At 41.4% G+C, this 1,153,433-nt stretch overlaps 2 protein-coding genes, 1 long non-coding RNA gene and 1 pseudogene across 24 annotated transcripts; 2 read left to right on the top strand and 2 right to left on the bottom strand.

The window, feature by feature from the left end:
* Window positions 1–336,821: 336,821 nt before the first annotated feature.
* LOC140910242 (uncharacterized) lies at window positions 336,822–361,218 on the bottom strand. Its single transcript, XR_012158489.2, has 2 exons — window positions 359,849–361,218; window positions 336,822–337,306 (listed from the first exon to the last, which is right to left on the bottom strand). It is a non-coding gene; the product is annotated as an uncharacterized LOC140910242 (long non-coding RNA).
* Window positions 361,219–362,346: 1,128 nt separating this feature from the next.
* On the top strand, window positions 362,347–760,607 carry UNC5C (unc-5 netrin receptor C). Of its 20 annotated transcripts, XR_012158468.2 has the most exons (24): window positions 362,347–363,138; window positions 582,282–582,503; window positions 607,193–607,336; window positions 623,602–623,705; window positions 640,028–640,208; window positions 643,142–643,309; window positions 645,293–645,457; window positions 662,522–662,578; window positions 664,328–664,519; window positions 665,827–666,171; window positions 668,774–668,861; window positions 682,500–682,668; window positions 686,197–686,430; window positions 693,824–693,973; window positions 695,217–695,381; window positions 706,685–706,863; window positions 707,390–707,927; window positions 722,252–722,390; window positions 723,846–723,909; window positions 726,192–726,323; window positions 726,522–727,007; window positions 732,403–732,489; window positions 757,770–757,995; window positions 760,249–760,607. XR_012158468.2 is itself a non-coding variant. In XM_073340726.2 (17 exons), the coding sequence occupies exons 1-17, from the start codon at window positions 363,015–363,017 to the stop codon at window positions 707,553–707,555; spliced, it is 2,853 nt and encodes a 950-aa protein (XP_073196827.1). In that variant the 5' UTR covers window positions 362,347–363,014; the 3' UTR covers window positions 707,556–714,051. The 20 variants fall into 20 exon arrangements, 4 of the variants coding, with proteins under 4 accessions (XP_073196827.1, XP_078708564.1, XP_078708566.1 ...); XR_013635667.1 differs by lacking the exon at window positions 723,846–723,909; XR_013635670.1 differs by lacking the exon at window positions 726,192–726,323.
* On the bottom strand, window positions 743,239–1,099,468 carry BMPR1B (bone morphogenetic protein receptor type 1B). Of its 3 annotated transcripts, none has more exons than XM_073340728.1 (14): window positions 1,099,355–1,099,468; window positions 1,027,898–1,027,968; window positions 963,963–964,043; window positions 841,935–842,125; window positions 777,478–777,637; window positions 762,227–762,329; window positions 760,301–760,403; window positions 752,843–752,939; window positions 751,934–752,072; window positions 746,019–746,211; window positions 745,227–745,524; window positions 744,733–744,908; window positions 744,347–744,477; window positions 743,239–744,124 (listed from the first exon to the last, which is right to left on the bottom strand). In XM_073340728.1, exons 4-14 carry the CDS (start codon window positions 842,005–842,007, stop codon window positions 743,999–744,001), a joined length of 1,599 nt encoding a protein of 532 aa, XP_073196829.1. In that variant the 5' UTR covers window positions 842,008–842,125; window positions 963,963–964,043; window positions 1,027,898–1,027,968; window positions 1,099,355–1,099,468; the 3' UTR covers window positions 743,239–743,998. The 3 variants fall into 3 exon arrangements, with proteins under 3 accessions (XP_073196829.1, XP_073196830.1, XP_073196831.1); XM_073340729.1 differs by lacking the exon at window positions 1,099,355–1,099,468 and adding an exon at window positions 1,032,781–1,032,839; XM_073340730.2 differs by lacking the exons at window positions 963,963–964,043; window positions 1,027,898–1,027,968; window positions 1,099,355–1,099,468 and having other exon boundaries at window positions 841,935–842,202.
* LOC140910964 (peflin pseudogene) lies at window positions 1,082,762–1,083,345 on the top strand (annotated as a pseudogene).
* Window positions 1,099,469–1,153,433: the final 53,965 nt, after the last annotated feature.

The raw sequence follows: 1,153,433 nt of genomic DNA, 5'->3' as shown, positions 1-1,153,433 counted from the left end.
CATCAAATTAACTATCCATCCAAAATTTTTGCTTCGCTGTAATCATCGTTGCTAAAATCACAGAGCCCACAAGTTGGATAAACTGCATGGTAGCTATGGAGAAGGCAGGCAACCTGTGCATTTGTTTCAACCCAAGCAACTTAAAGCACTAAAAAGTAGAGCTGAGCAAATAATGTAATTTTTTTTGGTTCACTAGCAATTTTGAAAATTAGAAAAAAAAATGGCTTTGGTCAAACCAAATGAATATTCTTTAAAACTTTGGCAAATTGAAAAAAAAAACAAAACCCATTTTGTGTCAAACTAAACATTCTATCCAACAAGACCTGCAAGAACTACAACTAGGAGACCCTGTCAGGATCAAATTATTTCCTCAGGACAAATCATGCACTTTGAAGTAAGCTACATGTGTGAAACAGACACATCCTCTTTAATGTAGTAGCTGATAGGCATATATATCACCAGAACCATAAGTACATTTGACTGCTAGGACCACAAGATACATACATCAAAATGGAGCACAGTGAAATACTTAGTCCTTGAGACTTGATCCGCAGGACACGGAAGGAACACAGGCTGATCAGAGACCAATAGACTTGGAACAGAGTCTCAAAATATCGAACCAACACAAGAACTAAGTGCAAGGCAGACTCCTTTCTTCACAAGAAACACTTGTTCAGCATCAAACTACGTCTAAGACAATCACAGTTGGTTATACAATACTAAGGCGTGAAAGATTAACACTTGAAATCCAGAGGAAAATACCTTAGCTACTAAGCAAGTTAAGAGTTACTTAACCAAAAAAATAGTTGGTGTTAAGTTAGAGATATGATGATCCATTGGTTAGGAGGGTACAATAAAACACGGAGTGTGTACACAGGTTATGGTATTCATGTTTAATTTCGAAATCTCAAATAAATGTGACAACAGATGTTAAAATAAATAGCTTTCCAATTCTATAACAAGAATTACATCAAATCCATACGCTATAGTTGATGAAATTCCTATATTATCGTCTATGAAAAGATGTGTCCATTGTACGCAATGGTTGCTTGAGGGATGAGTGAGGAAAGTTGTGAATAACTGTTACTATACAGCATGTGGCTTGTTCCCAGTGGCAGCGGCAGGTTCTTTATTTCAAATGCAGTGCGCCTCTTGGCAAGACTGATTCTTGACTAGATTACACACTCAAGAGAATGACTCATAATTCATGCCAGCAATTTGTTTTTGTCTCATAGGAAGCTAAAAAAAAATAAAAACCCACAGCTGCTTACTACATTCACAATGGGGACCCTGAACCTGATCCCCAGTGAAGTCAATTGCTGTCAATGGGAGCAGGATCAGACCTGAAAACAAGCAAAGTGTTGCATCCTAAAGAAGAAAAGCAAAGAATTATACAATCACATCAGAAACTAAAATATTTAAGATGCAACCTCACTTCTCTTGGACATCTAGTCACTGGGGAAAAAAATCAGGTGTCCAAAAACAATTAGGAAAAAACAACAAGAACCATCCCACTTAGTATTTTTATTACTCTTCTGATTAGAATATATGTCTTAATAATCCTTTTTCCACAACAACATGTTTCATCTTATTATAGGTTATAAACACTCCATCGTAGATTAAAATGATCATCACTATTAAGCCCTTCAAAAGGGCTGTTATGCAACTAGTCTTTTAAGTATAATACTATTTCATAGAACCAGGAGCAATGAAAGATGAGATTAGTTTAATTGTAAGGAAAGAATAAAACTTTTGGTAGACATCATAGACAGACTAGTACAGTGGACTTTCTATTCAGTGCAGAGACTTTTTTCTTTTTCTTTTTTAAATCAAGGCCAAGAGAGCTGTAGTAAACAAGCATACTATCAAGCAATTCTCTTCCAGATAGAATGAGGCGGAAACTTGCTTCTGAAGCATGACTGTTCCTAATTAATTATCTAAATAACAAATGCAGCATTATCCTGTAAACCATACAAACAATTTTATTGTTCATCCTCAGTATTTGACTTTTAATGGAGTCATAATCCAAACACTTTCAGATTGTCCATCTGGAGCATATAAACAGTTATATACAACTATTTACTGGTTTTTAAACTCTGGTAAATGCAATTTACCTATTTTGCAATGCCATTATGTTGTTATCTGAACATTAGCTCTAACTTAATACCCATGTTTTGAAAGGGCCTGATTCTGAATAGCTTTGAGCAAGGTGCATGTGTTCAACTCTCACTGAATACCATTCAGTATCTTCTTGGATTTATTAAGCACCTTGCAAGATAGGGCCCTAAACTGTCTTTTGCCTGATGAAGAGAAAACAAACAGTCATACTTATTACTTCTTCAGCCACTTTATACAGATTTGCCTGTGCCGTTGAAAGGTCTCAAAGGAGTTAATGAGAAACTCCATTACTGGACTACTATTTCTAGGGCTTCGCAAAAAATGTGACCTCCTTCTTGGTGAAAAATGTAGATCTCTGGCCTACAGACACATTTTGCAAATTCACGTTGATATCAAATTTTTCAGATACAGCTTTAAAACATTGAGATAAAAATGTTATTAAAACATTTCAAAAATTTTAAAATGCTCAACATTTTTTTTTGTTTTTGTTGGTTTTTTTTTTTTACTTTTTAATTCACCAAAAATGTTTCAAATGTTCATTTTGGTTTGACTCACTATATATATATATATATATATATATATATATACTTTTCAAAATTGCCACTGAAGTGAAAAATCCATTATTCACTCAGCTCCATTTTCGTCTTTTGCAGCATTCACAGAGACAATCAGCTTTAGGGCCTGATCCACAATCTCCTAAAGTAGATGGAAAGACTGCCATTGACTTCAGTAAGCTTTGAATCAGAACCTATTTTGGTATACAATTTTTTGGAGTCTTACAAGTATAAGCATTTATTGCTTAAAAATTTTAGATCAGGATTTTTGTTTTGAGGTTCATCGTATGTGAACCAACTACCGTAATAAAATGTATTGATTAGCAAACTTGTTTTAAAACTAAAATAAGTGAGACAGTTCAATAAAACAATTTCATGCTGTGATAGCACTGCACATAAAAAAAAATGAAGATCTAATTATGTGTGTGTCTGTGAGAGAAAGCTTTTTCACCACCACAAAGCACAGGCATGTACTTTACATCAAAACTACTTTTTTTCCCCTTTCACTCCTGGGGCCAAATTTAGACGCAAGGTGACTGTCCCATTAGTAACTACCAGAGCTGGTCATTAGTACATATCATGAACAAACAAGGTACTTACAGCATAGGTAGAAGTAAACAAGGGATGTTGCGGCTGCTGAACATATGCGTTTCAGTCCCACACAGTTTCTAGGGGGCAGTCCTAACACAGGCAACATCAGCAGAGCTCCATCTCACAATCCAGAACTTCTGGTTGTGGTTGACCTCAGTGAACTGCTGCATAAAAATATCAGTAAAATTTGCCTGGGGGTGAAAAAACATGAAATCAAGGACTGGGAAACCATTTTGAAAATGGAGGATGTAGCAAATGCTCTTGTCTAATCACAAGAGAAGGATCTAGCAGTGTGGAGAGACTCTCAGAAATACCACTTGCTTCAAGGAAAAACCTGTGATATGGTACCACCATCCAGCAGGTTCCCTTCTAGGTTGACTGATTCAAGTGGATTCATTTGCTCCATTTTTTTCAAAAATTACATTTTCTCCTGACTCCATGTAATAAAGGACAGATGCACAGGAGCTCATAAGAGACTGGTCCTTATTTCCTAGCACAAGTAACCTAACATACACACACATTTCAGTAAGTGTTCAGTTAATGCACCCAGCCTCATTCAGTGTGTCTATATATCTATCTCTGTAGGTATTTACTTGGCTCTGGAGAGGATAGACATCAGTATGGATGCAAAAATAGGTATTAATAAAATTATAATAATTTATTCTTATGGTAGATTATTACAAACTTGGCTGTCCATCAACTGAGTTTTAAGAGACCTCTAAAATTACTTTTATACCCACAGCGCTTGAAGACTATAACAACACATGCTTATATTTTTGGAAGCTTATTTTATTAAATGAAATGTTCAGGCTTATTAAAGAAATCCCAAGAGGCCACTGGTGCTGGAACAATTTTTATAGCTGGGTTGCTGAAAGCGGAAACCATGTATTTGAGTTGTTATTACTACTTCAAACCAGGGGCTGCAGCAACACCCCTAGTACCCGTACCTATGCAAGAGGCCTTTCCTTGTCAGCCAAAGACAAGCCTCAAGTGGCAAAGCAGATAACACCCAAGTGTGTTTATACAGACTCTAAAAAGCAACTTTTATGACTTCTATCATGCTTTAATTTTCTATATTATTTTATTTTTTCTCTATAATTTTCTCTATAACAGAGGCTCAACTTAAATGTATACCCCAAATTAAAAAAAAATTGTAAGAGAACAAAAAATGAGCCACCGGGGCTAAACAACAAAGTAAAAGAAGCAGTGAGAGGCAAAAAGGCATCCTTTAAGAAGTGGAAGTTAAATCCTAGTGAGGAAAATAGAAAGGAGCATAAACACTGGCAAATAAATGTAAAAATACAATTAGGAAGGCCAAAAAAGAATTTGAGGAACAATTACCCAAAGACTCAAAAAGTAATAGCAATTTTTTTTTTTGAGAACATCAGAAGCAGGAAGCCGGCTAAACAACCAGTGGGGCCACTGGACGATCGAGGTGCTAAAGGATCACTGGAGAATGATAAGGCCATTGCGAAGAAACTAAATGAATTCTTAGCATCGGTCTTCACGGCTGAGGATGTGAGGGAGATTCCCAAAACTGAAACACTTTGACAAAGCAGCACAAATGTGGACAGGGCCAGTAAACTTTTCTAAACATTGGTCCTGGATCAATAATCAGAAAAGAAAAATGTCTTCCATTGAGACTTAGCAACATCTCCCAACAGAAGTCATCCAACAGCACTACCAGTCATGTCACAAGCATCCAGTAGTCACAAGTCCTAGCACAACCCAACAGAATTCTGGAACAGTTCTAAGGATGGATTTCTGCCTATTCTGGAAGGAAAGAGTATACAAAAAAGTAAGAGGGTGATTGTCTTCTTCCATGGAAGTGTGGGAAGGAGAAGGTTTGATTCCTGAAAGCAAATGTGAGGGGACTGCTTGCATTATAGCATCCTGTGATGCAGCAAAATTGCTGTATATATTTTACTTACACACACACACACAAGAACAGACACACTGAATCAGACCAATTTTCTATCTAACCCAGTATCAACACTGAATTTCATTTGCCATTTTGTTGCCCAGTCACCCAGTTTAGTGGCATCCCTTTGTAACTCTTGAGAAGCTGCTTTGGAATTAACTATCTTAAGTAATTTTGTATCATCTGCAAATTTTGCCACCTCGCTGTTTACCCCATATTCCAGATCATTTATATATGCTTATATAGAATGGGCAAATTCTGTTCTCCTTTACACAGACGTAAATCTGACATAATTCCATTGACCTCAAGAAAGTTGCGGTAGATTTACACAGAAATTTGCACCCTTGTATGTTTCACTTGAATATTACAATTTGAATTTGTGCTGGGATGTAGAGACCCTACAAGGGAATGGTCACGAGAGAGTGTGACAAGGGAGCACTCACGTCCCCAGCTGCAACCTATGGGCAGGCTAACAACAGTAGGGATATAAGGCTGAAGCCCAGCCAGAGCAAGGTAGCTGCTGGAGAGACAGAGAGCCACAATGAAGGGGGCTCCCACAAGGTCAGACCAGAGGAAGCTGCTCAGAGAAGTTTACCTTGCAAGTACCTGCAAGGCCAAGACAGGAAGCAGCCCAGAGAAGCATTAGGAGAGTTAAACAAACAAGTCACTGATTGGATCATCCAGGGTCCCTGGGCTGTGACCCAGAGGAGATGGCGGAGCTAGGTCCCCCTACCAACCCTGAACAGCTGGGGGCAGAGAGTGTCAAGAAAGTTGACCAGGGTGGCAACATTAACAGAAATATTAGATTTCACCTTTGTGTTCACTTTTTAACTTTCTTTACTTTCTACCCAGTTGAAGAAAGGGAAGAAAACAAAAAACCTGTAAAGGGGGCAGCACTAGAAAGGGGGTTAGGAGAGGCCCTGAGACAAAGGCTCAAACTCCTGGGACTGTTGAGCAAAGGTCCACTATAGTGGCCAGTAGAACTTTGGATCACAAAAGAGGAGAGACAGCTAACCCAGCTGGAGGACAGGAATTATAGATGATGCTAGATGGAGATAGTTGGTTCATGGATGGGAACCTAAAGCAAATTGAGGCAGGGATGACCAGAATTCCATGGCATATCACCAGCCCTGCTACAGGGCTGAGGTCCCTCTGTTACACATATGCTTTTAATAATCGAGAAAATATGGTTTCTCTAACATGAAAGATAACCATCACTTGTGATTGCAAAATATATGCTTTTTACCATGTAGCTAAATAATTTACATTATCTGGAATCTGCAATTTGGTAACAACCTCTCACACACTTGTAAAATGAAATCTTAATCTGGTATTGGACTGTGGTTTAGTTAATGTGCTTTCTCTTCATATTACATTCACACTAGGGATCTAATTTCTAAAACTGTCCACTATGGGCAATTCCACTTTCTTTTCCCACAGACAACTGAGAATATTCAATGAAGGTGTGTTTAACAAAAACTTACCACAAACGAATACAGTGGGATGCATACTGCTTGCTTACCACAGACTGAAGGTTGTATCTAATTATACCTTAATGTGGCTTATGGGAAACAAATATGCCTCAGGTTAGTAAAAAGAGGACAATTCTTAAATCATGCATAAAACCTAAACATTTGATTTTCCAGGCCCTAATCCAACAAAGTACCTAAGCACATGCCTATCTTTAAATACATGAGTAGTTCCACTAAACCAGCAGGGCTATTCACACGCTAAGATGGAGGCATGTGTTTAAGAGCTTTACTAGAATGGGTTTGATGGGCCTAACCCAAATTTCACCGAAGCCAAGGTGAGTCTCTTCACTTACTTTGGTGGGTTTTGGATTAGGCTTTACATGCCTGTACTGTGAGGAGGGCAGTGCAGAATGAACTCTAACCTTATACACATGGGGTCAGGCCACAGCAGCAATCTAATGTATTGTTCCTTGTGCACCTATACAAGAAGTTATACCCACTGAATCATCATAGGTGCAGAACCAGTGACTTTTTATCCAGCCTATCCCAATGCTCCCATTCACAATGACATATATAAATCGAGCATGATGTCCATTACCCTAGGTCACAGGGAGCGAGGAAGCTTACTGAAGAGCTGCTCAATCCACAGTTCCCTCACACAAGCAGACAACTGGATTCCTCACTGTAAAAGGGGGTCCACCCCCATTTGGTGAATTTCACCTGATAAAGACTACATTCCCGCCACTCTCATCCACTGTTGGGGGGAAAAAGAAAGAGAAGACCAGTTCATACAGAACTGAATATGGGAAAACTAGCAGCCTTGTTTTTCAACGATGAATGGTGAGCTTAATAAAAAATGAGGCGTGGTAGAGGGGCAGGCATTCTTGTGAGTGAGCAAAAGCATGCGTGGTTCAAAATATATTGCAAATGTTATTGAAGTGAGATGCTGAGGGAAAAGTATTTGACTTAATAAAAAGTTCATTTTTATTATAACATCACATAGGCATATGTGAGAGGAAACAAAATCCTTTAAAAAACCAAAAGGAGTGCAATAATGGAACACATACTGTCGTGCTGGATTCAGACCCAGATCTTCCCTGATGCATATAGCTTCCCTTATGCATTCCATTACATCATCTCTGATGCATCCATATAACTTTATTTGGATGGCATTTGGCTAGTAAAGGAAAAGAAACTTATTATATGAGCTGCTGTCCACCGAATATTAGAGCTATATTCATTAATAAAATGAGAGCTCAGATAACAAGGGTTAAAAAAGGAGCTGGGAGAATAGAATAGAAGCATCATCCCAATGGGATTCACAAACAATAAAAGTTCTGCACTTGGCTTTAGTGTGGTTAAGCACAGAGAAGTTCAGTTGCTTAATCAAAGCTGTTGGAAACGTCTTGGGACAGCAAATTTGAACTGGAAATCTCATGAGAATAGGTTTGTTTGGGGTGGTTTCTTTAAATACAGTTACCAGTATTTCCTTCTTCAGATCAGACCAGTAATACCACCAGAGCAACCCCTTTCACACCGTTTTGCAGAGATGTCTGCTTGTAGCAGCATTTTACCTCTCTGGCAGCAGGTGCAGCCATGATCTTAGTTTCCTTCATACTGTCAGTAAATTCCTTCCAACTGGTTAGTTAGTTAGTTTAGCCCTGAGGCCAAACCAAAGTAAACTTCTGCCCACCAAGGTGCCCAGCAAAAGTGCAAAACCCTCATCCCTCAGGATATGGGCTCACAAGTGGACTTTTCCAGTTGGATTCCTCCCAAAGCACTTATGGCAGAGAACTACAAGCAGATCCCACTGTCCTCAGTAAAGGGGATTAAAATCCCTGGAATTTTCTTTTTATGATAAGGACACATTTTTATTTGAAAATTTTCGCAGAATATGGTGCCCCTGTTTTTCACCAGCTGAAATCCCCAAGTGTCAGGCTCTGAATTTGAGATGGTCAAGCCTGGTGATTAGAGACATAGTGAAGAACAGATACCAGGGTCAAAGCCAGCAATAGAGTCGGACCGGGCCAAGAGAAGCGCTGAAACCAAGACTGGGCACAGGCAGTAGGTCAGAACGCAGATCAGAGTCCATAGAGAAGCTAAATCAGAATCGTAGTCCAAGTCCAGATGCAGCCCAAAGATCAAATCTGTCTGGGAGTCAGTCCAAGGGCCTGGGAAAGGAGGAGGTCAGGTGGCAGGTGCAGGATGGGAGCAAGTCAGTAACCGGTCTGGAGCATGGTTGGAGTAGGGCAAGGTAGGGGCAGGAACAGGAAGCCTAGGGAGCCTGTCACACTGCAAGGCAGCAGGAGGGTTCCTGGCTGAGTACTACTATTGTACAGACTAACTTGCAGTTCTGGCAGGGTCAGTAAAATAACTGTGCCTGGGGATCATCTGACCCAGGCCTTGCAAGGGGTAGGCTGCTGCGGCATGCGTGAGTGCTGAGTCTCACGGAAGGCTCTGCTGACAGGGTGAGCCAGTGCACATGAGTTGCTGAGCGATGAGTCCCTGCAGGCTCTGTTGGAGGGGTGAATCATGACCCCCTCCTTATGCCATCACTGTAAATGTGAACAGCACAGTTGTCCATGATGTGTTGTATAATTCGTATCTCACCACAGTCCTTACGATCTCTGCCGCTGTTGCAGGACCACAACCCACAGTACCTTGGTGTTACCCTGGATCGATTGCTGAACTATTGCCAACAACCTGACAACACCCAAAAGAAGATAAAAAGATGGGTAAACATTAGCCAGAAGCTCTTTGGCACGTGATAGGATACACGAACACTTCAAACATCAGTCCAAGTCCTGGTCTTGCCAACAGCAGAGTATCGCATGCCAGTTTGGTGCAACAGTTTCCACAGCAACCTCTTTAACACTGAAATCAATGCCAATACTGTGGGTCTCAATTTTGGTGGGCATCATGCCAGCCAACATCAGGCGAGACACTGTGAGTACAATGAGATCTTGGCCACTCCAGACCGGCCGATACACCAAGCCTCAATTCACTGCTACTCTCCAGAATCAAATCCAGGAAGTCTTTCTAGATTCACATGTCAATGCTACAGGCCAATGGAAAGGATAACAGCACTTGCTGGCTCAAAGCATGGGCTGCTTGTGATTTCACAAACAAAGACCTCATTGAAGATCCAATGAAAGAAGTCCAGGGATTCTGCCTTCCCCATAGGCAGTGGACTTCACTTAATTGTGTTCGGACAACTCACAGATGGTGTGGTATCTCCTCCACAAACGGAAAATTACTTCAAGTAACACTTGGGGAAACAGCAAGTATTTGGTGCATAAATTGCTTAATGAATCCAGCCAAAAGTTGCTTTTAGAAAACAAAAACCTGACAGGAAATGAAAACCAAATATACACACAAAATTAAGATGCAGATGGTAATTACTGCAGAGTAGCTTTCGTCACTACTATAAATAAATTACTGGGGTGCATGGGGTGGGGGGTTACAACAAAACCACCTAAAATATGCTTCTAATTCTGCCATTAAAATTGGTAGTGGTCCAAGGATGATAAATGTGCTCCCTGTCAATATTGTCTTGATCGGTATTATACTACTTGTACTACATATAGATTTATAAAATACCTTACTTTCCACTGAAGATGTTCTCAGGCACACCTACTTACGCTCTATCTACTGTAGGCTATAAGCCAAAGGTTAGACATAGAAGAGTTCTATTATATTGACTTAAGGGGGATGGATTGTTTTCTTTTCTGCTTAGAGCTAAGACGTATTATCTTTAAATAGGCTGTGAAAATGCTTATTTTTGTTTGCTGATGTTTATGTTCATTACAGTATTTTTAATTTTTTACAGCTTCATTCAGTTGATTAGTTGCTTTAATTTTGCTTGTTTACACAAGTTATAGTCTTGATCCAAATTCTACTTTCTATTGATTTCAGTGGAGGTATGACTGAGGCTCAAAGTCAATTGGCTATTTTGGGGGCTTAGTATCGAGCAACTAAGGGTCTGATTCCACTCCCATTGAAGTTAATGGCAAAAGTACCCTTGACTTCCATGTACAGTAAAAGACCCGAAGGCCTAAACCCAGCTGCCAGAACTTGGCTGACTTTGGAGGATGTATGGAGTGAGGGCAGGGGTGAGAAATCCTCCCAGCCCAGACCATGAAGTGACTACAGAACCACTACACAGGGCCTGTTTTAGCCAAATGACTGAATTAGCCTATGTGGGATATTCTCCTGTGGAGCGGAATGGGAGGATCCATGTAGATAGACCCACCCCTGCTTCATCCATTTTTGCCCCCTGCAACCTATCATCTAGAGGTTCACATGGAGCAGAACTCCAGTAGGCAGTGCACACCTTTGGACTGGCTGGCCACAAGATGCCTTCCCTTGAGTTGTGCAACTGCACCAGTTCGACTGTCCCAGGTCCTTCTATAGCTGCAGAGGAGGAGACTGGATTTGCCACTTGGTGAATTATATTAATACTGTTTCATCTTTGCCAAGTGCCTTGCATCCATGCATCACAAAGCACTTTTACATAACTCACACAACAACACTTGGAGAGATGGGTAAACTGAGGCACATAGAGGTTAAACTGACTGTCCCTTGTCACCAAGTTAGTGTGTTAATCTGGGGTGAGTATCTGTACTTGAGACCAGATTTTTTTTATTCCCTATCTCAGGAACAATTTGCTGAAGTCCCTTTCTGTAATACAGAGAATTTAAGCAAGAATCTATGTTGCTATGGGACAGAGGACATTGATTTTATTTGTACTGCAATGTGAGACTGCATGAGGCGCAAAGAAAACCAGTATGAGAACACAAAGTAAATGAGAAATACAATTTGGTGTGGCTGAATACTGAATAAAGTAAATATTTGGACTGTCATCTGACCTCACTAGAACCAATATAAATCACACTACACAGAGTATAGCTCCCTAAAAACTCCCTAAAAATGCTTTGCTTTCCACCGATATTTTACATTGCAAAGCTCTTGTTTACAAAGGAAATCTGATTTGACCTGGTCCTTCAAATGATTCAGTTAAAATGACTCACATTTTCTGTGGGAACGAAGAGTTGTGTTATCTTTTCATCCAGCTAGTTTTCCAGTCCCCAGCCCCATAACACTTGAGCACTTCACAGATATTGATGTCTTTACTCACAATATGCCTTTGATGCACAGTGATGCTATTTGTCAAATTTTCCAACATGCACTTTTGTGCTTTCCCCCAGGTCTCATGTTATATATGGAAAAAGCTCCCTATGACACCTGCAAAGTAAACACCTAGTCCTACTTCAAAACCCTCCTTAAAACTAATGTCTGCCATGATGTCTACATAAAAAAAAAATCAACAACGGATAAGCATCTAGTGTGCAGTGACCACTACTTATCACACTGATGTGAAACGCCTGACTATTATCTTCTGCTCATCCCTTCTATCTGTTGTATCCACCTGTTTTTCTTTCTCTTATAAATACTGGTAGATTGTTAACTGTTCAGAGAAGGGACTCTCTTTTGGTATATATTTATCCAATACCTAGCATCATGGACCTGGGGTCTGTGGATGCTGCTGCAAGGCAATTAAATAATAATATGGCTGTGCAACAAGGAAATATTCCCATTTTTAGGTGGGCAATTGAGGAACAGAGGGATGTCCAAGGTGATTTGCAGAGCTGTTTATTGGGATATACAGTTAGAAATCAGAGCATTCAGCTCTTAAAACTGGTAAAATGTTCAAAGTGATAGGTGGATTATCAAGCTGTTCTGGTCTGACTACTTCAAGAGTTTGGGTTCTTTGAAAAAAGCAGTCATATCCTCCTGGATTTTCAAAAGACAGTACTGTCACATTAGGCTATGGTATCCATCTATTGTGCACTTGGAATATAGCACATGGCAGAAGGCTAAGCAAAGTTTATGTGGTAATCACTGGGTAACAAGGAGGAGGCAATATACTGGAAATGCATCTACTGGTTGGACGAGTATGTCACATCCACCACAGAAGATGCATTATGCCTGCTCAGAAGAGATGATGGAGAAATCTTGCAGAGAAGGAATGCAAACCAAATAAGGCACTGTTAATCACGTTTTTACCCCAAATGGCTACATTTCAAATAAAAGTGCAAGACCATAACAGGAACATCTGTTGACAACAATATAGAATTAGAAATGTAGAGTTGGAAGGGACCTCAAGAAGTCATCTAGTCCATACTTTGTCCCCCCTATGGTGAGGCAAAACTAAGTATTATCTAGACCATCTCCGATAATCACTATAACCCCCAACTCCTTTTCTGTGGTACAACTGCTTAGCCACTTATTCCCCATTTGGCATTTGACTTTTCCTTGCCTCTGAGACTATTGATAATTTGGAGTGCACAGCAGGTCACTTCTACCCAAACAAGCATTTGAAAATTCACACATAAATAAGCTATTCCCAAGTTACACAGGGAGTCTGTGGGAGTTGAGAATTGGACCTAGATCTCCTGACTCTCAGTTCAGTGACTTAACCACTAGACAATTAATTTCTTTTGGTCCTTTGCATGCCACACAGTTTGCAGAATGAAAGAAGGCCAGTGGTTATATCATGAGTTAAACAAATAGGGTCAAATTCTGCTTTCATTTTAAATTCAGGAATATTGTAGTTCACTTGAATTCAGTGGGGTTACTCCAGTTTTAGATAGGGGAAACTAAAAGTATCTTTTAGCCCAATGTGTGAAATGCCCTCTAGTGCAAAGAGCTCACACACGGTTTTCCAGACAACGTAAACTCTAAGTAAGATGCAGGTTTAAGGTGAGGCTTCAGTAGTGCAGATGGCTTGCACAGATACTGTTCATTTCAGTAAATTTTACTCACACAATACTATACTGAAATATTCTAGTACAAAATATATTGTCTCATTTTTCTATCCATTGGCCAACATTTAGGTCAGGAGTATTTGACGTATAATCGTCATATAAATATAGCTACAATACATCAGCCTTCACGCCAAATCCCTGCTACTATACCTGTGACCTGGCCAGACTTCTGATTGGTGAGTGTACGATCCAGAAGCTGCTTGTTTTTAGGCCTCCCGCATGGCATTCCTTTGAACTGCTGCCGTGTTACCAGGTTGCTTCCATGCAGAAAACCATGCTTCCTTGTGATTTAAAAGCTTAAATGGCTCTTATGGTTAAAGCACACAGCAGCATTATCTTTATAAAGCTGTTGGATGCTTCATCCAATTGTCTGAGTCACTGGCAAAATAGCTGGAGGCTAGACAGGTATATTACTCTTTAAAAACAGATGGTGGTACACACAAGAGATTTGCAAAACACACAAATCCTCAACCCAGTAACAGATTTCTCAAAAATGAGCTGTCCAATTTATTATCATTTATACAAAATCTCCACTATTACCCTGCCATTAAATATACAGTATTTGGGAATAGACGTCAACACAAAGGAGCTTTATTTTCTGGGACTCAATGTCAACACAAAGCGCTCTATATCCTTTCTTGTACACTACGTAGTTGGGAATAGACAACACATTTAGACAATTAATGTTGAAGATTCACTTTGGATAAGGAGGTATTTGTCACAAGTTCCTGAAACTCTATAGTATTCTGAAGTTGTGGTAGCTTGATATTATTTTAGGCATTTATAATTTAGAGAAAAAAATTAAAATGCTGCTATACTGGTTTTGGGTTTGTTTGTACTGTATCTTGTTGTTTAATAATTTCAATTATCCATCTATACTTTCCTAATGAAAACAACAGAGAAGGTGGCCTGCTAACAATCCATCAGTATTTCTCTGCCGTTTATCTTATTCAAAAATACACAAAGGATGATAACATTGATGTCACAGCCATTACAAAGCTAGTACCCCTAAGTTTGAATATCAGTCGTATGATGGTAACTCGGCATTGTCCTAGAGTAACTGAATTTAGTCTACACAATGACTACAGATTTCAAGTGTGTAATGTAGACAATAAACAGCACCTATATCTCCATTGTTTGCATTTGGATTTACACAGTAGTCCTTTATATCTGGTGTGAATGTTGGAGTAAAGACTGGAAAATGAATATTGATTTCTTGTGGAAGAGGTTCAAGGTAGAGAAGTGTAGGAACATGATGAAATCTGACTCCTGATTCTGGTGAGAAAACAAGCATTTAGATTTTAAAACTGGAAAACCCAATAGCATAATCACCACTATCCAAATCCAGCAATGTTCCCATGGCATCCAGTAGTCAACAGTTACCCCAACAATAGTAGCTGAAGTACTGCAGTATTTTTCTAAACATAACTGGAAATATTAGTGGTGTCTCAGGTACAGTGACATGGTGAATGCTGACATTTTAATACAGCCTATGGTATTTCTCTGCCTTAAACATTCATTTAATTCACGAGTCTGAGATCAGCTTGGACAGTGAATTGCTTTCATGAATATATACTGCAGTATTCTTTCTATTGTAAAGCACTGCAGCTTACAACATTGATACTACTAGAGCTGATCAGGAAGAAAAAATAGCAAAAAATTGCAAAGCCAAGCTTTTGTTTTGATTTTTCATGGGAAGGTTTTGGGGTTTTTTGGTCCAAAATTTTCTAACATCTCTAGTTGTACAGTGTTTGGGGCTATTTCTGTAAAATACAGTCATAATTTTATAAGATTTTCTACCATTGTGAATGTAATGTGTCTCCTTTAGACTCATGTCCATTAACTTTCTTCCGGCAAAGGAAAGTCATAGTGAATATGTGACAACATACAACTCATACTTCTCACTGTTGACCAAACATTCGGACAGCTGAAACAAATGGGGAGTGGTCATTAACATGGGTGCTTAGATGGAAGAGAAGACAATATCAAATTTTCCAACACAGCCATATTGGCCATATTGGAGTTTTTAGTGCCAAAGTAGCCTCTCAGCCACATTGGATTTGGAATTCTGAGAGAATGAAACCTTCCACTGCTGCTATAATCTTCCTGAAGCTCAGTCAGGATTATTTTTTTCTGGCCTTCACAGACTAGGCAGAGTACTCACATGTTATACTGGAAACTGATCAGAAGGCATTTTAAGCACTACTATTAAGTATTTATTTAATCATCTTTTTCCTTCTCAGAGTAAGGGTGACATCATCCCCTCAGCTCCACAGCATGGCACAAATCCAAGCCAAATGTGTCCAGCAAGCACCGATGGGGAGAGGAGCTTGTGTGTCATCATAATCATCTTCTCTTTGAGATGGTGGGACCTCTTTTACATGAACAAAGCATAGTTTGGGGCTTAACACAATTTCAGGAAATGTGTCTGTCATTCTAGGTGGCGTTGTTCCATGGCAAACTGGTAGATAATCCTCCAGAAAATCAATTGGAAGCTAATTGGAGTAGCATTACCTCTAGCTTCTTGGCTTCGCTCACCTTAGTGTATGTTCATTGTGTGTATCCACAGTGACGAAAAGTGTATGCAGAGGGAGCTGGCCCCACTAATGCCAACGTGGCTCATGGCTGAACTCTAGAGCAGGGGAAAGGGGCCAAAGAGTAGCACTAAGTGTCCAGAATTTTGTGCTGAAGACCTGAAATTCAGGAAGGTTGCAACCAGGATTCACCACAGAACATTGGGCTGTTTAGTTAGGTGGCCATGTAGCCCCTAACCTTTTCTTTGTTGTGTGTAGCTTTCTCCCCATCCTGCATTTTTGTGTTGAAGGGGATATTATTCTAAGTTACTATCATTGAAGTATGGCAGAGATGTGGGTACAAGTCATACTCTAAACTGTAGCTAGGATTTTATATTGTTAGTGATGCTGCCCTTGGAGGACATAGTTAGGGATCGTGGACCAAACCTTGCTATGGCTTACAAGTGTGACCCCAATAAAGTCACAGTGGTTACTCAGGGGCTATGTCGGGGCAAGATTTAGCCCACTGTCTTACTGTTCATCATACTGAAATGGTCAGGTAGTCCACTGTTTGACTGATGGACCATTAGATAACACATTGCATTTAGTGGAAACAGGTGCATGAGCAGCTATGCTTTATAAGAATTTTCATGCATGTGTTTCTGGACCAGTTAGTACAGGTCTGATAAGAAGCCCATTGAAATTAACGAGAATCCTTTCATTCACTCCAGTGGGCTGTGGATCAGGACTTTAAATTTTAAGCAATGGACAATTCAATGGCAGAATTTGTTTTTTTAAGACTTCCCTTTCATACCCTTTTACTTGTTATGCACCAGCCACACATGCCCATTTCATAGCTAATGAATATGATTTTATAGTTCCGGAATATGGCTAACCCAGGGATAGAGATGAGGGTACAATAGAGAGGAAAAAAGTCAGTAACATTTTAAATTACAGCCGACAAATATCATGCAAGTACTCTCTACTTAAACTGTTGATCATTTAATTTCACCATAATTACCATTTAGCTGAAGGATAATTGTACATATACCAGCTTATCATTATATGATAAATGCATGATTAGTCCCTCTCTTCTAATCCACAGAGCAGATTACATGCTAATTACCTTTATGTCAACTCAGTAATTTCAGAATAGTCTGAAGGAACATGCATATAATTACTACTCAGTGCAAGCCTACAGCCAGCTAAGGCAAAATGTAATGCTATCAAGTGGCAGGAAAAAAAGAACTAGGCCTTCTCCAGAGAATGTTGATGAGCCAGGTAGAATTTCCATCAAGGACTGGAGGATTGTAAAACATTTTAAAAATAAAAGATTTTTGACAAAAAACAGAATGCCCACCTAGGATTTCTCTGGAATTCATGAAAGACTATCTTACTAGTGAGAGAAGTTGGTATTCTAGCAGAATCTGAAATAAAAGCACCAATCTCACTGAAACCACTGCCTGCCTCCTTCCCCAATCCCAAAACTCTTGTGGGTCTTCAGTCCAATGCATCTGCAATCTTATAGAGCTGCATACTGCCACCTTTATTCATGCTGAGTAGTATGCAGGAGACTCTACCCCAAAAATACCTTACTCCATAAGTAATCCCATTAAAATCAATGGGATTAGATACGTAGTGAGGTACTCAACATGAGAAAGGGCAGCCTAATCTAAATTCTTAAAATTCTTTAAAAAACAGAATAAATAACCAAACAAAACTACATCAAGATATTCCCTGTTAAGAATAGGTTTCCCTGTTCATCTCTTATTGACAACTAAGAACAGCATCTTCTCTTTCCATGGTCCAAAAGAACCACGCAACCTGATGTCTTCATTAAAGCTGATCAAATAAGTAAAAATTTAGGAATGATTTATTTGCCAGTTGATAGAAAAAAAATTATAAACAAAACTATTCCTGGCCACCTGCTATATGGAAATAAAAAAATACTGTATGTGTATGTTTGTAGTTTTTTGGCAGCTCATTTTCTACAAAACAATAGTTTTTAAAATTATTTGCAGCCAGTTTTTGAGGCAGAGTTTACAGGGTATATTTCAGAGCAGATATACACAGAGAGCACTGTGTATACTTGACTATTTTCTTGTACTTCCTTTTCCCTTTAGTCTAAAATAAAAGGAATCCATATTTAAAAGCATATGGATGCTTTTTGGATAGGGAAAATTATTACAATAATTAGATTCTGCCTCCTAAAATCCCCCCTTCCGTTTCAAAAGGAAAAATTATTTTTCATTGCCTGTACTAAATTGTAGCTGCTCTGCATATTTCACCCCCAAGTTGGCTGTATTTATTTGTGGATGAAATAATTCCAGTATACAGTTTGTAAAGTGCTTAGGATCCTCTGGGAAGAATAATGCTTAACAAATCATTATCAGATTAGCATTTTTGCAGTGACGTCAGCACCTTTCTTCCGCCTCTCAAATGAAACTTGTCCAGGAGAGGACACAAAAGGCCTTGGTATATTGTACAGTATCTGGTATTTGACAAATCAGTGTAGAAAGATTGAGACGACTCATTTCATTGACACTGCACTTTCTGACAATAGACAAAGGTGGGAGAGGTAATATTTATTGGACCAGCTTCTGTTGGTGAGAGAGATAAGCTTTCAAGCTACACAGAGCTCTTCAAAAGAGGAAGCGATTAAAAGCTGGTTTCTCTCTCTCACCAACATAAGTTGGACCAATAAAAGACATTACCTCTCCTGCCTTGTCTCTCTAATATCCTAGGACCAACATGGCTACATCTCTACTGCAAACTGACAGTGGCAGTTAGACTGTGAATCTGCTTGACATAAAAAAAATAATGAAAATCGGACTGTTCTGCATGGGAGGGGGTGTTAATTAGAAGGTGGGGAGAGAATGAATTGGATGGTAGCTTGTTCTGTGTTGTTTTCCTTTTGGTGCCTTGCCATTGCTTCCTGACCTAGACTCCTCTTCAGCACAGGTGTTTTCAGAATCAGATTTCTCAGTCATTGCTTCCTCCGTCTGTTGCTTTCCAATAAATCCAATGACTCACTCCTTCCGCTCACTTTCACTTGTTGACGCTGAGCCACGAATTGATTTTTCAACACTTGGCAACTGAAAGGACACTATCAAAGTACTTATGCCATAAAATATACCTTCCTTTAGAAAAAGTAAATTTCATATTTGGAGGAGGAAATACATGACTTAAAAAACAGTTACCAACAAAGCTGGACTTGTGCTACTGCCCTCTTTGGTGGTAATCTACATCTGACACCAGCACACATCGGAAAAGGATGCTTTCAAATCACTGGGTTCCCCTGAATCACCAGCAATAGAACCAGGCCATTTCTGATAATGGTTACCACTCAAGGGTTTGTTTCGTCTGGAGAAGAGAAGACTGAGAGGGGACATGATAACAGTTTTCAAGTACATAAAAGGTTGTAACAAAGAGGAGGGAGAAAAATTGTTTTTCTTAACCTCCGAGGACATGACAAGAAGCAATGGGCTTAGATTGCAGCAGAGGCAGTTTAGGTTGGACATTAGGAAAAACTTCCTAACTGTCAGGGTGGTTAAGCACTGGAATAAGTTGCCTAGGAAGGTTGTGGAATCTCCATCATTGCGGATTTTTAAGAGCAGGCTGGACAAACACCTGTCAGGGATGGTCTAGATAATACTTTGTCCTGCCTTGAGTTCAGGGGACTGGACTAGATGACCTCTCGAGGTCCCTTCTAGTTCTATGATTCTGTGTGCCATAACACTCAGTACTGTCAAGTGGAAGATTATTTAACTCTTGGTACAATAAGTAAGGTTGGTTGGAAAATTGGGGATTGGGAGTGGTTCCCACAGAAAATATTCAAATTTTTGAAAAATGTGAATACCAGAATTTTCTGGCTGAAAACCAAAATATTTTATTTTGGAAGTACTGCCATGGTGCTTCACAGGAATAGTAGTTCAGGTATCTTGTGCTCCCATTCTCTTCTAAAGAGCAGGCTCCTTGTTTAAACTGCTTCTCACATGTTGTACCATGATCTCCCTTCTTGGACAAGGGAAGCAGTCAACTTGGCCCCGGTGCATCATGGGAGATGTAGTCCGTCACCATAGCCTAGCCCATAGAGGAGAATGGGAACATGAGGCAATTTAACTACAACTCCCAGAAGGAACCATGGCAGGACAGCAAACTAAAAATACTTCAGTTTTCAGGTGTTTGGTTTTTCAATGAAAAAATTAAATTTTCAACAGAAAGCACACTCTTCATGACAAAAAAAAATTGTTCAGCAAAAAACCGCAAATGTTCCTTTAATAAAAAGAGTTTTGATGGAAAATTTTCAACTGGCACTAACTATTAGCAGTCTTTGTAATTTTTCACCTTATTCTGTGGTGGATGAAAGGAAACAAAGGAAAAAAGCTTGTTGTTCAATAGCAAAGCTATTTTCTCAAGGTATCAGCAGGCAGTAATTCTAGCTATTTCTGCAAGAGATGTTATTTTAATGGAGAGTATGCCATCACCTTTTGACAGAGCCACAAGAGTAACAGAGGAATGGTAGGGTAACCTTGTAACTGTGGTGTGACTGATGAACCAGAATACCATGCAGATTGTTCCTGTACATTCCACTCTCAGAAACAACTTCCTCTTTGGTGTTTTGCCTTTTTTCATTATGTTTGACATTTCTGGGACTTACGTAGCTTTGTTACTAAGCTATAGCCGATAGCAGTGAGTTGTGGAAGATTACACTTCACTGGATTACATTATATAGACAAACAGAAAAAAGAAAATATATGAAAAGCTGGACAGACCAGGCACTGGCTTGGAGACTGAGGTAATGTCCTGTGATACAGTCAAATAAAATATGTTCTCTCTTTACCAATCACAGAAGTTTCAAGCATTAAAATAAAAATCTTATTTCTTCTTTACTCTGAGTTAAAGAGATCTATGACTTTGCCATTGGTTCAGATTATCGTGTTGTAGTGAAAATCAGGCTGCAATCTGGTCTAGATATTCCCAACGTTAAGAGTAAAAGCAAAACCAAGAGTGTTAATTCTAGTTAGGGACCTCTGATTACTTCAAGTCAGAGATACACAGCATACAGTGGAACAGTTTCATTGATTGCAAAACAGTGCACAGAACATAAATCGAGGCAAAATGTGGCCTTATATTGGCAAGATCCTGAAAATCATATGTAAAAGTTGTGTAGGTTAAGAAGATGCATGTAAACTAGGCATTCCCCATTTCACTCCCCCACATAAAAAAGTACACAACCCGTCCCCACAAGGACATTTAGGCTCCTTTATGACAAGATAGGATGCATATGCATCTCAGATTATTTATTTCACCCATTAATAGAATTTTGGCGCCTAAGGTGCACCAGCCCTGCTAGCTAAGTTCATCTTCACTAGATTTGGCATTTGGGCCTATGTCTGCTTTGGGTCAGCTTCACCCTTAGTGTAACTATAGGATCTTCAGGACACATGTCTTGGGATACATCAGTATTGTCACCTTGCAGCTTGTTTTGTATTCTTGGAGAACTATAGTTTTGAGGAGTTCAGAGGTTTCAAGAAACTTGTTAAAGACTTCACTGAACCTGCCCCTTTTCTGGTTGCACAGAAGCTTTTCCCTGAAGTGTGAAACCTGCCTTCTCCACAAGGAATGCCTCTTACTGGCAAATCCTTTAACTTCTGTTTTTCCTCCTCCTTTTTTTTCAGATCCCAGTAGTAAACCCCTTCTTTGGTTAAATTCACACGTTACTTATAGATTTTTCTGTAGGCTAGGGAAAGGAGTCTTATCACATCTCTTCTTTTTTAAAGCCACCTGGAGTCTGAAATGGTGAAATCCAGTCTGATTGCCTGTCTCATCTCAAGTTGTCCTTCTCTGATTTGAGCTTTCCACAGTTGACTATTGATTTTTTCTTTGCAAAAGCATAAATCCTCTACTTTACAGGTATTACATAATACTAAAGAACTTTGTATTGGCCTTACGATTGAGCTTGACATTTCTCATATACACTGCCTCTTTACTGTTGATCGTTTTTTCAGCAACTGTAGTGCCCAAATTTGTCTGAAACTCAGTTTTGCGCTATTTATGTCTGTCATTATCATTAAAAGATGGACTAAAGCATTCAGATAAAATAAAAACTAGCCTAACACCTTTGAACTAAATTCAAAATGTTTCTTTCTTTCTATCCTTTCTAAATTGTCATTCACTTTAGCTTCCATATTTGTACTTTTAAAATGTGTTTATCCTTGACCTTGGATGTATGAAGAAAATTTCAATTCCCAAAATTCAAAAAGACGTCAACAGAAGTGTGTGAATCCCATTAGCTTGCCCTTAAAGCTCTCTTTCCATCCCCACATGATTTAACCTGCTAAAAAAGTCAGAAAGAATAAATGTATTCTTTGCAATATGATCAGAAGATCAGTAGATTGAGGCTGTGGGGAACCTACTCAGGAAGTGAATTTCACAGGTAGGGACACTTCATTGAGGCATGTCCCGCCCCAATTCTCTCATGATTTAACTCTAGGTTGTTAGCATGAGAGTCCTGGATTATCTTAATTCTTGCAGTATCACACTGGAAGAAACACATTTTCAGCAGTAACCAGGACTGTACCTATTCAAGACTTTATGGGTTAGAACGATCACCTTACAATAGATTTTTGCACTCTCTGGTTTTGACTGGGACCAGAAGACCTGACCAAAATGAGGAAGTACTAGAAATTCTCATGAAAAAGCCTCTTATTGTAAGATTACTAATTCTGTACCTAAAACACAGTTTGGGGTAAAAAACACATCCAATCTTTTGGGAGCGTTTCTCAACAAAAGCGTTAAACTTTTTGAGGTTCACCACTACTATACTATTACATCATACAGAAAGATGTATAGTATAGTGGCCTGACCACAGGATTGGGAAAAGCAAACTCCATCTTGAGTTTTAATCCTGGTTTTGCTAAAGACTTCCTCTTTGACCGTAAGCAAATCATGTAACCTCTCTTCCTCAGGGTCCCCATTGGAGGAGGATGATATCAATAGTGGCTTACACCATGCCCAGAAATTCCACAAATTCTTGCCTCTGAATTCTTCCTTCATAGAAATGGGGGTTGATTTTCCTTTCTACACAGAAATAAAAGGGTCTGGCCCACAAAGACCTTCTGGATCTCCCAGGCAAACAGGGCCATCTGCATAGGAGCTCTGTTCCTCCATGTTAGAGGGCTTTCCTTTCACCCTGTCCCCTGGTTCTTGTCACGCAGACAGAAAGCAGAAGACCAGAAGTCTGAAGTGCAGGCAATGAGATGTTTATTGGGGTTAGTTTCCAAGCAAGCATGTCCATAGCTCTATACAATGGAAGAGTCTGTTTCCCAGTATTCTGTTCCCAGCTCTGACACCACAGAGCGTTTACCCTGTGTCTCCCTTCTCAGCTCTGATGCCACAGAGCCTTGCCTGTGTCTCCATTCCCATTTCCCCCTGTTCCCCCTTCCCCCTTCCCACCTCCTCCTCCTTAGCAGGCCCAAATATACCTGGAATGCATACCCACAGTCCCATCCCTTTCATACACCATGGGAGGGGTGAGGCGTGAGGGTGTGCTATGGTCAGGGACAGGCATTCCTTTGGTCTTCTACTGTTTTATACCTTCCCCCCCAATCCTCCTCCCTTTGCCCCTCCTGTCTGGTTGCTTGACCTTGCCTTGAAATAGGGGTAAGGCAATCTTACCAAGTAACACTTTAACTGCTCTTATCTGTTCCCATCATACTAACAAATCCATCTGACTAGGCAGAAGCAACATACACAGTCTTTGTCCTTTGTTTACATATATTAGTATAAGGTACAAGAGTATCAAAAAGTCAAACCCAAAATTCTATCCCAGGCTAACAAACAGACCTATATACTAACACTCCACATTAGATTTGGACCCCCTGCAGCTCTGCTTTGGTTTCCTATTAGTAGGGGCTTCACTGGATTCACACTGATGAGGGCTCTCCAGCCTATACCTGCCCTTGGGGACAACTATTTAAGGGAATTTTAACAGGATCTTTGCTCAGCCTCTAGCTTTATCAACTTCCTTTTGTTTTTTCTGCTAGGTACATGGGGAAAAGGAGAGGGATATACACATCCTCCACAGCTCCAGCTCACCCCTCCTAACCACTCTCATCATCCTTCTCTCACAAATCCCTGGACTTGCAAAAAGCCCTCCACAGGGCTTAGGAAAACAGAAGGACAGTGTCACAAAGGTGGTTGATGCCATCCCCTTCCATTTGGGGTCAAAGAAATCTACACACAGATCCCGGGGGCACAGAGTGTGTTCTGGTGTTGTGAGTATTAATTAGTTAATGTGAACAAATCACTGTCTAAGTGGCAAGTATGACTACTGTAAGTGTAAACTCCCTTTCAGAGCTATTGAACAGCCTTTCAAACCTAAATTTAGTTTCACACAGAACTTGCATTTCCTTTTGTTTTACATATGCTGGACTAAATCCTTAGTGGCCACTGAGCTGAGGATGGTACAGCTGAAGAGGAGTAGGCAAGGATCGTTTTTGTATCGCAGCCTTACAGCCCTATGCCCTAGTGGACCCATAAGAAATTATTTCAGTAGATGGGAATTGTTGAGGGACAGCAGTGCTCCAACCACAGCCCTCTTCCCCAGCTCTGTTCCTGAAATGTCCTCTTCACCCAGGCTCAGAGGTGGGTAGCTGTGAGCTGGTTACAATATCTAAGGATTCTCCTGACTGCTTATGCTAGCTTGCCAGCAGCTCTGACTCACAAAGTAGTCAGAACTGGCACCTGGATCTGTCCTTGTATATAACTAATGCTGCCTACTCTGTTAAGTCCAATTTCCTAGGATGGTTTCTTCCACTATTTCTTTCTTCCTTTTCAGTTATGTTTTAAGAGTGTCAAAGTTATGGTCTCAATATATTATAAGCCCATCAGATAATGTCTTCAGGATTATGAAGAGTAGTTGAATGCATACCCATCTTAAGTATATCTTGTGTGCTCCTAAATCAACATTCCTGGGATTTTTTTTCCTCTGCTGTGAAAGAGGATTCAATCATTTAATCTTTGTGGTATCTCTTGAAATCCTCCCCTTCCATTTGATCCAAGCTCAACATGTACCAAGAGGTGAGTACATCTACAGCACCAGCCATTGCGGAGAGACAGGTTTTAAATCTACAAAAAGAAAAGGAGTACTTGTGGCACCTTAGAGACTAACCAATTTATTTGAGCATAAGCTTTCGTGAGCTACAGCTCACTTTATTCGATGAAGTGAGCTGTAGCTCACGAAAGCTTATGCTCAAATAAATTGGTTAGTCTCTAAGGTGCCACAAGTACTCCTTTTCTTTTTGCGAATACAGACTAACACGGCTGCTACTCTGAAACCTTTAAATCTACAGTGTTTCTTTGCTCCCCTCCTGCCTTCCTCTTGTTCATGACTCCATTGTTTGCTGCACTTTGTGAAGGCATCATCCTGAGAACAAGGACCTGACTCTCCTCTCACTTATCCCGATATAAATCGGCAGTAGCTTCATTGACTTCCGTGAAGCTACTCCCCATTCATCTCAGTGTACAAGAGAGGAGAAGATTGCACTACATTTTGCTTTATTGTCCCTGCAAACAACGGTACATACTGGAGTGGTGCAGGAAAAAAGAGAAACATAATACAATATTTTAGTGGTGAAGGGGAGAGAAAATATCAGAGAACTACTCTGTTGCTGTTGATGATCTGGCTCTGTGTGAATTCACTAGAAAAGAGAACATATAGAAAGGAGACTCGCAATTGGTAAATGAGAATAGAAGAGGAGAAGAGATTGTTGGAGATGAAAGAAGCGATCAAAGTAACATGAGGAAAAACTCACTCAGTGAATAAGAGAGAGAAAGAGAATGAGGAATGACAAACACTGAAAGAGGGTGGAAGTGATGCAGAGTATTGTAGCCTGGGAATGACCTAGGGCATCAAGTGCTCCTATCACAAATAAGTTTATTTTGTAGATGGCTACTTAGACTTAATTAAGAAAATGAAGTTGGGGAAGCACACACAGACAAAAACCTTTATGAGCTTTAGTTAATACAGTAAAATATAATTGAAATCATAGGAAGAGTCAATAAACAGAATAAGGTACGTACAGTAAAGAGGTGTCCTGTGTTGTTCATATTTAGTCTTACGTTGTGCATACTCACATTATTATGGAGATCATTAAATAAAGATGAGAGGAAAAGTAAGTGGAGATCCTCCAAGAGGAAAGAGTGGGCCAGGCTTCCTATCTGGTTATTGCATGCCATTGTCCCAGTGTCCCAACAACAGGTTGAATAACCACATTTTCTATGCACTTTTTCCCATTCCACTCACACATGTTCAGGACCATGTGAGATAAGTTATCGATCCCTGCCCAGGGTATGTCAGCTAACCATAATTAAATTTCTGTCTGGTAACACCACACTTGTGTCATTTAATGTCCCAATAGTTTTGATATGTCAATGCAGTTAGCTCCATGGTTACTATATTGCAAAAATACCCTAAGATACTACCATATGTTGGTTTGTGGTTTACTTATTTATCGCACAATGCATTGCTAAAATGTCACAAGATATATATTGCTCAATTTTATAACCTTAGGCCAAGCACATAATACTTATGCTAGCTTATGCCAACTGCCAACTTCGGCTGGGCCACACTCTTGGCTATATGTCTTGAGCATTGTTAAGGTCTTAGTCTGTATTTAATACATATATTTTGGTTCTTCCACTTGCTGTTATTAGTGCAATAACTTCCATTATTATATGTACAAGCATGCTTAGCAGATAGATTACATTTTACCCAGAAATATACACCTTCCTAGATCAGGTCAGGATCAACAGTGTCAGGATCAACAGCACACAATTGTAGTCTATTGATATAAGGGATAGGTATAAGACAGTAATGCAAGAAACCTACAGGCCCAAAACCTGAAAGATATTAGCTTAGCACTTAGCATAAGGGTATGAGGTCTATAGCTTTAGCATAAGGCAGTTAACCTGAAGTCACAAGACAGTAGAAGATGCGTTACCATAATAAACAAGTATGCTTAACCACTGACAAGTAACTGCAAGATGCCAGTTGCGGGTATTTTAGGATAGGAACATCAGCAGATGTTCAACTTCAAGATTGCTATAGTAATCTATTGACTAACATGTTAATAGGTTTGAGATAATTAATACCCTAACCTGTAGGATAAGGACATCCCAACATTATTAAGATGAGGAAGTTTAGTTATGGACAAAGGAAGCTGGACATTCTTATGAATATTCATGGCAGTCACCAGACCCTATAACAGGGCTAACCATAGTCTAGACTTTTGAGATTTCGACAGTTGGGATCTCTTGGCATGGCAGAGATGGGATAGGACCTTCATGGATCATCACCTCTCTCGTCTCTCCTAGATCTCCACAAGGATGGTATGAGCATGCGTTTGTTATGACACTGGGTATTAAAACAATTCTGGATTTTTGTTACCAACTTGTTTGGGTTGAAGTGTGTGTGTGTGTGTGTGTGTTTATTAATTGGGTTAATAAAACTCTTGCAAATTCAAAAGGTTTTTCCTAAGGGCACGTTTACACTACAGAAGGGATCAACGCTCTGAGTTCGATCCACTGGCGGTTGATTTAGTGCGTCTGGTAAAGACCTGCAAAATCGACTGCAGATAACTCTCCAGTCGACCCCTGAACTCTACCCCAGACAGGAAGAGTAAGGTAAGTTGACAGGAGATTTTCTCCCGTCGACCTCCCGTGGTGTAGACCCCGTGGGAAGTCAACCTAAGGTTATTCACGTAGCTGGAGTTGCGTAGCATAGATCGACTTACCACGGTAGTGTAGACAAGTTTTGCCACAGTGCACAGCAGGGTTCCCAAATTAATAATAATTCTAATAACCCTGGGCCTGATCTTGGGATTACAACCTACCAAACCTCAGTTTCAAAGTGAATTACGCTAAACCAAATTAAGGTCACTTTAATTCTGAATGAAAGTGTCCACAGTGGTGTACCACGGTTTAACTAATCCACTTAAATAGTTAATTCAGATTAATTTTACCTGAGTGTTCCCATGTAGGCAAGCCATAAATCTCACTCTAAACAAAACTAGTCTGACATTAGTAAAGTCCATTCTAAATAGTTTCGACCAGTTCCAGAGTGAGATGCTGCCAGATTGCATGCTAATTGTCTCTGTAGAATTATAACAAAGAATGGATCTCATTCAAGGATGTAAATCATACATTTCCCTGGCCAAATACAACACACAGTGCTCCTATCCTCTGCTGACATGGGGAGTGAGGGAGTTGTACACCTTTGTAATACTGTCCTCGGTTTCATGTCCACTGAAATAAGAGAGACTCAGACTTCAAGACTTTTTATGGCTCTCCATCACTTATGTGACTCTTCATAGCCTTTGACAATCTCATAACACCCAATACATAGATTGCTGATTTTCCCCTCAGTATTACAATTAAATAGGCCTACCAGTTTATTAATTCAAAATGAGCACTTTTTTCCCCACATGGTTCATTTCAGATATATCCCCTCCTGTTTCAGCAATGTAAGCAAGTTAACATCACAGAAACTTGAAAACCATGAAAATGCATCTTCTGAGCATCTGTTAAGTGGATTTTTATTATGCCATCTAAATGAGGATCAGACCTAGGTCAGGTCAAGTAGTGTGATACTAAACATATCAAATTGCTGCATTCACTCATCTGTGTGGTATATAGTTTTAAGACACAGAGAATAATAGCTCCTTCTTCTCAACATGCAAAATTATTAATAGAGTTAGCTTTTACAATGGCAAAAATAAGAAGCCTTCAGCTCTGTTTGATGTTTAATTTTCTTTAGTCTCAGCTGAAATCTATGGAGATTTTGATGGCAAAGAACAGAGGTTCCAAAATTTGGAAAATACTGTTGGAATATTCTGAGCAGATCCCATTAAGGGACACAAGCCTGAAAATCTTTCAAAACCCAGAAGGTTCTGCTTAAATACACTATATTTTTACTTTCTAACATCAGCAGGGGTGTTAGACTCTATAGTGATAAGATTCGATTGATTGATAGTTTAGATGATAGTATCTATGTATGGTAAATATATCTTAGCCCCTTATGTTAGTTGGTAGTGTCTAATTGCGAGGAACCCACTTTAACGAATAGTGGTGAACTGCTTCACATACATTATTACAGAGGCTATGCACTTAACACCACTGGAGAAAAAAAAAAGACTGGGTGAGTTTGTGTTACCATTCCCAGAGCAAATCCAGATAATTTAGTCAATAGCTTGTGTTACTGCTATGTAGATATTGCTTCAGAAGCAAATGGCAGAGGATGCATATGGAGAGTAACTTTCTTTGTAAAGAAAATTTGCAAGGATTTTACTGAAGGTTGGAAGTCACTTTTAATATTCTTATGCATTAGTCTCATACATAAAATGGAAGCACTGATGTCCCTCAATAAGAGCAATTCAATACAAAAGCTATTACATTTGGACTAAACTGTGTAAAATGGTTTTATGGCATAGACAACTGTCCACTGGGACTCAGACTAAGACAACGAAATTCATTTCACCCTCTTGCTAGCATCAGATTTAACTTGAAATCCAAAGATGAGAGGTTATTTTGCATTATGCACTTAACTCCATCTCTGAGTCTTCCATTTTGAAGTGAAATGGCAGCACCATATTCTGTAGCTGTAGTATGCAGAAAATTGCATGAAGAAAACCTAAGACATCCACACTGTGAAATAGCTTTTCCATATGCCTCAGCTCACTATCACTTTGCTTATATGTCATTAGGGCTCTAATGCAGAACAACTTTATTTTTGTGGAGGTTTGCTCCATTGACAGGTATAAAATTGGAAATTATGCTAGCATAAACAAGCATGAATTTAAAATACAAAAAGAACCCCACAGTTACCCATGTGCCAGGAAAGGAAATTATTATTGTATTTATTATTAATTTATTGACGCAATTTTGCATTGGGTTCATATTTCTCTCCAAAGTGTTTATAAAAATTGCAAAAGTGCAGAGGCAAAATGTAGAGTTTCACATATGCATATAGACTCTCAGGTGAACAAGGGAGTTTGAGAGGGGAAGAAGGAGATCCCCCTGCTGGATGAACAAGGTGCGAATACTAATCTTGGAGTGAGGGAGTTTGTTTGGCTATTTGTTTTTTGGCTGTTTGTGTTTTTCCTCTCTCCTTCAGGTTATTTAAAGTTACAGGGTCAGTTGGGATTGTGTGTTCAGGGACTGTTTGAGCCTTTGTTCCCTGAATCATCTTTGATCAGCCTCAAATCAGCCTTGTGATCACCCTCCCCCATGTGATTAACGAGGGGTAGGGCTGACATGGGAGAGCAGGCCTTAGGATATGTCTATACTACAGACCTTACAGTGGCATAGCTGTACCTCCTCAGCTGAACCACTGTAAGGTCCCTCGTGTAACTGCTCTAGCTGATGGGAGAGAGCTCTCCCATCAGCATAATTAAACTATCCCCAACGAGTGGCGGTAGCTACGTTAGTGAGAGAGCGTCTCCTGCTGACATAGCGCTGTCCACACCGGCGCTTTTATTGGTGAAACTTATGTCACTGGGGTGTGTTTTTTTCACAACCTGTCTGACAAAAGTTTTACCGACCAAAATGCTAATGTAGATGAAGCCTTAAATGCCAGAGGCTAAGTGACCAAGAGGAGATAACAAACAGGGAACCACAGACAGGAGAGTTTGAAAGGAAATTGTAATATAATCAATATGGTTAGGAATGGCTGCATCACCATGGCCAACACTGCTCCTGTATCCTCCACCTGCATCTGTACCCAGACAGAGAACCCAACATGGATGCCTCTATCTAGATCCTGATGTGGATTTGCAGACTGTTGCCTCCATTTCCCACTTTCAGAAAGCCAGGGTAGGGGGACCATCCATCGTGAAAGGTGCCTGCTGGTGGACTCTCTCAGGAAGCAGGTGGGAGATCTACAGAAGGAGGTGGCTAGGCTGAGGAGCATCCGGGTCCAAGTGGAATTCATTGAGAGTATTCATACGGAGACGTCCTAGGCTGAGGAAGCTATCCAGCTAGAGAGGATTGCTGCCACAGGGGGAGGAGGATATGCTCAGTCACAGGGAGAACACTGTCTGCTGGTTACTTCTGGCAGCAGGCAGTGCTCCACCCCTACTCCCAACCCACCCACCACACTGATGAAGAACGATTATGCTGCCTAACAACTCGTGATGAGGAATCACCCCCAAAGGTGGAAGACAAGCCATGTACCCCTAAGACTGGGAGGATCACAGCCACCACTCCCAGGAAGAAACATAGAGTAGTGGTGGTTGGTGACGCTCTTCTGAGGGGGATGGAGATACCCATCTGTTGGCCAGATATGGCATCCCAGAAGGTATGCTGCATGCTAGGGGTCCATATCCAAGACATTATGGAGGGATTGTTGAGGATCATCTGGCTCTCTGACAACTACCCCATGCTAGTTGTCCATGTGGGCACTAATGATACTGCAAGATATGACCCTGAGCAGATCAGAAGTGATAACAGGGCTCTGGGAGTAAGGGTGAAGGAGTTGGGGGCACAGGTGGTGCTCTCTTCAATCCTTCCTGTCAAGGGTAGGAGCCAAGACAGAGACAGATGCATCCTGGAGATGAATGCCTGACTGCAAGGATGGTGTCACCAGGAGGGCTTCAACTTCCTAGATCACGCCATGCTGTTACAGGAACAAGGACTGTTAAGCAGAGATGGGGTCCGCCTATCAAGGAAGGAAAGAGCATATTTAGATACAGTCTGGCTAACCTAGAGAGAAGGGCTTTAAAATAGGTTTGAAAGGGGCAGGTGACAAAAGCCCACAGGTGAGTCCAAAATATGGAGACCTGAGAGAAGGGTCGGAATTGGGGAGTGGGGAGAGCATGGGCAGTTATGGCAGTGATAAGGGAGAGATGAGAGAACACAGGGAGAAATAAAATCAGTGTCTTGGATGTCTGTATACTAATGCGAGAAGTATGGGGAATAAGCAGGAAGAAATTGAAATGCTAGTTAATAATCACAACTATGACAGTTGGCATCAGAGACTCGGGGTGATAAAATTCATATCTAGAATACTCATATAGAAGGGTACAGCTTGGTCAGGAGGGACAGGCAGAGAAAAAAGGGAGGCCTTATTTATTAAAAATGTATACACTTGGATGGAGGTTGAGATCAAAATAGTAAAACAGACTTGTTGAAAGTCTCTGGGTCAGGACAAAAGGGGTAAAAACAATGGTGATGTCATGGTAGAGGTCTACTACAGACCACCTAACCAGGAAGGCGGCTTTTTTTAAACAACTAACAAAATCATCCAACGCACAGGACTGGATGGTGATGGAGGACTTAAACTACCCAGATGTCTGTTGGGAAAATAATGCAGCAAGCCACGGATTATCCAACAAGTTCTTGGAACGTATTGGAGAAATTTTTTTAGTTCAGAAGGTGGAGAAATCTAATGGGGAGAGACTGTTCTCGATTTCCATTTTGATAAATAGGAAGGAACTGGTTAAGAATTTGAAAGTAGAAGGCAGCTTGGGTGAAAGTGATCATGAAATGGTAGAGGTCATGATTCTAAGGAACGGTAGGAGGGAAAACAGCACAACAAAGATAAAGGATTTCAGGGTGGTGGACTTTAGCAAACTCAGGGAGTTGGTAGGTAAGATCCCATAGGAAGCAAGTCGAAGGGGGAAAACGTTTCAAGAGAGTTGGCAGTTTTTCAAAGAGACATTATTAAGGGCACGAGAGCAAACTATCCCACTGCATGGGAAAGATAGGAAATATGCCAAAAGACCGCCGTGGGTTAATCAGGAGATTTTCAATTATCTGAAACAAAAAAAAGAATCCTACAAAAAGTGAAAACAAGGTCAAATTTGACAAAGGATGAATATAAACAAACAACACAAGTATGTAGGGACAAAATTAGAAAAGCTAAGGTACAAAACGAGATTAAACTTGCTACAGATATAAAGGGTAACATGAAAACATTCTACAAATACATTAGAATCAAGAGGAAGACCAAGGACAGGATAGGCCTGTTACTCAATGCGGGAGGGACAATAACAGAAAATGTGGAAATGGCATAAGTGCTAAAGGCCTTTCTCTCTCCCCCCAACCCAGTTTTCACCAAAAAAGGTTAGTAGTGAATGCCAGTGAAAATGAGATAGGATCAGAGGATAAAATCGGTAAAGAACAATTAAAAAATCACTTAGACAAGCTAGATGTCTTCAAATCATCAGGACCTGATGATATACATCCTAGAATACTCAAGGAGTTGACTGAGGAGATAGCTAAATGGCTCAGATATTGTCTTCGAAAAGTCATGGAAAACAGGAGAGATTCCCAGAGAACAGGAAAAGGGAAATATAGTGCCAATCTATAAAAAGAGAAATAGGGACAACCTGGGGAATTACAAACCAGTCCACTTAACTTCAGTACACAGCAAGATAATGGGGCAAATAAATAAGCAAGCAATTTGCAAACACCTAGAAGATAAGAAGGTGATAAGTAACAGTCAGCATGGATTTGTCAAGAACAAATCATACCAAACCAACCTAACAGCTTTCTTTGGCAGGGCAACAAGCCTTTCGGATAGGAGGGAAGCTGTAGATGTGGTATATGTTGACTTTAGTAAGGCTTTTGATACCGTTTTGCATGACCCTCTCATAAATAAACTAGGGAAATACAATCTAGATAGAGCTATGAAGAGGTAGGTGCATAACCGGTTGGAAAACATTACCAGAGAGTAGTTATCAGTGGTTCACAATCAAGCTGAAATGGCATATGGAGTGTAGTTCCACAGGGATCAGTTCTGGGTATGGTTCTGCTCAATATCTTTATCAGTGATTTAGATAAAGGCATAGAGTACTCTCAAAGTTTGCGGACCATACCAATCTGGGAAGGTTGCAAGTGCTTTGGATGACAGAATTAAAATTCAAAATTATCTGGACAAAGTGAAGAAACTATCTGAAGTAAATAGGATGAAATTCAATAAAAGATAAACACAAAGTACTCCACTTAGGAAGAAGCTATTGATTACACGCATACAAAATGGAATATGACTGCTTAGGAAGGAATTCTACAGAAAGGGATCTGGGGGTCATAGTGGATCACAGGCTAAATATGAGATAATAGTGTAACACTGTTACACACACAAAAAATACTTAGATATATTAGCAGGAATGTTGTAAGCTTGACATGAGAAGTAATTATACCGCTGTACTCCATGCTGATTAGGACTCAGCTGGAGTATTGTGTCCAGTTCTGGGTGCCACATTTCAGGAAAGATGTGGACAAATTAGAGAAAGTCCAGACAAGAGCAACAAAAATGATTAAAGGTCTAGAAAACATGACCTATGAGGGTTTAGTCTGTAGAAGAGAAGACTGAAGGGACACGATAACAGTTTTCAAGGACATAAAAGGTTGTTATAAGGCTGAGGGAGAAAAATTGTTCTTGTTAAACTCTGAGGCTAGGACAAGAAATAATGGGCTTAAATTGCAGCAAAGGCAGTTTAGACTGGATATTAGGAAAAACTTCCTAACTGTCAGCATGGTTAAGCACGGGAGTAAATTACCTATGCAGGTTGTGGAATCTCTGTCAGTGGAGGTTTTTAAGAGCAGGTTAGACAAACACCTGTCAGAGATAGTGTATTAATACTTAGTCCTGCCATGAGTGCAGGGAACTGGACTAGATGACCTCTCGAGGTCCCTTCCAGTCCTACTATTCTATGATTCTATGATAATATATGGTGAAGTAGGGAAAATGTGGCAGATCTACAATTAATTGGAGAAGAAGGCAAGAATGAGGGCATCTAGAAAATATATCCAGTGTGATTGGTGCTTTAATTCTCAAATTCTTAGTGACGTCAGTGAGTTTTGGACAAGGCCTTACTACTACAATTGCAATTTGCAGCTGGTAAAATCATGACACCTAAAACACAATTGTTCATTAAGAACAGCCTCATTGCTGAGAGAAGGTCGTATGTTGTCATTTGTTATTTTAAAGGAAACAGTTATAAATGTAAAAGGGCAATAATTTTAACAATGCATTTCAATTCCATTTTACTCAAATTATAAAACTGCAAGGGCCACTGTTTCAGCACAGAGCTGAAGTAAGTTCCTACCAAATCACTCAATCAGCATTTTACAAGGCATTATCCTCAATTAACTAAATTGTTGTCTGACAGGAGTTTTGCTCAAGGAAATATACAGTGTGTGAAGGCCTTGCCAGGAGTTTAAGTCCACTCAAACTAAGAGAGCCTTTAAGAAACAGAAATACTAAACCTATTGAAAGGGATTCATCGGTGTTAATGGTCTCCACTATCAGCAAAAGAAACTGCTCTAAAAGCGCTATGACTAATATGTCACCAAATCAGCACTTCTTTTATAGCAGCCGTTGAGAGAGACTCAAATAAATCAGATTTGTCTAAATACTATTAGAAATGTCAGCTGGGATTCTGAACTCAGTGTACTACAGCAGTGTGTTTGTAAGCCTTGATTGAACTTTGCAAGGAGGTGGTTGTTTTCAGCAAGCAAGAAACCATTTTCTGATGAGAAATCTTTCAGTGTTCCTACCATCTTTCTTCTGTCCTTTTCATAGCAGGTAAAGATGTTCGTTTTCTTCTTCTTCCTTAATGTGCACTTTCTTAACAAATGGACTGTCACACATGTAAAAATTGCTCTAGGAGAAGCTCTTTTAAACAAAGCTGGCTTTCCCCTGTTCATTTTCATAATAGGTAGCACAGAGCAGTCATGTTGCCCATACTCATAGAAAGCCTATTTACCTATAGTGTTTTAAAACATTTCTATTCCTTATAAAGTGATTCTCTTCTTCAAAAGCTCAGCAACTTAACATTCAAGAAGGGAGGGGGAAAACACACATGCTTCTAGGTAACTTTTGGGGTTCTCTGAGACAAACTAAATGCTTCACATAAAATAGGCCATTGGCTCATTAAAGAGCATTCAGTAGAAATAAGTCAAAGTAAGAGTGTAAAAACCTCTTGGGCGTGATTCTGATGTGACACCTCTTTTATGGTGCTGTAACTACACAGGGACTTGTTTGCCCATGTCAATAACTACACTGGGCTAAGTTGCCCAGGTCCTTGGCTCCAGCAAAGCTGTGGTTTGTCCCCAGACATAAATTAGAGGGCTACTTTAAGTTACACTGAGGGCCAGTGGTTTCTAATAGGACACTTGACATTATGATAGTTGACAACACTAAGGCACAAGGAAACACTGAGTGCCCCCCCTTTTTTTCCCAGTCATGCCTCCTATGAAGGCTACATGGAGGATGGGTAGTAAATAAGCAGCTACACTGGCTTAATGCAACTAGAAGATCCTCTTATAAATGAGTTGACCTTTCTGTAGCGGCTATACCAGCTTTAGGGTTGCTTTGCACCAGTACTATGGCACAAAGTGGCCTGATCGCAAAGCGGAATCCGGACATTGGGCTAGATCCTTGACCCCAGTCCGGCCTTTTTGTGTTACTCTGGTGGTGCAGAGGGGCCACAAAACTATTTGAAAGAGCAGTGTGAGAATCCGTAAGTGGCATCCAGTTATCACAGCTATGTTTTAATTGCAAACATCACAGGTATTTTTAAAACCCATTTCCAGTGCATATATCAAAGACTATTCCCAGAAATATTTCTATTGGTTTGGGAAAAGTTTCTATTTATAAAACCTAACTTTGAGGCTTAATCTGATTTATAAAATAGACTGGCCTATCAAATGAAAAGTAAATTCCAGTCTGAGCTGACCCTCCCTCCATCCACAAAGAAACACAGACCAGCATTACTGAGATTAAATCAGCTCTCTCTCTCCCCTCTCCTTTGAAGATCAGAAAATATTTCTTCCCTGAAACATTTAACTACAGCTAATAGATAAGAAGCAAAGTCTAATCGGTACCCACAGGTGTAATCATTTCTGGGTAATATCTACTTGTATAGTAATGTAAATCCAAGAGTTCATTTTAAAACAAAAGGCTTTGTCCTTTATACAGAAACACAGTGAGAAAACAAAGCATCCCTCCTTTGGTCAATCTTGTAATTTTTATAACAATCAGAAAGTCACTCAACGTGAAGAGGTCTTGGTCTCCCCTCAGTAACCAACCATTCTGAGGACAGACTTGGCTCCTTATTAATTATTACTCATTTATATTACAACAGTGTCTAAGACACACAGTCATGGACTGGGACCCCATTTTGCTTGACCCAATACAAACACAGAACAAAAAAAAAGGTACTCATGCCAAACAGCTTAGAATCTAAGTAATTGCTTACAGAGAAAGATGTTAGCACCTTTGGCTGGATCCACAGACAGATGTAGGCATTGGGACACTGAACATAGTGCCTAACTTCTATGTAATGAGAAAAATCACAGAATACTGTGATCCACAAAGCCTGAGTTAGGCACCTACCATCCCTATACAATGAATGGGGAGAGATGGGGCCTTAAAATGCAATCCACCAAAAGCCAGCATGCTAGGCAGTGAGTTGTCTAAGATAGCCAAGAAGAAGGGTGTGTCCTAAGCCCTGCACCTCTGATCGAGTTAGATGCCTAAGTGTTGGCTGCAGGGAGGTGCCTATCTCTGCTAATGTTCCACAACTGGAAACCCCTCTCTTGGAGTCAAGTGGCTTAGGCATCTAAGTCTTGATTTGTGAGAATGAATTAGGCACCTGCCTCACTCCACAGAACACGATTTGGGGTGTTGAGGAGATATTCTTTCCTCAGTCTCTCTTGCTCAAGCTGTTCCACCATGTATAAATAATTTGTTTAAAAAAAAAGTCATTTGGCCAGAGATTGATAGCAAGTGAGTGAAAATTATTCTGTAACCTGGTTGTTAGGTTACGCCCAGGGGAGGTGACTCAGGGCCCAGGCCCCCTGTTCCAAAGACTATTCATGCACATTGGGAAAAGTTCAAATGGAAAGGCTGAAGGAGCCTCACATCAGATTCTCCCACAGCTCAGTGATTTGAGCACCCTCCCGAGAAGTGTGGGAGATGCCTCTTCAAACCTTGTCACCCTCACGCAAATGAGGAAATTGAACCTGGGTCTCCCATACCCCAGGTGAGCACTCTACTCACCAGAATGAAAGTCACAAGGTGGGCACCATGACCATCTTTTCCTCCGGCAGCCAGATTTTGAATGGTAATGGATTCGGTCGGCAGCCTCTGAGCATACCGACTCGATTGGGCCTCAAATGTGAGATACAAGGGAAAATAAGCATTTGCCTGCCTATGTGATTCGCTCTGGGGCTTTGGCGGGATATAGACATCTAGAATCATAGAAGATTAGGATTGGAAGGGACCTCAGGAGGTCATCTAGTCCAACCCCCTGCTCAAAGCAGGACCAATCCCCAACTAAATCATCCCAGCCAGGGCTTTGTCAAGCCAGGCCTTAAAAACCTCTAAGGATGGAGATTCCACCACCTCCCTAGGTAACCCATTCCAGTGCTTCACCACCCTCCTAGTGAAATAGTGTTTCCTAATATCTAACCAAGACCTCCCCCACTGCAACCTTGAGACCATTACTCCTTGTTCTGTCCTCTGCCACCACTGAGAACAGCCTAGCTCCATCCTCTTTGGAACCCTCCTTCAGGTAGTTGAAGGCTGCTGTCAAATCCCCCCTCACTCTTTTCTTCTGCAGATTAAACAAGCCCAGGTCCCTCAGCCTCTCCTTGTAAGTCATGTGCCTCAGCCCCCTGATCAATTTTGTTGCCCTCTGCTGGACTCTCTCCAATTTGTCCACATCCTTTCTGTAGTGGGGGGCCCAAAACTGGATACAATACTCCACATGTAGCCTCACCAGTGCTGAATAGGGGGGAATAATCACTTCCCTCGATCTGCTGGCAATGCTCATACTAATGCAGCCCAATTTGCCGTTAGACTTCCTGGCAACAAGGGCACACTGCTGACTCATATCCAGCTTCTCATCCACTGTAATCCCCAGATCCTTTTCTGCAGAACTGCTGCTTAGCCAGTTGATCCCCAGCCTGTAGCGGTGCATGGGATTCTTCCATCCTAAGTGCAGGACTGTGCACTTGTCTTTGTTGAACTTCATCAGATTTCTTTTGGCTCAATCCTCCAATTTGTCGAGGTCACTCTGGATCCTATCCCTACCCTCCAGCGTATCTACCTCTCCCCCCAATGTTGTGTCATCCACAAATTTGCTGAGGGTGCAATCCATCCCATCATCCAGATCATTAATGAAGATGTTGAACAAAACCGACCCCAGGACTGCCCCCTGGGGCACTTTGGATGTCTAGAGTAAAGCACCAGCGCACATGCCCACAGGCAGAAGCTTAGACACCTAGGAAACTTTAACCCTGAAAAAAATAGGCACCAAGTGAGTTTAGTTGTCTTACAGGGTTTGGCGGGAGTTTTGTGGATTGCAGTGAAGCCTAAAACAGGGATTTAAAGCACCTGAATCTGGGGGTCAGGTGCCTAAGTATCGTGATTAGACACCTAAGTTCCTTCGTGAATTCCACCCTTGCTACCTCTCCATCCCCAGGTCACTTAGAGCAAGATAATCTTAATATTTGTTTTTACATTACTGTAACATCACTGGCTTCAGTGGAGTTACTCCCTATTTACATCTGAGTAAGGGCCTGATCTGGAGCCCTGAAAAGTCTATTGAGTTTTTCCATTGTCTGTAATGGACTTTGGATCAGCCTCTAAATGATACTGGGTACAGAACCTTTGTCTATAAACAACAGATTAAAAAAATCAATTTAGAATAATGGAGTAAAGTCAGCAGAAAAAAAATCCAGCTCTGTCTGTAAAACGAATACATGTGCATCTACTATTTCACAGTTTAATGTTTTCCTCCTGTATTTCTGTTGAGGACTTGAATTCTTAGGTCTTCATGAAGGATATTTTCAGAGAGGTTGTTTTTCACCATGGGATGGGATGTCATATTACTCTTCATTTTCATTAAGCTTCATTCTCCCTAATCTATACAAATGACATTTCCATTTCTCAAAAAGGAGTAAGATAGAAATGCTTTCCACTCAAACTCACATCAATTTCTGCAAATGTCCTAACAATAATATTTTGAATTCACATTGGCGGATGTATTGTATTTTCTAAAAAAAAAAAAAAAAAAAAAACAGAAACCAAAAAAACTCCAAAAGTCAACATTTTTCAGAAAGCATTTAAGTGTCATAACCTTTACTAGATCCACACAGGCAGCGTTAAATAGCAACAGGAAAAATTGCTCTCAGTTCTATCTATTCAAAAACAGACAACAGATTTTTTGAATATAACTAGAAACATACACTACACACTCCTTAAAAGCTTGCATACTGCACTTTGCCGTTTACTATATTATTCTGTCAAATAATTGTAAAGCAAAGAGCAACAATTCATTTCTCTGCATATGTATATTTCTGTAAATGTATGTCAGTACATCTGTTATGATCTACTATAGGCTTTTAACTTTGCAAACTGTAACCATAGACACGTGTCTACGTCAGGCTGAATAATAAAATATTATATTTATATTTTTTTTAAAGTTGAAGTAAAAAAATCAGTCATCCATTTCTGAGAATGAAAGTAGGGGAAAATACATTGTTTTGTCCAAATTAAAAAAATTCCGGTGACTTTTTTGTTGAGAAGTTCTACTGCCTCTATGCTTTAGAAGAGCGGACTTGCAATTTGGCAGAGGGATTACTGTGAGGTCAGGGATGTGCCTTTGGCTATCCACCCTGAAAACCACCCCGATTTGTCCAAGTTAAGAACCTTTGAAAAAAATATTAGCTTTTTCAATAGAGATGTGTTAGAATTTGCCAGCTAAATTCTCCAAAGCTTCCATCTGCACTGAGCATGCTCCATTCCCTCACAGCCGCTAGTGGCAACCAGACTGTGCACGTGCTATCTTTAAAGAGCAATTAGGCATGTTCCAGCCCAGAATCTCAGGGGCTGAGCTGGACTTTCCCTGCAACTGCTCTTCCTGTCTTCTGCAGGCTGCTGTAGTGATGAGCACAGCAACCGAAAGCAGGAGGATTGTGTTTAATGTGATTGCAACTCCCCCTGCTGGCACTCAGCCACATGGAGGAGGAAGCCACCTGACTCAAATGCAAAGGAGTGAGGATTGGCAGTGGCTTGCAAGAGCCAGAGGGTAGGGGGAAGCATACAACAAGGAGGCTGGCGGGGTTATAAGCCAGGAGAAGGAGGGTGGCAGCAGCCAGGAGCTGTAGAGTAGTGAAAAGGAGCAGAGGGACAGGAGCAAGTTATGGGCAGAGGAGTTAAAGTGAAGTGGAGGGGGTGGAGTGCAGGAGCCATGGGTGGGATGTAGATGGGAAAAGAGAGGAATGGGGAAAGGCTGTGGGCACAAGAGCAGAAGGGTCTACAACACTAGAGCACACTCCATGCAAAACTTGGAATTGAACCAAGGAGTCCTGAGTCTCTGCTGTCCGTGCATGGCTGTAAAACCTACTGGTAAAGTGTGTTGGCATCCCTTTCCTGTGACTGGTCCAAGTGGTGAAACGTGTCCTGCCCCAACGCCAAGCAGCAGGACTTGCTGCCATGTGTGGAGCCCCAGTGGACCAGCTTGTATATCTCCTTGGCCCCATGGCCTGCCATGAATATTAGTGGCTTCTTCATGGAGCCATAAGCACCTGTGTGTATCTCGCATGGTCCATGGACACCTGACACCCATCCCTTCTGCAGCAAGACGGAAACCCTGGAGCATGTCTCTGTAGAATGTGTCAGGCTGCAGCCCCTCTTCCAGCTCCTCCAAAACCTCTTACTGAGGTTCTTGCTGCACGTTCCCCTGCACCTCCTTGTTTATGCACACCCCACCCATGGTCCCACAAAGTCCCAAGACCTTCTTCTGGCTCTGCCCACAATGGCTATCGACCATGCCAAGAGGAGGAAGCTGGACAGGGAGTTGCTCTGCCTATTTTTGGTCCCTCGTTAAATCACACCTCTGAACAGAGTTCCTCTAGGTGGTGTCCCCTGTCTTCTTAGACACCTTCCAGGAGCACTGAGTGATGTTGCAGCTTCTCTGCCCCGTGCCCTCTTGTGGTTGCATTAATTTTAACCTTTAACCCTCACTCCCATTCCTGTGTTATTTTTTCATTCGTTGTTCCAAGAATTCATTTGTGGCCTGGGGTCAGTGGTTCCTCCCCCTCATTTGAGGGGGCAGACCTTCTGGGTTGGCCAAGGGCCCCCGTCCCAGTACTCGCAATAGGGGCAAATGAATGGGTAGGGATGGGAACTGGGTGGAGTCTTAATCCTGCCCCTACCCCATACACCAACTAGTGCAGCTGACCCAAGTAAAACTGTGCCGGGACTGGAACAGATGAAAGGAAGAGGCTGCAGCAGGAATAGTGGCTAACAGGTGGGTACAAGATGTTGTAAAATAAAGCTCCGGGGAGCCTGGTCAAAGCAGAGTTGAGAATAGGAAATGATTTGGAGGCAGAAGTGAAAGCAGCTGGGCAGTGGCCAGCAGTTTCCCAAATAAGGATGCAGTGCTAGTGAGAGCGCCATAAGCAGTGCTGGGCAGGGATATGGGACTTGGATCCATATATATATAAAACATAAAACAAGAAAACAGAGTTATGAGCCTATAATTCTGTCACCTAGTGGCAATATAAAGCACTCAGTCCTCACTCTTGGGGTTTATCACCAGAGTCCCACAGTGGAATTACAGATTTATAATTTACACTTGCCTGTTCTTTCCCCAATACGTACTTTGATCAAAAATCTTATAACAAGTTAGTATTGTGACTGGTCTGAGTATCAGGGTATGGAGTCAAAAATTAACTGGTGATTAGTACATCAAGACGAGGCTCAAGATATTAATGGCATCTTTATATGAAAAAAAAATGGTGCAGGAATCTTGAGTTTTATACAAATTCAATGGTTTCCGCCTACCCCACCCCAAATTTGCTGGTGTTATTCCCGAGTAAACTCTATTTTGAACAATATATTTGAAATCATTTATTAATCCTGTCAAACTTAGTTCATGTACAGGATTTCTTATGATGGATAATAGAAGGTGCATTTTATATTTAAACTACCAGTGAAATAGCTTTAACTGAAAAAATTAAGTCATTTTTATGGCATTTCAATATCTATCCCCACTGTCGGGGTAAAATACTGAATTGCAGATTCCCTCCTAACAATGTTTAGTTCATTTTCTGATCCAATTCTGTCATACGATATAAAGCTTCCAGCCATCCATTGTTACATTTGATTTGTATAGAGGAAGGTTAAATCTATGCGAGCATGGATGCACGCACTCACACACACATACACACACAAGTCCTTACCTTCACCCACCATTACATTTCTCTAACTCTTTATTGTAACAGACATTATTTAAAAGGGCTGAATCTTTTGCTTCATCTGTCCTGAGCTTCCTTTAGTAAAATATATATAACAGGAGATCATTTCTCTCTCCCCATATTCAATTAAGAGGTTAGAACTACAGTCAAGTGCTGAAAGTGTGGAATGTATTTTTCTTTAACTGGGACAGCAGTTGACTATTCACACTAGAGAATTCACTAGACTATTCACTAGTCTATTCACACTAGACTATTCACACTAAAACTATTCTCACTATTCATAGAGATGCAGAGTGACACCAGTGACACCAGCATACCTAATTTTCTTCCACTCTCAAACTCAGAGCGGACATTAAAGAGCAAAGGGAGCTAGATGATGCCCTTGGACAGCTAGCCTAGTTCCAGTGGTGTCTGGATGCATATTTAGTATCTTAAGGAGTAATCCAAATACACCTGACAAAAGAAAATAGGATTTTTTTAAGCCCATAATTTAAACACTCTCTTATCCTCTCAACCATCAGCTTCTAAGAAAAGTACATTACATGGGCAGACAGTCACTCCATACTTTATAATGCTCTGAATTAAGAGTTTTAAGATTTAATAGAATGAGCCAGTGTGTATTAAATAAATACCAACTAATTCTTATGTTTAAAATCATATTAGAGGAAGTTTCCAGACCATATAGTACACAAAAAGTTGTGCAAAATTAAAAAACATTCAAAACATGCCTATTTTTCAGCAGTGTAGTTTTTCACACAAGCGAAAGTCTCACTGAAGTTCAGCAGAATATTTTGTCCAGTACCAGGAGATCTGCGAACTTTCTTAGTTGCCGGTATTATTGTTGTGACTGTATTGGTCCCAGGATATTAGAGAGACAAGATGGGTGAGGTAATATCTTTTATTGAACCAACTTCTGTTGGTGAGAGATCCAAGCTTTCAAGCTGTATATAGGAAACCCACTGATCACCACGCTACCTTCAGAGATCCAGTAATCACCCCAAACACATGAAGAAATCTGTATCCACAGCCAAGCACTCAGATACCACAGAACATGCTCCAAGGAGAAAGTTCAGATATACATTTTAACACACTTAAAACTGCCTTCACTGAACAAGGACACTCCACCAGAGAAATAAATCATATCATGGAACAAGACACCCAAATACTCAGAGACAATTTGCTTCAATATGGAAATAAAACCTTCTCTGACCACACACTCCTAAATTTCATCTACCTTCCAACACTGAAACTCATACAGGGTATTACTAAACAACTACAACCCATAGTTAATGGAGACCACATCCTGAAAGAAAAATTTTCCTGAACCCCTCTTCTGGCCTTCAAGCAACCTCCCAACCTCTCTAAGCTTATCATCAGAAGCAAAGTCCCCAAATAACAGCACATACCAACTCAGAGTGGCACCAGACCCTGCAAGAAGGGATGCAAAACCTGTAGGCATATCTCCACTTCTACAATGATCGATCCCCAGCTCCACAAACAGATCTTTCAAGCCCCATTGGTCCTACTCGTGCCTATCCACAACCTGTGGTATACCTTATTCAATGCACTAAATGCCCCAATAGCAACTATGTGGGTGAAATGAAATAATCACCATTCCTTCAAAAGAACTCACACAGAAAAATAAAAGACAAAAACACCATATGACCTGCAAGTCAACATTTTTCACAAAGCGATCACTGTATAGTTGACCTCTCAGTCCCCACCCTGAAAAAAAATTTACACACCACCTTCAAAAGATGTAAGCATAAATTCATAAATTTGCTAGACTCTAAAAATCATTGACTGAATAGAGACACTAGATTTATGATTTATTACAATCTATAACCCACGAAGAGCACCCAATCTTTTTCCTCCCCCTCCCTTCCCACCTATAACTGGGGAGATAACTGGCCACTTCACCTTGAATAGTCCCTTGAAATATGTTAACTACTTATGCTGAACAATCTGTTCCACTTTTTATGTAGCTGTAACACTCAGAGTACTTCCCAGGTCTGAAGAAGAGCTATGTATGGCTCAAAAGCTTGCTTCTCTCTTCTAACAGAAATTGGTCCAATAAACGATATTACCTCAACTGCCTTGTGTCTCTAGCCTTCTTAGTTGTCTTTTTTTCAATTTTGGGTTTTGAGCTGTGACTGATTACATGCTTGAAGCCACATGGCTTTTTTTCTGGTTCCCTCACGAAATGAACTTACCGCATGTACTCTAGAAGCCATTTTGACACATGTTCTGAGCAGAGACAGCCCTATTGTGTGTGCCCTCTGAACCAAGCACAAACATTAGTTTCTCTTAATATTGAAGAATTCTTGGTGTTTCCCTAATGAATATTCACCAGGTCTGAGGGGCATGAATTTTCTATGATTCATCATCAGAGTGGAACATCCCGGTACTGAGGGATGATTCTTATTTCTCCATCCAAAAGCATCTTGAGTTGAGGGAGTAGCAGTGTCCCTGCCTGGCAGCTACATCCCATCTCTGAAAACAGAGACTGAGTAGCAGGCCTGCCAACCAATACCACAATGAATAAAGTGGAGGTAACAGGCTGTTGGTCCTTCACACCAAGGCAACCATTCCAAGTAGTGGTGTGAGAGGTTTTTAAAGGGAAAATCTGTTGAGAAGAAGTTTTCAAGATGAAGAAAGGGTTTTGGAGACTGGGGCCTGGCTCAGACAGTTGGGATACTTATTCACACTGAACTCCATACATTGAGGTTCCCACAACATTAGGTTTTTTATTTTGTTTAACTCAGCCTTGTATATGATTTTTTCCTGTATGCTTTCACATATACAGTAGTTTTGCTATGATTACTTTAATCTGCCCATGTGAAAAGAGGAAGATGTGTGTGCACAAGGTCCAATCTGTATGCAGATTCCATGGGCTTCTTATAGGTCTCATTAAATGCATATTGGGGAACATAATGAAAAGAATTGCCTAATATTGTATGGCAGGTGTAAACTACATATTTTAGAAGGAAATCCTTTGAAATTGATCTTCTCTTCAGTTCTCTGTTCAGATCCACTGCAAGAGGATTCGTCCCCAAATCATGACTATTTATATTACATCTTTATCTATGCAGACTGGGTTTTTTGAAGCCCTTATTCAGGAAAACCTCCTATTGACTTCACTTAATTTGTGTGAAGAAGAAACGTATAAGAATTCCAAGATTTGGACCAAAAGCATTAAGGTTATCATCCAAATAGATGCAAGATCTGCTGGGCCTCAGGGAATAAGAAAAGTAAGATCAAACACACTTAAATATTTATATTTTTATAAAAATATTTCTTATTTTTTAAAATAAGTGAATTATTTCATTTCTTTATCATGTGTATACATAATTTATCTACTCCATTACTAAATATATACACTAATAAACTATTCACCGAGTCTTTTCATGATTCTATCCAACCAATAATCTAGTGTATTTTTGTCTCTCCTTTTATGTATATTATGGATTCTCTTTTTGCTTTCAGAATCAAATCCAAGTTCAGTCATATTTGTTCCAATAGATGGATTGTAACAGTCCTCTCTTGAGGAGCGTGGCCTAGGGGTCACATTTGCAACCTCTTGACTGCCAAGGGCTTGTGGGGAGGGGAACCTGGGCCCTCCCACTCCACCAGTCTCCGATCCAGGGCCCTTTGGGCTACCAGTAGTCTGGCAACCAAGGCTGCTTAAGACTGTCCTCCCTGGGCCTCTTCCTCTCGTCCACCCCCCTGGAGTCAACCTAATCCAAGGCTTTCCCCTGGTGGGGAAACCCAAACCACAGTAAGTAAAGGGGGTTACCAAACTCCAAGGTTCACAGGATACTTCCCTTTCTGTTGTCTCTAGGGTGGGTCCTCCGTTTCCCCCTCCCCCCCCCCCCATGAGAGGGCCCCTTTGAGCAGCTGAGTCAGAGTCTTAGGCTTCCCTCTGCTTTGGAGCGGTGGGCTGCAGGTCTGCTCACCGTCAGCTCTGCCACTCAAATGTGCTAATTCCCAGCAGCTGAAGCATTTTCTGCAGGGGTGGCAGGGCAGAGCTGGCTGAGCCCAAAATAATCCCCTAACTCCTTGTTGCCCAGTATGGAGTTTGTACACCCCATCACAGGGATACATTTGAAATTCTTTCTGAAAGTCATATTGTAATTATTGTTTTGTCAGTTTGAAAATAGTTTGGGATCTTTGACCATATTGGCTGATATTCTCTTATGTATATTCTTCTCACGTAGATGATACCTTTTCAATAGGGCCCCGATTTGTCAGAACAGTTAAATATGTGCTTAACTAAGTGAGCAGGAAGTCTCATTGAAGTTATTTAGTTTATTCAAGTTATGCATAGATGCTTTGTTGAATTGGGGGTGTAGATGCTCCAACAAATGCTAAAACCAGGTAATCACAGTTTCTTCTCATCTGATTCATGAAAATTCTTTGTTTAGCAATTAACAAAGATACGACCACAAAAGATCTTACTTCTGTACATTTTCACATCCATTATATTCAACATACAGAAGAATTCCAGTGTGTCTGATATTTCAATTCCTGCTATTTCTGGGCCTAGATGTGGCCTGCTTACTGCAGGGATATTGGTCTAAGGAGGTGCAAGGTTTCCCTTTACATCCCATGACTGTTACCACATCATGGATAGCAGCACAGGAGAGGAAACAGGGTTCACAGAGCTGTTGCATCCACCTCTCATACAGTTGGGCAGGAAGGGGCAGAACAGGACAGGGATCCTCAACACACTGTGTGTCATAGCTATGCTAGTGCTTTGGGCAGCGTACACCGCCCTGGGTCTAGACCTGGCACAGTTTACCCATCTCCAGAGCAGCAATGAAAGCAGAGGGGAAATAGTGACTCTCAGAGGTCGCCCTGTCTGCTCCTTGCACAGCACAGCTATTCACTACCCCTTACTCCGGGCACAGTGGCCTTCATGTGCTTCTTGAGCAAGCCAAAGAGAAAACTCCACTTTCAGAATATGGAAACAACCATTTAAAAAAGAAATATTTATTAGAGCGCGTTGAGTAATTCCTTGTTGGTAATATTTGGGCCATTTGTATCATCACACATTTATTCCCTTATAAACGTTGCTACGATTCGACAAGCTGCAATATTTATGATGTCGCTACCACCACCAAAGAAACATTTTATTACAGTTAAGTAGATACCAGCATATTCTGCCACTTGCAGTTGCATATCTTTCCCAAAGAAATATAGCGAAATAATAAATACTTCCAGAGGCAGTATTGTGAACATTTGCCCATAGGTAACTCAATTAACAGCTGAACTGCAGTAATAACACCTGTCATGTTTAGAAAGGAGTGCTGCTAATCCTTCCTTTTCAGTGAGTAAAATTCACGTCAGCCAAAATTCATTGCATATACTTAAAGATGAGCTCCTCCCATCAGCCCTCCCTCACCACGCACTTAACTCCATGTCCAAATGAATGCAAAGTATTATTTATCATCATTATTGCCCCAATAAGATTAAACTGGTTATCATTGTGATTCTAACCAAACACCATAAATATTTCCTCTCCTTTCCCCTTTGTTTTCCCTGTCACTAGTCCAAGGCTGCATTGCCAGACTGGGACTGCACAGCTGGCTGCTCTCTACTCCAAATGCCCAGGGGCAGCGGACATGCTTAGTTGCTAAAGCAGACTGGCAGCCTGAGCTACCAGTGGTGCTGCTACTCAACAGTTAGGTCCAGAATTACCCTCAGCCTCACCTGTTCAACCCACTGCTGCCAAATCCAGATAGTTTTCCTTGCCTTTCAAAACAAAAGATTCCATTTTGTTGACTAGTCTTTACATAATGAAATGTTCATAGAACCTGATCCTCTGGTCCAACGAAACAGTGCTCAGAACTAGAGCTGGGCAAACCACAGATGTTTTGGTTCCTTGGCAATTTTGAAGAGTGGGGAAAAGTCATTTTGGGTCAGGCGATTAAACATTTTTTTAAAGAAATTTTCAGCGCATCGAAGAGTCAAGAACATTTTCATTTCCAGAAAAAAAAATTGTGTTTCAACAAAATGAAAATGTTTTGTTTTGATTTTGATCATTTTAAAATTAAAAAATGAAGGAGATTTTGAAACGAAACGTCATTTTAAACTAGAAAAAAAAATCAAAGTGTTTCGTTTTGAAAGTGTCACAGTGAACTATTATGGGTTTTTCTTCCCAAATTTCTTTTTCAAAACCATTCGGTGAAACCAACATGAATACAGAAAATGTGCCCAAATTTGCATTTTTCACCAAAAAGAGTTTTGGCCAAAAAGTTTTGCCCAGCTGTACTCGGAGCAGAACCTGAGGAGGTGGGAGACCTTCTTGTGCTCTCCTTATCCTTATGTTATTTGTACCCAGATACAATGGCCCCAAATGAATCATTCTGGTGGGAAGGGACTGCAGGAGTACAGCAGATTACACCTCCTAACCTCAGTCACACCCCTTTTGTCTGGGACATCTCTGTTCTACCTAAGTATTCCCCTGAAGTCTTGGAGTCCACAGTAGCTGTTTAATCCAGCATTACAGCCCCTGCTGTGCCTCCGGAGAAATTCAAAGGTGATGGAGCAGGGCCAAGGATTGGCCCTTAACGTTTTACATTTATACAGCACCGTTTCCTCACAAAGTACTTCTCAAGTATAGACATACAGTAGCATTGAAATGCAACCAACTCTGATTGGGGAAGACAGCTGCCAATGAAAGCACAACACGGGGAAGGGGAGGAGCAGCAATTCTGGCCAGCACCAGGAAAAATCCTTCCCCTTTTACATAAGATACTGGTGCTTTTTTTTTTTAATTATTATTATTAAATTAAAACAGCATGACTTTTACATTTAAATGACAATGTCTAATAAAAGCTCACCACTCATGCTCATCAAGCATTCCAGAATATTCTTAAGACAGCTAAACATGGAAAGAGTTGTTGGAAGTAGGAGATTGGCACTAGCCACGGTGTCTGTGATTGCTGACATACATGACCCTAGTTCAAAAATAAATGAAACCTGTGTGTAGTTCACATGAAAAGCAGAAAAAATGCCTAGCAAATAAAAATGTCAATGAAAAAAGTGAAATCTAAACAATTCCTGATGAGTTAATGAACTCAAATGATTTCTCAGGATCTTTTTTTGCTGGCTAGGATAGCAAAGGCTTTTACAAGCAGTTGTCACCTAATCATTTCATTTATCATACAGGCCTCAAAGTTAAATCATGTCCTGCTCTGATGATTGACAGGATGATGTATTGTAAATAAGTAGGATATGAAACAGTAGTCTGCTTGCACAATACATACTGCAAAGCCATATACTTCTCACTTCACTGACCTCTGTATTTACCCTGACTAAGTTTATGGATGTGCAACTTGTCAGAAAAGTAACCAGGCTCACAGGTCAATCAATCCATCCAGACAGCAGTTTGTTCTGAAGTTCAGGGCAGATGATTTTTGTAGCGGAGCTATAGATCCTTGAAATAATTAGAGGTGTAAATAAATTCAGTATGATATCTCTGCATGTTGCTATGAATAACATTTAAGATACATCAAGGTTGTTTGGTCTAGAAATTATTAGGCACAAAATTTAAACACAAACAAAGCCTACACATAACTTACTATGCAACCCCATATACACCTCTGCCAGCTATTGTTTGGTGATGGTTGTTTTTTCTTTTAATATGTGCCCTTGAAAAAATTGGCTTTATAAATGAATATATCACTAAAATCAGGAAACAAATATATATTTGTTTTATGTATATAAAATGGGAAAAAATTGCAGGTCATTTTGTGCTTTGGTTTATTAATTTTAAGTGATAGATTATCTCATCTCTTAACAAGTGGAAACCCATGCCACTGTATGGATACAGACCTCACATAGAAGGTATATTGGATATAAACTGATGCTATCCTGAAAGTAAAATACCTACCAAGTATCCCCTTTAAAAACATTTCATATTTGCACCGAATAAAAAAAAAAGTTAAAATTCATCTGAAGCGTGTCACACGTCAGGTCCCAAAGGCTTAAGGATGCATCTTGAATTTGGAACACAGAAGGCTGTTAAAAAAAAGAAAAGAAAAGAAATAAAGCAAGCTTTCACAAAGTGCATACATTTTGTGTAAAAATGAAAGATGTGGCAACTGGATTTCTATTTACATATCCAATATTAAGTAACACCTTTAAAGATATCACAAGAGTAACATTAAGTAGCAGAAAATAGGAACATCATTTCAACTGATGGCCAGATGAAATGTACCGCCAGGAGACAGCTACAGTAATGGTATCTCTATATTTATTTTGACAAATCTATGACAGGACCATTTTGTTTCCTGATAGACAGACATAACCCATGAAATATGCTGAGATCCCTTCTGCTGTTTTTTCCCCGCAATGATGTCTTTTCATCACAAACAGAATCCAACCAAATGGAAAACAAATTGTTTTCCTTTTAACATGCATTTAATTTTTTTTTCCAAGTGGGGACTTTCCATCTTGAGTTTGATATTGTGTTAATTAGCTTCAATATCAGTACGTGAACATTTCTTTTTTAAACTAATCTCACAAACATTGTTTCTTTTCTCTCGTATGAGACACCAATTATTATAGAGCAATTAAGAAAATCCATACAGGCTATATTTAATGCATGCACATATTTTACACACAGTGGGTTTCTCTGTGCCTAGATGCTGTTTAAATGTCTACAAGTGTTCAATTTTGCAGAAATTTTTCATGTGAAGGCAAGGATTCAGAGTGTACACAAAATGAAATATGTACATTATCAATCTCCATTTATATAAAGCTTGTAGATAATAAAAGTTTAACTTAAAAAAAAATTCAAGGTTTTAGAAGTTCAGAGAAATGACTCGGATAGCCTTGCAGTGCTGTTTCACGATTGAAAATCATTGCACTTCTTCTGCTATCAAGGTTAATAGCCAAGCAAGTTTTGTCCCTCCCTACCTAAAATAAAAATCAGCATAAGTAACCCAATATGCAGTGACAGATACCTACTGGTTCTAAAAATGTTTTGCTTCAGTTAATATGCCCAAATGTTGCTGTCAGGCACACCTTCAGAGAGGGACCAGGTAAAGACACTCCTTTATCATAGGAGAGGATTCTGTTGCTAGAATCCAAATGAATGGCAGCTGTACTGAAGAGACCATGAACACCACATAGGAAGGGGGAAGGCAGACAGAGAGAAAAAAAAACAGTGAGGTTGTGGGTGGGGAAGATGGTGTGAAATCCCATTTCCAGCATGACTTATGATAAATTATACAGCACAGATTACTCCCAAAGCAGTTACTTTGCCTGGAAAGTTAAGGTGAAGCTAGCCTGGAGGATATTACATTCAGTAGATAAGAGGAAATATTAAACAAATTAAGTATCAAAAGCACAATGTAGTCAGGACAGAAGCAGATACAGGTTGTGAATAAAGTTTTTGGAAATAAGTTTAGGAAGAGATCAAACAAGTTCAAAATTCTAATCTTCCCCAAGTGTGAAATTCACTTCTGATGCACAGAACCAGCATGGGGCCCTGCACAGGAGGTGTATGAAGGGAGCACGGGGAGAGTGGCTGTGTAGGTGTGCCAACCTATCCCCAAGGCATCGCACACATGTTCTCTGCAGTGGCACTGTAGAGAGTGGTGCCATGAGCACAAGCCAAGGGAAGGACCATAGGTGCTTCATTTACATGATTCCAGCAACCCCAGTACCTTGTACAACTGGTGCAGATGGCCACAATTGCTATTCAGCAGCTGTGGGTGGGCTGCAAGGCAGCTCAGCTCATTGACTCTGCGTCAAGGGTTTGGATTTAATCTCTTCTGCCCTCCACCTGCATGGAACCCTATTACTCAGACTGTATGCAGATGGAGTAGAATTGACCTAAAGTGACAATTGAAGCTACTTTGCTTCTTCTGCTAGATATTAAAATCATTCTAGAATGACTCAATGATGCAAGAAAGGATAGCAATACAAGATGACAAGGACTTGTATGGTACAGAATCTGTTGTATACTGGTGATGGATCTTTGTTTTGGTTTGGATAAGAAGGCTTAAGTTTGATTCTCTATTAAGATGATTCTCTATTCAACTACTTGGTTGCTCTCTAGAATTACAATTTTGGAAAAGGCCAGACTTTATGTTTAGAAAAAGAGCACGTTTTAAAAACATAAATGCACTGCAGATGACAAGGTGAAAGGGACATAAACAGTTTTTAGAAACTTGCCTAGACTAACCTCAGCCTTATGTATTATCAATAAAACTAAAAGCACATCATTGAGAGGAGGAAGTCCTTACAAGTCAACTCATTTCTGGGGTGGAACTTGCTCTCTCTCTTTAACTTAGCTATAAATGACAGAGTTATTTCTTAGCCCTAACACCTCACGGTAGCAACTAGGATCACACATACCAGTGTGCAAGTGACTTCCCTGCTCTTTCACCAAGAGCTAACAACCTTCACTATCCAGCCAATCCACTCTCTGTTTTGGAATTTGTAACAGCATGATTCTCATTCTCCTAAAAATATCAGGTTTGGGAGACCATAAAGTCCACTCTCTTGTGCTATTGAGCTCACCACCTGACCTCCTTGCCAGGTCAACCTCATCATAAGATGCCACCAGCAAATTATTTTGCTGGCCACCTTCACCCCCATCATGTGACGAGTAATTCAGTCCAAGAGTTCAAGTGCAAAATGAAAAAGTCTCTGCATTCTGCTGCCGTGACTTCACTCCTCCACACCAATGGCACACTGGTGGTGGGTGCAGATAAATTAGAGACCCCCCCAATATGCTATGTACAGGGTGAACGCAAGACCATTTATATTTCCTGTTTCTTTCCTCCTTGCTGTATGCCCCTTCCTGGCCATCCTGTTCAGTGGCTGAAATGTTCACAACTAAATATCATAGTGGGATACAAACAGGAATTCCCCTTTACCCTTCATTCTCCATGCACTGACTCAGAGAAACAGAATTTGGTGGGGGGCTGGGCTGAATGCCCAACACCAGAAGGGGACCAATCATTTAAATTGATTTAAAATCTTGTTTAGATATTTTAAAACATTGCTCAAACATCTGACTGGATGCACAAGGGCATGGGGGTGCAGGGGATGGGAGTTCTTCCTTATTTCTAATTAACAGTAACTACATCTATGAATTCTTTTGTGCTTTTGATTACCCAAAACTAGAGACCATGTGTCATAAATATAAAGGGAAGGGTAAACACCTTTAAAATCCCTCCTGACCAGAAGAAAAATCCTTTCACCTGTTGTCAAGGTTCCTCCCCCACTCTGAACTCTAGGGTACAGATGTGGGGACCTGCATGAAAAACCTCCTAAGCTTATCTTTACCAGCTTAGGTCAAAACTTCCCCAAGGTACAAAATATTACACCCGTTATCCTTGGACTGGCCGCTACCACCACCAAACTAATACTGGTTACTGGGGAAGAGCTGTTTGGACGCGTCCTTCCCCCCAAAATACTTCCCAAAACCTTGCACCCCACTTCCTGGACAAGGTTTGGTAAAAAGCCTCACCAATTTGCCTAGGTGACTACAGACCCAGACCCTTGGATCTTAAGAACAATGAACAATCCTCCCAACACTTGCACCCCCCCTTTCCTGGGAAATGTTGGATAAAAAGCCTCACCAATTTGCATAGGTGACCACAGACCCAAACCCTTGGATCTGAGAACAATGAAAAAGCATTCAGTGTTTTACAAGAAGACTTTTAATAAAAAATAGAAGTAAATAGAAATAAAGAAATCCCCCCTGTAAAATCAGGATGGTAGATATCTTACAGGGTAATTAGATTCAAAAACATAGAGAACCCCTCTAGGCAAAACCTTAAGTTACAAAAAAGATACACAGACAGAAATAGTTATTCTATTCAGCACAATTCTTTTCTCAGCCATTTAAAGAAATCAATCTAACACATACCTAGCTAGATTACTTACTAAAAGTTCTAAGGCTCCATTCCTGGTCTATCCCTGGCAGAAACCAGCATACAGACAGACACAGACCCTTTGTTTCTCTCCCTCCTCCCAGCTTTTGAAAGTATCTTGTCTCCTCATTGGTCATTTTGGTCAGGTGCCAGCGAGGTTACCTTTAGCTTCTTAACCCTTTACAGGTGAGAGGAGCTTTCCCCTGGCCAGGAGGGATTTCAAAGGGGTTTACCCTTCCCTTTATATTTATGACACCTGTAAAGGGTTAAGAAGCTAGGATAACCTCGCTGGCACCTGACCAAAATGACCAATGAGGAGACAAGATACTTTCAAAAGCTGGGAGGAGGGAGAAAAACAAAGGGTCTGTGTCTATGTGATGCTTTTGCAGGGGACAGAACAGAAATGGAGTCTTAGAATTTAGCAAATAATCTAGCTAGATATGCGTTAGATTATGATTTCTTTAAATGGCTGAGAAATTAAGCTGTGCTGAATAGAATGGATATTCCTGTCTGTGTGTCTTTTTGTAACTTAAGGTTTTGCCTAGAGGAATTCTCTATGTTTTGAATCTAATTACCCTGTAAGGTATTTACCATCCTGATTTTACAGAGGTGATTCTTTTTTACTTTTTACTTCTATTAAAATCCTTCTTTTCAGAAACTGAATGCTTTTTCATTGTTCTTAAGATCCAAGGGTTTGGGTCTGTGGTCACCTATGCAAATTGGTGAGGATTTTTATCAAACCTTCCCCAGGAAGTGGGGTGCAAGGGTTGGGAGGATTTTGGGGGGAAAGACGTTTCCAAACAACGCTTTCCTAATAAAAATAAACCCAGATAAATGTTTGGTGGTGGCAGTGGAAGTCCAAGGGCAAAGGGTAAAATAGTTTGTACCTTGGGGAAGTTTTAACCTCAGCTGGTAAAAGTAAGCTTAGGAGGTTTTCATGCAGGTCCCCACATCTGTACCCTAGAGTTCAGAGTTGGGAAGGAACCTTGACACCATGACAGGTGCATTATCATTCATTTGAAAAGTAAATAAAATGAAGAAGCACAAACACACAGACACTTCCTATATCACTGGACAATACATTTATTTTAAAATAGACAGGGATAGGCAATGTAAAATTTACAGACTCCCAAAAGAAAAATCAGTGGCTCAATATTTTACACATCAGAAGAGGAGAATGCTGCATGAGCTACAGATAGAATAACTTGCATGACAATAAATGCCTGTGCAACCAAATCAGTTCCATGTAATTTTACTCACATGAGTAATCTGACAGTAGGATCAGGGCCTGTTTGGGTTTGCCCATCACAGGTATGGAAGCAATTATTTTCTTTCTATATCACAATAGTCATTGTTTTATACCCAAAGTCCACTGAAAGTTTTGCACTGAAGGTGAAAAACTTTTATATAGAAAATGAATAACATTTAGTTTGCCAGGACTTTTCCTGGATTATCATCAGATTTTAGAGAAAGTCTTAAACCTTTCCAAGGGAGATGATTTTTCTGACAGCCCGTTTATTTAGCACTGCTTTGTGTTGTTTAGCCTGCTTTTCTGACCATTTCTGAATCACTGTGAAAATGACCTTTCAGAATCAGGCAGGAAGGTTTTCAGGTGTATCAAACTAAAAGAAAGATTACAAAAATGATAGGAGGAGGAGCTGCTATCTGACGTTGTAGGGCGTACAGTCAGACTCAATTCATTTAGCAATTCCCAGCCTATCATCTTTCATTAGTTACTTCAGTGCAGAGTCTGAACACCTCATGGGCTACTTGTCACAGGGACCAAGGAAGAGATAAGAAATGATGTTAAACTATTTCCCTTGACAGCAGAGACACAGATGGACACTTCATTCTGACCATATTGTCTGCTTTAGTGCCTCCCTGAAGCCATTAACTATCATAATGATGGGGCTCAAGTTATTTATTTCTTCACAATTTCCTGGTGTTTTTGCCGTATTATGTAAGTGCATTGAGTTCTGCTGCAAGCCGTGTGTTTGTCCTTGAAGACATACGGCACATGCAAAAATCTCTATCCAAGGACCTTATATATCAGGTCAAGTACAAATGTGAAATAACATACAGAAGTTGATACACTAAAAGTTATAGACAGAAAGGAAATATGTCACATATAGTCAGTGAATTGTCATGCTTTCCTGGGCCAGAATTTGCAGATTTATATTTGTTTTGCTTTTCAAAATGTTAATGAACAGATTGTTCGAAAATTTATTTTATTATCTGGTCCATTGTAATTGTTTTTGTGAAAAATGCCATATTTCTTAGCTTGCAGGAAAATGGAACTCTTTCACACAGTACTCCCAATAACCATATACAGCATGTTGCAGATTTTTATAAACATGAACATTTAGTAAAGTAGACCAGTAATAATGAGGAAATCCATGTATGCAAAAAAAAATAGAAAAACAAAGCACTTTATATTTTCAATTATTCTACGGTGCCAAGTATTGGAGGATGGATAGTGAGAATTTTTTAATGTAAAAAGGAAAGATCACAGTCAGAGTAAGTTCTAATAAAGAACTATGCAAAGTTTGAGGCATTAAGTGGTAGGAACGTGGCATTTGGTAGCATCCTCACAAATGTACCATTCTGGTGGTTGTCAGAGTGGACTTTATTACAGTACACGAGAAGATGGGAAACAGAGGAAGGATTTTTTTCAAAATCCTTAGTTACTTTGGGGGGGAAAATCACACGAATTAATAAATAAAAGCTGATAGTGATGAGATTTAAATGAGAAATAACTGGGATCAGAGCAATTTTCTCCTTTTGAGGGGGGAGGGAGAGAAGTATCATTTTATCACCCTCAGGAGAAGTCTTTTTACTTAAAAGCTCCAGATCCTATACATATTCTTAATTCAAGAACTTGATGACATGAAGTTTAAAATCTAAGACTAAAACAGGTGAAGAAGTATGGTGCTGTATGATATCACTGTGGGCCTGATTCTATCACATGGAGTAGTATCTTACTCTGCAAGAAATCCCATTGAATTAATGGAGTAAAGTGCTACACAGATGAGGAAAGAATGAAAGAATTAAGCCCTATGTTTGGCAGCGGATATTCTTGCTGACATCAGATTTTCCCCAATCTGCATGTTATCATCTAGATATTTTTTTTCAAAAAGGAAATTGCAAAAAGGGCTGGCATGCACTACTTCATCACAGGAGCAAAGGGGAAAACAGGGACCACACTGTGACTCTCAGTCATGCCCTGCTGATGGGGCAACACAGTTGCCTTTTACTGCAGTAAACAGTGGTAAAAACCCCCCGATTAACTGGGGATGCAAAAATAAGTAAACAAAACAGTTAATTTAAAATGAACAAAGACATATGCCTATTTCTGAACCTGGGATCTTCCCATCATAGCAGATGAACTGCTAATAGGAAAGCAGGGAAACTGAGATTGAATTGCTAGTTTGATGTGGTTTTTTATTCACGACACTTTCATCCCAGGGTGCAGCTGAGAGTCGTTTTTTACATCAGGCCAAATTTTATCCTCGGATGCTCGCACTTGTAACTGCCATTAGTTCCAATGGGACTTCATGCATACATGCATCCAAAGACAAAAATTGTCCCTTGCAGTTTGAGATATGTTAGCAGGTTCTTCTAAAGACTTCTAAAAGACTGTAAAAGGGGAAAAATTTAAAGGGCTGTGAGATCCACCCTACTGTTCTTTTGCTTTCATTTATATTGGTAACTACTCTAAATTATTGGTTCTGTGCATTAATTGACTAACTTGTGATCCTCAAAAGATCCCTTTCTACATTGTTCAACATCTCTCATGAGGATAGGTATTCACACCTGTGCTGTTCATAAAACTGCCTTGTCAATATTGTGCAGCAATCCAATTTTGTTTAATTGGAACAGTGGCTTTGATGCTCAGAGCTACTGTTCTGCAGAAATGAACAGGGAAATGTGTGGCCTCTCTAATCATAGCAACACATATAATTTGCTGTAAAGTAGTTCAGATAATAGGATCTTAACTAGAACAAACTCCATGGTGAATGACTAGCATGCACATGAGCATGTGCAGTAGAAACAGTCGCCTGCAGGTGATCAAACAGGTTGCCAGTTTTAGTACCATGCAATTTTGTAGGATAATTTGCCAGTTTTTAGAGGCTAGTTGCCAACAGACATGCAACGTTTAAATTAATCACAAGCCACCAGACCAGGAGGATCAGTTCAACAAGGTACCTAAACATTTGCCTAACTTGAAGCACATCAATAGTCCCAATGGGTACTTTGTAGTACCTTGCTCAATTAGAGATCAGGACAGCCAACTCTCTGCCTTCACAAAATGTTTATACACATACATTCTCCCCCCCTCCAACTGTAAATTATCCACTTTGGATTTGAAAAATAACCCTTTGGAACAATTGTGTCATACACTAGATCAATAAGCTTGGAGGACTATTTACTCTTTACAAACGTTTTACTTTTTTCTTTTAGGAAAATTAACAGTTTATAATTCTTGTTGCTAAGAGTGAAAGGGGAGAAAAATGGGGAATGGAGGCCACACCCCAGTGCTCTGGGAGGAACTAGGATTATCATGGTCAGTGAAAACATAGTTAATCTTTGGTTAGGCTTGGATATATATCCAGCATATAGTATGGGGCAACGTGGTCTAAAAAAAGGAACTGGTCAAAAAAAGGGGTCTATTTCTATAGCAAACTCTTTTTGCCAAAAAAAAAAAAAGAAGAAGAAGAAAATGAAACCACACATTTTTGGTCAAAAACGGAAACATTTTCAGCCAAAACCCCAACATTTTTGCTCTTTGTTATTTTGATGAAAATTCAATAACTTTCAGGAAACAAGCACTTTCTGAGAAAATGTTCATTAGTCAAAACTCCAATTTTTAACCAACCCCAAAATATAAAGATGTCACTTTAATAATGAGTCACGAAGCCATGAGTGAGTTATGCAGATCATGCCAAATGAGCACTGATGAATGCTTTATAAACACAGGATACGATTAGATACCCTGTTTATGCCTCATGTTAGAGAAACTATTTTAGGAATGTTTTGGCGAGTTTTTAAAACATTATTGGAACTCTTATCCCTGCATCCTTATGTTTTCGTTGCCATAAAACTCACTGTACATGACTCAAAGGGAAAGAAAAACATTCAAAAATAAAGCTACATCATCTCCAAAATTACCTTAAAAAATCACTTTTTCCTACTTACATATATGATTCACCTATCTTGGGACCATCCAGTGATAAAAGTGAGTGCGATGTCTCACTGGGAACTGGACATCTCACTTTTAAAATCTCCTGGTTTTGCCACCGCAGCAACACCAGAAATTTGACTTTAAAACTGTGACATGATGTTTGAAGAAATTGCAAATGGCATGGGCCTGAGCCTGAATTTCACTCATCGTGGGCCTCAGGCAAATGTAATTTTGATGGAGAAATTCCACATTTGGGAGTGGAAGCAGGAAACCTTTGCCTGATAGATTTAAAAAAAAAAGGCAACTGATAATTTTGTGATATTACATCACAAAATTATGTGATATGATGTAATATCACAGCCACGTGATACATTTTAGAGCTTTGAGATCATTGAATTTAACATGCAGCTTTGATTGTCTCACCTGCATGCTGTCCAGCAGCCTACAACTCCTGGACCTTAGTCTAATATCCCCAACTCTTAATCAGCTTCAATATTTGCATAAAAAAGTCCTAGAAAAATTCATTTTCCCTCAAAATGAGGAACTTTCCCCCAAAATTATATCTCCCCAAGGGCCAGGATGAATGGTTTAGTTCTTTACCAGTGATCAGTTTTATACACACACAAAATTGTCATTGTTTTAAAAGTCTGATATCTAGGGTCCCTGTGGGGCAAGAAGCAGGAGACAGGTTCCCAACTTCCCCAGGGTAGTTACAGCACTTGCCCTAGGAGAACCTAAGACAACGGACATTAAATTCAGGACAATTTCATGTATAAAAAGTTAAAGTGCGTCTTTTTTAATACAAAGGACACAATAGCTGCTAGGAAACACTATTGATTATCAACTCAGGGATATAATTCCTTTAATGGATCCTAGTGTTTAAAACTCTAGTGATTTATGTGGGAAAAGTCTATTTTGTATACTCTTTGGGACATCTGTCTACTAGCATCTGACCCCACTGTGGCCTTCCTGTGTGCTTCTGTCTGGCTCTGAGAGAGTACAGGCTTGGACAGCTATTAACGAAGAAGGGAGTCATCTCCTCTGCAAGTGACGTATCTAAACAAACATTATTCCTGTTGTTACCTAACCCTGGATCTGGTGTGCATCTGTCTGTTTCCCTGCTGACACAACTATGCTGGCAATGAGATGGCCCAGTCACACAATGCAGAAATACCTGGTCTTCTGTTTTCTCTCTGACTGAAGCAGACTGTGCAATGAATACAATGGCTAGAGAGAATTAATGACTTTTGATTCCCTGTATGTAGAAGGCAACAGTTCAGAATTCAGACTTCAGAAGAATATAGAAGCATGTGGAAGGCGTGTAGCATTTGGATTCTTTTCTTCTTCATCCTTAAAACATGAAACTAAAGGAACAGTCTGTGATAAGAACCACCATGATCTTGTAATAAAGTTTCTGGAAAGTTGGTGTATGTTTGGTCTCTAGCGTCATCCTTCAGCAGCAAAGTGAAACATTTTTTATAAACATTAAAATGTAAGTGGGTATACACCTGTAGGGCCAGGTTCATTATTGACACCTTATAGTTCTGCTCCAGTGGTGTGTAAAGATACTTCGCATTCAAAGCACCAGTCCAATTTAGCTGACACAACTGCTATATGCCTTTTCAAAAGTATAGGTTTAAAAGAGAAACCCCAGCTAAATGCAAAGCCTCTATCAACTCCACTTCTGTTCAGCTGAATGTCTGCTTTCACTGCAAGTTTTGTTTAGAAGTTCCTGTCATCCTTACCCAGAATTCCCACGCATTTTTTCTACTCTCTGTGCCCATTGCACTATATGCAGGATTAAATCACTACTAAAAATAGAAAACTTGTCAATATAGGGCCAAATTTCCAAATTTAGGCAGCAGTATAAAAATCTAAGATAAATAGGTGCTCATCATCAAAGTATCTGAGCCTATTCCACAGAAATTAATAGAAATAGCAGATTCCCTAGTGGACTTCACTGGGTCTCTAGCACTTCTCCCTTTATAGGATCTGAACTCTGCTTGGACTTGGTTTGATTTTTTTGTGGAGAGGGGGTTGGGATGGTGTTGGGGGAAAATGGATGTTTGAATTATGTCACCTGCACATATGCAATTATGTTCATCTTATGTCCACAGCTTTTTTGCATCCTGTGTCTATGCAAAAAAAGCCAATTAAACTTTTAGCTGGTCATGCATATGCTCTCAGTGGTATTTGTACAATAAATCAGGTATGTTCCAAATACATGCAGGCATTTGGATTTCTCTAAATTTGGGAATCTGGTATTATGTGCTGCAGTCATTACCCAGCTTTCAGAGTAGCAGCTGTGTTAGTCTGTATTCGCAAAAAGAAAAGGAGTACTTGTGGCACCTTAGAGACTAACCAATTTATTTGAGCATAAGCTTTCATGAGCTACAGCTCACTTCATTGGATGCATTCAGTGGAAAATACAGTGGGGAGATTTATATACATAGAGAACATGACATTTATACCACAGGAATCCGTTCTAACAACGTGGTTAACAGAATTAGAGATAAAGCCTATAAGTGGATCAGAGCACATATATTTTCAGAAACTTTCTGACAGAGATGATTAGTCCAAAAATATACTTTATCAACTCTAAGTGTTACTGTGAAGAAAACATGCAGTACCTAGGTGCTACTTTAACTATAGAAACATATTGTTCTTCTCTTCAGTGATGTAACTAGAAATTACATTAACAACTGAAAAGGAGGACTTGTGGTGCCTTAGAGACTAACCAATTTATTTGAGCAGTCTCTAAGGTGCCACGAGTACTCCTTTTCTTTTTGCGAATACAGACTAACACGGCTGCTGCTCTGAAACCTGTCATTAACAACTGAGAACTTGAAAATGCTTTTTAGTTTTTTACTTATCAGAACTTCTCTGTTCCTTATTTCCTTACCCCCAAGCAGGCAAACTGCAGCTAAATTTAGCAATTACTCTACTGAAACTGCAAAAATGTCACTTCAATTTTCCATCAACATCTTGTTTTGACATTAGCCATTTTGGGGTGATAATGAAGCAAACATTTTGGGGTACCAGACGGCTGAGAGGGTGACTAATGAGCAGCAGTGCTTTCCTCCCCTCCTCCCCCCAGGTCACTGATTCAAATCCTGATATCAGCCCGGCAGAGACAAAGTCATTATGATTTCATGGCTATACAAAAAACAATGAGCTTGGTTGTTTCATAACTGTTCCTTGTGGGTCAGTATCCAAATGATAAAAAATAAAATTATAATGGTACAGCCAATAGCAGTCTGAGCAGAGACGGAAAGAGATTAGACATGGAGACTTAACTGCAGTTTCCATTCAGTCCTAACAGTGGTGACTTTCTACAACAGAGCTGAAGCATATTGGCAGGGCATCATGGGGAAGCTTAGACCTTTTGCTGCACTTGTTCTGGGGATAGATTCAGCAGCTTTGTTTCCACTGCAGTCAATCTGACCCCTTTATATAAACACTAAAATACCTCAGTGCATATACATATGCACCAATATATTATATTATATATACACACATAGACATACATACACACACAATAATGTCAGATGAACAGGGACAATTTAACATTCCCAACTGGTTTCTCAGCTCCACAGAAAAGGAATGCTTGGTGCTGGAATGCTCTAAAATAATTCAGTTAGTAATCCTGGAACCAATACAATGAAAGCCTAGAAAAGCTTCCAAGTTATGCCCCTTTCCAGAATCTTGGGAGAATATGCCCTTAATTTTCCAAATAGAAATCTGAATTGTGTTTTTCCACTTTCTTCCCAACATTGTCGTCACCATCTCATTGATGTGAACAGTGGCACTGAATAAACAGCATCCCCTATAATATAAGGGAATTGCATAAATGTCAGTGATGGAAAATAGTGCAATTCTGTGGCGGTTCAATGATGAGACAGAACACAGCTTTATGCAAGCAAGCAGGCTGGTCAGCTGAAATGGGCTGCTGCCCCCAGCTTTCCACCTTCCCCTTTTATTATATTTCTCCCCCCTATGCATTACATACTTCTATCGCAAAAAGACACACAAAGGAATGTATGACGTTGATTAATATACTTATTTACCAACTTTTATCTACTACAATCCTGGTTCTCAGGCCTTGAGCCCAGGCTAAGAAAGCTTACCACGGTCACTGTCTTTTAATCAACTTCTCATGGTTCATATCTAGTCCTTGTCCTTGGATAGAGCAATGTGTGCATTGCTTCTACAAAACAGTCAGGGTGTGCCCTGACTGTTTCCAGGTGGAATAACTAAACATGAACCCTTCATCCCCCCGTTTTTGTTTAATTATACTCGGCCATCTCATGGTAGCCGTCAATTTGCTTTGGCATGCTATTTAACTCCCAGACAGACAAGGACATAACTCGGGGAGCTTGCCAGGGCGAATCTCCACAAAGTCTTAGCAAGGAGGGAATACATTGTACACAGCAGCAGCAAAAAATAAGCCCAATGATCACAAACACAGCATAACCGAAAAGTTGTCGCAGCCATTCTAGAGAGGGCAGCCAACCTGTAAGCCAATTCCAAAAGCCCTCAAACCCCAGATCCTGGCGTATGTGTGCCGTAAGATTGGCCAATTCGGCCAGTCTACTTTCTATGGAATAACTATTGGTTAAATTAAAACAACACATATGCCGAAATGTGGAACAGCCTATGTGATGTTCTAAGAGCAGAAAATCAATGGCTGCCCTGTTATCCAAGATTGCATCCCTTAATTCATGTTGCTCTGTGTTAAGTAGGGCAATTGCCTGGGATGTTGTATTAATTGCCTTTGCTGCAAAGCATGCCAGGGTATTTAAGGTTCTGGCTGTATAAGTGGCAAGCGCGGGGACCCCAACAATAGAGGCCGCTAAAGCAGTATACTCAGCACGACTAAAAAGCTCAACATCTGCAACGCAATTATCTGAAAGGGGTACACTTCTTTTACTACGCTTTTGACTGGCAAAAGGCAATATAAGCGTCATTCTACTAAGACAGCAAAGGGTGCCATCACTTAAATTTGCGGGAATATAACTAAAGGTGCGTGAACCGCAAGTAAAAAACCACCCTGATGGTAGGATGATATGGCCATAATTGTATGAAACATTGACAGCATGGGAACAATTTAAAAGGGGTTGAGAAATTTTTCGACAGCCCAAGGGCACCTTTGTACTAGTGCAGTTAACCACACGCACACAGGTGACATTGTCGGCCCCGGCCGGGTACGGTGTGTGGAGGAATATAGCCGTGTGAGGCAGAGTATAGTTGGCCAGGCCCCAATTAGCCATGCCAGAGTACTGGGAAGAGAGATTCGCATAAGCAGAGAGCATTGTCTTATTCCCTATCTCCTCAGGGTGATGACATACTGGAATAAGGCATGTACCTAACAAATCTCCGGCTGCTACAGAATCAGATAAACAAAAGTGGGTAACATTTGCTATTGAAGCCAATCTTTCCCATATATTATATGTCATTCGGGCTCGTAACGGGGGAAGCGCTCCCGAGCCAACCCCTACAGGAAATAGCAGGCACAAAAGGCATACAATCATCACAGAATTAGCAGTGATTTGGGCGAGAATCTCCACAAACAAAGTCTCAGGAGTCTCTGGCCGTTGATCTGCTGCCAGTCTTCATTGAGCCGCGGCGACCAATGCTTTTACTGCTCCCCATGTCACGGGCCGGCTTGGGACGCTACGCCTCCTCCGTTTCCATCCCGCCATTGTCGACTCGGAAGGCACCGCGGTCTCCTCCAAGGTCAGCTGAAACTCTGGTATGGGGTTCAACAGTCCCTGGTGCCACGCCATGCTGTTTCAGTGCCGGTCGCACACACTGGGCCAGAACCCACAACGGTCCTGCAGGGAGAGACACAGCAGCATATCCCCGACCCCAAGTGATTAGAGGTACTGGGCCCCGCCACTGCGGATCGGGCAGCTGACGGTAAAAGACACGTGGTCTTTCCAGTACCTCAGATTTGTGAAAATGCCGATCCGCAGGGGTCTGCTGATCTGCATTCAGCGTTAAATTATTTAAAGTAAACAAAAGGATATGCATTTGTTGTTGAATGTCTCCTAAGGTTCGGAGACGGAGCTCCCCTTGTTTTAATTGTTTATCAAGCAAGGTTTTGAGCGTGCGATTGGCACGTTCAACAATGGCTTGGCCCGTGGAATTATAAGGGATCCCGTGTTTAAGACGGACGTCCCATCGGGCACAAAAGGTGGAGAGGGCTGTGGAGCAGTAGGCTGGGGCATTATCCGTTTGAAGCTGGCTTGGGCGACCCATAACAGAAAAGCAGGCCAGCAAATGGTGAATAAGTTTGGCAGTGGCTTCCCCACAGTGTGGGGTTGCCCAAAGGAACCCCGAATAAGTATCAATGGAAACATGTAAAAACGAATAGGGGCGGAATTGTGGCACGTGAGTGACATCCATTTGCCATAGCTGATTTGCTGCGGTACCTCGGGGGTTAACGGCATAAGAGAAAGTAGGAGCAGCAGCAGCACAGTGGGGGCAGGAACGAACAATGGAACGTGCATGATCAGCAGGAATGTGAAACTGCCGGGCCAAAACAGAGGCAGACTGATGAAAAAAGGCTTGGCTTTCAATGGGGTCAGAAAAAAGGGAATTTACCTGACCACGCAACGTGCGATCGGCGCGCGCATTGCCCTCAGTGAGTGGCCCAGGCAGAGGGGTATGACTGCGAATATGAGCTACAAAATAAGGGAAATTACGAGTGGCGATGAGATACTGCAAAGACAAAAACAGGCGAAGGAGGTCCGCATCAACCTGAGGGGTAATGAGGGCAAGGGGTAAATGATCAATTACCTGATAAACATAATGGGTATCCACAATTAAATTAAAGGGACAATCAGCAAAAAGTTGAAAGGCCAAAATAACAGCAGCCAATTCTGAACGCTGTGCGGAACGCTAAGGCAGTGTAAAACGAGAATGCCAACGAGGGGGTTTACCCAATTGATAAGTGACAACACCTCGGTGTGGAGAGCCATCAGTAAAAAGAGTGACAGCAATGGGTTGAGAGCGGAAACAATGGATTGAGAGCAGCTAAGACGATGGACAATTAGAGGCACCTTTTGGGTAATTACCAACCGAGGATCTTTTGGGGGATTATAAGAAATCTCTCCCACATAATTACAAAGAGCAACCTGCCAGGCCAAGGAGGTGTGGCACAAAGAATCAAATTCACTACGGGACAAGGGGAACACAATGGCAACTAAATCAGTGCCAGTGAGTTGCACTGCACGGTGGCAGGCTTTACGAACAAGATCAGACAGGGCATCTAAATATGGATAAATATTCCGAGGAGGAGTGGATGAGAGGTATAGCCACTCTATAATAGAGACGTCTGTGTCCGTACGGGGTACAAACAGAGCCGCAGTGGGTGTATGAGGGGTGGCAAGAAGAACCAACCGTAGGGGACGGACCTCTGGGAGTCTGTCCACAAACTGCTGACTCAATGCTGCATTGATCTGTCGAATGCAGGCAATGTGCTCCGCAGTGATGGCAATAACTGCACTCGGTGCCCGGGCTCCACGTAGGAGCTCGAACAACGGCTGCAGCATTGAGGTGGGGAGACGAAAGTAGGGCCGAATCCAATTTAAATGACCCAAAATCTGTTGTAATTTAACAAGGGTTAGGGGTTGAGGTAGAATTAATTCCGGACGAACCGGAGCAGCATAGGTTTGCAAAACCTTATGTCCGAGGTAGTGGTAGGGATAAGAGCGTTGGATTTTTTCTGGTGCCACTAACAGGCCATTTTGGCCAAGAATCTGAGACAAAGATTCAAGCTGTTGTGCCATGACCTGGGGACCACTAAGCAAAATGTCATCCATATAATGGTAGACCTTTAGCGTAGGGTACCGGGCACGGAAAGGGGCGAGGGCCTGATCCACAAAAAGCTGACACAAGGTTGGACTATTTTGCATTCCCTGGGGCAAGACCTTCCACTGATACCTTTGAGAGGGTTGCTGATTATTATATTGTGGCACCGTAAACGCAAATTTTTCGCGATCTTGTGGGCAAAGGGGGATGGTGAAAAAACAATCTTTTAAATCTAACACACAAAGCTGATCGGTTTGAGGAATTAAATTTGGATTTGGTAAGCCAAACTGCAAGGGGCCCATGGGTTGTATGCATTTATTTATTTCCCTTAAATCATGTAACAGCCGCCAAGCACCAGATTTTTTCTTGATAACGAACACCGGGGTGTTCCAGGGACTAGTGGAGCTCTCCAAGCGCTGTGCCTGCAAATGCTGCTGCACAAGCAACTGAAGCGCTTTCAGCTTCTCTAGAGGGAGGGGCCACTGGTCAATCCATACGGGCTCTAAGGATTGCCATACCAAGGGTAAGGCGGATGGCAAGGTGGGTGAGGGAGGGTTTTGGGCCATCAGATATTAATATCGAGGGTGGTGTCCAGCTTTGTAAGTAAATCACGGCCCCAAATATTGAGGTGGACAGGGAGCACAAAAGGGCGGATAGTAGCAAGGGCACGGCCTCCTGGTTTAGAGACTGTGACCCAAGACAAACTCTGACGCCCGGGCTTACTACCCCCAATCCCCCACAACTCTTTAGAAGGAACCGTAGGCCAACTGACCGGCCACTCCGGATCACGAATCACCGTAACGTCAGCTCCAGTGTCCACCAGCCCTGTAAAAGGAACATCATTTAAGAGAAGTGTTAACTGAGGTTTCAAGGGGTGGACTGACATTGTCAGAGCAACAAGTGGAGAGGACGTGCTGTGAGACGGCGAGTGAGACAACGTTGATCCAAAGCCGCCTCCGCCCCGAGTGCGATTCTCGGCAGCTGGCACCTGATAGGGGACTAAAATCAATTGTGCAATTGACCATCCACGCGGGAGCGACTGTGGAAGATGAGTCCACACCTGAACCTTAATAATGCCAGTGTAATCAGCATCAATGACCCCTGGAATGACAAAAAAAGCCCTGTTTCCCAGCATGTGAGCGGGGGAGAACGAGACCCACAAAGCCGGCAGGGAGAGGTCCCGTCACCTGCGTAGGTATGGCGCAGACCTCCCCTGGCAGCCGAAAGTCAGTGTCCTCCTGCATGATCAAATCAAGCCCTGCACTTCCAGCAGTCGCCGCCCTCATAGAGTCTACGGATTTTAAGGCAGAGGAACGGATGTCTGAGTGGGAAACTCCCCCGTTTGGCCCTGGGTTCAGGAAGGACCCGTCGTGCGGTTTCCCGACCCGCTACGACACTGATTAGCCCAGTGATAACCCTTCTGACACTTGGGGCACTTCTTTGAGGGTCGGGCGGGTGCCTTTGATGAGCGGCACTCCCGCTGAAAGTGACCTTCCTTACCACAGCGGTAACAACACTTCCCCTCCTTGTCCGGTTTTTCTCAGGGCGGCAGCCAGAACTCCAGCCTTATGGGCTTGTGTGCCGATGTTCTGGCACGCCCGCAGCATGTCTGACAGCTCTAAAATGCCAGAGGCTTGCGCCGTCTGGAGAGTACGGCAGCAATCCTCGTTTGCATTTTCAACCGCCAGTTTTAACAGGATCTCCTGAGCTGCCTCAGTGTTATCCACCTGTCGGAGGATAGCCTCCTGCAATCTGTTGGTAAAATCCAGAAAGGACTCTGATGCACCCTGACGGATACTGACAAACCTTTTGGTAGGCTTGCCTGAATCCGGGACCTTCCGGAAAGCATGCTGGGCGCAGGTGGAAATAATGGGGAAGACGGCCTGAGGGAGTTGAGACTGCATCTCAACAGTAGCAAACTGGCCCTCCCCTGCCAAATGCTCATAAATGATACCTTGCTCTATATATACCTGGGCTTGGCGTTCCGCCATCTGCCGATACTCACTAATCCAAATAACATACTGCCTGGGTGTTAACATCATGCGCAACAGCGCCTTCCAATCTTCAGGGATTAGGGAGTACCCAGTACCTATCCCTTCAATGAGACCATGCACAAAGGTGCTAGTCAGGCCGAACTCGCGAATTGCTTTCTTTACCTCTCTAACCACCGAGTATGGCAAAGTGGCCCAGGTTCCAACGGGGTTGCCCTGGTCATCATTCTGCCAGGTCACTGGACAAACTGAGACCAGATCAGCCAGCTCCTCCGCTGTAATATCTGAGCGAGTCTTCGCTGCATGAACCATTTGTTGCACCAGCGAAAGCCGCTGAGCAGACGTGGACGACCCTCCGGGGGGCCCCAAAACATGGGGCCCCACGGGGGGAGGGTGATCACACAGCGGCTCCGGTGGGGAAGGCCAGGGAGGCGGTGGTAATAGAGGCACTGGGGGCGAAGCAGGGGGAGGGATGGCTGCAGGAGCGGACGGGGGTGGCGGGATCGGCAGCCCCTCTGTTGGCGCGGGAGAGGGCCTTTCCGAGGCGACACGCTGTGTTGCATCGGTAGAAGGGGGGATGGCTGCAGGAGCGGACAGGCGTGGCGAGATCACCAGCCTCGCGAGAGAGGGCCTGTCCGAGGCGACACGCAGTATCGCGTCGCGGCAGAGGTGCCAGGCATGTAAAGCCTGCACGGGCGCCCGAGGCTCTTCGTGCAATGTCTGGCCCAATCGCTCCCAGTCCGCTAGCTTAAGGGTTCTGGCTTCAGGGTACCACGGGCACTGGGCACTCACCTCCTGTAGCAGGAGAGTGAGTTCTCGAGTGGGGCAGTCATGCTGAGCCTTACGCAGCAAATACTGTAGCTCACTGCGGTGTTGCACTTGCAAAGCAGAGAGGGAGCTTCCCATACTTACCACAATGAAAAATACTCACCGGGATCCACGAAGCGGATGAGTGACGCATCTGAAACCCTTGCCGGGCGAGGTGAGTGCTGAGGGTCCCATGTTTGGGCGCCAGTTGTGGCGGTTCAATGATGAGACAGAACACAGCTTTATGCAAGCAAGCAGGCTGGTCAGCTGAAATGGGCTGCTGCCCCCAGCTTTCCACCTTCCCCTTTTATTATATTTCTCCCCCCTATGCATTACATACTTCTATCGCAAAAAGACACACAAAGGAATGTATGACGTTGATTAATATACTTATTTACCAACTTTTATCTACTACAATCCTGGTTCTCAGGCCTTGAGCCCAGGCTAAGAAAGCTTACCACGGTCACTGTCTTTTAATCAACTTCTCATGGTTCATATCTAGTCCTTGTCCTTGGATAGAGCAATGTGTGCATTGCTTCTACAAAACAGTCAGGGTGTGCCCTGACTGTTTCCAGGTGGAATAACTAAACATGAACCCTTCACAATTCACTGGCATTTACACATTTCTCAGAAGAAACATTTCTGTCTTAAAAAAAAATTCCCAATTGAGTTTGAAGGCATGCCTAATAAGCTGATTTTGGAGCTAACAACTTTGAAAAAGCAATTGTCTTTTAAATGTTCTAAAATAGCTTTTGCTCTCAAACACTACCAGTATCTGGGGACTCTTTCTCATCTGTTTCTGCCTCCAGATGTAACACAACCCAGTTGCTAAAAATGAGTATTGCTAAATGTGAATAAATCAGTGATTCCGCCTTTATGAACTGCAGGTTGGAAATTATCAGCTTGACCGAATAAAAAAAATTTGTTTATTTAATTTGTTCTTATGCCTGAGGGGGATTATGATCTTTTATACGTAAAAACCTAAATGTTAGATGCCACTTTTCACACAGCATATGTGATTAGCGAACACTCCACTTTTCATTACAGGAAAAATCTCTTGAAACATTTCAAACTATCTTCTCTTTCTCCCCTACACCCTTGCCCGCCCATGGTTGTGCAGGCTCACACAAACACATACAGTGGCAGAGTGGACAATCATGTTTGCACTGAAGACAGCTTTCCATTAAGTTAGCATATGGTGATAGCATGCTGAGTGACAACTGGAAGATTGGTTTCTGGGATGAACTCAAGCTTTCAGCCTTGAGAATATCAAAGAGGTTTTTATGGAGGTGATGCCCTCTGTCTCTGGGAAGACAGCTGCCCAATGCTCAAGTCTCTCCCAGTAGACTGGTATTGGCAAAAGTTGGTGTTCTATTCCTGACTGAAGGAACAGCTGACTGTAGGGGAGGAGATTAGAGGGGAACAACTAGTCAAAACAATTACAGTCTTCTTGGGAAACTAGGCCTATGCAGCACTCATCAACATCCTAATCAGACAATGAGCAACAATGTTGACAAAGCACAGGATGCCACTTTTTCAGTTGAAAGTGGGGCATTTTTTCATAAGTTATGTTGACCTAATTAAGCACTTAGAAAACTTTATTAAAAACTTACTGGGCCAAATTCCTCTCTCAGCTAACAAGGTTAATCTGGAGTGATGCTGTTAAAAATCAGTGGAATGATTCTGGACTTAACCCACAATGCCAGAATAGAGTTTGGTCCTCTACCCAGTGTATTGTTTCCTTTTTTTAACCTATTATTTTACTTTCCCTCACTATACTTTCTCATTTTTTCCTAAAAGCTTTTAGAACACTATTTGTTATACATGGCTGCTTTCAGTTTCCTACTGGATTTCCCCCTGTGACACTATCAGAGTCAGCCCTAATTTTTTTGGTGCCCTGCATAGAATAATGCGAGTGGGGTTTTATACAATTCCCACCTCATCCATGAGTAGGTCTTTCCACCACGGCTCCTGTCGTGATCTCCCCCGCTTGCCAGCGAAACCCTCCTTCTGCAAGTTGCGGCAACATTGTCTGTCTAGGTGTTTATACCACATTCATCACCATGGTACCCAAGCACCGCTTCTTCCCTTGTCTGCGAGACTCTGAACACCACTCGCCCACCTGTCTGAGAGGCTCTGCAGCTCCTGTTAACTCTCCTACCTGTGCAGGGAAGCAGAACTGAAGCACCGTTTTCAAAGCAGCAAGAGGGGAGAGCAGTCACTCTGACTCTACAGGACTTGTATGTTGCATTCAAAATAGCATCCTAACCTGTTGGCATCATCTCACAGCAGTAGGCCATTTAGGTGGTTTTATGGGGATAGTATAAGAGAACGGGAAGAAAGAGAATATGAGAAATTAGGTTTCCTGGGGGAAAAGGTGGGAGAAAGGAGAATATATTGGCAGATAAGACAGAGAGGCAGCAGAATAAAGAGAAAAGAGGGGATACAGAACAAAAGGAAGAGAAAAGACAAAGGCAGAAAGGGAAAATTGTTTCTCACCTTTGCATTTTCCACTTGCCAGGTGCACAGGCAGCCCTGACATTTTCTATCGAGCTCTATTTCCTGTCACACTTAAACTACTTTAGGCCAGAACTCTACTGTGCCATGTCTTTTTTCCACACAAACATGGACTTGGGCTATTTGCAGGGTTCTGACATGCTTGTCCAATGCTCATCTATTTGAAGTGCTGTACAGACTGTGAGGGTGAAATTGGCTTTGGCATCTGTTCTTTTTTAGTCTGCAGTACTACAGAGAATGGGAAATGATCAAGCTAGTTGAGATTTTCTTTCACACCCTACTGCTTGTCTAGCCTGCTTGTCCCTTGACCCTATGTCATTGCTTCTTGTTTTCCCATCCCTCCCTTCTGTTTTTCTTGTCCCTTTGCCTCTGTCTTGTTCCCTCTTTCTCCTCTCCATCATCTCTCTATCTTGTCTCCTCTTTGCCTGTTATTTTCTTCCCTCAAGGCTCTATTTTCTTATCTTCTTTCTTTCCATCCACTTTTCCCTGCAACCCACCTAAACAAGCTTCTACTGCAAGTCAATGCCATTATGTTAACAGGCCATTTTGGAAGGAGCCAAAAAAAAAAAAAATACTGTATTCTCATTCAGCTCTGATGTACTTAATTCAATTCCTTTTGACTCTTTTAATGTGTGTGTCTCACATCAAACATAGCAACACAGCATGACCTCAATCTAAAGACTATGTTTAAAAAAAAAAAAAAAACGAGTTGAAAAAAATTTCAGTGGAAGTTTTCCCTTGAAAAATGCTCTTTTGTCAAAATCAAAATGTTTCCCGTGACCATGTTGACCTTGGTGACATTCTTGATGGAAAGTTTTTGCAACCATTTGAATCCAATTGTAATATTTTGTTTGGATGTTCTTGTTTCATTTCAACTCTCTCATCATTTTTCTCTGCTCGGACAGTCTCATTTCATTTAGTTTAGGCCTTTATATTACATTATGATGTTTATATATGTTTTACTTCATGGTATAACATAATGGCTCAACATTATAAAAATGAAACATTTTGAGAATGTCAGAATGAAGCATTTCAATAAGGTTGTTTGATATTTCCACACCAAAATGTGGGGAATTTACATTCCACATAAATCTTGAAATGGTAATTTTTTTTTTTGGTCCCAATTCAGAAGAAAATCAAAATTTTGAAATGTCAGAATTTCTTATCTGACCAAAACCCATTTTCTGACCATCTCTACTTATGGGCCAGTGCTCAGAAAATATTGGCTACACTGAAAAGTCCATTTTGGTCACTTCCGCTTGCCCCCACACAGCCACAACTCAAATGGACCTGATGTTATTAGCAGCACAGTAGGGTCAGCTCTAAAAAGTAGTTCCATGACTATCTTGCTAGTTTCTCAATGGTAGGGTACTATTATAAGTGGGGCTTGACAAAGCTCAATAACATTTGGTTCAACTAAGCTATGAATCTAAATGTTTAGATTCTCATCTGCTGCTAATCCATAATGAGGAAGGATGGTCTAGTGGTTACAGCCCTAGCCTGGGGCCATGGGAGACCTTTGATTACAATGGGAGGTGCATAACTTGCTTACATGCTTTGGAAAACCCTACTCAGCACCTATCTGAATACCACTGAAAATCTGGCCTTCTGTGTATGGGTGCCTCGTCTCTAAAATGGAGAGAATAGTACTTCCCTACCTCATGATGGTGTTATCAGGTGCTCAAATACTGTGGTGGTAGGGGTCATAAGTATTTAGGATAGATAATATCCCAAATTCTCTGGTTTGGATACATGGCTGGAATTTTCCAGGTAGGCTAGACAGACTGTAAAGGTGCCCTTTCAGTATCTCTGCCTTGAGTCAACAACTACATTATGATTTTTTTTTTACAGTTCCTTTTCTCTTCCTTCAGACAAATTTTGATTCAAGTTTTTGGCAAAAGTTCAGGTTGATTCTTATTTCATGCAGAACGATTTCCACACCATTATTTTCAAATCTACAGGATTTTGCCTCTCAATGTTGTTAATTGTGCATTTACCTTAAGTAAAGAGAGCTGGTTGAAATTTTTCAAATGTCAATGAAAAATGTCACTGAAATTTAGAATTTTGACCAAAAACCCCACATAAAATTGTTTCACAATATTTTCATAAATTTCCTTCCAATTTTCAACCAACTGTACAGCTAGTTAATTTTTTTTCCAATTTTGGAGACATTTCAATAAAAAACCAGGACATATGTTTGTGTGATTTCTCTCTCCATTCCTCCTCTCTCCCATCTTATGACCAGCTGTATGATACAATGTTTCCCCAACAAATTTTTCTCAGGTAACACACAATCTTCCATCACTGTTGGACCATCAGTTTTCCTGTTTACAAAGCCCTGGATCAACACTGTAACTGATGGTGACACTCCATCACCATCAGCCACCAAGTTTTCAGGTGAGCATTTCAGTAACCATGTAAAACGCACCACAGCAGTTTGCCCTCAGTTCAGGGATCACCAAGGGATCTGCCCCGAGAGAAGCATGGCTAAATCCAGTTGAAGGGACTTACATAATATTCTAGGGAAAAAGGGATATGTGTTTCCCAGGAAAACTGAACTCTGAGGGGAAAATGAGTGGGTGAGCTTAGCTAGAAGAAAATAAAATCCATGGCCTTTTGATTGGCCAGAGCTGTACTCTCTGTTATAGGGAGGCATGATTTTTCCTGATTTATCTTAGTATAACTTGACTGCACAAAATTTCTCTTGAACTTAATTTAGAACCTACTCAGAGAAGCCTCTTCCTCACTATCTTCAACTGAATAGTAGAAAGCCTCATATCAGTCATTTTCTTCTTCATAACCACTGGGGTTGATTTCTTTCTTCCCCCCTCATCCACCCATGGCTCCCCTGATGTCATGCTGACCTTCCATCTATCTCCTGAACCTTGTGGATTCAGTTTAATGCATTATTGTTTTATAAATGCAGCTACACACATAAATGGTAAACATCTGAGCCAAGGACAGGAGATACTGTTGAAAATACAGTGTGTCTTTCATAATTTCTGGGGATAATCACTGTTTATGTTAGAGCAGAGGCTACAATTCCCAGTGCTACTGACTTGTTTTCACTGCAGTCCTACAGCAGAGTTATAGGTCATTGTGCCAAATGAATAAATTCATAAAGAATTGGTCAATAACGCAGATAGTCTTGTTGTTTTACTTTGTGCCTGAATTTAAAAGAAAGCGCTATACTTATCATTCATTGGTATAAATCATGGGCTAGTATCAGAGCAAATGGTTTAATCTTTAGGACAGATGCTTCTGAGCTTGCAGCCATGGATTTAAAACCCAGTTGGGGATTTACTATTAGCCCTATCATTAGCATAAATTGATTGCTCTGATTGGCTAATCACTTAATTAGCAAACAGACGATATTGAACCATTTTGGAATAGTTCCTATAACTATGGGAGGATTATTTCTCATTCAGATTTTGTATTAACTTTAGACTGGATTTGTTCCATGCTGTCTATGTAGTTGTTTAAGCATTTACTTTATATTACACACAGTATATTCAAGAGTGCTGGACCTCTTACTTTTTGGAACTTACAAATAATAAGGACGGACAAAATTGACTGGAAAAAAGAAAGTTTGCCCATTACTCTACACTGATTTCTTCCAAATTCTCCAAGATTTTCCTCTCACAAATTCAGAGCATGCATACAAAGTAAAATTAAGGACAGACTGCTAGGTGTCAATGACACTAAAGTCACACAGCCTATGAATCATATGGAAAAATGCAGTAGTAGGGCAAAGAGAAAGAGCAAAACTATGGAGCAACACAAGGCCTATCACCAGCATTCCTTACAGGGGGATTCCCAGAACATTGATACAAGAGGAGGAGCTGAGCATTGTAGTTAAAGATAATGGATGGTACAATATGTTATGCTGGAAAGGTATGAATAAGATAGAAGGGAATTGTTTCAAAGGCCCACCCAATAATTCCATGAACGAATCCCAAGTGCTCTGCCACTTCCACTCTCTGATGAGCCAGATTAGCATCCCTGCTCAGTGACATCACAAAGTAACTAGTTTAAAACAGCACTTCAAGAGCTTTTTAAAAGCAAGAATTAAGTGAGTCTGTCTCGTTTAATTTCATTTAATGTAAGCAAGCTTCAGAATTGCATTCCTTTGCTCTAACACTGAGCTTGAAGCCATGCTGGCTGATTAATGCCGAGCTGTTTGAAGTACACTCTTTTCTTATCTAGTGCTGTGCAGGCCTCACTACAGCCTGGGGAGACCTGCTGGTAAGTCAGAGCTTGGGGAGATTTTTGTCTGCTCTACACACAGAGGAGAATGGAGACCAGATAAGCTTCATGCCATAAAACAGAAAACAAAATGAAAACCTGTTGCCAATTCTGAAAAACTTATTTGTAAGGGAGAAAAAAAAAACCCACGGACACACTACAAAACTAAGTTCCCAGTCTATGGATTTGCATACAACTTTCACTGAACTGACACATTAATGCCATCTCAACTGAAAATAATGAGATAGCATCACTGCCTAGAAACTTACATTTCCCTAAAGATGTGCTTGTTAGTTCAATTTGTGTCTGACACAATATAAATGGGCATGATAATCATTAAAAGAAGTCATTAAAGGGGACGTTAGCAAAACCTGATTTCCCAGATTATGGGTCAATTAACTCCATGAGGAATTTCACCATGTGTCTAATCTATTGGAATCCATGGATAGTCTGGATTCCAACCAACTTCTGCTGAAAAAACTAAATAAATGCGACAACCGGATCACCCTGAGAATGTACACATTCTACAATGTTTGGAAATCAATGAGTGGTATTTCTTTCCATCATCATAGAATCATAGATTCAAGATACAGAGGGAAAACTGTTCTTGTTAAAGGCACATCCTGGAGGTACTTTGTAGTTTCTCTGATACTAGAAAGTTATATAAATATCTGACTTCGAACATGTTAAATGCCACTTTATTCTAATAAGATGTTCAAATCTGATTGGTGTTGGAGCCAAGTAGGTAAAAAGGAAGAATATAGAAGCAGGGTTTTTTAACTCAGTATGACAGTTTTCCCCAGTCACATCATCAAACGGAACAGAAAAGCCCTTCACAGACAGCATCCACAGAGATGAAGCAAGGAAAAATAGTAAACTGGAAGGTGTTTCCTTTCAGTTTGCAGATTAACTTGAAGGAAATAGTAAGAATGGGTTAAGGAGTTCAAAAGCAGTGCTCACTATAATGAGAGCTGGCTGCAAGTGTGTTTGTCTCTCAGCACTGTTATGTTATGCCCATTAACACTCTGTGATATATTCAAATAAGGAGGGGGAAAAGCTCTGAGCTGGAAGATTAAAAACATCTTTGTTTGAACCACACACACCGTCAGGAAAGTTTGCACCTTCCAGATATTCACAAAAGGGAACAAAAACAAACCTCATAGTGGTCCTTGTTAGCATATCAACCATTTCTGTAAAGCAAAGCATTGTATCATAGATTTTTAAGGCCAAAGGGACCATTAGATCATCTTGTCTGACCTGTTCTCTAACACAGACAAAACCTAAACCTAATTTTCCCAATACTAATTTCCCTTGACTGTTACTCACACCTTCTTGTCAACTGTCTGAAATGGGTCACTCATTACCACTTCAAAAAAGTTATTTTTTCCTCCCTTGGTATCCTGCTGTCAATTGAATTGTCTCATTAGACTCACCTCAAACTTGGTAAGGCAACTCACATCTTTTCATGTATTTATACCTGCTCCTGTATTTTCCACTCCATGCGTCCGATGAAGTGGGTTCTAGCCCACGAAAACTTATGCCCAAATAAATTTGTTAGTCTCTAAGGTGCCACAAAGCCTCCTCGTTGTTTTTAGAGACCAAAGAGTTTTGCTCAGTTATGTTACCCAGTTATAACTAAGGCTCCAATCCAAAGCCCACTTAAGTCACTGATTTGAAGTTAATTTGGGTCATTTGGACTTTGGATCAGGCAGGCTGTAAATGAACGATGTACAATGAGTGTTTAGATACCAATGTGATAGGCACCTTAAAATTACCACAGGTTTATAAAGAAAACACTCACCACAGCGTGACAGTGCTACATTGGAAGGACCTTGTTGCAGCTCTTTTCCACTATCCAATTGAAGAGAAAGTTGAGATGAATTCCTTGCCTCTGACAAAGGCTCACCCTGTTCTCCAGATGTTGCTAAATTATCCAAACCAGAGATCATACTTATTTCCCAGGGGCTCAAACATATTTCTGAAGATTTGTAAATCTTGCCCAGTGCAGTAGTCTGGGAGCTGACCTTGTTTGTGAAGACAGAGGCAAAAAAACCATTGAGTACATTTGCTTTTTCCACATCCTCTGTCACTAGGTTGCCTCCCCCATTCAGTAAGGGGCCCACACTTTCCCTGACCTTCTTGTTGCCAACATATCTGTAGAAACCCTTCTTGTTATTCTTAACATCCCTTGCTAGCTGCAACTCTAATTGTGATTTAGCCTTCCTGATTTCACTCCTGCATAATTGAGCAATGTTTTTATACTCCTCCCTGGTCATTTGTCCAATCTTCCACTTCTTGTAAGCTTATTTTTTGTGTTTAAGATCAGCAAGGATTTCACTGTTAAGCCAAGCTGGTTGCTTGCCATATTTACTATTCTTTCTACATATCGAGATGGTTTGTCCCTGTAACCTCAATAAGGATTCTTTAAAATACAGCCAGCTCTCCTGGACTCCTTTCCCCCTCATGTTATTCTCCCAGGGGATCCTGCCCATCAGTTCCCTGAGGGAGTCAAAGTCTGCTTTTCTGAAGCCCAGGGTCCATATTCTGCTGCTCTCCTTTCTTCCTTGTGTCAGGATCCTGAACTTGACCATCTCATGGTCACTGCCTCCCAGGTTCCCATCCACTTTTGCTTCCCCTACTAATTCTTCCCGGTTTGTGAGCAGCAGGTCAAGAAGAGCTCCGCCCGTAGTTAGTTCCTCCAGCACTTGCACCAGGAAATTGTCCCCTACACTTTCCAAAAACTTCTTGGATTGTGTGTGCACTGCTGTATTGCTCTCCCAGCAGATATTGGGTGATTGAAGTCCCCGATGAGAACCACAGCCTCTGATCTAGTAACTTCTGTTAGTTGCCTGAAGAAGGCGACGTTCGCCTTATCCCCCTGGTCTGGTGGTCTATAGCTGACTCCCAGCACGATATCACCTGTGTTTCTCACACTTCTAAACTTAATCCAGAGACCTCTCAGGTTTTTCTGCAGTTTCATACTGGAGCTCTGAGCAGTTATACTGCTCTCTTACATACAGTGCAACTCCCTCACCTTTTCTGCCCTGCTTGTCCTTCCTAAACAGTGTCTCTGGCTTGAAACTATTCTTAATATACTATTGATGTAAACAAATAGATAATAGATTTAGGTACATTTGGGGGAAAAAACAGCTTTCAGGGCTGTTCAGAGGTCTTCCAGTTGTAATTCCAGTAGGATAGGTCACTATAGCAATCTGCACATGAAATATGAACCAAATGCTCATTGTCCTTGATTGACCTTCATTTGAGACAATTTAAGTATCACTTTTGTTTTGGCTTCTTACAATAAAATGGCTTCCTACTGTTTTTGAATTAATTTGTCTCATTAATTCAGAATTAATCCTCTATATATTAAAAGCACTGCCATGTATTATACCTGCATTATTAATTATGCAGCAAGACATAAGAAGCCATACCATGTGTTTGAAAGGCTATGTTTCATCATGAGACCCTTATGCTGGTATTTCAATACACACTAAAGCTTCTTTTTTATTATTACTATTGGAAAGCAATAGTTTGGGGTTTTTTAGTGACATCTTCCATCTAGACTGTTTTTAAAAAAAATCACCAAGAAGAGGTATTTTTGTTTTGTCTTCACATGAAATTCTGTATAACATGCTCATATTAATTCAGAAATCTCATCCTTTCAAAGCACAGTTCTGTATAATGATTTGACTACTTGTTTGTGTGGTTCAGTACTCAGAGTAAGGAATAGAAAGTACACATTCCTATTTCTGTTCCCAATTTGCTACTGACTTGGTGTCTGACTGAACAAGTGATGGAAACTCCTCTGACAAGGAAGAGAAGGAAACCTTTCACCTCTCTCCAAAATGAAGGTTTAAACTAAAAGACATTTATAAAATATAACACCCATGTTCACTACAGAAACAGATATTTTTGCAATATGGAGTGTTGAAGATTAAAAAACTGCTCAATTTTAGTCATCAGAAACGGAATTATTTCTTATGTAAGCACATACACAAACCATAGAATTTGGCTGTAGGTGAACCTCACATTGAGAGCAAAACAACAGAAATACTGTTCAAAGAACTGCTTTATCTCCCTGCGAGGGAAGAGCTCAGTGGAATATATTTTTTTTTGCAAACAGTCTAGCAATAAAGGCAACTGCACACCTGATTCCTCATACTATGCACTAAACAGCTGCCTCTGAAATCTTTAGCTAAACCAAGAAATGGTTTCAGGAGCTTGATGTTTTCTTCTCACTTATTGTCACAGTTTTAAGGTATAGCTATGCCTATCACTATTCCAGAGATTCTTCTGCGAAAGAAAAAAAAATACAGTTAGGGTTTGATTTTACACAACACGGGTAACGGATCTTGGATTAGTAATGAGAGCACTGCTATATGTTACTTCTGCCCAGCAGCAAGAGAAAGGCCTGAGAGAAGGGGTAGTTAGAAGCCTATCAACATGAGGATTGCATATTAAACCTGGTCTTCAAGTACACCCTATCCCATACTTTTACCCAGCATGTTTGCAAACAAGGGCACAGCTAACTTAACTTAATTTGATCAGCGTGAAGGACTATGCCTAATGCTCAACATTACACTGGGCCTGATTTAAGTCTGCTCACACTGCAACGAATGGGAAGGCTCCCACTGACTGCAATGGAAACTGAAACAGACCCTTTCAAACTTATCTGCATACTGTGCAAGGGCTTGCAGGATCACCAACTCAGGAAAAAGCATTTGCAGTGTAAAGCAGCGTTAACTCTTCTCTGGAGAAAGTTACTTTTGTGGTTTAAAAATACAAAAGTGAGCACTAAAAAATACCTTGGTTCTATTCCCAATTCTACCACAGACTTCTGGTGTTATTTAGGGCAACTTACTGTATTTGCTGGTGTTTGGGTACCTATCAAAATGGGATAATCTCTACTTTACAGAAATGTTGTGGGGCTGAATTTATTAATGTGTACAGAGTATTTTGTGATCCTCGGGTGGAAGGTGTTGTCTCAGTGCAGATGTGACTATCCACCTACATATGTGTGATGTGGTTTACGTATGTGGGAAACCTTTTCTTGATCTTTGGCAAATTGTCTTTTCCAGATGTATTTGAGAAAATATGGTTGAAACTGTGCCAGATTAAGACTAAGGTACAAATCTTCTGCTGATATAAGCGTGTGCTACGCTCTCCATTTGTCTGTTAAGCGTGCTTGTGACTTCTACTCAAATTAAAACAAAGGAAAGAAAGCTGTTGTGATTGGACTGCCTCCATAAATAATCTCCAATGCCACTCACTGTGCACCAGTTTTCAGACAAGAGAAAAACAAGGGAGAGATTGCCGGCTCCTTTTTCAGTCACTTATAACACAGCTGATGATGAGTGAGGGTGAAAAAGTGTCTTGATGTTATTCTAGATCGTAACCTAGTTCATAATATTAAGATTTAGATGTAGAATATTCTGATTTAGAATCTCGACTACTGTTGATTGTTAGTCTTTTGAATATTTCAACAAGCCAAGGTCTGAGCCAATTCATCCACCATGATTGTTCATTCCACTACCATATGCCAGTCATCAGTTCCATTTCCCTTCTGGTCAGGATGGGGCAATGCAAGTTAATATATGTCATCATATGAAGAGTTTCAGAATGACAGCTCTCTGCAATGACAAGCTGATCAAAACCCCAGTCACAAGGGAGGGGGGGGGCGAGAGGGGAACACCTGTCCTAAAGCCAGTCGATTTCTCACAACTTTGGCTAGGTTCCAACTGATGGCAAAGCAGACTTCAACAAGCACAAGAAACAGCTGACAGCTACAGCAAAACCAGACTTGAGCTCTGCAGGAATCAGTCACTGAAAGCTATGGTGGCTTAAAAGAGCCTCTGGTGGGAATTTTTAGACAAAAGAGCAAAACAGCTTGCAATGTTCTCATTATCTGCAAAACAAAGTGCATTAATAAGTGTGCCAAAATGCTCGCTGTTTCTGAAGTCTGTGTGCTGCAGACCTAGCTTCTTTTCATCATGGAAACTTGGAAATTATCTTTAAAAAGGAGAGAGTTGGGCTTTTTTAATACCCGAAATACATCAGCCAAACTTCTTAATTCTATAATCATTCCTTTCAGCAATTCTTTCCCCTCTAAAAACAATTTTGGTCTTATAGCTCTATATAGTACACTAAAGGGTAATACAAATAATTGTAAGTTACATCCAATAATAGGTACAACTTTTATTTTAAATCTGATCATTTAAGTATAAGCATTGGATAATAACTTACAGAAACTGATTTAATGCTTTACATAGATTTCTAATTATTTCATGATTTAAAAATTATACAAAAACAGACATGCCCTGTTTGTGCATTGCCTCAAAGATCTCAGTGTGAGAGGTGGCTAATTATGAAAGTGTTTATGAATAATTAAGATATAACTACTTGCAGTAGTTATAGACCTGATTCAAAACTTGTTGAAGTCAAGGATAGTTTTCCATGGTCTTCAAGTGCCTTTAGATAAGGCCTTATTGGAATATGCCATCCATTCAAAACTGAGGTTTCAGTCTGGTTTAATTCAAAGGATAGTGTGCAGATATTTTTAATTTTTCAAATACAATGAGTAAAGGGTATTCATTTCTCTGTTTTGTCAAGGTGGGAGCTGTGATCTTTTCTTCCCGAACAGATAAATTAGCAAATCTCTGTTTGGGGTAAATATTTTTCATGTTTAGGAATACAGTACTAAACACGGAACAGAGTGCAATATGTAGAGATGAAGATCAGTTAAATACCTAGGTCATAAATATATTTTTTCCTAGGAGTTTCTACATTCTAAAACTAGAAAAACTGGAGAGTAATATGATGAGAGAGATAAACCAAATTTAAAAAAAAAAATAAAAAAATCAGATGCTCACTTTTCCCCTCCCAGGGTATGTAAGAATGACTGACATGACACAACCCGCTCCTCCACGGCAAAGGGTTAAAGCTATGCCATCTGTCAATAGAAAGGTAATTTCTCTCCCATTTGCAATCATGTCTCAAGATCTGACATTTGATTGTGTCACAATGAGTTGGGCATTTTTAAGGTAGCCATTCCTCCTACAGACTGCTTTTCCTTTCCAAAAGAAAGTGGAATCCCCTCCTAGCTCATTGATGGTACCTTCTCCAGCCAGTCTAGTCTCACTCAGTGCTGCAATATCAATATTGTAGCAAGTGAGTTTTCTGGAGACAAGAGCTGTTCTTCGTGCACCACCTCCATCCATAAGGGTGCAGACATTCCATGCTCCTAGAATGAGTCTTTTGTTCTTTATTGTTTTTTGACCGCTGTAGGATGATCTGCCAGCTGTGTTAGGGTTTGTCTACACTACCGCGCGAGGTTAATCTAAGATACACAACTTCAGCTGTATGAATAGTGTAGCTATTCAAAAGTCAACGTACTTAGATCTACTTACCGCGGTGTCTTCACTGTGGTAAGTCGACAGCTGATGCTCTCCCGTCGACTCCGCTTGCACTCCTCGTTCTGGTGGAGTACCCAAGTCAACAGGAGAGTGGTCAGCAGTTGATAGACGCGGTAAATCGACCCCCGCTGGACTGATTGATCCCGGCCGATCTGGCGGGTAGTGTAAACAAGTCCTTAGTCTGGCGAGGTGTTATGGGGCAGGCAATGTTTAGGGCATCTTTTCTAGCCCCTTCCCTTAAAAAAGGTGAGCAGTGCTACCCTAAAAAGGACTGCTCAGTCACCTAGGATGCTGTCAAACTTCTCTGCTGCCCCTGGGATGGAGCTGAATGGCCATTACTCCCAAAGCTGCCTACCTGCAGGATTGGGGCTATGACTGCCAGTGGTCATCTCCATCTATCACTTCATCATGCTCCCAACACCACAGGACCAATTAATGATACATGTGAATGATGGTGAGATTTGATAAGACGTTATTCATGAAATGAGAGTTGTGAGAAAACCTGTGCGGGAAATTTTTGAGTGAGAAAGTCGTTGCAGAGTGGCAGTCCCACTATCGGCTCTGGAAGAATCATTACGGCTGGGGACTTCGTTAGCTGCAGTGGGTGACCAGGATATCTTCAATGCCTTGTCATGGTCCCCATTCCCCACAGCACGTTGCTGAACTGCCTTCATGGCCATTGAATCACAAATTGATTTCCTCTGCCCAGGCCACTGGAACAGTTTTTGTATGTTAGAGAAAGAAAATTTCCCTATCTCGCCAAGGGCAAAAGACCCATCGGCTACCCTCAGACTAGTGTGGAGAACAACAGCACAGATCTAGATGGGAAAAACAAACGCGACTAGAGAGCAGCTTACAAGGAGAAATCTCCAAGAGGTTTCCCCAACTTTCACAGAGGTTCATAGCCCCAGTAGGGGGAGACATGGTGTCAGTGTTTCCCAACTTGAAAGTTGTCCCCCTATCCTCCTCTCCAAGGGGGACTTAAACCTATGTCAAGGTGTGAGGGACATGGGACAGAGGAGGATGACAATGAGAGTGGGATCCACCTTGATTTCCACTTAAAATGTACTCCTGAACTAAAGCAACAGGTGGTGCTTTGAAAGGCATCTGTCAGCCATCTCCTGCTTCTTCAGTGACTGCTGATGTAGTTGGCAACAAAAGCAGCTTGTAAATCAAAGGTTGCAGGTTCTGGTAGTACCTCATCAGCTCACATTCCTCTGGTCCCAAAGCACTCAGTGCATGCAGCCTGGCTCTGTAGAATTACTACTGGATACCATTCTAGTCCTAAGATCATGTAATATTTTGGTGAGAGGGGAACATGGAAAGAGAATCCTAAACTTGAGAGGAAAAAAAAATGATAGTCAAAAAGAAAGATAGATATGGCAAAAGAAAAGTAGAGGGAAAATAGGGAGAGAATAGAGAAAGTGATATAAATATCTATAGATAGATAGATATCACTTTCTCTATTCTCTCCCTATTTTTCCTCTACTTTTCTTTTTCTTATATATATTTTGTGACAAAGCTCTGACCTTGCCTCCATGGGTCCTGCATTTCCTGGCAGATTTCGCTAGCATCAGAGGCTCACTGTGACCCTCCACGTAACCCTTCTCTCTCTAGAGACAAGGGTCACAGTCTACTGAGCCATTTTCATCATAAGTCAGCGAGGGAGGTGAGGAGAAGTTATCCTTCCTTGCCCAGTCTCTGTTGTCTCCCAGTCTCAGTGATTAATCAGGGGGCAAAGGTGTGGGGGGGGAAGCCCAGGCTCACCCTTTACTCCGGGCTCCAGCCCAGGGGCCCTAATAGTATCAGCTATGGTAGCTGACCTTTTAGAAACATGACATGTACAATTCCCTGGGCTACTTCCCCCACAGTAGCCCTCACTTCCTCAAGCTCTGCTTCACCCTCACCTCAGGGCCTCCTTCCTTGTGCCTGATATGGTGTGTACTACTCAGCCTCTCCAACAACACAACTTCCTCCCACAGCTCCTGACATGCACATCCACCTGACTAACTGGGAGACTTTTAACTAGTTTCAGCCAGCCCCAATTGGCTTCAGGTGTCCCAGTCAACCTAGCATTCTCCCTGCCTTCTGGGAAGTTCTTAATTGGCCCCAGGTGTCTTAATTGACCTGGAGCAGCTGCCATTTCACTTACCTGGTACCAGGGATTTGTTTAGCCTGGAGCTAATATATCTATCTCCCACTACTTTTCTATAGCCATCTGGCATTGCCCCATCACAATCAATCAATCAATCAATAAATATATATAAAAAAGATGGATCTGGCTTGTGCCATGGCCTGATATGCAGAGACACAGAAATGGAATATCAATTTGAGTTCCGCAGAAGAAAGGGATTCCACAGAAAAAGGTTAGAAGCAACTTCAGCATGCAATTCAATCATTACAAACAAACAAGGTAGCAATTCACTCCTTTACGTGGTCACCACAGAGATAGTCCTAGCTTCCCTACCTGAACATGATCAGTCCCAGATAGCTTCCTCATGGAAGCTGTGTGTGCTGCTTACTGACCATATGCATATCTCAAAATCTCTCTGGATAATGAAGTATAGGGAAGAATGCAAGTGGTAATTATTGTGGTGTTGTCTGTATTCTGTCAGTAACCACTGACACACATGCTGACTTCTTAACGGTGCCTATTGTATGCAAGTTATACTCCTATGTATTTAATATCCAAAAGTGGAGAAATAAAAAAAAGCAACATCATTTATTTATTTAAAAAAAACATCTCATGAGTAATTTTTTGATTTAATCTGACGCCATTTGGTCAACCACAGAAAACTTGAAAACAACCTAAACCATAACTGTTTATCCTTCAGGAGAATTCACAAATTTCATTTTATGGCCAATTCTTTCCAGAACATTCGCTCATCCACCCACCTACTTGTCTGTTCTGAGCCAACCAGGAAAGACACTATTTCAGTTGCTATCTGGGCAAATAAAACTGTGATTATGCCAGTTTGTAAACAGAGCTGTTTTGTGGGAGTTATCTAAAGAGTGCTGTGACACTTTCTTTGCAAAAACAAGATTTTAAGAAGTCTCCAAAAAAAAAAGTGTGTTTTATTTGCAAAGGCTCCTAGTTTCTTTGATGAGTTGGAAGTTCTCTTAAGCAGCCCTGGCCCAGTATCACCCCCACATCCATGCTTAGCCCCACTGTGTATAGGATTCCCCCCTTAGCAGCTTAAACCAGGAGTTCTTCATTGAAAATAGTGAGTTGAACCCTATTGTACAACAGTGTAAGGGGAGAAGTATCAGCCCCAGTAACCTTTATATAGAACCGATTCCTTTAGTATGTCTGTGGACATGATTCTCCAGCAAGGGTGGGATTTTCAAAACTGCCTATGTGACATAGGAGCACAAGTCCCATTGCCTTTCCATGGGACTTTTACTCCTAAAGTGGAGTTGTCATAAATATAAAAGGAAGGGTAAACCCCTTTGAAATCCCTCCTGGCCAGGGGAAAGCTCCTCTCACCTGTAAAGGGTTAAGAAGCTAAAGGTAACCTCGCTGGCACCTGACCAAAATGGCCAATGAGGAGACAAGATACTTTCAAAAGCTGGGAGGAGGGAGAGAAACAAAGGGTCTGTGTGTCTGTCTATATTCTGTCTTGGCCGGGGATAGACCAGGAATGGAGTCTTAGAACTTTTAGTAAGTAATCTAGCTAGGTACGTGTTAGATTATGATTTCTTTAAATGACTGAGAAAAGAACTGTGCTGAATAGAATAACTATTTCTGTCTGTGTATCTTTTTTGTAACTTAAGGTTTTGCCTAGAGGGGTTCTCTATGTTTTGAATCTAATTACCCTGTAAGGTATCTACCATCCTGATTTTACAGAGGTGATTTCTTTACTTCTATTTCTATTGAAAGTCTTCTTGTAAGAAAACTGAATGCTTTTTCATTGTTCTGAGATCCAAGGGTTTGGGTCTGTGGTCACCTATGCAAATTGGTGAGGCTTTTTATCCAACATTTCCCAGGAAAGGGGGGTTGCAAGTGTTGGGAGGATTGTTCATTGTTCTTAAGATCCAAGGGTCTGGGTCTGTAGTCACCTAGGCAAATTGGTGAGGCTTTTTACCAAACCTTGTCCAGGAAGTGGGGTGCAAGGTTTTGGGAAGTATTCTGGGGGGAAAGACGCGTCCAAACAGCTCTTCCCCAGTAACCAGTATTAGTTTGGTGGTGGTAGCGGCAAATCCAAGGACAAAGGGTGGAATATTTTGTACCTTGGGGAAGTTTTGACCTAAGCTGGTAAAGATAAGCTTAGGAGGTTTTTCATGCAGGTCCCCACATCTGTACCCTAGAGTTCAGAGTGGGGGAGGAACCTTGACAGGAGTATGCCATGCATATTCAAGAAGACAGACTTTAGCAAACTCAGGGAGTTGGTAGGCTAGATCCCATGGGAAGCAATTCTAAGGAAAAAAACAACTGACGACAGTTGGCAGTTTTTCAAAGAGACGTTTTTAAGGGCACAAGAGCAAAATCTATCCCACTGCATAGGAAAGATAGGCAGTATGGCACGAGACCACCCTGGCTTAACCAGGAGCTCTTCGATCATCTGAAACTCAAAAAAGAATCCTACTAAAAAGTGGAAACTAGGTCAAATTACAAAGGATTAATATAAACATAACAAGTATGTAGGGACAAAATTTAAAAGACCACAGCACAAAATGAGATTGAACTACCTAGAGGCATAAAGAGTAACGAGAAAACATTCTGCAAATAATTTAGAAGCAAGAGGAAGACCAAGGGTAGTAACAGGGTAGGCCTGTTACTAAGTGGTGGGGGGAAATAACAGGACATGTGGAAATGGCAGAAGTGTTAAATGACTTTGCTTCTGCTTTCACCAAAAAGGTGATTAAATAATTGGACGCCAGACACAGTGAATGGCCGTGAAGTGAGATAGGATCAGAGGCTAGAACAGGGAAAGAACAAGTTAAAAATTACTTAGACAAGTTAGATGTCTTCAAGGTCGCCACGGCCTGATGAAATACATCCTTGAACATTCAAGGAACTGACTGAGGAGGTATCTGAGCTATTAGCGATTATCTTTGAAAAGACGTAGAAGACGGAAGAGATTCCAGAAGACTGGAAAAGGGCAAATATGGTGCCCATCTATAAAAAAGGGAAATAAGGACAACCTGGGGAATTACAGACCAGTCAGCTTAACTTCAGTACCCGGAAAGATAATGGACCAAATAATCAAGCAATCAATTTGCAAACACCTCAAAAATATTAAGGTGATAAGTAACAGCATGGATTTGTCACAAACAAATCGCGTCAAACCAACCCAATAGCGGTCTTTGACAGGGTAACAAGCTTTGTGGATGGGGGAAGCTGTAGATGTGATAGATCTTGATTTTAGTAAGGCTTTTGATACTGTCTTGCATGACCTTCTCATAAACAAACTAGGGAAATACAACTTAGATGGAGCTACTATAAAGTGGGTGCATAACTGGTTGGATACTCTCTGAGAATGGTTATCAGTGGTTCGGAGTCAATATGCACGTTTAGCTTGAGTGGGATCCTGCAGGGATCTGTTCTGTGTCCAGTTCTGTTCAATACCTTCACCAATTATTTAGCTAGTGGCACAGAGAATACACTTAAAAAGTTTGTGAATGATTCAAAGCTGGGAAGGGTTGCAAGTTCTTTGGGAAGATAGGATTAAAATTTAAAATGGTCTGGACAAACTGGAGAAGTGGTCTGAAGTAAATAAAATAGCATGAAATTCAATAAGGACAAATGCAAAGTACTCCACTTAGGAAGGTACAATTAGTTGCACACATGCAAAATGGGAAATGACTACGTAGGAAGAAGAAAAGGAGGACTTGTGGCACCTTAGAGACTAACCAATTTATTTGAGCATGAGCTTTCGTGAGCTACAGCTCACTTCATCGGATGCATACCGTGGAAACTGCAGCAGACTTTATATATACACAGAGAATATGAAACAATACCTCCTCCCACCACACTGTCCTGCTGGTAATAGCTTATCTAAAGTGATCATCAGGTGGGCCATTTCCAGCACAAATCCAGGTTTTCTCACCCTCCACCCCCCCACACAAATTCACTCTCCTGCTGGTGATAGCCCATCCAAAGTGACAACTCTTTACACAATGTGCATGATAATCAAGTTGGGCTATTTCCTGCACAAATCCAGGTTTTCTCACATCCCCCCCCCATCCCCATACACACACAAACTCACTCTCCTGCTGGTAATAGCTCATCCAAACTGACCACTCTCCAAGTTTAAATCCAAGTTAAACGAGAACATCGGGGGGGGGGGGGTAGGAAAAAACAAGAGGAAACTGCAGAAGTAAAGAAACAGATTGATAGAGCCAGAAGAGTTCCCAGAAGTTACCTACTACAGGACAGGCCTAACAAAGAAAATAACAGAACGCCACTAGCCGTCACCTTCAGCCACCAACTAAAACCCCTCCAACGCATTATTAAGGATCTACAACCTATCCTAAAGGATGACCCAGCACTCTCACAAATCTTGGGAGACAGGCCAGTCCTTGCCTACAGACAGCCCCGCAACCTGAAGCAAATACTCACCAACAACCACATACCACACAACAGAACCACTAACCCAGGAACTTATCCTTGCAACAAAGCCCATTGCCAACTGTGTCCACATATCTATTCAGGGGACACCATCACAGGGCCTAATAACATCAGCCACACTATCAGAGGCTCGTTCACCTGCACATCCACCAATGTGATATATGCTATCATGTGCCAGCAATGCCCCTCTGCCATGTACATTGGTCAAACTGGACAGTCTCTACGTAAAAGAATAAATGGACACAAATCAGATGTCAAGAATTATAACATTCATAAACCAGTCGGAGAACACTTCAATCTCTCTGGTCACGCAATCACAGACATGAAGGTCGCTATCTTAAAACAAAAAAAACTTCAAATCCAGACTCCAGCGAGAAACTGCTGAATTGGAATTCATTTGCAAATTGGATACTATTAATTTAGGCTTAAATAGAGACTGGGAGTGGCTAAGTCATTATGCAAGGTAGCCTGTTTCCTCTTGTTTTTTCCTACCCCCCCCCCCAGATGGTCTGGTTTAACTTGGATTTAAACTTGGAGAGTGGTTAGTTTGGATGAGCTATTACCAGCAGGAGAGTGAGTTTGTGTGTGTATGGGGGTGGGGGGGATGTGAGAAAACCTGGATTTGTGCAGGAAATAGCCCAACTTGATTATCATGCACATTGTGTAAAGAGTTGTCATTTTGGATGGGCTATCACCAGCAGGAGAGTGAATTTGTGGGGGCGGGTGGAGGGTGAGAAAACCTGGATTTGTGCTGGAAATGGCCCACCTGATGATCACTTTAGATAAGCTATTACCAGCAGGACAGTGGGGTGGGAGGAGGTATTGTTTCATATTCTCTGTGTATATATAAAGTCTGCTGCAGTTTCCACGGTATGCATCCGATGAAGTGAGCTGTAGCTCACGAAAGCTCATGCTCAAATAAATTGGTTAGTCTCTAAGGTGCCACAAGTACTCCTTTTCTTTTTGTGAATACAGACTAACACGGCTGTTACTCTGAAACCTGTCATTACATAGGAAGGAGTACTGCAAAAAGGGATCTGATTTGCCACTCCTGCAGCCCCCCTGATATGCTGCTTTCCCAACAGCTACTCTAGTCTGCTTTGAGGCCTTCTCTCCTGCTCCTGTCTGGGACAGGGTGCAGCAGCTTGTCTAGCTTAAATGGCTGTGTAACGTTTATTGTAGCCCAAGCCAGTGGCAAGCAATGCTCATTGACATTTCCTAGCATGATTAGTCTCATTCTTTTCCCATTTCCCTGTCTCCTTATTCTCCCATAATACCATAAGGAAACAAGACTCACATAACAGCAGATGGTGGTAAAAAAGTCTTCCTGCTCTTTATGCATAGGGATGTAAAGTGACACCAGATGTTATTCACAACAACTTAATGGTCCACATTAAGCGCTCCATGGACTTCAGTGGAGTAACACCAAGGATCCATTCAGCATAAATTGTTAAAGATCATAAGAATACACCCACCATCAAAACTGAAGGCTATTTTAATTTTAAAAAGACATGATTTTCAGAAGTGACTAATGGTCCTTGGTACACAACTTGACCTAACTTTGTCAGGCCCAGGTAGTCCATCTCAACAGTTAGAGCCAGGCTGAGGGGGCCAAAAAGCAGAGCAAAGGGATGGAACCAGAGTCACGGGTCAGGATCAAGGCAGGAGCAGAAGAGGGCAAAAGCAGGACTGGAGCAAGAGAAACCACAGTTGCAAGCCAAACATTGAGCAGCCAGCCACCTGCTGCTGCTGGTGAGCTTAAAAGCAGACTGCTGGCTCCCCTCAGCAGGCCAGCCAACCAGGTGGTCATACCACAACACAGCTGAGCTTGCTAATTTGCCTGGAGGCTGGGCTGCTAGTCCTCAGGCTCAGCAGATAGTGTTTGATTCTGAAAAACCTGAAGGACTGGATATTAATTTTTTTTTAAGCTTTCATCACTTTCTAAAAAAAAAATTAGGTGCCTTTAAGGCATCTTACATTGGACCCCTAAAACAAAAGCACCCAAATATCATTACTGGTTTTTGAAACACTTAGCCAGAAATAATTTTATGGTGGTCATTTTAAAAATGCACAAAAACCAACATTTTCATTTTGCAGAACTTGGCATGAAATGTCAGTTTTATTTTGCATAATTCAATTCTCTCTTACACTAGAGTTCACCTTAAACATTTTTGCTATTTTCACATTAAAAACTATTATTTGTATTATGGCAGCGCCTAAATGGCTTGATCAGGAAATGGAGCATTGTGGTAGGATTGTACAAACACTTACAGAATTCTCACTATTTAAACTGTCAGCTCCATCTGGAAAGGACCATCTTTTTTGTTCTCTGTCTGTACAGCACTCCTACAAGGGCCACTTTAATAGGGTATCATTTTGGAGGAAGGAGCGGATACTTGAGGCTGATTTGAAGATCCATGTAGATGCTTCACAAGGAACCATTTTGGGGATATTTTAATCAAGGCAGGGTCTGTGCCCAATCAAGGCAGGGGCTGTGTGGATACAAAAAGGGGTGTGTGTGTGTGTAACATTCCTGGATTTTTCCCCCATTTTTGTGGCAGTGATTATTTAGGAAACAGAGTTTGTTAACGAGGGTTTGTTTCTGGAGTAACAACATGGTGGTAAATGTTATCAATCACTAGTCCTCCAGATCACCCAGGGTAAGAGGGTTGGTTAGGGTATGTGTACTACACATGTACCTGGCATTGATAATGACATAGCTGATGCATTCCCCCATTTTCAGATTGAGGGATTTTGGGAGCTGGCCCTAAGCCAGCAAAGAACTGAATTGATGCTGATAGCACTTGATGTATGATGGCTTTCAGAATTGCCCAGAGATCAGCAGCTCTGTGAATGTTCAGGAACTACAAGAGGAGTTATGATTTTGTGCAATTTCAGGAAAGGGAGGGCCTGTCCATGTTGTAAGCTATTCTGGAGAACCAGGTGCTTCAATACACTGTGTCACTGGCAACCCGAGGTGGACATCATGTGTACCAGTCCCCTAATCTTTTTTGTTGCCCTCCGCTGGACGTTTTCCAATTTTTCCACCTCCTTGTAGCGTGGGGCCCAAAACTGGACACAGTACTCCAGATGAGGCCACACCAATGTTGAATAGTGGGGAACGATCACATCCCTCGATCTGCTGGCAATGCCCCTACTTATGCAGCCCAAAATGCCATTGGCCTTCTTGGCAACAAGGGCACACTGTTGACTCATATCCAGCTTCTCGTTCACTGTAACCCCTAGGTCCTTTTCTGCAGAACTGCTGTCTAGCTATTCGGTCTCTAGTCTGTAGCAGTGCATGGGATTCTTCCATCCTAAGTGCAGGACTCTGCACTTGTCCTTGTTGAACCTCATCAGATTACTTTTGGCCCAATCCTCTAATTTGTCTAGGGCCCTCTGTATCCTATCCCTACCCTCCTGCGTATCTACCTCTCATCCCAGTTTAGTGTCATCTGCAAACTTGCTGAGGGTGCAATCCACACCATCCTCCAGATCATTAAAAGTAACGGAGGAAGAGAAGGACCTTGGAGTTGATCATAGGATGACTATGAGCTGCCAATGTGATATGGCTGTGAAAAAAGCTAATGCGGTCTTGGGATGCATCAGGAGAGGTATTTCCAGTAGGGGTAAGGAGGTTTTAGTACTGTTATACGAGGCACTGGTGAGACCTCACCTGGAATACTGTGTGCAGTTCTGGTCTCCCATGTTTAAGAAGGATTAATTCAGACTGGAACAGGTAAAGAGAAGGGCTACTAGGATGATCCGAGGAATGGAAAACTTGTCTTATGAAAGGAGACTCAAGGAGCTTGGCTTGTTTAGCCTAATTAAAAGAGGGTTGAGGGGAGATATGATTGCTCTCTCTAAATATATCAGAGGGATAAATACCGGAGAGGGAGAGGAATTATTTAAGCTCAGTACCAATGTAGACACAAGAATAAATGGATATAAATTGGCCACCAGGAAGTTTAGACATGAAATTAGATGAAGGTTTCTAAGCATCAGAGGAGTGAAGTTTTGGAATAGCCTTCCAAGGAAAGCAGTGGAGGCAAAAGATCTATCTGGCTTTAAGATTAAACTTGATAAGTTTATGGAGGAGATAGTATGATGGCATAACATGGTTTTGGTAATTAAATATTCATGGTAAATAGGCCCAATGGCCTGTGATGGGATTTTAGATGGGGTGGGATCTGAGTTACCCAGGAAAGAATTTTCTGGAGTATCTGGCTGGTGAATCTTGCCCATATGCTCAGGGTTTAGCTGATTGCCATATTTGGGGTTGGGAAGGAATTTTCCTCCAGGGCAGATTGGAAGAGGCCCTGGAGGTTTTTCGCCTTCCTCTGTAGCATGGGGCACAGGTCACTTGCTGGAGGATTCTCTGCTCCTTTAAACCACGATTTGAAGACTTCAATAGCTCACACATAGGTGAGAGGTTTTTCGCAGGAGCGGGTGGGTGAAATTCTGTGGCCTGCGTTGTGCAGGAGGTCGGACTAGATTATCATAATGGTCCCTTCTGACCTTAGTATCTATGAATCTATGAATCATTAATGAAGATATTGAACAAAACCAGCCCCAGGACCGACCCTTGGGGCACTCCACTGGATACTGGCTGCCAACTAGACATGGAGCCATTGATCACTACCCGTTGAGCCTGACAATCTAGTCAGCTTTCTATCCACCTTATAGTCCATTCATCCAGCCCATACTTCTTTAACTTGCTGGCAAGAATACTGTGGGAGACAGTGTCAAAAGCTTTGCTAAAGTCAAGGAACAACACATCTACTGCTTTCCCCTCATCCACAGAGCCAGTTATCTCATCATAGAAGGCAATTAGGTTAGTCAGGCATGACTTGCCCTTGGTGAATCCATGCTGACTGTTCCTGATCACTTTCGTCTGCTCTAAGTGCTTCAGAATTGATTCCTTGAGGACCTGCTCCATAATTTTTCAGGGACTGAGGTGAGGCTCACTGGCCTGTAGTTCCCAGGATCATCCTCCTTCCCTTTTTAAAAGATGGGCACTACATTCACCTTTTTCCAGTCGTCCAGGATCATGCCTGATAGCCACGAGTTTTCAAAGATAATGGCCAATGGCTCTGCAATCACATCTGCCAACTCCTTTAGCACTCTCGGATGCGGCGCATCCTGCCCCATGGACTTGTGCTCGTCCAGCTTTTCTAAATAGTCCCGAACCACTTTTCTCCATAGAGGGCTGGTCACCTCCTCCCCATGCTGTGCTGCCCAGTGCAGTAGTCTGGGAGCTGACCTTGTTCGTGAAGACGGAGGCAAAAAAAGCATTGAGTGTATTAGCTTTTTCCAATCCTCTGTCACTAGGTTGCCTCCCTCAGTCAGTAAGGGGCCCACACTTTCCTTGACTTTCTTCTTGTTGCTAACATACCTGAAGAAACCCTTCTTGTTACTCTTAACATCTCTTGCTAGCTGCAACTCCAGGTGTGATTTAGCCTTTCTGATTTCACTCCAGCATGCCTGTTTGTTCTCATTCTGTCTATTATACATAGTAACGTGAAAAGAATCTGTTCTGATTTTTTTAAAACAAACAAGATTTGTGCCAAGAGATTCCTGGAAAACATTAGACCCCAACAAACATTTTACTGTTTTCTTCTCAGCAAAATGCAGATATTGAATCCATAAAATACCCCCCCCCCTCTTTTTTTTAAAGGCAGTACCATGTTACTAAACCAGAATCAAGGAGCATCCATTAGAATGGCTGACTTTAACCGTTATTGAATGTGCAGCAATGAAACTGAATGAGCCTGTTCCTATCTGGAAAGTACATTGTGTGACTAATCACCATGTGTTAGTACGTGTTTAGAAGTGTTTGAAGAAATTATTATATTTATTCATTTTTTCTAAGTTTATTTAGAAAGCATCACAGCTCCTCATTGCTCCGCAACAGCAACCAATCAAAAGTTGCTAGTCCCTTTATTCAGCTATCACCAATGGCTTGGAAAGGACAGGCTTGTGGCAGCTCCTAACCCCCTGTTGGAAATTACTAGCTACTCTGGAGATTTCTCCAGATGATGGAAAGATAATCTTCTGTCTCCACACATCTGCATATCCATCTGCACAGCCTCTCAAGATCAGACGTTACTGACAAATGCCATAATAATTCTTTTTTGCCTTAACCTCTATCGTGCTTTCACGCCTGATGAATTGCTGTGACTGGTAGGGAGATTATTTCTATATAAGCAACTAAATATGGTGCAGTCAGCACCTAGGCAGAGCTGACTTACTTCATGGTCATTTGTAATTTTTCATCAGAGCCACAAACGGCCATAAATCTTTGCAGTATAGAAAATAGGCATTTTGAATATGTCATTAATACATATAGATTATCACTGGAACCAGTGACCTAACAACTTTTGGTCATTAATATAAAAGAAATTTACTGCTCCCTAAAACACTGATTTATTTCTTGTATTATCTATAATGACTAGACAAGTGATAATGTACTCTATGCCAAATCTGGCACTACTGTGTTAGGATATAGATATTCAGGCCTGTCTGTAAAGGCCTATACTCTAAGAATTTAGGTGTATTCTTATCACTTGGCTCGTTATAAAAGTATAAAAGAATCTAAATCACTGTCTGCCGGTGTAAGAGCCTTCTCTTACTGTGACAGTCTGAGGCCCTGTTCTTAGGCTAAGGCCTCTGGCTAAGCAACAGAGGCAGCCATAAGCTGGGAAGCGACCAGTCACCTCCTCACATTCCAAACTAGTCACATTGAAAGAAGGTCCTATTGGGCTGTTAGGCACTATCAGGACAGGATTGTATTCCTAACACCTCCAGAGAAAGGGAAGTGCCTCAAAAATGTAAAAGGAAACTTAGTTTGATAGCATCCTGTCTGGCAAGAACTCACTTATGAATAGCTGGGATGTGAAATCCTCACTTCTGTATTGTTTTGTCATTATAGTTCCCACTTTGCTATTGTTTGTCTGTATAATCTCTGTCTGGTTCTGTGATTGTTCCTGTCTGCTGTACAATTAATTTTGCTGGGTGTAAACTAATTAAGGTGGTGGGATATAATTGGTTACATAATCATGTTACAATATGTTAGCATTGGTTAGTTAAATTTCAGGAAAATGATTGGTTAAGGTATAGCAAAGCAGAATTCAAGTTTTACTGTATAGTCTGCAGTCAATCAGGAAGTGGGTGGGTGTGGGGGGGGAAATGGGGATGGGGAAATTGGAATCGTGTTTGGCTAAGGGCAGGAATGGGAACAGAGACACAGGTGTAAGGCTTTGTGGTGTCAGAGCTGGGAAGGGGGACACTAAGGAAGGAAACTGGAATCATGGTTGCTGGAAGTTCACCCCAATAAACATCGAATTGTTTGCACCTTTGGACTTCGGGTATTGTTGCTCTCTGTTCATGCGAGAAGGGCCAGGGAAGTAAGTGGGTGAAGGAATAAGCCTCCTAACATACTGTAGACAGGAAAATGGTTATTAAACATACTATTTAGATTATTCTGCATATCCTTTTAAACCTTTTTATGAGGAAATTTACATTCAGTGATTCAAAGCCAATTTTCTATAGATCCAACCGCCTGGGCCAACATTAAACCAGATTGGTTAAAATTAGGCACCTAAATCTATATTTAGCCTCCTAAATAAATAACCTGATTTCCTGAGCTCCTGAACTTTCAGAGCTGTCATTTGTGTCATTCACCACCTCTGGGGGGAAAAAAAATAATAATCAAGCCTCCAATTTATGTATCTAAATATGGATTTAAAGCTGGGATTTTCAAAGTAGCTTTAGGGCATTGAATGGGAGTTGTGTACTCAACTCCTGTTGGCACCTTTGAAAATCCCTTGCTGCATGCCTAACTTTAGTCACCCATTTGAAAACTGACTCTGTTCTCGAACAAAACAGATTTACTGCATCTCTGGAGATGTGATGACTCCACTTTGGTAGAAGTCTGTGTACACCAGATACTAGCTGCTCTGTCCCATTAACTGTAATTGCATCCTGTATTATATAGAAACAGCCTATGGTAACATGAGGCCTTGCACGGAGCACAGAGCCAGTTTCCAGCAGTGAACTGAGATTCCAAAGCACAGGAGACAACTCAGCATATTAGATTGGTCCAAAAACATTTCAAGCTTCATCTTGCTGAAGAATTGCTGCTAATCAAACAAACGGCTAATGCTGAATCTATACTAGAACAGCTAAATGTTAATATCTGCTGTTTCCCTTGATTCTGGGACTAGTGAGCAAGAGAGAACAGAATATGGAGACAGATTTGCCAAGGTGAAAAATCCTGACAGTGAAGAACTGCCAATCCTTCTAGGAAGCACCTGCAGCTTCTTCCATGGCCCATTGCACATCACCTATACATCCCATCCCATTAAATGGCTCGAGTCATATGAATGAAGAACATCTTCAGTATCGGAGTGCTAGAGAGGGAAGAATTATTCCTAGGAAGATAAAATGCCTCCTAGGTGCCGGGCACAGGGAAGCATACTTCAAAATATATATTCCTACTGCTCTCTGAATGCAACTCTTCCAGGCTTGTGAACAAAGGTCATGAAGAACTAGCTGTGGTATGCAGACATTTCAGTTATTTTCCAATCTCAACTTTCATCTAAAGAGAAGGGGGGGAAAAAAAAGGACAAAAAAGCAAGTCTCTAACTGAAGAATAGCTTCACAATGTGAAGCAAGTTTAGCTAATGCAGAGATGTCCGCCTGCATTTGTAGACAGCCTGAAACAATAGCTCTGAGGAGTGAATAGCCCCATACATTTCAATAAGTGCTATTACTCAGATGCCAACAATGGTTATTTTAAAATATCAATATTGTTAACTATTTTACTGCTCAAAGATGCAAGAAAGGATGGGAAATCTATTAGGAAGACTTCTCAAAGTGAGAGCAATGTGTAGAGGGAGAGAAGGACTAGATAGCCAGCCAATGTGGAAGGTGTATAAGTGAAGATATTTAGCTAAGGTACTTATTTGGCCCTCATCAGCGTAGATACTAATATTTAAACTGTATTGTTAAATTTAGTCACCTAAATTTGGGTTATTGCTGATTATGTAATATATGTATCTTATGACTTGTAAAACAAACTTTGTATTTATGGATAATGGAAGCACTATACCCAGATGTACAGACACACTTTTCTCAACCTATGTCTTTATAGAATTGTTTAACATTAGCTTTAATAAAAATTTTAAATCTGAGCACTTCAATCTTCAGTGTATTCATTCTTTTAATACTGCACTGAGTTAGGAAAGTATTTGCCCAACAGCACATGGAAAGCCTGTCATAGAGCAGGGAATTTAACCCAAGTCTGCTACATCCCAGGCAAGAACAGTCACCATTGGACCATTCCTCTTCTGTAGCCCTTCATCATCACATGGCAGGGTAGCAATGGGGAAGGACACAACCAGGTTTTATTTTCCTGAAGCAGGGGTTCAGCTTCAAAATGTGGGTACCACTGTAATAGGTCTGTCCACTCACGTTCCCAGCATTTGTATTAATTGACTTTCACCTTCCCAGAGCCCCTATAAATATGAACACCATATCAAAAATTAAAATGTTTAATTGGATCAAATAAGTTAGAGATGGAACTATGTGCAGAGCAATTCTGACTCAGAGAATTCTCATCTTTGTCTGCTAATGTTCTCAGGCTACTATTACTGCTCACACTGGAGAAAACTGTATTCTCTTGTAAGAGACTTCACAGCAATGAAGTCTTACTGCTACTGAACTGTATGTCGGACAACAGCATACGGGGTACTACCAGAAGTGCTCTTATAGAGCAACTGTAGAGTAAGGCAAAATACATTACATCACAACTTTACGTGTGACAAAGTCACCACTGTATAAATAATGAAGGCTGCAATCCAGAAGACCGAGACTAACACCTGACTTTAGTGGGAGCTGTTGGGGGTCTCAGCATCTTTGGAAATCAAGCCACGTATTTTTGGTGGTTTAATATAGATTTAGGAACCTAACTATGGGCACCTGCTGTGTTTTGTTATTTTTAATTGCGTCCATAGAATCGGAACTTCATTTTCCTATCCAGTCATCTTTGTTACCTGATGTTTTGGGGCTGCTTCGTACAAATGCATTCTATGATTTTGCTTTTCGCACTTTTGGAATGATTTGTAACGTGACATGTTTGAACCACAAACAAAAAATATAGAAGTAATGGGGACATGGACAACTCTCCAAAGGTTGATAAGCCACCCTTAATGCCTGCCAGCGGAGAACTGGTCCCTCCAAGATGAGGCTTTTTATTGCTTTGTCCAGCCTGGTTTTAAATAAGTCCCATTTGATGAAACTTGCACCACATTTCTAATGGGACGACTTGGTACTCTAATTTCACAGACAGATTTCCTGAGACTCAACCTATTTTTCCCTATTATAATGTGTTGAGTTTTTCTTCGATATGTTGGACTCACACACAGGCCTAGGAAACATTAGTGGTGATCAGTGTTTATTAAACTAACATGGAAAGTGAAGGTTGGTCACTTTTTCCAGCGTTTGCTGTATCCTTCAACTTTTATCCAAATTCTCGCTAAACAGTTTTGAACAGTGGTGGGCAACCTGTGGCCCGTCAGGGTAATCTGCTGGCGGGCTGCCAGACAGTTTGTTTACATTTGCACTGCCTCCCGCAGTTCCCAGTAGCTGTGGTTCGCTGTTCCCAGCCAATGGGAGCTGCAGGAAGTGGCAGCCAGCATGTCCCTGCAGCCCGCGCGGCTTCCTGCAGCTCCCATTGGCTGGGAACGGTGAACAGCAGCCACTGGGAGCTGCAGGTGGAGATGCAAATGTAAACAAACTGTCTGGCAGCCCACAAGCAGATTACCCTGAAGGGCCGTGGGCTGCAGGTTGCCCACCACTGGTTTAGAGTTATCCTGTTGTAAGAGAGAACTTTCAAATACTTCATAGAAGCACCCTTTCCAAGTATACTATATTGTAACCTATGTCTACATACAGCCAAATTCTCCTGTCACGTACACCAGACAACTTCAATAACTGAGTTCCTCCTCATTTCACATGAATGTAAGTAAAAGGATTACTGGGACACAGACTTGTGATACACTAACATTTTAAAGTGACAAATGCAGGAAAACAGCCCTACAGTAGCTGTAAAACCTATTTTTAAGCAGGATTTTTTTTAAAACACACAGTTTTTCAAACACCAACTAACATTTCTGCTGGTTACAGGTTTTGTGGTTGTTGTTTTTAAACAAACAAAAACAAACTTCTTGTTTGATTTTTTTTTCTTTTTTTTTAAAAGGTGACCAACTTCACTCCTGATCTTTGGAAAACCTGAGCACCCAAAAGTCCTGTTGAAATCAATGGCAGATCCAGATCTTCAGCACTTCTGGAAAAAAATCAGGCCCTAATTAATATATTAGTAGCAAGGTACATGCAATGTTTCATGGTATCATAATATTTGCCCTTTTCGCAATACATACTGTCTCTGCACATTATATTGCATGGAAACATATTTCTGAATAATTTGATGTATGCTATGCTAATCAAAATATTTCTATCAGAATTTGTATTGGGCAGTTGTTAGTATTAAAAGTAGGTATTAGATCATTGCTAATACAGTACAAAAGGTTTGTGAATATATCAGATGAATTGCAATTTGAGTTGTGCAAAAAGATGGTGTTATACCATAGCTCAATATTTCCAAAGCCCTTCAAAAAAGAAAAAAAAAATTTTAACACACAGACTTAAAGACCAGAGAGAGAGAGTTAGTTAGTTACTTGAAATCCTAATTAAATACAATACAGTATGAATTTTAGCTCTGGCATTTAACAAAATTTCATAGCCCTAGGGACTTTATCTCAACCAGGAGTCTGAAATAGGAATGAATTTGTAATTCCAAACATCCCAACTAAGCTCAAGGTCAAAAATATAATTGAGGGTGGACAACTATACAGCTACTGAAATAGGAAATAAAATAAGGGAGAGAGGGACAATGTGTACATTAGTTCAAGTACTGTGTCGTGCTTAGTGTGTTAGCAAATTCTTTGTAGAACCACATGTTAACAGATGAGAGTCAGAGAAGTAGCAAGATAATATTAGCATTAAAGGTCAGCCCAAGACATGTTCAGTTATCAGATTCAAAGTCTAGGGCTCAAGTGTATTGGGATGACAGTGATGTCCCATACTTTTGTGAAGGAGGTAAAAAACTAAGAAGATAGATTAGGATACTCCAAGTACCAGTAGTCAGTCATATGGCTCTAAATAGAAAATGAAAGTTAAAGGGAATTGGGCATCCAAACCCTTAGGCAACTTTCAAAATTTCAGCCTAGAGAAAGAGATAAATATGGAGAAAAGACAAAAGTATCTCCCTGTGTTCTGAAATCAGCCAAAACAATACATTTATCTGACTTTTATAGATTGATAGATTCCCAGGCCAAAAGGGACCATTGTGACCATCTAGTCTGACTTCCTGTATAAACACAAGCCATAGAACTTCCCTAAAATAATTCCTTCAGCATATCTTTAGAAAAACATCCAATCTTGATTTAAAAATAGTCGATGATGCAGAATCCATTACTTTGTTAACATACAACTTATTTCCAGCCTGAGTTTGTCTAGCTTCAACTTCCAACTATTGCATCGTGTTATACTTTGCTCTGCTAGATTGAAGAGCCCATTACTAAATATTTGTTCCTCTTGTAGATACTTACATACTGCAATCAAGTCACCCATTAACTCTCTGTTTGTTAAGATAAATAGATTGAGCTCTTTGAGCTCTCATGTTTATCAACATCATTCTTGAATGGTGGGCACGAGAACTGGATGCAGTATTCAAGCAGCAGCCACACCGGTGCCAAATCAAATATAAAAATATGTAAAATAAACCTCTCTACTCCTATTCGAGATTCTACTGTTTAAGCATCCCAGGATCAAATGAGCCCTTTTGGCCACAGCATCACACTAGGAGCTTGTATTCAGCTGATTTTCCACCACAGTCCCCAAATCTTTTTCAGAGAGTCATGAGCTATTACCAGCAGGAGAGTGAGTTTGTGTGTGTATGGGGGTGGGGGGGATGTGAGAAAACCTGGATTTGTGCAGGAAATAGCCCAACTTGATTGTCATGCACATTGTGTAAAGAGTTGTCACTTTGGATGGGCTATCACCAGCAGGAGAGTGAATTGGGGGGGGGGGGGGTGGAGGGTGAGAAAACCTGGATTTGTGCTGGAAATGGCCCACCTGATGATCACTTTAGATAAGCTATTACCAGCAGGACAGTGGGGTGGGAGTAGGTATTGTTTCATATTCTCTGTGTATATATAAAGCCTGCTGCAGTTTCCACGATATGCATCTGAGGAAGTGAGCTGTAGCTCACGAAAGCTTATGCTCTAATAAATTGGTTAGTCTCTAAGGTGCCACAAGTACTCCTTTTCTTTTTGCGAATACAGACTAACACGGCTGTTACTCTGAAAACTGCTTCCCAGGAGAGTGTCCCCATCCTGTACATATGGCCTACATTCTTTGTCCCTATAAGTATGTGTTTACTTTTATCTATATTAAAATGCATATTGTTTGCATGTGGCCAGTTTACCAAGCAATCCAGATCGCCCTGTATCAGTGACCGGTCCTCTTTCTTATCTACTACTCCCCAAGTTTGAATGTCATCTGCAAACTATCAGTGATTATTTTATGTTTTCCCACTAGGTCATTGATTAAAATGTTAATTAGGATAGGCCAAGAACCAATCCCTACATGACCCCACTGGAAACAAACTGCACAGTGATTCAGACTTGATGGTCATAAGGAACCATCATGATCATCTAGTCTGATCTCCTGCATATTTCAGGCCACAGAACCTTATCCATCCACTCTTTCAATAGATCCATAATTTCTGGCTGAGTTACAGAAGTCCTCAAATCATGATGTAAAGATTTCAAGTTACAGAGAATCCACCATTTATACTAGTTTAAGCTTGCAAGTGACCTGGGCGCCATGATGCAGAGGAAGGCAATTCCCAATTCATCATTTCATTTTGAGACCTATCAGTGAGCCAGGTTTTAATCCATTTAATGTGTGCCATGTTAATTTTATACCATTCTAGTTTAATAAAAATGTTATGCAGTACCAAGTCATGAAGACTTTTCCTGAAACTCTGACTCACATATGCAGCAGCCCTGCTTAGATGTATATTGGCTAAGAATATAAATGTCATCACTCATTGGATTATGACCTGGAATGCATCTTTGACTAGAATTAAGGCATCTAAAGGCTCTACTACCTCACCGAAGACTTATCCTGAGCAACATGCTCTTCAATCTCCTTTACCCATTTTCATTTTTTAATTATAAACTAGGGCTGTTAAGAGTTCTAGCATTTTATTTATATACCTCCAGGAAATCAAAGTGCCTCGCGGAACCCTTTCTTGGGCTGAAATAATGAGATATTACCTTCGGATACTAGTTCAGTTCATAGATAGTGTAAAACATTGAGAAGATCTCATTATTTTGGCTTTTCCTGCCTTTACAACCTTTGTCAGAGCTATTTCTGCTCTTCTCCCTCTAAGCTTTGGCAGCATAGCCAGTTTTGAGGCCGACTTCTATGCTTTGAAATGAGAAATACAAATCCTACACACTCTGAACAGGAACTTCCCTTACTCTTTATTCTTTCCCCTTGCTTTTCTCTTCTTTCTGAAGAGGAGATCCATTCACTTCTGACATGTCATGTTGTGGTACAGGCAGAAGCCAGGATCACAGAGAAATCCATGTTGTTACAAAGGTAAGTTCTTTATTAGAAGTTGCCAAGAAGTAACAGTGAACATCAGCACTTCCTTCTGGGTGTAGCGAGATCTATAGTCTTAACTTTTAAATACATTCCAGCATACCACAAAGAGAGGTGTGCTTTTTAAAGGCCAATGTTGTTGTAATCAAAGATGTTCTTCTACCGGAGCTCAGAACGAGCAGACTACTGAAGCTCTGCTCATAAAAGAGCCCTAAATCTATACCCTGAGTGTGTGTATCGACATCTGGATATTCTTCCACAAAAGACACCGTATGGTACAAACAAAGGAATTAGTTCCTTTACAGGGCTTTAAGGTAAGGCATATCACATCATGCCTCTTAAGATTTCCAACAACATTAGTGCATCCTTGAATGATCCTAAAGAAAAGTTAACTTTGTGTCCCAGTACCATAGTCCAAGTCTCCCACCTCAGAATATATGCAGCTCCCATTGGCTTACTCCAAAAAGTTTTGAGGACCAGTCTCTTATGAGCATTCAACATCTACAACTGGGGCCAGATTTTCTAGAGCTTACTGGGTGCTGAACTCTTAAAAACCTAGCCCTTGAGCTTTTTTGATTTCTTGAGGAACTTTAAAATTATTTGAAATTTCCCCTGAAAATGGCACTTTGGGGAGAGTGATACTTAAGAGAGAACTAGTAAGAATCCAGTTAAATCCCCGGAACACAGAAAATCAGCAATCACACAGCAGAAAGTGTCCTGCACAGTCATGAAGTGTAGTTAGTTAGTTCACCCCTCAAAACAAAGTTTCAACAAGGCTCAACCTGTCCTCTAAGTTTGTGCCCAAAGAAACACATTCTTAATAAGAGTCTAAGGAAAAAAAGGGAAGAAAGTGACCTACTGTACCTGGAGGTGGGCTTAACAACTTCTTATGGACATAGAAAGTTGATTTTTAACTCTTTCCAAAGGCTGGCATATTGACAGTGACTAGAAAATATAATAAGAGGTTACAGTGTATGGGGAGCTCCCATATGATTTGGATCCCTTTTCTGAAAATCATTTGTATTGATCTTGGAAGGAATACAGCAGAAAATCTATGTTGTACATTTGTGCTAGAGATCAATACAATTACAGCCCACTTGAATAATAAGATACTTAAGGGAAAAACTCTGATTTCTAATCATTGTTAGCATAATGCCTTCATACACACTTCCTTCATCAAGCTATTTGTGTGCAGATACCAAAGCAAGCAGAATACGTGCATTTTAATCCCAGGAAAATTTGAATTTAAATACAAATTTGAATTTAATTTTTTTTAAAAAAAAAAGTTAGACCAAATATCAAAAGGACTAGGGAATTAATTAATAAAACAAACTTGTCCTATGTCATAATACCTACTATCATATGAAACAAACATACAAGACGACATTCTCCACTTCACTCTACTGACATGGGGCTTTCACAAGTTCTTTACTCTTTAAAAAAAAATTGAGCTGAAGTTATTCCAACTTCAGTTTAAGTTGCCTGTCTCTCCATTTCTCTTTTTCTCCATAGAGCTTGGAGATGTTCTTCCATTTAACCTGAAGGGAGTCCACACAATTTTGAAGTTCTTCCATTTGTTTTCACAAGAAAAAGTCCAACTAGTTGCCATGTGCTACATAACCAGAAATCCCAGTTTCATTTCATTTCAAGGGGGCTAAACTTCTTTAAAGCCTCGTTTTAGTTTGCTTAATTCTGTGGTATGAGTTTGTGACTTTAGTTAGTGGTTTAATATCGTGGTTTAATATTTAATATATGTGTGTCTGTCCGTGGCCAAATCTTCAAAACAGTCTTCAAATTTGCACCTACTATTTTGAACATGCAGCTCTTTGTACCCCCTTGGATTGGAATTGGTGCTACAGATGGAATTTTGGCCCATAGATCAGGTGATTAGTTATCCATGTTCAGTTATATGTGGACTCAAATAATTGCATGTTCAAAATTTCATGCACAAGTCCAGAAGAGGAGCTGAAACACCATTGAAAATTTGGCTCTGGGTGTGAATGATCCATTGCATTCCTATCTTTACAGACAAAGTTACAGATTTATGGTATTTTCATTCTTTATAAAGGAATACAAATAGAATTCAACTTATTTAAGATGATCTGCTATAAGTCTCTCTCTGAAAGTGTGCCCAAATGACAGCAAATATCGTTTTCTAACACTGCTTCTATGCAATGGTTTATTTACAATACATTAAAACCACCACCACATTGGTTGTAGCACCAAACAAGTACATACCATAAAATGTCCAGAATCTGCAAAACACAAACTCTCCTTGGGACAGAAAAGTTTAACTTTTTTGTTATTTTTGCCCACTACAATACAATGTCATGTTTCTATGACAAGGATTCTCTCAAGGTAGCTTTAAAACACACACACACACACACACCCTAGGGAGGTGGTAGAATCCCCTTCCTTAGACGTTTTTAAGGTCAGGCATGACAAAGCCCTGGCTGGGATGATTTAGTTGGATTGGTCCTGCTTTGGGCAGGGGATTGGACTAGATGACCTCCAGAGGTCCCTTCCAACTCTGATATTCTATGATTCTATGACCCCACCACCACCAAAAAATAGATACAGAGGAAGTTTAAGGAGTTTTACAGAACCTGTTTCCACACTGTTTAAGTTTTTGATTTGTATGGAAATCTTAGTTCTTCAAAATCTCAATTTGTCACCCTATAGCATTTAATCTGTGTTAGACTTTGATCTGGCAATATACCTCTTAGTAAGAATTCTAATCCCTTCATTGTGAACAGCAAAATGTATGACAGCCCAGAGTATCTTAAATCCCACTTGACTTGGTTTGCAAAGGAACTAGTTAGGTAGAATGTAAATTTAAGAATTGAGGGGGGAAATATGGGGTATGAGTGGAAAAATAGAGTGTGTGTCAGCTTTTGAAGATTAATTTAATAGTGGGTCTTTCAAGACTTGCCAGAACTACAGAAGTGATCAGCTCAGTGTTTGTGAGTTTGATGGGGGAAAAAACAAACATACAAACAAAAAAGACAGAGACAGAATATCTAATGGATAACTGGGTGTGTAAGTGCTGAGATGTCCTGCACCCAGAAATCATTACTCACTTTAAGATTTTCAACTTTAAAGTTCTGTAGTATATGCAGAGAGCAGGGCAATCTAATTCAAGAAAAATCCTAGGATGTATTGTATAGCAACAAGACTTAAAAGACTGTGATAGCTTCTGGAACTGCAACAGTAGTAAGGGAACACGAACTCATTTAGGGGAGTGCCAAACAGTTCAGCCATTTTGTTCGCCATTTTGTTCAGATGCCTCCATCTCTACAATTAAATTGGTGTTGACTCAACATGGAATTTGAATCAGCCTCATCTGTCGATACCTCTTGACTTATTTTGTTTTGTAAGTATGAGCTGCATTACGGTTTCTTTCAAAGCTAAAAAGTTATTTCTAATAACCTGAAAACACCTCACCTGCCCCTGATATAAATTATTTCTGATTTGATTTGTTAGAAATAGCTAAATATGAAAACCACATACACAAGGCTAAACAAATATCACTATGACAACATTTTGTTTCTATTTAGTTAATTCTATGCTGACAAGGAATGTAGAGAATCCTCACTATGCAGTTCTGAGATTATTTTCAGTTTTATTTGGGTATTCAGAGACATACTTAACATGAGATACCAAGATATACACCTGCATAAACCAGTGGTAGCTGCGTCACTTATTACATAGTTCACAGTGACTAGTGTCTTGTCTAATCCTAGGTTTCAGAGTAACAGCCGTGTTAGTCTGTATTCGCAAAAAGAAAAGGAGTACTTGTGGCACCTTAGAGACTAACCAATTTATTTGAGCATAAGCTTTTGTGAGCTACAGCTCACTTCATCGGATGCATCCTGTGGAAAATACAGAAGATGTTTTTATACACACAGACCCTGAAAAAATGGGTAAAATGCTGGTAATGGAGAGTGGGGTGGGGGGAGAGAAAACCTTTTGTAGTGATAAACACCCATTTTTTCATGGTCTGTGTGTATAAAAACATCTTCTGTATTTTCCACAGTATGCATCCCATGAAGTGAGCTGTAGCTCACGAAAGCTTATGCTCAAATAAATTGGTTAATCTCGAAGGTGCCACAAGTCCTCCTTTTCTTTTTGTCTAATCCTGTGTGTTATTTTGGAGACATTTCAGCTTGTCATCGGTTTTGTTTGTTTTGCTCTAATTATTTTGGAATTAGTTTGAGTTCTACAATTATTACATCAACTAATGGGATATTTGAATATATTCATTCAATATCTCAGCTTGTTTGCTATGTTAATCTTTTCTGAACAAAGTTAATGAATACTAAATGATTAAAAAAGAACCTTGTTTTTAAAAACTCTGAAGTCACCATCTTCAGACTTGGAGTGTTTGTTATTCAGAATTAAGAAAAGGAGTACTTGTGGCACCTTAGAGACTAACACAATGTGGATAAGACTTAAATAAAGCCATCTCTATTTGTCCTCTCCTTATTTTCACCTGTATTTGGGGAAAAAATTTTGTTCATGCTTTGGAAGTTCTAGATGCTCATGCAATTCAAAATTAATTCCCCTACCTCAGAACTAATTATGATTAAATTCTCTATTTAATTGAGCTAACATCTTGAATGAATCATTCAAACCAAAATACAAGAAAAAATATGTATGATTCAGCTCTTAATTTTGAAGGTCAAAACTGAGTCAAGTCAAACCTGAAATGGATTAGTATTTGAATTTTGACTTGACAAATCATGCTGTGAATCACAGGGAACATTTAATTATTTAAGATTTGCCAAACAGGTGTGTAGGTAGCCTCCTGGATGTTAGTAGGGGCTGAGCATAGCAAGTTCTTGTGCTTTCCTGCATGCAAGGCTGCATTGTGCCAGTCTCTCTAAAGATGGGGAGCAAGGACAAGGCACAGCCCTGTCTCCCATCCCGACACTGGGAAGCAGAGCTGGCCAGGCACAGGAGGAGCAAATGCTGCTCACTTGCAAAGGGTGGCACAACGATATCTTTCCAGAGAGCTCTCAGAAGCATTAGGCCTCCATGCTGATGCCCAGATGTGCCTTATGTTCCCTGCCTCTGTCTCTCAGTATCCACCTGTTCTCTTATCTTAGATCATAAGCTTTCTGGAGCAGAAACTGTCTTTTTATGTTGTGTTTGTACCATGCCTAGGACGCTCAGGTATTGGTCCATGACTGGGACTCCTAGGTGCTCTACAAATAAAGGAGTAATAATCTTGCGGGCATAACAGAGGACCTACAAGTCATTCTGAACCCAGAAAAACATGCTTGAGGGGGGCATCTTCTCGCAGCAATTCAGCTGTAAAAAAATGAGACAACATAGACTGTCATTTCCTTTCAGAAAAAAAAAAAGAGAACACTTAGCTTTTATGGTATTGTGACGGTATATGTCAATGCAATCAAACAAACTCGGGCACATTGAACTTTCAGCAGAAATCCACAACCATACCGCCCACTTCTGGCCATTTATTTATTTTTATGATAGGTGCAAAAAGTATTGTTGAAGCTTCTAAAGCTGCCTTCACGGGGCTGGCACTTCTTGCCTTCCTTCCTCTGACTTAGAAGATAGTCCACTGATTTCTGATGTCTGTTAATAATAGATCTCATTCTGTTTTGCAACTGCTGATATCCTGTCCTGACTTATTAAAATACTAAAAGCAACATTTCTAACTAGCCTGTGAAGAAAATATTCCATTGTGTGAGCCAAATGATGCAGAAACTCATTTTTCTTCCTTTGCAGGCTACCAGGTTTTATAGAGCTTAGATAAAGTTCAGATTTTTGAACACAAAATAAATCTTAGGCTTTATTATGTCCTCCTAGCTGTAACAAAACTGACAAACATTGTCTATTGAAAATACAACTGGCTAATTCTAAATTACATAAAATTACTGGTCTCTCTCTCCCTCTCTCTAGAGCTTTTGGCTGTCTTTATAGACAGCAGTAGGAAAAGAAGACTTGCAAGGATAAAAAAGTACTGCTAGAAACTATTATTACGAAGCCACAAGGAACGTTAAGCTGATTGTGCCATCTGAATGGAATCTCTCTCGTTTACACACAGGCTATGTTGTTACAAGAAGCATAACAAATCAAAACCAAGTCAGACATCTTAGTTCTTTGTAGGGTGGAAGATTTTTGTCTCAAATAAAAAAAAAGAGCAGAACACATGTAAGAGATTTACAAAATACTTTATTAAAGCTTCTATCCTGGAAAAAGAAAACTAAAACAAAATAAAACCGAGTTAAATGACTTTGGGGCACTCAGTTAATACTTCGCTGTACAATACTCTCCATAAAACTATCAACTGATTAGTTTAAGACAGTATGAAGAAGACCGAGAAAACAAGGACTAACCTAACTGGCTCTATAGCGAAATGCATTCCTGTCCCAACTAGGAATTCCATGTCTTAGTGAAACAATGACACCTACAGAACATGACAAGAGCACAGCTGAATTATCCAATGAAAATGCATATCACCACTGATGTCTTATTAGCCACAGGGAAAATGGACCTTCTGAGACAACAGTGTTATCTCTGCTGGCTTTGCTACTTCTACACTCCCTTATTAACCTCTCCTTTTCCACCCTCTCTCCAGTCTCTCCTGACACCCTGATAAAGGAGAAAACGATGGTGAAGAGTGGCTTTAATTCCCTTGAAGGCTGAAGACTGAAGTCTTCAATAGGGGAGACCATAGTGGAGAAACCTAGGAGAAAGAAAATGTTCATTGAAAGACTTGTGCGGGGAGCGGGAGAAGAGTAGGTGGTTTGGTATAAACAGAATGAGAACAGCAAGCAGTTTTTGGAGTTTAGTGTGCCAGAGATACTGCCAGCCCTGGTCAATCTGAAGTTATTCTTTCCAGCAGTGTCTCAGTTTCCAGATACAGGTATGTTACATGCTCCATTCTACATCTTTTATTTTCTTATGAGAAGGCAGGGTATTAAAATACTGGATAGAAGAATCCTGCTGTCTGAGTACTATAGATAGCAAAGCTCTTCAATGCCAGGTTTTCAATACCCTGCCTTCAAACAAGAACAAAGCAGACTGGCAGCATGGAGGAATTGTGTAACATGAGTGCGGAGATCTGATCCCATACACATTTGCAAAGTAACGCAGTGGCTCTGTGCTCATTTGGCAGGTCATCCAGCAGAGAAGGTAGCACGGATATATTTTTTTCTGGATTGAATGCAAAGAGCAAAACTCCATTTTCGAGGAGCTATATGAATTGAAAATTTGAGTCTGTTAGCTTTGCCAGTGCCCTTTTAAATACTGTATTCCTTTATACGGTATGTCCTGACTTTTCAAAATACAAGATGTGGAGAAAATGCTCCTCCTTCTTGTGAGGTTTCAAGGACTCAGTGAAACCGTCCATGGTTTAGTCAATGTCCAAGCAGAATGTGAAGTGTCACAATAGAGTTGGCTCTGTCCTGAGCCAGCTCTTTCCAATACCACCTCACTATCCAGCAGGGAATACTACAATGGACAGAATACAATTGCAGCTAGTGCATTGACTTAGTCCCAAGCCTCTCCTGAGGACAACATGTAAGCAGACCCCTGACTGTCTAGCATGGACTCTGATTGTTAAGCACCAGCAACACAGGTACACCCACCCACCTCGTTTAATTCACAATGCCAGGCTGCATTTCACCTGAGGATGTTCAAAACAAGGATGACAGGAATTGCCTCATTTTGAATGGCATTTGTTGATTGTCAACAAAACAGGAAGCCACTCTTAACAAAAGATCTTGAAAAGGCAAAACCTGAGGGGGTTTGAGGAGCTAACAGCCACATTTAAAAAGAAGGTTGTATTAAATAGGAGCAGTTTACTTGAACGGAACTGGTGGGTTAGACATATGATCTCACTGAGGGCTAAGTGACAACTTAAACAAAGAAGCCTGCTATGCTTAATTTAAACGGATTTCATAAATGTGTGTTGGTATTATCAAATTGTTTATAATAATAATGTTAATGCATCTGCTCCATCTTTGTGCAGTTACCTAGACTACTTTGCTTGATCCACTGTTCTGTAATAACCTCCATCTGCTCTGCTCTGTCTATCATTTCTTTTGCTGTAACATATTGTGACAGAGGCTTCATTTACCTAAACTTATCTTGGCAACTTGTACTTCATTAAAGAGAATCCTGCAAGCATCAGTTAAAGTTTTCTTATCTGGCCATGCATAGCCAAGCTTCATAAATCATTCTTTCACTTTCCATTTTGCAGCTTCTGGAAAGGTAACATTATTGAATTCAGATCACTGGAATAGAGTAGTACTAAAATGTTTATTGACCAGCTTTTAGGCACTGAGCTCTGCTTTGAATGCAGACAGTAATATTAGCTAAAGCTTTTGAATTTAAAAGGGATGTCACTACTATGTTTTATACATTGCTATAAATATCAATTGATGGCAGGCCACTTTAGCAAGCTGCTACCAACCTAGCAACAACAAAATATTATTAGCATACAATTCCCTCCTTGTCCTCTTTACTTAACACCTGCAGATTAAGGCTTATACATACTTTGGACCACATCTTCAGGTACAGCTGAGGAGCAAACTGTGCAATGCATGCTAGGAGGGAAGAGGGAAGATAAAGTGCCTTAAACCAACCTTTACACTCCCCTGATACTATGCTAACTTTGCACCACGCCAGGCAGCTGATGCAAGTTAGAGCAGCCTGAGAGACCATTGGTCTTCAGTGGAGTTGCTCCTGATTTGCACCAGAGTGAGAAGAATCAGGCCCTTGCTGCCTCAGCGTTGACTCTTATATTCATCCCATATTACAGACAATGTGATTTTTCTGACAAAAGTGATCTGTTATGAGAAGAAAAAATATTATGGGCTATATTCTCAGACAGAGCAACACACATTTACATCAGCCGAGGGACTGTCCCTATATTTTCTGTCTTGGGTGATGAGACAAATCTTGCAAACAAATGGCAAGACAGCTGAAAATACAGCATGATCAATCCCCCTAAACCGGCATGTGAAGAGGACATAAATGGCCAGAGCACCATAGCCCCCCGTTCCCAACCCCTACAGAAAGGGTCTCAGCACCTAGTGGGAACACCTATGCTCAGTTCTCTTTTCTGTAGCCCTCCCCTCACTGGGAAACCCAGTTTAATGAGGTCAGCTGCTAGTAGAAGAAAGCCTGCAGTATGGCCTTTATGTGCCACGCTGACAGGGGGCGGGCCAGAACTGCAGGGGTGCCAGTTGGGAAGCACCTGACTTCCATGCAGATGGTCATGTGCTCCCTGTGGATCCTGAGATCAGCTGGGCTTGGTGGCTGTGATTCCTGATTCTTCCATGGGAACCTAATGAAGACTTCCCCATTATAGGCCCCCTTCCATGCGTTTACTAAGGGAACATATGTTCTAGGCCAGTTATTACTGTTGCACTCTTTAAAAACAGGAATGATTGCTTTCCAGCCTTAAAAATCTGCTGCCTGTGTTGTTGGAATTTTTTAAACTGACAAGAAGTTTGTGTCACTTCATTTAAAAAAAATAAAGATCTTGGAATTTGACCAACATTTAAATAATGCAGACTTATTTTCAACTAAGCAATGTTATCAATTCAAACAGCAATTTTCTCTGCTATAAAGCTACAACTTTTAATGGAATACAATACCAAATCATTTCATTTGATCTGCAGTATTTGTTTGCTTTAAAAGGTTTACTGTGCATCAAATACAATTCAGCCCAATTTACAAGACCAGTAAAAAGAAGCTATTCTTTTTTAGCTAAGGAAGCCATTATCTGCTCGGGGGGTTTTGTTTTGTTTTTTTTAAAAACTGACTGTATAATTTTGATTCTGTCAGAGACAAGGGGTATCAGCACCGATGTTGCATAAAAGAAGGGAGACTGAGTAAATCCTCTTTTTACGATAAAAATATACCTTTAAGCATTTTCCAAGGTAGCTAAGACAATTTCAGCCAATCAGAATGTACAGCTCAAATTCAGAACTGGTATAACTCCCCTGCATGTCTCTGGGCCAAATTGACTTGTGATGTAAATAGTGGGATACAGTGGTGAGAAAATGGCTATAAATGGTAAAATCGTGTAACTTGCATGGATTTGACAGACAGTGGCCACGCAAGTGAGTTTAACTTACATGCCAAGTGGCTGGAGAGAGTAGTATGGCAGGAAAAGCAACCCCAGCGTATCCACGTACCTATCTGTAGTCTATGACATGGGTATAATATTTATCTAACCTGCAAGTTAGATGGAATTAGAACTGTGACAAATATTCACACGGGCCCACATACCAGCTTGAGCTGAGCATTTTATCCGAGATCAGAAGCATGCATGAACCTCACGCTTCCTTTGCAAAGATTCTGTGAACAAGGGGTAAGGTTCTTCTAATAGCTAGGAAGCTGGTGAACCTCCCTCTCCCACTAATGGCCTCTCTCTCTGCTACTCCCCAACAAATATCCACCCATCCCCACATTAAATGTCCTGAAGCTCCCACTGAAGACATAAGGTGAGAAAAGGAGGGATCCAAGGTCTTGTTCCGATGGAGGGAGTGGCAAGCTGGTGAGTAGGAAAGGGCTAGCATTGATGGTTCCTCATTGTGCATGAAACTGTAAGAATTCAAATATCCAAGTGAACCTCATGGAACTGGTTCACTTCCAGCCCCTGAAAATCCAGTGGAAAGCTTCAGTTCATGAACCTCTCTGTGCAATGGAGGCTTATGTAATATTTGTAAGCAAGACTTTGAACCTCAGGTAAAAGGAGCGTGTGTGTGTGCGCGTGCATGCAAAATATCTCCCATTAGAAATGAACGATCAAGTTCAGGGCTATAAAAATTCATCTTCAGCTTCATTTTTTCTTGTAATTTTAGCTGCCTGAAGAAGTCTTGTAGAAAGTACTTTTCCCTAATGGACATATAAAGATATGCTGAAGTTAATACAGACCCTTGTTTTCAAACAATTCACTGAGCAACACTATCATGTTTCCTTGCAAACTGTACAGAATTCTCAAAAGTAACTTGAAGATACACATATCCATATAGATTAGATAATAGCTATCCATTTCAAGAGTTTTAAAAGTCCTCGCTCCCATTGTATGCCCAAAAGTGTGTGTGTATATATACATACACACAAAGGGCTATCAGCCCTGCTTAAAGTTGTCCCACACCTCCCATTAGAAGACATGGTTTTCAGTTGCTTATAACTTTGTAGCCTGAATGGTTCACATTTGGCAATCTTACTTGCCAAACACTGGAGTTTCGGCAGAAGAATTTTAGCCAAAAAGGTTCAGACAGTTCTAAGAATGAGGCTAGGGAAATATACCTTCTGTCACTGTTAAAAACTCTGGTTACTGTGTCTTTGAGAAGCTCTGGTACTCCTATGCTTTGAGGCAGGGACTAGAAATTTAGCAGGGGTGGCCTCCATATTGGGGATGTGATGTTTGCTGCCCCCATGAAAATCTGCCCAAATCTAGCAAGTGTTAAGCCTTTGAAAAGTAGCAGTTTGTACATGCTCAGTGAAGACTTGCTAGAGTTTTGCAGTTAAAAACCTAAAGATACCATCTACACTTGGTATGTTGCAACATAGGGATGGGCAGAACTTCCCCTTCAACTGCAGCTCAGGTATAGGCGTAGGCCATGCTAGGGGTGGGCACCCAAACTGAGAGTAGAAAACCTGTGTCTCCTGTGCTCTTAATGCCCCCAAGTTCTTTTTAAGACTGATTTATTATAAAACCACTTATTGCCTTGTTTTGTTTGATGACTTGACATTTGCATTTAGAAACCAAGCTTAATGAGCATTCATTACATGTGTGGTACTCAACAAAATATATATGAAAGCAAATAATTTGGCTTAGCTTCATAAATGATTTGTTAAGACAATAGGTAAGAAGACCTTTACTTCACAATCCAAAAGTAAAACACTTCAACTTTTGAACAGTGAACACCTGTCTTAAGCAACCTTTCAAGGCAGACAAAAATCTGTTGCTAAACAAAGGTAGGCTTCTAATAAAGGCTTCCATTGAGCCCAGGCAGTGTGGAGAAGGATGCCACTTGATGTGAGTGCAGAGGGGGCATGAGCCATTCCTGAAGGAAGAAGGGAAGGGAAACTGGGACTGGATAGGCAAAGAGACTGGGATTGGGAACCAGTGGACGGTACAGGGGAGAGGGATAAGTTCAGTGAGTGGAAAGAAATATCAGATGAGGAGCCAGGATGCAGGGGGAGAACAGGCACAGGTTGGGCAAAGAGACTGGGAGATAGGGCTTTGGAGGGCAGGCCAGGAGAAACAGATTGAACAGATTGGATGAAGAGTCTGGGATGTAGACTGAGAGCAAGTGGGATAGGAAAGGTGGGCCATAAGGAGTGAAGGAGAGAGAACAGAGAGCCTATAATGGGAGAATAGGACTGGCTAGGCAAGAAACTGGAGCAGGAAGTTGGTACGACTGGGCAAAGAAAATGGGACTGGGAACGAAGGGAGACTGAAACTGGAAGTCAAGAAAGTGAGACAAGGGTCCCTCCCTTTGAAACAAATGCAATGCGTGATCCAATTTCTTCTATTTTACTCTGCAAAGGAGTAAAACCCCAGTATAACGTCAATAAAATGTATTTGGATCACTGACCTCAGACTTCATGTTTAGTAGCTGTAATAAGATGTCCAAACCTTACATTTAGATGTTAGCAGCTATGAGGAACTAGAGCTGGTTGGGAATTTTCTGACAAAATGGATTTTCATTGGAAGACGTCAATTGACATCAAAACTTTTCTAAGAAATATACCTGTTCCAATGAAACATTCACCAGGAAAGGTTCCACAGGTCCAAAATGGAATTTCTGGTCAAAACCAGAGAGCTCCACCCCAGAATAGCCAGTGGTTAGGGCACTCACGTTGAACCTGAGACTTCCACGTTTATTTCCTACCTTGCCCAATTCAAATGTGGAGCTTGAACCTCACTCTCCGCCATACCACGTGAGGGCCCTAACCAGTGGGCTATTGGGGGTGGGTTTCAACACAAAATATTTCACAAGGTCTCAGTTTCACCCTGATGGGGAACAGGACAGTGTTCAAAATCATGAAAGTTTTCACAGGACAGAAAAACCATTTCCCATCTGCCTCTATTAGGAACATGCTAGGAATGCATGTTCCAATATTCTGCCTGGGTTTCATATAGGACTTAAGGGGAGGGAAAGGCTTCTCTTCTGCCCCCCATAGGCTTGCAGAGTATTAGGCACAGTTTAGTCCTTTGGAAATAGAGAGATTCCAATGCTCTATGTATATTGGAGTATGGACGTCCCTTTCAACTCCTTACTGGCCTGCACTCCCACATATCCACAATACAAACAACCCCTAGGAACCTAAAGATTGTCCCCCTCATGATATTGAGCAACCCACCCCTGGTTATGCATCCTCTGGTGACCCACTCATTCCTGCCCCCTTACACCAGCACTGTGAAAGCAAAAAGTGCAAGTTCCTCTTGGCAATAACTTCTCCTCTGACTCTGCCTCATACTTCTCTTATTGCTAGACAGCTTCCATGCTTATGTTCTAGCAGATTGTCAATCATACTTAGCGCGAAAGTTGCTGAAGCATTCAAGCTATCCAGTGTACCATACCACAACCAAGCAGAGAGGAAGGAATGGAATTCTCCAATACAGGCTAGTGGCAGATGGATCAGAAAGGATGGAAAGGATGATGCGCTGCTGGAGAGCATTCAACTGGTGGCTGGAATAGTGCTTTAGTGGGTGCATGGGGCTCTGAGCGCACACATGGCTCTGTGACTAAATAGATGCAAGGCAGGCAGTGGAAGTGATTTCCAGATCAATTAATACTCCATCGTCTATGTTCTTTGCCCTTCTCCTCATTTATATAATCAAACTCACATTTTAGAAGGACAGTGTTCTTGTCCCCATTTTGAACTTTAACAAATACAGGTCTGTACATACAGCACCAAATTAGCCTTACATGATGTTTTAAATGAGCACCAGCAAGACGGAAATGCATCATTTTAGTCATGGAGCCAGCCAGCCCTCATCTTCCTGTATGAAAGTAATGCTCCCAATTTGCCAAGACTACAAATTACAGTTTGCTGTAGTTTAGCATAATCCTTAAAACCTTTGAGAATCAGGGCATATTGAAAAATCCATTTTGCTAGCTACATAAAAAAAAAACTCTTAAAAGCATCAAGCTCCTTTGTGCCAAGTGGAGAAAATGCAGTGAAAGGTGGAAAGACATTAGTACGGAGCAGAGGATTTGCCTTGAACAGGGTTTCCTCCAGTGTTATTAAATGTGTATTTTTCTGACAACAGTGATTTCATTTTGCATAAAATCCCTGTATGTCATCATCTAATCTTTTCCCCAGAAAAGATATTGCGTTTTGAGAAAAACTGATTCTCCACAATGCAGGGTTTTTTCCCCCTCATTTGATGGCCACTAGCAGTTACAATCATATTGCTGTTACCACAAAGAATTTAATCAAGATCAGCAGCCTGATGATTGTGCAGAATATGAGTGCTCTATAAGAAGGGAAGAAACATTAAAAAAAAAAAAAGAACACACACACACCACTTTTCTCCTGAAGCTAATAAGGAAGGATGCCAGCTGCTAAAATTTTATCCAAACTAAGCTGACTCTTATAACGTTGCCAGGGTAAGCGGTGGAAAGGGAGCAGTGGGTAGGGCAAAAAGCAAAGAATCTTAAACGTTTAATTGGTGATCCCCTAGGTATCATAAAATTTAAACTTTTTGGGCCAGATCCTCAGATGGTATAAATTAGCACAGATCCACTGAATTCAATGGACTTGTGCCAGCTTACACTTGCTGAGGGTCTGGTTTGCTAAGTGCATGCCATGCAAAGCAGCTTCCTGTTGCCTTGTATCCTGCTTGCATTTATATTACTCAATGACCACACACACCACTATACAGCATAAGAACATAAGAATGGCCATACTGGGTCCATCCAGCCCAGTATCCATCTAGTCCACTATCCTGTCTTCCAACAGTGTCAATGCCAGATGCCCCAGAGGGAACGAACAGAACAGGTAATCATCAAATGATCTAGTCTCTGTTGCTCATTCCCAGCTTCTGGGAAATGGAGGCTATAGGGACACTATCCTCCATGAATTTATCTAGTTCTTTTTTTAACCCTATTACAGTCTTGGCCTTCACAACATCCTCTAGCAAAGAGTTCCACAGGTTGACTGTGCATTGTGTCAAGAAATACTTCCCTTTGTTTGTTTTAAACCTGCTGCCTATTAATTTCATTTAGTGACCCTTAGTTCTTGTGGTATGAGAAGGAGTAAATAACACTTCCTTGTTTACTTTCTCCACACCGGTCATGATTTTATAGACTTCAATCATATCCCCCATTAGTCGTCTCTTTCTCAAGTTGAAAAGTCCCAGTCTGATCAATCTCTCCTCATACGGAAGCCGTTCCATTCCCCTCATCATTTTTGTCTGCTCATGAATTCCAAAAAAACCCTGCATTCAGCAAATACTAGTGATAAATCTGTAACTAAATAGACTATAGCTTCCCACCCCCGGCATCCCAGATAATACATTCCAAAGATGGTGAACAAATGTGTCTTGCACAGTGTCCTAAAGGTAACAAAAGTACAAAATTCAGGTTTCGCAGACTTAATGAGGGGCTATATTTGAAAGCCCCTCCCCCGACAGTACCGCTCTATCCATTCCCACGAGTTCAAGACTGGAGACAGAAAGGACCCTTCTGGTTAATTTTGTCCCATTAGTGCTTTATCACATTAGTATCCTTATTGCATTAGTGCTCTACTTGTGCACTATTTAATTTCATCAGCTTACTTTTTAGATTACCATTCCTACCTAATACATGTATGTCCCTTAAAGTCAGGTTATGTGTAAAATTAAGACATCTGTACCCTAGGGTGAGGAAAAAGTCAGGGAATGACTTTTTAAAAAGATGATCTCCGGTTGCTGAGGCAGTTAGATCTCTTAATTTCCCCCTAACCCCTCAAGCCAGGACACTTATGCCTACTTACAATCACAACTGGTCAAAAACTTTTCAATTAAATATTTTCCTGTTGCAACCAAAATGTTTTGTGGAAACAGACAGAAATTTCATCAAAACAATGTGGAATATCCAGGATGGACTATCCTGCCCCTGGCCCAGGACAGCGGACACAGAGGTTCAGGCCTATGCTCTCAGCTTCATTTCACATTGGAACAAACCAAATCCAAAACCTCATCTCTCTTTGTGAAACAGAATACAGTTTTCTGGGCAGCTCTACTTACGATGTGGACCTGCTTGGGTATACGGGCGGACTATGTGATTTGACTGCTTATTTATAAAGGAAAAAAGGAGGTTTATATCATGCCCTCCAACTCTACCTATTTTCATGATACATTACCTGGTTTTCTAGGGCTGTTACCAGGTACTGCATATGAATAAATTAGTAGATAGGAATCCAGCTCTCTCTTACTCCACTAAAGAGAATTATTTACCACCACCTCCCGCTCTCCCCTTGCCAAACATCCCGGTGCCTGCTAGCTCTTTCATATTGTTTGCTCTTAAGAGCTACCCTGACTACTGCTTGGAACATACTATCTTCTCCTTCAGCAGGTTTCACTAACATCGCCGACAGATTTTTTTTTCATCTCACATGGTTTGCAAAAAAATACCAGTAGGGATTTAAAAAAGGAACCTTTTCCTTCCTGCTCTGTTATGTACAATGCATTGCTAAATCAATGCAGTACTGTAGGACAAATAGCAATTATATGAAATGAATATGTTTGTTGAAATTGCTCCTATTAAACGCATTTAGTGAGCTGGACTAATAATGGTCAAGATGCTGAGTCAATCAAGTGATGGTTTGAGAAAGTCGATAATTCCAATAATTCATTTTTCACCTGCAAATAAATATGGACACATTTTTGCACTAACCATCTTACTTCCACAAAAATAGAGGCCTAACTGTGAGTGACATATGGGCCTTAATTTGTTTTGGGGAGGAGTTAAGGTCTAGTAGCTTCAGTGTTTGAGTTAGAAGCAGTATCTGGGGAGAAGCAGCAAACAGAGAAATACTATGGCTAGAAGTTGAATACAGCCATTTTGCTGGACTGCTGAAACAGATGCTACCTCTGAGACTTATAAACAGCCATTTGCTTTTACCACTGAATACCCCCTAAAAGCTTGTGTAATCTTGTCAACAAATTAGACTAGAAAGACAATAGCTTGTATCTTTGTCCATATATTTTTCCACATTAAAGGAATAGCCTGCACCTGGAGCCCAAAGCTTTCCTAGCTATTTGGAGGCTGAAATAATACCCGATGACGGTAAATTAACAAACATTAAAATATGATGAAACATCATCATCTTTGAGGCCCCAGTCCAGAAAAACACTTACACGTGTGTTTAGCTTTAAATGAGTAGTCACACTGAAGTCAAAGGGACAATTCATATGCCTCAAGTTTAAGCACATGCTTGAGTGCTTTGCTGGTTTGGAGTCTTTAAACTGTTACATGAGTACAAGTTTAGGAACTAGGCAAATCCTAGTTCTTATGCTAGAGCTGAAATTGACTTCCTTTGTGGCACTGGTCAAGTCATTTATTCCACCCATCCTCCATTTTTGATGAACATTATCCCATTTTAAGATTAACAAATGAATATGCTCCCTATGAGCTAGTTTATGTTTTAAAAAAGCTTTGAAGATGGAAGACATACATGCATATCGCTATTATTAGATATACTGTAATTCTTATGTTAGTACCATCTAGTGCAATATGCCACATTATTTATCATCATTCACTATGATTAAGTTTATAATGAAGATTACAGCCATTCATGACACAAGACAGAATTACTTAATAAGACTTCCAGATACTATGATGATGAGGGGGTGGGCTAACTAAGACCTAAGCAGAACAGAAAAGAATAGTATTATTTTAAAGTGTTGCTACTTCATTCATAGAGTTAATCTCTTCTGGTGATGGTTTTATATAAAAAAAAACACCAATAGAAATGTGTCTTACACACAAGCAAATGTTAATGTATGAACTCAGACAGAAATACATGCCTTTTGGGAACATGTGTACAGAATATTCTTTTCCCATAGAAATCTAACATTTACATTGATTTTGCTTACCACCGTCCCCCAGAAGTCAACAGCTCTGGGACCTATCTTCCTGTGCATTCTCAACTTTGCCCTATTGAACTAATGAAAATACTGAAACCCTAAGCACCAGCAAATATCAGCAACAATATACTTGGCATCAGACAGCGTTATAATATGTGAAGGATTATATCAGATCCACAGCATCAGCAGAATAGACTGTCTTCTCTCAATTTCTAATTGCAGGATAGATAGAAGGACAGGTGGGTATTTCGAGCTCTGTTAAGCACTAAAGTTTTAGTGTCTCTCTGGACATGGATTTGGATTGATGACTGATGTGTCATCAGCTACTCGGTAATACTGAAACATTCCATAAATAATGTGGACAGATTCCCATAAACCTTCTCCCCTGTACCTCCATCAGCAGTAAGTGAACATAAAGACTTTTTCTAATTACACTACAGTGCAGGGGAGAATGCGTAAATGGATTTGACCATGGAGTTAAACTGTTGGGTAAATAGATAATCAGCAGTAGGGAGGCAGGAGACAGTAAAGTGAGGATGAGCAATGTCAGGGTGAGCACCATAACTGAGAAGTAGCAACGATTACTCACAAAAAGAGAGAAAACCCCTAGTTTTGCAAGGAAGTCTTCAGGAAATTAGAATCCGACACTGGTTTAGTAAAAGGACCACACTGCCATGGACACAGGCTGATTCAAACAAAGCAGATGGCTTCTTTTAGCTTGGACTTGCTAAACCCATACTGTTAGTTCAGGAACAGTTTAGAGCAAAAAAGACTAGCTGAAAGGACTAGCTAAGCCAGAGTAATGTGCTGTCATCACTACACTGACCCTGAAATCCAGGGCACAGGCCTGTTCTTGAAGTACTCTGGGGAAAAAAGTCATAGCAAAATAGAAGATTTATTCCAGCAAATTCCAGACCAAAATACCAGGAGGGAACTTCATAGTTTTACAAAATGCATCTCACCTTTCAAGTCAGGCAGAGAGATTACCAAAATACTGACTATGAGATTACAGTGCATGTGTTTATAAGGATATATGTACAACGAATGGCTTAGTCTTTTTGCTCATGAAATTTAAAAAACTCAAGTCAACATACAAGCTAGGTTTTTCCAGAGTGAGAAAAATTAACGGTGCTCGTCTGATGCTATTTAATATTACTGTTTAAAAAGAGCAATTACCTTGCGGAAAGGCAATTTAAAGCTATTAATAAGCACATTTTATTTGGGCAAGGTCTAAAGATTCAGCGCAAGGTGGGGACTAGCACCCAAGAGTACACTCGAGTGCACCCATCTCTGGCTTCCATGCACTAGGGTTGCACATGTCACGGTTTCTGACTGCATATACACAATTTTGCACATGCGCTTCTAAATATATTGGCTGAAAAAATATTTTTTAAAAAGAAGTCCAATAGGAACACCCCACCCCCCGACCCAATCTAACAAAATACTTACCGTGTTTGACTTTAAGTCCAAGATTAGAGTTAAATTATTTCAGTGGACACGACACAAATGCTTTAAGTTACATCTACGCCCAAGTGCTCTGTTGGATCAGTCAACTAGATTAAAAATTACCTATTGATACTTGTATATTTTTAAACAAAAAAAAGTTTCCTTTTTCATTTTTAAATCATTGACTTCTTTTAATACCACAAGGAAATCCTGTGAGTTCAACAATCATTTCTCTTCAAGCAAAGAAGTGGAAAGTCCACCCACATGTGGGTGGAAGTAATAGAAAGGGAGAGCACTGATTCTGCTGTATGAATTTCCATCTTCAGGAACTTTCTGCAAGGGGTGGAGGTGGATCCAAGGAGCAGCCATAATTCACCAGGTTATGCACCCATCAGAACTGAACAGATTACAAAGGAGTTAATGCTGTTCTTATAATCAGCCTCACTCTCCACATCTTCTTACCCTCAGTAGAAGAGTCAATAGCAACCCACCTTTCTTAAAAGGCATAATTGCATGGAGACTGGTCCACAACACCCCAAGGAAGTACTGATTCTCCTCACAGATATTCCATGATCTAGGAGGTCCCTGTGGGCCATGGTTGTACACACTCTGGCTCTTTTGGGAGACTTCCATTTATAAGGGAGCATTCTTGAGAAATACTGAGCTCAACCTTATGAAGTTTTCCAAACCCTTTCATCTGGCCCAGCATTCAGAGGGGGCTAGAGAAGTGAATATGGAGACGGAAGTCAGAAAGTCCTGACTTCTAATCCTAGTTCTGCTGCTGATTTACTGTACGGGACTGGGAAAGCCACTCCAACCTTTTGAATCAACTTCCCCATGTTTATAATATTTACACAGTCACAGGGGTCAGGGTGAAAGCGAGACTCGTGGGGGGTTTAGTTACCACCTGCTCTGTAACCCTGGGTGCCTGAAATACCCTGCTCCTGTAGCTCCCAGCCTGAGATGCTCACAACCAGCCTATGAACATATCTCACACCCTGAGTGTCTGTGTGCTAGACAGCCCTAGTTCAGCATCTCTGAGCCCAATGTCTGTCTACAGCACCAAAGTCCCATTCTAGCTTCCACCACCCAGGTGGCCCCACCACACTCCCAGACCGAAATTTCCCCCAAAGAGTGCATCCTAAAGTATCTAGTCCATTCCTGGATCACTCAGAGAAATACGATTCATTGCTCATTTGAAGACAGCAAAGCACATTACAGCTTGCTAACTTAACTAGGGTAAACACATCCTTCCCCTCAAACAGCACTGAGCTGGTTTATAGTAAAAACTAGACACATTAACCATAGGACAACAGGTTAAGTGATCCCAAATAACAGGAATGTAGTTAAAAAGGGTTACAAGCAAATAAAAGCAAAAACATGCATCTAAAACAATCTAGCAAGATATTGGCTTTGTTTGAGATGGTTTCCCTCTCCAGTCATTCTTCCCAGGTCCCTAAGTCAGGACCTTCCACAAAAAGGACAAGATGCTGGCTTCCCTTGTCTTTCCAGCTGGAAGATCTTTGTCTAAGCAGGTCTCTCTCCAATGTTCAGTTTCCAGAGACTTCAACTCCGCCCCTCTTGGTTGAAGGGCCCATCTTTTTCAGCTTGCAAGAGTTCTGAAACCTTGTGTCTATCTAGTGATGGATGCCAAAGATGGCTTCAGTCTTAGATTACATTTTCCAAAGTTCAGTGACCTTGCTTCAAGAGACAGGATGACCTCATGCTCTTCTTCCCTTTTTGTGGGCTTCCCATCCCCTTGTATAAGGCTTCCATTGTTTAGATTCCAGCAAGCTTAGTTTACATAGGAGACACATGACAGCTGTGGTGTATCCTCCTGTCTGGGACCTGCATATTTCTCATAGATTCATAGATTCATAGATATTTAGGTCAGAAGGGACCATTATGATCATCTAGTCTGACCTCCTGCACAATGCAGGCCACAGAATTTCACCCACCACTCCTAAAAAAGACCTCACACCTATATCTGTGCTATTGAAGTCCTCAAATTGTAGTTTGAAGACCTCAAGGAGCAGAGAATCCTCCAGCAAGTGACCCGTGCCCCATGCTACAGAGGAAGGCGAAAAACCTCCAGGGCCTTCCAATCTGCCCTGGAGGAAAATTCCTTCCCGACCCCAAATATGGCGATCAGCTAAACCCTGAGCATATGGGCAAGATTCATCAGCCAGATACTACAGAAAATTCTTTCCCGGGTAACTTGGATCTTACCCCATCTAAAAACCCATCACAGGCCATTGGGCCTATTTACCATGAATATTTAATTACCAAAACCATGTTATCCCATCATACCATCTCCTCCATAAACTTATTGAGTTTAATCTTAAAGCAAGATAGATCTTTTGCCCCCACTACTTCCCTCGGAAGGCTATTCCAAAACTTCACTCCTCTGATGGTTAGAAACCTTCGTCTAATTTCTAATCTAAATTTCCTAGTGGTCAGTTTATATCCATTTGTTCTTGTGTCCACATTGGTACTGAGTTTAAATAATTCCTCTCCCTCTCTGGTATTTATCCCTCTGATATATTTATAGAGAGCAATCATATCTCCCCTCAACCTTCTTTTAGTTAGGCTAAACAAGCCAAGCTCCCTGAGTCTCCTTTCATAAGACAAGTTTTCCATTCCTCGGATCATCCTAGTAGCCCTTCTCTGTACCTGTTCCAGTTTGAATTCATCCTTCTTAAACATGGGAGACCAGAACTGCACACAGTATTCCAGGTGAGGTCTCACCAGTGCCTTATATAACGGTACTAAAACCTCCTTATCCCTACTGGAAATACCTCTCCTGATGCATCCCAAGACGACATTAGCTTTTTTCACAGCCATATCACATTGGCAGCTCATAGTCATCCTATGATCAACCAATACTCCAAGGTCCTTTTCCTCCTCCGTTACTTCTAGTTGATGCGTCCCTAGCTTATAACTAAAATTCTTGTTATTAATCCCTAAATGCATGACCTTACACTTCTCACTATTAAATTTCATCCTATTCCTATTACTCCAGTTTACAAGGTCATCCAGATCCTCCTGTAGGGTATCCCTGTCCTTCTCTAAATTAGCAATACCTCCCAGCTTTGTATCATCTGCAAACTTTATTAGCACACTCCCACTTTTTGTGCCCAGGTCAGTAATAAAAAGATTAAATAAGATTGGTCCCAAAACTGATCCTTGAGGAACTCCACTGGTAACCTCCCTCCAACTTGACAGTTCACCTTTCAGTAGGACCCGTTGTAGTCTCCCCTTTAACCAATTCCCTATCCACCTTTCAATTTTCCTATTGATGCCCATCTTATCCAATTTAACTAATAATTCCCCATGTGGCACAGTATCAAACACCTTACTAAAATCTAAGTAAATTAGATCCACTGCGTTTCCTTTATCTAAAAAATCTGTTACTCTCTCAAAGAAGGAGATCAGGTTGGTTTGGCACGATCTACCTTTTGTAAAACCATGTTGTATTTTGTCCCATTTACCATTGACTTCAATGTCCTTAACTACCTTCTCCTTCAAAATTTTTTCCAAGACCTTGCATACTACAGATGTCAAACTAACAGGCCTATAATTACTTGGATCACTTTTTTTCCCTTTCTTAAAAATAGGAACTATGTTAGCAATTCTCCAATCATACGGTACAACCCCTGAGTTTACAGATTCATTAAAAATTCTTGCTAATGGGCTTGCAATTTCTTGTGCCAATTCTTTTAATATTCTTGGATGAAGATTATCTGGGCCCCCCGATTTAGTCCCATTAAGCTGTTTGAGTTTCGCTTCTACTTCAGTTATGGTGATGTCTACCTCCATATCCTCATTCCCATTTATCATGCTACCATTATCCCTAAGATCCTCTTTAGTCTTATTAAAGACTGAGGCAAAGTATTTGTTTAGATATTGGGCCATGCCTAGATTATCCTTGACCTCCACTCCATTCTCAGTTTTTAGCGGTCCCACTTCTTCTTTCTTTGTTTTCTTCCTATTTATATGACTATAGAACCTTTTACTATTGGTTTTAATTCCCTTTGCAAGGTCCAACTCTACTTGACTTTTAGCCTGTCTCACTTTATCCCTACATATTCTGACCTCAATAAGGTAGCTTTCCTTACTGATCCCTCCCTTCTTCCACTCCCTATATGCTTTCTGCTTTTTCTTAATTACCTCTCTAAGATGCTTGCTCATCCAGCTTGGTCTACAACTCCTGCCTATGAATTTTTTCCCCTTTCTTGGGATGCAGGCTTCCGATAGCTTCTGCAGCTTTAATTTAAAATAATCCCAGGCCTTCTCTACCTTTAAACCCATAAATTCTTCAGTCCAATCCACTTCCCTAACTAATTTCCTTAATTTTTGAAAGTCAGCCCTTTTGAAATCAAAAACCCTAGTTGCAGATTTATTTTTGTTAATCCTTCCATTCAGTTTGAACTGAATTAGCTCATGATCACTTGAGCCAAGATTATCCCCTACAACCATTTCCTCTATGAGGTCCTCATTACTCACCAAGACCAAATCTAAAATGGCATCCCCTCTAGTCGGTTCAGCAACTACTTGCTGAAGGAATCCACCAGCTATCGCATCTAGGAAAATCTGAGCCCTATTATTATTACTAGCACTCGTCCTCCAGTCTATATCTGGGAAGTTAAAGTCTCCCATGATCACACAGTTTCCATTAGTATTTACTTTATTAAAAACATTAAAAAGGGCTCTATCCATATCCAAATTAGATCCCGGCGGTCTATAGCACACCCCAAGCACTATCCCAGGGGAGGCTCTAATAGTTTTCTTCCCCAATTTAATTGTTGCCCAGACAGACTTAGTCATATCCATTTCATCGCTTCTTATTTCTTTACATTCTATCTCATCATTGATATACAATGCTACTCCACCACCTTTACCTTTATTTCGGTCTTTCCTAAACAGCACATACCCTTCAATACCTGTAGCCCAGTCATGACTACTATTCCACCAGGTCTCTGTTATACCTATAATATCTGGTTTCACTTCCTGCACCAGTAACTCTAGTTCCTCCATTTTGTTACCTAGGCTCCTTGCATTAGTGTACAAACATCTTAATTTTTGCTGTTTGGCCTCACTCACATTCTGTACCCTATTAGGCACGGTTATTTTACTACCAGTATAACCTATTAGACTTGTATCTACACTGCCCTTCCTCCTACCTACAGCTGTATCCACTCTTACTTCATTTTCTTTCCACTCTATGCTAAATTCTGGCGTGGAGATTACCTGGACATCTCCCAACCATCTCCCCCAAATTCCTAGTTTAAAGCTCTCTTAATCAGTTGTGCCAGCCTCCATCCTAGAAGTCTATTTCCTTCCCTACTCAGATGAAGTCCATCCCGAGAGAACTGTCCTCTATCCATGAATGCCTCCCAATGGCCATACATCCCAAAGCCCTCCTTATAGCACCACTGCCTAAGCCATCTATTGATAGTCATAATCTTGTCACACCTTTGTTGCCCTTCTCTAGGAACAGGCAGAATCCCACTAAAGATCACCTGAGCCTCAATTTCCTTAAGCGTCCTCCCCAGCCTAGCATAGTCTCCCTTAATACTTTCCAGCGAGAATCTAGCCGTATCATTTGTTCCCACATGAAGGATAATTAGGGGATTCTTTCCCGCTCCCTTTAGAATCCTTTTCAACCTCAGGTCTACATCCCGTATCTTAGCACCTGGAAGACAGCACACCCTCCTATTTTCTGGATCAGCTCTGGTTACAGGCCTATCTATTCTTCTCAGTAAAGAGTCCCCAATCACATAGACCTGCCTTTTCCTAGTGACGGTGCTATTCTCCAGTCTATCCCCTGTTCCCTCTGGCTGCAAGTTCTTTCCATTCCCATTCTCCCTTGTAATCCTTTTTAACCCATCCTGTATCCTCCTGGGGCTCATATTTGGTGTAATCTCCATTAACTCTTCCCCTTTTCCTATAGGACTAACCGCTCTTCTCTTCTTCCTTGCCCTATCACCTTCAGTGACTACCTGCTGAGCCCCTTCTTCATTTTCCAACTCTGCAAACCTATTCTGAAGCTCTATTTCTCCTTCACTAGCCCGTCTTTTCCTCTGCCTAGTTCTTTTAGTCACATGCTTCCACTGACCACTTTCCTCACCCAGTCTCCCGTCAGAATTCCCTAGTCCTGCTTCCATCTGCAAGTCTGAGCTTTTCCCTTCAGATACCTCATGTCTTTGCTCCATAATCTGCTCAAACCCCTTCCTAAACTCTACCAGACTTTCCACCTGCATCTCCAAACCTCTGATCTTTTCCTCCATCAGCTCTATCAGACGGCATTTCATGCAGAGAAAACTCTTACCAGGTGCCCCCTCCAGGATCATGTACATACCACAGCTTCCACATCCAGTCATCTTCATTGTGTCATCTGCTACATGGGTCACTCCCACTGCCACCTCTGAATCTGTCATAGCCTTCCCACCTAAATCCTGTTAATCTGGGAAACACAAACCACACCAAAACACCACCACCCACAGCAAAACCAAACCCCACACAAGCACCACAAGACAAACTCCCCTTTCAAACTCCCACTCAAACTCCCCTGTTTACAGCTCTGTTTGCTAGCTCCTGTGCCGCTGCCTGACTGGCTGCTACCTTTATAGGACCCCCAGTCAGTGAAGCCCCGCCCCCTAATCAGGGCTCAGCTTCTCTCCCAGCACAAAGCCCCTCCAGGTTCTCCTTTTGTTTGGGCACAGAGTGTAAAGCCTAATATCAATGAGTATCCGTAATTCCTTATATAATGTGAATACGTACAAACTCTTTACAATTATATTAATCACTAGCATGTCATATGCTTTCATAAAACCTTTATATAAACACAGTAATACCATATATAATCAGTTGATTCAATTGCTTCTGACTTGAGTTCAAGTCCCTTGTCTTTCTGTGCTGATAAAGTTTCTCTTCCCTGCTGGATGCAGCCTCCTCCCATGCTCACTAACTTTGTTTACCTAATATGTAAATGGACCTTCATTGTCTCTGCCTGACAATCCCGGTGGTCATTCCTTTGTCTAGGGCAGACCTGTTTACCAACTCACCCTGATATGCCTGGGTTTAAACACATTAGTCACTCCTGCATATATCCATAACTCTCCATACACACTGCATACATACATCATGCAAGAGTAACAATGATCAGTGAATTAGTTTTCCAGTGATATATTACATGACACCTTTTACATATAGATTAAAATGTCACTGATTTGGGATTCAGCTGGCCTGACCAATTCAGTGTAACTCATTTCCTATTACCAGTAAGCCTTGTGCCCTCTCGTACTGGGAGGCTCTTCGGGTTACACCAACCTTCTTCATAAGGTGGCTGTGAGGTATAATTAGTTGATGTCTGTACAGTGCTTTAAGTGTGATAAAAGTGGTAAGCAATATTATTTCCTATGAAAATATAATTTAGGTCCAATTTCAAAAACATTCTCACCTACTCCATCTACCTAAAAATAAAATACTTTCCCCCCCATTCTTTAACTGGGAATTTCATATTTTGCACTGTGAGAATATGGTTTTGCTTCAGCAATAAGAAAGGAAAAAACTGGGACTGCTCGAGGGGGTGGGGTTGGGAATCACAGCAATTAGGGGCACTTATCATATGAAGAACACAGAGAGAGAGAGAGAGAGAGAGAGTACGTGAGTGAGCGAGCAGCTTGTGAAATGGCCACTTTAAGGCTACAGTTGCTCCTCTCTGCCAAATTTGAAGGGCCAGCCCCAGAAAAGTTCATACGGGGCGGGGGCAGAAATCCTATGAACAGGCAAGCTTGCCCTGGGTGAGATGGGGGGGTGAGGTAATTATAAACTGGTGTTTTGGGGCTGACTTTTCTGTATTGTGTGCTGTTAAGTCACAAAACTTGGAAGTATTTACACCTAATAGGGTAATGTTAAGCAAGGAAATTCAGAACTGATTCATGACCTAGATATTAGCGACAGAAAGACTTAGGAAAGACAGAAAGAGTAGGAAAGTGTGAGAGAAAGATTTCCAAATTGATGCAAAAGTGAAAGTTTTTAAGTCTTTACAAATTTGCACTTTTACTAAATATTAATATGTAGCTAAAAAAACACGTTTAGCTAATTAGCATTAATATTGTGTAACAATCAAAAAAATTCCAGAAGATTTCCCCTTCCAGCTCCCAAGTAAGAGCAAAAAAGCAGAAACCATGTAAACACTTAGGAGGAAACCTGGTTGTGAAAGGAATGCAGGGTTATGTTATCAGATCAATAAATCGAGGGGTCAAGTGAGCCCACACCATCTCCCTGCCAAACACAGGTTTTTTTCTGAAAAGAAAGTAAGTTTAAACAAACACAAAAAGAATTAGAGAAACTGTTTTTTGTTGTGAACACACTGAAGTCTTCATGCTTTTAACATTTATGGCAGGAAATATTTTACAGACAATACTGGTTACTTCTCAACTCATGTTTCCACTTAAATGTGAAAACCTTTGTTGTTTCTCAAATGCTTAATATGGATATTTGCAAATACTTTGTCTCTAAATGAAAACCTGATATTGTTATGTACAAATATAGCAAGGTAGACTAGACTAATGCTAGACTAATTATCAATGTAAGAAGCCATTTAGGTAGAGCATATTTATATTAATGGGCAATTAATTAATTTACTGGCAGCATGCAAGCAAACTCACCTAATAATGCAGGAAAACAAGAAAATCATTGTTTCAAAAATCATCATGTACAGTCAACAACTTAAGCTAAAGAAAGACTGTCTAAGAGTTTGAAAGGGGACTACATTAACTTGCAGTAGAAGCTTTCAGTGTGTGCCAGAAGGATCCACAACTCAATGCACAACTCCTGGTGGACATCAGAATTTATACCCCAGCTACGTGGAATAAAGCACTATGTTGACATGCCCTTAGGGTTTCACCAAAATCTAAAAGCAGTGGCCCATTGACATCTGAGCCCCCTAACTCATTACTTCCCTTAGCTATTGGACCAAAGTAGTAGCACTTTGAAAGCACACATCTCGTCACTTAATGCTATGCCTTCAAAAATCTCATGCTCTGCCAGGTCTCCCTGTCGCTATTTTTCTCTCTTCCATGGTTCTACTACTCTCCCTGAAAAACATTAACTTTTATTGTTGCTCCTGCTGTTCTGATCCTGGGCTAGCAAGAGTGTTCTACTTCTGATTCTCTTCCACTTCTTGGGAAGAACCTGCAAAATTTGTTTCTATCCCCCTATAATTTTGCATCTTTTCCATAATCTGGATCAATCCATATTCCTTCAGGTTGGGCCAGCTGGCTCTGAAGACTTGCAATGTACTAAACTAGATTGTGAGTGACTGCGTTCAACACTTCTTAAAAAGCAACATTATAAACGGGCTTCCTATTGCATCTGTATTCGTACAACCCAGCTGTTAAGTGCGCTGGAAATAGCTAGCAATTAGTCCAAGTCACCAGAGAGCTCACTCATTATAACGCCATCAAATGACAATGAAGGTAAATGCAGATTAGTAGTTCAGCACAATTCCTAAAATATAACTGTTTCTTTCAGTGTGAGTGATGAGATACCGCTAAGCTTTGTAGATTGACCTTAGGAGAAGGGATTTTGAAAATAAGGTCATTTATTTAGGTGACTAAACATGGACCAAGGAGTATAGCTTTAAAAATCATGGTGAGATATCTGAGGTATTGATATATTCCCTATTACCATAGTATTTTAGCTCCTCACAGTCTTTAATGTTTTTATCATTACAGCATTCCTTGAGGTAGGGATGTACTATTATCCCTGTTTTGTAGATGAGAAGCTGAGGCACAGAAAGACTAAGGCCCAGATTCTCGACGGTGTATGACTTCAATGGGAGTTAGTTACTTAAATACCTTTGAGGATATAGGCATAAGTGACTAGCACATGGATAGTAATGGCAGAGCAGGAATTGGACCTATGTCTCCGATCAACCACACTTGGCCTCTAACCATTTAATCATCCTTCCTCTAGATATCACACACAGAATTGAAAACCAACATTTAAAACACTGGTGCACATGAAGGCAACTGGACACAAGCCATGTCTACATGGACCCTGTATTATCTGCACACTATGTGTGTTTATATTGTCAACATATGTTAGCGATATGACTTTTTTCGGCGGGGGGGGAGAGGGAGGACCATTTAAATAACTTCTCGTAATTACCAAGTTGGCATGCACACAATATTAGACATGAGATATATTTACAGTCAATCGTGCAAATTAATGTAAAGAATGCATCGTGTTGATTAAAGAGTGGTGTTTTCCAAAGTATGAAGAGAATGGCTCAGCTAGGAACATCTCCATATTTATGTAAAGTGAAAAAGACTGACTTCAAGAAAGAGATTCATACCACACAGATTGTTCCCCAGTTGCAATCTGTACAGTATGTCATAGGTTAACAGGCAGCATGCAGCACACATTTTGAAGATCTGTTGTTCTCACTTTAAACAAGGAACTTGCTTTAATTTTTAAAAAGCTTAAATGGTTGAACGCGTACAACAGCATATTGCAAGGATTTCACTTGCGCTTGGCTCAAGCTTTTGTACTGTGAGGTATCTTTAAATAAAACTGTAGAAAGGAACAATATAGCAACAAAGGAAATGTCGTTACTGACAGCTGAATATCATCCCTAGAGACACGACACTTGCTAAATAAATCTGGAAACATAGTTAGCTGGAAATACAGTAATTATAGGTGCCAGCTGGAAGCAAACAGTCATTGATGCAGGCCACCAACTCAGAGGATGTCAGTGGTTTCAAGGTACAAAATAAATTCACACTTTACTACAACCTGAATTAAAGAATCTAAGATTTTAGTACCCAGCCTTTTCTCAGAGCGCAATGTGCTGCAAAAAATAACAGCCTCCCCCTTGATAAACACTCTCTTGGGCAGGGAATTTAATTATTCTTTTATCTGGTCAGACTTGGTCAACCAGATATGACTTTCGGTAACATAGCATGGATCTGTCTATATTTCATTGCAAATGTAAAGGCATTTCCATAAATCTGCAGTAAAGGTGTGCCGTTAAACTGGAGGTTGTAAAATATACCTAATGTGTACTATATATATATATATATAGCAAAGTGGGCTTTTGTAGCAGTTCTCTCTTTATTTCAGTAAAGAGAACAATTATGTATTCCTCATCTAGCTAAATTTACTAGATGGGCATATTCCAGGCATGGGCCTCTGCCAAATGCCCAAATCCAAACACCCTGGAACTATCAAGTGTTGGAAATCCAAATCTGAATCCAGATCCAAAATTTACAGCAAGCTCCTATCTTTATAGTGGGCTAAAACAAAACCCTAGATCCAAAACATACACTCTTCCCAATCCCTTGCTGAGGCAACTGAAATCTGGATATGTATCCACATTGTGTGGCTGGAGTCCACCACTAGTAAATTCTTTACCAATGAGGTGTACACATAATTCTCATAATCAGTAATAGGAGTTGAAAGCTGGAATCTAGGGGAGGGTGTGTTGCCCCACTAAACGGGTATTATTCAATATTTTGTATATTATTATTAAAGTTCTGTGTGGTTATTCATATGTTTTTTCCAATTCCATATAGTCATGCCTGCATCAGTAAACCATTAGAGCCAAATCAACATTCCTAACGTACACAACTAGTAACTGTGTGTGCACTAGGGTTTCCCATTGGGGAAAACAATCCTTCTGCTAAGTTGTTGAGTGATAGTGGAGCAGGTCTACTGAAGCCACAGGGCAACTGCCACCTCTGCTGTTGCTTCACCCAGTTCATGGGGAAAATGGCCAGTAAATCCTCAGATAGGGCTCAAATCATTATGTCCCCGCCCTATCTCCAAAGTCTCCCTCCATGCTGGGACACAGGTCGTTTCAGTGAAGCTGTGCTCCATGAAATGCTGGCACTTCCTGAATGCTTCATCCTCCCTTCCACCTATGTGTAGTGGACTCACACCAGTTCCCCTCCCTCAGGATCAGTCGTGTCCAGGGACAGGTGGATAGAACGTACCATATGATTCACAGTAGTGAAGCAAGAAGGACAAATGGCAGTGAAAGCCAGCCTTATTAAGCAATCTCTTCTCAAAGAGAGAGCCTGCCCTAAAGTGACCCCAATTGTACTGAATATAGTTCTGTTCCAGCTCTACGTGAAGACCACCTCTGTTCATTAAATGGATTTTTCTCAGTCCCTTGGTTACTCTGATCGGACATGTAACATTGGGCTTTTAGGGTGGGCTTTTCAAAAGCACTCAGTGTTGGCTTCATTCTAAATTATTTTGAAGTTAATGGAAGTTTCACCATTGACTTCAATGGGAGCAGAGTTAAGCCAATGTTGAAAGTTGTTGAAAATTCCAATGCTGAACGCATCACAGAAGCCTAAATGAGAAAACACAATTTGCTTTTTTACTGGAAAGTTAAAATGGCTGTGTCTAACAATGCTATTTTAATCTGTATCGCCTGATGTTCACACAGCAGCAGAATGATAAAACACAATGATGGCTGCATGTGCCTTCACTCCACAATAGGGTTTCCACTTACGCAATGACCTAAAAATATAGTTGACTTTTTAACTGAGCCTGTGGAAGGAGAAAGTTGTTTGGCAGTGAACATGGACACCAACATCCCGTAAGTAACTGATTTTTCTCACACACAGAGACATACAACCACAGAGAGAAACAGTGTCTTTGAAGAAGTTGGGGTTTGTTTAATCACAGGGTTTTTTCCTCTGAAGAAGCTTTGTGTGTGATTAGTGAAGTGTCTAGAAACAAAGCGCCTATTACCACTGGTGCAACCCCCAAAGGGAAGGCAGCTGTACTTGTGAAATTATGTCACAAGGCATATTAAAAAAGTGACATTCTAGAAAACACTTTGCTGCCATTGCCATTTCATTGCTTGATTGGTCAGAACTGACATGCGATTTATCATCTTCACTTCAGCTGTTAGGGTTAAACCTTTCTAAAATACTGCAGGGCTCAGCAGGATGCTACCCCCCACCACCCTTACCCTTTCTTTCCTTCAGTTCAGTCATTGCTAATCCAATTATCTTTGTTAGAAGATTCCCCAAGGCTCCAGATACAACTGAATACAACTATATTGCACCAAACATTTTGAATCTGTTCATTCTTTCTACATGGCACAAATAAATGGAGATAGACTTTTTATTACCAAATTATTAATACTGACATCTTGAAGAAGAAACAGATGGAGAAATGATATTCATGTACATGCACATAAGTAAAATGATCCAAAATAAATTATTCTAAAATAAGTGATACAATTATAGGCATTGGATTGATGGTCCTTCTCCTATTGAAGTCAATAGTAAATCTCCCATTGAGTTCAGTGGTTGGTGCTTTCAAGCTTATTGCTTCTGAATATGCTACATCCTGCAGACATGTCTCTTGTGCTGCTTAGTGCAACTGGCTCAATTTGCTGTTCTGTTAACTTTTCTGTGGCCAGCTGATTTGGGGCTCAATCCTGCAAGATGGTGAGCGACTCATGCACCTATTGACTTCAGTGAGCATCATGGACATTCAGCACTGTAAAAGTTACTAACATTTAGCAAGAATGAGTCCTTAAAGTGGCAGCAAGGTAGTAGGCTATGCAGAAATGAGGTTAATACTACATCTGAGATTGTGTGTCCATTTGCTCTCCTTTCCAAAGGACTGTATGGACATAAACCAACTCCTACTGAAGTCAATGGAAAGACTCCCACTGATTTGAGTGGGATCTGGATTGGGCCTGACAAGATACCTATATGGCACATATTTACAATGGGGATCATATAAGAATGGAGATCAAACTTCTATATTTCCTAGAGTTCCACGTTAGCCATTTTTAATTTTTTTTTTTTGAGAGAGAGAGAGAGAGAGAAACGTGGGTTTTTGGTTGAGAATTCCTTTGTATTCCCCTTGGCAAATTAAGATGGAAATCATTATGTGGTGAAATTAGTTTCAAGTTACCTGCATTGGGGGGGGGAGGGAGGAAAAATGGGGAAGGTAAGACACACAAATTAATTTCAGATCAATAAAACTCTGCTGCACAAAGCCTCCTACCAACATTATTGGTCTCTTTAAAATATTTTACCCTGACCTGCTTTAATACAAAGCTAGTCATTTGTTGCAAAGAAAAGGAAAATAAAATCAATCTAAAATGTCTATCAAAACACTAGCTCTGCTGCTGCGCTTCATTACCCCACATGGAATGTCATCAGGTGGATCCAGATCTCCACACCTTAGTAGGTTGTTGACAATAGCCGGCTGAGCAATACTAAAAACACTTAAGGTTCAACAGTGGTAGTTGTACAATGGGAATATGACCCTGGCTGGAGCTCTTCATCCCACAGGTAACGTGCCTGCTGTGTCATCCCTTAGGAAACTGGAGCATACACACCACTCCATGGCAAGCTAGCTCCATTGGCTTCTGTGAAAGTAGAGCCATAGTTTTTCTTCCTCCCTGCCACTTTTTGGGTGGCTTACACCCCACGGGTGCTAAGAGGACCAGTACCTGCAATAAGGGGAGTACTGAGGCTGGATACTCTGCCCAGCCTTTCCACGGGTGAAGCAGAGAGATGGAATTCAAGAATTCTCACGCTTCTTGTGCGCCCACACAACATACAACGAGCACGATGCCGTGTCTGGCTATCTCCATTAGTGTTGTAATGAAAATACCTTCTCAACCACAAACACTGCAAGAGTTATGCTATAATAATATTTTCTGTTTTCTCTTCCTTGGTTTTTATTTTTACCAGCAACATTAGCATGAAAAACAAAATCTCAGTAGCTTAGGACTTCATCTATTCATGAAGTTTATTCCTCGCTTGAAGTAATCACTCTCCCTTTCCCTTTTTAACTTCGTCTTTATTCAGCTCTTTAAAATAAGACACAATATTCCAAATTATATATAACTTTGTGTATGGCCATGGACACCGAGATAGACAGATTCTATTAAAAAACTATACCAAAAATAACGTTGCATGGCTGATCAAAAGTCACACAATCCGAACATTTAGACTGCACACAGTGGAGCCCTGCCTCCCTCAATGCATATCTTAAGACACACATGATCATAACACCAGTTAGCTTGTGTGAAGTGCAATTATAGATACACCGTACATATGATGAATTCCTTGTGATAAATTAACTTATCATGCACTTTTGACCATCCGACCGATCCTTTGTCCACTAATCCATCTCCCAAGCATATATCAATCACACACCACATAAACACATAGACTCATTGATCTAGGATGTGGAGTTATTTATACTATGGGATATCATGTAGTTCTTCTATGTTCTCGCATTTTCCAAGCTGAGTGCTTGATCTTGCAACCTTTGTAATGATATTTCATCATGCTTTTTTGGTATAGAGATAGATCTGTGTGTGTGTGTGTGTGTGTGTGTGTGTCTGTATTACACACACCAATTGTTAATTTGGAGTTCTTCAGTTAGGACAAAATCATTCAGTGCTTTGGGGGGTAGGGGGAGATGTAACTAAAGGAAAAGTCAAGGCACTAAAAAAAAATCTACTGGAGCTATTGCTTTTTCTGCAAGGTACTGAAAGAATGAGCAAACCATTTCAGCTCAAATATCTGTCTTACTTGTATGTTTGGGACTGAATTTCTTAAATGTATACCACAGTTAATGTAACAATACACAGTGGTATATATTGTATAACAGTCATGATATTCTTGCTTCATTTAGTAATAAGTACACTAAAGGGAAAAGGAAATGCCAAATCACATCTTGCAGTGGTAAGTCATCAGGATCCACCTTAAAGTGGTTGTAAAGAATTGAGTCCTATCTTAGGGTATGTCTACACTACGGAATAAGGTCGAATTTATAGAAGTCGGTTTTTTAGAAATCGGTTTTATATATTCAAGTGTGTGTGTCCCCACAGAAAATGCTCTAAGTGCATTAAGTGCATTAACTCGGCGTGCTTCCACAGTACCGAGGCTAGAGTCGACTTCCGGAGCGTTGCACTGTGGGTAGCTATCCCACAGTTCCCGCAGTCTCCGCTGCCCATTGGAATTCTGGGTTGAGATCCCAATGCCTGATGGGGCTAAAACATTGTTGCGGGTGGTTCTGGGTACATATTATCAGGCCCCCCTTCCCTCCCTCCCTCCGTGAAAGCAAGGGCAGACAATCGTTTTGCGCCTTTTTTCTGTGCGGACGCCAAACCAAGGCAAGCATGGAGGCCGCTCAGCTCACTTTGGCAATTAGTAGCACATTAAACACCACACACATTATCCAGCAGTATATGCAGCACCAGAACCTGGCAAAGCGATACCGGGTGAGGAGGCGACATCAGCGCGGTCACGTGAGTGATCAGGACATGGACACAGATTTCTCTGAAAGCATGGGCCCTGCCAATGCATGCATCATGGTGCTAATGGGGCAGATTCATGCTGTGGAACGCCGATTCTGGGCTCGGGAAACAAGCACAGACTGGTGGGACCGCAGTGTTGCAGGTCTGGGACGATTCCCAGTGGCTGCGAAACTTTCGCATGCGTAAGGACACTTTCATGGAACTTTGTGACTTGCTTTCCCCTGCCCTGAGGTGCATGAATACCAAGATGAGAGCAGCCCTCACAGTTGAGAAGCGAGTGGTGATAGCCCTGTGGAAGCTTGCAACGCCAGACAGCTACCGGTCAGTTGGGAATCAATTTGGAGTGGGCAAATCTACTGTTGGGGCTGCTGTGATGCAAGTAGCCAGTGCAATCAAAGATCTGCTGATATCAAGGGTAGTGACCCTGGGAAATGTGCAGGTCATAGTGGATGGCTTTGCTGCAATGGGATTCCCTAACTATGGTGGGGCCATAGACGGAACCCATATCCCTATCTTGGCACCGGAGCACCAAGCCACTGAGTACATAAACCACAAGGGGTACTTTTCAATAGTGCTGCAAGCTCTGGTGGATCACAAGGGACGTTTCACCAACATCAACGTGGGATGGCCGGGAAAGGTACATGACGCTCGCATCTTCAGGAACTCTGGTCTGTTTCAAAAGCTGCAGGAAGGGACTTTATTCCCAGACCAGAAAATAACTGTTGGGGATGTTGAAATGCCTATATGTATCCTTGGGGACCCAGCCTACCCCTTAATGCCATGGCTCATGAAGCCGTACACAGGCAGCCTGGACAGTGGTCAGGAGCTGTTCAACTACAGGCTGAGCAAGTGCAGAATGGTGGTAGAATGTGCATTTGGACATTTAAAGGCACGCTGGCGCAGTTTACTGACTCGCTTAGACCTCAGCGAAACCAATATTCCCACTGTTATTACTGCTTGCTGTGTGCTCCACAATATCTGTGAGAGTAAGGGGGAGACGTTTATGGAGGGGTGGGACGTTGAGGCAAATCGCCTGGCTGCTGGTTACGCGCAGCCAGACACCAGGGCGGTTAGAAAAGCACAGGAGGGCGTGGTAGGCATCAGAGAAGCTTTGAAAACCAGTTTCATGACTGGCCAGGCTACGGTGTGAAAGTTCTGTTTGTTTCTCCTTGATGAAACCCGCCGCCCCTTGGTTCACTCTACTTCCCTGTAAGCTAACCACCCTCCCCTCCTCCCTTCGATCACCGCTTGCAGAGGCAATAAAGTCATTGTTGCTTCACATTCATGCATTCTTTATTCATTCATCACACAAATAGGGGGATGACTACCAAGGTAGCCCAGGAGGGGTGGTGGAGGAGGGAAGGAAAATGCCACACAGCACTTTAAAAGTTTACAACTTTAAAATGTATTGAATGCCAGCCTTCTTTTTTTTGGGCAATCCTCTGTGGCGGAGTGGCTGGTTGGCCGGTGGCCCCCCCACCGCGTTCTTGGGCGTCTGGGTGAGGAGGCTATGGAACTTGGGGATGAGGGTGGTTGGTTACACAGGGGCTGTAGTGGCAGTCTGTGCTCCAGCTGCCTTTGCTGCAGCTCAACCATACACTGGAGCATACTGGTTTGGTCCTCCAGCAGTCTCAGCATTGAATCTTGCCTCCTCTCATCACGCTGCCGCCACATTTGAGCTTCAGTCCTGTCTTCAGCCCGCCACCTACTTTCTTCAGCCCGCCACTTACTCTCTTCAGCCCGCCACCTCTCCTCCCGGTCATTTTGTGCTTTCCTGCACTCTGACATTATTTGCCTCCACGCATTCGTCTGTGCTCTGTCAGTGTGGGAGAACAGCATGAGCTCGGAGAACATTTCATCTCGAGTGCATTTTTTTTTCCCTTCTAATCTTCACTAGCCTCTGGGAAGGAGAAGATCCTGTGATCATTGAAACACATGCAGCTGGTGGAGAAAAAAAAGGGACAGCGGTATTTAAAAAGACACATTTTATAAAACAATGGCTACACTCTTTCAGGGTAAACCTTGCTGTTAACATTACACACATAGCACATGTGCTTTCATTACAAGGTTGCATTTTGCCTCCCCCCACCGCGTGGCTACCCTCTCAACCCTCCCCCCTCCCTGTGGCTAACAGCAGGGAACATTTCTGTTCAGCCACAGGCAAACAGCCCAGCAGGAATGGGCTCCTCTGAGTGTCCCCTGAAGAAAAGCACTCTATTTCAACCAGGTGACCATGAATTATATCTCACTCTCCTGAGGATAACACAGAGAGATAAAGAACGGATGTTGTTTGAACGCCAGCAAACATACACTGCAATGCTTTGTTGTACAATGATTCCCGAGTACACGTAACTGGCCTGGAGTGGTAAAGTGTCCTACCATGAAGGACGCAATAAGGCTGCCCTCCCCAGAAACCTTTTGCAAAGGCTTTGGGAGTACATCCAGGAGAGCTGCGAATGCCAGGGCAAAGTAATCCTTTCACATGCTTGCTTTTAAACCATGTATAGTATTTTAAAAGGTATACTCACTGGAGGTCCCTTCTCCGCCTGCTGGGTGCAGCCTTGGGTGGGTTCGGGGGTACTGGCTCCAGGTCCACGGTGAGAAACAGTTCCTGGCTGTCGGGAAAACTGCTTTCTCCGCTTGCTTGCTGTGAGCTATCTACAACCTCATCATCATCTTCTTCGTCCCCAAAACCTGCTTCCGTATTGCCTCCATCTCCATTGAAAGAGTCAAGTAACACGGCTGGGGTAGTGGTGGCTGAACCCCCTAAAATAGCATGCAGCTCATCATAGAAGCAGCATGTTTGGGGCTCTGACCCGGAGCGGCCGTTCGCCTCTCTGGTTTTCTGGTAGGCTTGCCTCAGCTCCTTCAGTTTCACGCGGCACTGCTTCGGGTCCCTGTTATGGCCTCTGTCCTTCATGCCCTGGGAGATTTTGACAAAGGTTTTGGCATTTCGAAAACTGGAACGGAGTTCTGATAGCACAGATTCCTCTCCCCATACAGCGATCAGATCCCGTACCTCCCGTTCGGTCCATGCTGGAGCTCTTTTGCGATTCTGGGACTCCATCATGGTCACCTCTGCTGATGAGCTCTGCATGGTCACCTGCAGCTTGCCACGCTGGCCAAACAGGAAATGAGATTCAAAAGTTCGCGGTTCTTTTCCTGTCTACCTGGCCAGTGCATCTGAGTTGAGAGTGCTGTCCAGAGCGATCACAATGGAGCACTCTGGGATAGCTCCCGGAGGCCAATACCGTCGAATTGGCGTCCACAGTACCCCAAATTCGAGCCGGCAAGGCCGATTTAAGCGCTAATCCACTTGTCAGGGGTGGAGTAAGGAAATTGATTTTAAGAGCCCTTTAAGTTGAAATAAAGGGCTTCATCGTGTGGACGGGTGCAGGTTTACATCGATTTAATGCTGCTAAATTCGACCTAAAGTCCTAGTGTAGACCAGGGCTTACAGTGCCTTCCTCCTACTGGGACAGGCTTTGCTCTTGCTGAGCCAGCTCACTTCCTGGGGTAATTCTGTCTGAGCACTCTTCAAAGAGCCTAGAGAAGCAGCTTCCAGCTGGCTTAGTTGTTTATTTTAACTCCTCTTAACAGAAGAAATCAAAGCTCACACTTTCTTCCCTCAAAGTCTATGCAGGCTAAGCAGTCCCTTCCCAAAGTCTGTCCCTCACAATAATACCTTCAGCAACCCAAAATTCCTGGCACTTACTCAGTAACCAAAGATTTCCCACAGTCTCTCTTCTGTCCATTTGGTTTCCTTTCTACAGTGGTTCCAGTAGCAGGCCTTTGAAAGTACAACCCCTCAACAATCTGAGGTGGGTTACAGTCTCCCACCTGGTGTCTTCTTTCGTAAGGATCAGTTAATTAAGTTCAGCTCTCCTTGGGCAGGCCTCTGACCCCAAAGGAATGGTATCCTTTGTACCTTCATAGTGCTATAAAAATTATAAACTCTTCAGGAAAGGGACTGCCTCTTACTATGTGTCTGTACAGTGCCAAATACAATGGGGCTAAAATTTTGGTTAGGGTCTCCAACCCTAATAATAATTTTTACTATAATAATAGTGGACTTGTGCAAGTCAATATGAAAGTGAATAAATCAAACACTTCAATTCCCAACAGTTTAAACATTTTTCCTGCAAGTTACATGCACACCTGCTAAGCAAAAACTACCCTGTAATTTTTCCCCTGTATGTATGCTGCAGTTTTTGCTGAATTGACTCTCTCATTTATAATAAAAAAATTGCTTAAAGGGAGCCATTTCCACTCTGTGCCAGCAGCTTCCGGAAACAAAGCAGTATTTTTCACACTTTTGGTTCTGTATAAATAAATGATAACAACATTTTGTGACTGCAGTAATTCAGATAGCCTTACTTTGTTGCCAGATTTAACACAGTTACAATTAATTCACATCTGCCCTGATTACCTGTATGCTCCTCCATGGAATGTCTGGTGATAACAATTCTCAACAGATAGAGAGTCCTATTCATTCCCATCACTGAATAAGCTAGGAATAAGTCAGTGGTTAGTTCTTCAAGTCTGCACCTGGCTCTCACCAGGACATCCAGCACTCTCACATTTTTCATCCCTGTCTGGATTTCAACAATCTCAATTTCCTTGTGCCAAAAATTCCTTTTGTTCCTTTCCCCTTTCCAGATGGATAATTATTTCATGCTCATTTTTCTGTTTATTCATTTAACCCTCAGATCTCAGATATCATTTTCATTGATAATGTTTCAAGTAGAGTGTGTTCCAAGTCTGAATCAAGATCTCGTCACCCCCAAATTTCAGGGGTGTCTACAATCCAGATCTGGATCCAAACATCACTTGTGACCCTGACCTATAGAATGGGCTAAACCAAAACTCCGGTTCAAAGCACTAATGAACTTGAAAGTGTTCCAAATACAGATCTAGATCAGAATGTTGGGCCTTGCATCCATCTCTAGTTCCAAGGAAATGAAGAATATTTTTGTGTCATTCTGTTTAGGCCATAGATCCATGAGAAGTTTTAATACAGTGCAACTATACAATAATACCATACAGTAGATTGTACACTATATTGTAGTAGTGGGGCTGCCATTGTAGGTCAGGCCAGGAGTGTCAGATTTGATTCCGTGAAGTATTGCAAGTGGCATCTAGGGTCTGGTTATGTCTGTTTTTTCCTTTTCCTTTTTTGTCCTCCCAATTCTTGGCCAAGATTTTTTAAAGTGACTAGTGATTTTGGGTGTCTCTGTTTCTGGGTGCCCAACCTGTGGCATGTTAAAGAGACATGATTTTCAGAGAGCAGGTGCTCAATTGACCTGGTTTGGAATTTTCTAATAAACCATTTTCTCTCCAAAAAGTGCCAGTTGTCAACACTGTTCATGAAACAGGGTCAATTTTGACAAATCTCCCAACTAGAAAAAATGTGAGTAAAAACATTTTGAAATTGTTAAAACCCCATATTTGTACAGTTTCAAACTTTTAAGTTTCAGACCTCCTTAGTAGAAATGATTTTTTTGTTTTGTTTTGAACTAAAGCCACTGAATTTGCATCCGATAGCATCAATTTTAAAATCACTCCTAACCTGGGCTGGATTCAATCTAGTGACCTAATCGCACCAAGCTCTAGTGCTCAACATTTTCTGAAAATCAGGCCTCTTCCAGGGGTCATAAGTTGGTTGCCTAAAAACTGATGCACTTAATATCATTAGTCACCTTAGAAATGTCTCATTTCATGATTCAGCTCTTCCCAGCTTCAACTGGGACTAGAAGAACCCAGAATATCACCAGAGAGACTGTTGCAATATTTCCAACCCAGTCAAAACCAAGAATTACTTAAAATCTTGTAGCAGATCCTATTTTTCACAGATTTATTTCTAGACTGAACAGGTTCTGTTAAATATAGATGAGCTACATGTAAGAACCCAAACCTTTGATTTCCTCCTCAAATAGAGCAGCACCCAGGAACATTTTGCTCTTTGCTTGTTGCTGCTTGCTGCTAGGAATCTGATTCCTCATGGCCCTGCTGCTTTCTATCCCTCTCAAGATATTAGTGTGTTCCAGACTGTACTGAATAAATTTCCATTACCGTACGCTTGTGGTACAAACTAAGCCCTCTTACACCCCCAAAAGATAACTAGTGTTTACACTTATTTACAGAGTATTATATTGTGTCACTAGGCTACTGCCTGGGGCAGTGTGTTGCTGCACAGAAGCGTCTCATGGAAGGAATTATGACTAAAGGGAGACAATTCCATGCCTGCTCCCCTGTTGCTGCTGAGGGATGGCAATTAGCTGGTGGCCTGTCTGCCCCTGTGTGTTAATCTAGCTGGGCTGGATAGTTCATTTCCAGAGATGGAGTCAAGTGTCCGCCCAGTCTGTACTCTTCCCTGCCCACCTCATCTGGTGTGCATTGCCCATGTAGCCCAGCACAGCCAGACCCAAAACCTGAGAAGTCTACCTGCAAGCCAATGAGGAATTTTGATTCGGTCTAATACTCTTGTGTAGGTGTGCTGTCCAAGCCATAGTCTAGCCCTGAGTTATTGCAAAATACTGTCAAAATTCCAGGCGAGACAGTGGTAATGGCAAACAAGCTTATGGCAGCTCTATTGTATTACCTTGAGACAAAGTCATACACACACACACACACACACACAAAGAAATACTGCTCTCACTTACAGCAGTACAAATGAACTGAAGTCAATGTATGAGCAGAATTTGGACCAGTGTCTTGTGTCACCACAGTATTAGGTTATCTGCGTTATGTATCACCCAACTAAATCAGTTTTAGTTACATACCGTACTGAATGAATTCCAGTGAAACAATATGGTCCATTTAAGCTGAGCAGTGCAAAACCGTTATAAAATCCTATCTACAAATTTGGAGGCAAAATATTTCTTTCGGTACTGCTGTAACTTGTACTTGAAACGTATGTTACAAGGTTAATTTTTTTGAACAGCTATCAGCCTAGCAGCAGTAAGTCATCTATCTGACTGGGGCCAAGCACGCAATGTGAGCCTTTTGCGAATGCATGTAGAGAAGTGATGCCTTACGATTTAAAAGATGGAGTCAATTCACTGTCATTGCACAGACTGTGCATTAGCTCAGACAGCAAATTAGATATTGATAGAACTATTCTGAACAGTCAATAAGCTTTCTGATGATTGATATCTTTAAGCTGGCTGGTAATATCAATGTCAGCATTTGGAAACTAGAGAAAGAAAATGTAATGTAATATTCTCTTTGTGGAATCCTTAAGTGTAATCCAAGCTCACAAACCTAGCCAGTAATTTAGGCACTGGGGTTTGCACTGAGGTCTTTTTCTCAGTAACAGGAGGGAGAGAAAATTAAAACTTCATCCTTTTCCTTTGTGTGCCAGTGCTTCCCATCCTAAAGCAGCCTTGGGGAGGATGGGTGAATGGAGAGAAGAGTGGTGAAAGAAAATGTCCAGAAAAACAATTAATCTAAAGAATAAGAAATCAGAGAAAATAGGACACTCAGATGAACATGGTGCATTCAGAAATGACAGACTGACATTGAAACCAATTGTGCCTCCCCAGATTGTGATAAGTGATGCCTTACCCTGCAAGTTGTCCCACTGATTTCAGCGGAAATGTTTGCAGAGTAAGATCCGGTGGGTTGTGAGGAATGACAGATCATTTGGGGCCAAAATGTTTTCTGTGGTTTAATCAAGGAAAGTAACAGATTCAAGAAAAAAGACCTTGCAGTTTTTATAAAATATGGCCAAGATTTTCAAAACTGACTTGTGATTTTGGGGAGTCAACTTAAGAGACCTTAAGAGGCCTGATTTTCAAAGGGTGGGTGCTCTGCACTATCTATCTCAAGGTGGGAACCAACAATGACTAGTCACTATTTCAAAATATGCCTCATCCTGATAAAGCTTCTTTTTTAGCATTAATTTCTCCCCATCTCCATTCATTTGTCTCTTTTTAATTCAGTAGTTTCCCCTCCCTAGCCTTTAACTAATGGACATTGTGTTTGTCCACAGCATCTTCATCTTGATTGCCGGGATCCACAAAGACCTATGCACTGAAACTCCTAAATTGTAGATGACTAGCCAGCCAGTGGAAACCACAAACCCTGGGTTAGGCACCTATGCTCCCTATACAAAGAATGTGGAGAGATAAGTGCCTAAGAATGGCATTGACAAAGGCAAGCATGCTAGGCAGGGAGCCATCTAAGCTAGCCAATAGCAGATGCTGACAAAAGGGGTGCTCCTACGCCATGCGTCTCTCACTAAGTTGGGCACCTAAGTCCAGTCTAGAGGGAGGTACCTAATGTTGCTTGGGATCCACATCCAGGAACCTTCACCTGGAGTCAGGCTCCTTAATCTGTCTCTTGTAAAAGCAACAGCGGTGCATGCCTAAGGCCCAGAGCAGATTCCATTTTGTGCAGCCCTGGGCCAGGACAAGTGGGGGCCCTCCCCACCCCTTCTGCCTATAGTCCCTCCCCACCTCCTCCCCATGCACCTGCTGGGGAAATGGGGTCAGGGTGCGGGGGCTTGCCTGATGAAGAAAGGAGATTTGAACAAGAGTTCCCACATCCCAGGTGAGTACCCCCCGACCACTCTCTCTCACAGACAAAGTCATTGTCACACTACTGTGGGCCCAATGCCTGTCCCATAGTCTAGTGGTTAGGGCACTCCTGTAAGATATGAAAAAGCCCTGTTCAAACCCCTTCTTCTCCTCGGCTAGAGGGGGAAATTAAACCACATCCCAGGTGACTACACTATGCTAAAGGTTATAAGGGCCACCTCCTTTTGTGTCAAGTTAGGCTTGCTCTGAGCATACCTATCAGCTCAGGCCCTGCAAGCAAGATAGGTATTGCCCTGTGTATCTTCACCTGCTTTAAAGATCACATTGGGGCATGGGCATGAGATAGGCATCCAGGCTCCTGTCAAAGACAGCAGCATGAATATCCAGAAAAAGAAATTTAGGAGCCTACAGGGTTAGGTGGCAGTACAGCAGGAGTTTTGTGGATTGTAGTAGCATCTAATCCTGGGCCTTAGGCACCCCAGTGGCTCAGGGCCAACATAAAGATCCAAGATGGTGATGCTTTAAAAAAACATGCAGATTCTGTTTAAATTACCTCAGTGATATCTGGGCTGACAATGTAATTTCCAATTAGTCATCAAGTAAATTTCACTTCACTTCCTCTAAAGTCTAGACCCTAGAGGATAAATTTTAGGGCCAGTCTGGAAGCCCTTTCCTTCAACTGATGAGCAGTTACTTGCACTTTTAGTCTCACTGAAGTCAGTGAGATTACTCCTGGCTAACTGCTCTATGCTGTGAGTAATGTGTTCACAATCTGGCTCTTAGAAAAACAAAAATGGAAAAGACAACATGCCTGACAGATTATATATTCTGTGAATGCGGTCCATAAGGATTACTAGGTTATTCATCAACAGTTCACATATAAATCTGTGACCTTTATCATGTACAGTTGCGTACAGTGTATGGAATGAGGGGAGGGAATTTTAACTCCAGTAGCCAATAAAATTGTGGCTGCTTGGGCCCAGAGGCAGACTGACACCCCCGCCCCCACAAGTAATCAGTCAGGGTGCATGGATTCTTTGAAGACTGTCTTTGGCTGCTGGAGTTAATGGACTTCATTTTCATCTCACTTAGCTGGTTTTACACCAGAGTCACTGTGTTGCCTTCAGTGGAACTACTCTTGATTTACAGCGGTGTAAGTGAGATTGGAATCTATCCCTGGATCAGGTACTGTATCCAATTCACTACCTTTTTAGCATCTTGATGAAACAATTTGTGCAGGTGATCTGGCAATTCTCCCTCGCCACCATCACGCCACCCCCAGACAAAGATTTTATTATTTTATTTCATTTTTTTTCAGTTCTTCATTTGTACGTGTCATTTTCACAGCAGTCTATTGGACCAGGCCAGTGGCATCCTTCCTTCTGCATTCTTATGAGAAATGTACCTGAGTCCCAACATTTGGATCTGGATCTAAACTGTCCCCAAGTTTTGACATATGTAAAACTCCAAAGGTTGAGGCTTGAGTGCATATTTAATTTGTATTGGTCATACATATGCGGTGCATTAGCTGATGTTTTAGTTCATTACAATGCGGCAGTTGCATTGTGTGCACACTGCAAAAAAGTGGTGCCGCAAAATATATTACATGGCAGTGGGATAATACAAACCTTTTATAAAGGCATTTTTAAAGTAATGGGACAAACTATGTTTAATGTTCTGAAACAGCATGTTGTATGTACTGCACACTATCTGTTCATTACTATTACACTGACTACCTCCTGTTCTAATGCAAACTTAATGAACAAACAGGCACTGTGATATATTAAGGAAAGCGTAAGTACATGTGTGGGAAAGTGAATAAAAAGAAATCATCTGCTGAGAGAAGAAATGAGAATAATAGACATTTTGAGAGTCCTTTTCCCACACACCCACACACCACAATAGAAACCATGGTGGACTAAGAGGGATATTGAAATTAAAGAAAATAATAAATGAACAAAATCTTTTACAATTCACTGGGGATTGTGAAGAACCAGAACTAGAAATGGGCTCAGAGGAGAATAATTAATGGAAAATGCATCCTTTTTTCAGTGTTCGTATTCTTAAAAGTTTTTGGACAGATTTTCAGCTGGTGTAACTAAATCGGGGTAGCCCCCCTAATGGAGCTATGCCAATATCCATCAGCTCCAGATCTGGCAATTTATGTTCATAGTAATATCAAAGCAAAAAAAACAAACATAGTAGAAAGGTAGAAAGTAGTATCTGTACTTGCTTCTCCAAGCCCTGCTCCTCCACAGCTCCAGCCCCGATCCTGTCCTGCATCCAGACTTGTCCCCTTCCTATTCCTGTCTTGCTCCAGCCTCAGACCCAACCCTGTTCCTGCCTTCCCTGACTCCTGATGATTCTACCTCAACCATTGGCTCTGGCATTTGGACTCTGACTTCAGTCCCAACCCTCAACTCTGATTCCTGACTTCAACCCTGTCTCGCACCTTGGCTTTGGCATTTGGACTCTGACCACTAGGCCTGACTGCCTTAGACCTGACCCACTGCCACAGTGTAGGTTATGCATATTTAAATCTGACATTTTAGAACATCTGCCACCTCTAGTGGAACAGGAACTAGACAAGAGACACTATAATGGGGTCCTCCACACCATCAAAGCTTGGCATAGGGACTGCTTGAGGGGAAGGAGTGTCTGCCTCAAGAGCAATGTTAAAAGTTGCTTGTGCACCAATATTCACTATGAGGAGGGTCTTTTGCACCAATCTTGTGTAAATTTATGTCAAAGGTCACTTTGGGGCGATCCACAGATTAGCTGAAGGAGGGGCTATGCATCCATGGTTACATGTTTACATGGACTCAGTGGAGCCAATACGCCAGCCAATTGGTGCAGAGGAGCTGTGCCCACTATTTGAATCCAGTGGATTGGGGGTGGTATGCTGCCCTTCCAACCTATGGAACAAATTGGTGGCAAGTCCTTTCTGAGTGAGGTCCTATACTCTGGCTCTTAGCCTCCCCTCCCCACCTTGGTACAGCAGGGCCCAGATTTGTTAACCTTCAGGGCACATGGCAATGTGCATCTTTTCTCTTGAGATTTTCAGGCCCTGATGGGTTGTGGGCTATAGTTCTGCCTGAGGGGTTATTATGCGTCATTACGATTATGAGTAGAATTGAGGGGCAAACTTCTGGTGACTTGGGTGGTTTTTGCATTATTGAAAGAGCAACTAGTACTGGGGATAGACATTCTAAAAAAAAATCAAAATACTACTTAGACTAAGTGGCAGAGGGAGGAATAAAATTCATATCTACCTGGCTCCTAAGCCAATGATTCTTTCACTAGACAACATTGCCTTTGGGAGAAATTGTTGCTACCTCTCTTTCTCTTTGCTGCTTTTTCAAAATCCATGAGTGTGAGTTATTGGCTGGAAGCAGATTTTTTCTGTTTTTCAGAGACATTCCAATTCAAAAAGATTTTGCACCCCGTTTTGTTGAGTACTTAAGAAAGATCACAAAGTCACTCCAAATCTGAATATTTTGCCATCTAAAAGGGGAATAGTTTGTTCAATCCCGCTCCCAAAAAACAACCAAACAACTTTTGGTTACAAATATGTCTCGCGGCTCTATTATACGGCATGAGGGGAGTCAGAGAAATAAAGTTAATTTAATTTGTAGAAATGTAATCTCTGGGAAAGAGTGATCTCTTGTACATCTGAAACCCTCCTGAATAGGTGGAGCTGTTTTATTTCATTTTCTCTGTGGTGTGAGTGCATTACATTTTACAGTTCTTCAAAACCGCTACAAACCTAATGGGTCCTTTTCTGCTTTTTGTCTCTTGTTTCTCTGTTGGAATGTAACTAAAAGATTTTGTGTTGCCTTTAATTAAAGTCAAGGATATTTACTCTGATTTGTCTGTCTCCTATTCATCTCTCAAGAGGAAACCAAAATGACTACTACCTGTAATGTTTTGCAAAGGGGGTCAGGGAAAAAGGGAAGGCCTTGTGGTATTAAAAAATCTCTTCTTTCTCCAGAAGATAATAGACAACGCAGTCAATGGATCCAAGACAGAGCCTTTCCCAGTCTTCCTTGGCTTCCAGGGCAAAGTACATTGGACAAATCCTCAAGGCTCTGAAAAGGAAGTGGAAGACAACCTGCCAACTCACACTGGAAAAGAAATCAAGGTTGCCATGAGACAAAGAGCTACTTTTATGAGGAAACTGTTCAGATGTGAGTGCTCAGTGGTTGGCACCTAAGTAAGTGGCCTGATTTTCAAAGCACCCATTGGCTCTTTCAGTACTATGGAAAATCTGGTAACTTATTTAGATGACTGAATATGGATTTAGGTGCCAAACTTTAGACACTAAAATTGTGTCTTATGGCTTTTTAGAAACAAAGGAGCTGGGGGTATAAGAAGAGTAACAAGGATTGTAGAAGGAAGCATATCTGGTTAATTTTACACATTATGCCTTGCTCCCGTCAGAGTATTGGGTCATGGCCATGGCAAAATTTCCCTAGGGAGATATGTTTTGGAGGCAGCATGGACTTGTCTTCCCCCAGCACACTTGGAGACTAAGCTGCCAAATTATGACTGCCTTTTACAAAGAAACAATGGAAGAGAAAGGAGGTCTCCTTTTGTTCACTCATGCAAGAGCAGCCATAATTCTCTCTAAGGGCCAGATCTTCAGCTGGTATAAATTATCATAGATCCACTGGATCTCAATGGTGTTTCACCAGTTTACACCATCTGAGGAGCTGGCCCATGTGTTTTCAAGTCCAGTCTGCATGTGAATTCTTGCCACTCCACCTTCAGATTAGTCCACTAAAAGGGGAAGGAAACAACAACAACAAAACACCCTCAACTGAAAAATTCAGTGAAATCTCACTCAAGAATATTGTCAGTGACAATGATGTCAGCAAAATCACTAACCCTCTCATCAAGAAGCACACAAAGGAAATTGATGTGATCGATTGGACAAGACATTAGTGCCAAGCTCCAAGAAAAATATCTGCACTACTTATAAAGATAAATGTTCAAAAGTGATCAGCTAAATAAGCAGACTGGGGGAAATGTTGGATAAGGCTGATTTTAAGTCCCCATTTGATATTATCTGAGGTTGCAAACACACCAAGGAACTTAATGGGGTGTATAGAGCTGTGTAATTGTTAGGGTCTTGTATTCTGTGTTCTGCCCTGTCACAGAGTTTGCTGGCTCCTTAACAGGGTTGTGCCTAAGCCTCTCCTGTGCCAGGTGTAGCTCACCTCCACAGGTCAAGGGAATAAATCCCACGTGATGGGAACATGAAACTCAGAATTTGGCCTGCTGGGAAATAGAAGGGCTGCCTGATTTCACTCAGAGAGGCCCACTTTCATTAGCTTTTGGAGTGTTGGTGAGTGTAAGTCTCTAGGGAGCCTTCGTGGTCTAGGACCAAGAGCCCTACACTAAGGGTTGTGAGACAGCTAGGGAGGCTGTATGGACGCTTGTGTTTCCTTTTCAACTTTGTTAAACTGCACCCCAAGTTGGGGTGTTATTTGACCCACGAAAGCCGAGGTGAAGTTAGAAAGGACGTCAGAGGGAGAAACTGAGGCAGCAGACGTGGTCAGAAGCCAAGTTGTGTAAGTCCCTGCTTTGTGCCATCTCAGGAAGGGGAATTATGCAGACAATTACAGAGGAGAAAGACAATGTGTGCTCTTCCATAAAGACTGCACATTTGCGCTTGGTTTTGTTCTTTTAATGAAAAATAAAGGCCATTTTAACTTAACAAGTACATGGCGAGGCAGTTCTGCATGAATTCTCAGAATGAATGTCTGGTCACCTGTGCCAGACAGAATTTGATGAGCAGGGCATACAAAAGGGTCTTTGTGATCTTGATCTTATTTGTAATACGAGAAGTTGCTCGAAGCCAGTAACACATTAGGAGAGTACCATGTTATCCCTCTAACTTTGCCAAAATTGAACCAACTGACGTGCAATGTGATATGCAGGATCTTATACCAGAAAACATTTTATTCTGTAAGGTTTGAGCATGGGATTAATTTTAGGGGAGGGAAGGATGGATATTTCCCCTTCCACCCCACCATTTTATAACTTAGTGGAAGGGGAGAAAACATTGTCTCTTCACACCCCAAGGGTTAACTATCTAGAAAGGGGGAAGTGGTAGAGTCGAGGGACTGTAGCTGCTTTGCACAGACCACTTCCCCCTCCTGCTACTGCCTGCCAATCAGTTAATTAGCTGCAAGGTTTCAATAGGCAGAAGGCATCTATTGATGCTCCGGGGGATGGGTGGGCACAAGCCCACCCACATCTAAAGGCCCTAAGGGGAGGAGCTACTGGACCCAGACATCAAAAAATTCTGGGGGACAACAAATGAAAAAACAGGGACAGGAGTGAGTGACAGGGTCAAAAGCAAGAATCCAGAGGGGGCCACCTTGGCCAATGCCTAGCGGAGGTTGATGACAAAGTGTCGCAACTTCGTGGGGCCACAGATAGGGTGTGTATATATATGAAAAGGTATGGGGGAAAGTGCAGCCAGAACCTGAGGAGAAGGTTGTGGAGGAGCAGTAAAAGGGGCTGAAACCTGCTGCACTCGAGGTAGGGGTGCACCAGGGTCTCCGTCTCGTCACAGAAGGGGCAGGTGATGTGGTGAACCACGCCAGGTACACGCCCATGCTCACAGCTCCATGAAGGAGCTGCCAACTCATATCCTCGGTGGGCCGTGGGACCAGGGTGGGATACAGACTGGCCCACCAGGGCTCCTCCCCTTCCACAGGTGGCAGATGGTCCCACCACTTGGTGGGATACAAGGGTGAAGGAAGCACAGGGCCTGGCACAAAAGTGTGTACAGATGCTTCCTAGGCTCAGTTCACAGGTGTTCTGGCTGGTTGACCAGCAGCCAGCCCAGGTGGTACAAAAGGGGTGGCTGGGGGGGGGCTTGTGGGGCAGTAGGCAGAAGGCAGCTGCAATTGCAGCAGTCTGCAAGCAAGAGTTATATCCAATCTGCTGTGCAGGTAGGGATCTAGAGCAGAGGTTCCTCTTTGCAACCAGCTCAGCTCTTGCCCTGCTGGCTGTCTCTCTCTAAAACAGGATGTGTGGGATAGGACAGCAGTTTCTTCTTCCTCTCCCAAAGGGAGACAGTTGCAAGAGATACAGATATGTGGGGGTGGGGGTGTGTACAAAGAGGGGAGAGATATGGGAGCAGTGGTCACAAGGGTTGAGTGATGGGCAGTAGGGAGATCTTGGGGAAAGGGAAAAGAAGCTGGAAGGATTTTGGAGAGGGGCAGTGAAGCAGGAGAGAATGAAATGGGGTGGTGAGAAGAGAAGAGAAAATGGGAAGAGAAGTGGTAGTTCTTTGAGATGAGAGTGAGGGAGGAGCTGCAGAAGGAGTTTGTGGGAAATAGAGGAGTCTGGGAGGACCGTGTAACCCACTGGAGTTTATGTGTGCCGCTCCACAGAGAATATGAGTTGTTACAGCTGGAAGCTACAGAGCCTTGGCTGTTTTGCTCAAACTATAGCAGCTTATACTATTAGCTCTGGAGGCCCCTGGGATGCCAGCCAAGATGGCAGCTGGCACAACTGCCCAAGGAGAGAAATCTGAAGAAGAAAGGAGAGAGACTAGCAGGTTTAGGAGAAACCCAGCACGCTATCTCCAGACTGCTGCAGCATGGGACAGGAGCCAAACAAGGTCTGTACCACAGGAAGAGGGCAAAGTAAGTGCCAGAGCCTTTTTGTTGTTTTTTAATGGAGGTGGGGAGATAAATCAGGAATTATCCAATTTTCCATAAGGGACACTAGGACTAATACATTCTTTGGCATTGTTAAAGGTGTAAGATATTCTGTTGACTTGGAGAACAGCATGGGCGGAGTTAAGGTTCTTTGGGGGTACCTATCTTCATTTGCATTTCCATACTTTCCAGTGCTTGTGGAGGGTTGTGAGTATAACCTTAACTTTGATTTCCCAGGCCTTCCAATTTTTTAATGTAGTTTTGTTGTATTATTTTCCCCCATTAAGTTATTGATTCGTATTTAAAACTTTTGTTCCAGTTTAATAATTTACTTGTTGTTTTTGGTCTGGTTATCTGTAACAGATTGCTCACCCATCTGCTTTCTCTACGGATTAGTTCTTTCATAAGGAAGGAAAATAATACTTGTTTAGTGGATCACAATTTCTCCAGAGTGGCTATTTTGGATCTGCAATTCTTTATGAGAACAAATAAAACAGTGCATGAGGGACGTTTGGTTTAAGTCTGGGTGGTCCAGATGCCAAAATTTTAGCTTGGTTGAGAGAGAAATAATGGTCTATAAAGTGCTCAGCAATCAATAAGACAGGAATAATAAATGTTTTCAAACCATTTTGAAGGCCTATCAGTCCTTCTGGGTTTGTTTGTTTGGTTTTTTGGTTTTGCTGAATAAGTTGTTTTCAAATCCAGTAGTTAAGATGAGCATGTTAAATTGATACAGGTTTCTATAATTCACAATTACATTTTCAAATTGCTTTCTTAATCACTTAAAAGAAAAAGGGTTTATCTTGATTTCTCATTCTTGTTTACAATGAACTATAGTAGTGTCAAATGAGTGTTACATAAACAGGGATACATAACAAAGATCAAACTTAGAGATAAAAACAAATAGAGGAATGTAAACAGAAACTAAACATTTGGAACATTGGAATAAACTACACTAGATATATTAAATATCATACACAATAGCTAAAATTGCCAGCAAGTTGTGGTTTCTCTGGGTTCTGTTCATCTCTTCAATAAGAGAGGAACCTAAAACTGGCTGCTGATTGTCTGCTGTTTTGATAACATCTAGATGAGATCATCAGTGTACCATGAGACTGGCTAATGCCATGGGGTAGATCCCTGCGCAGAACTATTGTTTTGATCTTGCTCCCATCAAACCCTCAAAATACAGTCCGACCTGCTCCTGCATTGTTCCTTGCATCTTTATCCCGCTCCTAGCTGCAAAAAACCTTACAAGCCGCAAATCCTGCAAGAAAAACTTGCTTTACATTGCTGAAATTCTATTTATGACAAACTGACAAAAATTCGAGTGTTTTCCTACAAATTACCACAGTCTGATTATTTTCGCCCACTTTATCTCACCTGCAACAAAGTACATTTTAAGTGTTCCTTCTATTATGGCAGTGGGTCCTGCCAGGGGTGGCAAGTTATATAGTCCCATTGGGGGCCTGGCTCCACCAATGTTTGGGGCAGGTCTCTCCCCCGGCCCCACCTGCCGCCCCCACGTGCCTCCCCGAGTGTCCCCAAGCCCCCACTTACCAGCAGGAGAGTGAGTTTGTGTGTGTATGGGGGTGGGGGGGATGTGAGAAAACCTGGATTTGTGCAGGAAATAGCCCAACTTGATTGTCATGCACATTGTGTAAAGAGTTGTCACTTTGGATGGGCTATCACCAGCAGGAGAGTGAATTTGTGTGGGGGGGTGGAGGGTGAGAAAACCTGGATTTGTGCTGGAAATGGCCCACCTGATGATCACTTTAGATAAGCTATTACCAGCAGGACAGTGGGGTGGGAATAGGTATTGTTTCATATTCTCTGTGTATATATAAAGCCTGCTGCAGTTTCCACGATATGCATCTGAGGAAGTGAGCTGTAGCTCACGAAAGCTTATGCTCTAATAAATTGGTTAGTCTCTAAGGTGCCACAAGTACTCCTTTTCTTATTGATATTTTAGACACTTTCAGAAGGCTCATGGCTTCCTGAAAAGAAAACAGTATATGCAAAAAAAAAAAAAATTTACTGCCCAGTTCAGCTCTCACATAGGATAATCTCACCTGTAGGAATTCTATTTTTTACCTGACAGAGACCTCAGAGCCAGAACAAATAGTACATTCCTCTGGGTGTCTTCATGTAATGAAGGTGTAATGCTGCAAGGGGCCTCTAAGTCACTGATGAATCATCAGCACACTTTATATTCTGACAAAGACAGAAGATGTGTAATCTGTGAAAATTTCACATTCAGCCAACCTACTGCCATAACTGATTTGCTGAAATAAAAACTGAAAAGTTTCAATTGACTTGTTCTCGATTATAGGGCCAGTTCCTGGAGCCATTCAGTTTTCACTCATTCTTGACTGAGGCCAGGTTCCTATTGATATTTTTCAGAGTCAAGACTAAATAAAAATGGAATAAGGGTTTGGCCCATTGCCCTGTATAAATGTGAAGCAGTGGATACTGGCAGACAAAGGGTTCAGTGGAGCAAGAAAGCAATTAGTGCACCCAGTTGGGCCTGGGGGCTGGGTCAGGCCAGGCCCAATTTAGGATTAGGCACAGCTGAGAGGCTGAACTAAGGAGGCGTCCTATCTGAGGGGAGCTAGGTGACTAAGATTTCAGGGAAGTAGAAGGGAGTATGAGATTAGTAAACCTTGAGGTTTTTCCTGAGACAGGAGCTCTACAGAGGAGCAGGACAGACATTCTGCAGCCACAGAAACAGACTGAGCTCCTGTTGTGAAACCTTGGCAAAATCCCAAGCCTGGGGTCTGGGTTTCTGGAGGAAAGAGACCCACGCACAGAGGAAGAATTCCCTGGGAGGCATTGCTTGGTCCAAGAACTGAAAAGGACTCTGCAGAGTCTGACTGAAGAGTCTCTGGAGTAGTAAGCCCAGGAAGGGGCTGGGGAAAAGGTCCTAGAGACAGGCTGTGACAGGAAGGGATAATAGGTAGGCAGTGAGGAGTGTGAGGAAGCAGACCATAGCTGCTTGTTACAGGACCCTGGGATTAGAGCCCAGGGTAGAGCAAAGTCCTGGGTTCCCCATCAGCCACGGAGGAAGTGGGCATGCAAGGCCCCTGATATAAAGGATGTAAGGATCTTTGAGCCCAGAGTTGAGCTGAACACCCGGCATAAGGTCACTACTGTTTTGTGGGACTCTGTTACCCCCAGAAGGGATGGGACTGAATGTGATCTGGATGGAGGGTCAAGTCTTGAGATGAAGCAGACCACTGTAGCGCTGGAGTGGCTGTCAGCAGGGAGTGCTGGAGGAAGAGAGCCTGGTATGTCATACCCAGCCACAAAGGGGCACACTGGTTGGTGAGTGACTCTTCAATACAAACATGCATAAGGTATGCAAGATCCCCAAAACTATTGCAGAACTTTGAACAAACAGACACTTCAGTGCCTGATACTTTCTTCTCTTCGGGAGCCTCAATTTTAAACGGTAATGGCTTCCACTTACTGCACATCTTATTCTCCCTACCTAGAACAGCTCTGGAGGAATATATGGGTTGGAATTGCAATACCCCAAATAAAAAAGTCTTGATGAAAAGGAAGAGGGTTTGTTTCAAATACTTTGAAATTCAGTATAAATATGGGGGTGGGGGGCAAATCCTCTGGTGCAAATCTCATTAGTTCCATTGAAGTCAGTGGAGTTATACTGATTTACACCAGTGGGGGATCTGGCATGACATGGGAGAAAGGGAAACTCTATACATCTTTTGTTTGGCTTGTATGCTACATATACATTTTTTTTAAAGGTTTTCTTTTCTTTCCAATACCTAGCCAGGACAGTATTTATGAAACATCTGACCTCCATTTTGCTCTAGAACAGTTTTCCTCCCACTACTCTGTTTTTACTAGTTTTACTGGACCTGTATCTTTAGATACCAGCACAAGGATATCTCTGAATAATGGTACAGATTTGCCCTGGTGGAACATCATTGATTAATTTGAGCCATTGCATTTTAGCTTTCCTAGTCTCCACATGCAGGGCTCTGTAATATGAGATCAAGGAGATTGCTTGACAAATTAATGGCAGGCAAAATTAGAACAGAGAAAAGGAAATACTTCTTCACACAGCACATAACTGGCCTGTTGCACTCATTGCTACAGGAGGCTTTAGACTCAGTGAGCCAAGTTTCTCTAATGTTATACCATTGAAATCAAGAGAGTTCTGCCAGTGATTAATTTGGCTCAACTAATGTAGTTACTTTCTTAAAAGGGCTAAATAATCTTACGAACAACTAGATTTATAGTGCAAAGAGGAAGATAAACAAATCTCATACTTCTGGGACTTAACCAATCACTGTTGTGGTCCAGGAGGGAATTGCCAACAATATACAGTGGTGAACAACTGACTAGACTATAAGGATTGTCACCTACCTCTGAAATAGTCTTGAGGTTCTGTTGAAAGAAAGAAATCAATGTTCTGGTATTATATGGAAAACCATATGATGTGGATTTGTGAGTACGTATGTGGGGAAGAGGGAGGGTGTCCCTTTGCCATCCCAGTTAAACCATAGGTGTGATGAAATACAACTAAAATTATACTTATTTTGGGCATAGCTGTGGACAGAGTTGTCAGTGGATGGGTTAAAAATAAGAAATTATGTCTCGTTACCACTTTCTTTCATTCTTTGGGATCTTCTAATCTAATTTTGAGAATGTTGGTTTCCTCTGGGTATGGATTTCCTTTATGTCCAGTTTCCTTACTGGGTGCTGGTTACTATGTTTCAGCCTAAATGAGATGGGGTCTGTTATCACTGAGACATTCATTTATTATTCTGGCCCTGGCTGGCAAATTAGTTTTCCATATCCTGTGGTATCTTAGTTTGCTGGTGATCGGGACTCTTCGCTCCTGCGCCAGTATGATGCTAAATTTGCCATGTTTGGTGTTGATATAGAGAAGCCATTACAGTACTGAAGAGACAAACCATCTATTCCTAGAATGGAATCCGCTGAGATAGTTTCTAAACAGTCAAGATCCCATGGGTAGGGCAATGGGAATTAAGCCAAACGAGGCTATATTTGGCAATACCAAGTTGCTGAATACCTGAAAGGGAAAGAGATTTGTCTTCTAACTCACTCTGTGGGAGATTTCTTGCAAATAAAATTGTAAGGATACTTATGTTGCTATGCAGAAGGGTCCCAGATAAACCACTAGATGACATGTAAGTCACCAAACTCAGAAGCAAAACTCTACGAGACCCAGGAAAAGGAGCCTCTTGCCCTCAAGCATAAGGGACTAAAAGAAGAAAGCCAGGTACTAAATCTGAGATGTCAGAAAGGGCTTATATATCTTAGGTAGTAAATTAGAGCTGGTCACAGGATGACAATTCCATTTCCTGATCGCTTTCAAGGTTTTGAACATTTTCCTTCCACAGTGGAACAAAATCCAAACCTTTTGCAAAATGGCACAGTCAAAATATCCATGTTCGGCTCAAACGGTCAGATTTTCTATTTCAGTTTTTCTCTGGAAGAGCCTAGAGTCCACCCTAGACCTCAGAAACCTTCCCGTCAAAACTGACACGTCTCTGAAACATTTTGGCTTCAACAAAACAACATATTTCAATGAAAAAATGTTCCAAGCAGCCCTCGGTTTAATCTGTTTTTTTCCTTAAAGAGCTGTAATCATGTTGAAGTAGGGCTTCTACCCCCCACGCCTCCTTTTCTGCCAGCCACAGTAAAATATTCCTTGTCTATCAGATGCCTCAATTGGACTTGTTGGGAACCCAGAAACTGTTAGTGCCTATGGTCTGGTGTCTAACATGTCTTCAAACTTGTGGTACACCTGGCACCTTTTGTAACCTCAAAGAAAGGAGGGTGGGGAGTCACAATGCTGTCAGCTACTGGATTTGAAAACATCCTCAGCTAAATGTTGTTTACATTTCTGCCACCCCACTGACATCAGGGAAATGGCACAAATATGATTGAAGGAACAATCTGGCTACATATCAATGAAAAGAAACATACAGATTTGCTAAAATGTCTACATAATTTTTTTAAAAAGCACAGATGTTGTTCATTTCCCCCTGATTTCCATAATGTTTATGGAGCATCACTTTCTCTTGACCAAGTTTGGCTTTTTCAAACCTACTAGATAGTTTACTGAGTTGATAAGATATGTGCTCTAAACTGTAAACTCTGCCTAAAGTCAAACTCAGAATCTACTTCTTTATAAGACATTGAAGTCTGCATATACTGTAGCATCAACATGAGTCATGCATGAATCCACACTTGGCATCCTCTCCCAGCACAGAAACAAGCAAGCCTGATATTAAAAAGACAGAAAACCTTCACTCAGTTGTTACTAAAAGAGCTGCTGACACCAGCAATGGGGAGGGTGCATGTCATGGTACCTGGAATGGGTCACAGCTGAGAGGGCCAATCTCAGGTCAGACTGTTAGAGAACAGGGCAGACATAACCAAACTGGTGGTATAATCTATAATTAGATTTAACCAAACCAGCAACAAAAGCATGCTTATGGATCACTATATTAGCTTACCATGGAGCCACAGCCAGTCCCCTTAGATCAGTGGTGGGCAACCTGTGGCCAGCGATGATAATCCAATGGTGGTCCACGAGACACTTTGTTTACATTGACCATCTCCCGGCATGGCTGCCTGCAGTTCCCGGCCAATGGGAGCTGCAGGAAGTGGTGCCTAACTCAGGGCTGAAAATTGTCTTAGGCAGCAGGCTGATTAAGGTGTTGCTGTGTTCAGCAGAGCAATGCCCAAATCCCTTTAAAAATCTGGCCCTAAATCCTTTTCAGGGTCATTGTTTTCTAGAATGCAGTTGTCCTTACCCACCCCACCCCGCATATTCTTTGTTGCTAAGTTTATGACCTTGCGTCTGGCTACATTAAACAGGTTGTTTCACTCTAACAAGTTAGCAAGTGATACAAATAAATTTCACCTGAAAAGAACAAGGATTTTCCTACATATTTGTTTTAAATTCTTTATAAATAGAGAACTTAGTCAAATAATTATAATGTGTTGTGGTAAAGTGATTAAGTCTGTGGAAAAGTAGAAAAAGGAATATAGTTGCAATGCTTTGTATTGTCAGGACTGTATCTTATGTAAACCCCAAGGAGATTACCTAGATTCCTGGGGCTCTGTCTGCTGGCAGCTCAGGGAGAGGCAAGGCAACCTCAGAGTTTGCCTGGCAACCAATAGGGAGTGAGAGATCCCTCCCAGGGAGTTTAGGAAAGGGGAGAAGCCATTTTTGAGTCAGTCTGGAGCCAGCCAGGGCAAGGGCAGAACTGGCTGTGTGGGGAGCTGGTGAGTCCCAGGCCTGCATGCAGGGTTCCCCCTGAGAACTGGCCTCTAGGGACCTGAAAACAAGATCCCTCAGCTGGGCTTTTCCTTCTTCACTAGTGATTCCCAGTTTGTAGAGTTTTGCTGGGAAACTTAGCCAGCCAGGCTGAGTTCGCCCCCCAGCTCCCTAGATGTGACCAGTCACCACATGGTCAGCTCTGTTCTGTCTGCTAGTCCAGGTCTGGTGTGTTTGTCTGTCTGCGTGTGTGTGTGTCTGTCTGGATGCTGGGTTCGAAGACTACAGTTTGGATTTTAGTACAGTTCTGTAATCTGCACCTTGAGCCCTGCACCCCTTTGTGGTGAGGGGAAATCCTGGGACCGAAGCAGTCTGATTCCTGCCTGAAGAGGATCCCTGCCAGCAGAGATTAGCCCCTCTGCAGTGACTGAGGAGTCCAGAGTTCTCGCTGAACCTGAGGATCATTCATGGAGTTTGTGGGTATACCATCTTTTAGTTAGTCAGTCAGGGAATTGGTTTTGGGGACCCCCACTCCCTGAACTGGGAGTAAGGGTTTGGGGATTTTATAACATGCTGCATATTAAACCTGTAGAGGGATTTACCACCTTCTTCCACTTGTGAGTCCTTTGGGTTGTACTGAACCCAGTCAGCCACGCTGCTAAACCACTGCAGAGAAGAATTTTGTGGTCTTAGGTCATCAAAGGCCCCAACAAAGGACGCGTACCAACGGGACACTAATCTTACATTTGCTACATCAAGTCACATGACTGGGGAAAGTCACAGATATTAGCAGCGTGGGCACCGGTGAACCTAAAAATTGTTTTACCCTGTTATGTTATATTTGTCTCCTGTTCAATATAATTATTGTTTGAATATATTGTATGTGTTCGTTATTTCTTGGAAGTCTCCAACTGTCTGGCAGGTAAGTGGGGATTACCCTGTGGTTAGAATTTTGCTCCCAAGCTGCCCTGGTGACTAGGAAGGAGCAAGGGGGATGGAGGCACCGCCAAATAAATACATACACCCTGCTGAGTGGGTGGCGGAATCCAGAAGAACCCAGACCCGTCCATCAAAACCTGTAAGCAGATGAGCATTAAAGAAGGTAACCGGGTGGAGAGGGGACGCTACACTTAAAATTTCCTGTAAAGTTCAACAAGTGTAGAGTTATTGATTGTTTGAATGATAATAACTTATGGCTAACTCTTTCAAGGGGTCTGTTGACACTATTGGGCCTACAAAATGTACCCCAATATCAATTAAACAGATTTTAGCCCCATGGAGTATTTTGCTTTGACAGCTTTGTGCCCAAAATCAAATGGAGGTGCAATTAACTACATTCAGAATTATGGTACAATTAATTGCACCGTAAATAAGAATATCTGGATGCTTTCTAGATCTGTAAATTTATCGGATTGATTCCCACAAGGTGTGGAGCACTTCTGTGAGTGCTCAGAACCTCAGCTTCTGTCAAAGTCTATGAGCATTGAAAGAGCTCACCACATCACCTGAATGCTCAGTACCTTGCAGGTATAAGCCTTTAGGCCATTAGATTTCTAACTGTTATAATTTAAACCTGCAGTGGATGGCTGGCACAAACAAGCAGATTCAAAAGTAGATGCCCCTTGTGTCTTTTCATGGTGATTCGTGTCTCCTTTAAAGTACCTTCTTGTTCAAGTGTCAGTATTACAGTACCACTCTTATTATGTTAGTTCTAGCAGAGATGGGAAGTTTATATTTACATACGTGATTGATCTAGTTTGAGAGAATGTATAAACCAATGGTACGTGTCACACACACTGTTTTCCAGGTTCTTTTCATTTTTTTAAAGCTCTTTCTGAGGTTATTATTTAAGAATAGGTGTTTGGCTTCTGTTATTGATATTGTTTTTCTAAATGTAATGCTTGTTTCATTCTAGTATGCATGTGTTTCTTTAAAGTGAATCAATAATGTAGTTTGGACGGTGCATCTTACCTCTCTGTGCATGCTATTAGTTCTAGACTCCCAAGGGTGGTTTGTGCAGTGAACCACAATAATGAGGTTGATAGTTCATAAAGGGGCTGATGTGACAAATTGCTGACCTGCTTCAGAAACACAGTAATCTTACCCTTGCCAAGGTCTTGACATTCAGACTTTCCCTCTGCATAATTCTTGGTATTAAATGATGGTTATTAAAGTGCTCTACTCACCAAACTAGTCAGGAAAACCTAGCAGAACATAACTGCTCACTTGGGTAGTGACGCATCTCACAGGAAATGCTGCACTCACTGCTCCTGCACGGCTTGAAGTTGATGCATATTAAGGCGTTGCTATTATAACTGATGAAGCCCTAAATAGTATGCACGCTGGTTAGATCAGGGATTGTTTCTTTGTCCCTGTTTATACTGCCACAGTTGAGATCACCTGAAGTTCCACAACTATGCTGTTAAGAACTTGCACCTTATTTCCAGTTTGAATTTGTGTACGTTCCAGTCATTGGATCATGCTATGCCTTAGTTAGATTAGTCTTCTGCTGTCAGATTTCAGAGGGGTAGCCATGTTAGTCTGTATCAGAAAAAACAACAAGGAATCCTGGTGGCACCTTAGAGACTAACAAATTTATTTGGGCATAAGCTTTCGTGGGCTATAATCAGATGCATGAGTGGAAAATACGGTAGGCAGGTATAAAAATATAGCCCATGAAAAGATGGGAGTTGCCTTACCAAGTGTGTGTGTGTGGGGGGGGTGTCAGTGCTAACGAGGCCAATTCAATCAGGGTGGATGTGGCCCATTCCCAACAATAGACAAGAAGGTGTGAGTATCAACAGAGGGAAAATTTAGTTTTTGTAGTGATCCAGTCTTTATTCAGGCCTAATTTGATGGTGTCAAGTTTGCAAATTAATTCCAGTTCTGCAGTTTCTCGTAGAAGTCTGTTTTTGAAGGGTGGTTTTGGGTTTTTTTTGGCTTGTTTTGAAGAGTGGCCACTTTTAAGTCTGTTATTGAGTGTCCAAAAAGATTGAAGTGCTCTCCTACTGGTTTTTGAATGTTACAAGTCTTGATGTCTGATTTGTGTCCATTTATTCTTTTGCGTAGAGACTGTCCCGTTTGGCCAATGTCAGAAACTCTCATGTGGGTACTTACAGGCTGTGATTGAGTCAATTCTCTGATCAGCTAAATCAATTGAGTTTCTTAAGTCTCTCACTGTCAGGCAAGTTTTTCAGATCTTGAATCATTCTTGTGGCTCTCTTCTTGGACACCACAATATTTCAGTAATGGTCCCACCAGTGCCTTATGCTGAGCTAACCCCTCCCTGCTACTACAGTATATTTTCCTGTTTGCACATCAATGCAATCCTTGAGCTCTCATAACCAGAATCACATTGGATGCTCATGTTCAGTTGGTTATTTGACAACTAAGGGCCATATTTTTTAAAGATGTGGGTATCACTTACATTTTCAAAGCTGCAGCTCAGGCACCATGTAACCCCCAAGGCATTTAAGTATCCTAGATGCCTAACTTTCAGCCAATCACCATTTTCAAAGCTGCCTAAGTGCTGCCTCCCTCGCTCCAACCTGGAGGCCCCAAAGTAGAATTTTTTAAATTAGGCAAGCGAATGTCTGTTTTTCCAGCAAGACTTGATCTGGTTGGGGTGCGCTGAGCACAGGGACAGGTACGCAGGAAACAAATGGTGTTAGGGCATGAGCTACATAAGCAGCTAACTCCAGAAGAGCATTTGCAGCGAAGTATTCCTAGCAGAGGGAGGCACCAATCTCTGAATTATCTGTGAAGTGCACCAGGTCATCCATTTAGGGTAGGTGTACATTGTAGCTAGCAGCAAGCCTTGCAGCATGGGTAGTAGGATTTGTGCTAGCGAGGCTCAAAATACTGCTATTTTTAGTGCACTATAGATGCAGCTCAGGTACCATCTTGGGCTCTCAAGCCCACCAGCCTTTTGGGTCTGAGCTCAGGTGGCTAGTCCAAATCTCTGCAACATTCACACTATTTTTAGCATGCTAGCTCGAGCCCCACTACTGCAAGTTTGTCTACCAGGTCTGGGAGGCTCATTCCCAGCTGCTCTGTAAACATATCTTCTGATATTTCACTCCTAGCTCTCTTAGGATGCTCCTGCTCATCCAGTGATCTTCTGAAAATCCCTTTCATAGGTTCTTACCTAGCTTCATACACCTAGATGACCCTGAGTCACTTTAACGCTGGGCTAAAAATTCTACTAGGCAGCTCAGCGGAGCAACTCAGACTGCACACTGCAGTCATTCCCCCCCTCACCTGCCCCATTTGTTAGTACATTTCTGACCTTGCATTTGGCTGCATTACACGTTTGATTTTTGCCTGTGCAACAGGCCAAGACTCACCACTGCAGCGCCTCCTGCTGGTCATCCTGGGAATTACCTCTGGTTCACCAGTGCGCCTTCATCTAGTAGCATCTCACCACCGTTGCTTCTGCCATCAGGACTGTGTTGCTCTCAGGACCACAGTGTCCTCTTCTGGACACAGTCCTCTAGTTGTGCCCCACTTGATTCTCCCCTGCCCCCTTCCAGGGGGGCCAGAAGTCCTCTGTCCAGCCACTTGCCTTAGTGGTAGGCTGCAGTCCAGGGTCTAGCCACCTGCATCAGTGGCAACTAGGGCCAAAGGTGGGGACGACCAGCAGTCACATGCTGCATCACCTCCAACCCCCGCCATCTGTTTCTCTGGGCCATTTCGCCACAGCCCTAGCACCTTTTCCACCCTCGTGTCAGAGCCTCAGTCTGGCAGCGATCAGCCAGGAACTCACTCAGGAAGTCTTTAGCAGATCCACTAAATGAAACAACTTCCTTTGAGTCTCCAATCACTGCCTTAACTATAAGGCCATCCTAACAGGATAAGACAAAGCTTTTCATCTGGTCTGCTGCATATTTTTAGATTTTTTTTTTTTAATTTCCCCTTGTGGTACTACAGGCTGAAAGAAATACTTTGAGGGGAATGTGTGTGTGTGTATGTATGTATTTACATAAAAGGAATAGGATGGGCAATGGTCTTCAAAACACAACTGTTAATTATTTCTAGAGGTTCCATAAAACTCCCAACGTCACCTGATTCTCAAATCTCTATTTGTCTCATTGCTGTATTTTAAAAAAATTCCATATTAAAAGGATAAATTACAGAGGGCATTCGGTTGTACTGACTCAAGAACCAAAAAATCTGACCTTTAATTAAAATGGCAGCAAAAGGCCATTTAGTGGAGTGTGACCTGGTAAGCTTTAGAGCCATCTCCATGAAAGTGCTGCTGCTCCAGCTCATCCTCAGCCACAATCACTCATACTGAGGCACAGAAATAAACAAAGGCTTCTCTTTATAATTCTTGTTAATCACTATAAACCAGATAAATGGTTATGCAGATGTACACTAACTATTTCTCACTGTATCTATAATGGGCCTTTCACCTTAGTATCTGGAAACCAAGCAGTAGCAAAGTAAGACTTTTTTTTTTCCATTGAAGTAATAAATTAAAATGTTTCAAAAGAGTTTAAACTAACCCAGTGTCTTCAATAATTACTCACATTCTTTGCATTATTAGTTTTTTGTTCCATATTAAGTGCCAAGCTAGTTGTTATACAAAGCGCATAGGAAAACATGGTCTTTGCCCAGTAGACTACAAACAAAATGCCCCTCGTGGTGACTATTTCAATGGAACTTTTACTGTTGATATCAACAGGAGGAAGACCATTTCCTAAGAGTCTATTCATCTTTGTGTGGAGGCTCAGCACAAGACCTATGCACCACTTAAACAGCATTTATACCCTCAACATAAGGCTTAAGCGGTGCATGGGCCCTAAAGCAGGCCCTTAACATGGCAATGACTTTCACTCTACATGTATGATTGAACCAAATAACTAATTTCCAGTTAACTATGGATTAAATTCACCCCCTGTGCATGGGGCTTGCACCACCTAGGTCCTACATGAGACTTACTTTGAGAGCTTAACTGATAGCGCTTGTGTAGGCCCTCTACACAGGAGTGAATTTTACCCAGAGTGTATCCCACTGTAACACTTTTTTCAACTAGAAGGATTCCCGAATACTTTATACGCAAATCGTCTGGTCCCTAAAATGCATCAACTTACAGTGACCATGTTAAGAATGACTTGCTGAGTGTACTCCTAGACATGACATTGCTCAACCAGAGTGGGTATGGTAGTAGTTGAAAAGTAAAAGCTGCTTGCTGCACCAAACTGGACCAAACACCTGGACTCCATAGTGTAGATATCTCCTATATTAGCACAGCTCTGTTGGCATAACTATGGTGGTAGAGCGCTGTCACATAGACATTGCCTACACCAACAGAAGAGGTTTTTCCTATCAATGTAGGAACACCAACAAATTTAACAATGTTGACAGAAGCATTCTTCCACCAAGGGAGCTTCAGGTGCACTAGGGGTTATGTCCACATAGCGATGCTGGGCAGGGTGTTTGTTTTTGTTTTGTAGCTCAAGCCTTAGAGGATCAAACACTTTACATTGTTGCATGTCCCTCTCCCACCGGGGGTGGGGGGAATCGCTCACTTCTGTTCCTTTAATTTTGAACCAGACTCTGGCAGCTGGTACTGCTTTTGCTTATCAGACTTGCAGTTTCCTATGCCTACATGGAAACATGACTTATTAGCAAACCACAAAGAGATTTTTTTTCTTGCCTCTTCTTACAAACTTCACACATTTGGCTGACTTTGTCATCCAACTCAATGTTAACATGTTTACCATACCATAGGTGAAATGTTACCATTTTCACAGAGAAAAGTCCAAATATGTGCCAGCAATGGTTGCCTTAACTGTTATGGGAAAACAGCAAGAATGGCCAGTGTAATGGCATTGCACCCACCTCTCGTGAGCACCCCTCACCGGGTATGCATCTCCACCACTCAGTCTGTGGTGATCCCAGTCTGTGTGTTCTCAGGTAGTTTCAGTGTTTCAGCCCTCCAGCTGAGTCTCTCACAGTCTGTAGGCAACACAAACAAAACAAACCCCTTCCAGCATAGACAGTCCAACAGAGATCTGTCAGTCTTTAAGCAGTCTCACAGTCTTTACACAGTCCTGGCCCTGGTGTCGAGCCCTAGCCCCTGGGCTTCCTCCCTGGAGACAATAGTTTCACCCTTTCTGGGCCTTTCCGGCCCTAGCTCGGCCACTAAGCAGTTCAGTTCCCCATCTAGGGGTGTATCAAAGTCTAATACAGTCCAATCCCAGACCTGCTTCAGGGTCTTCAATCTCCTTTCTGAGGAGAGTTTGTCTCCCCTCTCTGGGATTAAGGCAGTCTGTGACCAGAGAGGGACCTGGGGCCACCCACTACTCCAGGCCCTATCCCAGGGACCCTATGAATAGCAGTCCCATGCCACTGTGTCCCCTTTAACTTTTCACAATGCTGCTACAGTTCCGCAGCACCTACATGAATGCTTCACCCCTAGGTGAAGGGCTAAACTCTTGTATTTGGTTCCAGCAGCCAGTCAGGAGCTCCCTCTTGCTCCCCCAGTCATTGCCAGCAACTGCTCTTTCTACAGATCTGCAGCTCCCTCAGCCACTCAAGAACACCATTCACACTCCTCCAGCTCTAGGCATCAACTGACTGTCTCTACCGCTACATCACTTTTTATATGGCCCTTCTACATATTAGCTGCTCCCTGAAGCCTCTCTGATTGGCCACTTCCCCACAAACACTCTAGGCATCCTCAAGGACTTCTCTACTGCTCCTTTCTGGTTCAGAATGTGGTAGGACCCTGAGGCATCCAGCAGGAAAAACCTTAAGATAGTCTAGTGTTCCCCAAACTAGCAAATGTTTGAATTTTAGGATGTTAGAATTGTTGCAGAGTGATCAAAAAACTGTCCCAAATTCTGAGGAATTTAGGATTTGATGAGAATTTCAATGCTTAGGATTATGTATAACTATAAATCATACATAGGATATAACCAAATCACATTTAATAAACAAAACTAAGGTAACTAATATAGCCCTGCTATTCATATGACTTCTTGAAGAGTCATTGGCATGATGTCTGGTGCAATAAGTGACTGTAGTGGACTGAAATATACTCAGATTGACTTTCCGTAAGACAGTAGTCTGAATAATTTGTCTTCCACCAGAGCTTTTGCTCCTACTCAGTATGACTAAATCATTGACAAAACTCTGATAAGCATCTGTCTGATTTGGCATGCAGCTTGCAATAAAAGCCTCAATTTTAGAGAGGCTGTGTGTGTGTCTGTCTGTGATATTTTAAATGGCTACTCTGAGCTAGCCTACAAGCCTTTCCTACCAAGGTGAAATGCATTAGACTACCTTCTATTTCTTCTGCCTGCTTTGTGTTGGTTGAAGAGCTATAATCAATTTGCCAAACAAAAAAAGAAATACATCCCTGTACTACATGAAACCTAGAACTCACCAGCAGTGCAAACAGTTTGTGAATACAGATACGGCAAGATTTATAATGCTAAAACGCCCAACTCCTGAATAAAGAAAATAGGAAGAAAGATAATATTGGATATTAAACTTTTCTGAAATGAAATTGCATAACTAAACCTGAATGGACTTTGAAAGTGAGTGACACTGTTTTAATTCATAAGGGCTATGAGCATCTTTCTCACTACAGCTCAGTAAAGTTTAAAATTACGAAGATGAAGGTAATTCATAACAGACTCCATGGGATTATTTCACATTTAAAATGTGCTGTGTGCGTGTGTGGTTTGTGGGGCGGGGTTCCTCCTCTGAAAGAGCTGGAGGTGCCAATCCATGCTGCTTGACCATAGTCTCTAAAATATATAGATATTTAAGTCGCTGTTGGAGGCATCAGCTCATTAGACTTTTTTTTATAACATCATGGACGGCCAACTGAAGATGCTGGGAGATAATAGGACCCCAGACCTGCTATAAAGATCATATCTTGTACTCTTTTTTTTGAACTATATTCTAAATGGCACCAGATCTCTGCTTTAAGCCACATTTGTGCCCCTTGACCCCCACTCCTCCAACACACCCACACAAGCGTATCTCCCATTCCCCAGGGCTGCCAGTGGCTTGGCAACAATTAGAATAGCCTTACACCTATCTCTAAGTTATACCCAGATGCAACAATCACCAACGGGCTGTTCTGCAGCCAGGGATAGCCGGAGGCCAGTGGCGCTCCAGCTACCTCCTATTGCCCTGTGGCCAGGAAAGTATGTGGTATAAAGTAAGTCCTATGCCACCTGCAGATTTCTCCACATTGGGAGAATCCCAAACTGGCTAAATCTACGGCTGTTCCAAGTGCTTTGGATTGCCAGAGAAACAGCTGGTGAAGGGGGTGAGGATCTGGCTTAGATTGTTTGTCAACTGTTCTATCTAGCCCTTCTTGAAGTTTAGAGTACTGGAAATCTTATTCTTTTTCCCTGCGGAGGCCACGGGAATGAAGTGCTGGACACTTTTTTCACACAAAACTGATGAAATATCTTGATTTTTCTTAGTGAATTCCACTTTGAGCCAAACCCAGGGTGCAAATTTATCATGTGAACCTAAACTGCCACAAAGGAGCCAGAACTTCTTTGTGAATCAAAATCGCCTAGACGGCATCTTTACTTCTGCTAAATAAAACTCTTTGCATGCATCCAAAACCTGCACGCTTGCTAAGGATTGTCGGTTGCTAAATATAACCTATTTTTCTCCAGTCACCAATATATTCCTTCTGATCAATGCTTAATCCTCAAGGCATGTCATTTTGTTCCCTTTCAGCTATACTAGTGTAAGCAGTGTCAGGATGAGCTCCACCCTGACATCTGGTGGTGAGGTGTGGCAAGTTGTGGAAAAGAACTTCAGGGGCAGATCTCATTTGCATAGGCACACCCACCCCGCCTAGAATGAGACCATAGCTGCCCAAATGGTCACTTTGGCTGCTGTGGGATCCCCAGTGTCTCTGTTATTGGGGCAGGAAGAATAAATTGTTATTACCCTGATTATGGGAACTGTGCTTGGAACTGTACTTGGCCTTTTGTTATGATGGAGGGACTCACCATCAACTAAGTGACACTTGCTAGGCAAGGGTCATGGGTTCCAAAACTCTGTGAATTGAGAGAGGCTGGGGACAAGTATTAATACTTGGTGGCATGGGCCCCTTGGTGAGGGCCTTATATGCTAATTGCACTTCCTCCTCTCTCCACTGTGGAATATCAGAGCTAATTTTGATTCCATTAGGAGTCTAGTTACAGGCTGCTGAGCTCACTTTGGGCTAACAGTGCACCAGCACTGAGGCTCCCCTACTACAAGCTGAATTCACCTAAGAGCTGAAATCACTGAGCGTTGTGTTAAGTAGTGGGGGAGCCTGAAGATATATTGTTGAGCAGTTTGCGGGAGGGCTGGAGTGCCTTGTGGACAGGCTGGTGGAGCAGTTCATAGGACGGCGGGAGCTGCTTATGGGGAGCGGAGCTGAGCGAAGGAGTTCGTGGGGCGGCTGGCGGAGCGGAGTGGAGCGAAGGTCTATGGAGCTGTGGGGCGGTCAGCTTCAGATCATGTAAGGTGCCTCTTACCCCCGTCCCATCTCCACCTAGGTTGGGAGGTAAAAAGCTCCGCAGATAAACTTTCGAACTCTGGGGCTGCCCTGACCAGGGACAGAGACTTTTGGGTCATTGGACTTTTGGGACTTTGGGTGATTTGGGGTTGCTGGACTCAAGAACCAAAGGGAAAAGGGCATGCCCCAATTTGCCTGGGGTGGGGTTGTTTTTTGCTCATGGGTTGTGTTATGAATCCTGTTGGTGGTGTTTCCCCAACATAATGCCACATTGTTTCTCTCTGTTATTAAAAGGCGTTTTGCTACACTCAGACTATGTGCTTGCGAGAGGGGAAGTATTGCCTCTTGGAGGCGCCCAGCGGGGGTGGTATATATTTGTCCCAGGTCACTGGGTGGGGGCTCGAGCCGGTTTGCATTGTGTTATTGGAATGGAGCCCCTAGATATTGAACCCGGCCCTTGTTGCTGCCAACTCTGATGGGCAGAAGGGTTACACTAGTTTAAACCAATTTACGCAGTACCAGTCTAATCAGGAATCAATTTCCATGTGTGATAGAGGGAAGTATGACACACTCTCTCCTATATTGTTAGATTCAACGTTGGTTTTCCATCATCACAAGCTAACCTAAAAATTAAACAATTGGAGCTGAGCTTCTTCATCAAATAAAGGCTTTTGTTTGGCTTACAAAATTTCCTGGCCTGTTTACCCACCATCTTCTTCCCTTAACCACGCATCCAACTATGAATTGTCCAGATATGATTTAACATCACCTTTCTGTATTCCCTATTTAACTCTGAGACTGACAGTGATATATATCCAGTGAAATGACAATTTGCAAACCCTAGCTTTTGTGAGTAATAAAGTTTTAAAATAAGTTTAAACTGACTGGGTCTCCTCTGATCTGTTCTTTCTGAGCAATTACATAACTGAATAATTCACTCAAGTGCCTTGTGCTCATTAACATACTGATGGCCAGGAAGAATTTTACCTAGAGATTCAGTAAGTTTTCAGATCATTACTTATTTCAAAATGTTTTCAGTCTTTTTTCTTTTACTCTTTGAAAATCAGACATGGAAATGGAGACATTTGATGGAATGAATAAGAACAGATAGACTAAGGGGTTCTGGTGACCTTTCAGAGACTTTAAAATGGGCTCTTTCTAATCACTGCTGCAATTTCGTCATAAGCCTGGGAACTAATTTGCTCAGTAGGGGGGCTTATTTCTCACAAAACTGACAAAATTTATACATAATTGATCATTACATGCTGCCCCTACTACTTTGTGGCTTCATACATTCATAAATATGGTCAGCACATGCAAAAAAACTAAGCTGGCTTTCAGAGTTCAAGATGAGAACAGCAAAATCCTTTCAAGCTGGAATAAATCAGCAAACTGAGAGCCTGCTCCAGCTTCCATTGACGTCAATGGAAACGTTGCCATTGACATCAAAGTGAGCAAGTTTAGGCCCTGGATAAGCAGGTAAGGAAGAGAGCACATTAAATTTTCAGTGTATAAACTGTGGGTCAGAATGTGTGTCATGTGACACTGATAAAGACTCACAGGAAGAGTTGCTTTCTTCTAAAGCTGAACAAGGAACCTTATTACAATTGGGAAAATACTATTATCCCTGCCTAGAAGCTTCCTCAATTTCCCCCACCGAGCCCCTCCTCTGTGGTTTACTGCTGATAGATTTAAAGAAACAACACACTCATCTTCACAGTTTGTGTCAAGCCTGAGCAGATTTCACTGCTGTGTAAGTGTCATGCATGCTGGTGTTTTGGGAGTGTAACAAATAGGAGCTGACAGGGTGTAACACTTTCCAAAATACTACTGCTACCAAGTGCTAATGAAGTGTTTACCCCAGAACATAATTAACATTGAAATGACACTCCTTAACTGGTGCCTGTGATCACGGTGCTTAGAATAAAAAGAAAAGGAGGACTTGTGGCACCTTAGAGACTAACCAATTTATTTGAGCATAAGCTTTCGTGAGCTACAGCTCACTTCATCGGATGCATACTGTGGAAAGTGTAGAAGATCTTTTTATACACACAAAGCATGAAAAAATACCTCCCCCCACCCCACTCTCCTGCTGGTAATAGCTTATCTAAAGTGACCACTGTCCTTACAATGTGTATGATAAGCAAGGTGGGCCATTTCCAGCACAAATCCAGGGTTTAACAAGAATGCCGGGGGCGGGGGGCTTAGAATATTCACCAGGGGTCCTTCTTTAAGCAGGACTTCAAGGACTGACTTAACTCCAAAATTGCTGTTTTTTTATTTATTTATTTTCTGTTTTTGAGGTTTCTTACTGGTGATCCTTGACAATGGGCTACATGTGTGTTGGCAGACCTCAAAAAGTGTCTAAGATTTAGTGTAGTCTTTATCTGTTAAACACTTAAAAAGAAAATAATTTCTTTCTATTTTTTTTTTATTTTTTGGCACAAGTATCATCTTAGAATATTCTCCTTCAGTCCCTTTCTCCGCATTTCAGTTTGTGGGTTTTTTTCCCACATTACTTGAGCTGGTCACATACTATGAGACAGTCTTCACTAATTATTTATTTGTATTACAGTCGTTCTTAGAGGTGTTAGGATTCATTTATTGATAAATCATCAGATAACTATGCTCAATCAAGTGTATTAAGTAAACATATAACAGCACATACGGACAGGCAAAGGCCATGTCTACATGTACAATGCTACAGTGGCTAGCTATACTAATACAGCTGCACTGCTGGAGCCCATGTGGTGAAGATGCTCTATGCCGACAGGAGAGAGGTCTCCTGTTGGCATAAAAAAATCCACGCTTGCGAGCAGCATAAGCTACGTCACCAGAAGAAGCAGGTAGTATAGAAATAGTCAAAGGTTACACTCTGGCTGCATCCCCAGATTGGGTAAAATTAATCTGCTCCAAAAAATATTAACTTACTACCAACCATATATTTAGTCTGTTACCATGGTCAGGAAACTCCCCAAATTCCTTTATTTCATAGAGTACCCTAATTTTCCTTTCCAAGGCAGTTTGCACCTGCTGTCCAATGTTCTTGGATATCTGTACCTAGTTAGTTTAACAATCTTGCAACAATTACAATAGTTGCTTATTACTTAAACAAAGCTAAGGGTAAGGCAGACTCTTCAATAATATATTAATTCTGTCTAACGGAGGCCACAACTGAGATCAAGGCCCAGTTTTTCTGGGTACTGTAAAACACTGTACTTAATCCGCTAAGCAGAAAACTACTATTCCCATTAGCTGTACTGCCAACCTGAAAGGTCCATAGATCGAGTGTCACCCCCCCACATACACCAAAAAAAAAAAAAATCCAAGGATTGACCCAAAATTATGAGATTAGTTTTCAAGGATTATATTGTTGTTTGGACTATCTCTTAATTTTTCTTTTTATGTATTTAACTTCCCTTGCCTACCCTCAGTGTGTGTGACTGGCTGGGGGTGTCAATGCTTCCAAAATCAAGGTAATTTTTGGCCCCCACTACAGGTACTCTTACCCCATATCTGCCCATACCCTTGCCTAGCAATTCGGCCCTCACATCAGTTATGTCCTCCTTCCTCCCCACCTTCCACATCAACTTTGTTTCTCCTACAGCTCTAGGGCTCTTCACCCTCCTCTCCCAGGCCTGAGAAAGGGTTGCAATGGTGTCCTCCATCCCTTTCCCAGATCTAGTGTTCAGGGGAGGAAAAGAGGAGCCATCCCAGAGTAGGGCAAAGGCACACTGAGCTGCTGGGCTCTTTCTGCTCCCTCTTTCCTCCCTCCCTTCCTGTGAGAATGGTGTGGCTTCTGAGGGAAGGGAGCTTTGCCAGCTTCTTGCAGCAGCCCTGATTAGCTCCCCTTCCCTGGGATGCAGGGTAGCAAAGGCAAGGAATCAGAAGATGTTGTCCTCAGACAGAACTGAAATTCTGAAAGGGAAGGAATTTGTCACATCATCATGAGACTGGCTCCAGCCCCTACCAAACTGAGAGAGTTGACCACACTGTATCAGCCTCACCTCACTGATCTCCATGACCAGCCAGGAAAAGTAGAGACGGTGAATGCAGGCTGCAGCAGGAGCTGGGAAAACACATGTGAAACAGTGTATAACCATTGGCCACGCAGCAGGGCTCTAGTTTGTAGTGAACTTGTGAGGAAGCAGTAGAGACTGAGCAGAGATCCAGTGCAGAGGGGCCCTGACAAGATACATCCCTCACTAATCCTGGACTGAAAATCTGCAAACTCCCCTTTGCCTCTAGTGTAGACTGGAGTACAGAGGAAACCCAGCCAATAGGTCTGAGGAGCCCTAACCTTATAGTGGATGACTCCTCAGCGGCCCAGATAGGAACCAGTAATGTTGTACATTAAATTTCAACAGCTTAAGTCACTGAATTTAAGCCACTGAATTTGCAGCCTTCCCCATTAAAATACACTTAGACAAATGTCTGAGTCATTGCTAGGACCCACAAGGTATAGGAGAAAGGAAGTAGTATGATTTTACAGATGGGAAGCTGAAGCATAGAGAGATTTGATTTTTTTTCTGAAGTCCCCCAAGAAGTCTGTGGCAGTGCTGGGAACTGAAGGGAGCTTCTGTGAGTCTCAGCCAAGTGCTTTCACCATAAGATCAACTTAACTGTTCAATCGACCGTATTCATGCCCCTTTTTATTTGTACTCATGAGTGCGATCCCATGGGATTTACTTGAGTTCTGTGGCTTCTGGTCCCTGATCTATTGATTTAGTTTCCTCGGTTAGCACTCTGAAATTTGGTAGGTTCTTGTCCCAAGATCAGGCCCACTATTACTGGAATTTCTGTTCAGCTGGGAACCCCAAGGTGAGCAGCTGCAGCACTCATACTTAGGAAATCACACTATATTTATAATAGTTTTATTAATAAGTCTAGAAAAGTCATAAACACTCCAACCCAGTAAGATAGGTAGAGATAATACAGAATGAGCTGAGCATCCATATACTTACACCGCCCCTTACATCATAACCTGAAATGTTGGTTATTATCTTCCTCCTCACTGTCATCAGTCATCATATCCTGGCATCTTCCCAGGCACACAGGCTGGGATACAGCTTTTCTAATGTGTTATACTGATGACACTATGCCTGTGTGCCGGGGAAGATGCCAGGATATGATGACAAACAAGGCAGACAAATCCTAAAATAGTAGGAGATTAACATGGCCTTGTTCAACAGATATGTGGAGGTAACACTGTGGGATACTGCTATCAGGCATATGGGCCTGGTAACAATTGAAAGATCAGACTGAAAAATTATCATATTTGTTGCTGACTAGGAGAAGTTCTTGGATCTGATAGGCAATAGATAGATGATAGTTGCATCTGATAAATGATAGTTCTTTCATCTGGATGATATGAGGGGGAGGAGAGGTTTTGGCCCCTTTTTCTTTATTTGCAGTTCTTCATCCCACTAATATTGGGGTGCCGTTCTCACATAGGTTAGTAATCCATTTACCTCAAGCTTATTAGCATATGTCAATTAGTTACCATGGCATCCTTGTGGTCAGACATCTGCTGTATCCCTAATTTAAAATATCTCAAGCTGGTATAAACTAGCAACTGGTGGTTACTTTCTGCAGGTTAGTCATTATAGCATTCCGTTTTGTGATATCTTATGATCTGGGGTAACTCTTGGTTAGTTGCTTGTACTTAAGGCTTTTGGGGCCTTATGCCTTAATTAATTTAGCTAAGATGTTGTCTTGCAGGCCTTGAGGCTTGTTGGTGCTTTGCACTATTGCTTTAACATGCCTAGCAAATACTTATACCTGTAGGCTATGTTCCTATACAGAGACACAATGGGGTTTGGAAAAATACAGTTGTACTTGCACTAGGGACTCCAGGATGTAAACTACCCCAAAAACCTTCTGATGGGAGCACTCCAATTGCCATCCAAATGAGATCTCACAAACTCAGAAAATGTCCATTGGAGGCTAAGAAATGTCACAAGATGCACTTTAAATCCATCAAAATCCAGTGATATTTCTCCAAAGTGAGAAGGAATAAAGCAGTAAAATTTGGCAGTGTCAGACCAGGGAGTTCCAGAACAAAAGATGTCATAGTTCTTGGAACATCCTCTGCAAACTCTAGTCAGAGAGAAATGCCCTTCACACCCTCTCACTCTAGGAACCAGAGAGCATATGACATCTTTGGGGAAACCGGGCAATACATCAGACAACGAAGCAAAGGAAGACCTGTATTACCATAGAACAACTTGCTTGATTTTTACCCTCCACAGAACGGTCTTGGTCCCTGTCCCCAGCCTGGAGAAAGGAAAACCACTAATTCATCTGGGTAAGCTCAGGTAATGGTTAGGTAAAGTGTGTTGGTGTATTAGACAGCAAGGCTTTATGATTATGGTAGATATAGGTATACATATAAAAATAACACTAGCCTGGGTTCTATGTATTACAAATGCAAAGAATATTGGAAAGGGTAGATAACTCTCTTCCCTGTTCCCTTTTTTTTTTTAATCTTTGTCCTCCCCCTCATATCATCCAGATGGTAGTTGCCTATCAGATCCAAGAACTTCTCCTAGCCAGCAACATATATGATGAATTTTCAGTCTGATTTTTCAGTTGTTAACAGGCCCATATGCCTCATAGCAGTATCCCACAGTGTTACCTCCACATATCTGTTAAACAAGACCATGTCAATCTCCTAGTATTTTAGGATTTGTCTGCCTTGTTTGATATCAGTGACCATCAGTTTCTGCAGCAGAGATTAATGATCTTTTCTGGATTATCTAGCATGGCTTGAATTCTGTTTCTTTCAGTGGAGCCAGCTTGTTGCAGTTAAGCCCCTTTATCTTCAACGTAACATTCATTATTTCTGGGGCTCTACAGGATTCCATTCTGGGACCCATACTGTCTTATAATTATGTGCTTCCCTTAGGCAGTATCAAATTGGGCTCGTTGTTTCCAGTATCACATGTAGATGATCCTTGGATTTGCGTTTTCTATTCCATTCCAAACTGAATGCTAACAAGACAGAATAGTTGCTAATTGGTCCATCTTGAGGTCTCTGCACTACTCACTCAGTGCTTCTATAAATAGATGTTCCATTTTCCCTGTTACCAAGGCTTGTAGCCCTGGTGATAAAGAAAAAGGGGAAAAATAGGCCCCTTGAACAACAGTGAAGATATCCTCTTGGTGGAGGACATAGCAATTGTAAAGAAGCTGAATGTCTACTTTGCTGGGGTGTTTTCAACTGATAATACAATGGAACAAATGACTAATTATAAAAAAATATATACAGTATGGATGATAGCAAATGTGGTACAAGGCATTTTGGAAAAGACAGGCATAAACAAATCACCAAGACCAGATGAGATACTGTCCTAAAATTACTAGGTAAGGAACTGGCATGGCTATTGGTGCATCTCTGTAAAATGTCAGTAAGTACCAAGATAGTACTGCTGGGATGCACTGTCACTTCAGGCCATGATGCCAAACCTGGAGCCTCCCTGAGGCTCTGAATAAAGGGGATTTCACCTCATCAGCGACAAAGAGAAATCTTGGTGTGATGTTTCTTAGTGATCCAGTCTACATGGCATGGAATGAGAGCTGCTTCGTTGAGACAAAGAGGTTCCCTAGGGCACAACGCTAGTTTTCCCATCCTTCTGTTTGGAAGGAAACCTCCATTTTCCCCTAACTCTCAGAAGACACAAATTCTAGTCATATTTGCTATTGCCTCTCCCTACTTTCTACCCCGTTGGTAGGGAAGAATGGTTTGGGGAGAATGGGGAACGGAAAGGTCACATACTGAAACCTGGCTTTGAACTGGGAGGCCCAGTCAAACAGACATGCTAGGGGAACAGCTTTGCTTACAGTGGGCCTGCTAAGATGGCACAAGGAGGCTGATGTTTTGCAAGTCATCAGTAAAAGAAATAGCTGTGAAGCAGAGAGCAACAGCCTTATAGATCTAACTGCTGTGGAGGGAAAGATTTCAGAATTATTCATGAAGTTCATGAACTGGTTAGCTTGTTAGATTAAAAAGTCAGTTAAGCTGTAGCTAACAGTCATGGGTTTACAAGAAGTAGGCCTTTTCAGGGGCATCTGAATAGAGGAGCAAGTGGGACAAAGAAATTAGAGGCTGGTGAGGCTATAGATCTTAATTGACCTAGATCTGACCTGAGGCTTTGATTAAAGTTTCACATAAGTTGATACTGGAGTCAATGAAAGAGTGATAATATGGAGGGGAAACTGGATGGAAGGGAGACTACAGAATAAACTGGCATGAGTTCACTTGGTGAAAGGTAACAAGTGAGGATACCGGGGGCACAGTGCTTCAAACACTGAAGTCAGCCTATTGCCAGAAACATCTCCGGGCTTTAATCAAACACTGTTGTGATCCATCATTGTAGCATTCTTTCCTTCATACTTGAAAACACATGTGGGGCCTGATTCTTCTCTTGGTTACACCAAGTTGACATCAGTGTAACTCCACTGACTTCAGTATTATCAATGAGTTGCCTTATAGGACTTCCCCTTTAACGCATCCTAGAAGTGCCCAGATCTTAACTGACTACATTTTCCTTTCCATCTCCACTTGTCTTCTCCCTTTTTAACACTGAGTGGAATTAGAGTGAGTGTACCTAAAATATTCCAGTCTGAATCCCTCTCTTTAAGGTGGGGGATTCCATTTGAACCAGAAGAATCTAGAAAACATTATCCAGTCCCCTATCCACTAGACAATACTCATTTTGTTCCAATTAATTCCAAATTGGCACAATTTAATTACATTGGTATTAATGTCCCCTATTGTTCCAATTTCTGTCCTCACGTCAGTGTGAATATATGACTTTTAACTGGAGTAAATGAGAGCAGAGTTCAGTTATTTTGTGACAAATTATACCTGTTCTATGTATTGGTGTTACCCGGGGTTCTTTCAACCCAAAGCTCTTGGTAACTTTTACTCTGTGCAAGGTGGTGTCAGAAAATCAATCAGGGGAGACACGGCCGTCCGACCGATAGATGGCTGGCACAAACAGGACAACATAAGAGTGCTTTCACTTAAAGCTAAACTTTACTTAGTCTCAAGCACTTATACACATGTCCACAACAGGTTAGTAAAACACCCCCAACCCTTGATAATTACCAATGCTGAGTGTGGCCCTTGAGTGGCACAGCGGCAGCCCGTCTGTTAGTGGGGAACACAAGATGCATCCAGAGGGAGAGTCCAGTCCTGAAGAGTCCCACCACCTCAAACTTTTCCCCCTTATTTATATATTAGTAATAGAATGACATGTCCCTTAAAGAAAACTTTTTAAGCAAGCAGTTCCAATGGGCAAGCAAGAGGCTCCTTCTGATTATTGATTAACCAGGTGTGGGTTTTTCCAGAGTTTGCAGCCTTGATGCCCCAACAGACATTCCTGGGGCACATCCTGCTGTTCTAAGATGCATGTATCAGCAACTTCAACACAATTCTTATCAGGAAGGATGTGGGGTCAAGCTGCCCTTTCTGTGGCACCCAAAAACCCCCCTCCCCTCCTGCCTTGGTTAAGCTAAGCCTGCTGACTTGGCTGCTTTGAGCAATAAGCCATAGTGGTTTCAGGCACCTTACTGGTTTGCCAAAGTGTCCCCATACATTGGTACCTATATAAATTTATCCCACCAAATGGAAAACAAAGACCAATATACATACCCAAATAAGGTGTATAGACACAGTCCCTTTGCCCAGCCTTGCAGGGCCCTTACGGTGTACGGGACAACCTCAAATGGTTAATCATTAACTCTTCATAGTTACCAAGAAGCATTGTCCTGCCTGCTGGCTATTGTAAAAGTTCATGCCTTTGGCCAGCAGAGCTGAACACTGTGGAAGAAGCCATAGCAGAAGCTGGTGTTCCCCACATGACCTCACCTCCTGTTCTGCAGGTTGAAAAAACATGTGGTCCTAAAACACTGGCAGTGAAATTTATATTTAGATCCTGTCAACACTAGTGCTTTTTGTTTAAAATTTGCCATTATTGGTACCCCCAGTGCAATTCCACTACCAGTAGCAGAAGTGGAAGCACTAGAGTAGAGGGAACATAGGCAGCTCTCAGAGTTTTAACCATCACATCACCTAGGCTTGCACTGAGTAGGGTTAGATAACAAAATGGTTAAAACCTTTGTAATTGGCCTACACTAGTGTTTCCCTCATTGCTACTACCAGTGGGACTGCATGGGTGGTTGGGGGAGAGAGGGGGGATTAAAGAAAAAAATCAAGCATTGGAATGCAAAGAGGATTCAGTACAATACCTCTCATTTCTTGCATTTAATTTTTTACTAATGCCTGTATCTTCATCTTTTAGTTCAAATTCAGAGTTGTTTTGAACCCTAAGAGTAAAATTCCTCACAGTACAGATGGCCCAAGAAAGGTCCCACACACTACCTGAATAAGAGTTTAAGCAGCTTCAAAAGTTTTATGGACATATTTTTTTCCATATCTTGTTTGCCTGGAGTTTTTCTTTTGTGAGGTCTTTCCCTCTGCCAAAAGTTCCTCACAGCTGGTTCAGCCAACAAGAATGTTCTGATAATTGAATGACTCTAGCTTGTGTTTTGTCTTGTAATAGTGTCTTGAGGGTAAATTTTTTTGAAAGATTAGAGGAGTCTCATTCTGTTCATAGAGTTGAGTGAAGCTCTTAGTACAAGTTCTAGATCACTTCTGCAAGCTTAACAGTAATATTGCAAATGCTGCAGACTTATCTTGCTCATATTTTGGACCCAGTGGCCTGGTTGGATCACATGGTGTCCATTAAGTCCTTCCTTGAGGAGGTCTGCTTGCAACACACTTGTGATGCTCTAAAATACCAGAAACCACTGGTGTTCCCTATAGCCTCAGAGAGCTTTATTTAGACAAGTATTTTAAAAACAAATGAAAGTGAAATAATGTAGTCTGAGTCTCTTGCTAGAGCTGCTGGAATTCATTGAAATAGATGTATTTTGTTAGTCAGCTAGTGGGTTAAATCGGTGGTTCTCAACCAGGGGTACATGCAGAGGTCATCCAGGGGATACATAAACTCATCTAGATATTTGCCTAGTTTTACAACAGGCTACATAAAAAGCACTAGCCAAGTCAGTGCAAACTACAATTTCATACAGGAAATGACTTGTTTCTACTTGCGTATACACAGTGTTTTAGATGTGTTTTATGTCATTTACTGATGTGTGCAAGCATGTTAATGAGGTTGAATTTGTCATTGTGTGTCTGCGGTTGCAATGTAAAAATGGATAGATTTTTAACATGAGGGGCTAGAAGTGGCTGGAATGGCAACAGTAAAAATTGTCAGAAATTGAAAATGACTGACTGAAAAAACCCATCAGTTCTGCAAGGAATCCGTTGCTTTTGGGTTCTCACCTACAAATAGTGATCTTCCTCAAGCTTTGTGGTTCTTTTGCAGAGAAACTCTATCAAATAACAGCATAAAGCTTGTGCATTTGCAAAGACGTTTGTAGACTAAACACCCTGTGCATGCGGGTAAGCCAGTAGAATTTTTTCAAAGAAAGCTTTCTGAGTCCCAGACTTGCCAGTTTAAAATGAAAAAAGCTTTTGTAAGCACTATCCCATCTGCAAGCAGTGCAAGTAGTTTTTAAGTGAGATGAAACTTGGGGTATACAAGACAAATCAGATTCCTGAAAGGGGTACAGAAGTCTGGAAAGGCTGAGAACCACTGGGTTAAATTATAACTGGCTAAACTGGTTGTGCGGTCTCATTTTCTGTGCTGTGCTACCAGGCCTGGATTATAGGGCACTATAAGTAGTTAACAATAGGGAATTGGCTCACTAGAGTAACTAGTTGCTAATATGATTGATTATTCTACTCATAAATCCTGATCATGTGGAGGAGGTGATCATCACGTCAGCTCTTTCTTTGTTCAAACACTAAACCAATCAATGACATTCCAAAAAACAAACCTGCAGCTATTTCTCTCCTGCAGGGAAGGTAGAAAAGCCTATAAAGCTCCTATTGACTTTCAGTTCAGCGCTTGGGAGCGTCTCATCGAATCCTGAGCAGTTTATTGGCTGAGTTCAACAGCAAGGGGCTGACAAGAGATCAGTTCTGGTAGGTGTCATTGCAAGTCATTAGAAGTTACCACAAAGGGGTTCAGAGGACAAGGAGATAATTTGACCAGACCGAAAAAGTCATTAGGCAGCTAGTTCTGTGAACCGTGACTGACTGCAAAAGGAATGGCAAGATTATGACTAGTCTGCTTCCTATATGCTGGTGCTGAAATATTTTCCTCCTTGTTCCTACCAATACCTGACCTGTTAGTCATATAAAAAAAAGCAAGAATGATTTGTTCTGAGCCCATATTCAGCGGCTAGAGAAGGGAGGCATTTATTTGAAGATCACCAGTAAGCCCATGTCTCCTCAAATATGCCAATTCTGACCTCACACCCCACCTACTTTTACCATGTGCTCTTAAAGGCGTGGGAGCAAGTGTGCAAGATGCTTGAGATATACTTGTGGCCAATATAGGGGACTATGCCTCGGGCTTAACCTATTTTTTCATATGTACAACCTCTGCTCACATTTGCAATGGGGTGAAAAAAAAACCTTTGTGCTCCTTGCTGCACTCTGCAGGAGCAAGGCCATGAAATATTATAGCCTAATTGCCCTATTCCCTTGTTTCTAAGAATTTAGTTGCATACATCTTTACTTTCAATTCCCTTCCGTTGTGTCCAAGAAATGTCAAGTATCTCTCCAGACTGAGTATTTTGCATGTTTTTTCTGTATGTGTAATTCTAGCCTCAAGGGGTTCAATATTTTCCGTTCATTGCTTTTTCTTTCCTGATTATTTCCCAGAATGCTACTCATAGTTTCCCACAGAATTACCTGGAAAATCTTTCCACGGTGATTAATTTGAAATAAAAGATTACTTCAAAACATCCACCTTAACAAAAGATGCCTCACAAGAAAAAAAATGAATCAGAAGTAATTTCAGTTTCTAGCACTTTGTTTCACAAAGCATCATCCCAAGTTGCATCACAACTTGTTTCTTCCTATTCCCTAATCAATCACTTTATATCCTATGGAGCCTTTCATACCAAATCATAGAATATCAGGGTTGGAAGGGACCTCAGGAGGTCATCTAGTCCAATCCCCTGCTCAAAGCAGGACCAGTCCCCAACTAAATCACTCCAGCCAGGGCTTTGTCAAGCCTGACCTCCTATTGCAGTAAGGCAATAGAAGTTCTCTCTTATGCTGAGCCTTCTATTGTAGCTCATACCTCAAGGCCTTTGAACAGTGTTGCCCAGGATTCATCATTACTGTAAAGTTAAAACCTAGTCAGCTGATAGTGTATATGAACTTGTATGTCCCCTTATGTTGGAAGTGCTTTGGGGGGGCTGGTTTTGCATTTGATAAGCTATTGCACTTTCAGTAGCAGACTATCCTTCCAGCTTGTCATATGCTGCTGACAGATTGATGAAGGCAGTATCCTTCTCTAGGAGTACTTCCAAAAGTGGCAGCTGAGACCAAATCTAAGCACCTTTCCACCTTAAAAATAGAATTGCACAAAACTCTGAGATTTCTGGTTAAACTGTGTGTTATGACACAACGCCAACATATCTCGGTGTCATTCTTGACCACACTCTGGACTTTCATGATCACCTCAAGAAAGTAGCCTCTAAAGCGAAGACTCATGTCAACATTATTCAAAAGTTAGGGTGAACAAGCTAGGGATCACCAGCTCCGATGATACGAACATCAGCCTTTTCCCTGGTGTCTTCCGTTGCAGAGTACTACGCACTGGTGTGGACAAGAAGATGCCACACCCAACCTGTGGATAGGCAGCTGAATCAGACCATGCAAATAATCACAGGAATTTTAAAATCAACACCTCTGTTGTGGGTTTCGGTATTAGCAAACACTGAACCTCCAGTTATCCATCAAGATATAGCCAGTAGAAGTAGTCAATGCTACCTCGTATGCAGATGAGCCAACACTTGGAACTATTTATACAATGCTTCAGACTTTAGAGGTTCAGATAAATTGGGATTTAGATGCAAACTTTTGGAAGCTGTTCCAAACACCAAAAGATTTTGCAGAACCCACCTTGTTTTGTCTATATCCATAATAAATGGTAGCATAATCAATGCCAATAGAGGCCTCAGATGAATAAAACAAAACCAAGAGTAACCACAGAAAACTAACAGCTTTGGTGGCCATCAGAGACCCTCTGGACAGAAGTATATTCTCATTTAATTAGTGTTGGTAATAATAATAAAGCAGTGATCTTAGAGCACTTTTCCAATGAATTATTTTAGCCTCAACTTCCCTACACATTATTTGTTTCTATTTTATAGATGAGGAAACTGAGGCACAGAGTGATTCATCCAAAGTCAGGCAGACATTTATGATAGCCAACAATAATGCTATCGAAGAGAGAAAGTGACAGATATCAGAGTCAAAACTTTTTCCAGAAGGTTTCATGTTAGCCTATAATTCTGAAACAAAACCATATAAATACTGATGATTGGAAAAATACTTGTAGCTTAACATTTTCCTTCTTCAATTCACCCCAGATTGTCTAGAACCTTCAGTTGTTAATACTGAAAAATTGTATGACAAAGTAGTATATAGATGAAAGTATATGTTTCTAAAATGTTCAAATGCTATGCATAACGTGGGTTCGTCTAACTTTATTGGAAAGAGTTTTATGATCATGGCTGACATGGCCTGAAAGTGTAGTGTGATTCTGTATTTTTCTGCTTTCTCCCAAGGACATTCTTAAAAGGAGATGTAATGTCTCAAGTGCTTTATCACAGTAGGTAAAATGTTACTAAATAGATAAATCTGAATACCTGCTCAGGAGAATTTTTGAAGGGGGACTGGATGGCTCTGGGGATTTGGAAATTGTATACATAATCTTCAGCTGCAGGTCACCAGTAAAATATCTAGCTCATGTCAGCTGTGACACTATGTTGTTGTTATCTGATGGCACCCTGTCTGAAACAATTTAGTGACCTCACTGGAGTTCTGAGGGCTTATCTACATGAACTTCTAGTTCACAGTCAGCTGTGGTATGAATCTACCCCATTCTAGCCTGCTGCATGCTAACTGTTCATGTGGACCCTGTTGATACACATTAACAATCCGTTAGTGTACGTCAATGGGGTCTACTTGGACAGTTAGTATGCTGCAGATTAGTGCAGGGTAGAATCACACCCTATCTTGCCACAGACTAATTATTTGTGTAGACAAGCTATTGGACAACGGCCCGCACCTTATGGGAAAGTTTATAGAATTTAATAGAAAATTAAGTTATAATTTTGAGCCTTTACAGTGCATTTAAGAGGGAATTATATTTCCTGAATATAGGATAATTTTTAAATATATTTACCGTGACCTTTCCAAATTTTCTTTTGTTTTTAAGAACTCTAGGGTCAGAGCCAAACTCCACTGAAGACAGTGAAGAGGATGCCACTGGATTCAGTGAGCTTTGGATCCGGTCCCTTGTATTGAAATATGGGAGGGGGGTTGTTATATCGAAAGGATACCATTCTCTATTAAACATGGAAGGTTTGTGGAGTGATTTTTATAGAATCGTAACACATTTCTATGTAATCATATTGGTTCAACTCTATTCACTTCTACAGAATTTTCATAAGGGATGTCACAGAAATGACCCTCACATTGGGCATTAGCTTGCTTCTTTCTTGACTGTCTCAATATGAAAGGCAAGGATTGAATTGACATGGGTAGTGGACTACCCTTTTGCCTAGTAGGTGGGTGCTCAGGAAAAGCATTGAGACACATTGGGGCGATGGTATATGAAAGTTTGCGCTGCCCCGCATGAGTGGTACATGCTCAGAGCATAAATCAGTGTCTTCAATCTCCACTTCTGTCAATTTACCTCCTTCCACAAATACAAAAAATTTACCAAAAATATTAAAGACTTTGGCCCTGATCCTACAAATATTTAGGGATGTTCTTACCTTTACTCACTGTGAATAGACCCATTGGCTCCAATGTAACAAATCACATTAGATATATTTGAGGTTATCCAGGAGTGTTTGCAAGACCAAGGCCTTTGGCAATCTGTCTGCAAAAAAGAAGTTCTAGCTAGTTTTGTTCTTGTGCTTCCTATGTTATTTCCACATGTTCTATAATTTTAGATGTTAGAGTCACTGTATATCTGGAAAAATAATCTTAGCCTATAATAAATGAGCTTTAATAATTAATTACTGTGTATTTAATGGGCACCTGTGACTAAAGGCCTCTTTGCATCGTGTCATATACAACTAGAGCATGAATGTCCTTGTCCAAATTGTCTTAAAAAGAAAAAACCTCTCTAATTTATTTCCCAATATTAAATAATTATAACTAACTCCAAACTAAAAAGGAAACAAACACATGGAGCTTTGCCAAAAGGATGCCAAAGGTATATGAACTGGCATATGTTGGGGTAAGAGCGTTTGTCAATACTTCACAAGAGAGAGCCCTGTCTCTAGTCCACTCAAGGTTATACTGTGCAGTTAAGATATGACAAAAAGTGACTGCCTTACAGACCCCGATTTCTCACGTTTGGCATTTTTTGGTGTCCTTCGCTTGTCGTCTGCATTAACTCAGTCTTTAGTAATGACAAAGCTTACATAGTGAACTGAAGTCTTTTGATTGCATTACTTGCTTCAGAGCTTGGTATGAAATACTACATGATCATTTGCCTTTTTTGCATTTAATTCCAGAAACTTGCACAGGGAAAGTTAACTGAGCAGTTGTGACAAATACCATTTGGATTTGCACGCATTAATACCACAGTGCTGTTCTGCAATTCCACCTTCCCTGCATTTGGGGACGTCTCCAACTTGTCAAATTGTTTTACCATTTCTCAGAGACGATGTAGCTGGAAATACATCTATATTATTCTACATATTATATAATCACATCTATATTATTCTACATATCGTTCTAGAAAGGTGTTGTTTTTTATGACCTTCTATGGCCATCAGCAATAATTATGAGATCAAAGATTAGTCAAGTTTGACAATGAAAGACTGCTGCAGCCTCCCCCCCCCCCCCCCCGTATTTAAAAGGTAATTATTTTATTAGGAGACAAACACTTCATCTGTATCATCTCTCAAAGGGCAACTATGCATGATGATATGTTAAAATAGATTATAATGCTTTGTTGCTATGTGGACTGAATCAGTTTTTACAATCAATGTTTGTAGGGAGTGTTTTTCCTAGGCATATAATATAACTAACGTCTTGCTGGGAAAATAAACCTGTTAGATTGTACATTGTCTAAAGAGTGTACTGTGCATTACATTGAAATTCTGCCATTATCTACCCCTCTGCAACCCCAATGATTTCCAATGATCTGTTTGTATATGATTTTGATTTGCTGCATCATTGGACCCTGCAATTTGCCACATATTGCAGAAATGCTGTGGAGTCAATTTAGATACCTGTGGCAGTTATTAGTCAAAGTTAGCAGAGCTGAATAATTAGATTTGAATTCCCCTATCTGACTGGTGGGGAGGGGGCTTCCTTCAGATAATTTGACTGAGAGCAGGACAGCAGGGGCCTGGTTTACAGAGTTGCTGAGCACCCATAACTCTGATTTACTTCACTGGGAATTGAAGGTGCTCAGCACTCCTTAAAATCAAGCTTGAGAGAAGTTGGGCTTGTCACACTGTCTGGAGTAGTTCATAACCATGAGTGCCAACCTCAGGACTGACTGTCAAGGAACAGAGCAGACACCCCAAGCTGGTTGTGTGTTCTATAATTAGAATTCACCAATAGTAAGTAGTAATCCAGTCACAAGTGTGAACTACTAAAGCACTGTAACAGCCTTACCACAGAGTATCACAGACCGTCCCCTGGGGCATCGTTCCAGTCTATCTGCCACCCAGGCAAGCTGGATTTAGTGGTAGTTGGTTACAATACACCAAAGATCCAAAATCTTCAAGTTGCTCCCAATCCCAAGAGACCAGTCACTTTGTACCTCAGAACTCACACCAAAGACAATGCCTGTAGCCAATCCTATAGTAAAGTAACTAAGCATTTATTAAATAGGAAAAAGAAATGACAGAGTTTTTACAAAATTTAAGCAAGTAAACGTATCTATACAAATGAGTTACAGTCTATGGTTTTCAAAGGTGACAGTTGTAGTAATCTGTCAGCTCTGAATGGTTTCAGAGTAGCAGCAGTGTTAGTCTGTATTCGCAAAAAGAAAAGGAGGACTTGTGGCACCTTAGAGACTAACCAATTTATTTGAGCTTAAGCTTTCGTGAGCTACAGTGAGCTGTAGCTCACGTACACAAGTGAGCTGTAGCTCACGTACACAAGTGAGCTGTAGCTCATGAAAGCTTATGCTCAAATAAATTGGTTAGTCTCTAAGGTGCCACAAGTCCTCCTTTTCTTTCAGCTCTGAATGTTTTTCGCAGTAATCCAGGTTGACCCTGGGGATCTCTACTTCTGTTTTATAGCTCCAGCCCTGTCAGAATCCAAACAGCAAAGAAAAGATTTAAAAAATTGTTGTTCACTATCTTTATTTCCTTCTTCCAGAATTCAAGCTGATGGGACAAGACCTTTGGGGAAATTAACAAAGTCTTTTGTATTGTAATGGCCTGCAATGGCCCATTTAGTTTTGATAGCCTTCTTGATGAGCAGGAGTTTATCCCTCCTGACAGGTTCACCCTTTCAGAGCAAACAGATTCTATATTTATAAAGCAAACACTTAAATATTACTTATAGCATGTGATAAAGATATGTGAGATTAATGCATGCAGTAATTTACAAGCCTTTCATAAAGTCTAAACACTAAATGCATCATTATAAATCCAATACCTATCTTAACTGTACTAACACCCAGGTGAAACAGACTGACTTCCAGCAAAGAATTTGTTAGTGCTTGGCTGAGGCCTAAAGCTTTGTCAAGAACTGGCACCTGGTTTGCCAGCATCACAGGGCCGTGATCCAGCAAAGCACAAAAGACTACACCTGGGCTTAATGTTCAGCACATGCTTGAATGCTGTGCTAGATTGGGGATGAGAGGACGACAGTCAGAAGAACTGAAGTCTTGTTGTTTGTCACAGAATGTTTACAGGTCTAACTTCAACACTAATTAGCCAGGAATTGCTGGCCTTGAACAGATGATCCAGTCATGGATGTGGAGCACACTGTGGGGCCATGCACAGATTGTTACTTGTGCAGGAACAAGTTCAAATTACTTCCACAAAAGAGTCTTGTGTATCCAACCTTGTGAGCAAATTCCTTCTGCTTGTAATGGCCTGACAACCTTTGCAATGCTTCTGATATTGTTTTCCAAGACAATGGGAAGGAAGTGTATACAAAAAAAAATGTTTCATGATAATAAAAATATAATTGACAAGTAAGAGTGGATCCAAGTTTCAAAATATATAGTTGTTTTTGCTAGTGTAATTTTTTCCTCCCTCTTCTGTCTTTTTATATTACGTTCTCATTTTTAAAAATAGCATATGCATAGCAAATTCTTGTGACTTACATCAAACATTCTTGTGGTTTTGATATAATTTGGTTTTACTACTTCCTGAGAGTATACTGTTGAAAACTATTGAAAAAAATATTACAAAGAAACAAGAAATTGCATCTGCCAGTATAGAGGCCCATGTGAGGTTTCAATATCTATCATATTGCTGTAGTTTTTTCAGAAAAACATTCACCAGGAAGGAGCAGAGTAGAGCATTGTTTGGACACTGGATGGGTGTGTCATGTCTGACATTAGACTCTGATGCAGCTCAGTGACCTTTCCAAATTTTCTTTTGTTTTTAAGAACTCTACGGTCAGAGCCAAACTCCAATGAAGACAGTGAAGAGGATGCCACTGGATTCAGTGAGCTTTGAATCCGGTCCCTTATATTGAAATATGGGATGGGGGTTGTTACATTACTATTCACAGAACTACAATGAAAAGAAATGTCAGGTAGCTGCTAGAGCATCACGGGTGTGTTCGCATTCCGTAAAGCCTGTTCCCACCCCCTAAAGACAGCAGAAGGCCCAACCTTCAGTGACCTGACTGTTTATGCAGAGGAAAGGGAGAGTTGGGCAGTGTTCTGGGAGTGGGAAATGACTATTAGGAGTGAAATATTGAGAGTAAGTTGTGGGAGGGACACAGAGTTATACTGCAAAAGAAAAGGGAGAGATAAAACTGGAAGGATGGTAGTTGGGTGGATGGCTGGCAAAATAGCAGTGTACATTCCCACAAATGTAAAGGAATATTGGAAAGGATTTAAAAAAAAGAGAGGAGGTGAGGGTGAGGCAACAAGGGCTATAAATAAAAACAAAAACAGACTGAAAATGCATGTAGGAAAGGGCTGAGAGAACTGCACCAAAATAGAAAATCAGCTGTGTTTATAGCCATTCAAATATGGGGCTAGATTGTTCAGTTTTGAAAACTGCATGAAGTCTTTAGAGTCTGGCTCCCAAGTCCCACAAAGAAGAATTTAGGAGCCTAATTGTAGGCACCTATTTTTTAAGAAAATATTCCCCATAATGTACAGTCCTGCCCTGGGAGCAACGTTGAGCTGTCCCACACTGGGGGAGAATACCAGTTACACTTGGGGGAAGAATAACTTAGTATCCTCCTGGCAGAGTGACCACATACTCCTCCTTCTGTCATCAACACTATTCTGGCTAGCTAGCAGGACGGGTGGAGGGAGGACTAAGCTACAGCTCCACCAACTCCTCCCATCCCATCCACTTTTCTGCTAGACGGGTGTGCCTCAAAAGAAGCCCCTACTCTCGCTTGAGACCAAGGGGATTGGTTGTGGATGGCTCTTAATCAGGCCTCACAAAAGGGGAGTTTTTTATCCGATTCCCTATAACTATGCACCCACATAAGAGCGGGGCACGGTATATCTCATAATCAATACAAACTAATAGATAAAGGATAACCAATAACAAAAGAAAACAAGCAAGGGTTTAAAAATCATAAAAAATAAACTAAAACCAAAACACTCAACATGTTTTTAGTTCTTTCCTCCACTTCTTTGTCGCTGTGTTGTCTAGTTAGGTCCCTGACCCTGCAAAAAATACTGACCTGCCAGTATTCCCATTGAACCATGACCACCAGACTCTCCACTCCACCGACTGGCTCTATTTCACCATTATAAGGCTCTATTTCTGTATAGCTCTACTTGGGCCTGTACCAGCCCCTTGTCCTACAGGCCATGTCAGCAAGGGAGGGGATGTGTGCAGGACATGGAGAAGATCTTACATCACCTTTGTACCTACATCTTCTGTATTACAGTTGTATTAACAGTTAGCAAAATCAAAAGATCTGGGTGCAAAGGTGGCTTAAGGCTGCTTTTGCTCCTGCTCACCTATTTCTGCACCAAGTAGAGCTCAGCTGGAACAAAGAGTCCAACTCAATGGGCATACTTAAATGGCAAAAGTTAAGTGTGTGTGTATAAGACTTTGCAGGTTTTGTTCTCTCTGAGGCAGGCACCTGGCTCTGTAGAGTGCCTTGCAAATTCTTGCATGCAGTAACAATGAATTAGTTGATATAATAAATATTTTACACAGTAATTCTTTAAAAATTGTTCCAACTGTTCTCAAGATGCAAGTATATTTCATTTTGGGGGCATACTGGGTTTTGGATTCCTTTTCTGCTCCTTTCACGTAACAATCAACTACAGTAAACAAAATACTAACTTTTTTTCAGTTAATTCATTTGTTCATAATGAGGCTAAAAATATTGCTGGCTATTTGGCAGACAAAAATAGATGACATCCTTTTCTTTATAAAATGAGTTATTGTGTGTGAGTTTTCAGTGTATATGCTGAAAGGGTTTTTAACACACTGATTTACTGCATATTGACCTGAGAGAAGGAACCAATAGTCAATCAACTCAATGATCTGTGAGCTAAATCATGTCTAAGTGGATCATGTCATAGTAGATCATAACCACTCCCAGAAGAGGTAGAAAAATTCTTAATTAGGCACTTACCCCAAATCTCATTAATACTGAACACTTAAAAACTTATCTAATGACAACGCTAGTGGGGTAGACAAACCCCATGCTGGTGAGGAAGTGGTTAAGGAGCTGGTCTGGGCTCAGGCAGCCCATACCACCATGCCTGCACAGACTGGAGGAGGAGCTCAAAAAGGGAAGTAGAGTAGCATGGAAGTGAGCTGACCTGCACTGGGAGCTCCTGGGAAGGAGCTCCATAGGATCTCTTGCTGCCTGATGCCTGGCTATAATGACCTGACCAACTTTGCAAAGAAGGACCGGTGATTCTTTGAAGGTCAGAGAGCTTATCTTCAATCCTTTACTTTTACCCTGTGAGAAGAGAGAGGACTGGTAAGAAGTGATCCATGGAGGCAGCTGTATAACACCCGAGGGTGAAGGGCTTAGCTGCCTGGGCCCTGGACTGGAGCTGAGTGGAGAGGCTGGGCCAGGGCTCACTTACCAGCCTCTAAAAAGGGACAACCACAGAAATCTATGCTTCAGCAGGAAACCTAGTTGGAGGGGCGGGGGGGAGACTCTGAAGATAGAAGGGTCCATGAGACCATGACCCAAGGAGGAAGCCGTAAATAAGATCTCCCCATTATTGGACTCTTTATGCATACCCAAAAGGGGTGCACTTGAAAACGTGACCTGGACGAAGGGCTGAGCAGTAGTAGAAAAGGGGAATGCCCAAAAGAAAGGCAACCTGTCACACACTCTCACCCAACCACTAGACAGCACTGGCAGTGAGTGTTCCCCTTCACAATGAGCCATATCCCAACCCTTCCATGTAAAAAGATTTAGAAGCAAAGTTCTCTGTCCATCAAAGATGCATGGCTTTGGGGTGAGCTGGAAGCTCTCTGGCCTTATGTCCCCTGTAGTGGGACCATTCCAAATGCAGCCCCTTAGACTCTCTATAGCTCTTGTGGAATTTAGGTTATCCATGCTATTTCTGTCTTCCCCCATTGCTGTTGATGCTCCCAAGTTAAATACAGTTAGCCCCCTTCCCTGCATGCTCTGAGGTATGTAAAAGCTAATTGAAGAAAATGGTGGCTTTCCTGAGCAAAGTTTAAAGGCTGGAAGATTGCTCCTATGGTAGAAAGGAGAAGGTATTGACTGCAGATGAGACCTAGGCCTGGTCTACCCTGGGGATGTGGGGGGGGAAATCGATCTCAGATACACAACTTCATCTACGAGAATAGTGTAGCTGAAGTCAACGTATCTTAGGTCGATTTACCTCACATCGTCACGGCACGGGGTCGACTTCCGCCACTTTCCCATAGACTCCGCTTCCGCCTCTCGCCACGGCAGAGTACAGGAGTTGACGGCAGAGTGATCGGGGATCGATTTATCACATCTACACTAGATACGATAAATTGATCCCCAATAGATTGATCACTACCTGCCGATCTTTAATAATTAGGAGGTTATTAATTGCTACAAACGAGGGACCAGGTTCTAGTTTCTGTAATACTATTCAATTCAGTGAATTTACTCAGGATTCACTCCAGTGGAACTGAGACCAGAATTTGGCTCTGAATCTGGTTAAGCTGGTAGTTTCTTGAAAAGAATGGGAATCACTAGTATTAGGCTTCCAATCTACTGCTGACAGGATCTTGATCAGTTTGAGAATACCTTCAGAGAGACCGTTTTAGTTTCTGACCAGATTTTAGAAGTTCCATCACGAAACCAATACAAGTAATTTTAGTATAAACTTGAATAATCTTATCTGTTCCTGAACATGCAGATATATTTTAAAAACAATGATGTTGCCTCGTGAGGCCAACTGTAAAAATGAAACTTGGAGAAGAATAATTTTTCCTCCAGAGTAATGGCATTCTGAGCTTTTCACTGCATCATCTCAAGACATGGAGGGCCTCCTAAAATCCTGCAGCAAAAGCTCGTCTGTGCACATGATTCTTTCAGCTGACGGGGCATACATTGTAATTCACTGTGCCTCAGCCCACAGGATTGATCCTCTTGTCTATTTCTCTCCCAGTTAACTTCTAGTTACACTTTATTCTGTGCCACATGGTAAGAATTTAATTAAGTTGATATATTAACTGTTTGGTAATTGCCGTTGAAGTATCTATAGCAAATGTCATACAGCTGCACCCTCACCCCAGGTCAGAACTGAAAATGCGATGTTGCACCTCAGTGCGTTTATCCAGGGAAATGAAAACTTAAGGTAACTTCTGATTTATCATTATCAGTGGTGATATTTATTATTATTATTTATTACATTGTAGGCTGGATGCTGCACAGTATGGGTGCAGAAAAAAAAGTCCTGTATATAAATGCAAGGTAAGAAATGCCGAACAGGACAGGGAGCATAGGAGAATCCAATTTGGCATGAATGTCAGCACTGCTGTGTGATTATAAAGGTATTTTTCCATGCCATATTAGCTGGAATAAGGCCAAAACGGGGGGAATTGTAGAACTCACTGAGTAGACAATTTTTGTCTTAATCTCCTTGTGCCTCAGTTCCCCAGCTCTAAAATGTGGATAGTGCCACCCCTTCACGTCATGGATTGTTATGAAGATAAATTCACTGTTTGTGAAGCACTCAGCTACTACAAGAAGAACATAGAAAACCACTGGAGGAAATTAATAATTTGTTATTCAGTACAGGTTTAGTATGGTGTGCAGCATATAAGACATGGGTTTATTTGTTAAATGATCAGAATTAAAAGAAATATTGTACAAGTATAGATTCAATAAGCACTGCACAATGAATGAAGGGGAAGTCCTGTGGGGGGTTGAGAGAGGGAATGTGGTAATGTAATTAAAGACCATGTCATAATGTACAGGCAACCTTAATTTTGGCATTTTCTAACTTTTGAATGTTTGACCTGGCAACCTTAACATTCTTATAATGTTGTTTGTCTGCAATATATATTTAACTGAATGTCGACTCTATGTAGGAAATCTGCCCCCATAAGATTTCAGCCATGATTATAGAGACTACATTTATTGGTGTGACACTGACCAATTATAATTTACGGGGGGGGGGGGGTGGAAATTATCATTACTATTTATTTGTATTACAGTAGTGCAGAGAGATTCTGAAATTGCGGTCCCATTGTGATAAGTACTGCTCAAACACATAGTCCTGAAGAGTTTAAAATCTTAAGAGATGAAGGTGGGAAAATGACATAGCAGAAGTATCCCTATTTTATAGCCTTGGGAACTAAGACACAGAAATTATGTGACTTGTCCAAGACAGTCACATAGGAAGTCTGGCAAAGCCAAGAACTGAACCTAATCTCCTGAGTCCCAGGCCAGGTGCTTAACTTTAAGACTCTCTTTCCTCTCTAATGTTTCTGTATTTGTTCTTTTGTGCAATCTATGAGCTACTGAGTATTTGTGTTTCAGAAGTGGTGCAGTATCGCTTCCCTCTCTTTTTTTTTTTATTGCTACATTTTTTATTTTGGGAGAGATCCTGCTGAGGTTGTTAACAATTTTTGTATGTTTCAAATAATAAATATAAAAGAGGACATTTAAAAAAATACTATTATTCCACCAAAATAATTCACTATATAAATTTATAAACAGGAAGGGTGTTTTTACAGATCCAGGTAGTTTCTCAACACTTCTCTACTGCCAATACCAATATTTTAAGTTTCAGTGCACTCCAGATAGTGCAGTCCGTTCCACGTAGTCAAACTTACATTTACTAAGTGAGGCAGCAACATTCACAAAATGTCAGTGTTTGGGCCAGAAATTGACACTTTTGGAAACCTGCCTCACTTAATAAATGTAAGTTTAAGTATCTCAAATGAACTGGCTTGCCTGGAGTGTACTACAGCTTGATATGTTTCCAAATGTAGTAAGTAAAACAACTGTAGCACATAAACTGTCACGTGAGTTGGAACATGCTAAATTATCTTTTTGTATACAACTGTGTATCCTCATGTATTCAATAGAGTACAGAGAGATCTAAAATATTTGGGGGGAAATGGAGTTTCATTTAATCCCCAAAGAGTAGTAAGGTAGTTAAATCAAAGAAGTAAGAATGCTTGTGGTAAAATCCTGCCTTCAAAGACATCAATGGAGAAACTCCCATTCACTACAATGAGGCCAGGATTTCACCCCTTCATTCTAATTCTGGTTCTCCCACCAACTTGCTGTGTGCACTTGGCCAAGTCCTTTAAGCTGTTTGTATCTGAGTTCCTTTATCTATAAAATTAAGTTATTAATAATAATTATCTACTTCACAGGGTGTTGATGCTTGCTTGATGCTTACTTATCAAGTTTTTATGGCATCCTTGGATGGCAGATGCTATGGGAAAAAATCTTGTTGCTGTTAATAAAAATCAAGTATTTTTATTTTAGCAAGGGAACCTTGTGAGGCTGTCCATAAATTACATAATGCATTCGGGGGTGGTTGGGTCCTTAATTTTGTGTGTTTGTTTTTCAGTTTTAGAAGGCGTGTTACAAGGGTGGTTGGGTCTTGATAATCACCAAAAATGTATTAGGTAACTTAAGGATAGCCTCTGTGTGTTGGGCAGAGAGGAGAGATAAAACCTTAATTAACTGTGATATTAGGTTAACAGAAGGACAGCGAGTTACATGTGGTTGAACTATATTTAGCTAATACTGCCACACAAGACTGTGTTAAGATGAATTAGAAGTTGCAGGCACATAGCACTCTTCTGAGTGCATGTTACCTCTCAACAATGTTACAGTTAAAAAAACAGAGACCATTAGAAAACTAGAAAAGAACATAAGAACGGCCATACTGGATCAGACCAAAGGTCCATCTAGCCCAGTACCCGGTCTTCTGACAGTGGCTAATGCCAGGTGCCCCAGAGGGAATGAATAGAACAGGGTAGTCATCAAGCGCTCCATCCCCTGTCGCCCATTCCCAGTTTCTGGCAAATAGAGGCTAGGGACACCATTCGTACCTGCTATTAGCCGTTGATGGACCTATCCTCCATGAATTTATCTAGTTCTTTTTGAACCTTGTTATAGTCTTGGCCTTCACAACATCCTCTGGTGAAGAGTTCTACAGACCAACTGTGAGTTGTATGAAGAAATACTTCCTTTTGTTTGTTTTAAACCTGCTGCTTATTAATTTCATTTGGTGACCCCCTAGTTCTTGTGTTACGAGAAGGTGTAAATAACACTTCCTGTTTACTTTCCCCACACCAGTCATGATTTTATGGACCTCAATCATATCCCCTCTTAGTTGTCTCTTTTCCAAGCTGAAAAGTCCCAGTCTTATTAATCTCTCCTCATATGGAAGCCATTCCAGACCCCTAATAATTTTTGTTGCCCTTTTCTGAACCTTTTCCAATTCCAATATAACAATTCAGTATTAAGGTGGCACTTCCACAACGAGCTTTAAAGTTCTGCTCAAACAGCAATCGCAGTCTTAACTCTGGCCCTGTAGAGTTTGACAATGCAGTAGTCTCTAATTTAGACAGTATGGCATATTACCCTGGTCCAATTCACTTCAAATTTTGTAGAATCATTCCACTTTGTCCCCGGATCTAATGTACCAATTTTAAGATGATGATATTTTCTCATGAGTTTTAAACAGGGAGACAAAAACAGGGCTGTACTGGATTCTTGATTGCAACCTTAACTATACAGTGGCTAATGCCACTCCATAATATCTAAAGCAAGAAACAATTTAGTGTGGGGTTATGCTAAGTTAGTAACTGTCAATAGTGCTAGAAACCATTTTTCTGATATTTCTGAATTTTCTCCGTGTGAAATTTGGCAAGGGAGAGTCATTAAAGTGCATTGGGCATGCTCCAGGCAGCACTGATTGCTTTTGAGAATAGCAGGCAGAGTAGCTGAATCCTGGAACCAGGCCACATGCTATAGATTTAGCATTAACTAGTAACTATTAGAAATGATTTAATCCTAAGTAGTTTTTTTCCCTACAGGGATGATAACTGCCGGCCATTCCTTAGTTTTGTTTTTTTCCCCTCCATCACTTAACTGGAACAGAATTGTCACCTATGTGTAGAGAGAGAGCGGGAGAGAGTATGTAAAAAGAAAAGGAGTACTTGTGGCACCTTAGAGACTAACCAATTTATTTGAGCATAAGCTTTAGTAAGCTACACTGAAGTGAGCTGTAGCTCACAAAAGCTTATGCTCAAATAAATTGGTTAGTCTCTAAGGTGCCACAAGTACTCCTTTTCTTTTTGCGAATACAGACGAACACGGCTGCTACTCTGAAACCAGTGTGTAAAAAGAAACACACAGTCAACAAACTCAGACCTTTTTGGACCACCCGGGAGCAATTATCAAGGTAAAGAGATATCTTCTATTGGATTCCCCAAAGTGAAGAGAGAGAACAGAAGTTCCCTAACGTGACCCATCAACCACTCGATTTGTTGGCGCTTACTTGATGCTGGTTCTGTGTCACTGTATCTGGAGAAAGCAGTCTGCAACAGCTAGTTCTTTAATAGGTTCTATGGGAATATAGATCTAGAGTTGCCTCTGGGTCTGCATTATGTAACTGATAAACTGTCTGGTATGCTAAATGCATTTGATCAGCTGTGTATAGTATACTCAGATCCGTTAAGGTATATCTGTTCTTCACATCCACCTGTAGATTTTTACAAAGTGCCGTAATTTTTAGTGGAAAGAAATGTCTTTTCTATCATCGTTTGACTTTCTGAGCAAATCTACTGTGTGTTCTTTCCATACAGTGCCATGCTGCATTTCATGGTCTTTCTTTCAGTCAATTTTCTTTTTGGTGGTGGGTTGTTTATTTGTGCCAAGGGGGGGGGGCAGAGGGGGAAGGGCAGCGCTGTTGGTTCTTGGGGGGGGGGTGGTTTATACATTGTTTCTCCCGTCCACACTAAGTGCGCTAATAGATGTGCCGCTACAACTAACATTATTTCTACATGGTTGTATGAAAGAAAGCTTAAATCTTTAGATTTTGAAGATGTTAAACAGTAAAACACTGCAAATGATGTTCTTCCCCTTTTCTTCTCTTTTCGTGCTGCAGTACAGGTCTGAGGCACCATTCATTTGAGACACTTATTTGGAGGTTCTGTAGTGCATGCTGGCCTTATAGAGGTAAAGGAGTTGTTTCACCATGGCCTCTCTAGTTAAGTGCTTTTGAGAGCAGACTTTTGTGAAAGTGATAATTATAAAAGAAGATTATGAACAAATACCATATAACCTAAAGCTGAAGGAGATTCCTTAAGACAGACTCAAGATTCAAGAGGCCAGTGTTGTACCACAAATTAATGAGGAGGCTCATTGACTTTACTGAGACTACGAGGGGTGCTGGAACCAGGGGGACCCAGGAGGCCATGGCCCCACCACTTTTTACCGTCTGTAAGGGTGGGCAAGGGGGCAGAGAGGAGCAAGCAGAGTGGGGGGGTCTTGAGAGGACAGGGCGGTGTGGGGCAGAGGAAGAGACGGCATGGGAGTGGGGGCTTAAGGGGAAAGGAGGTGGGGCCATGGTTCGGGTTCCAGTGGGCCCCCCAGCTTTTTGGAAGCTTCCACCGCTTCCATTACTAGCATGGGTAAATACTCATGCTGGGTTGTAAGGGTTGCAGAATCTGGCCCCAAAAATAAAAAAGGCAAGCCTGTTTCTTCATCAGGCTATGGAAAAGTGCAGCTATATGGAATAGAATTCATGATATAGTAGAAGGGTATTGGTTCAGACATCAGACTTCATTTCAGAGTTATAAAAAGAGATCATAGAAACTGTTCCAAAGAGTGAGGATGGCAGAATCTAACCTATTTTTACTAGAGACAGTTAAAATAACATCTCCCTGAATCTTCACACAAAAACTAAACCAATCCCCTTCACTTTTGTCTGCCTCTCCACTTTCAGGTTCCAAATGCAAGTGGAACTATTGAAATGCCATAAGAGATCTTTTTCCTCTCAGTATGTCTATCTGGACCAAAAGCAGGAAATCTCAGAAAACTTCTGAGAATGCCTGTTATGAAATCTCTTACCCGATTTTGCAGATACAATAGGTTGTGATTGTCTGCAACTTAGTCATCTAGAAGTTTGATGAATAAAATTATCTGAAGTGAATATCTGGTATCCTTGTGTTAATGAAGGTAGTACTAATCAGCAATTCTACAGGATTAAAATTTAAAGAAGTGATGTTCAAGGACATGCAAAAGGAAAAATTCTCTCCTCACCCTTAGTGGTTCACCAACCACTACGTTAGTTAACTCAAAATAGGTTCGTGCCTAAGGCACGAAGATCAAACCCATGCAAAGCAGAATTCTGGAAAGAAAATGTTTATCTGAAAAGCTAACGAATCAGATTTTATTGCTGGTTGTTGTGGCCAATTTTTTTTATTTTCAAATCGGTCTATACTATATATTTATGCCATGACCATCCAAAAGTTGCTTTGGATGGCATGTAGTTTCTGCTGTTGAATCATATGAATGTCTCTTCTTCATTCCATTCATTTAGCATAATGAAGTTTGCGTAGGCTGACTGGAATACACTGTGCAATTTAAGCTGTGCCATTCTTTCCCTTCTTTTATAAAATGGCCTTCATTTTTTTTTGTGGTGTTGTCCTATTCACTAAACATAATCCTGGAAGAGCTTTCGTTTATTCATACTTGCAAACAGATTCCTACAGTCCTGATCTTTAAAAAGAAAGAAACCAAATATAGTATGAAGCTGGAAGGATTAAGCTGAATAATTTACAATGCTAATTAGTCAGGAATAAATTAACAATTTTAACAATATTGGGAACATAATTTTCCACTGTCTCTCTAGTATAGTCCTTATGACTGCAGAAAATCTAAACAAAATTTTCTTTTTTGCAACCTCTGTGCACCGAACAATACTCCCATTAATGAGTATTTTTTCTTATTTATTGTGAGTAAAATGTTGAAGTACTAAATGGCACTAAAACAGCTGTTAGAATTTCTTTTAGCTATCCTATAGTAAAATACAATTATTCTCAACACACATACCCATATGCAGCTTTAAATTGTGAAGATGTAGGCAGAAACAACCTGGGGAGTATTTTGAACTGAGGACTGTTATAATATTTATTTAATGCTGAGTGCCGGTTTTTACTTACCAATTTTTTTTGTACCAACGTAGCTCTAATTACAGCTGTGAAAAGGGAAAGATTTGCAAAGAACACAAAGGCTGTGATTCTGTGGGACACAGTCGACCAGCAGGTTGACATCTGTGAATTACGCAAATGAGGAAGTACAAAACTATGACCTAATAAGCAGGTCATATTCAGACTGGAGGAGGGAGTGGGAGAAACACTTTTGTCTGGTAATTATGAAAGTTGGGAGGGAACTTATTCCCATGGTGCGTCTCAGAGAGGAATAGTTTGTTTTGCCTTGCCTCTTCAAGTGGAAATGTAAGTGTGAATTAAAAAATGGCATGCTGAGTTTTCGGAGTGGCTTTTTCTATCTCTGCCAGAGAAAAGGGCTAGGTACAGGGCAACTTGTCACTGATTTTTGAAGCTTGAATGCGTTTTTTATACCCTTATGGTGAATAGTAAATAGTCTAATGCTGCTTGCTTTAGAAATATTATGAATAATGCTAATAAACAGAGTATTTGTGCTGCTGATCCCCCTACCCTGACATCATATTACCACCTGCTCCTTACACTTTGATTTGGTGCAGGCTAAATTATTGCCTTATTTAGAATACTGGATGCTAATTTATTCTCAAAGGGAACATATTTCCACAAGTATGACTTTGTTTTGGTCGTGATCCTTTCTAATGCTGTTAGATAATTTATGCTGGCTAGAGGAAAAGTAAGGGCTCGATTTAGGAGAGAGCAATCTTTAAGCTTGAGAATATTAATGTCAGTAATATCCTTCTATAAACCTATAGTCAACAGTAGTAATCCTAGAAATGCCATCAATGATACCAGTGTAGATTTGGATGGAAAGTGGTACAGGAGAAAACAATAGATACACTGTGGTTATATCAACATTATGTTCTTGGGGAGGTTGGGAGCAAAATTTGACTGTAGCCATCATATCATCATTTACAGCCTAGGGTAAATGTGGGGCCTGATCCTTCAGATCTTAGCCACTGAGTAGTCCCATTGACTTCAGTAAGACTACTTCCATATATCTGGCCCACAGAAACTATGGCTATTAAGTTATAAATATATATATGGAACTAGGTTTGGAATTCTGGTTTTGTTTGGAAAAGCATTCAAAAGTGCAGATACGTACCCAAAGGTCTTGACTGAGCAAAATTGGATTGGAAATCTTGAGAAAGAAATTTTCTAACAAGATCTTTGATGTTTCTGTTCCTGACTGGAGATTCTGAGAGAATAGCCTTAATCATAGTATTTGGCTCATCTCAGTCGCAATCAGGCTGAAAACCAGAAGAGTAAAAATTATATGAACATTTCAGAACTTCAGATAAGGTTCATTTTCTGTCTCGGTCTAAAAACAGTAGAGCTGGTCACAATGTTTCCCATGGAAAGCTCTTTTGACAGGATGCTTATTTTCATGAGAATTTCCATTTTTAGCAAATTTGGGGTTTCACGTCAATTCTGCAAAGAAGAAAATTCTTCAATTTTTTTAAATGGAAATAATATATCCTTGTCCGGCTTCTAAAAATATGCAGAGGATCAGAGTGACAACACCTGCTCCTGTGGTCTGCTCTTCACACTAGCTGTCAGCTCAGCTGTGAGGGAAATGGAAGGGGCTAGACTGACATTTTGGGGTTCACCCAGACCAACAAGGGTCTATAATCAGTGTCTGCCTTGTAATCCTGGATGTCTTGTGGCTGTGCAGTTTTGGTCCAGAGCTCTGACCTCAACAGCCTGCTAGCAGTCCACACGCCTTACTCTGCTTTTGTTTAACTTGGTAGTCCTTGCAGGCTGATCTTAGTATCCTTCCAGCCCCAAATTTATCCTATTGCAGGGACCAGTTCCTTTCACTGGACCCTCACAGAAAAAGTATTAGGTTTGCTGCCTCTACAGAGACAGTATAACACTCCAACCTGTCAGCTTACTAAAAGCACGCACTTTACTGAACTTACCCAGTGCTGATGACTTATAACAAAAGCAAAACAAGTTTATTAACAAATGAACAGGGATTCAGTGATACCAAATTAAAGAGATAAAGGCAAAGATGGCTACAAGCAAATAAAATTTAAAACAGACTTTTAAAAGTCTAAAACTTAATCTAGCAAGGTACAGTCTTTGTTCAAGATGGTTTCTCTCAACCCCAGTCATCTTTCCATCTTTTTTCTGGCCAGGGCACATTGCAGAACAAATTGTTTGGTTTCCTTGTTTCCTTAAAGTGAAGGATAACTTAGGGTTTGTTCCTCCTCTTTTTAAAGTTCAGTGAACCTTTGGAAGGTATCTGAACAGTACCCACAGATAAAGTTGACTAGTTCATGCTGAATAAAGGAGCCATGAGGTCTGGAAGATAAGGATTCATGCTGGTTCCTCCCCAGCTGGTAGTTGCTACTCCACCAATTATCTCTTTCTGCTGCAACCTCTGATACAAATGAATAGCCCATTGAATGTGAGTCACAATTGTTTAGAGGTGTCAGCCTCGTTCCTTTGTCTGGAGAACCTCTAGATCCTCTCCCACAGACATGCCTGATTTGAACACCTTGTAGTCACAGACTTTAAAGCATAATATTGGTGGGTATCCGTAATTCCACACACAGCATTTACACATTTTACAGTGATATAATTCACTAGTGTGTGTATTCAAGCGATACCTCACAAGGCATATTTTGTACACAAATCATTGCAGTTTGCAGGGTGTGAATACAGGGATGCCTAGGGTCACATAGACACCATCTATAAAGCCTTAAAAGGCCTAGGTCCCAGTCTCTCTCTCTTCCTATAACTTGCCACAGAGTCCACTGTAGCTGAAAGGTTTCTGTTGACTGTTCTATGGGTGACACCTGTAGGAGTTGAGAATCAAGTGTTCTCACTATCAGGGCTCCCTGTCTGGAACTAGCTCCAGATGATTATACATCTGAACCAAGACCGACTTCTAGAGCACAATGTAGAATTAATTTTTGTCTAAAGATGCTAGTGCTTAGCACCTTACTGCATTACTACCCTATTGATGAAATGTTCCCTACTTTGTCCATTAAAGTGGGTGAGTGCCCTAACTATTGGGCTAATAGTTATAAAGGGACCGGCATCACTACTTCCTCCTTGTTTGTTGGTTGTTTCTTGCAAAAGGACTGACTTGGCTTCGGAATCTAACCCCAGGGGAGAGTTCGTAGCTGGGAATCTTAAATGGAGATAGGCATCTCCTCTAGTCTGGATTTAGGAGCTTTCTTCATCTTCTTCTGTTAGGAGCCTAAGCTCCACCCCTCTCCTTGGCATTTGCTATTGGGTAGCTTAGGCAGCTCCCCCCCGCAGCGCACTGGCTTTTGAGAATTACCTTTCATGCCTAACTCTCCCTGTGCATCGTACAGGGAGCCTATGCACCTAACACAGAGTTGTGAATTTTTTGGCGGTAGGGAGCCTAAAAGTTGCTGCAGTGCTTAAGTCTCCCAATTAAGCCCACCCACTATGCTTCACAAAGGCTCCAAATGTTGGAAATGTGTGCTGGGCAGAGCCAAACTGAGCCGTTGTTCTTTGCTACCACAAGTACAGTTGTAGCTCCAGTATAAGATCTGCGGGCTCTGTTGGCACTGGCAGTCTACAAAGTCTCTAATGGAAGCAAATTAGAGACTTTCTAAAGTGACAGGATCACTTCAGTAATGGACAGATAAGTGTTCGAGGGAAATCTAATAGCTCTCCTTCTCCAGAAGGAGAATTAAAATAATTACTCCTCTTTTTACAAAGTGATATTTCATGTAGCAGCAATTTCTAAAAGGAAGGTAACCTAAACAGGAGATGAAAACTGCCAGGACAATGCTTTACTTCTTTCATTCCAAAGCACGGCAGTCAGAACAACGCAGCAGCCCAAGACCCTGTGTTCCAAACAGAACACGTCTGTGGGTAATTGATCTCATTCTCATGGTCCAAAAGGTCATGGGGTTGAGCTGAGCTTGCCTATGGGTTTTTTTAAAAAATTATTCAGTATGTGCATCTATTTACCCATCATTAGGGCAGCAAAACAGGATCTTTGTCCTCTCACATTTTGCTAATTTTATTTTCATTTGCTCACTATCAAATCTGTGTTTATGTATGTACGTTTCTATAAAGTATAAAATAGAAGAAAGTGGAAAAACATGAAAACAATGTGAAAGATGCAAAACTAAAAACCTCACAATTAAGGAAATGTGAAAGTTTTATATTTGCCTGCATCTGAAGTGTTTTTTTTAACCCACAAAAGCTTATGACTAAATAAATCTGTTAGTCTTTAAGGTGCCACTGGACTCCTTGTTGTTTTTGTGGATACAGACTAACACGGCTACCCCTTGATATTTTCAACAATAATGTCAGTTTGAACCCCTTTCCTGTATGTGTTGTGGGTTATGTCATGACAAACAGTAATATTTTAACCTTCACATTTAAACCAACAAACAGGAATAACAAATGCCACATATTTGTGGCACAGCTGAGCTGGAACCTTCAATGTGCAAATCTGCTCCGAAAAGTGATTGAAAGAATGGTATTGTGGATTTCTCTCATTGATTTCCAAATTAAATTTGCTTAGTTTTCCTATTAAAACCAATTGGTTTTTCTGTTACCTCTGCAAATACAACCTGCAGTCTCAAGCTGCGTTCTGACTCGCAAAAAGAAAAGGAGTACTTGTGGCACCTTAGAGACTAACCAATTTATTTGAGCATGAGCTTTCGTGAGCTACAGCTCACTTCATCGGATGCATACCGTGGAAACTGCAGCAGACTTTATATACACACCGAGAATATGAAACAATACCTCCTCCCACCCCACTGTCCTGCTGGTAATATTCTGTGTGTATATAAAGTCTGCTGCAGTTTCCACGGTATGCATCCGATGAAGTGAGCTGTAGCTCACGAAAGCTCATGCTCAAATAAATTGGTTAGTCTCTAAGGTGCCACAAGTACTCCTTTTCTTTTTGCGAATACAGACTAACACGGCTGTTACTCTGAAACCTTTCAGACTCGCTGCCTCAAAATATAGTAGGCTAGATGTTTGTCACTCCCTTGGGCTGCTTTGCACCACAAAGCTGGTGTAACTGCCTACCAAAAATGTCTCCAATGGAACTGGGTCTCTCTTCCACACCCCTCCCAACACCCAGGATACAATGGGGGTGAGACAGAGGGAAAGAAAGTATTGCCTGAATCCAGCTGTCCTGACAGTCCCTGTGTGCTATAAGAGCCTGTAACACACCATTGCAGCTGGGGCTGCTCTAATTTGAGCTGGGGTCTGAACCAGCTGCTAGCCAACTCCAGGATCAGGGAACCATAAATGTGGCACAAAGCCTCCTTTGTCCATCCCCCCAACACGTATCTGTCCTCACCCTCATGTGCGCTTGGTGCAGCATCAGCAGAGCTATTCAAAGACAGTATACTTTTTAGAATTTCTTAAGGCCCTAATGCCAAGCTACACACAGTGCAGCTCGAGAAGCGTGCAGAAATTGCTTTACATTCCTGTACGCAGTGCTGTTGAAGCAGTGTTGATCCCAGAGAGACAAGGCAGGTGAGGTAATATCTTTTACTGAAGCAACTTCTGAGAATTCTCATTTCGGGCTGAAATTTCCCAGGGTTGGTTTCTGGCAAACAGTTAATTGTAATCTTTGGGCAAAATAAATTCAGGTGTTTTTAAATTTGGGGAAAGTTTAAAATAAAAAAGCTCTCTTTTGCCCACAGATAATTCAAAAACAGCTGAACTTTACAGCTTGAAACTTGGCATGTGTAGCAAATTGCCAGCACTACTTTGATGGGTCTCACACTTTCTCTTCTTGGCGAGGGTTCAGGGCACTATTTCTCACCCCTGAACTAGGGTATTAACAGCCCCACTAGCATCCTAGAGGAGGGGAGTGGAGAGGGAGGGACCCAGGCCTACTCTCTACTGCAGGTCCCAGCCCAGGGGCCCTAGAGATAGTGGTAAACCACTTGAACTAGCAGTTCCTTCCCCTGGACTACTTCCCTCTCCTGGCCTTCAGCTTGTGGGGCTTCCTGCCCTCCCTCTGCACAAACCAGGCATCCCTTTACCTAGGGTTGTGGTCTTCTTAGCCCACCACAGCACTTCTCCACACTCTCCTCCAAACTGCTCTCTACTCCAACATCAATCCACTCTGCTTCAGCTCCTCCAAACTGCTGTCTGCTCCAACACCAATCCACTCTGCTTCAACTCCTTCCCCTGTCTGATTGAAGCAGGGGGGTTTTATCAGGTGACTGGCTTCAGGTGCTCTAATTGGCTTCAGGTGCTTTAATTAATCTATAGCAAACTTTCTTTCCTCAACAGGGAATAAGGCCCCTTCTAACATGCTCCTGCTGCCCTCTGGCCATGCTGTATCACACATGTTAATGTCCTAATCAACAAAAAGGAACCTTTTTAAGTAAAACTGGGTTGCCAATACATTTATGAATGTTTGAAAGTATATTTTCTGCATGTGAAATATACGCTTTTGTTAAGTTTCAGTGTTCTTCCACTTAGGGGTCCAAATTCAGCAAGACAGGGTGTGTGAGGTAACATATTTTACTGGACCAGTTTCTGTTGGTGAGAGAGAGAAGCTTTCAAGCTTACACGGAGCTTCCTCCCAGAACTGGCTATGTTGCCATTAGGGCCACCTTGTTCATTTGATGCTGCACAGAGCAGCCACACTACAGCCCAAGATCTGGACTTTACATTTAGGCTTGGCAGAATTTGATTTTTATTTTTGTATAATTTCAACCAATAAAAATAAGCATAATTATTAAGTATGTCTTTCTATTTTTTATTTAAATTTTCAGTTGTTGACATTATAGGGGGTGGTCAGACAATAATGAGTTAATGAAAGTAGATGTTGAGATTCAAGAAGCTTTATAACCATTAAAACACAAATTGTGTATTTTGTCATGTGATATTAACAAAGTAAACAGCTTAGAGTTCGATTTAAGGATATTGAGTAGCATTTTTCTTACTTTGCCTATCTGTAAATTTCTGTTAACAATGGAAATATTTTGTCAGTTTGTGTGTGTACAGTGAAATCAACATTTACCAATTTAAAAAATCGAATCCTTCCAAGCCTATTTATATTTAATAGCACATAAGTGCTTAAACCACTAGAAATGCTGACAGTAGTGTATGGTTTTAAGGCATAACAGGCCAAATTCATCCCTGCTATCATTCCACTGGCTACAGCGGCGTTATATCAAGGACAAGCTTGTTCAGGTAAGTCCTAAACCAGCACACCATAAGTTCTTAAATCACTAGTAACCTCCACTAAGCATTGTGCACTTATGAAAGAAATTTAACCCCTTCTATTTACATCAGTCTAGGAAAGGGAAAAAGTGCCAGATGAGTGGACCAATGGGGTTATAGTGAAGATACCAAAGAAAGGAACTTTCAGAGATTGTAATAACTGGCATGGTATCACACTTTTATCTGTGCCAAGCAAAGTATTGTGTAAGATCATAGTCCAGCATATATAAGAGGCAGTTGATAGTGTTCTCAGAAAAGAGCAAACTGGTTTTTGGAAAGGGCGTGGATGCACAGACCAGATATTCACTCTACGAAACATAATAGAACAGTGCTTAGAATGGCAATGGTAACTCTACATACATTTCATAGACTTTGAGAAGGCTTTTGATAGCATTCACAGGACCAGCCTATGGCGCATTCTGCAGGCATATGGAATTCCTTTCCGTATAATCAATGTAATCAAAAGCGTCTATTTCAACTTTACATGCAGTGTTGATCACAGTGAGCTCAGTTTTGACATCAAAACAGAAGTATGTCAGGGGTGTGTCATGTCTGCAATTCTCTTCTGCATTGCCATGGACTGGGTAATGCGGCGTACAACAGAAGACATGCCAAGAGGCATTAAATGGACACTTCTCATCCCTTGAAGACCTGGACTTCGCAGATGATGTTGCTCTCCGATCACATACCCAACATCATATACAAGAAAAAACAACTCGACTCAAGGCATTCAGCCAGCAAATTGGACTGAAAATCAACTGCAATAAGACAGATATCATGACCCTTAATATTGCCTCACCATCACCAGTACGGATAGAGGATTATGTTCTCACCAATGTAGAAACATTCACAAACTTGGCCAGTACCATCAGCTATGACTGTGGAACAAGCCAGGACATCTGGAACAAAATCAGTAATGCCAGAAACACCTTCAGGAGCTTAAATACAGTCTGGAAATCATCAAAATACATCATCAAAACCAAACTCAAGATTTATAAGAGCTGCGTACTTTCGACACTACTTTATAGTGCAGAATGCTGTGGGATGAGAAAATATGACATGTCCAAACTGTCTTCATTCTATTCAACCTGCCTCAAAAAAATCCTCTGTATCTTTTGGCCCAGAAAAATCTCAAACCAAGATCTATTGACACAGTGCAGCCAAGAGGGTCTGAGCACCATCATTGTTAAGAGGCGTTGAAGATGGATCGGTCATGTGCTTCAGATGGAAACTGATTCCATCCCCAGAACAGCAATAAGATGGACACCTGAAGGCAAGCAAAAACGAGGCCACCCGAAAACAACATGGCGAAGAGCTGTGGAAGCTGAGCTGAAAAAGCTGGAGCATAGCTGGGGAACCATTGGAAGACTTCCCAGAAACAGACAGGAGTGGAAGCTTCGTCACTGCCCTAAACACCAGAGGAATAATAGGAATATGATGATGATGATGATGAAAACTTTAAAGTGTGGTTCAAATCTGAGAAGTGAGAATATATAATGTGGCACCTTCTTACTCAGCTGATTTGCTCCCTATATGTATCTGGAATCATATCCATTGACTTTGGTTGCTAAAATAAGGTTTTGGTAAAGGTAATAGGGTTGCTGTAATATACTTCAACTTCTTTATAAGCCTTTGACTTGGTACCCCATGGCATTTTGAAAATAAACATGGCAGACATTAAATGGATTAAAAGCTGGCTAACTAATCGGTCTGAAAATGAGACTGTAAACAGGGAATCGCTGTCACCAGCCTTGATACCCTGTTTGTCTGCTTCTCCCACTGCTATTTTTTTGCTTTCTTCTATGCTATCTGTATAGAACGTCATTTGTTGAACTGGTCTATAAGGTCATTACCCTCTCTTTATTCATATCCCCCCTGAAGACCCCATGTGATAAACCAGCCAGGTAATATCTTTTTATCTTTAGGGGTTTTATAACTTTTTTTTTCAATGTGCTATGCATGATACCTCACTGAGGCTCTGATGTACAAACACAGAACAAAAAGACGATCCCTTCCTCAAGAGTCAATATAAGAAAGCATGCGCTTAACTGTAAGTATGTCCCCTTGAAGTCAATAAGGCTACTCCCATGCTTAAAGTTAAGCACATGTTTAAGTACTCTGCAGAACTGGGACCTAAGCTACCACAGTATTCTAGTGATGTCCTTCTTCCTCAGTGTCCTTGTCCTCCTCCCTTAGACCATTCCCTACTATCTTGTTACCCATCCCTCCTCAGTATACCTTGTTTGTTATTAGCTTGTAAACTCTTCCAGGCAGAGATTCTTTTATATTTGTTAATGGGAGGTGCTTGTCAAACTTTTGGGTGCTACCAGAAATAATAATCAGACACTAAACATATGGGCCCAAGAGCTATGCTGATTTATTCTAGCTGAGAACTTGGCTCATCGGCTGTAGGGGTGGGTGATAAACATGTGGAATTTGAGTGTCCTCCACAAGAACCCAAAAGAGTAATTTTTCCCCTGCCCATTTATATAATCTCCCCCCACCCCTTTTTTTTTGGAAGGCGGGGGGAGAGAGAGAAGTTTGAATTTAATGAAAATAAAATCTTCTTGTTCTGTCATTCTCCCACAAAATCAACAGAATTAAAACTCTTGCTTTCTCCTTATCACTGTAATCATGTCTGAATTTATCTTTTCCTTTAAGGTTCAGATGGTTTTTATTTGTCTTTCTTCTGCACTCTTCAAACTCCACACACCCCATACATACAAATAGGTAATGCACAATGTAATTTCCCACTGACTACCCCAAGGTCTAAATCATAGACACTGTGACTCCCTAGTGTGTTTAAACAACTGAGGAGATGAGACTGAGCACGGCAGGCAGAGTGGCAACCTGCATTATCTCCCCTTCTGACGATGCATGGCCTGTGATTTTGCACAATGTTCCATATAAGCCCACGGTAACCAGAAGCAAGGCCCTATTGATGCTAAACACCACATCTTAACGTGTCCAAACCATTTTGTTTCCAGTCCTCATCAGGATGCTAGATTAAAACCTGCAAAAAGGAATGGCTTGTGTTATGCATGATCTTTCTGATTATTCTCTCAGTTGCTCCCCTCTTCACTGTACACACAGCAGCAGGTGTTTGCTTTATTTAACACCTCATTGGATGAGCCCACAGTACAGATAGAGCAAACTGTGTTACCACATTACACCAACAGTGCTGGCAGTTGCTGCTTTTTTCTTTTCTATTTTCCGCCACCCCACTGCTGAAGCAGAGAAGGGAATAGCTTGTTAAAGACAATATCCCTTTTAAAACTGGATTGCCCAGGCATCACAGTGGGTTTTGATTTTTCTCTCGGTTAGAATCCTGGTGTTAGAATCGACAAGTCTCTCTGCATGTTGTTTGCACCCTGTTTGATAGCACTGCTGTCCTTCTTTCATTCCTGCAAGTATTCAGTGTCTCTGGGGAGAACTATCTCTGTGAGAATGAGAAATATGACACTGCAGGATGGAACTGTAGTGTTAATGGGTCACTGACTGACAGCTGAGCCTTCTCTCGGAGGTATCAGGCTGGCTATCACTGCCAGGGGCACAAGGTCTGTACAGTGAAGGGTGCCAATTTAATTTTGTGGCCTGGGCTGTACAGAAATAGCAGCTTTTTAAAAAACAAAACCAAAACTCTTTGACGAGGATAAAACTGACTCGAGCATCGTGCAACCCTTAAATATGCTAATCAGACAATAATTGTGCTGGATCCTACAGGTTTCACCATAGTAATTTATCTTAGGTACCTATAGAATGGCAAGGGGGCAATTTAATGTACTTTGATCTGTAACAAAATTCATTACTATTGCTGTTCGCTAGTAAATAACAAATCACAAATAGCTTTTAAATAGCTAAAATCCGCTTTATTTGCTAATTAAAATGGGTTTTGCAGCTGCTGTCAAACTATTGCTCTCATTAATTAGCTTTTTGCCCTTTTTTTTTGCCATTTTACTGCATACCATTTGACTACAAGGCAATCTCTTGTGCTCTGCATAGGCAACAAGGTGTCCTTCCTTTGCTGAGAACAACAGTTTGTCACTAAAATGTTTATTCCATACAAGGGCTAAGTCATCATCTACATACACACTATCACAAATCAGGTTGCAATATAAACTAATCGTAAATCCAAGTTTTTAATTAATGTCAAATCTCATTTTGAATCTATGCAGAATTAAAGGAAAACAGATGAACACTTTTATATGGCTTGCAGCAAACTTTATATTTAATTAATTGAAAAAAAGCCTAATAAGAGAAGATAGCTATTATGATGATTGTCAGGCATGCCACTATGATATTTTTCATTTTGTGGTTGATGGATTATTCTTGTAATAATCCCTAAAACTGCCTTTAAAGACATCATATGCATTGCCAGAAAGAGTAAATAAAATGCACAAGATCATGCACGAAGAAATAAAATGTAGCAGAATGAGTACGGGAAAGGACAATCAGTATAGACTTGTTTGGTGGGTTTTGATTTTTAAGTGTGATTCCAGACCAGTTAAGATTGGGTTATGGATAGGGGCAATTGAATTATTGGTTCTGAAAATATTTTCTCTAAACAAATTATTGACAAACTGATCCTGATTTCTATGAATATATGCATTCTTCATGTGGTTTCACTTAATTGAATATGCTAGATGTTGACTGCAAATTGTTCACTTTAACTACGTGGTATCCAGAAATCACGAGTTAGGTATCTCACCACATGTTTCTAGTTCTTAATCTTATGATTAAAATATTTTAAATAAAAGATTCAAATAGGGCCTGATCCAGTGATCATTGAAGTAATTAATTTCAAAAGGGATTGGATCAGGTCCATAATGAAAAGTGAATAATGCACTCAGTATGAATTACTGGACAAATCACTTTTGCTGATATTCATATCTCTAAGATTTTAATACTTGCAAACAAATTAGATGACCCCATAAACAACAGTGGAGTGAACTTCTCATCTTTATTTACAAAAATATTTTGTGAATCACTTTTTACATTTGCTGTAGTAGCAGAGAAGAAGGTTTTGTATTTTTGACTTGAATTTCTCAAAGACTTAATCCCTGAAATAACTAGAACCTATCTGTTTTCCTCTGGCATGAAAATATTTAAATTGCTATGATTTCAACCTAGCCTATTTTAAAGCATTTTGGAGATAACTGATTAATGTCCTGTCTTTCATTTTACATTTGTTTCTGTTATTGGCTCTATGGAAGAAAAATCCAAAACCTGTCTGTTCCATGTGAGCTAGGCATGGGCCAGTTCAGTGGGCTTTGGATCTGTTGGTACTATTTTAATAATGATAATAATAAAATTCAGTGGGCCAGATAAGCATCTGCACTACGCCAAACTTCAAAACCATTTGAAGTTTGCCTCTCATTATCAGTGTGTTTGATATGATCATTTTAAAAAATACCAACTCTTAAGAGTCTTTGGTCACCTCCACTGCCTCAGTCTGAGCGATCAATATTGAGGTAGAACCCTGGAAACTGTGTCAGAGGGCCACAGTAGCTAACAATCCATCCTTTGGAACGGGGTTGGATGTACTGTGGGATCAGTATTGCAGGAAGAGTGAGGAGTGGGACCTAATCAGGGAGATTACGAACGACTCATAGGATTTGTCTACATTGAAATTAGGCCCATACCAGCTGACTCGGGCTTGTCAGGCTCAGGCTAAGGGGCTGTTTAACTGTGTTGCAGACACTCAGGCTGCAGCCTGGGCTCTGGGACCCTCCTACCTCACATGCCCCTTTAGCCCAAGCCATGTGAGCCCAACTCAGCTGGTATGCGGTAGTCATGGGTTTTTAATTGCAGCGTAGACATACCCAAAGAGCCATAATCCAGTGATACAGAAGGCCAGGATCTATAGGGTTATCTCTTGTGGATCCAAGCCCCCTTCTAACTCTTACAAGTTGCTTTCCCAGGCTTATGCTGCCATATGCTCTGCCTCCTGGAAAAGACGTGGTAGTGAGTCAGAAGCTGCATGGTCTATCCTCTTCTTCCATACCTTTTGAATAAGCAGGGTGGGAGGATTTGGCCCTTCAACCTTTCCTTCTGGGATCGGTATCTCCTGATTGACAACAGATAGAGCAAAAGATGCCTTATTTGCAGCTAAATTAATCCTGTTATGAAAAGCAATTAGATTCTTCATTAAATGAGCTCAGCATTAATGCTGCAGAAGCTCATTCAATCAGAGAGAATTCTTCCTTTGACATGACTGAGAGCTGACTCTTGATCAGAACATAACAATCATTGAATATATCTGATTGGCCGGGGAGGCCTTTATGATGTTCACACAGAAATACACCAGCTCCTACAGATGTACAACTGAAACCATTATCACTTAAACACATTTAAACATCATACACCAATGCAGCAGTCATTGGAACTATGCCACTTTACACCAGCTGAAACTGTGGTCCATTTTATTGAATGTGTTCAGGGCAAAAGTTTCAGGGGCAACAAAGACATCGCCCTCTGCGGGTGTGGAAGGAAGAGGAGGAGAGATGGAGAAGAGGGTGGTGTGAAGGAGAAAAGGTGACTTGTTTAACTTGCTCTTTTCTCTAAGTGCCAACTTGCCCTTTCAGCATCAGTCTATGGCCCTTTCAGTTACTTTTACTCCATCTTCTGGCAAAAAAGCTAAATTGAGAGCTAAATTCAGTAGGCTACATTATTTTTATTTAAAAATAAGTTTGTCAGGCCACAAACTGCTGCACCAGAGTGACTTTTGTGGGTCAAGGTGGAAATAGGAACATGGTCCAGTCTCCTCCTCACCATTTTCCAGATCGCTTCTTTCCCAAAGATAGCAAGGACCAAATATTTCCTGTGCCTATGAATTGTAAACTGACCTTGTACAGCTCCCTCCCTAATCCTGTGCACCCCTACAAGGTCCTGTTGCAATGTGGTCCCAAACTCTTTTTTCCTTACTTTTTTTAATTTTAATGATAAATAGAATTAATGAGCCACAGTATTATAGGAATGGACCATGCAGGATTTGAGCACTTCTCAGATGGCTGAGGCACTTAGCTTCCAAACTCATGCTTCACCACACACTCAAGGCATGCACAAATAGTCTCCTAATACATATCCAGTGATGGCTTATTACCATAGTAGTTTATTTCCATGCATCCAGAATACATACTTGTATAGTCATGTCTTCACAGTCCCATACAGTCACTTATGCAACCTCATTACTTACACACACACACGCATGCACACCTATGATAACTTAGTAGTTGGGCACTCATAAAGTATCGCAACAGAAAGACCTATTCATCAAGGAAGTTTACATTTTACAATATCAAAATAAAATCTTCTCTGTGTAAATACAAGCTCTCACTCTAATTTGTTCCCCTTGTCTTCACTTTGTCATCATCCCTAAGCGCTTGCCATCCACTCTTGCTTATCATGATCTTATATCTAATTCTCTCTTTAATGATCACACATCCCAGTCTAATGCACTGAAGTTGGCAGCAGTGCTTTCTGGCCCAAAAAGGGGCCAGTTCTGGTTCCTTTTGCTGGTTCTGAGGTGTCTTCTAACTTTGCTTCTGCCTGTTGTGGTGGAGATATTTATGCTGTCTCTCCTTTAATCTCTTGCCACCATCTCTTAGGAAAGTAAGGGTAGAAGAATCAGACCCAAAAGCATGGCAGTCCTGAATGACAGTCCCTACATGTCTCTGTTCCATATGTGCACATTCCATACCTTTGTTAACGTGTACAATTATCCTTTCCATCACTTATTACAATAGTTAGTTTCTTCCATTACTCTTCCACCTCTTTTCTCACAGACATTCCAGCTATTTGTGACCTAACCCATAAACCACCTCTTTTTCATAAGTTGTGCCATATCTGCCATTTAAGATCTAGCCATGAATTATTACTATACTACTATTATTATGAATGTGTATAGCACACAACCTTCACGCAGTCCTTTACAAACATAATTACACATCTAGAAAGGTACAATATAATGACTACTTCCATATAGATTTCCAGAGCATAAATATGTTCCACTTCCCAAAGATCTTACCTTTCAGACAGATAAAGCCAAGACAAAACAATGGTATGACAGTTTTGGAAATGGATGAGTTGGGATTATTAAGGAGAAGAGGTCAGGAGTGACTTCTGGAAGAAGTGAGTCTTAAGGACTTTGCCAGGGGACGAGTGGGAGAAAACGATGTTTGATGGATAAGAAGAAGGAGACTGCATTATTAAAGATAAAAAGCTGAGAGACAGACAGCAATAAAACCAGAGAACTGGGCTGAGCTTCAGGAGTGAAAGGAGGGGCAGGAAGAAAGATGCAGGTACAGGCAACATTAGATATGGATGCAGTTGGTATATGGACTAGGAGTTTGAATGCAGTATGGTAAGAGATTCAATTATAGTCTGATGATGTGGTCAGAGCAATGAGAGAGGATAAATTGAGGAGTGTCAAGGCTGAAAAGGGAGAAGAAAACTAACCAAAGTGAGAGAGAACTAAGGGAGAGGTCAAGGGCTCTAATTGTATGGAATTGAGGAAAGAGACAATGTTAGTGATTATTAAAAAGGAAGAAGAGACAGATCTTAACAAGAGACTAGATATGGGAGAGCTGACACCATTTTTTCAAACCTCCTAGAGGTCAATGGCAATAGGGAAGTGAGGATGGTCCAGAAGGAAAGATAAGGAATTTTGTTTTGCAGCCTGAGTTTTAGATAATGCCTACGTGTCCAAGGGGAGACGTCTGAGACAGAAGTGAGGGAATGGACAGAGTGAGGGAGCATGGGTAGAGAGTCAGCTTCGGGAATCAATTTCATAGTGCAGAGACTGTAGTTTAAACCAAGGGAGCAGATACTAGTAAGTGAGTCAGTGGAGAGGAAAGAGAGAAGGGCACTGAGAACAGAAACCATTAGAAGAGAAGAGGCTCAAGACCCACTAAAGCAGATGCTGAGGGTTAGCAAGATAGCTGAATAAGCAAAAGCGAACAAAGTTATGGAAGTCAAGGGAAGAGACGGAGGCGTGATCTACAGTGTCAAAAGCACCAGACAAAAGCAGCCCAGGAATTGCCCCTTTGATTTAGCTATTGGGTTTTTTTCCTTCTTTTTGACTTGAATTTCTCAAAGACTTAATCCCTGAAATAACATCCATCTATCCAGCTAACTACTGTACTGCTGCCTAACATTAACTCCTCTATAAACATAGGATTATCATGCCATCTAGGCAAAAGGGAGCAGAATCCCCCCGCCCTCCATTTTGAGGGTGTCTTTATAACAGCATGTAATCTTTTATTTAAAAAAATAAAAGCCTAATGCAGAAGAGAAAAAATTGCAGGGTGGAAGTTGTGGCTTTGCAACTTGCTCCTTCTCCCCCCTATAATCACAGAAAATCATGTCAATCCCCAGACAATGGGGAATAAATTCTGAAGGTCCAGAGAGGTGGTTCCTAGGGTGACCAGGTTATTAATCTTGCACCACCCATCCCCAGGACTGAGATATCACACTCCAGTCTAGCGCCTATACTCTATCCAGTAGGTGATTCAAAAACTCTTTAAATTGTGTTCTTTTGTCTCTTTACTATGCACATATCTGGTACCGTTCTCTGGGGTAGTTGTAGGGATGAGAGAAGTGGATCACAGCACCACTTGCCAGAGTGTAAAGATGCAGCAATTAAGTAAAGATGGTCTTGTGGCTAAAGAAGGTCTGGGACTCAGGAGACCTGGGTTCTATTCCCTGCTCTGCCCCTGACTCAGTCTGACTTTGGATGGGCCACCTACCTGCTCTATACCTCAGTTTGCCCACCTGCAAAAGTGGATAATCCTGGCTGACCTCAGAGGGACAGGCAGGGCATGGGGAATGAGAGCTGGTGGTTGGCTACAGTAACAGGCGACGGGACTTGATGACTCAGTCGTGTGTTCTTACATGAACTAATTCTGGTATATAAAGCAAAATCAAATGGTAATGATCAAACACAGGAGGGAAGGAATTTTTTCTTAAAACTGGGACAAAAACACCCAGGTCTTGCAAACTCAGGCAGAGTGCCTAGGCAGGCTACTGCTATCAGGGTACTCCTGTAAAATCTGGACAGATGCCAGGGCAGAAGCCAAGAGCTCTTTTTCTTCTCGGTATGATTTCCATCTAATGGCATGGATACATAAATCTGTGTGGGGCAGAGTTAATGTGCTTATTTGGAAAGGAAGGACTCGGTGGCATACCAGAACCCCAGAGGTGCCTGGTGTAAGAATAGGTTAGGGGGCTGATTCTGAGTCATCCCGGACCCCAACTTACCCTACAGCCCCTCCACACTCCCAACTCACCCCATAGCCCAACCACAACTCAACGCGAGGATCTTTCTGGCCACTCACTGGCACCTCTCCACTAAGTGCTCTGCTGCCTTCCCAGGGGAGGGCAGTTCTTCCCAATCCCAGCTGCTCTGCTCACTTCCATTGTCTTGCCTGCACTCACATGTTGTGGGTCAAATTTGAGTGATGAGTGGCACTGTGACCTGGCATACAGGATGGCAGCTCCACTCAGGTTTGGCCCAGCTGTCCCTCTATCATGTCAGAGGGCGGCCGGGCCAAACCTGAGTGGTGCTGCAATTCTGTTTGTCCCATCACAATGTCACGGAAATTTAGCGGTGGGGCTAAATCTGAGTGAGTAGCAATCACTGTGTGCCAGGTCAAGTGCCAGAGCACCGCTCCATCTGGTTGGGCCCCCACAACTTCTTGGCCCTGGCATGACTGCACCACTTGCACCATTGTAGCTACACTACTGGAAGGATTTCCTAAGGCATGAACAGGAAGCCCAATGGGACACACATTCATGTTCCCTGGCATCCACTGCTCATGTAATTCTTCAGAGCGGTCATTGAGTCTTCAGTAATGCAAGATGCTCTGGGCCTGATTCACCTCTGCCTACCACTTTGTGAATGCCTCGACATCTTCGCAGAGTGGAGGTAAAATGCTACTACCTCCGAATTATCCACTCCCCTAGACAGTCATTTTACATGCACTTGATACTTGCTTTGCAGAAATGAAAATGATCCCATAATGTGCAAAGTGCTGGGGAGTCAGGCCCCGTGTGGGCCTCTGCAGCATTCTCTGTGGCAGGTCTGATGCAAGACAGCAAGAAGGGTACTGAACACAAATCCCTTAACTCAATGGCCAGTGCAGTTTCTCTATTTGAATACAGTCACTTTTACCTAAGTAGTTTAAACAAGTTTCGCTGAGCCCATATCTGAAGGCCTTGAAATCTTTCTCCCCTCTTGATTCATGACTGACAATTGAGTCTGCCTAGCTTTCCAGATGAAAATTAAAGCACAAATAATGCAGATGTACACATGGCCCATGGGAACAAGAATATACATACATAGGTGACATTTTTGCTAAACAGTACTTCTAATATTGTTCCATAGTATTGAGAGGGAATACATTAATTATGAATAATGAACAACGTAATGATGATGGAAATATGTTTCCAATTTTCCTACTGCAGCTGCAGAACTATTTTGCATTACTAATTTAAACGAGACTTTGTACCTATGTAAAAGAAAACCTTATGCTGCCGACTTCCAATGTGATAGGATTGCAATTCTAAATTGTTCATGATCACTGCTAATAAAGACAAAGTATGGGTCTAAGAGTTGCCTTGAATTCAATAGCATAGCTTTATTGCCTCTTTAGCAGCTGTTTGTGCCCCTTCCCCTGTGACTTGGCAATATGATATGCCTTTTCCTCAAGACAAGTCCATCATACTTGCCAAAGCTCCCAGTACTATACTTCAGCACACTATGTGGGATCCAATCAGGTTGTAAACTGCATGTATATCTTTAGTGTCATATAAATAACTAATGAAGGAATGAATGCTACTTAACAGAATACAGTGATAATAATAATAAATAATAATACAATTGTCTATGGGTCTATAGCCCTCGTCTCTCATGAAGGAAAGAGGATTCAGGGTAAGGTTTCAGAGTAACAGCCGTGTTAGTCTGTATTCGCAAAAAGAAAAGGAGGACTTGTGGCACCTTAGAGACTAACCAATTTATTAGAGCATAAGCTTTCGTGAGCTACAGCTCACTTCCTCAGATGCATATCGTGGAAACTGCAGCAGGCTTTATATATACACAGAGAATATGAAACAATACCTATTCCCACCCCACTGTCCTGCTGGTAATAGCTTATCTAAAGTGATTTCCAGCACAAATCCAGGTTTTCTCACCCTCCACCCCCCCACACAAATTCACTCTCCTGCTGGTGATAGCCCATCCAAAGTGACAACTCTTTACACAATGTGCATGACAATCAAGCTGGGCTATTTCCTGCACAAATCCAGGTTCTCACATCCCCCCCACCCCCATACACACACAAACTCACTCTCCTGCTGGTAATAGCTCATCCAAACTGACCACTCTTCAAGTTAAAATCCAAGTTAAACCAGAACATCTGGGGGGGGGGGTAGGAAAAAACAAGAGGAAACAGGTTACCTTGCATAATGACTTAGCCACTCCAAGTCTCTATTTAAGCCTAAATTAATAGTATCCAATTTGCAAATGAATTCCAATTCAGCAGTTTCTCGCTGGAGTCTGGATTTGAAGTTTTTTTGTTTTAAGATAGCGACCTTCATGTCTGTGATCGCGTGACCAGAGAGATTGAAGTGTTCTCCGACTGGTTTATGAATGTTATAATTCTTGACATCTGATTTGTGTCCATTTATTCTTTTACGTAGAGACTGTCCAGTTTGACCAATGTACATGGCAGAGGGGCATTGCTGGCACATGATGGCATATATCACATTGGTGGATGTGCAGGTGAACGAGCCTCTGATAGTGTGGCTGATGTTATTAGGCCCTGTGATGGTGTCCCCTGAATAGATATGTGGGCACAGTTGGCAACGGGCTTTGTTGCAAGGATAAGTTCCTGGGTTAGTGGTTCTGTTGTGTGGTATGTGGTTGTTGGTGAGTATTTGCTTCAGGTTGCAGGGCTGTCTGTAGGCAAGGACTGGCCTGTCTCCCAAGATTTGTGAGAGTGTTGGGTCATCCTTTAGGATAGGTTGTAGATCCTTAATAATGCGTTGGAGGGGTTTTAGTTGGGGGCTGAAGGTGACGGCTAGTGGCATTCTGTTATTTTCTTTGTTAGGCCTGTCCTGTAGTAGGTAACTTCAGGGTAAGGAGAGATTTTAGAACTCTTTGGAAGCTGGATCAAAATATTTAAGAAATAGCAAATTATGGGTCAGGCATTTCCTGGCACACTTCTTTAGCCAGTAACTGCCAAAAAATGACTGGCCTGGTCACTAATGCTAAACTGTGAAAATACTTAAAGAAATATATTCGGTAATTACCCTCTTTAATGCTGAAAACTTAAGCTAAAGTGAATGTTGCCAGGAGTCTGGTGTTCTGTTCACAGTACCGATTTTTGCCTAGCAGTTAAAGTAACCAGTTGCAAACAGGTTTCAGAGTAGCAGCCGTGTTAGTCTGTATTTGCAAAAAGAAAAGGAGTACTAGTGGCACCTTAGAGACTAACCAATTTATCTGAGCATAAGCTTTCGTGAGCTATAGCTCACTTCAGTTGGAATCAGTGACTTCAGATTTATAAATTTGCGTTATTTCCTCGCAATCTTAACACCTGGGATGTTTGAAGAAACAAATGCTGTAAAGTCCTTAAATGTAACTAATTCATATACAAACTGAAGAGGGGCAAAAAAAAGTTTTTTGGCAAAATATTTGTCAGCTTCTGTCGGCATGCTGAGAAACTTTGAGCAGCTCTAATATAAACCTTGCTCCTGTAGAATGACATTGTCTTACGTAAAAATGTCCTTCTGCTAGCAAAGACTATGAGCCTTCCAAAATAAGAAGTGCATCTTTATTGTAATCTCAGATCCTTTGTTGGGAGATGCGCTGACTCAGAAATTCATGGCATCTGGCACGTCGTGAGCATGCATAAAGTGGTCCTGTTCTCTACGATTTCTGTGCCTGCTCCATCCCTGAGGTGATGCATGATTGAAATTGGCACATTCCTGTTCCATGTGGATTTCAGCTCATAGGATTCTCATAAATTTCAAATCATAGTAGGCTCCCAAAAGAGAGGAAAGACAAAGGGACAGCACAGCATTATCGCACGTACAAAACAATGGGTGACATTTTTTGGTGCAGAGGCCTTGCGTTAGCCCTCTTCATGTAAGTGAGTTGTACTTTATGGAGGTTTCTTGTTTCTCACCCACCGGAGGATTTGGCATTTTAAGTGTCTGCTGCCATCCTTGCTTTGGTGAATTCAGTTTTGTTTATCTTCAGGATAGCTTTTTTAAAAAATAAAACTTATTTTTAAAGGGAATGTGATCCTATTTTCATGTCATATTTCTTTTAAGCAGCTTTAAGTGTTCTTGCCAATAAAAAAAGCTCTTAATTTTATTTTCATATTTTTATTTCCCAATGAAATTACCAATCTAGGCCTGAATTTAAAAGCTACACATAAATTAAAGCTATGTAGGCATTGCTGCATTTGGCAAAGCAAAGCCTAACCAATTTAGAAGCTTAAATCTAATTTTCAAAAGGGATTTAGGTACTTAGGGAGTCTAAATGTCATATTTAGACTCCTAAGTGCCCACACCATTTTAGAAAATGACATTCAGGTACCTAAATCAGTTAGGCATTCCAATGCTGAGTACAGAAATGCCTAAATAGCTTTACAGATTTGGGCTTCACTGCTTGCACTCATGTGAACAGCACAGATAATATGCCCCGGAGTGTGTCCCGTACAAACAAGTTTCTGCTTCTTTCTCCAAAAAGAAAGGAAGATGTTATAAATATTCTATAACAACTAAATGTTTTACTCTTCTAATTATTTAGCTGTTCATAAGATTCCTGCAAACATTTCATCTCACAGGGAAGGTTAAATCTAATTGTTTCTACCACACCTACTGTATATAATTATACACACTCTGTTGCTTTTGCACTGTTTAGTCTTCAGAGCTTTGCAACAGTGATGCCAGTGGATATGCTGATGAAGGTGTTGAGCTAATTAATGTATAATAGAGTAATGGCTAAGTTTATCTCTGCACGTCCACACACCCATCCTGATGATAAGGTCTTTTTATAAATAAGCATCCACGCCAAAAAAAATTACTGTGAACATAGGGTGTTTAGGGAGAAAATGTTAATTTGACAAGATTACAAAATTAATCTGTCATATGCTTTCATTTGAACTTTGTTCGTGAAAGATATTATTATTATTATTTATATTTTAGATTCTCTTTTTCAAAGAAGTGATGAAAATTCACCAACAGGCAGCCTCTAGAACCCTCAGATAGAGAAGTGGGTTTGGTTTTGGTTTTCTGCCTCAGCAAACAACTTCACTATATGTCCAAGGAACCCTGTATCCAATCAGAACTAACCACCACAGCCTGAATTTTAAATCCTTGGCTCCCGTGGTTACTGTGGAGTTCAGTGATCACTCAATGCTTAAGCTGCTTGCAAGAAATCTGCTTTATTCTGTGTCTAGTCTCACCAGGCTGTGCATAACAAGAACTTCAGAGCATCCCACCCAGATCTTCCGTCTGGAAAGCTTAGCCCTTAAAGACACAGCCACCAATACCACATCTTCCGCTTCCAAAAAAACCACCTTACAAATACTTATAACCAACCAAATAACTACACTAAATAATAATGTTCAGTTACTCTTTGAGGTGCCCTGCACTGTGGCTTGGAACTGTAGGGCACCCCGAAAACATCAGCACTACTGATGTCATTGAGCCAAGGAGTGTGGATCATGTTACAGCCTGGTGGTTAGGGCACTCACCTGGTGAAGGTGAACACCTAAGTGGCTGCTCCAATGGAAATTTAATTATGTATACAAAATGGAACAGCTGCAACAGGACACACCTGAGAGAGACCTACTCTAGAATAGTCAACTGCCTGGTTCTCAAGGCGTTCACTTGGGATATGAGACACCTGGATTCAAGTGCCTGCTCTAGAAGGGGGATTTGAACCCGGGTCTCCCACATCCCTGGTGAGTGCCACAACTATTGGGCTAGTGAAAAAAGGGAGTGGCCATCACCACTGTTTTATGAATAGCATTTAAGTCCGCTTGTGAATCTCATCTGAAAAACAAGTGTTTCATTCTGGAAAAGTCAAAATGGTTCATTTAGACATTTTGGGGAATGGGGGAGGATCTGAATAAAACAGCCAAAATCAACAAATGAATTCAGACATCATCAACCTAAATCTGCTGTGTTAACTTCTCTCCTAGGTAGGCTAGTTCCATTACACAGAACTTACATTTCTGTTTGTTTAGCTTTAGCTCTGGTTCTTTCCACAGCGACTTGACGCCTCTGGTCATGCTCTTCTGCTGTTTTCCCCCAGGTCAAAATATGATCTATGTACATCTTAGTACCCTCTACATCATCAAAATTTTGTTGGATGTTCCAGTGAAACACTTTGGATGCCCAATACAACCCAAACAGCACTGTGGGGAAACAGAATTTCCAAAAGGGGTGTTGAATGTACACAAATGTACTGTTTTTCTAAGGGTACTTGCCTGAACCCTGCTGACTCATCAGCAGTAGAAAAATATTTGGCATCAGCCATCTCCCCAAAGTGTCTCCCCTTGTAGAAAGGGGGAAATGTTCCTTTTTACAAATGTATTCAGTTCTTTGAGGTTCTGTATTTTTGGCTGTTGTGTGCATAAAAAAAAAAGTATACCCACTCTGTTGATTCTTCTACTCACGTTACGATTCCCAGAGTGGTAAGCCTATCGAGCTCATCATTTAGCTTCTGCTGTAGGTCGAGAGGAACTTTCCAAAGGACATGAATGGTGGAGCAGTAGGGCTCTTTCAGCTCTATTCTATAGTCTGTTGAGAGCTTCCCTACTCCAGGGAAGATGTCCTCAAACTCTTTGTCAATTGTTTTGGTCCCTGTTCCTCCAAAGAGTGCACCCTTTTCGTGAGACCAAGATCTTGACATGCTTTTTACCAGATAATGTGTGCTCTTTTTTCTGCTGCAATCTGTAATCGTATCTTTTCCCATTTATTTGCCCATACACTTAGCTCATGTTTGCCTTTCATGGGGATACACTCACCACCGTAAGCCCTGAGTTACCCGTTTACCCTCCTGCCTGTCCTTTTTTTTTTTTTTTTTTTAGTGCTAATGAGACTTATCATGTGCATCTGTGTCCACTTCGCATAAATGTCCCATTTGCTTTAGGCTGATGGTCCAATCATCTTCTGCTGCAATGTCGTCTCTTGCTCCTGTGAAAAATTCATCTGAGCTAGCGGTGCTATTGTAATCCCCTTTGTCCATGCCATGCACACTCTGCTGGTGTTTGCAAGCTCTTGCAAAGTGATGTAAACCGTGGCATTTCTTGCTTTTTTTCCCCATCTGCTGGGCATTGTCTTGGCTTGAGTTGGTTGCCACAGCATCAGTAGCAACATGTGCTGTTTTCTCTGACCTGTGACTTAGACCTGCACATGCCTTTCTGCCTTTTCTTGTTGTATTTTGGATTATCTGTTCACCACAGTGTCAGTGACGTGTCCACCATCTGTACGCTTCGTTCTGGACTGGGTGACGTCCTTTGCTTGGAAAATTCTAATTGCTTTGTCACGGGTTAATTATTGATCTTCGGGTAGTCTCTCTCTGACTTTTGTCCCAGATCCCAATCATAATCTGTTTTTTGATCAGGGTCACAGTTAGCCCCCCAAAATTGCAAGTTTGGCAGCTTTAGAACAGTCACAAACTCTTCTAAGGTTTCACCTTCTTTTTGTATTCTTTGTTTAAAAACACCTCTCTCGTGTATTTCACTTTTTCATGGAGTACTATTGGATGCATGCAGTGGAAAATACGTGCATCTGATTAAGTGAGCTGTAGCTCATGAAAGCTTATGCTCAAATAAATTTGTTAGTCTCTAAGGCCACGTCTACACTACCCACCGGATCGGCGGGTAGTGATCGATCTATCGGGGATCGATTTATTGCATCTAGTGTAGACATGATAAATCAATCCCCGATCACTCTGCCGTCAACTCCGGAACTCCACCACAGCGAGAGGAGGAAGCGGAGTCAACAGGGGAGCGGCGGCCATCAATCCCGTGCCGCGAGGACGTGACCAGCTTGGCTTAACAGTGAAATCCTTGCTGATTTAAACACAAAAAAGAAGCTTACAAGAAGTGGAAGATTGGACAAATGACCAGGGAAGAGTATAAAAATATTGCTCGGGCATGCAGGAGTAAAATCAGAAAGGCCAAATCACACCTGGAGTTGCAGCTAGTGAGAGATGTTAAGAGTAACAAGAAGGGTTTCTTCAGGTATGTTAGCAACAAGAAGAAAGTCAAGGAAAGTGTGGGCCCCTTACTGAATGAGAGAGGCAACTTAGTCACAGAGGATGTGGAAAAAGCTAATGTACTCAATGCTTTTTTTGCCTCTGTCTTCACAAACAAGGTCAGCTCCCAGACTACTGCACTGGGCAGCACAGCATGGGGAGGAGGTGACCAGCCCTCTGTGGAGAAAGAAGTGGTTCGGGACTATTTAGAAAAGTTGGAGGAGCACAAGTCCATGGGACGGATGCGCTGCATCCGAGAGTGCTAAAGGAGTTGGCGGATGTGATTGCAGAGCCATTGGTTATTATCTTTGAAAACTCATGGCGATCGGGGTAAGTACCGGACGACTGGAAAAAGGCTAATGTAGTGCTCATCTTTTAAAAAGGGAAGGAGGAGGATCCTGGGAACTACAGGCCAGTCAGCCTCACCTCAGTCCCGGAAAAATCATGGAGCAGGTCCTCCAGGAATCAATTCTGAAGCACTTAGAGGAGAGGAAAGTGATCAGGAACAATCAGCATGGATTCACCAAGGGCAAGTCATGCCTGACTAATCTAATTGCCTTCTATGATGAGGTAACTGGCTCTGTGGATGACGGGAAAGCAGTGGATGTGTTGTTCCTTGACTTTAGCAAAGCTTTTGACACGGTCTCCCACAGTATTCTTCCCAGCAAGTTAAAGAAGTATGGGCTGGATGAATGGACTATAAGATGGACAGAAACCTGGCTAGATTGTCAGGCTCAACGGATAGTGATCAATGGCTCCATGTCTAGTTGGCAGCCAGTATCAAGCAGAGTGTCCCAAGAGTTGGTCCTGGGGCAGGTTTTGTTCAATATCTTCATAAATGATCTGGAGGATGGTGTGGATTGCACCCTCAGCAAGTTTGCAAATGACACTAAACTGGGAGGAGAGGTAGATACGCTGGAGGGTAGGGATAGGATACAGAGGGAGCTAGACAAATTAGAGGATTGGGCCAAAAGAAATCTGATGAGGTTCAACAAGGACAAGTGCAGAGTCCTGCACTTAGGATAGAAGAATCCCATGCACCGCTACAGACTAGGGACCGAATGGCTAGACAGCAGTTCTGCAGAAAAGGACCTAGGGGTTACAGTGCATGAGAAGCTGGATATGAGTCAACAGTGTGTCCTTGTTGCCAAGGAGGCCAATGGCATTTTGGGATGTATAAGTAGGGGCATTGCCAGCAGATCGAGGGATGTGATTGTTCCCCTCTATTCGACATTGGTGAGGCCTCATCTGGAGTACTGTGTCCAGTTTTGGGCCCCGCACTACAAGAAGGATGTGGAAAAATTGGAAAGAGTCCAGCGGAGAGCAACAAAAATGATTAGGGGACTAGAACACATGACTTATGAGGAGAGGCTGAGGGAACTGGGATTGTTTAGTCTGCGGAAGAGAAGAACAAGGGGGTATTTGATAGCTGCTTTCAACTACCTGAAAGGGGGCTCCAAAGAGGATGGATCTAGACTGTTCTCAGTGGTAGCAGATGACAGAACGAGGAGTAATGGTCTCAAGTTGCAGTGGGGGAGGTTTTGGTTGGATATTAGGAAAAACTTTTTCACTAGGAGGGTGGTGAAACACTGGAATGCGTTATCTAGGGAGGTGGTGGAATCTCCTTCCTTAGAAGTTTTTAAGGTCAGGCTTGACAAAGCCGTGGCTGGGATTATTTAGTTGGGGATTGGTCCTGCTTTGAGCAGGGGGTTGGACTAGATGACCTCCTGAGGTCCCTTCCAACCCTGATATTCTACGATTCTATGAAGTAAGTGATTCTAAGTCGATCTAAGATACATCGACTTCAGCTACGCTATTCTCGTAGCTGAAGTTGCATATCTTAGATCGATCCCTCCCACACACACACACAGTGTAGACCAGGCCTTAGGTGCCACAAGTACTCCTTTTCTTTTTGCAGATACAGACTAACATGGCTGCTACTCTGAAACCTGTCAAATGTATTTGTTTTTCAGGATTTAATCACTAAATAAGCTCTGCAGATAAATTTGGTCTGTAGAAAGTTCATGAACAGTGCATTGCAAATATCCAGAGAGTGTCTATTTTGAACATTTACATTTCTAGATTTAAACTGCGTTGTTTAGTTGTGATTGGACACAGAGGCCTCCTAGTATTGTTTCTGTTCTCTGAGTAGATGACTGACTATTTTTAGAATCAGTTTTCCCGTGCAAATACTTCAGTTTCAAAGTTCATACTTCCTGCAAATATTTGTCAATATTCACATAAATTGTAATTTCTGTGAATATTCTTTCCAGGATGCTAGCTCATTAGTCATAGAAAATTAAAAACACAAAGTTTGTGAAGTAAATTCAGTTATATTATTCAAGAAAATATTTATGGAAATCTTTTTTGAAGTTTTGGCCCAGATTTTATTGGAATTTTGACTTATACCTTACAATGCATTAAAATACTTCCAGATTTTACTATAAATGGAGTTTCACTGTATCCACTTTCAATAAATTTGATTTTCACCATATCTACTGAACAAATTACAATTTTGTTTTCATTACTATAAATACAATGCCAACTGTCAACATATTCTAATCAACCAGGCAGTTATTAATTGACTGATATAAAAAAGCATATTTTAATATACGTGTCATGGAAGAGGTGGGTCTAAGAAAAGATATTTTTAAACAAGCAGAGAAGCATGTCTTTTGTGAAAAATCAATATTTTACAAAAATATTTCAAGTTAAGCTAAAGTTTTTTAGTTTCCTTAAAAAAACAAGGAGGACTTGTGGCACCTTAGAAACTAACAAATTTATTTGGGCATAAGCTTTCTTGGGCTAAAACCCACTTCATTGGATGCATGCAGTGGAAAATACAGTAGGAAGACATATATACACAGAGAACATGAAAAAATGGGTGCTGCCATACCAACTCTAATGAGACTAATCAATTAAGGTGGGCTATTAGCAGCAGGAGAAAAAAAACGTTTGTAGTGATAATCAGGAAGGCCCATTTCAAACAGTTGACAAGAAGGTGTGAGTAACAGTAGGGGAAAAATTAGCATGGGGAAATAGTTTTTACTTTGTGTAATGACTTGTCCACTCCAAGTCTTTATTCAAGCCTAATTTAATGGTGTCCAGTTTGCAAATTAATTCCAGTTCTGCAGTTTCTCATTGGAGTCTGTTTCTGAAGTTTTTTTGGTTGAAGAATTGCCACTTTTAGGTCTGTAATTGAGTGACCAGAGAGGTTGAAGTGGTATTTTAATGTTATAATTCTTGACATCTGATTTGTGTCCATTTATTCTTCTGCAGAGAGACTGTCCAGTTTGGCCAATGCACATAGCAAAGGGGCATTGTTGGCACATTTCACATTGGTAGATGTGCAGGTGAATGAGCCCCTGATGGTGCGGCTGATATGGTTAGGTCCTATGATGGTGTCCCCTGACTGGATGTGGACACAGTTGGCAATGGGCTTTGTTGCAAGGATAGGTTCCTGGGTTAGTGTTTTTGTTGTGTGGTTGCTCGTGAGTATTTGCTTCACGTTGGGGGCCTGTCTGTAAGCGAGGACTGGCCTGTCTCCCAAAGTCTGTGAGAGTGAGGACAGGTTGTAGATCCTTGATGATGCGATGGAGAGGTTTTAGTTGGGGGCTGAAGGTGAAGGCTAGTGCCGTTCTGTTACTTTCTTTGTTGGGCCTGTCCTGGAGTAGGTGACTTCTGGGTATTCTTCTGGCTGTGTCAATCTGTTTCTTCACTTCACCAGGTGGGTACTGGTGTTTTAAGAACGCTTGATAGAGATCTTGTAGGTGTTTGTCTCTGTCTGAGGGGTTGGAGCAAATGCGGTTGTATCTTAGAGCTTGGCTATAGACAATGGATTGTGTGGTGTAGTCTGGATGAAAGCCAGAGGCATGTAGGTAAGTATAGCAGTCAGTAGGTTTCCGGTATAGGGTGGTGTTTATGTGACCATCACTTATTAGCACCGTAGTGTCCACGAAGTGGATCTCTTGTGTGGACTGGTCCAGGCTCAGGTTGATGGTGGGATGGCAATTGTTGAAATCCTGGTGGAATTCCTCAAGGGTTTCTTTTCCATGGGTCCAGATGATGAAGATGTCATCAACGTAGCACAAGCAGAGTAGGGGCATTAGGGGACGAGAACTGAGGAAGCGTTGTTCTAAGTCAGCCACAAAAATGTTGGCATACAGTGGGGCCATTCGGGTTCCCATAGCAGTGCCGCTGACTTGAACGTGTACATTGTCCCCAAATGTGAAATAGTTGTGGGTGAGGGCAAAGTCACAAAGTTCAGCCACCAGGCTTGCTGTGACATTATCGGGGATATTGTTCCTGAGGGGTTGTAGTCCATCTTTGTGTGGAATGTTGGTGTAGAGGGCTTCTAAATCCATAGTGGCCAGGATGGTGTTTTCTGGAAGATCACCAATGGATTGTAGTTTCCTCAGGATGTCAATGATGTCTCAAAGACAGCTAGAAGTACTGAGGAGAGAGTCTACATAGCCAGACAATCCTGCTGTCAGGGTGCCAATGCCTGAGATGATGTGGCATCCAAGATTTCCAGGTTTATGGATCTTGGGTAGCAGATAGAATACCCCAGTCAGGGCTCTACGAGTGTGTCTATGCAGATTTGTTCCTGTGCTTTTTCAGGGAGTTTCTTGAGCAAATGGTATAGTTTCTTTTGGTAATCCTCAGTGGGATCAGAGGGTAATGGCCTGTAGAATGTGGTGTTAGAGAGTTGCCTAGCAGCCTCTTGTTCATATTCCGACCTATTCATGAGGATGACAGCACCTCCTTTGTCAGCCTTAATTTCCTTAATGTTTAATAATATATTATTTTCTCAACAATAGCCTCTTCCGCCCAAGGTATTTTTATTTTATTTCATAGAAATGCCTTGAATCATGATAATAGAATACATTGGGGTAACGTTCAAAAATCATTTAAAAAAACCTCTTTATTGATTTTCACATTTTTACACACTAAGAAAATGTACGTTAAAGCTTTGGAAAGCAAACAGATGCCTACATGGAGCACAAAGATCAAACAGAAAACACAAGAATTAAAGTACATCCCTGAGTCAGGGGACTACTTTACTAGAATAACACAATAAATTCCAGCAGTTCTCTTTAATGAGTTTCTAAATAAGCATTAACATACTCTTTAATGCAAAATAGGTTGATCTGATAACCAGATTCATGGCATCATTTGGATTAGCTACTCTCATAAGAAAAGAAAAGTTAGGAAATGGGTTATTAATAGACTGTGTGAAACAGTGAAAATATTTCCATGGACATGTGTACATTTTTGCATTAGATGATGTCACACGACATTTTGCTTTGTCAATTGTTGAGAGCATTTTCTAAACTGAGTGCTTTACATGCCAATGAGCCCCATCCTAGTTCAGTACAGGGAGCAGAAAGGTACTATATTTGAAAACTATTGTTGACCCAAGCAATTAGTCAAAGTTCGGAGCCATGGGGATGTCCCAGTTGGAAATAGTCTGCATCAAAGAAAATACCAAGCAATTTCTATCTTGTTTATTTACAAAGAATGTTCAGAGTCCTGCTTTTCAAACACAAGAGGAACCAAATCCTGCTTCTCGAATACAAAAGGAACAGATTCTTAGTTTACAACCATAATCCTATTTAGCTAACAGAACCAAAAGCTTTCTCTCTATATCTTTTTCCAGGCACCGTTCTCCCTGGCTACTGTTTGGTTTTCTTGTTTTTTTGCCTCCCTGTCTCTGTTCTGTGTCTTCTCTGTTTCTGTGTATTCTGCACACACAAACATACACACAACCCCCTATTCAAAACAATTCTTAGCAAAAGCTCCTGGGTAGGTTCACATGCAAATGGATAAAAACCAGGCAATTCAGTGTAAAAGCTTACACACTTTCCTTGGCTTGTCCTGCTGATAATAACTATTCCTGCATGTGCAGGTAGGGCACATTATGCACTGGTGTGAAAACTATGTAATGCCTATGCCTATAGGCCATGCTACGAACAGGTTATCTGTCTTAACCTGGAGGTTCTTTGCTTCTGTCACAAATTTGTAATACACCCTTAGAATTACAAATAGCTTTTGTATATGCAGCTTTTTCCTGTAGAAACTCTCCTTTGTTTTCCAGGTACTGCACCTTTAAATGTAGAGGAGTCTCCATCCCTGCTGCAGAGGCAGCTGGCATTTTATGTTTCAGTTCAAATAAAGAATTTAGGCAGATGAGTTCCTCTGTCTTCCCTCTTTCATAGAGACTTACTATTTGTTCTTTAACTCTGCCTTGTTTACCTTAATCTGAAATGAGTCATCTAAATTACAAATACATGATTCACTCTTTTTGTATATGAGGAACAGGAACACCCTGGGCTAGTTATCATCTATCTATCTATCTAATCAGGTTTAAAGATAAGTTTAAAGATAAAGATCTACTAAGTTATAATTATTGAAAATGAGGAATCTCCACTTTATAAATTGTAATAAATCCTCTCCGGTATTGTTAGAGTGAAAGTAACAGTTTTTTAAATGCATATTAATATATTTAATGATACCCTTACTCACATCAGCCTCCAAACTGAAGTTCTTCTTCTTAGCATATGTGCAATGTGCCTCAGGTGGTACATGATCAGGATTCATCACCGAATTTGGTCCACTGGTTGGATCATTAACTTCCCCGGCTTGGGCCGGGTACTGATAGGGAGTGCGACATGAACACTGATCCATGCCTCCCCACACTGAGGTGAAGGAGCATGAATCAGTGGGGCTATCTGTATGAGTAAAGGTTTACAGGATTGGATCTACAAAGAGATAAAATGGCCTGTGAGTTATTTGAAATCTATCCTGGATCCAGTTTAGTTTCTGTTAGAGTACATCTGGGGACACTGGGCCTGACTTTAATCTCAGTTATGCTGGAGAAAATCCATTGTAATTCCATTGACTTTAGTGTAGTTACACTGGATGTATACCAGCATAATGAAGGTCAGAACCCAGCTCACTCATTGTGCACATACTGATTGACTAAATACACCTTTCTGATGTCACAGCCATTCATAAATTCCCCAAAGTGCGCAGCTGTGACCTCATCACTTATAGATTTAACAAAGAAAGTATTTAGGAAGAATGTCAACCCAATCCTGTAAACTCCCTTCCCTTCTCCTGTTTGCTTTCCTCTCTTCCCATCTCCCAAACTACCTTTGTTGCAGGCAGCTGAGAATTTTAAATGGCTAACATTACTGAAGAGGTTTGGGAACCCTTAACAAGATTCCAGTTCAGGGTAGTTACTTGACAAGCAGCTCAGCTCTGACACGCAACAGAACCTGAGAAGCAGCTAGGCTGCTTCTAACAGAACTAAGCTGACCTAAGTGCAGTCTTTACTTCCTTGCTGGCCAGCTCCCCTGAGTATAGAAACCACTAGCTGGCTTTCCTAAGGATGGTTGGTGCAGACACCAAGTCTTGACTCTAGTTTCTTCAAGACTGGATTACACTGAAGAGTCTAGCATGCCTAAGGCCAGTCAATTCAGCACAAGAAGCTAGCAATTGTGTCTTCATGCTTTGGGGTTGGATCCGGACTACCATGAAGAAAGGAGGCAGTGGTGAGGGAGGCACTGTATGCCCTTGAGAAGATACAGACAAATCTGGGTTGACTGGGAGACTTGGACAATCAGAGTTTGTGCTGTAACAACTTGTCTGGACCTCTAACTTTAGAATATTAGCTTAGGAAGAAAAAAAAAGTTCTGGCATTTTCTGTAGGGAGATGGTATTCTAGCCTCGCTCTTTGAACAATTGTAAGTGAATGGATGTAGCAATACATACAGCACATTGACTTTATGTTTCAATTAATATCAAGATTTATTGTCCCAACGGTTAAATATTGACTTAAGCCAACAGAAGTCAATATCTGCTATTTTACATGTTCTGTATTACACTTCAGGAAGAACAACTGGAGGGGAAGGCTGAAGGCCATGTAGGGCCATGACTTAAGCCTTCATGTAACTGGTCATTAACTGTTTGCAAATACTCTCCCCCACCCCACCCCCTGCACATTCATTATTACTTTTACAGAAGTTATTAAATGAAGAAAATAGGTTGTATCTCCTATATTAGATGTCCATTGAGTGCTCTATTTTTTTGGTCTTGTTTGCGCGTCTTTCCCTAGCAGTTAATGACTTGGGAAGCCAGCCTTCATTTTCAGTGTTCTACTGGGGGCATAACAAGCATTGCATTATTCCACATGCAGATATACTGGCCTAATTTTCAAATGTGAATAGTGATTTTGGATGCCCCCTAGTGATTTTTGGTGTTCAACCTAAGACACCTTAGAGGAGCCCCATTTTTTTTTCCAGAAAAAAAATGGCAAACCAGTTCAATTTAAAGTGTCTCAGTTTGGCATCCAAAAATTGAGGCATCCAAAAATCACTAGGTCACATTTGAAAATGTAGCTCAGCATATTTTTTTTACTGTAAGTTGAATCCATGTGTGCCCCACTCCAGTGTAAGGTTTCTGTCACCCCCAGGGAAACCCCAAAAGGTCCAATTCTCAAGTTTTCTAATCCTATAATTTAAAAAGTAGGAGAACATTTTTTTAAAAAAATCCAAATATAGTTTGGTCTTTGGGCTGATGTCTCCTGTACGTAAAGCTTCATTTTCATGCAGAATCTTCCCATGTCCTGGCTAACTTCTAAATACCGTATATACTCAAGCATAAGCCGGTTTGTTTATAAGATGACACCCACCCCCCAGATGGATAAGTAAAAATGGAAAAATTTTATGACCCATTCATAAACCGACCCTGTAATTCAGGGGTCAGCAAACTTTGGCTCCCGGGCCATCAGGATAAGCCGCTGGCGGACCGAGATGGTTTGTTTACCTCGAGCGTCTGCAGGTGCAGAGGTAAACGTAAGTAAACAAAGTGTCCCAGTGCGCCAGCTGCTTACCCTGATGGGCCGGGACACCAACTGGTGGGGAAATTTTTGGCGGGGGAGAAGCTGGGGGTCAGGGGAGTGACCCCGGTGATCACCCCCCACATGACCCCACCCCAGCCCGGGACCCCCACACTCCCCCATCCCATCCCATCCCTTCCCACCTGGTTTGGGGAGGGCCAGGGGAGGGTGTCTCTGGCCTGGCCGGAGCTGCTCCGGTGGGCCAGACCGGGCGGCTCGGCCGCAGCCTGTTCCAGCGGGCTGGGCTGGACGGCATGGCTGCAGCCTGCCAGCCCCGGAGTTGCAGCTGCTTCGGAGGCTGAGGGGGGAGAGCAGCGTGGCCAGAAGCAGAGAGACTCTGGCCCCGCCTCTTCCCTTCTGGCTCTGCTGGCTCTCCTTGCCCCCTCTGTTGGGAGGAGGGGCTGTGTCCCACCTCTCCCTCTCTGTACCCGTTCATAAGCCGACCCCCTTCTCTGATGCTTCCCTTTTTTACTAAAAAAATTCGGCTTATGAACGAGTATATACGGTAACAGTTATTAGTGAAAGCAATAGCAGAACTTTTCTGCTATACTGTACGAGTAGCTATAGTGCTATACTGTACTAGTAGCATTACTATCCTCAGAAATTAAACCCAAACGATCCACATGAATCAATACATTTCTAAAGTTCCTGTTAATACCAATGCAAATCAGGACTCTCAAAGATAAGGCTCTATCCTAGGAATCCTGAAATTAAAGGGAAAACCCGTTACAGAGAAACAATTACACCACCCCGAAGTAGTATTTCACTTTCTCTTGTGTCATCTGCCTTCCGTGGGGTTGCCTGTGTGTAACTAGGGAGAAAATCAGGACCTATTCTTTATATTCTATGACTAAAACTGGCCACACTATCTTCCTCTCCCCTCCTTAAAAAGAAAAATCCTGTCATGAAAAAACACCCAAAACAGTCTCAGAAATAAATTTGAGCTGAGACTGACTAATCTATCATGCCACAAGCGCATTTCTACAACCACGCTCTAAACGTTTCAAAATAAGGTAATGGTGAGTACTAATATTTCTTCATATGACATTTTCCCCACCTTTGCACACACATTTGTTATTTACTTACTTATTGGTATTAGTGCAGCACCTAAGAAGCACACACGTGGATCAGGCCCCATTGTGCTAGGCACCTTACAAATACTAAACAAAAAGAGATGGTCCCCGCCCCAAAGAGCTTTCTAAGTGTAAGACAAAATAGAACCCACTTAATACAAAACAATAGTAATTAAAACAAAATATATAATGCAAAATAAAGAATACCCAGTAAAATACTGGGAGGCTAAAAAAAAATAAAAATTCATAGTTAAAAATCATCACAAGTGCTTAAAGTGGGGGAAATAACTTTAGTTATGGCCAGTTATGTTATTGGGCACCAACGGGTAACCAAAAAACCCAACCCCCCCCAGATTGTGAACATGATCCTGTAGCGACTAGTGTTCTGTGTGTGAAACTCCCATTGAAATGAATTACTTTTATACAGACACAGAGGCAGCTACAGGATCATGTCTTAAGGTGGTAGTGTGAAATAGTGTAAATGACATACTCGGGACAGACCTAGGGTGAAATCGTCTCTCCATTGAAGTTAATGGGAAAAACTTATTTCAATGGGGCCAGGATTTCACCCCTAGTGTCTAATTATTAACTTGTCTTTTGAATCACAAGCCCTTTATAAGTCCCATCCTCCATTTCAATGTGGAAATTTGCATATTACTTTTACATTATTACATCAAAGGCATCGTTTGGGCTAATGCTATTCCTAAAAAAGCTTGACTGGTGATGTCTGTTAAGACCAAATTTGTGACATTGACTTTGAAAGAAAAGTGATGTGAATGAAAGCAAGTCTTTTCTCAGTATGACCTGCGCTATTATCCTGTTTTGGTGCTCTGACTCTAAGAATTTAAAAGGTTGAACAAATGGACAGTAAGAAACCAAAGAACAATCCAAAAATGGTCATTCATGCAACTTTAATTTTGTTTTATGCATACCATATGGGCCAAATAAATCAACTTGCATGTATTTAAACACTTTATAGACTTTGTCACAGTTTCCCCTTTTTTTAAACGCTTAGAGCTACAAGAAAAGTCACTTCTCTAATCTTTGACGTCTGTTAGAGACCAAGAAAGTGAGCTAGTCAAAACTGTCTGCATGATTAAAATTCCCTCAGCAGTAGGTACAAGGAAAGTATCCTCTGTTCTTAACTTTTTAGCATCAGTTGTCTGTCTGCCTGACTACTTCCCAACAATTAAGGAAACTTTGCATTGTTAGGTGAATTGCTGATCAAGGAAAACCACCCTTTTCAAGCTGTTAATATAGTCCAGTATTGAACATCACTGTGTAAAATTCCTATTTCCTTTTAATAACAACAAAAAAGTAAACAGATTTCAAGGTGGCAAAAGAACAGCAAAGCCCTAAGTAAACACCAGGTGAAAGACAAAAGGATGGAAGAATTGATTATGCCACTTGGCTGCTCTCCTGAGGAAGATAAAAGAGTCCAGGATATGCTCTGCTACTCCCTGCATGTAGAAGTCAGGCTTGGAAACAATACTTTGACATCTCTGCCATGCAGATAACTCCAACAAGCAAGTCTGCTGATTTAACTATTCACATTTTGTATTTTTTGTGCCCACTGATTGACAACTACAGAACATATTCTACTGGCCTGATCTTTGTATGTTGGTTTTAATAACAAAGGGAAAGAAAGAATTAGGAGAGGAAAGGGATGAAATTGAAAAGAAAAATGATTAAATGAACGATAAGGTGTATAGGGCCTACACTAATAGGGCCTAAGAAATCTGAGACTCTGCAAATGTATGCTTTACAAAGAATGTTGGGAAGAACCATGCCGCCTCGACTGGCAGCTTTCCAAAGGTGGGTCATAGGCATGGTGTTAACTAACGTTCCATAATACTTCTAAAACAGCAAACCAAGGGACTAATCCTGTGCTGTGCACTCTCAATGGTTATTAAATACAATGGCAGTTGGGATCTCACCGCACTGCTCAGGAAGTGCTTAGCACCTTGCTGGGTCAGACTCTAAACTCTATGTAACATTTTGCTGATAGTAAGATTTAAACTGAGGACATTGAGTCAGCTGACAATCACCTTAAGAGGAGATATGAACTCTTGTGTAAGGCCAGTCAAATCAACTCAATGATGAAAGATACAAAGACAGCATGATCCAAGCCATTTTCTGCATTGTCTTGGAGCAAAACTGCTAATGATTTGGGGGGCTTTGGGTTTGTGTGTGTTTGTTTGTTTTGGTTTTTTATATATATAAACTTGGGCTTTGCTTCACCACTTACAGTTCCTAGAAACGATAATTTCTGGGAGCTGTGTGAAACAACAAGCTGCATGGAGGAGCAGGATATTGGACTACAGACTGGTTTGGGAAGCCAAAATAGAGTGAAGCTGCAGAAGAACCTTAAGGGCAAACAAATTATGCCCTTAGGTATGCACGGCTTTCTCTAGAAGTTGCACATGAATGTCTCAGGGCAAAATTTGGCTCCAAAGATTAAGGGCCTGATCATGACATCCCAAAAAGCCAAAGAGAACAGACAGACATACAAACCATGAGAGAACCGGAAATGCTTAAGCAGCTGGGAGTCGACATTCCCTAGGTTTCGGTAGTCTCATGCTTTCAGAGGTCAGTGGCTGGCCATCTGTGGAGTGGCTGTCAGTGTGTCCTTTCAATCTGGGGGATAACCTAAGTTCTGTGAGAATATTCCAGGGATCTCAGAGCATCTGTCAGGAGGCTGATACCTCTATGGCACTCATCCTGTCCCACTCCCGGTGAAGAATGGCAGCAGAACTCTTATGACTCTGTTACTATGGCCTCCCTTCCTCCATGTGGGCTCTGTCAGCCCCTCTCTCTGAAGCAGGACTTCATGTACCATTCATATATATGAGGAAATGCCAATGGCTTTACAGGGGATGATGCCATGGACAGGAATTTTCTCTAAACTCCTCCCAGTCTCTACTCTGCCTTCTACTTCCAGAAAGAGGGAGGAAGCTAATACTGTGTTCGCCCAACACCCTTCCTTTTGACAAATTTCAGGGAGAAGGAAGGGGCTATACATGCCATTCATTCTCTCTGCTGAAGAAAATTTCAGGGAGGATATGGCCCCAAGTTCTATAAAGATAGCATCCACATTACACTCACAAAATATACAGTCACATGCACAAACATGTAACTGATCAATCAAGCATCCATGTGTGTGCACACTGACCAGTTTGTGCATGGTGAAGATTGCAGCTTCAAATGGATTCAAATAAGTAGAGTGCACTAGGAAGAAACAGAAAAGCTCATAAAAGAAAAATTGTATTTCCCTGAGGATAGGAAGACAAAATAGCAGGAAGATGAAAACAAAACCAAGCAAAAAACTGCACTGTAAGAGAAAATTGCATTATCTAAAGTACCAATTAAAGGCATTACGAGGCCTAGGTTGCCAGAAAAATGAAAGGGCCATTAGAATAACTACAACAAAGAGCTGACGAATGGGAAAGAATTGGGAAATTAAGAAGAAACTCTAAAAAAAAAAAAAATCGAAAAAAGAAAGAAAACGGATCGCTGGCACTGTGGGCAATGGGAGGGAGTGCAATAGTAGTAGTAATATCTTACCTTCAAAGGCAATTTTAAAACCTGTGCGCTTTATGCTCCCATGCTGAATCAGGCACAACCAGTATTAACACCAACAGGAATCACTTCACGACCGGTTTGCAGACACCTTTGTGTGTGCAAAGATTGGCAGTCAGACAGGCAAAAGACACAGCAAACGGCCCAACAGTGAGCTGGGAAGGGAATTTTGGCCAGAGACAACCCGGCAAACTCGCACTGCTACAAAAAGTGCCGTGGGATCTTTGATGTCTGTTCAAACTAGACAGGACTTCAGTTGTTAATGACTTGTCCCTAAGACCCACATGGAATTCATTAGAGGTAAGGAGATGGGTAGGAAGTGTCATGCTGTCTGGTGTGGTTCATGACCCGTGAGTGCCAACCTCAGGGCAGACTCAAAAAGCAGGGCAGAAACCCCAAACTGGTGGGATTTTCTATCATTAGATTTTACCAACCCAGGAACAACTGTCAAATACTGGATCACTGTAACAATCTGACCATGGAGTCACAGACAGTCCTCTCGGGCACTCCAATTTATCTTGCTACACAGGCAATCTAGACTCAGTAATAAATGGTCATGTACCTGAATATGTTGTGAATTTTGGTGTTGTTCCCAGTCCCAAGAGACCAGCCACTTACCCCAGATCAATTTGTATCTTAGATCTCCCACCAAAGATAATGCTGGTAGCCAATCCCAGAGTAAACAAACTAAGGATTTATTAACTAGGAAAAATAAATTAGATAGTTCTTTACAGGTGTGAGAAAGTGGGGATTTTCCCTTGTTATATTGTATGTGAGCCGATGTGAGCCTTACTCTTTTGCATGAATGCTGTGTGTGCCTCAGTTTCCCTATGTATTGCACCAACGTCTAGGTGGTGGGAATAAGCGTGTGTGACTTTTGCGGAGGCTACTCCAGCTGCCTGCACTGATGCTATGGCTGACCCTTCATAACCTGAGACCCAGGATGGGGTTGCGACCAGGTGACTCTTGGCCCTGGGAAGCCAGACAAAGGCCGGAGGAGGAGCAACGGGCAGGGCAGGGGCCAGGCAGCTGGAAGCGAGTCAGTCTCGGCTGGCTTGGAGCTCAGGGGGAGGACAAGAGCCCTGGCTCTGGGCTCCCTTCCCCCAAGATGGTCTTGGCTGAAAGTCAATGATTTCTGTGCTAACAGGTTCTGTCCTACACTGTGTTCCTGTTGACTAATAAACCTTCTGTTTTACTGGCTGGCTGAGAGTCACGTCTGACTGTAGAGTTGGGGTGCAGGGCCCTCTGGCTTCCTCAGGAGCCCCACCCGGGCGGATTCACTGCAGGAAGTGCATGGCATAGAAAGGGATGCTGAATGCTCCGAGGTCAGACCCAGGAAGGTCGAAGCTGTGTAAGCTTCTTGTCCTGCAGACCGTATGCTCAGAGAGAGGAAACATGCTCCCACAGAGTCCTGACTGGCTTCATATGGAGTAGTTCCAGAACATTGACCCAGTGATGCTGTGACAACAGGTTAAAGCAGGCAACATATAGGTACAGATGAGTTACAGTCCATGGTTCCTTAGGATGACAGTTATAGTAATCTGTCCACTGAATGTCTCTTAGGGCTAATCTAGTTGACCTTGGAGATCTCTGCCTATGTTTCTTAGATCCAGCCCTATGAGAGTTCAAACAGCAAAGAGAACTATTTATTCTTGTTAGCATCTTTATATGACTTTTCCCCAGAGTTCAAACCGATGGGAAGAGGGCTCCTGTATGGAGCTTCTTCATGGGTGGATGGGGAAATCAACAAAGTTTTTGTCCGACAGTGAATCATTTAGTCTTGATAGTTCTTCTTAATGGGCAGGGGAACCATCTTCTTGCCTAGCTTCACAAGTTCAGAGCAGGCATTTTTACAATTATAAAGCAAAACTTACATATTACCTCATGGCATGGGATACAGACATCACAAGTAAGATCAATGCATGCAGCAATTTACAAGCATTTTGTGGAGACTAAACACATTCTTACAAGTCTAACACCTGTCTTGAACAATACTAACATACAGGTGAGCTGGTCTGGTTTCCAGGTATGAATTTGACAGTGCTCAGCTAACACCTACAGACTTGACAAGAGCTGGCACCTGGTTTTTCAACATCACTGGTGAAGAGAGATCCTGCACTCACTTAAGTCATCAATGAGAATAGAAATATTACCTTACTGGCAGAATTATCCTCTTACTCACCACTATCTGAGTACCTCACAACCATCAATAGATTTTCCCCCAGAGTATCCCTATAGAGGTAGGGAAGAATTATCCCTATTTCACAGATGGGGAGCTGAGGGACAGAGATTATGGGCCCAATCTTTCAAGGTGATGAAATTCTCCTATACAGTGCTGTGCACCCTCAGTTCCCATTGGAGTTACAGGTTTCTGAGCACCTCGCAGAAGCCTTGCAGCACATTCAAGAATGTGGTCTTAGTGACTGGCCTAATTAAGCCACACAGGTGACTTGATTCTCAATTGCTCTAAGGCCACATTATACTACTCCAGCTGTGGGTGTAAAATATTATTAAAATGGGTGTAAATATAATTTTATGTCTTCTCACCAAAATTAGTGACTAGCTCCCACCATGATAACGCGGCTCCCCTCCCATAAATGAATGGATATATTTGTAGAGACGAGTGTGTTTTTACATTCATATGGACTGAAGTTCTGTGAAGTGCCTCTAAATACATGCTGGAAAACATCCCAGTATATTTAGTGTACTCAGAAACCGGTAGGAGAACATTTCAACCTCTCTGGCTACTCAGTAACGGATTTAAAGGTGGCAATTTTGCAACAGAAAAGCTTCAAAAACAGACTCCAACGAGAAACTGCTGAACTTGAATTAATATGCAAACTAGATACCATTAACTTGGGTTTGAATAGAGACTGGGAGTGGCTGGGTCATTACACATATTGAATCTACTTCCCCATGTTAAGTATCCTCACGCCTTCTTGTCAACTGTCTAAATGGGCCAACTTGATTATCACTACAAAAGTTTTTTTCTCATGGCGATAATAGCTCATCTTAATTAGCCTCTTACTCCACTTTTTCATGTTCTCTGCATATATGTGTATATATATATATATATATCTTTTTACCATATGTTCCATTCTATGCATCCGATGAAGTAGGCAGTAGCCCACGAAAGCTTATGCTCAAAAAATTTGTTAGTCTCTAAGGTGCCACAAGTATTCCTGTTCTTTTTCCAGTGTACTTAGTGTGTCTATTCTGAAATGTGCTGAGAGAAAGTATCACTACGAACTGATTAGATGATATGCATATAATAAGGTGAACTTTTCCCAGACAAAAACAACAAGAAGTCCTTGTGGCGCCTTAGAGACGAACGCATTTATTTGGGCATAAAGCTTTCATGGGCTAAAACCCACTTCATCAGACGCATGCATTACCCTGCATCTGATGAAGTGGGTTTTAGCCCACGAAAGCTTATGCCCAAATAAATGTGTTAGTCTCTCAGGTGCCACAAGGAGTCCTCGATGTTTTTGCTGATACAGACTAACATGGCTACCACCCTGAAACCTTTTCCCAGACAGAAGGATATATACTGTAGCTCCATTTAGAAGATTTCATATCACTAGTGACTTATTTCCTCTTCCCATATTTCACATGTAGTCACTGTTCAAAGACTTCTGTGATGCAGGGTGTCCTGCCTTCAAAGATAAAGCTTTTATGGAGACCCCTACACAAAGTTTTGTTGTTTTTTTTTTGAAGATTTCATCTTCCAATAACATTCTGCTTCATATTTTTCTGCTGGAGGATCTCTCCCTTAGACATCTGTCTCTGTGGAAATCCATCAAGAGCCTTGGGCTCAACTTTCTCTGTCTTTGGGGAAAGACCGAGCTTTCTACACTTGTTTGGGTTGACCAGGAGAGAGAGAACCCCCAGCAGCAGCAATGAAAAGAAGGTTGTCTGGTAGGCATGGATTGCACAGTGAATTGAATAGCAGCTGAACTCTCCTCCAATCTAATGCCACACTCCCTCACTGCCCCTTGTACTTTACAGAGGTCATTGACTACTTATTTTCAATTTTGGGAGGCACAGTCTGACCAAATAGTAGCTTTCCCAGACCAAAATAGATGACCGTTTCACATTTCACTTTTTGAAGGCCTGGTCACTTTGCAGATAGAATGTTGCAATTGCCCCTCCGAGTGATTTGGTTTCGGGAATAACTACATTTTTTTATTATTATTGCTGAGCAGGAAAAATAGGAAAACATCTTCTAAATAACTCCACCTAATGTGTACTACAAAAACATGTAACAGTGGCTTTGACTTTACAGAATCCGAAAGAAAAGGGAAAATGATGGAAATTTCTCTGACCCTTGGTACCAGCATAATAGAAGTGGATTATTTCAGTGTTTAGTGTAAAGGGAGCTTTGATGTTTTACGATTAAACTAAAGTATATTTTTCACATATGCTGTGTGATTTGTAAAATCTGATAAGTCTATCTGAGGTTTTAAAAAAAAATTGCATACTCACATGAATGCGCATCACTCAGATATCAAAGTGAGCATCTATTATACATGCGGTGGAGCAAACTCTCTCTACGTGACTGCGGTGGAGTTGCCAGGGAGTAACTGAATTTGGCCCTTTATAGCTGTTTTCTCATGTCCTTTATATTTTATTCTCTATGTCCATTGTGTGTTATGTATTTTAGATTATTTATCATTTGACCCTATCAGAAAATTGTACAGCTTCGGCAAAAACAGGAAACGAGTGTGTGAGTGATTCCTGATTAGCATTCGTCTGGGAATATTTCTTGACTGAATATTGTAACAGCATTAAGAGTTCCTGATAGTAACAAACTTGCATGATTACTCTCCCAAAAGCATTTCTGATGGGAAATGGGCCCAGAATAGTCTCCAGCTACCGTGTGAGCCAGACAGAGAGGTACTAGCACGAAGGACACTTGTGAAGGAGGGGATAGGTGGCCCAGCCATAGAAATTAGCTGTGGCTAACAGGCAGGGCAAGCACGCTTTATGCATCCGATGAAGTGAGCTGTAGCTCACGAAAGCTTATGCTCAAATAAATTGGTTAGTCTCTAAGGTGCCACAAGTCCTCCTTTTCTTTTTACTATATAAACAAAAGCTGATGAGCCCATGAATCGTTAAATATAGAAAGCCAAGCAGCACAACAGGCAGAACACTGTTTATTTTTCTTGAAAAAATAAATTACTTTTAAAATATCCTGAGTGGGCCAAATTCAGAGAGAATGCATAAGGCAGTGTAAATTAGACCCTACCTGCACCCACACAACCAACGTGTAAGTGAGTCTTATCTATGTATCATAGGGTCTTGTAGTGCACTGATCCTCCATGCCTCCCATGCATGTTAACTCCCCACCCTACTCATGTCTTCTTCCTGATCTCTGACTTGCCAGTTACACCAACTTCAGCTTCACTGCAGGTCAGCCTAAGGGAGCTTCAATAAATGCAAAGGAGCTGTAGCACACACCACACGTCATCGCTGGGTTTGGCTGTGGGGGTGGGCAGTAGGTCACATTTTAGGTTTTGTAAGGCACCGGATTTTAATACATTTCATATTCTCTTTTCACACCTTTTAAAAAAAGGTATTCTGTATTAATTTTGCTAAGAAAGAACTTACAGAGATATTGAATGAATATACTCAAAACACTAGGTGATATACCACAATTTATTCTAATTCTAAATTACAGTGAAATAAACAAATTACATCCCCAACTTCCCTACAGAAATAAACCTAAATCTCATTGAAAAAATACACAAGATGCATAAAAGTGCATGCCACATATAAATGAAAAGGTATTGTAAATCATACATCATTAAGGGAGACCAGTTTGTCCATTAAACAGAGGAGGTATTATACAAGTGGATGTTAAATGAAGCAAAACCAGACATCTTTTTATTTTTCTCTTCTCCCCGTATCTACAGATACATGGGGAGTACACCAGCATCTGCCATTTATGCCAAACAGAATGAATACTTGAAAAATCCCATAACAAGGAAGTTAGTGTTTCTTTGCCATTCTTAAACTTCCAGCCTAAGCTGTGACTTAAGTTATAAGAGCTCTTCTTTTAAGTCGTAAAAGAGTTTAATATTTCTTGAGAATGATCCTAAATTGAACTGCTCATGTTGTTAGAGCCATAGAACCTCTCTATATTGTTTGCAATGATGGTGTTCCAATTAGTTTGTGATATTTTGATTGTCACAGCAAACTCCCAACCCTACATTTGATTTAACTTTGCCAAATAAATAGAAGTATATAAGTTGGCATGAATCGGAACATCATCCTTCCCACTTTCTGCATGACATTCTTAAAACATGTATTTATTTATTTGGTCTTCAAATATATCATAATGAGTGAAGTTTTGAAGTCTTGGAAGAATCCCTGTCAAATAAGTCTTTTAGAGCTGAGACCCACTTATCTTCCCTATAGTGATGCACAAATTATGTCTAGATTTTTAAGTATTAAACCAAACTGGAGCTAGTGCAGATCAAGATGTAAGAACCAAGCTGTTTTTATGAACGACATACATTCTGAAGGCAGTATTTTGAATAAAAAACAAATTCTGTACATATTCATGTTGCTGACATCTTTGTTGATGCAAGAAGGCTTTTAAGGGAGTTGAGTAGGAAAGACTGTTTAGTGTATTGGATGAAACTGACCATTAGGCTTCTGTGCTACAACATGGAGTATGCCCAAAGAAGTTCTTTGTTGTTGAAGGCATCAGTGATTTGCAATATGGCCTCTTGCAATTATAATTTGTTTATGAAGATAAACGAGACCTAATTTTCAGAAATGTTGAGAGCCTGCAGCTTCCATTTACTTTATTTGGAGCTGTAGGGTCTTGACACTTCTGAAAATCAAAACTCACATGGAATTACAGCAAGCCACTGCCCACAGAAACTATGGATGAGAGTAGATGGTATAATACTGATCCTTCATGAACATGAAGCTTGCCTCCCTGTCCTTCTGTAGCAGTTGGGGAAGCGACCCAATAGAAGTTTGTATTTTTGAAGCACTGTTAATGCCTGCTCTGATATCCTCTGAGATATCTTTATTATAACAGTAGCTATTGAAATATGTGGATAATGACCTATGCCATGTAACAGGAGTATTAACCTTTTGTAGCTTCTTACTCATGTTGGGTGACAAGGGCCAAGAAATAAAGTTTGGCCTCACTGGCTCAGCTTTATTGCATAGTGCAGAGTGGGTTGAAGTTGCTCAAATATGCTAATATGTCCAGGTCTGTCTCTTTCCATTTGTATAATTGCCTCCACTTTTCCTGGATCTGATCAAACTTCTTTGTCACTAGGTATGTGTCCTACATAATTAATTTCTTTAGCCCACTCTGCCACTTATTCCTGTTCAATTTAAGGCTCTTTTCCTTGGTGTTCTGGAGAACTTTATTCAGTCTCTCATCATAGTGCTGAGCATTGTCATCTAAATTTTCATCACTTTACTTCCACACCATCTCCTTCATATCTTCAAAGATTGGGGGCATAATTCCTTGCTTTTGCTTGAGATACGCAGGTAATGCTGAAGGGAACTTACATGTACCAAAATGGGAGTTGAAGGTGCAGAGCCAGATTCTTCATTTCCTATTCAATTGGGAATAACCTCTTTGAAGTTAATGAAGTAATACCCTAGTGCAGAGGTGGGCAAACTATGGCCTGTGGGCCACATCCAGCCCGTGGAACCCTCCTGCCCGGCCCCTGAGATCCTGGCCCAGGAGGCTAGCCCGCAGCCCCTCCCCTGCTGTTCCCCCTCCCCCAGAGCCTCAGCTCACCGTGCCCCCAGTGCAGTGCTCTGGGCGGCCGGGGCTGCGAGCTCTTGCCGGGCAGTGCAGCTGCAGAGCCGTGGCCTGACCCGGTGCTCTGTGCTGCACGGTGGTGTGGCTGGCTCCAGCCGGCAGCAAGGCTGCCTGTTCTGGTGCTCTGGGCCAGCCACTGGTGCTCTAGGCAGCACGGTAAGGGGGCAGGGAGCAGGGAGGGCTGGATAGAGGGCAGGGGAGTTTGGGGTGGTGTAGCGGGTGGGGGTGTGGATGGGGTCAGGGTGGTCAGAGGGTGGGGAACACGGGGGCTGACTGGAGGGGGCAGGGGTCCCGGAGGGGAAGTCAGGAAGGAGAGGGGGGTTGGATGGGGCAGTGGGGGGCAGTCAGGGAGAAGGGGTGGTTGGATGGGGCTCGGGTCCTGGGGAGGTCATCAGGGAATGAGAAGCGGGGGGGGAGGGTTGGATAGGAGGTGGGGACCAGGCCATGCCTGGCTGTTTGGGGAGGCATAGCCTCCCCTAACCTGCCGGCCATACAATTTCAGAAACCCGACGTGGCCCTCAGGCCAAAACGTTTGCCTGCCCCTGCTCTAGTGTTATTGGGCCATTAAACTGGAATCATGCAAAGTATATTTTTATTAGTGAAGATGATTAAGCATTGGAACAAACTACATAGAAAAATCACTTTTCTATCTCTTGTAGTCTTCAGATCAAGAGTAGATGGCTTTCTGGAAGATACCTTAGAGTCAAACACATTATTGGGCTCAATACAGGAATAAACTGATTCAATTCTATGGCCTGTATTATACAGGAGGTCAGATTAGTTGATCTAACAATACCTTCTGGCCTTCAAATATATGAATCCTGTAGAATATAGCTCTCTGCTTATTTCTCAATTATTTATTATTTCAGATTTTTTCAAGTTTTTTTATTGGGTTTTTTCCATACAATTTAAAGAGACGTTTTTCAAGCTAGATGAGAGGAAAGGATACTTCAGTTATACAATACCAAAGGTCTTTGTCCTTATTTCAATTAAGCTGCATTTCTGGCTACTTCATATTGAAAGCTGGAAAATTCAGGTGAATCTGGCCCTGTATGTACTGAATGTTTAATGTACTAGGAGAATAGTTTTTCCCATTGTCAGGTTGGTGACAATATATCACAACAGATGTCTAAATTTTGTTGTGGAAAACATTACTTACAATGATGCTGGAGTATAACTGTTGCAGCAGGCAGGGTGTACGTGATAGTTCCCCCCCCCCTTCTTCTATCTGTAATTATTAATGCTAGTAACCTTGCATGTTAAGCTGTTTAGCTTTGAAACAGGTAAGTTCATGCCATCTTTCAACATCTGATATCCCAAGGTCAGTGTTATACAGCTCTAACTTCAGTGAATAAAAAGTCAAACTATTGATCGTTCCTGCTGGTCAATTATTGTAAACTAATACTACTGACTTCAGAGCAAATATTAACTATGCAAGTGCTCAGTATAGAATAGAGTGAGTGACAAGACTGTGTACTATTGTAAATTTCTGGTAACCAAGCACGGCTTACCAGAAATTAATCATTTATCGGTGTCATTTTTGGTTCTACTTACTATATTCCTTTGATGGATGTTCTCCCAAAGAATCATAAAACATAACAATATGCTAATATACTTTGCAGATGTGTACTTTTAATATTAGACACTGATGCCACCCTCTATAGTTAAGGTTTAAATATGCTTACCATTATAAACTTTCCTTTTCCTTTTGCTCACAACTCTCTGAACGTTCTTTCGGGCTGAAATTCTACATGCTTTGTCCTAGTCCAAAATGCTGAGCAAATTTGACTTTGGCGAGCTATTGAAATGTAAAAAACCCAACAAATAACCCTCCCCCCCCCAGACACAAAAACCCATGATTTTTTTGTAATCCAGTCAGATATCTTTCACTCTGATAACTTAAAGTTTGTTTCCATTGAGCCTTTAAAATCAAATCTGGTGTGAAAAATATTTGTTTCAGTAGTTTTAAAGCTCAGAGATTTAAATATGGCAAAATTGTGCATTGTTTCTAGTTATCTTTTTCTAAGATGTTTTAAGAATGCACTTGTTAAGGATGCCCTAGTTAAGGATACACTACTCTGATTAATATTTGATTGAGGCACTTATAGAATGTTTATGAGCAGAATATCGGTGCCTTCCAGATTTAGGAAGATACACAAAGAATAAGGTCTGTCAAATGCAGTTTGTGTCCGTTTTCATCTCCCTCCTCTGAGAAAATTATATTTATAGTGTATGTGGGGGGTTGTGAGTAAATTAATATGCTGTATGACATTCTTAGGGAAGTTCAAAGAAGTACACCTTGCATTTGAACCAGAACATAATAAGGTTTGTGGCAATTCTTGTAGGAGAGAGAGAGCTACAGTCTGAAATTAGCTCCCCCAAAAGTTCTACCTCCCGCACAAATGAATTTTACCTTAGAGGAAGACAGTTCCATTATTACTGAAGAGCAGAAAAGACAATGGCAGTTGTAGTTCCAGGTGGTAAAACTATTTTAGGTATCCTGAGCCAAAGCTGCTTAGAACTTCAAAAATAAGACTCAGACCTTCATAGTTAATTGGAGAAAACAGAAGATCTTGAGAGCTTCTCAAGAGCAATATATCCAGGTAAAGGAATATACACCTACAACTGGAAATTCCTTTTAAGCTTGTAACTGTCACAGGCTAAATAACCCTTTATCAAGGAACATTCAGGCCACTGAGGACAGCTAAATTAAGGACATTTCAATGTCTCAGTCAAAGATAACTTAGTACACTCAAGCACTGAAGTTAAGAATGGTTCTTTTAATGTCCCTGCACTCTGAACCTGCTGAGCTGATAGGCTCCACAGGGGAATGAGCCAGTAGAAAAATGAACTGTTAGAAAAACGCTCAGCTTCAAGGAACTTGCAAACCTCACGGCTGAAGATGACTGACCTTGTAAGTGCTACTAGCTGAATAGGCAGATCAAGGACTTAAAATATCTGTTGGGAAAGTCTGTAGAGTTGATAAACACCCCTTGTAAAATTGCTCCAGATGGCTTCCCCTTCCCTCCTCTCCCCCACCCAAAGTAGAGTAATTAAATATAAGACCCTTCCCCCCAATACTCCCTGAAAACTCAACGAACTAGCATAAGTTATGCAGCATTAGGAGTAAAATAACAGTCACTCAACAAAAGTCAGGTGCTTCTTAAGGTAAAAGTATTGCATCTGCACTGTTACTTAAGCTAAATTGCATATTGGCACTATTTTATACTCTTGTTCTCCTTGTTAAATGCTTTATGGTTTATGTTTTAAATACGCTGGTATATCAAAAATGGTTGTAAGGATCCATCTTCTTTGTCTCCCCTCAGCCCCACCTTTTACATTATATCTTAATATAGTTCATCCTGGTAAAATGTTTACTTAATGAAAAGTATAAATCATTCAAAATTTTGCCTAGGATTCCAGGACTTTACTGCTGTGTAACATTCCTTGCAATTTTTTCTAAGACTTCTGTGGAGATTGATACCTAGATATTTTGTTTTGTATATTAAGTCACTCCTAGAAAAGAGGTTATATTATTACCCTGGGAGAATATAGGGTGTATTTTAATCCCATTTTGAAACAATATGGGCTAGATTTTTACTTAGAACACAGGGCTGCACAAAAGAGTAAGGTTTTGTCCATATGGGAAAGTTGCACATACCGGTTTCAAAACTAGTTTAATTAACCTGATGAAAATTCCTATGTGGACACTCTTATTTTGGTTTATGTACAGATTATTCAGGTTTAGCTGAAACATGCTCCCAGTTGACTTGAACTGAATTGAAATAAGAGTGGCCACACACAATGCATTGGTTTAACCCTCAGACACATTTATGGGGTAATGTTATACCTTATGAGCATATATGTTGTGATAACTCATGATCTAATACCCTCCACCAATGCTGTTTTAGGACATTGTACATGTGCCTAGGTGACATGAAAAAATATTTTTGCAAGATATACATTTTTTCTGTATCAAAAAAATACATGGTGTACAAACACACCCCAAACATGTTGCACTGTTCTCCTGAATTTTTAGTAGTTTTCAATAAACATGTTCTCTTCTAGTGAGTGTATCTTGTATTGTAATAGCCTATTCTAATTGATAATTCATTGCAGTGACTGTGGTTGCCGCATACAGTCATGCTAAGGAAAGTTGGTCCCAGCCAGGCCTGTTACATATCCCCAACACAGAATAGACTGATGCTGGCTTTCTTTACTTAACACTCTTGAGGGGATTTTCTGTCTGGTGTTTTGCTAAAACACTGCTGACTCTTGAGGGGATTTTCTGTGTTCTGCAATTCAAGATGGCAAACAAATAGGTATGCTATTCCACTTCCAAACTCATAAAAAGGATTTGAAACTCTGAAAGCAAGTCACTGTATGATGACAACATAGTAGATGATACTGACTTTGTGCCAGATCTTGTGGAAAGTTGTTCTGAGAAGGAAGACCATGTTTCCAGTGATTGTTCAACAAGTTCATCTTCGGACAATGAGGAGCTCATGTTCAGCCATAGTACAAGACTGGAAGAAACATAGTTGGGGATAACTTCTTCACCAACATTCAGTTTGCTGAAGATCCACCGAATGAAAATTTGATGTGTGTTGGAACAATCTGACCAAACAAGACAGCTATACCCAGTGAGATGCATCCCCATCTTAGAGAAAGGTTGTCAATGAGTGTGCAGGTTTCTTGGGCCACTCACCTTGGTTTCCTATGTTCCAAAGAAGGGCAATTTGATAATATTGCTATTGGAGATGCATCATTACAAGGCTGTAGAAGGAGACAAAGGAAACTAGAAGTGGTGTCAATAACATGGAAAATCCTTCAAGAATGTTCTCCTGTATGTGCAAGATAAATAAGTGGCCAATGGTTCTTTTCTTCAACATGCTTGATATTGCTGGCATTACAATTTTCATCACTTGGGTCAGCAACAATCCTGCTTGGCAACAGGCTTGACCAAGACAAAAAAGATGCTTATTTTTTATAGATCAAGGAGAATGACTCAGATGCACATATAAAGAGAATGATTAATGATCTGGAGGATGGTGTGGATTGCACCCTCAGCAAGTTTGCAGAGGACACTAAACTGGGAGGAGAGGTAGATACGCTGGAGGGTAGGGATAGGATACAGAGGGACCTAGACAAATTAGAGGAGGACCTAGACAAATTAGAGGATTGGGCCAAAAGAAATCTGATGAGGTTCAACAAGGACAAGTGCAGAGTCCTGCACTTAGGATGGAAGAATCCCATGCACTGCTACAGACTAGGGACCGAATGGCTAGGCAGCAGTTCTGCAGAAAAGGACCTAGGGGTTACAGTGGACGACAAGCTGGATGTGAGTCAACAGTGTGCCCTTGTTGCCAAGAAGGCCAATGGCATTTTGGGATGTATAAGTAGGGGCATTGCCAGCAGATCGAGGGATGTGATTGTTCCCCTCTATTCGACATTGGTGAGGCCTCATCTGGAGTACTGTGTCCAGTTTTGGGCCCCACACTACAAGAAGGATGTGGAAAAATTGGAAAGAGTCCAGCGGAGGGCAACAAAAATGATTAGGGGACTGGAACACATGACTTATGAGGAGAGGCTGAAGGAACTGGGATTGTTTAGTCTGCGGAAGAGAAGAATGAGGGGGGATTTGATGGCTGCTTTCAACTACCTGAAAGAGGGTTCCAAAGAGGATGAATCTAGACTGTTCTCAGTGACAGCAGATGACAGAACGAGGAGTAATGGTCTCAAGTTGCAGTGGGGGAGGTTTAGGTTGGATATTAGGAAAAACTTTTTCACTGAGAGAGTGGTGAAACACTGGAATGCGTTACCTAGGGAGGTGGTGGAATCTCCTTCCTTAGAAGTTTTTAAGGTCAGGCTTGACAAAGCCCTGGCTGGGATGATTTAGTTGGGGATCAGTCCTGCTTTGAGCAGGGGGTTGGACTAGATGACCTCCTGAGGTCCCTTCCAACCCTGATATTCTATGATTCTATGAAGAATCCTCGATTCCTATCATCTCACCATGCCCAGCAACAGCAGAACTCTCATCTCTTGGCTATCATCGAAAACCAGCCACCATGAGAGCACCTAGTAAACTCAGCAGTAGACGCTACCACATTTGCCCACAGTCAGCTGACCAGAAGAGTCACAAGCAACGTAGAGAATGCAATGCATTTATATGCACGGAGCACTCCACGTTGATGCTGGTGTGTGAACATTGCATATAGGCTCACAGTATGACTCTTGCTAGTTCTTTCAATTTGCTAGTTAACGTTTTTGGGCTAAAACATTAAAGAATTGTTTAGTTTCTGAATGCATTTGTGGTACAAACTTCCTTCATGACCTAGTTAATGTAACTTTTTCTTCTTGACACTGGAAGAAGGTAAACTAAGGATACGGCTACACTTAAATGTCCAGCTTGTGGAGACATACTTGCATTAGCTCTGATCAAGCCAGCACATTAAAAAATAGAGTATAACCGAGTGGCAGGAGGGTTCAGCCATGCCTAGCATATTGGATGGGTGCATACTCAAGGCAGTTAGCCCCTTGAACTGTCACAACTACACTCTATTTTTAGCACACTAGCTCAATCTGAACTGATACACCTAAGTCTCCTCAAGTGGGGAATCACCCTCAGCTCAAAGTGTGAGCATTTCCTAAATCAGTTCAAATTCACACTAGAGATTAAGCCAGTGAAACTCTCTCATGAACACAAGCCCATACAAGGGTTAACAAACACGCTTACTCTTATGTAGGCCACCTGGACTTGGGTCTAAGTACATAGTAGTCAGAGCATTTATTCACCTACATACTCCCTCTCTGGGGCAAGTGAATGAGGAATGGGCAAACTCTTGGGATCCCTTCTTCCCCTTTCCTCACCCCATTCCACTCTTTGGCCGTATAAACATGCACTCTGTTCTATTTTATGCTAATATCTCTCAAAGATTTCAAATGTACTGGGTAATAGATAAGCAATAGGGCTAGACTTACTGAGCTGAGCAAGCCAGAGTGGACAGGCAGGGGAGTAGTTTATTGAGGGTATAGGCCAACAGAAAATTACTAACCTCTCCTTAACTGTAAGGAGGATCCCCAGGTAAAATTGTGCCTCAGACATGCCTCTGACTAACAGTGTCTCCTGACGTGGGGCAGCTTATGCACCACCCCTAGCTCAGGGCTAACCCAAAAATCAACATCTAGCCCTACATGATTATCCATTACCCAGGATATTAGTCTTCTTAGCAGACAATAGAACCATGTATGTTCAGACGCACTGAAACCTGGAGGAGGGGTGCTGAGTATCTGATATAATGGAGGAGACACTAATCTCAGAAGTTCCACCTCTAACTACCTGATTACAGGACCACATTAGGTGACTAGAGGTTTAATTACACAACTTTGTGCCCACAACTCATTTTGCAAATGCAACTGCAAAAAACAAAAAACAAAAAAAAAAGCATGAATTTGACAGATGCAGTGCAAATAGTAAGGCCACATTTCAACCTGGCTAAAATAAAATTGTTAAGTGATGTTGAAGCCTAATAAATAAAGAAGGCAGCAGTGGGCCCTTTGTTCTGTATTTGTATCAGAATGAAGTAGGATGCGCTGCAGAATAAATAGTTTTCATAGAAAATATCTTGGCTGATACAAAGACGTAACCTTGTCACCTTCTGTATCTTTTGCTGAAGTTAACATTGTCTTTGCGCTTCTGGTATCTTGCAGCCTTAGCGCAAAACACTGAGTCAAAATAGTGCTTCTTTTGTCTCTATTTTTTGTCCTTTTTCTCAGAGCCTTGAACTCTAGATAGAATGTGGGCCTTCACTCAAAGGGGAAAAAAAGCTAATCTTGCAAAAATACACATTCCTAAGAAGTGCTAGTTACAGAGTGCTTATGCAAACACATCCACATATTAAGTGGTCCCAAAACGTCCCCATATTAAGGATGGTACAAAAACATTCCCCAAGGATAACAGCAACACACTGACCCCTCCTAAAAGAAAAGGTCACGATAACAGTATATAATAAAGGTGTTTTGATCGAACCAACATGTACAAAATAATGGGTGATAACTAGTGACGTCAGGGGGTGGTAACTATGTCAGAGGGGCAGTACTAACTTGTTTGTATCAGGGTATAACCATCAACATTAACCACAGAAGGTAATGTAAATTAGATTACTTGGGTCCAGTTCTGCCATCACTTACTTACACCAGGTTGAGTGGGGGCATAACTGTTTTCCCCTATAGTCACTAAAAACCTGATTCTGCCACCCTTTTTAATGGTGAGTCTTATCTTACACCCCAAGAAGTCCTATTCAATCACTCACACTCACTGAGAGTTCCCTAGACCTTTACCCATGTGCAAAGAAGTCCAAGCTGTTTTGCTTTACATGCTGGTGAGCTGAAGAAAGGTATAGATTTAAGTAGCTTCCATCCTCCTCTAAAGTATACCTGCTTCTGACTCTATGACATGTAAGTGACACCCACTTTGATTCTGTTACGAATGTTAGAAAGGCAATGTCACTTACACAACCTTATGCATCGCTTCCAGGTCGGTTTTCTTAAAAAAAACAAAAAACAACAACAACAACACACATACATACACACCACTCAATAAAGATGTTCTGTTTACTTTTAAGACATCGAATTTCCAGCTTAGAAACAAACCCTCTTCCTCTAGCAGAACCATCTGTATTGTTGTTTGGAGAATGCAGGCCAAAGTGCTGTTTACACCAGAATACACACAACTCTCTAAAGTTACATTCATTTGTTGTGTCAGCATGTAAGCAGCTGTCAGCTGAAGTGCACCTAGCACTAGTCCTCATTGATTGGAATTAGCTGTTTATACAATATGTGACTCACCAAGCCAAGACACTGCAAGCCTGGAAAAACATATATATTTATATCACAACAAAAAATTAGTCAGTTACAAACTCTGTATGTTACCAACTGTGATCCACTTATTTATATAGTAACTCAATTATTTTGTTGCTTATAGTCCAGCCAGTCACCTTTCACACCCTTCCAAAATAAATTTTAAAATGTCATTGATGAGACTATGAAATAACTCCATTGGAGTCAGTGGAGTTACTCTAGATTTATACCACATTTGCACCAGAGGAGAATCAAGCTACAGTATCCCCATAGTGTAAGCTTTTACTCATGCAAATAGTTGAGTAATAACTACATTGGCTTGATTCTTCTCTGGTGAAAATCTGGAGGATTGAATTCAGAGTGTAAGGGTTTCCAGGACTGGGACCTAAACACCCAGTTCTATCATCCTTCTTTGGGAAAAGCTTCTAGAGATCAGGAATTGTACTGCATTTTTAGAAAAGTATCTATAGACATGCAAACAGGCAGAGAAAGACTAAAAATACAAATACCAAATAATATGTTTAAAATAAGGAAAAGGGGGGGAGGGGGAAACAAAAACTTACACCACATTCTTGTGAAGCTATTGTTTTGTCTTCTAATGTGTTCTTCAGGTATCTCATAACTGAGCTCTTAAACAGGTTTGAAAACATTAAAATATAGTTGAATGCTAATCTGTACATATAGTTTGTCTTATTAGTACTAATAGTACCTGGCTCTTTTATATAGCACTTATTAGTAGATCTCAAAGAGCTTTACAAAGGAGGTATCTTAGCCCTGGTTTTTAGACATGGGGAAACTGAGGCACAGAGCAGCAATGTGGCTTACCCAAAATCACACAGCAGCTAGTGGCAGAGCTGAGTTCTCCTGAGTTCCAGCCAAGTGCCCTATCCGCTCAGATGCAGTTCCTCTCAGTAGCTCCAAGAAGTATAAATCCAAAAATGACCCTACACCCTTCTGGAAGAATTGCTGCTTTAGAGGTTAGCTTTCTGATGAGAAACACCTGGCCCTTTTGGAAAACTAGTGCTTCCATTGATATCATTCTAAGTGTCTTTTTATTTCAAATACAAAGTTAACGTCTGCCTTTTAGTTATAGCGGTTTAAAAGAGAAGTTGCTTTTATGTGCATATAAAAGATTTTTAAAATATCAGTACCTTTACATCTGCCTCTGCGGGGGGGCTGTCTCATTACAAAGATACTTGTCTGCAGGTGCTTAATTTGATGATGTGAAAGGACCCCTGTGTCTGCATGAAGTCCCATTGACCTCAGTGGGGCTCCATGTGGGTACAAGGGTCTGTGTGAATGGAACCACTTGTGGAAATGTGGGCTAGGACTACGACAAGGAGATGTCAATGTGAATTCTCTAATTTTTATACAATATCCATTTGGACACTTCTGATACTAAATTTCACAACTTAAAAAAAAAGTTGAAACACTGATTTCCACTGCTGTTTAATGGGAAAGCTGAATCTCCCCATTCTACCTGGTATCATCAAGTTATTGAATTGCTTGTTCATTTTTAAAATATATTTTGGATTGTATCTATGTATGTGTTTTGCTGTTCTTTGTAATTGGATGTAGTGGTTAGAATGTGGATTGTGTTACAATGGAGCTCTCCATTAAGGAAACACAGACAAGGCCTAAATGTTAAATTCCTTAGATGTTACCATTTTGAAAGGAGGGTGAAGTGTATTTCACCCCTTTATGGATAGAAATGGTCAATATCTTAAACTATCTTAAGCTACTGTGTAAAGCTGAGAGGGGCAAACATACCCTGCCAGTTCTCCCTGAACAAAATAAAGAACAGGCAGGATTACTTGAGTGGATTTGCCATGTCTCAGAGGCCTGCTTGACCTTGTTTAGTGGCTCCTTAATGAGGCTACTGATAAAAATTTCAGCATGAGCCTTTCAGCTTTGACAAGAGTGGCTTCTAACAGCCTCTTCAGCTCTGTAAAGCACATCTCTGATTCTCTGGTTTGCCTTCTGGATGCTATTCTTTGTGGTTTGTGTCCCCTCACACCACCATGCTTAACTAACCTTGGGAAAAGTAATTATGTACTCACTATTGATGAGTGAGGATCCATATTTAATTATGTGTAACATGTTCCACTCTCGGAGTTTTAGTTCTTTGTTCATTGACGCATGTCAGGTCAGATTGCTATGTGCTTTTAGCCATGCAGTAGTGATCTTCACACTATAGTGAATTGCCTCTCTTCCTTAGGTTGCACAAGGAAGAGGATTATTTCCCGCGTTCTTCAAGAAGCTAGTGGACCAGTCTTTTGGTCCACATGTCTTACCAGTCATTCCTCCTTGTTGGGCTTTTACCTATTTATTTACCAAAGAGGATCTTTTTATATGTTGACATGGTTGGAGCAGAGCTGTAGGATATATGTGCAGTATCTGTGGGGAGCACGTGAAGAGAGTTCAAACACTACACTCAGAGAGGTTCTTTTCAGGTCACAGAGACCGTTAGATCACATTTGTACAGAACAGAACTTCCTTCTGGACTCCTAGATTTGCTGCAACATAAACTTTGCCAGCACAAAAAGGACATTAATTAAAGTTCTTCAGCTCCAGTACTTGCATACATAAACACCCTCTTTAGAAGCCACTTGTGGTAATTTACCTTCATTCAATAGTCAAAGTTGTTTAAAATAATGCATCAAGTTAACCTTTTTAGAGTATTGTGATTATAGGTATAAGTCAAGATGGTCCCAAGCAGGAACCCAAATCTAGCCTTATCCACCCCACCCCCCAAATCTCAAAAAGAATTCAGGCTAAAATCTTTGCATCTGAAACCATCCCATGGGTTTTTGTTCAAGGTCAGATTCAAAGCCAGAAGGAACTCTCTCTCTTGGTCTGGTTCAGATGTAGGCTGAGTGGCAGAAATTTCATGAAACTAGCTTACAAAATGTCAGCACCATTGAATGCAAACTTTAACCCTGATTCTGTCTCAGTCTCCGAATCCTAGCCTAAACGGAATCCAGATCCAAATGCTATCTCCTTGGACAATCTGTTCAAGATAAAAACATGTTCTATTTCTATATGAAATTCTTTAGAGAGCCCAGTGCAGGCCAGAGCAGTCTGATTGGGTGCTGGGTGGATTCCCTGGAGATGGGAGGACTCTTTCCCCCTCCCCCCTCTGGTCATATCCTCTGCTCCATAGAGGATAGTTCAGCCCAATGTCTGAAATAGCTTCTGCGGGCTCTTCTGTAGCCCCAAACTTGAAGGGAAAGTTGTAAGGATTTGCATGGGAGGAGATCCTCCTTGCCCTTGAACCACCTTGGCCCCTGTGCACATTTACATGGGAAGTTCACATGGAGCAGAGTTCTGCATTGCACAGGAGATATGCAGCCCCAATATGCCACTCTTCACAACCAGCCCTTCCTCCTCCCACACTTGATACAGGTTCTGCTGTCTTGGGAGCTTCCATGGCCACAGAAGAAGGGCTGTGGGGGGGGGTTAATTTACCACTTGTAGGCCAGCAATAAATTACCCCCCTCTGGAACAAGCCGGTGAAGGAACTGTGACTCAGAGACCCACCTTGGAGTCACAAAGCATCCTTGCACTGCTCATGGGATGTTGCAGTTTACACATCACCTCTTGCTCAGGGCTGTCCCTAAAGTCACAATCTAACATTTGTATAAGATAGTTGTGCGTTACTGAATATCTGCAGTATTTTGCCCCAAATATGGCTATACTGCAAAGGTGGACACTGATGCCTGTGTATGTAGTTTGTACAGCCATCAGGATAGCGCTTTGGGAGTCATTTGGATGCAAGGCGTTAGAAGTGGAGGATCATTATCATTGAAGAGTGCTTTTGTTAGCAAATGGTCTGTATGAAACAAACAAAACACGAGAGACTGTTACATACATATTCCCTGGACAGGCATACATATTCCCTGGAAACACATTAAATTAACTCATAGGCTATACTATAAATCGATATACAGTAGTGTCCCCGGGGGTACTTCTATTTATGTCAAGATCAGCTCTGGTTAAGCTGTAAGGACTACAAAGTGAAGCTGAGTAACATTGCCATGACTGAACTGAGAACAAGACACCCAGTGGTGAATAAAGGCAGGATAATCACAAAAAAAAGTTACTGTTTTCCTTATTATGTTCTTGGTTAAGGCAAGGAAAAAGTATTATCCCTAAACCTCCTTCCATCTCATTCTCTGAACAAGAAAAGGAGTACTTGTGGCACCTTAGAGACTAACCAATTTATTTGAGCATAAGCTTTTGTGAGCTACAGCTCACTTCATCTGTAGCTCACGAAAGCTTATGCTCAAATAAATTGGTTAGTCTCTAAGGTGCCACGAGTACTCCTTTTCTTTTTGTGAATACAGACTAACACGGCTGCTACTCTGATCTCTGAACAAGAACTTCCTGAGTCTCCTGGGCTATCCAGGCCAAGGAAAAAAAGAATTCTGAAAATATTTTTAAGAATCATTTCCTAGTACAGTAGCTATTAAGTGTTGAGCAGGTCCCTCTCAGAAAAAGGAAGAGAAGTATAATATATTTATGTAGCAGGATGTAAAATATAGTAATTTATATGAAAAACTTATTTCTGACAAGAATCAGAAACCAGGCAGTTATTGTTTTATAATCTGGATGGCTGTTACTGACAGTACAGAAAATCTAAATTCTCCTGTTCATATAAACCAGTCTGATTCAAATCTTCCATCTTCTAGTATTATACGTGCTGCTGCTCTTCTTATTTTACATCTTAAATTTCAGTGATGAATTTTGTTATCCAGTTCTTTAAAAAAACAAAACAAAACACCAAACAAAGCTTAAACAAACATGCTTATTTGTGAAAATGAAAAAGCCTTGATGGAAAGACTGAGAATAGGATTAGTCTATTGTTCTTCTGAAAAGTTCAGTGTTAAAATTTATAAAGGTAAACACTTTGTGCCGACTGAACCAGAAAATAGGCAGAGATTTCTCTGAAGATTCTGCTGAAAATAATTTTCAACTTTTTTTAAACAAAAACTTAGTAGTGTTTTGTTTTAGGATTTTTTTAAAGCCAAAAAGGGGGGGCAGCGAATTGAAAGATTTTAAACCATTTGAAACAGTCAATTATGACAGCCACCTGACTTACCCACAAATAGCTAAGTGCCCAGGAGTTATAATGACTAATTTATTTAAAAGCGCTACTCCATTACTTTCAAGTTTGTAGCCTTTTTATTTATTTCAATTGAATTTAGTAATTTTGTATTAAACCACCTTGGGTTCAGCTCCCGTTGCTACAGTTTTAAGCTCACAGTGAAAATTACTTCTGGTGCTTTTCTCAAATTTGAAGACTCTAGGAAAATGAAATCCAAGGATAATGACCACACACATCACCATGAGTACTGTACAAAGTCTTATCTGAACTACAAGTTTTATTAAGCAATACATGACTGTATATAAATCCTACAAAAACACATGCAATGACTAAGACTATAGTCATATTCACATCCTCAAAGACATTCAAGGGTCCGATGGACCTCTCAATAGACTATTACCAATAGAGGGAGGGTTCCTGCTGGGGTTTTCCCTGGGGTCTTCCACTGGGGGTTTTTCCTTGGGTCTTCCCACTTTTACCCAACTAGGGCAACTCTTTTATATTGTTGTTCTGACCACATCTAATACCTATTCATATGCACAGAGGTTTCAAACCTCTTTTGCTTATCTGTACTTCCACGCCCCACAAATTTGGGGTGTCCCATTTTTCATAGGTTGTTTTAGTTCCCCTTATTCTCATTAGCATCTACACACAACATATGTCCTGCGGTCAGGACAGAACTTTCCATGATGTTACAATCAGGTGTCTTGTGATCTTGGACAATACCTGGCAGTTTATTGCAAGCTAGTTTTTTGTAACACTACCTATTGGCAGATGTTCTGCAGTAATCTTGTGACATTGCTGTCAGGGTTATTCCTAGGTCACCCACTCATGTTGAGCATTCCTAAGCCTATGACCTAGTAACTTAAATCTATTTAGCATATGTCTATTATATATGGACTAGCATATGAATTGACCACAACATCACATAATAGAATGATAAATGGATGATAAACTGAACTAATTGGCTATAAGGTGGTACTTCCAGGACATTATTAGTTAAAAATTAATCCAGACACTGCACTCTGAAGGAATATGCATGGTATTTATATTGGACATTGTGACCTCACAATGCAAATGGCATGACATCAACCCCAACCATTTGTAGCCTCTATTTCAATCGGCTTCTTCTGAGCAGAATAAAGAAGAAGCAGTTGTTCAGAACGTAGGTCAGGTAATCGAATAACCAGTCCCATATGGGTAGGCAGATGCTCTGTCTCCCCATATAGAAGTACTATATTAGGGCCCAAGACCTACACATGTACTTATCTGTAAGTCGTTGAAAAGTCAGTATAATTCTAATAGCACAATATATTACATAATTGTCCCATGAAGTCAGTGGGACTATTTGCCTCCTTAAAGTTGAGCATGTATGTAAATCCTTGTGGGATTGGGGCCGAATAAGCCAAACTGGATAGGTCTGCAATAGTTCTAATCCAAATACAATATTTAACATTAGTATAGTCTGTTGTATATAAAAAGGTGCCATATGCTTAGATTTCTTTACTATATAATATTTACAAGACAAATTACAGCATTTCCAGCCTTTTGGAAAATTTTTAATCAAAGATTTTTTTTCAGGCATATTTTAATATCCTAAGGATCAAATTGGAAAGAAATGGGCATCTAAATTGCACCCACAAAATCTATGAATGCAGATTCAAACAAATGCTTGATTATATTCTCACAATTACCAATTGTGTGCACAATTGTATCTTTAATTACTTGTTTGCATATTCATATGAATATTTTGTAGGTGATTCTTAGGTGACTGTTCTTATTTATGCTTAGGCCTGAAAAGTATTGTCTATCGAGTATATATTTTGACTGTTAATTTGTTGTGTAAATATTTTGTTTTAGTATCATTTATATATTTTTAAATTTTCCAAAACATTTTAACCCCTCCCGAAATGGTAATTTCAACCTATGAGATGGTGCTGAGGAAACCAGACCAGCACTCTGTGCTTTTATTATGTAATATAGATTGTGTCTTAAGTACACCTGTATTCCTGAAAGTCTCACTGCATGAGATACAGATATGTCAAGGATAGCAGCAAGAGCCTGGAATGTGTGAGCATTCATTTCCTTAGGTCAGGTTTCCTTGCATCCGATAATGCTCCATATCTAATAAATGCCAAACGACAAGAGACAGAGAGAGTAAGAGAAAGAGAAAGGGATGCATTATTTGGGTTTCAGAGTCATCAGTCATATCTTGGCTGACAACCACAAATGTAAGAACATGCCAGCAACGCTGTATGAAATCTTGTGGCCTTCTTGACCAATCTATCAAAGCTATCAAACTCTTAACTCTGTTATAATGGGAGAAATAACTTCTGGCAACACTAACAGACAAAGAAGAAAGTTTCATATTTCATGAAAAGAAAAGGAGTACTTGTGGCACCTTAGAGACTAACCAATTTATTTGAGCATGAGCTTTCGTGAGCTACAGCTCACTTCATCAGATGTTTACCGTGACTTTCAAAGGTTGATCTGATTCTGGAAGGACTGTAAGTACTAGAGACAAGAACATATATAGGCAAAGCAAATGTTAAACTGACTCACTGCATTGATTGGAACCTGATACCCTCTTTGACTGCCCTAATCAAGCTACCAGTTAAGGTGAATCCACGTGAAATCAAGTCTAGCCCCACAGACCCGTCACTTCATGTTAACATGCAAGGCTGAGGGAGGGGGGTAGTGTGTGATGATTGTTCAAAGAGTCATTGTAAACTTGCTTGATAAATATATTTACTGGAAAGGGGCACAGCAGTCAAACCTCATTACTCTCTAGCCAGTGCTCTCAATTCACCCAAGTACAGTGATGTCCCCCAGCAACAACGCATGGCATGCATTATCCTGCTATTTATGTGGAATATTGCTGTTATGAAGGCCTCTTATGGTCCGTCCTTTGGTGGTGGAGTCCACTCTCCTTTACTCACACTGTAATGATGGACACCCTCTGGCAAGTGCCAGAAATCAGACTTCTAGAAATGGTTAAACTGGTTTAAACAACAAGTGATTGCCTCATGGGACCTTCATCTAGTCCAAGCCCCTGTTGATCCAGGAATGAGGGAGCACTTTCAGTCCCGGTGATACAAGGGAAGACAGAACCTTTTGTTTTTCTTTGGTGATGCCCCCACCCTCAACCAGCTGGGGAGAAAACACTGAAGGGTTTCTGGGGAGTTCTTCTCAGCAGAAGGAGGTTTGCTTTAGAGTTGCCTTTGGAGGAAGGAACAGAGCAGAAAGAACTAGAGGAGGATAAACTGGAAATATCTGAGACAGGTCCAGCGAAATCCTTGGAGGTAAAAAGTAACAGAACTATAATTGCTTTAACAATAGAATGAGAAAGGCATAAAACTCTGCTATTAGCTCCTGATCAATCTCCTAATTCAGTAAAATGAGAGGTTCTCATTCACTTTGGTGGAAATTAGATCATGCCCAAAGTCACTTGTGACACCATTGGCTGCAATTTGGTAAAAGCCTACACAGCATTACTTGAAACTTTACTGGGCTCAGAAACCTGCTGTTAGTTTCTGTAACCCGGCACAGACTCACCACTGCTGAGCCTCCTCTTGGTTTGCTTTGGGAATTAGCTCATTCAGCTGTGGAGTGCCCTCTGAGGTGGTTGGTGTCTTGCCCATCATCTCCACCAACAGGACACGTGTCGCTCTCTGGACCGTGGTGTCCTCTTCAGGGCACTGCCCTCTGGCAGTGCTCATTACTCCATTCTCCCCCCTTCCAGGGGTAGATCAGCAGTCCTAGTCCACACCTGCCTTCACGGCTACCTGGCACCCCAAAGTCTAGTCCCTTTCCTCAGGGACAAGGTGCAGTCCATGGGCCACGCTCCCTCATGGCAAGGTGTGATGCAAGGGGAGGGGACACCCAAGCCTGCCCATTATTCTGGACCCAAGCCCAGGGACCCTTGAGTGGCAGACGCTTGCTGCCTTCCTCCACTCCGTATCACTGCCTGCCTTCCCTGGGCCACTTCCCTGTAGCCCTAGCACCCACTCAGCCCTTGTTTCAAGGCCTGCAGTCTGGCAGGGTCAGCCATAGCTCCTACTGCCCTGCCACCCTGCCCAGCACTGCTCTATCCAGGGTGACGCTGCTTCTACCAGGAGCCAGTCCACCTTTATATAGGGCTCAGCCTGGCCATGATTGGCTGCCCACAGGTCCTTTCTGATTGGCTGCCCATCTGCGCAGCCTCTCTGGCCGACTTTAAACCATTTTCTCCTGGAGTATGGCAGCTGCCTCACTACACCCTCGTGTTCCTGAATACTAAATTTACCTACAAATTATGGGTCTGCAAGGTGCTGAGAAACTGGTGCTGAGAAATGCAGAGTGCCCACAGCTCTGAATGAGACCTATTCCTAATATACTCTGTCAGCCCTGGTCTACATTAGGACTTTAGGTCGAATTTAACAACGTTAAATCAATGTAAACCTGCACCCGTCCACACGATGAAGCCCTTTTTTTCAACTTAAAGGGCTCTTAAAATCGATTTCCTTACTCCACCCCTGACAAGTGGATTAGCGCTTAAATCGGCCTTGCTGGCTCAAATTTGGGGTACTGTGGACACAATTTGACGGTATTTGCCTCCGGGAGCTATCCCAGAGTGCTCCATTGTGACCGCTCTGGACAGCACTCTCAACTCAGATGCACTGGACAGGTAGACAGGAAAAGAACCGCAAACTTTTGAATCTCATTTCCGGAGACTGCGGGAACTGTGGGATAGCTACCCACAGTGCAACACTCCGGAAGTCGACTCTAGCTTCGGTACTGTGGAAGCACTCCGCCGAGTTAATGCACTTAATGCACTTAGAGCATTTTCTGTGGGGACACACACACTCAAATATATAAAAACGATTTCTAAAAAACGACTTCTATAAATTTGACCTAATTTCGTAGTGTAGACATACCCTCAAAGTGATTCTCCCCAAGGAGTCCTTCAGTGATGCTTCTTCAGCTGGGCAGAAGGGGTCACCAGAGAGCAAAAAAGTGTTCTTACGTCTCCTCACTGCATGAAGGGCTGGATGGCAAATTAAAATTCTGATTTGTGAAAAATTTAGCAATTTTAAAAATTGGTTTCATTCCAAGAAACCTTTTCTTTGTGGGGGGTGGGGAGTGGTGGGGAGAGAGAAGAGAGAAACCCATTCTAGACCTGAGAAACCTTCCTGACAAATCAACATTTTTTGCTGAAAAATTCCCAACCAGCTCTACCTACATGTGCTCCCTCCTAGCTGGAGTTGGAAGCACTGGGTCACATACAACCCTGTGCAGAGAGTCAGCAAAGGACTATGCACCACTTAAATAATCTATGTTTTGAGAACTTTAGTAGGACCTAAGTGGTACATAGATTGCAGAGATCTTGTGCTGGCCCTGTGCATTAGGGGCATATTTCACCAGCTCAGCACCTTGCAGGATCTGGACCAGAAATCCTCAAATATAAATGAAGACCTAAAGATACAAAATGCACTCTGGAAACATTACAGAAATGTGAAGATCGACATGATATTTAATTTTTAAAAGTGTCCTGGTGAGCTGCTAAATTACAGAAGCATTTCCTCCCCATCTGATGATGCGGTGGGCAAAATCAAATAGAAAAGCATTGGTGACAGTTGTGTCAAGTATAGTATCTTGTATGCTTTCATATTATTCAGGTTGATGTCAAACGCAGAGCAAACTATATAAATGCTGAGCTTTGAGAAACTGAGTGAATAAATATGTGCCTACCATACCTCAAATATAAAATATTAAAATATTTCAATGCTAATTGTTCCCTACTTGCTTTCTGAAATGATATTTTGACAGCAAAGGTGCTGGCTGCAAAGGAGAGTTCATATTATTGGGGCAGACATGTGCTGAAAAGAATAACTAGCCACTTTTTATTTAATGCTCAATGAATGGCCATTTTCCCATTCCACAGCAATAATTACAAGTGCCAAACTCAGCATGGTACAAGCTGCATTTCTCCCACATCGTTACTTAGTAGCACAGTGCTGGTTGTGAAGCAGATCCAAACCCTGAGTTCACTGATGTGCTCACAAGTTGTCAAGGATTAGTGTTTATTAAAAAGGAGGTCAACTATGACCTCAGTTTTAATTGCAGACAGGTGGCCTGAGATAATTTAGAGTGAAATACTGGGATTTTCTGCCAGCTTTGGAAAGGAAGAAATGTCACTTCTCTGAACATCCTTATTACTGGTGGTGGGAAAATTCCAATGACAACTAGAACTGTCCATCCAGTATTTTGGATCCATTGCAATCAGGTGTCTGACCCAGACAAGGAGGCAACACGATACCAAGGTCAAATGTTCATGCTAGTTGTGTTGACTCTTTGGATGGCTTTTGACACTGTGGATCATAAAGTACAGCTCAGCCGTCTATGGAACATGACTAGTGTGGGTAGAAGGAGCTATGTCAAATTAGCTTAGTGTGTGCATTGGTAAGGTTGACATCATCTTCCCAGTAAATGGGTACACTGTGCTGTGGGTCTGATACTCAGGTGCACCATACTTGCCTGTGGGACAGGGATGGAGAAAGGAAATGTTGGCGTTTAAGCTACTTTTGTGCACCACATATTCTGGGGACTTTCAGGGGCCTACTCATCCCCTGGTGTAGGTTGAGCAGACTCAGGGCTACTTCAGTTTCTGCTTTGTTTTCAATGCCCTCCCCAACCTGCAGTGGACTTTGGGAAGCAGAGAATAGCTGTAATGCAATGGGACCAATGTTCCCTCTAATTTTTGACAGGCCATGTGCGCAAAAAAATTCTACTGTGCAAATTGTTGTGCTTCTGTGCAAATTTTTGTGCATGCGGTGTTTCACCGTGTGCATGGGGTTTAGGATCTGTGTGCACACACACAGCTTAGAGGGAACAGTGAATGGGACCTAGTCATGCCTGTAACTCCCTTATGAGGCGGCCTGGGAAATGGGCTGGTGTAAAGCCACTTCCTCACTAGCCAGGGAGGTCCCCAGCACAAGGGGGATGTTTACAACCACTCTAAGGCCTCTTTACATGGCCAGAGCAATATAAAAGGGCCTCAGTGTAACTGAGAATCAGGCCCTGCAATTCCCACAGTGCCTGAACATAGTAGGAATGTGGATAAAGAGCAACTGGCTAGCATTCTGTCCTACCAGGAGGAAGTTGGAGAGAAGGGAAAATGTTTTGAAGAAACAGATATAAAAGAGACTTCACCTCCCCTGGAGGCATGTCCATCCTGTAATATGTCAAAAATGGTATATGGTCTTGGGATCCTCCTTGATTCATTGCTCCTTTTAGATGCCCAGGAATTCTGCTTCCTTCACCTGACCAAAATGCTATGCTTATTCCTCTTCAGCATGGCCTTCGTGACAGTGATCCACCCATTCCCTCACACTCTTATTAAAGAACAGGGAGGAGAACTGTAACCTCTGGGGATAAATGATGGTCTTTAATCTTGTAGGGTGTTAGGATAATAAAGCGATAGTACTATAAAAAGCCTATACATAAACAGAGACTCCAAAGGGGTCTTTTATCAGGGGAAATACTATATGCATTGTGGAGGTCACAGCATTGTTGTTGCCTCAGTAATTTCGCCCAGATTTGCGCTTGCTTGATTTTACCCCTGCTGAAACCCTCTTCCATGCTATCACCTCACCTTGTTTGTGTCAGCTTCCTTTTCTATGGCTTCCCCAGGCTCCAGCTTTCGGGCTTCCTTCCCCCACTACCCACCTTGTCAAAAGAAAGTCAGAAACACCACCCCATGTTCAAGTAACTTTGGTAGCTCTCCATTAATTTCAGAGGCCAGTTCCAAACTGACCTTATTTTAAAACTCCCCATGAACTCACTTCAGCCTATTTTATTGGCACTCTCTCTCTCCAATCCCCTCCCTTGTATTCTCTGCTCATCTACAGCTGACCTCCATGCTGTCCCTCCACACAGCTTGAACCTATGGTTCAAGAAAATTTTTTGCTGCAGTTCCTGCCATCTGGAACAGCTTTCCTGTGCCTCTCTGCCTCATCAACTCTCCCTCTAGTTTCAAATCTCAGCTGAAAACATATCTTTTCTCTCCCGCCTGTACCTCTTACTTTCTCTTTCTCTGCAACTATTTATTATTTAACATGTCAACTCTATTATTTAACTCCAGAAAGCATTTAGAGAGGAGATATGTATGAAAGATGCTATACAAAATATGGGTGGGTTGTGTTATAGGAATTTTGAAACTTCTCACAAGAAGTATTGTCCTGATTCTTCTCACTTACCCTGGTTTTTCCCCAGTGTAACTCCCTTAGCTTTAACAATGTCATCACTGATTTATGTCAGTAAGGAGAATGGGACACAATTTGTGTTCTAAGAAGACTTTCCCGCGGTCCTGTCCAGTACATAATGGGCCAAATACTGCTCTCACTTGCCCTATAGTGGGACCTGGCCTCAAGATCAGGGAAATGAACAGATGACATAAAGCCACCTTTAGTACAGTAAGCAAAGGAGTTGCTACAAATAAATCTTATCTACTTAAGTACAACAGCGCTGGCAAGTAAATACTGTCTTCTTTTTAAGTATAGTCTTTTTTTTAATTCACTACTTTTTTCTTTAACTTTTTAAAAATCTTTAAAATACATTATACTAAGAGTCTGAATATATTCAGAGTGATCTATGTGTGCGCATTTGGAGTGACTGATCACTCTAAATCCACTCATCCATCTTTGTCATGCACGCACACTGAGATTTGGCAACACTAAGGTTTTTAAATTGCTAGAAGTTGCTTTATTTCAAATTAGGAGTCTTACACACTCCGGATCTAGAGCTAGAATGAATCAGGCATCAATGAGACATGGTACATGCTGCCCCTGGAGGTTCCACCACTGGCAAAGAAGTCAAGCATTGCTGATTATTAAAGTGGCTTACTGTATACCTTGGCTTAGCTGACTAAAAATCTGATCCAAAAAGCCCATTAAAATCAGTGCAAGTCTTTCCATTTACTTCAGTGGGCTTTGGATCGGGCCTTTATTGTATTGTTTCAGACCATATTTAAATATACCTTGAGTTTTGGCTCGCCTCATAACCTAGATCAATTATTCCCAGATGCACTTTTCAGAAAATTATTATTTTCATTTTCCATGTGACCTTTCAACATGAGCAGCAAGTAATATGAGAATTTTGTGGGTGGCTGGCTTGACTTCTGTCCTAGAAACTCCAGACTGCCCGTGCATAACCTTTCTTGAGTAGAAAAAAAAATCAAATTGATTTGGATGCGAGTACAGCCAAAAGGATTGAAAGCTGGCTGAGGAGACACTAACTTGGGAGGTATTTTCAACCAGTGAGGACAGAGAAATGATAAGAAGAGAGACTAGAAGTACGAGCAGGAAATTACAAAGTGAAATTAAAATTGCAAAAGGCAAGTTAGTAGATCTGGGCCAAATTCTGCATTCACTTACATTGTATGTAGTCCCTTTGTGCTTGATCTTCCTCTCACATGGGTTTTAAATTGGTATAAAAATTCCATTGCCTGCAGTGAAGTTACTCCTGACTTGTCCCCGTGTAAATGAGAGAAAAATCAGACCATTAGACTTCAATCAGATTACATGGGATACAAGTCAGCAGCAGAGGAAAAACAAAACAAAAACCACTAACTCAACAGGAAGAAGATACTTGATCCGTTTACAGGATCATTCAGTGCACAGGATGGACCTTGAATCTGGCATTTCCTAACTTTGGATTCCTTGATTTTGCAATCTAAAACAGTTTCCTTGTACCTTTTTACGTAATAGTTATATAGCTTGGCTAATTATGAATAAATGGTCAATGTAATTATTATAAATCTCTAGAAACACTGCAAGTTAAGATCTCAAACACTAAGGAGAGTGAGAAATTTGGAATGATGTCATGGAGTTGGGTAGAGAAGAGTTTCAATATAACATCAGGAAACAGTTCTTCACAGCAAGTTTTATTGGAAGGGAATAGTCTTGATAAAAGTCCCATTTCTTGGATATGTGAAACTAAACTGGACAGAAGCACTGGAGAATAAATACATTATAGGAAGCAATTGGCAGAGAGAGAATTAGATAATCATATGGTTATATATATCTACAGTGGATCCTGCTATGATTTTAAAGAACTACCTTATAACTAGGGTCCTGCCAAATTCATCATCCATTTTGGTCAATTTCACCATCATAGGAGTTAAAAAATTGTAAATTTCATGATTTCAGCGATTTAAATCAGCAATTTCACAGTATTGTAATTGAAGGGAGCTGGTGGGTGGGGTTGCAAGGTTATTGTAGGCGTGGTTGCGGTACTGCTAGCCTTACTTCTGTGCTGCTGCTTGTGGCGGAGATGCCTTCAAAGCTGGGCAGCTGGAGAGTGGTGGCTGCTAGCCAGGAGCCCAGCTCTGAAGGCAGAGCCGCCGCCAGCAGCAGCGCAGAAGGAAGGATGGCACGGGATGGTATTGCCACCCTTACTTCTGCACTGCTGCCTGCAGAGCTGGGCCCTCAGTCAGCAGCCGCCACTCTCCAGCCCCCCAGCTCTGAAGACAGCGCAGAAGGAAGGGTGGCAAGACTGCAACCCCCCCTAAAATAACCTGCTACTCCCTTTTGGGTCAGGACCCCCAATCTGAGAAATGCTGGTCTCTCCCCCATGAAATCTGCATAGTATAGAGTAAAAGCACACAAAAGACCAGATTTCACGGTCCATGATGTATTTTTCATGGCTGGGAATTTGGCAGGGCCCTACTTCTAATAGGGATAACAAGAGCCACAAAAGTGGCTCCCGCAAAATGTTAGTAGGAGAGTTAATTACTTAACTTCCCACTTTCTTAAGGATCACTACTCATTTGAAAATTCTCACACACTGATATATTTAGAACCCAACAGCAGCCTAGTTCAGGCTGGCTGTCACACATGTAGGATGGCTGCTATGTACAAGTGACAGCAATAAATACACTTTTAAAAATAGCTCTGTAAAGTCTAGGTCCCAGTGTGCTGTAATGGTCTAGGCAAAAACTGAGGAGCCAGAAAGGTCATGCAGTCCGAGTCTGAGTTTACTGATCTCAATCTGTAAAACACACTAAAATAAACTTAAGTTTTCTAGCATACCTACCACAGCCATACCAAGATGCTGGATCTAAGTTATGCAGATAAACAAGATATGTTTTGCAGTGTATCTACTTTTATATCTAATTCACTAGAAGTATATAAAAGAATCTATACATAGAATTATTACATTTAACTAAGCAATTAGGATTAGCATACATAAAATGTACATGCGTGCAAAACTTGCAAATGCATAGTATTTAGATAATTCATGTAGTCAGTACACAGTTAAGCATACTGTGCAAATACTGGGTCTGATTCTCCTCTCATGCTGATGTAAATTAGGTATAAATTGCATTAGTCAGTTAACTTTGACTGATACAGGATTTCATTATCTAGTTTTACATTGGTAGGGCTCCACTGAATTCAGCATAAAGCTATTCACATGCAGCAGCAGCTTAATGACTGCAAACCAAAACCATTTCCACCAATGTAAATCTCCTTTCCCACCAGTGCAAATTAGAAGTAACTCCATTGAAGTCATTCTTCCTACTTCTTTTATCTATGATGTACTATGATCCATTTGCAGGACCAATCTGTTGTAGAGTTGAACAGGTATAACTGAGGACAAAATCTGTCCTACAGAGCTTTTATAGCTGGTGATATGTGAGAAGGAAAGCTCTCAGAATGCATTTTTAAAGATGGCACTAAAACAAAATCAGTAACTTTGCTTGTCAGCGGCACATATTTGCTCTGGAAATCACCCAGGCACAATAAACAGAACCATAATCAGAGTGGGGCAGAGAATAGAAGTTCCATTCTGTTCATGATTTAGAGATTTCAAAATTTGGCTATGTTCTGAATCAGACTGAAAATTTCAATTCTCCACTAAGGACAATTAAAAACAAACAAAAAAACAAAAAACCCCACATTTCAGGTCATTCCAAATGTTTTGTTTCGACAAAGTCAAAATATTTCACTTCAGTTTTGATTTTTAAGATTTTGTATTACATTATAAAATACAACACAAAATAAAACTGAGAAGTCATTTCAAAATGAAAAATCAAAACATTTTATTTTCACAATGTTACTTGTTTTTTTTCCTTTTCTAAAAATGAAATTCGGTCTAAATCAACCCAAAGTATTTCAATTTCAATGGAACCTCATATTCCATCAGAACATGCTTCCATCAAAGTTTCTCTGAGCAGCTCTACCCACAATATCACCTTTTCATTTACGAGAGCACAGTACAACCCCACTGTGGCGGGCTTTGCACCGCACCACCCCTTTGTGGCAGAGGTGGGATGGGGTGTCAGAACCTCGCCACTCCCGAGTTCACATGCCTGTCTCTCTGTGGGAGGCCGGTTGTGGCCTAATGGCCTCCTTCCACACAATCACCCCTTGGCTGCGGTAGTGTGGCCTAGCGGCCGAGTCCAGGTGATTCACCCCAGGTGTGAGGGCAGTGTGGCCCAATGACCAGAGTCCATATAAATCACTCCCCACGTTGAAGCAGTGCAACCTAATGGAGTCCATAGGATTCCCACGGTGGGGGGGAGAATGGTAGGGGGACCTGGGCCCACCCTCTCCACTGGGTCCCAACCCAGGGCCCTGGTAGTGGCAAGCTCCCCTTGCCACCAGCTCGGCGGGGATCCACCCACAACATGCCGAGTGTCTGTGCTGCTCTAACACCATTTGCCTCTAAAGTTCCCATGGGTCATTTCCTACCATAAACGCCAGGTTCTCCACTTCTGGGGGGTCCTCCAGTCTGTTCCCCTCCTGTGACATCCTCCATCTGGGCACCAGTGTGTGCCCCGGCTTCGCTAGCCTCCAGATCCGGGCGCAGGCTGTCCCTCCTCAAGAGCTGGCAGAGTGTCTCCTTCCCCTCTGGCAATCAGCCCAGACTGAGCAGCTCTGCAGGCTTTTATACCTGTTCTCCAGTTGGAGCATGCCCAGGAGAGCTCCTGGGGTGGGGCTTCCTCTGCTAGGAAGGAAGGGTTAACCCCTGCAGTACCAGTGAGGGGCCACTCTGCACCGTCACACCCACTTTAAGACTACACCCAAAAAGTTTACAATCCTTTTGTGAAGGGTATCTGCTAGAAGAAGTACTTTACATTAGTGCTCTGTGATCTACACTGGCTTCCAGTTCACTTCTGTTTGCAATGGGAGGTTTGTTTAAACCTTCAAAGCCTTCAATGAGCTGGATCTTGGAAACGTCTGAGACCCCTTCTCTCTCTCTGTGACACTAAAGCAGTTGAGAGAGCCTCAAGTGAAGAGCATGCAGCCATGGAGGTCCCACAGCTATGGAACTTAATTCCAAGCTGGGTTCATCAGAGTGTGAATCTGTTGACCTTTGTGTCATGTTGCAGGGCACGTCTCGTCTCCTTGCGCTTTTCTTGATGGGATGAATGGTTGGGAGAGTTTGGTGGAGGATAATTGGGATTATTGATTATTTTTCTTTTTACACATTGGCCTGCTTTTTTGTTATGCTGCGAAACATTTGTACATGTGCCAAGAGCATAGGATAGACATATTTTTTAAAAAAGAATGCCAATAAAATATGTGGTAAGAAGGGACTGTTGACTTGAAGAAGAATATGCGTAACTAAAGAAATATAAAATAATGGGAGGAGGGGCAAACGCTTCATGCAATGCCCTATTCCCTCATCAGAGTTGCACTAGCTTAAAAACAATGTAAGCAATCTTACCTCTGGACAGAAGTAACTGCCTGAGTTTTCCAAAAACAACACCTCTGGGACCAATTTCTTTCCTCTATTTGTTTCCTGAGTTTGTGTTTGCAGGATAAAAACCTAGAATGGGGAAGCATGGACCCTGAGCCTACCATTCTCAGTCATAGAGGGCCAGTTACAACCTTGAAAGTCTACACTCGGGCATTTCTTTTGGATATTCTTGAGGATGGGGAGATCATAAGACTAACAAATACCCGAGCCATTTAATCTGACTGGAAGTCAAACTTGACTGAACTGAGGATGGAAGAGGTAGCACAAGCAGAAGTAGACTAAACCCTTGGTAGAGATCTATAACAATAAGATTGCAAGAGACCAAATGGATACCAAGTGCCTAGAAAAAAGAGGGCCTCAATAAAAGAAAATGGGAAATGTGGGACTTATGCAGATATAAACAGGAAAAGTTTGAAGTTTTGTTACCACGACAGCTGATGATGATTATACATATATTACTATCTGTTTTTTATTGTTATCGTTTTACCTGAGAAAACCAGACATATATCATTTCTGCTCCTTGATATTTACTGCATTTGCAACCCTCTGGATGACTAAACAAATGGAAAAAAGTCTTCCATAACAGTTGATTGGGGGGGAGGGAGTGTTGCATAAAAGCAGCCTAAGTTTAAGAAGAGTATAGGTTAAACTGGAAGAGGTATTTATAGGACTGAGTCAACAAATCAGCTTCAACCACCACCACACGTTTGCTTTGGGACCATCTGTAACTCTATTTCTGGATTGTTTAATCACATTTATAGGGGCTGATTCTCCTGTCATTTATACAGTGTAAATCAGGACTATCTCCATTTTTGTCACTGTTGCTGATATGAATGCTGTAACTGAGAGGTAAATAAGGCCTAGAGAAAATTAAATAAATACAATTTTTTAAACACTGCTTTAATTGAATATGATAAAATAGTTTACAAGCCAAATAAAAAATGTGGGTGAGACAGTCCATGCGTTTTGGATCAGATCCACAACTGATGTCAAGTAGCATAGCTTTTTTGAAGTCAATGAGGAAACACTGATTTATGCCAAGTGAGGATCTGGCCCCACAGTCCGACGGTTATAATTACTCCCACAGTCGGTGAGCTGGATGAATAATATACAACAATTTCTGTGAGTCACCACTTGACTTTGTAAAATGAATTCATGTTGGCCTTGTGTGCCGTGCCATGCCACGCCGCTTTTGTGTTTACACTCTGTGAGCATTGAGATAGGAAACTTTCCCTGATTTCAAAGTCTCAAGCATGAGTATTCACAGAAACCACATGATAAATTTGCACGTGCACAACTGTTTGCTTGCATGCATACCCCGTCGTGAAATAGAAATGACATCATGTGACTTGTCTGACATGTTATAACTCACCACTATAGCTTGAGCAGCTAAGATAGAATACTCAAAAAGAACTGTTCACATTCAGGACCTCAAGAGCTCTGTGTAAGCATGAACGCTTGTATTTTTCACCAACAGAAGTTGGTCCAATAAGAGAGATTACTTCACCCACCTTGTCTCTTTAATATCCTGGGATGAGCATGTCTACAACAACATTGCAAACAACATATTCAGTCCACACTGTTCAACAAATTCACCAAAAATTAATTTTGGATAATGAATACATTGGAGGAAATCATGATGTGTGGAGATGGTTCACAAACAGGAAAAGAGACTACATTAATTTGACAAATTACTCACTGCAAATTACTCAGATCTGCTTAAGCAGCAGGCACATTGTGAAAGCTAAGGAGTTATGTGGGGGAAAGGAATTATAAGGACTGTTTCCCAGCAGAAATGTATTTCCCAGCAGAAAAGTCTATTTCCTGCCATGTACAAGAACCCATCTAATGATCATTCCCAAAGAGCTTCCACCACCATCCAGTTTCCAAGAGCTTATTATTTTAGTATGAGAAAAGACTTCCCTGGTGGCCTGGATGACTTCAGAGTAAGAACAGCGGGCCAGGCTGATGCAGAGAACAAGGCCACAATTGTTTCCTTGCAAATATTATCAGTCCCATGAGATGCTGATACCCCCAATTCACACTAATTTCAGTGTGGGCTAGGTGCTCAGCACCACAGGAATGAACCCTACGTGCCAAACGCAGAGGGGAGTCTAAATTGGTATAACTTATACCTTCTTTTAGCCCCCTTAGCAGGTATATTACACAAACTTAGACTCCTTGTAGACTTATTGAAACTGAGCCTGGTCTACACAACAGATCTGTATCGGTACAAGTACGTTGCTCAGGAGTGTGAAAAATGCACACCCATGACTGACATAGTTATTCCAACCTAACCCCCCATGTAGACAGCGCCATGTCAGGGACAGTTTCTCCCATCAACATAGCAACTGCCTCTTGGGAAGGTGGATTAACTATGTCACCAGGAGAGCTCTCTCCCATCAGTGTAGAGCATCTTCATTAAAGTGCAGCTATGTCTATATGTACAGAGCTGCAGCATCTGGTGAAGACGCTCTGTGCCGATGGGAGAGAGCTCTCACGTTAGCAAAATAAAAACACCTCTGTGAGCGGTGGGAGCTATGTCGGCAGGAGAGCTTCGGTGCACACGAGCGCTTATGGCGGTGTAATTTAGGTTTCTCATAAATTATGCCAGCATAGGCTGTAATGTAGACATAGCTTTCTACAGCAGCTCAGCTGCACTGATGCAGCATTTTAAGTGTACACTTGCCCCATTCAGATCTCACACACACCAGTACAAAATCCCCTCACTTCAATACAGCTATTGAGTACACTGCTACAAGTGAAGTCAGAATCAGACCAGTTAGTCTCCCTTAAACTTACTTACATACATAGGATGCAATTAAGAAATAACGTGCAAAGTGATGTTAGACCTCATAGACCTATTTACACCACTTTACTAATATGTAAGGAAGTCCAAGTTGGTATACCTTGCCCACCAAAAAGAATGAAGGATGAATAAGAAGGTGTGCAACAACAGAGCGGAGACTGCTTTAACCTGCATGCTTTGACACCCTCTTCCAGCTTCTCATTTGATAAGTTGCACCAGCTTAAACCCTTTTCCATGTGGTAGAATGAGTGTAAGAGTCAGAGGGAGTCTGAGTGCAAGAGACTCTGACACCTCTCTGTACACAGCATCTCTGAATATGGCCCTAATGGCTGACAGATATTACCAAACCTGTTGCTACTACCATATGTAATAAATGCATTTTTCCATCTGACTCTGGGCCTGAGCCACCTTTCTCTCATATAAAGGCTGCAAGAACAGGCTCTTTGCCATTATTCCTCCATATTCAAAGGCAAGAATGTTCCGCACAGCAATTAATAAAAATAATGCTAATAAATCATGGAAGAATATACAGTGTTCGTTGGAAAAACTTAATTTAGGGGATCAGCATATTGGGATTGTATAACTACTTTTTACTCAGCAAAAGCAGGAATTCTGTGCGATGCTCTTAAAAAACACTCATTCCACAGTGCAGGTAGAATAACAACTTTTACCCCAGAGAGCACTCAAGTGACAGACCAAGTAACGCGAAGAGAAACTTTGAGCTGAAGTGTGATTTCCTCAGCCATTATCAGCTGCACTCCCACAACTAAAATGCATTCCTCAGGAGAGAAAGCAAAGCCAGCAGATCTTCTAACTAATTTACAAGAAATCTTTTTCTCCTTGGGAAAAGGACAAGAAAGAGCAGTAGGTGGAAAAATTAACTTTTATTGAGATCAAACTCTCAGAACTCAAACTGACATGAAGTAGTCAATTATAGCAGAAACATAATGCATCAGTCACAGAACAGGAGACAAGGCTGTTGTTTTCAGTGGAGCTATGGCAGTTTACATCCGCTGAGGATTGTCCCCCACCCAGTACCATTTATGTGGTAAGCTAATAAAAAGTTGTTGTTTTATCCAAATTGTGACTCATTCCATCAAGTTTTTATTTCTGACGTAGTGCGGCCACAACAAATATTACTCAATTCACTACCATTAATAGATAGTCATAGTAGAATGCATTTCTATAGCACCTTCTGTGGGAGGATAACAAAATTCATTATAGATAGTCCCAAACCAAGTTTTTATCAGCTGATGATCTGACCTATTAATTGCAGTAATTAAGTTTTTAACACACACCACCACCCGTCAGATAAATAGGAATTATTATGCTCATTTTATAGATGGGGAAACTTTGAGAATCTTATAGTGAGTCAGTGGCAGTCAGGAAGAGAATCCAGATCTTATGATTTCCTGGATCCATTCTGTGTTCACTAGGCCATGTGTAAGCAGGGGAATAGTCCCGCTATTGTGGGGAACTTTCCTGGCTTCTGCACTACCCCAGTGAAGTGGGCTAGCGAAAGGATCTGAGTCCTCGCTCACACTTCCTTTACCCAGTAGCCTCTCTGCCCTGGAAGACTCCCCTTGTCTGGCAGAGTCCTCGTAACCACAACAAGGCTGGGCCCAGGATTCCTGGGGGGCTCAACCCCCGACCCTGCTGTGGTCATCTAGGACGGGGCTAGGGTGTCTCCACTCCAGGGTACTCTCTCTGCACTGGCACTTCTCTGACCCACTGAGCATTACATACAAGTTAAAGCAAATGCAAGTTATTTAATCAACAATTAATTTTAAAAAGAATAAGGAAAAATGGGAAAGGTTAAAGGAAACACATCAACCCGCTCTGTGGCAGGGAACATCACAAACAGTGTCTCTGGAACATCAGGGCAGTTCAAAGTCTGTTCCTTGTAAGACCCAGGCCTTCTTCTCAGGCCCTGGCTGTGCTGTAGGGATGCTGTGTTTGGACACTTGCTCTGGTGGTGGCCACATGCTCTCAGGCTCTAAGTGGTAGGACCCTTCTTCCCAGCGTTGTCCTCACCCTGTCAGGGTTACGATCCAAGCCTGGCCTGCAGAGCCTCTTGGCTGAGGCGTCTCCCTCTGCTGGGCCCACTGCCCAGGGTCCCCCTCGCTCTCCCCAGCTGCTCACCGCACCCAGCTCCAGACTGCTCCAGCCCCAGCTCCACCACTCAGTCTCTGCACTGCTGCTGCTGCTGCTCTGCCTCCAGCTCCCTGGGCTGCTTCTCTGGCCCCTCTGCCTCTGGTTGCTACAGCTCTGCTCCCAGGACAGGTCTGCTCTGCAGGCTGCTTCTGTGACTCTGCTCCCAGCACTGACCTGCTTCCTGGGCTGCTTTTCTGGCCCCTCTGGCTCTGGTTGCTGCAGCTCTGCTCCCAGGGCAAGTCTGCTCTCTCTGGGCTGTGCCTCTGGCTTTGGGGCTGCAGCTCTGCTCCCAACACAGGGTGTCAAGGTTCCTCCCCCACTCTGAACTCTAGGGTACAGATGTGGGGACCTGCATGAAAAACCTCCTAAGCTTATCTTTACCAGCTTAGGTCAAAACTTCCCCAAGGTACAAAATATTCCACCCGTTGTCCTTGGATTGGCCGCTACCACCACCAAACAAATACTGGTTACTGGGGAAGAGCTGTTTGGACGCGTCTTTCCCCCCAAAATACTTCCCAAAACCTTGCACCCCACTTCCTGGACAAGGTTTGGTAAAAAGCCTCACCAATTTGCCTAGGTGACTACAGACCCAGACCCTTGGATCTTAAGAACAATGAACAATCCTCCCAACACTTGCACCCCCCTTTCCTGGGAAATGTTGGATAAAAAGCCTCACCAATTTGCACAGGTGACCACAGACCCAAACCCTTGGATCTGAGAACAATGAAAAAGCATTCAGTTTTCTTACAAGAAGACTTTTAATAAAAATAGAAGTAAATAGAAATAAAGAAATCCCCCCTGTAAAATCAGGATGGTAGATATCTTACAGGGTAATTAGATTCAAAAACATAGAGAACCCCTCTAGGCAAAACCTTAAGTTACAAAAAAGATACACAGACAGAAATAGTTATTCTATTCAGCACAATTCTTTTCTCAGCCATTTAAAGAAATCATAATCTAACACATACCTAGCTAGATTACTTACTAAAAGTTCTAAGACTCCATTCCTGGTCTATCCCCAGCAGAAAACCAGCATATAGACAGACACACAGACCCTTTGTTTCTCTCCCTCCTCCCAGCTTTTGAAAGTATCTTGTCTCCTCATTGGTCATTTTGGTCAGGTGCCAGCGAGGTTACCTTTAGCTTCTTAACCCTTTACAGGTGAGAGGAGCTTTCCCCTGGCCAGGAGGGATTTCAAAGGGGTTTACCCTTCCCTTTATATTTATGACACAGGGTCTGCTCTCTCTGGATCTGACACAGCTCTGCTCCCGAGCTCAGCTTGGTCCCCTGTTTTTTCCTTAGCTCGCCCCAACTCTGTCTGACCCAGGCAATTCCAGCTCACACGGACATCGGGACCTCCCTGGCCTCCTGACTCCGATTAGCCTGTCCGCCCTGTCGTTCAGGCTGACCTGGAACATTGGCCTCTCCCCATTGTTCTGGGGGGCTGTCAGTCTCAGGGTCCTGATTTCCCATCGACCCTTCCCCCTTTTTAGTACTGGGAGCTAGCAACTAAAACACCCCCACTGAATGTTAGTAATGAGGCAACAGTCCCCTTACACATGCTTCCAGATACACATAATGTTGTCATTCTACATTGTCACTGCACTTATGTTCCTTGGGCCGTTTGGTACAAGATGCATGTGAGGCAGATGACCAAAAGAAAGTCTGTGGTTGAACACCTCTTTCAGATTTGAACTAAATTTCTTATTCTATTGTAATCTTTGTAGCTTCATGCATCTCTACCAAGGGCTGTGTAGGTTTTGAAGACTTATATTCTAGTTATATCTCACAGTTTCTGTTTCCATCTCAGTACAGCACTGTAAAATATCATGGCATTCTGTCAGTACATATCTTTTGGAATGACACACAGAGAGATAATCTGAGATATATGATAAGCAAGTGTTAAAAATTACTCAATGGGGCAAATCTGTACCTTAAAAGTCTTTTTGGTAAATTCAGGATGGTATCATAATACTCAAAGAGACACACCATCAAGTTGTTAAAAATCACACTCCTATCTGGATTAGGTGTTTTGGCTCATTTTTGTCATAAGCAAAACTGATGATTATGATAACAGAAAGAGAGGGGAGAAAAAAATACACCATTTTTCAGTTTGTTTACAATTGTGCATTAGACAGCATGTTGTGCATGTGTCACTGTTTCCACTGTACAGTCTGTTTTAGTCACTTTCCCTCTTGGGTGTGGTGGAGGAAAGTTCCCAAAGTAACAGGAGAGATGATATATTTTAAACTTCAGAAATTGGAAGGGGAGTCAGGAGCATGTTTTCAAATGCAGCTACAGATTCCAGGTGCCTCTGTGCTTTTGGTGCCTAGCTTCGACATGTTCGTGTCTCAAATTGAACACACAACAAAAGCAAAACAAAACGAGTAGCTACCTTTGAAAATGTAGGCGTTGGTGTTTTAAACACTAGAACTGTCTGTGCGGGGGTGTTTGTCTTTAAATACAGCCAGTCCTATTTAGGAGGAAGTAAAGAACCCAAAGGATTCTGGAAGGAAGAGCGAGAGAAAGAGAGAGGTGGGAAGCACTAAAATTTGTGTCCTGAGGGGAGCCGTTGTTTATAATGAAAGAAAGTGTTAATGTTAGAAATGCCTGTACAGTAGATAAACTGCACACTAAGAGCTGAACATATTATCTAGGACTGAGGTAAAAAGATCCCTGTTTTTAAAATACAAGAGAACGAGCTCTGCTGTGAACTACAAGAAGCCGAAGAAACCTGCTTTGAACTACAAAAAGAGGGACCAGTAAGAAGAACCCTGCCTTAGCAGAACAGTAGAAGAATTCTGCTTTGAAATACAAGTAGGGGAAGAAATCCTATTGTACTGTGAGATAAAATGAAGTAAGAAATATGCTTCCAAAACCAAAGGCAAAGCTGGATTTAGGAACTTGAAAAGGAACAAGAGAAAGACATTGCTGTAAATACAGCAAGAGGTTTAAGGCAGAGAGAAGTGTCGTCTCCTGGATGTTGCATAGGATTGGAAGCCAGGAACTTCTCAATCCTGGCTCTCCATTGAGTCACTCTGTATCTTTACCAAGTTACTTAATCGACCTGCTTCGTTTCTCCATCTGTAAAACACAGGTGTTTATACTTGCTTCACAAGGATGTTGTGAGGCACAATGTTTATACAGTGCTTTGAAGATGTAAAGGTTTAAGTACATGCTAAGTATTATTATTATATTTATAACTGATGATTACAATACAAAACAGGAAGTAAAAGACTGCTTTAAAACAGAAAAGATAAATGTGTTTTCTATATGGAAACAAAAACAAACCAACTTCCAAAGAGTAAAGAATCTTGAATTAAAGAAGAAAGAAAGGGGATATTCTTTTCAGAGTTCCTCCTCCCTCCATGTGAACCACATGGAACTAAGCCCTGGTCTACACTGTGGAGGGGAGGGGGGAATCAATCTAAGTTACGCAACTGCAGCTACGTGAATAACGTAGCTGAAGTCGACATACTTGGATCGACTTACCATGGTGCCTTCACCGCGGTGAGTCGACGGCTGCCGCTCCCGCATCGACTCCACCTGCGCCTCTTGCGGCGCTGGAATACGAGTCGACAGGAGAGCGCTCGGGGGTTGATTTATCGCGTCTAGACTAGATGCAATAAATCAATCCCCGCTGTATTGATCGCTGCCTGCCGCTCTGGCGGGTAGTGAAGATGTACTCTTAGTTATAACAAAGTCAACTATTTCTTGCCTCAGTCTCAGGGAGCAACAGTTGGCCTTTTGCTGCTGTACTGCCATCTGGTGGTGGAAAATGCAATGCAATGGGCAATAGTAACCCTCCACAACAATAATCAAGACAGAATTGATGCAGTAGCCAAAATTATGACACCAGAGGAGGAATTAGTTTAGAGCAGAATTGGAAGGTTTGGCTGAATCACTTGGGGAATTCCAAGGTATCTATAAACATTACAGGCGATGAAAGACAGGAAGCTTCATTGCGCTGATTTAAAAGTGCACACAACATATAATAGTACATATTGTGATAAACAGACAAAAGAAACTCAGTCATGCCAAAGAATACTTCAACACAAAGTAAAATATACTCTCTGAAAGCCAGACATTCCATATGGGGTAAGCAAATGCCCCAAGATTTCAGTGGATATCCTGACCACGCAACTGCCTGTCCTAGCTAGCTCGTGCCTTTGGTATTTTCCATAGACATGGAGAAAAATGACCCACAGATGATATACATGTGCATCATTATAAGTCTTAAATAAACAGCTTAGAGAAGATTTTCCATTGAATGGTTACATCCAGCAGATTGGAGAGTTATGAGGAACATTTAAAAATAATGTGACACAGTGCAAAAAGTGTCAAAATCCAAAGTAACCACATGCAAATCCAAAGTAGGTACACATACGAGAAGAGTATACATGAGACTAAAAGGATCAGAAGCGTTCGTACTCTACAGAAGGTTTTACCCAAATTAAAATGAATGTCTAGCTATTGGACACATGTATTGCATCTGCAGCCAGGGCAACTATTTTCAAGCAGCATACTAATCTTTATAGATGAAAACATATTCCCAACAAGATAAATCAATCTATATAGGAGTCCAGCTACAGTGCACTGCATAGAACATGACTCCACATTAATAGCCATCTGACTATTACTGTGTCTTCAGGAATGAGAGAGACAATACAGTCATCTCAACTCAGAGGCCAGATTCTGAGTTTATTAGCCCCAAAGTAAATTCAGATCAGCCCCATTGTCTTCAGTGATCTGGGTTTACACAAATGAGAATTTTGTGGTATCATTCAAATGCATCAAAACAAAAGCCTTTTCAAATATTGATTCTGCCTCTGTGTATTTGGTACACTGTTACGCCTGAGTTTTGTGGACTGCATTTGTTTCAGGTGTCCCTGTGATGGATGAATATGCTTAAAAATGTCTCCTCAAATTTTTTCTGTAGTTATTTTAAACTACGTATTTTTTAGCAAGCTATATGGAATTCCTGTTTTCACAACATGTGTAGCTCACTACTTAATTATTTTCTCTGCTTGAGAGTACTAAGGTTTCAGTACTGCTATAGGACTCCTTACTGTCTCCAAACCAATAGTTTGTAGAAAGCTTCAAGAGACCCTAGCTGTGCCCGTTTAAACAGTATAGCTGGTCCACAAGCTATTACATCAAATTTTGTACCAATTCCTTCAGAGCTCACAAAAGAATGGGGTCCTTTGTTGCAAAATGACAAATGCCTAGGGCCAGCCTTTCTTTTCTTTTGCAGTTCATGATGACACTTCGATTTAACACATGATGCTGCTCAAAAAAATAAAATCAAGGCCTATATGAGCGATCAACAAAAGGCTCGGTGTTCTTTTGTCCAAGAGCAAGACGGTGTATCATATGACAACGAAGGCATGATCTCTCTCTAATCCATCTGATCTTCAGATTCTGAGGAAGGAAGGGAATATGATGAAGGATGCAAAGCAAGGATGTGTTTTCACCCATTACAAATTCAATTTTGAGGTGATACCTGTAACATGATCATTGCAAAATTTCTAGAAACTGAACCTGCTAACAGTAGGGTTAAATTTGGACCAGTGATTATACTATCTGTGCAGTTTCACCATCACTGGAAACCTTTACCATTTGCACAAGTAAATCTTTACATCTTTTTGTAACAAAGGTCTCCAGAACTGTCCATTTACCTGCTCAGCTTATTTAACAAGTTTAATCACACTGTATCTGTTATTTATTTTTGTCCTTTGACCTATTAGGAGGATCTGACATTATTTGGGACAGTTTTCCTGCATTCTCTTTACCGACATTATAAAACAGGAGAGCTGTCATGTTTCGAAATGAAAATGTGTATATCTTTAAATATAGCTGTCATAAATGTAAAGGGAAGGGTAAACACCTTTAAAATTCCTCCTGGCCAGAGGAAAAATCCTTTCACCTGAAAAGGGTTAAGAAGCTAGGATAACCTCGCTGGCACCTGACCAAAATGTCCAATGAGGAGACAAGGTACTTTCAAAAGCTGGGAGGAGGGAGAAAAACAAAGGGTCTGTGTCTGTCTGTGTGATGCTTTTGCAGGGAACAGAACAGGAATGGAGTCTTAGAACTTAGTAAGTAATCTAGCTAGATATGCGTTAGATTATGATTTCTTTAAATGGCTGAGAAATTAAGTTGTGCTGAATAGAATGGATATTCCTGTCTGTGTGCCTTTTTGTAACTTAAGGTTTTGCCTAGAGGGATTCTCTATGTTTTGAATCTAATTATCCCTGTAAGGTATTTACCACCCTGATTTTACAGAGGTGATTCTTTTTACTTATATTAAAATCCTTCTTTTCAGAAACTGAATGCTTTTTCATTGTTCTTAAGGTCGAAGGGTTTGGGTCTGTGGTCACCTAGGCAAATTGGTGAGGATTTTTACCAAACCTTCCCCAGGAAGTGGGGTGCAAGGGTTGGGAGGATTTTCGGGGGAAAGACATTTCCAAACAACGCTTCCTAATAAATAAACCCAGATAAACATTTGGTGGTGGCAGTGGAAGTCCAAGGGCAAAGGGTAAAATAGTTTGTACCTTGGGGAAGTTTTAGCCTAAGCTGGTAAAAGTAAGCTTAGGAAGTTTTCATGCAGGTCCCCACATCTGTACCCTAGAGTTTAGAGTGGGGAAGGAACCTTGACAATAGCCCATTCTCGTTAAGAGAAAATCAAGAACCCAGGCAAATACATGAAGAAGCGGGGCGGGGGGGAGGGAGGAGAGAGAGAGAGAGAACAAACTAGGAAACAGTAGGATGTGTGTGCTGACTGGGGCCATTCTTTACATTTAACAGTTAAGAGAGGGAGCAGTTGGACCCAGACTTGCCTCTATCAAGATATCTGCTATGCTTTCAGCCATCTTTTCCTGAGTGTTGCTGTTTAGCAGTGCAGAGAACAAGCCCCAACTCCAGCCAGAGGGCTCTCCAGAATAATATCTTTTGTGATTAATCGATGACATCAACCTGTTCCTGGCAACACAAAGCTACTCTGGTAGGACAGCAGGAGAATGACAGCATCCCCAGGTCACATGAAGCCAGCTTAGCAGGCTTTACACAGCAGCGCCTGGCTCTCCCACCAATCTGGTACAGGAAATAAGCCAAGGATGGGCAGGGGTATAGCAAGAACACATGTCATTCGGGTCATATCCAGCTGGTGGAATGGTCCCTAGAGGGCCATTCCTGATGGCATAATTTAGAGCAGCCCTTTGTCTTAGTCACCTTTCCCCTCCTCACTCAGGGCCTGTGTTCATAAAGTGCGAGGATGTGTTAATCACTGATTTTTACCTTTGATATGGTAAAGAGTCCAGGTTTTTCCTTTACACATTTAGTTTTGTATATGTATTGTACTGTGCTGGCTTTCTGGATACAGCTTTTAGTAGGAGGTAATTTTTCAGTTTATTTTTTTGCTCTGAAAATAAACACTTTGGTAATATAAAATAAATAAATTAAAATTAACTACAAATATTAAATTAAGATGTGATATTACTGTCAAAATGAAGTGGTTTCCAGACCAGTATTTATACTTCAGAGTCTGTGAGACTCTTCAGGCTATAAGCACTCAAACTGTGCAGTCCTGGAACTGTGCAATTTCACCTGTTCTGTAGGGAATTTCTTTCCTTGCAGAGTGACTTCTATTGCATAACACTGAGTTCCTATAAAATCTGTCTTTTCCGTCAGACATGCCATGTGGAATTTTAAAGCTCTTTTTAGTCCTTTGATTTCACTTTTTAAACTACAGGCAGATATATTGTGAGACAAAATATAAACTAGTAATAATAATTTAAAATTCAATTGTCATGAACCAGAGGAATTATAAGAATACAGGGCCTAATTCTTTCCTGCTTATGTCTTGTGTAGTCATTTGCACCTATGTAGGGCAAGTGCAAAGTGGGCATAAAACCCTACCAAATCATAATATTGTTTTACACCCAGTTTGTGTTCACTTTGCACAAGTTCAAGGTATAAGCCTGTGAAGAAACAACCCCATAAAATGTACTGTGAAACAATTGCCCAGGACTATTGTGAGACAGCTCCTTAGCTGATATAAATCAGTGTTGCTCCACTGGTTCCATTAGTGACACCATTTACTCCACTGGAGCTGTAACTGGATCCTCTGCCCCTGGGGCCACCCAGCCCTGTTAGATGATCAGGCCCAGGTTATCTTCTTGCAACTCCTGGAGATCCCACAGAAGCAGCAAGAGGCACAGTTTGCCTCTCAGCAGTGGTGGTGGCAGGAGATCCAACACCAGCAACAGAAGTAGTTTCTGAAATACCTGGAGAAGTGGGCTCCAGGGAAGCTTACTGGACCTAAAGAGGATAACTCAGGCAGGCCTGACTCTAGGTTACCAAAGCTGAGGACAGACGATGGCCTTAAGGCTTTCTTCTGCGCCTTGGAGGGAGTGCTGCTGGCTGGGAGGAGTCAACTTGGGCAGCCAGGGTTGCACCATTTTCGATGGGGAAGGCCCAGGCAGCATACCAAGCCATGAGTGATGAGCAGTCTGGTTCATATGAGGTAAAAGCTGCCATTTATGTAGACTGGAACTTAGTCCAGAGGAGAATCATCACCAGCTGTCAAGCCATTTCTTTGAGGAGCAAACTTTTATATAGGGACCTAGCAGTTGCAGGACCTTGCTACCCATTTGTTGGGTCGAGGGACTAACTGTGGAGAGAATCATGGATCTGGTGGCCCTGTAACAATTCTTACAGATCCTATCTGGGTAAGAGTCTTTCACCCATTGTCTGTGAAGTTAGGTGATGGAAAGAGCAGAGGCCTATGTGTGGACGCTGAGGGAGCTAAGTAACTTGCCAAACCGGGAAGAGGAAGTGCCCTGATCTGAGAAGGCTGGAGAAAACTCTCAAGACATCAAAGTCCTGGTAGCCCAAAATGTAAGGTTTCAGAAGGGCCACCAGCCCCTCAATCATCCCACAACCTAAGAGAAGTTCCCTTGCGGGTGGCCAGGAACTTCTGGTAGTATGTTACCAGTGTGGCAAATGTGGGCACATCAAGAAAGATTGCCTATTAATGCAGAGTAAATAGTAGGGTGCTATTCCAGTCCCCAGGATGTCTGGGACCCCCTCCTAGGAGGTTGTCCTGTACGCGGTATATAAGGCCTCAGACCACCATGGAGAAAGGAAAACTGTGAGGTGTGCTTTGTATATGAGATGGTGGGACATATACTAAAGGGCATGCCCTTTTGATAACTGAGACCTCAGAGAAGTGGGTGGTGGCCCTGAAAAATGAGGGGCCCTGTAAATGGAGAGAGAGAGAGTCCATGGGACCAAAGCAGGGAGAAGTGTGTAGTCTATTAATGGAGTTATGTGAGCCCCAGGTACCTGAAGTGAAACAGGAGGTGACAGGGATTCTGTCCAAGCCCACGGATATAGATTGGACCCAAAAAACAACACACCTGAGGAGGCAGAGTGTAGGACTTATATGAGGGCGGAAATCTTGGCCCAACCTACCAGCCTACAGACTCAGATAACAAAAGGCTTTCAGGCGCAGGGGTTGGCTACACCCCAGACAGAGATAAGTATCAGGGAACAAAAGTTCCAACTTGAGACTCAGCAGTGCACATTGGGAACCCAGGTGTTTTCTCATGGGGAAACAGAGAATGTGCTGGTGACTATGCCCCTTCTCTTCACCCCCACATCTGTGTACCTGGGAGCAATTGGCAGAGGAGCACCAGAAAACTCTGAAGGAGAGGTGCCACCTACTCTTGATGGTCAGTGAGCTTAAAGTGGAGCTGGAACATCTACACACACAGACCCCACACACTCAAGTTAGAAAATACAAGTGACCAGATATGAAGAGTCTGGAGTGGGTACTTCATTAGACTGTTGAACCTGCCTTGATGTCAGGCAAGGTTCTAAGTGGGGTAGGTGTGTAATAGTGTGGTCTGCCCCTTTAGGTGCCATTGGGTCTGTGACCTGCCAGCCCAGCTCACACCCTTTAGCAAATGCAGCTTCTAACTTGCAAAATTCCTTGTATTCCATTTATATCACACTGGACAGAGCTGTTTATATGGCTACTTAATTAAACCCAATTATCACAAAGTGATTCTGTTTTCTGCATTGCAGTCCCCTTCCTTTACTTAGGAGTGCTCTGAATTTACATCAGCTTGACAATTAAAGTTCCAAACTAGTTACGAAAGCCTTTTATATTCTGGTTTTCATTAGTTCATATTAAACGATTCATTGGCTTGATTTTCACTTCAGTGAGCCTTCTCATAAAATCAACTTAGGCATGATCACATAAGAAGTGAAATGAATTAATACATCAGCAAAAACACTTCCTAGGAGACTGTTTTCCTCTCACATTTTATTATTGTGCAGATATACTTGTCAGTCATGTGCAAGATATACTGAAGCCAAGAGGACAGAAAAGACTAAGCAGCTCTAAGTCAAAAAGAACTCTTTGAAGCTACATTCAGACTTCATTTGCTGAAGCAGGTGTATAGTCAGCAAGTCTCTAATGGGAAGAATTACCCTTTTGATAGTGTCTTAGTATTATAATGGTGCCCACTAATGCTGCAATAATTCAGGGTCTCTCAGCATTGCCATTATGCATTCATAGTTTCAGATAGGTTCATAATTCAGATATAAACATTTTTGCTTCTTTCTAAAATTTGTCAGTCAAAGTCTCAACCTGGGTGTGGATTTTAACATTTGTTTTACCAATGTGAGGGTTGAAACTATTTAATCAATTTTAAGTTCTAAAAGTTTGGAGGAGCAAATACAATGCTTAGCATGTATCAACCATTTGCCATCTTTCAAATGCGGTACAAACATTACATCTATGTCGCAACACACACACCTCTGAAGCAGGTACAGCCCTGGAGCCTTAGAAACTCACGTAATCCACTGGAAATCCTCTGCAGGCAAAATGAAATTTTAAGACTCTGAGGTTTTATGTATTATTTAAAAGATGGGGGAAACCGAGAAACAAAAATTACAGCTTGCCCAATGTCACAGGGCTAGTTAGTAGCGGAGATGAGAATAGTAATTCTGGATCGTAGTTCTGTGCTGAGTCCAACAGACCACTTTGCCCAAGAAGGATGGCTCAGGGGCGCTACCTATTTCTTACCACTCTACTCTCTCCCATCTCCATGCCAACAAGTCTCATCATAGTAAGATCAGAATAGTAAGCCCTTGATTATACCTGTGTGTACATGGCATATGGTAAATGGTATTAAGAACTGTCAGTTGTTAGGTTGCCATAATAGATCATTGTGCATGAGTCCACGCCTCATCCAGTTCCTGTTTTCTACCTCAATGTTAAACGGGGAATGGTAGCTAAATGCTGCTAGATGTGCATGCAAAAATATTTTCTGCAGCACGTTTTCAGACAATGTTGCAGCACATGATATCCCATGACCTAAATATGGAGAAACACATTAAACATCCTGTAATAGTATTTCTAAACAGAGATCTAAGTACTGTATATACTTATTCAACAAAATAAGTATACACAACAAAATATTCAATAAATTTTATATACAATAAAATATTCAACAAAAGGAGTTGTTCTGCTCTCTGCCACATAATATACATGTTTTGTTTTATTATTTGAAATTTAACTAAACATTTATATTTAAATGTATCCAATATTTACCCAAGAAACTGAAACAGTTCTGTCCGGAACATGTTGTAATATTGCCTATAAATAAAAAAGAGGTATAATTATATAGCTGACCAAGAGATGGTCCCTGGATTAAATTATATTGGTTTAAAAAAGCCTGAATATTATAATTATATATTTGCCTGAGAGACCACAAAAGCACCATACAAGATATTAAAAATACAAACCCAGATAATATTAACAATTAACTCTATATATCACACAAACTGGACATAGACTTTCAGAACTTGTTCAGTTCGAAGATAAGTGGCCTGCTTTATCTCTCCTCTACACCAGTATAACTCCATTGCCTTGAATGGAGTTACCTCTGATTTACACTAGTGTAACTGAGTGGAGAATCAGATCAAAGGCTAATGTTTTGCTCTCCATAAATCATGCTGTCCTACCTGGTTTTATCATCCTTGACTTCAAATGTTCGAGCTAAAGTGTCAGCTTGTCACATCCTTGACACTGAACTATATTAAACCGTAGACTTTTGTATAGTGCTTGCTGCATATCTAAAATCTACGTAACTGAAACTCAAATTAGCTGAAAGAGTAAGTTCATATGAATCTGTGCCTGTGGGTACTAACCTTTTGTATTTTCAGTTGGCAAAAAAATCCACGGTGTAATCAATTTGTGAATGTAGCTATACAAAAAAGATAGAAATTCACATATCCAAAATGTGACAAATCCCATCACTTTGGTATGTGGAGATGCAGTCTTATGTTTAAATCTACATGTTTTACTAATTCCAAGCAGCCGACCTTATCCCAGTTAGTTCCATTTAACTTTAATATAATTTTTTGTATGTCCCCTTTCATTTGTCTTCAATAATTCTATCTTTCAATTTTTCAAAAGAGAGAAATTTGCATGAAAGTTAAATGTCTTTTCCCTGCCTGTCCATGCAGTGGAAAGAGTCATACATGTTTGACATCTCTACCTGCTGCTTTAGAAAAGGCTACAAGTCTTTCCCACATGCGCTTAAAGGAGGTCTTTTTGTTACTGGGACAAAACAAGGATTCTCTCCTCCCTCTCCCCCCAATTAATGAATGGCTTGTAGAGACTGTACTTATACTTCTAACTAATGTTTTTATAAGTATAATTCATAGCATCAATGTTACTGTAATTTTGTACATCTCTGACATGGCTGTTTTCCTCCATGATATTTTTGTGTGAATCTAGTGCTAATGAAAGTCCTAAAGATCATTTCCAAATTAATATCCCTTGGCCCTGATCCTGCAAACACTTTTGCACAACCTTAGTTTTACTACTGTGAATAGTCCTTTGTAAATTAATGGAGCAGCTCAGAGTAAGCATTTAAGCATGCACATTAGTGTTTGCTGGATAAGGACCCTAAAGACCACTAGAGCTGGCTGAAATTTTTTTTAACATAATTTCTTTTTGTCAAAAAATGGCCCTTTTTCAAAATTAATATTAATGAAAAAATGTGACCTTTTCAAAAATTTTCATTTTTCACATTTATCGACTTTTTAATTTTTATCAATTTCATTGCTAAAATAGTTATAGATATTTTTCATTTAGCCAAATCTTAGCTACAAATCAAAATCAATTTTGAATCTCAGTGAAATTTGTCATATTGAAGAAAACTCAGAAATTTTTGAAAAATACAAATATTTTCCTGAAATTCTTTATATAGTTTGAAAAGCCTTTTCTTTTTTTCTTTTTTCTTTTTTTTTAGGTCCAAAACCACTTGTAACCCAAAAGCCTTCAATCCAGAGTAAAGGAAAGGCATAAGAGGTGCAGCACAACCACCTGCACCAAGAAGAAAAGGACTACTGAGCACAGGGTTGGCCCATGAAGGACCTGTTTGTTTTCATTCAGACTTTTCTTGTTTGGCCCGCAAGGGAAGCACTTTTTGTTTTGGTTGCAGGGGGGAACTGAGACCCCGAGTTAGGGAACCTGAGTCAGGGATGAGACAGGTAAGAACCCACTACAGCTGTCAAATGCAGTGTGACCTGAGACCACCACCACTTCCTCCTTTTATGCACTCCATCAGACAGAGGTTATATGGTAACTATTTAGACACACCTGACTTGGACTGGATTAGTCCTTTAGAAATGGGTCTGTTTTTGATGTCACTTATACCAGTTCCACATTGGCATAGAATTACTGACTTCAGTGTAGTGTTACCTATCAGCTCTGTGTTCTTGGGGAACCAGGGCACAGTATCCAGCTTGTCTGACTCAGGAAAGACCTTCCCCACCCTCCGCCCCTTGCCCCCAGCCTCTGCTTGAACCAAAGCCCATCAGAAGACAGACTTACAGAAAGCATTGAAAAGATAGTGGAAGAGACACCTAATCTCTTCCGGACGAGGGTGACAGGATTAAGAAAACTCCCCATGCCCCATTTGCATCAAAGATGGGACAGGGAGGCAACTCCATTAGCATACAGAATGGAGAACAGAGATTCCAAGGCAAGAACCGCACTGAACTCTGGGACCAGAAAAGCAGAAAAGCACTGCATGATGGGGAATCTCTGCTCCGGATGTTAATGAACCCACGTCTGCACACCCTGCGCTCAGTAGTTATCAAACCAATTCTAGTAATAAATCCTTCACTGGTATCCAAAATACTGAAGCTGCCTAATTGCATTGTGAGCTCCCTCAAAGGAACACCGCCCTTAGCCAGGAATGATCAGTTCCGATTGTCTAGCCTGAACAAAACAACTTTTGTATACTCTCTTGAGCCATCAGTTTACCCACAAACAAATCTAGTTTTCTCCCTTGAACCATTGTTCTTTCCCTACAAAAACCCCTAGATATTCAGGCCTGTCTGTAAAGGCCTATACTCTAAGAATTTAGGTGTATTCTTATCACTTGGCTAGTGATAGAGGTATAAAAGAAAGAATCAAAATCACTGTCTGCTGGTGTAAGGGCCTTCTCTTACTGTGACAGTCTGAGGCCCTGTTCTTAGGCTAAGGCCTTTGGCTAAGCAGCAGAGGCAGCCATAAGCTGGGAAGCGAACAGTCACATCCTCACATTCCAAACTAGTCACACTGAAATAAGGTGCTATTCGGCTGTTAGGAATACAATCCTGTCCTGATAGTTCCTATCACCTCCAGAGAAAGGGAAGTGCCTAGAAAATGTAAAAGGAAACTTAGTTTGATAGCATCCTGTCTGGCAAGAACTCACTTATCAATAGCTGGGATGTGAAATCCTCACTTCTGTATTGTCTTGTCATTATAGTTCCCACTTTGCTGTTGTTTGTCTGTATAATCTCTGTCTGGTTTTGTGATTGTTCCTGTCTGCTGTATAATTAATTTTGCTGGGTGTAAACTAATTAAGGTGGTGGGATATAATTGGTTACATAATCATGTTACAATATGTTAGGATTGGTTAGTTAAATTTCAGGAAAATGATTGGTTAAGGTATAGCTAAGCAGAACTCAAGTTTTACTATATAATCTGTAGTCAATGAGGAAGTGACTGGGTGTGGGTGGGGGTGGGCATGTGGGTGTGTGAGATGGGAACAGGGAATGGGGGTAAGAAAATTGGAATCATGTTTTGCTAAAGGGGGAAATGGGAACAGGGAATGGGAGTAAGGAAGTTGGAATCATGTTTGGCTAAGGGTAGGAATGGGAACAGGGACACAGGTCTAAGGCTCTGTGGTGTCAGAGCTGGGAAGGAGGACACTAAGGAAGGAAACTGGAATCATGCTTGCTGGAAGTTCACCCCAATAAACATTGAATTGTTTGCACCTTTGGACTTCGGGTATTGTTGCTCTCTGTTCATGCGAGAAGGACCAGGGAAGTAAGTGGGTGAAGGAATAAGCCCCCTAACACCCACACTCAAGTAAGTGCTCTGATGCCTGGATCCAAAATCTGCACCAGTTCTACTGGGACTTCATCTTCTACTGACTGATTGAGCTGGGGGCTCTGCCTGTCTCCAGCACTCCGGACCCTCAACTGCCATCACCACCTGGGAACCCCGATTGATTCAAGCTTCACAGAGTGGTGAGAACCCAGCTCACTCTCTCTCTAGATATAGCCTTCTGACCCTGACTTGTGTGATCAGTTATAGTTTTCTAAACCTGACTTTTGTAATCAAATTTAAGTTAGATTTAATATTTTAACTGTTTTCTTTGTTTGGCTGCACTTGAATGGTTATAACTTTCATGATTAAGCTGGTTGCTTCTCTTTCTCTCTCTCTCTCTCTCCCCCTCATGAGTGTTTTTTTACTTCCCCGTTCGACCTGCAGCAATGCTCCTTGTACCTAAGCTAAAGATCCCTGCAGCACTCAAAAATCCTGTGGGGTTTGCTTATCAGGTGGGTTACTAATAGAACAATTGTAACATGAAAGTGGGGATAGGGACGTGCTGAACCTGGGACATATAAGGGTGACAGCTTGGAAATGCTGCTCGACCCAGCCTGCTGAGTCCAGAGACATATAAGGGGTCAGCCTGGGAGTGTTGATTAACTCGGTCCTCTCAGATGTGCTCTGTTAATGCGTGTGTGTGTGTTCATCTGATTCAGGGGCTGGAAGAACCCAGCCCTTGGGAACCTAAGTCCTGCAGGATAGCCCCACTGGGAGGGAACTTGCAGAAGGGAGAAGTAGAGCTCCATATGAGAACACAAGTGACACAAGCAGAACATTGATAGAATTACCGAACCCTTCACCCTCAGAAGAGTAACCCTAATAAATGAGCATACCCCAAAGTAACGAGAAAATCTGGTAACAGTTGTTATTCCTTAATTACTCTAGTGTAAGGAACATGAGACTCAAGCGCCATATCCTATTACCTATTATGTCCCCCTAGTACAGAATTATAAATTAACTACAGTAAGCTCTCTGTAGTTTGTAAATGCCATCCCCCCAATTGTCCTAAAAGCATTGTGATAGTGATCAAGGGATAGTCATTGAGAACTTGCCACTGGCGTACAACAGAGTGGGTGGTAAGGGGTTGGCAGGGCATCTTGAGAAAGATGCAAATATAAAACGTTTTTAAAAAACAGTGCTAATAGTTTTAATCTTCAGGTGTGTAATCATATTTAGCACTTCTAATCATCAAAGAGTTTCACCCTCCAAATGTCTCTGTGAGGTAGAAAAGCATTATCACTCCCGATCTTACAAGGTGAGGAAACAGACAGGGATCTTAGATGATTTGCCCAAGGCCACAAAGAAAGTCATTTTTGGAGCCAAGATTAGAACTCAGATAGTCCTGGCTCCCACTATATTTCTCTTAAAGTGGGAGTGAAGAAGCAGAGAGAGATCAAATACCCAGCCATATTTTGAATAGATTTTAGAATGGATGGTTCAAACAAGAAGGGCAGCCAGTAGAACAATAGAGCAGTTGTGAAATGACTGCTAAGTGAGCCTAAATTTATAAAACAATGGCAAGAAATTGTTGGCCAAACTGATTTGAATAAAATGAGAGCCAACTACTAACTAATGCTTAAAACTCAAACCAAACTTAGTTTGTTATTGGTTGGCTGGCTGTCTGGTTATGGGGTGCGGGGGGGTGACAGGGTGAGTTTGTTTTTTGCCTTCCTCTGTGCTTTTTTGATTTACACACAACAGCTGAAATACCAAAATACTACAAGGTATGTTTCCATATCTCATAGTATTTCTAGCTTCTCCAGCACCGCAAACTACTGGAAAACTCTCAAGGAAACCTTTCCTTCCCAGATATCCAGCTTGATTTCCTTGCCAAAGAGATTCAAATAAATTCAGATGAGGGTGTGATAATCATTGGGTAGGTTATCAACATCAAAACCGCAAAGCTTCTGAAGTTGCTAACTACCAAAGAAAAACATTTTGGTTGGATCAAGGGTGAAAGTGGGCCAGTACGGGCCGCTACAGCATACCGGTAAGAAGCCGCTACTGGCCCATACGCAGCCAACGTTAAAGCGCTGCTGCGGCAAAGGACCCTCCTTAAAGCTTAAACGTTGCTGCCCCTTTTGCCCCCCCCCCTTTGGCGGCCCTGCCAGTAGGGACCTTATCAGCTGGGCCCCTCCCGGGACAGAGGGGGGGCAAAGGGAGCAGCTGCCCCAGGGCCAGCAATTTAAAAGGGCCCAGGGCTTCCAGCCTCCACCGCCACTACCACGTCAGTGGCTGGAGCACTGGGCCCTTTTAAACCACTGATGGAGCCCTAGGTGGCGTGGGCCAGCCAGCATGGATGGGTTGGCTGAGGAAGACTGACCCCCCGAACCCTGCCCCTTCCTCCCGAGGCCCCGCCCCTTCCAGGGGCCTGGAGCCGGGCCCCCATACCAGTAAGTGTTGAATATTCCTTTCACCCCTGGGGAGGATGATGAATAGATGGTGTAAGGAACTGTGGAAGACTCTGTGCTGGCCTAGTTAGGGAAGAACGCTTTCTCGCGCCGATGGTCATTGTAGGACACAGAGAACCAGCTATAACCAGCCCTTGGCCGGTTTCAGCCACCGCACATGGCCCGTTGCCAGTTAGAGGAAAACCCCTTAGACAAGCACCTAATTATCTATTCATGATATGTTAATGTGTAGTGCTTTTTATTGCTTGTTGTCCGCCCCTTTCATCGGACTCCATCCCAGGCATAGCTCCGGTGTGCTGGGTTCCCCGCCTCCGTGACAGCAACGCTTGGAGTCCCCATTGCGGGTGTGTCACTTACCTTCATTAAAGCCAATAACTCGCTCCTTTGCTGTGTGTAAGCCTCGTTCTTCTGGAGCATCCCTGCTAGGCCTTTAGTGTCCAGAACAGATGGGCATCAGAGCATGCCACAAACCTTTGACTGCTCCAGAACAGACAGAAGAAGTTCACACTTGCCACATAATTTTTGACTGCATGATGAAGAACTGATGGCTTTGTCCATTCTTCCTCCAGCCTGCATAATATAGTGCAGTGGTTTTCAAACTGCGGGTCGCGACCCAGTAATGGGTTGCGGAATGTAAGGCACTCGGTTGCAGCGGCTCTGGTCAGCACTGCTGACCAGGCCATTAAACGTCCTATCGGCAGTGCTGCCCAGCTAAGGCAGGCTAATCCCTACCTGTTCTGACACCGCGCTGCGTCCCAGAAGCAGCCAGAAGCAGGTCCGGCTCCTAGGCGGGAGGGCCGCGGGGCTCCGCACGCTGCCCCCGCCCTGAGCACCAACTCCAGCTGGGGAAGGGTGGGCTGTGCCTGCAGGTGAGAGCTGCGCAGAGCCGCTTGCGTAGCTCCACCTAGGAGCCAAACCCGCTGCTGGCCGCTTCTGGGCCGCAGCGTGGTCCATGGTGCCAGGACAGATGGGAAGCCTGCCTCTGCACCCTGGCTGCACTCCCGACCGGCAGCCACGGGAGGTAAGCCTGCGGCCCAACCCCACACCCTAATCCCCTGCCCCAGCCCTGAGGCCTCCCCCTCAAACCTGGAGCCCCTTCCAGCACCCCAAATCCCTCATCCCTGGCCCCACCTCAGAGCCTGCATCCCCAGCCCAGAGCCTTGAACCCCTCCAACACCCCTGCCCCAGCCCTGAGCACCGTCCAAACCCAGAGCCCCCTCCTACACCTCAAACCCCTCAGCCCCACCTCAGAGCCTGCACCCCCAGCCCAGAGCCCTGACTCCCTCCCACACCCCAACCCCCTTCCCCAACTCAGTTGGGACGTGGGCATCAACAAGTTTCTTCAACTTGGTCTCCAGAAAAAAAGTTTGAAAACCATTCATATAGTGGAACTAGCCTCACAATAATGCCTGACTAGGTGAACCCTTGTTATGCTCCTATCAAGAAAATTCCATCACTTATACAGATTCAGTAGCAAGGGCCATTTCAGCATTAGCAAGAACCTCATCCAGAACCAAGTGCAACTGGTTACATAGCGGAAGACCCCATCAATCCAATGAGTGACTGTCTCCAAAATAGTGCTGAGCATTCTTCATGGCAGAGGCAAATCAGAGCTTTGCCGACACCCTACAGAGAAGCCCAAAGGGAATGGGGTTTGCTTCGCTAGGAGGGAAAAACAATCTCCTCATTATACTTATACTATCCATTGTCCAAACAGCTAATAGTTTAGTAATATGCCTGCATACTTTTTGACTGCACTGAATGCTATTTCATGTTATTCTATGTTATCAATTAAAAGATTGTTTCCTTCATGAGACAGACTTGTCTAGGAGACATGATTGGGTTTCTATTGGTCTTCTCCTATTCAGAGTGAGCAGTCAGATATAGTGTTAATGTATGCCTCCTGAGTGGTGAAAAAGCATGTGTTTTGAAAGCATACATTGTGGGGGAGCTGGAGGAAGCCTTAAAATCTCCTTTCATTATCCCAGATCTTTCTCCAGTCTAAAAGTTTAACCTTTGTTTTACCCACTGAGAAATCTGTTCAGCATTTTACAACACCTCAAAATACATTGCCCCAGGGGTTTGTCAAAACTCCTCCTCCTAACCGGCTTTCTTACTGCAGGCTACACTGTATAAACAGTGGGGAAGGGGAATCTGTCCATCTGTATGTACAATACATTAGACTAGATTCAGAATTACTAATAATAGTAGTTGAGATTTAAATCTTTCTGTGCACATTCTGGATAAGTGAGCATTCCCCATACCAAATATTGGTAAGAAGTAAACAAATTATTCCCCTGGCAGAAACAGATATTACTGAGGGACTTCATTGTTGTAAACAGGGAACAACAAGTCTGACCTCAGGGGAAGGCTGACATACATGCAGTTTTGCAAGTCACTCTGATTTAGAGCACAGGCCAAACTAGCAACTTTAAGTCAGTCTTTGGGATATAGCCCCAAGAGAGCTAAACGATCTAGGCAGCTTAAGCCATTATCAGCTAGATGTGGTTTAATTTTGATCTTTCTGTTTATAGAAACAGAATAACATGATGGTGTGCAATTTCTGATGACAGGTAAAATATATATTTAGCAGCATGAGAGGGGCTAAATCCAAAGATGCTGAAGACTAAATGCCATTAATATGGTGTTTGAGGCAGGTGTCTGTGGATGTAAAATTGATTCCTTTCATCTGACCAATATTGCATCATCTATTTATTATTTTTGGATGAAAAAATATTGCCTCTGAAGAGATTAAGAGAGATTGCACATATGGGCAATAAAGAAATGCACAGATAATTACAGTAATTAAATGAGGGCTAAAAACTAAGGCCCATATTTTCAGAAAAGAACATTGATTTGAAAGAACAATTTTTGGGTGTTCAACTTGAAACAAGTAGAGCCTACTATTCAGAGGTGCTGAGACTTCAACTGGTGTCCCACTGGTGAAAATCAGAGCTTAGTTAACTCATGTTGGGCATCAAAAAATTGAGGAACACAATTACAGTATTGGCAACTTCTGGAAAATTCTGTTTCCACCTGCACACATTACATTTAGACCTCCATACAGCTAGCCAAATGTGCTAACACAAGGAAGAATTTGTGATCTGGGAGCATGATCTGAAAATTATTTCTCTTCATAGGCAACAGAGTTTTCAAAATCACAGTTAGCCTTTATATTTAGGACTGAATTCAAACTAGGATTTTCAATGTCTTTAAAAAGAAAGGTATAATGATTGCTAGTTTTCTTCCTGTATGTACCATTTGTATTCACTTACTAATAAAATATTCCTGACCTCTAGCAGGTTAGCACCAGCCTGTACACTGTCTCTTATTCATAGCATGTGCCTAATCACTTTAAAAAAAGAAGAATAAAAAGATGATTTTGATTAACTTCAAAAGTGCTTGGAACTGACAATTACAGGCAAAAAATAAAAATAAAAATCTGTTTGTCAAGTGTCAGTCAGATGAAATATCTTATTTCTTATACTGGTCTGAAATGATTAAAGAATTTTCTACTTTTATCAGTGATTTTTTTATTGTTATTTTGACTATTAAAAAAAAAAGAAAGAGAATTCTGCTTGATGAGCTGTAAACTTTCAAAACCATGATCAGTTTGAGAGAGAAAAGTGTCAGAACCAAAAGAAGGAGAAAAAAATGCTTCTGTTTGGTGGAGCTAGTTATTGCATCTACTCTGGTAAAACTGTAAGTATGCACAGAGCTTTGTGATCATAGTGTAGGACACCAGGGAAAAGAATATACCACTGCGGATGCCTATTTGGGCTTTGTAACTTTTGAGCAACATTTCCTATTACCCTTTAAAATGTAGAAGCCTTTCAACCATGAGTTGGATCAAAACTATGGCCTTGACTGTGCTCTCCACTTAAACTGGTGGACAGGAGCTAAAGTTGGTGGAACTGGACAAAGGATGCCGAAGGAGGAAGCAGAACCTCTGCAGCATGTTCCTTTGTCAGCCTCTAGAGCCTATATGGAGATAGGAGGTAATCCAGGGGAGGAGCTGCCGTATACTAACTAACTATGCTGCTACCACGACTTGGCCATTATACAGATGTGGAATGAAACACAGAGAGATTAAGGCACTGATTCTCCTCCCACTTACACATGCTTTACACTGGTATCATTCTTTTGACTGAAGTAGAGTCAGTCCTGATTTTGAGAGAGAAGAGTCAGGCCCTAAGTAACTTGCCTAAGGTCATATAAAGTCAATGGCAGACCCAGGAATTGTATCCACATTGTACACATCCCTGTCTAGTGCCTTAACCACAAGAATAACCTTACACCTTCTCCCTTCCTACCCAAAAAGTGTTTTACACCAAAAACAAACATAAGCTAATACTGTCTCCCAATTTTGTAAAAAAACTGATTATCTAGTACTTTCCTCAAATACAGCTTGAACATTGCTGCATTATACTAGCCAATATCTACAAGCTTTTCAAATGTTTTTGAATGTGTATGTTTAACTCACAGTGAAGTCAATGGTATCAGAGTGGTAGCCATGTTAGTCTGTATCAGCAAAAACAACGAGGAGTACTTGTGACACCTTAGAGACTAACAAATGTATTTGGGCATAAACTTTCGTGGGCTAAAACCCACTTCATCAGATTCATGGAGTGGAAAATACAGTAGGCAGGTATATATACACAGTATATGAAAAGATGGAAGTTGCCTTACCAAGTGCAGGGTCAGTGCTAACGAGACAATTCAATTAAATTGGAAGTGGGCTATTCTCAACAGTAGAACACCACGGGAGGAAAAATCACTTTTGTAGTGGAAATGAGGCCAATGTAATCAGGGTGGCCCATTTCAAACAGTTGACAAGAAGGTGTGAGTAACCATATGGGGGAATTAGTTTTTGTAGTTACCCATCCACTCCCACTCTTTATTCAGGCCTAATTTGATGGTGTCCAGTTTGCAAATTTGTTCCAGTTATGCAGTTTCTTGTTGGACTCTGTTTTTGAAGTTTTTTTGTTGAAGAATTGCCACTTTTAAGTCTGTAATCGAGTGACCAGAGAGGGTGAAGTGTTCTCTGACTGGTTTTTGAATGTTATAATTCTTGGCCTCTGATTTGTGTCCATTTATTCTTTTACATAGACACTGTCCGGTATGGCCAATGTACATGGCAGAGGGGCATTGCTGGCACATGATGGCATATATCACATTGGTAGATGTACAGGTGAACGAGCCCCTGATGGTGTGGCTGATGTGATTAGATCCTCTAATGGTGTCCCTTAAATAGATATGCAGACAGAGTTGGCAATGGGGTTTGTTGCACAGATAGGTTCCTCGGTTAGGGGGTTTTGTTGTGTGGTGTGTAGTTGCTGGTGAGTATTTGCTTCAGGTTCAGAGGCTGTCTGTAAGGGAGGACTGGCCTGTCTCCCAAGGACTGTGAGAGTGAGGGATTGTCCTTCAGGATAAGTTGTAGATCCTTGATGATGCACTGGAGAGGTTTTAGTTGGAGGCTGAAGGTGACAGCTAATGGCATTCTGCTACTTTCTTTTTTGGGCCTGTCCTGTAGTAGGTGACTTCTGGGTACCCTTCAGGCTCTGTCAATCTGTTTCTTCACTTCACTAGGTGGGTACTGTAGTATTAAGAATGCTTGATAGAGATCCTGAAGGTGTTTGTCTCTGTCTGAGAGATTGGAGCAAATGCAGTTGTATCTTAGAGTTTGGCTGTAAACAATGGATTGTGTGATGTGGTCTAGATGGAAGCTGGAGGCATGTAGGTAAGCATAGCAGTCAGTAGGTTTCCGGTATAGGGTGGTGTTTATGTGACCATCACTTATTAACACCGTAGTGTCCAGGAAGTGGATCTCTTGTGTGGACTGGTCCAGGCTGAGGTTGATGGTGGGTTGGAAATTGTTGAAATCCTGGTGGAATTCCTTAAGGGCCTCTTTCCCATGGGTCCAGATGATGAAGATGTCATCAGAGTAGCGCAAGTAGAGTACGGGTGTTAGGGAACGAGAGTGGAGGAAGCATTGTTCTAAGTCAGGCATAAAAATGTTGGCATACTGTGGGGCCATGTGGGTACCCATAGCAGTGCCCTGACTTGAATATATAAATTGTCCCCAAATCTGAAATAGTTGTGGGTGAGGACAAAGTCACAAAGTTCAGCCACCAGGTTTGCCGTGACATTATCAGGGATACTGTTCCTGATGGCTTGTAGTCCATCTTTGTGTGGAATGTTGGTGTAGAGGGCTTCTACATCCATAGGGGCCAGGATGGTGTTTTCTGGAAGATCACCAATGGATTGTAGTTTCCTCAGGAAGTCAGTGGTTCTCAAAGAAAGCTGGGAGTGCTGGTAGCGTAGTCTACACAGCCAGACAATCCTGCTGTCAGGGTGCCAATGCCTGAGATGATGGGGTGTCCAGGATTCCCAGGTTTATGGATCTTGGGTAGCAGATAGAATACCCCTGGTCGGGGCTCTAGGGGTGTATCTATGTAGATTTGTTCCTGTGCTACTTCAGGGAGTTTCTTGAGCAGATGGTGTCATTTCTTTTGGTAACCCTCAGTGGGATCAGAGGGTAATGGCTTGTAGAATGTGGTATCAGAGAGTTGTCTAGCAGCCTCTTGTTCATATGCCAACTTATTCATGATGATGACAGCACCTCCTTTGTCAGCCTTTTTGATTCTGATATCAGAGTTGTTTCTGAGGCTGAGGATGGCGTTGTGTTCTGCACGGTTGAGATTATGGGGCAAGTGATGCTGCTTTTCCACAATTTCAGCCTGTGCACGTCAGCGGAAGCGCTCTATGTAGAAGTCCAGTCTGTTGTTTCGACCTTCACGGGGAGTCCATGCAGAATCCTTCTTTTTGTAGCATTGGTAGGAAGGTTTCTGTGGGTTAATATGCTGTTCAGTGGTGTGTTGGAAATATTCCTTGAGTCAGAGACATCGAAAGTAGTATTCTAGGTCACCACAGAACTGTATCATGTTTGTGGGGGTGGTAGGGCAGAAGGAGAGGCCCTAAGATAGGACAGACTCTTCTGCCGGGCTAAAAATATCGCTGGATAGATTAACAATATTGTTGGGTGAGTTAAAGGAACCACTGTTGTGGCCCCTTGTGGCATGTAGGAGTTTAGATAGTTTAGTTTCCTCTGTAGAGAAGCAAAGTGTATGTTGTAAATGGCTTGAGAATCATATGTGAGCACCCTTGAGTAGAATTTTGCCTACAGTCTGCAATACTCTATAAATATTTCAGTATCACTTTAAAAGAAATTAGGTGTCCTAACATACACTTAACAATTCATTCAATTAACTTCTGGTAGGCTGATTGTTGTGCGTTAAATACAAATTGATCCCTACAGGAAGGGAGATGCCAGCTTCCCTCAAAGGAGCAATTGTTGGGCCCATGCTTTAGAACAGATGTTTTCAAACTATGGGGCATGCCCCCCTACGGTGGAGTATGGAGGAACATTCAGGGGGGCGAGTGGTAACGCCTGGCAGCTTGGGCCAGCCCCACACCACCACCACCCCCTGACTCACCTCAGTGGCCACCCAGCCTATGGGTCAGTGTCAACATCTGCCGTGGCTGCACTGATTTCCACTCCTGACAGCCTCTGGGCCTAGTGCTGGCTCCACCCCTGGAGGCTTCCCCCACCCAGAAAACCCGAGAGGGGAGGAGCAGGTATTGTGTCTATTTTTGTCTGGGTTGGGGGGGAGGGGAACACAACCAAAAATTATAATTCAAAGAGGGGGGGCTCAGCTCAAAAAGCTTGAAAACCACTGTTTTAGAAACCATCAGAGTTCCTTGCTCTCTTTAAATCCTGCTTTTAGCTTGGATATTTCACAGAGAGGACATGTTTTATTGCTTAATACTCTCCTGCAGTGACGGCAAATTTCAGGCATCCGTGTTCATTCTCTTTGATCTGTCTGGCATAAGAAGGTTTTGTTGATCCATATGAAGTATATAGTCTCTCATGTGGGTTACCTTGTCCTTTCCTATTTGAAAGATCTCAGAATGTCATTTGGGGAAATTGCTTCTCTGTTCTGAAGGAATCAGTCATGCTAAGTTCTACCACTTTCTTCTGTTGCCCAATCTATTTAATGCAATCTGTTTAATGGGCAACTGTACATCTTGTGTGTGTACGTACGTGTGTGTGTGTTTATGTGGACCTCTTCATTTCTCCCTCCCACCTCATCAAAAAGAGATGGTGCTTTGTATATGCTTTGTCAGTGCCTAGAAGAGATAAAGATTGGATGAGACTGAAGTGCGATACAAACAAGACCAAAGCTCTGGCTCTGAAGCTCACTCCCTTCCTTGGGCTTCAGTTCCCAAGATTCTACTGAATTATTAATTTGAATTCTAAAACAGAGAATATCAATTGAAGCTGTAGTAAGACAAGGTAGAGTCGGAAAAATATAAAAGGTAAAGTGTAACTTTTCTTGCACCCTTTAACCCCCCATGATGAAGCATACTGAAAATTCTCTGTCTGTTTTTAAACCATTCTTCCAGTGATCATGAAATTGCTGCCTAAGAACCTGATCCAAAGCTCTTTGAAGTCATTGGCAGTCTTTCCACCCCCTTCAGTGGGTATTTAACCAGATGCTAAAAGCCTAATCTTGCATTCCTTTTGCACCCAAAACTACCAATTCAAAATCAATTGGGAGTTTAGTGTGTGAAAGAATGCATGATTGGCTCTTAAAGATATTTACAACCTATTGTTAATCCATTTTGAACAGGAACTAAGATAAAATTGCTCTGCATGTGACCATAAAATTTACTTCTACTGTGCTTTGATATTTAAGGCCAAATTATGACATTTTGCCACTGCTAACTGATATGTGTGATCCATGGGGAGTTGTGCTGCCCTGTGGGACAGTACTGAGCTAGAGAAAGCCACAATCTCTCCCCAAGCAGCCCAGAGCGTAGGGTGACTGCTCTCTCCCTGACCTCAGTTATCTAGCCCACACTAGGGCTAGTGTGGATGGGGGAGGCTATTGCTCCTCCCTTCCCACATACTTTAGGGCACCAAGCTTGCAGCTCCTGCACTTCTCTGAGTTCACAGTCTGCAGCTGTGATGGGCCCTTGACCTAAAGAGCAAAGTTATACTTCGCTGAGAGGCAAGTATTCAGATAACGAATACTTGCCAAGACAAGGGGCAAGGAGGTAGTGTTGAATACAGCAAGGACCCAATCTGCTGCCAACTGAAGTCCACAAGAGTCAGTCCATTGACCTGAATGTGCACTGAATCAGAGCATTAGGGTACGTCTACACAGCATTTTGGAGCCCATGGGAGCAAGCCTCCCAGCTCAGATTAATAGATTTGGGCTTGTGGGGATCGTACTGATGCTGTAAAAATAGCTGCATGAGACAGTGCTTTGAAGCTGTATCTTGAGCTGGAGCTCTGGCTCTGAAGCTCACTCCCTTTCTTAGGCTTCAGATCGCAAGCTCCAGCCCAAGCCTCAACTTCAAAATGCTGTGTACCAGCTATTTTTAGAGCACCACTGTGAGTCCTGCTAACCCAAGTCTGTTGACGAAGGTTGTGAGGCTCGATCTTGTGGGCTCCAAACAATTATATAGACATAACTTACATGACTTTGAAAACATACAGGGCCAACTAAATCCAGTTAGGAACTTTGAAGGGAGCCAAGATAGAGAACTCAGAAGGGGTGTGACATGATCACTTTTTGCTTCCCTGAGAGAATATGTCGTGTTATGCTTCAAGCAGCAGACGAACTGGCCTTCAGTCTTGGAGTTAAGGGAATAAAAATAAATGTAAAAGAGGCTCTCTTGCAATACAACATGAGGAAGCTCCAGGAATTTGCATGAAAGTGGAAAATGGAATTTTCTTTGCATTGTCCACAATAAATATTCACTCTTTTTAAACTGCTCTGGTATAAACTGCTCTAATTTACACTGATGTAAAGCAGAAGAATTTTCATTGACGTCAATGCAGTTATGACAATGTAAACGCAGTGTAAGAGGAAAATGTAGGGAAATTATATTTGTAGTGAATACAAATGAAGATAGCTTGTTCTTGTAAAAATATTGCCTGCGCATTATTGCTAAGGTTAGCAACTGACTGACTTATTGTTTGTGTAAGTGCTGGTTTATTCAGTGAAATTAGTCCCTGGAAATCTTTAATATATTTTAAATGGTTTATTTAGAGAGAGAGAGAGAGAGAGAGAGATGTCAGCTCCTAAACATCTTTAACTTCTGATATTTACAGATTTTAGATGGTTTTCCATTTCCAGACTATCATGACATGTATTCCAGACCCTCTTCTTTTATCAGACATTCGGTTTGCCTTCTTTGGACCCACGCAGAGATCCCATCTAGCTTCTACCTGCCATGTTTTCTACTACTACTATTTGTGTGCTGATAAAGGTAATGGTTATTTCATACAAAAAAGACTCACTATTTTTCATTAGGATTCAGTTATGTTAAAAATGTCAAAAGGTATGTTAAACTAACTGCATCCTTTTGCTCCTGCTCTTCTATTAATTCCCACATTTGCCTTATTCGTTTCTCTTGCAAACTTCCATCTAAGTAACCTGCTGAACTTTTTTTCTTGTCTTACCTTCTTTTAGTTTGACATAGGACTGTGATCACATCAGATATACACTCTCATGTCATCTACTCTGCCTTCAGATTTGACCTTAATTTTCCCAGAATAGAAAAGGAGTGATGAAGGAAAAGAGGAGAGAATATGCACTTACCACAAATTTCCAATTAACTTCCTTTGCTATATAGAGAAGAGTATTATCAATGGGAAATATACCTTGCTTTCATGAGTTGCATTGCTCCTTTAGCAAGGACTAATGTATATTTTGGTGGTAAGCAATGGCATATGAAACAAGATGAGACCCATCATATGTTATGCTTCACAAACTATCTCCATGGAAATGCAGGGTTGACTTTCTTCTTAGCTCAAAAACAGTTTTGGGTAGAGATCATTCCTGATTTGAAATTTAAATCCAAATTTCCTCATGAATGAGAGGACTTTGTTAGTCACGCATGGCACAATTTCTTTCCAGTATGACCTCTGTTTTCAAAACAATGGCTAATTCCCATTCTCAGGTTGAGGGAATCAACAATGAAGGAGGAAGGCTACAGTGGCTTTGAAAGAGGTAACTATTTGTCCTGAGTGCTTATTTCAACATTTTCTGATGCGAAAGCAGAAAGCGTCAGAATCAATTTCCCTGGCTTCTGTTAGTCTGCCTCACTTCTTTTGGAAGGTGCTAGCTGTGGGGATTTATTGGAAAGAATTGTTGGTCCTCATACTGTCCTAAGCATAGCTGTTACTTTCATTTTAATGTGCTCACAGTGTGAAAGCATTGCATGGAGTGGAGCATCATTTAACATATACTGTATAATATAGTAGTCCCTGATACCAATGGTGCCTGGCTGGATACTAAAATCAACAGAGAACTCAGCCACCATATACTGTTATCACATTTTTTTCATATTACTTCTCCATAGTGTGAAATTGATTAATGTCTTTGGTTAGCCCAATTTCAGCATAAAGCAAGGAATGGGTTATTCTAATTTCTTGTCTAGACATGATTTAAAATGCAAAGAGCAATCTCCAAGTAGATATTTGTTCTATTTAAGTATTACAGTTCCTTTAGTTCCATATCAGTTTTAAAGTTTTGTGTGGTATAAAGCATATACATTCATATTGTAAAGCTCACTCTTTTTGCCAAGGAAATGATTAGGAACCTAAGTGCCAGAGATATGTATATGTGTAAGTAAGTGTATTTATTTCCATTCACTGAAAATTATTAATCTAGAGTCAAGATTTAACATTCCATCTAATGACATTTTAATTCACTTTCATTATTTATGTACTTAAACAAGTCTCAGTTCAGTGTTTCTATTAAACACAGATTTTAAAAGCTCAAATAATTCATATGCTAAGTTTAAATTAAAATGGCAATAAACATGCTCTAATAGTAAAATAAAAGTTGAAAAACTTCCTATGAAAGATACTGGACTGTGAAAAAGCTGTAAAGAAAAATTCATAAGCCCTTAAAGAAGTTTTTGTCATTTATACTAATGAATAGCCTCAGTGGAATTTTCAAAGATCCCGATAATGAAAAAATCTAAATATAATGATCTAAGGGAGATTATCCTTTCTCTTCTTTCTGTTCATTTTTCACCCAGTGCATGTAAGAGGAAGTGTATGTTTACATTTTCAGTGTGAAATTTCAATGGGCTTAAAATTAGAAAAAACAGGCATGAATGGATTTCCACAGAGTTCAGTCATTAGTCTTGGGATGTAAAACTGTTTTGGAACTGTTAGAGGTAACAATACTGTTGTTATGATTCTAATATATTTCTGAAGAAAAATCAATAGTTAAGGAAAATTAAATTTTCCAACTGAGTACAAAACTGTGCTTCTCTTGCAGCAAAATGAGCACAGGTGCAATTGCTAATAATGCAGGAAGCATAAGTGCACCACTTAAGAGTGATGAGTAATTCATGTCCATCTTGTTCTTTTTGCTATCCTGTTAAGTCCCACTCAGTAAGGCTGCAGTATGCATTCATTCTCATTCCTAGTTCCTTCCCTCTCCCACAAACTATTTTCTTATCGGTTACACCACTGGAAAGGGAGGCTTTGAATTCAGTTTGACATAACTACACAACATTCCAGATGTGTACACAATTGCTTAGCATGTAGTGGACATGTGGAAATGGAAACAAAAAACAAAAAACGAAAGCTGCTAATCTGCTCCTGTGCCTTCTACTCTTTCGACTCTCTCTACTTTACTTCCATCTGGAGATGGCACTGAACTTTGTCAGGCATAGGTAGATCCATGATTTGGGATTGGGCTCATGTCTAAGTCAACCCAAAATGCTGGATCTGAACAATACAAATTTTAAGGATGTTCAAAATCCAAGTTCAGATCAAAATTTTGCAAATAGACCAAAACATAACTTCATGCCCAAACACCCCTGTACTTCAAAGTGTTCAAGATCCAGACCCAAGGCTTGAGTCCATCTCTACTTCCCATTCCAGTAAAGACAGATGAAGTCATTCAGAAAAAACTAAGAATGTGTCCCTCTCCCTTTGAATACAACCCAAATAAAACCTTTCCTGAGGTTCCAAATAGTTTTTTCCTTAAAGATTGTCTTGTTTTCCACTATTTTTCATTTTGTGCCCCTGTGCTCCTGAAGCTTCCATCTTGATCTTCTGCGGTTCAGATACGTTTGAAAGAATGTCCAACCTGTAAATGTTTAGGCCCCAGTTCTGGAAAATATTCCTGTTCAGAACAGCACTTAAGTCCCACTGACATCAAATTAATTACTGATTATATAGTGGTTTGACAGCCTCAGATGGGAGGCCTCATAAGATGGACAACTTTTTGTTATTTTATTTAAGAATACAGGACTGAAAAGGACCTGCTGGGTCATCAAGTCCAGTCCCCTGCTGTTACAAGCAACCCCTTCACATAATCCTATTCATAAACTTATCAAGCTCCAACTTGTTTTATTAATCAAACAAAAATCCAGAAACATTTGAAGGTTGCCTATTAGCAATGTCATCAGATCCTGAAATCTCCAAACCAAAAGTGTTTCTCCATGAAAAAAAACCGACTGAAAGTCATTTTCTGAGACCTCGTAACTCATTTCATTTCTGGTAATTCTTTTCAAAACCGATGACATACAATGGCTGAAGTGTTAGTTTCTCTACATTCCAAATTTCCTCCCTGTTTATCAGCCTACACATTGGGGAGGAAAATCAGAAGATTATGTATAGTATCAGTCAAAATGAGTCAAGAACTATTTTCAAGCTTAGTCTTGACTCTGTCAATTAAAATAGACTTGCAAAGCCAAAGAAACAAGATTATCTTAATTTCTTCAGTTGATTTTGCCATTAAATTAGAACACTTATGTCCACAGTTAAATAGGGATTATTTACAATATAAAGAACCATAAAGTAACCTTTGAACTTTGCTCTTAGGCAATGAGAATCACAAGCCAATAATAAAGTAAATGACCAGCTATGCCACTTAAAATAAATGCAACTTCTGTGTTTAAACGAAGATTGTTGTGTTTGGTCAACTGTTGTATTCATTCACAGTGCATCTGTAAATCTTTCAGTGATTGATAATTCAAACAAACTTAATAATATTAAGCTTTCTTATAAATATCCTGCATATACTTTGTAATAAGCGGAAGAAATAGAAATGTTTGTATTAGCATAATCACAAGCACAGCAAAAAGATCATTATAAGATAAGAGGGGGAAAAAGTAGAAAATCTGAAAACTAGGTCATTCAGCATATGTTAATTTACCCTTTTCTTGGGTAGGATAATAGAGATTTTTGCATAACAGCTTATCTTCTCCAGAAAAATAAAGCTATGTTGGAAACAAAAATCATCCCAATGTTATCTTTAACTCCACAAACTACATATTTGCAAACAGACATTAATTGTTTTTAAGGCGTGAATACTTTACAATGTCTGGCGTGCAAAAAAGATATGTGTAATCCATATAGCATCTACCCAGCTCTGACAAGAACAAGCAGTCAAGTGATGATGTTTATCAGATGACCAATATTTTAAATCAATTGATTTTTTATGTATGTTCCTGATTTAAAGAATCTTTGTTTTCTCAAATGTGCAAATGCATGACAAAATTATGCAATCAGGACCTGATCCACAGCGCACTGAAGTCAATGAGAATCTGTCTGCAGACTTCAATGGGGTTTGGATCAGGCCCTTAATTAACAAGTTGAACAAAAAGGGGCCTTGTCAGAAAACACTAGCCAAATAAATTCACTAATGTCTTTTTCTCTATATTTCTCTCTGATGGGTTCACACATGCCTTGCCACCAAACAGCTCTCGTTACAGAAATGGCTTTCCTTTACTATCAATCTGACTAAACTTCAACAGGTGACCTAGAGGTGAAAGGTTCTATATATTCTCTTAATTCCCCGATCCTATTTTGAAAGGTGTGTTTGTCAAGAATATCTAATTTACAGCACATCAGAAAACAGATATACCTTTTGCTTTGGATGTAATCCAGGAATTTAATATTCAGGGTGTTAAAACTAGTAAGAACAGTGGGTACTTTATACTAACGTTTGCTTTGAAAACTTCCCCGTAACACAAAGTGAACAGCAAAACTTAAAATTTAAAAAAAACATTAAATGAAAACTCTTGGGTCAATATTTATATTCCTAACAGTATTAAATAAGCTTAGATACATTTTGTGACTAAATCTTATTGGAATATACTTGTCCTATTTTTTTCCTTTTCTATGGAAGTCTCATTCTCCACAAAACTGCAAGACATACTTTTGTTTCCGTTTAGTTCTAACCAGATGTTCAATATCAGTATTCTAAAATATTTCCCTATTGAAAATAAATGGGATTTAGGCGCTGAAGTACCAAAATCGCTTATGAAAATGAGACTTAGGCTCCTAAATCACTTAGGCCTTGCAACACTCAATGGAGTAATGCCGAAATACATTTAAAAATCTGGGCCGTAGTCTCTCTTTGCCTCAATTGCCCCTTTAAAATGGGAATAATAGTACTTCCCTATGTACTGTGGTAATAGGAGCTATATACGTTCCATAGATAGATTTTGATACGTTTATTCATGATGGGCAGTATCTTACTCCACAAGTATTCCCATTTACTTCTGTGGCGTATTGACTCCGGAAGTATCGCTTTGACTATTCATGGAGTAAGGAACTATTCAACATGAGAAAGTGTCTCAGGATCTTACCCTAAATGACTCAGCAATCAGTTGTCCTGGTGGTATTTAGTTTATGCTGAGATTCTGTAAAGTGGATAGCTGCTGGGGAGAATCGTAGATTCAGCAAGAGAGAGAGAGAGAGACAGAACCAGAGCACAGAAGACAAATGAAAAGAGAGAAATTGTGTCAGAAAACTTCAGGATTTGTGCCTTGCCGTAGGCATTCCAACTTTAGACTAAACAGACAAAGGAAGTCACACAAACAGGAAGAGGCTATATGAAGAGGAGGCTTTTTTTTATCGAGAACTCGTTTCCCTTCTACAGACATTTTACTGTAACTTTATTAGCTGTTATTTATGACCAGCCTTTGCCAACGATTACCATCGAATCTCTGTCCTCTTGTTTAGTTAATTTCTCATAAAGGCCAATAAGGGATATATCTGTCTTCACTTGTATTTGCTTCATTGCTTTCCCCCCTCACGCAAATCATTCACTTCTGTTTTAAACAGGAATATTTGAGATTTGTTCTTTGTGAACATGGCAGAAACCTTTAGAGATTAAATGCTCTTCGACAGTTTGGGATCTAGAATCTCTGGGAAGGAAAAAGTAAATATTTTGGTGACTGGTGAGCAATACCTCAGTCCTAACATGAATTCTTCTTCTGGCAATTACAGCAAATAAACAATATGTTCTTTCTCCTTTTAAACAAACTGTTCTTAATTGTTTGCAGGAGAGTTTGATGATGTGCCTGAAGTAGCCAGAGATTCTTCACATTTAACTTAAAATGCTTTTTTGCATTGGTGTCTCAACTTTTTTTTTTTTTTCCTTTTCCCAAAGCATTTGCTGGATATTTTCATCCTGTAGGCTAGCTCATTTGTCTCTGTAGCTCTTCCATTCAACAGCATGCTACTGCTGCCTGGCACATAGCCCTTCAGCTAAGCAGAGCCAATTAACTTCTTTTTCGGCTAAAAAAAGATTTCCCTCCCCAACCCCCATTCTTACAAGAAGGTTAGCCAAAGTACATATTAGTTTCTATAAATATATCTCTTGAAAAAGTATAAATGTGCCATGGATTGGACTTATTTTTGTCTTGGAAAATCTCACTTAATAAAGCTATAATGTTTCAGCTTTTTCTTTGCTTGTCGTCATACACATTATTAGCATATGCCAACATCTATACTTCTACTAACATTCAAAGAGGTAGTGATGTGTTCATGAATACAGAAACTAGCCAGATGAAGTGATGAGGTCACAGGGGCAGAACTCATCTCAGTCATTGCATTGCCTATTGAAAATCCAAGATCCTGCAGCAGTTTCGGATTCAGATCAGTGGGATCTTGCGGAACAAACAGCACCATCTCTGCCAAAAACAATCAATCCCCTATAAAGCACTATCAATTCGGGAGAGGCAGTCATTTTCTCTGTGCAGGAGAAAGAGACACTGGATAAGCCATGAGGTTTCTTCCAGTTGCAATATTTATAAGAGAGTTATGTGAACAATTTGTAAGTGAACATCGTACTTGGCAAATATAACCCCTTATGAAATTCACCTCAGTGCAGAGAGTCAGCGTGTGGCCCATTTAAGCCCTAGATAAGTCAGAACATTTCTTCTAACCATAATATCGAGGGTAGAGCTGGTGAACAATTTTCAGCAAACAATGTCTTTGGCAAATATATTCCTCGATGTAGTCAACAATGAAAAATTTTTGAAAAATAAATGGGAACATTTTCAGTAAATGTTCATGACTTTTAGCCCAATGTTTTGACCAGTTATAAAGCTGATCATGGGTTTTTTTCAGAACAATTTGAATTTTATTTACAAACTGGGAATATTTTTGGAAATCTTTTGCTATTTTTATTTAATCAAAACTACAGTGTTGTTTGTTTTAGTGGTGAATTATCTGCAAATAGGTTGTGAATTCCCTGGGCTACAATCTGTTACGAATATTTACTAAGGCTTCCAACAACTTCAGTGGACACTGGATCATGCCCTACTTGCAATTCATTGTTCAAGTTATGTGACTGGGCACATATGTCATGTGGTATTGACTGGAGATTACCTAAACTTACAAAGGGAATGCCTGAAAAAATAATTGGGGATTTAATTCTACCAGGGAAAGGCTGGACTGGAGAATATAACACTAGATAAAGAACAACGAATAGTATTTTATTACTCTTGGCTAGGTACATGGACTCTAGATTTTAAAATAGAAAGGTATAAACCAGATTTAGGAGCTGTATAACAGAATTTACTTTCCCTATTTTTGTCCCATTTACCCCAGTGTAACTGCCTATGTATGCCATGCATGTTCCCAGCTGCAAAACTTATAACTTTTGATCCTAGTCCTGCTCATTTAATTTCCTGCATGCTAAGAGGCCAGCTATGGGAGTTTGGAGAGCATCTGTGTATTTTCTCCATTCCAGCTCTCTACCAAGTGCATGTATATAAATCCACTGGTATCTATTTTATTTCACTTAATCACGAACCATTCACTACTCTCGTTAGTTTCATGTACATGCACATTATTATTTGCAGAGGGTATGTTCTGATGGGCTTGTCTTTCTAAGGGTCCCAGCTCTCTGTAGAATACTGCCTTATTAGAGCAGTGGAGGAAAGGAGCCTTTCTTGGCACCATGGAGTATGGCAGTGCAAGTGCAGCCATGGATGGGTCAGAGCAGCAAGGCCACCAGCACATCCACAATTGTCTGTTGGAGGCCCAGCATGGTCGTGACCCACAAGAATTCTCCTCAGAGTGTTGGGAAGGGCCAAAACACATCCATGCACACCCCAATGACCCATTACTAAATACTGTTTATGCAAAGATGCTGGCACTTGGCAGGCCATCCTTTGTTTAGGTGAAAAGGCTCTAAAGGGAGCTAATCACTTCTACAGATTCACAGAGGCAGGTACAGTGCTCTTTCCAGTACCTTGCTGAGCAGCAAAGAGTTGCAAGAGTGGGAGGTTAGGAAGTATGACTACATTGTGTTTGCTGCAAATGAAGACATGGCTTGTTTTCATTGGGGGAGTCTGACACATTTGGTTAATCAGTGCCCTAAGAGGCAGGCTGCCCTGCAAAGGGTGTCCCTGTGCCTGGGAATGTGGTGGTTTCTGAGAGTAAAGCAAAAGGTGGGGTGACTGTGGCAGAGACTGAGTCCTAACAGGCTCCAGATGTCTTTGGGGATGTTGGTTTGGGGGGATTAGTGCCCCCTTAACAACCTGGTGTGGCTGGTTCAGTGGCTCCTGACACAGAGGCCTCGGCCTGCACCTGACTGAAACGAGGCTGACCCTGTCAAAGCCCCAAAGTGAAAAATAGCTGACGAAGGTGGAGGGGGCTGCATGTCTGAGGGTGTTGGGAAGCAGGCTAGTTTGGTGAGTGCATTTAGGAAGGACACTGTTGGGGTTGCTGGGGGTGGTTCTTTGGTTGGGGGCATGGAGAACTCTCAGGTAGTAGCTTTGCCCCCTCAGTCCCAGCAGCCCCTTCCCTCTGGTCTCTCTGTGGTTCTCCCCCCTCCAGGTCAGTAGTGATTCTGACTCTGAGAGTGGGGGATGATGAACTCACAAATTCTTTGGGCCCTGAACTCCCTGAGGGGAGATATCCAGAGACCTACAAATAGTATCTGGGGTGTGAGACTAAGGGGAAATGTGGAGTAGGCGTGGCAGATAGATTAAGGTCAGGAAACCAGTTTTTGTTGTCTGATCAGTCTACTATGAGACATGTCTCTCTGTCTGAGCTTGACAAACATAAATGGTACAGACTGAAAAAACCTGATCACCAAAGTGCCTATCTCTTTGACCAATGGAAATGTTGGGGATTTATGGATATAGGAGAACGTGGTGGTTTTATTTGATGTTTATGGGGGAAGGGGTTCTGTGTCCGTCTTTTTCTTATTTTTTCTAATGAGTACTGGTCTGTTGGATAATTTTGTATGAGGCTCTCTGAATGTGCGTGGGTACAGGGACATTAAAAAACATATGGATCTTTTTAACCACCCATCGCAGAAGAAGGGGGATATTTCATTTTTGAAAGAGATGCACACAGATGCAGGCAACCAAACCAATTGGGTTTCTAAGTTATGGGTCCTGCAAGCACAGGGTTTTGCCATTCTTTCTGTGGACAGGGTGAAGCCTGATTCAGTGGTTGTGCAGAAAGTTGTTCCAGAACGTCTATTGACAGTTCAAGCTACTTTTGTGTAATATCATCTTTTTTTTATTAATGTCTGTGCTCCTATTATAGTGAAAGACAGGGTGGGTTTTTCTTTTTTTCAGAGCCTGGGGTGTCTTGAAAAATTGCTTGACAAGTGATATCTTATTTTTGAGGGGTGATTTTAACTGTACTCTCAATGAGAGATGGATAGGATTCATTTGGAACTGCATCCACTGTCTGCTCAGTGACTTGCAACACTTTCACAGGCTTCCGGCCTGACTGATGTGTGGTGATGTTTTTACCATTACGCACAGCAGTACACCTGGTTCAGTACTAGGGCCAGCTCTTTCTCTGTTGCCCATTTGGACCATTTTTATGTTTTTACTCATCATTTGTCTCATTTGCTTTCTAGTTGTATTGTCCCTCCTGGGATTTCAGATCATGGTTTGTTCTTATTTGTGTTGTCTCTTCCTTCTATTCAAGACCACCATCCATACTGACATTTTAACAAGATGTTGACTTTTAGGACTCTTTCAATTATTTTTGCGGCGCCTGGGTTGCCTCAAGGGATATTTTCTCTTCCTTGAGGCAATGGTGGGAGGTGGGTAAAGCTATATTAAATGGTTTTTGTCAGCAATACACTCAGCGGACAGCCCTAGGCCTTCACTGGATTATGGAGGAGTTAGAGCTGTGGATTGAAAAAGCTTTTTATGGCAGTAATGATGCTGGGTTGCATGAGAGTTTGAAATATTTTAAAAAATAGCTCTTGCAGGACTTGTTGGATACTGAAGTTCAGGATACACTGATTAGGGCCTGATTCCAGGGCCTTTCTCAAATGGATGCACCTACTCCATTTTTCTTCGGCCTGGAAAAAAATATGTAGAGTGGAAGATGATTGGCCATTTCAAGACGTCGATGGGCCAAGAGCTTTCAGATTATTTGGAGTTTAGGAACACTGCTGTGAATTTTTTCTCACCCCTGTATGCCATAGAGCCTGTGTCCCCATCTGAGATGCAGCAGTTCCTTGAGGATCTTCATAAGATCTCAACTTTTGGATGTGGACAGACTTGAACAGGACCTGACACTCTCAGAATTGGCTTCTGCCCTAAATGGCTTTGCTCCCAGGAAGGCACTCAGTACTGATGATTTGCCTATTGAGTTTTAGAAGGTATTTATAAGGTCTGACTTGGTCTATGTTTTTCAGAAGCACACGAGAGACAAGATATTGTTGCCGTCTTGTTCTTGAGCTGTTCTTACCCTGTTGTCTAAGAAGGGGGACCTTGGGGAGATGAAGACTTTGTCACTGCTTTGTTCCATCTATAAGTGTTTTTCAAAGGCCTTGGCAAATAGACTGAAAACTGTGATTGGTCCAGTCATGCACCCTCATCAAACCTATTGCTTCTCCAGCAGGTCCATTTTTGCTAACCTTTTCCTATTGTGGGATGTAATTTCAGCCTCAAAAATGTTTGATTTCAATGTTGGGTTGATTTCCCTTGATCAAGAGAAGGCTTTTGATCATTTAGATCATGGACATGTGTTTTGCACACTTTGTGCTTTTGGGTTTGGGCCAAGGTTTGTCTCCTGCATTCAGTTACTGTCTCGTGATATATATTGTCTACTTAAGGTGAGCGGTGTTTTGAGGACCCCCTTTCCAGGCTATAGTACAATCAGGCAGCATTGTTCCCTGTCTCGGTTATTGTATGCTCTTTCTATCGAGCCCCTGTTATGTGTGTTGTGAAAGTGCTTCTCTGGGCTTTTTCTCCCTATTCCAGCTTGTACTCTGGTAAAAGTCTCTGCATATGCTGACAATTGTGACTGTGTCTATTACTCATGATTGTGATATCCAGGTTTTGACTGAACATCAGCATTCTTCTAAGCAGGCATCCTCAGCTCACATAAATTGGGGGAAGACACTCCCGGTGGGGGCTTGGGTGATCTTCCGCCCTCCCCCATGACTTTGCAGGTGGGGTTATTGTGGAGCCAAACTGTCTAAAAGGCACTGGGAATTATGCTGGGACCAGATGATACTTTGGGTCAGAACTGGGAGGCAGTCATGGAAAAGTTTGAGAGCAGGTTGCAAAGGTAGAGGTGCTGTTTGCTTCAACTCTCCTTGCCAGGGTTGGTGTTAGTCATTAGTAATTTAATTGCCTTAATGTTGTGGCATAAGTGTATTGTTTTGGATCCTCCTCCATTCTTCTTAGACCTGGTCTACATTGGGGGAAGATCTATCTAATTTACGTAACTTCAGCTACGTGAATAATGTAGCTGAAGTCGACGTACTTAGATCTACTTACCACAGTGTCTTCACTGCGGTAAGTCGATGGCTGACACTCCTCCGTCTACTCTGCCTGTACCTATGGCTCCGGTGGAGTACCGGAGTCAATGGGAGAGTGCTCAGCGGTCGATTTATTGCATCTAGACTAGACGCGATAAATCGATCCCCGCTGGATCAATCGCTGCCCATCGATCCAGTGGGTAATGTAGACAAGCCCTTAGAAAAAGTTCAAAAGGCTGTTGGAGTTCCCAGGGCTGCTTGCTGAACCCCCTGTTTGTAACCCTGCCCTGAGGATTCCTAGTCTTGTTTCTGGGAGTCTTGGCTCTTCTCTTATTGTGGCAAGAATAGCAAAACTGGTTCATTTAATTGATTTTACTAATTTTAAATAGGTCTCAGTGGATAGCTTGGCCATCAAGCTTGGTTTTCATTCCATTCACTGTGTTTCTCAGTTTTTAGCAGAAGGTGGAATCAGCCCTTTCTAGGGGCGGTATTGCCAGGCTAGATAGTTGCTTCCTTCAGTGAGCCATACCTGATTATACTCATGGTTCTATCTTCTTGCCTATGGCTCCTGCTGCAAATTGGGATGGTGACAAGTTTGGCAGCTTGCTTACCTTCAGTGGATCTTCTGAATTTCCTTTAATAGCTTAGGCCATAAATCATTGTATATTCTTGTGGTAAAGAGTTGTCATTTTTGAATACTTGTTGATTATTCCAATACGATATGGAGTAGACAGCTTCTGGTGTTGGATGCCAGCCTGGCAAACTATGTTCAAGCCTCTGATTGCCAAGAACATGGGTCATCTCCAATGGAGAATACTTCATGGGGCTGTTGCCACAAATGTGTTTGTGTATCATTCGACTCCAGAGGTGTCCACGTTGTGTCCTTTTCGTGACATGGAGGAGGCTGTTTTTCACGTTTCTTACTTGTTCCAGGTTATAAGCCATTATTTGTTTTACTTCTGGGTATTTTTCAGTTATTGTCCCTTGATTTTTCTCCTACTGTATTTATTTTTACTGTTAAGCATGGGGTCACAAATAGATCTGTGATATGCCCTGCAAACTTTATTTTGGGTCTAGCAAAGATGGCCATTTTAAAAAGTAGACAATGTAAATTATTTGGTATTGCCAATGATCTTTGGGGTTTTTTTACATTTGTGGTGTTTTATGCCTTCATTTGGTGTTTAGATATACCCTTATAAGTGATTTGGATCAATTTATTCAGCAATGGGCTATTGGAAATACACTTTGTACTGTTTGGGATGGGTAATTATTTTTGAATTTGTAATTTATTTTCTTGTTTCTGTGCTGATTTTATTTAAAGTGTTTTAGAAGTCTCTCCCTTTCTCTGCACCTCCCTTACCAGCCCAGGGCAGAGAGAGGAAGGGGATACTCCTGAGAAGATGCTGAGCTACATAAAAGCCACAGAAGACACAAGTGGTGGAGAAAGGAGTAAGCAAAAAGAACCCAGCAGCACCTTGGTGCTGTCTCTGCTTACTCCTCCTCTCTGCCCCAACCTTTCTGCAAATGTGTCAGTCCAGCAGAGCTGCTTGGTTCTCATCTGTGCCTTTCCTGAAATCTCCTGTTGCCCTGGAGATTAGCTCAGTTCAGTGGCTTCCTACAGGAGAAGCATTGAGGAGCAGGGGGCCCAGAGCAGCAACACTTGAGGAGCCCCTGCAGCAATCGGCAATGCCCAGTCTACATCAATTGTGCCCTGCATTAATTGAGGGCAGGCAAGCAACCTGCATTTAACTGTGGGGGATAGGGAGCTGTTATGAATGGGGAAGGAGGGTGTCTTCATTAATTGAATGGAGAGATGCATTAGTTGAATTTGGGAACAGTCTGGGTAGGACCCACCTTTTTCCACTCATGTCCCCATCCCACTGGTACCCTAAGCCCAGGCAGGGATACCTCCCAACCCCCCTCCCGCCCCCGACACACACACATGGGCCCCAAAATATTGAAATGTGACACCTGTGTTTTGTTGCACATTTGCACCATAATTGTCAGATTATAATGTTTTTAAACTATAACACCTGTTTGAAGGATGTTTCCTCACTATGTGAATCAAACAAACCTGTAACAGGTTAATTGTGTGGGGGGAGGGGTCCTGCTACCAATTGCTGAAATGTTTTATTAGATTCACACAGTGTGTGGGGGGGACCCTTAAGCAGATTTTAGACTTAAAAACATGATCTGTTGGTAATGGTATGGTATGCAATAAAGTGGAGGTATCACATGTCAGTCAGTTGTCACACATTTCCAGGTTTGAGAGGCATAGAAACAGGGACCACTAATTAGTTATCTATAGTGTGTACAGATGCAACACAAGCATAAGCATGCCATGCTGTGTATGTGTGAAATTGAGACATTGCATACCTATAGCAGTATATTGAATGAATTGTATGCTGTTGTTGAAGTGCGGTTGACAACATCTTCTCTCTGCATTTGGTTCTTGACCTCAGATAAAGGGTAAAATGATGCAGACATATGAATGCTTTTTCTCATGTGTATTCTGTGTTGTGCTTTGCCTCTACGTATAGCTTAAGAGGTACCTCATCTATGATCCAAAAGCTCTGTGAAAGATTTGGCTGATTAAATCATGAACTTCCCTGTCATCAAATAAAGCAGGAGGTGGTGATTAGAGATGGTTTTCCCCTGCTCCCTGCCCCGCCCCCAAAAGTGCAAGGAGTAATGTAACGACATTTGTTTCTGAATTATTTTCGGTTTTCCTCAAAATTTGGAATTTTGAAATTTGAAACTTTCACCCTGCTTTAGAATTGGTCAAGTAATGGGGGGGAGGGAAAAATCACAAAAATATTGTTGAAATTCTCCCATCTTTCTTCACTAACTTTTATTTTAAAAGTCGTTGAAATTTTGAAATTAAAAGGTATCTACCAACTTTGGAATGTGGAATTCCACATTTCACATATTAGATTAGTTTGGTGAGCTGCTTGCTCCCATTCAGGCTTTCTATCTGCATGGCTCCACCAAGAAATATAGCAGGCTTTGTACTGGCAGACTAACCACTAGTAATGACTGGCCCCACTGAAAACTCCCATTGACAGTAATGGGGCCAGGATTTCACTCTCTGTGCAACATTGGGAATGGTAATGAAGATCTCCAGTTGGGATGATGCTGCCCTGAGCTAGGTCATTCCACTGGTCTGCCTATTCGGAGAAAAATTCCTGTATGACCACTACAACAAGGAAATGACAATGCAAGTCTACAAGTGGTGTGAGAAATGCTGGGCTCACTGACAGGAGACCACCTTCTCAGAGAAATAGTCAACAACAGCATTATGCTGTTGCTCCATATGGCCACTTAAAATGACCATGATTTATTCTACCTGACTGAGCGAGAGACAGACATAAGCCACTGGAAGGCAAGACTAATAGACATGAAGGCTATATTCATTTAGCAGAGCCTGAATGCAAATTTCAGGCAGTGTTATGCTGCTCAGAGCAATACAGGTACATCATTGGCATCACAACAGTCTTTGTGTTCGCAAATACTTTTTTGCTGTATTTGTCTAACTCAAATCTATTATACTGATTCTCTTCCCTCTCATACAGCAAGTGCTTTCTAGCACAGTAGCAAATCTAAGAACATGGAAGCAAAAATGGATTAAAGGGAAAAGTTACAGTCTCTGTATCTCTGAGTTATTTAGTCTCTAATTTTTACATATTGTGCCCCATTACTCTTTACTGAATCAGAAATCTTCCTAGAACAAAAACAAAAACAAAAAACAGCTTATAGGCTTGTGTGACAGAGTTGGGGGAAACCCCATCCTATGCGGGGTGAGTGTGCCTACCTCTCTTAGGGAATAAGAGCAGGGGGGTCCAGGCCCTCCTTCTCCACCGGACCCAAGCCCAGGGCCCTGTTAGTGGCCATAGCATGGACCACTGAGTCAGCGGGGAAAGGCTCCAAACAAAACACTCTGACTCAAGGCTTTGGCTCACTCACTCATCTGCCATCTGATTCCCCGAGGCTACTTCCTGCCGTCATCCCTGCTGCTGTGGTCTGGGCATCCCTATTACCACTAGGTTCTCTGGTCTGCTCTTTCTCCAGTGCCTCCGAACCCTGCGAGACCTCTGGGGTTGCCTTGGCATCTGCCTGGGCTGCAGCGTCCCCAGCTTCTACAGTCCCGGGCTTCTGCTGAGCCTTGGCTGGAGCAGACAGCACACGTCCTTTCTCCACGGCAGTCAGCCCCAGCTGAGCCAAGCTGCTCCCTTTTATACCAGTGCACCTGGAGCATGCCCAGTAGAGTAAAGTGGGAGTGGCTTCCTCAACCCACAATGTAGGGTTAACCTTTCCCCATCCAGTGTTGGGCGAGTGCTTCGCATCATAGCTTGCTTTTGATATTCCAGTTGCAAAATGTTTTGTTAATTGATTAGAGGGGGAGGGAAAGAAGGAAACCCTCTCTTGGAGCATTCAGTGGAGTATGCCAAAAAAAAGCGGGGGTGGAGGATATTCCAGGTTTCTGTTTTGTGCCGATGTAAAGGACAGTTTCCGTTCTGTCTAACTCTAGCATTAGCTTTAATCATGCAACACATATCGCATCCTTTTTCCCTTCTGAACACATTAACTTCCGCTGCATGCCATAAAAGCAAAAATACATTACAATGCAATTTTACAACTATTTGGTGCTTTTCCTTTTATATATCTCAGTTCCTTGTGCTGGAAATGCTCCTCCTATTGGTTCTTTAGTACATCACAGGGCCATGTATAGAAAATACTGCACTGTCAGCCAAGCATCTTGTGTAGTCATTTATATCTGCACAAAATACTACTATTCTTTCTGGTAGCTTGTTACACCCACTTTGTTTAGATGTAAGTGATTAGGATTACACAATGTTGAATGCAGTGGAGAAACAGGCTTCATTTGTGTTATTGTTGTTGCCTGTCTATATTTTTTATTTCTAACCAAAACTGCAGACAGCAGCTAAAAAGATCTGAACCATGAAACAGAAGCTTTTCTAGACTCACTTACAAATTCCAGGTTGGAGCTTTCATTTATTTCCAGAGGCAGATAATGACCTGTCTAAGTAGAATTTGCATCTACCCCTAGTAAAGCGTAGAGACAGAATTTCTTCTCCATCTCTTACCTCACTGCTTCTGCTTGCTGAGCCTGCCATGCTTGTTCAACATCAGAGTTGAAAAGACTGAAAACCCATGAAGCAAAATAAAACCTGCTAATGCTGTGGCCCTTTTGTAGTGGCCTCGGAGGAGTATGGAACAGGGAAAATCTCATGCTTCACTCAAGGGCATTAGAGTAGGAAGAAAATCTGTGTGAAGATGATGGATCATTGGGGATGGTGCTGCAGGAAGGTACAGTTTAAAGTGCACTGGTTAGTAGCTCTGGGAACAGGTGAAAAGTGAGGGGGTGAAATTTGAAAGGAAAGGAAAGGATGGGGGTGTGAATGGGTCCCCTTTCAAGGTATGTTTTCAAAAGCACAAAATGAAAAAAATAGACCAAGACTTCAGACTAGGTAGGCAACAAAGAGGGAAGAAGTATTGAGCTACCTTTTGATATACTCATATACTGTGATGAGACTTGCTTAGCAATATGATTCAGGCACCAATTTTTGAACAAGCAGTACCACGAGGAAGTTAGATGCTTTTTGTGTGTTAATTCCCAAAACATCATCCCAACTCTGCTTAACATAAGTTTTCAATGTCTGGCAGTCTCCTTTCATCACAACAGTTTACAGAAGACAGACTGACACCTTCCTCCAATCATACCTAGCAGCCTTGTTGACAATCTCAGAAGAGGCCAGTGACCCAGTAGGCAGGCAAGTGGAACAATATCTGACCTTCTACATCAGGATTGAGGCACACGAATAGAGCAGTGTAGTGAACTTGTGTTGCCATGGCCTGGCTTTACCTATATGTGGATTAACAAAACTTCACTCTCCAGGGCTTATTATTACTTATTGTTTGCGTTATGGTAATGCTCACATGCCAACCAAGAATGGGCCCCCATTGTGCTATGCATTGTACAAACACCGAGCAATAGACAGTAGTTTATTAATTATCTGGATGATGGGATTAATTGCACCCTCAACAAGTTCACAGATGACACTAAACTGGGGGGAGAGGTAGATATGATGGAGGGTAGGAATAGGGTCCAGAGTGACCTAGACAAATTGGAGGATTGGACCAAAAGAAATCTGATGAGGTTCAACAAGGACAAGTGCAGAGTCCTACACTTAGGACGGAAGAATCCCATGCACCGCTACAGACTGGGGACCAAGTGGCTAGGCAGCAGTTCTGCAGAAAAGGACCTCGGGATTACAGTGGATGAGAAGCTGGATATGAGTCAGCAGTGTGCCCTTGTTGCCAAGAAGGCCAGTGGGCTGTATTAGTAGGAGCATTGCCAGCAGATCGAGGGAAATGATTATTCCCCTCTATTCGGCACTGGTGAGGCCACACCTGGAGTATTGTGTCCAGTTTTGGTCCCCTCACTACAGAAGGGATGTGGACAAATTGGAGAGAGTCCAGCAGAGGGCAACAAAAATTATTAGGGGGCTGGGGCACATGATTTATGAGGAGAGGCTGAGGGAACTGGGGTTATTTAATCTGCAGAAGAGAAGAGTGAGGGGGGATTTGATAGCAGCCTTCAACTACCCGAAGGGGCATTCCAAAGAGGATGGAGCTAAGCTGTTCTCAGTGGTGGCAGATGACAGAACCAGGAGCAATGATCTCAAGTTGAAGTGGGGGCGGTTTAGGAAACACTATTTCACTAGGAGGGTGGGGAAGCACTGGAATGGGTTACCTAGGGAGGTGGTGAAATCTCCATCCTTAGAGGTTTTTAAGGCCCGGCTTGACAAAGTCTTGTCTGGGATGATTTAGTTGGGGTTGTTCCTGCTTTGAGCATGGGATTGGACTAGATGACTTCCTGAGGTCTCTTCCAACCCTAATATTCTGGGCTGTCGATTTCATGGCACATTTCATGGACACTCAAATCACATAGCATATTTTAAAAAGTTACATAAAGGGCAAGAAGGGGAACTTTTAATGCTGGAGATGTAGAATGCCTTTGGAAGCCAGAGAATCTTTGTCTGATGTGCTGGAGTCCCAGAAACTCTCCCACCTCCAGTTTGAGAGAAAAAGCTAAATTCACTTGTAGCCAAATGAATTAAAGAAGTTACTTGCACTTAAGTGGGGGGAAATATAGCCTGATTCTCTGTTACTTCCAATCTGACTCTTTCCCATGCAGAAGCTCTGAAAGCTCTCCTGAGTTCACTAACAAATATTTCTCTGCAAGGCAGAGAACAAAATATTGTGTCTTAATTGAAATGGTAAAAATGGAGCAATGCAAAGAAGATGCCAATTAGTGAGTCAGGTTAATTGTTGAATTTTGGCAGCTCTGGACTATGAAGTCAACATTCTGCCTCAGCATTGTCTTATAGACATTGCCCAGGGTGAGGGCAGTGGAGGGCTCCACAGCCGCGGAGAGAATTCTGGAGCTGCCTGGATTGCAGGGAGAAATTGCCCACTCCCAATTGCTGTACCCTTTGAGAGTGACCAGCCTACTACTAAGTAAGAGGAGCAGGCTCATGGCTCAGTATTTGGAATAGATGACTCAGAGGAACCCAAGTGTTGCAGACAGTGGTGATGGTAACTCAGCAGATTGCATATTTTCCCTAAATCAGTACTGAGATTGTGAACCAGCAAGATGATAGGGGACACTTTCCTGTTGGAGGTGTTATCTAGAGACATAAAACCAAGGCCCTAACTATTTGTGGATGTTAAAGTTGCAAATGCACTTTTCCACAAAGCATAGGTTAGCACCAGTACTCTATCCCATTTCCAATTTAGGCAATTACATTCTGTCCACCTACAATTCTGTTTGGGTTTGTCTTGCTATGATTGTTTTTCACTCCATCTACCAAGCTGCTGTGTAATGTTGCTGTCAGCTGTTAAGAGGGGCTTCATTGCACCAAGAGGTAGCTGCGCCTCTGGGACTGGGTGTCTCTGCAACCCAGCATATCAGCAAAAGATTCTCTGGCTTCCAAAGGCATTTTACATCTCCAGCATTACAAGTTTTCCCCCTCTGGCCCTTTACGACTATGCTATGCAAGAAACATTTTGGAATCTTTTGGAAGATAGAGTCTATGTGATGTACGTAAAACCTGTTTTAAGCCTGTGATGTTGTTTAATTCAGGTGAAGTACTGTGTAATTACACAAGACACACACACACAATAAAAGCAGCAAAATTACAGGATGGATTTTTTTTTAAGTATCGTTTGAAAACTTGTGCTGTGAACAAAATACATGTTTACGCTGATGAGATTTTAATTAGACACAGTTCCCATTAGCTAAGATTAGGAGCTGGATTACATCTCCTGCATTTTTGAAACGTTATATGATGATGAAAAGGATAAGTGAAAAGAAAAAATTAACAGGAAAAGTTTTACTGTATCTAGGGATTTTCTAAACAATATATGAACAAGATAACTGACTTTCATCCACCCCTCCTGATGTGTTTGGGTTTATCAGCATGAATAAGAGACAGAGTCTGTGTTTACGTACTGGGAGATCTTTGTTTTAAATATTTATAGGGTGCAAGCTCCTTCGGCATGTAGAGGAGGCTTTGTGAATTCATCATTGTGTTTGTACTTAGACCTACTTTATTGAAACATTTTGGCATTAACGGAAAAAGAGCCCTGGATCCATCTCAACTTTAACATCATCAGGTTATTTGAAAAGAAGGGGGTTCCGTGACACATGCACTGCTGGAGAGTATATCTGACAGCCTGAGAACGGTAAATTCAAAGCAATATGCCACTGTTAATACCGTGCAGTGCTGTGGTAGCCATGTTGGTCCCAGGATATTAGAGAGACAAGGTGGCTGAGGGAGTATCTTTTTTTTTATTGGACCAATTTCCGTCAGTGAGAGAGACAAGATTTCAAGCTTGTGCAGAGCTCTTCTTCAGGTCTGGGAAATAATATGGCACACATCCCTGACACCTATGCTATAGGTTTATTCACCCCTGCCTTCCAATCCCTCCCCACACCACAAACACACACACCAGTCCATGCAAGTAAGATCCATAGTGCCATGGAGAAAGTGGGCAACTAACTACCTATTTATGTTAAGATGACCAATGGACAGAAACCTTTTTCCAACCTTTTCCCTGACTCCTTCTGTGGTTAGCAGTGAAGAGGAAGAAACTTCCTTATCCTGCTTCTCTCCATCCATTGCCTTCAGCATCCTTCCCCTGCTTTTCTCCATCCCATGATCCCCTTTCACTTCCTATATTACTTCACTTCATCTGGTGCCCCTCCACAACCTACAGTCTGAATGAGATGCCTGGGGCTAAAGATGTTTAAGGATAAGCCTAGGTCCCAAACTCTGGAATGTGGGATCCAAAATATTCACACATGCCAATGTGGGTTTATGTTAGCCAAGCAGCCTCCTTTTGAGCTGAGGGAGTCTTTGGTCCTCTCAGGGTAGGTCCTTCCTTGCCTTCTCCTCAGTAATTGCGAGGGTGGGAGAGGAATGATGATGTATTATTCTTTCTCCCTTCCCTCTCTAAAGAAGGAAAGTAGGAAAGGTTGGCTAGCACATTCTTCTGTCCCCACAGCTACAAGGGAGGAGGATGTAAATGGCCCTTCTCTGTCCTGCTCTAATCCTCTGCCAGTCCTTTTTTCTTCGAAACTCAGAGGAAGAAAGGGCCCTGGACCTTTTTGCAGAGCAAAGAATGCACTCGTGAGAAAGAAACCACCACTGGGATTGTGCCTCTTGGCCTCCTTGGAACACGTCCATGGAGAACACTCCTGGGAAGTAATTTTGTGAGGGTCAATTACACTCTCATGAGCACTATTCCATAGCATAAATATCTGCCTCAGTATTAGTGATATTTGGGATTTATTGCCCTAGAAAATACGTAGGGATTAACAGTGGCCCAACACCTTACCACAGACGCATGAACTGAAGATGCACAGCCTGGCTGGAAAGGCTGCCCTTCACGCCCACACTGGATTAATATAAATGCTGCCAACACTCAGGCCTATCTGTTAGAATGGAAGTTTACCCAGATAGATGTTTTTCACACCCTTGCCCTAGGTCAGGGGTCCCGGCAACAAAAGGTTTAGATGCACAGGTTTGATTCAAAAGTTGCTCTTTATGTATTGAAAGCACAAAGACTTTTACAAGCTGACTGGGGTGTTTTTTGACTGAAGCAAAATATAATTATACCAGAAATTACAGGTTTATTTGTGTGGGTGTGTGCGCACATACTTGTGTGTGTGTGAACTACTTTTAATTCTTGTTATTAACAGAAAAGAACACACACTGATGAGATTTTAATTAGCCACATTTCTGTGCCAGGACCGAAGCATCGGCACGGCATGCCTTCATACACTCTATCACACCTGTTGACATTTAAGTTCCAAAAAAACTTGTAAACAAGACAATAGCCAAGCAGCAGAAGACAGGAAGACACAAGGTTCATAAGACTTTGAGGTGCCAAAAAGACAGATTGCATGCAGCAGGCACTTTACAAAAACCAGGAAAACCACTTGGTCTCTCGAAGTGTATGTCACAATAAAGAACTGCTCCCAGGCTGCTCAAATACATCCACTGACACCTGCAGATAAACAATAAAAGAAATTAACCGGATGAGACATACACTGTAGGCCGCTAGTCAAAAGGGAACAGTCCCAACTGGTCAGCCACAGGGTGTGCAATGCCCTTGAACATGGAGCAAGGGCTCACCAAACTCTTAGTACGGTTGGTGATTGTTGTTCTTATTAATTATTATTATTATATCACCTCAGATCCACAAGGGAGATCAGGTGCCCATTTTAGAAAGTCTGTACAAACACATAATAAGACAGCAGGCCCTGCCTTGAAGAGCTTAGTGTCTAAATAGACTATATGGATAAAAGGTGGGAGAGAGAAAAAGAGGTAAAGTGACTTGCCCATGATCACACAGCATGTGAGTGGCAGAGCTGGGGATAGAACCTACATCTCCTGAATCCCAGTTCAGTGCTCTCCAGTGGCCCATGCTGCATCTCAGAGGAAAATCACCCCTGGTTGTGCTGTGTACGCTCATTAATAAAAGCAGACGAGTTAGTGCTTTGAGATTTTTCAGAATGGCAGGTGCTGTAAAACTGTAAGATATATTTACAAGCCATCTGTCATAAAAACAGGCGATAGGTTTAGAATGTAAGTTGCACGCATTGGACAAAAGACAGAGCCATTGATTTGCAGCTCTGATCTGAATGTATTTATTTGCTGAGATTTTTTAGGCCTGTTCTGCTTGCTAATTAGCTGTCAAATTGGAAATCAGGATTGACCACAATTCAATTTTTAACTCTAGGAATGTGACCTCAGGCCTTCCCCTACTAATTCATTGACTTCGGTGGGAGCTGATTAGTACTCAGCACTCTTGTGCCTAACTTTGAGCATCCATTTCTGAAAATCTTGGTCTTTGGCTCCAATGCTGCAATCATTATGGCACAAAACCCCAGTTTTCCAATAGGAATTTTGAATGGTAAGGACTACATGATCTCATGAAGACTTGTATTAGAATTAGAATTATGGAGCCCTGGAATTCCAAATTTGTCCAAGAGCAGAACCCTTTTGATTCTAAATAAAATAAAACTTTGCATAAAAACTAATAATGTTACAGGCTGTGTTTGGACAAAGCAATACTCACAAATATGTGATCTTGTATCTTAGAAAATATATATCCCAACTTGATTTTAGTCTAGCAATTTTGGTCTGGGCAAATTCAATCTAGGTGTATTTCCCAACCAAATATGTCAGTCATCCATAACGGTTTCCAGATCATTGAGAGAGTGCTACTTACATGCCATTGGAATACAAACTAATCTAGAGGATATTTACATAGAAGTTATGGCATTTTCTACAAGAGAAACACTGCAAGATCCTGATCCTACAGTTGGATTCATACAGGAGCCCTGTGAATCCTAACAGTGTTCTGTGTGAGCTCGGGAGTCTGCCCGCATGGATCTAGTTGCAGGTTCCAAGCCCCTAGATGTGTCTGTAAGTTATTTGGCAAGCTAACATAATATCTTTGCAAACCCTGGAAGGATGTCAGGTATGTATAAATGCTGAGTCAATGAGGCTCCAAAATAATTCCTTTCTCTTCATAGTACAATAGTTTACATCAAGTTCCAAATCACAGTGTAATGTAGTAACTCAGAGAGACACAGATGGCAGCATACATTTTTCACATAGAGAAGTCTAAATCTACTTCTTCTTGAACTTCTCAGGTCATTGTATTTCAAATAGAAACTCCTTTACTCTCCTCTCCTCCTCCTCCTCGAAGGAATCTCACTTCATTGAATGTTGATGTAGTGTCAAATGCTCTTCTGAAGATGCTCCCATGTTTTGAGACATTCTTTACATTACATTTTTAAGGTAGATTTTTGTGTGTTTTCTTTCTGTAATAGACAGTCATATACAAATGAGAGATGAAGTCCTCCAATTTAAAGTACTGTATCAGCTCACTTAACATTTAATTTTGTATATCTCCCTGCTTTTAACTTCAGTTCGGGGCTAAGAGCGCAGAAGATCGTTGCTGTCAAAGTGTTACTATCTGAGGTGTGGCTGTGTAATAGCAAACTGCAATAAATGCCTTTTTATCTATATCAGGGGTGGGCAAACTTTTTGGCCCAGGGGCCACATCTGGGTGGGTAAATTGCTTGCAGGGCCGGGGCAGGGGGTTGGGGTGTGGGGGCAGAGTGCGGGGTGTGGGAGGGGTGAGGTGTGCAGGAAGGGGCTCAGGGCAAGGGGTTGGGGCAGAGGAAAGGTGCGGGGTGTCTGAGGGGGTTCAGGGAAGGGGGTTAGGGTGCAGGAGGGGCGTGGTGTGCAGGAGGGGGCTCAGGTCAGGGGGTTGAGGTGCAGGAGGGGTGCAGGGTGTGGGAGGGGGCTCAGGGCAGGGGGCTGGGATGCAGGATGGGTGCGGGATGCGGCAGGGGGCTCAGGACAGGGAGTTGGGGTGCGGGGTGCAGGAGGTGTTCAGGCTCCGGCCAGGCACTGCTTATCTAGAGCGGCTCCGGGGTGGCAGTGCAACGTGCTGGGGCCAGGGCAGGCTCCCTGCCTGCTGGCCCCAGCCCCGGTCCCAAGCCGCGCCACTCCGGGAAGCCCTGCGTGACCCCTGGGAGTGGGGTGGGGGGCGCAGAGGGCTCCGCGTGTTTCCCTGCGGAAACCTGTTCCTGGCCAATGGGAGCTTTGAGGGAGGTACCCACAGGCAAGAGCAGCGTGCGGAGCTCTCTGCTCCCCCACACCCAGGAACTGCAGGGCTGTGGTGTGGCCGCTTCCCAGAGTGGCACGGCGCCACGGGGGTGGCAATTCCGTGGGCTGGATCCAAAGCCCCGAGGGACCGGATCCAGCCCGTGGGCCGTAGTTTGCCCACCCCTGATCTATATTGATTTTTAGAGATGAGACAACCTACGAAAACATAATGCCCACATGTACCTTTCAGGTACCCACCTGTCTGTGAGCTATTGAAGTCATGTTTAAATATTGTTCCAGAGGTCCAAAAAATAATATAGAAATATGAGTTAATCAATATCATCCAATGCTGCAATACGAGTTCTAGGAGACACACTTCCAAAAGCAGTACTTCCAGGAATGAATACAAGCGTGATGCTGCCAGCAAGTTGAGAGGTAGCCCGAGTACCAGTTCCCAGGTACCATACCTGTAGTTCAGCATCCACCACCATGTCTGAGAGTACTCGAACTTTATTGAACTGCTTGGGTGTAACCACAGTTGAATTTGGTTTTGGTTTACTCAGAAATAGGGGTTATTGAGTTTTGCAGCTGAATCACATCTTTTTGACATTCAGTCACAAATTTATGCAAATTGTCTTGTCACCTGCTTCACTTATTTAGATTTCTGCTTCCCTGCATGGAGGTCCTATTACTGTAAGTTCTAGATCAGTTGGCTGTTGATATCCTTGAAGCTGGGACACAGGATATTCTTTCGAGTGACGGTGTTAGTGTGGATATCAGACTTTAACAAATTGCAAACCCAAGATCAGTTTGTGTGCTGCCAATGCTGTTGCTGAAGTTGGAAAGTGCGAGCAAGACGTTACCCAAAAAGTATTTTAGGAAGGCTAACATCCTTATTTTTTTAAAATGAACAAAAAGAAAAGGAAGCAACATTGAATTTTTTTTAAAAGTTTGCAAATAAAACCAAATATAACAAAAATTAACAATGAAGGCCATGCATGAACGCTTATGCATGAAGAACTATTTATATGGCAAATGACAACTTTTAAACCTCAGTCATTTCAGCTACAGAGTTGTTCAAAAAAAGTCACGAAAATACTTTTCTAAGGGAAAAAGTGGTGGATTCCGCCCCCCTTTTTTTTTCTCATTCAAAATTGGCTGAACCATTTTGACTCAAATATTCAAGAACCTTTGGGCAGAACATAATGAAACTTTTACCATTTGGGTTGAAATGTTCTATAACCATTTGGAAACAATTATTGCAGTAGAACCCCATTTGCAAATTTAGCCCCCAACCTCTACTCTTGAAAACAAGTGTGAATAACTTTAGCACCAGAGTTATGAGCAGCATTGATTCCAATGGGACTACTCACATGCATAAAGTTACACAAATGCATAACTGTTTCAAGGACTGGGGCTTTAATTATTAGAACTAGTAAAAAATGATGAAAACTTTGAGAAAAAGTGGCTTTTTTTTTACAAAAGAATAATTTTACAAAATGATTTTGATGAGACTTTCTCCATTTTTGATGAAAACTTTTATTAATCAATTTTACTGTTTTTCAGTTTAATGTTCAGATTTCTTTTTTTTGTAGATTTCTTTCTTTCTCTGTTGTCACTCTAGTCACACAAACCCACATCCTATGCAAACATATGCACATATTTATTTTAAGTATGTGAGTAATTATACTCATGTGCTTAAGTTTTTTCAGTCAAGGGGATTAATGCATTAAATATTTAATTTGTCACACATTAATAAAAATACCTACTTAAAACATTTGTCAGAGGGTTATATTTCCTCATTTTTAGGGTGATTTTACTGTTGCTATTTCTATATAACTGCTTCCAGGCAAGTCCCCTTTTACATTTTTTTCACCTTCCATTTTATTTCTTTATTTTTTTTCTTTCCTTCTTTACTTCTGGACTATATGACTCAAGACTTTTTTTACAGTTCAAGCAAAGCGCAGTGGTTTTGGCATTCTATTTTGAGTATCATTAAAATGTATATAAATGCAGAACTGCACAAAATGTGACATAATGGCAGACCAGACTCAACCAGTCACAAGTGCCACTGCTTTACATTGAAATTCTGCCACTGTGCAATTAGGAAACATACTGGATAATGCTGGGTGACATAACAGAAACCGATTTACCCATGTGTTTCTTTTATAATTCCAATACAACAAATGTTGTACAGTTGAAATTAAGGAATGCTACAGTAAACAGTATAATCCGTATACAAAGTTCATAAGAAGAGCATTATATTTAAAATTGAATTACATTAAATTTAGAATGCTTAGATCTCAATCCCTGCAGATACTTACATTTGTGTGAAATTTTACACACTTGAGTAATACTGGGATACTTGCATAAAATTAATCACATGTGTACATATGTGCAAGACCATGGCCTAAAAACATTATAAAGAATGAAAATGTCCAGTTTAGGTAGTGGGTGTAAATATTCTATCCCACGGAAGTGCATACATTCAGTGAATGATGTTGCAATGTGAAAATTCACCTTACAGATTTTGGTGTTCGCCAATACAACTTTCACTGTGAGCCACAAGACTTGCAAAGTCTTTAATTTTTAATTTTCTTTATCTTGAAAACAACTTGTGAATCTCCTGAAATTTTCAGGAAAAGAAATCTATTTGCTATCAAGACTTAACCCTAGCATTTTGAATTTGTAAACATCTTTGTAACTTACAAGACTCTGGGTGTCTCAAAATTGACTTGTAATGGGTCTCTGTTTATGGAGACACTTTCTGCCTCTCCATAATTTTGTTTGTGTGTGAACTGATTATGAAAGATACAAGACTGACAGCTTTGGAGACTCTTCTTCTTTAGAACAGTTCGAGCATCAACAGGGCTACAGATGCTTTCCACGTCTGAGCATCAATATGGCTTAAAGTTTAGGGTTGAAATTAGATGAAGGTGTCTAACCATCAGAGAAGTGAAGTTCTGGAACAGCCCTTCAAGGGAGAAGTAGGGGCAAAAAACCTAACTGGCTTCAAGACAGAGACTGATAAATTTATGGAGGGCATGTTATGATGAGACTGCCTACAATAGCCCATCTGCAACTGCTAGCAGCAAAAATCCCCAATGGCTGGAGATGGAGCTCTAGATGGAGTGGCTCTGAGTTACTATAGAGATTTCTTTCCCAGGTGTCTGGCTCATGGGTCTTGCCCACATGCTCAGAATCTAACTGATCGCCATATTTGGGGTTAGGGCGCAATTCTTCCCCCTGATCAGACTGGCAGAGACCTTGGGGTGCGGTTGCCTTCCTCTGAGCATGGGACATGGGCACTTGCTGATTTAAGCTAGTGTAAATGGTGAATTCTCTGTAACTTGAAGTCTTTAAACCATGATGTGAGGACTTCAGTAACTCAACCAGATGTTAGGGGTCTATTACAGGCATATGAGGTTGAGGTTCTGTGACCTGCAATGTGCAGGAGGACAGACTAGATGATCATGATAGTTCCTTCTGACCTTAAAATCTATGATTCTATGAGCCTATAAACGGGAGAGACCACTTCTTTTCAGTCTGTATGCCCACTTGCATGCCATTGTGTTAGGCACTGCACAAATACACACAAATACCTGGGCTTTGCCCCAAAGAACTTACAGTTTTACACATATATTTGGAACAAACATGACTTGTAAACTTCAACTTGTAAACTTCAAAAGCAAGTGAATTCCTGATCTGAGACCATGTAAATCTCCCTCCTCTTCCAAATTTCTTACCTATCATCATATCTCCATGTTTCATGCCAGGTTGTATGTTACCTAGACTATGCATTCTTTGGGGCAGGTACTGTGGAGTGTTGTGGGTACACATGATGCTGTATGATTGATAAATCATAAGGCATACATTTTTAACAGTGAAGATAATTAATCAATTGAACAATTTACCAAGGGTCATGGTGGATTCACCATCTCTTGGAATTTTTAAATCAAGATTGGATGTTTTTTTAAAAGATATGTGCTGGTTCAAAAGGACTTATTTTGGGGGCATTCTATGACCAGTGTTATACAGGAGATCATGATAATGATAATAGCTTTTTCTTTATGGTCTCCTCCCTTCTGGAAACTGGACTCGCCACTAAATATATTTCACACTGGCCACCAGACCTTATCCTGCAATTTATTTTGAGATGAAGTATTCATAGATAAATTAATAGGATTACTCATGTGAGTAAGTGATACTCAACCTGATTAAAGGTTGCAGAATCAGGCTCAATAACTTAGTTACCACCAGTCTGGGCTGGATTTGAAGTCATACCCTGCAGGTGAGAGGCTTGATAGGCCATTAGAAGTCCTCTAAGAAGCCATCCACACATATCCAAACTTTTAAACTTACTTTCTAAACTAAATTTCCTTACTCTTGTCTTGGATCACATATTTCCACATATTTTTTACTCTGCGTATAAAATCCATTAACCAAACCAGTACCTGATTCCAGCAGTGACCTTAGAGTCTTCAACTAATAGGATTACCCTCAGTGAAACATTTGGAATGTCTTAAACTTGTGAACACTTAATCTCTCACCAGTAGTTAAGAGTACTGGTAGGAGATTTTAGAGTTATAAAGCCTATTTGTATCAGTAGCAGATGTAATTAAAGGGACAGGTCTCTGGTTAATGTTCACCTTTGGCACAAATTCTACTGATGCTTAAATGTAGAAGGATATGACTGTGGTATGTGAGGAGAATAGCATCTCTGTTTACAAACCAGTTGGATTAAAAACCACAAACAGTGGGTCCACATGAAAACTATTTCCGGCAGAAGTGAAGACCATATTACATACCGTGGGCCTGATTTTCAAAAACACACAAGCCCGCAGTGAATTGCAATAATAAATGTGCAATTGCATTCCCAGTCCTGTGTGTGTAGTTTCTGCTAATGCACACACAAACTGGGCATTTGGATACCATAAATAGCCATTTAGATATCTGATGAGGTATTTTGTGCTGAAGAGCTCAACTGAGTGGTGAAGGTGACAGCATGGAAGGTATGCTCTCATTTTTCACACATTGTATATGTTTCCCGACCACTTTTTTCCTTTTCTCATCCAGTTGCTCTGAGTTTATGCCTCACAACACCAATCATCACCTGGTATTAATAGGAGAGAGAAAAAAACAGGATAGCTCAGCTTCTAATTCCACTGCCAGCTATGTCTATTTATCAGTGCCTCCAAATGAATCAAGTAGTTGCAATGGTGCTAAAAATGTCTTTTTGTCAGAAATCCACAAATTTGCACCGAATACTGAATCATGCCACTGAACAGCAGAGAATCAACATCAGTCTAATGTCCAGGCAAACTCTATTAGCTTTGGTATCTGTGCTTTTCTATATATCTCCTGTAAAACCTTACAAATCATCTCAGTTCAGAGGGTTTTGTATGACTTAGAGGCAAGGAGCCAATTACACTATCTAGAATTCACAAACTGGTTTCAGGGAGACGACAGATTTGGAATGGATGTCTTGAAGACTATTATCTTTTCTAAAATTAGCAGTCAAAACCAAAGTCTTTGCCTAAACAATCTTATAAGTAATGTCTATCATTGGTTTGATAGAAAACTGATAAACTTTCCAAGTTATGGAACAGAGATCTGATATTGGTAAAGCCAATCTAGATCTGAGACTAATACTAACCCAACCACATTAAACTCTTCTTAGACCTTTTTTTCCAGACACTAACTTTTAGCATTGGTTTGGATAAGGATAAATAATTAACACTGGCGTTGTGGTATTGAATAAACAGATCTTACTCATAAGACCATATATATACTAAGTCTGCGGAAAACCGCAAGGAGAATAAACATATTGAATGTAGACGTGCCTTTTGCTCCTAAGATCTTTATCACAGGAGATTTTACTTCTATTATAAACATGAAGGGCACGCAGTATTCCTAGTGCAGAGGGGAACAGAGTGGCCTTAAAAATGCAATGAAGGGACAGAGGCCCATGAAAAAATGGATTGAGGCTACATGGGAAATGTCTTCTCATGATATGGCTCTGTGTCTGCAACTCATGAGCAGAGCTCCATGAGAACAAAGTGGCTGACAGGGGCAAGAAGTCAAGGAGAAATCCTCTATCAAGCAAGTCCCTCATTCAAACCAACCAAACACATAATAGAACCTGCATTGTAAACTGCTACTGACCTGGCAGCTGTAACTCGCAGTCCACAGATTTTGCTTACTCCAAAAGGGAGCATGGACAGGCTGTTGGCAAGGACACTCTGCCAAAGGCGACATCATGAATCAGATTGTTGTGCTACCTGGTCTGTGGGAGACCTGGGGTGGAACCAAGATCTGCAGGAACTGGCTTTGTTCATCCCATTGGTCCTTTGCAGGAAATAGCTACTATGTCCCCTGCTGTTCTGTTCTGCTGGCAGCCTTCCCACCAGACGGGATAATACAGAGGAGCAGGAGCTCAAAATAAGTCACAAGGCTGAAAAGGTTAAATGCCACATAGTGTCACTCAAAGAGAAGGGGAGCAAGGCCCTAAGAGTGAGCAAGAAATATTTACTGTAAAAGCAAACCTAGGGCTCCCAGGTACTACAATAATACAAATAATAAATCATAAAAATAATAATTCTAAGTGCAAGACAAGTTAATTCTGCAAAAAAGTAAATTGACTAAAGAACATAGAGAAGCTGATTTGTTCTGTATGTATGTATGGTGGGAGCTAAACTATCCAGAAAATAAAACTTTTCAACTACAGAGGAGAAAATTGCTGAAACCTCTCCTTGGTGCATAGCTGTGTATAATTATTATCATGCTAGTATATATTATTGTTCTCACTGTTCCAAATAACAAAATTTTGTTGTTTATAAATATACTGTATTGCTGTTTCTCAGCTTTTTGCATCCCCTACACTCTTCCCAGTTGTTCACCTTTGTAACATTAAATACAGTTCTTTGTTTTTCTTTTAAAATAGCAAAATCTTCCATTTTTTAAGAAAAGAGGCACATGAAAAGCAGAGATGACTTGTGCCTACCAATAGTGAGGGGGGCACAGTGAGGGGGGCACAGAGTCAGCAGTGTTACTGAGCATGCTCAGTCCGTGTGAGCATGCTCAATACAAGCCAAGCAGCAAATCTAGGGAGACACGTGACCTCCCCGACACCACCTGATGAAAAGTCAGCTGCTGCCTCCACACAGTCAGGCTCACTGAGTTCCTCCTCACATTAAGCTCTAGTGGGAGGGATCTGGGGGAGTATAAACATAGTAGAGGGTTGCAGGAATGAAGCTTCAAAACTCCACAAGGACTGACAATCCATTGTCAAACCTTGTGGAATTTGGGATCTTCTTGTAATAAACCAGTGCTGCCTACCTCCTTCCACCTCACTTCTGCAGGAGACATGCCTCTGTTGTTCTCTCTGTCCATTCCTCCATAATGCATACCTCTCTATAGGGCCTGCAGGCAAGGAAAGGAAGTTGGTGCTTCTAAGGGTAGCACTAGCTCCGTAGTGAATTTCTGGTAGGAAATCTAGTGGCTCCCCCAGGGAGCATGTTACAGAATACGTCTGCTCCCACAACACATCCCCTCCTTTACTTCCTGACCATAGAATTGAGATGGAAGAGTCGGTACAGGCTCAAAGACAGGAGAGGTTGCTGTGCACCCTGTCCCAGTTTGACCCATTTTTTGTCGCTCTCTGCCAGAAGGAGAGACACACTTGGCACAAAGAACTCTGGTTTGTCCTACCTGTTTTCTTACAGTATGTTACAGTATCGCCTCTTGGAAAAAGTGAGTAAGCCTTGTCTTGGGCCATTATAAAACCAAGATTTTAATCTGCCTTACATCTCATCAGCTTCTTAAAGACTCTGTGGATAGTTTTATTTCATTAAAAAAAACCAGTGAATATTTTTACGGAGGATAATGTAGAATATTAAGTTTTTATTAATAGATTACCATCATCTAATTTATGAATGCATGTGGTATGAAATGAACTAAGAAATTCAGTGCAAGCTACTTAATAATCCTTGTACATAGATCGACAAAGATTTCTAATAATGGAATGCATTGTGTGCTATCACAGCCAAAGGGCCATCCATTATACAGTCATTTATTTGATATTAGTTTCCAAGGTGTTACTCAAAATTGAAACAATATATATATAAAGTATAAGCCTTGAATTAAAGATATAATAGACTGGACAGCTGCTGATAACCTCTAGTGCTCCAGAGCAGAAATAACAGACTCTGGGGTGTTGTATTTATGGTAAATGCAGTCTTGCAAATAAAGTGCCTAATCCTGCAAAGTTTTCTGCACAAGTAACTTATATGAATACTGCCAAATGGCCTGATCTTGCTCCCATTGAAGTCAATGGGGCTTGGGGGAGAAGCAGACCTAAAATAATTAAAATTTACTCAGGATAAAAGTTTCAGTTATAATGTATGCTGTTACATTAGGGAATTGTAGATGACAGGTTTATTTACCTGTGGGTGTGTTAGTTCTTGGACTGTAAGCTCTTTGAGGCAACAACTGTTTCTTCCTGTGTATTTATACAAGACCTACCACAATAGGGTCCTGAACTGGATATAGTTAATAGTGTTGATGTAATATACTCAGACTTCTGTAAGGCATTTGACTTGGTACCTCATGACATGTTGATTAAAAAACTAAAAAGATATAAAATTAATATGGTGCACATTAAATGGATTAAAGGCTGGCCAACTGATACATCTCAAAAAGTAATTGTAGATGAGGAATCATCATCGAATGGGTGAGTTTCTAGTAGGAGTAGAGAGGTTATTTTATCTCTGTATTTGGCACTGGTGTAATCTCTGCTGGAATAGTGTGTCCAGTTCTTTTGTCTACAGTTCATGAGCAATGTTGATAAATCAGAGAGGGTTCAGAGAAGGGCCACTAAAATGATTGGAAGATTAGAAAACCTGTTTTACAGTGATAGACTCAAGGAGCTCAATCGAGTTTAACAAAGAGAAGGTTAAGGGGTGACTTGATTACAGTCTGTAAGTATCTACATGGGGAACAAATATTAATATTGGGCTCTTCAGACCAATAGAGAAACATATCACATGATCTAATGGCTGGATGTTGAAGCTAGACAAATTCAAACTGGAAATAAAGCATAATTTTTTAAGAGAGAGCGTAATTAACGATTGGAACAATTTACCAAATGTTGTGGTAGATTCTTCATCACTGACAGTTTTTAAATCAAAATTGGGTATTTTTCTAAAAGATCTGCTCTGGGTATTATTTCAGGGGAGTTCTATTGGCTGTGTTATAAAGGAGGCAAGACTAGATCATCAAAGTGGCCTTAAAATCTATTAATCTGTTTGGATTTACCAATTTGTATTACATATATTATTTTTCAACTCCAGTAGAGATAGCTTGTTTTAGCAGAAATGCAGGATGTCATCTAATTACTGCTAAATGATTGAATTTACTGTTAATTATATGACCTAAACTAAGAATAATGATTCACAAAACATAAGGTCTATTGTAAAATGATAATGAAATTAATATTATAACTGCCATTATGAAAATAATTGTAGGATGCATTTTAAAGAAATTCCATTTTCCTTTTGTTTTTACACATGCTTGTTTTACTCCTTTGTCTCTGAATTCATAAGCAGTAGATATACTCATAACTTGCAGTATAGTACAAAAGCATCCCCTTATTCTAATCAATAAGTTAAAAAGGAATTTGTACATAAACTGTATAATGTTTGCTTTAAGTACAGGGATTTATTTTTGGCTGTGTATTTGAAACACTATTGGTGCTGTCGCCAAGAGATCAAGATAAAAAGCCTCCACCTGTGGCTTAGGGATAGATCAGTTAGGCTTGGTCTACACTAGGCACTTATGCTAGTATGGGTCAACGGTGTGATTATAACTCAGGGCTTGCCTTCACTACAGAGGTAAGTCGACCTAAACTACATCGATTCCAGCTAAGTTATTCACGTAGCTGGAGTAGCGTAACTTAGGTCGACTTACCCCAGCGTCTTCATTGCACTGCATCGATGGGAGATGCTCTCCAGTCAACTTCCCTTACTGTTCTCAGGGAGCTGAGTACCGGGGTCGACTGGAGAGCACGCTGCATTTACATCGATTGCAACAGCGTCAATCTCCCTGTAGTGAAGACCAGCCCTCAGTGACATAGTTATACTAGCCTAACCCCTGGTGTAGACAGCACTATGTCAATGGGAGGGCTTCTCCCATCAACATAGCTACCACCTCTCAGCGAGGTGGAGTTCTCCTGATGGTGTAGGTAGCGTCTTCACTGAAGCACTACAGCGGCACTGCTAAATTGGTGCAGCTGCTCCACTACAAGGTTGTATGTGTAGACAAGCCCTAAGACTCAAGCTTAAAGGCATCCATAGGAAATCCACCTGGACTTAATGACAGCACCACCCATTTTGCATAGGAATTTGACTATTTCTCTAATCACTCCTTTTTTTGTCTGAGCAGTCAGTCTGGCTTTATGGCACTATGACACCTCATCCATCTCTAGAGTAAATCAGAGCCTACTAATAAGGTGTAAGGGAGCCATCTACTTAAGCTGGTCAGATTTTTTCACATTTTGAACTTTCCATAAAATAAACCATCAATTTTGAATTCTGATTTACAAAGTGGAGATTTTTTCAATATTTTTTCCTGGTTTTTTATCTTAGATGGATAGTTTGGGGCTGAAATTGTTAATAACTTTGCTAAATTATTATCTATTTTCTTCAAATAGCTGGTGCACAAATTTGCAAAGAAATTTAATGAAAAGGTAGAAAGAAGATGTTTTTAAGCAACAGGGAGACAAATAAATGTTAAACGTGTGTGTGTGTGTGTGTATTTGACCTGTCTGATCTGCACAGCACCATAATATCATTCCAATAAGTTAACTTTCTTTGCAATTTCATTTTCTAATAGCATAAACATCTTAGAATCATAGAATCGTAGGACTGGAAGGGACCTCAAGGAGTCATCTAGCCCAGTCCCTGGCACTCAAGGCGGGACTAAGTATTATCTAGACCATTCCTGGCAGGTGTTTGTTCAGTTAGCCAGCCTTTAATCCATTTAATGTGTGCCATGTAAATTCTATATCTTTTTAGTTTTTTAATCAACATGTCATGAGGTACCAAGTCAAATGCCTTACAGAAGTATGAGTATATTACATCCACACTATTAACTATATCCAATCCGGGACCCTATTGCGGTAGGTCTTATACAAATACACAGGAAGAAAACAGTTGCCTGACAGGAAGTTTTTCCTAATGTCCAAGCTAAACCTCCCTTGTTGCAATTTAAACCTATTGCTTCTTGTCCTCTATACTCAGAGATTAACAAGAACATTTTTCCCTCCTCCTTGAAACCACGTTTTACATACTTGAAAACTGTTATCATTTCTTTCCCCCCTCCTCCCACAGTCTTCTCTTCTCCAGACTAAACAAACCCATTTTTTTTCAATCATTACTCATAGGTCTTGTTTTCTAGACATGTAATCATTTTTGTTGCTTTCCTCTGGACTTTCTCCAATTTGTCCACATCTTTCCTGAAATGTGGTGCCCAGAACTGGACATGATACTCCAACTGAGGCTTTATTAGCATGGAGTAGAGCTGAAGACATACTTCTTATGTCTTGCTTGCAACACCCCTTAATGTATCCCAGAATGATGTTGCCTTTTTTTGCAACAGTGTTACACTGTTGTGTCATATTTAGCTTGTGATCCACTATAACCCCCAGATTCTTTTCTGCAGTACTCCTTCCTAAGCAGTCATTTTCCATTTTCTATTTGTGCAGTTGATAGTTCCTTCCTAATTGGAGTACTTTGCATTTGTCCTTCCTGAATTTCACGCTATTTACTTCAGACCATTTCTCCAGTTTGTCCAGATCATTTTGAATTTTAATCCTATCCTCCAAAGCACTTGCAACCCCCCCCCCCCAGATTAGTATTGCCCACAAACTTTATAAGTGTACTCTCTATGCCATTATCTAAATCACTGATGAAGATATTGAACAGAACCAGACCAAGGACCAATCCCTGTGGGACCCCACTCGTTATGCCCTTCCAGCATGACTGTGAACCACTGATAACTACCCTCTCAGAACGGTTTTCCAGCCAGTTATGCACTCACCTTTACAGTAGCTCCATCTAGGTTGTATTCCCTAGTTTGTTTATGAGAAGGTCATTTGAGACAGTATCAAAAGCCCTACTAAAGTCAAAATATACCACATCTATCTCTTTCCCCCATCCACTAGGCTTGTTACCTCGTCAAAGAAAGCTATTACATTGGTTTGACACAATTTGTTTTTGACAAATCCATGCTGACTGATTTTGACAAATCCATGCTAATAATATCACCTTATTATCTTCTATGTGTTTGCAAATTAATTGCTTCATTATTTGATCCATTATCTTTCTGGGTACTGAAGTTAAGATGACTGGTCTGTAATTTCCTTGGTTGTCCTTATTCCCCTTTTTATAGATTGGCATTTTATTTGCCTTTATCCAGAGAGTCCTCTGGGCTTTCTCCCATCTTCCATGAGTTTTCCAAGATAATCACTAATGGCTCAGATATCTCCTCAGTCAGTTCCTTGAGTATTCTAGAATGTATTTCATCAGGCCCTGGTAACTTGAAGTCATCTAACTTGTCTAAGTAATCTTCTTAGACATCTTTAGCTGCATAGTTTTGGGGCTTTTTACCTTTATTTTTATTTCATTTTTCTTATGCTATATGTCTTCTGCCTCAAAAGGTGGATTTATAAATGCTATCATTATAATTCTGTGTGACATCACATTTTAAATGTGTTACAGAAAAGAGAATTCACGTGGTATTATTGGTCATTCTGACCACAGTAGCTGAACACACAGGACAACATTTGAGAGAAAGCCCCTCCCAAAGCATAATTAAACCATTACCTCATAGTGAGACAAGTTAGGGAGAAGATGTGAGCAATGTGGGCAATGAGGTAGGATTGAAGAGTCAGAGAGAGGACTCTATGACAGCAATAATACCAGGAAGTCCATCCTGGATTGGAAAGCCAGAAATCCATATGGAGTAAACCAAAACCATGTCAATGGCACCAACACACGTGAATAGTTATGACTTAAACATTGACTGTGTTTGCCAGCCATGTGGACATCCAGCTCCCAGATAGATCCATATACACATATCTACCAAAAGAGAGAGAAAAATATGACATAACCAGAAAGCTGAGTCACTTTAACACTGCACGGAGAAAAAACTACATTTTCAAGTTATTCAAGTTTTTGAGCAAAAGTCAGGCTTGCGCCCAAGTAAGCCTCCTGTAGGATAAGATAGTTAGCAGGGTCAGACCTTAGCCCTAACAGAAGCTTGTTCCAGGACAAAATGCTTAGATGATGAGAATCCATGGTATTCTGATATCCACCTGAAACCTTAATCACTTCTGCATTTAAGATGTTTGAATTTGTAATGAACTCTCTCTCTCTCTCTCTCTCTCTCTCTCTCTCTCTCTCTCTGTGTGACTTTCTCTCTTCTGCATTTAAGATGTTTCAATTTGTAATGAACTGGCACACATGCGTGGGATAGAGTGTGTGTGATACTGCCCTCACCTGGATGGAATCAGAATTACTCAACTGTATATCATAAGAGATGGATGAAAACTTCAAAAACACTTCTGTGAATATTAATCTGAATGTTTAAACAAATTTGTTTTGACAATATTCTTACCCCCTTTTGTATTTGCTTTCTGTGACTACTCTAGCAAATGAGTTTACAAGCAAGAATGATCACCAAAACAGGGATTTTAAAGTGAATATTTGTAGAAAGCAAATTTTGATTTCATAATTACAAGTATGTGCACAAGGAACCTGACTCTAATATACCACTTGTCCTCCACAGTAAATAAAAACAGCTTGAATTTTATACTTCAGATACTCACAATGAATTGTTCATGAATGAGCTACGTGAATTCACAGAAATTATTCATCAAACAAATTTGAATAGTGAATAAATACAAGAAAAAATTGCCCTGTTCAAAGAAAATTTACAAATGGAAAAAGAGACAAAACTCTTCAGATAAATTATTTGTTATGAATTATTTGCTCAGCTCCCGCAGCAAGGTAATACTTTAAAAAAGTGTCATAGTGATTGAGGAGTGTCTAAGTCCCATAGACTTTCAATTAGATGTATGCTCTTAAGTACCTAAGTCTCTTTGACAATGGGATTTAAGTACCTTTGAAGTTTTACTTGTAATCACTAAGGGTCTGATTCTGAGCCTCTTACTCTTACTGAGCTGGTTCTCATTGACATCTGTCATAAATATAAAGGGAAGGGTAAACCCCTTTGAAATCCCTCCTGGCCAGGGGAAAGCTCCTCTCACCTGTAAAGGGTTAAGAAGCTAAAGGTAACCTCGCTGGCACCTGACCAAAATGACCAATGAGGAGACAAGATACTTTCAAAAGCTGGGAGGAGGGAGAGAAACAAAGGGTCTGTGTGTCTGTCTATATGCTGGTTTTCTGCCGGGGATAGACCAGGAATGGAGTCTTAGAACTTTTAGTAAGTAATCTAGCTAGGTATGTGTTAGATTATGATTTCTTTAAATGGCTGAGAAAAGAATTGTGCTGAACAGAATAACTATTTCTGTCTGTGTATCTTTTTTGTAACTTAAGGTTTTGCCTAGAGGGGTTCTCTATGTTTTTGAATCTAATTACCCTGTAAGATATCTACCATCCTGATTTTACAGGGGGGATTTCTTTATTTCTATTTACTTCTATTTTTATTAAAAGTCTTCTTGTAAGAAAACTGAATGCTTTTTCATTGTTCTCAGATCCAAGGGTTTGGGTCTGTGGTCACCTATGCAAATTGGTGAGGCTTTTTATCCAACATTTCCCAGGAAAGGGCGGGTGCAAGTCTTGGGAGGATTGTTCATTGTTCTTAAGATCCAAGGGTCTAGGTCTGTAGTCACCTAGGCAAATTGGTGAGGCTTTTTACCAAACCTTATCCAGGAAGTGGGGTGCAAGGTTTTGGGAAGTATTTTGGGGGGAAAGACGCGTCCAATCAGCTCTTCCCCAGTAACCAGTATTAGTTTGGTGGTGGTAGCGGCCAATCCAAGGACAACGGGTGTAATATTTTGTACCTTGGGGAAGTTTTGACCTAAGCTGGTAAAGATAAGCTTAGGAGGTTTTTCATGCAGGTCCCCACATCTGTACCCTAGAGTTCAGAGTGGGGGAGGAACCTTGACAACATCCACAGGACAATTTGCAGAGCATTCAACATGAGTGAAGGTTTTAGAATCTATTCCTCACATTGCTTTAGCTAGTGGAAGTGTTCCTTTAGTTCAAGATGCTTGGATATGTGCCTTTGAAGAAGGACCTTGAGTTCTGTCCCTGCTGTCACTGTGAAGTCCTGGAATGTCAAGGTGTTCTGCAGTATAGTGAGTACTGTGAAGTCTTAGATTGCTATGTATCTGCTACAAAAACCAACCGAAAGCATGTTTTAGCCAAAAAGCACCATTTTTAGCACAGTACACTGCTTATTCCTATCTTACCATCTGAAAACTCCTTAATGTGGTCTGCTTCAAGAGTGTAGTATATATTATTTGGTGAAATACTTCATTCTTTGAACCCTCCTCTGGCTGGCAACATATGTTTTGATACATAGAGCTGCTAATATAAAGTTCCCAGTGCCAATTTAGCACACCAGAACATTATGTGGGTATGGACATTCTCAGAAGGCATAAGGCATTTTGTTCCATAAATAAGCAAACAAAATAGTGATTTTGGGAGCTTGGGAGATATTATCTCACTTCCATATGTTTCACTGAGTATAAAAGAAATTTTCTTCAAACCAAGACTCCAAAATTTCACAATGTAAGTGGTCTCTCTCAGCATGAATTAAAGCTTGGAGATACTTATTGAAAATGATTTTGCATTAACTTTTGAAATGTCGGGCTTCTGGAATGAGCAAAATGGGTACAGTTTCTTTTAGCTCATTTACAGTACTGTATGGTATGAGAGAGAATAAAACAGAATGGAGTTGCTTATCCAAACTGTGAGAGCAGCATTTGGTAGCATGTGGCATGCATGTCAGTAAAGTGAAGGGCATGACATACACCTGCTTTTTTTTCACTGTGCCATACCCCCTAGGTTCTACAATAGACTAAGAATGGCATGGCAGAGCCTACAGGCATGGCACAGTCAAAAAGCAGGTGCATGATATACCTTTCACTGACCTGCATGCCATATGCTAACAAATCTTGCAAACTCCTGTTAGAAAAAATCTTGCAACCCCCCAAACCTTACTCAGATACTGTATATTGTTTTATATGTCCCTCAGTATTTGAAACCATCCTGACAATCAAATATAATTAGCTGATACAGAACCTGATTCTGCATCCCTTATTCATATTGTTTAGAGAATGATTCCGCAGGCAAGTAGCCCCATAATGGAAACGTGTGCCTGAGGAAGCGATACACAGTGTGAGTAAGGGCTGCAGCATCAGGCCCATAATTATCAACACACTAACAAGGCACCACTCTGTGGTTCAAGCTAAGACTGCCCAAGCCTCTCATAACACAGTGAGTCACATTTTCTATTTACAAAGCTAAATATGTTTACCCCAATGTCATTAACCAGATGTCAAGATTGCAAGCTTTTTGGGGCAATGACCATCTCTGTTATCTACAGTGACTAGCCACCATGGAGTCCTGGTGTGTGTTGCCACAACATAAATAAATAAGAAGCAGCATTCCCAATCTCCTAAATTCTTTAATTAAATTAAGGCTTGTTTAAATTGTTTTAAAAAATCTTGTTGTAAACAACAAAGTATCTTTATCGATATTACCAACACCATAAATTATTAAAAATTAAAGAACGTTTAAAATCCAATTTAGGTGACAGTATTTTTTTTCATTTCCTGTAGGTTGAGTAATTGAAATCATCAGATCAATTTCACTATGGGCCATATTTCCAAAAACAGGTACCAGGCTTTCAGAATAGCCCAGCACACACAATTAAGATGGGTAAAATTTTCAAAGTTTCTTAAGTGATTTAGGAATTCAGGTTTCATTGCAAGTCACTTTTAAAAATGGGATTTAGGCTCATAAGTCATTTAATTTTACCTAGATTTTCCATTCACTCAATTAGGTGCCTGAATGGGAGATGTTGGGTGCTGAGCTCTTCTGAAAATCTGACCTGGCCTGAAATTAAGCTTCTGTATCTATCTTTCAGCACCTGCCTGATTTTCAAAAGTGTATGAAGCCCATAAAAGCTATTTGGTGCTCAACATTTCTGGGAATTAGGCAGGTGTCTAAATAGGGAATTGGGAACCTTACTTTAGGCTCATATTTTTGAAAATCTTGGCCTTCCAGGTTATGTCCACTGCAGTGATTTCACTGTATTTATTTTTAATTGTGTAATCACTTCTATTAGTCAAATTTGTTAAATGTTTTAGTCAACCCAAATCTACATTTTTTTATTTAAAAAGTTTCGGATGAAATTTTTTGTTCAACTCCCAAGTTTTAAACCTGCCTCTGAAACTAAATCCTTCAGTGGTCTTGGCCAAGCCACTTCACTTCCCAGTCTGAGTTTCCACATCTATTAAACTGGAGTAATATTTTACTTTCTCACAGGGAAAAATGTAAGAATAAGTGAGGCATAAATTGTTGCTGGCTCTTGAATAGATGTGCAAGATGGAGGAAGGATGGAAGCACCCTTCTTGTTCAGGACCAGGTACAAGTCCTTGTTATAAGGAGAGTGCAAGGATTTCTCCCCACTAGTGCCTCCTGGGATGGATGCCATCCCAAAAGAGGAGAGGACATACTACTTCTCCCCTTGCCTCAACCCACAGGTCAGCAGAGTTGCCTGGGTGCACAGGAGAGGCAACAATGCATCTCAAGGGCACAATGTACCTCCTTAAGGGCATCCAGAACTCACCCTATGAGGCACAATATGATCCAAAATTATTTTAAAGTGTTTTTAAGATGAAAAGCTCTATATAAGTGCTGTCAATGAGAATTGTCATTTAAATCATTTTCTCCAATAAACAGCTCTAGTTATAGCAGCTTGAGTTCTTCGCTGTGTTTCACACAGTAGCAGAATGTGTTGTCAAGGGGCTGCCGTGTAATGGAACAGGCTGGGCTACTCCCCAGGGAAAAGCCATTTGCTCAGCATTTCCTGTCAGTAAGTCAGTATCCCGTAGAACTGTGACTACTCTGCATCCCACGCTGCATTACTCAGGTCTTGCTCATCTCCTGCTTAGCATCTACCTGACACACGTTAGGTAGGAGGGATACAGAAGAGTCCAGCAGCTACTTTACATCCAGCCTCGGAATAACTGTCCTTGTGCAATTACTCCTGTTGTGGCTCCGAAGCAGCTAAGTTCCCATACTTTTCCACCCCTCCTTGAGACAGGCTGCTGGGTTTGTAGCCAGAGGGAATCCCAAGACCGAGTTGGGGGGATACCTGCTTTGAAAGTGGGATGGAGCTATTTCATGAGGTCAGGTTACCAACCACGGACTTCATGCTGAGCCTCAAAAAATAGAGACTGGGAGTGGCTAAGTCATTATGCAAGGTAACCTATTTCCCCTTGTTTTTTCCTAACCCCCCACCCCCTCAGACGTTCTTGTTAAACCCTGGATTTGTGCTGGAAATGGCCCACCTTGATTAACATACACATTGTAAGGAGAGTGGTCACTTTAGATAAGCGATTACCAGCAGGCGAGTGGGTTTGTGTGGGGGGGGGGGAGAGGGGGGGTGAGAAAACCTGGATTTGGGCTGGAAATGGCCCAACTTGATTATCATTCACATTGTAAGGAGAGTGATCACACTAGATAAGCTATTGCTAGCAGGAAAGTGGGATTGGGGGAGGTATTTTTTCATGCTTTGTGTGTATAAAAGATCTTCTACACTTTCCACAGCATGCATCTGATGAAGTGAGCTGTAGCTCACGAAAGCTTATGCTCAAATAAATTGGTTAGTCTCTAAGGTGCCACAAGTACTCCTTTTCTTTTTGCTAATACAGACTAACACAGCTGTTACTCTGAAAAAAATAAGTATTAACCATGGGAATCCCTGGATCATCAAAAATAAATGAACTCCATTTACTGGAGAACTGTGCCCCTTTTTCTTCCAATGACTTAGGGTCCCCGTGATAGTGGATGTGCCAATCATTTTGCCCTGCAGCAGATATTTTCTACGGACTACATCATTTTATTTTCTATCTTTGCAAAGTTTCCCCTGGAATATTAAACAAATGAGAGAAAACTTCCCAACTTTAACAGATTACACAAAAATGCCTAACAAATGTCATATGTAGGAAAATTCTTTGTGTATGTGCCACCCACTCAGGCCCCAGCTTCAGTCACAAGACTCGGGAGCACCAAATCTGGGGCTGGTGTCTAGAGCGGGAAAAAAGCACCATAAATAGGCATAGGGCTATTTGCTGTGATTCACTCATCAGCACAGTAAATTGTTACAAAGCAGTACCTTTGCAAAGCAATGTAGCAGGGTAATCTCTGATACCTGTACTGCTGGGCTGGGCCTGTTGATCGGGGGACCTACTAGAAGTGATAAAAGATTGTTGGAAGGGAAGGTGAGAACTGATAGGGACCAGCGAGGAGTTAGGTCGCTTTTTTCATCCCCCACATTAGAGGGTAAGCTCCCCAGCCATGACTTGCCAGTATCTACCCAGGAGCAGGGCTGAATAGTTGGGAGGGCCTCCTCTCCCTCTTGTCTGGGGGATTCCACAGAGAGGATTTCTCCCCTCCATGCCAGAGTCCCGTTCATTTCCCCTTTTCCACGCTCCCACCTCCAGGAGCGGGACTCCTCCAGCCGGGTTTCCATGGGGTCTGCTTTCTTCACCTCTCCCAAAATGGGGTTCTCTCCCTCCGCCTGCATTCTCCCCCCACCCCCGGAGAAAGGAAGCAACCAGCTCCTGGCTGCCTCTGTCAGCGCTCTGGAGAGCAGCGGCCAGACTCACCTAGTTCTCTCGGCCGAGTCCTTTCTGCCCCTCCCCGAAACCCCCGCTCAGGAAAGCAGGGGATGCTCTGCTCTGCCGGACGTAGCAAGGCGATTCCTGCCCAGAAATCCAGCGCAGGTTTTGCTGGTATCTCCGGAAAGGCAGAGTCCCATTGGCTAGAAGAGCGTGCCTGAGCCAGGGGCTTCTTCCCTCGCCGTCCCTGCATGTCAGATCCTCGCAGAGGGCAGAGGAGAGAGGGGCAAACAGCCCCACGCAATCTCTCTCTGTCCACGTCTCTCTCCACACACACCGCTCCGTGTGTGCGCTAGAGTTGTATATATTAATGTCCGTATGACACAACAGTCACACTCTCCTGGGCAAAGTTTAGGCTGCTGCTCTTTTTCTTCCTCTGAAAGACTGGGCTCCAAGGGATTTCATTTCACCCAGACAATCCGTGCTGGAGGATTGAGCTGTGAACCCAGTGAGAACTCTATTGCAATGGGACAAGAGGGCCTTGGCAGAGAAAAGAGGTGCAGATCTGTGGCCCCCTGCCCCCCACTACTCCACGCAGGACGGCCAACACTTTGAATGAGGCAGACTTCAGAACAAATCACGCGAAATTGTGACTCTTTCATTGCAACACCTATTTCGTTGCAGCAACCCTTCATCGCTTTGCTGTTGTTGCTGTTCTGTTGATGCATTAACCGGATAATTTACAAAAGACTGAAAAGCCAATATAATCAACATAAGTATTCAAGCGGGAAACCACGAGACATGTTTATAGAACAAAAGCAGGTCTCATCTGCAATACTGTTGCAACGCTTGTTCTTTCCATAACTTCTCCCCACACTTTTGTCTGACATCCATAGCTGTGCTATGTAGGCTTTAGAGTTGGGGCAGATATTTGTTGTGTGTAAAGCAACGTGCACACCTGTGAAAATAATAAATAATATTTTCCATTGGGTGTGGAGGGCAATGGTGTGTAGGGCTTGTTCATATATGGAAATATTGCAAGTATAGCTCAGCATAAAATAATTCTCATGCCCTCTCCCCTCACCTCACCCAAGGTAAGTAGCCTGCTGAGCCCTGGAAAAGGAAATGCCTTTGGGAATACCATCCTTGCTTGTCCCACAATGTGGTGGCACCAGTCAGGAGTGTTTCCTCTAGGGATTTTGCAGATGTTACCATCAGTAGCCAATTGTAATAGATCAGTATCTCCTAGCTGGCCTGAGCATTCTGCTGTACTTCTGCATACTCAAAAAAGGTTTTAAAGCACTATTTCCTGGCAAATGAATTCAAAATGTGGGAAACTTCCCCCTAATGAGTGAGATTTAAGAGGTCTAACACAGAGAGGAGTGTGTATGAGAAACAGAGCTCCCCAACTAAGTGAATTTCTGCCTAACCCCTTATGGTATAAAAAAAAAAAAAAAAAAAAGGCAGGATGGCTGAGGCCAATATTGGGATTTGGATGATATTCCTATTCAGGCCTCCTAACATTTGAATGAAATGTTGCTCCCCACAAAACAGTTTAAATCTGAATGTCACCTTCCCTCTCCTCCCCCGCCCCCCGCCCATATTCCTGGAGCTCATCTTCATGCTCGGGTGGGGGGGAAGGAGAGAGGCAAATCTCCCAACCCACATCCTGGGGTGGAAAAGAAGACAGATTCGCTGGTGGAGAGAGGGGAGAGGCTGCCCCTTCCCCTGTGGAGAAGGGAAAGAGCCCTGCCTGGGGATGTCATCCCCTTGTCAAGTGGGAGGGATGGGTGGGAGCCAGATCTGTTTGCGGGATGACCCAAAATTCCCAAGGAGGTGACAAATCTGACCCCTTCCCTAGAGCTCAGCTGCCCTCAACAGCCTTCCCGGTCCACGTCTCGGGTCCCCCATAACTTTTCTCTTGCCACCTGGTGGGGGGGGGGGGCGGCCCAGTCACCTGTATGGGGCCGCCTCCTCCCTACGTTTTGTGAGTCTGCCCCTGAGACGGGGGCTGGTGTCTCTGCCCTGTACCGTGGAGCTCCTGGGCGGGCGCTTCAGTGTGCAGAGCCCCGTAGCTCCTCACTGACCGGCATCGGACCGCGGGAGCTCGGGTCGTTCCTCGGCCGCAGCGTAACGCGTACGCAGCGCCGGTGACTCGCCGAAGCACTTTGTGGGGCCCGGGTACAATTCGTGTAATAAAACGGAAGGTCACTGACTGATTGTGGGAATCTCAGGCTGCGGGATGGGGGTGCCCTGGCTGGAGGCAGAACAATGTTTCTGGTACCCGGCTAGCAGGGTGAGGGGTGCATGACAGAGCAATCGGTCTCCTTGCTGCAGTCCCCAGATGGGCGGGTGGGGTCTGCAGGGGTGGGGTGGGGGAGCCTCTCCCCCTCAGTGGTTGCTCCTGGCTCTTCTTCTGCAGTTTTCATCCGGCAGGCTGGCAAAGGAGCCCTTTCTCCCGCCTCCTGGGCGGGCAGGCTGGGCAACGGCGGTCCAGTCCGGGACTCCAGCGCAGGTTTTGCCGGTGTCTCTGGGAAGGCTGAGCTCCATTGGATGGAGCAATGTGCCTTAGCCAGGGCTGCGCTCTCCGGTGTAACAGTCACAGGCGGGAGAGAGGGGCAAGCGCGCTCTGTCCCTGGCTCCCCCGGGCACGGGGCTAGGTGCGCGTGCAGCTCTCTCGGCGCCAGTTTGCGCGCGCTCTCTGTCGCATATGCAAATCCGCGCACCCCCCCCCAGCCGGAGTTAGGATGCTGCTGCCGCTGCTGCCGCTTCTTCCTCCTCTGCAAGACCCAGCTCCCGCAGACTTGTTCTCAGGACTGTGAAATGACCAGTCCTCTTCACCGAGCAGCAGCAGCAGTCTGGGCACCTGACCGCCGCCGCGCAACCTTGAGCAGACCGGGGGGGAGAAAAGGGCTCCTCTCCTCACCTCTCCTCCTGTGCCTGGGTGCGGTGGCAAAGCCGGGGGGGCTGTGAAAGCAGCGCAGACTCGGGGCACGTTGGTGGCAGCCTTTAGGCTCCCCAGACCGGACGAGTGGCAGGAGAAGCAGCCACTTGAAGAAGGGAGAGGCTCTTGAAAAGCTGCTCCCCTCTCCTTCCCTTCCTCCCCCACTCCCCCCTTGCCCAAAGAAAGTGGAGTGCGGGGCTTGCTTTTTCCCGAGGACTGCTGCTGCTGGTGGTGGTTGTTTTCCTCCTTGGCTTGCTCCTCTGACCAGCCATGGGGAAAGGTCTGGAAAGCACGGCTGCCCGATGCGGACTGGGACTGGGATACTTACTGCAAACGTTCGTGTTACCTGCCCTGGCTATCCTGAGCGCCAGCAGCACGGGCTCCGCAGCGCAAGGTAAGCCACTCGCGGGGGGGGGGGGGGGGTTCAGCTAGCCACCCAGCCTCGCCTCCCTCAACTCCTCCTGAGCTAGTGACTGTGCACCTGGATTCCCACTTCCCCAGCTACTATCCGGGATATCTATCTATCTATCTATCGAGATTCGCAGATCTATACAAAAAGGGACAGAGAAGACCGAAATTATTTATTTTTCCCGCAATGCATCCAACTAACTGAAATGACCAGGGGAAGCTTTCTCTGGGGGGCGGGGGGGGGGGAGATAAGGAGCTGACACTGCTCTAATATGCGTGTTCTCTGCATCTGTGTGTATTTAGGCACATCGTGCATATTTGTGATGATTCCTCTCTGTGTGTGTGTAAAACATTCCTCTGCACACATGCATCCTCCCTGTCCGTGCTGCAGAGTAACTTGAACGGCAAGGGGGTCAGGGGAATTGGCTGTCTGGACGCTCGGATTCTCCCACTCCCGGAGCAGAGAGACGGGGAGGCTGGGATCCACATGTAGTGGAAGCCTGCAGCTTACGTGTGAGTGAAAAGTCCGAAGTCCTGCTGGAGCTGGGGAGGTTCTGATCGCACCCCTCTCTCCCCCTTCCCTTGCTGAAATGGCTTTGCCGGATCTTGGGAAGATGGAGAAGGAGACAGACCCAAGATGGGTCTCCAATAAGGAGACATCTGGGCTCCGCAATCCTGGGTGGTAGGCTGTCACCAGTGGCAAAAGGGAGCGGTGGGCCGGTAGCGGAGGACACCAGGCTGAGGAGGGCAGCCCGGAGCTGGTCTGCACTTCCCATACCAACCTGGGCACTCGCACCTCCTTGCCACCGTCCCTTACTCTTGTGCCTTCCCTTTGAGCGACCGCTGTGTGATGTGTGTATTGCCGCAGCTAGTGTCCCTGATGGGTAGCTCGGGTAAACAGGTATCGTGATTTGTTTAATCATAGTCATTTCCTGGGTCATCGACCTGACAAGTTCGTTTAAACAAATAAAATAATCCTCCACCTCTGTAAGGAAGGCTCTGCTGCCGCACGCCTTTGCCCACACTTCCATTTCACGCTGAAACTCAGCATACCCTTTGAGCTGTTGTTTGCATCCGTTCCTTTGGACTGCAGAACCGAAAGCTTAAGGAGAGAAATGAACTTCAGTGGGAACTTGAGGTTAAAACCAGGCACAGTCAGGAGAAAAGTGTATGTTTGTATGTTGTTGGTGGTGTTTTATTCGTAAGCGTCTGCTTGCTGCTCTAACATCTGTGTGATTGGGGGTGCTGGAAAGAGACCCTCTGAACCTGACTAGGACGAATGAGTTAATGAAGGCACCAGTTAAAGGCACATCATGTTAAAAGGGTCGTGATCGGGAAATTTGAGAGCAGAACTAGGCCTAGGTCTTATCACGTCAAAATAAAGAAAAGAGATCAATCAATGAACAAAGCAAGTTCAATAGAGACAGTCAAAGAGGGAGATAAGCTGATTAATACTGGAAAGGTGGGGAGGATGGGCTGGGCATCATGAATAGCAAATTGGAAGTGTTGATAGTGTTTCTTTGTATATTCCTTTAGCCATTTCTGTAAAACTCTGATAGTCTGAGGAGACAGGATCAACTCCCCTGTCTCCTCTTTGTGCTGAAAAGAAGCAGATCCTCCTTTTATCCTTTTCTTCCCTGCCCAAAGTATAATATGCCCAAAGGGAGTTAAAATGTGTAGAGTGTAATATAATTCTTTTCTATTTTACTTGTTCAGTTTTCTGTGAATAATTCTGCAACTGTGTTTTTAGTATAGTCTGTAGGGAACTGTAAAATGCCCCTTTCAAAAGGATCATTACTTGCAACTCTTCACAGTGACTGTTTAGCTACTTCTTGAGTACACCACAAAGAGCACTGAATCTATATGTCACTCGTCCTGGCTATTACACTACAGATAATGTCTGTACAATACTATTTTTCTCTCCCACTCTGACTGCACATAAAACTTTGTTTGTCCCTTCCTCCCTCCAACTCCGTCTCATTCCAGAAGTTATATCAGTAATGGAAGGAATGGAAACGGGTCGCTTGTGTGACAACATGGTCAATAAATGGTGAGAATTAGTTGCTTCTGTGTGCTGTACATAATGAAGATTAGGTTCATTAAAGCATTTGAAAGAGCTGTTTGCATGCTTACCAAGAAGAAAAAGAGATATTAGAAGTTGATATATTTTTTGTCACAGCCAAGCAATAATATATTTTGGGGACATAGACTTTATGCGGGAGAGTTGGCATACTGTGCATGAAGGAATTCTTTTAAAAATGATCTCAATGGAGAGGTACTTGAGAGGACTCTGCAGATCTCCCCCTGTATAATCACCCTGTGATTAAAAGCACACTCATTTATGGCCTTTTTGACAGTACTATACCAAAGTGCTGCTGATGGCTCTGGGCTCCAGAGGACTCTGGTGCCTCTGGCTGACTGTCACAGATCTGAGAGCTTGCTTGTTTAGGACTGAGTGAAGATATATGTGTTGTATATTATGTTTCTCTGTGTGGTTATTCTGATCAATTTTCTGTCAATACAAGGGATCTCTTATTCTATTCTCAGATTTATCTCATTTTACTGAGACCTGGGCTTAGCCAGCATAAGTAAGGTACATCAGAAATTTGATCATGAAAAGGAGGTTACAGAAAATGTGAATGAAGTAAAAATTTTGGAGCATCATGTTGCATTTCTTCTGTGTTTTTTTGTCCAATCATTTTGTATCGCTGGTTCAAGTCTGAGCCAGGGCAGGTTACATGTTATATACATAAAGGTGTTAATTGTACTCTGTGCATGTAAACCTATATATTGGAGAGTATGTAACAATGAATATAGTTGTAAATAGGGGTCATGAGGAGAAAGGATCCTCTTTGATGAAATTGGACAATGGGTAGAAGGTATTCAACTACTAAGCAGTTAGGAGAACTGTAATTCACATGACAGATGGGATGAGGGGGTGGAGGAGAAATCCAAGAGTTCAGATCGCTCTAACCTCACTTCTCATAGACATAGAGAGCTCCTTGCAATTTCAGTTTGTCACTACCATGTTACTAAACCTCATTCCATTTTTGCTACGTCTTACATTTACTCTTCATAACAAAATGATGCGTAACAAACAGAAAACACACTGGGCCTGATTCCTCGCACACACCAGAATAGGTAAGGGGAGGATCAGTCCACTAGACCTGAGAAAGGTATCAATGTAAACTACAACGAGAGTAGTAAATAGGGTACCTGACACATAATATAGCTGTGATCATGCAGTGAGAGAAAGAGAGGGAGAGATTACTGGCAACTCTTTCCGTTGTTTGTGATAGAAAGTTTATTACTTGCCAGAGTGGAAGAATCCAGAGAATGTGACTAGGATTCATTGGTTTGGGTTTTTTTCAGATTTCTCTTTCCATTTCTTGTTTGCTAGAACCAGACATACATTTTGGATGCAGATCTAGATTTGCAATCTTTCCCAGAGTTTGGGGATCTTCTGATCTGGTATATTGCTTTGATGATGTTTATATATGTCAAATTCCATTTTTAATGGTAATGTGTGACAAAGGGTGCTACAATTTAACTGCAGCCTTGTTATGAAATTTTCATTCATTTCATTTTCATATAGGGTCAGGTAAGATTTTCCTCCACTTTATTTAATTCTTCACAAAAAAATATTATAGGTTGATTTTTACTCAACCTGCAATCCAAAGTCCTTCTCTATTTTTGTCCATTCCCCTCCACCCATGAATGCTCACACTTGGCATCCATATGGCTTTGAACTGTTTGTGTGACCAGTAATAGAAAATGGCCAAATTGGAATCCCTTTCTCTGAAGCACACATAGTCTTCTGGTCTTTGGAGGACTTGGCTCCAAATCATTGCTGGTTTTGGTTTTGCAAAATCCAAACGCGATTGATGCTATTTTCTAAAAGAATTCTGCCCCCATTTTCCCCCTTTAGTATGTAGCACTGTTTGTCTTTTGACTGAAGGAAAGAGTCAGGGCATTGTTTTAATTTTACTTGGTTCTAATACTATTTCTTCATAACTATCAAGTGCTTTTGTCCTCCCCCCTTCACTCCCTTCGTCTTTTGAAGTAGGGTAAGGATGCCTTGGGCTCTCTCTCTCCTTCTCTTTCCAGTGCCTCCTGGAAAATAAATCCACTAATTGAGTAATTGGTGGATTTTTTCCCCTCTCTCTAGAGATGCATATCTCTGTCTCAGAATGTCAGTATATACACCATTCAATGGAGCTACTAACCAGCAACAGAAGGACATACACTTTCTACTTTACTAACTTTTTTATTTTAACGGGAGCCATAGAAATATTTTTCTTCAGTTGTCATGAAATCATATGAAAAGCCCACAGTGTTTTAGTTAAAGGGTAATGTACACCAGAGCCCCCAAATCCACATACCCCTGAACAATGGAGGATCAAGAGGTTTAGCAAACCAGACACAAACCATGATCTGATATTCAAGATTGGGGCCCATCTCTATAGTGGGCCAAACCAGAGTAAGATTTTGGACAATGCCCAGGACAAGAATTTGACCAACCCCAAATTTTGAGATAAGGGATTTCCAAATCTCAACCCAGATCTGAATTAACCAACTCAGGCTCATCTCCAGTAAGAGTGTTTGTTATTTCTATATGCCTGTTCTGTGTGAATAAACTGATGGGAATTTGCCAATTTCTGCCATTGAATCCACATTACAGTTTTTCAGAAGTTATAATGCAGTTGCTATCATTTCTTGTAAGGCACTCAGATACCTCAGTGATGAGGACGTTACAGACAGATTTTTGTGCTAGTAATGATGGTGTGAGAGCTGGGCAAAATGAAAGTCAAAGGTGGCGCATGTTAGATAGGTTTTATTTTGGTTGTTCCTTAACAAAACAAAAAAACCCAAAAAACAAACAAAAATGTACAAAGAGAGAGAGAGAGAGAGAAAATGTTGTTAATCTTAACCCCCAAAACCTAATTAAATTAAAGTGATAATTTAAAAAGAAAACTATAAAACAGCCATATGTGCAGATATTTGTCCTAACTCAGAGTACCCTTTATTAGCAACAGCAGCAGTCTGAAAATGCTTGGTGTGGAAAAAGTGAAATATAACATGTGAATATACTAACCTTTTGGGGATGCACTTTTTAATTAAATACCTAAATGCATCTTGTTGCAAAAGGAGTATGTGTGTGTGGGGGGGAACTTAATTATCTTGATGCATCAGTGGACCATTTTTATTTGGTAGTGTGGATGTAACAGTATTTGTATGAGTAAAGAAAGTGCCGAGTAGTATTTCACTGTGAAAATTAATTTATTTTAAAGTCATGTGCCCTTGCAGGTTTCAATGACATTAATCATTTTGGGCCAGATTTTCCTATCCCTTATTTAGATTTTAGTACTGCAAGTATCCTCATTGAAATCGAAATAGCCCATTAACGTTACTTGCTGATTGAATGGCAACTTAGTCAAATCACAGTAAAATCAATGCATCCAGCTGTGGAGTAAGGTACTTCTCATTTGGGAATAAGGGATGCAGAATCTGGCCTTTTGTTTATAAGTATTCAGTCACTAGCATCAGATTGCAAAATTAATGAAAAGTATAAACATTGAGTACAGCACCATTTCTGATGTCTTTCCACCATACTGGTATCCCTCCTTGTAATTTGGTTGCCTACATAACTAAAATACATGGGTTCATTTAATCATCCTGATGATCAGCATTTATACTTCTCTTGTGTTTAGTCATAGGTGAATCATTGATCATGTGGACTTTTTAAAATCACAGTTTCAAAACTTTGTCTCTTCACTGAATTCTGGGAAAAACTTAGTATGTGACATGAAAACTCCAAAAGAAAACAGCATTAAACATATTAAAATGATTTACTTAATTTAATTTTCAAAGACAGTATTCTTGAAAGCAGAAGTAAAGCTCTGTTTCAAAATATAGGGAAACCAGTTCCATAGCTGGCCTGTAGACCAAAAAAGAAGGAAATGTGTATTATATTTATATTTAAAAGGCATTTTCACATGACTATGCCAACATTTGTACATCAGTAAAAGACTGATGCTGTGAGCAGCAGGCTCTTTCGGCTCAATCGTACGAGGTGCAGAGAACCCCCAATTCCCTCTGAAGTCAGGAGGAGTTCAGAGAGCTTAGAACATTAGAGGAGGCTTTCTTACCATGCATGATAAGGCCATTTGTGCATGCGTGAACTTCTGGGCAAATCTTTGGTTTGAAAAATGAACCTAAATGCGGAAATTTCATTCAGCATAGCAACACAGTCATCTTGTTATGAGTAGCCCATTTTATAATGTACTACATGTTTGTTTCCTGAAGTTTAATTCATTCTGTTATCTTTTCGGAATTCAAATGAACCAAATGAAATTTTTGAAGAATTCCAATTATCCTTTTGGAAAATGGTACAAACAGTGCTTCTGTGGCTTTCCAGAAAAAGATTTTTTAATTACTGTAAAAAGTGAGTTGTTTCTTTACAATGGGCCAAATCCTGCTTGCTTTACTCAGAAAGTCCATGGGGAGCCTGGTGTAAGTCAGGCCAGGAGGATTTAACTGAATGTAAGGAATCAATTGTTCAAAATCGTAGATAGCCTTTTTAATTAAAAAAAAATGTTTTCTATTCATAACATTTGAGCACACTCCTCTATAAAATAAAGGTTAATTTAAGCCTGAGTGCTCTTCCATTAGGGTGTAATATATTTCAGTGTAAATGTCAGTAAAGAACAAGGGGTATATTTTATTTTTTTATTTTTTGTTTTGTTTTTGGAATTGGGAGAGCAATGTTTTAGTTTGTCAAGTGTACACATTATTAGCCACCCAGTGGAGGTGTCCAAGTTTAGCAGGCAGCAATCTTGGAGTCAGTACTGATAAAACAGTAATTACCTTGCCTGTCATTTTCATTCGCCATTTTTGCCTTCAGAGTCTACTTGCAGTGATGAAACAGCATAAGCTTTTAAAGTGTAAGTCAGGGATCAAATGCAAGGAATAAAAGAGACAGGCAGGGTTTTTCCAGTCTACTACAACCACCACCAACACAGCCACAGAATAGTGTTATACGAAGGCATAGTTCACTGCCAACAGCTTTCAAGGACTGGAGAAGAACAGTGATATTGTGATTTAGTGCATGTGCTCCGCAGAGTCCAGTCTCAAGATCAGATGTCTTTTGAGAATTCCATCATAATATTGTCTATCCAACAGGAAATATTAAGGAAATGACATTAAGCTCTTGGGATGCACATTTCATCCAAACAATGACTTTATTTGCATAATTTGAAATCAGTGTTTTGAACGTTTTAAAAATAAAAGTATATTGAAAATGAACAGAAATATATGCTGGAATGTGTCAAACCAATAATAACACTATTCCTTCAGTGATCTACTTGTATTGTAAATACCACATTTCGCTATGCCAAATCTAACTGGGGTTCCATTTTCATTATCGATAAGCAGTGGATGAAATCCTGAAGGTTTAATAGGACTTCAACCTTTCTTAATTAAACATAGTCATTTTGCACAATGCCACTTGCATTTTTTTAAATCTTGTCATCAGACAAGAATACACAGGCAATGAGTTTTAAGTAATGTAACATGTGGCTGATTGTAAGCTGACAGGCAGATACACTATTCAAGGGAAATAAAATAAAGCCTCAAACTCTAGCTCAGTTCAAGTCCCTTTCCTCAGGGCTGGCTCTGTTAATACAAAAAAGATTGAGAAACGAGAGCAAAGCAACTCAGAACACTTGGTAACAACCACCTTTCCAGCTTTCAGCAAGCTAGGAGGGGAGAGCACGCAACCTTCCCCCCAGGTAGTCATTGCTTCTGAAGCTTGTATAGCTCCACCCCAAATAACCCATTTTATAAGCAGAAACGTGGGCAATTCTTGTAACTCATTACACACTGGCATTGAAGGAGCTCCTTTTATACGTTGTCACACCATTATCTAAAAATCAGAGCTGACTGAAATTTTTAATTCAAGTGGTTTTCTACCAGTTGGGGGTATTTCCCTGGTAAATGTCCTTTTTGTCTTTTTTTTTAGTTCTTGTTCTGATTGAAAAATCAAAAACTCTAACCAAAACCTGAAAAATTTCAGCCAGTCTGATGAAAATTTTCAGTAAAACCAAAAATGTTTGCCAAATTCGCCAAGGCTTTTTGGTTTAAAGTTGCCCAAAACTGAGAATATTTCAGCATTTCAACGAAAACAAGAAAAAAAATTCTGTGGAAACATTTTGACAATAACAATTTTTCATTTCTATTAAAATTTTTCATGGGAAAAAACAAAACATTTCCCCACCAGCTCTACTAAAAATAAAACACAGAGTTAGATTTGATTTACAAAACTGGTTAATGACAATAATACTTTGTATATCTATAGCACTTTCTGGGCCTGATTCTCCTCTTCATTACACTGTTTTCACACTTGTGTAACTAGAATCAGGCATTGTGGTCTATTTACAGTCACTGGTGCCAGACCTCCACTCGGTGCATACAAAGAAGGGGAGGTAAAGTTAGCTGTTTAGGCACTGCAGCTCGGAGCTGCAGCTTGGGCTCTGAAGACCACCCGCCTCCCTGGGCATCAGAACCTGAGCCCAAACACCTACACAGCTATCTTTAGCACTGTAGCACAAGCCCTGCAAGCATGAATCCTTTGACCCAGGCTCAGAGAGTCGCTGCCAAGGGGTGGCAACTCTTTCTGTAGAGGTACCCATAGTGGGCAGTTTGGCCCCTGGTGCAAGTTAGAGCAGTCTCATGGCTACCCTAACTTGCAACAGTTTGTAATAGCCACCTATGGACCATTACACCAGCAGGGAACACTGGAACACAACAGTGTTCTGGCCATGTTTGCTCCTGTCTGGCATGTCCCTTACACAGCCATGACAGAAATGCGCAGATGGCTGTCTGCTTTACATCAGTTGCACATATCCCACAATGGAGGAACCATTAATTCCTTTTTAGGGAAGTTTTATCACACCTTCGCATGGCTGTAACGTGGAATGGGATCTTACCTAGTGTACATTAACTATTTAATCCTCAGAATCTCCTGCTGTGGCTATAATTGTTCCCATTCTTGGAGATGGAAACACAGAGGGAGAGATGTAAGAGGATTTGCCCCAAAGCCACACAACGATTTTGTAGCAGTGCCAAGATTAGAACTCAGGATTCTCGGATGCTGAAGATTGTACACATGGCTCCACACAATGCTGTTTCTTGTCTGACAATTTGTAAAACAGATTGCACAAAAGGAATGCTACCTTGATGGATATTAGATTACTTCATGAAATTTGAAATGATCTTTGTTCATTTATGGCTTATTTGTATTCACTGGGTGGTGTCTAGAAAAAATGTAGGCATTAAAGCCTAAGGACAAAACTGTATTTCATAACTCAGAAATGGGTACTTGCTAATTAATATGATTGCCTAAAAACTGTAGTAGGAACCATAGGACTGATTCTTATTTCATGTACATCAGTGTAACTCCACTGAAGTCAATGGAGTTACTAAGAATTTGCACAGATCGGAATCTGGTCCAATAGAGTTACTTTGGTGGAAACACCAGTGTAAGTGAAATTAGAATCACACCCTTCATCTTTACTTTTGGTGCACAAACATTTTATCTGACTGTTTTCTGTATTTTAATCAGTCAGTTTACACTCATAAGGACCTGTACAAGTCATAAACACTGTGAGGTTGCCTAGGCAATTAAATCAGCATCTTTTTCTCTTGCTGAGGTAACAATCAAGTATAGTGCTGAGGAGCTTGGTAAGGTTCAACTGACCTGGCAACAGCTGAGCATTTGCTCATTATCTGGTATCTACCAATCTCCTTTCACCCATTTTCATGAAGCAAAGTAGCTTTATGGCTTAGTCTTATACTGACTGAAAGGTTGAAATGTTAAGCTATGTGGATTAACAGTGTATCCTTTGAGAAAAGGAAAACTTGGGTTTTTGTTGATCCCCTGGGTGCTGGATGTAATTGTTAGAGAAATCTTGAATTCCATCAGTTATAATACCAGGGAACATGCAACTAACCGTTCTGAGATCCTTCAGAGGAAATTGACTCTATCTCAAGCTAGTTTGGAAACTCGTTAAAACGAATAGAACCAAAGATGTTTCTTTGCTTGCATCTGGTACATTTCATGTACGGAAATGAATAGTGGACACTCTGGGAACGTACTTAGTAAAAAGATTCTTAGAGAACAATAATTCTACCATAAATTTGCTGAAATGATTGTGGGTAGATGATTAATTGCACTCTTATGAAGTGTTGCATTTATTTATTAGTTTTAAAATGCATGGTTTATCTTTGCCCAGGCCCAACATATATGTTTCTGTTGGAAAGTTTACATTTTGAAAGAAAATAATGTGGTACCACTGAATGAGGTTAACTGCAGTACAGTCATACAAAATCCAAGGAACAAATAATTAGGACACAGAAATGTCAGTATAGCAAATGGGCCTCATTCTGTTCTCAGTTAAACTATTCTTATATTGGTGTAATTACACTTACTAATTGATGGAATTACTCCTAGTTTACCCCAGTGTAAATGAGAATTTAATCATGCCCACAGTTTCAGTTTGAGTTAGCCTACTTTTTCTTTGTAAATTTAACTTACATTTTTGCCGGTTGTGCTCTAAATTGGGACAGACACATTCTTCTCTCCCCTCTTAACAACGTTAATAGTGATTTTCTTTGTCAGCCTTATTACTGCAATTTTATAAATAATGAGCTACCAAAAATAGCAATAAGTAGCCACAACTTAAGAAAATCACAATGCCACAAAGAAAAGGAGTACTTGTGGCACCTAAGAGACTAACAAATTTATTAGAGCATAAGCTTTCCTGAGCTGCAGCTCACTAAGTGAATTCTGAGGGTCACATGTAGTTAGATGAGTGCTATAATGAAGCCCACAGCTCCTCTTTCTTGTACTCCAGGGTGAGGGCAAAATCGATTACCTACAGGTTTTTATTGCCAGTTAACTCAAACAAGCTATTTCTATTAATCTGTTAAAGAAGATTCAGGTCCATGTAAATATCGTGGGCGTGTAGAGTAATTAAAATATATGTAAATGGACATGGAATGAGGGCTGATCCTCAGGCAAGTTGCCAGTACCAATCTTGGTGTCTCATGATTTGGGAACCATGGCAATAAAACTCTCCCAGTCCCCTTGGATACTAGTATCTCATTATAGTTGGAAGAAGGAACCCTTCTTCTGTTATTGAAGCAACTGCATCTTCATGTTGCTCTATAAACCTCCATCACTTCAGTTCAGACCTAGCTCTCTGCTCACATATGTGATGGGGATGCGTTAAATCTTCCATGTGATCGTCCATTCATGCAATGCACTCTATACCTTATTCTGTTGGCTCAGAACCTGCCTGGGTAGCTAGTGACCCACACATTGAGCTTTTAGGACCACCATGTGCACTAGTTTGTTCAAAGCCATCATTCTTCTGACAACCTTATTTCATGTAGTCATCCTAAACATGGCTCCAGACTGCTGCTTTCCGCTTCCTCACCAGCTTCTGAAGGCTAGAATAACTTCTTCAGCCTCTAGTTCAACTAAAACTGAGTTCCATAGCTGTCCTTGTGTTCCTCACTGCTGAACTGAAATGGAATTAGGGTACTAATTGCTCTGTTTTCTTAATTAAATTAACTGTGATCAGAGTGCTAAAAGGTAAGCCAGGAGCTGAAGGTCAGTTGGTTGGGATGCCAGTTGAGTTGCTTTCCCTACCCTGTGATAGCCCGTGTTCAGCAAAGAAGGCTTTGATACTTTTCCCTTGGGGATCTTCATCTGGTGTAGCTCCATTGACTTAAATGCCAATTTACGTCAGCTGATGATCTGGCATTATCTATGCAATAATTATACTGTATATTGGAATCTGGGTCATGATATTTAGTTTGTACAGGGAGGCAAAAAGACTGTATTATGCAATGAGTTGCTCATATCTTTGATTGCTACTCAAGCAAAAGAGCCATTGAAGTAAATGGTGCCGTGCGTCATTGTAGTAGGACTGCAGGATTTTGTCCATGTTGTGGCTCTGTTGTCTTAACATGCATTGATAAATACATTAGATGAATGTGGAAGCTTACTTGTTACAAGAGCTTGCAACAGTGCCTCTTAACTCTGTGGCTCTTGAGCCACCTGGGGCTTTGCAGCTCTGTATTTTGTTCTCTTTTCCTGGGTTTGAACAAAGTTTCATAGAGCATCCTGCCGTCAGTAGAGTGGGACCCCCCAGGGAAAAAAATGGAGACTCAGACAGACACTTGCTCTCACAGCGTGAGTCTGTGACATATAGAACAAGACATTTCAAAGCTGGTGAAAGCCTTTGAAAGGCAGACCTTTCATTGAGTCCTAAACACCCCTGCTCTCATTGTAACCTTTATGGATATAATCATATTTACTGTAAGATACTTGTTGCATATATTTTGGTTTTCTTAATTAGTACAATTCACCCCCATGGAGAGGATCAACGCAAAGCATATGCAGCACTTAAATCTTCAAAATAGGGCAAAAGGGAGGCTGAAGTGGTATATAGGACTTGGGCTGGCCCTCTGTCCTGGGTAGTATTTCACCCAATAAGTTGAATGATTTTGTGTGTCTCTCTCTCTGCCTCTGGTTCATAGTGAAGTGGCTCTTCAGCTGCTAAAAGATTAATTTAATTGTTTTACATTAAAAACTATTGGCTAAATTATGCAGCCAATGAGTCAACCTCTCCTTTCATGTCTATGGAATAACTCCCGATTGGCACCCTAATATTAGACAGTAGAAACTGGCCAACTATATGTTCATATCCACATAAATATATATTACATATAATTGGTGTCATGACTTCCTGCCTGAGCAATCAGCAGGCTTTGAACCTTAGACCTTCAGTATTAAAAGCATGGGCCTCTACAATTTGAGCTAAAAGAATGCCCCCAATAGCTGGTATCAATAGTGGGCTGTTATCATCTATAAGACCATTCACTATCATTCAGTATGACAAACACTTTACATGTGCACTGTAAAAGACAATAACCATTTTGCTTTGCTAGTTTCTGTCCATTCCCTGCCCTGCAATATTTCCCTTTAGATCTTATTTTTCAGATTTTATTTTGTGTATTGAATATATCTATTGGATGAAACCTTTTAACTGCAAAAAGCAGTGCTAATTTATTGACTTTCTTCATAAATATTTCTGTGGCTGGTAGTCTCCAAGGGAAAGTCTTACATTTGCATTTATAAGAAATCACAGGATGAAAACTGAATTAAAATGACTGCGTGACACTGCATGGACTATTCATTTGCTACATCTTGCTGATGAGCTTTGTCTATGAATATTTGCTTTTCATTAAAAAGAGTCCTCACTTAGAAAAGCATTTGATACAATATTTGGACCAAAGCCTGTTCTCTTTACTCATCCACCTCGCCTCACAGACTTCCATGGAACTTAGTTGCTTAAGTAAGGCAAGCAGGATTTGGTTTTCAAAGACAAAAGTTTCACCACCAGCAGTACAAATGTAGAAAATGTATTTTGCTGGCTGAGCCTGGGCTAAGGTTAATAAATTGGTTTTAAAGATAACAGAAGATTCCAGCGTCCCTGGGTTTGTTTTGCATTCAGTGACAGTCACTAAATCAGAGGAAGGAATGTTCAGACAACACACTTGAGGAAAAAGTGATTTTTTTAGAAAGGGTCCATTCCTGCTAATAGCCAGCAACTGCACATAACCCCACTGACATTAAAAGTCCATTAGCTAAGCCCAGTTTAAACAGCAGCTGATGCTATATCAGCTAAATGTACATTAGAATTTTTCATGTAATGCAGCAGTAGCACTTCTGTAATTTTTCAAAAACTATGTTCATTAAGTAAAGAAAATGTCATTTGATAGTAATAAGATGCAGAACTCATATTAAAGTGGGGAAGGAGTTGTAATCAAATTAAAGTGGCTACATTAATTAGAAGCATACAATGGTAAAAAGAAAAGCCAGGACTGACAGGTTTGAGAATTAAAGTTAAATCTATATTGTTTGGAAAAGTTTAGGAAATTATGCTTCTGAAATCAGCACAAGTGCCACAAAGGTGCATATTAGTTTGTTTTTTGCTCATTAAACATACTGTGCCTAGTTCAAGAAAATCCTCCCTTGAAGTCAGTGGGAGATTTTTCTTGTACAAGTAATACTGAATTGGATTCCAAGCAAAAAAGGTAGACTCCTGGTGTAGATGAAAGATGTCTGTTTGCAATAGTTTGAAAGCATTTGAACTTTTCAAGATGCAGTGTTTGTGTTAGAATGGGCTTAAATTGTAGTTTATTATTAAAGCAATTAAGGAATAGCCTTGCTTAAGCTGCTTCCAAAAGTACACTGAGAAATATTTTGTAGAAATGCTTGATGCATGTTTGCTAAGAGGAAAATAAAAATTATAAATGACAATGCAATGAAAATTAATGTGTTCTTTACAAAGCTTATTACTCATCTTTAAAACCAACCACAAGCTGTTAACATAGAGCGATAACAGAGCCCACTAAAGTACAAAGAGCTTAGTGCCCAAATTATATTGGTACCGACCCCGATTTTGTTTGGTCATTTTAAAGTTTCCTGTGAAAATAGTAATTGCGCTACAACTATAATGCCATTGTGGATTCAGACTGAGGGTTGTTTAGTAAGCTAATGTGAGAGCTGGGAACAAAGCAGTAATTAATCACTTACAGTCACATTCACAACTACTGTGAAGTATTACTATAACCTCCTCCTCCCCCTTTTCTATTATCAATCCATTAGTGAAACCCTGTACAAGTACCAACAAGTGTAGAGTTGTCCTTCAATGTATGACATACCCTCTGCAAAAGCCCTCCATATATATTCACAGCAGTCACTGAAATTCTTAATGCTCTGTGTTAGAATGCAAACTTCTTAACTCTTCCTTTCATAAGCCTAGCTTTCATTTTTGTTTTCCAAATTTGAAGGCATTTTCATCAATATTGGGCCCAGAACAGAGCATGTGTTAGTGAACCACAGAATTTAAGGAGGGTAATTTAATTGCATTTTTTTCCCTTCTGGAAATGAACATGTAAACATATTACTGCACTAAAGCCTGTTTTTAATTATAAGCAGTGACTTTTTCTTGTTGACAGATTTTCACATGGAAACCTTTATTGAATCTGAGGAGACCTTTTTGCCATCATTAGTTCTTGCTGCTTAGTGCTTTTATCAAGTACAGTAAAATAACATTTGTAATTAATTCTGAGCTTACATGGACATATTTAATATAATTACCCAACAAAATCCTGTTTACTAACATATTGCTTGGGAAACCTGTCTGAATAATCTGGTCTGTGGCACACATAAACCAGACACTAATAACAGCTGCAAATATTTCACAATATAGTTAGGGAGCTTTGATTTCAATTCCAAACCCCAATTTAGGGTTTTCGGGATAAAGCATAGGGCAGAAATGACTTTTCCCATGTTTTGCCTTGCCTCTTGGACAGTTTCTGACATAAGAGATATATAAAAATCATTACTATATTTCATTACAAAAATAAATATGTACACATTTATGAGCTGGGAGAATTATGGAATTGAATTATGTTAGTGCTAACAAGATGATGATGTTCAGATTGGATCTGGACAATTGCTGCATTATAGTCATGAATTTTTTCATAGCAATATGCATTGCAATACCAATACACTTTGTCTTTCTGAAGGTTTTACTATTTGTGTCTCGTTGTCTGGGTATTTGTATATTGTGTGTGGAGGAAGATTTGCCTGAAATGTATACATAAAATTGTTAAGAAAAAGTGACTGTGCAGATAATTCAAGACCCCTGCAAGCTACGCAAACTTTTGATGACCACAAGCCAGATCCTGAGCAGAGTTTACAATGCAATAATGCACACACAAGACCTATCAGATTGTGCAAACGGCCATACTCTGGACCAATCTGTATGGGGAAGTTTAGGCCTGGTGCTAACTGTGAGGAGGACGAAAGGGCCCATAGCCACTCCACGGTTAAAGTTATGGAGTTGCCTGAGGCCAGCAAACTCACCTTTATGAACTTTCCCCTGCATTACTCATGATGCATTTGCCTCACATTTCCCCTCCATCCCTCAAAACAAATACACTGAACTAACATCTTGTGGGGAATTGGAGGGAGGTCAATGAGGAGGTCTTTGCTTCTCTTGCTCCTCCTCTTCCCCTCTCCCCAAGATTGCTAGGGGATGGGTGTAGATTCTTTGGCCTGTTCAGATCCTGGGATTACAGATCTACGTTGGAAATATTACTCTGGGAGTGAAGTCTTTGGGTAATATGGCCAGTTTTGTTTCTCCATGGCCATCAGTCAGCTGTGGAGAAGCCTGCCCCATGTCAGGATGCTGGGAGGTTCTGAACATGTATAATGCATCCTCTGATGTCATCTCTCTGTGACCAATTGACATGTAGGGTGGCTGAACGTGGAGAAGTCTGTTATTAGGGTGTGCACTAGTTTCTGCAGTTACAGAACCCAAGTTGGCCATGTAACTCTAAAGACTGTCACTCTGTAGAAGCCAATGGCCCTAAATTTATCCTATTAATAATTAATAATAATAATATTAAAATAATTAATAATTATTTATACATTTCTTTTTTATTATTCAGCTGATGCAAAATGTGGATTTGTACCAGCTGAAGATTTGGCCCCATAACTCACTAAGGTTTCAGTGTGATTGTGTTCATAGTGGAAAATTTTTTATCTCATTTTTTTGCCCAGAAAAATCTCCTGCCTATAAGAATTCTCTCTCTCTCTCTCTCTTTTCTTTTTTTTTTTTTTTGAAGCAGAAGTACCATAGCACATTTGATAGGAATCCAGGCAATAATAAACAGATTCTTTGACACCAAACAATCATGAAAAAACTTCTCTATCTTTGTATGATCTTGTCCAACTTAAAAAGACCAAAAGAAAAGACGTGCATCCAGAACAGCAATTATTGGGTAAAATAACTTTTTATGGTTAGTAATTGCTTTTTCATATGTTAAAAAATAGTTCAGTTTGCAGAGATTTTCTTTTAAAGTCTTTTTTTAAGCCAACCATCCCCCCAACCACAGAAAATCCTAATAATTATAAGGAAAGACTCAACATCAGCATTGCCCCTCACTGCCTAGTACTGTTTGTTCTTAAGAAAACATCCTATCTATGATCAAAAAGTGAGATGAACTTTTCCAGGCAGGTCTCCTGTCTCATCAGGGCTGTGTTTTTAGCTATGGAAATGATGAGTAACTTTTGATCATCTTATAGAAATGATTTATTTAAAAAATAAAGTTATATTCCCTCCCCTCCCCACCCTTTCCCTGAACTAGACTATGGAAAAAGCAAACAAACAGGCAATACTTTGTCAAGTTAGTAGTTTATTTAGAAATAGTGAAAAAAGTTTTATTTCTCTCAGGAAACAGAGATTTCTAAGGTATTACAGTACTTCTTTTATTTTTGTTAACCTCTGAAACAAATTAGACACTGTGTTGGGCATAAAGACAAGAAAGAGATCTTTCTGAATACAAAATATATAGTAAATACAAAATTCTTTCTCATCTAATTAGCTATTTCTTGGAAATTTTGCATAGGAATGAGCCTATTTATTGGAGTTCGTTTGTGGAGATTTTGATCCTCAGACTAAATAAAATGTCACCTTGGGAATAGTATAGTATATATTTGATAGATGATCCTAACTCATGAGTCAGACAAAAAAAGCACACAGGCAGCCTTTCTAAGGTCACCAAAACATGTTATGGATTATGCTATTTCCAGCAACAAAAGGAAGATTATAAAGTAACTGCTCCTCTTTGTCAAGACTCCAGTAAATACAAAGCTAACTTGTCCTGTGTAATTACCACAGGGAATTTTGCAATGGTCTATTACTGGTAGTTGTTTGTAATCAAGTAGACTGAAATCTTGCTGTGAGGGGCCCACCCTCACTCTAGTAGAGAGAAGACATACAAGCTCTTCTGGGCTCAGCCAGCACTAACCAGGTGTGCCTGTAAAACTTGCTCTGTCTGGAGGGGGGAAGCTTAAAAGGGGAAAGCCTGCCCCAGGAAGTGGCAGTGAACAGGAAGACAACTACTCTACCTCAGAGATTGCTGGCCACAGGGACCAATCAGCAAAGAGGAAGACAGTCACTAACCTTGCCACCCCTGAGATGGCACAGACCAGTGTGAAGCAGAGTGACCCAAAAGAAGGGGCTGGAGGCACATCCTAACCCTGATTAAAGACACTATACCCACTGATAAGCCAAACCCCAAAGGGTGACCAAAAAGACTGCCTAAGAAACAGATCATCTTTTTTATTTCTCTGATAACATCTCTTCATACTCCCCCCCTTGGGAAGGAGAGAGAAAGGGAACTTTTTGTTTGTTTTGTTTGGTGAACCCCTTGTGTGCTACAGATGGGGGAATGACATTGTCAACAACTCAAACTGTGGTCTAATGGGGACTCAGGGGAACTCCCAACCTGCCACAAGTGGTGGAGAACTACACCTGGTAGACGGGTTTAAAAAAAAAAAAAGCCACAGAGGGGGATAGAGTTCAGGAGGTTTGAGCAAGATGGCACTGGAATGGTGGTATAAGTGGCTAGCGGAGATGCAGCAGCAGCAAGCTGCTCAGCAACAGCAGTCCCAGCAGCAATTGCTGCAGCAGTGGACCACGCAACAGCAAGTTGAGTTTCATGCAGGAACAGAGAAATGACCCTACGCCGAGCCGTATGTATGAACAACTGGCCTCCGTAAACAGAAAATAAAGGAGCCTCAGTGTGGTGAGCAGTAGCTGCACTCTGCGCTCAAGAAAGAGAAACTGTATTGAATCAAAAGGGATCAACAAACCAAGATAGTGAGGGCCCAGCTTCTGGTGCCACGCGGGTACCACCCGACAGTGTTGCAGCTCGCACAAAACATCCCATGTGCTGGACACCTGGGAAAAGAGAAGATATTGTCACAGGTATTAGCCCAATTCTACTGTCCAGGCGTGCATCAGGAGGTGAGAGAATACTTTTCGTCCTGCCTGGAGTGCCAGCTAGCTAGCAACAAAGTGATTCCTAAGGGGCCCTTGGTCCCTCTGCCCTTGATTGAGACACTCATCAAAAGAATCAGAATGGACATGGCCGGGCCCCTAAAAAAGACTGCATCGGGGCATCAGTACACATTAGAGATTGTTGACGACGCAACTAGGTACCCCGAGGCTGTAGACCTTCTCTCTGTGAAAGCTATAGTGATAGCACTGAGCTCTAGAAGCTCTTCTCACACATGGGATTTTCCCATGAAATTCTAATGGATTAAGGGATTAACTTCACCTTCCAGCCGATGCAAGAATTATTCTTCCTTTTGAAGGTAAAGTCCCTGGAAACATTGATATACCACCCTCAGACTAACAGCCTAGTAGAGTGATTTAATAGGACCCTGAAAGGACTGTTGAAATGCTTTGTTAGGGACAACCCCTAGCATTTGGGCCAGCTACTCTTGCCACTCCTGTTTGCCATAAGGGGGGTACTGGAGGCCTCTGTGGGGTTCTCTCCCTTAGAGCTACTTGATGGTCACTGGCTGTGGCGAATCTTGGACTTGCTATGAGAGGGTTGGGAGGAACAGGACATAGGTGCCTTAAGCATGGCCCTGTACATTTTACAATTAAGTGAATACCTCAGGGACATAGGGTTATTTGCCAGAGAGAATTTAAGAAACACCCAACATGCACAGTAACAAAGTTATAAAAGACTACGGACTTTCTACCTGGGTGACCAGTTCCTTTTGCTGCTTCCCTCAGCCAAATCAAAATTAATGGGCTGGTGGCAGGGTTCATTTGAAGCTGTTAGGCAGTGGACGATGAGATAAAACTATCAAGTAGAAGGAAGTAAACTAAAACCTATTATGTGAATCTTTCTAAGCCTTGGAAGATGCAAGAGGCCCTGCTGATAACTCTCTCCCCTACAGAGCCTGAATTTTGCCCCCAAGTACCGAGTGGCCAAGAACTAGCAATAGGGCATGGAGGTGAGGGACCCACTACTCTGCACAGAGGATACAGTTCCTCCAGTCGATCGAGGACTTTGCAACTGTATTCTCCCCCCACCCGGGGAGACTGCAGTTAGTCCAACACCACCTTAGGTCAGCTAGGCAGGGAGAACCCTAGACTATTGCCGCAGAGGATGTTGTATGCACTTTTAGAAGAAGTACAGTGATGCTGGAGAGGGGCATAATTGTGGAGTCCAAATATGAATGGAAGAGGCCCGTAGTGCTGGTTTCCAAAACAGATGGTTTGGTTCAGTTTTGCATCTATTTCAGGCAGTTTAATTCCATCTCAAAATTTGATGCCTACCCAGTGCCAAAGATAGATGAGTTACTACAGCAGCTGAGACCAGCAAAGTACCTGAGCACTATCGATCTGACAAAAGGGTTATTAGCAGATCCTTTTATCCCCATCTTTGCAAGGAAAAAAAAAAGTTTTTCTTCACTTCCTTTGGGCATTTTCAGTACAAGTCTCTGCCTTTCAGCCTCCATTGAGCAGCTGAGTTTCCAGCAGTTTATGAATAGGATCCTCAGCCCACACCTTGAATATGCTGTGGCCAACATAGATAGCATTATCTTCTGTAGTCTTACCTGGGGAGACCACCTGCAGCACTTAAAGGTAGAGTCAAAGGGGCCTCCAAGACACAGGTCTTACAGTCAACCCCACAAAATGTAAATTAGCCGTGAATGAAGTAGGTCATTTTGGGTAGCGTGTAGGGTGTGGCCTCATGAAACCAGTGGTCAACAAGGTCCTAATGGCATGCCCAATTCCCCAGATGAAGAGGCAAGTGAGACATTTTCTCGGCCTGGCAGGGGGTTTCCAGAGGTTTATCCCTGGTTTCACCTCAGTCGCAGCCCTCCTCATGGAATTCATAAAAGGCAACAATTCAAAAATATCTGATGGGATGGGAAATGCAAAGATTTTAGAGAACTGGAAGTGTGACTATGCTGGGTGTAGGGTGACCAGACAGTAAGTGTGAAAAATCGGGACAGGAGGTTGGCGGGGGGGTAATAGGAGCCTATATAAGAAAAAGACCCAAAAATTGGGACTGTCCCTATAAAATTGGGGACGTCTGGTCACCCTAGCTGGGTGCCTGTGCTCTTCAGCCCCATTTTTTTTCTTGATTTCATACTGTGCACCGACACCCTGGATATCAGACTTGGCGCTGTCCTCTCACAAGACTTCAGAGGAGAAGAAGGTTGAATCCTATACCTAAGTAGGAAGCTATTCCCTAGAGAAGAGGCCTACTCAGTTATTGAAAAGGAGGCACTGGAGATCAAATGGGCCAAGGATTCCTTTAGGTATTACCTGGCTTCACACCATGAAAGACATGAATCCGCATGCAGTGTGATGGTATCTCATTATAGCTGGAAGAAGGAACCCTTCTTCTGTTATTGAAGCAACTGCATCTTCATGTTGCTCTATAAACCTCCATCACTTCAGTTCAGACCTAGCTCTCTGCTCACATATGTGATGGGGATGCATTAAATCTTCCATGTGATCGTCCATTCATGCAATGCACTCTATACCTTATTCTGTTGGCTCAGAACCTGCCTGGGTAGCTAGTGACCCACACATTGAGCTTTTTGGACCAACGTGTGCACTAGTTTGTTCAAAGCCATCATTCTTCTGACAACCTTATTTCATGTAGTCATCCCAAACATGGCTCCAGACTGGACCAACGTGTGCAGTGTGATAGTACCTTGAGCTACAGCCCTATATATAATTTCAGAGCGCAGCCCCGGGAGGGAAAAGACCATGCTCAGGCTGATTTCTTTTCACAGGAAATTGGAGATGGAGATGACTTGCCCCAAGACTGCCTTTCCAACTTGACGGACAGGGGTCTGAGAGAGAGCGAACACCCTCATTCCAGTGGAGAGGTGGCTTATGAGCTCTTCTGGGCTCAGCCAGCACGAACCAGGTGCACCTGTAAGTCTGCTTTGCATGGAAGGGGATGCTTAAAAAGGGAAAGCCTGCCCCCGGAAGGGGTGGTGAACAGGAAGAAGACTGCTCTATCTCAGAGACTGCTGGCACAGGGACAGATCAGCAAAGAGGAAGACAGTCACTGACCTTGCCACCCCTGGGACTGCATGGCCCAGGTATAAAGTGGGCTGACCCAAAAGTGGGGGCTGGAGGGAGATCCTAATCCTGATTAAAAACCTGCTGATAAACCAAACCCCAAACGGGTGACCAAAGAGACTGCCTAAGGGACGCACCCTTTTTCTTTCTTTTTTTTTTTTACTGATTCCCCCCTCTCTCTGGGGAAGGAGAGCAAAAAGGATCCTTTTGTTTGTTTTGTTTGGAGAACCTCTTGTGTGCTGCAGATGGGGGAAGGACACTGTAAACAACTCAAATCATGGTCTGGTGTGGAGCCCCCAACTTACCTTGCTTGCCTTGACATAAAACAAAGGAAGTGGTTTGGAGATAGGCATGTAATTATCATCAGCAGGTGCCCATAATGGAATGCCAGAGAGATGTTTGAAGAGACAAATATTGCTTTAGGAAAGACTTCAGGAATGTCAGGCCAGACCACAAGACAGCTAAATAAGAATTGGATGGATAGAGAAAGAGGGAGGAGAGATTTCTTTGAAAACCAAAAGAAAAGGCAAATTAGTTTTAGTAGACTTTTGGAAAGTGCTTCATTTTATAGTTTACCTACAGCACTGGAGTTTTTTGCAAGTATTTGAAAACTGATTATGTTATTTTTGAAATTACTACAAATTGATGAGACATAAAATAAAGGTACTTTTTTTAAAAACAGGAAGAGAAAAGGTTAACGTTGACCACAGATTATTTGTTGATTTACTTTATATGAGCCTGATCCTGCAATATTTTTTCATGTTAGGATTCCTTGTTTACATGAAAAATCTTGTTGAAGTCAAAGGGGTTCCTGGAGCAAAAAAAGTATTATTCTCAGAAGTAAGGTTGTGCAGGATTGGAACTGCCTAGATTTCAGGATTTCTTTATTAACTTTGAACACAAGAGGAAGCTGTAGAACTAAAATAAAATATATGCAAGCCTTCTGAGCAAAGAACTCACAACTATGGGCTGGGATGGGACTTTGTGTGTGTGAGATAGAGAGAGAGAGAGATAGAAAGAGATCAGTCAGGGCCTTTGTTCAATATTCAGTATTGCAGCAGGGGCAGGACCATTTCTTATCAATAATGTTCCTGCTTTGATGCTAAAATATGCACAATTTTCGTACAGCCAGTGGGTACAAAGAGCTGTATGTTGTATAAATAATAGCGATAAAATAGACATATGAGCTCGTTGGCATCACACATTGTAAAACTCTCAGAAGAAATCCAAAAGGTTGAAAACAAACACAAAAAGGAGCCAGGGGCTGATCCTGTAAAATCCTTACTTCTGTGAAGCCCTAGTAAAACTTTGAACATTCAAAGTCATACGCACGCACTCAAGTTTAAGCATGGGAGTAATCCCATTGAACCTCAGCACGACTGCCCTTGTGCTTACTGCTAAGTACCTGTATAAATCTTTGCAAGATCAGGGCCCAAGATGAGTGGTTCCATTGAAGTCAATAATAGGTTAAAGACTATTCCCAGGAGTGAGGGATGTCAGGACTGGGATGCAACTTTTCTCAAGACTATTAAGCTCCCATCATGGAAGCTTTTTATCGTCTATTGATTTATATTTTTTCTGTACCTTAAAGAGGAATCAAAGGTCATTTTTATATAGGTGTGGAAGAAATTGTATTGATTCCTTTTTATGAGGCATTAATGAAATCTACAGAAGCCTAACAAGATGGTATAGTTAAGTTTGGCAGACTTGCCAGTGATTTTCACATGTGCAAGAAATAAAACACAAAGTTTCATTTTGGTTGTTTAAATTGTCTGGGGGTAAGTGAATTTCATGGAATCAAACACCTCTTAGTAGAGAAAGAGGGCACAATATATCTATATGACCCCATTAATTCCAAAATGTGCTTAGCAGAGATTTTTTCTTTTTTGAATACTTTGTTTTCCTGCCTAGTGGCCCCATATATTTATCATTATGAAAACAAGCAAAGAAGTCAATCACTCATTACGCTTGCCAGAAATGCCCTTCTGCATTCACAATGGTAGTATGTGAAGATCTTGTCCTACTTAAAAAGAACATGCAGGATTTATTCTGGAAATGTACCAGTATGGGCCAGTCCTTCGCAAATATATGAAGCTGAGATCAGCCTCACAAAGTTAAAATAATCTGTAGTCACACTTGACCCAGTACATTATGCTAGCAGAGGAAGAAATTGAAAGAACTGGTGAGTCTAAGGAGCTGTGTGGGATGAACACTGAACATGGCAAATTTGTTTAAAAAGAAATACTGACCTAAGAAATAAATGCATAATAGAACTTGGACAGAATTTACAACACTTTATTTCCTCCTGAAATACTTTATTGTATGTCTTTTCCTAACTATGTCTTAAATTAATGAGACCCACGTGAAATCTTTACAGGGAAATTCAAAACTATGTGAAACTTATTTGATTCCTGTTTTCGGGTTCCATGGCAAACTCAGACCACATTCATCCAGAAGGTTACTAAGCTTCTCCAATCTTTTGAGTGAATATGATCGGATCTATGGTGCATTTTTATCTGCAGAAGTAAAGCTATTCACAAAGTTGGGCAAGTATCATCACCCCCATTTTATAGATGGAAAAACAGGGCAGTGGGCAGGCAGGGCCAGGGAGTGATCAGAGTCTTGGCTTAGTCACTTAAATGTGCTGGCTAGTATAGCACAAAAGTAAGTTGTGCTAGGGAAAGGGTTGGTGTATCTTACTTCCAATCTAAAGCGAGGAGGAATTCAGGGCCAGATTGTGTCTCTGGGTCACAATCTCGGCTCTTGGATGCTTTTCGAACAGCACAACTGTGTTGCCCTTTACTAAGGTCTCATGGTAACTCCACAGTCCAGCCTATTCTGACTTGCCTAAGGTCATGCAGTGAGTAAGTCCGTGGCATAGTCAGAATTAGAGCTCAAGTCTCCTGACACCCAATCTCTTGCCTTGTCCATTGGAATGAGAGAGAACACTGGGTGGCACTACAAACTAGAGGGGAAGCATTCAGTTTGTACAGCTCTGCCAATCTATCTTAGTACTGATCTGCTACTTTTTTTTTTGCCAGAAGCCAGCATAGACTTCTGTATTAGTTTGTGTGGACATTTTAGTAATGAAAAAGCTCGTCACTCATTTCTCTTGTGTTGTCAGGAAAATTTTACCCATTATCTAAGTAAGAATCTGCTCTCCCTCCCACCACCACAGGATTGGAAGCCCCTTTCAGAGTCCTAAAAATCCCACTTGTTTTTTCTATCTTGAGGCCTTGTCTACACTGGTATTTTTAGCATCAGAATAGCTACACCAACGTAAAGGCACCAGTGCAATCCTGTAGACTTGCTGCACTGGTATCAACCATGACTTACACTGTTGCAAAATATTCTGGTTTAAAATCAGGGCAAATTGCACCAGTGCAAGTCATGGTTCGTCCTGGAGCAGTGCCTCCACACTAGGGGTTTGAACCTGGTTTCAAAGTGGGATAAACTGGACTGGTGCAAGTCATGGTTTACACCAGTGCAGCACTCTGCCCTAAAGGTTTGCACTGCCTTACGCAAGAGATTAAAAACCACAATATAAACTCTTCCTAACTTCACTCATGTGTCAGCTATCTTTCCAGCTAAACTTGAGAAAGGCTGAATGGGTTCCCTCTGCAGCTTGTTAATGTTGCTTTTGACTTACCTCGAGGGGTCACTACAATGCAATGCAATGCAAGGCAATGCAAGGCTTTCTATTTGCCCTTTCCTTCCTGCCCAGAGACTGAAAGGTGCTGTTCCTTAGTGCCCCCATGCCCTCCTGGCCCAGGAATGAAGGACAAAACCACGCCAGTGTTCCAGTCTCCTGTATCACTAGATCACTTGGCTATGCAGAGATGTGTTCTAACAATACAGAAGTACTCACCCACCTAGATCTTACTGTTTTTATTAGCTACTATGAAGTTAAGGCTAGACATTACTGCATCTCTCAATTACCAACTTCATATTTATCAAATGGGCACAAATAAGTTCTCTCTCTCTCTCTGTTTTTTAAAGTAGTTTTACATGCTTTAATATTTGTTTGGATTTTTAGTAATGGTCACCTTGGTGCACTGGTGTTTATAAAATGATGTCAGGGCTGGAAGGTAGCGGCCTGCAGTGTATTAGACACTTCCTCCCCCTCTTCCCCCCCGCCCCACTTTGAAAGATACATCTAGAAAACCCATTGCCTGGATCTCCCTGTGTGGGAAAAGCCGTGGAATCAAGCTGAAGCAATCTTCTGGGCTACTGTAAGTAAACTGTAGGGACCAGCTGAATAATAAATCTAAACCCCTTTACAAGTTCTAAATGAATCAAATAAAAGGACAGGCAGATACATTTCAGTGTTCTCACAACCCTTGATTTTCTGAAGTATGAATAACATAATAGAAGCTGCTGCTGCTGCTGCTGCTTTTTTTTTTTTTAACTGAACATTTTGGTTAGATTTCTTCACAGCGTTGAGATGTAGATGCATTTGTAGGTTTATTTTAACAGAAAAGGAAAGGGATTTTGATGTCCTCTAATACCTAGCAGAAAGGATTAACCCTTGGCTTTCACTTCAGCTGAGGTACTGAAAACACTTCTTTATGGACCAAACCAGCATTATTATTTGATTTGATTTTATTCTGTTTTGAAGATTAAAGGATGCCAAGAAGAGTTTGTGAAGCTTAACAGTCCTGGCATTTTACTGCTTCAGAAATGTAAACAGTAAGGCCAGTATGTGAAAAATATCTTAAAGTAAATTCTCAGTGTAATAGCATTCCCAGGAAATCAGACATAAAACAATTTTGTAAGAAAAAGAATGATAGAGAGACCAAGGGACAGGAAGCTAGAGAGATGGATGGATGGATGGATGGATGGACGAATGGATCCACAGAGTTGGAGTTAAATCAACCCCCTTTGAACACAATGTCATGCCTCTCCAGAAATTCTGATTCCTGCCCACCTCAGAAGATGTAGTAGCAGGGCTCCATTGTCCTTCTGGAGGTGTGCCAGAGATATGTGTGTACAGTAAGCGGACAGGTTGATGGTGGGGTGATCAGGGCAGAAGGGGTAGGGTGCTGAGTTGTCTCAAAACTGTCCTGCAAATCCATCTGTTTGGAGAAATCAATGAAAAGAGAGCTGTTTTTAGGCATCAATGACTCAGCTCCAAACAAGAATAGCAGAATATAGCGATCAGAGATGTTTGGCTGCCGGGCATTGACAGCCACATTTACAGTTCTGACGACTCAGCTTTCTTTACCCCTGAACTGTGCATACCATGGTTTATGTGTTTGCAGGTGAGTGCACCTGCCGCACATTTGTACTGAATGCTGATGATGTATGTAGCCATCAGTGAAACAAAAATTGCAACATGGCTTCTTCCACAGATATTGCTGTGCAGTTGGGGTCTGCAGACTGGCATGCCATGTACGAGCCAGGTCTCCATGGCAACCTTAAAATCAGAAAGAGGACCAAGATCTTCAAAGACGTCTAGTGATTTTGGATGCTCAGTTTGAGACACCTCCATGCGTCTTAATTTTCAGAAAGTGCTGAGCACCCGCCCTATGAAAATCAGGCCCCTTTGAGGTGTCTCAAGTTGAACACCCCAAAATGGAGGCACTCAAAATCATTCGGTGACAGGGGATGGATCACTTGATGATTACCTGTTCTGTTCATTCCCTCTGCGGCACCTGGCATTGGCCACTGTCAGAAGACAGGACACTGGGCTAGCTGGACCTTTGGTCTGACCCAGTATGGCCGTTCTTATGTTTTTAAATTAGTCACTTTTGATTGTCTTGACCCTATTCTCAGCCCTCTATGTATTGATTGTGTGTATTTCTTGCACCCATTGGTTCCTTCTCAACCTCCCATTTCCCCCCTTGAAATCCATTAAGCTGTACCACTACCACACACAACTTGAGAGATCCTTTCACTCGCTTTAGTATGGCATTTATTCTTGTGTCTGAAGTTGAGGATGATTCATACAGTGGGTTGTGGGGCTGTTGTCACTATGGTTGCCAACCCTACAGGATTGGCCTGGAGTATCCAGGAATTAAAGAGTAATCTTTAACGAAAGATTATGTCATGTGATTAAATCTCCAGGAATATGTCCAACGAAAACTGGCAACCCTAGTTGTCACTGTGGTCCAGTCTGTTGCTGCTGTGGGCTTCTCTCTGAAGCTGGAGGCTCCCCAGACATGCTGAGACCCTCCTCGTCTGAGGTGCACACATGCTCGTCTGCGCTAGAAGAATTACCCTTTCTTCGCAATATCAGCAATGGGCAGCTGAACAAGGTTTAGATGCCGTTGTAGACTATGTTCATCATAGTTTCAGGACCTGGGGTTAAAACCTGGTTAGACAATCTGGTTATGTGACATTATATTTGCCTGGCTGGTCTTCAGAAAGGATTAGGGAGTGGCTACAACTACTGCCTACTTCAGCTCAGGTAGCAAAAACCTGTGCTTTTGGAAATGAAGGAGAAGGGTTCTAGACCCAGCTCTGTAACAGTAAATAATTATTGCCTACCAGATTTGAATTTATTACAATTTATTTTAAAGGAGCCCTGGCTGCTTGGCTTTGTGAACAACTTGTGCCTTTTCCATCATGAACACTGATAGGATATGATGCTGTGCAGGTCAGATTTCCTTAGACACCCCTCTTTCCATGTCATTATTGACTAACTATGCCTCTTTCAATGAGTCCAGTAGCAGTGCAGTACACACACCAAACAAACAAGCTGTGCACAGAGGGATGGGAGGGACGTGCCATGTGTGCACTTTATCACATTTTGCTCCATGATATTATGCAATCTTCATGGGAACCTGTGCAACTTGCAGCCATTAGGACACCCTGATAAACCAAACCAATGACAAGAATTGCCCTAAATAGTGCAGTGTCACTATTGCAAGATGTAAGCCTTTATATCATTACTGTAAGAAACTGTACTATGTCTTCACAGGAGGACAGCTGAGCCCATGTACTTTTCACACTGCATAATAAGGCCACCCATCCACAGCAAAATGGTTCCAGAGCAGTAAATGTGCTATTCATTTTGCCTAACATATGAATTTATTTTGTGTTTATACACGGGGAACTTGTTCTCCATGGCATTGTGACTAAATGGTGTTGTTGTGATTCAACTGAAAGTATAGCCAATGTTAGTAATTTCTGAAACTGCATTAGCTGAAGGAATCAAACATGCTGTTGGCAAAGTTACTGCAGGGGTTCTTGGCATGTGGCATGTGCTCACTAGCAGTAGACACAGTACTAGAGGGGGTTTTCTCTTTGCATTTTATATTGTAACCTTGACTGAATACATTTTTGGTTTCAGAAATTGTAAAACTGTGTTCAGGAAGCCTATTGGTTCATCTCATTTATTCTTTTGGTAATTCATTTCCTTCCTATTATGCTTAATTGGCAGAAAGTGGTTTGTGTTTCTTATTTTGCATCATGTCAAGTATCAGAGGGATAGCCATGTTAGTCTGTATCCTCAAAAACAATGGGGAGTCCGGTGGCATCTTAAAAACTAACAGATTTATTTGGGCATAAGCTTTCGTGGGTAAAAAAAACCACGTCTTCAGATGCAGGGAGTGAAAATTACAGATGCAAGCATAAATATATGGACACATGAAGAGAAGGGAGTTACCTTACACATGGAGAACCAGTATTGACAGAGGACCCAACAACATGAGCCACACCATCAGGGGCTTATTCACCTGCACATCTACTAATGTGATATATGCCATCATGTGCCAGCAAAGCCCCTCTGCCATGTACATAGGCCAAACTGGACAGTCTCTACGTAAAAGAATAAATGGACACAAATAAGACATCAGGAATGGTAACATACAAAAGCCAGGAGAACACTTCAACCTCCCTGACATTCTATAACAGATTTAAAAGTAGCCATACTTCAACAAAAAAACTTCAAAAACAGACTTCAAAGAGAAATTGCAGAGCAACAATTCATTTGCAAATTTAACACCATCAATTTGGGCTTGAATAGGGACTGGGTGTGGCTGGCTCACTACAAAAGCAATTTTCTCTCCCTTGATATTGACACCTCCTCATCAATTACTGGGACTGGACCACATTCACCCTGACTAAATTGGCCTTCAGCATTGGTTCTCCACTTCTAAGGTAACTCCCTTCTCTTCATGTGCCAATATATATTTATGCCTGTAATTGTAATTTTCACTCCATGCAACTGAAGAAGTGGGTTTTTTACCCATGAAAGCTTGTGCCCAAATAAATCTGTTAGTCTTTAAGGTGCCACCGGACTCCTTGTTATTTTTCATGAAAAAGCAAAATAAACTGTGGAGGTCTCAGTTTTCCTAAATATTATAGTAACCCCCTGCAAGTGCCACAAAAAAGTATGAGGTCTGAACATTTGAAGGAAGTGATGGAGAGAAGGTGGATAGACAGAGTTGTATGCACTTGTGGCCTTCACTTCTTGTCTGCAACTTTCAGTTGATACAAAGACACAGGTTACAGAATAGTTCTTGAAGAGAACATTATTAGAAGTAGAATATTTGTGGATCTTTTAGTAAACGTTAAGATTCAAACTAAGATCAGTGTGAAAGTTAAGAAAGTAATAAAGGAGGTGTGGAAAATTAAATGGTAATCTTTGAACTTGTCCTAATGATATTTCATTAAACTTACCCTTCTTCAGAGAGTTAGCAAAGGACTATGCACCACTTAAGTCCTGCACATAGGAATTAAGTGCTGCATAGGCTTTGCGCTGGTCCTCTCATAGAGGTGAATAGCACCCACGCATATCATTCATTTTAAGAAGGCAGGAAAAAGACTTGGGGGGTTTTTTGTTTAATTTTAAATATCTTTAATTATGTAACTTTATACTCTAACTCTCACTTTGATATTGGAATTACTGTATATCCCTCCATTGTGTTAAAGGGCTGCTTTAAAATCTCTCTCTCTCTCTATCTTTGTCTATTTCATAATAAATCTGGTTCAGTCAGTTAATATATTGTACAGTTCTTTTATACTACAAATAAACCTGCTTCAGCTAATTTATATGTGGTATAGCAAATGAATGGACTGGGAAAGTGAAATAATATTTTTAGTGCTATTGACCACCTTCTGGTGACATGGAGAAATGGTGTATTATGAACATGCCTTTCTCTTTCTATGAAATATTCAAGGTGTTGGATTACTCAGTCAATTTCATATTTAAAATGTATTGAAACTCAATTATAGGGACAGAAACAGCTTTCTGGAGTGAAAAGGAAGTAGCATTTCCTAACATGGATAACTTAGTCTAACATGTCTTGATTGTCTTGATGGAAAAATGGCGAGTTTATATTCACTGAAATGGACTTAACTCATTTATATGAGCATTATAATCAGTTGTAGTAAGATAGATATTGTCCGGATAAGCAGTATGGTCAGAAGCTTCCTAGATATATGCTGCTATACAAATTGGTGAGAATAAATGTATTTTCCACATTCTTTGTGGGTGTTCAGTGTGCCATAAATACCAGTTCTGCAAATCCTTACTCCCCTGAGTGGCCCTTACCCACCTGAAAGGTTCCATTGAAGTCTAGTGACATAATAGTTACTCACATGAGTAAAGGTTTGCAGTGTGTCTTGGATGCCTAGAAAGTGCTTGTGTTCTGTTTTACAAAAACACTGCATAAAGGATGTAAGAGAAATAATTTTTAAAAATCTGTCCAATGAACAGCTTTTTGTTGTTTCAAAATGAAGTCATGTGGAGATGTAAGAGAACAGCCAGGACTTGTGCTGTGAGGAACAATTGACACAAAGCAGATCTAATTTGCAATGTGAGGTATTAAACGATATTGTTGCCTAACTTGCCTCTTTAAAAGAACGTTTACAGCAATACTGGCAGAGGATAAAAGAGTAAACTTTGGGAAAAAATACTTTCTCAGTCACAGAGGACACTCAATAACAGGCAAAAGTGACTGCCTATATATGTGTGTGTATATATATTAACATGGTGAAAATAATGTATACAATGGCTACAAAACATTGTTCTGACTGTTAAATACTTGCAATTTTACTTCTAACTGATTCCAGTAGAACACAATATTTAATAGCTTATTTGGTACATTTATACATACAGCTGTTTAGAAAATTCATAATGTGTGTGTGCTGGCGTAAAGGTTCTATTGGCAGGAGTTCAACTTTACCTCCCACACAGATGTCAGTAAAGGTATGATAGGAGCCTTGGGTGCCCAGCCCCTCGGCATTTTTGAAAATCCCCAGCCTAACTGGTTACTCCTCTAGAAACCATCTTTTAATTTCTTCCTCAGATATTTTACGGAAAAGCAATTTTAGACCTTTTTAGAATGTTTGTTTTGGTTTGTTTGTTTGTTTGTTTTGAATGATGGGCCTGATCCTATTTCACTCAGACCTGTGGAAATTAAGAGTATCTCCACTGAAGTCAATACAGTTATAGCAGCATAAAAATACTGTAAAATGAGAATTAGACCCTGTATTGGTAGTGTATTTTTTTAATCCTGCACCTGTTAACTCACCTACCTTAGCCGATAACTTAGCACATGGGCAGGTGGTATGCGGGAAATAATAAATAATAATAATACATTTTACAACCTTCTCTGTAAATTACATAGTCACAGTTTTAAGGTCCAATATATCTGGTGGTCTTTCAAGACTGAAAACAAATGTTCTGTGGCCTGATTTTGGTTTGCTTTCCACCAGTTTTACACCAGTAATTTCTCTGGAGTTGTTCCTGATTCATATTTAGCGTTAGTGAGGTCAGAATCAGGTCCTAGTCTATACTATTGAAAAGCAGGGTTTTTAGCTCTCCAGTCTCTGCAGTGAAATAAGGCCAACAACTTGTGCTGCACAGTGATAGCTGCGGGTGACTGGAACTATGTAGGAAGCTTTGGGGGTATTTTCAATATCATTTTGCATGGAAACTTTAATTACTACAAAAATAATTACTTTTAGAAAATTGGCCCTTTTTGCTTAATTTCTTTCTGCTTCATAATCATGTTCTGTAGCTGCCAGTTCCCCAAGCAAAAACAAAATGGAAACACAAAATTGAACTGCAAATTAGGTTCACTCTCGCATAGCCTCACACTTTCCTTTCTGGTTCTTCCTCTTTCATAACTTGGTTAACCAGTTCTGAAAAATTAACCTCTCCCATCATACTTTCGCATCCCACACACCCCAAACAAGTTTAGAATTAAGCTAGAATCTTTTGAAAGCTTCTGAAATATTCTGTTAACTTATATTTTATTTTATTTTGTGTTTCCTCTGTACACCTAAGCTTTAAAACCTGAAGGGAAGTATGGAAATAACAAGTCTGTTCTCTCAATATTCTGAAAACAAGGACAGGAAGCTTTATGAAATCCCTGTTCTCATCAGATTTCCAGCCAGATTTTCAGACTCAGAATTTTCATATGCTCTTAGGACACATGTCCAAACTTCTTGTTGCTTATCGGGACCTTTTGAGGTTTCCCTGTCACAGGTTGTATTATTTTCTACCTCCCAGTGCAAATAGAGAAGTGCTAATACTGATTAATGAACATATTTGTCAATAAGTCACTGAGTTTGGATCGCTGTAATTTGTTGGGTCATATTATTCATTATTTGTGAATGTTCGGGCAATAGCCAGCCAGGTATTATTCAAAATATTTGTAAAACCTGAAAGTTTTGTGAGTTTTAGAGTGAATGATTATTTGTCTGTAAATTCATATCAGAAGTGTCTGATTCATTATTTGCAATTTGTTATTTTCCAGTTCACAATGTTTAAGTCATCCAATCAGAGAGCTGGAACCATATTATGTGACTTATGTGGTTGGCCATGCAATGTAAACATCAAACAGTGAATAGGCACAGGGAAGAGTTTGTGAACAACTCCCAGTATGAACATTGTTCATCTAATCAGTTCACTGAGTACTCAGAAATAGCAAATACATTTGTATAAATTTGGGATCAATTTGCAAATAAATCTAAGAAAGAAGTGCTGCAGTATGTACCTTGTAAATAAGGAACTACTCACTGTGCTGTTCATTTTCGTTGCTACTTCATCTTCTCATTGTTATTCTCAGCCATTCAAAATCATTGTAGTTATTTTAAAAGGCAGGTTTGGCTTATTGGATTTCAGGAGACGTAAGTTTGAACAGCTCTGTTATCCCCTTTGCATTGTAATTCACATAAAAGGAAGAACTTTTTATAAAACAGGTCAAAAGAAATATTACTTTGGCTGGCGTGGAATTAAAATCTTTTGTAAGGTTAAACTGATACAACAGGGATCATGGTATGAAATGGTAGAAGGATACAGCAGGGGTCAAATCCTGACTCCATTGAAGTCAATAATAAAACTCCCATTGACTTCAGTGGGTCCAGGATTTCATCTTTGGTGTTTAGTGAATACTAGTTTAACGTTAAAAGTGATTGAGTCTTGTCCTGGACTTCCTTCACTTGTGCACATTTATTTTTTAAAGAGGTGCCAGTTCCACTGCAAGGCCCCATTGGCATTCTGAAGCATTATCTCACATATGCTTCACTTCCTATTTACCTTGTTGATATATCTGCCTCTGAAGGGTGCAGTGGAAGGTGAGTCAATGATACATAGTGAAAGAGAAAGTGACTACAAAATGTTTTCTTTTTGAGGATACAGACTAACACGGCTGCTACTGTGAAACCTACAAAATGTTGGTATACTCTTCAATTTTATTTGGAGTCATTTCTACCATTAGATCCTGGCTATCACATAACATAGGGTAAACTTACCTCAGTTTACGGTAAAGGTTGTTATAAAATGAAACATGCTGAACCAGTGTTTGAAGTCTGTCCATGGACGCTGGAAAGAGTACTTTACTTTCAAAGAGAATTATAGCTCCTAAATTGCACATGAGCCTACAGGGTTATTGATTTTTTTTTTGGTTTTTATCATTGTCCTCAAAAGGAGATCTGGTCTTCTCTTCTTCAGTGTGTTTGAAAAGGGATAAGCGGTGGGGGTTCTGCAGCATATGATTTATTGGGAGTCAGAGTTGGAGCCATGTTTCTTGAGACATTGTCACTAGAGACATCCAGGCCAACCTGAAAGAAGATTATGTAGCCTCCATTCTGGGAAAACTGGCAGGACAAGAGATTTCCTCTGGTATTTTATCGGTGCTTAGATAGGGAGTGCAGGGTTATCGTAAGTAACACATTCACTATCAACGTTGATTTTTCCCCCCTTTAAGTAAAAGAAAATCAGCTCTCACAGTACAGATAAAAAGAAAAGGAGTACAGATAGTATTCTCTGTGCGTAGAGCAAATGCAGTTGCTAACATCTTCCAGATGTTTTAAAGTCTCATGCGTCAATCTCACAATGAGATGTCTCTGTCCATTATCCATTTCTTTTTTGGACTGAATGCTACTGTTTTTAACTTCAGGAAACACACACCTAAATACTTTAATGAGTAACACCATTTATAATAGATACAGACAAAAGTTATTCTACTTTCTCAGTCTCTAACCAATAGTATTTGACTTCAGTAGGACAGAATCAAATCCTTTGTAAACATATACACATACAAACCTAGTCACAGAAAGGACCCCAGGGAAGTGAGGATTTTTAAAATGGGAATGTGTAAGTCAGAATACTTTCTTCCTGAATGTGAAGAATTGCCATTTCATTCTGGTAAGTAACAACAAATAAACTACTGAAGAAAGAACATATTGTCTTGGCAGGTGTCTTATAATATTCAAAAGTAAATCTGGTTGGATATTTGGTGTCATGGGTGAAGGGAGGAGAAAATACTGAATATTTTGTGAATGCCAGTAGTACTTTAGTTTTATTCAGTCATATTCAAGCCCTTTAGTAGCCATGAATTCACAAAGCTTTGAATCTGATCAACATGATGCATTAGAATGAATGCATTTGACACTGAATACAAATACTGTACTTGCTAGACCGATTTTGAAGCCGAATATTCTTCTTATCTGACTAGTTTTGAAGCTTAATTACTGAAAACCCATATTGTATAATTCACAAACAATTCCCTACCTGCCTTTAGGAGTATATTTTCATACACCAAATAGATTATCAGATAACACGACTGGTTTGCAAATACTTCAGAATGTCAAAAAATACCAAAATTCACTGAATTTTGTATTCAGAGAATACTATTCAACTGGCTCAATAGAGAAATGAAACGTTAGCCCAACTTTTGGCTTCCCAAGTTAACATTTTCCAAGTCTTTTAATGCTCTTCTTTTCATGATATCTTTCATCTCCTAAATCTGAGAAACAGAACAGGTTTCCCTTGTTTTAATTCAAGAAGAGATGTTTGGCCCTTATCGTTCACACATTAGTTATCTGCAAATACACTTTCTTAGTCTGGGGGGCATTGTAAGGGAGACTAAGTATACTAATGTAATGTGGACAAATCCAGCCCAAGTGTAAAGAGGTGCAACTCTAGTGACTTGGAGTTACACCCACTGACACCAGTGCTGAATTTGATCCCTGTACCGTAGCTTGAGAAAAATTCTTTTCTTGTTAGTTTTATGGAAAACTTTGCAATGCATGCCGGATCATTTGACTGCCAGATTCAGATAGCTAAAGCACTATGTACCAAAGGACATAAAAGCAATATATCTAGCAATGGACATTGCTGGTATTGATTTTTGCCCCATAAATTGACCTTATTTTTAGTAATAATGGTATCACATTATTACACATAAAGATTCAGTAGAAGTGCTTTTTCTTTATGAGCAGAAGTCACTCAGAAACCTTTAGAATTCTTTATCATCAATGTACAAATGATACACAGGGAAGGCTCAGGATTTTGCATTGGGAAAAATATCCAAGCATCATCCCAGTGCCATTCAAAATATACATCCCAATGCCATTCAAATATTTCACCTTTCTAAGGAAAATATGTCAATAACAGAATTGCTACAGTAGTTTGAATGCAAAAGGACATTTCAAACTTTTGCCAGGTAAGCTATAGGTCCTGCTTGTTGTTCAGATCATTTTAATGTTCCTGTAAATTGCCCACATTTCTAGGGAGAGGGTTTCTATCATTATGTGCCTCTGCAGAGATGCAACTCAGACAAACGTAGAAGGAATGCTTGACACGTGAAGTCTCTGCTCCCATTAGTTTACTGATGCTTATACCAGAATTTTGAAGTGAAATCCAGTTTGGTCATGGGTTTCAGATTCCACTGGACATGCAGTATGTTCAGAATAGTTCTCATTGTTTTCTGAATTGTTGGCCCAGATCTATTACTGATGTGGAGTGTCTTTAATCCCCTTGAAATATCACATATGGCAACTCCAGGAAAAATAATATAGTGCTGCCAACCAACCTGACAAAGACTGAGTAATGTGGAACACTTTTTTGTGTACTCCCTCCCCCCCCCACCCCACCCCGGCTGCAACTTTTTAGGCTGAGGCACGTAAAAGGTGACACCAACTTACTGCATTACTCTCAGCGCCATTGATCAAACAACAGGAGCAGCTTGAGTTCATCCTTGCTCAAGCTGCTGCTGCATTGAGTGCCAGAGGGGCTGTGTATGCACTGTTATCAAATGAAGAGCTGCACACCCTTTGTATGAAAGCTCAAGGATGCAGGGTTGCCAGATACAAGAGAAGCTGTAAATGCAACAGAGTGGTTTGTGTGGGAACCCATGGAAAATGAGAAAATATGAGAATGGTAGTGCTGAAAATAAGGTTGTCTGACCCAGTTCAGATCAATGAAGCTGTGACCTCAACCTTCACTCAGAACATGACTCACACCTGGTTTTCTTTTCTTTTCTTTTCTTTTCTTTTCTTTTCTTTTCTTTTCTTTTCTTTTTTAATGTTTAAAACAGCTCAGTTGTGGGGCAAAGGGACCTGAATGGCTTACGGTGAATTGTAGTGGGTTCCAGAGCCTTCATCTCTAAGGCTATGTCTGCACAGGCTAGCCCAGATCAGCTGACTCGGGCTGTCAGGTCTCATGCTCCCGAGCTAAAATATCTCTGTGTAGACACTTGGGCTCTAGCTGAAGTCTGAGCAGTGTGATCCTGCAAGGATGGAAGGTCCAGCCTGAGTCCCAACATCTACACAGCTATTTGTAGTCCCACAGACCCCAGTCAGCTGACCCAGGTCAGGCACAGCCATTCCCCAGGTCTTTTATCCCTCTATAGACGTACCCTTAGTCACCAGTTTGAATCCAGCTTGGGTTAGGAGTGACTGGATGGTGTTTGGTGGCCTTATGGAAAATGAGCTGGTGTTGTTAGTAGACAGGTCTCACTCAACACCTCAGAAACCACAGCTGGCACTAAACAACAAATGGTTGGCAGAGAAAGCGAGGACCGCATGAGCCATGGAGGTTGAACAACTTTTCACTCTTAGGGATTGTCTTCACCGCAGTGTTAGCCTAGACTTTTACCCTGGTGTTGCCCCTAACCTCCTCCGGTTCACACACAAAACCATCTCTCCAAAACCCAGGCTAGCTGGCCAAGCTGGGGTCATGGGATAGAACCCAAGTTCCACATTCACTTGGGCTGGTAACCCTCCCACAGGCTAAATCACACACCTCCTGATAGTCCTCCAGTGCCTTCCCACAGCTCCCTTATGTGCTCGGACGGACAGCTGAGTTATTCCACAAGTCACTGGAAAAGATAGTAACTTGGGTATGGCTTTGCAGTGTAAATGCTTACATGCAGGCTAGGATAACCCAGATGCTCAGACCAGAACTGCTGATCACCTGAGTTAACTCTGCAGTGAAGACAAATGCTTAATGGTGCTTCCTCTAACTTTGAGTTCAGATGCATTAACTGGACACTGTTGAGAAGATTGTACTACTGCTGACTGTGCTAAATTGGTCTGTATATAAACAAAAGACATTAGTTTCCAGGGCTATCTATCTATTACCTTAGATGAACAAATGGGTGTGTGGGAAGAGGGACAGAGGGTCGCAGTAAAATGAGATTACCTTAAGTAGTCTCCTACTTCACTTGCCTAGCCATTATCAGCCATTTAACGTCAGAAAATGCCAGAAATCTGATAAGCAGTCTGATTTCCTGAAATTGCCAGCCCAGTTTTGGGATCAGATGTTTATTTAAGTTTTGGATAAGCCACCTAAATCCACATTGAGCCTCGGAATCGTTTGAGGATGGCCCACCACTGAATGGGATATGGCACCAGTCCTGTAGTAACAGCTATGGGTTCTTCTGATCCTGTAATGGCCCCTGGGTCCAGGTGGAGTGCATGTGAGGATCGGGGCCATATATATCAGAGTTAGTTAAGGTTATCCTATTCTGATTTGTGATGTGCAGAGTGGTCTGTCAATATTTTCAAAGGGCTCAGTGATCTGCAGCTGAGAGGTGCTATATAAGTACAAAGTGTTATTATTAAAGCTGCACAGCAGTTTGTTATTAATATAACACAGTACCCAGTTTGATCATTATACTAGTTATATCAAGTTCTGAGAAACAAAAGTCACATTTAAGGATTTGTAGAGTTTTTTCTTTTATTTATATGAAATACTTCCATATATTTAATGAGACAGCACATAGGGAGCAGAAAACTTTAGCATCACATCTCCCGCTAATTCAATATGATTGTAACGTGCACTGTTTTTACAGCTATTACTGTCGTCGAACACAATGAGTGACAAACACTACTTAGCATACTGGATGGGGGCAGCGTCTCCAGCTTTAATCTACCTAATGCCCCCACTGCAAGATATAAATAGATTAAGAGAGAAAATCCAATATTTTCTCCATTCTCCCACCAGAGCGATACACATTAGTTGTTTCTTGCCATCTAATTGCATTACATGGCAGGAGATGTGATAAACATTTAATGGGAGTCACAATCATGTGTCATTTCCCTTTAGATGGATAACGTTCAGTATGATTTACATACGGTGCACTTGTGCAGGGATATTAGTGCTAGCCCACATCCCGGAAGCTGCACTTTTTGCTGATGGATTTTCTTTAATTAGGGTTAAAAAAAAAAGACCATGAGTACACAGGCCCTCTGAGGTACTTTAATTAATCCCTCATGAAGCAACCTTGGGTCTTTAAAAAGCCTGAGTATCTTAGGCCTGAATCACCACTTTGTTACTCCAGTTTTATGCTGGTGTAACTCCATTGAAATGAAACTGGAAGAACATCAGTGAATTCAACCATTTATATTAAGCTAAACAAACACTTTTCAGAAATCTTTTTTAATTAACCTCCCCTTTTGTTTGTTATTTAGAGAACTCACATAAATCACTATATTTCAAAGAAAGCATACCCTAAAATATCCGTCCCAGTTCTAGTTGGATCTAATCATTGAACTTAATAGCAAATCTACCATTAATTTCAATAGGAGCAGGACTAGTCCATCACTTGTAATCTACTAAAAACACGAAGATCATAAAACATTTTTAATGTTTAAGCATTCAAGAGTAAAGCTAAGGATCATGGTAGATGAGTTACTGTCAGGTTAGAAAATCTTCTGGTGGGAACACTTGTGTAGAAAGAGATAATGGAGGTTACTGAAAAGCTGATGGGTATGTGTGTATGTGTTTGTGTTCATTTGCCTATTGAACACTGTTCTCACTGAGCCAGAAGCAGAACCCTGAATATGAACTCTCACACAATCAGAAAAGTTCTGATCTTGATCCAGTTGCTCAGATCACCCCCATCTCTAACTCCAATTCAGTTTGACTCTGCTGTTGCTAATGGTTTTCTCTGTGATAGAAAATGGTCCAATAAGAGCTATAATTGAATCCTGTTGTAACTTGGTTTGTAGAGAAAGTTCCCTTCTGAGGCACTGTCTATATACACTAGGGACAGATTTCAAAATCCCCCTCCTCTGCTAACACCACTTCACCTCTATCAGTAGGTAGCATCCTTGGAAGCTCTAGTTTAAATGGACCACTGGCTGCTGCCACTAATTTAAGCATTGCATCAATTAAGACCTGTTCTGAGCACAATGTTCAAAGTAGTGGTGGCAGTCAGTGGCCCTGTATTGCTAAATTAGAGTTAGCAACCATGTGGAATTTTTCAAATTCTGTAATGTAGACAGGGCACAATGGTGACACTTGGTATGAGTTGTGGTGATGGCTTTGTAATTTAGATACCTGCCTAAATACGTGTGGGAGCGAGACCACCAACTCATTTCACACAGACAACCAGAAAGACCTCAGATGATAACAGCTTTCTGCCGTTATAAATCTGAACTGGATTAGAAACAGCAGTCTCAAGGTGACAGGCTCTGTAGCCCATTAACAATCCCCTGAGGCCTCTTGTCCCACAGCTGAGCCCATTTCTTACTCCTGCTGTGAGCTTATTTCATATTCCTATTGGCTGTGCTGCACTTCCGGCTCAGGAGCAGTTTGGAGAGAAAGTGCATTCTGACTTTCTGCATTAGACCTCAGAGAGCAGTTTGCCATAGACCTTCCTTGACCTGACTTTTCCTATTATTTTTAAGAAAGATGATGAAAATAAAACATTTCTCAATTTAGCTTTTGTAAGTTGTGCACGGGGGGTGGGGGGGCTGGTAGGGGGGAATGGGATTTAAAAAAAATTTTTTTTGAATTTCACTTCTAGGCCTCCTGGGACATTTCATCGAGTGATGGAACAAACAGAAATCCAGCACTGAACATAACTCCTAGCAATTGTGTTCAATAAGAAAGAAAAACAATCTGACATCAAAAAAGCAAGGGTTGGGGGAAGAGAAAGAGATTCATTTACTGATAAAATTGCCTGTGTAGTTTGCCAGTGAGGTAGTATTATAGGATTCTGCTAATTTGACAAGATCATTTCATGTGGTACTATCTGCACTGCAAACAATTACCAAAGGTTGTAAGGCAGCTTCTCTTATATGAATCACTAAATCATTAACTTCTCTGAAAAAGTATCCTAGCTACTGTTTGTGTCCTCTTCAATCAATATCCCCAGACCGAGTATCCATGTCCTTTATCTCCCACAGGAATGACTAAACCATTCTACTAGTTCCAAATCACTCAGCTAATGGGCACAGGAGTAGGGACCTTAATTGTCCCTGACACCAACACAGCCACTTTTCTTCTTTGCATATCAATACTATACATCTCTGTCAGAGAGGAAGCAAATTGAGTTATGAAAATGCTAAGGCTGGTCTCAGAGAACATTATATTGAATTTGGGGCATACAGACTTGATTCTGTTAACATACCTCAGAATTTTAATATCCAACTGAAAGCAGTTATTTGTCATTCATTGTTGAGGTTGTCGAAATTACTCTTCTACAAACATGTGTAATACCATTTCTGCAAAATCCACTGTATTTCAAACTCCAGTTATGAATAACTGACTAACCTAATTTTTATGCGAGGAGGAAACAAAAATAGGAAAACACAAAAATTTATGATAGATCCTGCATAAACAAAACACAGTAATACTTTGTGATTTGTTTGCTGAAAAACATCGCCTAGTATACATAAACCAAGAACTTTAGGCAATCTAATGAATTTATCACACGTCAGTCAGATTGCAGTGATGAGGCCCTCTAGTGGTTTGTCCTGCTGAAGTAATTTGAAGTCTAAAACTGGGCTCTGGCCAAAATTCTATTTTGCTGGGGTTTCTTTAGAATTATTGGGTCATTGAGTTTGGGATTTTAGATGTTTGGAGTAGTTCAGAGGAAAAGATGTAATTTTATGCATAAAAGCATTTTACAGAGTGTTTTATTTTGCTAGCATTTCTAATAAAGATTCAATATATTAAGAAACATTTTAAGCATTTTTATTATTATATTTACCAACAACTCCCCATGTAATAATGATTTTTCTAGGTATTATCAAAACAACAAATATTATAACCGTTGTTGTTGATCTCTTTGCCATACAGCAAAAGGAGGAATTCAGAAACTAGAGCACAGGTTAGTAATTATTGAAAATGTGCTTTTTTTCTTCTTGTTTATAGCAAACTCTTTGGATCTGTCTAATGAGGGTGTTTTAATTGCACTGTTTAATCTGTGGTTTTTAAAACAAAAGATTAATATCCTTATATTTGATATTCAATGTTGCAAAGACTTTGCAAAAGTCTAACCGTTCCAACCAGTAAAACAAATCAGCCTACGACACTAATACAACCACAAACAGCAACAAAATCCCATATTTCTAGGCAGCTGGAGCAATAAAATATCTGTTCATGACAACAACAACCTCAAATCATGAACACCACTGTTTAGAGGCTTCGCTGAGTTTTCAGGAGATCAGCTCTAGATGGTCCTTCACTTTCCTCTCATAGGTGTGTATTTTGCTATGAAAGGGGAATATTCTTATTTTGCTGAAGAGATTGGCAAGTGTAACTCCCTATCCATCCGTTTGGAAATTTGTGATTTGACTAATTAAGAGATTCTTTTTCACAAATATCAGGCCTTTGAAAAATCCTTCTATATCAATTATGTCAAAACAGTATTTTTGGTTATGTTTATGTTTAATAGAATCCATATGCATGTCTTCTTCCTCCTCTCCCATATTCCATGTAAAACTATGTAGTCCTGTCAGTGTTTATGGGAATGTATTTCCTCTTGAGGTCAGTGGGTGAGTTGTGTGTTCAGTTATGCCAATTCTGGTCCCAGCAACTATCCTAAATCACTGAGATAGGCTCCGGAACTGAGCAGGAAGGAATTCTCCCCCCTATGCTGTAGAATGGCAGCAGTTTCACTCTGACATTGCTACACAGCTTCAGAGCTGCAGTTGCATCTGTGGTTCTAGTGCATCCACTTAATGAAGAGGAGAAGGACAATTGCCATGGAGAGCTGGATCCACCAGTCTTAGCCCTACCACAACCCCTGCCCAACCCCACTAGGCCCCTACAGTGCTGTCATTCATAGCAGCAAATGGAGCTCCCAAAGAACAGCTAGCCTGGCCTCAGAAAATCCTGTTCTTTTCGTCACTGCAGCAAAACCGTACTGGTTCAGCTTAGGCTTGGTCTACACTGCACAGTTAGGTCAAGGTAAGGCAGCTTATTATTGACTTAACTATGTGAGAGTCTACGCTACAGCCTTGCTCCCACCGATGGAAGTGCCTTACTACATGGACATGATAACTCCACCTCCGCTCTGAGCCCGGTTCCTGGGTGCTTAAAGCCCAGGCTCCCAGCTCCTCATAGAGCTCCCAGAGCAGCCAAGAGTGTGGCTGCTCTGAGCAGAGACAAGAGCAGTGTGAAATTGACAAGAATGTCAATTTCACTGCTGGTAGGCTCTGTGCTGAGAAATTGAGCCTATGCAGGGCTTACAGGTGGGGCTGTCACCCCAGGGCAGATGGGGGCTCCAGCTGTGAGCCCTGCATGGCTGTCAGTACCCCACACTCAGCTGTCAGTGCCCCACAAAATCCCACTTCAGTCAGTGCAAGCACTCCTGGTGAGGACGCGCTCCATCAGCAGAAAGACGGTAGTGTGGACACTAATAGCTGATTGATTTTCTGTGGTGGCTGCAGGTCGACCTAAATGAAGTCGATTTAATTTTGTAGTGTAGACAAGCGCTTAGTCTGGAACCCTCTGAATTGATGGGAATGTGAGAAACAGAGTTCATCATTGTTCATAGACTTTGTTGCCTGTTGCTTACTGTGCCATAGAACTGGTAAAAGAAATTTTGATATCCATATATGCATATAGACCCATTAATACATTTATTACTCATGCACACAGTCACATCAATCATTAAAAAAAACAAATGTGAGCAGCATGCAACAATACTACCAAATTGCTTGAAAAACACTTTTGGCCTAGATCCACTGTGGGTGTAAATTACTGTAACTCCATTGAAGTCAATGGAGCCACGTGATTTCTAGCCGTTGAGAATCTGGCCCATACTCCATATTCTTTTGTTTGGAGTTTGAGGATTTGTGTTGGGTGTTTGTTGCTGTTGTTTGGTTTGGTAATTGCTTTTCTGAAGGTCCACCTCCAAGAGGTCTATTCAAAAACAAAACAAAGCCCCCTATCATTTTATTGTATTTATTACATATCTCAACAGACCAAAAATATGCAATAAATCAGTATAAACAGTCTCAGCCCCAGGAGATCTGTTTTTACCAAAAATACATTTTTATACAACATAAAAGCATTTTTTGTGTGACTCCGCCAGAGGCAATGAAACTTGCTTAAGCTGCTGTTTCATACTATTAGAACAGACAGACACAAAACACAGAGTTAGAGGAGAACAGAATGCACTGAGTAGAAATTATTTAACAACTCCTTCAGGAAGAAAGTAAAACCAGTAAACTGAAAGCAAAGGATACTGGCAGGCCAGTGCTACCTCACTATTCTAGGGGCTCTTCCCCCTGACCCAGGTTGTTATGGTAGTGGCATGTCATCATTTTAAAAAGAACCCCCTCTCCCCCCCCCCCCCCCCCCGGAAAAGCCTAGTGTGAAAGCTTTATTTAGTGTGGTGGCGGGGAGGGTGGCTGAAAGGGGTTTGGTACTCTGAGCAAAGGAGCTGTCTCCTGTTATTCTGGTTTCTCCTGTGTTCAGGGAAACAGAAAGTTGTACATTCTTTGTCAATAAGTAAGATTGCATCACAAGTACCCAGATTGCCTCATCAGTTTATTTTTCCTACTGGAAATACCTACAAGATGCCAAATTTTGCCTAGCCACTTTTATATAAAGGGGTAACACACCAAACCTCTTTCACTTAGTCTTGGGAACTGTATGCCAGATGAGAAAGGATGCCCTATAGGGTTTCATACCAGAAGGCCAAAGTTAGAATGGAATACAGTAAGCTACCACCATGGAGATGTTTTTTACATGTTAAAGATGGTATTTTATTAATAATATACCTAGCACTTTTTGTGAGAACCTAAAATTAAAAAGTGCTTATGGTTTAAAATTTAAAGCGCTCGATAAAAATAACTAATTAATTCTCACTATTCCACACAGGACACACAGGAATGTTATGTGACTTTACAAGGCCACGTGGGGAACAGTAGAATAAGAATTAGAACTCAGGAGATTTTTAGTCCCATTCCTTTGCTCAATACATCACTGAGAAGTCTATATGCAAGAATTCACAAACTGTATGTGCACCCGGCCACCCAATAGAGACTTCTCTGGGGAGCAGGGAGATAACCAGCCAAATTGCAACACACTATGTAACAGCATGGAGATGGGAACATTTTGGCTAAAGAAGCTGGGGCGAACATGAAAAGTTCCATGAGAATTGTAATGTCTATGCAGGGCAGACAGGACCCTAGTTTTAAAGATTTTATCTGTAATCATTTGGAAAGAGTGTGCGGGGGTTGCTAAGTATTTTTCCAATATGTTACCAGACCTACCACGTCTAGCAGTAAAAATATGCATGCATTACAGAGCTATCTATCATTACCTATTCATAGGAGGCTGTGGGAGTCAGCTACTCAGTCCTCTGTGAATTCTTACCTTTCTTTAATGTGTTCCTAAAGTGCTTAGAAATTTATTTGCAGCTGCTGTGTCCTTGTATTTTTCCCATTTTTGTCAGTGGTCACTGAAGTTATACTCACTGAAGTTTGAAATCGCTGGCAGCATTTCTTATTATACCACTTTGATGTTGTTAAAGGCTGTTAAGAAAACAACAACAAAAACCCCTTTGCTTTGTGCAATTAAGGTTTCTTCAAGATAGTGTGCCTCTCTGGTGGTTTATGCAATCATCACTCACTTAATATGACAGAACATTTTATAAGATATAAGATATTATTGGTGTAATTTACCATTGAACAATGCAATTTAAACATTGCCTTTACACACGCCCAAAAAGCTGACTAAAAACTGTTGATTAATGAAACCTCAAAACACTAAATTAATGTTAGAATGTATTCTCATAAAACAATTTGAGAATTGCAGTGTAGTAGTTTGTTCTCCTTTAGAAAACAACTGACATGCAGCACTTGTGATATTTCTGAGCGTCAGGGTTTAAAAATCAAACTATGGACCAAATTCTTAGAAACTGTCTTAGTTCCATGGAAATCAGAACCCAGCTTTGGCTTAATTCATTCATAACTTTATACAAGTTTGACACTTATAAGTTTTTCAGAGCAGATAAAAAAATGTGTTTTAAGGCTGTGTCTACACTGGGGAAAATTTACAAAACAATTCCAAGCTGAACCAGGATTAGCACCAATGGGAGCTCCAGTGTTGTCTATGCTCCCACAGCCAGACCGGTTTTCCGCTCCATGTCACTTAAACCTCGTGAAAGATAGTCGAATTGGTACAGAGATAAAAATGTGGTCTGCTGCTGGAGCTTTGTCTACATAAGAGCTCCTACTGGCACTAACTGTGCTAGTGATGATGGAAATTTGTTGTTTTGCTTGTTTTTTGGATTTTTTTGTAAATTCTTCTGTGTAGGCAACACTTTTGAGACTCAGGACCACAGAGGTTTTAGTTATAATTATCTGGAATACTTTGTGTGAAACAGCCTCTTACAGACCATGGATTAAATGTGAGCCAATTCCTGCACTTCTCACTCATGCAAGACTCCCAGTGGAGTTATGTTTATTTTTAAAATTTAGAAGCAAGTAGAAGGCTGTCTTTTGTTTGTTTGTTTTGTTTTAAAGAATGTAGTGCTAGTGAGTTAAAAGATCCCAGGTTGCCATCACTGGACATTGAAGTAATCTATTTGTCCACATGTAAGACCTGTGGCCTGAAGCTTTAAAGAATAAAGAACTCTCTAGTGTTGCCTACTGGTAAATGGTGGAAGAGGGGTCCGCAATTGTTTAAGAATGGCAGGGGGCAGGTACTCCAGTGGGGAGCGAGTTCTCTGCCAGCATCCACTGGAGAACAAGGGGAATTGGCTGAATGGGCCAGGCCTCATTTGCATTTTCGTTACGTGATAGTTTGGGGCATTTTGGTTAAAGTACAGTTAACATTTTAGTTCAGGGGCAATAAGCTGCAATTGATCTTGTTGAGAAATACAAGGGCAAGACATTGACATCGAATGTGCCTGGATCACCCTGTCTGCCATTGCTTCCAGCAGGCACAGTTGGGTAAGGGAGCCTGAGTACAGGGGAGAGGGGGTGGAGGATCTATATTTTGCTGAGAGTGTTCTGTGGTGGAGATGTCTTTGTAAAGGGTTGCAGATACCACCGATCCCTCTATAAAGAACTGAACTGAGATTACTATAGAACAGCTGTCATTTTCTGAAATTTCCTACTTGTTTTTCAGTTTTTTGTTTTTTATCTTTTAACTGGCTTTGCTGAGAAAGGGAGGCATTTTGCTTTTGATCAGAATGGGAGATTGCCACAAAAATGAATTGATTTTTGGCGGCAGTTTTTTTGCAAGGCTGAAGGAAAACAAAATGTGCCAGATTCACTGGGTGTGAACCATTTCCATGTCGCTCTTTTAGAGTCGCTGCTGATTGTGCCTGATTTTAACCTCTGAAATCCAGACCGGCACTTTCTCATGTGCTGCTTGACCTGCTCCTGTGCGAAACAGCACAGAAAGATGGCAACAAATCTGAAGTCTCAGAATTTCCTCTGTGGTTTTCATGCTCCTTCATTTCCTTCCTGAAACTCCTGTGCTACCTCTGTGTGCTCTTAAGTAGCTGCTGCCTTCCACCCCAGAGATGGCTTCCCTTCAGTGTTAGGTCAAATAATTCCTAAATAGAAGGTAAAAATTGAGGCTGCCCCTGCACAGATGGAAGGGGAGGGAGAGTGTATGTAGTGTGTGGGTGGCACCAATTTCATTCTAGCAACATGGGTAGTGCTAGTTGACTGTGAGCCCTCCCCACCTCCCCTCCCCCCGCATGCATCTTGTTCCCATTTAAAAGATGGCAGAGCTGCCACTGTATTATGCTCTCTTGGAGCCTAAGGAGGGCTTCTGGGTAAATCAGCAGTATGACATGTATCGTATGTGTGAGAAAGAGGTGCACACACACCACCCCAGTTTACAGTTGTTCCTTAAAGGCACAGACTAGTACATAACGTGTACATTGCTTTGAGACTGTACATTGCTTTGGGATCCTTTGGGATGAAAAGTTCTATATAAATGTATTACTATTCATACCATTAGATTATTAATTATTATTATTATTATATTTGTTTATTAAGGTACCAAAGGTACCTATTTTTGAAGTGCTGCTTCATTTTTTCTGGAGTGAGGTGAGTAAGCAGTTTTCAGTCATTAATACCAATCATCTAACAAAATGTGAAGAACCAACTAATGGTTTTACCCTAATCTTTAGCCTGACATGCATAAATGGGACTTTTCATAATTGTGTGTGTGCAAGTGTTTGCTTTACTTCAAATATTACGTCACAAAATGACCAGAACAAAAGGTGTTTGTGAGGCATACTGTACAATTAGGAAGTGAATTCCTGAGCTATATAGCTAACTCTGCAGAAGGGTTTGAGCAGCCCCGTTTCTGCGGCTGAATTGTGGTCTTTGATGAGAGCAGGCTACAACAATGCACTCTTTGAGAACCTTGCTAAATCTCAGTTTAGTCGCTGAAATGTTTCCACAGTTTATTTTTCTAGGATCTCTTCCATGGCTGCTTGCTCATAAAGACCTGGCTGTGGAAGGAAACTGGGCAGGAACTTTTGAATTGGCCTCTTGTTTGCCCAGCTCTATTGACCTGTATAAGGGGTTGTTGCACTTGTGGGGCCTTGAGTTGTTTGTTCGCAACTGCTTAATCGATAAATTGTTCTCAGTTAATGAATAATTAAAAATCTGATTCTGATAATGGACCAGCCAGCCCCGCTCAGGAGGTGAAAATCCTCAAGCGGGGCTGCTGGGAGATTGTACTTATAGCTCCCGGCCTGAGCCTTTTGCTATCAATGGGAATTGTTTTGACTGGGAAGTTGGTACACTGCTCCTTAAGTTTAACTCATGAGGTAGAAAGCAAGAAAGTTGGACCTAAGTTAAGGAACTAAGTTTTCTTCTGAGACTTGTTTCATTTTTCTCTTTATTTTTACAGAAGACAGGCTGTATAAACAAAAAAGGAAATTGTCTACCTTTTCCCCCACACACATTTGAATTGCAGGCACATAAAAATGAGACAGAGATTTTTGGATGAAAAGGTCACAGATGTTGGGCCAAATTCTGAGTAGTTCATTGGTTAAGTACAATGGAGTTCCTCACTGTTACACTAGTGTAACAAAGAGCACAGTTTGGCCCACTGAATTGAAAAACATACCATGAAGGTTGTGACTGTGAACTTGACTGTGGTCTCATTTACACCAGTGCAAATCATGGGTCACTTGTCCAAAATCAGTGGAGTTACTCTGGAGTCTAACTATTGTACTGAGACCAAAATCAGGCTTTGTGTCTTTTACAATGTAAAATGAAATTCATTTGGCTTTGTACAGAGGGTCAGCACAAGTGAGCTGCATTTTGAGGGATTAAGTGATGCATAGCTCTTGTTCTGGCCCTCTGCAGAGGGGTGAATTTCACCTATAGTGAACAGTAATCTCTTAAAACAGCTGAGATGTGACACTAAACAATTCCATAATCAAGGGTCATACAGAATCCTTTCTTTGCATAGTTTCATAAAGGACAATTAACTAAGTCTTTGGATTTCTGTACCAGGAAGAAATTTGTCTCCTTTGTCAGTCTGAATAGCTTGAGTTTGTTGTTTCTGTTTTAGAAGAAGAAGAACCAAACTATTGTAGTATAACTATTGGGTTACAGAGTTGTGCAATTTTCTCAATCTATTTTTTTCTTTCCTGCTGTTGACCTTTAAATATTAAAGAATTCAGTGTGCTGAAAGATGCCTTGTATAAGCCAAAGCCATGATGATGCTGAAAATTCATTGCAGTGTTTTTGGATCACTGTTATAAAGTGAGCTTCGCAAAGGTGTATTTCAACCAACAGTAAAAATGTTTATTCTAAAATATTTGCAGCGATAGCAAGACAAAAGAGAAAACTGCTCCAGAAAATGGGGGAAATGGAGATGTGAGTGGTAAGGAATAGCAGATTTGTTACATAGCTATTGTCATTCTGGTTTTATAGTGAACAAAGAGAATCTGGTTAGCTATTTGAGGAAGGGAGCCTATTTTCCAGTATAGTAGGTAGAGGATCAGGATATCATAGAAAGAAAGGAAAGGAAATTGTTGTGAAAAAACTTCCAAGATGTTTAACACCAAATTGTCAAGACTGGACTAATCTCAAATCCCTTCAACAATGTCCACAAAATCCTGTTGTTTGTGCAAAACTTGTATTCACTGATCCAGGAAGCATAAGAATAGCACATGGCCAAGATGATAGGACTATCCACATGTTGCCCTCCACCCCCCACTCAGACACACACTCCCCCCATGTGGCCCTGCACCCCTCCCCCATCCCCATGTGGCTCTGTGCCCCCACCCAGCCACTCCCCTTTCTCTATGTGTCCCTGTACCCCCTTCCCCTGTCCCCATGTGTTCCTGTGCCCCCACCCAGCCACTCCCCTGTCCCTATGTAGCTCTGCATCCGCCCCCACCCCCTATCACCATGTGGCCCTGCACCTCCCTTCTCTCTGTGGCCCTGTGCCTCCACTCCCATTCAGTCCCTGCCCCAGTCTGTCCTCCCACACTAGCCCTTATAAGCCCCTGTCTGACCTTCCCGCCCCCCAGCAACCCACACTGTCTGTCTCCCCATAGCCCCTATCTCCTGACCTAGCCTGACAGGTGCTGCAAAGAAGGCAGACTCTTTCTCTTCCTTAGCTGGCCAAGAGCTGCTGCTGTGTCCTATCACCACAGTGCCCTCTGGTGGGGAAAAAGACAGACCTGCAGCAAGATTTTGGCAGAAGCTTTTTTCTGTGCAAAAATTTAAAAATATGTGCAGCTCATTAATTATGTACACGCACAGTAGCGCAGAATTCCCACAGGAGTAATACAAATAATAGTAATTATCCCATAAGCCATTCTCCCACTTCTGCTAAAAAGAAGTATACCCAACTCCCCCCCATACTTGGGCATGCAAACTGTCAACTGAGCATGCAGAACTGGTAGTGGCTGTCTTGTGCTCATTGCTTGCACAAGTACCTCTTTTGCTGTGTGCATGCAAACCCCATGTCTTCATCTGCAACATGCACACATGTACATTTTGCTGGTGCAATTATATGGCCAGTTGTCAAAGGGTGGTCCAAAAATATTACTAGTACTGGGTCTAAGTAATGCACATTTCTACAGGTTTTATGGGAAATGAGTGAAATCAGTATTCCTGAGGCCAGGAAAATATCCTGCACATTATTCTCCTTGCTCCTCCAAAACAAAAAAACAAAACAAAAAAAGACTGGTCTGGGTGAGGTCTATAGGCTATGGCCTTGAGTTGCTTAGCATCAGTCATGGGGGAATTATTATGAACTTTTTTGCAAGATTTGATGGAGGGAATTAAACATTGAATAGTGTCATTTATTTAAAGAAGGCTAAAAGACTGATGAAAGGAAAGTCTTCCTTAACCAAACCCTTGGACTTATCGAAAGGTACATTGACAAGAAGAAAAGAGATGTATATACCTTTTTCCATAAAGATTTTTATTAATTTTCAGATATATAAATGCAGATTTTTTAATTAGACCTGAAGAACCCAGTGTTCTTGAATCAGCACATACAGGGCTAAATCCTGCCTGCTACTATTGCTCATGGTTCTGCACTCACATACTAGTAGGAAGGGATGTGGGGGAGGGGGGTGAAGAAGGTATGGGGAACCTCTTCCCTTTATACAAGTAGCATGGCAAGAACTTCTCCAGGAGTATACTAAGATGGAAGTTCAGTTAACTTACCAAACTTCCAACCACATCTCTAAAGGGAGGGAATGCAGGTAAGATACCCCCAGGAGAAGTTAGAAACTCTGCTAGGTCTATTTTGAATCATTTGAGGCATACACAGAAGCTAGTAATCTTTATCTGGTGCTCACATACAGTACTTGGGTGATAAACACCTTAGAAATACTTTAGGTGGACAGGCAGGGACACTCATAAAGTCAATAAGCATGAACATAGCCAACATTCCTGCAGTGGCAAGGCTATTTAAAGGAATAAGGCTAACTAAGACAAGATTGCTAGTCATCCACCTCAAAAAAGGCAGATAATCTATTTTCAGCTACATTAAGCTGTTTGTTGAATTGGGAGGTAGTTCACTTAGATTGCAGTAGAGGTTTCCTGCACGCAACACAGTGTCAATTAAAAAAAAAAAAAAAGGGCAGTGGATAAACTTCCCAAGTGAAGTTGTTTGGTTAATGTCAGGCATCACAGTCCAGGGAGGTTAATAGCTGATTAGGTAGGAAATTGTCTGGCAAACAGAAAGCAGGGTGGGAGGCTGTACATTGTAAGTTGCCTGGTTTGAAAGAGGGTTATTCTGAATGGCTAGTTTTAGGTGGCCTGCTCTGGCTAGTGGATAGTAATAGGGAGCAATACAAACAGAACCACTGGGATTTCAATCTTACGGGCAAGATCCTGGTGGTAAACTGGCATAGCTGCTGCATCCACGTCAATGGAGTTATGTCTATTTACACCAGCTGTGGATCTGACCGCCCTTTAAAGTGCAATAGGAAAGTGAACAGAAAATGCAGTTTAACATAACATACAATGTACTAATAAGGGGAAGGGTGGCAGTAATAAATAAGCCACATATGAAATGCAGCACTTGTGGTATAAAATGACTTAGAACAAAAGCTTAGAGGTAATGGCAGAAAAAAAACCCTTCAAATCATCCGAGTAGTGTAGGGTTGCAAGATAAAAAACAAACATGACTTTAAGATTCATCAGTTGAGTGGGAAGAAGACAAATCCGAAGAAATTACGTTATTATTCAAGATTCAACCTCATCTGGAATACAGGGTTCAGGTTTGCTCAAGTTTTCACGGGCAGACTATTATTGCCTTAGAGACAGTGTGACACATGGCAACCGGGATGAGTTTTAAGACTATTTTTTTGAGAAAGTTTAGAGAAACAAGAGTTTCTCTCTTTGGAGAGGAGAACGATTTAGTGTGATCTAACAAGAGTATTTAAAAAAAACAAAAACCAAAACCCAGAGGCTGATAAAGTAGAAGCAAGTAATTTGTTCACAGTGGCACTGGGTTAAAAAAACCAGACACAGTCTGTCTAATCATTAGGAAATTATGAGTAAACAGGGGAATTCAGACAGAGCTGTTTTACTCAAAGGGAAGTAAACATATGGACTAAGTTGCTGACCAAAGCCATCAAAGCCAATAGTGTACATGAGTTCAAGAGAGACAGAGAGAGACATATTTATGGTGAGAGAGGGGATTGAAGGAAACAATGAAAAAGCAAGGAAATGGGGATGAGATAAACTTAAAGGGGCAGACAGGATTTTGTGGGCCCAATGTCCTTTTACCATCAGATGACTCCATATGTGTTTGTAAGGGGAGATGTGGAATATACTTTTTAATCAAAGAACTGTGGTTAAAGGAACCGTGTTTAGAAAATGATTGTGAACTTTAAATGTTTGATTTTTCTTTTACTTTGAAATATCATTTGGCTGAATTTTATTTCACATTATCTCTGCCAGATACTAATACTGTCTGATCCTGTAGCCCATGGCACAGATCCTCAGCTGATATAAATTGCCAGAGCCCAATTGATTTCAATTGAGATAATTTATATCAGCTGAGGATCTGGCTCCTTATCTGCACATAACTGTGAAAAGACTACAAGATTGGGTCCTAAGTAAAAAGTCAGTAGAATAGTCACACTCACGCAGGGTCAAGATAAGTCAACAGTAATAGAACGCACACAAAGTGGGTTTCATCTTCAAAGCGCTTTACAAATACTTGGTTAAGTTCTGCCCACCTTACACATGAGTAGTTGCTTGCTCTGCACTGAGCAGCAGCAAGTCTCCATCCTCTTGTACCTCGCTGCTTTGCTCTCAAGTGTGCAGGCTGCAAAAAAAGGCTGTGTGTGGGTTTAGTATTAGCCTGCCAGAGGCGACATGGCTCTAAATGGGATACTTAGCCTGTAGTTGAGTATCTTAGTCACAGTACTTGCTTCCCTTTTTGGTCTTTATCCTGTTAGGAGGTAGGAGTAATTTTGTGGTCCTGCAGGAGTGTTCCCCTTAATTATGTTAACTGTGTTTGTACGCGCAGTGTTCTACCCCTGTGCCATGCAACATGACGCTGGCGATGCATCAGTTTTACAGCCAGGCCTGGGATGCAGGAATTGGTGACTCACAGTCTTTTCTCCAGACACTGGACCCCTGCACTCCATGGTAGCCCTCTGTTTCATTTGTACCCACACATTAGGCTCATACTTAAGACATTTATATGGTCTATGAGATCACAAATATAAATAAAAAATAAATATAGAACAAGATCTGAGTTTTTCAGCTTTCCTGCACCTTGTCAGGAAACGGAGCAGAGCACGAAACACCTGCACCAAGTCCTCAACTGGAAAAGTCAGTTTCATAAATATCAACCACCTCCACCCTCAAACAAATCAAACTCAGTCTTCTGTGTTTTAAAAGAGCCACTGTTGTCCTCTGAAGGCTCGGTCCTGTCATTTTAATCCATATTCTGATTACTTCTAGTTCTGTCATTTTCTAATAAATGGAGAGGGTGTACACACACCAATTAACTGCTTCAGCTTTAAGGTTTGTACAAATGACTTGGGATGGAAGTAGTTTTCGGCTGGTCTTTTGCCAGAAGTTGTTTCTCATGTAATAGACATTTCCATCAGTATCAGAAGGCCTTATAATAATGTATTTCAAAATAAAAAAACAGTTAAGTGGACATTCATCACTCTGAGAGCATTTTCAAAGGAAGTGTCAGACTTGTAATTCAAGACAGCTTCAAAGCTGGATTCCTGAAAGAGGAATTAACAGGAGAGAAAAACACAGCCAGCACCGTGTGTCCTTTGGTCTCTCCAGTTAGCTTTTTTTCTGTCACTGAAGATGTATGCTTTGCCTCTTTATTATAAACCAAGGGCCTAAACCTGCAGCCCTTACTCAGGCAAAATTCCAATTAACTTAAATGAGAGTTTCGCTTGAGTAAGGCCAGTAGGATCAGATCCCAAATAAGTAGCCAGGCTTCTTATTTATTTCTGTGGGCTATGGGTAGGGCCTAATATAGGGAAACACTCTTTCCCCCTCTGCCAGCGCACCTCCATCCTGACTTGGAACACGCATGCTGTTTCAGATGCAGGCCTTTTATGAGTTTGCCTTTCAATTATGCAGTACCTAATGTCCCTGAGAAAGATAGGACTAACAGAACAATTTACATTTGGGAGCAAGGCAGATTTTGAACACAAGTTTCTATTGGTGTAATACTTGTGCATTAAGTAATCTTACTGTACATGCAATGGGATGTTTTCTAACATTCATTTCCTTGGAGCTGTTCATAGTGCAGCATTTTCTGTAATGCTTGTTAGTGTCACAGAAGGAGTGAAAGACTTTGGTTTTAATGTACAACGTGTGCATTGTAAAAATGCAAAATGCCTGGAGACAACATGATCAAGGTACTATCAGTGAGACTACATTCTGTTTTTAACTTCAGATAACTGGAAAATGAAAATTGTTCTCTAACATTTCAATGAGAAGTACTAGAAACTATTAGCTAAAAGAGCTTTCTGCCTGACAGCATTAATTTCCTATTCATTTCATTGACAGGATATTTTTGGTGGGGCTTATAAATGACAGCATGCTCCTAGCAGACTAATAGCTTCAGGAAAAACATGTAGTAGCTCTCCTTAATCAAAATAAGGGCAAGAGTCTTGTTTATCCTGCTGAAGAACTGCAGATTACTGGAGTTTGCTTTCAGTTTTTATTGCTAAAACATCACACACTTCTGGAAATGTGTATAATATAAGCAGGACTGTATTCTAGTAAAACACATATGCAGCCAGTTATTTGTCCCTAAGATATGTATGCTCTCATTACCTAGTTACTTTATACTACCATCCCTTTGATGGGTTTCACTTGCCTTTCTACTCTGGAGCACATATCACCAAAAAGGAAGCAACCATTGGCTAAATAAACCAAAGTTCTGTCTCTATGGGACATTTGCCATATACCTATAATTCTTTGATTAAAAGTTGGTCTTAATCCCTCTTTCAAGAGAAAAATTCTATTTGTCTTGCTCCTGGGACTAGTCCAGTTGGGTCTGATTCACTACTGCCTTGTACTCTGCATAGTCATCTACGCCTGACCACAGTGAATAACTATCATGGCCATGTTTTACACCCACTTAGCACAAGTGTAAATGATTAGACAAAAGTGCAAGGCAGTGGAGAATCAGGCCTGTTGAAGCCAGTGGGGCTTTTCAGGGAGCTTTTGTCTACAAATGGGTAAGTCTCTTCAAATAAACCTTCTAAAAGTGTCTTCTTTGTTTGGAAAAAGAAAAGGAGGACTTGCGGCACCTTAGAGACTAACCAATTTATTTGAGCATGAGCTTTCGTGAGCTACAGCTCACTTCATCGGATGCATACCGTGGAAACTGCAGTAGACATTATGTACACACAGAGACCATGAAACAATACCTCCTCCCACCCCACTGTCCTGCTGGTAATAGCTTATCTAAAGTGATCATCAAGTTGGGCCATTTCCAGCACAAATCCAGGTTTTCTCACCGTCCGCCCCCCCACACACAGACTCACTCTCCTGCTGGTAATAGCCCATCCAAAGTGACCACTCTCTTCACAATGTGTATGATAATCAAGGTGGGCCATTTCCTGCACAAATCCAGGTTTTCTCAACCCCCCCCTCCCCCCCATACACACACAAACTCACTCTCCTGCTGGTAATAGCTCTTCCAAAGTGACCACTCTCCTTACAATGTGCATGGTAATCAAGGTGGGTTATTTCCAGCACAGATCCAGGCTTTCTCACCCCCCCCCACCCCGGGAAAACACACACACACACACACACACACATACATAAACTCACTCTCCTGCTGGTAATAGCTCATCCAAACTGACCACTCTCCAAGTTTAAATCCAAGTTTAACCAGAACGTCGGGGGGGGGGGGTAGGAAAAAGCAAGGGGAAATAGGCTACCTTGCATAATGACTTAGCCACTCCCAGTCTCTATTTAAGCCTAAATTAATAGTATCCAATTTGCAAATGAATTCCAATTCAGCAGTTTCTCGCTGGAGTCTGGATTTGAAGTTTTTTTGTTGTAAGATAGTGACCTTCATGTCGGTGATTGCGTGACCAGAGAGATTGAAGTGTTCTCTGACTGGTTTATGAATGTTATAATTCTTGACATCTGATTTGTGTCCATTTATTCTTTTACGTAGAGACTGTCCAGTTTGACCAATGTAAATGACAGAGGGGCATTGCTGGCACATGATGGCATATATCACATTGGTGGATGTTCAGGTGAATGAGCCTCTGATAGTGTGGCTGATGTTATTAGGCCCTGTGATGGTGTCCCCTGAATAGATATGTGGGCACAGTTGGCAACGGGCTTTGTTGCAAGGATAAGTTCCTGGGCTAGTGGTTCTGTTGTCTGGTATGTGGTTGTTGGTGAGTATTTGCTTCAGGTTGCGGGGCTGTCTGTAGGCAAGGACTGGCCTGTCTCCCAAGATTTGCGAGAAACTGCTGAATTGGAATTCATTTGCAAATTGGATACTATTAATTTAGGCTTAAATAGAGACTGGGAGTGGCTAAGTCATTATGCAAGGTAGCCTATTTCCCCTTGCTTTTTCCTACCCTCCCCCCCCCCCCCCGACGTTCTGGTTAAACTTGGATTTAAACTTGGAGAGTGGTCAGTTTGGATGAGCTATTGCCAGCAGGAGAGTGAGTTTATGTATGTGTGTGTTCCCGGGGTGGGGGGGGGTGTGAGAAAGCCTGGATCTGTGCTGGAAATGACCCACCTTGATTACCATGCACATTGTAGGGAGAGTGGTCACTTTGGATAAGCTATTACCAGCAGGAGAGTGAGTTTGTGTGTGTGGTTTTTGGAGGGAGGTGAGGGAGTGAGAGAACCTGGATTTGTGCTGGAAATGACCCACCTTGATTATCATACACATTGTGAAGAGAGTGGTCACTTTGGATGGGCTATTACCAGCAGGAGAGTGAGTTTTTGTGTGTGTGTGGGGGGGGGGGGGGGGGGGGGCAGGAGGGTGAGAAAACCTGGATTTGTGCTGGAAATGGCCCAACTTGATGATCACTTTAGATAAGCTATTACCAGCAGGACAGTGGGGTGGGAGGGGGTATTGTTTCATGGTCTCTGTGTGTATATAATATCTACTGCAGTTTCCACGGTATGCATCCGATGAAGTGAGCTGTAACTCACGAAAACTCATGCTCAAATAAATTGGTTAGTCTCTAAGGTGCCACAAGTACTCCTTTTCTTTTTGCAAAGACAGACTAACACGGCTGTTCTTTGTTTGGAACTATATTCATGTTTGGTTTGACCTAGCCTGACCTCATCTCTGTTTTTAATCTCAGATTTTGGAGATGTTTGGTATTATGGAGTTGTGATTTCAAATCTTTCTTCTTATATTGTATCTTCTCTGCAGCTCAGAATACTGCTGCTGTGCATTTCTATGTTGTATGATTTATGATAGCACTTTACAAACCTCAATTAAGCCACACAGCATGAATTTATGAGAAAAAGACTTTTACAGATAGGTAAAATGAAGGTTCAGAGAAGTTAAATAGCTTTCCTAAAATCACAAAGAAGTTAGTAGCATAGAATCCAGGAATCCTGTCTCCCATCCCTGACTCTGTCTGTTTATACACGGTAATTATAAGGTCCCTATTACCATTGTATCTGATAATATGCAATAATGTTTAAAATAGTTATTCTCACAACACCCCTGCAAGATAAGGATTATTCCTACTTTAGAGGGGTATCTGAGGTACAGAGGCCAAGTTCCACCATGGGATTTATGCTCTTAATTTCTGTTGAAGTCAATGGGAGTTAGGGGCCTAAGTACCTTTGTAGATTTGGGCTAGAGAGAATAAGGGCCAGATTTTTATAGGTCTTTAGGCACCTAAAGATATAGGTTCTTTGTATGATTTTTTTAAAACACCTAAGCTCCTAATTCTCTTTGAGTTTATTTGCTTAAGGTCATACAGGAAATCTTGTGGAAAGAGGCAATTAAATCCAAATCCCAAGCCTAGCACCCTAGCTACTAGGTAATCCTTCATCCTTTGTATCTGTTAGTCAATATTGCCACCATGTACACAATGATGTTTTGAAAAAGCCAAATATAGAAATTCATTCATTGATAAATGAGGGCTGGAAAACATATTCAGGCTTATGTGTCATTTTGTTTTAGATCCTTTTGGCTCAAATAATGAGCCTGCAGATTTACCAAAAGCAAGAAGAGAGAGGAGTACTATCAGTGGGAAGAACTGTGGGTTCCTACAGCACATATGTTAGAGGTTTGGAAACTCTGCTCAAATTCGATTTGTGATTAGATTTGTAATGCAATTGTGCTTTTAATGGCTTATTATTTAAATTTAGCAATTGAAATACATATTTTTGGGGGATAATGCAGGGAGAGGGCCATGAAAAGCCATAATGTTCCCCAATAGTAGCTTGTGTATCAGACATGTGGAACGTAACGTGTAGAATACATGTCTACGTTGCATTCTCCATCTGGCTAGTTACTGAAGGCTTAGAATTTCCTGGGCTTCTTTCAGTTATTTATTTTAATCTTCTGCCTTTTATAGAAAAGATTATCTTACAAACTGGATTCTCCATAGTGGATAAGTTTTGTGGTTTAATCCTATGCTTGCTATCTAATTCTCTTAAATGTAATATTTCCCCTCACATACAGAAACACGCACAGGATTTCTTGTCTCCTGTTTGTGGTAATGTCTCAAGCAGTAATTCTTTCCCTGTTACACTTGATTTAAGAAAGAGCTCACATGTGACACTGAGGATCACCCAACTCCTTCAACATGGGGAACGATTCTTTATTCCCCAGGGACTCTATTCCCTTTAGATGGCGCCAGATCCAAAGCCCAGTTAAGTCAATGGGAATTCGTCAGTGGGTTTTGTATCAGGCCCTTTCTCTTCGGTACTTCTATGGCCCCATTACTGAGGTATTTGAGCACCTCACAGTCTTTAACAGATTTACCCTTACAACACTCTTTTGGGATAGGAAAGTGCTATTATCCCCGTTTTACTGATAAGGAACTGAGGCACAGAGGTTGAGATCCAGTGAAGGGACTGGCCATCGCAATGATGAGCATTACAACACCTAGCTTTTTAGGCACCTAGAAAATCACAGGAACAACACAGCAACCCACTAAGATGAGTTAAGTGTCTAGACTCCCTATACAATGAATGGGGAGAGATAGGGACTTACAAATATTATCCACAAAAGCTAGCATGCTAGGTGAGGAGCTGCCTAAGCTAGCCAATGGGAGATGTCAAACACTGGTGGGCATACTAAGCCCCGCCTCTCTCTGACTTAGGTGTCTAAGACTGGGCTGCAGAGAAGTGCCTCGCTCTGCTTTGTGATCCATGAATAGGAACCAGCCACCTGCAGTCAGGTGACTTAGATGCCTAAGCTGCTTTTTCCAGAATTTGGTGCCTGCCTCACTCCACACAAACCAGCTGGAGGAGGAGGAGGTGGTGCCCACCTTATAACCTATAGCCCAACAGGTTCAGTTCCCTTCTCTCTGCCGGAGGGGGAGAACCTCACTTCTCAGAGGTGTGCTCTTATCATATTCTGATGGGATCCCTCAGTCTTTCCAGTTGCAGTTGGTCCACTGTAGATAAATAATGAGAGTGACTGGAGAAGGGGGACTAGAGCTGGCATCTCCCACCTCCCAGGTGTGTGCCCTAACCAGTAGATAAAAGAATCATTCTCTCTCTCTCTGGCCCAAAATCAGTATAAGTATTTATCCACAGTCAAACAGTCATTGGGCCAAAAGGAAAGAGAGAGAGTATGACAATGACTCGGTCCCCCTGGATCCAATCCCCCTGCTCCAATCACTTTGTCATTATTTCTTCACAGTGGAACAACTTCAACAGGAGAGACTGACAGAGCCCCATATGAGAATATCTGATAGTTCAGTGGTTAAAGAACTCTCCTCAGAAGTAGAAGCCCCCTATTTAAGTTCTTTCTCCCTCTCAGGCAGAGGGGGGGAATTGGCTCTGGGTCTTCCACAGTACAGAAGTGCTCTAACCACTGGGCTAAAAAGTTACAAGGGCACCGCACCACCATCACTATCTCCTCCATCTCCTCTGGCCAGATTTGGAATGGGATCCAGTGTGGTAGACATGCTCAACAGCAGCCTGCGGGGTCAGGCCTCACCTGTGGTGTAGGCAGACGAATGGCCTAGCTTCCCTGGTTTGTGAATCACGCTGGAGCTTACGGAGGAGATAGGTTCCCAGGCAGCAGTGCATGTGCCCCAATGTCTAAATCTTAGGTACCAAGGGGATTTTCACAGCAGAAAGTTAGGCACCAAGCATAGACATTGGGTTATATGGGCCTGCGCCCCACCAATGTTTGCACACAGGGCACAACCAGAAGTGGGGCTCAGGTTACCTGCCTGGCTGCTCTAGATTTCAGTGGTGTTTGAGCTTGACGCACAGGGTTCAGTGTCACTCAGATTTGACCTGGCTGCCCTGATCAGCACGACACAGACTGTTATACCTGTGCACAAGGTATGAAAGAGAAATGGTCTGTATGTCAGGTATTTTCCCCTGCCTGGGAGGCTTCACTGCCCAGGCTCCCTTGGAGCTCAAGTTGTCCCTTGGCCCTAATCAAAAATTTTACAAACCCAACACCTATGGCTCCTAACAAGTTTAGGTGCCTCCAGGGTTTAGCGGCAGCCTAGCAGGAGCTTCATGGATTGCAGTGGGGCCATGCACAGGGTCTTATATACCTAACTAGAGTTTAGACACCTAATTTGGTTTGTGGATTGCACCTAGAGAGACTAAGTGCCTTCCTCTGTGATCTTGGGCAACTAACAGCAGAGCAAGAAATTGAACCCAGGTTTTTTTCTGAGTCCCAGGCAGGCAAGCATTCTAACTGCTGGAGTGTTCTTGTTAGTCAGGAGGGAATTTAGGTGGTCTCCATATTGGCTGGTACCAGTACGGTTCTGTGGGTTGCCCAACAGAAATGCTTATGTCACCAGCCCTGTCACCTCCCAGGCTAGGGGCAAAGTGCATCAGCTCTGAAATTTCCCTGAGCTTTACCAGTTCCTGGGATCAGCTCACATCAGTTGTGATTTTCAAATTGAACACAACCCGGCTCCTTCCCTGCACTGCACGTACCAGTGCAGTCCCACACTCCTTTGTGAAAGACAAATCCAGTCTCTCCTGTGATCTAGAAGCTTAAGTTCATGCAGAAAAATAATTTTTCTTTTAAAATCAGCTCAGTCACCTTAAGCAAATCACTAAAAGAGGTTAAAAAGCTTATGGGCGTATGTTTAGTCTTCCTACTAGGCTGAAAGGGGTTTAGGTTTCCACTGATTGACCACTGAACCCCTCCCTTTCTCCCAACTCCACTCCTCTGGCCCAGATCAATGTCAGTAGTTAAATGGATCAGTTATTTGAAAGCTGTCTGTTGACCTTTCCTTCATGATTGATTGCATAAAAAATGCACAGGAGTGAGGTTTCCAGCTAGGAGAGCAGTCACTGCTGACTGCTTTCTCTCACCACTCCCAGTAGACCACTAGGATTTCCCACAGAGGAATAGGCTGCTTGCATAGATGGAGGACCTGAGAGTGCTCTCACATAACAATAAAGAAGCTGAAAGCCACATCTAGTCTTCCTCAATGGTCTAGAGGAATTATTTATGAAGAGAAGACAAGGGTTGAGTGGTTTACTGGCCTTCAAAACACTTCGTGACCTGAGGTCTGCAATTGGAGAGTCACAAGAGCCCTGTGTGACAGTTGCCTCGGGGTGTTGGCCTGTGCACCACAAGCATGAGGAGAAGCGACTGAAGGGGAAAATCATAGGGCATCTGGTTCGCTCACTCAATCACATACTCACACATGCCCCTGCTCAGTCTCAGACATGTGCCCTTGCAGGCCTGAGAAATAATTAAATTTCAGTCTTTCAATGTGCAATTAAAATACGCATTTTTTTTCGACACGCCTTATAGTGTAGGCTATCTTTGTGCAACGCTTCCCCATTACGCTTTCTCTGTCTAAAACTAATTTTGTCAGGGCCTTAATTTGCTTTAAATCTCCTGTAACCAGTTCCATGGTAACCATTTTGATTTGTGGCACATGGAATGTTTTAGCTGCTAGGGATTGTGTTAGCAGTGTGAATAATAAACCCACCTTTTAACTCTTCAAATAAAGTTTGACAGTGCAGTAAGTGACATTCTGTTTGCATGGAGGCAGAGAATATAAATTACCCTAATTCAGGAAACACAAAGCAGATAGATGGTGATTATGTTATATACATCACCCAGTTTTAGTCTCTTCTATTGGATCAGTTATTCAATGCATGATCTCTCGTCTAAATCACTTACTTAATAAACATGTAATGATACTAGCCTATTGTAGGGCACAGTGTAACAAGGCCTCTATGCTTAATCCATATTTTACAATGTGGCAATGCACAGCAAGTAATGAAAAGGTTCATAATGGCATTGCTTGAGTCGTATTATCAGGGACTGCTCTAGGAAGAACACAGTGCTGTATAGATAACTAGAGATGAACCAGAGCAGTGAAGAAAAGTGTGTACCACTGAAGAGCATGGTAAAAATGCTTAGATGGACAAATAAGATGGTTAGATAAATAGCTAGATATGAGGATATCAGATATCGTAACAATTGGAGAGCAGGTGTTTTATAACTTGCCAATGACACATCATCAGTGGCCGGTTACTTGGTCCACTCCCTTTTCCCATGATCTCTCTGAAACTTCCCAGTACTGCCAGCTTCAACTTCAGGAGGGTCAACCCTAGGATTTGCAAAGACAAGACAGAAATGGAAGGGGAGCTGGAGGAGGGAACCTCAGGCAGACTTCTGTAAATAGTGTGAGAGAGATTTAATGGCGAGAGGAGGGCTTGACAGGTGAAAGAGCATCTGCAGGACTCTGTCATTTTGAGTGGAGAACTAGTGGGACTGTTGCTGAAGAAGTTTTTGATAATGGCTGGAGAGGACAGGAACATTACCTGAGTGCTGGTAACTAAAGCCAGTGGGTTGAGTCCTCAAGTCCAATGTAGAGTGGGAAGGAGCTCATGGTAGCCTAGATCTTAGATGTATGCTGGGGGAAAGTGCTGACAGAGTGGGGCCCCAAAACACGCGGGGCTTAGGCACCTGCATGCTCAGCCCATGCCTGGGCAGGTTACATTGATGTAAGAGTGTCCACAGAAGTAGTGCTGGCTCCTCAGTTGTTCTGTTGCCCTCTCTGGTCCATGTGAATTGGAGAATAGCTGCTGTATTCCAGTGCTTTCCAGCCACCACTCTCTCCCCACCCCCGCACACTGGCTCACCTGTACCATGCCTTTGGTGCCAGGGCTGGTGGTAGAGCTGGCACAGGACTCTTGCATAATCTTACACCAGCTGGGGAGGCCCCCAGTACAGGGTTTATTAATAAGGGCCTGTTTCCTTTCTCTTTGAGCCCACCTTATGCTATCAGAGTGACAAAAGGGGCCTTAATGTAACTGAGAATTGGGCCCGAAAAGTGAAATTAGAGAGGGGAAAATAACCTGCTGACCTACGTGAAAGACACTTATACCAAGTTGTGGCCACTGATATTCCCCTTTCCCCCAGCCCCTGCACCCACCAAAATCAACAGCACCATCCTATATATGGGGATTAGGGCAGATATTACCATGACCAGTTGCTGTACTTTTCTAGTTAACTGTGAGTTGCTGCCAGTTTAGAACTCACATTGATACAATTCCATTCTGGTGGTGTTTGTAGATTGCCATGGTTGCTAGTCTGAGTAAACCATTGGTGCGGTGAAGCAGTGTCTAAGGCCTACTATCCCTTGCACATCAACCACTAAATGATCTAATAAGAGACCAAGAATAGCTGCTGCAGAGTTAATAAAAAGTAAAGAGCTCGTAGTGGGTGGTAGCACTTCTACTTGTCAAATTCCAGCCCAAACTAATGACTTAGTTGTCCTGTGAAGGGTGAGAATCAAATAGTGACTTACCGAGTTAGAGGAAAGTGAGATTAGTTCAAGCTCTGAAAGTCATATAAGAAGCAATCAACAATTTATTTCTGCTCTTTTTCTTCTGTAACATAGACGGGCTCCTCTGCCCTCACTTGAAATAAATAAATAAAAACCAACTGTGGCAGCTGGCCTACTTGTTCTCAAATATAATCTGAACCACCCATATGCTAAATATGCACAGGTGTATGTGACTGTGCCCTGCCGATCCATTTGTAGTTACACATAACGTGAGAGTTGCTTGACTCCGAGTGGGTTGGCTGAGAGATGCGTTGGACAAACCAAGCCCTCAGGACCCTGAAGAAACATTTCATCAGCCAGTTTTAGCAAGAGTTTGGTGTGCCATAAAAGATGCTGGTACCGACTCTCCACAAATCATGCCACACTGAAGGAGTGATGACAAAAAACTTCACTGACAGAGAGCTGTTGTTATTTAAGACAACGTATTAAATACTGAGGAAACATATGCAAAGTAGTGTTCTATTAACACTTAATGACTTGATTCATGCTAGAGAATAGCAAAAAATGGCTCTGCGATTCTGCCAGGATCACTCTCAAGAGTGTTTATACATCACTAACAGAAGAGGGACTTCAATGTAAAATGAAAAGGAGTACTTGCGGCACCTTAGAGACTAACCAATTTATTTGAGCATGAGCACTACTACTCCTTTTCTTTTTGCGAATACAGACTAACACGGCTGTTACTCTGAAACCTGTCACAATGTAAAATGGTTTCATAGCCAATAGGAAAAGGACTTCCTCCACTCCTCAACTTTTGTAGTCCCAGGAATTCCTCTCTCCTATCCTTTTTACTTCCTCCCGTTTAAAAGAAATAATTAGGGCACTCTTGGCTCAAAAAGAGGGGGATAGAGAATGATATGAGATGCTCCATCCACATCAGAGGTTGAGGGCACTGCCCTACTAGCTCTGCAAGCAGCTGCCAAGCTGGGAACATTGGACTAAGTATGGTACCTGAACATTGATATGCACATTGGACAGCACAGGCCACTCTCGTAAAGAAACCAGGTACTGCAAACAAGAAACACGGGGGAGCTGGGACTGCAATCCAAGTCCTTCAGCTTTCAGACCCCAGTGTCCTAACCCTCCAACTAAAAAAGAGCCCTTTTAGGTGGTAGCACTAGCAGATCCCGTATCCTCTCTGTGACACTGCCATGAGGAGCCACTCTCACACATACACACTGGCCTCAGTTTTTAGTAAGCATTTCAATGTACTGGGAGCACAGTTACGAAGTTTTCTTGCACCTTCTTGTGGTCGGTCTGTATTACTGGCTTGAGCAGATATTCCCCCATACTTATGACAAGGCATTCCCCTACACCCATAATATCTTAACTACCAATAAAAAGATAAAAGAAAATATTTTAACTGCAGCCACTCGATGAACCCCTATCTCTTCTCACACTGAAACAGTTACCAAGAGCCATATCTAACACAGGTTCAGTCCAATGCTACTCAGAATCTCAGTCATATGAGGCTGTGGTCTCGGTAAGCTTGTAGAATTGTTTCACAAGTGGGTCCCATCTTTGCCTTATACCTTGCGTTTCTAAAACACATTTCATGTGAGCATCTCAGTGTGCTTGGCAGAAATTGATCAATTAATTTAGCTTCCCAATACTCCTCTGGGGTAGTTATCCCTATTTCTCCTACAAGAATATGTCTGATTTGTGTTCTTCCTGCTTCCAGCAGATAGTGCCATTTTGCTGGTCACAAGCCCGTAAGCCCTGTCTCTACATTGTGTTCCCAGAGTTTTCCGTCTTTGCACTAGAGAACTGAGCAGACATTAGTGGAGCTCCTGCCCCAACCAGGAATTCTACAGTTTTTCAGAATGGAGGCCCCAGCATCTCTCCTAGTGGCAATGTCACCACATGACCGCCTAACATCATCAGGCCTCATGGGTGCACACCTCCATGTTCCTGTTTGTTGGCATATCATCAGATTTTGCAGCCAGGACCTTCAGTGCTAGTAGAGTACTCTACCCTTTGGAGTCTCAGCCTTGTTGGGCTGCATTATCGCGTGCATGGTAGTAGTAATTATAACATTCACAATGGTAGGAATTCAACTTTTCCTCTTTCTAAGCCATAATCCCAATAAGCATTCCTACAAGGAAGCCAAATAGGCCCCTCCCTGATATACAGTGAGATAGAAACGGATGGATTTGTCATCAACAGACACAAGAGCAGCCTAATCACCTGCCAGTCTTGAGCCAATGGTTAGGACTGAAGAAAAGAAAAAATAGCAGGTGGGTCATTTTTTTCTCTTACAGAGGGAGAACCTGAGGCATGGAGAGTTTTGGTGACTTGCCCAAGATTACACAAGGTGTCTGGCAAAGCCAGGAACTGAACCTTGGTCTGTTGCTGTCCAGTCTTGTAATTTAGCCCCAAGACTGTCCTCCTCCTCCTTAATGAATACAACTATATTGAACAAACCAACTGTAATTCTTTCTTACTGGGCTTCTTTCATACTGTCTCAGTGCAATAACAACTTCAGAAAATTTGAAAATAAATGCAGGTTGCAGCAGCATGCTTTCTTCATAAAGCTTTCTAGTGAATTTTGAGTCCATAATTTATGTTTTATCATATTGAAATGTAGCACCCGCAGTAAGTTATTTCTTTGCAAGTGCCAAATCTGATGTTTTCAAAGGGGGCTGAAGATGAAATGAAAGCAGAGGATGTATATAGCTGTTATTAGCCTTGAGATTGTTTATGAATACTAGAGCTGACCTGCAGGTTTAAATAACATTGATTGCTACACTTTAACTTTGAGCTAATGGATTAATGACTTGCAAAGCTCTGAGTAGCCAAAAACAATAGGAATCTATGTCAGATTTTGGTCTCCAAGCGACAGTATTCTGCTGACTTTTTCTTTGTGGGAGCATGCAAGACATTGCACAGAAAAATAGAACTTTAAATATGCAATGATTCCAATTTGTTGCTTAGAAAAATACCTTTTAAAAACAGCATCAATTTCTGTGTCTTTAGCAACAGAAATAGAAAACATTAAACTGATTCCTGGTACTTTCAATTATAATTTCTCAACCTAAGAGGTAAATCTTGCTGCAGTTTGGCAGAATGTATCTATCTAGCCATCCTTTTAAATGGTTCAACTTAAGGGAAAGGCATCTCAATGAATAAAGATCAAAAAGATATGAGAAACATCTTGCCTCCCTTCCACAATTCTGCCCTCATTTTCCCATTAAAGCCATTAGAATTGTGAAAGCTATAAGGGCAGAATTTGGCCTTGTGTCCAATACATTGGTGATTTTAAAATTGCTGTTTTGCTTCTTCTTTTTATCATCCTGAGTAGAACGTGCCAATGTAGAAATCCTTTCAAGACTTGAAATACGGCTAAAAGGTCACTGTTTAGAACACAGACAATACAGCACATGAGACACTGATTATCTATCAGTTCTATGATGAATACGTTGACAAGCATTTGAATTTTAATAATTAATCATGATAAAACAAAGGAGTGTTAATAATTTAAAGTCTCTTAATGCAGAGTGGTAAACTACTTGTATACACGGTTTCTGTTAAGTTTTGCCTGCGTTAATTTTAACCAAAAAGAGCACCATCAACTTTAATTATTAAAGAACATAATAACATTACATAAGGATGGTCACACTGGGTCAGACCAATGGTCCATCTAGCCCAGTATTCTGTCTTCTGACAGGGGCAGGTGCTAGATGCTTCAGAGGGAATTAACAGAAAAAGGCAATTTATCAAGTGATCCATTCCCTGTCATCCAGTCCCAGCTTCTGGCAGGCAGAGGTTTAGCGACACCCAGAACATTGGATTGCATCCCTGACCATCTTGGCTAATAGCCATTGATGGACCTATCCTCTATGAACTTTTCTAATTCTTTTTAAAATCCAGTTATACTTTTGACCATTACAACACCCCCGGCAATGAGTTCCACAGGTTGACTGTGCATTGTGTCAAGAAGTATTTCCCTTTTTTTTTTTTTTTAAACTTGCTGCCTATTAATTTAATTGGGTGAGCCCTGGTTCTTGTGTTTATGTGAAGAGATAAATAGTACTTCCTTATTCACTTTCTCCCCACCATTCATGATTTTATAGACCTCTACCATATTCCCCCCTTAGACATCTCTTTTCTAAGATGAAAAGGCCCAATCTTTTTAATCTCTCCTGGTATGGAAGCTGTTCCATACCCTTAATCATGTTTGTTGCCCTGTTCTGAACCTTTTCCCATTCTAGTATATCTTGTCTGAGGTGGAGTGAACTGCGCATAGCATTCGGGTTGTGGGCATACTATGGATTTATATAGTGGCATTATGATATTTTCTGTCTTGTTATCTATCCCTTTCCTAATGTTTCTTAACATTTTGTTAGTATTTTTTGACGGCTGCTGCACACCAAGCAAATGTTTTTAAGAGAACTATCCAGAATGACTCCAAGATCTCTTTCTTGTAGGGTGACAGCTAATTTAGATGCCATCATTTTGTACATATAGTTGGGAGTATGTTTTCCAATGTGCATTACTTTAAGTAAAGGTCTTGGTGCTGGCACAGCTGGCAAAGAGGAGACCAGCTTCAGTAAATGTTAACAACTCAAGCAGCAAATTTGGGGAGGGGAAATGAAATGAGTCAAAGGCTAATCACTCAGAGTCATTAGTTCCTCAGGCTATGCATATGCTGTACTATAATAGTTCTTTATGTGGGGGGTGGGGGGGGAAGTAACCCTAAAATGTAAAATTATTATATATAAGTAGAAAATAGACACTCGTAACTTTGGATCTTTTAATCACAAAAAGACAACATGAAATCCTGGCCCAAATGAAGTCAATGGCAAAATTCCCATTAACGTCAGTCAGGCCAGGATTTCACCCATAATTGTTTTTACTGGGAAATTGTTATTAGCCATCCACCTTAGCAGACAATATTTTTTCTCTCTGTTCAGCTCATGGCAAGATTGAAAAATATTTTCCGTCATTTTCCTTGTTATTATACTGGTGATACATGTGTAACGTTTTCTCCTAATTTAATCTACATAACTTGGACACTGCTGTGTTCACCCTTTACAAAATGGCCAGCTTGCCATTAGATAAAGTCACTTCAGTGTCTGCAGTGTTCCCTAGCATTTCCCAGTGCTTACTATGGAGTACTGGACCTACTAAAGTAGCTATTCAGTTATTGAAGGCATTTGGCAAGTTTTTAAGGGTGACCACTGTAGTCAAATTGCTATTTTAATAATTTTACAAAGCTCCTTGATAAGCAGAGATTGACATTAGTAAAGAGCCCTGTCTATTCACCATTATTGCAGCTCGAGTCAGCCACCTCTCATGCTAGCTCTCAGGTTACACAAATCAGATCATTTAACAGTCATTCCAATGTTAGATGTTTAAATAGATGTTTTTGTTCCACTGTTGGCTGACTTTTCAGAAGGTGCCATTCTCAAATCTCCTACCATTTGCTTGCAAAAGTCCAGCTTTCATACTGAAAAACATTAATACATCAAAATGCATTTAAAGGAGGAAGAACAATAAGTACTTGAAGCATACCATATGCAATAGTCAGGCGTAACTTAGTCTCCGTGCTATATTAACAACAAAACACCTTTCCCCACAACATTTAAAAAATGTTCAAGAGCAATCAAGAGCAAAAAAAAAAAAGTTTGTAAGAGCTCTAAACAATGGTCTTTTAACCACTCTGATCTAATAGTGTATGTAATCTCATTTGTGTGTGTGTATGTTTGATTTGGCCAGGGTCCAGAGGATTCATACTAGAGGCTGTTTTGTCACTGTAGTTACCACGTCTCTGTTTTCCTTGACATTTTCCCTTACTGCTTTTTATATAGCACAAAATAACTGCATCATGACATTTGTAGCTTTGCCTTGTGTTCTATCTGTGTGTGATGATGCAGTGTCCTATTATGATTTTACGTCATTGTATGGACAATGCAACTTCATGACACATCGACCAAATGCTATTATGTTGTGTTACCATGTGTCAACTTATGCCATGGCAAATTTGCATCAAAGTGTCATGATGGTGAAAGGCTCAGAATTGATTCAGGACTGTGCTTCATACTAGGCTTGTAGGATGTGAGAAATCCATGAACATTAGGATTGTCCCAGGAATTTCTTTGTGTACCTCTTCTGCATGATTTTCCAGCCTGATGCTATTGTTACTGCTGGCTCTGTGAACTGACCGGCCAGCATGGGTTTTGAGTTACACTATGTTTGACATTCACTCCAGTAGAGACAAAACATGTAATCCCTCTACTTGATGACCTCCCATCAAGCAGAAATTCTGAATCATCCATCCTGTACCCCACACCATAGCATGGTAATACAACATACCATGGTAGCCAGATAGCCTATTTGAAAGAATGACAATCCATATAACAGATTGTAGATTGATGGACTATAGACGCTGTTGTTTGTTTGTTTGTTTTTTTGCAACTTCCTTGAAAAAGCATGACACTTATGATGTGAACAGTGCATGTTTACTGGGAGTGAAAAATAAAGCTGTATCTATGTTACAGTAAATGAGTTTTAGATTTGGCCACCTTCTGGATAAAAGACATCAACATTCCCTGGGTAATATATACATTATTTTTGTGTGTGAAGTGGTGAACGAATGTGTAAATGAGAATTTTGGATGTGTTTCACATACTCTATGAACTCAAGTTATATTTGAACCAGACTTCTAGAACTGTGTCTTTATCCCTTGAGTCACCACAACTAGCTATCTTATATTAACTGTATCGTCTAATGATTTGGTTTGTTTGCAGAGCTAATTACACATGTCATTTACCCTATATCATTGTGGAGTGTGTACTATAATTTATTCATTTATATATAAGATCAAGGAGAAATCTGAAACCAGATTAAGCTGTTCAGATAATCTTTTCTACTTGATATAGCTACAAGCAGTGACAGCTTCATAACACTCTTATATACCCTAGTTCCTGTTAATAATTATTAGCTTCAATTCTTTAAGCTGGAAAGGGAGCAATATTATCTTCAGGAACTGGAGAAGGGTTTGTATCATTTGAAGAACTATACATTTTTAGTCAGATTTCAGCTATGTCTATATAATTCTGTTCAGGTTTTCAGGGTCTTTTGATTTTTGTTTTGTTTTGTTTTGTTTCTCAAAATTTGAGACAATTTTGGAAGCAATAGAGATTCATTGAAAGTACTGGATTTAGGGAAAAACTACAAGTCATCCCTATTGCCAACCATTTATCGCTTTTCTGCTTAAAACTCCATCACTTTTTATATCCTGCCTTCTAGCTACTACATAACATCAATAACTCTACATATATTTTCTGTGCAATCTTTGGACTAGAAGAGAAATCAAGTCTAGCTTGTTCATGAATTTTTTTTTAAAGGGGAGTTATGTTTGATTTCTGGCCAACAGAAAGCCCTTATACTTTAACTGTCTCTGCCCAGTCAATAATATTACAAGTATTCTTAAGACAGTGAGCTCATTCCTGCAAACTCATCTAATTGTTGGTCAGTTAAAATTGCATCTTGTGTTTTCAGCTTTTATCACATTTTAACCATTAAACACTTTTCTATTTTTAAACAGCAAAGCAATTAGGTAACCTACATGATTTAATGTTTTTCTTAAATGATCAAGCAGTCTACTGTTTAAGATTTAGCTGAATCACAGCCAGCAAGCATATATGATGATTTAACCTGTTTTCTACTTAATTCTGTGGATGTTCTGGGACTTACAGTTAATATTCAGTGATGCAGCATACTGCTTTGTTCCCATCATTCTTGCTCTTCCAGTGGCAATGGGGACCCACCCTAAAATCTATGACAATGGGCATAACAGTAGGGAAAGGAAAAGAGCCCAATACTGCAAAGTGCTGAGTGCTCCTAGGATTTGAGGACACTGAGCAAATCATATCTAATTATGGAATTTGTCCCTTATATAGTAGGCAAAGTTCAAAAGATACCTTCCCTTTTCATTTGCTTCCACCCCATAATTGTTTCTTACTTGTAATTTTTATTTCCAGATTGTTTGGTTGCTATGTGGCAGCTGCACGACTGATATATGATACCAGCAAAAAGTAAAAACCAATTAAATAAATCAGACAAAGAAAATATCAGTCAATTCCATCTGAGAGTTTATCTATTTTAAATTACTTCCATATAGTAACTGAATTGTGTGCACAGCTAAAATGGAAAGAGAGCTTGCCCAGCCCTTGTACAATTTATATTAATAACTCAAGAGAATATATTTCCATTTGATTTGTGTGAAAGCTCCCACTGACACTGTTGGAAGACGCATATATGGATTGATCATTAACAGCAGAGTAACAAAATAAAGATCATAAAACACAGTTAGGTTTTTCTTAACAAGGATCCCAAGCTGCAACGAGTGTAACCGCCTGCCAGTTTACCAGATTTATCAAAAACACGTCTTGCAGTTAACTGGACTGTAAGTGGTTTAAAGATACATTATCAATATTTTGGTTTTGTGTGAAGTAATGCAAGAGAGGAAGATATAATTTGCAAAGAATGCAGGCAGGTTTGTTTTTGAGGAAGTGAGGGATTGAAAGGATTGAAATACTCTGCAGCACTGGAAACGCAAACATAGTATCATTCTAATGCATTGTTATTAATTTGTTCATGATAGCACCCACAATGTGCTATAGGAGATTTCCAGACCTTCAAGAAGGAACTAATTCTGCCCCACAAGCTCACAATCTAAGGGGTAAGGTGCCAAGGGAAGGGGCACAACAACTAGGGATCTTTAAAATACAAGTTAAGTACATTCACTGTAGGCAGTATGGCAGAATTGGTTCTTAATGGGGCATGACTGGTTAGTTTCACACTCTGTCTAGTTTCACTGCCCAAGCTGAGGGAAATACTTAAATGCCCCATTTAATCAAAGCACTTAAGCATGCGCTCAACTCATGACTATTCAGCAAAGTACTTAAGTATGTCAATGGGACTTAGCACATGCTTAAAGCCTCTATTCAGGTGAGCACTTATGGCCATAACTTAAGTATTTTAAGCACATGCTTAAATGCTTTCCTAAATAGGGTTATTTTCCTGAATCGGGGCATATATGCTTTTCTGAATAGACCTGGGCTTGAGCTTGAGTTTTAACATCAAGTATGTGCTTATGTGTTTAATAAATGGGGGCATAATTAAAAAACAGTATACATGATGTAAAGCAAATCAGATTTTTAAAGGGGGAAGAAAAACAGGTAAGACATTGAAAATACAGATAGTGGGCCAGGTTCTCAACTGGTTTAAATCTGCCTAGCTCCACTGACTTCCTTAGTTGAGGATTCAGCCCCTTATTTTTATCCTGATAATACCTTGAATGTGGGTATTATAAACTATTCAAAGTGGATAATGCTTCCCAAAAGATCGTTTCTGCTTCATCGTGTGCTCTCCTTGTGCACAGCGATTAAGAAGGAATTTAATGGGTACGGGCCAATACTGTTCCCATAGAACTCAATGACAAAACACTCATTGACATAAATGGAAGCAGGATTGGGTCCAACAACCCTTCATAGGTTTTCATTATCCAGAAAGTAAAATCTTCTGTTTTGAATTATTTGATAATCCTGTGCTTTAAGTGCTCATTGTTTGAAGGACAATGTAATGCTTAGCAATGTGTACACAGTATCAACTGTCCGAGATCGATAGCTATCAAAGGCAAACAGGCCTATCTTTGTAAAGCTCATTTGCCCTCATGTGCCCTTCTCTGAGTTCTGGAATCTGCTGCAATTCCATTCTCTACACTTGTGCTCCATAGGAAAACCATAGCACTCGTAGGATGTTGTGTGTGGTATATTAAGTAACTGATGATGTTAAAGAAATGTATTGATATGATACTTATGTTTGTAACTGCCTGGTCCAGTCTTCGTTCTCATGAGCCTCTTTAATACAGGAACACCATGATTTAAGTAATACAGGACTATAGAACAGTCCTCATTAAATAGTTTGTTTATTTTCTATGCAGAGAAGCCTGATTATATATTCTCTCTTTCTCTCGTGTGTGAAATATAAAATTTTTAAAAGACAATTTTAAAATTCTCCTCTCTTTAAAATTCTCTGTTCCCAGAAGACATCTAGTCATTTTTAATGTGGGTTAGTGGCAGTAAGTTAATGAATTTCTACTTTTTTTTATAGGAATTTCTATCACAGACATTTCACTAATAAGATATAGTACTGAATTTAAATTGGAATATAAATTTTATACAGTAAAATGTCTGTACTGATGGAAGAGGGGCAGAATTACAAATGCTAAATATTCCAAACTGCATCTATTTTAAGACTCCTGAAGTGCATTTGAAATGTTACATCAGCACAGAGAAACTGCTCAGAGTGGGAATGATCTTGTCTACTGGTTGATACATTTTTTGCATGATGACAGGTTTCAGAGTAGCAGCCGTGTTAGTCTGTATCTGCAAAAAGAAAAGGAGGACTTGTGGTACCTTAGAGACTAACAAATTTATTTGAGCATAAGCTTTCGTAGCTCACGAAAGTGAGCTTTTCAAGTGACTTAGATCAATACTTAAAAACCCTGCATCAGCGCTGCATGGATGCAGCTGCACCACTGTAGCACTTAAGTGAAGATGCTCCTATGCTGACAGGCGTAGTTAATCCACCTATGTGAGCAGTGGTAGCTGTGTTGACAGGAGAAGCCCTCCCATTGATATAGCATTGTCTAAGCTGGGGATTAGGTTGGTATACCCCTGAGTGACATAGTTATTTCAACATACATCTGTAGTGTAGACCTGGCCTTACTTAGAGTTCCCGTACTATTAATAAAGCTAGTAAGTGTTCCATCTCTGCTCAATTTGCTAAAACATGTTATTTAACTCCTTCACAAGTTTAATGGACGTTGTTCCAAATTCTGAGGTGTTTACTCAAGACCCCATTCTCCTTTTCATGGGAATACTTGCATAGGGAGGAGGAAATTCCTCCCACATAATATGGAAGTAATAAGAAAGTCAGTCCGTTAACTCTCTTATCCCTTAAAATCTATCGGGATCTTGAGGAGTTTACAACATCACTACTTCCTGGACAGCATTTCCTACAGCCCCTATAGAAGAAGAGAGCCTGTGGCATAAGCCCTTGCATTAGAGGCCTGGTAAGAGGTGGGACCTGCTTACAGAATCTGGCAAAAACAGATACTGCAGAAATACACATTGCTAAGAAGTGCTAAGCACACAGTACTCACGCAAACACATTGCGATGTAGATTCATTCATTAATATCTACCTTCATAGATATTAAGGTCAGAAGGGACCATTATGATCATCTAGTCTGACCTCCTGCACAAGGCAGGCCACAGAATCTCACCCACCCACTCCTGTGGTAAACCTCTCACCTATGTCTGAGCTATTGAAGTCCTCAAATCATGGTTTAAAGACTTCAAGGTGCAGAGAATCCTCCAGCAAGTGACCCGTGTCCCATGCTACAGAGGAAGGTGAAAACCCCCCAGGGCCTCTTCCAATGTGCCCTGGAGGAAAATTCCTTCCTGACCCCAAATATGGCGATCAGCTGAACCCTGAGCATATGGGCAAGATTCACCAGCCAGATACCCAGGAAAGAATTCTCTGTAGTAACTCAGATCCCACCCCATCTAACATCCCATCACAGGCCATTGGGCCTATTTACCACGAATAGTTAAAGATCAATTAATTGCCAAAATCATGTTATCCCATCATACCATCTCCTCCATAAACTTATCGAGTTTAATCTTGAAGCCAGATAGGTCTTTTGCCCCCACGGCTTTCCTTGGAAGGCTATTCCAGAACTTCATTCCTCTGATGGTTAGAAACCTTCGTCTAATTGCAAGTCTAAACTTCCCGATGGCCAGTTTGTATCCATTTGTTCTTGTGTCCACATTGGTACTGAGATTAAATAATTCCTCTCCCTCTCCAATATTTATCCCTCTGATATATTTATAGAGAGCAATCATATCTCCCCTCAATTTTCCTTTGGTTAGTGGCACCAGAACCAGTGTTCCCTCTAATTTTTCCCACCCATGGGCAGAATGAATTTTGTTACGTGCACCAGTATGGAGGTGACATGTGAGACATCACCTTCATATCGGTGCATGTAACAAAATTCATTGGTGGGGGTGGGGCTGAGGGGTTCAGGGTGTGGGAGGAGGCTCAGGGCTGGGGCAGAGGTTGGGGTGTGAGGGCTCCAGCTGGGGGTGAGAGTTCTGGGGTGGGGCCAGGGATGAGGGGCCCAGAGCTGGGGAAGAGGGCTAGAGGTGCAGGATCTGGGGTGGGGCTGGGGATGAGGGGTTTGGGGTGAAGGAGGGTTTGCTGCTCAGGGGCTACAGCAGGGAGAGAGGACTGCTCCCAGCTCGCTCTCTCTGTAGCAACAGTACCTGGGCTGTGGGGCGGGGACAGGCACCTCTCCCCGCCACGGCAGCTCCGGGGCTGGGGCTGAAGGATAGGTGTTCCTCCTCTGGCACCAGCAGGTCCAGCCCAGGGAGAGCCACCCTTGCTGCGGCTGGGTCCGTGCCACACCACCCCTGCTGCGGCTGGGTTGGGGCCATTCCAGCCGCACTGTCCCAGTAGGTTTGGGTGCCCTAGGGCCCGCCTGTGCCTGGGGCCGTGGTGGGCTGCTGGGGCTGAGCCTGGGGCTGGGCTCCTGGGGCCAGCCCGGGGTGCACTGCTCCAGCCACGCCTGGGGCCAGACTGCCCCGCCCCAACCGTGGCTGGGCCCAGGACACTTTGGCCGTGGCTGGGCCCAGGCAGCCGTGCTTGGGGCTGGCCCCGACTGTGCTGCAGCATAGTTGGGGATGGCGGAGGAGTTCCCTGCACCCTGAACGTGGCAGGTTGGGGCCCGGGTGAGGTGGTGGCCGGGGGAAGGGTGCCCCTGCCCCGGCAGGTCCCCGGGCGGGTTCCTTGAGCACCTGCGCAGTGCTAAATAGGCTGCTTCGCGGTGGTAAATAGGCTGCTGCATGGCCACTCAGCTTACAGGGAATTTAGAGCAGAACATCCTGATATCAAGGATGGTACATAAACATTCCCCAAAGATAACAGGAACACACTGACCCCTCCTAAAAGATAAGGTCAGGATGACAGTTCATAACTTGTTTATATTAGGGTATGAATATGTATTTTAAAGGGAGTATTTTTGGCCAGCCTAGGTGGCAGTGGAAAGTTCTGCCACTGACTGAGCTGTGGCTATTGTCACGGGCATACACGTCTTAGTGTCCTCGTAGAGTCTGCCTCGTGCTATTACCATGCTTCGTCGACAATAAACCTGAACTGGGGCCTTCGTCCTTAACGGATCTTGTAGTCATAGGGCAGTTCGCTCGAGGTCTGCTGTGTCAACTGTCTGCACAGAGCTGAGACAGCACACAGGGCAAACACACAGCCAAACATCTGACCACAGGGGCTATGGTTACTCTTAAAATGGGGTTTCTGTAACCTGGGAGAGAAAGCATGTAAGTTAATGCAGTTTCACATTGTATTAACTTGGGGTGCTTTTCCATGTGGGATTTGTGGGTTGTGGGCTAGGATGGGAAGAACATGCAGGAATCCCACTCACCCCACTGAGGGCCTTCTAAGGGTAGGGAGAAGCTAGCCTTGATCTCTCTCCTTGTACAAGCAGAGTCTCCTTGCCACACATGGACATGGGGAGGATTATGGGACATCTACTTTTACTCAGATTTTACTCTGTCCTTAGCTGGGCAAACTCCCACTGATATTGAGACTGAGGAATAACCTCAAGATTTGTCTCAGGCTTTGTAAGGTGTTAGATTTATACAAATGTGATTTAGTGTTTATGGAATGCTTATAAATTGCTGCAGTATTATTCTCATTTATAATGTCTGTATCCCCATATTATAAGGTTATATTGAGTGTTTGCATTGTAAACCTCTGTAACTGTAAATCATCAAACAGGAAAGGAATGTTAATTAATGTAAAATGCTGGCTCCCTACAGAAGGTGTTAGGTCCTGCCCACCAAGAAGGCCCATTGAAACCAAATGAGGCATTGTGAAACGTCAAAGAACAAAGCCTTTGTTGATTGGTCCCTCCTCCCCCCATGAAGGGGAGACATGCAAGTGGACTCCTCCCATCAGCTTGAACTCTGGTGGAAGGGAATAAAAATCCTGACAAGAAGGAACTGCCTCTCTATGCTGCTTGGATATGGAGAGGTCAAGATTTCCAAGCATAAGTAAGGGATCCCGAGCTGCTTAGCCTGGACAAGCCCTAAAGGACATATAGAGCTTGCTTATTATAGAAGCTTCTACTGCCTTTTGGAACCTAAGACTGCAGCTCATCTGTGTGTGTATATTTACTTGCTTTAACCTTGTAAATAAGTCTCATTTCTTTTTCTTAGTTAATGCATCTTTAGATAGTTTATTGTAGGATTGGCTATAAGCATTATCTTTTGTGTAGGATCTAGTGTGCAATTGACCTGGGGTTTTGCGCTGGGAGTAACCTGAATATGGCTGTGATCTTTGATGTAAGGGACCATTTATCACAAAGGGGCAGGTTTGCCTGAGTGGCGGGATGGATCGGAGTACCAAAGGGGACTGTCAGTGACTCCATGTAAAGGATGTTGTAGTGCTTCAGGAGTTCACACTTGATACTTGGTTGGTGAAATCTAAGTATAGAACTCACAACCAGTTTGGGGTTTGTGTCGTGATTTGTTACAGTCTGCCCTGAGGTTAGTATTCATGATCCTGAGCCACTCCAGATGGCTTGATATCATTCATCTCCTGTGGAGATGACCAATACACCCTGTTTACAAGGTAACATCTGTACTGGCATTCATATGCTATGAGCTGCTATGGCCTCTGGTATTTTTCCTCCTGCTCCAAATTACATTAGATCTTCTGATTCCATCACAACTACTGTTGTTTTTATTTCCCTAAATTGAAGAGTCTTCCCATCAGCCTGTCTACCTCCCATCCTCCCCCACATACCCTGTTTGGAGCCTTAGGGTAGATGGCATGAAAGATAAGGGAATCCAAGATTCCCTATCACGGTGTTATTTACTACGTTTAATAGTAAACTTCCTTCAACAATCAGGGCCTAATTGTGCCAGGTGCCAAGTAGTAAAAAGATCGTCCCTGCCCCCAAAGTCTTGGTTAATAAGACCCAACAGATGGATGAGACAAAAAGGTATGTGTGTGGTGTGGGGGAGGGACAAGGTAACTCATGAGAGCTTATCTTACCATCATTCAAATTTCTCATTTTTCTGAGCTGGGCAGTGACCCAGGTGCCAAAGCAAAGGTTGCTTAGCTAGTTACAGATCAGGATTCTGTGTTTTCTCCCTAGTGCAGACAGGCAACCAATCTTCTTCTCCCTTCATTGCAGGCTGGCACCCACCATTCCACTTTTCATCTTTCCGGTACAGAAAGACATTTGCCCTAGGTGCACAGCATCCATGACTGGGGGCAGCCTCAGCCTCAAGTCCAGCAATCCTTGTTCTAAGGACAACATAATGGAGGGTGTTCTTGCAACCCCTGTCTTGGTTCTGGCTGTAACAAACGCCTCTAGTGGCTGGCTACATAGCAGTATGGTAAACTCAACACAGGGGCTCCCCGCCACAGTACAAGTGCAGTGGCTGAGGGTGGACTGGAGCTGTAAGGTTGGGAATGGAAAAGAAAGCAAGTGATCCACCATGAAAGGGGTGAGCAAAACCTTTGGCGCTTTCCTTGGAGCATATAGCTTCCTAAGTCATTACTTCAGGTGAGGCCTGTGTCAGGTGAGGTGTCAATAGAGCAAGGGAAAAGCCTATGCTTGGATGCAGAATTACTTTTCCTCCCTTTTTCTAGTCCTGCAAAGGAAAGGCAAAGAGGCTGGGTTTTTTTGAGGCCTTTAGTGTCTCTCTCCTTTCTGGAAATGCTATATTGTGAGTTATGTTTTCAGGGTAACAAAGCTGTTGCATTTGGCAATAACACACCAGAAGTGAACTCCTGAGAATGATTATTTTTGCTTATAGCTCCCATAGAGCAGCTGCCTTATGAACCCAATGATAAATCACAGTCAAAAGTCCACAGTGGTGATGAGGTGAGGTACAAAAAAACTTGGAAAGTAGAAGGTGAAGACAGTGGAGGGAGCGTTGATTTGATTTTGATAGCTGCTAAACAAAGTGGTCTGACAGAAAGCATTAATGCCCCTTTCAGTTTGCTCGACAGGAGGTCAACTGCCAAACAAGAGAGAAAAGGGCTGGGGTGAGTTATTTGCTGGCTATAAGACTGATGACTTATTATGTCTAAATGGAACCAGAGTTGCCTGCTAGTGGATGTCCTAGTGTACCAAAACAGAGGCCTGGGCATTTACTCTTGGTGGGAGATCATGAAAGAAAGGCAGCAAAGGACAGTTGTCTGCAGTGGGCTGGCAACAGTTGGCATGTGGGAACTGCTACAGCTCCCTGCTGATGTTCTGGTAGATTCCATTGTGGTCATCTGAAAGCACACTATTCTTGTCTGAGGCACGGCAAGGGGGCACTTACAGCTGCTGCGTGTGATAGCAGAGAAGCGGTGGAGGGTTGAGTGAATGTAGTTCTGACATGGCCTTTTGAGCCGATACTTAGCACAACAATGTCTCCATGCCACAATTGCATTTTTATGATGATGTCTTAGGTCTATGAAGGGAAAAAGGAGCCTGTTTCTAAGAAACTGGTTAATGGTTTTGTTGACTGATCATCGTTGTCTTCCCGACACAATGAAAGTGAAAGATGGTCAATATATTGTTTTTGTCTCATGTAATAGTGTTAAGAAGCAAGGGGGCATAGGGTGAAGGGAGGGGAGAAGCAGTAGTTAACAGGTGGTAAGCCTGGGGAAGAAATAACTTTCAATTGATGGCACTTGCATCAAGTCAGTGTGTGTGTGTATGTGTGTCTATGTCTGTCTGTCCTGTTATTTTCACCCCTTTTATTCAGAGACAAAATATTCCTGATCAGATCTTTGTGCTTTTGTGAACCTGTATAGATCCGTAGAGCTTAAGGCCAGCAGGAACTACTAGGTCATCTAGTCTGGTCTCCTGTATATCGCAAGACAACAGCACCACCCAGCATCTGCACACTAAACCCAGCAACTGATATTGGTCAAAAGCATTACAGCCTACAGGAGACTAGATTATTATGTGCCACTGGCAGAGAAAGGAACAGAGGTGCACCGATGCCTGAGGCCCCTGCAATGTCAGGAAAATGATTGTGAGGTACACCCAGATAATCCTGCCAAGTGACCCACACCCACCCTCCAAGGTCACTACTAGTCTGACCCACGGGAAAATTCCTTCCTGACCCCACATATTGTAATCAGTTAGACCTGAGCATGTGAGCAGAACCAGCCAGCCAAGCACCTGAGAGACAGACAATACCCAGTGCCACCTCAGAGCCCTGGCACACCTCGTGTATCAGGAACTCAGCTGGCTCTAGGCATGGTTGCCCAGTAACCTGAGTTTGGCTGGGCCCAATAAGGTCTCACTAAGTGACTGTGCTTCCTGATTGGACAGAAATGCCAGTAGATCATAATTTAAGCCTTGTAGTAAGTGCAGAAACTGCTCAATGTGTTCAATGCCTACAGGTGCTCGAGACCTGCTTCCTGTACCTGGTCTTGTTCCAACCCATGCCTGGTCCCACTCCAGTCCTAGTCTCCACCTTCCTCCAAACCTCCTGGCTCCAAGTGTTGGTTTGTCTCCTGGTCATGGCTCTGGTTCCACCTTCCAGTTGTGCTCTGACCACTATGCATGACTCCTGTTCTGACCACAAGTTCACACCATTCACACCCCAGTGTGTGACAGTTTCAACAGCCACAAAGAAAATAGGTGCTCCCCTCTAGGGAAGTCAGTGGGTAGATTTTCTTCAAGATACACCCTGAGGATCTTCAGCTGTGGTTCGAATAGGGCATAAATATATCTGTAAGGAACCTCCATTCTCTGGAGGTCGATGGGGTAATCGTAACTGCAGTGAGGTGGTAAAACATCCACCTTCTGTTTGTCAAATACCTTGGCACGTTCCCGGTATTTGATAGGAATTCCGGGCACTGCTGATGACCCTACAGTTTGCCACTCTGTATCGCTTGGGGGCTGCAGTGACCCCAGGCTTGACCAGTCATTAGTTGGGACTGGAAAGTCATGCTTGTGCACTGTGGGTAAAAGAAGAGTATAGACAGTGATCACCAGTGGATTCAGAGGGTCGTGAGTGATGAGCCAGGGGACACCAAGAACAACTTGCAAATGCAGAGCATGGATAAACCCCAACAACAAGATCTCTTGGTGAGCACCAAAGATAATGACATCCCAGGGGGGTTGTCTGATGCGTGATGGGGCAACCCTAACTGCAGTGAAATAGAATGTCTGCCTTCTGTTTGTGGAATACCTTTGGCATGTTCCTAGTATTTGACAGGAATTCCAAGCACTGCTGAGGAATGTATGATCTGCAACTCTGGATCCCTCAGGGGTCGGAGCACCACACATTGCTCACCTGGTGATTGGCTGCAGCTGGGAGGGTGTGCTTCTATGGAAAAGAAGAGTGTTGACCGCTTGAAAAAGTCATTCACTTCAGCCCCCACAATTTGACCATCCAGCCCCTAAAAAAGACTTTATAGTCAAGACTGATGCCTTTGACTTCACAGGGGGCATGGTCCTCTTGAAATTCAGAGATCCTCATCAGTTGCTCCACTGCTGAGCCACCTTCTCTCAGAAGGTGACTCCTGCAGAGAGAAATTATGACGTATGGGTGCTCCTGGCCATCAGGGCCACCGTTAGGAATGGCCTCGCCTCCTTGAAGGGAACCGCACCAACAGAATTTGAAATATCTACAGACAACAGGATTTGATCGATGTTGGATTTTCTGGGCCCTTTTCCTCTCTTGATTTGAATTTACAGTTACTCATCATCCAGGCACTAAGACCGGGAAGGTGGACACCTTGTCCTGCAACGCCGAGTACCATGGGGTGGAGCGGGAAGCTCTCACTGCCATCCATAAACCCTCACACTTTGTCTGCAGGACCATCAATGGTCATCTGATGACCGCTGCCTGTTCTCTGCTCCCAGGTGATCTCTCTGTGACCCCACTATGCTAGTCGCTCAGAATGATTGGTGTCTCCCCGGATTCCAGGTTCTGCCTGCAAAAAGACCACCTCTGTTTTGGGGATCACCTCTCCATTCCCAAGGGCAGTTCTTGGCTTCAGTTACTAAGGCTATGCCATGACTCACCCAATATGCGGCATTTTGGCAAATTTAAAAACTGGAACCTGATTGCTAGGTACTTCTGGTGGTCAAACCTGTGAACTGATGTTAAATATTTTAAGTCATGGGACCTCTGCGCCCACATGAAGAAATCTTGATCCAGGCCAGTGGGCCTCCTTCAGCCCCTCCCCATACCTCCACGTCCTTAGTTCACTGTCTCTATGGACTTCATTGTGGGGTTACTATGCTATCAAAGAACCTCAGCTATTCTGAATGTGCTGGACCTCTTGACAACGATGGGCCATTTTATTCCCTGCCATACTATTCTGTCTGCCTGTGAAACTGCACAGGTCTTCCTGGATCACAGCTTGCTGACATGCATAATTTTGGATCAAGGTACCCAATTCATTTCTCAGTTATGGCAGGAATTTCTCCACATTCTTGGCACCAAGACCCTCATCTCAACAGCCTACCACCCACAGACATAGGGCCAAATGGAAAGAGTCAATTAGTACCTCTGCTGTTTTCTGAACTTACATCAGGATAATTGGCTTCCACTGCTGTGTTTGGCTCAGTGCACACACAGTAATTTGGCCTATGCCTCGACTCAACAGATTCCATTTGTAGCTAATTTTGGTTTTTACCTCCAGTTTCTTTCGGACTTATCAGAAGGCTCTGTTGTCCCGGCAGCCATGGACTTGGTCCTCCTCAGTCAACAAATATACCAGGACCTCAGAAATCACTTACTTGACTCTAAAGAGTCTTAAAAGCATTATGCTGACCAAAAGCGCCACACTGCTCCTAATCTTGCCATAGGAGATAAAGTTTGGCTGTAGATCCAGAACTTGAGAATGGACGGCCCTTCCACCAAGATCAACCACAATACCGTGAATCGTTGAACAAATAAATCTAATGATCTTCAAGCCTCAACTCCCAGAATCCCTAAAAATTAACCCCATCTTTCATGTTTCCTTCTTCAAGCTGTTCATTGACAACCCTTCCCTGCATGGGTCGACCCACCTCCACCCCCAGTAATAGTCCAAAGACAGGAAGAATATTAAGTCCTTCAGGTCCTAGATTCCCACAAGGTCATGGGGAATCTCCAGTGTCTGTTAGACTGGACCAGAAGAGTGATCCTGGGAACCAGAAGTAAATGTTCACACTCCTAACCTCCTGGAGAAATTTCACCAAAGTTGCCCTGACAAGCCAGGGCCAAGAGCCCATAGAAGGAGCCCTCAAGCAGGGGGGAACTGACAGGAACTCAGATGGCTCTGGGGATGGTTACCTGGCAACCCAGTGAGCTCGGCAAGGCCCAATGAGCTCTCATTAAATGATTGTGCTCTGTGATTGGACAGAAGAGCCAGCGGATTATTATTTAAGCCTCATAGCAACAGCTGCCCAGTGGCTGCTCAAAGCATTCTATGCCTTCAGGTGCCCCAGATCTCCTTCCTGTACCAGTCCTTCCACCAAACTGCCTGATTCCTGGCTCTGACCACTGGCTTGTCTCCTGACCATGAGTCTGGTTCTGCTCTGACTCTAACCATTAGGTCACAGTGACATAATATACCTCTGTGTTCACACCCAACACATGATTGTAATAATGTTTGTACAAGGTACGCCTTGTGAGGTATCATTTAAAAACTCATAATTTACTGATCAGTAATATCATGACAAAATGCACGTAGCAGCATTGTATGTGAAGTTATAAACATAAGATGAAATCATGACTAAAAGTATGTTTCCAGATAAGTCTTGGAAGTGGCCAAACCAATTCCTCAGAGACAAAGGGTAAACTGATAACTCAGCCAGGTATAAACCAGCCTGATGGACCAAAACCTGCTAAATGGCCATTCTTTGGCAGGAAAGGGGGCGGGGGCAAAAAATCTACATCTTAGCAAAGAAACAGCACGGAGTTCCCTTCCATAGACTGCCTGTTGCTTTGCTCACAGCTAGAAATGCTTCTCCAAGAGGGGACAGGATTATAAAACAAAGGGGCAAACACCCATCTCTCTCTCTCTCTCTCTCTCCCCCTCCCCATCGTATTCTACATCCCTGAAAAGATGAAGGAAGCAGCCATTGGACTCTGGGGAAGGAGTCCTGATCTAATAATTTTGGTTAGTAAGACTGCTGAAAGCATGTGGTCGGAGAACTTTTCTTTGAATCTAATATAGTTTGTTAAGTTAGGCACCAGTAAGTGTTTCATCTTTATTTTTCCTGTAACCATTTCTGACTTTTATGACTCATTACTTGTACTCACTTTAAACCTATCTCTTTGTAGTTAGTTAAAATTTGTTTTATTGTTTTATCTAATCCAGTGTGTTCAAATTGAAGTGTCTGAGTAACACCATTTGTGTATTATTCCCTTTAAGGAATAAAGGACTTAATATGTTTGTACTGTCCAGGAGAAGGCTGGGCAATGCAGGACATTCGTTTCTGGGGGAGGATCTGAGACTGGGGTGTGTTGGGGTCACTCGGCAGCATAACCCAGGCTGGTAAAAGCCATGGTGTGGCTGACTGGTTTCAGCACACACAGACATAACTGGGAGTGATTTATACGCTGGAAGCTGTTTGTGAGCAGTCCAGGTTGGAGGCTACAGCAGAAAGGCATTGTAAAGGATACCCCAGGTTACAGGGCAAGGGTGACACAGCTACCGATTAGTCTGGATTGTACCCTGGTATGTCACAGTCGCACCACCTATGCTCCAGTGTGTGACATCCTCCAGTGTCCCGTCTCCAGCCATGCCCATACCTGATCCTTCAGAAGAAGGAGATTTTTAAACAACACCCCAGAGTACGTGGGATGGGGACTACATCTGAGCCCACTTTCTCCAAAAACAGTTTCCATGTTGCCTGTAAATAAACCCTTCATACCATCCTTGGTGTAAAAGATTCTGCCAAATCAACGGGAAGATATTGCCTAAGAATCATGGTGCCATTCTGAGCAAGGTATACACTTTCTATGAGCAAGAGCGAACAAGCTATGTATTGAACATTTTATGATCAGTAACAGCCGTCTGACACCACTAAAATAGGATTCTCTCAGTGTTTTTGTTCTTTCTTGAGCTTTAGGATTTCTGTAGCCTTTAACCATCTGAGGACTGAGGTTCTGGAACAGCCTCCCAATAGGAGTTTTGGGGGCAAACAACTTAAGAGAGAGCTGGACAAATCTGTGTGCAATCATATGACAGGGTTGCTTGTGATGATGGGGGCAGGGGCTCAAGCCCTGGGGCTCACTTCCAGTTGATGATGTGCGTTCCTAAAGCTCAGACTAAAGCTGGCCACCAGCAGGGGGGTCACCCCAGTGTACTGTGGGAAGTTTTTTTATTGCCTTCTTCTGAAGCATCAGGGATGCCATGGCTGGAGATAGGATACTGGGAAGGGTGGGCCAGGCCTCTGAGGTTGCATCAAGCACTCTGTCTCTCAGGTGCTTGGCTGGCTGGTTTTTCTTCAAATAAGAACTGCCATAATCGGTCAGACCAAAGTTCCATCTAGCCTGATATCCTGTCTTCTAACAGTGCTTAATGCCAAGTGCTTCAGAGGGAAGCTCAGGGTCAAACTGATATGTGGGGTTGGGAAGGAATTTTCCCTCAAGTCAGCTTGGCAATGATCTTGGGTATTTTTTTGCCTTCCTCTGCAGCGTGTGGGTGAAGATCCCTTGCTAGGAATATCTGAGTACATCTCATTTAATCAGTTATCTGCCATTCCAGGGGACTCGATCACTGGCGTACCTTGGTCCTTCCTATTCTCTTCCTGTGGCTTGTAATAGCCTGGTCTTCTGTGGGCTGTAATACTTGGGTCTCATTTCAGTTCGGTTTAGTGTGTGCGTGGTGTTGGTGGCCTGTGATGTACAGGAGTCAGACTAGATGCTTTAGTGCAGTGTTGTTCAATCCATGGGTCGCGACCCACTACTGGGTTGCAGCATGTAAGGCACTGGGTCGCCTTGCTCTGGGCAGCACCGCCGACTGGGATGTTAAAAGTCCCGTCGGCACTGCTGCCCAGCTAAGGCAGGCTAGTGCCTACCTTTTCTGACACCGCACTGCGCCCCGGAAGTGGCCAGCAGTGGTCCAGCTTCTAAACGAGGGCCACGGGGGTCCGTGCGCTGCCCCCGCTCCGAGCACTGGTTCTGCACTCCCATTGGCTGGTAACTGGCCAATGGGAACTGGGGGCAGGGGGTGGTGCCTGTGGGCGAGAGTCGTGTGGAGCCACTTGCACGCCTCCGCCTAGGGGCCAGACCAGCTGCTGGCTGCTTCCGGGGCACAGCACAGTACGCGGTGCACCCCGGCTGTGCCACTGACTGGGAGTTGCTGGAGGTAAGTCCGTGCCCCAATCCCCTGCCCCAGCCTTGAGCTCACCCAAACCTGGAAACCCTTCCTGCACCCCAAACGCCTCTTCCCTGGCCCCACCCCAGATCCTGCACCCCCAGCCCAGAGCCCTGACCCCCTCCTGCACCCCAACACCCTGCCCCAGCCCAGAGCCCCCTCCCACACCCTGAACCCCTGATTCCTGGCCCCACCCTGCAGCCCTCACACCCACACCCAAGCCCTCTGCCCTGCCCTGAGCCCCGCCCACAACCCAAACCTGTCATCCCCAGCTCTGTTAAGTCACAGGCATCAACAATTTTCTTCAACTGGGTCCCCAGAAAAAAAGTTTGAAAACTACTGCTTTAATGGTCCCTTCTGGTCTTAAAAATCTATAACTATGACTCTGATGTGGTGACATGGCAGCTGCATCCAAATTTTGCAGTAACGAACACCTATGAAGCTTAATTACTGTGCATTAAGCAACCTTAGCTAAGGTTAAGTGGCACTCAACCAATGGGCAGAGGAAAATCTAAAAGAATAATGGCATTTCCTGTGTATTTTTTCATTTCACTGCCTTCTTGGATGCTTTTATGTTATACAGTAGGGAAAATTGTTGGCAAGCTGTTACATATATGAGCCACAACATATCTCAGGGAAAATAGTAAGGATTTCAACAGTGAGCCATAGTCAGCCTGTTTACTCAAATATTACAGGGGTCAGTTTAGATTCAGATCACTCTGGCACCAAAGGAAAGTTTGTCTTTGAAACTTTGCTTCTCAGGAGACAGTCTGGGGAGTGGAAGGCAATGTGTAATTATAGTGTACAGCAGTTATTTGTGCACTGCTGCCATGTATCCCATATGGGGTCCATAGATTGCAAGTGAAAGAAAACTTAGTGTGAGAGGATTGTATGTTTTCCCCAAGGTTGCCACCAAGTTACACGCCACCCTCTTGTCACACTCTCTCTTTTTCAGGCCCACACATATCCCTACTCCTCAGCACTCTGATACGACAGTAATGAGCACCAATATAAGAACCTGGGTGGATGAATCACACCTACCCACTTGTACCAACTCATACATCACAAAATACAGGTGGTTTTATTTTGGGCCAAATGAATACCAACCAGAAAACGTTACTCAGGCTTTGAGTGAACCCTGAAAATATAAATGGTGCCTGTCCTGATTCCCTCTTTTAATCTTTTAGAACCATTTTTTATAGTTACCTTCATTTTACAACCTGCCTTGTTACCTCCCCTCCAGTCTCCTCCACCTTTTTTAGGAACATGATAGATAAACAGCCTCTACATATGTGCAGAATTGCTGGCTCCCAAGACTTATTTCCATTACTTGTGTCAGGACATCACTAATGAGGTATGAAATCATCCTGACCATGAGACATTTTCTAAGCAAAGTCTCCTCCAAGACAAGCAGGCATTGTGGGCCTGACGGAGAAGTGAAAGCTGCATAGCACGAGGAGGGCCTTGGAGAGCCATATATTTGAAGGCCGTGAGTGGCATTTCTGAATTTCTTCCCACATTTGGTCCATTTCTGTTTGTTTTTTGCTGAGAGGCTGGCTTATAATACAAGAGGACAGTGAGGCTTTCCACATACTCTAATGTAAGCAAAATCGCAATGAATATAGTTCAAGGAAAAGCGAGGATGTGTTTGGGTTGTTTCACTTGTAAAATATGTGAAATGTTCTAGCTGAATACATAGGTCTAAGGAACCATTTTCTGAATATTCTGTAGAAAAATGCTGGGTTATATCTCATTACTCAGAAGTGAACCGAGTCCCGAAACTTTCTAACTTCAATCCGTTATTATTTGTATCCCTTATTATTTGTTATACACAGTAGCACCAACAGGATTTGGCTAAGATCAGGGCCTAGTTGTGCGAGCCACTGCACATATACCTCTCTGAAGAGCTTAGTCTCATCAGATGGCACAGACAAAGACTGGGGGAACAAAGTATTATTACCCGCATTTTATAGATGGGGAACCTGAGACACAAAGAGATTAAGTGGTCTGCTCAAAGTCACACAGGAATTTTGTGAGAGAGCTGGGAGCTTGAATCTCTCCAGTCCCAGCCGACTGCCTTAACCACTTCTTAAAAAAAAAAAAAAGCATTAATAGCAGATGTGTTTGTCACCCCAGAAGTGGGGCTGTATTTTTGCTAACTACCCCATAGTGCTGTTAAAGCTAGGATATTTAACACTTCCCAGCGAAGCAGTAGCCCAAGAGGTTTCTAAAAGAAGTAGGTGCTTGAGCAGGAGGACAAAAAGAATGAAACTATCCACCAGCTCAGAACGGGAATTGTTACTGTGGCAATCTGGATGGAGCCCAAAAGGCTCTCTCCGTTTTCTGGAGGAAAGAGTTGAGGAAAACTGGAAGAACTAATGGATTCCTGAGCATGTGTAACCACCCATGGATTAAAATTAGCGACAGGGAAACCCCAAAGAGGGTCAGCGACTTGGATAAGCGCCTAAAAATATTACCTGAAATAGCTCAGTGCTTTGGGTTTGCAAAACTGGGCTGGAAATCTTCAGAGAATGGGGTTCCCTGTGAGATTTGGGTACTTCCTATTGTTTTGTTCGGCAGGAAACACGCCGAGAACAGGCTCTCACATTGTATTTTGGTGTTTCTGTTTCCAGCTGGATGTGGGAAGAAAAGGGGCACATAAAACTGAAATAATAATGATGGGGAAAGGGGAACTGAAATGTTTTGAACCTTGGTTCAGAAGGGGGGTGGTTTTATCACTTTTATTTTTTATTTATTTATTTATTTTTGCACATTTAAAAATACAGTACCTGATTCTTCTTGTATGCGATCTGGCAAATCAGGAGCAACTTCACTAAATCAATGGAATTACCCCGGTATAAAACGAATGATAAATTAGGGAAGAATCAGGTGCATAATCTACTTATTAACCAGAATTGGGTACCCCTTCTGTTGCAATGTTCGTCCATGACAGATAGGCTCAAAATGAAAAATACAAAATAATAAAATAAAATTATGGAATTTAATCACTCAGCATTTAATCATTGAATCTGGGGGTAGAAAAATAATATAACAGATGATGTCCTTATTGAGCGGGAAGGATATGCCAGGGAAGAGGCAATTCAGGATGGTCCATGATATGAAACCATGACTGCTCTTAAATAAGTACCAGAAGCAAAGCATTAAACTGAGTTCAAACTACAGCTGATCAGTTCTGTGATCCTGTACACTAGACAGCCGCTGACATGATAATAAATTAAAAAACACCTACAAAGCCCTCAGGCCTCCAAACGACGTCTCGTAGTTTCTGTGGAAGATGAAGGTCTTTTTCTAATTTTTTACAAGACTTATCACTTCACTGTGATTCTGTGTGCCCTAGATGCCATCACCCTAGGACATGATAAAGGAGTTGCCATAAGTCTAGAAACAGGATATTGAGATTCCATCAGAACAATGTGAGAATGTGCTACTGCCTAGGAAAATGACAACAGATGGCCAATACAATGAACAGGCCATACCTAAAGCACAAAGGGCTCAGTGGAACAGGAAATCAAGTCCATTATTATATTACAAAACTTTCCTATCTCCATGTAAGGCTCCAAAAGATTCCAAAAAGCAGCAGATGAGATGTGGTGTATTATGAAATGTAGTAGATCATATTCTAGGATTGACCAGACATATATGCAGGTAGGCCACACCCTATTGCTGAGACCTCGAGTATGTCCATATTGTAGTCCAAGGTGTGATTCCAATTTGGGCAGACGCACCCATGGTACCACACCTAAAAATAGCAGTGTAGATGTGTAGATGGTAGTGCAGGTTTCCATGTGGGCTGTACAAGCACTCTGGGGACCTACTCGCTCTGCTAGCCTGCTCTGAAGTCCATGCCACCACATCCATGCTGCGATTTTTAGCTATACTACTGCATGTCTACCGAGCTGCAGTCACACTTTGGATTGCAGTGTACACATACCCTTAGACTGTCACAGCTGTTACCTCGGCCATGCAGAGGTATAACGTGGAGTAAGGCCCCCCTTTTACTCTCCAGTTCAGCACTGCTCAGCTACGGTGGGGCGAGCAGGACTACTCATGTGAGGAGGAAGTAAGTCCTCTACTTGGAATGAGAGAGAACCAAGTGATTGTTTTCCCTAGTCATAATTCATTGTTTGGTCTGTTCCTGCGATGGTGCAGCTATGCACTACCCCTTACTCAGGGCTGAATGTAAGTTTGCAATCTAGCCCTGAGAAAGAAATTGCATGCGCAAGGTAGGTTCCCATTAAAATGTGACCAATCTCTGAAGATTTAAAATCAGATATCCTAAACCAAGTACTTTCACGCACCCTGGAACCAGAGGCATGCGTGAGGTGTACCAGAGCATACATCTGCTATCTTGACGCAAACGCTTCGGTGAGAGCATATAGGGAACAGTATGAGACATGCAGGGAGTACAGTGGTTGACCAAAAGAGAAGGAACTACAGCCCCAAGAAATTAATATCTTATTCATGTTTAATGAGATGAACAACCTGATCACAAGAGACTACCCCTCTAATTTCTTGCAAGTGGATTACCTCAAGGGCATCTAGATAGAATTAGTATTAATAAACTTTGTCATGCATATTCTGGCAGATGTGACACAGCAGATAGGTTATGATCAGACGGTAGACCCCAGTACACCTCAGAAAGTTTCAAGAAAATCTGTGAAAAATGGGAACTCTAGCACAGGGCATTATCCATGGATGCATGCAAAGTAAAAGGAAATCATCCCTAGCTGATTGTGATGGGCAGACATAATGTATCTTCCAGGGGAAGGTGGTGGTGGTGGGGAAATAAAAGATAATCATAAAAGCTGATCAGCCAAAGAGTCAAGATAGTCATCCCAGCAATGAATAGCCTTTTACAACAAAATGGAGGAGCAAGGGACAAATCCCCCAAACTATCAATTCTTCTAATTTTATTTATTAAATGAGTGCAAAACAACACTACTGGACTAAGAGCCAAAGAACCAAATCCATTAAGCATGGGGAAAGGAAGTCTGGATCGAGCCAGTGATATAAGGAAATGAAAATAGGCATCTCTCCAAATTCCAGCTGTTCAAAATGTGAATATTTTGATTTGACACACAGATCACATGGTATTGTTTCTGTCCCCTGATTGGATCAGAATAGCTCTCATCGAGTTTGCAGTGAAGATACTCCCAATTATAAATTTGAAATTTGCTTTCTATATACCTTTTGCAATAGTCTTATGAAATTCCTGCAGGTAAAACCATTTACTAGAGTATTTTTGGGAAATCAAATACTTAAAGGGAATGAAGAGAGTTGAAGCAAATTTATGATTTAAAATGTTGAAAGCATGTGTTTTTGGAATCTTCAGTCTTCTCTGTATTCATCCACCAGTTATCAATGTGTGGGTGATAAAAAGCTGTGATTCAACAGCTAGTCCTGTGCTAACGATCTCTGGCCACAGGAAGCAATCAGCTCCTGTCACGCTGACCTTTCACGTGCTCAGATAATCTCTATAAAGGGAAAGGTGTAACAAGTGACAGGAAGACCAGAAGGCAGCACACCAGTTTCACCAGGGAAATATTTGAGGGAACCCCAAGGAAGTGGAATGAGGTCAGAGGGCAGATGGTGAGGTGGGAACTTGAAGGACTAACCTGAGTTATTTGAGTTGCTGTAACATTACACTGAATGAAAACACCCTTTAGTTATAAACCAACGTCTTTATTGCAGCCCTGCGCTAGGTCTATGAAGCAATTAGTACAAATAAACTACAACATTACTGAACACGAGCATATATATATTTCCTTAATTTTACAGCAATAGAACAGGCCAAATATCCATATATATTATATTTAATGAGAGAGATTCTACTTTTAATGAAGTCTCTGTGCTCTGCAGTGCACTGAATGCAGATTTGCTAGTTAATAAAGCCCTAACAGTGTTTCTGTTCATGGAAAATGAATCTGAAACGATTGACAGATTATCTGTTTGGCATGCCTGACTGGTGTCTGGAGTGGCTTTGCTAATGTGCTATTACTCAATGTCATTAACCCACAGAAGTGATTGAAAGGTGAATTTATATTTGCATCATGCTGTTCGGAATAGGCGGTACTCTGGATTAATAGTGTCCTGTGAAATGATGCTGCACAGGATAAAATGAGCCATTCATTTCAGAAAGCACATGGCCATACTCTATGTAGGTTCCCTTAAGATTTGTATAGTATTCAGACTGTGAAATGACAGCAACACAAAGTTGCCTGTAAAGAGACAGGCAACTTTTTGCTATTTGTTTGCTGTTTTGTTTGACATTAGAAATCTGAAGTTTTACAGTTCCTAAGAGAAGCCTCCTATTTCGCTCCTCAGCAGCAAAAGCCACATTCAATACTTTGGAAATATACTGTGTAGAACATCTATAAAAATGTTCCATTTAAAAAAAAGGGGGGGGATGGTTAGCAAGAAATGCAGGTGGAAGACTTTTACATTCCTTCACCATGACTTTAAACTTTGAATGGGTTAATTAAGATGTCCAAAACATTCCCCCCCCCTCCTCAAAATGTGTACTTTTGTCCCCTTCTCTTCCTAAGATAAAGCATCAGTATTAAATTGCCAGTTGAAGGCTACTTAATGCTTTCAGTCCCAAGCTATTATTTAAAATAACATTCCTTATTTTTTTTTCTTTCAAGGACTATTTGCACAGTATAAATTAGCATCCACACCATTCCATTTGAATGTTTCTTTTAACTGAAAGGGGTCTGCAAGGATTTGTCCAGGCATGTAAGGAAAAGGGAATGTTCTGTTGCCTATTAAATCAAATAAAAGAGGAGGAAAATTGAGCTATGACTGTATTTTGTGTTTTCTGGAGATCAACTTCTTCCATTTGAGTTTACAACCATGTTTGAGGCCTGATGTGATTAATATTCTGCCCGTTCTGGTTTTTAAAATAAATTGGATATTTAAAAAGAAAAGAAAAGAACTCGTAGCTTTTTCTGTGCCACACTTCACAAAGGTCAGAAAAGTATGAAAGAGCACGATAATCTCGCTCAACATACAGTATTTCAAATGCTTTCAAGGACCCAGAGAATGGACATTGACTTTACGACATTAGGAGCATACTCTTCTAGGGTTTACCCAATCAAAACTCCCTTTGCCTTTAGGAAGAGGTTGGCCAGCACGATCATTTGTAGTAGGTGTCCACACCCAAATGTTACAGAAGAAAAGTTTAAAGATCTGGCGTGTGAGTGAAAATTGTGTGACATTAACAAATTATAGAAAAGGAAATTGCAGGGGGAGAAAACTTGATCTTAAATGAGAGGTGTCATGGTAATAAATGACATCTGAGAGTTATGTTGACAGGCTAGTGTGTCTTGGATAAGGATCTGGAAAACTGCATGTCAGCAGTATGGAGACACTTCTGTGTTATGCAGTTGATTTGGATACTTTTCAGCCACAAGTATATTTCCTTTAAAAAAAATGTATCTAATTAGAAAATGTTTTCTTAAATACCTTAGATTAGTGCTGATGTTTAAAAATTTGATTTGTTTAAAAAGTATAATCTGATAAATGATGGCAATATTCTGTAGACTCAAAAAATAATAGATCATACTTACTATTCTTATTAATTACTGTTGTATTTATTCTGTTTAATCAGGTGGAGACCAGTTTTCTATTGTCATGTCTCATAATAATAATTGCACTAATGAGTGTAATTGTTACAATAACGAGAACTGAAACCTAACAGCAGTAACCCCTAAATTATCTTGCATAAAAACAGATGCATAAAGAGCAATCTTTAATTTCCTTGCTTGTGCTGCTTAGCGTTACAGCTTAAATATACAGACTCTTCTTGTGTGCATTAATTTGTGTTTTATTTGATGGTAAAATAAAAAGAAAAGAATCTGAAGTTCATCCACATGGACATGATAGATTGCAACAGCTTCTCCGGGGCATTCATTCATCACATAAATTTAATACATATATTTAATCTCCTGGTTTTTTAAATGGAGAGTCCATCAAACATGTACAAAGTTAATTAGCACAGCTTCTTAGGAAAAGAGTTATGCTGGAGGCAGTTTTAAAATCTTGTGTATTTTAATTTTTTTTTTAATCTAAATATTGAAATCAAAAGGACTGTGTACACTTACCTGCACAAAGTGGATTTAGCCCATATTTCTAGAACCAAAACTGCTCTTTCACTATCACTCTGGAAAATATCTTTATGCCAAATGGATTTTTATTTTTGTTAACCAACAAAATGCTGTCTGAGCTTTGTCCGAGGACACCCAATGACGAGCAAAAAGTGACACATTCTATTGCTTCATGGCGCCAAGATGAAAGCAGGAGAGGTGGGATACAAAAGTATAATAAATGATCATCTAGTTCTGGAAATCATTAAGTAACCCCAGAATTGTAGTGTTTGTCCTCTCGTTGAATCGTTATGCCACTGAAAAACCAACTTTGTGTAGCATTAATATATATGAAGTGTAGATAAAAGCCTTGAAAATTCGAGAGGTTAATTTTTTAAAGGGCAAGAAATGAATCAGAATTAAAATGTATTTCTTATTTTTATTACTATAACTTAGACTATGAAAACAGAAAGAATGTTAAAAATCACTGCTGATGCTGTTAGTGTAGTGTTGCATTTCACTCCAAAAGGAGAACAAAATGAGTGACCTTTTCCTCTTCCCACTGAAGTCTGTGACATTGATTTAAATCCGAGCAGAATCAGACCCCAGACTGTTCAGTTTCAGTGTTGTCCCTAGTCTGTTATGCTTCCTGCTTCTCTTTCATTAACACAATACTATTGTGTTTGCATTCCCAATGCTGGATTACCACTGAAAATGGCAAAAAAAAAAAAAAAAATCACAGATACATGTTAATTAGGAAATTAAATAAATAAAATCCCATAAAGTATATTTAATGTTGGTTGTTGGTTGAAGAATAAATTATTCCTGGTTTAATCAATTTTTTTAAATGCCTCTGTAACTAAATGTTTTTGCCTATGTCAAACTGATAATGTTCCCTTGACTTTAATGGCTTATTTTCACTAAACATATAAATACATTGTAAATCAACTCTGTCAACAATTCTTCCAAAATAATATTTTGTGACATTTCCAAATAGGCTAAACTACACTAAATCCTTGTCAGTTTTTTTTTTTTTTTTTTTTTGCTGGTGGGGGAGATTGGGGTTATGAGCCCCAAAATCAATCTAAATGTATCCCTTTCTCCTACTGTGTGCTCTTGTACTCATGCAATTCATTAATTCCAAACTTCAAATGTATAAAGAAAAACAAACAAACTCCTGTCTGGGGTGGAGATGCCTTTTATAGTTCATTTCAGAACAAATTTATCTTCACTTTATAATCTCCAGAAAAGAAAGACGCCAACCTACTTATGGTAAGACCAGTGTACACTTGGACTATCTACTTCTAGAACATTCCCTGCAGTTAGTCTGGGTGCCTTCAAATGAAATAGGAAATTTTCTTGAGAGGGACCCCTCAATATGAGTGGAGATGTTTGGATGAATTAAGAAATCCCTGCACACAATTGACTCTTTGACCAGTGACAGGCCATCTGTGGCACTGCAGCCTGCTTCCTTAGGCCCTCTCTTTAGAGGGGTAGCCTGCTGCGCACCCCTATCCCCACTTTTTGACCAGTGGGTCCTCACAGTGACCCACTTACCTAGCTGGGTAGTGTCCTTCTGCAGGGATATCACTTGCTCAGAAATGTACAACACAGAGATATATTCTAGGATATAAATTGTGCCAAAGCCTCCAAAGTCCTTTTAAATATGAAAATAGAAGGAATAATGAGAGCTTCTGTGAGGAAGGTTTACTTGGTTGGCTGCTGGATGCCATGGTGCTGGAAGGGGCAGAGGTGTGGGCTGAACAGTGGCCCTTTGAAGAGGAAACCTGCACAAATGGAAGAGCAGACCTTCCCTCCCCATGTCACTTAAATCAGATAAATGGAACTCTGGCTCATTGGGGAGGGTGTGTATGCAAGGAGGGGCCCATATGTACGTCGTCGAGTGGTACTGAGAAATCAGTGCACTGTGGTGGGAGCTTGTCAGAGGTTCACATTATTCAGATAAGTATTGAACTTTAGGGTGCTTGTGTGAACGGTGCTTCAGAAAGAGAAGACCTCTCTCACTCGTGTAATCCAAGATCTCTGACAATTATGAGGGCAGCCAGTGTGGTAGAACCCTCCCAGGGGCTGTGTTTCACTCTCACTTGGATACATTTTACTTTATGGTTTAAAAGGCCAGCTGTGGGGAGGGGCTGGCACTGATCCTCTTGTCCACATGAGAAACCAACCCCCAATCACACTTTCTCCTGAGTGCCCTGGGGGCTTTGTGATTGTTCGATTTTAATTTTTTATTGTTGTGTTAGCTTAACCTGCAGCTGACCCATACAGATTTCATTTGGAGCAGCACCACTTAGTAGTAATGCTTTTTCTGACACCCTGTAGAAATTATTCTGCCAGTTGTGTGGTTTCAGCCATCAGCGCTGGTGTAAGTTCTTTCTGGCGCATCCCCTTGTGAGGAGCTTTGTACAGGATTTCTTTTTTCATTATTTAGCACCTCGCTCTTGGCATTACATTTGAACTCTAGAACTTTTCAAGTCCACTTACTTTTCTCGAGTTTGATAGGTGGTTGCTAGCCCTTGGAGTGCCACTCTGATGAAGCCGACCATGTTATTGGAACATCTACATAAATGGTTGAAATATGCAAGGGATTCAGCTCTTGGCAGATATCTTTAAAAGGAAGTGGATGGGATGATTTTTCTTTCCCTCCTCCTCCTCCCCCGAACACACATGCACACACGCCCCTCTCGTACACGCCCAGGAGAGAAAAGGAGAGGAAGCTCTTTGTCCTAGAGTGGATGAATGTGGTTGGATGATGATGACAGTATTGCACATGTGCAGAGTTGTGATTACACTCAACTTCCAGTGACTATGAATGTGTGAAATGTCCCAGTAAATTTAAGTTTCCGTGAGGAGGAAACCATTATTTTTTGGGTACATGCATGAATTTTAAAACCATTCAAGATGTGTTCCCACAAAGCAGTTTAAATATGATTTATACAAGCACATGTACGTTTATACTCAACACTGGGCCACCTCAAAACTATATGCACAATATTCCTAATCCTGCATCAAGAACTATGCAGGTAGACCCCCTACATCAGCGTGGAGCCTCCTTGTATTAAGTGGGGTTCTGTGTGAGTTCAGAGGCCTGCCCTGAGTGGTTCTCAGTGGAATCTGAGCCTTATATCTATCTCCACTGCTTACACATGCATACAACTTACTTGTGTTTCATCCTTTATACTGGAAAGGCTGGGTGAAATCCTGGCTCTATTAAGGTCAATGGCAAGTTCCCATTGACATCAGTGGCTCCAGGATTTTATCTGCTATGTCCAACATAATTTCCAGAGGTATATTCTGCCCCTAGAAAGCAGTATTTAAAGGCATTATTTCACAATGCCTGCTGATATGCATTATTGGTTTCTTCAAGTAGGATTTGTAAGAATGACTTAAGAAAATAGAGGTGTGGTAATGTAATTAATGCTAACAAAACAGGCTCATTACCATGCTGATTGCTGATTATACCAAATGCTCCCCTCCTCCTAGCAAACTGATCCTTCAGGAAATCAATTTTAATTTTACAAGAAAAAAGCAGAAAACTAAAATAAATGTGCCTGTTTCAACTGAGCCTCTGGCGTAGCCTTGGGAGCTCAGAAATCGGGCGGACTTGGGCTATTTTTCCGTTTAAATACGTTTTAGAAATAGCAGCAGGATGTCTAATTAAATGGCAAGAAAAACAAGTACATCATTAAAATTTCGATGTTGGTGTTGGGTTTCAATTTGGAAAGAATTCTCTTGATTGATTATAAACCCTGCAAAAACACAGGAATGAACTCCTGAAAGGGGTGGGTGGGTGTGCCTGTGAGTGCCTGCATACTGACTGACCCACTGGAAGGGCCTTGTGAGGCTGTAGTGTGCCTGTTGTGTAGTAGTCAGTGTTTTCATTCTCCAGTGCTAGCAATTAGGCAGCAAACGGAGCGGGGGAGGGGGCGTTTCTTGGCAGCAGAACTTGTGGATCCTCTAAAGTCCACATTGATCCAAGGAGCGGGGCTTCTGCACCAGATCTAGGGACCCTGCTCCACCTGGCTTCCCAGCATCCTGGCTCCACTGAAGCTATGATAACATGGGAGTTGCTGCTGGACCCTTCGGAGAGGAGAGGAAAGGATGGGTTTCTCAAACACCAGGAGAAAGGTGCTATAGAGGCAGTGTCCATGCATGGGATGGGAGAAATCAGGGTATAGATTACTCTCTCCACATGCAGGTCTTGGGGAGATGACTCCCTCTCTTACTTAACTGTAATTATGTCAGGTAGAGAATCAACATCTAGAACCAGGCTGAGAGATGGTTGTGTCTGAGTAAAGACTGCGGCATTGGACCCTAGGCAATGGTACCCTTAATGCCTAAGTCTCGTATAAGGAATGGCAACTGCAGCAGAAAAGATTTAATATTTATGGTAAATAAATAAAGGACAGGCTGAGATATCAGACAAGAACATCTCTTGTTTGGTGATTGATTGAACTATTAACAGAACAGATTGCGATTCAGGCAAGCAGAGACTCTTCCTATTAAACATATTACATTCTACATACCACATGGCTTCAGATGGAGCTGTTTAAGTGTCTAAATAAAAATCCCATGCATCGTTGCTTGATTAAAAAAATTGAATTTGCTTCACCTGTGTTTATACTTCTTGGGCCAGTATACAAGATGGAAAAACGTTCTCTTTTAAATCAAGTGAGATTAATGTGATTGGATATTCCCCTTAGCTTCTCCGTAGACACAATTTCATACCTACATGGTTTTAGTAGTTTGTGTTTGTAGCCTCGGCTCCAGCATAGGATAGCAAATAACAGCAGGGAGCTGATGTGACACCCCTTCTTGAAGGAAGGCACATGTGATGCAGAAGTTCATTTGTGCAGCTGCTAAAGCAGGACTTAAATGGGGTGGAGGGCCTCATGAATGTCATGCTCCCTGGAGGTGTTCCTCTGTGAGTTCTGTAATGGTGAGCAATGAGTTAAAATAAAATGTTGTAATAATTATGCAAAAACAGTAGCAATAAGGTGTTGTTTAACATAGTGAATTGATGACTAGATCCCTGCAAATGGACAAACCCCTGTGCCCATGTGGAGCCCTAAAGACTTCTGTGGGGCTCTGCATAGGCCGAGTGGCATACCGGCACATAGTGAATTCCAGGATCAAGACCATAGTATTATGAAAAATATATGGTAAATCACTGATGTTTTAAATTTTGGTACAAAGTTACTTTATATAGTCCGGCTATAAATGTTTCAGAGACAGATATGTACATGAACACATGAAATGATTGCAGCTCCTTAGTTGCAATACAGAGGTATTAGCTTGTGATGGCTGGGAATTGAATCTAACCTATCTATCCACAATGTTACATAGTGCACTATCACTGGTAATTATTGGGCATTACTGCTTTAACTACTTGTATTTTCTAAATTAGGTGTTATTATTTTAAATAGGCGGAACACGCTTTTTTCCTGGCAATATTATAGGTACACTGATCATGCTTTCCTAACCCTGAGATCACTAGAAATATCACAATTAATTGTGATTTTTAATTCCAATACAAATAGGTTTTTGGGTTTTTTGGTTTTTAATAAAAAACAAATAAACAGTATTTGCAATCCAGGCAGGAGACTGTGAAACTGAAATTGACTAGAAAATTACTCCAGACAAAACTGAAACTGATTACTAGTAGTCTACTTTTGTGGTCCAAACTGAGAGAAATTAAAATATAAGTAAAAATAGTAAGCAGTGAAAAATAAATTATATTTTAAAAATATTTTCGTTTTTATCTTTTCATAAAATGTAAGTATTCGTTACATGGATATAGACTTTTTTGTTTTATTTTAAATGTTTTTTAATTCATTCTTTTAACATGAGGTAATGCTCTTGTTTCTGGCATCCTGATAATTTCTCAACCATCTAATTCATATCATAAAACCCACTAGAAATTGTGGAAAATCAGTTGGGAAAGTGAAAATCAATATTTAGCCCACTGGAAGTCACGCAGCCACAAAAATGGATACAAGAGAATCAGAAGTCATTCCTTTCTGAGGATGTTTTTGTTGAATTTACAGTGTTTCCACTTGATTGGCTAAATAGCTCGCTGATCATACCTGCTGTGCCATCCCATGGAGTTTCTCAGAGTCAACGGACAGGAGCAATTTGCACTTTTGATTTACCACAGGGTTTGCAGTGCAATCTCTCAGACACTTTTGAACCAGGTTAGAGTGAGTGTCTGATCAAGATGATCGTAGCCTTGGAAAAGGGAGGGAAAACCTCTTAACTTGCCCACCAGATCATTTTATTCTCCAAACTTGCCTCTCTTCCACTTCAAAAGGTAATCTCCCACCTTGCAGACTGGAAATCAAATCTGGAATGTCTGAAAAAGAGAAGCGAGGTGGGTGAGGTAATAATTTTTATTGAATCAACTTCCATTGGTGAGGCAAGCTTTCAAGTTTGTGTCTCAAGCTTCTCTCTCTCACTGATAGAAGTTGGTCCCATAAGAGATGTTGCCTAACTCACCTTGTCTCTCTAATATTCTGGGACCAACATGGCTACAACACCACTGCATATAACGGTGTTAAAGAGGACAAACTTTGTCCATAATTTGCAATAAAAGGCCAACTTTTCCAACCAACCTCCATGTTGTTCTATTTTATATAAAATAAGATACCTGAGTTCAAGTTGTCAATCTCACAGGAGTGTTTTGGGAATATGATTAATAGTATTGATTCACTTTTAATTATTTTACTATTTAAATTTGTGTATATATAATTCCTTCTGTATACTTGGTACTATATGGAGAATAAGGACAAGATCCCCACTCTGAGGAGGTTATAACCTAAATTGAATTCAGAGCTAGCTTGTGCCCATAAGTCACTCTGATTTGGAAGAACTAGAGGTCTCATTTACCACTGCTTTGCCCCTTGTGTAATCATCTGCACTTGTGCTCAGTGGGTGTTGAATGGTAGCATGTCATACTAACTTAGCACAGGTGTAAATGATTACACAAGGGGCAAAGCAATGGTGGATCAGCCCCCATGAATGTCAAGGTCACCTAGTAGGCATAGTCCGCTGCAGTTTGTTGAAGAAATTCTAGTAGCTTGCTTCCTACTCAAAATTCTTTCAATGTAGGCATCCCATTTCTCTTGCATCTCTTACGCAGAATGTTGATGGGACCAGTCTTGGAAAAACTGTTTGCTTGGTGCTTACTACCAGGCCTAGTCCTGTGGAAGGTGTGAATACTACACACTATACAAAGGCCAACATGTTCAAACTTTTATGTGCCTGAAGTTAATTCCAAGAGCATTCTGTTAAGTTTATGTCTGCATTTCCATTATAAAGCCCTGCATTTCCATTATAAAGTAAGAGAAATTGCCCTCATTTTCAGGGGGAATATTGTGTATGAGTATTGGCCATTAAAGTTTTCTCCACACTAAATGCAAAATTTCCTCTGGGTATCTTTTGCAAAATCATTTGACTGCTTTCATAATACACACAAGCTGGAAACATGAACAACAGAATTTGTGAATTGATTTTTGTGGTGGCTGGAGGAAGGGAGGTGGGTTGGCATTTCTGAATCTGAAAAATGGTTCCCAACCGCAGGTTTGGCAATGACTTTCACAACTTTAATGTTAACTACCTCATTTAGAAAATGTTTAAAACAAATAACAGTGATAACTCCTTTTTTCAGAGAAATATTATTTGCTTGTTCATAGTTTGTTTTTCAGAAAAAAAATCATAGATCTCTGACATTGTATCATGGCAATGATGTGCATGCTACAGATTGCTCAAATTCCTGTTAACTATATACTCTAGAGTTGCTGTTGTCTTTTGCAGATCTACAAGGAACATAGTTGCTCAGGCTTTTGGGGAGTGAGTTGATGGCTGAGCCATGGTTTGTTAAGGGGAAGCAGAGGCATTAATACAATCAGTAAGAGAAATTGTAAGGCTTGTTGATTTCTACTTCAGTATGTGACTGAAATGATACTACTAGATTTGTTATTTTATATTAATCGTGTTTTTCAAAATGAGTCAATAGTGACTAGAACGTGAAAAAAGCACTTTTACTTTTTTTATATATATAAATCTAAATAAATGACATTACCATAGACCAAAAGGTATCTCAAGTGAATGACTTGTATCAGAGAAATCCCAAACACTGGGTAGCCTAACAAGGGAACTCATAATTCGCTATTCAGTTCAGTCGGATTCATTTAGAACCTCCCTAACAGAGGACATGCATTTTACTGAAATCTGAGGGATTTTATTCTTTATAATCATTACTGTTCTCTAAAAATAAATTAATTAAAAAGATTAAATTTATGCACACAAAATTACCATATCTGTTAGAAATAATTGTATGTAATTATGAGTATATGCTATAGGTGTATGAGTTATTCTTTATATATAGAATAACTCACACATTGAAAAACACTAATTGACAGCCTTGCTTAAATTATTAGCTTAAAGGTAAGGGATGAATGGACATGGAACTTCCTTCTCAACCCTGGAGGCGGTCTTTGTAGGTCAGGATTCAGGAACTTTGACCCTGATCCAGCACTCATTGAAGTTGATGGAAAGAAAACTAGCATAAATACCCCGGGCCTGACATGGCAATCTGATACTGTCCTATATGGACATTGGCCTGCATTAAGAGTTTAGGACAGAGTCCACATTTGGCCCATTTGTGCAAACACTGAGCGCTGTGGAAGACTCATATGTGTGAATAATTTAATCACATAAGTGTTTCCAGGATTAGGCTCTTGGTCTGAGGAACCTCTGCATACTGACACTAGTTTTGGTGAAGTATCCACAGAATTAATGCAAACTAAAAGTCCAAATTAATTACAAGTGAAACTTTGTTGACTTCAATGAAGACACAGCTGGGATGCATTTGGCTCAGAATTCAGAACACTATATTTGCTGGCCTTTATGTAAGTCACAGAGAATACTGTTCTGCCCTCCATTCACACACACAGCTGGACTGAAATTCATCAATCTTTGGGCTGGATTCTCTACTGCTACCCTCAGTGTATTCAGCACAAGGAGGTGCTGCTTAGAAGGGGAGACGTTAAGCCCTTTTTTGTGCTTCCTGGATTCTAGGATGCCCAAGGGGCTGCTTTAACCCACAGCAACTTCCCAAAGGCTGCGCATGGGCTGCTCCACAGCCCAGAATAGCTGGAGTAGTGCCCAATCCACTACCCCTGAGGCCCTTCCCAGGCTTTACCAGCCCTGCACATCACTGGAGTGATGCACAAGGGTCAGCATCTGCCCTAAATGTTGATTTTTTTTTTTTTAAATGGGAAACTAAGTGGGAGCTGGATGATGGAATTCCCCTCATTTCTACTCTCACAACCTCTGGCCAGGCAATTGTGGCCCCTCTGGCTTTCTCTGGCCTGTCCTTAATCTGATCTAGCACAGAGCTCATGTCGGCAGTGTACAGGGGCTTTGGTGGTTCCCCTTATGCAGCTGTTCTATTTATGGATCCTACTGTGGGTCTTCAGCAGCACATAGGGTCTTGTATTTGCCCCTCTGCAATAGGGTGAATTTCCTCTGTTAAGAGGAGACTTGATCTAAATGAGGTCTGATTCTACAGCTGTGCTGTTCACGGGACTTGTGTTGAAACAAATTGGAATCTTGTACGCTGGAGGATGGGAAGATCAGGTCCTGTGTTTAGTGCGCTTCGCAAGATTTAAATTGCAGTCCACAAAAGCGTGGATGGTGACCTTTTTTGTAAGCCTTTTCAGACTTTTTTTTTCTTTTTTTTAAATTCTTGATTTGCTGTTTAAAAAAAACAAAACAATTCAGCAGAAGGTCTGTGACTGACATTTCAGAGTGTAACAGGGAGAACAAAATTTCAATTTGACCCTAGCACCACAGCTGCTAAAATATTAACAGCATTAAATGCAGGTGAATCGGAAATGTGTGTGCAGGCCAAAGACTCCTCTAGGCGGTTTTATTCTGGCTTTCTTGTTCCTTCACTCACTGCCACAAGACTGGAATCTCATCTGCCTCCCTTACCCAAATGAAGAGTGACAGGGGTGATGAGAATGGTGGATATTGCAACCACATTTCTTTGATAGCAAAAGCTGCCTGTCTGATAAGATTTAACAGACAATATGGGTATTTCAGGAAATACAAAGCCACCTTTGAAAAGTGCAGAGAAACTCCAGGGAGAGATGTTTGTACAGTTTCTGGCTGATACAGTCTCTCTCTCTCTCTAATGTATGGGTAATTAATGCTCAGATTCAATTTTACATTAAAATATCCCACTGAAGCAATGTTTGGTTTTGAAAGATCCTACTTTTCAGAGGGTTGTCCGAAAAAGAACAAATCTTAATCCCTTGAGAATGCAAAAGCACAACGGCCCAAATTTGTCTTTGGTGTAACTCCATTTGCCAGGGATGTATTTGACCCAGTACGTTTTGTTGTCCTGTTCTTTAAGGCTACATTTTTCAGTATCCCCCTTTCTGTGCATGCATACTATTACTGCCCTTGCAAGTGGAAATACAGGTCTTGAGTACATAACAGCACAGATTGACCAAGCAAATCCCCAGTTGCTCTCAAAAAGGCACTAGCTGTTTGTTTGTAAAGGAGGGTTTATGCACATGAGTAATGTTACTTATGGCAGTAAAATTACTCTATGTCCAAAAGTCTTTGCAAATCAGGACCTTTGTGCCCTAAATGTGTCTGTTCACAAATTTTGTTCATAGCTTTGTTTTTGCAGGGGGTTCATGTGCAAGGTGCTGGCAGAGAGTGACAGATGTTTCTGTGGGCATAAGAATCTACAGACCAATTTTCCTTTTAATTGATTTCTTTGAAAAAAGTGTCTTGGCCATCAGTCTAGAAAAGCAAATATTGGGATTAACTGTGTTATCTGATTTAGAAATATGTTCAGCTGCATACTGTGAAAAGCAATGTGAAGTATTCTCACTACACTAATATCAGGCACTAGGTACTTGTAACTGGTCTATTTTAATGATGATGTGAGGATTAATATTTCAAAATGGTCACACACACCCTTTTTGCAACCATTAGGATTGTTAATTTCCATGAATGTCATACAGGCTCTCTTGCAGAACTAGTTAATGAGGTGAAGCAATCATTTTGGCATGACCACATTTAGATCATTGGAAAATCTGCTGCATACATAAACAGAGGGGTTTTTTTTTGGGGGGGGGGGAGGTTTACAAATGTATTTAATTAGCCTGTTTTTTTTTTAAATGTAAAATGCTAAAATTAGCACTTAAATTACTAGATCTGTGTCCAAGGCATGAATTTCAGTTCTGATTACCATTAGGGAATTAATAAAAAGCCAAAATCCAGCTGTTTTCTACAAAGTTAGCCATACAATGGGTTTGGATTTTTTTTTCTAATTTATCTGACTTTCTCTCTACTACTTTATCCCTGCCTTCTTGCCTTCCCCCGACCACCGCTGCACATGAACAACTCTTGCTAGCATTCTTGCATAGCTGCCAAGAAACTGTGAACAAATTTAATGTCTGAATAACTGCTTGGTCTCCCAGTGACCTTGAAAAAATTAGTTTGCATCATTAAAAATTCATAGAAATGAAATTTTTGTGAGGAGACTGGCACATGCAAAATTAGTACTTGTTGAAATGCAGCTGGAGTAATTCAACCTAGTGAACTTTCAAAATGGTAATTCTTCTGAGAGCTAATTGCACCCACCTTACAATTTGGATTGAGTGTTGCTATTTGACTTTCTAAAATAATATCATCGTGTGTGTGTGTGTGTGTGTGTGTGTGTGTGTGTGTGTGTATAAAGCATAGGTAAAATGCATATGCAATTTCATAGGAGCAGAGTGTTTAAAGATTTAAGCATTGGCAAGAGGATATGTACAAGATGCAGTGACTGAGGAGGGTTGTTGGAAGAAAAAGAAATTATAATGCTTTGCTATTATCAATAGATTGTGTAGTGATCTTTGCTGTATATCCTTTGGGAATTCTGTGTACATGGTTAGCAATGTGTCTGAGTTTTGAGGTTAGGATCTGGAACCAAATACAGTCTTTTCCAAAGTCTGGGTCTGTTCAGATTGGGTCTCAAGCCTGGTCTATACTTAAAAATTAGATTGACCTACTTATGTCACTGAGGGTTGTTGAAAAGTTTGCACGCTGAACACCATAGTTAGGTTGACCTAACCTGAAGGATTCTGCCATCAACCTAGCTACCACCTCTTAGAGAGCTGGATTAATTTACTTCACTGGGAAAACCTTTTCTAGCGAGGTAGGGAGCATCTATAATATGGTGCTACAGTGACACAGCTGCAGCGCTACAGTCGTGCCACTGTAGTGTAGACATGCCCTCATTCTAGAGGAGGTCCAAAGCCACAAAAGTTAGATCTGGATTTAAATCCCAAGTTTTTTTTTTAGATTTCAGGTGTGTTTGGATTGGAGGCTCCAGCACAGACCAGTGTCTGCTGTGACATATGGATATCTATCTATCTTCATACTACAGGTTTATTGCATGCTACCTTATAAATAATGCTTGTTCTTCTTAAATACGAACCATCATCAGGGAAAAGCTAACAGAAACAGAACTGAATATGTACTACTAAAACCGCAGCATTTAGCAGCAAGGTACCCTGCCTCCCATCCAGTGAATGGCAAGATATAATTTTGGAAAAGTGCCATATGTAACCTGTTCAGGGACACAAAGCCCATAGAAACTGGGCAGTTGGAATGCTGTCCCTGTGCACAGAGAGTTCTGATTTTCATTTGGTCCTTACTGAGGCAGAACTCACACTGAAGTCATTGGTTCCATATGCATTGAATAGGACCTGATGATTTGGCTTTCTGTTTTCAACGTAAGTTTGTTGCTTTAGAAATGTTTTTAAATCCACAAGTACATTGATGCATACTGGACTTCATCCAAAGCCCATTAAAATAATGGGAGTCTGTCCATTGGCTAAATGGGCTTTTGATCAGCTACACGTGAGCTGTGGGAATAGAAAATTATTCCTTTTTATGATTAAAATTTATGGGGGCTAAATTGTGCTGTCATTAACACCAGTGTAAATTGGAAACAAGACTACTGACTTCAGTAGAGTTACTGTGGATTTACACTGGGATAACTGAGAGCAGAATGTTGCCTTGAACAGAACTGAACTGTGGTCATTTTCATTCTGGTACTTCACTCTCACTTGGAGAAGGAAAGCATGTGTCAGGATAATGCCGTTCCACCAATTTCCTCACTTATCTCTCAAGCAAAGCTAGAAATTTCTTGAAGGGTGCAGTCAAAAGTGTGAATATTTCTCTCTAATTAGCATTTGTGCCACAGCCTTGAGATCTGCCCTTGAACTCTGCTTAATTGCCAGCTCAGACTCTGTCAGTGCATACACAGTGGTCCATTTTGCTGTCACATTCTAATTAAAAAGTCATTGCTTCTCAGTAATGTTTACCACCATGCCAGAACTGAAGTGGTAGGCAGTTTAGACTGGATACGATAGAATGAAAATAAGTTTGGCTGCTTGATGTTTTCATGTTAGGATGATAATACAAGCATACATTTGGGAAACCAATTTCAATCTCTGTTGATTTTGTTTTGCTCCCTTTTTTTTTTTTTTTTTAAACACAACATGTCAATTTGTATGGCTGCCTCTGCTGCTTGATGGCATTAACATATATCAGGCCACCCCTTGTGCAGAACTGTCCGGAGGTGAAACCTCTAGTGGTCTGGAATGGAAAGAGGCTGCAATTTACTGAGTCCATTATCACCTCTGGATGTGTAGAATGATAATGGAAGTGACAGAGGTGCAGCTGAAAATTGGCTCTTAATATTTTATGTGTTAAAGCTGAGAATTGGAAATCTCACACTGCTCTTCAGGGAAAATGAAGTGTGTGTCTTTTTTTCCCCTCCTCCCTCAGAAACAGAAATTCAAGTACTGGGCAAATCGAGTGTCCTATTTTGGAGGGCAAGATATTCTTATTATTTGAAATATGCTTCATCAGTGATTTTAAACAAATAATAGTTGCATGAAATATTATGAGGACTGAACACATTTATTCAGCATTTATAGGATGGTGGCATCACTATAATTACTGCAATAAAGCTTTTCAAAATGTACATACAGTGTTACTTTCTTTTTGCCAGTGTGTTCAATTGAGGGACAAGCTAAAGTGTTTGCCCTGAAGCAGCATCTTAAAATTGCTTTCTTTAAAACCTTTTTTTGCTGCTTGTAGCTTTGAAACCTGTTCTATTTCATCACTGCTGTATAATGCTTGCAAATTGTGCTCTTCTATGAAGACAAAAATATCCTCACCAAACTATTAAACAAGATTACCATGCATCCATTTATATGTAATGGGAAATGGATACAACAATTTAAAAATAAAATAGTTTCTTCTTTTAAGCGACTTCCTTTGAAAATAGCAAATTAGCTCCCTGGTCCTCCACCAACCCTTGCCCATAGACTTACTGCATCTTCTTGGTCCTGATTACAAGCAATGTCCAATTATGTCAGTTCTTGCAGATAGGATTTATTCATTTCTTATGTTTTCATATAAGTTGGATCCTTAGGGTTGAAAGCAGCTGATGAGTGCGTGTGCACTGACTCCCATGGAAGGAGAGATGGTTTGAATGAGTTGGGAGACTTTTCCCTTTCTGTTTAGTCTCTGTGTGCAAACACTAAGGGTAGGTCTACGCTGCCAGAAATAAAAAGGTGTATTCTTAATTTGAGTTTGGTAACTTGGGGTGAAATAGCAATGAAGACAAGACTCCTTGGGTGAGCAGCTCCAGTTAAAGCATATGGGAGAGCCTGAGATTGTGACTTGAGCTGCTAAGCAGAGTTAAACGCAGAGTTGCCATAAAGAACATACCTTTTATTAGCAATCTAGATATATTCTAACATAGGGAATCAGGCCACTCAGCGGCTAAGAGTATTTCCAAGACTACCAAGGTGATTGTCAAGTTTCCAGTGATCTGTACCTTCCTCGGTAAAAGTGTCATTAACTTTTCATAGTAAAGTCTTGTTTTGTACAGAATTGCTTCCCTTGAAGGGAAGGTTCTCTCTGGCCAGAATTGTGACTTACACAAGGCAACGCATTGACCTACTTTAAGACTTGCAGCTGGCTTCCTTATAGAACAGACCAGTGTTATACTGTGTCCGATATAATCACATGCAACTTTGCATGGTGGGTTTCCTGCCTGTCTGTTCACCAAGCGCTAGCTTTGAGATTGCATTTCCTGCTCTCTGCCAGGAAGGTCTGCATCAGAGAGAGGCTCAAACCAAAACCCTGAACACAAACCACCCCTTTAAAGTTGTTGTGGCTTTAAAGGGCTGCAGGTCTTGTCGTTAATACACTTGGACTAGGATGCAGAAGGCCTGGGTTCTATTAGTGGCTTTACTACAGACCACGGGCAGATTGCATAGTCTCTTAGTGCCTCCATTCCGCATTTGGGAATGAGGAATAAAAATACAGCCTCAGAGGGCTTTGGTGGGCTACATTCATTTAAAATGTGTGCGGTGCTCACATACTACAGCAGGGATTGGCAACCTTTGGCATGGGGCCCATCGGGGAAGTCCGCTGGCGGGCCAGGCTGGTTTGTTTACCTGCCGCGTCCACAGGTTTGGCCGATCGCAGCTCCCGTGGGCCGCGGTTCGCCACTCCAGGCCAATGGGAGCAGCAGGAAGCGGCAGCCAGAACATCCCTCAGCCCATGCTGTGTCCCGCAGCCCCCATTGGCCTGGAACAGTGAACCGTGGCCAGTGGGAGCTGCGATTGGCCGAACCTGCGGACGTGGCAAGTAAACAAACCGTCCCGGCCCGCCAGCAGATTTCCCTGTTGGGCTGCATACCAAAGGTTGCCGATCCCTGTAATACAGTAATGAGATGATACAAGTACATAGATGGATTACTTATTGCACAACTTGTGTGCATTGTGCTTTACGAACACACATGAAGATATGGGCTTTAAGAACTTCGTCTATACGGGGTGAAGATCTGAAACTGAACCCTGATGCAGGCATCTCTGTAAAGTGTTGAGCTAAAGCCACAGAATCATCTCCGCCCGTAAGCTCTCTGTTTCTATTCTATGTATAGCTAGTCTCAGTTCACTAGGATCACCATTTGTTGTAGTTGGCTCCAACTGGATCACAGTGATAGGACTGCCGGTTTGAGAAATGGGGCAAATTGCCAGCATAATACACATCTTTTCTTCAGTGGCTCCCAACTGACTGTTACAAAAGTTAGAGAGGGGTTTTTTTTAATTAAAATGTGTTGTTATTGAAGTGAACAGTCCTGCATGCCGTATGGGGACAAATAAAATCGACACCTTCCACACCATTCACAACTGGTTTTGAGCTTGCTCTGTTTTAGATGCAGAACTGACCACCACCCTATTAAGGTTTTAATTGACTCAATTGGAGAAAAATATCAAAGAAGAAAAATGAGCAAATAACAACTGCTTTAATCCCAGAGGGATCTTTCTCAGTGTACAAATAAACCACAGTTCAGACTGTATTATATTTAGTGGGTACGTGCATGCCTGATTTATATGTCCCACTCTAAATCCATTGCAAGTGAGCAGTCAGCTTTTCTAAGAGGAAGCCCTTAGATAGATGATGAAAGATGCAAAAAATAAAATAAAATAAATGTGCAGGACATTTCAAGGAGCTTTGGGGCAAAGGAATAAGGGAAACAGTAGAGGGAGTAAAGGGAGGAGGTGGGGAATAAGAGTGAGTATGGAAAATGAGGCTCTCAAATTCATATTCCATGTCACCATAAAAGTGTTTAGCAGGAAATAAGTTTCCTAGAGCAGAACATACGTGATTTCCCCCCTCCCTTTTAGAAGGTTGACATATGAGCCACAGCCTCAACATTTGAATCCAGATTGAGATTTTGAACCCCTCAAACGTTGGGAGCGTGTGGGTCTGGGTTTTGGATCTGGTTCCATCTCTTATGTTTATAGCTGATAATAAAACAGTTCAGGATATTTTGCTTTTACCAGATGTGTATTCTGGTGATTTTTAAAAACCTTGCATTTAATAGATTCAGTTCTGGTTTCTCAGAATCAAAATGTGAACATATATGTGGTGTCACTGCTGGTGAGGGAATTAAGACTCGCCTGGGCAGACTTGCTGAGCTAGGAGGTTCAGTGTAAGCTAAAAAAACCTTGGCTATTGATACTTTTTGCTGTTTGACATTGGGTTAGTCACTTAACCTCTCTATTTTCCTCTTCTGTAAAATGGGAATATTAACACCTATCTGTCTCAGAGCAGGGCTGTGAGCAGAGATGATTGAAGATTTTAAAAATAATCATAATAACTGCAGATATAAGTGTTAGGTTCTGTTTGGTGCAAGTCGTGGGGTCAAATTATTTGTTACTATGTATTTTTGGAGAATCTCAGAGAATTCATTAAAATGTTTCTAAATCCACCAAATTTCCTGAACTTTAGCATTAAAAATGTGCTATTCTCTACTTGCTATTAGTTATTTATTATTCTCCTGTTTTAAAATATTTGTCATTCAATCAGAGAAGAAAAACAATACTATGTGACCTCGAAACAGAGGAAGTAAACAGTTTGCAAACCACCCGTCGTCTAAAAATGATTTTGCCAAACTATCTGGAAAGCACTTACAACTAGCAAACAAGTGAAAATAATTTCAAGGTGAATTCACAAATGAGTGTTTCTTAAAAAGCGGGGTGTGTATGTTGGGGGGGGGGCGGAGATGGGAAGGCTACATTCGTAACAAATAATGTGACAAAGGTCTGTGCGCAGATTAACTGGGATATTTGTATAGTCTTTTGAAAACACACAGCTCTAAATAAGTAATTATTATCTGCCCCCTACAGCTTGGAGGAGCAGAGATCACTGCCTGGTAGAAATCAAACAACATTCCCTCTACCATAGGTTTACCGCTTTTCTCAGGAGTGGGAGATACTCAGGATTTAGAAACAGAGAAGGAGTTGGAATGGGAAGAAATTCAGTATAAAGATTTTGTGTAAAGAGCATTATTGATTTAAGAAGAAAACAAGAGAGGAAGAAGGTACTTGTTCTAGCAACTGAGTTTTCACACTCTTCGAGAGCAGATGGCTTAATGGTCTAAACATCTGGTTTGAAATATTTATTTTCCTTAGAGCCATCCGCTCAAATTTAGGCAAGCTTGGTTCATCCCTTCATTCTCAAGCTATAAATACTGTGCCTGATTTTTCACTTAGTTACACCAGTTTCACATTGGAGCTGGTGTATCGGGCCACGTTTCATACAGTTTACAGTGTGGATTTTTCAGACCAGGCCTTAAAAACTGAAGTTCAGTGGCCATGTTGTGGGTTTTAAAGAGCCTGTAAAGCTTTTGAGAAGAGGTTTGGTCTGGTGCCATTGTACAACATTTCCCTCCCCTCCCCATTGATGTGCAACATTTCTTACATTGATAGATGTTGCTGCAGCGTTCTCTGTGTCTTCTACGTTTATAATCTGTGAAGTGCACTATCATGGTAACTGTATCTGAGCTCGGACTGCAGGCTTATGCATGGGGCAAGGTAGCTGTGGTCAGAGTGCCCACTGTGGGTGAAATTCACCCCACACAGAGAGCCAGCATAAGCCATATGCTTCCCTTACATCCCATTTAATGTCTCAAAGTAGGGCTTAAGTGGGATTGAAGGGAGGCATAACCCTTGTGTTGACCCTCGGCAGAGGGTTGAATTTCACCTTGTGGACGCAGGGTACATGATTGCTACCACGTGGCTACTAACAAATGCTAGGCTTAAATTTTTCTTGTAATCAAGAGTCCAAAACCCAGATAGTAATGTTATTAGAGGGCCAGTTTGGTTTGATGTTAGACACTATGTATTCTGCTGTATATTTCTCATTGCTGAATTTGTCACATTTGTGGGTTTCCTGCAGAGTTTATATTACATGGCAGTACAGTTTGGATACAAACATGTCACCTGCATGTATGGTTGTATAAGAAATTAGAGTAAGTTATTTTTTCTGTTCTTTATTAATAGAATGTATTTATTTAACAAACGAAATAAAATGAGTAATATAGAGATTATGTGCCAAATTCTGAGAGCAACACTTAGTCCACTAAATAATATTGGAGAGTGATGAAACCATAGAAGAGATTGAAAGGAGATTCAAAGAATTAACCACAAACACAGATAAGGCTACTTGCTTAGGCAATACTTAGAACAGCCCAGGACATGTTCCAGATAGATTTAATCCTTCCAATTTGCTAAGAAACTCTGGGGTTTCAAGATATAACACAGAGTGTTTCTGCTTGTAAGTTGTTGCAATCAGTGCATCAGTTTGTGTCATGTTTTGTTTGTTTTGTAAGTGAAAAAACCACAGTTCATAATTTTCTAATCAAATCTCTGTCATCCATATCAGTTTAAGCGGTCAGATCCTCAGCTGTGTCGAGCACTTCCTTAGGCCACTTTTGTACTCCTCAGTTCATGGGCCCATTCTGTGCCAGGCCAGTCCCCAGATCCCACTGCAGAAAATATAGTCTGATGGCTGCTCTAACTTGTACTGGCTGGCTGTGATCTAAAAGTACCACTCTGACAACTGAATGTTTCAATGGCATAGGGAGGCTATGGTCACACTTTCTTTTCCCACCTCCAGTGAGGGCCACAGAGGCAGTGGTGTAGGCACCACGATGGTGGCTTTATGTTACCCAAGGATTTGTCTGTACTAGGAGGGTGATCCTTCCATAGCCAGCTTAGCTGTCTTTAGGCCAGGTTTTGCACCAGCAGAGTGCCAAAGATCTTCCCTAGTGCAGGAGAGGATCTGTCTGTAGTGTTACATCTTGGATTTCAGAGAAGTTAGATAAGTTCTTGTCTAGTTCTATAGGCAGTACTGCTGCTTGGATTTCCAAGTGTAACTTTGCAAGCCTTGGCTCACCATCTAGTAAGAGGGGTCATCTGTTGACAGAATAGGTTTCCAGAGTCCTTCCACTGCAATATTTAGCATGAAAAATGTCTGTTTTGGTCATGCTTAAAAACAGTCTGCTTCCCACCACTGGGTTCCTCATGGGCGTCACCATGGGTTCTCTGCAATGGAAGAAATGAAGAAAGGATTTTTTAAAAATGACTTCAAAAGGAAAATGGAAATCCTGCACAATTCATTTCAGAAAGAATCTTCACCTCAGGGGCTTTCATGTGGCAAGGGACAAAGAAGCAGTGGAAGACCAAATGATTTTTGAAAACTTCAGTGAAATTTGGCATGGCGGTCATCTTCAGGCTCTCTCCACTGCTGGAATAAGAAGTGAGAGAGAGAAGGTGGGTGAGGTAGTATCTTTTACTGGACCAACTCTATATGACCAACTTTAAAAGTTGATCCTATAAAAGATATTACCTACCACCTTGTCTCTCTCATATCCCAGGACCAACATGGCTACAACAACACTGCAAACAGAAATAAGTGAGTTAAAATTGCAGCAGACTGGGAACAAGATGAGAGAGGTGACAGCTTTGTCATTATTTTAATTGGATTTTCTCTTTACCTCATGACTGACATACTCAATGCTTTTCTTTCAGAGCTGTCAGCTCTCCTACCACAAATACCTTTGCATACTGTAAAGTTCCAACTAAGAAAAAAAAACTGTTCCAAGTTTATAGACCTAGGTACTGGTATAGGGATCCATATAGGGACCCTGGATCTGGAAAAATCTCCCCATCCTGGGATTTTGAGAAAGTTTGGCCCTTGAACTGGATCCATACAGTTTGAGCCTAACTCTGTAATGGACCTGAACCAGTATCCTAAGTGCAACAGACTGAAGAGAGGGAACTTTTCACCTGGATTATGATCTGAACTTTGCAACTAGCCCTCTCCACATCCTGAGATATACAAAGTGGGTGTAGTAGTGTTGGCCTATCTTAGTGCACGTGCACAGAGGCAGATTTAGATTCCATGTACAACCTTAACTAAGTCATTTTTTGACTTTGTTTGCATGGTTAAGCACTCACGAGTTCTCTTAGCTTAGGGGTTTCGATGAAATCTGATAGAACTTGATAGATAATGTATGTTTAAGGTTAGTTAGCAAGTGCCTGTTAGTTTAAATACTCTTTTCAGTCTTTCCATCATTGAAATTCCTGTTCTGATCAGCTTCAGGTGTAGAGTTAAATATCCACAACTCAATAGGATGCGTGAGTAAGTGAATCATTGGGTGGTTAAAAGGCAAGCTTCGTTATAATTACATCTAACTGGTGCATATATTCTCTTCAGAAGAGAAACTAGTAAATCAGAATTTTTCTTCTATTTTTTGTTAATCTGTTGGCACCTACAAGCTCCTGCAAAATATTTACTCATGCATGGTAAAATGTCATTTTGTCTTGTTGGTGGCTCTGTTGCTGGATCCATTCAAAGTGATGAGCAACAAAAAATATAATCATCATTAAATATCCTAACTGATGTGGTTGGATGAATCCTTATTTTACAAAACTGTTTTCCATATAAAATAATCAGCAAATTTTTTAATTGCATCTCAGCAACTTTTGGGGCCAAAATTAATATTTAATAAGCAGTTAAAGAGTTGAACAACCTTGAGTGAAGTCCTGTTGCTCTGCATGGAAGAGATTTGAATGAGTGAGACGTGCACATACGGTTCAGGTCTGGTTCTGTTATGTTTGCTGGGTTCCCATGTGGACAGGGGTGAAAGTAACTTAAAGGACTTACCGGTACTCCGGAGTCCTGAGCAGGGGGCGTGGCCTCAACTGGAAGAGGCAGGGCCTTTAAATACCCGAGCCCTTTAAATCAAGATTAAAAGGCCCCAGGGCTCCAGCCGGCTCATGGGCGATTTAAAGGGCCCCAGGCTCCGGCCGGCACTACCGCAGCAGAGCTCTGTGCCTGCCCTTTAAATCACTGCCGTAGCCCTGCTGCGGAGCTCAGGGGGCGCTTTAAAGGGCCAGGGGCTCCAGCTGCTGTGGGGAGCCCCGGGGGCTCTGGCAGCGGGGCTCGGTGGGGGTTTTAAAGGGCCCGGGGCTCCCTGCAGCAGCCAGAGCCCTTGGCCCTTTAAATTGCTGCCAGACCCTGCCACCGCTACCCCAGGGGCTCTGGCAGCGGGGCTTGGGCAGCGCTGTAAAGGGCCCGGGGCTCTGGCTGCTGCGGGAAGCGTGGGGCCCTTTAAAGCGCCAGCCTGGGGAAGCTGGTCCGGTCCGGCACGGCGTACTGGCTCATGCCAGTATGCCGTACCAGACCATACTGGCTTACTTTCACCTCTGCATGTGGAGTGCACTGCTTTTTGCTTTTGACATAGTCTAGATTTGCTCTCCCCTCAGGCTTTGGGTGGACTTGAGACAGCCTTACTTAAACTTGATTTAACCCTCTTGGATCCAAGACACAGAGCTTTCACTTTTCTTAAAAAGGATGTTTTCCTTACAAGAAATAGTTAATTATACTTAATATATACCAGGGATCAGAAACCTTTGGCACAGGGGCCGTCAGGGAAATCCATTGGTGGGCCAGGATGGTTTGTTTACCTGCAGCGTCCGCAGGTTTGGCCGATCGCAGCTCCCAATGGCTGCGGTTCGCCATTCCAGGCCAATGGAAGCAGGGGGAAGGGGCGGCCAGCACAGCCCCCTTCCCTGAGACCCCCACCATCTGCTGGTGCCTGCCTGCCGCTGCTCACCACATCCCTCCTCCTCGGGGGGCTGCGGAGTGAGGAGGGAACGCCGTGAGTCAGCAGTGGGTAGGAGGGTCTAGTGTGGAAGTGAGGTGGCTTGCTTGGCTGTACACTGGGGCTGGCCGGGCACGGGGGGGCCAGCAGCTCGGCCCAGTGCTCAGCCCGGCATCCTGGCTTGGGGGGCCGGCAGTTTGGCCCAGCAGGGCCAGCGGCTCAGTCCGGCATGGCTGGGACCGGACCGGTGCTTGGGAGGGGGGAAGCCTACCATGCCTGGGGTGGGCAGGCCACGGGGCTCCTCCAGTTGCGGGAGGAGGCTCTCAGGGCTCCTCCTGTTATGGGGTGAGGGACGGTTGGGGCTCCAGCGTGCAAGATGGGTGGGTGGAAGGGGCATGGCGAGTGGGCTAGCCTCCCCAAAGTGGGGGTTCACCCGCTGCCCATGTTGGTTCCCCATGTAGGTACTTATAGACTGTAATCAAGTCACCACTTAACCTTCTCTTTATTAAGCTAAACAGCTTGAGCTCCCAGATGCTATCAGTATTTTGTTTTCCAATCTTTTAATCACCCTTGTGGCTCTGCCCTGAACCCTCTCCAATTTATCAACACCCTTTTTCACTTGCCTCAGCTGCGTATTTTGTTACGGCTCACTGACCGCCTGACTTTTGTAAACACCTTTGTAATTTTGTCTGTTTGGCAAATTCACTGCCAGTACCCCAAGTCTGTCAAATGGGAGGAATTAGATCTTCCATTTCCTCCTTTTGGAAGAGAAAGCTAGAAAGGTTAGGCTCACTGCAGGACAGCAGAAGGGTTAATGTGGAACTGGTGACAAGAGGGTACTTGCCCATTTTCATAATGAGATTTCACATAGAATGCCAGGTAAAGAAAGTCCTAGAGATCTGCCATATAGGCAGAGGAAAATAGAAATATACTATGTAAAATTCATAACATACTGTTTTCTTCTATGCCCCTAAGTAGAGAAGACCAAAGCCACAGATCTAGGCAAGGAGGTGTGGAAGCGAAGAGTGTCAGCCCCGCACCGCCAGTTCAAGGTAGCTAGAAAAGTCTTTGGGACAGGGACTGCCTCTCATTAAGAATAAATGTAGTGCCAAACACAATGCAGTCCCCATCTCAACTGAGGCATCTAGGGGCTGCTGTAATACAAGTTGTTGTTTGTTATTAATTATAATACAAATATAAATACTGCAAAATGGTGTTACCAGAACTGATAAACATCTATTGCTGTACAAATACTTACGTTGCATTTGGTTTCTACAAAGATAAATGCTGGGATTTAATGTAAGGGTGCAGAGGGATATTGTGTTATGGACATGAAGCATTCATGTTCCTTCAGTATCTTCCATGGTGCATTTCTATTACATTACATTTCTGAGCTGTCCCTTTCTAAAACTGAAGGGAACAGAGTGGGACTGGCTGGCAAGATAAATCTGATTTTCCTGCAATGCTGACAGAATTGCTGCAGAGCTGTTCTCTGGAAAGAAAAAGGGCAACAGCAGTAAATGCTGTTTCCATGTAGCAAATATATTTTTGTTTGATTTTGTTTCCGTGAATGAATAAAGTCTGCACGGATTATTAATAGAGTCAGGGGCACAAGTGAGCTGGCTCTTACCCTGCCATTATCTCTAACAGGCAAATAAACTACAACTAATTGGCAGAATTAATCACACTAAAGTCCTGGGCCCTGATAAGGATCCTGCCACTCTATTTTTATTTATTTTAGCCTGGAAACAATTTAGCTCTGTTCCCCTGGATGTGCATTTTGCTTCCATTGCAGTATCATATGGCATTACGTTAGATCTTATCATTATGGCTACATTCGTGTGGCAGAGCAGCATTCCAGTGATTATATCCAACTTATTCAACTCCACTGCTAAATGAAGTGGGACAGGAAAGCTAATTTGCTGTGGAGGAAGGGTTCTTATTATCTAATCTACCCATTGTGCAAGAGAAATGTATTCTGTGTGCTACAATCCTTGATTTTAAAAAAATGTACAGCTTGTTCAGTGATGCTAAACAGAACATAGTTTTTTGCTTTATTAGTGATTTCAGACATCTGAAGACTCTCTGGGTCTTGAGGATGATAGAACTGATTGGCAAACTGTTCAGAACCTTTTATCTGAACCTTGCTGAAATTGGAAAGGGCCCGTATTCCAATTTGTGGTTCAGGTGTAACTAAGATTTCATATTTCAGAGTAACAGCCGTGTTAGTCTGTATTCGCAAAAAGAAAAGGAGGACTTGTGGCACCTTAGAGACTAACCAATTTATTAGAGCATAAGCTTTCGTGAGCTACAGCTCACTTCTTCAGATGCATATCGTGGAAACTGCAGCAGGCTTTATATATACACAGAGAATATGAAACAATACCTATTCCCACCCCACTGTCCTGCTGGTAATAGCTTATCTAAAGTGATTTCCAGCACAAATCCAGGTTTTCTCACCCTCCACCCCCCCACACAAATTCACTCTCCTGCTGGTGATAGCCCATCCAAAGTGATAACTCTTTACACAATGTGCATGACAATTAAGCTGGGCTATTTCCTGCATAAATCCAGGTTCTCACATCCCCCCCACCCCCATACACACACAAACTCACTCTCCTGCTGGTAATAGCTCATCCAAACTGACCACTCTTCAAGTTAAAATCCAAGTTAAACCAGAACATCTGGGGGGGGGGGTAGGAAAAAACAAGAGGAAACAGGCTACCTTGCATAATGACTTAGCCACTCCAAGTCTCTATTTAAGCCTAAATTAATAGTATCCAATTTGCAAATGAATTCCAATTCAGCAGTTTCTCGCTGGAGTCTGGATTTGAAGTTTTTTTGTTTTAAGATAGCGACCTTCATGTCTGTGATCGCGTGACCAGAGAGATTGAAGTGTTCTCCGACTGGTTTATGAATGTTATAATTCTTGACATCTGATTTGTGTCCATTTATTCTTTTACGTAGAGACTGTCCAGTTTGACCAATGTACATGGCAGAGGGGCATTGCTGGCACATGATGGCATATATCACATTGGTGGATGTGCAGGTGAACGAGCCTCTGATAGTGTGGCTGATGTTATTAGGCCCTGTGATGGTGTCCCCTGAATAGATATGTGGGCACAGTTGGCAACGGGCTTTGTTGCAAGGATAAGTTCCTGGGTTAGTGGTTCTGTTGTGTGGTATGTGGTTGTTGGTGAGTATTTGCTTCAACAATTTCCATCCCACCACCAACCTCAGCCTGGTCCAGTCCACACAAGAGATCCACTTCCTGGACACTACAGTGCTAATAAACAATGGTCACATAAACACCACCCTATACCGGAAACCTACTGACCGCTATTCCTACCTGCATGCCTCCAGCTTTCACCCTGACCACACCACACGATCCATCGTCTACAGCCAAGCTCTGCGATACAACCGCATTTGCTCCAACCCCTCAGACAGAGACAAACACCTACAAGATCTCTGTCAAGCTTTCTTACAACTACAATACCCACCTGCAGAAGTAAAGAAACAGATTGATAGAGCCAGAAGAGTTCCCAGAAGTTACCTACTACAGGACAGGCCTAACAAAGAAAATAACAGAACGCCACTAGCCGTCACCTTCAGCCCCCAACTAAAACCCCTCCAACGCATTATTAAGGATCTACAACCTATCCTAAAGGATGACCCAACACTCTCACAAATCTTGGGAGACAGGCCAGTCCTTGCCTACAGACAGCCCCGCAACCTGAAGCAAATACTCACCAACAACCACATATGGAAACTGCAGTTTCCACATCTGAAGAAGTGAGCTGTAGCTCACGAAAGCTTATGCTCTAATAAATTGGTTAGTCTCTAAGGTGCCACAAGTCCTCCTTTTCTTTTTAAGATTTCATAGAAGCAGCTTTCCTTTTGAGAATGCCACCATTCAAGGTGGAGCTCTGGGCTGCATTTATTGTCTGTCTTCACCTTTGTGGGGATGGTGGAGGAGTAATACTTATGTCCCCTGGCTGGCCCTGGCCTGCTTGCTGACTACGGCTCCCCAACATGGATCTCTGAACTGCAGATTGCCCTGTCTAAATCTTGAGAAGGAGCAGGTGTGTCTGTCATTAAGGCAACTGAGCCTTTGGGGGATGGGGGGAATCCATGTGCAGAGGGTCCCCTCCATGTTAGTCATGACTGGGAAAATGTCCGAGTCAGGACTGAATAAAAGCTGAAATACTTTACAGTAGAACCCCAGAGTTTAGAACACCTCAGGACTGGAGGTTGTTTGTAACTCTGAAACATTCATAACTCTGAACAAAGCGTTACAATTGTTCTTTCAAAAGTTTACAACTGAATCTTCTTCAGCCACATTCAGCCTTTTGTGGTGGTGGTGGTGAACATTTGAGCAATATATTTTTTAAATGGAACTGTGTTCAGAGAGTGTCAGTTTCAAGGCTGCAGGAGCAAGTAATCATTCAAGAAGCACTTGCAGGGTCATCCTGTCAGGGAACAGAGACATGACGATGGGCTTCGTTCTGATTTTACTTACACTGGTGTAAATCAAAGTGACTCCACTGAAGCAAATGGATCAACACTGGTGTAAAACCAGTGAGATATGAGAATCAGACTCCTTGCAACCATTCGCAGCACAGCTCAAATTTTAAATATGTCTGATCATTCCATACATTGCCTAGCACAGTGGGGTCCTGGTCCATCACAAGAGCTCATAGGCACTACAATAATACAAATAAGAAACCATAATAAAGGGAAGAAAATTAAAATATTGTTGTATGACCTCATGCTCTACTTCTTGGTGGGTTAGCACAAGCACACAGAGTCCCGGGAATGCTGACATTGCCACAAGCTCAATAAACAACAGAACATTAATTTATTATTTGTAAGAGTAATAATGTATTATTTGTAATGTATTATTTGTCTCCTGCTGGTGCTGACTCCAAAAACCAGTTTTGCATTCCCTCCAAGCAGGCAGTGTACCCATACTCCACTTCCCCTCTAGAAGAAGCCACACGCTCTAACGGGTGTTTGTGGATATGCCACATACAGACCCAGTCAGCACAGTAAATCTGTTACAATGTATTTGTAGCAGTCACAGAATAAAGACCAAATCGAAGGAAATCATGATCTCAATGTGAAAAACCTGCCAAATAAACTATTTATTGAAAATTATTCTTTCAGCTATAGTAAAAACTCATTAAAGATCTCTGAGTTTGAGACCCTGGAATTACTCCCAAGAGTCAAGGTTTCAGGATTGGGCCCATTTAACTTCTTGTGTTGGAAAATACACTTTCCCCACTCATCTGCATGCTGTTGATTTAGAAGGTTTGCATTCAGATAGATTTATTTCTTGGATTTCAGCTGAAGTAGAGAAAACCCCGCTCGTGTGAGCAAACTTGGAGTTAGACTATTTCACGCTAAAAATAAGCAAGATAAGGTATCAAACTTAAACCCTTCAGATGTATGCAGTATTGTGCCAGTCGTTCTAGGATTACTTTATGGTCTGACTAAACCTAAAAAAGCAGGACAATCTGTTTGACTGCTAGTCCATTCTTAATGCATGCTGTTGTACCTAAATATGGTGGCTGATAAGGGATATGGGCCCACTCACTGATGTAATACAGCATGAGAGAGGACCATATGAACTGCAGTATCTTGTCACAACAGGGTATATTAAGAACAGAATGCAGGACTTAACTCTGCATTTCCCTGCCTTTGTCAATTTACGTCTGACCACAGATGTCATCTTAATGCAATTTTAAAATTTAATATATTTTAAAATTTTAATAGTCTGACTTCCCATTAAAGGGAATAGGGAGTTTGCGTAATATGTTAGTACTGTAGCAAAGATAGTAGATATGGCTAAAACCAAAACATCAGATCACAACAAACCTGAACTTTGGAAAGTTCAAATTCAGTACTACACCAAGCCTAAAATTATGCTCTTAAATCTACATCTGTGCATTGGTTTTGAATGAGTCTTATACTGCTAAGTAACAGGTCTGATTTAGGGAGTCTAAATAAGGATTATGGGGCATAACTTTAGGCTGTTTTAACTCCAAACTTTGTATCTTGGCCTATTTCTATTATGTAGCATGCAGGGACACACACACACACACGTACGTACGTATGTACCTACGTAAATGAACTCAGCAGAGATTGCATATTCAAAAGCATTCAGATACTATCACACATCAAAACTTTAGGGACAGTGCTCTTAGGATTTGGCTCTGATGGTGTACAATGTCTTTCATACAAATTGTATTTCAAAACACTTCACAGAGTTTCATAATAGTTACAGAATGATTTGCAGCATCTGCTTAGGGTGACACTGTCATGGTTAATAAGCTCAAAACAGACTTTTTTTTTCTTCTTATACTTGTAAATGTCCACTACATTCTTTCCCACGTTTAAAAAACCCCCCACCAATACTGTAAAGAAATGAATACAATAAAGTTTTGGAGCCAATGTATCCTCAATGAACCCAGTAACAAAGAAGTGTATGTATAAATGTCAGGGGGCAAATATATTCAGGAAAGGAACAGATACATGTTTCCAAATGGTTACTGCTGACAGCAGTGGGGGAAAAAATCTATGTTTAAATTACCAGAAATACATATCTTGACAGCATGCTTTCAGACCCTACAACTATCTGCATGCAGTCTATAGAAATAGCATTATCCCACGAACATCTATGAGAGCTTAATTACTAAATAATAGTACTTTTTATAACACATATCATTGTTCTAAATATACCTATCTCCACACAGTTATAAAAAGCAGCTGCAACGTAGGCTTCTGCATAACTAGTTTGGAAATACAAATATCTCTCTACCAAGAACAAAAAGAGTGTCGTACACATTATGGACTAAAATCCAGATCCTGCCAAGACTTATGAATACATGAAATTATTCAGAGGGGAAAATCCTGTTCACACTGAAGTCAATGGCAAAACTTCTGTAGGTTTGAATGGGGCCAGCCAGGATTTCACCCCCATTGTATGAAGTGAAGTATGTATCTAAATTTTGCCTGTTTGGGACCTTAAAGCCAAACTGGACCCTCAGATACACCTGTATGACCTTTCTGAAGTCAATGATATTGCATAGGTGCAACTGAGGGACTAGCTGTCTGAAATATTTGTTGTGTGTTTGTTTGTTTGTTTTGTTTTTTAAACTGGTGACATAAGAACCTCCTAAGGGCTGTTTCGGGATAAGCACCCAGAAGGTGGTTTGAACAAGACAGCTGCTGCAGTTGTGGCCAACAAATCAATCAATCCTTATTTGATATTTTCTAACAAGTTGACTTCTGCACAAGGTAACAAAAGCAAATTCGGCCAAGATTTTCAAACTTGGTGTCCAAAGTCAGGAACTTACATCCATATAAAGGCACCAAACAAAATTGACTTTTTGCGAAGGTACTGAGGACCCACAAGTCCCAGTGAGTTCAATGGGAGCTCAGGTGCTCTTCGTACCTCCAAGAATCCAGACATGGTTATTTAAGAATAGGTACAGATATAAGTGCCTGACTTTAGGCACCCAAGGTAGAAAATTTTGGCATGTACTGTTGTTTAAGTTAATGCTGTGCAGAAGAAGGTCAGAGGCTTTACCGCTCTGTACGTGTGGATAAAGTTGAGCATGTGAGTAAGTCTTCCCAGAATCAGGAGTTAAGTTAAGATTTTAACCCTAGTCTCAAGAGGTGAGTGGGTCATGCCTTAGTCTATTTTATGTTTTAAGCTAACACAGTGCAGAAGCTGAACATTAGAAACTATCAAATAGAGGTTTTCTTCTGCACCAGCTTGGCAGTAAATGTCTAATTTTAAAATGTAATTTAAATAATTTTATTAAAACCAAATTTGCATTTGGACTGATATAACTTTTGTGCCAAGTTCCGGCATGATGCTGTGCAGTATGACTAAGTTGCATACTCCTAAAAGAAAGGGATTTATAATGGAAAGGTTGAGAGACTCTTAATTCCAACGATCTTAAAACTGCAGATGGATGTAATTGAAAGTAATGATCCAGTGCTTTCATGAGTACTTTTGAAAATTCAGCCACTCCTTTATATCTAAATATCAATGAGATGTAAGTGTTAATTTTGTTTTCAATGCACTTTTAATTGTGTTTCTTGTTTTCTTTTGTGATGCCATCCACCTGCCCATGAAGAGTTAGGGACATCTGCTACCCTTGATCTTTGCACAAGACTCCCATTGACAACAGTGTGAATTCCGCATGTGGAATGAGCAGAATATGACCCAAAGCATATGGCTAACGCACCCACGTTTCTTTGTTGTTTATCTTTTTTTCTCTCTCCACTTCTGCAGCCTATACAATAATTTTAAAGTGGGAGACTTTTTCATTTGAGTTTTCAGTTTTGCAAATACTGATCCTGTTTTGCTAATAACCACCCTCCCTGTTTCTTTGATCACCCTCTGCTTTTGTCCTTTGGCAATTTTCAATTGATAATATTCATTAAACAAGGGAAGATCATGCTGCATCTGGTACATTTAACAGCAGTAATGAAAGAGTTCACAATTTCAAAGAAAAATATATCATCTACTGTTGAAATCAACCAGTTACGAAATCTTGAAATCTAGTGCGATATCAAAAAGTCTGTGTACTGGGCAAGGCCATGATGGGTGGACAGTCTATGAGGGAGAAGGGAGAGAGCACAGCTTGGTATGCAATACTCGTAGGACCAGATTTTGCTCTTATTTACAGCAGTGTAAATCCAGAGTAATTTCATTGATGTCTGGATTTACACCAGTGGCCCTGAGACCTTTACATGGAACAGGAATAGCAGCTGTTTGAACAAATCACCTTTTTCACCTTCCCTACAGCAGGGCTAACAAAATAATCCAAGTGAACAGGCAAATGAAAAAATATAGGACCAGCAGTGGGTCTGGCCTACTACATCCTGTTATTGTACTGAAGGGAAAGGAAAGACCCATTTCTTAGATGCTGGTCCTGTTCCTTCAAAACCTTGCTCAAATGAGTAATTTTTATTTATGCTAGCCTTCCTATTGAAATCAATGGGAATACATTTGACAGCAGCTAATTGGTTTAATGTAGTCAAAATGCATAATGGAAGAGTATACAGTTTCAAAGAAAGATATACCGTCCTCTTTTGAAGTCCTGCAGACAAGCACTTATGAAATCTTGAAATCTATAGCGGTATCAAAATCCCATTGAAATCAGTGGGAATGCTCACATGAGACAGATTTTGCCAGACCATGCCCTCCATGTTTGACATGATAGGCATGGCCAGTTCCCCATGTGTGTTCTCCTTTTTATTTGTACACAGAGTTACATACAAATTACCAGAACAATCATGTTGCAGGTGTAGAGCACCACACAGAGACACCATGGAAAAAAATGCAAGGAATTCTCCAGATTCCTGTTAACAAATTCTGTTAACAAAAAGAAAAGGAGGACTTGTGGCACTTTAGAGACTAACCAATTTATTTGACCATAAGCTTTCGTGAGCTACAGTTCACTTTATCGGTTGCATTCCGATTAAGTGAGCTTCATCTGATGAAGTGAGCTGTAGCTCACGAAAGCTTATGCTCAAATAAATTGGTTAATCTCTAAGGTGCCACAAGTACTCCTTTTCTTTTTGCAAATACAGACTAACACGGCTGTTACTCTGAAACCTGAGATTCTGTTGAAGTTTGGATACAAATCCAGACTTGCAGTTGGGATCTATGTAACTCTACAATGGGCCAAACCAAAAACATGGACCACTTTCAACCTTTGCTCATGCCCAAGGCTTATATCTAGTTGTTGTGTTTTTAAATAGAATAGGGACCTGCTGTTATGTCATTATTAGAGCAGGTGATTTACAGAGTGTTACAATGAGCTTTCAAGCTGCCTGTGTTCTAAATACTGTGTGTGAAATCCTGACCCCCTTTAGGTCAATGGGAGTTGTGCCATTGACTTCCACAGGACTAGGGTTTCACCCTGTGACTTTCTCTCCGTTGCTTGCAGACATAGGTTTGGTGAAGTGGTCTTAGCATAAACCTGAGGACTGGGACTTATTGGGTTGTAGTTCTAGCTTGGACAGTGAGGCCCTCTGTGGCCTTGAGCAAGTCAATTAAACTGTCTCCCTCAATTTTCCCCTGTCTCTTAAATAAAATACTCACCTTTCTCACACGGACTTTAAGAAGATTAGCTAGTTAAAATGGTTTGAGGGGGGGAAAAAAACTACTACATAGAAAAACACTATGTGAAGTATTATTACTTTTCGTCAAGATGGCCACCACCAGCTGCAGTCTCAGAGATGCCAGGTTTAATAATTAAAAGGTTTATTCCCTGACACAACTCCCAGTTTTATACCCTCTGTCCACAGAAACTTCAGGATTTCTCTGCTGCTGAGTAAATGGCTGCGTCTTTGTTTTAATGCAATAGCTTGCTGGCCATCCAGCAGTACTATGGAATGTGATGTTGGCAGGTGGGAATGCAAATTTCACTGAAGGACCGAGAGAGCGTTAGGGACAAGCAAAGCCTGCTCTGCCTGCTGAGGCCTGTCCCTGTACATTTCTTGGTAAGTGGGCAAATCTGCTGTGATGTGTTAAGACAGCCTAGCAGAATGTTGCTCAGAGTCGATGGGAACAGGAGTTCCTACAGGGCCCAGCACAAAGCCCCAGCCGCAAAACCAGCACTGACAGTTACGCTGGCTTTTATGGCTTTTATGCTGTAGAAATAGATTGTGCAGGATTGAGCATAAACAGGGGTGGGGGAGATAAATAACCAGCTTCTTTGAGCTGAAACTTCAGAGTCACAGTGGGGGGGACAGATATGCAGCTGCTGCTTTCAACTTTATTGCACTCCACAGCACTGGAGTTTGAAACCACCGAGTGGGAGTCACTTTGACATCTTAGTACAGCTAACTCACCCACCATGTAAGGAAACACTTCCCATGACATGGTGGAAAAGTGAAAGGCAGGAGGTGGAGGGGGTAGGGAAATAAGGTTTGGATTCTGGAATGAAGGAGACGCTATAACTTCTGACAAAGCAATCCTAATTCTTCTTCACCGCTTTCATATTGCCAGTTACGCCTTTATGATTTATTTGATTTCTTTTAAAGATTTATAGAGCACCTCCTGCCTAGTGCCTCGGTGCTTACTTACAAAGTTAAACAAAACAATAAATTACGTAAGCCCACCCACAATGGACAGCATTAAAGAAACACTGCCATGTTGTCAGGAAATAAAAACAGATCATCAGACTGAAGCAAAGCAAAAGATAAATGCCTTATACTGTGGTTCCTGATTTGGGCTCTGACGGACCACCAGGAGGAGAGAGTTCTAAAGGCAGGAGCCCTCATCTGGGAGAGCCACACTGCCCATCCCAGAGTGTTTAATCCTAGGAGCCAACAGCCAGAGCTGATAAATAGTAACAATGTTGTCGCTGATTTTCTATTACTGGAAATCAGGGGCATGCTTGGTATCTGCAAATACTTGTGGTGTCAGCATTGTAGGTTCTCCCTGTCTGCATCTGACCCCATCAAAGATTGGCCCAGTGGGATTCTGAAGATTTCCCACCCCTTCCATTCACTCTGGGGTCCACTGTTTCCTCCGTTTGTCTGTTAGTTGACTGCGAAAATGCAGCATATCCTCTGAGCAGTGTTACTGGTAAACTACCTTACCCCAGAAACAGAGTTGAAGAGCAGTCTCGTCCCCAGTGTAGTGCTACAGAAGACACAGGAGTTACAATGGGGATTAATTTTTCCATTTGAATCTGCATTGTGACTCAGACCGGATGATTGCACAATTAGCCCTTTTCCACTGAGCCCATTACTGCTGATTAAGTTGCCATGCTGCAGGAGATTATTTTATTCTATCCATGTTATTTCCCTTAAAGCATCGTGGCTAGTGTGGGATTAAATTATAGAAATGAAGGTGGCTTTACTGGGAGCCTGTTAAATGGTCATAAGAGTGCTGGTCCATTTCAGAGCTTAGCTTTTAAAGTGCCTCTGCTAACATTTGAGTAATGCATGTTGATTGTTACAGAAGAGGCTGAGATTGTTTGTTCCTTTGATAAATTGCTTCCTGCCAGGAGCAACACAGTAATGCGTTTGGATAAGTGTCACATAACCATGCTAGGAGCGAGGCATTTGGTTGCTTACAGTCCCCATACATTGGAAATATTTTCCCTTTTCTGTTTGTTCTTGCTGACCCTCTCCAATCAGGAGACAGGGTTCCTATGTTAATCTGTAAATCAGGAGTGGTTAGCTGGCTCCTGCCACAGGATTTGGTCATGTTCCAGTTGAAATATGCAGCTTTGACCAACCACTGTGGGGTCTGCTTTTCCAAGTGTCTGACACAGAAGAAAAATACAGATAGTCCCAAGGAGAAAGAAGCCCTTTGTAATTTCAAAATGCATTCTCTTCTGGTGCTGGGAAAAGGCCAAATTCAATGTGTGACATATAAAAATATATATAGGATATAATATCTCTGTAACCTTAGAGAAAAAATGGACACTTTTAGTGCCCCAGTTAGAGAGAGAGAGAGAGAGGGCACAGAGTTTTGAAATAAAACATACATTAGGTTTTTAAAAGTGAGATGGAAAAAAAGTCTCTCTCCCTGTTCCCCTTAAATTAAATTTAAACTCAGAAGGAAGTTAGATTACTGTTTACGTTTATAAGTATGCTCAGATCAATGGTACTTCAAGGCTGATGAAGGCAGGCTCCTGCAATAATATTAAATGGTCTGATGTATATCAGAAATTGCTGAGAACCTTTCTAGGGTGCACTGCTGCTAATTAAAAATAAGGAATCAACAGAACAATTGTACAGGAAGTGAAAGTACAGATTGCAGCAGTAACCTAAAGGGTCATTCCAATTTCTCAACTGTCTTCAGTGGCATCAAATTTTTAAAAAGTCTCCATAGCTGCACAATTTCATTTACTTTCATTCGCTTAGACATTTCTTTCACTTATGCAATGCTGGTTTCTCAAGCTCTGTGTGCTTGGCCTTCTGAGACCCTGGCACTGAGGCTTGAGAGTTGATATGTGAGAGCCCAATAATTCCACAGTGTTGTGTATTCCATTCCTCCTTCTCCAGCACCACTTCCTGGCTGTGCCTTTGAACCCCCTCAATGCTTCTGAATCTGCTTGTGAATTCCTTTTCTCCTTTGCTTGGAAGCAACTCTACCATATTGTTCTTGCCAGTCTCATTTCTCCTTCCAGAAGCTGCCTGACAGACTGGACAAAGTATTCAAAGTCAGGAGTACTTGTGGCGCCTTAGAGACTAACAGATTTTTTTGAGCATAAGCGTTTGTGGGCTACAGCCCACTTCATCGGATGCATAGAATGGAACATATAGTAAGAAGATATATATACATACCCAATGGGAACTGCGGGGGGCAGTGCCTGGAGGCAAGGGCAATGCACGAAGCCCTCTGCCCCCCTCCCTGTCCCGGGGCTCCAGGGATGTGGTGCCGGCCGCTTCTGAGAGCAGCGCGGGGCCTGCAGCACCACAGGGGCAACCACACGGGCTGGATCCAAAGACCTGAGGGGCCGGATCCAGTCCGTGGGCCGTAGTTTGCCCATCCCTGCCCTAGACCCACACACAGCCCTAGTGCGACTTGCATTCCCTGGATGAAGTCTTTTTCCATTTCAGGTGCATATTAAAACAGGAGTTTGCTTTCACCATCCGTAACACACTTCTTCAAAGAGAACAGACAGAATGAACAACCCAGGGTGTATGTTAACCTTCAGGTCAAAGAACTGACAATATGGTATTGCGTGTCTCGTTCAAGAGTTCCCCACTTTTAATCACCGTTTCAGTCTTCCTGTTGACTTTTGTGTGTCTTCACTAGTGTCAGGCCAAACATACACCAGAAACCTATAAATGCAGCTAACCTGAGTTTTTATATGAAGAATATATTGACTCTACTGGTGAAAGCTGAGTGCTTGGCCTTGCTCTGATTCGTATCCATGTACAAACAACCACGTAAACATTAAGCACAGAACCCATCAGAAGCGGAGTGGGAGGGAAGGACTCTTTATTTTTTTTAACTTTGAAAGTGGGTGGGTTTGATATTGATCAGCACTAAAGAGCTGTCACCTCAATGAGCAACTGGATTTCATTTAGTTTTTGTTTGACTTCTCGGTCTGGATTAACTCGCAAACAAGGGAATCGCTGCCACTCAAAGCAGATAATGGACAGGAAATGGCTTTTCACTGTTCAGGTATTTGATATAATCCAGACAGTCCACACAAAATGATTAAACAATAAACCCCACTTCATTGTTAAGGAATCGGTAACATTTGTTATCTGAATGAAAAGATAAAACCAGGTTGCTTCAAGGAGAAAATGGCATATTTGAGACTTTTCAAAAGAAAAATTTTGAGAAATGTTAATGAAATGCTATCAGTAATATAGCACCTAATGAACTATGAGAAGAGAACTTAGCTGGCAAATTTGCTTTCAGTGTGTTTCTGCCTCCAGTTTGAAAGGCTTGCTTGGGGCCCCCTGACCATCCCTGCTTAAATAAACAGAGCAAGGGAAGAAAGCTTTTAGTTCTCTTACAAGAAGCCATTACAAGAGGCTGAAAGTGCAGCCCATGAAAGAAAGGAACTGTTATGGTGCGGTTTAGGGCTAAGGATCAGGGTGGCACTGTCACCAAATGGTGGATAATAGACTTCTAGTGGTCAGGCTTTACAGGAGACTGCGGCAAATTGTAGCAGCTTTGTCAGAAAATAGAATTGCTGGGTTTACCCACTTGACCTTTAGTCTGAATAGATGGGCTTAAGGAGATCACAAAAGATTTGCAGAAAAGTGGTCTGCTCGGTTCCATTGGTGCCTGAGGCTCTTTTGTGAGACTAGGAAGCTGTGAGCCTCTGCTCGTGTAAACCTTTAGTGTTTGTTTGCCTTTATGGATTCCTTTGAAATCTTTATATCAAAATGTGTGTAAATATAAAGAATAAACAACTTGATGGAAGAATCAGAAAACATCTGTGTGCCTGTAACTGCTGTGTTTGTTTCCCTTTAAGGAACATGTTACTTTAAGTAATAAATAAAGTGGATTTAACGACGATTCAAGTGCAGGACAATATGTATTAAATATAACAGCCCCATGGCTTCATCCTGCAGATTTGTATCCAGACAAAGCTCCATTACAGCCAATGGGAGCTTTGGCTGAGTATAGGGATTGCAGGATCAGGCCCCCTCAAATGTTGAAGCAGCATAGAGGGTGTTTCGCAAACCAACCAAAAGGTTGTAATGACACACTAGGGCAGATTCTGCCCTCAGCAACACTTGTACAAACCCTTTTAACTGAGATCAGAAGTTGGCCCTCCAAGTAAACTCACAAGGCCATGAAGTTTAACAACAACAACTACACACACACACATGCACGCACGCACACTAACAGGAGCGCTACAGCGAGTTCAAACTTTGTCTGTAACATTTTTTCAGTGAACATGGGATTTCTTTTCAAAACTGAAAACTTGTGTGGAAAGTTTTCATTTTCAAAAAATCTTCAGTGTTTTTAAATAAAAGTACGACATTATCTTTTAAAAACAATTTAAATTGTTCTGTTTTGAGCCCTCTGAAATGGAAATGAATTCAACATTTTTAGGATTTTTTTTTTTTTCAATTTTTCAACCAGCTCTAACTCATGAGCCAAGCTGGATCTTTCATTTGCTCTTTTTCTTGGGCTTTTAATATCTTATTTTCTTCTCTTTAATTCACAGCATGTTTCCGAACATGCAAGGATTCTGTTCTCCCCCTATCTGTGTGAAGACACTTCTCGCTAACACTAATGAGAGTCATGAACGCATAGGAAAGACAGAAGAGAACCAGCTATTATTTTCCCTCTTGAAAGAGAACTTATTTTTGTTTCTAATACTAACATGGGCGCTGGAAAGGAGTGCACATGGGGGATGTCCTCCCGTTATTGGCAGGTTGAGTTTTTCTCCCTAAAATTTCACCTTTCCTTAAAAATCTGCACCTTTCTAGCTCTTTTTGTTGGGGAGGAAATGTCGGGTTTGTGATGTCACAGGTAATTCATAGTCTCAACCACAGCCGTCCGAGGATTGGCCTTGGAAGCACATGAACGCCCCAGCTGTGGCTAGGCTGATGTATTTTGAAAGCACCCCAACCAACTTGCAGATGAGGAGCTGCTGCTGCTGGCACTAAAGCTTTTGTGAGCTTCTTCTGGCCGTAAACCAGCTGCTTGCAGCTCACTAGCTGCTCCATTGAGCTACCAGATGGGTCTCTTGCCACAAGGAGCAGGGGGTGTGGGCAACTCCTTTTTACCATCGGGAGGTAGGTAGGGGTGTGTGTGTGTGTGTGGAGGGGAGGACAATGGAGTACAGCTAGCGGGTAAAAGAGAGTGTTGTCAGCTCTCACGATTTTATCATGAGTCTTGAGATATTTGGTGGTTTTGCTAGAGCCTACACTGCTGGAACTGGGTTGTTACCTGAGAACCTCAGCATTCATTCTAAAAAGAAAAGGTCTGTTATTAGCCCTTGTGGTGCCCCAGAAAAATATAAAAAATGTGATCCCTAAACATTTCAAAAGCAGACAGCAAATAAAACAAACCCCATTTTTATCATTTTTAAATCTCCTGATTTTTAAACAAGTCTGATTTATTTATTTATTTATTTTTTAAGGACAATGACTCCTGTTGTTTGAACACTGGGGTTGGCAGTGCAAGGTTTGATCCATGAGGAGCTAGCAGGGGCAGGGGGAAGTAGATCCATGAGAAACAACAGAAGACGTATACTCAGTATTTCAAAATTTCCCCATATTTTAATGTTGTGTCTCTTCCCCATTGTTGACTGGCTGGTAATGGGCCCAGTGAATAGGGGAAGGGGAAAGCAACCACAAGTTCTGTCCAGTTTTGTTGCCTCCTAGGGGACACTTGCCCTTCAGACTTTCTGCTGGGGTGACTCCACCTTCGTGGTCCCCAGTGTTGTCCTGATAACCTATGGACTACTTTTCTCCCTTCTTAATAATGTTGATGTTCCTGTGTTGGTTCTTTTGAATTTCACTGGAAGTGTGTGTATGTAAGTGGGAGAGACTTTTGCTGCAGATTGGTAGTACCAAGGTTGAACTCTGCAGTCCATGGACATTTATTTCTTCAAGTTCTATTTGAGTAAGAAAAATAAATAAGACCCGCATTGTGCTACTCTGTAGTGCTTTTGTTTTGAATGGATTATGGTGAATTCTCTCTTAGGGTTATTAGAGCTTGGTTCTTAATCCCCTGAAACCCCATTATGAATACTCTTCTTATAACAAGTACCTCACTGTCATGTATGGAAACGTCTTAACTTCTGGGCACTGAGGGTGCCTTTATTGAAAACTTAAAGGTATGTGTTGAGATCACTTGTTTCTTTTAGCGCTGGTCCATCCCTAGAAAAATCAATAACGCTTCTATATTTGTCTGTGACTTTTCTGTTTTGTTAGTTTCGTCTCAGCATAAAAAAATCTAAATAGTTAAGTTACTGAAAAAGGAAGATACATTTCTACTTCCTGCTACAAAGAAGCATCTCATTACTCAACATTTTGAGGATCCACAAAGAGAACAGAGAGAATTGTCCCTCTCTTTCAATCTGCCTTGTTTGCGATTATCAGCAATGATAGTCTTTCCTGGTTTTAAAAAAAAAAAGTTTTAAAAATTACTTATTCCCCATGTTTTTTTTTTTAATTACTCAAATGCTTCATATTACTATCACACATTTAGCTTGTTAGGAGCATGCTGTAAGCATGCAGGATTCAGGCATGTGTTCTGCTATAGAGACTCTTTATTCCTTTCCAGCAGCAGCAGCTTAAACATCTGAATTTTTTATAATGTGTTTCACAGTCCCATGTTGGGCTTGATTTGCTAGAGCCTGCTCCTAGGTATTCTTTTATTCATCTGTTGGTAGCCTTTTCTTTTCTTTCTCAAACTGGTGAGAAAAGCAGTGAACCCAATAAACCATCAGTGGCCCTCACTATAAAATTAAACGAGGAGACTAATGTACTAACATGTGCAACACAAAGCCAGTCTGTGTCCTCTCCTAAGGTCTCTTTGAGAGAAATACTAGGACTTCATTCGGCACACTGTGTCTGACTCTGGACTAATTGAGCTGTCATAAAGAGTAAATCCATTAAGAAGGTCAGATATGTCTCCATTGTCACAAAATCCACAATTTGCAAAGCAGTGGTCTTCAGAGAAAATTTTGTCCTCAGTTGCTAGACCTTTGACTGGTGGGGTGAGGGGAGAAGGGAAAAGGTTAAGAAGAACAACAAAAGAAAAGGGGGGGAAAGAGCAAGAAAATCTCAGGTCTAATTGACATTAGTAGGGTTCTCATCTTAGAAAATGTTTTCTTAACATCAGCCCTCTGCCTCAAGGTTTTTGATTAAATTAATGATGGTAGAGATAAGCTCCATTAGTGTTGTTGTTTCTGGAGGAAGAAAAGGAGGACTTGTGGCACCTTAGAGACTAACCAATTTATTTGAGCATAAGCTTTCGTGAGCTACAGCTCACAGGAAATTCTCCATAGCCTCTCCCCTCCTCTTCTTCTCCGAATCTCAGGTACGATGATAGAATCATTAATTGGGGCCAGAGTAGGCCAAGAGGATGAACTTTTTGTATTACTATGCAAATGTAGACAATCTAGGAAATTAATATTTCATGTGTTCCTATTTTAACAAGGAGTGTTTCGATTACAGGCTGCTTGTCACTCAGCTGGGAGGCTGGTGGAGAGGGTTGTTGTCATAAGCAAGGTCTTGAACTTATTTTTGTTGCATGCTGGATGCTATCTCGGGACCAGTCAGTGAGTCCAACATGTTGTGTTATGTTGGCTGCTGCTGGAGCTGTATGACCAGTGCAATGAGGGAAGTGTCGGGAGGTACACAGTGCCTTTATGAATACCATCCTCTCTTCCAGGAGTAGAGTATGGTACAGAGCAGCAGCACCTCTTATCAAAGTTGTCAGGTAAGGAAAGGGGAGGGAGAAAAAAAAACCCAAGGAAGGGAAAGGCCTGCAATAATTGTGAGAGCTGTCAAAATATTTTCTGCACATCCCTCCTAACCGGTATAGGTATAGGCAATGACACATATGGACATAGCTGTTAATTTGTCAGATCCATATTCTGGATTATCATCCAGCATGATAAAACATGATTACAAGTACTTTTTATTTATGTAGCAACTGACCTGGAAGGATCACAAGTCAGTACATGAATATTGGGTCAAGTAGCTGCTTTATTCTGAAGTGATGGGTTGGTAGTTGGGAGGTCTTGAGCTGTTGTAATGTTCTGAGTTAAGGTCATCCAGACATTCTGTCAGCAGCCACCGAGGGCAGAGGAAGATACAGATTGCTTCAGAGGATAGTGTGCTGTACAGGGTTCCTTACAAGTGCCTTTGAAAGGAGGACCATGCATTCCACAGGCATCTGCTACCAGATGCTAGTTAGTGTAGAGACCCTGGCCACACCCACAGCGTGGTTTGACATAGTCCCATAAAACCATGGATTGCCAATAGCCATGGTAGGCTGACCCCACAGCCTAGTGTTCTAGGAAATAGTAAATCTATTATGCTGGGTCCTGCACATTTTTCCTTCAACCTTGAACAGGGCAGCTGTAATTTTGCCCTAATTAACTAAGCCTCATAATCTATCTGTGAGGTAGGTAAAATCTGTTTACCAGTTGTTCAAAAGGCAGAGTTGTTACATAAGTTGTTCAAGGTCACACAAGAGCCAATGACACTCAGGGACGGAATGGAGGAATCAAGTGTCTAGTTGTTGCTTTTTTGGCAATATTTTTTAATAAATATGCATTATATAACATCAGACATGAGATAACTATAGAAACCAATACATAATACAGCCTAAGAACACATGGGCCAGATTCTGCCAAAGATTCTGCCACATCACATGGGAGTGAGGAGAAGCCTTTTAATTTGTTCAGAGCATTATTAAACGTTGGGGTGATTTGAAGGAAAGGTAAGAGGACAGTTAGTTATCGATCCTGGTATTTCATTGTTAAATCACAGACATTAAACTGCTCATGGATTATTCTGTCCTAGAACAATAGCAGTTAGAGATGGCAAAGCCATTCAGTTATCCCATCCATCTTCTCGCCAATGGAAGAGTATTCCCAATGGCACATTCTCTTAGTGGTTGACGTTGATTACTTCATACCAATTACTGACTGTCTACTAATTTCTTAGGCCTAATTCCAATTTTCGTCATCCCTCCCTATCAAAAGGTCTGTCCTGCCTCCTATAGGTGAGTAATTTGAGTGTTCTTGAGGAGAAAAAACTAAAAATAAACCTAAGAATTTAAAAAATATTATTTCCTCTGTTTAGGATAGTCATTGTTCCTTTTGTCTCTTAGATTTTCTCTGATAGATTGAGTCTGTGTTCTATTTCTTTATTCACCTTCACTTTTTAACAAAAGCCTGGTTCAATCAATGCAATAAAACAGATGTGTGTGAAAATCCCCAGCTCTGATTATTTTCCATCCCATTTGGCCAGCTCACGTCCCCTTGACAAACAGATTTTTTCAGTTTTCTAAATAAATTAACATAAAATCTCTACCAAAATCTCTAGCATCTGTCTCCAGAGCCCAACTCACTTGTTTCTCCCACCAGTCAGTTATTTCCACACCAATCTTTGTTTTTTTTTAACTTAGTCTTGATTAAAATAAAACAATAATAATTTTCTCTGTTACTCATTGGCAAACCTGCTCCCTAGTACCCACCCTCCTCTCTCTCTTTAGAACTCACTTACCCGAATCTCTGTTTTAATATCCGTGCGAAAGCTTAGACGTGCACTGGCAAGCGATCCAGGGCAATTGCCATTCTCTGCCTTCCCAAAATCCTTTTTATCATTTATGTATTCACTCATGTATTTGGCTAAAGAGTGTGTGAAACAAGGGTTCCTGATGGGATTAGGCAACTAGATACGTAACAGATGGAAAGGGCAGTGGCTGGCAGAGACATAGATCATAGAATAGTAATAACCAGTCTGAACTTTATTTAAAACGTAAAAGTTAGTAGCGGAGCCTATGGAGAAATACTGGCATGTACCCGTGCAGAAGATAAAATGGTTGATGATATAAAAAGACTGTCCTTTCTAGGGTAGTTTGATAGTTACTGAGGTTTGCAACCAAAGGAAAATAAGATGGAAGAAGATAGACAACTTTTTAAGAAGTTTATAGATGGCCGATAGCTTGTTGGACCTCCCAGCGCACAAAACTAAAGAATTCTGCTCAGTCACTAGATGACACAGAGAGAAGTCAAGCTTTTCGTTGAAGAGTTTATAAAATAGCCTGAACTCTTGGCTTGAGTTTGACTAAACATCCCAAATGAGTGCTGAAAGAAAGAAAAGCTATGGAGAAAACAGGCTAAAAATAAACAAACTTGGAGAGCCTTTGCATGGGGGTCCATGTCCTTTCACCAATCTTCAGCTTTATCAGCTAACACCTTCTCAACTGGAACGTTTATCTTATAAGATAAACTGTATGCAAGAAAAAATGTGTGAGAGGCTGAGGGGACAATATTCAGATAAGTGAAGCATAGAGTTTAGAGAATGAATCCAGGATAGGGCTCAGGATCTTGTTATTTATTGAATATTCTGGTAGTCCTCAGAAGCTCCATTCAAGACTGGGGCCCCATTATGCTAGACGCTGTACAAACCCACTGAGTTGAACAGTTTACAATCTAGACTACAGAATAAAATGGATCTAATGTGAAATCTTGTTATGGAAGAACCGTATTGTTACCTCAGTTATACCATGTAAATCTCAACTCAAGGTTTTGTTGTTTTTTTCATAGCGTGTAGATTTTTTTTCCCCTGCCTGAAACAGTCTCAGAACGTAAATTCAGTTCTGAGACTGCCATCCCTTATGGGAGCAGGACACCTTCTCTTCATAGAATTTCAGTCCATGATTTTACATGTTTCAGCCTCAATTTACTGGCGTATCACACTATTGCTACACCTTGGACCATGACAACCCTTAATTAAAGACTCCATAGTAGGGAAACTTTCAAACCTATTTATCATTTATTTTTCATGAATTTTCTTGCAACGTTTTTTGCTGAGATATTTGTGTTTAAACAGGAGCTTACTGCATCTGCCGTGCTTAATCATTCAGCACTCCATCATGAGCCCTGCTGTGTGCCTGAGCATGGGAGTAAAGGGTGTCTGAATAATTGCCACCCATGCAGGTTGGAAGGGTGGGGAATGGGTAGAGCTTTGGCTTGTCCCCCACTCACTACAATGCATTGGACCATGCACCAGAGCAGGCAGAGTGGGGGAAATAATCTGCACCACCAAAAGGTCTAGCACAGGTTACTTCCACCATACTGCAAGGAGGAAGCAAGAACCAGATTGTGACTGAGTCACAAGCTGGTTCCTGCCCGCTTCTGAAGGAGTGTGCTGCCTCTCACTCAGCTAGATTGTAGGGTTACAATCTAACCCGCAGTGATAATGCTACATTTGTGGCATCCCATTAATTCTGAGGACAACATATTAAGTAGTCACAAAGAAAGGATTAGGCGTTCATTACAGGATTAAGGAGAAGATGGGGGCAGGGAGAAATCAGGTAAGCATGGATTTTTAAAACATTATTTTCTTTCAAGTGCGCTCTAATTGACCTTTAAGCACCTGTGAGCAGGAGTTACAGAATGTGGCTACCAATTAAACAATGTATCTGAAGTGTCTTTAAAAATAGTACTAATAAAACCCCTATACTGGCTTGCCCATTGTGATGGAGGGTTTGTGGTGAAGAATGTGGGCTCAATCCCTGAATCTCTTTTTCACGCAAGAAATGGCATTGAAGCTGCTACAACCACTAGCCTGCAGAAGGGTTGCAGGTTTGGACTCTAGGTTGTTTGTTTGATTCACAAACTCAGAGCCTGATCCCTCAGCCCTTTCTGTGGGAAGTAGTTCTACTGGAGACAAAGAGCGATTAATTTCTAGACGTTTTGGCTGGCAATGTTTAGTTACTTTGTTGTGCGATATCTGGTGACAAGTTGGCTCTCTGTTCATGCTGCCTTTGATAAGAGCTAGTTTAGCTGCAGCCAGATTGTCTGGTGGGAAGGGCGATTGGCAGCCTCAGTTGCCCCAGATACAATAATACCATCACTTCTGCTTGCTGGAACATGGACTTTTGAACTACTCCGAGAGGGTATCCCCTTTAATGCATGCCCCAGAATGAGCCTGATAGACAAAACGAATATCTCTGGTGGAAATGGAAAATCCAAGCAGGCAGCAGTGTCTTTTCAAATTAACTGAACGTTTTTTCTCAGGCTTTGACTTAGAAGCAAAGCTCTTTGAGAGGCAGGCAGAGAGGGTTGGAATGCTGAGTAAGATGTGTGTGTATGCGTTTATTCTAGAAATGACTGCACTTGTTTCTACAGTTGTTTCACAGGTGAAACAGGAGAAGTCTTCCGCTCCCAGCTGCACACCAGTTCTGATGGATTGATGTACTGTGCACAGGAAAGGGGGCAAGGGGAAGGCGTGTCTAAAAATTATTTCCCATAGCCTGAGAAGAACAGAACATATTATTCTCCCCTTTTTTATTAACACTGAAAGCTTTACTTTTACTCCTTAATAGATGGCTGTGTTTGATTAAGCTTTTTGAACTGCCTAAGTTGTCAGGTGTCAGAGATATATGGGTAGCTGGTGTTTGTTTAGTAAATGATGTTCATGTTATTGTAGTAAAAGACAGGCCTCAGTAGGTTATAAATACATTCTGTCCCCATGTGTCATACTGCTGTCTGAAAGTTCATTTCAGACCTTTGGTGGTTTGCTTTCTTATGTGTTTCCTTCTCATTATAGTTCTTCCCTCTATCCCCCTCCCAATTATTTTGCTGATATGGGACCACAGTCAAACACACTCTGGAGACCATACTACTGTACTTGCAGAATTAAGGAGACATAAACATACACAATGATTTCCATTAAAATTTTTACAGTTATCATTTGCAAGTAATTGATATTTCTGTGTTGTTTGAATACCATGAATACTAGGGCTATGTTAATTAGGCAAAAGGTAAAACTGTACAAATTGTAATGGGGATCTCTATTCCATGCACACTCTCCCCCCTAAAATGATGTTAAATAGCAATGTCAGGTTTTTAATCCACTTTCTAATGTTTTCATAGAATATGAGGGTTGGAAGGGACCTCAGGAGGTCATCGAGTCTAGTCCCCAGCTCAAAGCAGGACCCATCCCCAATTTTTGCTCCAGGTCCCTAAATGGCCCCCTCAAGGATTGAGCTCACAACCCTGGGTTTAGCAGACCAATGCTCAAACCACTGAGCTATCCCTCCTGCCCATTGCTTTTGTGTCTATTATATTTTGAGGATGGGAAGGGAAACCTATCTGTTCAGAGAGTTGTGGGGTTTCATCAGATGGGCAATTAAAGTTGATGCAGCATGATGTGGATTATCATACCCATAGATACCCATCTAGATTTTTATACCATGCTGGTCACAATGACACCTAAGGACCTCTTTATGAACTACAAATAATTCATTCAGGTTCAGTTCAGAGAAGCTCCCAAGAAATTTATATGCTTATCCAAGCCTCCTCTGAAATATTCAAACCTCTAAGGTCTAAAATTGTGTTGGAGATCATAGAACACTCTCTCTTACATGAGATTCTCCATTCTTCCTCTTTATAGGTAGACCAGATAAGAGCAGCTTTTTATTATGGTAGCTTGGCTTTATTCTCTCTGGGACTCAGAAGGGTGTGAAAATAGGCAGGGACTTCCTTTTGTTCTGTATTTGTACCATGCTTAGCATAGTGGGGTCCTGGTCCACAACTAGGGCTCCTAGGTTGTACAGTGATTCAAATAATAATAATTAATAATAATAAAATTTGTGGTTGGCTGTAGGTGGGTGTGAAGGATAAAATTTGGGATGAAGGTTTGGAGTCAAGGTGCGTGTTTGTGTTGGGGGGTTATTTTATCCAAAGCCTTGGAAGTTTCTCACTGTAGACAGTGAAGGCTCTGTCTTCTTTCTTTTGATTCAGATAGCACATGATCTTTACCCACTGCTGTTAATTGTCTCAGAGCCCATTTTTTGTCTTGTCACTCATGCCTGCCCACTTTCAGATGTCAATAACCTGTGCTGATTTGAACCAGTTTGCCCATCGCTTGTGTGCAAGTTGGAAATGTGAGAATGAGTCAAGCGAGGGAAACGTTTTTACCTGAGATGGTTCTGAACTGGAACTCCACATCTGAATCTCTCCTGAAATTTTGGGAAATTTGAATCCAAAACAAGATTTGGATTTGAATTTTTACCACTTAGGTCTATCTGTGTAATGGGTAAAAGAGGAGCCCAAAATCTGGAAAACCCTGAACCTGGATCTGAACTTCATTACTTGGAATGATCTCTGCTTTCAACTTTAGTGACGGTAGCTCTGAGAGAGTGACATTTCACCGTGGGTCATCACACAGCCTGTGGAGCATGTAAATTCCATTTAAGCCATTTCCCACGGAAGCATGGGAATTCAGTGCTCCTGTACAGACCCTGTGCACAGGGGTGAATTTCATGAGGAATTAAGAAAGTGTAAACTTTAGTTTTTGAATATTTTAAAAGATATTGAAGATTTGAAATTTAGAAACAATTTTGACTTTATGGGGGGGGGGAGGGAGGGACTGAATCTTGTAAGACCTAAAGACGTGAGGACCAAGAAGAAGCATGGATCCCCATGATTTGAAAAAAGAAGGTGATCTTAAGCAGGGATTTTTGGATACTATTTTGAGTACATGACAATAGAACACACAGATCTTCCTTAGTGAGGATACAAAGGGAAGGGGATATCCATTTTTTTTTAAAGCTATAAATGTTTTCCCTTCCAATGTCCATGCCAGTTTTAGATCTGTAATAAAATTATCCCAAGAAGTGTTCAAATCTGCTGTGATTGCAGGTCTCTTTCAACCGTTTTTTTGCATTTCTTTGTTTTGCTTCTTTTTTCACTTTTCATTCCTTAAAGCTGCGGTGCTCAAACCCCTCAAAGCAGCAGGTCATGTTTGCTCTTTTTTTTTCTTGATTAGGTTTCCAGCCTCCTCACTGATGTGGCAAATTAAAAGCTCTGAGGTAACGAAATAATTTGTATCTTCAGAGGTACTGATTGCTTGTTTTCCACAAAATATGAAAGTCATTGTGCCGAACCATGAATACAGCAGGACTCACTTAAAGGGTGCATAAAAATGGAAATAAAAGGCCACTTATGTTTTTTAAAGGCAAGCATCATGAAAGTGACATTTCCGCAACTTATCCTAAACATATAAAACTCTTTTAACAGCTTTCATAAAAGATACCACGCAAGGAGACCCAATTAATTTTATCTTCATGCCACTATACAATCTGTCTAATTTTTTTGGTTACTAAAATGTCTTTTACTACATTGTTATTCATACAGATTTCACTCCTGAGAAAAGAAATCATATTTAATCTCTCTCTATCTGTGGACTGATCTATGAACAACACCAAATCTTAGCCATAGAAAAGTTCAGGTAATAATAACCTGATAAGTTCTGGAAGAAGTCATAAAGAGACAGCAAGTTCATGTCAGACACAGACTGACATATAAATGGAGAAGCACATACAGTATGACAATAACTGTGTTAAAAAGAGAATGTGCCCTAACTATTACTACATTGACAAGATGAAATTTATCAGCATGACATTGCAGTGACCTTACAATTCACATGTGGATAATAAAGGCAACACTAACAATAGCAGATAACGTTCACATTCCGTGTATATCTATGACATATTCAGCATAATCAAAACTCTACAGGCTAGATTCACTCTCAGATTCCACTGGTGGAAAGCAGTGCACTTGCTAGCATAGTCTTCCCAGAGAGGACGGGTACAGAGCACTCTAACAGAGAACCTAGAGTTGATCGGCAACCCCAAAGAAGTTGGTAGTGTTGATCAGGGAGAGCATATGGCCAGGGCCCTCAAGGGATGTTCAGTTCAGCTCATCATCTGAGCAGCCTGCATTAGCAGGGCTTATCTGGAACCTTCTCTAGTAAAAAAAGCTTGGGACAAAGATGGTAAATTGCCCTTAGGGTACAGGTATATGCAGCCTGTCTTCTCTTTGCTACTAGGGTAAGTCAAGCATCTCATCTTTAGAACTGTTTCTTGGTTTTAGGTCCACTTGCTGCAGTATCTCCTCAAGTCTTGAGTAGAGTTCTGTGCACATTATGTACTTACCATGCTCATAAAGAATACCAAGCAAGACGAGCTTCCAAGAATGAGGGAAGGAGATACACAGAATCCACTAGGGAGTCTGCTATGGACAATATCATGTGAATCTAATTTAGTATGTTTAACAGTTAGACTGTGATTGGAGCTCTGAAAGTGTTTATGAGGGTGGGAGGATGGATAGATTTCATAACTAAATCTGAAACTGCCTAATTTTAGGATTTCATTACCAACCCAGGACTCAGTTCCAGTTTGGCAAAGAGTTTGCTCAGGTTGGAAACCTTTCAGCAAACTTGGGTTGAGTTTCAGGCAAAGCTGGACTGAACGTCAAGTGGATATGTGCTGGGTTTTGAGCAAATGTGTGTCAATATATGATTTCAGGTGTTAAAGTCTTATAGAGTGCCAACTAGAGATGTATCTAAACCAGAACACTAGATCTGAACATCCCGGAACTTCTGGCTGGACTCTGAACCCAGATCCTGATACAAATGTCATAGCTGGCCCCTTTTTCTGTATGAGGTCTAACTAAAACCCTCGATCCAAACATGCCCAAACTTTGGGGAAATCAGAATTTGGATCCAAATTTGGGTAATTGCACCTATATTAGCTTTTAATCCCAAATCAGGCAAAGCAGATTCACTTTGTTTTAGTCATTTGAACACAAATACCAGGGTGAAATTCTGTGCTGTTCAACCCACACAAACAGAAGCCATTAAAAACGTTCGAGAAACTCACTGGGTTCAATTCACACAGTGTTGTATGATCTGGCGCCAAGATGCGATGAACTGACTTCTTGGGGGACAGTCCATAGTGTATCCCTGGCCATTGGGCCCTAGAAGTACATTATAAAAGAGGAGGGTGAGGGTGGGACATGCTTAGACAAAAGCTGATAACAGAAGAAAGAATGTGTTTCTTTATTTAAACTTCCAGAGATTTCAAGTTTCTAAGATCCTCATGATATTCAGGTATCTGAATGTTTTCCATATTAATATGCAGTGCCAATTTGTTTAAAAATGGTGAACTTGGTGGGTCACATATGCCCCACACTACAGGAATTGCAGGACTCGGGCAACCAGAAGAAGATTGCCATAGTCTTATTTGGCTATGCAGATAAGTAAGGAGGAGTAAGCCCTACCCTCTTTGTCCCCTGCTCAAATTATGATTCCAGCTATGGTCAAGAGCAGGAGCAACTGTCTCACTGCACCCCAGCCATTGCAAGTAAGTGGTTGGGAGGGCACGAAGTGGGAGGAACTCTACCTCTGCTCCCCTTACTCGTTGGCCAGCTGCAGAGGAAGGAGTATCCTGCTCCTCATAGAAGGGTGAAGTAATTTATTCCCCATGCAGGATAAGGAGGGAGCAAAAGGGGAATTGTGACTTTCTGAGTTATAGTTCTTTCTCAGCTAACCACTGCCCCTTACTCAGATTATGAAGTTACAATCCAGTCCACTGTTGTTTTGTTGTTGGTTTTATTTAAAGCAATGTCTCCAATCAGCCCTATTGTCAAGGTGGGTGGGGAAGCATGTTGGAATATAGGTCAGAGACTCTGTCCTAGATTCTGATGGTTTTCCTCTTCTTTTTAACAAACACTCACATACCATGCTGCTGGTAGAAAGAAGGGCTATCTTGAACAATGCTCCATTTCTGAATGTGCATCTGCCACCATTTAAAAAATATTTTTAAAGAAAACAAACAAGCAAAAATCAATGGATTTAAACATGGGTACACGTCACACACAGGTTTTCATACATGTAAGTAATACTTGGCTCCTTCCTCACTGAAATTTAACTCTTGTTAAAGTGCAGTTTTAAAATGTTTTATTCTAACAGTTTGGTCGGTACCACTGAGGCCAACCAAATTTATGGTTAATACTTTTCTTTTTTTCCTTTTTGTGTGAAAGAAGAATCAGGCTTATATATGTCAGTCACCTTTCATATACCTTTGTTAATATGTATGAGGTTTAGGTCCTCTAAGGGTATGTCTACATGGCAATGTAAGTCCAGGGTTAGTAGAACTCAAGCCAGCAGACCCTAGGTTTGTTAACCTTGGGATTGTGCATCAAAACTCATTTGTAGCCCCAGGTTAGGAATTATTGAACCCTGGGTTCCAATCGATGGCTCCAGTGTCTACACTGCATTATGTGGGCCTGAGTCCAACCACTCATATCCCAGACTTCCCAGTGCCCTCCCAAAATGTGGCCGCTCTTGCCCTTTGTTCGTGGGAAAACTTGACTTTTCACCAAACTTGACTGTCCAGAGTGCAAAGAAAGCCAGCCCATAGGATTGTAGGGTATGTTTGGCAGACTACTAGAGCACAAGTCCAGTGGGGCTGTGTCTACACTGTAAAGCTTGAACCCTGGGTCCTGGCTTGACTCAGGCTTGGACCCTCCATGCCCATGGGGTCCTGCGACCCTTGGTCCAAGCCCTGGGTTAGCACGATTTGTGCTTAGACTGAAGGGGGGTTAGGCTTGAGCCTGAGTTTGAACACTGGACGTACATTGATGTGTAGACAGATCCTTAGATTCTCTCTCTTGTGCACACACACAGAACTACCCTTCAGAATAACGTACTCTACATACCTGCTGCATGCACACAATATAAATATAAAAAAGGCAACTCTGGTTACTCCTTGAGGATGCATCTTACATCACGAGAAACTGAATCATGTTTTGTATTGCTTTAGAGGTTCTGAAGAGAACTAAACTAATGTAAACTGCTGAGAAGTTCTTGCTACCCGAAGGTAGATTACTTTATCTTTAATAGCCTTGCCCTCTTGGCACCTGGTTCAATAAGCTGGGTGTGATAGACACAGACGCGCGCACACATGCACACTTGTACAGTTCAAGGTTTGTCTTGCCCCCCCCTGCCCAGAACCAGAAACATAAATCTTGTTTCTCTAATAAAGACATTTAAAGCAGAAAGTTATGATAATATTCCTAATATTTCTAAGTTAGGTCTGTCACTGGCAGTAGGAGGCATTTGTCTTTCCTGTCACTCGGCCTCCTTACTTGGGCCCCTGGGGACAGGAACATTTGGTTTTCCTGAAATTTTCAATAAAGGACAGGCAAATAATGCCTTTCTCTACTCTACTTTCCCAAGCTTAACTCCAGCAAGGGTGTCTTGCAGGGACAATTAAACTGAGCTGTTGCCTCAGTTTAGGTGGACATTGTTATTGCAGCATTTGTCCCCTTCCTGACAAATCACATTATTCTTGTGCCCTCAGACCATTAGTGGGCCCACAGGGAGCCAGGTGGTGATCATGAATGGCTGATCTTGCATTCCTCAGCCCTGAGGCAGATGAAGTCTGACTTAGAGAGGTCCTTTGATTCTGTGTATTAGTTAAATGGGGGGATGGAAGAAGGACAAAAAGAAACTCTGTTGAGTGCTGTCCTATGCCTCTGAGCAGACGGCTGTCATCTACTTAATGTTTAGAGTGTATCTGGTGCTGTCAGACACGTTCAATAAGTGCCCCACTTTTGTGCCTCAGGCTTGACTTTTTTCTAGCCAAAGGTTGCCATGTCCCCCTCCTCCTTCCACCAGCGAAGTATCCGTTTTCATTCACTCTTCATTCTCCACAGCAGCAGTTTGTGCTACAGGGTTGTTTTAACATGAACAACACCTTACGAACCTCTCCGTTTGTGCTGAAATGTCTTTTTTTTTCACTTAGCAAATGTTTTGCGTGTGAATTGACAGTCCTGGGAGACAGACGTGCTCTAGATTTCCAGAGACTGGCACAGGGGGCAGCAGCACGAACTTCCTTACATTGCCCCACCCACCGTGTCTGAACATTTTGCTCAAGGTGCCACTTTTTAGAGAGAAGATGGATAAGTCTCCGTTTAGTCCTGGGCCTCTGCAGCAAGACTGCCAGAAAGGGTGTCAAGCGTCGTGGGGTGTGTGTCGGGTGGGCACTTGTCCAAGAAGAACTGGACTAAGACGATCAAGCTCAGTTCAAAGACTACAAAAGCAGCCATCAGATAGCAAACTGTCTAGGACGCTATTGAGCTTAGTCACCGAGGGACAAATTCATCCTTGGTGCAACTGCGTTAAACTGAATGGAGTTACCCTAGAGATTTATTTCGTTTGCAGAGACTTCAGTGCTAGGGGCCATAAAAATATCAATAGATAGATAGTAAATTACTGATTTCAAGGTGAAAATCTCTCTAAGTGACCAAATCCCCTTACAGCACCTTTTGAGATAATTTTTAACTCTAATTCTGCAATACTGCATTAGTACTTGTATAACACACTGGCCAGTGTGTGTTATCTATCCCCTCTGAGCTCAGTCCACAGAGCATGTGAGCCTGTGACAGACCAGGGCTGCAGAGTCTGGGTCTTTTGCTCAAGCTATTAGAGACTCTTGCTTTTAGCTCTGCAAGCCCCTGATTCATTCCCTGATGTATTGGCCAAAGTGGCAGATATCATAGGTGCCTTTCTTTTATTTATCTACAATAGCTGAATAGGGAGTGAATCATCATAGAAATGTAGGGCTGGAAGGGACCTTGAAAAATCATCAAGTTCAACCCTGTGTGCTGTGGCAGGACCAAGTAAACCTAGAAGACCATCCCTGGCAGATGTTTGTCCAGCTTGTTTTAAAAAGCTTCCAGTGATGGGGATTTCACAACCTCCCTTGGAAGCTTATTCCAGAGCTTAACTACCCTTATAGTTAGAAAGTTTTTCCCAATAGCTCCCTTGCTGCCGTTTAAGCCCATTACTTCTTGTCCTACTGTGACGTTGCACTCCATATGCTTGTGCTTATGAATGTGAATATGATGTATCTGGAATATGCTTTATGCAAAAGGACTCTTGTAAAGTATCATTACAAAGTTTATAATCTACTGAGTGTGTTCATCTTATTTGTTTGCATGTATTATTTCTATTTCTGAAGTTAGGAGAATAAGATATAAACTTGTATTACTGATATAAACATATTAAGTGGAAGCCATTAAGGGTGCTTCAGAATCAATGAACTGTAAATGGCTCTGTTTACTTGCAAACCTTCCTGTGTATCTGTGGGCCAACCCAGGAAGAATGGAGGCTGGGGTCTCACAGGACATGTGATCATGTCACCTGATTCTAGAATCCATCTTAATCCTTGTACTTTTCCATTCAGAAAGAAGGGTGGGGGCCAAGCACAGACAAAGGACTCCCGCCTTGTGCAAAAGCTATAAAAAGGGGGTGGAGCAGGACAAAGGTGCGGCCAGTCATAAGAAAGCCCCTGCTTACCACCTAAGATGCTGCTGGAACTAACAAGGACTGTACCGGGGAAAGGATTGCGCCCAGGCTAGGAAGGAGTCTAGTCTGTGAAAGAAGCTTATTGGAACATCTCTGAGGGTGAGATATTACCTGTAATCAGTTTCTTAATGTATTAGGCTTAGACTTGCATGATTTTGCTTGGTGATTTACTTTGTTCTGTCTGTTATTACTTGAAACCACTTAAATCCTACTTTTTATACTTAATCAAATCACTTTCATTTATCAATGAACCCAGAGTAAGTGATACACCTGGGGAGCAAACAGTTGTGCATAGCTCTCTATCAGTGTTATAGAGGGCGGACAATTTATGAGTTTACCCTGTATAAGCTTTATACGGAGTAAAACGATTTATTTGGGGTTTGGATCCCATTGGGAGCTCGGTGTCTGGGTGCTGGAGTCAGGTAACCTGCAGAGCTGTTTTCACTTAAAGCCTGCAGCTTTGGGGGTGTAGCCTGGACCCTGGGTCTGTGTTGCAGCAGGCTAGCATGTCTGTCTCAATGAGGCAGGGTTCTGGAAGTCCCAAGCTGGCAGGGAAAATGGGCTCAGAGGTAATTTCAGCATGTCAGGTGACAGTCCCAAGGGGGTCTCTGTGACCAAACCCGTCACACCTCAGTGGACACTGAGAACAATTGATCACCATCCTCTTTCTAACAGCCCTTAACATATTTGAAGACTATCATCAGGTTCCCCCTCAGTCTTCTTTTCTCAAGACTAAACATGCCCAGTTTTTTTTTACCTTTCCTGATAGGTCAGGTTATCTAAACCTTTTATTATTTTTGTTGCTCTCCTATGGACTCTTTCCAATTTGTCCGCATCTTTCCTAAATTGTGGTGCTCAGTACACAGTACTCTAGCTGGGGCCTCACCAGTGCTGAGTAGAGTGGGACAATTGTCTCCTGTGTCTTACATTAGAATGCTTCTGTTAATACACTCCAGAATCATATTAGCCTTTTTTGCAGCTGCATCACATTGACAACTAATATTCAGTTGTGATCCACAATAACCCCCAGATCCTTTAAGCAGTACTAGACTCTTATTCCCCATTTTGTAGATATGCATTTGATTTTTCCTTCCTAAGTGAAGTATTTTGTCCTTATTGACTTTCATCTTGTTGAATCCAAACCAATTCTCCAATTTTTCAAGGTCATTTTGAATTTTAAACTTGTCCTCCAAAGTGCTTGCAACCCCTACCAGCTTGGTGTCATCTACAAATTTTATAAGCGCACTCTCTACTCCATTATCCAACTCATTGATGAAAATATTGAATAGTACTGGGCCTACAACTGACCTCTGGGGGATCCCACTATATATGACCTCCCAATGTAACAGCCAGCCGTTGATAACTACTCTTTCAGTATGGTTTCAACCAGTTGTGCACCCACCTTATAGTAATTTTATCCAGACCACATTTGCTGAGCTTGCTTATGAGAATGTCACGTGAAACTATGTCAAAAGCCTTACTAAAATCAAGGTATATTGCGTCTATTGCTTCCCCTCTCTCTACACTAGGTCAGTAATGCTATCAAAGAAGGAAATTAAGTTGGTTTGACATGGTCTGTTCTTGACAAATTCATGTTAACTATTCCTTATAACCAGTGATGAACTGCCAAAATCTTAACAATGGGTTCCCTCCTCACCCCACGAGGGGGTTATTGCCCACCTCTGCCCCCTGGGACTCCTGCCCCATCCAACCCCCTGCATTCCTTGATGCCCCCCCCAGGACCCCTGTCCCATCCACCCCCCTCCTCTGTCCTCTGACTGCCCCCAGAACCGGGCAGGAGGGTCTCGTGGGCCACCGTAGTGAGTTCCCGCCCCTAAGAGCCAGAGGCACCTGCCGGGGGCGAGGTGAGGAGTCCTGGAGGTGCTTACCTGGGGCAGCTCCCAGGAAACATCTGGCAGGTCCCTCTGGCTCCTAGGAGCGGGGGAGCGTAGCTGGGGGGGGAGCAGCCGCTCCCCCACTGATCACATCAAAAGTGGTGCCTTAGGCGCTGACTCCCTGGGTGCTCCTCGGCTGGAGCACCCACGGGGAAAATTTGGTTGGTGCACAGCACCCACCGGCAGCTCCCCACCCCGCGCCTGGCCCCAGATCACCTCACCTCTGCTCCACCTCCACCCCTGAACACACTGCCCTGCTTTGCTTCTCCGCACCCCACCCCGGCTTCCCGCGAATCAGCTGTTCGGTGGGAAGCCTGGGAGGGCTGAGAAGCAGGCGGCGGCTTCCCACTCAGACTGAGGGTGGCAGAGGTGAACTGGGGCGGGGAGCGGTTCCCCTGCGCCCCCCCCCCCGCCCGGGTTACCTGCTGTGGCGTGGGTGGCCCTCCTCGCATCCCCCCGCCCCAGCTCGCTTCCGCCTCTCTGGACCTGAGCGGGAAGCCACGGCCTGCTTTTCAGCCTGCCCCAGCATCCTGCATGAACAACTGATTCGCGGGAAGCCTGGGGGGGCGGAGAACCAGGGTGGGGCGGTGCTTTCAGGGGAGGAGGCGGAGGTGAGCTGGGGACGGGGACGGGGAGCTGCCGGTGGGTGCTCTACACCCACCAAATTTTCCCCTTGGGTGCTCCAGGGGTGGAGCACCCATAGAGTCAGTGCCTAAGGTGCCACTTTTTGCAGGTTAAATTTAGAATCCCTTTTAGAACTGGTTGTCCCTTGAGGAACAACCGGTTCTAAAAGAGCTTCTAAATTTAACAACCTGTTCTAGCCAACTGGTGTGAACCGGCTCCAGCTCACCACTGCTTATAACCCTATTATCCTCCAGGTGCTTTCAAACTGATTGTTTAATAATTGTCTCTAGTTTCTTTCCAGGCATTGAAGTTAGGCTGACTGGTCTTTCTCTATTCCACTTTCCCAAGCTTAACTCAGCAAGTATGTTATGGGGGACACAACATACAGCAACCTATGGCTTGTTTTGTGGCTTCATCATTTTGAATGTTTAGGAAATAGTTGAGAAGCTCAGCATTTTGTCATGTATAAGGATTCTGTCTTCTTTTCTGTTTGTTCTGCTTACCCTAGGCACACCATATACCTTCAGACAGAGATCTCTTCACCCATATCATGTCAGTAAGTGTCAATGATATAATTCTACCATTCTGTGGGGTTAAATAGGCAGATGGATCTCTGTCTGACTACATAATACATTTTCTTACTAAGCACTCTAGTCTAATGTCTAGACTTCCAAATGCAATGACGCGATTGATTTTTGCATTTGGTAAACATCGTACATGTCACAAAGAGGTAGGCTCTCTTCTTTAATAACTTTCAAGGGATAACCAATCAGGTGGAGTGTTTTCCATTCGTTAGTATTTTTTATATTTGCATTCATAGATGAGCGACATTGTGGAGAAGATATGTATGTTAATTGAGCTATTTTGCATGAATTTGTGTTCTAAAGGAGAACTATTGCAGTGCCTGTGTGGAAACATGGGTCAAAGTGGTCAAAGATCTCATAGATTTCCACCACCTATCACTCTTTATACTGAGCACCCAACCCTGCCCACCTGTATGCATATGTGTAAGTGAATTCACGTGACTACATCATTGAACAGGAATGGCTGCAGTGAGGCAAGTTAGACATGCTCAAAAGCCTTGGCATGTTCTGACCCTAAGTAAATAGTAAAAATGATTAATTACTTCAAGGAGAATTGTGATAGATTGATTAGTTATTAAATTAAAACATGAGAAGTGCTATGTTAGACCTAAGTATTATTACTGGAATGAGGGTCTGATCCAAGGCCCAAATCCTTGCTGTTCTGAGGACCTATGAGGAAACATGAAGACCCAAACAGCCAAAAGTATAAAGAGAAACATCAGGAAAATATGTAAGTGTGTCAGGAGTAGGAAGCTTTCAGAAATCAGCAGGTCTGCCAACATATTAAGGGATAATCAAAGGGGATAAGGAGATTAGAGTCATCGGTGCATGATTTCTTTTCATTGGTCGTCACCACAGAGAACGATGAGGACATACTCAGCATGAGTTCACGCTTTACAGATATTGACAGTGAGAGAGTGTCATTCACAGAGGCATCAAAAAAGATGGAATAGATCAACTTGGGACATTTAATCTCAATAAATCATTAGGACCAGATGGCATTCATCTGAGAGTTCAGAAAGAATTGAAGAACAAAGTAGCAGAACTACAAACAAAAATTCTGTAACATATCATTGACAACAACTTTGTATGCTGCATATCAGCACGGTAGCCATTTTTTAAAGACAGGTGTGGTCTAAGGAATTTGTATGTAGACCAATGAGTTTTGCTTCAATTCCTGGAAAATTGTTGAAAAAAGGTAGATTTACAAAGCGTTTAGATGACTAAATTTAAGCTAGTGTGACTTTTATAATCTACTAGAATTATTGGACAGAATTAATTAAAAAACGTAGATAGGAGAACAGGGAATATAATTTATTTATTCCTTCAAAATACTTTATAGAAAGTTTTTCACCAGAGTCTGTTAAGGAAATTTGTAACTAGTAGGAGAGAGGTAAAATCAATTCCTGTCATAGATCCACAGCTGGTTGAGAGAGAGGAATAAATGCCTAAGTGTCAGAATATGTTGCTGCAGGGATCAGTACTAGAACAGGTGTTGTTAAATACACATCATGTCTTTAGTAATGATTTAGAAAAGGGGGAGAGTAGGGAGGTGGCTCCTGACACTATATTAGTCTGCTTAGTTAATAGTGGGAGTTGTGAGGTGCATTGAAATGCCTAACAAAACTAGGTAATTGGGCAATATAATTCAGTACAGATGGGTACAAAGTAACGTACATTGGAAGGAATGATTTAACACTGTTATTACATACAGATTAACTGTAGGGATAGATAAAGGGACAGATTATGGCTGCTCCATTGCAGATGCACATGGAAGTGTCCCTTTTTATATAATAGATGAGATCAGTGGTGCATAGAACTCTTTTTTCCAGAGCACGCTCATGCATGAGCCAATCATAATGTGGCTGGAGGTCTGGATAGCACCTGGAGGGAAGGGGGAACAAGCACTCCAGGCAGTGTCAGGGGTCCCAGCGGAGGGTATGTCTGGATGGGGTGAGGGTGAAGTCATTGTTTTACCCTAGTCTACAGAGGTAATAAGGGGTACCTGAGGCTGTGTCCTCCAATGCCTTTTTACCAGGGGTTCTCAAATTGTTGGTTGGGACCCCATTTTAATGGGGTTGCCAAAGCTGGTGTTGGCCCTGGGCTCCAGCAAGTCTGAAGCCCAAGCCCCGTCGCCCAGGACTAAAGTTACATGCCCCCCGCCCAGGGCAGAAGCCCTTGGACTTCAGCTTTGACCTCAGGGCTCGGGGGTGGGCCTCAATCTTCAGTCCCCCTCCTGGGGTCGTGTAGTAATTTTGTCATCAGTAGGGGGTTGCAGTGCAATTAAGTTTGAGAACCGCTGCTTTACATAACACCTCATTTGTCACTGTTCAGGCAGCCAGACTCCTAACCCTGCCTTTGCCTAGATCACTTCAGGCTTGTAAGAAGTATAAATGAGCCCAAGATCTCAGCATCAATATAGATAGCTGATTGAAGATGTCTGCTCAGCATGAAGTGGTGGTTGTCAGAAAGCTGAGGTTAGACTGAATTAAGAAGAAAATAGCATTATAATGCCATTGTATAAATCTATAGTGTGCTCTCACCTTAAATATTTATTCAGGTTTGCTCTTTTCATCCCAAAATCTTTCTCTCTCTCTCACACTCACACAAACACACACACACTTTTTAAGTAAAATGGGTCAGTTAAGTTTGTAGAGGATGCAGAACTGTTGTCTTACTAACCCTCCTTATATACGTAACCTTACTAACCTTCCCTATATACATAACCTTCTCTTGATCCTTTCTTTTTTCCACCATCGATCCAGAGAAGGTTAACCACAGCTGAGAGGTATGGATTGAAGAGGGAAAGATGCTCCATAATACAAAAATAAGGGGGCACTCTGTGAAAGTGATTTCTATTTATTGTTATCACACCCCTATGAATGGGTCTAGCCTAAAGATTTTTGGGAGGGTTAGTGAGACAACACTTTGGCATCCTCTCCAAACTTACTGGTAATTGACCCATTTTACTTAAAAAGTGTGTGAGGGGCTGGAGGAAAGGAAGGTATATTTGCATTCCCCACTCCAAGCAGAAATGGAGCCCAGCTGCGTATTCCTTTCACTTCTAACAATCAGTCTGCATCATTTATATTTTCACGGTTAGCTTCACAAAGGAAAGGACTAGAGACTATTTTTTTTTACGTGAAAGCTGAGATTTTCCCCCAGGGGATCAAAAGACTAGCCTTTTAACAAGGTGCTCATAGGGACCTCTTCCAAATCATCAGAGCTTGGTTGAATAGGAAAACTGCCTCCTTGAGAGGGTTGGATTGACATATTATTGCAGTAGGTAGGAAGTGTTTGCTTTGTTTTGTTGCTTTTTATGGTTTTTGTTGTTGTTTGTTGTTACAGAAATATGAACAGCAGCTTCCCTGCCTAGGTTTACAAAGCACATATCTAAAGTGAATGTTTTATGTTTTGGAGTTTCATGGAGTTTCATTTTCTTCTATATGGTTCAGGGAATTTGAGATGTCAGCAAAATGCTTTTAAAAAAAAATCTTCCATGTTATAAACTGGATTCTTTTTCTACTGTGACTTCCTCTAATTAGATAAAAACCAACTTTCCATCAGAAGGGCTGTGCTTTCTGCAGCTCCCTCATTCCCACTTAGAATGCACTGTTGGCAGAAAGAGGACATTGCTGAAATTGTTGCTACCAATTATATAGTAAAAAATCATTCCACTGAGAAAGCATTGACCAAACTTTATCTCATTAAGACAAAGTCCAGATGTTTTGTTTATGTGTGGTTTAAAATCAATGCTGTAAATTCTTCCAGCTACATATAATTTGCAACAGAAACAGAGAACAAATGGGTATGGCTCCCCTCTTTTGTTTTAATTCATAAGTGAAATGCTAGTTTCTCTTCTAAATACAAACTTTAAGAAGGAAATCAATTAAATGGCATGTCAAAGAGACTTCACAGAGAGAAGTTGCAGGAAAGATTGTGAAGTAGGTAGGAGGAATTATGAAGAATGTTTCAGACTAGATAATGTTGGGTAGGAGGCCAGATAGCAAAATTTCAGGAATTATGTTAAATTCTCGACTTGATTGTTTCCTGTTTTAGGTTATCGGGAGGAAGGAGGGAGAGAAAGCAAATACTTTCAGGTCATCAAGAGGAGAATATTTCTCCCTGTGTGTTGGGAGGGAAAATAGCTTCTTCTGATTAGCTAAATTATCTTTGAGAGCCAAGTAGAGGGTTTGATTATAGATACAGAATCCTTTGTCTCAATTTACACAGGAAGTGAAAAAAACCTGCATTTAGACAATTCTTGTTGGAAAATTGTAGCTCAAGGGTATAATAAAGATGCCAATTCTATGAAACTGAAACTGGCCTTGAATACATTGAATTATGAAGTATGAGAAGAACACAGACAATTAATAGCAAAACTGCTCTTAAATATAAATGAGAATTTAGGATAATGTTTTTGATGATAATCTTTGTAACAGTACAATAAAGTGATCTGTACTCCTTGCCTTGCACATAAGTGCTTATTTAAATGTCCTCTATTCCCTCAAGACTAGGCTTAGCTATTTGAAGTACACCATTATGTCAGTCATTATTTCCTGAGTACATTGACAAAGTTTAACTCCATTTCACCTAAGTGCTGAATTTAGCTGGGGGCTCTGTCAGCACCATATTGTACCAGCACGCCTGTGAAGGCAATGTGAAACGGTATGAGATATCTAAGTGCTGTTGCTGCAGAAGCCTCTGCTTCCACTGGCAGTGGATGTCATATGCTCTTTTTTGGCCTGGAAGACACCCTTAGGATATATTAATCAAAAGCACGCCTCACCTCTCCATAGAATGAGCGAGAGAGCTCTCAGCAAAAGTAGTTGTTCAAAAAGGATGTGTTTGTAAGGCAAGCTATGGACAAAATTCTCTAGGTCACTTTGTCCTGAGTAAATCACGTAAGCTCTCTAAAGTCGTTACCACTTTGGGAGGCTTGAAGTCGTAGACTGCAAAACTGTGTGTAACATAGTGTGACCAGATGGCAAGTGTGAAAAATCAGGACACCTTTTTTTTGGGGGGGGGGGGGGGTGAGAGAAGGGGTATCATAAGACCCTGTCTAAACTGGCAAGTTTCTATGCAGTAAAGCAGCTTTCTGCACTGTAACTCCTGAGGCCTACATGCTGCCAACCCACTTAGTGCGCAGAAACTGCGCAGTTGTAGCCCTGTAAAAGAACCACCCCGACAAGAGGCGTACAGCTTTCTGCGCTGGGGCTACAGCGCCCGGTGCCAGTGTAGACACCCTGATCAATTCCAGCGCTGCGATTGGCCTCCGGGAGGTGTCCCACAATGCCTGCTCTCGCCTCTCCGGTCATGGGTTTGAACTCTACTGCCCTGCCTTCAGGTGACCAACCATCAACCCCACCCCATAATGGCCTTTGGAATTTTGAAGGTCCCCTTCCTGTTTGCTTGGTGACACGTGCAGTGGTCTCAGCACATCTTTCCAGGTGGCCATGCCTGCTCCACGCTTGGAGCAGCGCTGAGCTGCTGGACCTTATCAGCACTTGGGGAGAAGAGACTGTCTAGTCCCAGCTGCGCTCCAGCCATTGGAATTATGATACCTACGGACAGATTTCACAATGCATGACAGAAAAGGACCATGACCGGGACACACTGCAATGCAGAGTCAAAGTGAAGGAGCTGCGGAACGCCTACCACAAGGCGTGGGAGGCAAACTGCTGCTCTGGTGCTTCGCCCACCAGCTGCCCATTCTACAAAGAGCTGGACGCGATTCTCTGTGGCGACCCCACCTCTACTGCGAAGATCACTGTGGATACTTCATTGCCTCGCGTGCCAGTGGAGAGTGGACCGATCCAGGAGGAGGAAATCTTGGATGAGGATGGGGAGGGGGAGGGGAACCCAAAGGCAGAGGATGACTCAGAGATCAGAGATGCATACAATCAGGATCTCTTTTCTACCCTGGAGGAGGCTAGCCAGTCACAGCAGTCGGGTCTTGATGATGTGCAAACAGAAGATGAGGCCCCTAGTAAGTGGATCTGATTTTGGGAATCTCTGAAGCGAGTTGTTTGGGACAGGAGGGCTGCAGAAAGCAGGCTTGTCTCCCACCTCATCCCTAGCCTGAGCAGTGGAACAGGCTGTTGATTGACTCCCTGACTTCACGGGAATCTCCCTCAGAGATCTCCAGGAAACTTTCCTGGAGATACTGGGCAATCTGCTGCCACAGGTTCTTTGGCAGAGCTGCTTTGTTTCTTGCCCCATTAACGGTAACTTTCCTGCACCACTCTGCCATCATGGGGGAGAGGGAACCATTGCTTCACACAGCCTAGCTGCATAGGGGCCAGGGTGGAAGCTGCAGGCTTGGAGAAGACCCTCCCTTGATTCCCTGCTCACCCTCAGCAGCGAGATATCTTCCATAATGATCACATCCTGTGATCATTCATTATGAAACTGTGAGGACAGAAATGATTATCCGCCCTCCCCCCCGCCCCACCCAGTGCTAGCTCTCCCCAAGAGCCATGTGCCCAGTGTACAGAAGGATCCGGAAACAGTGATTTACCCTGCCCCTGAGGCTACTCACCATTTTGGGGGTCTTGTGGCTCCAGTTAGTTACAGGTTTGTGAGTACTGGCTGTGTTTTAAATCACTGAATCAGTGTTTGTGTTGCAAACAATACTGCTTCTTTAAAATGTTGAATTTAAACATCACAGAGATGACCTTGGGAGCCCAACCTCCCTCTTTGTTATCGGCGGTTGAACGGCTGCGCAGAATTAGAAAGCAGCCAAGAAGAATTAAGGAGGAATTTCTGTGTGATGATATGATGCACTCCGCTGCCAAGAAACAGGAATTGAAGGAGTGGCAGGACAGCGAGAAGAGGGACCGAAAGGAGAATGCGGCATGCCAGAATCAAGCCACAGAGTGGCTCTTAAAGGTTATGGAGCACCAAGCAGACACACTCCAGGAGATACAACCTTCAAACCGAGTAGCTCCGTGCCCGCCCTCTCCTGCAGCCGCTGTCACAAAACTCTTCCCCACGTGCCCCGCGCAACACCGCCAACACATTCTTATCAACCTCCTAGCTCCAGTCTATACCCATGGCATTCCAGTGCTCCCACTTCACAGTCCAGCACTGCGGACTCCTACTGCACTCAACACCATCCCTCTCAGTTTGGCCCTGCTGAAGTACAGTACCTGCTGCATTGTACTCCGAAGGAGAAGGTTGGATATGATCCCTGGACATACACAAATCTTTAGCTGTTCCAGGACCCCTCCTCCTCCTGGGACCTTCCCTTCCCCCATCCCCCTCACTGCTGATGGGTTTTTTTGTTTGACTCTCTCCTCCGGTTGTTGTCTTTTAATAAAAGAATTGTGTTGGTTTGAAAGCAATCTTTATTCTACTAATTGAAAGCAACATACAATTATATTAAACCCTCATATTGCATCCTGTGCACCAATCACCTCCTAGCATTACAAGCCCTACACTCCTGAGCATAGCAACAAATATTAGTGGCTTTCAGCTTCAAATTGCTGCCTCAAGGCATCCCTGATCCTTATGGCCCTGCGCTGTGACCTTCTAATAGCCCTGGTCTCTGGCTGTTCGAAATCGGCCTCCAGGCACTGAACCTCTGCAATCCAGCCCTGAGTGAAACTTTCATGCTTCCCTTCACAAATATTATGAAGCATATAGCATACAGCTATAAGCATAGGAATATTGTGATCCGCCAGGTCCAGCTTCCCATAGAAGCAGTACCAGCGGGCTTTTAGATGGCCTAAAGCACACTCAACAGTCATTCTGCACTTGCTCAGCCTGTTGTTGAACCGCTCCTTGCTGCTGTTGAGGTGCCCCGTATATGGCTTCATAAGCCATGGCATTAAGGGGTAGGCGGGGTCTCCCAGGATCACAATGGGCATTTCGACTTTCCTTACAGTGATCTTCTGGTCTGGGAAGAAAGTCCCTGTTTGCAGGTTCCTGAACAGGCCAGTGTTCTGAAACATGCGTGCATCATGCAACTTTCTGGACCAGCCTGTGTTAATGTCTGTGAAATGCCCACGGTGATCTACAAGCACCTGGAGAACTATTGAGAAATACCCCTTGTGATTAATGCACTCAGTGGCTAGGTGGTCTGGTGCCAGAATTGGAATATGCGTGCCATTGCCCCTCTGCAATCAGGGAAGCCCATTTGTGCAAAGCCATCTAGAATGTCATGCACATTGCCCAGAGTCATGGTCTTTTAGAGCAGGATGCGATTAATGGCCCTGCACACTTCTGTCAACACAAGTCTAATGGTAGACTTTCCCACTCCGCACTGATTAGCGACCGATTGGTGGCAGTCTGGAGTAGCCAGCTTCCACAGTGCAATCACGATGTGCTTCTCCAACAACAGGGCAGCTCTCATTCTCATGTCCTTCTGCCGCAGGGCTGGGGCGAGCTCATCACACAGTCCCATGAATGCGGCTTTCCTCATCCGAAAGTTCTGCTTCCACTGCTCATCATCTCAGACATGCATCACAATGTGATCCCACCACTCAGTGCTTGTTTCCTGAGCCCAAAAGTGGCGTTCCACTGTGGTCAGCACCTCTGTGAATGCCACAAGCAATCTCGTGTCATAGCTACTATGCATGGCGAGATGAATGTCACACTCCTCTTGCCTTTGGAGTTTAAGGAATAACTCCACTGCCACTCGTGATGTGTTGGTCAGAGCAAGCAGCATATTGGTCAGCAGTTTGGGATCCATTACTGCAGCCCGAAAAGGCAGGGCACACAGTACACAAACTGTTGAAAGATGGCACCAAATGTGAACAGAAGTGCACTGCTCCGAATACCACTGCAAGTGCCGCAAGTGTGACCATGCTATTGCGCAGACAGCTGACAGTGTGAACACACAACAGCGGTTTACCTTCAGAGCTCTCTGAGCGGCGCTGTAACTGCCAGCCCTGTAACTCTGCCAGTGTAGACATGCCCTAAGACAAAGCCCCTAATATCAGGATGTCTGGTCACCCTAGTGAAACAGCAGTGCTGGAGAACACCCAGTATTATTCCTGTTCCTGGGAATACTGGATTCACAAGACAGTACAAGAGAAACTAGTGTCCCAGTCCTTCTCTCATTGGAATAATGCCATTGACTTCCAGGAGCATGATCCTACTCCCACTGTGTTTATAATCACTGTTTTCCTCATGTCCCACCAGATCAAGATCCCACTTAAATCAATGACAAAACTCTCAATGATACCAGTGGAACTATTGTGATGTATAAGGATGAGCTTCCTCAAAAAAGAGAGCCTATATCTTTTGTAAATCTGGCTGAATTCATCTTTAATGTAATCCAGTATAGACATGATATGCATCTAGTCATCATAAGTGTCCAACTTCATGTATTTCTTCTGCCTGCTTACATCTGTTTCCTATGGTGTTAAACAAAAGAACTCAGTATTTTCAAGGGGTTTCGAGCCCAGTTGCTCTATAACTGGTTGTGTTTTCGGTTCAATTTCTGCATTGTGAGTCTACAAATTGGGAAACTGGGCAGAACTTAGATGCTGGTCTCTACTCTGCGTATTCTGTAATTGGCAGTGTGGAGAAAATGGCACATCTTTACTATACCAGCAGGATGTGCTTTTTCTAAGGATAGGGTTAATTAGCTTTGTTAGGACAGTGGGAGAGAAAAGATTTAAACTGCAACAGCTGTTACATTAGACAGGGCTTGGAAGAAAAGCGGTTGAGACAGTGCACCCTCCAGAGTTAACCTCTCCTGCTTGAATTTCACAAGCTCACTTTAAAACTTGTTTAAAAAGATTGTTTTTTTCTTTTTAATAACGTTTTATTAGAGTCTGTGCAGAAAAAAAAATACAATAACTTTACTTTGATGGTGACCTGCATTTTCTCCCTTCATATAAATGAGAGAATGGCTCACTCGGGAAAAGAGAGAGGGGATTTAAAACAAAATAATAATTTATAAAAACACATTACTGCAAGATAAATACGTTTCTAAGCACATTGAGTAATCTGCCAGCCTTGCAGTGTATAAAAAGCTTATAGCTGAAAGCCATTAAGGGAATTAGGACTATACAATATCTCAATGCTACTTCATATTGACAGAAGGACTGACCAATGCGAATGACCTCCCAAGCAGACTGATTTACTCTGTCTGAGAGACCACCTTCGTCCTAATGCGCTGCTACAGCAACTGAAGTCAGCTGGGTGTGCTCTTGCTGGGCATTGCTGGATGGGCTTTTTTGTTTGAAATCTATCTACTGGAATTTCCTTTCCACGTTGATCTGACAGAGTTCACATTTTTTTAGCCTTCAGGGCCTTGTGCCAAGGTTTTTTGCTTTGTGAATGGGGTAGGGTGCGCTTAAGCCCTGGTTTATTAGATGGGGATTCTAATTTGTTTTAGTTTCGTTATAGTTGGTACTGTTTGAATTTGTACCTGTTCGAGAGACGTATCTCCAGATTCTGATCCAGGTTTCGCTGGTGTAAATCCAGAGTAACTCCCTTGACTCCGAATTTACATTTGAGAACAGAAAGTGGCCCATTTTGACGAGTGCATTGTTCAAAATTAGTAAGTCAGTCCCGCTCTCTCCACTTGGGCGTGTCAAAGGATGGGGAGAGGGACATGCAAAGGAGTGGCTGCAGTGAGGTGTGGGGGTGGGGGATGGCAGGCTCAGTTTGAATGTTTGCCCTTTGAATTAATTCTAGCTGACCTACTTGAGCAATGATTGAAGAATTTTTTATTCAGTTTGCCCCGATCTATCCCCTGGTGAGGATGTGCTTGTTATTTTTTAATGAAACCATTTTCACAGCCTGTTGTTTTAGGTGTTGAGAATGCAGGAGAGTGAGGTTATTTTTTTGGTTGATATTCTATTTTCTCTTTCTTCAAGGTTGCCAGCACCACTAAGTTGCTTTTAACTGTATCTTCACAGCAAACTTTACCTTCCTTTCTATCAAAACAGCAGGATTGTTTTCACAGCAAATAAAAATAGTTTCTTTTTTTAACAATTGATTTTTTTTTTTTTTTTACTCTTTCTCATATAGGAAAAACAACTGTATACTTCTATCTTTTCCTGTAATTCGTATAAAAGTTTATTTGAGGAACAGCATCTTCCAGCAGTAAACTTTGCTGGCCTAACTCATTTCACATCTCTAGATAAACTGTATGTTAAGCTGCGGTAACTATGATAAATATTATTAATTTATGCCTTGTGTTCTGAGGTCGGACACCAAAGACGTTGCCGTACTGGTTGAGAACATCTATCCAACTAGTCTTCTTTCCTGCCTGTGATCGAAATCGTGCCCCTCAACCCTTCCCCACAGTCCAAATACATATGTGTGCCCAAAACCCAGCAGGACTAGTCTGGTATAATTGTGCATGGTACTCAGAATTCAGAGAGTCCATGATCCTTGTGTATCAGGAAGCTGTACTTCATAAGAGTGTATTGACTCCACCATGGTGGGGACTTTGTGGGCAAGGTGGCACGAAGTAGAGTTGGGGACATGGCTATTGACTCCGTGATTATATGGATTCATAGGTTAAAACCCCTCATGGCATGTGCAGTGGTCCTGAAGTAACAGATATTACCCAAAAAGAAAGTGTATTTGGCATCATGGCAGTAACCAGTATCCCCAGATGAAGGTGAAAACTTCCCAAAAAACAGTACCTCATTGGTAAAAAGCTCCATCAAGGAGGAAATTCCTTTCTGACCCCTCACAGATGACCAGTTTATGACCCCATCCTTAAGAAAATCTCAGCTTTCATTAAAAAAAAAGAAACATTTCTAGCCCTCATGGTTGCAGAGAAAAGCTGGAAAATGTGAACTCTAAAGATTCCAAACCTAAAAAAAAAACAAAAAAAAAAACAAAAAAAACCCACCCAGAAGGCAAATAAAAATGTCCCAGAGTATTATTTTTTAAAAAAATTCATGTTTTTTAATTCAATCTGCATTGACATTGGTTAGCAAAAGCCTATGATTAGAATCTGGAGGGGTAATTGATAAAATGCAGATAATATTTTTCTTACAAAAGAAAAGAAACCAAACGTACTCTAGAAAAGATCAACATCATTTATTTATTTATTTATTCCATCATATTAGTGTGTTCCACCAAGGCTGTTAAATATGTGAATTACTGCAATTACTCCGTATTGTGTATTTAATGCAAGTTTAAAGATGAAAAAGAAGTCCTTATAACAAACAAATGACGACATACTGCTTTATTCCAGCTTCTCAATGTAACTAGCCTGGAACAGATTTCATAATGGGACACATTATCATAACTTTAATCTTGTTTAAATTCAAAACTCTATCTGCAAGCCTTGAGGCCTAGAGAAAAGGCTTTTAGTAAGTTATCTTAAGAAAGCAGATTGCATGGGAATCACTTCTTATAGTCTATAAAATCCTTTGTAATTTACAGAACAGCTGTCCATAATAAAACATTGGAAAAGCTCCTATTTGAGTCTTTAAATTGCAATAAATAAACAAGTGCTATAGAAAAAGTACCAGTGCAACACATACAGTTAGAAATATGCATGTGCCAATTACCAACTTTTCACCATGCCCCTGATGTATGTACCCACTTTGGAAAAGGGGATGTCAGATCAAATAACTGACAACAGAAATCAGGTCAGAGGTATGCCGCCCAAAACAATTACCCAAAGACAATGCACCAGGGTTGTCAGAAAGAAGCTCAGCAGTAATGTGTTGGTGGGGAAAATTGATGTTTCTAAATACAGGTTTTGTTGGGTCATTGAACTGCATAATTTTCTGTTATTCTTCCTGTTGTTTAGACAGACAAGTGCCAGGGCATTTTCAAGATCATACAAGAGGTCATGTAACATTCCAAAGTAATGAGTATTTACTTAGTATTTGTTGGCTGTGATGCATGATCAGAATAAGCAGAGTATTTGTTACATCATGGCAGTTTGTAGAACATACAAAGTATATTTATCCCAGACAAATATCTTCATTAATGTATAGTTAAGTTGCTCAAGTGAAATATCCCATCAAAGCAATCATTAAAAATACCAGTTAAGGGCCACGCTGGTATCCACATCAACCTCAGTTCATGCGCCATTACAGCCAAACACACTCATGTACTCCTCATTTCTACAACAAACCTCCTTACACTTGCAACATACAGCTATCCATTATCAACTGACTTGGCCTAGGACTGAAGGAGGCAGTGAGAGGAGATTGGATGGCAAACCTTTGTCTGAAGCAGAACTTGGACTTCCACTATTGAGGGTGACGATCCCTCTGTGGTTGGCCTGAGGAGAGCTCTGTTTTGATTAACATTACTGGCTCCATTGGACTGGAGTTCCCTCTGCCCAATTAATGGAAGTGTGGGGGCTAGGAGGCTTGCATGAGTGGAGGGCTGTTTTCATGACTTGTCTGAGGGCTGATTTGCCAGCCAGCGGAACAGCCAGAGAGAGAGGCCGAGCTGGGGTGGGATAGGGACAGAGGCTGGGAGTCAGAGCGCCCGAGGTATACCAGCTGGGGAGCAGGGCATTCTTCTGATTAGCCTACCGCCCTTCCTCCCCAGGGTCACATCAGTCAGAGAGCTTTCGGTGGAGCAGAGCTTGGAGGCAGGTTGAGCAGATTTGGGAATGGAAATACGGAGTGGATTCAGAGAGATCCATTGGCTTATACAATAACAAAGATTATTATAACTTTGTTTAATTTTACAATTGCCAAGCTGGCCTATAGCAAGACATGGTAGTGACAGGCAGTAGTGTTTGAATGCATGTGCAAGCATGCAGAGTTTTGAGTGTGTGATGATTTTGGTTGATAACTTATCAGAAGCCAAAAAAGAAAAAAGGAGATTGTCAGAGCCAAATTTTCAAACTAGCAGTTTAATTGTTTTCTCTTGAAACAGTAGCAGCTCTAAAATCCAGATAATGTCACTGAAAATTCAGTTGTCCTTTGAAAAACTGAACTGTGGGGAATTTGAAGACTAAATTTTCTCATTGAACTGTGCAATAGAGGAGTTTGGTTTTTTCTGTGAGAGAAAAGCTTGACACAACTATAGAGCCACTACCAACACTTCCAAAATCTAGGACTCAGCTGGAAACAGGCTGGGAGTGAGTGCCGGTAAGTGATACCTTCTCCACTTCACAAACAACAGGAGTCCAGAGGGGGGAAAAGAGGAAGAATTCTAATAAAGCAATACGCTCGCTGTTCAACAAGCGCACAGATTATTTTCCCAAGTAAATGGGCTATAGTAAATTTTAATTATTGAATTTTTTCCCTTCTGTTGCCATTTGTCACTCTCTTCTTTTCTCTTTTCCCTCCCCTCCCCACAACCCAGCTCAAATCCACACATATGTACTAACCACAGTCTAAACCTTCCCAAGTGGAGACTGCTTCCTGGAAGGACTGTAAGCTACTTAGAATGGTTGTACCAAACATTTTCCAAAAAAATTACAGGTATTTCAAAAAAGCAGGGATGCTTGGACTCTGGTGGATAAAGCTACAGTCACTGATATGAGTTGTTACATCGTGTGTGAGAGCATCTCCCTAAAGATGGTTCCGCCAGGAAAGATTAAGCTATGGTTGAGATGATTGTCTCAGGTATGGTGTAGGCCTTTTATCATAGAGTACATCCCAGTGTCTCTCTTCTTTACTTTCATTACATTTCTCTCCACTTTGACAGTGATGAGGGTGTTTGCTGTTGGTAAATACAGGCAAAAAAAGAAGGTTGAATCAGATGAATTGCTAGCAGCCCCCATACCAATAAGAGATCCTGGGATTTGTTTAGGTATCAGAAACTGCTTTGAGATTTTTGCCATTTTGTAAAAAACAATGGTTGCTGAATTCACTATTGATTTGGGAGAATTGCAATAAATCCAGCACATACACACCCTCACCCTCTAATTCCCTCAGGATTGTTGTGATAATGAATCACTGTTGTGTTCATGACTCCAGCCGTCCCTCTTCAGCATAGGTGGGGGATGAGCTAAGCAGTTATTCTTACCTTCTAAACTAAAAGCTTTAGAATTTGTTATTGTTTTAAAGGTATGTCATTAGTTGAGCTGGATGAAATTTTTAGCATTTTTAAACTTTGATGAGATTTCAAGTTTTGAGGAGGGAAAGCTTATCTGCATTTTCCCCCTTTTCTCCTCCCTCCCCCACTGGATCAGCTTTGGTAATTAGAACCCTTCTGTAGATGCACAAATTCTATGTGACGTCTAATAGTGATAGGTGGCCATTTGTGAGTCTAGGATGGTAGAAGCCAGCAAAGACTGGAGCAGGGAACTCAATGGCAGAAAGTCCACAAGAAGAAAGCCATTACTTCTCCTGTGCTGCGGACATGCAGTTGGTCAGTGCAGCTTACAAGTGGGCAGTGGTGGAGCAAATAAAGCATATGCTGATCCTGAGAGTCCCCTCAGCACTCTTTCCCCCCTAACCTCCCAAGGGAGTGTAAAGCAGTGACAAATCTGGAGGGAGAATAATGATGGAAATAACAACTGACCTCCACTCTACCATGGATGAAATCCCATGCAACACAGAAGACAGGCTAGCATGCTGGGGTGTGATTTACAATTCCCTGAACCAGCTAGGCTGAACCTGGCCTAATAATGTCAAGGTAACCGTGTATTTATTGTTCCCAGGTACCTCTAAAATTCTGTAGTCTTAGCAGTCACATTTTGCTTGCTCTATAGAAAGAAAGAAAGCAACCCCTGCTTCTCCTTCAGCCCCAGCAACATCTGTTTCATTTTATCAAATTATTTCCTAATAAGGCTTTAGTCTGCTCTAAATGAAGTTTCTTCAATGAACAGGTGAAAATGGAACAGGTTGTCTTGGTTTGTCACACACCTTTATGAACAAATTACTTGGTCTTTTTTTTATTCATCCTATCTGAATCTAAAGGCTGTACAGAACATATGGGACAAAAGCAAAACTCATATCAAAAGTGATAGGAAGACAAAGCTTGAGAATTGTTTCAGCCACAGCTAAAGCTCTGATTTCCCCCCAGAGGACTTTGCCAAGTTTCAGCCTTCTAATATGCTCCTTATGCTTTCTTGGCTCATGCCATCAGTTCAGCCATGCATTGTAGCTTCCTTCATCTTTAACAACCTGCTCTTTCAAAGTGGCTGCTCAAGCGTGGCAAAGTTGAAGTGTTTAGGTGTAATAGCATTCCACTGAAAATGGATCAACTAACTGTTTATGAGGCCTCAAGATTCCGCTCATGGTGATTTTTGGCAACTTTTGCTGGGGCTGGTCATGAACTGCTGAGAGAAACTCAAACTGCTGTGCTGCCCCCGGTATAGACTGAAGCTATCTGAGCTTAGAAAAATCCACTGGGGGTGAGCAGCATCTCTGTCTCGTATTTCTTTCTTTTAAAAAAAGAAAAAAGGGGGAGGGGGAAGACCTCCAAGCTCATGAGCTTGAGGAGGACAACATAAAATTTCTTTACAGCTGTTACTTTAAAATATTTCTACTGCTGCTTTGATGCATTCTAAAGTGACAGGTTTAAAATATACTATTCTTCCTGGGTCCTCCCTTCCCAGCTGCAAGATTTCATCTTATCCCTGTTTTGAACTCCAATAAAAGTGTATTTAGAATAAAATCCTGATCTCTTTGCCCTCCCATCTGCAGATTGCTGCCCATATGTTACATTTTGAGACCTAATTTAAAAACTAGAAGAAATTAATATGTTAAAATATTTTTGGAAGTGCATTTTAAGTACTTGTAGAAGGTGCCAAATGGACAAGCAGTGGAAACTGAAGACTTTCTTAGATAAAAAGAGGATCTAAAACATAGGTAGCAGCAGTTCAGATCTCCCCACATGGCTTATTAATGAGTCTTAAGGTTGCCAATAGTCCCCTTATTTTTTCATCTCTGTACAAGATCGGAATTGCTGAGTGCGGCAAAAAGCAGCAAAAAATACCCCTAGCGAATGTAAGTGACTACTGCTTATTTATTATTATGATTAATAATAATTAATGAGAGGATGGATGGGGTGGGGGTGCTAAGAAAACAGTCACTTATTTTTAAATACATAGTTGGCAACCCTATGTTAACATTGACCCAGAAGAGCCATCTTCTAGGAGTAAAGAGGTAGTGCTGTTTCAATGCCAATTATTTGTATGACCCCTAAGTTGAGACTTTCATCAAGGGTAGACTCAACAGTGCTGTGGAATGTGGGAATAAGATTTAACCCCCAATGAAATTAATATAGGGCCATATTGCATTCAGTCCTTATGTCCAAAGAAGATGGAAGGATGGGTGCAAAACCCTTCTTCTCTGACCTGATACACAGGTGATGGGCTGGACACAGTCTAATTACTTCTTCTGGTTAGTGCTGTTAGCCACCTCAGTAATGGCCTGGATCAGTCAGGGCATTGGCCCTGTCACTGTTTCAAAGGCTGGCTGGTAGAACTGGCCCACTTTGGACCGGAGTGTACACTGCAACCTTCAAAGGGCATAGCTGTGGAAATGCTCTCCAGCTATCCTGGGAAACTCTGGGACACACTGGTTCTCAGAACTCATGCTGAGGCAATGCAGTTCCTCATCAGACCAATATAGGCTAGTGTCTTCATGACACAGCTGAACCCATAGTTAGCATGTAAAAGTACTGAACTTGATATCCTCCACTATCCTTTTTCTCCGCTGCAGATTCTTCTTCCTTAGAATCATTTTGGCCTTCAAGTCATAAATTTATTTCACAGAAAATTTCAGCCTTTGCCTCTGTCCTTTCCAAACTGACCAGCTCTCCTTTGAGCTTGTTCTCAGTCTTCGCTCCAGTCCCAGATCCTCTCTGTCACTCTGTCGGAAGCAGTGAGGTCAGTTTTACAGCAGGTAAAGGAATTCAGAGTAAAAATTACAGCAAAAGGAATTCAGAGTAATGGAGGAGCAAGCTGTACTAGTACTTTGCTAAATAGTCTGAGAGTTTGTTAAAATGGGTGAAGGAGACTGGCAACCCCATTCATGTTTGCTTTTTGCCCTGGGAGTGTATAAGGGTAAATGTAAACACGATTGCAGAGTTGGTGTTCTAAGCAGTCTGCACTGACGCTGGGTGTGGTTCAGTCACATTGACCAGAACGGTATATAGCAGTAGTCTGTGTCAACCCTTGGTTTATAAACTAATCCATTAAAACACTACAGGTTGGGCTTTTAATCAAGGAGTCGTCTTGATGTCCAGAAAATTATTGTAAAAAAGCCAGTATTACATGATCAAATTGTATGCTTAAAAATCAGCAGCTCAATCTGTTGTTTTAATTTTTTCTCTCTTACTGGTATTTTTTTCACCTTTTAAAATCTGTATTATCCTCTGGTCTGCTTGGAATGATATTTCTCAGTACATTCAATTAAATAATGGCAGGCATAAGGTTTCTGGTGTTTATTTAAAAATAGGTCACCAACAGTGGGTGGTTTCCTTTGTAAAAGTAATTCTGCTTACTCATTGAATGATTTTTTTTATTTGCACTAGGACAAATGTGTAACCCTGCTGTACTGAAGCTGAATTCTTCTGGGTTCTGTTTATCTCCTTAACTGTCTTGCAAGCATTGCCTGCAGTAGCTCATGTATTTTTGATAGCAGCCAACCACTTACCTTGAAAGGTCCTATGATCTACAAGATTCTTTGAGATAATCCATCTGTTAAAAAACAAAAGTATCATGTGAATGCATGTAAAACCTGCATTCAGGTGCCACTGCCATAAGCATTGGACCTCCAGCTTCAGTCCCTGAATTTCTGAGTTAAAAACTATGGCTGCAAGCATGTGTACTTCATGTGCAGGCTAGGGTTCATAGCCAGCTCAGCTGTGGATGAAGCATATGTTTGTGTCATGTTCTAGGTATTACTTTTAAATCTTTTGGACTGAGGTTTCAACCAATGCTTAATTTATTCCAGGGCTTGCCAGGGCTGTGCCCCAGCACCTCTGGGCTTGGCAGTTCATAGCCCCAGCATCTCTGCATCAGTTATGAACGTAAAAACAATTGCTTGAGCCCCAGCACCTCTTTCATTACAAATTAAGCACTGCTTTCAACAGTTACCTAGAAGGAAAAGGAGCATTGTAGCACTCTTTCTGATCTTGAGAATGGACTAAGGTATTGTCAGAAGAGGACAGAAATGAACATGTAGGATTCAGGAGGGGTTTTTCTATCTTCATGTAGCTCTTCTGCTTGATGATAAAAATCATAATTCATGTTGGTGAGAGAGAGAGCAAGAGAAAGCACATATGGAACACTTTATATAAACAATATGAAAATAAGAAATGAACAAAACAATCAATGGAAGTAGGAACAATTGCAAACTGATGTAACACAGCATACTTTTTCATCTTGTACATTTAAGAAAATCATCTTTTTATCTTCAGGATTCAAATACATAGTTGTGGTCACTTGGATTGTGTTGCTGCCTCATGGGAGCTCTGTGTTGCTGCCACGGTGTCCTAAGACTCTCAGAGGGCTACAAATGCAAAGTTCAAACTAGTCCATCCTTGCTCTTAACTTCTAATTCTGAATGCATGCATCAGGAGTAACCTTGAAACTTTTGGCCTAAGATTCTACTGTAATAGAAAAGGGGAAATAGTGCGCAGCTAAGAAGTGATAATATTTTCTACGGCTCTACGTGCTTTATAAACATTAATTAAGCCTCAGAACACTACAGTGAAGTAAGCACATGTTATACTTAGTTTGAAGATGGGCAAACTGAGGTCCAGAGAGTTTAAGGCTAAGGTTTCCCATTGTCTTCACTAGGAGTGGGTTAGGCCAAGACTATGCACTTTTGAAAATCCCACTCCTAGTCATTTACCCAGCGTTATTCAGCAAGGCCTGATTCTGCAACTGGCTCTGCACAGATGGACCTCTGAGCTTGGGTAGGGCCTCAGTGAAGTCAGTGGGAGATTCTAGATGTTCAGTGGAACCCACTGGTCAATGTGTGTCTCTATGCTCTATCTATAGAGGATGCAAGCTGTCAGCTAGAGAAGCTGGCTGTTCAGCTCAAGCTGTAGAAACTCATGGTTTCACCTCCAGAGGTTCCTGGCTCAATCCTCAGTGTCTTGGCCAAGAGAGACATTCACACATACACATTTATAAAAATCAGAGCGCTTATTTCAACACCTAAATAAGCTCCATAACTTTAGGCAGCCATTTTTTCTAAATCTTGGCTAGTATGTAGGCTGTTTTGAATCTTACCCCAATAAATAAATATATTAGTATGTTGAAGTGCTATTATTCTTAGAATCGCAGCATTGATGGTGTATCCTTTGCCTAGGAAAGAAACGCATCCGAGAAAGTTGTAGGTTTTCAATTCACTTTTTCTAATTGTCATACTGTCTTCACTCCAGCTGTGAAGTTGTGTCATATTTTAGATGTGTTGCTTACTGCACGCTAAGTTTGATTCATATCATATGCTCCCATTATCCTATCCTGCTGACAACACAGTAAATGGAAATTTTGGCAAATATGTGACAGCAGTGTCGAGAAAGTGCTCGTATGTCTCCAGTAAGTTAATCAGCTTTTGATACCTGAAAACTAACTGTAACATGGCCCACAAGACTGATGGCACAATGCTGCAGTAAATTGTTTCTTAGCAGGAAATCTACAGTAGCAGTGTAATTTGGACAATGGAGCATTTGACAGCTCACCCATCAAGAGCTGTGCACCCGAGGGAAGCAGCTCACTTTCAGTTTTACATTCAGCCAAGCATTGATGAAGCAGTGGCTAAATAGGAGAATCATTTTCCAATCAAATAACAGAGTGGCTATTTATCCCATTGCCAAAAGGGTCTCTGTCAAATACTACTCTGTCAGAGGGCCATGCATTTGGCATGCTTATCCAAGAAAGCCCTGTGCTTGACTGGTTATTCTTTATGCATCAGGTAGTATAGACTTTTTTTTAAGGCCAAGGAGTTAGTGAAGATGATAAAAAGCTTTTCTGTTATATGGTCCCATCAGATTCATTAATGCAAGATGGCATAATGACAGACACAGGGAAAGCTGTTTATGGTCTGTGTGTCTGGGAGAAGATCTTGCCTGTATTTAATAGACAGAGAGAGTGATGGTACAAAAACTATACATACACAGGCTGACCTGGTTAATCAGTGTTTGGCTTATCCAGATGTCTGAGTATCCAAATGGCTTAAATGGTGATCTGTAAGCAGGGTAAACAATATTATGCATGTACTATTGACTGGTTAATCAGAATTTGTGGAGGGTTTTTAAATCCAAAATACAACTGTGGTTTAACAAGTGATTGGGATTATCCATGGTTTAATATAGATATTTCTTTTACACAAAAAGCATGATCCCTACTCAGCTTCATCCTGCAGTACAGTTCGTGTATCTGATGAATGTTAGGCATTTCTCTTACAGGTGGGATCCTGCAAACCAATATAATTTGTACCATTTTATTTTATAGAGGGGAAAACATTATGATTTTAATACTATTTAAACTATGTGTAAAATGAAGGACTGTAGTTGAAATCCATGTGTCATTTTACATCACTTTGCATGAATCCCACAACCTTTCCCTCTATCTACATGTATTGTTCTTTCCACCACTACAGCACCATATTGGAGAGACTAGGAATTTTTTTTAAAATCTGTTACTTACAAAATAAAGATAATATTCAGTTTGAGAGATGGTAAAAAAGAAATCAAGAGCGTTCAGAGAAATTTATATTTCCAATGTTCAGTTACCCCTTTTGAAAGCTTTTGACTCTTTCCTTGCAATCTGTAGTGGTAAAGTTCTGAAAGCAACTACTTATTCTGTTACCTAATTTTACAATTTCTTCTCCAGGTACAAATCTTTTAGATTAATTGGGTTAAAATTATTCTCTTACTTACTGTGACATATATCCAGAATATTTCTACTGATGAACGCTAATGGCACTAATTTGGATAAATATCAGTGCAAATAAGATGCAGTTTAGTCTATTATGTATGTACGTACATACATACATACACTGTTTTTGAAATCCTTCATTAGATGGACAGAAATTATTGACATCTCTGAAACCTGATTCAGGCATGATGAGGATACATACTTAGTAGTGAGATACCCATCCAAAGCACAATCCTTCAAACAGAATTTCCCTCTTTTTCCTGTTCATTACTATAGCTATGTCACCTTGCACTTAAACTCAGTTCTTGTCCGTCATCATTAGGTGTTCCCTGTATGTCATTGGGAACACAGCCATAACAGCAAAAACATCTTATGGGAAGTGAACAGGCTTTTGCATAGTACATTCTCTAGCTTGGGTAATCAGCCTGAATCCAGCTCACTGCTCGTGAAAAATCAAGGCATGTCATTTTCTTATAGCTCCGTCTTAATTTTATTCCATTCCAGATCAGATATGAACTACTGACAGATTAATGTTGACATGTCACAAAATAATTGATTTTTTTTAAAAAAATTGTCAAATCTTTCCGAGCTAAAATTTGGAAATCTCTTATCAACTTCCTAATGAGCACTTTTGTAACCTGTACAACTACTTAGCAATTCTATTGACATTTGGATGACAACACCAGATCTCCTGAGAGGTCCTGTGTGCTAGGACCTGATTTATTTGCTCGACAATGACATCACTCATCACTTGGTCTTTGGAGAGGAGTATTTTCTAGAGATGAGGGCTCAAACCAAAATCTTTAGATCTGACACTTGCGTCCAGATCTGGGTACAGATCTGAGATCATAGCTCAAATCTTTCTCTGTAATGTGCAAAATCCAAACACCAATCCTGAAGATGCCAACATTTAAGGAAATTCAGATTTGGATCCAGATTTTTAAACCCCAGTTTGGGAATGACTGGATCTGGGAGTGGGGTTGGGTTGTTCTTGCCCGTTGTAGAGTTATTGCCTCTTGTGTAAGCATTTACACATGTGCATTCTGATTTGGTAGCACTTTACATTGGTGTAAATGGTGAGACAAGTGACAGCCAATGGAGAATCAAGACTATGAAATTCATTTCAGGTGTTTTCTATAATAAGTTTAATTAGTTTAATATGACTTAGTGCTATTACAATGGAATTCAAAAGTTGCAAATTTCAGAATAGGTACTACAGATGATAAATTATCAATGATAAATACCGCTCCTTGTTTTCTTAAATCCCATGCAGCTTGCTGGGGCTGTCTGCACAGGGATACTGACCTTGAAAAGCAGTTATTTAACACGGTGCGGGGAAATCAGACTGTTGTAACCTGTATGGAAAACCTGGCTTTAGGGCTGTTCTGTACTATAAAACCATAGCATTAGGGGGACCCACTTAAAACATAAACTTGAAACAGGGAGACTTGTACTCTTTGTACATCACACCTCCATATTAGAGATGAGGGTGACTGCAAGTGGCACTGCAGAAACCTGGGCCAGATTTAGCATGGAGGCCACACTGGGATCCCTCCGTCATATGTCTCTATGATAGAAAAAAAGCATCAACAACAAAAGAGCAGAGCATCAATAACATAGTTGATTACAATTTTCATATACACTGAAGAAGCCCAATGTTATGATTGTGAATTACTATAATATGAAAGTAAGGCATCCGTTTGCTCCCTCTCCTTACCACTCCAGCTCAAGACTCTGTACTTTGGAGACTTCTCATTGTAGCTAAGTGTATAGTATGGTAGAGTGATAGTATCTCTGGAGTGCTTATCTGCTATTGAGTCAGCTTCACCACTTATCGTTGGAAAAAAACAAGATCTTGGTTTTCATAAGGAATCAGAAAGCTGACTTGAGACTGACTGAAGTAACAATCTTTTACTAAAAGTAATGATGCATCTTAGTATTATTGTTTGACTTTGATTTGGGGCTTACCAAAAGTCTGCTGGGACATACTGCATAAATCTCTCTGCAAGCTTGCATGTTCATGCAGTGATTTTAGAAAGCAAGTGCACCTAATCAGAATATCTAAGTTTTCTGGCAACAATGGCTAGTACAGGTTTTCTAGTAACCTGTAAAAAAAAGGTCATCTATCTGAATAATCTTCACATGCTTTCACGGGCATTTGTGTTTTTCAGATGATGCAAAATTTGTTGGTTTTGTTTTTTTAAAGATATGGACTGATTTATCTAAACTGTCGCTGTATGCTATTTACTCTATGTCATAACCTTATCTTCTGAGTGGATTTTCCAATAGTGCACAGTCTGCATCTGTGACTGAGACAAAATCAATGCTTATGGATTTGGCTGTGTAATCCTATCACTTGTCCTGCTAGATATGATTTGAAATGTAAAGTTCATTAAGGTTTAAATGAACTTGAAGACTCAAGTCTCTAGAGGAGTTTTTAGTTTCTTAGCGACTAATCCATTTCTTTCCTTATCTTTTTCCCCCCTCGAGTCACTCTATTTGTCTCTGTCTCCATCTCCCTCCTCAGTTAACATCCAGAAACACTTAGCCATGCTCAAAGTATTTATTAATACCCTTCTTAAGTTAAAAAGAGCATCCATGTTACTAATCATGTTCCCAATAGTTGTAAAAGCAAGTGGAGCACTCTGGATCCCTCCACAGGAGTCCGAGTTAGTATTGTGCAAGGGAAAGAAAACCTTTTGCTGCTTTTATCATAAAATCAGTTACAAATCAATTGTAAGCTTCCTGAAGGATAGCATGTTATATCCTTCAATCATTTCCCTCCCCCAAAATAACCCAACCCACCTCCAGCTTTGTGCTATCCTAAAGTACCTTAAATGACATGTCTTGGCACTAAGTCTTTTGAATGCAGGCTTTTTAAAGAAGCATTTAGAAGTTTTATTTTTATTAGATGTTTATATTAATATTATTATGTCTCTTTATTAATTTCTGGTAGAACATGCACATCATACACATTTTAAATGATGGTGTTAATAAAGCCAGAATTACTGTATGCCTCCTTAGAGGAAGCAACATAAACCTGGTATGTTTGCAAACATTGCTAGTCCCCCATTTGTAACCAGCTGTTACTTTCTGGGATTGCATTGGCAAGAAGCCACTCTTATTTGCAGAAGTAGCTAAATAGAATACTATGCTTTGGGCCTTTTCAAAAAGGTCACCTGTGTTTGGCCTTTGGACATTAAAAGCAATAACTAATTATTCTTTCATGTTTCGGTCCCTTCGCATTGAGCCTAATATTGAGATGAAGTGCTGTCTCATTTTACTAATGCTTTATCCTTTTATGGATAAAGATCAGGATTGGGCCCTGAATTCTCATGTCTGCGCTACAAACTAAATCTCACCTTGCACTTATCATATATTTGCTGCATCCAGAGAGTGATTCTTTTTGTAGTGAGAGATAGTGACACATTCTTCACTGTCCAACAAGCACTGTGCCTAAGATTCACATCAAACTGCAACCCCATTCACACTGAACCTAGGTTTTGCATTTTATATATTTGTGAACTTCAGCCGTGCTTGGGAAAGTTTGGTGAATGTGGACCAAGTTAGTTCCCATCACTTTCTTCCCTTGCTCTCCTCCAACAGCCGGCCCTCCCCACAACGAGGTCACCTTTGAAGATGTCTAAAGAAGAGAGGATTTAATGGCTTGTTGAGGAATGGACAGCTGCAGGTCTGCATGATGGTGGTGAGGAAACTGTGAAGGGGCTAGCTGTGAAAGAATCCCTTTTGGGTTTCTTAAACTTGAATCTCTAAATGAACCTACAAAGGTCAATACACTTCAGTCTCTGGGGAATTAACTCCTGTCAGTCCCCAAGCCCCTTTGTGAACTGAACCCTCAGAGGTTGCACATCATTAATTCCCACACCCCACAAAAAGTCTGAGCCATGAAAAACATAATCCTTATTTCCCCACAGGGTCAGCATACAAGGCAGACTTTGAATCCCAAGGAATCCCAGCTAATATTTAAACTAGGAAACTGAGAGAGATTAGAAATTTCACTTTAATTTCCTTGTGAATCCAAATCCCTTGCCATAAATCAAGGCTAATTCTAATGTTGTTTGGGGTATTTCTGTTTACTTAACAGGAACAAAGCTTTAACAAGTTACTTTAGAGGAGGTGACTTGACCTTGTTGAGGGGTGCCCTGTTCAGGACATGTCCAACAAGTAAGGCTAATATAATCTGTATGTATAGAGGGTCTCAGAATTCTTCCAGATGGCTTAGTTTTATAATCCAACTAGACAAGAGTAGTGGAGGAAGAGATAAGTAAGTGTCTTAGATAATTTATATAACACTCCCGTCCAGTTCCCAGGTACGATAGCAATTGCAAGAAGATTACTAATACGGTGATTTTTATGTCTCAGAGTGTACTGTTAGCTCAGTAGAAAATCTTACTTTGAAAATCATTATCAGTGTGGGCAGATGCCTGTTTACATATATACAGCCGATGGGCTGAGCTTTGATATAAACCTTTTCACAGTGGCAAGAATAATCCCCTGAATGACCTTCCCACAGTTCACCAGTTTAAACACACAGCCTGTGTATCAAACACATCTGGCACCATGTAGTAAAGGTTCCCCTCTGCATGAAATCGTGATGTGTGGGGAGAGGGCTTTCTCTGCTGCTGGGAGAGGTAATTCTCACCAACAAATCATTAAGGCCCATGTGGTGTGCATATTTGTAGGAAGGCAGTGAGTTCTGCTGCTGATTTATTAATAGGGATACATCAAAGCTATACATTCAGATTGTAGATCTTGATATTGAAGCCATCAGAGTTCAGAATGGGGAGTTTCTAATTTGGGGCGTTAGTTTGATGCATTTGTGGCCAGCTAAATAGTATGGAACTGGATGTGAATTTCAATTCCAAAGTTTAGGAGTTTTCTGAAATGGATTTCTGACTTGGATCCACATGCAGTTAATAACAACAATTAGCACCTACACAGAGCTTTACATCTTAACTTCATCATCTTTACAACATACTTGTGAGACAGGTGAATATTATCATTCCCATTTTACAGATGGGGAAACTGAGGCACATAGGGGTTACATGATTTGCCGAAGGCTGATCAGCATGTCAGTGGCAGAGCCAGAAGTAGAACTGAGGAGCTTCTGTCTCCTGCTCTTATGTTCACTTGACAGCACATGCTGTCTCCTCTAAACAGTATTTACAAGAGCATGAGGGCAGATGCAACTGCAATAGTGGACATCCAGGCTATGTCTACGCTTCAGGGTAAACCTGGGTCTGCCAGACACAGACTTGTGGACTCAGTGTTTCTAAATCCATGCTTGAGCATCCACACTCCATTGTAAACCTGGGCTGACAATTGCTAGGCCCAGCTCTGTCATGCTCACACGTCCATGCTGCACTATGCAGACCTTCTGACATAGTTCTGAGGCTTGAACTGCATCCACACGGCAAAATGACAAGACTGGGACCCAAGTCACAGTGGGACTTGGGCTCTCATCGCCACCCCCTCCAGCAGAGCCCTCGTCCCCATGTCCTGAGTGCTTGCTCACCCGAATCAGAGTGATTTGTATGTGGACAGAAAAGGGGGGTTGGGCTCAAACCTGAGTCAAAGCACAGACTTAGTGTGCAGCAGAGACATACCCATAGAGGCTTGAGGGTCTAAAAACTGTACCTCAGCTTCTCTCTCAAATCAAACGAGTGGCTACATTCTTTGGGAAATTTTCTTCTGGACATTTCTCTGAAAAAATAAAATAACTGATGCTGCTGCAGCCAGCTGTAGCAGGAGTGGTGCCTGGGATGTAAGTGCTGTTGAAGACTGTGGAAAATCATCTATTCTAATAATTGATTGTTCAATTAGTGAAGCAAATGTTAAAAAGTTAGACAGCTCTTTTTATCAGCGGCGGCATGGAACAGTTGGTTGCAATTCATTATCAGTCTGAGGCTGAAAAACAGAATTAAAAATCTTATTTGTTATTCCTGTTGCTTATTTTTTCCTCCTCCTCTATTGTTCTTAGATTGTGTAATATAATCAGACAGCTAAGTACATGCTGTGAATAATATAAGATGGTGATTTAGCTTTGATTATTATACTGCTGGTAATAGCACTGGATAACATGAGAGCCCACAAACTTGTATACTCAGAATAACACTAGACCCTCAAATTCTTCTGAAAACGCGGGGGTAGAAAAGCAGGCGAGTCGGAGTTCGTGCGGAGGAGTACTGCAAGACCTTCTTGTGCTGCTATTTCCAGTTGGCCTTCGCAATGTCATTGTGTCCAAGGTGATTGCAGTTTTGCAAAAGAATACTGAAAATGCAGTGTAAGCAAATGAATTTTTTTGACAACTCTCTGAGGTGAATTCATATTCATGATGCACTTTACGGTGTACATTTTTAAAGGTTTACTAAGTCAGTTGCAAGGAGCTTGTGATTTTCTGGCTCAGAGGGGTTACACAAATCCCTTATCGGACGTTTCACAACAGCTGGACCTCTTCTGGGTACTTTGTTGCAATCTAGAACATTTAATTTTAAAATCTGCATTGAAAATATTGCACAGCTAATCATCCTTCCAAATTATCGATCATGGTACCTAGAGCTTCTATAGTGCTTTCCATACAAGGGTCTCAAAGTAGGTCACACACATTAATTAAGCCTCACTACGCTCCTGTCAGGTTGTATGGCAGGTACCATATTATTATCTCCATTTTTCAAATGAAGGCTACAGCTGAAGGGAGGTAGCTAATAAATGGATGTATCCATATATATGGGTCTCATTCTCTTCTACTTGAAAGAGTGCCGACTCTCTTATGCAACACTGCTGTCTGTCTCAGCATTTTTCAGTCTGCAGCCCCAGAGGTTTGGGAATTTGAACTTGCAGAGGATTTTTTTGTTCCTCTGAGTTTAAGAAAAAAATATAAGCTAGAAAGGTAGCATCAGTCAGTGGAGGGGAAGAAGGGGAACTGGGACACGGGCGCACATGCACACACACAATAGCAAGGCCCCAGTTCCCCTGGGGAGGCAATGGGGAAAGCACTTTCACAAGGGGACATGAGTGATGGCATTTGACATGGTCAGAAAAAATCTCAGGAAGGGTCTGATTCTACATCCCTGATTGACTTAAGTGGTTCAGGATCAGAGCTAAATGCTTTCATTCAAATGAATGTTTGGAAGTGAGGCATGATTAAGGAAGTAGCTGACTGGACTGGTAAGAATCTAAGATGGTGGAGGGGTCACTGAGATGCATTTTACTTCAAACTTTTTTAAAGGGACAGGGAAAAAAACAATAGAGTAAGATGGGTAAATATAAAATTAAAGTCAAGGTCAAAGACAAAATTATAAAACACAAAATAAGGCCAGGGGTTTGTTTTTATTGAAACAACAAGGTTTGAATTAAAGAAAAAAATGAAAAGTGTTGAATAAAAAATAAGAGGCAATTCACAAGATTGACCTATCCCTCAGCCTGATCATTTTGCCTGTGTTTTGTATCACATTCCTTCTCCCTTCCTTTGCCATTGCCTTTTTCTAGATTCTAAACTTTTCAGTGGAAGAGCTATCTTTTCATGTGTGTTTCCACAATGCTCAGCATGTTGGCACCTAGTCCTGATTGAGATCTTTGAACATTACCATAATATAAATAGTAATAATTATATTAACAATATGCACACACGTAGAGGGAGTATGTAAAGTTAGACTAAATCTCAACATGATGAATTATTGGGCAGGTTATGCAGTCGTAAGCATAAGGTAAATTGCACAAGTATGCGCTCTGTGTGTGTGTGTGTAACACATACACACTGGAGAAGTAAGTGTATATGTGTGTATGTATATATATTCACCTGCTTCTCAAGTTATCACATAAAAATCACCTCCACATATCTGGGATATAAAATAGCTTTTATCAACATGTATTTGTATAAATATTCTTACATTGGTGCAGAACTAAATATTGACTTTTCTGTTCTTCAGACTAGTGTAATTTTGAGAGGAAAATTTCAGAATTGCAGACTTGTTTTTAAAGCAACAACAATTGTTTGAAGCTGCTCAGACATGTGGAATATGAGACTAAGTCTCAGGGCTGGTGGATTAGTGGATAAAGTGCAAGCCAGGCCATTAAAGGTACATGATAAATGATCACATGGGTCTACATTATGGTAGCACAGTTCCATATTTCACGCATGGATATCATGACTGCATCTCTTATCATAATAATTAGCATTTTTCTTCTTTAGAATTCAAAGCACTTTACAAAGGAGAGCAGTATCAATATCCCCATTTTACCGATGTGGAAATTGAGGCCCAGAGACAGGTAGTGACTTAACCAAGGTCACCCACAAGGCCTGGGGTAGAGCCAGGAATTGAACTCCAGCCTTAGTCCTGTACCCTATGCACTAAGCTGTACTGCCTGGATACATATATAGATATTTAGCTGCATTAGTTGGAGGGACGATAAACGTTTTGTATCTTTCCCTGGCAGGTTAATTTAAAATAAAATGGCAGCTGCTTGAAGGGGCTCAGTGTCTTCTAAGAAGTCCAGTAAGATAGATCAGTAGGCAGAATGCAGGCAAGGCTGTCAAAGGTGCGTAGTAAATCTATTTATCACAAGCTTCTGTAAATGATAGCTAGCCCCATCACATATTGGGTCAGATCATCAGCCAGTTAAGCTGAGTTGGCCACTGCTTTGTGTTGTCAGAGTGTATCGGTAATTCTGGCCTTTTATTCTTATGCTTGGTTTGCACTGCATATGCAGAATGTCTGTTCAGAGGGCTGGTCTCAGTCTGGGCAAAGTTTCAAGCCGTTTTTGTAACGAATATGCTAACCTGGTTTTGGCTGGGTGGGGGTTGTCCTACAATAGCCAGAATTTGAGCCTAAAGTAAAACTGCAGGTTTCATGGTAATCAATCTCCAAATGTTGGTCGTATTCCGTGTAATTAGCTAGCAAGCTGCATGAAAGGATAATTACTACCTACTTATGTGACCGTTATCGTGGAAGTAAATAAGAGTTACAGTGCATGATTATATGTATTATGTTTTGAATAAATTGGTACCAAAGGAAGAATAAATTGAGTTGGGTGAGAGAGTCTTGGTCTGTGTTAAAGGAACATATTGAAAACCACTGCCTCTTTCAACCTGGATTTTATCTTTTACAATTGGATATAGCATCTGTGATATCCTAGGGGTCTCTCATGTTCGTGGCAGTATTTGTTGTTTAGCTTAATTTAGGCCTCAAAAACATGGAAGCCAAACACTTAGAAAGCAGCTGTTCTTCTAAATGTATTAAGCAATTTACTTTAGGTAATGTGTAGCCTATAAAATTTTAATTTTGGATTAAATAAACCGTATCCTTCAGCATGACTATTGCACCTTGATGTTCAAAAGATGAAATATAGGCACATTTAGTGAATTTCTTCTCCAGGATGCTCCAGTGTTGAAGGGTCAATAGTTTCCTAATGAAAGCAGTCAATAGCAATTTCTCTTAGTAAGCTCAAATAAATTAGCATTAAACAACAGGCATCAATGGCTGGAGTTTTAAACAATTATATGGTTGGATTGCTACCTGCTTTAGAAAATAGCTCTAGCAGGTAATACACTGACTAGTTAATTGATGGGAAACAGTTTAATTATCCCAGTGCTCGCTGGGGGTATAGTGTTCAAAAAAGGAGTGCAAACAACTTGGCAGCAAAGGTACAAATATTTGTGTGTCTGTGCATGCATGCATGCATGTGTGCTTTCAACAGTGTTGATATTATGCATTTTGATTCTAAAGATGTGAAACTGAACAGATGTTTTCCTGTGCTAGGATGGGAGCTGAAGTCCCCTTCCCTCACAGTAATGAGCTATTTCACAAGTACAGTGTTCACCCTTAAAAACTTGCCAATTCTGCCTCAGGATTGATAAGGTTACATCAGTATTAACTTCTCTAGGGAACCAGATCCTCAACTGGTGTAAATCAGTGTCACTCCATTGATATCAGTCGAGCTATGCTATTTGTTGAGAATCTATTTGTTGAGCTATTTGCTGTTGAGAATCTGCCCCTCCTGTATTTAATGTAGGGTATACCTAGAATGCTGCAATACCGAGGTAGGGTTATTTAGTTATCTAGAGCAAAAACTGAGGCAGTTGTGATCCCTTAGAGAGACATTTTATGCTACAAGGTTCAAATCCAATTACTATTGAAGTAAATAAGAGTTTTTCCATAGACTTCAAATGGCTTTTGTATCAGATCCTAAGATAGTACAATAAGAGGTTTCAGCAGGGAATACTGGTAGTTACAGAAGCTGTAATAAAAATATGGTCAACCATTTCAAATTATTTGTAAGGTCTTACAAATCCCATTTAAGGTATGTGAAACAATATGCTAAGAAGAGAAAGGTCAGCTATATCTACAACACTGTAATAAAAACATGCATCTCCCCCGCCGTGCGCACACACAGAGCTAAAAGTCAATGCACACCTGTTAACTCTTGGTTATTCGTGTTTATTTTGGCCTCAGATTAAATTTTTACTTACAGTGCAGTGTCACATACGCTTCACAAGTGTGAGAGATCAGAATTTGACAGATTTCATTGTTTTGTGTACGAAATATAAACGGAAGGTTTAAAAAAGAGCCCACTCTATAATACACTTCTTTGGAAACTCTTAGAACAAACCTCTTCTGAAGAATCCTTAGATAACCCATTTCTAAATTTGCACAATCTATACTGTAGTATTGATTTGGAGTAGGCCAGGAACTGTACTACTGGCAAATTAGAGAATAAAGGAGCATTTTTAAATAAGCCTCAGATGAAATGGTGCCAGGAACGCTTCATTCATCTGGGTTCTAGTCTGGATTCATTAGATCTAAAAACAAATGTGTGCACACATCCAAAAGGGTGAGCTAAAGCATGTTTCTAAGGGCTCGCTTTATTTTACAAGCTTCTCTTTTTCAAGATGAAAAATATTTATTAAGGCTATAACTCTGAGATTTTGTTTGTTTTTCTCTTTAGTTTATTTAGTGCTGGGAGAAACTGGAGTATTGTCCACTCCGGGATAAAATTCCTCACTTTATCCACAGAACATATCCTGGGTCTCTCCTGTTCTCTGTCTCCACACAGCAGATTTGTCTCCTAGGGACTGAAATACTTTTGTCTAAACCACATTGTTGGGCTCCGCATAGTGGTAACTAGGGGGAATTTAACGGGCTGTGGTACAGAAGAGGTCAGACGAGATCATCTAATGGTCCCTTCTGCCCTGAAACTCTATGAACCTGTGAAAGAACAAATCCAGCACAGATAAACATAGTGTGAGCTTCCCCACATTGCTTAGCTACCACCGTGCCTCACTTTTGACTGGGAGGAGCTACTTCAGATCCTTGGTATCTCATCGCAAATGCCTGTGAGTGCCACCTATGGTAAAGGTGACTTTTTGTTGGGCATACTTGTCCAATGAGAACTGGATTTTAAAAATCAACTTCTTTAATTGTTTTTATTATGATTTGTCACTTTGATACTAAACAATCATGGGGAGAAATCCATGGATCTTTACTTCCAGCAGAATAGCAGTTCAAAGTCGGGCAGTTGAACTTATTTATATTTGTAACAATACTGTGAAAAACCTAACATGAGCACAAACATCTAGGTTTTTTGACCCTGTGTTTAGGTGAGATTTTTGTGAGAGATTTTTTTAAAACTCACTGGGAATGATTCAGAGAACATTTCTTTGTATATTTTGGTTCCTTCCTCCCCAAAAGTCTGAAATTAATTTGAGATTCATGTGAACTCAAAATGGCTAGAGAGTCTTAGAAGCAGGAACCAGAAACCTTCTGTGAGATGTTCAGAAAGAGGTTTCATCAGATTCCCCAGACAAGGTTGGTGAAAATCCATTTAATCTCTTCTGGAAGATTCCTCACATCACCATCACCATCACCCTTTCCAAACGTGGACAAGAATATGTTCTTTCAGGTTTATTACAGGTTTCAAAAGCATACACGCTGCCATGATGAAGACTATGTGACAGTATAGAGATAAATATGGTATATAAGTATCTAGAGAGGTAGGTAGAGATGCTATTATTGTTTGTATTACTGTAGGGCCTAGAGCCCTAGTCCTGGGCCAGAACCCTATTGTGTTAGGTGCTGCACCCTAACATTGGAAAGACGTAGACCACATGAAAATGACCTTTCGCCAAAACAGCGTCTTTGCTTAAATGTAGGGAAAAAAACCATGCGTAACTCCTAATCTGCTTGTCCACTCATTTAGAAACTTGCATGGGGGTGAGAGTAGGAGGGAATAAACAAGGACAAACCCTGTATGAGTTAATTATTGAGCTAGAGGCCAATTCACTACATACGCTATTGATTAGATGCTGAACTGAAAGATGTATGAGTTCATGAGGCTAATACCAAATACATGTGTTACTTCTTGCTTGGATGGTTTAAAGATTGGCTTGTTGTCTAATAACATCTCAAGAAATTCTAACTCTGTGAACAATGTGAAAATAAGCCCACAGAGCAAAATAAATTTGGGATGAGGGATGGAAAAACAGTTTTATTTATATACTACTACTACTACAAGCAGTTAAATTATTGCGTCAGTTATTAAGACCCACACTTTCTTTGATGGGGAAGGTAAAGTAACATTATATATCATGTACTTTCAGAACAGTTATTTGATAGATACAGAAATTCTATCTGAGGCATGGATGGGCTATTGAAGTGTTGATTTTTATTCATGGATGGTCTACAGATCCATCCAGTAGAGTAAACTGTTAAGGAAAAATTCTTCAGTCTGATGCATTCCACAGGTCTCTTATCCACAGTGCACATCTCTGTTACATATTCTGCATTAATTCTCTGCTGATATTAATGGAAGTTCCATGCCCAGAAGGTCTCTGCCATAGGGATCTGCCCTGCCAATCAGAGAGAATGTTGCTCTTAGTCAACCATGATTTTATGAATAACCAGACAGAGAATTACAAATATCTCTGCCTCATGTGGCACTATTGAAATCTACTTCAGATACGGTTGAGTCTGGGTTATATTTGTCAGAGGAGTACTGAGAAAAATGAAATTGGGCGTTTTCAGGATGGTGTATGATTCCATGCCCACAGAACTTCATTGTCATCTGTGATACTGCATGGGGGCATGTTCACATGGATTTAACAATCATAAGCAGCAGGGATAGAACTCAGGATCTTTCACATCAAAAATACAGGCCCTTACCACTTGACCTAAAGGAGAATTTCCATTAAGGCAAGCTAATAGAGGGAAAGGTAGTCATAAACATGAGTATGTATTCTCTACGGTATAGGACAGCGGTAAACATTCCTGATTGCAAGTACATTTCAGTGTGTTGGATCAAATTCTTCTGCTCTAAGCTATTGTAGGACAAATTATTCTGAGGCAGTTTCAGACAGACTCTTGGCTGATATAAATCAGCAATTTACAGCAGCTGAGTATTTGGCCCTTCATGACTTGGCCAATGTCTCCAAGCTATGATTGGGTTTGAGGCTAAGAGTACATATCAATAATTTAGGGTACACTTCAGTGATGGTGCAATTATCCCAAATAAAGTGTTATAAATGCCAGCAATTCAAAGTTAAAGTACCACCTAAAAGAAAGCCACTCGTGTTAAGATATGGACATTCACTATTAGGGTCCCCGAAGCAAACTTAATTTTTCCCTATAGTGACACCACACAACAACGCGATGAGTATGATTAAGGCATTTTAGTGTTTATGGTCCCACATTATTTTTTTTGTTCCCCCCCCCTACCATTACAGAGTTTTCCCTCTTTCCTGCAGCCCCGTATATTCCCCTTACACACTGTGACGGGGCAAGGCCAGATGGCTATAGAAAAGTAGTGGGAGATAGATATATTAGCTCCAGGCTAAACAAATCCCTGGTACCAGGTTAAGTGAAATGGAAGCTGCTCCAGGTCAATTCATAAACCAGTCGGAGAACACTTCAATCTCTCTGGTCACGCGATTACAGACATGAAAGTTGTGATATTACAACAGAAAAACTTCAAAACCAGACTCCAGTGAGAGACTGCTGACTTAGAATTCATTTGCAAATTGGATACAATTAACTTAGGCTTGAATAGAGACTGGGAGCGGCTAAGTCATTATGCAAGGTAACCGATTTCCCCTTGTTTTTTCCTACCACCCCCCCACCCCCCACTGTTCCTCAGACATTCTTGTTAAACCCTGGATTTGTGCTGGAAATGGCCCACCTTGATTATCATACACATTGTAAGGAGAGTGATCACTTTAGATAAGCTATTACCAGCAGGAGAGTGGGGTGGGGGGAGAGAAAACCTTTTGAAGTGATAAACACCCATTTTTTCATGGTCTGTGTGTATAAAACATCCTCACTGCATTTTCCACTTTATGCATCTGATGAAGTGAGCTGTAGCTCACGAAAGCTTATGCTCAAATAAATTGGTTAGTCTCTAAGGTACCACAAGTACTCCTTTTCTTTTTCCAGGTCAGTTAAGACACCTGGGGCCAATTAAGAACTTCCCAGAAGGCAGGGAGAATGCTAGGTTGATTGGGACACCTGAAGCCAATCAGGGGCTGGCTGAAACTAGTTAAAAGCCTCCCAGTCAGTCAGGTGGGTGTGCGTGTCAGGAGCTGTGGGAGGAAGTTGCGCTGTTGAAGAGACTGAGTAGTACACACCATATCAGGCACAAGGAAGGAGGCCCTGAGGTGAGGGTGAAGCGGAGCTTGAGGAAGTGAGGCTGCTGTGGGGGAAGTAGCCCAGGGAATTGTACATGTCATGTTTCTAAAAGGTCAGCTACCATAGCTGATACTATTAGGGTCCCTGGGCTGGAGCCTGTAGTAGAGGATGGGCCTGGGCTCCCCCCCCCCCACCTTTGCCCCCTGATTAATCACTGAGACTGGGAGACAACAGACACTGTGCAAGGAAGGATAACTTCTCCTCACCTCCCTTGCTGGCTTATGATGAAAATGGCTGAGTAGACTGTGACCCTTTTCTCTAGAGAAAGAAGGGTTACGTGGAGGGTCACAGTGAGCCTCTGAGGCTAGCGAAATCCGACCCACAGCGGCAAGGACAGAGCTTTGTCACAATACTCACACTCTCTCTCTCTCTCTCTCTCTTTCCTGCAGCTCCCTACATTCCCCTTACACTTACACCCCCCCCCCCCCAGATTTCCTCTCCCTCCTGTATTCCCTCAACACCCTTAGTTCCCACTGTATAGTACTGGTGCAACTGTTGAAAAGAACTATTTAGGGTTAATGGTCTTTCTGTGTGCCAAGGTTCCTCCCCCACTCTGAACTCTAGGGTACAGATGTGGGGACCTGCATGAAAAACCTCCTAAGCTTATCTTTACCAGCTTAGGTCAAAACTTCCCCAAGGTACAAAATATTCCACCCGTTGTCCTTGGATTGGCCGCTACCACCACCAAACTAATACTGGTTACTGGGGAAGAGCTGTTTGGACGCGTCTTTCCTCCCAAAATATTTCCCAAAACCTTGCACCCCACTTCCTGAACAAGGTTTGGTAAAAAGCCTCACCAATTTGCCTAGGTGACTACAGACCCAGACCCTTGGATCTTAAGAACAATGAACAATCCTCCCAACACTTGCACCCCCCCTTTCCTGGGAAATGTTGGATAAAAAGCCTCACCAATTTGCATAGGTGACCACAGACCCAAACCCTTGGATCTGAGAACAATGAAAAAGCATTCAGTTTTCTTACAAGAAGACTTTTAATAAAAATAGAAGTAAATAGAAATAAAGAAATCCCCCCTGTAAAATCAGGATGGTAGATATCTTACAGGGTAATTAGATTAAAAAACATAGAGAACCCCTCTAGGCAAAACCTTAAGTTACAAAAAAGATACACAGACAGAAATAGTTATTCTATTCAGCACAATTCTTTTCTCAGCCATTTAAAGAAATCATAATCTAACACATACCTAGCTAGATTACTTACTAAAAGTTCTAAGACTCCATTCCTGGTCTATCCCTGGCAGAAACCAGCATATAGACAGACACACAGACCCTTTGTTTCTCTCCCTCCTCCCAGCTTTTGAAAGTATCTTGTCTCCTCATTGGTCATTTTGGTCAGGTGCCAGCGAGGTTACCTTTAGCTTCTTAACCCTTTACAGGTGAGAGGAGCTTTCCCCTGGCCAGGAGGGATTTCAAAGGGGTTTACCCTTCCCTTTATATTCATGACACTGTGCCATTGATTTTTATGACTGGAAGTTTATCTGTCTTCTACAGAGGCTGGTGCATAAAAATCTCGATTAACTCATGAAGAATTGCTCCCTCTCAGCATGGTTGCCATCTTCCATTGTTCTCAAGGGACTGAGGCAAAAGCTTCCCTTTAAGGTTCCCCGTTTTATAGTGACCACTTCCTCCCATTGTTTCCAGTGAAAGTGAAATCATCATTGCTAAGAGCACCCTATGGCCTCAGTCCCACTGTGAACAATGGGAGACAGATGGGAGACTTCTCAAAATGGCCATCTACTCTGGGCAAGTTATGACCTCAGTCCCACTGAAAACAATAGAAGATGGCAGCCATTTTGAAGGAAGGCAGTTCTACCTGGAATTCTCTGCAGTGGACTTGTCAGCCCCTACTGAAGAATAACCTTTCAGTTATGAATAGTAACAGGAAAAATTACCATTAATCCTAAAAGATTGTCATCAATATTTCAGTGAGATTTAACTATAAGAGAAGTATGAAGCGTCTGCATTATTCTGTTATAAAGATCATTTGGAAGAAAGACACAGTCTGGCATCATATGCCAAATTACTTAAAGGACCCATTTTAAAATTAGTTTTAACTCATAAACTAACCAGTTTACTTCCATAGCCTCAGAAAATTAATTCTTTGTTCAAAGAGTAAGTGCTGTAATTTTGCAAAGTGGTAGAATCCCTACTTTTTGTGTGAAACTCAACTCAACCAATATTCTAGGCACTATACATACATGTAGTAAGAGAGTCTTTGCAGCAGAGAATATACAGTCTAAGCAGATAAGATGCATAAAGGGTAGGAGAAAGAGAGAATTATTATCCCCATTTTACAGATGGAGAACTGAGGTACAGAGCAAATAAGTAGCTTGCCTGAAGTTCATACAAGGAGTCTGTGGTGGAGCTGGGGATTAAACCCACTTCTACTGAGTTCCCATTTGGGGCCTTACCGAGAAGACTATCCTTCTGCATAAATAACATACATCAATGTTACATTTCACTCAGGACCTCACTATCTTACTCGTGCTACATTGGATTGGTTGGGACTTGTATCCTCTGCAAGAACTTTAGCTTTTTATTTTCATGCCCAGTGGAAATCCCATTTACTTAGTCCTTCAGGGTTCAGTTTTTCAAAAGCAACTTCAGCATGCTGGGAAGGCATATAAGGAATTCGCACCATATTTAAGGGCATGATCAATCTGACTGGCACATCATTATATATAGAATTTACTCTGTATTATGGTATCATTGCAGTGAGGGACATAGCTGTGAGAGAACTCTTGGTAACTATAATATAGAGCTCTTTCAAATTTCCTGGCAAATCTGAAATATTCAGCACACAGTTTGCTTTACAGCTATGATAATCAGATGTTCCATAATGATGCACGATTGAAAAATGCTGCCATAAACCCCAGTCCACCCCTCTCTACCCCCACAAGAAAATTATTTCACATTAATGGACATCTTAGCTGATTTTTCTCTTGTATTATGTGGAGCTTCATCCAGGCAGCTGGGTTGTATTAAATGCCTACTATGTTTACTCTAGGGCATAAATCCCAGCAATGACATCCATTCATTGGACTAGTCTTGAGTCTCCTCAGAAATACTCTTGGTGCCCCACAGTGGTTGCAGCTTTGATGGCTCTGAGTTTAGAGCAAACCCTCAGAAGTCTCCAGTTTTGAGCATGCCTGAAGCAACAGGAGCTGTCACTACCATGTGAGACAGTGACCACATGAGGGCTTTCCTCTCCTTCACTTTTCTCAAAATGAAGTAAGAACTGTCCTCAGCACAGTCACTGCAAGGATAAATAATAGGCAATTCACAGTGTGTGCTGTTATGATTCTCTTGATATTGACTGGCAGTACCAGGACACTGCAGAATTAGCTTTGTCTAGCCAGCAGCTGATCATCAGTGACAGCCCTAATAGTGCTTATGTCAGGAGATGAGCAAAAAGCTGCCACAAATGGATCACATATATAGAGAGAGATAATTGCTTTGAAAGCAAATTTGCTAATAGAAGCATAGGAGAAAAATGACAGAAAGAAACAGGTTATCACATGCTGAATTTCCCTAGCTTTTTTTTTTTTTAATTGGAACTCTATCTCTGGAGAATCCAATTTAGAAAGCTGTCAGGGGAGTAATAATTAATAATAATTACAATGATGAATTGTGTTTTGCCTAAATAAGGATCAAAGCTCAAAATGGGTATATCCATCTCAGGTCAAAAGTGACTGAAAGTTTTTACCCGTCCGATGGCATTTTGGGGTATTCTTATTATCATTTATATAGCACCATGGGAGAGCATTGCATGCACTTTGTAGGCAAATGAAAAACAAAGGGCATTGCCTTAGAGGTTATAAAAGTTAAGGACCAAGTTTATGTCCTACACGAATTATCCTTCGGGGGGGAGTGAAAATGCTGCAAGTTTCGGCTCACTGAGATTCCTGCTTATTCCTACATTACAAAAGAATGTTTGCAGAAGGAGATGATTCTGGACCCTCAACCCACGGTTCCTCAAGATCTGTGTAGACAGGGACACCTGTGTAGAGGCCCCAGCCCCCGAACAGCAAAGCTGCAGAGTTATTCATGTGAGTCAGGGTTTGCAAAAAGGGGCAGTACATCAAAATGGTTGTGATACAGTATAATGAAGGAACTGAAAACTGAGTTGTCACAGCAACTACATAGGGGAAAGGAAATGGAAAAAAAGCCCCTAAAATAAAGAGAAATGCATAAAGTTAGCACATGAGGCAGTAAAGCAGAAAGTAAATATTGTGAGGCAAACTGTACCAAATACTCGTATGAATCTTTCTTTCACTGAAGTCGACAGGAGGTTCTGTGTGAGGTCAGTGGAAGCAGGATCAGGCTCAACATATATAAAGCCAGAGAGCGAGTATTTCTGTGAAAATTAATAATCCTATCATAGCTCTTTTGTTTCAGTGGAAGGAATGTAATGAAAAAATTACATTTTGAAAAAATTAATTGCAAATTTTCCCTCCTGCATTTTGTTTTTGGGTTTGATGGGGTTTTTGTTTGTTTGTTTTTATTAAGACCGACAACAAACAGTGAATGGTACGGGCTGCTGCAACAGGGTATTCCCAGAGCAGTGGTACTATCACAGATGCTGATGTACAAACTCAAATATTACATATAAATGGCTACAGTGTGGTTATAGAGAATGAGAGCTATGATGATTTACAGAAGCAAGGGACGGGCCCAATATGTTTATATCCATATAGCTCTATAAACTCTTGTTTACACACATCCACCCAATTCCAGATCAATTCAAAATCCAGGTGAAACTAACATATTTAGGATGGAAGGGAGCAGTTCTAGGCTCCGGAGCATTTCCCCACCAGGGTAATGGTTTGTATCTAGCCCAAGGTGGAACAACTGGAAACTGTTACGATCTGAAGGATATCTAATGCCTCTGTGAAGTGAATTTGTGGTCTCCGTATCATTTTTAGTGGACACTTGTCTACCTCAGCATCTCTAAAACCCAGCCTCTAAATTGGCAATAATTTGCAGTTTCAGCAGAGAGGCCACAGATTAAATTGGTTCAGAGACATAGGCTGAGATTTTTCAGAGCAGTCTAGACAAGTTGATTTTGATGGAAGATTTGTGTCTAAACCACCTAGGCTGCATTGAAAATCTCAGTCAAAATGACACTTAGCCCAAGAGATGCTCCATCCAGGTGAATACTAAGGTTGGTGTACAGAGAAAGCACTGGCCTGGAACTTGGGAAACCTGGCCTTGGTTCCTGCCTCAGCCACAAACTTCCTTTTTGGCTTTGGACAAGGTACTCAGGGTATGCCTACACTACAATTAAAAATGGCTCACAGAGCTCAGTCTGCAGGGCTGGAGCCTGGGCTCTAGGACCCTCTGAGCTGGAATGTTTACATCACAATTAAACATCTTCGCAGCCTGAGGCCGAGTCAGCTGGCACAGGCCAGCTGTGGGTTTCTAATTGCAGTGTAGACATACCCTCTGTCTACCCTGTGCTTCGGTTCTCCATCTGTAAGAAATGGGGATAATTATTTTCCTACCTCTCAGGGGTGTGGGGCAGAGAAAATCCATTACTGATTGTGAGATGCTTAGAAAGTATGGTAATGAGGGCCAGAGAGGTAGGTATATAGGAGAGGACTGATGCATCTTTGGTGGCGGTTGTGCTGCTGCCCTGGTTGTACTTGTCCTGTGGATAAATGAAGGATTCTGGAGCTGTCAATCTGGTGTTTTTGCTAGCACTCATTTACATTAAAAAGACATAAAAGGAAAAAGATGGTTGTTGGGGGAACAATTGTTTTCAAGCTTCTAAATAATAACTATTACAACTAATGGAAAGTGGAAAAAGAAAAGGAAATAAAAACTATTCAAAATATTTCATAGAAATCATACCTGGAAGTGACCTCAGGAGGTCATCTAGTCCAAACCCCTGCCCAAAGCAGGACCAATCCCCAATTTTTGCCCCAGATCCCAAATGACCCCCTCAAGGATTGAACTCACAACCCTGGGTTTAGCGGGCCAATGCTCAAAACACTGAGCTATCCCTTCCCTCCTCTTTTCTTCATATTGTTCTTTTAACAAGGATTAATATGGAAGGTGACTATCTCCACAGCTGACTGCTGTGATTGGTGCTGAAATCATTTATGGTTGGATCAGTTTTCACACTTGTCATCAATTGTTTGGGACTTTGCATTATTTAAACGCAAAGTACAGCTTCATATTCATGATTTCCTTAATTACACATTCTGTTCCATAGCTTGAGGTTCCACAGAGCAGTTACCACATGAGCCTTCACTGCTTGAGCAATGAATAACAAGTTGCTGTACATGATATTTCATCTCTGAATCGCTAGGGCCAGTAATGCATGAGCTGCAGGTGAAGGCATTAATCTCCTTAGCTATCCAGAAATGAACTGTCATGTACAGCAACTTGTTCTTTGCTGCTGGTCCTACATATTTCCCCTCCACCCACTCCCAGTTTTCTTTTCATATATATTAAACAAATACTTGTGGAGTTGACATTTTCTGACTGACAAAAAGAAAAGGAGTACTTGTGGCACCTTAGAGACTAACCAATTTATTTGAGCATGAGCTTTCATGAGCTACAGCTCACTTCATCGGATGCATAGTGTCTTATTGGCACTTTGCTTGCTGGCAGGGGATGCTATGTATCCCGGGGATCTGGGCGCTGCAGTTTAAGGGGCATCAAACAGTAAAAGGCTTGAAACGCAGCTAGTTGCTGCTGATGCAGGAGGAGGAGTTGTATCATGGATCTGAGGTATTGATTCGCCAATCAGTTCCTCAGGTCACATCACCAGAGGGAAGCTACAGAAAGGGCGTTCATGACCAAAGACCCTGTTTTGAGCTGGGGATGTAGTATTCAGGGGAGCATCCCACAGGTTGATATCATCCCAGTGTAATCTCAATTGACCTCTGTCAGTCGGTTGACTGGTTTCCAATAAATTAAGTATCGTCGCAACCAACATCAAGACACCACTTGTCCACTTTGCTCCAAGTTTAAAATACAGTGATATATCTGGTGAAAGGGATAATCTCCATTCAGAAGGGAGTGGTGATTTCCAGCCTAGCTTTGGCATTTCAAAACGATTGTCAGTGTAGTGGCAGAGAGATTTTATTCAAGTTTTTAAAAAATATTGTACATTGTGGGGGGTTGGTATCAGTAGGGTGATGCCAATGTACGACATCTCGCCAAGGAACAGGGATGGGTTTGGGGAAAGACGGTAACTTTGGAAAGGACAGACCTGGCAACAGCTCAGCCTCCTGAGGCAAAGTGCTGACTGCCATGTCCTCACAGTACCTGTGGGCAGCTGTGCTGCGATACATCTTGGCATCATCTTAAAGTACAGTGGGAACTGAACCAAAACATTCCCTTTGCCTCAAGTGTTAACAGCAAGCAAGGAAATGAGGTTTCTTGCACACCGTGGATGTTAAATACTATCCAAATGCACAGGGGCTGTTTTAATTTAGATATTAATTTATTTATATGCTATGCTTTTGCCACTTGAGATGAAATGTGGCTCAGAGCGTAAAATCAAACCATTGTAAGTGACCTTTTAAGAGTAAGCCTTCTCTTTCAGTGGCGAATAATTAATGTTATATGTGTTCCAGCCCCTCTGCCCCAAGACCTGGGCAATCATGAAATGTGACCTTTTTGCCGTCTATTTACAGATGTACTGTGTGTGGCTGACCACGAATTAGAAATCTGCTGAATGAGACCAGCTAAGCTCATGTTAGGTTTGTGTTGTTCAAACTAGTGTTGCCAAATGTCTGGCAGAAAATTTGCCCCAAAATTGCTGGAAAACCAGCTCAGATTATGATTGTTGATTTGACACTCAGTACTAGGTCTGAACTCACTTATGCCTGTGTGAATCAGGATTAGTTCCCATTTAACTCCGTGATGTTTTACATGTTTGTAACTGGTGTGTGTGAGACTAGAATGACACCTGTAGTCTAGTCAATAATTCAGTAGATAGAGTAAATGAGAGTTGATAGAGCAAATTAAGATTGTTGTTGGCTTCTGGGGTAGTACTTGACCATTCCCTGGCTCTTCTTATTGGCTTCCAGAGCTACAACTACACATTTTTTCCCCATCTCAACAACCCAGGAAGATATCTGAAAAGGAAGAGTGGTTATGGTGCTACTGGGCCTGAAATAGAAGAGAGAGGGTAAGACAGAAAGTGATAAGGGGAGGATAGAGATGGGGGATAGAAAGAGTGTAGCGAAGATGGGAGAAGAGAAGGATGAAGGCTAGAAAAGGAAGAAGAGACAAGGATGCACAAAGAGGTGACTAAAAAAGGGGACTAGGATGAAGAGCAGAAGAGAAGAGGTGGTTAGAGGAGAACAGAAGAAAGATGTGGAAAAAACAAGAGAGGAAGGAAGTGAGAGAACCTTCCCAGGCTTGTCAACTCTGTTTTTTTTATTTTTTAAATAGAGTGTTCCTTGCTGAGCAGACATTGGAGGCAATCCTCCAGTCTCTCAGTGTGTCAGCCAGAATTTCACTCCCCAATGTGGGCCTGCAGTGCCTGTGAGATAATAGTAAAAATACCTGTGATCACAGGCACCAACTTCTCCTGGCACCAATGGGTGCTCAACCCTCTCCCACCCCTGGCCCTGCCCTGACTCCACCCCTCCCCAGCCCCCTCGCAACCCTGCCCCGCCCCATTCCAACCCCTTCCCCAAAGTCCCCCCCCAACTCCGCCCCCTCCCTGCCCCTATTGGACTCCTTCCCCAAATCCCCGCCTCTTCCCCGCCTCCTCCACTGAGTGTGCTGCTTTCCCACTCCTCCCCGCTCCCTCCCACAGCTTGTTATGCCGCGAAACGGCTGTTTTGCAGTGGCAAGTACTGGGAGGAGAAGCAGGGATGTGGCACACTCAGGGAGGAGGTGGAGGCAGAGGTGAGATGAGGCAGGGCTGGGAGCTTGGCAGTTTTTCCCTGTGGGTGCTCCAGCCCCTACGCCTGTGATCTATACTCCTAGCTGTAGGACAGAACTCAGAGAAAATCACTTAATTCTAGGAAGCAAAGAACAAATGAACTAGGACTGAGTGCTACAGAACAAGCCCAGGGAGGACTTCGAATTAATTAAATCTCTCTCATTCGTCTTTTACATTTAATTTTTCTTTACATTTATTATTAATTCATTTGTGTCTTCATCCACTTATTTAAGTAAAAGGAAAAGGAGGACCTGTGGCACCTTAGAGACTAACAAATTTATTTGAGCATAAGCCATCCTATGAAGTGAGCTGTAGCTCACGAAAGCTTATGCTCAAATAAATTTTTTGGTCTCTAAGGTGCCACAAGTCAGCCTTTTCTTTTTGCGGAGACAGACTAACACGGCTGCTACTCTGAAACCTGTCATTATTTAAGAAAGTCTACACTTAAAAAAACAAAGGTAACCCATTCATTGCTATATATTGCTGAGGGTGCCAATGGAATGCAGTGGTGCTTTTAATGGAGATGGTTGAATCTCAAGAAGGTTTTGAAGTTTGGATCAGATCAAGACTTGAGTAAGGCCATATGTCAGAGTCTCACATTTTCAAAACATGGTCTGCAATGGCAGGTTCACAATAGTTGAACAGTTAATTTGTTCATTTGTTCATGCAAGTAAGGCGACTGCAGGCACAAATGGATATGCATGCAAAATTTGCACATGTACATTTTTGGCCAGGTTAAGGCTGTCTTTAAAAAGAAAGAATGGCCCTGAATATTTATGCAAATTTTATCTGAACCTTTGGGATCTGCAAAATGAGGTAGAAATCTCATCTCACTTTTGATTCATGCTACTAGGAATTGTCTAGCTATAAATACCTCCATCAGACTTTCTCACACTATATTGTCATTTTGCTTTCAGCTACAGCTCTTGAAATTATAATGTAATAATTTTATACTGTTATGATTATTATTGAAACCTAAAAAAATCTTTGGGTTGGTTCTGATTTTGTCCAAACCAGAGCGCACAGCTCATAACAAGTAACATATCCTCGTGGCTAGAGCACAAAACTGCAAATCAAGGTACTTGGGCCCTGTCCCTGCAGTTTGTGCCATGTGGGCAGACCTCTGTGCCAACATGAAGTCCTAGTGGTATCCATTCACCCATGTGGAACATACCTTTGAATTCTGTTTTAACTTTGCTGAGTTAAGAACATTTGCTGTGTGACCTTGATCAGGTTTCCAATTCTCACCTTCTTCAAGTGTTTTTTGAGATTCCTGGATGAAAGCTACTATATAAAAAGTAGTATTCATTATTATTAATTTATCCCTAGTACTCTGAAGTCGCAGTGATAACATACCTTGTGTATGTGACAGCAGTGACAGTTTATTTTTTCTACATGTACTAGATACATTAGGCAGCAGTAGAACAGTTAACATACTCATTATTATTACTTACATTACAACAGTGACTAGCTCAGATCGGGGTCTCATTGCCAATATCATCATCGATAAACATAGTAAGAAAAAGTCTTGCCCCATAGAGCTTTAATGAGTACTGGACAGGACAGACAAAGGAAGAACTATTAAGCCCATTCAGCTGATTCAGAACTGAAACACAGTAAGTGTGTGGCCGAGGCAGGAACTAATCTCCCATTTCCCGAGTCTTAGTACAGTCTCTGAACCACAAAACCATTTGTTCTTCCTCAAAAGGGACAGGCTGGTACTGTTCTCAGCTCCTTCAAAGGGTCAGTGTTGGAACTGCTCTTGGGAGCTTCTGCTTACTATGGGTATTACTGAATTCTCAAAATTGACTCCTTTCCTCTTGATTTCCCATATTTGGTTTTAGGCCATGTCTACACTAGAGAGCTTACGGTGGCACTGTTGTACCAATGCAGCTATGCTGCTGTAAGATCTCTCATGTAGCTGCTCTGTGCCAATGGGAGAGACCTCTCCTGTTGACATAATTAAACCACCCCCAACGAGCGGCAGTAACTATGTCGGCAGGAGAAGCTCTCCCGCTGACATAGCACTCTGCATACTACTACTTATGCCGGTTTAACATTTGTCACTCAGGGGTCTGTGTTTTTCACGCCCCCGAGCGACAGAAATTTTGCCGACATCAGTGGTAGTGTAGATGTGGCCTTCGAGTAGCTTGTTTTGGGTGTGGCTGGCCATGGGGTTAAGTTGGGCAGAAAGGGCAGAAATGGGGGAAGTTGAGGATTTGCTGGCCAAGGCAGGAGAACGTGTATTTTTTTAGCCAGCAGCTTTCATAAATACTACATCATGAGTCTATGAATCCTTCTCTTCACGGGGCTGTTTCGTAACACGGCCAGCAACTTCCATTTGAGGCAGCTTTTGTGTAAGACTTCAGGGGATTAAAAAGTTAACTCTGCACAAGAACTTTAACTGAACCCTTAGGGGGTGGGGGTAAGGCAAAAGTCAGGGGCCTGCTGGCTGAGGTTGCCCTCCTTGGTTGAGTAAATTGGAGCTGGAGAGTAACAAATCAGCAAGACGTAGAAAGGGAGAGTGGATGAAATTAGTCACTGTAGGGGGAAAATTGCAATCTGTAACCAAATACTGCTATACATCAGGCCTTTCATGAACTTTTGAAATAGGTCTATGAATTTAGATTGTTTCTGAAAGTCATATGAGCCATACTGTATTGTACTATCCCACTGTGAGCCCTGAAATCAATCCGTTGCTGTTTCCAGTTCTAGAAAAGGATATGGTGTTAATATCAATGCACTAGCTATATTCTCCTCGCATTTTTTCACTTGCCGAGTTTGTTGGTGAGAGGCGTGGGGGGAGGAGGGGACTTGCTCAGGGAGAGGAAAGGATACACTTTCCTGGATTTAAATACGTGCTCCAACAGCTACATTGTCTATACATCTCCTCAAATAAACAACATCCTCTGCATGGAGGACACTAGCCATTTAACTTATTGTATGTATTCTAAAAATACATGAGCATTACACTTTTTCATTTTTCTTCATAGGGAAGAATAGGTTTGATTTTTTGCATGAAGATTTCAGGTGCACGCCCACTTCTTTCCATTTGAGAGCACTGAAAGCCACAGTAGTTCCAACAGTCCTATGTTTTTCATCTGCCTAATGACTCTTCTGTAGTTGCAAAATGAACTGATAGTTTAAAAAAAATGTCTATGCCACATTTCTGATTCCAGACTGCAGTTCATGTTCTTCCATCTAGTTGCCTAAGTACCTGGATGTCTAATTTAATAATGAGATATTTATCTTATTTTTTTCCCTTTACCAAGGCTGGCAGACAGAAGCCATCCCTCTTGTCTTTCCCCACCCTGTAGAATTTAGCTAATGGATTTCTAATGTAATTTGAACTTCTGCTGAGATAAATCAGTCACATAGAAAAGAATGTATGGTTCTTGAAAAATTGGCCATAGATACAATCAGATAACTAGTGCTGGGCAAATAACAGTGGTCATTAAGATCCAAGGAAGAAAGTAGTGAATTGTGGCTTTTAAGTAACACTTGTTCATAAGAAAGGTATAGTTGTGTATCCACCTTTTGACCTGTGGTATTAATGGCTGCCTCAGGTGAATTCAGATACTTGGGGTGAAATTCGGGCCCTATTGAAGTCAATGGCAAAACTCCCATTGACTTCAATAGGACCGGGATTTCACTCTTGCCATTTTCTGGATGCCCTGACTTCTGTGTGCTTTCTCCTTCATGTTTGCTTCAGATTTTGTGCTGTTGATTACAAATTTGTCATCTAGAGTAATTCTGCACATTGAAGAAGGAGCTGGGGGATTCAGTTTTTTTCCCCTTTACATATACAATAAGTTTGGGGTGACCAGATGTCCCTATAAAAACAGGACAGTCCCGATATTTGGGGCTTTGTCTTAATTGGCACCGATTACCACCCCCGTGGCCCTGGTTCTGATTTTTCATACTTGCTATCTGGTCACCCTAAATGAGTTGGAGTGTTACCTATCTAGGTATTTATATATGCTCCCCCTCACTATAGTACTAGATTTTCTCAGGCTACCCATGTGAGGTAGGGAAGTATTATTATCTCCGTTTATCACCTGGGTTCATAAGCACAGAGATTAAGTGATATCTATTTCCTGAGACCCAGTTTAGTGCTTTTACCACAAGACCATCCCATTGAGCCAGTATTTCAGGCACAGGTTAGCATCCAGAGTATGATCCCACTAAAGAGATCAGTTTTCCATTGCAGGTTGCTCATGTTTTGATGGAGATCCACAATGTCCCTCCGGACTTCAGCGGTCTTAATTATGTAAAGTTTTTACCACCACCTCAAACTCAGAAAAAGAGTGGTATTGAAAGCAGCAGCAGAGGAGTGGAGTTGTCAGTCAACGTCTTCATCCCCAGAGCTTTAAGTGGTTAGTTACATTGGGCCCACATCATGGAGCATCTTGAAGATAAGGACCAAGACCTTGAGCTTGATTGAGAATTCAAAGGGGAAGCCAGTGTAGATAGATGAGGACAGGTGTGTCGTGGTTACAGTAGTCTGTGTTACTGAGAAGATGTGCTGCAGCGTTCTGTACTAGCTGGCGGTTCCTAATTCCTGAAGGCTTTGTGCCCAAAACCAAAACTCATGAACTAAGAAAACAGGTGCAAAGTGCAACATAAATTTACAGATCCTCTGGCTTGGAGGACAAGATGGGATTCCTTTCAGCAAACAGCAGTTCTCAACCTGTGCCATCTCGATAGACCAAGATATCAAACTACATTCTGCCATATGGAATGATTTTAGAGCTGGTCCCCAAATCCACATGCGTACAGATGACGATAAATAGTTTTAGATCGAGCATCCTTTCCAGTAAGTGTGTGAATCATGGAAAGTTATATTTGGAAGGGCAAGATCATAGAATCATAGAATGTCAGAGTTGGAAGGGACCTCTGGAGCTCATCTAGTCCAACCCCCTGCCCAGAGCAGGACCAATCCCCAACTAAATCATCCCAGCCAGGGCTTTGTCAAGCCTGACCTTAAAAACTTCTAAGGAAGGAGATTCCACCACCTCCCTAGGTAACACATTCCAGTGTTTCACCACCCTCTTAGGGAAAAAGTTTTTCCTAATATCCAACCTAAATCTCCCCCACTGCAACTTGAGACCATTACTCTTGTCCTGTCATCTGCTATCACTGAGAATAGTCTAGATCCATCATCTTTGGATCCACCTTTCAGGTAGTTAAAAGCAGCTATCAAATCCCCCCTCATTCTTCTCTTCCGTAGACTAAACAATCCCAGTTCCCTCAGCCTCTCCTCATAAGTCATGTGTTCCAGACCCCTAATCATTTTTGTTGCCCTTCACTGGACTCTCCAATTTTTCCACATCCTTCTTGTAGTGTGGGTCCCAAAACTGGACACAGTACTCCAGATCAGGCCTCACCAATGTCGAATAGAGGGGAACGATCACGTCCCTCGATCTGCTGGCAATGCCCCTACATATACATCCCAAAATGCCATTGGTCTTCTTGGCAACAAGGGCACACTGCTGACTCATATCCAGCTTCTCGTCCACTGTTACCCCTAGGTCCTTCTCTGCAGAACTGCTGCCTAGCCATTCGGTCCCTAGTCTGTAGAGGTGCATGGGATTCTTCCATCCTAAGTTCAGGGCTCTGCACTTGTCCTTGTTGAACCTCATCTGATTTCTTTTGGCCCAATCCTTCAATTTGTCTAGGTCCCTCTGTATCCTATCCCTACCCTCCAGTGTATCTACCACTCCTCCCAGTTTAGTGTCATCCGCAAACTTGCTGAGGGTGCAATCCATACCATCCTCCAGATCATTAATGAAGATATTGAACAAAACCGGCCCCAGGGCCGACCCTTGGGGCACTCCGCTAGATACCAGTGCCAACTAGACATGGAGCCATTGATCACTACCCGTTGAGCCCGACAATCTAGCCAACTTTCTACCCACCTTGTAGTGCATCCATCCAGCCCATACTTCTTTAACTTGCTGAGAAGAATACTGTGGGAGACCATGTCAAAAGCTTTGCTAAAGTCAAGGAATAACACGTCCACTGCTTTCCCTTCATCCACAGAACCAATTATCTCATCATAGAAGGCAATTAGATTCGTCAGGCATGACTTTCCCTTGGTGAATCCATGCTGACTGTTCCTGATCACTTTCCTCTCGTCTAAGTGCTTCAGAATTGATTCCTTGAGGACATGCTCCATGATTTTTCCGGGGACTGAGGTGAGGCTGACTGGCCTGTAGTTCCCAGGATCCTCCTCCTTCCCTTTTTTAAAGATTGGCACAACATTAGCCTTTTTCCAGTCTTCCCTTGAAGATCAACCCTTGAATTTGCTAATTTTATTCACTGTAACACATTTGGTTTGTTGACATGGCATCCACATAAAGAACTGGAATCTGAATTTCTATCTCTAAAAATATGCACACAGTTAATCATCCTCAAGTTTTGCCAAAGTTGTGTGCTTTGGAATATTCCCAGGAAATCTATTTCTAGTGCATGCTGGGAATGTATTTTGTATGTTATAAAATGCATCCTACCTTCTAACCACAAAGGTTACATTAAGTCTTGTCTTTCATCTTCATGTAAATATGGCAGGCATTGTCCTAAGTGACAGAATGCCTGAAGGGGACTTTAGAATGAATAGGTTTAACAAAAACTATTGTAGCGTAAGCCTTGTCCATCTTTAATTAGTTATCAGGGTTAGAAGAGGGGTCAAGAGCCTGAAGCTGCTTCAGGACTAATGTGTCAAAGAAAAGTGAAGCGTAACACTGAAAAGGAAATGATGCTCCTTGGAGGTTTAATAATTTTTTGACCCTATGTCAACCATTATGACTACTAATGGCAGCTGGGGCAGAAATGTTTCAAATTAAGCTTTGCATTGCAGGTGGTTCTGATTGAATCCTATGCCATCAGCTTTGGGATACAGCCTCTTCAGTACTACAGTTCAAATGGGGGAAAATGCATTTAGTTTTACAAGCTACCCACAAAGAAGGAATCTTGTGTTGTGAGCCACAAACCCTATTACTGTTCATACATTGTATTGCATGCATTCTTCCCTCCCAATCAAATATTCATTATTTAAAGGGAAACCATAAAAATATTCATGAGATGCGGCTAAACTGTTCATAATGTCCACATCTAACTTGAGCAGTGTCAGTTTTCTAATTAGATGAAGTGCCCGGAGCTCACCCTTTTGGAAGGAGGTGCGTGTGCCGGGTAAACGAAATACTTCAATGTCACTCTCTGTGTTTTTGTTGCATGAGAGACCAAGAGAGATAACGTTTCAGACACAATTTGTGACCCACTTTCTTTTTCTTTTAAAACGTAAATATTTTATTAGTTTTAAGCAAATACAAAGAGAAGGTGACAGTTCAAAAGACTATAATACACAGCACCATAATAATTAGAAGTAAGTTTCATCAGCATTGTTTCTAGTTTGCTCAAGCATTGTTGGGTTGTTGTTTTTTCCAGATACTGTACTTTTGATAACCTGACTTAGTAACCAACCCAGTTCTGTACAGTAGCTCTAAAGAGGCAAACTCCATCTAATTTTTCAAGTAAAATGTTGATGAATACAACTTCCCAGAATTCACACACTAGGCTACAATCCTGGTTTAAGAGTTTAAACAAACCGAAACCTTTGTGCTTTGCAGCTTGGCTAATCCTTTATCCTTGTGCCAAACGGAGGGGAGTATGACTGTTTCAATGATATAAGTAAGCATAGAATTCTGATCTTCGTAACATTTTATATTTACTTCTCACTCATTTTGCACAGCTGTAAATGATTATGCAGAATACAACACTGTGGAGAATCTAGGCCTGCAAGTTATCATATATCGGAAAAGTCAATGTCATATATTTGTGTCATGAACGGTCATCATAATCATCTTTTAAAGAAAAAAAATGCCCCAATATCTCTTTGATATTCAACTTTTCAAACATCTTGGGCTAGATCCTCCTCCGTTGTAAATCAGTCTATATCCGTTGAAGAGCCGGCTTAATCTTTTATCTATCGATAGTGTTAAGGCAACAACACAAAAAAAGAAACTTGCAGACATCTCCATTAGGTCTTATAGAGATAAAATGATCAAGAATGTACTTGCCAAAATGAACAATTTCATTCCCTCCTATAATTGAGGCTTCCCTTGTCTTGTATGTAACCTCATTAAGCACTAATGTTTACCTAGGCTGAATGCAGTGCTAACAAGTACATTTATGGCTACTCATGCCATCTCTTTCTTGTTTTGATAAGAGCCTCAGGCCAGATGCAGTTTGTCCTGAGCCAGAGGTGGGCTCTGTGAACAGAGCCTTAATTTACATATTTGTATCTGTAGGTACGACAATGAGTCTGTCTTGCATTACCAATATGACACCTTGAGCAATGTCCCTCCCTTAGAAGAATGCGAGGTACACCTTGAAGGGACAGATTTAGGGTCTGCTTCTCCTCCCCATCTAGTCAATGGCAAAGCTCCCATAGGCTTTAGTAGGTTCAGGAGCAGGCTGTTAGTTATAATTATTAATTAAATGTGATTAGGGGATGACATATGCTTCATGAACAGTATTAATTAACCTTACAAGTTGTCCTATAAAATCAGAATGTATAAAATAATGAAAAAGGTTTTTTTTTCTTCCTCTAGTTGGGCCTCTCTCTTACACTGGTGTAAATCAGGAGTAATTCCACTGAAGTTAGCTCTTCAGTGAAGTCAGTGGTGTTACACCAGTTTTACAGTTCTGTAAGTGAGAGGAAAATCAGGCCCTTTGATTTTTTCCTAGACATTAATTGGTGATAATAAGTCTGTAATACAGTACACTCCAGAGGAAAAGCAGAGAGAAAAAGAAAGGAGATCCAGCTCAAGCAAATTACACTGTTGTTTGCTGCAAAGAAGTTGGTTGCAAAGAAGTGTCTGCATTGGCAGCATGAGCTTGACTTGTTAATATTGAGTTTCGTTCACTCTGAATTCTTCTATTTTCTATTTTAAAACCTATTGTGTTCCATGCAGTTTAACTGACAGATGCAGCCCTTGTGACTGAAATGAAACTGGAAGTCTGATTCTCCTCTGTCTTGCACCTCACATCAGGGGCGATGGATTCTTTGTAAAAGTGGGGACGGCATAAGGCCCCACCCCTCCATGGCCCCACCCATGCCCCTTCTCTTCCCCCGAGGCCCTGCCCCTCCGACAACCTGGAAGTTGAAGCTGGACTGTGAAGCCCGGGCCCCTCCACCTGCCTGGGGGGTGGGGGGAGCCCAAGAGCAGCCCCTGACCCATGTCCCCACCCCCTGGATCCCCACCCAGGGCAGGTGGTAGGTCCACAGCTCCCCACAAGTGACCACATGGCTCTTATGCCAACCCAGACTGGCCTGGGTGCGGGACCTGGCCAAAGAGCTGCAGCCAGGCCATGGTAAGAGCCACCCGGGCAGCTGTGGGGAGCCGCAGACCCTCCATGAGCCCAGGGTGGAGGGCCCGTGGGTGGGGACACAGGGGAAGAAATGGGGCAGAGAGCTGGACCCATTGCGAAAAGTGGACAGGCCATGGCCCCTTAGCGCCCCCGTTCCAATGTCGCTGCCTCACATAGTCTTTTACATCTCTGAAGAGGGAATGCAAAGTAGGGTAAAATGCAATATCCAGGAAATGAAGCCTCAATCTCCCATTGTTCAAGCAGATCGACTGCACGTTGGGAGCAGCAGCGATAGACTTCTAGAACAACTGACCTTTGCTGATCTTGGATTCAGGCTCTCAACCCTAAAGTCAGCAATGATAAATGGGAGTGTAACTGCTGCGAGGAGCGAGTATCGTGCTTCTCTTGCCTTTCTCTTCTTCCCAGAGTTCTGAGTTAGGCTAAGCAGGACAAAGCAGAGGTAATCATTCTAGCCCTTAAGTGTCATAGATGCCTTTAGTCTTCAGAGTTAACGAACTTGTCACTGGACCATCCCTGGAAACTGCTTCTCCTCGCTCACCATTGATCCAGAGTCCAAAGTCCTTCTCTCATTCAGAGCAGCTTGGAGATTTCTAGATGAGGCCTTCTCCTCTGAAGTGCAGACCTTGAAGCTGCAGAATGCTGCCTTCTACTGATAAATTGGCAATACTGGTGTTTGCTGGGCCACTAAGAAGAATAACACACTTGTTCACTGCACACTATCTTCGATTTTCTCCTTGAAGGGCTTTAAAAAGGCATCAGTACCATTCAGAAGTGAGGGGGTTGTAGCATGGCAGAGATGTTAGTTCCCATTCTTATGATAGGAATTGTTTGTTTGTTTTTGCTGAAGAGCCCCCAGGATCATCTAGTGACTCTTCAATGTATTTGTCCCCCATTCTCCAAGTGTCCCCCATTTAGACCCCTGTGGGAAGTCCCCTTGAACTGCTATATGCTAAGGTAATTCTTTAGTCAGAAACATGGGAGAATTCAGTTCTTTCCTGAGAACGTATATCTTTTGTCTCTGACCAGAATTCATCCTGAAGCAGTATTGCCAAGTTCAAGTAGGACGCCCAAAAATCATCAGATTGGTCCCAAAATCATAACATTTTTAAAAAAGATTGTATTGTGTTTTTTAGGACAGTCTCTTGGTTCTTGAACTCCCCCTGCCCATCCCCAGGGTGTGCGTATGTGACAATTAGTGTTGCCCACTCTTCCACATGTACTGTGATTGCACATGTGGTTTTTGGGCCCTGCTGCAGGAGCTCTCACCTCCACATCTGCCCGTCTCTTGCCCAGCAATTAATCCTGTCTCCCAGTCCCCAATCAGTTCTCTCCCCACCCAACCCCCACTCAGTTCAGTCCCCTAGCCCTCATCATCACCATCCCATCAGTTCATCCCCCATACCTCATTGACCCCCACCACTCTCAGTTCACCTTTCTTGCACCCACCACATCCGTTCAGAACGCACCATCAATACAGTCCCCTCAAACCATCAGCCCCCACCCTCCTCACTTCAGCCCCCCTGTAGTCCCCAGCCTCACCTCTGCTCCCTAGGGTTCTTCACCTTCCCCAAGTCTGGGAGAAGACTGCAGTGGGATCCCCTCTCTCACTTTTCAGGCTGGCAGGGAAGCAGCCACCTGGGGCTGATAGTTGGAGCGAGCTCTTGCCATGACTGGGGTAGCTGACAGGATTTCTTAGTGAAATTAAGCCTCACTTTTAGAACTCTCAAATGTCAGGATCTCCCCCCTCCCCCCCAGTTGATTCAATTGTTTATTGGCAGGTTGCCCTCCCCGCTTCTATCTCAGATGAAGTTTCTCTTCCCTGCTAGGTTGTGGCCATGCTGTCTCTTTCCCCCCCCTCCCCCGCACTTGTTAGCTTGATAGCTCTTTTTATCTGGTATGTAAATGAATTCTCATTGTCTTTCAAAGGACTTTGGAATTAAGTACTTTGGAGAAATTACATTCCTTTGTTTAAAGAACAAGGAGTACTTGTGGCACCTGAGAGGTTAACAAATTTATTTGAGCATAAGATTTTGTGGGCTAAAGCCCACTTCATCAGATGCATGCAGTGGAAAATACAGTAGGAAGATTATCTATCGAATCTATATACAGAGAACATGAAAAAATGGGGGTTGCTGTACCAACTCTAATGAGAGTAATTGATTAAGGTGGGTTATTATCAGCAGGACAAAAAAAAATTTTGTGGTGATAATCAGGATGGCCCATTTCAAACAGTTGACAAGAAGGAGTGAGTAACAGTAGGGGGAAAATTAGCATGGGGAAATGACAGGTTTCAGAGTAACAGCCGTGTTAGTCTGTATTCGCAAAAAGAAAAGGAGTACTTGTGGCACCTTAGAGACTAACATGCTCAAATAAATTGGTTAGTCTCTAAGGTGCCACAAGTACTCCATTTCTTCATGGGGAAATAGTTTTTACTTTGGCTTATCTTCACTATAGCTTCTCCCATGAGCTTAGTTAATCCTTCTCCCTCAGCGGCAGTAGCTCTCCTGTAAACATAGTGCTACCTACAAGGTGGGTTGGTCAGTATAATTATGTCACTCAGGGACATGGATTTTTCACACCCCTGAGCGACACAGTTAACCCATATAGGTCTTTAGTATAAATCTGGCCTCAGACCCATCTTCACTGCTCTGGCAATATAAAGGGGCTGTAAAGTACGTGTAAATTATTTCACATACAAGGGTCCATTGACAAATTCTTTGCCTCCTTGCTTCCTATTGGTTAGAGCCATAATGTTGTGTGCCCTTGATAGGGAAAGAGAACTACACCCAAAGGAATTACCAGTGAGTATTTTCCTTTACGGAAAATGTTTCTCCTGTAAAACAAACGATTGCCACAATCCTGATAAAGTTATATTACAGAGCTAGCACCTGCTGTTAATTTCACAGTAAATAGGAGTTGTTGCTCCAGAAAGTTTTTTAATCATAACATTACAAACTTAGCCGAAATCTCATACAAACAGTTAACTCCATCTGCCTTTATTGTAATGTATCACAAATGATCTCACTGAGTGATGGGCATCCAAATGCAAATGAAATTAGCTTTGCAACCATTCATTTTAAATTGCTCTTGAATCACTCTGAAGTAAATTCCATTCGAGAAGAATTTGCTTCAAGTCTCAGACAAAGAGATAATCGTCCTATGTATTACGATACAAGCAATAATACTTTGTCTGCAATTCAGAAATATCACGAGTTATGTGTTGGGCTGATAAGAATTAAAGCCTGATACATAGTAATAAAACTAGTGATCGAGGGATGGATAGATTGGTGTGTTCAGCACAATATTTTCTGACCCTGAGTTAGAGCTGGAATACTAGTCCATAAAAAGTGAAACCTACCATAAACTCTTCCTTTCTCATATGTTAATGCAAAAAGTGCCGCATTATGTACAGTTTCAAAAACGAATGCCCTAAAAGGATATTTTTACCTAAAATAAAGATTAAAATATAATCCTCCCACAGGTCCATCCTGTGTATGAGCCTTAGCTGGTGTAAATTGCTGCAGCTCTATTGACTTCCATCGCATTTCACCCATTTTCACTAAGTTTGGATGTGGCCCACGTTTTTTTTTTTTTCAAAACACTGTTGTAGGATGTTAAAGGAGGGAGGTAAAATAGCATCTCTAAATTCAGAGAAGCCGTTAAAGTATAAATTCAGCATGAAATTTATAGATGAAGGTGGTTTGGGTAAATTTATTTTCTTAGTATGAGTGAATTGCATGAGTGAAACCAGGTTAGCATTTTCATTAATCAGGTCTTTTGTCTTGGTAGTGTGGAGCAGTCAATAGCAACTGCTGGGTTGTACATTTTATTCCATGAAAATAAAGATGAATGTGACATTTTACAGAAGTAAACTCAGTTTGCAATAATTGGGCACAAATGGAGTCCTGTTACATAGAAGAGCACTCAAGTCTGAGAATTTGTGTTTGATCCAGGGGGCATGTTACACAGCGCATTGACAGAGTAAATGAAAATCAAGCACACGGTTCCCTTCTTCAATGTATAATTCTTTTACAGGCCATTCTTGAATGGGTATTTTTCCTGGAATGGTTAGAAAAGTTGAGATAAGTCCAGAGATAACACAAAGCAAGCCCCTTTGTTGCATTTCCATGGGATGCATTATTAAAATGTCCAAGGGAGTACTTTGGAAGGCACAGATCAGAATGTTGGGCAAGGTTCAGCCCCTTTTACATGTACAGCCACAGACATACAGACACACACACACATACAAATGTGGTCCCATCTAAATTGTAGAAACAACCATTGTTGTGAGACCTGTTATAACACAGTACCCCCACAATGTGGCTGAAACACAGTTTGATCTTACAGATTTAGGACTGAACTGTATTCTAACGAGTTGGTCAGATAAGCTTTGACAGAACAGTTTTCCATTGAAATATAAATGCTTTGAAAAAAGTCTCGATTTCTCCCAAACTTCATTTTGGAAGGGGATAAAAAGGAAAAAAGTCATGACAGTGTCAAAATGGGACATGTCAATTATTCCTTTCCAGAGGATTTTGTTTTGAATTTTTTTATTTTGTATTAAAAATTCTATCTATTATAAAATAATTTCAAAATGTAAACTAAATGTTTAGATCAAGCTTAAACATTTTTTTCCTTCATTTTCTTTTGCAGAGATTTTTGCCATTTTCCAGTTTTGTTCCAAAACACAACATAGACTAATTTCAAAATCCTCCATAAAACCAATTTTCCAATCTCTGCCCAGCTATAGTTGTAACTATGTTCCAGAATCATGCTATAGGACATATTGTAGCTGATCCTGAACAGATGTTCAAGGGAATGAGAGGCCAACCTTGTGACCCTGGTAGCCTGGGGAGTAGAGCTTTTATACCATGTGGGCACCACAAGCCTCCCAAAGCAGGTAACGTGATGGTTGGATGATTGCTACAGCACAGCTGTCTGGGAATGTAAGGAATCACATTCTGTACAAGTTTATAAGGTGTCTGAATCAGGATTCTTCTGTGAGCCCTCCATCCACCCCTAACAAAGGGCTGTCCCTAAACAACGCAATCTCACATTTGGATCTTAGTGAGGCTGTGGCATGAATCTGCAGCATGGCTAAAAGCCATTTGTTCCCATCTATACTGCAAGACTAGACACTGTTTCACCTATGTCAGGAACTGCCCTGTTGTAACTTTAGGATGACCAGATGTCCCGATTTTATAGGGACAGTCCCGATATTTGGATCTTTTTCTTATATAGGCTCCTATTATCCCCCACCCCCTTTTTTCACATTTGCTGTCTGATCACCCTATGTAACTTGGTTCCCCAACATAGCAGTTTCTACAGGATAAATAGATGGAACTTGTAAGGCCTCAGTTTCTCTGTCTGGGGGAGAATGGAACAACAGTTTGCTTTCCTGCAGCAGGAGATCTAATCACTTCTGGGAACTTAGAAGCGCAAACTGAGTTCCAGCTCTGATTCTCACAGCCCGATAAGGCTGCCTTATTACCTCTTAGCAGTGTGCAGCAGACGCTTGGGTTAGAGACCCTGAATGCTGATGGAGATGAGGCTAGCTTTGTCATATGATTGTTTTCCTTTGTTGAATACAGCAAAATCCAATCATGTTTGCATTGTAGACGTTCCTCTTTTAAGTTTTTGTTCCATATAATGTTAATTCGCTCAATCATAATAAGCATGGGGGCCTGCAAATGAATGAAAATGCCTCTCTGTGGAGAATGTAAGAAAAGGTATCGTATCTGTTTTGATTCTCTTAAGTGTGCAAATATTAAAAGAAAACCAGTATCACTGGACGCCAGAGCTTCTGTATGTGTGCTTTATCTGTATGTCTGAGAATGGTGACCGCCTATCTCACAAACATCTATCTGAATGTGGTTCAGATGCCGGAGTCTGAAGATAGCACAGCAAGAAAGAATAAATTTGGGCTTGATCGTAATATAACTTTATTTAAATTATAATAGCAATGAGGAATTAAACAGTATATTAAGGTTAAATAAGAAAACTGGCTCACAACAGGCATTTTATGAGCTAGAGCGGCTCTGGGCTTCTGGAGGGGTGTATAAGGTATGCCCTGCCCATATTCCAGCAGTCGAGAAGAGAGGCTGAGTTTGTAATAAGCAGTATTAGAAAATCCACTTGAAAATAAAAACAGTATTTAAATGCTAGAAGTGGGCACCCACAGCAGAGCAGCCCAAAGCCTACACGTATTCTTCAGATTGATCTCTCAGACTTTAGGATATAAGGAAGGAAATCTCTCCCCTCCTCCCCAGTTTCCTCTCCTTTGCCTTTTTTGGAGCTTCCAGTTACATCTTTGATAAGAACTAGTTAATTGTTCGGATAGCAGAAGTGTTGTCTTTGGTAATGTGCTGAGATCTATTGGTGAAAATAAATACATTTGTTTTTCCAGTCACCAGAAATTAGTGGAGCAGTACTTGTTTAATTATAAAACATATGTGTGCTTTGTTAGTTTCCTTCTGTCTGCTCACCAATTTGCAAATAAATGACCAGAAGGAAAAGATATATCCTGTGGCAGTTCAAGTGAAATGATTAATCTCTAATGTCTCTGTGTATGTTTAGCTGTATGTTTGTATGCATTATGAGTAGATGTATAGCAGGGAGGGACAAATCCCTCTTGCCTTAGCTCAAACCCGCTGTTATCATGAATTCCAAACTTTGACTCAAACTCATGCATTTAACTTCATATTACATTCTCGAAACACTGTGGAGAAAAAGGAAGCAGAGAGAAAAATCGAATGTTGGGAGAGCAGGTGCAGAAATAGGGTGAAAAGTGGAACATAAGGTGGTTGGAGTAAAAACAAAACCACAGAGGAAAATAATGACAGAGAAAAAATCTAATGAAAATTAAATCTGTTTTTCATACTATGTGCAGGGCACCTGCTTACAGCAGATGAGCTTTTGATAAGGGATTGGAGCCCTTTTGTCCCTATTACTTTATAGCAGAGGTTTTCCCTCTGATAGAAAAATACTGGGTCTTATTCACTACTCCATCACTCCTGGTTTGTGCTGGTCCGACTACATTTACTTCAGTGCAGTGGAGTAATGCAGTTGTGAATCAAGCCCACTATTGTTTTTGAACTGAAACACCCTGACAGAGAAAAAAACTACGAGGAGTCCGGTGGCAGCTTAGAGACGAACAGATTTCTTTGGGCATAAGCTTTCGTGGGTAAACCCCCCCGAACTTCTTCAGAGGGGAAAAAAATGGTTTCAAATGAAATGAGAAGAGGTGTGTGAACTCATATTACAGGTTTGAGATTTATAAATAGTTCAAAAGGTTCATAACACCTCAAACTGTGTAAGATTTGCTCAGGCCTACTGAAGATGAACGGTGTAACTCTACACAGCTATGTAGATAGGTACTGTATTATCTACTTCTCCAGCCTCTTTCATCTGTTGTTGTTATTCCTTATTTGTCTTTCTGTGCAAGCAGTAGCTGGAAGGAAAGGCTTTCATACCCTTTGTAATTCTGGACACAAAAAATATAGGTATGCCTAGAGTAAAGAAAGGTAACTGTCTGACATTTAATCTTCATGGAGACTGACAAGAAGAGGATAGCTAACGTTCTGTAGTATTTTTAGTTTGATATTCTGTGATGCTTTATTGATCATCACCAACGTCCATCACTGTGTATAACGATAACTGCTTCAGAGGCAGAAAAGAGGAGATTGAATGAGGCCTTCAGGACTGTCAGCTTCTTGCTGATGGATCTGTCAATAGTTACTGTTCCCTCATCCCTTTGCCACTGTGAGCTTCTTGAATGTTCTTGCATGTTGACAAGAGTTTTGCAAGTCAATGGGAAGAGGAGTATTTCTCCAGTGAATTGTCACTCTCTGATCTTGGTGATTTCTCCTGTGAAAGGAGTGGAGAGAGGATGCTTTGCCTGTAAAAAGGGGTTTTATGGAGGACGAGGCAGGAAGCTGTGTGAATTAGCTCATTTTCAATGTTTCCACTAGTTTATTGGACTGGTTTTTTTTAAAAAAAATGAATTGTTTTGTGAGCGTACTCCTGGTGAAAAGTGCTCGATTGACAGCACTGAAGAAGACCAAAGCCCTCTGTTAATCCACATAATAGGTCTGTATCCTACCATTTAGTAGCAGTTCTGTGCTCTGTGTGAAGTGAGTAAGTGGTACCAGTCCCACTTCTCTAGTGGGCATTGAGCAGGTGTACACACTACAAAAAGAAGTATCAGAATTTGGCACCCTTGTTAGCATTCTCAACAGAGAAGTCAAAGAATGAATGAAGAGGGGTAAAGTGGAAACTGACCCAGCCTCTAACTCCTAGGGTCAGTTTCATACTGAAGACCTAGAGGTAACATTCTAAGTCATTACTGGCCATGTGCGTGCACATATATTCAATTAGCATGCACACAGAGTGATATTTGTGCATGCCTATTAAGGGTGCAGAACTATATGGGTATGATTGTGCATGTCTGTGTGTAACAATTATGCCCTTGCCTTGTACTCTCAAGTGTCAGTTTAGGTTAACAGAATTTTGTACAGGGATTTAATAAGTGACAGAACCAAGTGCTAAAACTACATTCTGCCATTACTGTTCCCACTGAAGACAAATAAAAAGGAGACTTTCACAAACAGAGTTAGCAAATGAACTAGTAGAAACAGAAAGAGCAGGATGTTAAGTAGAAACACCTTTTAGGCTGCAAACAACTCTGCATTTAAACTCCACTGCAAGGACACTTCCCGTGTAATTTTTTCACTTGAAAAGGCACTCTCTTCCCTTGAGCTTTTTAGAAACACTTGTAATCTTTCACAGCCAGAATTTCAGTTGCTGTAATTTTCTAAACTTTCTACATTTCCCCTCTCCGTTTCTTTGTTACAGATGATGATTTTTTTCATGAACTTCCAGAAACCTTTCCATCTGATCCTCCAGAGCCTCTGCCTCATTTCCTCATTGAGCCTGAAGAAGCTTACATCGTAAAAAACAAACCTGTGAACTTGTACTGCAAAGCCAGCCCTGCCACCCAGATCTATTTCAAGTGCAACAGTGAATGGGTTCACCAGAAGGACCATGTGGTGGATGAGCGAGTAGATGAAACTTCTGGTGAGGCATTTGTGTTTTTTCACCATGTCATTGGGGGTGCTATTATTGGGTTTGATTCTCATTTACACTGGCGGAGCGGTGTAAAATGGACTTAGTGTAAAATGAGAATGAGGCCCAACTGTGTGCTAATTTTAAAAGACTCATAGGGTATGTCTACACTACGGAATAAGGTCGAATTTATAGAAGTCGTTTTTTTAGAAATCGGTTTTATATATTCGAGTGTGTGTGTCCCCACAGAAAATGCTCTAAGTGCATTAAGTGCAGCAACTCGGCGGAGTGCTTCCACAGTAACGAGGCTAGCATCGACTTCCGGAGCGTTGCACTGTGGGTAGCTATCCCACAGTTCCCGCAGTCTCCACTGCCCATTAGAATTCTGGGTTGAGATCCCAATGCCTGATGGGGCTAAAACATTGTCGCGGGTGGTTCTGGGTATATATCGTCAGGCCTCCCTTCCCTCCCTCCCTCTCTCCGTCAAAGGAAGGGCAGACAATCGTTTTGCGCCTTTTTTCCTGAATTACCTGTGCAGACGCCATACCACGGCAAGCATGGAGCCTGCTCAGGTAACTGTCACCGTATGTCTCCTGGGTGCTGGCAGACGCGGTACGGCATTGCTACACAGTAGCAGCAACCCATTGCCTTCTGGCAGCAGACGGTGCAATACGACTGGTAGCCGTCGTCGTCGTGTCCGAGGTGCTCCTGGCCACGTCGGCTGGGAGTGCCTGGGCAGACATGGGCGCAGGGACTAAATTTGGAGTGACTTGACCAGGTCATTCTCTTTAGTCCTGCAGTCAGTCCTATTGAACCGTCTTATGGTGAGCAGGCAGGCGATACGGATTGCTAGCAGTCGTACTGTACCATCTTCTGCCGGGCAGGCAAGAGATGAGGATGGCTAGCAGTCGTACTGTACCATCTTCTGCCGAGCAGCCATGAGATGTGGATGGCATGCAGTCCTTCTGCACCGTCTGCTGCCAGCCAAAGATGTAAAAGATAGATGGAGTGGATCAAAACAAGAAATAGACCAGACTTGTTTTGTACTCATTTGCTTCCCCCCCTCCCCTGTCTAGGGGACTCATTCCTCTAGGTCACACTGCAGTCACTCACAGAGAAGGTGCAGCGAGGTAAATCTAGCCATGTATCAATCAGAGGCCAGGCTAACCTCCTTGTTCCAATAAGAACAATAACTTAGGTGCACCATTTCTTATTGGAACCCTCCGTGAAGTCCTGCCTGAAATACTCCTTGATGTAAAGCCACCCCCTTTGTTGATTTTAGCTCCCTGAAGCCAACCCTGTAAGCCGTGTCCTCAGTCGCCCCTCCCTGCGTCAGAGCAACGGCAAACAATCGTGCATTTGAGTTGAGAGTGCTGTCCAGAGCGGTCACAATGGAGCACTCTGGGATATCTCCCGGAGGCCAATACCGTCGAATTGTGTCCACAGTACCCCAAATTCGAGCCAGCAAGGCCGATTTAAGCGCTAATCCACTTGTCAGGGGTGGAGTAAGGAAATCGATTTTAAGAGCCCTTTAAGTCGAAATAAAGGGCTTCATCGTGTGGACGGGTGCAGGTTTACATCGATTTAATGCTGCTAAATTCGACCTAAAGTCCTAGTGTAGACCAGGGCATAGTGATTTCTCCAACTAAACTGCTGCTCACTACTCCACAGAACTGGCTTCCTTGCTCACTTCTCTAATTCGGTCCATTACAGATTACTTACAATGTAGTCACACTAGGGGAGCACAGTGTTAGACAAGTTCTGAGGAGCTTTTGGAGCACTCTTATGTTGAAGGTTTAAAAGGGGAGAATATGGAAAAAGGAGAAATTACGGTTAGCCTCAGGCAAAGAAATAATTGGAAGATACAATATTCCCCCAGCCAGGAACAACGTACTGACTCCAGAGCATGCAACTGGCTGCTGTTCCATTATATTCTGCTGCCTGCTACATTGACTTGGTACTAGAGAGACCTGTAGTAAATTAGGAAGAAATGAAAGAAAGAGGCTAAATGTCCAATCCTAATCTAATCAATGCTAAAACTCCCATTGACTTCCATGGAAGATTAATTGGGCCCTCAAAATATAAAGGAAACAAAGAGGCTTAAAAACTTGAGCTATAAACAAGCCCATGTCAAAGATATGATTGTCCCAGTTTGGAAAGACTGGTAATCCAATAAGGTTCGAGTCAAGTGCAAGGGAGAGAAATGGGGCTTATTGCTGTCTTGATGGCTATGAAAAATAACTGAATATCAAGCAAGAAAGTAGCTTTCATTTGGGAATTGCACCACCACTTGGTCTAATTATTCAGAAAAATAACTCCACCAGATGTCTTGAAAGTCTCATGTGACCTGGGTTTTATTTGTTTCAGCTCATTTATTTGCGCAGAGTTCAAAAGCATATGCTTTTAACCGCACTGTAGTTCTCTCAGCTTGAGAAAGAGAAAGATAATTTGGGTTGCGGGGAAGGTTGCAGAAAGGAGAATCAGGAAAAAAAGCTTTTGGCTATGTTTGACTGTTAGTTGTAATAGGATCTTCCAACAGGTTGCAATGTGACTGTATGGGAAGAAGACTGGAAGAGGGGAATACTTCTGTTACTTAGTACATCTCCTAGTTTCATCATTCATGTGAGACTGGGAATCCACTGGAATGAACTTTCCCTGGCTTTCAGTGGATTCAGTTTTCATTTCATTTCTTCCTTAAGCTTTATTAGCATTTACATTCAGAAACTGAATAATGCCTGTCATTGCTCATTCTGTAAAATGCAGTCCAGGGTCACTTTTTAGAATTATAGACCCGGTTCTCTTCTCAGTTACACTGAGGTAAATAAAGTGTAACTTCATTGAAATCAGTAGTGCTATGTCTGTGTAGGCAAGAGGAAAAAAACAATTCTAAATGTTTGTTTTTAAATTCCTGCTCTTAATTGCTTCTGATAGCAGGAGGAGAAAGAACACTTCTCATAAATATGCCAAATCTAGGTTAGTTTTCTTAATGAAGCAGTGGGTTTAAGGAAAATAACTGTAGACCATCTGCCTCAAATGATAAAACAAATCATTTCCTATTCTTCATTCAGGCCATGGGGTGGATGAGCACAGTAACAGTAGCAATATTCATTTGTACTCAGTCAACAAACCAAGCCAGCTTGTTGTGTCCAAATATATCTTTATGCTCATGAGTTCAGATTTACTGCTGCCATGGCACATGGAGGTAGAAATTGCATCTAGTAGTGCCACCTTTTTCTCCTGCACCCCAAATAGAAATGAGGAAATCCTTTTAACCATCTTACTTATGGCCCCTTTCTGGACAGCACCTACCACCCAATTGGGTTTGAACCGAGGAATGTAACAGGGCATTTGAACAGACTAAGAAGTCACTGCTATCTGCAAAGTTGAGTATACTTGGATCACAGGTTAGAAATACTGAGCTCAATATGACTATGCAGAGAAGAATCAGAGAAAATGAATCTGAAAATCCCCCAAACTTCTGTGGTATCCCAGCTCGTTAGCTGGAAAACCCATGAAAGTTAGCATGTGTCTAATGTTAACGTCATGTCTCAGCTATGCAGTTGGCGGAATCCTACCAAGTAAAGTGCCAGATGGGAAAAGGACCCAACATCTTCATTCCCAGGGCCTTCGCTAAAGGAAAAAAAACAACTATGACAAGATAGAAAAAGAGGGTCTGAGAATATCTGGAATTACAACATCTCTAGAAAAAGGAAAAGGAGTACCTGTGGCACCTTGGAGACTAACCAATTTATTTGAGCATAAGCTTTCGTGAGCTACAGCTCACTTTATCGGATGCATCCGATGAAGTGAGCTGTAGCTCACGAAAGCTTATGCTCAAATAAATTGGTTAGTCTCCAAGGTGCCACAGGTACTCCTTTTCTTTTTGCGGATGCAGACTAACACGGCTGCTACTCTGAAACCTAACATCTCTAGAGTTTCAGAATGGGAAGAAGTTTACATTGATTAGGGAAAATAGCTTCTATAAAAATGTTTGGAACAAATATGAGTAGTTGCTAGATTACAGTGAGAGATGGGCTCTGATGTTAACATGTTGTCTCTCTCCCATCAGTTCTAGATCATCAGTAAAAACACAGAAATTATGATGTGTTTATTCTGGTTGCTAATACAGGTGAAAAATCCTTTGCAACCTAATCCCATTTTCAAAATCTGATTTTGAAAGACTTTCCCAATGCTGCAAAAGAAATTGCAGCAGAGAATGTAAATGTCCCTATCTTAAAAGAAGGTATAGCTGAAGGCTGTGTGAATGTTCTAAATGATGAAGAACAGCCTAAACTACTTCCGAAAAATGAGCTCACAGTAATGAGAGATTCTACCTTGTGGAATTTCTGCAGGGGGCTACCGAAATCTTGCAAATCAGATTGTTAGTACAATTGCATAATAGCCACACTGGAATTGTTGAAATGAAAGCTGTCCTCAGAATCTGGATTTTGCAGCCAAGTTTAGATATGAACATAAAGTGTGATATGTCTGCTGTCACATCCTACCATCATTGGAAATGGGACTGAGAACCCCTGGAAGAGAATTCGTATTGATTTTGCAGGCAAGGGAAAACAAAATGCTTGAAGTAGCCAGAAGTCAGGGCTGGCCTTACCATGAGGCTAACTGAGGTGGCCGCCTCAGGTGCCAGATTGTGGGGGAGGGGAGGAGGCACCACTAGGACCCAGGGTGTAGAAAATTGTTTCTGCTGCTGATGCCTATGTAGTCTCTCTGCTCTAGATGCACAGAGATGGTGGAGTGCTGTGCTGAAGGAAGGAGGGCACAAGAGACATAACAGGCAGGCAGGAGAAAAGGTGAGAGGGAATAACAGAAAGCAGCAGGAGCTGCATGGAGAAAGATTTGATTATTCAAACAGATATAAATGCCAGTGTTTACTATGCAGACAAGAAAAGTTACATTGGCTGTTCAGGCATTTGAAAGTTAAGTATTAAAATTTTTGAACAATGCATTTTAAGTTGTTAGCAGAGCAGTACCATGAGAGGAGTAGAACAGGAAGAAGGCAGAATTGAGACCTTTCAAAGTTTTGACCCAAGCAAGGGGGTGTGGGGGCATCATTTGAGCTCCCCGCCTCAGGTGCCAAAATGTTGTGGGCCGGCCCTGCCAGAAGTAATAGGTTTAGATAATATCACCTCTTGCAAAGCCATTGAAGAGACTTGTCTGGAGCTGGTTGACTTTGAGAAAAAGTTGTATGAGACAATGGGGCTCAGTTTATTTCTGAGGAATGATAGACATGCCTAAAGAAGAATATACAATCATTAAACATACTAGATCAGCAGCTTAGTAGCCTGCATCCATCAGGCTAGCAAAGAGCTCCGCCCATTCAAGTGTCATTGAGTCACTGCATTGATTACACCACATTTCGGACTATGTAGCCTCTGTTAGTATCCTCCACTGGTGTAGTAAATTCTAACCTAGGAGATATTGTTAACTTCTTGGTCTGCTCAAATGGTGGGCTATATTTGTCCGGCCAAACCCTAAGAACTGTCCCCCTACCTTTTTTCCCCCCGTAACATAATTTAATTAAGGTCATTACTCCAAACAGGTTAGATAGACACCTTCCATAAAGCCACATTGTGTCTTTGAGTAGATATGCGGTTGGGGAGAATGCCAGGAGCATGTAGCAGCAGATGTCCCCCTATTCCATGTGCCAGGGAGCCTCAGAGAGGAATTTTGTCTCCCTGGGGCAATTCAGTTCTCCAACACAACTAACAGTTGGTCAATGCCACAATGAAGCCTATAATAATGAACCCGAGCTCAAAAGGATTTCAGTTATATAACATTTTTATTCTGGATGCTGCTTGAGTTTCATCCTTCATCCTTCCGTGTCAGTCATAGGACCCAAGTGACTGAGACGTAGGCACATTTCTCTTTGCTGTGGTTCTGCCATGCTATCCCCCAAACAACGAGCAGGAAAGCCCTGCTGAGTTGTTTCTAAAATGCCATCTGAGAACCACATTTTCCCTCTTAAGTCCTCTTATAGCAAAGTAATGACAAGGAGAACAAGACAGAAAGGTAATGAAATGTGGAAGCAAAATAATAAAGTGTAATCATGCACTCTTTACTGTAAAAAAAAGTATTCAAAGTACTGAGAAGAGAGAAGAAAATGAAATAAAGGTGTAATGCTAAAGGTATTTGGTGTAGTAACTTATCTTCCAATTAAAAGGTAAAATGTTGGGAGAGAGAAATAAGTTTTCAGCTGTCCATGGACTCCGAAGCTTTGGAAACACTGTGAATGAAACTTGTGCAAAATCAGTTGTGCATCTCCCTGGTATGGGAAATTTGTTTAGCGTTCATAAACACAAAGGCTGCACAGCATATGCCAGGTGGTACACCAGCAGTGACACAGGATGCAGAATCAGGGTGCAATCCTGCTCCTAACAAAGAGAGTTGCTGGAAAGAAATAGTAAATGGTGTAGGAGGGTTAATTATTTTAAGAGAAAAAGAAACATTTGTATCTCTTTTCTGTGTAATTGAGGAAGTTGTTATTACGAAGTTGGGATATTATGTAGGTGCATTGCACCATGGAGTATTTTAGAGCAGTAAGTAAAGCATCAGTAGCCTCAGAGAGTATGCATATGGATGCAGCCAATCTCCATAGGAACTATTGCAACTGGTCAGAGACACTAAGAACAGTAAAAGGTGACAGGATGTTCTAGACCAAAGTGGTTCCCAAACTTTAACAACCTGTGAACCCCTTTCACTAAAATGTCAAGTGTCATGAACCCCCTCCTAAAAATGAATATTTTCAGGGATTTTCTCCTTTACCTGAGTATAAATTATAAAAGCAGTGATCTTGGAAATATAAAATGTGTTTTTATGACATACTTATTACACACTATTTATTATTAAAAAGAAAAGGAGTACTTGTGGCACCTTAGAGACTAACCAATTTATTTGAGCATGAGCTTTCGTGAGCTACAGCTCACTTCATCGGATGCATGCCGTGGAAACTGCAGCATGCATCCGATGAAGTGAGCTGTAGCTCACGAAAGCTCATGCTCAAATAAATTGGTTAGTCTCTAAGGTGCCACAAGTCCTCCTTTTCTTTTTGCGAATACAGACTAACACGGCTGTTACTCTGAAACCTATTTATTATTAATTATTTATCAGTACAGTATTTTTATTACATTATGAAAACAGCAACACTCTTCCAAGATCTCACTTTCGTAGCCTGTATCACTTTGAATAAGCCCATTATAAGACAAGGCTCCTATGTTTCATCAAGGAGTATCAGATGTGAAACAGCATGAAGATATTTAAGAAGCCAATTCAAAGAGTTCTTCCTACACAAGCATTCAGGTCTTTAGCAGTCCGGGCAAACAACACATGTTACAACAACACTTAAACTTGTTCTTTGTAATAATTTTAAAAACAATACTAGCTGCCTATTTAATTTTAAAAACAGCAAAAAATATCCACCTCCCTTTCCATTTCTTATAAGGAGTCTGGAAGTTTAAATCTCCTCAGTGTGATAGATATGCTTGCTTTGATCTGCTTAGCTCTTGGAAGTTCAGTGGCTCTGGGCTGCTGGCCCAGTGACAGCTTTGTCCGCTAGGGACAGCTCTGTCTGCCATTAGGGAATTTTTTCCCGAGAACCCCCTGTAACATTTCGTGACCCCAGTTTGGGAACCACTGATCTAGACTTATTTATTAAATTATATTAGCCTGGTAATAGAACTGTGCAAATACACTTAGAGTCGATCCCAAGAAAACAGAAGTGTCTTATCTGGAAGATCTTTGACCTCTGTTTTTGATCTTCAGCCCCATTGGAATTTTCTTCCTCTATTAAAAGTTAAGCATTTTTCTTAAAGATGTCCAAATGGGTGCTTTGTTATTCATCAGTGCTCAGCGTATCTGGCCTCATCATTTCATGTGTACAGGGAATGGCAAGCCAGAATGCGGTCCTTTTTTATGTTTTTACTGAAGTATTTTGATATTAACACAGAACAAAATCAAATATATTATAGTGAAGATTGGTGATATTTTGTTTTAAAGAGAGAAGATGAAAGTAGGAAGAAGGGCATATATGTAATGTTATGAGCTACTATCAAAAAAAGGAAACAGATACTGCAGAACTAATGCTTTGGGGGGCAAGAAAATTTCATTGATACAGCACAGGAAGGGCAAGAGCATCAATAATCATTAGTGTGATTTGTGCACTTTTTTTTTTAACTATTATGCAACTGAAAATGACTGTGGATAAGGAATTGTTGGTGTGTTTGCTTTTTATTTCCCATTTCTGCAGTACAGATAGCAGTGCAGATACACACACACTGAGTCTCTGGGACGTTACATCTTATATAGTGCTTTACATCTGTGCAAAGTGAGGTTAAATGCTACCAATCAAAATGGACTCTGCACTGCTATAAATGACTACACTGAATGCACACCAGAAAAAAATTGGGCCCACAGAGAACTAACTTCTGGGTTTTTGCCCTTTTCAGTTTATATATATTTTTGAATGACTTCTGCAGAAATATCCAGAAATGCTATATAGACAGTCTCTTGTTGTACATTGCAGTGCCCCGATATACTCTTAGTCTTCCTCTCCTTCAACCAAGGAGAAAAGAACATTTGAAACCTTTATTTCCTAGTGCTGCAGCTGCTAACTAAATAGGCACTTTAGGTCATTTAGCTAATGTTAGTGTTTTGCCGATGCATTCTCTTGCTCAGGTGCACAGGGAGAAGATGGCATATGGATTCTGTTTATCCCTTCTTCAGAGCTCACAAGAAGGAGCAAGGCAGAATAAGGACCTTTGAATGCTAGGCAGGGGATCCCTCAAACTTGCAGAGTGGAACTCACTGGCAGAGAGGAGGCATAATGAGTCTGAGGCAGGGGTGGCCAACCTGTGGCTCCAGAGCTGCATGCGGCTCTTTTGAGGTTAATATGCGGCTCCTTGCATAGGCGCTGTCTCCGGGGCTAGAGCTACAGACATTTACTTTGTTTTTCTTTAATACATAATAATAATTAATAATAAAACCACACAAATGTTTCCCCCCACACACACACACACAAACATTTGAGAGTGCTATCACTTTAAATGTCACTCAAGCCTCCCTCTTCTTCCACATCACTCCCAGTAGCCATATAGGAACCTCTCATGAGGATGAAGATTGTGTGAGAATAAGCATCATTAGTACAATAAAAGCTTTATCTACTCCACAGCTTTTACAGCTTCAAAACCAGCTGCAGGGAACTTGGCCCTCTGCGGATGAAGACCAAGGTAGCAGCCAACAGCAAGACCCCTGTGGCCATTTTTCAAAGTGGAAAAAGCTTTCTATTTTTAGCTTGAATATAGTGAAAATAACACAACTGTACAGATAAAAAGTAGTTTTTAATGCTTCAGAATTAAGAATAGGGAATTGCTATGTTCTGAGAAACAAATTCAAGATGGTGGATGCTTTTGCAGGTGCAAAAGCAAACTTTACGCTACAAAAATCCCAAATGCTTCACACAGCAGGGGAAAATATAATAATAAAGCACTTTATAATTACTTCAGATAAATTAAGTTTTATGAGGTTGTGTGGATTAAGAACACTGGGCTGGATATTCCCTCCTGTGGCAGAAACTCACAAGAAGAGAGAGGCTTTCCTGGAAACCATATAAGGTCACTTCTTATAAAGTTCTTCCACACCCTATGCTGCAAGAAGAGGAATTTTCATTCATTTAGTGTGGGAAGGGGCTAAGGTCCTCAACCCTCACTGATTCCCAGAATCCAAAAGAAAGCAGAAGGCAAGCATGAGGATCCTAAAACTGTCTTCATTGCCTCCAGGTCCTTTCCTCTCTTGCAGACAAGTTTTCTGCCATTGCCTGTCCATTTCATATCTGTATCCTACAACCTCTTCATGGGGGCTAGCAGCCAATGAGGAGGAGTTAATGCTGCTTCTGTGAGGGGCAGTGGGATCCATGGGATAGGACACCGGACTGGGGAGTCAGAAGTCTTGGATTCTAAAGTAGACTTTGCTATTGACTCAGTGTGTCCTTGCGCAAATCACTCAACTGCTCTGTGCCTCAGTTTCCTCATCTGTAAAATGGGAATAATAATGCTTGCTCACTTGTGGAAAGTGCTTTGGGAGCCTATGGATAAAAGCCACTATTTATGTATTATTATTATTTTATTATTTTATTTAGTTGTTACAGCAGGGTTAACTTCCACTCAGCTATCTTCCCTGTCTGGTGTTCTCTGTCTCTGCTCCCTTGTTTGTCCAGCAGAGGGGGTGTATGCTGCTCTTCTCTCCGGCTGTGTTGTGGATTGGGTCCCTGATGTGCAGTAATGAGAGAACAAGTAAAGTTATTTTTGGTTAAGAAATGAGCTGCCTGGATTTTATCTCATTAATTTGAGCCATTTGAGGATGCCCACACTGATTATCTCCATGTCTTTTATCCCCTCCAGCTGTCAATTTTGCTATAGCCTACCTTCCTGTTGATCCCATCCAACTCCCAGTAGGGACCCTGTGACACTTCCACGCTCACCGCAGTCTCAAATTATCTACAAATCCCCAGCCCTCCTTGATTCTTTCCATTCAAAACTCTTGTTGCTGTTTTTGACTTGTTCTTCCCAATTTCTTGTGTGTTGGTTGTACTGGTGCTGGTTTAGCATCTTGAACATTTGGAGGTTTTAAGTGGGGTTGTTTGCACCACTGATTGAGGGTGTTAGATTTGTCAGGGCTGAGGGGCAATGATTTATTGAAAGGGATTGTGTTTTCATTTGGATTTAGTTTTTGATCCTTTAGTGCTTTGTGATGTGCTTTGACTAAGGCGGCAACGAAGAGTTGAAACCATGGGTCTCAAGCTGGGCACCCGGAAAAATGGAGGCAAGCAAAATTTCTGGATACTTTTGAAAATTTTCACATATATAACCCAAAAGGTCTATTTCACCTTTCAGTGGTTTGATTCTCTGGACCAAATTCTGCACTGACTTACATCCCATGCGGTCCCACTGTCACCACTATGCTGCCTTTTCACACCCCCACCCCCCGCTGTGATAATTCTTTTATCTCCTACAAACTAAAAAATATCTCTCGTTGGTCAGGAGGTGGCGCTCTCACTGTTAGCCTGGCCAAGACCTGAGAACACTTTGGATGTGGGAACAGGCAGTAAATTCTCAGAGCCTCTGCATATCTATCTGGTGAAAGTCACTTAACTTGACAGTGCACTGGACAAAAGAACCTTTGAAAGCAGCTGCGTGTCCTTTGTTTATTGTTTGTTGTTTCTTTCTTTTTAAGTTCTCAAGATTTCTAAGTCGACTGTGAAATGCAATCCCTAACTGCCAAAAGAAAAAAATGGTGATTTTACACTTCTCCCCCCTGCCCTGTTCTGCCACATCATGGACTAAGAAAAAGGACAACTACTCAAAAAGGCTCCCCTGTGACTCCTTGTGCCACGTTGTTGATTGGCCTTATTCCCCCAACATCTATAACAGCCACTGAACTGTGACACTGCAACAAGATCATGGAAATAAGGCACTTGTACATCAGTACAGCTTCTCAAAACTCACTGAAATTAGGTGGGGTGTGTGTGTGTACACGGTCACCCCAAACTGAAAGAACCTTGGCATATATACATACCTTTTGTGAGGAAAAAAATCACATTTATTTTTAATCTTCCCTTCCTTGGTTACACGAACGCAATGTAAACATGCTTTTCAAAATTCAGAAGCTCTCTGTTGGCTTCACAGATGGCTGCAGTTCAATAGTTGTTTGTTTGTTTATTTTTTTCATGATTTCCTCAGCCTCTTCTTGCAAAGTGCTAAACAGCCATTATGCCTTTTGCCTGCACATTGAGATTCATCTGTAGGCTCTAAACTGCCTCAAAAGTGCTTCAATTTTACATGAGCACTAAGCTGGGGACTGGGAAGCATTACCCAGTGCTGAAGGCCCAGATCATTAGAAAGAGCATGTAAATCTTCTGAACCAGAAATAAAAAGTGCATAGATTTTCTTTGTGAAGTCTCAACTACAGCTTTATGTAAAACATAAAGAAGAAGGAAGAAGGAAGATCCTGGGAACTACAGGCCAGTCAGCCTCACCTCAGTCCCTGGAAAAATCATGGAGCAGGTCCTCAAAGAATCAATCCTGAAGCACTTGCATGAGAGGAAAGTGATCAGGAACAGCCAGCATGGATTCACCAAGGGAAGGTCATGCCTGACTAATCTAATCGCCTTTTATGATGAGATTACTGGTTCTGTGGATGAAGGGAAAGCAGTGGATGTATTGTTTCTTGACTTTAGCAAAGCTTTTGACACGGTCTCCCATAGTATTCTTGTCAGCAAGTTAAGGAAGTATGGGCTGGATGAATGCACCATAAGGTGGGTAGAAAGCTGGCTAAATTGTCGGGCTCAACGGGTAGTGATCAATGGCTCCATGTCTAGTTGGCAGCCGGTATCAAGTGGAGTGCCCCAGGGGTCGGTCCTGGGGCCGGTTTTATTCAATATCTTCATAAATGATCTGGAGGATGGTGTGGATTGCACTCTCAGCAAATTTGCGGATGATACTAAACTGGGAGGAGTGGTAGATACGCTGGAGGGGAGGGATAGGCTACAGAAGGACCTAGACCAATTGGAAGATTGGGCCAAAAGGAATCTGATGAGGTTCAATAAGGATAAGTGCAGGGTCCTGCACTTAGGACGGAAGAACCCAATGCACAGCTACAGACTAGGGACCGAATGGCTAGGCAGCAGTTCTGCAGAAAAGGACCTAGGGGTGACAGTGGACGAGAAGCTGGATATGAGTCAGCAGTGTGCCCTTGTTGCCAAGAAGGCCAATGGCATTTTGGGATGTATAAGTAGGGGCATAGCGAGCAGATCGAGGGACGTGATCGTTCCCCTCTATTCGACATTGGTGAGGCCTCATCTGGAGTACTGTGTCCAGTTTTGGGCCCCACACTTCAAGAAGGATGTGGATAAATTGGAGAGAGTCCAGCGAAGGGCAACAAAAATGATTAGGGGACTGGAACACATGAGTTATGAGGAGAGGCTGAGGGAGCTGGGATTGTTTAGCCTGCAGAAGAGAAGAATGAGGGGGGATTTGATAGCTGCTTTCAACTACCTGAAAGGGGGTTCCAAAGAGGATGGCTCTAGACTGTTCTCAATGGTAGCAGATGACAGAACGAGGAGTAATGGTCTCAAGTTGCAGTGGGGGAGGTTTAGATTGGATATTAGGAAAAACTTTTTCACTAAGAGGGTGGTGAAACACTGGAATGCGTTACCTAGGGAGGTGGTAGAATCTCCTTCCTTAGAGGTTTTTAAGGTCAGGCTTGACAAAGCCCTGGCTGGGATGATTTAACTGGGAATTGGTCCTGCTTTGAGCAGGGGGTTGGACTAGATGACTTCTGGGGTCCCTTCCAACCCTGATATTCTATGATTCTATGAACCTCGGCAGGTTTTTTTTCTAGCCTCTAAAAAAAAAAACACCACTGTCACACACGCCTCAACCACAGAAAAAGCATTGGGCTTTCTGTCAAGAGCTGGAGTAACTAATACAGTCACTCTCTGTCATGCCTTTCCCTCTGAACATCCCCTCCCCTATGCTCCCTTTTAGTGGTACCAGTCCGTCAAAGTATTGCTAAGGGACCACCAAATGTGACCGCGGTGACTGCTGAATGACAGGAAGCCCTGAGCTGCTATGGCTTGACACAAATGCAGATGTGTTCATGGACGAGGGCCCTATATTATTTCAGAAATTATAGATTCCAATGTAAGTATAGATGAACAATTGTACTGAAATTTCTGGAGAGATAAATTGTAGTAGGATTATTAATTTGCACCAAGGAGGGGGAAGAAACACAAAAAGCATGAGCATATGGCACTAAATGTGTGAGAGAATCACTCATTTTTGGTGCATTTTGTAGACATTTTGTACAAGTGGGGTGGAACTGGAAATTGTCTCCATAGAAGGATTTTTGTTGTGTATTTCCTTTGTGTGTGAAAATATTTTTAACAGCAAGAATAGCCAGCTCAATGTTGTTTTAAAGATATACCAGCTCATATGTCTGCTGAGGGGAGGGGGTGTGTGTGTTACTGGGGCTCTTCTACAGCTACCGCAAATGTGCAGTAAAACCTGAACCTTCAAATTCTACACCTGTCTGCACAGACAGTCCCCGGCAGCTAAATTGGTGCAGGTTTCCTGCACAAGAAGGAGGAAGCAAGATTTGGAGAGGGGATGCAAGAAAAGGAGGGCACTTACCACCAGAGAATCAGGTGCTACGCTAGCCACAAGACAGGCGTAGCCTCTGCAGAGCATCTCCAGAGCCACTCTGTGACCTGAGGAGAAAGGATTCCTTTCCACTTAGCCTCTGAACATATATAGAGTCCACTCCCGCTACTTGGTCTCTGGATTAGGATTAGAATTTGTGCTTGAGTTTAGAATTTGTGCCTCTGTGTTCTAGGTAGACTGTGCGTGAGATCATGATGATAATAAAATTGTATATATTCCTCTCTTTGATCATGATATCATATAATATTCCTCTCTCTGGTCGTCTGTAGCAGTCCAGATATGTTGATAAAGTTCCTCTCTGCCCGCAGGCAGAGACAGTACAGTTAGATCTTTTGATGATATCATCCCCTTTAGACGCAGGGTGTTCTTGGCTCCCAGACCCCGTTACCTCTGTCTCGAGCAGGTGGAGTGTCATAACCTTTTAGGGTGACCAGATGTCCCGATTTTACAGGGACGGTCCCGATTTTTGGGTCTTTTTCTTATATAGGCTATTACCCCCCACTCCTGTCCCGATTTTTCACACCTGCTGTCTGGTCACTCTGTTACCTTTGGAGCTGAGAGAAAGGCATGAGCACAGAAAAGAATGCAACAGGCCTCATAGGCCTAATAGCATTTCTGCCCAGGCACTGGTGTGCAGCTGCCTCCACAATACCACCGGATGTACTGGCGCCTGATACTGCCCTCACAAGGAAAAGCTGAATGAGATCCAGCTGCTCTCTTAGATCCTCCAGAGGGATTTCAGTCCAAACTCTGCCTCAGAGTCTGTGGGGCTTATGAAAACTGACTTTAAGGCATTCAGGGAAAAGGGACTAAGCTAAGAAATAGAGAGAAAGTGAATCTCCTCTTTCCGGCAGCCTTCCACCTTGTGATACCCTCTCAGAGAAGGACCAGTTACCAGTGATCCTCAGGCTACTTCCATTACAGAAAGGGAGTCCCTACGGAACAAGAAGGATAGGGGGAGAGCCACAGGGATGATGAGGGCCAGGGGCTGATCAGGAAATGCCTGATCCCCACCCACAAGGGAAACAGGAATTCAGGTTCTTCCAGGGTTCAGGTTCTTCACCTGCTAGCTCTTGGCTCTAACCACCTTGCCTTCACTAGAATGTTTTCAAGTTAGAAGAAAAGGAGGACTTGTGGCACCTTAGAGACTAACCAATTTATTTGAGCATAAGCTTTCGTGAGCTACAGCTCACTTCATTGGATGCATGCAATGGAAAATACAGTGGGGAGATTTTATATACACAGAGAACATGAAACAATGGATGTTATCATACACACTGTAACGAGAGTGATCAGGTAAGGTGAGCTATTACCAGCAGGAGAACGGGCTGGGGGGGGGGGGGTGGAGCCTTTTGTAGTGATAATCAAGGTGGGTCATTTCCAGCAGTTGACAAGAACATCTGAGCAACAGTGCCGGGGGCGGGGAATAGTTTTACTTCGTGTAATGACACATCCACTCCCAGTCTTTATTCAAGCCTAAGTTACTTGTGTCCAGTTTGCAAATTAATTCCAATTCAGCAGTCTCTCGTTGGAGTCTGTTTTGGAAGTTTTTTTGTTGAAGAATTGCAACTTTTAGGTCTGTAATCGAGTGACCAAAGAGATTGAAATGTTCTCTGACTGGTTTTTGAATGTTATAATTCATGACATCTGATTTTTGTCCATTTATTCTTTTATGTAGAGACTGTCCAGTTTGCCCCATGTACATGGCAGAGGGGCATTGCTGGCACATGATGGCATATATCACATTGGTAGATGTGCAGGTGAACGAGCCTCTAATAGTGTGGGTGATGCTATGGGACTCTTAGATTAGGCTCTATGATGGTGTCCCCTGAATAGATATGTGGTGGACACAGTTGACAACAGGCTTTGTTGCAAGGGTAGGTTCCTGGGTTAGTGGTTCTGTTGTGTGGTGTGTGGTTGCTGGTGAGTATTTGCTTCAGGTTGGGGGGCTGTCTGCAAGCAAGGACTGGCCTGTCTCCCAAGATCTGTGAGAGTGATGGATCGTCCTTCAGGATAGGTTGTAGATCCTTGATGATGTGTTGGAGAGGTTTTAGTTGGGGGCTGAAGATGACGGCTTTCTGTTATTTTCTTTCTTGGGCCTGTCCTGTAGTAGGTAACTTATGGGTACTCTTCTGGCTCTGTCAATCTGTTTCTTCACTTCAGCAGGTGGGTATTGTAGTTGCAAGAACGCTTGATAGAGATCTTGTAGGTGTTTGTCTCTGTCTGAGGGGTTGGAGCAAATGCGGTTGTATCTTAGAGCTTGGCTGTAGACAATGGATCGTGTGGTGTGGTCTGGATGAAAGCTGGAGGCATGTAGGTAGGCATAGCGGTCAGTAGGTTTCTGGTATAGGATGGTGTTTATGTGACCATCGCTTATTAGCACCGTAGTGTCCAGGAAGTAGATCTCTTGTGTGGACTGGTCCAGGCTGAGGTTGATGGTGGGATGGAAATTGTTGAAATCATGGTGGAATTCCTCAAGGGCTTCTTTTCCATGGGTCCAGATGTTGAAGATGTCATCAATGTAGCGCAAGTCGAGTAGGGGCATTAGGGGACGAAAGCTGAGGAAGCGTTGTTCTAAGTCAACCATAAAGTTCAAGTTAGCTGACTCGAGTTAAGAATGCACCTTTCTTCCTAGTGAGGACAAGGCTACAGAGGGCACAACCATAGCTGGAAGCTATTCATTTAAAAATCTGAGCTAATAGTTACAGAAAATTGTTTGCAGTATTCACCTAGTTCCTCTGGGTGCCATTTGCCCAGCAGCCATTACTGGGAAGTCAGAAAGAGCAGATGCATGCAATGACAGGGTGCATGGTTGTTGGAGGGGTTTTAAGTCACTTAGCTTTATTTATTTATTTATTTCTAAATATTTTTATTTCTTATTTCTTTGTTGCAAAGATTGCAGTTGATGGGTTTAGAAAACGAAGTATACAAGAGGCTTGCCGTCATCTCTGTCCCAACAAAATGCAGAGAGATCCTTTTTTCTCAGCAAGAATCATTATATTTGAAGCAGTCCTATTTGTGCTCAGCCTATTTATTAATTTTTGAAACACCAGACACCGTACTTTGGTGCTTTGAAGTACTTTGAAGTGTTTGAACAGAGTCATTCTATGGCTGTGAGAGATCCATCTCTGAAAGCTTGTAAACAAGTTTCCATCGTCACAGAGTATTGATTTAACTTATTTATTATAAAAATATTTCATTGAATAAAATTATTCAGGCCTCCCCTTCCAAAAATGGACTGTTTACTGAGTCTGTGACTGAACAGTACGTCAGATAGATATTCTGAGTCACCACTAAGTGAAAATGTTGCCCATACTCTGCTTGAATCACTAAGTTTTACCATAGGAGACCAAATGTAGTAACAAGCACTAGGTGAACCTTTTATTAAGTACATCTGCAGTCCTATCACTTTGGGTTGTGCTCTTGGCCAGTTTGATAAGATAGGGAAAAATCTGACTTTTTTGGATAAGGCATAAAGCTGATTCTGAGTAACTGCCAATTATAAATGCTATGGGACTCTTAGTTGGAGCTGAACTAATATGGATGAAATCCTGGCCTCATTGAAGACAATTGCAGAACTCTCATTGACTTCAGTGGGGTCATGATTTTCACCCGTGCAGGCAGCTATGAGACATCATAGTCTAGTGCTAGTGGCTAGAACAGGGATCTGGGGAACAGAGATCTGGGGAACAGAAAACAGGGGTTCTGTTACAGGCTTCGGCACTGATTTATTTTGTGACCTTGAGCAAATCCCTTTACCTTACACTGTGTCATTTTCATCGTCTGTGAAATGCAGATGTACATATTTACACACTGTTGTCGTGCACCCTAAGATCTTTGGTTGGAAGGCACTTTGTAAGTGCAAGGTATTACTAACATAGTTATTTACAATGCACGTGTCACACAGTATTTCCTCGCCCCAGGCATGGTGGGTGACAAGTTTCTGTCTCCTGGGAGATGCATTCTCTGGCATATTTGATTACTAATTGAAGTATCTCTTGGCCAATTGAAAGCTCAAAAACACAAAAGAGAATCCATTAACAGAAAAAATTACACGTACAGATTCTCACAATTTGGAAACCGAGTTTATACTTGCAGCTGAACACACACACATACACACACACATTAATATAAAATTTTCCATGTACCTTAAATAACATCAAAATAAGTTTTGGCACAAAGGAGCCCTGTAGAGTGCAGCTATTAACCCTGCTCACCTGGACACATTCTGTGCTGGATAATTAAATTTTGCTTTGCTGAAATTTCTCTTAGACTTTCAAGTTAATACGGTATTCTTCATTGCCCATCCTAAACTATTGTATAGGGTTGTTGTGCCCGATAAAGCAGTTATTGGGTTTCACCACAGGAGTGAATGAATTTTAGTGGTGGGCACAGTGAGATATATAAAATAGTGTCAGTGATATATATACTGCTATGGAAATCATTAGGAGTTTGTCCATTTAATTCAATGGGCGCAAAATAGAACCCATTAATTGTTATTACAGTTACTAATTATATAATACCGTAATATTATATGATTACATTACATTTATGGACATTGAAAAAAAGAGGTGTAGCTTCTGCCTTTGAATCGACCCATAGTTTACTTAATCAGTTAATATATTATGTTAAGCACTTTGGGATCATCAGAATGTGTCTTTGCTAGACTGTGTATCTAGAATGCAAGTTATAGTAAAGGGCTGTGTCTATAATAATTCCCTCCCTGCTGTCCCTTTGCTCCAGGAGGGGAAGTGATTAGCTGTTCTCCTCTACCAGCTGCAAATGATTATCCCTCCAATCTCCTGTGCTCACTTAGCTGTACCACTCAGCAGTTAGGCAGATTTAGCCAAGGCTCCATCTATTCTGTGCCTCTTCCCACCCATTCCCCACCCACAGATGTCAAAGTAAACAGTGTAGGAATGTAAGGAAAGGTCTATCTCTTTCACTCGCTTGCATGGGTGTGTAGTCCAAGTTACAATCCAGCCCAGAAGAAGTATAATTTTCCATTAAAATGTGATAAGAGGCATGTAGTGCTGGTGAATAGTGCTAGATTGACAGCCCTGAAGATTGAGGCCTTCTCTTAATTCACAGAACTGGTGTAAAACAGGCACCTTCAGTGCTAGTTGTCCTTAACCTCCTCTTCAATATGCCTCAGTCCTCACCTGGAGGGACAACCTGAAGGGGTTAGAAGGTTGTTCAGTCCTTGGGATCTCTTCTGAAAGTGCCAAAGTGATGCCAATTAATGCCAGTTTCAGACTTGCCAAGTGCACTGTGTTTCTTTTCAGGCTAGAGGTGTTTGGCCCTTTCTACAGGGAAGTTCCAGAAATTTAATGGATTTTTCTGATGGCAGGCTCAGTGCTGTGTGTGGGTGGATTTTATATGAAATCTGAGTGATTGGTGTGTGTAAATATCCCTGAAACTAAACAGTTCCAAAGTCATCTTCTCTTTCCCAGATTTCTCTCATAATTTAGATTATCCAAATCCACAAGATAGAATTCTAAGTAAGCATTTCTCTCCTTTTCCTTGTTCTCCCTTCTGAACTTTTTCATTTTCTTTTATTTCAGTTTCAAAACTTTGAGCAGTTCTTGGGGCTCCCTTGCAATTTTTCAAGTTGTTTATGGAGGTCAGAGATCAAATACTTGTGAACTGAAAATGGGAAGCCATGTTTTTTATGGATCCATTTCTTTCTGATGTACATTCATAAGATGTCATTAGCACTTCTTATACAAAACTGATTCAAATGGCTTGACTTTCTACTTTGACTTCTCACTTTAGGGCTCCACACTACCACCACCCTGCTGCAAGTTGGGGGTGGTAATGGGTCACAACACCTACTCATTCGAGGATGGCTGCATCCAAGGTCTAGGTAGCCTGCACAGGGGTAGAAGTGTATATTCCCCTTATGTCCCCAGGTGGGCATGTAGGCCAAGGGATAAACCCCAAAGGAGGAGATAGTACAAGCAAAAATTCCCCCTCCCCACCGATCATCTTCTTTCTATTTATTGCCATGAAAGAGAGTAGGAGCTATACTGTAACCACAGCAGGGAAGCTTTTAATAAAGATGGTATCTTTATTTATTGAATTTACCTACAGTGTAAGGAACCTATCATACCATCTAGCTGCCCACAAATGCATTCAGTTATCTCCCTACAATTGGGTTTGTTATTGCATAGCTATAAAATAGGAAGGCATCTGCTTCTGGTGGTTCATGTTTGAATTTATGCAAATATATTAATTTATGCAAATTTTCAATTTACTGGAATTTTGTCAGGCTATTGGCAGATATGCAGTTGTGAATGGGGTTTTATTCTGTGATGTGGATACCTGTATGCTGGGAACTTGACTGAAACTATCAACTCATTTCACAGTAGAAATGAAACATCTGTGGGATGGTAACATGTTTCAGTTATTACTGTTGTGGGGTGGATTTGAATTGGTGTCCTAGAGGTGTCCGTAAGCAACTACCAGTCATTCGAACTATCGAATCCTCCTTTGTGTGTAGTGTATGTGGCAGAGACACAGTGGAAAGTGTTTCAAAATGGCTTCTAATTTTGCGCTCACAAGTATGTGCATCCGTATGTAGTCAGGCAGCTAGACATAGAATTGCATGCCCAAACAGGCACACTCAGAGTCTGTGAGAGCAAATATAGAAGCCCTCTAAAAATGGGCTATAAAGTGTGTGATGTGGAGCAAATTCTACGCTGACTTGTATCCCATGCAATTAGTGAGGTTGCATGAGGTGTAAATCCGTGCACAAGTTGGCCCAGTGTGAGTATGAAGGCTGGGTTAACTTTAAACCGGGATATGTGTAGTTCTGTAAAGACCAAAGCACTAAAAAAGCAGCAAGGGATGAAGAGAAAATTTAGTTTATTCTACTGTTTCTGTCAGTCTCTGGGTCTCATACAGTGTTTAATGGGACGTTGTCAGGATTTAACATCCACATTTTGACCTCCCTTAAAAGTTACATTGCAAATCAACTGAGTCCTTAGAACGACATTTGTAATGCAGAAGGTGGCTCATGAGGAACGTTATGAAATGAATTCAATCTGTTTCCTGTGACTGAATAGTAGAAGCACCTACAGTAGTGGTAAGATCAAGATCTCTCTTAGAAGTCCTCCTCTCAAGGTTATCATGCTATAATTATTCTCCGGTGAGGTTTTTAAGCAGTACAGTACTGGGTGAATGTACAGAAACTGTACCAGGTCTTCTGTGGGATCTATATAGCATCATTTCAGCATGATAATAGGTCAGCTGCTGTCTGAGATACCTCAAATTAAATGTTTCCTAAAACAATTAGAAAGTGCGACCGTGGTAGGGATTATTTTTTACGTGACACCAATAGGATTCTGACCAGTCACAACACAGAGGAAAATTACCCCATTCCTAGTTGTATGACCCTACAGCCAGATTCTGCCACCTTTTCTTAGGTCGAGTGGTACTTTACTAGGTAAGACATTCCTTTTCAATCACTGAGACTCCTTGTGAAATGAGGCAGTACTGAGCATGAGTAAGGGCAAGGCCAGCAGAATCAGACCCTTACAGTCTGTGAAAGTTCAGGAGGAATCATGCAGGGTCACCTTCTGCCAGACATGCCAACTCTGTGAATTAATCGTGAGAGATGCGATTTCAAAGTAAAATGAAGCCTGACTCATGACTCGGGATAGAATACTCAAAGGTCAGGATTTCCTGACCTTTGAGAGTTCTATCCTGAGATCATGAGTCAGTGTTAATAATTTTACTCAGAAATCGCTGTCAGCCCCAGTGCTTACTGACACAGTTTAGTACCTTACACCAGAAGTAATCAGTGTGGTTCCTAATGGAGTAAGGTGCTACTTAGCAAAAATTAAGTGTGTCAGAATCTGGCCCATAAATTTCTACATTCACTGTCTATACATATAGCATATCGTCCCAGCTGATGTCTCAGAAACTGATTTGATCTTCTATATATTCTAGAAAAAATGTTTAGCTTAGAGACGACGTAACCATATGGTGATACTGTATTTATGATCACACGTTTTTAAGCAATAAGACACGAACAGAAAATGTGCTTCGAGATGGCTACCACACAATTTCTGAGACCAAAAGACTTCGAACAACCTGAAGCCTGTGAGCAATTCAGTTAGTCCCAGAAAAGCAGTGCCTAGACTAGCTTGTTGTTGTTAAATGGAGAATGTATTCAGAACCCAGAGATAAAAGTTATGCCAGTGTATTTAATGGATGTTATTGACATGATGTATATTTCATATCTTCAACATATCAGAAAACTGCATTTGCATCCAGAATTTTAAGTCCGTTTTGAAATCATTATTAACCAGTACTGTCCTTTAATTTTAAGACTACTTGCTTTAGCCCTATAGTAACCTAACTCTCTGCTCCATCAAATTCCATTATAATCAGCCTCTTTGTAAAAACATAATATTGTAACTGCTAGGCTCTCGAGGCTATAAAAAAGTGGAAATGGACTGAAGTGAGAGATCTTTAGACTAGCAGCAGTTGCACTGTGAAAACATAACCTGTTTTGGGCACATCCTGTACATAAAAGCTATTTTTCCCTCATAGACAGGACAATGAACAGCCCTGGACCACTGTTGGAGACAATTGAGCTCTTCAAAGCAAAGCAGTTTTCGAAGGTGGTGTTTGCCACATTTCCAAATATATATGCCGTATTTTGTTTTTACTTCGTCTAAGTACAGCAACCAAATTTTGAGTGTTTAGTTTCAAGGAGAAAAGCTAGTATGTCTTTTCCTCAAAATAGCTTATAATTTCCTGGGCAAACATGTCAAAGATAAGGAAATTAAAAAGATAGTAGGCTATATAATACCTAGCAGGAAAATGCATCTGATTATAAAGAGTTCCTACCAAAAATCTGTATGATATTTTATGCTTCAATTCCTGTTGTTGTTTTTTATGATGTTACGTTGTTAACCGAGTTTTGGATGGAAAGAGTGTGCAGCATAAATGACAGTACACAACTGTGCACAAATATTAATTAATCATCACCTTCCTGAATAGAGCCTCTATGAGGCTGAAAGCAAAATCAAGGGTTTGCTTGGTTTCCAGAGCATGCAGTGCGCTCTGTGCTGTACAATTGGGAACATTCATGTTATGAATATCACCTTGTAATTCATGTTGTAAGAGGCTGGGGGGTAGCTGGCCTGAAAGTCTGTGTTCAGCGGAAAGACGCATAACCCTGTGTTAGTTACTCAGTGATGGGGACAAAGTATGCACACTAAGATCAAGTATCTTTTAATTAAATTTCCTGGCATTACAGTAAGGAAAAAGAGAATCAGTCACGCTATACAACATATTTGTATGTGAGGTTTATATACTTAAGGTCCTTTGTTGGACGACATTTTAGAAATGATGATTTTTTTTATGGATGGACACACTCTACAAGTTTATTGAGACTTTGGCATCAGCAGCACAGTGCAACTATGTTAAAAAGTGGTGCATAGATTTCCCCCTCCCCCCCATACCTTGGCTGCCATTTTAAAACTGAAGAGAAGAGCATTTTCACAGGGTTGGTGAATTGTAAGGGTGGGATCATGCAAAACACGGAGTATGTCAATTGGTGTTAAAGAGTCAGCATCTAACCAACAGGTGTTGCAGTAGTATCTGAGATACCACAATATTTCCTTGTACTTAGAATAGGCAAAAATGTTGCACATTAGATAGCACTGTGTGGTAACCGGGTAAATGCTAGGTTTGTAATGGCAGTGACAGGTTATCATCACTGTTGCTGTCATTGCAGATTTTTGAGGATTGCATTATGAGAGGGTATGTGGGAAGGTATGTTTTAGGGGGCAATGCAGAGCGCAGTGGTGTGCAATACTGTAGTGTAGAGTACACCCTTGTTGTGGACAGTATTGTTCAAAACAATACCGCTTACAATAATTATACTGTGGGGTTTGAGACCATTAGTGTAGACAACTGTTCTGTTTTTATGAGGGGTGTAGCCACGGTGCTGTGCACAATTAAGTGTTAAGAGTGAACAAGAGTTGCTCCATCAGCACTTCAGTCCATCAGAATCCCCAAACAGGAGGATATTTTTTTTTTAAAGGAGGAGACTTGTGTTTTTACACAGCTCCCAAGAGTGTGAGATGGGAAGCATGTTTCATATTAAAATTCTACTGTGCCATATCCTCACCTGGTGTCAATGGGAAATGGAAGCAATGGAGCTACTCTGGCTTACACTAGCTGAGGACCTGCCCTATGTTTATATGCATAATGTGTGTGTGTGTGTGTGCACATATGCATGATATAAATGAGTCTTGCAAAATATTCACTCACCTATAATGTTGGGTGAGTAAAATGTTGTTGTTTTTCTTAACATTCTCCTCATGATAAGGGCTGTTGAGTAGATGATCAGCCAGGGCTCATAAGAGTTTTACAAGCACACTCTAATATATTACTCTGAACAATAGCTTCACCAACTCTAATACACTCGGGATATTAATTGTATCCTGACAGGTTTGATTGTTCGGGAAGTGAGCATTGAGATTTCCCGTCAGCAGGTGGAAGAACTCTTTGGACCTGAAGATTACTGGTGCCAGTGTGTCGCTTGGAGCTCTGCCGGCACTACTAAGAGTCGAAAGGCCTATGTTCGCATTGCATGTGAGTACCTCTTCTCTGGGATGAAGTGACTCTGGGTTGTCTGGGTGGGGACTTTTGCTTCTAACCACATACACTGAACAGGCCTTGAATCTTCTGTGGTGGTTGATGCAGCATGTCAGACTTCAGACCACCAGTATTGCACTTAGATGTGTCAGTTCATCATTTCTTGTTTCTGAGAGCCAGATGTGCACCCTCCTCCTTTCAGGTTTATGAAAAAAGAAAGCCAACAACAGCAAATTATTTGTGAAGTTCTGCAATGATCCCGACGCAAGGAAAGTGTTTGTAGCCAATTGGCTGGAATTTTTCAAAGCAAACACTGTGATGGACTAAGAACAATTCCCTTGTGTCTCTGCAGCCATTTAATAATGCTGCTTTTGCCTGACAAACAGAGACCAAATGTAGCATATCACTGTAATCAGAGAGGAGCTATGATAGCAAAAATAGGCATCTTAACTCTTAACATTTCATCCTTGCTATGCATGGTTACTAGCCTCAATATTTATTTTAAATCCTTTCTCCACTCTCATTCTACCCATGAAAAAACAGGACAACCAATCTCCAGACAACAAATCTTCAGTTGACAATACAAATATTTAATGTTCATTAATTTTCAAAGAGGGACTTGTCTTTGTAATACAGCATTTGCAGCGGGGATTCCCGTTTCCCTTTCATGCAGATTAAGTGAGTTTTATTTAGTACAATGCAAGCAAGCTGCGTAATTCAGAAATTATTTCACCTGCCTTTGGAAAAAGGAACAAAGAAACATTGTTTGGTGAGTGTTCACCAGCAGCTGGATACTTGTCTGGCTCGTCTATACTGAATATAGCCTAAGATTTTAGAACAAGAGGAGAGAATTCCTCTTCCAGGAAAAAGAACATATCCCTTACCAACACCTTTAAGAAGGAAGACTAAGGAAGGACTGTTTACTTATCATTTTGCTATGAAATAGTGTCACCTCAAGCCACTTACAAATGGTTTTTTAGCACTCCATCCTGCTCTCAGTGAAGTCAGTTGGGTTGAGGCTGCTCAATGCACCTACAAATCAAGCCATTTTATTTACATGTCTAGGTACAGATTTAGGAGGCTAATTTTAAGTACCCAAGTTGAACACTGTGACCTAAGCTCCTTGACTAGAAATGGATCTTGCCTACAAATTTTGGATATAGAGATGGATCTGGAGAAGAATCTCCCCAGAGTTCAGTGGAGTTTGGATGCAAGGTTTCGGCCACATCCATCATACAGACACAGACAACTTGTAAGCAGATTATCAGATATTATTGCATCAGATAATAATACCTGGCTCTCACGTAATGCTTTTCATCAGTACATCACAAAGAGCTTTCCATGGAGGAATCAGTACCATTATTAGAACTGAGCAAAAATTTTCAGACTAATAGTTTATTCACCAAAAAATACAGGCTTGGATTGACCAAAACTATTCGTGATTTTGGGTTGAATTTAGCAAATAGTTTTGGCTAAAAAAAAATGGGGAAAAAAAAAGGAAAAAGTCCAAACGTTTCATTTCAACATTTTTTAAACAAAAGGTTGTGACTTTTCATTTTGAAACACTGGTTTGTTCAGAAATTTAGCTAGGCTTACTTTATTAAAATAAAAATTAAAAAATATCCACAAAGAAAATAAAACATTTTGTTTTGGGTTGCACGATACAAGTCATTTAACCTGAAACAAAACATTTTTGCTTTTTTTGTTTTAGCAAGAAAAATGAAAAATTTCTGTTTTGGGTCAAACCAAAACAAATTTGTTTTTTTATTTTTATTTTGGTTTGACTACAGAACCGAAAAATCTATTATTCACTCAGTTCTAATAATTGTCCCCATTTCAAGGGTAGGAAAATTGAGGCTCAGAGGTACATTGACTTGCCCAATGTCCCCAGCAGATAAGTGGCAGAATGAGGAGTAGAACCTGAGTCCCCTTCTTGTACTTTATCCGCTCATTATGTCATGGTACTCTTAGGAGTACTTAGGTACTTCACTATCACAGCAATGAGTGCACTGTAAATATCTATATTGACAGAATCTGCATTGAATCCCAATTTCCCCTGATTCTGGAGTGTTTCATCTATAGCATTTTGTACTGAATCCTTTTCTCGGGGCAAACAAACATTTCTAGAGTTCTTTAGGGTCTTTCTGACAGGAAAGCAGTGAACTTTAACTACCCATTCCAAATGTTAGCACTGTGCTTCAGAGAGCTTTAGCAAAGTTTCAACAGCTTTTTCAGATTACAAAACCTGTATTAAATCACCTAGTAAATTTTGGAGCCCTGCCAGTTAGCACTTGACAGATAGCCATCATATTTACTTCAATTAAGGGTCTGAATGTATATCAGATGAAGATAACAGAGCAATGTTAAAGTTACAGATGTGTAATTGCCTTTCATGAAATTAGATATGTATATATACAGCAACTGCACTTTAGCCAAGAGTCTGTCAGTGATTTCATCATAAACTCCTATTTTCAGAGGCTTATAACTTAGCTGTAAAAAAATCATTCTGGGCAGAAAATTGGCATCCAAAATCTTTGCTTGTGATTGATATTTCTGACCACATTTAAGAGAGAGAGGGAGAGAAAGTCAGTCTAGTAATTTTTATAGTGCTTAAGTGTTTTTTTTTTTAAATGGTGGAACTGAGCCTATGAACTTTGAGTTTTGCTTTTTGATGATGATTTTTTGCATACTTTCCCTCGATTTGGGGCTTCTTGGACAATTATGGCCCAGGCCTGTAGCCTCTATTCACAGGACTAAGAGCTGCAGTCTTAAGTATTTAGCCTGCAGATTTATGCCGAGCAGCAAAAGCACAATCACAGAAAAATCATCTATTTTAAACGACAAAATTTTCAGCTGGCCTTATAGGTAAATAATAAATATTTGTATGGACTCAAAACACATACAGTATGTACATCAGTGAGCGGAGACATTATTGTCTAAAAGGTAATAATAATTAGCCAAATTCTAGGCTCAGTTATGTCAGTGTTAATCCAGAGTCGCTCAGTTGATTTCAGTGGATTGACTCTGAATTGACACAAGCATAACTAAGCCCTATTTCAGCAAGATACTTAAGCACATGCCTAACTTTAAGCAGGTCCCATGGGACAATTCCACTGCTTAAAGTTCCAGCTCAAGGATCAGTGGCTAAGGTCTGCGCTGTGCCAAACCTTGCTGCTGTTTTCCTGAGACTTTTCCTACTCCAGCCCTATCAGGCTTCTGCTCTATCACACTTGTGAGTAAACCCCTCCTTTAGGCCCAGGATCCCAGGCTTCTACTCTCCCACAAGTTTTCTCCTTTCCCTCTCTAAGCCCGAAGAGGGACTACCATGTCCTGCCCTCGCTTCCTGACCTTATACCAGCCCTGCCTGCCCCTGCCCAGCTGGGCTTCATCCCCACTCAGTGCTTGATCATCAAGGCTAATTCCCGCTCAGGATGGTCTATCAGGTTACTTAACCCATCTTGGCCACAATAACCCTCTCCGGGATAGTGTGGGGTGAAGACCCCATCACACCTGTCTAGACTAGATTTGAAACATAACTAAAAATTCAGCTGTAGCCATACCCATATCACTCAAATCCTACATCCTCTGGGCACGCCAAGGTAGGCTGTGCATGATAAGGTATCACTCATCAGACAGACCAAGGTGCCAACATTTAAAATAGGCAGTAGGAGGGTCCAGCATTGCTGCCGGAGGGAATGGTTACCCAAGAAGTTTGCAGGGGTGCAGCTGCACCACTGCTGTAAACTCTCTAATGTAGGTGGTCTAAGCCAATGGGAGAGAGCTCTTCCATCAGCTTAATTACTCCAGCCTCCACAAGTGGCGGTAGCTATGTCGGTGGGAGAAGCTCTCCTGCCGACATAGCGCTGTTCACACTAGTTCTTATGTCAGTGTAACTTACGTTGCTCGGGGGGCATGATTTATTCACGCTGGTGAATTTCACAGGCTGGTGCTTGTTGGGGAACCATGGCCCAGAGCACCACAGAGTTAGGAAAGAACAGTCCTTGTGCTGCTCTGGTCATTATCTGGGACAAGCAATGGGCGTGGAGGCTCTTCACACTCTCCCCCATATTGTGCACCTGCATAGAATCCCTGCAGCCCTTAAATTTGCCTGCAGTAAGCACGCAATGCTGAGTTTTGAAGGAAACAAAACGCAACACAACTGTTTGTGGTGTTATGACATCAGGCTAGACCTTTTTCATTTTTAATAAGCACAAAAAAGTGAAGTCTAATATATTTGGGGGAGGGAAACCCTACAGTGCTTTGTGTGCTACAGTTACTTCACATTAATAGCCGTAGCTGGTGATTTCAGCACAAATCGTACCGTACCGTGATGACATAATTAGCCCTTTCTCGCATGTTCAGAAGAAAGATTCTTTTTTTTTTTCCATTCTGGCCACCAGTGTTATTGCTTTGCAGGGCTGTATAATTATTGTATCCTCTGGAGGACCAGTTCTGAAGTCCATTAAAACAAAAAAAAAAATGCATTCAACATCTCTGTTCATTGACCATGTAATAGAATTAACCGAAAAGTAATTTGAAAGTGTGAAGAATGTGCATCCTGGAAAAGCAGCTTGTATTTATTTAATTCAAGGTCAGGCATGTGTCGGAAAGGACATAACAACCTGGTCAAAGGAAATTCTCTGCTGAAAGTCAATTGAAAAATCACATCAGCCAAGCAGAGAACTTCCGTTGGTCAAGAGGGAAGGCATCTTTAAATTTGGAGTAAAGAGTGGTGTTTTTCAGAGGGATACACATGCTGGAAATTTAAACTGGAAGTAAAACTGATTCAGAACTCAAGATTGTGACTTCTTTCAGTGTGTAGAACTGGGTGATGTGAAGTCTGCAGCTTTGGACCATTTGTAATTAAGGTTTGGACCATTCTCTTCTATGAAGGTTATTCCTGAATAGTGAAATGGAAACTCCATGATTTTCCCTGGAATCCTTCCACTGGAGAGTTTGGTCTCCCCACAGCAAAGAGACTGGAAGAGATTCACCCTTGTAAACTGTCAGATTCCCTAGGATCTGTTTAGACCTGAAAATCCTAGGTATTTTAATAATCTAGCTAATGGAAAAACAGAATGAGTAATAGTGGAGCTGGAGAAATGCAATTAGTTGTCTGGGATACGTGATATTAGATGGTGCAAATACAATTTTCCTCATCATTCTAGCTATATTGACTCTCGGAGGTTCTCACATGCTTTGAAATGTTAATGTACACTGGGCCTAAAATATACTTTTGTTACTGAATTAAGAGACTACAGTTTTATGGAGAGAAGACAAAGGAGTTGGGATAGTTTTTTCCTTTTGTTAAAAAAAAAAATCCAAAACCACTGCATTATTTTAAAACTAATATTTGAAAAATGTTGATCTGATTCTATAGATACAATCCTACATTCTCTGCTTGAGCAAAATTCCTGTTGAAAGAAATCGATGCGAGCTGTGCCTATGTAACCAAGAATAGAATTAAACCTGGTAAAAGTTTCACTTGATAAAGACTAATTAAGTACTGCAGGATTTGGCCTAAATTATGGGCCAGTTCCATAACTGGTGTCATTGACTTTAGTGGAGCCAGGCCAATTTACCCCAACTGAGGATCATATCTGATCAATTTACAGCACAATTGAATAAATATGAAATTGGCCTGATTATCTTCTCACTTGTACCAGGTTTCAGAGTAACAGCCGTGTTAGTCTGTATTCGCAAAAAGAAAAGGAGGACACAAGTCCTCCTTTTCTTTTCACTTGTACCAGTTTTACATTGGTGTGACTCCACTAGATTCATTGAAGTTACACTTGATTTGCCCCTGAAAATGTACAATCACACTCAAGGCCAGTATCTGTATGTCCGACTTCTGAGTTGCTGAAAACCTGCTGCGAGAAATAAATAGCTTTTCTCCTAATTTCATCGGAGCAGGCTTTTTGCATAATGAATTTAGATGTCTTCTCATTTTTGGCTTCTTTCCAGTGTCTTGGAAACAAATGGAAACTTAAAAAAAAAAATTGCTCTTTTCCACTAAGACATCGCTATTTTATAAGGAATTGTTCTTATTAAACTTGTATTTAATTTTATATTAGTTTTCTATAGACTTAACTAAAAGCCTTTTTTTCCAGAATTGCTTTTTTTTTTTTTTTTTTTAATGAAGGGAGTTTAAATAGTAGCTTATATACATGTCTCATACTGTATACAGATAAGATTAATGTGATTCAGGAAAGTGGATTGGTTTATGTGATGGATTATCTCCACTTACGTTGGACAGAAAGACAGATGTGAAAATAATCACACATTCGTTACTGGCACTCAGGTAGTGAACCTTTTAATTCTGGGGTTCTGTGCCATACATTATGTTGCTGAATTACCTGTTTTCCCATTACTTTCACATCCCAGTATTCTAGCACCCCAGACAATATAGTGAAGACACAGTTCCATTGCCACCAAAATATTAGAGAGTACTGTATTAGTTATAAGATCTGGGGGAAATGGGACAACTAGGGCGGAACATTTAAAAGGAAGTTGAGAACACACAGAAGCATGAAATATGAAAAAATGAAGGGAATTGGTTATACATGGTATGTGTACATTGGGCAGTACTAAAGAAGGGACCTGATTCCTGCTTCCCTACAGGTTGAGTAATTCCCAGTCAATGGGTGTTACTTGTATCCTGCGTGGAGAGAACTGGGCCACATGGTCTCGAGTTGAGATTACTCTTGAGCCAAAGATGGACCTCCTCCATCACAAGTCTCAAAGATAAAGAAGGCATTTTAGAACTCATCGTATGCATTAGCTCATTTTACATTTTCACTACACTAGAATCATTCTTGTCAAGCAACTTCTTCTAGCAGGTCTATGTTTCTTTCAAGCTCTCTCATCTCAAAATATGGATACTTTTCTCTTTGATACATATGGCTTTGATTCTGCAATTGATGGTAAATTAGTGCATTTACAGCCAAGTGTAACCAAGACAGTTTTGAATATGTTCCATCTTTAAAACAGACCAGGAACTATCTATCTTTCTCAATGGACATCACATGAAACACGAATCCCACCCAGTCTACCTTGGAGTGAACCTAGATAAATCTCTCACCTTATCTTAACCACCTGAGGAAAACTGCAGCTAAGTTGAGGATACATAACAAACTTCTAAGCAAACTGGCCAGCACTTCATGAGGAGCCAACACGCAAACTCTGTAATCATCTGGTTTAGCTCTCTGTTAGTCTGCAGCAGAATATTGTGCTCCATCTGGCTCCATTTGTCTCATGTCAAGTTGGTTGACACTCAGCTACACTCAACTTTGCACATCATAACTGGGACAATTCGACCCAGACCAGTACTGTGGCTCCATATGTTAAGTAACATCACTGCTGCACACATCCCTCACAAGGATGCTACTGCCAGATCGGTTGAGAATACCAGGACAAACTCAAGCTACCACTTTCACAGACCTCTTCAACCACCCAAGGGTATGGTTTTCACCAGCCGTTGCAGGCCCATTTGCCCTGCCGAGATTTCTCTATGACATTGATATGGCATGAAGAATGGGCTGTAGCTGACATCAGAAACAAATCTCCTAAAACTGACCTGATCATATGTGTACCTGGTTTTGATTTGCCATGCCAGTCATGGGTCCTTCTGAAAAAAAATTTGAATAGGCCAAGTTCAACATACGGCCAGCCTTCACATCTGGGGCCAACAAGAGGATTCCACAAACAGCTGTGGCCAAAGGCACACAATGTCACACATCATGATGACTGCCATCTGGCCGGATTTGGTGATGGTTTGAAGGCTCTGCTCTTCACTGAGAAGGCTGCTGCAAATTGGCTTGGCAAGCTCCACGTCCACTTAGAAAAAGGGTTATGATTAGGGTATATAATAAATGCAAGCCTTAGGGTTTCACAATATTGAGTTAAAAACACATTGAATTAAAATTAATGTAATTGTTAGTGTTACTTTCATTTAACAAATCTCTGAATTTGTGTGTGTTAATACCTTCAGGGGGAGCGTTGGGGATGTCCTGCATATGTTGTCATGTCTCATAGAAATCAATGTCTTGCAACAGAACCTGCTTGAACCCTGAAGGAGATGGAAATATAGCAATCAAAAAGTTAACTAAAGATTTGTGCATATATTTCTATAGAGATAGTCTGCTGCTAGAGACAGATTAATGAATCAGAAAAAAAGTGTTTATGCAGAATTTGGGTGTTTTGCTTACAGAAATGCCTTTAGAGTTTCTGTATGGTATAACTTTAGCTTCACAACTAATTGCAAATGCACACCTAAAATCACTAGCTACTACACTTCCTGTGATACATTTATGCTCTTCAAAAGAAGACCTGCCAACACTGTGAAAAATTCAAGGTTTTTGTTTTATGTTTTTTTCCAAGGTAAAACTGAATCTAGTGTTTTATGGATTTTTTTGAAAAAATTTTAACTTCACATTCACATTTTAATTATTATAACATATAGTTGAAGAAAATACTAGAAATATTAGACTCTGCTTTCAGTTTTAATTGGAAAACTTTGAACCTTCTAAAACGTTAAAATGGAAGTGATGAGAAAACATATTATGCCTACTAGGAAAAAATAAAGAGGTTTAGATGTATCTGGAAGCTTAGGCCAGGTCTACACTACAAACTTATGTTGATATAACTACGTAGTTCGGGGCGTGAAAAATCCACATCCCTGAGCAATGCAGTTTTAGCAACCTAACACCCTGTGTTCTCCTATCGACATAGCTACCACCTGTCATAGAGGTGGATTAACTACGCCAAGGGGAGAAGGTCTCCCTTTGGCATAGGAGCGTCTACACTTAAGCACTACCATGGCGCAGCTGCATCAGTGCAGCATTTTAAGTGTCGACCCGCACTTAGAAGGGAAGGGGAATAGATGGAACCCATTGGTGATTGTAGAGAGGGGTGTAGTAAGTAAGTGGAATCAACTATCATTGAACTGTAGGGAAAGCGGATGGGGTTGTGAACTGTTAAGGGAGCAAGAATCTCGATACTTTTGAAAGACAGATAGGCATCAGATCATGTGGTTCTGTGTAAAAATGGCTAGCTCACACTACTTTTCAATCTTTACAGTGCTGAATTAATTAGATGGCTTTTCCTCATTCTAAGTGCAGTAAATGTGAAAGTTGCTGATCAGTTATGAAATCGGTGATTGTTATATAGGAATTTATCTGACTCAACATGCCTAAAGTTGAAGGAAGTAGTGCAAAACAAGCAATTAATCTGAGAAAGGGCAGACAATCTGACTCTTCAGATTCTTCAAGCTCAAATAGTGTCCAAGTTGCTTAAGATGCCATCGAAGAATGCAAAGAAGTATCTCAAGAATATCTTTGCCATTTGCTCAAATAACAAAAATAAAATGAGTGAAAGAGGAGAGAACTTCTTGAGTCCCGTCACCCTAATTTCCTTACCTATGGGTATTCAGCATATAATCTAACTCTGCTTTAGAAAGGAGCACCTAGCACATTGTACGTTCAAAAATTATTCTGACGCCACCATCAGTCTGGTTGGTTGACGGAAAAAGGAAGATTGATGCTCCAGCACCACTGACATTCTGTGGAACTCTCAGAAAAATTGTGGACTGGATTTTGAGCTCCATTAAAAATTGTGCGCCTGTTTCACAAAACTTTATGAAGCCAGAGGATCTAGTCCGTGTAAGTTTCCCCCGGAAAAGGGGAGTCCTTTGGCTTCTTTGTCACACGTCTACTGGCTGCAGGTGTTGGGAGCATGGCTGAGGAAAGGCTGTTTTTCTGGGGCATACCTACATTGCAGCACTCCTCAGCTGCTAGAAGTTGGGGACCACTGTCAGCTGGTGTCATTTAAAGCAGTCTTTATACAGGGGACTAGGGTGGTGCAGAACTGGCCTCAGTATTGAGTTGGAGGCACAAAGGGATCTCTTATTTCCCTCCTCTTCAGCTGTGCCCATTGTTCTTTGGGCCCAGCTGAGACCGTGGTCCTGTGTCTCTACATTTACATCCAACTAGAAGGACTGTGTTGAAATTTGCACCGAGCATGAGGATGGCTTTGATCAAAACACAGCATGCATTTTACACAAGCGGCTCTCCGGAGAGAGGCATGAAATTTATAAAAGCAATTGATAGCAGTTTCAGAGGAAGTTGCCAGATTACAGGCTGATGACACTAGTGTCACAGTCTCACTGGAAATCTGGTTTGATCTAAGTAACAACAAAAAACTGGAACCACACAAGGACAAAAAAAAAAAATAATTCAGAGAAGCTATGGAACCTTTCTATTACTCTAGCCGCCAGTGCAACTGATCTCAAATACAAAGGTCATAGACTCAGCTGTGAACAGGAAGAAGTAACTGAAATGTGGCTGATGGAACAGAGTCCTGAGTTTTGTTTTTCTCCTCTAGCCCTTGAAATTGAAAATCCAGATTTCAACTCCCTAATCTGTGTTTTCAGAAAAAGGTGTCACAGTTTTGTCCCAAATTGTGGGAAATTATGGAAGCAAAATTATGGAAGACAGGAGAGCTGAATTCAGAATTTTGTCAATTGTAAAAAGACCTTCACTCCTGTCCACCCAGCTTGGCATCACTCAAACATAGTTGGAATAATAAATATAATATGTAATTCATTTTCATAAGTATGTGATTTATGGTAACCTGATGAGCTTTTGTGGGGATGAGGGAAATTAAAACAACACTGGTCCTTTCATCCTTTAGAACATTTGTCTCCAACAGAATACAAACTTTATATGCAAATTTTTCTTACTCGTGTCTCCATTAAATTAGGTTAAAAAACCAAAAACAACTACCAAAACCATTTATATATATTTATATGTATATGTGTATATATATAGAGACACACTATCTTTTGTAGTGAAGAATTTTCATGTTCTTAAAAACTTATCTCCCGTAATGCATCTCTGCAAAAGGCTGCTTCTTCTCTTATATGACATCAACTCACACTAAATCAAAGTTGGGTGAAAAAGAATGTTTTAAAAAGCCCTGATCATTTTCTGAAGACATTGGTATGTTTGTTTTAGAGGGAAAATCCTAGTTAGAGTTACTGGAAAGAGCACAGAACAGAAGTGAGGAGTCTTTAAGGTCTACCAAGGGCAGAAATCCATCTTTTCCTGACATTAATGCTGCATTGTTCTGTACATTTCTGGTTTACATCTAATTCCTGGCTGACAAGTGTCCGTTTTTCATGCTTATTCATCAGTCACCCTTGCATTAGCACTGCCTTGAAGGCGTCTGCCCTGCCTCTTATCGCCTTTCTCAGAAATGATAAAGGATATCCTTAAAGTTTTACCCACCCACACATCACAGTAAAACCCAGAACTACAATGAAGGAATAAAATACAGTTTGTAAAAATAAATAAATAAATAAAATGGAAAAAAAGGTAATTCTTTGCTGACTGCAAAGATGAAAGCTTAAAAAAGAAAAAAAAAAAAAGGGAAGCAGAATCATGCCAGGAGTTAAAATGATTTGTACACAGAAACCGTTACCTTGGGGAGATAAAAAATATAATTTTTGAGTTGTTTTTAGACTAAGGATGCATTACACTTGGAATTTAAAACTGAGCCATTTAAAGATGCTTCACAAAATGGGTCTATTTTTCCTCTCCAAAAAGCAAAGAAATTCAGATGTGGGTTTACATTGAGAGATTGATCCCTCCATTTTATTAGTCCAGTTTTACAGTAGTGGAAAACCATTGATTTCAACACAGTTGTGAATGAGGCTCTCTTTCCTGATTGCAACAGATGTCCCTAGGTATTTCAGGAGTCTCGGAATGAAGTCTCGCCCCAGTATGCTATGTGTGTGTTTTGTGCTGTGCCTGTAATATGTGGCACAAGAATAGTCATTGACTTCACTGGGACTGCACATTGGTAAGGAGTGTAGGGTTGGGCGCAGAGTTGCATCCCAGAATTTTAATCCTTAAACCTGAATTTCTTTCCATTACATCACATCCTGTACAGGACGGGGGAGAAGAAAAATATCTGTTGTACAGGCTGAGAGTTCTAGCCAAACCAAAACCACTTCCACAGAAGCTCCAAGGTGACGCCCTACCTGCAGCCATAAAGGTTGCACCTTTGGAAGCAAGAATTTATGTAGTGCTTAAATTGTGCAGCTGTATGAACCATCACCTTTTTGATTCTCCCAAGCCTGATATGGCTGCTAATGCAACAATCAGGCTTCATGGGAATGACACAAAAGAGGCATGCTGATTCCCTAGCATCCTAGCATAAGAAATGGATTCTTCCTTGTCTGATCTAATCAGCCTTGGAAGAAATTTTATGGATCCGGGAGCTCGGGCTGCAGCCCAAGCCCAGAAGTCTACACAGCAATGAAACAGCACCGCGAGTACTGGCCCAAGTGGCTGGCACAGGCCAGCCATGGGATTTCCTTTGCTGTGTAAACATACTCTATATTACTAAAGTGAATGTGGTAAGAGAGTACCCTCCTCCCTTTACCTCACATGACTCATCCTAAGGTTAGGGGTGGAAGAGGTGACAGACCAGTTTCTCTGACCCCCTGAGAACTGCAGAAAGGAACTCTTGCAGACGTAGGAGCTGTAACAATTCAGAGTTTCTGCACAGACAAGAGTCCTGACTAGAGTGGACTCTTTTGTTTGTTTGTTTTCAGTTGCAACATTTTCTGAAGATTGTTTCATTCTTCTGGTTTTCAAAATGGACCAAATTTTTCAGTCTGGAATCTTGTGAGACTGTGTTTTACCTTTTTTCCACCTCATTTTGCAAACAGTTAGAACTTTCAAAAATGGCATGTTTTAAAGTTGAAAAATATGGGTTTTGAAAATACTCAGTTTTGAAAAATCTCACCGTGTGATTAAGCTGACAATCAAAATTGATAAGGGTGGGGGAAGAACCCTCTAAAACCACAAACAGCAAGAAAATGAAGATTGGAATGAGAAAATAGCAAATGGAGAATTGTAAGGAAGACAAAATATTTTCACAAGGGTTTTTTGTTGTTTTTTTTTTAAAGGCCCTTTTTCATCAAAAAACTGACTTGCTCAGAAACAGCCCCAGTCCTACGCCAGTGGGATGTATCTAGCTGGACACAGCGGGTGCTAGAGTCACTTACATGAGCTCTCCATCTCCTCAACATTTCTAAAAAGCCTCAGTTAGAACTTTTGTTTGTTTGCTTTTCACCCCAGCCAACTTTATGCTTGGATAGTTAAACATACTGCGCAACCAGTATCTGTCTTCAGCTATCTGATGACTCTATGGATTGGGAGGACATATATAGTTCTGGATGGATAAAGCTCTAAGCACACAGGATGAAGTTGACAGAATGGAGTAGAAAAGCTCCCTATCTTGTAAATACACAATTATGTACTTTTTTAAATGAGTATTATTTATTTGATAGTCTCTAATGGCTCCTTTGAGAACATTACCCTCTGTTATGTTAGGGACCTGGACTTCGAGTATTTTTTAGTTTGCAGATCACTGACCCACTGGAATGCAGTGGCGTTTTCAAAATATTACAGCATATCAAGTCAGTGAGTAATGGGGAGCTTCATGTGCATTAATCCCACCTGGTGAAAACTCTAATGAAACTTTTGATGGGGAACACGTACTGCTCACACTTATCTGTGCCACCTGTTTATAATAATCAGAAGAAAGCTTCTTTGTGTACTAAATGTAATTATTGCGCATTATGGGTAATGTATTTTAATTTGTAAGTATTAAAGCTTTGTTTTATGAGCTCAATACACCTGTTTATAAATGTGTGTGTGTGTGTATACATATCTAATATATATAATCTCTCTATATATATATTTTGTGTATGTCTGTTTAAAAGGTTATTAAGTTAACTTCAGATCTGCATTTAATGTTTGGAAGGGAAGTGGGAAGACATAAAATAACATGCCAGGGAAGACCTAGGAATATCTATCTATCTAATCAAGTTATACTGTGCTCATTGTGGTATCTGAACACCTGAGATTTATTATTACTATACTATTTGATATTTATGACAGTATGCTACTGTTATTAACACTACAGTCTCCTATTATCTCCTAGTTTTAATATTAGGGCACAATAAAACCTGTTGTAATAGTTCCTAAAATGCATTTATATACACATGTTGGATGTAGAATCATAGTTTCACAGAAATGTAAAACTGGAAGGGACCTTGATAGGTTATCTAGTCCAGTCCCCTGCACTGAGGCAGGACTAAGTATTATCTAGACTAACCTTGACCCTGTTCCTAAAAACCTTCAGTGATGGAGATTCCATAAACTCCCTAGGTAATTTGTTCAAGTGCTTAACTATCCTTACAGTTAGGAAGTTTTTCCTAATGTGTAACCTAAATCTCCCTTCCTGCAATTTAAACCCATTGTTTCTTCTCCTGTCCATCAGACTAAACAAATCCATTTTTTTTAATCTTTCCTTGTGGGTCATGTTTTCTAAACCTTTAATCATTTTGTTGCTTTCCTCTGGACTTTCTCCAATTTGTCCACATCTTTCCCACGATGCGGTGCCCGGTACTGGACACAATGCTCCAGGATTATCTTCCTACTGTATTTTCCACTCCATGCATCCGATGAAGTGGGTTTTAGCCCATGAAAGCTTATGCCCAAATAAATTTGTTAGCCTTCAAGGTGCCACAAGTTCTTCTAGTTTGTTTTTTTTTGCTGATACAGACTAACACGGCTACCACTCTAAAATACTCCAGCTGTGGCCTTATTGGTGCTGAGCAGCGTGAAAGAATTACTTCTCATGTCTTGTTTGCTTCTTTTCCAACAGTATTACATTGTTGACTCATATTTAGTCTGTGATCCACAATAGCCCCCAAATCCTTTTCTGCACTACTCCTTCCTAGGCAGTCATTTCCCATTTTGTATTTGTGCAATTAATTATTCCTTCCTAAGTGCGGTACTTTGCATCATGTGTCCTCGCTGAATTTCATCCAATCTATTTCAGACTATTTCTCCAGTTTATCAAGATCAATTTGAATTCTAATCCTGTCCTCCAAAGCATTTGCAATCCCTCCCAGCTTGGTATCATCAGCAAACTTTATAAGTGTGCTCTCTCTGCCATTATCCAAATCATTTATGAAGATATTGAATAAAATATATTAAATACATTTGCTGTATGGAGGCAATGCATCTCCTTTGGGAGTATCTTTATAGATGCATTAAACATTAAACTCTATTTTTGTATTTTACTCAACTAAATACAGTTATTAATTTTTGCTTATTTAAAATCTAAAAGAAAAACTGAGACTGCATTGCACTTCTGAAGCACCGTTACTCTGAAGGACTCAATGTTCTTTACCAACATGAATGGATTAAACCTCACAAACACTCCTTTGAGCTAGGTGGTGTTATATCCTTTTAATGCTGAGCAAACTAAAAGCTTGTTTTCATGTTCAGTGCTATAGCGGCTCCTATGCCGATGGAAGAGCATCTCCCGTCAGCGTAGTTAATCCACCTCTCCATGAGGTTGTAGCTATTTCAATGGGAGAAGTTCTCCTGAGGACATAGCGCTGTCTACACAGGGGGTTAAGTTGGTATAACTATGTAACTGGGGTGTGTGGATTTTTCATACCCATGAGCCACATACTTATACTGATATAGGTCTGTAGTGTAGACCTGGCCTAAGGAGGTGAAGCAAACAGAGAGATGAGTCAACATTCTCAAGGTCAGGTAGCTAGTCCTCAGCACAGCCAGAAATAAAATTAGTAAGTCCTTACTACCAGCCTTCTTGCACCAACCACTAGACCACACCAACTTCTAGTTCAGGGTACGTTTTCCTGCTATAGTTTTAAGACCCCTGGAAAGCAAGGTTTTATTGAGAACCCTAAAAACAACACACTGTAGTAGTGATGCACACTGTCTTTTCTATTTTTCCAAAACTATGGTTTGTAGTCACAGCCCTGCACTGGGTGTGGCATGGATGCACACCAAGTCGGCAGCAGCTCTGACAAGAATATGCCGCAGGAAGCTCTGTTTTTGTTCTGTTTGTATAGTGCCTAGCACAATAGGGTTGTAGTCTGTGAGTGGGACTTCTAGGCATACAGTAATAAAAATAATACATAATAATAAAATTGCTAAGAAATCTTTTCCCATGTAAGTTCTCCAACATGATAAAATGAAGTGAAAATATTTTCCAGTCTTTTTAGATGAGGGTCTCTTCAGGACAGTGATTGTGTCTTCCTGTCTGCTTGGAACTGATGCCAACCCCAACATGCATTCTGCATGACTACAATCATCTGTAAATCTTTGCAAGAATTAATGACTTCACAACCTGCTTTTGGTTTTTACTAGATCTCCGGAAGACTTTTGAACAGGAGCCCCTGGGGAAAGAAGTGTCTTTGGAACAGGAAGTCCTTCTCCAATGCCGTCCACCTGAAGGCATCCCAGTAGCTGAGGTGAGTGACAGCAGCTTCCTGCGCTAGCAATTGCCACTTAGTTGTCCTAACTGAGGCCTAATATGTGGCTAATGGTGCAGTGAATTAGGGTATGGCATGATGAATGGATGGTAATGGAGACCTAACTGCCTGCTGCTGGTAGAATAGATTGATTGGGAACTGATTAATGACTTTGGAGTCAATTAGAATGCCCCACTGGGCAGAGCCGTAGGCAGTTCAGTTTTATTTTTTGTTCTCTTTCATGAAATCAGAACACATCAGTAGGACAAATACCTGGTGGGATTTATGAACGCAACCCTGTTGTTTTTTTCTTGTCTTTTTTTAAAGTGAAAGTAATTGCTGTCCTTGAGGCAACTGGCTTTCATGTCTTACTAAAACATTTTATTTTTAATTTGCAGTATTTAATTTTCCTCACACATTTGTGTGCACACACTCACACACAGACTGCATAGCACAGTACGAGGGCCCCTGCCATGATCTGATAAGGGACTTCCCAAAGCTGAAACAGTGTGGTGTGAAGGAAAATAATCCATCTTCTAACATGGCTTATCTGTTCCATCGAACAGCAATGAAAAACACAGGCAAGGGTACTCTGTTTTCGTACTGGCAGGAGTAACCCTGCACTATTTAGCAAAAACTGTGCACACTGGCAGTGATTGGCTCCTCCATGAAAAGGAGCTCACCTCAGCATGGTGGTGGTGCTGGTGGAACAAGGCTTTGACCTCATTCCTCACAGGAGGGGGGTTTCAGAATCACAGAGGGACCTCTGAAATTCTAAATTCAACTCTGCTGATTAGTAGAAAAAATTATTGTTAATGATGGTAATTCCCTCATCAGAATTCTCCTCATTTTTTCTCTACTATGCTCAGAAGAAACTGATGCCAATTTGCATTAGGAGAAGTTAGGCTGTCATGGTTAAGTAGCAAAGTGGTTGTCATTCACTGTTGATGACTGATTTCTCAGGAGAGCATGCTTAACATGTTACATCCCTATCAAACTTGATCTTGGATCTAATCAGAATTGCAAAAAAATGCCCACAAACAGAAGGAATGATTAACATAGTAGATTACACACACACACACACTATTCAGTAGGTTGTTTTCTTTCCTCTTTAAGATCCTGAGAAGCTCAAAAAAGTGATTGAGTCTGGCAAGCCAGCTCTCTGACAGACATGATATTAATCAGTTGACTTTCCTCAAGAACTTATCAACTTTTGTTGCTTCTTAGCATCCTACCAACCGACTGTTGTGCCTTGACAAGTGTATTTATAACAGGGCATGTCATATTGCAGATGCTCTCGGATAGTGGGGACTGCATTACCTTCACTGGGAGCTGAGCTTCCTCATGAGTGGCAGTTAGTATGTGTGTAGTATGTATGCTCTGCACCTCTCAGCGACTTAACAGCTAGTTCATCTCTTCTATCAAAAAACCCAGAAAGCCTGATTATGTGCAGGAGAGACAAACAGCATGAGTTAGCATGATGAGTAGAAAGGGGGCACTTGTCTCTGTCACAAACATTATGGAAGAAGCGTTAGCCTTTTTAATTGTCTTTTTCTTAAATCAGATTAAATGTATCCTCCTTCCACTGAACTGCTTTAAAGGCTAATATACCCTGGTTCCTGTGTACACTTCTTAGTGCAGCATATCCCAAGAAACTGATCTCTGAAAAGATTCTCCGTGAGCTGACCATATAATAATTGCTCTTTTTCATACTCTCTGACAGTTCACTTTGTTAGGTAGTAAAGATTCATGGCTGCAAGCTAACTGGCTGTGGAACTTATTTGTGCCATGGCCGGGGCAGACACCAATTCACACTTGGCAGGCTCAGGAGTCATATACCCTGTCTGACATTCAAAAGAATGATTCTTAATGTTTCTTCCCCCTCCCCCCCCCTTCTCACTTTTGAAGTCAGGAGGGAGATCAGACACCCAGATTGGAGAGCAGCCTAATGCAGCTTCTTTGTAGACTCTTTCCAGCGCTATTAAAAGAACAAAGGCCTGAACACTAATGAATAGGAATACCTTAATGTGACACTTTATTACTGGCACTTGCTGCAGCTGGTGTGATAAATTTTAAAAAATGGGAAGATGAAAGGTAACTTGGTGGGTTGAAGGATTACATGATTATTTTAATTTAGAGATGAATGTGTTCTTTGTTTAAGACTTCATTTATTTGTTCGGAGAACTTTCTGATATGATGATATAGTTAACCGAGAAAGAAGGGACTCCAGGAAGGCAGGCAATCAGCTGTTAGGCTCTCTCACATTATAGAAAGAATGTTTTGATTCCTGACATCCCAAGTCTGTCTGGGTAATGTAAACACAACAGCTATTAGCAATGTTTCCAGATTCGATGAGGCAGACAAGAGTACTTCAAATTATTCCTCATTACAGGGACTGCTTCTGTGCCCCAGAGACAGATTACCCTGCTGTCCAATACAGAGCAATTGGCGACCCACATTTTCTTGCATTTTTCCAGTTTTCGAAATGGTGAATAGTTTTAAAAAAGTCCTGTGTTGCAGGTAACATAATTCACAGTGATATTACTGTATAACCCTGTCACTGAATTGTTTTACTTTTGTTTATTTCTCTTTCTTTTAACTTGTATTATGAAGTGCGGGAAACAACCCACTGTTAGGAGGATAGAGAATATATCCCTGTCAATGCAAAGAGGATTTAGACATGTATTCCAAGCATGGTAAATGGCAGTTAACCACATCAAGCCCCTATGGATCAATGGCAGGACAGATCCTTTTGTTTTTAGTAGGTTTGAGCTATGTCACAGTTTTTATGCCAGCCCCTCGCCCCCTCCCCCAGGGAGGAAGAAAGACTAAGGCAGAGATGAGGGAGCAAAGCTTTTAAAGCAGCACTTACCAGTGCTTCAGCTCCACTAAGGCATCATGTGCATTAGAGTAGATTGAAACTGTAGACACTTAAAAAGCCCAAGATCCAAATACAAGGGTGTGTGTTGCAACACAATGCTCTGAAGGTCTGAAGCAAAATTCATCCTGCTTGCTCACTGGGGACCAGGAAAGGCAACGGATGATTTGTTCAGTCACTATGGAATCAAATCAACTTCTCTGTGGCTGTATACCCTGACCACCAACTAAGAACAGCAGTAATGCCAGCTGCACTCTGGCAGGTTGCAGAAGGAGAACTGACACAGTAGGGAAAATGAGCAGCGAAATGGCAAAAAAACACAAAAAAGCAACAGCTCTGGCTCTTTCTAGGTTTCCAAAGCATTGCAGTGCCTCCAAAGAAATCCTTAATTGTGTGCATTAGGGCTTCGGTAAGGATGGGAAACCAGTCCACATGGAGCACATCAAATTTTAGAACCAAACTCACACCAAACCTTTCTAGAGTTCTGCAATGTCTGGGTAAGAGTTGGGTATTTCCTGTCTGTGCCCCAGACAAGCAGTGGAAATGCTAAAATACCATAAGCGAGATTCTTATGATATTTCTGCACATAACTAAAGGGGCAAATTAATTCCTGGTGTAACTCTATTGAAATCATCTGGGAGAGGAATGAGAAAAGAAGCTGCAAAATCCATTGCTCTGTATTGGTGCCACATTATATTGCGCCTTTCCTCAGTTGAGACACCGGATTATACCGAGATAAAAGATGATCAGATAAAGAGCGTCTGAACTGTTGGATGCTTATTTAAACAAATAAGACTTTTTGAGATTTGCAATTGACCATCACTAGGCATTAGGGGCCTTATTTTCGGAGATGCTAAGAACCCTGAACTCCAGTCAAAATCAATGAGATCTGCAGGCGTGTAGCACTTCTGAAGATCAACCAGTTCCAATCCTGTGGATTCCATCTGAAGCCTCAGTATTATTTCTGCCTCTTCTTGGCATGTGGACTCTTTTTGGCATCTCTGAAAAGCCAAGAAAGGAGCACATTCTTGATGGGGCACATACTGGGATTCTCCCAAGGTAACGCAGCAGAATTATTAGCAATTAATCCCTTTGCTCATTTAATTTGTTCTTTATCATATCATATATTTAATTTATGTTCAGTATCATATTGTGAGTGAGAAATAGACTCAGAGACATGCAGCCCCATCAAATTAGCTCCTTGCAATAGGTTATAGATCAAAACATCAATGAGATGTAAGATTAGTTAATATGCCATAAGCAGCTAAATGAAGTTTTGCATTGAAATGTGTGATTTGCTGCACCTTCAACAAGGAGATAATTGCTTTTCTAATTATAATTGGACACAGCGTACAAACTTGGTGACCCAGCTGAGCTTAAAAACTGGCATTATATTTATCTATCTTTGCATGTTTAATTAGGAAGGGGAGAGAAAAAACCATCAAGGAGTCAAGTGGCACATGGAGGAGTTGTTTTGCCGAGTCAAAATGAGTGTGGCGTAGACTTTATTCAGCTGGTTTTGCCTGAGCAAAAAGCTGGTGGCAACTAGGGACTTCTCCAAATAGGCAGCATCAGGTGGCTGCTCCATCCAATTGATTATTAATATGACTGCTGTTTGCTTTGTTTCATGAGAGGGCTTATGTTTTGCTGCAGTTATTCCTTAATTAGAACTTCATGTGTATGCATTTCCATGCAAGCTCATTGTCATCCAAGCAGTATTTTATATTCCCTGCAGTAAAGTGAGCTTGTAGGGAGGAGAACAGAGAGTTGATGGCCATGGATGTGGATCAGCTGGGAAATGGCATTGTCATTTGTGGTCCCTTGTGTTACATGATAGAATTACCTGTGGGTCAGGTATCAATAAGAGAGAGGCTGAAAGGGGCCAAGTTGATCTGTGGCATGTAAGGAGGCACATCTCTCCGTCTTCCTTTACTTACCAAATGCCAACACAGACTGTTGGCAAATTCCCAAGCTCCTACTTTCAGTTGTGCAAATAGGTGATAAGGGCATAGACAGCCTCTTTCCTTGCCCGCAGTGCAGTAGCAGGGCAAGAATTCACTCCAGAGGCTAAAGTCCTCCCTCGTTTACACCAGTGCAAATCCACTGGCAGCCTGTGGGGACGCATTGGTGTAAGCGTGGGAAGAATTTGTCCCTAGCTTTAAAAAGTGTTATAATCCAGTGAATGCTTCACAGCCACAATAGGCCTGGTCTGTTGGTCTGGAGAAACAGCCAGGCCTCTCATCTCTCTGGGCATGTCTACATACAGCTGCAAGCAAGCCTGCCAAGATAGGTTCGTACTGGTGAGGATTGAGCTAGTGTGCTCTAGGCTTGAGAGCCCAAGCCGGAATGTCAACCCTGCTATTTTTAGCATGCTAGCCCCAGTTCCCCCAGCACAAGTCTGTCTACCCAGGTTGGGAGGCTCACAGCTGCAGTGTAGACGTACCCTCTGCGAATACTATGATGTGCATCTTTTTTAAAAGAAGCAGTGAGGTGCATGCCGCCAGGCATTTCTCTCTCATTACCCTGCCCTGTGCTGCCCAGGATGGCTCTGGGAATCAAAGTACAGCTGCCTGGCACCACTTTCCTTCATGGCCTCCAGTTAATAACAGCAGGTTTTTCTGTATATTTTTAGAAGATTTATAACGTAGGAGAATGTAAACACAACAGCTATTAGCAAGATTTCCAAATGCACTGGTCCCATACCCTAGAGCCAGATTACCCTGCTCCCCCAGAAGATTAGTCCATCACTTCATGCTTTTGGCACAATGACCAGAACCCCTGATCCCTGCAGGATATAGTTCTTTTAGGCTCTGAAGTACCATGAGTTGATTACCATTAACGTAGCTTGTACAACTGGAACTTTCAGTGGCATTCACAACGTTTTCTAGCCACAGTATTTTACACGATTCCTTCCTGGGGAAGTACATTCTCCAGGGTTAGTGCTCAAACCGAGTGGTGTGAGTGCTAGTGCTTCGTGCTCTAACGTCAGAGCTCCCACACTGTTCTCTTGCTGGCAATCTGTGGTAAAATGGCTCCTCCTCCTTTCTTGCCAGCTCCCCTCCCCACCCTCGCTCACTTGCTCATTTTCGGGGCGGGAGGGTTGGAGTGTGGGACGGGGTGAGGGCTCCGGCTGGGGGTGCAGGCTCTGGGGTGGGGCCAGGGATTTGGGATGCAGGAGGGGGCTCTAGGCTGGGGCAAAGGGTTGGGTGCAGGATGGGGTGAGGGGCTCCAGCTGGGGGTGCAGGCTCTAGGGTTGGCTGGGGATGCGGGGTTTAGGGTGCAGGAGGGGGCTCTGGGCTGTGGTAGAGGGTTGGGGTGCAGAAGGGAGTGAGGGCTCCAGCTGGGGATGCGGGCTCTGGGGTGGGGCCGGGGATGAGGGGTTTGGAGTGCAGGAGGGGGCTCCACGCTGGGGCCGAGAGGTTCAGAGTGCACGAGGGGCCTTAGGGCTGGGACAGAGATTGGGATGTGGGAGGAGGTGTGGGCTCCAGGCAGTGCTGACCTCAGGCGGCGCCGGCATTTCATGGGGACAAAGGAAGTCCACACAGCTCCCGGGAAGTGGCAGCATTTTCTCCAGCTCCTTGGCAGAGGGTTGGCCAGGGGGCTATGCGTGCTGCCCCTCCCTGCAGGCACTTCCCCCGCAGCTCTCATTGGCCACAGTTCCAGGCCAATGAGATCTGTGGAACCGGCGCTTAGGATGGTGCCTACGGGTGGGGGCAGTGCACAGAGCCCACCATCTGCCACTCCACCTAGGAGCTGGAGGACATGCCGCCACTTCCAGGAACCACATGGAGCCAGGCAGGGAACCTGCCTTAGCCCCCTGGGGCCAACTGGAATTTTAGCAGCTCGGTCAGCACAGCTGACCGGAGCTGCCAGGGTCCCTTTTCGACCCAGTCCCTTTTCGATCGGGTGTTCTGGCAATTTTCTTCTGCTTAGTAAAGTTTCAAAGCTGCATTAAGTCAATGTTCAGCTGTAAACTTTTGAAAGAAGAACCATACCGTTTTGTTCAGTTATGAACGTTTCAGAGTTATGAACAACCTCCATTCCTGAGGTGTTCGTAACTCTGAGGTTCTACTGTATCCATAAACCTAACAGTGAAGTTTTCCATATCCCATTACCTGAGCCGTCTAGTCCATCTTCAGCTGTGAGGCTTTTTTTAATAAAAGTTCACCTCCGTGTAGTAGTTAAAGCAAAGTTGTAACATTCTCAAAAACAGCTAGAATTTATATCGCTTCGACAGCACACTCTGTATAGATTTTAGTACTCAAGCAGTGAGCTGGACATATGTGCAATTAAGGAAGTGTTTCCACAGCAGGAAAACAAATCCCCCTTATTGGCAATAGAAGCAGAAATAACGACAACTGAATAAAATGTCACTGTGGTTTGTGCTTGCTGTCTTATTCCTGGTATGTGTTTTGTAGTCGCTCATAGTTGTAATTTCAGCCTCTTTGGAGACCACCTTTAAAAAAAAAAAAGTGTAGAAATCCATTTCCTGTCACTAGCACACAAAGAACAGCATCCTATTTAGTGGGCAGTTGGTAGGATGAAAGCATGGATTTGAAACCAAATCCAAACATTAAATATCAGTAGTCTTCAAAGAGGCATTGAACTCTCAAGATAACTAGAATACTTGTTAGCTCAGTGACTCCTCAGAAATCTCTGAGGGTCTGAGTTTCTCACTTGGATGTCTCATGCTCGGTACAGACTGGTAGTTTATTTCACCAGTGTATATATATTTTTTATTTTAATCAGCAGACCTACGCTTGTGATTAATGTCTTTATGGTGCAAGCTAAGTCTCTCTATGGTCCGACTGTTGTAGTAACTCATGTGTACCCTACTTTCCCAGACCAAAGGTTCTGGTAAGGGTGCCTAGAGCTGTGATTAAAATATGAGCGTTGGAAGAAATGCAAGTTCAGTAGAGATACTGTTCAGGAGAGCAATATAATTTTATTCTGTCTCTATGACTGCATAATAAGGGAGCCCAGATACTAGCAAGAAATTGCACGGTTCAGGCAGTAGGTTGGAAAATGTTCGGTAGTTCCTGTTAGGTGCTGAGCAGCCAGCAATCCAGTGGTGCCAAATCCTCTGGGTCTGATTCTGTTTTTAGTCAAGCAAATCTCTCGTTGAAGTCAAGAGGCCAAATCTTGCAGTCCTTGAATTTTGTTCCTGGAAATCAATGAGTTTTGCTTAAGTAAGAACTAAATTAATGACATCAAGATTGGGGCTAATGTCTTCAGTGACGTTTGTGGGGGGCTGAGCACCTGACAGGATCCGACCCAGTGCAGACTTAAAAAATAAAATAAAATGCTGTTTCAGCTGCCACAATCACAAGAGAGAGAATTGTGAGGAACAATCCTGCATTGGCAAGGGCAGAGGATCTAGTCTAGACGACCGTATGTGCCTTTTCCATCTCTTATCTTCTGTCGTGAAGCTTCCACCTCCAGCAGTTTCTAAACCAGTCAAAAAAGCTTCCCAAGGGGTTTCAGCCTCTCGATCATGCTAGTAGCTTGGCATGGCTGAGTTTGTATCAGTAATTGGCTCCTGTAATAGCTTTTCCCATTTATATAATCACGTTTGATTAATGTACTCTCTCCTCTTGTAGTCTGCACTGAAATCTTGCGCTACTTCATATGCTCTCATTTCCATGTGTGTTGCATTATTTTAGTCCGCTGCTCAAAACATCCTGATTCGAGCACCGAGATATAGCCGTCGTGATTATTGTGGGTTTTTCTTGCTGATGGTCTCACATATCATGTTGGGTGGCATGTGGCAGATTCCCTCTGTTAATTAGAACAAATGTGCCAATTATGTTAATATATCTCCCGATACCAATCAGTGAATAATTAGAGACAACGCATCTGTCTCTCACCAGGGAGTAGAATGAGAAAGAATAAGCTGCAAGGTGCGTTGCTTCGGATTGTGTGTTTCCTCAGCCAGTCACTGTGACAGCATGGTGTCATGACAGGTTTGGAAGCAACACAGTGCACACAGATAAAATAGAGTTGGTGGCAGTCATGGTGCTCACTGGTCTGAAAATTAAATCCAAAGAACATAAGGAGTCATAGTCAAAATCAGGAGACCTTTACATGTTCTTTGTACCACAGCACTTCTTTCAGCATTTCTTATTATTATCTAACATTTTATCTTACTTTAGCACCTAGAGGCCTCAGACAGGCCAGGTTCTTGTTGTACTACGCACTGTACAAACATACAGTAAATGACAGTATTTGCCCCAAGGAGCTTACAAACTCAGAGTGAATTGTCGTGGATTTCACAGTTTCCTTTCCTTTGTAAGGGAAGGCTAATGTGGAAGAATATTGAGTGTTATATCACTGACATTTTCCATTGATATTCTCTCCACATGGGAAAACTTCTACTGTTCATGATGGTTATGTCCCAAATTGAAGGATTTCTGGTTTGATGAAAGAAAATTGAAGTCAAACTTATTTCACTGATTGATTGATTGATTGATTGATTGATTGATTGATTGATTTCAGTGATACTTACACACATATTTTTATGTTATTTTTATATGAGGTTTTGGTTCACACACATATTTAGTTACTAATGGCCTAATTTTATTTATATATAAAAATACTCAAATGTTTATTATTAATAGTGCTAGAGACATTCTCTAATTTACTGAATTTTTAAGACAGAAACCTATTTAGAGTCCTTGTGACTTCTGCCAGTAAATGTACTTCATCAGCAGAGTTGCAAAACAAATACTCACTTTAGAAATCTGGTTCAGGAGAATAAAATTAGAGAAATTTGGATGACTTTCTGCATATATTAGGTTAACAACCTAACGCCTTGAAGAAAGATGGATGGAATGATATGATTTACAAATCAAATAATCGATAAAACCTGTATAATGACAGTATGAATAATTGCTGTCACCTATAAATTATACTGTCTCAACTCTGCTCTATTCTCTTACCTCGCATATTTGGCAGTTGCTCAATTACTGCTTACAAGAGAACATAAGCTGTGTTCTCATAAAGTCTGTTTACCACTGATGATGACACACACGCACACACACCTGATTTTTAGAGGTGCTGAACACAGGAGTCAGTGGCAGCTGCTCAGCAACTCTGGAAACATTAGGCCATTAGTAAGTAAAAATGTGTGGTAACCAAAACCTTATTTAGATGTTATAAGCAGTTTTTAATTAGTTAACATTTGTACGTGGTGTTGAACAAGAAAACACAAGATGTGCTTATTATTATTGGAATCATGTGCTTTTTGGCTTTCACATTACTTGTTGCTGATTACTAAAATGTGTGTGTAAACATAACGTATACCTCCTGTCTAACCAGCCATCCTCTGATCATTTCCTTCAGTGATGATGATAATCTGGTGTTGGTGACATGATACTTCACGCCCATTGATGTAATGTTGATGTCACAAATAGTGGATTGTAGCTTCCCATAATGAATAAGGCACGAAGATTAGAAAGGACACTGTGTTTAGACACACACAAGTTAATCAGCAGTGATGCTGCAACAGGGACATGACAGCTGAGGCTTTTGGTAAACTATATTTTTCAGACTTTGACTGAGTGTAACAGAGACTAAGAAATCCTTTCTGCTTTGCACATGACGTGTTATACTTGGAGTAAATTTTTCTGGGGCATTATGTGAAGAGGGTTTTTTCCTTTGAGGGATTTGGGGAAGAGCCAGAGGCTGTGTACAGAACCAGACAGAGAGACCTTTGGTTTGTTCTGGTATAGCAGTCCTAGTCTCATATGATCTTATGTTTTGCAGCAACGAAAGGGGATTTATCTCTGACACTCTGATTTAGTCGAATCAGAATTGTCTCATCAGAGGTCGAGACTGAATAAAGATATGTACAGTTTTGCGAGCAGCTGTAAGACTCCCCTACGTTTATTTATGTAATTAATCACACTTTTGGTATTGGGGGAGGGATGCTTTCATGACCAGGCAAATTGATCTGTACATGAAAACCAAAACTATTCTGTAATGAATCTAGGCCATCATTTTGGCCCAGTTCTGTTCCCACAGAAATCAATGGGAATTTTGCCATTGACTTCAGTCAGAGCACAAGCAGGTCCTCAGTATGCAGACCACAGAAAGAGGAGCAATAAGTGATTCATTTTTTTAACATAGGTAGCATTTTGTAGAATCTCAGCTTTGCAGTCCTGTATTGGTATCACAGAAATACGTTTTAAAAAAGCAGAAAGACCACACTTGTCTGTGTGGGATACAAAGAGTAAACTGATGTCTAAAAGGAGGAGTGCGGAGAAGTGAGCTTTGGGCTTGTTTCTCAATCTAGATGTATGCAGCCTTGACCTGTGGGTGATGCAGGGAACAAACATTGCCACTGACTGAATGGGAAGCTGTCCGTCTTGATTATACTTGATTCCTGTGAGGACTCAATTTGGCTGAACACCAAGGAAGAAACGGGGGGGGGGGGGGGGGGGAGGGGAAGGAACAATTTCAGGCTTCTTGCCAAGGAAATGCAGATTATTGAGAAAAGCTTAGATCTTCCATGGAAAATAAAACGTGAATGCTTTTGTGACAGAATGGTTTCCAAACTGTTGTGCGTACGCACGCGCGCACTCTCTCTCTCTCTCTCCCCCATTTCTCCAGCACTTTTTGCACCACCAGTTTTTTTAAATGCTCTGGAAGATTGGCTCTTTAAATCAAGCCCACGGCAGGATAGGGTCTTTGTTTGCATTACTGGGTCTTCCTTTGGAAACAAATGAAGAGAAGGCAATCGAACACATTCAAACTAACAGCCTTGCAATTGGGTTGTGTATCTCTAGCTCTTGTTAATAAACCTGTTCCTTACAAACCAGTGTGCTGTTTTCTAAAATGTTGACTTGAGACAGATTGAGAGGGGTCTCGATGGAGTTGATTCGTCTTTTGATTGAAAGACCATACCCAAAGTCTGTTACTCTGCACCATTGCAGCTGGGGGGCTAAGATTCTTCATACTTACTGCGATGACATTACAGTACCCCTGCTTGTACTGTGTAATATATGGGACTAGGACAATTATAATAATTTAAGGGAAAGTTTCAAGCAAAATAGAATATATATATATATACACACACACACACACACACTTTTCTAAGGCCATTGCTATATCCATTTTCCATCTTGAAGACTTGTGGGCCATTTAACTTCCCTATTGATAGTGAAATTACAATTATTTAATTAGAGGGCACTGTATAAGAGGGTCCAGTGATTTCGGTCTCAGCCCCAAACAGCTTATGATGTAATATTCAGACTGGAACAGGCTGAAAAAACTAAGTATATTTCATAACATTGTTTAAAAGCAATGAAAAAATTTCATTTTGTTTGAAATTTTCCATGACCATTGATTTTATTTATTTATACATACCACATTTTTATTTAGGTTTGGTGGGGGGGAAATAACTCTCACTTTTTACACAGACATTCAGAAAAAGGGAAAAAAAGGATAGGGGATTTAAAAAGTGATAGTGTTTTATTCCCCCACTGAAAAAAATTCAATATATTTCACTGAAAATGAAAAATTACAACCAATAGGGAAAAGTTCCATACAGTTTTCACTTTTCATTGAAAAGAAGATTTAGACAGAAAATTTTCAACCAACTCTAACCCAGACGATTTTTTTACAAAGTACAAATTAGATTGTGAAGAATGGTCTGGATTCCTTGCCAAACAGTCAAGGTGCCATTGTTGGTGCAGAGATAAGCACGGAAGATTTGCAAAAGAACTAGCTTTGAAGAAGGCTTTTGAAAGAGGGAGTGTGAGGCTATTTCAAGAGTATAGGTTGGTGTAAAAGGAGGTTTAAATGGGAAAGTGGAAAAACAGAAAAGAGAGCAGGTTTCAGAGTAGCAGCCGTGTTAGTCTGTATCCGCAAAAAGAAAAGGAGGACTTGTGGCACCTTAGAGACTAACCAATTTATTTAAGCTTAAGCTTTCTTGAGCTACAGCTCACTTCATCGGATGCAGTTAGAGGACAGGTGAGGAATGTAAAAAGGAGAGAAGATGTAGCAAAAGTGAAGATGGAGTTGTAAGAGAGACAGCAGTTAGAGAGCCTTGGAAGTTTTGAACCTTATGTGGAGGCAAGAAGAAGTCAGTGAATGACAATATGACATGGTCTGACTGGCGGAAGAAGTGTGTCTTATGTATGGAAAAATGAAAAATTGCTAAATGGGAATAGATCAGGTGAACTTTATTAATTAAATTACATTTTTTGAATAATAAAATGTATAAAACTCTAAATACTAAACAATGACATATATTATCTGAGTGTGTGGACACACCCATGTACATATTTAATCACTTTATTTTTATTCAACCAGAATAAAACAAGGCAGTGGAAAACTTGCAACTCTAAAGTGAGTTGTGATCTGAACCTATTTGCTGGAAGTGTTTATATAAATAACAATATATTTAAAGCAACTTTTCACCAAGAAATCTGGAGGTTGAGGAGGAGTGCACTGTCTCTCTCTCTCTCTCTCTCAGTCATTTCAGGTAGATACAATCAAATTATTCATAGTTAGAGGCCTTAGTCAGGGGCCTGCAGGTGCAGTGGCATATTTGCACAGGAGCATAAGAACTACAGCAGCTCTCCATTAAGTTTCTCCCGACTTTCTCTGCTCTCCTATTTGATGGTGTGGAATATCCATGGGAAGGCAGGTTGGCCTGCCCCTCCCATCACACACACTGAATAGTGAGAGTTTTAGTATATGTTAGACTCTACACATATCTTCCGACTAAACCGAAATTTATGGGGGGGGTTTTATATCCCATTCCAAAGGTTTTACCATCCCTCTGCACTACTGGGTTCATAACCTGAAAAGAGGGTGGATACTCCTGCCCTCCCCAAAGGGTTCAACCAGCTTTAAATTCTGCCTGGGATTGTAGAAGAGGCCTGCTGGCAGAGGCACCTTGGAGATTAGCTTAATCAGGTTTCCTGTTGGACCCACTCGCCGTACACCCTAGGGTGACCAGACAGCAAGTGTGAAAAATCGGGATGGGGGTGGAGGGTAATAGGAGCCTACATAAGAAAAAAACCCAAAAATCAGGAGTGTCCCTATAAAATCGGGACATCTGGTCACTCTAATACACCCTCCCACTTTGTCATTTGTGTTATCCCCTGGTTTTTCTATCGGTGAGCCTCACTCCATTCAGACTTTGCCCCAGTCTTGGTTCCACAGATTGAACCTAGAATTTATCCCTCTCTTCTATTTGCAAAAGATTTGCAAACGAAATTGTCGATATTTACACACGTATATTTGCTACTAGTGACTGTTAGACAGTTTAAATGAATGAAAATAGCTTATGGCTTGTTGGTGACTGGTCCACTTTCACCACATGCTGTTTGTGGTGATTGGCCACATAAATCACATGGTATTGCCTTTGTCTATGACTAGATGGCTAAAGCTTTCTAATATTGAGAATAACAATTGATGAACAGCATATATGGTTGTTTGCATCTGAATAGGCATGTTCAGCTGAATCTGGGTATTCACATAAAAAACCCAAAGATACCTCTAACATTAGTGAAGCCAAAAACCTTCTTGTGCAGATATTTGCACTCATTGAATAGAAAAGTGAATGAAGGTGGTCAAGCTGAACAGGCAATCAGAATTCAAACATATGCACAAACACTCTGTTTTGCGGTATTTGACCAGCTCTACGCAGGAATGAATTGAGCCCCATGTGACTAAAACTAGGAGGGGCCCTAATAACTCTCACCACTGGTCACAGTGGTCTGTATGGCTATCATATGGAGGAGGGCTCTTTGTTGGTTTCCAGTCTTGTTGATGGTTGGGCAGTTGTTCAAATACCTTTGGAAAAGTAGTGGTCTGTCAGTACAAATCAGGCCTGTCTTGGCAGTTAGCACCTTTTAGTTCCAATGGGTTGATTTTTGTTTTTGTTTTTCTTCCTTTAATTAAATTCTGGGCACAAGCTGAAGTGATCTAGTGATGTGAAGGCACTGCTTTGATCCATCCAGGGCCCCCGTCCCTTCCTCTAAAGCACTCTTAGTTCAAATGAAAACAAGCCACTGAATGTTCAGCCAGTTTATGCTAGAGTGGCTCACAGCCGTCAGCTGTAGGATAATGGAGTGTTTCTTTAGCAGTAAAAGGAATGTTGTCTGGATAAAAATCACATTTACAAATATTTTTCTGTGTAACCAATGAAATCATATGTTGTTAACACAGAAATATTTTTTGAAAATATACTTTACATAAAGAAGGAGAAAAATAAGCAATTTTCTATTCTTCAGTATTCCTCAGTCCCCTGGTAACTGTCCCTCTTCTGATCACTATAAAGAGAAAATAGATAAATTTCCTCACATTTGGGGTGTTTGATTATCATTATTTTTATTTTTTTTAGCTTGGAAAAGAGGAGACTAAGGGGGGATATGATACAGGTATATAAAATCATGAGTGGTATGGAGAAAGTGAATAAGGAAAAGTTATTTACTTGTTCCCATAATATAAGAACTAGGGGCCACCAAATGAAATTAATGGGTAGCAGTTTTAAAACAAATAAAAGAAAGTTCTGCTTCACTCAGCGCACAGTCAACTTGTGGAACTCCTTGCCTGAGGAGGTTGTCAAGGCTAGGACTATAACGGGGTTTAAAAGAGAACTGGATAAATTCATTAAGGTTAAGTCCATTAATGGCTATTAGCCGGGATGGGTAAGGAATAGTGTCCCTAGCCTCTGTTTGTCAGAGGGTGAAGATAGATGGCAGGAGAGAGATCACTAGATCATTACCTGTTAGGTTCATTCCCTCTGGGGGATGAACCTGGCATTGGCCACTGTCGGTAGACCAGATACTGGGCTGGATGGACCTTTGGTGTGATTCAGTATGGCCATTCTTATGTTCTTATTACAGTTTCACCCATGAACCACAACTGAGCTCCAAGCCCCATTGTGCTAGACACTCTTCAGGCACAGACAAGACTACCCCTGCCCCCAAAAGCTTACAATCTAAACAGATAAGACAGAGAAAAGGGTTTAGCTAAACAAATAAATACATTAGGGTGCTCGCTAGTGCACCAGTGGGAGATATTTTCCCTTACATCCCCAATTTTAGACAAGGTTTTAAAGAAAAGTCAACATCTATGTCCCTCACACTGTCCATCAGATATTGAAATTCTGCATTAACTATTTGGTTATATACAACAGGGGCAGCCTTTGAAAAAAAAGCATTGAACATTTTGATGGCAGAAGAAGCTATGAGATGGGGGAAGAAATGAACGCTGTACTCCATGATGGCTACCTTCTCATTTCAGTGCAATCTGATATTGGCAGAATAGGCAATATTCAGCAGATGAGTCCTTCACAGTGTACTTTGGTTTACAGCAGTTTCTGGCAGGAGCAAAGTAATCGAATATTGCACACATCTAGAGGTTAAAGCCTCTGCGGATTGGCATGGTGATGACTGATAACCTTACTGTGTCTCTGGTAAACTTTTAGGTGGAGTGGTTGAAAAATGAAGAGGTGATTGATCCCGTTGAAGATCGGAATTTTTACATCACCATCGATCACAACCTGATCATCAAGCAGGCACGTCTTTCTGACACAGCTAATTACACCTGTGTCGCCAAAAACATCGTCGCCAAGAGGAAAAGCACTACTGCCACTGTAATTGTCTATGGTAAGTGAGGCACTGTCCTTCTGCACATTGATCAAAGTGCAGCCTCTAGGGCAGAAGTGGTCTGGGTAGTTCTGTGATGCAGCTGCCACCATCTTTGGTGCAGATTCAGAAGTGAGGTCAGTGGAAACTACAAGTTCCCAATTGTAATGCACTATCTTAATTAGCATGGCCAGGCTGCCAATGTGGCCCTTATCCAGATGAAGTGTGATGGCCCTGTCTTCTCATTGCCTTACTCTACATCCACGTTCCCCTCTGCCCCCATAAAATAGCCTAAGCTGAAAGCTAGGTCTGCCTCCTGTGAAGTTATTGCTCTTAGAATCATAGAATATCAGGGTTGGAAGGGACCTCAGGAGGTCATCTAGTCCAACCCCCTGCTCAAAGCTGGACCAATGCCCAATTAAATCATCCCGGCCAGGGCTTTGTCAAGCCTGACCTTAAAAATATCTGAGGAAGGAGATTTCACCACCTCCCCAGGTAACGCATTCCAGTGTTTCACCACCCTCCTAGGGAAAAAGGTTTTCCTAATGTCCAATCTAAACCTCCCCCACTGCAACTTGAGACCATTACTCCTCGTTCTGTCATCTGCTACCACTGAGAACAGTCTAGATCCATCCTCTTTGGAACCCCCTTTCAGGTAGTTGAAAGCAGCTATCAAATACCCCCTCGTTCTTCTCTTCCGCAGACTAAACAATCCCAGTTCCCTCAGCCTCTCCTCATAAGTCATGTGTTCCAGTCCCCTAATCATTTTTGTTGCCCTCCGCTGGATGTTTTCCAATTTTTCCCCCTCCTTCTCGTAGTGTGGGGCCCAAAACTGGACACAGTACTCCAGATGAGGCCTCACCAATGTCGAATAGAGGGGGACGATCACGTCCCTTGATCTGCTCGCTATGCCCCTACTTATACATCCCAAAATGCCATTGGCCTTCTTGGCAACAAGGGCACGCTGCTGACTCATATCCAGCTTGTCGTCCACTGTAACCCCTAGGTCCTTTTCTGCAGAACTGCTGCCGCGCCTTTCGGTCCCTAGTCTGTAGCGGTGCATGGGGTTCTTCCGTCCTAAGTGCAGGACTCTGCACTTGTCCTTGTTGAACCTCATCAGATTTCTTTTGGCCCAGTCCTCCAATTTGTCTAGGGCCCTCTGTATCCTATTCCTACCCTCCAGCGTATCTACCTCTCCTCCCAGTTTAGTGTCATTTGCAAACTTGCTGAGGGTGCAATCCACACCATCCTCCAGATCATTTATGAAGATATTGAACAAAACCGGCCCGAGGACCGACCCTTGGGGCACTCCACTTGATACCGGCTGCCAACTAGACATGGAGCCATTGATCACTACCCGTTGAGCCCGACAATCTAGCCAACTTTCTATCCACCTTATAGTCCATTCATCCAGCCCACGCTTCTTGAACTTGCTGGCAAGAATACTGTGGGAGACCATGTCAAAAGCTTTGCTAAAGTCAAGGAACAACACATCCGCTGCTTTCCCCTCATCCATAGAGCCAGTTATCTCATCTTGGTATATTTGAGGCAGAATGTATCCATAAGGACAGAAGCTGCTCTAATGATACATCAGCTGATTGTCCTGTTGTTTATTACAATCAATTTAATTACAGGACAGACAAGTGAAAAAAAAATCCCTATGATTACCCTGAGCATTCACTTCATAGCCAGGGTAGCAGTTATGCTTAATTGTAAGCAGTTGCATCCCTAAAGTTACAATGAGGGCTTTTTAGTTCAGTTCTATAGCAAACTAGCTGAATAGAGTTGATTAGCTGCATTTGTGAGGCAGAGGAGGGACACGGCATAAGCATTCTGTGTTGTGATTGTGGTGAATACTTTAATGTGTAGACCTGGGACAAATTTCACCATACACAAATTTTTCCAACACACAGAATTAGACTCTCTAAAAGCATAATTTAAGCTGTAGCTGAAACATTTACTGAGAGTGGGCCATGCAGGTGGGGGCAGAATTGGGAGACCTGCGTTGGGGAGCAGCCATCACCCGTGTTCTCACTCTAGGGTGACCAGATAGCAAGTGTGAAAAATCGGCACTTGGGGTAGGAGGTAATAGGCGCCTATATAAGACAAATCTCCAAATGTCGGGACTGTTCCTATAAAATCGGGACATCTGGTCACCCTATCTCACTCCCAGGGATATTTTAGTCCTGTGGTGTGACTGGGAATACTACAAAATTAAGGGATTAGGAAAATTGAGCAGTTTAAATGCTTGTCAGTATGGCTACACAGTATGGAGCAGTACTGATGGTCCCTGTCCGTCTTGTTCTCCATTTGTGTCACGTATCAAGGTTCATAACAGAAAGGGTAAACAGTAACCATCTTCCTAAAATCATGGGTGAACAGTATAACTGGTGAGTTCATTCTGAGCAGCCCAACAGGCTGAGTACCTGTCATATGGACTCTTCATCTTCTGTCGGCAAGGCTCTCATCGGGGCTGCTGAACGAGGGATACCCTTGTCTTAGCATTCAGTGAACCATTGCTGTGAAGAGAGGAAAGTAACGTGTTAAATTTCTGATAGACCACATCGGAAAAGAGAGGAGCATAGATGACGGATACATCTGAATGCTAGTTATCATACAGTCACTATCCTCTCTGTATTATCTTGCTGTGGAATAGTATGCAGCTTTCAGGATGCATATATTTTGGCTTACAAAGTTCAAGATGCACGGTTTGATCTTACAGTGATTGCAATTATAGAAAGATAAATCAATGCTCATTGCTGCTATATGAAGCTATATGAATGCTCATTGGGTCTATATGAAGAGGAGGGCCATTTTAAATCCACAGTAGCCGTAGTACTGGAAACTGAAAGGACTTTTCATTCAATGGTATTTCTTGGACTTTGACAAAGACAGTGGCTAAAAAAGGGGGGTTTGTGTTTATTGAATGCTCTTTGTCACCTGTCACCTTTCAGTCAATGGCGGCTGGTCTACCTGGACTGAATGGTCAGTGTGTAACGGTCGCTGTGGAAGAGGCTATCAGAAGCGTACAAGGACCTGCACCAACCCTGCCCCACTCAATGGTGGTGCCTTCTGTGAGGGCCAAAGTGTCCAAAAAATAACTTGCACCACTCTGTGTCCAGGTACAGTATGAAAGACCCACAGCCCAAGATGTGATTATCTAGTTTTTTCCAACATCAAGTATTTTAGGAAGTAACTATTAATCACAAACACTCCTTTTATTTTACTGGTAAATCCAGCATTTCAGTGAATGAATACTAAATTGTGTTACATAAGTAGATAAAACATTGTGCACAGAGTAGATCAAACCGCAGTGGATTAAATCCCACTATTTCACAAAGCTTGCACCATCATCTCAGTCCCTGTAATTCGGGGGATTTGAGTAACATTTACAGCTTCAAATCTTAAGAGCTAAAGCTTTTGATCTGTTGAACGCTGTGGAAATAAACTCGATTTAAGTACAGAACATTATTTTGACCAAACAGATTTGTAACATCCGTTTCTGTGCATACCAGTTTCTCAGTTTACACTGTAAAGATGAGCAGAGCATTTGAAACATCTGGATTATGGATGTTAAACTTGACCTAAGCATCTGCCTGTCAACAAAGACAAGAACATTCATGCCAAAAATATCCGTGCATTCACACATTAAAATAATTTTAAAATGCATCAAAAGCCAGAAAATTGAAACATGAAATGTACACTTTATCATTTAATTCAACACTGCTTAAGGGCTCTGGGTGGCTTTTAGAAGGACAAACTCTGCTATCCCTCACTCGTGTTGAGTTGGACTTTCCTATGCATTGAAATCAATGGCACTACTGTTGGAATCAGCACGGGTAAGGGGCATCAAAATCTGGCTCTTAGTGATGGGTGAAACTCAGAGAAATGGAAGTTCATTTCAAATTCTGGACGCTTAGCTGAGCCTCTTTAGTCCAAATATTTAGTAGATCCAGCTATTAAAGTCAGTACTTTTGGGCCCCAGCATTGGCCTAACTCTTCTCCCATTGAAATCAATGGGAGTTATCGTATTGACTTCAGTGGGAGCAGGGTCAGATTAATATTGAGCATTTGGCAAAATCCCATTTTAGTCCATTAATGTAGGTACCTAAATGTGGATGTGGGAGCCTACCTTCAGGCACTCGTTATTTTAAAATCTTGGCCATGATTTTTATTTTCACAGTCCGTTTAAATATATGACCAACTAGCTTATAAATACAAATTGTAGCACAGGTAATAAACTGCATGTGCAGAGTACATATTCTTGACAGTTTTGCGGATTATGCCTAGTAGCTCCTTTTTCAAATGAAATATTTGGGTGGCTTTAGTTATGTCTCTGAATATGAAAAGTGATGATCTCATAACACAGAATAATTTCTTGCCAAATTTAATCTTTTGTTGTATATAAGTGCCAAAACGCATACATTTCTGGGCTTTGGGCTTTTTTTCTTCTTAGACAATTTAGCCATGGAGAAACCTCCTTTTGTTTCCATTTCGAAAAGGAGAGGAGAAAAGAGAAGGAACGAGTACCTGGGGACACATTTCAATCCAGAATTAGTTCTTCTACCAAAGCTATAAATTCCACAAGACAACTGCTGACTGACTCTTTTCCTGAAGTCAGTTCTTTGTGACTCAGTGGCTTGTTACTGGGATAGAAAGCCTTAAACATCTCAATAAGCAGTTGGGATCCAGCCCAGACAAGCATTAACTGAAAGATGTAAGTTTCTAATGGGCACTTGGTGGCCCAAGTGGACTGAAGAGATGTCAAAATCACAAAAATCACCACTATAGTTAGCACTAAGTATTACCCTGGCTGGCAATCCAAACATGTATATCTAAGACCTTGGAGACTGAACTACCTCATTCCCCTTACAGTTAGTCCTTCTAGGGCTAACTTGAGGCAAATTAGCAGGGCTGTGTGGGGAAGCTTTTATTTCTATGAGCTATGCTGTAAAGATTTCGGGCCCTAGTTCTGTCAGTCTGGCACCTTTCACAAGGGCTAAATTCACAAAGGTCTTTTAAAAGCAACCATTTTCTGTGCTTCTCTCTATATTTGCATCTCTCTCTTTCTGACCTTCCTAAGTCATGTCGCTTTTTTCTCACAGTGGATGGTAGATGGACAGCATGGAGTAAGTGGTCTACCTGTGGAACAGAGTGTACCCATTGGCGCAGGAGGGAATGCACAGCTCCAGCACCGAAGAACGGTGGGAAAGATTGTGAAGGTCTCGTTCTGCAGTCCAAGAACTGCACAGATGGGCTGTGTATGCAGAGTAAGTGGAAGTATATTAATGTGTTGTATTGACTTTGGAGTTTGGAAAATATATAGCCATTAAAAAAAAAATTAAAGCTTGAATGTTCTCCTGCCATAAAAATCTCTTATAAGCAGAAGCTGGAGAGTATCCAAATGAAATACCCTCCACCAAAACAACATAGGGAAGAAAGCTACATTTAAGTGATATGGCATAAGATGACCAAAATAACCCATGTTGGTGCTGCAAAATTGTGCCATGTAGGCATTGTCTGAACTGGGAACAAAGCCTCACCACCTACAACAAGCTTAGGGAGGAATTGTGTGTCTGAGGCAAATCCCCTGTCAGCTCCCTGGAACAAATGGTGCAGCCTAGTCCTCTCAGCAGTCTGTGCCAGTTTTGTATGGAGGTGGAGCCATGACCAATGTAATGGTCCCTACCTTTTCTAAGACCCTTTTCCAGCCCCCAAGTGCACCACTTTCAAGTGACAGGCCTGTACTCCACTTCTCTTTGGGATGGGACCTTGTGTTCCTTCCACTGTCTGAGTGGTTGTGCCAGGTTATGCCCATCTGGTTGGTAAAGTTGACACCTTGCAGGCTTGATGGGCATAGCACCTGTAAGACTTTCCTTCAGGAGTTGGTGGACAGTAATATTATGTAGTGACACAGAAGCAGCTTTTTCATGACAAAGGATGATTTTTTTTTTTTTTTGCCAAAAAGTTCACAGCACTCAGAGAAATGGATTTAAAACAACAGAGAGACCTGTAGGCACAAGGTCTTACCTACACTTGGCATTCCCCTCAGGGCCCTAGGTAGATATGACTTAGCCTTGATATCCTCTGTTCTCTTGGGGGCCAAGCTACAGCCTGCTAGCTGCAGACCCTGACTCACTGACAGTATGGGTGTCTGCTTGCATCCCTGTTGGTGCTCACTGGCATTCACTGAGCAACCTCTCTCAACAAAATCAATTCCCCACCCTTTTCTTGGCCTAGGGTCCTATAATGGTTTTGTACCCTTTTTTAATCCTAGATTTAGCCTTGGGAAGAGTAAACCATTCTAGCTTGATTGGAGCCTGATCAGGGGTATAATCCAGTTAACATCTTCCCCATTGTTTCCTCAAGGACTTTTATCTGTGTTATTGTTTTGCCTTTCCTGCTTGGTCCCTCTAACAACCTCTTCTGATCTAACTCCATATCAAGTAGCCCCCTATAAATGTTATAATGCACCATATACATAAAAAAACAACACAGATATTTCCCAGTTCTCCACTCTATGTCCTCTTATGGCTTTCGGTGAAGTAATTTTACACCCTCCCAGGGGCCAGGAGGGAGCAGCCTCTGACCTCTCCCAACTGCAAGGACTTAGATTGTCCTTGGCCCACATGTAGAGTGCTTGCGGGAGGGAAGAAGGCTCCTTCCATTGTTCTTCCCCAACTGTGCACCCACACAGATGCCAGGGGTAATCTAGTCTACAGTAGATATAATTACACACGAGCTAGAGACACCTGCAGAATAAATTAACTCTTTTATGGGAAAATGCTGTTTCTTGTGCCAAGATCATGTAAACAGACTTGCTGCAGGGCATCTCCTCTGAGGTTTGAGCAAAATACTCTTCCCTCTTAGTCCACAGGGATGCAGTAGTCTCTGCAACTCTTGTACCCTCTCTCTTTGGGGGAAACGGCTAGTGGATACAGTAGCTTGGATCTAGAGCTCTCTCTAAAGCTACCACTCCTCACCCTTATATGCAGCAATGTGGAAGCTGAGGGTCTATGTCATAAAGGTGTGCTGTAGGAGTGTATCAGTCTCTCTGAATCCAGGGCCCTTCCCATCCACACAAGAGGAGGCAGGATTTGCCCCTTTGTGTAGTGTAGATTTAGGATTCTATATCCAGGACAGTATCACTTGAAGAGAGAGCCTATTGTTTAGTTATTCATTTGGATATTTACAGCTCTGCCATAAACAAGCACCCATCCAATGCTCTGGGTGCCCTGGACTAGTCTTTTAAAAAATCCAGTGTATTAATCAAATGACACACCTGTTACCCCGGATCAAACAAACTCCCAGGAACATAAATAGAACAAAATGAATTGACCTCCCCACACAGCCCCACCAGTGTCCCATATCATCATCATTGCTAGGCCCATCTTCTTATGGGCCAGGAAGTTAAGATTGGTGTTGCAACTCTCCGTGAAGGTGAACAAACTGGGCAGTTTCGGACCATAAGGAGAACTGAGTTGAAAAGGCTTGGTGACCTACCAGAGAATACCCTGCCTGTTGACCCCTCTCTCTCTCTCTGATACCAATGAGGCTCCAGCCCAGTGTCTCTGATGGTCACAGGGAGAGAGAGTCTCACGGATAAATGGGTCTCTGGACTGATAGAGCTTTTATAGTTCAAAACCAACATCTTAAAAAAATCAATCTGGTAAAGCAGACCGTAGGCCTTTGGCACTGTTCATTTGCACACACAAAATTGGTTCTCGGTACATTACCTTGTTCCTTTTTTATATTTAAATGAATTTAGTGCCAGACTGATAGCGCTGGAGACTGAAGTGTCTGTTCACAGAACAGGTACAGCACCGGCAACAGCACAAGTTTCAACACACTGACCTGCCAGTGTGCCTCAGCCTCTAAAACTCAGAGGAGAGTTCAGTCTTCAGGACCATCCTGGTGTTGGCTACTCCACTATGACTGCCAAGAGGTTCCCAATTATTGTCCAGGGTTATGTTGTTGGGTTTTTTTTTGTGAATTTGACACCAAGGAACTGAACCATCACATTGAGTCTTTCAGATGATACATTAAAAATGGAGGTCCTATCTGCACTGTTGGTCCATTAAAGATCCACTGAACTTTTCATAAAAACAGTGGTTGGTTCCAATGGCCTTTGCCAAAATTTGTCGTCTTCCACTTCTCTGCATTGTACTATACTGCTTTCCAGTTCTCCACCTGGCTGCAGCTCTCCGTCACCCAAGGCGCTTCAGTTGTATCTGTATAGTGGTTGTATGTTCACAGTTTTATGTTCAAATAGGCCACAGAAATGCCATTAGCTAGTATGCAATGATTTTCAGTCACTACCAAACAGGGCTAGATTTGAACAAGTGACCGAGACGTAGAAGGTTCTGCATTGAAACCCTGAGCTATCCAATCTCAAAACACGAATTTTCCTTCAGTTTTCCAGGTTAACCAAAAACTAACTCATCCACATGGCCACATCTTTCATTTGAGTTTTGATGCTTTGAGTGACAGCTGCACGAAACCAGCTGTAATTTTTTCATTTTTATTTTTGTGGGGGAGGGAAGAGAGAAGCTGAACTTTTCTCTAAAAGTAAAAAAAAGTCATGCTAAAGTAAAGTTATATTACATCCTGAAAATATGGGTTTGTAGCAGGGAAGCTAATGTATCCTTAGCTCCAGTGGTGTGGATGAGCCATTATGGTAAATTAGCAAGAAAAGAAACCACCTCCACTCTAAAGACCTCTTTATTACCAGATTATATTTAGACAGGTGTGTGTCATCTTTGGGTATATGCATAAGCAGAGTCATTTAAGCAGAAATCTCATGAAAACAAATTTATAATGCTGCTGGAGAATAAAAGCCCTGTAGGGATCCCATTTTTATGTAGATGGTATATTGCATTTTATTTGTGAAAGTGACTGCTGGGAGTAAAGCACAGATCTTCAAAAGGAGAGAGGGTGATGCTAATGTGAATCCCACTCTGCATTTTTATATGTATATGGAGGGTGGGAGGAAATGAAAAATATACAGTTGCATATTGATCTCCTTAGCTCCAGGGGTTGAGATTGTCCCTCAGAGTTGGAATTTAATGGTAATGTCTTTATACTTATGGGGTTCATATACCTGTAAAACTTACAATCTTGCTCCATGATCTATCACCGCTGAATAGATTGATTTGCCATACTTTATAGCTCTGTGCCTGCTATTCTTTCTCTTTCTCAATTTATGTAAATCCATTCAGAACACTTTTATTTTTACTTCTCTGTGGGGTTGGGTTCCTCCAGATGAACTCATAGTACATCTGTGTGCTGAGCTAGGGAGGAACACAGGACCCTTTTCGTTCCTGGAACACACTGAAATTCATTACGAATTATTAGATTTTCAGCTGGATTGAGTTGGAATTAGAATTTTTCATAACTCGGAGGCCTTTGAATCCGGGTCACAACTTTCAAAGAATTCGCAGCAGCTTTCCCTTGTGCACACATGGATAAGAGCCAAGGGACCCAAGATCAAGCCCTCTGTGTGCTTGGATCCTTTTCTCATTTCTACTTGGTTGGCTGCTTAATTGCATGGTATGCAGATTCTACCCATTAGAGCAGTTTCTCCCTTCCTTCCCAGAATCGGTCTTCATCAAAAACTGATGGTTTATCAATTAAATATAGTAACGTGAAGATCTAAGAACTATTAAATAGCTTCTCATAGCAGGAGCGACTAACCCATTCCTTTGACAGAAACTCACTTGTAAAAAATATATATATATAAAAGAGATATCCCAAGAAATATTGGATTGAATCAGTCTAATTTACAAGCCCTTTCTCTTCCAGTCTATTATTCACTACACTAACATCACTTGAGCAAATCAATAAGCGCTTTCATCAGACTGCCCCTACTCCAACACAGAGCAGCAGTCAGTACCGCTATCGATTTCTGTGTGGGGATGAAAAGTGTGGAGCCTTCCCCATCCCTTGTAATTACAGTATTTTACACCCAAATCTGTAGTTTCTGCTTACCGCTAACCGTGGCGTTTCTGGTGCAACTGCACTGTCATGTTTATTCAGACTAATGATCTTGCTAGTGTACACACACAGTCCTATTCAGTAGCTAGTATTTTTCCCTTAACATGAAAGAATGAATAAGTATTAAACTAGCATGCCTGCAGAGAGACAGGAGGCAGATTGAAAAAGAAAAGTAACTGCAGTGAAAATTTAGGACAACTGTTCCTACTGTAAGCCTCCAAATATACTGTATCTCCTAGCTGGAGTCTTTACAATAATTTTATAATTTATTGTAATGGCATTAATAAGCCCTCAGCAACATCATATATTGTGTGTGTAATAAAAACTGGCACCACCCACAGTAGTTAAATTATTTACCACCACATTTGCAACATTTCCTATTTGAAGCATAGAGAGTAGGTTAAATATCACAATGCTTTGAGATCCTTGCCTGCAAGGCTCTACTGACATCCAAAATATTCCGTGTTATTCATTGTTTTAATAATAGTAATGTCAGTTTCAGAGGAGTATATTATTTGTCATCTTTATGTATTAGAAGGTTAACACGTCACATTTGTCCACGTTATCCTGCCAGGCATCTATTACGTAAGTTGCTTCTTGAGAAGGAAGAAAGGTTAACCTAGTATTAATGTCTGCTGTGCTTTCTGTTGCAGCAGTTTCTTGCTGGAACATACATATTCCGCACACGTGCTGCTTGTTCAATGTAATACCCCAGAATCTTCTGACGAAATAAGCATTTGTTTCCCTTTTTGGTTTGTTTTAAAAGGAGGGGTACTGTGAAGAATTGTAGCCCAGAGTAACCTGATGAGAACCTAGAGAACTTCTGAGCAGTTCAGTGTGTGAAGAGTAAGGGAATGTTTTTCAGAATCAAGAAGGGAAGCAAAGTTGTCTCAAGGGAGCTCACAACAGAAGCTAGTGTGTGTGTGTAAAAGAATGAAAGGAAATCCTTTATTAAAAGCATGTGGGGTGAGAAACAACTTTTAATATGTTCAGTCTCTCCGCATCCTAATATATCCACCTTGCCAGGCTTGCTGAGCTCTTTCAGGAGGAGTTGCTTTAATTTACAGTATCCTCTCATCCTTTTCTTCCAATCCATTCCTGGGGGGAGGATTTCTATTTGTTATTTGATATAAAATTCATCCAGATCTACAATTCTGTTTGTTTAACCTGCTAATAAACAATGGGTGAGTTTTTCAAAGCACTCTGAGTTTGGACACATCTTCTTACTATTGTTTGTATTACATTAATGCAAAAAGGTTCCAATTCAGAACATCGTTCCTCTGTGCTAGGCTCTGTACAAACACCTAGTGAGAAACAATCCCTGCCTTGAACAGCTTATGATCTCAATAGACAAAAGGCAAAAGGGGAAACAGAGACATGAAGTGACTTGCCCAAGGTCCCACAGCTGGCCAGTGGCAGAGCTGGGGATAGGACCCAGGACTCCTGATTCCCAATTCTGTGCCTCATCTACTAGAGCACTATACCTCTCCATTAATTTTAAGAGAAGATATTCTTTCTAAAGCCTTTGGACTGCATTGAAAACATCAGTTAATATTCAGCATAGAAGCATGCATATATGAAAGAAATCCCAAACACTGTTCCTATATATATTTTTAATCATTGTAAATTCCGTATCTCTTCTCTTCTTTTCTCCTTTATTCTTCCCTCACACCCCCTGCCTAATAATGATGATATCTAATAATAAAAGATCCTCTCCACTTAGATGAAGAAAGAGATATGTAAACTGATAATAGATGTCTTGTTGATGCAGACCCAGGTAGAGAAACAGCATAACTAGGGCCCTACCAAGTTCACAGTCCATTTTGGTCAATTTCATGGTCATAGGATTTTAAAAATCATAAATGTCATGATTTCAGCGATTTTAATCTGAAATTTCATGGTGTTGAATTGTAGGGGTCCTGACACAAAAAGGAGTTGTGGGAGGAGGTCGCAGGGTTATTGTATGTGGGGGTTGCAGTTCTACTGTCCTTCCTTCTGTGCTGCTGCTGGCGGCGGCGCTGCCTTCAGAGCTGGGCAGCTGGAGAGCAGCAGCTGTTGGCCGGGATCCCAGCTCTGAAGGCAGAGCCGCTGCCAGCAGCAGGGCAGAAGGAAGGATGGCACGGTATGGTATTGCCACCCTTACTTGTGTGCTGCTGCCTGCAGAGCTGGGCCCTCAGTCAGCAGCCGCCACTTTCCAGCTGCCCAGCTCTGAAGGCAGCGCAGAAGAAAGGGTGGCAATACCACAGTCCCCCTAACTCCCTTTTGGGTCAGGACCCCCAATTTGAGAAATGCTGGTCTCTCCCCCATGAAATCTGTATAGTATAGGGTAAAAGCACACAAGAGACCAGATTTCATGGTCCATGACACGTTTTTCATGGCTGTGAATTTGGTAGAGCCCTAATAACAACATAATGATAATACATAGTGCTTAGTTCAACCATAGATTTCAAAGCCCCTTACAGAGATAGGTAAGTATCACTATTCCCACTTCACTTGGCTTAGCAAGGCACAGAAAGGTTACATGACTTGCCATGGGTCAAACAGCAAGTCAGTGTCAGAGTCATTCCAGTCTATTGATTCCCAGCCCCATGCTCAACCCAAAGATTAAACCACAGCAGCAAGACCGAAGGGACATAATTCAGTGAACTCTTGTACTGGAGGAAGCAGTTTGTAGTTGAGTAATTTAAGAAATCTCAAATAAACATAATGTTCAGCCACTAATTCTGAAGTCATTGGAGCTCTTGGAGTAGGAAGTAAGAAAACTAGAATAAAAGAATTATTCTGTGTTTATAGAGCTGTTTAGTCGGGTGCATGTTGCCAAACAGCTGCCTGAATATCCTCCTCCTGTGCCAGGAAAAGCCTCTTCTCCAGCAAGGACGAGCATCTCATTCTCCTCTTTCAAATCCCTCTTCAAATTTCATTTCTTTTGCCGAGCCATCTGCCACTCATCTCTGCTTGGACACTCCCCTTCACCACTTCAGCTCCTGACCACACTATAGTGGCAAAGCAAAGCAAACTCCAAGAATTGTCAGTTTCATATGAAAACTCAAATGATTGCAATCCTAGGCACGTGTGTCTGTGCTCTGCAAACCCAATTTAAAGTGTCTAGGCCTTTGGGATTTTGAGATATGACCCCCAAAATATGTAATAAGAATTAGCCAAAAGGGCAAACCACTTACCTATTAATCTCCTAAATGTCAGAATTGCCTCGGCTAATTCACAGCAAATTTTAGCAAAAAGTTATTCTTCCCTTCCACCCACTTCCCCACACCTACATGTGATGTGTGTACTTAAAAGTGATAGGACCTTTCTAAGGATTTTAATGAAGGGTCAGAAATCTAATTTATAATGAAAACACAGTTGCAGCCATAACTATGGAGTATCATAATCTTCCCTTCACCACCAAGGGGAGAGACACTCACAGTTAAAGCCAGAGTCAACAAATGAGTAAGTAGTAGGAGAAATTCATGAAACCTCAAACCCCATGCTGTTGGCTCACCCCAAAACTTGTCAATAATTAGTCCTTCAGAGGAAGATGAACTATCTCTCGGATGTCTGATGTCACATCTGACCTTTGACATCATTAGTGCAGACATAAAAGGCTTTCTATATAACAGCAAGTGTCTTAGTAATAGAAAGAGCCTGGACATATTTCTTATGGTTGGCTTTTAGGAACTCTAGAGACTTTTTTTCACCACAAAAAGAATATGATGCCCTTGTAGAGATCACATCATCCGTTTATGTGCTATTGCTGCTGGGAAGCAGCAGGGAAGGGAAAAGTTTATGAACTGCTATTGTAAGAGAAGCTGCAGATTATTCTTACTATAGGTATTATTTATTCCATAGGAAACCTATGTTAGGAGAGCATTAAGAGAGCACTCAAAGTCAGAATATATTATTACTTTTAAAGATGCCCTCATATCCTTAACTCTGCCCTCTTGTGCATGTGCAGAGCCAGATGTTTATCTCCACTAATGTCTCCATGGTCACTCTAGTGTTACAGAGAGATGGAGACAAGCCCTAAAGGGGGAAGCTGAGGAGTCTCATAATGTGGGAGAATCTCTGTGCTGGTATACAATACTCCCTCCTGTTTTCTCCCCACCCTGACGAAGGGGAAATGATGGGTGTGTGCTGGACTGCAAAGGAGCATAGCTGGATTACGCTAGCTCTAACTGGCATAATGGTCAGAGGGCCTAATAGAGCCATTGCAGCCAGATTGCCCCCCAGGATCAAGAGGACAAAAATCCACCTTTGTCCACCATCCCTCTGAAGTGTACTGGGCAGAGTCCTGGCACACCCAAGAAAGTGGCCCACAGTCTTTTATTACTTGGTCTCGTACCATTTTTCAAATACAGCTTAACATCATACCATTTTTTGAACAACCTTAGATGCAGGTATGCCATGGCCCCTCTTCTTCCCCGCCTCAGTGCATGAGGGAAGGAGCACACTTTGCAGACAGTTGCAAGGTGCCACACTGGCTATATGACCCTGCAATGGCTGTACTGCATAAAGCCTCAAGGGACCCTGCTAGGACAGTGCAGCTTTGCACTGCAGGATCCCTAGCTGCAGAAATGTGACCCTGAGAGTTTATTGCTCCTGTATTTTATTTCGTAATACAGGATGTGTTTTAGTGTCAAACATTAATGTATGTGCAACCTTAACCATGGCTTTCCAGCCAATTTATAGCAGGGACACCAATCCCTTTTCTAATGCTTTCATTCAGTACCCTTTCTACTAAAGCAAACAGATAAAGGCCAAAAAGAAAAACGGAGAAAACAAAGCAACAGTTTGTTTCTGTGTAGGTATATTACAGCTCTCATCACGCCTTTGATTTCATAGAGAAAGGTTAAAGCTTGATGTAGTAGTGTTTAAGTTTCTAAGAATTCTTTTTAATAGCTTATTTTAATTTGTATATATAATTGCAGATTAATTACTGATTTTAGGAGAATATTTTACTTTTCTGCTTTACCATAACAGAAAATAAAATACAAAATCTGAAAAAGGAAAGAAAATACCCACATCTTCCGTGAGTACGTTGCTTGCATGACCACGCAATTCAGAGTCCCCCTTTTAGAGGAAGACTGAGATCATGGGCCAACCCTCCCTTGGTAGAAGAGCTGCTGGCATTACTCCAGCAGAGAATTGTGTTGGCTGGATACGCTTGGGTGATACATGCAGCACTTAAAGGAAGGAAATTTCAAGTGTTCATGCTGCTGCGTCAGTATTAATTCAACCACTTTGCACATTTAATTGTATCCATTAATATCCAACAGTACTATATTACCACTTATATTTAACCAGGAAAGTAGACCTGCATTCAGACCACGCGTGCATGCACGTGTGCAGTGTGGCTGAGTTAACGCTGTTGGGGCACCTTCAGCTTTTGCAGGCTCCTAGTCTTTGAGCACTAGACTTGGTCTGTCACCTCATGTTTGCATTAACGAACAAACTCGCCACAGTCAATGAAGGTTTAGATTGGCATATGGGGCAGAAACAGCATTAGTGGTCTGGGTTCAATCCTACGGTAGTGGGATTGCGATTACTGCAGGGCTGTGTTTATAGTGTTTTGACAGCTCTTCCCATTGGAATTTAAAAAAAAATGTTGATGGAAGCATTCCTATGGGTTTAAGATTTTACAAAATATAAATTGGCGCTGATAATTTTGGTTGACAGTGTCACTTTAAAGGAAGGAAGGAAGATACTACTGTTGAGCTTGCTGAGCTTGGAAGTAGCAGGGTATCCTTAACTGAAACATCTTTAAAATAAGGGTAAATATATGTCACTCCAACACCAACAATGCCACACACCAAAAACCCAAGGGCCTGATTCAGATGCCACTGAAGTCAAAGGAAAGAAAACACTGATTCTGAATCTGAATTTCCTCCAACTTTTCAAAGGAATTTTCTGGGCTGAGACCAAGTGCAGAAAATGTCAGCCCCTCAAAAATTGAGACACACTGGACAAGGAGATTTGAATGAAAGCTGAAAGCAACCTTTATAGTGGGCAATAGCCTACTATACTATATGCATTCCTATGAGAAACCACATAATACATGCTTTACTGAGTAGTATTCAAAGATTGGAACCAATTTTCATATGTGGGTGCCTTAAGAGAATATCAAATCCTGCCCTTAGACACTGAAATTGGAAGTTATGTATCTACATGCAGAGGTGAAAGTAAGTCGGCATGCCCCGGTACAGCGTACCAGCAAGAGCCGGTGCACCGTACTGGGGCAGCCTGGCTTCCCCAGGGGCCAATTTAAATTGCCTCCAGAGCCCTGCTGCTGGAGCCCTGGGGTAGCAGCTGCAGGGATTTGGCAGCTATTTATAGAGCCTAGGGCTCCCCTGCTTCTACCACCCGGGCCCTTTAAATAGCCACTGGAGCCCCACCGCTTCCGGTGGCTATTTAAAGGGCCAGGGCAGTAGAAGAGGGGAGCCCTGGGCCCTTTAAATAGCCCCCGGAGCCCCGGGCTGCTGCTGCTACCCCGGTGCGGGGGGCACTTACCTTACAGGGTGGGCTGGGGCTGGCTCTGACCCCCTCAACCCCATCCCTTCTGCCCTAGGTCCTGCCCCTTCTGGGGGCCAGAGCTGGCCCCAGAGTACAGGTAAGTCACTTGACTTACTTTCACCCCTGCCTACATGCCCATTTTTTATTACTTAAGTGCTGATTTGAGTGACCATATTTGGACTTCAGTTGTTGTGTTTAAGTACCTTGGTTTGAAAATGTGTCCATCACACCTTCATGATTCAGAATGCATTGACCTATCAGTAATGACATATTACTCCTCCATTTACAATTCTGCATTACTGTGTCAAAGCAGAGAAAGAAAGAGCAGGGATTAAATGCTCACATTTCTCTTCTCCACCCTTGATGAGATTAAAGGGCAGTAACTCTGGAGTCCAGAAAAGGAAATACTGTTACATCAACTTATAAATCCATCTGTTGAGTTCACTGCCACATGAGGGCATTGGAGACAGACAGTGTGGCTGGATTTTTAAATGGACGGCATAACTTTATGACCACTGGTTACATCTGAAGCCTTGTGTGTAAGGTAAAGTACAGAGCATCTGCAGTTTAAAGATGGCTCATGACAGATTCAGATAGAGTGCATTAAAGTGAACAGATAGATCTTGGATACTTGATTTATTCAAGTTTGTGCTATACAAATTAAAAGTGCCAATCATAAGCTCTGGGTGACCATGAGAACTCTTAAAATACATCTCATAAAAAAAGGGACCCTAGCAATTACCTGCAGACAGAATTATCCTGGCAGCAGCATAAATATAACAAATATTTAATAAGACCCATTAACAAAATCACCAAGGAGTGCTCCCCCAACCACTCCCCAGCCTCACCCAACTCCCTGCGGGGAAGGGAGAAAAGATGGGCCTTGCAATATTCCCTGGAGGTTAAAAATTCTATTATGGACCAAACAGTGAAGAAAGTTCCAAAGGTGCTCCCAGCAGTCTTACTTGTTTTATACCATGGGGAGAGAGGCCGTCTCCTAGATAGGTAATGTCTCAAGTAGTTTTCGGGTGGCATAGATAAAAATCTACAGCTCAGAATCAATCCCTGAACCAGTAGACAGCTAGTGCAGTTCATACAGCATACGTTAGGGCAGAGGGCCCTCTTTTTGTTTTGTGTTTGTACAGAGACTGGCACAGTGGGGTCCTGACCCATGACGGGGGCTCCCAGATGGTACTGCAATGCAAATAAATAATAATAATAATTAATTAATATTTAATAATAGAGCAAAAGTTAATATGCTTGCAAAGAGATATCTATTTAGCAAGTGGGCTGCTGAGTTTTGCACCAGCTGTAGTTTCCAAATGGTCTTAAACTATAGCTCCATGTAGACTGCAGTAGTTTAATCTTGACCTGACAAAGGATGTAACATGATGTAGTAGTATATAAGTCCACATCCCAGTAATGATTAGTGTAGACCAAAAATTCAGAAATGCTAGGTTGGCTACTATGGACATCTCTGGAAATTTTGAAAAAGGACGAGTGTCATAACTTTTTGCATAATTAGCTTTCAGACTGATGAATGTTTCCATTCCCCAAATAACCCATCTCTTAATAATAATAGTAATTAATAATTAATTTTTAAAAAGCCAAAGTATCTTTTGCATGGAGTGGACTTTTCTTCTCCTCTGCAGGTAAATTATTTTAGGGGACTTTTTGCCACATGAAGAGAAATTCTCTCTCTGCTTATTAATTCTACTACCTTCCCACAAAGTCAGGCTGCCAGGGTACCACACGTCCAGAAATTTTGTCAACTTAGTTACACCTTGGTGTCATTTACCTATTACTTTGGCATGAATCTACTTCCTGGAGGTCAAAGCAGGAGAAAGGGAGTCAGGATACTTGGGTTCTATTTCTGACTTTTGGAGCATATCTACATTACCAATTGCACTGATTTAATTAAATCAGTTTCTAAATCTATTTAGTTAAATCTGAACAACCCCTTACATCGGTTTCAGAATGACTGATATTGAAATTTAATTAGTCTCAGTGGATATAAGGCAGTCAAAGGTCTTTCTACGCACAAAAGTTAACTAGACCAGTACAACCCCCTAGTGGATTATATCAGTATAAAGGATGTTTATATCAGTATTGCTATTCCTGTAGGGGAAAGGAAATAAATTATTATGGTATAAGGCACCTTTATAACTGTTTCAGGTTTAAAAAAAAAAAAAAAGCTCACCCTTCATCACTTCCACTAAAATAGATCTACTGGTACAAAAACTGGGGGTGGAGCAGGCTGCAAACTCAGGGGAGTTGCACCAATTTAATTAAATCAATTTAGAAATGAATTTAGTTGCATTAGTGCAATTTCAGTGTGTAGACATGGCCTCTAACTGACTCACCGTGTGTGACTTTGGGCTAGTCAATTAATCTCTCTGTGTTACTATTTTCTGTATGTAAAATGGGAATAATAAATACCTCACTTTGCAAAGCATCTGAGATCTTCAGATGGAAGGCCCTATGTAAGTGTAAAGTACAATTATTCATATTTTTATTCTTCCAGCAGTAACGCACACAAGAGGTAAACAACAAAGCACCAAGAGAACCTTTGGAAATGTTACATTTTATAACAAGCCATGTGAAGAGGCTTAAGTTACTTTCCTCAAAGCAAGTTATTGACTGTGAAACCAGCTGTTCAATGCATGAGTCAGCAGCACCAGCAGGAGAGTCAAAGCCTGTTAACAGCACCTTTCTTAGTTCCCCTCATTTACAATTTTCATAATGCCAGTAGAAGTCCCTTAGGTACTTGGCAAACAGCACTACTGATACAACCGGTTGGGGGAAGGGGGATATCATTTTGCATAGCACTCTCTCTGAAGATGGGAGGGAAGCCATTTTTCATTATCACAGGTACTAATCTCAGCGGGTTTGCCTCATTATCTGAAGAGAATGTCCTTGCTCGTTGTCTGAGAGTGGGATCAGATGGGCCAACATGAAAACCAACAGTCTAAAGAGATACCCATGTTGTCATTCTGGGAGGGTGGCAATAATCTGATATCCCCCACTGCCACCGTCATCAGAGTGTGTCCTCGAGCCTTCTGCTTGTCTCTGCCATTTGAATTCTCTCCCTTTTTTAAAAGTGAAAGGAAAAGCTCTTTTTTTTTAAAGCTGTTTAAAAGTGCAGTTTTACTTTGAATTGTGACTCTGTAAAAATGGCACGGGAGGGCTCCATGCTTATTATCTCTCAACGATTTCCAAACCAGTTATGCTCAATTGTTCTGCAAAATTCAACCTGCACTCTGAAAGTCAAGCCTGGAATAAACGTCATAAACAAGAATGAAAATTCTGCAGGCCTAAATTATGCCTTCACTGGCACCTGTGCAAGCCAATGTGGGTTTGCACAGATGCAGCTGATTGGAATGTAGTAACCAGTTCAGTCGCTGATGCACAGGAGGGAATAGAATCCAGCTGCTTTGTCTTCGCTGTATTGGCTTTGAAAGGCTAGCAGGCCTAGCAAGTAGTAAAGCTTTATTTTTTCCATTTAAGTAAATAGATAGGACTTTCAATACTCCCATAAAGCAGATCTTCTGGATAAGAGGATGCCAGTATTATGTAGCTGCCTTTTCATAAAAGTTCTACTGTTTTAAATTAATCAGTAGCAGAGTGTATATAGAGTTAGAAGTTGCAAATACATATTTTTAACAAATAGAAATCTATGGTGTAGTCACATCAGGATAAATTTGACCCAGAATATTTAAAATCATCTCTGTGCTTACTTACCCACGAAGACATGAATTCAGGTTGCTGTTTCCCCAACCACAGATGATGCTATCAGGAACACCTAGAATAGTGCAAGTTCTGCAGCTATTTGATCTCTTTTGCGTGGTAGTTACTATATCTCATCAACCATAGTAAGGGTAACACAGGACCCTGAACTCAAAACTTGCCAGGTTAAAACAAAACGAAAAACAGCTGCTCAGTTCCCCTTTAATGCGACATCATTTTTTTGGCTTTCAGGGAATTTTCCTGTTATAGCTCCATCTATTGGCTGGATTCCAGAAGGCATCTTTGTCTCCAGCAGGGAGGACATCTAAGACCGAATTCTTCTCTCACTGAGTTTAATAAATCCCGAGCAATTCCACTGATGTTACACCAGTGTCATTGAGAGCAAATTCAGTTCTGTATCACCTCCCCACAATAGACCAAGATGTCTTCAGGTTTCCACCAAATCCCTGAAATTTGCATATTGCATGGTGACACTGGTGCAGCTTCAAACACGAGCATGAACTGATGGTTTCCCAACCAGGGACTGACTAACTGTGCTCTCACTGCCCCAGACTTTCAGCAGTTGCTTGCCTGACTTCTCTCCTTAAGAAGAGCTCTTTGGAAGCTCAAAAGTTTGTCTCTCTCACCAACAGAAGTTGGTTCAATACAAGATATTAACTCACCCACCTTTTCTCTCTTCTCTCCTTACATTCTTTTCATGTCCTAAACTCCAGTGTTCTGAGTTCACTAGTACGGGAGAGAAACAATTATTACTAAAGATCAAGCACGCATGTTAAAAATGCAAACAGGCAAACCTGCCTCAAGGAATCATACAAATGCGTGAGGAATGTAATATTTATAAAAGTAAGCACAAGCCTGGAATCATTGCTGGGAAGTAAAGCATAATGCTGTCCCATGGCGCTGCAGCAAAGCGCTTCTGTCATAAAGAATACCTCTGCTTGCCTCTAGTGTTTCAGTTAATTACATCGTTATGGGACAGGTAGTTAGCTTTCATAAACACTTGGTATTTTTATAGTATGGCTTTAAAAGTGTCACAGCCTGAGCACAGGAAAGGGAGTCAGGCCCTCCGGAGTTCTCACTTCAGCTCTGACAATGATTCCCTCTGTTGCCTGGGGCATGTCATTTACCTCTCCAGACATGATTGACTTCCACGGGAGCAGTCTTGGACCCTCTGACGCATTTTCTGCACTGGTAAAAAGGGAATAAAATAAATGCCTACTTCATAGGGTTATGACGCAAACCAGCTAGAGCAACTGGAAGAGAAAAAGTGCTCCTATATTATTGTAGGAGCTGGAAAGGGAATAAAAGAAAGAAAGAGATACTGTTACTGTTGATCTGTTTTGGAATAAAACTGAATTATGTTACGATTTTATCAATATTACACTATGCCTTCAAAGATTTAAAATAACTAACTTTCTGACCCCAGGTCCTCTATTGATTTTATAATGATTTCAAATCGAACACATTCAGTTTCCAGTTCAATTTGCTTGCACCCTGTGGAATTCCTATTGGATTCCTATTAGAGACAGGATAAAATAATTCCAAGGAAATCCAGAAAGAGGGTTTTCTGTATGGGCTTTGCCCAGCAAATGGGTATTTAACCTCTGACCAATGACGACAAGTCTCCTTTAGCTCTATTAGACCAACAGCAAGCCACTATAATTAAATAAAAAAACTGTTTAGAGCCTGACTGAAAATGTCCTGGGAATTAAACCATATGGCAAGGGTAGGGAAAAAAGACTTTCCATATGCTAATGATGCTTGATGTCTGAAATAAATTAGATCCATTAGAGTTTATGCTCAATAAAAGAAAGACTTTAAGCACTCCAAAGTTAGTGACTCGAGACCGATTTTGGCTCTGAAATTCAATCTGCCTACTTATTAATTCTTAGTGAGGCTCTGGAGCAGACAGGAGATACAAAATCATAATTCTGTGCTGAATCAGAATTGTAAAGTACCATGGATTTCTTTTCCTTTTTTTTTTTTTTTTTTTTTTTAATTAAACCATTTTTCATGCTTTCCTTTTTTTGGTTCCCTTCATTAATTTAATTTTGTTCCCATTTTTGTTTAATTTCTTTCTTTTTAAGGTTTCATTTATCCTATTTCAACTGAACAGAGAACCCAGAATGAATATGGATTTTCTTGTAAGTTTAATGTTTGATTTTATGTTTCTGGTTACTGATGAGATGCTGTTATTTGGTTCAAGGTTTACTTGTAGCCCCGATACATGTGCATCGGGAAAGAGGGGCCTAATGTACAGCGTGAGTTGCATCCTGCTTGCTTACTGGGAGGGAAGGAGTGGCAGTGTTATAATTGCCAATAGACTCACGTGAGAGAAATAAAGTCGGTGAGTTCATATCTTTTATTGGACCAACTTTTGTGGGTGGAAGAGACAAGGTTTCCAGATACACAGAATTCTTCTTCAGACTTCAAGTCTATTTAGCTTGAAAGCTTGTCTCTTCCACCAACAGACAATGGTCCAACAGAAGATATTACCTCACCCACCTTGTCTCTCTCATATCCTAGGACTGACACGACTACAACAACATTGCAATCGGCTCGTGTGGCATGATGACTGTCGTCATTAATAGATGGATAAAGGAAAGGGGATTAACTGGTGCTTGAAAGCCAGAAATGAAAGGGAGAAGCCTATTCATATCTAAGGAGGAGTAGGAAACTGTCAAATATGAAATTATTATAAATGTTTGGTTAAAAAGAGAGAGAGAATATGGAGGAGATATAGCATCTTCAGGCTGGAACTCAGAATTCTGCTTCCTGAGAACCTGTTGATGGACAAAAGTGGGTTGCATTTTGAACAATGGAGATTTTAAGAATACATAATAGCTAAGAGCAGATAGTTTAATGAGTCCCTTTCAACATCTGCCATATCTCACCTGCAAGGGAGACTGGCTTACACCTTGGGAAAGCAGAGAACAAAAAAATTCTTTCACATGCTCTATATTAAACCAAAATAGTGCACGAGAAAGATTTGATCTGTTTGCAGTTTCTTCGCTCTGTATGCTTCCTCTAACAGTGGAATATTTCGCGACACACACAATACATCAATTTTTGATCATGTATTCAGGCCTTTTGGAAACATATCTGGTAGAAAGTGGTGCTAGGTATTACCCTGGGATTAGCTCCAAAGTTATGGTAGAAACAGATAGCAAAAATCTCATGGTCAGGCCTTGTTCCCAAAGGAGACCTACAGTGAATTTGGCTGCCTTTTGTAAATTATGGTATTCCTCGTTGAATTTTGCTTTCAGTAAATGGTGCTTGCTTCAGCATTTGTCCAAGCGTTTGTCTCTTTCCACTAATGAGATCTCAGCATTTGTTTTGCTCTGTTTTTGCAGGATTTTTGTCTCAAATGGGGTGTAGGGAGAGGTAGGACATGCTCTGGAAAGAAACTAATGACTTGGAATATTACACTTAGAAGAATATTCTAACTCAGTACACACACATTATCAGGACATGTCAGGCGTGTCCACAAAAAGTGGCCTTTTATTTTTAAAGTAAGACATGAAGTAAAAAACCTTTTTGTTATCCAATGTACCACTAAATTAACATTGAATTTTTCACCAGGAATTGCTATGGTGTTATAGCCCCTTTAGCTAAATTTGCTTTATAAGTCTAGTTATAAATGGTTTGTTATGCTGCCTAGTTACTAGATAGATAGCTATATAAAGCATGAGAAAATAGCTAAGAAAAATCTAGGATAATTTTTCCACTGAAAGGGAACAGCCCTGTTATACAGCTTTGGAGGTGGATTTTCAGTTAAGCTATAAAAAAGGTAACAAATGTCTGAAGGAAATGATAGTGATATGGATGTATATTATTGGAAATTCCTGTGACCAGATACCGCTGAACAATGTTTCATCCTTTTGTCCCTCCAGCTGCTCCTGACTCAGATGACGTAGCTCTCTACGTTGGCATTGTGATAGCTGTAATCGTGTGCCTGGCTATTTCAGTGATTGTGGCACTGTTTGTGTACCGGAAGAACCACCGTGACTTTGAGTCAGATATTATAGACTCCTCAGCACTAAATGGCGGATTCCAACCCGTTAACATCAAGGCTGCAAGACAAGGTTAGTTGTCATTTCATTTCACGTAGATCAATTCAGGCAGATGCCGTAAGGAAATGGTCTTCAGGGTTGTATGAATTATATTTGCTAGATGCTAGTTGTCCCTTCATAGAAAAAAGAAAGGTTATGCTCATTTGTTTCTTATAGTCAAGTGCTAAAAACTTACGCTGGGATTTTTCAGACCTACTCTAGAGCATGAAACAGAGGAGTATAAACTTCAGGAGAAAAAGAGTGAGAGAGACACACAGAGACACGAAGAAATAAGGGTTTGTATATAAGTCAGTGACAAATACATCATTGGCTACAACAGAAACAGGATTCACTCTACCATGTCTTAGAATAATACTCTATTAAAGTAATTCCATCACATTATATTTCCCATTTTACTGTCTGATAATCATATTTACTGTGACCTCTCTGACTGCATGGAGAGAGGTGTGAGAGGTATTTACTACTCAGAGATGAAACATTGCTCTGTGTAAACAAGGCGCAAGGTTCAGTGGGTGGAAAACATAATATAATGGTCAAAATGTCTGTCACCAGTTAATAATAGCATAATTATTTGCAGACATCATCGGACAGAAAATGAACACACACAAAGCCAAGACTGGCTCTTGGAAGCTACACATTATTTGGGCTGAAACTTCTGGCTTTTGATGTCATTCTTTGTGTATTAAAGTTACATCAAGAAAAAAGTAAAACCGGCTAGTAGAGTTGTAAAAATGGAACATTAGCAGGAGCAGCACTTCCTTTGCCAAGGATTTGTTTAAAGCTAAGCTGCAGAAGGCACTGTACAACATACCACTGGTGACAATCCTGCATTGGCTGTGGGTGACGAGGAAGATGACCCCATCGGTCTTTTCTATCTCTTCTTTCTATCATTCTGTCTTTGGACTAGTTGAATAAATAGGTTAATGATTCTCATACTTAGCATTTATGGAAGGACCATTAATTAATACAACTGGTTTTGTCATAGTGAGTCTTTTGTACTAAGGCCTGGCGTGTCATATTTGAAGTCAGAGTGCAGACTGGAAAAGAATACATGTTAAAAATCCTTGGAGTAGGGTTGCACTTCAGGTTTGTGCAGCAATTAGATTCTGTAGCTATAGGGCCTATGTAAACCCCTGGAGATGTGTGGATGGATACAAAAGGAGAAGAATGTCAGTCCGTTAGGGCTTTGCTCATCATTCCCTTCAGTATGAAGACACGAATAGAATGGAACCACTAAATCTTCACGCAGAAGGAAGTCCTCAGCGATGGGGATACAGCCGTGGGTAACACTGTGTTGTTTTTTCTCATTTCTAACACAGATCTCCTGGCAGTGCCACCAGACCTCACATCTGCTGCAGCCATGTACAGAGGTCCTGTCTACGCCTTGCATGATGTCTCTGATAAAATCCCAATGACCAACTCTCCAATCCTTGATCCACTGCCCAACCTGAAGATCAAGGTCTATAGTACCTCGAGTGCAGTCACTCCCCAGGACGACCTGTCTGACTTCTCATCCAAGTTATCCCCACAGGTAACTCAGTCTCTGCTGGAAAACGAGACCCTGAATGTGAAGAACCAGAGTCTTGCTCGGCAAACAGACCCATCATGCACTGCTTTTGGCACCTTCAACTCCCTTGGGGGTCACCTGATTATTCCCAGTTCAGGTAAGTACTGCACATATCAGCTTCAGAGGTACCGAGTGAGATTTCAAAAGTGGTGGTGGTTTGGTGGTTTTAAGCAATACCTTCTATCTGTTCTTTTCGGCAGAAAAAACAAGGTCGCTGCTTGGAATCTGCCTTTTCTGTGTTTAGCTCAAACAGCATTTTTTTTTCCATTCAGGTTTAACTCAGCTATTTCACATATCCTTTCCCAAAAGTCCTGGTCTTCTTTAACAACAAATCAGAAGACTGTGACCACTTCCTTCCTTAGACCTCGGAACTTCCCTGTGTGAAGTGGGATTCAGCATCCTTGACCTTTTCCTTTCATATAGATCCGCCCAAAAATCCAAACAACCCAACTTCAAGACAGAAAGACTCACTTTTGTTATCGTACATAAAAAGGACAAATTAATTAGAAAACAAATCAGTTGTTCCAGTTCCAGTGTACTGCAGACCGTGCAATGCTGAATCAAGACAGCAGAATACTAATTTTCTGCAGGTGATTGAATAGTTTGCCTAACAGAGATTACATGGCAAAGGAAACCAGGACATTAAGTGTGTCTTTTTCATATTTCTTTCTTAGAAGGTTTTCAGGAACAGCACAAGTTAGTAAAGGGGGAAAAAAAACTAAGTTATGTTTACAACTTGGAAAACGGCTACGCTGTTATTTAGCTGGATAGCAGGACTCCAGTTAACCAAAATTTTCAGTTAATCCAGCTTCAGTGTGATGGGCTATTAAGAGAAGTGGGCTGGGGTGGATATTCAAATCTGGTAGAATACCAAATTTTCACCACATTCAGGGCCAGCTTCTTAAGTTCTCAGCACCTGCAACCAGGACCAGATTTAAAAGAAACAAACAAAAAACACAACTGCATTCCTATTTAGATACCAAATGAAATGGTTAGATTTCCAAAACCCCTTAGCCTCTGGTGATCCCTATTCTTCTTACTGGATGCTGAATGCTTTTGAAAATTGAATGTGTTTCATTTAGGGGCCTAAATGGGTGCTGAGCTGTTCTGGAGAAAAACAAAATCTGGCCTGATTGTGGTTTGCTGAGCTCTGCTCAAAATCTAGTCTATAGTGCTATAGACCTGAAGTTCAGGCTCTTCTAGTTTAGAGGCCAATTTGTTCTCAGGTTACTTTACACTGTGCTTTCCACATGTGCTCCTAAGTCTGTTAGACATATATAATTTAATTCACATATTAATTTCAGTTTGTAGGTGAAGAAGTACATATCTATTGCTAGGGGCACTTTAAAAATAATTAAAACAAACAGGAACAAATATATCCATCAGCTCTAACCCAATACGGTGGGCTTCCAGTAATATTTACCTACCAATTAACAGTCAAAAGTCCCTATAATCCCTCCCTGCACATCTGAGGAAATACATGGGTGAGGCAGCATGCCCAGAAGCTTAATGTACCTGGGCTGTGACAGACCCAGAGGGAAACAAGTTCCGAAGTCAAAAGGCATTCATGAAGAACAGCCTGCCAGCTGTACCTTCCCTTTTAAAACAATGGGGAGGGACTCCAGCTCAAACACATCCACTGGTCACAAGAGTGGATGTACTGCATAGAGAGAGAGGTGGTTTCATGTAGCCAGGCCCCAAACTATTCATATATTGATTAGGACTGTCCGGTAAATCATTTTGTAAGGCCATTTCCTCTCTCTCTTTCTCTCTCTCACTCTCACTCTGACACTCACTCTCACACTAATATCCTTGTGAATATTCTGTTAATAGGTTTGCTTCAGCTGTCCAGTTATAATTTTATGCAGGAGAAACTAAAATCCCTACCATAGATTACTGATCGCTCCAGTTCAGCAATGGCAGCTGGTCCAGAATTGCCCGGCTGCGTGGACTACTGAGTACTTGTGCCTCGTGGTAAAAAGAACTGTCCATTTTCTGGGGAGCCAGTCACTACATCTGTGAAACTGCCATCACGAAGGCACAATGCACTGCAATCAAACACATCACTAATTGCCACTAACTTGTGTTCAGTGCAGGGCAGACTTGACCGGCCAAGACTGGGTATTGGAATCTGGACCACTCTTTATGAATGGGCATATAAGGGATGTCAAGTATCCCCATTTTGTCCTAACTATTGAGTAATTAGAAGTTAAGTACCTCTAAACACTGGATGCTGACCACATGACCAGCTCCTCTCAGAAAGAAATGGCTCTTGTTGTTTCCTGGGCCAGTACTCTGTTGTTTTGGGGTTTTGTTGTTTTTTGTTAAAAAAGAAATGCCTGGGAAGAGATGTTCCATTGCAGCTGTTTGAAATTTTAGACAGAATTGTTGGTTTTCCCCCCATTTTACAAAGTAGGCAACAAAGTAGCCATCTGTTTGTTCCTTAAATAAAACAAAGGGGGAGGGGAAATATCCAGTTCTCCACTCCAGTAATTCAAAACAGACACATGGGAGGAACCGGTAACCAATCAAGTGACAGATACAGAAGCCAGGGCGACAGTAAATATTACCTTATTTCTTCGGGGTTGATTGGGAATCTGGTATGTAGGGCATCATCAAATCTCCTGTCAGTCTTCGTCAGAGACCTGGTTGCCTCTCTTTCTCCACTTCCTTTTATTTGTGTCTCTTCTGTTTTACAGGCGTAAGTTTGCTGATCCCTGCCGGGGCTGTTCCCCCGGGAAGAGTCTATGAAATGTATTTGACAGTTCACAGGAAGGAGAACATGAGGTAAAAGACTCTACTTGCAGTTAATTTGCTTGAGTACTAATTATGGAGAACAGGACTGAGAAAATATACTAACTACAATCTCTGATCAGCAGATATTTATGCAAAGCCAATTGTGTTGAGGCTGCTTATTGGTTTTAAAGCAGACACAGGTCAGAGCTGAGGATAACCCGGCCACAGAGCCAGCTCTGATATTTGCTTTTTATAGGTTCTGTAAAAAGCTTTCAAGTTTAGGGGAGGCAGAATCCAAGTTAGAAGTGAGAATAATGAATAGCAAGAATTAAGTGCAGCAGGAAGAGAGTGTGGTAACCTTCTGCAAAGGGCCTTTGCACAGTTGAATAGAGGAGGGAAAAGGGCTGCATGCTCCATGCTGCCCTGGGGACCACAAATCCCAGTGGAGGAAGCAGTGGTTGGGAAAGGATAAGAGGGTACATTGGGTTATCCATAGGGATGCTATAGCCTGTGCATTGCCTCCTGTGCCCACCAGAGAGCACCGTTTTGAGGCATGGCTTGGGTCACTGCAACTCCATGCTACCCACTATTCAGAGCTGAGGCTACATATCACAATTAGCACAGGCTTGCCAACCTTGTGTGCCTGTGCAACTGTCCAGGTTCAAGCTACTTCGTCAGCATATCACCTCTCTAGAATTCCCTGCCACTTTCCCAGCCAAATGGGAGGCACTTTCCAGCTGAGCTTCATACACCCCTCACCAGGCCCATGCCTTCCTCTTCAGAAGACCGACTCTAAAGAGGGCCAGCACTGGAAGAAATTCCTTCCCTCCGTGGCTCCCAGCTTGTTTGCAGTCTTGACACAAGCCTCTGAAACCAGATGTGAAGCTGAGGGGAGGACATGCTAAGTGTTAAGCCAGGATTAGGATGCAGCCCTCTGATAGCCTGTTCAAATGATTAATTATTATCATCACCATCAAATTTCTACCAAGCTATCATTTTATGAAATAAGAGCCCATTTTAATACAGGAAAATGAAAAGTACTTGCTAGTTAACTCACTAAAATATGATTCAGAATGCGGACAGAGTCTGAGGTCAGGTAAAATTTTCAGAAACGCCTTAGTAATTAAAGACTAAACCCCATTTTCAAAAGGGAGTTAAGCACTTTGGAACCTAAGGGAGAGACTTTCAAAGGCCCAGATGGTATTTAGGCACATACAATTTTGTGCCTAAGTGTTGTTTGTGACTTTGAAGCGCTCCCCTTAAGTCTTGTGAAAGACAATGAGACTTAGGTTTATAAGTGCCCAAGTCACCTAGGGATAGATTTACAAAGGTGTTTAGGTGTCAAAAGATGCAGGTAGGTACCTAGTGGGATTTTCAAAAGCACCTAAGCAAGTGCAGTGTACCTTCATAGTCACTTTTTTTCAATCCCACTGGGCTCCTCTCAGCATCTTTAAGGTGCCTAAATAGCTTTGTAAATGAGGCTCCTGGGCATTTTTGAAAGTTTTACCCATAATACCTAAAACAATGAGGAGTCCTTGTGGCACCTTAGAGACTAACAAATTTATTTGGACATAAGCTTTCATGGACTAAAACCCACTTCATCAGATGCATGGAATGGAAAATACAGTAGCAGGTATATATACACAGTACATGAAAAGATGGGAGTTGCCTTACCAAGTGGGGGGTCAGTGCTAACAAGACAATTCAATTAACAGTAGCATACCAAGAGAGGAAAAATCACCTTTGTAGTGGTAATGAGGGTGGCACATTTCAAACAGTTGACAAGAAGGTGTGAGTAACAGTAGGGGGAAATGAGTATGGGGAAATTAGTTTTTGTAATGACCATCCACTCCCATTTTTTATTCAGGCCTAATTTGATGGTGTCCAGTTTGCAAATGAATTCCAGGTCTGCAATTTCACATTGGAGTCTGTTTCTGAAGTTTTTTTGTTGAAGAATTGCCACTTTTAAGTCTGTTATTGAGTGACCAGGGAGACTGAAGTGTTCTCCTACTGGTTTTTGAACGTTATAATTCCTGATGTCAGATTTGTGTTCATTTATTCTTTTGCGTAGAGACTGTCCAGTTTGGCCAATGTACATGGCAGAGTGGCCTTGCTGGTACATATCACATTGGGAGATGTGTAGGTGAACGAGCTCCTGATAGTGTGGCTGATGTGGTTATGTCCTGTGATGGTGTCCCTTGAATAGATATGTGGACAGAGTTGGCACCGGGTTTTGTTGCAGGGTTTGGTTCCTGGGTTAGTGTTTTTGTCGTGTGGTGTGTAGTTGCTGGTGAGTATTTGCTTCAGGTTGTGGGGCTGTCTGGAAGCGAGGACTGGCCTGTCTGATACTGACTAACCGAGCTACCACTCTGAAACCTGTCACCATAATACCTAGTGGTTCTAACAGAGGGCTGAGAGTGAGAACTTCCAGTTTGATATTCTCCTCTCTTCACCTAACCTTCTCTGTGACCTAGGACAAGTTACTTAGGGCTAGATTATTACCTTTGGCACACATTCAGAGCCTGGGGTGAGACATAGGCTATATCACCCCAGGAAGAGTGATTCAACATTGTCATTCTGAGACACACTGCTGAATCTCAATACCTTGCTTGCTCCCAGGGAATAGCAATTTTCGGCTGCCCTCTACCATTAGCAAAATATTATCTAACCCTGCACTGGCTCAACTACTCCAGCCAATGAGTAGGGAATGGAGCCAAGGCTCTACCTGTTCCCCCCCCTTCCTGCCCAAGGGAGAAAATGTAGTCCTGCTTCCTCCTAGACACCCAGACACAGGGGCTAGGTAACTGGCATCCTGATATACAAAAGTGCTCCTTACTCCTTACTTCCCGGCATGTGGTCCATGTCACAGTCTGGCCCTTAATGTTGGCAGAAAGGAGGCCTAAAAGGGCAAGGTATTACTAGCAGCAATTTGAGCAAACCTGCTGAAGAGAAAGGAGAAATCCTATTCGTTAGGCTGGAATAACGTGCACAAAGACTAAATGACAAATGCAGAACTAAGTAATCATTACACAGTGTTATGCCTCTTTCTCCTCCTTATAGCTAAATCCATTTTTTGGCTCAGCCCTTTGATAGCTTTTGTTATGCACTTAGCCACAGCTGTTTATACACCGAACAATACTGAGCACTGTTCTCTGGCTTGCTAGTCTTTTGAACCATGTGAAACATAATCTGTTTAAAGAAAAATTAAATAAAAAAGACCTTCATGCTTACATTATTCATGCCCTCTGTTTTGAAAATGGCTAATTACAAAAATGGCCTCGTCTATATTCACATGCCATATTGATTTTTTTCCATGTTACTTTGGGCTATATTTTTAAAAAGACTAGCAACCTGTACTGAAAAAGTGTCCATCTCTTGAAGAGGGAAACTCTAGCTAACCCAAGGAGACTTTCCTGTGGCTTTATTTGAATGGTGCAGCTGAGATAGTGTCCTACATTAAATTTCTCTGCCCTTCTCCACTGTTTCACTTCCTTCTGGAAGGCAGAGTGTGTGCAAATGAGTCACCCAGAAATTACTCCTGCTAGTTCTTCTTCAGACATGGAAGGAATCATTGCCTCTTCTCCCATTCAGTGATGGGCACCCAACGTAGCAGGCCAATCCTTGTTTTGACTTTCCTTTAGAGGCCATAAAATCCACTCTACATGAGTCATGATAGCAGTTGCACTGCAGGTGGTACTGTGCATAAAATCATCTTGGAGAGGGCATGTTTAAAGTAGTGCTACCTGAGAAGCAGAATAAATGTGTGTGTATGAAGGCATAAATGGAAGGAGGAGGTCTTGCAGTTGCAGGAAAGATTTTGTGCGCGAGGAGAACATGAGGTCAAATATGCCATGGAGGAAGCAGAGCACATCATACATATATGGAGGTGCCAGTTGACGCTAGGGGGACTTGGCATAGGCTCATTTCACCGGGTGATCAGACATGGTAAAGAGTATGCAGAGCATAATGAGATTGTTCAGTCCCAATCCGCTACTACCTTACTTTCTCCAGCGGGGAGGATGGCCAGTCAGCCACTTGCAACTTCTTCCCAGATTCCTATACTGCAGAAAAGCCTTCTGAGGCCCACTTCCTCCTATGCAGTATGTCACCTCAGGCTGCTGCTAACTGAGATGCCTAATATGGGGACCATTAAGTGATAGTGGATTGAAGGGTTAATGTCTAGCTATTCCACCTGGAAGCAGGCGGGGCACACCCTGACTGTTTCCTAGGAGCAATGCACACATTGCTCTATCCAAGGACAAGGGCTAGATATGAACCCTGAGAACTTGATTGTTTGGACAGCAACTGTGGGAGGTTTCTTTAGCCTGGGCTCAAGGCCTGAGAACCAGGATTGTAGTAGATAAAGGATGGTAACTAAGCATATGAATCAACGTCATACATTCCTTTGTGTAGCAGTGTGTAATGCTTAGGGGGAGAAATATAATAAAAGGAGAAGGTGGAAGGCAGGGGGGGCAGAACAGCCCATCTCCGCTGACCAGCCTGTTTGCTTGCATAAAGCTGTGTTCTGTCTCATCACTGAACCGCAACAGTGGATAATTCAGATGTGTATTTGACTTAGATTTTTCCCAGCACCTCTTTAGAACTCCATGCTCTTCACACTTTCTAAAAGCAACAGTGTGTACTATATTTAACATGAGCTACTTAGGCCTAGATTTTTAAAGGTATTTATGCTCTCAGTGTTGAAACTCCTAATTAATTTAGGAGCTTAAATCTCATTTTCAAAAGGGATTTACGCATGCAGAAGCCAAAATCCCATTGACAGATGATGGCATTTAAACTCTTAAGTGCCTAAATCACTTTTGAAAATGAGATTTAGACCCCTAAATCAGTTAGGCCTTGCAATGCTGAACACAGCAACACCTAAATACTTTTAAAAATCTGGGCCTTATTGCATTATCTGTAACCATTCCTAGAGCACTTAAAACTGCCCCAGACTCCATCAATCACTTCCCCAGACATATTATACTACATATTATAACACCATAGTCACCCAGGTTCCAACCCATCAACCTGTCCCCTCCTCAAACACCCAGGAACAGCAATGTGGTGAATGTAATGAGCAGCACATAGATGCAGCAAGCTAGCTTGCACTGCTAAAGAAACCCAGAAGAGAATAATACATAAAGGACTAGTTTCAGACATTCACTTTTTAAGGTGAAGCGTGGGCTTGAGTTTGGAAAATAAACCCTTGGAAATCCTGAGGAGTTTAACTTTGTGTGTGTACCCTCCATAGATATTTTCAGCAAACTGATCAAAATAACTTATGGGAAATGTATTGTGCCTAGCCTGAAAAATCCTTTAGAGCGTTTCCAGCTGATGACATTTGAAAGTCCAAATATAAAACTGGAACATGGGATTTATAATGGAAACTTTGAGCCAGACCCTGCTCTCAGATATATGAATGTAACTGGGAATGGAATTTGGTCCTCTTAGACTTACCCTAAGTAGCATAGCGAGAGTAGCACAGAGATTGGGGACATATCTGCAGCCCCCTGAGATTTAGTTCACACTTGTTTCAGAAAAATATGAAGCAATTCTAATAGCTCAAGCTAAATCAGGAAATCTGTTCTTCCTCAAAGTCCTGCAAATCCCTTCCCTCTCTTTCCTCCCATGCTCTTCTAAACTCTTCCCCGCTAGATCTATTTTGCAGGAGCCCTCTAGTAACTAGAATTTGACAGAGTTCCCTCCACAACCTAATAACGCTGTTCTTTCCGATGACTGAAAGGACTGGGTGTCGGAGCACTGTGAGGCTTTTCTTTCATTTCATCCCCATTAAAGTGTGTGAGATCAGGAGGATCTCTGTGAAAATTTTACCTTTCCTGCAGTGAAGTGGGGCTCTAATGGTTCATAATAATTGCTGGTGCCCCTTCAAGGCAGTCACAGGACAGTTGTTTTCTGTAAATGTGTTAAGGTAGGGACAGGCAAGAGTGGTTTTCTCTATTTACTGCTTTCTAGCAGGATGTTTTTCTATATGATTTACTCCTATTGCTTTGAACAGGGTGGGCTGCCAGCTGGATCCCACTTGGCAATAACAGAGCTGAGTGAAGCTTTCGTGTTGACCTTGAACCCAATTGAACTAAGCCAGAGTTGAATGTTCACTATGTTTGTGAACTGGTTGTGGTAGGGATGAGGATGTTTGCATAGTGGGGAAATGCGCAGAAAAATCCACAGGAATGTTCTCCAAACAGGCGTCCCTCCTCCTGGCCAACAGCCACCCTCTTCCCACATGTCATCAGACTCTCTGCACACCATTGCTGTCTTCAGGAGTGTGCTCACTGTCCTCTTTCCCTCTTTGCTGCCTCCTGGGGCTAAGTGGCCTTCTCCCTTGGCCTATGGAAGTGCCACATCCTCATTGTGACCTTCAGAGGAATTTCAACCAGGGTCCGTCCTACGTAATGTGTCTCTTTTGTTGGGGAGGGTCAGAAAATATCCTAATTGAATTCCATGGAGCAGCAAGTCAGGGAAATGCTCTTGTACTTCAGTGGCTGTGCACTAAGAGGTAGAAGTTTGTAGTTTCTCCTAACAAGGTTGCTAGTCAACTCTCAGGTCTTACCTAGCAATCATGTGCTAAAAAATGAAGACCGATTGCCTGTGGGTTCTAGGGAATCCATGCGGGTTCCATTGCTATCTGCTCTGGCAGCTTAGTGCAAAGTTGCTGGAGTGGGAAGTGGAGGGTTTTCCTATCCTGTTCCCTTGAGTATGAGAGGGAATGATTCTGTCTGGACTCCCCACCCGAGGACCGTTCGGATGAAATGCAGTGACAGTGCCTGATGGAACATGGGGAACACCACTCCATGTGAACGTTTCCAGAAGGGTTCGCTGGGCTTGGGAGGCAGGAGGCGGAGGAAGAGACAATCTTGTTCCTCCCTCCTCTTGGAGGCAAAAGTAGATGAGTTTCTTGGATATGTATGTTTTACAGCCTGGAAAGTTTGGGGGATTGTTTCTTTTGGGCCAGAGCTGGCACTAGGAATAAGAAGACGAAGCAATTTTTTAGGGCCCTGAGCAGCACAAGGGGCTCCCCTATTCACTTTTTTAGTATGTGTTGGAGGGGTGGAATATTGGGGCCCCCAAAAGGTCAGCACTGGGGTTGTTTGTCAAACTCAAACCTTCCAACAAACCTTAATCCCTCATGCACCAAAGTACAGGCTTCTGTTGAGCACGTTATTGCATAATTAGCCATTAAGGGGGCTTTATGTCTTCTTCTGAAACATCTGGAACCAGTCATTGCTGGAAACAGGCTTTTGTTCTTGATGGACCATTGATTTGATCGTGTATGGCAGTTCATGTGTTCTTACGTGAACCAAACCCTGTAGGCTTTGCACAGCTTTAGGAAGAATCTTATTAAACATGGCACCGTGAAGGCCATCAGGATTTTGTTCCTGCACCAGGCACTCTAGTTTAATATGTACAGCAGGAGACACTGCAGAGATGCAAATGAGGCTGCATTTCACAATACCAGGGAAAGTGCCCTGTGCTCTTCAGCACAGCTGCACAAAAGTCCCAATTTTGCTTTCTGGGTACAGAATAATAACAGATATTTATACAGCACCTTTCATTCCAAAGCACTTCATAGCTGTGTAGAATCAGCACCAGTAAAATGCAGCTACTGCAGCTGTTGGGGAGAAGAAGTACTGGCCATTGGCTCTGCAGGGAAGACCCATATGAAAAGTACCACTGGAAATCTAACAACCGTAAAAGGCAGACAGGACCTGAATTCTGAACGACACACCCAAGAGACCCACTTAAACTGAAACTTGTGTGGATTTCAATGTATCTACCTCAGAAGAACAAAGAGGGGCTGCGACAGCTCTGCCATGATTTGAACCCATGACTCTGGGTAGCAGAGGTATTTCAAACCTTGGGTTGAGACAATTAAGCCTCCTCCAGAAACCGATAACGGTGGAATTACTGATTAATTTGCTCCAGGGTGTAAGTTTGCCATTTTCACCAGTAAACTCTTAATCTGAGTGGCCAAAAAAAAAAAAAATCTGCTAAAACCCTCTGCCCCATTCCCCTCCATCCCATTCTCCCCAACTATCCTAGACAAAATTAATCATCTAGTTTCAGCAGTTTGCCCATTAATGTCAATGAAACATTCAAAACAAAAGCCAAAATGCTCCAACAGCCATCGAAGGGGACAGAAACTTCATTTCTTCTTTCCTCCATAGATAGAACCAGGCAGAAGAACCCTGGGATCAATCCAGGACACTAGGTTTTAACTTAAAAGGGAGAGAGACAGCAAAAACATGGACCAGCAGTAAAGAGAAAATAAAATGTCCCTCTCTCCAAACTTCCCATTAACCTGACTAGAAGGGTGACCATCTGTTGCTATGAGTTATTTATTCCTCTCTCCCCACTCCGTCCTCTGCTTCCTATTTTGTTGTGGGTTTTTTTGAGAACAGCTATGGTTACCGGTAAAATCCACAGTTAAGCACTGCTGACAGCAATGCGTGCCTGTTGAAAAGGGGAGATTTCTCTAAGAGTGCTCCCATCTGCAGCCTGAATGAAGACAACAATGGCCAGAAGGTCATAACTACCTTAATGGAAGTGATATGTTTTATTACAGTGGGACCTACTTGAATGAATAACTCCATTAAAGGTAGCTGGTTGTGAAAAGTCTGTATATTATGAATAAATGGGGAATTTTAATAGCAGATTGTTCTTAACTAGCAAATGTAGGAGGGAAAAGTGTCTGGTAATGTTTTAAGAACTTTCAGTTGTTGTATACTTTTCACCGGTAAACAATGAGCTGAATTCTGCTCTCATTTACACCAGCGTAAACCAGGAGGGGCTCCTCTGACTTCAGTGGAGTTACTTCAGATTTATACTGATGTAGCTAAGGCCCCAGTCCTGCCAAGCACATAAACAGATGACTAATCCCATTGATTTCAGTAGGACTGCTCTCATGCTTAATGTTAAGTATATGCTTGTGGGCTTTGTTGAATCAAGGCCTGCAAGAAAGATCTGACCCATTATTTGTAAAGATGTTGGTAGGTTTTCTCCCTTCATGAAAATAATCCCCCTTTCCTCCATCAAACCTAAATCCAGCACTTGAAAGGGGTCTTCTGTGACTCATAGGAACACAGGAATTGCCATACTGGATCAGACCCAAGGTCCATCCAGTCCAGGATCATGTCTCTAACATTGTCAAGTACCAGTTGCTTCAGAGGAAGAATGAATAATCCCTAAAATGGACAATTACAGAATAACCTGCCCACAGGGAAGATTTTTTCCCTAATCCCCATCAATTAGTGGTGGAAACAGAAGGGTTTATATTTCGATTATTTTTATCCTAGCTAATGCAACTGTGTCTGTTCTCATTAACCATATTTATGTCTACTCCTTTGTTTGGATGGAAATTAGAGACAATTAGAGATGAACAAAATCTGTTGGGCCATTTTCATCCATCCCTGTGGCAATTGCAGGATGTTTTCTCTATGTTGTGTAGTCCATTGGGTTGTCCAGACTAATTTTAAATGACTCATTTTTCAAAGTTTCAGCTAGTTGGTTTGGGAAACTTTTGTTCAATCCAGTAGATTTCAGTGTCCCTTTTATGCAGTAACCTAGATGCAGTCTCACTAGAGCTGTGTAGAGAAGGGATTATCACTTCCTTGAACGTGTTACTTGCCTCTTCCTATATAGCCCAAAATCATACTGGCTTATTTTTTGCCACCTTATTACACTGCGAGATGACATCTAGTTTGACGCATACTGTTAGCCTACATTTTCTTCACTTTTACTGCTTTCCTTGCTGTGACATAACTGTGTTTTGGATTGTTCCCCCCGAACTATTAGCTTGCATTTTTCTAGAATTAATAGTTTTTGTATCCTGCCTATATTTTTAACCTCTCTAAATCCCTTTGCATTATTTCCTTGTTTTCACTGGTGCTCACAACAACTGCCTTTTTCATTATTCTTATTATTTATTTAATGAATGTGCTATTATTTATACCTTCCTCTAAATCATGAGTAAAAATGTTGGGTGAAATCCTTACCTCACTGAAGTCAGTGAGAGTTTTGTCACTGATGTCAATGGGAACAGTATTTCTCTCGTTAAATGACACCGACGTCTGTTGCCCTCCAGTAGACTAAACCTCCTTACATTGCTGTTTTCAAAGGCTTAAAGTGGGTTAGGTTATCTGTAGTCACAAAATTGGCTCAAACATTAGAAAACACTGAGCTAGGTCAGTTGCTAGCAAATGGTGGATGATGGGGCAGGAGTCAGGGCCTGCAGCACAGCCAGTCTCCAGGCAACCTAATGAGTACAGATGGCCTGTAGTAGGCTGCCAGATTGACTGCCCGACCTGATTGGTAGGAAGAGTCAGCAGTTCTGAAGCCCAGCAGCAGTTCAGTGGCTGCTCAAAGCATTTGCCCATGGCTACGATAGCTCCTGCCCTGCTTGGCCATAGCCTTGCCTCGCTCTGGTAACCTGGTCCTGACCCTCAGCTCCAATTCCTGACTTCAGCTCTGAACCTTGGCTCTGGCCTCTGGCCTCTGACCCTGCCTGTGATCCTGGGCTCTGATTCCTGACTGACTCCTGCTCTAACCACTAGACATGACTGCCCTCATCCGGGGCACTGACAGGTAGAGTCTGAGTGTGCATTTGACCGGCAAGTAGAGAATGCAGCATCAATGGTCCCCACAACTGTATGTTTTCTGTTCTTTTCTGGGCATGAGGCGATTCATGATGGTGCCATGTTGTATATGCCCAAGAGAAGGGCACAAGCACTGAGAAAATGTTTTGTGTACACTTAAAATTGGAGATAAATCTCGTAGGTATGCTTTTGTCTTCTGGTTTTTCAGTTACTATTAACTACTTGGGGAACACCATGTGAGACTCCACTTGTCTCATCATTATCAGGTCATTACCAGCTTGCAGCTATGCAGGTTGATGCAGATAGCCTGACCTCCGTGACTGGCGTATTAGTCCATTTGACCTTTTCTCTCTAGTGTTACATCTGCTTCCCATCCCACTCAGAGACTATTTAACCATTCTGGGCCTGGTTCCCCACCACACTGCTGCTTGTGTAGTCATTTATTCCTGTGCAAAATGGCTGTAAAGTGGTTCCATTAGGACGCGATAGTATTTAATGCTTAATTTGCACTTGGTTTGTGCAAGTGTAAATGGCTGCATATGTTGCAAAGCAGACCAGAATCAGGCCCTCTCTCTGTCTGAGCCCTAACATTTGTTATATTGTAATGAAAATCTGTCATAGGCCAATGACTGACTTAATACTTCTTTGAGATCGCTTTACGTGCTGTCATTACTTTTTTATTATTATTATTATTATTATGGCCAGTCAGCCTCTTTTTATTCCATACAACAGTGCTTACATCCAAGCCAATTTTTAACTATTCAGGCAAAAAAATTTGAGATACTGTAGAAGAGGCTTTACGTAAGGCAAGATACATTATACCTGCTGCATTAATTTTGTCCACTAATTTTATAGTTCAATCCAAAAATCTATCATGTTTGTGTGACATGACTTGTTCTTTATAAGTCAATATGCTTTCCCCCCCGCCCTCATGGTTCAGTTGCCCTTAAGATGGAATTAAGTTAACCAGATGTTTAAGTCTGTGGGTTTGCCACAGCTGTGACTGTAAATACAAAAACTGTGATTTTAAAGATTTTCTAATAACAAGTCATGCTCTTTTTAACCTACTGAGAAAGACTCCTCCAGGAGTTTTTACAAATCTGAATCCACTAATATCCAAAGTACTGTAGTGAAGTACAGGAGAGAAACGTAAGTCTGTGAATGGTTTAAGGTATTGGTTATTTACTGCTAAATTATTTAAATGTTATTTATTGAAAAATAAGGAATATTTTGTTGAAAATGTGACCTTGTGATTTTGTGTCTCTTTTGTAAGGGACTTATCCAGCTCCCAATGAAATCAATGAAGAGACTACAAAATTCAGTCGAATTTTTTTCCCTATAAGTGGTTGGTTGTTCAGGAGTTTGTTTGTTTTCTGTTTTGCCATGTCAAAACAACGCGGTTAACAGATGATAGTTGACAGAATTGCTGTATTTTACTCTTTTTGAAAGATACATACTACGTTTGTTACTTTTCAGTCCATGACTTTTAAAAAATAATTACCATTAGTTTAGTAAATTCATTAGCTAATTGTCATAGGACGCACAGATATATATATAATCTGGATTTGCTGTTTTATAGAGATTTCAGCTTTTCCATGTCAGCCTTCATTTGTCTGCTTTTTACCAATAACTATACTGACAAGGGGTAGAATTTTCAAAAGCACCTAAATCCCATTTTCAAAAATGACTGTCAAAACTTGGCTTTCAATGACTTAAGTGCCTGAGTCACTTTTGAAAATGGGACTTGGGCTCCTAAATCACATAGACTCTTCTGAAAATTTTACCCAAGGTTTACATTATTTTTAGCATTTTTTTTTTTTGGTTGAGACAAAGACCCTGATTCTGCAGACATTTATGCACATACATACTTTTGCTAATATGAGTAGTCCCAAAGAAATCAATGGCAAAGTTTAAATGAATTACAGGTCCATACATGATTAAGTGTTTTCAGAATTGGACCTAGAGGACTCAGCCGTGAGCCACCCAGGTTCCTGTGAACCCATTGCATACTATGTTAAATTCAAGTAGCTTAGCTGCACTAAGCACTCACACCCTCATTCATTCCTTCCCTGTTTATAAGAACTACATCCAGGATGGCTTTTACTATGGTTGGATTTCCTGGTTTCTGGATCATGAGTTTGTCCTCTATATAATTTAGGGATGTCTTTGATAATCCATGTTTTGCTATCTTTGTCAGCCACCAGATGTTTGGGTGGCTAAAGTCACTCGTGAGTACAGTATCCTCTGATTTTAAACTCCCCAGTAGTTATTCTGGGATTTATTTATTGTTTACATTCCTCTCATCCATTCCCGGTGGTCCATTGCTAAAGCCCACTACAAATTCTCCTTCGTTTTTAATTTACTCTACCCTCATTGCAGATATTTCACTACCACCCTCCTCGTTATCACATTGTATATTGCCACTCTTGTAAGTGTGTGTGACATGTTGCACCTATCCCCTCACCTTTTCTTCCCTTTTTTCCTTCTCCCATACACACTACATCTATCCACTGTGGGCACATTTTAAAAGTTCATTATGCTTGTAGATATATTACTGGTTCTTTTAATTTAAGGGAATATCACTGGATCTGGTAATCATATTGCAATACTGGTGGATCTAAAACCAGAATGCATTTTTTTTAAAGTGTGCCCATAACATATGGACAGTCCAGTTACGAGAATCCTCTCGTGACGTTTCACATGCGGTCACTAAAATTCTAGTCTAGGCAGTGAAAAATTCTCACTCATGGTGCTTTCAAGAGCCCACATTCACGTTTTCTCTGTGTTAAAGACTGCTGGCTGCACTTCACTGATGAGTGAAATGATGCCTGTGTTCCTGGTCGGCACTGGCATCTTTAGGAATAAAGGGTGCTCTGTAAACATGAGGTGTTATTTGCTCTTTATTCTCTCCGCCCCCACGAACAGGTGCTTTTTACAAAAATCTTTGTGAAAGTGGAAATCTGTAAGTGTGCGTTTCCAATCCTTTTGCGACAAAGGACCTTTTCTTTACTCTGGCTGCATCTGGGTCCTTTTAAATTCAGCTAACAAACATGTCTTTTCGTAATCTTGTCAGGCCACCGGTGGAAGACAGTCAAACGCTTTTGACCCCCGTGGTGAGCTGCGGGCCTCCAGGAGCTTTGCTGACACGGCCTGTCATTCTAACTATGCACCATTGCGCAGAGCCAAACACAGAGGACTGGAAGATCCAGCTGAAGAACCAAGCAGCCCAGGGACAGTGGGAGGTGAGTTCACAGTGAGATTACAGACTTCCAGCATATGCCATGACTGAACAGAGCACTCACCCTCTTTGTCTTAAGGAAACACACACACAAAAACCAAACCCAAATATATGTGTATAACTTTGATGCCTAAAGTTTGGGATTTTCATGGGTGAAACATTTTGCTGGCAATGGATTCAGCAGTGCCCTCAGGTATCTATGTGGTTATACAAGCACTGGAAATAGTTACCTGGTGCACTGGAGAGCACAAGCCTCTCAGCTCTGGATAACTCAGTTCAAATATAATTCAGGTCAAAAGTGAAATGGACGTAGGGCTCTGACCCAGTCTTTATTGCACTTTTGTTTGTGACACAAAACGAATATCGTCGCAAAATTACGCATGACTAGCCAGGTCTGCTCAAAAGAGTCCTGGAGGTACGTCAGCAGAGTTGTTTGGGGGAAACTTGCACAGTGCTTTCTGCCTGGCTCTGCTTTGTTAACGACCAGGTGGATTTACCCTTTGAGAACTAACCTTCACCAGGCCGGTCTCATGCACAAGAGAAATATTTAACCCTGGGCCTGCTAGCTTGCCACAGCATTTAAGGACAGTGAGTTTCATCTTGAGTCTTCATGGAAGGTTGCTTGTATTTTTCTTTAGCTCCTCTTTTCCCCTATCTCTGAAGTTCGCTCTGCACTGAGGCACGCTCCTGGTCAATGCATGCTATTTCAAATGAGTACACACAATCAGGAGGGTTGGAATTAAAGCTGTCTTTTTGGATTTATCTCATCTTCCTTTTCGCTGGCTACCAAGCAAGGGAGGACATTGAACATGCCCTGCAATGCAGAAGGAGCTTGTAACACTTCAGTGCTCTCTTTGAGACAGAGAAAGAAGTATCTGTCCAATATGAACCAGGGATAAACTGCAAATAGTTTTACAACTGGTATATTTACAACTGAGGACTGGTTTTCTATATAGACTTTCACTAATATTAAAACTGTGTGCCAAAACTCATAATAGTGAATAGCAGTGCCATTTTCAGATTACAGTTCAAATGACAGGAAAACTATTCATTACCCATTGGAGGAATCCAACTCACTCTTTAATGGAGATGCATTTTTCTTTAGAAGTCTCTTTTAAAACATGGTAAACTTAGCTTGCACAATGCAAAAGGTGTAGAGTTTGGACTCGGTGTGGATAAAAATCTAAAGGTTGAATCTTTGGCCAAACCAAGACCAGCTCTTAAGCAGTTCCATAAACACATATGTTCTCAGGAACACCTGCTTCTGGTTGGCTAGATACAGAAGCACAGTGGTCGTCTTTGTGGGATTCTGACATGTCAGGTTTCAGTCTTAGCTGGCCACAATGGTGAAGCGATGGGGGCAGAAGGCAGGGAGAAAGAAAGGACAAATGAAAAATATTGTGAAAAGGTCAGTTCTGGGGATCAATTCTAGAAGAGGGAATGTATTTTCCAAACTGGTTCCTACCTCCCTAGTTTGTACTGCTGTTTTCAACAGGGTACCAGATGACAACAATGCTGCAAACAATCCTTAGCTGCAAGACCTGGGCTATATGAGTGTATTTAATATTGAGTATAGTCCATCTCTCTTCCTCGCTATTCTCAGAGTACAGTAAGCTGCTCAGACTGTTGGTGTATCACTGCTTCTTGATCTTGATCTGGAGGCATGCAACCAGGATGCAGCATTACAGACTCATTGAGTATTAGGGCAAAACACACCTTGATGAGCTTGATGGGATGCTTGAAGTCAGTGCTGGTAATACTGAAGTAACTGGATCCCAGAGTAAGGAAGTGGTAGGATGCTTATAGGGTTTCTTTATTTTAACAGGAAGAGACAGTGGAGGTACCTACATAGGATGTGCATTTTGTCAGATGCCACCTCCTCTAACTGTTCTCCTGGCAGACTTGTTTGCTTCTGAAAAGCCTGTTTTTCTACCACCATCAGTTCTGTATCTATCTCTCATGAAATTTGGCACCCTCTGGCTTCCTCCTCTGAGTAGGTTTTAATGAGGGCAGCGTGACTGACGTGGCACCTGGACTGGCAGCAGCAAGGACCCATTTCCAGGTTTATCCTTGACAGAATATTGCCTGTGGCACCAGCTTTTCTCCACACTGGGATGGTTTCAGGGCCAGTGAATTCATGCGCATCTAGCTGACTAACCTGCACTCCAGTGGAGTATCTCCCAGCACTATACATATGTTTCTCATTTGTTTTCTGTTCATTCCTGGCATCCCCTGATTTTTTTCCTCCAGTCTCCTTTCTTGTCCTTGGAAGAGCTGTTGCGCTGCTGGAGGTAAACACGCTGACACCAGACTGGTGCTTGCATGCTGTCTGCAGAGTCTACAAGGTCTGTGGCTCCAGTACAGAGAGTCTCAGCTTCTCTCTTCTGGAACAGCTCTTCCATCTCTATCCCCCAACAGATGCTTGGATTGCCGTAGGCAAGGAGTTCCTGCCAGGGCCAGCACAACTGTTTCATGACGCGGCCGGTAGGGGGGTGTAATCCGCATTGCAGATGGCAGCCTCTCTTCTGCCCTGGAGAAGGTGATGTCACCTTTGCAAATGTGCTGCATTCGCCCTTCCTTAGCCTGAGGTCCTGAATCTGCTCCCACACTCGGTTGAATCCAGCTGCTCGGTCCGCTGCCAGATCCCTGCTCCTCGCCTCATGACAGCAAACGCAGAGTGGATGAGTTCTGCAGCACCGCACGCAGCCCAGAGCTGCTTTAGCAGCAGCACAATCTATTACTATCACCTTTTATTTATTTTTTTCCCAAGCCATTTAAAGCACATTGTGCCATGTGGAGACTATAATGTACAGTTTTGAATGTGGAAAATGGCAGGGGGGCTGTTTCCTTCTAAGCACAGGGAAGATGGTGAAAAAGCAGTCTGTTTGTATTTGGTTTGTATGTGTTTTGCCTTGGCCCGGCAGTCTTGTCATGAGGGTTTATTCTGATGAAGCAGCAGGTGATATTCTTTGTACATGTGGCAATCAGCCATCACTGAGGTTACTTCTGTCTGAATTCGAACAACCACTGATTATGAAAATTAAGACATTAAGGCTCTTATTTTTCACATAGATAATGTATTGAGTACTCATGTCTGGAGCTGATCAAATAAAATTCCTCAGATAGGTCATTCAACAAATGCTGTTGCATTTCTCCTGCAAAATTTTCGTGATATTTTACATAATTTGCCCTGCTCTGCTCATCACTCTAAAAGCATCTGCATGCTGCACGTAAAACAATCGAAAGTTTTATGTAGCCAATGGCAGGTATAGACCATTAGCATGCAGCTGCATCTCCCTGTACCAGCCCAGGAGGGAATCTAGAAGCAGATGAATGTTAAATGTTGATTAATAAAATGACCCAAACAGGAAGGACTTAAGATAAATTCTGGGACTTGGATGAGTTCTGCAGTCGAGGCTCTATCTCTGAGTAGGCTTTGTCTGGCCCCTAGCCCAATCCTGATTAATGCAAAACAAATGGGCTTCTCTGGTGTCTGGCTTTGGCTCTCTAACTCTGCCTGTTTATCCCTTAGGATGTGGTGATGGTTGGAGAGGAGAACTTCACCACCCCATGCTACATCCAGCTAGACCCAGAATCCTGCCATATCCTGACAGAAACACTTAGCACCTACGCCCTGGTGGGACAGTCAACCACCAAAGCAGCAGCAAAACGTCTCAAGCTGGCCATCTTCGGGCCGCTCTCCTGCTCATCGCTGGAATACAGCATCCGAGTCTACTGCTTGGATGACACTCAGGATGCCCTTAAGGTAAATGCCATACGCTTTACCATCTAGCTCTAGCAGGATTGCAGTAATTGCAGTGAATAGACCCTACATTAGTGTGCTGTGGCTTGTAATTTATGTTTTCTAGATCAGCGTTTCTCAGACTTGTGGTCCTGACTCAAAAGGGCATCTCAAGACTGTTAGGAGGAGGGGTGTGTGCAAGATGGTACGGTACTGCCACCCTTACTTCTTTGCTGCTGCTGGCGAACGCGCTGCCTTCAGAGCTGGGCAGCAGAAGAGTGGCAGCTGCTGGTCGGGCACCCAGCTCTGAAGGCAGCGCTGCCGCCAGCAGCAGCGCAGAAGTAAAGGTGGCACGATATAGTATTGCTCTACCCCCACCTCTATTTGCCCCTCCTCTCTGTAGTGTCCTCTGTTTGTGAACTTGAAATATGGTAACACTACTTTCCACTTTTTGAAAGGCTTCAGCGCCTTTGACAGCAAGGATAATGATTACATGCTTCATTTAGTGCCCCTACGAGTATGTATGGTAGCTTGCTACCACTTTTGGGGGGGTTGGGGTGGTCAGAGCCTGAAATCTTTCCAAAGGGGGGCCCAGCAAAAAAAGTTTGAGAACCCTGTCCTAGATAATTTTTAAATCATTTTATTTTAATTGTATTTAATTTTTGATTGGAGGAAGAACCTGACAACAAGACACTGTTTTAGAGAAAGAAAAAAAAAAAAACCACCCAAACCCCAGGTTGTCCTTTGAATAATGGTTTCACTCAAATGCTGAACTAGTTTTCCCCCCAGAATTCTTTGTTCCTTTGTTTACCTGGATCATAACCTGAATTCTGAGATTTTGCATTATTAAAGGGCCATAAGGTGCACAAGGGCTTCATTCGTTATTCATGTATTTTTAATGGTAAGTGCCAGCTCCCTTGAGATGATGAAATGTATAAATACCTCTTTGTAAATAGCTGATAATGATAAAAGAAGTTCCTGAGTCATTAATCACTTGCTTTTATATTGCTTTGTTATACCTGTCTGTGTGCTGGTTTTTGTCCTGAGAATTTGCAACTGAAATACATCAAGGCTATTGCTTTCTACAGCTGTATACCTAACTTTCTCTGTATATAACTTGAGCATATACATAAGTTTACACACACATTACATACAAATATGTATACATGTGTATATATAGTACCTATAACAGACATATAAAGACAGATGCTTATTATAATCAATATACTAATTCGTGCACATATATGTAAGAATGTAGGTTAAAGAAAGATTTTCTGTAATTATAACCAGATCTACAGATGCCATCTATGTAGCAAGAAGAGTTCAAAGCCTGACTCTAATCGAAGCCCGATTAGCGACACTGCCAGTGATGTGTAAGCAGCATGAATTGTGTGTTGTGTACAGAAGAACAATGTTAACAGCTTTACTTAGAAACAGGCCCCATAACATGTGCACACCCACTGCCACAATATGGGAAATGTTTGTGTTTCTCAGAGTATTGACTTCACTGTGGCTGGAAAATTCCATTTTCATCTCAAATGCTGCCTAGTATCCTGTCTTCCTGGACATTACAGTTTATTATGTTTGTCACTGGAGTGGTGGGAGTACTTTCTATAGCTATGAGAAATTTAGCAAAGCAGTGGACTGAAGAGCGGAGTGGAGGCTAGCATTGAGTTTGTTTATAAAGCGGCTGAGAACTTGATCTAGCGAATTATGATTTTGTCAGAGCTGAACCCCTTTGGAAACCATAATTATTTTCTCATAGTGTGATTTCTTTTTCTTTAAAAGTTGGAAAAAGGGACTTCTGTACCAGTGAGGCCGAGGATCTCCAAAAGCCAAGATGCCCTTATGCCTCTATACCCTTTGGCCCACGTGGTCTTAATGACAGGTTTCAGAGTAACAGCCGTGTTAGTCTGTCTTCGCAAAATGAAAAGGAGGACTTGTGGCACCTTACAGACTAACCAATTGGTTAGTCTCTAAGGTGCCACAAGTGGTCTTAATGGAATTTTCATTGGTTCATTAAGCTCTGAGGTGAAAATAAGTGATTCAAAGCTGCCTTGTAGCAAATAGTGGAGCTGTCTGAACGCTGCTGTGAGTTTGAGTAGAAAGCTTGAGCAAGAGGAGATGCCTGAATTCTATCAGACACCATTCAGTGGATTTTTTTTAATGTTTATTTGAGCATTTGGAACTCTGTCCAGTAAAGTTCACCTGAATAAATAAGACTGTGCGAAGGATCACAAGAAGGGAGGGAAAATCCTCTTTAACATGCAGTGATAATGAATGAAAAAGAGAGAAATTTACGGAGTATAAATCACTGGAGAGATTGTGTTGAAGTTAGGGTGTCGGAATGCAAGGTTGGTTTGTAATTTGCTGGTTAATCCCTCACTTCCTCTCCAGCTCTCAGTTATTTATTCAGAATGTACTACAAAGGGCTCGGTGTTGGCAATGTTGTGTCTTCTGGAGTCAGATCTGAAGAGTCCTTCTGGGTCTATCACTGAATCAAGGGTAACATGTTTGGGCTTACAAGGGTGGGCGACAGTTGACAGAGACTTGTGAACAAGTGCCTTGTGGCCTCCTGTCCACAGAGGGATATTCGCATCGTCTGCTTTCTTCAGCAGAGGATGAGCACTTCAACCACAGTTTGTGGAAAATAAAGAGGCTTTGGAAGGGAAAAAGTAGGTTGGCCTCAGAATGAAGGACTATGAACGAGGCCTTGCAATGTATTTTGATCTGGCAAGGCCCTGTGTGACCGGTTCTACCACAAAGATTAAGGGAGAAGCATGGAAGATAACCAAAATCTGTGTGGTGGAGCTTGGTTCAATGGCGGCACTTTGCACTGCCATGCATGTGGCCACGGTTTGATGGCTGGGTCCCAATCCTTTGCTCTGCAGAATGACAGGGGCAGGGAATGCTTTCGCTATGGCAGCTCTTCTGGCTGATTGAGGGGCAACACTGATGGGCTGCAAAAAGTGGATTATAAGATCTTTGGGACGGGGCCCTCTTTCTGTGATGTGTTTGTACAGTACTTTGCACAGTGGATCCATGATTGGGGCCACCTAGCATGACCACAATACAAATAATTAATAATAATAATAATAAGGGATCCAATCTATAACTGGAAGGTTCATGGTGGTTTCAGGGGATCTTGAGGGTTTGGGTGGAAAGTTGGAGAGTGGGAACAAGAGCTGCTCAGGACTTTGACAGAGATTTGAAGGGTGTCTGGGATAATAGTGATTTGGGACTGGGGGTAGACCAGAGAAGTGGCAGATGAGACATGGGTTGGAACTCCTCACATCCCAGAGGAGAGGTTGCTGAATCCGTATTCCCCAGAGCTGAATTTAGTCACATTAAAGAGCAGTGGTGCTGGAACCAGGGGTGCTGCCACACCCCCTGGCTTGAAGTAGTAGTAATAAACACCAAGTACATGGTTTCTGTGGTTTCAGTACCCCCACTATAATAGGAATTATTCCAGCACCCCTGTTAAAGAGGAGTAGGTTGGGGGTGGGAAGCAGATTGGAGGCAGTTTCCCCTTGCAGCTTTTTGGGGAGTTTCTTGGGGAGCCTTTTTAGGGGTTTAAGTGTTTATTTTAATAGTCAGCCAAATGCATTCTATTATTATTTTGAAATAAGAAATCTGACCAGTAGTGTATCCATCCCAACAATTACTAAGGAACGATAAGCAGTTGCTATAGAAAGCACAGTACTGTATTTATCCAACAGCTTTTCCCGCTAATCATGCAGAGTAAACTCTCTCTCCCTAGAACTGCCTGAGCCGTCTGGGGAGTCTAATGACTTGTCACAAATAATGGCTTGGTTATTGTGAAATCTGCTTGTTTCTTTTCCTTCTGTTTGTGAAGCAGAAGTGCTGACTCCTGCTTTAATGCTGATCCATAGTAGAGTTTCCTTCACTCCACAAGTTCCCAACCTGAAGGTTGTGACCCCCAGGGGAGTTGCAAACAAGTTTTGGGGGGATCACAATCACAGTCCCTTTCGTTATGATTAGATGTGAGGGGAGGGGAGACCTGAAACGTTTCGGTTGTCATATGGGTCACAGTATGGAAATGCTTGAGAATCACAGCTTTACTCCTGTCTATCCATCTATCCATTTAAATGGCTCCTGTCACTCTAGTGGCTGAGCTCCTTTTCTCAATATGGCAATCACAGAAGAGACAGGTCCACAAGATAACTCCCACACTATATCGATGAAGCAGATCACAATTTAACAGGCATGCCAACTTGCTTTTACCTTCTGCCCTCGTGTGATATTGGGTTTCCAGTAACATATTATTCATGTTACTTTCTATTGGTTATTTGGATTCATGCACATATGTCCTGTCTCATGGAGAAAAGCAAATCATATATCTTCTTTTTGAAGCCACAACCTTATATTAAATGTAAGTTCTTCCTGTTGTGGCTTTAATTAGCAGGCAGCTTCAAAATATTGGTAGCTCGTATCTTGCTTACATGGTCGGGGTGAGGATACTGAATGAGGGCCATTGCTGAGCAAAGACGTATTTTATTCAACCCCAACAAGAAGACACCTAAGAGGGTATAAGTTTGTATCTTATTACTGGCGTCATCAAGGTGCTTATACAAGGAGGCGTGAGACACTTTCCCAGGTACCCAGAATTATGGATTGACCTTGTTACCCCTCTGCCTTAGCAAAAGAGACTCTTGCTGGAGCTAAACAAGGAGAAGTTTATTAACAAAGTTAGGGAGTCAAGTGAGAGTGAATAAGACGAGTAGGAACAGATACAGTTAGAAATAAAACAAAGGTATAATAAGCTTCTAGGAGGCTAAACTTAACTTTAGCAGGCTAAAATCTTTGTCGACATTCAGTTTCTCAACTAAAGTAACCTCCCAGCATCTCTAACTTGTATGGATACAAAAAGGATCCAGCTTTCATGGATACAAAAAGGGTTGTCCTTTTTGCTCCCTCAGTGGTGGACCACCACCGCATTCTTTTTCCTTCTCCTCACAGACCAGAAAACCTTTGAAATACATCCCCTTGAAAGGTACCCTCCAGACAAAGGTCTTCTCCCGCACTGTTTGTTCTTTGATGTGCTGATGCCATATTGTCTTTCTCGTTTCCTCTTAACTTCCTTTTCCTGTTGCTTAATATGCAAATGAAGCTTGCTTTGTATTGACCTGCACGGTGCTTGATTGACATTGGAGACCTAGGCAGATGGGCAAATCAACATTCCTTTGAAAAGGAGTCTGGGAAAAACCCGCTTATCTATCCTGCCTGCTTACATAGTTAATACATATTTTCTGTACATGCCTACAACTTCTTAAATAACCCCACACATCTCACAATATTTATTGTGGCCAGTATCAGATAAGCTTTCATTTGACACCTTATATAACATTCTTTATAGATAAATACTAAGACGACAATCTGTTAGGTTTGCAGTGGGCATTGAGAGGAACGAGGTGGGAGCCTGTTCTGACTTCTTTGAAAAGGCAGACTTAATGGTCAGGATTTGGAACTAGATAGAAAGGCACAGGCTGAGGGTTTCTTCTCTTAGAAGGTCATGGCCATGTAGAACAAACAGCCAAAGAGGCAAGTAATGCAATACATGGTGTAAAGGCAGCACAGATAAGTTCTTAAGGCCACACATTTCTGTGCCGGCCTGCCGAAAGGCCGGAGATGAACTGGGTGTCCCTTCTTCTCCATTTTCAGTTTCTGTGGTTTAGCCTGAATTTGAGCCTCAGCTTCTTTCAGCAGAGGTTTACAGTGGGTTTCTTCCATTCCCATAAATGTCTATCAGGGAGAAAGACCAATCTTTCAAAGCTTGTATGCCTAAAATTAGAAACCCAAATCCAGTGTCTTCTTTTCCCACTAGCAATACTGAGCACCAGCAGCTCCCGCTGCAGCCCCAACTCCAGTGGTGGGGAAAGTAGATGAGTGTAGTCAAAGCTGCTATTCACAGCCAGGCCTTCTCCGTGTCTGTTGTTTAACCATATGTGCCTGTATGTATGCTTGAGACATTGGTAGGTACAATTACCACACAAAATACCATGAATCTTCTTTCAGACATCCCAGAGAGATAATTTGAACATAATGAAGATCTATAGTAATCAGATAATTACTATCGATTGCTCTTTAGACATCTTGATGAGGTAATTAGGGCACAGTGGAAAGAAGCTGGAACTGATTGATTGGCACAACCTTAATCTAAAAGGTTTCTAATTATGTTTCTTTTCTTCTAATAGCTGATAAACAAACATCATTTTAGCTTTAGAATTTGTCAGGTGCCAGGTTCATTGGGGACATCAGCTTTCTCTATTATGCTAACTAGAAACTGAATGTGATCAACACCAGTTTATTATGCCTCACAGCTGAAGTGGAAGCAACTTCAATTACCCCATCTTTTACTTTCTGTTCTTGGTTTCAAAAGCCACTGATTTCTTGTTGGTGTGTGGTGCTCGGTGTGCACCTGTGTGTATGCCAAAGCTAGTGCATGTGTGCGATCGTGCGTCTGGCTGGGTTTATATACAAGAGCAGCATATATGCATTTGTGCTTTCGTCTTTCATGTACATTGCCAGTGGCTGGCATTGTTATTGTGGGTAGCGTGCAGAGATGGGGAGAAGGCCCAGTATTCACTGTAAGTGTCATTACTCATAGTCATATTATTAATTTTGTGTATCAGAGCAAAAGCTTTTCTCCCCCGTCTCTCATCAGCCATTGATCAGTCTCTGTTCCAGTCGCTCTCTGAACCACTGTGCTTTCACGCTTAGATACACACCTCTCTATCACAGTGTTCTCTCTACGGTTTTGCATGTTTTCAGTAGGTAATAATAGCCCTGTGACAAACAGGTTTCTTATTGCTGTTGCATATTCTGATTCACAGGGATAATCTGATTGGTTGGTGCCAATCACCAGTTGTATATTGATGGGACCACACCTTCATGGGTAGGAGCTCTTGAAGGCAACACATTAAGGCTGCTATTAAGTGCCCTCAGGGTGTGTAGTGTCCAGGGTGACACTTTATCAATATGCAACCATTGCCTGTGTGCTTGGGCTTTGACCTAGACTCTCTCAAGCAATTAAGCAAGCCGAACGTGGGACCCAGCCTGTCATGTCATGTATTTCCTAAAAGGAAATCCAGGTTCTCCTGGATAATACAGGCTGTATTTGTGTTCTTGCACTAGATGTATGATGTAAAGCCATAAGAGTGATGTGTGTGATTATTCTCCAACCCCTTCGTACAAATGTCTTTCCTGTAATAGATGTGTGTTTACCTGGCAGTGTTATTCCTTACAAGGTGTGTGTGCGTATCTTCCCTGTTATACAGATTACCTCGTCCGCTGCAGCTGACTGTCAGGGAGCAGAATTATAGCATGTCCTTTCATGGCACATTTGTAAATAATGTCTCCAAGCTGACCACTTTCTGTTGCTCTTACTGAATCTTAGGAAGTTCTACAGCTGGAGAGGCAGATGGGAGGACAGTTACTGGAAGAACCAAAGGCTCTGCATTTTAAGGGAAGCACCCACAACCTCCGTCTGTCCATACACGACATTGCCCATTCGCTCTGGAAGAGCAAATTGCTGGCTAAATACCAGGTAAAAATGACAGAATGCCTGGACGATGGCTGAACCGCATGGGTCAGAATAGAAGGGCTTAAAGATACGTAGCAAGACACAGTTGCGCAGTGCTCTTTTAAAAACGAGACACAGTGACTGTTCAGGCTCCTGTACTCTGAAGGTTGCTCATAATCAGCCCTTTCCCCTCTGTTACACACAGTGTGTATTTTCAATTTTTTTGAGCAGTGGAGAGGAGTAAAGGGCTTGGTTTCTTTTAACCATCCTCATTAGTGCCAGGCCACATAACAGGCCACGGTTTGTTCAATTTTGCATGAAAATCGAAATTCCCTTTTATCAATGCACTGGGAGAGACATTTTGATCAGTACAATCAGAAAATCTGCTTCTGGCAGGAAAATTCAGTGCTGAGAGGACAGAACTTAGGGCACGGCTACACGAGAGAGTTTACAGTGGCGCAGATGCACCGACGCAGCTGCGCTGCTGTAAGCTCTCTGATGTAGCCACTTTAAGCCGACAGGAGAGGGCTCTTCCATTGGCTTAACTACTTCAGCCCCCACAAGCGGGAGTAGCTATGTCGGCGGGAGAAGCTCTCCTGCTGACAGCGCTGTCCACACCGATGCTTCTGTCGGTGTAACGTCCGTTGATTTATTCACCCCCACCCCTGAGCGATACATGTTATGTTGGTATAAGCTGTTGTGTAAGGATAGCCTTAGAGTCAAGGATTAGTGCATGGGGTTACTACCAGCCAGAATACATGCACTCTTCAGCCTGTTTCCAGCATTGGCCACTAGGGCCCAGTACAGAGAGAGTTGCATTGAGCATTTTCGATGACCCAGGCCCTTTGTACTCAAGCAGCAGGTTCAGCCTTAAGGAAGCAGGAAAACAAACACACCCACCTTTGTAACATGTATGAGAAAACAGCGGAGCATCCCAGAATTTGTGAAGGTTTCTCATCACTGAGAGGCAGTGAGAGGGAGGATTTGCTTATTTTTATTCTGTCTGTTTCCATTGCGTGGTTCAGTTGCTAGTCTCCCGTGCAGTGAATGCTTTTCACGGGACGCTAGACTGGGGACCACCATGCTGAAGAGCAGAGCCACATCTTCTTCAGAGAGACCGCACAGTATCTCCTCACAACACTCATGATCCCATTTGCCATATTCATTCCAGAGCCATTTGAGAGATGAGCTGAGAATTTGCTGAGATACATTAAGACTGTAGATGCCCAGGATCAGTTCAAATTTTTCCTTAATTTTCCTCCTGCAGGAAATTCCTTTTTACCACATCTGGAGTGGGTGTCAGAGAAATCTACATTGTACCTTCACCCTGGAAAGGTTCAGCCTGAGCACGCTGGAGCTGGTTTGTAAACTCTGCGTACGGCAGGTCGAAGGAGAAGGACAGATCTTCCAACTCAACTGTACCGTGTCAGAGGTAAAGGGCCCAGCCATTTCCACACCGACCGGTGAGGGGGAAATGTGGCAGTACTTTCCCAGCAAACATCCTTTAACCTGCCCACATTCCCCATACTTGTTTGCCGTGCCCATTAATTCTCTCCTTCCTCCTGGTGGCTGGGAGGTACCAGGCTTTCCACCCTCTCTCATAACTGCTGTAGGTACTTTCCCTTCTCATGGATGCTAGATAGCAAGTGTGGATTCAACTGCCTTCTTCACTCTTTCCTCATGCTCCTCCTGGCTGCTCAGCTGGCTTTTGTCTATTCCCTCCTCTGGAAGGGAGCATCCTTCCTTCAAAACGGACCAGGGAGGAATGGTAGGCGTGTTCCTGGTGTTTCTCCCTTTCCTCCCTGGAGCTCCTTATTTCCCCTGCGTACACAGGGGGTCTGTTTCTTCAGCACACCTTCTTTTACATTATAAAACATAGGATGGTCATGTCCCCTGATGTCCACTCACTCTTCCTAAGTCCATAGTTCTCGAAGCTTCAGGTGCTCGTGAGGGAGAAGTGTGCTGGATAGATATAAACCATTTTACTCTGAGCCCTGACAATAACTCCTATGAAATAGGGAGCATAAGACATTAGGTGTGGAACAGGCTTTCCCTTCAGTCTTTGCTCTTGCCAAGTTCCAGCGGCCTGGCGTACTGCATAAAACTGCCCACGGCTAACTAAAAGTAGAGCTGTATCTCAGTGAAAGGGGAATGGCTAGCGGACCCTAACGAGCCATTCTCCTGAAAGGCACCAGTCCTCCTTTATATTTAACTGTGTATTTAGTTATTTATAGATGTCTACATTACACCGATCAGACGTGCCCTGAGCACACGCACGTTCTTTAAAAAACAGTATACACCATTTACTGAAGCAGTGCCAATTTTCAGGGTTCTCTAAAACAAGTCTCTTTCGTCTCACACTCAAGCAAAAGCCTGAGGAAATAGATGAGTCTTACAGCTCACTTTGCAGCTGTGTGTCATGACTGTTATGTTAGATCAGATTCTTCTCGTCACTAGAGGAATGGAGAAATGTAGAATGTACGGAAGGGAAATATTCCCAGGAGCAGCAGTAGGGAAGATAATCTGTAGATTTGAGAGTGGATGAGTGCATCAGCCTAGGGAAAAGAGCCTGAGGGTCTGAGTCTTTTGCTTTGTTATGTCCCAAAATTAATACCACAAGGGAAAAAGTGTTGGAGATGACACAGGAGTTTGGCAGTGGCACACTGCTCTGGTCCCTTTTTTTTCGTGACCTTAGGATTTGAAGGACTTTAACACTTGGGGACAGTAAAACTTAGTGGTAAATGATTCTTTAAGGTTGAGGATAGGGGAAAATTCTACCGCTCTGACCAGCCACTGCTTCACAAAGAGTCACTGGCAGCATCTGTGAGCAAGGTGGATAACCAAGCCATGTTATCCACAGAGCCCTCTGATGGGAGTCCCACAAAGGAGGAGAATTGCTATCCATCTGGATTTTAACCAGCTTGTCTCATGTCATACCAGCTAGGTGCCCGGGACACTCAGTGCCCTGACATAACGTGAATGATGCAACATCAGAAAATGATGACGTATGAGTCAGCTTGGAAACCTTGTGAGATTTACATCGGGAAATCACATCATCATGATGAAACTGAGAGCAATCATATCATTTACCTAGGAGGCAAGCACATGTGGCAATAATAGGGACATAAGTCAAAAAGTGGTTGCAGCATGGTGAAGTTGGTGAAATGTCAAGGTCTCCTTATGGTCTGACCTTTACAAGTAGAGCAAGTCTGGCAAAGGAGAGCCCTGGCTCAGATACCAGAAAGGGGTGAGGAAACCCACTATAATCACCAAAACAAATGCCATCTTTCTCCTGTGTCCTTTTTCTCCTACACCGTATGAAATGACAGACTGGTTATGTCTTGTTCCCCGGCTCATAGTCAAGGATAGTTCTCCTCTACAGAGAAATAAGCTTGGCCTGCAGAGCCCTCCTCTCTCTTTTCCACAGGCTACTACAGTGCAATCACCATTTCCTCCCAGAGTTTCATGAGCCCTTTGACTTACAAACATCTTTAGTTAAAGGCCCCGCTGACATTAATAAGGAATCTCACGATACCACAGCAACCACCGGCACTTTCCAATCCACAGGCCATATCTCTGAGCCACACAGCTTCACCCCTGCTGGCTTTGGATGGCGTTTTCACTCTCCAGGCCCAGCAGGTCTGCAAAGTTCAATAACTGTACAGCTCCAACAACAACAGAAGCAGCAGAATTTGGGAGGGGTCGGGGTCTGTCCCTTTGATGACTGCCTTCTGTCTGGATTGCACATATGCCGGCTGATGAAAAGGATGGGGGATCGGGCATAGAAATAAATGAAAAGGAAGTTAATATCCCTCCTTTGTGGAGAAATGATCCTTCAAATAGTGTGGCTGCAACATAAAGACTTTCTGTCAGTTTCTCCAGGATAAAGAAATTGATTTCTTTCATGGTTCTGCTGCGGTATGATCCTTCTGGATAGGAAGGATGGGAGAAATGTCAGTGAGGTTTCTCCACAAGCAGCTGATAGCTTAGATAAATAAATAACTAAATCAGTGTAAATGAGATAGTTGTGAGGGTTGGTAAGGAAAAAGAGAGGCATTTATCTATAAGTCAGCAGATGAGATTCACACCCGGTTGGTAGTGACCCAAAAAGTCAGTGTTGTTATCAAGTGGCTGCTGACCTATGTGAAAATGTTGGTAGCCTTCACGCCCCGGTTCTTAATGAATGGTGCCTTAGATAGTATGGTCACTGGCACGCCAAAAGTATCATTAGATCAGAAAGCACAAACCCCCCTACCCTCCAACAGGCACTTACTGCATCCTAGCTGGCAAGGACTGCAAGGCATGAAGAATGAACTATCCTCTCACCCCTACAATACTTCTTTCCACTTCGAAGGACTGAGTCACATGGGCAAGGTATTTGCAGGAAGTTTGCTTTGAACCTTCCTATGCTGTACATGCTCTCTGGATAGACAGAGGACTTCAATCTCCATGGCTGGACAAGCTGACACCTTTTATCAATCGCTACGTTCATTTTTAAAACGTCACACACACACACACACACACACACTCCTCTTCCTGAATTATTTTCCCTTTCATGTTCCTTATTATAAACCCCTATAAAGGAATTGGTCAAAGGGTCAAGATCAGCCAGGCACAGCTACAGTGGAGTAGGCATCATTATTACATAGTTAGAGCAGCTACTCACATGTAACCATTTTTCTGGCTGAGAAGAGAGAGTGGGCAAACTCTGAACTGTGAAATCATGGAAAATGAGTTCTTGTGGGTGACTTTCAGAAGGGCTGTGAGATGACAGCCTAAAGTTACTTATTCTGCAGGGCCCTGACAATGTGCACCATTACCCATAACATCTGCTTGGTTATTGGGTGTAAAGTTGTATATTCAACTGGGGACAACATAACATTAAAGACAGATGGTAAAACTACTATCACAAACAATTACTGGATAAGTGCTGCGTTGAGGTAATCTCTGATTTAACCTAGCAGAGAAGTGAAAGAGTTGGTGGTAGCTTTAATGAAACTCAAGTACACACTGTAATTATCTTCTGCTGCTGATATGTAATAGGATCTGGTAAGAGTTTCAAAGGGAACAGAAATAACACTATTGTCTTGTGCTGTGATTCCGTCCAGCCGGGATTAAAACAGGGAGAAAATAGCACTCATTAGTGAAGCTAAGAATCATGAGAATTGCTCATCGTAGTTGGTGTATGGTGGCATTCCCACATCCACCGTGGAAGGGGCAATCAGTGCTAAGAGCTGACATGCAGGACGCTGTCACCACGTGAATTAGCTTTTATTGCTGTGCTAGTTTTGTGGCAAGGAGCACGTGGCTTCTTACGCATAGGATGGCTCCTCACCTGCCTCACCCCAGCTAGACTGTAGTACAGAAGTCCTGGGATGAAGCTAGAGAGAGTGTGTGTAGTTGTCTACAGCTAAGAGAAGAATAATGGCCTTGTGTGGTTGGTTAGGACTCTGAACTGGGAGATATGAAATCTAAGTCAAATTCCTGGGTCTGCCACAGACTTCCTGTGCGACCTTGGGCGTGTTTCTTAATCTCTGTGTGCCTCAGTTTCCTACCTTTAAAGTAAGGATTATAATGCATCTTTCTCCCACCCTTTGTATGTCTTTGCTTAGATTGTAAACTCTTCAGGCCAGGGAGAGTTTCTTACTACGTATCTGCACAGAGACTTCCCCAATGGGGTCTGATCTCAGATGGGACTACTTGAATTTGCCTGATAATGTATGGAAATATGAGAGAGTGGGAGGTTTTCAGTCTTTGCCCAGTCCTTAATTCTAGAAGACCCCAATTCCCCGCAAAGAAACAGGCCCTTGTGCAGAAATCTTTATGAACCCTGCAATATTCCTGAGTTTCACAAGGGCAAACTGCTAACCACAGAGCCACAGCCAGACTTTCAGAGAGCACTGAGAACTCTGTCCATTGTATGCTTTGACCTGGAGATGGAGAGGGAAAGTGTCACCTCTCTTATGCTCCCAGTTACCACTGCCCTGAAAAACCTGTATTCTGTATCTTCCATGTTCCAGAATACCAGCCTCTACGAACAGGGTTAATAGCTCCAACAGGGTCAATGTTGTAGAATTTGCTGTTGACACAGGCCTTTTGCTCACACACACCGAGCACTGTAGTTTGATATGTGATTAGAGAGACCATAGTCAGTAGTTCTTTGTGCACATTAGTGTGAAGATAATTCTCCAGCAAAATATTTCAATGGCTAGCATAAAAAGTCGTGATGTAACGTTTTAAAAAAGCATGGATGGAATGGACTCGACACTAAAAGAAGTAGATAGGGGAATGGAGGCAAGGGAAATACAGGATAATTCCATCCAAAGCCCAAGAATGGAGCTGACACCTGCTATTCCCACGATATACTAGTGTTTAGGGAAACCTTGACCGGTTGCTGCTATTGGGTGAGGTGCAGGCGAATGAGATTTCCTGGAAGCTGTGTGATGGCTGCTTGGGCCAGGCATTGTAAAGTTTTGAGACTGTTCTCGGTTGTGTTTGTGGGACATCTCCTGTAGCTAATTATACAGAGCAACATGTTAATTAGAAGAAAACTAAAGAAATTGACATTTAAAGTAGATTTTGTTACAGCTTTAGTAGTTCACAGGTAACATTTGCTTTTCCTTTCCAATCAGCTAAAGCGATTATTAAAATCATTTCCCTTGTGCTGCTGTAAGTTAGATCATGTATTGATGCTTTTTTATTGCCTTTGTCTACATTAAATGTCAATTTGGGGGGGTTTCGTACTTTTTAAAAAATTCCCATTCAGTATTTCGTCTTTTTTAAAGCACCCATTACTCAGCTGAGAGGCTTGGGTCTTATTCATGCACAGTTTTATTTGGAGCTGTCTCTCTTTTCAGTTTAGTGATCACAGAAGACACCTGGATTCTAGCCTCATCTCTGCCACTCACTTTCTGAATGACCTTAGGCAAGCCACTTTATATCAATTTCCCCATCTGTAAAATGGGGATAGTTTATATGTTCCTTTCATAGACTATCAAGGTTGGAAGGGACCTCAGGAGGTCATCTAGTCCAACCCCCTGCTTGAAGCAGGACCAATCCCCAATTTTTGCCCCAATCCCTAAATGGCCCCCTCAAGGATTGAACTCACAACCCTGCCTTTAGCAGGCCAACGCTCAAACCACTGAGCTATCCCTCCTTTCTTTGTAATGTGCTTTGATACCTACAGATGAAAAGCACGTTGCACGAGCTATTCTGTTAGTAGACTGATTGGTGCTACGGACTGATTTTGGTTTGGTTTTTAGTGGGCCTACATGGTTTCCCCAACACACTTTAAATATCTTGTGCTATCCTCTATACATTCCCGTTCCTGAAGGACAGCTCCCATCACTTCAACATACTCTAGGGAGATTTCTCTCATGCTTCTAGGCTGCCAATCACCTTCAGTTCCTATTGTTTTCAGAAGTAGTTGAGGGCACTCAGCACCTTCTATGATCTGGCCTGCTGAGATCACTTAATGGATAACCTCATTCCTGAAAACCTCAGGGGATCCCTCAACATAAGAATATAAGAACACAAGAATGGCCATTCTGCATCAAACCAGTGCTCCATCTAGCCCATTACACTGTCTCCGCCACTGGTCAGTACCAGACCTTCAGGGGGAATGTACAGAACACCCCATGTTCCAGCACTCAGGGGTTTAGGGTCCTCCCGAGCATGGGGTAACATCCCTGACCGTCTTGGTTTACAGCCACTGATGGATCTATCCTCCATGAACTTGTCTAGTTATTTTTTAACCCAGTTCTACTTTTGGCCATCACAACATCCCATGGCAATGAATTCCACAGGTTAATTGTACATTGTGTGAAAAAATAATTCCTCTTGTTTGTATTAACCCTGCTGCCTACTAATTTCATTCGGTGAACCCTGGTTTGTGTATTGTGGGAAAGGGTAAATAACACTTCTCTTGGTGATTTTTCCCACATCATTCATGATGTTATAGACCTTTGTCATACCTCCCCCTTAATCGTCTCTATTCTAAGATGAAAAGCCCTAATATTTTTAGTCTCTCTTTGTGTGGAAGCTGTTCCATACCCTTGATCAACTTAGTTGCGCTTCTTGGAACCTTTTCCAGTTTCACTATAAACTTTTTGGGGTGGGACATAACTGACCCAGTATTTAAGGTGTGGGCACACCTTATATTTTTTAGATTTATTTATATTTTTGATATTTGCTGTCTTATATTCTATCTGTTGCTAATTGTTCCTAACATTGTGTTAGCCTTTTTGACCACTGCTGAGCATTGAGCTGAAGTTTTCAGAAAACTGTCCATAATTACTTCAAGATCTCTTTCTTGAGTGGTACCTGCTAATTTAGAACCCAGCACTATATAAGCACAGTTGGGATTAATTTTTTCAACTGTGCATTACTTTCCACTTATCAATGTTGAATTTCATCTGACATTTGTTGCCCAGCCACCCAAGTTAGGGAGGTTGCAGTCAGCTTTGGACTTTACAAAATTATTCATGATTGTTTCATCTGCAAACTTTGCAACTTCACTGATCCCTTTTCCAGATCATTAATTAATATGTTGAACAGCATTGGTTCCAGTACAGATCCTTAGGGAACATTGCTGTTTACCTCTCTCCATTGTGAAAACTGACCATTTATTTCTACCCTTTGTTTCCTATCTTTTAACCAGTTACTGATCCATGAGAGGACCTTCCTTCTTATCCCATAACTTTTTAGTTGCCTTAGGAGCTTAGTAGTGAGGGTCTTTGTCAAAGGCTTTCTGAAAATCCAAATACACTATATTGACTGGATCACACGTATTCATATGCTTGTTGACACTGTCAGAGAATTCGAATGGATTGGTGGGGCAAAATTTCCATCTACAAAAAGCCATGTTGACTCTTCCCCAACAAATAGTGTTCATCTATGTGTCTGGTAATTCTGTTCTTTACTGTAGTTTCTACCAGTTTGCCTGGTACTGAAGTTAGACTCACCAGCTTGTAATGACCAGGATCCCCTCTGACGGGCTTTTTAAAAATCGGCATTACATTAGCTACCTTCCAGTCATCTGGTATGGAAGTTTGTTTCTTACTACAGTTTCATATTTGAGCTCCTTCAGAACTCTTGGATGAATACCATCTAGTCCTGATGAGAAAAGTGGGCTGAGATAATCTCTTTTATTAGACCAACTTCTGCTGGTGAGAGACACAAGCTTTTGGGCCACACACACACACAGATCCTGGTGACAGTTATGACGGTTTAATTTATTAATTTATTTAATGTATAAATTATTTTATTAATTTATTTAATTTAATTGTTCCAAAACCTTCTCCGGAGACACCTCAGTCTGGGACAGTTCCTCAGATCTAAAAAGAACGGCTCAGGTGTGGGAATCTTCCCCACATCCTCTGCAGTGAAGACTGATGCAAAGAATTCATTTAGCTTCTCCACAACGGCCTTATCTTCCTTGAGTGCTCCTATATCACCTTTGTCATCTAGTCACCCCATTGCCTGTTTGGCAGGCTTCCTGCTTCTGATGTTCTTTAAACAATTCTTACTGTTAGTTTTTGCATCTTTAGCAAGTTGCTTCTCAAACTCTTTCTTGGCCTGCCTAATTATACTTAACCTGCCAGAGTTGGTGCTCCTTCCTATTAATTATCCTCACTAAGTTTTGACTTCCAAAGTTTAATGGATGCCTTTTTGTCTCTCATGACCTCCATTACTCTGCTGCTTAACCATGGTGACATTCTTTTGGTCATCTCATTATCTTTTCTGATTAAGGGGAAACATTTAGCCTGAGCCTCTATTATGGTGTTTTTAAATATTCCCCCCTGCTGCTTGCCGGCATTTAACCTTTGTGACACAGCTCCTTTTAATTTTTTGTCTAAGAAGCCTCCTCATTTTTATGTAGTTCTCCTTTTTGAAGTGACCGTGTTGATTTTTTGGGGTATTACTCCCCCTCCACCCACCAGGATGTTAAATTTAATTATATTATGGTCACTATTACTGAGCGGTGAAGCTACCTCTTGGACCAGATCCTGTGCTTCAGTTAGGACTAAATCAATCATTGCTTCTCTTGGACCAGATCCTGTGCTTCAGTTAGGACTAAATCAATCATTGCTTCTCTTGGACCAGATCCTGTGCTTCAGTTAGGACTAAATCAATCATTGCTTCTCCCCTTGTGGGTTCCAGGACTAGTTGCTCCAAGAAGCGGTCATTGTGGTGTCCAGACATTTTATTTCTGCATCATGTCCTGAGATGACATGTACCCAGTCAATATGAGGATAGTTGAAATCCCCCGTTATTACTGTGCTTTCTGCTTTTGTAGGCTCTCCAATCTCCCTGAGCCTATTACAATCACTGTCACCATCCTGATCAGGGGGTCAGTAGTATATTCCTACTACTATACTCTTATTGTTCAAGCATGGAATTCCGACCCATACGGATTCTATGGTACAGTTTGGTGGCACCTTAAAGACTAACAGATTTATTTGGGCATAAGCTTTCGTGGGTAAAAAAAAACTTCTTCAGATGCAACTGAAGAAGTGTTTTTTTACCCACGAAAGCTTATGCCCAAATAAATCTGTTAGTCTTTAATGTGCCACCGGACTCCTTATTGTTTTTGTGGATACAGATGAACATGGCTACCCCCTGATACGTGGTAGAGTTTGTTTCATTTAAGATTCTTACCTTATTTATCTCTATGCTTTCTTTTACATGTAGTGCCACTCCCCCACCAGTGCAACCTACTCTGTCATTCCTATATATTTCATACCCTGGTATTACTGTGTTCCACTGATTATCGACATTCCAACAAGTTTCTGTAATGCCTATTATTTCAATATCCTCAGTTGATGTGAGACTGTCTAGTTCACCCATCTTAGCAGTTAGACTTCTAGCATTTGCATGTAAGCACCTGTACATTTTGTTAATATTCAGTTGCTTGCCTTCGTGTGTTGTATTTAAAGGGACCCTTACATAAAGGGATTTCTACCTGTACTTTACCTACTTTTTTCCTATCCTCTTTACTAGGCTGTAGAGTTCCCTCCCCTTTAATAAATTCATCCCTAAGAGACATCTCTGCCCGAACTGTGTGCTCCTCCTCACCTGTTGGCCTTCCCACAGCCATTTTGTTTAAAAAATACTCTACACTCTTTTTAATTATGTGTGCCGTTACCATTTTGGTTTAGGTTGAGCATATGCCTCCTCTTTAAGAAGGATCCTCTATCTTCTAAAAGGGTGATCTCATTGGGATTATAAAAAAAAAAATAAAAATCTGAACCCAGCTGAGCTTTCCTGCATCGCTGAAAATGTCTGGTTCATTTTTTCCCTTCACCCTTTTTCACTTACGCATCGTGCCCTTCTGGGTTGTGACTGGGCCTGGAAGCAGACGGGCCAGAATACTAGCATGGATGTTCTTGAGGTGTTATCAGACAAAGAAACTTAGATTTAATGGGACAGTCTGTTCTCTGGACATCGGCAACCAAAATTTAGTCTCAAGATTTGTTTGGATAAGATCCTAAAAGAACGTAACCTCCAGAGCTTGCGAGAGTTACCCGATGTTATTAACTGTTATGGTGGTGGTTTCTCTCTACCCAACGCATGCTAAAGACACTTTTCAGACAAGGAGATGGACAAGATCCCAGCCTCAAAGGACCCACGACTTGTCATTCATAGATTATTCAATTATGTATGTCAAATATGTGTCTCTTGGTGTAAAGTAATAGCCTGAGATGGCTCCATTCCCCCTATTCCTGCCAGCCAGATGACAACACAGAAGGGCGTAGAACTTCAAAGAAAACCACAAGGGGTAGATTTAGGAGAAAGGTGACTGCCAGGGATGCTTCCTCCTCTGTGTAAAGCCTCTGTTGCTTGTTAGCCCGTGGCTTTGTGTAAAAGAGAGAGCCGGGGAGTGGGGTTGCAACAGGAGCAGGGGAACAGCACGTTCAATCTTCCACATCATAGTGCAGACTGAGGTCCGCATAAAAATGAGGGATCAGCTAATGCCTGGAGCGGCATCAACTCTCTCTCCATGGTTTGTCCTCCATCAAAAGACTCCCAGAGAACAGGTGCTCGCTGAGGGATAATAGCAGCACATCCACCGAGCTGTTGCGATGCCTTTGCTCTGTATCTGTGTCTCTCCATGTGTGAGGAAGAGGAGAATTTAAAGAGAAATGTCTCCCCCTTACTGCCCAATGGGGGCTGCCCTACCTCTTGGTACCCGGCCCACCATGGGTAATACCCCTTCCCCGCAAGTACCATGCATCTTTGGGCGGTAAATCCTTCCATATTTTCATTTACATGGGCGGGAAACGTAGGCCCCTTGATGCTTTTTCTGTCATCTGACTCCAAATGCTCTTCCCCACAAAATTCACCTCCGATATTCCTTGCTCCCCATACTTGTGGCTCCCCACATCAGGGAGAGTTTCCCACACACAGAAGGCACGGAGATCTACTGTACAGTTCTAAGGCTAGCATTCTCCCTAAGAAAGAGCAAATGATCACATTAACTGATCAAGCTGGGCCTGAGGTTTTTACCTAGACCAGCCTGGAGTGGTGATAAACCTGCTGCCTGTGCAAAGTTAGCGATAAATATTTCTGTTCCTTCAGCTGACTGACATCAAGCGCATATACAACTTGATTAGCACGAGGCTGCTCCTCCACTAACGCAAGCAATAGGATTCTGACTTTGTGCATGGTGATTGCTTTTGTGTTCAGTAACAACGCTGCTTTATTTCCACCCCCACCCCTTTCTACAAAACTTAGGAACCTACTGGCATTGATTATCCTCTCATGGATTCAGCAAGTACCATCACCACCATAGTGGGACCGAGCGCTTTCAGTATTCCCCTGCCCATCAGACAAAAGCTCTGCAGCAGCCTTGATGCCCCGCAGACCAGGGGCCATGACTGGAGGATGCTGGCCCACAAACTGAAATTGGACAGGTGGGTGTGTTGCCTGCGTGAACTCTACAACGTGGCTGAGTGACTACATAAGGGCTGTTGTTATAGACAGGTATGTGCGCGGGAAGTGAGCTCGCTCTCCGTTGTCCTTGTTAAGGGCCCAACCCTGGTGCCAGTGAAATCAGTGGGCTATTTGTCATTGACTTCAGTGGAAGAGGAGTTTCTCAAAGAGCACGTTTACAGAGTAAGGGGCCCACAAACTGGCAGGGCTTGGATAAACCACATAGGCAAAAGGACAGTACCAACTGTGAATAGGTGGGGCAGATCCCCATCAGCTGGTCTAAATCGGCTCAGGTCTATTTAAGCCAGGAGTGCAACCCTGATTTACACCAGCTGAAGATCTGATGCAGAAGGCTTCCATGCACAAGTGCAGTACAAAGACCTACAGACTAGTCACAGAGAACGCTCATGCAGAGTGTACATAATGGGTGTGGTTTGTGGATAGTTTGAATCAGCATTGACAGTGGCAGCCAGTCTTAGAGGACCATTTCCCTTCATTCTGTTGCAGGTACCTAAATTATTTTGCTACAAAATCGAGTCCTACTGGCGTGATCCTAGATCTTTGGGAAGCCCAGAATTTTCCCGATGGCAACCTGAGCATGTTGGCGGCAGTCCTCGAAGAAATGGGAAGACACGAGACAGTTGTTTCTTTAGCGGCAGAAGGAAAATATTGATGCAACCTCAGAATGAAAAAGAAGGAATGGAAATAAGGGAGTGGTATTGCCCTAAGAGCTACGAATAAGAAACAAAATGACTACCCAGACCAATGAGTTTCACAAAAGACATTTCCGAGAAGAAAAAATCAGCCCTGACTTTCACATATGTTCTCCTTGTACATTATGACAGGATCTAAAAGAAATCATACAAAGTTGTACCTTGAAAATATAAATCAACCTAACGTTCCCCTCAGCTTGGCTGTACACTGCTTGGTACAGGATTTTACAGTTTCCTAGGAAACGCTTTTTATAGCTATCCAGATGTATGGATAAACTTTCTTAACAATCCCAGTTTCTATGGACATTGTTTACATCAAATACCGGACAGAGGTAAGGAGACTGTCCAGGGCTCTTTATATTTTTGTTTAAAGCCATTCTAAACAAAGCTGTGGACAGTTGGTTGTGGCTATTTCGGATGATCAACTTCCAGTGAAATTCAGACTTTAGCTACAAATCCGTGCATCAACTGTCTCAAAATAATCCTCCCATCATTGTTCTGTTTCTTAGATCTGGTTGTAAGACCAGTGTTTTGAAACGTGTGCATCTGGAAAGCAGATAATCTGGGTGCTAAGCAGGAATGCATGTCTCTCTCCCCACCTCCCCCAAGGGAATTCCACGGGTTCTTTGTGAAAAATAGCTGTAGGATTGTAGGGAAGATAGGGATTCATTTTCAACTCACAATATAACCCGCTCCCTTCTTAAAGAAAGTGTGTGTGCGTGAGAGAGATGCAATTTGGAGTGTGGGTTGGGTGGAAGGAAATAACCCTGCAGATTCTGCTATAATGATTATTTACCGATAAGTATCTAGTGCAAGGATTATTATTATTTTATTTTAATTTCTAATTTTGTCAGCAGTAGCATGTATCATTCAAGTGTAGGCAGAACTTGTTCTCTCCCTTCTGGGACTGCGTGGGTTCTTCTAACACACTTCCTTTCAAATGCCACCCTCCCTTCCCTTCTTCAGCCATTGTGCTCACCCTACAAGGCCTCGGTTTGCCGACAAGGCATGCTCACATGTTAGCGTACGCTGGACCAGATCCTCCACTGGTGTAAATTAAAGTCAATGATTTACACCAGCAGAGGATCTAGTTCAATGAGTGCCAACTATCGCACCGTGTGAGCTTCTGCAACGCCCCCTATTTACTAACGATTCGAGGAGCAAACATCTCATTGTTATGCTCGAAGCCGGGGCTGCCCCATGCCAATGCTGTGAATACACCCTCCCAAACCAACCACACATAGCCCTTAATTTTCAGAAGCACGTGTAGCAACAGTATGCAGGTACTTCTCATGAATTGTGGGTGCTCAGCCCCACTGAAAATCAGTCCCTTCGATTTTAATCAAAGGTGTATGTTAGTGGAGGACAGTTATGGAACGGGGAGGCTGCTCCATTTTATTCTACGGGCAAATTCTGCTGTGGGTGAGCCATATGGTGGATCTTTGCTGCTGCTCTGCCTCCATGCAGGGAAGTGCCACTGGAGACCATGAGAGTTCCACCCCACAGGACAGTGTGAAATGATGGTGTTGAACTGTGCCCTACAGCGGAGCTTTCTCCTCGTTATTTCCACACCCGCTAAATGCTCTTCACAGTTGTCTCAGCAGTTACGGCTGGAACTCATTACCGCTGTTGTAGAACGTACTCATTTGTTTTCATCCCATGTCCCTCTTGGCCATTTTGTCGTGTGCAAACAGCTGATGTGGGGAGTTAGGCAAGTGAAGCTAACTGTTGTTTTTCCGGTTGCCATTTCTTTGCAGACTCATTTTGCTTTGTGCTTAGTGGGAAGAGTGACTCCTTTGTATGACACAGGGCATATACTTTCAATATTTCGTCCTAACTTTTCCTTTCACTTCCAATGCTAGGAAAGCATTCTCACCCATGCCATCGAGCCAGACCCTGGTTATTTTATTTATTTATTTATATTCTCACTTTGTATTCTTCTATGGGATTTTTTTTTCTCCTCAGGTTTTAAAGTCTGCATTTTTAAACGTAACTGTGGAAATGTCATTCGTCGAAATGGAAGGCGAATTTCGTCTGACCTTTTCCCCATTTTGACATTTCCGTAGGCTTTTTAGCTTCAGCTCAGTATCCCTGACAGTGTATTTATTAAACGCAGGACAATGTTCATAAAACCATTCCCTGGGTGGAGAGCAGTTTGCCAGCAACTCACAAGTGGTGAAACCCAGATATAGACTCAGAGGCTGGTGTGCACAGGTTCTTACCTTCAGAATCTGCCTGCGTTTTAGTGTGGAGTACTCTCTCTGATGCGCTTTCAACTAGATTATCCTTTTCATATGCTGCTTTATAATCCTGTTGTTTTCGGAACTAATCTAAACCCCATGGAAGTCTTTCCGTAGACTTGAGTGGGTTTTGGCTCAGTCTCACCATTTCCTCTAGCTTTCCCCGCCACTCCCCTCTTGTCTCCAATATGCGTTCCTAACCTAGCCTCATCTATGGCCTTCTGGCTCCTTCATTTCTCCCTCTTTAGGGAAGCAGAGTCCCTGCCTTTCAGCAACATTTTAACCATTTTCCCACGCTCTGTTCCTCCTCAGTGGTGTAAGAGTGGTGCTGAAAGATGTGTCCCAGTTTTCCTCCCTAAGTTACAGCTTTCAGCTCCAAACAGGTACATCTTTCATACTCCTCCTGCCGGGCTGCTCTTTCAGGACAGGCTGATACGCTTTTCTGTCTCTCAGCTCCTGTCTTCCCCTCCTAGGAACAGCTTTTGTGGTATAAACCTGTAAGATCCTTTGAACTCGCTACTGTACATTTTCACTCAGTAAGAAAATTTGCAGCCTTCTCACCTTAACCATGAGAGGAAGTTTCTGATGGGCACAGACTAAGCTGCCTTAAACGTAAGCTTGGTGTTGGAGCGCTAGTTGCCGACGGAGTGTCTGTTCTCTGGTTTAAAAAAAAAAATCTACAGCTAGGTGATTTTTGTAAGCAGTTGTGACAGCAGGTCAACACCATTCTCCATGTACTTCCCTTGCTTTGTCGCAAAGGGATTGGTCAGTAGGAAAAGCTTAGCCATAATCTGAGGGGGGTGGAGAGTGAGTGCCTGTCCAAACTAATATTGCCACTTGTTGAGAAAGGTGCTCCTGACTCAGAACCGCAGTTGTGCCTATTCTTCTTCCAGCCCCTCTGCTTGGGTGTCCAGGAATCCGAAAAGATCTCAAGTAATCCAGTGTAGGGACAAAGGTGCTCTTTACTTCCCTTCCCTTACAGTAGGTTCACATGGGTGGCAGGGTCTAATGACACCGTATAGCCTTTTGGTCTAGCCTAAATGTTTCTGTTGAATGGTCCAACATAAATTAACGCTCAAGATTAGCAATAGGTAACCGGTTGTACTTTGCAATCGCACCTCCTTGGATAACTGATTCGGGAATCTGGTGCCCCTCTGAGTCCCATCCAAACCTTTAGCTCTTTCTCGCTTTAACTTCCACATCAATTCAAGCTTCCTTTGTTTTGGGGGTTTTATTCCGACCCCGAAAAAGGCCAAAGTGGTTCATGGATGGCAGATACATTTGCAGCTCAAAACCCATCTTTCTAAATTCCACTTGGAGTGCTTCACATTCAATATGCATCCGTTCCATTCCACTGAAGAAATGGCGGTGGGGTGTGTTTTTGGGGAAGAGAGATACATTTTCAAAATCTCTTGGATGGGAGAAAATAGAAGCAGTCCTTACCTCTGAATGTTTGTACACACTGCCATCTAGTGCTAAGGACCATACTCTTTACGGAATACTGACACCAGCTTAAAACTCATAAAGATTACCTTACATATTACCGGAGGGAAATACATTTTGTGAGCTGGCTGTTTAGAATGGCAATTCAGTTGTGCAGACAGCACCAACTCTTAAGAACTTTCATAACATTTACAGTGGGTGAATCAGCTTGTTAAAAAATGTCTGCATGCTTCTTATCCTCAACATATTTACTTTTTATTTTTACTTTTTTTTCCAAGAAGCTTAATATTTTCATTGCCCACCTCATGTTTTTGAGTTATTGCAATTTTGCTGCTCATTATGCCACCTCCTCATTACATGTTGGTTGCTAATGATATAAATAAAATATATATGTTATATATAAATATATGTATAAAAAATATCTACAGACTTTGAAGAAAATCTTTAATTTCTGATTTAAAATCACTATTGGATGGAGTTGTTTTAGTCTCATTGCTTTGCGTTCTTTTGTGTTGTTTTCCTCGTAAAGGTGGCTGTCAGAGTACTGGATAAGTCCCGTGTAAGTTTTCCATGCACACACAGCTGTATCATATTGAACAGTATGAGACCCGATGATGATGATTTTTATGAACCATGTATGTTCTGAAGCGATTGAGGTATCTTCAGACAGGATTTGATTTTGTAGGAGATGGTTGGTGACCAAGACAGAAATGTAAACATTCACAGGACATTTAGCTGTTTGGGAGGCATATAGAGCAAAGATATTTCTGTTGATCACCTATAGATGTATTTACACAGAGTAAACCTATCGTCATGGATAGTGTCCTGGTGGGATTCTTGTCTCGCTACCCAAAATAGGATTGGGGTTTTTTTTAACCTCTTAGACTTTGTTGTATGTTTTAGCAGAGTAGTGACTACAGCACTTAGATTAATTTTATACAAGATAATGCGGTTGAATCTGTTTGAGCCTAAGTTCAGGGCACTTTGTAAACTACCTTATTGAGCATTTGAAAATCTTTTCAGGTATTTTTCTGATTGGGTGGCTGGCCCTGAAATGACTAGTCACCCTCAGAGGTCAGTCAAACTGAGGATGCAAGTGGTTTATGAATGAAAACAGAGCCTTTACACCTTCCCCTGTGAGGGACTCCAACCAGGTATTCACTTCAGGGTCACCCTTATTGCTATTTCTCATCTCTATTTTGAGCATTTAGCTTGCAAAATTTTGTAAGGCACGTTGCAGTATTATGTTCCCATCAAGGTGGGGATTTCACATGAATGCAAAGTTGAAGGGCAATAAAGGATATTTATTATAAGTGCTACAAGCCCTTAGCTATTATGGCAGATAAGGGTGGTTGAATAAGCGATTCCTACTTCCTCACAGCCTAGCTGCTGCTTTGGAAAGGACTCTACAGTGAAGTTACAATCCCTTGTCTGCACGCTCCATTTCATTCCAATGGAAAAAAAGTGAAAGCGATGTCCCAAAATTCAGCGTTTAGCATCACTGCAAGCTCAGGTAAGCAGAGCTGTGGCAGGAGGGAGGTAATGGTTTCAGTACTAAGAGCGTTGGTAACTGCCAAGATAATGCATGGAGATGGGCCTTCACTAAACCCCCAGAACTAAACACTCTGTCTGGTGGCGTGAGCTCATCTCTGGCTACAAACTCATTCACTTACCCCCCATTTAAGCTTGGTATGTCTCAAAGTCCCTCTTCAAGCAATGCCTATACAAAAAATATAAATAATTTCACTCATCTCTATAGGTGAAAGGGGTATTTAGCATTTCTTATGATGTCAGTGAAAGTGTACATTACATTAGTGGGTTAGTCTTCGCTACTGTTTACAGAGAAATTAATTGCTATGTGTGTATTGTACTCTGGATTTGACCTTCTCATTGCAGGAGACTCAATAGTTCTAGCACCAAGCTAACTGCTGGGTTTTCTTTTAAGAACCCAGATGTCACATCATTCAAAGCAGGATATTGATTTCTGGATGAAAATTTTGATTTCTGGTGGCATCCAGGGGCAGAACAAGCCTTAGCTGAGAACAGCTAGCTTTGTTTGCCAGAGCTTAGGTGGCCATTTCCACCGATCTACAGGAATGTGTAAACCAAGGATCCTAAAAAGAAATAAGCCTGCAAAATAAACAAGACTATAAAGAGCGAACTACATGGTAGGCTCTCATTCTCCAACCCCTGCATCAACCACCAACCCCTCCAGAGCAGGACATAAAACACGATCAGTATTGAGCATTTGTTCTCCCCAGCTGAAGTACAGGATGTACGTGTTTGACTTCATTTAGTAAAATGCCCTCTTTCCGTTTAATACTGAATAGTGACACGCAGATCACCCAGTCAATACCTTTTTAAAACACAGAGGTCTCTAACAAAGGAAAATCTTGCATGGCCTATGCTTTGAAGGTATGTCACAGTTCCACTACAGACACGTTACTTAAGGTTGTGGAAATTTGGTTTTTTTGCGTGATGTTTCGATACCAAGATGTATTTTGTTTGGTTTTCATTTTCCTGTTGCTGTATCTTCTATGCAATTCCTTTTCTAAAGAATCACTAACAGAGAAGTGCTAGCCATTGCATTATTTGTATTGCTGTACAGTGGAGGTGTGGTTTACTAGTTCTGAGTGTGCCTCTTCTCCCTTTTTTCTCCTTCCCTCTGTTTGTAAATGCCTGCATTTATTTTGTCAGCCTGACATGTACAAAGTGTAAGAAAGAATTTTTAAACAGGTAATAAATTATATTTATAAGCAACTAGAAAAAACAACCTGGTGTCCAAATAAGCATCCCTTTGTGCTCTTTGAACTGTCATCTTGGAAGGTGCTGTTTGTTTTTATATTTTTGCACATCCGTGTCCTCAAGCAAAGTGGTTTTTGGATATAAACATATGCCAGGACCCAGTCTTACTCCTAAAATGCTGCACAAGAGAAGCAGGGATCAGTACAACAAATTTATGGAGGGACATCATGCAATTTGAAGTGAACTAAAAAAATTTGGGGAGGGGAAAAGAGTGAATAGATGCTGAGATTTTTATTTTCAATATGCCTGTCCAAAGTATTGCATCTGACTGACACACAGCCCCTGGGGGGTTTGTAACCCAGAAATTACAAGAGTCTGCAGAAGCAGGACCATGTGGTTACCACTATTTGAGTTAAGATCCATTTGCGGGGCTTGAACATCAGTATTTTAATGTGTTTTTGGTTATTGTACCTCCACCAGACTCTCATGAGTAAAAAAGTGTCTAGCACGGTCCGGCCATTATTGCAGCATTTAAGATCAACGTGAGAGTAAACAATGGAAGTTTGTGTCCAAATATGTTAGGCAGGGCAAAATTTGGACTTAAGTTGAAAGAAATATGCCTAGAGCACAGGTGTATTTAGTGAGGCTTTGGGGAGTGGTGTCATATTCCTTTACCACACAGCAGACCAGTAGCCTTGAAAAGCTTCACAAGAGCAGAACCTATAGTAATAAACTATCAAGTTATTTAATTTTAAACCCACATCCTCCTACTCTGACCTCCCATATAGCCCCGCTGCATTACATTTCACCCAATAGCGTTAGGTGGACTTAACCTACGAGTCCTCAGAAGGCTACAGTGTTGTGTATCATAGACAAAGAACAGAAGAGACCAAGGCGTGACCACTGCCAGGGAATTGATTAGCTGAGATAAGCCCAGATGGTACTGTTTAGGATTGTAGAGTCTACCATTCCTTTTGGGAACAGCCAGGACAGTGGAAGGCTAATTTTACTGTGTTTTCTTCCATAGGGGAGGAAAATGCCGTTGTACAAGGTTAAAAAAGTTTTCATACCTCAATACAGTGGAGGGTTAAGCACAGAAAGAGCTCAGGAGGCGAGGATCTCATTCTTGGGCTGCCTGCACTGTGTAAACTGATGCATCTGATATCAGATCCCAGCAGATGGCTGAAGCCAATATTCAACTCTTCTCCCATTGATAGACAGGGACAATCATGAAATGCCTCCTGAAATGAGGTGGTTTTGTACTAGTAAGAGTATGCTAGGCCTCTCATTCAAAGGAGCTTTGCACATTAACTATTTACACCCACAGGGCAACTGTTGCCAACCTCACATCTAGCAATATCTGATTTTTTCCTCAGAGGCCCAGCTCCTAGAGTTATTAAAACTGAAGTGGAGTTGAGTAGTTTTCTAGCTATCACGATTGCAGAGAAAAGCTTGAACACATGCCTTGAGTACACCCAGAAGGTACAGAAACCAGAAAGCAATTAAAAACCCTAAAATAATGTAAAGCCTTCATTATTTTTGCATGCTTGGAGTTAATGATAGATACTGCCTACTTCAGGGAAGCAGTTGAGAGTCCCCTGTTTAGACACTAAGCCTGATTCTCTCCTCAATTACCATACACGGGTGCAGAGTCAAAAGTAATGGAGTTACTCCTAATGGAGCTATATGGCATGGATGGGTGGGAGATCAGAATCAAGACCAATATTGAAAATGTACCCCATGCCCAGCTGCCAAGGTTAAAAGCCTAGTCCAGGGCAGACATGAAGTGGTCTGGTGAATCTCACCCCACCCAATCTTCCCATGAGGAAACACACAGCTTGTCCCAGTGTCTGATTTAGGGGGGGGGGGGAGGAAGAGAACCTAGAAGCAGTAGGGGACCAAGCATGGCTCCTTCCTGCACAAGGCCCAGCTCAAACCAGAGCTCTACTTCAACCTTAAAGAACCACGTGAATTACCACAACTGAAATGCTGGCTAGAGGCTTACCCTTGCCTCTGCCTCTTTCTTGGAGGCCTGTGCAGCCTTTATTAGATAGGTTACTTCATGAGTGATCTTTTCATCCCCTCCCTGACTTGAGATTATCAGGGATAAATTTAACCCTGAGAGAGGACTAAATTTAACTTAGTTGGCCTCAGTGACTTCACCAGGGGTGAAACTGGATTAATGTCTTTTCTCACTTGGTGCAGCAGTGGAAAAACCCAGCTTCCTGGATCAGTTTCAAAAGCCAGTCTTCAAGTGGCTGAAAGCTATTTCATACCCCCTTCAAGTTTCCCCATGACACATGCATGTGTCTTTACAGGTTCTTTCATCAGCCAGAAAGCAATCCTACCACTCCTAACCCACTAAGCTACTGCAGGGTTGGTCAGACAATTTATAGTTCTCTTACCCTTTAGTTGCTTGAGTAGTCATCCCCTTGGAATCAATGGGCTGTGCAAGTGCTCTGCCTTGTGGGGTGTGGAATCAGGCCCTGTGCCTATTTCTAAAGCATTTTTGAAGATGAAGATTAAAGATAAACTTATACCAATAACAAACTAGCAGGATCGTAACAGGAATAAGGCAAAATACCACATTTATTGTGAATGCAGAAAATCTTAGTAAGCAGTTATAGCTATAACATTCCATTCAATCTCATTTATTCACATTCATTCATACACACAGGTTCTGCAAGGTTGTTATCGTTGCTCTTGCCAAGCCACAGCCCCAGGTGGCATGGACATGAGGAGGGAGTAGGGCCTTGTTAGATGCACATCTGATGCTCCTAGAAGTTGGTTTGCAGAATCAGACCCCTAAGTTCTCCTCACTTTCTAGAGTCCCATTTTTAATAGGACTTTATTCCTATGTCAGTCTATGGAAATTGCTTCATCCTGCTGTTGCTGAATCAGTCAGCAGATGGCACATTCCTGATGGCTCCATGCTGCCAGACGTTATCTTGTTCTTGGGTTCTCCCATCCATGAGGCTGTTGGGTGGATTCCAGTCTGCCCCCTGGGGTCCTCTAGTTGTTTCTACTTGATGCCTTCTTCAGCTGATTGAAACTGGATTCTTCAACTGGCACCTCCCTGTTCATTTATTTATTATCCATGCCAAGCATCCATCCATATACCTCCTATCTCTATTTTAGATCACAATAGTTAACAAAGCAAGATAAATACAACAAAAAGGGCAGGGAGTCTGTGCTGTTTGTTATTACAAAGTATCGCTTTGAGTCTGTGTGAGTAGTTGGTTCTCAAAGCAATACGTCTTAGGATGTACTAAGACCATTAGCAGCTGGCAACTTTCACAGAGGGAGAGAAACAGTAAAAACAGGAGACCTCTTAATTAGTAATACCCTGGAATTTAAACTATGGGGAATCAAACTCACCGGTGATTTTAATCCAGAACTTCTTTAATATGATCTAACATAACCCATACAGGATACTGCACCCTTCTGAGGATGCCAGATGAGCACATATCTTGGTCAAAATACAAGCAGTGGGTAAACACCGTTGACTATGCAGATGTTGCTTTGGTTTTTACCATTATGTGAGTATTCAGGCAGATGCTTATGGAGGTTGCCAAGACAATTCCATCAACTTTAGTGGAACCAGTCCTGCATCAGAGGTAGACCCATAGCAACACAAGGTTGAACTTTAGGTCTGTCAAACAATTTAAAAAAAAATTAATGGCCCTCAATAGAAGAGCATTTAAATGTTTTTGGAGGTTTTCTACATTCTCAAATATATTGAATTACAAAACTGAATACAGAGTAGTGCTCACTTTCTTTAAATACAAAGATTCAAGGTAAACATAGTATTTCAATTCATCTAATACAAGTAGTGCAGTTTCTTTATCATGGAAGTTGCACTTACAAATGTGGATGTACAAACACTGCATTCAAAAACAAATCAATGTAAAAGGTTGAGGCTACAAGTCCATTCAGTCCCCCCACCAGACAAACAAGTTTGGTTAAATTTTGTAGGCAATAATGCTACCTGCTTGCTTCTTGTGACGTTGTAAACAAGAGAGACCAGGTGTTTGCATGGCACTGTTGTAATCACCACAAGATATTTATGTGCCATGTGCTAAAGATTCATGTCCCTAAATGCTTCAGCCACCATTCCAGAGGACACGTAGGTAACCTCTGTTGACACCTCTTCTTCTGTCTCTGTAAAAAGACAAATAAAAACCTATAACCGGTGGGGTGGAAAAATACCTCTTTGTTCTCTGCCATTGACCAGTCCTTGATGCACAAAAGTCAGCACGACCAGATAATTGAAGGACTTAACTGTGGAGGAGGCTTTTAATTTCTCCAAATCTAAACAAAGGGTAGGTGGGGGAAGGAATTTGTAGGAAAAAAGCTGGATGAGTCACCCTCAGGAAGGTTAGTAGTAAGCAGAGAGTCCATCTGGAATGGAAAAGAGGAGTTGATCAGCCAAAAAAAGGAAAAAGGTTAGAAGAGTATAAAAATAAAATGAAATTCTATAAAGAAAAAAAGGATGCTAGAGGTTGGGTTGCTACAGTGTGGATAGGAATGAGATTAAAGATAATGGCCCCCCCAACGCTAAGTGAAAACAGTATTCAATAATATGTCTGCTGGGAAAGAGTCTAAAAATAGAGGTGGAAAAGAGCATACTAAGCTTTTAAGTTGGGGCCTTGTAGAGAATTTGCATCCCAAAAATAGGGATCTGATACCGCTAATCCAGTAACAAGGATTTTTAATAAGTTTGTGGGAGCAGTACCATGACAACTGAAGTCTAACTAATGTACCTACATTAATGGGGGGGGGGGGGGGGAGGAGGAGGAAGGAGTAATCTAGGTAATTAGATACCTGTTAGTCTGACCTCAGTAGTCTGCAAGGTTTTGGAGCAAATGGTGAAAAAAAATTTAGAGGTAAAATGTAAAGGGGATGTAATGCAACACTAGTTTACCAGAGATAGGATAGTTTGGTATGATCTAATTTCTTTTGAAAAAAAAGAGTTTAAGTGCAATTGTACTTGCTCTACTGTACTTTGGTAAAACATTTGACATGGCACCACATGGGACATTAGTTAAATTAGGGAAGATGGAGATCAAGACATGTATTGTAGGTGGATCAGAAATTGGCTGACGGTAACTGGTTGTGCTGAAAAAGGGAATTATAGGACTGGAAGGAGGTTACTGGTGGAGATCAAGGATCTTAGCCAATACTTTTGTTACCTTGGTACAAAAAGTAGAAGTATGCTAATGAAGTTTGCTGATAAATGTGGGGGGCCCCAGCAATACAGAAGAGGAGCATCCAATTATACAGAGATCTGGGCAACCTTGTAGGCTGGAGTAACAGAAATGGGATGAAATTAAATAGTACACAGTTCAAGGTCATGCACTTAGGTTTTCTTAAGAATTTCTTTTACAAGTTGGGGCTCTTCAGTTGGAAGGGAGGAGGAGGAAAGTGACCTGGGTGTGTGGGTTGATCATAAAATGTGAGCCACCAGTGCAATGTGGCTTTGAAAGAGGCAAATGTGACCCTCAGAGGTAATTCGGAGAGGTATTTCCAGTACAGGAGGAGAAGTTAGTGCTGTTGTACAAGACAGTGTTCAGACCTCATTTGGAATATTGTGTACAAATCTGGTCACCTATGTTCAACATCTTAATTTAAACTGGAACAGGTACAGACAAGAGCTACTAGGATGATCAGGGAAACGGAGGGACTTTGCTTGTTTAGTCTCATTTGACTAGAAGAGCTTGGCTTTATAGTCTCAAGAGAAGGCTGAGAGGGGTAAGATTGTTCTCTATAAATCGATTAGAGGGTAAATAGCTGTAATAGTTTTTGACCCTCTCTGGTAAAGGAGAAGAGAACATGGGGCTATAAACTGGCCATGAACAAATTTAGCCTGGAAATTAGAAGGAAGTTTCTAGCCATCAGAGGAGAAGTTCTGGAACAGCCTCCCACTGGCAGATACAGGAAAAGTTTAGTAGTCAGAACAGGACAAATTAGATTGTTAGTGACCTTGGGAATATTAAGTCTTCTTCAGCAGCATGTGGGTGTAGGTCACTTGTCAGGATTATCTCTGTATCACATTTACTAGTTTCCCTGCTACTGCCAGGGCCTCCTGTTCTCTGCCTGTGGCACAGTCTAGCCTTCCATGGGTCTTATTTACATCACAGCTTCCAGAACCCATGTGGCAGGATGTCAAGGCAGAGGAAGTGAGAAGGTTGTTATGAAAACAGACTTCCTCTCAGTACTACAAAGTAAGAGACTCCAGACTTATTTCTGGAAGAATTTGTAGTCTAAAAATTTTATCCATCTCCTTTAGATAGCAAAGTCTATTCCTCTCTGTAGAAGGACAGGCTTGGCCAGGTTTTATTTCAGGGAGCGGTTACTTGAATTGGTCTGTGTGTTGGTCTGAAGATAAGACGACCTGTGAAGAACACATGAACAGCAAGGCCAGCCACCAGATGGGAACAATATTAGTTAGGTTTGCTCTCACATTGGGCCACTAATAAGTATGCACTGCCAATGGACTTTGGGAGAGTAGTCCACATCATGTCCTGTCAAGGCAAACAGCACCTCCTGAATAGGTTTCTTCAAGTCTAGAGGGTTTATTCATTCAGTGGCTCCTAGGTTTTTAGCCTTGGCAAATTTATCTTTGTTGATGTCCATCCCAATGATCTGGGAAGCACCATCTGACTTACAGCCAGAGAGGCTAATTCCTCCTAAACTGAAGATGGCACATGGAAATGATTTCTGCTACATACAATTTGTTAATATGCTAAGAAAGCAATTATACCATTTGTCCTTGAAAAGGGCCTGTGTACACACAAGTACATACATACAAGTATTGATGGCAGCCCATATCCAGTGGAAAACCCACAACCAAGCAGACAGACTTCATTCAGAGGAGGAGATGCAGCAGCAATTCTTGCTGAGACAGAATTGGGCACAATTGTATTCTACAAAGGTGCTGATTATCCACAGGAATCAGTGGATCTGCTTCCCTTGGGAGGGGAGTGTGCAGTTCTTGTGACTCGGAGAAGCGGCTGGGCGACATCCAGACTTGACAGTTCTTTAAGGCATGGCTAATATTGTCAGCGGGTGAGATATAGGTAACAAAGTTAAAGACTCACAGTCTTCAGGCAACAGTTGACGTCAGGATTCAAAACAGGAGCTGCATTCACCACACTGAGGGAGACAGAGAGAGGAGACTTAGGAAAAGGCCAACAAATTTGGTCTTAAATGCTCCTAAACCAAACAGACTCATGATTAACTGCCAGGCAACAAGTCTGGCTTTTCAATCAAGCATTGTATTATGTGGTCTTCTGAAAAAAAAAGTCTGCTTTACCTGTCAGCTGGAGATTGGGAAGCATCATTTTTAGTACTTCAAGTGTACAGAGAGTTTATTCACAAAATTTAACAGCAGCTAAGCTTTAAGAATTCTCATCTAATTTTAGATGAGTATCAAGAATTAGGTTCATACAGTTACAATACTCCATCCAAGAGGTGAATTTTCTTCCTTAAAGCTATTCAGTTGTAAGCAAAAGGATGAATTGCAAGTCTCAACTTAATATAGGCCCTGTTACCCAAGTTATTTCTATTCCAGTGACAGGGAATTTAATAAGTTGCTTGGTGGCCTCCCAGTGCTCATTAGACGAAAGAAAGCCAGTAGTCCCCCCGCTGAGTGAAAATGTTGAGATGGCTTTGTACTGAGCAGGCAACCATTGAGTAATACGTTTTAGAATCTGGGTTAGAGAACCAGAAAAGGCCTAAAGGAGATTTGCTTCCCCTTCACTGCATGCCGATCTAGCACTAATCATTAATCTGTATATTAGAAAGCTACATTTTGACTTCATTGAATATTCACACAGTAGCAGCCTGCTCCCGCTCCCATTGGGGTCAATGGTAATACTCCCATTAACTTCAGTGGTGCATGAACAAGCCCTCGACCTCTTGTGTAGGTTACAGACAGCTTTCCGGCTTCCATTTTCAAAATGGAATCCTTATTTCCACAAAAGGAACTCCTTTGCCAAGACTCTTGACAATCCCAGCTCCTTCATGGCCAGGAAGGACTGGGTAATCTATATTTGGGAAACCACCTTTCAGAACACGGTCATCTGTCCAACATAGCCCTGTGGCTACAATCTGTATGGAAATGAAAGGACACATGAACCCTGGAATGTACACAGGCTTCTATTAAAGTGTCAGCTTCAAACAAACGATTATTGGAGCCCATTTATTGTTTTGTACTTTTGTTACAGGAGATCAGTGTTCCTATCGGTTTATTAGCTGTGTGCTTAGACCCCAGCTGTTTGGTCAGCCTTATATTCAGTGCTCAAGAGGACTTAAGTCATTTCTAGGATGCCTCCAGATTAGTTTTCTAGAAATCCAGTCTCAACCGTGAGTACACATAACATTCTATTCTGGCAACTTGTCAGCTAAGTGCTTTACAGTTTATAGGCATGAAACTGTTTCATAACCTAATTGAGAATTTCCTTTCTAGACACATTCAGAATATTTGCTTAGGTAACCATAGGAGATTTCAGGTGGCTCATGCAGTACTGTACATTTGCATGGCTACCTGCCAAGTGGATTAAGTGCCCATGTTTTAAAAAATTTTTATTAAAACTGCACACACAAATCAAGTATTTGCATGGAGAAATGGCAAGTTTTGCATTAAGTCAGTTTACATCCACAAATGTCCTATGCCCATGCCCACTTACTGTGCACCAAATTTTGCACAATTTCAATGCAAATAAATTTGAAGGGTCAGGCCCAAAATGTTTCCCTCATTCTTCACAAGTGAGGATGTCAAGTTTAGTCTTTGTAGATTTTTATTCACATTGAGAAGGTCACATCTTTCTCAGATCAACAAGCATCAATTTTCATTGCTCAGGGCTTGTCTGCACTACAAGGTTTTGCTACTTCAGTGGCATAGTTAGCTGCTAGCAGAATGGCTGCAGTAACAGGTATCCTGGAATACACTGTTCTGGAAGCAACATAAGATATACCAGCATAAGGCACTTCATACTAGTATAGCTATATTAGTACAACAAAAACTACACCCCTAATTTATATATATATAGTTTGGTAACTTGTAGTTTAGATGACCTAAAATATCCTGCAGTGCCTAACATTACTCCTCCTTGTAGAAGGATCAATATTAGGATTCTGGGTTCCTCACTGAAGTTTGATATGCTCTCAAGAAGAGAGAAATACAGAACTTTTGCCATGAATTCCTGGATTACATTGTGACACTTGCAGATCAAATGGCAGCTTTTAGGCCTCAGCCAAGCACTAAAACTCATTGCTTGAAACCAGTTCAGCTCACCTGTGTGTTGGTATAATTAGGATGGGTAGTGGACTTGCAAGCCTTTCCTAAGGACTAATGTATGAATCCTACTTCTAATGTCTATAGACCATGCTATAAAGTGATACTTCAGTGTTGGCTATATAGCTTTAAAATATTTGTTCTGAACTATATAATTAACAAACAAAAAGTCTTTACCTAGTGCTAAATCCCTAGGAAAGTCATTCCAGTGGGCAGTAGGGCCTACCAAAACTAAATGGGCCATGGATCACCACCATACAAAGACTTGTTAACTGCTCCTGCACGGGCTAGGTGCAAAAGGGCTCATCCCATCAGCTTGAATTCTGGAAGAAGGAAATAAAGATGGATAAAAAGTGTTCATGGCAGCTCTTCGCTGTTCAGACTCACAGGGCTGAAGCTAAAAAGCAGAGATCCTTGTAGTCATCTGTAAGCACCGAATCCAGATTGACATTAACTGGAAACTCATTTGTTATATATAATTAATGCCTGCTTTAACCTGTAAACAACTCATTTCTTTTTCCTAGTTAAATCCTTTGTTGACTATAGGCTGGCTACAAGTGTTGTCTGTGGTGTGAGATCTGACCGAGGGTAAGTGGTCCCTTGGGACTGAAAGCAACCTGAATCTTTCATGATCTTTGGTGTATGGCAACCAACTATCTCTAAGTTCAGCTTGCCTGAGTGGCAAGACAGACTGGAAAACCAAATGGGACTGACTGGTATCATGCTTCTGGAGTTCATTTGTTAGTAGGCTGATGAAATCCAATTGTAGATCATACAACCAGTTTGGGGCATCTGCCCTGCTTTTTGACACAGTCTACTCAGAAGTTGGCACTGTCGTGACCCTCCCCAGACAGCAGGACATAGATCATCCCAACATTTTGTCTCTTGTTGTTTAAGAGTTGGTTAGTAGCCAGACCCCAGGTAATGTGACAGAGTGTGGATTTCTAAGGGTACCTCTACCCTGAGAGCTGTAGAGGTGTCCATAGCCCTCTATTGTCCACACCAAAAGCCCAGAAGCATATGTCTGAAGGCAAGAAGAGTGTGAGTAGGCTAGTATGCCTGAGGGGTGTGGGTAAACACTCTCCTTCCATACCTGTGCCAGTTTCCAGCATGGATGGGAGTAAGGGACAAACGAGAGACCTGGTAGTAGTCCTCCACCCACATTCTCACTACATACTGAACCCTTTTCTACTTGACCATTACCCAATCTGTAAAGTGCCCTTCACCCCCATTCTCACCAGTAGCAGCATGTTGCACTGACCATATCAGAATTGCTTTCTGCCGCACTCTTCACAAGTGAGAACGGATCATAAGAATGGCCATACTGGGTCAGACCAAAGGTCCATCTAGCCCAGTACCCTGTCTTCTGACAGTGGCCAATGCCAGGTGCCCCAGAGGGAATGAACAGAACAGATGATCATCAAGTGATCCCTTCCCTGTCACTCATAGTCCTGAGCCTCTTTTTGCCAGAAGCTGTATCCCTGCCCATCCTGGCTAATAGCTATTAATGAACCTATCCTCCATGAATTTATCTAGTTTTTTTGAACCCTGTTATAGTCTTGGCCTTCACAACATCTTCTGGCAAAGAGTTCTACGGACTGACTCTGCATTGTGTGAAAAATGCCTTCCTTTTTTTAAGAAAAAACTGGCTGCCTATTAATTTCATTTGGTGACCCCTTGTTCTTGTGTTATGAGAAGGAGTACACAACACTTCCTTATTCACTTTCTCCACACCAGTCATGATTTTATAAACCTCTATCATAGCCCCCTTACTCTATTTTCCGAAGTCCACCTTATCTCTCTCCTCATACAGGAGCCATTCCACACCCCTAATAATTTTTGTTGCAGTGATAAATGAAGGGGAAGCCCCCTTTTATGGGCACCCAGACAGTCAACTATAAAAATCCCTGTTAGGAGCTGTTCTCTATTTGCTTTACCTGTAAAGGGTTAAAAAGTCCACAGACAAAAGGAAGGGAGTGTCACCTGACCAAAAGAGCCAATGGGAGGGCTGGAACTTGTTAAAATTGCAGGGTGGGGGAGAGAACTACACACACACACACTTTCCTTTGTTGTTCTCTGGAAAGAGGAGACAAGCAGCAATGCTGTAAGAAGCTTTAAGCCAGGTATGGAAAAAAATCATATACCTAGAACTACTTATTTATGTATCTGGGATTTCAAATAAGTAGATCAGGAAGTGTCTAGAAAGACCCAATTAGGTTTATCAGTGTTTATTTCTTATTGGCTTGTGAACGCCTCTGCGCTAACCCCAAATGCTTTTGTTTTGCTTGTAACCATTAAGCTGGACCTCAGGAAGGTTATTCTTGATGTTTAATTTTTAACAGTGGGGTTTTTAAAATCTAGCAAAAGCCTGAGTTCCAGATGTATTTTTTCATTTAATAAAATTTACCTTGAAGAACAGGTTTGGATTTGTGTCCCTAAGAGGTTTGTGCCTATGATGTTTAATTAGCTGGTGGCAACAGCTGATTTCCTTTGTTTTCTTCTCAGCTCTTTCCTAAAGGGGTGTGTGAGAAAGGGCTTGAGGGTACCCCACAGGGAGGAATTCCCAAAGGGGTTTTTGCACTTGGTGGTGGTGGCAGCATCTATCCATCCAAGGTCAGAGAGAGAAGCAGTAACCTTGGAAGTTTACTACAAGGCTGGAGTGGCCAGTATTAATTTTTAGAATCCTTGCAGGCCCCCACCTTCTGCACTGGAAGTGCCAGAGTGGGGAATCAGCCTTGACAGTTGCCCTTTTCCAATAGATCTTTTTTGATTGGGAACCACATGTGCATATGGTATTCAAGGTGTGGGCATGCCATGGATTTATATAGAGGCAATAAGATATTTTCTGTTGTATTCTCTATCCCTTCTAGTGATAGCCAGCATTCTGTTTGCTTTTTTGACTGCTGCTGCGCATTGAGTGGATGTTTCCAGAAAAACATCCACAATGACTCCAAGATCTTCCTTGAGCAGGAACATCTAATTCAGACCCCATCATTTTGTAGGTATAGTTGGGATTATGTTTTCCCATGTGCATTACTTTGCATTTATCAACATTGAAGGTTCATCTGCCATTTTGTTGGCTGGTCACCGAGTTTTGAGAGATCCTCTTTTAAGTCCCAGGTAGACTTAAAAGACCTGACTATCTTGATTAGATTTGTATCAGCAAATTTTGCCACCTCACCATTTACTCCTTTTTCCAGATCCTGTTTTGAGAGCAGCCACCTGGCCCACCACCACATCCAGGTGTCAATGTCTAGTCAGAGTACACCATCCTCTATGGCTTCTCCTGGAATGGCAGGAAGAGTCACCCATACCAAGAAATTTCACTGAGCTGGAGGAGCAGATTTCAGCCCAGGACCAGAAGGAATCAAGCACTGGAGGCGCTCATACAAGATGGCAAAACACTTCAACAGTTGCTCCAGGTGGGCTCACTGTATGTGCCCCTTCAAGGAGCATGATGGGTGCTGTCAACCGCTTTCAATGCACAGCCAGAAATGAGTCATGACCCCCTCCTCCACCCTGTCAGACCAGGAGGCGGATGGGATGCTGAGGAGGATGCCTTGGAAGGCAAGTAGCATGTGTTTTTTGGTACCCAGCGGAGCCAGCTGAGGAAGACCACCCCACCCTCATCCCAATGAGCCTAGGGAGGACCCCCAAGTCATGGCAGGAACCAGAGCCTATGACTGGTAAGTTACAATACACCCTCCCTTTGACAGAGGCCCAGTGGTGGTTTACTGTTGAGTATCAAATTCTCAGCAGGCCTGATACGCTCACTACAGCAAATACACTTTGGGTATCTATCAGGACAAAGTGGCATGTAAGGATCATTGGAAAACTAAACTCACTGATCATTAATATTTTTATATGGGGTGCACACAAAGAGTTATAACTGTGTTCAAATTATGCTCTTAAAATTTGACAAGCAATACATAAATACAGCCTGCCTTAAACAAAGTAAGGTGTATTTGCTTGTCTGACCAGCTTGGTCATCAGGCAGAGACAATGAAGGTACATTTACATAATAAGGTAAACAGCTACCTACCTAGAGAGTGGGGAGACATCCTCTTAACTGTAAGGACAGTAGGTCTGACCCTTAAATAATAAGCAATTGAATCAGCTAATTGTATACATATTCTTACTATACTATTAAGGCCCTATTTAACTTGCAGATGCAATAATATTAGGCTTCTAGTGCCATTTTGACAGTGGGAGCCCTGGGTGGCTACTCTAAATTGCAGAAAAAGTAATGGATTTTAATAATGGACCTTATTTACAGTAATATTTCTCCACCATTTTCCATGGCTTGGCTGCAATTTTTGGCCACAATTCATGTACAGCCTTATGTACTATAAAAGTGCATCAAGTGAGGTCTTGTATGAAAGCCTGTGATACACTGGCGATTAATATTTTGAAACATCTATTTTGCACTATGAGGCATTATGGATACTCAAATATTCTTTACACTCTTCTTCATCCTACAGCCATCTTTCTGTTGCCAGTCTCTGAGCTTTACATAAGTCCCGCCTGTTCCCCCACAAGTCAGAGCTTGCTTCCAATCAGCAACCTCCTCTTAGCCTACCTATTTGCTGATTAATTGGGCCTGCCTGGCCTCTGAGGGCCCATGTGGCAAGTACACCCCAACAACAGGGGTGAAGACATTGGAGTTCTCCATGACTTAAAGGATTCAAGAGGCCTGGTCTCTCGAAATCAGACCATTGGGTCCTTCAACCAAGGAGGTTCAAGCATCTGGGAAGTGAATGCAGTTAACAAGCCTGCTTAGGTGAAGTTAGTTTTAGAAGTGTTCTCTTTTCCACTTTTGTTTATCACCCTTTCTAGCATTACTCCTTATACTTGAAGACACTTAAACCGCTCACCTATTGTTTAGTGCGCTGGGGAGGCCAGATTTTAAGATCTGGGGCATTGAAAGCATCATACACTCACTCTTCCTCCCTGGATAACGTGCCTTGCATTGCTACATCTGAGTTTGAATTGTAGTGCTGAACCAAACACTGTCACAGGCAATCCCTTTATCAGACTCCTCCAACTTTCCCTCCTGCATCCAGTCCCCACTCTGGTCCATCCCAGTTATAATCCAATGATTTTATTGATGTTTGACAAGCCAGTGTTATGCATTTACCTGAAACTATGGCTTAAAAAAATAAATCAGCTTATTAATGAATAGTTGTGCCCCTGTAGCCATGCATTTCTTGACCAGCAGTCAGGCAGCAATGGCCTCAAGGCACAAGAATGCCCACTATTTTAAGAATGAGAGGGTTAAGACCTTACAATGGGTTTACAGGGCAGTCATTTTGCCTGGCACATCAAAGTGACCCATGACTAAATACGCATGGGAAAGGTGATCTAAACCCTTCCTAAAAGGGTGGTCATTAGAGAAAGACATGACAAGAAGCCAGAACTCAGAGTGGGGAAAAGGGAGAGACCTACATTCTCTCAGTAGCCAAGGGTCTTTTTGCCCCACAGTTGCCTGAGGCCCAAGAGAAGCTAGACTGGGGGTTTAGTGGGTTGGCAGATCCCTCCCCATCCAGCTCAGCGGAAGGCCAATCCATCTCACTACACCCCTGAGGCACTACCCCTATCAGGGATTAGATCTTAGGTGGGACAATTCAGTTCACTTCAATAGTCTCAAGGAGACCAAGCTCCCAGGCAGGCAAGCAGTTTAGAGGCCCAGGCCATACAGAGAAATAGGCCTGTGAGCCTAAGGTGGGGAAGCTACCACCCCAGGGTAGGGTCAGCAACAGGGCATAGGAGGACCCAGCCCAGGGCTCTAACCATGACAGTGTTCCACCACTAGGCCAACCAAAACACACTGACCAGCATTCAGGCAGCCACTGAACTACAGTCAGCTGTCCCTGGGCTACTTCTTACTCTCTCCCCTTAAGGTACCTGCATCTCCTCAAGGTATACAGCAAGCAGCAACCCCAGCAGCTCTTCTTCTGGGTCAGTCTCATCCTCAGGCCAGGCACACTGTAAGCTCACAAGCCATCTGAAAACACCTACTCCCTTCCATGGCTCAGGCTGAACTATATTAGAGGCTCCGCCTTTTATACTTCCTGTCCCGCTCCTGAAGGGTGAGCCCAGCCTGGCTCCGCCCATCAGGGATCAGAGAGTGGTCCCTCCCCCTCCAGCTCAGTGGAAGGCCACTCCATCTCAGTATGGGGGGTGGGGAACTGAACTCTTGTTGCATGGAGAGATCAGTCACACAGTGCATTTAAAAGACTAGATCCCAAACGTGTGAAACATAAAGAGACCGGAGCCCATATTTAAGCGTGGTCCTTGAGCTTCAGATACGTAATGGATACCCAAATCGCTTGTTTGGAGGCCAAGGACATTGATCACCATTTACAGGGATGTCCTTTTATATGTCACTTCTAGGGGGCTTAAGCCCACTGAAACAAGTGTTTAGGACCCGAGCCCTCATTACAGGGAAGCGGGGGGGCATTCATGCAGTGTGTCTCCATCCTTTCTCCAGGGCTTTTTCTTCCCTTCTGCTAATCCTTTGGTCTTGTTTTGTCCTTAGAGTTGTTAGAAAGAGAGCAAAAGAGAGACAGAGAGAGAAAGACAGAAGATTAGGTGTGGACTGAGTGGATATCACGATTACAAGGTCAATTTAGATTAAACTGACAAGCCTCTCCTGCCTCCTTGAACCCAAACTCCTAGTCTTCCATCCCCGTCTGTGTACCCCGGGGGAACAGCCTGGTTTTGTGGGAGAGCTGCTGGGCTGGAGATCTGCTCCTGTCATCTGCTTTGGGGGTAGAGACCCCCCCCCAACTCCCTGCAATACGTGTCCAGAGGAGTTAACCTATAAACTGTGGGGTGGGGGGACTGAGACCACTGCACCCCTCTATTGCTCCCCACCCACTCCTCTCTGTCTGGGGCTCTCTGTGTCCCACAGAGGCACCGGGGGCACTGAGGAGGGCATCAGGGAGGTCACCGGGGGACCCACTTGTGCTGGATGCCTGGAATCTGGCAGCAAAGAGCCCCCTGGCAAAGTCCCCAGCTTCTCCAGCCTCCTCATACCCGAACTGGCACCAGTTGGTGACCGACACCATGTCTGACCTTCCAGGAGAGCAGGGTCACAGCCAGTCCAGAGCATGATGTCTGCATGGGTGCCAGCTCCGATCCGGCCCCAGGGCAGGGAAGTAGATTGGTTGGTTCGGGAGTGTGTGTGTGTGTGTGGGGAGGGAAATGGGACACGGGGCCTTTCCTCTGTAGGGGACGCCAGCTCCAATCCAGACCCCAAGCAGGGGGACTGGCTGGCTCAAGGGGGGGGGAATGGAACACGGCACCCTGACACCGAGGGGTGCTTTGGGGAGAATTTACCGATACACAAAGATGATCCTCTCCTTGTAGGTCCCATACCCATCTCCCTGGGTCCTCAACTGGGTTGTACCTGCCCTGGGAAAGAGCTGTGAACGTCACCTCATTCACCCCCGGCCTTTCCGCACCCGAGCCAGGGATAGTGCCCAGCTCCCCTGCTCTCCAGCCCACTAGACCCATTCCCCCTTTGAGAACCAGGGAAAGAACCCAGGCAACCTGGCTGGACCCGGTACCCGGTCAGTTCCTTCGCTAGGGCCAGGACAGCGTCTCCCGTGGTGTCTCGGACCTGCTGCACCATGGCAACGTCACAGAGCACCAGGATCCGCAGAGACACACTCTGAGCAGGGGGGTGTGGGCAGCCAGGCAGCGTGCTTGCTTCATCAGCGCCTGTTCCCCGGGCAGAGCCCATGACAGACGCACCCCCCATCCCTCCAGAGCCAGGCTGGTCCCTAAAACCCTCCTGTGGAGCCAAGCTGGTCTCAGAGCCACCCCCCAGCAAGCTGCCTTCCCCCAGCCCACACCTCAACCAGTGTACTTATCACCCATGCATTGGCCACTTGGCCTCTCCAAAGCTGTACACATTGAAGGCACAGACCTTGAAGGCGGCCCGGGAAAGGTGCCCCCTGAGCAAGAACAGGATCAGGGCGGGAGAGTGCTAGAGGAGGGAGAGCCTCAGGCAAGCAGGAGAGGGCCTTGTGGGTCAGTGCCTAGGCAGGGAGGGTACAGGAGAACAGCGATCTGGCTGCTTGCTGAGTAGGTGGCTGGGACATGGGTCCTTTTGACTGGCAGATCCCAGGACATTAAGGGGAGAGAACAGCCTGGGCTGTGCTAAAACACCTCTTCCCTCCCTGCCTCCCCCCCGGCCCCTGTTCAGGCCCTGGGAGTCCTGGTATCTAGCCCCCCCACTAGACCCCAATACTCTCCCAATGCTGGGGATAGAACGTGAGCATCCTGCTTTACATTTCCCCGCCATGTGCTGCGGCGCATTATCCAGCTCTGGCCAGGTTTAAATCAAGCTGGGATGTTTTCCTAAGAGATTTGCTCTGGTTCAAGCAGGGATTAATTCAGAGCCCTGGGTCAGACAGAGGGGATGATCACAGGGATCCCTTCTGGCTTTGGGATCTACGAGACCCTTGAGCTGTCAGCAGAGACCCAGAGTAGCTCATTGTAAGGGCTGACACCACAGTCATCATCAGCTGTGGACGCCTTGGTAGGAGGAGGAGCCAGGCTGATCTCCAGGTGGACAGGGAGTTTCACCTCCTACAGCTGATCAGTGGGTAAAGCAGGGTCAGGAAGTTTATTTAAGGGCCAGATCTAGGCCGGGCTCTCTCTTATGCGGAGGGCTGTGACAGAGAATCCCCTTCAGAAACTGCTCCAGCTTGCAGCTAGTTTGGGGTTTTCCAGACCCGCCCCCCAGCTCTGCTGGTGGGTGGGAACAGTCTTCTCATTTCCAGCCTCAGCTGCTCCATGGTGAGTTTATCCCCATTGGCTTTTGGGACAACATTATCCTGTAGCTTCACTCGCTCTTTCCTTTCCCTGGTGTACTTACAGGAAGCAACCACATCCCTGGTTTTAGGTCAACAAGCCAAACTCTTGCAGTCTCCTCTCGGAAGAGTCGCGGGCTGTTTCCCTGAGCATTGTAGGTGTCCTGCTCTGTTTTAGTTAGGATTCCTATTTGGGGCCACGAATTGGACCTAGGATTCCAGATGAGGCCTGGTCCACAGCATTGAAATGTCTCAATAGCTCCTGGAAATACATGGCCTGGTACGTCAGCTGAGCATCACCTGACAATGCCGGGAGGAGGACGCCCCTGTGGACTCTCAAGAAGGGGTGAGCAGAGACAGGGAGGAGGTGGGGGAGCCATATGGGCTTTGCTTGTTTTATCTGAATATCTGTGACTCTTGTGTGCGGTGAGGGTAAAAGTTACTGTGGTTAAACTCCTCTTACTTTGCCTTCTGTGCAGTCCCCAAAGGGTTAAATTATAAACCAGAGTGCCCACGGGGATCCCCATGTAAACAGCCCTCGCACCCTCCCCCAGAGGTGGCTGCATCTCAGCACCGGGCAAAGGGGGGGGGGGTCCCTGTATAAACAGCTCCTGCACCGCACCCCAGAGGTATGAGGATTCATACCCACCCCAGAATATGTCTGTATTAACTGTTGTTATACTTGAAGGTGATAATGGCTCTTTGATCAAAAGACAATCACAGACCTGAGTGTGTGAAGAGCTTTTCTTTCCAGCGAAGCCGAAGGAGGAATTAAATGCCCCTTTGCGTAGAGATAGCTGTGAGCAGTGGGGAGCCACCACCCGAGACACTGAGCCGCATGGCACAGCCGATCAGAAGCTGAGGGGTGTCTCTGGGACCGGTTGTAGCAGGGGTGTCCATAGGATTTATGGGCCCTATGCAGAATTATTAAACTGGTGCCCCTATGCCTGACGGCAGCCCGGGCTCACATGTGTATTTTAGATACGGGTGGTCTTTTGAAGGATTTATTTAAAAAAATATGTCTGAAGATTCAAGCATTTCAGGCTAAAGATGAATCCTAGAATATCAGGGTTGGAAGGGACCTCAGGAGGTCATCTAGTCCAACCCCCTGCTCAAAGCAGGACCAAGCCCCAACTAAATCATCCCTGCCAGGGCTCTGTCAAGCCTGACCTTAAAAACTTCTAAGGAAGGAGATTCCACCAGATTGTGCATCTTGAAAATCTATGCAAGGATTTTTTTAGAGATGTGATTTTATAATCTTCAGCAACACACTAATGAAATAGTTTGAAAGCAAATGTTAGAGTAAGGTCCTGTGGACTAACATGTTCTGAGTAAATATTACAGTAATGCACTACAGTTTTTGTCAGTAATTTCAGAAACTGACAGTATATACCTGAGGGTTGGCAAATGCCTGTTAAATGACTTCATTACCGCTTGAATGGCTCTTTAACAGTTTCAGTGTTGTGCTAATAGGTCTGGCAGGCTGGAAGGCTTTTTCACTCATAAGTACTAGATACCGTTTTTTGGTGTGGGGGGGGAGGGCTGCAGGTGGGAATGTGGGGGGTTGCAGAAGTCAGGGTATGGAGTGTGGGGGGGCTGGGTATGTGTGATGGGGTGCAGCAGTCAGGGAGGGCAGAGGGCGTGTGAGGGGGGGTGCAGAAGTCAGGGCAGGGGGCGGTATGTATAGGGGGAGAGTGTTGCCCAGCCTCTGCTCCGCCCAGCCCCGATTCCACACCCTTCCCCAAGGCCCCTTCCCTGCCCCACCTCCTCCCCCGAGCGCACTGCGGCCCTGTTCCTCCCCCTCCCTCCTGGAGCCCCGGCAAACAGCGGTTTGGTGGCAGGGGAAGCGTTGGGAGGGGCGGGAACATGGTGTGCTCAGGGGAAGAGATGGGTGGGGGGAGGGAGCTTGGCTGCTGGTGGGTGCGGGCGTAGTCTGCAGCAGAAGCCCCAGGAGCCAGCTGGAGCAAGCTTCTGCCCCTGCAGGTGCCCGGCCCTGGGGCCCCCTGTCATTGCGGGGCCCCGTGCCAGGGCACCCTGTGTTTTATGGTAAATCCGCCTCTGTATGCCTAAGGAAGGTCCTGGGTGGTAGACACAGAGACTGGGGGATTGGCTGTGTTCCGGGCAGAAACTTAGTGGAGAAACAGCTCCTTTGGGCTTGGGGTGGGCTGGAGAAGCAGGCTTGGGTTTCGGAGCAACGAAAGGGCCTGGGCGGTTTGAGTCCCTCGGGAAACAGGACTGTGTTTGTCCCCAGTGAATAACTCGGATTGTGCCAGATGGAAATAGCTCAGCACAGTCCCGAGTAACAACAAAGGGGCTACCGTAATGCTGCCAATCGTTCGTACGTCATAACTGCCCCTGCCCTCTGGAGCTACCGTAATGCTGCTTACAATGTGCACTGTAAAAAGGGGAGGCTGTCACTGTAATATTGCTGATAATGTCTACTTCATACTGGGGGCCCCCACCAGGCACAATGGTAATGTGCACTTTGTTCTGGGACAGGAGCTCCGCTACAGGGGCTTCCCCCGGCCCTCTAAAAAAGGGGAGTCCATAGGTGCTATAGTAGTGCTGCTGATAACGTGCACGTCATAATGTCCCCCACCTCCAGGTGCTACTGCAATGTGATGCTGATAATGGGCACGTCATGGGGTCTCCTTCTTAATTTTGGGCCTCTGCATGCTACCATAATACTGCTAATCATGCCAATGCCGTAAGCGGGCCCTGATTTTGGTCGGCGCTACAGTAGCCGTAGCCCACACAACAATGATCCCAAGCGGCCCAGCTGCACTGCCCCCTGGCTGTTGCTGTCCTCCCCCACCCTCTCCCTTTTAACGCTTTCTCTCTCATTGCTGCTCTCAGATCAGCACCCTACGTTCCCGGGGAGTAGGAGTCACATCACCAGACGAGCACAGCCCGCCTGGATGGCATTACTGCTGGAGTCATTAGAGCAGAAAGGGTTCAAGGGTGCAGTGAGGCATCGCTCCCTCAGAAAGCCCAGCAGCTGTTTGCCTCTGGGCTGGATTCTGCTTTTGATTCCTTCTGCGTGATGCCACTTCAGACTGGATATCCCGCACCCCATCTCTCCCCATTGGGTCATTCGACTTTCACGGGGCTCTAATCGGAGCCCCACCCACCGCCGTATAGCTGGGTCTCTCCACGAGCCGTTTAGGGACCCGGGCGCTTTGCTGAATTGTCACAATGTGTTTGGAACCTTGTCGGCATTTCCATAGTTTTGGGGGCGTTTTTTAATTCACAGAAATAATTCTGCACAGAGAGAGACGCCGAGACCAAGACATATCTCCTTCCAGGCAAAGCGGTGTCACATGCCAGAGGAGAGGGCGGCCCCTATTTAAAGGCAAGGGGGTGAGGAGGAGCAAAGACCGGGTTTACTTCAGCAGCGAATGTACCAACCATTTAAGGCCGATATCCCAGAGTGGCTGGCTTCTTGAAGAGGCACCAGGGTCTGGTCTATCCACGATGAACTTTTTAAAGAAGGAGCCCACCTGTAATTAACTGCCCATGTGGCCGGTGGGCAGTGTAGGTAAATTATAGCGTCGAGTGCTTGGCTCTGCTTTGGTTTGTTATGAAATATATAGAAGAGCCCAAATAACCAATATCAGTCAGGTTTATTGCGGAAAGTCAATAATGGCATAGTAAAGGCTGAAAAGTTCAATAAGATTCCACGACAGAAGGCACCCCTGTATTCACACCCAACACACGATTGTAAAAAAATCTTTGTACAAAATACGCCTGCTTGAGGTACCATGTGAGAAGTAAAACTTGCTGGTCATTAATGCACAGTAAAATGTATGTAGCAGCATTATATGTCAAGTAATGAACGTACAAACCCAAAAGACAAGTTGACATCCCAGCCAGGTGTCATCACCTACCAAGCTGCCATTCTCTGGCAAGGAAGCAGGCCAGGAAATTGCAGATGTGATCTTAGTGTAAACAGAATCAGGATGAGCTCCACCCTGACATCTGGTGGTGAGGTGTGGCAAGTTGTGGAAGTTCAGGGGCCGATCTCATTTGCATAGACACACCCACCCCGCCTAGAATGAGGCCATAGCTGCCCAAATGGTCACTTTGGCTGCTGTGGGATCCCCAGTGTCTCTGTTATTGGGGCAGGAAGAATAAATTGTTATTACCCTGATTATGGGAATCAAGGACAGTGGAACTGTACTTGGCCTTTTGTTATGATGGAAGAACTCGCCATCAACTAAGTAGCACTCGCAAGGCAAGGGACACGGGTTCCAAAACTCTGTGAGTTGAGAGACTGGAGACAGATGTTAATATCTGGTGGTGTTGGCCCTTTTGTGAGTGCCCGAAACATCAACTGCATCTTTGTCTCTCTCCATGGTGGAATGTCAGAGCTAATTTTGGGTCTATTAGGAGTTTAGCTATAGGTCCTGAGCTGAATTCGCTTTGGCCTTATGGTGTACCAGCACTAAGGCTCCTACTACTACAAGCTGAAATCACTAAAAAGCTAACATTACTAAGAGCTGAAATCACTGAGCACTGTGTTAAGTAGTGGGGAGCCTGAAGATCTAGAGCGGAGTGGATCTGTTCGTCGACTAGCTGGCAGAGCAGAGTGGCTTGTGCAGCGGATCGGAGTGAAGCCCTATGGCTGTGGGGCAGTCAGCTTCAGGTCATGTAAGGTGCCCCTACCCCCACCCCCGCCATGCACCTTTTCACCCAGACTGGGGAGTAAAACTCTGCAGATGAACTTTTAAACTCGGGCTGGCCTTTTGGATTGTTGGACTTTTTTTGGACTTCGGGTGATTTCTGGATTGCTGGACTCAAGAGACGTTTGGGTTGTGGGACTCAAGAATCCGAGGGAAAGGACTTGGCCCAATTTGCTGGGGTGGGTGTTTGCTCATGGTTGATGAACCCTAGTTGTGGTGTTTTCCCAATTTAATGCTGATGTCGTTTACCTCATGTTATTAAAGACTGTCTGCTACACCGAGACTCTGTGCTTGCGAGAGGGAAAATATTGCCTCTTTGAGGCACCCAGGGGTGTGTGTAAGATTTTCCCAGGTCACTGGGGGGGGCTTGAGCCTGTTTTGCATCTGCTTTGATGAGAAGGAACCCCTGTGTACTGAACCCAGCCCTTGCTGCTATCAACTCGGCCTGGCAGAAGGGTTACATTAGCAAATGATGGTATGAAACCTCTCCCGCACCGGACTCTGTGTCTCCTTGCTCTCAGCTGGAAAGAGCTTTTAACCAGGGGTCACGCTCAGGAAAATGGTTTTCCAAGGGTGACTGAGTTATAAAAAAGAGGCTAAAACATCTCAGGTTCTCTCTTCTTGTCCATCTCTCTCTTTCACCTAAGAGAACAAAAGAAAACAGCCGTGGGACCTCGGGAGCAGATCCTGTCCTGGAACTTGGTTGGCAAAGCTACTGAAAACCTGTGGTAAGAATTTCATCTTGAACCATGTCTAGTTTAAGTTGAGTACTAGGAAGTGTTTTATGTTTGTCTTGTTACCATTTCTGACTATAACTTGTACTTTCTGAAAATCTCTTTCTTTGTAGTTCAATGAACTTGCTTTGTTCTTTCATCACAATTCATCCAGTATTGTGAATCGGGCGGGGAACTCTATTTAAGGTATTGTAGCTCGATGCCCTCGCAGAGGCAATGGACCGAATATATCTGGACAGTGCGGAACAGACATTTCTGCAGGGAAATCCAGGACCGGGAGTGCATCAGGGTCACTGCGCACATAGTAATCGATGCTGCCGGAAGCCAGAGCGTGGCTGGTGGTCGCTAATGGGCCGCCGGGGTCAGAATTGCCGGATCGGGGCTGTGGTGATACGCAGACGCTCAGGGTGTGACCTGTAAGCCATGTGGCTGTTTGTGAGCAGCCCAGCTCGGGAGCCACAGCAGCAAGGCACCCCACGTTGCAGAGGAGGTCGTGACACGGCCACTCACCGATCCGGATCGCACCCCAAAATGTCTCAGACACCAGTTTCCGGAAAGCCGTCTCATGTGCCGTTGTATTTCACACTAGCAGCATTTGTAAGATGATTTTACAAGTTATAAAACTCTTCACATGTCACTAAAATCCAGCCCATCGGTTTGTCCCAGTTCTTCAGCTTGTTGTAAACCTTTCATTCTCCTTGTTTTGGATACTAGCATTCTAGGTACTGGCCCCAGAAGGACTTCTGTAACTTGTCCTGGGGCAAAATACAAACATATTTGGATTTTTTGACAAGTGACCTATCTGCTTATATCACAAACCAGGCAGTACTATCGCGGCATGTTGCAGAATATGAGAACGTAGCTTACCTCGGCGCTCAGACCGTCCTGCTTTCTGCTTACAATGCAGAGCCATCCCAGGGTGGCCGCCGCAATCCACCTCCTGAGACCAGGGGCTTATTTGTCTGATGGGTTAATAAAGGGGTCGGTGACTAGTCACCAATCGCCGGGTTGACTCATTGCTGCCGCTTTGTTGCCTGTGACACAAGAGTATTGTAATGGTAACTGGCAAGGGGGTGCGGAGGCGGGGTTACAAAAATCTCCTGAGTCTGCTATGAACATTCTGGTTTTTCCAAAGAATTTCAGGTGAAAGCGGTGGACATGCTACTCATTAATATTGTTGTGAAATGGTGCACAGATACTATATAAGGAGTTAGGTATATATCCTGAAAATCTGTGTTTAAACTCTGCAAAGTGTATCTCTCTGTTGGGATGCAACTGTAGCATTGTAAAATAGCAGAATGCATGCCTGTTTAAATACAAAGAGATGCGAAGTCAACAGAAAAGGAGCATGCAGGCGAAAACAAGCCCTGGGGGATTATCCTGCCTCAGAGTAAAGAGACACCGCCTTCACCCTGCACCTGGGAAGCGAACGGACAGCGTGGGTCGCAGTTAGCCTCGGTTGAAAAAGCTGCAGAGGATTTTGGGTGAGAGAAACGTCTTCAGCCACGAGGTTAACCTGCGAGTTTAATTAAGTGTCTAGAAAGTGGTTGTTTAGGTCATGACTTGTTTCCAAACAACTGGTTTCAGAGTAACAGCCGTGTTAGTCTGTATTCGCAAAAAGAAAAGGAGTACTTGTGGCACCTTAGAGACTAACCAATTTATTTGAGCATGAGCTTTCGTGAGCTACAGCTCACTTCATCGGATGCATACCGTGGAAACTGCAGCAGACTTTATATACACACAGAGAATATGAAACAATACCTCCTCCCACCCCACTGTCCTGCTGGTAATAGCTTATCTAAAGTGATCATCAGGTTGGGCCATTTCCAGCACAAATCCAGGTTTTCTCACCCTCCACCCCCCCACACAAATTCACTCTCCTGCTGGGGATAGCCCATCCAAAGTGACAACTCTTTACACAATGTGCATGATAATCAAGTTGGGCCATTTCCTGCACAAATCCAGGTTCTCTCACCCCCTCACCCCCCTCCCAAAAACCACACACACAAACTCACTATCCTGCTGGTAATAGCTCATCCAAAGTGACCACTCTTCCTACAATGTGCATGATAATCAAGGTGGGCCATTTCCAGCACAAATCCAGGTTTTCTCTCACACACACACCCCCAACCCCCATACACACACAAACTCACTCTCCTGCTGGTAATAGCTCATCCAAACTGACCACTCTCCAAGTTTAAATCCAAGTTAAACCAGAACATCTGGGGGGGGGGTAGGAAAAAACAAGGGGAAATAGGCTACCTTGCATAATGACTTAGCCACTCCCAGTCTCTATTTAAGCCTAAATTAATAGTATCCAATTTGCAAATGAATTCCAATTCAGCAGTTTCTCGCTGGAGTCTGGATTTGAAGTTTTTTTGTTTTAAGATAGCGACCTTCATGTCTGTGATTGCGTGACCAGAGAGATTGAAGTGTTCTCCGACTGGTTTATGAATGTTATAATTCTTGACATCTGATTTGTATCCATTTATTCTTTTACGTAGAGACTGTCCAGTTTGACCAATGTACATGGCAGAGGGGCATTGCTGGCACATGATGGCATATATCACATTGGTGGATGTGCAGGTGAACGAGCCTCTGATAGTGTGGCTGATGTTATTAGGCCCTGTGATGGTGTCCCCTGAATAGATATGTGGGCACAATTGGCAACGGGCTTTGTTGCAAGGATAAGTTCCTGGGTTAGTGGTTCTGTTGTGTGGTATGTGGTTGTTGGTGAGTATTTGCTTCAGGTTGCGGGGCTGTCTGTAGGCAAGGACTGGCCTGTCTCCCAAGATTTGTGAGAGTGTTGGGTCATCCTTTAGGATAGGTTGTAGATCCTTAATAATGCGTTGGAGGGGTTTTAGTTGGGGGCTGAAGGTGACGGCTAGTGGCGTTCTGTTATTTTCTTTGTTAGGCCTGTCCTGTAGTAGGTAACTTCTGGGAACTCTTCTGGCTCTATCCATCTGTTTCTTTACTTCCGCAGGTGGGTATTGTAGTTGTAAGAAAGCTTGACAGAGATCTTGTAGGTGTTTGTCTCTGTCTGAGGGGTTGGAGCAAATGCGGTTGTATCGCAGAGCTTGGCTGTAGACGATGGATCGTGTGGTGTGGTCAGGGTGAAAGCTGGAGGCATGCAGGTAGGAATAGCGGTCAGTAGGTTTCCGGTATAGGGTGGTGTTTGTGACCATTGTTTATTAGCACTGTAGTGTCCAGGAAGTGGATCTCTTGTGTGGACTGGACCAGGCTGAGGTTGATGGTGGGATGGAAATTGTTGAAATCCTGGTGGAATTCCTCAAGGGCTTCTTTTCCATGGGTCCAGATGATGAAGATGTCATCAATATAGCGCAAGTAGAGTAGGGGCTTTAGGGGACGAGAGCTGAGGAAGCATTGTTCTAAATCAGCCATAAAAATGTTGGCATACTGTGGGGCCATGCGGGTACCCATAGCAGTGCCGCTGATCTGAAGGTATACATTGTCCCCAAATGTGAAATAGTTATGGGTAAGGACAAAGTCACAAAGTTCAGCCACCAGGTTAGCCGTGACATTATCGGGGATAGTGTTCCTGACGGCTTGTAGTCCATCTTTGTGTGGAATGTTGGTGTAGAGGGCTTCTACATCCATAGTGGCCAGGATGGTGTTACCAGGAAGATCACCGATGGATTGAAGTTTCCTCAGGAAGTCAGTGGTGTCTCGAAGGTAGCTGGGAGTGCTGGTAGCGTAGGGCCTGAGGAGGGAGTCTACATAGCCAGACAATCCTGCTGTCAGGGTGCCAATGCCTGAGATGATGGGGCGCCCAGGATTTCCAGGTTTATGGATCTTGGGTAGTAGACAGAATATCCCAGGTCGGGGTTCCAGGGGTGTGTCTGTGCGGATTTGATCTTGTGCTTCTTCAGGAAGTTTCTTGAGCAAATGCTGTAGTTGCTTTTGGGGGTGAGGGGGATGTGAGAACCTGGATTTGTGCAGGAAATGGCCCAACTTGATTATCATGCACATTGTGTAAAGAGTTGTCACTTTGGATGGGCTATCCCCAGCAGGAGAGTGAATTTGTGTGGGGGGGTGGAGGGTGAGAAAACCTGGATTTGTGCTGGAAATGGCCCACCTGATGATCACTTTAGATAAGCTATTACTAGCAGGACAGTGGGGTGGGAGGAGGTATTGTTTCATATTCTCTGTGTGTATATAAAGTCTGCTGCAGTTTCCACGGCATGCATCCGATGAAGTGAGCTGTAGCTCACGAAAGCTCATGCTCAAATAAATTGGTTAGTCTCTAAGGTGCCATAAGTACTCCTTTTCTTTTTCCAAACAACTGTTCTTTGATAATAAATGCATTCTCCTTTTCACTAATCTCGGTGCCTGCGGTTAAGCCAAGTGCGGGTCCTGAGTTATATCTTACAAACCGGTATGTCCTGTTGATTTGGGAAGGTGTTCAGGGGCAGGCACAGGCTGGGCACTGCAGTGGGTGTGTGAACCTAGATCTTAGAATCATAGAATATCAGGGTTGGAAGGGTCCCCAGAAGGTCATCTGGTCCAACCCCCTGCTCAAAGCAGGACCAATTCCCAGTTAAATCATCCCAGCCAGGGCTTTGTCTTTGCCTTTGCTGGACTCTCTCCAATTTATCCACATCCTTCTTGTAGTGTGGGGCCCAAAACTGGACACAGTACTCCAGATGAGGCCTCACCAATGTCGAATAGAGGGGAACGAGCCCGTCCCTCGATCTGCTCGCTATGCCCCTACTTATACATCCCAAAATGCCATTGGCCTTCTTGGCAACAAGGGCACACTGCTGACTCATATCCAGCTTCTCGTCCACTGTCACCCCCTAGGTCTTCCCAGCAAGCGGCTCCAGGCTCCAAGAGGCGTGAGGGGGCCCTGGGCAGGTTCCTGTCCCAGGAGAAACTGAATGAGCCCAGCTCTGGGCGTGTAATACAATACCCTAACTGTTCTGCACATTGTGGTGTCACATCAAGGGGAAGGCAGCTGGGGGAGGGAGGGGGTGTAAAAAAACGGTGACAGAGGGTTGGTTATTGCTGGCCTGAATCCTCTGCCCCATCTGCTGCTGCTTCCTCTCTGGTTATTTCAGAGTCAGCTTTTGGTGCAGTGATTCGGTGTCGCTGCCTCAAGGAGTAATGGAGTCACGCGGGTGGGGGGGGGGCAATCTGCTCTCCGCTGGGGAAAGCGAGCTGCCCTGTTGCTGGTGCCGCCACCCGCCACCCCCGCTCCGCCCCCAAAGCGGGCTGGGCATGCGCATTTGGGAACAGCGTCCTCATTGGCTGGGGACGCTACCAATCGGGAGGCGCAAGGCGGGGCTACAAAGCAGGAAGCGGCGACCGCTCCAGCGTCGGGAGCAGGGAAGAGGCTCGAGCGGCGCGTGTCCGGCTGCCGGGCCTCGGAGAGACCCCGGGCCGCTCCCTGCGCTGCACGCCCCCGATAACGGTAAGAGACGGAACCTTTCTCGCCCCCCATGGGGGGAGCCGGGCGGTGTCAGCGGGCCGGGCCGGGCTGGGCTGGGCCGGCAGAGCGGGGGGGGATACTCCCAGGGAAGTTAGTTAGTGACAGACCGAGCCCCGTAAAGTCTCAGGAAGCAGAGCCCGGATGAGCCCTGGCGTCTTTGTAACGGACGCCTTCTAGCACAAAATGACTTGGTAGAAAGAACCAACCACGAATGTAAGAATGGGGTTCTTCAGTGTGTCCTCCCACACGTTAGGTGTCTCGAAATTTTGCATTTTATTTGGGGAATGTTAAAACAACAATACACAGTTTGAACAAATACAACATAACCATTTGTTCCCAGTAGTATTTACAGGTTTCCTAATCTTCAAAAGAAATTTTCCATCTTTATGTACACGCTCTTCCCATGTAATATCAATCACTGACTACACGGGAGGTGGGTGTCAAAAGTTTTCATAAATAAATGTTTCAGTTCTGGATGTATATGTTTATGACCTACCAACTTTTAGCAGTTTCACTCACCAGTGGTTTCTCTGATAAATGAAAGGCTGTTAAGACAAACCAAACTGGTTCAATAAGTCTTTATTTTTCAGTGAAAATTCAGCCTAATCCAAGAACCATTGGCTTCTGTTTAAGGCCATTAATGTCACAGCCACACCTCAATATTTTTGTTGGAGTGCAAATATTTTTATAAATGAAAAGTCACTTTACTTCAAACTTCAGGCACAGTTTCTTAATGTAACAATATATAGGTCTTTAGTTCTAACCATAAGTTTCATTTTCATAAAATTTAAAACAGTAATCTTCTTTTAAACAATCAAAAAATAATGGGCTTTCACAGAAAGCAAGCAACATACATAATCTTGAACCAGTTACTGAAATGGTATTTCCCCTCCCCCTGCAAACAGGGAGCAGATAGTGAAGGCTTTGCTTCCGATGATCATCAAGGGAAAGTCAGTTTTTAAGGGCTTTCACCAGACAAGAGATCTTGAATCAGAGTTTAATGTCCTGTGACTCTGACATTTTTGCAAGTGTTTTCTTTACTCGCAGGGCTGTGAGGCGAGAAGCAGGGTTGTGAGCCCAACACTCTGTCATGAGTTTTCCCATTTGTCTTAGGCACTGTGGAAAGGACAGAAAACATAAAAAAGGATAGGCGATGCAACAAATAGATATATCTATCTGACCTCGGTATTACTTATCAAGCCTTTTCCCTATTCTTTGGAGAAGTTTTAATGGGCGGTTTGGCTTTTCTGTATTACCCTTAACATCATAGTATTGCAAAACAGTGCAGTTTGGTAACATAATAAAAAAATGCTTGCTTTATTTTAAAGGACTTCTTACCTCATCACTGCTCCATCTATTGGGGAATGAAGGACGGAGCTTCTTGATGCACACAACTTCCCGCATGTCCTCATAGGAGGGGTCAGTGGGCACAAGATCATAGTATGGAAGCTGGTATTCTTCAACTATTCCTGAAAGAAACATTTTCCAGATGGATCATAACTGCAGGATAAAAGGATGTCTGCACTGTATCAACTACACCCTCTTATAGACACGATCCATGCAAGCTATTCTGTACTATTATCTATATTATGGGGGCGCAAATTTATATTTTTAATAATACCATCCTAGGAAATGTGGGAAAAGTCTAAAACAGCAATGGGAGGGGCTCTCCCCCAAGGTTAGTTTATTGCAACCGCAACCAAATGAACATGTTTGTCATTTACCTCCTGACACACCTCTCCTTGCTACCTCCCAAAGGATGAGTCCAAAACTGTACATATCAGCCATGATATACGACTGGAAGTGATTCCTATTCAGGCTTTCATCCAGCACCTCAGGAGGCATATAGCGCTTTGTTCCTACCCGGGTGTTTGGTGGTATGTCCACCTCATTTGTATCACTAAAAGAAAAAAAGGATCAAACATACATAACTTGTGGCACCTTAGAAACGAAGTGAGCTACAGCTCACTTCTAAAGAGCAATAAATGGTTGGCTCTAATACATGCGCTGAATTTGATTTGTAGGAAATGAAACAAAAAGCAGCACAACCAGCGTACTTTTCAATACATCCCAATTAATTAGTTACATGGGCAGATTATTTGTTGGATCACAAATTTAACACCCTGCCCCCCATCCCGGTCTCTGGTCTTTCATTTCAGCATGCAGTAATATACAACTATAAACTCAGGGTTGTGACACACAGAAATTTGTTACTCACCTAATAAATTTAACTGCCAAGCCCAGGTCTGCTATACAGCAGGTTCCATTCTTTTTCACGAGAATGTTCTTACTTTTCAGATCACGGTGGGCAATAGCTGGTTTGCCTTGAGTACTGAAGATCTCAGTATGCAAATGGCACAAGCCACTAACTGAGGAATAGGCCAGTTTTAGCATGGCTTTTGTATCCAAGGTAGTGGATTTCAGATAATCATACAGGGAGCCATTCTCATGGTAGTCTGTGATAAGATACAGTTGGGTCCAAGACCCTGTACCTTTAATGTCTGCAGCAATGAACCCTGTGGGAGGGGGGAAATATTTTCAGATTAATATTTTTCAGGGCTCTTGAACACCACACACTTAAAAATGTGGATTATACTACCTGAAAAAAAGTCTGCAACAATTACTCCGAGTGATTATATGGCTATATTAAGAACAGCCCCTGCTAAAATTTATCAATGCTTTCTGTCTAATCCCCAGATTAAGGGTTAAACTTGCGCAAGGGGCAAGGTCTGCTCAGTTCTTGGTCACTCCAGGGATGAGACATACTTCCCGGCATAGTGTGGCCCAGCATCGCCCCCTACAGAAAGCTCTGCTACATGGTGTCATTTTTTAAAAAACCCCAGACGCAGGTGGGAGAAACAGCTGTATGGTTGTTGGGGATTACAGCCTCCCAAATCCAGTTACTCTCTATCTGCAGGGAGACCCTTAAAATGATTTTGCATGAAGAAAAGGACATCAGCAAATACAAAGTTATTAGTGAGAATAACGAAGAAACATTTCACTCGCTTACCCAAAATGTTTTCATGCCTCATCAGGACAGTCTGATAGATTTCTGTCTCTCTGAACCAGCTGGCCTCCTCAGTGGTGAAGAACACTTTTACAGCTACCTTTTCTCCACGCCACTTTCCCATCCAAACTTCTCCATAGCGACCTTTCCCTATCTGCTTCACCATCTGAATCTGCTTTGCTATAGTCCTTTGGACCTGTTAAATCCCAAGAAATATAGTTTAAATATACTCCCCAACACGTGTGTTTCATCTCTCTTTGTCTGTCTCCTTCTCGCATGCTAAAACATAGGAACCCTCGCACAAAGAGCTGGAATGCACGGGCCTCGCACAGAGTTGGGGGAGATGGAATCTCCCGCTGCTTCCCAGAGGATGGAGTAGTAGCGCGGGCACTCTGGTAGTCTGGCCACACCTACAACCACACATGACTTTATGCCAGTGGATCAGCATAGGCATAGATCTACCTGACAGTTTCAAACATAGGAGCTTAAAGTCAGGATCCTAAATCCATGTTTAGGATCCCCAACAGAGCTGACCAAAAAACCCAAATTAGCATCCTAGGAAACGTTAATGCTAAATGAAAAGTTCTGGAAAAAAAATCAATTTGGAATGCAGCATTTGGATATTTCCAAACTGAAACAAAATATATTGATGAGTAGGCCATAGGGGAGACACTGGTGCGTCATGGAAGATACAGTCCAACCAGGGAGTCTAGCCCTTAGGCAAATGGAAAAATTTCAGCAACATCAACATTTTCCAGTGGAAACCACATTGACTTTTGAAAAAACAGGGACAGAAAATTCCCAACCAGCTCTAGGAACTGCCCTGATTTTTCAAAATGCTGTGTACCCAGCAGCTCTCGTTGACTTTAACAGGAGACAATAGAAGATGCTCAGCGCCTTTAAGAATCAGAGCTGGGATTTTCAGACGTGTCAGCCCCCAACAACGAGTGAAGTTTACTGAGTCTCTCTCAAAAATCCTACCCCGTTTTTTAATTATGAGCCCATATATGGATTTGGGAGCCGAATTCTGGGCTCCTATTTGTAAAAATGTCAGCCACAAGTTTTTAGTTAGTTTGCTAAAATGCAGGCGTTAGGAAGCCTGAGTGGCTACAAACGTATCATTATTATTCATAGAGTATTTTTCCCCAAAACATTAATTTAGGAGCACAGCGTAAAATCTGTGTTTATGCACTGACATCAGTTTCGTCAAGTAGCTTCACTCTGAATAAAAGCTAGATTCAAAGCACCTGCTGACATATACCAGAAGTTTCGCACAGCCGACAGCACCGCAGAGTAATTTCTGATGAGGATGACAGATCAGACACAGAGTTAAGGAAGACTGACCGCTCATACACTCAACAACTAAACCTGTTATGACTAAAAAATCCACCTTGGGCGATTACAGACTAACTTACCCTCTTGGGAATGAGACATGTCTGGAGGCTATATATTCCGAACAATTCACAGAAGAAAACTAGAGTAAAAGTTGTGATCCAGCCTACAAATACATGAATGTTCACAGCTCTATTTCCCAGTCACAAGACAGTACAATAGAATATTGAAATGGCAACCGCTCGTGCCTCAGTATTACCTGTTCAAGCCTGAGTGGAAACGTTCTGGCTTTTGTAGGAAATATTTTAAAACAAACAAAATTTTGTAATTGAGTCCAGTGCAGTTGCATCTTTCTGCACCAGGCGTTATATTTAAATATTAAAGTATAGATTTTGCCTTCGCCCATGTAAAACTCTCATGAAATTCAATGCACTCAAATAGCAGTGTTATCTGAATGCTTAATGAGTTACATTAATTCAATGTCCTCCCAAAACATTCTGATAAACAAGGCTGCTAAAAAAAAATATTCAAAACTGGATTTCAAAAACAATTTGCTACGCTTTCATTTTCTCCGAAACTGACCGCAATTCAGTGCAAGCTGTCACATTCCTTATGAACACAGACCAGGTCTGAAACGGTTCAGCTCCAGTCTGAATGCATGTCAAACCTGTCAGGTGAGGTCTGTTTTTGTTTATGTTAAACTATGATGTTTAAACTATTTTTAAATGGAAAAAATAACCGAACCTGTGTAACAACAGCTCTGCAAGTTCCTTCTCTGATTTGCATATAAATGGAAGCTGAATTTTTACAGACTGAATATGTATTATCACACTATCCGATGGTGGCTTCAGTGCAGTTATTTTGATTTACACCAGTGCGAGCCAAGAACAGAAATTGAGCTTAAGTTGTTTTTAAACTGGTTTATTCTCCTTTATACTTTGAAGTAGTGACTGAACAGTTCTATTACACTGGAATTTTTCTTTCACATTTTGTAATATAATTTTAGTGTTGTTGCTTTCCAATTTTCCTACTTTAAAGAATATATCCTGAAAAATAATGGAATTATATCGTATAACTTAATTTGTGTAAATATATGTAATGGCATCATAAAGCACATGCAATTGCCATATTTAATGATGAAAAGTTCCTGATTAAATTATATTAAGAAAATGAAAATCACATTTCTGTTATGAGTTTTCAAAAGGCGGAATACTACATGGAAGACCTTAAGTTGGTTTCTTCCTACTAGAGCTGGTCAAACTATTGTGTTCAGTTTATTTTATTTCATGCATTTAGTTCTTTTTCTGTTCATAAATGGCTTGTGATGTTTAAAAATATGCATATTATTCTAAATTGTTTGACAAACAGATTTTACAAACATTTTTGTGTTAGGGATTGATTGTAAACTGTTCACAGTGAACAATCCATTCAGTTTTCAATATTTGTGTTTTTCTACACAAACATTGACACTGATCAGCTAAGGAAACGGGACATTTTGCTTCTCTTCTCTGACAGGATGAGCTAAATATTTACATACTACTTCCGCTGTTGCTTGAATAGAATTTTGTTTTGTCACAAAAGCGGTTTTGCGTCTTGAATGAAAACATCTCGGCGAAAGGCACAAAACTTGCTGTTTGTAAAATTCATACCAAGTTTTGGTCACACGAATGTTTGTGACCAGAGCTGTGATGCGTTCAATCAAAAACCAACAAGTATTTATACATGTACTGATAAAAATGTACGAGTAAGATTAATTGAATGTCCTGTGTCTATTGTGGCAAACTCCACGAGCTATTGAAACAGCTCTACCTTCGTATACCTTGAAAATGGCTTGGTTCTGTGCTTTTGGCCCTGGTTTTGCAGCTTCTCGGAGGCCCACTGAGGTAAATGGAGCTCTGCCTGGAGGCAGAGATTTGCCTGTGTAACCCAGCTTGCAGGGTAGGAACCTTTATTTACAAGTTTTTAAAACGCTTCAGCAGGGCTTAGAAGTTGAATGGCAACATTCAACCTGCAGCAAACTTTTATGCTAGAGATACAATCACCTAAAAAAGGCACCCAACAGCTCACAGTGGTTTCTCACAGCAACATTTACACTACCTTAAATATATGGGCTTGACTAAGAGCCACCATATAATTATGAATAATACAAGTAAATCTGAGAGAGAAAATGAACAAGGTTCAATGTCAGAGGAACGATAGTATCTTGGTTAAGGTTTGGCTTTGTTGTAACCTTTGTATCCGATATAATAAGCGAGCTACAAAAGAAAGACAATATTGTTTATCAGAAACTGACATTTTACAAGTTCTGCAAAAAAAAAATGGTTTGCTTTCTCTGAAACAACTTTAAATGTTTTCTATTGAAACAAATAATAAAAAAGCTGGACATAAACACTTTTAAAATGAAGGATAGTGTTTTTCACCAGACATCATTGTACGTATTTGTTACAGGCATGGGCGTCCCCTCTTGGACAATAAGTATCAATCCATGCACTTCTAAGCTGCCTATTGCTGTGATAACTATCTGACAAACATATCTTATTGTGTTTACCATAGCAAAAGCTTTAGGGCTGCAATGCAACTTCCCCATCGTGAACCTGTTTTCACAGTCTTACAATTGTCTTAGAAAATCACTGGTTGCGGTAAAAGTTTGAGGAAAACCTGTTTATGACTTTTTAGTTAGGCAATGGGGCAGGAAGAAGTGAGGAATATTTCTTGATTTATAAAAGAAATTACAGGCAGGGCAAACAGAGCCCCAGCAGCTGAATTCTATGCGCTCTCAGCAGCAGATCCTGCAATCTGCTGAAGAGAGTGGGGCTCACGCTGCCAATGGGATCAAAGGACCTAGACAGTTTGACAGTTAACCCACCCTACCTATGCCGTTTAAAAAAACAACAACAAAACTTAGGGAGGTGGGTAAAAACACATTTGGAAAAACCATATTGCTCCAACCAGCTCTACTTTTTCTCCTTTTAGTTCTGTCATTAAAAGCCTTAGGAAACTAAGTGCAAAAATCTACATTAAGGCTGTGTTAAGGCTATGGAGTATACGGTAATATTCTGTGTCCTGATTCGAAATGTAGCAGCCCATCTGCTTAACAATCTGGGTTGCTGTGAACGCATTCAACCCAGTACTCTGCTCTCTGCACTGGATCCCCAATGAATGTAGAATCCAGTTTACAGTCTATGGCCTGTTTTCCTACTGCCTCCATGGAAATGCCTTTGGCTACCTGAGAGATTGACCCTCTCATGCAATGGCTATGATCTCCCTTGACAGCTGTGTTTCACTGGAACAACGAAACTGCCGGTCAATACAGAGAGGTTTGTGAGAACAGCAGACTGAGCTTTCGCAGGAGCTGGAGCTACACAATGGTGCTCATGCTCACACCCGGAAAGAATAACTCGGGACCTCACCACTTTTGGAATCAACTGCAAAGCTCATTCTGCTGCTTATCTGTCTGTCAATGGTCATGTTGACATTTGGAAAACCATCTGTGTTTCAAAACATAACATATTTTAATTAATATGATTTTAAACAGGACTTCGCAGCTACTAGAGACTGGACAAGTTGTATTTAAAAGCAAGTTAGTTGGTTGTGGTCAATCCTAAACTCCCTCCCTAGTTTCAACACATTGTAAAACATGACCTACACTCTTGGTCTAGACGTGGCCAATAAGTTAATACAAATGTGAACAAATTGAGCTATTCTCATTTAGGCAGTGAAAGAAGAAAGAAAGAGCAACCATTATTGTTATTTCTATCTTTAAGTAATTGGAAGTTGCTCAGATACTACGGCGATGCATGCTTTATATGGAGGTAGACAGGAGCGATGTATAACTTCTCAGCTATGCATTTGGAAAATGACAAGAAAAGAAATGAATCGTTTTAAAAGGTAGTTTTTAAAATAAGTATCTTGAGTCTTCTGCGATGCCAGGAAGTGCAGGAGGTCCCAGGTTGTCAGGTTATCAGAAAACTAAAACACAGATGAATGGAAAAGCCATGAGCTTTACTCTGAAATCTAAACCTTCTCGCTGAAACGGAGCCTTCTTTAGTACATTGGGTCTCGGTCACAGTTACATTTGAGACAACTTATACATGTTATACTCTATTCAATTGGCATACCTTTAACCTACAAGACTTTTGTAGCGCAAAATACAGTGATTCTACTCTCAGTTTTTTAATGCTAAATGAAGCCAAGGTGTAAAAGGATTCCACGTAACCATCCTGTCTCTAAAAATAATGTAACTGTGTTTATAAAAAGCACCACATCTAAGCTTGTAGGCCGTATTCTGATCTCATTTACACTGGTGTAAATCCAGATAAATCCCACTGAAGTCTATGGGGTTAATCCGGATTTATGTTGGTGTTCCTGAGATCAGATGCAGATCCTGGTACGTGAAATAAAGAGCTCTGATTCTTAAGTATTTATTCTCCAACTGATATCCTCGTCATTTCTGCAGACAGACAACCAGAACCTAATTCTTCCTACACATACTAACATAATTCCTATAAATCCCCTTGAATTTTTATGCTGGGGGTGTCTTTGCCTTACAGAGTTATGTGTGTATCTAAATTACATTCCTTTCTTACCAGCAGAGGGAGCCCAGACCCACTTCCTGAGCTCTGAGACTGTTCAATCAAGTCTTTCAGGGATTCCCCTGGAGGAATGTAAGTCTCATCCTGTTCAAGTCCAATGCTGTAACGAGGTCTGCTTTCTTGCCTTTTATGCCTACGATTTTAGTGAAAATTAAATTAGTCGACAGTACAATGAGGAAGGCATGCTATGTAGAAAACGCTGCTCACATTTAACTTTTAGTCATGCACAAGTTCCTGTACGTGCTAGCCTCGTCGACGACTATTTTCTGATCTGGTCGCAACATTAGAACGCTTTAGGTCTACAGAAGGGGCTGACTATCATCTTGCTGGGGAATCCAGCATAATTTTGCATAGCCAAGTACCAACTTTAAACCTCTAATTCAGAGAATAGTCCTAAAAACAGAGATGCAGTAAATACCTCACCTTTTTGTTATGGATGTTTTGGATCTTTTCTGACCAAAGAAAGGCATTTTTACAAATTTGCCTATGCTTGCTGAATCTATCTCCCTCTTTGGGTATAGTTTGTGAATTTGTGTGCACTGTGTTAATAGGCTTATGAGCTTTACTTTATTTACTATACAGTGTCTTTACACCATTGTTTTCTTTCATTTTCACTGAATACTATTTTGTGTTATTTCCTACTGGAAAGCTTTTTAGGATATACTTTCTATGAAGGATGCTATACAAAAGACCAACTATATTGTAGGGCATTATATCAAAGTCTTTCTGATTTTAACATTAGCAAAATATACAAATTTTCCCTATAATAAAAATAAAGGTTTTTTTAATTGTTCCCCAATTCCCTCCTGTTATTTTTTTAATTTTACAGTTCATAAGCCGGGGTGGGGGTGTGATGTTGGGAAGAAATGTGAAGCAGACGAAGCTTAAATACTTCCGGCTTACCTGAAGTAACAGAATATGATGATAAGTACCAGGAGTATACTGCAAACAGTCACTGAGATCAGCAAGGCCTTATGGTGAATGTTTCCTTCAACAAAATCTGGTTTAAAAAATAAAAAAGCTCTGTACAATGGCTGTATTTTTGTCTTAGAATACAAAAATACTCTCTAATACCTGAGATGCCTTTCACGTTAGGTTGGGTGTAAAATGCATTCTGCCTTCCTGAATTTAGTTTCACATGTAAAAAGACATACAAGAATTTATAAATCTATTAAGCAACAGAATTGTCCCCTTTCTTTTCGACTTGTGTAACATTGTGTAATGTATCACTTGATTTCAGAGCCATTTTATGTGCTCCTTCTTCAGCCCTCATCCAACGGGGCAAACGTAGCACACGGAACAGCAATCGAGGGCCTGACTGACCTGCAGTCTTTACTCAGACAAAGATCTCACTGGTAACCCTGGCGCTTTTGACTGTGTTTGCAAGGGAGTATTTTAGCCCTTCATGACCACTAGCCCCCCACCCCCTCAAACCTGGGATTTATAATAGTCCTGTATCTTACATATCTTGTCAGCTAGGACACAGACTAGTTTGGTGCCTCTATCTTAATTAACATTTATTAATTTAAGAAAACTATGAGAGTCTTAACAAAAGCAATTAATATACCCAAGTTGTGTCTATCCTAGCAGAGAAGACATACAAGGGATGTCTAATCCCTGCTAGGGCATAGAGCTAAAGTCCTTAAAGTTATATTTACATCACTGTAAGGATCGCTGTCTCTCTCTCTCTCACAGCACTTTAGCAGAAAAAAATATTTGTTTTTGATTCTTGCACTTGTAGAAAAATGTGTCATTGCAGATGAGCCGTTCTTTAAAACCGCTTGAAAATGCAATATTACCAAGCAATATGTAAGAATTGTGACGCTATAAAAATAACTGAAAAGTTTGGATAAATCCTGGCACGCCATACCCATTTTCTGCTTTAAAATTTAGCTGTCGTCTCCCAATTTGCATCCTCATTTCAGACACATATTCTCATGCTGAAAACTGAAGAAATCCTGCACCATCTTCTTTTAAAACGACAAAGTCTCAAAACTGTGATACTTTAGCACGCTCCCCATCCCCAGTCTGGTGTTCACTCTCATGCAGATAAGGATGAGGTTTTCGGAAGCCTTCACCGTCTGATTGTCTTGCATCTTCCACACAAATGCTGAACATGCAGTAAACTGTGAGAATTCTATCCTTATCGACTCATCCTGGAATAACACTATTATGTTTCAGATTTGCTCGGGTAATGAGACAAGGAGGATCCGAGGGGAATCTTGGCTTACTGTCACGCACTTCTATTTTAAAGATCCAGTTCCCTCTCCCAGCTTTGCTTCCAAGTATTTCCTTCCCTCCCCTTCCCATCATGAACAGGGATTACTGAGCATTATCTGCCTTGTGAGCACATTGGTCATGTTTTAACCTGACATTATCTGCTCCTGGAGCATTAACAATGTAAACATTCAAGACGTGGCCATTGTCTTTGAAAGGAGACACTGACACAGGGCCTATCGGGAAAACACTAGAGCACATCATTCTCATCAGAGCAGCAGATTTCTACCTGGACCGTCACTCTGAGCGTGCCGGGAGCTGAAACCGAGAACCCACTGGGAAGTCCGGTTCTCTCTGTGAAAGAGGGGGCGGTTCAGGGGAGCCAAGGTTCTATTTCATCGTTTATTAGCAGTCGATGTTCTCCAGTCATTTCCCTCTGAAATGTGTGGTTTGTAACAGTTTAAGGTGTCACTGCCTATTAGCCCAGGAGAGGCTAAGCAGAGTCTGCAGACTATAGGGGGAGAATTCTTCAGACTCTGGAGAATATGGAAATTCGTTTGCAGCAAGGGGTTTCTCGTTTCATAGAACAGGTGACAATAAAAACTGGGCTGGCGGTTTTTGTGCTTCTCTAGCAAAAGTGTTGAGTGCCACACATACAGGGCTCAGTTCTGATCTTGCTTACACCAGAGTAAACCAAGAAGTGACCCTATTCAGGTAAATGAAGTTACACCCATCAGAAACTGTAATGAGATCACAATTATGTTTCCTCTTCTTTAGTATTCTTAATGGATTATGTGTGTGTGTATAAAAATTGAATCGAATAAAGAACACTGACGATGATTCTGCAAAGAAGAGTGGCTAGCATTCTACAAACTGTGGCCAACACTTCCAAACTTGGTTACCCAAAGTCAGGCACCTACAATCCCTATTTAGGCCCTTGCATAAAAGTGCTGAGCGTCCTCAACTTCTACAGAAGTTAAAAGGAGCGGCAAGTGCTCTGCACCTCTTAAAATAAGGCGCCCAACTTTAGGAAGACACACTTGAAAATGCTGATTTACATTTTTTCTGTGATCAAAGGCATTTGTGTGGGAGGAAAAAATATCCCAGAAAGCACTTAAAGAAAAAAGGGAATCTCGGTGTGAAAGATAAGTTCTGCATTTTAGCCTATAAAATTGAGGGAGGCTGGACTAGTTACAGCTATGAAGGTAATTACCTTAGATCAGAAGGTTGTCTTTACAACAACACTACACACAACTTTATTAAAGATGCACCTGCCACACAGTAGGCATGACATTGGCCCTAATAAGAAAGGAAGGCAAAACATCTTTCTTGAGTCCTTTTTATGTTTACCAACATGTTATGCAAGGCAATAATGATGGTGAATGAGTGAGTTATCAGCCCAGAATTCAGACATGTTTTCAAATAACTTTGGAGGGATTTAGCTTGTTTGCTCATTTGGGGGTTTTGGAAACTTATACTCATCAAAATGTAGAGAAAAATGCCCAGAATTCTTTATTTTTAAATGTCAGAGAGTAATCAGCAATGGCTCTCTGTCAAACTGGGAAGACACGTCTAGCGATGTCCCACGGGGGTCAGTTCTGGGTCTGATATATTTTCATTAATGAGTTGGATAATGAAGTGGGGAGTACGCTTATAACATTTGTGAATGACACCAAGCTGGGATGGGATGCAAGCATTTTGGAGGGCACGATCAGAATTCAAAACAACCCTGACATATTGGAGATTTGTTCTGGGGAAGAGGAAAGCAAAACAAAAAAAAAGAGGAAATTCAATAAAGACAAGTGCAAAGTACTTCACTTCGGAAGGAAAAATCTAATGCACAACTGCAAATTGAGGAATAACTGGCTATATAAGGATCCTGCTAAAAAGGATCTGGGGTTACTGTGGATCAGAAATTAAATATGCGTCAATAATGTGGTGCAGTTGTGAAACAGCCTAATGTCATTTTGGGGTGTATATAAGATGTGGGAGGTAATTGTCCCGCTCTGCTCGGCACTGGTGAGGCCTCAGCTGGAGTACTGTGTCCAATTCTGGGTGCCACACTTAAGGAAAGATGCGGACAAACTGCAGAGAGAGCAACAAGAATGATAGAAGTTTTAGAAAACCTGACCTAGGAGTAAAGGTTAAAAAAACTGGGCCTATTTAATCTTGAAAAAAGACGACTAAGGGGAGACCTCCAAACAGTCTTCAAATATGTTAAGGGCTCTTAAAAAGAGGACAGTGATCATTGTTCTCTGTGTCCGCTGAAAGTAGGGCAAGTGATGAGCTCTATCTGCAGCAAGGGAGATTTAGGTTAGATATTAGGAAAACATTTCTAACTATAAGGGTAGTGAAGCTCTGAAACTGCCTTCCAAGACAGGATGTGGAATCTCCCTCACTGAAGGTTTTTAAGAACAGGTTGGACAAACACCTGTCAAGGATGATCTTGGTTTACTTGGTCCTGCCTTAGCACAGGAGGCATCTCACAAGGTCCCTTCCAGCCCTATATTTCTATGTAGGCTGGTGAAAAGTGCCAGACTAACTTCCCCTGGACACTGAAGTCCTCCCTTTGTCCACAGAACAAGTGCTGCATACAAAGCAGCCATGCAAACTTCTCCTTCTGCCTCAGTGCAAACCTGGTGGGGCTATTTCCTGAGGCTGGCAGAGGGGAAGGTGGTTCAGTCTTCAAACTTACTCAATCCCTGGCCTCTCAGCTGCAATTGAAAAGGGTGCCAATTTGCACTAATTTTTGTGATATGGGAACTGGACTTAGACCCAGTGCTTCCTAATGTTTTGTAAGTTATCAACTGCAGCCAAGCCAAGCTATGAGGTTAGAAAATAAGCAGGATTTTATTATTTTTTTAGAAGACCGCAGTGAGTTATTATGTGAGGGATACATAATAAACAAGCAATACATTAGTGAAGCTCTTCTATTTACTGTGGCTGAATGCGAGTTTTAGCCATTGTCCAATGCCCAGCATGCAAGGAGTATACGTTATAAGAAAACACAGTGATGTTATTTCTAGACACCACACAGGGGTATCAGGGGTGTCTTCAGTATAGGGAGGGAGAGATGATAAGAGAAGGAAACAAGTTAGAAAACAATTTCTTCAGCAAATATCTTCAATAAGACTCAAGACCCTTTCAGATAGTCTTAGTTGCTTCCCTCCAGCCCCATCACTTGTTCAACTCACTTTGTCATGTACGGCACTCTGCTGAAATGTGTAGTTAAAACTCAGCAAAATGGGTTTCGGGTGGAGTCGGCATATCAAATGCACAGAAGATTCAGTTGCCTCCCCAGTTTCTTCCCATTCACAGTATTCATATTATCTGGGTAAAAACGGCAGTGAAACCTGAGGCTTGTGTGCACACATCAGACCCCATCCTCATTCCTCCAATCATTCCCGGGCCCATTCATCACTAGCTCTACAGGCAGGGAGCCAGACATGGTGGCACCACCACTTCTGCTTATAAAGGCTTTAAATCAGTAAAGACATATTTGTTCTCATCTGCTTTCAGTCTGCACTTTCACTGGGCTTTCCAGTAATATTTTTATTGTTTAAAAGAAAGGTGTCCTTTCAGACTCTATTATTCTTCTCATTTCCTTAATAAGGCGGCTGCATGACTGGCAAGGGGACTCCAGGTTATCTCCAGGGTATTTTTATTCTACTCGGACTGCAGGATGCGCCTGAACACTGTCCAGAAATGGATTTAGCGGCTGTTGTGTTTTTCCTTCCTGCTTGACAGAAAGATCGTTCTCTGGCTTGATTAATTTTAATTCTTCTGTCTGCTTCGTTCTGTTCATGGCTACAGAGTGAGTTCCTTCCAGGAACTGCCAGGTATAGAGAAACATTTTCAGAACACAAGTTGCACGCATCTGTAGATGATAATTCTGTGCATGGGTTAATTTCTAGTTAGCAACCTTTGACCTACGGCTGAAGGACCTCCCCAGACCCCAGTTTCCCCTGAGACATGTCCTTGGTCAAAAGCTCCTGATCAGGAGCTAACTTTTTTGTATGTTTTCAAATACCAAACGATATACATTTTCCCAACAAATCCAGCAGTTTTTGTTTCAACAAGTCCATTTTTAATTTTACTTATTTATTTTAACACCACTGTTTATGTTAAATCCTGATAATAATTCGGAGAGTCACAGCACCACATTTAAAAACAATCCCAGACAGGAAGAATGACTATTAACCAAGCACTCGTCAACTGTTATATATTAGCTGCATGTTCTTGGATATGGCTAGCGGGAGAATTCACAGTCTAAATTGCTGCCCCTTTGGTGAGTGTTCGTATTGTAACAGAGCAGTGGCAAGCTTCCCTGGCTTCTGGTACCAAGAATCACAGCTGACCGTACAGCTTTCAAAAAGGGGCTGACTTTCATGCTATTCCACAGCTCCAGACCATAGAGCCACATTGTCAGAAGCAGGCTCTAAAATTACAGCCACAATTTGCTGTCTAGCTACTCGTGTTGGAGGAATTACGTTAAATGAACATACTGCCATTTGTTTGTCAAATAACAAATTAAACAACTAGTTTTGCAGTACTCAAGCAGCTCAAAAGCTATTCATCTAACAATATATTCAAAAATATTCTCTCTGCTATTTGGTGTTTATTCATCTTAGCTATCTGTGACCTAAGTACTTAAGTGTCCTCTGCCCCCGCAAAAAAAAAAAAAAAAGGAAGAAAATTTGGCATTAGCAAAAGAGCTTGAGATTTGCATAAACAGTAGATAGATGTCTGACTATGCTAACTACCTGATTTTTACATTTCCATCCAGGTTAGGCTGGAATGGAAAATGTAATATAAAACCAAGGAGAGAGACAAGTTAGAACAAGGTTGCTCCATTTTGAATCTGCAGGGCTTAATTCAACCAGCACGTGGGGGGGAAATCATGGACTTGATTTTCCAAAATAAAATTATATTATTCATATACTACACAAACATACAAATGTACTTACTTGTGGGATTTTCTCTCTATCCAAGTAAACTTTTTCTCTTAACAAAGACCAATAAAATGACTTACAGCTCTTATGTTGGGAGTCAGAATTTTATGAGGTTTCAGTGATCTCGTGGCTCACCAGTCAATGCTGAATTAGTTTACATATTACATGCTATGGGCCCAATCCTGTAGCCCTGCTGTGTAGAATCCCAATGAAGTAAGCACTTATATCAGTAAGGACTGCCGGAATAGTCCTTTCTATATGCATGTGGGGTGTGTGTGTGTGTGTGTGGATAAGTAAGTAAGTAATAAGAATATATCTGTGTGTTTAGACTGGGATTTGAAACAGGTCCTAACTTACTGTTCAACACTATGGTCCAAATTTTGTTCTCAGTTTTAAACAGGCAATATCAAAAAAATTGGAAACTCTGTCTGCTGAGACCAAATTTGATGCTGACCACACAAATCCAGCACAGCAGTCTATAAATGTCGTGCTTACCCGGGAACTGCCGTATTTTAAAAATAGAAAACATTGTATAACTTCGAACCAAAACTGGAAATGAATTTGTGCAGAGTGTTAATCTCTTGTTTGTTCCTTTCCTTTGAAACACAGAGTTCATAGTAACATCTAGACCTTATTCTCTGAGGGCCAGATTATCAGTGGCTATAAATCATCATTAGTTCCACAGGCTTCAATGGGACTATGCTGATTTATAGCAGCTGAGGAGCTGGTCCCAAGTGTCATATTGAAACTAGTATGTAGCTACAAACTACAATCTTTTGCAATGACAGAGGTCATTCATTATTGTTATTTTATATTTGTATGGCATGAGCACCTAGAGGCCTCAGTAAGTCCCTACCATGCTAAGCACTGTGCAAACAAAGTAAGAGATAGTCCCTGCCCCAGCCTAACCTAGACTGTGAGCTCTTTGGAGCAGGAACTGTTATTTTACTACACACAGCACCTAGTGCAATGGGTCTCTGATCCTTGACTGATGTCTGTAGGCATCATGGGAATACAAATAGAGGTAAATACCAGCAACAACCAAGTAGATACTGTTTCCGTACATTATCAGAACAATTACAGGATACAAAAAAAATCTGTTTTTCCATGCCGCTCATCTAATTCTCTTTTCTTTTCTAGGAAAAATACACGCATCTACTGATTTAAGGCTAGATTTTCTTCCTCCTCTTACCTCTATTTTTCAGCGGTGGCAGTGTAGGGTGAAGGTTTTCATTACAGAAATCTTCATCTGTGCAGCATGCAATAGTTCTTCTGTGATGTATTATGGGTGTATCCTGCAACAGAGAAATTCACAGACAACTGCGTGAGCAACTTTGTTTTTTCGAACAGACACTGTTGTTTGGGCGCTGGACAAGGAGACAGACCTGACATTGTAACCAGTGAAGGATTTCAAATATGACTGCAATAAGGATTTGGGCTATCCTAATAAAGCCAAACCACACTTCATTTAAACATTAAAGAACAAATTCTTTACGAAATCCTTGTGAAATTCCACTCAAGTCATTAGCATTATACAAGGATGTATTTGGCCATAACAGCGTACGGTAAAACGGTGAGAGAATCTGTGCGTTAGTGTTACATTATTCAAGCATTCCATTTGAATGTGGGGGCAGACAGATTTCACGTTTATGTACAATGAGACTGAGGGCCTGATCCTCTGTCCCACTTTCTAGAGCAAAGCAGAGAGAATTTTGCCCCAAGGCCAAGATTTCCAGAAACAGATACCTAACATCAGGCCTGAATTCAACAGAGACTTTAGGGTGCTCAGCATTTTGGAAAATCTGGCTACTTATTTAGTAAGCAGTTAGAAGCCTCATTTTAGACTCCTATTTTTGAAAATCTTGGCCTTAGCACACAATTCCCTTCACGTAGGAGAATCCTCAGACGGCTTAAAGCCAATGTAGTCAACTCTGTCATCTATCCCGCCTAGCGAAATAGATCAGTGAAGGGTATGAAAGGGAGCAGGAGGGGACAGAACACAGTGCACTGCACTTTGGAGATATTTACTGGAATAATGGCTCCTAAGAGTTTATTATAAGCAGCTGCAAATAAGAGCAACCCGTATCCTGCTTTAACTTGAACCAATAGCTAGTGTGGCCCCTGGACAGGCCCAGAGCAGAAAGATTTACTTAGGGTACTACTACATTGCAAACAAACAAAAAACCGCGTCAGCGAGTCTCAGAGCCCGGGTCAACTGACTTAGGTTCACACTACAGGACTAAGAATAGCAACACAGATGTTGCTGCTTGGGCTGAAGCCTGGGCTCTGAAACCCAGCAAGGGGTTGAGTGTCAATGTCTGGACTCCAGCCTGAGCAGGAGTGTCTACACTGCTATTCTTAGGCGTGTAGCAAGAGCCCAAGTCAGTTGACCCAGGCTCTGAGGCTCGCTGCCACGCTCGTGGTCTTTTGTTGTTTCATTGTCCAGGGTAGATGTACTCAGAGTCATCTTCGTTCCATCTGCTGTCCTCACTCCACAGTCATGCTGAGCTTTGCACGGAACAGCTGGGGATTTAACCCCGAGTGATTTCTCTGTGTTAAACATGCAAGCACAAAAGAGAATTGCTTTGTAGGGTGACAAGTTGATTGCAGTACATGGAATGAAAACACATTTCTCTCCCTGGAACTATAATGCCTTCACGAAGGTGGATCCCTAAATTTACTGGCTGGACTGTCTACACACACAGGACTCACGTTACACATCAGTGATATGTAACAACTTCTCGTGTGAAAACAGCCACTTTTTTACTGCCCACTACTACGTAGCACACAGCAGTTTAGGAAAGGAAGTAAAGAATGTCTTACGTAATTCAAGCCGCAGGGGGAATGTAGAGAAGCAGAATGGAATTACCCGAGCGGTTTACCCGAGCGGTAGTTTCACCAGGACGGCAGGGGCTAACGTTAGTTAACCTGCGCTTGAAGTAGTAGCAAGAGTTTTGGGGAGCAGATGCCATTTCTTCAGCATTCAGTGCAGAGGGCACATCTCCCACATGAACAAAATTCAAAGCAGCAGATGTATGCATTCATCCTGACTACAATGCAGCTGCATGAAAACTATCACAACAGCCAGACCAAACCTTGATCGCAACTCTTTTCTTACCCGGCACTGGAAGTCTGAGCCTTCTAAGCCTAGGCATCCTGAGGCAATCGTACGTCCTCCGGATTCATCTTCTTCTACCATGGTGAAACAGTAGCCATCAGTCCTGAAGATTGGAAAGAGTGAAAAATAGAGTTTGTTTTTTAAAATCAGAGATTTGCTATGAGAGGCAGTCTGATATTCTGAGCCCCACAAACATACAGTTGATAAATCAACACACTTTGAACAGCAATGTAACATAATGCTAAACTATCATCACATATGTAAAATCTTATTTATTTACACAGTATTATTTCAACATACAAAACAAACGAATGCTTATCCCAGGCTCTTGGCATCCACACATGGTTAAAATTAAATCCAACAAAGACAGACAGCAATCATAAACTGATAACTTTTCTTCAAACAAAAGAAACCAGTCCACAAAGCTGACATTTTCACATAAAACCCAAACCCCCATAATCAAAAATCTTCACCCAAGGCCCATCCCCTCTGCACAAATGTCTATCCCAGTGGTTCTCAACCCATGGTCTGCAGGCAGCTTGTGGCCCAGGTGATATCCTCAGGGCCATACAAGTAGTATAATGAAATGGTGTGGATGTGGCCAACGTAACACACAGAGAGCTGCATATGCGGCTCGGAGTGGTAAACAGGTTGAGAACCACTGGTCTATCCTAATAGATACGCTTTGCATCATTGGAGACCCATCTTAGTAAAAGCATCAGTGCTAAAGCAGGTCTACTTGTACATGCACACTGTACAGAGATTTGCTCTGTAGCGCAGACCGGAAGAGGCCAGCGTCATTGAGATAATAACTGTGAAACACTATTAAGAGTGATTTGTGGTCCTTACTTTAACCATATTACAAACTGCAACACTCTGTTGCGTTTGAGTTCTTGAGTTATCATCAACATCCTTCCGAACTGTTTACTTGGGTTATAAGCCTAAAGTGATCCATAATAGTTCAGTTTACAAGAACATGTACAACATAGGACAAGTATACTAACAGATGGCTAGATGGTGCTGGTGATAAATGCCCTTCCCTAATGAAGGTCAAATGCATGAATGTTATCAGGGAAACAAAAAGAGTGCCTGCATCTGACTGCAAGTCTTCTCTGCTAATTTCTCATCACTTTTTGGGGACTCACTACCCTATCAAAATGAATGAAAATTGTCTTGATCGTAAGAAATAAAATGGATAATAAAAAAGAAATAGCCCCTTATCCTCAAACAATTAAGTCACATAACAATAAAATGTTTTATTAACCTCTTAATTTCTTTCTAATATTTATTGTGTTATATATGAACAAATGAACAAGGACAATAAAAGGGAAACAGACACAAGAAGTAACTAAATGGATTTACAAGGCTTAAATAAAGCAGAATTTCAGATAATTATTTTTTGACTTGAAAGAAAGGAAAGCCTAACAAAACAAACAAAAACACTAATGACAATAAAGAAGTTGTAGGAAAAGGGGAACATTCCATTACACACCAAACGCATAAATACAATTTGGAAATATTAGCTGTGGCACAGAAGGATGCCGGATAGGAAAACACCAAATATTTGCTGTGGCACATTTTTAAATTAACTGTGTGAGATCTAGTCAGAGCAAGCTTGTTTCACAGTTCCTTTCAATAACAGGAGAAGTTACTAACGTCTGGATCTGAAAAGTAACCAGTTGCACACTACAGACGACTTCCTCATAGAAGCGCACAATTTACTTTTATACTACTTCGATGTTGTGCATGAGAGTAAAGTAAGGAAGACAACAACCCTTTTGGGAAACAACTCTCATGACTTCATTACTCAGTCTCAGGATAGGAATGATAGGATTGCCAAGAAAAGAGACTGAAAGGAATCCATTAGAGTACAATATTATATTATACTACATTTTATTTGTTTATACGGTGCCTTAGATTCAAAGCAATGAGTAAGGGTAACAGAGGGATGCTGTAACAAAACGATAAATTGCAATCAACTGAAAAACAAAACAAGTCAACAACTGATGGTCTCTAATAAAGTCACTATACAAAAGAATCATATCATTAGAAGAGGTACTATTAAGACAGGAAAGAGACCCAGGAGGTTTTGGCATTCTAGTGACTTTCAATAGGACACAGACTCATAAATCACTTTTGAAAATGGAACATAGGCTCCTAAGTCACTTAAATGCTTGTGAAAATTTTACTTCTGATGTAAAATGACAAAGCAAGTTAGATCATGGAAAGCAGAGGGGGAGAGAGCTCAAAAACTTTGAGGGATGGAGGAAATCATTCTTTTTAGAGACAGCAATAGAAGAATGTCTCACTAGCTTCACACCATGATACAATGAATGAGGAATGTGAAATGAAATTTAAAGGGAAATGTTTATACAGGAAAAATGAGATTTAAGAGGGAGAATTTTCAATGTAAATAAAAGTTACCATCACCCCTCGGAAAGCCTGCCAGGGATCTGGGCAAGAGAGTAGAAGAGACAGGGTCTCCTAGAACTCCTGGAAGAGCTCTACTGTGGTGGTGGGGAACAGATGCTCACAGTTTGAATATAACGCACTCGACATACAGAGGAGTGCATAGCACACTCCAGCTGCACAGTCCAGCCATGTCAGAAATTAAAATCTTTCCATCATTAAAAAAAATCTGAACAAGCATGGACCACATCTAAAATGCTGTATTTCACTGCATATTACATATAAGTACTCATGATAACACAGAATGATGAATACAGGGGGTCTCCTGTATACATTGGGGTTGTGCTCTTGAAAAGGGTGATGGATACCAAAATGACGTATACCGGGGAATTTTTCCCAGTAAGAAATAATGGAATAAGGGGGGAATGCATTCACAACTTCACCACACTTGCCTATGACAATGCTCTTTTCGCCTAAACAGGGTACCTTTTGACACTGACAGGTTATACAGCACACATTTTACACACAAAACGTTGAATAAAATAATGTACAACCCTACTAACGCTGATTAAACACACAGAACATTTTAATATAGTACATACAGTACAGTAATACAGTATAAAACACTGTCAATTATGCTAAACTTAGGAAGGGGTGGCAGCTGTGTTTTCTTGGGCTGGCTTTTCTGTGGCTGGCTTTTTGGTTGCAGAAGTCTTAAAAAAGGATTTTAATCGATGTCTGCTCTCCTGCATGAATCTTTGAACAATAGATCTCCCTGTAGCAAGTCACTGCATCACTGAGAGCCCTGGAGACTTTGGCAGACCGTTTACAAAAAGGATCACCGCTCTGTATTATTTCCATCATCTCATCCAGCAATCCAAAGAAAAGGGAGAGATTCTTTGTCGTCAGACTCCTGGCTTCCTGCCCTATATCATCATCATCATTGCCCTTGCTTTCTTTAGATATCCGTGGTCAATCCAGCTCAATCAGTTCCTCATTTGTCAGTTGCTTAGCGTGAGACTCCTGTACATCCTCCTCCTCCACCTCCTCGAAGCCAATATTCTTTGCCAACTTGACAATTTCTTGCTCGAGAACAGGAACGGCATCAAATCCCACGAAGCTGTGGACAGCATCTGGCATTGCACAGCGCAAAATGCCGTTCACACATTGCAAAGTGACCTCTTCCCACGACGGGTCAATGTTTTCCACGCTGTTCAAGATGTTGTAGGACTTCCAAAACTCCTTTACGCTGGGCTTTCTTTCACATGCTGTCTCCTTGATCAGCATGGAGAATGTCCTCTGTAGGTAATAAGCCTTGAACGTGGCCATTACACCCGGTCCATGGGCTGCAGCAACAATGTGGTGTTGGGTGGCAAAAATTGGACTTTGACGTTCGGGCAGAGAGCCTTGTAGTCCAGTTCATGGACACTTGCGTTATCCAGCAGAAGGAGGATCTTAAAGGCCAAATTTTCCTTCTGACAATAAGCCTTAAATTCAGGGACAGCACGGTCTACAAACCACTCACGGAAAATACTGCATGTCATCCAGGCCATTCTGTTCGACTTCCAAATTACAGGGAGATAAGGCTTGACGTAGCCCCTCATTGCTCTTGGGTTTTCACCATGGTAGACAAGCAAGGGCTTCAGCTTATAATCGCCTTCTGCATTTCCCCCAGGCAGAAGGGTTAAGCAGTCTTTTGAGGCTTTGAATCCAGGAGCAGTCTTCTTGTCACGAGAAATATAAGTGCTTGTTGGCAATTTCTTCCACTAACGGCCCGTCTTGTAGACGTTAAAAACTTGTTTTGGAGAGCAGCCACCTTCCAAATCAATTGTATTTAGCTGCATAGGAAACAATTCAGCTGCTTCTTCATCCACAGTAGCCATTTCTCCTGTGAGTGTTACATTATGTAGATTGACACGCTTCTGAAATCTGTGGAATCACCCACGACTAGCATGGAAGGTCGCCTTTTCTGCTGTTGAGCTCTCTCCCTTTCTTTCCTTTAAATTGTTATACAGGCTTTTGGCCTTCTCCTGAATCAAGCTTAAACTCACAGGCATTTTCTTTTCATGCAGGTCATCAATCCAATCAGCCAGCAAACATTCCATCCTCTCCATTATACAGGGAGTCCTCAAACATACGACACCTGACTTCCGTCGGACGCCGCTTACGACACTTTTCAATTGACTGCCTGTTTTGCCCCTATGACTCTTGTCGCCCTTACAACAAAAGCCGGCAGGGAGAACAGCACACATCACATGCTGAGTCTCAGCAAATCACTGATTTCACGGTTCAAGCTTTCTGATTGGCTGAGCCAGGGGCTGGGAGCCAATCAAAAACAAGCGGCAAGGCTAGCCGGCAACAACTACCCTGGCCCTGGAAGCCAATCAGACAAGTGACTGCAAGGGACCCCCCACTTCCAGCTCCACTCATTAAACACAGTGCATCTGTGAATAGGGGCATATCCAACATGTACTGCTGCTCCAGCAAAATTTACAAGGAGAGGAGGAGAACATCTGTCCGAACTTCCTTGGACACTTTCTTTAAGATTGCAGAGAAGACCGCAGAGAAACCTACAGCCCAGACTTCAGAGAAGCCCCCAGCCAAGAGCCCTTCAAAAAGTTCTAGAAAGTCAAAGCATATGTGATTTTATATGTTTATTTGAATGCTGTTTACCTAATAAATGCATTGATGTTGCTACATTAGTCATCTATAATTCATTTAGTACAAAAATCTGGATTATTGTGGTGAAAATAGTGTATCAAGTCTTGGTTCAGGAACCAGTCCCCCCCTTTATACCATTGATTCCTATGGGAAAAGCGGTTTCGACTTACAATGCAATTCTAAGGAACGAATTGCGTCTTAAGTCTGAGGACTCCCTGTACTGCTTCTCTGTTTTGTTATCTTCATTGAGGACCACTTCATAGCACTTGGAGCGCTTTCATGAATTCGATCAGCACTCTTAAAAATTGAGTGTACCGTTGAAGCAGGCAAACCGAGAACATGAGCGACATCAGCTGCACGCTCACCTCTTTCAAAATGCTTTATAACATCCAATTATACTTCTAATGTTAGTATATATATACTAAAATATACTTCTAATGTTCCGATGAAGTGAGCTGTAGCTCACAAAAGCTTATGCTCAAATAAATTGGTTAGTCTCTAAGGTGCCACAAGTACTCCTTTTCTTTTTGTGAATACAGACTAACACGGCTGTTACTCTGAAACAACTCTTACGTTGCCTCTTGGACACAGACCCACTCTTAACACTTTGAACGCATTTTACACTCATGATGGGTACAGGACAGTACTGTACTCAAGGCCGTCCCACCTACCTCCACCCACGCCCTTTCTCTTCCCACCCAGTTTCACCCTCTCCTCTGAGCGCCCCATCGCTGCTCCTCCAGCCCTGCTGTCCCCCAGCCGCCTAACAGCTGACCATGGCAGGCAGGAGGCACTGGAAAAGAGGGGGAGGAGTTGATCGTCAGCCCTGTGGGCCGCCAGCAGACGCAAGGACAGTACTGTACAATAGGGGAACGTTTTCCAATTCATGTTGGTCCCGATCCATGCATGTGGATCAGGACCAATGTGAATCGGAACACATTCCCCTATTGATGAGCAACGGATATCCGAAACAACGGATAAGGGAGAGACATATACTGGGGAACTCCTGTACATATAAAGCAGTATAAATTAACCTATTATTTATTCTCAGTAGTGTAACATTTATGGATTATTAAATACAATTACAGTCACTTAAAAATTAAAAACATTCATTGTGTAAATGTAGAACTGAATTGGCTGTTGTAAAATGTAGCCATGTAAACCTCCTCCAGTGAGGTATCATATTATACGGTATTATACAGTACAGAAAAGACATTAAAGAGATTTTGGATGTGACAATTCACAAGCAGAGATCTGGTATGTCACATTTTGGCAAGGGTGACTTTTTACAACCAGGTCACACATCGGGGGAAAAAAAGAGGTGTATAGCAGAAATGCTGACAGATCCTGAACTAGAAGACGCTGCTACAATTAAAGATTACCGTAATGACAGAGGTGATCTTAACTGAGACCTTTACTATATGTCAGAAGGGAGGCATGGGGACCCAAGAGCTTTGCATCTGTTCAAGCAGAGAAGAGTCATTTCTCATGAAAGATGCAACACCTTAGCTACCAAACTTTGATTGGTATTTCCTCCCCTGGCTTCCATGGTATCGTGACATCAATGTCTGTTTTACTATTTCTCTCTCCCTCTCTTCTTTTAAAATAAAAAAACAAAAAATGCTTTAAATACCCATCTACCACAGAAGGACCTTAAAAATACCAGGCATAACAAATCCTTAATCATCTTTCTATGAATATGCTAAGTAATTTGTGATGGCAAAAAAGATTTGGACAGATGAAATTATCCCCTCGTTCATTTGCTACAGCTTGCAAGTTGGTTAAATTCCCTGATGACTAAACCAGAAACCTCCTACGTTTCAGTACATTACCACCACCTTACTTTGGTCTGCAATGCAGCCTGGAGGATTTTATTTTTGTATACTTCATCTCTTGTGAACATTTCTGAATACACTGGCAGCATAAATCATATTGCCCATATGATCCCAATCAAATCAGCAAAACAACTTCTGCATTGGTTCTTAGTAATGATGGGGAAACTTCAGTTATGGTTTGTATAGAAACCTGACCATTCACATGCTTATGTGAAGCTCTACAGACTTTCCCCAGTTTTGAAACTACTTAAACTCTCAGCATGCATTTACTTCCTACTTTTTGTCATGTCTATCACCCGAGGAATATGTCCATTAAAAAAAGCCAAGTTTAGCAGAACACTGTCCATAAACCAAAGAGTCACTGTAAATCTGTTCAACACACACTCATTTTCTGGAAAAAATATTGTGGTAACAGTAACATGAAACCCAGTTAGAAAAACTGCATTATACTCCTGCTGAGCCAAATTCAGCCTTCAGATGTGTATGCAACTACTTTGAAGTCAGTGGGAGCCATACACATGCAACAAAGCACAGAATCTGGCTCATAATGGGCCAAATCCTCGGCCTCTGAAAAGACCACACAAGCCTCCCAGTCAGCAAAACTGACCCTGTTCTGCTGTGTGGAGCAGATGCCAAGAAGCCACAGAGGGACACTCTTTTTTCCCCCATCTGTAACGGCCCTCTCTACAACACTGCACAAAAAGATGTGAGGACACTCTGCAACATGGAATGGAGGATTCGCCCAACGCCCACAGAGAACACTTAAGAAAGCTCATTTACTGTGTTAAGTACAGGACCTATATCTACAGTTTCCAACCCTATGATGACTCTGACATGGCAATAATACCAACCACTGAGACATCCCTCTGCATTTTTGCTTCTGTCTCTGTCATCACACACAAAATTCACTTTAACAGGTGCTTAGGTTATTTACAAAAACGAATAATCAAAATACAGATAATTTATATTCTAGTTTTGTGGTTGAAAAAACAAAGCACATTAAAACAAGTAATTTTCTGTGCACATATGCAAGATCTTAGGCTGAGCCAGTGAACACGCTTGTATGCTGTACAGTGTAGCTCCATTTTTTTAATGTTGCAAAATGAAAAGACAAATGTAAAGTGAGTATTTTCTAATATGGAGTGTGTGTTCTTGGTTTAAGTAAATTCAATTTATTGTGGCAATCTCCCATTTTCTGGAGCTTCCTCTCTGAAGCTCATTGTGCTGGCTGAGACAATGCAAAGGGGTTCAGCAGAGATTGGAGTATTATCAGTGATTATTTACCATAACATAAAGGTACATGGGCCTACATTTTCAAAAAGTTATTCGTGATTTTGAATGACCAACGTGAGACCTTAACAAGTCCTTAATTTTCAGAAAGTTTTGAGCACCTGCACGTTGAAAATCAGGCCCCATTAAGCTGTCTCAAGTTGGGCACCTGAAATTTGCTAGACACCTTGGAAAATTTAGGCCATGATGCTTTTACAAAGCACAAAGTAAGACAAATCCCATTCAAAACAGATTAACGCAGGATGCAGAGAGAAGAACGAGTGAGTCATGAACTGTATTAATTTTGAGAGTACAGAGGAAAGCGAGGCTTACCTCAGCACAACACTCAATTGGAATTGGGTTCATGGATGGAGGAGAAAGATTCACGCCAAGGTCTTGTTGTAACTGAATCATTTAGCCCATGCTTAATATGGATCCCCTGCTCTTCTTCCCCAAAGTATTTAAGGAGTTACACTTGACCTAGGCACTGCTAGATTTTAAACAATGGCAGAATATTCTTTTTTGTGTAATAATATGAATAAAAATAGCTGAGTGCTATAGCTTCCCCCTTCAAATCACAACAAACCTTTGCTTTTCAACGACCATTCCAGAGGACGTGGGTCCATGCTGATGATGGATTCTGCTCAACAATGATCCAAAGCAGTGCAGACTGACGCATGTTCGTTTTCGTCAGATGCCACCAGCAGAAGGTTGATTTTTGTTTTTGGTGGTTCAGTTTCTGTAGTTTCCACATTGGAGTGTTGCTTTTTTAAGACTTCTGAAAGCATGCTCCACACCTAGTCCCTCTCAGATTTTGGAAGGCACATTCTGAAATCTAGGGTCAAGTGCTCTAGCTATCTTTAGAAATCTCACATCGGTATCTTCTTTGCCTTTTGTCAAATCTGCAGTGAAAGTGTTCTTAAACTGCTGTAATGTGAAATATATGGCAGAACGCGGGTAAAACGGAGCAGGGGACATACAATTCTCCCCCAAAGAGTTCAGTCACAAATTTAAGTAACACATTATTTTTTTAACGAGCGTCATCGGCATGGAAGCATGTCCTCTGGAAGGGTGGTCGAAGCACGAAGAGACATACAAATGTTTAGCATATCTGGCACATAAATACCTTGCAAAGCCGGCTACAAAAGTGCCATGCGAAAAGTGCCATGTGAAAAGTGCCTGTTCTCACTTTCAGGAGACACTGTAAATAATAAGCAGGCAGCATTATGTCCCATAAATGTAAACAAACTTGTTTGTCTTCGCAATTGGCTGAGTAAGAAGTAGGACTGAGTGGACTTGTAGGCGCTAAAGTTTTACACTGTTTTTTTTTTGAGTGTAGTTTTGTAACCAAAAAAAATCTACATTTGTAAGTTGCACTTTCTCGATAAAGCGATTGCACTACAGTACTTGTATGAGGTGAACTGAAAAATACTATTTCTTTTATCATTTTTACAGTGCAAATATTTGTAATAAAAATAATAATATAAAGTGAGCACTGTGCACTTTGTATTCTGTGTTGTAACTGAAATAAATATATTTGAAAATGTAGAAAAACATCCGAGCTATTTAATGAATTTCACTTGGTAGTCTATTGCTTAACAGTTCAATTAAAACTGCTGTTAATCATGATTTTTTTTTTTAGTTAATCGCTTGAGTTAACTGAGATTAATCGACAGCCCTACTTCTGACAAAAGACGAAGGACCTTAATTTGGTATTTCAGCCTTCTGCTGAAGTCCTCTCCCCCTACATTTGAAATTAGAGATACTCACAGCTCCATAGTCTGATAACAAAATGAGAATAAAATTGCTCGCACGTCCCATGCAAACAACCCCTGGCAAAGCAATTTTATTCTCTATTACGGTTGATAAACCAAAGCTAAGCATTTTATCTGCTTTAAAACACAGCTGTGTAGAAACACAACCAACGCAGACCATTAGGTAAAATATCTGAGAAACCAAATAGAACTTGCTTTGCACGGCAGTCGGACAAAAGCTCTGGGACAGACTTTTTAAAACTGCAGGCACATGTCTTTGCATAGAAAATTGTATATATGACCATGCACCTAATCAGTGAATGTGATTACTTCGATTGCATGGTGTACATGCCCAGTGAAGTCCATTTTTTTTCGTATGCAACTACCCTATGGGTATGCACGACTGCAGTAACTTCATGCATTTTGCATGTGCAAATGCATCGTGTCAATTTTTAAAATGAGGCTCAATTTGTCTTGAAACTAAGCAGCTTTGAAATTCTGTTTTGAAAACCTATTTTGAACCCCCACAGCAGAAAGAGGGTTAAAGTTTCAACAGGTTGTGAGTTAACAATCTTTACAAGTATAGACATATGAAGTTCTTACAAATACTTTCACCTCTTCCTGAGAAAGGTCCCTGTTAATCAATCAGTCTTCCAAACACCTGTGTGCTCAGCCACTGTCTCTCTCAGTTAGATTGACACTATTTGCATATCTTTTGTGATAATGTAAGGTAACAAGGATAAACAATACCCCATAGCCTTGAAAACCTATCAGACTCTAGGGAATTCATGCTGAAGCTCAAAGACAAACATGAAACTAAGCACCCTATCCTGTCTCTGAAATCTAGGTGCAAAACAATCATTTTCAAGACCAAATGACTTGTTAACTACATAATATAAAAGTGACCCTTGAAAATTTGCCAATTGCCTTAGATAACTAAGTCAATATTTGCAGTTGGATAACCCCACAGTTTAGAGTAATAAAAGTATTACCTACAGTAAATATAGGCAAGTAGGAGAGGAATACTGTAGATAATGAGCTAACCGTAGCCATTTATTTTAGTTGCCAGGTGTTTAAAAGGGCCACCACTGTTGCTATAAATTACAGTAATTATTTTTTTAATTGTTAAAATCATGCTAGCTTTAAGAGAAAATAATTAAGCGTGTTCTTAACTTATCTGTAGGGCTAAAGTATTGCTGAACATGTGCGCTATAAAATTGCCCATTGTTCACAGTACTATAGAGTTGTTATGAAGGCAGCAGGTAGTTGAGGGATTTGATGGACACTTGCTTTTAGAATGCTGACTTGCCCATCCGATGTAGTCCCTGCAAAAAGTATAAGAAATACAATCCTGGAAGGGTTTCTAAGTGGCCACAAGATGTCCTCATTTTTATACAAACATCCAGATGGATAACAGTACAGCTGGTTGGCAGTCAGTAGTGTCATACCACCCCAACTAAATACCTGTCAAAGCAGACCAACATTTCCTGGCAGAGAAGCAGGTTGCTTTTTTCAGAAGGAAATTCAATACTGTACCTCACTGCAGTCGCAACAGGGCTGTGCTCTATATCTGAGTCTTAATTTGAATACACCTGGAAATGCTTTCTCACTGAACTTTCAGAAAATCGGTTCCCTGACCCGTGAAAGGTCCCCTGCCTTTGGTAGTGTTCCAACAACAGGGGTCTCAAGCCTGAAATTTTGCTGGGCTCTGGCCAGCTGGTCTAATGAAATTTCACTTGCATTGTTGGGCTAGGGGTGACCTAGAATACACTGCTCCTGCTCTGTGCACAATGAAATCTCATAACTCATAAGATCTGAAGGCAGCCAATGACCTAGCAGACTGATAGGGTTGCTGAGAGACTGAGATGGATTTCATAAAAGATAGGAAGCCCTTTTGGTGATTAGGGGAGACAGAGTGTAGATAATTAACTCAACTACTGTAAGAAGATTTTACCAGAATAAGTTCACCTATACATCACACAAACACAGTGGCATCTCCTTCATTTGAACTCTGATAAGGAGAAACATCATTTATAGAGAAGTAGAATGAAAGTTCCTGATTGTTTTAAGGCATTGCAATGTGCAAACAGCAATTCAGATTACAGCGAAGGGTGAAAATTAAAGGCTCTACGGTGTGAGGGTCCCAAAGTAAAAGGAATCCCAGTTTAGCAGGGTAGGCTTGGCCAAATCTCTTGAGAACTGGTTACAACAGAGTCAGCTGACTGGTGACCTAGCAATCTCTCTCAGCTCTATCTCCTTCACCTGAGTATCCCTCCGTCCAGATCTGAAGAAGAGCTCTGTGTAGCTTGCAAGTGTGTCTCTTTCACCAACAGAAGTTCGTCCACTAGGAGATATTACCTCACCCCCCTCGTCTCTCTAATATCGCTCGCTCGCTCACTCACTCCTTCCCAACTTCAGAGGCTGGGCACCCTTCTCAATACAGAGGTCCATTTTATCTCTCTTCCTTAATTCTGAATTATGTATGGAAGACTTTAGAAAGAAAAAATATTAAAAAGTAACTGGACTCTGCAAATATAAGGAAAATCAGTGTCACCTGGAGCTCAGACATAGCTACTACAATGATGGGAGGTGTACAAATATTAAATCGTCATCCTTGAAAAGAGTCCTTTTATATTATATTTGGAAAGAGGTCCCTTTGAATTATATTTTTACTTCATTGCTGATAAATCATAGGGTATCTTTAAAGAGAAAGGTAGTTGAAGAAATATGGTACAAACTTCCATTGTCCAGGTACTGGCTTCACAATTTTTTCTTTTATGCCACTGCTCAGTGTGAAATTAACAAGGAATACTGTGTTCAGATGACATATGAAAGGGCAACTGGTGGGGGAAAATGAAAGCGTTTTAGGGGTTGTGCTGGGCTGGACGGAGAAGAAGGTTTTGTGAGATAAATTCCAGCTTAAACTAAACACCTGACACCCTAATTAAAACTGGAAATAAAGCTCCAAAGAGGTGTGACTTCAATAAGGATGATTTTGCGACTGGATGTTTAACAATGTGAGAATCATGTTAACAGAACATAAATTTACCATTAAATTCCCCTCTCATTTAGGCTGAAATGACATCATATTCTGGCATTTTACTTTTTTTTAACTGTTTGTAAGTGGTTAGCTTTAGGTACATATAGCTGAAAACAGCTACCCGTTATGATTTAAAACTAAAGGGATATATTTTAAAAGTGTGACATGGAAGGACTCTAAATAAATCCTGATGTTTGTGAGTGGGATTTGTGCTGAGAGACGAAGCTATGATGACCTAACCCAGTGGTTCTCAAACTTTTTCCTGGTGACCCCTTTCTCATAGCAAGCCTTTGAGTGCGACCCCCCTTATAAATTAAAAACATCTTTTAATATAGTTAACACCACTATAAATGCTGGAGGCAAAGCGGGGTTGGGGTGGAGGTTGACAGCTCGCGACCCCCCATGTAATAACCTCATGACCCCCTGAGGGGTCCCGACCCCCAGTTTGAGAACCCCTGACCTAACCCCTGGTGGAGACAGTGCTAGGTCAACAGAAGGAACGATTCTTCCATCGACTTAGCAACCGCCTCTCGGAGACGAGGTAGATTAACGACAGGGACAGGAGAACCCCCGTCTATTGTTGTAGTGAGGGTCTAGACTGCAGTGCTGCGACTGTAGCACTTTACATGTAGATATTGCCGTAGGCTGGTCTACACTGGAAAATTAGGCCTGTTTAACTACGTTGCTCAGGGGTATAATAAATTCACACCCCAGAGCAGCGTTGTTAAGCCGACCTAAGTCCCCGTGTAGACAGCGCTAGGTCGATGGAAGAATTCTTGTTGATCTAGCTGCTGCCTCTCAGGGAAGTGGGTTACCTATCGTGACAGGAGAGCCCCTTCCGTCAACGTAGGTAGTGCCTACTCTGAGATGCGAAAGCAGCACATCTGCTGCCACTGTAGCGTTTTAAGTATAGACGAACCCTCAGAAACTTTACATTACACTGCTAATGAAGTGTTAGCTTGGTGGCAGGTTCTGTTTCTTGGTCGTGGGGATGCTGACTTACATCAGCCAACTGAACGTTTCCAAAGTGGACACCTTTGTGTTTTCTTATTTTCTAATCAGCTGCAACTTTTTAGCGACTGCTTTATAAGTCCTCTGCTGTGAAAGCTGGCATGTGTAAAAACAGTGGCTCTCCTTAGACATGAACAGGAAATGGCTGATTCACACAGCAGAGAACCTGCAAACTGGTAGCCAAGTGTGGAGTTTTAAACCTTAAAACAAAATACCATGCAATAGTGGTTAAATGCTGCTTCTAGACAGAGCGCTAGGACCTGGAGGAGGAGCTGCAAGTGGGACAGAAAAATACTATCCCAGGCTTTTATCAAAGCTTTGGCACTTTTACACTTGACAGGTCTTGAAATTGCAGGCTGTGCAGAATAGTGTCAAACTGAGAAGCAACTATTTTTAAAAACCCCTCTCCAAATCTCTACCAACATCTTGAACAACCTTGGAGATTCCTTCCATCCTGTTCTTTCACAACACTTTGCCTTGAGAAGCAGTCCAGTAGTATTAAAATATCAAACTCCCTGTAACCTCCTCAGATAGAACTGCATACCCAACTGGAATGTCCAGTCACAGTAATATACCTATGTCCCAGTTCTAAAGTTATTGCATACCCAATACTCCACCGGACTTGGATGAGAGCATAAAAGCTGTAGGAACTTAACATTAAATAGCAAAATCTTCAGTATTCCACATTCCTTACAGAAGCAGAACTCAGAGTTCCACATATACAGGGAAAAGAGAACAACAGAGTTGAAATTCACCACACCAATCTGAGAGCAGCATTTCCTCCTCACGTTGCTACAAGAAAGGCTAACCACATATACATCTCAGGCTAGATTGCGCCATTATTTAGCTACTAACAACCACTAACCCTCCAAAGAGGCGATGCCTTACACTACTCCAGGAGAAGCACAATTTCTTTAACGCTGGTCTTTATGCACAGGGGAAGAGCAGTTTGCTCCATCCATACATAAGCTATGGCTTGTACTTTTTGATAACCTATTCATAATTCAACTATGTCTCATATGCAAATTATTACGATAAGTATTGGCCTAAAATTTCAAACCTGAATGCATCAAGTTATCTTTAGGCATCTATATAAAAATGGGCTGATTTATAGAGTGCCCACCACTCCCATTTAATTGTACACTGATCCAAGGTATTAAAGGTGCCTAAACAGATTGGGGTGCCTAACCTGAGGCACCCAAGTTTTAAAATGTTGATTATTGTACATAACCTTCCCCCCAAAATATCTGAAATACAAGTTGTCCCATCAACCTGCAGGTGCTGTCGACTGAGTCCTCTGGACAGTGGTGATTGCAGTGACACTGCAGTGGCTTCTGGGGAGGAGCAGGTGCCGTACTCTCACCATCTTCCTTTCTGTTCTCCAAGTTCAACTGTCCAGAACTCCGCAAATACGGTTTGTCTAGACCATTGGCTACAAAAGAAAGAAGAAATGTAAGTTTCCAGGTGGGAGGGGGGTGTGCAAGACTCTGAACAAGTCTCAATTTTTTGTTCTTACTCTCAAAAATTTTACACAGTTCTTTGTTTTGTATTGGAGATTAAAGTGCAGTTGGAAGCTGAAAGATGACTCTAAAATGTAATTGTAGGGTTTTATGTTTATTGTGCCTCAATGATTCCATATCAAATTTGCTAATTGAATACATTTTCTAACAGCCATCCATACATCCTCAAGTGGGAGCTGAGACTCAAACCGTTCCCCCTCTGCCTTTCGGTCCATCATTATCAGTACCAGATTCTGAAAGACAAATTCCGTAATTGGTTACACCATTGCAATCTCCTTTGCAAAGGTGTCTTCGTACTTAAGCCTCAGTTGTACCTGTACAGCCTCATTATCTTCAGTGGAATTGCACAGTTGCAACAGAGAGAGCAAGGTTTGGTCCCGTAATTTTAGTTATAGTTTATTGACGGTGAGTGGATGGAATAGAATCCAGCTCCCTCTCCCAAATTTATGTTGCCTCTTCAATTAAAAAAAAATGTTAAAAACAACTTATTATTGTCACCAAAAGCAAGGAAATATTCCTTTAATTATACACAGTGTCGTCTATTATGTAAGAAAGTGCCAATTTTTATATAGTAACTAGAGAGTATGAATGCACTTTAGGATGAACAATACCAAGCCTTACGGAGGTTATTAATCCCTTCTCAAACCAGCAAGCATGACATGATTTAGGGCTCTGTCTTTTTGGAGGGGTTGGGGGGTGGTCAAAGGATTTTCTCTTTTTCAGTACTACTCACGCAGCTCTTAAAACTAACAGACTTAGAATTTCAGTCTCAAAGACAAAACAATTAGCTCAGCATTAAAATCACCATTGGCAGTTTCTTACTTTTAATTTTCTCCCTCCTGCCCTGCCTGTAATCTCTTTCAAGTGTCATCTAGACTACAGCCAACTCTCTCAACCTGCGGAGTTTAGACAGCATCTGGATAAACCCCCCACATTCTTGTCTTACTTTTTTATTTACCATCTTTAAAAACCATGTGCATTTTCATAGTTTTGATTCCCAGTCTGTTTCTCCAGATCCAACCAAACACCTTTTCTCACGCCTCCAGCAGGGAATGAGCATAGTTTCCTCTGCAGTGACTATTCCTTACCACTCGGGTAGCTGTGATGCAACTGAGGACAGGACAGGGAGACGAGCTTTCCTCCTCTGCCCCCTCCACTGGTGTCCAGTCAGTGTGGAGTTGCTGGGCAGAAAAAACTGAGGAGGGGTGGCAGAAAGTAGCTGCCTCAGACTTTAATGATGAGGAGGTGATAGGGATAGAATAAGATGGCAGAGGGTGAAGGGGTAAAAGGCTAGGGGGACAGGAACCATAGAGCTATCCCCCTCAACCTTTACCCCCGTTAGGCCCAGTCTCCTCATGGGACACTCTGGGCACTTTCAGGTTTCAGACTGGGTCAATCCCTCTGTACCTGGATAAACTCTGCACACAGAGCTTAGCTTTTCCATCTCAATGAAACCTGTCCAGAAAACAACTATGATTGCTGTACAAGCTTTAATGTTCTCCTAATTCATTATAAATGAACATAGTCTTCAGCAAACTGGGAAAAAAGGTTCTGAGCTCATAAGCTTTGATAAAAGTATGAGCTGATGGTGAAATGCCCAAAAACCACTAATCTAGAGAGAAAACTTAGATTTGGGGAGATTATAGCCCTCCCATTCCAATTTCACCTCCACGGAGTATGGTAGAAAATATCACACTATCGCCATCATGAAAAACATTTGAATTCAACCACCAATGTAATGCGTGTGAAATAGAAACAAAGCCCCACAGAATGTACATTAAAAGACACATGGAATATACATTAATGGCCTGATCTTGGAAGGTGCTCAACACCCTCACATCTCACTGAACCCCATGAGAGCTTTGAGTATTCGGCCCTGCTGAAAGTCAAACCGAAAACTCATTGTGAAGCATCAATAACATAAAACATTTGCATTTGGTGCACAATACACCTGGCTTCCCCAGACTCCCATAGCTGCTTTTTTTTTTTTAATCTTAGCAAAATCGGAAATTAAAACCAATTTACACAAGGAATTCACTGCATCTGATGTATTCTCTACTTTCCCATAGCTATGATTAAGTATTAAGTATAATAAAGATTAAGATAAATTATATTTGCATTATGATCTGCTTCTGTTTCGCTAAAAGAGTTACATTTGTAGTTATCATATTATAGATCCAGCCTACATCCAACAAATTAACACGAATAAATGTTCCCTTTGTGGGTCACTGGAACACACACTTTTAAACTAAGTCCTCTTTCAACAAGCAGTCACAAAGCAGGTTTTGTGACTATATTTCATTGTTATTTGTGGATAAGGAATCAACTTTTACAATGTTCCAGTCAAATATTTTCAGACATCTGGCTCATGGGGCAAGAAATCTAAAGAAAAATATTAAGAGTAATACTGAGTGAAAACACTAGGCTCTGATTTAATCAACCATGACATTTTCTGGATGTATCTACTAGCCAGCCAGAGCTTTTCTATGGTGAAAATTACAAAATGGTAATGTTCTAAGTCGAACATAAATAAGGGGTCTGGAACAATTAAATATCATAGATATCTCTGAAGCTATCAAATTTAGACAAGTTGTCATAATATAAAGGGAAGGGTAAACCCCTTTAAAATCCCTCCTGGCCAGAGGAAAAATCCTCTCATCTGTAAAGGGTTAAGAAGCTAAAGGTAACCTCGCTGGCATCTGACCAAAATGACCAATGAGGAGACAAGATACTTTCAAAAGCTGGGAGGAGGGATCAAAAAAAAAAAGGGTCTGTGTCTGTCTGTATGATGCTTTTGCCGGGGACAGAACAGGAAAGGAGTCTTAGAACTTAGTAAGTAATCTAGCTAGGTATGTGTTAGATTATGATTTCTTTAAATGGCTGAGAAAATAGCTGTGCTGAATAGAATGAATATTCCTGTCTGTGTGTCTTTTTTGTAATTTAAGGTTTTGCCTAGAGGGATTCTCTATGTTTTTAATCTATTTACCCTGTAAGGTATTTACCATCCTGATTTTACAGAGATGATTTTTTTTACTTCTATTAAAAGTCTTCTTGTAAGGAAACTGAATGCTTTTTCACTGTTCTAAGATCCAAGAGTTTCGGTCTGTGGTCACCTATGCAAATTGGTGAGGATTTTTACCAAACCTTCCCCAGGAAGTGGGGTGCAAGGTTGGGAGGATTTGGGGGGGAAAGACATGTCCAAACTCCGTTTTTTTTAGGAACCCAGATAAAGTTTGGTGGTGGCAGTGGAAATCCAAGGGCAAAGGGTAAAATAATTTGTACCTTGGGGAAGTTTTAACCTAAGCTGGTAAAAGTAAGCTTAGGAGGTTTTCATGCAGGTCCCCACATCTGTACCCTAGAGTTCAGAGAGGGGAAGGAACCTTGACACAAGTAAATGCCTTCTTCACTATAAATGCAACCTGATGTCTTTCCTTTCCTCACAAATATTTGAAGACAATCCACTGGGCAGCAGACTGATGTGCAGACAGCAATACGGAGTGACATCAGTCAATTCTGATCTAGAACAGCTACTCTCAGTGAATCCAGCAACGACCTAAAACCTAATGAATTAATTAAGGTCTCAAGAAATATAACACACAACTTCTAACTTTTCTAAATCCTGCACTTGCCCATTCACCTACTAAATTATTTTTCAGCTTCATTGTTATAAAATGTCTATTTTTATTAAAATATGAAAAATCACATAACACCTATACTGCATGCACTGCAGAATGATTACATCTGAACAGACCAACATTACAGCACTGAAATGATTGTTTTATGGGAAAGGGAAATTGATAACCGCTAACTCACTGTTCTTTACAGTCAGTCATCAGATAAAAGAATTTCCACATGATTTTTTGGGGGGGTGGGGGGGACAAATAATCAGTTATGACAATGCAGCTCTTAGGGAAGTTGTAATAAAGTATGCCTCAGCACAGCCTGATATACTGCATATAAAAGTAAAGAGGTAACAGAAAAGCCACAGTATTGCTGATGAGATTTTATTGGTGATGATCATATACTGAAGAAGAAAAAGAGAATGACAAACAGGCTTCCATCATCCGATACTCACGGTTGCCAAAAAACTGAAAAAGGGTCACATTAAGTACCACACATTTTGATTAAAAAACTGAGTAAATTAAATTTGGTAAGAAGAAAAATAATCCTCCCTTTTCAAATAACATGATACAGTATTACGAAGACCAAAGTTAAGGTTGTAATGCATTTTACTTGACAATTAATTTAATTTGGTATACAGCTGATGGAATATTGGTATGTTGGATTGTCAATGGAAATATGTTTGGGATTATGTTGTATGACATTTTGTTTCCTAGGCTTATTGGCTGTGCTGTTCACAAGTTCTTGCAGTCCTTACTCAGGCAAAATTCCTACTGAAGTCATCAATTCTGGATTTCTCTCTCTTTGCATAGATCATATTTTATCAAAAAAAGTCATGACACAAATATCGTTTGTGATGCTGTAGCTGTGTTGGTTCCAGGATATGAGACAGATAAGGGGGGTGAGTTAATATATTTTTATTGGCCCAGCTTCTGTGGGTGGAAGGGACAGGCTTTCGAGCTGCACAGAGCTCTTCCTCAAATCTGGAGAAGGTAACCAGAGTGTTACAGCTAAATACAAGGTGGGACAGATCTTAATCAAAAGATATTTACACACGTTATAGGAAAGAAGGAGGATCCTGGGAACTACAGGCCAGTCAGCCTCACCTCAGTCCCTGGAAAAATCATGGAGCAGGTCCTCAAAGAATCAATCCTGATGCACTTGCATGAGAGGAAAGTGATCAGGAACAGCCAGCATGGATTCACCAAGGGAAGGTCATGCCTGACTAATCTAATTGCCTTTTATGATGAGATTACTGGTTCTGTGGATGAAGGGAAAGCAGTGGATGTATTGTTTCTTGACTTTAGCAAAGCTTTTGACACGGTCTCCCACAGCATTCTTGTCAGCAAGTTAAGGAAGTATGGGCTGGATGAATGCACTATAAGGTGGGTAGAAAGCTGGCTAGATTGTCGGGCTCAACGGGTAGTGATCAACGGCTCCATGTCTAGTTGGCAGCCGGTATCAAGTGGAGTGCCCCAAGGGTCAGTCCTGGGGCCGGTTTTGTTCAATATCTTCATAAATGATCTGGAGGATGGTGTGGATTGCACTCTCAGCAAATTTGTGGATGATACTAAACTGGGAGGAGTGGTAGATACGCTGGAGGGGAGGGATAGGATACAGAAGGACCTAGACAAATTGGAGGATTGGGCCAAAAGAAATCTGATGAGGTTCAATAAGGATAAGTGCAGGGTCCTGCACTTAGGATGGAAGAATCCAATGCACCGCTACAGACTAGGGACCCAATGGCTAGGCAGCAGTTCTGCAGAAAAGGACCTAGGGGTGACAGTGGACGAGAAGCTGGATATGAGTCAGCAGTGTGCCCTTGTTGCCAAGAAAGCCAATGGCATTTTGGGATGTATAAGTAGGGGCATAGCGAGCAGATCGAGGGACGTGATCGTTCCCCTCTATTCGACATTGGTGAGGCCTCATCTGGAGTACTGTGTCCAGTTTTGGGCCCCACACTACAAGAAGGATGTGGATAAATTGGAGAGAGTCCAGCGAAGGGCAACAAAAATGATTAGGGGTCTAGAACACATGACTTATGACGAGAGGCTGAGGGAGCTGGGATTGTTTAGCCTGCAGAAGAGAAGAATGAGGGGGGATTTGAGAGCTGCTTTCAACTACCTGAAAGGGGGTTCCAAAGAGGATGGATCTAGACTGTTCTCAATGGTAGCAGATGACAGAACGAGGAGTAATGGTCTCAAGTTGCAGTGGGGAAGGTTTAGATTGGATATTAGGAAAAACTTTTTCACTAAGAGGGTGGTGAAACACTGGAATGCGTTACCTCGGGAGGTGGTAGATCTCCTTCCTTAGAGGTTTTTAAGGTCAGGCTTGACAAAGCTCTGGCTGGGATGATTTAACTGGGAATTGGTCCTGCTTCGAGCGGGGGGTTGGACTAGATGACCTTCAGGGGTCCCTTCCAACCCTGATATTCTATGAAATCACTTAAGATGAAGTGGCATTTAACACCTCTTCAGTCATAGGACAAAGGAGGGTTAAGTAGGCACCAAGGTTTGTTACAAATTATTGCCATGAGGCAGAAAACCAGCATCTCTGTGAAGTCTATGACTTTTAAGCAGAGTTACAAATTTAAATGCCCAGACTCATCTTTTGAAGGTGTTGTGCAGGTTCCTCTGAGGATGAGGACTGAAAGGTCAGATTGGTGCTCGGTTATAGATGTCCAGTAAGCGGAGGGTTGTCCTTGAGTCCTTCAATGAGCGTAACGAATCATTCAACTTCACACGGAACTGACTGGAGGATTTGAAGGGAGCACGGTATGTTGGACTTCCCTGGGGAATCCGGAGGGCGGAAGCTATAACACTGTAGGCATGCCAATAGTCTTCACCATCCATCAGGTTTCCGTGTTATCTCCATCGATTGAAGGTTGGAGGGATGATCTAGCAACCAATCCACCTTCCTCAATAAGTGCTTGGAACTACGCTCCATCCTCCTGCAGGAGACTGTCAGTGAATTCCATGAATATGGAATAATTAACAAAATTGTATTTAGACATTAATACTCGGACAATTTGCTATGCGGCCCCGCAGGCTGGTTGAAGTAAAAATATTCCAAACAGATCCAAATGTTTACCTTCCTTATCAGAAGGGGTGGATGTTGCTATCTTCTTTCAGTGACTGTTTGACTATTAAGGAGTTTGGGACAAGGTGTATAAATAAATTCTGATCCTGTGTCTGGAACAAAGTATTTCTTTTCTATCCCTTTTTGGGGTGGGAGTGCATCTGGCTGGGGCATGCCAGACCACCTTGGACAATTCTAAGATGGTTTCATTAATGGGGAGTGACACTCCACAGAATGCTGAGGAATTTGGAGTGTCTCTTGCACTTTCTCCATGTGTCAGCGATGTTCCTTAACAGGTTTTGGAATTACTTGCAAACACTTGCAGAGAAGGCAAGGCCATACAACCGCTCATCAGGGGATGAAGACGACAGCCTCATCAGAACTATCTGTCTGTTCTCCTCATCCATTTGTTCCTGAGGGGGTTCCTCTACTCACTGGGATTGTACCAACTCAGGATAACACATCTACAGGTACCAAGGTCCCTAGTAATGCTAGTCACAGAGGCTGAGTAATGGTTGAACACAGGGTTCCATTGGTTCCAAGAGGGGTATGTTGTCTTATAAAAATGGGAGAGAACCCAACAGACTATGGATCCTCTATCTGGGCAAACCTCCTGCCTTGGCAGAGATGGTGATACTCTCTCACCAATGTCAGATCCATCCAAGGAGGGAAAAGTTGGTTCCAATTCCATGGGCAGTGCCATTGGTATCATGAATCTTGTGATGCCATGGCTAGTGGAAAATACTGGAAAGTAACTCTCTTTCACATCCTCCCTGGACTGGGGGTGTTATGATCTCTCTTGTGAGGACTGGATCAAAGAGGATGGCAGACTACAGATCTGGGAGGAGGAGGATACCCTCAGTGGCAATGTATTTCTACCCAGCCATGGCGAGGTGTGGAGGTTCTGTCCTTTCATAGCAGTGGAACTGGCTTGGTTAGAGTTCTCTATCTTGATGATTCTTTATTGCAGTGCACCAATACCACTGATGTAGGAAGCACTTGGTGCTCTTCTTTTGTTGGTGCCGTGGATGGTCCCACTTGTGCAGATGATGTTGGTCTTGGAGTACTTTTGCTTTTCGGAGCTGGAGGATTGGTACCATGCCTCTTATGTGCTCATGAGCCTCGTGTTCCAGGGTGAAGAGTCTCACCTGACTTTGATGGTGTGAGGGAAGAGGTCTTTTTCTTGGAGGTGGACCAGGACGGGGGTTTCTCTCATCTCTGATGAAAATGTTTTCTACCCTCTCAATGTTCCCGTGTGGAGGACTCTTCAGCTCTACTCCAATCATCCCCAGAATCAAAAGTCACTGTGCTCAGAAGCATGCTTCTCGGTGCCTCTGTCCATCGTACAGGAGTGTCTGCCCAACCGAGTCAGAATGGGGCACCATCCACAAGAAATCTTTGGAGCCTATAGTCATGGGCTTGGTGAGTTCTGCTAGCAAAGGATCAACAAATGTTGTACTTAGAGCAGATGTTAGTTTCCCTGAAGCAATAGAGATACTTTTGGTAGTTGTTGCTGACCAGGAAGGCCAGGGTACAGGAGACAAAGTTCCTGGATCCCAGCATCTTGAGCACACTAGTCACTCTGTATGGGGTGAGGGGACGGACCCTCAAGCCCCAAACTTATCCTGACTAGCTAAATACTAAGAAACTATCTAAAACTATCTAAAAAGTAGCAAAAAGGGGACTATTCACAATTATTTACACGTAAAATGTTGAAGAAGGTAGAAAATGCTGCAGACATGGAAAGCCACCGTCTCAGACTACGGGCACTAGAAAGGAACTGGAGACACAGTTGGCCTGCGTGCCCCTTACACCCTCAGTTCGGAGCAAGAGGAGGAGAAGGGCACAGGCACAGACCTATGGACACTGCTTCCGATCTCAGTAGCATGCAGCACATGTGTACCCACAGTAGAATAGCCTAGAGACCATCACTTGAAGAAAAAGCTGTAGTTATTTCTATTTTCAAGCTGCAACTCCTGATGCCTTTCCCAATGTGTTGCCAGGGTCATACAGCAAATTTCGAATGCCACTATCTCCAGATTAAATAAATATCACTGCAAGCAGAGTCCTGAAAACTGTTCTGAACGCCAGCAAGCAAAGAAAATATAGACAAGAAACAATGCAACCCGATGCTCTTGCTACTAAACTATGCTTTGATATTTGATCTTAAGGAAACATCAAAGATTGCAACGAGCACATCACAGCATTTCACTGATTATCATTTCAGATGATGATATACCAATTGGCAAAAGCGTTAAGACAATGACATTTGAGAGCAAAAGTAATACAGGACCTTGAACCTCTGCTCTTGTTCCATAAAACTGATAAATCATCATAGTTCCTCTTCCCGATTCCAATTAAAAAGTGATCCAGGACATCTCACTAGTTTTCAGGAGAAAATACTAACTACAAAAGCAAAATATTAACTGGATTTCCCCCCCCAAAAAAGCAGAGACTATAGCTGCGTATTAAAATATAATGACGACACGCATGTGCCAAGCTTACAAAACACTGCACTGACATTATTCGTAAGTGTCACTGCCCTTTCAACTAATTTTGCTTTAGCTGTTCATGGTTAGAACTAAAATACAGTATCAGTTCAGACCACACCGCAGAGTAACAAGGCCTTTTTGAACCAGACTTATATTTGATACTTTTCTTTTTCAGTTCCATTACATGAGTTGTTTCATCTCACCTCACCTAAGGACATATTTTCAAATGAATCCCAAGCCAGCTGCGAAATTCATGCATGCAGAATTTAAATACCTTAGTTGACACAAATTGTGTCCTCTGTGCACGCAAGTGATTACACACATACGCTTGACGCTGTAAACGTACAGGACGTTTCTGAAATTTGGCTCTCTGATTAATTCATCCTGAGTCTTTCCACAATCCCTATTCGCCAGAACTCTCACTGCCCCTTCCCTCGGTGACTGAGGCTACGGGTACACGACAGAGCTTATGGGGAGGCAGCTGCACGGATGCAGCTGTGCCTCCATAGTGCTACGAGCGCAGACACTCGGAGCTGACGGGAGAGAGCTCTCCCCTCGACTTAATTACTCCAGGCCGCACGAGCGGCGGTAGCTGTGTCGGCAGGAGCAGCACTGTCCACACCGGCCCTTAGCTCGGTTTAACTTCTCTCACACGCGGGGCGGGGGGGGGGGCGGCTTACTCACACCCCTAGCGACATAACTTATACCGACTTAAGCTGTCAGCATACACAGCCGTGAGTGAGTTGGGTGGGTGGATCAGTTCATCTCTCCAGGGAACAGCAACACAGCGTGATGAGTTATTTGGTGGGAAAGTGATACCCAACGCCCCAAAATCTCATGGACTTCAGTGACGCGCTGAAATGTCCATATGCTGCTGAATTAGCTGCTCAACCATTTGCAAAAATTTTAACTTCTCGGAGGCAAATGCCACCCTGCCAAGTCACCAGACCAACTAGCAAGTCAGTGTTTTAAGTAACTGAATAACTAACCGTCTAAATTAGTGTACTGTTTAGCTGCCAAAAGAGGGAGTGAATTGAACTGACTACAGTTCCTGTTGGGCTAACCACACACATGCTGAACAGGGATGCTGCTTTTTGACATGCAATAAAAGTCTCATTCTCTTACCTCCTATTATAACCATCCTCTGAACTGAATGTGTGGAAACAGCAAGCAAGGAAAACAATCGTTAAGTAGTCAGTGAGGGCTGAGGTACAAAACGTATCTCTGGCTGAAAAGATGGGTGAATTCAAGAGCAAGTGTCACTGACTTACTCCATTTGACAGAAAGCTACCCCACATCATGCTTCAACTCTGGGGAAAGCTGCTCTATTACACACCAAAATTAATTGCACACATGAAACAACTATAATCAATTTTGACCACAGACAGCAGGGGTATAATTTGCTAGAAGTATTCGAGCAGCCTAAAAGCATTTCTGTGTTTGAAAACCATAGTGCATCTGTTCAGTTCGGCTATGCTGGAGTGGAAGCACATTCACAGCCCTGCATCTTCTGACAATAACATCAAGGAATCAACTGGCTCTTCTGGCAGACTGCCATGGTTTGGGGTTCTGGCTTTATTCAGAGGAAGACACTGTTTCAGCTGTCTGCTTCCCAGATTTTTTTTTAAACTAATGCAAGCAAGTCTTTTGAGGTATACAATAAGCAGCATTTTCGCCCCCTGATGTTAAGAAAAAGGAAGCAAGTTACGCAGGGATTCAAAACTTCTAACCAAAAATCAGCCTAGACACAATGAAACTCTACAAATCTCGATAGAGGCCTGCTTGACTTTGTGCAATAGAAAATTATAGGACCATGCAGCAAAAGTTAGGTCTGAATGGTCTAAGTTCACGTTCACTCCCCATTCTGCTGTATTTACGTGAGCAGATCTTTCACGGATATCAATCAGTCTCTCACTTCATTTAAAACATTAAAATAGCCTGGTCTTTTTCACTTTGGTTTTAATCAATTCCGACTAAGAGTCATACTTTGAAATGTTATGAAATAACATTTGTTATCAGTGTCCTGTGCACATCTTGCGTCCTCACACATATTGCAAGAGAGCAGAATATCAGAGTCAAGGTGTGCATAGCACACACAGATCAGCCTCACTGATTTCATTGATTAAAACACTTAATCGAAAGTCAGGAGATATGTGTTCACCTCATCTCTGCCACTGACTCACTGGCTAACTAAGAGCACTCTGTCCCTCAGTTTCCATATCTGGAACATTGGAATAAAGAAGCCTTACTTAATCTTTATAAGGACTTTGAGGCTTATAGACAAAAAGCAATTTGTAAGTTTTGTGTAATAGTTTCCTATAATTAGTACTGCTACTTAAAAAAGATCATAAACAAAAGTTATAAGACTGGTCTTTTTCATTATCCAGCCAAACAGAAAAATAAAATAAAAACAGCTTACAGGGAGAAAAAATAAATAAAATTGCAGAATTATCTAAGGTTTAAATAATGTATAGTATTATTATGAAACACGTTAGGTAACGTTTAATATTTATTTTATTTTCCAGACATATCCCTTTCTCCTCACATACATTATAATGATAATGTTCCTTTAAAAGAGAATCCATTGTTAAATTCACCTGTTACTATGGCTAAATATAACAATTCCAAACACTGTAAAGCATCAACAAAATACAAACTACCGTGGCATTGCAACAGCTAATAATTACTATTAATAAATCCTTTCATGTTAGAAAGGTTTTTAAATGTACAGAAACAGATGAATGAAAAAGCAAGTTTTTGAGGAACAAAGACAAAAATATTTCATTTTTTTGCCAGCCTGAGTTCCAGTTATGATGTTCTTTAAAAATCTCTCTCACCTGGACTCTTCTGTACCAGAATGTGAAAGGCATAACTTTCTGGAATTTTTACAATATTCTTTGTTTAAATTGATCTCACTCCCTTTTCATATATAGTGCTAATGAAAGCGTGGATGGATAACCTTGTTTGTTTCTTAGTGGTCTGACATATATTCGAAGGCAATACACTAAAATTCAAAATGAAGGTCATTTGAATTCTCAGAAGTACTTCACCACAGAACTAACAGATTTTGATTCTGCAAAGAGTCTGCATTTAAAATATTTAAGATCTTAACAATATAATTCTCGTTAGGAAAGTTCACAGAGGAACTACAGAGAAAGTTGTAAGAACACATGTATAATAAGTACCTGTCTACCCTTTGCCCCATGGGATAGCTCTGCATCTACATGCCACTTAAACTAAGCTGCATTCTCTAATCATGTCTGACCTTTTGTCATGTTTGTTCCCATGTTTACCTTTTGTCAAAAACCACTGAACTTCTTTCCTTTTTTCAAAAAGTGGCCAAACTCTGAAAACTTCTTTAGAATTCAGCTGAAACCATTCTTTTTTTTTTTTTTTTTTTTAAAGAGCTTTGTAAAAGAAAAAGCTGACCCTTTCACTTACATTCAATTTCCGTATGCTTGTTATATCAATGCCAGATTCCCCCTGGATGCGAGTCAGGTGAGGAGGCACAGAGCTGCTCGGGGGTTCCACTAACAAAACACAGCACCATACGCTGGGCTAATCCTGCCCCTGTGATGTGTTATTCAGCAGTGAAGAAATGTAGTCCCAGTGGTGATTGCCTAATACAGCTCAGCTGTTTTTCTCAGTATGCTCTTTGATTGTAAACTAGCAAACACTATTATTCCAGCCAAGCACAAAGCTATCCTCAGAACATATAGCATATGACAGTAAAAAAGGTGAAAGAAAAAGAAAACCCCGGAATTTTTTTTAAAAAAAAAAAGGTTTCTGACCAATACAGTATTCATTACCATTTCCAGATGGTTACAAGCTGCCTCTGATGTGCGCGTGTGAAAAGCTCTACTGTCGTTCCACTCTCTCTCTACAGCTCTTTGCAGTGCCTCTTTTCACGCTGCTAAACTACATGCGATATATACCATAATTCCCTGGTCTATTTCTCACAGTATTTAACACCATAGATTTTCCAGTAAAAAACCCCACAATCACAAGGCATCAAGCTTTCTTCAATTTCTCTTTTATTTACTTTTTGGGTAATATTAAAAATGCAAGTTGAAAACAATATGGTTTATTTAATGGTGCGGCATACAATCAGTGATTTAGCTGTGAAATTCCTAGAATGGGAACAGCCACAAAACAGGCCTTCAGGTTGTGAACTAAGACATACAATACACCACAATATAGTTAGCAAATGACAAAGCTACCTGCAGAAAAAAGACATAGTGCAGAGGAAGATATAGCTCCTTGCTGGAAAGTACAGACTAATTAGAGCCAAGGAAGAGACACTAGTTTAGGAGAGGTTTCAGAGTAACAGCCGTGTTAGTCTGTATTCGCAAAAAGAAAAGGAGTACTTGTGGCACCTTAGAGACTAACCAATTTATTTGAGCATGAGCTTTCGTGAGCTACAGCTCACTTCATCGGATGCATACCGTGGAAACTGCAGAAGACATTATATACACAGAGACCATGAAACAATACCTCCTCCCACCCCACTCTCCTGCTGGTAATAGCTTATCTAAAGTGATCATCAAGTTGGGCCATTTCCAGCACAAATCCAGGTTTTCTCACCCTCTGCCCCCCCCCACACAAACTCACTCTCCTGCTGGTAATAGCCCATCCAAAGTGACCACTCTCTTTACAATGTGTATGATAATCAAGGTGGGCCATTCCAGCACAAATCCAAGTTTTCTCACCCCCCCCCCTCCAAAAACCACACACACAAACTCACTCTCCTGCTGGTAATAGCTTATCCAAAGTGACCACTCTCCTCACAATGTGTATGAAAATCAAGGTGGGCCATTTCCAGCACAAATCCAGGTTTTCTCACCCCCCCACCCCACCCCCTTTTTTTTTTCAAAAAAACACACACACAAAAACTCACTCTCCTGCTGGTAATAGCTCATCCAAAGTGACCACTCTCCCTACAATGTGCATGATAATCAAGGTGGGCCATTTCCAGCATAAATCCAAGTTTAACCAGAACGTCGGGGGGGGGGTTAGAAAAAAACAAGGGGAAATAGGGTTTCCCTGGCTCTGCACCTATAAATCACTGCATATAGTCCCCCGACCTGCGACATATATTAGTAGTTTACAAAGCTTTATAACAAAATTACAGCTTAATATTCTTCACAGTAAGTCCTAGAAATCATTTAGTTGGGGGGAAAAAAAAGTTCTAATCCTCGAGCAACTATGCCTGGAAACAGATTTACACTGAAAGATCATTTATGTACTGCATCTCTTATATCCAATAAATAGCTTGTATCACCGCAAACTAGACTATAACTGTATGGCTGCTTCAAGTAATCAACATTTTTCTTGATGATATTCATCTGAGAACATCTGACACTTCACCCACAGCAAATTGCTTACAGCACTTTGCACTTAATTGTTATACTCCCCAAAATGACACTTTGATTTCTGCTCCTCAGTATCTAATCTAATTCCAACCTTGAAGCACAATAATTAAAACAATAAACATCTACACATTCAGAAAATGTATTGCTCCCATCGGTTACCCAGGGGAGCCTTTCCAAAGAAACATTTTAGGCTTATTTCCTTTATGAAATGAATGTTACAAAGTTGCTAGTTTTCCCAAGAGCAAATGCATCACTCTCAACTAAAGACCATAACCCGGAACCAAAATTTTAGGTTGAAAAACCGTGATACTTCCTCCTCATTGTCTTTGGCTGACCTGGATCAGGCTTTCTTTGATGTACATGGCAATATCAATGCAGTATTATCAGCACTTTCATCCTCAGTCTGATTCTAATACTTGCACAGGTTTAGCCAAAGTCAGTGGTTCTGGCACGCCTCTGTTCTTTCCACTGCATTTTGCAAAGTGTTTCCTCATATGGTCTTGCCTTCCCATTTACTTTTTCTTTGCAATTTCTGCGTCGAAGGCTCTCTCTACCATCTTCATGAACTTTCTCAACATAGCCATGAGTTAAGTCAAGGGGTCTTCCACCTTTGCTCATGCTGAAATCTTTTGCCTTGAGTCACGACTCACTGAGGTCATTTGCAGAAGTTGCATTCTAGCCAGCCAGATCAAGAGACGGAGTACTGGACTGGACAATTAGTCTGGCAGTTTACCTCACACAGAAACTTAAACGTCTGAATCTGGGAATCCCCCTTCTTTGTCTGCAGCACCAACCTGTAATTTGCATTGCTAAACAAAAGAAGGGGAACCCCCAGATTCAGATGTTTCAGTTTGAAGTAGCCCAGGCAACAGCACATCACTTTAGTTTGAGGCTCTTTTTTGTTTTATTTTAACTTCCTTTAATTCAAATTAAATAGATCATATTACTGCGCAAACATTCTGAAATTGCAAAATACTTTTCAGCAATTTTCATTAGTATATTCTAATCAGAATTTTATTTTTCCCAGTTTCCTGGTTTACACCAGTGTTTGCCAGTACCCTGTCCTAAACTAGTTTTTCCAGGAAAGTGTCAACCTGGAAGAAAAGACAGAATCAAGGTGCCTAACAAATCTAGTGTGCTGGGGCCAATCCTTCAAGATGCTGAGCACCTCCTGTGAAGTACAGAGCACTCTCAACTCTCATTTACTTGAATGAGAGCTGAGTTTACTCAGCACCTCACATGATCAGTCCTACTGCAGTTAGTCATCTATTGATTTGATAACAGGCACAAGGTTAATAACGCTTCACAGGCCACATCCAGTCTACAGCAGTGTAATAAATAAAATCAACAGGTAAAAGTGTACAGTGATATTTATTTAGCTCTCCTTAGGTTTCAGTGATCCTCCCTCTACTGTCACTTCACTTATTTTGATTGCATAAAAATTTGCCCGTCCAATGCTCAGGGCACACGTACACTAACAAAACCTCATAACATTTCAGAGTTATGCTCACCAGGGATGAGACAACTCTCTCTTATCATAACTGTACTGAACATCAAACCTTTTTCTGAACTGAATTCAAACTTTTTTTTAAAATATGGGATTAAGTTAGAGAGACCCCCAGGAACTTCAACATTGGATTTAACTACCTCACTGCAGTCTCCCATCACAGATCTTCACGTTTACTCACTCCCCATCCAAGTCCTTCCCAGAGTTGCCTCTTTTCTCCTTCCATCCAATTACCTCCAAACTCCCAGCTTCAAGACTGTCTACTCACCACGCAGTACTACCTCCAACTTTTTCCCCTTTCAGGGACAGAGCTCTCCACTTGCTGGAAGCATCTTTCTCTAGACTGAACTTCTGGTGTCTCCCCACTTTCAGTTTTCATTGACACTGGTGTACAATGCAATCTGTGAGGTTATAAACACCAAAAGCACTCCATATGCTAAGAGAAATGAAAGTAGAGGTCTTGTACGTCTGAGAAAGAGACAGATGGACACAAATACGGATCTTTAAAAGTAGAAGACACATTGCCAGGCCTTACAGAAGGTGGATTCCTTGGGAACGTGATGTGACAAAGACTAGAGGGATGTTACTGAACCTTTGAGCATGCACAGAGGAGGCTTAGGGTACAGCGGTGAATCTTACAAGAAAGAACCAAGGTGGTTACTGGGAACTGAATAGGAAAGCTTCAGAACTTAAGTTTGGATTAGCATTCAGACATATGGGACTTATCCAAAGTCACCATTAAGGGTTTAGCCACTGCTAATACAGAAAAGTCCTTATCATTGCAAAGTAATGCATTGACACCAACACATTAAACTTTAAAGCTAAGGTTACCATCATTATACACATTTCTAAGGTATTCATCATGATAATATATTTATGGCAAAAGTAATTCCACTGCATTGTAAATTTCCTGATATATGATTTTTCACAATTTGGGCCTTAAATAATTGGATTTAGAGTTGTCTATATCACTTGAGCAGCTGCAAAATAATGTTCTGCAAATACATTTCTTTAAAGCATTGAATTCTGGTTTCCTCTTTATTACAATGTATAGGACCAGTTTCCAGGTTCTCAGCAACTTGGAACAAAAGCATAAGGGGTCAGATCCTTAAGTCCTGTCAATGGAGTTATGTTAAATTACATCAGCTGACATTATGACTCTGAATTTGAATTTGAGATATTTGGGGCAGGGCAAGAAACAAAAATATTACAAAGCAACATCAGCATCAAATCTGTAAGCAAACCACCCACATGCACCAACTTTCTCATTTTCCCGGGGTGATTAACATCCGCTCTGCCCCAGGCCCAACCCCCACTCCACCCCTTCTCCCAAGGCTCCACCCCGCCCTGCCTCTTCCCACCTCATTCTGCCCCCTCCCACGAGTGTGCCCCGCCTGTGTTCTGCCCCCTCCCTTCCACTGAACAGCTGATCCGTGGTGGGCGGGAGGCACTGGGAGGGTGGGGGAGGAGTTGATTGGTGGGGTCCGCTGGTGGGTGCTGAGCACCCTTTTTTTTCTGTGGGTGCTCCAGCCCCGAAGCACCCACGGAGTCAGTGCCTATGTGTCCTTTCTCAAACTCATTTATTCAAATAATAGGTGTGTTTCCATACAAAATGCCAACGCGTATATATTTATATTGCCCACAGATGCATTTCAGTTTCCTTTTCCGAATAGCCTGGATCACACTCTATATTTTTAAGCTACTTCTTTGCTCAAACTGAGTCTCTTTCTGGTACTGGCAGTGTAATCTGCCCTCCTCCATGCTGCTCATTCTTGCTCTTGGTCAGTCCATACGCCCCGAACGCTCCTCAAAGCCAATCTGGTAGGGTGTACAGTATGCCAACTTAATGTCTATCATGTGCAGGAGGTGCTGAGTTACTATGGCATATCGCCTTCTCCTAATATGACATTTTGACAATACCCGAAGAAGAGCCAGGAAAGGGGGCACTTGAGTCCATGGTATTTTCTTGTTATCCTCATTCCTCTTTACTTGTCCCTGAGGCGTGCCTTTTACTGCTCTCCTCATTTCTTTGGGCTATAACATTACTCTGTTTGAGTGGATGGAAATGGAGATGGCACTCCTCTCTCTCCTCCTCCCATCTCTCCCCGGATTCTCATTCTGGTTTTCCAGCAGTAGGCAGGCAGCAACCATCACTCAGTCATGAAGAGTGCCACCTACTGCTACTCTCCTGGCTCTGCTATGCCACTATCAGCTGCTCCAGACTAGCTGAGGAAAGAACCCACACCTTGATCCAGACACCAGAGAACCACTGTTAATCCACCATTGCCAATGCGGAGAGTTCAGAGGTGTAGCATCACAAACATGGAAAACGTTCAAAGGTGCAGGGCAATATCCATTTTACATGAAGAATACTATCACAATTAAAATTCCCCTGGGGAAAGACGAACAAATTACACAGGACAGAAAAGCCAATAAACTAAGGGCCAGATTCACTCAACATCTACCAAAGTGGAAACTGGAATACACCCTGCCACACAGTCACAGTAGCAGAAAATCCACCTGAAGACAAGTTGGGGAAATGTATCCTACTCAACTATCCCTCCACTGGGGTCCCACAGGTGGCCAAGCACAGCCTTGAAAGTGATAGTGCAGATTGAGAGAGCATTGAGCTAAGGAGCAGTAGAATTCATTACATCCACGTTGCCCCCATGTTGCTGACAAATCAATAAGAATCAGCACGGACATCTGGTCTTTGCCCATCACCAGGAGATCAAGACGACAATATCCAACCAAGGTGCAGAAATTCAGAACTGAAACAGTAATTAGGAGTATCAATAGGTGAACCTGTAAACGTTCAAGGATTTAGTCTGATGAAGCATCCTAATATTTAGATGTGTATCCAAACCTATTTAGTCAGTGGGACGGGGCTAGAAGACTCCTTAAAGATGAAATTTCCCGTACTTTCAGTTTCTGATCAGGCTCAACAATGCCATAAAGCAACCTCTCATTGCTATGCTTTCAAGATTCTCTTGCAGCATTTCACTCCTACTTTTGGAATTAGGATGCATAGAAATATGTAAAAGGGAAATGAAATGGCTAATGAAACTGTTTAAAACTACATCAAAATTTGAAAGGTTTGCCTCAGTTCCTATTCTGTGTGTACAGCATTACAGTGCATACATTGTGTAAGGGAACTGAAGTGATGCACTGCAACAAGTAAATCATCCTTCTCACACACACACACATTTAAAGAAACTTATATGTACCCATTTACCATAGTGTCTGAGCACCTCACAATCTTTAATGTATTCAACATCACAGTACCCTTGTGAAGGAAATCAGAACTTTTTATCTCCATTTTACCAATGGGGATTTGAGACAGAGAGAGGCTAAGTGACTTGCCTTGTGTGTTACCCGTATGTGTGGAGGACCAGGGACTCGAGCCCCTGTCTCCCATGACATATGCTAGTGCCCTAACAATTGCCCTAACAATTGCATCCTCTCTCCTCCACCCCACTGCCTACTCAGGTTAAAGAACATCTCCTGAATTGTAAGTGGCCTCTATCAATGATTTTTCTTTATATAGTGCACCATTTTGACACTTTAAAGCACTAAAGCATTTAGTGTTATGTACACAGTCTGCGGTGCTGTATAGTTTTCAGTACTTCAGGCAATATTATGTTCTGAATTTATTTGTTTTTGTTTTTTAAATTTGAAGAAAAAACATTCAAAATAGAAATACAGGAGTCCAGACACAAACAAACAAGTTGGATATAAATTTGATTATCATGAAACACCCCTAATATACAGTTCGCTTTGCAGGCCACCAACCAAATATCTATTTATTTTAGTCTTCCAAAAAATGGCTGAGGAGTTTAGCAACTGAATACAGAGAATAATTTCCAGCATCACTGGCTCAGAACCACCCATGGTCAGCAACAACTGAAAGTTATCATCCTCTGGCTGCCTGATTTGCAGCCAGTGGGTAGATGCCCACTAAATGAAGTCCACCATTGCAACTGCCAATAGCTGGCACCCTTGTAGACCGTCTCAGCTGAGAAGCAAAGAACTGAATGGGCAAGGTGAGAGAACTACCAGGTTTAGGTTCATCAGTGAGGCTTTGTTGCAGCCTGTGTTATACATGTTGTAAAGGCCTTGTTTCTAGAGGTATCAATGTGACACTTTTCAGAATTACTAAATCGACTTTTTTTTTTCTTCCCATGAAAGCTCCTTCTCTTGGGATCCACTTCACCCTATTACACGCAGAAGTCCCTTGACCACACTCTAAACTCAAGCAAAAGGCCTGGACAGGAAAAAATAAAACATCATCTTATGTTCATTAATATATTAAAATGTCATTAAAGAAAACCAAGCAAAAACACAGTCTCTGCCAGCTGCCTAATTATTCTCTCCAACTCCCAGTACTCAACCTAATGCATCCTTCAGGATCTTGGCCAGCGCTATTCAGAACATTAAAAATATCCCCAATTCCTGTAGAGATTTTATGTTGCAACATGTACAGTGACAAACAAAACTGATTCAAGCTTCAAGGCAAATTGATGCTACTTACTGTAAACCCTGAAGGAGAGGAAAGTGTGTGAATTCTGTTTCATGGTTTGCTTCAGCTCAGCCTTGTATCCATATTCATAAGCAGAACAGTTCAATGACAGGAGGTTAGAGGTGACTGAGGACAATTTTCTGTTCCCAATTAACACCAAGGCATTGAAAGCCTTGACTAACAGGCGCCATCACATACAAACTATCCTCCCTTTGTACAGGGCCCTTGCTCTCTGTAGAGTTCAGTGTCTCCTGACTGCTCTACAGTGTAAGCAGAGGGATCATTAGTTATGACTAGGAGAGTCTAGCAGATAATGTTGACTCTTATTTCAGGAACTATTAAGCTATAAACACAGCTCTGAAAGCCATTTATCTGCATTTTAGGATAAACAGTAGAAGCTCCTCAATTAAATAGATTGCAAGAAATAAGCTATGGATGCCAAAGCAAGGGGCACTTAAATTTTGAAGAAGAAGAAAATCTGTGCATTTAATAAAGACAATCTGATATCACAAAATTATTGACAAGGAAGTGCATAGGCTATTAGAGCTTACACCTCTTTGGGATATATGATGAAGAAATCCAAATCCAATTGCAATTATGAAATGGTTAACTCAAAGCTGCGCTCAGTTGTAACATACAGAATTCACAAGTGTTCTCTCTTTCGATCCCAGTTCCAAAGTGTCAAATTCTAAAATGGAAATCCTCATAGAAAAGTGCGTTTCTATGTGCACATTACTACCATTTGAAAATCTGATGCTATTATAGCACCGTGTGAAGGAGAGAAATGTTAAAAAAGTCATGCCTGCATTTGCATTTATTATTAAGAGAATTTCTGTCTACAAGCCACAGTGTATACAATTATTTTCAGGAGAGGGAGTGACTAAAACAGAAATTTATCTAATGATGGTTCTTCCACTGCATCTCTAAGAACCTACATATGTTAACACTCTAAGCAAAAACATAAATGAAGTATATTTACAAATAGAGTGATTTTCAGCAATGCAGCCCATAATCCCCCTCTCACAAAAGGCTGGGGTAAAACACAAGGATACCTAAGCACCTGATGGAGGGGAAAAGCAACAACAACAAAAGATGGGTATTTTCTTCTTGTGTCACAAAAATGAAAAACATGCTTTCTTCACACTTGCAAAAGTCAAGGGATTTTCAAAACAGTTTAGAGGTCAGAAAAGAGAACACACAGGTGTGCGTTATGTCAATAACTGAAAGCAAGCAAGGTTAGGCTGGAATCTGATCATGTCACTGACACATTCCTGAGGGCATTATAAATACTCCCTGAAGGAATATTACACTAATGCTGACTAACTTTCACAAACATCACCCATCTCATTAAACTTCCTCTTTATCAAAAATTATTGAAAGCGGCTTGGCTGGCACACTGAATTTGTACCTCTGTAAAAAAAATCCTTTCATGTTCTCTCCAATGTCATTTCTTCTATTCAGTTCCACTAACAATGCACAATGGGTTTAATAAAATATATTCAGTTTCATCATACACTAATCTTTCAACCATGTCCCAACGACTATGACACAGAGATTAACGGAGGTTATGTTCCCTTAAATAAATATGCTGTAAGAAGACCATTCTCCAATCAGTGTTTAATAGATTTAATATGGGTAACTCATCACAGCTATCAGGCAGGCACACCTCCCAAGGGAATTAATATAATGGTGCTCCTAAATATGGAGGGTGCTTACCTAGTACTGTAATTTTGTTTGTGCTGATATTGATCTTGCTTTCTTTCCCCAAACAAATCTCCCATTTACTTTAGTGGAAAGTACGTGTGCGACATACACGCGCGCGCACACACACACAAATACTGTTTTGGTTGTGTGATTTTCTCTCGAAAAAATTCTGTTAATCTGAACAACATTCGTTTTCATTTAAGCTACCTAAAAATTAGGGTACATTTGCACATGGCTTGATTTGTGCACAAAAGAATCTCATCTGTGCACCTTTGAAGTGGGAGGAGAAGGTAACTTCCTGCACGCATACATGTGAAGGGCAGTGTTGCTTTATGGTGAAAGCATGGGATGGAGAAATCAAGAGAACCAAGTTCTATTCCAGACTTGACCACTGCTTGACAGCGGGCAAATTTTTCTGTTCCTCAGTTTCTCCATCTGTAAATTATGGACAAAAATATTTGTATTTTGATGTTCAAATGAAAGGTATTATTCAAAGATTAGTGCAAAAATATTCTTTGAAGAAGCTCTTTCCACCCCCATTCTCCTCAAATCATCTTTTAGATAACCAAACTCCAAATACAACCCAGAATAATCACACAGAGAAACTAGATACAACTAAAGGAAAGGGCATTTCTGACTTTCATAGTCACAACAAATAAAAAAATAAAGTATCTTACAACACCAAAACCCTGAAATTATTAAAACAGTTTTAGAGCATTTCTGTTCCTACTACGGAAAGCAGTAGACTTTATAATACTTCATTTCCCATCGATTCTGCTAACTGCCATTCACTGAGCAAACAGCTGAGAGAGAGAGCACTGGCAATGAGCATACTATTGAATAAGGAAATGCAGGAGACATGGGATGCTAAAAGTTTATCATAATGAGTAAAAATATAAGGAGATAATCAACAGTGGAGTAATTATAGCCCCAAAGTTGAAAGGGCAAAGAACTAGTTCCATGGATAACTGTTCTCCCCACTCCTTTCCCCATGAGGCCCCTAACATCAATACAAGTCTCTCCACCTTCCCCATGAGTTACCATAACATCCCCTTGACACCTGCACTTACAAGTAAGGCCAGATTCTTCCCCAAAAGCATCTGAGTAACTCCAGCTGCAATTGGAGTTTCTTTCGTCCTACAGGGGAAAGAGCTCCCGGACATTAAAAACACACACTCTCTCTCTCTCTTACACACACACTCCACCCTCATAAAAAAAGAAACATTTATCATGAGTCTGTCTTTGTACAAAGACCATTTTTTTAACTTTTGACATTGATTTAGATGTAACCCTTCCAAAACTAAATGCATATTTTCTCCGAATTTCTTCCCCTTCCCTATTCCATCATCATTCATACTCTTATCTTCCTCATTATATAGGGTCCTAATCTAGGTATCCTTTTTGACTGCTCCCTCTCCCTTGCCCTACACCTCCAGGTATACAATGGTTTAAATCATGCCATTTCTTCCCCAAAATTCTTTTCTAAGAACTTGTCTTTTTTTCCTGTCTCTGCACAACTAAACATATTGTCACCTCATGTTTTCAACTGCAACCTCCTCCTTGCAATGCCTACATCACCTCACTCCATCCCATTCAAAACACAGCTCTTAAAATCATCTTCTTTGCTTTGACCAAGCCACTCCCTCTTCAAATCCTTCCATTGTCTCTTCCTTTTCCATTGCATCAAGTTCAACTTCTTGTCCTGACCGTCAAGATCCTTCTTAAATCAGCCCCTCTCTCTTTATCTACTCTCGTCACCAACCATTCTATTCCTGCCTTCCTCTCCATGTGAACGCTGATCCAGTGCCCCTAGGGAGACCAATGTTCTTTCTTCACCTTCCCTCATTTTCCTCCTAGCTGTGGTGATTGGTGAGGAGCAGAGCAGGAATAAGTAGAGAACCCCCAATTCTCTCCCCTGCTCTACAAAGGAGGAGAAGGAAGTGCTTAACAGCACTTCTTCTCTCTCCTGTGCCCTAATGAGATGCTGGGCTACTACAATAGGACATGTGTATGCACATGCTCATTATGTTTTCTCCAAATATACTACTGTCGTCTTAGGTGATGCCAAGCGAAACACACAACAGAATCTCTCCTAATATATCAGTTCAAACTGCTACATATTGTGTATGGAGGAAATCTTTGCTTATCATCAGCTGATAAATGTCACATGGTATATCAATAAGTACCTTCTTAGCAGTCAAATATACTGTGGTGACCAGAGCACTGCAATGACCAGCAGAGGGGACCACAAAGGGAGTGAAGGACAGGAGGAAAAGCTCCATACCCTTTGAGATCATCAGCAAACTCCACATGGGAGCAGAATTGGGCCAAAAGGAGAGTACTGACTTAAAAGGTTTTCAAACTTTTCTTCCTTTTGAGCTGTTACACAGTCCCATTTTCTTCACCAATTTAGTATTTTGGAACTTTGTTTTCAAGCAGACTTTTTTTTTTTTTTTTAAGTTCCTTTGCTGCCTTTGAAGGGAGTAAGAAGCCAAGGCAATGGCTTTGCTGCTGACAAATAGCTTGACAACTCGGATTACAGGAAACAAGCAGACCACAGTGATTATAACAGGCAAGTGTAAGATATACATATTCATGGTCTGATTATTCAGAAGTAACAACAAAGTGACTCTACAAATCCTTGCACTTTGATTAGCCGATAACGATTGTCAGGAAGAGTAATGGGTTTTGTATACTGAATGGTTATTGGGAAACAACATTAGAATGATTATGCAGATGAGACACCTAGAACCAATGAGAGCATAGGGAACTGCATTTTAGAGAGAGAACTATATAATTATACTTTAACAAATGCCCAGCATCCCTCCACTGTGACTGCCTGAAACAATTTATTTCAGCACAATTTAGCAGTAATGCAAGGGATCATACACTGTGATACAAATATGTGATTGAGTTTCTTTGCAAATAACTATGTTTGCTTGCCCCTTAAATAAGATTTGTCATGTATTTTTCACACTGTTCTTTATTTTCTTGAAACATAGGGGCACTCCTTTTGGGGGGATGATCTCTGATATATTTTTAAAAGTTGTTCTATTTGGAAGCATGTAGGCTACTTGATATGTACTTCAATTGAAATAAAAAGTAATGTCGTAGTAAGGGGAGCATAAAAGACAGTGTAACAATCAAAGTTAATGGTGTGCACAAGTTATTGATTTTCACTAGCCCCTCAATGCCTGGCTTGAAACTTTGACCCTATTGAAATCAATGCATGTTTTGCCACTGACTTCAGTTAGGCCAGTAATTCAACCTGGGTGTAAAATTAATGACTAGTCAATCAAATATCAGTTGACTTGAGGCCTTCCTTGAAGTTACAAGACAGTTACTTTCACTGATGCAGATGAAAAAAAAGATCAGCTGTATTTCCTTTCCCTTTTCTGGCTGTTACTTAAAAAAATAAAAATAAAAAAACAAGATGGATATTGTTCCCTGACAGCGGTGTCATTTAAAATATCCAGACAAACTCTAAAAATGCACTGAATAGCAAGAACCTAGGTGCTTAAAGCAAATATGTGTTTCATGCTGGGATGCTGTCGACTTTCTGAGAGAAAGAAAAATATTTTTGCAAGCTGTTCACTTTTCAAATTGTATAAAATAGCTTATTTTATAGCTAGGCAAAGCTGTTAAATTAGAGTAAACTTCTTCATTAGTGTAACGTACTTATTATAAATACCTTAAGCGTAAGTAAATGCACTAGTTGTGCAACATATTCCATCAGAATATATAAGGAAATAGATGCCAAATATAGGGTGAAGAAATATAAGAAGTTATTTTTCTTCCACAAAATATTAACATTGCTGAAGAACGTGTTGGTGGTCAAACCTCTGACGAACAAGAGGTTGTTTCTGTGCTGTATAGCCCTGTTATTGGTCTGATGGGCATTTACCAGGGAGCAAAAAAAGGTGTTTGGATACACAGTAAATATGCACAGGGATTCTTTTTCATATAAGCCTGTGCAATTCTTTTCTAATGCAATGCTTACACGTTCATTGTATGGCCAGTGATGCATTAGAGGCACAATCCTGCCCACATCCCTTCCCAAGCACAGAGGGTACTGGACTTAGCAGAATCAGCATCACTATGCCCCTGCACATGGAGGGAGTTTAAGGGCAAGTCCCGTTAAGCATGAAAGGCTGGGTCTGGGGAATCTGTGACTATCTTCCTCACATATAGTTTAGAGACTCCCATAGTGCATTCCTTCCCAAACTAGCTGCTCCATGGACTGGTGATGGCAGTTGGAGATAAGTCCCTCTATGGACTGGGCGAATGGGGCTGAATTCCCTTGCAAACTTCAGAGAAACCTTGTAGAAGCCAATTTGCTTTGATACAGAACATGATACAGTATTTTGCCCTAAATTACTAGAGGAAAAAGCCAAATTCATTGTGTTTTGGAAATTACATATCAATTTAGAGTAAACTCTTATTTAAGGGGAAATTTTCAATGACTTAGCAGACCTTATGGGGTCCCGGCGCACAGTTTGAGAACCGCTGAATTAGACAATGGCCACTTCACAGATAGTTCAAAGGCAGCTGTGCAGAAACTCAAAGTAAAAGCCTTAAAATATATTTAAAATCGGAAAATATAACGGTTAGATCTAACAATTCTCTTCTGTAAAACATAACATTTGTCTACAGGTTACTAACTATTCCAGCTCAATGTTTATTTCTCTACAATATCCTGCTTACAGATCACATGCACGTGATATGTAGCGTGTTTCACAGCTAAAGTTGACACATGAAACAGATGGCAGAAGTAACAAGCATGTCAATACCATACTGAAGCAAGCGTTCCTAACTTTGCCCAAATTTAAAGGGATTTGTGGTTCTTTTGATCCTGTTTAAGAACAAAACTATGAGTCACTTCACACAGATGTTTCATTTTCTGATTTGTACCCAGAAAACTAAGATGGGATATCATCTGGGGAAACCATCAGATGCGCTTATATTGATAGCTGTGTTCTGGCAGTCAGCTTGAAGCTGGAGTTTAAAGACCTGATTTCTAAGGTAATCTTCACTGCCAATCCTACAAGCTATGGAGGTGTCAATATACTATACATGTGAGTTTACTGTACTGACTGACCATCAGTACAATGCTGAACACTAAACCTTGAACCTGGAAAAGTCAAAGAAACACACTTTTCTTTGTGAGAAAAATACTTTATTGTAAAAGCTGCACATTTTTGTAAATTTTTAAATGAAAATAAATGTCAGATGAAGAAATCCTGGAAGATACATTAAAGGAGAGTGTCAGAGACTAATCAGAATTCTAAGTATGAAGAAAGATATGTAAACATTGCTCTTTAATTACCTTCAAAAATTCATAAGCTAAATAGCCATATGATGCAAAAGGAAACTGATATTAAAATAACTAATTCAGTTATGCTACATTCTGCCTAGTTAAATTCTTGCTGCAATTTTAATAGGATACAGTATTCAGCTTCAGATTTTGTCCTAAACTGTTGTGTTGCTGTGTGTTGTTAATTTGCCATGATTCATCTGAGAGGTGGCTGCATTTCAGGGAAGAGTAAAGTGATTACTGTGTAGTCTGTAACAATCTGTCATAGGGCCTGATCCTGAAATATTTACTTGGATAAAAATACTGAACCTACAGGTTGCAATCCAGGCCCATTGAAGTTGATGGGAATTTTGCCACTGACTTTAATGAGGCCAGGCTTTCACAGCCCAAGTCTTTATTAAGGCAAAATTCCCAATGACTTCACTCCAACTGCACAGCTGATGTAAATCAAATGAGAAATGTACTTACTAAGTTCAGTTCTCGCTTTAAGTACACAGGATGCCTGCAGCCACTCAAGGAAACTGGGATGGCACCACTGTAAACGAAGGCAGAACTGGGCTCAGTCTGTACAGTCTACAATCTGCTGGTTTCCTTCTGGCTTTCACAGTTGTCTCTATGCAGTACATCATGGCCATTTGGAATATCTTAACAATAGCAGGGAAATGGGGACAGGAGTCAGGATCTTCTGCTCTAAAACCCCAGGCTCCGACTTAAAAGAGAATCTTGGTGTGCAGGAGAAGGGCAATGGGGCTCTAGCCAGTTCATTATAGCATATTTCTCATTTTCTTTACTATTACAGTACAGCATCTTTTCACATTTGGCAGCAATAATAATAAAACAATGTTAAGGGTGAATTTTCCATCCAAGAATTAAAACACAATGTGGACTATTTATTAGAATAGCTCAAATGAGCTACCACAAACCAAAATATGGTAAAATTAAAAACAGGTTGTTCGGCCATGGTTAGAATTTTTCCCCCTCATAAATGGATAATTAGAATAAAGTTATCTGTCCAATAAATCAGATTAGTACTCTGACTTGTCTAAATTCATCTGAAAAGAAATCTACAAACCGTTAAATAGGTGAAATAGAGGAGAAGAAACAGAGGACAATGCAGTCCAGCCATTAACCTTTATTACTTGCTTCTCAAAACCTAGAAATTAGTGTAAGGACAGAGGACTTCATTCCACTGCACTCCCATTGTTTGCTTGTATGGAGTGCCTTATCCCATGAAAAAAAAATGGTGACTACAAGAAGCATTTCTTGTAAAATTCATTGGCAATCATGGGTGAACAGGCACCCCCTATCCCTGGTATTTCCTAGGCCATTGGTTGGGGGAAGTCATCCATCTTCCAATCCTAGACCACATGAGGCGGGGTTTATTAACTGATAGTATTGTAGGTAGTTCTGTGAAGTCGGAGATCGATATTTCAGATTAAATCATCACAAAGAATCATTTACTTTTTAAATATCTATTTTCAACTGATAGAAAAGAAGTCTATGCAAATTCATTATTCTTTATACTCATGTGTCACTTTGTGTCCCTGAGGATCTGAATCAGAAACAAAAGGATAACTTCCTGTTAACCTTTTTTTAAATGAAGCTAGCACATTTTATCCTTGAAATTACCCAATACCTTTCAAAAACACTGTTCTGACATTCACTGCCTAAAACAAATGTAATGACTGTCACTTGGTCAGCTGCTAAACTCGATCTGCCTGTTGGTATGACATTTACAGATGTCTTTGCTTTCAGAGCAAAAGATACTGTATAGAGCAAACTCCCTGTCTCTCCAGAAACAACTGCCTTCCCATTGCCAAGGTTCAGAAATGTGTGTCTTGTGATGTGGCACATTTGTTTGTTTCAACTAGCAGTGCCATGATGCAACCCAGAGTCCTAAGGAGATGTAAACTATTTACCATGTTTTAGTGTAAATTATTTTTTCAGGCAAGCTTCCACAGACCCTTGTTTGTTTATAATTCAAGTATGCTAGTGCTCCTTTAGGGGCACTAATAGGAGAGGAAGTCTGAAAGTTTCTATTTGAGGAAAACCTCTGATTTATATTTCTAGTGTGGAAAATGTCTTGTTTAATTTAAAAATAATTTTGGAAGGTAGAGTGCGTCTAAGCACACACCAAATGTCTGTTTTTCCCAAAGAATTTAACATTACAAATGATAGAGTAATACTAATAAGATGAAAGGTCAGAGCTATCGTGCAACATACTAATAAGAGTTTATATAGCAGCTTTCATACACTATACAATACTTTTCTTTAAAATCTTCATAATTATGTATATTTTATATGTGTTTCACCTATCATTCCTTAGGTGGTAGCGCCTAGTTTCCTTTTGAAATGCTTGAAACGGACTGGATCAACCTAGTACCTATCCTGATGAGTAGCATTTGTCCCAGGAAGCAAAATGAAAACAATAATGTAGAAGTTAGGTATCTGCATGTATCTATGAATTTAAAACGTTGCTCCTCTCAAATATTACACCTTCCATAGAAACCTAAATTAAAATGTCTATCTTCCAAAAACACAAATATTTTGGAATTAGCACAGAGAAGATTTACAGCAATTCACTGCAGGGCATTATCACAAAAAAATCAGATTGTCATTTAAATCCCACATATTTATGATAAAAATCCACACAAATGATCAACCACCACACACTGAGTCTGTGTCCACTTTTTATTACACTGTCGTTATGCCAAGTATTTTAACAGTAGACACTGTAAGGCTTCCAAGCATCCCTGATTAGCAACCCATCTTACAAAGGTGAATTCATGAAGATGCCTATGACTTCTTTAGCGATAATCTTGTATTGTAATAGAATTTACAGCAAATGAATCTCTCTTCTATATATATAAGGCTGCAATTCCACAGAAATGGTTAGCATGCAAGGGTGAAACAAGAATTTCAGCCACAGCTGGGTCAACCCAGTTGAACAAGAAACACTACAGAGAAAACTCAAAGTAATGCCTTCTCATGATCCCATGGAAAAATATTTGGTAAGACAGGAGAGCTATATTATTATAGCTTTGCTTCTCTGAGAAATGCTCTCCTTCTACCAATCAACTGAACCTTCTCAAAATACCTCAGTAGGGCAAGGTTGACTTTCCATTTTTTGAATGTATTTATAAAAGGCAACAAAACTGTTTTTTAAAGATAAATAGTCAACATAAAACTTATGTTTTTCAAAAAAACCCCACATTTCACCTTAGAGTCTCCTTTTTCAATCCATCTCTGGTGGCCGTTTGTTGTCTGCATCATTTCACTCAGCTTGCAAATTGACAAGCTAGCTTCCCTTTTGTTTCTAAAGCAGTTTTACTTTCTAGTTCTCATGCATTACCACAATCATGGTTGGGATTGGATTCATCACTGCTGGAGACTGTTCACAGCTGCCAAACTCTGCAGCAATGTGTGACAATTAACACAAATTATCTAATAAGCTAATTTTCTTATTTAAAAATATTTTCAATAACTTTTTATTTCTAACTTCAGCTTCAAATATTGTGTGGATTTTGTGCTAGTGAAATGGCAGCAATGGGGCTTGAAGTCTTCCGCTCATCTACCAAGTAACAACAGGAAAAGCTTCCCATACATACTGTTCTGGCAGCATATCTCATCCCTGATTGAGGGAGACTTTTTCTAGGAGTAACAGGGAAACAGGCAGAGTTCAGTCTCCATGGCCCATGCAGTACTTGCCCTCTCTGGTGAGTCTGGCAGTTAGGACTGAGTGTGGTGATGTGAGACCCAGTAAACAGACTGGGGAAAGAGGGTTGCTTGTGGGAGCCTCTCCCATCCTGCCCCTGCTTCTATAAGCCTCCCCATTCAGCCAGCCAAATTCTGCACCAGTCCCATCCTATCCTTCTGTTAGAGGCTGTCCTCATCCTTTCCCCCATTAGCACCTGTGTCCCTCCCCCACATTTAACTTTTGCACTGCCTACCCCCTCCAATTAGCTCCAACTTGCTTTCCCTTTCTCCCTCCCCCATTAGTACCTCACCTCCCCTGCACTATCCACTGCAGCTATATCCTTCCTTCTCTGAACTGGAGAGCTTCACACTGCCCAGGAATCAATGGAAGACTGGAGAGCAGCCCCAGTGGCAAAGCAGTCAATGGCAGCACAAGCCCCGCTCATAGCATGGAGTCCAACTAATCACATAACATTTAGCCCTGTCTGTAGTGACTTGTAAGGGGGAGCCTGTAGGATTACATGTCACATGAGATGCGTAGCACTTGGCCAGTCTGAATATTTAATTTAAAAACAACACTATTTTCAAAAAAATACTCCATCCATAGAGTTTACACCCTTTAAAATGTGTAGACTATCAATATGCCTCCTTAGGCATCTTTTAGCCAAACTGTTGTATATATAATTCACCCTTTTAATCTTGCCTAACATTTTCATTGTTCAACAAGCTTCAGGAGGATAGACTCCCTCCATCTAACCTCGTGCCCAGGCAAGAGTCCCATATATGCTTGCAAGACTCAAAATGGACGTCTGTACACATGGCTCACTTTGCAGCATGATGGCCCTTGTCTATTCCTCTAGCACTATGATTATTTTTATGTTCTTCTCTGAATTGCTTGCAAAATATCTCTCATAATGTGGTTTTCAGAACTGAACAGAATAGTCCAAATGTGGTCATACATGAAACATTCTAAAAGGGACATCCTAGTTCCAGAACATGAAGCCTCCGTGTATGCCTTTTTCACTGCCAGCTTAGGTTAAAAACTTCCTCAAGGTACAAACTTTGCCTTGTCCTTGAACCCTATGCTGCCACCACCAAGCGTGTTAAACAAAGAACAGGGAAAGAGCCCACTTGGAGATGTCTTCCCCCAAAATATCCCCCCAAGCCCTGCACCCCCTTTCCTGGGGAAGGCTTGATAAAAATCCATACCAATTGGTACAGGTGAACACAGACCCAAACCCTTGGATCTTAAGAACAATGAAAAAGCAATCAGGTTCTTAAAAGAAGAATTTTAATGAAAGAAAAAGTAAAAGAATCACCTTGTAAAATCAGGATGGTAAATACCTTACAGGGTAATCAGATTCAAAACGTAGAGAATCCCTCTAGGCAAAACCTTAAGTTACAAAAAGACACAAAAACAGGAATATGCATTCCATTCAGCACAGCTATTTTACCAGCCATCAAACAAAAGAAAATCTAACGCTTTTCTAGCTAGATTACTTACTAACTTAACACAAGTTCTGAAGAGCATTCCTGACTTGGTCCCGGCAAAAGCATCACACAGACAGACCTTTTGTTCCCCTCTCCCCACCCCTTCCAGCTTTGAAAGTATCTTGTCTCCTCATTGGTCATTTTGGTCAGGTGCCGACGAGGTTATCTTAGCTTCTTAACCTTTTACAGGTGAAAGGGTTTTGCCTCTGACCAGGAGGGATTTTATAGTTCTGTATACAAAAAGGTGGTTACCCTTCCCTTTATATTTATGACACATGTCATTAACATGCTGTTTACTCCCTTTATTAGATTATGAATATGTTTAATAAGACTGGACTCAACAATACATTTTGCAATATCCTAGTACAGTGGTTCTCAGCTTTTCCAGACTACTGACCCCTTTCAGGAGTCTGATTTGTCTTGCGTACACCAAGTTCCACCTCACTTAAAAAACTACTTGCTTACAAAATTAGACACAAAAATAGAAAAGTATCACAGCAAATTGCTTACTTTCTCATTTTTATCATATAATTATAAAATAAATCGATTGGAATATATTGTACTTACATTTCAGTGTGAAACTTGAGCTTGTGTTTCACTTGTGAGACTTGTCTGAAGCCCGAGCCCAGCTACCCGGGGCTGAAACATGTAAGAGCTTCACGGGGCCCCCTGTAGCATGGGGCACCAGGCAACTGCCCTGCCTGCTACCCCTTAACACCAATCCTGTACTTGCGATCCCCCCCTTAAGCCTGTCCCATAACTCCAGGTTGAGAAACACTGACCTATCTGAGTTGAGTACCCCCGGAAGACCTCTGTGTACCCGCAGGGGTACACATACCCCTGGTTCAGAACCACTGCCCTAGTAGACACCTGCCCTAATATGGTATACTGCTGTTAATAATTACCCTTTATTTCTAGTTCCCAGCCAGCTTTCAGTCCACATGAGAGAGTTCATATTCAAGCCAATGTGAAACAATTTTTAAGTCAGATTTTGTGATATAATATCAAATGCCTTATTAAGATTGAAATATATTACATGACTGCATTCCTTTCATCCGCTCATTTTGGAATTCTATCAGACTTTGAAATGCCAATAGGGTTATACCCTCTATGTCAACTTGGCATACACCAGTGTTAAATGAAGAACAAAATTCTGAAGCAAACAAGGAACCTTTAGGGTACAAACATGGAAACAATTACTACTGGACATAGTTGCTTGCTACCATTCACAGATTCCAAAACTGGAAAGGACCATTGTGATCATAGTCTGACCTCCTGTAGAACACAGGCCACAGAACTTCCCCAAAATAACTCGTGGAGCAGATTTTTCAGAAAAACATCCAATCTTGATTTAAAAAACGGTCACCACCACGACTTGGTAAATTATTCCAATGGTTAACTACCTTCAGTGTTAAAAATGTCCACTTTATTTCCAGTCTGAATTTGTCTAGCTTTCGCTTCCAGCTGCTGGATCGAGTTATACCTTTCTCTGGGAGACTGAAGAGCCCATTATTAAATATTTGTTCCCCATGTAGGCACTTATTGACTGATTAAACCACCCCTTAACCTTCTTTTTGTTAAACTAAGATTGAGCTCCTTGAGTCTATTGCTATAGGGCAGGTTTTCTAATCCTGAGTAACCTCAATGACGTTAATAGGATTTCTTACAGTAGTATTCAGAGTAACAGCCGTGTTAGTCTGTATTCGCAAAAAGAAAAGGAGTACTCGTGGCACCTTAGAGACTAGCCAATTTATTTGAGCATGAGCTTTCGTGAGCTACAGCTCACGAAAGCTCATGCTCAAATAAATTGGTTAGTCTCTAAGGTGCCACGAGTACTCCTTTTCTTTTTACAGTAGTATGTTCTACTCTCAGCAATAAGTGTTTGCTTCTAGGACTGAGCCCCTATTTTGCAAGAATCCTGATTCATTTATGTCAAATAGATGTGGGCATGGATTACACATTGGTTTGTCCTGTTAAGATGAGATTTTAGGATGTGAATGGGAAGAGCAGACATATACCTCTCTGCTCAATTAATGCCACAGTGTTTTTGAAGAAAGAAGTGAACGTTACCAGCTTGAGCAGTTAAATGGCTTAAGAGAGCTCCTATCCACAACACATTTATCAATTCTAGTACAAACATTGATCTGCTTCATATTAACTTTAATTTAACAAAACTTGGTATCTTTAAGATTTGTATAAAATAACTGGGTTTGAGACACATTTCTTGGCGGGTATTACAATTTTCTACGAATAAACTTGCTCAAACTAAATATTTTTGTTTTACAAACTAGTTAAGTCACCCCTTTTAATTTTATTTTTGCAATATGCACATTGCAAAGAACAATAGCTAAGGGGCAAGAAGGACGGGCTTGGATTAAAGGATTTTATTTTATGGGAGAGAGATTAGTTGGAACTGCTTTGGTGGTAGGATTTTTTCCATACTATAGAGGTCAGAGGTGAAATAGCTGTCAGGATTTTTTTTCTCTTTCACACCACCTTCTTTCTGTGACTGGAAGCATTACCTTCATACACAAAGAGAAGAGAAGGATAACTACTTGGATTCTGGGCAGAATTCTGCTCTCAGTCACTTCCTCAAAACACAATTAGGGCATGTGTATTTGAGGGCACAATACTGTCCTTTGTTGGGATTTTACACGATGATAAAGGCCTCAACTTTATGACTTTAACAAGTTTAAATAAAGGATTACATTCTTTTAGGTGAAATAACTTTCTACTGTTATGTGTGTGGATCAGTTGTATTTACATGAACTGGAGTTCCAGTCTAAATATATCGATGGAAGTTGAGATCCCTATATCAAATGCCCTTTCCTAATTTCTGGATGTTGAATGGACACCAGCAGATATGTTTGTGAATGTACAGATGTTTTTAACTGCAGAGCAACAGCAAGACTTACTATGAGAGGTGCTAAATATGCAACTCATGTCTCTGGAATTCCCTTTGGAATGGATAAAATAACACCATGGTCTTAGCAAGTATTATTGTGGTGGAAGAACATATTAGAACCATGCTGTGTAGACAGCTTTAGACACATAAGCTTTGTTCATTTAAAATTAGATAATATGGGCCTGATTCTCTTTATACTACGGCCTCTTTACATTTCTCTGGCAATAAGGCCACTTTGCAGCACCAGAACAGTATAAAGGGGTCTTACTGTAAATAAGAATCAGGCCCAATGTTGCTAAAGTCCTCAAATAAACTATTCATTAATTCTAAATTCAATATTAAGATCAGAACTTTCACTTGGGAGGGCTTTGTCTTACTGTCCAAATAAACAAATATATTTAAATACATGTGCCTAAATCCAGATCTCCCTGAGGGACTGTGAATGGCTGTGTATGAACAGTGCAAAGTGATTCATTCCACACCTCCCTCTACTTTCCTCACAAATTTGGATGTTGCCGATTTAGCTGAAAGAAGAGTTTTTGCACTGCTAGAACAAGTGTTTGTGGTCATCCAATAGTCATCCGATATCAGTGGCTAAATTTAACTGTGTGTAGATTTGCTATAAGATGTTCTGTCTCATCTACCAGACAGTAAATACCCACCTTAATTATCCTCCCAACTAAATTGAGAAAGAACGTAATCCTGATAAAGTCTAACATTATCTGAAGCACATTTATGTTCATGCTGGGAGGTCCAGAATCACACCAGTTAACCTATTCTTGTAAACGCCTCAGGAAAATTAGCAGCCAAAACCCAAAAAATCTACACATCCCACTCATATCAGGAAGAGGATCTTGGGAAAAGAACCTAATATTTAACTTGCCACCAAAACAAAAAACTGCTCATTGAGATAGGTAGGCAAATAGAATGTTTACGTCTGAATTTGAGTCTTGTTAAAGAAATATATATTTTACAGAAGAGTCCTCATAAAAGGACTAGAATAGGAGCATAGCCTTTAAGGAGATAACTGATTCCAGGTAGTTCTAGTTAATGCAGGGTACATCTGGCTGTTTTGTTCTTTGGAAGACGAATCCACGAGCCCAATTAGGCAAAGCCTTCTGGGGGAAGGAGTCAACTTATTATGTAGGCTAGAGGTTCCTTGTACCAGAGATAAGAGCAGGTTGTATACCTCTGCTAATTCAGCTAAGTTCGATACTTTATTCCTAATGAACCAGGGAGATGAGGGAATCAGATGCTGAAGTAAGTCTTGAGTGTCAGTAAAAGCAAGATGCCTACCACATGTCGAAGCACAAAGCACCTTCCTTTCTCAGATAGTTCAGAAGCATTTCCACATTGGTGGCTGGTCCTGAAAACCCACAAAATGGCTGCTATGTGCATCGTTTATAATTAACGCACGGTGCCACCTTTTGCAGACCATCAGGAAGATCTGAGTTCTGTCCCCATTTTCCAGGAAGGAGCAACTGCCATCTGATTGCAGGCTAAGGGAGCCTGTCAGGTAAATTGTGATGATAGAAAGCAGGAGCTTTTCCTCCCACTTCATGAGTCAGTTTCTTGTTCCTGATGCTCCATCTCCCCAAACTACTTGCTAGTTTAGGAAACCACAGCTGAATTTTCCATGTAGATTAGGACTGGAACCCTTAACACTTTTCTTTCTTGGAAACTAGCATGTTTAAATGCCCATATCTCCAGCAAGATTGTTCTGAAGTGACCTCTTGTCTCTTTTACTATGTTATTGAAGCAAAGTAGCGTATGAATGGAGCTGTAAGGTATGCTTCCGCAAAGGAGGAGGAGACCATGGAAATTAGAGCAACCCATAAAGTTGGATGCCTGTTAATTGGCAACTAGAAGCAGCGGCTCATATTCCTAACTGGTGGGCACCCTTGCTGAAACTGATATTATCCAGGATGCTGGCTTCTTTAAATTAGTATCTTTAACAGATGAATACAGTCAAGAACAAGCACTCAAGCCAAACACAGTATTAATGTGTCACTCTGTATAATAAATACATGACTTACTGTACAAAGAAATATAGCTGAATGGCTTTGGCCTTGTCCAAGACTTATTTATTACAAGTCTAAATATAAGTCCCTGTGACAATGAATTATGTAATGTCTACAAGACAAAAACCGGCACACTTTGTTAGCTACAGAACGACAGGTAGACAGACAGAAGCTTCCACTTAGTGCTTTATTGGCTGCCAGCCATTCTTTGAATGGGCGCAATTATGAAAAAAAATGAGTATATAACTTTAATAAGGTTCACTACAGATTGCTGTAAGATAAACACAGATCTTGACAATAACCTACTCTGGGTCTAACCCCTTCTCCTGGGAGCACACGTGTTATTCCAAGAGATGTACATCACATACTTGATGTATGTAGGTGAAGAGATTAGAGAGAAGAGTGGCATGCGAAAATATGTATGATATAAACTATTCACAGAATATATCATGTCTCCTAAAGTATCAGTGATATCAGCCAAGGTCTTGATTCCCTTGTCTGTACTGGGGATGGGATTCATAGATAGAGAAGAGCAGAGATTCCACCAAGGATGGGCAACTCTTATTAGTGACCTTCCAAATTCACAGTCCATTTTGGTCAATTTCACTGTCATAAGATTTTAAAAATTGTAAATTAATGATTTCAGCTATTTAAATCTGAAATTTCACGGTGTTGCAATTGTACGAGTCCTGACCCAAAAAGGAGATGTGGGTGGGTGGGTTACAAAGGGGCTTGCGGTACTGCTATCCTTACTTCTGCGCTGCTGTTGGCGGGCAGCTGGAGAGTGGTGGCTGCTGGCTGGGAGCCCAGCTCTGAGGACAGAGCTTCCGCCAGCAGCAGCGCAGAAGGAAGGATGGCACGGGATGGTATTGCCACCCTTACTTCTGTGCTGCTGCCTGCAGAGCTGGGCCCTCAGTCAGCAGCCGCCACTCTCCAGCCCCCCAGCTCTGAAGGCAGCGCAGAGCTGAAGTAAGGGTGGCATGGTATGGTGTTGCCACCCTTACTTCTGTGCTACTGCTGGCGGGGTGCTGCCTTCGGAGCTGGGCACCCAGTCAACAGCTGCCGCTCTTCAGTCACTCAGCTCTGAAGGGAGTGCAGCAGTAAGGTTGGAAATAACGATACTCCCTTGCAACTCCCTTTTGGGCCGGGACCCCCAATTTGAGAAATGTGAAATCTGGTCTCCCACCCCAGCTAATCGTTCATATCCCTCCTGGGAGGTATGACCCACACTTTGGGAAATACTGAAAGAGAGTATCTTCTGAGCATCCTGGAAAGGTTCCTCCATGGCTAGCAAATCTAAACTTTTGATCCGTGCTTGCTGGAACTCGGCCTATAGGACAGAGCTGGATGTGAGGGTGTCTTATATTTCTAAAACATTAGTTATATCGTCCTTTCCATGTGGGTAAAGATTTTCTCTACCAGCACCCTGCAGCCTGGTTTAGTCAAATTGCGGGGGGAATAAATAATTTTCAGGTCACTTCCTTTCAGAAAGTTTCCACAGTTTCGGCTGCTTTGTAAAATACTCTACCAATTCTAAACTGTCATTTAAAAAGAAGGGGTTCTGCCATTTCCCATTACTGTGATACAGTTGTTGCTTGCAGTGTAAACAGATGGGTTGTTGCTACCCTGTTAACTTAGGGCTGCAGGTAACTTTCCTTAGACAATCACCAGTATCAGAAAAGATGACAAATTATCCCGCTTCTGTACCTTGCTTCACCCCACTTCAGGGTGGTTTGAACTTCAAATCCTACTGACAATTGGAACCATTTAAATGTTAACATATTAAGCACAGGTATATCCTCTACCTACCCCCTTCTTTTTTAATATAAACAAAGCAATTACATGCTGTAAACTGCACGAATGCAACATCAAAATTGCACATTTAAAAATAACAAAAAATTAAGAAATCCAAAGAAAGTTCCCACAGCAACAGTTCCTGTTGCATATATTTGGTATTTCCTATTCCTGTTTCTGTGGTTAAGTGTGTAGCTTAACATGTTATTACTGTCTGGATCATAACATACCATTCCACAAAACATAGGATATGTGGCCAAGTTAATAGTGCTATTGAAACCTTTTGTGTTTCCTGTCTTTGTAATTTTAAAACTATTTTGTGAGATTTTATATATACAGAATGAGTTACACATAAGTACACAAAATTCCATCCATTACACCTCCATTCCCCATCCCTTCTGATAGATTCATAGATTCCAAAGTCAGCAGGGACCACTGTGATCATCTAGTCTGAACTCCTGGACAACAAAGGCCATAGAACTTCCTAAAAATAATTCCTAGAGCAGATCTTTTAGAAAAACACCCCATCTTCAAATGAAAATTGTCAGTGATGGAGAATGCACCAAAACCCTTGATAAATTGTTCCACTGGTTAATTACTCTCACTGTTAAAAACGCATTCCATATTTCCAGTCTGAATTTGTCTAGCTTCAGCTTCCATTTACTGGATCATGTTATGTCTTTCTCTGCTAGATTAAAGAGCCTATTAATAAATATTTGTTCCCATAGAGGTACTTACCGACTGTGATCAAGTCACCCCTTAACCTTCTCTTTGTTAAGCCAAAGGGATTGAACTCCTTGAGTCTATCACTACAAGGCATGTTTTCTAATCCTTGAATCATTCTTGTGGTTCTCCTCTGAATCCTCTTCAATTTATCAACATCCTTCTTAAATTGTGAACAACAGAACTGGACACAGTATTCCACCAAAGGTTGCACCAGTGTGAACGCAGGAAGAATAATCTCTTTACTCCGACTAGAGATTCCCTTGTTTATGCAACCTAGGATTATTTTAGCTCTTTTGGCCACAGTGCCATACTGGGAGCTCATGTTCAGTTGATTATCCATCACAATCCCCAGATCTTTTTCAGAGTCCCTGCTTTGGAGGATGGCCTATGTTCTCTCTTCCTAGATGTACACATTTTCATTTAGCCATATTAAAATGCATATTATTTGCTTGTCCCAGTTTACCAAGTGATCTAGATTGCTCTGAATCAGTGACCACTCCTCTTCATTATTTACCACTCCCACAATTGTGTGTCAAACTTTTTCAATGATTTTATGTTTTCTTCCTGGTCATAGATAAAAATGTTAGGTAGTGTTGGGCCAAGAACCGTGTCCGACCTCACAGGAAATACACCTGTTCCATGACTATTCCCTGTTTACATTTTGAGGCCTATTGATATGGCCCTACCAAATTCATGGTCCGTTTTGGTTAATTCCAGTGTCATAGGATTTAAAAAATAATACATTTCATGATTTTCAACAAGGACAAGTGCAGAGTCCTGCACTTAGGATGGAAGAATCCCATGCACTGCTACAGACTGGTGACTGACTCCCTAACCAGCAGTTCTGCAGAAAAGGACCTGGGGATTACAGTGGACGAGAAGCTGGATATGAGTCAGCAGTGTGCCCTTGTTGCCAAGAAGGCTAACGGCATATTGGGCTGCATTAGTAGGAGCATTGCCAGCAGATTGAGGGAAGTGATTATTCCCCTCTATTTGGCACTGGTGAGGCCACATCTGGAGTATTGCATCAAGCTTTGGGCCCCCCACTATGGCAAGGATGTGGACAAACTGGAGAGTCCAGCAGAGGGCACTGAAAATGATCAGGGGGCTGGGGCACATGACTTAAGAGGAGAGGCTGAGGGAACTGGGCTTGTTTAGACTGCGGAAGAAAAGAGTGAGGGGGGATTTGATAGCAGCCTTCAACTACCTGAAGGAGGGTTCCAAAGAGGATGGAGCTCCGCTGTTTCAGTGGTGGCAGATGACAGAAGAAGGAGCAATGGTCTCAAGTTGCAGTGGGGGAGGTCTAGGTTGGATATTGGGAAACACTATTTCACTAGGAGGGTGGTGAAGCACTGGAATGCGTTACCTAGGGAGGTGGTGGAATCTCTATCCTTCGAGGTTTTTAAGGTCAGGCTTGACAAAGGCCTGGCTGGGATAATTTAGTTGGGGTTGGTGCTGCTTTGAGCAGGGGGTTGGACTAGATGACCTCCTGAGGTCTCTTCCAACCCTAATCTTCTATGATTTCAGATATTTAAATCTGAAATTTCACAGTACTGTAACTGTAGGGGTCCTCACCCAACACGGGGTTGTGTGGCAGGGGCCGCAAGGTTATTGTAGGGAGGTTGCAGTGTTGCCACCCTTACTTCTGTGCTGTTGCTGGTGGTGGCGCTGCCTTCAGAGCTGGGCTCCCAGTCAGCAGCCACCACTCTCTAGCCACCCAGCTCTGAAGGCAGCGCCGCCACCAGCAACAGTGCTGAAGTATGGCTGGCATGGTATGCTATTGCCACGCCTACTTCTGCCCTGCTGCATGAAGAACTGGGCCCTCAGCCAGCAGCTGCCATGCTCTGGCCACCCAGCTCTGAAGGCAGCAGCATATGAGTAAGGATGGCATGGTATGGCGCTGCTTCTGGTGGGATGCTGCCTTCAGAGCTGGGCACCTGGCCAGGAGCCACCAGTTTCTGGCCACCCAGCTCTGAAGGCAGCACAGAAGTAAGGGGGGCAATACCGTGACCCCCTGTACAATAACCGTGTGGCCACCCTGCAACTCCCTTTTTTGGGTCGGGACCCCCAGTTTGAGAAACGTTGGTCTCCCTCGTGAAATCTGTATAGTATAGGATAAAATTCCACAAAAGACCAGATTTCACAGTCCATGACGTGTTTTTCACGGTCGTGAATTTGGTAGGGCACTACCTATTGATGATGATATTGTATATACAGATAATGTTTACATAGGCTAAGCAAAACATTTGATGTACAAGCTTATGATGATATTGTATATACAAATAATGTTTATATAGGCTAAGCAAAACATTTGATGTACAAGCTTATGTTAATGCAATGTGAAAGTTAAATGTGAGTTGCATATAAGCAAAAAGAGAAAGAGAGATGCCTTTATTTAAAGTTGCTCAAAACTTTCCATAATAATATCCTGTTATTCAGTTGCCTATACATTTGCCAATCTAACTATGTAGGCTGAAATTTCGCTTGCTGAGATTGGCCTCAGGTTCTTCCTCTTCTTTTTTTTTTAAACATCCTTTTTTTTAATGTCAGCAAAAGCACATCAGGCATTTTAGAGAACAAGATTAAGGAAAAATATGTTGTTCTTTCCATGTTCAATTTTTTTTTAAAATTGGTGTAGATAGGGGTCTTGTAAAAAGAACAGTCATGTGATCATGTAAAGACTATCATGATGTACACATACAGAGGCTATACAGGCAACCATAACTTTGGAATTTCCCAACTTGGCAATCTTAATGTACTTTACATGTAATTTTCCGTGTGTTAGTGTGTGTATACATATGTGCATGCACACACAAACTCTCCCTCTATAAAATACATACAAAATCGATTATTTGGTGATAAAGACGTATTTGAATAGTTATATCTAGATCATAGAATCATAGAATATCAGGGTTGGAAGGGACCTCAGGAGGTCATCTAGTCCAACCCCTTGCTCAAAGCAGGACCAATCCCCAACTAAATCATCCCAGCCAGGGCTTGGTCAAGCCAGGCCATAAAAACCTCTAAGGAAGGAGATTCCACCACATCCCTAGGTAACCCAGATCTGCTGCTAGTAGTGAATATCGGCATTCAAGAAGAATATTTCCAAACCAATGAACATGGGGAACTACCACTGAAACCATGGGGACTGGTTATTATATTTTCCATTTTAAAAAAACAGGAAAAAATAAAATGTTGTTCCATACAATGGGACCTCTTGCGACATTGACATAGACTTATGTGCAGTGCTGGGGAGGAGCTGGTGGTCATGGTACGTGTAGGTACCTGTTGCAAGGTAGGAGAAAAGTCCTGGAGGCCAAGCATAAGTTGTTTGGTAAGAGATTAAAGTTCAGATCCTCCTGGTAGCATTCTTTGAAATGTTTCCAGTGCCACATACAGAGCCAGTTAGACAGGCAGAACTACACAGTCTCCATGTGTGGATAAGAAGATAGTGTTCAGAGGAGGGATACAGGCTAACTAGGGACTGGAAAAACTTTTGGGAAAGGAGGAGCCTATACGGGAAGGATGGGCTCCATCAAAACCAAAATAGAACCAGATCACTGACATGTAAAATTTAAAAGGTTGTAGAGGAGTTTTTAAAGTAAGAATGACAGAGGAACTAAAGGAGCACCCTAGGAAGACAGGGCTATTGCAAGAAGCTAAATGAATTATTTGTATTGGTCACTGCAGAGGATGTGAGGGAGATTCTCACACCTGAGCCTTTCTTTTTAAGTGACAAATCTGAGAAACTGTCCCAGACTGAGGTGTCAACAGAGGAAATTTGGGGACAAACTGATAAACTAAACAGTAATAAGTCACCAAGACCAGATGGTATTCACCAAGAATTCTGAAGGAACTTTGATATGAAACTGTAGAACTACCAACTGTGATATGAAACCTATTGTTTAAATCAGCTTCCATACCAGTTGACTGAAGGATAACTAATGTAACACCTATTTTTAGAAAAGGCTCTGGAGGCGATCCTGGCAGTTACAGGCCAGGAAATCTAACTTCATTACCAGACAAATTGGTTGAAATCATAAAACAGAATTATCAGATAAATATGAAGTGTTGGGGAAATGTCAACATGGCTTTTGTAAAGGGAAATCATGCCTCACCTATCTATTAGAGTTCCTTGAGGGAATCAGCAAGCATGAGGACATGGGTGATACAGTTGATATAGTGTACTTGGACTCTTAAGAAGTCTCTGACAAGGTCCTTCACCAAAGGTTCTTAAGCAAAGTAAGCAGTCATGGGATAAGAGAGAAGGTCCTCTGGTGGATCAGTAACTGGTTAAAAGATAGGACACAAAGGTTAAGAATAAAAGTCAATTTTCACAATGGAAACAAGTAAATAGCGGCGTCCACCAAGTATCTGTCCTGGGACCTGTGCTGTACAACATATTCATAAATGATCTGGAAAAGGGGGTGAACAAAGTTGTCAAAGTGAGGTGTCAAAGTTTACAGATGATAGAGTTCTCTGAAAATGTCTGCTCAATGTGCAACGCTCATCAAAAAAGCTAACAACGTTAGGAACTGTTAGGAAAGGAATAGATAATAAGGCAGAAAAAATCATAATGTTACTATGTAAATCCATGGTATGCCCACACCTTGAATATCGCATGCAGTTCTGGTCATCCCCTCTCAAAAAAGATCTAATAGAATTGGAAAAGGTATAAATAAGGGCCACCAAAATGATTAGGAGTATGGAACAGGGTTCCATAGAAGGAGAGATTTAAAGGACTGGGACTTACAGCTCAGAAAAGAGACTACTATTGGGAGATATGATAGATGTCTATAAAATCAGGAATGATGTGGAGGAAGTGTTATTTACCCCTTCACATGACACAAGAACCAAGTGTCACCCAATGAAATTAATAGGCAGCAGGTTTAAAACAAACAAAGAAGTACTTCTTTACACAACACAGCCAACCAGTGAAATTTATCGCCAGAACATGTTGTGAAGCCCAAAATTATAACTGGGTTCAAAAATAATTTGGTAAGTTTTATGGAGGATAGTTTCATCAAGACAGTCGGGGACTCAACCCCATGCTCTGGGTGTACTTAAACCTTAGACTGCTAGAAGCTGGGATTGGACAATGGGGGATAGATCACATGATAATGCCTGTTCTGTTCATTATCTTTGAAGCATCTGGCACTGGTCACTGTCAGGATACTCTGAAACCTGTCAGGATACTGTGCTAGACAGAACAGTGATCTGACCCAGTCTGGCCATTTTTATGTTTTTCAGACTCCAGATGGACTTCTATCACCTTGTGAGTGGAAAACAAACAGAACTGTAAGTGATTTTCAATGACTGTGGCCTTGACTATGATCAGTTCATTAGAAGCTATGCTTAATTTACTCAGCTATGATAACAACAAAGCTATTCCTCACTGAAAGTTTTAATTTTAGTCAACTGAGAGAATGGTTAGAGTGACTAGTATTTCTGCCTAAATTGTTCTTGCTGGCTGATATATTTGGGATATGCTGCAAAAGGGTAATAGATTATGGAGTGTTTTCATTCCAGATATATTTGAGCATAACTAACAAACAAACACAATATAAAACAAATGAGCAATATGCAGTTTATTGCAACCATGAACGCAATTTATATATTAACAGCTGCAATTTTATATATGTGTTGGTTTTCCTAATTATTTAAAAGTCAGCCCAGCAATTGTCATATACAGCCATTTGAATCTGGACTCCAAATGCTTCATTTAATAAACAATATAACTGTAAGGAAAAGTCATGCTTTCCATATTGTTTTCAGAGAAAAACAAGCATAGCGAATACCTGAAGGGAAAAATTCTACTTGATGATACACTTTGCAATCACGTCAATGACCACACCCGCTTGACAGTTCATAGCCACAGATAAATAAAGAGGAGAGACTAGCAGAAAATACTAAAAGTTTGTAAAAAGTGTTTGCTTTGTTTGTTTTTAGGGGGGTGTTGACTAATCTAATTTCTGGAAATAATGAGAGACTGTCGACAATGTTATTTTGTCTTTTCTTAACTCTGGAAGTTAGAAGTACAGGTGCCAGCAAACAGCTGTCATAATGAAAATGTGCTTTGTTAGTTGCATTCATTTTTCTCCAAGCACAGTCGGATTCATCATTACATTAACTCTGGCTTTCTGAACGTGTAATTCCGGCTGAGTAAGACAGTGCTGAAACCAGCCCCATGATTTCATACCCAAGTTATCTTGTCAACATCTACATAATATTTTTAATGGAGCACAAAATAATTGTTTTTCCAGAGAAAGTAGTTGACAGAATCTCATTATTTCCACAATTTAGATTATGCAATGCAGTTTACAGGCTTCTGTCTTTAAAGGTGCTTCATTTCACATGCAATCATTTATTTTTAAATGACTGACAAACAGTAACATTTTAAAGGTCAAAAAAGAAACAAAATATTTCTTTAAATAATTTGGAAAGCAATTTTATTATTCAAACGAGTAAAAGTAAAACGACGGCAAATAATGGACTTTACTACATTTTTGTTACCTAATAAATGTATTTGTGAGTGCTAACTTCTGCCTCATATTGAATTGCCACCATTGACTGTTATAGCTGTTACAGCTGTGTACTTTAATTCAGTGGCTCTCAATCTTTGCAGACTACTGTACCCCTTTCAGGAATCTGATTTGTCTTGCGCATCCCCAAGTTCCACCTCACTTAAAAACTATTTGCTGACGAAATCAGACATAAAAATAGAAAACTGAAAAATGGCTTACTTTCTCATTTTTACCATAAAATTATAAAATCAACTGGAGTTTCAACCTTGTACTTACGTTTCGGTGTGTAGTACGCAGGGCAGTAGAAACAAGTCATTGTTTGTATGAAATTTTAGTTTCTACTGACTTCACTGGAGCTTTTTATGTAGCCTGTTGTAAAACTAGGCAAATATCTAGATGAGTTGATGTACCCCATGGAAGACCTCTGTGTACCCCTGGTTGAGAACCACTGTTCTAATTTTCATTGCTTCTTTTATATGTATACATTTTTGGATGTCTTTATATTAGTAGAGTAACCTCCTATGATGTGTACGGAATTGAAACTGTTGATTATTTGGGGGCGAAGGTGGAGGCTACTTTCTTTTAAGTGCTATTTTATTTTCTAAAATAAATTTTATATTCTAAAGGGTTTTCAGTGACAATTCCAAACAGTAAGCTCCCTGGTAATCTGTTGGAGGGTCTGACAGGAAGGACACTGCAATTCAACCTTATGCTTTGGGAAGAACACACAGGTGTTTTGTCAGAACACTTAGCCTAAAACCTGCATTATGATGATGCTGGTTTTGGAATCTTTCTGGAGAAAGAGATCTGACAACAGTCCTGGGCTTTGTTTAGAGAATTTAATCCACATTCCCTTGGCTGCTGACAGGAAGAGACCATGTTTTGCTTAACTCCAAATTCCTTTCACAGAATCAGAGACAAGAGGGTAGGGAACAGCAGACGGAGACTTTCCCTTATCTAGCACAGTTAAAAACATTGTACAGATAGGAGATGTGTTTAACCCTGATTTCCCATCTTTCCTGACACCAAAAAATAGCTTTGTTTCTATTCTACAACATACATCAAAGTCAGAAATCTCTAATAAAACCAATGACAGTCATTACTGAGATCTTCTAGACATAGAAAAAAACATCCAACTGACAGTCTGGCCATGTGAGATACTCAGCATCCTCAACTCTCACTGACATAAATGGGAGTTTGAAAGCACTCAGCACCTTGGAAGACTGGGCCCTTAACTACCCACTGGAGTTTACACATCACAAGTCATTTTCATGCAGTGTTCTGAGGTTTTTCGTGAACCTTTTCCAAAACCTGACATTATTCATTTAGGGCCAAACTCAAATCTTAGCTGTGTAGTACACACACTTCTAGGAAGCTCAAATTATTACTACTATACTGACACTCAGCAGATGCTGAGCAACAGATTTTTCAAGGTACATGACAAAGGGAGATTTCTTTAATTAATTAATTTATTTAAGATAAGTTGTCAGCTCTAAGTATACTGCTATTAAATACACTTTAAGTATTCTAGGCAGGGCTGCTATGTTGTTTTGTCCATGTTAAAAAATTCTGGCCACCTTTTCTTTAAAAAATTACCTGTCCAGCTGTAATTTGGCCCACTTGTGTGTATGCATTATAATACAGTCTTCAATTACCTGATCACACATTATTTCTCCACACATCCCCTGCCTCGTTCAGTGCACAGGATGGACCTGCTGTCGGGATGAATCAGGGTGTTGCAGTAAAGGAGACTATCTGCCTCATTTGTTGCAAAAGTTGGAAAGCGTGTAGTGAATGAGGCAGGGGACTACAGAAAGAGAAGGGAGGGTCTCATGGTTAAGGCAGCTGTATGCAGCCCTGGAGAACTGGATTCTACCCCTCCCTCAGAGTTCATGTGTGATTCTAGTACAATTATACAAACTTTTCACAGGTGGTCACTAATTGTGTGTTGCTCAATTTCTTTGTGCCCAACTTTAGACAGTGCACTCTGATTTGTAGGAGTTTTGAGTGCTCACAGCTGCAACTGAAGTCTTGGGAGCTGTGCTCTAAATATTATTGAGAACTATAAAATGCTAAGTACTCTAACAAATCAGGTTCTAGGGTGCCTCAAAGTGCGCACCCAAAAATAGTCAATACTTTTTACCTTTCTCTCTCTGTGCCTCTGAAAATGGGTATAATATCACCTCCCCTCACAAGGATGTGGCGAAGATAAATTAATGTTTATGAAGCACTCAGGTATTATAGTGATGAGTGCCATAGAAACACCCCTGAGGAAATTAACAATTCTGTCTTTGGAGTGGGGTTTGAAAAGTGGGGAGAAAATAAGGTCTAGGGCCACACATTGAACAACAAGGAGGAAACAAAACATTGAATAACTGCTCACTAAGTGAAGACCATCCATTTTGTGCACTGAATGAGGCAAGGGTGCTGTGAAAAAAATAGTGTGGGATCAAGTAAGACTCCATCATAATGCATACACAACAGGGGAGCGAATTAAGGTTGCACAGATATTTCCTAACTTTTGAGTGTTTGACTTTTTGATCTGAATCGTGTTCTTTCAACGTAGTTTGTGTGCGTGTACTACTAAATAGTTACTTAGAATTCAGCTTACCTAGGGCTGTGGCAGATTCTCTATCAGTCATAGACTTTAAATTGTCTTTCTAAAAGATATGCTCTAAATTCCACTACAAGTTATTGGGCTTGATACAGGAATCACTTGGTGAAATTCTATGGCCTACATTATGCAGGAGGTTCAGATTGGATTATTGTGATGGCCTATCAATCTAGTTTGGACGATTTATGTTATTATAGACACTTTTTACCCCTGCACCTCTCCCACTGCTCTTGGGATGGCAGCCAGAAGGCTGTTGTCCTCATCTTCCAAATGTAGGTCAGTTCATAGCTAGACATTATGTGTGTGTGGTGGGGGGTTGTGGGGGGGAGGGAGAGACTCCTGGTGGAAAAATGGGAAACAACACCTCCCACATCCCTAGGGAGAGACTGATTTGATTTTAGAGTGAGCTGCCATGTTAACCTTGCAAGAAGAGAGAGCTGTCGAAAAGAACAGCCAGTAATTGGGCTATTATTTATTTAGATATGGCCCTTGTCACTATAGTATGTGAGTGCCACACAGTTAATTAATCTCACAATAATCCTATGAGGTCAGGATGTATTATCTCCATTTTACAGTTGGGGACCTGAAGCACAGAGAGAGATTTTCATAAAGAAATGCAGGAAGTTGGTGGCAGAGCTGCGGATTGAACCTAGGGCTCCTAACTCCCACTCCAATGACTTAACCACAAGAGAATCCTTCCAAGGTCACTAGAGGAGCTAGAGCAGAAATTCATGCATTCAGGAAGTGAGGCAGTAAGAAGATTTATTTCCATGGATAAAGGCCGTTTTCTATTAATACAGAGAAGGGTAACAATAAACAGGCAAGTAAACTTTGAAAAGCATAGCATTGGCTGACTTACGACATTTGATTCTTGATTGAAAACGATTGCAGTAACAGGCATGACATTTCCTTTCCCCGCTTTTTTTTTTTAAATGCTGTCTCATATACCAAAAGCAATAACACATTTAAAACTACAGGAGCATAACTTTTTTTAAACCTGATATACAATAAGAAAAAAAAACTTGCCATTTTAGCTAAAAGCTTCCTAATCACAAATTCCTGTAAAGCATTCATACTACATCTTTAATTAGCTCCTAAAACCATGAAGTATCAAACACAAGACTTAAAGCTAAACCACAGAATCACAGAGAACACACTCCCACAGCTGTTCAAATCCAAAGCCGGGACTTGCTCTCCCGTTAGCAGTAATGTATAGTTTGGAGAGGCAGTGAAAACTGTACACCAACTACAGTAATTTACTTACTAAAGCCACTTGCCAAATGTTCATAAACATGCCTACAGCAAGTGCACAATGCTGCTCTGACAGACACCTGTCTAAATCTGTGGGATCCAAATACAATTTACCAAAATAAATAAATAAAACCCCTCAAACTACCTGTTGGTAGTCTACAAAGAAAAGGTACAATTAAGACTGTACTTTTAGCATTAAGAAATAAAATATAAAGGTGCCACTGCTCTTTCTCAGCAAATTCTGCTGTCTCGGGTTTTAGAGCTGCAGATGACATTCCTTGCTTGCACTCTAAGTAGCTGGGAGAATTTACAAATTAATCACTTTCATTCTTACAATGTTTGTGGGAAAACAGAAGGTTACCTCTCCATTTAAACAAATTTGTTTTAGCAACAGTATTTTGTTGTCCTTCCCGTACCCACCAACATTGCCAGTCCTCTTCCCTACAGTACCTAAAATAATAAGCAGAGTTATTTTTGGCACAAAGGGAACTACATGGTATTTTACTTCATTTTAACTGCGTTCATGCTCATAGAATGGTGGTTCAGTATTTGTACAAGATTCAAGTGAAGTGCTTTAACTAGCAACCTGTTTGGGGCTGTAAAGAGAATTAATTAAAACAGAATTATTCAAAGACATTGGCTTTTTGAGTAATCCATGAAAAAGCCACAAAACCATATTTTAAAACCTAAAATGGCACCATCAAGTTAAAAATCAGGGGCCATATCCTCAGCTGGTGTAATTTAATGCAGCTCCATTGACTTCAGAGGTATGCCAATTTATATCAACAAGGATCTGGCTCTATATGTTTAAAAACTAAGGATGGGATTTTCAAAAGCACACAGCACTGGCCTAACTTTGTCTGAAGCAATGGGAGTATTACCATTGGATTCAATAGAAGCATTGTTAGACAATCCTGAGTGCTTTTGAAAATCATGTACTAAGGGTTCGCCTATACGGGAAAACTGAATGGCAGAACCTCAGTGGTATAATTATGTTGTAGACAAGCCCATTCCTATCATGGGTCATACACAAAGCCTTACAATATTAACAGAGAAATAATTTCACTATTACAATTTACTCTTCACTATTAATATTGTTGTTTTATCTTTGTATTTCTCACCTCTTGACCAATAATAATAGACTACTCACTTTCAACTTTTGTTTATAGCCAGCTTCCAATCAATTACACATGCCTGTGGTCGCTAATTCGTAGGGAAGCGAATGGTGTGTTCTTTCACTATTTTTTTTAAAAGATACATGTTCCCATTGGAATTCCCACCTCCCCCCTAAAAGTCATAAAATGTTTCAATGATTTTAGAATTATTACGTTTACAAAATCTAAAATTTAGGCCCAATTGGACGTGATAGTATCTCTCTAATTTTCCCCAAATACATTATAAACTAAAATATATTGTACCCTCTGACCAATTCAAATGCATCACTGACCTTCAAAACATATATTAAAATTACCTAGATGAAGAATGCAAAATCAGAAATAGAAAAGATCTACAGTGTAAGGTCATCAAGTCCATTCTCCTTTGCGTTTAAGTTCAATTGCATAAAACTAAACTTTTATACTTTTCATTTTAGTAAAAAAAACAAAAGCGGGGGGGAGATCCCCAAGTTTGCCTGTAAGGGGGGAAAATTTCAAAAGAGCCAGAATGACTTAGGTGCACAAGTCTCATGGTCACTCCATGGTATTTGCACTACTGAGTTCATTTGAAAATTTTACCCTAAAACATTAAACATTAATGAGGGATAGATACAGCTGAATGAAGTGTGAACCATTTTTATTCTTTAATTAACAAGACGACATGATCAACATTGCCAAGCCCCAGTGTTCAAAAATCATGAATCCATTCTGTCCCCCATCCCCTCAAAGTGGACCAAAGAATCATGCAATTGTAGAAAATATATATTGCTGAATGGGGGCAGGGATTACCTTCTAGTTTTTGGTCCTTTAAAGAACACTTGGTTCACATTTTCAAGCATTTCTCATCATTACAGCAGGACACTTTATTTTAACAAAAGACGTGGTTCTCATGTAACCACATAACTGCAGGATTTATGAAAAACAAAATATTGTAAAAACTGGAAACACTATAAACTGACTGGTTATAAGTTCCCTTCTGTGCGAACTGCAGAGGATAAGATTTGTGACAGCCCCTCAGCTACAGAGCCTTGCCTTTTTAGCTCAAGCTGCAACAGTTTGTGCTTTTCACTCTGAAGGTCCCCAGTTCAACCCATGTTGTGCTGGGCAAGATGGTAGCCACCACAACTGCATTATTCTCATTTGCAGGAGAAAGCTTCTGATATGAAATGTGATGGCTGCCTTTTTGTACTCCCTCCCACCTTTCGAACAGCACCAGCAGGAGAGTGAATTTGTGTGGGGGGGTGGAGGGTGAGAAAACCTGGATTTGTGCTGGAAATGGCCCACCTGTTGATCACTTTAGATAAGCTATTACCAGCAGGACAGTGGGGTGGGAGGAGGTATTGTTTCATGATTTCTGTGTGTATATAAAGTCTGCTGCAGTTTCCACGGTAAACATCTGATGAAGTGAGCTGTAGCTCACGAAAGCTCATGCTCAAATAAATTGGTTAGTCTCTAAGGTGCCACAAGTACTCCTTTTCTTTTTAAGAAATGTTAAGACCTTCTGATGTACTAGAATAGCTAGAACAAGCAACAAAATGAAAAAGCCATATAGGAATTACTGCAGAGTGTCCCCCCATTTTTACAGCAGGTGCTGCTTCTCGATACATACATTTGGTAATATAAATATGAACAATAAGCAGCCCAGGACATAGAAATAATGCAAATACTACTTTATGTGGCTATTTAGGATTGAATTCTCAAAGGAATGTGAAGAACATCCATTTAACGAACAGCAGAACTTGTGAATATATAGAGATTGCAGTCAACCTCTTTGTAAATTGACCCTGGAGGAAACGCTGACCCACCTTGAAACCAAAACTCATTCAAAAATTAATGCCCTTAGTGAACATTTTAAAAGTCGGGAAATACTTCTGCTACATTTCTGAGTCCTTGAATATTTCAAGTGGATAACTTTCAATGGGTGGCCTTATCCATTCAATGTGCGTCAAAATCTGCTTTATTGACAAATTTTTTTAAAAGGGAAAGAAGGCAATTTGTTAAATAATACAGAGATTTCACCTCTCATCTAATCACACAGGAAAGGGTCGTATAGTGTGAGAGTGATTTAAACAATGTGCATTCCGACTTCACATCAAAATGCAAAAGTATTTGAATTCAGCTTCCAGCAGCTAACTTTCATGGTGATGGACTAAACCAGAGCAAATGCTAAAAAAAAAAAAATCTCTGTATCCCGGGATACGGGGTTAATTCAGTCTAGCAAAATAGCAAACTCTATGACCTTAGGAGCACCCTGCTGAGTCAATCTGATGCCAGATGCTGCTACTCTGCATGAAGATGTTGTGTAACTACTGCTGGGTCACATTAGCAGGTAGTTGTTAACTTCAACCATGGTATAAGGAGGGGTGGAGTATCCACCTCCGCAGAGAGAAGGATGATGAAATCAAGCAGAAGCCAAAACTGTGGAGAAAATTTAAGATTATGTTTATTTTTCCTTTTTACTTTAATTTCCAATAAAGCCAAACCCAGAAAAGGGTTTAATTTGGACTAGATATAGTTTGTGCATATTCTGTTCAGAGCAAGGTGGGATCTACACCTGATTACATCCAGTATCTATATTTCTTTAGGTAATGTATTTAATTATAATTCAGAAGTAGCTTCATTTTTTAATATTGCATAGAAAATAGACTGTTAATGCATTTCAGAAAATGTAGAGTTTGTTAATCATGGCCACTTCTGCACAAAGTTAGCGAACATGAACGGTGAACTAGGTGTTGTAGAGACCTCCCTTTCTGGGTAAGGTCCAAGCGAAGGCACGTCCAAATGAGTTACTAAAGATGTCTCACAGTTTAATTCACCATACACCATTTTCTTCTCTGAGCCCCACAGATAGCCATTATGAAATCAGACTGACATTACAGGTGCTTTTACTGGTCACGAGGAGAGGCCAAAAAGCAGCTATGTATTGCCCAGGCACAGTACAACATTCTCCACTCGAAGCTTGAATTTCATCAACCCAGTAAGAGAGAGAGACTTAGACACTTGTTCCTGAACCTGAGCCTTTTACTCTGCACCTCCCAACACTACTGCAAAGCCACCAAATCAACCAACTACAATTCTGCGGTTCGCAAGAAATACAAATTTGCTAGAAACCCCTTGCAAATGAAACCCAGCTGAAGTCTGGGTTTAAGCAGAATACCAGATGTCTCCTGCACTGTGTGGCTTTGATAGATTAAATTGAGCATAAGAAAGAGATGAAATATTTATGAAAATTAAATTTGTAGGATGCATGTCAGTAAGCCTGAGAAACACTTTTTCGAATGACGACAGGAAACCACATTTTTCACCCAAACACGTTAGGTTATAGCACTCGTATTCACATGAGTCTCTGAAATGCTTATGTTTCATGCAAGCTGCTTAGCTTTTATTCAAACCATGCATTCCAGAAACAACAACCAGAAAGACTCCGATTTGAGTATATCAAGCATTTCAAAACTACACGCATAAATGAAATTTTATGCATTACTCCCCCACTGCCCCCCTTTTTTTTTGCACAAAAGTTTCGTATTTTGGAGACTGGCACACAATCAAAATCACATAAGGTATTACTCATGCTGCAATACTGTACATTTGACATCCGGTATCAACGGAATGAAAAAAATGAACGACTGTAAATTTAAGGGAACATCATTAAGGTAAGCAGCTAATCTGATCAAAATGCACACATGTGACTTTCAGATGCTCTCTTCTTCAAATGTCATACAATTTTCATTAAGCAACTTCCTAAAAATACCCATGAAACCAAAAGAGAATATCAGGAATGGGTACAATGACAAAAATACAACATTAATTTAAATAAAATCTGGGACTAAGTGGCTTAGAGGATTGATAATTGCATACAGACCTTTTTACTTTAAAACACCTTTTCAAAGATCAGTAATTTACCACCCAATTGCTTAATGGTGGCCTATTTGAGATGACCATGATGGTATCAGTCAATTTCCCAATAGAAAATGTTCACATCAAAGGCCAACAGAACAACTGGCAGTTCTACACGGTCTGAGTCCTGCCTATCTCAGCACAGCCTATCTACCTGTGCTAAGCATTGTCAGTGAAGATGAATAATAGCTCATCTATTAATGGCCCACATTTGAACTGTTTCGGACGTTCTTGCTAGAAGGTCTTCAGCAATGCAATTCACTTCCCCTACTATTGGACTGACAGAGCCCAGAATTTTTTACCTTCATTGTATGCTGGTTATTTCTTCACTCACATTTGTGCTTTAGTTCTGGCTTAACTGAATTAAATATCCACAAAGATTAACTCCCCAAGCACATCAGCTGATGTTATCTGTGGGGAGTTAATTTTTGTGGATATTTAGCCATCTGTTATTTTGAGAAATTTGCTTGGTATACATGTCCAAGTGCTTCGAGAATGGACAATGGGTGCAGTTTTATTAATAAAAAATTAAGATATGAAATTAAGCAAAAAGCAAGTATTGAAAGGGGGAATGTATATGGAACTATCCTCTCATCTCTAAGTGGTCCTTTATATTAAGGCACATTAAGCGGGCAGTGTGGGTAAATGTGCACTGACACTGCTAATATTATACCTATTTTGTAGATTAACAGAGGGCCACAGTTTCCAGGGCTGTCAGGCCAGTACTTTTCACACAGAAATTAACAGACCCCTGACCTCAGTGAACTAAAAATACATAAAAATCAAACCTTTCTCATTGAAATTGTAACAACATGGGTACTGTAAAAACTCCTTCTGTTGATTTTACTGTGTATCTGGCCATTAGGTGAACCTGGCCAATGGAACAACTGCACAGTTTTCTCCCCAAAGAGGTCAACTATTTATATCAAGAAACACAGTAGGCAACATACTCTATTTTCCCCAATCTCTTTCAAAAGAAAGGCACAAATGTTTAATTCTCTTTTGATGTAATGTTTGTGTAGTAAGAACAGGATGCATTTACTCTGCAAAGCCAATAGGGTGTCAGGATTCAGCACAGTAAGAATAATGTACATCCATACTGCACATTTTCCATTCTATTTGCATTAATATTTTGTGGTTGAAGCAATATTGTAACACAATGCTGATACATCATCAGGGCTATCCTCAGGATATCACACTAGCTCCACAGTCCAACTAATATGTCACAGCAATCAAAATGATGCTTTGTAGCATGCAACATTGAATGCTGAAATGTATTGAAGAGTTATGAATAAAAGCCAGCAAGCAAACTCATTTGGTTTCTTTCCCCAAAAACAGGATGTTCTTGATAAGCAGCTTCAAAACAAAAACACAACAAAAAAGGTCTTAAAGTAGAATATCCAAATACTGTGGTTAGAAAGGAGCACCAAATAGTAGGCATTACATTCTTCAGTTTAATTAATGTACTTCACACGAGCCATATCAAATTATTTAGTCTTAATATCAAAATTTGAAAGTTCAAGTAATGTGGATATTTTCATTGTAAAAATGAAAAAAAAAATCCCACATATATGCCTTTGTATTGTCTGCAATGAACTGTTTTCAGGATAACACCTACATTTAATATAATGAAGAAAGCAAGAAGGAAAGAGTTGAGATACAAAAATTTTGCCATTTCCCCCCACTAGGTGAAGTGCAGTGGAGATCAGATTTCGAGCATCTGTGATGCTCACCACAAGTTGCTTTTACTGCCGATTAATAGCTGGAGATTAATAGCTGGGAATGCCACATAATAGCTGTAGTATAAAACTCTTAAACACACAACCATGGTTATGTATTTAACAGCTGTGTCAGCCTTAACTGTTGAAACTTCCAGTATATTTTGCCATATGGTAACCAGGATCATTTTACACTTAAAAATTATTACTTTAAACGCATGTCATATAAATATAGTGCATATCTACTTCTAAAGCAATATATTCTAGGGACCAATTATCCGCATGTTCCTTGATTCATCCTTCAGCTTTCAGGTTACTGAACAAAGTTGACTTGTGTATCATGACTAAGAGTTTCTGGGTTTTCAGCTGGGGAGTTTTACAATACGCTAGCTATGAGCAAATATTACAGTTTGGGAGGAGGGGGTCTGGAACTTTGCCAGACAACAGCTAGGCAGCAGGTGAACAGGCCCAATGGCCTGTGATGGGTTTTTAGATGGGGTAAGATCCAAGTTACCCGGGAAAGAATTTTCTGTAGTATCTGGCTGATGAATCTTGCCCATATGCTCAGGGTTTAGCTGATCGCCATATTTGGGGTCGGGAAGGAATTTTCCTCCAGGGCAGATTGGAAGGCCCTGGAGGTTTTTCGCCTTCCTCTGTAGCATGGGGCACGGGTCACTTGCTGGAGGATTCTCTGCTCCTTGAGGTCTTCAAACTACAATTTGAGGACTTCAATAGCACAGATATAGGTGTGAGGTCTTTTTTAGGAGTGGTGGGTGAAATTCTGTGGCCTGCATTGTGCAGGAGGTCAGACTAGATGATCATAATGGTCCCTTCTGACCTAAATATCTATGAATCTATGAATCTATGAAACATGAGTTTTTTGGATCAGACTGAAGTACTGCCTGCTAACCCCCTCGGGCAGTGAACTGTATGACAAGTAATTATACCAAGGAATTTATATATTCACCAGATTGCTATTGTAATTAACAACTGGTTCCCTACTCAAAATCTCTGTAGCTTTAACACACATGCAGTACAGAACTTTCAGTCCTAAAGGTGGTCCCCTTCAGACCACAGGGATAAGTCTACCAGCAGGGAGCAATGCAGGGGTAAAGCCTGGACTGCCAGTGCCTACAACATACTTATCTCCTGCACTTCAATCCCACACTTTTCACAAACACTACATTAATTTTAATTCATTTTTAAAAGCAACTTCTTGCCAATTTCTCCACGGCTTCCACATAATGATTCAGGACCGGAGTGTGGTATATCCTGCATGCCCATGCAGAGAAGTAAGGCACTCCCTTATGCCCCTGTGCTGATTACTATCATCACAGGTATCAGCATGGATGAAAACAGCCACAATTCTCCCCACACTCCACCTAAGCGGGCTTGGGAGTGGTTAGAGCCTGGGCTCCACTCCCACAGAGTGCTGGGGTGGGATGGGGGGGCATATGCTTTGCCAGGTACCGGAGTGATGCAAGATAGGTCATCCTCTGGAGCAGAAAGAAAACCACAAGGCAGCCTGCAACTCCACAGTCACAATCAGCTTTTTGGTCTGTTCCTGGGTCACTTCAATTATGCATTGCCTCCCGTACGTGGGGTTTGTGACAAAGCAACTCTTTAGCACATAACATATCTTTATAACTCACCCTGCACGGCAGTTATTTCTTAAAACAGCTTTTTTCCCCCTATAATGATGAGCTGGGCTTTGTTAGAGTTATTGGGTGGCCTGCACTTTTCCGAAAAGACGAAGCTGTTTCAAGGAGAAGACTTAGCCTCTTTCCTAAGCCTCTTTCAGAAAAGTAAAAAATTCTTCCCAAAGCAGACTCCTTAGGTTTAAACGTCCACTCAAATATTTCTATGAAAGATTTTTATCAAAATTTTAAACTGTAAGTAGCACACAGTACAAATTCCAGAAAATAAGTTCAGCAATTTGAGTTGATGAGCCGCTTTGCCCTCCAATTCAAGATGGCATTTTGTCCCTCTATAGCAAATAAATAAATAAATAGTGTAATCCCAATGGGATACAGTCTGCTGTTAGATTCATGGCACAACTGCTTCTGAAATTAGCAACAGTGGGCAAAATTTGGCCCCAAATCAGACTAGCCTACAAATATCGACAGGTTTCAGAGTAGCAGCCGTGTTAGTCTGTATCCGCAAAAAGAACAGGAGTACTAGTGGCACCTTAAGACTAACAAATTTATTTGAGCATAAGCTTTCATGGGCTACAGCCCACTTCACCAGATGCACGGAATGGAACATATAGTTTGATACCTATTAGAGTACAGAATAATCTTCCAAGGGAAGCAGTGGAAGCACCATCTCTTGAGATGTTTTGAATTAGATTGGACCAAACCTCATGAAATACCTGGCAGGGAAGAACTCTGCACCATCTAGATACAGAATTGTTTTTTACTTAGGCTATGTGTATGCTGCAAATGGAGGTGGGGCTGCAGCTCACACAGGCATACTCTCATGCTAGTGTTAATTTAGCTAACATAGCTAAAAACAGCGGTGAAGATATGGCAGCACAGGCTCTGCAAGTCCCATCAGAACCCTGGGTACATACTCATGTTGCCAGCCCATGCCAGGATCCATGCAGGCAGGTCTTCACTAATATTGTTACCCCACCAGGTAAATTAAAGCTAGTGATGCCAATGCGAACTGCAATCACTCCTCCAACTGAAACGTGGAGCTACTTTTACATTGTAAACTCTTTTTTGTTTTGTGGTTGTACAGTGCCTAGCACAATGGGTCCCTGATGCAGGACAAAATAAAAGTATAATCTTTACTGTACATGCCCTACTTCTATACACTTCTTTAAAGTATGTTTCCCCATAAACTACCCTGAGGGTGTATTTTTCACAACTTCAGTTGTCAACTAGCGTGTCATCTTTTCAATTTGTTAAAGATCTGGGGACAGATCCCAGCCCACAGAACAGACCCTTTTCATTGCTGCAGTTGTCTCTGCTTCCATATTTAAAGACAGAGGGCAAATTTTCACGCCTGGGAGCCTGAAGTTAAACTCTTAAATCCATATTTAGACACCTAAATAGAAATCACCTGATTTTCAAAGAGGAAAAACAGCTCTCATTGAAAAGGAGTACTTGTGGCACCTTAGAGACTAACCAATTTATTTGAGCATGAGCTTTCGTGAGCTACAGCTCACTTCATCAGATGAACATCAGATTCAACATCTGATGAAGTGAGCTGTAGCTCACGAAAGCTCATGCTCAAATAAATTGGTTAGTCTCTAAGGTGCCACAAGTACTCCTTTTCTTTTTGCGAATACAGACTAACACGGCTGTTCCTCTGAAAGCTCTCATTGACTATGTCGAATTTGTGGGTGCTCAGCACAATTGAAAATAAGATTACTTGTCTACGTGATTTACATTTCTATTACGTAGCCTAACTTACAGGCACCCAGGTATGAATATTTTGGGCAGAGACAGTACAATATTTAAATAAAAAGACACTACAATACAGTCTAAACCTTGGTTGCACAAGTGTACAAGCAATAAAGAGAGGAGGCAGGCATTGCAACACACAAGAAGAACACGCCCCAGGCCATCTCAGTTTGCAAGAATGTGCCAGCACCTATGCTATATGAAGGGGAGTATGGACCAAGGTCTAACTGAGGCATGGCTTTTTGGACCATTAAATAGGTTTGTGGTTAGAAGTTGAGTAGGTGAGTGAACTTGCTGTAATGAGCATGAGCACTGACTGACAAGGATACTTGAGGGCATGCTGCTCTTGCTCAGAGGAAAGATAACAGCCAAACAGTCCTCCAAAAAACAACCTGGCCTGAGACAGCAAGATGCCCCAAGCTAAGCATGCCGCTGGTTACTAGACACTACAAACATTGTGAAGGCATCACCACTCAAGATTTGACTCTCATCTGGCAAGATGTGGCAACCACGTTCCTAATGTAACACTTGGATTCATAAATAGTTGTGCTTGTGATCTGGTATGAGGTGGTCTACTGCCAACACAAAGAATCATAGAACTGGAAGGAACCTCGGGAGGTCATCTAGTCCAGTCCCTTGCACTCATGGCAGGATTAAATATTATCTAGACCCTGGGTTCTCAAAGCTGGTCTGCCGCTTGTTCAGGGAAAGCCCCTGGTGGACCAGACCAGTTTGTTTACCTGCCGCGTCCGCAGTTTCGGCCGATCGCGGCTCCCACTGGCCGCGGTTAGCCGCTCCAGGCCAAGGGGGGCTGCGGGAAGACAGTCAGCATGTCCCTTGGCCGGCGCCGCTTCCCACAGTCCCCATTGGCCTGGAGCGGCGAACCGTGGCCAGTGGGAGCCACGATCAGCCGAACCTGCAGACGCGGCAGGTAAACAAACCGGTCTGGCCCGACAGTGGCTTTCCCTGAACAAACAGCAGACCGGCTTTGAGAACCACTGATCGAGACCACCCATGACTGGTGTTCGTGTAACCTGCCTTAAAAATCTTCAATGATGGAGATTCCACAACCTCCGTAGGCAATTTATTCCAGTGCTTAACCACCCTGACAGTTTGCAAGTTTTTCCTAATGTCCAAGCTAAACCACCCTTGCTGAAATTTAAGTCCATTGTAATTATGCTGTCGATACAATGAATAATTCCAGATTTTTATTTTCTTTTTGATTAATTTGTATCCATTTGAAATGCCCTAATAAGACAAGCAAACTGGGACTCTTATGGCTGGAAAATGGTGTGTATATATTTCACCAATCCACTGCAAGTTTCCTCTATTGATCTGTCCATGCCCCACATGCCCCTGTATCTCAGAATGTGTGTGTTCCTTGAGGGTCTGCCAAACAATTAAGATTCTGGGTGTCTTTTACAAAAATGCCAAGGATCTGGACCTGAAATATAGTCCATGTATCCAAAACCTATTAGAGGTTACTTCAGCAAAGGTAAATGTTTTTTTTTGACAAAACTGCTATACTTTTTGTGTAACCCAAGAACCCCTTCTTTTCCCAAGAGTTCATCAGCGATAAAGAATAAGGGCAGTTTGCATTTGTATCCCCAAACTTTAAAAAGAATTGAGGAAAAATAAAATGTTAGACACAAGCTCACTCACGTTCCATATTGGGCTGAACAGTTTTAACACAGTGCTTTTAACCAAGATACATAACTGCATTTTGAAGCTTCACCCTAACTTTGCAAGATTTACTCAATTGCCACACAGAGTTTTAAGATGTAAGATGGCTTCTATGCTCCATAAATAGCTTCCCCAATATAAACTGGAGAAGGGTCCAAATCACTAAGTTAAGAACCATATTCCAAGATAGTTGTCAATAGGGAAGGTGGGACCTTGAGCTGAACTTCACCATAGTTCAGGGTGTTGGGAACCAAAGTTTTATTTAGGCTCAGTGCACAGAGCAGAGTCATTAAATTAATTTTCTCCTACCAATTTCTACCTTCTTACCACACATCACATCTCTGAGAGAAAACCGACTACACAAAGGTACTACTGCTGTTTCTTCTGGCCATTAGGTTTAACTGTATCATGTCTTATTAGGGAGCCAGAGTAAGATTTCCTAAAGCACCAAAAAAACCCCAAACAAACAAAAATCCCTCAAAACAAACCACATGTCCAGTACTGAAGGATTGTAGGTGAGTCACAGAAAGTCTAACTGTTTAATAAACAGAAATGACTAATATATGGGGAGAGAGAAAAACCTTCCTTGTTGTGAATATTTATTTTTCTTTGTAGATGTGGTAGTCCGCTTGCTAGCTAACTGCTGCATACTGAAAACAATCAGCCAAAGAAAAAGGTCCAAGACTATTCCATAAAATTATTTGCCATCTTTTCTGAAAGTATACTACTTCAAAAAAAGTGTCTTGAAAGATGGCATAAAACTTATAAGGAAAGACAGTATGTGTATAAAGCAAATTACCGTAAGCACATTTATCTGCTATTAAAAAAACATTTTCTCAATTATTGCACTTGCTTTCATATGCAGTGGTATTGTAAACCCGTGAAAGTCATGTAGCTTCCTTATCATACTCTCTACAATGTATAATGCTACTGTGTCTTTGCTGTCAATCATTCAGAGTTCTCCCTTATTACAGTCTCTACTTACTGCGCTTTCTGACTGGTAAATACTGCACTATTATAATTAGCCATATTCTTTATTTTTGCCTTTTAAAAGTAAACTATGAAATCTATCAGTCATATAATTAAACAAGCAAAATATGTTTCCTAATCCTTGTTTATTGATAAATCCTTAAATTGAGTGAAGTTAAGGAACAGCCTCCTAACATTATGAAATGTTCAAAGATAAAACTATATAACTCTATAATTAGTAATCTTTACCTGTTTTAATTTAATGCATTTGTTACAAAAAATCTTTGTTTTTACCTGAGCAACAGATTTCTCAAATATTGCATCAAAACTCTAATAGAAAACATCACTTGGAGTTGATATGTACGGCATCCCTAAAACATACTGGTTGATTCTACAAAAACTGTGTCTATCGAGAGCATCAATTGCATATTCAGGTCTAAATCAGATTAGAAAGTAATTCAGACAATTGCAGTCTCAAAAAAAATACTTCTATTGTACATCTCTGTAACTACTGTATCTCTCTGTAACTACGCTTTGAAATTGTGTTTCCAATTCAGACATACTACTTACATATGCCATACAGGCAGTTAAAATACTGTACTTTCACAGACTGCACTGGGGTTTGGAAATTCTTAAGCTGCGATTCTCCATGCTAAACTTTTCCTTTCATAATAAAATGGAAGAGTTAGCTGTCATCTTTCAGCTCGCCACCCAGACATAATTACATTGCAGAACACTTTTCTTCTTACCCTCGGTGTGCATGGAGAGTAGCACGATCAAGGAAATGTGAAGCTGCCAGTTTGATTCTTCCAGCCAACCCATTGCTGCAGGAGAGTAGTAATTCTGATTTGCCTGTGTTCTTCTGTTTCTTTTTCTTTTCTTATTTCACTGTCCCCGTGCTTCGTCTTTGTCAGATCCTCGGACAAGTCTGCCAGCAAGCCTGAGAGGAGAATGTGAAAGACAAGCCTGTTACAAACTGGTTCTGTCACCACATAGACCTCAATTGATCACCTCGTGGGGAGGACAACAAAAGGGCAGCAAGGATCCCAAGCTGGAGTGGATTCCTGAGACAGGAGCATGGATTGACTGCCCACACAGGGATTTGTGTAAACTTGGAAGCTACAGCCCGAGTCTTTAACTCCCTCTCTACTTTACACACTTTACACATACAAAAAACAAAGCCCTGAAAATTAATATGAAGTTTGTATTCCATTTTTCAATGAGATGTAAGCAAACCCCTCTTGTCAACTACTTATAAACTGTTTGTTTTATAAACTCAGCACTGCCTTTGGCTTTTGTTTTTAAAGCCACACCAGCGTTTTCCTGTGCACTTCCAATATTAAGAGAGAAATAAGGATTGCTCTGAGGCAATAACAGAAGACAGCTAAGAAAGATAAGAAATATAAGATATAGAATGTCTGTGTCAGCATACTGTGTCATTCAAAATGAGTTTTATTCCCCCACCCAACCCCGTATGAACAGTGATTTATTGGAAAATTGCAATAAACAGATTTTTTTAAAGGTCTGTGGATACCTCATGTAACTGGACTCCTTTAAATTTATATAAATCACATGAAGCTACTGTAAGCATATTAATGAATTAGAAATGCACACAGATTTAATTAAATCTCTCAACTGTGTTCCCTTGGTCACAATTGCAATGCACACTTTTGTATTCTGCTAGAGCTACACAGGCTACTCTATGTGTCAGAGTTCTAAATTACTGCTTTCTCCATTTTTATACAGATACATATTTATTTCAGTTTGTTTGTTTTTTTATTTATACACAACTGAAGTCCTGGGGACAGATCCTTCACTAATATAAATTGATATAGCTCCAACAGACAGATTACACCCGCTAATGATCCGCTGCCTGGTTTTGGTAAATGGAAACAGGAAGCAGATGCACAAACAATATGATGGTATCAAATATTAAAAGTTTGCGATCTTCACTTCTGAATAAAATTCAATAAAAACACTAAGTACTGAAAAGAGAATATAACAGGACCTCACTAATCCACACACAACAAAATTAATTGATGGTCTCTCACCATCTCTGAGCTAAGATTTAATAGCCGAGCACTCTAGTGTGGGCTCATATTGGTCACATATATTTACACATATACTACAGTATTTTACAGTTACTAGTACATAATGATGTATTATCATTAATAATTAAAATAAATTATAATTGTCTAAATAAATGAGCAAAGTACATTTTGTGATGCATTAGTCTTGCTTTTTTATAGTCTTTGTTCACTTAAGACCTGATACTGCCCCACTTGAAATCAATGGGAGTTTTCTGATTGATCTCGAAGGGCTAGATCCTGTCACCCATACTTGAATAGTACCTTACTCCACAAGTCATCCCACTGAAGCTCTTCAAGCAAGGGACGATCTTTTGGTTATATCTTTGTACATCACCTGGCAAAATAGAACTTAGATCCATGAGTGGGGCCCCTAGGTACTACCACTATACAAATAAATAATCAACAAAAACAATGCAGTAAATGTTACTCAGTGTGAGTAAGACTAATCTGGCCCACTGCTGGTAGAAAAGACCCTTGCTGGCCAATTAAAAAAATCAAGTTATAATATTGTCTGCCTCCCAGACTTCAGCATGAATTAGTGACATTCTACTGCGTTGTATGTACTTTCCCTTTCCTATTTTTTTTTAATTTTATTTTTTTAGTGACTAACTACATTATACCAAATACACTAACAGGACATTCCAGCCAACCCCATCATTTTCCTTCATATAGGATTGGAAAGTACAGAGATAAAGAAACATGTATGTTTCCAGCCTCATCACTGTCTGTTCTGAGATTCGCTGAACATTTTACACCATTTTTCATGGGAAAAACATGATCCTACCTAATTTATTTTTAGTATGTGCGTTTTACTTCAAAAGGCATCTTTAAAGTTTCTCTCCAGAGCTCACATTTCAAGCACAAGTGAAGCTTGGACTAATGGTTCATCAACTGCTGACATTTTAAACTTGTTTCTTTTACAACAAACAAACTCACTCACTCACTCATGAATATACCATGAATTCACCAAAAGTCTACAGAACAGCCCAGTCAAAACAGTGAGTGCCCGGATGAAAGGAGAAATCCAAGTTCAAGATTTCAATTGGTACACTATCCCTAAAGGGAGTGACTTGAGCTGTTCTTTATCAACCTCTTGGGCTAGAAGTGTTACGAGCTGCAGAGGGGTGTTGGACAAGGGTATTTTCGGGGGGAGGGGAGGTTGGTCAACAGCACAGTCACCATGAAATAAGCTTTTGTGAGCAAAGATGATGTCAAGAGGGGAGCAGGGAAATGGAGGATGGGAGCTATGGTACTATACTGTCATTAGCAATAAATGCTCCAGTTGCAATCATGTCAGTCTTAGAAGTACAGCTGTGAATTTGAAAGACAGCTATCAAACGGGAAGAAGCTAATTTGAATACTTTAGAATCCAAGGGAGACACATTTTTCCCCCAACCCCACTAACATCAAAAGGAGTTCCACATGCAGACTAAAGGGAGCATGTGTCCCTAAGATCAACGTTTAAGTCATGTTGGCATCCAGGTATAGATATCAACTCCCAGGGCTGCACTGGGAGAGGATTCTTGGACTCCAAAACTAAGGTTGAAGCTATCTTAGATGATGCAGCCAGGCTGAGCCACAGATGGAGTTGCAGTGGCCAGCTGAGCACTACCGGCAACCTGTTGGGATGGGCTCGAGGTAGCTGGACTGTCTGACTGAGCAACAAGATCAAAGATGCAGAAATAAGGAAAATAAAAAAGTTCAGAGAGGTGGAGGGCTATGATGAAAAGCCTTCCTAGAAGACTCCCCAAAATTCTGGTGTCTCCAAGCACCATTAAGCACTAATCCACTCTTGCAAATCCCCTTTCAGTATAATTAAAAATCATGGAGGTTGTTAGTTTATCATCAGGGAAAAACGGATTCCTTTTGTGACTAAAACACAGGGTGGGGAGCCAGTAGATCTCTCTGTCTAAATTAGGTACTGCTAGAATATCCATCATGTGAGTTACATTCCAGAATCTGCTACGACTTACCCTGTGGCCATAAGGATCTAGGTAAGTGGCTCCAATCTGTGAAATATGAATATCATCATACAGTACAAAGGGAAGTTATGATGGTTGAGATGGGGGGAGGTCTCTGTTGGAGACCCAAATTTTCTTTGAATTTTTGCTCTTTCAGAATATTGGCTATTAGCAGTAGCTCAGGAAGCTGTTTATTTAATTGTATATTTTTTAATGAGTGTCAAGGATGCTCTTTTTGGTAGTAGAGTGCAAATCAAAATGAATACAGTAATAAATTATAATAATTACAGAATTTATTGACAGACTCTAGAGTTTATGGATCTTCCATTCAGTACCAGAGATTTAACTGGCATTACACACTTACCCATTGTACAACATACAAGCAAGCAAAAGCACTGCAAAATGCTGTGTGGTTGGGGTCATTATATATCCAAGAATGGAAAAAAAAACTTTTCAAGATATCACAAATGTGGAAAAAATCTCAATTATTTCCACAGCTTGGAGAATGACATCATTGTTTCCATAGTTGTTAATGTCATCAATGGTCTAACTCTAGATTTTATTTCTTTACTGCCAATTATCCTATTATTTATACATTTTCTTATTTTTAAAAAGCCCTCTACCCATAAAGTAAAATTCCTTTCTAAGTGAAAGCACCAACCAAATGTGTCACAGTTGCAACATTTCATTGAAAGAGACAGGAAAACAACCAAGCAACTAAACGAGAGTAACCAAGCAACATCCACATAGCTAGGCAGACGCCATTCCCTACGTTAAACTTGGGTTCTTGTTGTTTTGTTTCTTTTAGACAAAGACTTGCAGTGAATTTTTGAAAATAATTTTATTTCATTATTTATATTGAGGTAACCCCTAGAAACTCCAGTCATGGATCAGGATCCCATTGTGCTAGGCTAAGTCCTAACACAGAAGAAGGTCCAAGCTCCAAAATAGCTTACAATCTAAGTAATGGGCCCCCCTAAATGCTATGTTAAAGTTCTACCAGAACAGTGTAAACAGACTTGAAATATACTTAAAGATGTTAATTATTTACAGTGTATTAGCAGTGAACAGTGGAGCTCAGAGGCCCTGGTGATAGGCGCAGTGTAGGTATCTAGCCTGCTAGCTACATAGGTGTTAGCAGTGGACAGAATTTTCCTCATAATTTGGGGGGGGAGGGGGAGAGCAGAATTTGTTTTTCCAGATGTTGTGTTTAACTCCTGAGCAATCTTAACATTTTTATTTTATTTTATTTTTTAAAATTCAAACAACAAAAGTTGTGACGCGTTCAACAATTTCTGGAGGGATTTGGAGAGTTTTAAAAACAACACAATAGAAGTGAGTTTGACATGTTTCCCCCAATTTCTTTTCTTCCCACTCCATTCCCAACTTGCAGCATTCCACATCATTAGACATCAGCAACTCAAAGAAGAGAAGCTCATTTCAGCCACTCAGTGAAAAGACTATCACTTTGTTACAAATAAACAATCCCCATCCCCCCACTTATTTGAACGAGCGGTATGGTATTCTGAGCACGTATTCCTTTGGCTTTCAGAGCTCTGCCAAGGTTCCCCCTTCTCACCCCCACCCCCGCCCGCAGTACAGAAAGAGGTAAAAGGGGAGAAGGGAGAAAATCCCAGAACTTGTCCAAAGCACGCAGAGGATGATTTGTGTTCTCACTTACAGAGTATGACTGTCACTGATGATCTGCTTTCAGGCCTAGATTACATGTGATAAGGGCTGACCTTATTTGAGTATTCACACATTATGCACTCATGGAGAGCAAGCTGGACACAAAAGTCCCTCACATGTTCTGGGCATCAATCAAGCTCACAGCATGGAATCTGCCAAACTTTTCTTCCATTTAACTCAGGAGAGGAAAGGCTAGTCCAAGACAGACTTAATAAAGTTTAAAGCTGTGCCACAGTATATTTGGGGTCCATTGTCTTCTAAAAGTGAGCTTTTCGACAAATTCTCAGCAGTTACCACTGACAACAACTTGTCTTTAACAATTTGGAGGCAGGGAGGGAGGGGAGAGAGAAGACAGGGAACAAAGGCAGAGCCAGATTCTTAAAAAACAAAAACCTCTTATTTCCAGCTGTTTACAAACAACTGAATTATTCCTCAATATATGAATATAGTTTTCATTACCTAGGATTTTCATCCCATATTTGTAACCTTTTCCTGAAAACCAGTGCATGCTTCAGGGAAAGACTGTACCATGATCATAACCAATTTTAACACTAAAACCTTTTATTGCAGGAAGACTGATACCTAACACAACATATTTTCTGTTTGCACTAGGACTACAAAAATGTTTTATCAGCCCTCACTTTGAGTACTCACATTCCACTTAAAACCAACAATACACAAACAGTAGGCAATAGGGTGCACACAGCAGAAGGAAATTGTCCGTATTTATAGAATGCACACATCAGCAGGACTCAAAGTGAGTCTAAATAGGCCAGAAAATCATTCCAGTACTTCTATCATGGCCACATTCAGTTCTACAGAATTTAAGCTTTCACTTAAAAAAAAACAAACCTCTTGCCCCTATACACTGTTCACTTCCAGAGTCTGCAGGCAACCTGAAATAATAGCTTGATGAAAATATCTCTGCCCATCACATATTGTTAACTCTGGAGTCTAATTATGACAACGGGTCAATATTGTTTTCTCTTCGTTTGCAAATAATTTTAACAATAAGGTACAGCTAATGGGCTTTTCTGGCAAGGCTGGAAATAATTTAAATTAGAAATGAAAAAACGTATCCCCCTAGAGTCACTGCTGGACTGTTCCATACAGTGTATTTACCCATGCTTTCTCCAGTCTAATTTTAGATGTGCTGCATTATGCAGCCTCCACCACTTCCTTTGGGAGACTCATCCACAGCCTGATAGATCTCATTATGAGGTGATTTTTCTGTTTTTTCTAGGTGAACTTCTCTTAATTAAATCCCATTATCTCCCAGTTATACAAGGTAAAAACGGTATGAGGTGGAGACCATGGTGGGGGGTGGGGGGAAGAGAGGGGATGGCAAGGAACCGAGAGAAGTCAACAGACCACTATGGTATGCACCCCAAGAAGTGCACAGAGGGAAGTAGCTATGAGGTACAAGGATATACAGTAGCCTCCAAAGAAGATAGGGAATGAAAAAAAGAGGACAGCCTCCAACAAGAGGAGGAGCAGGAAAGTGAAAGAGAAGCAAATGGATATCAAGATAGAGTTCCACCAGACTACTTCAAGGGACCAACTCAACGAAAACGACACTGCAAACATGTATTTTACATAAGATATATGATCATAAATTCATAAATATAAATGTTATAGCATCTAAGGGCTTTAGTGTTGTACATGGCATGACACAGTTGAGTTACCAGAACTAATCATTCACAGTAAGGTAACATCATAGTTTTACACTCTCTCTCTCTCTCTGTTTTGTAAGAATGGGACACTTTTTGTTCAGAAATCTTCACTTATGAACAATACAGAGAACTTCGTATCACACGCATGAGAACAATTTTGTAAGCAGGTATAATTTACTCAATCGTAGCAAGGTATGAAACAAAACAAGGTTCAATTATAGGTCTGAAATGGAGTCGTACATAGTCCTGTACTCTGTAAACTTGCAGTTAAACCATTTTCAGCATTAATTCAACTGCTAACACCTACTGTCAGCAACAGATACAGGTTTAAAGCAGGAGATGGTACGGTAGCATGCTAATGAAAGATTAAGAATTCAGTCCAAGTGTTCTGCCTTGACTAAAGTACTCTTTTGAAAGCATTAGCTGTATGACATTTGGATCATGAGAATATAAGAAATGTTAGGTCTAGAAAGGGTATGTTTACAAGGGACCTGAGACATGGCTGCAGCTGGCCTGGGTCAACTGACTCGGGCTTGGGGGGCTTGGGCTGCAAGGCTAAAAACTGCTGTGTAGACTTTTGGGCTCAGGGACCCTCCCCCTTCAGAGGGTCCCAGAACTCGGGCTCCAGCCCAAGCTTGAATGTCTACACTACAATTTTAAAACCCCACAGTCTGAGCCCCATGAGCCTGAGTCAGCTGACCTGGGCTATACGCAGGTGTTTAATTGCCCTGAAGCCCAAGGTTTCTGTTTCTCTCCCCCCTCTGGTGTGGAACTAACATATCAAAGATCATTTGAAATTTCAGTTTGTAGTTGTTATATTTGTAATGACAATACCACCCCCGTCTACCCAGCATTACAAATTCATTTGTCAGCTTCCAAGACATGACTGTTTTATAGAATGAAAACAAAATTTTTAGACAAGGCTGAACCACAATCTAAACTTGGAAGGGCAGAATTTATCTTCAACTTTGTAAAGCTAAAGCTCTTCACTAGGCTCACAGTATTTCAATGAGAAACCAACATCATAAAAAAGTGCCTGTTAAGAAAAGCTGAAGGAGCTCAGACGTCTATTCACAGCATTTTGTATTAGTTCCCAAAACCATCAAGCACATGTATAATCATTGAGGCCTGGAACCTGCAATGGGATTTGCCTGCACAGAGGTCAGGGTGAGATTGGGACCTATGTTTGTAATTATTCTGACCAGAATTTAGAAAAAAGTTATTAAATTTCCATTTGAACTTTGACTCATGGAAGTTGCTAAACTGACTGAGCTATGCCAATGTGCTTCCACACACATCATAAGGAGTCATTATCTAGGGGTGAATGGCTAATTCAGTCACCTTCCCCATTCGCTTCTTGGCTGAGAGTGGTTGAAATAGATTAAAACAGGAAGGGTAACTCTCATGCTCCAACCAAGGAGGAGGAAGAGCTATTGAGGAGTGTTTCTTGCTCAAGTCAAGGAGAGGAGGAGAACATCCAGCACTAGTTGTTCTCCCCCACCTACCACGTAGTTTAACTGCTGCTGTTGAGACTGTCCATAAGAGCACAAGTTGTGGTGATTTTTGCAATGAGGTACACTGGAATCTGAGCTGAGATGAAGAAAAGCCAAATTTCAACGATTTCCAACCTCATTTGGTCACCAGTTCAAATCCACCTCGGGTTGGTAGCCAATTTGGTTCCTGTTTCTTGACTGGATGAGCATAGCCAACATGGTCATCAGCACAGGCGCCAAATTTCCTTGGCGCCGGTGGGTGCTCGCACCCCCCCAGCCCCGCCCTGACTCCACCCTTCCCTGCCCCTATTGACCCCTCCCCGAATCCCCACCCCAGCCCCACCTCTCCCCCAAGCACACTGCATTCCCCCTCCTCCTCCCTCCCTCCCAGCACTTGCCATGCGAAACAGCTGTTTCACGGTGCAAGCACTGGGGGGGGGGGGAAGCAGGACGCGGCAGCATGCTCAGGGGAGGAGGCAGAGCAGAGGTGAGCTGGGACAAGGGGGTGGGTCAGGGAGCTGCTGGTGGGAGCAGAGCAATTTTTCCCACGGAGTCGCTTTTTCATTTCAGTCTGCTGTCTCTTGTTCCTGTATAACATAAAATGTTAAACAGGCAAATCGAGTTTACTTTCTCTTTCTTTATGTTTATGTTCATTTATGTTTACCTTATCATGACTCCTCTTATTCATTTCCTCTCTAAACCGTTGCAGGATTTTAAATCCTCCATAACAGAAAATCTTTCTATATCTCATTTTAGTCACATATCTCTGATTTGTTTCTATTTCTGATGTATCTTTTTTGGAATAGAGTGATCAGAAATGAACACAGTGTTCCAAGAGAGGGTGACCATTGATACATACCGTGGCATTTAGATATTTGCAATATCTATCTCATAGTTTATACAGACTAACATTTTGTTTGTCTTTTGACTGTGCTGCACATAGAACTTGCCACAATGACACCAAAGTATCTTCTTTATATGTTTACATTTAATTTAAAACTCAGGAATGTGCATGAGTATTCAATATTATTCTTCCAACCTGGTATTTGTCAAGGAAGAGTTTCATTTGCCTACTCACTTACCTTTGCTAAGTGTCTCTGATGTTCGGCATCTACAGTTCTAAACTAACTTTAATAACTTTGGTCATCTGCAGATTTTTCCACCTCTCTTTTCATCCCATTTTTCAGACCATTAATAAACATATCAGATACCACCAGTTCCTTATGACCCCCTTCCTGAATAAATATCCACAATTTGTGAGGGGCAGTATTGTGAGGGCGTGCATGCCCTCTCCTGAATATACCAAAGAGGAAGGGAGTACCTCTACCAGAACTTAGTCTTTTTTTGAGGACCCCCCTGCCCCGGTAAGATATATAGTTTAGCCATGGTCAGGATGGTTTTCTGCATATAGGTATATGTGGTTGGCATATATTAATGCTGAGGTTTGCACCCCAATCACATGCACTGTTAGGTGTAGAACATCCATCTGACTGGACAGGAGCAGGAAGGACTGAGACTCATGCTGAAGAGCTATAATTCTTAGTTATTCAGAACCTGCTCATGCTGAGTGAAAGCAGCCCTAAAATGACAGAAATTGGACACCACTTGCTTTCAGGCAGCAAGGAGATTTGGCAGCTGCTCTCCACTCTCCATCCCCCTTGCCTCTCTCACCACCTGAGTGCCTCAATTTAGCCCTCTGCCCTGACCAGAAGAAAGGGTAGAAGCTCTAGGGCACAGAACCCGGTATAGTTCTCTGCCACATTCGGAGGTGTAACCAGAATGCACGTGTCCCTGGGAACTTTCAACCCTGCCCGACTCTGTGCACGTGCTACTCTAACCTACTGACAGAGACGGCTGCTGTATGACTTTGGCTTGTGAGATCCATCTCAACACTGACATTTGAAATATTGTGCCAATCTAGTCTAAGTTTGGGGGCCCTTGAAACTTTTGGAGAAATGGCATTTGGTCAGTGTGAGTAATATGCAAAGACAAACTAGCGAAAGGTTTTTGAAAATTATTTCACCTCTTGCAGCAAGTCCTATCTGTTATTTGGCTTGGGGGGAGGAGAATTTACGATATTTGATATAGCATATTTCCATACTTAACTAGATCCTTTCATCACAATTTACATTTCAGTGTTTGATTTATTATTCCATGTAATACAGGAAGCTGAGAAAAAATCCAGTCAGTCGCATATGACACCTTTACTCACAATACACTTATAATTAAAGTACCTGTATATTTACAATGCTGAGATAGCCTGAAGAAGAGCTCTGTGAAGCTTGAAAGCTGTTGGTCCAAAAGAAGATATTACCTCACCCACTTTGTGTCTATCACTAAAGTAGCCCTGGAACATAATTTCCTTACATACCTCTCTTGCTTTCTGGTTAACATTTTGCCACTTTAAATCATTTTTCAAACTGTGCACAATAGTTCAGTTATTCCATTTGCAACCAAAATTACTCTATGGCCTGGGTTATGCAAAAAATTAGAATAGAGGACCATGGGGTCCCTTCTGGCCTTATAAGTGTGTGACTCTATGGAAGTCAACTGCGTAATGTACAAAATAATTGCTCATGGCTTTGCTGTAATGAAGGAAATACAATGCACATTTAAGTTAAAAATGGTATCCAAACAAACAAGTAGCAAATGCAAGTTGTGAAGTACCAAGAGCATAAACAGTATTTAGCCTGACTTAAATAAATATTTCTGCTGTTTTCAGATATTATGAAAATATTTAAAGACATTTTTTCCTCCACTGTTAAAAATACTTTTGTATTATAATTGGAGGTGGGACAAAATCAAAACTTCAAATCAAACTTTAATCTCATCTGGACTTTAACACCAACTGTTTGGCCTACCTCTAATAAATACATTCAACTTTAAAGCAAACAAAACTATGTATTATCTGCTGGCCTAGTGAATGCCGAAATAAGAATCTCAATAGCACATGTCTCTTCAGCATCATTGAGCAGAGAAAGTAATATATCAAATATCAGATAAAAATGATTTGGTTTCTATTGCATGACAACTTTCACGACACTTGGTGTAGTTCTGGTAGACAAAAACGAATTTTAACAAAAATAATTTGACTGTCTCTTTAAAAAATAGACAGTTTCTTTATTTCCTCAAATTCCTTCACCTGTCCCCAGTTACACACACACACACAGCTGCTTGAGGGTTTTGAGACTTTTTGTGAAGTAACAGTTCATGATAATCTCATTAAATCCTTTCTAACACTTTCCAGTTCATACAGGATTTCCTCAGCCTGGGCAACTGCAGCATGGACTGGTTGTTTAAACAATCTCATTGCAAAAGAAAGTAAAACAAAACCCGACTTGCAGAACAAACCATGGCAGTGACTGACACAGTGCAGAGAAAACAGAGTTTAGTTGAAAGTGTGAAACTAAAACAAACACTGAGATGCAGAAACTCTCTTCACTGGCCCAGCTATAATACAGCATTAAAGACATAATCCCTGATATCTCTTGTGTGTGAAACAAATCAAGCAATAACTGTAGATCCCTTTGTCTGTGAATAGTTTTGTTTTAAAAGAGAAAAAACTTGACTTGTTAATTTATGAAGGACCCATATCAAAGTCGCAGTGGGGGACGTTATACAGGAGAAAAACCTACAACTGTACTCTTTGCTCACAAAAACAGGCCATATATATTAAACTGAGTAAGAGAGAAACATGTTTTGCAGAGAAAGAGATGTTGAAACCAGAGATTAAAATGGTCAGAGACATGACCTGAATAGATATGCCCTGCATCAACCTTGAATACAGCCTCAAAGGAATTCCTGCAGATATTTTTAAGGAGGGAAGTCCATAGACAGGATCCCTGGGCCCTGGAAGGCCTTTTCTGTGACATATTCAAAATGAGACATTTGGAAGGGAGAACAAGAATGGCCAGGATGCTGTCAATTGCGCCAAAGGGACAATTTGTCCAACAGACAATTTTCAGAATCCTTTACAAAAATATTTTAGAGGTACGATTACTACTGCTGTTGGATACGTTGACCATCCCATTGTAGCACAGTCTCATCTATCTAACAGTTTAATGAATGAGGCATGCTTCATTTAGATGTACTTCCATATTAAACACACATTTCCTTCTCTAACTGCCAAGAAATAGTATTTTCTGCTTCTCTGTCTACACTTATCCAAAAGAACTATGCAAATTGCATAGTTTCATGTTTAAACTATATAAAGGTAAGGGAGGGCTGGACCGGTCAGGGACCTGGTCACAGGATACAGAACTTTTCAACGGCTCAAATCGATAATAGGTCAGTAACGAGTGACAGTTTTTCTCTCTCATAGAATTTTAACGGCTATACAAAATCAGCGGGTGGTCTCAGTCTAGTTTTTAGCGGAAAATTTCAACAGTAACTGGCACCATAGCTGGCTGCCTCAGTAAAGAGGACAGGATTGATGAGGCATGTCACAGGACTGGGTCACAATGATAAAGCCATGTGCAGGAGCCTTTCTGTGACATCTGTTCCGTTCATAAATACAGGAGGTTAATGTTTAGGGATGGCCACCCAGGACCTTTCACCAGCTCTGTATGCAGTTTCTAAAAGTTATGAAGTTTTCCTTCAGAAGAAGTATTCAGTTAGAAAATACATCCATGGAAGTTGTACAAAATTGAGACTGCCAATTAACCTCCTCTTCCCTTACCTGATGAGGTGGGTAAGCCATCCCTATAGCTCTACCTGAAAAGAAACACACACCTATGGCTTAATCTGTTTATTCACCATTCAAAAGAATCTTGCTGACTGAGACTTCACAGACGCTATGTGGCAATGAAGAGCCTTTTCCTTGCCTCCTACATAGTTATGATACCTAACGTAAGACAGACTTGGAACCAAACCTCAGCCATTGGAATTCTGAAAATCTTCCTTCACACTTCCTCTATCACAAGCCATCAGTATACCACAGTGATCTACGAGGATGAGGTTGGAGAACAGGAAATCAAAAGGTTACTAGATTAAGAGTCAAAGCTAAAAACATTATAATGTCCTATGAGGCCACTGATACGAATGCTCCGTTGGCTAAACGTTCGTCTCCAGAGTCAACTCAGACAAAACTAGTTGTACAAATCTCTAAGTATGGTGCAATAAAAATGTGTCTTCATCCAATGAGACAGGTGCATTCTGCCCTCAAAAGAAGCAAGCTGCAGTGAGTCCATGGCATGGACCTCCAAACTCACCCCAACCCAAATACCTACCTATGCATCAAGAGCAGCTCCACCCATTTATCTCATGAAATCACATTGCCTAGATACATTATATTCACTGATATGCTGGAGGAGGCTCCCAGGAGCTCCTTGCTAAAATTCCACCACCGAATATACGGAAAGGTGGAATTATTTCCCTACCTCCAGTGAATTCAACCCATCTCCAGCTATTGCAAAATCTTCCAAGACAGACAGGGTATATGCTTGTGCTTCATAAAGCATTCTTCTGAAGAGTAATAAATATAAATCCTGGTTGGCTTGGATTTATGGCTAGATCCTCAGCTGATGTAAACCAAAAGTAGCTCCACTGACTGTCTACAGGCCTTTCATCGCCATTGAAATGTGATAGTTGTCATACTGTTACCATGACCCCCATGAGACTAGAAACTCACAATTCTAAAACAGCCAAACCACTTGGACAACAAAACATTACTTTTATTCTATCCTTACGTCCCTTTCGTAATAAGGGACCTGATTCTACAAGAATCAAAGTATTGTATGTTCTCAACTCCTACTGACTTTAGTTTAAGGTAACGAATACCTCATAAGAGTCGATCCAACATTTTTGTTTTCTGCTTTAGTTTTGACTAGTGTGGGTGAGACTTGTATGTGTGTAAGAATGTGCGTTTAAATGTGCCAACCCAATACCCTGGATGCAAGAACAATGAAAAGAAATACATGACTCTAAACATTTGCAAATATTTAGATGTAAAACAAGGATAAACATGAGACACTAGAAGCCACCATGTTACTTTAAACATGCAGCTGGAGAGTGTCATTGTGACATAGGATTATTAGATTAAAATTAAACCTGCAATTATATAATATCAAATAAATAGCACTGCAAATAAAAGGAAACATGTTTCCATAAGAATATGAGTGGTATCCAAGTAACAATTCCACAATAATATATTGTCAATTAAAGAATTACAATAGACCATTCTTATTTTTCTCTCTAATGCTAGGTGAAATTAATTATTGTACAGGCAGCTGAATATTATTAACTTAAAGATTCTGTTCTTTGTCTTCACAGTAACTAGGAAACATTGGGAAGATCAGACCCTGATTCTATTACAAAAGAAACTGCAAACCAAATTTCAAAAATTGAGTTTGTCTTGTTGCCCTTTTATTTGGTTGCATAACCTGATGTTTGTTTCATGAAACAGTAATATTGTTCACTACAATTGCCATACTGGCCGTGGTGCAGTAGAGAGTATTAACAGCAGAGATGTAAAGATTGTTCCTAATTATCCTGTTCCATAATCTTAACAGACTGCCTTTGTTATAAAAATGATAAAATTCGCAAGATTTAGAAGGCAAGTGAAGATATATTAAGCTTAGGTGCCTGCATTAGGCACCTGAATCCATATTTTTGGCATCTGAGTAAGAGGTTTAAGGTGAGATTCTGTGCTGCACCTCTAAGACACACAGCCCACTACTCTCAGTCCCAAGGGAGGGAGGGGGCCTATGTTGGCTTTAAGCCACCTTGTCTCCTGCCAACTGCAGCCCCTGGTGTAACAGACAGTCCTAGGCTAAGTTCCCTCTGAGCTGCACGGCCGCGCAGCAGGCTATCAAGGGCCATGCAGACGGGGAGAGGCACCTATCCCGCAGTCCCACCCCGGAGGGCTGTGTGGTGAGAGAGGGCTGGGGGGAGTTCTCTCTCCCTGGGGCAGCCTGCACCCCAAACCCCTCGTCCCCGGCCCCATCCCAGAATCTGCACACCCAGCCACAAGCCCTCACCCCCAAACCCTCTGCCCTAGTCCTGAGCCCCCTCCCACACCCCAAAGCCTTCATCCCCAGCCTCACCCCAGAGCCCACACCCCCAGCCAGAGCCCGCAGCTCTAACCCTCTGCCCCAGCCCTGTTTCCCTCCCACACTCCAAACCCCCTCAACCCCACCCCTGCCATACACATCATGTCCATATTGGTGCACATAACAAAATTCATTGCACACATGGATGTAAAAAAAATAGAGGAAATATTGGTCTTAAGGTCTGTCTAAACTGTGCCTGCCTGTCCCCAGCTGCCCACGGGCCTCAGCACTTCAGAATTATATGTTGAGGCTCTGCTCTTGATGCATCCTTCCCACACCAGCCCGTCCTCAGGAGGAGCTGTGTTGTACCGTGCCTCTGATGGTAGAATCTTCCTGCCAGATTCTAGGGCTTTGAGAACTTCTTTCAGTCACTCCAGCTTTTTTACTCAGGGTTTTTAAAGATGGTGTCAAACACGCTGAGTAATCATCATTTCCACAGACTTCAATGGGTGGTACAGGTGCTGAATTCCTCCAAAAATCAGGCCCTTTTTATGTAGGTTCTTTATGTTAGATACAAAAGTGTGAAAATTTGGGCTCCCAGGTTTTTATGGAATTCTGCAGAAGACCTACACCTACAGTCAGCAGTGACAATGCATGAAAACACAAAGAAATTAGAAAATGACTTCTGATATTTGCTAAATTTCCATCGGTATAACCATGTTTATGTAACTTTTGATCAGTCCGAAGATGAACATTTAATATGAAACATGCCTTGATATGTAAACCTGCCCTGAAAGAGAGCCAGCAGCACATTATATTGGTGAATTCCTCATGAATGCTCACAAAATGCCTAACCCTAAGGTAAAAAAAGAATAAAAACTTCTCGATCTGAGATAAAGATTTATTTTCAAATTTAATAATAATTATAAAGGTAAATAAAAATAAAGCAAGAACCAAAGAATTGTTCCTGTTCTAGAGTACTGAAGGGTTATTTCTGAAATTGAAAACTATCAATATATGCAAATGTATAACATGATGAACAGTAATTTTTGCTTTCCATGAAAGCTATCTGCTCGACGTATGTACATGGTTTAAAGGACATTCCCGGCATTGTGTCAAGTCAAAGGCATCCCCACGAGAGTTACAGAAATACAAGTGCTCTTCACTCTGGCAGGAGAGGGCTCTAAAATGCGACTCCAAAGACACATACAGGACGAATCTAAGGACTACAGGAGTTCTGCTGACTTGTAAAATGTTTATCATGTTTTTTTCATCAAAGGGCAGGGACAGTTCTTTTGTTATGTATTTGTACAGCACCCAGCACAATTGGGTCCTGTGCTGTGACTACTAGGAGCTACAGTAATACAAATAATAAACAAACAAACAAAGTCTAGCAGGACTATCATTGACAATATTATCAGTTAGGAATTCTTAACATAAACATAACAAGGGGGTTTCTGCTCCCCTTTGCTGTAAAGTGGCATCAGCAGCAGCAGCGTTCTCTTCCCTTTCACAGCTGTGTGTGTATGTTACATGGCCAGAAAATCTTACTCTCAATGGGCTTCATCCCTTAATGCGAGTTCTGTCATTGACTACAACGGATGCAGGATTGGGCCCAGTTTGACTTAAGTACTCTATTCCATTTTCATTCTCCCAGCAAACCAAACTAAAAATACTTGATGGAAAAAAGGAACCCGGGATTAGAATCATAAGGTGTAATGCCTAATAAGAGAGAAGAATAAATTCATAGCCTATCTGCCAGCCCCGGATTTCAACGGTCCCTAGTCTACTGTAAGAGCAAATTCAGATTGCAATTATTTTTCCCAGGGAGCAATTAAATGTTGCAACCAGTGTTAAGAATAAACACAATTCCAGTAACAGGCAACACTCAGATGACCCGTTCAGGTTCACTGGTTCAGTGCACATGAATATCCATCAATGCCATCGACAGCCCTAGCAGTATAATGAACCTTGCAGCAACCCACGCAGGCAAGCTATGCAATACATGGACATAATGCCTCTAACTTACAGCAAGTCACATCTCACAAGCAATTCAGAGCAAACTTTACAGCTCATATAGGCACATATTTAAGAACTATTTACAAAATTAGCCGCACTCTGTCTTTAAAATGTTTAGATCTGCTTCATCATAAGCATGTATGCATTTTGAAAACAATTCTGGAAACACTGTAAAAGTCAATATGTACAGTATGTGATATTCAGCTCAACTGAATTGCCATGGTAATTAGCAACTTATTCTTACATCAGTTAATTCAAGTGTGAACCATACAAATGAAATACACTTCCCTTTTTAAACAAATGCTTAATATTTTATTATCTTTAGAAACATTTACTTATTTTTTTCAAACTTTCAACTGATAGGGCTACAGATTCCCCCCTTAACAGCATAATTTTTGGCACTTCTTGAAGTGCACTCCCTGTTCCCAGCTCTAGAACTATATATTTGTTAAAGGGACACTGTCAATTTGAAATCTAGTGATTTTTTTAAAAACAGGTTCACATAAGTTTTATATATTAACCCAGCCCTGAATTCCCATGCCAAAATTAATGGTTTTACAATTGCATATTCCTGTTTTTAAAGGTGTTTTTCTTTTCCCCATGTCTCTGTGAAAGACTCATAGAAACAACAGAAGAAACAGACGAAATGACGATATTGCCTAGCAGATAAAGCATTACATTGGGGTTCAGGAGATCTGGGTTCTATTCCTGGTTCTGCTTCAGGCCTGGTGGATGATCTTGGGTAAATCACTTCCTCCTCTCTGTGCCTCAGTTTCCCCCATATGTAAAACAGAGATAGAGATACTGTTCTCCTCTGTAAAGGGCTTTGAGATCTACTGATATAAAGTGCTATATAAGAGATAGGGAGTATTATAATTAAAATGAAACTATTCAAAAAGTTACATCAAATACACAAGGAAAGCAAACTGAAAACAGTATTTTTTCAATAGTGTCTCAGCACAATCATTTTACTTGAAACAACTGTAAACAGTTGTAAATTCAGACAGGTGAGTTTTAAGTTAATGGTGTCGCTTTAAGGTACACCTTTGAAGATGGCCCTACTTAAGCAATTCAACATTTTCCTTTCTATTTTCTTGAGTAACCTATCCTTATGCTGTCCTGTTCAGCACTGCAAAAGGCTGAATATTATTTCTTATAAGTTTAGCGCAGACTAAGAATTCCAGTCACGAATTAAGGGAAGCGCATTGCCCAGTGTGCATTCGTCCATACAATATTTCACTAGTAGTTTTCATTATGTTGCTTTAACAATTAGCTCTCTGATGACTAACTCTACAAAGAAGGTCCCTTCTCATGATGAACCTGTATTACCTTTTGACAACAATCAAAAAGCTCATCTCACCAGATCTAAAATGAGAAAATAAAAATAAAAAGTTTGTCTTCTGGAAAGTCTGAAGACAGTTCAATCAAACATACTACTTTATTCTTTGCCCCCATAATATAACATAACAGCAAAGAGAACTTGGTTCAAAACCCAAATCCAAAATCTCAAACTTCAGTCCCTGAAATCTGAAGCTACATACATATATCTATACCCAGCAAATCCTATCCGTGGCACTCTATTGTGATAATGTGGATCACTAGACTGACCTTTGAGTTTTGTTTTTCAAAATAAACAGTAATATAGCATTTAAAAATAATACTTCTGACAGTTACAACAAAACACTTCACTTTTGGGGGGAAAAAACCTCAGACAATTGCTATGAATTCAATGTGAAAGAGAGAGTAGCAGGAGTTAAGGGAAACAAAACTATTCTAATTCCTTTTCAGGGAAAAAAAGGGAAAGAATACAGGACCACTGAATTGTCACTTTAGTTAATACAAGTAAATTGTGTCTATAGATTCTGAGTAGGACTAGGACTTCCGAGAGGAAATGGCAATCTAGACTAGAACAGGAAAACCAGCCATTGTGTAGGGGCCCTAAGGTATATCCAGTGTGACACTGACAGGCTCAGAGGGGGTGACTGTTTTGCCTGATGTATTACCAGTACAGCTGGCTACCCTGGGGGCCTAAACTGGCAATTCTCTTAGTTTGCTCTTCCTGATGAAGAGCTTTCACCATTCGTAAAATCTGGAACTAAACCCCAAACTGAGACAATTTTATCTCTCGTTTGAAAAAATTATATAATTTAAATGAGTTAATTTTATATATAAATAGGTGGAGCTGGTAGCGCCATCAACGTTTAAGATTACCTGATACTTCCCATTATAAGGCTCTGTTTTCAGTTGCTTGTAACTTTGCCAAACTGTAACCATTCAGCGCTGAAATTTCCCATGCTGGGTGTCTGCCTCAGGACGAATCCTTTGCGACAGTTTCAGCTCAAACGGGTCAGCTGCTTCAGGGGACAAGATTAAGGGGAAAATAAGTTGTTTCCCTACTGCTAATGCACTCATAGATCTTTTCACTGAGAAGAGCAAGCACAGCCAAGCTTTGCAGCAAGGGTTAGAAATTTGGCAGGGAGGTCACCGTGGTGTCAGGGATGTACCTTTTGCCACCCCCAGGAAAATTTACCTAAATTACAGCCTCCAAAAAAAAAAATAATAATCTCATTTTGCAAATGCTCACTAACAGCATGTTAGAGTTTGGTAGCGAAATTCTCCAGCAATTCCATCGACACAGAACATGCTTCTACCTGGAGCTGCAGGATCTCAGCAGCACTTACCCTGTAATTGTTCCTCCCCGCTGCCAGAGGCCATGGGATTTTGGGTACTAGAACTGAGAGAGACAGTCTCCTGTGCTCCGAAAATCTGAATGCCCCCCATACTGGCACTCAGGCAACACAGAGGAGGAGGAAGCTGCTTGATTGGAATGCAGAAGGCAAGGATCATGGGGGGTGGGGGGAAGGGGTTGCACGAGCTGGATGGTGGGACAGAATGAAGTGCGGAAAGCAGGAGCAAGTGGGGGCAGTACAGGAGGGAGGATGGATAGGAGCAGAGGGGGAGGAACTGCGTGTGAGGTGAATTGATTAGAATAGGAGAGGGGATAGGAGCCAAAAAGGTTGGATAGAAGCAGAGCGGGTCAGGTACAAGGGCTGGGCAAGATCAGAAAGGTCTGTAACCACTGAGCCCACACTACTCCAAAAGCTGGAATTGAATCCAGGAGTCCTGCATCTCCACTGTCCTCTGCTGTCAGAAAACACCCATTGAAAAAATGTATCTCCTTCCCATCTAGTGCCTGTTCCACACAGAGGATAACAGCTTACTATTGCTACCTCAGTTACTTTGTTAGCTCAAGTGGTTGATATCTGTGCTATAGATCTAAATGTCTGAACCCTACCGATAACCCAAGCTGAGGGTCACGATATGGTTCACCATAATAGAATTTCTGTTGTTTTAGGTTTCGGAAACTGCATAAAAAATAACCTTGGTTAAAAGAAAGTTCAGGTTGCCAAGTCAAGATTTCAAAAGTTAGGAAATGCCTGTCCAAATATATAGGTACAGCCTGATGTGAATTAAAACAAATGTACTACTTAAAAGAAAATAAATGAATAAAAACACCAGCTGAGCTTTAACTCTGGTGTCAAAAACATTATGCTGCCATGATACAAAACCACAGCAATATGCTTTGATCCAAGTATTTATGGCACTATGTAAACAAATAAGAAAAACGTAAAAAGATAAAGTATTTCTTAAATTTAAAAGAAATTGCACAGGAATATTAAGGAATGATGATCCTTTTTGGCTACATAGAAAGTCTGTGGACCACCAGAGCTATGTAGTCACAGAGGCTACTCCAGATTCACAGAGAGCACTCTACTGCCAAGGAAGGAGATTCCAGGACCACTGATCACCAGCTTCCCACAAGCAGAATTAGATTCCTACCAGCCCAACTACCATTATTGACAGGGAATGCAGTGAGCAACTCCCTTCCCTCTGCATCACACAAGATCCTGATGTGGAGATGGTGCTTTTATGCTTGACTGATTCAGATGAAGCTTTTTAAAGCAAGGTTTTTCTTTTCACTCCTCACATTAACTCAACCATTCTTCTGAGTAGGCTTGGAAGGCTGCGGATTCATTTGGCTGGCTCGGGCTGTCGTAGAAAGTCATACTGACTCTTGGATAATTTTATAACTCCAGGAAATACTAATCAATATACACACCTCACATCTACATTCTCATTCAGCACTGTACCGTTATATTTACATCTTTAACAAGATTCGACTCACTTTCTTTTGGATTAATATAGGTCTCAAATTTCTATGGCTGGTTTTGGCAGACCATTAAACATACTCAACATATCACCTCTGATTTTCAGAGCACTTATGGTTCAAAATGATTTATTGGTATCAGTCTGTTCTTCCTCCTTCAGAAGCATATCAGACACAGCACATATAAACGAGATTCAGTGTTCTCAGCTGTCTTTCTATGCGAGCTAAATCTGGCATATCTTCCTGCATAAGTATCAAACCTTGAAATCATCTGGCTTTTCCAAAAAAAGGTTTAAAAAACAAACAAACAAGAAAGAAACAGATGCACTGAAGACGTGGTCAAAACTGCTAATCTCCCCACCCCTGCTTTTTTTTCTCCCTTTTGTAATCTTCATAATTAAAGAACAATTCATTTGTGAGGCCATTTGTATTGACAATGGGGCCTTTAGAGTTCTCACAGCAAAAGCAATGAATGCTGAACAAAGTAAAGTAAAGTTAGACATATTAGTTATTTCACAACCTCCCATATACAGGATATCCTCTGGGGCTGTTTAGTAGGTAGCTGCTCCTTAAAGCTTTCTTCACTGTTACAAAAAAAGAATTCTACATATCTTAACCGATATGAAATCCTCAGTCATGCTACCCATTTCCTTTTTCAACACATGCTTTCTGAGTTCAGACTACTGGGCATGCTTTACATCAACAACCATCTGTCCTGGGGGCTGGCCACTGAGGGGGTCAGGAACCCAGAACTACATGTGACAGGCTCTGCTAAGAGAATAAGACAACCCTGATCCACCTGTGGATAGTTAATTGCCTCAGTAGCTGGGCAGCAGTTAATTAGGTAAGGAGCACTTAGGCCTAATAAAGGCTTACTTGTAAAACCCCAGGACAACAGAAGTTTCTGAGGGGAGAGACTCCTCAGGGGAACTAGTTAGAAATCTACTCCCAGTGGTGTTTCCTTAGAGAGCAAAGGCTCACAGACAGAAGGACAGACACTTTCAAACTGAGTGTACTCTGGGGTTAGAGGGGTGAGGCAGGACTCTGATTAACCTGGGAAGAGGAGTTTTGGTGGAGTAGCTTACTGAAACTTTCATTCATGATTGCATGTTGTCCTTATCTGTTAAACAAATGAGTCCACCTGAAGAACATGCTCTTTAATATGAAAAAGACCTGCTTGGTTGTGCTTATACCCCGGGTGCAGGGAAACTGAGTTAGGGGCTCAGCTGCAGAACCATGCCTGACTTCAGAGGGTGCACCAGTGTGACTGTCAAGCCATTACAGCATCTGACTGTCTCTAACATATTTCTCTGACTCACCAGCGACAGTCCATTCTTCAAAATCATGCCTATAATACTTGTGCCTGGACATTATGCTGGAGTGCCTGGAGTATGGTAGCTCTTCCTAACTCAGCTCTACTTCTACAAGGAAACTTTCCAAACACAAGTGGAAATAAAAAGCAGAAAGAGTTAAGGGGGACTGCTAATGTGAGGACTGACGAGTTAAGCATAGAGGGGAGTCATATTAATAGGAATTGGTTGAGGCTAGTAACTAGTTAGAGGGAAAAAACTCATTTAGCAAGTGTTAGAAAATACAACAGAATCAAAAAGTGTTTTTAGCCCCTTCCTATCCATTATTTAATTGTAGGCTCTTCAAGGCAGAGGCCCGCAGTGTATAGGAAAAGCACTTAGCACAGTTTAGGGCTTTGTATGATTACAACACGCATTTCAACCTCAAACTTAAAAAGGACATTCCCTGTTACCAACTCTTGCAATGATGTCTCGAGTCTCATATTTGGAGTGTTTCTTAAAGCTCTACCTTCTGGAGTCATTTGATTGGAAAATAATTTTAACTGTTTTCAAAGTACATGTCTAGCCCCCATAGTCGCAGACAGAAGCTTGAACCCCAAAGACGGAGAAACCAGAAGGCAAATAAAAAGAACAGACAATTTATTTTTAAAAATCTCATGATATTTTGGGGCCTGCCTCATAATTTCTGAATGCTTGGGGTTGGCAACATTGAACAGGAAAAAGCTGAGATCCCACAGAAACCTGTAGTTATTGCTGGACTTTAAATATAGCCAGGGATCACATAGCTTTTTAAAAGCCTCCGCAAGCTTAAGTAGATCTACAGTGAAAAGATGCATTAACCACAATGCTGCTCAGAGCTTCAGCTAATCACCTTCAGCAGGACCAGGTTAAAAAAAAACCTTCCTTCACTTCCCCCCTTTTTAGGGCTGCTGTTCAACCACTGTGATGAGTGGCTCCATGGCTCTGTCTTGAAAGGCAAAAGAATGGACTTTTAAATAATTTTAGCTCAATCCATTTAATTTAACATGATTGAAAAGCCCTTTTCATACATGCTAACTCTCAGGATAACATGTCTGAAACCATGTTAGCCAGCCCTATTGTAGTCTAGTGGGAATCTAGATTATGTGCAGTTTTCCCCATACAATCACTCCATTTTCTCACCTAAATGTGAAGTTTTGCTGACACAAGTGCATGTCCATTTTTGTATGTATACCTGTTGCACCTGGTTTTGAAAATAGAGCCCACTGTTAAAATTACACGTATGTTACATGGCATGAAGACCAAAATGAAGAAACCACTTTCTTACACTAAGGCTTGAAATTCCATAGGATTTTGGTTTTGTTTTTTTAAACACTCTGGGATATCCAGACACGATGGCTGAACACAAAGGTTTGGTTTAGTATCAAATCAAACCTCAATATTGGTAAATGGAACTATGAAATTGAACAAGATCACATTTTATCCATAACATGGTAAGGAAAGTATGAGAAACCTCATTCTACATGTAATTTGAATTTATTGAATATTAGAACTTCAAATTTACATGGCATTACTGAGACCCTCTGATGGTCCTTAAAACACTGAGAGGGTTGTGTTAAATAAACTAAGCTATTTTTAAATATAGCTTCAAATGCTTTTACTAGGATCTCTCACTCTCTGATATTTATAGGACATCAATCCAAACAAGACATTTTGCTTTAAAGTCTTGAAAATAAGCTAATATAAAAGTGGTGGGTTTTTTTAAAAAATTCACACGGTAGTTTATGCATTTGCCAGTGAAGCAAAGATGTACTTAAAGCGAAAGACAAGTAGCAGGTCACCTCAAAGGAAACAGAAAGAGTTGGCCAGGGAGGAGAGAGAGGCAGAACAAGAGCGTGAGAAAGGCCAGGAGAGAGGCTTGCGTTAGTGTGGGGGTGAGAAAGGCAAGCGGCCCAGTGTCCTAATGTGGTCCTCCATAGCTGCCAGAATGGTTGCAAAAGTTAGAATCTCTGATGAGCCTCTCCAGGCCAGCAGTCATGTAGCAAGATTAATACTGCACAAAGCTAGGGTGACCAGATGTCCCGATTTTATAGGGAGAGTCCCGATTTTTGGGTCTTTTTCTTATATAGGCTCCTATTACCCCCAACCCCCTGTCCCAATTTTTTCACACTTGCTGTCTGGTCACCCTACACAAAGCTGTAAAATGCATCCCCCCCGGCCCCGAGAGTGGGGGACTGTTTGATTGATTGATTTTGTTAAATTCAGCTACCTTTAAGAAGTGTTACTTTTCAGACGACCATTTACAAGGAATTAGTTGACATGTTCATTTAGCTGCAATTATTTATTTCACTTTAAAAAAGAATCATCTTACGGAACAGAAGATCAACCATGCTAAATATTTACTATTCACCTCCTCAACATAACATAACCATGATGTTTTCTTTTTAACTTACACTGCATTGTTGACACAGCACTCATGCGAAAGAAATCATGTTGCAAAGCTCATAAAAGAGAATTAACCAGCTGTAAAAAAATTCAGACTATTCTGATCTAAAACCTCACTATTTTGGAAGATCTTTCCACAAACCAAACAATGTGGAACGTGCCACTCATCACTGAAAAACACCTTCTGTTTTAGTCTTTGAAGCTTCTGGGAAATATAGGACTACAATTATTGCTAACCACTGACTAACAGGACTCACAGCTCTAATGCTCCTTTGAGACTTACTCTTATATTTCACTTATGCATAAAAATAACATACAACAAATCACAAGGGTAACTTGAAGGGAGTAATCCGGGAAAGTGCTAAGTGGAAGTTGAGGGCAGTCAACATCTTGAAGGTTCAAGTCTGGATTCCCTTAGCATTAGGAATTCAACCCAATATTTCCATGGAACAGGAGAAAAAGTTACTGGACTTGCACTTCTGAGACCCTAGCTTGAATCAGCTCCCAAGCAAGTTCACAGCCCAGTTGGAAATAAAATACTAAATATTGGTCATGGCTCAATTTATAATGCACAGACATCAGCATCAGAAAGACACTACACATAACAGGCAAAATTACCATTACATTTCACAGCATGGCAGAACTGAAATAGCCTGGACACTAAACCATCTCTCCAGACACAGCAGAGAAGCTTTCAGAGTGGGGAGTCTACCTAGCAGTTGCTGAAACAGGTATACTACAGAAGCATTTCAGAACATTATGGTTATATTTGCTAATTATGATCTCTGATTGTCTATCGCGATCGTGTTCCCCAGGGTGATGACTTACTACTAATGTCATGCTCTATGAGTCTAGTCCACCTATCAGAGGAACTGGCAGCAGCATCGCATGGACCAAATATAATTGCCAAACCTAGCAGTTGCCGTGGTCTGTCATTTGGGGTTACTGGCCACGACACCCTACACCAGACACCAGGATTTTTTAGAGAAGACACCAGAGAGAGGAAAAAATTCTAAATGAATTTGCCACAGTCCTTAAGGTGCTTCCATGTACTCCCAGCAGGTAGCCTAATGAGACAGTAAATTATCTCACACCACTTGCTAATCTCTCCTCCTCTGCCAGCTGCCTCTGCAGTGTGGAGCTGTTTCTAGATTACACACAAGTTGGAATGATGCCATTTTGGCTCTGAATGCTGAATACATCCATGCTGGTTCCATATGGGGAGTTAGGGAGAAAAGAAGCTAACAGCAGAAGGAAGGGCAAGACACAGAGTACAGGCCAGAAGAGGGAAAAGGGCCCTGCCAGGAATTTCAAACCAGGCCCCCCACCTCCTATCATGTCACAGACCTTCTCACAACAGCATTCTCTCGGGACTCACAGCATCTCAAGAAGTTGGTCATTCTTGAAGTTATAAAATAATTAAAGATTGGTTATCAGATCCAGTACTTAAATTCTTAGATGAGACAATTACACCTTCAAACAAACAAACAAACAAACAAACCAGTCCTAAATTTAAAATAATTTGATTATTTATGGGGGGGACTAATATAAAGGGCAGTGACTTGGGACCATTTGAAAATTCTCATTGGCTGCTATCCCATGTGTGACACATCAGTAAAGATTTCTTATTTACAAATAAGTAAAGTGTATTTCTATAATTTATTTCAGAGTAACAGCCGTGTTAGTCTGTATTCGCAAAAAGAAAAGGAGGACTTGTGGCACCTTAGAGACTAACCAATTTATTAGAGCATAAGCTTTCGTGAGCTACAGCTCACTTCTTCAGAAGTGAGCTGTAGCTCACGAAAGCTTATGCTCTAATAAATTGGTTAGTCTCTAAGGTGCCACAAGTCCTCTATAATTTATGTACAACGTATTACGGCATTCATACAAAACCAGGGTCAGTACTTCAGCTATGGAAGGCCTTTTTCTCAGGACCCATTTAATCCGAATCTCTCTGTGAGGTGGCTTAAGCAACTGTGGTCTGTAGCATTTCTTTGTTTTTATGCAACTCTTTCACCACTACAAAATGCTCCTTGCTGTTCTGTGATGTGTTTTGACAAGGTGGAATCAAGGTGGTGAGAAGGGATTTTTGTTGTTTGAAGTTTATAGCAGCATTATGCTCACACATGGCTCATGTCACCCAAGAAATTAATAAAAAAGGAAAAAAGCAAATACCAGACTTGACTCACCAAGTTTAAGGCTTGATCTTCACACCATTAAGCTATGTTTTAAAATAGGCAGTGTATAAGAAAAATGAGAAGAAAAGCTGATTAAATTTCTAAAACAGAACAGAAGCACATGTCTCTTTAGAATGTTGGTCTCCAACAGCTGTCCTGCAAAGTCATGGGGACAAGTAGCAATAGCTTATAGAATTCTAGAAATACCTTTAGAGACTATCGAGATCAAGTAATTTAAATTCATGCAATTAGAAGATCCCTCTCTTAGGGAGATGCTTCGACACTCTGGGAAGTAGTGTGGCCTTTTGGATACAGCGCGGGAATGGGACTCAGAACTGGATTATATTCCCAGCGCTACCACTATCCTGATGGGTGACCTTGGGCAAGTCACTTCAACTCTTTCCATCTCAGTTTCCCTATCCATAAAGTGGGGATAGCAATACTTTCTTTCTAAACTGCTTGAGGTCTATGACTGGGAAACACTAAATAAGAACTAGCTGTTATTGTTCTGTCAGTAAATGCACTTGTCTGACAGCAACAGTGTATGAAAGGCCTTCCCTTTCTTTCAACAGTGTGACTTTCTTTCCCATTTTAGTCAGTACTCTTCTAGCTAATGAAACAAAGCAGTCCTTTAAAATGCTGTATGGTCCCTAGCACCAGAAGAAGAGTCATTTAGTATTTATTTTTAGAAGTTTGATTAGAAAATGTACTCACCTACTAAGCTTGCCGAGATTGTGAATACCTTCTCACCGGAGAAGGTAAAGTTACCTTTCACTAGAGCAGTAACACACTGCTCTTCATCTGCCTCATTCATCAGTGCTTATTTTAACAAAGTTTATTTCTGGAAAGATTTCGGCCTCTACCTATTTCTGAGATAGCACAGACGTCCCCATAAACTCAAAGTTGTTACCGCAATCTCTTTTCTGTCTTTCGGCTCCATCCTGAAAGAGGCCAAGGAGCTGGCCCTGTTCCTCCAGACATCTATTCAACATCTGACTGCTCCATTTCTGTTTCACTGAAATCAGCGAGCCATCCTTTAAAATTCAATCATGGAGGTATTTGTAAATACAGACTCCTGTCTTTAACTACTCTGTTGTGTTGCTTCTTCACAATTGTTGTTTTGGAATCCATGAACTGCTAATTTGAAATCATACACTTGGCATAAAGCATTCTCATATAACATCTTTTAAGAAGGTATCATCAGATAGCCCAATTTTCCTTTTAGTAAAAAGAATTTAAATACAAAAAACAAGGTAGCTGATCTTCAAGATGAGTGCTCTACTAACCAAAACAAACTCATGACCTATTGCCTACCTTCCTTCTTCCCCACCGTGTTTGTTTCCATCACTTGGGTTATGTAAGGTCTTCATTAGTGGCCTAATTCTACAAACACTTACTACTCATGGTAGCAATCACTGTACCTGGTCATACCTCTGAGATCAGTGGGACTACCCGTGGGACCAAGCACAAGGGCTGTCAGGATCCAAGTCTTACAATGTATCCTCTTTGGGGTTTTTATTTGCCCATGAAGCATCAAGCATATTTATGTCACTATATAAACAACAATAATAATAATAACATGGAATGCAACAGGAAGAACCAATCTATCCTTTGGCTTGTGCCATGCTGATTGCTGTGGTATCTGAGTCCCTTCACCCCAGTAAAGAATCCCTATAACCAGAAAGTAAAGGTTTCTAGGCACAGTATTCTGAGTTTAAATTATAGCAAATTAGTCAAAGTCTGTTAAAGAGCCTCAACTGCATGTAATTATTCTAATACATCATTAGCATTTATATAGTACAACCCTGCAAACATACCTAAGCTCTTGAAAAAAACAGGACACTGTTCTACACATGAATACACATACATAACCTGGTCACACTGCATTTTATTCATGAAAGGAAAATATTTTTTCCCATCCGACATACACTTTTTGGGAGTTACATGAACACAGTTAGTGTGTGGAGTTACTTGAATTAATAACCCTTTCACACGACTCCTCAGTTCCTGCTCTCTTCCACCCCCCATTACCCCAAACGAGTAGCTGGTCCCCTCTCATTTATGTATAATTCCAGCGGGAGGAAGGGGTGGAGTGATTTCAAAAAGGAGAATTATAAATACATCATTTACACATTAGATCTGAGTATTCATTAGAAAAATTAGCATAGACAGAAATAACTTGCACACTGACACAAAACGTGCGTGTTGTTTGCCTATTTCTTCCACTAGACTATTTGAGCCAGTAGTATATTCAGTGGTATAACCCCAAGACACAAAGCACCCTTGAACCACCTTACCACAATAATGAGACAATTTTTATCATCGTCTATGAAAAATTATAACTAAGTGCATGTGTGCTTCATATCTTTATTCTAAACATTATTTGCTGAAAATATTATTTGCTCAAGTCGACTAACTCCCTGACCTTGTTACTAAACATGTTACTATACAGCAAAACTGAAATAACTATAAAAATCAAATTTACTTTTCACTTATGCTGTTGATTTAGGCCTCCATTCTGCAAAATTTTATGCACTATGAAGAGTCCCACCAATTTGAAGTTAAAAGTGTATAAGTCTTCTGAGGAGTGGGATGGGGGGATTATTTATTTAAAACACCTTTCACTCAGCATGGACAATTTTTCATGGGACAATGAAATAAGACCGGTCAGTTTCACTTGCTGGTTCTTATTCAATAACACAATTTGGTTTGCCCTTTTACCAACCCAAAAAGTGTTCCAGAAATTATGAGACAGGTCCCCAAAAATCATGAGATTGGCTTAAAAATTATGATTTAAAACCAATAATTTCTAGACAGTTTTTTATTTGCTATCTGGTTTTTGAGCCTGTTGGTTCATGTTTTCAAGCTTTTCCCTACATCATTGGAAAAGAGCTAGGAACTTCCTTTTGTTTAAATGAAAGCACAGAGTTTCATGTGATCCCCTTACTGCAGGAGCTGGGGCTTTTCAGAAAAACACCAATATCATGAGACATGATAAAATTGCAAGAGGGGACAAACTCTTTGTTTGGGTTCACAACAGCGTGGGGGAATGTTTAGATACTGCCTGCTTACCCCTACCCTGCCCACCCAAGAAAATATTTAATTTACATTTCAAAACATTTTAAGAAAACACTTCTGTTCCAATTAGGCTTTCTAAAACCCTTTTGTACCAAATACAAATTTGGGACTTTGTTTTTCTATCATGTGACTATCACTGATATAGAGAGACTGGTGTGTTTTCTGTCCTCAGCCATCTTAGCCTGAGGCACCTGTGCCTTATAGCCAGAGAACAGAAACACTCCCTTCCCATCTGTACCACTGAGAATCAAGCCATAGGAAAACTGGTTGAATATGTGCATTCAACCAAAAACTGAAGGGAAAGGGTTAAATTTAAGGGGGGGTGGGGGGGAAATGGCGTCCTAGAGAATCTGTGAAAAAATGAAACGTAGACCACTATCTTTTCATGCCACCTATTTGACATCTGTTGGAAGAGGCAGCAAGAGACATTACCTTTACAAATTTTCACTGGGTGACCAGTATCTGTGAAAGCAGCAAGAGAAAGCGTGCGTTACTGTACTATTGCACACTGGATCCATTAGTTTCTGAACAGAGCACAGATTCACAGTATCATTTATTTACTTTACTCTGGAAATGCCACCCACTGCTTACTGACAATTAAGGCCTTACCAAAACAGGGGTTGTTTTTCATGCATAGCTCCAGCATACCTTTAGTACAAACTTATGAAGACAAACTAGGGTAATGTACAACTGCATTCCATAGTTGTGGCTAGTAATAGCAACCATCAAAGATGAGACATGTCAGACCATTGTAGAAATTTAGTTCCAATTCGAATTAGTGCAAGATATGAGACACAGTGTATCTAAAGCCAAACTCTAACATTTACTTTCATATCTTTGGAATATGTTTGTAAAACAAACTGTGCATTTTGTTCGAGCTTCAGCAACTTTGTGTTCTCTGGCCCGGAATGCCAAGTTTAGCCAGACAAAATACTTGCAAGAGTCCCCACGGAAGCAAGACACCTTTTGAACCCCTCGCAGAAATTCTAAGGTAAAGTCTGTGATCTTATAAACACCAGTAAACGTTTACATTTTACAAATGGGACTTTCATACATTGATAAACTTTTGGCAAGAAAAAGTTACCACAAAAATTTATTTTGCTGTGTGATGCGATTGAAGGTATTCCTCCACTCCTAGCATCACATCAGAACTCCTCCTCCTGCTTTATCCCATAGTGAAGCCAAAACTAACGACTATGACACATCACTGTCTAATACTATGGAAATTACTATGACCTCACAAATACTGCATTAAAGTTGAAATGCAGACTTTGTATTAGCGGTCATACTACTCTTGACTCCACACAATTTTAAGCAGCAGTATCACACATAAAAGAGGTACAGGTATTTAAGTAAGAGTGGATCTCTTAGAAAGATAGTCTTTTCAACTCCATTTCAGGATTCAGTTAAGATTATTGTTTTATACAAAGTAATTCACATTGTTAGAAACTCAGAATCAAATTCAAGCCTTAAAAGTCAGCACCATGCTAAAATAGAAAGGATGGGAAGTTTATCTTTAACTATAAGTCTACTTTCATACAGGATAATTTTGTCTAGTTAGTGCATAAGTGAAATCTTCGAATTCTTGAGTAAATTATCTCTGTTTATTTTTAACCCCCAATCTAAAATCTTCCTCTCACAGAAAACATTACAGTACTATTTTTCAACCATAAAGTACTTTGCTTTTAAACCAAATAATGTTAATTTTCAGTGCCACTGGATTTCTTCGTAAATAGGGAACAAAAGTTGTATTTTACTCGTTTAAGGACATGCTGAAGAACTGTCTATTTAAAAGAGGAGACATTCCTCAGATAAATGGCGTACATGTTTTTGCGTGTTTTAATGATTCAGGACATTTGCACAGAGGTGCTAAACTGGCAACAGCAATGAATCATTATGTGGTGGTAGGTAGTACAATCGCAGAACTGTCCCTGACTAGGGAACTCCAACTGGAACAAAACAAAAACAAAACAAACACTGTCAAAAGTTCATGCACCCCTATTACACATTCATTTTAATTAAACAAAGAGATTACACAGATGCTGCTGACAAGAATTATCAAGAGTGAATGGGGCCACCTGCCCCTTACAACCCCATTAATTAGTACAGAATCTGAGGTGCCAATTAACACAAAGAAACAAGGAGGGATCAGTAAACACCATGCCAGGCTAACTTGAGAATTAACTCTTTCAGCTTAAGATCCACAACTTCATACAGATTCCTGATGCATTTGCTATGGTATTTTAAAAGCCTTTCGCATAAAAAACAGAAAGTACGTTCTGCATGCTTACTATGATTTTCTTAAGGATGATGACTGTTGCTGGCTTTTAAAAATCTCTCATACAATGCTATGTGGTTTAAAAAAATGTATGATGCTCACAAATTTAACATAATATTTCTAGTGCTTAGGTTTACACGAGATATTATAAAAAGTTACTTAAGTGGAAGGATGAGGAGTCAAGGGAATTCAGATTTATTCCTTGCTCTGTCATACACTATGTGTAACCTTAAGCAAATCACTGAGGGCTGATCCAATTCCCAACTGAAGTTAATAGGAAGATTTTCACTGAGTTCACTGGGAGTTGAATCAAGCCCCTAACCTCTCTCTGTTTTATTATTCCCCAATGTAAGGTAAAGATAACGGGCTTGATTCAAGTCTGATTGGTGGATCCCAGGTGGGAGGCCTCCAGCCATGAAAAGACCACCTGAAGGGAGAAAAAGAAAAGGACTGCAAGTTGCCTGAAAACCCACTCTGTCAGGGGGCCCAGTGTCTGATGGAGCATCCCAAAGCATTTACTTCTGAGGGCATTCTGTGCCAAAAAATTAAAAATTCTGCACCAAAAAAATAAAAATTATGTGATAAGAATTAAAATAAGAATTTTAAGATTCTGCAAAATTCTGCAAATTTTATTTTTCAAATAAATGTGGAGCTCCAGCATGGCAGTGAGGGGCACAATCCCTGGCTGCACAGAGGTGGGAGATCACTGTGCAGCTGCCCTCTCCCCCCGGGACACAAACTCAGCGGTGAGGCTTCACCCAACCCTGACACAGCGCAAGGACTGGGCCAGCTACAGAAACACTCCACGGCCCTGCCCCTCCGTGTGGGCAGGCAGCCTCAGCAAGGCAGAATCCAAGTGTGGAGGGGCTTGGTGTGGGGGATCCAGGTGTGGGTTGAGAGGGTTCTGAGTGGGGCAATCTGGGTGTGGGCAACTCAGTGGGGGGGGGGGTTTAGGGGAGAATCTGGATGCACAGAGGCTTGTTGGGGTTCTAGGTGCAATGGTAATGGGACTGTGCAGGGAGGGTCCAGGTGAAGGTGACTGGGGCTCAGCAGGGGGGTCTCAGTATGGGGGGGATACAGCTCAGCAGGGGGTCTGGGTGTGGGGTGCTTAGTGGGGGGTCCAGATGCTAGGGGTGTGGGGCTCGGTGGGATGGGGATCCAGGTGCAGCTTGTTGGGGCTCGGCAGGGTGGGGATCCGGGTGCAGGTGGCTCATCGGGTGGTTCAGGTGCAGGAAGAGTGGGGCTCAGAGGGGGTGCTGAGTGTGGGGGGTGAGGCTCAGTGGGAGGGTTGGGTATGAGGGGCTCTGAATGCTTGGGGGCTGGGGAGATGGGGGTGCAGCTCCCTGTACAGGAATCCCTCCCCATGCAGCTGAGGAGTGATGGGTGCAGGAAGCGTGGGACAGGGAATTTGAAGAGCTTCCTGCAGCTGGGTGAGAAATCTAGGGGTGGGTCTGACCCAGCCCCAGATGCCATGCAGGGGAAGAGGAAGTCCTGCCCTTCCCAGCCCAGCCGGAACTAGCAGCTGACCTGGCGCAGGGTAGGAGCCACCAGCCAGGTCTTCCCCAGTCCCACCTCCTGCCCCACAGTGATTTACCTCTCTGCTGGCTGCCCTGGGCACTGGAAACATACTGCTGGGGTGGGTTGCATGACTGCTCTTGTGACTTCCTTTTGCTTCCCCATCAGAAAGTCCTTCTTCTGCAGGGAAGCAAAGAAATCTGCAGGGGATATAAATTCTGTGCATGCGCAGTGGTGCAGAATTCCCCCAGATGTAAGCGTTGTCAAGCCTAACAAGGCAAGGGCAGGGCACTTCAGAGCCACAATGGTTCGCTGCATTGCCTTAGCAGAGTTTGCCTCAGGGCTCGCAGGGAGCTCTGGTGGTGCCACTGGGAAAAAGCAGCAGTACTGTTTCTTGACCTTCTCTAGGGATGTATCCTCCTATCCCTTCAGCAGAGCTGCCGTGCTGATGCAGGAGAGTCAAAACTGCATCTCCTCTATGCCCATTGGGGAGAATCAAGAACACTGGGTGTTGCACAGCTTAATTCACTACTGTTTTAAAATGTACTTTTTAACCTTTGGATGGAAGAGGATACATAATTACTACGCATTTTTGTTACTATTACTGTAGTGTGCATTTACTGATGAAACAGTAAAACACTAACCTCTTTGGGGGAAATGATTAGTATGCTTTTCACAACCACCCAGCCAAAATACAAGCCCACCACACAGTTTCCTGAAGGTCATTCAGCATATGTGAAACGAAAAAGTAACTGCTTGCTTACATTTGCCCAGTTAAGATCTGCATTAATGCTACCTTTGCCAACGTCAATAGTTATTGCCCTGAAGGGTGGCTTATTTCACAGAATGTTAATTCTCCATATGTACAGTCGCTCCACAATTACATTCGTAGCTGTCAGAGGTATGACATGGAACAAAAAACTGACCACTACTTATTTCTGTTAAAATATATAGAGAACTTGGGCCCGTTTCATTGCACTGGCTTTACAAGAGTAACTCCAGATTTACATTGCTGTTACTGGGAGTAGAATTCGGTCCTTAATCTTGTCCAATTCCTTTTCTATCCCTCCTTGTTTCTATATATTGATAATGCGTTTGAAAAAAACACGTGCTTTGCATGACAATACAGTAACATTTTGGATGAAATGGCAGTTAGGTAAAAGCTCCATTGATTGAATAAACATCATTTGCACTTTTGACAATTCCATTACCATTTTCAATAGCATACAACTGTGCAGATGTCAGAAGCAAGCACAGGAAAGCCTTCAAGCAGAAACCAAGAACTTCACTTGGGAACTGTAGGTTTAGACTCATAACAACAATGCAATTACATGAGTCAATTACATTTCAATTTCTGTTTCAAGCATTGCTGTGCAAATACAGCACAACTCCTCAGAGGTTTCATTGAGTGCAAAGTCCAACAGGACAGTTTAAAAAAGTGTATTTATTTGTAATTACAAAATGCTCTGTCTAGGAGGCAGCATTCAACTGTTTTTATTATTTGACAATCAGGAAGGTAGAAGTTCGGCTCCAGGCTACAAGACTTCTCCCTTTTGTGCAAATCTCAGAGAAAGGAAGTGAAGGAGAGGAAAACATTTGCATTTAATTCACCACAACAAATAGCTGGCAACATGCTAGGAGCAGTACTTGGAAGTGCTGAAATAACAACTAATCACAACAGTTAACTGATCAGACTTCCAAATACCTGTGAGGTGTGAAAAGGCCAGAATAGCTCATCATTACACATCAGGATTGAGTTCATCTCATCAAATGGGTCTTTGAGTGTATTGTGAAGTAATTTACCAACTGAAAAAATTATTACTATTTTCCACATCATTTACTTCAACAGTAGCTATGTGATGTCAATAGTTTTAAACATTTAATTAGACACACCACGTGTTTTATGCTCTACTAATTACATAAAATTGTGTCCAATAATTTTCTTCCCATTCAAACAAACTTTAAGCAGCTGTTAAAGCTCTAATTGGGCAAATACTTCCACACAGTGCATTTGATTTGATGCCAAGTACGTTTTGCCCCCAATGGTGAGCAGAGTTTTTCCAATATTCATAATGGAATTGTAAACACATGTCAATCTGTACACTACAGTTGAGCCAAGGAATGAATTCAAAACATTTATTTTGGCTGTTGCCTTTAAAAGCCAACATAACGTGTAAAATACAACAGTTTACAAAAATGTTTAATTATATTAGGGTTCTAATTTTTCCTACTCCAATTTCTACTCCTCCCTGAAAGGACTTTAATGTGATATAGAGGTTGTGTGTGTTCAAGGTATTATTTCTGATCATTTAGACTTAGAGACTTTATGGCCATAAGGAACCATCACAATCATCTAGTCTGACCTCCTGCACATTGCAGCCTACAGAACCCCACTGCTGCAATAGGCCCATAAATGCTCGCTGAGTTACTGAAGTACTCAAATCTTGTTTTAAAGACTTCAGGTTATAGAGAATAAGACAGTTACCTTTCTGTAACTGGTGTTCTTCAAGATGTGTTGCTCATGTCCATTCCACATTAGGTGTGTGTGCTTGCCACATGCACTGTTGTCAGAAGTTTTTCCCTCGCAATATCTGTAGGGGAGAGGCTCTGGCGTCCTCTGGAGTGGCGCCCATACGGCGTGGTATAAGAGGTGCCGCCAGCGACCCCCACCCTCAGTTCCTTCTTGCTGGAAACTCCGACAGTGGGGAAGGAGGGCGGGTCAGAGCAACACTCTTCTTTGAGTGCTTGCTTGTGTCCATTCCACATTAAGTGACTCCTAGCAGTTCCCGTGGAGGCGGGTAGGAGTGCACAGCTGCGAAGATTGAAATGCAACTCTGCCCAACCCAGCATCATCTCTGGCCTGCTGAGTGATGGCATAATGAGATGTAAATGTGTGGACTGAGGACCATGTTGCGGCTCTACATGTCCTGGATCGGGATGTGTGCCAGGAAGGCCGCCGAACCCACCTGCACTCTGGTCGAATGGGCCCTGACGATCAGTGGCGGTGGGACCTTTGCTAGCTCGTAACAGGTCTTTATGCAAGAGGTGATCCAACTGGAAATCCTCTGCGAAGAAACCGGAAGGCCCTTCATCCTATCCACCGGAGCAATGAAGAGCTAGGGCAATTTTCGGAAAGGCTTGCCAAGTAAAAAGCCAAGGCCCTCCGGATGTCCAGCGTGTGTAGATGCCTCTCCTCAGCAGTCTTGTGTGGCTTGGGACAGAACACAGGCAGGAATAATACGTCCTGGCTCATGTGGAAGGAAGATACCACCTTTGGTAGGAAGGCTGGGTGGGACCGCAGCTGGACCTTGTCCTTATAAAACACTAACTTTACAAGAACTCTAGTTCATATGAGCGAAGCCTAAGCAACGCTAGTAAGAACAGCAAACTTTCCTTGCACCGCCACTGGCTGCAAGAAGGAACTGAGGGCAGGGGGAGCCGGCAGCACGCCCTATACCGTGCCAGGCGGGCGCCACTGCAGCTCCCCTGTGGATACTGCTGAGGGAAAAACTTCCAGCACCGGTGAATGTGGAGAGCGGCACACACACACAATGTGGAATGGACATGAGCAAGCACTCAAAGAAGAACTACCATTTACTCTAGTTCAGATCAGCAAGGGACCCATCCATACCCCATGCTGCAGAGAAAGGAGAAAAGCTCCAAGGGTGTCTGCCAGTCTAACTGGGGGGGAAGTTCCTTCACAACCCCATGTATGGGTCAACACAATTTACATCATCAGATACTCACTACAAAGGTTAAAGGGAGATAGATAGATGTACACTATGGAATATTTCCCCAAGTTTACCTGTGTGACTCATCAGGTGTTAAGGACTACCAGTGATATTCTGTCTGTTTTATTTCAGAGTAACAGCCGTGTTAGTCTGTATTGGCAAAAAGAAAAGGAGTACTTGTGACACCTTAGAGACTAACCAATTTATTTGAGCATAAGCTTTCGTGAGCTACAGCTCACTTCATCAGATGCATACTGTGGAAACTGCAGAAAACATTATAGACACAGAGACCATGAAACAATACCTCCTCCCACCCCACTCTCCTGCTGGTAATAGCTTATCTAAAGTGATCACTCTCCTTACAATGTGTATGATCATCAAGTTGGGCCATTTCCAGCACAAATCCAGGTTTTCTCACCCTCCGCCCCCCCACACACAAACTCACTCTCCTGCTGGTAATAGCCCATCCAAAGTGACCACTCTCTTTACAATGTGTATGATAATCAAGGTGGGCCATTTCCAGCACAAATCCAGGTTTTCTCACCCCCCCCCCAAAACACACACACACAAACTCACTCTCCTGCTGGTAATAGCTTAACCAAAGTGACCACTCTCCCTACAAAGTGCATGATAATCAAGGTGGGCCATTTCCAGCACAAATCCAGGTTTTCTCACCCCTCCACCCCCATACACACACAAACTCACTCTCCTGCTGGTAACAGCCCATCCAAAGCGACCACTCTCCCCACAATGTGCACGATAATCAAGGTGGGCCATTTCCAGCACAAATCCAGGTCTTCTCAACCCCCCCCCCCGCACTCCCCCCCAAACTCACTCTCCTGCTGGTAATAGCTCATCCAAACTGACCACTCTCCTTACAATGTGTATGATAATCAAGGTGGGCCATTTCCAGCATAAATCCAAGTTTAACCAGAACGTCTGGGGGGGGGGGTAGGAAAAAACAAGAGGAAATAGGCTACCTTGCATAATGACTTAGCCACTCCCAGTCTCTATTTAAGCCTAAATTAATAGTATACAATTTGCAAATGAATTCCAATTCAGCAGTTTCTCGCTGGAGTCTGGATTTGAAGTTTTTTTGTTGTAAGATAGCGACCTTCATGTCTGTGATTGCGTGACCAGAGAGATTGAAGTGTTCTCCGACTGGTTTATGAATGTTATAATTCTTGACATCTGATGTGTGTCCATTTATTCTTTTACGTAGAGACTGTCCAGTTTGACCAATGTAGATGGCAGAGGGACATGTGGGACACTTTTTTCTACCCTCTATGATCAAAATGCATTCCAGGGATTGATATGTTTCACAGAGGTTATTTTCATCGCTCAGTGACACAGTTTTGTTTTTGTTTTTTTAACCAAATCCTTAGAAATCCATAAATAACCCCGACTGACTTGAGACAGAGACAGAGTTGAACTGAAGCTTCTGAGGTAAAAATCAAGCTTCGTGGATCAATTTAACCTAGTGTGACTTCACTGATTGCAGTGGAATTATACCAGAGATGCATTTGATCCCAGAGTCACTATCCATGAGTGTACAACTGAGGGCCAAATGCTGCAGTCCAGATGAGGAATGCATAGGAAAAAGGGTTGCCAGCTAAATCCTGCTAACTTTTCTGATGTGAGCAGTCCCAGGATTTGGCCCCTAACTCCATATCTAAAAAAATATCTCCCCCTGAACTGTAATTTTATTATTAATTATTTGAGCTTCAAATTGAGAATTTTTGTCAAGATTCTTAAAAGAAAATGATTTTTTTCTGACATTATTCTCTGTAATGACCCTATATAATTTATTCACCTTAAACTGAAAATGGAAGTGCCCTGATAGAATGGGCATTTGAGACTCTCAGTTTTCTAATTAAAATCAATTCCTCTATGGGATTATTATTAAGGTTATGATTTAATCATGGGTATTTTTAGTAGAAGTCATGGACAGATCACGGGCAATAAACAAAAATTCATGGCCCCTGACCCGTCCATGATTTATACGAAAATTTATAAGATTTATACTGTGATTAAATCTTGGGGGGGAGGGATGACGCTGGGGCCATGAGGGCCGGGGGGGACACAATGGGCGGGAGGGCCCGGGACCAGCGGCACCAGGTGCTGGGGGCATGGACCATGGCTGCTCTGGCTGGCCGCCCAGGGACCGCTGCCTGGGTCAGTGAACCACGGCTGCTCTGGCCACTCAAGGACCACTGCTGGGGGCCTCCAGAGAAGCAGCTGGTGTGGCTTTCCCCAGGGCCACTCCAGCAGTGGCCCATGTGGCTGTCTTGGGGGCCACCTGAGCAGCTGGCCCCGGAACGAGCTCCTTGGGCGGCCCTGGGATCAGCCACACTGGCCCCTGCAGAAGTCACGGAGGTCATGGAAAGTCATGGAATCTGTGACTTCCGCAACCTCCATGACAGACACGGAGCCCTAATTATTATTTATATAGCACCAACGGTATACTTGGCACTTCACGAGCAGTGTTTTGTCACATTTTTAATTTAATAATATCAAATCTCACTGAAGTATTTTTAGCACAATAAAACTTTTAGCAGCTTCAGTGGTGTAGTCAATTGTATAATGTGCTTTTAAAATGTAATAAGCTTACTCATTTGATCATTAATTATAGTTAAAAGAATTATTTCCTTTGATTATCTTAGGTCCATTTTTATATGACCACAAATCCCTAATTAATTTGTTTCAGAGTAACAGCCGTGTTAGTCTGTATTTGCAAAAAGAAAAGGAGTACTTGTGGCACCTTAGAGACTAACCAATTTATTATGCATCCGATGAAGTGAGCTGTAGCTCACGAAAGCTTATGCTCAAATAAACTGGTTAGTCTCTAAGGTGCCACAAGTACTCCTTTTCTTTTTGCTAATTAATTTGCACACTGACATGTGAATGTCAGTCAAGATTTCTCTCATGATTTCTTGTAATATCAATGAGAAACCTACATGAAGGCCTTTGATCATCTTAAAAGCACAGACACTGTTGACTACAGATGTGCTCCAGAGACCAGATACTCACTGACCATGTAGCGAAACTGAAACAGCAATGACAAGGCCTCTAAGTTTTTAATTTCCTTTGTGTGATGTAGCATTTGCAATACCTTGTTCATCAAGACGTGGGTCTGAAAGGCAACCAATCAAGCAATTTTACAGGAAGATCTATATGAAGGGTGAAAACTCCTGTGGGAAACTTTCCATAGAATCTCTGCAGTGGACAGGATTTATGTCAGAGCTCCCTTATCTAATGCTGTAGTCATCTAGGCCAACGTATTACATATTTGTATATATTTAACGTGTTTGCCTAAAAGTTAGCCATTTCAAACCACATTTAGGCACGTAATTAACAATGGACTGATTTGTACCCACAAACCCCTTTGAGGTCACTGAGGATCACAGATACTCAGTACTTACAAAAAGTGACCTGATTTTCAAGGGTGCTGAATGCCTGCAGTTCCCATCAACTTCAGTGGTAGAGTTTGTGATGGAAAGCAGGCCTAATGAAAAAAACACACGCACACACAGATATATGTACCAAGGACTCAGGTTAAACGAAATTTGCCACAATATATAGGTTCAGGGCTTTTTTAAATTATTTTGTTTTGTCCCTGGTTTTGGGACAATATTAGTTTCTCATGTACTGGGAAGTAAAAGGTGCTGAAGTGTTTTTATCCAATGCATGGGCAAACTTAATATTCTGGCATTTCCTAGCTTCTAAGTATTTGACTTCATAACATTAATGTTCCTTTAACAAAGAGGGTTTTTTAATGTAATTTAATAGTATATAGCAAAAATAGCACCTAGAAAATGTAATGAAACACAGAAAATAAAATATTATAACCACATTTTAAAAACTGCAGTTTATACAAACATTACATAATTCTTTATAAGCCTAAACTTACACACTGATTTGTGTATTTCATTTTATCTGCTCACACAATTAAAAGCAAAACATGATTCTATTAAATAAAAAAATACAAAAAACCAACACAAGTTAAAAGGGTGGTTTAAATATGCAGCGGGAAGAGGTATTCAAATGTAGAAGGGCAAATGCAATTCAGTCTACAAGGACTCAATTCAATAAAATTATGTCCTGCTTCTCTTTTGTGGAAAATCTATGCAAGGCTACAGAGTCCGTGTAAAAAGTAATTGGTGGTGATCTTCCTTGACTTTGTACTGTAAATGCCTGGACTTGTTTATTGTATTTGAAATCCTGCTTTTTTCCATATTATGTTCTGGTCTGTGAAAATAATGCACTTTGAGCAGAGATAACAGAACAATCTGTGGTCTGACTCAGTTATTAAAAAAGAACATTAGTAAGCAATGACTAGTGTACACTGGGGCCTTGAAGCAGTGATAGCCAATCATAACTAATATGGAAGAGTGTCGGTCTCTCTATACAGTTACTTGTATTGTCCTCCTCCTAACAGAGTAAAAGGGCCTAGTGCGTATGTCATAAATCTCATATCCATTCACCTAAAGGAAGGGGCAGATGGAGAAGAAATAATTGGAGAAATTGACAGGAAGAATTTCACAGAGCATGTCAAACAAAGGGTAAAAGAAGTGTGAAAAATGAACCCTGGAACATGCATCATTTAGCAAAGGCACGTCCAAAGCAAATGCAAAAGCAAAACATGTCACTCATAGTAGCACATCTATGTACTTGTGATCTCGTTTGCCTGTATACAAAAAGCTTTGAAAATTCAAGTACTTTAAGGTGCTTCCTGTTAATAATTATAAGAACTACCACTGATATAAACTCTAAGAGAGATTAGATTGTAGTGCTGTTCATTGATGTAGACAGCCACCGCACACGCACAAACAGACTTCCCTTCCCTTCTTATACACCAATATGTTCTTTCAGCTTTCCTGTTGCATGGGCCCTTCACATTCATTGGAGCCAGGCACACATCCTCCACCATGTGTTCCAGCTGCAGTGTGGCTACGTATCCGTTTTCTGGGAACGTGTGTACAGTACACAGCCATTCAGAATTTGCCTCTTGATGTCTGTATTCTAAAACTGACTTATTAATTCCTAGACGGACAATATATTTTATTGTACCAACTTCTCTTGGTGAGAAAGACAAACTTTCTAGTTTACACAGAGCTCTTTTTCAGGGCTGGGAAACTTAATCAGAGTGTCACAGGTAAATACAAGATGGAACAGATTATTTAGCGTAAGTGAAATAAAGTTAACACATTTCAAGGGACCATTCAAGGTGAAGTGTCCTGTTGACACCCCTCAAGTCATAGGAAGGAAAAGAAATGTGTGGGAGGACCAGATAGGGGATGGTGGTGTTAGTTCATTATAGATTGTTGTAATAAGCCATAAATCCAGTGTCTCAATTCAGGCCATGATTTTTATTGTCCAGCAAAGTTACGAATTTAAGCTCCCAGGCTCATCTTTTGAAAGTGTTGTACAGGTTTTCTTTGAGGATGAGGACTGACAGGTCAGATAGAAAGTGACTGCTTTGTGGAAAGTATTCACCCACACGTCATGTGGTGTTTTTGATTTTTATCATTTCCATGTGTGAGTTCATTCCGGAGCGTAGTGATGGTCTGGTTTCACCCACACAGTTGCTGCTGGGGCATTAAGTGCACTGGCTGAGGTAAGCCACATGTTGAAATAAGCATTTGTAGGACCCATGGATCTTGAGAGGTGTGTTGCGGGGGGGTATTAATCATTGTAGCAATGTGAAAGACATTACCTCACGCACCTTCTCTCTCTAATATCCTGGGGCTGACATGGCAACAACAACACTGCATTCTTAATTCTTTTCATTTACTTCACACAACTTTTCTCTACAGCATTTCCCTCTCCTCAACCAAACACCTATCATTCTATGCAGGATGTTCAGTAGAAGCCAGAGGCCACATAGCCATTCTCCCTTTTTAGGTTTCTCTACTTCTTCCATATTTACTTTAGGAAAATTCCTCTATCAGCCTCATTAATATTCTTATAAATGTGTTTTCGGAAAGTACACAAGCATCAGTAATTGCAATAGGATGACTCCCTACTTTCATGGGAGTTATAAGGACAATGACCCAAATCCTATAAATCATTAAAAAACATTTTTTCTCATAGAAATTTAACTGTGCTGCTTTTTTCCGCAGTAGCAGAGACAGCATCTTATTATAAACAGTTATATTTTTGCCCACACTCAAAATTCTGCATTTAAAATATACTAAATGAGGGACAGATGTTTAAAATAGAGGTCCTACAATGAAGTACTAAATATTGTTGGCAGAGCAAACCCTTTGGTACAGTTTAGTCTGTTTTCGCATGAGGTATGTTTTCACAGCTGTAAAAGCAGTAAAAATTACTGTCTCTGTTCCAATATTAATATAAAATCAATGAAAATATATGCCAGACTGCCGAATAGATTACACTATTGTTCACGTACCATATTATTAAAATCATTCGCTTTTAAAAACTAATTCTAAGCAAGTCATTAAGCAGTTAAATGCCTTAAGGTTGTTCAAAAGGAACACTGTCACTAAAAGTAGCCTATATATTTCAATCATAACATTACAATACAACTCTTTGTTGAAACAAAATTGTGTCCCACTTCCAACAAACTAAACCAACAACAACTAGTTTTGTGCTGCTGCTAAATTTAGATACTCCTCCTTCCAGAGTTTGTTTAAAAACTATGTGATGGGAAAAGTCAAGCTCTTTTGCACAAGTGCTGGCTGTATTCTTAGAGCTCAGTAGTAGAGCTGTGAGAAATTTTTCAGTCAAAACTTTTTTTTTCTGTGAAAAATGCAGATTCAGCAATGCTGAAAAGTTTTGTGAACTCATTTCAGTTTCATCTAATTGTTTCAGCCAGGAAAAAAATTAGAAATTCCCAAAATATCAAAACTTTTCATAGATATTTTCTAAACAAAGTATTTCAATTTTTGGTTCAAAACAACGTGTTATTCTGGGGTTTCCTTCAATTTTATTAAACAACAATAAAAACATTAACAAATTGAAATTGAAACAAAACGTGTTTTGTGTGACATACAATTAAATGTTTTCAACCTTTCAATTAGCAAAAAAAATTCATTTTCAGTTTGAACCAAAAGTGTTTTCCCCATCAATGTTTTTGAAACTGCCAACGAATTTAAAAAGCCATAATTGGCCTCGCCCTACTCTATAACTCCACTGGGGTTATTCTGCTACAGGCTCTGACATGACGTGAAAGTGAAGATTCTGAGGCAAGTGGGAGAGCGCCCCGCAGATGTCCATCACCTCCCAGATCTGCTCCTGACAGAGGAGGGAGCAGAGAGAGCGGATCATCATAATCCACTTCCTTTTCCGCTCTTACACTGTATTAAGGATTCTGTGACTGGCCCCAATTCTGAGGTTCAGACCCACAGAACCAACAAGTCATATGAGCTATTGGCCAAATTCTGTCCCAACTTACACTCCTTATGCAAGTCCATTTATTTCAATGAGGTTGAAAAGAGCTAGCTGAGGAAAGCATGGAGAGATCTCTCAATTTTCCTCCGGAGTCTTAGCTTTCATTTTATTTTTACTTAAGTTTCCAGCAGCTATGGTTGTGAAAACAACTTAAAAACATGACCACAATGTAATCGATACAGCAGGGGTGGGCAAACGTTTTGTCCCGAGGGCCACATCTGGGTGGGGAAATTGCTTACAGGGCTGGGGAAGAGGGTTGGGGGCAGGGTGTGGGGTGCAGGAGCGGTTCAGGCTCCGGCCCAGTACTGCTTACCAAGAGCGACTCCGGGGTGGCAGCGGCGCGCACCGGGGCCAGGCCAGGCTCCCTGGGAAGCAGCCGGCACCATGTCGCTGCGCAACCCCTGGGGGAGGGGGGGCACAGGGCTCCGCTTGTTTCCCTCACCTGTGGGTACCTCCCCCCGAAGCTCCCATTGGCCACGGTAACCCGTTCCTGGCCAATGGGAGCTTTGGGGGAGGTACCCACAAGCAGGAGCGGCGTACGGAGCTCTCTGCCGCCCCACCCCCACCCCCAGGGGCTGCAGGGATATGGTGTGGCCACTTCCCAGGGCGATGCGGAGCCGTAGTTTGCCCACCCCTGCGATACAGCAATGTTTACTTGAGTTTGCAAAGAGCCTGAAACAATACCTCTGAGATGTCAACTGTCTCATTTTGTTTCAATGGGTGCTGCTAACTTAAATGCCAATGACAGTTAATGTTGACATTCAAAAGTATTTCACTATAAGAAGAGAGAGGAAGTATCACATTATGAAAATCTATACCAGTGTTAAACACAATGTGGGGTGCAAGGACTAGCCTGGGGCTGCAAAGGAGGTGGAGAAGATGTATAAATTAGTATGTTTAGGAATCTTCAATATATGGTAGTGTTCAGTTCAAGGGGTGGGGGTCATGATTTAAGGGGATCTAAGGTTTTGAAAGTTTGGGAAATGCCGTCATAAGGGCAACAGAACTTAAATAGAGTGCAAGGAGCCTGTGCAGGAGAAGGTAGATGCAGGGAATCCAAGAAAGAGCTCTGAACCGTGTGCAGGGATTCAGTGTGTCCTAAAGTGAGGGGAGAATCTGAACACAGGAATTTTCTAGTTAGATCTAGAAGGGTTCTGGGGACCAGCCACCACAGAAACTACTGCAACCCTGAGGCTGTACTGCTGATGCTCCATGGCCCGACTGAAGCACTCCCCAAACTCTTACACAGATCATTTACTCAGACTGTGCACAGGGATGATTATTTGTCTTTTGAAAAGCATGTGCATGGCTAAATTTTTGTATGCCTTCTCCTGAAATGTAGAATGCAACAACCCTTCAGTGGCATTTAACAAGAAAAGGAGAGAGACATTCTTTATGTATTTTTATTACTTTGTACATGTAATATAGGTATAACTCTGCAGATATAATTCCAAGTAAAATATTCATTTTCATTGTCTACGAAGTATTTTCTTTTTTAGCCTCACGTCAGACTTGTGGGTCAGTGAGTGAACCCTCATTTTTTTAAGTTGAGATATTATTAGTTGAACAGTTTGTTCTTCATTTAAAGGAGACATCACATTAAAAGTTTGATATTTGCTAACACAGAGAATACCTGCAGTAGAATGGAAATACTGAAGACCCTGACCCTGTATTTGACTCTGCACAGATGCACCCCTGCCTCTACACAGAGCCGCATGGAGGCAGGGCTGCCACTCAGAGAAACTCATTGACTTCAAAGGGCTTTGAATATGGATATGCACACATGCACTCAGTGTCAGGTGAGTAAGAGGTGTCATCATTTTCATAGCAACCAGCAAAACACAATTCACTTAAATAACTTTTAACTATAGAAAAAATAGGGACAACCATAAATGTGAATAATTACACATGAAAAAAATAAAAATTTTCAAATATTTTCTGAGTGGAAAATAGGCTACATTCATTGAATTATTTATTCATTGGAATTATTCACTTAGCTTCAATTACAATCTAACCATCTCTATCCACCATCTACATTAAATTATAATAAATTTCTCTATTAGTTGCACCAGTGAATACTGTACCTTGGCTCAGTGCCTGCTGATTCACTATACTATTTTTATTCCGAAAACAAAAGCCTGATACTGTGTAATCTTTTACACCTATAACTAGATGGTGCCCTTTTCTAAAAAAAAAATTCTCTCTCTGTTCTAGATTTGAGTGAGTGTGTGAGAGAGAGCAAGTGAGAGAGAGAAAATTTATTTATGGCGCTGGAAGAGATTTAAAACACTGGAGAAAAGGCTTCAAATATCAAAATGGCCCTGTCATAAATATAAAGGGAAGGGTAACCACCTTTCTGTATACAGTGCTATAAAATCCCTCCCGGCCAGAGGTAAAACCCTTTCACCTGTAAAGGGTTAAGAAGCTAAGATAACCTCGCTGGCACCTGACCCAAAATGACCAATGAGGGGACAAGATACTTTCAAATCTGGAGGGGGGGAGGAAGCAAAGGGTTCTGTCTGTATGTGTGATGCTTTTGCCCAGGAACAGATCAGGAATGCAGCCTTCCAACTCCTGTAAAGTTAGTAAGTAATCCAGCTAGAAAATGCGTTAGATTTTCTTTTGTTTAATGGCTGGTAAAATAAGCTGTGCAGGAGGGAATGTATATTCCTGTTTTTGTGTCTTTTTGTAACTTAAGGTTTTGCCTAGAGGGATTCTCTATGTTTTGAATCTAATTACCCTGTAAGGTATTTACCATCCTGATTTTACAGAGGTGATTCTTTTACCTTTTCTTTAATTAAAAATTCTTCTTTTAAGAACCTGATTGATTTTTCATTGTTCTTAAGATCCAAGGGTTTGGGTCTGTGTTCACCTGTACCAATTGGTGAGGATTCTTATCAAGCCTTCCCCAGGAAAGGGGATGTACGGCTTGGGGGGATATTTTGGGGGAAGACATCTCCAAGTGGTCTCTTTCCCTGTTCTTTGTTTATAACGCTTGGTGGTGGCAGCATACTGTTCAAGGACAAGGCAAAGTTTGTACCTTGGGGAAGTTTTCAACCTAGGCTGGTAAGAATAAGCTTAGGGGGTCTTTCATGCAGGTCCCCACATCTGTACCCTAGAGTTCAGAGTGGGGAAGGAACCTTGACAGGCCTTAAACAAAAATACTTTCCTGAGTAGTTTGGTATATGTTCTTTACTAAATATCCACATGAAGTATTGAAAATTCATAAACTTCTTCCTTTAAGTACCAGATTTCTTTACTGAACATATACTTTATGATTGCTTTGAATGAAAAAGTCTGATTGTACTTTAGCACAAGTCGTACAAACATACAAATGGTACAGGGCTGTACCTTGGAAAATTAATTATACCCGAAGATAACAAAAAGACTAAAAGGAAGGTTGGTTTAATTAGGTAATGTATAAAAACAAGACTGGTTCCTATAGCAACACAAGACTGATTAACTTGATAGGAATCTCATAATTTGCAGGTGTGATAATACACCTGTGGATTATGAGATTCAGACCAAATGCTAATCACTGTAAAAGATGCTCTGATGGTATTGAAAGACAAAGCATGGGTGGAGCGGTAATGTGCTATTAAGACAGTATTTCCCAAACTTTTGAAAGCCAAGCCTCTCTCTGCCCCTCATGTTCCACTAAATTAACATAATTGTACCCCACTACAACCCCATCATGTGGTGTTAAATGCCTACTTATCTTAATTTATCTTCTGTACCCCATCCCACCCCAGGAGGCATGTGTCACACTTTGGGAAAAGCTACTTTACATCTTTATAATAAGATATTTCCACTCCTTTCTTAAATACTTTGAGTAGTGAAATAGTTGACAACACTGACATTTACAGTATCATCACTGCAATCTGAATTAGTCAGCATCCACAAAAATGAATAGGACAGTGAAGCACTCAAAAAATGGGAAAGCTCCAGAAATGGACAATGTAATAGCTGAGCTGCTGAATGCTTACAAGACAAGTACTATCAAAACATTAGGAAAAATATATAAGAAGGCATGGGAGCAGGAGGTGGTGACCAAATGATTGGCTACATGGGGACCTAGACAAATTAGAGCATTGGGCCAAAAAAAATCTCATGAGGTTCAACAAGCACAACTGCAGAGTCCTGCACTTAGGAAGGAAGAATCCCATGCACTGCTACAGACTAGGGACTGAGTGGCTTGGCAGCAGTTCTGCAGAAAAGGATCTAGGGGTTACAGTGGACAAGAAGCTGGATATGAGTCAACAATATGCCCTTGTTGCCAAGAAGGCTAACAGCATTTTGGGCTGTATAAGTAAGAGCATTGCTGGCAGTTCAAGGGACGTGATCATCCCCCTCTATTTGGCATTGGTGAGGCCTCATCTGGAGTACTGTGTCCAGTTTTGGGCCCCACACTACAAGAAGGATGTGGAAAAATTGGAAAGAGTCCAGCAGAGGACAACAAAAATGATTAGGGGACTGGAACACATGACTTACGAGGAGAGGCTGAGGGAACTGGGATTATTTAGTCTGCAGAAGAAAAGAATGAGGGGGGATTTGATAGCTGCTTTCAACTACCTGAAAGGGGGTTCCAAAGAGGATGGATCTAGACTATTCTCAGTGGTACCAGATGATAAAACAAGGAGTAATGGTCTCAAATTGCAGTGGGGGAGGTTTAGGTTGGATATTAGGAAAAACTTTTTCCCTAGGAGGGTGGTGAAGCATTGGAATGGGTTACCTAGAGAGGTGGTAGAATCTCCTTCCTGAGAGGTTTTTAAGGTCAGGCTTGACAAAGCCCTGGCTGGGATGGTTTAGTTGGAGATTAGGTCCTGCTCTGAGCAAGGGGTTGGCCTAGATGACCTCCTGAGGTCCCTTCCAACCATGATATCCTATGATTCTATACCAATCCTAAAGTATGGGAGATTCTGCCAATCCAAATAATTATAGAGGCATAAATTTATTATCAGCACCAGGAAAAGTCATGATGAAAGTAACTTGTCACTAGAGTAAGGCTAGTTTTAGAGGAAGTAGCAGGTGAGGAACAGTGTGGCTTCAGACCAGAACAACTTTGCACTAATCAGATATTCATGCTCCAACAGGTAATATAAAGAAAATGTGAGAATGGGGATTAAAGATATTTGCTGTTTTTATTGACTTCATAAAAGCATTTGATTTGGTTTGGAGGGAAGAATTATGAAAGTAGTAAAATCATATGGAATTCCAGATAGGATAACCGCAATTATAAAATTATGTATGTACACTCCTGTAGTGCCGTAAGGATTGGTGGAAAATTAAGCAACTAGTTGAAGTTAAGGTTTGATGTAAGACAAAGGGCAATGGAACCACTGTCACTTTTCATCATGTTCTTAAATTGGACAGTAAGAATAGTAGATGAGCTGGAGGGCATGACACTGGGTGATCCAGAGTTAAGCTCTTTTTCTGATGCAGATGACATCATACAGCTGGCAGACATGTTTAAATTAATGATGATATTCTCTGTTATGCTGGAAAATTGGTGTAGTCCACTTGGATTTACAATAAATGTCAAAACGACAAAGTGGTTGCTTATTGGAAAAGGAACAATAGATCAAGTGTTGAAATGCAGCAGCAATGAAACGGTAGAACAAGTAAAATCTTATGTGTACCTAGGAAGCTTGATCAGTGCTGATGGTTCCACCAAGGATGAAGTTAAAAGGAGATGTGCCTTAGCTACACATGCTGCACAGAAGTTAATGAAATTATGGACAGATAAAACCACTATGTTAGGTACCAAAGTGAAAGTGCATCAAACTAGTGTACTAACAATATTGCTCTATGGTACAGAAGCAGCTGCATTAAATGAAACAGACATCAGAAGAGTAGAGGCCGTAGAGATGAAAGTTCTTTGGATGATGGCAGGTATTAAAGTGGAATGATTTTAAGACAAATGAAGTTGGAAGAAGAGTAGGATGTGAAGTCAGGGTATGGGATTAGCTGCAGTAGAAAAGATTATGATGGAGGGAACACTGTAGAAGACAAATAGATGACGGATGCCAACGAAAATAATGCAAACACAACCCGAAGTCAGTCAGACCTGGAGCTGACCCACTGACTCGATGGTGGGATATTGTACACAGGGACATAACCAGGCTGGGCTTAATGGAGGAACAAGCCATGGACAGGAACGAACGACAACATGGTACGGTTCCCCATGCCTTTACAGGTGCTTTGGTATGAGAAGAAGAAGAAGAGGAGACTCTGGAGAACAACGGAAAGGTCTCTCTGAGTCTATCTGCACCTCCCAACTATTCCCTTGCACTAAGCCAGGGGGAGTGGGATCTAGGCTTTGGAAAATGCTGTGTAAGAAGAGAGAAGGGATTTGGCAGCAAGGCTCCTCATCCAAGGATTCTGGAAGAGACAGTAGCATGCATTTGTGGAGGAGAGAGCAAGACCTTCTGGGTAGCTAATTACATAGATCCATATTATATACAATTTTAAAATACTCATTTTGCCCTCGATGTGTACATGAACCTGCCCCCACCCCTTTTAACTTTAACAGAAATTGCACATGAACATCTGATGAAAGAATTTGGTATGGACATTCTTACAGGGCTTCAAACCCACTACCAGTTTGCCACTAAAAACAAAGCTTTAAGAGCTCTGATAACAGCCCTGCGATTATTCCTGCTTCCAAGATTCAGTGCAGCATGGGCCCAAGTATCCTGAAGAGCTCCAAAATGTATTTGTCTACCGGGGGCAGCATTAAATAAAACATTAAGATGAAAAAGATCACATCACATACTCAAATACAAGACACATTCATTTTACTCTTATATGTTTAAAGTAATGATCTAGGTCCTGGACCATGTCAGAGATGCCCATGCAGTAGCTGGTGGTAGGTGCAAAGGTAACTTTAAGTAACCTTCAGGACCCTCAGTAGAGCACCAGTTCACTCCCCCAGGTCAACTTTGACCAGCCTCAGGGCTGCTTAAATTTACAATCAGAAGCTCAAAGCACCAAATGGTTGTGCCAGCACCTGGAAATTGCCAGAGACCAAGGATGCTCCTGCTACACCCCTTATACAGGCTCACGACCACTTGAGGAATTCCCCTTCTGCAGGGGGAATTATGGAGTCTCCAGTTAAGACAGCTTTCTGGATGCTTTGTGATTTCAGAATGGGATAAACCACAGCAATCACAGGGGATGGATCAGGGCCAATATAAGGAATATAACAGTAAAAATGTCAATACAAATCTGCACACACCTCAAGGATCTGAAAATACCACAGACTCCTTCAGTTTGGTTCTTGTAGTTACCCAGATATCATCAGAAATCTCCTGTCTCTTGCCCTGGATCTCAGAGTAACAAGAGGAGACTAACTAAGGTGCACTTTCTTACTTATAGAGAAAACTAAACAGAAGTAGCACTGAGTTTTATTTTACTAACATGGACAGGGTCTCTCTAGTTAAAAGTGCTTCTATAATCCTGAGAAAGATTTACCACATCTTCCATGTACAGTTTTATGGCTGACCTCTACCACTATTAAAGAGTGCTCAGATATTTCAAAAGCTATGTGCTTAGCTAGTTACCAGACACTGTATTATGTGGATAAGCCTGAAATATTTCCGTTCCTAGCCTATCACAAACCAATTACAGAATTTAACATTTTAAATTAATCATCTTTAGCAACCATGTATTTCACAAAAAGTGTATGCTCCTTGATCACAACTGACTGCACTATGTTCGAATTAATTTTTGTAGAATAACTTTGTTATTGTATCTAAATAGATTTTCTACACAAGATTAGTCGCACAAGCTTTACCTTTTGTATTTTCACCTCATACCCAAGTTAAAAAATTACAGCATTCTAATATTTATGGAACAGCATTCTGTATATATGCCATTTAACTTGCTGGTAGCAAAGCCCTGAATTTCTTTGCTTTCTTGATCCCAACAGGCACACAATGAAGAAATGTGCATCCATATAGCTTTCATGTTAATGACTTGTCTCCTGACCAACTAGTTGTGCAATCAAGTCCCAGACCAGATCTCGATTAACTTCTTATGCAGTGGAGAGCGGTGCCATGGGCGGTTACAGTATTAGAGTTGCTATATCAGCAAGACAGGATACAGTTACCTCCTCCACCTAAATGTTCCGAAACATGCAAGGGCAATGAAGTCATATACATCAGAGAGCTGGTAGCTCTTTTGTTGTAAAGTTGGTGTTGGAATGACCCTTTATATTAAAAGGGACACCTCTCTTTTGCCCATTCAGCTACATCTCCCCTCCCTGGAAGCCTCCCTCTGGCACATTTTCTATAAAGTAACCTCAAAATATCTTCTGTTTCATTCAACCACTGCCCGAGATGTTACCTGCCTATAAACCTAAAACTTAGCCTTCTAGACAGATGTTCAAAGGTCCATGTTGTTTCCCAGACTTGTATACCTGCACCATGGACTCTGGGATCTCTAATGCTTTGCATCAGACCTAAGAATATAAAATAACAGGAGACAAACAGTGGGATGGGCATAAGAACGGCCATACTGGGTCAGAACAATGGTCCATCTAGCCCAGTATCCTGTCATCTGACAGTGAGCAGTGCCAGATGCTTCAGAGGGAATTAACAGAACAGGGCAACTATAGAGTGATCCATCTCCTGTTGTCTAGTCCCAACTTCTGGCAGTCAGAGGGTTCCGAACACCGAGAGCATGGAGTTGCATCCCTGACCATCTTGACTAATAGCCACAGATGGACCTAACCTCCTGAACGTATCTAATTCTTTTTTGAACCCAATTATAATTTTGACCTTCACAATATTCCCTGGCAACAAGTTTGACACGTTGACTGTGAAGAAGTCCTTCCTTTTGTTTGTTTTAAACCTGCTGCCTATTAATTTCATTGGGGGGCCCCTGGTTCTTGTGTTATGTGAAAGGGTACATTATACTTCCCGATTCACCTTTCTCCACACCAGCCATGATTTTATAGGCCTCTATCATACCCCCTTCCCTTTAGTTGTCTCTTTCCAAGCTGAAAAGTAATAGTCTTCTTAAATTTCCTCATATGGAAGCTGTTCTATACTCCTAATCATTTTTGTTGCTCTTCTCTATGCCTTTTCCAATTCTAATATATCTTTTTTGAGACAGGGTTACCAGAACTGCACACAATATTCAAGGTGTGGGCGTACTTGGATTTATATAGTGGCATTAGGATGTTTTCTGTTATCATCTGTCCCTTTGCTAATGATTCCCAACATTCTGTTAGCTTTTTTGACTGCCGCTGCACACTGAGCATATGTTTTCACAAAACTACCTGCAATAACACCAAGCTCTCTTTATTGAGTCGTGGCAGCTAATTTACACCCCCTCATTTTGTATGTACAGTTGGAATTATGTTTTCCAATGTGCATTATTTTGCATTTATCAACACTGAATTTCATCTGCCATTTTGTTGCCCTTTGTTTTGTGAGATCACTTTGCAACTCTTCGCAATCTGCTTTGGATTTCACTATCTTGAGTAATTCTGGATCATCTGCAAAATTTGCCACCTGTTTACCCCTTTTCCCAGATCATTTATCAATACATTGACAAGCACTGGCCCACCACAGAGATCTCTGGGGGACACAACTATTTACCTATCTCCATTATGAAAACTGATCATTTATTCCTACTCTTCTCGGAGTGGTAGCCGTGTTAGTCTGTATCAGCAAAAACAATGAGGAGTCCTTGTGGCACCTTAGAGACTAACAAAACTGGACAGTCCCTACACAAAAGAATAAATGGACACAAATCTGACATCAGGAATTATAACGTTCAAAAACCACTAACAGAACACTTCAATCTCCCTGGACGCTCAACAACAGACTTAAAAGTGGCAATTCTTCAACAACAAAACTTCAAAAATAGACTCCAACAAGAAACTGCAGAACTGGAATTCATTTGAAAACTGGACACCATCAAATTAGTCCTGAATAAAGACAAGGAGTGGATGGGTCACTAATCACAAAAACTAATTCCCCCCTGCTGATACTCACACCTTCTTGTCAACTGTTTGAAATGGGCCACCTTGTTTACGTTGGCCTCATTAATCCTCCAAAAATGATTTCCACCCCTTCTTGTCAGCTGTTGAGAACAGCCCACTTCCACCTTAATTGAATTGGCTTGTTAGCACTGACCACCCACTTAGTAAGGCAACTCTCATCTTTTCATGCGCTGTGTATTTATACCTCCCTATTGTATGTTCCACTCCATGCATCTGATGAAGTGGGTTTTAGCCCACGAAAGCTGATTCCTACCCCTTTTTCCTATCCCTTAACTAGTTACAGATCCATGAGAGGACCTTCCCCCTTATCCCATGACTGCTTACTTTGCTTAAGAGCCTTTTGTGAAGGACCTTGTCAAAGACCTTCTGAAAATCTAAGTACACTATATGCACTGGATTCCCCTTGTCCATGTGCTTGTTAACCCCCTCCAAGAATTCTAGCAGATTGGTGAGGCATGATTTCCCTTTACAAAAACTATAAATTACTCTTCCCCAACAAATGATATTCATCAATGTGTCTGATAATTCTGTTCTTTACTATACTTTCAACCAACTTGCCTGATACTGAAAGTTAGGCTTACTGGCCTGTAATTACCAGGATCGCCTCTGAAGCTTTTTTAAAAAATTGGGGTTACATTAGCTATCATCCAGCCATATGCTACAGAGACTGATTTAAGTGATAGATTACATACCGTAATGGTAGTTCTGTAATTTCATATTTGAGTTCCTTCAGAACTCATGGGTGAATACCATCTAGTCCTGATGACTTCTTATTGTTTAATTTACCGATTTATTCTTAAACTTCCTCTCGTGACACCTCAATTTGGGACAGTTCCTCACATATGTCACCTAAATAGAATGGCACAGGTGTGGGAATCTCCCTCACATCCTCTGCAGTGAAGCCCAATGCAAAGAATTAATTTAGCTGCTCCACAATGCCCTTGTTTTCCCTGAGTACTCCTTGAGCTCCTTGATCATCAAGTGTCCCCACAGATTGTTTGGTAGACTTCCTGCTTCAGATATACTTAGAAAAATTTGTGTTAGTTTTTGTATCTTTTGCTAGCTGCTCTTCCAATTCTTTTTTAGCCTTCCTAATCATACTTTTACACAGAATTTAAAAAAAAGTGGGGAAGGAATAGCAAGGAAGCTGGAGATCAAGATGTGTGTTGGATGGGCAATTTCCCACTGGTCCATAAATATACTTCAATGGAGGGGTCTTTTGCACTCAGTTTTTTTTTGGTTGAGGTCCTTTCTGAGCACTTCTGGTGCTGTCCAGATGCCAGTTAATGAATCTAACTGAAGAGCATGCAGAAAATTAGTAGTTTGCTGCCCAGCATTCCCTCCTTGATTACACAATTTAGAAAGAAAACTATGTCCAAGGCTGCTTGCAAACTACTGCATAGCACGTAACAGTTGCTGTATTTGCCTTCAACCAATGAACTCCTCATATCTACCTCACTACTTTGTAAAGTGCTTTAAGATACCAGTATTTAATGCAGTGTTTCCCAAACCTGGGACACCGCTTGTTCAGGGAAAGCCCCTGGTGGACGGGGCCAGTTTGTTTACCTGCCGCATCCGCAGGTTCGGCCGATCATGGCTCCAACTGGCTGCAGTTGCCGCTGCAGGCCAATGGAGGCTGTGGGAAGTGGCGGCCGGTATGCCCCTCAGCCCGCGCCGCTTCCCGCAACCCCCATTAGCCCCCATTAATACAACCCCCTGCTCAAAGCAGGACCAATCCCCAACTAAATCATCCCCGCCAGGGCTTGCCAAGCCTGACCTTAAAAACCTCTATGGAAGGAGATTCCACCACCTCCCTAGGTAATCCATTCCAGTGCTTCACCACCCTCCAAGTGAAGAAGTTTTTCCTAATATGCAACCTAAACCTCCCCCACTGCAACTTGAGCCCATTACTCCTTGTTCTGTCATCTGGTACCACTGAGAACAGTCTAGATTAGTGGTTCACAAACTTTAACAACCTGTGAACCCCTTTCACTAAAATGTCAAGTCTCATGAACCCGCTCCTAAAAATGAGTATTTCCAGGGATTTTCTCCTTTACCTCAGTATAAATTATAAAAGCAGTGATCTTGGAAATATAAAATTTGTTTTTATGACATGCTCATTACACACCATTTATTATTATTTATCAGTACAGTATTTTTATTACATTGTGAAAATGGCAACACTCTTCCAAGATCTCACTTTCATAGATTGTATCACTTTGAATAAGCCTGTTATAAGCCAAGGCTTCTATGAAGGTATTTAAGAAGACAACTCAAAGAGTTCCTCCTACACAAGCATTCAGGTCTTGAGCAGTCCAGGCAACCAATGCACGTTATAACAAAGCTTAAACTTGTTCTTCATAATAATTTTAAAAAACAATACCAAGTACATATTTAATTTTAAAAACAGCAGAAAATATCCACCTCCCTTTCCATTTCTTATAAGGAGTCTTGATGTTTAAATCTCCTCAGCGTGATAGATATGCTTGCTTTGATCTGCTTAGCTCTTGGAAGTTCAGAGGCTCTGGGCTGCTGGTCCCATGCTGCCCGGGGTCCCTAGCGACAGCTCTGTGTGCCATTAGGGAATTTTTTCCTGAGAACCCCCTGTAACAATTCGTGAACCCTCAGGGGTTCACAAACCCCAGTTTGAGAACCACTGGTCTAGATCCATCCTCTTTGGAACCCCCTTTCAGGTAGTTGAAAGCAGCTATCAAATCCCCCCTCATTCTTCTCTTCTACAGACTATATAATCCCAGTTCCCTCAGCCTCTCCTCATAAGTCATGTGCTCTGGCCCCTAATCATTTTCGTTGCCCTCCGCTGGACTCTTTCCAATTTTTCCACATCCTTTTTGTAGTGTGGGGCCCAAAACTGGACATGGTACTCCAGATGAGGCCTTACCAATGCCGAACAGAGGGGAATGATCAAGTCCCTCGATCTGCTGGCAATGCTCCTACTTATATATCCCAAAATGCCATTAGCCTTCTTGGCAACAAGGGCACACTGTTGACTCATATCCAGCTTCTTGTCCACTGTAACCCCTAGGTCCTTTTCTGCACAACTGCTGCCTAGCCATTCGGTTCCTAGTCTGTAGCAGTGCATGGGATTCTTCCATCCTAAATGCAGGACCTAGCTGTGGGACACCCAGGTTAAAAACCCTGATCTGAATCAGGCAGAGAGGGATCTTAAACCTGGAATTCCCACACCCTTGGTGAATGCTCTAACTTCCAGGCTATTGGATAAACTGGGTGAGGTCTCACTCATTCATCAAAAAACTGCACAAGGTTTCTGTTTCGCAGAAAGAAATAACCATTTCCTGCCCAGCTCTAGTGAGCACCTTTGAAAATCTGGATCCACTTGACTTACCAAGTCTTTTCTACCTCAGTTTTGGTTTCTGTTATTCTGCTTTCCAGCACTTCTACATGAAGAGCTCTCTAGATCCGGTGTAAGTATTTTCCAAAGATCCATACATGGGATGAGGTGCACAATTTTCTCTGAGTGCCACTGGGCAAACTTAAATCCTACCTTAATTGAATCCTACCTTAATTTCTACATCAAGAGAAAACTATTTTCTCCCAAAATGTATGATGGGATAATAGGTACATTGTGCATACTTACAAATCTACCCTTTAAAAAAAAATCAACACCTCAGCTGGCCCAGCGGCATTAGAGGAAGTGTAAGCAGGAGTCCTATATTTCAAAAATATCCCTGACACGCTCTTTGCCTCAAGCAAGTGCCCGGAGTGGAAAGTGCTTGGCTTGATGTTCAGAAAGGAATGCACACACTGCACTCGTCTGCTAATTCATAGGATAACGCTGCTGGCCGCTTCTGACGCTCACACCATCCAACTGACCTCTCCAGAGAAAAGGCATTGTACGTGAGAGCAGCTTAAAAGAACTTGTATTGTACAGAGATAAATGATGGTTCTGAATTATAAGGTAATAAACTATGTCTAGTTACCCTGAGGCGAATGAGTGGGGAAAAAGAAGGGTATTAACAGGACACAACATAGAACAATCATGTGTGTAAATAACATTTTACTTAAGTTGAGTGCCACAACCCAAGTCTGCACATTGTTTCTGATGGTAAACTGCCTGAAAGAGACGATTGGCATTTACTTTAGTGCGAGAATGGGTCTAAGTAAATCCCATGTGAAATGGAAATCAAGAACATCTGTTAAACACAAAAATGGTTTGTTGGCTGATGTCAACCATGGGAAAGCCTCCAGAATATCAGTTCTGTGCTCACCAGCAGGTGTTGCTGCAATTATGTGGAACAATCAGAAGTGACATTTCCAAAAGCATGAAAACTGAAGGACCAATAAGCCAACTGAAACATAAGTATTTCTTATAAACTCTTTTTTCCTCTGTACAGCAAACAACCCCCTTCCCAACAATATTTCTAAATCACAAAGGATCAGATTCTACCAGTTTTACTTGCATTGAATATCATCTTTCTCCTTGAGCAGTGCCACTAAAATCAATGGGACCGTTCATGGAGTAAAAGCCTACTCAATATGTGCAAAAGGGGAGAATCTCACCCTGACAAAGAGATAGATCAGTCAGCAACACTACAGTTGTATACCAGGTTTTCCAGTTATAGCCTCTAACTTTGAACCAATATGATTATTTGAATTTATGCCCCTTATTGTTAATAAATATGATGTTTGTTTAATGCTGAAGTTCACATTTGGTGTATGATGTCCCAACACATTTTTGCCCTCTCCTCCACTTCTCTGGTGAGAACTCCATAATTCCTGGCATATCACCAAATCTAGCCTCTGGTCTAAAGGTTCATATAAAACTGGTGCTGAGGTCCCCCACAGCTTATCTTTATAAGCTTTATTTCCCTTCTCCGAGTACTTGGCCATATTTACTGTACATACATTACCTTCCACAGGCCAAGGTTATCACTTATGTCCAACACCACAAACACCAAGAGAGTTAGAGGCTTTTCTCAAACTCAGGTTTCCTTTATGTTGTGCTTGCCCTGTAGGTTACCACATGGTTTCAAATCACACTTCTGATTCATTATCTGTACTAGGTCAAAATAAATAATGATTTTTTTAAGCAATTCAGTTTTTTTAATCAGTTGGCACTTTAGACAAAAATAGGCCTGTTTCTAAAAATCAGCCATTATATTTTTATATTTTTGAGTATAAAAAAATAAATAAAAATTGATATAGTAGGTAGTGCACAAGCTTCACTCCTTCACCCTCACAGAACTGTTCCAATACACAGCAGTCCCAATCTGCTATTTTAGTGCCTGATCCTGCCCCACTGAAACTTTACCACTGACTTCAAAGGGCTCAAGATCATGTCCTTAGTCCACAGTAGAGACTTCCAATAGTTAACATGTCTGATAGATTTTGTGGCAAATCAGGACCGGATTAAGGACACACAATGTATTTTCTTTTGCGCTAAGGACCCCCAGAGGGAAAGTCTCTGCTTACTTGGACTTTCACACACATTTTTAAGTAGTTCATACATCTTCTCAAAGACATTTTTAATAAAAGCACAATAAAGATGTGATCAAGAAGTCTGGGCAAAGGACTGTGAGCCAATCCATACTGATTTTGCTGGCTGCCAGAGACTTTCCAAAAGGAGCAGACACCTTGTCTGTAGAAGTATTCCCCAGCATATAAAAAACGGGATGAGGTGTTTCCTGAAGTGAATCAGAAGGTAATTTCATTGTAGACACCATTCTGCTTATTAGTTCCTGGAATTGTAGAGCATCCTCAGGTGGTGAGGGAGATGAGGCTACTCCAATATTAACCCTCGGGGGAGGATTTGTCTGTAGGTTCTAAGTCTTGATGCACAATATTAACTTCTAAAGACACATCAGCTTCTTCTTTCTCATCATACAAAATGTCATGGATTATAATAGGGGACCTATCCCTTGGTCTCAGATCCCCTAAAATCCTCGATCCATATGCCTTGGATCCACTGACACATTTTTGCCAGGATGTGGAACCGAGACCATAACTGTTAAGGGAGGTTGAAATAGAAACCCTGGAGGTGGCCAATGTGGGCAAGGAATCCAACAAGGTACTTGCCACTCATGCCAAATTGTCCAGTCCTGTACCATCTCATAGTCAGGAAGAAAAGCATACTTGTGACAGTCTGTTGCATGAAAACAGACTTGAGGATGAGTCTCCAAGTAAACTGTTGTATCCACTTCCTCTTCTGGATGCAGATCAGAGCCCATATCTGACAAGGAACCAATGGGTAATACCACAGAAGTAGTAAAAAGGATGAGATAGACTTTCTAGGTGAACATGCAGGTGGTTCTGGGAGGTGGCGGTAACATCACAGAAGATCCACATGGTGAGCTTTGTGTTTTTTGTGAGAGGGAGAGTGTTGTGTCAGATCCTTATCTAACCCTCTCTCTTTCTGCTTGTGAAGTGCAGACAAGATCACAGGAGTGCAGTTCCACAAGTACATGTGTAGAAACCACTTCAGAAGATATCGGTGCTGATGCGATACAGGGGATCTGTCAATTTCTTCAGTATCTACTGAACAGAGTGACCTCGGTCTCTCATCTGTCTTGGATCCTCATCCTCCTGAACTGAAGGATGTGATGACACCCCAGACCAGGAGATAATGCCAGGCCCTGAAAGATGCTTGGTCTTGGCCTTCTTATTCCTTGGAATTGACGGTCCTGGTTCCGTAGAGGCTTCAGGTGTAGAACTGCTATTGTCTAAGCCAGTTTCAGCCACCCTCAATCCCCATTTTGGAAGTGGGTCTAAGGTTTTTGCTGCTGACTGGTCAGTCCTTTTTGACATTGAGCTCAATGTCAAAGACAATGACTTAGATATAGAGGGTTTCTTGGAACCAGAAGGTCCTGGAGCTGATCCAGGCCTCTTATTTCCATGATCCTGAAACTCTGAGCCCTCATATTCAGAGGTTTTAGCCAAGAAGGCTTCCTGCAGTCTGTTTTGCCTCTTCTTTCTGGCTCAGGATGTAAATATCTTACAGACACATTGAGAAGGAGAGTGCCATTCTCCTAAGCATTTTAAGCATCAAGTATGTGTGTCAGATGCTGGAAAAACTGCAGGATATGAAGCACATCGCTTAAATTCATGTTTCTTGTTCAGATCTACCATAAACTAACTAACAGTAAAACTAAGGCTAACCCAATGGTGAAAACTGTAACTATTTACAGAAAAGCAAGACACTTATCTAATTTGCTAAGAATCCTGAATCAGGCTCACTCTGTCCATGGTAGTGGTTGGAAGGAACAGCAGCAGAAACCACTGCTGCACCCCTTTTACAGCTCTACCTTTAGAACTTACTTGAATGCAAAGGGGATGGACACAGAAGGGGCACACGAGTTTTCCAACAGGCACTGCTAGTAGAAGGCTGCATTGTTCAACAGCACTGGTCCCCATATATTGCAAGAGTGGAAATATGTAGAGGACACAAACGATAGGTAACACTTTTACATAGTCCCTTTTCTGAAAAAAATTACACTTTAACCAGAGTTCCCATATTCCACAATAACTGAACTGAACTAGTTCAGTACCAGAACAACTACTGCATCTCCAAAATAGTGTCCCTTTTCTTTCAGCGCACAATATGATCTGAAATTTCCCTTCCTAAAAACTTCTAAGAGTGATTGCAGAAAACCTACGCCTGTCAAGAGACAAAAAAGCACTCAGGTGGTATATCATCGTTGGAAGCAGGCTGGGGAGAGTTAATAACTAACACCTGCTCACATTAGATATTTACAGTGCCCCACCATGAAATAAAAATGGTTTTTGCGTTAAGTATGTAAGAACAGTAGCAAGGAACTTTCACGCACTTGTGAGAACACCTCTCTGCCTCCTCACAATATACAACTCTAGGCGTTTAGAGAGACAATAACATCCCTCCAGCACTGCTGCTGGGGCCCATACTGCTATCCTGTCAATCCTCTTTATTCTCCTCTTTGCTCTATACCACAATTGCATTACATTCAGCCAAAAGGACAGTGGAGCATAAGAAGCACAGCAGAGTGGTCCCGAAGACATACACCAGGGAAGTATATTCTCTCTATGAACAGTGCTGAAATTAACACTACATTGGTGGCCAGTGTTAGAAAGTACTTTTGGCACAATATCCCTGGAGCATTTAAAATGTAGGTAATCCTGCCAGTGTAGTTCAGTATTAGAGTGCTGCCAGACAGGGATCTATGTTAGCTCCATCCCTGAACCAGCAGTGGCTCACTAACAGGCAGCGGAGGGAGGGAGAAACAAAGCTGAACATTTTGCATCACTTGAGTGACCCCACTGGTACAAGTCACTTGCAGGTGCTGTGACTAAAGTAAATCAGAACTAAGTTTCTGCTCCAATGGTAAGCAGATTTAGTGTAATCATTGGCGGAAAAGAGGGGAGGAATTAAACAAGCACATCTCCATTCTTATTACTTTTGGATCAAGAGTGGAGTTAAGCAGGTGAAAGGGAAAATTAGAGTGAAAGAGGCAGCAGAACACAGTCTCCTCTGTCTCTATTAAGAGATCAGGACTCCTGAACAGAGGTGTTCTAGTTCCTTCTTCGTATAACAACATACAGGTGATACTGTTATTCTTTTGTTACACTCTAACCTAATAATTTGTCAAGTGAAAGGCACAGTTTAACGTTTCGGCCTCAACACACCCCTTAAAATACAAAAGGCCTAGAAACAGCCCTCTTATTGATTCTCAGCCCCTTGTCTCAAGCTGCAAAGAGGAATGACAAGCAATGCATCTGATAGTAACATAGTTTCTAACTTTTCACTGACCACTAGAGGGTGCATACAGAATTAGTTTACTCCTGAGCCAAAAGGCTGACTTGTACAATATTGTTATAACAGAGGATCAAATCACTATCCATGACCTCACGTGCTGTCTTTTAAATTGTAGATATTTTAGTTAATGAATAGGAAAAAATATTTCCAAGATAAAAATATGCCATTAATTAGCAAGATAAAGGGTTACAAGCCCAAAAATTCACTGGTTCTACATTAATGACTAGCTAACAAAACCAACCTCTCAGTTTGTAATTTGATTCACTCCAAAAGAAAAAGTATTCCAAGAGCCTTGAAAGATTTTAGTAGAACTGTGTGTCCTAGGTCACTCTGCTTTCCCCAACTTTCCCTTCTGATTGTCAAGCTCAATTTGCTGGCAGAGTTCTGACAATAAACATAGAAATATGTTTCAAGGCTAGTAGACAAAACTGCTCCTGGATGTAAAGACAGATCGTTGTAGTGATGAAGTGAAGTGATGCAGTGATGGAAAATAAAAATAATTTTTGCATAGAGAATTGCATAGCTTTATTCAAATATTGCCAGTCATTTATTGTCCTTTGGCAATTAATACTGAAAATGTATCTACAATTTTTAAACATGAGGAAACAAAATGTGGCGAGGAAGCAGAAGGATTTTATTTATAGCTACTTGGGAGAAAAGAATGGTTTGCCAAACAGTACGTGTACTGCTACTCTGACACATGTACTGATATGTAATTTTCCAAGTCAAAGCTCTGGGACAATATGCTTGTTAATTAAAAATCATACTTTACACTTGAGCTTTCTGAGGGGGGATGATCTACACTAAATAAACGATAATTCACGGATTCATTTCAAGTTCTACTAAAGCAGTATGTCCTGCTCCAGTGCTCTGGCACACAGAGCAAAGTCCAAGCAAAGGCTATGCTGACCTTCAGAGAAAGATTTTAAACATATGGCCTGTGGGGCCAAGAAACACATTCTAGACTACTAAGGATTAAGAAAAAGCAGTATATTTTGTCCCCTGCTGAGAGGGAATTTTTCTAGTGTGCCAGCTCAAGGTGATAGGCAGCAGACCTTTCATCATCATGTATATGGTTTAGAAAAAAGGGTTGCTGGCTCGCTCTTCCTCCAGGCAGTTAATTTCTAAAGTGCCATGTGTGTTCAGGTTACAGAGTAACTCTCCACCTTCCTATCTACCCAAATCCAGAAATCAGCAAATAGGAGGATACCATCTCAAACTCAAGAGCAGCTCAGAGGATCCAGTCACTTCCCCAAACACTTCCTTCTGTGAATTCATGCAAGTTATTTGTACTCTTCCTCATTCAGGAGATAGATTGGAACTTACATCCACATCAGATTTCCACTGTTGCCTTGGGCTAGCAGTATTATTAGCACCGGTGTGGCACAGTCTCAGACTTTTGACAAATGTGATTTTCAATAGAGGGATGTTATTTTAGTAAAATTCAGGATGGATTGCAAAGTTGTGTCCGCATATAGAACATTATATGTGATTATGTTATATCCTGCAAAGTCAGAGGGGGTATATGGGAGGGGGGAAAGTGTAGTGTCTATGAAAATCTATGAAAAGTCTGGGAGGGGAGAACCAGGATTGAGGGTGGGGAGTAACTGCCTGCCTTGCCCCACTGCAGAATATCCTGTTTCAACCTGTAACAAGAGGACACTCACCTTGAGTGCCTCCTGCTGCTACATGCAGTACTGCAGTCCTTTTCTTGCTCCTGGTGCTCTCTGTAGGTTGTTGACTTTGCTTGGTGGGTCTTCAGTGGTTTGGCCCTCTGGCCAGGACATCCAGTCAAAAATTAATCCCTTTCGGGCAGCAAAGATTTCAAGAAACTGCCTGCCCGCTCTCACCAGGGCCTTCAGCCCCATCTCTGGGCCCTTTATACTCAGCCCTTTGCCGGGCTCAAAAAGTCTTGTGTCTTCTTCTCAGGGCTTAGGCCACTTTGCAAGTGGCTGGTGAGGGAACCTGGGCCCACCCACTATGGAGGGTTCCAATCCAGTGACCCTATAAACAGCACCCATGTACCGCTCACTTCAATTTGCTGCTGCTACTTCCTTGGGCTTCTTACCACCCACCCCTTTATCTTCACCGCTCACCTTAAGGTTCAAGTTCTCAGGCCCTCTCTTTCCCAGTTTAAGCTAATGCAGCCCATTGAGCTTCGCTGGACAGAGAGGAGCACCCATCCTTGTCGGAACTGACCTGATAAGAGCCTGCAGCTCGTTTTCTCAGAGTCTGCTAGACTCTGATTGGCTGCTTCCATGCAGCCTCTCTAGGCAGGCCTGAAGGACCCACTTTCACTACTACTTTCTTGGGAGGGAGTATAGTAGGACCTCAGGGGCCTCCAGCAAGGGGCCATGAAAGGCCTGGTACACACAATCCCTCCAAACATAAACCAGAATCATCAACAAAAACAAAACTTTGCACTGTTCTACAGCAGCATAGAAGTCTAAGATAATCATACTGATTGGACTACTTGATATTCTGGAAAAGCCTGAATAAAATGCAATGGGATGTTTGACACTGCATACATGATTTCTAAACCAGGAAGCATTAGTGAGTGAGCGTGTGTAATTCTTTGCATCCTTGATCTGATCTAAAGGAGCATTACTTCAACCACTGGTTAAGTGAACGAGGCTTAGTCACATAAGACTGGACTTCCTACATGCAAGAAAAAAGATTAAGGTCAATGATCAAGGAAACTTGGTGCCCACAAATATTACCTTCTGCAAACACAGTCTATTAAATGTGCACCTGCATGCATGCATGCTGAGTCGTCTTTTACTCAGACATTAAGGCCTTTTGTGGTATCTACGTGTTATGTTGCTGTTAGAAACTGAAGTTTCTATTTGTATCTATATCAGAAGGAAAGTACTCTGATTAGAGAGACTTTATAGTGACGTCTAAATGCAAGTCTGACTGCCAAATACCCTTATTTTTCCCATTTAAAAAAATATCCAATGTTAATTCAGGTTGCAGTAATCCATAATGCCACATTGCATGAATGTACCACAGCAGAGGATACTTGCAAAAGATGGCTGACAACCCAGAACAACTACACCCAGTCAAAACAGGGCTCTATGTTCCTGGAGGGAAGAGGAGCTCTGGAAGAGAAGAGCACTTCTGAGCCATATGGCCAGCTGGGTGAAACAGAGGGAACACAAGCAAAAGGAGGAGGAAGGGCTGAACCACTATCTTGGAAGCTGCCACATGTGGCTCATATGCCACATAGGAGCAGAACACCGAGTCAGTCCACAAGGTAAACTCCTCTTCCCTGATATGCAGTACCATGAGCTCCTCTTTTCTGTGCTTCACCATTTGCTCCCGTCTGGTCACACAGTCCTCTATTGTGACAATGCTCCCAAAGTCATAGGTAGGCAAACAGAGGAGACAGAAAGAGGCAGGTGGATAGACATTTCTCTGGAGTTAGGCAGCACTCAGATTTATGTGGCATTTTGGGAAAAGGGTAAATTACATGGCCATTTGTTTATCTGTTCATTATGGATCACCGAGGGACCTGCCTAAGCCTAAATTTCAGGTCCAGCGATGTAGACTGAACTGAAGATATAGAGGATGGAATAAATACTACAAGTATTCAAATAAACCACTCCAACCATTACGAAAGAAAAGAAATCTGAACAGAGAACACCTGACCGTCCCTTTCTACAGATGCTATTGAACTCACAGAGTGTGAGTTTCCACTCAGCCTTTAGTAACTGAGCTTCTTTCAAAGTTCCTGGTTCTTCCAAGAATGGGGAATTAGTGAGGTAGTTTTATGAAGGAGGAGCAGAATTTATACATAAAGCACACACTATACTTGGACAAATCCTGAGTTAGCTGATAGTCACAGCTTCAGGAAAGGACATAAAGTCAGAAAAATAAAATTGATAACCAAAATATTCTTTCCTTTAATTACCTGCCTCAGCTCTATTCCACACCTACATCTTGAGGGTTTTCCCAACTTGCGTACTCACAGCAATAATGGAGAAGTCTTCCCTATACTGACTTTGACCTTTGCAGTACAGCAGCACTTCTCCTATCTACAAAAGATGCACAAGAACTCGCAACAGTAGCAAGTCCTTGTAAAACTGGAGACGCCAGAAATGAGCATGAGCACTCAAAAAAAAAAAAAAGAATCTAAACATCCTACATTCTAGCCAGAAGGGCTCACATATATTATTTGCTCTGAACACCTTGTAAAGGCTCCAAACAGCTTCAATATAAAACAATAAAAATACAAACAATGCATATATCTATAATTATATACACGCACACGTACTCACATTCTCTGACTGTATTCCCCTCTTCCTCCCTTCATATGTTACTTTTGTAAAACTAAGTTCTTCGATGTAGGGACTGCTTCTTCTTTTGTGTTTCAACAGCACCTAGCATACTGAGGGTGCTAATGGAATACAAATACTACAAACTTGTGGACTGAATCCAAATCCCAGGATATGTTTGGAAAAAGAGTCATGTTTTGCTTGTACAATTTTAGGATAATTAAAACAAAGCACAAAACTATCAGCAATCACAGTTAATTACTGTGAGGCTCTGCATTTAGCAGTAACTTGCAGTGAGGTAAATAACCAAAAGGATAACCTCTGACACCAAAAGCAGCCTTAGCAAAACAAGCACAAGAAACTTCTCAGCAGAAAATAGTAAAACTGTTGAAACATGTCACTTAACATTTCATGTCACAACTGAAGACAGACCTAAATACACAGCCAGGAACAAAAGGTAAAGTTCTAATGGGAATTACTGAGAGGAAAGTATTTTTCTGCTGGATACCCATGGCCTGCACATATCGAAGCTTCGGTGGAGCTGCCATTCCCCTTCCTGATCAGCTAGCTATATGGAATGATAGTGGACTGCACAAATGGAACATGAAGGTAAATGAAACAAATTTATAGAACAAAACACCTATATTTTACACAATCCTGGTCTACACAAGTGCTTTAAAGGTACATGGGTTGCTTGAGCTCCCACATGACCATGCCAGAGACCAGGCTGGCCTGACATTCAAGAGGAAACAAAGATAATCCAGATCCAAGCCCAAGCATTATAGAGCTGTACAGAAGCCTAGCAACTCCCAGTGCTGCCAACTCTCACAATTTTATTGCCTGTATCATAATATTTGGTGTTTTTTCACAAACTCTCAGCTCCTGGAGTCATGTTTTCATTAAAAACGGAAGTTTCTAATCCTTGTGTTTGCTGAGGAAAGTCTAAAAATATAAACTTGAAAGGCTCAAAAAAACAAAAACCAAATAGAAGGAACACATTTATTATTTTTTAAAATATCAAGGTTTTTAAGTCTAATCTTATGATTTTGAGGAGATGACAGCTCTAGCATTGTAGTAATCTCATACACAGCACTAGCATGGAAGACAGGACAAGAACCCGATGGTCTTTTTTTCTTAAAGCTAATAAAAAGGTTGAGGATTTTGTTTTGGAGGGGTTTTACTCTCCCACTTCTCCCCTGATTCCTAGAGACTGGTGCAGGGCCCACCTACAAAAAACAGACTCCTTTCCTTTCTCATTACTCCCATTGCCATCGATTTGGTGAAGTCATGCGAGGAACATTTTAATCCCAATTGGTCCCTTCCCTTACACCTGTTTCAGGAAGCAGCCCCATCAAGAGTCCTCCCAAGTGTATTGACATCAGGCAAGCAGGCAAGAACCAACCCCATCTCATCACATCATCATTCCTGCAGTCAGTCAGCATGAAGTTTGTGACTCTCCCTCCCCAGCCCCAGAAAGAAAGTCAGACTTAGGTGATAGCATATAGACAAAATGGGCTTTACTTGATTGGTCCTGGCTATCTGAAAGAGAATCTCTCCCTCCACCTCATGACAGCAATATTCCAGTGAAACCACTGACCAAGAGGCTAACTTGGTTCCTCCCCGTGAAGTTAAAGCATCTATATATAGGCTTATGAAACTTAGGAGGGGGAATTACAACAAAAAAGCTATCTATAAATGTTTACATCTCCTACATCATTTGTACACTTGGTTATACCAAGATCGACATGAACACAAGGTATAAAATAAATCAAAGTTGAGAACAGTTAAACTTCTGGTGTGCTGATACCACTGCCCAACATACTGACCAAAGTTGTCTCACTGTTTCCTGGTACTGCCCCATCTGTTGTCTCTTGTCTTATACTTGGATTGTAAGCTCTTTGAGGGCAGGGGCCACCTTTTTGCTCCATGTTTGTACAGCACCGACGACTATGGGCCCCTGGTCCCTGCTGGGGCTCCTAGGCATTATGATCATACAAATAATAATTAATAATAAAATTCAAATGAGAGTGTTTTAGGAATGGGATATTAGCAATTTTTTACACAATTCTGCTGTGTTTGTTTGCCCAAAACTCAAGGCACTTAAGTGCACAAGGCAAGCAAGATCAGGCTTTGTGCAACACCACAAGAACAAATCTATTTTCAGAGGTTGATGTTGCTACGTCTACAGAAATATGGGAACCGACTCATTCACGACTTGTGAAATTCTGAGGCTGCTAAGCCCAGTCCACTGGCATGTTGTGTCCCCTTATAGCAGAGTACAGACTCTCACAACCGCTACATCCTTTCTCACTCCCAGTCAGCTGCCTCTCAGTTTTGTTGCTGGGAACAGAGAGGACATCCACATCACCTTTAAGTGGTTAAATACATAAATATATTTTTATGAGGTGAAATTTGTGCTGGTTGTATTTTTATAAACCTCAAAAACAGATGCAACACCACTGTGTTTTATTAAGCCCAGCGCCTACCCAGACAGATTTTTACACATCTATTTGTGATGCCCATCCTCTGCTATAACTTCCATAATGAGAGGTGTTTATTTCTGCCCACCGATGGATCAGTTCTGTTATTGTTAATTGTCGTTTACCATAAGTATATTCCCTTCTTCTTTGCTGGATTTTCCAATACAGCCTCTCAATATTTCCAGTATCTGTGATGTCAACAAGTGTTCCAACACATACAGAATGTTTGGGCAGGGGCACATCTTGTGTACATACAAGCATGATTATTAACTATGCATCTTTTTTCTGCAAGTCCCCATTCTTCATCTGGAATTCTTGAAATTCTTGAAGTTAGCTCATGGCTACCTGAAAATGTCAGTGAGATTTTAAATTATTTTTCCTTTCTAATTTCCCCGCCCCATGACATGCTGTAACTCAAAGTAGCACTCTGTAGCCCCCATATCCATCATTCCTAAATGGTTGCGATATTTCATATAAAGCATGCCATGTAAGAAATCGTATGAAAGGTGATGATCTGCTGAAACCCACTGTTCTGTATAGCATTAGCATGTATGAAGTTATGAGATTTTGCTGTATAGTTGTTATTGAAATATGTTGTAAGTTTGGGAGTTGTCCACTGTTAGTTTTCCAGTGACAACAAAGGGGCGGGCGTTGAAAGATCATCATGATCGTTAATCAGCTGGGGAGCTGTAAACAAAGGATCTGTAATTCTGTAAGAGAGTTGCGCAAGCATCACACAATGGGGCACTGCTCAACTCTATGTCTCAGCAAAGCCCACCAGGACTTGTCTGGGATAATATTTCCCATTTTTCAGGCACATGGACTGAGGGTATAAAACAAGGGGCAGTGGCATCATGCAACTACTTGTCTCCTCCTCCACCTACGCTGGAAGTGACAAGAACGCTGGGAGAAAAAGGACTTGAACTGAGAAGACTGGTCCTAGGCTTAAAGGGAAAACCTGTGTATTAAGAATTGTAACCTATCTGCAACATCTAGTGGGATAAGAAAAACCGCTTGATCCAAATAGTGCCTAATCTAACAAGGTTTAAGATTTAGACTGTGCGCTTACCTTTTTATTTTCTTTGGTAACTAACTCTGACCTTTTGTGCCTGCCATTTATAGTCGCTTAAAATCTATCCTTCAATAGTTAATACATCTGGTTTATATTTAACCGAAAACAGTGTGTTTTGGTTGAAGTGCTTGCGAAATATTTCAGCTCAGTTTACAAAGGCTAGTATGTATCCTCTCCACATGGAAGGAGGAGTGGACTGGGTAATAAACGAACACTGGTCAGGCTTCTGACAAGGGCAAGATGGTTTATTCCGGGGGTGCAATTCTGAGGACTGAGGAGATTGGCTGGTGTCTTTCTCTGTGTGATTTGTGAGTGGCTCAGGGAGCATTGATACAATTTATCTGGGTGTCCGCAAAAAGAAAAGGAGTACTTGTGGCACCTTAGAGACTAACCAATTTATTTGAGCATGAGCTTTCGTGAGCTACAGCTCACTTCATCAGATGTTTACCGTGGAAACTGCAGCAGACTTTATATACACACAGAAATCATGAAACAATACCTCCTCCCACCCCACTGTCCTGCTGGTAATAGCTTATCTAAAGTGATCAACAGGTGGGCCATTTCCAGCACAAATCCAGGTTTTCTCACCCTCCACCCCCCCACACAAATTCACTCTCCTGCTGGTGCTAGCCCATCCAAAGTGACAACTCTTTACATAATCAAGTCGGGCTATTTCCTGCATAGATCAAGGTTTTCTCACATCCCCCCCACCCCCATACACACACAAACTCACTCTCCTGCTGGTAATAGCTCATCTAAACTGACCATTCTCCAGGTTTAAATCCAAGTTAAACCAGAACATCTGGGGGGGGGGGTAGGAAAAAACAAGAGGAAACAGGCTACCTTGCATAATGACTTAGCCACTCCCAGTCTCTATTTAAGCCTAAATTAATAGTATCCAATTTGCAAATGAATTCCAATTCAGCAGTTTCTCGCTGGAGTCTGGATTTGAAGTTTTTTTGTTTTAAGATAGCGACCTTCATGTCTGTGATTGCGTGACCAGAGAGATTGAAGTGTTCTCCGACTGGTTTATGAATGTTATAAATCTTGACATCTGATTTGTGTCCATTTATTCTTTTACGTAGAGACTGTCCAGTTTGACCAATGTACATGGCAGAGGGGCATTGCTGGCACATGATGGCATAAATCACATTGGTGGATGTGCAGGTGAACATGGTGTTGTACTGAGTGACAACAGCACCTGGAGGGCTTTGCTGCTTGTCACTAGCAAAGCATTGAGAGAGACAGCCCAGTCTGGAAAGTTAAGGGGACACAATGGTACCCCAGAGTTCCAAGATGTATCCCGGGATCCCATCACATCTCCTCAAACAAACTTATTTTTACATCACAATAAAAAAATAAAGCAACATTAGAGGCTAAATATCCCAATGGTCCAAACAAACCCAATACAGACTCATCGCTGCTACTTCATCTTTAACGCGCTTTGCTGTCCTTTGGAGTCTCAACACAGTGGATGGTAGATGGTGTTACATACCCTATGTGTTGCAGAGTGTTAACAGGTCATGTTAAGGCTATAGTGTGAGCCTTAACCCTGCATTTCCTTGTATTCGGTAAGTTTGTATCTCAACCTTAAAATTATCTTTAACACATATTCACAGTGTATTTGTCTAAAAACCCTCTAGAGTTGCAAGTTACTCTCCCAACTGTCCTCCAAAATCTTAAACCAGTGCCAAAGCTTATTTTCTTAGCTTAAAGAAATAATTTTAGGGTTGTCAACTGATAAATTTCATTCAGGAAAATGCCATGTTCTTTATGTAACAAATTAATCTTCACTGAACTATGAATGGTAAACATAAATGTCTAAATGCACAGATTTTACATGTTGGTGCCAGGAAAGAGGTTTAGAAGAATTATCCCCTTTTTAGGTAATCCAGCTTTTAAAATTACACCCTGGAATATGCAAACAAAGATGACTAATGAACTCAGCAGCCCATATGTTTGGTGGAGGTTGCTGAAAAGTTATGGCATGTAATGGAAAGAGACTCATTTTTCAAACGTTCTATGTAACTACCTGTGTGGGGTGAGGAGGGGGAGAATCTTCCTTCGACCTTGGTTATAACAGTTTGTTATGAAAACTCATTTCCTTTCTATTATCAGAGAACATCCTACAAAGGGCGTGTTTTCTATGTCACCTTGTAAGCATCATCCAAGCACCAGGGAGAGTTTCTCTCTCCTCTTCTAATCAAATATATGGTTTTACATGAAATGTTTGAGCATTGCTGTTACCTGCTGTCCTGCTCCTCCTGCACAGCCGTTACAGCAGTGACTCTGACTGTCAACTTAGATAGCAGTTCACTCAGCAGAGCTTACCCAGGGTTTTTATCTAGCTTTCTGCTATTGAAAAGAACACAGCACACACAGGATGACATAAGAACAGCTTACGGTGCAAATGCAAGTGTCCAATACCACAAGCACTGGATGCTTTAAAAACAGCAATGAATAAATCACTAATAAATAGTGTTCTCATTCCCAAGTTATGACTTTCTGCTGTGAGGTGACCAACACCAATTGCCCTTTTCAAGCACATTACTAAATAAGAATCAACATGACATTCCCCCTGTAACTATACACAGAATAACCACACTCCCAAAAACATCCTGAAATATCAGGCAGTGCTACTTATTAGCCAGAACACGTATCCCAGGTCCTGCTTATTGATGCAGTGCCCTCAAAGGGCAGCACACAGGCAAGGACACAAAGTAAATGTGACACCGAACTAGCTAATTACTTACCTTCAAGCTTCTTGTTTTAATTCTGTTTCCTCCCAGTCAGAGCTTGGAGCAAGACTATTAGAACTTGCCAAGAGGAGATTAAACTTGACAGTGAAAAAAAACCAAACTTTGTTTAAAGGCAAAAATCTGAAATAAAATTGCCTTCAGTTCAGGCAGTGATTTCGCTCTCCCTCTCCCCTCTCTCCAGGGCTGCTACGTAGTGGTCTATAAATATTGGCCCCAACACTTGCTCAATGCTGTACTTGCTCATGGCACAGGTCTGTGTTACTGTACACCGTGGTATTACTCAGATGAAGTTCTCAGCTGCTCAGACAAAGCCATGGATTGGCTCTCTACCCTGCAACATTCTGTCTGCCTGGAAATACCATTTTGCTGCCAGATTTACAGATGCTGTGAGCCTTTCCTGGAGGCCCAAATCAGGCACAAAAGGGTACTTATGAGCCTTGTCTGAAGAAATATAGCTTTCTGCAAGCAGGTGGAAAAAAAGGGAGGGGAAAGAGGGAGGAACTACCTTTATTTTGGCCAAACAAACAGCATAATCTCAAACCCCCTTTACAGTGCTTTATATCCAAAATAATATTCAGCAAAGATCATAAAATTACTGCATAATGTGGATGTCAAAAATTTCTGGAAAAGCATTTTCTTTAAAACTAACTTCTTGAATAAAAACAATAATGTGTTTTTCATAGACTTAAAGGTGTGCAGACATTTCATAATTGGCAGTAAAGCACCAAAAGAACACTGAGTATATTTTCAGTGTGATGGAAATATACATCTTAAAGGGACCTCTGAAAATATTTGCCAACCCAGGTCAGATGCTTGGTACCCAAGACTCAGAGTGATGTTAATATACAGCATGAACAAATTAACAAAAGATACTAACAAAGATATCAACCCAAGAGCTGGCTGAAGAATGGCACTTTCATTCCAAGGAGGATTTCAAAATCTGGTTTCATTCTGGTTAGGAACAAAAACAAGCACTTCTAAATTCTCTGTGAAATACATTCACCTCTCTCCACCCAGCCCTACTGGAAGCCCCAGCCTTCCAGGCAGACTACCTTAGAGTGAGGGACCCTGGAAGCCCCGACTTTGAAGCAACCCATCTGGCAGGCTGTCCCAGAGTCAGGGAGACTGGACACCTGGGCAGCCAAGAAACTGGGATCCTGGGAACCAGGACTCCCAGGGCTTCCAAGCTCCTGGTCCCCTGTCAACTCGTTAGGTGGGCTGCCAAGGAACTGGGCAGATGATCTGGCAAGAAACTAGGCAGGTTTTGAAACCTGTTTTTTATTGAAATTTCATTGAAATCAACAAGGTCCTGCAGAACTTTTTGGTTTTGATGGTCTGGCGAATTCCAGTGAAAAAATGTTTTGACTACATGCTTCCAACCAGCTCTATTATATACTTGTGGGTATCGTTTAAAAAAAAAAGTCTCGTCAACATCAATCGTGCCACATTGTTTTACTTTTCTGCCATATTCTTTATGACTTTATACAAGACCACGATTCCTATTGCACTGCTGTACAGGGAGTGTGGAAGATCCATGGAGCCCCTTAAGGTTCGGCAAGCACCATTTCCTGAGCACTGGAGGTGACCTATACTGCACACCCCAAAGGTGCAAGGACCTAGAAGGCAGAGGACTAGGAAACTACTGCTGCACACCTGCAAGGATGGGGAGGTGCTACACCTTAAGGGCATAGCAGCCTATTCCAGTACCTCCAGAGGCATTATGCCTGTCTTTACCATATGCAGATACGTTTCCAATCACTACTGGTTGGCTGCTACATATCTGACCACGCACCCCAGTCCACCTCCAGTGGTATGAAGCCATAACTTGGGTTTTCAAATGGGAAATACCACAGTAAGCGTAAGTAGCATGTGTGGTGGTGATTGATTTGAATTATAAATATACTCCCCACTATGAATGGTCACCACTTTTCCATGACACACGCATGCCTTTACTGAGACACCCCCCTCAACGTTTTTTATTAACACAAAAGTTTCAGCTAAAGTTAATGGGAGTTTTAGGAAGTAAAACCTAACACAACAGGCCCAATCTGATTTGACCCTCTAGGTAGTAATAGACTAAAAATAATAATAGTCTGCAGGATTTTGGTTCACCTTGCAATCATGATGTTTGACATAACTTATGAGTGTGGAGTTTTCATCAACCCACACCCTCACACCACATTCACTTTTATTTTTTTAAGATGCAGCTCATAAGGTTGATTTTTGTGTGTGCCTTCATTCTTTTATTACTACATAGGCATGAAAAATTAGGCTTCTCATTAGTCACTTGCTGATATGGTACAGATATTGCTTCTGTTTGTTAGAAAACCTCATTTTAGGAAGCTCTTCATTGATACCACAGCACCATTTTCCTTTTTAAAAAAATGTGAATTGTGCTTCCATGAGTAATCACTAACCCTTGGTGAGCTGCCCGAAGGAAGCTTTTGAAACTAATTTGCTTGTTGTAAGTTTCTCATTGCTAAAAGTACTGCCCAGAGCATAAATGCATTTAACTGGATGTGACAGTATCATTATGTCATACAGTCAACCTTTAAGCAGCCACAAACAACTCCCTGGATAACCAGAAAAACAAACAATGGCTTAATAAAATCAAGCAAGCCACTTAACTATGAAGCACAGCTTGCCACGGAGTGTAAGATGGAAAACATATTCTTGAACATCTATAGCTTTAGATCTTCTTGACCTTCTATCGTTTTAGAACGATACATTGTGTTAGTGACTGACACAAGAGAAGCCAGCATTCACACAACATAAAGCACCACAGACATCCATGTTTCTCTACCACTGGAAACCAACACACAGTGCTATTAACCATTAACATGCCATTTAATAGATAAAACTGAGACATATGAACAAAAATTAAGAGCAGGAAACCATAAAAGTGATAGAAATAAACGGTGTGAGAAAAAGCTGAATTTTTAATAAAACATTCTGAAAGGTCCTAAAGCAGTTCATGAACTACACAGCAATAGCACCACTCATGTTAGCCCACTGCTGAAGGCCAGCTGCCAAGGAGACGACAAGGGTACAGAAATCTGCACAACGACACAGAGTGTGTGGTGTGCCAGGGTGTGGTGTGGGCTTAGGTGTCATTTTAGCCAAAGGTACTGGGGCAAATTCCTAATTCTTTTACTAAAATGCGGTGGGATCGAAATCCATGCAAACATACAAAACCTCTGTAAGGTCCCATTTGTGCTTGAGAAGGCACTGACTGATTAGTCTTCGCTTCCAAGCAGGGTTCATTCAACTGCCAAGAATAAAGGCTTGCCATTCCCAACTAGTACGTGGAGGAGTTGATCACTGAGCTTGAGAAACAAGGTTTTATTTACTTAATCCCCATCCAGCACTCAAGCAGCTGGTTATCCTGATCCTCGTCAAGAGAATTATGGTGCAGAGAATTTGAGAACCATGCCCCACAGCGGAATGAGTCGTTGTTATTTTCCCGCTCTTGCAAGGTATCATGGCTGCCTTTTCTTATTTAACTAAAGGAGAAACAAATCCTCTACTGGCTTTTCTGTTAGACACAATTGCTGCTGTATTCAAATCTCATATCTGCGTATACACAACATATAAATTGGGCATTCATTTGGGTACCACAGGAATGCTTCTTTGAGCTACTGAATACCTCCAACCAAATCTTTACTGACAAGAGAAGTTTGGGCCTGTTATAGGATAATAACAAGGGCAAGAGAACACACTGGAGGAAGCCTCAATAAACTGACAGAGCTATGATTTGGATTCCTTCATATATCAACCGCAACTTACTCATGAAGTCATTGAAACTAACCACATCGCACAGAGCTGAGCATGTGCACAAGTCACTGCCCAATCAGGGCCTATAGTTTGTAAAAGTAGTGACCTGTAGTCATCAGTGACATTGAAAAAGAAAAGTGAAGGTTGCATTATCACCTTTTACTTGCATTTCGGAAGCTTAAATAAGTCTTTGTGATTTAAAAATGTATTAATCTCTGGAATAATGCTCCTTTAGTTGAAAATCTCAAAATTTAATCATGTGACCCAGCACCAAAACCTGAATTCTATCACTCTTAACAGTTGGACTGACTAGATTCACCTAAAAGGTGATCAATCGTTTCAGCACTTCAAGAAAGAAATTAATGAAAATGAAAGAAATTAATACCTTAAAATCATATAGGATGGCACATAATCAGGACAGCATGTGGATAAAAGCGTACACGCAAAATTCTCAGTTATCCATTCCTTCTAGGTCTGGCAGCCTTTTATGGGCTTCTACAATATGGAAACAAGATTCTTTTTAAAAATCTTTTTTTTTTAAATATATGTAATGGTCCTTGTTGTTAGTGTTAAGTAACATTTTTAAATGAAAAACTGCTGGTATATTGACTTCAGCTTATTTGGGAGGGGAAAAGAGGAGGAATGATTTGCATAATTGAGAAAAGCAATATAAGGAAAAATTGTTTCCAGTAATACTATAAAACCAGAAGACTGTAACAGAGAATAAGAACAGGATTTAGCCAACAAGCCTGGGTTTGACAAATGAAAACTAGTTAACATGCTGAAAAATTTCAAACATTCTATATATTTTTTAAACATCTTATTCCATTTTCTTTTATTACCTTTGCTAGGATACTGTAAATCCATGCTAAAAATTCTAATATATTGGAAAAAAGTTCAGAATTTGGCAACAACAAAAGCACCCAGAATATTCTTGGAAACTGCCTTTACAAACTCTACTTCCATAGGGAAATTAAATCACCCCTAAGTTAAATACCCCTTTATATATGTGCATCTGCCTTTCAAAGTGCCAACTGTTAGCTGGGTCTTCTCATTCTCTGTAATGAAGTAAGAAAGTTAAGAGACTACAATTTTAGCTGTGTTTAATGAAGAGTCCCACTCCCAGAAAAGATTCCTCTCAAATAGAAAGAATATTCTAATAGCGATTATGGGCCCGATCCTGCAAAATACTTGGAACTCATTTAAAGATATTTAATTTAGAGACAACTGCAGCCATGTGAAGAACTATTGTGTTACCTTTCAATATCTCATTGTAATCTGATAATTTAACAAGTACAAGTTGATCTTGTTTGAGTTACACCTTGAATTCATTCCTGTTCCTTGTTTTTAACATTTGTAGAAGCCAAAATGCCTGATGTTACAAAAAATTTAGGGTATCCCACAGAAACTTAATAGGACTGGGGCTTACCTTTAACAGTCAGTAGCCACATTTTCTGGTTTTAAACCAGGAGGCTAACCAAAGATGTTTGTGTCTAATTTGCTCATTAAGTAGGCTATGTTGTACGAGAGAGCTGATGTTCCCTTATAGCTATAAATCCAAGATATTAATCTTCCACAACCCATTTTGCTGTTTTCTCTGATTAATACATGTTGTAGAACCTTCAGTGGAAACTCCAGGGAAGTTCCTTGAACAGGCTATTGAAGTAAAATGACCAACCACTATGATATTCCATCGTGCTACCTTGCAATAGGCCAAGAAAAATAAGAAAATAAGTACCCCTCAGTTTTTCTGCAATGTAGCAGAAAGCTTAGGAGAATGTGTTTTAACCACACAAGCACATCTGTCATCTAGAATGGATGCATGTTCAAATAGAGAGGATGTGTAACTGTGGTTAGTCTTAGAGTTTTTCTGGTCTTCATCTTATGGCCTACCCGTGCACACATATTACAGGATCAGAAAGAAGTGACACAACTACGCAAGATATTCAGGAAACATGAGCACAGTTATGTGTGTGAGGTTTGAGGAATTTAAGGACAAAACCCAAGGATTGGTTGTCAAAAGCATCCGAAACAACAACTACAAACAGTCAGTACTTTCATTGTTTCAGCAGCACAGGGCAAGCGATCATTCAGCATAAAGAGTCATGTACTATCTCCAGAAAGTAGTTCTGACAATGATCCATCCTTGTCAAATTACTATTTTTTTATTTTTCCAACTTGTTGGCCCATGACCAAAGAAGTTTCATTCTGAAGATGAGGTTTAGTGTCAGTGGGTGCTAGTGTCTCTCGACAGTCACTGGGATGCTAAACACCTATGAAGAAACAGAGGAGAAAGAAGCTCATGAAAGTCACTATCAGGTTGTCTGGTAATCATGGGCCTAATCCTGCAGGCCTTACTTAAGGAAAATATGCACTGGACTCAGTGGCAGTTTGCTTTGAATAAGGCCTACAGAAAGCACAAATCGTCTGCTTCAGTTAAAACTGTCTTCCTAGGATTGCCAACCCTCCCGGTTTCACCGGGAGTCTCCCAGAATCACACTTTATCTCCCAGAGGCTACAGCAGCCAAACCAGGAGATACTGGGCGTTAAAGGCCTGGCACAGCAGCAGAGCTAAGGAAGCCTCCCTGCCTGCTGTGGCTCCACGCCACTTCCGGAAGCAGCCAGCACATCCTTGCGGCCCCTAGCGGGAGGGCAAGGGGTCTCTGCATGCTGCCCCCTCCTCAAGTGCCGACTCCACAGCTCCGATTGACTGGGAACTGCAGCCAATGGGAGCTGCAGGGGTGGAGTCTGTGGGCAGGGGCAGCATGCGGAGCCTCCTTGGCCCCCCGTCTAGGAGCCATTGCCAGAGGGACGTGCCGGTTGCTTTCAGGAGCTGCCCAAGGTAAGCGCTGCCCCCCTCACTCCCTCCGCACCCCAACCCCTTGTCCCAGCCCAGAGCCCACACCCCCTCCCACACTCCCTCCCAGAGCCCACACCCCCTCCTGCACCCCAACCCCTGCCCCAGGCTCAGCCCAGAGCCCCCTCCCCACACCCAAAGTCCCTCACATAGCCTGTGCCCCCTCCCGCACCCCAACCCCGTGCCCCAGACTCAGTCCGGAGCCACCTCCTACACTCCAAACCTCTCTGCCCCACAGCAGAGCCCACACCCCCTCCCGCACCTCCACCCCCTACCCCAGCCCAGTGAAAGTGGCCCAGTGAAAGTGACAGAGGGTGGCATAGAGCAAACGACGGAGGGAGGGGGGGCTGGAGTGAGCAGGGGACGGGGCCCTGGAGAAGGGGCAGGGCCAGGGTATTTGGGTTTGTGCAATTAGACAGCTGGCAACCTTATGTCTTCCCTGGACAGTGGACTTGAATTTTAAAGTTTTAAATAATTTTAAAAGTATTTTTGTTTTTCTTGAACTCACACACACACACACACACACAACATTGATGATTTTGTGTTATTTTCATCTCAGCAAAGAAGGGTGGAGAGAACTGTGAAAGAAAAGAAAAGAAAGTGATAGAAAAAAATATGTGGAGGATTAAATGGGGGGAAAGGAATTAAAAATGGAAGAAAGAGGGCTAAAGCAAAAGAAGTTCAGTGAAATATAACTTCATTCATTCCTACACCTATATTTTATTCAATTTTACTTATAAAAATGAAGGCACTTAAAGAAGATGGAGGGCCAACCTATCATAATCTCTTGACACAGTACAAAAGTAAAAAAAAGCCACACATAATTATCAACCAACATGTCCTGAAATCATAGACAGGGATAGAAATATTTTAGAAAATGCTTCTCAATGCAAAACAAGCACCAACCCCTACACTGTCCCAAAATACCAACCTCCAAACCTCCTGAAGAGCCTGCAAGAGTTTACACCAGATCATCAGAGATGGTATTAGTAAAGAAGTACGGGGTTTTTTCAAACAAACAGGACCCAAGCCATTTAGGGCTTGATAGATTAAAGGGAAAGGGGGTCGCAGTATGCATTCTAATGCATTGTTTTACCAATATACACATAGCACATTTTTCCTATTGCATGTTCCCACACACTCCTGTCTCTTACATATGTACTCCGGTGCAGGTATCCTTCCAGCATCGAGCCCCAAAATTTTTGTGGGTCTACAAATAATTCCTAGCATACATCTAAACCTAGAAATAATGAAAGAAAATGATACTACAGTTGTTTAAAGGAAAGGTTTGAAACTGGGTAAGTCAGAAGAAATCTTCTGGCCTCGGATGATGTCATTTCTTCACTTCAACAACCAGTAAAATTTATGGAAATTACAGCAAGGATTTTCTCATATATTAATTGTCCATAAATTAGGCAAATTAATTTCTGCTTCATGGATGCTTTCCACTTTAAGAAAAGAAAGAAAAATAAAGTAATTTTGGTGATCTCACACTGAAATAAATTACATCTCTTCACCCCTTGCCTCCCGTTTATTTATGACCAGACAGATCAAGAATTCACATTTCTTCAATCTGAGCATGACAGTAGTGAACCAGAAAAGCCGTGAAATGTAATGACAACACTGCTAAACAGGATTTAGAAAGAGGAGCTGCTAAGGACAATTCCAAAAGTACTTCATGTTTGTCGTTCTCATTATCATAGTTGAGTAACAGCAAGCATATTACAAGATCAAGAAAATAGAGTTTTCTTCCAGGGTCTCAAAAAGGCAAAAAAGTACTTTTGCTGCAATTTTTCGTAAGGCAATACTGATAAAAAGGCATTTGTTAAGACAGTTAATTATCAACAGCCTCAAATCCAATCAAAGTCAATGGGAGCTGCCTTTGTGGGCTTAATATTTAATATATTTCTTTTGTGGGCTTAATATTTCATATGTGTTTCATGTTTTATATATTTTAAACAAAAATTAACCTAGAGCTAAGTTTAAATGAATCTAACACTTCAGGGGAAAAAAAAAAACCTTATAAGCTTATAATTCTAGAAAGCCTAGAAACTCCAAGTTTATGTTTAGCTTTGACTGGAAAAAAAAAAAAGATCTAAAATATTCAAGAAGCATTCAAATGCACAATTAAGGTTATACAGCTAGCCTTAACTCTGCCCCGTAGTGCCAATCTAAGAATTACTATAAACTCAGAATTGTCTGAGATTATGAAAAGCAGACTTCTAGAAATGCAGCTCTGGGCACAGGAAAGTTATAGTCAGAACCTTCTTTAACAGCCTGTTCCAACTCCTACTGAAACCAACGGGAGCTGACCCTTAGACACGAATATAATGAATCTTAGCATATAATTAATGAATTCTGCATTTTAATTGGTTAACAGTGAGGAAAGCATAGCACTAGAATGCTCATCTGCATTGAAGTGGATATTTTAGAAATGTTATTAGATACCACAAGCAATGAAAGATTTTGGAGTAACTTTTATGGAGTTTGGAACTTTCCATAGATTCATAGATTTTAAGGCAAGACAGGACAATCATGAGCATCTTGGTCTGTAACCTCTTGCTTAGCCCAACTCACAGAATTTAACCAAGTGATTCCTATAGATAGCTCCATAACCTGAGGTTGAACTCAATCGTATCTTTTAGAAACTCCTCCAATTTTGCTTTAAAGATTCTGAGTGCACAGAACTCACAGCCCAACAGGGAGGTAGGATAAGGTGACGCAGATACCTTTGTACCTTCCCAATCCTGGGCTCCTCCACAGCCCCCAGTATAATTTAGACAGACCTAAGGGCCTAAGTTATGACAGGCTCACAGGGCTGCCTTATGGGCCAACAGTGGTGCCTGAAATCTCCATAGTACTATGTACTGTGGACCGAACCCCATCATGCCTTTTCTTCTCCAGGACTTGCAAAGAGGCCCTTGAAAGGCAGCCTCATGGCCATCTTCCACAGCACCTGTACTGGAGAATTTCCCCTGGGCTGGAGACAGGTTTTTAGAGCCCATTTACATGACTCCAGACTTTTCATACAGCACAAAGGGGCTAGAGCAAATGTGAGGATCTTGCCCTCCAGGTAATGGCAAATGTACAGTATCAGCTGATAACCATTCCAGTGATTGATGACCTTCCACTGTTAAAAAATTGTGTCTTCTTTCCAGTTTGAACTTTACTGACTTCAGGTTCTATTCTTCCTATGACTGTCTTCTCTGGCTACAACCACTCTGATATGAGTTACCACTTGCAATATAAATTGCATCACTACTATTGCATAAACCTTATCCGCTGAAGTAACTACATACTTCATGTAAACACAAGAACAGTTCTGAGCGGGCATGCAGACAGCGCTAGATGGGGGGGAAGAAACTCATGTAACGTATATACAAAAAAAAAATTTTAAATAAAAAGCAGATCTGGACAAATCTAATGGAAAAGTCATTAGCATTACTTCCTCCTTGGTTTTATTGAATTGTTTTCTTATTTACTAAAATAAGATGCTAGCCATGTGTTTCCAAAAACAAACAAAAATCCAAACGTAAGTTATGCATATTTTCTGATGATCTCCAATCCAGAGAGTCATAACTGAACCCAATAAAGAAAAGAATATCTTGATTTATCCCTTACCTCCTCAATCCTGCACCACTTCTTTACTTCACTAAGTAAGTTCTAGCATTCAACATTACATTTTTATTTGCCATTAAAGATGCAGGCACTAAAATCTCATTTGTGTCACTATGATAGAGTCCCAAAAGCTTGTTCGCTCCATTATTTTCTAGTTAATTAAAAAAAAGATATTGCCCACAACTACTTGTTCTGTGTCTCTTTTTGTTCGAAGCTATTTTTCATCCTAAAATCACGCCACTGCTTGATTAGGATTTTCTTTTAAACACCAGGAGCATTATCAGCTTGCTCCTGCATAAATGAAATCAATAGGGGTTTTGCCATTGTTTGGAATGGGAGCACGACTAAGCCATATATGACTCATTTCAGTTACCAACCTCATTAAGCCCCATAATAATCACTCACTATGAAACCATTTTATAACACTAAATATGCTTGATTTTAATGGAGTAGGGTGCAAAAGGAACATCTCAATAGGCAACTATTTCCAGGAAATATGAAAGTCAAAAGGAGAAACATACTCAGTAAATGGAACGCATTTATTTGGCCTCCGGTGTAAGAAGTTTTTGTGAACTGTGAGAAAAGAAACCAGAGCATACCTGAACTTTTATGGCCTGAGGTCAAGCATAAAGAATAGTTCTTAACACAGCTATAACAACAGGGCCAGCTCTTTACACTTTTCAAAAACCATTTCCTTATCTCTTAAAACTGGTTACTAGGAGGTCAATGGCTTATTGATAGTTTAATGTAATAACGTTTTCTCATTTACTTACTCTGCTTAACACTCTTTGACAGACAGACATAAAAATCAAGTTAGCCAAAACTTATAGTACTGAATTTTCTTTTAATCCAAAATTAATTTAGCTGCTTAATAAAAGATATGTTTCAAATAATTCAAAAGTAATATCCCAACCACAGCACTGTACTTCCTATCATAGAGGCTAAAAACAGCACCAGAAAGTAAGACACAGCTGTAGCAAAATAGCAGTAGATTGTTAGGTTTGAAGCAATCATGAAAATGAACATCTTCTCACTTGCTGAATCACTGCCTATAAAATGTAGTCTTTAAATAATTTCAGCTATTGAGACTAGACTTCAATATCGTACCCACTGTAACCAACTATCTTCTCTACTTTTCTTTTGGTGTCCCTCCGACTCCATCTTTTGGTCTCTGATACTGTCTGGCAATATCAGAAGCTACTTACATTTTCACGAGCAACATTAAGTTTCAAACCATAATGTGGAAGGCAGTGAGCTCACACAATGGAGAACAGATAAGGGTAGTTCTCCCCTAGTTAACAAATCAAACCCCCCCAGTGCCAGGTTGTATAGGAATGACTTAGTGTCAGTCATTTATTTACTGAAAGCTACTGCAGAGTTAACATGCTACTATTTATAACATGCTACTATTTACTAATGAGCTCTTCTAATAAAAATGAGTTTCAGGATGCCATGGCACGAAGCACTGAAATGAAAGCCAACAGCTCCTCTAGATGATTTTAGGTTTTTAGAGTTGAATTTATCAGACACAAGTGTCACTGTCTCCTAACTTCTTGTACAAGTTTAAAAGCCATTACCATACAAATTGGGGAAAGGTGGGGAGAGAAACGGGCTGTGACAGACTCCTTGCAGAAATGTATATGCACAAAATATGTAATTGGCACAGCTCATAATCTACATACCACATGTACATTACATATCCCTGCATATACCATACACCCTCTGAGCATACTATGTGTACTGTAGCTACACACTAGAAAAGCAGCAGGCGGAGGGGGAAGCTTGATTATAGTACAGTACAGTAAAGTCTATATATTCATGTCTCAATACCGGTGACGGCATAGCAGAATTTTCAGAAACCTCCACCCATCACTAACTTCACAGACTCAGCAGTTGACTTCCCAGTGAACTGCTGCATACTATGTATCGATCTCCTTGCTGGTTGCACCCTACTATGATGACCCACCACCGTTCCTTCCATGGTCATTTTCTTAAGGCTAGCTCTAAGCCTGATGTGACCAAAGTACATATGTCTGCACTTGTTGATTTCCAAGAACAGAGTCCATTTCTCTCCAAGAATATTTCTAACATAAGCATTCATCTTTTTTTCCGTCCAGGAGATAACACAGGAGTCTTTCCCAGCATCACATCTAAAAGGCTTTGATTTTCTATTTGTCAGAAGTATTAGTTTCCTTGATTATGGCGCCTCCCAAAATCCCAGGAAAGGTCATTTCTGGTACATCTGTACACATCCTCCCAACCCACCAATGGAAAACAGCTGTCCCCCTTCCATATTAAGGATGATAAAATCATCTAGGCACACAAATAGACTTCTGACCTATGGTCTCACCTATACTTCAAGACACCTGGTTACAATACAGCTCAACATTTTTTGTGTGGGCAGGATGAAACCTATGTCCAAGATTTCAGTCAACGTAAGAAGAAATGGCTAGATTCAACCCACACTACAAAATTTAACTCTGTTGTAACCACGTACCCTTGATCAGTTATATTTACAGGGCAGATAAGTCAACACAGGAGTTTATAAATGTAAGCATTTGCCAGGATTAAAATTCAGACTAAATTATTCCAGCCAATACAGAGTATCTACTGTCTCCAATGCATAGTAAAGAAATTTACTCTGGTCAATCAAAAGCTAAGAGATAGGTTTTAAGTGACATTTACAGAACAGTATGATCCACTTTTGTTCAATATATGTTTTCTGACAGCATTAACAATTGTTAAAGGAATGTTATTATTTCATTCAGCTGACTGGTCCATTTGAATGCAACACCACTGCCATTTACAAGACATTGATTCCTAGATAAATTAGACGTTGTATATAGGAATATGACCATTTTTTAACTGACAGCATGTAGTAAATAATGTTGTCCTTTGAAACGACGAACACATCTCCAGAGGGAAACACCAACAGCTGCTGACAATCTGAGCTTATCAAACAACAGTCAGTTTTCGGAACCTTCCACTTCCTCCTCCCAAACACAGAAATGAGCTTTACTGCACATCCTAGCAGCTTTGCATATCAGATATTTTCATATTTTATAGCATCTTTACTGAACACCTCAATAGCTTACAAGCACAGTACCATTAAAATGTAGATATCACTGGGTGAAAAGTTGCAACCAACTGGTGCAGCAGGACAGGAAGAAGATTCATGGCCAACAACACCAGGGCAAGACACTTATCTTACGCACAGGGCCAGGGGATTTAATTTCCCTTCAGACAAGCGTTATGGGTCCAATGATGTAATTTGAAAGTAAACAGCATAGAAGCAATTAATTCCTTTATTCCCGAAGATGAACATTGGAGTCAAACTTGGTGAAGTTTGCAATTGTGGTTCTAGAGAATTTTGAAAGGGTCAATATTTTCTCCATTAAATCCTTGCTCTCTTGAGGCACCTTCTTACAACTATGCTGATTATAAATTTAATTAGGTGCTTTGTTTGTACTGTGTGTACAGCTTTACCTTGAAAAAGAGGTTCTGAAAGGAAGATGGTCTGATGCCATTGTCAGTGCATTAGATTTTATACATCTCAAAGAATGGACATCTGTTCAAATGAAAAAGGAAAGAGCAAGTATATTTGTCACCTTCACCTTTCAGGATGTCTATTTTTGACACTCTTAACTAGGTGTTACCTGCTGCAGGGAGGTTTACCATGTTTCATTCATGCTTACATCAAGGCTAAATCTTTCAACCTTAACTCGTACAAGTAATCTCACTGCATTTCAACAATAGTAGATACAACATCTTCAGATGGAAATGTAATATTCAGGGTTAATGGATCCTTGTAAACTTTGCAACCTTTTGCTTACAGAGTTAATGCAAATAGAAAGCCACATTTCATTCATAAAATTGTTAAGCTGTTCTCTCTCTGAATAATTCCCTGATTATGAAGCAGATAAATATCCCCTTCGCCACAGCAAACTATGATGAATTAAGATTTAAAATATGCAGTGTGATTTAAAATCTATGCTTATGCATATCGTATTATCAATCACCGATACAGATGAATTGTCTTGTACAACTTATTAGTTATTGTTTGTACTGCAGTGGCACCTGCAGGTCCCAAACAGGATTGGGGTCCCATTGTGCTAGATAACAAAGGAAGACAGTCTCTGCCCCTAAAGAGTTTATAATCTAATGAGAGAAGATATGACAAGTGACTGCAATAAAGAATGAACAGTGGAAGAAAATTAGACTAACAAAAATAAGAGCACATGGTTACAAGGGTAAGCTTTTGCACCACTTGAGAGCACCATAAAAATAGCAATTGTTGATGGACATATGCCCAAACCTTCATTAGTTGGCTGGCTTTTTGTAGGCTTTACAACAGAGTTTTGGCAGGAGGAGGGATGTGAACATAGTGCCCTTACACTGTGGTTCAGGAAGTGTTCCATGCACAAGGTACAGCACTGAAGAATGAGCTGAGAAGGTTGTGGAAGAGGCTAACAGTGAGACAAAGCTGACCTCTTGGATGTTAAATGAAAACTTTAAGCATTTGTGTATAGTTTGTATTTGGCTCAAAGGCTAAGGGCCCAATTCCATAAAGCAGTGGGACTACTCCTACTTAGAAACTCTAGATATTTGGCCAAAATGATCATGACATGGTGCCGCATGCCTCGCAGACTAATGAACACGTGTAAAATAGGTATGTTGTACGAACACGAACACCCAGTGAACATGACCACAGAGAAATGTGACTTTTAAATAAAATAGCTTACATGGGAATGGGTGGAGAGAGAACACTGAATACACAGTGGGCCCTGCTAGTGGTCTGTTATTAAATGTTTTCTACCATGCTACAGTTTATGGGCATGTGATTGCTCTTTCAGCAAACAGTGGCTTACCTTTGACTCTAAGGTTCTTTGTTTCCAAGTAATAAATACTTTGGGCTCCTGGGACTAGACAGGAAGATCATACATGACTCCAAAAAACCTTGACTATTGACAGATTATTGTAAGTGCTTATTCATTAATAGCTGAAATAGTGTTGACTGAACACTTAATAAATAGGCCATTTGTTCTTTTCAACTGGAGCGATACTGTAACATAACTACTGAAGAAACAAAAATATTTTAAAAATAAATACACCAGAGGAAATAATCTATGGAATGTATTTTCAGCTTTCCATTTATTCTAGCTACATCAATAAACAGTCCACTAAGTGAAACTGGATTATTATTAAACCAATAGAAATTAAGTGCATGAAGGACGTGCATAATCATAAGTGATCTAAATGTCCACATACAAATGAGGCTTGGATTGTAATTATACATATCTTGGTACAGTGTTATGGGTAATGTGGCGTAAGGAATTATACTCCAGTGGGATAAATATCAACAGTGGCCTCCTCCCAGGGAACAAATCTAGCATGCAGACTGTCAGGATGACTGAATTTTGTACTCCCAGCCACTGAACTTGATGAGGTGCAGTATTGTAGCGCCTCCACTACCACCTTTCCTTTTATCCCGCTGCTCACCTGATGGGGCCAGTGTACGGTGGTGGTCTCCCTGGCCCAGATCAGGGCAAGGCTTCAGCCTTCTCCATAAGGTATTTTATTAATCTAAGCTCATGAGCTTTACAAGTTCAAGGCAGAAAAGAGCAACAGGTGCTGCACTTTGCAGCAATATGCATCTTTCACAAACAGTAGAGACAACTTTAATTATCATAGCTCACGGAGAAGGAACGAGGGTAGGAGACAATGTTCTTGAACCCTGGGACTCCAGGCAGTCCCAGACTATGGGGAGGGAGTCCCTGGTATGGGGAAAACTAACTATACTTACTATACCAAAAACTCTAACAATGCTAATATAAACTATTTACAAATGTATTTGCTGAGTAGAAGGACAAAAGCTGGAGAAATCTGGATTCCCACACATATGGATTCCCACTCAGGCCATACAGCTGTAAGAAGGAAGTGGAGAGGTGCTGGCCCGTGCTGGTTCTTATGCCCTTGATCTAAAGCATGATCAGAAATAAACAGATAAATAAATAAACAGAAATAATACTAGTGATCCATGCTACTCTAGTATTTGCTAACATACAGTATACATGTATCACCAGACACATAGGTCTTTTCCACATAGGGTTTTAAGCTTGTTCAAGTCAAGATAATCTGCTTCTAAAACACTAGTGTACACACAATGCACTGTAGCACAGTGCATTAACTCCACACTTACCGCAAAATCTGGAGTCCTCTTGCGAAGTGGACTAAGTTTGCTGTCAATTAAATTAGTTTGGTCTGTTTGTGTCCACCCAACAGCTGCACATGACTGTTTGCATGCTTCCAACTGCTATCCCATATTGCTTTGTGGTCGACCATTACTGAAATGTCTACCTGTGTACTCTCCCTTTTGTGTCAAGTTCCCAGTATGACCCCCTCTCCCATATAAAAGCTGGTACAAGGCAAGATTTTTGCCACGTGCTCCTCAAGTGCACCAGCATTCCTATGAGTCTACCATTATTCTCCTTATTCTCCATTATTCTCAGCTCCAAGCAGCACTGAGAGCCTGGATCCCCACTGCCATCTAAGTAGGAATGGTGCAGAGAGCTCTTGTGGTCAGCCACCATAATAAAGACCTGCTTGTGGTCACTGTAACGCAGATGTCTGCAAGTGGTCATGACTGGGACACCGATCCATGTCTGATAAAGAGCAAGCAGCTCAGGAGGGTCTACATTAAAATGAGGAATGCAAGGAAAACATCAGGCCATGTGACCTGTCCATTTTATGAAGAACTGGACAGGATTTTAAACTATATGGCCACCCAACCCAGTTTGTGAATCCTGCTGCCACCTCTCTTCCCTTCCCCCCTACACCCACTGAGGACAACGAGCAACACTAGTTGGAGAATAAATGGGAAAAGGCTAGAGAAGATCTATTCCCTGAGAGCCAGGATCTGCTTGGGACTCCGGACTCTGACGCAAACCTAGCTGAAAGCCAACTTGATTTCTGCCTTGCAACAACACAGCCTAATTCCTGCCCTACACCAGCCAAGTCCAATTTCGAGCCAGCGACCCAGGCCAGGATCAAAGAGGAAGATTCTCTGGGGGAAACTTCAGCATGTAAATACCTATCTTTACAATTAATTACTATTATTGGGTCAACTATGCTAGCTTCTGTTCTGAGTGCCCCATGGCCACAGCTATTTTAAGCAGATGTGAGCTAGGAGCCTTTCCAAATCTCCAGCCCCCGCCTCCCTTCCTCCTGCTGCTATTTTGAGCCCTCCAACACCCATGACAAGTTTGAGCTGTGCCACTCCACCCCAGAAGCCCCATGAACAAGATCGGAAGAGCGAAGGCATATACTTGCCTCCGACTTTAACCACCTCTTAACCGTCCTGCCTTGCACTGCACTCTGGATTTTGGCTGTGCTGTTGGTTTTTTTTAATGTTTTTTCCACAGTTTGTGGTCGGCTTCTTGAAACAGTTTAAAATTCATCTATTATAACTCATCGCTGCATTGAAGCCAGAAAGCTCTTATTTAAAGATGAAATAATTCATGGGTTTTTAAAATGTACACAGGCAAGGTCAACACATTCAAACATCCATAGACTATACCACACAATTCACAATGAACCCCAAAACCCCCTGTCCACTGGCTAACAGCTAGATATACAGCCACACATTTTCAGGCATGCGACTCAAAATAAGAATAAAAGAAAAGGAGTACTAGTGGCACCTTAGAGACTAACCAATTTATTTGAGCATAAGCTTTCGTGAGCTACAGCTCACTTCATCGGAATGCATCTGATGAAGTGAGCTGAAGCTCACGAAAGCTTATGTTCAAATAAATTGGTTAGTCTCTAAGGTGCCACAAGTCCTCCTTTTCTTTTTGCGAATACAGACTAACACGGCTGCTACTCTGAAATAAGAATAGGCATCCCTAACAATATTTCCCTGGGTATTTCAGTTTTCTATGGGACTCTATTGGCTGCTCGAGCCACCAAGCAAGGGTCAGTACTTCAGCCACCCCCTCATTAAGGGTTTCTCCATTAGGGCAGGACTACACTATGGCAGGGATCAATGCTCTGAGATCGATCCACCAACGGTCAATTTAGTGGGTCTAGAAAAGACCCGCCAAATCGACTGCAGATTGCTCTCCAATCAATCCCTGTACTCTACCCCCAGAAGAGTAAGATAAGTCGACAGGAGATTTCTCCCGTTGACCCCCCGCAGTATAACCCCCCGGTAACTCAACCTAAGGTATGTCAACTCCAGCTATGTTATTCACGTAGCTTGAGTTGCGTAGCATAGGTCGACTTACTGCGGTAGTGTAGGCATGGCCTATGTCTCTCAAATATTGGACACAATACTACATGCAACTATAACAGTTGCATATTTTTTCTGCTGCATCCAACCTATTCCACAAACAGCAGCATCTATCTCCATTTCAAATGATCAAATGCACACTCCACTAGCATTCTGAAATTGCTGAGTTGGTTGTTAAAAAGTTTCTTCTTTCAATCCGACTGGCCTGCGAATGGCTTAGTAACTAGGGAAGCAGGGAATAAGCTGGCCTCCCATAATAACTGGAGAAATCCCAACACAATTAATGTCCATACCTGGGGGCAAAAAGTCCTTTCTCCATTACTACAAATACAGCTGCGTTCTGAACAATCCTAGCACCGTGGATCCTGTATTGATGTTTATTAGTCTGCCACAGTGGTCAACCAGACTTTGGAACATGGAGAAATACCCTTTTTGTTTATAAATTCTGAACCCTATTGTGAAGGGGAAATGATAGGTGCTTGGGTTCCATGAATTGCCCCAATACAGTTTGGGAATCCCATGCATGCAAAGCCATCAATAATTTCCTGAACATAACCCAGCTTTATAACCCAGTGCAACAGTACCTTTTCCAAGGCACTGACACAGCTGCATGACAATGGTCCCAACAGCTGATCTCCCCACACCAGACTGGTTGGCCACCGATTAGTAGCGTTCTGGAGTGGCTAGCTTCTAAATGGCAGTGGCAACCCACTTCTCCATGGGGATGAACCGCATGTAGGCACGCTGCCGCTGCAGCTCAAGGGTCAGAGTAGTAGATATCTCAAAAAAGGTAGCCCTTCCCATCCTGAAATTCTCATGCCTCTGCTAGTCACCCCAGGTTCACAGCATGATCTTTTCCCACTGATCCACAGTGGACTCCTAAGCCCAGAAATAGCACTGCACAGTGTGTAGCTGGTCCTCTAGTACCAACTGCTCATTTTCCTCCCCCTCTTCATCATCCTTCCTGCTTTCACTGCCATATCACATGGTTGATGGTTGACCAGCAATGTCAGGAACTCAGCTTGCTCCAAGCTTGGTCACTGTCATATACAGAACTGCCTCCTCCCCACCATCTTTGACAAAATTCCTAAAGCAATCACATGGAAGACTGATTTGAATCCTTGAATCCAGCAACTAGAGTGATTCAGAGTGGTCTGGATTGCTTGGTAAACTGTGTGCAAGCAAACAATGTGTGTTTTTAACATGGCTAAATGTAACTGTATACATCTCCATCATTGGCAGAGGCAATTTTTCAATCAAGGCTGGATGTTTTTCTAAAAGATCTGCGCCAGAAACTATTTTGTGGAACTTCTATGGTCTGTGTTATACAGGAGGTCAGGTCAGATTATCACAATGGTACCTTCTGGTGTTGGAATGTAAGAATCTAAAAGATTAGTACTGTATTAATGAAAACCTATCAATCTTACACTGACAAAGTGCCTTTCATTCTGAAAGATCCTTTATTTGCACACTATACACAGGAACCATTTCACTCGCCTCTGAAGTACAGCCACCTCTAGGATGAAACATAGCAGCTATTTAACAGTATACTGCAACGCTGTGCATAGCAATTTAGGAAAAGACAGTATCCATCTAGAGAAGTAGTACCTAGATATAAACTGGAGGATAAATTGTAGACATTCCTTGTAATTTTTTTCTTTCCTCCCTATGCTTAACTTCTCCAACACCTGTGTTCTTAGCGATTCCTCAGCCTCTTTCACAAAAGCTTTAGTTTTCTCCCTGAATACGTTTTATGGGTAAAAAGCCCAACGCGTCCTCTTTCTTCCTTCCATTTTGCCACATAACTGTCCATCACTGTTTGTCAGAACCACTGGAATTGAAATAACTAAAATAGCTGCCACACAACACGACCTATTTCCTTACTGCTTTGTATGAGAGCTTCACCACTAACACTGGCTAACGAAATGATAGAAACCAAGCATTTCAATACTTTTTTTATTTATATTTTCCTATTTAACACATCCTTCATCTCCTTATTGCAAAATTATACGAAAGAAAGATACTTCCAATTATGTTAAACTGTAAACAAGCCAAAAAAGCAGCATAACTTTTAGTTATACTTATTTTATAGAGGTTAATTTTTTACAACTTTACTCTAAGGTAGCAAATTGGTTTAGAACCCAGATATTTTTTCAATAGTAAAAGACCACTGCAAACTGTGTGTGTGACTGATGCCACATATAAAAAATATACTCAGACCTCCCAGAGGTAACACATTTTATTTCTGACATCTAACTTTCCCAAACAGCGGCTTGCCTGCCCTCCCAGCTGGAGGAATACTGCTGGATAGTGCTCATGGCTGAGGGAAAAACAGAAGTAATGATATGCCATGAATGGGGCTCATTTGAAGCAGACTAAACATTTGGTCTAGAGTCAAATTCCTTCCAAAACACACATTGCCAGCATATATCCCACCAGTCAGAAGACAGGTTCATTGGAAGGGACAAATAAAATCAAGCCTTAATTAACACTCCACTTTCTGGAAAAGGCAAATTCACTCCACAAGGTGCAGCAGTTTTTTAAATATATTTAATTGATTGATGTCTTGGTGCAATGCTATAATAATTAGTTTGAAACAGTTTTAGTTGTTCTAAGCCCGAATCCAATAAGCCAATGTAATTAATGTATTCAGTCATACCGCATGGCAAAATGATGGCTCCACTATACATCCTAGTGGATGCTGGCCACAATACAATAAAACCTAATGCCATTTTTATTACCCTTTAAAAGTCATAACAAAAGATTTTTAAACAGGGACACATGCATAAGATACTGATTCACTGAAGTCTGCGAGTATTGTTGATTTTTTAAAAAATTAATACTTCGAGACAATTTGTACGCTCTACTTAGCTGGTGAGCAAATCTGAAGATGGTTCATATAAAGGAGCTTCTTACAATTCAGAAAAAGAACTCCGTAGATTAGTCCAGCAAATTGTTCATCTAATCTCAGTAATAAATACAGTAGCAGTCTTTGTAGATGAAACACAATGAACCCAAGCTGTATTTACTCACTGATTCCCTTTTTCAACTCTTCTACTTGTGCAGAGGATTGTCTCCTACGTTAACTACATATAATGCATATTATTAAATTCATCTGAGCAGAGCCGTTTTCCAACACACACATTTATTAGTCAGTGATAAATCTTATTCAAAAAAGAGACAGCAAGACCATAGTGGCTTTGGTATTTTTCAGCCCTTTTCTGGCTATTGATTAGCTCTTTCGTAAATCTGTGTTGAAATCTAGGACTAGGGAGAAGGGAACTAATGAAACCACCAAAAGTAAACATAAAATAGAATATTTTCATAGAATCATAGAATATCAGGGTTGGAAGGGACCTCAGGAGGTCATCTAGTCCAACCCCCTGCTCAAAGCAGGACCAATCCCCCAATTTTTGCCCCAGATCCCTAAACAGCCCCCTCAAGGATTGAACTCACAACCCTAGGTTTAGCAGGCCAATGCTCAAACCACTGAGCTATCCCTCCCCCGCAAAAAATCTCCCACCCAGCGGGGAGATGTAAGAACTCATATCCTCTGCAGATCAGCACAGAGGCAGACCTCTAACATACACACTCACCAATAGATTTCTTAATAGTACCATAACTGGGACAAAGCAAAAGAACATAAAACATAAGAACTCAAGAATATATTTGACCAAATCCACATACTGTTGAGGCTAGGCAGTGTACTAAAAAGGGAGCAGTAAGACAAAAATATATTAGGAAATGTAGGGAAAAGATTTTAAGTGTGACAGGCAATTCTTTGACCAAGGACCATAATTTGCTCAGAGTCAAGTAGGGTTGTTTCCACAATTATTCACAACCTTCGAGTCCTTACGGATCTTTTTCGGTCGCTCTTCACAACAAGTCCTTTGGAAAATGCTAATATTTAATGATAAAGAGCCATGTACCACAGCGCAAAGTTATTTAGAATGAAACTTCAAACATTGAAAAACCACTAGTCATTTCCTTTAAAAAACAACATTTTGTTGAAAACTTTCCTGCTCTATGCCTAAATTGCTACCAAATCTTTGATCTGATGGCTAGTAGTTGAAAAGAAAACAAAAAAAGGAAAGTATGTTCAGAACTCTGTTCCACACAGTGGCAAACTGATTTTATGACTTCACAGCAAGGGCACACAATGTGTGGCCAGAAAGCCAATTATGGTCCACGGGGTTACAAAATGAAGCCTTCAGCCATCTCTCTCTGTAACTATGTGACTGATTAAAATCTGATTAACTGCAGGTTATTGCTTGTTAACACAAGAAAGCAAATTCTATTCAGCTATCAAGGAAGCCAGCAGCTCAGGAAAGTATGCTTGTGTGGCTTTCTTATGATTTAAAAAAAAAAAAAAAGTAAACGTAAAGGAAAATGAAGGGCTTGATCCAGCAAGTCCTTTATGTGTGGGATTCCCAGTGATATCAATGGAACTCCTGTGCTTTGAAGGTTTGCCGATTCAGGCCCTCAGAAATCTGCCATTACAGTATTTGGTGTCACAAGGCTGACCACCCTGATCAGTAGGCTTCCCTTATGTCTTCCTAACTAAATGTTATATGACTTGCTTCTCAGAAGTGGGTTAAAAAAAATTCTCATTACTGTCCAGAGACCAGTGCTTGGAAAAGTTTCCCTGACACTGAAAGTATTTGAACTGGCCTCTGAAAACATTTCTGGCAGGTCAAAATAAATTGGACACTAAAAAGAGTGGGTGCTATTAAAATAGCTCTTTCCAGTTTTTGTTGTACCGTTGAACGTTAACTACATAAGATCTCTCAGAAGTTATTCTCTCTCTCTCTCTCTGCAGGAGGGTGCAATTTACAACTTGTGTCACAGTATTTGTGCCCAAGGGTGAGGTTCACCCTTGGAGAAGAAAAGTGGTGTTTCCTTACAATTAGTAAATACAAAAAAACCAGGAATTTTCCTTTTAGATACACCTTTCATTATATTACTTTCCCCATCTTTTAGTTTCTTCTGCTAATAAAAAGAATACTGCAAGTTAGCACTAATATTGTGCTTTGTATTTTCCAAGAAGTGTATAAACATTACCCTTTATACTTAAACAATCACTGATTTGGACCAATTTACTCCTAATACTGTCCAGATTAAAAACCACAAAAAACAAATACAACTTCAGCCCCATTCAAAGTCTCCACCCCCACCACTAACCCCTCCCTGCATGCATGCTGAAAACTGGAAGGAAAAATTAGATTATTTTTCTGTGGTAGTTTAACCTTCATTGAAAGAAACCACAATAAGGACAATGCTCAATAAGCAGAACTTGAGTAAACATGCTTTGAAAGGTAAAACTTAGTCCAGCTGCAGTATCTGGAAAAAAAACAAATCCTGTTTTTGTTGCTGATGTGTAAGATATCAGATTTTAAGAACAGAACAGTAGATTTTTAAATTGAGTCACACTTGTTCTAAAGACCTTCTTAAGTTTATAGAAGAGTCTTCTGCAACTGAAAGCTGAGACAAAGCAAAAAATCACTTTAGTCATAGTACTTAGATATAGAACAGGTCTATTACACCATTGAGTCTACCCCCTGTAAAGACAAAATATAGAACCCAGATAGGGACATATCAGATATTCAATTTTACCTGGGCCAGAAGACTTCAAAATCCAAAGAAAAGTTCACTGCATGAACATCATGGGACTACTCAAGTCAACAGTAACATTTTATATGATCGTGACAGTGACCACACAACTTTCATTTATATTCTTGATGTTAAGACAACTAGATCCAAATTAGTTCTTTGCCAGATGACACTATCACATCTAATACATACCATTCTCTCATCTGCAATTAACTGTTCTTTTCTTTGTTTGAGAAAGCTACACACTCCCTCTTCCAGGAAAAAAGTGGTCTTTAGAACATGCTGATTGTGCTCGGGTGCTGTAACTGGCAGAATGAATCAACCAAATCTCTTAATTTCACTTAATCCTGTTCCCTGTAAGGTCACAATTCAAAATCATGGCACTGCTGCAGACTAAGTATTTTTCTTTTCTTTTTTTATCCCCTTGCTTGTCTTTTTTTCAGTGTTGCAAAGACAGTGAGATTGAGTTTCTTGCATGCGAACTGTCGCTGTTTTATAGACCTGATCAAACTCAAGGATCTCAGCACCTCAAGGATCAGATGCCATCATTGTTACATACCATTGCTCCTTTTCGACCTAAGTGGCTAAGTAGAAATTGATGGAGTCTGGTATTTTCTTAGATGCAATCTTATTTATTTGCAAGAAATGTAAAAGTCTATTCCTGGGGGAATTCTGTGCTACCTGCATGTGTGCATAATTAATGAGGCACGAATAGTTTTAATTTTTTGCACAAAAAACGTTTCTGCTGAAATATTGCTGCAGTTCCACCTTTTTCCCACCAGAGGACACTGTGGTGCAAGAACAGTGGCAGCTCCCAGCAGAAAATAACTTCTACAGTTCCACCTTTTGCCACCCAGAGGTGCTGTGGTGATAGAACACAGCACCAGCTCCTGGCCAGCTAGGGAAGAGAAAGAGTCTGTCTTCTTTGCAGCACCTGTCAGGCCAGGTCAGGAGATAGGGGATACGGGGAGACAGACAGCGTGGGGTGCTGGGGGGGATGGTGGTCAGACAGGAGCTCATAAGGGCTAGTGGGGGAGGACAGACTGTGGCAGGAGCTGAATGGGAGTGGACGCACAGGGCCATAGTGGGAAGGGAGGTGCAGGGCCATATGGTAATGGGGGGAGGAGGTGCAGAGCTACATAGAGACAGAGGGTGGCTGAGTAGGGGCACAGAGACATGGGTACAGGGGAGGGGTACAGAGCCACATAGGGATGAGGGAGGGGGTGCAGGACCACATGGGGATGGGGAGAATGGGTGTCTGAGTGGGGGAGGAGGGACACATTTGGATAGGGGGTGCAAGGACACACGGGGGTGCAGGAACACATGGGGAAAGGGGCAGATGTACCTGACTGAATGGGAGAGGTTGGGGAAGCTCGTTAACAATCCCTCCCCGTCCCTCAAAAAAAAAACCTGTTCCATAATTTTCCCACCATACCCAACAACCCTCCAAGTTCACACCCAGGCTCCTTCCCAGCAATTTACTTCCCTCTCCCTCAGCTCCTCCATTACTCCTGAGTCCCCCAAGCCTTTGCACTGCTTCTGAGGGGTGTGGGAAATACGGTTCTGTATTGTACTGGAAATGAATTATTACTCAGTGTTCTGTATTAATGTGCCTAATAAGGAATCTACTTGTCAAAAGACATTTCCTGAATCTTTTTTATTGTCTGTATTATTACAGACATACTTGCTGACAGGTATTTTAAAATGAATGACCAAAAAGAATGGAAACTGATGTGATTATATTATTTTGATAAATAAAATATGCAGAATTGTAAAATATTGTGCACAGAATTGTTAATTTTTTTGGCACAGAATTCCCCCAAATAAAAGTCCTGCTTTTATGAACACAGGAGAAAACAAGAACAGAAGGAGGAGTTTCTTAGCTTTAGCCCCAAATCTTGTTAGCCAACACCAGACACAAAATTTCTCTCTCTAGCTCTTTCCAGGATCACACTGTGCTCACAGGCTACTACACGGCTTTCTTTCTTTGTGTATGCCTCTCTGTTTTTGTCTGTTCTCATTTGCGATGTGTTCTCTCTCTGTCTCCGGCCCCCATTCATAATACCCAGTGGAATCCCCTTGCCCACATGTTGCTAGGTTCTAGGCAGATGCTAATAGGCCTTGTGGGTTTTTTTAGGTGTAGCCCCTTAACTGCCTCTAACAACAATCTGAAATGAAGGGTGCATTCACACATCAGTTTGAAGGAGTTTAAACTTAACCCATAACAATGTTTCACCCAACCTCATAACAAGACCTCAACCTATTGAGACTCCAATTTAAAATTCACCCTGCTGTGGGGAATCAAATCTATTAAACGTGCTAAAGCAGCAGAAGTTATTTCAATTCCTAAATAAGAGAAATAAATAAGTATAATATCTATATACTTAGAATATGCAAATATTGTTACCATACTCCACAATCAATCAGAGACTTCACTACTGATTTTACATAGAAGGCACTCAGATACTATAGTGACAGGCAGCAGTATAAAACCCTAACACAAATAACACAATAAATCATATTTCCAAAAATAACATCACCATTAAATCTACTTAAATCCAAAAGAAGTTTGTTTATAATCTCTATGTGGACTATCTGAAAAGCCTGGCAGTGGCAAATATCTGCTATGTTAGAGGAAGACTTAAAATTGCACAGTGCTGTACATGGGGGAGGGAAAGAAGATTCCATCCTGAGCTCTGAAAGTTGTGATCTTATTGTCTGAAGCATGAGATTTGATTAGCTGGATCCTACTACACATGATCATTATTGGGCTCAGTCCTGCAGCTCATACACAGGAAAAACTTGAAACTAAAGAGAGTTTTGCCTGAATATGGACTTAATGGGTTCAGTGCATCATCTAGCTCTTTTGTAAATCCAGACATAATATTTAACTCCATTACTGGTTACCACAATGATTTCACAGGTTGACTTCATGCTGTGTAAAAAGACGCCACAAAGTTACAACATTCTAAATGCACGTAGAAACTAAACCTGCAGCATTTTTTAACTCTTCTTTACTATCCAAGGTTATACCAATAATGCCCAAAGGAAACACACAGGAAAACTCCCAGTGTAAAACTCCACTTATTTATTTTTTCAAAATCAGGCTGGGCCTGATTGGCCTGTCAAATACACCAGAGTAAATCAGGAGTACCTCTGCAGAAGTTAATGCAATTACTCTGGGATAAGTAAGAAGAGAATCAGGCCTGTTGGATCTTGACTTGTCTAGATTAGGGGAATACACTCACAATCTGTCATTTTCTTTTGGATGTTCATCCTCTCCAAGCCAATCAGACAAAAAAATGATGTTTATTAGTCAAGGAGAGCTCCTTCTTCCCTCCAGCTAGACTATAAGAGACCTCACACAGCAGTTTCACTCAAAACCACTTTTCATAGGTAGCCATTAACAGGGAGATGCCCCTTCCCATATATGTGCAGAGCAATCAAGTTCATAGCACAGAGGTAAGGAAGAAAGGGGAACATTTAACTGTTGATGAGCACATGAACAATAGCAACAAACACCAGTCCCTCCTTTAATCTGCACTGAGGATTGCCCCTCTCGTATTACATCAAAGGATCTGGGGACAAGAGATGCCAAGTTGGGAAAGCAGGCATGTCCCCTTTTGCTATGGGAAGTGCAGGAGGGTCCCGCGTCTCACCCTAGGGTGACAACTACAGGTCTGGGGAGTCTACTGGAGGAGAGGAGTATGGTGGGCCTTCTGCATGCATGTTCATTTGCATGCATGTGCATGGTTTGAGGGAGGGAAGGAGGGGCTTTTTCATAAGTTTGGGTAAAAAATAACTCAATGCTTACTCAAAGTCCAGACATTTTGAGGTCCTGGATTAAGGTAGTCGTTAAAAATAACCTAAAACTCACACAAGATTCACTGCCAGTGAGTCCCAGCAGACTCTAGACCACTAATTTATATGGAGAAATTATCCCTGAAGGGAAATAAATATAAATGGCATCAGTTAAGGGGAAATGACATGCAGAGGATGCTCACTACAATGTGAGGTAGTGCTGAATTTACACCAATGGATAGAAAAATTAAAATCCAGTTGGGTGCTAAATCATCCCTCTAGAAAAAACAACACATAATATTTCTATTGCATTTATGAAGAGAACACACTCACAATATTTCACTTCTGTTGTAAGAACATTCAAGAAAGCTGATCTCCAATAAAAGGTGTCATGACACTGCAGATGGCAGGCCTATTTTGCCCTTCAAGTTAATGCCTTTTCCACTTCCCAAACAGCATTTTATAGTTAGCATTGAAAACCAGAAACTCAAGAGTAAAAGTTATTTGCATTAATTAAAAGCACATTATTTATATTATTGTATATTACTCTGGTGTATTTACTAATGGCAAGACACTTAATCTTTAATTTATTATGTCTTCAGTCTGGGAAGATCTTGAATGGAGATGATCACTTAGCCAATCAAGTGGCAGAGTGGGAAACAGAATCCAGATTTCTGAACTCCCAGATTTCAATGCCCCTGCACAGTGGTTCTGAAGATTTTTATGTCTACGGTCCTCTGTACCATTATTCCCTCTCACAAAACAACCTCGCGCCCATTTCTGCACCCCCTTCTCCCAGAACACAGGCAGTGATGACCTCGGTGCAGCCCTGGAATGCTATAAAAATGGCCACTGCCATTTTTTCCTCACTGGAAGAATAACAGGAGGACTGAAACTGGAACAAGAGAACCTTTTGCTCATTCCATGAGGAGTGGAAGGGACAGTGTTGCAGCTTATCCTCCTCAGTGCAGGGCCCATAGCCAAGTTTACAGGCTCTCCGGGCTATCCTGAGCTCAGGCTGAGAAGGACCCTCACAGGTGTGGTGTCGCGGAGCCCTGAGTGCTTGGGATTACCTATGGGATTACTTTGATACCCCAGGGGCTAGCCCAATGGTCTCTGTAAGGGAAGGAGTCCTCAGTACAGTTCAACAGCAATCCTTCGTCTCCAGGAGATTAAAGAATGGCACTTATGAACTCTGAATGGGGTCTTATCCCATTCTCCTTAGCCAGAAGAATGGTTGCAGTAACACAGGATCTTGAAGCCAGTAGCAGAATGGGAAAAATCTTCAAGGCTCCATAAAGAAGTGACAGGATTTCCACCCTCCCCACAGTCCTCGTTGAACATTTATCTTCTGTTAAATAGTCAGTCTCACAAAAAAAGTATAGTAATTCTTCTACCTTCAGATGCTTAAGGCTGTGACACTGCACCCCATATTCTTCATAGTTGCATGATTATGATATAATTATGACATAATTATGATGCATTTTGTACAAGAGGTGTCATTGGAAAACTTAATGATTTGCTGAATATGGTTATCTTATTTGTATGCATTTATCATTTCTTTCTGTATCTGAAGTTATGAATATTGACTATGCATCTGTATTTCGCATGTAGTCACACCTGAGTAACACCCACTAGGCAAAATGGTCCCAGTCTAGATAGCCAGCTCTGAAGGGCCTTTTCAAGGTAATGGGCCATTAGGAAAAACAACAGGCCTTAGGAGAAGCTTATCCCCCACCTGGGTAAGCCTTCCTGAGAACACCCCAGACATCGGTAAATAATGGCTGCTATAACTCAGCAAGGTGTGCAAGGGTATGTGACTAGGCCACGTGACTCTGGACTCCATTTTGGGATGTCTGTATTTTTCCACAACTTGGTCTGGGAACCAAGTTTGAAACAAAGGGTTCCTGCCATATGCTAAAGCTATATAAGGCAGGGAGTGATATCATCTGTTGTTCTTCATTCCCCACCCAAGAGTGCTCCTGAAAACACCTGAGGAACAAAGACTGAACTGCGGGAAGTGCTGGAACCAGGCTAAAGAAATTTCTAGCCTGTGTATGGAAACCGGGAAAAACTAAGCTGTAAAGCAAAGGCAGCTTGTGCCTTAAGATTCTGCAAGCCTGCTTGTATCAGGGGCTATTGCATTTCCTCTCCACATTGAGGGGTTGGCAAACTGGATAATAAATTCATACTGGTTGAGGTTTGGACCAGGGCAGGAGGGTACAGCACTGGGGTCCTGGACTGGGAAGCTGGTGGTTATTTTGGCTGTAGTCTCTCTATTGTTGATTCATGCAATGGCTGATCAGCTTGCATGTAACTGCAGCTGAGTGTGTTTCTACCTGTGTGAATGCTGGTGGAAGTGTAGGACCGGGAGCAGGTCTGCAGCTTGTCACAGCAGCACAGTGTGAGAGGGAGCCCAGGCTGGTGAGTCAGAGGGCTCGGTGGTACTGTCACAGAGGCTTCCACTCACTTCAGTTTATATAGAACCAAATTCTGCCACCCTTACTCCATGGCTAGAACTTTTGAAGCCAGTGTTTGGACTTCTAAGATGTCGCATCTGTGGGCCATATTTAGTAACTTAACTCATCGCCATTCGCTACTCATGGAGCCAGGTATTTCTCAATGTGAGTAAAAATGGCAGAATCTGGCCCACAATTTTATGTGTCAGTCTCTGCTTAGGAGAAACTTGGGACTAGCCTTAGAAGAATGCTGGCGTGTTATAGGTCAGGATTGGTCTGCATTACTTGGCACAGTTCGGACACATTAAATTTGCACAGAATCTATCTACCTGGTTCTGGCCAGTGCTATCAATTCTTGAATGCCACACTTAATATTTATTTTAATTAAAAATTGGGGTTAACTTTTAAAAAGTTCCATAAGAGATCTTATAAAGTCAAGACTCTCCTCATGATGCTTACTTGTTAAAAAATATTCCCTTTGTTTTTACTCTCAAAAGCCTATTTAATTAATGTAATTTCTTCACCAAAAGTATCCAAGCCCCAACCCCTTGCATTTTTTTCATCTGATAGTCATTCTGCCCTCTGCATGTATGTGGCTCCCTTGACAGCAATGGCAGCCACATGTAAGCATCAGTATCTGTCCTTACAAAATACCAGAAAAAACCCAGGAAGGCAGTCAGGTGGAAAAGATGGTGGTAGACAGCTCATACACTGGTGAACAATAACAAATAAAGATTTCACTTTAATCCTGACTGTCTCCTTCTGCCAATGTACTGCGTGTGAATTAAATTCAAGGGGCCAGCTTCTGATCTCAGTGCAAAACATCATTCATTATAATTTCATTCTAGTAATCAAGTCAGCGAGTTGACATGCCACATTACGTTTAGAAGTGAATTGGGGAAACTTCCTGTCTTCCAGCCCTCTCTGGATGTGACTTACAATAACTCAAAGTCCCTTACATGTTCACTCATTGATATGTAACTCTCATGTCACCTTAAAGGTGGACCCCCTATATGCATTCACTTTTTTTTTTTTTTAAATCAGACATAACTCGATGACAGACCTCCCCTCCATAAATGCACTTCTGGCTGAGTCTTGTTATTTCATGCTCCATCTACACAGATCACACAATTTTTCTCCTTTTTCTCTTATCCATTTGCAACTCTAATGGAGTTCCATCCAACCCCAGCTGTTATTTTGCTCTTCAGTCTCTCTCTCTTTCATTTTCTTTATCTCTTGGCCTCACATGTTGCTCCTTCATGGTGCTCCTACAGCCTTACTTCTACTACCTGCCCTTGTTTCTTTCCACTTCAGCTCCCAAATGCTCTGTGTAGCTTCTCTGAACTTCTGCCTCAGTGCCTCCGCTTTAACCACAGCTTAGAAAATCCATTCACCAACTCACTCAAGGCAAGAAGGAAGCTTTCCAGGGCAAGGGCCATAAACCTCTGCAGAATCTAAGCTTCCTTTTGGTTGCAAAGACAACTTTACAAACATGACTAGAGAATAAACAGTAAAGTGCGAGCTTCCCAAGTCTACATACAACTCCAATGCCTCTTCAGCCACGTATAGTTGTGCCAAACTGCAGCAGGACACTGCTGCTATTAAGAATCCTGTGGGAAGCAGTGAACCCATGAGTATCAGGTCAATTTCACTCTGCTGCTGCTTGGCAAAGCTATTCATTAGGCAGGAATCCTCCAAAACTGAAATTGTAGGAAGGGTAGAATAATGAAGACACCATACCCACACACCTTTGCAGCAGCCAAAAGACTCAAGGTTGGGAAAACAGAGAGAGTCCACTTCTTCATTCTATCACCCAAAGTGGTTTCAAATGCATCAGTCACTTGCTAGCCAGAGGCTGATATGAAAGACTGAGCCCTTCTTGCTCCCAGCAAGGCCCAAGGACAGCATGTTAATGGAAATCCTAGCACTTCCCCTGCAGATTATGACAGTGGTTGGCTTTTCATCTGGATGTTTAGACTGTGGATAGTTTCCCTCTCCCATCTTGTGTGTTGGTATTTGGCAAGTAGGCATAGTCCTCCGGCCACTAGTTGTCAGGTAAAACTTCCAAACCCTATGTGGAGGAGTGGGATAGGTTAGAAAAGAGAAGTACGGTATTGAGAGAGAGAAGTTTGGGAGACAAGGAGAAGAAAAGAGAGACAGAAAACGCAGGAGAGGAGCTAAGAACCCAGAGTTGGGACAAGTATTCAAGGAGATTGAGGGTGTGAGAAGAAAAAGGAAACCAACCCTGACAACGCCACCATAAAAGATTTATAGGAAAGAAAAAGTGGAGTAAAGCCTGGAGGTACGAGCAAGTGCGTTTAAAATAAGGGAGGCAATATATTATACAAAAGTGTGTGAAACAGAAAGCTGATTGACATTATGTCACAGATGGAGTAGAGAGCATGCCATTTTTTATTCTTTACATTTCAAAGGGAGTGGTTCTGGGGCAGATGGCAGCACACATATTTTTTCAACCTGGCTATTTGGCATCAGGTACATTTTTTAAGCCATGGCTGGAACTTCACAGAATTTCCCGGCTCCAGCTCCTCAGAAAGACATGAGAGCTCAATCTCACCTCATTCTGCAATATGCTGAGGGAACTGTTTGTTCTCTTGCTCCAACAGCATAAAAGGCTGAACTATTCAAAACTCTACAGCTATAATGCAGTGCAATAGCCTGGCACGAACATACAGAACTAAAAACAGAGAGGAAACCAAAAGGAAAAGAATGAGACACAGCAGCTGGCTCACTAGTGGATTTCATTGCTTTAAAACTACTTGTTTCTCCATGAGGCCTAATGGATCCAAGTTTCAGCATACACCTACAGGTATCATACCTGGTTTGGGCAGTGGCAGAAGGAAATAATCCTTCTGCATATGGTAACTCGCCACCACAGAAAACAAACAAAGGGCAAATGTAGTTAAAGAATTTCAGATGATTTGGTGGTGCTGCCATCTCCTCCCTGCCACCACCCTGCACAAAGCCAAACAGGTTTTTGAAGGGTTTGGGGAGATAGGAAGGAAGCCATTGTACCACTGCTACTCCTATGGTATGCATAAGTGGCCATCTGCACATGCATTAGGCCTATGGAGCCACAGTTCACTTCCCACATCCTCGCAAGAGTCCCTCAAACACAATGTTCGCATGCGGTACATCCAAGTTGTCCCTTGTGTGGCCTCTTCACAACTTGTCCACCCCTGCACCAGAACCACAGCCATTTCACTTTATTTAGGACCTTCAGGGCTCAGTGGAAACTGGGAAAACATCTGGTTCTTAACAGGCAGCAAATGAAAGCTGTGTATTCCCAACATAAGTCCTTCGCTCCCTGTGGCAGAGGGACTTTTGTTTTGCCCATTGCTTGATAACCAACCTGCACAAAAAATTTCTTAGTCCCTGAAAGTCATTCAATAAACTGTTTTCCTTCAGTCTGTAGTAATAAAACTATACAACACTATAAACATTTTCCACATTTGACTCCAAGATATTTGGCTCTCTGGCTAGAAACATTACTTCTTTTGTTTTTAAGTTACAGCAGACCCCTTCAGACCTAATTTACCTCAGGATGCCAAATATTTTTGTCTTCTGTTTTTCACTATTACAAATGTTTCTAAAAACTACAAAAGAGAGCTGAACGAACATTGGAACAGGGCCATTCCTTTTGAGTTAGACACATCACATATCAGATACATCAGAAAAATAAAGAGATGCCCAGAGAACAATTTTCCTTGACGAGAGCCTCTCAATATACAAAATTAAGATTAGCATTAAGAGGAGGTATGTTCCTAATTCTTTCAAGCAGTGAAAGGAGAACAGATCCCATGGAGAACAAAACTTACCTTCCATGCAAAGATCAATTAAGGGGTTGAAAGAACTGTCAAAGACAGTCAGCATTTTAGGTAAGCTATATTGAAGGATCTACTTTTGAGACTGTAGATGTGTGTTCCCTGTGCCACCCACCCAGTCACCCTGGCCTTGGAAGGATTCCACCTCCACAGGACATAGAAGCCAATTCAACTCTCTGCCTTCCTGCTAAGGCTGCCAACAAGATGTTGCAGTGGTGAATTGCCCTTTAGACTTCTCTTCACTAGCAACTGGACTAAAAGCCATCCGTTTGTTTCAGATAGTGGAGGCTACTGGTATTAATGTCAGCAGCTCATAATAAATTGTGCTCACTACTAACCAGAGCCGTCCTGAAACTGACCCAGGTCGGTAGAGGTGAATAACTTCCATTATCATTTATCTGAGCTGGGAGTATCCCTTCCAAGCATCACATCATTAGGAAACAAACAAGACACAAATTCTCAAAAGGTTAAACAAAACAAAAAATGCAAAATAGCAAACTTTGACTTGGACTAATAAAGAAAATGACTATGTTTTATCGCATAAATGCTATGATGATATGCAATGGCAATACTTCCAAGCTGATATATAATTATGTTAGTAGGTGCTGTTCCATTATAGATGAAAGTGAAAAGCCTCATTCTGTCAGTCTTCAGCTGACTGTATTCTAAGTGGTTTATCAAGAGGGAATGTGGATTTATAGTTTAGAGTAGAACACATACTCAGGTAAACACAGCTTTCTGGAAAGTTTGGTCTCAGGCATATCTCCACATCACTGTTGTAATTTGGATGTTCAGATTTATTAGTTTTTGAAGTACAGTTTAAATATAGTTGACTGAATTGTTTGTAGCATGTGTCTGCTCTGGCACTGGAGGTTAAAGGAAATGTGATAAAGATTTGAAAGCATACTTTCTATTAAAATATGGGGACTTACCATTTTACTCTATTAACAACATTTCATAATCAGCAGATCCAGTGAAAAACATGCAAAGTGTACCTTTACTATACGAAGTACTGGTATTTATAAAACATGCTGGTTCTCCATTGTGTGTCTTCTCAAGCAGAGATCAATAGTCTCACGAGCATAAACATTTCATTTTCACCATGATTAAGGGCATTCACCAAATTAGATCAGTTTTAGAGCACTACCTTATTTGCATTTATTCTGTTACAAAGTTCAGATTATTACATGAAGGAATGCATTTAACAAAGGATTAATGTAAAGGTGACACTGAGGGTGAGGCTTGGAAGTCTAACATTCCTGTTCTCTTGGTGTTCAAACTGCAACTATATGATTACATTTTTATCTAATATAAATATGAATTAACTATATTGATTTCAATCAAATTACTGCAGATTTTAACAGGTGTAACCCAGATCAGAATGTGTTCTATCATCATTAAATTACTTGGTTCTGTACATATAATATAAACTGTAATTATAAATAATTAAAATCATATTGCAAGTTGCTTACTCCAGTGTTGATCATTAGCAAATAGCTTTAGATTTGCCATGTTTCTTTTATGGAATCAAAATTATTTTAGTGAAATATTTCTATAGGTTTCTTAATGACTTTATATTTCTCAGTGGATACTTTATTCAAAAGCTAATAGAAACGAATTTATGCAAAATAAATTTCTCTCCAACTTGAAAAAGAAAATTGGGCATGATTTTTTGGGAAGATAATTTAAAAACTGGTTATTTAGAATTGTTATTTACTTAAATAGGGTCATAAAAATATCCACAACCAATTTCCACAGCACAAAACAGCCAAAACTAGTATATAATACAGGTTACCAATGAATCACGATTTCTATAACAAGGGTTGACAAAAAAAATGCCAATTCCTTGATTGTTTTGTAAAGACAAATGATCTACGGTTGGTAGAAAAATCAGTCCTGATCCTGCAGCTTGCTACTGTGGCTAAACTTCATAGTAAATACATGCAGGCACAAATGACTACTCACACTGAGTAAATTGCAGGGCCATAGTCCGAAAATAAATCCCAAATATTAAGGATTTTTTAAAAAACTATAGAAATAAACTGATACTTATACAGAGGGCTCAGTCCTGCTCCCACTGAAATTAATTAATGGAAGTTTTGACAGACTTCAATGGAAGCAGGACCAGGCCCACAAATAAATTAAGTATATCAAATATTGAAAGGTACCATGAGATTGAATTTGTGTTAAACGTATAATTCAGATGAGAGTTGATTTAGGAGGCTGTGGATATGGTTAGAATGTTTGTTACTATACCATGTGTTAGGTCAATATATGTCAAAAGCTATCTACCCTTTTATACCATACTGGTCCCTGTGGTACCTGGATACGTCTCAAATTCTAAAGAGTAGCATTAGCTTCTGATATGTTTTGGTTCATGTTCTGCACCCACTCACTCGCCACTCCCCAATGATTTAAGGTTCATCAGGTGTAAATCAGCACAGAATTTTGGCTTACTGTGTTTAATCAGGTGTTACAATTCCATGCAGCAGAGGATGGAGGTGTGCCCTTTCAATTTTGCCTATGGATCTGAAGTGCAACATAGAGGAGATCAGCCACTCACTGTTTTCCAACAGTGATTCCTTGAACGTGAAGGACTATTACTTGATATGTCACAAAAGATAACAGTTGTTTCTTTTAGGAAGGATCGCATGTACATCAGCACACCCATAAACCATGCATAGGTCAAGGGACATTCATTTGGATATGGTACTTCACCGAGTTTGTCTTTGCAACACCAGCACCATTCACCATCTTTTCAGTTTACCTATTGTAATCTAAAAGGGGTCCAGGTAGCTCTCTGCAATGCATGTATAGTATATAGAATGTATAGTAACAAACATTCTAACCATATCCACTGCCTCCTAAATCAATTCTCATCTGAATTATACGTTTAACACAAATTCAATCTCATGGTACCTTTCAATGTTTGATATACTTAATTTATTTGTGGGCCTGGTCCTGCTTCCATTGAAGTCTGTCAAAACTTTTTGCATACCAAAAAGGACGGATAGTTGCTGCAGAATTAGACCATTTTCTCATTGGGGGGGATGGGGAGGGAAAAGTAAGAAAGGAGGGAGATAGGGATTGGAGTCCAGTGTTAGCTGTCAAGAATTCAACACTGAATATTATGGGCAATATTGTTGCTTTAAGCCACTACAACTGGCGGGGGAGAGAGTCCACGGAGGATGATCTCCAAAGAGCTGTCCAGCAAAATGCACTCAGGAATGTGGACCTCAGTGGCCCCTATATTTCTCTTTCTAGAGGGCACTACCAACAACTGTTGTTGTTGTTGTTTTAAGAACAGCATGTCCTTTCTCCTTCACCTCTCTCAGTTAGCCAATACAGTAGGTGGGGAAGGGGGGGAAGGATAAGGAGGGACCACAGGACCTTGGCTCTATCCTTGCCCTGTGGCTCCATCCTTGCCCCATATATCCACTCCTTTCCTCTTTTGGGGGATCTAGTACCATTGTAAGCACTAGGCTACCCCACCACTCCCTACACCCTAGAACCACAAGGATCCGATCTATGCCTGGATGATGCACAGCTGCACCAGTATGGGGAGAAAGTACTTTTGTATCCTCTCTCCTCCTTCGCTCCCCACATTTTAGGGGGATGGGGGGAGGAACCTATACAAGACTGGAAACAATCTACTGCTAAACTGTAACTATATGGCTCCTCATTTTCTGAGCCCCAAATGGAAGTGACCTGTAGAAACAGTGGTGAGGAGTGGGGGGAGATGGGACATGACAATGGACTGTCTGGCTTTGCCCATAGAATTAAAATCCATTTCTAGGGGGCAATTTCGTTTCAGGAATTTTTCTAATGACGGCTCGTTACCTCTCCCTCCCAAACCCTATGCCCCCTTTAGAAAAAAGTTATATGCACACCAGCCTAAATAATATTCCTGCATTTAGGCAGGAAATGTGTCAACACATTAGCTTAAGAAGATCCTTGTTAATTCCCATCACAAGACTTCTGAAAGAGAAACCCAACCTGTTGCAAAATGGTTCCAGCAGCATGAGTTTGCAGTGTAATCTTTTCCCACTGACATATTTAAGCTAAGACTGTCGGTTACTTTTTTCTAAACAGTATTGAGAAATCATGTAATCAGAGAGCACAGTCATGGTTCACAGCACACACTGCCTCCTGGGTCACAGGGAAAGCTTCCACTTGCTCACAAAAGGAGTGAAAGGAGATGGCAGTTTCCCCTCACTCCTTGTGGGGAGGCAAGTACCATCAGTTGTACAAGCCTGGTGCAGTACTTTCTTTGGTATTTATATGGCCCCTAGTATTATGGTATCTGAGAACCTCAAAATCTTAAATGTATTTATCTGTACAACACCCCTGTGAGATAGTATTTGCCTATTATCCCCATTTTACAGATGGGGAAGGCCTCAAGATACTTAGTGACTTGCCAAAGGTCACACATGAAGTGTTGTGGTGGAGCTGGGAATTGAACCGAAGTCCCTTATGTCATATTCCCTTCACATTTGCACTCCGGGGAGCAAAAAACACCCCACAAATGTCTGGGTGTTCATTCATCGCCAGGCACAGATGGACCCAGAATGCTTCTCCCCTAAATACAAGATCAATTATTTGGAAACACACTTTAAAAAAGAAGTTCTCATTAATTAATTTTCATTGTATTGCATCATCATGTTGCTGCAAGATTCTAAAGTCGCAGTGACTAACCTAAGGATCAACTAGGGGATAAAATGGAAGAAATTAGGTTAAATTAATTATGAACTACATTTTTAAAAAAACACTTATTTCCATTAATTTGATGTCCCCCTACATATTACATGGGTACTTTCTAGAGATAGGCAACCACACAGCTTTGCAGAAGCATTTGCTCCTTAGCTATTCTAGACCCAAGCAGAGGTTCCCAATCATGCCAAGGTGCATGACATTTTTGAGGCGGACCACAGCCCACGAGGAAACAGCATAAGACCACCAGAACCATTTTCATTTGTAATTTCTACCTTCTGAAAATTGCTTAACTCAACTTTATTTCAAACGCATAAAGTTATTCCCCACCCGAGATGGAATAGCTCACTTTTCATAGCCTCCTTTAATCTGGAATCAACAAGGTGGCTAGATATCAACATATGTTTTTACACATACTGAACATCTGCTATGGTAAATGAATCAAGGGAAAACAACAGCACCCAAGACCATGAGACTGACTTGGGAAAATACCCAGATGATTTTGTTTGATTAAAGAAATATTTTGGCAGCTTCTGACGGATATATGGAAGTCATTTACCTGTAATTGGAGGGTCTTTGAGAGGTGCAGTCCCTATCTGTATTCCACTGTTGGGGTCCATGGGACCTGTATTTATGACACCCTGAAATCATGTGAGGATCTCACTGGCCTCTTCCGCAAGGCAAAAACAACCGACTGCCCCAGTGTATACAGAGGAGGAAGATGTTGAGCCAGATCCACCGTTACCTGTGGTACTGACAGGTGTATCATCATCCTCATCTGATGAAGTAATCACCCAATCTCTGCATGATGACCACAAACAACACAAAGAACTCTTGCAGATGGTGATAACTGAACTTCAGATCCCACTTCATGAAGTTTATGATGCACAGCACAAGCTGTTTGATATCTGACAGCCAACTGAATCCAGTTGGGTAAATCTCCCAGTAAATGAGGCAATCATGGAACCAGCCAGAATGGTACAGCACACACCTGTATCATGCACCCCTACTCCCAGAAGAGCTGAAACACAATACTTTCGCCCTACAAAAGGGGGAGAATTTTCTATGAGCACTTGTTTTGGCCCTTCCTCATCACTCCAATCTGAGCTCCAGGGAGAGGGCTGAGCAGGGCGTTACCTCTCCACTTGCTGGATACCAAGTAGGACTTCTCCATGTTCTGATATAGGCTATTATAGGAACAAATTATGTGTGTCTTGTGACAGGGTCAGGCCAGGTGGCTACAGGAGAGTGATAGAAGGCAGATATATTAGCCCCAGGTTAAGCAGGTCCCTTTTCCCTGGGTAAGGTAACAGGGGCAGTTCCAGAACAATCAGGAACTTGCTGAAACCAATTAAGGCAGACAGGCTAATTAGGACACATGGAGCCATTTAAGAAAGCTGCTAGAATCAATTAAGACAGGCTAATCAGGGCACCTGGTTTAAAAAGGACCTCACTTCAATCAATGAGGGGCATGCAAGGAGCTGGGAGCAAGAGGCGCAAGAAGCTGAGAGTGAGTAGGTGTACTGCTAGAGGACTGCGAAGTACAAGCGTTACCAGACATCAGGAGGAAGGTCCTGTGGTGAGGATAAAGAAGGTGCTGGGAGGAGGCCATGGGGAAGTAGCCCAGGGAGTTGTAGCTGTCACACAGCTGTTACAAGCAGCACTGTAGACAGTTGCAATCCACAGGGCCCTGGGCTGGAACCCGGAGTAGAGGGCGGGCCCGGGTTCCCTCCCCCTCAACTCCCTATTTGAAACAAGAGGAGGTGACACCTGTGAGTCCCACCAGAGGGGAAGGTCCCTGGCCTATCCCCTGACCCACTAGGTGGGTCAGCAGAGACTGAGGGGATTGTTCTCCTCCCTTTTCCCATGCTGGCCAGTGATGAGGTTAGCTGAGCGAATGGCAGGTTTGAGCCACTAGCAAAAGTGACCAAACTGAGGGTTGCTGTGAATCTCTGAGGCGAGCAAATCTGCCAATAAGTGCAGGACCCACCAAGGCAGAGGAGGAACTTGGTCACAGTCTATAGTATGGCACATAAAACCAAAAACTCTTTACCAAGAGCTATGTGAAATTACATATATTATTTGAAATATTTAAAAATTTGCATATTTCTTATGCCAGCATTAGAACAGGTGAAACTCGTATGAAGCTAAACCACGATAAAAATGGTGCAACCGAGTGGTCAAGCAGTCCACGTTCTCCTGTTACACGATTCCCGCAATACATGTAGAAGCAGAATGGAGATTATTCTTTCCAACTGGGTTGCTGAATCTGCAATTCTATGTAACAATAACGAGAGCACCATCCCACACTTTTCTTGTGTGAACTCCAAAAGTCATATAGAAATAAAGAAAATAAGTTTCCGTGGATTAGGCTAGAGATCTTAAAGGGACTGGCTCTCTGTGGAAGATCTGAACAACAATAACATTGCAAAAACCACAGTAAAATACTTCAAGCAAATTGCCATCTGTGCCAAAAGTCTGACAACAATATTGTTCTCATCTTCTTAAATCATGCACAGTTTAGTTTAGGGGGGAGATGAAGGAACAGGATCAGCCTTTAGCCAAAATGCGACAACTGACTCTGCAGTTCTGTAAGTTATCCCCTACTGCATTATGAAATGCTTCATACATGGGGACCTGCTTCATTACTGGTCTGTTAACAGCTTCACAGCTCTGAGTTTGGCTGCATTCACTCTGTTTTGCATCGAGCTGGCCTATCGCCGTCATTTGTGAAGAACTGAAATGCTGCTACAGTTTGTAACCTAAAACACAGGGGGGGAAAAAGTACACAGCAGCTGTTCATATTTTCAAGGAAGCCTGTTTTAATGATGTCATGGAAAAAAGGCTGGAATCTAGTAAAACGTGTCAGACAGGCAGGCCATTCAAGCCCCTTAAACAATATACGTACACATGTTGCGCCATGTACATTACATTACGGTATAAAAAGGCAAAGACTGGAGCGCATTAAAATATTATTGAGGACAGGCAATTAGGGTCTTTTCATAAATTTACTTTAATAAACTCAGTTTACTACTGGAACTACCCAATAAAGCAGCATACAAAAGCGATAGGACTAGCTCCATATCAAGCAAGCCCATTTTGACCCATCAAACAATTTAAAACTATATTTAAGCCACTAGCTAGCTGGGACTCTAAGGGAATTCAGAACATCTCCCAAAAAAGATTCTGTACACAGAAATAAAAAGTAAGAAACTAAACACAAAGCATCAACTTATACATTCTTTAAGAGGTAAGAAGGGTCGTGGCTCAAATTTACACATATCAGTGCAGCTCTCACTGCAGTCAATGGGAGCCCCACATGTGCATCCAATTTGACTCATTCTTGGCGATCAGACTTTCTGCAACCACATGTGCTCGGCTATTCCATCTCTTGCAGCAGCCTGTTTGTACACTACTTTCTGAGCTCAAGCAGTGTACATGGCATAGCACAGGGCCTGCTCACCCCCTCCTCATCTTCTAATAGAGGAGCATTAAAGAGGGGAGGACCTGCAGTGGGATGTGGAGCTGTCAGAGGCAAACGGAGGCACATGTTCCACAGTCATTTGGGACCCTACATTAGTATTTATTTTGCCCTTATAATGGTCCTTACAGATTTTCTTCTGCTGGGGATCTGAAGACGTTTACATGACATTAATGTGGTGCTAGGCAGGATAACTGGGCATTTCTGATAAGATGAGATCTTCTGTTTCTAAATTTACTGAGAGAATTTAAACATTCAAGCTGACTCTCTTGCATATTCAGCAGCTGGATAAGTAAAACAAGGCTGGCCCTGTTTAATGCCTTGTAGCCACAACATAAATACATAGACCTAAAGGAACCTCATTCTACTATGTATGGGCTCAAGATACACAGAATACGTATCTTGGAATACACTCAGGAGCTGGAATATAAAATGAATTAAAATATGATATAATTTAGGGATGAGCTCAAACATAAATCCTGTATCCGACGTCCTTAAATTTTTTGTTATTGTTTGGGAAGGAAGGTCAAGAACCGAAACCTGGAACCAGATCACAATTCCTGACTGGCGCAAATTTCTATAACAGGCTGAGCCAAAACCTCAAATCCAAACTCCCTTTCAACTCTGGGGCAGTCAAAACGCAGATACAAATTCTGGAACACAGACCCCTCTCTCGTGGAAAAAAAAAACCTTGCACAAACAAAGACACACAAAAATCAGGCAAATGTTCTAAATGACTTGTTGGGACTCTTCCAACCCCAATTATGATACTCGGAAAATAAGTCTGAGCTGTCGGCTGTACAGCATCTCTTCACAGTGCTATGTTGTCTGCAACTGTAACCAGCAGCCACAGTTTACACGGACACCTACAGGACCAGTCAAGGGTTACTCATATGTCTAAGTCTTTGCAAAACTGAACCCCAAATGAGGAAAGTCTTCACAGAATGCAAAAATGTTGATACTACTGGTTATGATTTACGCTTTTGTAATACAGACTAGCTTAGAAATGGCCAGATAGAACAGCGTAAATCTGGAATAACTTCATTGACTTCAAAGGAATTAACTACATTTACACCAGCATACATGAGATTGAAATTGGCCCTATGCTTTATAGCAAAGCACATTTATACCTTATGTAATTTGTACAATACAATGGAAAAGATGTTCAAGAACAGTAACTCAACAAAAATGTCTCAGTAATGCTACCAAGCTGAGTAACACAAGCCGGCTGAGTGACACTTTGCATTCATTTGGGTGGCAGCTTTCCTAATCTGTCTGTTAATGAATTGGCTTGTTACTACTATACTACTTCTATGATTCTTGCTGGCTTCTGCGCTGTTCTCTTGCAGGACGTCACGTAGCTCATGCTATGTGCACTGAACATTGCATAACTGAATACCCAATGAACCGTGTTCAAAAGAATTGCATTACATCATGGCTCCTCCAAGCATTTAATATGCAATCTGTGTGTTGCAAATGTTGCATAATACAGTTCAAGTTGTGGGTGGAGAGGATGAATGTGTAAATGTGGTGGAGGAATGAGTGGGCAAGACTTAACAGTGATGGCCCTGCTCATACTTATCCTTTAGTGAAATCTTACATCTAGTTTGCCGTCACGGAGACTATAAATCTAATAAATATTAAGGGCCCAATTCTGCAAATCAAAGTGAACATAAACACAGCAGAAACAGCCCTTGTAGGAGGTCTCTTGCATACGGGGAGCCCAGGTTTGCTGAGCCAATATAACAGCAGCTATCCCGAAATCACATTTGCTACCGGTACAATGGGTACGGCCATGACATTCCTACGCTCCAGCAGGCCACGGGTAACCAACATAACACAGAACTACCAGAGGACTGGACCAACGCCCATCAGCTCTGAGATGATATAGGGCTTAAAGGCTGCTTAAAGACAACTTTGCACCCACTGAGCTGCACTAGTTGCACACAGACTGGGTGCCATGGTCTGGCCCCATATATCTATACCAGGCAATCTGCAAGGGAAATATAGAACTCTTGCCTAATTAATAAAATATGTATTTGAGTCTCAGCGTTTCCCAGTCACAGTGCCACTGATCTACTGCTTATAATGACTTAGACCCTGATCATACAAATACTACTGATAGCTAAAAAGTGGGCACTGGAGCTACTATCACTTTGCTTGAGAAAATTTAACCCTTTAATGGATCTCACTTTTACTTGACAGTCAGCTTGCTCTCTATGGTCCCAATCCTGCTCCCGTACTGATGTGGATGGCAAAACTCCCATTGACCTCAATGGCGCAGGATCAGACCCCATTTCCCTTAATTTCACATACCGAGTAGACTAGACTACATTGGTATGGGTATATCCAACGGAGATTGGAGACTTATGTTGGTAGGAATGGAAAATGTTGTGGATGGAAAACGACCAAGGGAGAGGCCAAAGACTTGGTACACAGATGAGATATCAGTAGACCTCAGAAAGATAAAGCTATGTAACAGCCTGGCATACAATCATGAGTTTTGGAAGAAGGCTATAAAACTTGCTGACCTCGAATAGGGAAGTGGCAAAAAAGATGACAATACTTAGTAGCCCTGATCCTGCAATCAGCACCATGCAGGCAAACCCATGTGCCCAAGTAGCATTTACTGTAGGACTGGGACCAGTAATACACTTTGTAATATCCTAAGCAGTTGCTTTCCTTTGTTAATATTTATACACTTCAAATACTTGTAGACTGTTAACATGGTTGTTCCTTGAGTAAGCAAACTGAAAAAAATGAACTCATACAAAAACTACATAAAAATAAATTCTTCTTTAGATTAAAAACAGAGCTGTAAATTTGAGGAAGTTTCCTCCTAAGTATTTCATGGTAAGTCAAATTTTGAAAAAATCTACTATTTGTGCTGTGTGAATTTCAGAGCCAACACCATATTGCTTATTGTTAAGTGACCACTCCCTTTCTCCCCCTCATTTTTTCACTCATTCTGTGCATACAGGTGTCAGAGGTGTCCCTTCATACATTACATTTGGCAACAACAACGATGCTAGTACACTGACAGAGAGAAAGACGGGAACGAGTAATATAGCCAAGTTGCCTGTCACATGACCAGAAACCCAGCAAAACACAGTGGGACTGATTCTCCAGTGTCTGCATCTTGTGTAGTCATTTACACCTGTGCAACGTGTAAAATGCTACCAAATCAGAACTCTCCACCCAAACTGGAAATAACATTTCAGACCCACTTGGTGCAGATGTAAATGAATATATGACAAGGAAAGTGATAGAGGACCAGGCCCAACATTTGCTATCAGTTTTGTGTTACCAGGTCTGTCTATAAGTAGAAGACTTTTCAAATGAGCTTGGGTTCTTAAGCTGTAGATTCAAAATCAACAGCATTTAAATTTGTTTTATAGTTTATGTCAAAAGCAAATATTTCAAAACTTTGCCTTTTGAAAGTGCCAAACTTTGGACCGGGGGAGTTTTTCTAGCAGAGCTGTGAAGATAATGGAGTTTGGAAAATAGAAGAGAAAATCAATTACTATCTTAATGATCTCAAAAATGTCTTTTACACTAGATTTCTATACAAACAGTGTGTAAAGCTGAAAAGCACCCTCTTAAAAACAACACTGTCTACACTTTCTATTTACCTACAATCTAAGATTCTCAAGGCAGGAACTGCCCTACGTCTTCCAACAGTTTCAAGCATTGCATCGACATTTTAAATAACAACATGCCTATTTTTATAAGAGAAATTACAGTTTTATTTTAAACTTAATAGACATCCAATTTTTCCTTTTCAAAACCTGGGCCTAGGTAACAAAGCACCAGAGTCCTATAAACTTTCTAACACCAAACACAAATTAAGCAGCGAAATTGCTCTAGGAAAAGTTCCAAGAATGTAGGAGTCTCAACATAATTTCTATATCTTAGGCTTTGACTTTTCATCACACTCAAACAACATAAAATATCATACTGTCAAGAATTATTACTCCACCATGGAAGATTTTCAATTATTTCCCTAGTTGCAACCAACTCATGGCCCTTTGCATGTAGCTCTCATATCAGATGATAGAGGTTCCATTGACAGAGTAGCTCAGAAATTGCTGATTTACCTGAGATGCTAGACCCAAGGGTTCATATCTCATAAACCATCACAGCATATATTGTAAACTATTGTGAAATTTGTCACTGCACATGCTGTTTCCTACAGAAGAGTGTATGCGAGTAATCAGTATGGTGCCTGTCTGCATAGAAAAATGTCAATATTGCTGGTGTAAAACGACGAGACTCAGTTTTACTTTCTGTGCCAGCTGTCATCACAGGAGTTTATAACAGCATCTCCAGTGAGTACAGGACCTACACACCGAAAAGCTCAAAATCCTTCCTCCTTTGCACAACTCAGGGTTTTAATCAAAGAACTGCTGGTTTTTCCAGTACAGAGCTACTGCTTGTTTAATCTCATGGGAAAGATCAAAGAATGACAACCTAGTTCTGTACAAATGCTATTATTCAGCAACACCCCAAAGGGAAGAAAGAATGTTTCCTGAATACAAATTGTAGATCCACCAATTCTTGTCTGAAAATCTAAAATGGGCAACGATAGCCGATTAAGTCAAGCCTGGTACTCTCTGTGCTAACTGCAGAGCCACAATACTGATATTTTCAATGAGGATTAAAAGTGTAACTTCTCAGTTGGTTCCTTTTCTTATATCTGAATGCAACATCCTACCCTTCATGTTTTGGGTGGCAGCCCACATATACCAACAGAAAACACCTTTCCCCATGGTAGAACACTCAAAATACACTTTTATTCCATTACGAAGCAGCATATTTTCAATTATTCTTATTTAGTTTTTTTTTACTACAGCTCATGAACTGCCATTCTTCTTCTGAGTCTGCTTCGTTCTGGTGCTTAATAATAATAGTTATGTCCCTAATATAAACAAAACGACTGATTCAATTAAATCTATATAGTCCTTACCTGCAGAATTCCCAGCATTCAAGAAATCTTCTTGTCACTACTGTGCTTTAAATAAAACAAGAGCATTCCCTGCTGGGTGACCTACAATAGAGCAGAAAGACATATCAAGACAACATAATATGGTACATTTTACATAAGCATCAAATTACACTTTAATGAAAAATTAACAGTTAAACATGTACCTATTATCTTGCCGTAGCTTGCCTTTTATGGATACTTGTGCCAAACAGTAAATGTTTGGCAGGAATCACACACCGTGAAATGCACATATGAATAAGAGGTACCTTTCCCCTCTTTCAACATACACGCTCAGACACGGAGATGTTTTGATTGCCCTTTATTCTCTACTTGTACAGCTCACGTTGCAGTTATATAAATTAAATAATTAAACTCATGCTGACACTAAACCATAGTACTTTTACAACTAAACAATACAATCAATAAAACTAGTCACTTGAGTAAGACCTGTAGGAATGAGACCAAAATCATTCTAAGTTGTTGTCAACTTCTGAGTCTTGCAGGAAAAATAAAAAATCCTTCTTGCTTTGAACTTTTATCTGATTACATTTTACTGAACACTGAAACCTAAATATTATTTCACAATCTGAAATGTAGCAAAACAAAATAATACTGGTGTCAATTTTGTTAATGCACAAAAACCAATAATCACACTGCAAACAACAGACTGTCAAATTCCAGTACCAGGTAGAGATTTAACTCTGCAATTCCTTATAAAGAATGGAAGTTGTGAGTTTAATCCTTCACTTGTCATGCTGGACATGTTCCTAGGTATTTCAGCCAGTTTCCTTGACTGCTATTTAAAATATATATATTTAGTGCTGCTCTTGTATACAGTAAATTTCCATAGATTTCCAATGATAATTTACCATTACTTAATGGACACTTTAGCTGGCTTGACCACTACGGAGTCATAAAGGACTTGATTGAGACTCTTACATTGTGATGATGGTTTTCTTTTAGAGCTGCTCTTACCAAGTGGGATCACCCAAGTGATCACTTACCAAGTGGGATCACCCATCCTGCTCCATTTTTTTTTAAACGTATACCATATGTTCCAAACAAACACACAAAATACAGTACTTAGGGCCAAATGATACCTGCTCTGGAGTGGTGGGAGAGAAACCCAAGAGCCCAATTCCACATCTAATAAACTCACACTAGATGCATCCATAATGAGGCCTCCTACACCATCTGAGAGCCCAGTTCTTCCACCCTATTAGTATCGAGTAGAAGCTTAGAGCTTGATCCTGTAAACACTTCTTCACGTGCCCAACTTTAGCCATGTAAGCAGTCCCATTGAAGAAGTCATGTGAGAGTGTTTACAGAATAAAGGCCTTAGTCTGCAAGTAGTCCCCTGAAGACTCATTAGATAATTAAACAGTAAGCTAGTAACAATTTTAATGATAGTGGGGCTACTGGCCCACTGTAAAATACAGTTGAAATCAATGAGATATTTATGGGAGTAAGCATCTACTCAAGGGAGAGAGTGAAACAACTGGGCCCAGAGTATGGGGCCTCGAAGAGGGCAGGAGCTGCTTGAAGCACAACATATTTACTTCCTATTTTGGAGGGGGGTTGGAGGAGAGATGGGGTAATCAAAGTGGCTCTGAACAAAAAGATCCAAAACCAAACGAATTAAAAAATGTAAGATGCAAAATTAAAAGTTTCAGTTATAACAAAATATGGCAGCACACAATCTATCTGGGGTTCAAAGTGAGTGATGACCTAACATTGCCCCATGAGTCAGGAAGAAGTGTAGATGTAACTGCAATACAAATGTCAAAGAAAAGAGTCATCGATCTAAGATGACACTTCTTTCCTGCAGTATGGTTGTATGTTAGTGAAGCCGAATTTCAATGGCTCATCTCAGTGCAGAGCAGCAATCACAATGGAAGGCCAAAGTTAATAGGGTACCATTTCTTTTCTCCAAGACCCACAAGTTTTGTTGGCCCATTAAGTGTCTAGTAGTGGCATGACTAAAATCTGTGATGAAAGTGTTCCTCTTTGCAGACAGAGGGTTGCTATATGTCAAAAACAAATTCAAATCTTATTTAGGAAAGTAACATTTACAATACAGTAATATAAGAACAAAACAGTCAATACTGATTTCTGAAGATGGATCTTTACCACAGGGGTGGGCAAACTTTTTGGCCCGAGGGCCACATATGGGTATAGAAATTGTATGGTGGGCCATGAATGCTCACAAAATGGGGGGTTGGGCTCTGGAGTGGGGCCAGAAATGAAGCATTCAGAGAACAGGAGGAGGCTCTGGGCTGGGGCAGGAGGGTGGGCTACAGGTGGGGGGGGGTGAGGGCTGCAGCTGGCAGTGCAGGCTCTGGGGTATAGGAGGAGGCTGGGACCAAGGGCTTCGGAGGGCAGGATGGGGATCAGGGCTGGGGTAGGGGTGCAGAAAGGGGTGCAGGCTCCGGGCGGTGCTTACCTCAAGCAGCTACCGGAAGTAGCAGCATGTCCCCCCTTCGACTCCTATGTGGAGGTGCAGCCAGGAGGTGCTGTGTGCTGCCCCATCCGCAGGCACCGTCCCCGCAGCTCCCATTGGCCATGGTTGCTGGCCATTGGGAGCTGTGGGAGCCACGTGGAGCCATGGCACGTGCAGAGCGGGGCAAGCCCCCGACCCCACTCCTCGGCTGGAGCACCAGAGCAGGGTAAACCCTGGACCCCGCTCTCCGACAGGAGCTTGAGGACCTGATTAAAACATCTGAAGGGCTGGATGCAGCCCCGGGCCGTCGTTTGCCCACCCCTGCTTTACAAAATAGTTGTCCAGTACATTAAGGCCAGGTCTACCCTAGACAGTTTTGCCAGTATAATATTGTCAGTTAGCAGTGTGATTTTCTTTTACATTTCTATACAGGTAAAAGCCCTATTGTAGATACATTTATACAGACCTAAAAAGTACTTTTGGCAGTATAGCTTATTTTGCTCAGGGAGCTGATATAAACTACACTAGCTACAGCACTTTTTGGCAAGCTGAATCTATACTAGGAGGGTTCACCAGGTTAGCTATACCAACAAATCTTTTCTCATGTATATCTGGCTTACGTCCACTAAACAATTAATGTATTTTCTCTTTTCCTTCCCATTTCCTTTATTTTCATAAGCCAATAGTTCTGTACACCCTATGTAATTCCCAGCCCTGCCGTTCATGAGGCAAATTAATTAGGCTGTTAAAACACCAGTTATATCCTGGCATTCCAATTCAGGTTAGCACCTCCAACAACCAAGTTCTGACTATAATTATGCTGGCATTTGCTCCTGGAAAGTATGGAAAATAATTACTACCAAGCTCCAGTCAAGCTGAAAGCAGAAATAATTACTCAAATCAAGATCAATTTGACGGAATTCAGCAGGATCCCACATCCAGTCAGTTATCTTTACCCTCATCACAAGCTGACCTCAGAAGAAACAGGAATTGAAAGATAAAAAGACCTAACATGGCAACAAAAGGTAATTATTCACCCCTAATGTCCTTTAAGGAGAAATACGCACTCCTATAAATCTGGATGTATAATTATTTGCTGGATAAGATGTGGTAGATTAATACAAATATTTATAGGTGTCCACTACAAAAAGTATACAACTCTGAGAAATCACATTACTATGCCCACATCAATTACCTACCCTAGGGTGGACAGAAAGCACATTTTAAGAAAAAAAATAGTGATATCTATACTTAATAAAGCACAATCCTAGAATGTTGGTATATAACAAAACAAATTTCTACCTTTCCTTTGGAAGATATTTGGCTTCATTTTCAGTGAGATAATTCTATGGCAGATTGTTATATTGTAATATTTTACAAGTGGAAGGAGACCTCTCAAGACCATGAATGAGGCTGTTTTCCAGCTAGCTTTTTGCTTTTGATTGAACTTATTGGGCTAAATTTTGGAAGGAGCCTTAAACATCCCTGTACATTTGCACCAGCTATTTTTCATGCAAAATTATCCATACACAGAAGAGACATGATTTTGACCCACAAACGCTATACTGAGCAGTCATGAATGACTGTGCATACCAAATTGTGAGAAGAAATATTTGGGTGAAGAGCACTGATGCCAAAGATGTTAATTTTTAACATCTAAATTTAAATAGAGTAGAGGTCGATTTTTATATTTGTGGCCTTTTTAATCTTAAGAACACAAGAAAAGTGAAAATGGAAAACACAGTGTTATTTCTTTAAAAAAGGAGGCCCCAACATGGGGCATACAGTGGTGAAGATAGGTTTATTCTATTTCATTTAGCACTGGGGAAAGATATAGGACTGGCAGCCCCACAGACTATAGTCCTATATTTTTTCCAAGGACAAGGACAACAGAGGCAGTGGCAGAGACACTGCCCCACATGTGTATCTCAACACTGCTCACCTCTAGGGGTGAGGAACACACGCTTTCCCCATGCCTTTTTAATTCTCAGCGTCACCGCAGAGCTTGCTAATAATGGTGAAAACCACAGTACGATGTATGTGCTTCTTGAAATGCGGACCCTATCTAAAATGAACTGAAACAAGGTAATCAAATTACATAACAATGTCACATTTTTCAGGCTTGCATTCAAGCATTCAAAATGGCAGCTAGAAGTACACGCACTACCATTTTTAAATGACATTCCTACAACTCTGAGGTATAAAATCCTGAACTGAACAGAATAGAAGAGGATCTTTTGCCGACTCAGTGGCTCAAGAGATTAGTAATGGGATTCAGAGCCTTTCTACTCTATGTTACCACTTGAAATCCAAGCCAGGTTCACAGTGACTTACAGACATAATCATCTAATGGCTATTTGTTGACATATGTGAAATGAGTTGGTGGTTTCCGTTCAGTTCTTAGTGGAGAGTATCCACATCACAAAACTCACTATCCCAAATGGCACTACCTTGTTGGCAGGGAGGGCCTGGATTACATGGGAATTTAGAATTAAACAACTCGCCAAGTCTCATTTCCAGAGATGGTACTTCCTGGTCAGCATTCAAGTGCATTAACAGCTCAGTATGGGGAAACTGGGAGACAAGAGTTCAAATTCTGATTAGTTTTCTCACTTTCAAACACTTTCTTTTAACATTAAACTCCTGCATTAAACATGCTCCTGCTCAGAATACTGTGAAGGTGCAGATAAAAGGAAACTAAGCCTAAAAAAAGACGATAGTGTCAACAAATTGAAACGGTTACTGCCATGCTTTACTTGCCTGAGTGAAATATATATTTAATGGGGGAATAAACTGTGACTATTCACAAACATTTTTAAATGCTTTCCCCATGCTCAGGTCTCTTCTGTGTTTGCTTCTGCTAATATTCATGTCATTGACTTTTACGAACACAAACATTCACTGTAGGCAAATTTCAAAGCTGTTTATCCAAGAATATGTATTAAAATAGTTTTGAAAATTCATATTGGAAGTTGTGCACTCAGCAAACCAAAAAGAATACATAATATGACTTCAGACCATTCGTATATCTTTAAGAGAGACATCAAATACTCACCTACAATGGCTTGAATAACAATCAGAGTAGAAAAAGTAGAAATATTTCAAATAACGAATTTGAGAAAACTGCAATCTGATTAAGGATATTCTGCAGCCAGCCAAAGAAGCTAACCTCAGACAAATTGTGTGAGTTATGCACTTGGAGCTAGTCTCTATGCTCTTGTTTGTTAAAATCATTGTTGTCATAATGCTGTGTTTGCTAGACTGCACTACAGTTTTAACATTGGTCAAATCTGCATGTAAAATAGTGAAATTTTGATACTTGATAATTATTTGTATTTAGTAGCAGTTAGATACCCCAACTTCAGAGACTGAGGCTCCACTGTGCAAGGTACTTGTACATGCACATAAGAAGAGACAGACCCTAACCCGAAAAACGTACACTCTAAGCCCTAGTCTACGCTAGGAGTTTAGGTCGAATTTAGCAGCATTAAATCGATATAAACCTGCACCTGTCCACATGATGAAGCCCTTTACTTCGACTTAAAGGGCTCTTAAAATCGATTTCCTTACTCCACCCCTGACAAGTGGATTAGCACTTAAATCGGCCTTGCCGGGTCGAATTTGGGGTACTGTGGACACAATTCGACGGTATTGGCCTCCAGGAGCTATCCCAGAGTGCTCCATTGTGACTGCTCTGGATAGCACTCTCAACTCAGATGCACGATTGTTTGCCGTTGCTCTGACGCAGGGAGGGGCGACTGACGACACGGCTTACAGGGTTGGCTTCAGGGAGCTAAAATCAACAAAGGGGGTGGTTTTACATCAAGGAGTATTTCCGGCAGGACTTCACGGAGGGTTCCAATAAGAAATGGTGCACCTAAGTTATTGTTCTTATTGGAACAAGGAGGTTAGTCTGGCCTCTGATTGATACATGGCTAGATTTACCTCGCTGCACCTTCTCTGTGAGTGACTGCACTGTGACCTAGAGGAATGAGTCCCCTAGACGGGGGGCGGGGGCGGGGTTTGCAAATGAGTACAAAACAAATCTGGTCTATTTCTTGTTTTGATACACTCCATCTATCTTTTACATCTTTGGCTGGCAGCAGACAGTGCAGAAGGACTGCATGCCATCCACATCTCATGGCTGCTCGGCAGAAGATGGTACAATAGGACTGCTAGCCATCCTCATCTCTTGCCTGCCCGGCAGAAGATGATGCAGTAGGACTGCTAGCAATCCGTATCACCTGCCTGCTCACCATAAGATGGTTCATGAGGACTGACTGCAGGACTAAAGAGAATGACTTGATCAAGTCACTCCAAATTTAGTCCCTGCGCCCATGTCTGCCCAGGCGCTCCTGATCGACCTCACACAGGCGACCAGGAGCAGCTCGGACATGACAATGACGGCTACCAGTCCTATTGCACCATCTGCTGCCACAAGGCAATGGGTTGCTGCTGCTGTGTAGCAATGCAGTACCACGTCTGCCAGCACCCAGGAGACATAGGGTGACAGTGAACTGAGCGGGCTCCATGCTTGCCGTGGTATGGCGTCTGCACAGGTAACTCAGGAAAAAAGGCGCAAAACAATTGTCTACCCTTGCTTTCACGGAGGGAGGGAGTGAACGGGGGCCTGACAATATGTACCCAGAACCACCCGCGACAATATATTAGCCCCATCAGGCATTGGGATCTCAACCCAGAATTCCAATGGGCAGCAGAGACTGCGGGAACTGTGGGATAGCTACCCACAGTGCAACACTCCAGAAGTCAACGCTAGCCTCGGTACTGTGGAAGCACTCCGCTGAATTAATGCACTTAATGCACTTAGAGCATTTTCTGTGAGGACACACACACTCGAATATATAAAACCGATTTCTAAAAAACTGACTTCTATAAATTTGACCTAATTTCGCAATGTAGACATACCCTAAATAGACAATACAAACAAAGGATGGGAGAATGAGGGACTGAGACAGAGGGACATTAAATGTCTTGCCTTAGGTCACTCACACAGAAAATCCATATACTTCAGAATTGAACCCAGTTCTTCTAAGTCCCTGTGCAGTGCCTTAAACACAAGGCACCGAAACTGTCATCTCAGCCAAGTAGGGATGCTTTAGGAGCTACCTGTTCTGTACGGATAAAACATTGCACTGCTGCTCTGAGTAGAATTTTGTCACTGGCTAAGTTAGCCAGTCAGAAGCTGTATCAATCCCTCATTTGCATTCAGAATACACATGCAGATCTGAAGTAAAGTTTGTTAGCTCCATACATTGTGATTTGAGGATCCCTCTTAGGTTTTAGCAGCTGAGTAAGAGCTGAGAGCCTTGCTTCCTTTAGTATCATATGTGTATCAAGATCTTCATAAAAGATGCATTTAAGAACAAATTTATTAATTCTATTTGGAACCACCAGGCTGGCTTTTTTGTTTGTTTGTTTGTTTGGGGAGTTTTTTCTGGTTTTTTGCATGAACTACTAAACTTAAAATCTACAAAATCTTGGAGGAGACATGTTTTCTTGTCCCCGACGTCAGTTCTCAACTATCCATGGTTCTTTTTACACAGCAACATCAGGAAAGTGCAAGTGCCATTACATGCATCCTGTAACTACACCTCAATGATAATAAAGTTATAGCATTCACTATTCCTTTTGCCAAAATACACCACAAGAAAACTACAGTTATTTCCTATTCTAAGCATAGGGGAAATCAGGGCATCACGGATAACATTCTGTGATAACTGTTGGCTAAGGCTGCTTTTAACAATAGAAAGCCCTCTTCTAGTGTTTGAGGGAAAGTGTGGGAACGTACAGTATATTTATAAACACAGACAACAGATTGCACATTTTCCCACTAGCAGAAGTACTGTTCACAAATCAAAAGAGTTTCTCAGCCTGAAGTGTCAAATTTCCTTTTACGTGACATCGCCAGCCAAATAAGGCAATGTAGTTTTATTCTGCATATGATGACTAAGCAGTAACATTTTCAAGTTCCCTAACAGAAGAAATATGTGAAGGAAGAACAAAGTTCTCCTGATCTGAGCTTGGCATGCTGACAGTACAGGAGTAGGTTCTAGCAGAAGAGCCAGGAGAGTTCAAAATCAGTCTGGGAGCTGGTCTCCCTTTATGCTTTCTATACTCCAATAAAAATAAAATGCAATGGTTTTGTTATCAAGAAGAGTTCATTCACACAGATTCTGATCTCACACTGATTTTATCCCACCATAACCAAATCGCCTCTACTGGAAGTTGCAGCGGTCCTTTTGTTTTTTTCTGCTGTAAGCAGACTCAGACCGCTACTTTCATCTTTGTCTGCAAATTGCATATACAAAAAATAACGCGAGAAATCAGATGCAATCGTGCTTGCATCAATTGAGGTCAATTATAAATATATATATGTATATGTTCTTTAATAAATAATAATTAACAATAATGCCACTTATCTCTTACACTGTACTTTTCATCAGTAGATCTCAAAACATTTTACAATTGGTCATTACTATTAACCCCATTTTACAGATTGGGAAACCAAGGCACAAAGAGGTGAAGTGACTTGCCCAAGGTCACCCAGTAGACCAGCTTCAGAGCCGGGAATAGAACCCATATCTCCTGGGTCTCAGTCCAGTGCTCAATAAACCCTTCTCTTCCTCCCGCCCCCCAGGTGTGAAACTAACCAATACAAATAAAAGGGGTAGGAATTTCTACATACTAGCTTGATGTTTTAAATCATGACTAGAAACAGAAGGACATCTATTTCTCCACTCAGTACGACCGTACATTTTTGCAGAAGGGATGAGTTTTTGTCCATTGTGTTTATACATTGTGGATGAGTGAATCTAATATTACATTTTATATACAGCACAAGCACTAGGCCTAGTTAGCCAGCTGAACAGTGCTCATACTTTACTGGTCTATTGGTGCATTTATTGATTTCAATTTCCAAAATATGTGCCTATACATTTGCTTTCAGTATTTATGGTACATGAATTTCAAACTTATCAACAGGAAACCAAAAAAGTAATATGACATGCGAAATAGAAACACTCTCATGGACTTTTATCAGACATACTATATTCTTTGTCCACCACACTATTTCCCCATGCTTAGAATAGGAAATAACAATGGTATCGTAGATATCACTGTGGAGTATTCCAGTGTCTGTTCATAAACGCTGACTTTATTAGTGACCACTGCATATTACTTTTGATGAATAATGTTTTATTTCAGTCACTTGCAAGCTCAGATAACTAGCTAACTAAATAAAAAAATTTTTTGCAACATATCTATGTAATACTTCTGAAATATGGAGACTACTTACAATGATATGAAAAGTATCTTTCTTTGTTCTACTTTTGCTCTACTTTCTACTCTCTAATGCAACATTAGCCATCTTCTCCTTGACCCTCTCCCTCCCCTGAATCATAACATCCACAACATGGCTGTGAATACAGTGACACTTTAAGCAAGTCATAACAGAATCAATCAAATAATGTCAGTAACTCAGCAAGGACTGCTGACTTTGGACACAATCACAAGCTTTAACAAGGCATTCTTAAGAGAAAAATAACAAAATGGGTCCCTAAAACATGCAGACTAATTGGCAGGTGCCTCTCAACCATGAGACAAAGTGTTAAATGCAGAATTTGAACATTTCTGGTGTTGGTATTTAGTGTGGTATGAATAGTTAAGTTTATGCAAACATAATCCATTCTTTTGGGATATTCAGAACAGCAGTGTTTATACTACAGGAAATAAAAATGTGCTCATAGATATATGCTCAGCTAAATTACCAAACTCAGTCTCATTGGCAGAGCAAAGATGTGACTGAGGTCATGTGATTGTGATCTAAAACACATAAGGTTCAGCACAAGGTAGTGCCAATAATGAAACAGATATGAAGTCTAAATAACACTTAAATTTACACACACATTTTGCATGGCTCCCAGTAATTTCAAGTGCTAGCCCACCAACATGCATACAAATCCTGAACTTAGTCTACCCTAAGTGTAATATTTGTGGCATATTTCCTTGCTCTTCTACTGATTATAGAATTCTCAGCTACATTAAGGGCTGTTCTAGATGATCACTTAGTCCATACTAGCTAGTGCAAGCGGGAGAATAGTCCCGCTATTCTGGGGAACTTTCCTGGCTTCTGCACTACCCCGGTGAAGTGGGCTAGCGAAAGGATCGGAGTCCTCGCTCCCACTTCCTTTGCCCAGTGGCCTCCCTGCCCTTGAGGACTCCCTTTCCACGCTCCTGTCTGGAAGAGTCCTCGTAACCCCAACAAGGCTTGGCCCAGGATTCCTGAGGGGCTCAACCCCCAACCCTGCTGTGATCACCTACGACGGGGCTAGGGTGTCCCCACTAGGGTTGGGTGTCTCTCTGCACTGGGCATTTCTCTGACTCACTGAGCATTACATACAAGTTAAAGCAAATGCAAGTTATTTAATCAAAAATTAATTTTAAAAAGAATAAGGGAAAATGGGAAAGGTTAAAGGAAACACATCAACCCGCTCTGTGACAGGGAACATCACAGCGTCTCTGGAATGTCAGGGCAGTTCACAGTCTGTTCCTTTTAAGTTCCAGGCCTTCTTCTCAGGCCCTGGCTTTGGTGTAGGGATGCTGTGGGTTGGACACTTCCTGTGGTGGTGGCCACACGCTCTCAGGCTCTAAGTGGTAGGACCCTTCTTACCAGTGTTGCCCCCGCCCTGTCGGGGTTATGATCCAAGCCTGGCCTGCAGAGCCCCTTGGCTGAGGCGTCTCCCTGTGCTGGGCCCGCTGCCCAGGGTCCCCCTCGCTCTCCCCAGCTGCTCACCGCACCCAGCTCCAGACAGCTCTACCACTCTGTCTCTGCACTGCTGCTGCTGCTGCTCTGCCTCCAGCTCCCTGGGCTGCTTCTCCAGCCCCTCTGCCTCTGGTTGCTGCAGCTCTGCTCCCAGGACAGGTCTGCTCTGCAGGCTGATTCTGTGACTCTGCTCCCAGCACTGACCTGCTTCTGTGGGCTGCTTTTCTGGCCCCTCTGCCTCTGGTTGCTGCAGCTCTGCTCCCAGCACAGGTCTGCTCTGCAGGCTGCTTCTGTGACTCTACTCCCAGCAGTGACCTGCTTCTGTGGGCTGCTTTTCTGGCCCCTCTGGCTCTGGTTGCTGCAGCTTTCTTCCCAGGGCAAGTCTGCTCTCTCTGAGCTGTGCCTCTGGCTTTGGGGCTGCAGCGCTGCTCTGTCTGGATCTGGCACAGCTCTGCTCCCCAGCTCAGCTTGCACCCCTGTTTTCTCTTTAGCTCAGCCCCACTCTGTCTGACCCAGACAATTCCAGCTCACACGGAGGACAGGACCTCCCTGGCCTCCTGACTCCCTGATTAGCCTCCTGGGTACTATCAGTCGCAGGGTCCTGATTTCCCATAGACCCCTTCCCCTTTTAGTACGGGGAGCTAGCCAACCAAAACACCCCCACTGAATGTTGGTAAGGGGGCAACAGTCCCCTTACGTTAGGATGCAAATTCTAGTGCACATGTCACACACTAATTGGCCCATGTGAACCCTGCTGGAAGACACTAAAAATTCCCTTGTGCGTGTTCATGTAGTGCTATTTCAGACGGGACAACATGAATGCACACTGTTAAGCAACTCTCAGTGCACGCCAGTAGGGTCCACACGGACCAGTTAGTGAGCAAAACCACTTATGTGCACTAGAATTTACAACCCAGCGAGTGAGGATTATTGGACCATATAGACAATCTGTAACATACAAAAGCAATGTAAACTGCAATGCTTGAAATAAAGTTTTCATAGAGTCTACAGATTCAACATCTCTTCCCTTGTCCTCCCCTTCCATCTATGCAACACAAATATTTATGGTACATTTTAGAATTAAAGACAATGCAATATGACACAGTGCAAGCAGAAATAAATGATGTATGTCAACACAAAGTTTAACTCTCTCCGCTTTCCCCAAGCTATCGAGATTTAAGATATCCCTCAAGTTATTATTTCTAAATCCCTACAGAATTGCAAAAAGAAAAGGAGTACTTGTGGCACAGTGGGGAGATTTATATACATAGAGAACATGAAACAATGGGTGTTACCATACACACTGTAAGGAGAGTGATCACATAAGGTGAGCTATTACCAGCAGGAGAGCGGGGGTGGCGGGGGGAAGAAAAACTTTTGAAGTGATAATCAAGGTGGGTCATTTCCAGCAGTTGACAAGAACATCTGAGGAACAGTGCGGGGTGGGGATAAACATGGGGAAATAGTTTTACTTTGTGTAATGACCCATCCACTCCCAATCTCTATTCAAGCCTAAATTAATTGTATCCAGCTTGCAAATTAATTCCAATTCAGCAGTCTTTTGTTGGAGTCTGTTTTTGAAGTTTTCTTGTTGAAGAATTGCAACTTTTAGGTCTGTAATCGAGTGACCAGAGAGATTGAAGTGTTCTCCAACTGGTTTTTGAATGTTATAATTCTTGATGTCTGATTGGTGTCCATTGATTCTTTTACATAGACACTGTCCAGTTTGACCAATGTACATGGCAGAGGGGCATTGCTGGCACATGATGGCATCTATCACACTGGTAGATGTGCAGGTGAACGAGCCTCTGATAGTGTGGCTGATGTGATTAGGCCCTATGATGGTGTCCCCTGAATAGATATGTGGACACAGTTGGCAACGGGATTATTGCAAGGATAGGTTCCTGGGTTAGTGGTTCTGTTGTGTGGTGTGTGGTTGCTGGTACGTATTTGCTTCAGGTTGGGGGGCTGTCTGTAAGCAAAGACTGGCCTGTCTCGCAAGATCTGTGAGAGTGATGGGTCATCCTTCAGGAGAGGTTGTAGATCCTTGATGATGCGTTGGAGAGGTTTTAGTTGGGGACTGAAGGTGATGGCTAGTGGCGTTCTGTTATTTTCTTTGTTGGGCATCTTATAGAATTGCAAGGCGTCTTATAGGAAAAGAAAAAAGAAAGGCAGGTCCCTATCTTCGGGCACTTATAACTGAGGGACCCAGTTTTGCACAAACCAATTCCAGTGAGTAGCTCTCTCTTAGGTGAGCAGTCCCAGTTTAGTCAACAAAGCTATTCATATAGAGCTAGACAGTACTAACAGGGTTCACTGTTATGCTGGAGGATGGATGGCTTCTAGCAACCATGTCTTTGACCTACAGGCAATCACAAACATTGCTGAAACTAATGGGTGTGCTAACCACCTGCTAGATGAGGGAACAATTAAATGCCGCATTTGTTTACAGATAGCTGAAACAATGGAAGCCACCAACCAAAGATGAGAATGAATGCAAATGCAAGGGCTAGGGATTAATTTGATTTGCAGCTGCTTGTATGTAGGTAAAAAAGGACCAAGACAGAAGACAGTGAGAGCAGCAGGAAAACCAAGAGACAGCAAGAGATGCACTTGAAGTGTGGCCCTGAATGAAAGTGAAGAGAGAGAGAGAGAGATTTTTGGGTAGAGTACTGGCTGGAAAGACAGGCTTGGAATTGTGAGCAAGGAAATTGATTTCTCTTTGATGTTACTCTGTTCAGCGGAACAGGACTTTGTGTATATTTTTTGTATACAGGATTGCATCAAATAAACACTGGACTATATTATCAACTTCGTTTTCTAATAGAAACAACCACCAAAGCCCCAAATATTGGCTAACCACCGAGGCCAACCGCTGGTGAGCAGCTACTGACACAAATGGTCCATTCACTTCACCACAGTTGTGTGTATAAGAAAGTGCTCACGAATGGCAGCAAGGGGTTCAGAATCCAGCCCATAAATGAGTGTATGCAAATGAGTAAGTACGTGATGGACCTGAGCCTAAATTATGCACAGCTGTGATTTCTTTAATCAATCAGTTTTGACAAATGAAACAATCCCACATGGATTTAGAATCTGCCATTTTAGGTTATTAATTTAAGATTTTCTCCGCAGATCTTAGGGCATCGGAGTAGTTACAAAACAAAGTGCCCTGCCCCTTCTACATCTCCTGGAAAGAATGATAGATCAGAAACTCCAGGTGGCGTTTACTTACATTTTCCCCTGCTGTTGATTTTCCCATGGAAGTGTGCAACAAAGCCCTAAGTGTTCAGTATGGATTCCACTAGGTGAATATCACACCAGGTCTGAGCATTTTTAAAAATTGTCTGTGTGGTTTTTAAAGATGAATATAAAATACATATAGGAAATTGGTACATATAATCATCATTGCTTCATATCAAAAGTCAGCTACAATTACATAAGAAAACAAAAATGAAAAAAATATCAATTTAAAAACACTCTATGATGTTTGGACCATTAGAAAGAATACCATTTACCTTGGGAGACAGTTACTCTTCCATTATATTTATATAAACAGTAATAGAACTCAACAGTGCAACAAGTTTTCCCCACATCTTCATTTCAGATAGTTGACAAAGACTCTGCTGTCAAACTTCGCAGAGTGATCTGGGCTGCCAAACCTGAATAAGTTTGACAGACTGCTCCAGCAATGATCCTACAAGAACAAATTCTACTTCTCTCGCTCCAAAGATTTAAAAAAACAGCTTTGTAAAGTTATCACTAAGGCTACTTCAATTTGTAATTTGCACTCTATAATTTTGGTCACTTGAACATGGCATCCACTACATGGCATCTTATACTGCTACAGACCTCACTGTAAGACTTGTTGTGCCTCATCCAGTGTGCTTTGTGTTACTTCTCACCCAGAGAGAGAGCTAGGCCAGGGCTATTCAATTTTTATTCTGGTCAAGGTCCAAATTGCTTGGTCAGGGTATAGTCAAGGTCCAGAAACCAGGGAAAATACTTCAAATATATGGTAACAACAATGCTAAAAAGTAAATAAAAAGATTTTGGGGTCCATTCAAAAGCGTCTTGTGGTCCGGATTTGGCCCACAGTCTGCCTATTGACTACCCCTGAGCTAGGCTCACAAAAATGCTGTCCGATATCACTTTCCATCTCAAAAACATCCTGTTCCCAACCCCAGGGGACAGAGAAGTTGAGCGTGCCAGGAAGAAGCTTTGCCAGTACCAAAAGCAACAACTCCAGGGCCCAGACAAAAAGTGGGAGGTGGAGAGAAGGCTGCTTTCTACTCATGTCCTGCTACAGAGCTTTTTTGTTGTTGTTGCTGCTGTTACTTCAGCTTTTTAAACATAATGAAGCAAGTGTTCTGATCACAGTATTTCAGAACTAAATATTCAGGGACACCAATGAGTTATTTTAAGTCTGTAAAATGAAATTACAAAATATTTGGGTTCATGAAGTTTTATCCACTTCAGAAACGATATATACTGAAGAGTCTGGAAGCAACAGGACCTACCTAGATGAAGCAGTACTTGAAATTTTAGTTTCTGTTTTAGGGGCCAAATCTAGAAATCTTAATTCAGGCAAACCATTCATTTAAAACAGTGAAGTGCAGATAGCTTTCATATTTTAGCATCAGATTATTCCGTTTTTCTTTGTGCATGTATTTAGAACAAGAATGTAGAAAGCTCCATAATGCTTCATGTTTTATTCAGCAAGTAGGCTACGTTTAATTTAACCAGACAAAACAAATATTTCATCATTTTAATTGGAAAATCCCTCACTCAGACACCACGAGAAAAGGACTACCCAACCAGGGGGCTTGCAGGCTGCAGGGAGCCCATAAATCTGCTACCGTGGGGGCTCTGGCATTGTATTCAATGCCATTTTTAAGAGCCAGTACGACAGGCTGTGTGGGGAGCCCCATAAAACTCTTTAATAGAAACAGTGGACCACTACTGGGGCAAAAAGTTTGAGAAGCCTCGTATGCCAGTAGAATATATAATACAGTTTGCTAACAATGTATAAAAAACAGTCCAAGAAAACAGATTTGTTAGTAGCTCTAAAACAAGTCAAACCTTTTTGTGTATTGCCATATTTGGTAGAAGACTTAAAATTTAAGCAGTCACAACTCAACCAAATGGCATCTATACCTTGTCAATAGAAGAATTTCTTCCCCCCTCCCATTTCCTCCTCCTAGAGCAGAGGAGGCAACATAAGTATAACTTTAAAAGATAACATTATTACTCTCTCTTCTCCTCTGATGCTCCTTTCACTTTCAAAGTATGTATTCTCAAAAGACCTCTTTCGAGTACTAGAGAGGCATTGCTACTGAAAGTGCAACAGGCTGGCAGGCAGCAGCAGGTGTATGGAGCAGTGGCATATAAAGAAACAACAGTAAGAGAATAGTCGAGGATGAATTTCCTAGACTACATGCAAGAGAGGCAAAACAAATCTAATAGGGAAGCATTGACTGTCCCTAGGTTCTCAATTTCTCAACCCTCTCTTAATAAATTACTCTTGAAGGAAAAAAATCAAATATAATTAGCAATAAGAAAATCCATACCAGACAGTGGATTTGAATACATTTGCCATTCTCTTTTCCATTAATTTCTAATGCAAGCACCTTTTTGTCATAAGCAAAAGCTATACAACTTTCTACTAACCACTATTATTGACAGTGTAGTAGCACCTACAGCCTTGTAAATAATTTCGAAAAACGGGGGAAGATATAGTCCCTGTTTCACAGTATAAATGGGATGAAACCAATGACCCAACTGTTGATTTCCAGCTTTATTTTTTATGGTTCCATAACAAGCAATAAATACAAAGTGAATATTCAGATGAATGACGCCATTTCAATTATGCCATTTTAGTACTTTAGATAATTTTTCATAACTGAAAATGATATCAAACCTGGAGCACCAGAAAGCATTATTTTAAAATCAATTCAGTATCTATATACAGTAACTATACTTATCCCTACTTTAAAGACAAGAAATAACATGGTCACTAGGAAATCACCTGGTTCAAAACCAGAAACAATATGGATCCACAAAAGAAGGAAGAAGTTAATACATTCACCTTTCCTTGTTGCTTGCTATGTGTCAATCCCAATGCATCCCCTAGTTTGTTACCACGCAGAAACAAAAATTGCCTTTTCACACAGAAACAAAAGTTGTATTTTTATAAAATGGTTAATCGCTTTTTTATGACCAAGTAGACAGTTTATATTTGCAGCTAAGGGAATAGATTCTTCTAAACAGACCCTTTTCCCTACTGAAAGTCTGCAACTCCACAGCAAAAGTAACTAGTATCCACTACTTCTATAGTTCACTGAAAAATCCTACATTAATCCCCACCGAGCCACATTACTCTAAGTCCCAAGCTAACTCTAGCCAGAACTGCAATTTACAAGTTATACTGAAACAATATGAGATTACCATATTAATGTAGTATATACTATGTTACATTCTAACTCACTAAAGGCCAAATCCTGATCCCACCAAAGTCTAAGGCAAAACATCTTTGACTTGAGTGAGGGAAGGATTTCACCCTATAAATGGTTCTGCTTTCTAGGATAATGTGACTTACTGGATACTGTCCATCAAGAAACCGTGCTTGTGGTACTGGAATTAGTAAAAAAAACGTCACTGTAACTTTATGGTGATGACTGAAAGATGATTGATCTATTGCCTATAATTTCAGGGGCACAGAGTCAAACTCCCAGGGAGAGAGAACCATTAACATACAAATCAAGAACACTTGCAATCTGACCAAGATGTAGGCAAGATCAAAGGGGCTTTTGAATTTCCTGGTTTGGGGAAAGGAAATTAGTAAAATAATCCCAGGTCTCAAAAAGAAGGTGTACGATTATCAGTATGCAGTACAATGGCTACTGTACTGAGACAAGACAGAGATAAATTTGTTTCCTAAAACAGGACACCTGAACAAACGTTCTTTATCCTGACATGAACACAAACTAAGAACTCCAGCGTTTACATACCCTACTTCAAAGACTCCCTTAAGACATACCAGGAGTAGGAAGTCCAGAGAGGGGGTGGTGGTTCTCTGACACCAAGCAGATTTTATGCCAAGGAACACAGGATTCACAAGCTACAGTGCTGGAAGGACAAAAAGGCTATGAGATAATAACAAACAGTAACCCAAAGATGTGAGTATTAATTTTTTCTTTTATAATTTCTCTTTGCTGTAAGAACAGTGCCTTATCTAGATAAACTGTTATCTAGTGCAAGACAGGATAGATTTTATACCACTTTCCATTTGATTTCCTATGACACACTCATATTCCTCACCAACTGTTTTAATTGTGTAGAGATATTTAGGTCTGATATCATTCTGGGGTACTTCCAGGAAGTCCCTTCTTGAAAAGAAGGAAAATGAACTCATAACCTCTAACAAAAGGGGCACTCAGTCAAAGGACTAAGGGCTTGTCTTCATTGCAGTTAACTCGAGATCCATCCACACACAAAAACCCTTGAGTGTGGTGGTAATTTTAACTCAAGTTGGCTGGCCCATCACAGCATACAGGCTAAAGCTTGAGTTAGCACCACTCATCAGCCATAAACACAATCTCTCTGTGCAGCGTAAGTGTTACTTTGCAGTGATGCTGCTCTCACTTGAGCTCGGTTCACTAGAGATGATTTTGCTTGAGGGACGATAACTTAACTCTGCAGTGAAAACAAAGCCAAAGGCAAAAACTGTCTGTCCTCCAAAGGTATTGCCAAAATGTTTGCTACCATCGGTAAGGTGCATAAGCAAATCTGGTGACTGACAGAAGCACAGAGGACTGAAGCTGACAAAAACATAGACTTAGCGACAAGCTACCATGTAAAATCATTAATATGCCTATTGTGGCCAAGTTAACAATGTTGTAGGAACAGTAACTCCACATATGCACAGGTTTGTAATGTAGAATAGTGCATGGTTGCACAGGTAATCAGATGTTAAATTACATCAACACTGCTAATCTTTGAAAACAGAATATTAATAAGATGAAGAGGTTTAAAACATGTGTATATTACAATTAGTGGGTCAAATTCAGTGGTGACAAATAGAGATGTACGTCAGACAGCAGGAAAAAGCGCTCTTTAGCAGGTTTACAGATAATAGTGTAACTTAAACCAATTTCAGAGTAACAGCCGTGTTAGTCTGTATTCGCAAAAAGAAAAGGAGTACTTGTGGCACCTTAGAGACTAACCAATTTATTTGAGCATGAGCTTTCGTGAGCTACAGCTCACTTCATCGGATGCATACCGTGGAAACTGCAGCAGACTTTATATACACACAGAGAATATGAAACAATATCTCCTCCCACCCCACTGTCCTGCTGGTAATAGCTTATCTAAAGTGATCATCAAGTTGGGCCATTTCCAGCACAAATCCAGGTTTGGGGGTGGAGGGTGAGAAAACCTGGATTTGTGCTGGAAATGGCCCAACTTGATGATCACTTTAGATAAGCTATTACCAGCAGGACAGTGGGGTGGGAGGAGATATTGTTTCATATTCTCTGTGTGTATATAAAGTCTGCTGCAGTTTCCACGGTATGCATCCGATGAAGTGAGCTGTAGCTCACGAAAGCTCATGCTCAAATAAATTGGTTAGTCTCTAAGGTGCCACAAGTACTCCTTTTCTTTAAACCAATTTGGAATTCTGTATGGAATTAGCCCTCATCTAAGCAATGTGCCCACTTATATCAGGGTTGAATTGGCTCTGGGAGCATTGCTCATCGTGAGGTTTAAGTTGCGGGAGGAGGAAGGATGCCTATTTCATATCCCTTGGCCTTCTGTAAATGTCTACATCCCTCTCTTCTGCACCTGCAAGTTACACTTATGTTATACATTCAGGTACAACTTTGCCACCTAATTTATGACTAGTCTGCAATCAATATACTATTTATCAGCACACCACTGTTTAATCACTACTGGATTTGGACTTTGGTATTGAGAACAGATCATATTGTGGGGAAAAAAACACCTTAGTTTCAGTAATTAACATTCATAGCTGCTGCTTAACATCTGGAGAAATGCCTGTTTTTTAAAAAAAAGTAGCCATATATAGCCTCTGGTAATGCTGCACGTTGCTAATGTTTAAGTTTTAGTCCCATAAAGTTACTTGGCACTGCTGAAACCTGGTCAAATAAATCACATGGTTAGAATCTTAAAATCTATTGTTATAACCTGTTTAGGAAGGATAGTGTGGTTAAAAGGGGCTGGGGGTGGCTCTCTTCATTAAAGACACCTTTACCTGCTAGAGTTATTAGTAACTCTGAACCACGGAATCTTGTGTGTACATATCTATGGAACAATGTACTGATTAACAAAGCTGAGGAGGTGGTACTGGTGGGGGTCTACAGAAGACCACCCAATCAAAATAGAGAACAGTCTGACTTACTTCTTATGCACCTACCTGTAATGTGTGAAAAAAAAGGTCTTGCTCTGGGAGGCTTCAATTTGGGTAATGACAAGTCATTTACCCTGACACCTCTCCGAGGCAAAATAATGGAAAAGCCAATACGGGATTCAATTAATAAAGAAATTACCGAATAGAAATATAATTAATGCCCGTCAATATGGTATTATGGAAAACAGGTCCTGACAAGCAAACCTGATGTCATTCTATTACGAGCTTACAAGTTTGGATGACAAAGGTAACTGCATAGATGTAACACACTTTTGTAAGGTGCTTGATTTAGTACCACATGACATTCTGATTAAAAATAGCAAGAGACAATACCAATAAAGCACACATTCAATGGATTAAGAACCGGCTAAGTGACAGATGTCAAGAAGGAGTTATCAGTGAGGACTTATTATCAAACGCAGGTGTTTCTCATCGAGCTCCACAGAGTTTAATATCGGGCTCAATGCTAATTAACATTTTCATTAATCGTCTGAAAGTAAACACAAAATCACTGCTGATAATACTTGTGAATGACACAAAGATTGGAGGAGTGGTAAGTAATGAGGAGGACAGGACAGTCATACAGAGCAATCCAGACTGAATGGGTCCATCTTACCAAGCTCACAATACAGCCAAACGAAAAGTTAGACATTTAGAAACAAGACACGTCAGTCATATATACAGAACCGGGGACTTTGCATCCTGGTAAGCAGTGACTCTGAAAAAGATGCAGGGGTCATAGCAGACAAGCAAATCCACATGAGCTCCCAATGCAATGCTAGGTTTCAGAGTAGCAGCCGTGTTAGTCTGTATTCGCAAAAATTAGCAATGCTGGAACTAAAAGGGCTAACGCAATCCTTGGGTAAATAAACTGAAGAGTAGGATTAAGGAGGTGATTAAGGAGACCTCTGTCTATGGCCATGGTGAGACCTATTTCAGAACTCTGCATTCAGTTCTGGTGTCCATGTTTTCAAAAAGATATTGAAAAAGTAGCAAGGGTGAAGAAAAGAAAAGTACCACCAAAAAAGATCTGAGGGCTGGAGAAAATACTTTACAGGGAGAGACTGAAAGAAGTCAATCTGTTTAGCTTATCAAAAAGACAAATTAGAGCTGATTTGATTACACAATGTATGTACCTTCATACGGAGAAGACAGCAGGTATTAAAAGGTTCTTTAATTAGGTGAGAAAAGAATAAGACCACTTGGCTGGAAGCTGAAGCCAGGCAAATAAGAAATAAGGCACTTTTTTCTTTTTTCAACAGTGAGGGTGACTAACAACTGGAACAAACTACAAAGGCAAGTGGTTGATTCTCTATCTCTTAACGTCTTCAAAGACTGGATGCCTTTCTGAAATAGATGCTAAAGCTAAATACAAGTTATGCTTTAGCCATACACAAGTTATTGGGCTCAACACTGGGGTAACTGGGTGAAATTTAAAGGCCTGGGACATTCATGAGGTGAGACTATATCTCATTAGATCCCTTCTGCCCGTAAGTTCTACGAATCTATAAAAGAAGATGTAACAGAAACTATTATAAGTTAAAGGTGTTGGGGTTCAGTGCTGATAGCAGCATATTCATCTTTACACCAAAATATTAATAAAAAGTAAAAAGAGGAAGAGAAAAATAAAAGCAAACAATCCTTCACCTTCCCATATTAAATTATCTCAAACTGTTGTGGATGGGTTGAATTGCTGTTTTCATCCTATCAGTAACAAAGTGTAATATTATGTACAGTACAACATGAAACCGGTAAAATTATCTTTCTTAAATAAGTTAGCAGTGGTACTGATCGTCTGATATGAATCCAGAGAACAAACAAACAACCAACCCCGGACACTAAAAAATTTCATTAAAGACAAATTAAAATAAGTTCAGTTGCTCTTAGGCAAGACATAATGTAATCATATGTTAAACAAGTGCCAGTATGTCCGAAGTAAATTGGATTACCTTTGCAAGTGATTTAACTGTGGAAGTAAAGTTAACTCGGAATACAGCTAGGAAAGGAGCATCAAGAAAGACGGTTTAGAGGATAAGGAAGAAGACTCAAAAGGAGAAGGAAGGCCAGTTAGCAGGATGCACTGGGAGGAATGGCAGCATTGGGAAGAGACTGGTCAGAAACAGAACCCACAAGATTTTATGAACAGCAGCACAGAAAATGAATCATGGGAATGGTTTGAGAGGGAAAGGGAAAGCATCAGGAACAGAACTATTTTTCCCCACCTGAACTAATGAACATGTGTTCACAGGCCATGAAGATTGAGAAGGGTTGCATTCAAATGAATTGGCTCCCCAACCCCCAAAAATAAATAAAAAAACATTTAAACCTTATCACAAATCCATAGGGTTGTTGAGCTAGCATTGCCGACTGCGTATGATTACGTATGTCCATATACACGTATGTCCATATACATATGGTTATGTATGTCCATAAACAGGTATGTCTACACAGCAAAAGCTGGGCACAGGCCTGAATCCAGCCACCGCAAGTAACAATAGCAGTAATGACAGCACAGCCCAGGCTTCAGAGTGGGCTAGTGAGTGAAGTATGTACCCAGGATGCATGCCAGGTTTGTTGAAGCCTGTGCTTTGCTTCCTTCACTATTGTTACCCACATTAGGTGAATTCAATCTAGCTCAGATGTGCCCAGCTGTTGCTGGATAGAATAAGTACTTCTGTCCCCACTATCTGAACAGAGCAGATCTCTGTGTTGCACTGCTTCCACAGGACTACTGCCTGCACCAGGAGCTGGACATTTTTCTCTCTCACACAGTAGCAAAATATATTCCAGTGTAAGACTAAATACACTTTCCACTACCTGATGGCGTTAATAACACGTGGGTGCTGCCAAAAATACTGGGTATGCTGCAGTGTTGCTGATCTGTGCCTCGCAAAATAAATCTTTTCCATTTCATGTGGTGCACACATATGATATATTATTCGCAGAGATACAAACACACAAAACAGGAACCAGAGAACTCTTTAGGGAAATAAAATAAACCCAGATAAGTCTGGATGTCATGTGATATAACAGGGCTGAAAAAAAACTTGTTTGCCCAAAAGTGTTTCTCTTTTAAGGAAACATGTCATTTCCTTGGGTGATCTGCCACTGCCTCAGCCACCTTCCAGGTTGTCTAGTATGAGCATGGTCTTTGCTAGGCACTCAACACATTGCCTTTGCTTCCTGATCCAAACTGTAGTGCTGTCTTTCAGATCAGATGTAAAACCAAGGACTTTGACCACGGGTGGCCATTAAATATAACGTAGCACATTTCACAAGATTAGGGGTGCTAGCCCCACTGCTTTGGCCAGGTTTCTGCATAGCTGGCTTCTAGACTTTAAATTGAATAAATTATTCTTCTTCACTTCCTGAATTAATTACTGCCTGCTATTATTATTTTATACAGAACCCCATGAAAGTCTTTGGGTCTGTTCACAAAGAAATATCAATGAATTTGTTTCTTAATAAGCAAACTTCAAAGATTCTTGTATGAAGAGTCCCAAAAGTGTGCATAGGGTCTTGCAGCAATAAATTCAAGCCATGAATGATCACAGCACTTCGGCCATGATCAGTATCACGGCAACGTACCCAGCAGGTAAATACTGCCTTGCCAGAGGAGGATCACCCAATGGCAAATCAAGAGTGCATCAAACACGTCAACATAATTTTTATAGCTCTATACAGAATGCAGAACAAGTCTGAACTACAAAGAAAACTAGTCTGGATCCTGACTTAATAGTCATGATGGTGCAGACTTGTCTGATCTCAGCAACATGCCCACTGATAGCATACACCTTAGCTGTGAGAAGCCCACAGATCCCAATCGATATTAGTAAAAGTGCTATGTCCCATGCCCCACAACCCCATCCCTGAAAAAGATGCTCTTAGACAGAATCATCCTTTGGGTCGTCCAGCATGCTTTGAATTGTGTCAACCTACTTACATTGTAAACCGGTAGCAAGAGCACTTGGTTTTACCAAACTTAACTTTTGGGTCAGATTTGACCTGACACTGTCCCTTTAACGCAGCATATGCATTGTAGAGATTATTTGCTAGTGACATGCTTTACTGAGTGTGTCTGTTTCAAAATACCATTTGATTTTGCACTTTTAGGGTAAATCACATTAAACAACAGCTGTATAGAATTTATATATGTTCACAGATATTAATATTCTCCCTGACCAGTTTCCAAAACTAAGAGGGTAGTTTTATCACATACTGTGAAAAGGATATTACAGAATTCAGTGAACTTGTTGAAAATCTGGATTATTTCATCCTACCACTGTGTTCTCATGTTTCAACAAGATACAAAGAATTAATTTTTACCTCTACCTTTTGAATGAAATATGCTTGAGAAGAATTCTGTAGCAGATGAAAGATCTCCCAGTTTATAATTCATACTGTTTTATATATATGAATATACGTTCCTCCTGCTGTGAGCATTCCCATATCTGTTGACTTAGCAAAATTTATCACTTTACATGCATGAATTATGATGTTTGCAACAATATAAATGGCTCCCACTGCAAAAGCTGCCACATTTGGTGAAATATGAAGGCAGGTGGTTTTTATATGAAAACAAAATATTATGGAACATTTAAAACAATGAGAAAACTACAAATATTTCAAGTTAAAAATCAGATGTGTCCAAAGGCCATTTACATGCAATCAAACAGTCACCAATGACATTTTCCCCCATTATTTGATATTCTGTATTTTGGTTTTGTGAAAAGTGAAGTACATAAAATTCTGAATAACCTAGATTCAATTCCCAGGAAGAAACAGTACAATCCTTTCATGAATCGTTTTATAAAAGCAAGTATTTCACAGCTATCTTTTATGACTGGTGTCCTCAAGTAGAAACTTAACTCTATGAAAAAAATACAGTCTGTGAATACTTGTACAAACTGTTGTCTGTTTACCTGCAAATGATAAAAACCTCAACAGCTTTTACAATCCAAAGTTAATATAAACATTTATGACCCAATCCCACAAGGTACTAACTGATTTGAAGTCCATGGACTTGAAGGGGATTTGCGGGTGCTTAGAGCCTCACAAGAGGTGCTCACCATTTGGCAGGGTTGGACACCTATAAAAGTATGCTTGGATTTTTTCTTTAATACATTTCCATCTGGATTAAATATAACAGCAGTGGCAGATAAAAAACAAGATTAAATGTGTTTAATTTCAAGTAATGCAATACATTTAATTTAAGGGCCAAAATCACGATGGTCCTCTGTGTTTGAATAAGGAGGTGGGGAAGGGAACAAAGAGGCTCTTCCCCAGCACAGCATGGCTGCAAAATCCAGGGGAATGCGAAGGTTGCGCAACAGTGCAGGAGTGAAGGCTGGCATGAGGAAAGCACCAACTTTCTCTTTCTGACACTACATTACATTGCCGTAGCTCTTAGCTACACAACACGCTCAATAATCACCTGGACTTTTTACATCACATTTTACAACAATCAAAATCTTTGGCTCTTTAATACTCCTCCCCATCCCGCCCCCGCCAAGCCACAGGCCTCAATTCCCATGAAAACCTTTACTAGAAAACAGACACTGGATATTTTGCTGTATGTATGCCGCTATTTTGTTAACATACTCACAATCAATGTAAGTAAAAAGATGGATGAAGACTAAAATTTCACAACCAACAGGAGAGGGGGAAACTCTTTTACCTCACTCACTGGTTTGGCCTCTTAGTTATTCCTATCACTAGGAATAAAATAATGCCCTCAAATCTTGGAATGTTAATTTTTCCATTACAACGGGCTAGCTTATTGAGATGTACAACATTTGTGTCTTCAGCTGCAGGTGCCCTTTAAATGATCCCTTTATTAAATGGCTGAATTTTTCAAACATGACTACCCACCTTATAGGAATGAATGTCTTGCTTCTGTTACAGCATTTGTTAAAGCCTGAGGGCCCCTTGGGAAACTAAAGAAAATGTCCCTGATACCAGAGGTCACAGCAGTACCACAGTTGACATCTTTCACCTCACATGTCAAATGCTCCAATAAGCAACACACTTCCCAATTAAATAACTACTGACAAAAAGATCTGAAGTTATCTGTAGGTCTCCATGTAACTGATTACATGGTATTATAAGCAAGTGGGTCACTCAAAGGTCAAATTCTAACTTACATTCCTTTACTAATTAAAATAAAAAACTATACAGAATTTGTGGATCGAAACTGATAACCAAAGTCTTGGAAAATATTCTGGTCGCTTTAAATTAAAATAAGGGTTCTCCCACCCCACCTCCAGCCTGCAACAAAAGCTGCCCTTGCTAATTAAAAGTACTTAAAAGCATCCCCACTATAAGCTTTCAGCACTGTGCCTTTTAGATAAGCGATCTCACCTCAAAATTGTATCAGTATAATCAGAAAATATGATAATGTACTAAAACTAAGACGGAGGAAAGACTTTCTGCTTAGCTAGTGTGTAATGCACTGCATGTGCTACGCCAACAGGGAACGCTGTAAGCCATGAACTCATGAAACTGGAACCCCAGTGCACAAAGCCAAAGGGAGTTTTGAACTGCCATTTGCTGATTGATGCCAGCTCAATTCCCTTTCAGAGAATAAATTACTTGACTAAAGTCATTTATACCATTGTACTTTCTAGTTTACAAGTGATGAGCATTTCGAGTGACTTAGGCACTTAGTAGCCTCTGTTTCACTGACCTTCATTGCTCCTAAATTCCTACGTCACTTTTGAAAATGAGACTCAGACTTCCAGGTGGATGATTTGGAAAATTTTACCAGCAAGCAAAGCTATGATCTATGACAGCAGTTCTCAAACTTTGGGTCGGGACCCCAAAGTGGGTCGCGACTCTGTCTTAATGGGGTCACCAGGGCTGGCTTAGACTTGCTGGGGCCGAAGCCAAAGTCCAAGGGCTTTGGCTTTGCACTCACCCCAGCCCCCTCTCCAGGGCAGTGGGGCTTGAAGTTTGGCTTTGCCGCCGCCCCCCCCCCCATCTCCACCCTGGGGCAGCGGGGCATGGGCAGGCTCAGGCTTCGTTCCCCGCTCCTGGGGTCACGTAATAATTTCTGTTGTCGAAGGGGATCACGGTGCAATGAAGTTTGAGAACCCCTGATCTAGGAGACACTAGGATGAATGAGAGTTTTGTCAGAGTAAAGCCCTAATTTAAAACCTAACAGGTTTTGGCCCTAATTTAAAAACAAGAGGGAAAGTACATTACATATACTATGTGTGTAAAAAGAGACAAAGACAAAGGCAGAAGGAAAATATTGCACAGAAGAGGCCACTATAGTTAGAGATGTATACTAATTTCCATCCTCTTTGTCAGATGCTCTTAACTTTATTAAACTTTCTTCTGAATACTCTTCTTCTCTTAGCTCAAAGTGAATGATTTTCCTAAGTCCAGGTAACACTGATTTATGTGTTACTGTGTTATCAATGAGTGAAAAGCATTCATTTTCCATGTGTGTCGACCAGAAATTTTGTATTTAGATAAGTTGCCAAACAAGATATTTTAAATATGGCTTGTTTGTTAGATCTCATTGGGTACAGCTACACTGCCAAAAAAAAAAAAAAAAAAACACCCGTGACAGTGAGTCTCAGAGACTCGGGCTCATGCTATGGCATTGAAAATAGCAGTGTAGACATTCCTATTCAGGCTGGAGCTCAAGCACTGAAACCCAGGAGAAAGGTGGGCTTAGAACCCAAGCTCCATTCTGAGCAGGAACGTCTATGCGGTTATTTTTAGCTCTGTAACATGAGCCTGAGTCAGCAGACTTGGGCTCTGAGATTCACAGCCATGGGAATTTTTTTTTTTTTTTTTGCAGTGTAGGTGTATTCATGGAGACTTACAAATCAAGTGAAATTTAAGGAAAATCAGTTCACATGTTTTTTAACATTACAAGGGTTTAAACTGAGAAATTTTCTGACAACTGTGGCCGAATTCTCTCTCTCTCTCTCTCTGGGGATTCTGTAAGTTAACCACAAAAAAGTGTCAAAATCAGCTCAAGAAGGCAGTCCCATCTGGGACCTTGAACAGGGGCTGGTTTTCTGCCATGAGTAGATGGACAGTGGTTTGTTGTTATACTGAGATAGGAAGTTCCTGAGAAAATGAAAGAGCTACCCTGTTTTGGGGTTTGCTTTGTTTTGGTCTGTATATTTGTGCTTCTTAAGTTTAATGATTGTAATGCTACATGGAAGGAATACCTCTACACACAGTACCACTTTATATTATTTCAGTTAAACTAGAGCTACTGAAATAAACTGAAAAATGCAAAGAGCGAATCTGTGTTTGTTTAAACTGTAAACTATTCCTTCAGCCATTCAAAATCTGATCTGGCCACAGTTCGTATTTCTTTCAAGGTGGACAAAGACAGCAGGCTAGTCAGTTTCACATCTGTTTAAAAAGTCAGTTTTTACTCAATTTCACTTCCAAATTTCTCATGCACTAGCACAATGCAGCAATGTTTACAAGGTGAACGCTGCAGATAGATGAAAATCTAAAAATATATCCAAGCCAATGTGAATAAATTTTGTGTGCAAGATTTATGAGATACTGACATATATTGGGCCATGAAAGAATGAGACCGTATTTTTATAGCAATACTAATGTTTTAGAAGCATGTTTCAGACAAAGACATTTGGGAATGGGTACAAGCAGGAAAAGCCAAGCCAAGACAAAGTGAAACACAAGGGCTAGTTAGGGGGTGGGAAGATGATTGGGTCCTTCAGTATAATGGGAGGGACTTTCCCCTCTGGTGAGTAAACTGCTGGAGAGTCAGAAAAGCCCTATCTAATAGCGTTTCAGGGTAAATCAAGGTTTGAAAACCTTATGTTTAGAAACAAGACCCGAGTCCGGGGAAGTTAAGGATGAACAAAAAGTTACTGTTCCAGTCTTCTTACAATAAATTTCTGATCATCTTCTCAGTAAAGTGCCTTTGTGCCTGTACATTTCTCCCAAGCTTCCAGTCCATTCAGAATCCAGCATATAACTTGTATATACTGATACCAAGGAGCCAGAACTGAGACAGAGCAGACATTGTAAGTATTTTCTGTGAAAATGTTATCTTGCAATTTCCTAATACACCACCACCTTCCCCAGTAAAATCCAGTATCTGTAATGACAGACAGGACAATGACATATATGAATGTGTGTCAATGCCTCATACAGCAACAGTACACTAGGGCTGTGATATTGTGGGTCTGTGCCTTTCCAGGCTCAGCTTTCCAGTCAGCTAGCTAGTTGGAACCAGCCTAAGGCTCAGAATAAAGCAGACCTCTTGCAAATACCTTCTGCACTGTGTGATCACTGAACACAAGGACTATTCTCCCTCTTTCACCCTGATCAGAAGCACATTGCTACTTCAAAATATTTGCTAGCTGTCTCCACAATGATACCTCTTGACCCTATTATGAAAGTGTCTCTTGAACACAAGGCAAAAGCCTAAACCTGAGGATGGGAGTGGCAGTAGATCAATATCAAGACGACAACTGAAGTTTCACCTATGAGAAGGTCTCTTACACAGTGCATACACTGGAATAGAGAAAGAATTACAATCACCAACAGAACTAAATGGTACATTAGGGTCAAATTTAGATGAACCATTTTTTAAAATGAAAGGTACATTCAATAACGATATGGCTTTTTATGGTTAAGACAACAGAAAATATAAATGGATATTTGTGGGTTATTAAGGGATGATTTTATTTTCCTGGTCCATAATACTCCCTATGTACCTAATTTACATGGATTTTGTCTCCTCAAAATAAACAAATATTACCTCATAAAAGTCAGCTTTAAGTAGCAGCTTAAAATGTGCGGCCTATTAACAACCACTAAAATTGGTTTGTTATTACTTCGCCCCTCCCAGAAAAGTGAACAAAGGAACTTAACATTTCATTAAATTGAATATTTCTTTTCCTGACAAATACTTCAGAGCTATAACATAGTCAAGACTGTGGCTGTTGAAAATATTAATATTAAAATTCGGACACACAGGACCCAGTTTGGGATGAAAATAATCCAGCTTTCATGCCACTTGGCTCAACCCCTCAGGAGCTGATTTTTTTTTAGGTTTCCCCAGTGCAGAATCTGCAAGTGTTTTTTCCTGAATCATCCCTTAAGTTATATTTCCATATTTTAAACAAGTATCACATATATACCTGTGATTTTAAGAACTGCTGTATTGCAATAACGCATCTGTTTGGGTACATTTATTGTCCCCACTGCTATTAGTTTAAGTACCATACCCGAGAAGAAATAATAAACCAGTCTGCGGTGAATGTGAATCAGAGTTGTTTTGGCAACAGAGTCGTCTGTTTAGTAATGAAAACAGAGGTTGTCCCTGGAGAAAGATTTGAGGGGTGGGGGGCAAAGAGGGAGAATTGGAGCTAACTCATACCATAGAAGAGACAGATGCTCATTTGCTGACACAAGAAAAGTTCTGACAAGCGCTGGCTACAGGAGAAACACACACTTCTTTGGGTAATTTTTCAAGAGGAATTCAGAAGTGGCATGGAGCTAAAATGGAGAACTAATTTTTTTCCACCAAAAAAATCCTACTGGTATCTGCATTACGGTTTCTTTTGGATTTTTTTAAGTGAACAGAGGAATTCCAAAATCCTGGAAATGGATTCTTTATTTTTCAATTAATGCTTTTTTCCAAACATTCAGTTGCATACGCATGGAGGGTTGTTTTTAGATTACAGAAAAAACAAAGAAGCAAATATACTTTCCTTGAAACGTAGTCCAGAAGTGCTAGGTATTATGCTGCAGAGGAAAAGCAAATTAAATTCTGCAACAATGACTATGAGGCCATAGATTTCTCAAGCTCTCAAAGGTTTCATACAATTCCTGACAGCCTCCCATTTCTGCAAGATCCCAGTTAGTTATTTTTTAATACTTTCTACCCAAATATTCATTCAAACACCATTAAGTCTTAACAAGTTTGCAAACCATATAGTAATAGCAATTTTGCTTTAGCTATAATCTCACTCGCATTTCATTTCTGAGAAGAAAGTGACTGTTCTGGTTAGTGTTTCTTAGAACAGGTGTCTGCTCACAGCATTGTTAGTAACTATTGACTTATGGCAGGTGATATTACTTAAGTCTTATCTACAGCTGTCTTTCAAACTAACAATGAAAGAGTACCTATTTTTAAAAAAAAAACTGAAAATGAGAACTTTCACATTTACAGTATGTCAATGCTTATTTCTTATGCTCAATAAAAAGGGTCAAGTTTACCACCACATAGATTATAAACCAATGACATTTCATGATGCATTTCAACCTTAAATAAAGTATGTGAGCAAAAAATAAAAATTCACATCTCCAGGCTGTATGGATTACCAAGTCATTTATTAAAGTTAATAGCAAACATCAGTTTTTCTGGGAAATCCTGTTGAACAAACACACTTGCAAACAAAATGGAGCATCATTTTCCATATCATTAAATAGATTATCTTTTAGCTCAAATTTTTAAAAAGTTTTTTCCTAACTCCCAAAGGCATGGATAGCACACATGCAACATAAGCTGATGGTTCGGCACTGTTCATTATAATCATAATTGGACGCTTTGGGGTTATACAACTGAGGGAATTACAGAAATCATCCATCCATTGCATGGGTACAAAACTCAATGGCTCCACCTCAGCCCAGCCCTAAAACCAACAAATGCTGCAGGGGAACCTCTGTGTGTTCCTGGTGCTCTGGTAAGTAAGGGAAAGCCTCAGCCTTCAGTTCCTCCTGCACCCAGGCAGCTGTGCTCTTCACTTGCTGCCTGCCCTCTTCTGTAAAAGCAAGAGGGCTCCAGCTCAGGGCTCCCTATACCCCCTGCATCTTAAAAGAACAGTGACTCAAAGCCAGGAAACAGCAGTGGCTCCAGCTCCCTCATTCTCCCTCCCATTCTGAAAATCAACTATTGGCACCGCTCTTCACTTCCCCTCTTGTTAAAGGAGCATGGACCGTAGGCTAATAAGTTCCCTGCCTTCTTTTCCCCTGAACCAAGAGATGACCACAGGTCTTGAGGTTTTACCAAAACTAGCTTGAAACCTCAGTTTGACTAAAACCTACCAAGACAACTGGGCAGTCCCTCCAAAGTAGGACAATGCTGGGCTATTTGGTCTCTGTGAGGGCCAATCCTACAGTTGCTCCGATGAAGTGAGCTGTAGCTCACGAAAGCTTATGCTCAAATAAATTGGTTAGTCTCTAAGGTGCCACAAGTACTCCTTTTCTTTTTGTGAATACAGACTAACATGGCTGCTACTCTGGATCCTTGTGGGCAGAGGCTTGTACCCTTACAGAGCCCCACTGCAATCAATGGGGTTCCTCATGGATAGGGCCCTACCAAATTCACAGCCATCAAAAACATGTCACGGACCGTGAAATCTGGTCTTTTGTGTGCTTTTACCCTATACTATGCATATACTACCCTTTGTATAAAATAGGGTAAAAGCACAGAAAAGACCAGATTTCAGAGAAGAGACCAGCATTTCTCAATTTGGGGGTCCTGACCCAAAAGGGAGTTGCAGGGGAGGTCGCATGGTTATTTCAGGGGTGTCACAGTATTGCCACCCTTACTTCTTCACTGCCTTCAGAGTTGGGCGGCTGGAGAGCGGCAGCTGTTGGCCAGAGGCTCAGCTGTGAAGGCAGCGCCCCGCCAGCAGCAGCACACAAGTAAGGATGGCAATACCATACCATGCCGTGCCATCCTTATTTCTGCGCTGCTGCTGGCGGTGGCTCTGCCTTCAGAGCTGGGCTTCTGGCCAGCAAATGGCCTAGCTCTGAAGGCAGCGCCGCAGCCAACAGCAGCGCAGAAGTAAGGGTAGCAGTACCACAACAACCCCCTACAATAACCTTGTGACCACCACACAGCTCCTTTCGGGGTCACGATCCCTACAATTACAACACTGAAATTTCAGATTTAAATAGCTGAAATAATGAAATTTATGATTTTTAAAATCCTATGAGCGTGAAATTGACCAAAATGGACGTGAATTTGCTAGGGCCCTACGCATGGACGCAGCGGTCTCCCCACGGAGTAGAATCTGCAAGACCAGGGTCTAATATCCATAGGAAGTGAACTTTTTATGTGGTCCACAAGAAGGGTTACGAGTGCTACTGTGGGAGTTTTCCCTCCTTTCCCAAATTAGATTAAACCAATTTCCCAGTCTATATGCTCGAGCTAGGATTGGATGGAAACGGGAGGAATGGATGTTAGCAAATTTTTCTAACTATGCTGGTCACCAATCTTATATGGTACGTAATATTTAATGGTACGAGCATTATGCAGTCTGATCCTCCAGAATGCTGAGGTCTGTGGGAGTAAAAAGTGCTCAGTACCTCACAGGACTGAACTCTGTAATACCTGCAGAGCCTCAGGACAACAACTGTGTTGAAGAATAACATAAGCTTTAACTCTAAATGTCTTTGCTCTGCTGTTGAAGGCAGCATCTTGATATTATTTAAAACAAAGTTATTTTATAATCAATATTGTTGAAACTCGGTGTATTTCTGACTTTTAAAAATACTATTTTAGAGATGAGCGAAAGCATGAATTTTATCTTTTGACTTTCTATCACAAACAAGTACCCGTCATTCAGATTAAGCATAGGCGCTGTTATTCCAATTTACTACTGTTATCCCAGCTACTTCCCTCCCCGCCCCCGACCCCTTAATGGCTGCAGGGTAAAAATACACCTTCAAGCAGACTGACGTAAAACTACACAAAGCAAGCAGTGAATAGAGTCGCGGGCCTGATCTACTACACTGTGGTGTCTTTCTAAACCTGTGCACGTAGCTCAGCATGGAATGTTATGATTGGATATACTACAGGTTTCCAAATAAAAAACTTTGTTTTCATTCCAGTCTGTTTCTATAAAGATTCTGAAGATTACAACTGGCAGGTTATTTCTAACCCCCATTTTCTCTTTCCCTTCCACAACCCATATTCCTCCCAAGCCAGCCCACACTCTGAGCCTGAAAAGTAACAACCTGTCATTCTCCAGAGCGGTTACAGTAAAATATCTGGTAATAAATCACCAGTACTGTACATGCAAAGTCATAACTGTGAATCATAACTGGAGCAGGCAGGAAGGAATGGTTAATTGTATGTAAGTCCTATCACAACTGGGCATGGCAAATTTAGTTACTGCATCATCATTCGGCATCATGGAGAAATTGGCCTGGTTAACTTTAGCTTCGGTAATGTCTGTAATAAATCAGCCAGTGATTGTCTGCCTGAATCTAATATAGGTCACTGAATGTCATCCAATTTTTTCTTACAAAACAATGTGTGAAGTATAAACTGGCAGTTTCTTGTATTGTTATACATCATCACTTATGTCACACCACATTTATCAGGAGACGCAACAAACAATTCAGGAAGGATGAAGAATTAAAATTTTATATATGGTCCTTGGAGCTGGGAATGTCTTCTTGTTCTGCATTTGTACAGTACCATGAACTAGAACAATAGGGTCCTAGTCCATGGCTAGGACTCCTAGATCCTATTGTAATACAACTAATAAACTAATAACAACCAATGAGAGTCAAAATTTTCGTATCTACTCACAAGATTTTCAATGCAGTGCTCTTTACATATTCCCCACTGATGTGAAATGTAAGATATTTTGGGACCAATCTTGGAACTAACATGAGTAAGCGTTGCAGGATCAGGTCCAAACAAATAACTTCGAGCTGAACTGAACACTACATGGCTTCCACGCCACAGTGAGAGAAGAAAACTCTCTATTAAACGCTGAGCTAGGATAGAATGCACACAAAGTGAGTCCAGTCACTGGAAAGGAGTTAGGCTACCTGACAGAGTCCAGTGGTTTCTGGCTAACAGCTGACAGAGAAGCAACATGAAGCAGAGAAGCTTTTTTGTGAAGGGCAATCAGTAATGAGTCTTTAGTAGCTGTTATGTTCATGGCATACAAACAGAATGTAGATAAAAAATATAAAAAACTCTTTCTGGAAGGTAGTAATGTAACACTACTTTTATTCTTAGAATCCAGAACACACAATAACCAAACAGAAAGACACAAAACAGGCTGCTCTGCAAGGCAGAGAGGAACAACTCATTCACTCACCCTACCTTATTCTAGGCTGGCTTTTTCCAAACTAACTGCGTTTCCCTGATTAGATCTCATGCTTCACTACAGACCTCTCCAGCCTGAAAGCAGGACCAGGAAACATCCCTTCCCATTCTTCAAGCAATAGCTTTTAATTCCAATACAGTTCTCAATACACCACAGTAACATTTGTAAAAATACATTTAAAAAGTTAAATAAATAAATATGGCACCGCGTGGAATGTAAATTATATACATTTGACTTCTTAAGGCCTGATTCAGTGCCCAATGAAGTCAATGGGAGTCTATTAACTTTATGGGCTCTGAATCAGGTCCTTGGTGATTAAATGTTTTAAAAGGCAGCAGGGGTTGTTGGCAGGATACTTTCCATGAGTGGCCCTCAAATCTGGAAGTCACTTCCCAACCCATGGTCCAGGAGAACCTAGATATCCAACCTGCAAAGCTCATCTGTTTTTTTGGGGCATGAGATGAAGGGCTGGATTGAGAAATGTGGTGTTTGTGTATGAGTATGCAGTGATTATTACTTTTGGGATTAACATTATTCTTAATCTGGGTTTCTTTGCATTTCTTACATATTTCTGGATTTCTAAAATTAATTTTGTATGTTACATATTATCAAAAGTGCCTGGAGTTGTTAAGAGAACACACTTTAAAGAAGTGCAACCATAAAACATAAATACTTTAAAAAGCCTTTTACAATGTTTTTAGGCATATTTTTATGCAATATTTTACAAACTAATTACTTCCCACTTCCATCTGCAGCATAGTTTTCTATTTTCACTTTAAGACACTTATTTTCTTTCCCCCCTCTATTTTGAATGAAGATGAAATCAACATGACTACTTTGGATTATTACTTCAGTATATACCTGAGGTTTGATGTAACGAGCCTTACATAACTGTACAGTTGGAAGGAATGGAGTAAGCAGCCTCCCACCCTTGTACAGCCAGTGTAAGTACCAATCAGAATTGCAGTCCTGCAGTCCTAGAACAAGGTTACAGCAACCCCTTACCCCCTCTCGGTCCCTTGCCATCCCATCATGAAGAGTATGTTTTTTGGCTGCCATGGCACTCTTGTGCAGGGTATCAAGGCAGTTAATCGTTTTAATTAAATTTAACTTCCTGTGAACCCATATTCACAAAGGCCTTGAAAATCCAGAGAAGAAATCACCCAGAGATACTGAATAATTATTTTTCCCCTATATGGGCTTGTCTACATAGGGAATAGAAGGAAAGGTAATACAAATTAACTAACAGCGTCCATTTGAAGTGGCCTTAATTTAAGTTATCTTAATTCAGGAGAATTTAACTAAACTGAATTAAGGCTACTTTAATTCTGAATGAGAGTGTCCACATAGGGGTTTAATACAGTTTACCACAGTTTAAACTAATACACTTTACATTCACATGTTTAGTTAATTTGGATTAATTTTCCTTCATGTACCTGTGTAGACAAGCCCTAACTTGTCCAAAATAAAACGAATTGCTGCAGGACAGTTAAACCTGTTTTCTTACAGAAATCTGTCAATATATTGTTCTCCTCTTCCCCCTTAATGAGGTTTCTCTTTGTCCAAGATTAACAGAGACTTCATTAACCATTTGTGACCTATCAAAACTGGATTTCTAATCACTATACCCTGTACACATGTAAAATTAAGAAGTTGTCCCAGATACAACTTTGAACACATGCAATATCAAAAGATATAACAAACTATACACTTGACTATTTTCACGTAACTATTTAAAACCAATGTTCCCCAGAAGTTGCTTATAGCAGAAAATAGTGTAAACAGAAATGTTACCTCAATACCAGATTTAATTTGAAATTGCCAATTCGTTATGTAAAGTGCTGAAGATCCAAGTCTGCTGTTTACATTAACAGTTAATTGTTCAATCTATAATTCACATATTTCTTAATCCAAACAGCAATACTTTTACCTCTGTTTTAAATCCACAAATCTTTGGGCTTAAAGTGTCCAGCTGTGCCATCTGTATTTGTCTCCTATGCAAGTATTTATATTGTAAACTTTTCAAGGAAGGGACCTAGTATGCATATTTGCCATGTACACACTTAGACCTGGTCTACACTGGTCCACACCCGTGAGTGCTATATGTAAGGGGACTGTTGCCTCCTTACTAACATTCAGTGGGGGTGGTTTAGTTGCTAGCTCCCAATACTAAAAAGGGGGAAGGGTTGATGGGGAATCAGGACCCTGAAACTGATAGCCCCCAGGAACAATGGGGAGAGGCCAATGCTCCAGGTCAGCCTGAATGACAGAGCGGGCAGGCTAATCAGGGAGTCAGGAGGCCAGGGAGGTCCCGTCCTCTGTGTGAGCTGGATTTGCCTGGGTCAGACAGAGTGGGGCTGACCTAAGGAGAAAGCAGGGCCCCAAGCTGAGCTGGGGGGGCAGAGCTGTGCCAGATCCAGAGGGACCAGAAAAGCAGCCCAGAGAGAGCAGACCCTGTCAGGGAGCAGAGCTGCAGCCCCAAAGCCAGAGGCACAGCCCAGAGAGAGCAGACTTGCCCTGGGAGCAGAGCTGCAGCAACTAGAGCCAGAGGGGCCAGAAAAGCAGCCCAGGAAGCAGGTCAGTGCTGGGAGCAGAGTCACAGAAGCAGCCTGCAGAGCAGACCTGTGCTGGGAGCAGAGCTGCAGCAACCAGAGGCAGAGGGGCCGGAGAAACAGCCCAGGGAGCTGGAGGCAGAGCAGCACCGACAGAGACAGAGTGGTGGAGCTGGGGCTGGAGCAGTCCGGAGCTGGGTGTGGTGAGCATCTGGGGAGAGCGAGGGGGACCCTGGGCAGTGGGCCCAGCACAGGGAGACGCCTCAGCCAAGGGGCTCTGCAAGCCAGGCTTGGATCATAACCCTGACGGGGGAGGGGGAGGGGACGACACTGGTAAGAAGGATCCTACCACTTAGAGCCTGAGAGCGTGTGGCCACCACCAGAGCAAGTGTCCAACCCACTGCAGCACAGCCAGGGCCTGAGAAGGAGGCCTGGGACGTACAAGGAACAGACTGTGAACGGCCCTGACATTCCAGAGACGCTGTTTGTGATGTTCCCTGCCACAGGGCGGGTTGATGTGTTTCCTTTAACCTTTCTCATTATTCCTTATTCTTTTTAAAATTAATTGTTGATTAAATAACTTGCATTTACTTTAACGTGGGTCAGAGAAGTGCCCAAGGCAGAGAGAGTACCCTGAAGTGGGGACACCCTAGCCACTGTCGTAGGTGACCACAGCAGGGTTGGGGGTCGAGCCCCCCACGAATCCTGGGCCCAGCCTTGTTGGGGTTACGAGGACTCTTCCAGACAGGAGAGTGGAAGGGGAGTCCTCAAGGGCAGGGAGGCCACTGGGTAAAGTGAAGCACTTGCATGAGAGGAAAGTGATCAGGAACAGCCAGCATGGATTCACCAAGGGAAGGTCATGCCTGACTAATCTAATCGCCTTTTATGATGAGATTACTGGTTCTGTGGATGAAGGGAAAGCAGTGGATGTATTGTTTCTTGACTTTAGCAAAGCTTTTGACACGGTCTCCCATAGTATTCTTGTCAGCAAGTTAAGGAAGTATGGGCTGGATGAATGCACTATAAGGTGGGTAGAAAGCTGGCTAGATTGTCGGGCTCAACGGGTAGTGATCAATGGCTCCATGTCTAGTTGGCAGCCGGTATCAAGTGGAGTGCCCCAAGGGTCGGTCCTGGGGCCGGTTTTATTCAATATCTTCATAAATGATCTGGAGGATGGTGTGGATTGCACTCTCAGCAAATTTGCGGATGATACTAAACTGGGAGGAGTGGTAGATACGCTGGAGGGGAGGGATAGGATACAGAAGGACCTAGACCAATTGGAAGATTGGGCCAAAAGGAATCTGATGAGGTTCAATAAGGATAAGTGCAGGGTCCTGCACTTAGGACGGAAGAACCCAATGCACAGCTACAGACTAGGGACCGAATGGCTAGGCAGCAGTTCTGCGGAAAAGGACCTAGGGGTGACAGTGGACGAGAAGCTGGATATGAGTCAGCAGTGTGTCCTTGTTGCCAAGAAGGCCAATGGCATTTTGGGATGTATAAATAGGGGCATAGCGAGCAGATCGAGGGACGTGATCGTTCCCCTCTATTCGACATTGGTGAGGCCTCATCTGGAGTACTGTGTCCAGTTTTGGGCCCCACACTTCAAGAAGGATGTGGATAAATTGGAGAGAGTCCAGCGAAGGGCAACAAAAATGATTAGGGGACTGGAACACATAAGTTATGAGGAGAGGCTGAGGGAGCTGGGATTGTTTAGCCTGCAGAAGAGAAGAATGAGGGGGGATTTGATAGCTGCTTTCAACTACCTGAAAGGGGGTTCCAAAGAGGATGGCTCTAGACTGTTCTCAATGGTAGCAGATAACAGAACGAGGAGTAATGGTCTCAAGTTGCAGTGGGGGAGGTTTAGATTGGATATTAGGAAAAACTTTTTCACTAAGAGGGTGGTGAAACACTGGAATGCGTTACCTAGGGAGGTGGTAGAATCTCCTTCCTTAGAGGTTTTTAAGGTCAGGCTTGACAAAGCCCTGGCTGGGATGATTTAACTGGGAATTGGTCCTGCTTTGAGCAGGGGGTTGGACTAGATGACCTTCTGGGGTCCCTTCCAACCCTGATATTCTATGATTCTATGATTCTATGATTAAAGGAAGTGGGAGCGAGGACTCCGATCCTTTCGCTAGTCCACTTCACCGGGGTAGTGCAGAAGCCAGAAAAGTTCCCCACAAGAGCGGGACTATTCCCCCGCTTACCTATAGCTATGCTGACCTAACCCACTGGTAGATGAAGCAAGGTCAATGGAAGAAGGAGTCTGTCAACCTAGCTACCATTGCTCAGGGAAGGGGTGTTCCTTCAGCAATGATAAATCTGCTTCCATCACTGTACGCTGTATCTACACTAGGTTATGCCAGCAGAGCTATGGCGTCGTAGTTATGCTGCTATAGTCCCCATAGTATAGACATGGCCTTGGTACAACCTAACTAACTAGCAGTAATAGAAATAATAAAGCACTGGAAAAGCTTAAAATACTCAACAGTGTAGCACTTCTCAACAATACCAACATACAAAAGTAAAGCTATTTTGCAAACCACTAGAAGTGCAACTTCTGTACTCTTGTCCAAGAGCCAACAGCTATCTATTGTACACAGCGTAAGCCTTTATATACAATCTTTACTTTCAACCTTATGAATTTCTTGTCAAGGAGCTCTTTGAGGATTTCTTGAATGATTCCCGTTTGTTTTAATGAAAGGGAAAGAGAATCTCTCAAATTTTACACTGCATAGGTCTCTTAGATAAGCTTATTATAGCTCTCCTGACAGCTAGTCTATAACACTCCTGCTAATAATTTTTTTTTTTGGCTTGGATTACAGCATTTCCTTTATGTGGCTCTTTTTTATGTGCCTATTACGATCATGAACTGAGAAGGAAAGTTTTTTGCTAAGTGGAAAGCTCCTCTAAAATTGGAGAAGGTACCCTAATATAAAAATCCAGCTTCGTGAATCTTTTGATACTTCTTATGGGTGATTATGGCCATGCAGCTAACACAAAATAATTCAAGATTGCTAGTTAAACTTCCTTTCCCTTGGGTACCACATTTCCTTCTGCTGGTTCAGTAAGCCTGCTGCACACAAATCCATATATGCTCAAGAGATGTTTTACTGTTCATGTCAGGACTCATTGGGTTTCACAAATACTTCATTTGAGCTTTGACCTGCACTAATTGTTGATGTGAAGCATTCTTTTCAAATGTTTTACTGCTCCAAAGGCCAGGCAGAAGTTTTTAAGACTGAGAACGCAACACTGGCCTTCAACCCGTTCATGGGCAAAATCTAGGGAAAGGAGAAATCCATTCGGAGGTGGCGTGCATGCAGTAAGAAGCTGTCACAGAGTACCCACAGAAAACAGTCAAGAAAATAAGACTGAGGTCTTGTCTATCCATGCAGCAACACACAGGGTACATGTAGCTACACACCAAAGTGAAAAGTAGGCTGCAGCCACACTGCGATGTGTAGCTACACATGGCAGTGAAAGGCTCTGGCAGGGGGGAAGACAGCACAGAAAGGCTCTGCCAGCAGTGAACTGCTGGAGCCTTTCCCCACTGCCAGAGCCTTTCACTGTGGTGGGGAAAAGACTCCAGCGGTGGGGAGGCTGTGGGACACTACACTGCTAAAAATATTAGTGTAGACGTGGGAGACACTACTTGGGCATGTAGAGAAGTGTACGGTCTATACTCTATGGATCCGGCATGTTTATACTCTACTTGCCCGAGCAGTAGCTCACCATCTACACTGTTTTTGATATTCATGCTAGCTGGGCATGGCAGGGTCTGTACTCTACACACCACTGCAAATGTAAACATACCATTAGTGCCAAAAAATTGCCAGGGAATTTATGGATATTCCTTACCAAAGTAACAAACAAACATACAAATCCAAAAAACACGTCGTAGAAGAATGGAGGTTAAGTCCATTAATGGCTATTGGCCAGGATGGTTAAGGAATGGTGTCCCGAGCCTCTCTTTGTCAGAGGGTGGAGATGGATGGCAGGAGAGAGATCACTAGATCATTACCTATTAGGTTCACTCCCTCTGGGACACCTGGCATTGGCCACTGTCGGTAGACAGGATACTGGGCTGAATGGACCTTCGGTCTGACCCAGTATGGCCGTTCTTATGTTCTTAATGATAAGGTGAAGCACTCGACAGACACAAAATAAAGTTAAGGATCCCCACACAGCTTTTGTTCACATGAAGGTGGTCTTTAAATTACACCATCACCTGATATTTTTTTCTTGCCTCATTCAGAGCTTACTCCAGCTCCTATGGAAATCAGTGGAAGCTTCACTACTGACTTCAAAGGAAGTGAATCAGGTCCAAAGAGCACGGAACAGATGCGGCTCAGTGAAGGCAGCTGCTCAATAGATATATATATTTTTTATCCTTAGCACCTCATTCAATACCACCCAAATGATGCACTGAAATCAAGATTTTTTTGAAACAGGTTTTTCTGTGGTGCTTCCTGCAGTACATTCATGCCTTAATGAATTTATCCTGCGATTAGGAGGTCTCTCACAGAAATACTCATAGGCTTGCCCAAAATTACACAAGAGATGACAAAATGGAACTCTAATCTCCTGGGTCTCAGTCAGATGCCACAACCTCAAGACCATTCTTCCTTTTCCAGTGGATACCAAAGCCATTCACCACCCCCCATGCAACATCTGCAGTGAATAAAGCAAGAATACTCTGCACCTCAGACTAGTTCACTCTACAACCCTGTCTCATTCTCTGTCCATCATATGCCCACATTGAGGCAGGAGTCCTGCAGAACAAAACAGTACGTGATCATCCAATAAAAAGACAAATGCAATACATGTGCACAAAAGCGCAGAGTTAAAGCTGTACATACAACTTGTATTTTGTTATTTTCTCACCTTCCCTTTTCATTCTTAACATCTTTTCAACTTAGGTGTTTCATGGAATTTCCTACACTTTTAAAAAGAAAATTGACTAAACAAAATGAAAGTGCTCTATTCTGAGCAATACAGGCAATGCCTTGCTTCATTCCAGGCACACCTTTCTGTATCATATACTACACTGATCCCTTGACCCCTGCCTTCTTCCACACTAACCTATACTTATTTTCTGAAGGAGATAGGTCTCTGTCTCAGGCTTCTTTACTAAGCAGGCCATAAGGAGGTCAAGATGCTTATGCTACAGATGCCAATAGAATGTTGGCAGGCTGTTAACACACCACATTAAAGGAATTCAGTGCACATGCCCAAAGTCCTTTTCATAAACGCATATAATTTTCACAAATTGCAACCAGACCAATGAGCCACATACACCTGTGACTTAGGGATTATCTCCCTGCCAAATTCAGAAGTATAAATCAAACCACTGAAGCACTATAGTCATTGAAAAAATAGGTTGCAATACATTTATCCTCATGGGAAACATATATTTTTTTCACTCTTTGTTCTTAAAAACAACAACCCCAAAGCAAAACACACACACACACACACGCACATCTGAAATGTTTTTGCTCAAATTTACCAAAATACTGATTCCTGAGTTGAAAACAAACCTGCCAGATTTCAGCCCCAAAAAGGTAGAAAATCAAAAAAGTCATAATAAGAAGCTGAAAATTGCTACAATGGGAATGCATTTGTAACTATAGGCATCAATCCAACTTCAATAAAATAACTAAACTAAAACAACAAAAGGAAAATTAAGTGTATCATGCAGAAACACAAACCTCCAAATATCCCAACAAACACAAAAATGACTTCACCACCTAAATATTTAGCTGCCATGGTTTTCATGCTAGAGTTCTGCCCAACGGATTGGGGTTTCCTCAAGACCTCTTCCATTCAGTTCCCTAAGAAGTCAGTTCATCTCCAGTCTCTTCACTCAGGTTCCTCTACTTGGCATTCACGTATGCCTGCCTAAAGGATAGCAGAGTGCTAGCAAAAAATGATCATAACGCCTCTGCCATCTCTTGGTGTTGACTGTCTGACTGGTTGTATTCAGTGTTGTTGTAGCCATGTTGGTCCCAGAATATTAGAGTTAAAAGGTGGGTGAGGTAAGATCTTTTATTGGACCTAGCTCTGTTGGTGAGGGGGAGACAAACTTTCAAGTTCCACAGAGCTCTTCTTCAGGTCTGGGAAATGTGCTCAGAGGATTTATGGTCATTTTTTGCTCGCACTCTGCTATCCTTTAGGCAGGCACAGACAATCTAAACAACTGGAATACCTTACCCACCTCATTTTACTAGTCATGAGAAGCAGGGACTGAACTGTAATATCTTCCCAACCAAACCCCCTAACATACTGTCATAAATATAAAGGGAAGGGTAAACACCTTTAAATCCCTCCTGGCCAGAGGAAACCCTTTCACCTGTAAAGGGTTAAGAAGCTAAAGATAACCTCGCTGGCACCTGACCAAAATGACCAATGAGGAGACAAGATACTTTCAAAGCTGGAGTGGGTAGGAACAAAAGGGTTCTCTCTGTCTGTGTGTTGCTTTTGTCAGGACCAGAGCAGCAATGCAGGTCAGAACTCCCGTCAAGAGTTAATAAGCAATCTAGTTAAATATGCGTTATATTCTGTTTTGTTTAAATGGTTGATAAAATAAGTTGTGCTGAATGGAATGGATATTCCTGTTTTTGTGTCTTTTTGTAACTTAAGGTTTTGCCTAGAGGGATTCTCTATGTTTTCAATCTGATTACCCTGTAAGGTATTTACCATCCTGATTTTACAGAGGTGATTCTTTTACTTTTTCTTCAATTAAAATTCTTCTTTTAAGAACCTGATTGTTTTTTCCTTGTTCTTAAGATCCAAGGGTTTGGGTCTGTGTTCACCTATGCAAATTGGTGAGGATTTTTATCAAGCCTTCCCCAGCAAAGGGGGTGTAGGGCTTGGGGAGAAAGACATTTCCAAGCGGGCTCCTTCCCTGTTATATATTTGTTCGACGCTTGGTGGTGGCAGCAATAAAGTCCAGGGACAAAAGGAAAAATAGTTTGTACCTTGGGGACGTTTTAACCTAAGCTGGTAAAAATAAGCTTAGGGGATTTTTCATGCAGGTCCCCACATCTTTACCCTAGAGTTCAGAGTGGGGAAGGAACCTTGACACATACACATGGCGTCTCTGAGAAAAACTTACCGAAATTCAACAAGACACAATATCTGGACACAGATCTGCCCCTATAAAATGGTGTGAACCTGATCTGTCTTGTTCATGCAGAACCTGGTCTCCCACTGCTTTCAAAGCTCATGGCCTGAAGTAACACAGCTTAATGTGCATGCCTGATGGTTTTAAAATTAGTGCCGTATAAGAATGCAGTGATACAGTGGGCAAATGTAAAACGTGCGTTCCAGTTATTGCGGTCTTACCAGTTCCAGTGATATTCCCTGTACTTAGATAGGGAATACTGTTGGAAGCAGAAGTACCCCTAAAACTGAAATGAGCTTTTTAAGTGTACCCACTGTATTTAGCTGTCAAGTGATTAGTCATGCCAAAATGAAGGTGACAATTATGGAACCAAAATCACATTCAGTAGCCTCATCTGATGCCATGACATTTGTAATATGCTTAGCCTGCTCTTTTTGTACATAAAACCAAGTTTAGGGTTAACAACAATAACAACAAAATCTTAAACATATTACCATACCATTCAACAATTATGCAGAAAATGGCATAGTATTTTGTGGGAGGGGCATTCGCTAATACTTGCAGCTACATTTAAAATGAATAACTGTTTTTACTGGGGCTTCACATCCAAGTTCTCCATACTACACTTCTCTTCTTAATAGTTGTCTTTTTCCCTATGGATCTGTGTGTGTAAAAGGGAGACTTTGAGCAAATCACTTAACTTCTCTGTGCCAGTTTACCCATATGTAAAATTAGTATAATATTTACCAGCATCAGAGAAGTGCCAGGTTTACTGAAAAGTGCTTTGAGATCCTGAGATGAAAGGCTCAATAGAAGAGTTGAAAATATTATTTTTCATGTGGTTTGCTGGCTGGGTGACCTGCACAGTATTCTACTCTATATACTTCAGAATTATGTGGTTATGTACTTAGGCACTGATGCTGAAATGGAAGGGAACACTGTGCCTGAGTGGATCTCCGATGAATCCATTGGTCTCCACACCAACACAACACACCACAAATTCAAGATTGGGGTTTTATATAGAGCAGTACATATCAATAATACATAAAAGACCATAGGCTAGACCCCTTCCGCTTGTACAAATTGTGCACATGGAGCTATGACAATTTACAGGAGGTAAGGATCTGGCCCCAGAAATCTGAAGCGTTGTAAAAAAAGACTTTGTGCTTTAGAGAATCCCCTCCTATGATTCTATAATTTTGTTACTTTAATTTACATCATTTTCTTCTGGTCACTAATGATGTTTGAAGTAAAGTCATTATCCAACTATTTTTGCTTCTTTTTTTCTTCCTTTTTAAAGCTGATGTTGCCAATTCAACATCAAAACCCACTTATGATAGACTCATTGCACAGGCTAGTCTAATTGTTTGTTGTGGGGAAAAAATGGTGGAAGAGAAGATATATGTGCTAATGTCAAAAAAAGATTATTTGGGCCTAATACATTGGAAACAATTTTAAAGACTAGTTTATCCACATACCGAGGTCAGTGAAACCTAGGGTGATTTGCAGCACGCAGTATGTGCCAGTGGCTCACTTGAAAGCTACTTGAGGCTTTCTTTAATTTACACTGTGCATCCCAGATCAAACCTTTTAGGAAAGAAAAATGCATGTAGCATGCTTATTTTCTGTTCTCTCCTTCATTTGCACACCTTACTTTGCATGCCTGTCAACTTTCCCAACATGCACTGCACAGTACAGCTTGGGTGGGAAATACCATCAGTGAGTTACTGAAATGTGAGAGCCACATTACAGCAGTTTATGGATCAGTCTGAACTATTGTACAGCAGATTACCTTTTTCAGTGTTTAACATACTAGAACAAGAGTAGGTAGTCGCCACATTGACACAATTTGGTTCAAGGTTTGACAAACTGCCTATGACATCTAAGTGTAAAACTAACAATTTACTGTGTTGCTGTTGTTATACACTGAAAAGTATGTATAATGAAAATGAGTACCTCAGGCATTTCTAGTTAAACAAATATTTATCTTCTTTACCTGGAAATGGACACTTTTCAAAAGAAGGCAGACAATTGATAATATTGCAAATCAGTTTCCATTATATCATTATTTTCAAACACAGACTTTTTGCAAAGTTGGCCCTTTTGTGATTAAACTTTCCACATCTGATCTCAGCAAAAACGTGAGTATCTCAAGAAAATTTTAGTATCCCTTTTGAGCCATTTTTTAATTATGTGAATTAGAAAAAAATACATATACTTCTCAGGATTATCCACTATATCATTTATAAACATCTGTTTTTGAAATCACATACATCTTAATGATTGAAAATACCAGACTGAGGCTGCACAGTATAAAATTTTAGGCAGTTTAAAGTGCAAGTTTCCAGATAAAGACATTCTGCTTCCTTCTGCAGCATGAGGTGCACTCCCTCGGGCACTAGGCAAAATCAGTTATTTTCAAGAAAGTGCAGGGACTGCTCCCCTTGTGCACTCAATGGGACAGTAGGTATCAAGATTATGCCCCGCCCTCCTGCCCCAACACAATTCACTGCATGGAGCAGGGCAGCTTGCACCAGGGAAACTTGTTTCCACCATCAACCGGGAAAGTGCAGCCTCAACCCACCAGGGAACTCAGCTGCCAATGGAGTTTGAATCCATGACCTTCAGAGAACACCCACAACTGGAAGGGAACCAGAAACCCACATGCTATCAGGGAAGATTATTCAACAACTGGGGAATCTTGCCTGTTGCACTTAGCTGTGTACCCAGAACATTCACTCCTCTGGCCAGTGGCACAAAGGTAAGTAATACAAGGAAGAATCGTCATGAAGGATGTCATGAAGGTGATAAGATAAATTTGATTGGACTTAACCATCTTCGGCTTGTAAGCAGCAGAACAGACCCACACATTTTGAGAAAGGAACTACCCTTCTTTTGAAAATGGACCAGAAAAGATACAGTCATTAGGCACAACAAAACTGAGTTGAAGATAGGTCTTGTGCATCATTTGAATTTTTCTGTGGGCTTATGTGTCAACCCTAATATTGTTTAAACTTAAATGACTATAAACAGTACTGTACATCCTGTACAGGAAGGAGGATGGTTAAGGTTTTTTCCCACCTCTAAATTCTATGGGGGACATTTTCAGAAGTGCCTAATGGATTTAGGAGCACATGTTCTGTAGAAAGTCAGTGGGACATGGTGCTTTTGAGACTCTCTATGGTTCTATAATTCTATATTACTTTAACATACATCATTCTCTTTTGGTTGCTGTTTCAAACATTAGCATGAAAGCTGCTTTTTTTTAAGCTGATGCTGCCAGTTCAATATTAAAACCATGTCATTACAGATTTATTGGTAGCAAGTCAATAGGGCACTTCTTTGCTTCCTCATCACAATCCTGCCTACACCTTCTCCATCACACTGTTTTAAATATTAATTATAGTTCAGCAAACAATCTGTGAATCAGTCCAACTTCTGTGTATATCTTCTGCTGCCCTGAATGAGCATCCCCAGTGTTTTAAAAGATTGTGGCCATATTGCACTCTAAATTTTCTATCCACGTTCCTTCCCTTCTCTGAAATACCTCTGACTTTTGGTGTCACATATTGAGATCATCTGATGGCTCTGGGAGTCACACACTGACCTCAAGAGGAGAACACAGTATTGTTCACCTGAATGTGTCTGCAGAGAGAAAGATTAACCTTATTAGACAGCAAAGATCAAAAGGTATTTTTAAAAAACTACAAGTACTATGAAAACGTGAGGAAGAGATGGTAGAAAGGACAAACGAAGGTGGTCTGCTGTTTTGTTTAAGAGTTACCATGGAACAATCCTACTTAGCATACATATAAATAATCAACTCCAGAAAATAAGATAGAAGTCATATATACAACTATATCAAGTTCAATGAACTCTGAAATCCCAGTGACTAACATTCTTCCCATTCATATTCTGTCACTATGTCCCTTAAATATTCTCACAAATGCTATTTGTTTCACCTTTGATATTTTTGAAGCTTTGTCTTCCTGTCTGAATTTTCAGCTTAAATATTTGAAAATTTCAGTATCTAGCAAGGTGCCTTTCAACTCTGATCTGTCTCACTTCGCATGCATGTTTCACATACATTGAGAACAGCTCCTCAACATTTAGTTAGAGGACTTGAACTGTTACAACTATAGAGTGATTACTCTTTCGGATTGTTATGAAATAAAAATCCAAAAAGGAAACCATCATTTATCTTAACTGAGTTAAACAATAAAAAACATAACACTTGTTTGGAAGCTCATTAGCAATGAGCACAGACACAGAGACATTCTGACACAAAACCTCTTTCAGCAGTCAGAAATAGAACACTTTCTGCATTTGTCACCTTTCAGGTCCCAGTTTCCAGCACGCTTCTTGTTATACGCAATTAGCTCCATGCCAAGATTTGGTACATTTCGTAATAAATCCCTTGACCACATTTGCTGCAGGCTTGGCAGCTGTGGAAAGGCTCTATTCATTAAGGCAGCAACCAAGCCACAGAACTTACCACACAGCACAGCTCACTTGTAGAATTCCAGCAGGCAACAAATTTCAACAGCCATCACTCCCTCCCTTCTTGCTTGAAAAAGCCTGACATATGACTGTGATTAAGTAGGATATGAAAAAGCTCCAATAACTTTTCTCTTTTTCATCCCTCACCTCCCCCTTTCCACCTCTCTCCCCCTCAAACACCCAAAAAATCCCCCTCCTCTCACAGCACTACATATTAGGTAGAACCGGGGGGGGGGGGGGGGGGGTTGCCTGCATTTAAAACAGTAACCATCTGTTTCTTTCAGGAAGGCTGTCTCCCCTTCTCGGGTTTCTTCAGTTTTGGAACACTAACATCATGGCACAATGTAAAGCTTGCTCTAGGCTGGGAAAGTTCTCTATGAGGCAAACAAGAACAGCAGCAGCAACCACTGGCCATGAGGCCATATGTTCAAAGACAAAGCAAGCACAAAAATCTTACATTTTTCCATCTGCTACTCTTCAGCATTCCAAGAGCTACAGCCACAAAAGCCAGGCAAGGAGCAGTAGGGGTACACGCAAGTGTTTTTCATAGTTTTGTTGAAGAGTGTGGGGGAAAATAATCCTTACCTAGACTTTATTACTGCACTTCACCACACCTCACAAAGTCATTTTCTTGCAGCCAGTGCTGGGAAAATCCAATTCTGGTGCTGAAGAATTGAACAGCTAGTGACCTATGTAAAGAAGTCTGACCATACTGTGAACATATTTTTGAGGTGTCTGGTTAAGAGTCTGTAGGACCTCTGTTATAACAGCAGATGGGCAACATTTTCAGAAAAACCGGCTCTAATCTCAACTTTCTCTGAACAGACCCCTACCCTTTAAGGTTTGAATAGCTCAGTTAAGGAGACTGCATTACTGTAATGAACTCTACATAAGCATACACCAGAAATATATCCAGAAACTTAAGCTGCTGCAGAACGCATCAACCCACTTGATAAGTGGTGCCCCCTCAGGGGCAGCATACGTTACCTATGCTCCATGAGGTTCACTGATGGACTGCTGTTTTTCAGGTGGGGTTTAAAATGTTGGTTTTAACCAACAAAGCCCTAAATGTCTAAGGAACTGAAGATTAACTCCTGTTGACTCAGACATGCTGATGTGGCTCATCAGACCTCCTCTTTAGTAGAAAAGAAATGTGAATAGCCTTCTGGCAGAAGGAGATTAGGGTCTGGGACAGATAAGACCAAGCAAGAAGTTCTAGGAGCAACCAAGGCAGGGGAGAGAGCTATGCCAACAAAAGGAATCTTAAGATCAGTCAAACCTGTGGAGGAGTTTTTGTTAATAAAATGTCTCTCTTCGTGGGGGTCCTCTTCTGACTCTACACTGAGCTTTCAGCTGGAATTGGTGGGGCAGCCAGCTGACACTTGCCCATTGCAGTCTTTTTGTTATAACTATTCTGACAGCTATATAGTCTTTGTCTACACATAGAAAATTCCAAATGTGTCGAATATCCTAATTTGTTCTTGTAGCCAGGATCAAACTTGGGTTTTCACAGATATCCCCGTTCATTTACTCTGTTGCAGCACGCGGCACATTGTTCATGGCAACTGCTGAAGTGACTAAAGCATTCCGGTTATCTGCAATAAAATATTAAGTTAGTAAAAACAACTTCCTTTTGAAACCAAGTAAAATGTAGCAGTCAGGAAGTCTTTTGCCATGTAACAACAATTTCACTAAACTTAGAAGGAAAATAATAATAGCAGATATTCAGATATACTAGTAGATGGTTCTTTGTATTAGTTACCTACAAACACAGCACATGGATACTTTACTTCCTGGTCCAACTTTAGACAGTGGTAACCATATTGGTATTCCCCAGCTATGCTGTAGGGCATAGCTGAGCAGGGAAGCACAACACTTGGGGCCTAGTTTGCCAATGCCTGGCCCCTCGTATGCATTTTGATTTGGTACTGTTTTACTGCCCACTTTGCACACTCTTCGCAGGTATAAATGACTACAACAAAAAAGGCAATGGAGAATAGATAACGTAGGCGTGAGCTGTTCAGCAGTACAAAGCCACTTAAGAAACATCCAGTAACTACACGTACTCAGTTTTCTCAAATGTTCTTTCTTATAAGCTTGTATTTCAAACAAACAGTCTTTACATTATTTCTTTCTTGTACAATTGGAAAAGAAAGAAGCTGTTAGTTTTACTTGGACGTGCTCATTTCACTCCCTGTCACGATAAAATAGTTGAAGCTCAGCTCTGTGAGCTTCTGCTTTAGCCATTCAGAGAGGTCCTTCCAGGATCTTAGGATACCCCCTGCCTCCGTCCTTCACACATGAGCCCAACTCCCTTAAAGCCTCCCATAATGATGGTCTGTTCATGTTTCCTGTGATGTCCCCAGAGGTTGCAACAAATAAGTGAAACTGGAAAATTCACACCCCAGCAGTGACCTAATTATTCCTAGTGACACTTCCTTAAGTGGCAGGGGAGTCAAAGGCCTCTAAGAAAAGTGAGAAATGAAGCTTTGGAGAGTGTGACTGGAACTAAAAGGAGGACTGTGATAAGGAGGAAGTGAGGCTGAGGATAAGTTAACCACAGGAACAATTTAGCAAGGGATGTGATAAATTCACCATCATTCTGAGTCTTTACATCATGACCAGACGTCTAATAGTTATGCTGTAGTTCAATAAATTGTTGGGTGAAATGCCGGAATATTTGGGTTAAATCTGTGGCTTGTGTTAATACAGGTGGTCACAATAGATAATCATCATGCCCCCAATGGGCCTTAAAATCTATTAATCTATTTCCTCATATCAAGCTCCCTTGGAAACCCTCCACAGGGAAAGAACAGAAGACTCAAGAGTTCCACAATCATGGTCAACAGTATCAAAGGCTGGTATGGGTACACCCAGGGCGAACTGATTTAAATAAATTGACTTAAATCACCAATTTTAATCAGATTAGCAAGCAGGAAACCTTGATTTAAATAACAGTTTAATCATTTTGCATTTGTACTTTTTAGTTATTTTACTAAAGAAAGCTGCATTCTCACGGGGTGGCTCTCTCTCCTCTCCATCAAGCTAGCGCAAGAGAAAGCAACTGATGAAATTAAGATGTCTCTCTCTATTTCTATGTTCTTTCCTACAAAAACTTTGGTACATTGCAGAGGTTCTGTGTGATGTTCTACAGCTGGGTGATACAAGCTTTTCTAAACAAACTGAAACACTAAAGTGACTTTACAGCCTTCATCTTCTTCTATACAGCCAGCGATACTTTTGTTAGCTGATGGCATGTTTATTTTTTCCATCAGACAAGCTAGCCTGTGCATTGAGAGAGCCTATTCGTGATCACATCATAAACAGATTCTTCACATAACTCTTATGTAATCAGACTCATATTTATGGACCATGATCAGTGGTGCACTGAAGGACTATTTTGTGAAAGCCTCCACTAGTGACAGCTACAAGAATAAAAGGGTCCAGAGGTAGAAAAACAAAAATCTTTGCTCAGAATTTAATGATTTGAGGGTCTGACACGCTAGTTCTTACTTGCGCAATACACCCCATGAACATCATACGCTCTACCAATGTACCGGCAAGCTTGTATAATGACAGCGTGAGTGCTGCTTGACTAAGAGCTGCTGTTTCAGACCCTGAACAAGAAACACTTTAGAATTCTTGAGACTAACACAGGATGACCTGTGACAGGCAAAATTATTTAAAGTAAATATATTTATTGATAATAGATATTTTGGATTGCAGCTTATAAAAAGCTTATCTAAACACTGCCTCTTTTTCACCCCCAACTAATCCTGACCATGAAAAATGTGCTAGAGAAAGAAAACTATTTTCTCCCAACATCACTTCATCTCTTCCTTTCCTAAACTAACCTTTGTCAACTCTACTTCCCATGAACACATATCTTTTCTTTAAATCCACTTCTTTTTAATATTCTATTCTGGAACACATTTACTTTTGAATAAGCTTCACCAACCCACATCTACCACAACACCCCACAAGTCGTGAGTAAAACATAGAAGAAATATAATTTAAAAGTGAGAAATAGATTAAATGAAAGCAGAGGAGAAAACTTTTAACCTTTTGTTGCCAGGATTTCCTGATGTGAAATATTAATGCATCATGCATCCATTGTAATTCCCATCAGCCCTCAGAAATTAGGGCCTGATTCACTTTCCGTAGAGCTGAAAATGTTTAGTATCTTACAGATCTTGGCCAGCACCTCATAAAACTGAGTGTTCAGTTACTAAGACATTCTGTCGATTAAGTCTCTCGATTTAAACAGGTTTAGATTGTGAAACAATGTAACAGTCAATTTTGTGAAGATTCACTGAACTCAATGAGAATTAAGGATGCCACAGATCATTTCTTTAGGCCTTGATTCAAAACCCACTGAACTTAAGGGAAGTCATACAACTGAATGCAGTGTGATCAGGTCCTTAACCTTATCTGAAGGTCCATTCACCCATCCTACACGCTGTTATACAGCTGGCATATTCCTGCCAACTTTATTATGTCACCTTGTAATCTACTGCGCTCAGTTTAATCTGATTGAACACTGGAGCATTTGATGAGTCCCTGTAATGAATGTTCATCCTGTTGTGTGCAATGCACTCAGAGGTGGTGTAGATCGCTATCATTTTAAACAAGGTTTCCAAGTGTAATTTTGGCAGCTAAACAGGAGCATACATCACACTTGAAGTACCGCATAATCATTTTAGTCTATTTTTTTAGCTTTGGGAATCAGATGTGAAAGTCCTCAAACAAGTTTGCTGCTCGCCTATCTCAGCTGACATGTTAATTATAGCTTTTAACTGTACACATACTAATAGGGAAAGTTGAATAGAAAAGACATTAAATAGAAAGAGACAAGGTGGGTGAGGTAGTATCTTTAACTGGACTAAATTCTGCTGGTAAGAGAAAAACTTTCAAGCCACACAGAAGATTTGAAGAAGAGCTATGTGTGGCTCGAAAGCTTGCCTCTCACCAACAGAAGTTGGTCCAATAAAAGATATTACCTCACCCACCTTATCTACTAACCTGGGACCAACACAGCTACAGCTACACTACAAAATAAATATATAGTCAGAGTCTTAAATTAAAGCAATTTTCTTACCTCTGCAGTAACATACTTTTCATTAATTTCTTTTGTTATTGCAACAGCAATCAGTGGTGTTAAATAGAACTGGAAAGAAAATCCCTTAAAATGATCTTAGCCTGGAGTCAAAAATTTGTGTATTGTCTAATGCTAATTTTCACATTTCTAGCTTTGTGTTAGAGAATTTATGGAAAGCAAGGATATTCAAAACTTTATGTGCATCTTTCCATATTTTTTAATAATTGTTTGTTTTATTTTTTAAATCTGTAACATTCTGTATTTATTTTGAAATTTTAAATTTTATATTACTTCAGCAACTTCAATTTTAAAATTAACAAGTTTTTTTTCCAGGAAATAATATCACAAATGTTATTTAGTTTCAGTAGGTGACATGATGGCTTCTGTTTATGGGTACTGTAATACTCTTAATGCCGTTAGATTTGTTATTTGTTTGGGAATGATTACAACAAATCTGTAATTATTTAAATGCTAGTTACAGTTGAAAAGCCACTAAAATCCAAATGATAAGAAACATATATTATATCTGCTTTCCATAACAAAAACTCAACACTGGATAATGATTAAACATTAGTTCCTATTTATCTAACTCAGTGCTCCCAATGTTCAAGCCCAATTTCTGAGCTTAACTGCTTATTAGAAAACAGAAAGGTTCCTTAGCGGCATAAAACTTGATATTGAGAGAAGATTGCAAAATCCATGCTCCAGTGAAGTATGCCTAAAGAAAAAGTAAAGAAAATGAAGTACTAATGCCAAACTTCTAAAAAAATGCAAAGAAAGCAAGCAAGAACTTGAAAAGTGGTTAAAACTTTACAACTACATTTTATGTGAAATGCTGCAGATAAAGAAACTCAAATAATTTGATGTCTGATTTAAAAAAAAACAACTTCATGTGAATAGGGTTGCCAACCCTTCAGGATTGCCCTGGAGTCTCCAGGAATTAAAGATTGATCTTTGATGAAAGATTATGTCATGAGATGAAACCTCCAGGAATATGTCCAACCAAAATTGGCAACCCTAAGTGTTAACCTTGTCTAACCAACGGAACTTATCTAAAGTCAGAAAACTGACACAGTAAGTATATATCACTTTGTACATGCCATCGCAGAAATTCAAGGCAAAACCTTTTAGTTACTGAGATTGCAATAAATACACACACCACACCACAATCACTCACCACAGCAAGAAAAACAACAGCATACATCACTACAGTTTGTCTTCACAAACTAATCTGTACCAATATAAAATGTCTCTGTTTGCTACAGTGTACATTCTAAAGCCCGCTTCAGTCATTAGGTAGCTTTCCATTGACTTCAATGGGCTTTGAATTAACCACATAGTGAACATCTCCCTCTCCTCCATGAAGTCTTCAGGTTTTGAGGGACCATTTAATACAGCAATCAATTTTTAAAAAATCTTATAAAAATGTACATATGCGCAGATATCAATTAAAGTAGAGTGTGAGTAACAAATGCTACTTTAGCCAAGTTAGAAGCAGCTCTACAGGGCTAACCCTAACAAGGAGATTGGGATAGTGACCTGACAATCAAGCATCTTCATGGGCGGAATGCACCTGCGCAGAGGGTCAGTGCACCAAGGCCTATGCACCAAATAAGTCCCACTGAAGCTTCTCCTCAAGCCCCTAAATCTACACTCAGTAAAGCTGTGCTTTTCAATGAAGCTGTAACAGCGGTATGTTTTGTGAAACCTGTGATCAGATACAATCTTAATAAAGTTGGCTAGAGAACTCACTAAAAAGCCTCAATATAACCAGTTATTACTTAGGAACTGAGAATTTGTATTTCCTTTCTACATAAGCCAATGGGAATTTGCCTAGGAAAGGACAAAGATTCAAATTTATAATCCTAATTCAGACTCCAATTTTCCATTCCAATAACTGACATTCTGCAATGCTCATACCCACTTTTATACTACAGATTTTAAGAAAATTTTCTTGTCATATTATGGGCAAGAAACAGCCTGAAAATATCACCCACAACCACTTGCTACATGTTTTTTAAGGTTCATGCTGTATAACTAAAGGCCAATTTTGTTGATTTGTTTTAAGAGTATAGGCCAAACTTTTCAAAGGGGCCTAACCAGTATCAAAGTGTCCAATTCCCATTAATTTTCAACGGGAGGTACATACCCAGCTCCTTTAGGACCCTTTGAAAATCCCAGTAATAAATCATTGTAATTTTAATCTGTGATATTAACAGAGGCAGCATTTCAAGTCTAATTTTAGAAGAGGAAAAAGCAAAAAGATCAGTAAAGAATAGTAGCTTAACACTGCCGATTCTGACAAAGAAAGGAAAAATAAAACAGTATCATTTAACTAATAAAACATTCTTATAGCACCTGGATTCTGTGCTTCAGAAATAAAAGCAAAGACTGCACTGAAAAGAAGAACAAATATGTAGTTTTAAATCAGAGTCTGCATAGTTAGCTCCACCAAATAAACTGTGTGAGGATCCCATTTTTGCAAGCTGATACCTGTCACAAGAGAAAAAACAGTTATGTTTGTAATAAGGTAAATACAGCTCTATTTAACAAACACCTTTGAAATATTTAAGGAACAAGGTATGCTAAAACTTCTGAATGCCAATTACATCCAAGATAAAACTTAGTTAGCCTTTTCCACATAAAAAAAATCTAATATACTATATTAAGTAAATATTAACTGTTCAATAAATGCTTAAACCTCTCAGACAGCACAATATTTTGAGTGCTATGAGACACTAGCAATTACATGGTTACTGTTATTTTTCCAAAATAGTAATAAGCTTCAGGTGCATTTTATAAAAGCTAAGAAGTTACCAGTCATTTAACTTTTGTCACTATCAAAAATAAATTCCTTCTGAAGTTATGCCAAAATGACTTAAAGAACATTGGTAGTCGTCATGCTGCACCCTGGCTATTTTATAATGAATTCATTCATTACAATGTAAACGTGATCATTCTCAAGAGTCCTTCATAGATTGGTATGATAACCCAGTCTGGATTTTTTTAAATTCATCTGTGTGTACACAGAATGTGTTGACCATATTTCTTTTGAACTCTGCCAACAATCTCCTACTCACGCTCACAAATGTTTCTGATATTTTAAATCAGGAAGAACCATACGATTCCTACCGCCCCCCTCCCCCCACATTTTTAGAAATAAACGCCAACAAATTTAAAAATTAAAAATAAAATAAAATAAATAAATAAATCTCAAATTTATATCAGGATTAGCCTCCTTGACCACTATCTTAATGGTAACTAGCCTCCTAAAAGGGATATGACTTTGTTCTTGAATCATTACTTCTGAATAATTAATTTGTTCCTGGAATTTAAACTAAAGTCAACAGAAATATAGACACAAACATATAATTGCTTACCCTTAATTTTAAAGAGGGCTGTGGCCACAAAGAAAGATACAGAGAGAGATTAAATTACTCAGAGCACTTTGAATGACTTTTAAACAGATGTAGCTACATCTGTGTTTCACATTGGCATTTAGCCCGTTGCACAAACTACTTGTTGTTTCTCAACACTTATTTGAATAATTGTGTCTCCACAAAATAAACAAGTTTGAGACTAAATTACTTATATGTCTGCTGGGAATAATTATAAAATTAGCTTGTTCTAATTAGCACTTGTGGGGTTAAAACATAACAAAATACCATAGCCAGTCTCCAGGTGAAATAAAAATCCGAAATGTCAACCATGGGTTGGCTCATGTACGTGAGACTTTGATTTTTCTGAATCCAACAATATGATCTCTAAGGAAGGCTTAGACCTTGACTTGTTTCTCATAATTCTGTAAACAAGTATTCCCATTTTTCAGTCTCCTGAGAGTCCTTTATTTATTCATCACAGCTACAGACTACATATTATTTAAATAATTACATGAAAGAAGCATGCACCAGCAATAATCAGAACGTAAAATCTTGAAGCACAGGCCAAGTCTTAATTTCATAAGTTAAAATATTCCATTGATAATGCATGGTTACACCTACGCAACAACACACACACAAGAATTTTGTTTATCTTGTGCTTTAGGGTTGCCAATATTTAAAGGTCCCCGTTCAAGAAAGCACTTACGCATGTGCTCAGGTACATACGTATTCAGGACAGCATGTACTTAACTTTAAAAGCACATGCTTCAGTCCCACTGACTTCAATGAACCTAATTCTAAATTATGTCCTCCAAGAAGAAAAATCATCACACAGTCACAATACTTATGTTGTGACATCTTGATGTGGCACATCAGGCATCTGTGGGTAAGGCAGTTATGTTCCAAGGTAAGTTCCAGTGAATGCCAGTGACAAGGTAATCCCAATATAAAAGAATACTTGAGAAAGACAGTATAATACAAACATGACAAAATTCAGTATAAATAGTCTCAATCAACTGAAGTCTTATTTCTCTTCTCTCTCTTGTTCAAGCCCTTCCACACATGCTTTTCAGTAGCTAACTCGCATTTTTCCAGCATTTTCCTGATAGTTCACTATCTTCCTCCATCCTCTCCTCCTCAACATCAGCCTCCCTCTACCCCTTCCCCTCCCCACACACACACACTGATTGTCACTACTGTGTTTAGGAGCCATATCTGCACATGGTGTTCTATACAATGTTACAGTATTTAAGTCCACTTGAACTTGGCCTCTGGGTGGAAGCATTAAAAAAAATTAACTTGCCTGCAAGTAGCAAACAAAAATAAAAATCTGCCCTTTTCAGAGAGAGATATTACTATAATAAAATTTAGTCATTTGATAAATTGAGCTGACTTAATTTGCAGCTACTCCATCTCCAGCTAACGTCTCCTTCCAAACCCCTTCCCCCAGACTGTACCATTTCTTACATACACTGTAATACAAAACTTCAGTTGAGGTGAATGGCTTTTACTTCATTTTGGTACTCAGTACTATAGTATTGCTATTTTGAATTAAATTTACTATCCATATAGATATGTCATATGCACTTCCAAAAGTTATTCATGTCTATGACAGGGGGAAATAAATGACTTTTTTTAAATATATATGGTTTTCTTTTTAAATGCCAAAATACTGTCTTACATATACACACAGTAGGTAAGTATTCAAGTTGCACTAAAAATAACAACTGACACTTATTCCAACAATGAAAGAAAGTGTACATAGTCTATTAACAAAATTGGGTTTTTATAATATTTATCACTGTTGCCAACCAAGGGCACAATAACTGACGTTTGGATTTCATGCTCTTGTGACAACTGAATGAACTTATGTGAAACAAATAACTATGACTGATTAAACCCGGGAATATTCAACTCTTTTCTTTTTGGGTCTCAAAGGTAGCCAAGTACTGGTGCTGCTCTTCACTACTCATCTGCAGAGTGATTCATGCTAAATTTATGTGTAACAGATTTCTTTTCTCTTTTTTCCACCCCATACATACCAGGAGTCTCAAAAGAATCTCAATTATATTAATATTTATATGACTATATTACAACAGGTCTGTGATAAAATATACAGGAGGCTTGTTATAAAATGACATGGGGTATGTCTATATAGTTGCCAACGCTCCAGGAATTAAAGATTAATCTTTAATTAAAGATAATGCCATGTGATGAAACCTCCAGGAATTAATCCCAACCAAAGTTGGCAACCCTAGCTGGGAGTGGGCCACCCATCCCAGGTAGACAGACCCACACTAGCAGGCCTCAAGCTAGTGTGCTAAAAATAGCACTGTGGACATCGCGGCTTGGGCTGGAGCTAAGGATCTTGAACCCTGGGAGCGAGGGGGGTCAGGTAGACTTGAGAGCCGGGGCCACAAAATCCACTCTGCTATTTTTAGCCCACTAACTTGAGCCCTGCTAGTGCAAGTCTGTCTACCTAGGGTGGGGGGCTTGCTCCCAGCTGCAGTGTATACACTTCCATGGGGGCTTTGCAAGAGTTTGGTAGAATAGTTGTTAATCTGTTAGATCTAATAGTTACATGGAATCCTTTTACTGGCAATAAACAAATACATTCTTCCCTCTCCAATTGTTTCTGTGTGTCCTCCACTGGTGATGTTTCCACACAAGAAAATACTGATTCTCATGTTCTGTTATAATCCATCCTGATGGGCATTTTATCCAGTCTCTGAAAACTAAGACCTTTCGTGAACAGAATTATTTTAAAATACAGGATCATTTTCTCCTTTGAAATCTGGATTGTTTGTGAGCCACCTGAATGGTACCAAGGAGCAAGACCCTGCCCTTAACTGTCTAAAAATTTCCTGCATGCATAACAAGTTCCTGTACTCCACATCATTTTAAGAGATGTGTTTGGGTCAAAAGTCCTCTCCACAGCACTAATCTTCAACGGACATACGATTGTTTAGTACCAGATGCCACTGGTGTTAAGTTACAGCAGTCTAAGAGATACTCACACGAGAGCCAGCACAGATTAGCCCACAGGATCAGAGTCATGATCACAATAAAGGATATGTTTGGAGAGGAAGAAGGGACCTCTGCTCTACTTTGCTAACCTCCTCAGTCCCCCAAATCCACATCTTTCCACTCAATTAGAATAATAAATTATTATTAAGCTCCAACCACGTGTTCTACAATGACATGAATATAGAGACTGCCCCTGCCCCAAAGAGTTTTCGATTTAAAAGACTATCATGGAAGAGGAAGTTTTCACTGGATGATCACATGCAGGAGTTAAATTAAGTCAGAGAAGAATGTTGCTTTTGCATTGAAAGTCTGTGGGTATTTCTCCCTCATTTAATGGCATGAAGGATGAGTTAACTTAATTTTTAGGAGCAGCTTTTTTGGAGGGATGGTGTTTTTTTATTTTTTTTTAAATAATGACTTTTTATGGGAAATTTCCCCAATCCTGCAGCTGCTGTCACTGCCATTGTAAAAATTATTCTTACCAGAAAGGGTAAAACTTGCTACTTAGATGCTTGTGTTAACTCCCCTCTTTCAATCAGCTGGCGGGCATTAAAGTCAGTGGAGTTATGCCAATTTATCCGAGTTTAGGATTCAGGGTATATAAGGATATCCATGTGATACAATAATGATCCAAGGTTCTGTAGTGTAAGAATTGCCAACAATGATTACATTACTTTACATTTGAGACAAATATAATCAACAAAAGAATAACTGACTAGTCTGAGTCTTTATTGACTGCACAATACTCTAGAGATTATAAAAGAACAATACTATGAATAATAAATGTATACAATCCCTACTCAAAATGCAATGAACACTAGAGTTGAAGATTATTTAGTCAGCATCTTCTTGTACAGACAGCAAATACAAAAATTCAAAACATATAACTCTGGATTTTTTGGTTTTTATTAGCAAAGGAAATCATAGTATCTCCATAGTACTGGAATGCAGTTTAGTGATTATGGCACTATTATTCTTCATTGGTCTATTTGAAGGATTATCTAACTTCCCCCAAAGTGTCTTGCTCCTTCTAAAAATAATACATTAAATTGTTTCCTCTAAAGATGTTCTTAATATGCTGACAGAAATGGTGGACGTAAAGCCAAGTTTAACTATGTAGAGTGTATTTATGGTTTCAATTTTTCTCCATTTAACCTCTTTAAAAAAAAGACATAGAAGTAGCCAGGATATGCTTAGTGTAAATACTATCCCTAAGGCATAAGAACTGCTCTCTCTGTGCATCACGTGGGGTGCATGACACTCCAAAGGGGAAAACAAGAAAGCAGGAGCACTGCTTTACCCCTAACAGAGCAAACTGGGTGCACAAAGGAGAGTAAGCTGCACCCTCTGACATGTTACTTCCACTGTACATCTAGAACAGATCAGATCTGCAATGCCCGCAATGGAGGCCTGTGCATTAAAAGGTGTAATTGAGTCCTGCACAGGTATGACACACATTAGACACATACAAATAATTTATAACACTAGGTACCAAGTAGAGTTAGTATATTAGGTATCGGAATTTTAGATGTGTAATTTTAGTATATTGGTGTAAATGGGTACATCGCTGCAGTAAACAATCACATCATATACTCTAGCAAGTACACGCTATGGGCTCGATTAAATCCTGACTCAGGCAAAATTCCCATGTAGTTCAACATGAATTCCACCAGAGTGAGACTAGATTTGGGCAATATTAGTTAATTTACAAATTACTACTGGCACCTTTTCATCAAGAAAACACAACAACTCTCTCCCCTGCACTAAACTAACACTTGAATGTATGACCTTACCGTCAGTGGTTACAATGCTAAAGACTGAAAAACCACATTATTGCTATAGCAGGATTTCCCTCCTCCCCCTCAATTCACTATACTTAATTGACATTTTACAAGATAGCAATTTAATTCTGAGCATTTGGGGCTATATTTAAGTCAGACTAAGTAAGTACAATATCAATGTTTTGAATGAGTGGCAAAATATATGTCTTAGTTTGCAGAACAAAGAATCAACTTTTGATCTCAGGTACACCAGGGTATAAAAGTAATGTACTATCATTCATTAATGCATCAAAAGACAAAGGACTGGTACATGTTTCCGTACGTTTTTTTAAGAAGTATCTTATAGGATATGGAATTCTAACTCAAGAGCTCTTACAGTCTGTGCAAATGTTTGATGAAGAGAACCACAGCTGAACAAGCCAATATTTTAAATTCAATGGAGTATGGAAAATGCCAGAAGTTATTAATCATGTCACAAATTGATATCCACTTTGTCATGTTGATCTACACCTCCTTTCTTATCTCCAGGGGTTTTACTGATACCTGTGGTAGAAGTACACATTCCATCCATTATACAAATTGTGTTATCACATACTTCACTTTAACTTACTGCTAAAGCACAAAGTTAAAAAACCTCACATCACATACCTCCATTGACAAACATACTATAAACTCATAATAATGAATATTATTTTATCTTTACCAATAGATGTTGTCTTACCTTTATCAAGTTAACCTGAAATGTCCCTTTCTCCTATTCAGCTCCCAGGAACAAAAGAAGTGAACTCCACCCTACGAACAAAGAAAAATTTAAAAGTGATTGGCACTATGCTGAAAGTAGTAATTATATTACTACCATTAAAGAAAGACTCTGTACCAGGGCGTCAAGCGTATGGCCCACTGGCCAGATGCAGCCTACAGAACAGTTTCATCTGGATTCCCGCAAATCTTTGGGCTTGTCTGTACAACTCTGGAGTCTCCACTACAGGTGTGTTGGGCTCTAGCTCCCTGGCTAGTCTGCAGTGATGTAGCCTCTGTTTGAAACAAGACCACATCATTGTGCTCTAAGGAACATTTCTGTCTACACAGAGGAATAAGGGGGAGTCCACACTGGAACACTACAAATCACAAGGTGGTCATTAGGCCCATCATATGAAAATTGTTTGACACCCCCCTACACCACCATCCTGTAGTGTCTTCTTGTAGCCATGTAAAACTATAATGTCACCTGCAGGAGAATCTAAGGACTAGGCATGGCTAGTTACAGTAGAACCTCAGAGTTACAAACACCAGAGTTACGAACTGACCAGTCAACCACACACCTAATTTGGAACCGGAAGTACACAATCAGGCAGCAGGAGAGAGAAAAAAACAAAAAAACAAATGCAGTACAGTACTGTATTAAACATAAACTACGAAAACAGTAAAGGGAAAGCAGACTTTTCTTCTGCCTAATAAAGTTTCTAAGTATTAAGTCAATGTTCAGTTGTAAACTTTTGAAAGAACAACCATAACGTTTTGTTCAGAGTTACAAACATTTCAGAGTTATGAACAAGCTCTATTCCCAAGGTGTTAGTAACGCTGAAGTTTAACTGTAAATAGTCAGTACAGTATTTCAGATATGACACCTGAGGACTAGCATTTGATAAAATGAAGCACATGGATGGCAAAATATTTATCAATACTCTATCAATTATGGGAGGGAAATATTTACATTTTGCAATTTATGCTTATTATCTCATCTTCCAAGACAACTTGGCAGAATGCATGCATTGCAACTCATCCGGTATTCTTTGAATGGATGAGTGTTCCTTCATGCCTCAGCCCCCACAGGTCCAGAGTAAATCAGCATATATGTCATTACATTAATTTCTATAGCACTGATAATTCACAAGGTTTACAAACCAAAGCCTTCTCTGGCTCCCATGATGGCAGAACCGCACAGACCTGACTGGGAGCTGGATCAGAAATGTATAGCAGCACAGGTCGTCAGTCCCAAACAGCTGTTTGGTCATTATGTGCATACTTCTTAAGCTACAATTTGGTCCAAAATCTGTCTAGAGGGATACATACTACTTCCTCTCCAACTAATCACCAATAAAACACAGAGGCTGCTTCAGGACTATAGCCTCACAAGATAATTATGACAGAACATTACCAGTGCTTAATTTGTAATGAAAGAAGTGCCAGGGCTCACACAATTTTTTTTTTTTTTTTTACTTTCATGACTGACACAGCAAGCCCAGAGGTGCTGGGCTATGAACTGCCAAGTGGAGAAGTGCCGAGGCTTAGCCCTGGCAAGCCCTGACACAAATTAAGCACTGATTATTACTAGAACTACTGTTGGCATTAGAGTAGAGCCAAGAGGCCCTAATCACACCCTGGCCCCAAAAACACACAGTACATTGTATGAGGCAGTCAGTGCCCCCAAGAATGCACAAAACACAAGGCAGTTAGTGCAACAAAGAGCATACAGTTTACATTAAGATTGGATGTGACATGGAAGTGTAACAAAATGGAGGGAGTTGCAGAAGGTGGCCAAAGGTAACAATGTAGTTACAGAGGCTCACTAAATCCAATTTAAAAAAAAATGCAATGTAAATAAAACAGGAGATATTAATATCAACAGTCCCTGCTGGCTACCAGCCTAGCCATTATCAGTTGGCAGTTTACCATAGGCCTCCTGACAGAAGTAGGTCTTGAGAAAGGATCTGAAGAAGGATAGAGAAGTGGATATACAGATGCATTTGCGGACTAGTTGCCCCTTGTGTGTGAAGTCGTGAAAGAAAATGTGAAGTGGGAAAAATGAACAAATAAGCAATTTAGACTAGCATCATTGGTGAAGTTGAGTCAATGGCAAGACTAAAAAGGGGACGACATAGTCAGAGCCACAGGCCAGAAATATTTTAGTAGCAGCATTTTGAGAATGCACCTGAAATTGGTAACATGGATGTGAGGAAGTTCAAAATGGAGATGGAATTTCTGCACAAGAAAAAGAAAAAGGCTACATCTCAAAAATGTTACAGAGGAAGCAGAAGCAAGATCTGGATATGGCTTTGGATGCATGGGCTAAAGTGAGGACAAACTTGAAGAGAACACCCACGTTTATAGGCCTGAGTGGATGATAATGTTGTCAACAGTAACAGAGAGAAGGGAGACGGAGGACAGGACAAGGAGGTAAGTTTTGACCCTGCTAAATGTACTTTTCTGCAAGGGGTGTCAGAGGCAGGATGAGTTGCAGGTGTGAATGGAGGGAGTCAGACCAGGAGAGGAAAGACAGATTTGAGAAGCATCAACATAAAGATGGTACATGGAGGCGTGTGAGCAATGAGATCACCTAAAGAAATACAGCAGAGAGATAGTAGGATGAAGCCAAGGATGGAGCCCTGCAGTGCCACAGAGAAAGTGAAAGAGGGGAAGAGGATTCACTAAACAGAATTCTGAAGAACAGACACCAAAGTAGGAAGGAAACGAGGAAAGGAGGGACTCAAGAAAGTCAGAGGAAAATATTTTAAGAATGAGGGGGAAGGTCAACAGTATCAAAAGCCGCAGAGAGATCAAGGCAGATGAGAATGGAGAAGTGTCCTGAGAATGGATTAGAAGTCCGTAAAAAGGCTACTAAAGACCTCAGCAAGAGCAGTATCAGAGGACTGGAGAGAGAGTGAAAAACAGTTTGAAGAGTATCAAGGACAAAGTTGGAGAAGGATGGACCAGTCAATGAGTTTATAAATGAGAGGAGGGAGATGGAGTGGTAATTTCAGTGGGAGGGCAGGATGAAGGGAGGAGGGATTTTGGATGGAGAAACCAAAGCATGCTTGTATTCTGAGGAGAAGCATCTTGATGAGAGCATGAGGGTACAGAGAAAAGGGAAGTAGAATATGGCGGAAAGAGAGGTCATGAGGGGCAGTAAAACCAAGGTTTTTACTTCTTTTGATTCATATAACTGTTTCCTGAACCACTACAGTATTGCCTTAGAAGCTGACATCACTCATTTACCCTCTCTAAACCCTTTCACAATGCCCACTGCTTATCTTATCTGAAGTAGTGCTGCACATATCAACATACATTCAAAGCCTGAGGATTGGTTCTCCCTCATTTCCACCCCAAACACCAACCAAATATTTATCACCTCCTTCATAATATTGAAACAGCCAGCACTATCACAAAGGACATGGAAAGAAGTGGCTTTCTGATAATCACTTGATTCAAACAGCATGTCCTTGGTTTTAAAACCGCGTGTTTTGAAGTCTGAGTTTATCAGTTGGGCACCCAGCAGCTGTTCTATTACACTGTTCAGAAGAAGAAATTAACTTTGTCAGAGTTGGGGGCTGGGAGAGCAAAGGAGAAAAATCTAGCTAACATCTTTGGTTATAAAATATCTGACACCATCATCATCTTTATACAGAAATTCTGAAGTGTTGCAACTGGTTTGTAGCCCATACAGCTAATCCTCAATGCCCCATGACTGGTTTCCATACCCCACTTTATGTAATTTAAAGAAAAACACCACCCATTTGGCTCATGACAGCAATCAAACTTAAATGAAAAAACCTTCTTTTCATTAAGTGGAGAAAATAAACTGCTGAAATGAGTTTGAAAGGTTTTTTTTTTATTTTTAATTAATACAGTCACCCACTGATGGCAAGTGTATCTTGCTAGAAAGTGACCTCATTTTGTGATTGTAGCAGTCTGGTAGACCTGTATTTGAGGCTGTAAAATAGCTTCCAGCCTCTCTTAACAATCAGAAGAATAACTAGTGACCTACATTTTTAAAACTTACTAGAAGTTTTGTGTGCCTTGATGTTGGGGTGTTGAACCTAACTAAAGGGCCTGATTTTCAGAACAGGTGTTCAACACTTTCTAAAAAGAAAAAAAGAAAAAAAATCAAGACTTTTAGCAAGACTTTCAAGTTTGGCACCAACATCCCTAGCCCCTTATGAAAATTTAGGCCTAACATGCTGAAACATCTAGGTTTTTTATTATTAAACTGCCACAGCTTTTACAGTTGTATTTAGATTTATTCACTCTGTGAACATTTTACATCCTAAGTGTGTTAGCTGGTTTTAAAACAAATTTGTAACACACACCTTAAAAAGGAACCTTCAGCAGCACCAACAAAGCCTTCTCATGCTGGAAAAGCTCCATTAAAATCTCCTTTGCAGCTTCTCACAAACTCTCTCCCAGTGTCACTTAGTCTCTCCCCACTACTGAGCTTGTGTGTATCTTGCAACATGATCTAAACACTGTCAAATCCAGGCTCTTGGTGAACCAATGAAATGAATTCCATATCTTCTTGAGAACACTTGGCTGAGTCCCCCATGATTATACAAAGGATCACTCTCACAATCATCTCAACAGAGAGGATCCAAATCATTTAGGGCTATGACCCTACAAGTTACAAGTTAAGAAGAAGGTAACTGAAGGTGCAACATCTTTAGGACAAAACAACACTTTGTAAGAGTATAATAAAAACAATATATGGTAGATTAGAGTTTTCAGTTTGTAAGGGAAACTACTGCTCTTTGGGCTGAACAGTAACCTCCAATGCTCAATAAAGATCTCAACTCCAATAAGTATAATATGCATGCCCTGGGCCAAACGTACCTTTTCATGGAAAACTTGCAAGACAATGGGGTAGAACAGCAGTACTCCCAAAAATCCCATGAGATCCAACTCAGTTACTGCTGCATTCTGACCTCAGCCAGGAGTGGGCAGCAGCTACTCAGAAGAGACAGAAGGTGCAAACTTCAAGTTACACAGAGCCTGCTCCCAATTCTACAGATATTTGCAGTGAAGGTCTTTATGCAGTCACTCCACACTGTTTCCCTACTCCCTCCTACCAGCACAGCTCACCAAGCAACCATGGATCTCCCTGCATGCAGGTGTTCTTGCATACCATACCCCTCCCCCCCCAGAAAAGAAGGCACAAGACACGGAGCTGAAGTTATTGTTTACATTACCAGTGTAATTTCCATAGATTTCTCTGGAGGAATTTAAACTGAGTTACTTAGGAGGCATAATGCCTGGAGAGCGACAGTTCCCCAGCTTCACCTTCCTCCTCACATGGGACTCCAGTCATGTCTTACTCATGCACAATGTGTCTCCACAGGCTCATGAGGAGCAGGAAATTTGCAACACAAATTACAATGCCCCTCCCCCGCTTCCACTGTTCCTGGGATCTTCCTGCACCTTCCTTTGCTCCCTTGGGCAGTGCAGAATTCAGCAACTAGCATGATGCATGTATACATTAGAAGAGAACATACACAATGGACACACTGTTATGGGGGGGCGTGTTTCAAGATTTAAGAAATTATATCACAACACATAAGTGGTGGGACTAAGCAGATTACCAGTTAGCTCTGAAGTCATCTCTATGAGCACAAATAAATCCACTGTGAACACTCAATCTATTGTATGTTTCTTTAAACAACACCGGTTTAGCTATTTATCTTCAAACAAATACAGTTGAAACTTGTTTTCCACCTAAAAAAAATACAAACCTTGGCAGCAGAGCATTGGAAGGGAATGAAAACTATAGATTGTTCTTCTTGATACAGGCTGGTGATTTTAAAGAGTGTTGAAATAAGAAGTTTTATATGAAGTGAGGGTTCAAACACACTGTTTCATCACTTTAAAGTTAATTACATCAAAATGGATTCCTCAAGCAGAATTTATCCCTACTATATTAGCATAAAATTATGTGAACAATTATGTATATACTGCAAAAATCAAGATAGACGAGAGCAGTGGCTTTATTGTGTTATCTTTCTTTCCCCTGACACCGGGTATTCCAGATAGGGGCTTTCAAAATAGGTAGCTTTTAAAGAATTTATACACTTTTTATTTTATTGTGTAGTCCCCCACTACTGTCCCTATCACACTCTATGTAGGAAAATCTGTCAAGAACCTGCATTTTTGATTTTGGTAAGATTCTTGTTGTCAGGTACTTCACGTAAGTATTTAGGTCAAGATGCATACATTTTACCCTGGATTTCACAAATGGATCAGGTGGATGCTAAAGGAACACTCCTTCACTCCCTCTACTCCTCCAAAAGCCAAACAACTCAGAGAAGAAGCAATGTTTCTATGCACAGAAAGGGCAACACAATGTGTGTTGTGCTTTACTGATCATTTTATTTTAGTAGACTGTTGTTGGGTTCTGGCAGCCACAATATCATCAGTACATAATGTACAGAGAAGGTGTGTATGGCCACAGTGGAAGAAGCTAAAGAGGTCACTGGCTATAAGAACTTGAGCTAAATTCAATCACTATTTATTGTAAATTGCATATAAAACACTCACATTCCTGAGTGTTTTATATGCAATTTATCATTCCCTTAAATCTCCCCTGAAAAACAGAGACAGAAACTTAAAATTTAACACTGGCTGACAGAGTCTAGGGCCTAGTGTAAACTGACACAGGTACACCAAAAAGTTGGAAAAAAACGTACTTAATCGTTAAAATGTTCTGTTTCAAAAGATAAGGAAGCTAATTTCTGCCACAGGTTAATATTTATTGTGTATTTAATTTGCAATATTTTTCAGTGCAGTTGAATAGTATTTTCATGATTTTCTTACTCCATTTCTCACAACACGTCTTCCAAAAGGATTCCATCCATTTAAAAAGCATGCATTGTGAGGCAGCCTACAGGATCAAAGACTCTTCAGCTAATAACAGAAAGTTATCAGGCCTTCAAGGCAAATGCTGAGAAAGAGGCAAAGCTTGGAATCATTACAGAGATAGCTTTAAAATAATTAAACAAGTTATTTGGAATCAGTAGTACTTAGTCGATTGAGAAAATGAATAGAATCCGTCAGGAAACTTCTTGAAGTGAGGCAAATGACAGAAAAGTGCTACAACACGAGTAAGATGAAATTTCATTTGATGTCTCTTTTGCAAGGCAAAGAGACTTTGTCCTTATTGAGAAGTTTTGTAAGAAAAAATAACTATATGTATACAAATACTTAGCATGTGGATTTCTGTGGGGTCACATTATCTTTCAGAAAACGTAACTCACTTTTTAAACAGCGGTTTGGATACTGGTTCTTTCTAGGACACAAAGCTATGATGATTTGAATACTTTGTGAATGGTCAGCATGTGTGTGTTCTCCTAGAGAAAGGAAAAAATTATATTCTGTGCAAGGAACTGAAGCAGACAAGTGCTTCTAATTAAGGGCCAACAAGCTGCTTCAGTTAAAGAATTTCAGCTGAAACTGAATCAATGCATTCATTCCTGTGAGTTTAGCTATTCTCACAGGAAGGACAATGGGATTTCACCATGCTATGGTGCAACCTGGGGCACACACTTCAGAGCACCTTTTTAAGTTTTAAAGTGGCAGAACCAGGCCCATTGAGAGAAATCTGGGGCCCTTGTACATCTTGCTCGCTGAGGCCTGCCCCTCCCATTTCACTTTATTTACATAGATGTTAGATCCGGGGGGAGGGGGCCCTGAGTTCTGGATCCCAGTAGAACTGCCCCCGCCTTCACTCCCAAGGCAGATCAGAGGGTCCCAGGATTATGTGATTCTGGAATATGTAGGTACTAAAATTAACAGCGGATTTTCGGGGAGGAGGAAAGTACTTCTGTGGGTGAAGCCTCCCCCAGCCCTTCTCTTTCTTTCTCACTCACACTATTTTTCTGTATTTCTCTACTCCATTCAGGCACTCACAAACTGAGCCTTTTCTGATCTCAACTGAATTTCATTTCCCCCTCACCAGATTAGTGTGATAAGTACCCATTTTAAAACATCCTATATGAAATATGAACCTTTTGTTTTCAACTGAAATCCACTGCTAATAAGAGCTCAGACTGCTTTGTAGAATAATAAAATACAATACTCTCTAATACAAGAGAAGAAAGATTTAGAACTGGGGAAAAACAAAGGCATCTCAGACACTGTGTAATAACTGTAGTTGGTTTTTTTTTTTAATGGCAAATGTAATTTCATTTTTAAGAACTACTTAAGTTATAATGTGTGATTCTATATTGAATAGTGACCTTTTAAATGGCACTGTAGGAATCCATGTTTATTTTATTTCATGGTAATTGCAAGATCATCTTTGCAAATAAGATGACTAGGGTTTCCCCCCATCCCAATTGCAATACATACAAATCCTTGGATACAGGTCAAGCAGTGTTCTTTTGGTTTAGTGCATCTCATAAACAGTAGCTCTGGGCCATTTAGGATGAATGAAAAGTCTGATGAATATGCATCTGAGGTGTAATATGTAATCTGATGAATATGCATCTGAGGTGTACCTAAATTCTCCATTTGGAATTTACACTAGTTAAAATCCTGTTGATGACGCATAAATCAGAACAGAATCTAGCTGTGTTGTCTCTGAGTAATATTATGTATCATATCTGATTACTTTAGTGAAATACACTTAAACTAACCACATAAGATTCTGAATACTAAGAGGCAGTAGACTGGAAAAAATATCAACTACCTATTTACCCAGACCCCCGTTTCTGACTATTAGGATGCATGACCAATTCAGGGAAAAAGAAAAAGCCAAAGGAAAAGGAAAAGGAGAGGGGAAAACAGCTTTAAACAGTTAGATACAAAACGGCTTAATTAGAGCTACAGATGATTGTGCCACCCACATTTAAAGTGCCCACTACCAAACAGAAGCATTTTGGCAAAGGGCCTTTTAAAAATAAAAAATAAAAAAAGGTGAACCCAAATAGAATAATTCAATGATGGCTAGACAGCCAAAAGGGATAATTGTGCTAATTAATGCTAGAAAAAGGAACAATGCTCTTAATATTCTATGGGCCAGAGATTTGTGTGGAAGAAATCCTGTGATTGGCCTGAATACTCTGGCATTTTAAGTGTCAGGAGATCTCCACAGCATTGGTGAGACCGCACTGAGAGAGTGTAGCAAAACTGTTTCAGGATGCTAGGACTTGGGACATGATGAAGAAAGAGAAATTTCATGGTTGATGTGGGAAGACATGACTGCAGTTTGGACGGAAACCTTGATAGGAAAATGGAGAGACATCTCTTCCAGATGATATGATGAGGGTCTAAAGGACCAAATTATGACTCCATTTAGCCACACGTCTGATTAACAGGTCTGAATGGCCTGAAATCTCAAAGGAAATGATAAATACAAAAATGAATGATCAACTTTTCTCACAGGTCCATCAGCTTCAAAGCTCTCAGTACACCCAAGAGTCTCTGACCTAGTCTTTGACAAAGACTTTTGACTTTCTCAAAACCCTAGAGAAAAACATTCCACAGTGCAGCAGAGACTCAAGAGCAGGAAAGGCATATGCTCCTGGTTCATTGACAAACATTGGAACTAGAGCCCTTCCTAGAGTGAGGGTGAAACAACAATCCCAGGGAAGCAGCTGAAGGCTTTGGAAAATCAATTTATCAGCTTATATATGGCTGGATTTACTTTGTGTGGGTTTGTGCAAAGAGGTCTGGGTTCTGATATAGTTTGTCCCAAAGCAAGAGCCATGGCTGGGACATCTACATGAGGAGACAGCAACAAAATCAGTACCTTCAAGACCAAGGAGACACAATGATACAAGAAAGACCTCAATCTCTCCTGATTTTCTAGGGCATCTTCACTAGCAGAGGATGGAGCACTGCATATTGGTTTCTGTGTATTGCTTCCTGCACTTTAACAGACTATTGGATCTTCTGCTGGGCAGTTAAGACCAGAATGCTCTTGTTCTGGAAAGAAGAACACCTATCTGCTGGCCCACAGACTCAGATCCTGTTGGACATAAGAGGAAAAAAGTGCTAGTAAGAGCAAAGAGAACGGCAACATCCAGAGTGCTACAAGTCTTCAATCTGCAGTTGTTACAGGGACAGAAAAACAGGGAGGGTTGGTACCAACCTGGTCTTCAGGGGCTGAATTTAGATACCAAGGAAGAATTTTTCATTAAAATGCCTATATAATCAAAGAGGATATGGCTATTTCCTCTAGGAGCTCTGGAATGGCAAGTGAATATTTACATGACAAAGTGATTTTATTCATTTTAGTTAATGTATCTGATTTTTTGAAATAACTTTTTCTTCTTTCCTAACTTTAGAAGAAACAACTGACTACAAGATCGAAATCTAGTTTCACCAGACTATAAAACTTGAAACACACACACATACACACAATTACCTTACAGTAACTCGGCTCTTCAAGATGGTTTCTTGCAGGTACAATCCCAATTGCTGGTCAAAAATTCCAATCTCATGTGCACGAGGCACATTTGCACCAAAAGTGAAATGCACGTGGGCAAAGACTCAAAGAGCCACCATAAATTCCCCCCCTCACCCAACCCTTAGAGTTAAGCCTCTCTAACCTAGTGACACCAGTTTTACATAAGTATTGCCCTGCATAAAAAGTATCTCAATAGGAATAACTTCTTTGCTTAAGTCTCCCTGAACTAATTATTGACACAGTGGGCCAAGACTGCATTATACTTATTTAAAAAAATACACAGTTTTCCGAAAAAGCAAGCTCCCCAAATCATTTCCAGATCAGCCTCTGTATGTGCAGAAACCCTTTTCATTAAAAGAATAAGATTAAAGGAACAGTTAAATATGTTGACCCAGCTATCAATTTACATGACAGCTACAACAGGAAAGAAATCATAACTTAAAAGTGGGGTGGAAAGCAACAATGTAACGAAAGTGTTAGCAGCTCACTCAGACTTTGGCCTGTTTGTGAATAATTAGAAAAATCTAAATGGATTGAACACAGTATCAAGAGATAGAATTACAGTTCCTTTCACTCTGATGTATTGAAAAATAAGAAGTTAAAAAATCCAGCATAATAATTAAAACAATCACAAAATGCCTCCCTCCTTTTCTAATTTACAGCACCTTAAATTACTACCACCAATTTAAATAAGAGCAGAAGCTTTTTAGTTGCTTCTTTCATGCTTAATCCATCATTTGTTTCAGTATCTTGTTTTAGAACTAACCAGCTCACCACCTATTGCACATCATCTGCTGCACTTTCCACATCTGAGGAAAAACAAGAAAGAACCTTTTTCTCATACTATATATCCAAACTGCTATTTTGATCCATCACCTGCTACATGAGAATCAGAAGGCACGTCATCATCACATATGCCCAGACTTCATCAGCTTGAATCAAAAGAATTAAAAAGGAGTTCTCTAATATGGCTACTTGTAATAGGGTCATCTGCCACCCAAGCACCCCGTTGCAGTTAGAGGTCATACTGCAGCACCCCATCTGTGTTCCTCTCTTCAGGGTCCCATAAGAACTGTAGGCTATTGTATTTAAAACATTCCCCTTCCAGGGTCCAGTTCTTTCAGTCCTCAGAGTCAACACGTTGGTCCTCCAAGGCCCAGCCCCACTTCAGTGTCTCTTTCTCCGTTAGGTAGGGAGTAATTCCCCCGCCCTCCTTTCCAGAGCTGGGTCCCAATTCAATCACCACTTTTCAGGTTTTACCTGGCTGGATGGAGCAGAGTCTTCAGGCTCTTCCTTCCTCTTGCCTTAGCAGGCTTCTCCCAGCCCTCCCAGCTGGGGCAACTCATCTACTTTTCCCTGCCTTTCCTCAGTCCCTGCCACAATTTCCTAAGCTTCACCCCTCTCTTCAGCTTCCTGCTGCCCTTTATTGGGGAATCAGCTATCCTCCATCAGACCCCATTGTAACAGAAAGTAATTGAGAGACAAACATACCTCTCCTCCTACCATTAAAGGTTTATTTTGGGGTTTGAAGGTTCCTGAATGTTAAGGGCTCCAGACAAAATGATGATAATTACAAGTCAATTAAAATATATTGAAATTGTTTATAGATTGGGAAGGTTTAGAATCAAGTGTTATCCCACTAAAGTTTTTCATGGGCATGAGCAGTGTATAATATTTCAGCTAAACAATCTGGGGTCAAAAGCTCAATACATGTTTGCAGCTCTTGCTCTTCAGACAAAGGTTACAAAAAATGACCTATGCAAAACTTCCTGCCTCCTGATGTTTTTTTGCCAGTCTCCATTCCAAAGGTTTTCCATATAGCTGGAATTCTGCCCATGATCTCCATATCCCCGAAGAAATACTCTTTCCAGATGAGTTCCCCAGAACAGAGCTGTGTTTCTTAGAAGGCAAAGGGATATTTATAAAAAGTACAACATCCTGAATGTTGCACCAGTTGGCTAATATATAATTATTCTATAATTTGACATGAAAGTCTGGTAGCCATTTACAAACATTATGAAGAGGCACCAATGTTCAAACTCTAAGGCTGTTGGATGCTACAGGGTGAACATTTAATATTTTCAAATAAAGGGGGTTCTCTGTTAGATTTCGTCTTCATTTTGTCTCAGTTCAGATTTTAATTTTTTAAATAAAATCTATGTTAATTTAAAACCTTTGAAGTTTTATCCAAGCTTTTTTTAAAATGTGACATTCTATTGCCCTCTAATAAATGTGCAGAATGGTCCAATAATAGAGTAGTTCCTTTTCTAGATGTTTTATTATATTTGTTGATGTTAATGATTTGCTAGTTTTATTCCCTTTCAAATACAACCTACTTGTTTCTCAAAGTTCTTTAGAAAAAGCACTCAACTGATCTCAGGCATTAGCCTGAAAAATGCATTTTGACACAAAGATGAAAGGAAAGATAATTTAGTATATTATTTACCAATTGAAGGGTCACACCTCAATACATGCAGCTCTGCCCATAAGCTCACATCCATCCCACTGTAGCTCAACCACACAGATATACACCCTTCAGCAAAGTAACACCCCTCTGAATGAAAAATGCTGTTTAGTTTTGCTCAGGTTCCAATTTTACTGATCTCTCTTTATATATACGGTACTTCTCAAATCACCTAATCTATGCTTTGTATAAGTAGAACTGCATAGTACACAAATGGCAAAACCAGGATTTCTTAAAATGAAGTTTTAGAATATTAAACTCAAATTATAAACAAAACAAAACAAAGGGATGCAACTTCGTGCCCTCACGTTGCACAGCCATATATTCTGTTAATGCAGATGGGTTCTAATCAAGCATGTGTATCAAGAGAAGATTATTTTTTCAAAACAATGTAACTATAATTGAAATAGAAGTGTTGTATCCAAAGAGTTGATTTACACAAATTAATATTAGAAAACTACATTTTAAGGGGAGATTGTCAAAGGGATGAGTGGGTTTCAGAGGAAATGGATTTAAATCACCATTTTAAATCATGATTTTAATCAGCAAGCAGGAAATCTTCATTTAAAAAATCTTATTTTGCATTTGTACTTTTTAGTTATTTTCCTAAAGAAAGGTTCTCTCTCATTGTGTGGAAACCATCAAAACACACTGATATGGAACCAAATATAGCCTTTGCCTAAATTTAGTACTTCTTTATTATTATACTGGCTCTGTTTCCTTTGTGCTGCCCTGACACCAATGCCAGCTGGTGGATTTAAAACCTAAGTCAGGGGCGCACACACAAAATTTGGGCCTACAAGGGTTGTCAAATCGAATTCTGATCTCTTAATTCCCAGTCCTTTGTCTTAACCACCAAACCATTATTGGTCTTATGTCTAGATGACAGGAAACACAACTGGAAATTGGGAGTCCTACACTGACTCAATGTGTGAGACTGGGTAAATCACTCAGCTTCCTCATGCCTCAATTTTCCCAATGTTACTATATCTGCCTTACTGGGATATTGTGAAGCTTTGTCAGCTACTTAATGATCTTAAAAGCTTTTTGAGATCTTTAGACAGAAGGTGTGCTATAAACTGTATGTATTTTTAAACAAGAGAGAGTGTGTGCTTTTCTAGACGGGGGAGATTAAAAACTAAAAAAAAGTTACATGCTACTCAAAAATCACGAGTGAGTATTTTTAGTCGGCATTTGCTAAGATTTTAACATAGTTCAATGAAGGTCTGCCCCTTTGTCACTTCATTGCACATGCTCTCTTCTCAGGAGCTGATGTGCAAATGCTGCTTTCAGTAAAAGTAGCATGAGAATGATTGTAAATGCCTCACTGAAAGTCACACAGCAGAAACTACTTTAACATCTGCAATACTAAAAAAAAACCCACTGCCTTTGAGAAGAACCCACCTGCTTACCTCCATGTTAGGCTCTCATGACAATTTTAGCTGAATTCTGAAGGTTTTCTTCAAATTCTAAGCTTTCATTAAAAAAGTGAAGATTTTATCTTTTTCTGAGAATGCGGGCAATCATTCAATATTTCCTCTTCACAGATAAAATCTGATAATTTTTCTGTCAGATTCAGCTAACAATAAAGTGCCACTACTAGAAGGTAAAGGATTAAGCATACATTGACTATTCTCTGCCAGGGCAATGTTAAGAAAACAAAACCAGAAACACTTGGAGCCTATTGAGCTTTAATTACCTTACGTTTCACCATTCATGTTGTTTTATTAATTTTTGCATTTCACTCAACTTGGACAATGAAAATAGATTAGTGAGTTTCAATTTTGTTTATTTTGTAGCCACTTGGAGCTTCCAGCTCTCATGGTCTCACACAATACCCTAAAGTCTGGGTGAAAATGCTGCAGGGCAATGTCTAAAAAAATAAACTGATTTCATGGAAAACCATAGAAACAGTTCTATTATTTTCTGAAAATAAGTAAAAAAAAATCCCAGCTACTACTCTTTTTGTTTTGCTTTAAATAGAATCAACTTTGGGGGCTAAACTTTCTGGCAGCATCACTTTAATATATATCTTTATTTAACAGTTTACATAACATAGCAACCTATAAACGTCATTTCTTTCTGAAAGGCAAACTTCAGTAAGTAAGTGAGAATTATAAATGAAAAAAATGATGGTATTAAATTTTGTCTGTGTTTGAGTGTATAGAGAAATCATATACATTAAATGTAAGGTAACAGTAGCTTAAACTAATTCCGTTAATATCTATGAATAAGCTTTTCATTTGGCCATTTTCACATCCTGTAATTAGTGCAGAGGAAACACAGGTTACGGGTTCAACTAGCGCTTAAAATGTGTAATTACATCTACTAGACTTACCCTAAGGGTAAAGACTTCATGACCTAAAATACAAGGCACCAAATTCCTTTTACACATGCTGTGGAGTCTAATGTTTCAATGGATAGTTTGATTATTGTTAATATTCAAGAATCAGTCATCCTCAAACAAAAGATGCAGAAATTAAACCCACATGTCAAGATTTCAGACAGGCTAACAATGTTATTTATCTGTAATAAATGATTAAAACAGTATCATAAATATATTTGCTCAAATCCATTCAGAGACAACATCTTGAAAATGTATCAATACCTGTAAATTCCTCCATGTGTAATACTCGAAATAACATTTTAAAAACAGCCAATGGGTGGGTAGGTATTTTGAAAAATTCTCAATTTGTGTCAGGTCTCTACCTTTGATTTCAAGTAAATTGTAATTGTACTAAGATCACAACTTTTCTTCACCTTACCCCCAGAAAATCCAGTAAAAGTTTCAGTTTTCCAACATCTCATTTCACAAAGAAAGAAACAAAAAATTAGGACCACAGGGATTCCACTTATATGGACAGGCATAGGAACATGTAAGCATCATGCACTTAACCAGACTATCCACTAGTTTTGCAGTGGGCTTTGGTTTATAGCAATAGGCTCAGCAACTGCCATCTCTGTTTATCAAATGTCCACCATAGGTTAACATAACACCAGTTCTCCGAGTTTTATGTATGTATTCATCTGCAGACAGTACACAGGGGAAGACAGCTCACAGGCTATATGCCACAATTTGGTACACGTTTAGCTAAATTATGCACTTAAGAAATATGCACTTCCAAAGGGATCACATAAGATCCAATGGGGACAGACTGGAGCCAAGTGAGTGCGATGCCATAAATAGAATTTGAATGTAAATGGAGTGGTTTTCTGGCTATACCAAAAGAAGGACAGGAGACATTTGACATGGGTTTAATGAGGCCACAACTTTATTAGTCGATGTCGAGGACTACCAGGCAGATAACAGTGTACAGTTCAGGTAACCCCATGTTTTTCCGTACTTACCCGAGGGCTTCAACCAGTTCCCCCTCTTTTTCCATCCAGGTCCCTCCAGCAAATCCCTTTCCGGGACCTTGCCATCCACCCCTCCCCGTAGGAGGGTTAAGGTGGGCTATAAGAATGTGGGGTTGGCTCCCTGCCTTACCAATCATAGAAGTCCCCAGCCGCCCCCCATTTGTTCCTTTAATGAACACCTCTTTTCAAGTCCTTTTCCAAGCCATTTATCTGGTCACTGTATACCTTTCCTATGGAGTACCTGCACTGAACATCCATCCTACACTTAAATAATGAGTTGAGACAAATGGCCTACCACCCATCATGCCATGCATGAACAAATCCCTTCCTGAAACCCATTGTGGGGAAGGTGAAAATAAAACCCAACTGCACCCAAGCCAATATGGTGGTAAGGGAAAAATTCCTTCCCAGCCCCCCTAAAAAAAAATGCCCACAGCAGGTGTCAAGGTTCCTCCCCCACTCTGAACTCTAGGGTACAGATGTGGGGACCTGCATGAAAAACCTCCTAAGCTTATCTTTACCAGCTTAGGTCAAAACTTTCCCAAGGTACAAAATATTACCCCCGTTATCCTTAGACTGGCCGCTACCACCACCAAACTAATACTGGTTACTGGGGAAGAGCTGTTTGGACGCGTCCTTCCCCCCAAAATACTTCCCAAAACCTTGCACCCCACTTCCTGGACAAGGTTTGGTAAAAAGCCTCACCAATTTGCCTAGGTGACTACAGACCCAGACCCTTGGATCTTAAGAACAATGAACAATCCTCCCAACACTTGCACCCCCCCTTTCCTGGGAAATGTTGGATAAAAAGCCTCACCAATTTGCATAGGTGACCACAAACCCAAACCCTTGGATCTGAGAACAATGAAAAAGCATTCAGTGTTTTACAAGAAGACTTTTAATAAAAAATAGAAGTAAATAGAAATAAAGAAATCCCCCCTGTAAAATCAGGATGGTATATATCTTACAGGGTAATTAGATTCAAAAACATAGAGAACCCCTCTAGGCAAAACCTTAAGTTACAAAAAAGATACACAGACAGAAATAGTTATTCTATTCAGCACAATTCTTTTCTCAGCCATTTAAAGAAATCATAATCTAACACATACCTAGCTAGATTACTTACTAAAAGTTCTAAGACTCCATTCCTGTTCTGTCCCTGGCAAACGCAGCATACAGACAGACACAGACCCTTTGTTTCTCTCCCTCCTCCCAGCTTTTGAAAGTATCTTGTCTCCTCATTGGTCATTTTGGTCAGGTGCCAGCGAGGTTACCTTTAGCTTCTTAACCCTTTACAGGTGAGAGGAGCTTTCCCCTGGCCAGGAGGGATTTCAAAGGGGTTTACCCTTCCCTTTATATTTATGACAGCAGGTGTTGACCAAACCTGGTATTTTACCACCTAAAGGGGAAGGAGGGTGGGTCCTGCTTCAGCCTTGGTCCGTGTAAAAGGGAGGCTTCAGGCACAGAGCTGCCCCTTTTAAACCCTGCATCTCTAGGAGATGAGTCAGGGACCACGCTGACCCTTTTGCAGCAGTTCCAATCTCCAGCCATAAAGCACTGTTCCCTTCATTTGGCCAGCCAGCCAAATAACCCGCACTTAAAGGCGAAGGACGACAGAGTCTAATATCATGGTCTTATATAATAAAAGCCTAATCCTGCAAATCTTATCCAGACATTTTCCCATCAAATATAAAGTGCATTGTATTAATTGCCAGAGGACTCACATTTTAACTTTTTTTGTTAAATTTCAACTTCAAGTCAAGATAATTTATAATAGCTGGGTTACAAAACACATGAGTAAAGGGTTGCTTTTTTTACTGTTCCTTAGATTAACAGGGCTCTGATTTTGCTTTTGCAAGGCCTATAGAACTCCCATTAAATTGATGCTCAATATCAGTGGGATTTTTTCCCTGAGCAAGGCTTGCAGGAGCCTACTCAAAGGAGGTACACAGAAATACAACTTCACTTCTCACTGAAAAAGGTTCACCTGAGAGAAATTACTCAGCAAGTTCCAACGTTTTTCAAAAAGTGATATATAACATTCAAAAAAACCGTTAAAAGAAGATTACAATTACAAAATAAAGCACTCAAAAATTAGTAAATGCCAGAATTAAAGCTGTCTATGCAGCCTGAATTCAGAGGATGGATGGATAGATAGATAGATAGATGATGCATTATGATACTCTTGCACAGTATTACATGGGAAATTTTCAGCAGAGCCAGGAAGAGAACATGGAACAGAAGCCAGTTCTATGTCCAAGTTCAGTTCCTTAAACAATAAGCCCCCTTTTCTTCTTGCAGTCTTCTGCTTTATTCCCTGTCCATCCTGTGTGCTGAATGAGGCCTGGGTCCTGTACAACAGATAGTATATGATCACGTTATCTAAAGACTTTATGAGAAGACCTACAGAAGGCAGCTGAATTAAGGCTGCATAACATTTCAATTTGGCCTATTAGAAAGAGAATTTCAGACTCCAAACTTAGATGATCATGGGTATGGTTCAAGCGTTTGGGTTAAGCTCAGTTTCTAATTTATTTACTGTTAAAGCATTCGGTTTACATTTAGAAAAATAATGCCTGAATATAAAACCAACTAGAGGGTTTTGGATTGTGGAAGACCACCACATTGATTTATGGGGCTCTACTTCACGATTGAAATCTTTTAAAAGTAAACTGTATATGAAATATCTTCCAAGGACAGTTGACAGAATTTATCTTCCTTTAAGGAAAATGCATCTTGAAACCTAAAAAGTTTGACAGAGGCCCTAATGTTTAGGTGCTCCTCATTTCACTAGCTTTTACAAGTTTTAACCATTTCTCCCAATTTTCTCTTGTCCTGGCAATTTTTCTTACAAGTTGCATTTACATCTCACTCATCATCAAGGATACCGAATGGAATCTTGAAGGCATTTGCCAAGAAAGTCAAGATCTAACTTATATGCAACATCAAATAATGCAAGAATGTTTTCTGCTTCAAACATTGCTGCTAAACATCCACACTGAGCAACAGTGAAACAGTCAATATCCTTAAGGGATTCATCAAGCTGTGTAGGGACTTAGGTTGCTCAAAGTTTCAGTTCTAAGAATGATTCCCCACTCATTATTATTTACGTTGATGATATTTGAGGAAAAATAGACATAGCAAATTGTTCCTTTAAAAATTTTGATATCAGGAAATGTTGTCCATCAGCTCATAAAGCAGCAGATATCTTCAAGGTCTCCTTGACCTATGTAGCATTATGGGACAATCTTTACACAAGGACAAACTGTTCTCAAACAATTCCTCCAATGTACAAGGCACTGATCTTTTCGTCAACACTTGGCATGCAGGTCTTCTTGTTCTACTTCTTTTTTCCTGAATAAACTATTTATTATGGACAGAATCCCAGGGCAGTGAGGCAGCACAGGATCCTGTTCCAAACTTGAGTCTGGCTTTTTGGATCCCCCTTTCAAATCTTTAATATCAGAGTGACTGAGAATGTATAGTGACTTTTTGCACCTGTGATCCTCTGGTTTTGGCAATAAAACTGACCTTAATTTGTGACATATGAAGATGCCTATTGCCTTCCGCAGAGTCATGTGCTACCGACTGACAATATGAGTTCCACCGGTAGCAAAAGCAAGTGTAAGCAAAACTGTTGTTTAGACAGATGGGAACACAATGTTGGAGGAGATCTCTTCCACTGACCTCTATTTTAATACCAGTGACTTTCTGTGCATTACACATGAATGGAAGCAAATTACTGTTACTGAATACTTTGAAAAGTCCACAGTTAGCATTAGAGTGATTGGTTTTCCCTTCCAAGTCAGAAAAGAGGAATTCTTTGGCCATATTGGAAAGCTGCAGAGGGTCAGCCAAAGTCCAGCTAGTTGTTGTCAACTACTAAAGCATATTAACTTATATTCTTGCCAAAAGACCATACAATTAACACACCTCTCCTTCTGAAAGCAAGATGCATACAAAGGAAAAGATGTGTATGCAGAATCAGAACTGGACCTAAAAATGCCGAACATCTAATCTTGTACAACATGCAAAATTTTTTACCAGAAATAAATGGCCTTAAATTAAAAAAGGAGAAGAAAATGAAAAAAATTTCCTGTTTACAAACTATACATAATCAAAATATTGTTTGGTAGATTTATTTGAAGGAGGGATCAGGGGTGGAAGACATTGCCACAGCATATTAAGGTCTCAAATGAAGCTCATTCGAAACTATTGGAAAATATACTTTATAGTTTAGAAACAAATCTACAACACTGCTATCAAAACATAATGGTCTAGCTTGTTAAAATAAAATTGTTGAAAAGAGGGAAAAAATATCAGCAAATATTTTCACAAAATGTCTTCTAGTCTTCAGCCAGCTTTAATTAATATCTACTTACCAAAAAGAAACCCTTTATGCTATTCTTTGGCAGCAAATAAGGCTCTGATCCTGCAAACACTTAAGTCCATACATAACTTTACTTGCGTGTCCTTCCATTGAAGTCAATGGGACTACTCACATGAAGGAAGCTATATACCTATTTAAGCATTTGCAGGATTGGAGCCAAAACCAGTATCGAAAAATCTACCATATGTTATTTCTGACACAATGTAAATCAGGCCTCCAGTTGGAGTTCAATGCCTGTTTGTAACCTATAAAGCACTAACTAGCTCAGAACTTGCCTATTTGAAAGACTCCTACCCCATGTGACTGCCAGAGTTATGATGAGCAGGGGTGCTTTAAATTGGAGCTCCCTTGGTTAACACAGGAGGGAGCTGATGGCAAGCCATTCTCCATGAGGGAGAAGAGTTCTCCTTTGGTTTTATAGATACTGCTACCATGACTTTCTTTTGTTATATGGAAGAACAAAGTTCCTTGATATACCTTGGGTGGTTTTGTTTTTGTTTTTAAATGTGGCACATCTGGAAGGTGGAGCAAGTCAGAGAATGTATTCATTATTTATATACTGCCACAAATTGTCATGGCACTTCACAGAACTTTGAAATCCTGAACTAATACAGGAATGTCACCAAATTATTAATATATTTCCAGTAGCTCCAATTGTCATTATCCTCCAGTACATGGTTGTAATCCAGGAATCCCTTGGTGACAACTGCCAGAGGGCACAGGGGATGCACAAAGTTTTACAGGGAACCCCTGGGTCAGATATCTGCATAATAGGTCACTGAAGCATGGCATGTGAGGTTTACTGAGAGCCAGGAGACCACAGGTCATGACAATCATTGCAAAATGTATGTACAGATAATATTTAAGGAATTATGCATCTATACTGAAAATTATGTTCTGAAGGTCTTGGAGTTAAAGCACGTCACCAAGAGGTGACGTACCTTGGAGATGAACCTTTCAAACAGGAGGTAGCTGATACTTATCCACCTGTTTGGCCATTTGTGTATTGCGTGACTAACACTGTATCCCTATTTGCAGGCTGAGCCAGCTGCCAATTGAAAGATTGCAAAATCTACAAGAGAGGAAATCTACAGGAAGAAACAGCACAGGGCAGGGGGTGTCCTTTTTATGAATAAAGACAAAGGATTGGTCTGGTATAACTTGGAGTGCAAAGAGATGCACTGGATCCTTCACTCAGTAGGCAAACTAATAGTATGCATGTCAGCCAGCCTGGCTGTAAAGTGCTGCAGGGATTTTGGGTGGGCAATACTCTGCTAGATATGAGAGTACCCTGTAAATTAAGTCTAGGCTCTAGAATGTGTGTTATGATTTTATTATGTACGTAATAATTTGTTCCCAATATTTCTGCTTACGACTACTTGAATCTCTATGGTTTGTAAAAGAAACCTAAAATTGATTTCACTTTTAACAAATCTATCTACTGTGTGTTAAGTGGAGTGTGATCCGAGGTGGAATGGGTAAGCTGGGCCATCCTGTTTCTTTGGAGGCAGTGAATCTGTGAATGCTTCGAGTGTCCAGTGTACTAGGGGCTGGCCACTCCAGGGAGATGCTCAGAGGGCTCGAGTGTGCTAATAACTAATGCACAGATTGACAGTGGGTCCTGTGAGGCATAGTGAGAAGTGCCAGTGGGGTGCTGGAGCTGACCCATGGCAGGCACAGACAAGGCTTCCTCACACTAAGGGCAGGTGGTAGCAAGGTGCCTCACAACTCTGGGTACTCCCGGGAAACCTCACAGTGGTTCTCTTCATTTACATGCAACACTCTAGCTGAATAAGGAACAAAAAAAAAAGGTCTCCTGTCATTTGTGCAAGCAGTGTATAAAAGAAAGAAAATAAATATCTGCAAGTGAAATATACAAATGTTATCCTACTTCTAACTACTGTAATTAGAAAAAAAGAAACACTTTGTTCAGTACTTACATGCAGATGTTTGCGCCGTTGGTAACTTGAACTTTTCTACAATTAGTCTTCACAACAGGTCTTCTCCAAGATACCTTAATTTCATTGGGATTCCACAGGAAAGCACAGACCACCCTCTCTGATCTGAAAGAAGAACCCAACTCTACCAAGCTAGAGTCCGCCTCCAAATGAATAACAGGTTACCCTTGTCATAAGCCCTCTTCCCTGATCTAGAACTCTACAATACAGTGTTATGTGCCTCGTTACTGTAGCAACTCCTGATGAAAGTTCTAGAATATCTTTAGGCCGTGGAAACTAGTTAAGTCGCAGTGTTTTGGAAATGCATACCTTAAGCAGGAAATACAGAAACCTGTTAAACCTGTTCAAGCTAATTTTACCTTAAATCCCCTATCACAAATAAAAGATTGCTGGCAGCATATTTAATTTCTTACAGCATAGATATTTTTAATGAAAAAATACAAAACCAGTAGTTCTTTAGATCTGTTCTGTTCCATGTACAAAAATAAAAATAGATTTTGCAACTTAATTGAGTAAGATCTGTAAGCTAATATTTATGAACAAAAAGAAGTATCTGAAATCTTCTCATATTTCATTTTTCAGAGGAGAACTGTGATGGAAGGCATTTCCTGTAATTTTGTTCATGGCACAATATGCAAGACTACACTATAAAGGGTTTGATTCATATAGAACACAGCATCTACATCCTCTCCATCATACACATACTCCCAGCTTAAAAACACATGGGATATGGAGATACAAACCATTATCTACTTCTCCACTCTATTTTCACTAGCTTTACACCGGTATGATTCCATTAGAATACTGGTGTGTAAAAGAGTTGAGAATCAAGCCACATATATCTCTCCTCAGAATATGTTTTATGTCATTGCCAACATTACACTAACAATGCTATTGCTAAGATTGAAAAGCATTTTCCAACAAACAAACAAAAACGCTACTTTACTAAGTCATAACTATGGCAAAACTATTCTTGTCAGACTGAAATTTCCCACGTTTGAGAACTAATTTTGTCTGTTGGATTTTGGCTAAGATTCACAAAATATGGACTGGCCATTTCAGTTTTACCTAAAAATGGACTAACTTTGCCTTATTTTTAAATTTCTTCTCAGTGTCTAAAATGAAATCAATATTCCCCCCGCCCACACACACGATGGTGACACTCTGTGTAAGTGATATAAATAGCAACCACTTTCTTCATGTAGCTAGAATTCGCTTCCCTTTCACAGCTGTGCAATGGAGGGTGGAAGGAACCTTCCTTTCCATGCAGACTGCATAAGGCAGAACTGCAGCCCATGGGAAGCATGACTGGCTCAGTGGAGGAGTAAGCAGCATCACCTAAGAGTACGTCTACACTGCATTGGTGAGCAAGCCTCCCAGCCCAGAACAACATACTTGTGGTGGAAGGTCTCATGCAAGCATGCTAAAAATAGCTGTGTGGACATTCCTTTGATATTCTGACATGGGCTGCAACTTGAGCTCTCCACATGCGTGCACACAGCTTGGGAGCCCAAACTCCACTCAGGGTCACAACGTCAAAGCAACATCTACAGAGATATTTTTAGTACACTAGCAGGAGCCACTAGCTATGGATCCAGCTGGGAGGCTCCCTCTCAGATGCAATGTAGACATATCCTAAGAGGTGTAGCAGTTGGCCTGCCACACCTACGCTCTGGGAAGTGCCGAAGGAACGCCTGAACCAAGTTAAGACTCAGTTAGCTCAGGACCCTCTTTCCTCTCCCCCACACTCTGGCCATGGTCAGTGGAGATTATTGGAGTGAGAAAGACCCAAGTTCATCTCAAGATAACTGGGGAACAGGACAGTCTTAGTGAAAGGTATGTGCTCGTTGAACTTCCACAAGATATCAGACTGAGACCAGATCTCACCAACTTTAATATCCACTTCAAGAGTAACCTATTCAAACTAGTGTTCCCTCAAACAGTCAAGTCATATGACACTTTGGTACAGCAAGCACAAAACAGTATGACAGAATAAACTACAAGCACTTTGTAACTGTCATGTAACCTATGCTTAATTATTTGGACAAATTTGCTATAAACTGTTATATTAAAACTGTCCAATTTGGCTAACACAATATCTACTATGTTTTCAGCTCAAAGCCATCCAAGCACTACACGTTTTCAACCATCTAAGTACTAAAAGCCCCCTAAATGCAAAGCAATGGCAAACACATGACATTACAGAAACAATATTTTACACTGGATGATCAAATACTCCACAATTAAAATCTCCTTGGCAAGAATAGATGTAGGACATGAACAGAATGGGATCAGATTTGGGAATAATTTAATGGTCCCTTTTCACTCAGGTTCTGCTCACAGTTCCACTGTTCCTGAACACATTACCTAAAATGATCAGCAATGATACAGTTACCAGTGTTGACATTTATATTTGTGTCATTAGGCTTCAGTAGCTATTCTTCACATAGATGAACTGGGGCAGATTTTGTCTATTTAAACGCTCATTAAGATAACACTACCTTGGTTTATATTTTGAAGATTTTCCTTGGAATAATAAAGGCTAGACTTTTTTTCAATTAAAGGTTAAAGTCTGCAAGAACTGATGGTGCCACCAGGGAAACGATGGCACAGTATACTTTAGAGTACTGGTCAGTTCAACCTTGACAACAGAGCATTAATGTTACAATTTTTCCCTCTCTTAGGGACATTTCTTTCCCTTGTTGTGCACATTACATGATACTTCTTCTGTATCTCTTTAACTTATGAGGAGACAATGCTAAACAATAAATATTAGTGGGTCCAATTCTCCTTCCTTTACTCATGTTGAGTAGCACCTCACACTGCAAGTTGTGGAAGAATCTGACCTTATATTATCTGCTTCCTCTATGAGTACATCTGAAAGAGAAAAGTTCCTAAAATATTTGTTGATACAGCCATTTCCTAAAACAGATTTAGCATTTTCCTAAAACAGAAACTTCTGATAGGAGATGAGCTGTTCCTTATCCATCTGTTTCCATTTGTTTTTATTTATATGACCAAACTTTCCAGATGTTATATAATTCATTGTTAGCCTCATGGATGATACACTATGTCTTTCTCATAAACTCTTGCTAACCATCACATTTAAGCACTGAAAATAATTTTTTAATGAGGAATGTGCTAATTCCCTAGTTTTATACAGAGAATTTCAAAAACAGTGTGCACCTTCTCCTTGATGCAAACTACTTAATGAACAGGAGAAAGAGGAGGGATTCATTGGGGGACAACATGTGGTGAACTTAGCAGGAAATAAATCTAGAGATATTCCTGCCTCCAGTGTGCCTTTCATGTATATTGAAAGAAGGAGGAGGAAAGAACAGAACAATTGCCAGACATGCAGGTGTGCGAACAAATTCACACTGGGACAGAAAAAAACATCTGTAGTATTACTTCTATCTCTACTCCTTACCCCAACATTCTTTGCGATGTAACCTTTATTCTGGACAGAACTGCATGCAATCAATTATTGATTCTACCAACAAATCTAGAATGGGAGTCTATACATCCTGGCAGAACTCTCCTGCCGCCTCATCATTGCCAGTTGGTGTAGATTACACCAGTCCCAAAGGTTCTTTAACTCACTCTAGGATGGAGATAAGCCGAGAATCAGGGAACAGTAACCAGTTTCCTGCTGGCCTATAAATTCTATCTATAGAATTCTCATTACAGAAAGTAACTGTAATGACAATAAAATATGCCAGTCATCACAGAACTTTTTAAGAGCATCTGGTTAGGACATGTCCACCGGTTCCTTCTTGACAAAGTCATGAGCCAATATACTCTGTGTCTATGTAGTTCTCCATAAATATAATTTCTCCATTGCTATATTGCCCTAACATAATGGAGGAGAGTGTGAATATTTGTGGAGATGCTATATATTCTATGTGAAATTTAATTTTTTTTTCCACAGTCAGAAACTGAGACGCTTTTGTTATATCTCCAACTTGCTGTTTTAGCAACTTCTGTATAGTTCATCTCGAAATCTATTTCCAATTCTGGCAGTAATTTACCGGTACTTTATAGATTCATAGATATTTAGGTTAGAAGGGACCATTATGATCATGTAGTCTGACCTCCTGCACAACGCAGGCCACAGAATTTCACCCACCACTCCTGCAAAAAACCTCACACCTATATCTGTGCTATTGAAGTCCTCAAATCGTAGTTTAAAGACTTCAAGGAGCAGAGAATCCTCCAGCAAGTGACCCGTGCCCCATGCTACAGAGGAAGGTGAAAAACCTCCAGGGCCTCTTCCAATCTGCCCTGGAGGAAAATTCCTTCCCGACCCCAAATATGGTGATCAGCTAAACCCTGAGCATATGGGCAAGATTCATCAGCCAGATACTACAGAAAATTCTTTCCTAGGTAACTCGGATCCCACCCCATCTAATATCCCATCACAGGCCATTGGGCCTATTTACCATGAATATTTAATTACCAAAACCATGTTATCCCATCATACCATCTCCTCCATAAACTTATTGAGTTTAATCTTAAAGACAGATAGATCTTTTGCCCCCACTGCTTCCCTTGGAAGGCTATTCCAAAACTTCACTCCTCTAATGGTTAGAAACCTTCGTCTAATTTCTAGTCTAAATTTCCTGGTGGCCAGTTTATATCTATTTGATCTTGTGTCCACATTGGTACGGAACTTAAATAATTCCTCTCCCTCTCCAGTATTTATCCCTCTGATATATTTATAGAGAGCAATCATATCTCCCCTTCTTTTTTTAATAATATATAGTAGAACCCCTATTTTACAAACTAATTGGGGAATTGAGTACATAATATCACAAAGTTCATAAAATTTAACATCGCAAATTTGCAAAAAGGTATGGTGCACACATTGCAATATGATGCAATGCATCTTTTTTCTTGTTCCTAAAACTAATGCATTCAAGGCGTCAGGATATGAAATGATATCAATTAGTTATTCAACATCATTTTCACCATATGATTCTTCCCCCCGACCTGGTCAGGAAAAACGGTTCCTGTACCTGGTTATTCATAAGACTGGGGTTCACAAATTTTTCACTAAAACAGTAATCTTGCATTTTGTTTTGTTTTTTAATATAAAAACTTCCAAAATTCCCATTTCTCCTGGCCAGTGACTTTTGGTCTGTCTGCTACAGACATCATGGATTTTGCGAGAAATCATATCATCTGCAAGCAAAAGCAATTTGTGATTTTCCCCGGCTAATCTATATGCTTGTAGGTCTGGATTATTATAGAGCATCCACACCAGAGGTTTTAACAATACATTAAATAAGAAGGGTAAAATATACATGAAGTGGTGCTTATGGCATTGGCCAAAGCTGATGTTCACAGCGATCCACAGAGGGCATTGATCCAGTACTGGAAAGTCCATTAAACTTTGGACTGAGAATAAACACAGTAGTATTACACAGATGGAGAGTGAAAGTTGAAATTAATCCCACCACCTACCATTTTGCCTGTAATGGGAAATGTTTAGAATGAATATCCAAGGCCAACACCTAACACAGAGTTTTTATGCATAGGGATAAAATTCCGCCCTCCTAAAACAACCTTTCAGTAAACTTCTTATAGTTGGAATGATTTAGTACAATAATTTCTGCCAAAATTATAGGAAGAATTACTCATACATTTAATAGGAATTACGTATATTTTCTCTTAATCGGTACACCTTTTAAAGCAGAGGTGAAACTCAATAAACTAGAAGCTACCTTGGTCCCTATAAAGAAGGGTCAAAACATTGTTAATTTGCCAGGAGCCTTCAGGCTGAATATAACCAGCATGCAAATTTCCCTTAAAATATAGTTATTTTAGTTCTGGTAAGAAGTCCATTATCGACTGCACTGGAAAGTGAAATCACCTATTCATCCAAAGAACACAGGGACAGATTGTGTCCACCTTATCTATGTATGGAAAGGGCCCTCCAGGAAACAGGGCCCTATTGCCACCCATGTCCACAAACACATATGTACAAAGCTGAATTTGTGTCACAAGAAGATACAAATACTATAATATTTTCCCCAAAAATCACAGTTAGAGGGCCAGCTGCACTTCTGTTCCCTTTCTGGTCTCTCTGAGTGCACCTCCCCACCTCGCGCTTTCATCTCTCCTGGGAGGGAATTGCACCTGCAGTTCTTCCCTTCAGGAGTCTGTGACCAGTAGTGAATACAGTGGCCAGTTTTCTTAAAACAGAAGTATTGTGTATTTTAATAGTCAGAACAAAGCATTTAGAGAAAAAAATTTAAACATCCACAGTCTACAGTCATGTCTTTCTTAGATAAAGTCCTAACCCCCCACCCCCTGATGATGGCCTACACAGACCTACATTCTTCAGACACCCCAGTAAGTTTCTCTGTCAGTTTGGTTTCCCCAAACAGCTCCACAATAACTACCTCCCCTCTGGGAAGTGAGGGATTCCTGTACTAGGAATTCAGAGTCCCTTTCTTATAGTCCGTTCCTGGGCTTTTGCCACTGTGGACAAATCCAGGCTTGTAGGCGCAGCAGGAGGTTGAGCCAGAATCCTCAGTACCAATGGCTCTCCCATTGTTCCACAACAACCCTCCAGCTTTTACCCAGGGATATGGCTTGTCTTGAAGCACTGTTTCTTTTTCTTACAACCTCCTGCTAAACTAAACCAATATAGTCAGACAGTTGGCATCCCAATAACCAGTTCAACATACAGTATTCAGAAGCGATTACAGAGCAGCTCTACCCCATCACACTACGCTCCCTTTAGTTTGATTGAAGTCATATAGACTTGTGGAACTGACTCTCACTTTGTGTAAGTGAGATATTAATAAACACTAGCTGAGAAAGAGGATGGTGTGTATTTAGGACTTGATTCTTAGCTGGTATAAATTAGTATTACACCATTAAAGTCAATTTACCCCCAGCTAACAGTCTCGCCCGCAGTGTTAATTTGAGTCCATACAATGGGAGGTTTTCCTACTCTCAAGTAGGCCTCGATAAAACTGATATGGGGGGGAATGCAGCTGTTATTATTACTATACCACCTACCTCTCCTAGAGAAGACAATATTTGTGGTCAGTTTGGAAACACTTCTGCTTTAATTCCATTCCACATGTTATAAATCTTGTAATCAAGACTCACCAAGGGCGTTTTACCAGAAACACAGCTGTAAGGGCTTGAGGGGCAGTAAGAGGATTTCTTCCATACTGTCATAGCACAGAGAGTTCTGTTAAAATGGCTGCATGCCGGTGACTTTTCCACCTCCTCTGCAATAAGATGACTAAGACCTTCAGGTCAACACATTTGCACACTGTTATTTGGCAAGGTCTTCCCACTTTAGCAGAGAAGGGCAGCCACAGCTGAACCAGTTGTGCAATGATGTGGCAGCAAGCTTCCTCACTGGCTCCCAACCAACGTAATAACGTGTGATCTCGGCATAACAGGAAAGGTCACACTTTGCACAATCAGCAAACAGGGGACAATCAGTGGACAGCAAAGCATGTTGGGATATGCAGCCGCATATTTTCACAATCTGCCCTTACCTACACAAGGTACGGAAGAGTGGTCAAGAGAGGGATATGAAGTGAATCTAGGAAGTTGGAAGGGTCATAGGAAGAGAGAACAACAAACATATATAAGAATTGAAGTTACAAGATGCTTTTGAATGAGAAACTTGACCTTTACAAAAAAGGAAGGGAAGCCAGAGATTGTAGGAGGAGGTAAACAGTAGGAAGGGAAGATGACCTTGGCAGCAGCATTTTGGATGGACTGGAGTAGAGAGAGATGAGAGAAATAACTTCACAGATTACCTTGCATCTAGAGGTTTCAAGTTTCATGCCTCAATATTGAAGAAATGTTAGTTAGTAACAGATTAAATCTCCCTAATAGAAAATGCAAAAGAAGAAATGATAGCTTGTCTGCCAAATGACTACTCACCCATCAATCTTAAATTTCTGGGAAGTGCACATTATTTTTTACTGTCAGTTGGCTTCTGCTTTTTATAGTTCCTTTGGTAAAGTTAATAGTCAAGTGAATAATATAGACATTTCAAGAACCTTTACCAGGTCTTTTCTAAGATTTCTAAGGAACGCCAGTTATCAAATGCATGTTTTTAATTTAGTAGGTTAAAATACAATTATTGTGCTGTTTTCTCTGAGGTTCTGCACATCAGTAAATTTAAATTTTAGAAGACAAACAATGGTGCATGCAACTCATCACAAGAGAAAGAATAAAAGGAAGAACTTAAGAAAGCCATGAAAGGTTTCTGTAAGCATGGAATTATAAAGTATTAACTACTACAGCCAAAATTTTCAAATTTGGATTCCTCAATTTTGGTTCCTAAATGTATGTTTAAGCACCTAATTCAGAAGTGAGCCACATCCAGCCCGTGGGACAGTCCTGCCCGGCCCCTGAGCTTCTGGACTGCGAGGCTAGTCCCTGGCCCCTCCCCTTCTGTTCCACCTCCCCACAGCCACACTGCCATGTGACAGTGCAGCTGGCGCCCCCCCCCCCACCTCCCAGGCTTCCTAATAAGCCTGTCCTGCCACTCTAAGTGGCATGGTAAGGGGGAGGGGGGGCTGGATAAGGGGCATAAGGTTCAAGGGGGCAGACGGGGGGGGGCGGTCAGGAGACAGGGAGCAGGTGGGGTGGGGGGGTGGGGATTGCCGGTGCGGGGGACAAGGAGCAGGATAGGGAGTGGGGTCCGGGGGGTGCAGTTAGGGACAGGGGTGATCAGGGGACAAGGATTGGGGGGTATTGGATGGGTCAGGGGGGCCTGTCAGGGGGCACGGGTGTGGATAAGGGTCGGGGCAGTCAGGGGACAGGGAGTGTTGGACAGGGGGTGGGGTCCTGGGGGGGCGGTTAGGGGTGGGGGGTCCCGGGAGGGAGTGGTCAGGGGACAAGAAGCGGGGGGGTTGGATGGGTCAGGGGATCTGATGGGGGAAGTCAGGGGGCAGGAAGTGGGAGGGGACGGATAGGGGGCGGGGGCCAGGCTGTTTGCGGAGGCACAGCCTTCCCCACCCGACCTTTCATACCGTTTTGCAACCCCAGTGTGGCCCTTGGGCCAAAATGTTTGCTCACCCATGGCTTAGAAGGACAGAACTGCTTCCCATTAGAGAAGAGGACAAGATAGCTCTGGCTTAATTTACATAGTATAATCTAACCTTGGAGCACTTTCTCTATAGCGTTTTTTACTGTATCATTTGCAGCGTTAGTATTGTTTCTGGAAATTATATTAAATGATGCATGTAAAAGGATTTATGTAAGGACGGGATAAATCGTGAAAGATATAGCCTGGGCTCTGGTTGGGTAGAGAAATCCAAATGTAATCTCTCAGTTCTGTTGGCAAGCCAAGTGGGCTCTGTATACAGTTTCCCACAAGAGATTTTAAACCTGGGTGGAGCTGACTCTGCAGGACTAGACCAGCAGGAGTGGAAGGGGCTGTGTTGTGGGTATGAAGACCCTAACACATTCAAAAAGGGGGCGTGTTTAAATCTTTTGGGCGAAGGATCACCTTGGCCACACTAACAACAGAAGAAAAGCCCCTCTTTTCCCTTTTCGCTCTCAAAGGGGAAGGTCATTAAATGGTGTCTTCCTGGTTTTCACAGTTTGTAGTTCTCTTTACCTTGAAGGCTTAGGGGAGGTGACACTATCTGGCAGTGCAGAAACCTGACCAGTCAGTTTCTTTACCAACTGTGATAATTCCATCTTGGAACTCATTCCAAGGACCTAGGTGGTTGCATAGGTAATGTTCTGACTGGTTCAAACAATGTATGCCTGACAAACATCTTTGATTGCCTGCTTCTCCTCCTCTTCCCTGACCACTCATCCATTGTGTGGAGTTAGAGGGATTCCTCAGTTGTTCCCTCACATGACATCTAAGCATCATCAGTTAATCATCAACGCATCCCTCTCAACATGGGACACTTGATCCATAGATTCGTGAATCACTGCTCCTTTCACAACAACTTTTTCTAGCAGTTTCTCCAGCCTTTATGTTTAGACATGGACAGATTTTCCCTTACTGTTGATTTGAGTTGGGAAATCTGTACCAGAGAACCCAAGCACTTTCGGTTGTACCAACCGTATTGTCCAGTGCAACAAGAGTCACGCACATTGATCTTCAGATTGCTGACTCTCAGGGTTCAAACAACATCTCTGGGGTTTTGCATCAGATTTTTCACTTGGTACCTTTCTTTGCTCTACAGACACCTGCCATTCGTGAATCATCTCAGTGATATGCTCAAGTCGCGTTCTTCTTCTCCAGACAATGCCACAGCTCTTCTAGAAACTTGCACTGAAAGGCAATCTCTGGATGGGGTTGCATATCTTCTCTAAGGCTTGCCCCACAGTCTTCACCAACAAAGCAGCACCCAAGAATGGTATTTGAGAAGTAGGGTCCACCAAGCCCTTCTTGCCAGCCACTGTGATTCCGTCTCTTTCCAAGAAAGCTGACATTATACATGCACCATTTCATAGAATTGCCGAAAACAGAACACTAGCAAATGCCAAACACCACAATAAATTGTACAGAAATGCTCCAGAGTTAAATTATAATATGTAAATTAAGTCTCCTGGAGTTACCTTTTCTCCATTCTCTCAGATAGGAAGTAGAGAGTTCTGTTCCTCTGAGTGGTTTCAGAATAGCAGCCATGTTAGTCTGTATTCGCAAAAAGAAAAGGAGTACTTGTGACATTTCCTACCTACTTGCCTCCAGCTTTCATCCAGACCATACCACACGATCCATTGTCTACAGCCAAGCTCTACAATACAACCGCATTTCCTCCAACCCCTCAGACAGAGATCTTGTAGGTGTTTGTCTCAATCAAGCATTCTTACAACTACAGTACCCACCTGCTGAAGTGAAGAAACAGATTGACAGAGCCAGAAGAGTACCCAGAAGTCACCTACTACAGGACAGGCCCAACAAAGAAAATAACAGAACGCCACTAGCCGTCACCTTCAGCCCCCAACTAAAACCTCTCCAACGCATCATCAAGGATCTACAATCTATCCTGAAGGACGACCCATCACTCTCACAAATCTTGGGAGACAGGCCAGTCCTTGCTTACAGACAGCCCCCCAACCTGAAGCAAATACTCACCAGCAACCACACACCACACACCAGAACCGCTAACCCAGGAACAAAGCCTGTTGCCAACTGTGTCCACATACCTATTCAGGGGACACCATCATAGGGCCTAATCACATCAGTCACACTATCAGAGGCTCGTTCACCTGCACATCTATCAATGTGATAGATGCCATCATGTGCCAACAATGCCCCTCTGCCATGTACATTGGTCAAACTGGACAGTCTTTACGTAAAAGAATAAATGGACACAAATCAGATGTCAAGAATTATAACACTCAAAAACCAGTTGGACAACACTTCAATCTCTCTGGTCACTCGATTACAGACCTAAAATTGGCAATACTTCAACAAAAAAACTTCAAAAACAGTCTCCAACAAGAGATTGCTGAATTGGAATTAATTTGCAACCTGGATACAATTAACTTAGGCTTGAATAGAGACTGGGAGTGGATGGGTCATTACACAAAGTAAAACTATTTCCCCATGTTTATCCCCACCCCCACCCCGCACTGTTCCTCATGTTCTTGTCAACTGCTGGAAATGACCCACCTTGATTATCACTGCAAAAGGTTTCCCCCGTCCTGCAGCTCTCCTGCTGGTAATAGCTCGCCTTAAGTGATCACTCTGGTTACAGTGTGTATGGTAACACACATTGTTTCATGTTCTCTATGTATATAAATCTCCCCACTGTATTTTCCACTGAATACATCCGATGAAGTGAGCTGTAGCTCATGAAAGCTTATGCTCAAATAAATTTGTTAGTCTCTAAGGTGCCACAAGTACTCCTTTTCTTTTTGTTCCTCTGAGTGTGATTAAAAAAATACAAAAGGAACAACATGAAAGGACAGGCAAAAACTAGTTTCTATTTGCCTTAAGAAAAATGCAGCCAAAAATCACAGTAATATAAATCTATGCATCACTCCCCTTTACTTATTGCTTCTGTAATTTAAACTAGTGAAAACAAAAATGATACTCAGTTCATGCATGAGCGCGCCTAATACATATTTTACTCAGCTACGCTAGTGTGGCGGTCTACCACAAATCGTGACTCCAATTCAATTTGTAGATTGGCTCTGCCATCCTACATATTTGCTGCCTGCATAGTTTTGGGGATGTCCACGAATTAAGTCACAACTGAATTTACACCAAAGAAATGCAAGCCAAGGAAAGACATGAAGTAACTATGCAGATACAGAGTGGTTGTTTGTTTGGGAAATGCTAAGTGACTCCTGAACTGGATTACAACTTCCAGGAAGTGTCAGTGCTTGAAGATTGACAAATACTCATCAGAGATAGGTTTCAGAGTAACAGCCGTGTTAGTCTGTATTCGCAAAAAGAAAAGGAGTACTTGTGGCACCTTAGAGACTAACCAATGCTCAAATAAATTGGCTAGTCTCTAAGGTGCCACAAGTACTCCATTTCTTTCATCAGAGATACAGAATTAGCTTTGTGGAACACTTAAAGTGCTCTGAAGTCCATAGCAGTTTGTGAATCTCCATGAAAATCACTGCCATAATGAGTAAACATCTAAATATGTTCTAGGGGGAATATTTAGGTTGTTTAACATTTTCCATTATCAACTAATCTTGTGACCTTTACTGGAGAAACTCCAATAACGTCATTGTTTGCAGCAGGCCTTTGAAATTCAAGAGGGAGAAAGCCCCTGGGCAAGACAAGTGCCTTTTCTTTGTCCCATGAACTGACGACTCTGCTAAACCTGAATGGAAACTTGATATAAATTGCCATTTCCTTTCTCATGTTGGCATTCCTCAGGAAAATAACAACTGATGATGAACATTCTAAAGAGCCAGACCTATATGGCTGCCAAAGAGGCAGCTTGCACATAATGGACTGGAAACACCTGGGCGCTGCCAGAGAAGTTATGGCACTGATGGTGGGGGAGAAAGCAGTGTCATGATGGGACAGGACTGACTGGCTCTCCCACCCTAGTGTATGAACCTAGCAGCCCCTCCACCCAGAGCATCACTCCGGGCAGGAACTCCAGGGGAGGAGGGGAAGCTGGACCAGTCTCCTTATATAACCCCTTTGGACCCAGAACATGGCCCAAACAGCCCATGCCTCACTTCAGGGACACGACAAAGACAGAAGGCCTCCACATCTTGGGGTGGGGTATACAGGAGACAGCTAAGCTCATCCCAATCACCTCCTGGACCCAATGCATGGTACCAACAACCCATTCCCCCTCTGGATAACAGCCCTCTCAGGTTGCTAGCTAATGTGATTAGTTCTGTAGCGAAAGTGGTAGCAGTCTGTATGGCAGTGCTCTCTGATAATGCACTGATTGGGCTGTTTAAGTTAATACTTCTACATTTTTGCTCTTGTCATAAGGAACATCTTCATTTTCACTTACAAAAGAAAAATAAACCTTGTTATCTTATCTCAAAGAGAGCATTTACTGTAATCATAAAAGCTTTATAAACGTATTCATGGGGTAATATTTTCAGGCAGCCTCTGGAAGTGTACCTACATCTGCTTGAGCATGCAGATATACACATTAATGTACATAAATGGCAACTGGCACACATCATTTAACATTTGCTTGGCCAATTATATGCTTTGGGCTTGCTTACATGTAGTTACACACATGCAACCAAGTTCACCTGCTTATTTTGCCCAAGGGGGAGATTTTATAAATCCATCAAATCAATGCAATAATAATAATAATACAGGGTCTATTTTTCAAACTTGTGCATCCAAAGTTAAGTGCCTAACTCCATATTTACACAGCCATGAGTTAAATAGGTAAATAAACATATACACCTAACTTTAGGGACTAAAAATTATTAGGCCCATTATAAATAATGGTTTTCTTTCATATTGTATCTTAAAATGCTTAATTGACAGCACTTTACAAATATTAATTAACCAAGCTTTACAAGATCCCCCAGGGGTTTGTAGGTTTTACCAACCCTATTTTACAAATGGGTAAAGTGAGGTGTTTCTACTGTGGTACCTACTAATAATGGCATGGGTGACGTAGATAACGGGAGATAGTCAATATATGTGAACAAAAATTAATTGTGTTATTAAACATCACATCATAATTAGTACATTATGGGTACCTTGTACCCACGTCTACCTTTCATCCGTTTGTTTGCTTTGGCTTTTTTAGACTGTAGGCTCTCCAGGGCAGGGTCTATGCCTTCAATATGTCGGTGCAGCACCAAGCACATGGTGGGCACTACTGGAAACAAGTAGGAGCAAGAGTTTGACTTCAGTGGGAGCAAAGTTAGGCTGATACTGAACATTTTTTAAAAGGCCACTGCAGGCAAACTGCCCGTGGTCACAGACACAAGGTATCAGAGTAAAACTGCCATGGAACCATTAAATTATTCCACTGTATCCAAGTTGTAGTAGGACATCAGGTATTTTAACAAATTCTATCGCTGGGCTTTTTAAATGAAATATTAGAATGGATCTATTCCCCACTGCATAAATGTTGAGTGTAATTCCCGTTCATTTCCATGAGAGTCATAGGCATGCCTGAAGAGAAAAATAAACTCTTTACAGCCTAATCTAGATAAAATGAGCTTTCAAGGCTTCAGCGGCCACAGACCCTGCCGAGATTACTCACTATCTGATTCGGCATTTCATGACTGCCTTTATCCCCAAAGATAAAGATATCAACCTGATAATCATATAAACTATTCTAGATTTGGGCATAAAACCAGGGTGCTTGTCATAAATATAAAGGGAAGGGTAAACCCCTTTGAAATCCCTCCTGGCCAGGGGAAAGCTCCTCTCACCTGTAAAGGGTTAAGAAGCTAAAGGTAACCTCGCTGGCACCTGACCAAAATGACCAATGAGGAGACAAGATACTTTCAAAAGCTGGGAGGAGGGAGAGAAACAAAGGGTCTGTGTCTGTCTATATGCTGGTTTCTGCCGGGGATAGACCAGGAATGGAGTCTTAGAACTTTTAGTAAGTAATCTAGCTAGGTATGTGTTAGATTATGATTTCTTTAAATGGCTGAGAAAAGAATTGTGCTGAATAGAATAACTATTTCTGTCTGTGTATCTTTTTTGTAACTTAAGGTTTTGCCTAGAGGGGTTCTCTATGTTTTTGAATCTAATTACCCTGTAAGATATCTACCATCCTGATTTTACAGGGGGGATTTCTTTATTTCTATTTACTTCTATTTTTATTAAAAGTCTTCTTGTAAGAAACTGAATGCTTTTTTCATTGTTCTCAGATCCAAGGGTTTGGGTCTGTGGTCACCTATGCAAATTGGTGAGGCTTTTTATCCAACATTTCCCAGGAAAGGGGGGGTGCAAGTGTTGGGAGGATTGTTCATTGTTCTTAAGATCCAAGGGTCTGGGTCTGTAGTCACCTAGGCAAATTGGTGAGGCTTTTTACCAAACCTTGTCCAGGAAGTGGGGTGCAAGGTTTTGGGAAGTATTTTGGGGGGAAGGACGCGTCCAAACAGCTCTTCCCCAGTAACCAGTATTAGTTTGGTGGTGGTAGCGGCCAGTCCAAGGACAACGGGTGGAATATTTTGTACCTTGGGGAAGTTTTGACCTAAGCTGGTAAAGATAAGCTTAGGAGGTTTTTCATGCAGGTCCCCACATCTGTACCCTAGAGTTCAGAGTGGGGGAGGAACCTTGACAGTGCTCAATTAACATTCTCAATGATTCCTCCAACCTTTCTAGCATAGAAGCGAGTTCTTTCAAGTAATTGGGAAAGCAGAAGTGGAGGAGGATTTCAAATGCTCATCTTTCTCAGAGGTACTGAGCTCACCCTGATTAACACAGAAGAAAGGAACAGAATATTGTAGACACAAGGACAGGCTGAAAAAAACATAAAAATGAGATCCAAACTTCAAAGTTTGGGAGTGTTTGGATCCTGGAAGTTGGGTCAGACCCATCTCCAACTATTTTGTTTTAAAATATATGCCCAAAACCCCAAAACTAAAGTGAGGGGATTGGGATGTCAGAAAAGGGGGATAAGGTACCAGAAGGAAGAAATATACCTGGGAAAGGGTTGGAGGATTATTTTAGATTCTTAACTGACAAGCCAGGAGAGAATTTTCTTTTAGCCTTTTTCAGGCAGCTAGCAGCTGCTGATCTGTCTTCCTTGAAGGAGAGAGTATTTTCAATGTGGTATACTGGGTAAGAATTGGAGCAGGGTTTAACTGTTGGGCAAACTAGTTCTGGGACCCTCCCTGCCCCGGGAGGATCTTGACCTGCTGGTACAGCCATGAAATTGGATTGCACTTGGGAAAGTTAAAAGGGTCCAGGAATAATGCCAGATTACCTGCCAAAAGTTGCTAAGAACCGTGATGACATAACTCCAGGCATAAATCTAGACATTTCCACTACATGGTTTAGCTGGGGTTGGGGGGGAAATTAGGCTACTTACTGCTCCTCCTAGCAACAAAGGTGCCTTCTATGGTGAGGGACGAGGAGCCAAGCTCTTTGCGGTGACAGACCTCAACAGCAGGATCTGAGGGTATCTTTGAAGAACCATGGCTTCGATATAGGGAGAGTGATGGGGGACACACCCCATGTTGGACCAGGAAAGGAAAGGATTAATGATCTGCCCTGTATACAGGAGGCTAGATTCTTTGATTGTGACCAACCAAGCTGAACTCACTGCAGGAATATAGGGTGGGACAAAGGTGACATTTGGTATAAATTTGTGCTACCTCAGGTTGCGCAAGCTTATGCTCCCCTTCAGTGGCTCCCAGAGGCCCTTCTATAGCTGAGACTAGCTGGAGCACAGCATGCTCTAGCGGCCTCCTATACATTCTCCAATCTGCCTCTCGCACACCTGCTACCCAAGGGGCTGCGAGAGACCGCACACAGCTGCTCCGCCCGCTCTATCCATCCAGGCAGCTCCCATGCAAGAAATATTCCCAGAGGGCCATTTCTCCCTGGCTCATGGCTCTTTTTTTTGCCAGAGCAGTGTAGAGGGGCCACGACGCAATTAAGAACCCAGCTCACGGACTGAAATTGGCCCCCCTCAGCAGCAGTTGTCTGAAGTGTGAAGACTATTATGAGGGCCCTCCAAATACAGTAAATATTCAGGAGGTAACTGAACATAAAGGAGTAGAGCCAGACCTGAGAGAGCTGGCTGCTCTGCCAAGGGTAGGACCCTACTTCCAGCTTCAGAGGGAAATGGATTCACAAAATCTGAGAACTTCAGCTGGTCAGTGAACTTTCCCTGCAGAAGAGAAGGTTCGCATTACAGACTGCATGCCAAGATTTTAAAAAAATGGACACCAAAAGTTAGATTCTTAAATCCATATTTAGGCAGCTAAATAAATGACCTGATTTATCAATTAGAGCAGTTAGGAGCTCAGGACATTTGAAATTGGAAACACATTTAGGCACCTAAAAATCTTTGTTTGATCATTTGATGGTAATGGAAAACCTGAAGATAGACTTTTGGGTGGGAGGGGAGGGTTCTGAGAGCTGGTCTTCAGGCAGTTTGACCATTGGCTGAGTAGAGGAGACTGATCATGGCTCCCTAAGAAAGAGGAAGGACTAGCTATCAGCTGGGTGGTTTCAGGGAATGACCCCAACAAATACTTGATTTGACCCTTGGTTCAAGAGGGCTCTAAGAACAATGTGCTGCACACTAACAGTCGATTGATTTATTTTTGATCTCTTCACTTCAGTATTTTGTTTTCCCAATATGAAGTATAGGAAATACTGAAGTACAACTATCTAAGTGATCTAAAACAAAACTGGCAAGTTTTTGAAGGGTGACCAATGTACAGTAGATTTAATTTCACTGTTACATCTCCACTATTCCTTAGGCTATGTCGGCCCCATGAGATCTAGCCCCGGCGTAGATGCAGCCTACACCAACAGACTGAGTTTTCTGCTGGTATAGGAACACTACCTCCCCAAATGGTAGCTATGTGAGGAAACCCTCTTCTGTGGGCATCACTGCATCTACACTGGGGGCTTTGTTGATTTTTCACACCCCTGACCAATGCAGCTATGTCAATATAACTTTTAAATGTAGACCAAGCCTTAGTGGTCTGCCGTCTACTACCACCTGTATGTCCCTAGTATTTTTCTGATAAATAATAACTGCACCGCATTCACTGTACTCTCTGTATCCTACAAAATCAATAAAGTCCCCTTCTTTCGGCAGTCGAGTATACTTTATATATGTTTTCCTATCCTTGCAACACAACTATTCCATTCCTAACTACACGTATTTGATTCACCTTTTTCTGTAATTCAAAATGCTGAGTAATTAAAAGATAGTAATTTTCAACAACATTACATTTCTCTTTCCTTTTGGAAGCAAGCAAGTGTATAAGCAAGTCTTTTGATCAGGCTAAAGAATAGGCAAGTAATGTTAGGACAATACCATCATATTTCTGTCTGAAAATATTTTACCTACTGTTAGTACATGTAACACCTAACATTACTGTTAGCAAGTTTCCCCTGTTTTTATGAGTCTTTCATACAGCAACAGAGGAGAGGGTTTTTTTCAACAGGATTGTAAAACCACAAATATGAGCAGAAGGATTCAGGAGCTGGTGCCATACCTGAAGCTATTGCACTTTTAATTCACTTTTTAAATGTGACTAGATAGGTAGTTGACAGTGTCCCTCTAAGTAATTACAGCTTAAGATATGAGATAAAGACTTCAAGCAAATTCAGTTTTTACAACTCCCAATGAAAAGACTCAAAATGGATTCAATTAAATATTCAGAAAATTCTGCTGGAGGCAGATTTTTAAAGGTATTTACACACAGACAGGTGCTTTTGAAAATTGCACAAGTTGCATCTTCAGGTACCTAAATATCTTTGACAATCTAACCCTTCGTCTAATTCCCAGGGAAGTCAATGGAATTTGGATTGGACCCGAATTATGTCCTCCTTTTCTGGTGCATAAAATGCCGGTGAAGCATGTTAAGCTTGTATTAAACTGAAGACAGAATAGCAGGAAATGAACAAAACTTTATTTCTTTAAAGGCTAACAATTTATAAAGGTTAACAGTACAAAGGAAAAAATTTAGTACATAAAAAAAACAAGAGTTACTTAAAATGTATTAATAACCTCAGTGCACAATTGTTTTTTTCATTCAATCTGTATATCAAACTAACAAAAAACACTGAAAGTCTGCCTCTTCTCCCCCATTACCTTCATACCACAGAGAGGGTAGCTACATTATGCTGTGGGTAAAAATGCCGTTCTGAAGTACATAATGTACACACAACATTTCTGAAATGCATCAATACTTGGTATACAGTGCCAGAGAACTGTCTTCATGGTTTCTGCTTGTAATGAGTTCTGGGATGACAGTACGTAAACATAAATATCAGTGGTACTATACCTTCATATTGCAGAAAGCTGATATTGGGAGTCCCAAATGACTGGATTAATTTTGTCTGCAGCCAAGTACAACAACATTTTAGAGTCTCACATTAGATCAAAAGAGAAAATTCTAATGGCATCTAACAAAAAGTTTGACTACTTAGGCACACGTGTTAGGAAATAGGTCCCAAATCGCTTAAACTCTAATACTAAGAACAATTACAAAGAAACATGTTTAGACCCATGGTGTAACGATGCAGTACACAATAAAATATATATTATATGCATAGAATAGAAAAAATATACTGCCTTCAAGAATTTATAAAAATGAATCTACGGTGCAAAATCAAATCAATCACTTAGTAGGCTATCTTTATGTTTTGTAAGATTAGGGACAGACTGTGACACCTTTACTCGTATTGATTAGTGCCTTTTTTTTCCCCACACTAGGGCTATTTGTGAAGCAAAGACCTACACAACACAAAGAAGTGTATTAGAATACAACCCTTAATATATTTCACCCAAATATACAGCAAGAGAGAGAGAACTAAGATGACAAAGACGTGGAAGGAACAAGAGGAAGAAAAACAAAGTAAAGAAAAACAAACAAACAAAAAAATACCCCTGTGCCTCCCACCAAACAATCCTTTGTGAAGCAAAGACTGACAGAACACAAAGAAGACCTCCACACCCAACCTCTATGACAGGTGTCCCAGTTTTTACTTTGAGACTCAGTAAAATGCATGATTTCACTAAGGTACACACACAATGAATGTATGCAACTGTATCTGACAGAGGTTTTTAAAATGTATTTGTTAAATACACTTTTAAAAAACCTCCTGTGTGATCCTAATGATTTTAGAAAGAGGTATGGTATTTATTAAAATGCAAATAGGCAAAAACCTGTTCAGGATTCCAGGTATGGATGTACCTCTGGATAATATTAAGTGTTATAAATTATGGACCTGATTCTCTAGTCTTCTCACTGCATTGCTCTCAGAACACAAAGAAAGCAGAAAGCAGTTGGATCTCATTTGCTGGAGATTTCCCTGGTTAGGAGGGGTCCCCAGCAGACATAGGGCTGGCTCCTACATCACTAATGCCACAGTCCTAGCATAAAGGGTATGTTGGAATAAGGCTGGAGCATGCTATGCTCCAGCTATCCTTAGTTGATGGAGGGATGTACTCCATGGCTGGTGCAGAACTGATTCCAGAATCAGGGAGCTACCTTGTAACTAGCTCCCTTTTGCCTCCCACCCCTTTTCCCTAAGCTACACTCAGCAAAAATTAGGCACAACTGCGTATCTGGGAGCCAAAAGTGTGTTCTATCAAAGCAGGAGCAAACCACCACATACACCGCAGAAAGAAAAAGTCCTGAGGAGGCTGGAGGGAGCAGCCCTGAAAATGTGCAGGAGACAACTGGAACCTCTAATAGTCCCACTCTTATTTTAAGATAATGGAAGTGAGGGAGGAGAAAGTAATTGTTACAATAGTTCTACTTAGCATCACTGTATTCGTTTGCTATGGCATTTCATCTAACACTGTGCCATTTTCCCAACAGACTGAAATGTGTGCGTAATTGTAAAGGAGTAGGAGAATACAGTGTGATAGGACAGTTTGAGAAACAGATCGTGTGCACCAGAACATGCGCTGCTTGTCCATCAGAGCATTGCTGGAAAGCTTGACTTGAAAACCTCTGTGACTCTCTGGACCCACGATCCCCATTTGGCAATTACTGCAGTACTGCACAGCACTAGCCTTCTGTTTCTTCCACTGGAACTCTGATTATGTGGACACACACACACACACACACACACAGACCAATTAACCTTAGAGAGAAAAAAGAACCGACATCAGAAATTTTCTGAGCTGGCTCTGGACTGAGGACACTGGCCTTACAACATAAGCCAAATCTTTGGTTTGCTGTGCCTCTCCCCTTGTCAAAGCCACACTCTACCTGCTGCCTCAGTCACATTCCCCACGCTACCACTCTCTCTGAGAAGCAAATGTCACTATCGAAGTTCTCACGTAGTGGGCTGCAGCCGCTAAATCGGCCAAGTGCCAATCAATAAGTAAAAACACATGTGAAGAGTGATGTTGGGTTTGTCTGTCACTGAAAGATGAAAGCAGCAGCATAGTATGTGGGGAGCTGCAGCATAGCAATGCCAATAGCAGCCTGTGACACAGAGAGGGCCAAAGAAGTGTTGTTTTTTTCCTTCTCTCATCCTTTTCTTTACCCTGACGCGGAGCCTTTAGTTTCTAATCCGAGTCACTTTAGGAATGGAACGATGCCATAGCAGGGTGGCCTCATTGGTGCAAAGGGTGAATATTGACCACATCTGCTTAACTTGGTGCACCCCTCCACAAATATCTGCAAACTCTAGCCCAGGGCACAATCTGACCAAATATCTTCTCACCCCATCCCCTTCTTAAAAACAAATAACTGTCAAAAAATTTGGCCAGGAGTTACATACCCAGAAACCTGCTTAAGTCCATTATGATAACCCAGGTTATGGAACTTTCAATATATGTAAATCTCTCCTTTTCCAAATCAATGTCAACATTCAGAATTACTTATAAGAAGTAGTGAAAGAGTAAAACTTTTTCATGTAATGGATCCCAATTTCTGCTTTAGTTACAACAATATACAAATGGAATGACTCCACAGAAGACCATGAGTGAATTCCCGGCTCCACTGAAGACAATGGGTGTTTTGCCATTGACTTCGGGACTAGGATATCACCCACTACGAGGACAGTGTAAGTAAGTTCAGAATTACGCCCAGTGCTTTCATATACTATTCTTTCCTCTGCTTCATCTCTCTCTCTCTCTCTCTTTTTCTGAATACTTCCTGAAAAATTCTTTGTATCAAATTAATCTTAAAATAGTGGGTTTCACAGGTGGTCAAAAACCGCTGAGATATATGGGCTTTTCTAAACCCAAAACTTCAAATTTTGTTATATAGCTACACAAATTGAACACATTTTGCAAAATTCCAACCCAACTGGAACATAAGATTGTTTAGGGGAAAATAATACCATCAAGCGTGCGGGGAGAGGGGGAGGTGTGGGCTACAGGAAGCTTGTCGTCACCATGCTGCTGCTGCACAGGACTGAAGACTGCTTTAAAATGTGGGCTGAGGGCTTCCTATTCTTCATGCAAGCCGCATAACCCCTCTAATGAGCCTTGGAACACAGTGACTGCAGGGTGGGGAGGGCATACTCATATTTAAACCTGGCAGAATCATCTGCGTTCTACAAATTGCACACCAAAAGTAAACATTTCACATATAGGAACCATATAATGATCCAAAGAGATAAAATGAGAAAAATCAAACAATACGTTCCTGGGTCAAGTATTTTTCTGAAGCATTCCAGAGAATTTTACTACAATTTCTTACCAAACCTCTTTTCACATGAGTTTCAAGTTCATAATTTCTCTTTTTATTTAAAATTAACCAGAAATAATCATACCCAAGGATATGGGCTGGACATATTAGCTGATAATTATATTCCACAATTAAAAATTGAAATGTTTGTAGGATGCTTGTATTTTGTTATATGAGATACCATTTCACACTAGTACTATATCTTTGACTGCTTGCAAACATTCAGAATTAAATATGTGAATACATTCACTAGCTTGGATATGGAAATTGTTCTCAAACTCTAAATCTGAATGGGAAAATATTTAATTTACAACATTCCCCCTTCTCCGTACCAATAATAATAAATGGACAGGGAACTTCGGTACTTAAAAGGTTATCTGAAAAAGGAGGTAGTAAATGAAATATTACTATTTTTTTCTTTACGGTGTACAAAGAATCCTTAGATAACTGGAAGAAAAGGTTAGGAGTAGGGTTTGTTTGTTATATTCTTATTTCTTCCCCTATTTTTAACTTTATCAATATTTAGCTGATCAAGTCTAATCTCCCCAGATTTTGCTGGAGAACACGTCGGAGGCCTCAGAAATTTAGATTGCAGGTCTTTGCTGGCCCTTCATTGAAGAAGTGGGAGCATTCCCTCTCACACATGTATTTTCTCCACAGTGTTTCTGAGCACACCCTTAAAAGTGTGGCAGTTCTGTTCAGACTCACTTATGATCGTATACTCATGGAGCGCCAAGCCTCCAGCATCATCACTGCACTTTCAGAAACAGAAATTCTCTGAGGAAGTAATTTTTAATATCACTGATTGGCTCTTAGAAAACAAACTTTTTGAAAACACAGTGGGAGGATTTGTTTGTTTCAAAGAAAACTGACGACTCTTTAATTGACTGCTGTGGTGGCAACATTGAGCAATGCTACTCACTCCCAACAACTGGGGGAACTGAATGTGTTTTGGTCACAGTGTTAACCATTTGCTGATAGCCTGAGGAGTGACAGAGGCATGAAAAAATTTTTTAAATGCAGCATTCAAAAAGCAAACAGCATACTTCTGTACTATAAAGAGTAACATGGGCTTCACAAATTGAGTAAGGCGAAAGGGCAGCGAATGATGGTGTGGATAGTAAATAGTCAAATTTTGGGCCTGCCAAACAGGGTTACAATCTTAATTGTTGGTTGGTTGGTGGGACTTTTTTATTTGTTTTTAAATCAAATAAATATAAACAATAACAACTCACTGACAATATAAATGTCTTGCAGTGTGTTGAAGTTGATTAAACGGGGTTCTTAAATGAAGACTTAAAACAACAAAATCAAGATACACTTTCACCTCAGGCATTCTTAAAATCTTTTCCTTTATAGATTTTTTCTCCCAGCAAAGCATGAAACCCCTGCAGAAAGATCATACAGCGAGATAACCTAAACAGCAGTACCCCTTCTAAAGAAGTAATTAAGCACCTTTCAGGGCAATATGGGACCACTCATTCCCGCACCAACATTAAACAACATTTACCAAGTATAGCAGTCAATTTTCCTTTTGATACTCATGCATTACTCCCCTTAGTATCTATATACACTATGCACAGGTTCTTGAAAGAAGAGACTCTGTATTTAGCAGCTGCTAAACAGGGTTTTCTGACTGGGAATTGGCATCTAAATTATATGAGAAGCATTTAAGAAAATCATTGAGCAGCATGGTCATTCAACAAACTCTCTGAGCCTAGAACTCGAAAAGTACTGTACTCAAAGTAATCTGCAAAGTTAAAAGGACGAAGAGTCAACATAAATCTTGTTGTTTTAATAGCAAACAAAGCCATAAAATTGCAATAAAAATCAGCCAATATGAAATTCCAAAGCACTTTACTAAATCTACTACAATAAAAATCCAAACTTCACACCTCTGGTGTCTGAGACAAAGTTCTTGTAAACCTCCTTGTGTCACTGAAGCACTGGCCCACACAAAACAGGAAGGCATCTTCTGCAGAGGAAAGAAATTTAAGCAGAGCTCACAGAGCCATTATTAAGTTTTATGGGAGAAGGGTGAAACATATTCCCACCCTAGAAATATCTGTATACATGATTCCAATATTTAAATATTGGAATGTAGTCAGGAAGTGCATGTGATTTCTTTTGGCAACACCAAATCTCTTTGATATCTCTGGTTACACATTCAAGTTTATTCCAGAGTTACAAACACCATGGCTGATCAATCCTATACAAAGCATCTTTTTTAAGATAGCATCTCACCAAATTCAGGCAAAAGAGCCCTGACCATCCCTGAGCAGTACCAGCTGAACATCCTCATACAGAAAGGCATGAAAAATTGGAGGGAATTCAGAGAATAACCACTAGAGTAATTAAAGGAATGAAGGAACTGATTTAGATTAACAGCTAAATACATACAGTTTGAGTAAAAGATAAGTACTGGTATCAACAACTATCTTCAGGTATCTGCAAGCATCAAGAAAGAGGATTTTTATGGTGTGTATCAGAGTAAACTGTCATGGGGAACAGGAAGGCGCCTCAGGGGAAATAATTCCATGTTCATAGCATCATAGAATATCAGGGTTGGAAGGGACCTCAGGAGGTCATCTAGTCCAACCCCCTGGTCAAAGCAGGACCAACCCCAACTAAATCATCCCAGCCAGGGCTTTGTCAAGCCTGACCTTAAAAACCTCTCAGGAAGGAGATTCTACCACCTCCCTAGGTAACCCATTCCAGTGCTTCACCACCCTCCTAGTGAAAAAGTTTTTCCTAATATCCAACCTAAATCTCCCCCACTGCAACTTGAGACCATTACTCCTTGTTCTGTCATCTGCTACCACTGAGAACAGTCTAGATCCATCCTCTTTGGAACCCCCTTTCACGTAGTTGAAAGCAGCTATCAAATCCCCCTCATTCTTCTCTTCTAGAGACTAAATAATCCCAGTTCCCTCAGCCTCTCCTCATAAATCATGTGCTCCAGCCCCCATATCGTTTTTGTTGCCCTCCGCTGGACTCTTTCCAATTTTTCCACATCCTTCTTGTAGTGTGGGGCCCAACAGTGGACACAGTACTCCAGATCAGGCCTCACCAATGTCAAATAGAGGGGAACGATCATGTCCCTCGATCTGCTGGCAATGCCCCTAATTATACATCCCAAAATGCCATTGGCCTTCTTGGCAACAAGGGCACACTGTTGACTCATATCCAGCTTCTCGTCCACTGTAACCCCTAGGTCCTTTTCTGCAGAACTGCTGCCTTGCCATTCGGTCCCTAATCTGTAGCGGTGCATGGGATTCTTCCGTCCTAAGTGCAGGACTCTGCACCTGTCCTTGTTGAACCGCATGAGATTTCTTTTGGCCCAATCCTCTAATTTGTCTAGGTCCCTCTGTATCCTATCCCTACCCTCCAGCGTATCTACCACTCCTCCCAGTTTAGTGTCATCTGCAAACTTGCTGAGGGTGCAATCCACACCATCCTCCAGATCATTAATATTCTTCAGAAAGCTCAACTTTTTCTCCACAATTACTGTTAGGGTGTCAAGGGGCCTCCTGAAAAGAGGAAGAAAAAATCAGGCCTTCTCATTAACCCAGAGGTTATCTGACATTTCTGTTGAGTACAAACTGGGAAGTTTGCTTCTACCTAAATGGTGAAAAAAGTGAAGAAAGAGGGAAAGCCTGACGACTAATTACCTTTTAGCAAGGCAGGTTGGGAATGGGAGGAATCTAGAGCTCTATTTAATACAGGCTCTTCTGTCTCTCAATCAATGTTAAAAACAAGGGGATGTTTTCCAAACAAAATTAGAGCCAACAGGAAAAACAGGTAGGGGCTTTCCTATCTGAAAAATGCTACTTTTTTTAATGTGAAGATTTAGTGATCAAACTGTAACTGATTCCCACAGCAACTATGGGGGATTGGGCTGTATGTATCTTTGCATCTCTGTTGGTACAACAAACACTTATTCCCTTTCCACCTTCCTTTCTATCATCACCTCTGTGCATCCTGACTTACTGGTGTGGTTGGGTAGAGAGTGGCACAACTAGGAGTAATGCAGATAATGAAAAGTAAATCTAACCTAACTGCCAGTATATTCAGTTCAGTTCTATGGAAGTCACTGCCCAAGACAAATTATGCAAGCCACGTCATTTTAGACCTTTTTAAAAACCATCCCGAACAAGATATTAGGAAATACACAATAGGGGTAATTCTTACAGTATCAGAGAAGCAGATTAGATGATGTACAGCAATATGAGATTATACCATCCACCTTAAGCAGTTTTGATTATTTTGATGTTTATTCATCAACTGGAGACACTGTCTCTCATGAAGAATCTAAATCTTAGTCATCATCTGAGACTGTGAGCATACTTCTGGAAAATTAAGTTCTTCAGAGAACTGGAGCAAGATGCAATGACCTTCTAGCTTGTGAGGTCATAACTTCTTTTGGCAGAGTTCCTTTTGACTGAAAAAAAAATATCAGCTGTTATCTCCATTCAGAGACCTTCTTCCAATTCTCTGGCACAGTTTTTCTAAAACTGTAGTTACATTGAAGGCCTTGTCCTTCTCCTGCTCAACACCAAGGGAGACTTACTATTGACTTCAATGGGAGCAGGTCTTAAATCTGAACAAATAAATTTAAAATCTCCGAAGCTTCTCTAATGTGTCTGCAATGGATAAATGTTGTAACCTAAAAAAGATCCAATGTGTCCTCACAGCAACCTTTGCTCCCCAGGATCCAACCATCTGCCCACTCTTGCTGTACATCCCTTCTGACCACAAGATATAACCTACACCTCTCTGCATCAGTATAGGTGAATCATGGCCAGAGACAACTATGAGGCAAATGAGGAGAGTCTATGGTGGATCATGGGAGAAGTAGCCTAGCATACAGAGCAGGATGGGAGCATGAGACATCTAAACTACAACTCCCACCATGAGCCATCACGGCAGCATTTCCGAATTAAAAAATTTAGGATTTCAGCCAAAAAAAATTGGTAAAGTAGAAAACTGACAAAACAATGTCTCCACCTTCCCCGCCATCCCCTCCAAAATCTCGGGGGAGGGGGAGAGCACATTTTCTGACCAACTTTACTACCAGTGTCCTTAACATTAATTAAAAAAAGAACATGCTAAGCTAAGCTTAAGAAGATCAAAAAAGTGAGAACCCAAATTCTGCTCACATCCACAGACTTCAATGAATTTGCACAGATGTAGCTGACAGCAGAACGAAAAAGACATTTTGGAAGATTTTTCTCCAGAGTCTAGAAAAGATTTAAATTGTGTATGTAGGTTAAATTTCTTTTTCTGTTTATTTCTCACTTGCAAATGAATTTAAAGTTGCCACTGTCGGCTTGTTACATTGTCTTTACTTATATGACAAACACCTTAAATCACTGAAAGTGGAAGAAATTTTAAAGAACAGGTTATTTGTCACTGTCTGTGCTCTTTGTTAATTTTTTTGCATTTCTTCCAGTTTTCATAGTGTCATTTCACTTTTAGGTTCTGAGTGTTGTAATGTTTGGGTTTCAAGGACTACCGTTAAATATTTAAAACAACTGCTTTTAAGTTATGGAACCATTTCTATTTTTCTTAGGCTTTATTCAAGCCAGTTTTTGAAAAACTTAAGTTCTGGGCCATATTTAAGTTGACAGTGTCTCTTTAACGACACAAGCTGACTTGAGCCAACCGTAGCCAAGGACTAAGACATGATACCCTCCCCTGTGCAACTCTGCCAGTGCACCTCAAATCAAACCCATAATATCCCTGCCATTCCGGTCCTGGGACTCTCATACAGACTGTCAGCACAAAATGCTTTCCAAATCTGGGTTCTGTTATACCCATTTTATAGATGAGGAAACTGAGAACAGACAGTTTAGTGGCCTAACTTTTCAAAGATGCTGGGCATCCACAGATTTGGATGGATCTTTGGTACCTTTGAAATCAGGCCGAAGTCAGTGGTAGAGTGAACAGAAGCGGGGAGTCCTGACTCCAGGCCTAAATTCTAAATAGCAGATCACCTGCATCCCATGAGTCACATGATACAGGAAACATTTGTACTTAGATTTATCTTTCAATATAACCCAATAATTTATACCGGCTCATCACGAATACTGAACCAGAAAAGCGCTCAGTGTCCTTGACTGTGTCTACCTTTTGTTCTGAAGTTATCATATGATAAATCCATGCAGCTAGCCCTATTTTATTCCTTGAGGGTTTGATGCATTTGTGTAAGATTACTTGAGACCTCAATACACAAAGCAGGCTGTGGTTACAGGCTTTGTAATTGTCACTCAGCAGCCAAAAAAAGTTAAAAACACAGACAGATGAAGGATATTTCCAGCTCAAGGCAGAATTGAAAAGAACTGTCAATACAGCAATTATGGACATTCCAAATAACTCAGATATACAAACAGTTTTGGTTTCATTTAAAAAAAATACCATCCATTTGCAAGTGTTATGGCACAAACATCAGATAAGAAAATTGATGCATTTAAACTTTGACACCTCTTGAGTTTTCTGATATTGTCAAGCAGTGTTGCTCTCTATTTTAATGGAGTATACTCTAGCAGAGAACAGCACATGTTATGTTTTAGAATTGTTCTTACCAGATCCAACATAAAAACCTTGTTTGCACTGACCAAATGATTTACCTCTATTGCAGTGAGAACGAAGGGCTTGACCCCGATCAAACGCTAAGCATTTCCTTCCAAAATGGTACTGAAGCCAGCCAGTCAAGAGGAACTTTACACAGAAATTTCTAACTGCAGCAACTTTTGGAACAGATGTTTATCAAGTTACAAATCCAAACTGGATGTTGGTTTACACAGTTCAATAAAATGTTAATTATGGTTCTGCAAGAGTGTAAACCGATCATGTCACGCAACTGAACACTTGTTGTTAATGTTAACATCTCCATGGCTTGCACTAGACCTAGGGTTAACCTACCTTCCCAAGACAAAAATGAGGCAAAATAAATGCAAAACCGCCACATTAAAATCTTAAGAAGATGACAAGCAGCAAATCTGCATAAATCAACATTCTACAATCCTTTTTTTGGAGACACACGATGCTTTTCCCCTGGCATTGTGATACAAACATCTTTAATGTAATCCTTACCGGAGGGCAAAAGAGAAGGGAAACGGATAGATAACACCATGTCAGATTTGGAGACATAAGCTCTCTGCCCTTGGGTCAGACATATGGAAGGCAGGTACCTGCGCAAAGGGGTCTGCAATATCAGTATGTTCAGAAATGGCCTTATATCATACTCTTCATCCTGTACCGTGGGTTGGTTATCTGATTGAAAGGGCAATAACCAATACCAGAAAACTGTGTGTGGTCAGAAAGGCTGCAGGGGAAAAATGGATCAAAATCATCAGATTAATTACTTCACACATGCATCTGTGTCCCTGCCCGGCAACATATTCCTCCCACCATCAATACAGTTTTGCGAATGAAGGTAAGGATTTGCCGATCTGATGTGTTCTGCAGGATGCATATAATGTGCTAGTGGTGCCTTGAGTGGTATTAACTTGTGAGAGGAAAAAACATCCTCTCATCTTTAGATATGGGTGGCTTCAAACCTATGACCCTGTAGATCTGGCTCCTCCCATATTTTAACTGTGCTACTCACAATTTGAGGACGCTTGGAAATGTACCAATTGGACTATGATGCTTAGACAAGATTGAGCTATTCTGGGGGGTTTGCCATGTAATCCCACCCACCTTTTCCCTCTGTGGATAGTATTTGATGGTATGGTCTCCCACAGATAATAAGCAGCTACATAATCCATTTAAGCAGTTGCTCAAACGCTGCGTGATAAACTCTAACGTCCATAGAAAAGATGCCACAAATTATCCTGCTTATTGGCTCTGGTAGCTCTTCTCACGTCCTTACATCCCCTCTGAACACATAACTGGATAAATATTTGTTAGAAATAGGGTGCTCTTGCAATTAAATATTTGTTTTCTCTGATCATCAGCTGGTGTAAATTAGCCTAGCTTCACTGATTTCACTGGAGCAATGCTGATCTAACATCAGCTGGGGTAATGACCCCAAAGTTCCTCTTTCAACTTCATGGATTTTATTCTGTCTCCTTGGTATTGTTTTCCCCTCTATATATTATGTAAATCTATATATTATATATGATAGCTTTGTTTCCAGTTGCAAAGGCAGGTAAGCATATCCTTTCCCAGTACTGAATACAAGCTCCATTCCTTGGTGCTTCAAAGCATTAAGACAGGACCCTTGAAGTGAAAGATAAATCTCCTTTCCCAAGTTTTCTTTGGCCTGACTAAACAATATGTTTTCCCTGCACTCCTATCAAATGACTAAATACTTTGGACTTCTAGTGCCTTTCATGCAACAAGCTCAAACTATTTCATACACCTTAATTAAGCCCAGTAGCAGCCAGGCAAAGGAAGTAAGAGAGATTAAATTGCCTCATCTTCAGAGATTCTCAGCACTCATGTTGCTCACTGAAGTACATGGGGGCTGTGGGTTCTCATACCCCCTGGAAAAAGAAGGCGGGGGGGAGGAACCGTTTACCCAGCATAGCAACATCAGTTAGGGGTGTGATTTTTCTGCAACATTTCTCTGCCAACAAAAGTGGAAATGCAATTATACAGCATTGGCTGTTCTAGCTTATTTTGTTTACCAAAGCAGTATAAGCTAGACCAGCAAAAGTACTTTTTTTTTTTGCCAATATACACTAAGAGGCTTTTGCCAGTATTGTTATAATAGCTATACCCATAAAATGTTTAAGTTTATACTAGGTCAGAAAGTCACTAGCAGAGCTAGGAATGGAAACAAGTACTCCTGTGTGCCCTACCTATTATTTGTATTGGGTTTTTCCCCACAAATCCATCCATATACCATATCTTATCACTTCTGGAACATTGCACATTAGTGAGGCCAAGGCAGTAGCAATGATGAAATCCTTTACACAAAACACAAAGCCAAAGGAGGTGAAGGTGTGGAACTCCTTCAAGCCTGCCATGTCCTCGCACTTCAGTCTCTGCAGAATGTTACTTACCCATCCCCTTTCACATACAAAGAAGCACAAAAACATCACTACTCATCTTTAAAAAAAGAAAAGGAGTACTTGTGGCACCTTAGAGACTAACCAATTTATTTGAGCATGAGCTTTCGTGAGCTACAGCTCACTTCATCAGATGCATGCCGTGGAAACTGCAGCAGACTTTATATATACACAGAGAAGTCTGCTGCAGTTTCCACGGCATGCATCTGATGAAGTGAGCTGTAGTTCACGAAAGCTCATGCTCAAATAAATTGGTTAGTCTCTAAGGTGCCACAAGTACTCCTTTTCTTTTTGCGAATACAGACTAACACGGCTGTTACTCTGAAACTACTCATCTTTAGACAACTCTGCAGATTCATTTAAGGTACCATTCTCTACTATCCTTTCTGGCCCCAGTCCTGCAAAACCTTACACAAGAGTTTGATTTTAAAACAGTAACCCCTTGGAGTTTAGAGTGCCATGGCCGGCTACCCGTATGGGCAGGGTTACCCCGGATCAGCAGGGCCAGCCCCAGGTGCCCCGCAGGGCGGTTACTATTCCAGAGGCCAGTATGGAAGTAGGCTGCTTCCTGGTGGTTCCTATGGCGGCCCAACACCTGAAGGCCCCTATGGACCACCATCTGGCGGAGGGGCTTATGGGCATCCCACCCCAGGAGGAGCACCATCTGGAGCTCCTGGGGGACCTTATGCAGGAGGCCCAGCCCCAGGAGGGCCTTATGGGCAGCCATCTACCAGTCCCTATGGTGCCCTCAGCCAGGACCCTATGGAGCTAGGGCTCCTGCTGGTAACATGCCCCCTGGCGTGGACCCAGAGGCCTTTTCTTGGTTCCAGACAGTGGTTGCCAATCGCAGTGGCTACGTCTCCATCAAAGAACTCAAGCAGGCCCTGGTCAACTCCAACTGGTCTGCATTTAATGAGGAGACCTGCCTTATGATGATAAACATGTTCGATAAAACAAAGTTGGGACGGATCGATATCTTTGCGTTCTCGGCCTTGTGGCACTTCATCCAGTTTGGAATGCCCCAGCCCGAATGGATCCTCTAGTTGTAGCACAAAGAGATGATGAAGGGGAAGAACCCACAATAAGTACTTCCAAGGCCCCACTGTCTGACGCTGTGGGGACGTCCCAAGAACACGATGAGGAAGGTTTGGTGCAGGCAGAGAACCCTGTACTGCAAACAGCCATTTTAAACCCAGATGCCCTCGAATTTGTGCCTCAAGGACCCATCATCTTGCCTCCATGTTCAGTGGTGTCACCTGAGCCAATACCCAACAGCCAGCCTAGACGTTCCTCTAGGGAAGGGAAGCCCAGGTGTGTGCTGACGTATGATCGTTTAGGAGAACCCAGTGACCTACAGATCTTTGGGGTGCCACGAGGGGCAAGTTGCCTCATGGGAAACCTGTTCCACCCCTCGGGGTCCTGTGAGATGGATAATGGAAATGCTCTTGACGAATGGGGGCCCTGTGTCTCCTGCTGGGGATCCATAGTGTAGAGTTGCTCACCTTGATGGGGACATCAAGGATTATTTCTTTGGGGGGGGGGGGAGAGTGTAACCCCTTGGGGTTTAGAAAGCATGGCCCCTTTAAATCTTTTTTCCTAGTGGGGAGGGGGAGCAGTGAGAGAAAGGAGGGAAACTTGGGGGTGTAGCTCTGGAGCCCTGGAAGAGAAGGGCTGCAGCCGTGAAGCCCTGGACAAAAAAGTGAAGGAGAGAGAACCTGCCTGAAGCCTGGGAAGGACAGGGTGGCTGATTGGGGACACCCCAGGACAGGAGCCAGGAGGAGCACTGTGCCAGGGAGGAATCGCCCGAGAAGGACAGGCCAGAGCTGGACCCAGTATCACTGCCGCCCAGAGCTGCATGGGGCTGTGAGTACTGGGGCTTGTGACTCTGCGCTAGGAATAAGGAGGGAGGCCGCTAGTTAGTTAAGCGGGGAGGTGGTCGCTCTGTGTGGCTTTGCAGAGAGCAGCAGAAGAGGGCACCAGAGGGGTTTCTTGGGGAAAGTTCACTGGTGCTGAAGACGACCAGGAGAACCCAAGACTCAGCACTGAACTAGAACTTTGCTCAGGACTCCTGAACTCTGTGTGCTGACACATAGTCAGCATCTGCCCTTTCAGACTGTGCTACCATTGGGCCTGTGGGGCCTTGGTTTGGAAGCAACGCTGTTCTACTGCTCCCCCTATACTTCCTCTTGTTGTTTTTCTCCTCTCATCCCTCTGTAAATAAATATCTCCCTTTATTATATCCATTGTACTTTTCCTGGGGGTGTGTGTGTTCACTCTGAGGGATTTGGAACAGATGCCCCTGGGGTAGAGGGGATTTTTCCTTGTGCATTCTTGCGTGCACTGTCTCTTGGCCAGAGCTGCCTGCAGAGCAGACTCCATCTTGGCCAAAAGGGCGCTAAAGTTACACAACCAAGAGTAGCCTCATTGAAATCAATTAAACTATTCACGAACGTGCTTGTATCTACTACCACAAGTAATTTTGTTATTTCATTGAGACAATTCATGGTAGTAAAGTCAAACACGAGTACTGCGTAGTAAGACCAGGCCTTTGTTTGTAAATTCTTCCCTACATTATCTCACTGAGCCAGGCTCCAGACACTGTCAATACAAAGGCTTTCCCCAGAATACTAGAGCTGCTGAGGGAAGAGCCTTTTTTCATCCTTCTATCCATTTGACTTTTTACATCTCACCTCATATCTCATTATTAATTAAGTATCGTTCTATACTATGATCCCCAGTAATGGACCAGTCATTGTACAAACACAGAACAAAAAAATGGCCCATGCCCCAAAGAACTTACAATGTATCTTGACTTAATTCTTCCGCAATAATTAGTGTTATGTCTAAATGTTTTTAAATCCTTTAATATGTTCAAAAATTAAAAAATATCCTTAACACCAGTTTCAGAGTAACAGCCGTGTTAGTCTGTCTTCGCAAAAAGAAAAGGAGTACTTGTGGCACCTTAGAGACTAACCAATTTATTTGAGCATGAGCTTTCGTGAGCTACATATCACTTCATCGGATGCATACCGTGGAAACTGCAGAAGACATTATATACACACAGAGACCATGAAACAATACCTCCTCCCACTGGGCCTCTGTGTGTTTCATGGTCTCTGTGTGTATATAATGTCTTCTGCAGTTTCCACGGTATGCATCCGATGAAGTGAGCTATAGCTCACGAAAGCTCATGCTCAAATAAATTGATTAGTCTCTAAGGTGCCACAAGTACTCCTTTTCTCTTAACACCAGTGTCGTCTGTCAATCATATTATATACAATCTGCTCTCTTGTTCTTAGCTCTGTACAGTTTTGGAGTTTGGCTTGAGAAAACTATAAAAAAGGCCCCAGTCTTACATTCAGGTCTGTACTGGCAGACCCATGCAGAGTTCCACTGACTTCAACAGGGATTGGTGTGGGTGACCCCAGAGGAAAAGATCCAATTGCAGAGTCAAGGCCTACAGTTGTACAAAGCAGTCTATATTAATTTAATCTGCAATAAGAGGAATGGAAATGGCAAAACCAAAAAGGGTTGTATAAACATGTTTGAATGCTACTAGGAGCAAAAATGAGATTGGGGTAAATATTTCAAATAGATGCACCATATCTGAAAGCACATGGGCAGCATGAAAACAGTAGATTAGACAGACGCTTATGGGAAGTCTCCTTTTTTGCATACCCTTCCAAGTCATGCTGCATGAACTGTCAGGGTGTGTTAGAAAATTTGAGGTGGGCACAAAGGATGAAATCCCACCCCCCCTGCAGAGGGTCAGCAAAATGACTGTGCATGATTTAAATGATCAAAATAAGTAACAAACCGTACTGCCAACCTCAAATGTTCAATAATCGTGAATCAGGCCTCAGAAAATCATGAGGTTGGTTTAAATTGCCTGAGATTTAAATAATAGTAATATACATGGGGTTCTTTTTATTTGCCTTCAGGTTTCCAAGCCTTTAAGGCATGCACAGATAACCTTTTCAAGCTTTTCTCCACAACCGTTTTTTTTTTTTTCAACAGAAGTTCTGATTCTCACATACTCACAGACCTCCCAGGGGACCTTAAGAAAAATACTATATTTTACACCACATGGCAACACTTACGTGCTGGTGCGCTACTGCTCAGTGAATTTCACCCCAAATCTGATAGCCCTGACAATACCCTAGTTTGCCTTTAAGAAGAGAACGACTATTCTTTCCTAACAGTATTGAGCAAAATTTAATAAATATTTAAGACCTTCATTCTCTTCCAACATAGATGGTCAAACTGTTGATTTCTGTAGATCCTTTTTTAGGTCAGCAACTTGTTGTCGATGGTGACAATAACCTTGGCAGACTAATAACTGCACATTTCCCATTGCTAACGTGAGTCTGTATTATTCTCTGAAAATTCTTTTAAAGGAATCAAATTAGTTTGCTTCGATTACTTTTCTTTTTAATATAACCTTCATCTTGCTGGAGACAGGAGAAAACAAACTGGAAATTAATGATGGCATTCAAACAACAGTTCAGGAATTTTCTGTCTTCTGCTTACTTGTGGAAGGAGCAGTGGGGAAAAAGACAAATCTCAAGGGTCACAGTGTGAGAAAGACTCAGAGAAAAGTCATAAGCAGATAAGTTAAAATGTATTCCTTTTCTCAGTGATTTTCTTCTAATACACAACATGGATCTGCCTGCTGCTTTGCCTACTGTTTGGATAAGACCCTCTGCCACTGCTGTAAAATATAAATAGTAGGGCTGTCAAGCAATTAAAAAAAATCATCATGCTGTTAATAACAGAATACCATTTATTTAAATATTTTGGATGTTTTCTACATTTTCAAATATGTTGATTTCAATTACAACACAGAATACAAAGTGTACAGTGCTCACTTTATATTTATTACAAATATTTGCACTGTAAAAACAAAAGAAATAGTATTTTAATTCACCTTACACAAGTACTATAATGCAATCCTTTACCATGAAAGTTGAACTTACAAATGTAGAATTGTGTACAAAAAAACCCTGATTTGTTTTTGACTGCAATGTAAAACTGTAGAGCCTACAAGTCCACTCTGTCCTACTTCTTGTTCAGCCAATCGCTAAGAAAAACAAGTTTATTTACATTTGCAGGAGATAATGCTGCCCACTTCTTGTTTACAATGTCACCTGAAAGCGAGAACAGGCATTCACATGGCAATGTTGTGGCCGACATCAAAAGATATTTACATGACAGATGCGCTAAAGATTCACATGTCCCTTCATGCTTCAACCACCATTCCAGAAGACATGCGTCCATGCTGATGATGGGTTCTGCTCGATAACGATCCAAGGCAGTGTGGACCAATGCATGTTCACTTTCATCATATGAGTCAGATGCCACCAGCAGAAGGTTGATTTTCTTTTTTGGTGGTTCAGGTTTTTTAGTTTCTGTATCAGAGTGTTGTTCTTTTAAGACTTCTGAAAGCATGCTCAACACCTTGTTCCTCTCAGATTTTGGAAGGCACGTCAGATTCTTAAACCTTGGGTCGAGTGCTATCGCTATCTTTAGAAATCTCACATTGATACCTTCTTTGCGTTTTGTCAAATTTGCAGTGAAAGTGTTCTTAAAACAAACATGTGCTAGGTCATCATGCTATAACATGAAATATATGCCAGAATGCAGGTAAAACAGAGCAGGAGACGTACAATTCTCCCCCAAGGAGTTCAGTCAGAAATTTAATTAACACTTTTTTTTAAAGGAGCCTTATCAGCATGAAAGCATGTCCTCTGGAATGGTGGCCGAAGCATGAAGGGGCATATGAATCTTACATAAATACCTTGCAATACCGGCTACAAAAGTGCCATGCAAACGCCTGTTCTCACTTTCAGGTGACCTTGTAAATAAGAAGCAGGCAGCATTATCTTCCGTAAATATAAACAAACTTGTTTGTCTTAGCGATTGGCTGAACAAGAAGTCAGACTGAGTGGACTTGTAGGCACTACTGTTTTACATGGTTTTATTTTTGAATGCAGTTATGTAACAAAACAAAAAAATCTTTCGGGGATCCCCAAGCCTCCCTGCTCAGCCCCCACTCCACCCCTTCCCCCAAGGCCCCACCCCCCCACACCTCTTTCAGGCCCCCGCTCACTCCATCCCCCCCCCTTCCCCACCCTCTCACTAAGCTGAGACAGGGGTTTGGGGTGTTGGAAGGGGTGTGGGCTCTGGGAGGGAGTTTGGGTGCAGACTTTGGGCTGGGGTAGGAGTGTGGGCTGTGGGAGGGAGTTTGGGTGCAGGAGGGGGTGCAGACTCTGGGCTGAGGCAGGGGGTTGAGGTGTGGGAAAGGATGAGGGGTGCAGGCTCTGGCTGGGTGGCGCTTACTTTGGGCAGCTCCCGAAAGTGACCGGCACATCTCTCTGGTAGTGGCTCCTAGGCAGGGGGTCAGAGGGTCTCCACACACTGCCCCTGTCTGCGGGCACCGCCCCCACAATTCCCCACAGTTGCAGAGTCGGCGGCACCCCTCCCCCTGGGGGTGCCACAGGGACATGCTGGTTGCTTCCAGGAGTGGTGCGGAGCTAGGGCAGACAGAGAGCTGCCTTAGCCCCGCTGCGCCGCTGGACTTTTAGCGCCTAAAATCTCCCAGTTTGGCTTTAGTAGCCTCCGGGAGATAGAGAGAGGGGGAGGAGTTCATCAGCGAGGCTCACAGACCCCTGAAGTACCCACTGGGGCCCCCAGGGTCCGCGGAGCCCAGTTGGAGAAATGCTGCTATACAGAATAACTGTCAATGTGCACACTATGCATAACAATTCATTGGATTTAGGCATCACTCTTCACCCAACGATCTCAAAATGCTTTAGAAAAGGTGTATCTCAAATCTTTAGATCCCAATCTTGTGTCAACCCACTGAAGCGATTGAGACGGCACACGTGCTTAAGGGCTGTGCAGGGAGCCCCCATTCAGAATTGGCCCCTAAAGGCCTGCCTCTAGACAAAGCGAATCAAGTGAGGTTTGTATGTGCTTAATGAGATTCCTCCAGGCTGCAAATGCCTGCACAAAAGACAGTTATAATAGAAGATAAATGTCTTTTTTGGAAAATCTTATACATTCAACCTTGGTAACCAATACAGATAATTAACCTAATCTCAATTATAATATCCTGCCTTCAAAATACATCTTGCATAGAAGCAAGATTAATTATGTTTGTCCTGTCCAAATCTTTCTCGTGTGCATACACACACAGTCTATGAGCACCATACGCTTTGAACCGATTTAGCTAGGGAAGATGTAGCTTATAAAAATGTTTATACTCTCTGTCTGGAAAAGATGGATGCGCATGCCTGTGCGTGAGGAAGAGAGATCTTCTCTTCGTGGGGAAAAGAGGAGTCTTGAATGCAAACCTTTGCAGGCACATAAAGGAAGAATTGATTTTTAAATATCTGATTACAAATAATTTTATTTGTGTGCTTTAAAAGTTATGTAACTACCAACAGGCATGTCTTTCTTTGTCTACCTTTCTCATACTAACTACAGAACTGGGCTTCTAATGTAGGTAAAGGGAAGCACAATTTAGCCCAAATTCTGTTTGTAAGCTGGGGTCTTAAACCTTTACAAGAAAAGAAATGCTTTATAGTTAAGCTTAAGAACTGCCACATAAAGCAAAACATTTAAATGGATACTTTTATTCTGCAAAATCCTCTACAATTGAAACAAAATTACTCTACCTATATATATATATATATATATATATATATATATATATATATATATATATATATATATAATATTCATCAGCAGCAATTTTTAACAGTACAATCTGCCTATTCCATTGATCAAATGGGATGTCCATCAAGTGATTAACAACCCTCTTGTGTGTGTATGGGGGTGGGGGGGATGTGAGAAAAACCTGGATTTGTGCTGGAAATGGCCCACCTTAATTATGCACATTGTAGGGAGAATGGTCACTTTGGATGAGCTATTACCAGCAGGATAGTGAGTTTGTGTGTGTGGTTTTTGGGAGGGGGGTGAAGGGGTGAGATAACCTGGATTTGTGCAGGAAATGGCCCAACTTTATTATCATGCACATTGTGTAAAGAGTTGTCACTTTGGATGGGCTATCACCAGCAGAAGAGTGAATTTGTGGGGGGGGGGGGGGGTGGAGGGTGAGAAAACCTGGATTTGTGCTGGAAATGGCCCACCTGAGATGATCACTTTAGATAAGCTATTACCAGCTGGACAGTGGGGTGGGAGGAGGTATTTTTTCATATTCTCTGTGTATATATAAAGTCTGCTGCAGTTTCCACGGCATGCATCCGATGAAGTGAGCTGTAGCTCACGAAAGCTCATGCTCAAATAAATTGGTTAGTCTCTAAGGTGCCACAAGTACTCCTTTTCTTTTTGCGAATACAGACTAACACGGCTGTTACTCTGAAACCTCTTGACCACTGATAGTGTCTCCTATATAGTTTTTCAAACATTTCCATCTGCAGCATTTGAACAATTTGGGCCCAATCCTCTGCCACATTTGTGTAAGAGTAATAGAAGGTAAAGCAGACAAAGGAAGTTACTGGCATATTGAAAATGGGATATCCATCAAAACAGCTATTTACAGTAGGCAAATTAATTACAACAGTTGGGACCAGTTAGTCCTCTCTCCTTGTGATCTTTAATTGATCTGGAGTCTCTTAATCTGGAAAGGGGGAAATTAAATTAATCCCAATTAAAGCCCTAATCCTGCAAATATATACATACATGAAGCTGTGCACATGCAAAAGTGCTGGTCGCTTCAGGGAATAAAAGGGCTTTTAAAAGGGCTCTTTTCTAATGTGGCTGCTTTTACATATATATGTTATTAGGCTCACCTTTTTGACTTGGCTTTTACATTTGAAATATTCTAGGTCACCTAGAACACAAAATTTTGTGTTTTTGTTTTTTTTAGAAAAGTGGCAAGAATACATGAATTTATAATCCAGTTCATAGAAAAAATTAAAATATATTTTAATATTTATAAGGATTTAACTCAATATCTTTGAAATATGAGCCAAACACTTTATTCATTGAAATACACATCCTCTGGTTTTATGTTGTGAAATTTAGAATATTATTTCATCACTGATAAGTCCCCATATACTGTATTTCCACTTAAGCAAAACATCGTGCTGATTTTAAATTTTTATTAAAATAATAACTTTAAGGGCAATGAAGTTCAAAGTTCAATTCATATAAGGAGTTATGAATTTGTAAAGCCATACAAGAGTTAATTTATTATTAAAGAAGCTGCCTTACTGTGCATTTTGTTTTGACACATGAGAGAGAATGTACCTAAGTTTTATTTATACATTTTTCCATAAACAGGGCACCTATTACAATGATTTTCTCTGTATGACACTAGGTTGATGCAAAAATACAAAATGTCAAATACTAACTACATAGCACTCATGCATAGGACTGAAAAAATTAATCAAAACAATAATGAAGATTATCAAAGAGAACCATGATTTTCCTATATTTTAGTTGTCATTGCTTCAAAAAGAGGGCCTATATTAAAATATGGCACTCCAAGAACTAGATATGGAAGGAAAATTATAAATAAATTGGTTCAATATATGAGGACATGACAAAAAGGAAAGAAGTACTCCTTTTCTATTCAAGCTTTCATCTGCAAGGTCACCATTCTGCAGGGAAATCATCAACTGAGCTGGCATTTCTAAGTGATGCTTGGATACAACTTTAAACAAAACAAAACCTGGTAACTTAGATATAAAAATAAAATACCATCTAATTCATATGTAGCATATCATAGCGACTCCCTGCTAGTCACTGTTTCATACAATACAGAGACAAGTTTTCACTACTGTTAGCACTTAACTATTTCATGGCTGTTAGAAGTTAACCGGATGTGTTCTGCTGCTGTCTATGTACCTATTACTTGTCACTGTAATACCATGGACCTCTTGGTAACCACAAAATTATCAGCTACAGTCAGGTCTGGCTGCACAAATATTTTCAGCAGTGCCGATGTAAGTGGCAAAGAAAACTTCTTGATTGTCAGACTTTTGACTTTTAAACTCAACAAATTTGATCTGGAGTCTTAGAGAAAGAATAATATGGAACCTCAAGCTGTCATTTTTACCAGCACTTTAGCCACAATTTCCTGCTCATTTTACTCATGGGAGAAGTGTCATTGACTTGAGTGGGACTATCATGTGAGAAAGGAGAACAGGATTTGAACCTTTCAAGCTGTTTCATAATGGAGGTAAAAAATCCCAAGTAAACTGAATACAGAATTCCACTTCTCTTTGCATGACTGTTTCAGAATAACAAGGTGTAAACTCAGCAAGGGAGAAGGCCATCTTCATGATCTCAGTTGCGAAAATCTTCATTTAAAACAAAACAAAAAAGGTTTAGACTAAGCAAAAGTTCCCAGGAAACAATCCTGCTGGGATTTCCTGTGGGCCTGATTCTGATCTCAATTTTTAAACTGGGGGTGTACCTCCATTTAATTTCAATTGAGTTACAATTCAATTTACACTGTGGACATAAGATCAAAATTGTGCCACCTGACACTATTCATCAAGAGATGTAATAACATCACGGTAAGCACGAAACAATCTTGAGTAGTTTATCTTGTCATCTGAGCCCCCCGAGATGCTGAGAAGTACCAAGGAGAAACTGCTCTGGAAAAATTAAAATAATGAACTACACGTTTAAAAGCTCGACATTTAACACCCACGACAGACATCTGCAAGGTGATAATGTTACCCCAAATTTAGGTGTGTATGATGCTCTGTAATCTGACAACCTCCTTATCCCTTTCCTTACAAAAAAGACAATCAATAATTCCTTTGCAAAGGGATTCGGATATTCCGCTGGATGAAATGGTGCAATTTCTCCACACAGCCCAGTGGGTGACAGGAGATACATCGTGTCTGATAATGCCCAAAAGAAAGAGATCAGACACCCTGCATTCATCACCAGTGCAGAAGCAACTGGTAAGAATTAAAGCCTTTGCTAGAGAAGCAAAAGCTACAGTTTTACTTGCAGAGGAAATGCAGACAGGATACAGGATGATCTATCTGTACTCATTATTAATTATCACGTTTATTATGGTAGTGCCTAAGGGCTGGCCAAGAATGGGGTGCCATTGTGCTAGGTGCTTTACTAACACAGAGTAATAGACACTTCTACTCCAAAGAGCTTACAATCTAAATAGAAAAGGGGTGGGCAAAGGAGAACCCACAAGAAAAGGGAACAATATGATATTAGCAAATGTCATTGGGTATTTAGTTAGGAGAGGATAAGTGAGATGGAAAGAAAAGTGAAGGGGACACTGAAGAGAAAGGGAAAGCAGGGGAAAAGTGGCAGGGGTGGAATATATGTCTGCATCCAGCACTGCATAGTCTGAAGAGCCAAAAATCAGCATGCTAAATAACAAAGATATTATTCTATTTGTTGTTCCTCTTTAGGAACCAGTACAATCTTGAATCTGACTATTTATGTATTAATGTTTTGGGAGGTTCAAATTCACTGAAAAATTAATGATGAGTACACAAACACTTGCACATTTTTAGAGCTAAAGGCAGAATCAAAAGACAGAGTTACTATTTACCTGTTACAAAGGGGGAATAAATTGTTGGACGAGTGGAAGAAAATATTGGAGTCCAAGCTAAAAGCATCAGTGAGATTAATCCAGTGTGGTAGAAGAATGTGCAGAACAATATAAAAGTCTACATACTAGAACTACTTACAGAAAAGAAAAGATCACTTACACAAAAATTAAAAGTGGCTTGAGCAGATCATAAGGAATAACTAACAATTCCACATGAAGCCACTATTTCTTGACAACTACATTAAATGCTGAAGTTTTAGAGAGAGGAAATGCAGCTCAGCATTTGAACACATGGAAGAGCAGGAGTAAACATACACCAAGGTTTTATTATATTTTCAAAAATATTTTGGTTACTTTAACAGTGTTTTCTTATTAAAAAACCTAGAGCCCACCTTACATTAGCTACGGTATGCAAGTCTCTTTCCTCTCACATGCATCAGAAGAATTGGGATGGTAGATATAAAGATATATTTAGATATAAAGTGCTGTATTATTTATAAGGGAGATTTGAAAGCTCACCGGGAATTGGGCACCAAACTCCCCTTTGTGCCTTTGAAACTCTTACCCTCTATCTGTTGTTATATTTCTCTTCTTTAAGCCACACTGGGATACAGATTCTTGAATGAAGACTAGGTGCTTCTTGTCAGGGCTAAGCATGCTTTGGAACTTGTACCAGGACAGAAACCAGTTTTCATATGAATGGACTAGAACTGATAGCTGTATGAAGAGTTTTCCAGTCACCTCCTTCAGAGTTTTGCCCATCAAGGCCAAATATTTATATTATGTCAGACAATGCAACAACAGTAGTTTATCGATACAAAAAAGGAGCTACTATATGATGACTCCATGTGTTTTGGGTCTAGTTTTAAGAAGCGTTGTCATTTAGATCAGAATCACTCATTTCTATCAGCAGTTCATATTGTGGCCAAAGATAACTCCATGGCAGATACACAAAGCTACAGGCAGAGGAATGTTCCTGGACATGTGGTAAAACGAGTTTTTTTACATTTGCTGCCAGGTACGAAATATAGCCCAAATCCTGTGAATGCTTAGTCATGTAACCTTCCTCAGTTGAGTAGTTTCTCTGAGCTCAAGGAAACTACTCACAGGTACAAAGTTACTAACCTGTGTAAATCTCTGCAGGGTTAGGCCCTGTGTTTAGCCTCAGGTATTTGAATCCTGACTATGAAGAGAAATGCATTGCCCCTAAACTGAGGGAAGCAACATTATACAAACACTACATCTTTCTTTCATTTCCCCCCATTTCAGATAATATCACTTCAAAAGGTCCGTCCCTCCCCGCCGCTCTCCTGCTGGTAATAGCTCACCTTAAGTGATCACTCTGGTTACAGTGTGTATGGTAACACCCATTGTTTCATGTTCTCTATGTATATAAATCTCCCCACTGTATTTTCCACTGAATGCATCCGATGAAGTGAGCTGTAGCTCATGAAAGCTTATACTCAAATAAATTGATTAGTCTCTAAGGTGCCACAAGTACTCCTTTTCTTTTTGCGAATACAGACTAACACAGCTGCTACTCTGAAACCTATCTAAATTTTCTAACTCCTTAAGTGGAATAATTATAGCAGCGTCTTATCCAAGTGGACTAGTGCAATATTCTGCCCTTAGAGCTGCCTGATTATTGAGAGAGAATACCTTTCAGAAGTTTAATTGAGGTCTTCAGAAGCATCCAAGGATTAATTAAATTTGAAATCAGGTACTGCAAAATGGTTTTTATTACTATTTGTATCGTAGCAGTGGTTAGAGATGCCATCCCCATTGTACTAGGTACTGTGTAGACACACAATAAAAAGAAAATCCCAGCCCCAAAGAGCTTAAAATCTAAGAGATATATATCTATTTTAGGAAGTCCTGAGTCATTAGTTCTGTTAGAAATAGAAAAGATTGTAAACATGTGAGAAATAAGATTACTTTTTTCATATTAGTAGGAACTCACATATCCCACCTGAAAAAGTGCTTTCTTCTAACTCTCACCATTTCCACACACCTGCCGATCGATGCGATCACTTACATATTGTACTTTGTGTTTTCTAGGAAATAATGCATAGAAAACAAATCCAGAAACAAACAGGCTAGAAAGCTCTGGCTTTGTGAACTGTTCTTGGTGAATCTGTCACTTAATGTTACCACCCAGTAACATTTCTCTTGCAAGAAAATTTCAAGACCTGAGGGCTCAATCAGGAAAAATAATGAGCATTCTGGCCTTCACCCAGCAAAGGACTTAAGCACATGCTGAACTTTAACCCACTAACTCCAATTGGACGACTCACACGCTTGAAGTTCAGCCTGTTGTTCAGTGCTTTGCTGGCTCAGGGTTACAGCCTCAACACACTACAGGATGGAGCCATAGTCCATAGCTGTTCCACACAAAGCAATCGTCTTACACACAAAGTGGGGGTCTGCATTTGGTGGAAGTACCTACAAAAATCAGACTTGGAAACCCTGATTCTCCTCTCCCATAGGTGAGAATCAGGAGTAGCTCACCTGAAGTCAATGGAATTACGAAGACATGGGAAGAAGGTCAAGCCCCATAATTTATTATTCTGTATTCCCTCTTTTAAAATAATTGCAAGGTCTTTTTAATAACACAGCATTTAAATATGGTGACCCATATAACTTAACTTCACCGCATAATCTAACACTGAATATACTGCATTCTAACGATTAAAAAAAAAAGCTCTGGGTGAAACTCACTCGTGTGCAGAGGAACTATGCACCAGACCTGAAGTGGAACACAAGTGCTGCAGAGACCTCTTGCTGGCCCTCTGCATGGCGTGAATTTTGCCTTTTATTACCAATAATGTAATCAGCACTAAGTCAAATTTGGAAGTATAACACCTCTGTGCATTCCTTGACTTTTCCACAAGCCATCTCTAGTTTAGTGTCATTTTAATTTTTGAAAAAAATATATATTTAAAAGTTGTTCAATATAATTATTTGTCAGAAAATAACGCTGGGTATAGCAGGTATGTATTTGTTCTGAATGTACATTTTAACTGTTTACTTTTTCCCTGTAGCAAGTGAAACTCTCTCATCGGGCTCTTCAGTCAGCTAGCAATGAGTTGGGTAAGCGCTGTTTTCAAAACAGAACTTCAGAAAATTGAGCACTATAAGTCAGTATTTTATGTGGAGCAAAACTTATTTATAAACAACGAGTGAAGCATTCTTGAGAGTGTGAGAGAGAAAGAATTACTTTTGTTTCATCAATTTACAGCATTCTCCATTATCTTCCACAATAAAACAAGTTTTATCTTGACAGACATTTTGATTTAAAAGCACATTTCAGTGTCATTAAAAATGCACCAACAGCTTTCGACACAGGAGTAATGAGATCATACCAAACTGTAACATGTGACCAAAAGGAAAGGATCCAGTGGCTTACTAAACAGCCCCTCAAATTAGACAAATAACATGCTGTCTCAAATTTTCTTGCATTAAGTTAAATTTAAAACTAAAAAAAAAAAAGAGCCCTACTTGCATGATTATAAACTATGTTTGAAGTCATGGTAAATTAAACGTATTGTATAATTTTAAATATGCTTTACATGCAAAACATCACTACAATAATGGCAAACTTACAGAATAGATGGCAGTTGTTTTGCATGATTTTACAATGATTTACCAAATGACATTAAAGCACTTGAAGCCAAAATGCCATATTCTCAGCAAACATCTCTACAGCAAATGTTTCTAAAGGGATTAGAAGAACGCTGTCATGTACAATTGCAAATCTTTGAATATTCTTTTTACAGTTAGAACACAGTTATATGACCACTAAAAATGTTAAAGGAGGCTTTACACCTATACTTTGGCTTATGGTTACTCAAAGGTCACTAGATGAGACTTCCACCGCTTTTTCCAACCAATGAACAGGATTAAAAATGTCACCAATGTAGCTGCAAAATTAGGAAATTGGATATATATTTGGTGAGTATAGATGTAGGAATCCCATTAATATCCAGCTGCTGATTTACAATTTCAGTGGTATTTCCACATAAATTGCCTAAATTAACTTCAACTTTTTTTAGCCAATATCCTGTCCTTTAACAGCCCCCTTTGCATTGTTGAGTACAATTACCTCTCTTCAGCTGATGCTTCTTTGCTAACATTACAGATGTTTTTGCAATTGTAATATGTTTATTTTTAGGTGTTTTTGGATAGTTTAAAGACTTTTCTCTCTGTGTTCCTTCACAGGCACCTTTGAGTGCACAGTGAGTCATTCGTTCTCCACCTTAATAATAATAATGTCTCTCCAAGAGCAGTTCAGCTTATGGTGTTAAAGGGGAAGCTCTCCCCGCGAAATCCCTAGGAGCTGCCAAAAATCATTATCACTGATCTGATTTAGTCAGATAGGCAGCTCAAGGCAGGTTGGAAAACATAGACTATGCTCCAGTACGAATTGAAAACACTGTACCAAGTTCTTCTGATCAAAACAGGTAGGGGGCGGGCTGGAATAAGACGCACAGGTGCAATTAATTTCTGCAGTCTTTAAGGTCCATTCTGTGGCATGGTTTAAGTGCAATCATGAAGCTATCAATACAATCAACTTAATAGTGATATGATAAAAAGATTAGAGTGGCGGGGGGAGGGGGGAAAGCGGCATAACAACCTATCTCCACCCCTTGCCAACCCAGCCCCTTGGCAGGGGACGCCAAGTACCAAATAATAACCTAGCAGCTGATCTGATCTCAGGAACACGGAGATATCAACCGAAACCCCTTTACACTTTTGCCCGCAACATTTCCACATGCAAGCCACACTTAGCAGCTACTTAAACACCCCCCCCAAACCGCCAACATTTCCCAACCCTGGGTACCAACAGGTGGGCTCCTAAATCCGTTTGCGGGGGGCCCCACGCTAGCAGTGGTCTGGTTTGCAGCGCGACCGAGCACCGTCAGCTCCCAGGGCAATGAAAGCGGGGCGGCCCAGCAGCACCTGGGAGAAACAGGGCGCTTCTCTCTGGGGTGCCAGTAGGAGCCTAGGGTGGAAAACTTAGTTCAGAGTCAGAACCCCCCTCCCCCTCCCCACACACACAGAAAAGCCCCAACACAGGCAATCACCAAGGGCGGGGCGGGGGGCCCCCCCAGGCTCAGTCCCCTGGTCCCGCTGCTGCAGCCGCTCGCTCGCTCGCTGCCTCCCCTCCCCTCCCCGCCCCAGCCCCGACTGCCAGGAGCCGCCGCCGCCTTGCCCGAGCGGCAGGGCGCCTCCGCCTCCAGCCAGGTCCCGGCTGCAGCATCCCAGCGCCGCTTCGCCTCGGGGCCGGTTGCCAGGGCACAGGTACCGCACGCAAACCCCAGCCGGCTCGGGAGCAAGCGGCCCGCCCCCGCCCCGGAGCGCAGCCACCCACCCTCTTGCGGGGGGGGGGGCTTTTGCATTTCCGCCCCCCCCGCCACCCACCCACCTCTGCCTCTGCCGCTGCCGGAGCTCGCTGGCCCCAGAACGCGGCCCGCGGGGAGCTCCCTTACCGGCTGCCAGGCCGCCCCCGCCGCTGGGTCCGCGGGCCCCGGGACGGAGAGCAGGCGCCGCTCTCTGCCGCCGCGGCGCCTCCGCGCCACAAAGTTGGGTCCGCTGCTGGTGGTGGTGTTTCTCCCCGCCAGGTTCTCTCAGGCGCTGCAGTTTTATTTGTTTTGGTTTTTTCCCTTCTCCGCGCTTGCCCTCACCAGCTCCCACTAGTGATTGCACAGCCCGATAGCAAAGCGGGACTCGGCGGCCACCCTGCCAGCAGCCAGCGGCGCTGCTGCTGCCCGAGGGGAGAGTCCGTGCTTGATGGCTGCACCCATGAGCCTGCTCATCTGCCTCTCGCGCTGAGGGGTTTTGAAAGTAACTTCTCTGCAGTGAAAACTACTGTCGCTCCGTATGGGAAGGGTGGCCGTGTTAGGCTGTAGCCACAAACACCAGGAGTCCGGTGACACCTTAAAGACTAACAGATTTATTTGGGCATAAGCTTCCCTGGGTGGGGGAAAAAAAAAACAAAACACTTCTTCAGATGGAGGCACGGTCACTGGAGCACTGACTACCCACCCACCCTGCCACGCCCTGGTAAAAAATCACTAGCCCAATAGCACACCGCCGCATCCCACAGCTTATTCCCAAACGGCTGCCAATGCCGCTGACAAGGCTAAGAGATTTGAGAGAAGTGGAGCAATTTACAGTCTGGAGCGGATGAGCAACCACACTGTTGATGGTAAAATGGACAACGTGGGGTTATAACTGGGTAAAAAGAAATAATGTTTATAGCAACATGGGAATTTTCCGCAAATCGTAACCTATTCTGCCTCCTACCTGCTGTGTTCCCTTACTAGCACTTGCAGCCTGGTAGCACCCAGAGGCCAGAACCCCAGTGTCAGGGCTGCACAGAAGTTTGGGGGGGTCTGAGGCAAAAGCTGACACTTAGCCCCCTCCCCCACCCTTCCAAAAAAATTATTTAGGAGATAATAGAATTGAGGAAAAGGGGTGGGGATGGTTAGTAGGAAAGGGCCCCAGCCTGTGGGGTTCTGCTGTCACTGTGCGGATTGCAGGGGCTCTGCTTGGGGCCACAGAACTGTTCCCAGACCTACTTCTCCCTGATCCCCAACCCCTCTTTTACCTACAGGCTCTTGGCCTAGTGGGTTGCCTTGGGTTCACCACAACAATGCCAGTGACAGCAACCGTGGGATCTGGGCCTGGTGAAGCAGGGTGTATGCCAAAAACTGGGTGGCATTTTGACTCCATGTGCCAGGTCACAATACCAATCACTAAAATTTGCCCTCCTCCTTCATTTTGAGGGCCCTCTCAAACAGGAGTTTGGAGCAAACTAACCCCTTTCTTCCCGCACTACGCAGCCCTGCCCATCATGCTAGGCACTGTACAGACAAAAAAATGGTCCCTGCCCCCAGAGCTTAGAATCTAAGTAATCTTTTATTACTCTTAAAGAAAATAACTTATACTGTTAACAATTCTATTTATCATGTTGAAAGCTAATAACTAAACATGCCAAGAGTCTTATACCACACCCTGAAATTAGTCTTTGACTAACCACAAGGGAGAGAATTCCAAAACCAAGAACTGAGATGGTCTGACATACGGGGAGGAATTAATCATAATAATAATAGAAAATTATTTCCTTTTAAAATCACATGTGCAGTTGTATTTCCCTTCTTCCTCCCCAGCCTCATTAGAATTAATTTATTTTTCATCTGGCAAAAACGTATCATTTATGGGAGAGGTGGGGAACAGACCACCTCAAGATTTTTGAAATTCATATACAGGAATGGGCAAACCAGTTACAAAAACAAGATGACCCTCCTCCACCTGACCCCTCACCCCTTTCTGGGACTGAACCTTTCTTTACATTCCTGGTATGTTGGGCTAAATCTGGTTTGTTTTCTCCTTTTCATGCATCTTTTCATTTCTGGGCCCTGGCTAGAACTAGCGCCGGCAGTCCTGAAATACTATGAGAAAGGCTTTTTATTGGCTGTGGTAAGAAGCAAAAATACTGGCAATCTTGCAAGAAAGCCTTCTCATGCTCCGCTTTTGGGAACTCCATGTTCATGAGTTACCCTCAGACAGCTCAAATTCCACATGTTTTGCCCACCATAGTCATGGCCCACCATAATGCTGGTGGATCCCATATTATGAACCTGCACTTCCCACCTCAGCAGAGGAATTTCAGCTCCATCTCTTCTGGCGTTCTCTTCTGTTTTTCCCTGTGCCCAGATGCTACAGAAAAAGAAAAAAATGGCCAAGAGGAATGGAGAAAATATGCCATTATAGGAAATGCACAAGCAAAAAGGCAAGGGAGACCAAGAGAAGGCAGAGAGAGGGGAGATGGGACAGAGGGAAGGGAAGAGATGAGAGAAAGAGAGGACAGAGATGGGTGCATGGTGAGGGGAAAAGTTGTAAGAAGAGATGGGAAGGTCAGATAAAGACAAAGGATGAAATAAATTGAAGGGGAGGGTGAATGATGTCCAGCATTATGCAGGCCTTTTTCCAAATTGTAGCACAGGGAGAAGGACAGCACCTTCCTCAACATAGGTAATTAAATGTCTGTAGGACAACTGGAACTGATAAGAACAAGGGTTTTGCCCTGAAATAGGGATGGATGCAGCCACAAAAGAGCAAGGAACATTTATGATTTTTTTCCCCTTGAAAATGCAAGACTAATCTCCATAAGGGAGGAGCCCAAGAGGCTTGCCCTTCCGAGCTGTTATGAGCTAGCAGCCACTGAACTGAGCTATAAGAGAGAAGGATGATGGTCTCTCTCTTCTCATTAGCATCTCTGACAAGTCTTTTCTGAGGGGATCACTTCAGACACCAGTCACTATATCAATTTTCATTATAACAACAGTTTTATAAAACACTCAAAATACATAGCTCCTAATAAAGGAGATGTAGTATATTTGACAAGACACTGTTTGGGGCTGTCAGCAGCACCAGCAGTAGATAAGTAATTGTCTAAATCTTCTGTCACTGCTGAGGTAAACAGATGAAACCACAAGCGTCCTGGCAAAGTTCAAGCCTTCTGGCGAAGTTTGCAGCATGCTTTCACCGCCCTGACCTCAGAGCGCTGAACACCGCAGTGATCCTCCTTCAGTTCGTTAAGATATTGTGAGCGTCTGCACAGGAGAGTTTCCAGTAATCACATGTGAATAAACATTCAAGGAGAGACAAAATTATTCCCTTTCTGTCTGTGCAGAAGACAACATAATCCTCAATCTTCTAGAAGCTAATACTGTGCATCTTTCCAAACCAACACTATTAGCGTTCTGTCATCTGAAGAGCGAAGTGATCCTGAGATTTGTGCATTGCTTTCACTCGAACAACCTGATCAAATCTATTTGTTATTCGATAGCCTGACTTACTTCACAATGGCAAGTCAGTCTGCAGAGCCAGTTTATTAATTTATTCCCAGTTGCTGACTGAAGATGTTACTTTATTCTACTGTACTAAAGTAGTAGACTTATTTTTATGGTCCTTCTATGCAGCAAAATGTACTTTGACATGAAGTCAGAGAACATAATTTGCTCTTTCCTAAGTATATAAAATATGCTACAAAACCTGTTAGGTGGTCATCCTATGGTCCCATAACATGTTTTTAAACCCCCTCTTAAGATGACAATACCAAACTCTGTTCTCTAAGACATGCATAGTATAATGCAGTCCCCCCAAACAGTACCTTTTGCTGTTTAGAGCAGCCCTTAGTTCACAGTGAATAGAAAATAAAGAAGCTACATCAGCCAGTTAGAAAAAGCTTCTGCTTTTTAAAGTAGGAAAATGACAGTTACCATATGCACTTTGTCAAACAGCATTATTTTATTTAGCAGAGATACTGATCATCCACTTACTTAATATATCTTACCATCTCCTCATTAAATCTCTCAATAAAACATGATTAATGTCCAAGATTCTGGGCCAGGTTCAGTCCTGATGTAATCAGGCACAACTCCATGAAGTCAAAGGCTACATTTGGTAGCATGTGCATTACTTACTACTGAGTACATAATTACAGTTACATTTTCCGTGCAAGCTCTGCAGTATCAGAATCAAACTCATTGCTGCGGAAGCCATTTTCCCCTACTATGCTATCAAATCGTAGAACTGGAAGGGACCTTGAGAGGTCATCTAGTCCAGTTCCCTCCACTTGTGGCAGGACTAATTATCTAGACCATTCCTGACAGGTGTTTGTCCCACCTGCTCTTAAAAATCTCCAATGATGGAGATTCCACAACCTCCCTCGGCAATTTATTCTCGTGCTTAACCACCCCAACAGGAAGTTTTTCCAAAAAGCCAACCTAAACCGCCTTTGCTGCAATTTAATCCCATTGCTTCTTGTCCTATCCTCAGAGTTAAGAAAAACATTTTTTCCTTCCTCCTCCTTGTAACAACCTTTTACACACTTGAAAACCATTATGTTCCCTCTCCATCTTCTCTTTTCCTGAGTAAATAAACCCAATTTTTTCATAGGTCATGTTTTCTAGACCTTTAATCATTTTTGTTGCTCTTCTCTGGACTCTCTCCACATCCTTCCTGAAATGTGGTGCCCAGAACTGGATACAATACTCCAGCTGAGGCCTAAACAGAGAGGAGTAGAGCAGAAGAATGACGTTTCGTGTCTTGCTTACAACACTCCTGCTAATATATCCCAGAATGATATTCACTTTTTTTTTTTTTTTTTTGGCAACAGCAGCTTTACACTGTTGACTTATATTAGCTTGTGGTCCACTATGACCCCCCAGATCCCTTTCCACAGTCCTCCTTCCTAAGTGGAGTACTTTGCATTTGTCCTTATTGAATTTCATCCTATTTACTTCAGACCATTTCTCCAGTTTGTCCAGTTCATTTTGAATTTGAATCCTATCCTCCAAAGCACTTGCAACCCCTCCCAGCTTGGTATTATCCACAAACTTTACAAGAAAAAAGAAAAGAAAAGGAGGACTTGTGGCACCTCAAAGACTAACAAATTTATTTGAGCATAAGCTTTCATGAGCTACAGCTCACTTCATCGGATACTCTGTATGCCATTATCTAAATCATTGATGAAGATATTGAACAGAACCAGACCCAGAACTGATCCCTCTGGGATTCCACTCGTTATGCCCCTCCAGCATGACTGTGAACATAAGAAAGGCCATACTGGGTCAGACCAAAGGTCCATCCAGCCCACTATCCTGTCTACCGACAGTGGCCAATGCCAGGTGCCCCAGAGGGAGTGAACCTAACAGGTAGTGATCTAGTGATCTCTCTCCTGACATCCGTCTCCACCCTCTGACAACAAGAGGCTAGGGACACCATTCCTTACCCATCCTGTCTCATAGCCATTAATGGACTTAACCTCCATGAATTTATCCAGTTCTCTTTTAAACCCTGTTATGGCCCTAGCCTTCACAACCTCCTCAGGCAAGGAGTTCCATAGGTTGACTGTGCGCTGAGTGAAGAAGAACTTCCTTTTATTTGTTAAACCTGCTACCCATTAATTTCATTTGGTGGCCCCTAGTTCTTATATGATGGGAACAAGTAAATAACTTTTCCTTATTAACTTTCTCCACACCACTCATGGTTTTATATACCTCTATCATATCCCCCCTTAGTCTCCTCTTTTCCAAGCTGAAAAGTCCTAGCCTCTTTAATCTCTCCTCATTTGAGACCTGTTCCAAACCCCTAATCACTTTAGTTGCCCTTTTCTGAACCTTTTCTAATGCCAGTATATCTTTTTTGAGATGAGGGGACCACACCTTTACTCAGTATTCAAGATGTGGGCGTACCATGGATTCATATAAGGGCAATAAGATATTCTCCATCTTATTCTCTATCCCTTTTTTAATGATTCCTAACATCCTGTTTGCTTTTTTGACTGCCGCTGCACACTGCGTGGACGTCTTCAGAGAACTATCTACGATAACTCCAAGATCTTTCTCCTAATTAGTTGTAGCTAAATTAGCCCCCATCATATTGTATGTATAGTTGGGGTTATTTTTTCCCATGTGCATTACTTAACGTTTATCCACATTAAATTTCATTTGCCTTTTTGTTGCCCAATCACTTAGTTTTGTGAGATCTTTTTGAAGTTCTTCGCAGTCTGCCTGGGACTTAACTATCTTGAGCAGTTTAGTGTCATCTGAAAACTTTGCCACCTCACTGTTTACCCCTTTCTCCAGATGATTTATGAAGAGGTTGAATAGGATTTGTCCTCGGACTGGGGAACACCACTAGCTACCCCTCTCCATTCTGAAAATTTACCATTTATTCCTACCCTTTGTTCCCTGTCTTTTAACCAGTTCTCAATCCATGAAAGGATCTTCCCTCTTATTCCATGACAAGTTAATTTACGTAAGAGCCTGTGGTGAAGGACCTTGTCAAAAGCTTTCTGGAAATCTAAGTACACTGTGTCCACTGGATCCCCCTTGTTTGTGGACCCCCTCAAAGAACTCTAATAGATTAGTAAGACATGATCTCCCTTTTCAGAAACCATGTTGACTGTGCAATAATTTATGTTCTTCTATGTGTCTGACAATTTTATTCTTTACTATTGTTTCAACTAATTTGCCTGGTACTGACGTTAGACTTTCCGGTGTGTAATTGCAAGTCATTGGGTACAGTGGCTGATTTAAAGGACAGGTTACAAACCATAGTTAATATGATAACCACTGATGATTACTCTCTGGGAATGGTTTTCCAACCAGTTTTGTGTCCAGTTTTGCACCCACCTTATTGTAGCTCCATCTAGGTTGGATTTCCCTAGTTTATTTATGAGAAGGTTATGCTAGACAGTATCAAAAGCTTTACTAAAATCAAGATATACCACATCTACCGCTTCTCCCCTATCCACAAGACTTGTTACCCTGTCAAAGAAAGCTATCAGGTTGGTTTGACATGACTTGTTTTTGACAAATCCATGCTGACTGTTACTTATACTACAATGCATATGTACGTGCATGTGTCTAAGCATATATGTTATTATATATTTATTTTATATAGTATGATATACATTGAAACACTAATAATGCATCTTGATAAGGGGAGAGGAAGAAGAAGAGAGGGAATTCTACACTTTGACCATATGAGATAGCATGAGGCTTGTGAGATAGAGCAGGGCCGCCCAGAGGATTCAGGGGGCCTGGGGTCTTCGGTGGCAGGGGTCCTTCCGCTCCGGGTCTTTGGGACACTTCGCTGAAGACATGGAATGGAAGGACCCACACCGCCAAAGACCCGGAGAGGAAGAAGCAGCGGCGGGTCCTTCACTCCAGGGGTGTTCGGCGGCACTGAAGAACCTCCCCCCCCCCCGCCCACCACCAAAGTGTCACCGAAAACTCTCGTGGGGGCAAATTGCCCCACTCTTCCCCCCCCCCCCACGGGCGGCCCTGAGATAGAGTCAGATACAACATAAGAGGCACTGTATTAAAATAGAATTATTTAAGTCAGAGGTTCCCAAACTGAGGTCTAGAAACTCACTTTCCTCCTGGGGAGAGCAGCTGGCTGGCTGCCTCAGCTTCTTCCACCAGCAAGAGGAGTTAGAAGGCAGTCATGACATCTTCTGAATGTTTTAATCCACTTGGGGCCTTAGCCTGTAAAGTTCTGGCACTTTCAATTCCCACTGATTTCAGTGGAAATTGAAATCACTCTGAACTGGCCCCATAAATCCTTTATCACATAAGAAAGTTTAATGTGGAGAATAAGGATAATAAAAATAGAGTGAGGATTAAAAAAAGGAAATTATGACGGTCTCCAGGATAATAGTAGTAAAAAAAAAATAACATCCTTGGGTAAAATAGTTCCTTCAATTGTCTATAACTACGGGCAACATGCCACTGATTTAAGGCCCATCCCACAATTACATATGCATGTGGGTTATCTTGCTGATATGAGCAGCCCATTTGAGTTCAGTGGGTTTACTCACATGAGTACAGTTACTTATATCCCTAAATGCTCAGTGGTTTGGGCTCTTAGAAACTGTGTTTTTGTTTTTTTACTTTGGGGCAACATTTTATTTCTTTTGCCCTCTGGGCCACTCACTATTTATATCGACTAATCCTTGTTTCAGTTGGAAGAAGCAGCTGAGATTGCAAACTTTAACAATTTCATATTCTGAACTCTAATTAGTTTAATGTAATATTATTTATTCAGGAGTGCTGGTTCTTTAGTCAGGTTTCAATTTAATCTTAACATAATCCCTATTTTTTTCCTTTCACATTTCATACTTCTCTGAAACATTTTTTAAATGTTTTGATCTACTGTGTAAACACTTAATATGTGGCTTGTTTTGTGCTGTCATATTTTCTTTGATTGTTCATTTGTAATTTGACCTGACAGGTGGTATTTTAATTAAAAGTAAGGATATCATTATTATTCTATACATTAACAAATGTGTGTGTTAGATAGTATAATTTACAATATCTAAAATACATTAGTGTTTTTCTTCCTCCTCCTGATCCCTTAATTTAAGATTGGTCTCTAAAGTGTGATTATTGTATATTTCCCACTTACTGTATTACTTCTCTGGGCATCATATATTAAATATTTTTCCTTCTGTTTCAACTGCTCGACTGTTATTTAACACAAATGGAATTCTCTCTCATTGTTTAAATCCCTTGATAAGTGGTCTGCTTCCTAGAGAACATTAATTGGCTGAGTTAATACAATAAAAATAACAATGGTTCCTAAATTCACTGTATATTCACTATGGGTGAAATTCAGCCCTGTGCAGAGGGCCAGCCTCAGGCCGATGTATCAACAAATGCTACTAATGTCTTCAAAATAGGGAGGTTGCCTGGTCCCTAAACAGGTGTTCTGAAGATCCTGGAACAAGGACTGCTTGAACAGTGCTCTTCTCAGTCTAAGGAAGCAACAGAGGTAGGGAGCACACAGACAAAAGCTGGCTTAGGGACCCAGAGAACCTTGTAGACAGGCTGCTTTATCCCTAACAAACAGATAAGACCATTTATCTTCCTTTCATTTTGATTTCCCCTCATTGAAGTGAGCCTGCCTCACTTCAGCAGTGGATTCTATCTGGAGAAACAGGATGAGAAAAAGCTTTGGTTTTTACACTGTGAACGAGCCAGAGCAGAGAAGACACATGTTGGGAAGCTAATGAATGAAAGAGAACAGCAGGCTCTCTTACCTTGAGTATTTCCTTAATTTTTCAGTGGCCGATGCCCGAAGTCAGGGTCACACTCATACAGTTTGTTTTTCTTATATCTAGAATGGAATAAGAAAAATGCAAGAATAAGTATAATATAAAGCTACAGTCATTGTCATAAAAGAATCCTTTCATTTGTTCACTGCTGTATGTTACAGAAAAAAAAAAGTAAGCAAAGAGAAAAGAGAAACAAGCCATGCGAAACAAAGAAAAGATGACATGCAAGGGAGAACCACCTCCACACAGAGCCAAGGAATTGTCATCAAACACAATGACATCAGCCTATTAGTTTCTCCAGCACTATTTCACCAGATCTCCCCATACACTTTACTGTTCCATAGTTATCTGTCAGTCGAACAACTCTAAAAATAACAGCCAAATGTTGTCATATTTATGAGTTCTTTCCTTCCTTTATAAGCTGCTCTTTCAAGAGCTGCCATGTCACAGAACCACTGGACCATTTTTCTCTTCTGGGAGGTGCAGCTGATTACCAGGGTTGTAACATCATCTATTTTGCGCCCAAAGAAATGCACAGGAGTCAGCCTTCTTATGAATCCATGAGTAAGAGCTTTGTGTCAGGTGAGCACCGACATAAAACAATTCTGTTTGGAACAATAGAGAATTCCCTACTCTTAAGCTAATTCTTAAGAGTTCTGCTGCCGAATCATTCCTAGTTTTTGAACTGTTTCAGAAAGTGCATAAGAAGAACCCACCGTATCCCCGATATCTCCAGCACTTCTCTGTCCTTGTGGCCAAATCATTAAGCACTCAACAGCTTCCCCATTGTTTTCTGTGGAATCTGGTGGGTGCTGAGGATTTTTGAAAATTTGACTACTTTATTTGGACCAAATCCTGCCATTATGCTTTCTGTTTCAAACAAACCTAAAACAGGGAAGATGCTCAGATACTATGGTGATGGTTGGCAGTATAAAATCCTAAGACAGACAGACAATAACAGAAATGTTAATGAAAGACAGCAGTTGTTATTAGCATTTGTGTGTGTTTGTTTGTTATTTGTATTTCTATAATACCTAGAGGCTCCATTGTGCTGGGTGCTGCAAAAATGAATAGTAAAAGACAGTTCCTGACCCAAAGAGCTTGCAATATATTGCCTCAATCCTGCAAAGATGTACGTAGGTGCTGAACTTCATGCACTGTGGGTAGTGCTATAGACGTTAATGGGATTATTTACAGTGCATAAATTTAAGTACCTGTATAAGTCTTTGCAGCATCAGGGATTAATTGAGTGAGTTGATGAAGTACAATGTCCTCTTCGAGCACCTCTTTGTGACTAAAGATTTTTACACATTTCAAATTTTCTACCCTGGTAAGTAGTCTCTATAGAATTACACGAGGCATGAAAATGCATTGGGATATGCTATCAATCGTGCACTAGCCAGAAACAGTAGGCAGGTTTGTTTTGTTTTTATTGCCTAACTTTGCATTTAGCAACTACAGCATTTCTGTAAGAAATGCATTTTATGTCCAGACTTGGTGTACTTTTTTTGAAAAAAAATTATGACGTTTCAATCTCATTTTCTTCCCTTATTTTATTTAGCAGCTTAATGGCCCCAGAAAATATATTTTCCCCTCCTGAGTATGTAACAGCGAGGATAGCCAAGAAGGCAACTGAGGATCCATCCTCTTCCATTAGAAATGCGTTCTTATGCAAAGCAATTTCCCTCTTTCTGGTCTAGGTGAGCAGGCTAATGTGTTTTGGCATGAAAATGGCTTTTAGTTGATACAATTGAATTGTGCCATTTAAAAGCAAGTGAAAGCTCGATACCATTTCTTTGTCTAGAAGGCCATCTGTATATCCCTCAAAACAAACAAACATGCTCATTTATTTTCTTTCTGAATCACACTGTCTCCTCTCCAGAAAGTAAGCTGTCTCTTCTCCTTTAATCTAAGAAAGCATGTATTCCTCCTCCTATTCACCTGTCACATAGGGATAAGAGTTAAGGTTTGTCACAATACACTGTAGGCTCTTTCCCTTCAATCTTCCTGTTAAAGCCTATATATTTTCATAAAATACACATCAGGAACTATGAGCCTGATTCCGTTCCCACTTAAATCAGTTGTATACTGGTTTAGTTCCACTAATTTCAACAGAATCACTCCTGATTTACAAAAGTATAACTGAGTTTAGAGTCAAGCCATCTTTATTTCTAACTAACAGTGTGATTTCTTCTCATTCTCTGTGAATTCACTTTATCATCTGGTCTTCATCAGGAACAACTATAAATCCCCTGATGCAGGCTTCCAGTAATTAGTGCTTAGAGGCTTGTTGTTCAAGTATTTGCCAAGGAAGACAGGATATTTATCACTCTGATAGTAAGTACAGTAGTTGTGGGTCCTGCTCACAAAGTTCAGATCTGGAATCTGATCTAATGCTGAATTTCTCCAAAGACTGGGGACTGCTCAGTGTTCTAGAGTAGTTCATTCTTTATAGAGACATGAGTGAGGTGTGCAGTTTGAGAAAGGTAAGTCTAGATCCATGGTTCAGGGTATTAAAATCTGGTGCTCTAACCTTTCACTATCTTGCCTGGGACTAGAAAATGACCAGAGTTTTACCCAGTCACTTTCAAACAATTAGCTACTGCAACTCAGTGGCAGAAAGATTTGTGAGCTTTTCTGAACAGAGCAGAGTTCACCAGGCCCTAGGTGAAGAGGTTGCCAACGCACTGCGAGGCCATGAAGTTAGCTAGTGAGGACTGGTTATAAGTCTTGGAGAAGATGGACCATCAGAAGTTTTGAGATAAACCCTTTTTCTTGGTGGTCTCTCTACATAATTTGGCCCAGGGTTAGATAGGCTGGGTGACTTGCTGGGTCCACCCAAGACACAGACAGTAGGGGGACCAATGGATATGATGATAATGGAACAGTACTTGGAAAGTTTTCTTGATGGTCAATCAGTGAGACAGGAAGGCAGAAACTGTGCAAGTGCGGCATGTATTTCTTAAAGCATGAGCGAAATAGATGGGACCATGAGCCCCAGGGATGTCGTTAAGAAACTGGCTGCAGGGGATCTAAGTGACAGAGAGAAGATTTAGAAAGGCTTTGTTACCATCTGTAATAAAAATTTATTAATTTATGTAACATCTTGCATCCAGAAGATTGCATTATGAAAATAAACCATCTACCACTGGAACAGCCATCTCTGCAGTGGAATATGGAGGAAAGAATATTTTTCTTTTTATCCTTTTTGTTCCTGAACCTTTTCCTATTTTACTGTTAGAACAATAACAGTAAATAACAGCAGCTTGGGGCCCCTCATTTTCTATTTCTCCAGCCATCATGAAAGATGAAAACAAGTGTTCATTTTACTTCTCATTCCAAACAAACTAAAACAAAAAAGCTACTCTATCAAAGAGTGATGCTTCCTGGCAGTTATGGTGGTGGTTTTATAGTATTAAAGGTCCAGTTACATCCTATTTGGAGGACTCAAAGTGGATTTGAGTGGTACAAAGGCCTTGCATGAGCTCTCTGCAGAGGGGTACATATTTCATTCAGTTTGAGCAGCACCTTTGACTACTGGTAACACCCAGTAGCTGAAAATGTTAAAATAATCAGAATTCCCCTGTTGACCAAGCAGTGTCCTTCACTTAGATGCACAAGCTTCAAGTTCATTGCTGAAAACTGACATAGTTATGATGAAGCTATAAAACTTGGGAAAACACACCAAGAAAAAGTGACTTCTTCCCTCTCACTGCACACCACACAAATGTTGCCAGTTTTGCTTTAAAGCAGTTTCCAGTGTTCCACCCATCTCTATTTGTTATGTGTAAATCTCTTAATGTCCTAGAGAACACAAGTACATTGGGGTTATAATCCAGAGATGGATCTGTACAGCATAAACTCAATGTCAGATTGATTTTATTTTTGTACAATTTGAAAAAAATAAATAATCATTTGGCAAAATTATTACATGCTTTTCGTTTTGTGACCTTTCTATTTCCACAGCAGCATAATTTATAGTAATTATGTCACAAGAACACTGCTGAGATTCGGTTCAAAGGTGTTGACACATCCTTGAGAATGTATCTGTAGACCAGTTATATTTATCCAAAACTCACTCTTTTTCTCTCTGGGTTAATAAAAACTGCAAATGCTTTGTGGTCTGAAATACCTCTCAGAATAATGGCAACACAAAGAATTCTATTCTTGCTTAATATAATGATCATATGTGAATATCAGAGCCATAAAACTTAAGCCAGTAGCTGCTATTCTATTTCAGTGTATCATCAGGATGCAGTCAGCTATGGGCAAATACTTAACTGGTATAATTTGTAACTTTTTACATTCTTTTTGAATGAGGTGGTGTGCTATTGGGATAGATACTTTTCTTTTCCAATTGTTATTTGCCAAACAAGGGCATTCATTGAGCTTTTGATTCTAGACATATTATTTAACCAAATGTTTATCTGACACCTGGAAAATCATTCTCTTTTTTAAAATGTGGTGGTGGAAAAGCAATTACATTTTAAACAGTGTTTCAGAGTCACTTCCCAAGAATTCTCTGGAAGCAAACCTGAGCTTTCTTTGCTCTTTAACAACCTGTTTCACCCACCACCAGATATATCAGCTTTTTTAAAGCATTTAATGAAGAACTGAATATGACAACATGGTATATATTCCAAGACTATTCGACTTGCAATCACTGAAAAGAGATTAGAATGTGGTTAATATTTTGTCAAGATTAATGTTTACATTTATATGCAACCTACAGATCAAATATGGCCCAACTGTTATGTTTTTCCACACACTAAGAGCAAAGAAATGCACACACACACCCAGAGTGTTCCTGTGTGGCAGAGATCAACTTCATCTTTTATTGTGGTGCGACTGTAAGTCCCAGCATGCAAAGCACCATCTTTATTCAGTCTTCCATTCAAAGATGACACTTTGCATGCTGGGACTTGTAGTATCTACAGGCTGCACCTTTTTCTTTTTATTCCTATGAAAGAAGAGGGTGGCTGAAATCTATTTTATATAAATACAGATTTGAGTCACAACATATGGATACAGATATTGAATACCTCAAACTGTGGGGATTTTCTGATAGGAGATTTTGTTTTGGCCAGAGACAAGAGGGACTAGTTGTGAAATTCTGATGCTGATCTGGATTCTAACCTACTACCTTCCTAAATTCAGCAGTGTTGAAATCTAGGATTATATTTTGCTCTTGTTGCTGTTAAAGGACCAACTCTAATTTTACACAAATTAATTTAATTCCTCAGGGCTTCTGACTGATAGCCAAGGCAGCGGTCAGTTGCTGGGTAGTCAGTCAAAGCAAAAAACGGGGGGGTAAGAAACTTTCATTAGGGAAGTTTGGGAGAATGTCGCTTGTGTATCCTTTATTTATAATAAGGGATTTTAGAATTAAATTCTGCCAGGTTGCGTATGGAAGGAGGGCGACGCCATCTGCCAAACAAACTGGTAAATAAATACATTTGGCAGAATACCTTGTACATTTTCCAATATATATTTGGAAAAAGTGTAAGGCATTCTGCCAAATGTGTGTGTGTGTGTATATATTTACACACACACACACACACTTGGGATAACTCAGCTCCCCCAGGACTCCCCTTCCTCCCTGTTTGGCAAAGTGAGACTTACCAGACAGGAGAATCACAAGTATGAGCAGCAAGGTAAGCTAGTGTCTGGCTGGGGAATTTATGGGGCACCTGGCCTTTTCCTGCCAATGGGTGGAGAAGCACCAGCATCTGATGGGGAACAAGAGCTGTTGCAACTGGGAATCCCCTTTTTCTCTAAAGCAAGATCTATAGCTCCCACCCACCATATTGGTTCCTTCTCCCCTTACATGGGAGAGAAGACAAAGTAAAAACTCTGCTGCATCTCTCTACCCTCTAGAAGGAGAAAATCCCCACCATCTACCTCTCACATCGAGGGGGAAAAAAGACATAATAATACACAATAGATTTTATTTTCCATAACATCTCTCCTTTGAAATATCTTGGAAATTGCAACAACCTTTTAACAGAAAAGGACTCTCTGATCTCTTACTTGTATTTCTTTTGCTATTAACACAGATTCTCCAACCTGGTAGATATTAGAGAAGAAAACATCACTACCCAGCTCCACACTCATGTACACACTTGCTTGGTTGGCAAGGAGCCTCCCTGGGAACATGAACTCCCTTCAGATTCACCTCTTTTTTTGACCCCATTCTCTTCCTCTTGCTGCAGCCCAGCAGAACAAGAGGATGTAACGTTGCATTACCACATGGCAGCAAGACATCTGAAGACAGCCATCAAAACAGGCGTGAGAGCAGAATCAATCCCTTAATTTTTTTATTCAAAAAACCAAATTCTATAAAACAAAAATGCTAAAAAATTGAAAGGGTAGGTGCCTCTCCTGTGGGCACAACATCTTGGCTCAACTGGGGAAAACTTAGGTGAACTTGGTCAATGCCATTGCCTCCAAATGTGTCTGAAATGTCTGACGTGATGGCAAGATAATGCTACTGTATCTCCCTTTCCTTGCCTTTTCAAGGAAATGGATTCTAAACATTGCAACTATCAAGGTATCCATCTCTGAATGTTCAGGAAAGTCTACGTTCAGTAAAAAAAAGGCCCTAGGATAAGATTCTGTAATGTGCTGTGGAGTGGAAGTCTCAGTTTAAAAGTAGATGGACACATTATACGGGAGCAGTGGAAAGAACAGAGTGTACTGTGGAAACTGGCACACATACGCCTGAGTATTTTACAAAAGACATGAGAGAGATTCCAAATGTTAAATTATAGCAGGTGCAGGATTCATGGCCAGTTTTTGTGGTTTATCAAATCTCTTTTACAGGGAGTGTGGGGGAGGTATGATTTGATCAAGGTCAAATGCTCCTGTAGTACATTTCAAAAGTAACTGTCTAACATTCTTATTCCTGGATACATCATGAATAAACAAATTACTATCAGGATCAGTTGGTTTCTGAAAATAACTTTACACTATGTGAATAGCAATTAGCAGATATAAAACCATATGCCCATTAGAAAGTACTATTAATAATAATGGGCACCAGAGCACAGTTGCCAACTTTCATGCAGTAAATAAGCACCCTGACTTTCACAATAAGCCAAAAATCAAGCTCATCCTATTCCAAATAAAGGCCAATCCCTAAGAACCCCAACACTCTATGTGACTAGATCCCTCTGGCGTGCAGTCTGGGACTGTGGTGGGCCCGCTGTGCCCCCCTGACTCTCTCCCGCCTTGCCCCTGCTTGTGAAAAAAAAAAGAAGAAGCAATAAGCTACAAGCCAAAAACTATCCAAGAAGCAACTCACAAGCCAATTAAGCCAAAAACAAGCCCAATTTCTGCATTATTTTCATGGGTTTGGCATGTCTGCACCACAGTCCCCAGCTTCTTTACAGGGCTGCTCCATCTGCAGACCTGTGCCTCTTCAGTCAAAGTCCTATTGATTCACAAAGAGGAGCAGCAATCAATCATATAGCTTTGGGTCAGTATTTTAAAAAAGCCTACAGATGTCTACAGGAAAGGTCCAAAATACCATACCACAGCAATAACAGTGTTTTCGCTATCACTATATGGACCAAATGCTGATGGTCTGCAAAATATTTCTCATGTCTTCTGGTTGAAAACTCTCCTCCCATAGAAGTTGTAGTTCTGTCCTCTATATGCGGCTCACTAAGGCTCCTCCCTGAGTCCTCAGTGCTTGCTGGCTCAATGGAGTGAGGTAGCAACAATAACAAGGGATGCCCAAAACGGAGTGGCGTTCAAATTTTACAAGTTTTAAAATCTGGCCACAGGGGTATAATATTGTTGCCAGCCATAGCTCTGCTAGTAAATGATGTTATTTTAAGTAAATGCATTTTCTGATCCAGGGTGGTTCTATATGGAAAAGGCCATGGTATTTGTCAGAGAAGGTCATAAATGAGTCATTGTGCACTAAAGATGTTTCTTGTTAAACGGCTTGCTAAGATCTAATACACTGAGGCATCCATGAATTAATCCAGCCCCACATATGTCAGAGGCGTTAACCTGTTGAAATGTTATTTAATTAACTAAGATTCTTGTTTGCTCCAAAATAGCTTAGATGGCAGAAATAGTATCAAAAGAAGCAGTGGATGGGAAATAACATGCATTGAATCATAGAATATAAGGGTTGGAAGAGATCTCAGGCGGTCATCTAGTCCAATCCCCTGCTCAAAGCAAGATCAGCATAGACCAACACAACTAAATCATCCCAGCCAAGGCTTTGTCAAGCCGGGCCTTAAAAACCGCTAAGTTACCTCCCTAAGTAACCCATTCCAGTGCTTCACCACCCACCTAGTGAAATAGCGTTTCCTAATATCCAACCTAGACCTCCCATACTGCAACTTGAGACCATTGCTTCTTGTTCTGTCATCTGCCATCACTGAGAACAGCCTAGCTCCATCCTCTTTAGAACCCCCCTTCAGGTAGTTAAAGGCTGCTATCAAATCCCCCCCACCCCACTTCTCTTCTGCAGACTAAATAACCCCAGGTCCCTCAGCCTCTCCTCGTAAGTCATGTGCCCCAGCTCCCTAATAATTTTTGTTGCCCTCCACTGGACTCTCTCCAATTTGTCCACATCCCTTCTATAGTGGGGGAACCAAAACTGGACACAAAACTCCAGGTGTGGCCTCACCAGTGCTGAATAGAGGAAAATAATCATTTCCCTCAATCTGCTGGCAATACTCCTACTAATACAGCCCAATATGCCACTGGCCTTCTTGACAACAAGGGCACACTGCTGACTCATATCCAGCTTCTCGTCCACTGTAATCCCCAAGTCCTTTTCTGCAGAATCTGATGAGCTGCAGATTCACTACCGTTCTACTTCACTGCCAGGTGTGACTCTGAGGATCTAGATCAGAAGCAGGAAAGGTCAGGAGGGCAGACCAGTAAGCCCAGACAAGCTTGGTAGAAACTGTTTGAAAGGGACTGTCCTGAAAGGAAAGGATGTCTTGAGATCTTGCCAGGAACTAGACCAAGTGAGCAACTCTCCCGTTTCTTCTTTAAGCTTCAAGACTGAGGCCCAGAATATCAGGAGGTCTGAAGAGGAAGGATTAATACTGAGATCTACCTAAGAGTGTACAGATGACACAGTGCATCCATGGGTGAGACCAATAATTTTTTTGGACACCGTACTCAGATACTAGGGTGATTGGCCATATAGCAAAACTATATATAAATGTTATATAGATAGACCCAGATAAACTGTATGCCCATCTGAGATGGGCACAGCTCACAGCTTGGAGAGGCACTGCAGCTGCATGCTGGGTATGCACAGCAGAAAAGCCATGTGCCAGCCACTGTGTGGATGTGGTACAAGTGAAGAGATTGAACTTGGGCAGGGAAAATAGAAGAAGTGGGGCTGCTTTGTTAAAAGAATGGGATGATGTGTTGTGAGATTACATTAGGAAACAGTTGGGTGTATGATAGTTTGGGCCCATGGGTGCTGTTATGGGGCTCCACTCACCACGCTGGTGCCTCCTGCTGGTCGTCTTGCGGACTACCTCTGCAAGTCAGTATGCCCAGTCCCGGTGGTGCCTCGTCCACTGTCACTTCTGCTCCTGGACCTACATCACTCCAAGGACTGTAGTGTTCTCTTCATAACACAGCCCTCTGGATGTGTCATGATCTGTACGCCACCTCCCCCCTTCCCGCTTTGAGGGGTGAGTATTGCAGTCCAACTGTCCTGTCACTTTCCCAGTGGCAACTCCAGACAATTGTCCGGCCACTTCCCTGTGACCCCAACACCCTCTTCACCCTTGCCTCAGAGCCTCAGCTGACCCTGCTCTGCAACTCTTCTTCTATGTCCCAGCTGAGCCCTGATTGGCTCTTTCTTACAGCTCCTCTCCTACTGGCTGCTTCCTGCGCAGCCTCCCAAGAGCCCTATTAACCCCTTGCATGCCAGTGTGGGGTGGATGCCCCATGAAAGGCACACATTGGGTGGATCTGGTCATGCCAGTATAATTTTTTTTAAACCCAGCTGTGAACTTTAATATTTGTTAATGAAGGTCCTCATTGAGTTATGTATGTGAACAATGACAACAATCTACTCTCTCATTCTGATTTTCTTCCTCTTGGCTACGGAAAAGTTGTCTGGTAAGTTTTCCAGTTTCAGAAGCCTTCGATATACTAGGGGACTCTCTACCCATTTTCCAGCAAAGGTGCAACAGCACCAGTTCTAGCATCAGCATAAATGCTAGTATGGATGGCGTCAATTATCTCTACCACTGTGTCATGAAAACCTGCCCAGAGTTGGGCCAGATTTTCAATATTAGGGAAGTGTAATTATTTGTATTTCCCTAAATTATACTTGCAAATACCAACTGCACATGTGCAAAGCATCTAATAAAGTGTCATACAAATTCAGCAGACAACTTGGAGGCAAGCGTAAGTCTAATTTAATCAGAGCAGATGTTCATGACATAGTGGTAAAAACACCTGATTCCTGTCTATACTAGTGTTTACAATATTGCTAGCAAAAGGTATGGTTGTAGTGATGCTGGAAAACATGGACAAAATTTTCTAGTGTAGAAAGAGTCTGTGTAGCCAAGACAATCTGTCATGCAATCACATACACGAAGGTATTTTCTAATTTTAATTACCACTAAATGACACCTTTTATCAGGAATAGTGTGTGAGAGGACAATCAGGAACACTACAGTCCTGCCAAGTTGTGTTCATTTGGAGGGAGACTCCTTGTGTTGGAATAAGATTTAGGCTGTTTACAAATGCACTTGTGATGAGGGATTTGGGGGTATGTTTCAATGAGATATTTAAAACCTTGTTCAATTTTTTAAAAATCTCCCTCCAATGGTCACAACTTGAGAGCACTGAGTCTATCTGGGACCAAAAGTGGGAGGAGGTACCTGATCATGAATGCTGTAGATCAGCTAATTTATATAACATATTGCAACAAATCTGTGATGGCGTACATATAGACATCACAGTCAGCACCTCTAGCAGGCTAGATAGAATTCACACATCCAGGAGTCAGGACAGAACTCAAGATTTTTTTTTTCTGCAAAAACATAGGCCTCTGTAACAGGAGTAAATGAGAACTTCCATTAGCTCTAATAGCATTAAGGCTCATATTCTCTATGGTCCAGCTATTGAATTGAGATCTTCATGCACAAGTCTGACCTTTGTCCAGCTGAGTGTGTGTATAGATATATATGTGTGTGTGTGTATATATATATATATATGTGTGTGTGTGTGTGTACACACACACACACACACAGAGCACATTAAAATAATTCAATTCTGATTCTGCTAATTATCTTACTCCACTAATTGTTCTAAATTCCCGAGTTGGGCTTTTAAAAATCTCAACCTTTGCCTTTTGTTACCCTATCAATGGCTCTCCCACCTCACTGCAGTTTCAGCTCCAATTTATGCATCTTGCTAATTGAACATCAGGACCTATGTTGTTTTTTAAACTTCTCTCCAACTCGAATCTGGTTGGCCCCTTCTGCACTCACAAAACCTGAGCAATTTTGGTTGCCCTGAATTGTTCTACCATCCTTAATACAGACCTTTCTAAACATTATAAACAAAAGCACTTTAGGAACAATGAAAAACATTACACACACATTTTTAAAATGCTTTCTGTTATAATCATTTTTTTCAGCCAAAAACTGTGCATTCATTAAAGTGGACTTTTTGATGATGGCATATACATTCGATCTTTTGGTAAGAAACATCTGGAAAATGTTTGGAAAATGAAAAATTTCTGGAAAAATTCTATAGAATGCAATGAAGAGAATACCTGTATACATTTTTGGACTATCCAACTGAAGTTAATAGAGAATTATTAACCTGCTATAGAATTGTCAGGATGGGTTAAAACAACCAATCTACAGAAAGGCTCTCATTTGCTATCAAATTCTATAGGTTTTTAGAGCATCTTTTAACAGAAATCTGTTCACTTTCTGTAGATCCCTGTTGGTTTTATCCCAGTCATAATTCCTATTACATGCTGTCAGACTTTTTCCACAAGGGAAGTGACAGTCAGAAAGGATGCTTGGAGCCTCTTCTGTCAACTGCAGCCAGTCTCCTGGGTAAATAAAATGATGATCTAATGGATAAAGAAATAGCCCTGACCTGAAATGAGAGTGTCATCTTAAATTAAGGGACGTAGCATTACCTAGTGGATATGACACTGGACTTGAAGAGTCAGGATACCTGGGTTCTGTTCTTGGCTTTGCCACTGACCTCCTATGTGGTCTTGGGCAAATAATTTCCACTCTCTATGCCTCTGTTTCCCCTCCCATTCTGTGTTTGTGTTGTCTAGTTAGATTGTAAGCCCTTTGGGGGCAGGAAACATCTCTAAATGTTTTTGTACTGTGCCTAGCACAACAGAGCCATATTCTTGGCTGGGTACTTCAGGAGAACTAGAATAAATAATAACTAGCTTTTTGGGATGATATGATAACCTAGGTCTCTATGAGATTTCTGGCTCAGCATTAGTGTTTGGAGAAGATTAGATGAATTAGGAGAGGGAGGTCAGCAACTCTGGTGACACTATATCATCATAGGTGTTGACATCATGTGGTGAACGAATAGTGCATTTTCTACTTGTGTGATGGGAAATGTGATGGGGCATGTCACGAAGAAAACAAAAGAGGAAATGAAACAGGCTCCTTTCAGATACGATTATGTTTTCAGACAGAATCATGGCCAATCATACAAAAGAATGTGTCTATTCCTGCACAACACGAAGCTGTGTATAGGATCCCCCATACCACCCACACACCCCTCAGTGGATGGGAGAGAGAGCTGAGGGGGACATTGTTTCCCCTGGATTCTGCCTTGGGAGTGGGAGGTGATAGGGTTTTCCTTTTCCCCTAGACAAGGAGGAAAGCTGAAAGAAGCAGGCTCTCAGTTTCTTGCACTCCAGGCCATCTGGAGGGGAGTGGGAACCAGCAAGGGGACAGATCTTTCTGCAGGTAAAAAAAAAAAAAAGAGGAAGATTCACACGATGGGCAAATCTTTTCCCATTAGGCACTGGTGCTGTTCTGCATACTGGAAGGAATGCTTGGAGACTCATACACTTTCCTGCTAGGCACCAGCTCCTCCCAGTTGAGATTCTCTTGCCTGATGAGTCCTCATTTCATCAGCCACTGAAGAAGCAGGAAGAGGGACAATGCCCTTTGCTTTAACCTCTGTGACTGCCTTGAAAGGTATGCCTATAGTGCAAGTGAGGGTGTGATTAGTTGGCGATTGGTCCTTTGAGCAGGGGGTTGGACTAGATGAGCTTCTGAGGTCCCTTCCAATCCTAATTTTCTATGATTTGGAGGGGCAGAGGGGGGGATAGGCATATCCATTCTAGCTTTAATCTAGCTAGCACAGGTAACAATAGCAGTGTAGATATGATGACGTAGGCTTCAGCACAGGCTAGTAACCTGAATAGAAGCCTGCCGGGGAACCTTGGTGTGTGATTATGTTGCTAACCTGTCCCATCACATCTTCACTGCTCTTGTTACCGATGTTTGTTAGATTAAAGTTAGCACAGGGTATGCCCACCTCCGCTACAAACATACTTTGCTTACAGTGTAGATATAGATGGTAAGCTCTTTGGAGTAGCAACTGAATTGTGTAAACAGCCTAGCACACTGTAGGCATTATGTAGATCATAACAAAAAATCTCTCTACTTGTCTGTCCATCTTTTAGACTGTGAGCCCCTGGAAACAAGGACTGTACTTTCCTGAATGTGAGGAAAGCGCTATCACAAATATGCAAACAACAATGATAATGATGAGAATAGTAATGACCCAGTTTTGTATTCCAGAGTCCACTTACCCTCCATTAGAATGGGAATTGTTGGTGCTCAGTTTTTTGTTTTCACAGCTTGCAGTAGCACCTGTTCCAAAGGCAATTGGAAAAGCGTGTCCATATCCAGATTCTTAATTTCCAACCCACGAGCAACATTTTAGGGCTTAAGGCACAGTACCATATTTCACTTTGTAAGAACTGAAGGTTTTATGTGAACTTGTGCTATTCAATCCTCATTCAGACTTTCCTGATTCAGCTGAAACACCAGAAGGAGGCAGGCTCTTCCGGCACTTATCAGATGGTCTGGGGCATCTAAGACCACCTCTGATATTTAATCGTGCCAAACTTGTGACAGTATTTACGGTGCAGGCGATTCTTTTCTAAACGGAGAAACTTGGAAAGATGCGCAAACTGAACTGCACAATCATCTGTCCAAAATGATAGAAGTGCAGAGTTGCAATTTAAACGGACTCATCTTAGAGGCTAAGGAATGAATTGGTATGGAAAAAAGGCATCACTTCACGGTGAGTTGATGCCTCACAATCAATACTGAGTCTCACTGCTGAAGGATTCCTGTACCGCTGCTTCCTGTGCATTGCCATTTCTGTAGCAAAATGTGGGACTTGGTGCTCCACAGGTCTCAGTCCGGCATATTCCACCAACACTAAATTCTTTTTAAATTAGGACAGGACTGATTCATGGTGGAAGGTGATCTGCCTGTTTGTTGTCTTTTACATATAATACACACCAACAAATAAACACAGCATGAGTTAAGAATGAAGCATCAGTCCTTATTTGAAAACGACTGGCATCTGGCAATTTGTTTCACCACAACCTCCGCATTGTATATATTTGTCTTCCTTGCCTTTTTCCTATGTGTTAAGTGTATGAAGCACCAATTATGTCACCTAGCTGAAAGGTGATGACCATGTGTTAAAAAATCTTAAACTAGGACACTTTTGTGGTAATATTTTTAGGGGCATGAAATAGTCTTTCAAAAGATAAAAGTAGATTTTTCTTAAAATGTGTTCTGAAATTGCCAGCTTCGTTTGGCTCACCAGTGACACCTGCATATTACTTAAGAGTGGAGAATTTTTTCCAGTAACTGAGTTCTGAACATGTATCATGAAACACTGAACAAATACTGTTAACATGCACTTTTGACCGGAAGAACAACTTTGATAGTAGCTAAACCACTTGGACTTTTCTCTTCACTTCAAATGCTACTCATCACAGTGTGCATTCGTTCCACTCGATTGTTTCTTCCTGGTAAGAGAGCACATTCTCCATTCTATAGCAATAGATCTGCAGCAAACAGAGTAGCTATTTAAAACATTCTATTGATGGAATAAAAAACTGGAGCATTTCGGTGGTTCCAAAAGTAGTTCCTCAGATCCCAGGACATCAAATAAAGTGTCTCGAAGCATGGTCGTTTTACCCAGTTGCTTTTTCAACTATCAAGATACAAATATTTTTAAAGAAACAGATTTCCTTGATCTATCATGAATTACATGATGCATTATGCATTACAATTACATCATGTATTACAATTATTATCTTGAAATCAACCCAGCTCGCTAGAGGGGCTGAAGGCATGTATGCCTTGACTTCAAACCAACAAACTACAGGTGCAGTCAGTGAGGTCACAGAGACCGGTCCAGCAAGTCTACAACAGCTGAGCCAGTGAGTTCTCAAAACTCCATGTACTGATCTCAGGCTAGCAGGCTACTGAGCCAGTGTCCTCACAAAGGTCTGCCTCTCAACATCAGAGCAGCAAATTGCCACAATACCGGCAGTGCGGAAACCAGGATGTTAACCCGTGCTTGAACTCAGGACCAATAACCTTCCAGAAAAGGAGTGTTAGGGCTGAGGTGGGGCAGAGATTAAACATCATCCCCCCCCAATCTCAACCAGCTCTGTGTAGCTGTCCATGGTAAATTAATACAGCTATTCCATAGAGATAATGCCCTCAACAATGAGGGTCTCCTTTTAAGGGAAGGTCATAAGGATAGCTGTAATATATAAGCCCTAGTACTCTGGCTTCAATGCAGCCACATTGGCACAAAGTAGCGTGGTTCACCTGATTCCAAAACTGGCAGGGAGGTGTTGATGCCTCAACTCATATTGACCCAGGTTTCTGGTGATTCTGGGGAGATTTATGACATTTGGTGGCTGAATTTCCTGTTTCAGCTGTTGTTGCCTCCTCCAACGGAAGAATACACAGGAAACTCCATGAAGAGAATTTCTCTTTGTTTCCTGCACCTACAGGATTATTAACATACACACTCAATCATGGACTGAAATAAAAATATTTTAATGGTTAAAACAGAAGTCCTCACCTGAGTCTGGGTGACTGAAACGTAGGGTACTTAACCTTGAGAGATGTAAACTTACCTTAAGCGGATGATTACTAACCCATTAGTGTCTGTGCAGAGACTGATACACATTGTATGATGGTTGGTTTGTTCGCTGTCTTTTACATATAATAGAGAACAGAAGTCAGAATGTGAAAATGTCACTGTACATTGCCGGTCTTGCTTAGTTTTGCCAGTAAATAATACTTACCTGGAAGATGGTGTTGAAATGGTTCAAGTGTTCATTGGTGATCTTAGTACAGCATCTACAAAACAGTTCAAAGCACCTTCTGCAACATGTTGTGCGTGAGATGTCCGAATTGCAGGATGACCAAAAAAGTGCAAATCCAGTTGTCTTTGCCTTCTTTTCCATTTCTGATAAATTAGCTCTGTGTGGCTTATACCATGTGCAATATATATTCCTTCATTTTCCCCCATGACCTTTCACCCAGATTTCTTCAGTTTGCACGTGAAACCCATGATTACAGGAGTTGTCTGAAGCAAAGGCTCCTGGTAGCCAGAGGGAGGATTCTCAAATTGTGAAAGTTATAAAATCCTGTGACATTTATGAAATGCATGACAGATCAGATAAGAAATACATGCCAGTATGACATCTAGTTCCCATAATACTAGTACTGTAAGGGAAAAAATGGTGAGCAGTATATTAGGACCTTTTTTAAAAGCATTAGCATTACAATACTTCATTACTTCAGCCAGCGGCTAGAAGAAGCCATGACTTCCCAGGTGACTTCCATAGTAGTCATCCACTCAACATTTTTAGCATGAAAGAAATCCAAAAGCACGAGTGATTTAAAATGGACCTCATTCATGGATATCTGCAGAATATGAAGAATTTCTGAAGAGAAGAAATGTTAAGCACAGATGTTCTTCTATTTATTGTCTCCAAGACAATGATTAAAAATAAAGTTTTGAAAAAATTCTTACCACCTGCTGATGGAGAAGAAAAACCTGTAGATAATTTGCCATAGATTTCTTACAGAACTGCCAACTGACCTGAAATGTCTTCTGAAGAACTGTTGCATACTAGGCATAGACAGACAAGGTTACAAGCTAATTTACTCCTGCCCACGCATAGGTACACTGGTGGGAAGACAAGATGCAGAGCTTTGCCTGTCAGCATGCCTACACAAGCAGGTGCGTTATGTTCCCCTTTTTGGATGATCAGTGGCAAATGATCATGTGCAAAGCACAGACCTCTACCACTTGAATTAAAGAACTAAATTAATTTGCTGGGGGCTGTCATCTATGGCTTCGCCCACACAGGAGACAAAGCAAGTTTTGCCAGTTTCTCTGCAAGCCTATTCCACGTTTCTACAGCATATAGCAGTTCAGATCCCCATGTGGGCTACACCACTTGGAACTCCCCTTTGGTTAGGTCATCAGTGAGAATGGAAACCAAGAGTTCTAGCTTTAAAGCTCAACCTCAATCACTTGACCGAGAAGACCAAGTCCAATCGGTGGGGATCAGAAGCAGGTGACTATCCTTTGTCAATTAGTCACAGAGGGGACATGCAACGTATTTTACCAGTATGTCAGATAGCCATAACTGGTCTCCCAGCACTGCAGTGTGCAAGGGCTACTGGCAAAAGCTATGACTGGCCCCAGAGAGGATATGTTTGGGGTGTACGTGAGTGTGGCTCCCACATGATAGATGGTTGTGCTGGGAGGAATGCTTGCTACTCCACTTTTAAGGTGTAGAGATATTTTATTTGTTTTTCAACTACATACTACCTCTGACCCCACTCAACAGAGCACCTTATCTAACATGCTTCATCCTCATAAGAGATAAAATGGAGCCTTCAATATTGATGTTCTTCAAAAACCAAGATCTGATAAAACACATAAAGATGGGAATGGGTAACAGGGGACAGATCACTTGATGATTACCTGTTCTGTTCATTCCCTTTGGGGCACCTGGCATTGGCCACTGTCAGAAGACAGGATACTGGGCTAGCTGGACCTTTGGTCTGATCTGGGATAGCCATTCTTATGTACAATTCAGGAGAAGAATATGTATACGGCTGTTTTACAAAAGTGCAGTGTAAGTAAATGGTACAAATATGGATACAAAGAAATTCATAGGATCTGATTATTGGATTAGATTAATTTTAGGGGTCAAATATGTTGTTTTATTTTCATATAACCTGCAAAGATTGCCTTCAGAATCTATATTTTCCCAATAAACTGTTGCATATGAGACTTTTTTTTATTGAATTGCTTTGAAAAGTAATGACAGCCTATGTGGAACAGCTGTTTTTCAGAGTTTAATATCCTGTCTATTTACATTTTTACAAGATACCAAAGGTAATTAGAACTGTACTATTCATTAATTCAATGCCAAATCTGGGGCTTGATCCTGCAGCCTTTACCCAGGCAAAACTCCCATTACAGTTAAGAGAAGAATTGCATTAGTAAGAACTGCAAGATCAGCCACTTAATTGCTCATATAAAATGTGTTTTTCCATTATACTTGTAAAAGTGCACAGAAAGTGTCTGAAAAACAGATCCTGTGTAACTTAAAAGTAACCAAGCCAAATTTCTTTTAAACTTAATTAAAGAAAATAATTTACATCTAAGATAAGAGCACACATAAGGAGATTCACCTGGGAATGAAATTTCACGTCCAGACCATAAATCCCTACAAATAGGGACATATAATGGAAGTACTAACATGCCCTTAACTCCAGTGGTGTGACAGTGCCAATGTAATGAAATCCAGCACCACAAGGCTACAACTATGTAGCAAAATATCAAAAAATAAACAAATAAGAACATGTTGAGAAATTACACAGAAACCCTATTAAACATTTTAAAGGGTAATAAAAATGCCTTAGACCCATTAAAAGTTCTCTGCTGACTATAAGAACCAGTGCCAAATAGTGTCAAAGCTTTTACAATGAAAAAGAAAATTTAAAAATCCAACAACTACAGTACAGGTTCCTGTTCAGTAATTAAACAAATGTATTGGACAAAGACCAAGATACACACACACAGCCCAGTACACCACCCACCCATGTGTGTGTAGGTGATACCCATGTGATAATTTGACAGGAACATGATACTCTGCCCTTACCTGCACTCTGCCCACTAATCCACCTCCCTGGGATTTATCATAAATTTCAAAGTGTCTGAGCAGATACGGATTCCATTTAAAAAAAACTTAACCTGCTACAAAAAATGTTTCCTTTTTCCTCTAAATATGGGGAACGTTACACCCACACTATCTAAGCCAGTGTCTGTCCTAAGACAGTAACAGTTTTGCTGGAGGTCCCTGGTTTCAAATATAGTATCTTGTAGCTCCACAGTGCTAGTAATGGAAGTTTCATAGCCCCGGAAAGGAAATATTCTCTGCCTGACAGTAAGGGACATAGCATTGCTTTTAATGTTGGAAGGGCCGAAGATATCAGACTTAAAAACAAGACATTTTTATTCAGATATTTTCAGTCAGTTGTAGAGGAACTATTTATCTGTCTTGGAGTGCATTTTTCTCTTCCTCTGACCCCTGTCCAATTGGATTCCAGGGACGAAATCCTGACCGCATTGAAGTCAATGACAAAATACCAATTGACTTCTATGGTACCAGGGTTTCACCCATAGTAACTGAGGCACCTAAACTTTTCAGGAGCAGGGATACAAAGAATAGTCCAAAAACTCATGCCAAATCCCTCACTCTAAATCTAACTCTAGCCCTAACCCTAATTTGAAACCTAACACTATATTTAACTCAAGGCCTAACTATAAATCTAACCCAAAAGCAAACCTGAATGCTACCTGAAAAACTGAAAAAAAGTTTGTTAGACTTGATTATAGGCAAACAAAATAAAAGCAAATTTAATCGTACAGTAGCAAACTCAGGATTTCAGTTTGCACAAAGAAAGAAAATAAAAACTTGCGTACATTTTTTTAACAGCACATGACTGCTGTAATTTCCATTGTTCACAGAGCAAATCCATGGCTATGTGACCCACAAATTGTGGGGGGAAAGGATGAGTTTTGCCTACAAGCTAAGATGTACAGCAACCCAGCATGTTCCCTCCAAGTCAGGAAAAATGTGAAAAACATTTCCTGTCTCACGCCTTTGACTTCTATTTGAATGAGCGTGTAATTATTTCACTGGCCAAAAACTTAGTTATAAAACATTAAGTGCTTGAGTTGAGTGGGCTTAGTCAATCGCTTTCACTGGCCTAGAACACGAATGTACCTCATGTTCTCATATTTCAAGATCTCCAGTCCATTAGTTTTGAACTCAGTTTTTTGTTCTTTAGTAGACAATCAAACCTGGTATCTAAATTTTTCAATAGTGCTTCCATTTTTCGCAGAAATCTTAGTCGCGTATGTTACCCTAAATCATGAGTTCAGGGTAAGGCCCCAAACCAGAGGCATGAGTCTGTTCCTGGGCCTCTGCTGTAGTTCTTACTTAAAAATCCTGCCGGTTGGCAATTTTAATTTTTTGGCATCATTGGAGACCTGGAAAGGTGCCCTGAAAAATGAAGTCCAGGCACACTTACTTTACAAATGGTTATAATACATTTTTAACCTGAAAACTGCTATTTCCCCCCCCCACCCCTTTTAAATGTTAATCGTGGAATTCTACTTAATTATTATTATTATTTTTAAATGTTCAGCTAACTCTAAAGAAGCCAAATGGATTTCAGTAAAACTTGCTGAGGTCTGCTTTTGAGCTGAAACAAAGGATGGGAATTTTTTTTTTAAATTAACAGAAAAGTGACTGAAAATCGGTATTTAGAATGAAAGCGCATTTTTGCTCTTAACTACAGTGTCATTTTGCTTGGGTAATCAATGGCATTTCTCAAATAGCGAACACTTTTTTCATTAATTGGTCGTGTTACATAGAAACTTCGGTGAAATCCGTTTTGATTTCCATCCTGTGTCCGAAAAGGTCACCTCTGTACTCATATCAGTGCAAGAATGTTTGTAGGCATCGAGTTGATGCCTCCTCTTGCACATGTCTGATCGCTTCAAGGGCACATTTGTTGGCAAAACTCTTTCACGCTGCATGCAAATGCAATCACTTCAAGTCACTAATGGGCATCTCCCGGGACAAGCAACAAGTGTTGAAATGTGTTTGACAGAGCTCACTGTTGTTGAATCACTGCCTCTGTATTCTTTACAGCCCCAGAGCTATAACTTCTTTTGTGTGGGCAAGGCACACCATCTATAGATGTAACAAATGGAGTGGCAGAAAGACTGCACTGCAGGTAGAAACAGATATAAAGAGCAAAAACATGCAGTAATCTGGTGTAGGTGTGGAGAGCTGAAACAATATTTCGGAGAAACTCATTACCTCTCATTTGTAACGGTATGTATTCCAAGAAAATCCCCGATATAGTATCCGTTGGATACAAAGAATGAATCAGGCGACAAGCAACAGCTGAATTAATCTTTTCTGCCCTTTGGGGCAAATCCTATCTCATGTGCAGATGCAGAAAGTCCTCATGTAGGAGGACTGAAATCACTCTGCTGCGCTCGGGGCACGCAGGATGCAGAAAGTGCATGCAGGACGTGGACATCTCATATATGCTTTGGAATTGCTGTATGAATGGGTGGATCAGGGAAGCAGGTGGCAAAAGGAATGGTGTGGTCACGTTAATTATTTGTGAACTACCGTCACAATTTTAATGGCACCAGCTATACAGCTCTGGTATTTTCATAGTTCATAATCTTTATACGGCTTGGGGATCTACTGAAAATATAATACACAGGATTCAAGGTTGATCCCTTTCACCCCAGGCTGAGAGTGATGAAGAGGTTGAACGTTCAGCACATGAAGGACTGGACTCACACCCCTTTAGAACAAACGCTTCTGGTTGAGTAGCAACTGTCTCAAATGACAAGCACATCCAGTGTCCATAAGCAGAAAGTACAAATTGTCCCAGCAGAGATATTCTGAGCGTAACTGGTTGGTATGGAAAGCAAATAGACACAGGAAAATTGGAGAACACCTCCCCCATCCCCAACACACAGTCATATATATATAAACCAAATTAAATTTCTGTGGTAGGAACTGTCTCTTCATCTCGCTATCACCCAGCAAGATGGACACCCATAAACTTTTGGGCTATACTATACCATAAAGATTAAAAATAATAAACCTAAATAATCCTTACTTTTCATGCAGTACCACCTAACAGACAACAAGCAGGGCAGAAATCATTTTACCTAGTTGTTAGGAGACATGTTCAGTGCATGAGATTTTATTTCATTAGGATTTGACAAATACATATCAAAATCCTTGTCCTTTCTTATTTATTATACACGTAAACCTGAACTCAGTGTTTTTTAAGAACATAGCACTTAGAGGCATTTTTACATTAGCCATCTCAGTAATATCTAATAAAAGACCATGCAGATGAAAAAATAATCGTGTCAAGACCTGAGGGAAAGCACCCTTAATGTCAGACCACTTGGGTAAACGCACTCTACCTAAATTTGTAATTTCTGGGAGAATATAGTAGAATTGTATACAGCCTTCCCCCCTTATCCTACCCTGCAAGGGCCATTGCCTGCCTACAGAGGGCTCACTCATGGCAAGGGGCAGTCCTGCAGCATCCCTTCCTCAGTTTACCCTCTAATATGGGTGTCCTCAGCCTTCTCCACATGGGTCCGTGTGTTGGCTCTCTGGCCAAGTCACTAAACAAATGTAACGTCTTCTGGGATAACAAGTCTAACTAGATATCCAAACAAACAAAAGGTTCTTCTACCCCTCTTGGGCTACTCTTCAGCCTGCTTTCTGGGCTCAATTCTTGGCCCATATGGGCTACGGTCAATTCCTTTCCTGCTCTGTTAAAGATCACTAACATCCATGCTACTTACCCTGGAGTCCCACTCAGAGTAGTTCCCTGCTTTTGGCCCCTACTCCTGTGCCCTGCAGAGTTCCTCCTCGCTCTTTTAGCTGAGCGCAACCGCCCACAGCTTTCTCCATGGAGGCCCTTTTTGCTAGCTGGTGTCCTCCCAGGGCTCTCTGGCAGCTTCTCCCAGGCACCTCCATGCTTCCTGCAGACCCTAGCTCAGGGCACCCCCCGGGAGCCTAACCTGTTTTCTGTAGCGCCTGACCTCTGACTTCTCTCAGCTGTTCTCATGAAGCCCAAGTAGCCATTTGGCTGACACCTGACCCCACTAATTCCACCCTTTCCAGCTGCGAGAAAGCTAATTGTGTCACAGCTGGGGCTGACCCTATTTCTCCTCAAAGGGGCCAGGCCCACCCTGAGACGACACCTATATTTTGTCCAGCAACTACACTGAAATATTTGTTCAGTGGTTGCCTTTTAAAAAATGGTCAACAGCCTTTGTACCGAGATAATGTGACTTCAGTATTTCCCAGGTACACGAAGTATAAGGACAGTAGGCTGGAATGATATCACATTATCCAAAGCAAGACTGGAAAGATTTTAAGAAAACTAATGGGAGCTCAGTCATGGTTCCATCTTTAGCAGGGGACCACGCGCTTCATTCCTAAGCTCTACCTAGTGGGAAGAAAGCAGGAAATGCTGAGAGACAAACGAGAGTGTGTCAGTCTAGGGCTGGCAGCCAGACCCTTGGGTTAATGTTCCTGTAAACACCCTTAGGGCAGCCTGAGCCCACAGGGCTGACTAAGGAATGAGAGGTCCCAAACAATGTGACTGGTTCAAATTAACCTAGGCAAACATGAATCGTGAACTTCAAGGGACTGTCCCGAGTTTCGGTTTCGAATGTCCAAGGGACCTACTAAATGATGAATTATCTGAGGTGTTGCTCAGGAGCTCATCCATAGATCATATCACCCCTGTAAATAAAACAGTTATTTCATGAAGTACTTTCTGTGCTATGGCTGTAGACTCCTGTTCCTTAGCAAATTTCCAAACATGTCCATGTCCTATTGTATATTTTATCCCCAAGTTGGCAAGAAAACTGCAGCCTGCGGGATATCCTCTTCATTAGAGTTATGCCCCGCTTAACTTAATTTCTTTTAAAGCCTTTTCTTTCTTACTGTTCCTCTGTGTATTGGGGGTATCTGAGACTCACTTGTTAAACTACAGGATACTGATTTCTTACACACAGTATAATTCTCACAAAGGATATTTAAAATTTATAGCCAACTCTCCCACATGAAGGTGGTCTGACAGCTGCAATTCCTTCTCCCTCCCTCCCCACATTTAAATGACTGTTTGGCATTATCTGTAACTGGGTTTGATCTACTTTGATATTTTGTTTGAAATATTTCCAGAAATAACTTAAGACACTGCTTGTGACTCAGCCATGGCTCTATATAATCCAAAACATTTCTTCGGTAAATAGATTGATGACCAGAGCCAGTAACACTTTGCATAAAATTCCCTGCAACACAAACACTGAAAATATGACAAAACACAAGACACAATCTGTTTCCTTTGGGTTTTGCGGTGTGTTGAAAGTTCCCTTGGAAAATGGCAACAGTTTCCTTACAAAAGTAAAACAGTACCACTGTATGTCAGCAATGTGAATATATAATGTATCAGACATACATGCCATGCAGGACATGGAAACTCTTATTTCAATTCAAACCAGCCTTATTTTTGTTTAGTTTAAGTTGATTAGGAATTGGTTTAAGCTAAACTGAAATAAGATACTCTTAAACCACAATAAACGTGTCTACATAGGAGTTTGCACCAGTGAAACTAAACCAGTTTAGAAACCAATTTAAATTGAACCTTTGCAATTTTGCTCATGTAGACAAGGCCATATAAGGTGGTGATATTGATTAATTGCAGAATGATGCATCTTTCACTTTACCTGTTCCCATTCCAGTATCTTCCCTGGAGCTACTTCTAATATTTCAACCCCCTGAGGAGCTTATCATTTTTTATCGCTCCAACAGCAAACCTGCTAAATATTTCCCTCTCTGTTCCCAAACGTGGATTTACACCCATCTGACGCCCATATTCAGTTCTGGACCAGTGACATGTTGAGCATTTGACATCTTAAGGCTCTACAGCAACTGAAACAGCAACTTTCTATATCACTGGACAGGGGATATTTTCAGCTTCCCAACAGGCTCTGGAAAGTACTGAGATAACAGGCTTTCAATGGTTCTTGGACACTTACCCACGTGAGTAATCCCACTGACTTCAGTGGTACAACTCATGTGATAACTGGCTCATCAGCTTGAACAAAGAATTCCATAATCTAGCCCATAAAGAGGTTATGACTAATTTTGCAAATAAAGCTCTGTCACAAGTGATAGATGTGAAAAGTTTGAAGTGTTGTATGGATCTGGAAAAAAAAAAAAGTAGACCAGCCATGCTGAATTTTAAAACAGAGAGATTTTTAAATACCAGGACGATAAAAATGATATTACACTACAAGTATTATACATAACATTCATCTTGGTCATGATGGTTAAAGTCAAAACCAGCAAAGCATTTGTCTTCAGTAGGACTCCTAAGAAGTTTAAGTGTGCTTTGCTGGATTGGGGCCTAAATGTTGCATGGTGACCAACACTTCTGCCAACTATCTCCTGTTAGTTCCTTTGGCCTCTCTCCTTGTGTTCATCTATCACAGTCTAATGACCACACACATCACCTGGGTCCATGCCTCTTGACTGAGACTGGCAGGGACATGTAGGTTGCAGAAACTCTTTTCCCTGACCAGGGGAATTCTATCTGCTACCCAAGATCCATAAACCTGGAAATCCTGGATGCCCCATCATCTCAGGCATTGGCACCCTGACAGCAGGATTGCTATGTAGACTCCCTCTTTAGGATCTACGCTACCAGCACTCCAAGCTACCTTCGAGACACCACTGACTTCTTGAGGAAACTACAATCCATCGGTGATCTTCCTGATAACACCATCCTGGCCACTATGGATGTAGAAGCCTTCTACACCAACATTCCACACAAAGATGGACTACAAGCCATCAGGAACAGTATCCCCGATAATGTCACGGCAAACCTGGTGGCTGAACTTTGTGACTTTGTCCTTACCCATAACTATTTCACATTTGGGGACATGTATACCTTCAAATCAGCGGCACTGCCATAGGTACCTGCATGGCCCCACAGTATGCCAACATTTTTATGGCAGACTTAGAATAACGCTTCCTCAGCTCTCGTCCCCTAATGTCCCTACTCTACTTGCGCTACATTGATGACATCTTCATCATCTGGACCCATGGAAAATAAGCCCTTGAGAAATTCCACCAGGATTTCAACAATTTCCATCCCACCATCAACCTCAGCCAGGACCAGTCCACACAAGAGATCCACTTCCTGGACACTACGGTGCTAATAAGCGATGGTCACATAAACACCACCCTATACCAGAAACCTACGGACCTCTATGCCTACCTACATGCCTCCAGCTTTCATCCAGACCACACCACACGATCCATTGTCTACAGTCAAGCTCTAAGATACAACTGCATTTGCTCCAATCTCTCAGACAGAGACAAACACCTACAAGATCTCTATCAAGCATTCTTACAACTACAATACCCGCCTGCTGAAGTGAAGAAACAGATTGACAGAGCCAGAAAAGTACCCAGAAGTCACCTACTACAGGACAGGCCCAACAAAGAAAATAACAGAAAGCCACTAGCCGTCACCTTAAGCCCCCAACTAAAACCTCTCCAATGCATCATCAAGGATCTACAACCTATTCTGAAGGACGACCCATCACTCTCACAGATCTTGGGAGACAGGCCAGTCCTTGCTTACAGACAGCCTCCCAACCTGAAGCAAATACTCACCAGCAACCACACACCACACAACAGAACCGCTAACCCAGGAACCTATCCTTGCAACAGAGCCCGTTGCCAACTGTGTCCACATATCTATTCAGGGGACACCATCATAGGGCCTAATCACATCAGCCACACTATCAGAGGCTCATTCACGAGCACATCTACCAATGTGATAGATGCCATCATGTGCCAGCAATGCCTCTCTGCCATGTACATTGGCCAAACCAGACAGTCTCTATGTAAAAGAATAAATGGACACAAATCAGATGTTAAGAATTATAACATTCAAAAACCAGTCGGAGAACACTTCAATCTCTTTGGTCACTCGATTACAGACCTAAAAGTTGCAATTCTTCTACTAAAAAACTTCAAAAACAGACTCCAACGAGAGACTATTGAATTGGAATTAATTTGCAAACTGGATACAATTAACTTAGGCTTGAATAAAGACTGGGAGTGGATGGGTCATTACACAAACTAAAACTATTTCCCCATGTTTATCCCCCCCCACCCCCGGCGCTATTCCTCAGACGTTCTTGTCAACTGCTGGAAATGGCCCACCTTGATTATCACTACAAAAGGTCCCGTCCCCCCCGCTCTCCTGCTGGTAATAGCTCACCTTACCTGATCACTCTTGTTACAGTGTGTATGGTAACACCCATTGTTTCATGTTCTCTGTGTATATAAATCTCCCCACTATATCTTCCACTGAATGCACCCGATAAAGTGAGCTGTAGCTCACAAAAGCTTATTCTCAAATAAATTCGTTAGTCTCTAAGGTGCCACAAGTCCTCCTTTTCTTTTTACCCTTCCGTACTTCTTTCTTAGTGGTTATAAGGCTCTCTTTTCTTTGACAACAAATGCATAAAATTATCTATCCCATAGTAACTGTAATAAAAACAAGATTGATTAAAACCAGAGAGAGAATGGATTTGAAACAAAAGTAATGGTTTTTTAGTGCCTCTAGATTTACTGTTCCTGAAAGAGAAACTAGCTAAGGCCTCTCAGCTTAGCTACAGGGGTGTGTGTGTGGGCGGGGGGGTGGGGGTGGGGGTGGGGAGGGAATGAGAAGTGGGGAAGAATAGCTTACCTCTGTTAAAAGCATTTTCTCCTCTGGTCAGATTGTCAGCATCAGTTGCTGTTCCTGGACCATCAGCTGTTGCTGTTCTCTGGGTCCATTTTCCAAGTCCATGCATCAAGGTCAGCTTGCATGTCCAGACATACCTCTTCTTGCTCTCAGGTGTTAGAGTGCATCAGTGTGTCAGGATGAGATTTCATTAATATTAACCAAAACAGTGTTTGATTCGAAGTTCCATTTAGGAGGAAGGGCACATGAGTATTGTCTCCTACTTCCTCCTAGAAGTTTCTCCCAGGCCAGCCTCCCTGCCTCCAAGACTTATATAATCAAAAGTCCCAGTGATTTCCATTTCTTTAGATTAAGTACGGTGAACAGCTTTTGATCTGCACTACTGCTCTTTTCAGCAGGATTTTGCTCACACTGTGTTCTGTAGAATACACCCCATTGTCATTGAACATAGAGGTGGTTTAGATGTGATCCTCTTTCTTTTATTAATGTCTCTTATCATAAAACAAATTTCTGACAGCGTTTAGATCCTCTGACACCTGTATATTTGATTAGGTAATCTGTCCATTTTCATGGAAAATAAGGAGATACAAAATTCTGTTGTAAACAAAAAATTAAGTGAGCCTGTAACAATGGATCAATTACGATGCCTTAATTTCATATAAGAATTCACATAGGGAACATATAATGTGATTGTGAGATCCAAGTTAGACATTTTATTTATGATATCTATCTACCTTTGACTGCTTCACCTGTACTCTGCCCACTAATCCACTTCCCCTGGGACTTACTCTGAGATTTTAGACTTTTGAGCAGCTTGAGACAGATTCAGCGCTTTTATATACATACCCATGACATCATATAGTCTTTGCTTTACAGATTATGCTCCATTATATTTAAAATGGACATTAGAAGAACATTTGTAAGAGTGCAAAATCAAGGATTCAAAAATTAGGAAACTGGCAGCATTAATGTGGCCTCTCCTTGTGTGTTTACTTTATGATACAGTCTTCAGTTGCATGATCACATAGCATTTTTTCCACAGGAATCCAGCGTCATTCAGTGCCCAGGATCGATAGTGCTCACTAAATGAGGCCTCAAGTGCTGCAAAAATTGGGAGGTGCATAGCAAATGAGGCAGGAGAGCACAGGAAGTGAAGACGTGGCCTTGCAGTTCATGCACTGGATTGGGACGTAGGAGAAAAATCACCCAGGAGAGTTACCTGCTCACAATTCTCTTCTCAGGGAAGTAGTTTTTTAAGCCTTTTCTATTCAGGTACATTATCCTATACATTATAAACAATTGCAAACAGGGCCTTATAATGGGAAAGTGTCAAAGCTACCTGAGGTAGTGGCAGCACTCAGCTTTTCCTGTAATAAATGTTTCCTTAGTCGTCATCACCCTGGAAACTTTTCTCCGAGGCAAATTGTTGGAATAAGGGGTCATGTTAAGCTATTGGATTTTAAAACATGTGCTGCAGGTTTAAGGGAACAGATTCATTATGAGCAATCATGTCAGGACACCCTTCACTAGATGGTATAATAGCCAATCAATAATTGCTAGATTAATTTCCCCATATGCATTGCATCTCCCCAAATGCAGGGAGAGCTTTACAAATTAAATCATGTATTTCTTAACAGATTATATGGAATAGGTGTTGAAATGCTTGTGATGCAACTATATACCTATTCTCCAAGAAACCATTGCATTAATGAAAATAAACACCATATTCCCAGAAGAGACGTGCTCTCTGGCACAATATATTCCATTATTTATACTACCTGAGGCATCAAGTATGAGATTTATTCACACTGAATGAGTTTCCATGCCACAAAGAGATGGTGATTTTGAAACTGAGGTACAGAGGAGAGAAGCTGTAGGATTATTATGATGGATGATTTATCACAGCGGGCATTACTCCAGAGCTCTCTGATTACGACCTCTCACTCTTCTCCTTTCCACAGGGAATGTATACATCTCTCTCATTCAAAATGCACATTTCATTCAGAAGGACCTCAAATTGCTTTAGAAATTATTAATGCTATGCACAAATCACTTACTATCTTCAAAGAAATGCCTCTCCAAACCTATCTCAGTGGTGGTGGTGCGGTGGGGAAGGGGGGAAGGGAAAAATGTGATTGGACCAGCAGGAGAAAGACAACTCCTGAGGTCATGAGAGGAGGGGCGGGAAGGAGGAGTAGGCTTGGCTCCTCTGTGGCCTTTCTACCTCAGCCTGCTCAGAATGCTTGTGGAAATCATGCCTGGGTGGGATAAAGGGAGAAGGAAAGAATTCTCTGCCTCAGTCTGTGCCCATTGGTGGGGAAGAGGGAGAAGAGGAAGAAGTTGATTGTCTCTTGTGCCCCTCCCCTTCCTGTATATGTATCCCTCCAGCCATGCAGCATCCATTTTGGTACAAAGAAAAGGAGTACTTGTGGCACCTTAGAGACTAACCAATTTATTGTACTCCTTTTCTTTTTGCGAATACAGACTAACACGGCTGTTACTCTGAAACCTGTCATTTTGGTACAGTTACTGTCCTGCCCTCCCTACCCTACGAAGGGGATATGGTTTAAGTGAGTTTCCAAGATGCTTTGGGTCTGACTGAGCATCAGTTTTTGGGATAAAGGAGGAATTTTCCCCTTGCGGCAAGACAGGCAAGGTGTCCGGTGGGTTTTTTCACCTACCTTACAGCACCCTGGAGGCCGGTTTTAGGATAATCAGGAGTAAGGACAGAATTTGAAAGCTGTGAATAAGGTGGTCATTTCATCATAACTTGCCTCCAGTATTCAGTGTTGTGGAAAAACTCAAAGGGGCCAATTCCTCAAGGTCAACATGAACCCTTGGAGATAACTGCTGGACCTGATTAAGCCAGAGGTGAGGGGAGAGTCCCTAAGTCTTCAAAGACTAACTCCTTTCACATGTATCCTTTTTTTACTGTTGCAGGGGCAGGGCAAGAGGATTCAGCAGAGGCTGGCTCCTCAGGGTTAGACTGAAGAGGGCCAATCATGAATATTGGTTATTTGGTATGGAGGTATTTAACGCCACACTGGACCTATACAAATGCTTGTGTTTGTGTGGTTTTTTTTGAGGCGGGGGTAGAGTGGGGGAAAGAGAAGATACAAATTAATAAATTTGTGGCCTTCTGATTTAAAATCCATCCCTTCTGTGTTTCACTCTCCCACATGTCCTGATCAATGTGGCTGCCTCTGGGGTGAGACTCAGCTGCCATCTAACAGCACACAGCAATGTGACACAACATTTTTGGACAGAAAGTGAACAATACTGTAATCCAGCTGAAAATCAAGGGGAATTTTGGTCGACAGTTGTTCACGTTTTCTACTCCCTGTGCTACAAAGCAGTAAATATTGCTGTAGCTGGTAGCACTTCAGAGAACTATTCTGGATGGACAAGAATTCCAAAACAATTCAGCATGATAACAAACTGACAATGCATGCATCAAACTGGAGAGGAGGTCTATGGAGCTTGAAGCAATTATTCGTGTCTGGCTGTCATGAAAGAGCATATGAAATCTATGCAATAGGGTAGTACTGGATGAAGTACATAACCCACATACCAGAACAAGCTGTGGATTTGTTTAACATTGAGCCATGGCAACAAGCTTTTAGAAATTCATCAACTCCCAGAGCAGCTATATCACACTCCTACTAGAGTATGCTATGTTGCTCAAGGGTTTGCTGTGCCAATGTTTTGCATTTTTAAAACATTACAGCTTTAGTTCTTTAGCACAGCATAAAAATAAAAGTAGCCCCAAATATTTGCATAAAACAACAGGTAAAAATTTCAATTTAAAAATTATGGGTGAGATTTTCTCTCTCATTAGAACCCCTGTATGCCGCTGTGGTATTGTACAGGGACCTTAGCAGCTGAGGGAGTATTTCCCCAGTGCAGGTATTGTTTAGAACCGTCACAAGCTGCTTTACGCAGGTCTCTTTGAAAGCCCTAGCACAGCCGTTACACCAAGGGCAGGAAGGAGCGTGTGGAGGATGCATAACACTATGGGAATTCTGGGAAGCAGCACTATTCGTAGGCAGCACAGGATGGGTGGCTGTAACTTAGATTCGGTGCCTGGAATAGCCCAGAATCAGGAGGGCACAAAGGAGAAAAAAGCCATCTCTGCCCTCCCCCCCTCAGGTCTGCGAGTTCTGGGCTGCACCTCCAACAGCAAAACCTTGCTGACTGGCAAGCATGGAGCTGATCTATTAGCTATATGTTTGTATGTATGACAAACTGTGGGGACACACAAAAGGTCCAGTCCATCAGCACTGATGACTTCTCATCTGCTCTCAGCCCTCTCTTCCTTTTCTTCCATTGATATGGTTACTGATTCCAAGCTTCACTCTCTTCCATCCTTTACTCTTTTGCCCCTACCTTCCATAGCATAGTTGGCCCAGCCAACCTCAACATCCGCTTCCTCCTCCATTCCTGTTCTCGTACTACAAAATGTCTCTGGTGGAAATCCTGAGACTAGGCTGACTTCCTCCACTACAAATTTGTTCTCTCCTCTTTCAGTTCTGCCACCTTCCTAGCTAAACAATGCTGCTTCTCCAACTTAATTGAATCCATTGCTCACAATCTCAGCCCCCTTTTACCACCTTTAGTTCACTCCTCAAACCGCCCCCCCTTCCTGCCTCCATTTCTGTATCTGCACAATATCTTGCAATTTCTTTCAAAAGAAAATGGACCAAATATACCATGACCTTCCCCCTCGGCTTCCCTTCCTTCTTTTCCTTCTACAACTCTCTCCTCCACTTCCCTTGTCACAGACACAGAAGTTTCTTGTCTGCTGTCCTCCTCTAACTCCTCCACTTGCCTCAGTGACCCCATCCCATCTCCTGATCAGTCTTGTTCCCACTCATCTCCTCAAGCTTCCACTCTCCTCTGGCTTTTTTTCAAATCACATTACCAGCATGCTTTAGTCTCTCTCATCTTAAAAACAACATCCCTTGACCCCATTTGCCTCTCAAACTACTGCTCCATCTCCCTTTCATCTCTAATCTTATTAAACATGCTGTTTACAGTTGCTGTCTAGAGCTCCTTCTTTCGGTTCCATCCTGGACCCTCCTCTCCAATACTGCTTCCAACCCTTATGCTCCACTGAAATCATTGTCACCAAAAGTCTGTAATAATATTTTCCTAGCCAAAGGTCAGAACCAGTACACCATCCTCCTTCACCTGTCAGGATCCTCTAACAGTTGACCATGCTGTTTTTCTTGAAATTTTACCCTTCCTTGGCTTCCTTGACACTATCTTCTCCTGGTGGTGGTTCTACTTTTCCAATCTCTCCTTCATTGTGTCCTTCAGAGGATCCTCCTTATAGTCCTCCAACTTTCTGTGGGTGTTCCACAGGGCTCTTTTGTTGATCCCCTTCTCTTCTCCCTCCACACCTTCTCTCTGGGTAATCTCATCCACAAACACAGATTCAACTTCCATCTCTATGCAGAAGACTTGCAGATCTGCCTTTCTACTCCAGCCCTGTCTCCTCTGTCCAAAATATAACTTCAGTGCATCTCTGAAGTCTTGTGGATGTCTAGCTGTCCGCTCAAACTCAACATGGCTAAAACAAAGCACAATCTTCCACCCCAAGCCCTCCCCCTACTCCATTCTCGATCACGGTGGACAACATCACCATCCTTGCTGAGCTTGCAGATTCTTTCTGCATAATATATCTAGATATAGCCTTTTCTATCCAGCCATACAACTCCTGTCCTCTCTCTCATGTTGCATCTTCATTACTGCAACATCCTTTTCTCTGCCTTTGTCAAATGAAATCTTGCCCTAATCATATCCATTCAGAATCTGCTGCAAAGATCATATTCTAAGGGTATGTCTACACTACGGAATAAGGTCGAATTTATAGAAGTCATTTTTTTTAGAAATCGGTTTTATATATTCAAGTGTGTGTGTCCCCACAGAAAATGCTCTAAGTGCATTAAGTGCATTAACTCGGCGGAGTGCTTCCAGAGTACCGAGGCTAGAGTCGACTTCCGGAGCGTTGCACTGTGGATAGCTATCCCACAGTTCCCGCAGTCTCCACTGCCCATTGGAATTCTGGGTTGAGATCCCAAAGCCTGATGGGGCTAAAACATTGTCGTGGGTGGTTCTGGGTACATATCATCAGGCCCCCGTTCCCTCCCTCCCTCCGTGAAAGCAGCAGCAGACAATCGTTTCGCGCCTTTTTTCCTGAGTTACCTGTGCAGACGCCATACCACGGCAAGCATGGAGCCCGCTCAGGTAACCATCAACGTATGTCTCCTGGGTGCTGGCAGATGCGGTATGGCATTGCTACACAGTAGCAGCAACCCATTGCCTTCTGGCAGCAGACGGTGCAGTACGACTGGTAGCCATTCTCGTCGTGTCCGAGGTGCTCCTGGCCACGTTGGCTGGGAGCGCCTGGGCAGACGTGGGCGCAGGGACTAAATTTGCAGTGACTTGACCAAGTCATTCTCTTTAGTCCTGCAGTCAGTCCTATTGAACCGTCTTATGGTGAGCAGGCAGGCGATACGGATTGCTAGCAGTCGTACTGTACCATCTTCTGCCGGGCAGGCAAGAGATGAGAATGGCTAGCAGTCCTACTGCACCCTCTTCTGCTGAGCAGCCAGGAGATGTGGATGGCATACAGTCCTTCTGCACCTTCTGCTGCCAGCCGAAGATGTAAAAGATAGATGGAGTGGATCAAAACAAGAAATAGACCAGATTTGTTTTGTACTCATTTGCCTCCTCCCCTGTCTAGGGGACTCATTCCTCTAGGTCACACTGCAGTCACTCACAGAGAAGGTGCAGCGAGGTAAATCTAGCCATGTATCAATCAGAGGCCAGGCTAACCTCCTTGTTCCAATAAGAACAATAACTTAGGTGCACAATTTCTTATTGGAACCCTCCGTGAAGTCCTGCCTGAAATACTCCTTAATGTAAAGACACTACCTTTGTTGATTTTAGCTCCCTGAAGCCAACCCTGTAAGCCATGTCGTCAGTCGCCCCTCCCTCCGTCAGAGCAACGGCAGACAATCGTTCCGTGCCTTTTTTCTGTGCGGACGCCATACCAAGGCAAGCATGGAGGCCGCTCAGCTCACTTTGGCAATTACGAGCACATTAAACACCACACGCATTATCCAGCAGTATATGCAGCACCAGAACCTGGCAAAGCGATACCGGGCGAGGAGGCGACGTCAGCGCGGTCACATGAGTGATCAGGACATGGACACAGATTTCTCTGAAAGCATGGGCCCTGCCAATGCATGCATCATGGTGCTAATGGGGCAGGTTCATGCTGTGGAACGCCGATTCTGGGCTCGGGAAACAAGCACAGACTGGTGGGACCGCATAGTGTTGCGGGTCTGGGACGATTCCCAGTGGCTGCGAAACTTTCGCATGTGTAAGGGCACTTTCATGGAACTTTGTGACCTGCTTTCCCCTGCCCTGAGGCGCATGAATACCAAGATGAGAGCAGCCCTCACAGTTGAGAAGCGAGTGGCGATAGCCCTGTGGAAGCTTGCAACGCCAGACAGCTACCGATCAGTTGGGAATCAATTTGGAGTGGGCAAATCTACTGCGGGGGCTGCTGTGATGCAAGTAGCCCATGCAATCAAAGATCTGCTGATATCAAGGGTAGTGACCCTGGGATATGTGCAGGTCATAGTGGATGGCTTTGCTGCAATGGGATTCCCTAACTGTGGTGGGGCCATAGACGGAACCCATATCCCTATCTTGGCACCGGAGCACCAAGCCGCCGAGTACATAAATCGCAAAGGGTACTTTTCGATAGTGCTGCAAGCTCTGGTGGATCACAAGGGACGTTTCACCAACATCAACGTGGGATGGCCGGGAAAGGTACATGACGCTCGCATCTTCAGGAACTCTGGTCTGTTTCAAAAGCTGCAGGAAGGGACTGTATTCCCAGACCAGAAAATAACTGTTGGGGATATTGAAATGCCTATATGTATCCTTGGGGACCCAGCCTACCCCTTAATGCCATGGCTCATGAAGCCGTACACAGGCAGCCTGGACAGTAGTCAGGAGCTGTTCAACTACAGGCTGAGCAAGTGCAGAATGGTGGTAGAATGTGCATTTGGATGTTTAAAGGCGCGCTGGCGCAGTTTACTGACTCGCTTAGACCTCAGCGAAACCAATATTCCCACTGTTATTACTGCTTGCTGTGTGCTCCACAATATCTGTGAGAGTAAGGGGGAGACGTTTATGGCGGGGTGGGAGGTTGAGGCAAATCGCCTGGCTGCTGGTTACGCGCAGCCAGACACCAGGGCGGTTAGAAGAGCACAGGAGGGCGCGGTACGCATTAGAGAAGCTTTGAAAACCAGTTTCATGACTGGCCAGGCTACGGTGTGAAAGTTCTGTTTGTTTCTCCTTGATGAAACCCGCCGCCCCTTGGTTCACTCTACTTCCCTGTAAGCTAACCACCCTCCCCTCCTCCCTTCAATCACCACTTGCAGAGGCAATAAAGTCATTGTTGCTTCACATTCATGCATTCTTTATTCATTCATCACACAAATAGGGGGATGACTACCAAGGTAGCCCAGGAGGGGTAGTGGAGGAGGGAAGGAAAATGCCACACAGCACTTTAAAAGTTTACAACTTTAAAATTTATTGAATGCCAGCCTTCTTTTTTTTGGGCAATCCTCTGTGGTGGAGTGGCTGGTTGGCCGGTGGCCCCCCCACCACATTCTTGGGCGTCTGGGTGTGGAGGCTATGGAACTTGGGGAGGAGGGCGGTTGGTTACACAGGGGCTGTAGTGGCAGTCTGTGCTCCAGCTGCCTTTGCTGCAGCTCAACCATACACTGGAGCATACTGGTTTGGTCCTCCAGCAGTCTCAGCATTGAATCCTGCCTCCTCTCATCACGCTGCAGCCACATTTGAGCTTCAGCCCTCTCTTCAGCCCGCCACTTACTCTCTTCAGCCCGCCACCTCTCCTCCCGGTCATTTTGTGCTTTCCTGCACTCTGACATTATTTGCCTCCACGCATTTGTCTGTGCTCTGTCAGTGTGGGAGGACAGCATGAGCTCGGAGAACATTTCATCTCGAGTGTGTTTTTTTTTCTTTCTAAGCTTCACTAGCCTCTGGGAAGGAGAAGATCCTGTGATCATTGAAACACATGCAGCTGGTGGAGAAAAAAAAGGGACAGCGGTATTTAAAAAGACACATTTTATAAAACAGTGACTACACTCTTTCAGGGTAAACCTTGCTGTTAACATTACATACATAGCACATGTGCTTTCGTTACAAGGTCGCATTTTGCCTCCCCCCACCGCGTGGCTACCCCCTCAACCCTCCCCCCTCCCTGTGGCTAACAGCGGGGAACATTTCTGTTTAGCCACAGGCAAACAGCCCAGCAGGAATGGGCTCCTCTGAGTGTCCCCTGAAGAAAAGCACCCTATTTCAACCAGGTGACCATGAATTATATCTCACTCTCCTGAGGATAACACAGAGAGATAAAGAACGGATGTCGTTTGAACACCAGCAAACATACACTGCAATGCTTTGTTGTACAATGATTCCCGAGTACGTGTTACTGGCCTGGAGTGGTAAAGTGGTGAAGTGTCAGGGCATGAAGGACGCAATAAGGCTGCCCTCCCCAGAAACCTTTTGCAAAGGCTTTGGGAGTACATCCAGGAAAGCCGCGAATGCCAGGGCAAAGTAATCCTTTCACATGCTTGCTTTTAAACCACATATAGTATTTTAAAAGGTACACTCACCGGAGGTCCCTTCTCCACCTGCTGGGTCCAGGACACAGCCTTGGGTGGGTTCGGGGGGTACTGGCTCCAGGTCCAGGGTGAGAAACAGTTCCTGGCTGTCGGGAAAACCGGTTTCTCTGCTTGCTTGCTTTGAGCTATCTACAACCTCATCATCATCTTCTTCGTCCCCAAAACCTGCTTCCGTATTACCTCCATCTCCATTGAAGAAGTCAAACAACACGGCTGGGGTAGTGGTGGCTGAACCCCCTAAAATGGCATGCAGCTCATCATAGAAGCGGCATGTTTGGGGCTCTGACCCGGAGCGGCCGTTCACCTCTCTGGTTTTCTGGTAGGCTTGCCTCAGCTCCTTCAGTTTCACGCGGCACTGCTTCGGGTCCCTGTTATGACCTCTGTCCTTCATGCCCTGGGAGATTTTGACAAAGGTTTTGGCATTTCGAAAACTGGAACGGAGTTCTGATAGCACGGATTCCTCTCCCCATACAGTGATCAGATCCCGTACCTCCCGTTCGGTCCATGCTGGAGCTCTTTTGCGATTCTGGGACTCCATCATGGTCACCTCTGCTGATGAGCTCTGCATGGTCACCTGCAGCTTGCCACGCTGGCCAAACAGGAAATGAGATTCAAAAGTTTGCGGTTCTTTTTCTGTCTACCTGGCCAGTGCATCTGAGTTGAGAGTGCTGTCCAGAGCGGTCACAATGGAGCACTCTGGGATAGCTCCCGGAGGCCAATACCGTCGAATTGTGTCCACAGTACCCCAAATTCGAGCCGGCAAGGCCGATTTAAGCACTAATCCACTTGTCAGGGGTGGAGTAAGGAAATCGATTTTAAGAGCCCTTTAAGTCGAAATAAAGGGCTTCATCGTGTGGACGGGTGCAGGTTTACATCGATTTAATGCTGCTAAATTCGACCTAAAGTCCTAGTGTAGACCAGGGCTTAGCCATTGCTCCTTGCTCCTTAGCCATTGCTCCTTTACTGATTCCCTCTTCTCTATCGCATCAGATATAAGCTGCTTGTCTTCACTGTCAAAACCCTTCATGGCATGTATCTCATTCACTATCAAAGGATCACCTCCCACCTCTGATTTAGCCTACAATGCCTTCCATTGCCCACTTGTTAAGTTTTCAGAAAGGCTTGCTTTCTCCCCACACTGGCACTCATGCTTGGGAAGAGCTCCCTTCTTCATGCACAATGCTACAAAGCGCATTAAATCCTCCTTTTAAACCCTCCTTAAAACTCTCCTTTTCTGGGAGGCTTTAAAAAAAAAACTTGACACAGGTTAGGCTGCTGGCACGTGGATCCCACTGCCTATCATGCTGACCAGTGTTGTCTCAGAGTTTCCTTTTACTTTAGTTTGTCTCCATCTGTCGTCTCGTCTTGTATTGAATTTGGAAGCCACTTTGGGGCAGGGGCCGTTGTTTTGTTCTGCTTTTTTTTTTTTTACAACACCTAACACAACAGGGTCCTGGGTCCCGGAGTAGGGATCCGAGGCATGATGGTAATACAAATAATAAATAATAATAATAATAAAGTTCCACTCAGTTCTGGCAAAGTGTTGGGCAACCTTCCCTATCAATGGTGTTACCAACTCTGCCTATAGTCACATGACATGTAGCACACTGATCACCTGCTGTTGGAAGTCTATTGTCAGCATTAAAATGACCCTTCCTTCCAATGAAGAAACCATGGTATTATTTAGGTCTGCCTCACTTTTATATGGCTAAGTTTCTTTTTTAAACGTTCAATAGGGATTTCTGAAAAGTGAGTGCAGAGACCCTTCAAAGCTCTTGGAAAGCTCAAACTTAGGTATCATTTTTTTCCACTAGTCAGAGAAAATGTTAAGCTTCCAGAACTACATACATCTCTCTTCTTTGATACTAGCTCTGCAGATCAAGGAATATAAAACACAAAATGAGAAGACTGGTGGCTGAGCTATAGGCTAGAAGTCACGGTGTTCTCCAACACTGTGTAATCAGATATTCAAGGAAGAACTGTAACTGGTTCTGTACTTCCAAAACAGAAGACTATTTAGAGCTTTGCAGGCTGTGTGGGTATTTTCCTCCTCACCCTATCACTGGAAATTTGGGTTATTCATCCAAATTTGCCATGGAATACTTCAAACAAGATGGAGCCCTTGGACCAGAATCTCTCCCCCAGCACAATCCGTCGGTGCCACACATGCAGGATGCTGGCCATCTCTGGTCTGCTGAAGATGCTCCTAGCTGTTAGAAAGCGGTCATAACTGGATCCTATGCCACCCCACCCAGACCATAGCACGGGGCATAACAGAGGTGGCAGGGGCATGTATGATGCGCCAACAGTTCTCAGATAGTGGACAGTCCCTTGGGGATTACTGCCAGCGGTCACAGATTAAAGTAGCTCCTACACCACCAAAACCAGGTCTGCAGCTGAGCAGGCTGGAGATATCTTGTTTCCCTGCAGGTCAGACTCATCCACTCCTGTGCCAAGTGAATCTTGGCAAAAGAGAAGCCATCCCATAATGCTTAAATAAATCCATTCCTTCATTTCAAGTCACTCCTTTTGTTGCTTGCATTTCCTTATGACATTTAAATATGCAGCCAGGCTTTAGAGCATTTCTGACAATAAGACAGGCAGTGACTTGGGGTGGGGGTGGGGGAGGAAATAAGAGCAGTGTCTAGTGCAATAGTCTTTTAGCTGGAAAACCACAGCTGAAGGCCTGATCCAAAGTCCATTGAAACCAATGAGAATCTTTCCACTAACTTCAGTAGGATTTTTACTAGACCCCACCTGGGTTCAATCCTAAGTGGAAGTGAGTTTGTCAGGGTCTCAATATTATTCTAAGACATGTCCATCTCACAAAGCAATGCACAATGTGTCACAAACTGGATTCTTTTCTGGATGGTGTCAGAGATGGAATAGCAAGAATACAGTGATAGTAACAATGGAACAGTTGTAGGAGGACGGTTGTGAAGCACCAACTTGCGCTCCGTTTTTCATACCCTCCACAGGAATCATTCACACTGATGATGTAAGAGGGAGGATATTGGTGGGACATTTGTTGCCATATTGATCAACGGACTCATTGATAGGAGAATAGTTCCATACATTCTTGGGACTCAGCAGTGATTTGCCTTTAGCTTCCATAAACACAAATTACTAAAAATGTCTTGAATAATAGAAATGTTTTGCACTGGTTGCAGGGGCAGGATCATTGGACACAAGTGACTGGGGCTGTAGAGTGAGAGGAAGCAACTGCTGAATTTCAGTGTGTCAGGGCACAGCAGTAACCAGTTGTTGCAAAATGGTCAGTTGCTGGGATGGACTGGACTCATTGGGTTGCCCCCTTTGGGAGCAAGATCAGTATCTCAGCAGTGAGAAGACAAGACTAGACTCCATACATGGTAGCAGAGAGGAAGAATCTCCAGGAAGAAATGTGTGATGGTCCTCAATCCAACCCAACGTTAAATCCAGTTTATTTACTTCCTTAAGAGCTGGCTTGAGAAGCAGTATACATCAGGAGGGTAGGGCGGAATTTGAGGATTTGGTAGATCTGGCCTTTGTTTAGCCTTAATATACTCTTGGGTGGCAATGACTATGGGAGAGATCTGTGTGGAGAATCCAGACATATAACCCCTTCTAAACAATCTAATTGTGTGGTGTCTTGCGAAAAGCAAAACCCCCTAACTGCCTTTAAAAAGAGTTACTGCCATAAAACAAAAATAGTGAAAAATCAACACTTACCCTGGTCACCACACAGTTATATCTGAACGAGCGTAGCTATTTCCAGTCCTAAATACTTGGAAATTTACTCTGTGGCCCCTGAGAGCAAACCCTGCTTTCTTTATGGCCACCACTTCATTTGATTTACAAAATTTTCTCTTCTGCAAGATTGGTAAATTCTGGACATTGTAGAAGCTGCCCTCTTAATTGATTGTAACAGTTTTCAAATAATTTGAGCTGACTTGTTCCAAAACCTCTATATTTCGGCACTTGTAAAAAAAACAAATGTAATTGAATCCAGCCTTTACAATTCTAAGTAACACACCCTGTCTCAATGTATCAACTCATTACAGTACATGACACTATAATATATAAAGATATAAAAGCCAAAAAATTTCATAAGTCCATGTATATTTTACAATACAGATTGTATAATGTAAAAAAAGGGTTAATACCTTGAGCGCAGGAAGCAGGTGTCACTGCTAATGGTGGTTATGGGCTTTTATCACAACTTACCCCTGCCTGTAATTTCTGGGCACAAGACACAGCATGCATACATTTAATTTCACTATTGTATAAGCAGCAGAATTCCAAAGAGTAACATATCCTTATCCTACCCACACATTAATTCATTATATAGACAGTATACAATGGTCTATAGAATACATTACATAGCATAATTTGTGTGCATGCATGCATTTGAAATGTTGTGTTGCCTATTATTAGACCTATTTGCCCCCCAAAGTATGCCTTTGTAGGTTTAATGGTACTGACTCTAGAGCAGGAGTTCTCAAACTGGGGTCGGGACCCCTCAGGGGGGTGACGAGGTTATTACATGGGGATCGCGAGCTGCCAGCCTCCACCCCAAACCCAGCTTTGCCTCTAGCATTTATAATGGTGTTAAATATATTTAAAAGTGTTTTTAATGGATAAGGGGGGGTCGCACTCAGAGGCTTGCTATGTGAAAGGGGTCACCAATACACAAGTTTGAGAGCCACTGCTCTAAAGCATACAGTACCAGAGCATTGCCCAGTCAGGAGGCTAGTTTCTTTACAGTATAATACAAGCAATGAACATAATTGTCATTAAGCACAAAAATATGAATTACAAAATGCAATCGCATACTAGAGTCTTATAATGTTCTGGAAAGTGAAGCCATTGTTATGGGTCCCCATCAAGGATTCTGCAGGTTTTGCAATATTAAGCAGCCTTAGACAAAAGCATGTGATGTTACTGGTCTTTGGGGAGTATCCCTGGGGTATAGTCAAGAAATACAGCTGCATCAGCAATTGATGAGTTCTAGTACCAACACACAAAAGGCCTCCAGTAAAAGCAGAAAAATAGCAGGAGCTAGAAATTAGGGAATGCATCAGTAATGCAAGGATGCTTGTTATTTGCAGATAGATTGCAATTGGACTTGCATCAGTTTACTGCCATTGACTTTGGAGGAGTTACTTCTGATTTACAGAAGCATGCCTGTGGCTTCTGGAGAGGGAATTTTGCATAGTTCCTTCCCCAAATACAAGTGGTCAGAGCTACCAAATAATTCTCTATTGACTGGCGGAGGGTTACGCTCTGAGAAAACATACATAGCATACATACAGCACTTGGATTGTTCAAAGCCCTTTCTAAATTTCAACTAATTTGCACAACTCCCCTGTACCTGTAAAATAGGTACAGTTGATGCAAATAGGAAATGTCAGCATTTACCCACTTACTCTACAGTGGTATCTGAGACATTGCAGTATTGCTCTCTATTTAGAATAGAACTGAAATCTCACATATACAGTAACTGGGAGGGCAGATTAACTTTTTTAAAAATGATGACCACCGTAAATATTATTCCCCATATATAGATGGCAAAACAGCAAGGGAAAGTGTCTTTCCTAAAGCCACATAGCAAGGTGGTAGAAACCTAGGATTAGAACTCAGGCACTTCTGGCTCCAAAATTTGGGCTCTAACTTCTAGATCAACCTGCTTCTCAGGCAGGGATGGGTGTAATATAAGAACCTAGAAAGACTAACAGGTCCTCTAACAATAAAGCACCATTCCTTAGAACTCCAGTTTGTGCTTTACATCCAGGAAGACAGGACTGAACTATTGCAGTGTGTTTTCTGATCATCACTCAAATAGTGGTCTTCTGCATCATTTGTGGAACTGTTTTCACATGTACATCTTGAAAAATGTCAGTGAATTTCAAATAATGCTTACAAAAGCAATTTCATTTGCAGATATCTTAACAGTTTCTCCACCTACCCTCAAAGGTGTACAGTTGATGAGTTTACATATATTAGCAATAGGTTTTGAAAAGAAACAACCAGCAGAGTCTGAATATGCGAGGAATAAAGTCACACTAATTATTGCAAGTCAAATTATAAATACTGAAAATTATCTTTTGTGCATAGACTAGTTTTAATTAATACTTGATTTTTACAGACTATTGATGCAACTACGTGATCAAACATAAATAGTACATACTTACCTGGTCCTGAAGTTAAAGGTCTCTGAATCAGTATCCCCAAAACAGCTACACTAGCTATATTAAATATCAGTTATGTACAAGCTTTTCTCACAATTAACCTTCTCATTTATATTTTAGAGCCTGTCTACAGACGTAAAAAAATCAAAGCTTCAGGAGATGAAATATGCTGTATGAAAAATCTCGTATCTTTTAAATGACACTGGAAAGAGCTCTAAGTGTCATGGTGCTCGGTTGTTTGTATTTTGTCACCTAGTCTTAAAATGATTTCATTAAGCAAATTCATCTTTAGTGTAGATCCTGTTAAAGACAATGGGCCAGATCCTTAGCAAGTAAAAACTGGCATCTCTCCATTTACTTAAATGGGAATACACAGATTTACATCAGCTGAAGATCCAGACAAAAGGGCCTACTTCTGATCACACTTAACGGCTACACATGAGAATAAAACCAGTGAGACTACAATGGAGTTACTGGTGATTTGCTTCACTGGGACTGCACGAAAATTGTGCCATTAATAAATTTGACCCAACACATAGTTTTGCTGTCCTGTTGCCTGATATACTTCAAGAGGACACAGGACTTAACGTGGGAGGTAAGGTTATGTTCAAAGAGCTGAATCAAATAATGGAAACTTCAAGGAAGGAAAAACATGACATTATGATGAATGACTCACCAAAGCTCAGTTCAGATTTATATTTACCAAAGGAACATTTGACATTTCATTGGTGTACTGGGAAGAAAAATAAAGACACACCTGATGGGATTATCTTTTACTTAAGTATTTTAAGCAAATAAAAAAACAATGGTGCTTTCTAGTAGGTAGGAAAGGTAAAGTACAGGTGTGAGTGTTTTAAAAAGGTCCTGTGTGTTTGGAAAGTGTGAAAAACTCAAAACACAGTGCTTGGTTTCATAATACAGCAGAAGTCTTTTAAAACACACAAGATGAAGGGCGTGACTTCTAAATTCTTAAGCCATCTGGAGCATAAATTCTAATGATTTGCAATGGCACATGTGCTCCTAAATCTCTTTGGCACTTCAAAAATCTCACCCAGAATATTTTTTCA

This window comes from Lepidochelys kempii, chromosome 4 (assembly GCF_965140285.1).
Source record: "Lepidochelys kempii isolate rLepKem1 chromosome 4, rLepKem1.hap1, whole genome shotgun sequence".
Classification (NCBI taxonomy): Eukaryota; Metazoa; Chordata; order Testudines; family Cheloniidae; genus Lepidochelys; species Lepidochelys kempii.
Note: the sequence above shows the minus strand (reverse complement) of the source record. Positions and strands in the feature narration are given on the sequence as shown.

What these genes read in the sequence shown, in the direction of transcription:
- UNC5C (XM_073340726.2), top strand. Translation starts at nt 363,015, where the DNA reads ATGGGGAAAGGTCTGGAAAGCACGGCTGCCCGATGCGGACTGGGACTG. An exon ending in AAGGCATCCCAGTAGCTGAG is followed by an intron (nt 623,706 to 640,027) that starts GTGAGTGACAGC and finishes GTAAACTTTTAG; the next exon opens with GTGGAGTGGTTGAAAAATGA. An exon ending in CATCAAGGCTGCAAGACAAG is followed by an intron (nt 664,520 to 665,826) that starts GTTAGTTGTCAT and finishes TTTCTAACACAG; the next exon opens with ATCTCCTGGCAGTGCCACCA.
- BMPR1B (XM_073340728.1), bottom strand. Translation starts at nt 842,007, where the DNA reads ATGGGTTGGCTGGAAGAATCAAACTGGCAGCTTCACATTTCCTTGATC. An exon ending in TCAGTCGACAGCACCTGCAG is followed by an intron (nt 762,330 to 777,477) that starts GTTGATGGGACA and finishes TCCAATCTTCAG; the next exon opens with GACTGATGGCTACTGTTTCA. An exon ending in GGTCTGGGCTCCCTCTGCTG is followed by an intron (nt 746,212 to 751,933) that starts GTAAGAAAGGAA and finishes GGGATTTAACAG; the next exon opens with GTCCAAAGGACTATAGCAAA.